Source organism: Chlorocebus sabaeus, chromosome 15 (assembly GCF_047675955.1).
Source record: "Chlorocebus sabaeus isolate Y175 chromosome 15, mChlSab1.0.hap1, whole genome shotgun sequence".
Taxonomy (NCBI): domain Eukaryota; kingdom Metazoa; phylum Chordata; class Mammalia; order Primates; family Cercopithecidae; genus Chlorocebus; species Chlorocebus sabaeus.
This window is the reverse complement of record NC_132918.1, coordinates 74,504,847-75,658,279: the sequence shown is the minus strand read 5'-3', so window position 1 is coordinate 75,658,279 and position 1,153,433 is coordinate 74,504,847. Positions and strand designations below refer to the sequence as shown.

At 36.5% G+C, this 1,153,433-nt stretch overlaps 1 protein-coding gene, 1 long non-coding RNA gene, 1 other non-coding gene and 2 pseudogenes across 14 annotated transcripts; 2 read left to right on the top strand and 3 right to left on the bottom strand.

The window, feature by feature from the left end:
- Positions 1 to 61,823: 61,823 nt before the first annotated feature.
- Positions 61,824 to 62,039, top strand: LOC119626129 (small nucleolar RNA U3). The gene has a single exon (XR_005242303.1). It is a non-coding gene; the product is annotated as a small nucleolar RNA U3 (small nucleolar RNA).
- Positions 62,040 to 211,754: 149,715 nt separating this feature from the next.
- On the bottom strand, positions 211,755 to 215,685 carry LOC140713550 (uncharacterized). The gene is made up of 3 exons (XR_012095662.1): positions 215,463 to 215,685; positions 214,880 to 214,993; positions 211,755 to 212,340 (listed from the first exon to the last, which is right to left on the bottom strand). It is a non-coding gene; the product is annotated as an uncharacterized lncRNA (long non-coding RNA).
- A 139,309-nt stretch (positions 215,686 to 354,994) lies between these two features.
- Positions 354,995 to 1,098,490, bottom strand: RBMS3 (RNA binding motif single stranded interacting protein 3). Of its 12 annotated transcripts, none has more exons than XM_008009337.3 (15): positions 1,097,770 to 1,098,490; positions 950,624 to 950,796; positions 899,556 to 899,614; positions 802,295 to 802,386; positions 648,734 to 648,891; positions 625,155 to 625,234; positions 514,661 to 514,767; positions 492,866 to 492,912; positions 479,446 to 479,542; positions 477,146 to 477,196; positions 440,834 to 440,944; positions 432,806 to 432,853; positions 385,178 to 385,258; positions 379,971 to 380,098; positions 354,995 to 361,530 (listed from the first exon to the last, which is right to left on the bottom strand). In XM_008009337.3, the coding sequence occupies exons 1-15, from the start codon at positions 1,097,842 to 1,097,844 to the stop codon at positions 361,524 to 361,526; spliced, it is 1,314 nt and encodes a 437-aa protein (XP_008007528.2). In that variant the 5' UTR covers positions 1,097,845 to 1,098,490; the 3' UTR covers positions 354,995 to 361,523. The 12 variants fall into 12 exon arrangements, with proteins under 12 accessions (XP_008007528.2, XP_008007529.2, XP_008007532.2 ...); XM_008009338.3 differs by having other exon boundaries at positions 950,624 to 950,793; positions 1,097,770 to 1,098,277; XM_073023657.1 differs by lacking the exon at positions 432,806 to 432,853 and adding an exon at positions 388,457 to 388,618 and having other exon boundaries at positions 360,462 to 361,530; positions 950,624 to 950,793; positions 1,097,770 to 1,098,277.
- On the bottom strand, positions 383,434 to 384,102 carry LOC103241794 (uncharacterized; annotated as a pseudogene).
- On the top strand, positions 1,063,879 to 1,064,402 carry LOC103241796 (small ribosomal subunit protein eS24 pseudogene; annotated as a pseudogene).
- Positions 1,098,491 to 1,153,433: the final 54,943 nt, after the last annotated feature.

Here is a 1,153,433-nt window from a genome sequence, read left to right as displayed (position 1 = left end):
GACGCTAGAGAGAGGTTGAGGGGTGGAAGATGGGAGAAGCAGCCAGATAATTTCTTCCCCTCTCTATTCTTCCTCGGGGCAGCATTTCCTCCATGGTCCCAGCTGTTGCCAGGTAACTCCAGCCATGGATCAAGTTCCAGTCCAGCTCTGCAACCACTGTCTCTTCTTTTTGTCCTTTCTTAGGGTTAGTAACAGCTAATATTCCAAATTTTGAATTTCATCTAATAAACAGCATTACATAAACTCTTGTTTTTCTAACTGGACTGTAATACAGGGAAAATGAAGTCCAACTTGAGATCTAGATATTGTATGTTACATTTTAAGGAAATATAAAAAGCATCAAAATCTTTGTATTATTTCATAGTATATTGATTGACTTTACAGTTTAGGTCAGAAAGTTTTAGAGTAACATAATCCTCTGATATATTTCCTATGTATGTTAAATCAATTTTATTGGGGTATAACTTACATATAATAAAATGCATTAAATCCATCGGCCTTCACATTTCTTTTTTTGAAATGTCTTTCAAATGTTTTGCCCATTTTTCATTGGATTGTTTATCGAAAAACCACTCCTGTACAGTTATGGTTTCTGGTTCTGCATGTAAGAAGCTTGAAAATTGCCACTCCCTCCTTACAACAAGTAAAAAGATGTACAGACTGAAAAATCAACAACTCTTCTTAGATCCATAAGAAAAATGAAAACAGAGGGTAAGCCATTGCCCTCAAGATTGGAGAGACAGACAAGTGAATAGAGGAGCCACAACTTCCTGGAGCAGAGACTCATAAGTGGAACTACAATGGGAGCTGGTGCCAGGGTAGGGAGACCTGAATTGATAAATTTCTGGAGAGTTAATAACTTCAGAGCACCCAGTCATAGCCCCCCTCACTTTTGTGAGTTTTACCATGTTTTTAGAGTAAATATCAGAGAAACAGTCACTAATGCTTCTGGCATGGGGAGGGAAAAAGAAACCATTTCAGGGTATGCCACAGCACTCTGTTTTTAACAATGCTTGCCCTCAGGAGAAACTAATTAAACTGTTGGAGTTTTATCAGAGCCTAACTGAGTTGGGAGAATGGAGGTAGCCAACTCCATCCGGCTTTGGTGAATTCTACCAAACATTTAAGGAAGAAATCACACCAATTACACAATATCTTTCAGAGGATAGACGTAGATGGAGTACTTCAATGAGGTGACTCATTCAATGAGGCCAGCATTCCCCTAAATTCAAAACCAGACAAAGACATTACAGGAAGCTGGACCAACATCCCCCATAAACATAGATGCAAAAATCCTCAAGAAAGTACTAGCAAGTTCAGTCCAACAATGGACAAAAATGATTCTACACCATGTAAAAGTGGGATTTACCCCAGGAGTGTAAGGCAAGTTAACATTTAAACATCAAGTAATGTAATCCATTACATTAAGAGGCTAAAAAAGAAAGGTCACATAATCATGTCAACAGATGCAGAAAAAGATATTTGATGGAATTCAACACTCATTCATGAGAAAAACTCTCAGTAAACTAGGAAGAGATGGGAGCTTCATTGACCTGATAAAGAATATCTACAAAAAAGTACCACTAATATTGTACTTAATGGTAAGAAACTGGAAGTTTTCACACTAAGATTAGAGACAAGCCAAGAATGTCCTTTTCCATCACTGCTTTTTCACCATTGCATTGGAAGTCCTAGCTGATAAAATAAAACAAGAAACAGAAATAAAAAGTGTATTGATTGGGAAGAAAGAAATGAAACTGTTTTTGCTTTTAGATAACATGATTGTCTAGGTAGAAAATATAAAGAAATCACCAAAATCTCCTTGAATTAATACGCAAACATAGAAAACTTGCAAGACACAAAGTTAATATACAAAAGTTAAAGAGTTTTCTGTATTCTAGCAATGAACAGGTGGAATTTGAAATTAAAAACATAGTACCCTTTACATTAACACCTCCAAAAAGATAAATTCTTTTTTTTTTTTTTTTGAGGTAGAGTCTCACTCTGTCGCCCAGGCTGGGGTGCAGTGGCACAATCTCGGCTCACTGCAACCTCTGCCTCCTGGGTTCATGCCATTCTCTTTCCTCAGCCTCCTGAGTAGCTGGGACTATAGGCGCTTGCCACTACACCTGGCTAATTTTTTGTATTCTTTAGTAGAGATGGGGTTTCACTGTGTTAGCCAGGATGGTCTCTATCTCCTGACCTCGTAATCTGCCCGTCTCCGCCTCCTAAAGTGCTGGGATTACAGGCATGAGGCACCGCGTCCAGCCCAAAAAGATAAATTCTTATGTATAAATCTGACATTATATGTACAAAATCTATTCTAGAAAAAATTTAGAAGCTCTGATGAAACAAATCAAAGAACTAAATAAATGAAGAGTCATTTTATATGCATCTATGGGATGAGTCAATATTTTCAAGATATCTGTTCTTCCCAACTTGATCTGTAGATTAATTGTCATCCCAATAAAAAATCCAGCAAGTTATTTTGTGGATATAGACAAACTAATTTTAAAGTTTATACAAAGAGGGAAAAGATATAGAATAGTCAATGAAATATTGAAGGAGAGGAACAAAGTTGAAGAACTGATACTACTCACTTCAAGACATACTGTAAAGCCACAGTAATAAGGACAGAATGGTACTGGCAAAAAAAAAGAAAAAATTAATAATAATAACAAAAACAAAAACAGAAAAAAATAATGACAAATGGATCATGGATTAGTGGCAGCGGAAAATAAAACCCAGAAATAGACCTACCTAAACAATCAACTGATCTATTAACAAAAGAGCAAAGGCAATAAATACAACAAAGAAAACAGTCTTTTCAACAAATGGTGCTGGAACAACTGAGCATATACGTGCAAAAAAAAAAAAAAAAAAAAAATTCTAGATGTAGATCTTACACACTTCACAAAAATAACTCAAATGGATTATAGACTTAAGTTAAAAATACAAAACTATAAAACTACTGGAAGATAAGATGGGAGAAAATTTACATTACCTTGGTTATGGTGATGACTTTTTAGATACAAAGACATGACCCATGAAAGAAACAATCGATAAGTTGGATTTAATTAAAATTAAAAACTTCTGTGAAAGACAGTGTCAAAACAATACAAGCCACAAACTCAGAGAAAATAATTGCAAAGCACATATCTGAAAAAGAACTGTCATTTCAAATATACAAAGAACTCTTAAATCTCAGCAGAAAACAACCCGATTTTAAAATGGGCCAAAGGCCTTAATTGATACCTCAGCAAAGAATATATCTAATGGCAAAGATGCATGTAAAAAGAGACTCCACATCATATGTTAGCAGGAAAATGTGAATTAAAAATGTGTATCACTACATACCTATTAGAATGGCCAAAATCTGGAACATAGACTATACCAAATATGGGTGAGAATATAGAGCAACAGGAATTCTCATCTGTTGCTGATAGGAATGCAAAATCATATAGCCACTTTGGAAAACAGTTTGGTGGTCCCTTATAAAACTAAGCATATTTATACATATCATACAATCCAACAATCATGTTCTTTGATATTTATTCAAAGGAGTTAAAAACTTATGACCACACAAAAACCTGCTTATGAATATTTATAGTAGCTTCTCCCAGTTCCCACCGTAATTCCTCAAACTTAAAGCAGCCAAGATGTCCTTCAGTAGGTGAATGGATGAATAAAAACTGTGCTACATCCAGACAATAAAATATTATTCAATACTTAAAGGAAATGAGTTATGAAGTCAGAAAAGACATGGAGGAAAATTAAAGGCTTATTACTAGGTGAAAGAAGCCAATCTGAAAAGGCCAGATATTGTATGATTACAACCATATGACATTCTGGAAAAGGCAAAACTATGGAGACAGTAAAAGTTCAGTAGTTGCCAGGGGTTTAGGGTAGAGGGGACAAATAAGCAGAGCATAGAGGATTTTTAGGGCCATGAGAATACTCTATATGTGTAATGATGGATATGCGTCATTATTTGTGTGGCAAAATCCATAGAATATAAAACAAGAGTGAACTCTCATGTAAACTACTGGCTTTGAGTGCCAATGATATGCCAGTGTGGGTTCATCAGTTGTAACAATTATACCACTCTGGAAAGGGATGATAATAAAGGGGAGGCAATGTATGTGTGGGGACAATGGGTAAATGGGATATCTCTTTACCTTCCTCTCTATTTTGCTGTAAAACTAAAACTGCTCTAAAAAATAAAGTGCTTTTAAAAAAGAAAATTTTCTTAGCCAACATAAAATATCTTTGTCAGAAACATGACAGATATAAATATTATGACTATTTTTCCCAGATCTAAGTTTCCTTTTTAATTTTCTAATGCTATCTTTTGAAGTTCAAAAGTTCTTCATTTTTACAAAGTCCAAATTATCGTTTTTTTTATATTCCATGCTTTGTGCATCTTCACAAAGATTTTTTTAAAGTTTTTTCAAGATTGTTTTGACAAAGGACCTTTGCATTTTCAATACATTTTAAAATCAGCTTGTCAAGTTTTACTAGAAAAAACTCACTGTGATTTTAATTTGAATTGTGTTAAATGTGTAGAATAATTCTTAGAGAACTAAACTTAAATAACACTGAGTTTTTCAATCCATGAAATTGGAATCTATTTTTATTAAATTAAACAAATCTTCAATTTTTCTCAGAATTGTTCTATAGTTTTCAGTGAACACATTTTGAACATATTTTGTTAACTATGCCCATAAGGACTCTACGTTGAGGGCTGCAATGATAAAAAAGAAGAAATCCCTTTCTTCTCTGTGTTTCATTTTGAACAGTTTCTGTTGTTATGTCTTCAAGTTCACTGATATTTTCTTTTGCAGTATCTGATTGCTATTAATTCTATCCAGAGTATTATTCATATCATACATTAAAATTTTCATCTTAGAGGTTCGATTTTGGACTTCTCATATCTTACATGTCCCTGCTCAACTTTTGAACATCTGGAAAACAGTTGTAATGATTGTTTTAGCATCTTTGTCCAATAATTCTACCATCTTTGCTAATTATTACTTGGTTTTAATTAACTTGTCTCTCAATTTTGAGAGAATTTAATTAACTTGTTGTCTCTCAATTTATGAATTGCAATTTTCTACCTCTTTGCATAGTTGGTAATTTTTATCTTTACGAGGCTAAATTTTTGTTTTGAAATAATTTTATATTTACGGAAAAGTTTTAGACATACTACAAATGTTTTCCTTATACTCTTTGTCCATTTTTTCTTTGTGTTAGTGTTTACCATAACTATAGTGCAATAATCAAGAATAGAACAATATTATTAACTAGATTACAGGTCTTATTTGAAAATCACTAATGTTTTTACTTGCATCTTCTTTTTTTCTTTTTCAGGATCCTACCCAGGATCCCACTTTACACCTAGTTTTAAGTTTTCCCTCTAATCTATTATATTTTCTCAGTCTTTGCTCGTCTTTCATGACCAAGACTCTTTTTAAGAGGGCCAATCAATTATTTTAAAGAACGTCCCTCAATTTGGGTTTGTCTGATGCTTTCTCATCACTGCAGTGAGGCTACAGATTACTGGTCAAGACACCACAAAAACGATAGTGTGTCCTTCCTATACAGTGGCTCATGATGTCAAAGGTCTTATTCTGTTGATTACTGGGTTATGTTTTTGTCTACCAGACTTCTCTTCAGCAACTTCTTACATTTGCCCTTGTAATTAATAAGTCTCTTGGTGAAGGTACCAAGAGACTATGCACATCTTGTTTCCCCGCAAATTTTCACTTACTAATGTTGCCTTGTCTACGTGATATATCTACATGGTGTTTACATAATGATGATTCTTTCTTTCTGTTATTCTACATGTATTAATTTGAATTCAACTGTAAGAAAGAACTGTCTTTTCTCCCATATTTATTTATTTATTCTGTTATTTACCCATATCAGGATGAACTCATGAATATTCATATATGGGTTAAAATCAAATTTTGTTGCTAAAATTTGTCTACTTTTAGCCATTGAGAGCTCCTTCAGGAGGGCTCCTATGTTCTTTCATCAAGATTTCACTGTCCCTTATTATCTTGAGCATTTTCTTACTTTCTGGCATCACATAATTTTCCTGGATCATTTTATATTTGCCCTTCCCCGACCCTGAAATTAATCACTTCTCCCAGGAGCTATGGTACCTTTTATTGAGTAAGTGTTTAGAGACAATAATCTGGATTTTATATACTCCCATTGTTATTGAGATATCATTGCTCTGATCCTCAAAGAAGACAGAGCTGGGTATTTTATGTATACAAAGTAACCCACTAATATACTCATATCTATATTTTTGTATGAGTACATATATTAAAAACCATGAGTTGACACTGTTAACTCTGATACTAATCTAATACCATGTGGTGTTTATCTTAGGCTTCCCCTTCTCCTTCTTTATAAATTATTTTGCTAACATTAAGAAACCTTGGTTCTCATTATTTACAGTTTTTTCTTGTTCAAGTCTAGTATAAACATAAGTAGTTTCAGAATTGCTAAACATTACTGTTTTTAAAAATTACTAGATTACAGTTTTTATGTACAATTATTTTGTCTTTAGCCTTGCCATATCCTATCAAAATACAGTTTTCCAATAACTTCAGATAATTTTTTTTCTCACACATACTTCAGTGTGATAATGTTATTTACTTGTAATACAGTTATGTTAATTTGCTAGTGTTTGTATTCTATTTTGGGTTACCCTCATGTTTGATTGCTCTTAATTATTTGTTTAACTTGAGGTAGTTTAAGGGTATATGAAACATTGCTATGGTTCTAAGAATAAGTTATATTAAAGACATAGTCAAGAAAGTGTCACTCTCTTGTCATCCCTGCTACCTCATTCTTTTCTCTCATTTTCATCCCTTCTGATAAACCTCTGTATGTAACCAATCTCTTTAATTTTTAGTTAATTTTTCCTGATTTCATTCTTCACTAATGAAGAAAATGGAGATTCATGATTAGGCAAATGAGCAGAGAGTAGTACATTATTTTATATTTCTTTCTTACATAAAGTATAATGTAATATAGACAATTTCTTTGGGCCTTTACTTAGAAATATGCCCTGGAAATCATTCCATGTACTTTCAAAACAATCTTTCTCATTTGGAAAAAAAAGAAAGCTGCATAGTACTCCATTATGTTATGCCTGGTAATTTTTAAATTACCTGTCAAACGTGTCCTGCTTTTCCCTGTTGCCCAATGTTTGAAAATTACTTCATGTATTTTTTCTTTTTTTTTATTAGTTTTCTAGTTTTTATGGTGTACAAATAAGTTCAGTTCCATTTACTCCTTCATGGCCAGCAGCAAAAGTTTGTTCCCTTCAACAAAGTTTTGAGGATTTTCAAAGACTGTATAAAATAATATATATTTGATGACCCTATTTTTAAATTTTTGACATGTTGACATAAATTCACCTGCTTGATTTTTCAACTCTCATTATTTGTTATTATAGAAGATAAAATACTTCAATATAAAAATACAATGTTATATGATAACTGTTTTTGCTTTGTTGGGGTAGAGATGCTATCATTTTGAGGACTTTCTAAGTATGATTTTTTTTCATTTAAGTTGTTGAATTTCAAATATATTAATCTGTGTCAAAATCCAAAAAATTTTAAAAAGGAATTCAGTGAAATATTTCTCCTTTATCTTTTCTTCATTTATCCAGTTACCAACCCACAAACAGGTAACCATTGTTATTAGTTACTTCTGTATCCTTCTAGAGATACTTTATATTTTATTCAAGGCAATTAAAATGTAAACTCCAATATTTCCTATGTTATAAAATAGAATAGCTTAGATGTCTTTAGGTATCAAAAAATAATATGGAACGATAGCTATAAATGTTAAAGGAAAAATGCTTTTCAGTAATTGTCTGCCAAATTATTCAAATTATCCCTAAAAGAGGAAAATATACTTTTCAAGTCAAAAAAACAGATAAATTTGAGAACCAATTATAGTGTTTTTTAAATTCAAATAGCCATGATAAATTTGCTAAATAAAATATGACTTCTCCACTCTCATTTGGAGATCCTGATTAAAATAATGGTGTTTCTGAATTGTAAGAACACTCAATTACCAAACCAGTACTAGGGGGCAACTTACCTCTCAGCCTCTTTATGTTCTGCCTTATTCTGGTCATTGTATCAGGTAACAATGCCACAAAAATATTGAAGATTAAAAATAAGCAAAAGAAGAGTAGTAAAAAAGATTAGGTTTAAGGGGTAGAAAGGGATGGGATGAAAACCACAGAAGTCAGCGTGGGTCACAATTTTGCCTCTGAGTGTTCTGAAAACCGTATTTGAACATTTTTGACTCCTTAAGATGAAAACAGACAAATTTTTCAGGAGAAGTACAGCTGTTTAGGAGCAAAGCTCTGATAGGGATTTCTCCTTGGGGTGCTTTATTGTGAGGAAGACAGCATGAAGTAATGACCAACTTCTTTACCAACAGATACTATAAATCCACTTTTGGTGGCCTTTAGTAAGCACGGCTGGTTAAGAGCCGTCCTGTGTTTGATTATGAACCTGTGGAGGTTGACATTTTTGTCTTCTGTTGAGTGCTGATCTGGCCAAAAGCCATTGAACAAAAGCTCGTCCATAGGTGGTAATACTATGAAAAGACAAAATATATGTAAGATTAGCAATCAACCTCAACAAAACCAGGAGGTCTGTCAGAGAGAGGACAAGAATAGACGATATTTGGAAACCATAAATGAGGTCCTCTTTCAGGTGGAAGCATATTTGTAATTAATCTGAACTATTTACATGTGGCATGTAAAGAGAGTTTTGAGAAGCATTTGATGGTATGATGAAGAGTTTACTACACTTAGAGAAGAAGGTTGGTAAGTACCTTATCTAGAATAGTTAAAATACAACACACACACACACAGAGCATACTTTTATAATTACAAAGGCATGCAATACATGTCCAAGTCAAAAGACTCATCTTTTTAATTGAAGTAATCAGGAAATCAGAATGTAAATAGAACAATAAAAACTAGTCAGTATGTCGATATTGAATTTGAAAGGAGAAATTTTATATGATCACTGTTATGGTGAACCAGAAAATTTTATTAGTAATAGAATAAGGAAATCCATTATGGTATATTCATTGTACACAGCACAATACAGACAAATCTCACAGACATAATGTTGAGTGGGAAAAATAAACCAGACATGGAAGAATGCAGATTTTAAAATTTCATTTATATAAAGTTAAAAACCAAGTACAATTTAACTGTGTTAGAAATTAGATAATGGTTCATTGGCATATGTCCTCTGGGGCATGGGGTGGCAAAATTGACTAGAGTTAAGAATCACTGATAGGGATCATGATTGTAGGAAAGAAATCTGGTAAGGTAGTATGTGCTGTATCCGTGTACCTAAAACATCCACCTAGTAGATGTTGGGGAGATGACTAATTTTATGGACTCACATTTGTCTAATATTATGAGCAATGTCAATGGCATGATTCATGTCTGTCAAAAGAGTTACCAAGTTCATCAAGTAAAAAGCAATTGATTTATAACTTCAGCAATTTCATAGAGCTAATTTTTAAAAACCTCTTAAATCTCCAAAAAGAAAAAGATAGATCATGGGTAACTTTGAAGTGCTTTGACTGGTAAAGATACAGGCAGGACTTCTGGAGGTTTGGGTAATATTGTCTTTCCAGATGTGAGTGGTGGTAACGTGAGCGTTTGCTTTGAAAAATTCATTGTGTAGTTCAATGAACTGCACAATTATGTTTTTGTACCTTCCTGTATGTGTGCTATAATAAAAAACAAGCAAGAAGACCTTATTTTTAAAAAGAATAGATAAAAATATTCAAAAACTCAGTGTTTAAATTGAAACATGTTTTTAAATTAAAAATAATGCAACTGTTTATCCTCTAGACAACAGGAAGCAATGTTAACTATTGAATTAGAACTTTGAACAATGTTCTACAAATTTCCTCCTCTAAAAAAAGACATAGTGAACAAAAGGGCAACTACGAATGGTTTCTGGGTGTTAATTGAGTAATTTCAGGTTAATTGCATATTTTTATGTGTTTTTTTCTTTTTTTTTTTTTTTTTTACTGTTAAACAGCAAACAAGATGTACTTATCACAGTAAAACAATAAGAGGTATTTAGGACCCTTTACGAATAACAAAGTTTTAGGTTTTGTTTACTGTTATGTCTCCAGTATCTACAACAGTGCCCAGCATATAATAGGTATTATATAAATATTTATTGATGACTGGCTGAGAGAAAGAATAAAACAATGTTGTGGCTCTCTCAACATAAAAGGATCATGTTGTTGCTAGGGTGTGGCCAATATTCTTCATGACTATTAAATGTAGTGTTACAATTGTAAATAAGTCTTAGCCTCCTGGGTATTTTTGTCTCTCTAGTTGCCTTGGGAACTGAGATGGAGCAGAAAAAACTAACATAGGCAAAGGCATGGGTGTGGGACACCCTGGTTGTGGGGAATAATGAGTAAGTAGCTCCTCCTGGCCGAAAGGTCAGGGATCAGGGATTTAACGAGGCACAGTATTAGAAATCATGTCTGAGTTAAGACAAGAAGATGGAGTGATATTGAACGTTAAGCTATGACTCTACAACTTTTGTTTGAACTCACTCATGTTCGCATTTCACAGATTCACTTCCCAATGCCATAGTGAAAACCAATGAAATGACCTGGTCCCATGACATTGTCTGCAGGATTTTCTTATAAACCAGCAAAACTTACTCTAAAACATGTCTGAGTGTCTGGAAGACATCAAGATTTTTTTTTTTAGGTATCTGTTTGCTATTGTGTAATAATGTTTGAAAGTATGAATCAGTGTTGATCTATTCATTCAAAATAGATCTGCTTCTCTTTGGGTAAATGTCTGAAGACTGTGGGCAATTGGAGACCCAGCCTCACTTGGTCATAGGCACCTGCCTGAGGGTCTCTTCAAATTTCAAGGCTTTTGTGTCAGCCTTGCTGTGTTCTGGCTGGCTTGGCACATCTTGACAAAGATTAAAAATTCTGGGTATCCATAGAATGCCTCCTGGAATGCCTTGATTTTGTGCATCGTAATGGAATGAATCATTCACATCTAAGCAAAGGATTTTAAAAATGTAAAGCAAGCAGTACAAGCTCAAACGGTCCCTGTTCCATTGAGCAGTGCTGAATATGCAATTACATTTTGAACAATAGGTATTCATAAATCAGTCAGAATACTCATGAGAAATCAGTCCTTTAATTAAATAAAAGGAGACTCAATGTTTCTTGTTGCAGGGATTTTTGGTGGGATTAAAGGATTTTTCTGGAGCCCATCACACATGAGAAGCCTGGCTAGCTGGCTTAGAGTTCAACAGCCCCCACGTGCCCAGATGACCCAAGCTCTAAGACCAATCCAGCTTTGCCAAGTAGGGAAAGTAAAACAGGCTTTGACCATTACTCCCCCTTCTGTGCTGATCTTGTCAGGTCCTCTGTGTAGTGCTGCACAGTTTGAGCATTCTATAAGTGCACTGGGCTGAGTGGGCAAGTGGAGGCAGGAGTCCAACCCACATGCTGCTACCAAGCTGTGCCCCCTTGTAGCAGGGCTGTGTCTGCCAAAGGACTGCCTCATTCTAATTCATTTAAAGATGTTCTGTTAACCCACAAGGGCCTGCCCAACTCTAGTAACCAATGTCCTCTAGGGTTAGTGACCCTCCTGCTCAAATATAGGCCTAGTGTCACAGTGTCAAACACCCAGTGCCAGGACTCTGTGAGGTGGAAATCTGTACCCCCTTGAGCCCTATGCCCAAGCCAGATGCTGACTGATTATCTCTTGTCTGAACACTTCTTTCTCTGAGACTTGGAACCTGCTGTACTGTGAGGTTCTGCCTAGTCTCAGGGTCCTAAAGAGCTCCACAGGGCATAGTCCCTTCCATCTGACTCATTGTTCTGACCTGGTTAGGTTGGACATTGGGTTTACTGTAGGTACAGTGAAGTTCCATAATGTGAACATTTAACACAAAAACCCAGCTATTAGAGGTCAGCAAAAAAAAAAAAAAAAAAAAAGAATGAGAAAGTCAGCTTAGTTTTCTCCTGTCACTCCACTGAATAAGTATAAACTTTAGGGTGAGCGTATTTCACATAGTGTGAACATTTTGATGTACTAATTATGATTCTAATTTTTAAAATAATATACATATTTATATATAACATGGCCCATAAATGCAAGCTGATAATCTCTTTTCTGGCACTCAGTTAAGGAAAGCATCATTTTTTAATGCTGGGGAAAAAGGGGGGTCAGAGATGGAGCTATGTTAGAAAGATACTGAAAGCTATTCAGAAATTGGGGTATTTTTTAAGGTAGTTTTGACTACACATAATGTTTTTTCTTAAAGTATCAGAGCCTACACCTTGGTGCAAAATATGAATCAGATGTAAAGACTTTGAGGTTTTTATGTAACCGTTCTCCCTGGAAGTTCCCTTGAAGTCCTTGTTCCTCCCTCTCCTAGGCACCGTGCTGCTGGGAGAGAGACTCTACTTCAAATCTCCTCTCAGGATCATCCTTGCTGCCAGCAGTTTGTGTAACAAAAGCTCTGCTCAGCAGGGTGTGGAATGTGTACAGGTTCTTTATAAAACATCAGGGAATGTTTTCCTCAAAACACTTTCTTTGGGTTTAAGATTGTAGCCTTGTCTGAAATTCTGCATCTGGTATGGGTCAGAAGCCTAGTGAGCTGGAACTACAGTAGACCACAAAGGAATAAGGAAGTCAGAGAAGCAGAAAAGAAGAGTTGAGTCCTGCCAGCCATGCACCATGGTCAATGAAAGGAACAACCTAGCTTTTCCTAAGTTGTTCCGGACACAAATAAATGTCCACTTATAAGACATTAGAGCTGGATTAAGTTCAGCTCCAAGCAATACATGAAATTTAACAGTTGAGTGCCTGCTGTATACTAGGTACCCTTCTAGCATGCCAAAATTTATGAAGAGGCAGCTCGTCCTTCCTTGTCATTTTAGAAATAGTAGCACTAAAGCCCAGAGTGGCCCAAACTCATCCAATTACTCCTAAAACACTGGTGAATGACTGAAGGTAGGCTTTGTTTGCTAGAAGCAATTGATATACATCTTCAACACCAGCAAGTGCTCTCCCTTACCATCATGTCTTTGTGAAATTCTTATAATAAGATAAAATGCTTTCAGTGTTTTAAAGGATACCAAATGAAATAAATCTTACTCCAGTTCACCAAGACCTACATACAGCTCTCATGAACTTTCAGAACAGAGCTGTGTAAATAAAGATTCACATTTCACTTGGAGCATGGCCAAGAATGATGGAAAGTAATCAAAGAGCATTTATTGTGTGTTCCACTATACCGTGCTGCCTCATATGTAACTACATTCAAAACCACTGTTCCTTGGGATTCTTTACTGAGAACATTTAATCATATACACAGCTGCTGTCAAGTGGCTGTTTCAAAGAGACCCCTCCCCATGCCTAGTCAAGTTAATGGGAATCCCTCTCAATCCTCGCTGCTCATAAAGCACATACATAAATTAAACTCCAACTTCCTATCTCCAAGTGCTTAAAGACTCCCAAGCAAAATCTACTTTTTGAAGTGTTAAAGGAACAATTGGGTCCCAGAAAGTAGATCTGCTGCTGAAAGGTCAGCTGACTACCTCAGTAACTGCAGTGGAGGCATCCTGGAACCCTGGGAGCCTGGGCTGAACTCTCTCTTCGAAAAACAGCCCCTGCACAAGCTTGGCTCAGGGGCACATAAATTGGGAGAGACTTTCATGACTCCAGCAACTCATGCTCTCTAGCTGAAGTGAAAGGTCAGGCTGGCCTTGGGAAGTGAAGCCAAGAATAGTTTGATGCTTTTCCATTGGGAGGTTTGGTCCCCAGAGAGGACTATTCTTGGAGGGAATACATAGTTTACAGTATCCAGGCAATGGGGGCTGGGGTGTTTCTTGATAATATCTGAGTGCCAAGGCAGGAACTATGTCCTATTTCTGTAAGGATCCTTAGCATCTCACCTAGTGCCTAGTACACAACAGGATCACAGTGGGCGCTTCTGGAGTGAATGAATAAAAAGAACATAGTTAATCCCAAAATAAGAGATCCTCTGAATGTTCAATATCTTTCTTTGCAGAGTTCTTAATATAGTCAGTTACAGGGACTGCTTCCTGGTTCTCGCTGTCAACAAAACAGGGCCTATTATGAGCGTGGCTGTGCATCCTTTCATCTAGCACAGAGCTGGTACACTGTGGACCATTAACTCACCTCAAATGATAACCACAGGAAGTGGTGTACCTGCTAATACACATGTCAGGAGGAGGCTCAGGGCTGTGGTTTCTCTGTGTGTGTGTATTTTTCCCCAAGTAGGTTTTTAAAATTCAAAACTTACGACTTGAATTAGATATTTAATAAACCAATAATATCAGCTCTCTTTCTTGCCCTGTTGTGTATAAGAATAGTGTTCTGAGATTATTTTCATCTGGGAATAGAGTTGCACTATTGCTATTGAGATTAAAGTCATGAAAGTTATTTTGCCTTTTTGTAGGTGATTCTATAAATAGATTATGGAACTTTAACCATGGAATTCTCTTCAGAGAGATAAATATGTGAGCGTGATCACATTTACAGTTATGCAGGTATGTGTAGGCATGTGAAAACTATAGCTTTTAACATATTTCTCAAGTGATATAGTCCTATTGCATTTTGCTGAGTATGTTTCATTTTGCTTCTTGATTCGGATACACTTATTAAGATTTCTTATGCCAAAGACTGGCAAACTTTTTCTGTAAAAAGCTTGCTACCAAATATTTTATGTTTTGCAGGACATATGGTCTTCGGTCTCTTCTGGGACTACTCAGTTCTGTAGTATAAGAGCAGCCATAGACAGTACATACATGAATAAGCATGGCTGTGTTCCAATAAAACTTTATTTATGGACACTGGTTTACTAGAATTTTATATAATTTGTATGTATCATAAAATATCATTCTTCTAAATACCTAATGTAAATGATGAGTTGATGGGTGCAGGAAACCAACATGGCACATGTATACCTATGTAACAAACCTGCACGTTGTGCACATGTACCCTAGAACTTAAAGTATAATAATAAAAAAAAAAAACATGCCTCACTTTGACATAATAAAAAAGCATTATTCTTCTTTGGACTTTTTCAGTCCTTTAAAAGTGTAAAGTTATTCTTAGCTCATGGGGTACACAAAAACAGGAGGCATGCTAGATCAGATCTGAGGGCTGTGACTGACTGACCCCTGCCTTGGACTTCCTCAATAACACTACCCCTGAACTTCATATGCTGACTGATTCCATTTAGATGTGTTCATGGTAACTTCTACCACCTGGGGCCAAGCACTCACTGGCACTGTTCTTGGCTGCCACTGTGCAAATAGTCCTACCAGTCAGACACCTAGAATTTTTGTCTTTTACTTCCCTTTTTAAATTAGAGTCAAAAAAGGCTCTTTGGGTCATGGAATCTGGCATAATCAAAAGGACCAGATCATACAACTTAGCAGCACAGAGAAGTTAACTTCTAATGGAGCAAACTTGGACCAATGGGAAACAGGAGATGGGCAGGAGCCAAATTCTTCCTTCCTCACTCCCATGGTAACGGTTTCTCGTACACACTTTTTTGAGGCATCCCGCCTGAATGTTTGTATCTACTGAATGATGTGTTACACCTAGCAATGTTCTGCATCTTCTGGCAATTTCTCTCTATAATTTCCTGTCTCATTTTCCTCTTTCTGTGCTTTTGCTGCCCTAGGTTTGTACCTCCTAAATAAAATATCAACACCTAATCTTTGCCTCAGGCTCTCTTCTATGGGGAACCCAGCTAAGACACTCTTAAGAACACATCCACATTTTCACTAAAAAATTCCCAGTCCAAAAAACATATATATCTACAAGTAACCTTGCTCAAAATACATGGCTGGGATTCCAAATTCAACTAGAGCCAGTTAGCTAATGTGAATTCATGAGACATTAAGAAGTGGTGACAAACTAGAAACCCATGTTTTATTTAAAGAGAGGAGTCAAAATTCAGGTCTCTTGATGATGTTGCAATTCAAGAATGCGTGTTCAGGATTCCCAGCTCTTTCTATTTTTCAAGAGCTGTTAGTTGTCAATCTGGAATACTGTGTGAATTGTTCTTACTATTAAATGTTGAAAACTAATTTTAAACCTTTAAAGTCCATGTGGAATTAAACATCTATCTGTGGGCTGAAGGTAGTTCAGGCGACTCTGACGTTATAGTCTCGGGAGGAGAATCATACACTGCAATGATTACAAAATGTGAGAGAAGCAATCAAGGAGAATTAGGGAGGATGTCCCAGTGTAATAGGTGTGTCTCAAGTATGGCTGTTTTAATCTGTCAGTTCCCCAGGAAAATGAATTCATTCAAAGAATTAATGTATTTAGGTTTCAGGACTCTGCTCTGTTTCTCAAACTGTAAGGATGTGGGCTCTGATTTCTGGAAAAAACGTGTACTTCCAGTCATGGAATGGTGTCTATGATATACAAAGATGAGAAACAGCCATTGACGTCATCTTTTTCCAGTCTCAATTCAGTGTTTGACTCTTCTCTGTAACATCCTCAAAAGGAGTCTTACCTGTATGAAGACCTTTGCTCAAAACCATTTAAAGCACTTTCTTTCACATTTACATTTTATGGATATGAATATTATATTTGGCTTACATTTACTTTTTTTTCCCTATTTTCAGCTGTTTGAATTTATATTTATCCCTAGGTAACACATTTCAGTTTTTCCCTATACTATTTAGAAGTCCTAGTATTGAAAACAGTTATCCTGTCTCACAATATCTTTCTTCTTTTAGGCTAACCATTCTCAATTCCTTCAGCCGTTCTCCCCAAGACATGATTTCAAGTCTTTTCACTTTTTTCTTAAACTGGACTGAACATGTTCCTGATTATCTAAATCTGTTTGGATTTGAAATCATAAATTGAAAAAATACTATAGGTAAGACCTGATTAGTGCAGAGTAAAATTGAATTATCAATTTTTGTGTTCAAGATATTCAGTCTTGATTAATTTAATCTAATACTGCATTAGCTTTTCCGGTCACTACCTCACACTACTGATGCCCATTATATTTGGCTGCATAGGAATTAGTATAATAGATTCTTTTGAATTTCTACATTTTTCTGAATTCACTTCACACCTGCTTTGTTTCATATTTCTAACCATATTTTTCCCTTGCTCCACTTTTACCACCTAGTTATTTTATTTTGTTTTAGTGTACATATTTTGCAATCTGCCAAAAATACTTTTGGAAATGAGACAGAGCATAAAGAATATATAAAATACTATAACCAGTCATTTTTATTTTTCAGTTACAGGAAACAATGTTATTTTCATCAAACCAGCCTGGATTAAAGATTCACATTTCAGTATTCTTTTGGCAGCCTGCCATTCATATTTGTTTCCAAAAGTGAGTCCCATGAAAATGTGTGCTAGGTAACATATTGTTTTTCTAACTACGCACAAACACACACACACACACATATATATATAAATATATATAGATTGAAACAGATAAAATGAATATACATTCCTCCAAACATTTAATTCACAATTCTCAAGGTTTCCAACTGCCATTTTCATTGCTTCAGCATGGGTGTTTATTGCCATCTGCTCCTGTTCCATTCTTCAATTTTACAATTACATTTTCCTGACAATGTTGTCAGAAATCTCAATTGTTCTATCTTGCCTCTATCAAATCATCCAGTTAGGTTAACAACCAGGTCAATTCCAGCACCAGGAACATTGGTGGGTTCACTTCTACAATTCAGATGGTATCAGGTCGGGTTTGACCAGAAAAACAGAACCACGAGAAGTGATGTAGAATCCACTGTTCATTGCAAAGATTTGACTTTTCCCAGTTACGGGAGCTGATTAAACAGTTTATGTGTGGCTGTTGTTTCTATGTCTTGCATTGGAGACTGAAATTAGCAGAGCAGGACATCAAGAAGGAAAGACAGGCATGAAATGTTGGAGAGAAATGATAAATTGGAATTCAGGGGGGCAGGCTGGAAACCACAGAGGCGAACTGTTTTATCAGTCTCTGTCTGGAAGCCTCCAACTTCAATGGTGCCAGTGACCTGCAGGAGAAACTGGTGTGCCTCATGTTGCTAAACATGCAACTGACCCGGGAGCTGGAGAAACTGAAGGAAGAAATCTGGTGAGAGCTGATGAAGCTGCGTGCCTGGCTTCTGCTCAATATCAATAATGTGAGCCAGAGAGCAGAAATCACTTGGTGAGCTGCAGTGGTGCCTGCGCTCTGCACTTGTGCCCGCTCCGATCTTCAGTGCTTTAATGTGATTGACGCTTAACTTCAGCCTTCCAAATCCCGCCATGTAGGTTTCTGGTGGCCCATGCTAACCTGAAATTATGCAGTGACAGGGATCCTGGGAAACATAGTTCCTGCTTAGCTAAATTCACGCAGTGCAAATCTACCATACAAATTCATTTTTTCCCTAGAGCCAGTCTGAATTCATAGTTTTATAGTTTTTTTTTTTTTTTTTTTCATTCTAAATCTTTATCAGGTTCCTGAGGCCCACTCTTCAGTTCTGTTTTGGGGAGCGCAGGCCTGAGGGCTCTTCCCTGGCATTGCCAGCACAAATGCAGAAAGACATCATGCTGTGGAGGATGGAAGGAAAGTGCCATGTTGGAATCGCAGCCTTCCCCAGATTAGGTTGTTTCTCTGCTTCCTACTTGGGGCTGCAGCATGGTTCTCATGGTAGTTTCCAAGTAAACCGCCCTTGCTTCCTGGCTTTCTCTAATCAGGGTGGCAGGGGGATGTGTCCACCTCTACAGCAGCCTTCCTGTGTTGACAACACTGTTTGTTCTTCCTATCTCCCTAGGGAGAAGCTGCCTTATCTTTTCTGTGCAATATATTTGGAAAAAACACATTTTTCTCTCTTAAAGGAATTGATTATTTTGCTTCTCAAGACTATAAAGAAATATCTTTTGGACCCAAATACTGGCTTTAAAAAATAATCTTGATTCTTACAGAGCAACGGAAGGGGATATTTTGGTGATTTTTGGTAGTACATTTTGAATCACTCTAGGCACTAAAGTATGGCATTTGAGTATGTGTGTGTATGAAAAAGAGACAGAGAGAGACAAATACAAACAGATATGGATAAACAGAAAGACAAAAAGAAATAATTTTAAGTTTTTTCCAATATCTTGACCTAAATCCTAAATTTCTTGTTTGTGCAGCTTCCTTGATCCTAGAGTGCTAGCAGTATAAGACAGACTACCTGTACAGGCAGTTTTCTCCCCACCCCCCATATATATGAATTAGTGAAGGAACTCAGGGTTTTATAGTAAACTTTATTAAGCACTTGAATGCAACTAACACTCAAAATTATCTCTGCACAGAAATTATTTGTTTTAGGGGTTCCTAAGCTAGGTCCACTGGATTCTCACAATGCCTATATAAGAAAAAAACGTCCTTAAGAATATATTTGTAATTGCAAGAAAATTTGTCATTAACTCTGTGTTCCAAATGTCTTTGTCAGGTGGATTCCTATCTTCCCTTTGACTTCTAACAGAGGCAACAAAAGCTATCAGAATTTTCTCTTAATAACAGAATTCTATATGCATGACTATTAGTCTTTTTTCCTTCCTTGGTCTTTTCTGAGCAGTTAATTGAGGAGAAGGTGGGGCTAGGTCTTGATCTTTCACTGATTATAATAATGTACTGTTTTATTTCCCTCCAAAAATTGCATTGTGAGGTGAGATTATATGTTCATTTTCACTTTTGAGCCAACATTGTGACCCACAGTCAGTTGTGTGTTTGTCTGCACATGTGTGTGTTTGGTGTCTTATTGTCCATGAAAACATTTTATATTCTCAGTGTTAATTAAATAGGCATTTATGTATTTTTTCTTTTTTTTATTAGTTTTCTAGTTTTTATGGTGTACAAATAAGTTCAGTTCCATTTACTCCTTCATGGCCAGCAGCAAAAGTTTGTTCCCTTCAACAAAGTTTTGAGGATTTTCAAAGACTGTAATAAAATAATATATATTTGATGACTCTATTTTTAAATTTTTGACATGTTGACATAAAAGTATTAGATTCTATTTGGAATTGGAGATGAGTCCTTAAGAATTTCCTAAGTTAGCAGATAAGAGAGTGATGCAATTAACCAAAGATGCAAGCAGAAAGAATTAACTGTTTAAAGTAGGGCTAAACATAATATGTTTTGGGAACTTAGAGAAAGAAGGAATTAATTAATTGATTATGGAATTGAAAGAAGCTTTATCAAGGTTGTATTGAGTTGAGTTGAGCCATGAAAGATAAGTAGAAAGGAGACAGATACATAAGCTTGTCTAAAGGAACCATATCAGCATTGTCTGGACCAATAACTCTTGTTTTAGTTTTTATAGTTATTCTTCATGATCATTTTTTGTTTGTTTTAGAACATTGCTAGAACGCCACTTAGGAACATTTTTGCCTGTTAAGTTATACATCAGAACACAGAATAAAACCACTCTTCACCAAACACTTGTGGTGATTTTCCCATTTAACCTTCAAAAGCAAGGGGGATACTGTAATTAAATCCATGTGAGGCTTCGAGGGGTCAGGTGACTAGCAAAAGATCTGTCTAGTAGGTGATGGAAAAACAATTCAAAGCCAGACAATTTTAATCTGGAGACTGAACTCTTAGACATCTTACACTGTGCCGCCTTAACAGAGCAATAGATGGCTGTTGTTCTAACATAGACAGATCTGAAATTTGTTCTGGTTCAAGCTATGACTCCTCATTTGTCATCTAGGACATTCATGTTTCTTGGGAGTGGTTGTGCGCTAGGAAGAGTCAATTCGTCCTCACGCATCCTCTCCATTATCTTTATCACTGGGTCCCCTTTTTCCCCAGCTTGCTTCTAGGCCACAAGAACTAAATTTGTGCCCCAGCACTTTCCTTCAAAGCCTTCTGTTGTTTTCCCTTCTGATTTACATCAGAAATCACTTTAATATTCCAGTGATTTTTATTTCAAGTTTTATTTTCCAACTAAAGAAACATACAGTTTCAACGATCTACAAATCCTAATGAACACTCTTTATGTTATGCCAAGAATGATGTCTTAAGGTACGTCACAATCCCAGCAAGATTTTCTAAGATGTCATTTCAAAATAACATAACCTGCTTTTCTAAAGCTGCATTTTCTAGAAGGTTATCTCAGACTGAATGTCGCTAAGGCCTCAATTTTTAATTTCCTCTAATATTCCCTTCATTTTGTGTCCTAGATCCTGAATTTATGAAGAAAAAACATGAAACTAGTATTCAGCAATCCTTGTTCAGATCCTGACTGCACTATTTATCAATGGGCTAATGTTGCCAAGATACAATAGGAATGTAGGTCAGTTTTACTCCAAAGCCAATGTTGCTTCCACTAAACTGCAAAACCTTACTTTAGAAAGACTAAGCACTGTATTTTTCAAAAGTTCCAAGCAGGAAATGGGTTTTCTCTTCCTGTTGAGAAAAATCCTTGTTAATAAACCCAGGATAATCAAACTCCATCTTAACATAATGGACTCAGGCTTCAATACTTCTCTTTACTAAATAGCATTGACTACCATGGCCTATGCACCTGGCCCTATATTTTATTTCCTCTGACTTAAGCTGTCCGTTTTTCTTGCAGGTGGAAAATTACTAATATTAGTACAGTCTTGGGCCAGCTAATTAAGTGCAATTGAGCCCTCCCAATGGGTGCAGAGCCTAATTGCATTTGCAAGCAGCCACCTGCAGGCATAAATTGTCGACTTAACACTGCACATGGAGGGGGACAGCCAAAGCTTCTAATACTGCCCAATTGTCCCTAAAGATATTGAATTTTTCAGAACACTCTGTGTGTGTGTGTGTACAAGTACTTGATTTGTGCATACAAAACGGGGAATGTGGATGAGAAGGCAAAGAAAAGTGGAGAATGGCAATAATCTCTATTCCAGTCTAACAATAAAATTAAACCCCTTTGAAAATATATTCTTAAAATCAGTACAAATGTATGTTCCCACTGTAGCATCCTAGTTGTATACCTTAAAGAAGTTTGGAGCCCAGTTGTATACCTAAAAATTACCAGTAGCTTACACACTATTGAACAAGCCAGGACTGGTTTAAGTAGTATGCCTGCCTGTTTAGTTTCTTACTGAGTCATTCACAATGAAGCTGGTTCAGGAAATATGGAGTGAGACAAAGTAAAGGAAATGGTGAAGATGTTTCTTTATCTGGAATTTTCCTGTGTCCTCTTCTTCAGGAAAAATTTGACCTACTTTGGAAAAAAAAAAAAAAGTGAACCTCCCTTGATTTTATTTTTATGAACTGAAGTAAAATACTAACCAAAGATTTTACGGATTTTTTTTTTTTTTTTTGGTAAAACATCTTGGGACAGAGCAAAACTATAATTACAACTAATCAGGGTAAAATAATGGTGACCCATTGAGCTGAATATGCTGTAAGTGATCTATGACCACCTGAATAGAAACCCATCTCCTATCTGAATTGACTTTTTCTAAATGATAATTATAATATCTCTAGCAATCTAGATTGGCAAGATAGGTTATTTATTATAATGTGGAAAGCAGGGGAGACCATTTGTTTGATAATTTTAGTTTCAGGCTGACGATCATTAAATACTTCTGGGCCCTCATTGAGGAGAATACATTTTGTAAGTCTGTCACAGGAAATCAGTATAATTCTTTTTTACCTCTGCCCTTTACTTCATCTCTTGGTTTGCTTTTTAGTACTTTTTCTCTATGAGCTCCCTCTTTTTGCTTTCAGCATCTTAGAAGTCATGTAGAGCTCTGATGATGGTACTAGGGAAACAGCCTTGGCCTGAGGTTGAAGCAAGAAAACTCTGGAGTTCATCAAAGACACCAGGCCTGATGACCAACACTGTAACTACTAGGCAGTGATATTGGACAAAACAGCCAACATCTCTGGCATCAGTTTCATCAGTGATAAAATCAGAATAATGATAATTCAATCTTCATAGAGTTGTTGATAGAATTCAGTGATTTGAATAATGAAAAGCAATTAACTAGCATAGTGCCTAACACATTAGAACTGCTTATAAAAGGACGAGAACTTTTATTATCATTTCCCAGGGACCAAATGAACACTTATGCTTTCTTAATAGCATTGTAACCTCTGGGCTATCTTGAGACTTTACTTTAGGGGGTAGACATGTGTTATTTTGGTAGTAATTTTTAAACAAGATATAATTGCATGCAATAAAGTATTCTTAAGAGTTGAGTATGATTAGTATATGTACTAATAAAATACATGAATATACACATATATATGTATTTGAAGAGTAACACCCCGATTAAGATACAGAGCATTACCATCACCCTAGAATGTTCCCTTGAATCTCTTTCCGGTCTATGTCTCCACCTGCATAGTCGACCACTATTTTTTATTCCATAAATGAGTTTGCCTATTCTTGAACTTTCATACAGGTGGAATCATACAGTAAGTACTCTTTTTTTCTGTATTTTCAAGCTTATATAATGTGTGTGCCATTCATCCATGCTGTTGCAGATGTAGATATCAGGTCAGGCCACTTATTTCTTTTTATTCCTGAGATATTCCTTTATGCCAATATATTACATTTTGTTTTTCTGTTTTCTTGTTGTTGGATGTTTGGGTTGTTTCCTGTATTGTTTATAACTTTAAAAGTTTATGACATTCTTAAAAACTTCAATAGAGATGATATGGTATAAATAATTTTGTATTAGTTGGCTTTATTCTACACCTTATGAACAGAGTACAAGAATCTAATAAACATAGATGGTAGTCTTCGGAGTGGAACATTCGATTTAGATTCCAAAATGGTGCATGTACAGCCATAGCTTCCTGGGACTCTTTACTGTCTGACTGCCACTAGAAGGTTGGTTGGCTCCTGCCAAGAAAATGTTGTATTTGCCCTGAGTGGACCTTTTCTGTGTGTGCCCTCAGTGCACTTAAGAGAACATAGAGCTGTCACTTCTCAAGTTTACTCACCGGGCTGTAAGTTTTCATTATACCTGTTTGGTAATAAATGTTTGCATAGTGACAGAATTTGGTCTTAGACTCACTTTTATTGCAACCTGGTTATGAGAGAACAAAGAGACGCCAATGCCCTCTTGTACTACCAACAACAAAAGTACTTACCGTTACCAAAAAATGCATGATAATTATGAATGACAATTGGCTCGATACCTATTGGCTCAATACAGAAATAATATATTTCAGATAACTTCAGTATAAAACAAAATCATTATAAAGAAATTGCCATTATTTTTTTCTATTGATCTAACCACCCTCCTATGGCACCAGGGAAGAATTTTTCTGTGCTGAGGGTTTGTGGTTTATATCACCAAATGCACATTACAATTTAACTTCCAATTTTCAATTAAATCAAGCTGAGTCACAGTCAGTACATATCCAGGAAGGCCCACATCTTGTGATGCACTTATAAATCTGGTCTTGTAAGTCCTCAAATCTCATCTGCTTCCATGCATTTGTTTCTTCATTTCCTGCCCAAAGAATGTTTTGAGAGTTATTTTGATCCCACTGTAGTTTAAGATCATGCCCTTACATGACTTTGTTTGTTGAATATTTCACTCGCTTATTTTTATTTTATTTTATTTTATTTTATTTTATTTTATTTTATTTTATTTTATTTTATTTTATAACTTGTTAAGAACCAGTGGATTGTTAGTTAAAACATGCAGGGCTGCATTCCCCCATCCCATTACTACCTTTATTTCAAGTGAAAGTTTGCCATTCATAGTGCCTTTGCTTCCTTATGACCTCATTCATACCAAAATCAGAACCTGGAAGTTGAGGCCCAGATTTTTCTCTGACTCAGTTTCCTGTGTTCCGAAAAAATTATTTTTCCTATATTAATTGTTATTCTTCTTTTGTTAAGACTTAAGTGGTTTTAAGGTAAATTCTCATGTTATCCTCTAATGCCAACTTCAGCCGTTTAAAATATTGGAAGCACTCCCACAAATGAATTGTGTTCCCACAATTTCCTAGCATCATTCATTACTCTCATTTCACAGATGCAAACACAAAAACACATCCTTTTGTACATAACAATCATAAATACTTTCCCAAGGTCAGGAATATTTCTGTCAGGAAAGCCCTATTTTACCAAAGAACAGGATGTTTTGATAAACTAAATATTCTGAGAATTATCATATGTACCTATCAAGGTTTCTATTGTGAAGCCTTCTCTCTCTTCACTGAGAAAGAAGTCGGTCCTTAATCTGTCCTCCTTGCTTCCTAATCTCCCACCCAAGAGGTTCAAGTATTGGCTTAATGATTCACTAATTGTGAGAGATGGTGATTTATGATATTAGGGAAAATAGAGGAAGCCTTTATAGTTGAAAAAATTAAGATTGTTCTCATGTCTTAATCCTACATCTATTTCTGGTTTGACTCTAGTCTTGCTTTGTTTTATTTTTGCATTTGACTGTCATCTTGATGTTTACGTCTGTCAACTTTAGAGTCCTTGTCTTCATTACTGGCTCTTCTGCTTGTCAGTTTTGGGTTGGCTTTATTTATTTATTTTGTTGGGGGCAAGACATAATCTCTTGCCCTCAGGCAAAATCAGATGCTGACTCCCCTCGGTTTTTTCTCCAGGGTCTAGGTCACCTTATTAGCATATCTTATGTGTTTAGGTAAGACTGCTGTCACTTTTTGAGAAGTTAGTTGGTGTGAATAAAAAGTGATATCACATTTTTTTCTTCTTCTCTCTCTCTCCCTATATATATATATGAAAAATATTAAGCACATGGATACAATTCTTATTATTATAAAATAATTTGTCTTTCAAAATGATAAGAAACACAAGAAGGTACATGCAGTTGACGTGATTATGACACATTGCTCTATGATGCCCGGGAAAGACTATTGACGAAGCTTGGGTTTTTCATAATTCAGAATCTGGCTCAGCTACCTGGGCTTGTCAACTTCCAAAAGTGACTCACCAGTGACTCAGACTCAGAAGATTGTAGCACCCAAAGTTTGAGCCCTAAAGGCTTTGGAGTGAAACAAGCCAGTCCAAAGTTTTAGTTCAGCTGAGATATCCTAAGTGTATTATTTGCATGTTGAGATTTGATTACTTTTCTTTATAAATGAAGATACCTGTCTTATAATATAGTTTAAAGGCAAAATAGTCTAATATATACACAAACACATATAGAGGTAAGATGAAGTAAAAATGGTAGCTATGGTTGTTCTGAGAATGATTATAAAACAGAATTTGTGGAAAGAGACATATTGTTAAGAGGCTTACATAACTTATGTAAGACAAAAATTATACTAACCAAATTACATTTAGTAACTTTGTTGTATAAACATAGAAGAGCAGAAGCAATCAAATCTAGTATGCAGATTTTCCGTGAGTCAGATTATGACATCCTAATTCTTTCATTTGCACAGATAAATAGACCTGCCTCCAGGACCACACAGATGGAGACAGTGGAAGGGCACTTTGATCCAAGGTCAGCATCATCAATATTTCCTTTCAGTTCACTCAGCACTCTTTCTCACTGACACATGCTTTAGTTATATTAAAATCTTCAGTCTGGGTCTAGGCATGTCTTGCTGGTTATTAAATTATATGTTCTCTTATTTTTTCTGATCAATTTTTAGGGAAGAACATCTCTTCACACTTATATGCTGATACAGTTGGGAGACTCATGATGGTAGTTACATTTTTTATTAATCACATATAGAAAGAAGTATAAAGACTAAGGAGTGCATAAAAAGTTTCTCAAGTCACATCCATTTAAGCAGGAAGGAGTAGCAAGGTTAAGTAATGGGCGGGTGAGAAAGAAAGCCGGAATCAAGATAGTAGAGGGTCAAATATTTGTTGACACTGTATTAGATCCTGTGCAATGTTATGGACACTTCAAATAAGAAAGGTATATACCTGAAAATTGTTCGCCTAAGCCTTTTCCTTATGAAAGTGGAAGGAAGAATATGTAACTTTGTCTCCAGGTTTTTTTTTAGCTTTCCTCTTAACTCATCCATTATTATCTCTTTTTGCAAATCCAGAAGCAAGCCAACTTCCAGATATCAATTAACTGAGTTATTATCTTGCCAAAGGCAAATGTGTTTATTGGTCAATTTACCAAAATTCCCGTTTTCAAAAACTATTTTTGATGGACAATATTTTACTTTCGCTTTCATGACAAGCTGCTAAGGGATCTTTTATATTTCTCTGCCTGCTTCCTGCTACTAGCAGCTGGAGAATGACAGGATGAGAGGCAGAGACACAAGAGAGTTGGGACATAAGAAGATATTTCACCTGAATAATCACAGAATATAAAAATGCAATAAATATGCTATGAATATATTATTTTGCATGAGGAGATTGTGTTGATAAGAATTCTTCACATATATTCAGTGAATTTACATTTTGCAATATTTTTCTTGGATATCAAGAACTATAACAATTGTCCACTTGCAGGATTAATAATAGATTCTAAGAACAATAAATCCAAAAGAATGCTCTGTGTTTGAGAATATAGTCTTACAATTATATCCTTCATACCCTCTGTAGTATCTGTCTCTTCCACCCTGAAGCTCATCCGTTTTTCAGCTCACCTATTTTTCAATTCCCATTTCTCTGCTCTCTCTTTCCTCAGCCTCCTCTTCTCTTTGTTCTGTAGCTCCAGCTGGAACAGTGGGGACTGTGACAGAAACAAACTAAACAGTCCTTAAAGTGCTATAATTAGGGCAAAATAAAAATTCATGAGCCACATCTATGTAGTAGAAAGGCGTAAGTAAATTTGACGAATCAGTCACTTGGTGAATTAGACTTTCAACTAATTGGCTTTAGGCAAGTTGCTCACTCAACAAACTGACTTCTGGTGGATTCACTTAGAACCTGTGCATTCTGGGAAGAAGTAGAGTGGTGAAAGCATAAAGCTTGGAAGAGATTAGGGTTTTGCTTTTTTTTGCATAAAAATTGTTTTGGCGACTTATAGCAAAATATAGTTCTGTACAAGCAAAGGTGATATGACTCAACTGATCATTAGTCTAGATTGGTGCTGTAGTTGTGTCCAGCACTGATAATTTATTACAACTTCATATCTTTGTGCTCACTGGGTATGTCATCAATTTTATTGAATTTAGAAAAGAAGTACAATGAGCCTGGTAGTTTATGTGATATGTGTGATAAATAAACTTTAAAGTAATGGGCAACAAAGATTATGAAAGTATCTAAATATTATGTTTGGCATATTTTTAAAATATGAAGCATTAAAGGATTTTTTGTTGTTGTTCAGTGGTCCTTGTTGAAATTTTAATGCTATGAAGTTCAGTTTCAAAGAGTAACTGTGTGTTAAGGACCTTATTTGATTCTCTTATTTAATCATCACAGTAAACCTATGAAGCAAACACTATTATTAATCCCAGTTTACAAGAGAAAACTGAAATTAGTGATGTTTAGTAACTTGCTCATAGTCTTTCTTCTAGAAAGTCACAGAATTCAGAATCTGAAATAAGTAGCATCACTCAATGTGATTAGCACTGTTCAATACAAATATACCATGAACCACATATATAATTTTACCTTTTCTAGTAGCCACATTTAAAAAGTGAGAAGTTAAATTAATTTAATTTTAATGGTATATCTTGTTCATCCCAAATTAAGCAAAACACTATAATTTTGATATAAAATCTATAAAAAATTAATGATATATTTTGTTTTTTTTCATATTAAGTCTTCAAAATCCAGTATGTATCGTACACTTTCAGCACAGCACATCTCAATTCAGACTAGCCACATTTCAAGTATTCAGTAGCCACATGTGATAAGTGGATATCAAATTAGACAATACAAGTCTAAACCTGTGTTTCTCAAAGTGTGGTCCATGGAAGGCAGCAAAGAAATGCAGGCTGTCAGAGCCCACGCCATTTCTACTGAATCGTAATCTTCCTTTATATGAGCAGGGTAATCAGGCGTACATCAAAGTTGAGAAAGGCTGAGCTAGAGTCCATGCTGTTTACTATTTTACTATGCTGATGGTTCAGGGTGCTCATTTGCTACCTCATTTCACAAATGTTTATTCAATATTTATACATGGCAACTCCCTGCAAGATAACATTGATGACAGCATTACATTGTGAAAATCATGTTGGCTTTGGAATTAGGTAGATTGCTTGCCATAATATCTCATAAGTGCATAAAGTAACCACTGAGCCTTAATGTCTGCAGCATGATCACATCTATGTTATTGGCCAATTAAGCAACATTCTCCCTTTTCTTAGTTATGAATTTTCCATTTTAAGATGAGGGCATTGTCTTCAGAATTTTTGTTTTTTCTCTATCTTCCTGGGACTACGTTCTAGTCTATGAAATGTTAGCCTAAGTACTTGTCTTTTTGAATTCTGGAATGGTTCTTTAAAAGTTTCTGACTCAGTTCAGAGTTTTATCCCCTTTCCCTTATTCTTTCACTCCTTCAGCCTGGAATATTAATATGATAGCTGGAATTCCAGCAGCCACACTAAACCATAAGGTAATCTTAAAAATAGAAGTTATATACTAGAATGGTAAGCTAGAAAGAAAGAATGCTCCCAGATTCCAGGGTATAAGGGAGCTTCCATGCATGTCTAATTGCCTTCTTCATATATATAAACACACACACACACACACACATATATACACACACACACATACACACACACACACATATATACACACACACACACATACACACACACACACATATATATATACACACATTTTTTTATTTTCTGTGAGAAGGTTCTGCGTTGTTTAAGCTACTTTGGTTTCTCTATAATTGAACAAAATTCTGTTATATTTATCCAGAATTTTTGTGGTACAGATTAAATAAGTTAACATATATATACAGCCTCAGTAGGCACTAAAGAAACATTTTTGGCAGATATGACAGCGCTAGTCCACAAGGAGCACAAAGTAGAGAGTAGACAATAAAGTAAATAAAAATGTCCAATAAATAAGTATCTGGCCTGCCATGAATTATTTCTTGCCTTGGGCATACACATGTAAGCTCACATCTTCTGACCTACTAAAACTAATAACAAATTAATGTAGCTAATTCGCAATGTGTTGATGTCTAGGTGGGACTCTTCCCTCGAATCAATAATGGGAAATTGCCAGTGGCAATGATATATCTTATGAAGTCTACTCTATTGAATTCCTTTAACTTTTTTTTTGGTAATATCTGCTATAACAACACTGTCCTAGATCTTAATATGTTGAAATCACCTCATCTGGGACTACTGGTTATTTAGGGAGACATGTATCTATTTTCAATGATTCTTAACCATACAATACAGAAGCAGAAATTTTATTTAGAAATATTTATTATCTAATCATTTATTTTGAAATAAAGAAGAGGTAGAATTAGAAGAAAATCAACACTTTAATTTATGGACACATTAGTAAAAAGTTTTAGTTTATGAAGGAACTTTAAGTTAATCCAATCATCTCATAGTACAGATGAGGAAGCCGAGACCCACAAATTAAAAAAGGGCTCATTCATGTCTGTAGTAAGCAGCTTGTCAGGAGTAGAGCTGGCAGTAGAACAGTTTCCCCACTTTCTGATGCAAACTGCTTTCTGTGTACTATTCTATATATAAACATGTAAAACCCATGCAAACATACATACATATGGTGGTAATGACTATTCTAAAGGTGGCCAGTGAGTTACAGTTTAACAAAATGCTTTCCCAAACGTAATCACATTTGGTTTTTCTTTCTTTTTTCCTATGTGTGTTTGAGAACCATTTCTGTACAGTATTTTATTTCAGTTCCAAGTCATTGTGGTAAAACAATCAAAAGACAAAATATATAAGGATTACAAAGAACAGTTATCATTTTTTAAGAATTGCTATATAATTTTATTGTTGTTACAAATTCAGTATAATAAAGGTTTTCCTATATCTTATCTCTAACAGTAAACATTGATTTTACTCACCATAAATAATTTTCTTTCAAGCTTTAATATGCTTGCCAGAATCATATATGACCATAATTGTCATATATTTTTATAATTTCAACTTTTATTTTAGATTTAGGGGGTGCATATGCTGGTTTATCACATGGGTGTATTGTGCAATGCTGAGGTTTGGGGTATAAATCATCCCACCACTCAGGTACGGAGCATAGTACCCAGTAGGTAGTTTTTCAGCCCTTGCCCGCCTCACACTCTCTGAATCTTTTAGTAGTCTCCAGTGCCTATTGTTCCCATCTTTATGTTCTTGTATACCCAATGCTTCCCTCCCACTTTAAGTAAGAACATGCAGTACTTGATTTTCTGTTCCTGTGTTCATTAGCTTACTATAATGGCCTTCAGCTGCATTCCTATTGCATCAAAGGACATGATTTCATTCTTTATGGTTGTATAGAATTTTATGGTGTAAACCTATCACATTTTCTTTATCCAAACCACCATTGATGGGCACCTGGGTTGATTTCATATCTTTGTATTGTGAATAGTGCTTCAATGAACATATGAGTGCATGTGTGTTTTTGATAGAGCAATTTATTTTCTTTGGTATATACCAAGTAATGGCATCACTGGATTGAATGGTAGTTCTGTTTTAAGTTTTTAAAGAAATCTCCAAACTGCTTTCCATAGGGGTTGAACTAATTAACATTCCTATCAACAATGAGTAAGAATTCCCTTTTCTCCTCAGCCTTGCCAGCATGTTTTTTGTTTTTTTTTTTTTTTGTATTGTTAATAATAACATTTGGCTCTTTCAGGAACCCTGCAAAGTAGACATTCTTTCCCCATTTGTCAGATAAGGAAACTGAAATATAGAAACTTAAGTTACTGTCAAAAGTTGTCACATACTGGCAGAGCTGTGACTTGAAAGGGCTTCTCCTGTGCTGAAGGAATGGCGCCTTGAGTACCCAGCAACATGTAAATGTGTTTTCTGAAGACATCTCCAAAATTCCCAGATTTTTATTAATATATAAATGCATTATCATAATTCCTAGTTTTCTATCACCATGACTGCAACAAAGCAATTACAAAGGAGCTCTTAGAGATATGTGTTAGGGTATGACATAAAAAACAGGATCTGTCCTGCAAAAATTCTTAGAAATACTGGGAAAAGAGGTATATAAATATTTTAAGGGCAAAAATTTGCAGTTTTAAAATAAATATTCAAAATATATAAAAATGATCAGCAGTGCTTTAAAAATATGCTTTCATAAAATACAAAATATCTTCCTGAAGGAGAGTCTGGGAAGATGCAATGATTTTGAAACAAGAACACAGTACCTTAAGGAGACCGTACCAGAATGTTTGAGTAGTGGGAGGACTGAGTTTTATTTTAAACTGAGAGATAGGAAATACATATCTGCAGAAATGCAAAAAGTTTAAATGCCTGAGAATCAAAAGTTTGTCCTCCTTTTCTCTAAGGAAACACTATACTGATGCTGGCAGTCTGAGAGCAGAGTATAAACATGTAGCGTTACACACCTCCAGGAAGCTCCACGCATATCACAGTCTCATGTATGGTGCTGCCAGGAGGAGAACACAGCTGGCACTATTTAGGTATTATTCCCTGGCCTTTTAGAGGACTCTTTTTAACACACAGATTGGGAACACAGTAAAGAAAAAAGCATGGACTTTTTGGAGATCTAGGTTAATCATATATGAATATTAGTTTCTTTCAGCTTTAAAGTGAGGATAATAAAACTTATCTCTCAAGGTTCTAGCAGGTTGTCCTATGATAGACTAAGGTTTAAAAGAACACCAGAATGCCCTCAACTTGAAAGAAAACTCATTAATAGACATAATGATGTTACTTTGTCATTGAAAATTACATTACAAAAGAGGTAGTCGTGGTCACTGAAGTGCAGGTTTCCAGTCACCTGGGGCTAGCCATGACCCAGAGTTAAGACAGGGAAGCGGTATGGCCACTCCACCCAGACCCACGAGAATGCCTTTTACCCCAGCTTCTGTGTACTTTTGCTTCCTATGGGTTACTCCTACAACTTCATTCAAAGGGCTACCCTCAGGCTGCTGTTGCTACTTCTCTACTTTGCATGGAGAGCTGGAAGCACATGGGAGAGGATGACCTCCCAGCCCCCACTCCAGGACAGACTCCTGTAGGAGTGTGAAAGCTCAGCTGTCTTTGGCAATGCCAGACATCTCTGAGGTGGCATTTTGACTCCATGGTTCCTGTGGAATCAGGTGGAGGCTGGGGCTTTGCCTGAAATCACATCCTTCCTTAGACTCTTCCCCTTCTCTGTCCTCTTGTCCCCCTGCTCTTACTGGTGACTTTTCTGAGAGTTTCCTTAATAAACCACTTGCACAAAAGTCCAAGAAACTTAACTGTTTATGCAATTCAGAGATCACCTGCACTGGGAAATGAGGTTCAACATGGCTTGAGCCCCAATTCCAAGTCTTGTAAAAACAAAGTCTGCCGCTGTCTGTGCCTACGCCCAGACCCACTCTGACATGTGTCTCTACTTTTGCTCTTACTCTCATTTGCCTTTTCCTGTTGACAATTTCTACACGCTCAGTGACTTGTGAATTAGTGGAGAAAGTGAAGCAATGAACTTTATGGAATACCTCAAAAATAACCATAGTAAAATTATTGTAGGCTAATTTTTTTTTTTAAAAGCTGCAGCCGATAAGAGAATTACAGAGCAAGAAAGGTAATAGCATCTGTTGGTAGGGAGCTATGTTCTCCACACGGCTTTGTTTTATCTATCAGTATTGGTAAGTTGAAATGTATTAAATAGAGGGATGTATTTTAAGTAAAGATAAAAGAACCCCAAACCAGTGCATAAGTGCATATTGTATATACCCTCATACATGTATATATGATATAATTGAACATGTTTACATATATATGCATATGCATACATTTATAAAGAAAATATTCCCAGATGTAAAGGCAATTCTGAGTTTTGGAGTGATTAGTCATTTTAAATGTTTTCCTTTGTAATAAGTTATATTATACCTATAGTAAAGTGCATGAAGTATATCACTTAATTCGTTTCTTAACTATGTGACCCTCATGTCATCATTACTCAGATCAAGACATAAAACATCTGCAATCTGGAAGGCTCCCTTGTGCCTCAGTCAATACCAGCACCTATGTGGCAGGCCAGGTCTTACTAACACCGGCCTCCATAACCACTGTTTCAGTACTGACCCAGTGGTTAAGTTAAATATTAAAAGCAAGGGCTCTTATACAAAAGCTGGAAGGTAACAACAGCCCACCAAGAATTTTGCCTAGGCCTTTCCTGGACCTTAAAGCATGATAAAATAATGAAGGAATTCTTAACAGGACCCATTTAAGATTAAACAAGTTTTATTGGGGGGTTGAAGAGACTCCCCAGGCCTCCACAAACAAGTTTATTGGGGGTCTAAAGGGATCCCCAAACCTCTGTGATGTAGCAAGAGACAAGATAAAGTTAATCACCACCGCACCTGGACCCATTTAGATTAAGTAAATTGACTGAGGCTCCAGAGGAAGGTGTTCAGGACTCAGACTTTAGTTACAGACTAAAAGAAGTTAATCACTTGTGTCTTTAGATGAATTCACAGTTACACATACAGACATACAGCTTAGAAGGTATATAAGCTCCTGAAAATGTTGTCATTTTGAGCTGGTCTGGCAGTAATTCCCAGGCCTTCTTCCTGTAACCAGTTGCAGAAATAAAAACTTTATTCGTCCCCAGTTCATCTTCATCTTCTTATTGGGCCACGAGAAATAGCAGCTTGACTTCAGGTTGGTCTGGGAACACCTACACTTCTCTACTTTCTTGGCAATATATAGTCTTCTGACTCCTATCATATAGGTGATTTTTTATTTTTTTATTTTTTATTTTTTTGAGACAGAGTCTCACTCTGTCACCCAGGCTGGGGTGCAGTGGCTGGATCTCAGCTCACTGCAAGCTCCGCCTCCCGGGTTTATGCCATTCTCCTGCCTCAGCCTCCCGAGTTGGGACTACAGGCGCCCGCCACCACGCCCGATTAGTTTTTTGTATTTTTTAGTAGAGACAGGGTTTCACTGTGTTAGCCAGGATGGTCTCGATCTCCTGACCTCGTGATCCGCCCGTCTCGGCCTCCCAAAGTGCTGGGATTACAGGCTTGAGCCACCGCGCCTGGCCCATATAGGCGATTTTTTAACCTGTAGGTTTTTGTCCCTATTTTCAAATTTTCTACAGTGAACTTACATTGCTTTTATAATTACTAAACAAAGCAAAGTTGACAAACAAACTGCTTTATCCAATGGTCTGGGTGTCTCATATGGAAGAGCCAAGTGATTTTCCGAAATCCTAAAGCGGTGGCCACTAGCAAGAAGTGTACGATACATTTGTCACTAGAATAAAGAGAGCAGAAGGGAGTTTATGGACAGAGAGGTCTCTTGTGTTGAATGGCGGCCTGAATTTCAGCTCCCCTTTTTTTTTGTTAGGAAGAGGGCTCTTAGGGTGGCAGCCAATACTTTCATTGCTCTTCCTGTTCTTTCACTTTCTAAGCAGTAAACTGGGATGACAGGTTTCAAGAAACTGATTCTCACTGATCTCTTTCAGGCCCATAATTTTCAAATCCATCATTATTCAACTGAAGATTTTGATGTTCCTAAGGAGAGGTAAATTACTGCCTTGGAAGAGCTTTGCTAGCAAAAAGGAAAATATCACTGCTATGGTAGTTCACTAATTATTTTCAAGTCTGTGTGAGACTGAGGGAATCATTCCATCTCTCAAGCTCTTCATTTTTTAGAAGCAGGTCTGATGATGGAGAAATGACAATCTTGCCATGATTAAAGAAAAACTGCTATTCTTCAAAGCACCTTTTCTTGAAGGTTTCAAAGATGTGGACAATTTCTTAGATTTGGAGGCAAGATTTAAAAAGAACTAAATTTTGCCCGTCTGCCACCATCTTCAAATCTTCTGATGATTCTTAAAAAGGAGTTCTGTACTGATTCCTGTAGGCAGTTGCCATTAATGTTATTCATTTGTCCCCAAACTGTAGAGGTAGAAGAGGAAAAGTGTGTTTTGTATAGTTAAAAAATAATAACTATTTAGTAAGTTCCATGTTTGCACCTCGGCCTTATTAACTACATGTTCTTTCATAGTGAGAATAAACAAGGAAAATGGATTCAAGCAACACCCAGTTCAAATCACACGAGAAATTCTTTTGGACAAATCGTGTTTAGTTAACACTTAAGCTTTATGAGTTTATTTTTTCATATTTAAATTGAGAATAATACTACTTCCTCATAGCATAATTATGGGGACTAAATTTTAAAAACAGAAAAAGAGTAAATGAACACTCTATAAATGGTGGCATTATCTCTCTCTACCTTTAATGAGATGTCCTAAGGGAAATATAAAAAAGGAAATTGAAGAGTGATAAAATTAAGAATATGCATTTTGGAATTAGGCATAAATAGTTTTAAGCCCTAGGTCTTCCATCTACTTGATGTGCAACCTTGGGAAGGTTAATTCTGAACCTCTCTGAACCATGGTTTCTTCATTTTAAAAATGAGATTAAGAATGATAAATCGGTTAGAGGATAAAAGAAGATTAAATAATGTTAAACATCAACAAAGTTCTTAGTGCAACACCTTACACATAGAAAAAAATCAATACAAAGGCATTTTTATTATTTAGATTAGACCTTAGCTGCTACCATATTTTTATAAAAGTGGGGACATAATAATATTTTCATGTTACAGTAAATGAAACCTCTATAAAAAGTGTGATTTCTCTAAATCTGAGAACATTTTCAAAGGATGTATTCAGTATTCAGAATCCCTGCCAAAATTTACTCCTTTGACTCCTTAGACATATTTCTTTCTTCATTTTGAGGTTGTTTTCTTAAGAAATTATTATTTGAATAAGAACATGAAATTCTTATCATTACCAGGACAAATAATAGACATTTTTATATAGGATCAAACTTCTGAATTTGAAAGTCTTTCATGGGTCCAGTCTTCAGGAGAGGAGACCACTGTATTGCTAAACCTTAGAGTGTAATTTAAAAATTCAGTGATAAAGACAGTGGTGACAACATCCAATACCAAGAGCATGATGCACGTTGTACCCTTTACTCTCTTGAAATGCCTTAATTAAAAAGAGGGTTCATTCATGCATCCATTATTACTCATCAGAATCAAGTTTGTCTTTTAGTAAACCATGTGGTGCATTATTTTCTATAACTCATAAAAATCACCTTATTCTCACTTTTTTGACATAAATCAATGCGAGATGTGATAAAGTGAACATTTCAATAATATTTCTACTTTTATCATTTCATTTTATATTAAATATACCATTTTTAGAGCAGTTTTAGGTTCACAGTGAAAATGTGCAGAAAGTATAGAGAGTTTCCATAAACCAGCTTCTCGTCCCACCGCACACAACCTCCATAACTATCAACATCTCATTCTACAGTAGTACACTGGTTACAAGTGACAAACCTGTGTTGACACATTGTTATCACCTGAAGTTCATAGTTTATTTTAGGATTTACCATTGGTACTGTACATTCTTTGGGTTTTGAGAAATGTATAATGACATGCATTCACTATTGTAGTATCACACAGCACAATTCCACTACGCTAAAAATCCTTTGTGCTCTGCCTATTCACCCCTTCCTCCTCTAACCTTAGCAACCACTAATATTTTTATTGTCTCCATAGTTCTGCATTTTCCAGGATGTCATATCATTGGAATCACATAGTATGTAGCCCTTTCAGATTGACTTCTTTCACTCAGTAGTATGCATTCGAGGTTCCTCCATGTCTTTTTGATGGCTTGATAGCTCATTTCCTTTTACCACTGTATAATACTCCATTATCTGAATATGCCACCACATTTTTATCCATTCACTTATTGAAGGGCATCTTGGGTACTCCCAACTTTGGGAAAGTATAAATAAAGCTGCTGTAAACATTCCTGTGCAGGCTTTTATGTGGACATAATTTTTCAACTCACTTGGGTAATTAGCAAGGAACATGATTGTTGGATCATGTAGTAAAAGTATGTTTGGTTTTGTAAGAAACTGCCAAATTCTCTGCCAAATTGACCATAACATTTTGCATTTTCTCTAGAAATGATTGAGACTTCCAGGGTCTCCACATCCTCATTAGCATTTGGTATTGCCAGTGTTTTGGATTTGGCCATTTTGATAGGTGTGTAGTGGCATCTCATTGTTGTATTAGAGAATTTGGAATTCCCTAATGATATATGATGTTGAACATCTTTTCATATGCTTATTTGAAATTTGTATGTAATTTTTGGCAAGATGTCTATGATCTTTGGCCTATTTCTTAATAGAATTTTTCATTTTCTCATTGTTTCAAGAATTTTTGTATACATATAAGACAGTAGTCCTTTATCAGCTACATCTTTTGCAAAAATTTTCTCCCAGTCTGTGGCTTATATTCTCACTCTCTTGACATTGTCTTTCACAGAACATGGCTTGTTAATTTTAATAAAATTCAGCTTATCAATTGCTTTGTTTATGGATTGTGCCTTCATGTTATATCAAAAAGTCATCACCATGCCTGAAGTCCCATATTTTATCTTCTAGGAGTTTTCTGATTTTGCATTTTAAATTAAAGTCTATGACCCATTTTGAGTTATTTTTTATCAGTGTTGTAAGGTCGATGTCAAGAATAGTGTGTTTTTTTGTTTGTTTGTTTGTTTGTTTTCATTTTTGGCATGTGGATGTCCAATTGTTTTAGCACCATTTATTGAAAATACTATCTTTTCTCCATTGTGTTGCCTATGCTTATTTGCCAAAGATGAGTTGACAATATTTGTGTGGGTCTATTTCTAGGCTCTCCTGTTGCACTAATATATTTGTCCTTTTCTAAAAAAAAAAATACCACACTGAATTACTATAGCTTTATAATAAAGTCAGATAGTGTCAATCCTCTGATTTGTTCTTCTTTAATATTGAGTTTGCTATCCTATGTCTATTTTCTCACAATATAAACTTTAGAATCAGTTTGTCTACATCCATAAAACAACTTGCTGAGATTTTGAATGGGATTGTGTTGAATCTGTATATCAAGTTGGGAATAACTGACATCTTGACAATATTAAGTTTTCTTATCCATGAACATAAAATGCCTTTCCACTTATATAATTCTTATGTGATTCATTTCATCAGAAGTTTATAGTTTTTCTCAGATAGATTTTGTACATATTTTGTTACATTTATGCCAAAGTATTTATTAGAGTGCCAATAAAAATGACAGTTTTTAATTTTGATTCTACTTGTTCATTGCTTATATATAGAAAATGTTCTTACATTTTTAATCTTCCTTTGCCTTTCATTTTCTGTGTATTGTTTGTTATTGGTACATTATTAATATTTATAACATTTACCTCCTGATATGTATTTCCCATGATTTTAAATTCTGTGTTTACTATTGATCCCGTTTCCACTGTGTCTTCTTTGATCATCTAGTTGTCTGGATTTTGTCCACAGAAGTCTGGATGTTTAAAAGTCTGTTTGCTTAAAAAACAGGCCACTTGATATTATGCTACCAGGTTCATTCGTGTTTGAAAATCTCTACATTTTGGCTATTCCATGAAAAACATCTTGACTAGGCATCATACTTCAGGGTCATATTTTTATTTCCTGTAAAAAAAAAATGTTGTTGTTATTCCTTTGAATGGTGTTTTGGAGAAGTCTGGGCTCAGAATAATTCTAGAGAATTCCTTATTCTTGGTAATTAATGCCAGTGCTTGTCTAGAAGGTATCTTCATGCCAGCTTTTATATTAAATTTTCTTTTGATTTGCTTATTTAGTTTTGTCTTCATTTCAGTGACATCTTTTAATATGACATCAATATTTTTCTTTTATTTTTGGGTTTTCATCTTCAAGAATGCCACTTATCTTTTTGGTGGATCATCTTTGTCTGCTGTGGTATCTATTTTTCTCTTGAATTTGATTAGTATATAAGTCCTTTCCCTCTTGCATGCTAAATGGCTATCTTTAGCTTTTTCTCCTTGTCAACGGTTTGTCTTTCATGCTTACTTACTGGTGTTTGTTTAAAAATAATTTAAAAATGTATCTGTAGTTGTGTTGTTATTGGCCTCCGTTTATTTTCTTATGTAGAAAATCTTTATTTTTATCTCATTTTGTTCACTGTTTTGCTTGGTATTTTTTAATCTTATCTTTAAACATTTATTTCTTAAATTCCTGATATTATTTATTTCATCTATAGCCTAAAGCACCTCTAGGAAAAGTCCCTCTTTTCTGAAAGCTTATCTTTTCTTCAAGAATAGATTCTTCATGTATTTTTAGCATAGTATAGTTGTTTTCCCATTATTTTACTGCATATGCTAAGAGAGATGTATTAGACTTCTCCCTCTCTTTGTCTCACTCTTTTATGCTGGATACTCTTAACTGGGCAGTGGTGTCAGGTCTAAAACAGAGTAGGTGGATCCTCAATGAGTCTCTCTTTCCAATCCAGTTGTAAACTGTTTTTCTTCTAATTTAAAACTTGAAGGTAGTTTAGAGTGGGAAGCAGTGGTGTACAGGAGCCTGCTCATACAAGCTCATGAGAGCAGGTTATTCCATTTTTGCAAGTTGGTTATTAAATACATACAGATGTTATTAAAAAATTAAATCACATTGATATACAAATAAATGCATTGTATTAGAAACTGCCCCATCCTGATTACTTTACTGTATTTTTCTATTATCCATACTATTGAGGTTACTTAAGGGCATTTTTGTGCTTTCAGTGATGTCACAGTCATTGCTTGAAATCAGTTATGATGGCAGTTTACACATCATGAAAATTGACAAATACTACAAATCAGAGCTAGGCTTGTTGTTTTGTTGATGATCTAGATTAATAAAAAGATGAAATGTTAATAAAGTATCTTAAACATAAATGTGCATTGTATATTTTGTCATTATAACAGAAAATTGAGAAAATATTTTTTTCAGTATTTGGAAACTGCTACCCAATACAAAAAGAATTTGCTCAATTTATTGACAGATGAAAACTATCTTTATTGTTTCACTTGTTCTTACTAGACAAATAAAGAAAAACATCAATAAACATTCATATTGGAATTACACTCATTGAGTACAACCATAGCTTGGCCATGAACACAAGAGTTCAACAAAATTCAACACAACTATATTATAAAAATCATTTGGCCATATGGAATGTGTTGTGTATTTTATTATTACTGGTAAATAACGTTTGTAAATTTATCATTTTTATGCTATGCATTCTTCATAAGAGTATAAATTTTATAAACTATATATGTATATATGTATATATATACATATATTATATATGTTTATATACAGATATATGTATAGATGTGTTTATATCCAGATATATGTGTGTATATATGTGTTTATACACATATATATGTGTATATATATGCATATAGTCCTCCCTACCTCTACCCAGAGCGCCAGCTGTTAAACATTTACCAACATCTCACTGGTGGGAAGGGCTGCATGGGGTTGGATGCACTTTTATTAGTGAATCTGAGCATTGCTCACGTGTTTTATAGCCAAGTTTATTACTCTTTGTCAGACTGTATCCAGGGGTACTAGTCAAAATATTTACAACCTGAAAGCCAGGCACTCAGCAATCAAAACAAAGCAAGTAGATATTAGACATGGTATTCCGGTCCTGTGAAAAGATACTTTTAGGACACAAATCATGGTTTCAACTTAAATTGAGGCATTATAGCTTTTCATTCAGTTCCTGAGTCAGCCAGATTTTTCTTTTATCCCATGTTAATCCATTGTTTCCAGTAACTATGACCACTTTCTCCTTTCGCCCTGCTCTTGCTTTCTTTATGATTTGGGAAGAATTTTATGAGTGTCCCTTCCCCCCACTGCCTGCTACCTCTGAGAATCTTAGCTTATTTTCATTCATTTTCATCTTTTCTTTGGCTAAATCTCTGGTTTTGGGGATTTCATATCCTAAAGTTTTGGGTTTTACATCCCTACTTATTGCTAGAGACAATTAGATTGGGAAATTATCCTTTTGTTTTTATCTCTTTATTTTCCTCCTTTTCTTTTTTTAACTTTTAATTTTAGGGTTGGGGGTACATGTAAAGGCTTGTTACATAGGTAAACAATGTCACTAGGGTTGGTTGTACATATTACTTCATCACCCAGGTATTAAGCCCAATACCCAACAGTTGCCTTTTCTGCTCCTTTCCCTCTCACTACCCTTTATTCTCAAGTAGTCCCCAGTGTCTGCTGTTTCTTTCTTTGGGCTCATAGGTTCTTATCATTTAGCTCCCACTTATAAGTGAGAACATGTGGTATTTGATTTTCTGTTCCTACATTAGTTTGCAAAGGATAATAGCTTCCAGATCCATTCATGTTCCCACAAAAGACCTGATTTTGTTCTTTTTTATGGCTGCATAGTGTTCCGTGGTATATATGTACCACATTTTCTTTATCCAATCCGTCATTGACGGGCATTTACGTGATCCCATGTCTTTGCTACTGTGAATAGTGCTGCAAGGGACATTCATGTGCATGTGTGGAATAATTTATATTCATCTGGACATATACCTGGTAATGGGATTGTTATGTCAAATAGTAGTTGTGCTTTTAGCTATTTGAAGAGTCACCACACTGCTTTCCACAATGGTTGAACTAATTTACAATCCCACCAACAGTGCATAAATGTTCCTTTTTCTCCCAAACCTCAACAGCATTTGCTATTTTTTAACTTTTTAATAATAGCCATTCTGTGTGAGACGGTATCTCACTGTGGTTTTGATTTGCATTTCTCTGATGATCACTGATGTTGAGCTTTTTGTCATATGCTTGTTGGCCACATGTATGTCTTCTTTTGAGAAATGTCTGTTCATATCCTTTGCCCACTTTTTAATGGGGTTGCTTGCTTTTCTCTTGTAAATTTGTTTAAGTATCTCATAGATGCTAGATATTAGACCTTTGTCAGATGCATAGTTGGCAAATATTTTCTCCCATTCTGTAGATTGTCTGTTTACTCTGTTGATAGTTTATTTTGCTTTGCAGAATATCTTAAGTTTAACTAGATCCCCCTTGTCAATTTTTACATTTGATGCCATTTGTTTTGGTTTATTCATCATGAAATATTTGCCCATTCCTATGTCCAGGATGGTATTGCCTAGGTTGTCTTTCAGGGTTTTTATGGTTCTGGGTTTCACATTTAAGCCTTTAATCCATCTTGAGTTGATGTTTTATATGGTGTAAAGAACAACAACAACAAAAAAAAAGAAGTTCAACTTCAATCTTCTGCATATGGCTAGCCAGTTATCCCAGCACCATTTATTGAATAGGGAGTCTTTCCCTCAATGCTTGTTTTTTGTCAGCTTTATTGAAGAGCAGATGATCGCAGCTGTGCAACCTTGTTTCTGTGCTCTCTATTCTGTTCCATTGGTCTATGCAACTGTTTTTGTACTAGTACCATGCTGTTTTGGTTACTGTAGCCTTGTAGAATTGTTTGAAGTTGGATAATGTAATACCTCCAGCTTTGTTCATTTTGCTTGGGATTTTCTTGACTATTCAGTTTCTTTTTTGGTTCCATGGGTGAATTTTAAAATAGTTTTTTTCTAGTTCTGTGAAGAATGTCATTGATAGTTTGATAAGAATTAAATCTGTAAATTGCTTTGGGCAGTATGACTATCTTAATGATATTGATTCTTCCTATCCATGAGCACGGGATGCTTCTCCATTTGTTTGTATCATCTCTGATTTCTTTGAGCAGTGTTTTGTAATTCTCATTGTAGAGATCTTTCACCTCCCTGGCTAGCTCCATTCCTAGGTACTTTATTCTTTTGGTGACAATTGTGAATGGGATTACCTTTCTGATTTGGTTCTCAGTTTTGCTGTTGGTGTACAGAAATGCTAGTAATTTTGTACATTGATTTTATATCCTGCAATTTTGCTGAGTTGCTTATAAGCTGAAGGAGCTCTTGGGCCAAGACAATGGAAATGTCTAGATATAGAATCATGTCACCTGCAGAAACAGTTTGACTTTCCTCTCTTTCTATTCGGCTGCCTTTATTTCTTTCTCTTGCCTGATCACTCTGGCTAGGACTTCCAATACTGTGTTGAATAGAAGTGTGGACAGAGGGCATCTTTGTCTTGTGCCAGTTTTCAAGGGGAATGCTTGCAGTTTTTGTCCTCTCAGACCCATGATGTTTTATGTGGGTTTGTCATAGATGGCTTTTATGATTTTGAGGTATATTGCTTTAATACCTAGTATATTGAGCGTTTTTAACAAGAAGGGGTGTTGAATTTTATTGAAAGTCTTTTCTGCATCTGTTGAGATAATCATGTGGTTTTTGTCTTTAGTTCCATTTATATGTTAAATCACATTTATTGATTTGCAATATGTTGAATCAACCTTGCATCCTGGGGATGAAGTTTACCTGATTATGATGGATTAACATTTTGATGAACTGCTGGATTTAGTTTGCCAGTATTTTGTTAAGGATTTTTGCATCAATGTTCATCAAGGATATTGACCTGAAGTTTTCTTTTTATGTTGTGTCTGCCAGGTTTTAATATCAAGATAATGTTGGCCTCATAGAATAAGTTGGGGAGGAGTCCCTCCTCCTCAATTTTTTGGAATAGTTTCTATAAGAATAGTACTAGATCTTTTTTGTACATCTGGTAGAATTTGGCTGTGAATCCATCAGGTTCCAGGTTTTTTTTGGTTGGTAGACTATTTGTTACTGATTCAGTTTCGAAGATTGTCATTGATCTGTTTAGGGAATCAGCTTCTTCCTTACTCAGCCTTGGGAGGGTGTATGTGTCCAAGAATTTATCCATCTCTTCTAGATTTTCTAGTTTTTGTGCGTATATATGCTCATAGTAGTTTCTGATGGTTGTTTTCATTTCTGTTGGGTCAGTAGTAACATTCCCTTTATTATATCTAATTATGTTTATTTGTTTTCCTCTTTTTCATTCTAATTAAAAACTGTAGATTTTCTTTGGCTCTGCTTAAACTCAGACATAGTCATGGTGGTTAAGATTTTGGGGAAATTGTTATCTTTCCATTTGGAACTGATCAAAGTAGCTGTTTTTTCATCTCTTTCCAAGTTAGACATCTATTGTAAGAGTCTGTGTGTGTGTGTATGTGTGTGTATGTGTGTGTGGTGGAGGGGGTGTTTATTTTCCATTTTCCTTCCATTGTCTTTTACATATTTCTTTGGAAAGCAGGGATTGGATATTAGTTTTATTTATATTTGGATATAATACCTCAGAACATTAGTTTTCTATTGACAAGTTATAAATTACTACAGTCTTAGTGCCTGAAAACAACACACACATTTATTATCATACCGTGTCCATGGGTCAAGAGTCAGGAATGGCTCTGCTGGAACCTCCGCTCACCACTGGTGAGCTAGGAAAAAGTTGTTCACTTTATTATTAAATTGTCACATTTAGTTTCCTCATGGGTGTATAACTAAAATCCCCACTGTATAACTATCTTCCAATCGTGGACCACTGTCAGCAGCTAGAGGTCACCTTCAGGTTCTTACTTCCTGAACCCCATAGGTCATTTACAACATGGATGTTTGCTTTCTTCCAGGCCAGCAGGTTCTCTCTTTGACTCCTCACTTTATTCCATTTGATTAATTTAGGCCCTTCCAGGATAATCTCTCTTTTGGCTAACTCCAAGTCAACTAATTAGTAACCTAATCACAGGAGTGACATCCCATTATATTCACTGGTTCTACCCAGTTAAAGTAGGTTAGGGGATTATAAGGCATGCATGTACACAAGGGAGTGGGAATTTGAGATCCCTTTTAGAATTTTTTTCAACCACACTCAGCCTTTCTAATTTTTAACATTTTTAATCTTTCTTAGTGGCAACAAACCCCTTCTATATCCTCATGATTGCTTTTAGTCTATTTTAGCTGTTTTTTAAATATTTGTTTACTTACATTTTCCTCTGAGATTATAAGAAAAGGAGGATCTTGAGGTCAACACCTCTGTGGATTTTCAGTAATCCCTTTCATTTTATTCCCCTGTAGCTCCTTCAGAATTCACACTTAAGTCATGAATACTGTCGTGCCAGGAAAAGAGAAGAGAGTTAACCCTAGAATGAAGAATTCTAAAGAGAGTATGATATTTGGAAAGTTTCCACCAAAAAGAAAAGGTAGGTAAAAGCTTTTCATATGGGAGAAGCAAAGACATTTGAATGAGTCAATACTAAAGTAAAGATAAAGCTTGTGACCCTCAGTAACTCAGTGTACCCTCCCATGAGTGCCAAGAACAAAATGGACAGTGACTGAGAAGGTGTCAGTCGTGAGGTGTGAGGTGAGTGCTGAATCCCTGCCCATCTGTCTAGTAAAAAATATCTGAACTGGTGCCAAAGCAGCAATGTGGGGAAATGAAGTCTTTACTGCTCCAAGAGGCCAGCCAGTGAGTTACAGCATTTGTGACACTTCAGAAGAGAATGCAATGGGGGCAGAACTCTATGCCTAGAAAATAGGCAATATGAGCTACATTTCATTTGTGGGTCAATGAAGCCATGGAGAAACATAACATGAAGGCAGGAGATTCCCTGAGGCTATGTGAGCTTCCCTATGTGTCCAGATGCCATTTTGGGAAGGTGGAGAAGAGAAAGCTCTTTCAGACAGAAATGAAAACCTCATTTTACCCCCAAATGAGATTATTTACAGTAGGAAGAACTTTATTACTTATAACTGGAAATAGCTTCTGCTGTCAGTGGAAATAGAAACGGAAAAAGTTTGTATTTGTTATAGAAACAGAGAAAGTGAAGTTCATATGTACACTTTAGGTTGTTCTGCACTAAATTTTGACCCCACTTTTCATGTATTATCTCATTTAATCATTTCATAAATCTTACTATTATTCTCATTTTAGAGCAGACAGTACTGAGATTATAGGAATGTAGATAATTTGGGCAACATCACAAAGCTAGTAAGTCATAGATGTAAAGTTTTGTTTGACCATAAAGCTGTCTATTTTAATCATCTATCTTAACAATATAGGAGATATATTATTTTAGTGACGATTTAAGTGACACTGACATGAGTTTCATTGAAGTCAGTATATGAATTCCTAATTGGGACTTCAAATATTTAGAAAGCATGTTAATTTTTAAAGTTTAAAGGCAAACGTTAAAATTCAAGGTGGTTTTCTTTTTCTCTATGTCTATATCACAACTTAGTCATTGGTGCTGCCTACAGACAGTCAAGTCGGGCTACACTAAGGACGCTTTCTTCAGAATCATTCTGATCCCTCAAAAAGGTGTTACATGCTTTTTTTTTTTTTTTTTTTTTTTTAATATTTCTTCATTGTTTGGTACCATATAGTACTCCTTATCCAGACTTAACACTGTGCAAGAGCACAAGCCCAAGGAGGCTGATTTAGGAATTAAAACCAGTATACCTCCACTGGCCAAGCTTTGGCACAGAAAGACACTCACTTGATAAGTCAGTGGTGGCCATGACAGTATCTCTAAATAGGAGATGGCTATTTACCTAAAGCCCCACCCAGACTGTAGATCTTTGAGGACTGGCACTGCCTTGGTCTCTACTTACCCATTTTATTCTGTTATTTATTATTTCTTTTCTGAATGATTTTTATGCTCTTTTTTATATCATCCATTTTGTTCTTTGTCTGTGTCAGTTATTTCATTCATAGGAAAAAATGCTTGACTTGCAAGGCTGAACCGTGGTAGGCATATACAAACTACTGTGGTTTTAATTTAGGGGGAATAAGTGTAAAAACATTCTGATGTATTTATTTGAACAAAATGGAAATCAAAAGTTCTAAAAAATATATCTTTGCATATTCTAAAATTTGTCTCCCAACAGAGTCTATTCAGGGATGTATCAATATTTTTAGTTCTGGCCTAGGTATTCGGCCAAAATATACTCTTTTCGTTTAGTCTCAGCGTTGGTCTTTGAAGGATTTGGTCTAAAGATTCATGTATAATTTCATACCATATCTGATACCCTTAAGCGTGTTTGGGCACAGTCATATGATCACATACATTACTATCATACTGAAACAACATCACCAGGTTAGTAAAATGAGCAAGGTATTTCATCCTGATTCATTGAATCTTGTACATACAATGAAACTCTAGCAGTTATTTTATTATAAATGTACATTTATTCTTCCAACCATAAAATGCTACAAAAATTAATAGTGATTTTGAAAAATTTTAAGAACTTTTCAACAATGAAATGAATGGAGAAATGATTGACAGAAAATACTAATGCTACAAGATTATGTTAGCTATGTAACTTGGGAAGAATATTATATTCTTCTAGGTTCAGAATGTATTTACAAAAGTTAAATAATAACACAAGGTAAAAAATTTATATTGTATTTCTGTTCTTTATACAATTATTTGTTGTATTAGTATTCACAACATTAAAAAGGATAGGATTTAAAAACTATATTTAATTTTCACTTATTTAATTATACTTAGGCTATGAGTCTGTCAAGAAAAAGCCTTATTGAGGAATTGTTCCCATTTTGTGAGAATGAGTCAAAAGAAGAATGTCAACTTTTTCAACTTTTTATAGAATGGAAAATCAGGAAAATGTCATGCAATTCTCATTGACGATAGAACAAACGTAAAGGCTGTGAATAATTCAGGCATCACAAGCATTCAATTTTTTCACATCCTCAGTTCTGTATTTGGAAAGTAATTATAGAAATACGTAATATAACAGATTTGCTATCTGTGAGAAGAAAGATAATAACCATTTTCCTCATTCTGCTTAAGCCATAGACAAGCTCTATGGCATGCTAGAAATGTCAAAACTTCTTGTTTGTAGTTTTACAAATGTTCAACCAAATGAAATAGCGACTATTACATGTTTAAAACAAAAATTGCTTGAAATAAAGAAATCTTTAGTACTAAACTTTGTAAATATGAAAGTCAAATTAACAACAGACAACTACTTGAAGATAGTTTATGTATTGGAATCTATTGTACTAAAGGATAAAATTAATGATGTTTCTTGAGAGTGAAAATATTTCTTATGTGTATCTTATAAAAATAAAGAATAATCATTCCATTATTCTATTCTGGGAAAGATGCACGAATGGAGGGCAACTTTATGGAGAACCATTGTAGTTAGTCCCAAGCAATATGACAAGATCATGCCATTACTTCCATGGAATTACAGCAGCTTCACAGCTAGGTTTCATTTCTGCATTCCCAATGCCATCCCTGATGATTATGTGTGTATTGACCTGTCCAATTAATTATTCAGCATAGGAAGAAAACTTGTTTCCGGCTGAGCGATGAGATTTATTAATTAGGTTCAATCATTAGGAGGAGTCACTGGGAAATTTTAGAGCAGAGAACAGTGTTACTTGTATAAACAAGTTATTACTATAAAAAATGTTTCCCTAAGTGTTCAGAAATGCCCTGTGCCTATTTCTTCATGAACAGTTGCTTAAGATAAATTTCACAAGAAAACAAAGAACACAAGGAAGGTCAGAATGACTTGAAGTTCTGAATAAAATGCAATGAAACTCTTCATCTTGAAGAGAAAACCCTGAGTTTAGCAATTTCAGTTGGCTAAAGTTGAACCCTTCCCTTTCTAAATAAGCAAATATAAAAAAGCAAGGAGAGAGGGGTTCACAGTGATGTATGATGAAAGATAGGTATGATTTTGAATTATTGGACTTTTGGGTTTAGAATCCTAGTTCTGACACTTTACAGCTGTGTGATCTTTAAATTTTCTAAACCTCAGTTTTCTCTTCTGTAAAATAAGAATCATAATAGAGTCTACTGTATAAGATTATTAGAAGGATTAAACAAACTAATCTTTATAAAGTGCTTACTAGTTAGCAATTATTGCATGAAACAATCCCAATACTCATGGCTTACATAAAATCCATTTTTTATTTACCCTGAGTCTGTGGGTCAGCTTGACACTGCTACTGACCTGGCCCAGGCTTGGGTAGTGTTGAGTTCAGTCACATATCTGCCATCAGAGGAATGCTTACTGGGGGATGGCTGGTCTAGCATGGTCTCATTCACACGTCTTAAGAATGACCAGATATTGGCTGGTTCTTAAGTTGATTCAGGAAATGGGGATACGTATTTCTCATGCTCCAGGTACCTAGCTCAGGCTTGTTCTCATAGCAGAAGCAGATGTCTAAGAGAAAGAATGGACACATTTGAGATTTCTGGAGGCCTAGGCTTGGAAGTAGCACATCATTACTTATACCATATTCTATTGGCCAAAGCAAACCACGTAACTAAATTCAACGTCAATGGAGTGAAAGTACATTTCACCTCCATGAGAGGGACTGTAAAGTCACATGGCAATGATTATGAAAACCTGGAGGTCTGAACAATTGTGGCTATTTATGCAACCTACCACAATGCATAGCACAATGGTTGGTACATGCGAGCATTCAATAAGAGACCACTCTTATATTTTCATTGTGCAATGAGGTAGGTTGAAGGGTTTAGGGAGTGGAATGCTGGCTTAGGAATGGGGGTGCAATTGAAGAACCACAACTACGCTCTGGCCTTTCAGAAAGAAGCCTGGGCTGTAAAGATGTGCTAGAAACCAGTTTCCCCTGGGTATCTAGCTGACCACGGTCACTGGATTGGCATGTTTGTATCATTCTTTTTAACTGTTCAAATATTAAGAAAGTCTTAAATTCTTACTCCATAGCTGGGCAGAAAATGAATAATTCTGTATTCCCAGTGGTGTCTTTGTCACAATTGTAAAGTGATTTATCCACCCCAGGTCACTAGTAAATTGAAATTTGAGCCAGGACTTTGAGGAGGTTACTATCTCATGACTAAGTGCTTTGACAAGGTGGGATGAGCCAGGTTAATAGAAAAAGCCACTTATAAAGGGGATTTTTTTTTTTAATCCGCACACTTTGCTGGAAACCTTTAACATAAAGATTGATAGCAAGTTGGAAAACTTGCAGGGGAAAACAGAAAGGCATTACTGAAAGTAAGGAGTATAATTTGAGTTTTAAAGCAAGCCATGAGCTACCAGTGGGAGCACTGAAAGGGCTGGAGGGCTTTGGAGTGGAAGTGTGCAAATGGAAGATAGTTATTGCAGGAAGACAGAAACAAGAACCAAAATTTGGGCTAGAAAAACTCATTTCAAATGTTTCTTATTATAAATGAAGACAAACATTGCAATCCATTACCAGCAAAGCCCACAGGCTTATCTCTAACCTCTGTTCACATAAGGTAAATGCCCAGAATTTTTTGTCAAATGCCAAACAGACACCTTCCCCTTTCATCATCATATCCCTTTAAGACTAATGGACTTTTATTTTCTTGCTCACAATTACATTATATTTAAGAAGACATAGAAGCGTGCAAGTTTTAAATGTTATTGTACAACCTGCCATCCTACAAACTACTCCCTCTCCATCCAGAAAGGGTCTTAGAAAACTGGATAACACTGAGAAGATCTCTGTTTCTCCCAGTTCTCCACTAATCACAGCCTCAATGCCTTTATTGGACTTGAAATTACCAGAAATAATACAAATATGCCTTTTATGCTAGTTTCCTTCAGGCAGCACAAATTGTCCAGGCCTCGTACGTTTCTGTGGTGCCCAGGCCCAAATGTAAATGAGCTCTATGAACAGAGAGGCACCTCAGCTACCAACCCCCACCATCTTCTACCTGCTTTCATATTTTATTTTTTTCCATAGCACTTATCACTATTTTATGTATCTTGCTAAATTTTATTTACTAAATTAAGTGTCTGCTTTATTTATTTTCTGTGCCTGCTAGAATAAAAGCTCAATGAAGTTTGATAATTTTATTTTTATTTTTGCTATATTTCTAGTGTGTAAGACAGTGTATGGTTCACAGAGGCACTTGGTAAATATTTCTTGAACTAGTAAATATCAGCTCACTCCTGTGTATATTTAGAATTTGGGTAAAAAATGCCTTTGAAGTACACTATTATATTAATGTGAATGAATTACATAACTATGAACACTGGTAAAAAGAATTGGACAAATTGGGCTCCAATCTCAGTAATAAAATGTGAGTGAAAATGACTTGTGTCCCTTCTGCATGTAGCATGCGATAGGCAGTAGGAGATGCTACAATACTCCTTTCTCAATACCTGCTGGGCAAAAGCATGAGTCAAGATGGATCCTTTGTCAACTTGGTTCTGAGAGTGACTAAGGTAAGCAGAGACACCTGCTGAGCCACAGCAAACATGTAACATGAACAAGAAATAAACTTATGTTGTATTAGCCATTGAGATGTGAGACTTGTTTGTTACTGAAGTATTACCTAGCCTATCCTGACTGACTCATACACTGTGTGGATTAGGAAGTTGCTATGATGATAATGTAACTATAGTGTAGAAATAACGAGGCTTAGCACACAAAACTGTAATCAAATTAAATAATGTCTATAATAAAGCACTTAGCATGACCCTTTGATTCAAAGTATGTCTTCAATAAAATATAAAAAGGCCAGGCACAGTAATCCCAATACTTTCAGAGGCCAAGGCGCATGGATCACCTGAGGTCAGGAGTTCGAGACCAGCCTGACCAACATGGTGAAACCCCGTCTCTACTAAAAATACAAAAAAATTAGCTGGGTGTGGTGGCACTTGCCTGTAATCCCAGCTACTCCAGAGGCTGAGACAGGAAAATTGCTTGAACCTGGGAGGCAGAGGTTGCAGTGAGCCAAGATCATGCCGCTGCACTCCAGACTGGGCGAGAGAGCAAGACTCTGTCTCGGGGTTGAAAAAAAAGCTATATGTAAGAGAGATCAAATATCTGTAATATAACTGTCACCAAGCTTTTCAGCCCTCTGAGATCACCCCTTCATTCAATATCCAGGTAAAAGGGTTCCAGTCTTTTTATACTACAGTGAATACAGAATGCAATGTCTTCCCCAATAATCCTTCAGGAAAATAGGAATGGGTGAGATTGGAGGATATTTGTCATTGTTTTAACCAAAATGTTACTTTTGCACTTGCCTTGGTTCTCTCTGCTCACCTTTTATTTGCTTCTACTAGCTGTTCCATCTCAATGAGAACCGTTTTAGTCCAACATAAGGATAATGCCTACCCCGTTCATTGACACAACAATTAAAATCAGTGCCCTCAAGTGGTTAAAGGACCTACTACTCAGAGGGATAAGATGCATCTTGTTGTGTCTACTGCAAATCCTGCAATTGTATTAAGCACATGTCAAACATTCAATAATTATTTGTCGCTTACTCACTTGCGTAATTTATTTCTTTTTCATTTAAGTCATGTCTCAGAATTTTTTTTCAAAACATTAGGTAGTAGATACATTCAGTTTTTGGTCCCTACAGTCTCTGTCACAACCACTCAGTTGCTATTGTAGTGTGACATAAACATTATGAAAACAAATGACCATGGCTATTCTGTTCTATTCATGACCAACTTCTAATAAATTTTATTTAAAATATAGATAACCAATGAATTTGACCCTCAAACTATAGGACCCCTAACTTAAGATATTTCAATTACCTTAATCTCAGAAGAGAATATACACATTTAAGACATTTTCAGACATATTTTCTTCAATTTTCCTTCCTTTTTGTTTATTCAACAACCTTATTGACTATCTACTCTGTGCTAGGCTCTGTGTAACATTGTCCCTCACTAAGACAAGTATAACCCTGCTGGGATCTCTTTGTCCAGAGGTGAAATAGAGACGGAAGCACAGGTAACAATACAATTTGGTGTGAGAAGCTCTATAATAAAATATTTTTCAAACTGTGGGCAAATGGGTACTATCCCAGAGAGTTTATTTTACCCTTCAAACCTCCTAGGAAAAACTGCCACACACCAGACTGCTAATCTCAAAAGTATATTCTTTCTGCTAGGGATTAGAGAAAGCCATCATTTTCATCTTAAGTTAAAAGTGAGGTGTTAATTTTTTTTTCTTATCATCTGGTTGTTTCTTGCCTTAGAAAAAAGGAAGTAAAAAGAATCAATAAGTATCTTCAAATAGAATTTCTTCCAATGCTTAAAGGCTATGCTAAATGATAAAACCTAGGGAATGGAAGTATCTGTCAAAAATTCTAATTCTGCCTTATGAGATTTAAGCAGGCCAATGTCAACCCCCAAGCAATCTATGAAACTATCATAGTATTACCTTATTTGAGATTGTAACCTGAACAATTTATAAACACAAAATAATTTTTGAGGTAGTACCTTCTTTTTTTTCCCACATTTATGAAGTCATTAGCAAGCACTTTGCAAGGGCAAAGATTGCATACCATTCTTCATTCATAGGATGCTCTGATAAACCCTTGGGGTAGGCTGAGAAAGGAGCAAGAGCTGGACTCCCACCAGCCCCTGGCACCACTTTCTGATGGCTGTACCAGATGACTGAATCAACCTCAGCAGATGGGCAAGGCATTCTTCTTTTAAATTTGAAATTATAAGCAGAAGCATAAGACAGTTCTTTATCTTCTTTAAAGGAAAGGGAATAAAGAGGAAAGGCATTTAGAGAATAAAGAAGTAGAGGCCATTGACCTGACTTGTATTGAAACATCTCAGGCAAATCCCCATTAAGAAGTTGTTTTCTACTCAGAAACAGTGACGGCCCCACAGTCTCAGACCTATGCCCTCTTTTCCTGATTGCAGAGAGGTCTTCAGCTGATCAAAATTGAGAAGCACTCTAAAGAGATAGCTTCACCTCACTGAGCAGAGGACATCCAAGCTTCCTTGGGGCACTGTTTCCTCTAGACAACCTGTAGTGGCCATGACAGCATCTTAAAAAATGTCAGGGCTTAAAAAGGCAGAAAGTCAGTTTTCAGGTTTGTGTCACGAAAGGAAAAAGACAGGCTAGTAAAAATTATTCCTGGTAGACAAGTGTTCAGTAAGCTGACATGCTTTTCATAAGTCAACAAGCATAAAAAGTGAGAAGTAATGGCATCCATTGACTGAATTAGAAACAAGGACTTGGCAAAAGAATTTTCCAAATATGCCATGTTTTTAGATTTACCTTTTTGTTATTAATACATAATAGATATACATATTTTTGGGTGACGTGATATTTTGATACATTCATATAGTATGTAATAAGCAAATCAGGGTAATTAGGATACCCACCATCCCACCATCTTAAACACTTGTCTATTCTTTCTTTGGGAACATCTGAATTATTCTCTACTAGCTATTCTGAAATATGCAATAGACTTTTACTGTAGTCACTATACGATTTATGGAGCACTAGGTCTTATTTCTTCTATTTACCTATATTTTTGTACCCATTAATCAACCTCTTGAATGGGTCCAGTCTCCTTCCGATAAGGTTACTCTGTCTACAAAATAGATTCTTCAGAGAATCAGGTATTCTAAGTCCTGTATTATTTTAATTGGCCTTGGAAGATAAAATCTTTTGGCCCCGATGAAGGTCCTGTAGCTGAAATACTGTATGGATTGGCAAAAAGCTCACAGTGTACACCTCCTGGAAGCGATATTTCACCATACACTTGACTGTAGCAGTAATTCTGCTTGTAAGTAAAGAATTTCTGTAACCTTATTGTAGCAGATGAACACCAAGGAAGCATGAAAGAAGGATATTTGATGACACAGACCATGGACTTCAGGATGAAGTCACAGAAGATTAGCTTACTCTTGGCCTTGGATTTCTTTGTGCAAATTAGCACAGCGACCTTAACTACTCTCATCTCGTCTGCAGGCTTGCCTTCAAACACCATACAGAAAGCCTTTTCACTGAGTGTGCCCATGTGTTGCCTCCAGACCCCATTTCCAGTTCTTGCTTGTCCTGTGCTGTTGAACCTGATTTTTGGAATAACTATTGCTCTTTGTCTGTGTGTTTAAATATGACCTTTTGGTATCTCTTGTGCTCTTCCTGTCTGTCAGCAAGATTGTGAATTTCGTTGTCCCTTTTCACTTGCTTAGCCAGACCATGATCCTGGAGGGAAAAAGAACCCAACTAAACACAGAGATTCCCGCTGGCTTCAGAAAAGAGGTGGGGGTCTATTTTTTACTCTCACAATTATAGATAATCTTTCCTCCCTGAGAGCGGACAGGGTATGCTGACTTGAGGTTACTAAATTAGGATCAAGCTGAAGGTGGAGTCTTGAGGCCCAGGAGGAGAGGGTACACTCTTACTTGGGAGTTCAATGCTGGCATGGCTGAGAGAGCATTTCAAGTCAGAGACTTGAGAAAGATGAAAGAAAACAAAGCCACTGAGAGATCAGACAGTAATATCCACAGCAGGAAATACACCAGGGGAGTCTTCACACCTTTACTGGCAGAGGAGACACAGGGCTTTGGTGCACAGAATTACTTTGGGTTAACAGTTGAAAAGCACAGTCTGTATTCACAGAGACAGACTGAGACCAAATCCAAACTGCTAACAATTGGAGCCCGTTTTCATCCTCAGACACAAAACTAACTTGTCATTTATTTGCTTTTCTCCCAGCCATGTGATAACCAATTATTACCCATTTCACAAGACTGGATAGTAGCTGTAACACAAAGTTAGGGAGAACCAAAAAAAGGAACTAATAGTATTCACATGGTCTGAGCCAACTTGACAACCATTAATATCTTTCTCTCCACTCTGTTCCAAAATAATTTTGAAAAGTTTCTCACTATACCTCTCTAAGTCTCAGTTTTATAATCAGTAACATAGAGATCACAACGCCAATCTCACAGGTCATTTAAGATTGAAAGATAATGAACATAAAGCACCCAGCCCTAGTGATGGATGGCAAGGTACATTGTGCTCAATAATGCCAGCTTTGGGAAATATCTCTAGACTCTGTCTCTTGCCCTTATGGCTTGATCTGACAGATCCGTCCTAGAGTCTCAATCTGATGTTTTATGAATGGCAAACTCTGAAATTACAAGGCTGCTAGCAGAATCTCCTATAGGTACAATAGGGTGTGTGTCCTGCTAAATTTTTTAAACCTACTTGGGATTTCTTCATTTTTAATATGCTTTAAAAACTCATAAAAGGAAAGAGGCTTGGCTTCTCTTGATCTTTGGCCTTAGACCGGGTTTGCAAGTTTCGTGACAGATCCATCCTCCCACATCAAACATTTAGGATCTCACAGGCCACATGACATATCAGCATGGTGGTGTCAACAGCATCTCATTTTAGTTCACAGTAGGAGGAAAACAGGTTAGATCTGAGCAAGTTCCCAGAGAGTTAGGCTTTTGGTTTCCTCTGATTGCTAAAGTTGGGAAAATCAAAGTTCAGCCAAAGCAAAGTCAATGGAAATTATGGTATCTATATTTGGGTGGGTAGTGTCACCCTAAATTTAATGTCCACCTTGTACCTTAGAACATGACTCTTAATTTTAAATAGGGTCTTTGCACATGTAATTAAGTTAAGATGGGGTCATGTTGGTTTAGGGTAGGCCTTAATTTAGTGATGAGGAAACAGAAACAGAGAAGGAATGTCATATGACAACAGAAGCAGAGATGCATCTACAAGCCAAGGAACACCAAGAGTTGCTGGCAACCGCCAGAAGCTAGGAAGAGGGAGGGAAGTTTTCTCCCCTAGAACCTTCAGGGGGAGCATGTCTTTGTCAACACAGAAAATCTAGACTCCAAAACTGTGAGAGAATACATATCTGCTAAGTCATCCACTTTTGGTAATTTCTCATACAGAAAAGTAACAACAAGGAAACTAATACACTATTTTTAGGGTCAGGTCAAACAATTGGGAACCAAAAACCCAAAGCAGAGTTAATGAAAATATTAAGCAAATTTCAGTGGCCACTTATGATTCAAGAGGTTAGGTTAGATTTCTAACAACATCTAGAAATAGAATGCTGAGTTGAGCCTGATTCTGAGCAAAAAGTAGAGGACATCTATGCAGAAGTAGGTGAATCTGAACATTTCAGCATGAAAAAGAGAATGGGCTGTAGAAAGGGTCAAGTCTTCAGTGACTTAGAGGACCGATACTGTGAGACCCTTAGAAGAAGGCCTCTTAGAATCAGGAGTTTATTACCCTAAAGATGACTAAAACATTCCATCTGCAATGTGAAGCTGACTGATTACAAAGAAATAGTAATGATGATTGTGTAACTCTGATTATTAGGAAACAAATTGATTTACTATTCTCATAAACGTTTTGCCTTTTTATTACTTTTCTGGATGAGAAACAGCCCTTTAAAATAAAAATAGAGCTTCCCTCAACTAGTGAAGGATATAACATGATTGAATTATTAAAAGGCAAGTGTCATCAGAGTGAGCATAGGACCAAGGACAGTCATGTTGCACTAACACAGCTGGTGCACTAGCTGTGACTCTAATGATATATTCAGCATTCCAAACATCCAGCTCTCTGTTCAAATATTTATAACACTTCCTGGTTGCTTTAAGGCTTTTAATAGGCCTGAATAAATCTGTAAGTATTGAAAATTTGTCATCAAATGGACTACACCGTAGATAACAAAAACTCAAGTTGTATAGAGCTATATCCATTTACTTTATTTTGGCTGAAGAAACATATTGCAGTAATCTCTTCTTAGTATCACCAGTTTAAATGAGTTTGCCTCTTCATTTAATTAATCAGGGATTCCCTTTTTAATTATGTGATAAAATCCATTGCTAAGATGATCCTTCTGTCCACTCAGCAAAATGCTGGGAGAGTTGTTTCATCCTTTCTTCTTAATTCTTCAGGTGCAGTTTGCATTTTTAATTGCTTAAGACAGTAATTCAAGGTTAAGATTACAGACAGAAGACTCGGGCCCTTAAACTTTGTTCTTACACCAATAAACACCAAGTCATCCAGGAGATAAGCAACATGTATAATGCAGTATGTCTCAAATGTCATTCACTCATGTGCCACCTTCACAATTTCACAATTGTTGTCATAGTTGAGTAATATCTGTATACCTTTTTCTTATTTGTAAATTCTTTAAATCAACTTTTATTGCCTAAAAGCATTTAACTAAGAGAAAAACTATATATTACCACCATAAAAGGAAATCCAGTATCCTGGGCCAATAGTATATTGCAACTATAAAAATTAGTGTGTAATTATTAAATAAAAGTAGTAATCAGTGAAAAATATAAAATCCCCTGACCCTTCTCCAATATAGGAGTGGCATCATTTTGGAAATAATGCCTGCTATGGTTTGGATATAGTTCCTTTGGTCCTGTCAAGCCTCGTGTTGAAATGTGACCCTTATGTTGGAGGTAGAGCTTATTGGGAGGTGTTTGAATTATGAGGTTTGATCCCCCATGAATAGCTTGGTGCCACTTTTGTGGGAGTGAGTGAATTCTTACTCTTAGTTCCCAAGAGAACTTGTTGTTGAAAAGAGCCTGGAACTCTCTGGATCTCTCTGCCTTCCTCCCTCTCTTACCATGTGACACACCAGCTCCCTTTCACTTTCTGCCATGAGTGGAAGTAACTTGAGGCCATCAGAAGCAGATGCTGGCATCATGCTTCTTGTACAGCCTGCAGAACTGTGAGCCAAATAAACCTCTTTTCTTTATAAATTTCCAAGCCTCAGGTATTACTTTTCAGCCATACAAACAAACACAGTGCCCAATTTTAAGAATCTCTGGACTGAAAGGAACAAGACATCTTACTAGTTACCTGAATAAAGAACAAATGACTCCCCACTTTTACCATCTGTAGGACGCAATTTTATCTGTAAAATAGAGAATTAGAATCAGAGACACACATTCATCCCTCCACTCTCACCTCATGTCCATAACAGACATGGCTAATTCATCGGATTAGAATGAATCTGATGGATGAGAATGACAGACACTTCTCCACTATTCTCTCCCTGCTGCCTCTCACCTTTGTCCTTTCATTATCATTCTTACTTGGTTAAGATTTTTCCAAACTTGGGAGAGAAAGATTTTTTCTTCAATCCCTTCTTGTCTTTCAGCTATTGCCCTATTTCTCTTTTCCCATCCCAAACAAACTTGAATGAGTTTTCTTGTCTGCATTTGCTGTCTCCACTTGCTTACCTCACTCTTCACCCTAATTCAATCCAGTGTCATCACTCACCACTGCATCTAAGCAGAACTGACTTAGATCACCAAAGATCTCCTTGTCTTAAAAATCAATGAACATCTCTTAGTCCTTATCTTACTTGACCTCTCAGCAGCATTTGAAATATTAACCTATCTGCCTTCTTGAGATACTCTTTTCCTTCTGATTCCAAGATACTATGCTTTTTCTCACAGCTCTCTGGCAGCATGTACTGAATATTTTTTCTTGACCTCAGAGCTGGATTCATTTTCTACCCTTCTCCAAGTTGATCATCTTCTAGGAGGCTGATCTATCTGTATGGACAGCATCAATGGGCTTCCTTGTCACCTGACTTCTCATTGATTTGGCCACTGTAAGGCAACTGCTCCCCATTCCAGAGGGAAGTCTGGAAGGGGTTGAGCTCCTCTACCAAGGCCACAGCTCCTGCCCAGCAGTCAGTCCTCTCCTGAAGCTACAGTGAAAGCCTCAGCTGTCTACATTTTGGTAATCTCTCCCTTCCTTTGCCCCTTTCAAACCTAGGGGGCATATTTCCACCCCCCTTGCTATCACACTATCCATTGTTGGTTTCCCTAAACTCTTTCTTTCATTAATCTCCCTAGTTACCTCATTTGCCTATGCCATCTTTTTCCCCTAGAACTGTGATTATCTATTCTCTCTTTAGATTCCTGAACATTTTTTTATGAAGTATCACATAAATGTAACACAAATGCACACTTTTATCTTCTTAGAATTGTAAAATGATGAATGCTTCATTTCAAAACTTGACATGTATTATTAAATTTACTTTGTGGTGCTGTTTTAATCAATGGATTCAAGTGTGTGTTTCCAATAGATACAAAGGCAAATCAATAGTCCTAGGCAAATTTAGTGTGCATTTTTTTATTTTTAGGATGGTATACAGCAGTAGGCTAAAAATAATCTCCCTAAAATATTGGTTTCTAATTTCTGAAACCTGTAAATGTCACCTTATGTGGAAAATGGGCATACGACAGATGCACCTTTCAGCAATAACTTAAGCATATATTCTGAGAATGACTCTGTATGGCAGACACACCTGACAGCAATAACTTAACGTGGTACCCTCAGATGGACCCTATGGTCTAAAAAGAATATGTGTGTGGAGTCCAGAGCTAAGGAATCTGGGAGTGGCCAACCCAGAGATTCATTCCTTATCTATGAAGAACATCTGAATCCCCAGCCCATCCCATGGAACATGGGCCACACAGGGGATCAAAACCCTTTGTTTGGCATTAAAGGAAGGTTGTGAGGTGTAGGCTGATATGGGAAAAATGCTAAATGAAAATGCCACATAAACTGCTGTTGTTTTTTTTTTGTTTTTTTTTTTTGGATGGAGTCTCGCTCTGTTGCCAGACTGGAGTGCACTGGCGCAATCTCGGCTCTCTGCCACCTCTGCCTCCCGGGTTCAAGTGATTCTCCTGCTTCAGCCTCCCGAGTACCTGGGACTACAGGCGTGTGCCACCACACCCGGCTAATTTTTTGTATTTTTAGTAGAGACGGGGTTTCACAGTATTAACCAGGATGGTCTCGATCTCCTGACCTCGGGATCTGCCCGCCTCGGCCTCCCAAAGTGCTGAGATTACAGGCGTGAGATACCATACCCCACCTAAACTGCATGTTTTTTACAAGTGGTAGCTGTTCTTTTGTACAGCCCACTGACACTGGATCACCCTGTACATAAGTTTCTTCAGTAAACCCCATATCTCATTCACTGGCTTTAAGTCTCTTCTTCAGCCTGTCAAACAGGGTGTCACTCCTACTGATGTCAGCAAGGGTCTGGCACGACAAAGGTTCTTTTCAGATGTGATTAAGAATCTTGAAGACTATACTCTGAGGGAGCATTTCTATAGTTTGTTACTAGAGAAGTTTTTCCGAATGTGTAGAGCACCAGAAATCATGAGGAAAAAGTACAGCATTCTTTCCTGAGCATGAAGCCAGTTTTCAGCATTGCTGCGTTGTAACTGCCTTCTGCCCTTGACGATCATTCTTCTCTCCGCTCTGGAGAGTAAGAGGGCGAGGACGCAGTCTGAGTAGTTTTCTGAAAAACAAACAAACAAAGAAGAATCTTAAGATGAGGAGATTATCCTGATGGGTCCTTAATACAATCAACAGTGTCCTTGTAAGATGGAGGAAGACGGAAATTTTGACTACAGACAGAAAAGGAGTTGGTAATGTAACCTCAGAGGCAGAAATTAGAGTGATGTGGCCACAATCCAAGGAATACTGGCAGCCATCAGAAGCTGGGATACGTGAGAAATGAATTCTCCTCTAGAACCTCAGGAGAAAATGTGGCCCTATGAACACCTTGTGCTCAACCCAGTGATGCTGATTTTAGACTTATGGCCTCCAGCACTGTGAGGGAATAAATTTCTGTTAAGTCATCAAGTTTGTGATTATTTGTTCTGGCAACTATAATAAACTAATACACAGGTCACATCTGTAACTCTGATATATTTAAGGCCTTGGGCTCAACACTCTTTATCCATACAAGACACATACGAATGTATGCAAATGTCTCATTTCACTGTAAAACATCAGTCTCCAACTCAGCTGTGGGCAAAGGGTGCTCATGCAATGGAAGAAAATGCACGTGGATTTCTGCAAAAGAAAAGATATTTTATTTTTCAAAAAATAATCAGATTACAAATATAAGTTCATTTCTAATACATAATATGATATAGAAAGTCATATACACAATATACAATAAAGACAAAAATAAAACCCATCACTTAGAGATAATTCTCATTTTTTAAGAATTTGGCATTTTTCCTTTCAAACTTCTTTCTCTGGCTATACACACACCCACATACATACATGCATGCATACCCACCATGCTGTATCATGCAAATTGGATCATGCTATCTAACATGTTTTGTAGTTTGCCTTTTCTACTACTATTTCATGGCATTCCTTTCTAATTAGTAAATATGTATATATCATCCTTTTTAATGACTTCATAATATTGTATCACACTGCTATATCCTAATTTATTTAATGACCATTTTCTTGGCATTCAATTTCCAAATTTTATATTCATAATCATCCTACTTATGTATATCTCTGAACTTGTCTGATTATTTTTCTGATGTAAATTGCTAGAAGGAAAACTGCAAAGCCAAATATAAACACATTTATAATACTGACACATACTGCCAGGTTGATATTCCAAATTTTGTACCACTTTACACTACAAAAAAAAGTGTAGTCTTAAGATTTAAGTTTTGTTGGTTGCAAAGAACAGAAAGCATGCTAAATAAAGGAGAAAAGAGAAGCATTAAAAGGATTCGGGGCCAGGCACAGTGACTCGCACATGTAATACCAGCACTTTGGGTGGCCAAGGCAGGAGGAGTGCTTGAGCCCAGGAGTTTGAGATCAGTCGAGGCAACATAGTGAGACCCTATCTCTACAAAAAATTATTATTTAAAAAAAAAAATTAGCCAATGTGGTGGTGCATGCCTGTAGTCCCAGCTACTTGGGGGACTGTGGTAAGAGGGATCACTTGAGCCTGGAAGGTCAAGGCTGCAGTGAGCTGTGATTCTGCCACTGCACTCAAGCCTGGACAGCAGAAGTAGACTATGTCTCAAAAAATAAAAATAATAAATAATAAATAATTTTAAAAGGATATTGAAGTAGTTCATAGGTTTTTTTTTTTTTTTTTTTTAAAGGGCTAAATGCCAAGGCAGGGGCTAGGTTCCTCATACTCTTTCTAGACGCCTTCCTGAAGGTGATGCTGATCCATCCTCCTCTTAGCTCTTTGTGATTTAAATTCCCAAAAAACAGAATAGGATTGGAAGAACTCGGCACAAGTGCCCTCTCCCTAGACCACTCATTGCTTCCTGGGCTGTATTTTGATTGGTCATTTCTTACCATAGCTTATGGCAAAGAGAAAATTGCATGTCTCCATAACTTGCCTACAAAAGAGAAGCCATCAGAGGGATGCAGATGACTCTATGTTCAACTTTGAATTAATAACAACAATAACTGTACAGAGTTTTTGAAAAGTTACCTCTCAGGGTGGGATACCTGAGGAGAGAAGAATGACATCAAGACTCCTGAAAACATAACAGTAATGTGGAACCTGAAGTCCAATGAAAGTGAACATATTCCTGAGTCATGTCTGTCAGGAATTTCCCAAGCCACACTCTGTGGTCTGATGTCTGTGGTCATGCTTACGTTATATACTGAGCGATCCATGGGGACTAGAGCCACAGTTCCTCTTACAGACTGTTGTCATAAGAAGTCGTATTTCTTTCTAGATGGACTTCATACTAGACTTGGCAGGGGATATGAATTTGGCACAAACATTATTCTGAAGCTCATCTCCATTATGAATACTTAACCCTCTTTTGTATTTCATCACTTGGATGAAAAAGGCACATCAAATTTTACTAACCTCCCTCCCCTACTAAGCCTATCATTCTACAACAGTGAATGCCAGTGCCATCTACTCAGTAGCATAAGCCCAAGATTTGACCTTTTCTTCACTTCCACATCCCATCAGTCTCTATCTAGATTCTAGTTAACAGTAATCACTAACACATTTATAGCACTTAACCATATGTTACCTACTGCTCTATGCTTGCTATAAACTAGTTTATTGCTTACTACATCTTTAGGAAGTACTACTATTATCTCAATTTTGCAGACAAGAAAGCTGAGGCACAGAGAGCTTACACAGCATCCCTAGCCACAAAGCTAGTCAGTGGTATAGCTGGTATGCAGTCTGGGAAACTCTGGCTGCAGAATCCATGCTTTTAACTATTGGCGTTTATGTCCTAAGTAGTTAGTGAATCTCTCCTCTTTTCTCCATCTTTTCTTTGTTCATGTCCTTACCGAACCTTACTTGAGTTGTAACTTTATTGTGCTGGTCATTATATGAATCTCCACATGTGATAAAATTTCATAAACCTATAGATATGTAAAAGCTAGTAAAATCTAAATGAAGTCTCTAGTCTAGTTAATGGCATTGTGCCAATGTGAGTTTCCTAGTTTTTATAATACATTATAGTTCCGTAAGTTGTTATAGTTCTGTAAGTTAAGGAAGTGGTTACCTTTTAAGAGTATATAGGGTCTCATTCTTTTATTTTGCTATTTCTTATGAATCTATAATTATTTCAAAATAAAACATTAAAAAATTAACCTGGGGTATTATAACAACTTCCATGGGAGCCTTCCTGCTATTGTCTCTGTGTTCTGCCCACCAATTCTTTTCCTCATTGTAACCAGAGGGATTTTGTTTTCTCCCTATTGTCTACTTGCAGTTCTTCCATATCCTCTATTGTCCTGAAGGATAAAGTCCACATTTCTTAACATATTCAAAGGTCTGGCCCTATTCTAGATTCCCAATCCCACCCCTTGCCACTCCCTATCTTCCATATTGTATTCACATATGGCATTTTAAGGAGAAATACTTATTCCTCCCTGAACGTGTCACAGATTCACCGCTCTGGGACTTTGCTCCAGCTTTTCTCATGCCTGAGGAGTCTTCCCAGCACCTCCCTCTGCCAACGTTAATCCATCTTTTGAGATGGGTAGGAACTCAGCATTGCCTTCTCTGGGACTTTTCCTGTCTCCTCTTCTTCCCCACTTGAGTTGAGTTAGACCTCTCTAAGGTCCCAAAGCATCTGATGAATGTTTCTATCTTGTCATTTCCTAAGCTGCCTCATGTCCATCCGTTTAATCATCTGTTTCCTGACATTTCCCCTGAAGACTAAAATAAATCTCTCTTGTATATAAAACTTCTGCAACACAGTGGGGCCTAAATAAGTTAATGAAAAACAGTAAATGGACTTTTAGAATAACCATTTTATATCTTATCAAAGGACTACATTCATATACCACTTACTCAAACTTTCTTTTCTTCATCACAAAACAATGAATGCATTTCTTTTTTTTTTTTTTTTTTTTTTTTTTTTGAGACGGAGTCTCGCTCTGTCACCCGGCTGGAGTGCAGTGGCCGGATCTTAGCTCACTGCAAGCTCCGCCTCCCGGGTTCACGCCATTCTCCTGCCTCAGCCTCCCGAGTAGCTGGGACTACAGGCGCCCGCCACCTCGCCCAGCTAGTTTTTTGTATTTTTTTAGTAGAGACGGGGTTTCACCGGGTTAGCCAGGATGGTCTCGATCTCCTGACCTCGTGATCCACCCGTCTTGGCCTCCCAAAGTGCTGGGATTACAGGCTTGAGCCACCGCGCCCGGCCAATGAATGCATTTCTATATCAACCTCCCCAAAGCTACACTTTAATTTTTTCTTTTTAACATTTTAAGTGATGTTTGAGAGAATTTATACATGTACAGAAATAATTTCAAATGTTATCAGTTTATGGGAAAGGAAAAAGTATATAGCATTGCTTTGAACATTCCTACAAGGAAATAAATTTTATTCATATCCAGTGTGTCATTCCAGGCTGGATGACTTTGTACTATTCCCTGTCTCACGAACGCTGCCTTTTATGCTGAACATAGCAGACTGCTCTGAGTTCTCTCAATTTCAATGTAAACTTAAGGTTTTAAATATTTGGAATTTTCAGTTTATTTTTTCTATGTTTAGAATTTATGGAACTATAAGATTGCTTCATCCTTCACTATGTTCTCATTCTAATCGTTCGGGTATCATATTCCACGGAATCTCTCCAGGAAAAGAAAACTTAACCAATTTGAGGTTTGCTTGCTTTTTAACACATAAGGGAAGACTTCTTGTTGGTTGGATATGACTAGAAATCACTTGCAGTCACTCATTGATGGTTTGAAATCCTTGTGTATACACAAAGAGTAATGACTAGACCGAATAAACCTAGCCAGACATGTTTTATTCTAAAAGTTTCTCAAGCCAGTTTGAGAATGCGGCCTGTTTCACAATGTTTTCTGCACAGTTAGATCACCACCTTCCATCATTTTGAAGTCCAGGTGCAGTCCGGGGAAATTCAGGACAGATGTTCTGGCTGCCTTTACACTGACATAATTGACAGGTGGGTTGAGAATAGTTTCTTCAAAACTAGGATCACTCCTGGGGGAACTCTGAGATGATTTTGAGGCATTTGTTGAACACAGGAAGTCATGATTTCTTTAAAGTGGGAGGAGAACAACTTGAGGCAAAGAGCATTGGGTTGAAACTTAGAACTTGCACATTGTCATGAGTTGGCAATTTGAAATCTGCAAATGCCTTCTGGTATTATCAAGATGTTAGAGAAAAAAGTCTATGCTCCTGCACGGGTGTCCCCTTAAAAATAAAATTCTAATGCTAAGTCTTCTAAAAAGTCTAAAGGCAGAATTAATCATGTATTCCTAGTAACTCCTGTAGTGTTGATAATAAGAACAAACTCTACTAGAGGCAAGTGCTCTTTCAAGTAATTTACATGTATTGCCTCATTTAATCATCAAAGCAACCTATGAGGTAGGTACAGTATTATTATCATCCCCATTTTTCAGATAAGGAAACTGAGGCCCAGAAAGGGTAATTTGCCTGAAGTCACATAACTAGTGACAGCAGGACTAAACCTTACATTCTCTTCATTATGCCAAATTGTGCTCCAAACTAGTCCCAGTTTCCTTCCTCAAACGGAGACCATTCCATATAATCAGGCATTTGTTTTCCAGCTTTGAAAATCAAATCCTGCATTTATTTATTTTTAAAACACTCTTAATTGAAAATTTCTGGATATCTTGGAAATTATAGTGATCTTGCCAACAGTCCTTGAGTCCAACGTATATCAGATGCTGCCATTGTTGAGCTACCAAAAGATAAGGTTGTTGGAGAATTAAAGAACAATTACAGTCATTTCTTTTGGAAAGGTGAAGAGGTAAAATTTCCTCACCATATTAAGGAGAGCTACTTTATACTATGTATTACCACTGCACTGAGAAAGTGCCCATGGATTTACCTGCAAAGAGAATAAGAACTTATTCTTTCCTTAACTTTTAAAAAGAGATCCAGACATCAAATTCAAGCTACATGATTATCTTGGTGTCCCACCTTATCTGATTTTATTTTATGGTTTTCCCATTCGTGTCTCCCTCTTAGAGAACCACAGGGAAATAAATGTCTGGGGAGAAATTTTTCCTCTGAAATGAAAATGTGAAAGTGAAATGTACTCCTCAATCAACCTGTTGTTAGAGGGAACGGGGTAGGAAGGCAACATTTCACATATTTTTCCCAGAAATCTAGATAAATTGTGAGAATAGTTGAGTTGCCTCATGAGGGAAGTCATAAAATGCCATGATGTTGAAATAAAGAAAGGACTGAGAACCATTCCAAGGCACACTCATTTCCCTGCACGTTACTACATGAGGCCATGTTTACCGATGCAGATAGACGGCTTCTGTTCCCAGGACGGAGTTCTGATGCCAGAGCTGTGGGTTCTGGGTGCCTGATGGGTTTCCTAGAGACAACCCGGAAGATAAAGTGCCCAGTAACTAGAAAAAATAATTAATTATAAGTATGACCTTAATCAAGTTGAGATTGGCAGTGTGTGGTTTGCAAACCGGGTGGCTTTCCTTTGATAATATTATTTTGGTCATGATAAGCTAGGATATTTGACAGTGACTGGAATTGTAATTGCAGCAAATTTTATTTGAAATCCTTTATATTTTATATTTTATTTTATTTTGTTGGTGGTGACTTGGAAGAGTAGTAATGGATTTTGAAATGATTTATACCTTAACCAGGATTTACCAAACAGAGATGAACATGTTTTAAAAATGGCTGAGCCTCGATATGGGGTATCTGATTGTCTCGTATCGGGTGCTTTCCCTGTAAGCCTCACCGATCACATCATATTTCCCCAAATTATACCACAGTCACAACCTTAAGTGAACACAGGGAAACATCATTTATCATTTTACCTGATATTATTTTTTTACATTTAATTTTGAAACAATTTGCTGCTAATACAGCATTTTTTTTTTTAAGTAGAATAAATCAAAGAATTTCAGGAACAGGTTTGATAAGGAACAGAGGTAGGGAAAAATAAACTTAATTTCTGTTTCTTTGCATTTGGTTTCAGAGACATCTTATGTCAAAGGACAACTGTGAACATATTTGTGGTATGCAAATACACATACTCAGCTCAGGAAAGTGAGAGGCAGTAGGAGGTAGGCAATTAAAGAGGCAGAATATAAATTTGACAAGTGTAGGAAATCAATACTGAGACAGAAAACTAAATAGAGTTTTGATTAATGTAATTATTTTTTGAAATCCACTTGCAAAATAACTGCCTGTGAAGCCAGGGCTGAAATATAAAGTACTAGCCCCACACCATCTCCCCTGTATTTTGTGTGCTCTGATAGTTTCACATAAGCTGTGTGTGTGTGTCTACGAAATAAACTTTTTCTTTGTATGGAAAAATTAGGATATCATGAAACATATTTTCAAATAAGAACAGTTGTAATATTTGCTGAAGTGTGAAAAGTGAAGCGAAATTTCTACGTATATAGCTATATCCCTTCCTAGTTCACTATATTTTGCATTTTTATGACAGGTTGATATGCAGGTTGCTTCATAAATATGGACAACTTGCTATATATTTTGCTATTGCCAAAGACCAGCAAAGGGCTTCCATTTATTTAACTGTCATTATTATTTCTTTATAGAATTAAGTACTCAAGAAAATATTTTAATTAAGTTAGTTCGATATATTGATATATTGTAACCAACCGTTTGAACTGTGTGGGGTATGACTTCATCTGTGTGGTTTACTCATATCAGTATAAGCATCCTTTTATTTTAAAATGCTCCCTATTAAAACTATCATTAAAAAACAATATAGCAGCAACTGTCATTTACTAAGCATCTACTATGTACCAAAGAGTATGCTAGGCGTGATACATACCTGATTTTATTTAATCCTCACCACAAATTACTAACAAAGACACTAGCATTTCAATATTGTAATTGAAGTTACTGAGGCTCTTAGAGGGCCCAGAGAGGTCACTGAATTAGTGGGTGACAAATTCAGAATTTAAATGAAGTTCTGTCTTAGATCAGAGCCCATGTCTTCAACAATTTTGTAAAATTGCCTGTCAGGCTAATTAAAAGAGCATAAATGTATTAAAAATTTTCCAGGCCCAACAGGAATCATTCTTATGAAACTTTATCAATGTATTTCATATCTTGCTAAAACTGGAAGCAGAGCCATTAACTTACGTTTCCACGATTTGTGTCGTGTACAGGTGTCTATTCAAGGTGGGAGTGAAAGTTGACCCATGGCCTTTGCTATGCTGCTGCCTGGGTCCTTCCTTCTCTACACACAATGGGTGCCTTTTTCTAACACCTGGCCATCAACTGGAATGAAATGAGCACTCACACAGGTCATCCAAATTCCTACTCTTATTTTCAGACCTGTATTAGAATATCTCTTGGAACTCAATTTGATGTTTTAAACTGACAAACTATTTTTATAGGTCTCAGATTAGATTGTTGTCAGAAACTTTTAAAAATGAACCCCAGCGGGGCAGACGCTGTGGCTCACGCTTGTAATCCCAGCACTTTGGGAGGCCGAGGCGGGCGGATCACAAGGTCAGGAGATCGAGACCATCCTGGCTAACTCGGTGAAACCCCGTCTCTACTAAAAATACAAAAAAACTAGTTCGGCGTGGTGGCGGCACCTGTAGTCCCAGCTACTCGGGAGGCTGAGGCAGGAGAATGGCGTGAACCCGGGAGGCGGAGCTTGCAGTGAGCCGAGATCGCCCCACTGCGCTCCAGCCTGGGCGACAGAGGGAGACTCCGTCTCAAAAAAAAAAAAAAAAAAAAAAAAGAATCCCAGCGATAACATTAGTCTGTCTTCAGCTACTCAGAAGTACTGTTGGAATTTACTGTTGCTCAATCCATGCTTTAATTTTTATTCTCACCTCCAAGGGAAGCCCAAACATGTAGGCTGCAATCCCAGGGATGAATTTCCATGGTCACACACACCACTACAACTAATTTTTCCTAGTCTAAAGACAATGTTTTTTAAATCTGCATTGCAAAGAAGCTTCTGCAATCTATCTACTGGTCTCTTGTGTTATTTGAAATGCATTGAATGTATTTGAATTTCTATTCAAATGCAATTTGAAAGTGCAATTTGAAAATACAATATGGAAAGCATATTGAACTCTTTCAGTATCTGTGAATAATGACTATTCACAACTAACTTTTTAGATTAGATTTAAAACAAAAACAAAAAATACTTAGGACTTACTCTAAAATATCTTATATCCCTATACATTTCAATAAGATTTAAGCAAATTTGAAAACCAATATTTAAAGTGTTATCTCCATAGCCACAAAAATGAGTGACTTATTTTCTTCAGTTGTGGAGCACTGAAGCCTATGATAAAGAAATTAAAATATATGCTTGGGGAAGAACAGCAAGAGAAGCTAGAGGAAGAGTTAGTGAACACATACTGTTGCAGACTTGAGCTAGTAAGAAAATACAGTAAAAACATAGAAATGTTTTTCTGTTTTCTCCACAGCCTCTTCCTCCCTCTTCCATTTTATTACACCATTTATTCATTTGTTCTATATTCATTGAGCATCTATTGTATTTTAATTAGTAGGGATAAAGCAATCAACAAACCTCATGAAGTATACAGACTACTGGGGAGGAAACAAACAATGAACAAATAATCAGAAAAGTACATAATTAATTATTTCAATCTTTACTAATAAAGAAAGTATGAGAAGTGTGATAGGTTACAAACTGTAGATTCATGTCAGTCCTCAAATCATCGGAGGCCTCCTTCCCTCTTATCTATCCATAAGTCTTTGGATTATTGCCAGTTAAGTTTCAGGAATTGTGTGAAAATATTATTTGTGAGTATAGAAAATTGCATATGAAAATTATAAAGCTGAAATACATTTGTAGTCATCAGAATACAATCTTCATTTAAGCCAACTGTGTAAAATAAGGACAGAGAAGGGCACTGGCTAAAATTAGTAAGTATAAGTTGGGATCAAGGCTGTGCCTGGAGCATCAATACTAAAGGCAAGGAGCTCAGTGCTCAGAGCCGTGTAGAAAGACCCAGAAGGCAGCAGAGACTGATAATTGCGCAAGTGAAGTAGTTTCATGGATGGTTTCCCCACTGTGGCTTCATTCTGTAGCATGCCTTACTCCTCTTATCCCCACTAGCCTAGGAAAGCTGCAGGATATGTGGGCTCACGCGTAGCCAACTCTATCCTTTAAGCATTTGCTTTTTTTTCAGTTCCTGTTTCCTTGACTTTATTCTCTGGGGAACTAGGTTGGAAAGAAGGAAAAAGAGGATTGAAATAATGCAAGTGTCCCTCCTTTTTATTCTCAGTTCCTACTAACCCTGGGACAAACCTATTTATTACTAAGGGAACAACTATAAAGCTTAACTAGGGTTTTAGAAATTCAAACCTAAAACACATAGTCCTATGAAAATATGCCTCGCGTGGTCTGGGAGGTCAGGATGAAATCCTATTAGGCGGAAACTCTAGAGCAAGTGAGAGTAAGCCAGGTGAAGGAGAGGAGAGCATTCCAGGCAGTGGGAATTGATTTATGAACAACTGTCGTAAGCAGTGGGAAGCATGTTGTATTTATTAGAGAAACTGAAGGAAAATGTGTCTGGAGCGCAAGGTGGGTGAAGGGAGAATGACGCAAGATGAGGACTCTGGAGTTAGGCAGAGGTTGAAATCTGCAGGTCCTGGAGGGCAACCTTATGCAGTTGCACTATATTCTACAGTGATGAGAAGTTCTTCAGAGTTTTTATTGAAAGTGTTCAGAAGACAAAGGACTCAAGCCAACTGAAGCAAAGTAGGAGATTCATGCATCCCATTTTTATGCAAAAGAAATGTCGGCATCCAAATTAATGTTCCAGCACCCACAGCAGTTGAACTTCCTACACACACAGTGCAGATCAACCCTGGTATCCCAGATCTCCTGTCTCTTCGTTATTCATCCACAATTCGTCGCATTCCTGGAAGAGGGTTTTCAACCCACTGACAAAATGACAAGAAGCAGTAACTCATGTTTCAAAGCCATGAATAATTGGGTGAGATATTCAGTAATTTCATCCAAAATAATGATGGTGCTTATTTTTTGTAGAACAAAATATAAAATTTAATTAGAATTTCAAAATCAGAATCTATTTAGAGAAAGCTCTTCAACGGTTATTCAAAATCCAATTTGTAAAACGTAAATTGTCATCTAGATTTAAGTGCTTTTCCATCAAAATATATAATGAACTTGGCTGAGGTTATTTCAGGACATCAGCATGAATATAATTAATATGTGGAAATGTATTAAAATGACCATGAGAGAGCAGAGTTAAATAATGAAAACTCATAACACAAGATGGGTTGTCAGGACTTAACTTAACATTCATAATATTCCTCAATTTTAAGGCAACAATGTTATTGAACATGAAAACTATTTCACATGACTCTGCCAGTTTAGGTTAAAGAAATTGATAAAAATCACCCATTTGCTCATTTTCTGTAAAAGTGAATATTAACACTCTCAATACCTATTCTCAGACATACTTATGTGCCCAGGACATAGAACACCAGCAGAAGCAATGCTAAATTTGGGTATGTACTCCCAATGTGACTAGTCTGCAAATCTTTTCAATGATTCAACTTAGCAAGTGCTTTTTAAGCAAGTACTGTTAACACAGTCCTAAGCCCTGCCCTTTGTGCTGTGGGAAAACAAAAGATGCAGAAAATATTGTCCTTGCTTTCCAGGAGCTTAGTATCTATTTGAACATACTGCTTGGGGAAAGTGGCCACAGTGTAGGGAAAAAAAAAAAAAAAAGTTTTGAAATTGTATCCCATCTAGACCATGATAAGAAAATTTTTAAATTAAAGACCAAAACTATATCAACAATACTAGAACCTTGCATTTAACTAGTACTTTATCATTATTTTAGTTAGCAATTAGTTATTGAGCATTGACAGGACTTTAAATGTATTACCTCATATCTCACTACAGTGACTCAAGTTCAGTGTCACACCCAGGAAGCAGCAGCATAGAGTTAAAACATTTCTACCCACCTCCAAAGTCTTTCCCTGTCAGAGAGTGGCCATTTATTATATTGCCTGGAACCAACCATTCATTCCCTTCTTTTGAGGTAGCTGCTTCCCTCTCCAACATTGTGGTTGTGAAAGGGGTTTCCAATTCTAAAACTAAAGACCCCTGGTCACAAGTTTAGGTACGTGACCCAGCCTGAATCGGTCATTGTAACCATTCCCATTATTGTTCAGAAGTAGATATGCAACCAAACCACAACAATAATAGCCATTTCCTAAGTAATTTCTCTGAGGAGAAGGCAGGAAAGAGTTATATTTACCTAGCATGATGCAACTTCAATGCTGCCCATGGTAATGGATTTAGACAGATGGGAAAATGTGGTGGAGAGAATGAAGCTAACATGCAGTGAGAAACAAAAAGATGGAGATGAGAGGAAAGGAAAGGTGGAAGGAAGGGTAGAAGAGTGGAAGAAAGAGTGTCAGCAAACTAACAGTGTATATATCTACTGGAACTAGTTGTTTATGGGACTAATTCTTTCTACTCCTCATGATTTGCTTATGGGAATTAATACATTCCTATTTTTGCCTAAACTAATTTAACCTGCACTTCCTAGTTCATATACTGTTGGGAATCAGTATGTAAAATGGACAGCCACTAGAGCCCCCAGACTGGGTTTGAATCCTGACCTAGGTATTTATTAGCTGATTAACCTTGGAGAATTACATAACTTCTTGGAACCTCATTTTTTCTCATCTGTAAAATGGTGTTAAAGTGTTTCTGTCCAGCATTATTGAAAGAATTACACAATGTAATGCACACAATATAGTTGATAAAGTTCCTAACAGTAAAAATAAAAAGAATACAAGTGATCTCTTTCTTTCTTTACTACCCTAGTGCCTTTTCTTTTTTCTGTGCCCCCCAGTGCTTTCCACCACCCTTTCAACTGGCGTTTTGGAGAAACGTTTGTTTAGCTAGAGCTTACAGAGTGGCTTTTGAAGTTTCTCTTCTAAGGAAGATGTGATCTGAGCAGTAGCATGGCCTTGTTTCTCCACTCCTGGTTGTGGTTGTGTTTATAAGGCTACCTGACTATTTTGACATCTGGCAGGTGTCACTGATTTCTCCACCCTCCGCCCCGGCCCCATTTAAAAAGGTCATTTAGTCAAAGACAGTGCTAGAAGTTAGTTTAAAGGGTGTGATGTGTTGGTCATATCGCAGCCAGTAAGAAATGCTTTGTAGGTTATCCACATCTTTTGCTCTCCGTTTCCATATGTAATTCTGATCACCATATTTTCCAAAGCTAAAATCTGAGATGTGGGTTGATGGTTTTTGAAACCAGGATTACCTCAGGGAGAACCAGGTCCTACGACTAATTTACCTGATTTTGAGGCTTTGAAGACTTGTTTGAGACCCATTGCAGAGAACTTGGTACTAGAACGTGGATTCACAGCCCAGCTTACTATTGATATAGGCCTGAGCACCCTTTAGGGTGAGGCGCCTCCTCCTGCCTGCTGTCCTGTCCCTCATTAGTCAGAAGACTTGAATTTGGCAGGAGACAGGAGCCCTGTGTCCACGAGGCAAGAGGGTCCATACTAGGTTTCAACCGACCTCCTATCAAGATTTCAGACTTTCGGTGCGGCCACCTGGCCATGCCCTGCTTCTTCCTTTCTCGCACAGCTTCAAAACTTCACTACTTTTATTTTAAAATAAACCGGTTGGGAGAGAAATAGCATCACCTAAGGGGGTCATGGGAGGGAGGCAGGAAGTCATGGGTGTGGGGCGCGGGAACAGCTCTTTCCCAGGGCTCAGGGTCCTGTTCTCCCTGGCCTCTTCCCAGAGGGCCGGTTGACAGGCCACAGTGAGTGCTCATTTGGAAAGTGGGTGTGTGAGCCGAATGCCTGTGCGGCCACGCACTCAGCACAGGAGCCACTGTACCTGGCTGCCCTCTCAAAGGAGCAAGGGGCTACTCCCCATGTGGCTCAGACATCATGTGGGCTCATCAGCCCCAGCGTCTCTGCCGGGTCCAGGTGCCTGCCTCTGGGTGTGTGTGAGGGAGAGTTTGCTCCCTGGCCTCACCTTGGGGAGGCCCCTGGTGTCGCGTGCTGGGGCCTCTGCCGCTGGTCAGCCTCCGCAGGCGGGAGTCTCTGTACTGAGCAACTATGCATTGCCATCGTCGGGTTCGAGGCTTGCTGTGGCTCCTTGGTGACTGGGAATTCCTTGTGTGCAGGTGCTGGATGCATGCTTTGGAGTCCCAGCTGCCCCACACCCGCACAGGTAACCCCTTCCCATCCGAAGTCATTGGTGGAGCTTCTATAGAAGCCAAAGCCCAAGGCAGAATCCGAGAGTCCAAGACCGTTTCCCCGGAGCTCGTTTTTCTTTTCTGTAGGAACTTTATATTTTATTTTATTTTATTTTATTTTATTTTGTTTTGTTTTGTTTTATTTTGTTTTGTTTTATTATTTTTTTTTAACTAGCACCCACCATGCTTCCCAAAATGAAGGTCATGCTTCATTTTTCCTGGGTCACTACACTGAAGTATTATAGTTGTACAATTCCCAGTCTGGCCTTGTCTTGCTTGTATAAAACTTTGTATTTTGTATAGCATAGATTCCATATTGTAATGATGTTCTATGCAAAAAGAAAAAAAAAATGAATGAAATTGTAGATGTTATTGTTTTAACAAGTATGCATGTTTAGTGATGTTTACATTTTGAAATACAATTTATGATTCGTTATCAAAAAAAGAAGAAGTTTCTGTTCCGGTGGTAGCAGCCTAGGTTTCTTTAATTCAAACCAAAAGCAGCAGTGGTCAGTTGTACACCTGAAACCATACCACGGTATTTCCCCCACTTTGTGTTTCCTGTTTGCCTCTATTCTCTGATGATCTATGAAAATTTCATAGGAAACTCAACCAGGGAAGCAAACTGAGCATAAGAAATATCTCTGACAATAGAAATTAACTACAACATAACATAAAGTTGAAAGAAGCCTTAGAGAAAATATTGACAACCAAATTATTTTACAACTGAAGAAGAAAGGGCAGGAAATAAGGGGAAAAATATTGAGCTGAAACCGGATATACATTTTTTCATTCAAATTATGATTACCATTAGAAGTAAATATTATTTCCAAATTTGGTAGGTAAGGAAACTGAAGGTCAGAGGAGTTTAAGTAAGCTGCCCAAGAACATATGGTTAATAAATGCAGGAAGTGGCAGTGTGACTTTCTCCAGAGACCATATCCTTCCACCGCAGAGAGCATTTACTCCCAGTTATTGAGCATTGACAGTACTTTAAATGTATCACCTCATATCTTACTACAATGACTAAAGTTCAATGTCACACCCAGGAAGCAGCAGCACAGAGTTAAAACATTTCTACCCACCTCCAAAGTCTTTCCCTACCAGGGAGTGGCCATTTATCGTCTTGTCTGGTTCCAGTCATTCATTCCCTTATTTTGGGGTAGCTGCTTCCTGGGTGTGAGAAACGTCAGTAACAAATCAGTTGAAAAGTAGGAGTAAACCAGCATTAGTGATAAGTCTTGGGAAAAGAGATTATGCTAACAAAAGGGCTTCTTGAGATGAAAAGAATTTTCAGGATAAGAATGAAATCTGAAATTGCATTTGAGATAAATTCCTTAGCTAAAAGAGCTGAATTCTACTTATATTGCCTTCCCCTATATTTTAACACCATAATTTTATAAAATAAGGTCTAGTGAAGTTTAAGAAACGCCAGTCTTTCCATCTTGCTTTTAAAGCCTACAGAATTCTGACTGGATCTTTCAAAGGAGCCAAATGAGATGTTGGCACATGGAAAATGTAATGCCTCCTAGAAATGGGAAAGGTCTGTTCTAATTTCACTTTCTGAGTCATGCAGTCACTTTCCAATTTAGCTTTTTTTTTTTTTTTTTTTTTTTTAATCAGTGGTGTCCTATTATAACATCAACACCTGTGAAAAGAATTCATTCATGCTGGCAATTAGAGTGGAAGTTTGGGGAAGTGGGGATTTTTAAAAGAAAAGAACTAGAATTTAGTTTTTTAGTCTTTTCTCTTTCTTCTTTGTCTTTTCCTCTCCCCTCTCTCTCCCTCTCCCCACCCCACCTTCTCTTCACCAGTTCCATCGCCCCACCACACACACACTCTCTCATGTTTTTCTATCAACAACTAACAAGTTTGGTTTTGCAAATTGCTCAACAAACACATCTCAGTATTTTCCTTGGAATCCAATTTTCAACTTCTTACTGTTTGTGGATAGTTATTTTTTTCATATGTAAACCTGTAATTAAAAGTATGCACTTATCCGAAGCCAAAATTTCATCTTGCATTGCAAATTGAAATGACCTGTCCATTTATTTAATCTTGTTAACAGCAACTATAATCATCGTTATTTAGATGCTTTTAGAACATAGCATTTTATTTATGTATTTTTGAAACAATCTTTTTTTTTTTTTTTTTAAATTGGCATAGTGCTTTAGAAGCTTATGCTCAGAAGTCAGCTTTTTCTGGGCTCAAATTCTAACCTTCCAACATCCAGCCATGAGTTCTTAGGCAAATTATTTAATTGCCTTAATCATTAGTTTCCCTCATCTGTAAATCAAGATTATATAATATCTATGTAATAGACTATTGGGAGAGTTAAATGAGGCTATGAACAAACAACACATAGCAGAATGGCTGGAATATAGTATATATTCAGTAAGTTAGCTGTCCTCCAGTATTTTCTTCTCTGCCGCCATTATAGTGTGGGATATTAATAAAGGAGATTTATAAAATAAAAGAATGATATATACTGTCTTAGTTTGTTCATGCTTCTATAACAAAATGCCTGAGACAGTAATTTATAAACAACAGAAATCTATTTCTCACAGTTCTGGAGGCTGAGAAGTCTGAGATCGAGGCATTGGCAGGTTTGCTGTTTGGTGAGTGCTAGTCTCTACTTCAGGATGGCACCCTGTTGCTGCAGCCACACATGGTGGAAGGTGGAAGGGCTAAAAAAGGGGTAAATTTTGGGTGAAGCTTCTTTTATAGGGCATTAATACCTTTCAAGAGGGCAGAACCCCCATGACTTAATTGCCTTCTAAAGGTTTCACCTCTTAATACTATCTCATTGGTGATTAAGTTTCAGCATGAAATTTAGAGGGAACATAGTCAAGCATATACAAATCATATTAAGAAAAATTTTCCAATATTGGCTTTTCCAGTAATTTAAAACAGTCACAGGAATCTGTGCCACTGTAGAAAGCTGCAAATAGGGCTGTAAATGAGCATCAAGTACTTCTGATCTAACTGATGTCACAGTGAAAATGCTGTCATGACAGAGGCATGGTTATCCTGTGGATGCACTATGCTTTTTAGAAATGGAGTATGTTAAACAATGTCATAATAGCTGAGCTGAAACATTCACTGGATATTTGAACAGGACACATCTATGTTGTAAGTTCAACTTTGAGTCATCACTTCTTTAGCTGTTGCAGCTGGAGTAAAAATTCATGAAAACAGCAACTCATTAAATTATAGGATGCAGAAAAATTTGGAAGGGAGGGAAGCCTCTTTTGTAGAGCACAATGGATATAAAAGCCTTGAGTAAGACTGAGAAATTATGATTCCATTGAAGTCATTGAACATACATTTTCTGAGTATCTGCTATATTCCGGCAATGTGTCTGGTCCTATAGAGGCAGTGAAGCCCAAAACAGTGCCCCAGGCCTCAAAAAGTTTCAAATCATGACTGTGGTAAAAGGAGAGATGGCCTTAAGAAAAGAGGGTATGAATCAGCTTTTGCTGCAGTAAGGCTGGGCAACAAACATTCCAAAATCAGTGACTTAAAACAAGCTAAATAGTATTGTAACCCAGGTTTCTCGACTCAACCAAAGTTCATCAATGCCTATGTAGACATTTTATTTTAATCTCTCTCCTTCAAATTGAAATTTAAATGCCTCAGCTACATTACACGTCTATTTACATATTATATGTATATCCATACATTAAAAAGTAAGGTTTTTTTTGCCTTCCAAGTGCCAGTTTTCACCCCTTTTGGGCAACATTACCCCATTAATAATGCATGATCTAACCTACCTTTGGGGGTTCAGGAAAAAGCTTCTAGAGACCTTAATACTTGGATTGCACCTGGGAGGTAGCAGGATTTTTCCAAACAAACGAGGGGGAAGTGCACTCTAACCATTAGGAACAGCAGTGGTACCAATGGGTAAAAGAACCGTCTGTACTTTGGAAACTGCCAGGGTGGTTGGAATGCCAGGCTAAGGTCACGGTGTGGTATGAGAGAAAGCTGGAGAGGTAGGTATATTATGAATCACAGCCATGGTGAGCACCTCACCATAAAAATCAACATTTCCCAGATTTTTCTCAGCCTTTTTTCCCCGCTTATATTCTAGGCATAGAAACAACTTTGCTTCTGAGGACAACTGTATCTTACTTCAGCCTTCAAAATACTCCCACAATTGAAGGGGAGGGCTCCTTGCAGCAACAAGGCTAGCAACTGGGGTGTGAAAACTGCTATTCTCCTTCTGAATGGGTCAGCTGGGAAATCAAGGGAAATGAATCATTGAAAACAGCTGTGTGGGTTGACCATAGCTTGGCAGTTGGCCATTGTTTGCCAGTAAAAGTAGCAGCAGAAATTAACCTGTATTGAATGCTACCCGTACATTTGACTCAACCAATTTCTTAGAAGCGAATTTAAAGATTCTTCCCAAATTTACTATGAACAAAAAAGCCTGTACCACAGAAAGAAATATTTGGATTGCCTATCAGTTTGAAGTATTTATGTCAACTCTTGTATGTTCCACTTTGGCAGCTTTAGCAAGTAAAAACAAAACAAAATAAAAATGATGCCATGAAGTAAAACACACATTCTCTTTTGCCAAATTGTTAGTATGTTCCTAATTTCTAAACCAAAAATTTGGTCACTATGATGTGACTAACATGAACCTCCCTAGGAATGGAAAGTAAGTGAATTTGAAACTAGGACTTTTTAAAAAAAATGTGAACATAAAATCACCAAATTTTAGGCCAATTTTGGACTTAGTAAAAACAACCATGTTGTGAAATACTAAAATAATTCCCTGACTTACAACTAATTAGTTTACTTCAGATTTCACTGAGACATTTTGACCTCAACAAACAGCAAAAATCTTCTTTCAACAGAATATTTGCAAAATTAAATTCCAGAACCCATCTTTAAGTTTGGCTCCCATAACCTAATGTGCGTTAGATATGTGATATGCTCAAGTTGTCCATATTTTTGCCACATGTGGAGAAACAGGAAGCCCAGAACAGTCAAATGCAGGCCCTTATGCAGACATAATGTAATTGTGTTCAGACAGGATATTCATTCTTCTGGGTTTTATTAGGTGCACTCTGATTAATTAAAGAATGACAGACGTCATTGCTGAATTCTTTGTCCTTCAAGTTAAGGCATCATTTTCAGGGCAAGATACCATCTTAATGAAAATGATCGATTATTACCATGTTAAACAGAGACAAATAATAAAAACCAAGTTAAACAGGAAGAAATGAGCCTAGCTATAAATCACAGGTGAAACTAAGCCCAACCTAATTTGCAATGCAGAAGTTTCTCTGTTTCAGGTGTTCTACTCTGGTAGTGGCTCCGGCTTTCCCATTATAGGCACCCTCTCCACCACCACCAGCCTTCTTATGGTGTCAGCACTGGAGCTTTCTTCTCTTGAATATCAGTGTTCTCTGACACTGAGAACCTTCCATTCAGCCGGAGGTCAGGTAACTTTGTCTTCCTCAGCTTACTGGAGACACTGAATGCATGGAAGATATTTTTAAAAGAGAACACAGAATCACGGGACTTGAGAGGTAGGCTGATTTATATCCCTGTTCTTTCCCTCAGGAGAGATGAAGTCACATAGTGACTGCGTTGAATAAAGAATAACTTCAATACCTACTGAATTCTGAAAATTAAGAGATCTGCTCTGTATAGTACCATTTTTTCATGTAGGATTTCTTTTTTCTTGGCTCATTTGTATCAAGAGCAGAGATGAATTATGAAGAAGCTAATGATGCGTTTTTAAACTTTAAGACACTTCCAAAGCCAGGGAAAGAGCTGTAGCTATGTCTTCACAGTCATAGCTTTGTAAAATTTTTGAAGTGCTATCTTTTAACTACAGGTGAATCACTTTCTCTTTCTACTCTGACACCCCTCCATTATATTGTCCCTCATATCAAGTGTCCTCAGAGTAGCCACAGAGATTTTCTGGTTTCAGCTAAGACGAAGTTTGGTAAAGCATCGATATAGTTGCTGAACATAGTTGTACATATTTATTGCTAGTTGTCCATTTTAAGAATGACTTTAGAAATCCTTCCCCCAGTTGAACCATGGGATACAGCCCAACTAATGCTTCCATGGAATAATCACGGAAGACTTGGGAAGGACCTTGAACCACAGGCACTCAGATAAAATATATACATACTGCTGCCCCACAGAAACTGAGATAATTAATGTTTGTTGTCTTGAGGAGCTAAGTTTTAGAGTAGTTTGTTATATGCCAACATATAGTTAATATATTGGGGAAGAGAAACAATAATTTAATCATCTTGTTAAATTCTTCCTCTCAGAAAATATGAAAGCTGTAATATCTTGCATAACACAATATCATTTTATAATAAGGTTGAAAGTCCATTTCCTTATTTCTTTTTATGTTCCACTAAGTGGTTCTAGGGATACTCATGAGTTCACGTAATTTTCACAATGGTTGTCCTTAGTGTTTGAGAAACAATTTATAATATAAAATAATTCATATTAATATTATTCTAAAATCTGTATGTAGGTAAGTTTAGGTGAAACATATATGAAATATGTAAGCTTTATTTATTGAAATTTAGACAGATATTAAAAGCTAAAATTATGGATAATTTTATTTTAAAAAACTGTCTTAAAATATTCAGTTACATTTTCAATATAATGTTTAAAATTCAGCTTTAAATAAATTTCAGTGTCAAATATTGATATTCACTAATTATAGTTGCCTTTTACTTCTTAACTTATGTAAATTCAAGTATTTTGGAATAAAATATTTTAAGTATATGTCAAATAATTTTATTTTAAAATATTTTACATTAATTTTAATTTACTTTTTTGATTTAAAAATACTAAATTTGTTTAATATTACATATATTTTAATTTCTGGTCCCTTAGATGATCACAACAAAATTATGTCAAAGATTATTTACATGGAGATTTTTCTGAAATGAAAAAATATAATACATTTTATAAAATAAACACATAAAAAGTTATTAATAATGTATCTCTCTGTTTGTCGTTAAACATGGCTGGCCACAAAACATTAGAAATACATATTGATAATGAAATTTAATAATGTTTGATATTGTGTGTCATATAAAAGCTATAACTTTATACATAATTTTCAAGTTTGTCATTATGAAGATGTATTTCAGGAAGATGTAATATATTTTAATTAACAGCTTATTATTTTAATTTATAATTTTAAAATATTAACATTAATGGTATGTGGTCCCCATTAGTATTCTTGCCCACACACTTACAGATATTAGAGGCAGGTGTGCCTTTCTTGACAATTCCATTGTAAAGTTTCAACATCACTCACACCCTCTGTATCATCTTCCTCTTCCCAGATTTACTTTTCTTTAAAGTTCTTATCAATATTTGACAAGATATATGTTTTTGCCTTCTAATTTACTGCCTTATTTTCTTTACTGAAATGTAAGCTTAATAACATAGCAGAGATTTTTGGACTTTTCATTCACTGCTATACTCTCAGGGCCTAAAACAACATACGGCGCACGCTTGAAAACAAAACATGGCACATGCTTTGTATGCTTAATACATTCATTTATTCATTCATTCTTCAATCAAAAAAATGTTTATTAAGTACCTTCTATGCTCCAAACACTGTTGAAATCTATTAATTGGTACTTAAAAAGTAAAGCTAGAAAAAGGAAATGAGACTATTCTTAATTGGAGAAAGAAATTAATGAGGTGATCTCACCCCATATCTATGCAGGTTTTTTAAAGGCTTGTAGAAGAGTACAAGCCACCAACCACTCCCACCTCCCACCAGGGGATTCCATTCAACCACTGCTATCAACCCACAAATCACATTATTTCTTTGTCAGCCATTCTAGAATACAAGAAGTGACTCACAAATTCTTTAATCCCTGCTGGCAGCAAGGTTGTCTCCGGGTCTACATATTTAGATGTTGCCTCAGGAATCATCCTAGAATAAATTTGGATGTGAATCAGTGTTAAAAAGTGTGTCTCATTGTGTCAGAACTACAAAGGCTTTTATGGTTTTAAAATCTTTTTTCCCTACAAAGGGATTTTGCACACATGCAACAGACATCAAAGGCTATTTGTAATTAAGCAAGGTCTTGAAAGGCTACTAATGTACTTTAATCTATTGGAATAAAAACTGAACTGGGCTCTGAAGCTAAGTACAGTATTATTCATCATTACCTCTTTTTACAAGCAGTGCTGTCTTTGTAAACAACAAACATAAACTAGGAATCTGAGTTCTACTTTCTGCTCTGCAATTATTAGCCATGTGACTTCAGGAAAGTTACTAGAGATTATGTATGCAAATGACTGGCTCTATCAGTGGTAGAGAATGTTCATGAACCTTCAAAACTGAAATAAAATCTTCACAATTGAATCTACATACAATGTATACTGAATGTATAATATACTCAATATATTTATAATTCAATATATCTATAATTTATATTCAATATATGTGTTATACTTGTATACTATTTTATAGGATTTTTATGCAGGGATAGGAAAGAGAAAATATATAAAGAAAGCAATATCTGTTCAAAATATAAAATTCGATTGTTTAATCCACATGGATTAACAGCAAATCAAATAAATGAGAGGAAAAATCCAATCTAATTCTGAATTTAATTGGCCATTCAGTTTCGTCAAATATCAGTTGACCCCACGTAGGGAAACATAGGAGACCATCTGCTAGGAGGTCTGTCAGATTCCCTGCTTGCCAGTAAGTGCAGGCAACCGTCTCTGCCTAAGGATGGAAATATGTACAAAGAAGGAATCTGAGAGTGTGGTGGTTAATTCAAGGCCCAGATGGATATGCAAGAGTTTTCAACTCATATTGCTTCTAACAGCAAGAAACAAAAAAATAGACTAAATACCTATCAATAAAATGTGATACTTCCACATAGGGTGGTCACTAAGAATAATATGGTAGAAATGAATGGGCTGACATGGAAAGATGCTTATGACATGTTAAATGAAAAATTGAAATTTGACTGGACATGGTGGCTCATTCCAGTAATCCTGAGAAAAGAGAGACAGACCCTCTCATATTGTTTTATACTCAGGAAAGAAAAGAAAAGAAAAGGGAAACAAAAGGCAGGTAGCCCGGTGCCTAGGAACCAGACCCCAAACCAAGGAACCAAACCTGAAACCAGGACTGGGCCAGACTGACCTAAACCTGGTAGTTAAAGATCGACCCCTGACCTAACTGGTTATGTTATCTATAGATTCCAGATATTGTACAGAAAGGACATTGTGAAACTTCCCGGTCTGTTCTGTTTCACTCTGACCACTGGTGCATGCAGCGCCTGTCACGTACCCCCTACTTGCTCAATTGACCACGACCCTCTCACACAAACCCCTTTAGATTTGTGAGCCCTTAACAAGGACAGGAATTGCTCACTCGGGGAGCTCCTCTCTTGAGACAGGAGTCTTGCCGACATTCCCAACCGAATAAACACCTTCCTTCTTTAACTCAGTGTCTGAGGAGTTTTGTCTGTGGTTCATCCTGCTACAATCCCAGCACTTTGGGAGGCCAAGTTGCGTGAATCATGAGGTCAGTAGTTCCAGATTGGCCTGGCCAACATGGTGAAACCCCATCTCTACTAAAAACACAAAAATTAGTTGGGCATGGCGGTGCACGCCTGTAGTCCCAGCTAGTCGGGAGGCTGAGGCAGAAGAATCGCTTGAACCCAAGAGACAGAGGTTGCAGTGAGCCAAGATTGTGCCACTGCACTGCAGCCTGGGCAACAGAGCAAGACTCTATCTAAAAAATAAAAATAAAAAATAAAAATATACAGGGATATAGTTGGCATGATCCTATTTGTATAGGAAAAAAGCATGATATGTTAATGTGCTACAGGAAAGGGGTCCCGATCTAGACTCTAAGAGAGACTTCTTGGATTTCACACAAGTAAGAATTCAGGGCGAGTCTGCAGTACAAAGTGAAAGCAAGCTTATTTAAAAAGTAAAGGAATAAAAGAATGGCCTCTCCATAGACAGAGCAGCCCAGAGGGCTGCTGGTTGCCCATTTTTATGGTTGTTTCCTGATGGTACCTTCCTGACACTGCCATGGCATTCGTAAACTGTCATGGTGCAGTGGGAGTGTAGCAGTGAGAACGACCAGAGGTCACTCTCGTCACCATGTTGGTTTTGGCAGGTTTTGGCTGGCTCCTTTACTGCAACCTGTTTTATCAGCAGGTCTTTATGACCTGTATTTTGTGCTGATCTACTATCTCATCCTGTGACTTAGAATGACTTAATTGTCTGGGAATGCAGCCCAGTGGGTTTCTGCCTCATTTTACCCAGCTCTTATTTAGGATGGAGTTGCTCTGGTTCTTAGGCCTCTGATATTTCCTCCTTCCCTTTTATAAGAGAACCCATGATCCTGAGGGTTGCAGAGGGACGAAGATCCATCTTCTGTAACTTCTTTAGGCTGAACAGGGGTGATGATATTCCTGCCTAACTAGGAGGGTCTCTTGCATTCAGAGTACAGAGAAGCTCAGTAAAAAAGCATCAGTATGGTAAGGTCCATTCATAACTCTTGAGTTTCAACAAAAGGTGATATCTGGAAGATTAATAAGTGTTTAAGAAAACATTCAGCAAGCTTGTCCAATATTCCTACACAAAGAGTATAACAGCAGTATATTCCAGAAGAGTAAAGCAAAATAAGTAAAGTTAATCCAAGTAAACTAAATTAGAAGTCTTTTCATGAACTGGGCAACTGCTGGAACTAAGCTGATGTGGGGTTGGTAGCTGATTGTAATGTGTCCAGAATTAGAATACTGATCCAGATTTTTACATTACTCATCCCTCTTGTTTCTTCTGAGTAGCAGCCAGAGGTCACTGGTTGGTTCACAGGAATAAGCAGGGTTAGCCTAAATTGCAGAAATAAACTTAAAAACAACTAATGAGACTAGAATTTAATAACAAGTATACCATAGTTTTTGAGACATAATATTTCGCTCTCCCGTTTCCCATTTTTACTAAAGACCATTCATGGTAAGACTGATTTCCTTTATTATACTTGGCCTGATTATTTGTATAAAGTGCAGCAAGAATAATTATTTTTCACACAGGGTCTATTTAAATTGGCTTTGATGGAACTCTGTTCCATAGAAGGAACCTTAGATAAGACTTTCTAAAGCCAAGCTTAGCCATGGGTTTGTACCCTCAAATACCTGTAAGTTGAGTAAATTCCTCTCCTCTTGGGGTCCCAAGATAACTTGGGGCTTCTGGACCTGTCAAAAAGTGACATTCTTTACTTACCACAGGTGAGAAATCTTGTACAGGGACTGTCGCAGACAAGGTCTGTGGCCAATTCCTTAAGGGGCTTTTATTGGCTTTATAAGGCAAGCTGATTCCTTAAAGGAAAGCATACCATTCCAGTTAAAGCCTTGGTTAAAAAAAAAATTAATTAATTAATTAATTTTTAAAAAAAAGTCTCCAATTGTGTCCTGTTACAAAAGAAAACACACTTTTGTTTTTTTTTGTTTTTTTTTTTGTTTGTTTTTTTGATGGAGTCTGGTCCTGTCACCCAGGCTGGAGGCTAGAGTGCAGTGGTGCAATCTTGGCTCACTGCAACCTCTGCCTTCTGGGTTCAAGTGATTCTCCTGCCTCAGCCTCCTGAGTAGCTGGGATTACAAGTGCATGCCACCACACCCAGCTAATTTTTGTATTTTTGGTAGATACAGGGTTTCACCATGTTGGCCAGGCTGGTCTCAAACTCCTGACCTCAGGTGATCCACCCCCCTCGGCCTCCCAAAGTGCTGGGATTACAGGCATGAGCCACCACGCCCAGCCAAAAATGGATTCTTATTGCACTTATGCAAATAACTATATTGCCATAAGTTAAGAAAATTCACAACTAGTTTCCTAAATTTTGGAAAAGTTAGGTGGAGAAAAACAAACATGTTTCAAATTTTGTTCAAAGCAATATACTTTACTCAATTCCTACAAGCTATAATTAGCTCAAAATGAAAGTATCCTTGACTGAAAAACAAAACTAAGCATCAGCAGCATTTTAAGAAAAGTTAAAAAGATTACTTAAGTTTTCTATTGGTTCAGTTAATTCAGTTAACTCCTATTCTATTTGATATTCATGAACATTCCAGCTCTTCATGAGAGTTCTGAAAGTTATTTTCTCTATTCTAACGTTACAATTTCCAAAGTTGTTAGAAACCTGCATTTAAGAATGCCTTCTAGCATTCCATAGTTGACTATAAACCACCTTCTAAAGAAGATTAATGCAAGACAACAATAGTCTGTGGATGACAAAATGTTTTAGGGCAGCCATAGTCAAAGAAACAATTGACAAAGAAATGTGTTACCTCCATGGCAGACAACAATTTTATGTAACAATTAGAATTGTTCCTGATAATATACACTAAATCATATCAAAAGTATAGAAGTTTCCCATAATTTTGGAATATATACCAATAACATGTTTATGCAAATACAGCCCAAAGAAAACCAAACACCCATTTATATTTGACAATGTTTCCTGTATGATTTTTGTGCCAAACAAGACAAATTTTACCTTTACATTAATGTAATATTAATGTTAAAGCCAAGTTTTAAGAAAATGTTATAGACACATTTACTCAATTTTAATGTTTAACCATAAGGTAAGATTCTTAAAAACCTTTTATAACCCTTTACAAGTTTTTGTTAAAGAGCATTTCATAAGCAGGTTTTTGCTCTAAGAAAAACCTATTGTGCTTTTACTCCAGTGTTTAATTTGTAGAAATACTGAATAATACCCCTTTAATTTAGCCAATGTCCACACACAAAATCTCTTTTACAATTAATTTTTTACAAACCTTCTATAACTGTCCAAGCCTTTAGCTTCATTCTATCTAACGTAAAACAATTATTTAACCCTTTAGGAAAAACAAACAAACAAAAAAAACCACATTCCCATGCCTTCTTATAATCTTTTACCAGAAGTACATTCTACTTTCCTTACACACATTACATGTAAGACTGTTTTTTCAGTAGTCTCAATTACATGTTATAATGTTAACTTTTAGCGACGTTTACTTTGGTGAAAACCCTGGTTAGTAAGCAATTTTAATTATATACTAGGTGGGGAACCTAGCCAAGGACACACCAGGCAGAAGTGCAGATAAGGGTTGACTCTCCAGCATAGCTAGGGGGTGTGGATAATTCCACATGTCCCCAGGTCTTATCTTACTTAAGCGTGCAAGTTGTACAGTAAGAGTCATAGTGGCATTTTAGGAAGCATCCAGGAGACCTAACAATCTTTGAATTGTACAACATTTCTTACATAAATCCTCTTTCACAAATCCTCTTATGACTTACACAGACCATCTGAGATATTCTTGGACTTTCTGACTTGCCCTAAGCATCTCTCCTTTTAAACAACCAGTCATTTTACTTTAGGGCAAGAATTGACCATATGAGATCCTTTCTTACATAAAATCTCTCTCTTCATAATCTTCTTTGTATAGCTAGGGGGCATGGGCATGGCTAATTCCACATGTCCTCAGGCTTTATCTAGAATCTCATGGTTTTAAGGTAGGTAAATTGAACAATTTTTAAAAGTTAAAGAAGCAGTTTATGACCTTAAAGCATTTAGCAAACTTAATATCTGACCCACATAATTTAGACTAAATGTTTTTATTTTATCATTAATTTATAAAGCTGTTTTTATTTCCCAAAGATTACTAAAATTACATAAACTAAAAGACATTACAGCTTTTATTTTGCTTTTAAAATATTTGATTTAAGCACTTATTTTTGTTTCAGCCAATTAATTAGAGCTCTTTTATATAAACATTACACATAACACATATATAGCTACACAGAAAGACAAAACAAGATTACTACAGTAGTTGTAAGAGTTTTTGTTTGCCAGGTTTTAAGTTTCTTATTTGGATTACTGGTTTTAGGCTGGATGCCTTGGAAGAACAGGGCCGGGAAAGGGTTCTCTGGTGCCTCCTATTTTCCCAAGGAGTCCAGGCTGTTAGAGCTTGAATATCCACTTCTAATTAAACTGATTCTAATCATGGCACTCTTTAATAACATCCTTTTAGAATTTCTTAGGTCATACGGCCAATATTTCTGGCTTTTGAACTTTACCAAAGGTAGCCTCCCAGGTGCTTAGAGAAAAGAAAATTTAAGACAGTCCGTGGAGGACAAGAACGTAGACAAGGTCACGCAGATACTAGACCAGAAATGATTTACTTCTTAGGTGGGGAATTGAACCTGGACTACCACTGCGAAAATGCAAAACGTTAGCTACTGAGCTGCAGCGTGGGGCAGCTTCCATTTCCTTTCCCAGAAGGAGTCTAGAGTAGTTCGTTTTGAGCTCGCAAAGGCTTTTAACTATTTAATATGATTTTTAGAGCTAACTATGACATGAACCCAAAAATTTCTGTTCCCTGGAAGGTGGAGACCAAGAAAAAGTATGCCACGTGGTTACAAAGTCAAGCCCCCAAGGACATAAAACAAGGTGGAGACTTCACACAGTTTTTTGGTTTGTTTCAGGGACCTGCAGCCAAGTTTGTTACTGACCCGCTTGCTGGGTTGTCTTGAAAATTCGGTTTAAAGGTGTTCTAAGTCCGTGTTTTATCCTGAAGTACCCCTCAACACAGAAAAAAGAATTCATAGCACAAAATACACCAGCTTAAGACTAGCCTTAGAATTCTTTTTTGCATTCATCAAAACTTTACAGAAGAGATATACACTGATTTTCTTCCCCCACCCCCCGCCCCCATTCATTCAACGGTTTGCACAGAGACAGAAGCCAGAAATCTGACTGGTAAGAAATTTTTACCCTTTTGCCAGCATGCCAGCCTTGTGGGTTCCCTTTCCCTGAGCAGCCCTTAGTGATCTGGCTTGTGACATCATTGCCCGGGGGGACAAGCTTCTTCATAAAGGAAAATTATGTTTATTTTGTTCTGGCCAGAGCAAAATATGCATGATAAAACATACACATTAGCCACTCTGCTTAGCACTTAATATCAAATTGGCAAGGCTTAAATTTGCCCCCCAGATGGCCCCCGTCATCTTTAATCCAACCTCAGTCTAGGAGTTTCAACACGTGGTCTCTGGGCAAGATGGTTGCCCTGAGTAACAGAAAACCTAAGAAAGGGAAAGGGGAGAGAGAAAAGCATTGTCTGTAGCAGGGTGGGGAAGGTGAAATGCTCAGGGAGACCAGCGAAAGACCCACCCATTGCAGGGACACTGAAAAGTTCAGGTGGCTGCAACTGCTGTTGTGAAGGGATTTTTTTCCAGCAGTCCCATCAGCTCTCAAGTTTCCCCTTTTGAAGGAGGAAAAAGCTCCTCATGTCCCACGATCCTGTCCATGCCTAACCCTGTCACCCATAGCCATTAACAAAGAGTGCAAGGCAGATTAATCCAAAGAGTGTAACAGTTTACATCTCATAGTGCCAAACCTGTTCTTAGCTGAGAGGGACTTTACTGAGAGGGGCCTCTAATCCCCTAAATCTTAGAAGGAATTCTAACCCTCCTAAGTTGGGCCTGTAACCCAAGGTCGGTCAAGCGTCCTTGCCTTTTATTAAGAGGGGCCTCTAACCCGCTCTTTCTTGGAACAGACTCTAACTCCCCTAAGCTGGGCCTCTAATCCAATCCCATTCTTTACCCAAGTACCCCACCATGTACCCAAAGTCCTCCAATAAGTGCTACAGTCTATTTTCTTTGGGTCAGGGGGTCTCCTCAGTATTGTCCCTTTTGTGGTTCACAAGAAAGATGTTACTGGACCTCACTACTTATCCAAAGGTAGCTGTTGGGTCAGAGTTTCTGCATTATAATCCCTTCTGTGGTTGCCAGAAATATGCTGCAGGAAAGGGGTCCCGATTAAGACCCCAAGAGAGGCTCTTGTATCTCATGCAATAAAGAGTTCAGGGCGAGTCTGCAGTGCAAAGTGAAAGCAAATTTATTAAGAAAGTAAAAGAATAAAAGAATGGCCATTCCATAGACAGAGTTGCCCTGAGGGCAGCTGGTCACCCATTTTTATGATTATTTCTTGATGATATGCTAAATAAGGGGTATAGTATCCACGCCTCCCCTTTTTAGACCATATAGGGTACCTTCCTGACATTGCCATGGCATTTGTAAACTGTCATGGTGGTGGTGGGAGTGTAGCAATGAGGACGACCAGAGGTCACTCTCATCACCATGTTGGTTTTGATGGGATTTACCTGCTCCTTCACTGCAACCGGTTTTATCAGCAAAGTCTTTATGACCTGTATTTTATGCTGACCTCCTATTTCATCCTGTGACTTAGAATGCCTTAACCATCTGGGAATGCAGCCCAGTAGGTTTCTGTCTCATTTTACTTAGCTCTTATTTAAGGTGGAGTTGCTTTTGTTCACACGCCTCTGAAAAACGTACACAACTGTATCTCCTCTTTTGTCTCTGTCCCTCTCTGTCTCTGTCTCTCTCTCTGTCTCTCTCTGTCACACACAAAAACACACACATATATACACACACACATGCACACCCCTATAGAAAAACATCAAAATCTTTATAGCAGTTACTTCTGGGTGGTGTAATTCCCCTAACAGGACATAACTGATTAACCCTTTCTTGGCAACAGAGTGTGACCATTTAGGGACTTTTTCTGGCAGTTTGGTTATTGGAGCTATTCAATCATGGCTGTGTAATAATTATCCCTTAGCTTGAGTTTTTGCTGAATATTTCAAAACATTCATGCATGCCTCATTCCTTGAATCAGCCAGCAAATATTTATTAAACACCAAGCATGTTTATTTTTATCATTTTATTAATAATAAACATTATATACTATTGATATTATTATAATTATCATTTTTATTAAGTATTAAACACCAAGCATTTATTAAACACAAGCTTGCCTCTGTGACAGGTAACAGCCTTATAAGAGATAGAAAAATACAGAGAAACATGGTCCCTTCTTCCATACGGGGATGAAAAGGTTATTCTCTGGCTAACAGGTATATGAAAAAATGCACAAGATCACTAATCATTGGAGAAATGCAAATCAAAACCACTATGAGATGCCATCTTACCCTAGTCAGAATGGCTATTGTTAAGAAGACAAAAAATAACAGATGTTGGCAAGGATTTGGAGAAAATACAACTCCTACACACTGTTGGTAGGAAAGTAAATTAATACAGCCTTTATGGAAATCAGTATAAAGAATTCTCAAAGAACTAAAATGGAACTACCATTCAATCAAGCAACCACACTACTGTGTATCTACACAATGTAAAAGCAATCACTACATCAAAAATATAGTTGCAGTCATATGTTTATTGCAGCAATGTTTATGACAGCAAAATTATGGAATCAACTTAAGTGTCCATCAATGGATGTTTGGATAAAAAAAGCATAGTATATATACACAACTGAGTACTACTCAGCCATTTAAACAATGAAATCATGCATTTTACAGCAACGTGGATGCAACTGGAGATCATTATCTTAAGTGAAACAAACCAGGCATAGAAAGATAAATATCACATGTTCTCACTCATAAGTGGATGTTAAAAAATAGTTCACATGGACATAGAGAATGGAATAATAGATAATGGAGACTAGGAGGGTTGAGAGTGGGGGGCAGATAATGAGCAACTGAACATCAGGTACAATGTATATTATTCAGATGGTGGATACCCTAAAAGCCCTGACTTGACCATTATGCAATCTATGCATGTAACAAAATTGCACATGTGCACCATAAATATGTACAAATAAATAGAAAAGAAAACAAAGCATACTCTTTGAACGTCAAAAAAGAAAGGTCATTCTTCTATTTTAAAGATGATTAAACTCCAGTGTAGAAAGTTTAGATGACTTACTGATAACTTGCTGAGCACTAATTAGACTCCAGCTCTTTTAATTCTTCTACACCTTGTACAGGAGTATTTTCCTATACACTGCATTTAAACAAAATAAACACAACCAAGTTAAAACTCAAATAGACATTTTTTCTCCTATAGTAAATTGGAACAAATTAGGAAAATAAGAAGGGAGAGGATTACCATCCATAAGTTCATCAGCCCTAAGCTAACTACAGTTAAAAATGTGGCACACATTATGACAGAAATGTTTCAGTACTTATTTATAGGCAGTATACTTTTATAAAACTCAAATAAGCATGCAGTTAATTAATTCATATAAACTATACCATCAAATACATACCAATAATTCGCTCTTCTCATTATGTTTTTGTCATAGATAATCCAGTTAATTGTAAAAACCTACTAAATTATTAATAGACCAATAAGCAATGATATTTAATACTTACATGCCACGGGGTTTCATATGTAAGCTATTAAATGTGTCATCACAATACTCATATTTTTACCAGAAAATGAAACACGTAAACATCACCTGTAAGAAATACAATTATTTTCATGATCATTGACATTTAGGTTTTTCTCTACATTCTTCATGCTAATAGGATTATGACATCTTTATTCTTTACAAAAATCTAGTTATTTTGTAAAACAGAAGCAATAATAATTTCAAAAATTAAAACAGGACACTTGCCATCTTCTCTCTTCCTCCTCTCATTTAGCATTTCCTCAGTGCTGTTGATTGACAAATAGGTTTGACTCATAGTAAATAATAAAAGCCAATTATTATTGCTGCAGGGCAATTCAAGAAAAGTGGCAAAAATGTAACCCCATGGTATAGGAGTGTGTAAAATGTGTACTTATGTTTTTAAATGCCATCAGTATATGGTATGTGTTTTTATAAGAACTGTCTTAAAGAACAAAAATAAGGTTTTCTGTGAAGTTGTAAGATGACTGGTAAGCAGCACACACACTTACATAAATATATGTCAAATTTCAGTTGAAGGTCATTTAGGCCTTTTGTACATAGATACAAGTGGGTCAATCTGCCTTTAATTCTCTGGGTATGGAGGTACCACATCCTCACTGCATCTCTGGGTAGAGCTTATAGTTTCAGAGTCACTGCAGCTTCCCAGGTCCCTAAACCTCATGTGCTATCTCTATCCTTCCCGACATCCATCTTGGCTTGAATCCCAGTTCATTTCGTTTCTTTCCATTTCCAAAAAAAAAAAAAAAAAAAAAAAAAAAAAACGGCCTGTCAAACTAATTATGAGAATCATGGAGTTTTCTGAACTGAGGATAACATAGTTTATGACACAAGAGTAAGAATTTACTTTCTAAAAACAAAAACACCTTCTCAACAAACAAGTAGGTATCACCCTTTCACAGTAGAATTTTACTGTCCACATACAGCCACCACCTCTCTTCATTGATTTGACTCCTCTTCTTCTGTTCCTCTTAGCCTTGCTTCTTCATCCTTCTCTCCTACATTGTCCAGGTGTTCAAACCGTGTATCTTCTATTATGTAGAGCAATTCCATCCCATTCCACCTTGTAGTTTTGTTACCTGGCCACACCTGCACCCAGCAAGGAGTGTCCTGTTTCTCTTGGGTTTATTAAAGCATTTTCTCAGATGAAGATATTTATCTCCCAAGAGATTTCTGTTGCACACTGTTTAAAACAAAATATCTCTCTGCACAGGTTATTATATGACTTTTTCCATATTTTAGCATTTCTGAAATCCTGATTAGTGTGTGTATATATATAAATAGTTAATTCTTTTGATGGTGAAGGGATTCTGGGTCTGAGCAGTTGAAAGGTAGTGATGATGACTCAAATAACATTTTTTTAAAAACACAAAAAAGAAAGTTTGCTTTTGTCTTCTCTGCATTAAATGGCCAATGTATTTGTAACTGAGCCAGATTGTTTTCCTCTGTCCTAAGAGGGTAGTTATTTCTTATTTTAGAGGGTTGTTAATCCCAATTTTGTCATCTGTTGGGTCTTCAATTCTGATGAATCTTATAGCGTATATGGCCATTGCATCTGCACACACATGCTCAGATACTGTGACTTAATGAAGACATGAGACCACATAGACTACAGGTTCAAAGTTCCCGCTGCCTAATAATGTAGGTTTTGACACTCACCTCAACTTGGCAGTTTCAAAGAAGAAAAGTCATTCTGTGAATTAACTGCAGGGCAGCGAAGCTTCTGTAGAAGAATCATAAAATTAACAGTGCAGAAACTACTTTTGAAAATGTCAAAACAAGGCCAAGCACGGTGTTTCATGCCTGTAATCCTAGCACTTTGGGAAGCTGTGGCGGGTGAATCATGAGGTCAGGAGTTCAAAACCAGCCTGACCAACATGGTGAAACCTAGTCTCTACTAAAAATACAGAAATTAGGCTGAGCACGGTGGCTCACGCCTATAATCCCAGCACTTTGGGAGGCCGAGGCAAGTGGATCATGAGGTCACGAGATCGAGACCATCCTGGCTAATATGGTGAAACCCCATCTCTATTAAAAATGCAAAAAAAAAAAAAAAAAAAAAAAAAAAAGCTGGATATGGTAGTGGGCATCTGCAGTCCCAGCTACTCGGGAGACTGAGGCAGGAGAACGGCGTGAACCCAGGAGGCAGAGCTTGCAGTGAGCCGAGATCGCACCACTGCACTCCAGCCTGGGCAACAGAGAAAGACTCTGTCTAAAAAAAAAAAAAAAAAATTCAAAAATTAGCCAGGTGTGGTGGCATGCTCCTGTAATCCCAGCTGCTCAGGAGGCTGAGGCAGGAGAATCGCTTGTACCCGGGAGGCGGAAGTTGCAGTGAGCCAAGATCGCACCATTGAACTCCAGCCTGGGTGACAGAGTGAGATTCCATCTCAAAAGGAAAGAGAGACAGACAGAAAGAAAGAAAGAGATAGAGAGAGAGAGGAGAGAGGAAGGAAGGAAGGAAGGAAGGAAGGAAGGAAGGAAGGAAGGAAGGAAGGAAGGAAGGAAGGAAGGAAGGAAGGAAGGAAGGAAGGGAAGGAAGGAGGGAAGGAAAAGAAGGAGGGAAGGAACAGAAAGAGATTATGTCAAAACAGAATTTAAAGATTTCTAGAGTAACTGCAAAGAGATCTTGAATCGTTATTGCCAGAAGTGGCTAGCAGGCAATGATACTAACTGTAACACAGAAAACAAGTAATGATATGACCATTTGGATTAAGGAAAACAGATATGCATTCTGTAAGAAATGTTTGTAAACGATAAGAAGGAAATGTGCTATATTCTCTGTGCTAAAAGCAAAGGGGCTGACTTTATGGACCCATTGCAGCAGACGTTGCCATTACTCCATCTGTTTCCCTTGGACCTGTCAGTGCACTCATGTGTGAGTCTGCATCTTTGTGCATGAGGACTTATTTTCTCAGAATCACAGAAGATTTCTCTTCCTAGAAGCATGAGTCACAGGCCAGAAATCCAGGTAATTAATGATCCTCAGCAGCAGTGCTCAACCATTCACTCTCTGGAATATGTGTACAAATACCACAGTTCCCTCACCCCTTGAATGGGATAGTTCCCAAGTATTTGTTTTCTCCATGGAGTTAATTTCCCTTTGTTCTTGTGGAAGGTGGCTCAATAATCACCCTTTACTGACAACTTTTCCTTTCCTCTTTCACTTCCTCATACACCTTCTCTCACTTCCTCAATCACCTGCTTTCACTTCCTCATTCACCTGCTCTCATTTCCTCACTCACCTCCTCTCACTTCCTCATTCACCTGCTCTCACTTCCTCATTCACTTGCAGTTAATAGATATGTCTCTAGTCTGCTTTCGGGAACCGAACCATGGCACCTACCATCAGACTTAGAAATTTTTGGTGTTTGTACATGTAATATTCTTTTTGAAACAGATGAAGATTAACTTTAAGCTTCTTTGTTGAAAATCTTGGCTGCAAAAAGTGAGTTATCATTAGTCTTTGTAGTATCCATGTGCAATACCCAACAGACACGTTATGATGAGGTCAAGTAAAAATTAGCTGATGTCATTTTCTTTCTTTATTGCTACATTACTTGTATGTGGCTTTTGAGTTGGTCTATGAACATTGTCAAGAGACCTCAGGGGTTTAAAAATACTCAGTTTTAGTTATTTATTTCAATGTCTGTGAATTTACAACTTTGGCAAGTGATTTGTGTTTATTTTTAATGGCAGATGTCTATTTTAATGTGGACATTTTAAAATGCTGACACATCTACATTGCGTAGAATATGATCATTAACTTGTAGCCAAGGTGTGATCTCATATTATTACTTCTGCCTTTGGTTGAAAAACAAAAAACCTGAGTTTTTATTATTTCCCTCCAAGAATAAGTCAGGCATATGGTTAAAATTTTTAAAAGGTAACAAAATAATAGTAATTTTTTTAAAACTAAGAGGCTGATATTTCTACAGTGCTCTTATAATCAATGGTGTCTTAAAATTGAGGACGTGCACGCATACATTTCATTAGCCGTTTGTGCGTATTATAAGGTTTCCTTTATGAGAGTATAAAAAAAAAAACTCATAATCCCAATGCCAAATACAAATACTATTAACATTTTTAATAGGTTTCTAAACATCTCTTTTTTGTGTTTATGCTCATATTTATTGGCATTAATAAGGTCATGTAATGTATGTTGTTTTATAAACTACTATATTCACATGATAATGGTTCACAAATGTTTTTCTGTATTACCTCCTCTTACTCAAAATGGCACATCTTTTAGAGGAGATGCTATGCAGAGGATGAATGTATGATCTGATTGAATGTACTTTCTGTTTCGAAGTGGCATCTTCTTCCAACAGCATCTGAAATATTCACTGTTGTATTTATTATTTGTAGTTTCTAGCTTTTTGGAGAAGGAGAACATCCAAGGATGTATATGCAAATATTTCCCCCCCACAACAAAGTAATCAACTTTCTAGTGTATCTATTCATCTTAATGTGCCATCCAAACTTGCTACAATCCTATCAGCAGGAACTGAAGAGAGGTAAAGCAAACTGGTTTTGAATTTTGGATCTTGTCTCACTAGGATAGGCTCAGGTAGATCCCCAATAGTGAAGGCCCTAGAACAGTTAGAGAGCATGAAAACCTAACAAAGAAAAACAAAAGTGGGACCATTATTCCTCTAACTTATTATGTTAGAATTATGTAAACCTCAGCTCGTTTCTTAAGCTCTTTGGTCATTTGTTTCATTCACTGGTACCAAGAGGAGGCTGGATTTTCTCTGTGATCATTTTGCTTGCCAAGACAATGAGTTGACCTGTCTTTGCTTCCAGCACATTGTCATGGACATGTGTAGTTTCTCTTTGCCTAGCTCTTTCTCCTGATAACACAACCCATCTCCCGCTTTTGGAGAACCACACCTTTCCTATTGTCTACCATGCAGCTTGTGTGGGAGTAACCCCACCTCTGGCTTCAGGGCTGAGCATGTCAATAAGTCTGGTCAATCAAAATACCAAATCTCTTCTATCTTAATGATTGGTTCAGGAGTTGACATGTGACCCAAGCCAGCCAATGAGAACTCTGCTTAGGAAAAAGTATCTCTTCCTTCAGTCTGCAAATCTGGTAGAAGGTAAGTCTGGAGCTGCTGATGGCCATCTTTGCCATTGTTTGAGGAAGGTCTATGGAGAATAAAGTAATAAATAAACACACAGGAAAGCAGAGCCTATAGAGATTGAGATCCTTTCATCTGACTTATTTCTGAAAGTTTTTCAAGAGAAAGAAGCCTAGGGGCTGCAACAGCAACAATGAACCATACAGAGTGTGGCAGTTATACAAGGAGGTAGCCAGACCTCAAGGAGACAGGAACCTGGCCATGTACTTTCCAGGTTCAGCAGTGATTCCCAGACTTCAGATGAGCCATGAATAATCTTTGGTTTAGAGTAAATCTGATCATATTTTTTAGGTTCAAAGAGAGATCCTAGGCCAGCAGCATCAGCATCATCTGGGAACTTACCTGAAATGCAGATTCCAAGGCCATACTCCAGACCTACTAAATCAGAAATGCAGAAATCTGTCTTTTTAATAAACCCTCCAGGTGATTATGATGCACATTCAAAACTGGTGGAAATGAAGAGCAGGGGAAAGTGCCTTTCCTATGAGTTACCTGATGAAACTTGAATTTATTGCTTTCAGATGTTTTAAGTCAAAGGTAATTCAGCCAGCAGTGTGTTAACAGGTTGCCCACCCCATAAACAGAGAAAGTAGAATTTATTTCTTCATGTAAGAAATCCGTTAAAGTGCTGTTTTTTCCCCCTTCTTTGTTGAATTCCACACAAACTATACAAAACACATGTCAACCTCAACTATTTTCCAGAAAAATAGAGGTAAGCACCACAGGGCTAAAATTAAGCCACAGGCTCCTCCCTTCACACAAACTCTTCTGATTTCTAACTGCCAGAAAGCTCTTATTCTATTAGCCCATGCTCGGAAGGCCTGTGGATGCCTTTGGGATAGTGTTTCCTTCATGTTTATGGCACACGTGGAGGAATACCAGCTTTATTTTGGATTTCTGCAGGGCTGTTTTCAAAGCAATTTCACAAAGCGTTCATAATTTAATACCTGTAAGATGTTGCTCAGTCAGGGAGGCAAGGTTAGCAGAAAACCCTTCTTTGAATCCTGCCAAGCCTTGAACATGCTCATCGGTGCACAGTGCTGCTGCTTTTTAGGCTGAAGAGCCTGAACGTCTTCCTCCACTAGAGGAGCATCTTATGCTGCAGGAGCAAGGCTGAGGAAGACAGTCTTTATTCCTCTAGTAAGAGTCAACCAACACTACAGTCCCAGTAAAAATACAGTACCTATGACCACTGATTTTCCAACACATTAGCTCATGCACATTTTGTTTCATAGACTTACTGTGAAAGCAATCAGATACTCCATGTGTTTGGAGAAAACTCAATAGGCCATAAAGAACTCCCCTCACTTTCTTCCTTGACAGATGCTTTTGTGGTCTCTTGAACACTTCTAGAAATAGGCCACACATTACTTTGTGGCCATCTGGAAAACTACAAAGCATCAAAGCTTGAATGTGTCAGATATACCCACATTCCTACATACGGTGCTAGATTGCCAAAACAGGACTGCAGAGAAGTTACATGAGAACCAACTTTGAGATTCTTAGCAGACCACCCATATTATCTTACAGATGGAGTCAGAGATGCCAAGAATGAGGTTTAAATGGTAGATAATATTTCTTTGGAGAGGATTCATGTGGATTTGCTGTGAGTTCCACCTCCCTCTATTAAATAGTATAAAATATAAGTATCATTATGAATAGGGACTCTCTGCACAGTAAACTACATTATATATCTAGACCATGGTTTTTTAACTTTAGCACTAATGACATTTGGGCTGGATAATTTTTTTTATGGTGAAAGCCTATTGAATACTTAGTTTAGTAGCATCCCTGGTCTCTACTCAATTGATAACAGCACTCCCACCCTCAGTTGTGACAACCAAAATTTTCTCTGCATATTGCCAATGTTCTCTGGTGGACAAAATCACCCCAGTAGAGAAGCTGTCTTAGTCCATTTGTGTTGCTATAAACAAATACCTAATCCTGAGTAATTTATAAAGAAAACAGGTTTATTTGGCTCATGGTTTTTTACAGGCTGCAGAAGAAGTATGACAGCAGCATCTACTTCTGGCGAGGGCCACAGGCTGTGTCCACTCATGGTGAAAGGTGAAAGGGAGCTGCCTGTACAGAAATCACTTGGTTAGAGAGAAAGCTAGAGAGACAGAGGCAGTACTAGGTTCATTCTAACAACAAGCTTTCATGGAACGATAGAGGGAAAAGTCACTCACCCCTCATCCCCCACAGGGAGGACATTAATCTATTCATGAGGGGGTCCATCCCTATGACCCAAATGTCTCCCATTAGGCCCTACCTCTAACTTGGGATCAAATTTCAACATGAGGTTTGTGGGAACAAGCACCTAAACTATAGTAGAAACATTGCTCTAGACTTTATTGTCTCTGAAAATTATTTTGTGCATATATGTGGAGAGAGAGAGAGACAGAGGGAGAGTGTGAGAGTGTGTGTGTGTGTGTGTGTGTGTTTGAAATGGTACCTACCTGCTTACTTGAGCAGGAAAACGAGGAAGAATACCTTTACTTCACATGGTTAAGAGGCCTCAGAAGAAGACAGCTGCTGGGATGCAGCATCAAGAATTACTTTGCTTTCCTTGAAAAAGGCTTTATCTCTCTTTCATTTATGAAGCTTAGTTTTACTGGATACAAAATTCTTGGCTGGTAATTCTTTTGTTTAAGGAAGTTAAAGATAGGACCTCAATTCTTTCTAGTGTTTAGGATTTCTGCTGAGAAATCTGCTGTTAATCTGATAGGTTTTCCTTTATAAGTTATCTGGTGCTTTTGCCTCACAGCTCTTAGGATTCTTTCCTTCATCTTGACTTTAGATAACCTGATGACTATGTGCCTAGGTGAAGACTTTTTGTGATGAATTTCCTGGGTGCTCTTTGAGCTTCTCGTATTTGGATGTCTAGATCTCTAGCAAGGCCAGGGAAGTTGTTTTTCTTTTTCCCTCAAATAAGTTTTCCAAACTTTTAGATTTCTTTTCTTCCTCAGGACACCAATTATTCTTAGGTTTGATCATTTAACATAATCCCAAACTTCTTGGAGGCTTTGTTCATTTCTTTTTCTTGGTCTGTGTTGGATTGAGTTCATTCAAAAGTGTTGTCTTTGAGCTCTGAAGTTCCTTCTTCTACTTGTTTAATTCTGTTATTGTAACTTTCCAGTATATTTTGTATTTCTGTAAGTGTGTCTTTCATTTCCAAAAATTGTGAATTTTTTTTATTTATTATATCTATTTCTCTAGAGATCTCTTCATCCATATCCTGTTGTTTTGTATTTTTTTGCTATTTGTTTTGTTTTTTTCTTCTTTTAGGACCTCTGGTTAGCCACGAAGTCACAGGCAGTGGAATTAGCAGTTATTTTCTCCTTTCTTAGAGTGGGGTTGTTCAGTTATGAGTTGCTGTAATGACTTGAGTTGGTTGGCCTCCAGTCAGCAGGTGGCGCTATCAAGAGAGCATCAGCAGTGGTAGCATAGGGAGGATACAAGATTGCCCTAAGGTTGCCTGGATAAACATTCTGGTTTCTCAAGTGAGGAGTGGGGCCATAGAGCTCCCAAGAGATTATGTGTTTTGTCTATTGTCTTTGGCTACCAGGGTGGGTAGAGAAAGAACATCAGGTGGGGGCAGGGATAGGTATGTCTGAGCTCTGACTCTCCTTGGGTGGGGCTTGTTGTGGCCACTGTGGGGGATCAGAGTGTGGTTCTCAGATCAATGGAGTTATGTTCCAAGGAGGGTTATGGCTACCTCTGCTGCTTTGTACAGATCACCAGAGAAGTGGGGGAAAGTTGGCAGTGACAGGCCTCACCCAGCTGCCACACAGCCAGAAAGGTCAGTCTCACTTCCACCATGCCTCACAATAGCACCAAGTTTATATCCAGGCAGCTAGTGCACAAGGCTGAGATCCTGTCCCGGGCTACAAGTCTCCCCACTGAGAAAGCAAGCAGGGCTTTCAGGCTTCACTCCTGTCCACTTCTGTGCTTATATCTGCACTTCCTATTTGCCATCCTCATCTCACCAGTGATTCTGCTCAGGAAAATTTGTGCTAGGTTAAAATTATTACAAAGTTCAGCTGGGAGTTTCCTTCTCCCTGTGGTCCTTCTTCAATTCCATTAGCAGCCCTCCCCAAGGAACCCTGTGAGATAGGGTCAGAAATGGCTTCCCTGGGCTTCCCTGGGGACCAGGAGTACCTATAGGGCTCTTCCCGCTGCTGCTTCTACTTTTATATTTCCTTTGGTTCTCTAAATTTGTTCCACCTCTGGGTAATCTTTCTCCTATGATCTGGATTTTCAGGTTCCCCAGTGAGGATATGTGTTCAGAGTTCCCCCTCACACTTTTGGGCACTCACAGTTTTCTGGCTGTCTCATGGAGTTTACAACAGCAAAGCACTTCTTTCAAAGGGTGTGTGAATTCTTTCAGTTTTGCTGGTATGTTCCTGCAGTAGTTCTTGGAGCAAAAGTTCATGATGTGAATTCTGTCCATTTGAGTCGGAGCTTCACTGTTCTGTCTGTTTGAGTGGGACACACTGCTCTGTCCATTTGAGTGGGAGCTGCAAGGTAGTCCTGCCTGCTATACACTTTTTTCTGATCTCCAAAAGTCTTTATATTAAATTATCTGTTAACATTATTGGTATGGTTTCTCTTTTGCTGGCTGAGCTTTGGTGGGAACAAGGGCAACAGGGATTTGTCTGCATCATCTTTCTGATGGGACCAGCATAGTGACAGCAGTTTGCCTCAAGGTACTGGCATGATCAGCAGCAGAGCCAGCAGAGGCTTACAGAGAAGGAGTTTGTGATACTAGGAAGCACCTCCTGGGTGGACAAATTGGAGGCACCCATAAGAAAAAGGTCCCTTTATCCCAGATCTGAGGTTAACTATGGGTTAGTTTCTGTTTTCTTCATAACAAAATAGTTTAATCAGGTTTAAAAAAAACTATCAGTAGATCATATATAATAAGGATATTATCTTATGAACCTTTTGTTTCAGTTTTATATAAATGCATATATGTGTATACTGGTATCTAATATGAAATGCTTTTTCTATTGTAAGACTGGAAAATGAAAAGGGAGAAAGAGTTGGTGGCCAACACTTGGGATTCCTGTCCAATCTTGAGATTTCTGTGATTATTTTTAAATTCCAGGAAAACTGACCTGAGCAAATGTCTGCACATTCTGTCTGTTAAACTAAGTTTAGCTTAAAGCTGCCTTCTAACATATTTTAGGTTCAGTCTAAAGGTTTCTCCATCCGTAGTAAACTGTAACATAACTAGATATGCAATCAGACTGTAACCCTCTCCTGTACCAATCACCTAATTTTGGTCAATCATAGGTGGCCAACTATTAAAATTGTGTTTAAGGCAAACACTGAGCTGTAACCAATCCAGCTGTTTCTGTGCCTCCCTTTCCTTTTCTGTACATCACTTTCCTTTTTCAGGCCATAAATCTGATCCTACCATGCAGCAGTGCCAGAACCGCTCTGAACCTATTCTAGCTCTGGGGGCTTCCCAATTTGTGAATCGTTCTTTGCTTATTTAAATCCTATTAAATTTAATTTGTCTAAAGTTTTTCTTTTAATAAGCCTTAGGAGCCTTTCCTTCACTAAAAGTGCTTTCAGTAGGAAATGCCTGGCCTCCCTCAAACCTGACAAATGGAGGACCCAGGAAAGCTGGAGGACTCATGGACAGGCCTTGTGCCTTGGACCCTGACTACTATTTCTCATGAAAGCTGCTGTGTCAGCTCTGGCTTTGCTGCTGTCATCCCATTATTGCTCTCATTTAAACTATTAATTTAAACTATTAAGCACACATGCCTCCCCTACTCATTAATGTAAGTGAAGGGCAGAATCTACCACCTTAAATGAAGTAAAATTATATCAGCTTTTTAACTTTTAAACATGGCATTTGAAATGTTCTGCACCCTGTGCTAAGCATTATTGGGCTTTATCCAATCCAGCATTGTCTGGGCTTCTGAATTAGCTTTCTCTTTCTTTCTAAAAGTCTTTAATTTCCTACACATACCACTTCCCTTTCGTGATAATCCCAGGTAACAGGTATCTGAGGTTAGAATGCTGGTGCCTCCTCAAAAATACCAAAAGCAGCTGGGTAGCACCTTCACCTCAGAAGCACAGGTCTTCCCTAAAATGTCTGCTCGCAGATTGACCGTGTTTGGGCAGAAAACTGGGATGGAAGTGTCAGTCCTGACCAAGAGTAAAAGGGCCAAAACTACTCTAAAAACCGAGAGTGAGCTATTCTTCTGGAGTTTATTTTTAAAAAATACTCCTAGTGCAAAAGGACAAGGGCCAAATTTACCTACTCAGAAACTAGGTTTCTGCCATTGTGTATATTTTCACCACCAAGCTCCTCCTCCAGGCCACCTACTCTAATAAACCAGAACCTAGTCCTGTCATTATATGGTGAACTTCTCGGAGTGCTTCAGCAACATCTTGACATTCAATCATGTATACTTCATTTTGGTACTGAGCTGGACTATACTGCAGAGAGTTTTAGAGACTCTTTCATGCTCAGAATAATAAAGGAAACAGTTATTTTAAGTGTAATTAATGAAGGACCAGAGGATTCCATTCACAAAAGAATGCAGGGGGGAAAGATATTATTTGATTGTGAATTCACTTTGTCCTTTCAGGCTCTACAAATCTTCAGAAACTTTAAAATTCCAATTCTACGACAAAACTTGGATGAGTTGCATAGAGATTATTTGATCTAATGTTGCAGGCAAGAAAATAAGAACCAAGACATTTAAATGACTAATATGAGTTCATTTAACTGCTTATCAGCAAAGCTATTGGACATAACATTGATTTCCAATAGATAATTTATTTTAGGAACAGCAAATATCATCTATTGTTAAACAGCACACCATATGGCAGGAGAATTGCAATTTCACAAGCATTTACTTGACATTGAACATTTAATTTAAAAGTTTGCATCAACTAGAAAGCCCCTAATGGAATATCTGGCTCAAGCTCCAGATGGCTTCCTGCTCCTCCCTCACAATCTACCATGCTAATAAAAATGAACGTTGTTATCCAAGCAGGTAGAGACAAACAGCATCATTTTCTTGCTCAGATGAATGTATGTGTAACTGCGGACACAGGTGTATGTGTACCAAAATGAGATTTTCAAGAAGTGCAGATGAAATTATAGATCTGCAAACCTATGTAATGTCTTAAGAAATGGCGAGACCTCAGCTACCCTGTTGGAATTTAACACTCAATATTTCAAATGCCAATGTTTTGATATATTATTTAGTTGGAGAAAGGAGATACCACTATACTTGTGAGTCTTAATGAGAGTACTTCGCAAACTTTAATGTCAACTGGGGATCTTGTTTAAATCACAGATTCAGGACCATGCGGTGGCTCATGCCTGTAATCCAAGCTCTTTAGGAGCTTGAGGTAGGAGGATTGCTTGAGGCCAGGAGTTCAAGATCACCCTGCACAACATAGCAATACCTTGTCTCTACAAAATAAAAAAAAAATTAGCCCAAATCTGGCGGTGCCACCTGTAGTCCCAGCTACTCAAGAGGTTAAGATGGGAGGGTTGCTTGAACCCAGGAATTTGAGGTAACAGTGAGCTATTATCATGCCACTGCATTCCAACATGGGTGACACAGCAGGACCCTATCTCTAAAAAAAAGAAGGGAAAAAAAACCACAAAAAAACAAATTCAGATTCTGTAGGTCTTGGGTGGGGTCTGAGATACTGCCTAGGTGATGCTGTTGCCGTTGCTGTTGCTGCTGCTACTGTTTGCTGGGACCACACTTTTTAAGTAGCAAGATCTAGTACATTTGTATAGGAAGATGAGTAGTGGAAAGACCCTGGAGGCAGAACTACAGGCACCTAAGCTTGTTTTCTACCATTTACTAGGTGAATAATCTTAGGAAAATCCTTGAACCGCTTTGAGGATTAGTTTTCTCTTGAGAAAAATTAAATAATAATAATGATACTTGTTCCAAGCAAATGAGAAAATACATGGGCAAGTGGTTTTGAAAAGCCACTCTATATAAATAATTGCCAGCTATGCTAGGATATCATTCTACTATGTGCTGAATCTGAACTCTTAAGGGAAAATGCTTTATGGTTACTTGCTAGGGAAAAGTTTCTCAATAAAATTCAGAGAGTGAACTTTTCTCTATCTGAACTTGGTAATCAAATTTCTAATCTTTTTTTGGAAAGAGAGTGTCTTGAAGGACACTTTCAAGAGAAAGTGGCTTGGTGGCTAATGTGCCAACAAACACAAGAGCATATTTAACCTTCATGCACTGTGTTTGGTCTTCTTGAGGTTTAATTTAACCGATGACGTTCATAGGCTACAGTGTAAAAAGTGAACCTGACAGTGAATAACTGTGCAAGCTATTTGCTTTATTATAGACTTAGGACTTCGGAGTGCTTTCCAGACAATGGTGGGTCTTGAAAAGATGGCACTGCAAGCTGTGCAAACATACAGTGTGTGCAGGCAAACTTCTGCTTGGTTAATGGATATCTCACAGCTGAGCAAACTAAAGGGCTATTTGTTAGGTCTCCTTTCCCTTCCATGGTAAACCAAGCAGGAAAGTGAATTCCATTGGGATAACCCACAGGATGCCTCTCTTACGTAAATAGCAGATTTGTAAAAAGCTCTCTGTCCACACCGTCCCTATTTACATCACAAATGGCTTTCCTGGAGCATTTTAAGCTTCCAGCGCAGGCTAATGGAAGGGATAGATTTATCTGTTACACTATGGTCCTCTTTATCTTCCTTGCCTCCTCGGTTCCCTCCACTAAATAAAAGCAATAAGATCACTCCAATTTATAATCTGTCCTATATTAATGGAATGGGAATGATTCCATAATAACAGCTTTAAAGAACCCATACAATTAATAAAAATGGAACCATACTTGATTCTGAGTGTCCCGTGAATACTTCTTCCCTAACAAGACAATATTTCAGCAATGCAAGAAGTGCTTAGTGTGTATTTTATAAAACTACCTGAAGACAAAAGCCAAGAATAATATGCTCTCTTGAATTAATAAAGAAGAGATTACCTCTAGCAAGCACTTTAAAAATATTTGTTCTTATAGCTCATTGGTGAAGAGGGCAGCCATTTAGTCGGACCTTTGTTCAAATTCCAGTTTCATGTCTTTTCAGTTGTATGATCTTGGATTACTTACTGAATTTCTTATACTTCAGTCTCATCATCTATAAAATGGGGTAACACTAGCATGCATGGAGTCACTGTGAGGCTTAAATAAGATATTTTATATATAATGTTTAGTATAAGACTTGGTACATAGTAAATACTCAAAAAATACTGCTTATTCTTACTAGCATTATCTGCATGCTAACCCACTGACATCACAGTCTTACCTACAAACTGGTAGCATACATTTTCTGGGGCCAGAAGTTTGTAGAAGCAATCTCTAGGGTCCTGTGGATGTCTGCATTCAGGAGATATTGATAGTCATAAAGACAGCAGCTACCATTAATTGAGGAAGACAGAACCAAATGTTTTCCATGTGTCAATTCTCAGGACAACTCTAAGATATTTCGTCTTCATTTACAAATGAAGAAAGCAAGATGTGGAGACTGCTATGTTTTGATTATGGCTTGTCCTCTTCAAAATTCCTGTTGAAATTTTATCCCCAGTGCATGAGTGTGAGGACCTGGGGCCTAGTGGAGATGTTTGGGTCGTGGGAGCAGTTGCCTCATGAATAGATTGATGCCCTCCTGTGGGAGTCAATGAGAGTAGGTTGTTAAAAAAGAGTCTGGCTTCCTCAGTTTCTCTCTTTTGTTTCCTTCCTTGACGTGTGATCTCTCTGCCCATGCCCCCTTCCCTTTCACTTTCCACCAAGAGTGAAAGCAGCATGAGGCCTTCACCAGAAACTGAGTAGATGGCTTTGCCATGCTTCTTATACTTCCTAGCCTACAGAACTGTGAGAGAAGCTATCCTCTTTTCTTTATAAATTACCCATCCTCAGGGATCCTGTTAGAGCAACACAAATATGGACTAAGACAGAGATGTGCCTGGAAGGTTGTAAAGTCAACATTTGAACTCCTGAATGTCAAACCTTTGAGTCCCACAATCTGACATACTAATTAACACACATGCTAAAGCTGAGATGGCTCACACTTGCTTGGGTTTACTCATACCCAACAGTTGTACCTGCTGAGAGTATTTGGAAACTTTCTGGGGTTCATATTCCTTCCAGAAAATTATAGAATTTGGGGAGGTTACAACATTTGATTTGTTAAAATAATTCCTTCTCTCCAAAACAGGGGTTCCTGATTGTTTCAAAGATGTGCTTTGACTTGTAAGGAGAAAGATCTACAGAAACCTTTCACTCTGACAGGGAAGACATCTCTGTCATCATCATTTATTCGTAAGTCTTGCCTTCATGTATCACAACAAATACCCATAGCATGATTTCAGGCTTCCATAGCCAACCAGGTAAGGTCATCTCTACCTGTTCATCAATGTCCAAGTTCCTTCAAGGAAGTACAAACCCATTTTGTTATCACAGATTATGTTAAGCACAAATATCCCTGGGAAAAGCAGCAAAATGACATGTTACAGACTGAGCATTTGTGAAATAAAAAATATGATGGCTTTTGAGTTCAATAGACCTGAGTTTGCTATCTGAGTAAGCAAGTTTCTTTCAACTTCTCTAAGCCTCTTTAAGGTAAGTCTAATAAAAATTACCTCATGGACCATTGCAAAGATCAAATGAGATAACATTTCTAAATCACTTAGCTGTTGGAATATAGTAAATGTATCAGCTGTAGCTATTATTATTTCTAGTTACTTTCCAGAGAGTAATTTGGAGTGAAACAAAAGGCTTCTGGATACCCGTGAGATATACGGAATGTTCTGGGGGTGGTGAGGATAGCATCTAGAGAGAAAGATAGCAGTAGGAAGAGACAGGCTTGTGAAAGTAGTTACATTCCAGGGACACTCATGGTGAGCCCTACTGTGTATGATCCTCTCTTTGATTGAGGGCATTTTCTAAGTGTGCACACTTGATCCCCCTTACAGAGCTTCTAAAAGTGACTCGGGGATACTAATCTATTTAAAAAGTGGAAAGTCCATCTTGTTCAGCTTTGAATTGACATTTTTCAGAAGAGTCAGAAAGAGGATGATTTATTTTAAACCTAGAATTTCAAAGGAAAATAGAATGAGTAGGCCTTAGAAAAGATGGTAGGAGTAACCAAGAACTTTTTATAACTTATAAGAGTAATTGTGCTGTTCTTTCCTGCAACCCAGGAGGTTCATTAAATAAAGTGCTTGATAAAGGTTCATTAATGAAATGCTGATGGTTGTCTCAAGGTTTTATTCAATGATCAATGATGTGAGGTGCTAAATTTTGAGTCTGAGTCTTATTATAAAGTTTCTTTCCAAGACATACCAGAATCCAACGAACATATGAAAAAAAATGCTCAAAATCACCAATCATCAGAGAGATGCAAATCAAAACCTCAGAGAGATATCATCTCATACCAGTCAGAATAGCTGTTATTAAAAAGTCAGAAAATGACAGATGTTGGTAAAGTTGCAGATAAAAGGAAACACTTACACATTGTTGATTGGAATGCAAATTAATTCAGCCCTCTTGGAAAGCAATTTGGAGATTTCCCAAAGAACTAAAAATAGAATTACCATTTGACCCAGCAGTCTCATTACTGGGTATAAACCCAAATGAAAATAAATTGATTTTTTTTTTTAACTTTTATTTTAGGGTTGGGAGTACATGTGAAGGTTTGTTATATAGGTAAACTCTTATCATGGGAGTTTGTTGTACGTGTTATTTCATCATCCAAGTATTAAGCCCAGTAACTAACATTTATCTTTTCTGCTCCTCTCCGTTCTTCAACCCTCCCCCTCAAGTGGACCCCAGTGTCTGTTGTTTCCTTCTTTGTGTTTATAAGTTCCTTATCATTTAATTCCCGCTTGTAAGTGAGAACCCGCAGTATTTGGTTTTCTGCTCCTGCGTTGGTTTTCTAAGGATGATAGCCTCCAGTTCCATCCATGTTCTCACAAAAGACATGATCTCATTCATTTTACGGATGCATAGTATTCTATGGTGTACATGCAACACATTTTCTTTATCCAATCTGTCATTGACGGGTGTTTATGTTGATTCCACATCTTTGCTATTGTGAATAGTACTGCAGTGAGCATTTGTATGCATGTGTCTTTATGGTAGAATGATTTATATTCATCTGGGTGTATACCCAGTAATGGCGTTGCTCTACCAACAAGACATCTGCACTCATATGTTTATCACTGCACTATTCACAATAGCAAAGACATGGAATCAACCCAGGTACCCACCAATAGTGGATAAGATAAAGAAAATGTGGTACGTATACACCATGGAATACTATGCAGCCATAAAAAAAGAACAAAATCACATCCTTTGCAGCAACATGGATGCAGGTGGAAGCTATTATCCTCAGCAAATTAACACACAGAAACAGAAAATTAAAAACTATATGTTCTCAATTATAAGCGGGAGCCAAACATTGGCAACACATGGATACAAAGACAGGAACAATAGACACTGGGGACTGCAAAAGCAGGGAAGGAGGTTAAGGTTGAAAAACTACCTGTCGGATAGTATGTTTCCTACTTGGGCGATGGGATCATTAGAAGCCAAACCTCAGCATTATGCATTGTAACAAACCTGCACGATACCTCATGAATCTAAAACAAAAAATAAAATTTTAACAAAGTTTTTTCTAGATATACACATAGGCAAATATCTCTCACTTCAGCTTTCTTCAGCAGAAATACCCTTTCAAAATTTGGTTAAAATGCAAGTACTCCTTAAAGAACAACACTTTAGGAATTTGTGGTTACTTACTTGGTTATTTTCATGGAAGCATCTGCTAATGGCATGTTGGAACTCGGAACAAAATAACTTTTTATCAGTAGATATGGAGAGACTAAATTAGTGAACACATATCCCTAATTATGAGCATTTCCACTGAATGCTAAGAGGGACAAAATTTTTTAAAAAGAAGAAATCTGTAGGCACCTGGACAAGTTGCTTCTGAAACTTTAGCTGCATCAGAACCATCTGAAGGATTTGTTAAAATGTAGGTTCCTAGGTACCACCACCAGAGACTCTGATTCGGTAGGTGTGGGATGGGAGCCAAGGATTTGTATTTCTAAAATGTTCATATGTGATGCTGCTGTTATGAGGACCACACTTTGAATGGCAATAATGAAGCATGTTGTGGGTTGCATATATGTGTAGGGACTAGAGGAGTCATGTGGGAAGATGAGGAGGACTACCAAACACTAAAGAATGTATCTGGAGCTCGACTTTAATAGAATGTGGGGAAAGATTTATAAATCCAACAGAATTAGTGGTGGATGCTCTCCAGATTTTGCATATGCCATATCTCTCATTAGGAACATGCTTAGGTCTTTAACCATCTGCTTAAGCCCAATTACCTTTTAAAGGTTTGTGCTACCATCATCTCTGTGAATTGTTCCCTGACCATCCGAGGCTGAGTCACTGCCATTTTTCAGCATACTACCATAGTACTCTAATAACACATTTCACATTGACCTGTAATCTCTTGTTTGCACCTCTTTCTCCCTAATCATGAGTGCAGCAAGCTTGCAGCATGTCATAGTTATCTTTGTATCCATTGCACCTGGTATCATGCCTTTTATGTAACTGACATGCAGTAAATGATTGTGGGATTAGTGAAAGCAAATTGGGGACTAATTTAGATTTACTTTAAAGAAGTAGTAATTTATCTGCTCTATTTTACTGCAAAACTCTTCAGAATCATCTGTACCTGCGCCTCTACTTTCCTCCCATTCTATATTGAACCAACTTCAGTTAGTTCAAGTGGCTGGAAGTTGGCCTAACTTTACTTAAGCTTTCATCTCCATCTCTCCATCTTTAAATGTCACCAAAGATGTTTACTTTGCTTAATCTAATACTTTAATTTGGATTAAATAAAATTATTTAATTTGAATTAAATAATTTAACCAAGCAGTAGCATTTGAAGTTTTGATTCCATTGGCTTTTTAATTGAATCTTTCCTTGAATTACCTCTCTGGGTACATATTCCTAATATTTTTTTGCCCTTTGGCTACACGTTCTCAATAATTTTTTTTGCTGATTTTTTTCTCTTCTCTTTGACACCTTAATGTTGGGCTGTTCCAAGGCTTTGTCCTTTGATCTCTTCATTTTTCTGTCTACAATCATTGGTGACCATCTCCAATCTCAAGGCTTGAATGCCATTGGTACAGTGATGACTCTATTGCACCTCTAGCCTCAATCTCTCTACTGAATCCTGGATATGATTCTCCACTTAGATAACTAATGTAACTCATTCAATGGCTTTTTTAACTTATTGAAGGCACATTAAATTTAACTTTATCAACATTGATCCCACCTGATCTAGGAACTATACTAGTTCCTTCCGTAGACTTATATTAGTAAATGTCAGTCTATTTTTCCAGTGGATCATGCCTGGAACTTCAGAATAAGCTTTGCCTCTTCATTTTGTGTTACATGACACCTTAAGGTAATCTCTCCTCTATCTCTATCTCCTCTATCTCTGAAATGTATTCAAAATGCATCCACTTCCTACCAACTTCACTATGTCTATTCAAGGGCATCAACTCTCACCTGGAATATTGTAACAGCCTCATGACTGATCTTTTGCTACAGCGTTGCCCTAGATAGTTTAACATAAACTCTGCAGTGTATAGTCAACAAAGTAACACAAGTTTTAAATGACTTTTAAGGTTTCTTATTCTTATATCACTGTTCTGCTCAAAACACTTCAATGGCTTCACATCTTAGAGTAAAACCCTCAATACTTACAATGGCCTGTGTCTCTGACCTACTCTCCTACCACTCTTAGCCTTGCTCACTGTGCTCTGGCCACCGCAGCCTTCTAACTGTTCTGCACACCAAATGCATTCTTGCCCTAGGATTTGTACTTGCTGGCTCTTCTGCATGGAAAGCTCTTTCTCCAGGCATTCTCATTTTCTTTAGCTTTCTGCTGAGATATTAGCTTGTCACAAAGATTCCAACAACTCTATCTAATACACTTCCTATTAACTTTCTTTCCCTGTATACTGCTCTATTATTCTTCATAGTACCTGATATATAGTTATTTTTTGTTTGTTTTTTCCTATCTCTTCCAACTAGAACAAAACTTTCCAAAGAAAGAGAAGTTATCCAGTTTGTTCACTACTTTATCTCCAGTGCCTAAACTGTGCCAGACACATGGATGTGAATAGATGAGCAAAAGTAACACATGTGGTAAAAATTGAATAGAGATGCACAAAAGCCATTTCTTCTTTGTAGGACTATGGTTAATTTAACATTCAAAAGCACCTTAAGTCTAAGTAGTAACCACGACAGGTTTTCACCAATGGTAGGGGTGTATTTTACAGTTTAATTTTATTGAGATCATATTTTAAACATGATGAAGCTGCACAAAGGAGCCTATGTCCTTAAGCTGCCATATGGAAGACAGCTCACTGAACCCCATTGGATGTGATGTGAGCAAGAAAAACACCTCAAGTTGTATTAAGCCAATAAGAATTGAGGATCACTTGTTATAGCAGTTAGCCGTTCCTAACCTTGAAAATCCTATTAAAGCTAAAAGTATTTAGATTAAAACTAGTGTAATGTGAAAATACTGGGAGGCTCAGAAAGATTATGTATGTGATTTCTCTAAGGAAGGGCTGCCACATAAAACACAAAATGCTCAGTTAAAATTTAATTTTAGTTAAACAATGAATAATTTCTCGTATAATATTGCATGGGACATACATATACTAAAACCGTATTCATTGTTTATCTGAAATAAAAATGTAACTATGCATCCCATATTTCTATTTGCTAAATCTGACAACTTTAGTCTAATGAGATGTAACACAATCAGAGCTTGAGCCTAATTTTCATTACCAATCCAACTTTCTTCCCGTTAGTCTACCCTAAAAATTGCCAATGCCAACATGTCAGGAGGCAAAAACTGATAAATTTATATTTTCTGTCTCTCATTTACACAGAAACCTAACAACATTCAGAAACCTTGAGAAGTCATTCTTCTAGCTCTTTCTCCCCAGAGAGAGTTGTGGTTTGAATACAGGATACGGCCTACGGGTATGTCTAATTTTGTGTTCCAGACGGCTCAGCTTTCGTATTAATATCCAACAACTTATAACCAGTAGAAGTAATTAAAATTACATAATCCCAGTGATAATATGACAGGGTCAATTTAAAGGTTAGCTTTGAAATTTAAAAATGCCATAAAAAATTTACTTGTTCTTGCTGCTCATTTCCCGCCAGAAATCACAAACCTCAATGAAGCTTTGGTAATCATCTCCATGGCAACTAGTCACCTCCTTCATCACGGAATGAGGACTGTGAAATTTCCGAGAAAAGTTCCAGAATTTAAATAGGCCTTGCTTTCAAACTAATAAAAAAAGATGGAAAAAAAATTGTAAAATGCAAACAAATATATATGAATATAAACTGGAAACTAATTCAGTTCTCAAAATATTTTCTACTCTTACTAGGTCATAATGACAAGAACTAATGGATTGCTTTATGAAATTCAAGCATTCTAAGTTTTATTTTATAGCAGCCTGCACTCAACAATGAGAATTTTAATTCATTAAAAGTAAAAGTGTAAAAATATGACACATAAATTTATAGTCAGATGAATAGACGTTTGAGACGACCAAATTGTTGCTAGAAAATTCATATTACATAATTTTCACATATGTATTTACAATGTAAATGTTGTAAATGTTTTTGCTTTCTGTTTTAAAAGATTTAAAAAGTACTGCATTGTGTTTTAGACCAGAGGTTGGCAAACTGCAGTCCATGGGCCAAATCTTGTCTACCACCTGTTTTTAAAAATAAAGTTCAGTTGTGCCTTCTCTATGACTGCTTTTGGTCTTTAATAGTAGAGCTGGTAGTTGTAACAGAAAGCACAGGGTCCACAAATTGTAAAATATTTACTGTCTTGCTCTTTAGAAAAGAAGTTTGCCAAACTCTGCTTTAGAGTTTAAATTATTCTAATCTGCTGCAGGGCACTCTTCTTTAGAGTACTTTACTTCAACATTAAGACCTGCACTTTTAAGTACGTGTAAAAGATGTGACAAAATGCCCCCAAACGTTGTTCTGAACCTAATAAAATTACAGAAATGAGATGACACAATCAAGTCCTATTATCAACTCTTGAGCTAAAATGGGAAAAGAACTTTTCTAACTGAAATTCTGAAAACAGAATCAATATGCAAGATGTGCGACCCATCAAGGGAGATTGGAAAGAGATAAAAGGGACAAATGGAGAAACAGAGCACTAAGAGCTGTGATGAACCTGGTTCTTCTGCGGATAGTTCATTCAGTGGAAAGTTCAGATGAGAGAGGCTGAGCCCTCCAATTGGGGGAAAGGTCTCCCCCATCAATGCTATGGGATGAATGACTGTTCTTGCTCCTACAATTAGCTGGTGGCAAGGCCAATTCCCCAATTGTCACATTTTCTCCACATCACCCACAGATTGGTAACATGCTTCATCAACAACTAAGAAACAGCCTTAATTAGATACCATTCTCTAAGAAGTAACTGTCTATTTTTTTCTTATATTGGGCATAAAATTATTGACCCAAACTCCACTGGTGTCTACTTGTTTACAAAATTTGAAGGAAGCCTTTTACTCGAGGACTAAAAGTAACAATAAGAAGGATGAAGTGAGACTAGCTAGATCTATCTGTACATGGCATGAATTTGTGTAGCCCTAGACCTTTAACTTGAATGTGCAATAGGTGCTATGGGGAAGAAGGACTTTATACACAGTCTATAGATATCATTCTTGGTCATGACTACAACCCCCTCCTAAGGGCTGAAAATATCAAACCAGGATCTCCAGCCTAGTCCTTTCTCTTCAGCTCTAGATTCATAGATCTTCCTTGTATTAGTTGAGCTTTTTGGGGAGCAGGTGCCAAGATGGAGTCAGAAATAGGAGAATTAGGAGAAATAGTCAGAATTAAGAGAAGTGCCATGAAATCTAAGGGGAAAAGAAGGAGAATTAGACACAGAGTACCTTCAGTCCATAGGTCCAAGACCTGTGAAAGGGAGGGGGAAGAACAGAGAGTTTCGGCTAGGAAAGGCCCCATACTGCAGCAAAGCTCTGAGAAAGTCCCAGCCAACCCAATGGGAAGCTCCAGTGCAAAGACAGCCTATAGAGGATTCCCACATTGGGCAGATGTGGTCCTAGTTCTCCCACAGGACCGGATACTCCTGCAGTCATTGGCTGACATTGCTTAGAGAAATGGCCTAGCCTTGGCTCAAAAACTTCAGTGGATCCAGAACACACTGCGGAAAGAGACTATTAGGATGCCGCAAAACAGCACTCTTTCTTGGCCCTTTTTGATCATGACAATTAATATGCTAGTGTCACTCATATGAAATTGTCTTTATTTTATTTATTTATTTATTTTCAAGACAGAGTCTCAGTCTGTTGCCCAGGCTGGAGTGCAGTGGTGCCATCATAGCTCACTGCAGTCTTGAATGGCTGGGCTCAAGGGATCCCCTCCCCTCAGCCTCCTGAGTAGGTGGGATTACAGGCAAACACCACTACTTCCAGCTAATTAAAAAAAAAAAAATAGAGACAGGGTTATCACTTTGTTGCCCAGACTGGTCTCGATCTCCTGGCTTCAAACAATCCTCCCGCCTCAGCCTCCCAAGTCTTTATTTCTTCTTAACCAAAAGTACAAATAGCTTTGCAATGTACTGCTCTATGACTTCAATAGCTCTCACAAGTAGGGAATAGTACATTTTAGGATGACACACCACTTTCCTTTCTCATCCCCTCACAAGTGGTAGGAGAAGAAGAATGAGATAGGATTCTGGGATCCTTGGGAACACATCATAGCCCATCATGGGACATCGGCCTAATGTTCAATTTGTTATAGGCCCTCTGTGTTTGAGTTAGAGGGAGACAGAAAATGAAAACAAGAGTGAAAGCAACAGAGAGATTGTCCTGAAAGACCAATTCTTTCCCTTTAGTCCTTCTTGTCAGTCGCACTGTTTTACATCTAAATGCAGTTCCATTATACCTGAGCTCTCTAGTAATTCTTCCAATATTTTAGCAATTAGAGTGAAATTGTAATTTTTTTCCTGTTTGTTTTGCATTTTTATGTGTGTGCGTGCATGCATAGTTTCACTAGCTTTTTAATAAGAAGTAGGAAGATTTCATTAGAAAACTCAAACTATGTTGTTAAGCATTGTCTCATAAGCTCTGCCATTTTAAACACTTATTTTAATTAAATGAATCTATCTGAACTGCAGAAGTTCTCACCACCTTAGATAAATTATTTATCAGTGTAGCAGGTAGAAGAATAACCATATATGATTTTTAATTAAAATATGGTTAGAGTTGGTCATTAGATGACTGACAGAGGCATTCTATCTTTTTCTCATACCATGTCTACACAAAACGCAATAACCTAGCTAAATCTATGTAAATAAATCACATATACATATGTATTATAGACAAACGCCAAAAGTTTCTGGGTACAATGCCAAAAAAATTGTTTTAAAAGTTTAAACAATTTAAGAAGACTGTCAATAAGATTAGTATATAGACCAGTATCGGATGGCATAGATTGGTGCAGAACACTGAACAGCAGAACAAAATACAAAAAAAACAAAGAAGATGAAGATCAGTATATTAAAAAAATAGAAATTAGAGTCGTTGACACCTTCTATTTACATGTCTTCTCCAAATTTGAGTTTTCAATTTATAAAATTAGGATAAAAACACCAGATTATGGTAAGGATTAAATAAAATATATAAAGTCTCTAAATATTATTAGTAATAATGTGCAAAAAGGGTGGTGATTTCATGGTGACATCAAGAGGGAGAGACTGATAAATACAAACTTACATTTCTCTGAACTTCCCAAACTTCCCAACAGGCACCTTCCACTATGTTCTCCCTTCTACTCTTTATTTTAATTCTTATTTTTATGTAGACTGAGGTTAGGGAACGTTCTCAATCAGATGGACTATAACATATTGGCACCAGCTTTATCCTGTACTTTTCCTTGTTTAGCTTTTTATAGTTTTACCCTGCCTGAAATAATTTTCCTCCTATTTTCAAATGCTGCCTATGTATTAGTCAGCTATTGCTATGTAACAAACCACCCCAAAACTTAATCATTTAAAACATCAGTCCTTTATTATCCATCATATATGTGAGGATCACTATTGATTGGTTGATCCACTGTGGGCTTCGGTGCAAGTTGCAGTTTAGCGGCAGGTCCTTAGTCCAGCAACCTACCAAGGGCACACAGTTTTCATGGTAATTGCAAAGGCAGAAGAGAGCAAGATTAGCCATATAAACATATTACAAACCTTTGCTTTCATGAAGTCTGCTAACATCTAATTAGCCAAAGTACGTTTTGTAAGCAAGAAATAGGAGGAACTGCAAATTGCATTGCAAAAAGCATAGACACTGCATGGGCTTTGGAGGGGAGAAAAAATTGAGCCATTAATTTAATCTATCTACCAAAATCTGTTTGCTGATGAGATCTATAGATATATTTCTTGCCGGTTCTCTCCTCCAAAACCTCTTATAATTAGATATGTTCACACTTGCTCATCTATCACTCCAACTCGCCTGTCGAGGATATAATTTGTGACAAATTATCTACCTTTTCATTGCAAGATGGGTTTTTTCACTTAACTCTCCTAACTGGATGGGGGAACAACCCTCTAATTAAGAAAGAATAATTTATCAACTCAGTAACAGTAAGCTAGCAAAAATAAAGTGGTAGATTTAATTGTTCTTTGGCTTTATTTTTCAGTCAGAACCTACAAACCTGATAAAGTTTTTATGTATTCTTCTTTTATCAAAGCTTTGGGAATTCAAAAGGCACCTCACATGCCTCTCTCACCCAGATATATTTCTTCATCATGAAGTCTTTAGGACTGATGTATTAGTGAAGGTTACTGTGAAAAACATTTTACATTTTTAAATGGAGTCTATTCACATAGGTTGTTCTAGGTATTTGTGAAAATGCTGTGCTGCATGTGGAAAGCGAGTAGCAAAAGAGGGATAGAAAGGGAAAAAATAATGAAAGGAAGGAATGGGAAGGGAAGGGAAGGGAAGAAGGGAAAGGAAAGAAAGACTTCATTTAGCTTAAGTGTACATGCTAATTGTTATATGCCTTCCCATCAGTCTCAGTCTTACAATTGCGATGTATTGTGGGACCCCTGCTAGCTTGGCCACGTGCCAAATGACTGCAAAATTTATGCAGTTATCTTATCAATTTATTTCTACCTTGTGCAGTCCTTTTTCATCAGCAGTCACGCTGCACTGATTCTCATTTGGAATCAAACCAAAGGGAATCATTTGTCTGTTGGGTTTGACCAAATTTTTGCCCTTTCCTGAGCTGGGAACTCCATGGTCTAAATTGAAAGCATTCTGTCTGCCCAGCCAGAAGGCACAGCATGGCCCAGCAGCCTCCACATAGAACAAAGGGAAGGAAGCCACTTGAGTGACCCGGGCAAAGTGAACCTGAACGCTAAGCAGCCAGGCTAGATGATTCGTCTGCCTGCCATCAAGGCAAATGAGCTTTGTGGTTGTTGTTTTAAATTACCCATACCTTTCACTGTCTCTCTAGAACCACGATATTCCATGATTTTATTTGCCTTGCATGTGAAATTCAATGAATTTGACTCTCTGTTGTTGAATAGTCCTTGAAAATACTGCCATTCAAGTGAATATTAGGTAAGGGTGTCACTGAATGCTAACATGAGGTGTCTTTGAGTTTGAAACAGAATTAATGATTGAGGTTTTTTAACCACCCCTGTTTTCAGAACGTTTATACCACTGAAACTGTCTAACTATGTATTAGGGGTAAATAAGGTTAAATCCCCTTAGTTCTTCACTGATTCATTCAAAAACACTCTCCTCAGCGTGGTGGAGGGTGAAATGAAGCAGATGCTATGACCCTTGTCTCTGGGAGTTCATATTCTCCTAGGGGTGGTTAAATACACACATATAAAAAGAGAACCAATATTACAGAGTCTGTCCATGGTGACAATGAATGAATAATTTGGAAAAACATTTTAGAGGGGTTGGATGATGTCAGTGTTTTCTCATACTTTTAATGCTGTACAGTTTTTCAAATGTAATTGTGTGGGAAAGCACTAGATACAAAACAGATTAAAGTGACTCTTTTTGAAATATCTTCAGCCTTGTCCCTCAAAGTTTGAATGATTGAAGCCTTCCAACTTCTGGCTCCAGTCCCACCTTGTTAAGCTATGTTAGTTAGTTATCTGCAAGTGTCATCACTAACTTAAACGCTCCAAGAGAGCAAGTGTCTTCATTGATCCTGCACTCCTACAGCAAGTATAGAACAAATGCAAGGCAAGTGCCTGCCAACACCCCTCTCTCATCAGAAGCAGGCATTTCTTATTGATCATGGAATGCTTTTATTCCGAGCCTAGATTTGGCTTAAACACACTTATTCTTGTGCTCAAGGCAGCCACCACTAATCTACTATGTTGGCAAAGGAGAATGAATGGACTTGCCTTTTCTGCCCTATCATTTACCACAGTGCTAGCAAATGTTTTTTAATGAATTTTTAAATGATTTTTATAAATCAACACAGACGATACAGATAATACAGACAATAGGTCTGTAATAGGACATTCTTGCACTGCTATAAAGAAATCCCTGAGACTAGGTAATTTATAAGAAAAAAGGTTTAATTGGCTCACGATTCTGTAGACTTTATAGGAAGCATAGTAGCATTTGCTTCTGGGGAGTCCTCAGGAAGCTTTTACTCATGGCAGAAGGCAAAAGGGGAGCAGGTATCTCACACAGTGAAAGCAGGAGCGAGAGAGAGTGGAGGGGGAGGTGCCACACACTTTCAAATGACCAGATCTTATGAAAAATCACTCACTATTGTTAAGACAGCACCAAGTCATGAGGAATCCACCACCATGATCCAAACACCTCCCATCAGGCCTCACCTCTAGCATTGGAGATTACAATTCAACGTGAGATTTGAACAGAGACAAACATCCAAATTATATCAAGGTCTTATTTTCCTAGAAAGGTAAGAAAAATATAGCCACAAATTTACAAGAGATCCAATGTGGTAAGATGTGAACACAAAAACATTTCTGTGTCTTGACACTTTTCTCTATCCCTGAAATCTTCCATATCCTTCCAATCATTTCCTCTAACCCTGGGAATCTGCACAAGAGTATTGCACATAAATGCTTGTTCACATAAATGTTTACAGCAGTCATTGTGAGGCTGACTTGCACAGATGCAATATGTATGCAACATTGGTTTGCACCTTCAAATACAAAGTGCTGTCAAAATAACAAAGAAATGGATTTTTATCTACTAGTGTATAGCAAATAACACTTGGACATTCACATGGAGCTTTAGTTTGGAAAAGGTAAACTGAGAACTCAGACCTGATCAGCACTTACCTACAGGGCAGGAATTTGGCAAGTTATTACTCAGTGAATGAAGAAAAGGATCAATTCTACCAAATACCTATAATTTGTTCCTTCTCTTCAAAGAACTTATAATCAAATATGTAATACAAATGATTAAATAGCTAGTGTCCGTAAAGCAGTTTTCCACCTCTGTTCCTTTCACTCATGCTACTCTCTTGGTCTTTGTTGCTCTTTTTTGTCTCTCTCACCCATCTGGCATAATTCTTCTCATTCTTTGAAGGCTAACTCAATGTTATCTTTTGTGTTGAGTCTATCAAACCGATGTCAACTAGCAGAATTTAATGTCATTTCATTTCTGCTTCCTTAGTACTGTGTTCATAGTTTGATGATTTCAGATGGTACCTTTCATTATGGCTAATAATTTATGTTTCTTCCCCCAATTTTATCCTTCAGGGTGAGAATTACATTTTCTTCTTCTTTTTTTTAGCTCTGGAATTGAGAGTAGGTGCACATTATGTCATAGTCTGGGTTTCCCAGCAAACAAAGTCTATGGTAAAAGCTTGTGTGCATTTTTATGAGTGAGTAAAATTTCTGGGAACAGGAAGAAAAGGAATAGCTGGATGTAGAAAAGGAAAAAAGAATTTGCTATGGATTGCACTACTGCCAGCTACTAAATGTGAATGATTGTTTAATCTCACAAGACAATCTCTTTAAAGGACATCTAGCTAACACTTTTTAGGGCAGTCTACTCTTGAGGAAAAGGATAGAAAAGTTGATTTACCAGTTTCTGTCTTCTATTGGTGAGTTTTGCCCCATATAGCCTGAAGTGTCTCATACTTCTCTGTTGTACATGTATGGGAGCAAATGAATTTTTGCAGTCTTTAATGCCTCACTATCCAGAGGGAAGATCCAGCACAGGAGGAGAAAGGAGCTGACATGGGCATCAGGTAGAGTGCTGGCAGTTTATACGTGCTGGAGTATGTCTGAGTGCACACAGAGTTAGTTTACACAACAGTGATGACTGCATCACAGGACAAGTGAGGCTGAGAAGATCTGAAATGCCTCCTAAGAGATGCCTGATTCACAGCATGTATGTAATAATTTTTACAGTTGATTTGACTACAAGGTAGTATGTAGTGATACACACAATTGAGGCATATATAATGTCTTGTGGGATCAATTAGCACTGCCAGGGAAAAAATAAAGTGTTTTGAAGGAGGCACATAATTTCCATAGGTAAAATTGACTCATGGGCAAGGCATTCAAGGCAGAATAAATGAATTTAAAAAGAGAATGTGAAAAGCACATGGAGAGTTCAGGCAATGGAAGAAAGTTCCACTGAACTCAGAGCATGGACTGATTATTAAAGAAATAATGAGGTTGGAAAGTTAATAAAAGTCCTTGAATTAATTCAGTCAATAAATATTTTACTGAACATCTACTATGTTCCAGGCACTAGAAAAATAGTAATGGACAAACCCCATGCTAAAGTGTTTGGACTCTATTCAGGATATAATAAAGAGGTAGAGAAGGATTTTCTTTCAAGGTAGGTAACTAAAGCCTGTACACTATAGGGCGCAAAGCAAATAAATGGCAAATCTCTTCCCTGTGTGTCAGTTGAAGCACTAATTAATCACATTATACAGGAAATGCTATGCAGGAGAAAATTTATTTTCATGTCGGGAAGTGACTTTCTCTGCCATGGAGCATATATGAACCTTCCAACCTCTACTGCTTGGCAGAAAGTGCTCTTTACTGCAGATAATGGAGACACAAGGCAGATAACTCAACTTAACAAGTAAGATGCACAAGTACTAAGCAGACAGTACTTGAAATAAGGGAAAACATTTAAAGAGCATCACATGCCTTTTGCAAAGGGAATTGGAGAGGCAACTCTCAATACAAGACCATTGATAAATAAAAAGTATGCATTTTAAGTAAACTTTTAGCAGGTGCAAATGCAATCTATAAGGTTGCTCATAAATTCAAAAATGATTCTTAAACCAAGATCTATGAATTCTAGACCAGGTAGAATTAGATGAAAATAATGCAGGATACATTTTTAAAGCAGCACATGAAGAAGAAAGGTGCTGTGTTGAATCAGAAGAAAGACTCTGCCTTTACTTTTACTGTAATTAGCAAGAAGTAAGTAGACCATATTACACTCAACATTACTGGATTCCCAAATGATTGCCTACAGTCGGGCTCAGGTTAACGCAAAATAGAATATACTACTTTGAACCATAGGAAATTGTTTTTTACAAATAAATAATCATCACACATCAGAAACTGCTTGATTCAAAAATGTGTAGTTCTCAGTTTTCAAATTTCAGAATGGTGGAGTAAGAACCTCTGAAAATCAGCTTCTTTATAAAAGAAATGAGAAATTGAAAATTAACTAAAAACTTGCAAATATTCCAAGGGATGTTTATTCAAGAAAATGACATTCTCCATAAGAACTATGAGTTTGTGGTATTTTACTGTGCCCTGATCTGATCACTCTTCCCACAGCTCTCTGGTGGACTTTTTAAAAGCATCCTCAAAACTACAGTAGCTGTGAAAACCAATCACTTATCATCCACTGGATATACAAGTTTGGAGTGCCTCAAAAATTTCATTGCTAGAGAATTATCACTATTTCATCTGCCTAGCAGCTCATTGAAAAATCCCTGTTCTCAGGGTTTGTCTTTATTTGACCTGACTCAGAACTTTCTCTATGCAAACAGTACTACCCATGAGGCATTTGTCAAAAATAATCAATGACAATTTGTTTAATATCAAAGCTACCTGAGGGGGCATAGTCTCAGGAATATGTTAAAGCTAACCAATGAATGAGAAAATAAAAGAAGAAAAAATTAGAAATGAACCCTCCATAATGACCTTTGAAAAGCTCTGACACATTTCTGGGAATCTGAAAGGCCATGTCCATAAGCAGGGCTGTATAATTGAAAGACATGAGAAGACTCAAATCTCTCACTTTGGCTGAACTTGAGGCTCTGAACAAGCACAAAATAAAGGCCTAAGCAAAGTTATAAACTGTCTTCTGGAGCATTGAAGTATTCCCCAATACATATCCTCAAATCACTTGACAAAAGCTAGGAGACATTCGTTCAAAGCACTAACTAAATGTTGGTACAATTATTAATCAGCCAACTAAAAAGCTAACTGAGCAGTTACTTCTGTGGCCACACACTACAAAAAACACAGACATCACAGCATTAGTCTAGAGAAGGAATACTAAACAAATAGCAACAACTACAACAATAAACAACAACGAACCCTGGTGAGGGGAACATCTTCTTTTTAGAGTTGCCACATTACACTACTTAAAATGTCCATTTTTCAACAATAACAAAAATCACAAGACATGCAAAGAAACATGAAACCATGGCCCATACGCAGGAAAAGAAGTAATTAATAGAAACCATCTTCAAGAGAGCCCAGACATTTTTAAACATAAAAAATATGTTTAAAGAACTAAAGAAAGTGTCTAAAGAACTGAAAGGATGTATAAAAACATTTTACCAAATAGAAAATATTAGTAAAGATTTAAGAATCTTAAAATAGAACCAAACAAAAATTCTGAAGCTAAATAGTAAAACAACTGAAATAAAACAACTCACTAGATGAGACTAATAGCAGAGTTTGAAGTGGTGAAAGAAAAAATCAGTCTAGGAAAAAGGAAGAAAAAATAATCAGAAAAAAATTAACAGAGCCTATGAGACTCTGGGACACGATTAAACCAGCTAATGCGTAATAGAAAGTGCAGAAGGAAAGGAGAAAGAGAAAGAAGTGAAAGACTTCTACAGTGAAAACTATTAATCACTGATGAAATAAACTGAAGAGGCCACAACAAATGAAAAGATATTCCATGTTCATGGATTGGAAGAATCAATATTGTTAAAATGTTCATACTACCCAAAGTAATCTACAAAATACAAATGACATCCTTCACAGAAATAGAAAAAAAATCCTAAAATTTATATGGAACCACTAAAGCACAGAATAGCCAAAGCTATCTTAAGTTAAAAAAAAAAAATTGGAGGAATTACATTATCTGACTTCAAATTATACTACAGAGCTATAATAAGCCAAACAGCTTGATACTTGTATAAAAACAGAACCATAGACCAATGAAGCAAAATAGAGAACCCAGAAGCAAATCCACACATGTGCAGTGAACTCATTTTTAACAAAGAGACCAAGAACATACACTGAGGAAAAGAAGTTCTCTTCAATAAATGGTGCTGGGAAAACTGAATATCCATATGTAGAAGAATAAAACTAGACCCCTATCGCTCATCATATACAAAAATCCAATCAAAATGAATTACAGATTTAAATTTAATACCTCAAATTATGAAACTACTATAAGAAAACATTGGGGAAACTTCCCAGGACACTGGAGTGGGCAAACATTTCTTGAGTAATGTTGCACAAGCACAGGCAAACAGAACAAAAATAGACAGATAGGATCACATCAAATTAAAAGCCTCTGTACAGCAAAGGAAACAATCAACAATCAACAAAGTGAAGAAATAACCCACAGAATGGGAGAAAATGTTTTCAAACTACCCATCTGACAAGAGATTAATAATCTGAATATATAAGAAGCTCAAAAAACACTCTATAGGAAAATATCTAATATTTCAATTAAGAAATAAGCAAAAGATATGAGTAGATATTTTTCAAAAGAAGGCATACAAATGGCAAACAGGTATATGAAATGGTGCTCAACATCATTGATCATCAGAGAAATGCAAATGAAAACTACAATAAGATATCATCTCATCCCAGTTAAAATGGCTTTTATTCAAAAGACAGGTGATAACAAATACTGGTGAGGATGTGGAGAAAAGGAAACCTTGTCCACTGTTGGTGGGAATGTAAATTAGTACAACCACTTTGGAGAAGAGTTTGTAGGTTTTTCAAAAAACTAAGAGTACAGTCACCATATGATCTAGTAATCCCAATGCTACGTATATACCCAAGAGAAAGGAAATCAGTATATCCAAGAGATATCAGCACTCTCATGTTTATTGCAGCGCTGTTCACAATAGCCAAGATTTTGAAGCAACCTAAGTATTCATCAGCAGACGAATAGATAAAGAATATGTGATACATCACATAATGGAGTACTATTCAGTCATAAAAAGAATGAAATTCTGTCACATGCAATAACATAGATGGAACTGGAGGTCATTATGTTAAGCAAAATCAACCAGACAGAGAAAGACAAACATTGCATGTCCCCACTTATTTGTGGGATCTAAAAATTAAAACAATTGAATTCATGGACATAGAACCTAGAAGAATGTTTATCAGGTACTGGGAAGGGGTGGAGATGGGAATGGTTAATGGGTACAAAACAATAGTTAGAAAGAATGAATAAAACCTCTTATTTGACAGCACATCAGTGGGAGGGACTACAGTCAAAAAGGATTTAATTATACATTTTAAAATAACTAAAAATGTATAATTGGATTGTTTGTAACACAAAGGATTAATGCTTAAGGAAATCACTACCCAATTTTCTGTGATATGTGGTTATTAGTCACTGCATGCCTGTACCAAAATGTCTCATGTACCCCATAATTATGTACTATATACTCACAAACATTTAAAAAAATTGTAAAAACAAAAAATACATAAGTAATGTAAATTAGTATTACATTAGCATTGTTCTTGTAATAGTTGCTGCTATGTCGTTGAGCTAAATTTCTCCCCTTACTACATGAGCAGAATACCGTCTTATAAAGTGCAGAGTTTTTTACATGAGCATGCCCACATTATGTGGCATGCACGTTGTATCTTGAAAAGTCCAGTTCTTCCATTTAATTCTCTATGTTAACTACTTGGAAACAGTAGCTCTCAATCCTTACTGCACATTAGAGTCATTTGGGGAGTTTTAAAATACATTCATGCTTGGGTCCTTCTTCCAGGGATGGCCATAGGTGGGACTGTGTGGCACTGGTATGTTGTAAAAGCCCCTGGTAACTCTAATATCTAATCAGGGTAGAGATTCTACTCTACGACATCTTTGTTCTTGAACCCTATGAAGCTCTTTTGTCTTCATTTGGCCTTTATTTGGCCCAAACTCATCACTGCCTTTGTTCTTTAGTTCTCAGCTAAGTAATATTAAGGTAATATCTTTTGGCTTCTATGCTATTAAAAGCATAAAATCAAATGTGGGCACTAAAATCAAGTATCTATATTCAGTTCAAGGTGGTTAGTCATATTATTCAATTTATAATTTTATAAAAAATTATTGATTATAATGACAATGAAAATATAATATTAAAATAAAAATTCAATGGAAATTTTAGGGCCAGACTGTAAGTATTTTAAACTTGTGCTGCTATATATTCTCTACTTCAACTATCCAACACTGCCACTGCAGTGCAAAAGCAGCCATAGGCAATATGGTAAATGAATGGGCATAGCTATATTCCAATTAAGTCTTATTAACAAAAACAGGCCATGCTTCATACAATCCTGACCAAGGTTATTCACTTAACGGATGTGTAGTATTCCGCTGTATAAATAGAGCACAGTTTATTTATTCACTCTCACAGTGGGAGAAATTTCAGTTGGTTCCAACTTAACATTAGCAGAAACAATGCTGCAATGACCATCCTTTCCTGTCTCCTGTGTGCATCTGCCAGAATTTCTAAAATGTGTACACATGCTAATAGCTAAATTTTATTAGGTATTATTAACAGTGTTTGGCTATCATTAACATTTTTACTGAGCTTATTTTATTCCAAGCATTATACTAAGTCCTCTGTGTACTCTTCTAATACTCATCACAGAGAGTATTCTAGAGAAAAAAGGCTAAGACTGAGTCTCAGAGAGACTAATTTGACTAGGAACACAGATCTATTAGGTGATAGACTCAAGACTCAAACCGAGACATTGTTTCTCCTGAGTTTATATTCTTAGTCCTTTGGAGTCTTAGTCTACTCTTTGGAGCAGAGAAATTTCTGGTATAATGATTAGATGTATCTTTAAAGTTATTGGATAGTATCCCCCTTATCTTCCAGTGTGGTTGTTATATTTTACACTTCTATTAGAGTTGTTTGAAAGTTCTCATTTCTCCATATCCTTGCCAATACTTGGTATTGTCAGATATTTTGATTTTTACTAGTATAATAAAAGTTAAATGTATTACAATTTTTAAAAAATTATATAGTGCTAATTTCTAGTGAACCTGAACATTTTTCTTATGTTTATCAGCAAACAACTCTGAGATTGGTTATTTATATCCTCTGCCTGCTTTTCTTGGACTCTTACTGGTTTATAGGGATTTTTTGTACATTTCAGATACCAAAATTGTATTATATGTTGCAAATATCTTGACCAAACTATTGCTTGTCATTAAAGTTTTCATAATATACTTCAGTTTTTATAATACAATATACTTTTTATAATATACTTTGAAGTTTTTATAATATACTTTTTATAATCTAATATCCTATTTAATTCATCCATTGATTTTCTTAAATATTTTAATGACCTTATTTACTTCTAAAAACTCTATTAGATTCTTTTATTTTTCAAATAACCTATTCATTTTTCATATTGTTCAATCATTTCTTTATTTTTACATACCTTCTTTTAATCTCTTTTTGCATTTTGGACATATTTATTTTATACCTCTTTCTGGTAGTTTGAACATTTTTATAGTTTTCATATAGTTTACTTAAATAGTTTAAATATGTATGTACAAATACATAGTATTATACATAGTATTTATACATGAAATATATATTATTATATGTGTGTGTTTATATGTATATACTATATGAATAAAGAATCTCTTCTAAAATTTACAGATAACAAATAATGTCATGGACTAGAGCAAGAATATATCTACTCTGCCCACTACCAAGATGTAAGCTTAGAAATTGTGTGTGGTGGGTCACACTGGATGTTTTTAAAAATGGATTTAAGAAAGGATCTTTTAGAATCAAGCTTCTTAGTAAACAAAAACCTTATTAATTTCAGAAAAGATTTCCATGAATCCTGGTTGCATGCTTCAGATCAACTGGGATGAAAAAAGTAAAAATTACTTCAGACCAGTCTACTTTTATAATATCTTCAATGAAATAAAAATTATATAGCCTTGAACTTCTAAAATTTTATTTGGATACACGTTATGAGGACAAAGTGGCAGCAGCTTGCTTCTTCTATCTGCTTTGGATCCATTTCTGGCATCTGTCATGAATGTAACTCTCAGTCACAACTGATTGAAGCATTAGTATTATGGAGTGACTTCATAGATTCACAAACAATAAAAAGCTATTTCTAATGGCACTTGGTGATAATTTTGTTAAGAGATATTCAAAGGTTGCTGTTCAGACTTGTTTATTTTGAATTGTGAAATAAATGAACACATTTCCCAGAACTCTTTAAATATTAACAATGAGAATGCTTTGGTGGTTTTAAATTATCTTCTGCTTGACAGTGCCAAAGCTACTTCCTGAACATCACATCAGATCATTCCTGACCCCAGGGTTCACCCGTTTATACTAAAATTATCAAATCTTACAACTTAAAGAAACATGAAGAAATGTTAAATTCAATGCACTTACTCTAATGAATTCCTTTCTATAATGGGAATATTTCCAGTCAATTATGTGTAGCTAAAATGGGTAGTGGCTGTTAGAGAAAGTCCTTTCAAATATTTTTCTTTGATTCATTCATCAAATATTTATTGCATGCATATCACATGCCAGGCTCTATTTTTGTTTGTTTATCTTGCCTTATTTATCTAAAATTAATCAACTGAGAAGGTGAAATGTTTGTCCCACCATCAACTTGCCTTATTTTTTCATGAGGCCATTATTGTACTGCTTGTTTATGACAATTTTACTTTTAGTCTGTTTTTGTTGTTCAACCAACACCATTAATTGATTTGGAATACAAAAATCAAAATGAAAATGAGATTTTAACAATTCTAAGTAAATAAATGTGAAACATAAATAACTACAAACACACCCTTTCTGTGAATATTCCTGTAACATCAGGCAATGTTTGGAAAACAGATCTGATGAAGAAAATGAAGGATTTACAGATTATCCATCTGCCTCAGCCCAACCTTTTAATGGTTCAGAACAAAGAAACCCCCACAGGGGTTGGGAGTGGGACTTGGGCACTTAATAGGTTACTAGGGGTGGAAGAACGTCAGCCCCCTTGCACCTTCCTTCATCATGTACTTGAGGAAGGATTATATGGAGCCAGCTCAAGAAGCCCTCACCCACCTTCCAGCAAGACCAAGTTAAAACATATCTGGTAATTTCCTACATTAGCTGCTTAGAACAGACATTCTCAACCTGGGGCCCTTGGATTGAATTCAACAGTGTTTAACTTGGTTGGAAAGAAAATGACATCTAATATTTACTAATCTCAAACTTATATTTAGTACACCTTTTAATTATGAATGAAGGCAACAAGACACAGTAGTATTGACAGAATATAACTTTGTCATAGATGTTTTTATATAACATTATAGTTGTTGCAGGCATTTTCAAATGTAGTTGACACCTATCATTACTTTAGAATTATAGGAGCATTAGGCTTGCTTCTAGAGATTGTCATTCAAAGCCTGAATAAAAAAGCACATATACAACTATATCTCACATTTCCTTTCCTTACTTACCATTTTGCTACCTGTATATAAGTATAACTAGTTGCCTTTATCATATGTAAAATATAATAATGATGATAATACTAAGAGTTTTGAGTTTAGAGGGAGACAAAAACCAAAAACATATGATTTTAAAAAATGTCTAAAAGAGAAAGACCACTTGGCTTTTTGAAGCCTGCCATATGAAGTCCTCCATGTGCCCCTCAAATGGACTTGCAGAGGAATCACCTGGAAAATCTTGTTAAAATGCCTAGTTTGAGTCAGCAGGCCTGGGGTGATAGACACTAATTAGCATTGTTAAGCTCCCAGGTGAAACTGATCTGCTGGTCCATGGATCATACTAAGTAGTAGTGGTAAGAGTGTAAGTCTTACAATTTATGGCCTCATCTTTCAGAATGTTTCTCTTTGTTTTGTTCTTTCTCCACGTGCTACTAAGCTACACATAGTATTTGCAAAAGCTGATACAAGTTGATATGGTTTGGCTACGTCCCCACCCAAATCTCATCTTGAATTGTAGTTCCCATAATCCCCATGTATCATGGGAGGGACCCAGCAGTGGGTAATTTAATCAGCAGGCGTTTACCCTTATGCTGTTCTTGTGATGATGAGTGAGTTCTCAGAAGCTCTGATGGTTTTATATGGGGCTTTTCCCCTCTTGCTCATTCTTTCTCTTGCCACCACGTGATGAAGGACATATTTTCTTCCCTTTCTACCTTGACTGTGTTTCCTGAGGCCTCTGTAGCCTTGCAGAATGGTAAGTTAATTAAACCTCTTTCCTCTGTAAATTAATCAGTCTTGGTTATGTCCTTATAGCAGTGTGCAAACGGACTAAACCACAAGTTTACATCACAAATTTTTGAAATGGTGTTTTCCGGCTGGTTGACTAGATTACAAGCATTGTGTCATGAACAGAAGAGCAAGTATCTCTAAGAAGCTTGAAAGGAAAATGCTGCGCCACTAGTCCAAATAATTAACATGAATGTTGTTAGCACCCTCTTTTAATCAAGGTGGTCTGATGGGTTTTCCTGGCGCAAGATTTCGACAAGAATACAAGGCTGGTGGTATTCAGTAGAGGGGTTTTAAAATCAAACCCAATAACCAGATTCCCTGCCCCCTTAGGAAGCAAAGAATCACAATAGAGGCTTTAAAAAAGCTCTGTGCATTGTTCCGAGCTTAGGTAAGTGTAGGCTTGATTAGTCAAATGGCCTTTATTTTTCCGCATTTCCTATCATTGGAAACATCTGTGGAGAGGAAAGATGGTTATCAAGGCAATTGACCATTGTCACAGTTTAGTAGTCCCTGATGGCTTTTTCCAAACCCTTCTCTAGGGCTTTGGTTTTCCAAAGCAAATGGATAAACATCTGGTCTATGCAACCCAAACTCCTCATGCTGCATTTACAATCATGCCACTTTCACTTTCAGCCTCAGCTGATCACTAATTCATGCAGCAGTCCTTTAAAGAGACAGCCCTAGGGCTCCCCTTTTGGACAGTTCTGGACATTTCATTTATCTGGTGGCTCATGTAGTTTTTGCTCAACCTGCTCAATAGCTCAGTCTCCTAAGTCAAATAAATTTCTCCCAACCACAAAATGTAAGATACTTCAGAACTAAAAACAAGAGGGAATTAAACCAGAAATTTAAGGATGACCTGGGCAAGAGTGACTGTTTTCAAGAATTAAAGCAGTTTTGTTGAGTTACCCACAACACCTACTCCTCTGACCCAGTTACCAGATCCTTAGTAACTCAAATCCCTGTTACCACAGCCTCGCTCCAAGTGTCATAGTCTACCACCCTCCTTGTGGGCCCCAGGCCCTCTGTGTTATATTCTCTGATTTTTCCAGCACCCTGCTATAATCTTCCATGGTCTTCCATAGCCTGCAGTTAAAGAGTATTCCTTACTGGAGCATCTCCTTCCCTTTGTACTCTTGGCCTTTCACATTGTTTCTTCTATTCTCCAAATCCAGTCAACTCAAACTGCTCATAGATCCCCAAAACCCCATGTTATTTATCCATGTGCCCAGCTGTTCCCTTTGCCTGAAATGTGCCATCTCCTTATCTACCTAAAGAAAGAAAAAGAAAAAATCTGAATCTCTGAGTTAAGGAGTTTTTGGTGAAAACCTTTTGTTTACTTTGCAAAGGAAGATTGTTTTTTACTCATGTCTATGTCTTGTTCATGGTATCACTGTGACTCTTATCACAGTGCCGCAGTTTATTTCATTGATAGGATATTCAGCCACACTTTGAGTCATTGGAACATCCAGGTTTGGTTTTACTCCTCTTATTCCCAGATGCTAGCGCAGTGCCTGGCACATTGGAGGCATTTCGTCAATGTACGTTAAATGGTTGATTATTTAGTTGATTTAGGTTTCTGTCTCTCTTTTTTTGTTCTTTAGCTAAGTGAAGAAAGAAATCACTCATAGAATAGAATATAACAATGTTAGCATGTCCATAGCTATGTGAAATAAAAATTTGGGTCATTGTTAGCATCATGAAGAGAAGCAGGGACGTTTATAAAGGAACATCTGAGCAGTGATCTTTTATTTTTTGTCTGACATTGCTAGATAGAAAAATTTCACTTGAACTTCAAGTATTATTTTCCTCAAAGACAGCTGGGCTCTGTGTGTGTAGACAGGCATGTAGAATTTTGGAGAAGGGAATATGATTAGATTATTGTTACCTGGATGATTTGCATATTATGTTTCTTTGTAGTCACAGATAAGAGTTTCATAGATGAGAGATGGACTTGCTTGAGTCAAAGAAACCATTTGCTTTCTGATCTCTTTAAACAGTAAAGGAATTACCTGTTCTTGTTTAGTCTGTGGGATCGCTTATTGTTTTCTATTTCAGCAACTAAAACTGTTCCTTAGTGGTTACGAAATATTGACAAAATATAAAATTCTCCCTTGATTATGCCTTTTCTCTCTGCCTTTTCAAATTTAACTGGCTTTTGCCTGAGATATTCTTCCCAGATGAGAAAGTTGAAAGGGGAAGGTGTTTGTGTGAGTGCAGCACTGTTGGTCTAAACAAAAACGATATACCAAAAGATCTATGAGAGTAAGTCTTTTATTGAAAATGTGAATTTTCACTAAATGATAAAACTTACATTTTAATGGAGTTGGGTTCATGTTTTTGTTTTTGTTTTATAACTGAATAGTTGGTACATCTGGAATTAGCTTCAGTTCCCTTAGCTGACTTAAGATATAGTAACATTGGACAATTGCATAGTCTCTCTGAGGTTTGGTGTTTCCAGTTATAAACATGGTTAACAATGCTAATCCTTCTCTTATTCATAGAAATTAATCAAGGAATGAAATGTTGATCTAAAACATTTTATAAGATTTATGAATTATTAGGCTGGGTGCAGTGGCTCATGCCTGTAATGCCAGCATTTTGGGAGGCTAAGGTGGGCAGATCACAAGGTCAGGAGTTCGAGACCAGACTGGCCAATAAGATGAAACCCTGTCTCTACTAAAAATACAAAAATTAGCCAGGCATGGTGGTGGGTGCCTGTAGTCCCAGCTACTCGGGAGGCTGAGGCAGGAGAATTGCTTGAACCTAGGAGGCAGAGGTTGCAGTGAGCCAAGATCGTGTCATTGCTCTCTAGTCTGGGTGACAGAGTGAGACTCTATCTCAAAAAAAAAAAAAAAAAAAAAAAAAATTATGAATTATTTAATATATAAATACAAAAAAATCCTTAGCTGCTAGAACCTATGTTCCAATAATATGACAGTGAGATACTATTTGATGATAGGTAGGCTTCTGTTTTTAGTTTCCATAAAAATATATTTAATTCCATATTTCATAATATCCCCATAAATAGACATGAATAAATATAATTTTGTAATTTGAATAAGTAATCTTGCTGTTAATAACTTAATGCTATTGAAACCAGTTATCCATCCCAAATTTACAGCATCCTAAATTTATCATACATTTTCCATTTATTTTCATGCAAGGTGGCTTTCCAGTGGAAACATCTCATGGAATTTGCATATTTAAGGTCCTTCACTTTTTCTAGAGGTCATTGCCTGTTTTGTTTATAAGTTTGTTCCTTCTTAATGTTTCCACTTCAGTTAAACTTGAGTTAACAGAAAGAAGGAAAAAAAAATTGAATAGTGGGTATCCCTTACTATTGGATCTTCAGCTTAGCAGAAAAGCTCTGAAATTTTATGAAAAGTGTTCTGATATGAAAATTTTATCGTATTGACTAATCTCCAAATGTCTGGACTTCACATGGTTGCTTGACCAACACCTAACTCATCTTTACATGTATAACTTATTTGGTTCTTCCAATGTTACTATTTCTTTCTTTTATTGCCTCTATTCATTTATTTCTACTAACCAGTTCTGTAGAACATGTAACTTAATTGTCACAATCAAATTACTCTGTGGCAATAAGAGAAAGCCAACGGTAGGGTGGTCCCAAGATAGTCGAATAGGAACGGCTCCAGGCATGAGTCGCTCCCAGCATGAGTGACTCAGAAGACAGGTGATTTCTGCATTTCCAACTGAGGTACCGGGTTCATCTCACTGGGGTGTGTCAGACAGTGGGTGCAGGACTATGGGTGCAGCCCACTGAGTGAGAGTTGAAGCAAGGCAAGGCATTGCCTCACCCAGGAAGTGCAAGGGGTAAGGGAATTCCCTTTCCTAGCCAAGGAAAACCATGACACACAGCACCTGGAAAATCAGGTCACTCCCACCCTAATACTGTGCTTTTCTAAGGGTCTTAGCAAATGGCACACCAGGAGATTATATCCCGCATCTTGCATGGAGGGTCCCACGTACATGGGGCCTCCCTCATTGCTAGCACAGCAGTCTGAGATCTAACTGCAAGGTGGCAGCAAGGCTGGGGGAGGGGTGCCCACTGTTGCTGAGGCTTGAGTAGGTAAACAAAGTGGCCTGGAAGCTCGAACTGGGTGGAGCCCACTGCAGCTCAAGGAGGCCTGCCTGCATCTATAGATTTCACCTCTGGGGACAGGGCATAGCCAAACAAAAGGCAGCAGAAACCTCTGCAGATTTAAATGTCCCTGCCTGACAGCTTTGAAGAGAGTAGTGGTTCTCCCAGCATGGAGTTTGAGATCTGAGAACAGATAGACTGCCTCCTCAAGTGGGTCCCTGACCCCTGAGTAGCCTAACTCGGAGGCACCCCCCAGTAGGGGCAGACTGATACCTCACATGGCTGGGTACCCCTCTGAGATGAAGCTTCCAGAGGAACAATCAGGCAGCAACATTTGCTGTTCAGTAATATTCACTCTTCTGCAGCCTCCACTGCTGATACCCAGGCAGACAGGGTCTGGAGTAAACCTCTGGCAAACTCCAACAGGCCTGCAGCTGAGGGTCCTGACTGTTAGAAGGAAAACTAACAAACAGAAAGGACATCCACAGCAAAACCCCATCTGTAAGTCACCATCATCAAAGACCAAAGGTAGATAAAACCACAAAGATGGGGAAAAAACTGAGCAGAAAAGCTGAAAATTCTAAAAATTAGAGCGCCTCTGCCCCTCCAAAGTAATGCAGTTCCTCACCAGCAATGGAACAAAACTGGAGGGAGAATGACTTTGACGAGTTGAGAAAAGAGGCTTCAGACAATCAAACTTTTCTGAGCTAAAGGAGGAAGTTCGAACCCATTGCAAAGAAACTAAAAACCTTGAAAACAGATTAGATGAACGGCTAACTAGAATAACCAATGTAGAGAAGTCCTTAAATGACCAGAAAGAGCTGAAAACCATGGCACGAGAACTATGTTACAAGTGCACAAGCTTCAGTAATCGATTCAATCAACTGGAAGAAAGGGTATCAGTGATTGAAGATCAAATGAATGAAATGAAGCGAGAAGAGAAGTTTAGAGAAAAAAAGAGTAAAAAGAAACAAAACCTTCAAGAATTATGGGACTATGTGAAAAGACCAAATCTACATCTGATTGGTGTGCCTGAAAGTGATGGGGAGAATGGAACCAAGTTGGAAAACACTCTGCAGGTTATTATCCAGAAGAACTTCCCCAACCTACCAAGGCAGGCCAACATTCAAATTCAGGAAATACAGAGAACACCACAAAGATACTCCTCGAGAAGAGCAGCTCCAAGATACGTAATTGTCAGATTCACCAAAGTTGAAATGAAGGAAAAAATGTTACGGGCAGCCAGAGAGAAAGATTGGGTTTCCCACAAAGGGAAGCCCATCAGACTAACAGTGGATCTCTTGGCAGAAACTCTACAAGCCAGAAGAGAGTGGGGGTCAATATTCAACATTCTTAAAGAAAAGAATTTTCAACCCAGAATTTCATATCCAGCCAAACTAAGCTTCATAAGTGAAGGGGAAATAAAATCCTTTACAGACAAGCAAATGCTTAGAGATTTTGTTGCCACCAGGCCTGCCCTACAAGAGCTCCTGAAGGAAGCACTAAACGTGGAAAGGAGCAACCGGTACCAGCCACTGCAAAAACATACCAAAATGTAAAGTCCATCGATGCTAGGAAGAAACTGCATCAACTAATGAGCAAAATAATGAGCTAACACCATAATGACAGGATCAAATTCACACATAACAATATTAACCTTAAATGTAAATGGGCTAAATTCTCCAGTTAAAAAACACAGACTGACAAATTGGATAAGAGTCAAGATCCATCAGTGTGCTGTGTTCAGGAAACCCATCTTACATGCAGAGACACACATAGGCTCAAAACAAAGGGATGGAGGAAGATCTAACAAGCAAATGGAAAACAAAAAAAGGCAGGATTTGCAATCCTAGTCTCTGATAAAACAGACTTTAAACCAACAAAGATCAAAAGAGACAAAGAAGGCCATTACATAATGGTAAAGGGATCAATTCAACAAGAAGAGCTTAACAAGGATATCCAGGAATTGAACTCAGCTCTGCACCAAGCAGACCTAATAAGTATCTACAGAACTCTTCCCCTCAAATCAACAGAATATACATTTTTTCTCAGCACCACGTCTCATTTATTCCAAAATTCACCACATAGGTGGAAATAAAGCACTCCTCAGCAAATATAAAAGAACAGAAATTATAACAAACTGTCTCTCAGACCACAGTGCAATCAAACTAGAACTCAGGATTGAGAAACTCACTCAAAACCACTCAACTACATGGAAAGTGAACGATCTGCTCCTGAACGACTACGGGGTACAGTAGTCCAGGCTGAGGCAGGAGAATCGCTTGAACCCAGGAGGCAGAGGTTGCAGTCAGCTGAGATCACACCACTGCACTCCAGCCTGGGCGACAGAGTGAGACTCCATCTCAAAAAAAAATAAAATAAAATAAAAGATCCCTTTTGAAACCAATGAGAACAAAGATACAATATACCAGAACCTCTGGGACACATTTAAAGCAGTGTGCAGTGGGAAATTTATAGCACTAAAGGTCCACAAGAGAAAGCAGGAAAGATCCAAAATTGACACCCTAACATCACAATTAAAAGAACTACAGAAGCAAGAGCAAACACATTCAAAAGCTAGCAGAAGGCAAGAAGTAATTAAGATCAGAGCAGAACTAAAGGAGATAGAGACACAAAAAACCCTTCAAAAAATCAATGAATCCAGGAGATGCTTTTTGAAAAGATCAACAAAATTGATAGACTGCTAGCAAGACTAATAAAGAAGAAAAGAGAGAAGAATCAAATAGATGCAATAAAAAATGATAAAGGGGATATCACCACCAACCCCACAGAAATAGAAACTACCATCAGAGAATACTATAAACACCTCTATGCAAATAAACTAGAAAACCTAGAAGAAATGGATAAATTCCTGGACGCATACATTCTCCCAAGACTACACCAGGAAGAAGTTGAATCCCTGAATAGATCAACAACAGGCTCTGAAATTGAGGCAATAATTAATAGCCTACCAACTAAAAAAAGTCTAGGACCAGACGGATTCATAGCCGAATTCTACCAGAGTACAAGGAGGAGCTGGTACCACTCCTTCTGAAACTATTCCAATCAATAGAAAAAGAGGGAATCCTTCCTAACTCATTTTATGAGGCCAACATCATCCTGATACCAAAGCCTGGCAGAGACACAACAAAAAAAGAGAATTTAAGACCAAAATCCTTGATTAACATTGATGTAAAAATCCTCAATAAAATACTGGCAAACTGAATCCAGCAGCGTATGAAAAAACTTATCCAACGTGATCAAGTGGGCTTCATCCCTGGAATGCAAGGCTGGTTCAACTTACGCAAATCAATAAATGTAATCCAGCATATAAACAGAACCAAGGACAAAAACCACCGATTATCTCAATAGATGCAGAAAAGGCCTTTGACAAAATTCAACAGCCCTTCATGCTAAAAATTCTCAATAAATTCAGTATTGATGGAACGTATCTCAAAATAATAAGAGCTATTTATGACAAACCCACAGCCAGTATCATACTGAATGGGCAAAAACTGGAAGCATTCCCTTTGAAAACTGGCACAAGACAGGGATGCCCTCTCTCACCACTCCTATTCAACATAGTGTTGGAAGTTCTGGCCAGGGCAATTAGGCAGGAGAAAGAAATAAAGGGTATTCAATTAGGAAAAGTAGAAGTCAAATTGTCCCTGTCAGCAGATGACATGATTGTATATTTAGAAAACCCCATTGTCTCATCCCAAAATCTCCTTAAGCTGATAACCAACTTCAGCAAAGCCTCAGGATATAAAATCAATGTGCAAAAATCACAAACATTCTTATACACCAATAACAAACAGAGAACCAAATCATGAGTGAACTCCCATTCACAATTGCTTCAAAGAGAATGAAATACCTAGGAATCCAACCTACAAGGGATGTGAAGGACCTCTTCAAGGAGAACTACAAACCACTGCATAATGAAATAAAAGAGGACACAAACAAATGGAAGAACATACTATGCTCATGGATAGGAAGAATCAATATTTTGAAAATGGCCATACTTCCCAAGGTAATTTATAGATTCGATGCCATCCCCATTAAGCTACCAATGACTTTCTTCACAGAATTGGTGAAAACTACTTTGAAGTTCACATTAAACCAAAAAAGAACTCGCATTGCCAAGACAATCCTAAGCCAAAAGAACGAAGCTGGAGGCATCATGCTACCTGACTTCAAACTATACTACAAGGCTACAGTAACCAAAACAGCATGGTACTGGTACCAAAACAGATATAGAACAATGGAACAGAACAGAGCCCTCAGAAATAATACCACACATCTACAACCATCTGATCTTTGACAAACCTGAGAAAAACAAGAAATGGGGAAAGGATTCCTTATTTAATAAATGGTGTTGGGAAAACTGGCTAGCCATATGTAGAAAGCTGAAATTGGATCCCTTCCTTACACCTTATACAAAAATTAATTCAAGATGGATTAAAGACTTAAATGTTAGACCTAAAACCATAAAAACCCTAGAAGAAAACCTACGCAATTCAGGACATAGGCATGGGCAAGGACTTCATGTCTAAAACACCAACGCAATGGCAACAAAAGCCAAAATTGACAAACGGGATCTAATTAAACTAAAGAACTTCTGCTCAGCAAAAGAAACTACCATCAGAGTGAACAGGCAAGCTACAGAATGGGAGAAAATTTTTGCAATCTACTCATCTGACAAAGGGCTAACATCCAGAACCTACAAAGAACTCAAACAAATGTACAAGAGAAAAAAACAAACAACCCCATCAAAAAGTGGGCAAAGGATATGAACAGACACTTCTCAAAAGAAGACATTTATGCAGCCAACAGATACATGAAAAAATGCTCACCATCACTTGCCATCAGAGAAATGCAAATCAAAACCACAATGAGATGCAATCTCACACCAGTTAGAATGGCAATCATTAAAAAGTCAGGAAACAACCAGTGCTGGAGAGGATGTGGAGAAATAGGAACACTTTTACACTGTTGGTAGGACTGTAAACTAGTTCAAGCATTGTGGAAGACAGTGTGGCCATTCCTCAAGGATCTAGAACTAGAAATACCATTTGACCCAGCCATCCCATTACTGGGTGTATACCCAAAGGATTATAAATCATGCTGCTATAAAGACACATGCACACATATGTTTACTGTGGCACTATTCACAATAGCAAAGACTTGGAACCAACCCAAATGTCCATCAGTGACAGACTGGATTAAGAAAATGTGGCACATATACACCATGGAATACTATGCAACCATATAAAAGAATGAGTTCATGTCCTTTGTAGGGACATGGATGCAGCTGGAAACCATCATTCTCAGCAGACTATCACAAGAACGGAAAACCAAACACTGCGTGTTCTCACTCGTAGGTGGGAATTAAACAAGGAGAACACTTGGACACAGGGCAGGGAACATTACACACCGGGGCCTGCCATGGGACTGGGGGAGGAGGGGAGGGATAGCATTAGGAGATATACCTAATGTAAATGATGAGTTAATGGGTGCAGCCCACCAACATGGCACATGTATACATATGTAACAAACCTGCACGTTGTGCACTTGTACCCTAGAACTTAAAGTATAATTTTAAAAACAAAAAGAGAAAGTCAACTGTACAGCAAGAGAAATATGTTATAAAAAGTCAACTATCTATCTATCTACCTACCTACCTACCTACCTACCTACCTACCTATCTATCTACCTATCTATCTATCTGAGACTGGCTCTCACTCTGTCACCCAGGCAGGAGTGCAGTGGTATGATCTCGAATCACTGAAACCTCTGCCTCCCGGGCTCAAGCAATTCTCCCACCTCAGCCTCCTGAGTTACTGGTACTACAGGCACACACCACCACACTCAGGTAAAATTTTTTTTTTTTTTTTGTATATTTGATAGTGATGGGGTCTTCCTGTTTTGCCCAGACTGTTCTCAAACTCCTAGGCTCAAGCTATCCACCTGCCTTGTCCTCCCATAGTACTGGGATTACAGACCCAATCCTGGCCATAAAGACAAGTATTCTAACGGGAGTTTGCTCTGTGGGTGATTTTGAAAATGCCCTAGAAATTTTTTGTTTTAACTTTTTTCTTAGGGCTTTGAACCTATATGAGTCCAGAGCTAATTTTGTTACACAATAGGGTTTTTTTTTAAAGAATGGTTCCTGCATGCATATCCCCACCATGTTCTCTTCTGAGGGTTGAAATGTTGTCTAGTCGAAAGATATGAGAAGCTACTAAGTTATTGCTTAGTCATTTCCTCATGAAGATAACTTTTGCTTTTATTGGCATTGGTTGACCCTCCATGAGGAAGATAAATATAAGATTTTAGCCATGAGATATTAAAAAACCAGAAATACTAGAGAAGGTGCAGGAGGAGGTCAGTGATGACTATGAAAGCAGAAGAAAGTAGGACTTACAAAGAAAGATCAAAGCAAGTGGAGTCCCTTTATCTGATCAGGAGGCATGTAAAGGCATGAAGACATTTCAAAGAAGAGTCACTAAACAGACTTCTTGGAAAGTTAAAATGATGAAGGTAGAAAATGGTTCCAGTCTCTAGAATTTTCAACTCTGAGGAAAAATAGAAGTTTCATAACTTTTCATTTGCTCAAAGAGTGATGCTAAGTTAAAGATGAATGGTATATCAGCCACTCTGTTTTCACAAAAGATCAAATGAGAACAATTTCCTTTTGTGCTGCAGTGTGACAGATTTAGGCCAACCCTTGGGTCACTTCAGGACATTGAGGTTTTTAAACATTTGGTTAAAAATGTCTCTAGAGTTTATTATTTGGAGTAAAGCACTCTGAAGTTTGAGGGCAAAGTAATATTCTCTTTAGTCTGCATTGATAAAATGTGTTCTCAAAGGCAAAAGGTGGGAAAAAATTATATGACAGGTCTTCCTGCTTGATGGTTTTAGGTAGTTGGAAAGTGGAATGAAGGGTTCCACATTAAACCCAAGATTGTGCATGGTTGGGTTTCACATGACTCTGAAAATAACTAGAAGTTTGGTTGTAAAGGTGGCCCAAATCATATTTGCCTGTGGGAAATTAGGAGGAGAGAGAGCGACCAAGCAGACAAATTTGGTCCACCAGCCAAACCTCAGGTAATAGACATGAAAAGAAAACTCTATATGAGATATGATGATTGCGCCTCCTGTTGCTAGGGCCAGAATTCATTCTAGAAAATGGACTTAAGTCTAGAAAAGTGAGAGGGCTAGCAGGTGGAGAGAAGCCAAAAACCACAGGTCTTAACACTTATTTTAATTAAAATTCCTTAAGATGTTGAGTTCTTAGTAAAATTATTTTGAGATTCATATGTCTAAATGTGACACAGAATAGGGAGAAACATGAAGCCCATATTTATGCACAAAATAGTCATGACTTTAGCATCCTGAGTAACCTACCATGTACCACTCTGACATGTTGAGCATTCCAGCAGAGGTGTTTGGTAGAGGTAGGGCCACCAGCAGAGGTGGCATTGCCAAGAGGGAGGTGAACATAGTGGGTAACATAGGCAATTACTTCCTGGCTGCTCAGCAGCAGCTGAGGTCCTAGAAATCAACACTGAGGAGGGCCAGGACTTTTCAGGAAGCACATAAGAGACACTCTGGAAGATGTCTCAAGATCACTGGAAAATTGTTGTCACTTTTACCAATATATGGGACGGAAGTGAAAGTAAATGAAGTTTAGGTTACTCTAGCTGTGCACTGGGCAATGGTGGCTGAAGAAACACTGGTGCATATGAAGAAAAACAAAATCTAGTAATGTCAACCCCATGAAATCTTAAGATAGAGGTGATCCTGACAAGCTGCAATAGAGTGAGAAGCAAAACAAAGCCAATATTAGTGGAGGTGGGCAATGATCAGACTTGAGAAATAGCTTTTTTTATTATTATAAAGATCATCCATTATTTATCTAGAGCTATAGGTACATATGTCAAGACTTGTATTTAAATGTATTGCATTTCAGAAGCATTATCTTCTTTAACCCTCACAACAACTTGGTAAGTAATAATTACTGTATCTCTTATAATCCTTTCAGCTGTAGTTGCAGAAGACCTAGCTAAAATTGGTGTAACATTAAGGACCATTATTGTCTCTTATAAGAAGGTGATGGGAGGGGGGAATATGCCAGAGCTAGTCCAGTAATTTATGAATACCATTAAGAATTTAGGGCAGTGGGAGGAAAATAAAATAAATAGAAGAAAATCAAAAGAATCTAAGGTCTTTATAACTCTCCAATAAGTCTTTCTTTTTATATTTGCTTCTTTCTCACCCTTATCTATCACAGTTACCAGTGGCTATATCATCATGGAATTACAATGACTGGCAAAGAAAAGGAAGGTTTCCTCTCTTACATCTTAGATGTCTCTAAGCACCTTTCCCTGAGATCTCACTAGATTTCACTGGACTGAATCATGTTCAGGTGCTCAGTGCAAAGGAAGCTGATAAAGTGAATAATAGCACTGTCAATCTGTTGTGTGGGAGCAATGCTCTCCCAACTAAGATGGGGGATAGGAATGGCAATTAAGTAGGTGACAGCCATTTTATATGTGGGAAGAATAGAGAAGATAAAAAACTTGCCCCAGGTCACAGAGCTCATATGCAACCAAGCTGGATCTAAAACATGTTCTTCACAATCATGCTATAATGTAGTCACTTCAGAGAGTCAGCCTGGGATCTAATCATCTCTTGGAATGTCCTGCAAATATAAGACAACCAAAGTAAGATCTGGGGCTCAGGGGATGACACACTGGTGTGTTCTCCATCACTTTTCTGTCTTCTAGCTTTGCACTAGGCAGGCTTATGTAGAAGGCAGAGAGTGAAGTTTTCTGCTTGCACTAAATTCTCTTTCCAGCTTTCCATTTGACATTAGAACATCTTTTTTTAATCTCTGAGTAACTGGCAAAGTCCATCATTGCCATTCTAAAACACATTTTATGTGATAAGTCCCTATCAAACATCAAGGAAGCCTCTTTGATTTTAATACTTCTTTTGGTCTCACAAAGGCTACAAGAAGGACATATTGCTAAAGAAATAACAAGCTTCAAAAACTGTTAGAAGAATTTCTTTGTGGTTGCCATTTCAGATTCCTTAAATCCTTATTGTTGCACTTGAGCTTCCCTTTGACTTTTAAATGCTTCTTTTCAGCACTGATAATTTGCCAAGACATATCTAAGAGCTGAAAGAAAAGGAGATGGCAAGTACGTATTAGTGATGTGATGTGTGTGTCAATGGGTACTCAAGCACATTCCAATATCCAGACTGCATCTAATTAGAGGACTGCACTCATACCTCAACTTTCCCACATTACCTTCATCATCACAGGGCTGAGAATACTGAATACTGTCCAAAACCCAGGCAAATAGTTTTCCAGTTTCATCTGTGGTGTCATTAACACTTTGGCCATGAAATAAAATATTGGCGGTCAAATAATCAAATATGTCTATTTGACTGTCTGGCTGCACTTGGCATTTTAGTTGAGTCGAGAAAAAGTGCTCTGATAAAACAGACTGAGCATATGAGAACATGAAGTCCAAAATAAACCAATCACCCATTGATAAGTATATGATGCTGCACTTGCCACTTACCATCTCTGAGGATCTGTTTTCTCTGTTGATAAATGAAAATGCTTATGTACACTTACAATAATTACAAAAGAGTAAAGGTATAAATGGACACAGGTACAACTTGTTAAGAGAATATCAGGATAGTGTTACTAATTTCACAGTAAATGAAATACAGGCATACCTTGTGCACTTCACTTTTATTTTGATTCATAGATATTGAGTTTTTTTTACAAATTGAAGGTTTATGGCAAACCTGTGTCTATCAGCACCATTTTTCCAAGAGCATGTGTTCACCTTGTGTCTCTGTGTCACATTTGGGTAATTCCCACAATATTTCACACATTTTAATCATTATTATATCTTCTATGGTGATACATAATCAGTGATCTTGGATTTATTATTGCAACTGTTCTTGGTCATCACAAAACACATTCATAGAAGATGGCAAACTTAATCAATAAATGCTGGGTACTCTGATTGCTCCACCAACCAGCCATTCCTTCATCTCTCTCCCTCTCCTCAAGCCTCCCTATTTCCTGAGACACAACAATATTGTAGCTAGACCAATTAGTACCCTTACGATGGCCTCTGAGTGTTCACATGAAAGGAAGAGTCACACATCTCTCACATTAAATCAAAAGTTAGAAATGGTTAAGCTTAGTGAGGAAGGTATGTCAAAAGCCTAGGCCTCTAGCACCAAACAGTTAGCCAAGTAATGAATGCAAAGGAAAAGTTCTTGAGGGAAATTAAATGTGCTACTCCAGTGAATGCATGAATGATAACAAAGTCTTATTGCTGATCTGAAGAAAGTTTCAGAGGTCTGATTAGAAAATCAAACCAGTTCCAACATTCCCTTAAGCCAAAGCCTAATCCAGAGCAAGACCCTAACTCTCTGCAATTCTGTGAAGGCTAAGGAAGGAAGGAAGTTGAAGAAGAAAAGTTTGAAGCTAGTAGAGGCTGGTTCATGAGGTTTAAGGAAGTCATCTTCATAGCATAAAAGTGTCAGGTGAAGCAACAAGTGTCAGGTGAAGAAGCTGCAGAAGATCTAGCTAAGATGAATGATGAAGATGGCCACCCCAGCAACAGAGTTTCAGTGTAGATAAAACAGCCTTACATTGAAAAACGATGCCATCTAGGACTTTTATAGCTAGAAAGGAGAAGTCAAAACCAAGCTTCAAAGCTTCAAATGACAGGCTGAGTTTTTTGTTAGGGGTTAATGCAGCTGGTGACTTGAAGGTGAAGTCAATATTCATTTGTCATTTTGGAAATCCTATGGCCCTTAAAATGATGCTAAATCTACTCTGCCTGCACTCTATAAATGGAACAACAAAGCCTGGATGACAGCTTATCCCTTTATATCATGGTTTGCTGAGTACTTTAAGCCCACTGTTGAGACCTACTGCTCATAAAAAAATGATTCCTTTCAAAATACTACTGCTCATTGACAATGCACCTGGTTCCCCAGGAGCACTGATGGAAACGTGCAAGGTTAATGTTTTTATGCCTGCTAACGCAACATTTATTCTGCAACCCATGGATCAAGGAGTCATTTCAACTTTTAAGTATTACTACTTAAGAAATACATTTTATAAGGCTTTAGCTGGCATAAATAATGATTTATCCGATAGATCTAGGCAAAGTAAATTAATACCCTTCTGGACAGGATTCACCATTCTGGATGTCATTAAAAACATGTGTGATTGATGAAAGGAGGTCAAACTGGCAATATTACCAACAATTTTGTAAAAGTTGATTCCAGCTCTCACAGATGACTTTGAAAGGTTCATGACTTCAGAGAAGGGAGTCACTACAGACATGGTGAAAATAGCAGGAGAATTAGAATTAGAAGGAGAGTTGGAAGATGTGATTGAATTGCTGTGATCTCATAATATAATCTGAATGCATGAGGAGTTGCCTGTAATGGATGGGCAACTATAGAAAATGGTTTTTAAGGTAAAATCAACTCCTGGTAAAAATGCTGTGACCATTGTTTAAATGACAACAAAGACTTTAGAATATTACAGAAACTTAGGTGAGAAAGCGGAGGCAGGGTTTGAGAGGATTGACTGCAATTTTGAAAGAAGTTCTACTATCGGTAAAATCCCATCAAACAGCATCACATGTTCCAGAGAACTCTTTTGTGAAAGAAAGAGTCAATTAATGTGGTAAACTTTATTGTTGTCTTATTGTAAGAAATTGTTGGGGAGGCACGCCCAAGATGGCGGAATGGGAACAGCTCCAGCCTCCAGCTCCCAGCATGAGCAACATGGAAGACGGTGATTTGTGCATTTTCAAGTGAGGTACAGGGTTCATCTCACTGGGGCATGTCGGACAGTTGGTGCTGGTCCGCAGGTGCAGTCCGACCAGCGAGAGCTGAAGCAGGGTGAGGCATTGCCTCACCTGGGAAGTGCAAGGTGGAAGGGAATTCCTTTTCCTAGCCAAAGAAAATTGAGACACATAACACCTGGAAAATTGGGTAACTCCCACCCTAATACTGCACTTTACCGAGGGTCTTAGCAAACGGCACATCAGGAGATTATATCCCACACCTGGCCTGGAGGGTCCCACGCCCACGGAGCCTCCCTCATTGCTAGGACAGCAGTCTGAGATCTAACTGCAAGGTGGCAGCAAGGCTGGAGGAGGGGTGCCCGCCATTGCTGAGGCTTAAGTAGGTAAACAAAGCTGCTGGGAAGCTCGAATTGGGTGGAGCCCACCACAGCTCAAGGAGGCCTGCCTGCCTCTGTAGATTTCACCTCCGGGGACACGCCATAGCTAAACAAAAAGCAGCAGAAACCTCAGCAGAGGTAAATGTCCCTGTCTGACAGCTTTGAAGAGAGCAGTGGATCTCCCAGCACAGAGGTTGAGATCTGAGAATAGACAGACTGCCTGCTCAAGTGGGTCCCTGACCCCTGAGTAGCCTAACTGGGAGACATCCCCCACTAGGTGCAGACCAATACCTTACACCTCAGATGGCTGGGTACACTGCTGAGACGAAACTTCCAGAGAAAGAATCAGACAACACCACTCACTGTTTAGCAATATTCTATCTTTTGCAGCCTCTGCTGCTGATACTCAGGCAAACAGCATCAGAAGTGGACCTCAAGCAAACCCCAACAGACCTGCAGCTGAGGGTCCTGACTGTTAGAAGGAAAACTAACAAACAGAAAGGACACCCACACCAAAACCCCATCAGTACGTCACCATCATCAAAGACCAACGGCAGATAAAACCACAAAGATGGGGAAAAAGTAGTGCAGAAAAGGTGGAAATTCAAAAAATTAGAGCACAGCTCCCCCTCCAAAGGAATGCAGCTCATTGCCAGCAACGGAACAAAGCTGGATGGAGAATGACTGACGAGTTGAAAGAAGGAGGCTTCAGTCGATCAAACTTCTCAGAGCTAAAGGAGGAACTATGTAACCAGCACAAAGAAACTAAAAACCTTGAAAAAAGATTTGACGAATGGTGAAATAGAATAACCAATGTAGAGAAGTCCTTAAAAGAACTGATAGAGATGAAAGCCATAACATGAGATCTACATGACAAATGCACAAGCTTCAGTAACTGACTCGATCAACTGGAAGAAAGAGTATCAGCGATTGAAGAATAAATGAATGAAATGAAGTGAGAAGAGAAGTGTAGAAGAAAAAAGAGTAAAAAGAAATGAACAAAGCCTCCAAGAAATATGGGAGTATGTGAAAAGACCAAATCTACGTCTGATTGATGTGCCTGAAAGTGACGGGAAAAATGGAACCAAGTTGGAAAACACTCTGCAGGATATCATCCAGGAGAACTTCCCCAACCTAGTAAGGCAGGCCAACATTCAAATTCAGGAAATACAGAGAACACCACAAAGATACTCCTCGAGAAGAGCAGCTCCAAGATACATAATTGTCAGATTCACCAAAGTTGAAATGAAGGAAAAAATGTTAAGGGCAGCCAGAGAGAAAGGTCGGGTTACCCACAAAGGGAAACCCATCAGACTAACAGCAGATCCCTCAGCAGAAACTCTACAAGCCAGAAGAGAGTGGGGGTCAATGTTCAACATTCTTAAAGAAAAGAATTTTCAACCCAGAATTTCATATCCAGCCAAACTAAGTTTCATAAGTGAAGGAGAAATAAAATCCTTTACAGATAAGCAAATGCTTAGAGATTTTGTCACCACCAGGCCTGCCCTACAAGATATCCTGAAGGAAGCACTAAACATGGAAAGGAACAACCGGTACCAGCCATTGCAAAAACATGCCAAAATGTAAAGTCCATCGATGCTAGGAAGAAACTGCATCAACTGATGAGCAAAATAACCAGCTAATATCATGATGACAGGATCAAATCACACATAATAATATTAACCTTAAATGTAAATGGACTCAATGGTCTAATTAAAAGACACAGACTGGCAATTTGGATAAAGTCAAGACCCATCAGTTTGCTATATTCAGGAGACCCATCTCACATGCAGAGACATAATAGGCTCAAAATAAAGGAATGGAGGAAGATCTACCAAGCAAATGGAAAACAATAAAAAGCAGGGGTTACAATCCTGTTCTCTGATAAAACAGACTTTAAACCATCAAAGATCAAAAGAGACAAAGAAGGCCATTACATAATGGTAAAGGGATCAATTCTTCAGGAAGAGCTAACTATCCTAAATATATATGCACCCAATACAGGCGCATCCAGATTTATAAAGCATGTCCTTAGAGACTTACAAAGAGACTTAGACTCCCATACAATAATAATGGGAGACTTTAACACCCCACTGTCAACCTTAGACAGATCAATGAGACAGAAAGTTAACAAGGATATCCAGGAATTGAACTCAGCTCTGAACCATGCAGACCTAATAGACATCCACAGAACTCTCCACCCCAAAGCAACATAATATACATTGTTCTCAGCACCACATCACACTTATTCCAAAATTGACCACACAGTTGGAAGTAAAGCGCTCCTCAGCAAATGTAAAACAACAGAAATTATAACAGTCTCCCAGACCACAGTGCAATCAAACTAGAACTCAGGACTAAGAAACTCATCAAAACCGCTCAACTACATGGAAACTGAACAACCTGCTCCTGAATGACTACTGGGTACATAACGAAATGAAGGCAGAAATAAAGATGTTCTTTGAAACCAAAGAGAACAAAGATAAAACATACCAGAATCTCTGGGACACATTTAAAGCAGTGTGTAGAGGGAAATTTATAGCACTAAATGCCCACAAGAAAAAGCAGGAAAGATCTAAAATTGACCCCCTACCACCACAATTAAAAGAACTAGAGAAGCAACAGCAAACACATTCAAAAACTAGCAGAAGGCAAGAAATAATGAAGATCAGAGCAGAACTGAAGGAGATAGAGACACAAAAAACCCTTCAAAAAATCAATGAATCCAGGAACTGTTTTTCTGAAAAGATCAATAAAATTGATAGACTGCTAGCAAGACTAATAAAGAAGAAAAGAGAGAAGAATCAAATAGATACAACAAAAAATGATGAAGGGGATATCACCACCAACCCCACAGAAATAGAAACTACCATCAGAGAATACTATAAACACTTCTATGCAAATAAACTAGAAAACCTAGAAGAAATGGATAATTTCCTGGACACTTACACTCTCCCAAGACTAAACCAGGAAGAAGTTGAATCCCTGAATAGACCAATAGCAGGTTCTGAAATTGAGGCAATAATTAATAGCCTACCAACCAAAAAAAGTCTAGGACCAGAAGGACTCACAGCCGAATTCTACCAGAGGTACAAGGAGGGGTGGTACCATTCCTTCTGAAACTATTCCAATCAATAGAAAAAGAGGGAGTCCTCCCTTACTCATTTTATGAGGCCAACATCATCCTGATACCAAAGCCTGGCAGAGACACAACAAAAAAAGAGAATTTTAGACCAACATCCCTGATGAACATCGATGCAAAAATCCTCAATAAAATACTGGCAAACCGAATCCAGCAGCACATCAAAAAGCTTATCCACCATGATCAAGTGAGCTTCATCCCTGGAATGCAAGGCTGATTCAACATATGCAAATCAATAAACGTAATCCAGCATATAAACAGAACCAAAGACAAAAACCACATGATTATCTCAATAGATGCAGAAAAGGCCTTTGACAAAATTCAACAGCCCTTCATGCTGAAAACTCTCAATAAATTCGGTATTGATGGAACGTATCTCAAAATAATAAGAGCTCTTTATGACAAACCCAGTCAGTATCATACTGAATGGGCAAAAACTGGAAGCATTCCCTTTGAAAACTGGCACAAGACAGGGATGCCCTCTCTCACCACTCCTATTCAACATAGTGTTGGAATTTCTGGCTAGGGCAATCAGGCAAGAGAAAGAAATAAAGGGTATTCAGTAGGAAAAGAAGAAGTCAAATTGTCCCTGTTAGCAGATGACATGATTGTATATTTAGAAAACCCCATTGCCTCAGTCCAAAATCTCCTTAAGCTGATAAGCAACTTCAGCAAAGTCTCAGGATACAAAATCAATGTACAAAAATCACAGGCATTCTTATATACCAGTAACAGACAAACAGAGAGCCAAATAGTGAAGGAACTCCCATTCACAATTGCTTCAAAGAGAATAAAATACCTAGGAATCTAACTTACAAGGGATGTAAAGGACCTCTTCAAGGAGAACTATAAACCACCACTCAGTGAAATAAAAGAGGATACAAACAAATGGAAGAACATACCATGCTCATGGATAGGAAGAATGAATATTGTGAATATGGCCATACTGCCCAAGGTAATTTATAGATTCAATGCCATTCCCATCAAGCTACCGATGAGTTTCTTCACAGAATTGGAGAAAACTGCTTTAAAGTTCATATGGAACCAAAAAAGATCCCACATTGCCAAGACAATGCTAAGCCAAAAGAACAAAGCTGGAGGCATCACGCTACCTGACCTCAAACTATACTACAAGGCTACAGTAACCAAAACAGCATGGTACTGGTACCAAAACAGAGATATAGACCAATGGAACAGAACAAAGCCCTCAGAAATAATACCACACATCTACAGCCATCTGATCTTTGACAAACCTGAGGAAAACAAGAAATGGGGAAAGGATTCCCTATTTAATAAATGATGCTGGGAAAATTGGCTAGCCATAAGTAGAAAGCTGAAACTGGATCCTTTCCTTACTCCTTATATGAAAAGTAAGTCAAGATGGATTAGAGTCTTAAATATTAGACCTAAATCCATAAAAACCCTAGAAGAAAACCTAGGTAATACCATTCAGGACATAGGCATGGGTAAGGACTTCATGTCTAAAACACCAAAAGCAATGGCAACAAAAGCCAAAATTGACAAATGGGATCTAATTAAACTAAAGAGCTTCTGCACAGCAAAAGAAACCACCATCAGAGTGAACAGGCAACCTATGAAATGGGAGAAAATTTTTGCAATCTACTCATCTGACAAATGGCTAATATCCAGAACCTACAAAGAACTCAATCAAATTTACAAGAAAAAACAACCCCATCAAAAAGTGGGCAAAGGATATGAACAGACTCAAAAGTAGACATTCATACAGCCAACAGACACGTGAAAAAATGCTCATCATCACTCGCCATCAGAGAAATGCAAATCAAAACCACAATGAAAAACCATCTCACACCAGTTAGAATGGCAATCATTAAAAAAATCAGGAAACAACCAGTGCTGGAGAGGATGTGGAGAAATAGGAACACTTTTACACTGCTGGTGGGACTGTAAACTAGTTCAACCATTGTGGAAAACAGTGTGGCGATTCCTCAAGGATCTAGAACTAGAAATACCATTTGACCCAGTCATCCCATTACTGGGTATATACCCAAAGGATTATAAGTCATGCTGCTATAAAGACACATGCACACGTATGTTTATTGTGGCACTATTCACAATAGCAAAGACTTAGAATCAACCCAAATGTCCATCAATGACAGATTGGATTAAGAAATTGTGGCACATATACACCATGGAATACTATGTAGCCATAAAAAAAGATGAGTTCGTGTCCTTTGTAGGGACATGGATGCAGCTGGAAACCATCATTCTCAGCAAACTATCGCAAGAACAGAAAACTAAATACTGCACTCACAGGTGGGAATTGAACAATGAGATCACTTGGACACAGGAAGGAGAATACCACACATCGGGTCCTATTCTGGGGAGGTGGTGGGGGGAGGGAAAGCATTAGGAGATATACCTAATATAAATGATGAGTTAATGGGTACAGCACACCAACATGGCACATGTATACATATGTAACAAACATGCACTTTGTGCACATGTACCCTAGAACTTAAAGTACAATAAAAAACAAAAAAAAGAAATTGTCACAGCCACCCACCCCTCAGCAACGCTGATTAGTCAGCGGACTTCAATATCCAGGCAAGATCCACCACAAGCAAGAAGATTATAGTTCCCTGAAGGCTCAGATGATTGTTAGCATTTTTTAGGAACAAAGTATTTTTAAATTAAGGTCTGTACATTTTTAAAACAGTGCTTTGCACACTTAATGGACTAGATAATAGTGTAAACATAACTATTATATGCAGAGGGAAACCGAAAAAATTGTGTGAGTGGATTCATTGCAATATTTGCTTTATTGCAGTAGTCTGAAAACCAACCCACAATATCTTTGAAGGATTCCCATAGTGGAAATGGTCTCTAACGTGTCTTATTAATGGGATCTTCTTTGGCTTTCTGATGTCTAGATAGAAATTCTACTACAGAAGAAAGCAGTTACGTTCCACCATCTCTGTGAGTAACATCTGCCAATGGAATGCAGAGGCAAGAACACCTGGCTTAAAATCAAATTTTATAATGAATAATTTAAGAAAAACATGTTTGAATTATTTTAAATAGAAAATTCATTAACTGGAAAACAATGTTAACACATTTTAATACGGGGAATTCAAACCATCCAGCAGATTTTGTTCACATTTAAATTTCATTTTCTTTCATTTGTCAGTTATCTTATTTGGAACACATAATGATTTTTTAAAGTCATATGAAGGCCAGAATTTGCATTGGTTTGAGCAGAATTAGAATAAGAATCTGAATGCAGGACCTGAATGCATCCTGGTCCTGCGTACCACTGAATGATGGTTGTCTGCTCTGGCTTAAATAGCAATAAGGACAAGTCTGGGTTTTGCAGCTGGCTGACACATCCAGGATAGTGACAGCAAAACCACAAATTCTCCATTTAGTGGTTTCAGTTTCTCATCTGGAAGAATACTTGTGATGCAGGGACACCTTGCACTTTCATACATGTCAAATCATTTCTCTTCTTAACTTTCACTACCTCCCTATGTCCACTTTTGCCCACAGCCTTGTGTAATAATAGGCGCTAATTGGAGAAAAGACGCCAATCACCATTACAACATATTAAAGTCTTGTTATTATAAGAAATTATCACAGGGCTTTGCTCCTTATATTTCATTTTGCTTTAAGAGTTAGATAGGCATTTGTATGCTTGTCTTTCTGTGAAGACCACAATGTTTCTGAAAAAGGGACTCTTCCATCTTTTATGCCTCTTTCTGTCTAATGCCTAGCATTGAATATATTAGAAGCTCAATAATTGTTGGTTGAATAGTTGATGAAAGAACAACATAGAATTAAGATTGGATAAAAGGAATCAATAATCTTCCATGTTAATTCCAGTTCCGTTCATTATTTTCTTTACGACCTGGAGGAAGTCACTAAATGCCCTGATTCTTCACTTAATAAATGAGGATTTTTTAATAAAAGTATCATAATGTCTATCCTTGTCCACCATACAGGGCTAATGTAAAGAATGAATGAGACAGTTCGTGTGAAAGCACAGTTATACTAACAACATACTATAGAAATGCCATGTAAATTAATACTTTTAATAATTATTAACAAAACTGAATTCTTGGCAGAAACAAGCAGAGAATCTCCTCTTTCACCAGGGCCACCCGCAGCCCTGACATTTTTGCCATGACTTCCCCAGGAATACCCTCTAGGGGTAACTCATCTAGGTGGTACCCACAGTGCAGTTAGCCCTTCCATATATGTTTTGTTGTATTTTAAAAGTTGAAAGTTAAAAATATTTCTAGAGGAATTAACCATAATGATACACAAATACTGATAGGTCACCCAGCGAAGAAAGCCTCCCAGGAGGGATGGCGTATCTTTGAAAGTTGGCCCTGAAGCTATGTGATGAGCCCCCTGCAGCATCTGCTCACCTCCCCCTGAGCCTGGGTCCTCAAGCAGTCTCTGAGGATCCTGTCCCCGACCAGCTTAGGAGGCTGTGTCCCTCTTTTGCTCTTTCTCACTCTTCCTTTCATTTTCTACCACATTCTTTCACCCTTTCATGTTCTTTGGGATCTAGAAGTAGAAAAAGAGTTGTTAGCCTCAGTACCTTCACTCTTACTCATTACTTTCAGATCCTGATTAACAAATTATCAGCTAAAATTTCTATAATAATTGTATCAGTTCACTAGGGCAGCCATAACAAAATATCACAAACTAAGTAGTTTAAAATAACATAAATTTACTTCTTACCATTCTGGAGGCTAGAAGTACAAAATCAAAGTGTTGACACGGATACATTTCTTCTAAAGACTGGAGGAGAATCTTTCTTTACATCTTCCTGCCTCTGGTGGCCCCAGGTGTTCCTTTGTTTGTGGCTGCAAAACCCTAAACTCTGTTTCTCTCTTCACATGCCTTTTCTCCCTGTGTCTTCACTTCTGACTCTTATTAAGACACTTATCATTGGATTTAGGGCCCAGTCAGTAATCCAGGATAATCTTATCTCAAAGTATTTGACTTAATTATATCTTCAAAGTTATTTTTTCCAAATAATGTCACATTCACAGGTTACAGACGTTAGGATGTGGACATATATTTTAGGGGCACCATTCAACCACTACACCAGGCAAAGAACTTAAAAGTGGATTGTAATTCTCAAAACAGACCAGCCTACCAACCCTTCCGTTGCATATAATAGGAAAAATTATCTGAACATAAAATATGGCAGAAAACGGCCGGGCGTGGTGGCTCAAGCCTGTAATCCCAGCACTTTGGGAGGCCGAGACGGGCGGATCACGAGGTCAGGAGATCGAGACCATCCTGGCTAACACGGTGAAACCCCATCTCTACTAAAAAAAAATACAAAAAACTAGCCGGGCGAGGTGGCGGGCGCCTGTAGTCCCAGCTACTCGGGAGGCTGAGGCAGGAGAATGGCCTGAACCCGGGAGGCGGAGCTTGCAGTGAGCCGAGATCCAGCCACTGCACTCCAGCCTGGGCGACAGAGCGAGACTCCGTCTCAAAAAAAAAAAAAAAAAAAAAATGTATATATATATGTATATATATTTGGCAGAAAACTGCCATATATATGGCAGAAAACTTCTTTCTCTTAATGAATTCAGATACTCCTTTTCCCAGCTCCTTTGATGATGTTATCTCTGAAATATTGCCAAAATCCAGACAAGAATCCAAATACTTCCAGGGATAACTGGAAGTGTAGAAACCTTGAGACTCCATGAACTTTGACACAAAAAAGCCATTTGAAGAACACAGAGGGTACATTCACTAAAACAAATGCCATTAGAGAACAAGAACAGGACTTGATTTCTACGTTTCCAGATTCCATTAAGTGTGCAGTACATTTTAGGTAGTGGGAAGGCTGGAAATCTTTATGCTTAGGCTGACCAGAGTTCAGAGTCTTACTCTTTCACTTACTCTCTGTGAGTATCCAAGGCAAGTTATTTAAACTCCCTGAATCTGTTTACCCTGACTATAAAGAAAAATAATAGATAATATTTATAGAGTCCTCACTATGTGCCTATGGTCACCCACACGGAGGGTATATTTCCTAGCATCCTTTGCAAGAATAGGTGGCCATGTGAGTAAGTTCTCTCGAAAAGAATGAGAGTCAAAGTCATATATGTGAACTTGGAATCATTTTCTTCAAAGATCATTGCTGGTTTTGCATTTCCAATGCAAATATTCCAGTGTGTGTGTGTGTGTGTGTGTGTATCTTTAAGTCATATTTTAGAACATCTTTTTATAGAATTTTAGCCTATATCCTAATTAGCACAGGTGGGTATTATCATGCTCAGTTTACAGATGAGGAACCTGGGGTACAAAGTATTATAGTTAGGTGACTTGCTCAATGTTATGTAGCTGACAAGTGACTTCCAACCTAGCAGTACGTCATGCACAATCAGTTTGATTCCTGCCTTATGTTTATAACTTATTTACAGCACTGCTCTAATAATATTTTGAACATAAATTGTAGCAAAATAACATAAATAAACCAACTTACATACTGTTGTCCTTACCTATACTTCATAAATGTATTTATTAATTTATCCATTCATCTACTTGTTAAAAATATTTAAGCAGATCCATGAGCTGAGCACTGAAGATGACTAACAAATAATTTCTATCCTCAAGGACATTTATATGAGATATATGAGATATGTAGCAAGTACATCACAATATAACAGGTTATATGCAGCATCTATCTGGTGCTGTTATGGCGTAGAGCAAGTGATTATCTAATGATTGAAGAAAGGTTCTTAAAAGAAACTTCACATAGATATGAGTGAGAAAGGGTCATTTTAAGTAGAAGAATATGAATGCAAAGTATAAAAACATGAAACAGGCCAGGCGCAGTGGTTCATGCCTGTAATCCCAGCACTTTGGGAGGCCGAGGAGGGCAGATCACCTGAGGTCAGGAGTTTGAGATCAGCCTGGCCAACATGGTGAAACCCTGTCTCTACTAAAAATACAAAAAAAAAAAAAAAAAATTAGCTGAGTGTGGTGGCACATGCCTGTAGTTCAGCTACTTGGGAGACTGAGGCAGGAGAATTGCTTGAGCCAGGGAAGCAGAGGTTGCAGTGAGCCAAGATCCCACCACTGTGTTCCAACCTGGGCAACAGAGCAAGACCCCATCTCAAAAATAAAAAATAAATAAAAATAATAATAAAATAAAAATATGAAACAGATTGGAGAGGTGCTGAAGATATAGAAATAATCCAATAGAGTATGATGCAGAGAGAGTAGGAGTATTTAGTGAGCTTGAAGATGAGACTTCAGATGGAGATTATGAAGGGCTTATTATGCCATATGTGGTGGTTTGGACATGATCTTGTAAGAGATAAAGACCCATTAAATATATTCAAATAAAGGAGATATATTATCAGACTTATGTTATATAGTACTCTGGGTGCAATTTGGAAGATGTAAGTCTACAAGCAAAAAGCCTGGTAAGGAAACTCCAAGTTTTGTCAAGAATAATGAGAAGTGTTCAAAGACAAGAGTAGTCAGACAGAAAAATGGAGAGGATTTTAGGAATTACTTGTACTTAAAATTGGAAGGATTTATAGATTAATTGGATTTAGGGGATACAGATGAGAATGGAGTGTAACTGCAAGAATTCTGACTCAGATGACTGGGTGGATGGTGGTGCTGCCAATGAAGATAAGGAAAACGGAAAGAAGAGCAGTTGGGGGCTGACGATGAGTTCACCAGGGTCTCTGAGCTGGAAAAAATAATTTTAGCATTAAAAGATTGTAGGTGGTTGTTAAAAGCCGTGGCAGTGAATGGGTGAGAGTGTCTGGTGGAAAGGGAAAAGGACTTTAAGAAAAAAGAGAGAAGAAAATGAACTGGAAAGGCCAATGTTTAAAAAACAAATGAAGAAAGAGCAAGAAAGAATGGTCAGAGTTATTCAAAAATATCCAGAAAAAAATATATATACCATGAAATCGAAGGTCAGGGTCTCAAAGTAATTCAAGGAAATTAGCAACAGCATTAAAGGACATGGAGCATTCAAATAGGATTTTAAACGTGAGCCACTTTTACTGAATATTTATTGATTAGGTATTTAATACAAATCAGATTTGGCAGTAAGAAAATTTTGATGAACCTTGTTTAAATAAATGGGAATGGGATGGTAAAAGATAGATTGTTTTATATTCTAAGATCCTATCAGTGAAAAACATATCATTTGCTCATAGAGTTTGTGTTAGGCACGAGGTAAAAAATAAATCTTGGCTTATGGCTAAAACTATATCAATCCTGAAACTAGATCACAGTATTGCATTTTTGCTTTTCAATTAATTAGATTAAGAGCAGTATCCCGTCCATCGGGCAATGCCATCTGATCGTTTTTTATCTTCCTAGTGACAAACTTCAAGCAATTACAAACTCGACATTGAAAATTAATGCTAAACTCACTCAGTTTTTCAAAATCTAAACAAATCAATAAAATACATACTGCCCAAATGTTCATGAGATAACATCTGTTTGGGAAGAGACAACAGTTAATCTGAAAAGGTGATTTTTCACTTTATACATAATATCTAGCATTTTATCTCTTCTCCGTTCAAGTAGATGAATCATGTAATAGTGTTTGCTAAACCAATGAGGGCAAGGTATATGTAGTTATGTGTAAAACAACTTTATAGATCTTCATCATAATCAGTATGCTCTACTGTCCTCATTAAGATTGCAAGTATATACATGTGTACACACGTGCATGCTACAAACATTAATTTCTAGTATGATCTGATTATACAGGGGTACCTTATAGTGACTACTACTGGTGGGATGCTTAATGCTCTAACACAGAAACTAAGTCAAGAGGTGACCAAGACAAAATAAACCCATGGAGATTAAATTATAGATTTAAAAAAGCATTCCCCTGGATAATAAGTAATAATGATGGTCATTTGCCAGAATATATAAGAAAGAAAACAAATCTACGAAGATATCAACTTACAGTAATAACTCGAAGTGAGCTTTCAGCAATACACGCCAGTTCAAATAAGTTATATATAATTATTTTAGTTAATAAGTATTTATTGAGCACCCTGGTATGGGCAAGATGTCATATGGGTGAAAAATATAAAGGTCTCTACTCTCATGAAACTTAAATTAGTTAATTATCAAATTAGCAAAGACATTTTAATAGCCATGCTGGTGAGTGTGAATGAAAATGAGCAGTCTCATAAAAGGCTGGTAGAAGTCTCACTTGATGGAAAATTTCTTGAGGAAAACTTGGCAGGAGCATTTATATTCACAGATTTTATATTCATGGATTGTAAAATGTATGCTATTTGACTCCACTATTGCACCTCTAATATGTTATCTTAAGGAAACAATAGGAGATGAAGCAAAGAGTTACACATATGCAGATCTATTGTGCTCTATTTTATAATAGAAAAGAACAGCAAAGTCAAAATATACAAAATTGAGTGAGCATTTAAATAAATTATGGTGCCATAGATTGAAGGTCATCTTTTGAGATCCATTTGTGTTTATTTATTCTTTATTGTATACATTTAAGGTATACAACATGATGTTTTGATATATGTATGTGTAGTGAAGTGATTACTACAATCAAGTAAATTAGCATATCCATCATCTCACAGAGTTACTTTTCTTCTTTTTAGGGAGGTAAGCGGGGGGTTGGGGGGAATAATAATTAAAATCTACTCTTTCAGCAAATTTCCAGTGTACAGTTCAACATTATTAACTATCATTCTCATAATGTACTTGAGATTTCTAGATTTATTCATCTGAGAGAACTGCATCTTTGTGCCCCCTAAGATCCATCATTATTATTTTCATTTTTATTTTATTTTTGGGCCAGCGTCTCACTCTGTCACCCAGGCTGGAGTGCAGTGACCCTATCATGGCTCACTGTAGCCTCCAGCTACCAGGCTCAAGTGATCCTCTAACCTCAGCCTCCTAAGCAGCTGAAACTACAGGCACATGCCACCATGCCTGGCTGGCTGGCTAGTTTTTTTTTGTTTTGTTTTGTTTGTTTGTTTGTTATTTTTCTGTAGAGATGGCGTCTTGCTATCTTGCCTCAAATTGCTGGGTTCCAGTGATCCTCCCGCCTCTGTTTCCTAAAGTGCTGGCATGAACCACTGCACCTGGCCAGATTCATCTTTAAAAGCCTATTTAATTGTCTGGGAAAATAATCACTATTAATTGCCAAGCTAAAAAATAAGCAGGTTATTATATGTAGTATGATCTTTTTTGACATTTGTGAAACATAAACTCCACACTAAAAAGTAAAAAAAAAAAAAGGCTTTAACAAAAAGTCCCAAAGTGAATGTCTGTGTTATCACCCCACAGAATATAACCTGCATGACAGCACCCACAAACCCAACCCCTCACTTTCTCCTGGAGGAAAATACTATTTTGAATTTCACAGTCATTATTTACTTGCTTTTCAGGATAGTTTACCACCTAACATGTATCCCAGAAGAGCTTAATTTTGTCTATTTTTGAACTTTATATGAACTTAATTATATTGTATTCCTTTATGTGTTTCGTTTCTTTTACTCAACATTCTGTGTAAGATTGATCCCTACTTGTTCATAGTCACAGCTGAAATAAAATGCTGTGTATCCATTGTGTAAAAAGACCACAATTATCATATTTATTCTAGATTCTGTTGCATGTGTGCATGACCATCAAGTTCACTAAATTCTGGAAATCCTTTTTCTAAGATTGTTCTACCAACTTTCACTTTCACCAGAAATGTACGAAAATAACTGCTATGTAATAAGTAGCATGGCTACACAGATATAAATCACATAGGGATTTTTGTTGGATTACATCAAATTTAGAGACTAATTTGTCAATATTACTTTGTGTAGGACCTTGTTTTTCTTTTTTGTTTTATATGTACATTGTAGGAAAGCAATATGTATACACACATATATAATATTCCTATATATAATATATAAAATATATATTTCTCTATATACAATGAGAGTACTTTTATTTCTACTGTTGAAATGAGTTTGAAGAAACAAAGGAGCATAACAAAAAGTGCTTGACCATGACAGGAAGAAGGAAGTAAGACTTTCATGAAAGAAGTGGGTAGGTAAGTTGAGACCAATGAGGTATGCAAGGGCTATTAATGTAGGAAAGAAGAAAGGCCCACAGTGAATCTGAAGATAGAAGGTTAAAGGAAACAGAGTGAGAAGAGAGAGGAATCCAAAACTGCTCCCCAACCAAAGGGAACATGATAAAAAGGAAGTGGAAGAAAGTAGAGAGAGGTCATGAGGTCTAGCTTTGTAATCTTAAATGGAACAGACATGAGCATTTGCCGGAGAGGTAGCCAAACACAAGCATACGTTATGCCTGTGGACGGAGCCATAAGTCCTGGAAGCGTCGAGCATCAGAATGAGAAATGCATTGTGGCTGTTGATTCCACCGTATATTGGCCTTTGCATGGTGTACTAAATTATTCTACCCTACCCTGTTACTTATAATCTGAGAAGGTGAGAAACAGCAAAGTGAAATCCAGTCCCTTTGCGATTACCATCCTTAGAGAAGGAAATCTTTGGGTTTCTCAAAGTAGTTGGTTTCATGAGTTCATATGATAGTCACGACTGATAACCAAATCCTTATTTTTGGCATAAGGCAGAATCTTGAATATTATGATTGTTTCAATGGACAATTCTTTGCTTCATGGTTTTCATAAATTATTTTGTACTTCATCCAAAAACAAATGTGTAACAGCTTTGTGGAGATTTACTTGACATAATAAGCAGCACATATTTAAGTGTACAACTTTACACTTATTTGGCGTATGTACACACCAATGAAACCATCAACAAAACCAAGACAAGGTACAATTTTCCTCATTCTCCTTTGTATCCTTCTTTTCTGACCCTCCTTGTCCCTTCACCATTCTCTGGCAATCACTGATTTGCTTTCTGTTACTACAGTTTAGTTGACATTGACTAGAATTTTATACAAATGGGATCCTTCAGTAGGTACTCTTTTTTATCTGGCCATTTTCATCCAGCATGATTAGAGATTTAGCCATGTTTTTGTGTATCAGTAGTTCATTCCGTTTTTTGAGGAGTACTAATCTATTGTTTAGCTATATCATCATTTATTTATCCATTCATCTGTTGAGGGGCAAATGGGCATTTTCCAGTTTAGACCTCTGACAACTAAAACTGCTATGAACATGCATGTAAAAGTGTGGAGGTAGGCCTTCACTTGTCATGTGTAAATACTTGGAAGTGAAATAGCTGTGTTATATGGTAGGCATATGTTTAACTTTTTAAGAAGCTTCCAAACTTTTCCAAGCCGATTGGGGCATTTTACATTCCCAGCAGCAGTATAGGAATCTGTTTCTTTACAGCCTCAATAACACTTGACATGATTATTTTAAATTTTAGACATCCCAATAGATGGGTAGTAGTGTTACATATGGTTTTATTTGCGTTTTTCGAATAACCAATTATGTTGAACATGTTTTTTATGTTTATATGCTGTATGTTTGTATGTTAGTGAAGTGTTCGTTCATGTTATTTGTCCAATTTTCTTTTAACCCATGTGTTTTTACATTGGTTATTTTTGAGAGTGATTTATACATTCTTGATACAAGTTCATTATTGGATGTGATTTGTGAGCATATTTTTTCAGCATACAGCTTATCTTGTATTACCATATAATAGTATCTTTTGAAGGGCAGAATTTTTTTTCTTTTTTTGAGAAAGGGTCTGAAACTGTCTGGCTTACTGCCCAGGCTGGAGTGCCGTGGTGTGATCCCGGCTCACTGCAACCTCTGACAACCAGGCTCAAATGATCCTCCCACCTCAGCTTCCCCAGTAGCTGGGACCACAGGTATATCCTACCACACAAGGCTAATTTCTCTATTTTTTGTAGAGATGAGGTTTCTCTATCTTGTCCAGGCTGGTCTCGAACTCCTGACCTCAAGTGATATGCCCGCCTTGCTGTTGAAAGTTCTGGGATTATAGGCATAAGTCACTGCAACTAGTGAGAAATTCTTACTTTTGATAAAGTCCAATTTGTTTATTTTTTAACGGATCATGCCTCTGGTGTTGGTCTAAGAAATAGTTGCCTAACCCAAGGTCATAAAATCTCTTCTATATTTTTCTTCTGGAAGTTTTGTAGTTTTAAGTTTTACATCTTTTTTTATAATCCATTTCAAGTTGATTTCTGTATATGGTGCAAGGTATCAATAATTTGTTTTGATTTTTTTGGCATATGGATATCTAATCATTCCAGAAGCCTTTGTTGAAACACTATCCTTTCTCCACTGAATTGCCTTTGTAATTTTAATGAAAATCAATTAACCATACACAAGTAATTCTATTTATGGACTCTATCTTATGTTTTATTTGTTAAGTTGTCCATGTTGACACCAATATAGTATGGTTTTGATTATTATATCTATCTAAATGTATAACTATTGGAGTCAGGTAGTATAAATTCTTCAAATTTATTTTTATTTTTCAAGGTTATTATTTATTAGTATTACTTTGCTACTGTAGAACCTTTACATTCTCATATGATTTCTAGAATCAGCTTGTAAAATTCTACCCAAAAAAATGCCAATATGATTTTGACTTAGAATGTGTTGGATCCATAGATTAATTTGGAGAATTGATATCTTAAAAATAAGTCATCTTCTAATCACGAAGGTGGCGTCTCTCTCTATTTACTTGACTTCCTTAAGTTCTCTCAGCAATTTTTTGTAGTTTTCAGTATGCAAGCATTATACATTTTTGTCAGATTTATTTCTATGTATTTCATATTTTGATGTTGTAAATGGCATTTTTAAATTTTAATGTCCAATTGTTTGTTGCTAGTATGTAGAAATGCAATTGATTCTTTACATTAATCTTGTACACTGTGACCTTGCTGAACTCACTAATACTCATAGTGATTTGTAGATTACATTAAACTTTCTACACTGATGATTACACCATCTTGCAAAATAAAGACAAGTTTACTTCTTTTTTCCAACTTGTATATTTTTGATCTTTTTTCTGTCTTCTTTTGAATTAACTGAGTGTTTCATATGATTCTATTTTATATGTGGCTTATTAGTTTTAGTTTGTGCTATTTTAGTGTTTGCTTTAGGGCTTATAATATTCAATCTTAACTTATATCTTTAAGTACTATTACACCTCCTTTTGTATTAGGACCTCACAAAGCATAGAAATACCCATTTATATTCTCCTGGTTTTTTGCTATTGTTTCCAGACATCTTGTTTTTAGAAATCTTATAAATCTTATAATATATTCTTATTTTTTGCTTTCAACAGTGATTATCTTTTGCAGAGACTTGAATAACAACCAAAATGTATCTATATTAACCCACATAGTTATCTGATTTGGTGCTGTTTATTCTTTTGCATAGATCTAGATTTCCATCTGGTATTACTTTCCTTTTGCTTGAAGAATTTCCTTTAGCATTTTTTATAGTTCAGAACTGTTATAAATGAATTATTTCAGCATTGGTATGCCTGAAAAAGTCTTTCTTTTGCTTTCATTTTTAAAGGTATTTTTGTTAGTTCAAGAATTCAAGGTTGTCCTTCTTTTCTTTCAGTATTCTAAAAATGTTACTAACACATAAAATTGTCTCTTATATTGCATTGTCTCAAACAAGACATCTGCTCTCATCCTTATCCTTTTCCCTCTACATAAAATGTTTCTTTGTTCTATGACTACTTTTAACATTTTCTTTTTAGCACTTGTTTTAAGGAAATCAATTATAATATGTGATGCTGCAATTTTCCCTATGTGTCTTGTCATTTGAGTTCACTGAGCTTCTCAGTTATTTTGACCTTTAATTTTTATCAATAGAAAGGTTTTTGTCTCATGTCTCTGGATAGCTTTATCTTTCCCTACTCCCGTTGTAAACTCCAATTACATGTATATTAGGCCGGCAAAATTGTCCCACAGCTCATTGATACTCTTCTTTTTCAGCTCACTGATACTTTTTTTTCCTGTTTGTTTCCTTTTTGATAGTTTCTATTGCTATGTTTTTGTGTTAACTCATGTTTTCTTCTCTTTATGCAGTTTTTATCTTTAGAAGTTTGATTTGGGTCTTTTAAAAAAATGTATATATCCCCATGATTCTACTTAACATCTTAAATCTTTCTCTAGCTTCTTGCACATATGAACTATAGTTATAATAACTGGTTTAGTGTTCCTATTAACTATCATCTGTCTCCTCTTTGTCATTCTGAATCAGTTTTAATTGACTGATATTTTGTCTTCATTATAACTGTATTATCTTGTTTCTTTACAAAATGATAAGTTTTGACTGGATGCCAGACATTACACATTTTACCTTTTGGGGGGATGGATATTTTTGTATTCCTGTACATATTCCAAATCTTGTTCTAGAATGTAGATAAGTCACTTAAAAACAGTTTGATCTATTTAAGTCTTGTTTTCAAGCTTTGCTAGGCAAGCTGAGAGCAGCATAATGAGGTAAAAGTCTTCTGAGTATGCTGTCCAGTGCCTCATGAATAATTATGAGGGGGCTACATACTGGTTGGTGGTAAGAGGCAGTATTTCTGGCCCTTTATGAACTCTGGGCATTTTCTCTAATTTTCTCTGGTGGCTACATTCCTAGGCTTGATAGTTTTCTCAGAAAAATATGCTAACCAACAGTCAGCTGAAGATTTAAGAGGGACCCTATGAAAATGTCTGGGGACCCTTGCATATAGATTTCTTTTATTTGGTACTCTGTCCTGCAAAGTGTAGACACCTTGGCCTTCCTGTGCACACCCAGCTGTATGTTTCCAACTCACAAATACTGCTGTGTTCCACCTGAGTTCCCCTTTCCCGAATCACATCCTGGACACTCTTTTCTTTCTTTTTTTCTCAAATATTTCTGTTCACTGCCTTATGTCAAAGCTTTTAAGAACCATTTCTTTGCATATATTTTGTCCATCTTTTTTCATTTTAGACGGGATACATCCAGTCTCTGTCACTTCATCTTGGCCAGAACTCAAAGTTTCATTCAAAATTTTAATAATGATAGCAATAAAATATTACTACAACATGTTAATATGCTACATATCCTCTAAAACACATGACAGTATAGTAACTTTTTGCTTATTTCGTTGACTTTTGAAAAAATGTATACATGTTATTTCTGAATATGTTAAAGGCAATAGGATCGTCAATAAACAGCTGCTAAATTTTCTCTAAGGTTATTCAAACTTAGTTAAGTTTGGCTTGAAAAACTGAAGCAGTTCCCTGCTACTTATTTGGTTTTAAATATTTTTATTTTCTACTTATTTGGTTTTAAATATTTTTATTTTCTCATGTCCTACAGGAGTGATTATAACTCTATACTGTGTTAGTTTCTACTATAACAAATATTTTATTCTGATCTAGAGTCTGAACTGTAAAAGAAATTGTGCTACTTCCTTAGAAGTGAACCAATGTAAAGACTTGGGAAGCTAAAAACTTTTCTCTCTTTTGATGCGAGATTTACAGGTTTTTAAAACATTTTCATTTACTTAGTTTCAGCTCAGCAACAAAAAAACCATGATATTTAGTACTGGGAATTTAAAGGTAACGGGAATTTGAAGGATTTGAAGATTTTGCCACTCCCTTTAGTAAGCTTATATTCTAGTAGTCAGGTATGTTTATATTATCAAACCTAAACTGAATTTGTCACCCTAAGAAAACATGCATAATTATTTTACTATTCTGCTTTCCTACTTATCTCTAGCAGAAGATCCAAGGGTATGGATCTTAGACTTGCCTGTAGACACCATTAATGCCCAGAGCCTATGAACTTTCTAGAGGTGGAGTAGCTACGGAATCAGAAAATAAGTGAGTAATGATGGCTAATCATTTCAGGTGTAAAAAAGATGAATTTTTACTTTTTTTGCAATTAGAAACTCTCACGAGGGTAATTAGCTACCTTGTGAAGTAATGAGCCTTCCATTAAAGAAAGTATTTAAGCCAGAATTGACTGTGTGTGTGTGTGTGTGTGTGTGCGTGTGCGCGTGTGCATGTACATTCAAAGACTATAAAGGTCTTTGAATTGAATATTCATTAGTATAGATAACCATTTTATTTTAGTTTTCCAACCAAAAGTCTGCATCAACTACAATTTATTCTATGTATTTTGGATAGAAAGAAATTTACTATAGGAAAAACTTACACAATTATTTGAAAGCTGGATGAATTAAGACCAATATAGAAAATTTCAAGAAACCTAAAAGGTGAGGAATTTCAACAAAATCATCTCCAAGTATCTCAGTTATTTGTGGACCAACATGGGCAACTTATGATATGATATATGAAGTCACAGGTAAAACTCATTAATGGCTTTCTGCCAATGCCCACTCACCTGCCTACAGCTGCCACCAGAAGATAATAGTTTCTCCTTTTCTTCTGTTTTTAAATCTCATTGAAGTGCCTCTCTGATAGAATTTAACTAGACTCAAGCTAACAAGGACAACTGAGGAATGCTACTTCCAATCTTTATGCCTATACTGGACAGAGAAGAGCTCAGAAAAGTGATAATAGTTCTGCATATCAACAAAAAGTGTCCACATCATAGCCCACAGCTTTAAGCACCAAGTACAACAGATATTCATGGAAAGAGAATCAAGAACTCAATTTTATCCATCTGTTCATCATTCCAGTAGCTCCTCCATTCATCCATCCATATGCTTATTTATTTCACAAACATTGAGAAGTCTGTGCTTGTAGAGTACTACTATACAGTATACAGGCAGGACATTGGACAGTGATTTTAAACTTTTAAAAAAAGCAATACACATGACAATCAAGATGATACTATCCGTTATATCCACCCACAAGAGCTAAAATTGTACATATTACATGTACAGTTGTGTCTTGGTATCCACAGGAGATTGGTTCCAGAACTCCTCATATGTACCAAAATCCTATTATACTCATCTGTCCCTGCAAAGCCTGTGGATACAAAAAGTTGCCCTGCATATAGATGGGTTTCACAGCACCTGAATACTGTATCTTTGATCTGCATTTTGTTGTGGATAGGAAACCCACCTGGTGGAAGGTCAACTGTATTCATTAAAAAAATCTATGTATAAATAGACCCATGCAGTTTGAACTCATGTTGCTTGAGGGTCTACTGTACTGTCTACTGTACTGTTTCACCACTGATTTTGGTGAATCACCACTGAGAATCACCACATTGCAACAAAGTTCAGTCAGTATAGGAAACATAAAATTCTTCTCCTTTCTCCAACTGTCTTAGTCTGTTTTATGTTGCTTATAACAGAAAACTGAAACTGAGTAAATTTATAAATAAAAGGAACGTATTTCTCACAGTTCTGGAGGCTGAGAAGACTGAGGTTGATGGGCTGCATCTGTTGAGAGACTTCTTGCTGGCAGGGACTCTCTTTAGAGTCCTGAGGCAGTACAGGGCAAGCTTACTGTGCTAGCTCAGGTCACACTTCTTATAAAGCCACCAGTGGGCCATGCCCATGATAACCCATTAATATGTGAACAGATTAATCCATTCATAAGAGAAGACCCGTCATTACTCGATACCCTCTCAAAGGCCCCCTCTCAACATTGCCACACTGGGGGTGAAAGTTCAACATCACTTTTGGAGGAGACAAGCATTAAAACTATAGTGCCAACTGTTTGAATACTTAGAATGCAGAAACGGTAGGCTTTGAATAACATTAATGTGGGCATCCTTCATGGCTTATCTTTGTATTTCTCGTGTTTAGCATAGTGAAGGATTCATGCTTAATCTTCAGTAAATATTGTAGAATAGTGCATGATAATAATTTGAAGTGCTAGAAAGATCTATCAGGATCTATACATTAAGAAACTCATCATCTAAGGAAGACTAATATGCTAGTGGAGCTACACAATACAATGAGCTTCACGCTGTAATAATGTAATAAAAAAGCAGAGTGCAAGTATACACAACAGAGAAGCTCCCTGGCTGAGAACTTTAGAGAAGGCTCCTTAGGGGCAGTGAGAATGGAAATGGACCTTGAAGGATGAACAGGAATTTGCCTAGTGATGGGTATGAAGGGCACAACAGACTGGAGGAATTGACTGTAAATATAGACAGAGATGCAGAAGTCGCAAGAATGTGGGGCAAAAGAGACCCTGAATTGTGAGGGACTGGAGGTGTGTTGGTCCAGGAAATGAGGCTGAATAGGAAAATACTTTCCAATTTAAGCCACATTGAAAAGTTTTATATATCGTACTAAGAAGCTTGGATTCTGTTCCCTGGTTGGTGGTCTCAAGCAGGGAAATGACATGATCCAATTTTCATTTAAGAAAAATGAAGGTAACCATGTGGGACAAAAATAGACTTCCAGAGCAAGAGGTTAGTTAGGAGGCAGTTGCAGCATAATAGGTCACTTGTGCTAAAGTGTAATCATGAGAATGAAAAGGGAAGGTTAGATTAAGAGAGATTTTGGAAGTGCTACAATTGATAGGGATTAAAGGAGAAAGAATTATGGACAATCCTTTATCATCTAGTTTGGGCAATGGACTGAATGGAAAATTAGGTTGGGGACCCATGCACCTTTCCAATATGAAGTCTCTAAGATCTCTTTGAAGGCATGAAGGTAGCATTCAGTTAATTCAATTTGATGCACCCTGCTTTCCTTTCCTCTCTAAAGTCTCCAATACTCATTACCCTCTTCCCTTAAAACTGACTATAAAAGAAAGAACTGGCTCCTATGTTTTCATTCTCCTTACTGCTTACAGGAGATGAGTACAAGTGTTATTTCTCCCTAAGAATTAATGTGCTATTAGTCATTCATTTAAAAAATAAATAAAAAATTTGAACCTTTGTCAAACAGGTAGATTGCTAAAATTTTCTCCCATTCTGTAGGTTGCCTGTTCACTCTGATGATAGTATCTTTTGCTGTGCAGAAGCTCTTTCATTTAATTAGATCCCATTTGTCAATTGTGGCTTTTGTTGCCATTGCTTTTGGTGTTTTAGTCATGAAGTCTTTGCCCATGCCTATGTCCTGAATGATATTGCCTAGGTTTTCTTCTAGGGTTTTTATGGTTTTGGGTTTTACATTTAAGTCTTTAATCCATCTTGAGTTAATTTCTGTAAGGTGTCAGGAAGGGGTCCAGTTTCTGTTTTCTGCATATGGCTAGTCAGTTTTCCCAGCATCATTTTTTAAATAGAAAATCCTTTCCTCATTGCTTGTTTTTGTCAAGTTTATCAAAGATTAGATGGTTGTAGATGTGTGGTGTTATTTCTGAGGTCTCTGTTCTGTTCTATTAGTATATATATATATATATATATATATATGTATGTTTTGGTACCAGTATCATGCTGTTTTGGTTACCGTAACCTTGTAGTATAGTTTGAAGTCAAGTAAAGTGATGCCTCCAGCTTTGTTCCTTTTGCTTAGGATTTTCTTGGCTATATCTATAAGGAACTTACACAGATTTACAAGAAAAAACAACCCCATCAAAAAGTGGGCAAAGGATATGAACAGGCACTTCTCAAAAGGAGACATTCATGCAGCCAACAGACATATGAAAAAAAGCTCATTGTGACTGTTCATTAGAGAAATGCAAATTAAAACCACAATGAGATACCATCTCATGCCAGTTAGAATGGCGATTAAAAAGTCAGGAAATAACAGATGCTGGAGAGGGTGTGGATAAATAGGAATGCTTTTAAACTGTTGGTGGGAGTATAAATTAGTTCAACCATTGTGGAAGACAGTGTGGCAATTCCTCAAGGATCTAGAACCAGAAATACCATTTGACCCAGCAATCCTATTACTGGGTATGTGCCCAAAGGATCATAAATAATTCTACTATAAAGATACATGCACATGTATGTTTATTGCAGCACTATTTACAATAGCAAAGACTTGTAACCAACCCAAATGTCCATCAATGATAGACTGGATAAAGAAAATGTGGCACATATACACCATGGAATACTATGCAGTCATAAAAAAGGATGAGTTCCTGTCATTTGCAGGGACATGGATGATGCTAGAAACCATCATCCTCAGCAAATGAACACAGGAACAGAGAACCAAACACCGCAGGTTCTCACTCGTAAGTGGGAGTTGAACAATGAGATCACATGAACATGGGGAGGGGAACATCACACAGTGGGGCCTGTCGGGGGGTGGGGGACAAAGGGAGGGAGAGCATTAGGACAAATATCTAATGAATGCAGTCTTAAAACCTAGATGATGGGTTGATGGGTGCAGCAAACCACCATGGCACATGTATACCTATGTAACAAACCTGCACTTTCTGCACATGTACCCCAGAACTTAAAGTAAAATAAAATAAAATAAAATAAAATAAAATAAAATAAAATAAAATAAAATAAAAACATAAATAAATACACAAAAATAAAGGTGTCTTTAATTTTGAAAAACATACAAATTCTAAATGTTGTTCCTGGTAGATGTTTCTGACTTTTGTCCAAGATGGTGCTTCCGAGCACTACTGGACTACTGGACTCTTTTGGTCTTCTTTTATTACTGAGGGTGGTATTCGCTAACTTTTTACCATGTGTCAGATCTCGCGGTGCTATGACCCATTTCTCAATTGAGTTTCATCCCTTTCAGATAGGCCTGGAGATGTGATTAGGATAGGAGAGCAAGTTGGAAGTGTTGTTGTTGTTGTTGTTGGCTCTTGGTTGTCTCAAGTGAGCAATTTGCATTTTCAGGGAACCACAACCCAGGAACTGGAACCACATATGTCTCAATGGAACCACAGAGCCTCATCCACATACCACAAAAAATCCTTCTCTCCTAGTGGGAGGAAGGGAATGAATTGCTGAGAAACATGAGGAAGGAGAAAAAAAAAAAGAAAGAAATTGTTTTTGGTAAGTTTAGATTCCACAAGCATGTTAACAGTTGTTGAAAGTTTTTAACAGGGAGATAGAATGGAGGATTAATAACTAATTATTACTTCCACAATTCTGTAAATTTAAATAAGGATATTGCAAGAACTGCCCCTGATACTCATTATAATTCTGGTAAAAATAAAGGATATGAAGATCTCTTAAAATGCACCTTTTTAAAGAAAGCTACCCAGATGGAACTGTGAACTAAATCTGAAGTTAGTTTTAGTTCCGGCAGCCTCACTACCAAGCTCTGTAGCTTGGGATACACAGCTTCTTGTTACAGGATACATTCCATTCTGTTTCATTTTCTTTTCATCTGCACCGTAAGGAGGTTATATTATTACTTAAAAACTTATCCAGTTTTGAAATTTTATTATCCCATCTTCCCATTTTCCTCTAGTGGTTCATTTAAAAATAAAGTAAATGAAAATCAGTTGTCACCTCACGGCCATTTAGAATTCAGTAGCCCCACCCATTTTCTAGGGACACATTTTTTTTTCTTTTCAAATAAAAGTGAGTTTAACTTAAACTTGGCCTGCGCACACCCTTCCTATATATATATATATGTGTGTGTGTGTGTATATATATATGTGTATAAACATACATATATACACACACACACACACACACACATACTTTGGAGATAATAAGCTTTCTTTTCTGAAAGCTTAGGACTCTGTGATTATTACTATATTAACACAATAGCCAACAGGTGGCGCTGCAGGCCTGTGCCAGTTTAACTCTACAGTCTTGGAAGTCTCTGCTTTTTTATAGTAGTAGAATACATACATCTCTGTATTTCTTCAACCCAAAATAACAGGGTCTAGTGAAATAACATATCCTGTACTAAGTATAAGCCTCAGGGATTAATAACCTATTATCTGCTTGCAAATGAATCTGACAGTGGTAGAAATTTATCACCAGAAAAACTTGACACTTATATTTGCTTGTGTATATTGAAAGGGGCAATTTTAGGTACACTAAAAGGCATATTCCAGTCCAGAAACATATAGCGTGATGCTATTCTTATCATGATGAAGACAAGGAAACGTGTTGTGTCTATTTACATGTCATCATTCACCAGCCAAATTTGCAATGCTTCCATTTTTAATCAAAGAATTATAGCATTAGATTTGGTAGTACCCTTGTTCATAACTGAAAACACGCAAGCTCATGGTATCGATGGAGTAGCAGAAGATCCAGAAATGTTGTATGATCCCTAACCATGGCTATTTAATATCAAATCTCAGATGATAAATGAGGTCTCTTCTAAGCCCACATTGTCTTGGGAGAACCTGGGCTCATTGAGGGTAAGTTCCTAGACTCAGGCAAATCCCCATCTCAACTTCTCCATTCTGTAAACAAATAAGTAAATCTATCTTTGGGATTTGCCTGACTTGCCTTTCACATTCACTAGGATAGGTTACAAACGCTGGAAACTGTTACTGTATGATTGTCAGTTCCAGAAAATCAGCTTGGCTTATGATTCAGCGAAACAATCTGGCAGGCACACTTTTATGAGACAATCTATAGCTCCTGGACAAGTTGTACCAAATAAAGAACTTGCCTAGAATTCCTTTATTCAAGATCAATAAACTAACAAAAGTGCAGCTGTTGAAGCCTTTAATCTACAGAGGAGCAGAGGAGCTAGCCGTGAAGGTGGATGGTGAGGAAACATCTGCTTTTCCTCTTTCTGGCATCAAGAATAGGGCCTTTTCAGGGAAACTCCCACTTGCTCCAACTCATCTGCAGCTCTGACTTCCAAGAGGGACTGATCCTGACCTCCCTCTCACCTCTGACTCTCAGCCTTGCCAACCTCTGGGATCCTGGAGATAGCTTAACAAAGGTCATCATCACTCAGATTAACCTGTCTTCTAAAGTGCTGTTGGTTGAAATGGTTTAAGCAGCTGCCCAGGAATGTGGAGGAGCATAGACTGAAGATCTGGAGCAGTGGTTTGGTTTGTCATTATGCTTCCCCTGTCTCATCCCAGAAAGAGTGAACCTGTGGACATACCAACAAACCGTAATGCCAAAAGAGTGGATATTTGTCTGTCAAGTTCTAATTAATAATAATGATAGCTAATACTATATATCAAGTATATTTCTTTACTTTTTACTACAACTTTATTGACTGGTTTCAGTAATTCATTTGCAGCTGTGAAAACTGAGATTAAGATAGGTTTAATTATTTGTCTGAAGTCACATTCTTAAGAACTAACCAGTGTACTTGCTGCAAGTGACTCATATCACTATAAATGGTGGAACCAGAATCCAATTTCAAATTTGTCTAACTCCCTATATTTTTTGCTAGTGAGCTGACTGAAATGTATGGCCATTTCCTGGAAGCACAATAATCTAGAATAATATAGTATTTTAAAATGCTAAAGCCAGCTGTCTTACTATAAACCATAACTCCTTAAGATGTATTATTTCACTAACTTCTTTCTTTTTTTTTTTTCTTTTTTGGTTGGTTGGTTTGTTTTTGAGACAGAGTCTCCCTCTGCCATCCAGGCTGGAGTGCAGTGGTGTGATCTCAGCTCACTGCAACCTCCGCCACCCGGGTTCAAGTGATTCTCCTTCCTCAGCCTCCTGAGTAGCTTCCTTAGCCTCCTGAGTAGCTGGGACTACAGGCATGTGCCACCATGCTCAGCTAATTTTTGTATTTTTAGTAGAGATGGGGTTTTATCATGTTGGCCAAGCTGCTCTCAATATCCTGACCCTCATGATCTACCTACCTCAGCCTCCCAAAGTGCTGGGATTACAGGTGTGAGCCACCACACCCAGCCAACATACTTCTTTTTTGGTATATCTGTTGTATTCTAAATGAAGAAATATGTAACAGTATAAATAAATAAAAGAAATGCAGTGCACAACCACCTTGTTGCAATACAAAGCACCTTTTCAAAAATCAGACATGTAGATCTGTGAAACCTGAGCGGGAAGTCCAGCTTCAAGGATCAGGACCCTGTGTACAGAATAAAGTCAGACACCTGAAATTTGAATCCCAGTTTTTTCTTCTCTGTGGATAATGATTTTTCTATATTTGTTCCTGAACTCAAAAGTAAAAACCCAGAGAAGCCACACTTTCCATCTTCGCTCTTGTGCACCTGGGGAAAGTATCACACAGATGCAGACTGAATATGTTTATATTGCAAAAAGAAAAATGATCATATTTCAGCTCAGATGAGATCCATTTGGGTGACTGAGTTTTACGATTTTTTTTCTGTTTTCTTCCCAGATAAGTTCTGCAACAGTCAAGAGTGTTAATGGCTACATGAAAAACTTCTATTAGCTTAAATTAGTAAGGCTTTATTTTCCTCGTGTGGCAACAAGCTTAGACATAGTCAATTGCCGGTATCGATTCAGTGGCCTGAAGGTGTCAGTGCCAACATTTATGACTCAACCTCACTTTCAGATTTGGGCATTTAGATGGCTGCCCAAATATTAGACAAATGTCCATTTTAAGGCAGAAAGAAGAGAGCAGGGTAGCATCATTTGTGTCTTTCCTTTTTATTAATAGAGCGAAAACTTTCCAGAGACATGACAGCAGACCTCTGCTTACTCCTCATTGGCCAAAAGTGAGCCTCATGGCTACCCTGAATGGCAAGATAGCCTGGGAAGGTGAGATTTTAGCTTTCATGGCATCTGAGTGAAAGGGCATGAGAGAAAGAATTGCTAGAAAGTCTTTCCACCATGCAAGAAAATAACCCAGATTGTATGTACCTGCAAATGAGGGCAGGTGCATGTGATCCCTGATTCAGCAGTTCTCAAAGAATGGGTCATACATGCAAACTAGCAGTCATGCATTCAGTTCAACAAATTACTTATCAAGCACTATGTCATACACTGAAAACGACAAATATAATCTGCTCCTATGGAGATTAAATTCTGTCACAAGTAATGTCCCTCCATGCAGGCTTTAACTGGTTGGCCAGCTGGTATAATGAAATCAGTAGCCTAGAGTTGACCAGCTAAAGAGACTACAGGGAAAAATGATGTATGTATGGTAATATCAGAAGCATGCTTCTCAATACACTCTTCCTCACACATCTCCTGTCTTTCTAAAGCAAATGCCTGCAACTCTAGTAGGGAGAAAGAAATTTCAACCCCTTCTCTGGCTCTACTGTTCACTTCTTTTCTGCTCCCTGGCAATGGAAGAAGTGTTACTAGCATAAATGTTCAGAGTTTGGAATGTTAATGGGTCATGATTTCTAGTGAGAAAGGAAAATATATTTTAATAGGTCCTGAAAACCAAATGCAGACTTCTCCTTTCTGCCCATCTGGTGCCTATGACTATCCAGGGAATTTTAAGTCAGATATATAGTGTAGGCCTGGCCATATTGTTTTCCCCATATTTCCTTTCTCTGTATGACCATCCAAATAGTGCAGAATCTCAAAATGTAGATTTAGAAAAAGATAGGAGACCTTCATCCTAATCTGCCAGCTCAGCTTTTAATGTGGAGTTTTCCACTGTGAGTGTTAGATTCTTGCACAGCTATTAATAAAACAAGCCTGGTCCCCTTTCTTGTCTTATTCATTGTGGATATAGCACCTTTGGGAATCCCACGGAGAGGAGAGTGATACACAGGGCGGAATGAGAAATGTCTAGGTCTCTTGAAAAGTATCATCAATCTATCCTAAACTCACATCCTCACCCCAAGTGAATTTGTAGAGAGGACCAAAACAGAAGAATGTAGGGGTCAGGAAACTTAGCAGTACCCTGTCTTCTTTTCATACCTCTGTCTACCTTTTTCTTAGCTGCTCTATCCCAAATCACGGGAGTAGTTAATCTGGCTGGTCAGCGTTTCAGGACATAAATTAGGTTACAGTTGCCAGTGGGCAGAGTCACTGTGTTCTAAACAAAGAACAACAATAAAATGCAGGAACACAGGCTCCGGGCTGCTTTTGCCTTATTTCTTTCCCTTCAGGGAGGAAAAGATAAAAACATCAGCAGGGATTTCCCTTAGGAATGTTGCCAACTCAAATTCTCTTCTCTGGTAGCATGTACGTAAGTGGGTAAATAAATTTAATTTTTCTTACTGCTCAGCTATTATTTTTCTTTTCAAAGAGTGGGCCTACGCTTCATGATCCAAATGTGCATTTAAACCTAGAGCCTTGAGTGCATGTGTGCAGCTATTAATCAAATTGTAATTCTTGTTTCACTATTTTTTCACGTCCACAGGGTTCAACCATTTCTGCATGCTTGATTACAATGTCACTAAAATCGTAATGCTTAATGAAATGTAATAATAATATCAACTACTGCTTATTGAATGCCTTCTATGTGCAGAATACTGTATTAGGTAATTTACTTACTACTGCTAAAGTCATCTCCCCCACTCCCCACCACCCCCAAAACAATGTGATCTGGGGTATGTTTGAAAACAAGTCATGAGATTCAAAAAATGTAAAGATCTTTGTGAGGCCCTAATCATAAATGTAAACAGAGATATAGTGATCCCTTAATTATGCATGTAGGGCCCATCGTAATCTGGCTTTGATGTACTCAGCAAAAAATTTTTTTAAAAACCTTATTCTCTCAAAGTTAGATGGTTTTCTCAGTCAAAATATTCTCTTCATTTTTCTTCACAAATGCCATCACTGGGGCTTCAACCCATACTCTTTCTCCTAATTGCCTTCTTATCCTTTTCTATTTCTTCTTCTTACTCTTTTCTATTTTTCTATACCCTTGTAATTTTTCAAGACTCACTTGAAGATATCATCTCCGAAGATCATTTTCTGATGCCCTGTTACATAAAAGGTATTTTCTGGAATTCCTGAGGTATTTTGAGTGTAGAGCTGGCAAAGAATAACTTTTTAATTTAGTGTGAATACAAGTTTGAGTCTAAATAAGTTAAATTGGAGAACTTCTATGTCAATATGACTCACATAAGACTTTTGGTCACCTATGTCAACATGACTTAGCGATTTCTTCCAGAAAAACTTTGCCCAAGAAATATAATATAAATAACTTCACTGTTTGCTCAAAGAAATTTCTAAAACTCAATTTATCAAAGACAATAGTCTTCTCACCTTGGCAAATGCTTGCTTAGCAAGCAAAGAGGCATCTATCCAGACATCCTTCAAAACACATGCTTCACTGACAACCATTATGGCCATTATAGCATAAATTTTGCCCAGTTTAGTCAGTTACCCACTTTGAAAGATCAACCTTAGATGGCTTAAGCCCAAAACCCCAAAGCGCTGTAAATACTCTACTTCTGACTTCCCCTTCTGAGCTGCTTCTGATACTCTATCAAGGTGATATTCTCTCCAACTGTAATAAGTTCCAATAAACTTAATTTTGCTTTATTAATATCACCAGGATGCCTGGCGATATTTTGAGGCATTCAACACTGGAATTGGATGTCTCTTAGTATAGCTGACAAACTAGGAAGGGCTGCATGCCATAAGTCTGTATGCATGAGCTTTGGCATTTGAACCAATGAGTTTTTCTTAGAATTTATAAAAAGAGAAGAATGAGCTTTTCATGACAAGCATACAGACTTTATCAGCAGAGAAGAATGACTCCGAGTCTCAAGAATCCATGAGCACTAACAATTCACTTCTCAGATTTTTCCCAGGAAAGAAATAATTCCATATAATAGAGGGACTTAATAGCAGAAGAGAGACTAGAAAACAGCACTATCCCAGCAGTCAACTTATATCCCCACGGAGCATGAAAGTGGAAGATAAGAAATATGTTCTTGATGTATCTCAGATAGGCTTGAGACAGACATACTGAGACAGCCTCAGAAGAGAAAAGAGAAAAAAGTAATATTTTTACAAGGCACAGGTCCTGAAGGCATCTAATGGATAGTACAAAGAAGATATAGAGTGAGCTGCATCAGCTGATAGCTGGGGACCAGGTGGAAAACACACATCTCAGTAGGCATCAGCATAGATAAACCATGGACCAGATTTTCACTTCTCACATATGTCAGTTCTGCGCACACCTATACCCTGTGGAAAGTAGATGCAAATCTAAGTTAAAAAGGTGTGTGTAGGGGAGTGAAACAAAATATTTTTAACTGTAAATACACAAAATTGACTAAACTTAAGCTTCTGCCACTAGGTGAAATGTTAGCTCAACTAGAAATTAATTTCAGCTGTAGAATATTAATGTCACAGAAAAATAAATTTATATTTCTTGTAAACCCAAATTTGTGGTCTCAGATTTAGTAACTACAACCTAAGAAGAGTGAGAAAAAAAAAAAGACAACTGAAAAAGTTGTTTATTAAAATGCTAAGCAATTTACTTTTAGAATTCCTCAAGCAGAATATACACTTAAAGTGGAATTTCATCCACTGTGGGTGTCTTTAGATCTCAAGTACTTCAATTGTGGTCAACAGCTGGCTGCCCTGTGGAACAATATGAAGGTCTCTAGTCTCATCAAATGGGATTCCTAAGAGGAAAGATTTGGTGTAATTTTTGAACTCTAAATGTACTTAAAGTAAGATTATGGACTTAGCTTCCTAAGATCTTTATCAATTGAAAAATCTTGTGAAGCCATCTTTCCATTTTGCTTATGTCTAATGAAGGAAAATAAATCAAGTGTAGTAATAATAACAACAGGGATAAGCTGAAGGTCAGCCATGAGAAACCAGGATGTTGGTTCATCATGCGCTCTAGAGTAAAAGGTAGAGATTGACAAGCACATAGACATATGTGGGAAAAGCTTTGATGGGGACCTTATCCTCTGGGGGATATTTAGGACAGGGTCAGGCAGAAAAGGCAAAAGCCAAGAGAACATCTTTTAAAATAAATATTCCCAGTCTTGGGCATTGTTTTTCTCTCACAATAATCTTTGCTTATCTATTTATAGCTTGCGTAACAGGAACCAAGCTCGTCTTGTGTTAACACAGAGCAGTTAATTATGAATGCTACTCGGAAATGAAAGTTAATCAACCTGGTTCAGTGTCCTAGCTTACAATGATATCTGAAAGTTTAGACGTGAAACCTGTCATCAGATAGCATGAAATCTATTTTCTTTTTTTTTAATTTTGAAATATATCATTAAGATAAGAGTGTATATAGCACGTTTGTATAAATGTTAAAATGATGATAAAAATGAACATTGTGAACCAATCGCCTAGCTTAACAAAACATAGTCTTAAAGCTCTCTGGGTATCAGTACCTGACTGTTTCCTCCTACCTCCTTGGGGAAGTAATTAATATCTGGAATATCATTAATCATTTTTGTTTTTCTTCATAGTTTTCTATTTATATAAGTTCCTGTAAACAATATCTCTTTATTTGACATGTTTTTATACTTACATGTTTTATAATACATTTTTAAAAGTCTTAAATCACAGTGACTCTTTTCCCATGACTTTTATGTGGCATATGTACTGATACACATTGCTACACATTCATATTGATATGTATAGCTACAGTGTCTTCATTTCCACTGCTTTATAATATTCCATTGTGGAATAAACTATAATATGTTTACTCATGCTAAAGTCTATAGAGATTTAGGTTGGTTCCATGGTTTTTATTATAAGCAATGCATTTATGCATGTTTGTACTTATCCTTGTAAAGTGTGGCAAGGATTTCTCTATAGAGGGGATTGCTGATTTTATAGCCTCTGCATGTGTTCAAATTTATTAGCGTAAGCTAAATTGTTTTCCAAAATAGTTTCCTTATTTATATTCCCAGCATAGAAGTACAATGTTGCCCATTGACTCACTGTCTTGTCCATACTTGTCAAAATCAGACTTTACTCTTTGACAAGCTGCTGGTTTAATTTGGATCCTAGTTTTCATTTTAATTTTGCACTTTCTAATTACAGATGAAGTTGAATGCTTTCTTATTTTTATTGGTTGTGTTACCTTTCCTTTGAAATGTTTGGTTTCTATCTTTTTCCCATTTTATATATTTTTTTTCTTATTGATTTTAGGGCTTCTGTATATGTTTTTAATAATCAAGCTTTGTCAATCATTTTTGTTCCAAACGTGTTCTCCCATCTTGTGACCTGTGTTTTGCCTAAGATGTCTTAATTTTAGGGTGGCTGAATTATCAGTCTTTTCCTTTAAACTTTATGCTTTTTGTATTATTTTAAGAAATATTTCTCTGCCCTGAGGTCATAAACTTTTTAACCTATATTTTTGTCTGTAAGTTTAAAGTTTGCCTTTTACTTTTAAGTTAAACCATTTGGAATTGATTTTTGAGTAATAATCATATGAAACCCAATTTATTTCTTTCTTTGTTTTGGATAACCTATTGTTCCAATATATTTAATTAATATTTTATCATTTCCCTAATGATTCACGGTAGTAGTTCTGTCATATATTAAGTTTACTTAAATGCATTAGTTGATTGGGGACTCTCTGCTTCCTTGGTCTATTTTTTTTTAATCCTTGCACCATTATCAAGCTGTCTTAATTTAAATTAAGTGTTTGGCCCGGGTTAGACTTGTCTTCCCACATTCTTTTCCCCTCCCTTTCTATCTTCATCCTGGTTTTATACTTCAAAATAGTTCTTACTTTGAAAAACTTTATTTCTCAAGAAAACCATCCCCAATTTATATCCCTGGGTCCCAAGAAAAGGGATTATTTTTCAACTCTAAGAGACCATAGCCTTAGAAGAAATTATCTCATATTATTGTGAGTTATTTCACTAGCACAAATAAATCTCAAATATTGTTTTGATCTATAAGATAGCATTCTGCTCCCAAGAGCAATTAACTCATTGTAGACCACATCTAAGACTCTGTAAATCGAAAACTCTTGGCCTGGAGTTCCTTGGTGAGCTGATATGACACATATTCTGCTGTCACAGAGGATAGCCAACATAAAAAACAGTACTTTTTCTCACAAAAACATATGCCTGATTATGAAGAGATTTGGCTGATTTACAGATAGAACTAGGGTTTGGAAAATAGTGTTTGTAGCTCTATATCCAAGGATGTTCTCCAAAAGCATGTCAAAATTACTTAGTTTTTTACTTCATCTGTACTAAGTGATCCATCAAATATAAAATTCTCAGATGTGAAGAAAAGGATATCGTTGGAGTTGAGATTTAAGTTTTTCCATAAACTTCATGTATCGGAGAAAAGACTATTTGTTTGTCTACCAAGTACTGAAAGGATAGGTTCCTCTATGGTGATGAAGTTTTTCTTTTTTTTTTGAGATAGGTTCTCACTCTGCCACCCAGCCTGGAGTACAGCGGCACAATCTTGGCTCACTGCAATCTCAGGTTCAAGCGATTCTCCTTCCTCAGCCTCCCAAGGGGCTGGGATTACAGGCACACACCACCATGCCTGGCTATTTTTTATATATTTTTTATTTTTGGTAGAGACAGGGTTTCACCATGTTGGCCAGGCTGGTCTTGAACTCCTGACCTCAAGTGATCTGCCTGTTTCGGCCTCCCAAAGTGCTGGGATTACAGGCATAATCCACCGTGCCCGGCCTATAGTGACGAATGTACCACCCTTCAGTTTCTGGGTCTCTTAGGCTTAGAAGTTCAGTATGTTCAGCAATAGATGGTAGATCTATCTCTGAGGAGCAGACTCCACTTTTAACATACTCACAAAGGCCGATGCATGATGCAGAACGCTAATGGATTAATTGACACTCATTACAGGGTTTGTAATATTTGACAAACCAAATCTAGAGCTTCTTTGTGAGCACAGTATAGATTCAACTAGCTATTGCATAAATAATCATTAAAAATACATTGTGAGCTGAGTATGGTCACAAGAAGTTAGGTTAGTTGTAGGATTCAAAAGCCTAATAATGCCAGGTGTTTCCGTGATCTACTATAAGGTAACAAAGCACCTGAAGCTGAGTAGTTTAAAACACCAACAATCATTTATTTTGCTCATAAGTCTGCAATTCTGGAAGGACTCAGCTGAGACTGTGTATCTGTGTTCTACATGTTGTTAGCTGGAACAGCCTGAATGCGGGAGCTGACTTGATGCCTGGGGATTGGAATCATCTGAAGGTTGACTGATTCCCGTGTCTGACAGCTGATGTTGGCTGTCTATTGTGACAGCAGCTGGATCTTTTGGCTTGGATACCTATAGGTGGTTTGGCTTTCTCCTACCATGGTGGCTGGGTTCCAAGAGTGAACACCCAAGAGTAGTAAAAAGGCACAAATGCATGGCAGTGTTTTGAAGTAACCTTGGAAATCACACACATCACTTACACAGTATTGTACTGGGCAAGGAAATTGGCAGGGTCTGCCCAGGTTGAAGGGCAGGTGAAATAGACCTCACCATGCTTTTAAGTAGCTTCACCGTCGCATTGTAAAAAGAACATATAGGAGAGAATATTTGCCGCAGTCTTCTTTGGAAAATATCACCTGCTCTGTCAGGCTATCAGAGTCCAGTGCATGTGCTGCTCCACAATTGAGATATAACTGCTCTTTGAAAAAAACAGATGATATTCTTAACCCTATTTGGGCAAAATTTCCAAAAAGTCATCAGCTTTCAAATGGCTGTATTTGACATGACTAAACTGGCCCTTTAGCCATAATATTCACATTTGAAAAGTATACCCACCAGTGGAAAAGGCAATGGATAAATAATCAAGAGATGAGAATATCAGTCCTAACACTCCCATTATCTGTAAAACTTTTGATAATATCAACTCTTCTGAACAACAGTTTGATAATAAGGGATTTTTTTTACTCTAAGATCATGTGACCATCATGTCTTGGCCTTTTAGCCAATATCAAGTGTAAAATTATGTGACTTACATATGTGAATGACTGAGTATCTTGTTCATTTGATTTATTTCCCTTTTCATTTTTTTATAGGAAATATTTATTTGGGGGAAGGTTGTCAAGAAGGATGGCATTGAAACTGCTGGGAAATGTACATTTGCAGCAGATCTAGAATCTGCTGCAACTGTGAAAACCCTCAGATGTTTTTGATGGGTGTTTGGAGAAGTGACAAGTTTCCCACCAGCCAACTGAAGAATAGATTTAATAAAATCTGGACTATACACATCTTCACTAAGAACATCATTTGTAGAGTAAAGGAGAATATAAAGATGATTTTTAAACAACCAGCTAGTTCCTTACTAATCCTCTTACAGAAAACTGTACTGAACCTCCTTTTACCTTTTGGGAGCATTGCAATTCAGTTCAGTAGATCTTACGGATAGGTTACTGACAAAGGGAAAACATCACCTTCCTTTAGGCAAGGTTTCTCAACCTCAGGATAATTGACAGTTTGGGCTGGATAATTCTTTGTTGCTAGAAGCTGACTTGTGCAGTGTAGGGAGCTTAGCATCTCTGCCTTCTACCCACTATATGCCAGTAACATCCCCTTTCCCTGTTATGATCATCAAAAATGTCTTCAGACATTCCCAAATGTCTGGGACATAGTCATCCCTGGTGGAAATCCACTGCTTCAGTATGTCATGCTGGAATTTTGTAGATTTTATCTATCTGTTAGTCTTAATAGATAATGTGGCATTAGAAAATGCAGTGAGTCCTGTGCATTGTGACCAATTTAAACTCTAGAACAGTAGTTTTCAGTGTTGAACTCAGCCTCCAAGACTGACGTAAATGACATGGGTGTCACCTAGGTAGATTTTGTTGTTATTATTGTTATTGTTGTATGTTGGCTTGTTTGGTCTTAGACTCCAAAGTGATTACAATATTCCACCAGGGACAAGAGACACTGCATTAGAGAAAAGTTAGTGTCCTACTCAGAGTCCACTTTAGTTTGTGGACATGTGACTGTCACCAAAGTACTGAGACAGGGCAAACTTGGACAGAGTTCCAGTCTCCTCATGCCAGCAGTAGTCACTCCCTGGCCAGTGTCACCAACAGGGAAGGTTACAATTAGGAAGACAGAATGAATTATCTGCAGATTCAGAGATCAATCCTAGATCTGGGGCAAATATGGAAAAAGATCTTTATAATTAGCTTGACAAAAGACACTAATGGAAGAATTGAAATACGTAACAAATAAATGACAGAGATAAATGCTTGTGGTGGTGGTTCTTTGTGTGAGAAAGCACTGTTACTGACAGTGATATTGATATCTATTGTTAAGGGCAAGGTTAGGAAGGCAGATGTGTGCTTAATGGCAGGGATTATTTTCAATGATGCTATTAATGTCATTGTGCATTTGTATGCCCATTATGACAAGTAAGAGTAAGATGGATGCGATAAAGAGTGGCCTGGGAAAACCTCATAGCTTTTGGCACTGCACTAGCCATGATTTCTTAGTGTTGAAAATTTTGAAACAAGCATTTTATTTATCATAGATACTTGTGAGAATTTTTCAAATTCAAATCAACAGAAGAATTTTTTTTTTTAGCCATTGTGTAAGTTGACTTATGCCATTTCTTCAACTAGGTAGAAATCTCTGAGAACTGGCTGGATTCTGACTCTCAGAGGCAACTAAGGGGGAAATTTTTGACATTTTGGAATTCCAGAAATCTGGATGAGAAGTAAAATGTTTCACAAAGGTTCTGGAAGTAAATGTTTCACACTGTTAGGAACAGTGGCATTTCAGAGGAAGAAAGGATCAGGCGCTCTGTCATTCTTGTCCTGCCCTAACTCCAGTTGTTTGTGTGCCACTATCTAAGAATCTGCATCTTGCTGCCCTTCCGTTATTCACACAATAAATTGGAACTGGCAAGACCTAGAAGCCCAAACTCTATTCTTTTGACTAGTCACTTCTCCATAATCATCACCCTTTGTTAAAATGGTATACAAGCCCCTGAGGCTAATTGCCTCTTTGGATTTTTCACTTCTTTTCTGTGAAGCTCTGTGCATGTAAAATTAAAAGTATTTTTTATTCAAGTATTTTTAAAGTATTTTTTTAATTTTAAAATTAAAAGTATTTTAAAGTTTAAATTTTAAATTAATTAAAACTAAATTTTAATTTTAAAATTATAAAATACTTTTAGTTTCCAATTTAAAGTACTTTAAAATTAAAAGTATATTTTAAAACCCCCATATCTCTTTTCCTGTTAATCTGTCTTTTGTTAGTTTAATTCTCAGGTCCCCAAATACAGAACATAAGAAAGTAAAGAAAATTTATTTTCCTCTTCTACAAAGTGCATCACACTGATCTCTGTGTCTACGACTATATTGCCTTCTATCCATTTCCCTTCCTTCCTCTGATGAGGACCCTTGTGAATATATTAGATCCACTCAAGTAATATATTAATAAAATCTCCATCTCTCAAAATTCTTACCTTAATCACAACTGTAAAGTCACTTTTGCTTTATATCATAATAGTTTTGGAATTCAGGGGTCAGCATCTGGGCATTCTGAAGAGTCATTAATCAGTCTATCACTGTATCTTATTCATAGCGTATGTGGTTCTAACAGAGGGACCCATCCACTGGTGAAAGATGGCATGTGACTCAGGCTTGGCCAATCAAAGAAATCCACTTACCCCTAACCAACCACAGTGGTTAGATCAGCTTGATCCACACACTCTAACTTGATCTAATGAGACTTAGAACTATTGGAAGAGAAGGAAATTTATTTCCACTTGGGTTGTGTAATAAATTAAATGAAAGCCTGAAGTTTTTGGTGGCTATGTTTGTTGATAGTTCGGAGTCCCCTGCCTTAAAATAAGGCGTCACAGGGAAAATTAAAGCCAGGAGATGAGGAGATTGAAGTCATTTGCTTACCCATATCCAACACTACCTGAAAGTCTATTCTGCTCTATTCTTTAAATTAAATAAAACTAAAAAGTAATTTTCTGCTTAATCTAAACTAAACTGGATTTCTATGTCTTGCAACCCAAAGCATCATGAATAATCCATTATTATTCCCTATATAGAATATTAAATAAAAAAAAACCTGGAGGTCAGAAAGGTAATTTAAACAATGCCACAAAGACAGAGGAAGAGACAAGACTTTAATTTACTGAATTTTGTGTTATTTTTACATGTACTCAAATGAGCTGACAATATCTGATAATGTATGATAAGCTCGTAATTCATCTGTGTAGGAAGTTCTTCCGTTAATTAGTAACCAAGTATTTCCTGAGGTTTTTCTCATGACGATAAGCATTTTGCTAAATTCAAACTGGGCTACCAGCTCTCAAGTGACACTATTCAATTAGAGAACAAAGCCTATGCAAAAGGACTCATTCCTCTGCAATAAGACAGGGTAGAGATATATGCTAACTGATGGTGTAGGTAATTAAAAATCCAGGAAAAAATGTTCTGTAGTCTGATCAACATGCTAAGTGGGTGGGTAGGCTCCAGGTTTCCAGCTGAATCAGGTATGCACTGTGGTCGTGGAGATGGAATCTACTAGATCCCATTGATAATAGTGACAGAAGGTAGAAAGTTGGAAAAGAAGTTCCCAGAAAGGAGGAGAGTGCTTTTCCCATGAAAAGAGGAGTGTGTTGGGTTATAAAATAGTAATTGTCTACCACAGCTCGATAAGAGAGGGAATGCCTTGGGGAAGATTGAGATAGGCTTTGAAGGAGGCCTAGAATTTGGACACATACCAAAAAGGAACTGTCTGGCAACTCCAAAATCACATGCTCTGTGACCTAGAAGAATAACAAATTTTAACCAAAGGGAGAAGAAGGTTAGAATCTGGGGAGAGAGGCCTAAGGGACGCAGACAGTTCCATAGAGAGGTACCAGTTGTTACTTCTTACTAACTCCTCTATGTAAGAATAACCACACAGACTCACTGACACAATGTGGGAGGGAGCTCAAATCAACAGTTCTTTATTTCTTAATCATGCAGTAAATTATTAGAATTAAGTGACACCTTCTTCTATGCAACCATAAAGTTATAGAATAGTGTTTTTATTTGTGTCTTTTTGTGTGACAATAAGTTACCCTTGCCTAAAAGAAGCCCTTGCCTAACCCCAACTAAACTCCGGTTGAACCTTCTCTACAGTTTACAGTTACGAGGAGCGTGGTGACCACCTAGATAATGTTAATGAGGCAGGAGGGATGTATTTGCAATTTCCGTTTTAGTTAGAAGATTCTGAATTAAATCATAGTGTTGCTTTTAATTTTATCCCCATCCCCAAGAAGTAATCCTAGTGAGTAAAAAATTAATTTAGTAAACCAAGTGAGAACTCTTGCGGACATTTACTCACGGTGAGGGCAGGACTAGGGGATTACGTGTGAAAACAGTATGAATACTGCAAATAGGTTGTAGGTTAGTTGGCACCTTGAAGGCTGGTTCTGGCATCTCAGAACCCTGTAAAATATTCTTTCTATGAGAAAATGCAATCTGAATTGCCTATTGGCTTAACCACAATTCCTTCAGTAAGGAATTATCTGTCATAGGAGATGAGGTTGCAAAAAAAGAAGCATTTATGAAGGATGAAGGATCTTCTAGGCCAGGCAGAGGAGTCTGATGCAGAAGGGAAGAGAAGCCACTGCAAGCATCAGATGATGGAAATGTCAGAATGAGAGCAATGATATGGGCCAGTTGGAAGGACAGGGCCATGAAGACTTAACCGGAGGAAGAAGATGACATCAGAATCATCAGCACCTAAGCAGTGACTGTGAATCTTGCTGCTTTTTTTTAACAGAAGAAGGAAAATTAATGCAATGAAATTTTCTAGGGTTCTTCAAAAAGACCATTAGAGGTCTCTTTGAGTAAACAAAGGAACTTCATTTCTCTATGGCCTGATAAAGTCATGTTTCCTCTAGCTTTATGGATTGTGACTCTGCACTTGAAAAAGTCTTTTCCTTGGAGAGGGTAAAAACACAAGCCTAAATAGAAGCATTCTGTTGATGTCATGCTTCAGTCAAAAGCTTTAAAAGCTCAGTGGGCACTTGCTCATGCAGAAATGGAAAGAGCAGTAGTTTAAGATGAAGCCTAGTCCAGCAGGAAATGGTTATTAATAATTCCTTTGTCCCTCAAAATTGTCTTCTACCAGCTCCTGAAAAATAACAGCTTAAATAAGTTTTCGTTTCTTCTTTTACAATTAACAATAGGTGAGGATTTCCTTCCTGGGACTTCTAAGCACCCTGGATTTTATTGTATGGTACCAGATATACGATTTACTTTAGAGTTCCTGCAGTAACCATGTTTTATTACTCTGAAATCAGCATGCCAATTAGTTAACCATGAATGTATGCGCTTGTATTAGTTTCCTATTGCTGTCGTATGTAACAAATTACCACCAACATAATGGCTTAAAATAACACAAATTTATTATCTTACATTTCAGGAGGTCAGAATTACAAAATGGGTCAGCAGAGCTGTATTCCCTGTAGAGGCTCTAGGAAAGAATTCGTTTCTTTATTATTTTCAGTTTCTCAGGGCCGTCTGCATGCCTTGGCTCGCGGCTTCCTCCTGTGATTTTAAACCCAGCAGTGTGGCGTCTTAAACTCTCTCTCTCTGACCTCTGCTTCTGTCATCACACCTTTTCTCTTACTGGCTCTCCTACTTCCCTCCTTAGAACTGTTCTTGTGAGTATATTGGGCTCACCGTGGTATTCCAGGATAATCTTCTCATCTCAAGATCCCTAATTTAATAACATCTGCAAGGTCTCTTTTGCCACAGTAGCTAACACATTCACAGGTTCTGGGGATTAGGATGGAAATTCTATAAACTATATTATCTTTAAGTGCCTACTCTTCTGGAAAGGGATACTGGTCCAAGATTATCTAAATTATTAATAAAACAATCCATGTGATTAATTTTTTTCTTGTGGTATTTAATACCATAAGTAGTTGGCTTGGGGTCATGATTTTGAGGAGATGGTATAGCAGAAGGTGGTCTAGAGGTTTAATTCTATTATGGGTTTTCTTAGTTTAGAATGACTAAGGGAAAAGATTCCTCTATCTTCCTCCCATTTCAGAGGGCCTCTGACATACCCCCTTTTCTTCTTTCATCTCCATGTAATAAGGCTGAGCATTTGGAGCTTATATTTTGGATATTTTCAGTCTGCTCTTAAAATACATTTGGGTAGGAATCAGTTGGGTTTCTTCTTTTATGACCAAAAGTATGTGCTGGATTTTTTAAGAGACACAAAATTGGCAGTTTCTACGCTGCTATAATTCCACAATGAATGAAGGAGACATATTAACCTAGAGAATTAAAAAAAATCTATATCCACAGCTCTGTGTACACTAGTGTCTGGTCATTGATGGGACACAATTACTGAATATTGGAAATGTCCAGCCTGGGTCAGCAGAGGGCCTTTGCAATACCTCACCACATCATTCTTCAACTCAGTGCATTCTTCACCTGCACATTCAGGAAGCAAAGGAAGCTATTGTTTATTTTTTGTCCAAGGAACACAGTCTAGGTGCTGACAGGAGTTGAAATGTGGCCCTTATAGCTATTTGACCTTGAGCAAGATATTGCAATTGCCTATCTTCTTCCTATTTGGATAAAAAGGGCAATGTCTACTTACCATTTTTTGGAGCTTTTTGATACTCTTAGACTTAAATTCTTAATATTTATTACTGTAGCAATAAAGAAAATTATGTTAGAGTCCCAAATTTCAGTGTTTGGTGTTATAACAACAAATATCAACCAACAGTTGGCTTTTATAGTTTTTACCCAGTGAAACCCAGTACCCCTGAAAATGTGATGAAGCTGACAAAGACGAATCTGAGCCACACTGGAGGAATTAAAACTTAATTGATGAGGATGTGTAAGTAATTATGTCAGAGTGAGGTCAGATCAGAGATTCCCACTGCCCCAAAAATTTATCCGATGAAATGAATTTAAAAACAAAAAACAAAAACTGAGCAATAGGAAGTCACAGCCCAGTATCACAAATACTAAAAGTTTTTGGCAAGAAAACTGTTCCTTTACTCATAACTCTTCTAAAATGAAATGTGTGTGATTTTTTTTCTGCCAACAACCAATTCTCCAGCTCCCTGTGGAACTAAGTGGGTGTCCTACAATTTCATTTCAATTCTGACACTATCTGACGTCAGCACAGACTCCATAGATTAAGGGCTAAGTCTCACAAGACTGAAACTGCCCTCACAGGGCTAAAGAGAAATACAAGCCAGACTTTAGGGAGAATTATAGTGGGTATGCTGACCAGGGTATGCTGGTGTGCTTCAACTCACTTGCCTGCAGCTGCCAGCTAACCAAGAGTCACATAGCATTTTGACCACCTGCTCCCCGATTGTTCCTATAGATAGAATCTCTAACAGTGAAACTTTTAACCCAGGAATTGCTTAAAGTGTTTTTTAGATCCTGAATCCCAGCAGCATAGCTGTCATCAAGTGCTCTGAAGACCCCCACCAAGGAATCAATTCAGCACCAGAATGCAGTTTCTTCATCTCTCCGTCCCATGACTTCACCCTTCACTTTTCAATTAGTGATCCCCACACTTTAGCCCATCACCCATCCACACCCCTTAAAAATCCATCACCAGATGTCTCAGGGAGGCACATGCGAGGTTTCTTCTTGTCTCCTCATTCAGCTGCTCTGTGATTATTTAACTCTTTCTGTGTGGCAACCGCTAGTATCTCAGGATATTGAATCACTGTGCATTGGGCAATGAACTTATGGTTACAAGACTGCTCCCCACTTCAGACATGGTTAGAAATAGTGTGTTCCCAGGTCACCCACACTTCTGTCTGACTTTAATACATGTTGGGGATTCCCCAAAAACCCTTCCTCAGTTTTAGATATTTCACTATAATTGCTCACAGACTCAGAGAAATACTTTATGTTTACTGATTTATCATAAAATATGTTACAAAAATGCAAATGAATGGCCAGTTGAAGAGGTATATAGGGCCAGGTCCAGAAGGGTCTTGAGTGCAAGACCTCTGTCCAATGGGGTTAGGGTGCACCACCCTGCTGGCATGTGGATGTGTTCACCAACCTGGAAGAAATCAATGGATGGAGAAACTAATCTAAAAAAATCCAAACAACAGAAGTATATTTTTCATTAATGTCTTATGCTTTAGAAGAATAAGAACGTGAGTTCAACAAAAATCTAGATGACAAAACAATGAAATAAAACAGAAGTGGAGACTGGAAAATAGAGCCAGTAAACTGAGAAGAAAAATGATTCCATTGTAGACAAAGTAAATTAATTAAACCTAGCAGGAAACACAATAAACATGGTGGCAGTAAAATTACTAACATAAGAAATGTCTTCAGATAATAACAAAGGAAAACGCCAGAATGATGAAAACAATCTGGAAAGGAAATATTATGAAAATGGAGCTACTAATTCAACATCTAGAAAATTCTATTCCTGAGTGTTCTGCTAAGGTAGGAAATATCATAAATGAAACAGGCATTCAAAGAAATGCCTGGAAGAGTGAGGAGAACTTGATCTACAAGTTGTGAAAAACCTCAATTTATTTTAGAAGAAAAAATAGATCCAGAGTGATGGACACTCAGACATATCCTAGCTAAGTTTATTTAATTTAATTAATTAATTTATTTATTTTTATTATTATTATTTTTTTAGACAAGAGTTTCTCTCTGTCACCCAGGCTGGAGTGCAATGGCGTGATCTCGGCTCACTGCAAGCTCCACCTCCTGGGTTCAAGCCTCAGCCTCCCGAGTAGCTGGGATTACAAGTGTCCACCACCACCACCGGCTAATTTTTTTTTGTATTTTTAGTAGGGATGGGGATTCACCATGTTGGCCAGGCTGTTCTTGAACTCTTGACCTCAAGTCATCTGCCTGCCTCAGCCTCCCAAAGTGCTGGGATTATAGGCGTGAGCCACCGCGCCTGGCCATCCTAGCTAAGTTTTTAAAATTTACTGAAAAAAAATTTTTTTCAAGCATTCAAACAGCAAAAGGGGGAGATGCTATTCTGGCTTTAAGCTTTTCCTCATTGGCATTTAGGGCTAGAATTCAAGGGCAAAGCCTATAAAATTCTGAGAGAAAAAAATGTGATCCACAAATACTATGCCCAATCCAGTTGTCGTTTCAGCAAAATATCATAGACATTTTTAAACTTGCGAGAGCTATAGCTATACATACTCATGGATTCTTTATGGCATAAAGGTACTTGGTTATTAAACTCTTTCTGTGCTGCAACAGAGCCAGTTGCGGTACAACTTTCCTGATAACTAACAGATTTTTTAAATAAACTTAGAAATGCAGGAGATGAAAATAAAAAGACTGTTGGTGACCATTAAATTTATGTTAAAATGAACCAACAGTGGGAATTATGATTACAAGATGTAGTATAAATGTGACTCTTACACATACATACACATGTGCATCCATATGCATAACAAAAATTAACTGCTAATAAGAGGAACCAGAAGGATTTATAAAGCCTAATTTAATTGTCTCCTATAGCAAGTAATCTAAAAACTCACAGTATTAATATAGAAAAGTTAATTCCAAGATCTTAATTATTTTAATAACCTTTTTCTACAAAGTTTGAGAAATCTTTTAAGAAGTAATATGTATGTATTGGCGGTAAAAACCATCCTAGGTTTTAAACGCATTTTATTAAATTTAAATTTTTTTCTGCTACATTAAGTGTAATAGAATTACATCATTTAATTAGAGATTGCCATAGAAGTTATCTTTGTAAAATTCACCTCCATTAGATCAATGCCTACAGGTAGGAGAGTGACAGTTACTCAACAGGACTTCAAAACGAAATGCCAAATTTGCCATTCTTTTCTATAATTTTTCAAGCAGCAGAATACATGTATCTCTGATCAAGCAAGATTTATATTCTAACTCAACAAATATTTATTGAACACATACTATAAACAGCTATTAAGGGTCTATGCTAGGTGCTGTCATATGTCTTATTTTGTTCAATGATCAAAACACTAAACCGTCCTATAAAAGAATATTTTAAAACAGATCTTATAAGCAACTAGGAGCACTTTCTTTTACACTTACTGAATGGTTTAAATGATTTGACATACACAAGTTTTGTTTTTGTTTTTGTTTTTTTTTCCCTTGGTCTAGCTAAGAGGGTCCCCAGTGTCCGTAACAATTAGTAAACAGCATTTATTCATGAAAACAAGTGTACTCTACTGTTTTAAAAACATCTGCTGGATGGTTTTTAAATCTTTAGAAAAATAATGCTTTTATGCACTGGTTTTAAAAACAACTAAACTAAGGTAAAATATCACATCAGTAAAATGTCAAATTATTTAATTAAAAAGTATACACTATGGTTCAATTTTTTATAGACCGAAAACTATTCATCTTGTTCTCTGTCAAGCTACTGACTCATCCAAATGGTTGGAGAGATGTAATGGCATTCAACTTAAGCTAAAGTTATTAATTCTAACTGGTAGAAAGATAATATTTTCAATTTACTCTCTTTTAAATACTTTGATAATCTGTTAAAAGGCTCTATAATGATTATGAATTACTATAGACTGAGTTGTGCCTCCCGTCCTCCAAAATTCACATACTGGAGCACTAATCTCCAATGTCTCTATTTGGAAATAAGGCTTTTAAAGAAGTAATTAAGGTAAATGAGGTCATAAAAGAGGGGGTCTAGTCCAATAGGACTGATGTCCTTATAAGAAGAGAAAAAGACACCAGGAGTGCACGCTAACAAAAGAAAGGCAATGTGAGGACACAGAGAGAAGACAATCCTCTGCAAGCCAAGGAGAGAGGCCTCGGGAGAAACCAAATCTGTTGACATCTTGTTCTTGGACTTCCAGCCTCCAGAACTGTGAGAAAATAAATTCCTCTTGATAAGTCTATGGCACTTTGGTATGGCAGCCTGGGCAAGCTAATGCATTCATTATTTCTCTCTCCCTCTCTCTCTCTTTCTCTCTCTCACCTCCCCAACCAAGCGCCACCCCACCGCCCCCCGCCCCGTCACCACCCTCCCATAGTTGACAGAATGCCAGATGGCCTTTTGAGAAAAGATGCTCTGTAAGTGTAAAGATATAATCATGATAAAGCCCCTAAAGAGGCTGAAAGGGACTTGACTTTATCCACACTTACAGACTGCAAAACTGGTCTCAAGGTTTCTTAAGAACAGGCCCTCTCCTTAAAACATTCTCAACTGTCAATTTCCAATCATGTCAGAAAACACCAGAAGAGCTCCTTTTACAATAGGTTGGCACTTTAGCTTTTGGTCCCCACAAGACTCTGAAAGTGCAGTGATCTATTTCTTATTTCTTAAACTGAAAAATGTTTTGAGCTATGTGAAGGTGATGGTTCAACTTGATATTGAACTAGCTTTTCACTAGTACCTTGAGAAAACAAACCCTAGGTTGTTTTCTCCCATAGGCTGGTCTGTTACAGAATTTGTCTCTTCCATTAACCCAATATTTCCCAAATTTTCTTTCCACTGGATTGTTTACAAATATACTGTTTTAAAGTCAAATGCATTTGGAAAAAAAAAAAGTCTATCTTGTCAAATTGATTCTTCAGAATCCTTAGACATACGGATTATAGAGAACTCTAATTTTAGAGCTTGGAGAGTTCTCTATAAGAACTTTCTAACTTTATATTTTTATTTAATAATTATCAAAAATTCACACACATTTTCCAGATTATATATATGACTTCTTATAATGGAACTTTTTCACAAAATATCAGTATCAGTTTTCCCATTTGTGTTTATTAATTCAGGCCTATGCCAGGACCACATGATACTCTGGCATCAAAACGAACTAAATTTTGGCATCATTTTCAAAAGAGAAAACCAGAGAGTTGAGATATTGTAAGACACATAGCAGTGGATGATGCTGACCTCAGACGAACCTGCCTTGTAGCAAAGTATACAACTATCACTGTAAGAGGAGATTTGGTAGAACCTTTTCACTTTAGTGTACCACCTCTAACTAGGCTTTTAGCAGTAGAAACACTGCTGTGCCAATATTAAATATTCCATGTATTTGTGAATTTTTGGTAAGTATTAAACACACCATGAATAATTTTCTGTTCCTGATTCCAGGAGTAATTGTACTGTATACCCAGAGAAGAAGTAAGTAACAACTTGCATTTTGAGTACATTGTCAACTTTTGCTTATAATATCATTTATTTTTTAAGACATCTATTATTTCTACAGCTCACACGTGACCTCATTTACTCTTGCAATCTTCTTTTATTTATCTACTGCTTTTCTGAACACTATAAACACCTAAAAAGAACTGTGAACATCCAAATAGACTTGAAGCTATCCTTGAAACCTAGGGTCTTTGTGCAGCAGAAGAGAGAAGGTGACATTTTAGATTCATCTGACAATTGTTTCATGCTGCTGTTTCTAGCAGTTGCCCAGTTCTTTGAATGCTGTAAAACTCAAAAGCTGATATAATGAAATTACAGGCAACAGACCATTTATACCTATCCAAGGCTGGCTTGGTTCCTCTTTAATATCTCTTTCCATTAATAATTTCTTTTTAATCAGCAGCAAGGGGGAGTATAATGAATATCTTCTGCTAGGCTAAATGGTCTTTTACATTGCCTGAAATTTCAGGATCCATGCACAGACCAACCAGAGGTGTTTTACTTACACAGTTGTTCTAAAGTGTTTTAAGATATTCTCTCTCTAAACAATTACTCATCTTTGTGAAAGTTTTGTTTTCTGTAACTACAAATATGGACCTGTCTTTCATGTATTTATTCCTTTCTTGTTAGGCCAGAGGTTGATGAACTTTTTCTGTACACAACAATATAGTCAATAACTATATTTCCAGTTTTATTGACCTTATGTCCTCAGTCATAACCACTTAATACTGACACTGTAATTCAAAAGCAGGCATTGATATAAGTGAATTGCATGATTGTATTCCAAAAAAACTTTATTTACAAAAATGGGAAGAAGGACAGATTTGGCCAAAGGATCATAGTTTTGAACCTCTGTTCTAGACTTAAGAAAATGTTAATAATACAGACTAAACTTAAAAGTATGTCATATTTGTAGCTGTTAGATTGTTCATAACACAAAGACTGAATAAATATTCTTTCAGTGCTTGAAAACTGTTATGTAATTCAACAAAAAGTCTCTCACATTCTTGATAAATAAGTGAAGTTCCTATCATCCTTGTTGCTTCACTCCCATCCCATTGGTTAACATAAATGAAGATATCAGCCAGCATTCAGGTCAGAACTATAACTGTTTGTCAGTTACAAATGTAGGTAACTTGGCTGTTAATATAAGAGCTTGGCAAAATATCAAATAAAGCATCCTGTAAGACTGAATTGAATATGTAGAATAGACATTATTGTATATTTATTATTTGAAAATTGTGCTCTATACTTCCTTTTATCAGGAAAAAAAGAACAATTTTTTTATGTATGTAGATTTGATATAGATATACACATATTTGCTGAGGAGCCATTATAGTCACATGAGATTTAACTGTTCCAGAAATCTATAGCAACCCTATGGTTGACCTCATGTGATTATTATGTTTAGGATTTTGGTGCATGGGCAAGGAAAAGCTTGCTAAAAATCATCCCTTACAAAATGCTGTAGGGGAAGTATATAGAGGTGATTAATTTCATGAACATAATGAAGCAGCTCAATCTGAGCTCTAATCCTAGCTCCATCTCAGAGCTGTGCAATATAGTATAATTAATTTTATTCATTTTGGCCTCTAATTTTTTCATCTATCAAAAACACAATAATGATAATATCTAACTCACAGATTTTCTAAAGCATAACTGTGAAAAAAAATACATGGAAGATTTGATGGAATCCCTGATAAGTAAAGGCAGCCCAATAGTATTAACTATGGAACGGTAACAATTATAGGTGGGCAAAGCTACTTGTAAGGCTGAGGCAGAACAATTGTTTGAGCCCAGGAGTTCATGCTGCAGTGAGCTGTCTTCACTCATGCCACTGCACTAAAGCCTGAGGAACAGAGTGAGACTCTGTCTCTAAAAATAAATAATACAATTGTAATTATCTAAGTGTGTCAAATAGCACTGGTTTTCTTCCAATATCCGTTCCTTACTTCATTAGTAATCAAGCCCCTTTCATTTAGCAGGGTACATGATTTCTGGAAATTAGCCCCTGATGGAAAGTATTACACCCATGGGAAAAGAAAGATGTGTTATTGAAAAAGAGGTTTCCTTACCCTGATAGCCAATAAAGGGCACATAGATATAGAATTTTGCAATGTCTACCCAATCACTGTCCAAGAGAGAAGGTTCCCTGGCATAGCACTCTGAGTCCCAGTAGCAAGCCTTAAGCTATTAACAAATCAAGTCCTTGAATCTCAGAACCAATGTCCCTTGTGTTCTGCTTACATACTAACCAGCCATTCTGATTGTTACTTCGCAACTGGGGTGGGGAGACGGGGAGCAGGAAGAAGTATTGAACTTAATTATGCCATCCCCTCCTCAGTTAAAATTAAAATTTAATTTAATCAATCAGGATTTTTGTTCTACATCCTAAATTTGGTTTTATATGTTAATCTTAGTTACTGTGAGTGAACCCTTAATAAACTAGCCTACATGAAAAAATAATTCTAATATACACCATGGAATACTATACAGACATAAAAAAGGATGAGTTTCTGTCCTTTGTAGGGACATGGATGCAGCTGGAAACCATCATTCTCAGCAAACTATTGCAAGAACAGAAAACCAAACACCACATGTTCTCACTCATAGGTGGGAATTGAACAATGAGATGACTTGGACACAGGAAGGGGAACATCACACACCGGGGCCTATTGTGGGGAGGGGACAGAGGGGAGGGATAGCATTAGGAGATATACCTAATGTAAATGATGAGTTAATGGGTACAGCACACCAACATGGCACATGTATACATATGTAACAAACCTGTATGTTGTGTACATGTACTCTAGGACTTAAAGTATAATAACAAAAAAAAATTTTTTTTAAAAAAGTAAAAACAATTCTACTTTCTAAAATTGCAAGGTTTGGAGATGAACTATGAACAATGGGAATCATTAACAAGTCTTGGTTCTCTGAGGTTTTCTAGAATAATTTTCAGACTTGACTTTCTTGAGAAAGTTACCTCTAACCAAGCAAGGAAACAAATAAGAAAATAAGGAACAGACATTTGGTTACCCACTTTTATTTTTCTTGGTAAGAACATTAAGAATGAAATAAAACCTTCCTTTTGGTAGAAGATAGCAAAAAGTAATTAGAATAATAATAAAAATTTTGAAAGAATGAAATAAAACCAACAAAAACATCTATCATCTTGATCACCACTCCTCATGTGCACACACACACACACACACACACAGATACACACACACAAAGCATTTTAACATAAAAAGGTAGGATATAATCTTGGAATAACAGAGTCTCTTCCAAAAAGAAAAATTATTGGTTACACCTTGGCATATAAAAGATATGTTAATAAAAAGTGAAGACAAAAATTTTAACATAAAAATTTATTGTACGATATGGCATTATATAGAATCCTTTTTGGATACAAAGTTGTCAATCCCTATGTGCATATTTGACAGTGCAAAATAGTTTGACTATCCAATTTATTCAAGTAATTTATTTTTACTACAATCACTACCCAAAAATCCAGTTTAACAAATTATAATTTGACAAAATGTAAACAACACACCTCACATGATTTCACTCCATTTGGCAAATTCTGAGTGAAGTGAGAGAAGTTGAAAAACAGTAACCCCAAATCCTGTAGCCCTCTTCCGAGTCATTTTCTCAGCCTTGGGATAAGGACCACCCTAGAGGTAGGACTGTATTTCACTGACAAAGTGATCTGTCCAAAAGGCACATGGAATCAAGGGAAAGATATAGTTTCCAGAAAATTGTGACTGGTAGGCAGGCAAAATGAATGTCCCATGAAGAATATTATCTAAAGTTTGGAAGTAAAACAAAAAGCTTATTGTGATCTTTGATGTTATGCTGTTGCATCAAGATTGCCTAACGATGACTTGATTCTCCAGAGGAGTGTAGATTACTATTACTGTTAATTAGAACACACACACACACACACACACACACACACACACACACACACACGATATATGATAGCTTGGTAAAGTTACAATTCTGTAATACATTAATTTAAAAAAATGGATGCCAATTATTTCTATCTCATAGGTATGCAAAAAGTTGTTTCCTGACAGCAATGCAAATTACTTTGGTCTATTAAAGAAGATAACCACAGAGGCTGTGTTTTATTACACTGTGGAACATTAATTGCTTTTGCTTTAACTTATAAATATTACTTGATCATTTCGTGTTTTGTCATTCAACGACATGCATTTATTTTTTCTTTTGAAGTAATATATGACTATGCATTCATTTCATCTTATGTACCTTTGAGCTAGTTTTATCATCCTGCTGGTTCTCATTAATAAGTTTAAATAAAAGTTTAGCATATGCTTACTATTAGTATAATTGTGTGACATTTTTACAACATTTTGAAAATTAAACTTTTCAGAGTCTACGACAGAGACTACTCAACATAGAACTGTGAAAGTTGGATCCTTGATCACTCAATACAGGATACATGTCTTTGAGCAGAAGGATGTAAATTAAAGAAAATGTCATCTTGGCATGGAATTTGGGAAACATTTCCCTAGATGATAGTCAGCAGGCTTTTGCTCATGCTGGGTACTATCTATATTTTTAATTTTTGCAGTAACTCACACATTCAACTTGAAGTATCTTTCTCTCCTCACCCTCCCTATTTTCCTACATTTTACAAGTCACTGCACTCTGTTCTTTAAAGTTTGGTTTTCTGCAATCTATGGCTTTTGCATTCTCCTAGCCATTTGCTTTCTGTTGGGACTTCGTTCTACCTCTTTTTGCTTCAAATTATTTCAATAACTATTCCTAGATCCATCAAAACATAGCAGGAATTAAGACATTATTCTACTAAAAAAACAAAACAAAACAAAAAACAAACAAACAAACAAACAAAAGGGCTTGATGCATCACCCACTACCTATAAAACAAAGTCAGATAAATTCCATCTATCTTCACATTATCTTGTATTTATCATTGTTATAGCCTACCATTGTATCAAATCAAATTTATGTTTCTCAAATATACCATGAATTTCCATACCTCTGTGCACATGGGAGATAAACTTATGCTGGCGAAACGTATAAACTTCCCAACAGGTGAGATTGTGATTGGCAGCGGTCTGACTTAGGTCAGAACACCAGTTCTCTATTTAAGTGGACAGGTCTTGAGAAATTTGCTTAGTCTCTTTAGATGTCATTTTTCTAATTTATAAACTGGTGATATATCACACAGGGTTGAGAATTAAAAGATGTCACTGTGATTCATTTGTTTACTCATGTAGTTTTTTATTAGTTAATTTAACAAATAGGAAATGGGCCCTCACTAGGTGCCACTGCACAAAGTCCTGGGGCTACAAAGTCCAATTAATTAAGGTCCCTGTAGCCAGGTTCAAGGTATGTGTAACTTTCTTTAAAATATTTTTAGCATAGAAAGAATGATATGCTCTGAATGCTGGTTGGATAAGCTACAACCCAGATGCAAATAACATGCTATTCAAAGATGCTTGCTTCTGATTGGCTTAGCTGGCAGTGTAGCCTGTTCTCCAGAAGCACTATTGTAAAGCACACCTGCTATTCTTATTTCAACCAGCACCAAAGGTTTGTAAATCAGCATGGTGAATATCAGCAATTCGATTTTGCTTGTGCAACTAATATCTTGATGGCATGATGAATGTTAGAAACAGTTTTGCATTGGTGAACTCTATGGGCAAAGTATTTAGAGCTATTGTCCAGTCTTGCATGAACAGGACTTAAAAATACAGTGAAGTGTATGGTCTTTTCCTGGAGGGATGATGCCAAGAGGCAAACTCTAAATGGTTTTGTAAAATTGGAGGATTCCATTTGCTAAATGCCTGCTGAAAGAATAGCATTCTATCTTTGTTCATTAACAGGGTGTTCTCAATTGAATCTTCCCCATGTAAAGTGAAGGTTAGAACACCTGAAAGACAAAAAGATGGGATTTGATTGAGTTTTTAGATCAGTTTATATGAACTGTTTTTGTGACTGCTTATGTATCAATAGATTTATAATTAATAAATAACTGCCCATTACAATTTTGTGGGTGAAGATGGAGAAAGCTGGTATAGCTAAATCTCACCCATTTCAGAAGTTTAGGTATCCACTTTTATTTATCGAAAAGCACCAAAATATGTGCACATGGGAAACTGACTAGATCATTTTGCTAAAGCAGGAGACTCACTGCCAAGGGGAGGAGACAGATGAGTTAACCTACAATTACAGGGAAGTGTTAGAAATGTTTGTACAGGGAGATATGAGAGCACAGAGAAGGCATATTTGAATCAAAGGTTTTGTTATAAACTGCCCCAAATCTGTCCAGTTATTCACAATTATTAAATTCTTTTTGGTAAATGTTTATTGCCTTCAATAGTCAGAGTAGGTGAAGGCTATAGGTTTTTGTTTGTTTGTTTTGTTTTGTTGTTTTGTTTTGTTTTGTTTTGTTTTCCCTACAATATTATCAAGTGATGTGTTAAAAAGACAGCAAGCCTGAGACCTTAGTCTATCAAACATTTCAAAATTTATTAGAAAGCTGGTACAAAAAGTAGGTCATCCAGATATTCCACAAGCTCTATGAAGTCTCAGTGCTCCATCCTTTCAGGTTCTCTGACAAGCACCTTTATGTGAAGGAATCACTCAACAACATTCTAATCGTGGGATTCAGTTAACCTAGGTCTGTTTGAGCAAAGAATTGCTTGAAAATGATGACATATATGACCATGCCTGTAAGCCTAGCTGGGCATAATTTGCTAGATCCATGCAAGGCCAGAGGTGCCTGTGTAATATTTCCAATCAATTCACGTATATAGAACACCATTTTTTTCACCAATAAAAGACAGTATCTTATATACATTAAGCAAATTTACAACCCCAACCCTGATATTCATCTGAGATAAATAGATGGTAGTAGCAGTCTCTGGAAAGTGGGTTTCTGAATAGAGTTTTAAATGCCAACCTCCCACGCCTTGAATGTGCTTTCCTGAATAGAGTACTTCAAATGATAAATAACTACATCTATTAGATTAAGATAACAGATAAATATGAACCTACTTATAATTTAGTACTGAAAATGCAGATAATGTAGCAAAAGTGAAGGGCAAAAGTGTTAGGAGAGAGCATTTTGAGAGGGACATCACTTAAACTGAGTTTTAAATCCCAAAGAGTCACTATGCAGTACTAATATATAAATGAAGTACCTGAAACTTTGGGGGCAGGTGTTTAATAAATGTTTTCCTTCCATTTCTTCTTTGCACATGTCTGTTTTTTCAGTCCAAGACATTCTTCCCATCACTATTGCTCTAAATCTGTCCATCTCTGAAAGCCCAGCATAAATGCCATTTCTTCAGCTGAACTTCCCCCTATTATCAGCACAGCTACCCAAATCCCCTACTTCCCTATTCCCCTCCCCACAGTCAGAATCAATCTCTTGTTTGCTGTGAGCTCCCACAGTATACTGTTCACTGAATATTAGAAATCCTTTCTAGGCTCCTTTCAGGCGAGTACCTTATCTTATAATCTCCAGGTGCCTCCCATATAGTGGGTGCTCCATAAATGTTTGTAGAATAAATACATGGAGAATTATTATAACACTGACATTATCTTCTTCAGAATCCTTGCTTGTGTCCTTCAGACTTTTCAACTAAATCCTTTTAAAGGCAGTGGAGAGTGCAAAATAAATGAAGGTACATACTTGGAAAGACAAGCAAAGATATTTCTTTGCTGGCTCTTGTTTTATCTGAAAAAAAAGTCATCCTACTTATGCATTTTATTCAATCCTTTAAAACAAAAAATCTTAATTGTGCCAAGCAAACTTACTTTTAAAGTGAAGGAAAAAAGTGTGATGATGTTCCATGTTTATTCTGTGGTTGGGTGCACCTGGGGAAGCAAGAACTCAGGCTTGGGAAGCATGACTTCAGGTAGACTCTCTTTAGTGTGTTTCTTACGATACTGTCTTTTAGTATCAACTGAAAACCTTGTTTAAAAGTAAAATTTCATGCAGGGCCCCAGCTTCAGAATTTTAATTCAGGGTGTCTGGAGAGGGCCTGGGGGTGGGGTGGGGGCCGTTAGGGAGCAGCCAATTAGCACTTCTAATATGCAATTTAAGGGATTCAGTTACAAGTTTAGGCTTTGATAGACACTCTACAAAGGGGGAATTCTAGTTGATTAATGGTCAAATTTCTAGCTATAGAATGGTACTTCCCTCAGTGCAGTGCTCTCTCTTTTAGCTCTAAGGTGTAACTTTACACTGAGTTTTAGGTAATTTTGTGTGACGCAAGGCTTCTTATAAACAGGTAGGTCTTAAAACTTTGATTAAATCAAACCTGTCCTCTGATCGCAAGTAGATTACAAATCTTATAGCTCAGATGGCCTACAGATTCTAAATAATTGCCCATTTAAGTCATTTTCTTCTTGCTTTTTATGATTTAAAAAAAAAGACTCAAAACAGTTGTGACATTTGCCCAGTGTTACGCTGTAGGTCAAAAGCAGAATAGGAATAGGTCAGAGAACTAATTATGCTCAGGTTGGTGTTCCCTCACTACCTTCTCACCAAAGGGTTGTCGTATACGCCATTTCAGTGACTCATTGACCTAGAAACTGCCCCTCTGTGGCCAGCCAATCTCCTTTATCCTTACACTTTTTTCAGTCTTGGCTTTGACACAGTAAATCCCTCAGGATCTTGCTGGGACTGTGGAAAGCTTTATTCTTAAAATCAACCTGAGACCACCGGCTCATTTCACAACTGTCAGACTCTGAAGAGCTGTCATCCTTCTGTACAGGTTTGAAAGCACAAGTGAGCTGAAGTTGAGCCTTCTCCTGCTTATTACAAATCTCCTGAATCACTCGGCAGGCAAAGCCACTGCAAGAAATCAAGAGTAGGCTTTTGTTCCATTTATAGAACAATGTAGGCTTTCTCTGGAGCCAAAGTCACACTTGTGTATTCATTTAATGAAAATGGCTTGTAATCAGAGTCCATTGTGCCAAAAAAAAATGCATTGTAATTTCACATGTTTTCTCCATTATGTTACAAAGTAAGTAGAGAGAGACATAATTAGCCTTATAAAATGATTAACAAATCAAGACACAAAGAGATCAAGAGATCTTAAAGTTCACATAGTATTTTCCAAGGAGATAGAGTGTAGATATTCTACCCTTCCCTAGTCAATATTCTTTGCTTTATTTATGATCCTCCCTCTTCAAAATGTCTGCCTATTTTCAAAATATATTTGAGAAACTTGCAATAAAAGCACATACAGAATAAGGCAAATACAAATACATAAAAGATCCAAAAAGAGCTTATGAATCATGCAGAGCAAGAAGAAACATCCAAGGAACATGGAATATTATGGTTGTCTCAACTGAGCAGTGAAATTGGCTTTGAGCTTCCTGGTAACCAATATGAAAAGAAATCAAAATGAATTATAGGCTTTTAATTGCCTGGTAAAAGCAACTATATTATTTTTCAGAAAATGGAGTATCAGTTTCTACTCTAAATTCTAAAGGACAAATCTTTAACAGTAATAATGCAGAAAAAGTAAAAATGATTTTATATTATTCCTTGCCATCCTTAAAGAAACATAAGGATATACTATTAAATTGTAATTCAGTAAAGAGCCTTCGGTAAGACTAGGTTATTATTCCAATACTTCATTTTCACATTGCCATGCAGTTCTTTGTTATTAGCAGTGGACATTACTTTCTTACCTCTTGAATTTGGGCTAAGTCACGTGATTTCCTTTTGCAAAAGGGTTTTAGCAGATGTAATGCAAGCAAACACTTGAAATATTCTTCCGTGGGTAGGCTTATTCTGTTGTGCCTCTACTGCTGGCATGAAAAGAACATGTCCTAGGTATCCTGAAGGCCGAAGGAGGATGAGGCTTGCAGATCAGACCCAAATCTGCAGGCCTGTAGAAAGAAACAGAACTGCCACATCTGTATACTGCCAAGTCCACAACCTAAATGCCAACTCACATATCCTAGACAAGTGGTATATTAAGCCACTGCCTTTTGGAGTGGTTTATTGGGCAGAACTGTATAAGTGAGGTTTTCAAAGATATCATTTATAGGCAAGATGATCCTTTCTTTTAGTATACCATATTATAAATTCTGAAAAAAATGTATACAGGCATCTAACCATCACTACAAACAAGACATAAAACATTTTTATCACCTCAAAGGTTCCTTCATTTATGTTTAGTAGCCAGTCCCCTCTACTACTCCCAGTGACTGTCAATCCCTGATCTTCTCTCTGTCTCTATAGTTCTGCTTTTACCAGACTGTCATATAGATAGAATCATACAGTATGCAGCCTTTTGTGTCTGCCTTTACTTAGAATAATCCATTTGGGATCAATTTGTGTTGTTGCACTTATCAGTAATTTATCCTTACAATTGCTAAACGGTATCCCATTGTGTGGCTGCACCACAGTTTGTTTATATATTCTGGAGCTTATGGATGATGGGTTGTTTCCAGTTTGGGGCAATATAAATAAAGGTGCTGTAAATGTTTATGTGCAACTTTTGATATGAACATATTTTCACTTAGCTTGGAGTAAATACCTAAGAATACAATCACTGGATCATACAAAAGTATATAAGAAACTGCTATTCCCCAAAGTGTCTATACCATTCTGCATTATCTCCAGGATTTTATGAGAGTTCCAGTTGCTCCACATCCTCACTAACACTTGATATTGTCAGATTGTACAATTTTAACCATTTATAGAGATATGCAATGATATCTGATTGTAATTGAGCAGCATTTTTGTGGCAATGATTAACTGATAAAAAAAAAAAAGTTAAGCCAAATACAATGTTTTTGGATCACAATGTGATCCAAATACAATGTTTTTGGGTGTTCCAAACTTCACATGTAACTACTGCTGTTTAAATAAAAGATGGCAAAAGTTAACCTGTGTTTTAATTGTTTCAGATGCAGTCTTTCAGAAAAACTTGGAAATCTATTAAGACTTCCAGGATGTCTAGGGGTAATTCCGATAGCCTCCAATATTATAGTGACAATGTATTAACTGCAATAGCTGCTCTAGGCAATTGTTCTTTCCCTTTTCTCTCATTTTATTTTAATAGTTGTAACTGAGGCCTGTCTTTTCTATCAACTGCAATACTCTTTTAAAGATCAGCCAGAGTTATTTTATTACTTCTGCTTTATAAACAGGAGTAAAATCCTAACTAGAATCCGGCCTCCAGGACTGAAACTTGAGATGGAGAGAGAAGTTTCCTGTGTTTTAGTATTTAATTTCTCCTCTCAGTCAGGGAAACTAGATTTCAATAATGCGTTCTTTTCATTTAGAACTGTTTCAAAGGTAAAGGAAGTAGCATTTCAATAGATTCCCTGCAAAATAAAATCTAAATAAAAACTCATTTTTTCCAAATACAGAACGCCATTTAGTATAACGTCTGTCTTAATTAGTGTCAATTCAAAAGGAAATTGACCTAGAGAAAAGGAAATTGGATTCATGTCTTAGAAATTAGTTCCTGGTTTCATGGTCTGTAGTCATCAGTACCTGAAAGGGCAACTGTGCAATACTCTATTTTTCTGAATGGCTGTTCCAGGCCTAAGATCTTTTGGGTTTTTTTCAGGTGATAGGCTCCAATGAGCCTTGCCACATTTTAATATAATGCTGGTCAGATTTCAAGCAAACGTTATTTTCACTAACCCTGTTGACTCTTAAGTGTCCTAAACTTTATAACTCATTAATATTCACCAAAATGTTCTGGAAGGGATGTTTGTCCCAAGGAAGAAAAAATTGATGAGAAAATAAAAACTATGTTTAAATATTTTAATCCTCTCCTGTGAATGAGAAAAGAAACTTAATGTTTTCCAGAGGGACGTGCTAGGAATGATGAGGAGATACTTTGTGAAGTCAGATTTGCTTCAATGTGAGGAGTAAGTGCTTTAAAACCAATAGAGCTTCTGACAAGGTCAGAAGTGGTTTCCCTGTGCTCAGTTAACACCCAGACAGTTTGAAATGCAATCACATAATCTGAATAAAACCTGTGAGGTAATTCCTGGCTCTGGGATTTTCTGATTCTGTTATTCTCATGCTTGGGCTATAGAAATACAAAGGATTACTTCTCTGCTAGATACACTTCTTAAAATGACCCATCACCCTTCCCATACTTCATGATGCTGGTGGTTCTATCTCTCCCTCTCTCTCTCTCTCTCTCTCTCTCTCTCTCTCTCTGTTTTCTTCCTCCTCTGCCTCTTCCCACTCCTCTCCCCATCTCTATATCCTTCGTACATGTGTTGTGGGAGAAGGGAATGGCACAGGGAACTGGAAACTGTATTTTCCAGTAGTTTTTTTTTTATTTTGTTTCTGTTTCAGTACATTTTGGTCTTTTGTTGTGAGTGTTGTTATATCAAATGACATAATTTTAACCAATTATGTCTTTCCTCCTGTCCCAGAAAGGGGGAATACTTTGATTCATGGAATCAAGCTGCAACAAGACCATGAATATAGTTCTCTTAGAAACCAATGAAACCAGCCTCTGGAACACTGCTTAGGGCTCTCTTTCTTATCTCTTGTCTCCGCCTTCCTCTGTGTTGGATTCATCTCTTCTATTGCTAATCAGCTTTTTCCAGGTCACATGGTGCAAGGTGCATGGTTTCTGGAGGCATCTAAATTTTTAACTAAATTTTAATAGAGGACTGAGCATCTTTCTCGTGTACCCATTTTAAAAATCCTAAGAAAGTACTTAGTTTGAATGAGGTATCCACTCCTGTGGTCTGAGGGGCAATAGATTCCTATAATTGTCAGCCCCATTGAAGCACATGGGAAAACAAAGCAATTAAAATCCACTGTTGGGTTGAATTCCTTTATGTAACAAACAGCTATAACACCCACTATATGGTAGGCACTATTGTCCGTGCTTTGCAAATGTTAATTTATTTAATCCTGATACTATCATTCCTATTACTTTTATTTTCCTTTAGAGATGAAGAAACTGAGGCACAGAGCACTTAAAGAATGGCCAGGGCAGGACTGGACTGAATCAGAGTCTACGCACATGGCACAGCCTGCTTCACATTCACAAAGTCTGAGAATGTTACCCTCAGAGCTACTTTCTAGATCCTTATCCCATCTCTCTTCTCTTCTTCACAGAGTTTTATCTTTTTACTGTGTACTTATGCTTAGCATAGCAGTCTTTTTGACTGGCCCCCAGTCTTTCTCCCCCAACTGGCAGATGAATAATCTTTATCTGGTTGAGATGTCAAGTGGTGAGAAATATTGGCATTCCTTAAAAAAGCAATTTATCTTTTTTTCTCAAATGTATCACGTGCAGTTAGGTGGCACTGACTTGTGCCCCCACTGACCAAATTTCACAGAGATGGCCTGTCAGAGGCTGGAGAATCTTTTGAGGGATGGGTGTCTTCTCTATGGAAATATCCCAATTACTGTTTCTTGTGGGAAATGCAGCATCACCCCAGAGATCTGTAGCCATCAGGAAAAGTCGCCAAGCTGAAGGGACATCCATCTTCATTCTCAGTAGGGACACCACTATCTTCTCTAACTTGTTCATCTTGAGGAATAGAAAACTCTCACTAAATAAATGAAAAAGGATGGCAGAAAATAATCCACAGTGACTTATGCATCATTCTCCATCCATAAATAACTTTATATTTCACTTCTGGCAGCAGAGCCGAGCCAGGAGGTAATGAGCCATTGTGGAAAACCCATCTGTTGCTCATAAGGGGAAAGGCCAGATTTATGGAGGAAGAATCTGGAGTGTAAGTCCTATTATTGTTAATGGAAGTTGCACATCTAATTGGTCATGCTGAAAATATGCCCTATTATATTATTTTCGTGGCCAGATGGATGTGCTGAGCTGCAATGCTGAGAAGAAAAATGTACCTAAAGAATTCAAGAGTAGGAGTGGGCATCCCAGCCGGTAGGGAACTGACAGTTCTAATGAGGACAGATAGTACTTGTCCATGGACCTGATTTAAAGATGTTTTCCAAAGAACCCAAAGGGCCCAGTACAGGTATTTCTAAATGGAGTGCTGTAGTCCAGTCCCCTGGAGTGGATAGTGCTGAATCATTTCAACTAGCTCCCACCAGCCCCATCATTAGAAACACTTCTGCCTCTCATTCTTTTGTAACTGGCCCACTGGTACTTAATAATTGCTTTGAGACTGCCTTAGAATGGTGCTGGATATCAGCAATTGAAAGCCTTTTGTCCAGCCTTCTCTTTACCGCTGTCTTTTCTCCCAGCATCCTCTTTACCACCGTGGTAGGAAAAAAAACAGAAATCAAAGGCAAACTCATATACTAAAATGTTTCCAATCATGTTTGAATTAGAGTTGACAGAAGTGAAGGACTGTATCTTAAGACAATTTCTGTTACATTGTAGTTGCTTAAGAAATAGTGAAGGAAGGAGAATAAAATCAAGTAACACTGATTCACAGAATCTTAGAGATTCAACTCTCTGAGCAGTCTTACATATTTTTATTAGTTAGGATGTGTTAACTGCTATAACAATCCCTAATTCAAAGTAACTTAACAAAGGTTTAGTGCTCTCATGTTGTGGCCCAAAGTCACGGATGTGAAGGAGGGGCATGTGGTGGCGGGCGACACAATGCTCCCCATCTTGCAATCCTTCCAACTTCCTACCTGCTCTCCAAAGTCACACAGATGGAAAGAAGAGTGAGGAGGCCTGGCAGGGTGCGTTACTCTCGAGTCTTGGAGTGAGATGTGTCACTTCCACCATTATGCTGGTCAAAACTCAATTATCTGGCCCCAAATAAAGCAAAAGCTGGAAAATGTAGTTTTCCCACATGCCCAGAAGGAAAAGAGGTGCATTTGGTGAACACGTGGAATTGTCAGTGCTACTGAGACCCTTTAGTCAGCGCCTTCATTTTACAGATGGTCAAACAAGTGCTGAGACTGGATGACTTTCAGCAAGTCACATGATTGGTCATTGGCAGACTCAGAACAAGAACTCTGATTTCCTATTTCCTAATACCACTGTGCATGTGGGGGAGAGAGAGCGAGAGCAAGAGCGAGAGTGAGAGAGAGAGAAAGAGAATGGAAGAGACAGAGAAAGTAGAGAAATTAGGTAAGGGGAAGGTGTGAGGAAGGGGGAGGAGGAGGGGGAAGAAGGGGAGGGAAGAGAGGAAGGCAGATACTGGAGCACCCTATTAGGAGACCTGGAGAGGAGTCAGAACATCCAAACTCACGATCCTGACTCTGTGAGTCATCAGCCTGACTAATCACTTACACTCCTCATTTTTCCCTTCTATAAAGTAAGAAGTGTGAGTGACTATTGAGATCCTCTCAAACTCTAACAATCTTCTATTAAGAGACCTTGGGAAGAATAAATCAAAATCCAGTCACGCATCATTTAATGATGAGGATACTTTCTGAGAAATGCATCATCAGGCGATTTTGTAATTGTATGAACATTGTAGAGTGTACTTACACAGGCTTAGATGGTATAGCCCCTACACACCTGGGCTGTATCGTATAGCCTATTGATCCTGGGCTACAAACCTGTAGAGCATGTCATTGTACTAAGTACCATAGGCAATTATAACACAGTGATAAGTATTTGTGTATCTAAACATACAAAAGTTCCAGTAAAAATATGTGTACAAGATACAGTATAAAAGATTTAAAACGTTGCACCTGTATAGGGTATTTACCATGAATGGAGCTTGCAGGAACTGTGAGTCGCTCTGGGTGGGTCCGTGAGTGAGTGAATAGTGAGTGAATGTGAAGGTGCGGGACATTACTGTGCGCTACTGTAGACTTTATAAACATTGTACACTTAGACCACACTAAATGTATTTAAATTTATTTTCTTCAATAGGAAATTAACCTTAGCTTACTGTAACTTTTTCGCAAACTTTTAAATTTTTAAAACTTTTTTGACTCACAATAATGCTTAGCTTAAACACAAACATTGTATAGCTGTACAAAAATATTCTTTCCTTACATCCTTATTCTATAAGCTTTCCTCTATTTCTAAATTCTTAAATTTATTTTTATTTTTTCAACTTCTTTGTTAAAAACTAAGACACAAACACACACATTAGCCTAGGCTTCCACAGGGTGACGATCACCAATATCACTGTCTCCTACCTCCACATCTTCTTCCACTGGAAGGTCTTCAGGGGCAGTAACACCCATGGAGCTGTCATCTCCTATGATAACAATGCCTTCTTCTGCAATACTTCCTGGAGGATCCACCTGGAGCTGTTTTTCCATTAATTTTAAAAAACATACAAGTTAAAAAGAACACGTTATAAAATAATGATAAAAAGTACAGTACAGTAAATAAATAAACCAGTAACATTATCAAGTATTATGGACTGTATGTAATTGTATGTGCTATACTTTTATGTAACTGGCAATGCAGTAGGTTTGTTTATACTAGCTTCACCACAAACACATGAGTAATGCATTGCACTGCAATGTTGAGATGGCTGTGGCATCACTAGGTGATAGGAATTTTTAGCTCCACAATAAAATTATGGAACCACTATCATCTATGTGGTCTGTTGTTGATCAAAAGGTCAGTATGCAGTGCATGACTGTAATAAGAGAAGCTGTCAAAGTCAAGCAAGTGGATATGAGATGAGGGATGTGATAAGGTTAAAGAAAGACAGGTAGATTCAACCTTCTGGGCATCGTGGCTTGTGAGGATGGCAGAGAGGCTTCTCACCCAGTAGTGACTCAGAGACCATGGGCATCTTCCTGGAGTCCATTTTGTCCTTGTGTAGACTCTCTCTCCTCCTACTCCCCCAACCCAGGCCCATTGCTGTCTCATCAGAGATCCATGGTAAGAGCCCCACTGCCTGGCTGTCACAAGACTTGGGAGCAGCCTGGCCAACGGCAGGGCTGAGGCGGCCTGGCAGCATGTAGCTGGGCAACTGCCCCTTTTCCTACCTTCTCAGGAGCTTCACTCTCTCACTCAGCTTGAAGTGTGCAAGTTGCAGCAGCAAAGGGATTAAGGTGACCCTACAGGAGGCTTCATTAACTGCTCTGAGGCCAGTCAACCCTGAGAGACTGTCCTCATGCAGGGGTGATAACAGGCCACAACAAAGCAGCTGGCAGCAGACTCAAATCCCTTTTCAATTCTGCCCACTTTAGCGTGTTCAAAGGGGAAAGGAATCAATTTCTGAGATCAGCCTTTCCCTTAAACACAGCCAAGTGGCAGCCAAAGCATAAAAAGAAGTAATCCTTCAAGGAGTGGCACTTCAGGCTCATCAAACACTTTCATCTCAGGATTCTAAAATCTTTTTCAATCATTAATCATTTTCTCTAAGCCTTCTGTTCTCAGAATCATGCAGAAGCAATGTGGAAGCTCTGCAAGGAAGGATGGAAAGCACGAATCTAAAAGGCACCAGGGGAGCACAGCTACATTTCCATCTTCCACCTGGTTTCTGTAAATAACATGAACAGAAATAAAAAAGCGCTTGAAATAATGGCTATCATATTGAGACAGCATTGCTCAAACCTGGAGAGGGAGCAATTATAAGGTAGGAAATCTAGAGTTATGGTTTTCCCTCACCTGGACTCCACTGATGGTGTGGCTGGATCAATCCCTTAATATCTCTCAGGGTCTCTCTGTCTTCACCTTTGACTGGGTTAACATGGAAACATTTTCTAATCATTATGAGAGACCCAGAGACAATAACCTTAGACTGCAAACTCTCAAATGGGTTTATATTTGTGGAAGGTATGATTTTATAGCTACAACATTAGGCAATATAGAAAGAATTACACTTCCTTATTTTTTAACCAGCAGCCTAAACCAGACACCAGCTGTCATCTCAAAAGGCTGATGGAAAATTTGATATCAGCCATAGAGATGCTGCACTATCACAGTTTAGGAATTCTCAGGGACTTGGGTCACTGGTCCTCACCAATTCATGATGAGCTGTCCATTGGCAGAACTTGCTCAGCTCGAGGACTGCTGACTGCTGCTTTTGTTAATGGAAATGCCAGCTGATTTTGGAAGCCTCAGTTCCACAGGTTCTCTACTTCATGTCCACCAGGCACCTTCCCTCTGAGGTCTCATTGTTTCCCCAGTGCTGTCTTGCAGAGGAGGTGGTGTGTGCTCCCTGTCCACAGGATGGATGCCTTCTAACCCCTTCCTGGAAGAAGGCAGGAAAGAATTGATTGGAAGGAATCTTTCTTCTTTCCTTTACTACTGACAAAGACTCTCTTCTTTGACCAAACTGAAGTCTGGCTCCTCTGAGCTCCCTTTGTGACAAGCCCAGCTTTGGGCTCTGCCCTTTTCCAGTTTAGTCCAGTTTTAGCAGGACTCCTGCTATGTCACTTTAGCAAAATTTCCCCATATTGATATCTGATTAAATTCCCTATCCCCCATCCTCAATGTGTTATCACCTTGGCCTGCCTTCAGCAAGGATCCTGCCTGTCCAATTAGTTTCACCAGAATCCCCTTTACCCCTGATGTTTCCTCTTAGTAATTTTCCATCCACTGCCTCCAACACTGCTCCTTAGCTATAAATCCTTGTTGTATTTGAAGTTATACTTGACTTCTCTATGCTGCTAAAAAACATGTCATGAGTAATTTTTTTTCTTAACACTATCTTCAAAGTCATTCCACCGTTTCCCTTCTTACTTTATACTCTTTGCACAGTGAAAGTTTTTTTTAAAAAAAAGAAAAATGTGGCCAGGCGCAATGGCTCACACCTGTAATCTCAGCACTTTGGGAGGCCAATGCAGGCATATCAAGAGGTCAGGAGTTCGAGACCAGCCTGGCCAATATGGTGAAACCCCGTCTCTACTAAAAATACAAAAATTAGCTGGGCGTGGTAGCATGCGCCTGTAGTCCCAACTACTCAGGAGGCTGAGGCAGAAGAATCCCTTGAACCTGGCAGGTGGAAGTTGCAGTGAGTTGAGATCATGCCACTGCACTCCAGCCTGGGTGACAGAGTGAGACTCCATCTCAAAAAAAAAAAAAGAAAAGAAAAGAAAAGAAAAGAAAATGTAAAGGCCATGGCTCTTGGTTTGAAAAAGAGAAAGAAAAATTATAAAATGAGCAAAATGGCTTCAAAAATTTTAATAAGCCATCTTCCTAAATTCTGTCACAAAGAAAACCAACATAGACTACCCCCATCTCAAATTACAGAAGAAGCAAGGTTCAGCCAAAGAGATAGGCAGAAGACAAAAATAGAATCTGCGTGTTTGTGGTGCATCTTCTGGTCACTAGTGTTTGCTATAGACAAGGTTAATGGATACTGGGATTTACTAAAAACTGCTTGTGGCTTGAGTGATTCAGAAGGAACTTTCTATAAGCCTGTATGAATACTTTCATCACACCATGTTAGGTAAAGGAGAAGGGGTCAAATAGTTCACTCAGTTTGTCTTCTATCTGAAATACTGCACTTAGTCAACTTCCACAATGAGCCAGCAATTTCTCTTGAGGAAACTCATCACAGATAACAGTTGTTGGACCAAATCTAAACTTCCCCTGGCTAATCACGATTCCATACTCTAGTCTAGAATCATAAAGTTTGTTGGGAAGAAAATTAACTTCTGCCAGATTTCCATTATGTGCCAGACATTTTCAGAACACTTTTTATGTTTGCTTCATACAAATTCTGAAAGGTAGCGATTATTTTCTCCATCAAGGAGATGCAGAAAGAAATCAAGGAGGTTTCAAGGAGGTTAAGTGATTTGCCAAAAGTCAGTTATAAGACAAAACAGTGGTACCTCAGTTCTAAAGCAACGTCCTTCCCACTGTACCAGGCTATGTGCCAACTTGTACATAATCATCTGTAGAAATATTATTTCTAATGAGATCACTGCCGTGATCCCACTAACTTTTCCAGGTTAACCATTTGCTCACCATTATTCTGACAATAAAAATAGTAGCCAACATTTCTTAAGGACTTTATTATGGTCAAGATTTCTGGTCATGCCTTTACATGGACCATCTCATTTAAATATCTCCAGAACCCTATGAGGCAGATTCAATTGTACTCTGATCTTACAGTCATAGAGTTACCCAGCTTGTTAACAAATTAAAGTCTTGCGGCCGGGCGCGGTGGCTCAAGCCTGTAATCCCAGCACTTTGGGAGGCCGAGACGGGCGGATCACGAGGTCAGGAGATCGAGACTATCCTGGCTAACACGGTGAAACCCCGTCTCTACTAAAAAAATACAAAAAACTAGCCGGGCGAGGTGGCAGGTGCCTGTAGTCCCAGCTACTTGGGAGGCTGAGGCAGGAGAATGGCGTGAACCCGGGGAGGGGGAGCTTGCAGTGAGCTGAGATCCGGCTACTGCACTCCAGCCTGGGTGACAGAGCGAGACTCCGTCTCAAAAAAAAAAAAAAAAAAATTAAAGTCTTGCCTATGCCTCTTTGGCAAATGGTTGCCTGCATTCTCCTGAGGCAAATTCCTAGAGAGATTGCTTTTTCAATTGTCTACACATTTTAAAATATCTTATTTCACCTATTGAATCAGACTCAACTTAGTATGTCACTACTTTCTGAGCAAGGAAGATGAAGATCTTGCAGTTTCATTACAGTGCAGTAGAACTTACTAATAAAATCACTAAATTAAGGTTACCTTTCTGCACCATTTTTTCAAAGAGTTGTTGACATGTTTCATACCAAGAAAGACCTTCCCCCTCATCCTTGGCCCCAAATTTCCAGTCCTAACAGAGGTGATGAACTCAAACTATGATAATGCAAGCAAATAAACCTCGCTGGTGGTACTCTGAATTTAAACTCACGCTTTTACATTTCTAACATGGTCTCATACACAGAAATAATATAACAGCATTAATTCTATCTTACAATGGGAATTGTTCAACTACAAAATTCAGGCATCTGAGGACAAAGTCCTATGAATGGCTAGTACACTCCCCTTCCTACACCCTTGCCAAATTTCCGGAGGAAACACTAACTGCAATGCATTGCCATTTCGGAAAAGTCTTATTTTCCCCCCTAATAAAAGGTCTCCTCAGTTGGAAGCAGAATGTCAGGATGTCAGATGATAATCATGAACCTCCTGATGTTTCCAGTGAAAGAAAAACTTAATTCATGGCCATTAAAGTCAAACAACCAAAGTCTAATGAACAACAATACACAAGATAGATGAATCTCACTGGCATAACGTTGAGTGGAAGGAATGAGACCCAAATAAGCACACATGGTATGGTTCTATCTGTATAGTTCTGAAAGCACGTAAGTTAAACCTATGGCCCCACATCAGGATAGGAATTACCTTTGAGGAAGGAGTGCCTAGAAATGACAGCAAAATAAATTTCTGGGATGGTCATTCTGTTTCTCGATCTGGCTCTTGGTTACATGAATGTGTATAATTTGTGAAAAGTCATTGAGCTGTAATGCTTTGTGTACTTCTCTGTATGTTATACTTCAATAAAAATCTACGAGAAATCAAAAAGTCAAAACCACTAAAAAATTTATTCACATGAAAATATACACAAAACACACACAAAAGTTTGTTCAGCATTGCAGATGTTGCCAGAAAAATTGATTTATAGGGCATCAGAATTTTAGTTAAAGAAAGTACTGCTTATTAAATCTGTTATATTCAGATGGAGAGCCAGAGAATGACATTTTTCTATTTCCCCTTCTTTATCTTCAATTTTTTTTTTGAAAAAAAATGCCTTTTGAATTAAGAAGGAATTTATAGAATATCAGTAAGAGAGAGTAAATTACCTTCACTTCCTCACTAAAAAATCAAAATTATCCCTCCTTATTTTAAGGCGGATACTTAAAATAAGTAGAGTCAGGTCATTAAATCAATTCTGTGCAGGCTGAGACATTGTTCTCTCAGAAAAGGAAGGCAGTTATCATCATATGCTTAATTATAACCTACCACGGTTTTATTTGTAGGCCACCATAATGCTATCTTAAAAACAGAGGTTTCATAAAATACTGTTCTATAGATGAGTTTGGCATATTGCAGAAGTTACCAATTTCTCCTCCCTATATCGTGATACAGTGGGAGCTGAAGCACTCACTTAATTTGTTCTGGGAAACCATCCTCATACCTTGAGGTCTGGGGTAGAAGACCCTCCTTTGAGCTGCCAAAGAGCCATATACTAACTCCATCATTGGATTTAGCATATTCCAGCTTGTCAGTTTACATATTCATCTTCTACTCTATAATATATGCAATTTGACCACAGGTGAGATACATGTGAGGTTGCTTTGTCCCTGTGTGCTCAGTCTACCTCAGCAATCACCTGCAGCTGCAGGGAGCAGGAACTGTACACCCTGACATCTTCCCACCTCAAGTGCTTAAATCTCTGTAATATTCAACTTGCAGGAATTTGCTCAGCCATGCAGGGCAGCCTAAACGCCCTGGACACTTAATGCTTTACAACCAATGAGGGTTAGATATTGGTAGATTAATGCCCCAGTATCTGTTTACTGTTGCATAATAAAACACCCCAAACGCAGAGCCATACAACAACATTGATTTTACCGGGGAGCTCACAAATTCTCAGAGTCAGGTATTTGGAAAGAGTAAGCAAGGATGACTTGTCTCTGCACCACGATGGTTAGGTCTCATTTGAGAAAATGCAGTCGTGGAGTGACTTAGTAACTGAGGGTAGGAATCATCAGAAAGCTTACTTAAAATTTTCTCCCATTCTGTAGGTTGCCTCTTCACTCTAATGGTAGTTTCTTTTGCTGTGCAGAAGCTCTTTAGTTTAATTAGATCCCATTTGCCAATTTTGGCTTTTGTTGCCATTCCTTTTGGTGTTTTAGTCATGAAGTCCTTGCCTATGCCTGCGTCCTGAATGGTATTGCCTAGGTTTTCTTCTAGGGTTCTTTATGGTTTTAAGTCTACCATTTAAGTCTTTAATCCATCTTGAATTAATTTTTGTATAAGGTGTATGTAAGGAAGCTATCCAGTTACAGGTTTCTACATATGGCTAGCCAGTTTTCCCAGCACCATTTATTAAATAGGAAATCTTTTCCCCATTTCTTGTTTTTGTCAGGTTTGTCAAAGATCAGAGGGCAAATATCCAGAATCTACAAAGAATTTAAATAAATTTACAAGAAAAATCAACCCCATCAAAAAGTGGGCAAAGGATATGAACAGACACTTCTCAAAAGAAGACATTTATGCAACAAACAGACAAGTGAAAAAATGCTCATCACTGGCCATCAGAGAAATGCAAAACAAAACCGTAATGAAATACCATCTCACACCAGTTAGAATGGCAATCATTAAAAAGTCAGGAAACAACAGGTGCTGGAGAGGACGTGGAGAAATAGGAACACTTTTACACTGTTGGTGGGGACTGTAAACTAGTTCAACCATTGTGGAAGACAATGTGACAATTCCTCAAGGATCTAGAACCAGAAATACCATTTGACCCAGCCATCCCATTACTGGGTATATACCCGAAGGATTATAAATCATGCTGCTGTAAAGACACATGCACGTGTATGTTTATTGTGGCACTATTCACAATAGCAAAGATTGGAACCAACCCAAATGTCCATCAATGATAGACTGGATTAAGAAAATGTGGCACATATACACCATGGAATACTATGTAGCCATAAAAAAGGCTGAGTTCATGTCCTTTGTAGGTACATGGTTGAAGGTGGAAACCATCATTCTCAGCAAACTATCGCAAGGACAGAAAACCAAACGCCGCATGTTCTCACTCATAGGTGAGAATTGAACAATGAGAACACTTGGGCACAGAGTGGGGAACATCACACACCGGGGCCTGTCATGGGGTTGGGGGTTAGGGGATGGATAGCATTAGAAGAAATACCTAAAGTAAATGACTAGTTAATGGGTGCAGCACACCAACATGGCACATGTATACATATGTAACAGACCTTCACATTGTGCACATGTACCCTAGACCTTAAAGTATAAAAATTAAAAAAAGTCTTACTTAATCAATTTCTGGCAATCAGTGCTGGCTGTAGCTGGCTTCTCATGTGGATCTAATGGCTGGAACATCTGCATGTGTCATCCACATGTAGTTTGGTCTCCTCACAGCATGGAGGTAGAGTTCTAAAAGTGAGCATCCTAAGAAAAACTAAAAGAAACTGTATTTCCCTTTATGTTCCAGTCTCTGAAGTCACGTAACACCATTTCCACTAAGGCCACAAGTTTATCCATATTTAATGGGAGGAGATTAGACCCAAGCCCTTGAGTAGATGAGTCTCAAGGTCACATGATAAGAGGAGCATTTCAGATGAGAGATATTATTGTGGTCATGTCTGGAAAGGAAAATACACCAGAACTCATCTCTTTTGTTCCTCATTGGGACAATTCTGAGATACATATTCTACATGATTCTTCCAAGTGTCGCAGTAGGACAGAGTCCTAGCTGCCCACAGCAATAATGCATTCATATAGATACAACAGCTGACTTTTCTGACTTACTTGTGTCATTTTCCACACTCCTCTATTTGTGCTTCCTAGGATCACCTTCCAAATATTGTCTGCACCCAAGTCCTTGCCTTACAGAATGCTTCTGGGAAAACCCCAGTAAGAAGAGTTGAGTCTTTATGTTCTACAGCTGGAGTCTAACACAGTGGCTATGTCATCATTAGTGCTTAATAAAAGCTAACTGGATAAATAGATATCTCATTTCATGGATTAGGATAGTGATACAAGGAAAACATTGGCAGAGCAGCAGCTTTTAGAGCTAAATATCAAATTCATATTGACAGTATTTTAGTATTTTCTTTTATTCACAAGCTCAGAGCTCTTTAAGACTTGTTGAAGCTTTCCTAAAATATTCTAGAAAGTAGGATCAAAATGACTCCATGTAATTTGACTCCTACTCTGTTGTCATCTTATTCTAACACAACTATTACCATTATCAATGGGGTAATTGTTGTGTGCCACTTACAGTTAGTATTTCTATGTATGATAAACAAGCTAGTGAATTCCGCAGTGCTCTGCAGCGGATACATGCCAATCTGATCAATTAACAAAACTGAATGTATTTATATCCTTACAGTTGTTTTGCAAGATTATTCTGTCACTTTCTGTATTCTTAAGTCAGCTTCTTAACTGGAATAGTTTTAATAATGAGGTAATTTGTTTCCTAATTCACAACTTCCACAGCTATCGCTCTATATCTGCAAAATATCATAGAGTCAACACTTTATAGCAGAAAAATAAACCATTAGAAATCTAAGCTAACCTCCTCTATATACTGAAGAACGCTGAGTGAAGTACAGCTCAGAGACAGTTCAAAATAACTTGTTTAAAAATATAGCTAATTAGTGAGGGAAAGTGGAATTAGATTTCAGTTCTCTCAAAACCGATTCTTTCAATAGATAGAATTAATATATATCAATTGATAGATACATATATATATATATCTTTCAATATATTGGGCTTCTTTTAATATATTATGTTGTCTATGAACTACTTTTATCAGACTTTCACTCTTAGCTAAGAGCATGAGATAGAATTGAGATGAATAAACTTCTTAATGCATGGTCAGATAATATTCTAGCTGTAATATCAGATGTAATAAATCATACATTTTAGAATCAATTTATTTTAGAGACAATCTATTGTAACTAGTGCTACAAATGCTGACATTCAGAAAGGCTAAGTGAATTTATTCATTGTCTCATTAATTCAATAAATATTTATTGAGTGCCCTTATTTCATGTCTACTATTGTAGGCCTTAATGATTGAAAGGTAAAGCTTTCAGGGAGCTTATGTTATTATCAAAATAGGATCTTATTCAGCCTTTGAGATTGTTGTCACTTTGCTTTACCTTTCAAATATTTGGACTTTGGATAAATACAAAACACCATAATATGCACTTGGCTGCATAACCCAGACGTCTCACATGCAGTTTACTGGTAAAGTGTATTGTGTAATTTCCAATTTGCAAATGTGAGAGGTACTTCTGAATATATAGAGAGCCATGAAGCATAGTGTCAGGAAGGTAAATACCCTGTGTGCTTGTTGTCCAGCTTAGGAGAGGGAGAGTAATAGGATGAGTTACTGCAAGAGGGGAAAACAGATAAATACCAAGAAGTTCCAAATAATAATCTCGTCTCCAAAGGAAAAGTGACTAAATAATGGGGATCACCACTGGGAATCATCTGGCAGAATCTGGTTCTCTCTTTTGAAGTACTAGGCATTAGTCTTCTGTTTTGCTTTTAGACAACTTGAACTACAGAAAATTTGCAGAGACATTACTCAAAATATTTTGTTCTGGACCATTTGAGGCAAGTTGCCAACATGATGCCCTATCTCCTCCCACCTCATCACCAGTAAGTTCGTGTATATGTCCTATAAACAGGGATATTCTTCTATATAAACCTAAGGCAATCATCAAAACCAGAGGAATTATTACTGATCCATTACTATCTCCTAATCTACAGACTACATTCAAGTTTGCCAGTTGTCCCAATAAAGACTATGGCAGAAAGGATTTAGTTCAGAATGAAGCCTTATATTTAGTTGCCATGTCTTTTTATTCTCCTTCAGTAGCTCTTCAGTCTTTGCTTGATGATTTTGATGATTACAGACCAGTTATTCGATAAAATTTTCCTCATTGTGGCTTTATCTGATGTTTCCTCATGATTAGATTCAGATTACGGCTACTCAGCAGGAATATCACAGATGAGTTTCTGTGTTCTTTTCATTGCATTCTGTCAGTTGTCATACGATTTTGCTTTGTCCTTTTACTGATGAGTTTAACTGTGCTCATCTGATTAAGGTGGTATCTACCAGGTTTCGCATTAGAAGGTTATTCATTTTCTCTTTGGAATTAATAAGGATTTCATGAGAAAATACCTTTAGACTATGTGAATATCCTGTTCCTCATCAAACTTTTAATTGGTTTATTGGCATTATTATGAATTCATAGTTTTCTTTTTTTCAGAGGAAAATAGTTTTCTCAGATTTGACTAGAGGAAACACTTGTTGTCTAGTTTCTGTGTCTTGTTGACATATCCTGTCATTCTTTGGAGACTTCCTTCCTGTCACAAGGTGGCCTAGGTTCTTGGATTTTCCATGTCTTATCTCTGGAATCAGACATTTTGCAAGGAGCCCTGATTGCTTCCTTTTATGGAGAAAGATATTAGAAACCAAGATCTGGCTATCAAGTGTCCTCATTACTATTGAGATATTGTTTCTCCTAGTGAACAGAACTAAAACGTGTGTGTGTTTGTGCATGCGTGTGCGCGTGGGCGTGTGTGTATCTGGTGTATAGATGTGTGTTTGTGTGAATTGTCCTAGTCTGCTTCATGCTACTATAACAGAATACCACAAGCTGATAATTTATAAAGAAGAGAAATTACCAAAATCTCACAAATCATCCCTAAAGAACTTACTCATATAACCAAATACCACTTGTACCCCAATAACTTATGGAAAATAACATAAATAATAATAAAAAAGAGAACAGAAATTTACTTTTCACAGTTTTCTGGAGGCCCCGGCATCTGGTCTGGTAAAGGCTTTCTTGTTTTGTACTCATATGGTGGAAAGCAGAATGGCAAGCTTGCCAAATGCTTTGTAAGCCTTTTTTTTTTTTTTAAGACATTAATTTCATTTGTGACGGAAGATTCTTCTGGCCTAACCATCTCTTAAAGGCCCCACCTCCTAATACTGTCACATTTGGCAAGACCTGAAATTTTGGGGAGATATATTCAAACCATAGAATGCATATACACATTCTTCTATCCATCTATTTATATCTATCCATACTGTAAACTATAATGTACTCTAATGCCTCCATTTTCAAGTCAATATCACAAGAATCATTATGACTTTTCTCTTTTCCGTATTTGTAACTTTCTTCCCTGACAGTGATCCACCCCACTCCTATTCTTCTAGTGTATTTTCTTATTTGATTAGACCGTATATGTAACCAACCTCTCTTTGTCACCATCCTCCTACTTCCATCACAGATGGCCTCCTCACCCTGCTCAGGCTATAAGATTGCTTGCTAAGATCCATCACCATGAACAACCTCCTCATTCCACTTGGGCTGTGATACCATGCAGCAAGTCACCCATCTGTGGGGATGTTCTCCTGCCCCACCTGGGCCCTAACAGTTCATGCTCAGGCTGGAAACCCTCTCCTGTTCACATGGATGTCCTCATCATTCTGCTTGGGTTTTGACACCTTCACTAGGCCAGCGCCCACTCCTCACCCTGTGTTGATATTCTTTTTTCCATGCTTGGACTCCAGGACTCTGCTCTGGGTACCTGTGCCTCACTCAAATACACCTTGGTTGGCTGTTTGCCAACCTTGTTTGCTTCGTTTCTAATAGGTTTTAGATTAACTTATTTTGAACGAATAAAAAGGAAAGGAAGGAGAAGGGAACTGGAAGGAACTAAGGGGCAGAGACTTTTTTATTATCAGAAGTCATCAGATTTCAAGAAGGTGACTCATGAATAGGAGATGGGAAATTGAGCTAGAGCTACAAAATATTGATTTACTAATTTACAGTAAGACTAACAACTATCACAGGGACAAGTAACATTCACTCTAGACAAATTGGCTCATACTCTGCCATCAGCCTTCATGGGAAACCAAGTCATAATCAAATGTCATATGAATGATTCATCATGGAAATTATCAGCCACAAGTCTGGGAATATTTAAAATTCTCTTGTCATTTGTTCATGAAGATAAGGACTACATAGGAATCGGAAAGATAACTGGTGAGCAACAAATTAGGACAAGAGTGGTTATATCAATGGATCTCAAACCTGACTGCCTTGGGACTATTTTATAAAATAAGTGTGTAAGCCCAACCCAGAACAGTCAGCTCAAAACTGCTTGGGGATGGAGCCCAGAATAAATATTTTATTAAAAAAAAAACAAAAAACTTCCCAGGGGATCACAATGAGCAGCCAAAGCTGAGAACTGTTGAGTTAGATGGTTCAAATGTTGAAATGCTAATTGGCATCCGTTTAGGATATCTTAAAGCCCTCAACTCATTTTGAGGAACAGAAATAACTGGGTTTGGTTAAGGCCTGTCCTTTTCCCTTCAACAGAGCTAGAAAATTCACTGCCATTGTTTGCATAGCTGATGAATATCCTTCTACTTGACATTGCTTTTTTTTTTTCCCGGATATTGCTGATTGATTCAGTCAGGTTATAGTGATCCAGGCTTATTCAGAAAGACTTTACATTATCTGAATCAAAGCCAATGTGTTGATTTTAATAATGACATCAATAGTTACCACAGAGATCATACCATAGGCATCTTCAGAACACGTCATCCCCAAATATGCCACTTTGGCATATTGATTATTTTGAGTTAAGGCATTTGATAACAACAGATGCAAAGAGGGCACTCTGATCTTCCTTTTCTTCCTGGAAGCAAGAGATAAAATTTCTATGAGAAAGGTACCCTCCCTGTACCAGGAGGAAGAAATACATTCTTCTCACCCATATTGGCAAATCAAGGCTAAGAGAAATCTATACAAATCTTGTTCAACTAATCTTATCTACCTAGTATTTTTCCACAGTTAACTGCCCTAGCTCAAACCCCTTTGTCTTGACAAATTTTCACAATGCACTACTCTTTGTCCATCTAGTATATAAACTTTCAGCTCTCACTGCTTTTTGGGTCTTCATTTTTTTCTTGGGAAGGCTTCCATGTAGACATAAAAATTACAGAATAAAATGTGTAGATTTTTCTCCTCTTAATTTTTCTTATGGTGGTTTAATGCTTAGACCCAGTCAGAGATCCTAAGAAGACAGAAGAGATATTTTACTCTAATATGAACTTTTTATATCTATCACACCTAAGAATCATTACTGCTCTATAAAGTAAACAAATGTGTTCCCATTATACAGATTGGACTGAACGAGATTAAGTAACTTGTCCAAGGTTACTGACCAACCAATTTTTACTTTAAATCCTATGTTTTTCCTGTGCGCTGCTTTGTCTCTCACATTTTAACTTTCAAAGGCCAATCTTCTTTGCTCATTTTCATATTTTTTGAAGAAATTTTCCATAACTATAGCATTCAAGTGCTAACAAAAATCACTGTAGCATAATTGACTAAAAACTGGATTTTAATATGAGTTAGGGCAATCTTGGATGCCTGCCAGAGTTATTTACTAACAGTGATTGAGAAGCCGAAAGGAAGCCTGCATAAGCAAGATTCATGTGCAGACCCAGATGGACTCTCCTGTAAGAATGAAGTTCAATATGGTAAATTGGACAGGAAAACAGAGACAATTATCCAAATGTGGTTTCTTTGTGCTATAAGCCTGCATTCCTGAGCAGCTTAAGTACAAAGGCTGAAAAGAAAATTGTTTGTCCTGGGACTTGTCATTTGAATTTTCCCCAAAGGCCACATTCAGATATATGAAAGTAATAAATTTAAGTATTACTTTAAAATGTCCACTTATCTAATCATCAGGTAGTTCTCAAGTTAAATGTTATTATTAAGATCTTTCCAAGAGCCATTGACTGATTTTTCTTTTTTTTTTTTTTTAATCAACATGAGTCACCTTTAACCTGAATTATGTAACGAACAGGACAAAGAAGGGAGAGAGAAAGGGAGAAAGAGATATAATAAACAATAAAGAAAGCAAGAAACTGACCTTTGACTGAGGTGGTCAAGTCAAAGCATCTCGTATTACATAGGAGGATATATCTCACAAATGGGATTTACTTTAGCATGAATTTCCCTGTTTCTAGAGGATGGAACATTTAGCAGGCTGTTAATGACCCATGATACTTGCATTTCATTGTTTAACCAGAAAAAAAATAGTCTCATATGAGGAATTTTAGATGACTAGCTATGACTCCATTTATTGGTCAAAGAAAGGATTATGGAAAATTCTGAATTTGCTTTGTTCTTTATCACTTGATAGTTCCCTAAGCATTGATCTGTGAATCCAACTTGCTTGTATGCTCCAGGTCCAAGTATTAAAGGATAATTATAAATCATTTGGGAACCTACTTAGTTAAAGAAGTTTCCTGGGGGCCAGGCACGGTGGCTCACTCCTGTAGTCCCAGCACTTTGGGAGGCTGAGGAGGATGGATCACAAGGTCAGGAGATCGAGACCATCCTGGCCAACATGGTGAAACCTGTCTCTACTAAAACAAAACAAAACAAAACAAAAACAAAAAAAATTAGCCAGGCGTGGTGGCGGGTACCTGTAGCCCCAGCTACTCAGGAGGCTGAGGCAGGAGAATCACTTGAACCCGGGAGACGGAGATTGCAGTGAGCCAGGATCGTGCCACTGCACTCCAGTCTGGTGACAGAGCAAGACTCCATCTCAAAAAAAAAAGTTTCCTGGATAGTTCTGTGAGGATTTTCATAAATTATGGATTCATTAATTACTCATCATGATTTTTGGATAACAGAGTAAACTTGAAGCTTAATCCAGAAGATTAGAATATTCTAGACTTTGTTCTTTCCTCTTTTATTCCTCTGTTCAAGGACTCTCAGGGCAGGGTTACAACCTTCTAAGCAATGGTTTCCAAAAATTTTGGGTCGTGTATTTCTGTTCATTAAAAAAAACAAAAGTTTGTAAATATGTTCCCCAAAATAATAGATATGCACTACTGTCATAATATAATACAGAATCAATTTATATGTAATATATAAATGGTAAGAGTATGAGATAAAAATGTAACCACCCAACAGGTTCACCTTGCCCAATGCCTAGACAGAGCCAATTTACACGGACAGGGTGGTTGCAATAGAGAAAGAATAATTCATGCAGAGCCAGCTGTGTGGGAGACCAGAGTCTTACTATTACTCATATCAGGCTCCCCAGGCATTTAGGGATAAGAGGTTTTAAAGATAATTTGGTGGGCGAAGGGGCCAGTGAGTCAGGAGTGGTAACTGGTTGGGTCTGAAATGAAATCATAGCAAGGCTAAGCTGTCCTGTTGCACTGAGTCAGTTCCTGGATGGGCACCACAACACCAGATGGGCCAGTTTACGGATCTGGATGGTGCCAGCTGATCTATCAAGTGTATGGTTGGCAAACTACCTCTAGCACTAATCTTAGGTTTTATAATAACGATGTCCCCAGGAGCAATTTAGGTAGAGGGTCAAAATCTTGTAGCCTCCAACTGCCTGACTCCTAAACCATAATTTCTACTCTTGTGACTAATTTGTTAGTCCTACAAAGGCAGTGTATTCCCCAGGCAGGAAAGTGGTTTGTTTTGGGAGAGGGCTGTTACTACCTTTGTTTCAAAGTTAAACTATAAACTAAGTTCCTCCCAAAGTTAGTTCAGCCTATGCCCAGGAATGAACAAGGACGTCTTGGGGCTTAGACACAAGATGGAGTTGGTTAGTCAGATTTCTTTCACTGTCTCAGTTATAATTTTGTGATGGCAGTTTCAAACACCATAATAAAAATTTTATTATTTTAATTGTATAGTTCATTTTAGGAGTCATTTTTCATATTTTAATGTATATAAAAATTGCCTGGGAATATTATTTAAAATGCAGATATTGATTCAGTAAGTAAGAGATGTGGCCCGAGAATTTACATTTTTAACAAGCAAGCGATACTGATATTGCTGGACTATGGACCACATTTTTTAACAGCAAGACTCAGAATCAAATGTCACATTTTATAAATTATTTCCTCCTCTTCACATTTCAAAAAATTTAATAGCACATTCTTGGTCCGGGGAAACAACCACAGCACTCACATACTTACCGCGATGGTTAGGCTAGCTTTGTTTGAAAGATGATGTCCCAAAATAGGTATATGCTTTTTCCAACCTTCTAGAAGTCAGCCTGGCTTCCCCTGAAATCTGAGCGTCCACACCGATGACCTTATGGATAGATTCTTTTGGCTCCTAATCTTTCTACTCATAGTTTTCCTCCTGAATACAATGCCCTGAGCTTAACAAGCTCCTTTTAGATTAGTAGCAACAAAACTGGGACTACGGTGAAACGCTATCCTTAGACAAAAATGTTTAAGGGGATGCCAAAAAATAACCAAGTAATCAAGGTAGGTAATATTGTGATTCAATATTTTAAATAATTAAATTGACAAGCTATGGCTCGCTGCCTGTTTTGTAAATAAAGTTTTATTGGTCCCAATATTCTTATTTGTCTTGCCTCTTGGGTACTGCCCACTGCAGCACCAGGAGCTTTATCAGACATATCCTAAATGTCCTCTTCCAAGTAATTGGAAATATAGCTTTCAATAAACTAACTTTAAAAATCTTTAACTTATAGCATACAATATTTGAAGAAAATCAAATATTTCACATTAATTCTCTGGATTATTAAAAATTTAGAAGGAATATTTAAACTTACGATGTCTTTTAATGAAATTTGTCTGAAAGATAGAATGACCCCAGTGGTAAAAATATTACATTAATTCCAATCTTGAATGTTGTCTAAAATCTGATCCATCATTTTTCTGCTGTGAAGGAAATGTAAGAGGTATCAGATTTGATAGCATTTCTACCTAAGGGGCAGAAAAAGTAAATTATCTACAAAGAAAGAATGGATTCAAACTCAGTCTTGAGATACCTCAACATATCAGTAAATGATCTTAAAATCCATTCAATCATCAAACTAGAAACTTTGATGCTGTTGTTCATTTTTCCTTTTTGGTTTCAATTGGCCATAATCAATTGGTTGCTGAATTATTTTAATTACATTCCTCAGAGACCTTTGGATTTGCCTTTTATCCTTTCTAACCCTTTTCTTTTACTATTATTTTGAGACAGAATCTCACTCTGTCGCCCAGGCTGGAGGGCATAGGTGTGCAGCTCACTGCAGCCTCAGCCTCCCAGGTTCAAGTGCTTCTCCTGCCTCAGCCTCCCGAGTAGCTGGGATTACAGGCACATGCCACCACGCCTGGGTAATTTTTGTATTTTTACTAGAGGTGAGGTTTCACCATGTTTTCTAGGCTGGTTTCGAACTCCTGACCTCAGGTGATCTGCCTACCTCAGCCTCCCAAAGTGCTGGGATTACAGGCATGAGCCACCATGTCTGGCTCATATCCTTTCTACTCCTATCACCAACACTCACCTGTGCTGCTCTTCAATAATCTAGATTCTTCCAATTCCAATTCATTCTCCATATTGCTGTCAGAGAAATCCCTCTAAAATAAAGCTCCAGTCACTTCATTTCACAACTTTAAAACTTTATAAAACTTTCTGTGATGGGCTAAATGCACAGTATTTAGTTTAGTGCTAATCAGACTGCCTAGCCTTATCTTCCACTGTTTCCTATATACCTGCTACAGCCGTGTTGCACTGTTTGCTGAAGACATTGAGAAATACGTACTCTCTGAAGTCATGAATCTCAAAGAATATCTAAGCCTGCTATAACTTGGGGTTTTGTTCGTTTTTATAGAAAGAGAGTCTGAGTCTAAAGCCAAATGCAAAAATAAAACTCAAGAAATAGATAGACGGAGATAAAGATGGAAATGGAAATAGAGGTAGAAAAGTGGGGAAAAGAGGGCAGTATGAGAGCTTACAGGATGATGTGAGACTAGGATGTAGCCATGTCTGAACTAGTTCACCTCTAGATATAAATATCTAGATCTTTATGCAAATTTAGTTTTTACAATAAATTCATTCTCTTTGTATAGACTAACTTGAGTTGCATTTTTGAGGTTTGCAACTAAAAGACTCTTAAACAATACTAATAAAAATCAAATTCTGGTGCTGTTCATTATTATAAAATTGGTATCTGTGGTTTTCTAGTTTCTAGTTGAGATTAGCCAAAATGAAGAGCAGACAATGAGCATTAGTAAGGGCAGGAGATGGAGACAAGGAAATACCCATAATTAGAGACAGGCAAATAGATTTTTTTTCTATGAAGAATTTTCATTTTCTGATTGGCTCACATTTTAGAATTGTCCAAATAAACTAGACGTCTACATTTACAGATATATAAAGTTAAAAATGCATGCATTATATGTAGATAACACAATGAAAACAAAACAAAAGAATATGCGTTTTTCAGAGCTGGTGACTTCCGGAAGAAACTCATATTGTACTGGAAGAAACTAATATTGTCAGGTGTGGCCTGAAGGTAAAGGACAAGAAAGGATTTATCTTGATTACTGTTCTTCTAGTTAAGTTTTTGCTGAGTGTCACAATGACCTTCCCAACACAGATGCTCACAAGCTGCCAGCTTCTCAACATCTGTTACTATTGCTACTTTGAAAATTTAGAAAATCAATGTACAGCTGGACTCTGCATTTATTATGGTCACAAATGGAATCTCCAAAGCCAATGGGGTTGATTTTGTCTAATGATTCAACCCAAAGAAATATATGCCTTAGGCCATTTGCTCCAGCCTGCGCTATTAGGAAGTGTGAGATGAACTTGGATTTTTGATCCCCTATAACTTGCTGGCCACAGCAAAAACATTCATGGCAATCAACAGGAGTTATTTAAATCATATATTTCTCCTTATTTTAATAACTTTATTCTTTTATGCATCATTATTAACTGCTTGAAAATCACATGTTGTTATCTGAAAAAGGCAAGTCTTGTCCAAAATTAACCTGCAAATTGACCACAGCTGATTTACTAACAAAAATCAAAGGCTGGTGGCATACTTTTAAAATAAAAAAGTAGGCCTAGTGATGATGTTTGGCCAAATGTTCTTGTATAAAACTTTTGTTATATTTGTGGACTTTCCATCACTGTTAACATTTCATCAGGAAAGGAAATGAGGTGCCTTCTTTTTGGGCATCCACAACTCAAAGCAGCAATCTCTAAAAAGCAAAACACAATTTCATTCATGAACAGAACATTCTTTTCTCATCAACACATTGGTAATGCAGGCAGGATGCTGTCTGTCCTAACGCTACTGGGGCATGGACTTTGGCAGCAGCTGTCTGCAAGTGAGCCTGTGGACATGCTGAGGGTCACCCTTACTTATCTTTTTCTCTTAATTTCACTCCCATACCTCTCATTAAGATAAGAAGTCTCACCACTCCTACACGTGGCTTTCTCAGCAGCTTTCTGGCCTGTGCACTAGTTGGGTTGATTTATGATTTAATTTTATGGATGATATCACACAATTATCTCCAGATGGAATAACCAGGATGAAGAGCTGCCAACCAACATTAGAAATGAAGCAGGTTCATCCAGCACCAGCCATTTCTTCACTGTAATTATTTTTTGTTTTGACTTCATAAATTTGTCCAGAGACACTGGGTGTTCTTTTTCAGCAGGGCCTCATTTGTCTAATTCAAATGAGATTATCTCACCCTGTTCCCCACATTTCCCCATATTTTTCTTATCATTTTGCATCCAACAGAGAGACTCATAAATTATGATTTGTGGAGCTAAAAATACACAAAATCTAATCTGCCCAATTTATGATGCACTAACAGAGTCATCTTGATGAACTGTGAATCTTAAAGTTTTGATTTAGGCCAGTACTTACACAAGAGGGAAGAAGCAAAGGAGAAGCAGAGTTGGTGATCTCCCCTCATCACTGAAATCACCTCAATAAAACTTGCCAAGTTAAAACCAGAAATGTACAACCAGTTGTAATGACTGGATATGTTCCATTCACTGAGCCCTCAATTGCTATGTGATCTGTGATACTGAAGGAAATTTGTTCCTTTTTTTTTAATGGTACACTGAAGAATTACGATGGATCAACTTGGCCAAGTGTTCTCCATCTTTCTTCTTTCCTCCTATGCATAAGAAAATCGCATGCTTTCTTCTAGCCAAAATTCCTAATAGAAGCCTATGAGAGCATCTTAACCACAAAGATCCATTAGTTGAATGTTGGTATTTACAAAAATGATAACACAAAACTACAACAGCAAAACATACTTCTGAAGCTCTGGACACTTGCTTATTTAGTTATTCAATAAATATCAATTGTTATGCCAGACTCTTTTTATGCTTGTAGGCCAAATTAAGTTACTTTAGCCAAAGAACAATGTAACTCTATTATAGTATCTAAAGCAGGGAAGAGGAAGCAGTGAAGAAGGACATAATTAGATCTTACACGCTGTGGGTTATGGAGAAATAACTGGACTAGAGAGAGGTTCTCTAAGGGTGGTTCTTGAACCAAGCCCTTCAGCATTGCCTGTGAGCTTGTTAGAAATGTATATTCTGAGCCCCATCCCAGACCTATTGAATCAGAAACTCTGGGTGGGGATGACTACTTTGTACTTTAACAAGCCCTCCAGGTGATGTACACTCACTGGAGCATGGCAAGAGTAGCTGTGGAGGATTTCAGATGAACATCCTTATTAACTAAGATACAGCTGACCCTTAAATACAGGTTTGAACTGTGAGTCCACTTGTCCATGAACTTTCCTTTGTCTCTGCCACCTCTGAAACAGCAAGACCAACCCCTTCTCCTTCCCCTTCTCCTCAGGCTGCTCAAGTGAAAATGATGAGAATGAAGATTGTTATAAGGATCTACTTTTAGTGAATACATAGTAAATATATTTTTTTCTTCCTTACAATTTTTTTTTCTTTTTTTTTTTTAAGAGACAGGGTCTCCTTATGTTACCCAGGTTGGATTTAAACTCCTGAACCCCTGCCTGAGCTCAAGCAATTCTCCCTCTTTTGCCTCCTGAGTAGTTAGGATTACAGGTGCAGTCATTGCACCCAGCTTTATCATTTTCTTAACCAGATTTTTTTCTCTAGATTACTTTATTGTAAGAGTACAATATATAATGCACATAACATACACAATATATATTAACTATTTATATTATTGATAAGCCATTCTGGTCAATAACAGGCTATTACTAGTTAAGATTTGGGGAAGTCAAAAGTTACACACAAATTTTTGACTGCCTAGGTAATCAGCACCACCAACCCCTGAGTTGTTCAAAAACCAACTGTACAGTCACATCTTGCTTAAAGATGGGGATACATTCTGAGAAATGCATCACTTAGCAATTTTGTTCTTGTGTAAACATCATAGAGTACACTTACACAAACTTAGATTGCATAGCCTACTACACCCTACAGTCTATGGTATAGCTTATTGCTTGTAGTCTACAAACTTGTACATCATGTTACTGTACTGAATACTGTAGACAGTTGTAACACAAAGGTAGGTGTGTATCTAAACATATAAAGGGTATAGTAAAAATATGGTGTTATAATCTTAATGAGTCCATCAATGTATATTCAGCCTGTCATTGACTGAGACATCATTATCCTATGTATGGCTGTAATTCTCTTTGTTTTGGAGTTGGGAGAGCTACAAAACCTTAAAAAGTTAACTTAGAAAACTTAATTTTCTTGAATAACAAATTATCTCAATTGTAGGGCAAAAGGAAATCCAAAGAATTATCCCCACTTGACATGGCAAAATTTCACCAAAAGCAGGCAAGATCGATGGTATTTTAACTGCAATATTTTACCATGGTCTTTTGAACTACTCTATGCCTCCAATTGTGAGTGTGATGATAGTAACTGTTGTAATTTTTTTAATTATGAAATAATGCTGATCAATCCAGCACATAATGATAGCTCAATAAGTATTAGTGCTCTCCACTTAGTCCATTTAAAATAATCTTTAGTCTCATACCACTTAGCTTCTTTCCATGTACAGATTCTACCTACAGTGTTAGTGTGGTGTCACGGGAGAGTTGTTCAAAAGCAGATATGGGTCAGAGTTTGCCGTGTATGATATTTATTAAGGATCAACACCTATGAGAGGAAGTAGACAGCAGCAGAATTGGGAAGAGGATAAAGTTGGACTATACTGAAGGTCCAATAATGTCTTAGCTGATCAGGCAAGAAACACAGAAATAAATATTACTCACCAGAGTTGTCCCATGGTCAAAATGGCTATACTTTTATATCCCCACTTCACTCATCATTGAATCAAGAACTGTACTGGGAATTGTGTGACCTTGAGTAGGACAGCTGACTGCTGCAGAGGTAGATCATAAAGTTGATGTCAGTTGAAGGCTTCTGCTGAGCTTAATATCCACAGCTGGAAAGCAAGTCCTTCTTTGAAATGAGATGTGGGTAGTACATCTTCATGACCACCATATGTGAGTTCAAATCCTCACTTTACTGTTTACTACCTGTGTCACCAGTAATAATAATAATAATAGCCAACTCTTATCAAGCTTCAGTATGTTCCAGGCACAGTTTCTAAGTGCTTTATATCTCTTACACACAATAGCCCTATGAGGTACGTAGTATAAGTTTGCTCTTTTGTAAAGAAGCACAAAGAAGATAAGTAACTTGCCACAAGGTCACACAGTTAATAAATGGCAGAGCCAATTTTCAAACTTCGCCTAATTTAACTTAAGAGCTTGCAGTCTACTGTAAATATCTAAATCTAGTTGCCTCACTTGTAAAATACACTTGATATTGAGAATTTAATTTAGATAATTCATCACCATTGTTTGAACGTGATTGTTCCTCTAAATTTCAGGTTGAAACTTAATCTCTAATGCAACAGCATTAACAGGAGGGGCTTTTAGAGGCAATTATGTAATGAGGGCTCCTTCCTTGTGAATGGGATTAAGAACCTTACAGAAGAGGTTTCACACAGTGTTTGGCCTCTTTTTGCCTTTCTGCCTTCATCCATGTGAGATCATGGTGTTCAAGGCATCATCGTGGATTAAGAGAACAGGCCCACTAGACACCAAACTTGCTGGAAACTTGATCTTAAACTTCCCAGTCTCTAGATCTGTGAGAAATAAATTTCTGTTATTTACAAGTTACCCAACATATGGTATTTTGTTATAGCAACACAAATGGACTAAGACACCTATGCAAAACATCTAGCACACTGTGTCAATTAGAACTAATGGTTATTATGAAAATGAAAGTTATAAATTAGAAAAGTTAAGTCATGCATTTTTCTTTCTTTCTTTTTTTTTTTTTTTTTTTTTTGATGTAGTTTCGCTCTTGTCAGGCTGGAGTGCAATGGCGTGATCTTGGCTCACTGCAACATCTGCCTCCTGGGTTCAAGCAATTCTCCTGCCTCCTGCCTCAGCCTCCCAAGTAGCTGGGATTATAGGTATGTGCCACCACGCCCAGCAAATTTTTGTATTTTTAGCAGAGACAGGGTTTCACCATGTTGGCCAGGCTGGTCTCAAACTTCTGATCTCAGGTGATCCACCCACCTCGACCTCCCAAAGTGCTGGGATTACAAGCATGAGCCACTGTGCCCAGCTGTCATGCATTTTCAATAGGAGAGATATTGCCACTATTAGAAAACAGTTGGATCTTGTGGGACAAACATTATTTCCTTTTTCCTGATATTAGGGGGAAAGTATTAAGTCATTCATCATTATATTATGTTAGCTGTGGGTTTTTAAATTTCAGACTCAATCTCTTTATACTTTATGGTCTATTCAGGTTTTCTATTTCTCCTCAAGTCAATTTTGGCAGTTTGTGTGTGTGTGTGTGTGTGTGTGTGTGTGTGTGTGTGTGTGTGTGTTTCCCTGAATATGTCTGTTCATCCAGGCTATCTTATTTGTTGGAATATACTTATTCTAATGTTCTCTTAAAATCGTTTTTATTTCTGTAGGATCAGTAGTAATGTCCAGGATTTCACTTTTAATTTTAATGGTTTGAGTCTTTTCTTTTGACCAGCATAGCTAAAGATTTGTCAATTTTGTTTTTTTCAATTAAAAATTTTTTAGTTGTATTGAATTTACCCATTGATCTTTTAAATTCTGTATTTTATTAATTTTCATACTAATCATTATTATTTTCTTCCTCTTATTTGGTTGGGTTTTCTGTGCTCTGTCTTTATACTTTCTTGGAGTGAAGGTTTAGATTCCTGATTGGAGAACTTTCTTCTTTCTTTAAATACAAGTATTTGCTCCTCAAATTTTCCTTCTAAGCACTATTTTAGCTGTATTGCATATATGTTGGTATGGTTCAGTTTTTATTCATCTCTAAGTATTTTATAATGTCCTTGTGATTTTCTTCCTTTGGTCCATTAATTATTTAGGAATATTATTTAATTTCAACAAATCGATTAATTTCTCTAATTTCTTTTGGTTAATGATTTGTAATTTTATTTCATTATGATTAGAAAGCAAACTTGTATGATTTCAAACTTTTTGAAATTATTGAAGTTTCTTTTATGGCTTAACATCTGATAATTTGGTCCCTACAAGAAAACATTCCATATGCACTGGGAAAAACAGTGTATCTGCTGTTGCGTGTAAAGCTTTTTTATAGATATCTACTGGTTTGTAGTATTCTCAAGTCTTCTGTAGATCTTCCACCTATTTGTTTTATCTATTATTGAAAGTGAGGTAATTGATTCTTCACCTATTATTGTTGAGTTGTCTATTTTTCCTTTTAATTCTGTCAGGTGTTGCTTCTTGTATTTTGGACTTCTGTTATTACCTTCATACATGTAATAACATTTTTCTAACGGGTTCCTTATTTTATCATTACAAGACACCCTTTGTGTTTGGTAGCAATTTTTGCCTTAATGTCTATTTGTCTGATAGTATCATTGATGCTCCAGCTCTTTTTTGGATATTGCATGATAGGTCTTTTCCATTCTTCTATTTTTTAACTTATTTATATCTTTGAATTTAAAATGTGCCTCTTGTAGATAGCACATAGCTTGATCATATATTTTTTTTTTGGTATTACCCATTCTGCTGATCCATCCTCTTTCATTAGACTGCTTAATACATTTAGATTTAATGTTCTTATTGATGCTGTAATATTTATATCTGCCATTTGGCTATGTACTTTTACATTTTTTGTCTCCTTTTCTTCTATTTCTTTTTTAATTTCTTTTACTACATTTTAAAGTTATTTTTCTCATAATTGTTTGGGGACTATAATGAGCATCCCAACAACTTAATTTAAATTAATACCAACTTAATTTCAATAATATACAAATATATCTTCATTTCTCCACCTTATTTGTGCTATTACTGCCATACAAATTATATCTCTATTTTAGCCCCATCATCAGAGTTTTATAGTTATTACTGTATGCAGTTGTCTTTTAAATCAGATAGTAAAAAGTTTCCTTTACGTTGTCTTTTATATTTACTGGATTTTTTCCTTTACTGATGCTTTTTAGTTTGTATGTATTCAAATTATTGTCTAAGGCCTTTTATTTCAGCCTGAAAGTCTCCTTTCATATATTTTGCAGGGCAGGCCTACTAATGGTGAATATACTCAGTTTGTATTCGTTTGAGAATATTAATTTCTCTTTCATTTTTGAAAGTAGTTTTGTTACATATAGAATTTGAGGTTGACAGTGTTTTATTTCAGCATTTTGAATATGCATCACATTGTATTCCTTCTAATGAGAAATCAACTGTTAATCTTATTGACAATCCCTTTTATGTAATGGGTGGGTTCTCTCTTTCTGCTTTCATGATTCTCAATTTGTCCTTTGCTTACGTGGTGTATTATGATATTTCTAGGTGTCACCCTCTTTCAATTTATCCTACTGCACACATTTGAATGTGCAGATGAATTTTTTTCATGAAATTTGGGAAGGTTTCAGTGATTATATCTTCAAACTTTTTTTGAATATTATTTTTCTCATCTTGTGGTACTCCTATTTTGCATATGTTAGTACACGTGTTGATGTCCCATAGACTTTTTAGGTGTTGTTTATGTTTCTTCATTCTTTTTTCCTTATGTTTCTCTGATGGCATCATCTCAATTGACCTATTTTAAAGTTCACTGATTCTGTCTTCTAACTGCTAAACTCTACTGTTGAACCCCTCTAGTTATTTTTAAATTTTAGTTATTGTACTTTTCAACTCCAGAAGTTTTATTGGTTCTTTTAATAATTTCTAGCTCTTTATTAATGTTTCTTATTTGGTAAGATATTATTCTCATACTTTTCTTTAGTTCTTTATACATAATTTCTTTATTATCATTATTATTATTACACTTCAAATTCTAGGATTCATGTGCAGAACCTGTAGATTTGTTACTTAGGTATACACGTGTCAAGGTGGTTTGCTGCACCCATCAACTCACCATCTACATTAGGTATTTCTCCTAATGCTATTCCTTCCCTAGCCCCCCACCCCTCTACAGGCTCCAGTGTATGACATTCCCCTCCCTGTGTCCATGTGTTCTTGTTGTTCAATTCCTACTTATGGGTGAGAACATGCAGTGTTTGGATTTTCTGTTCTTGTGTTAGTTTGCTGAGAATGATAGTGTCAAGCTTCATCCAGGTCCCTGCAAAGTACATGAACTCATCCTTTTTTATAGCTGCATAGTATTCCATGGTATATATGTGCTACATTTTCCTTATCCAGTCTATCATTGATGGACATTTGGGTTGGTTCCAAGTCTTTGAGATTGTGAATAGTGCTGCAAAAACGTATGTGTGCATGTGTCTTTATAGTAGAATAATTTATAATTCTTTAGGTATATACCCAGTAATGGGATTGCTGGGTCAAATGGTATGTCTGGTTCTAGATCCTTGAGGAATCACCACACTGTATTCCACAATGGTTGCACTAATTTACACTCCCATCAATAGTGTAAAAGTTTTCCTATTTCTCTACATCCTCTCCAGCATCTGTTGTTTCCTGACTTTTTAATGATTGCCATTCTAACTGGCATGAGATGGTGTCTCATTGTAGTTTTGATTTGCATTTCTCTAATGACCAGTTATTATGAGCTTTTTTTCATATTTTTTTTGGCCACATAAACATCATCTTTTGAGAATTGTCTGTTCATACCCTTTGTCCACTTTTTGATTTTTTTTTTTTTTAATTCCTTGTACATTTGTTTAAGTTCCTTGTAGATTCTGGAGATTAGCCCTTTGTCAGGTGGATAGAGTGCAAATTTTTTTTCCATTCTATAGGTTTCCTGTTCACTCTGATGATAGTTTCTTTTGCTGTGCAGAAGCTTTTTAGTTTAATTAGATCCCATTTGTCAATTTTGGCTTTTGTTAGCATTGCTTTTGGTGTCTTAGTCATGAAATCTTTGCCCATGCCTATGTCCTGAATGGTATTGCTTAGGTTTTCTTCTAGGGTTTTTATGGTTTTAGATCTTACGTTTACGTTTTTAATCCATCTTGAGTTAATTATATATGATTTATTTTAGTTATTTGAACATGTTCATAATAGCTAATTTAAAGTATTTATCTACCAGATTCAAAATCTAGGCTTCCTAGAAGATAATTTCTATTGACTACTATTTTTACGTGTGTGTATAGGAGATAATTTTATGTTTCTTTACATGCCTCTAATTTATTGTGAATCATATAGGTGGCATGGTCATGGTAGAATGAACCCAGACTTATTTTTCTCCAAGTATGCTTTCTTAGTTGATAACTGGATATTTTAATAATATAATATTGTCATTATGTTGTTGCTTCTCCTCGTTTAGTGACTTTTTATTTGTTTTTGATGTTGTTGTTGTTGCTGTTGTTTCTTTAATGCCTTTCCAGAAGTAATTCTATAAAGTTTGTTCTCTTTTTTAGGTATGGCCACTGAGTTCTCTTCTCAGTTTTTCACTTGCCAACTAATTATTAGACAAAAATTTTCTTAAATGTTTTTAACTAAGTCTCTCAGCATTTTCCCAGGGACTCTGAGTATGTTGGAGCATGCTTTCAATGCTCTAGCAGGCAGTTTAACACATTATCTTATCCTTCATTTTCTGCTTGCATAGAGCCTCAAGCTGAGAGATTAGGTCTTCTCTGATCTTTCCGGGAGTGTGCACAGACCTATGCATTCAAACTGTTTTTCATGTCCTAGTTAATGTCAGAAATTTTCAAAAGCCCCAATGGAAATTTTATTTCATAGTTTTTTCTTTTAAGATTTTGTTCAACCTCTTTTTTGCCCTTACTGTCTTCACTACCCCCAGTCAACTGCAATTTAAACAATTGCTGCTGATTTTTTAAACAAATACTTTAACAAAAGCTCTTCATCACTGAGTGAACCTTGAGTTGAGTCAAACAAGTACAAGTCCCAAGAGTAGACGTTTCTAGAGAGGTGGCAGGCAGGTTAAATACTGACAATTCTCTGGAGTTGGGGCTTCTTGGAGAGCTCCACTCCCATTCTGTTTCTACCAATTGATTTTTGTCCTGGTCGTGGTTGTCATTGTCCTATTTATTCCCATGTCTAGTAATTTTCTATTGGATGTTAGAAACTAAATATTGTATTGTTAAATGTCCATGTTTTTATGTGTTGATTGAAAGCATGTTGAGTTTTGTTTGGCATGCAGTTATATTTCTTGCAGATCACTTTAGTCATTTCAAGGTTTTTTTTTTTTTTTTTTTAGCTTCATTAGCATATGTCTCAGTAGGCTTTACTTCAGGGTTACTTTAGCTCATCTACTAATGTATAACCTTTCTGGGGTTTCTACTGAATGCCTCAGGCATTCATTGAAATCTCTCTACTCTGACTAGTTAGAGCTCAAATGTCTTTTAGCCCTAATGAACTTTGAAGATTGCTCAGCTTTCATATTCCTTTTTCTTTGTCCAGCCTTATAGATTCTTGGCTCATGCAAGTACCGCTCTGTATTCAGATAAAGAAAAGCCCTATGCAAATCTCTGTAACTCTCTTTTGCACTCTGTCACAAATTTCAGTTACCTCAATTTTCCCTGATTGATTTCTTCCTCTTCAATTCCACGAGATTTTTATGTTAAATTTTGTTTACCTTTCCTTCCACCATTGTCCAGAAAGTGTCTCACAGAGTCCAGGTAATTATAGGTCTCACATCATTTCTTTCCCTTTATTTAGAAATCACAGTCTGTATTGTCAGTTTTCTAATACCTGAAAGTAGTCATCTTCCCCTTTGCCCCCCAGTTTTCTAGTTATTTATGGTGGGAAAACCAGTTCAGTTTCGGTTGTCTCATCATGGCTGTTGGCAGAAACCTCTCTGGATGCCTTTTGACATCCTGTCAAGGAGAACCTTACTAAGTTATTATAGGTCATGGTACCTTCTTTCCAATCTGTGGTAGGAGAATGGTTACCTCCTGGTGGGGTAGAATACTAAAATGAAAAATCCTACGACAAATTAATAACAAGCAAAAATCAAAGTTGTATGTCAAATTTGCTTCAAAGGAATAGATTCTAAGAAGATAAACTCAAAATTTTCTCATTTTTATAAAAAAGAAAGGAGATAGTAAAGAAATGTCTAGTTAAAAAATTTTAACTTCTATCTAACATTTTGCAGTATGAACAGGTACTTAACTCCCCAGAAGAAATTGTGATCTTATTAAGTCTATCAGAAAATTGCTTATTTTCTCTGAAATGCTAATTACTTTCCAGAAAAAGATAATATGTAATATTAGTTAACATACTTCTACTTTACACTGTGAACAGTTTTTTTTTCTTGATTATAATCCTCACTTCCTTAAAACCAGTGTCATAGCTGTGGGAAGGAAAATGAAGCCTGAGGCCAGCAACGGCGATACCCTTCATTTCACTACTAAAGCAACTCTGTGGTCATCCCCAACCTCAAAAGTTCCAACATGTATACTATGTTCTGCTGGATTTCAGAGAAGGGATAGGAAAATGACTGGTACGTCTTCAGTGACAACTCAATTTGGTATACTGGAAGCAGATGAGACATGGCAGTTCCAGTACTTAGTGGTTCTAGGCTGTCCTCTAGCTGGAATTAGAGAAAACACTTATTTCTATCTTCTGATGCCTTGACAGCCCCTGGTGCAGAGATCCAACTTCACCTAGTGGGGATAGATCACATTTACATTAATTCAGCTTCTCAGGTTTTAATATCCTTACATTTCCTGCAAAGAAGACTTTAATGACTAGATATAACAGGGAACGAGGAAGAGAAAAGGAAAATAACACAAGATAGTAGTTATGATGAAAATTGAACTTCAAGTGACTGTACACTCATTATCTCAAAATTCTGTCCTGGCTCACTTTTAAAATTCCTATTTATGAAATAAAGCATATTTAAATTTGCTTCAATATTTGTTTTTGAGACTGAGTCTCACCCTGTCACTCAGGCTGGAGGGCAGTGGCATGGTCTCTGCTAACTGCAACCTCAACCTCCCAGGTTCAAGTGATTCTCATGCCTCAGCCTCCCAAGTAGCTGGGATTACAAGCATGCACCACTATACCCAGCTGCTTTTTATATTTTTGGCAGAGATGGGGTTTTGCTCTTTTGACCAACCTGGTCTCGAACTCTTGGCCTCAAGGGATCCACCTGCGTTGGCCTCCCAAAGTGCAGTGATTACAGGTGTGAGCCACCATGCCGGGCTGCTTCACTGATTAATTGTTATAATAAATTTGTATATGGTACATTGTAGCCAAAAAGAAAGAGTCTATTTGTCCTACATATTGAAAGGGAGATATATTCCAAGATTTCTGCCTTCTGTGTTTTGTGAAAAGAGAAGTAGCGGCAATATTTCCAGTCTACTAATTGTAAAGTGAAAAGTTCCCATTCCAGTAAGTTAATCACAGGTAGGAACAAGTAGCCTGATGGAAATCATTAGTGAAAGCATTCACTAGCTAACTGCTGAAAGTATCTAGCATCAGATAATTAACTGGTGCAGAAATGACTGTGTAGGTTCAACAAAAAAGAAAAAAGGTAAAGGTCCTCACGCCCAAATCAGGAAGACTGTCAGGAAAATTCATGCCATAATAGCAGGATTTTTCAACCTCAGCACTACTGAGATTCGGGGCTAAATGATTCCTTGTGACTAGGGGTGAGGCTGTTTGAGGGAGATGGAATTTTTAGGAGGAGACTGTCCTGTGCATTATAAGATGTTTAGCAGCATTCTGGGCCTCTATGCATTAGATGCCAGCCGAACATCACCCTTACCAAATGTGGCAATTAAAACACCTCTAGACATTGCCCAACATCCCCTAGAGGAAGCAAAATTGCCTGTGTTTGAGAACCACTTTTCTATACGAAGAGGAGTATCAAACATGGGACGCCAAGGCAGGTGGATCACCTGAGGTCAGGAGTTCGAGACCAACCTAGCCAACATGGCAAAACCCCATCTCTACTAAAATACAAAAAATAGCCGGACATGGTGGTGCATGCCTATAATCCCACTACTCGAGAGGCTGAAGCAGGAAAATTGCTTGAACCTGGGAGGCGGAGGTTATAGTGAGCAGAAATCGCACCACTGCACTTCAGTCTGATCAACGGAGAGAGATTCTGTCTCAAAAATAAATAAATAAATAGCAAATTTCACTTTTTCCCCTGTTTATTAGTCTGCTAGGGCTGCCAGAACAAAATACCATGGACTGAGTGGCTTAAACGACAGAAACCTATTTTCTCACAGTTCCAGAGGCAGGAAATCCAAAATCATGGTGTCAACATGTTTAGTTTCTTTTAAGGCTTCTCTTCTTGGCTTGCAGATGGCCTCTGCTGTGGACTGAATATTTGTGTTTCCCCAAAATTCATATGTTGAAGCCTAAATTCTCAATGTGGTCACATTTTGGGGTGTAGATTTGGGAGGTAATTAGGTCATGATGGTGGAGTCCTCGTGAATGGGATTAGTACCCTTAGAAGAAAAGACGTGAGTGATTTTGATCTCTCTCTCAGCCACATGAGGATAAAATGAGAAAGCAGCTATCTGTAAGCCAGGAAGAATACTCTCACCAGACACCAGATCCAACAGCACCTTGATCTTGGACTTCCTGGCTTCTAGAACTGTGAGAAATAAATTTCTATTGTTTGGAACACCAAGTTTATGGTAATCTGTTAGCAACCTGAACTTACTGAGACAACTGCTTTCTTTCTGTGTCCTCACATGGCCTTTTCTCTGTTTACACACATACCTGGTGACTCTCACTGTGGGTGCCACAGATCAGCACATCAAACAAAGGCATATGCTAAAGCACAGAAGGGATCAAATAAACACAGTAAGTCCAATCTCTTTTTAAATTTACATCAGTCAGATTGGGTTAGAGCTCACTCTTAATTATCTCTTTCAAGCCCTCTCTTCAAATACAGTCACATTCTGAAGTACTGGAGGTTATGACTTCAACATGTAAATCTGAAGTGATAGAATTCAGTCCATAATACTCTCCTACCTTGGACAGTCAAGTATTATTTGGGGATGGTGGTAGCAAGTAATTCAGTTTTTGGAAAAGAACAGAAAGTTAGTTTGAGAAAGCTAGAATTAGAGGCTTTTTTTCCTCAACCCACCTTCCCCTACCCAATCCTTCACCTCTGTGGCATAGCCAACTAATAAATGCTTCATTGTCTAAACCTGTCTTAATTATAGATCCAATTTTCACATTGATTGTGACAGAATCAGTGGGAGACTTGGTTATCCAGACATATTCACTCATTCTAGGTCCTGCTAATATATTCTTTTTCTTGCAGTTTTTACTGACAAAATGAGAACACTGTTTTTACAAATCTTTACAGCAATTTGGGAATGTCAATCTAAAGATTAGGAAATTAGATTTGGTTATGAAGAGTGTTTTGAACTTGACTTTTTACAATTTTATTTTTTAAAATCCCAAACCATCTCTCCTTTAGGCAACAGATTTTCTTATATTAATTTTTCAATGTACATATATATGTGTGTAACGTATTTTTAAATATATATAATTGATATCAATTCATTATATATGTGTACTAAAATATATACTGCTACTTAGATCTTTTATTGGTTTTCCGTACTTGGTAGCACTTTGCAAAGTATCACCTTGCCAAGAAAAGTCAAAGAAAATAAAAGTTTTAGGTGATGAATTTCATTCAGTGTAGAAAAAAGTGATGGCTATTTGGTTGTTGTTGCTCTGAATTACATCCAGTAACTCTGGTAAACAAAAACTGAAATACATTCTAAGTGAAATTTTGAATACAATGTAGATTAAATGGAAAGGAGTAGCCAAATTGTTTTGGCTAACAGAGATTCCAAGATTGCAAAGGACTTTATAAATAACAAATAAATATAAGACCCCTTAATGTTGCAGTTTGTTTTAAAGTTTGACCTAAACAACGGGTATATCAAAGTGTTATCCGTATAATTAGAGATTTAATTCTTGTCTTTATATTTTTCTCAGTTAACCATTTTAAATAATAAGTCCGTATTAATTTCACAATCAGAAAACAGTTAAACATCCTCCATAAATATTTGTAATGGCTATGCCAGATTGGCTTTCAACAAGAATCTCATATCCCTTCTCATATGCTTCAGTGTAATACAGAGCCTGACTAGCCATAAGTTGCATTTCTCTGACTCTTTTGTAGCTCCAAATCGTCTTTAGGCTCAACCTAAATTAGGAGGAAGTGACTTAATATAGAGCATTAAGTTAAATTTAAAAATGGCAGAAGGGCTCAGGCCTTTGGCTGTGCCATGAATACCTCTTAGAACAACAATATGGAATTAGCCCACATAGAAGCTATAACTCTACATAGAATGCATTTAGACTCATTTCCATGAGATTTGGAATACAAAAGTAAGGCAGCAACATGGTTGGAATGATGTTGGGTTTTTCTGCAACAGCGTCAACATTCGTTGTCTTTGTGGGTGTCAAGAGGCAAGGCATAGAACATCTGTTTCTTTCCCCAGTAGATATCTAGAAGGCTTGGCATGTCTCCAAAGACATGGCAGTGGCTTCCTGACCCCTGGAACCTGGCCAAATGAGTTTGCATTTTGAGCGCACACTCCCAGTTGGTAGCTTTCTGTTGAGAGTTATAGCTTCTATGTGGGCTAATCCCACAATGTTGTTCTAAGGGGGATTCATGGTTCAACCAAAGGCCCGAGCCCTTCTGCCAATTTTTTATTTAACTTAATTCTCTATATGAAGTCACTTCCTGCTTAACATAGCCAGAGAGCCTTATATTTTGTGCAAATGAAGGCCAATGTACTAAAAACTGTAGTATACCATTTTAGATAGTCAATTTATAACTCTTTGTTAGGTTGTTGTAAGTAAATGATACTGAAGAGAAATGAAAGAGATCTTAGTCCTTATTTCTTTTTTATTTCACTAATGAGTGATCTGATTGTCTTATGAGCAGTTAAAATGCAAAGCACAATGCATGTTTGCAGTTAAAATAAACCAAATTCTGATCATAGTTATTAAGAAGGCTGCACTGGCACAAATGGTATATAAGATCAACATTTAGGGGTTTTCACAGCTGGAGGTGAGGATAGGGGGATTAAAAGTTAGAAAGAAAACTGACAGAATGACTGTAAAAAGTGGAGGAAAGGGAGCAGTCAAAGATGAATCAGGTTTTGCACTTGAGAGTCTGTGAGAATACTGATGTCTTTAAAGGAATGAAAAATAGCCATGCAGTTGAGTTTGTGATGAAGATAATAAGCCCAGATTTAAACACATAAAGCACAGGTTCTGTTAAAGGGGATAGATGTTTCCAGTAGGGTAGTGGAAAAAGTTGAGCTTATTGGGAATATTACCCAGGAGATTAATCATAGAATTATCCAACTAAACCAAAGTGATAAGATGAAGAACCAGGATTTTTGAAAAAGAGAGAAGGGGAGGAGGCCACAGATCAGCACATCAAACAAAAGTGCATCCTAAAGCGCAGAGGATATCAAAGAAATACAGTAAGTCCAAGCAAGTAAAAGTGGGCAGGGGTGACTGAAAATCTAAGTGTGGGAATACTAGGCTCAAGCAAGGACATTTCTTTCACAAGAACCTTGGTGTATTTGTCCACGCCAGGAGCCTTCAGGAGCTGGGCCAAAAATGGACAAGGTGCAAGATATCTAGAAGAAAATGCCAGTAAGCAATTGACAATGGCTTGGTCTTTAGAGAGTGGTTAAGGCTACAGCTTTGGATGTTGGGGCCATTCCTATTGAGGTAATAGTTGACATCACTGATGTTGACACACAGGGAGAAAAAAGTGTGCCTTCACAATAATGGGATGATAGTGGAAAAATCAGCTAAATGAAACTTAAAGAGAAGATGGTGAAAGATAAAAAAAGACAAACAGAGCAGTACTATTTACTGCGTAAAGAGAGGCAGAACTACAAGTGGCTAAGTGTGGTTGACAGCATCAAGTGCTGTTGAAAAGTGGAAGACGGGATTGTTAAGTGACCATTGAACATAGTTAACCAAAAGGTCATTTGTCACTGATGACCTTCACGAAGAGAATTTGATGAACATAGCCTGAGTAAATAAAAAAGCCAAGAGATTAAGGAAGTTACAGATGGTATTATGAGAGGCTATTTTGGGCTTCCAGCTTAATCAGGAGGGAGAGATGAAAAGTCCAAGCTATTCTTGTTCATATTTCTTTGTAATTGATGTCTTAGACTCCTGCATTTTTCTTCAATACTTTTTGTCTTAGAATAATTGACTTCACCTTTCTCTTTGTACAAAGGTAAAACTAATGCATTTAAAAATAGCATCCATTCTATTGAACGTGGGCAGGAGGTAGAAGACACAGAGAATACCATTTCTGCCAAATGATAAAATAACTCGGATCTTTCGGTGCTTATAGAGTACACATCCCAAGATGCCAAGAGCTGAAGAGGTGGTAATGAAAGGTAGCTTCAAGGGCTAAGGGAGTTAAGAGCAAGCTTAGAGTGTCAGACTGATTTTTCCCTTTAAAGATCTTTCATTTTCCTATCCAACAATATAAATTTTTGTGTTAGTGGAGAGTGGAGGAGAATGAAGTTGGCAAAAGACTATCAACTTTCGAGTCAGAGAGTACTTTATATTTCCTATACAACCATGTCTAGAACATCCATTTGAGGCTGGCCAGGGACACGCAATACCCCAGCTCTCATAAGTTTCCCTCAGGTAACATAAAATCAAACCAATTATTAGACAATGTAAACCAGACTAGTCTTTAAGTTACCTAAGTTACCATGGCAACATAGTACTATGAAAATGGGTACTGAATAGGGAGCCCTTTAAGAGGTAATATTGGGAACTCAGGGTCAACGTGAAAATATATATCTCTATGTATGTGTACATATAATATGTCTATAGGGATATGTATATATAGACATGTTCTGCCTTGAACATTCTTCCTCCAGACCTCCACAAAATTGACTACTTCTCTTCACTCAGGTTCTACCTTAAATGTAACCTCCTCAATGGGGTTTTCTCTAAGAATCTCATGTAAAGTAGCTCCACTACTCCTGCCTGTGTGCCTAATGTCATTCCTCATGACATTACCCTATTTTCTTCAAAGCATTTATTACTTTTTAAAATTATCTTGTTAATTTTTAAAAATGTATAGCCTTTTTCCTTCTTCATTTCCAGTGTTTATAACAGTGTCTGGAATATAGTAATTGATCAAAAAATAATTCTTAAATGAATACTCCTAAATAATAACAAAAATTACCTCTTCAGAAAGATAAGAGGACACTGAAGGGAGTTAAGGAAATAGTCTCTTTAGCATAGAAGGAAATGAAATATCCTATAGATAAAAACAAGATATTGAAGATGAAAGAAAGAAAAAGTAGGTGTCTGATGGAGTAATAATTAGAGGATTGATTTAACTTTAGAAAAAAGGAACAACTTTTTTAGTTAGAGGAACCAGTGAGAAGGAGGGTTAAATAAGAAGAGATTAGATAAAGCTTTAGGGGGAAAGAAGTAAATTACTAAAGAAGCATTAAGAAAGAGGGAGGCTGAATGTTAGAGAAATTTTATTTTCTTCTTTTAAAATTTTTTTATTATACTTTAAGTTCTGGGACACATGTGCAGAACGTACAGGTTTGCTACATAGCTGTAAATGTGCAATGGTGGTTTGCTGCACCCATCAACCCGCCATCTAGGTGTTAAGCCCCGCATGTATTAGGTATTTGTCCTAATGCTTTCCCTTTCCCTTGCCCCTCACCCAGCAACAGGACCCAGTGTGTGATGTTCCCCTCCCCATGTCTACATGTTCTCATTGTTCAACTCTCACTTATGAGTGAGAATTTGTGGTGGTTGGTTTTCTGTTCCTGTGTTAGTTTGCTGAGAATGATAGTTTCCAGCTTCAACCATGTCCCTGCAAAGGACATGAACTCTTTCTTTTTTATGGCTGTATAGTATTCCATGGTGTATATGTGCTACATTTTCCTTATCCAGTCTATCATTGATGGGCATTTGGTCAGTTCCAAGTCTTTCCTATTATGAATAGTGCTGCAAGAAACATATGTGTGCATGTGTTTTTATAGTAGGATGATTTATAACCCTTTGGACATATACCCAGTAATGGAATTGCTGGGTCAAATCGTGTTTCTGGTTCTAAATCCTTGAGAAATAACCACACTGTCTTCCACAATGGCTGAACTAATTTATACTCCCACCAACAGTGTAAAAGCATTCCTATTTCTCTACATCTTCTCCGTCATCTGTTGTTTCCTGACTTTTAATGGTTGCCATTCTAACTGGCACAAGATGCTATCTCATTGTGGTTTTGATTTGTATTTCTCTAGTGACCAGTGATGATGAACTTTTTTTCATATGTTTGTTGGCCACATGAATGTCTTCTTTTGAGTAGTGTCTGTTTATATCCTTCACCCACTTTTTGATGGGGTTGTTTGTTTTTTTCTTGTAAATTTGTTTACATTCTTTATAGATTCTGGATAACAGCCCTTTGTCAGATGGATAGATTGCAAAAATTTTCTTCCATCCTGTGGGTTGCCTGTTCACTCTGATAATAGTTTCTTTTGCTGTGCAGAAGCTCTTTCATTTAATTAGATCCCATTTGTTGATTTTGGCTTTTGTTGTGATTGCTTTTGGTGTTTTAGTCATGAAGTCTTTGCCCATGCCTATGTCCTAAATTGTATTGCTTAGGTTTTCTTCTAGGGTTTTTATGGTTTTAGGTTTTATATTTAAGTCTTTAATTCATCTTGAGTTAATTGTTGTATAAAGTGTAAGGAAGGGATCCCGTTTCAATTTTTTGCATATGGCTAGCCAGTTTTCCCAACACCATTTATTAAATAGGGAATTTTTTCCCTATTGCTTATTTTTGTCAGGTCTGTCAAAGATCAATGTTTGTAGATGTGTGGTGTTATTTCTGTGGCCTCTGTTCTGTTCCATTGGTCTATATATCTGTTTTGGTACCAGTACCATGCTGTTTTGGTTACTGAAGGCTTGTAGTATAGTTTGAAGTCAGGTAGCATGATTACTCCAGCTTTGTTCTTTTGCTTAAGATTGTCTTGGCTATACAAACTTTTTTAAAGAAACTCACTCAAAACCACACAACTACATGGAAACTGAACAACCTGCTCCTGAATGACTACTAGGTAAATAATGAAATTAAGGCAGAAATAAGTAAGTTTTTTGAAACCAATGCAAACAGACACAACATACCAGAATCTCTGGGACACAGCTAAAATAGTGTTAAGAGGGAAATTTATAGCACTAAATGCCCACATCAGAAAGCAGGGGTGATCTAAAATCAACACTCTAACATCACAATTAAAAGAACTAGTGAAGCAAGAGCAGACAAATTCAAAAGCTAGCAGAAGACAAGAAATAACTAAAATTAGAGAAGTAAGGTTTTTTGAAAAAACCCTTAAAAAAAATCAATGAATCCAGGAGCCGGTTTTTTGAAAAGATTAACAAAATAGATAGACTGCTAGCCAGACTAATAAAGAAGAAAAGAGAGGAGAATCATATAGACACCATAAAAAAATGATAAAGGGGATATCACCACTGATCCCACAGAAGTGCACTCTACCATCAGAGAATACTATAAACACTTCTGTGCAAATGAACTAGAAAATCTAGAAGAAGTGGATTAATTCCTGGACACACATACCCTCCCAAGACCAAACCAGTAAGAAGTTGAATCCCAGAATAGACCAATAACAATTTCTGAAATTGAGACAGTAATTAATAGCCTACCAACCAAAAAAAGCCCACGACCAGATGGATTCACAGTCAAATTCTACCAGAGGTACAAACAGGAGCTGATACCTTTCATTCCGAAACTATTCCAAACAATACAAAAAAGAGGGACTCCTTTCTAACTCATTTTATGAGGCCGGCATCATCATGATACCAAAGCCTGGCAGAGACACAGCCAAAAAAGAAAATTTCAGGCCAACATCCCTGAATGAACATCAATGCAAAAGTCCTCAATAAAATACTGGCAAACCGAATCCAGCAGTACATCAAAAAGCTTATCTACCACAATCAAGTCAGCTTCATCCCTGGGATGAAAGGCTGATTCAACGTACGTAAATCAATAAATGTAATCCATCACATAAACACAACCAATGACAAAGATCACATGATTATCTCAATAGATGCAGAAAATGCCTTCAGTAAAATTTAACACCCTTTCATGCTAAAAACACTCAATTAACTAAGTACTGATGGAACATATCTCAAAATAATAAGAGCTATTTATGACAAACCCATAGCCAATATCATACTGAATAGGCAAAAGCTGGAACATTCCTTTTGAAATGGACACAAGACAAGGATGCCCTCTCTCACCACTGCTATTCAACATAGTATTGGAAGTTCTGACCATGACAATCAGGCAAAATAAAAAAATAAAGGGTACTCAAATAGGAAGACTCAAATTGTCTCTGTTTGCAATGACATGATTGTATATTTAGAAAACCCCATTGTCTCAGCCCAAAAACTCCTCAAGCTGATTAGCAACTTCAGCAAGGTCTCAGAAAACTAATGTGCAAAAATCACTAGGGTTTCTGTACACCAATAATAGAGAGCCAAATCATGAGTGAACTCCCATTCACAATTGCTATAAAGAAAATAAAATACTTAGGAATGCAACTTACCAGGGAACATGAAGGAACTCTTCAAGAGAGAGAGAGAGCAAGAATGGAACTGCACCTGGAAAAGCTGAAGGCACTCAACACTAGCCTGGGAAAGCAGCCAAGGAGGCGGTACAGCTCAGAGCCACAGAGGCTGAGCTGCCCCAGGCCTTGGGAACCCACCCATTACATCAGCATGCCCTGAATGTGAGGCGTGAAGTCAAAGAAGATGATGTTGGAGTTTTATGTTTTAATGAATGCCTTGCTGGGTTTCAGACTTGCATGGGGCCTGTGGCCCCTTCATTATGGCAAATGTCTCCCATTTGGAATGGGAACATTTACCCAATGCCTGTATTCCCATTGTATCTAGGAAGTAACTAAATTGCCTTTGATTTTACAGGGTCATAGGCAGAAGGGACTTGCCTTGTCTCAGATGAGACTTTGGACTCGGACTTTTGAGTTAATGCTGAAATGAGTTAAGACTCTGGGGGACTGTTGGGAAGGCATGATTGCATTTTGAAATGTGAGAAGGACATGAGATTTTGGAGGGGCCAGGGACAGAATAATATGGTTTGGCTCTGTGTCCCCACCTAAATCTCATCTCAAAGTTTAATCTCCACATGTCAAGGGAGGGACCCAATGGGAGAAAATTGGATCATGGGGACAGTTTCCCCCATGCTCTTCTTGTGATAGTGAGTTCTCACGCGATCTGATAGTTTAAAAGTGTTTGGCAGTCTCCCCCTTGCTCTGTCTCTCTCTCTCCTGCTGTTGTGTGGGATATGCCTTGCTTCCCCTTCATCCTCTACCACTATTGTATTCCCACAGGCCTCCCCAGCCATGCGGTACAGTAAATCAATTAAATCTCTTTCCTTTATAAATTACACAGTCTCAGGTAGTTCTAAAGCAGTGTGAAAACAAACTAATACATAAGGTCTCTTTAAACACCACCAAGAGCACCAGGATGGGATTCTGAATAGCAGCCAATGGGTATCCATGGTCCTGATTGGTAACTTGAGACTTGATGCACACTTGGCAGTTTCCCTGTCCTTCCCAAGTGCTGCAGCCTCCATCCTGCTACTTTCATTCCTTACATCAGTGGTTCCCAAAAGGTTGGGGACCAGGGACAAGTTTCATGGAAAATAATTTTTCTACAAATCCCAGGTAGGGATGGTTTTGGGATAAACTGTTCCACCTCAGATCATCAGGCATTAGTTATATTCTCATATGGAGTGCACAACCTAGATCCCTCACACACACAGTTCATAATAGGGTTCGTGCTCCTATGAGAATCTAATACTACTGCTGATCTGACAGGAGGTAGAGCTCAGGTGGTAATACTTGCTTGCCTGCCACTCACCTCCTGTGGCTTAGTTCTTAACAGGCCATGGACTGACACCAGTTCATAGCCCAGGAGTTGGGAATACCTGCCTTACATTATTCCATACATGCATTATTCCATACATGTAGATTTGTCTTTCACATTTTAAGGCCCTAGAGAAGCATATTTATAATTTATAAAGTTCTGACAACCCTCTACATTCCCCACACCCATAGGTCTAAAGAATGTTTTACACCTATTTTTTCTAATGGAATATATCCATCTAATAAACAGTAAATGCATCAAGGGCCTTTGCGCTCCCTATCTGGTGATGCCAAACTGCAAGGGAATAGTTCCACACTGACAGAGTGCGAGACTGTCCCTTCATACTATCATCATCTTTAAAGATGCCTAAGTTCCTAATTCCATTAGTCAAAGGTATATACAGGGTTAAGAGAAATGAGCAGGGAATCTTGCAGTTTCCCCAGGGTTGTTAACAGTGTAGAGCTATTACCTGAGGTGCAAGGGAAAGGAGAAGTTTTCAGATTACAAAAAGAGTATCAACTCTCTACCAGAATCTATGACCTTCACTAGAAAGCCACAACCACTCCACTGCAACAGAGCAGAGAGAGAGCCAGACTGACACATAACCTGACACTCTCTAATCTTCTGCTAGTGTCTGAACACCTGCATTAGTCCATTTTGTGTTGCTATAAAGAAATACCTGACACTGAGTAATTTATAAAGGAAAGAGATTTATTTGGCTCATAGTTCTGCAGGCTGTAAAAGCATGGCACCAGCATCTGTTTGGCTTCTGGTGAGACCTCAGGAAGCTTTTACTCATGGCAGAAGGTGAAGAGGAAGCAGGTGCATCACATGGCAAGAGACAAAACAAGAGAGAAGGGATCAAGAAAGAAAAGGAACATGCCAGACTCTTTCAACAACCAAATCTCATGTGAATTAATAGAGTGGGAACTCACTTATCACCAAGGGGATGGCACCAAGCCATGTATTAAGGATTTGCCCCCATGACCCAAACACCTCCCACTAGGTTCCACCTCTAATATTGGGGTTTTTTCAACATTAAATCCAGAGGGGACAAATATCTAAGATATATAACACCCAACTAGGAGACATAAGTCAAAGGAGCTGTAGATGCATGCACAATTCAGGTCAGCTTCTTTGGGCAAATGACAAGATGGAGAAGAGTGAAGAGAGGACCTGGAGGGGTAAATTGAAAATTTTATAGCATGCCCTTGCTCCATTAAGGGGCACTTATGTGTGTCCTGGACTAGAAAGAAAGGTATTCCCGTGGAATGAAAAAGAGTAATCCAAATGGAATGACAGATAGGTGGGGCTTACTAATGCTGAGTGTGGGAGGGGAGGGGGATGCAAAGAGCAACTCAGCCTCCTCAGTATCAGGTCAGTGCTTATTCTGGGTTTCTCAGTCTCAAGTTCTCCTCTCCAAATGGTCCTTCCCTTCTTCCTCTTTTTTTAGCACCATTGTTTTCACTCATCTTTGGGAAAAGGAAACAAGCCTGCAGCAAAATTTATATGTCTTTCACTGTAGCCAGTAGTTTGTGGCTCAATCATTGAGTATTTTTTAGTCTTCATTCAAATTTCACAGTAGGTAGCCTAGGTCTACTACAACAGGGTCTTAGGGCACATAAAAAGGAATTTGTAGGCAGTGTTGGGGTGAGGAAAAATAAACTAAAACTTCAGTGTGCAACCATCCACATAAATTTTTATAGTAAGAGTAACAAAAATATGTTCGTGCTATTGAATGTAGAGGACAGAGGGAAGCATGCAAGGTGAATATGTGTTTTATGACCCCCATGAGACTCCTGAAACGTGGTTTTTAAAAAAGAGTGCTTGTCCCTCATGTCTATTAGCAGCTATGCATGAAGGTAAGAAGACAGGAACATTTCATTTTACCTTTAAAATTCCCAGTATGATAACTTATATTCAGAATTAAAGCTGAAAATAAAACTAAAAGTAAAATAAAATCTTGATCTTTTAATACTGGAAATTTACTTTGTACTTATAAATGTGAAACATGACCATGAAAATGATTCCCTGATTCATGCAGCATTAGTGTGGAGAGTAAGCAGTCCCATGCGTTGCTGAGTATTAGTATGCCCTATTCTGTCAACCCAGAGCCCAGGGGTATACTAAAGTCAACATCTGGTTTAATCCAGGCCTATCTGTCTGATTTTCCCCTTCAGCAAATCTGAACTACCCTTTATTTCACCACTACTCTTTGCTCATACACTCTTCCCTTCTTTGGAATTCTGCTCCTTCAAGATTTCATACACATTTCTTTCACATATTTTCACAATGCCAACGCTATAAATTGTGTTTGTGTTCCACACTGGAAGAAAAATGTTCTACATTTTTATATTGAAGGCAGTGTCTGATGTGACTCTCCTTGACAGCTAAGACTCCAGGCACACAGTCTAGAATAGGGATACTCAAGTTGCAGTCCAATGACCATAACGTCTGCATCACCTGCAAGCTGATCAGAGAAGCAAATTCATAGGTCCTACTTGCAGTGACTGTAGAAGAGGTTTGAGGATAATTTATAGTGATCCGTTTTACATGCCTCTTAACTCCAGAGGACATTCTCAACTGAGATACCTACTTAAAGATTTTTTTACCTTTTTTTTTTTTTTTTTTAAGATGGAATCTCACTGTGTCACCCAGGCTGGAGTACAGTGTCATGATCTTGGCTCACTTCAACCTCTGATTCCCAAGTTTAAGCAGTTCTCCTGCCTCAGCCTCCCAAGTAGCTGGGATTTTAGGCTCCCGCCACCAGCCTGGCTAATTTTTGTATTTTTAGTAGAGATGGGGTTTCACTATGTCAGCCAGGCTGGTCTCGAACTCCTGACCTCAAGTGATCCACCCGACTTGGCCTCCCAAAGTGTTAGGATTACAAGTGTGACCCACCATGCCTGGCCTTTTTTTTTTTTTTTTTTTTTTTTGCTATTTAATACCTACTCTCAAATAAAATTTGCTGCCCAGCATACAGTTCAGTAAGGGGATTAGTAATTTCAATGTGGCTTGCCCTGGCCCCCAGTAAAATCAGTCTGGCTTGTTGTTTTTGTTGTTTCCCAATTTGATCAGCAATAAATGATACAGAAAATACACATAGATCATAGAATGTTCAAGTTAAAAAGTCTATTAGAATTTCCATTTGAGGATTCTGAAATACAAAAGTCATGCAAAATGATTTTGCTAACATTACTTAGTTATGTTTTTGCTAACATTACTCATTAGTGTGAACACAAGTAAGTATTATTGTAATCAAGATAGTCCTCATAACAACTATACTATTATTCTATTTCACAGATAAACACAGGGAGGGTAACTTATTTAAGGTATATCATGAGTAAATACTTTAAATGGCACTCAAGCCTTGGCAGTCTGACTCTAAAGTTTCCACTCTTAATCGTTATAGTATATCAGACAGGCAGGTTTCAGGTTTCTTCCTACTATTGCTGCGGTATTTTCTAAACACTGAAGTCAAAATGACCAAAAATCTAAATTCGCATAGTGGGGTCACCACTTTAGCTTAAGTTGTGCCCAATGCTGTAATACAGACGTATTTAGCCACAAGGAGCTGACTTATGTGGCAAATCTGACTAAAGCTATACTATGCATGGTAGTTTTTCAGGGTGGAAGAATAGAGATGGGCAGTTTGCTAAAGAGAAAGGGTTGGGAGTACAATGTGGTCTTTCTTCAGAAACATGTTGAACCTGAAAGAGAGAGCTGACAAAATTTAAAGATGATATTATAATAAGTGACTTTGTGACGCACTTGGACATAGACAGCGCGGTTTCATGTTTAAGTTAAGCAAAAACGTTAATTCCCAGTCACTGTCTTCATGGATCTTCTCTGGGTAATTCTTTTTTCTCTCACATTTAAGTTTGATAATAAATGCGGGAACAGTGGCATTCTCCTGATTCTGCCTGGGTTGCTATCTAGCCTTGGCACCTCACAGGTTTTCACAATGTTATTCTCAACAATTCACAGCTCTTTGGAGATGGCAAGCTTTACATGGTTATTTTTGGAGCTCATGGACATCCTAGTAGGCACTGGTGATCTTAGGAGTGATGAGGTATCTTCGAAGGAAGAACAACACAGCAGGTGACATGTGACAGAGAAGACTTTTATTGGCTCACTTGGATACTTAATGAGGACTCTTGGAAAGATTTGGGATCTTATATTCAAGGCATTAAAGATCTTTGGATCAGTTAGGATCCAGCAAGAAAACAAAATCACTCTGTATCCTAACTACAGCAGGTTCTTGAATAATGTTTCATTCAACATCATTTCACTGTAATGTTGATTGGAAAGAAAGTTAATTCCCAGCCAAGGCCACTGTCTGCATCGCTTTTCTCTGGGAAATTCTTTTTTCTCTCACACCTCAAAGATGTGCATATTAAGTGAAATAGCCTGTCTAAATGGTCCCAGTCTGAGTGTGTGTGTGTGTGTGTGTGTGTGTACCCTGCAGAGTATAGGCATCCTGTCCAGGGCTGGTACCCACCTTGTGATCTGAGCTGCTGGAATAGGATCCAGCCACCTATCACCCTGAACTGGAATAAGTAGATTGGGAAATAAATGAATAAATATAAATTATTATCCAATATTAATTTGTAAAGTCTAGATAATCACACAAATTTACAATAAACCATGCAGTACAAAAGCATTCAGCGAGCTCACCTTATTTGTAATTGTTTATTTTTGAACTGTGTGGTGGTAGGAGGTGCTCTTTACAATTTTTGACTTGCAAATATTTATTCCTTGATTTAATGCACTGCCACTCTGAACACCATCACTCACTGATTCACCAAAAAGTAAATAATTATCTTTCTTGATTTATTCATCTTTCTTAAATGTATGTATATCTCACATTTATTTCAATGTTTACTATTAGAAGCGTTTTGGGTCTTAATTTATGAGTTCAGTGATTTTTGGTGACCAGAAATCTGCCATAGGAACTTAACCCTTTTTGATATCAATTAGCCTATGGTAAAAACTGGTTTCATTATATGTTGTTTCACTTAAAGTCACAGTTTGCAAGGATCTCACTTATGCACAATAGTGAGGGCTTCCTGTATAACAGATTTAGTATAGGATCAGGGACCTATGTGACACTTAGAAAAGTGGCAGTGTCAGGGAAACTACTATGGAAGGCCAGGGGAGCTGACATCAAAGGCAGAGAAATTGATGCTGAAGACTTCAGACTGAAGTACCCAATTCGATTCTTCAAAATTTGCCTGGAGGCTGCTACAACTCTGGAGAATCATTAAGAAACTCCCACCATCTGCTTTTTCTGAAAAGTGGGTCATATTTTGGAGTTACCAGAAAGCTGCTGTGAAACTCTCATCTTCCTACACATCTGGCTCTACTTGCCTCCAGAAAATAATGATTACTGCTTTGCATTCACTTTTCAAATCAGACACCAGCTCCTTTCATTGTCAAACACCAGTCTGGAACCATACGTGGAGGAAGATTCTGAGAAATATAATTCCCAGCCTTAGAGTACAGTGGCGGTAGTGCCAAATTGACAGCAAATAATCTAGTTTACGACTGTGACTGCAGTAGGAGCAAAACCCAAAAAAGTCATTAATTATTGTTAACATGATGCCAATCCTAAAATGTCTGGAAGAAACCAAACCAAAGCAGCACACATACAGAACAACAACAACAAAAAGAAGTTAAATAGTCTTGCTCTTAACTAGTAATGATAATAGTATATGTCAGCAGTAGAATAAAAGATTTATATGTAGAGGTAAATGCACAAATAATTTTGAAATTGATCAACATTTTAGAAAAAAAAGTACTATGCAAGTGCAAAAATGACCGCCAAGGATTAGACATTAGGTTGAGTATAAAAAATAGGAATCTAACTTTAACTTTCAGAATGTGCATGAAAACAAGGCATACATATTGACTGGACAGATGCCAAAGAAAGTGTAAAATAAAACTCCTATCCATTGACTGAATAGTCATTTGAAAGTAGCCATGTGATAAGAATAAGTTATTCTCACAGTTTTTGATGAACACTGAAAAGAATAAGGTTACTTCACGAAGCAAATCCCTAGTTTAAAAACAAAATTTCTCAGAACCAAGAAGATAACGTTTAATTTTAATGGCTAAATGTTTTCCATTTTAAGCTTTAGAATCAATTCCAATATGGTTGGGAAATAACCTATATTTTAAAATACTATTAGTGTTCGTATTTATTGTCTTCATCTTTGTGTGTAATTGCATATTTTACTGACTTTCTATCTCCACCCTCGTATTTGTTTCAAGTCAGTTCTACTTTTTGTACCAACCTCATGTTTGTTTCAAGTCAATTCTACTCTTTGTACCACTCTTGGATGGGTATCTGTCACCTTCTTCTAATAGCAATATATGCTATTTCATGGGCAAAATGGAATTGGAAATGGTTACTCTTGAAAAAAAAAAATGCAAAACCCAAAACACATGCAGCTGTCTTACATAGCCTGCTTGGGTATGCAAGTGATCAAAATGCAGAGTTCTTATTGTTTCAGATTGATAAGTCTTTAGCAGACGGGCTTGGGAAACATGCTCCTCATGAATAATGTAAGAAAATATTCAATATTAAACATTAAAAAAAACAGCTACCACTTATGAAGTTCATACAATAGATCGGGTATAGTTCTATAAGCTCCCATGTGACTAATTTCCCTTTGAGATAAGGGCTGTTGTCATGATTCCTATTTCACAGAGTAGGAAACTTCAGATAGAGGATTGATGGAACATGCTCAAAATTACAGAGCTGGGGAGTTGAAGAGTCATGATGCATGGATGCAAACCAAAGCCTTGGATGTAAACTCATGCATTTGAACTCCACAGCCTGCACTATTCACCATCATTCTATCCTACTTCTCAAAAGAAATAAAATCAAATTAAAATGCTTATAAGAGACAAGGCCAGGGACAGCACAAAATAGAGAAATAACTACGATTTTCTCTATTACTTATAGCTTTACATTTTGCCTTTAAGACAATGATCTTTTGGTTTGTTTATGAGTTTTTAATTGCTCTTATACTTTTTATCAAAAAGACTATATTTCCTTCAACTAATTTCTTTGCACTTTTGTTGGAAAATCAGTCGACCATTTTTGTTTGTGTCTTTTTATGAGTTTCCTATCCTGTCCAGTTGATCTATGGCATCGATCCTTCCACTAATATCATAGACTTGGTAACTGTCACCCTCCTACTTTATTTTTGTTGTCAATATTTCATTAGCTATTCTAAAATAGCTGTGCCCTTTCATATATGCATTTTACAATGATCTTGTCTGTCTAGAAAAAAGAAATCTTGCTGGTATTTTGAGAGAAATTGCACTAAACCTAAATTTGCACTAAATTTGGGAAGGATTTGACATCTTTACTATTTTAAGTGCTCCAATCCATGAATACGATGCATTCTCTTCTTTGGTTTCTTTTAACAACATTTTGTAATTTTCAGCATACAGGACCTGAACATTTTAAAGTATGTGCCTGAGTGTTTCATTTTCTTTGAGATGATTACCAATAGTGTTATGTTTTTAATTTCAGTTTCTACATGTTCATTCTTGGTATATAAAATGTGATTACATTGTGTGTGTTGACGCTGTATTTGCAAACCTTGCTGACCTTACCAGTTCTAGAGTTTTGAGAGTTGTATGTTTCTTGGGGTTTTCTATGTAGACAACCATATCGTCTGCAAATAGGGACAGTTTTATTTTCTTCCAATCAGTATGGATTTTTTCCTTATTGCAGGGCCTAGAAGTATGAGTACTATATTGAATAAATGGCGACAGCAGAAATCATTGCCTTGTTCCTAATTTTAGGTGAAAACAGCCAGTCTGTCACTATTAAATATGATCCTAACTGAAGGGATTTTGTAGATGCCCTCTATCAAGTTAAGGTAATTCTCTTCTATTCCTAACTTGCTGAGAGGTGTTTGTTTGTTTGTTTTGTTTTGTTTTTTGTTTTGCTTTTTTAAAATCAGGAATGGAATTCAAATTCTGCCTAACGCTTTTTCTGTGTCAATTGATATGATTACACAATGTTCTTCTTAGCCTGTTGATACGATGAATTACATTGATTGATTTCAAATATTGACACAATTTGCATGCTTGAAATAAATTCTACTTAGAAATGATGTATAATTCTTTATATTCATTATTGGATTCAGTTTGCTGAAGTTGAAGGTTTTTGTCGAAGATTATTAATCTAAGTTCTGAGGAGATATTGGTCTGGATTATTTACTTTTTGTACTCTCTTTGTGTGGTTTTGGTCTAAGACAATAATGACCTCCTTAAAGAGCATTGGGAAGTGTTATTCTCTCTTCTGTTTTCGGGAGGAGACTGTATAAAATTGTTTTTAACTCTATTTTAAATATTTTGTGGAATTCTCCAGTTAAACTCCTGGGCCTGGAGATTTACTTTATGGGAGTTGTATATTGATTTTTAGTTTGAGGATTTGATATAAATGTGGTAATAAATATGGAGTGTAACACATAAGTAGCAATTTGCTCAATAGGGTGGTGTAGCAGGTGTGTTAGTAACTCACCTCATTTCTTTTGGACCTTTATACCATTTCTCTGCAGAGATGCCTGTCTTCCGGTGGCCAGAACCTGCATCTTTGTTAGCAGGCTGTGCTGAAAGCCAGATAGCTCACATGTAAGGTTGATAGGAAGGACTGAGAATTAAATCTCCCCTCGACCCCAAGCCTTTAACTAAAAATCGACAAGTACAGGAACATAAATACCCCAGTTTCTCTGCCCTTCACTAGGTAATGCTGAGGAGTATATTTTGCATCACTTCTAGAGTTTTTCTGCAGGATTAGGCTCCAATTATCCATTACAGAAATCAGCGTTATAATACCCCTTTATTATTTGCCTTTCCTCTACCTAGCTCTCCACCCCTCACCTACTTGTGTTTCTTACACTTGCCAATAAACTGCCAGCACTCAAATCTTTGCTTCGGAATTTGCTTTGGGAGACATCCAACATAAAACATTTAATATTATATATGAGTATCCTATGCATATGGAACATGGTGATTGAAAATTGATACCATAAATTGCAAATCAGAAAATGCTATAAAGGGAAAAATATGGAATTTATACTTAGAGCCTATATTTAGGTCCTCTGTGTGTGTGCGTGTGTGTGTGTGTGTGTGTGTGTGCGCATGAGTTATGCACAAATGATAATTCTATGAGGTGCATTAAAAGTAAATTTAGTGGAAATAAGTGTGCTATTTCAAGCCACATTTAAATGGAACAGGATTCCAGGGTTCCAATCATGCTCTTGGCTGCCTGTAGGAACTTTTGTTCACATCCTAGGGTGGAAATTTACTGAACATAAGCTAAAATTTCTCCAGAGCCCTTCCTTTCCTTAAATAACATAGGAAAACCAAAACAACAAAAAAAGTACTAGTGAATAGCACCAGTGGAAAGGCAAACATGACTACTATTTTTAAAGTATGAGATGATAATTTTGTGCAATAAAATTACATCAATTATAAACTGAATATTTGGTATGCAACTTGGGTATTTTCCTTAACGAAAAGCAGAAAATTTTGTGCTTGTTAAGTGAAAGTATGAATAAACATTAAAAATCTTTGAATGGTTCCCTTCTTGGCACTCTTAAATACAAAGGGATCATGGGTACTTTTCTGGAATAATATGGAATTTTGAAGTTTGGATCAAGAATAAAGGTGACAGCTATAATTTTTAGGGCTGATGAGACAATTCCAGGGGAGATGCTAAGATATAGAATGGGTTAACATTCCAAATAGTTGTTCATCTGAAGAGCCAATGCTGGGAAGATAAATATAACATGAAAACAAATGAAAAAAGACTTTGGAAACCAGATGACAGGGAGAAATAAGGAGCATAATATGGAGCTTGGATCAATGCCTGACTCTATGCTTCAAGGAGAGACGACATCTTTATCTAAATGCCTATAGACTCAGTATTGGGTGCGGATAGAGTAGTGAATGTGGATAATCTTCAGGAGCACTTTGTTTGTTTGAAATGCATGCAAATATTCATAAATACTGATCTATTTCCTCTTACAACCTGGACCTAGATCCGTTTAACATGTTTCAACTATGTCTTTTCTTATTACCTCAGCCCCTTGTAACCTAGATTCTTTTGCAAGAATATTTTGGGCTTCTTATCTTGTTTCATTAAGAGCAAAACTTTGAGAGAAAACATCAGATACAATTTTTTAATACATAGCAAACTGACTTTGGAAAAAACTATTGAGATAAAAATTGCAAATTTGGCCAGCTAGAAGTCCACCTGCCTGTGTGATTTCAGGAGACCCTTGCCTCAAATGTCATGCTAATTCTATCACAGTGGTTTCTTTCTTCTAACTGAAGAGCTTCGGGATCTTCAATATAAATTGAATTTTTCATTAGTATGAACTTCAACACTACAATGGGATTGTACACATATTAACTAAATGATCCTCAAAATAGCTCGATGAAGTGGGTCCAATGAATTCTCCTTAATCTTTTATTACAGGTTAAAGAAAAGTAACTTATCAAGGAACTTTATTTTAAAATGCAAATATCCCTGGGAATCAGTGCTATAGGATAACTTAGAAAGAAAAGAATACTGACCAGGTGCCTGCCTGAAATGAAGGTGAGAAGAGAATAGGACATGGAGAATGAGAAGGTGCTAGAAAGCAAACTTTTTTGTATTTTATAATTTGGCTAGGACCTTCCCTGAGTGAAATCTAGTGCTTCAAGGCATGACCACACTTAAAACACAAACACTTTCATTGTGAACTACTCAAAGCATCTCTCCAGATTGCCTGTTCATGCCATCCAAAGTTTTGAAAAAGAGGAAGAAGAAAAATTGTTTTTCTCTCCCTTAAATGTCTGTGGTATTTGGCCTTGTTGTTTAATTCAATTACTGTAGAAGGCTTGCTTTCTCCACCTAGTGGCCAGAAAACAGAAGATTTTTATCTATGGAGATGAAAAGAAGCAAGAAAGGGCAACGGAATGTGTAGAGTAATAGCAATTATAACTTGTTGAGTATTTGTGCAGGTGCTGTGATAAGTGCTTTACATATGTTACCAACCCCCACACCCTGGGAGACAGGAATTATCATCCCACCTTACTAAAGCAAAGAAAAATCAAGTGATGCCCAGGTTCACATAGTTTGAATGTGGCCAGAAATATATATTTGAATATAGCCAGAAATTTAACCTAAGTGTATGACTTCAAAGCCAGTTCTCATCTGCATTAATAAATTTGCTTTCTGGAACACATGGATGCTAGACATTTGGTGATCTTTCTTGAAAATAAAGTCATATGATACATGATCACCAAGCTTCAAGACAAGTCCAAATAGAGTGAGAATAGGACCTAGGACTGAGCACTAAGAAACTCCAATGTAGCGGTGTGTGTGTGTGAGTCTAAGGGGAAGTCTGGTTCCTTATTTCAAAGTAATATTTTGTCACTTTTCATTATTAAGCAGTTGTACTATTGGTTCCACCTTCTCTTATTTGTCTTCCAAACATAATACCTCAACGGAAAAAAAAGTTAAAACCAGTAAACCACACATTACATACCTAACAGATTCCACAGAAACCTCTCCAAAGCAGTTATAAGATATGGAGCATATAGATTGTAGAGAATAAGAGAGGAGAGAAAAGAGAGAGAGAGAAGAAATGAAAGAAAGAAAGAAAGAAAGAAAGAAAGAAAGAAAGAAAGAAAGAAAGAAAGAAAGAAAGAGAAAGAAAGAAAGGAAGGAAGGAAGGAAGGAAGGAAGGAAGGAAAGGAAAGAACGAAAGAAAGAAAGGGAAAGGAAAGAAAGGAAGAAAGAAAGAAAGAAAAGAAAAGAAAAGAAAAGAAAGAAAGAAAGGGAAAGGAAAAGAAAGAGAAAGAAGGAAAGAAAGAAAGAAAGAAAGAAAGAAAGAAAGAAAGAAAGAAAGAAAGAAGAGAAAGGAAAGAAAGAAAGGGAAAGGAAAAGAAAGAGAAAGAAGGAAAGAAAGAAAGAAAGAAAAGAAAGGAAAGAAAGAAAAGAAAGGAAAGAAAGAAAGGAAAGAAAGAAAGAGAAAGAAAGGAAGGAAGAAAGAGAAAGAAAAAGAAAGAAAGAAAGAGAGAGAGAGAGAAAGAAAGAAAGAAAGAAAGAAAGAAAGAAAGAAAGAAAGAAAGAAAGAAAGAAAGAAAGGGAAAAGAGAAAAGAAAAAGAAAGGAAGGAAGGGAGGAAAAAAGGAAAAAGCTTACAGTCAGATAGGGTGGCCAGTGTTCCCTACCTCCAAAAAGCTAAATTCCAAAAAGTGAAATGTTTTAAATTGTACGTGTACTGTGTAAGACTTTTCCAGTACTTGCTCTGATATTAAGCAAAATGAGATGGCACATTTGGAAGTGTTTGCTTCAGATTCAGGAATGGTGATGAGATGAGTTTCATTTGGTCTAACAATTGCCCAAAACTTTTATTTTTCTTTAATGGAACACAGGACATATGATCCATTCTGTGAGTAAGTAGAAAGATAAATAAAAAGAGAACCAAAGTTTCTCTCTCTATCCTAGTCATGTTTCACTGATTTGTTTAGCTTCTAAAACTAACTAGCTAGCTGATAAAAAATAAAATAAAATTATGACCTAAGGTATATCTAAGCTGAAAACCTGAAATACACTTCTCCCTCTGCCGCACAGATCCTTCTGGAATTACGTTTATTTGGTTAGTGTTTGATACAAAACAATGGGTTTTCTCGTGGCAAAGACTTTCCTTGAGCTAGATTAGCTCTCAGTAAAATACACCAAATCCAACTATTTCATCTTAAGGCCAGTGGTCCTTAAAGTGTGGTCCAGGACCATCAGTATCAGCAACTTCTGGAAACTAATTAGAAAGGCAAATTCTCAGGCCCTGCCTCAGGCGAAGTGAAATGGAAACTCCTGGGTTGAGGCCCAGCAGTTTTTGTTTTAACAAGCCCTCTAGGTGATTCTGATACCTGTTAAGGTTTAGGAATTACTGTATTAGGTAGTAATGTTATCTTCTACAAGAGAAGAGCAAGGTCTAGTAATGACAAATGGCATAAAAGAATACATCATTTTCCCAACATTTTAAGATGACATTAGCACTCCAGAAATCAGATGCAATCCTGGAGAGAAGAAAACACAAATTGATTGTGATTAACTTTCCACCAAAATGTGCCAGGTAAAATTGGTGCTTAAAATAAAATTTAAATTGAGTTTCAGAAAAAGAAAATATTGTTTCCTGCATGTCTGGTTTTGTGGATTGAGATTGTGCCTGCCACACTACAGTGCCTCTCCTACTTACTGGTTATTAAGACTGCTGAGCCCTGAAAATTGTTGTTAAATCATTGCAAATCCCTTCCTGCTACTGCAAAAACATATTATTTAAATCAATTTACAAAACAAGGTATAAATCTGATGATAAGTGACATGATCATTAGGAATGCACATCATGGTAACATAAGAACTGCCATTTCATAAAAAAAACACATCTAATTTTGAACCACAAATCTTTGCAGGACTCACATTGTCACTGTAACCATGCTTCCCTTATCATTCCACCCTAGATATAACTGACATTTTCTTAAGTATGGAGAAGATATAATAATTTCCCATTTTTACATGCTAATGCAATTATACACATTTTTCAATACAATAAAATATAAAGATGTTAAGTTGATTAGACAGAATTAACCTTCCTTCCCCCAAGCCCTAACCACAGAACAGAGAAGCCTTAGACAAGTGTCTGAAAACTCCTCAGTAATCTCGTTCATTGGAAGTACTTCGCATCATAAAAATTTCAGTAATAACTCACAATTTTATGTAGTATTTTATAGTACCTAGAGTTTTTTTCATTTATTTTCTCATTTTCTCATTTAATCCATACAAAAGTCCTGCTCACAGGAGCATTTTCAATCTCATCATCCACATTTTCAAATGAGAAATCTATTATTTGGATAATTTGTCAGTTTCTTCTCTAAGACTGCAAAGTTAATGGAGGCAGAGCCAAGCACTCCTTAGAGAGAATGAGTTTCCATTGGAATATTCTATTCTTGACAAGTTGAGTACATGGGTCAATATTCCAAGTGTTTCAGTTGCCTCCAACTACACAACAAACCACCACAAATTTCGTGATATAAAATAGCAGCAATTACTTGTCAGTGTCATTTCTCATGGTTCTGGAGTTTGTCTGGGCTCAGACAAGAAGTTCTTACTGAAGGTCTTTTGTGTTAGGATCCATCACAATGACTGACACTGGAGTTATCTTGAAGGCTTCTTCACTTGCATATCTGGTAACTGAGCTGGAAAGTTTTAAACAGATGGAGACCAGAATAGAATAGCTTGGTCTTCTCTGGCATCTCTATCTCTCTCTCTATGAGATCTCTACTCTTGAGCATGGTGGCTTCATGGTTGCCAGATTTCTTACAGGATGCCTCCATACTCCAAATGTGTATGTCTCAGACAGAAAGTTAGACAGGCAGAACTATAGGCACCTTTTATAACCTAGCCTCTGAAGTCACTGAGTGCCATTTCCTCCATTTTATATTTATTAGACAAATGACAATAATATCAGCTCATATTAAAGAGGATAAAAATTAGACTGCTATGTCTCGATGGGAGGAGTGTCAAAGAATTTACAGACACCTGTGGAAGCAAGCTGGTTGGATGCATAAATCCAAAATGGACCAAATCATTGATTAAGACTTTATATTAATCATGTATGTACTTTCTTGATCCCAATTAGCCAGGTTATTACCCTTCTCCTCCCACAAAGGAGACTTCAAGTTTATGCTCCAGAGAAGTTAGGTTAGAGATGCTATGGATTTGGGAACATAGAAGTGCAGAGGATGGATATGAAACATAGGATGAAAAACGTAAGTATTAAGAGACCTGAGCCTATATTGAGACAGGATCGTTCCTTTGACACCTTAGTGGGAATCATGAAGGGGTAGCTCATTTACTCAGTCAGCAGTACTCAAACCCCTTGCAGGAGCAGAGCATGCAGGTGAGTGGATGCAGGAGCCAGGGCCTGTGGCTTTGGACACCAGCAGGAATGAACCCCATACCAGCCCACGACAGTGTCTAGGGATTGCCCACAACTTCTGGAGCTTCAGAAGGTGTGTGTTACAGCATGCACTTTTAGCTTTGCCATTTGCAGATGGTTTAAGTGTTAAACCACTCAGTGGAGAGTCAGTGTGATAGCCTCTTGCACCTGCACCTGGGTCCTTGTCCAGTGCCCAAGAGGAATGATGTCACACAGCCTTGAAGGTTGGTGAATATGGATATTTTATTGAGCAGTGGAAGTGGCTCTCAGTGGGATGGGGAACTGCAAAGGGGATGGATTGAGAAGGCAGTCTTCTCCTGGAGTTTGGCCCTCCCCCAGCCAAACTCCTCTCCAACCATCCCTGACTGAACTCCTCTCTGACCATAGTCTCTGACGTCCAGCTGCTTCTCCTCTTGACATTCAGTCGCTTCTCTCTCCTGTCCTTCTCTGCCATGCCACTCCGCTCCTCTGCCAGTGGAGCTTGGGTTTTTATGGGTACAGGGTAGAGGGTGGGGCAGGCCAGACTCGTTTCTGAAAAGGCAACATTCAGGCAGGAAAACAGGGATGTGAAGTTCTCATTTGGGGACACAGGTCCAGGTTTGAGGGTGGAGCCCTTGGCAGGGACCACGCCCTCTTCTACCCAGCATTTCCCTGCCTCCTGTCTGTATCAATATTACTAGTTGATAAGTATACACTACATCCCATTTCCACCAAGGTAAGAGCTGGATGTATTTTCTCCAGAAAAACAGAGGCCCCTGAGCAAAGATCTTCAGACACTGACTTTTGAATGTCTTTCAGTCAAGAGCTGATCCATGAGCAATCACCTTGTCTTGCAGCCCATCTCTGCACATAGTGCTTTTTAGTGCCTGGAACTTAGGTATTAATGACAATTAACCATTTGAAGAAAGTCTCTGACAGAGAGGAAATCAAAAGTAAACAGAAACGGAGAGCTATAAACTATCCAGAGCTCAGATCTACTACATGCTAGGCAGTTTTCAAGGAGCACCAAAAGCTGCCTATCTCTTATTCTTGCAATAAACTTGTAAATAGCCACTATACTATCGCCATTTAATAACGGGCCTGAGGCACGGGGTTTGAAATGATTGACCCACAGTCACTCAATGCAAAGAAGTCAAAGCCATTTCCAGGACTTATAGTCCCTTCCCCTGGATACTCTGTGAATTCTAGTTTTACAACCCTGTCCCATGCCCACCTTTCCTGAAGTGATTATATCTTTGAAATAATTAGTAAATTATGTAGTGTTTCCTGTTTCCTAATTGCCTGTACATGTCTGTATACAACGTTGAGTGCAAGTAAGGTTTTTCCAGTTTAATTTGCTATTCTTTTGCAATAGTCTATCACTTTACTTCTTTAATGGAACCAGGTTGCAAAAGATACTATTTTCTCAGCTTCCCAGGAAAATCTGGCCCTGAGGTTTTATTTAATTAACCTTAGCCATTGTATGCAGATAACAACCTCCATTTTAATAAGAGAATAACAAGAAGAAGTCCTTTGGGAAGTGAAGATAGGTAAGTGGCAAAACATTTGCCATTTTTCCCCCTAGGAAAAAATAGACCTTACTCTTCACTGATTGGAGGAAAAAAAATTAAAAGAGAGAAAAAATCTTGGCCGGGCGCGGTGGCTCAAGCCTGTAATCCCAGCACTTTGGGAGGCCGAGACGGGCGGATCACGAGGTCAGGAGATCGAGACCATCCTGGCTAACATGGTGAAACCCCGTCTCTACTAAAAAATACAAAAAACTAGCCAGGCGAGGTGGCGGGCGCCTGTAGTCCCAGCTACTTGGGAGGCTGAGGCAGGAGAATGGCGTGAACCCGGGAGGCGGAGCTTGCAGTGAGCTGAGATCCGGCCACTGCACTCCAGCCCGGGCTACAGAGCAAGACTCCGTCTCAAAAAAAAAAAAAAAAAAAAAAAAAAAAAAAAAAAAAAAAAAAATCTTTGTGGCTGGAAGTTGCATTTCCGTTTAGCAGATGTCTCTCTTCTGAATAATTTCAGGAACTGGAGAAGGATCCCCTACAGGAAGTAATTAAAACTTGGCAGTAGTGACATATGTAGAATTTTAAAATTCCAAACCAGAATTGTCAGTCATATCTCTTGGAAATGTTATGAGATAAAGTTTAAGATTCACGATCAGCACACACCTACAGTGAACTCATTTTTAATAAATGTGCCAAGAACATATACTAGGGAAAAGACAGTCTCTTCAATAAATGGTTCTGGGAAAACAGAATATCCATATGCAGAAGAATAAAACCTCTGTCTCTTATCATATATAAAAATCAAATTAGAATGGGTTAAAAACTTAAATTTAAGACCTCAATCTATGAAACAACTACAAGAAAACAATGGGGAAACTCTCCAGGACATTGATCTGGGCAAAAATTTCTTGAGTAATACCCCACAAACACAGGCAACCAAGGCAAAATGAACAAATGAGATCACATCACGTTATAAAGCTTCTTCACTACAAAGGAAATAATCAACAAAGTGAAGAGAGATCCACAGAATGGGAGAAAATATTTGTGTACTACGCATCTGACAAGGGATTAATAACCACAATTTATAATAAGCTCTAACAACTCTACAAGAAAAACCATCTAATAATCTGATTGTAAAATGGTCAAGAGATTTGAATAGGCATTTCCTGAAGGAAAACATACAAATGGCAAACAGGCATATGAAAAGATGCTCAACATCTGTATTAGTTCGTTTTCACAGTGCTGATAAAGACATACCCAAGACTGAGCAATTTACAAAAGAAGGAGGTTTAATTGGACTCACAGTTCTGTGTGGCTGTGGAAGCCTCACAATCATGGTGGAAGGCAAGGAGGAGCAAGTCACATTTTACATGGATAGTGGTAGTCAAAAAATGAGAGCTTGTGCAGGGTAACTCCTCTTTTTAAAACCATCAGAACTCGTGAGACTTATTTGCTATCACAATAGCACAAGAAAGACCTGTCCCCATGATTCAATTAGCTTCCACTGGGTGTCTCCCATGACACATGGAAATTGTGGGAGTTACAGTTCAAGATGGGATTTGGGTGGGGACACAGCCAAACCATATCAACATCATTGATCATCAGAGAAATACAATAAAAAATACAACTAAGTATCACACCCAATGAAAATGGCTTATATCTAAAAAACAGGCAATATCAAATGCTAGAGAGGATGTGGAGAAAAGGGAATCCTTGTACACTGTTGGTGGGAATGTAAATTAGTACAATCACTGTGGAGAACAGTTTGGAGGTTCCTCAAAAAACTAAAAATAGAGCTACCATATGATCCAGCAATGCTACTGCTGAGTACATACCCCAAAGAAAGGAAATCAGTACATAGAAGAGATATCTGCACTCCTGTGTTTGTTACAGCACTATTCACAATAGCCAAAATTTGGAAGCAACATAAGTGTCCATCAATAGATGAATGGATAAAGAAAATGTGATACTTCCACACAATGGAGTACTAATGGAGTACTATTCAGTCATAAAAATGAATGTGATTCTGTCATTTGCAACAACATGGATGGAACTGGAGGTCATTATGTTCAGTGAAATAAATCAGGCACAGAAAGACAAACATCTCATGTTCTCACTTATTTGTGAGATCTAAAAGTCAAAACAATTGAACACATGGAGATAGTTAAAAGGTAGTTACCAAAGGCTGGGAAGGGTAATGGGGTAGTTGACAGGAAATGAGGTTAGTGAATGGGCAGAAAAAAAAAAATAGAAAGAATGAGCAAGACCTAGTATTTTGTAGCACAACAGAGTGAGTATAGTCAATAATAATTTAATTGCACATTTTGAAATAACTAAAAGAATATAATTGAATTGTTTGTAACACAAAGGATAAATGCTTGAGGGAATGGATACCTCATTTTTCGCGATACAATTATTACACATTCCATGCCTGTATCAAAATATCTTATGTACCCCATAAATTTATACACCTACTATGTAACCACAAAATTTAAAATTAAAAATTAAAGACAGATTCACTATCCATTGTAGACAATCAACAATGAACTTGGCTCTCTCTGGGATCCTGAAAAAAAAAGTGTTTTTGAGAAATGTTTATTGTTTTAATGGCTCTAAGGAAAAATAATTTCAGTTATGATTATTTTAAGGTATTTTTGTTTTTATTGTTGTTTATTTTTTGTTTTGAGACAGAGTTTCGCTGCATTGTCCAGGCTAGAGGGCAGTGGCATGATCTCGGCTCACTGCAACCTCTACCTCCCATTACAAATGATTTTCCTGCCTCAGTGTTACAAAAGCTGGGATTACAGGCATGTACTACCATGCCTGTCTAATTTTTTTGTATTTATAGTAGACTGGGTTTCACCATGTGGGCCAGGCTTATCTTGAACTCTTGGCCTTAAATGATCCGCTTGCCTTGGCCTCCCAAAGTGCTGGGATGACAGGTATGAGCTACTGCACCTGGCCTCAGTTATGATTAGTTTTAATCATATATATGTAAGCTCAATTGTATTTATTCTCTTAATTATTAGGGAGAGTAAGTGCCTTCCAGTTTAGAATTGTGTGATCATGGTACTGGACAGAACTGTCTCAAGATAGAACCAAGATTGAAATAAAACTTTAGGAATCCAGCCCCTCCACCCCACCAAAATAATTTCTTGCCGTTCTGTAGCACTTTGTAATTTATCAGATGCTTTTGCCACTATTACCTGTATTGATCCTCAAAATAATCTTGTGAGTTTTATCTAGAACAGTGCCAAATTAGTTAAGGATCAAAGAAAAAACTTTCACCTGGTTTTGGATTGCCAGATTTAGCAAATAAAAATATAAGATAATCAATTAAATTTAAATTTCTGATAAATGATCAATATATTTAGTATAATTGTGTCCCATGTAATATTTGGGATTCATTTATTTTAAAAAGTGCTTTTATTTATTGTTTTTCTGAAGCTCAATTTTAACTAGGCATCCTGTATTCATTTGGCAACCCTAAGTTGGTACCATGGGCAGACGTGCAGAAGATATAAAAAAAGAAAATATTTGTCCAGTAATTTAGTGAAGGGCCCCTTCTTCATTGTTCACTACTTTGATTAAGTTTGAAGGCTACACATGGCTAAGATCAGTCAATCAAAGGACTTTATCATCCTGGCCAGAATGATTGCTCAGTGATAAGCATGTGACTCAAGCTGGACCAATGGATACAGTCCCAGGAAGTTTAGTGAAAATATTGAGGAGATTATCTTTTCTCACGAGATTGGTAATGTCAGGACAACGTGAGAAACAGTGTGTTTGTGAGATTATTTGAGCCTCTGGTTCCAGCTGCACTTGAAATCAGGTACACTTCTAGGTATTTAAATCTCTTGCAACTAACAGATTTCTAATTAACATTCTGAGATTTGTGAATTTGTTGGGAGAAAAGCTGAGTGTTGTGAGAGAAGCTGAGGCAGGGCTTGCGTGTCTGACATAATGTAAAAGAGTCTTGGAACATGCCTGTGGTCCAGGGTCTAAAACCCCTTATGAACTTTGGAACACCCAGCTCTGTGCTAAAGGGTGGAAGGCTACCCTGACACACCATAATCTAAGCTGAGGGCATAAAACCCCTCATAGCTTGGATAGAGTCCAGGGCTTGTGGCCTCTGGAATGTGTCTAGACTTGCTGGCTCCTTGCCCCTTGCTCGCCCATGATCGATTGTATCTTGAGTTAAAAGAACCTGCTCTCCATTATCTCAAGTAGCAGAGCAAATGCTAAACAGTCACAGCTGTAAATCATGTGCTTAATACAACGCTCCCTTAGGACCCCCACTTTCTCACCACCTGTTTCTTTGCTGGATTACCAATAAATAGTGTGGGCTTTCAGAACTTGGGGCCTTCACAGTGCTGATTGGTGCATTCACAATCCTTAAGCTAGACACAGAAGTTCTCCACAGCCCCACCCAACTCAGGAGCCCAGATGACTTCACCTAAAAAACGGAATTTATGTGAATAGACATTTCTCCAAAGAGTGCATACAAATGGCCAGCAGTATATTAAAAGATGCTCAACATTACTAATCGTGGGGAAATGCAAATCAAAACCATGATGAGATGTTATGTTGAAAAGAGTTAACCAGCTTGGCTTAGGCAGACACTAAGGGCAGGGTCCCCAGAGAACCTCAGACTTACCCCACAAATGTTTAAACCAGACATTTTGTGTATAAGGGAACTTGCACAGGAGACTTGCCTCAACATGCCCACAGTGGAAAATTCTGTTCCTTAATTCATGCACAGTAAGGGAAATAAATCAACGTGGAGCGTCTCAGTCTATGAGTCGGCATGCACATGGGAAGGGTTGGGTGGAGCCACCAGGAATTCACGCCTTAAGCCTGTGTATTCAACTGTGAAGGGGGCAGCTGGCTTTCAGGCCCCCTCTCTTTGCTGAGAGCATTCCTTTTGTATAATACATTCTACTCCACTCACTCTCTGGGGTCCACACATCTAATTTTTCCTGGTCATGAGACAAGAACCCAGACCTAGCTGAGCTAAAGGCAGCTGGCTTTCAGGCCCCCTCTCTTTGCTGAGAGCATTCCTTTTGTATAATAAATTCTACTCCACTCACTCTCTGGGGTCCACACATCTAATTTTTCCTGGTCATGAGACAAGAACCCAGACCTAGCTGAGCTAAAGGAGCAACATGTTCTGCATCATTTTGTTGGCTGTATGGGGAACCTGAGGAAGGGTAAGTAAAAGGTGGACCCCCCAAAATCTCTGACTTTCGTTGCTGAACCTTCTCATCCTCGGACTTTTTCTCTAAACAGATGGAGCACTGGGCTCCTATTAGCCAATTAATAACGAAGGGGACAGCTGCAGAGACTGCCATCCACCCCTGTCACACTCGGAGGTTAATATGGGCCTCATCCCAATCCAGTCTATTCTATGACATTTTTCTTCTTCCTTTTGGAGTTGTTACCTGTCTTTTCTTTTACAATATTGGGGGTGTTATTGCAAACTGCAGAGATATTAAAGGGTAGAAAGAGTCTTTGGCCCAGCCATCAGATATGCAATTTAGAATAACGTGATTTCCGTCTGTTCTTAAGCCTGTTCCCCTCCACTCCAGGCTGGGGTGCATGGCCCTGTCTGCCTCATGTGCATGCAGCCCCCAAAGGCCACACAGCACAGGAATGAGCCTCAGCAGCCGCCCCCGCCCTGGGCGGTCTCCAGGGCCAAGGGTCCCATGCAGCTGATTGGCCAGTGTTTCCCACTTGTCTTCCCCTCCCACCACATGCCAGCAGTCTTTCTTCCCCTGGCCAAGCCAAAAGGAGAGTACAACAATCAAGAGTTTCTCTCCCTGTTTGAGGAATTTATTTGTATAGAGCTAGAGGTTTTTCCCTAGACACCTTTTCTGCCCCACACATAAAGCTGTTTTATTTTCCTTTTCTCTGTTATTTATTTCTCTGTTACTTATTTTCCATTTCTCTGTTAACACAGACCTGCGAATACAGGGAGTTTTCTATGTGAGAGGTTTTTTGTTGTTGTTGTTTTTTCCTTTTGGAAGGTGTCTGGCAAGGCCAAGACCCCAGTTCACAGGACTCCCTTTTCTCTCCTTTATGAGGAGGGTCACGTGGGACTTAAGCAGTCCATGAACTCTCCTGAAGCACATTTTTTTGTCACAAACTCAATTCCAGGCTTTGCGTTGAAGCCCTAGGAGGGAAAACTGGATCTAAGGGATACAGGCGCAGGAAACAACAGAAGAAAAGAAGCACAGCACAGGTGAGCATGACTATTTCCTGCTGATTAGCCACCCCCCCAACCCCCCCGCCAGTTTCATGGATAGAGGTCATGTGAGTGTCCGTGGTATAGACAAGGTCTAGGGAAATGAAGGGTTGCCAACAGCAGGGAGGAGGTGGCACGTGGGCAAATGCAGGTATTTCCCAGCCTCGAGGCCTCCCTGTTAACATGGGTGAAAATCTGCGTTGGCACCCACAGGTGGTACCCCACCAAGGTCACTGGGACTCAGGGATATAAGGATTGAAGAAGGAAGGTGGACACCTCTTCTTCTCTCCCTTACGTACCTCACGTATTCTTTGGGAAGCAAAAGGAACTAGGGAGGCCTTGTTCCCCTCTTTCTAGATGGGTAACCAGTCATCTTCATCTGTATTTCTCTGGAATGACTCTTGAATCACTGGGATTCCTTTGAAAGAAAAAAAAAAAAAAATGTCCTTTCTACTTTTTCCTCCTTTGTCTTCTCTTCACAGATGGTAATTGTGTCCTCATATCACAGGACACTCCCCTCAGATGCATCCCCCAAACTGGAAAACCTTAAGGACATTATGCTAAGTGAAATAAGTCAGACACAGAAAGACAAATACTGCATGATTCCATTTATATGCAGTACCTAAAATTGTCAAACTTACAGAATCAGAAATTAGAATGGTGGTTTCCAGGGGCTGTGGGGAGGGGAAAAAAGGAGAATTGTCTTACAATGAGTATAGTTTCTGTTATACAAGCTGAATAAGTTCTAGAGACCCAATCTACAACATAGTGCCTCTAGCTAACAATACTGTATTATGCACTGAAAAAATGGTTAAGAGACGGCCAGGCGCGGTGGCTCACGCCTGTAATCCCAGCACTTTGGGAGGCTGAGGTGGGCGAATCACGAGGTCAGGACATCGAGACCATCCTGGCTAACACAGCGAAACCCCGTCTCTACTAAAAAATGCAAAAAATTAGCCAGGCATTGTGGCAGGCGCCTGCAGTCCCAGCTACTCCAGAGGCTGAGCCAGGAGAATGGCATGAACAGGGGAGGCGGACCTTGCGGTGAGCCAAGATCATGCCACTGTATTCCAGCCTGGGCGACAGTAGTGCGGAACTCAGCCTCAAAAAAAAAGGTTAAGAGAGTTGATCTCAGGAAAATGGGAGGTGACAGCAGGAGAAATCTTTTAGAGGTGATAGGTATGTTTAGTACTTGATTGTGGCGATGATTTCACAGGGGTATGCATATGTTCAAACCCATTAAATTATACACATTAAATATCTGCAGTTTTGTGTATTAATTACACCCCCAAAAAGCTATTAAAAATGAATAAATTGAAGTAGGAGAAGCTGAGGAGAGGGAGAAATGGAGACTTGCTGTTCAATGGTATAAAATTTCAGTCATGCAAATAAAAAATTTAGAGATCTGCTGTACAGTATTATGTTTATAGTTAACAATTCTGTACTATTCACTTAAAAATTGTGAAAAGCATGTATCTCATGTTACAAGGTTTTTTTGTTTTCATAACCACAATAAAAGAAGGAAAAAGAAAAAAAGGAACTTACAAAGGTTCTGAGCTCTCACAACCCCATCTCAAGACGTTCTATGAACAAGGTCTGTAATATATCAAAGATAGAAGCCTCCATCAGTGATAATCCAACTAAATTGTTTGAGAAGAGATGAGTAACAGAATTTTGGCATTTAAAAACATAAAAGGTAGAGAGAGTTTGTGGACTCTGAATAGAGTGGAGGGTTGGCTGAAGGAAGACGGCAGGAAGGGACAGAGTTCTATAATGGAAAAAAGTAGCTGGATCCTGAGCCCATCTGGTTGATATAATTCTGGCTTTCCTAATGGCCCCCAAAAATTCGAGGGCCAGTGAGCAGGGAAAAACATATCCTATTTCTGCCCCAGTTTCTTAGACTCAGAAATGGCAAAAAATCCAAATGTAAAGAGGCACGAATCATAGTGAAAAAATAAGGACTACACTTGTGCACTGAATTTGGCAATAACTTTTATATCAGATGCCAACATTTAGTGTCCTTCAACCCTTAGATATTCCCCATCTCAAAAATATTTTGTATCCTGGAAAGAACAAACCCCATCAACTCCCTTATTCAATTTTACATTCAATTAGATGCCCACAAGTAAGTGTTGTTTCAGACTTCATCTTACTATTTGTGTATTTGGGTCCAGCATGCCAGCGGTAGAAGAGTAGCTACATTGTTACAGAAGAAAAGTAAAAACCAGGAAGTGTTTATAAAGTAATTATTATTAGAAGCAACTCAATCCAATTATTTACTGTCTACTTAGACTATTTCTTAAACATCTACCTCACTAGGATGAATTCTGGAGTGTCCTGAAACCATTTAACCTCAAAGAGTTCTGCTTTTGGGTAAGCCAGTTTGCCAAAATTATGATAATTTTAACTGATTTCCTTTAGCTTCCAAATAACTGTTTTATGGATCTATATTTTCTAATGAAATTTTAGATATAAGATAGAGTAAACCTATTTTGAAATTATAAAATTATGATAACTTTCACCATTCTTCATAGATCTGAAATTTGTACTTCATTAATCTGTTAAGTTATTATTTTCCATGATTCCTCCTAATGATTTCTGTGAGTCAAAATCCAATCTAGTCTTGTTAAGTTTTCCCTGGAAGATGTGAGAAGAGGAGAAAATTATTTATTAGGGGTTTGAGTCAACTTGGACGTCCAGGGAATTTTTTTTTTTCCCTCGTAGGAACATATGGAATTAAGACTTTGCTTCCTCATTCACAATGGAGTTATGCCACTATCATTGTGCCATTTCCTGAAATATATGTGGCATATCTTTCCTGAAAAATGTTACATAATATCAGCAAATATCCTGCCTAAAGTATATTTGCATAAAACTATTTGCTTGAGCTTTTTGATACATTAGGGATTCGTATTTTAATTACAGAAAGAGAAGTTGTAATTCTACTTCACTGTAGGCTCCTACAATTTCTGCTGGAAACAGGCCCTCCCTTTGCTGCATTTGCTGAAAGCGTTCCATAGTGTATTTGGACACAGTCCCATATTTAATCCTAATCACTGGGTAGAAAGTGCCAGCCCTGGGCTTCAGGACCACATAAAGAATTGAAGAATCCCCCTTGAAACCAAGTGCAAGAGGCAGAAGGACTAATGTCTGGATATTGCTTTTCACTGTGTATAATAAGGAATAAAAGGCTTGGATTGCCCTCTGCTCTTTGTTTTCCCACAATTTCCATCTTACTGTTATTAAAGGAAAGAAAGCACAGTCTAAAAAGTTATGATTTGCCAACTGCTAACTGCTAGATCTCTCATGAGAGCATATATAATACTTTCTATAGGAGAAGTGTACAAGTACCCTTAGGAAGTCAGCATTGAAAGTCCCTCTGATAGGGACAAGAGGCAGAGAAATTCTAGACAGAGAGGAGTGGTGAGGAAAAAAGAAGTAGCCAGACCTCTGAGAGAAGCAGCTTGACTTCAGAGGGACAGCTTGATGGCAGGACTTTGGAGAAGAGCCTTGTCAGGGGTGGCCAGACTCCAGGGGAAGACAACTTTCCCACTCTATCCCCTTTTCAGCTCCCTTTCCTGATGAAAGCCACTTTCAGTGGCGATAAATATCCTCCATATTCACTACCTTTCAATTCGTTCATGTGACCTGATTCTGCTGGACACTGAACAAGAGCTTGGGAGCCACAGGTACAGATGCTTTAGTCATTTAATTCTTAAGCCCTCTGCAGATGGCAAAGCTAAAAGGGCACTGTAACACATGCCCTCTGGGGCTCCAAGTGTCACAGGTATACCTCTAGGCGCTGCCATGGGGCTGCACTGAGTTCTGCTCCTGCTGGTGCCCAGAAGTACTAGTCCCAGCTCCTGAACCTGCTCACCTGTGTGCTCTGCCTCCTGCAAGGGGTTAAGGGCTACAGGCTGAATAAGTAAAGTGCCCCTTTTGCAAGGCCCATTAAGGGGTCAGGGAAATTTTTCTGTTTCAACTCCACATGGAATTGACTCTTACTTATGGTCCAGTGAAGAAGCAACTACACGCCTAATAAAGACAATAGGAATTCAATGCAGCCCATTAGGGACATTGGAGCTACCATCATTAGCTAGTTGAAACTTCCTAGGTTGCTTTTAACTTTTCTTCTTCACTCTAATTCTAGTACTGAAATTTTCAGTTTTTCCTTCCTTGTGTTGAACTTTCATGTTTCCACTCTCAGGGAAATGATAGCAGATTGAGAACTATTCATAGAAAGTAGGTTGAGAAAATAGACTTGTGCAGAAAGGTATAAGCATATCAAGTCAATGCATTTTCAAACTTTAAAAGAAGGGCACATTTGGCTAGGCACACTGGTGCATGTCTGTAATCCCAGAACTCTGGGAGGCCAAGGTGAGTGGTTCACTTGAGCCCAGGAGTTTGAGACCAGCCTGGGCAACATGGTGAAACTCTGCCTCCACATAAAATACAAAAATTAGCCAGATGTGGTAGTGTATGCCTGTAGTCCCAGCTACTCAGGAGGCTGAGGTGGGAGGATCACTTGAGTCTGGGAGGTTGAGGTTGCAGTGAGCCAAGATTGTGCCACTGCACTCCAGCCTAAGTGACAGAAAGAGATCCTGTGAAGAAGAGGAAGAAGAGGAAGAGGAGGAGGAGGAGGAGGAGGAGGAGGAAGAGGAAGAGGAAGAGGAAGAGGAAGAGGAAGAAGAAGAAGAAGAAGAAGAAGAAGAAGAAGAAGAAGAAGAAGAAAGAAGAAGGAGGAGGAGGAGGAGAAGAAGAAGGAGAAGAAGGAGAAGGGGAAGGAGGGCACTTTTTTTTTGAGATAGAGTCTTGCTCTGTTGCCAGGCTGGAGTGCAGTGGCGCGATTTCAGCTCACTGCAACCTCTGCCTCCCGAGTTCAAGTGATTCCCTGCCTCAGCCTCCTGTGTAGCTGGGACTACAAGCATGCGCCACCATGCTCAGCTAATTTTTTGTATTTTAGTAGAGACAGGGTAGGAGGGCACATTTTTAAGAAGAAAACTTTGAACACATTCAATGATGCTCTTCACTTCTAGGACCTTTTAAGATTTATAGTGATCTCATTGAGTATAAACATAGCTCTATGTAAATCAACATAGGGTCACAAACTATGAAGTCAAAAGTATCCGAGACAGGTCTCAATCAATTTAGAAAGTCTTTTTTGCCAAGGTTGAGAATGTACCCATGATACACTGCCTCAGCAGGTGCTTACCACATGTGCCCAAGGTGCTCAGGACACACTTTGGTTTTACACATTTTAGGGAGACATGAGACATCAATCAATATGTGTAAGATGTATATTGGTTTGGTCCAAAAAGTCAGGACAACTCAAAGTGGAGGCTTCCAGGTCACAGGTAGATAAGAAACAGGAGGTTGCATTCCTTTAGGTTTTTGATCAGCCTTTCACTGAATTCACATTTTACATGTCAGGCTGTGGGTAGAGGAATAGGTATTTATGCCCTAGTCTGGCTCAGTGAATCTGCGTTTTTACATAAATAATAGGGCAGAGGAAGGAACGAGATATGCATTTGTCTCAGGTGAGCAGAGGGATTACTTTTATCTCTGTCTGTCCTTTGTCCCATACCTGTGAAGATAAGCTATTAATTTATACTGTCAGCGTAAAATTCAACAGAACTGTTTTAGGGCAAAGATTTTGTGGGCAAATTGTGAGGGCAAATTGTGAGAGAGGTGTGTAGCTGGTTTTTTGTTTTTTGTTTGTTAGTTTTAATCTTTAGAGCTATCTTATTTAGGAATAAAATGGGAGGCAGGTTGACCTGATGTAATTCCAGCTTGACTTTTTCCTTTGGCTTAGTGATTTGGGGGTCCTGAAATTTATTTTCCTTTCACAATACATAAGCTCTATCTGATTTTCTTCTTTAAAACTTTACTAGCAGATTTATTCAATGCAAACTCTTGCACACTGATGAAATTTGGAGTTGAGAGACTGCAGATTAACATTCAGAAAATTATTCTGTATGATAAAAGAGACACTAACTGGTTAATTTCAAACTTGACAAGTCTATGATTGCCTAGTACTTCTCAGGATGCCTGTGTGTTTCTACTAATTCGTAAACATGGTAGAACCTGGGCCAGAATGTGGGAGGAAAAAAATGATCTATTCTAAAAGTTTCTAACTATCCAATCTTCTTTGAGAGAAAGGCTTCAAGAACCTAGTGTCAATTTTGTAAATTCAAAGAGTAGGCAAAAACATATATTGTAACTGAGAGTGTCGACAAGAAAAGAGTCAAATTCTGTAAAATATTTCAAGAGATTTATTCCGAGCCAAATATGAGTGATCATCACCCATGACACAGCCCTCAGGAAGTCCTGAGAACATGTACCCAAGGTGGTCGGGGTGCAGCTTGGTTTTATACATGTTAGGGAGGCATGAGACATCAAAGACATTTGAGAAATACATTGGTTTGGTACAGAAAGTCAGGGCAGTTCAAAGTGGGGACCTTCCAGGCTATAGGTAACTTTAAACATTTTCTGGTTGACAACTGGTTGAATTTGTCTAAAGACCTGGGATCAATGGAAAGGAAATGTTTAGGTTAAGATGAAAGATTGTGGAGACCTCAGGGTTCTTTTGATGTCTCATAGTGGCTGCCCTTGGAGACAATATATGACTAATGTTCCCTATTCAGACGTTTAAAAGGTTCTAGACTCTCAGTTAATCTCTTCAGGATTGGGAAGGCCAGGAAGAAAAAGATCTAGCTGTATCAACAGAGATTCTTTACAGAGCAAGGCCATTTCAAGATAGGGTAAAGAAACACGTTTGGGGGTAAAATATTTTGATTTTCTCCTTTGTCACATGTTATGCCAGAGGCAGATTGGAAAGTAAGTCATGATCTATATGGTTAAATAAAACCAACTGATAAGAATTTATGGTTTGTAAGGCATGACTTCCCAGACCCCTTAGGAATGCGGGCAAGATAAGAAAAAAATCAGAGCTTAGTCATCTGGACTACCCCCATTTTTCTAAGAGATAGTTTATGTTCTCCTCTTTATCTTTTTCCTCCTTTACCCCACTTCCTACTTAGCCCTTCAGAAATGCAAATACAGCCTTTTACCTCCCCTTCACCAGACATTCCCTATAGGGCAAGTTCTAACTATGTGCTTAGGAGCCACAGAAAAGAACTCTCGGCCAGCAGGTTTCCTGAACAGATTAACCGTCTATTTATAATCCAAAGTCTACCTGCCCGAGAGGAAGAGGAAAGTGTCCGCAGAACCAGCTGGGTAGATAAGGCACCAAGCTAACATGTGGACCCCTCATCTGCTCACCGCCCCCCACCCCCATGGGCAGTTCATGTTAGGTCCCCTTTAAAATTGCTCACTTTCAGCCCAGCGCAGTGGCTGACACCTGTAATCCCAGCACTTTGGGAGGCCGAAGCGGGTGGATCACCTGAGGTTGGGAGTTTGAGACCAGACATGGAGAAACCCCATCTCTACTAAAAATACAAAAAAATTAGCTGGGCGTTGTGGCGCATGCCTGTAATCCCAGCTCTTTGGGAGGCTGAGGCAGGAGAATCACTTGAACCCGGGAGACAGCGGTTGCAGTGAGCTGAGATCATGCCACTGCACTCCAGCCTAGACAACAAGAGCGAAACTCCATCTCAAAAAAAAAAAAAAAAAAAAAAAAAAGCTCACTTTCTGCTTCGAAAGTGAAGTGGTACCCTTAAAGGCAGGAAACCTGTACTTCTTCTCCCGAGCTAACTTTGAAATAAGAAGTCATTTTCTTTAGAGCAGACCCTGCTCTTGTTAATTGAACTCTGTAAGTGGCGAGAGACTGAACCAGGGTTTCAGTTCCCTCTTCCCAGGACCTAAACTATTTCTCTGAATATATTGCCATATTGTTCCCTTGACCATTATATCCAGGGAGCTCTTATATGCAACGATTGTCACTTGGCAGAAATGAAGGATTGCGAATGAACAAAAAGCAAAAGAAGAAAGAAAAAAGAAAATCGTTGAAGGGAGAAGTAGAAAAAAGTCTAAAATCTGGGGAACCATTAGAAAGTAGACTGCGTGACTGTCAAAGTCAAAGACTGACAAGTCAAGGAGTCACTTGGTCAAGGTTTAGGTGAAAGTGGAACTAAAAAATGAGTTGGAGATGGTGAAAATATAATCTATTCTCATTTTGCTTAATTCTTACTTGGTTTCTTAATTAGAACCAACAAGGGATGAATGTTGCTGTTTCTCCTAGATCTATATTAACATAAAGATACTTCTGGGCTGGACGCAGTGGCTCATGCCTGTAACCCCAGCACTTTGGGAGGCTGAGGCGGGTGGATTGCTTGAGCCCAGGTGTTTGAGACCAGCCTGGGCAACATACTGAGACCCCCATCTCTACAAAAAATACAAAAATAAAAATTAGCCAGGTGTGGTGTCACATGTCTATAGTCCCAGCTACTCAGGAGGCTGAAGTGAGAGGACTGTTTGAGAGTTGGAGGTTGCAGTGGGGTATGATCATACCACTGCACTCCAGCCTGGATGTGAGAGTGACCCTGTCTCAAAAAAAAAAAAAAAAAAAAAAAAAAACAACGACAAACTCTGGTATTCTGCTTAAGAGCATACAAAAACTTGGAGATTCCCTACAGAATTGTTTCTCTAGTTCTTTCTGGTGAGGCAGTGCTGGGATAACAGGGAACTGCACACTGGATAATAGGCTTACACTCTCATTTAGTGCTGCCCCTTCAGTGGCCGCCTGGAATCAGGTATCTCAGCAAGCAGAAACCAACAGAAAAGGCAAAAAACAAACTGTGTTTGGGGATGATGGTATAACACAGTCATATTGCCCCAGGCTCTCTTGTCCCTTTAAAAGAACACTATCTCCTTGGCATCTACCATTTGGAGGGCACTCATCAATGTAGTTTTATAATGTGCTATTTTATTTTAATAGTCAGCCTAAAATGACTATTCAAACACAACAGCGAATTAAGATTATTGCTGCACTGCTAGGGGAAAAACAAAGAAGAAAAAGGACAAAGAAAAACATGTTCTGGCAGTTGGCAGAAAGCATGTCAATCTGGTAACAGAAGGCTGCGACAGAGCACAAGTGAAATATCTCTGCTTCTGTTAAGGAATAACATGCAAAAAGAATAGTCTTCTGAATCTAACACATTGATAAACAGATGGCTCTGATCCTATCAGAAAAAATTCAACCAAGTAGTCACAATTTAGAACTGAAATACAGAGAGCTACTTAGGGGGAAGAAGAGGATGAGTGAAAGATAAAAATAAAAGAAACTCATAGCTCATTCTGAAGTCAGAGAAAACCCTTAATTAATCGACTTTGGTTCTTGTGGTTCTTCCTTCTGATTTGAATAGTAAAACCTGGTCCTTCTGTGAGACACAAACCACTCATCTGTATAGAAAAGCCAGTTCCTTTCTCAGGTTCCTAAGTTCCGGTGCCTGAAAATAACTAGACCTTCTCCGGTCACCTACACACAACTCAGCCTTAACCAGTTGCCTGCTGGATAGGGCTTTTGCCCCTTTCCTCATCCCTCTGAAATATTTAGAGGATCACAAGAGGAGGCGAGTTTAAGAGGGATTTTTTTCCCATCTCAGGGAAATCCTAGCCTTGATTTCTGTGCCAGGCAAAATTCCAATTTCCTCAGGGAAGACTGAATTTTTTGAGTCTGAAATAGCACTGTGGAAGAAATCTTAATATCTGATTTCTCACCTAAAATCTTCTAAAAACTAGTTATTCAACATTTTAAAAGCATGTGCACTTTGACATACCAATTCCACTTCTAGGAATTTATTCCTCGAGCATTCTTTCACACATGTACAAAATATCATTTGGACAATATTAAATGCTACACTTTAGGAAGAGCTAGAGTTTGTAAACAAGAAAATTTTAGCAATATGGGACTAGCTAAATAAGTTCTGGTACATCCATATGTTGAAATATTATGCAGCCAGTAAAGTGAATAAAGCTACTCCATACACAAGTGCTGGGTGTGTCCTGCAGACCCTGGCCGACTGATGAAATGAGTACTCAGACACAGGTGTGCAGCATAAGAACAACTAGGTGACTGCCTGGCTCTAGTGACCACAGATCAGCCCCAAGAAGCTGGAGCTGCTTGCTTTTACTCAGTGCAGGCGCAATGCTGAAAACCTGTAGGTAATTAACATTTATTGTTCCCCTTTCAGGGAATGTCTCGTGCACGGGCGTGGATGATCAAAGGTCAGTTCCTGGTCAATATAAATAAACAAGCCTGTTTAAGATAAATTTCCCTACACTCCCTTGTACTTACTCCTTGACCTCTGCCTCAGGGTTATAGGACAGTTGCCTTCAGCTATTCTCCCCCAGGGCTCTGCAAAACCTGACCTTTCAGAAGGTTTGCGTCCTTTCCCTATAGCTTTTCCCGCCACTCTGACTGATCCACCACGTCACAAGAAATATTATTACATGGGAAAGTTAAAGTGCCAAACAGTGAGTATCTTATAGTCCCTAGCATTTACGTTTGTATAATTATTTGTGGGAAAACACACACAAGAAACTAGTAATAGTGATTGTCTCTAGGGAAAACAATGTGTATGTTTCATGTTTCAGACTTGGTATATTTTGAATACTTCATACTATTTAAAAATACAATAAAAACATGAAATAGAGTAAAATAATCATGGTATTACTTTAAAAATCACTGACTATGAAAGTAACTATATAAGATGATAGATATGTTATTCTGTTTCACTGTAGTAGCCATTTTACTATGTACATGTATCCTATAACATGTGAACTTCAAATATATACAATAAGATTTATTTTAAACTAAATATATAATATTTTCATGTGTGTATATCCATATATAGATTTTATATGATTATGAATATAAGAAACTAACACAAATTAGCCTAAACACAGCTTGGGGATGGTGTGGGGGGATGAGTAAAGTAAACAGAGACAAGCATAGGAGGGGAAAAGTAAACCAAGAGGGAGAGAAAGAGAGAAAGTATATACTTAAAATTTTTTTCGCATTTATTCTATGAACACTTTTTTTGGTTAAAAAATGTAGTTTATGTGCATATATGTCTAAAGAAATTGAAAAAAAAAGTTTATAGCTAATGGCTGGTATGAATGTCCATCCATGATAAACTGTTGTTTTTTTTTTGTTTGCCAAAGTGAAAAACAGTATTTTTGAATTTTGTGAAAACCACCAAGCAAAAACTTATTTGTATGTGTGTATACATATTTCACCAGCATATATACATATATACATACATAGATATGTGTATATATGTACACACATACATATGTACACATGTGTATATATATATACACACCATTTTATTTAAAAAGGGTGAAATTATATAGATTTCTTAATCTGGGGACTGAAATTTTCCTTCTTGTGACTTCAAAAATTTTGCCAAATCAAATGACCATAGATAAACCTGTTCTTCCCCAAAACGAGATTAAAATGGAAGACAGGTGCTGTTAACTGCCTTATTTGGTCGTTAAGAGCAGAGGATTTTAGAGTAAAGCAAATTTGTGTTTTAATCTGATATTTACCACTTACATGGTAGGTGACCTTGATAGAGCTGAGTTATTTTATATCTCTAAACTTTAGTTTCCTCATTTATATAAATAAGGAAAATACTATTCCTTCATATATGTGTATATAAATACACACGTATATATGTACACATGTATATGTGTGTGTATATATGTATGTATGGATGTATCTTGGCTATGCTTTTAAGGATGAAAGAATGAAAAAATACACATACTCAGCCATTGCTAGTGATCTTTTCAGTAGAATGTCATTGGAGAGAAGGATGGATGAAGAGGTGATTAGCTTTGCCTTTGACTATTTTTAGTTCACTTCTTATAAACAAGAGTCTATCCCTTTCTTTTTGTGTGTTTGAGACAGGGTCTCATTCTGTTGCCCAGGCTGGAGTGCAGTGCAGTGGCGTGATCACAGCTCAGTGAAGCCTCGACCTCCCCGACTCAACAGATCCTCCCACCTCAGCCTTAAAAGTGGCCTAGGTAAGACAATTTTTTTTCTTTTGGAGATGGGGATCTCACTACATTGCTCAAGTTGGCCTTGTTACTCTTGAGCTCAAGCAATCCTTCTGCCTCAGTCTCTTGAGTAGGTGGGACTATAGGTACATGCCATCATGTTTGGCTGATTTCTAAAATCACTTCCAACAATTACCTTACGATTGTATTCTATTTCTTAAAATTAGCAAAAGAAGAACTTTGGGATTTTAATAGAATATGCATTTGTCTCTGTCCTGATGTGGTTATTTGAAGCATGTGCAGTTGGTGATGGTGGTTTTGAGTGAGCATTAGCATCAGAATGCTCTAAAATTCATCAGAATTTTGTGAATATATCAAAATTCCTTTTAAGGGTAAGTACACCAATATCCAAGAGTTCTTGTGGGTGCTCTGCCACTTTTTCTGCCCTCTAAAATGCTTTTCTGTCATTAATATCTAGAAATGATTACATCAGACAAAAATGTTTTACTAGGTTACTCCAAGTGGATTGTATTTTATTTAAAAAGGGTGAAATTATATAGATTTCTTAATCTGGGAACTGATATTTTCCTTCTTGTGACTTCATAAATTTTGCCAAATCAAATGACCATAGAGATAAACCTGTTCTTCCCAAAAATGAGATTAAAATGGAAGACAGGTGCTATTAACTGCCTTTTTGGTGGTTAAGAGCAGAGGATTCTAGAGTAAAGCAAATTTGTGTTTTAATCTGATATTTACCACCTACATCGTAAGTGACCTTGATAGAACTGAGTTATTTTATATCTCTAAACTTTAGTTTCCTCATTTATATGAATGAGGAAAATACTATTCCTTCATAGAATTGTCATTAGGATTCCATGATATAATATATGTAAGTCACAGGAAGATTAACTGAACTCAAAGTGCTATTATTGTGATTATTGACTACTACCACTGCTCTTGCTACAATTGTAGTCATTATAGTCCATGTGGTAACTTTGTAAATTTTAATTTACGAAGAAAATACTAGAGAAACTCAAATTTTCTAGTATTTTTTAACAAATATATCTTTATTACATAATATAGTCATTTAGTATAGCATATAAATCTGACTATAAATGTTTTATATATAAGCTGATGAATTCATGAGTATCTGTGCTATTCATATTACCATATAAATAATAAAATATTCTAGAAAATTTACTGTTATAAAAAAGATATTACACATATATTATACATAAACTGTATTCTTATATCGTATATTTATATGAGAGAATGAGAGATGGGGAAATTGACCTGCCCTAGGTTGCTTTTTCTCTGCCAGAGTCATCTTTCCCAGCCCCCTTAGTTGCTGCTATCTACTTAGTTTTCACACACTTGAATTTAAAAGAGAGACGGAGAAGGGAGGGAGGGAAAAAGGGAGGAAAACAAGAAGAAGGGAGGGAGGCAGGGAGGAAGGAAGGAAGGAAAAATAAATATTGGCAAAAGTCAACATGTTTGGGCAGGTAGTGATTTAAGTTGCTCTGAACTTCAGGTCTCAGAAACGTGGATCCCTGAAGGAAAGTGTGAGTAAGACAGGGGAATTTAGGATGAGCCTTGAGCTCTCTATCCCACAACACAAACGCTGCTGATGCACCTTTTACAGCAGATGGAGGAAAGCAGGGGCCTATTGGCATATTGATTGATGTCATTATCTACCAGTCTGACCTGCTCAGCCTTGACAAGCTGTTGACACCTAGCAGGAGGAAGTATCATGCATGCAGGCTGACTGTTCCACTGTTACTTCAGCTGGAATCTGGGTTGGCCAGATTATTTAAGAGCTGCAACAACCAGGGTTTGGCACGATGTGTCTAGGCCTAGTTGGGGCAGAAGGAGAAGGATGGGAGTGACAGTCAAGAGTCACTGAAAGGGCAGAGGGAGGCCTTGCAGATTTGGCTCATTTTCCAATTTCAGAAAGAAATTACCCTACATATTTTTTTGGCCTGAAATTTGATAAGGTAATTTTTGTAGAACTGAAAGTAAGTCTCAGAAATTAAAAATATAAAAATCCAAGATTTAATTTTTATTCATAGGTAATAGTAAAACAATATTCAAGATTATGATTATCTGCCAATCAATATATAGTGCTTCAAGTTCAAAATTATTTCTAGGTGCATCATCACCTATGATATTCATTACCCTCCTATTACCCATTAGTTCCCCTTACAGAAGTAGAAATTGAGGTTCAGATTATGCACGAGACTCAAAGTCATTATGCAGTAACTTCAAAATGAGGATTCTAAGAAACTAAGATCAAGAAGAGAAATAATAATAATACAATTTATAGGACATTAAAAAGTTACTTCCTGCTGTTTCTTTGGTTGGATTCCCCCAGAAGCAGAGTCTGAGAGAAGGATTTAAGCACAAGCAGTTTATTTGGAAAGAGATTGTTGGAAGACATTTCTCCACGGGCACCTCACATTTCTATATATCTTGTGAGCAGAGCCACTGTCTTTCATCTGGACTATCTTTTCAAGGTTGTTTATATAGCAAACAACCTTGGGAGACAGAGATAATGTCTCCCTTCACAGAGCAAGAATGCCTTTGATTTATTTTGGTTTGCCTTGTCTTTTTACTTTCCAATATAGTAAAGATATCTCACTTTGAAGTGAAGGTTCATCTCCTATAACATGACCCGAGTGTGCAGGTGTCACTTGGTTTTCTTGGTGTCACACTGTGAGGATTGGGGCTTGGAAAACAAACTCGCGCACTAATGCTCTGGTTACTGTTATTGCTGTAATACATCCCTTTGTATCTGACCCAGGAATCTTGTATCTTTTACCAGCTTCCATGATATTGTGCTAAGCTAATTATTACCTTGCAAGTAGAGTAAAATCTGATACCCTTCATAGTCTTGCAGTGACCCCAGGAGGCACCAGTAGGGGAGTATGAAAGTAGGACATAGAAGGAAAGCAAGCCCATAAGGATGAGCACATGCTATGGGAAACTGAAGGCTGGAACTTTGGAAGACAGCATAGACCATGCCTCAGCTATCCCCAACCAAGGAGTAAGGGGGCTAGGGCATTTATTCAGCAACATCCATCAATCATTGGTTGAGTGCTGCTCCAGATAGTTACCTCTGTCTTATCTGGCCTGTTGTGTGTGTATGTGTTTGTTTGTGTATGTGTGTGAATGTGTGTGTGTGTGTGCATGCGCCAGCAGGGTACAGAGGCCAGAGAAAGCCCTTAGGAATACAGTGACAGGTAGAAGCTGTTAGTTAGCTATTCATGGGAATGATGAATGTGGAGGTGACAAAGAAAGGGTATCAACATCACCTGCTATCCTTTGGCCCAAGTGGTTTTCTTCAATTTCTAGGCCTCAACTTCCCTCTAACATTCTTACATATCTTAAAGGTGTGTTTCTCATTGTCTGTCTTATAGCTCAGCCAAGTTTTGATGGGCACAAAGTTAGACAAAGAGTTACTGAGTTAGGCTCTTTAATGTCTTTCACTTAAATTTTCTTGGATAAGGGATTCTTGCCTAGAAGGAGTTTAATATTTTGACCCTGAGCCAGGAAGAGTGATGAGATGAACTCTTAATGTCATGTTAGCATTTTAAGTTAGTAAATTATTGCTCCTTTAAAAAGTGTTTCATCCTAGGGAAAAAAAAATGATTCCTGATAGAGTGTGCTGATATTAAGAACCTTCCAAAGACAAGCTGCTTTCATTGGGCTGTATACTTGCCACCTCGTGGTTGGCTCTACGGATCAGATTCACAGTTCTTCTATTGACTGGTGTAGTGTGTCTTTATAGTTTCTATAATGGTTTCTGAATCTTAGAACCTATGCACCACAAACAGAAGTTTACACAATGACAATATACAATATCTGTTTCTCACTCCCTCTGAAGATATCAGTAGGCAGGAAATGCAGAATGCATTTATTCAGTCAGTTTTAATTTACCCAACAAGTATGTATTGAGTGTCTCCTATATGCACAACATTGAGTCCTGGAGATTCAGTGGTAGACAAAACAAGGCAAAATGAAACAAAATAGGACTGTATGTGATCTCTGACCCTCTGGGGCTTACATTCTAGTGGAAAAGGCATGTTCATCAAAATTTATAAAAAATTTACAAAATTATGACTCTGATATGTGCTATAAAGGAGAAATTGAGAGCCTATAATGGGGGAAGAGGGGAAGGAGAACTGGATCTAGAAAGGGAGATGAGAGAAAGCATCTTTAATAAAGTACATAATAGATATAGACTTTCAACTAACTTTATATTTTTGAAACATGAAATAAATATGTATGTCCTGTTCCAAAAATTTGGAACCCAAATAGTAAAACAGCTTTTTTTTTTCCCAAATAAAACTGTTTTGTGTTGCATATACTTGCAATATTATAAAAAAATCTAGGCTATCTAGATTTTTGTGTTGCATATACTTGCAATATTAGAAAATCTAGGCTATCTCTTGTATTAGTTTCTTATTGCTACTATAATGAATTACAAAAAAGCCACGTAGTGGATTATTAAAACAATACAAATTTATTATCTTGAAGTTCTGGAGGCCAGGGGTCCACAGTAGGCCAGCAGGACTGTGTTCCTTTGGAGACTCTGGAGAAGAATCTGTTTCCTTGCCTTTTCCAGATTCAAGAGGGTGCCTGCATTCCTTGGCTTGTGGTGCTGCATCACTCTGACCTCTGCTTCCATGATCACATTTCATTCTCTGAGTCTGATTCTCATAAATGGCCTAGCACGGTCTTCTATTCTTCCCGTTTTGTGCCACTTTTGTTTCTTGGCTGGTGACGGGGTTGGTGAAGAAGAGATATGGTACAGATGCAGCTTACTTGTGAGGTACATTGATAACCTAGTAGTTTCTGAAATACTTCTACGTCCAAAAGCAAACCTTGACTCTTCTCTAGGGCATTTTTGTGGGTATCTACATCTCACAGTTTGGCTTTATCTAGATGACTAATTAACACCGACACCTATCCCAGCCACTGAATTGTTATGGCCCACTCCTTTAGCAGCTCCTCATGGACAATCTTGCTTCTAAGACACTCCAAGTTTAGTTATTCTCTATGAGATCCACATCAGACCTTCAGGAAGGAAACACACATCCTTGACTCCTTGGAAGTGCAGGCTCTTCCCACAGCAACCGTGCCTCTTAATTCTACAGCCCAGAAGGACACTCTGCCCATCCTCTCAGATACAGATATTTCACTCATAAGCTATCAGCCATTACATTGCACAATTTCTACGGAATATCAGGTTAAGTGTGTAGTTCCCTCAAAGTTTCTGATCACTTGGCTTATGATAAGAGGAAATACCTCACCTTCAACAACAATGGTCTCTCTCTAAAGGAATCTTCTAATTTTCCAAATTGCTAATGAATTATTAGCCTTTTTCTCATATAACTTGGAGAACTAATATTGGCATAACTACCTATTTAAAAATACAAGTTTATTAAGATACATTTTATATACCATTAAAATGTACCCATTTGAAAGTTATAGTAATCAACCTTGTAACCACCACCACAGTTGCAGTATAGAATATTTCCATGCTCCCAAAATTTCTCTCGTGCCCCTTGTCAATTAATCCCCAGTCTACTTAACCCCATTCTCTTATCCACAGGCAACCACTAATCTGCTTTCTATCATATTTGATTACCCAGTCTAGAATTTCATATACATGGGATCACAGGATATATATTCTTTGTTGTCTGCCTTCTGTTCCTAAACATAATGCTTCTGAGAATTATTTTGCTTAGCTTTGTTTTGTTGTGTTTTTCAGTAGTTTGTTCACTTTTTAATTGCTGAATAGTTTTCCATTTTACTGATACACCACAGTTTGTTTATCCATCCACATGTTGATGTATATTTAGTTTTCAGTTTTGGGCTATTATGAACAAAGCTGCTGTGAATGTTTGCATCATAGTCTGTGTATGGGCACATGTTTTCATTTTTTTAGATAAATATCCAGGAGAGAAATTGCTAGGCCATAGGTTAAGTATATTTTAATTTTTAAAGAAATTTCCAGTTTTCCAAATAAATGGTATAGCTAGCTTATGACTTCTCCAATTTGCAGGTGCTACAGAGATGGCTTAGTGTTTTACTTTCTAATGTGGGGTTGCTTAGCCACTATTATTCTTAATTCGAGGACGTTAGATGATACTCTGAAATAACAGAAACATCTCTATTTAACTAACATATGACATGCTTAATTTAACTTTCTTCCTATACAATACCAGACTGAAATATTTGAGAGGGCAGAAACTATGTCTTATTTCTTCTTTATTCTTCGAGATACAGTACCTGGCCACATAGTAAGTTTAAAAAGAAAAGAAAAGAAAAACAATTGAAATAAAAGCTAGTACCTTTGAGGGTACTGCCCAAACGCTAAAACTATAATTATTTTAGTTATTTCTTTCATTGTCTATAATTTAATAATTTAGACTTGAAGTTAGCAAAATCCATAAACCCAAGTAAAAAAACGGCAGTGCTATGTATTCACCATTTCCTCTCTGGCTAGCTGTAAGAAATATTTTCAGTTCCCAAGCAGAGTAAAATAACAAGGCAAAAGGGAAAAGAAAGAACAGTCATCAAAGGCACATTTTTTTTTCCCTCTATTCCCATCTTCTGGGCCTCTGAGGCTGAACCTTGAGTTTGAACATGTATTAAAATTGGCATGAAGCCATTTTCCTCCCAGGCTGTAATTTCAGAAAGCCTTGTCTGGGAAGAAATGACCTTTCAGCTACTTCAAAAGCAGTTCCTCCCTAACACCCTATGATGTCAGGGCTGACTGGGACTGTGGCAGGGCTCTCAATTAAAAGCATGACTTCTAAATAGTGTCTCATCATGTCACCTCAGGCTTGTGATGGTGACCTCTGTGGCCTGAGGGACAAATTGTGGCTACACAGGAGTCAAAGTTAGAGTCATGAGTTTGGAAATGAACAGAAAAATGAAAAGGAGAATACCACCACTTTTAGTGGAGGACTTTTTCAGAATATGAAATGCAGGCAGCTCTGAATATACCTAGAGTACTCCAATTGGCTTCACACAAGTGGTAGCTAGCTTGTGCTGGGTTCTACTTCCCAAGCCTTGTCCTGCAGGTCTCTGATCCAAAGGGCATTTTGCCTTTTGAAGATCAAAGGCAACCTTGGGAATATGTCTTTATTTTTTCCCTCAGCCCACTTTCCCTTGTTCAGTCTTCTCTGATTATATTTCATCTAACACTCTCATGCATCCTTTGGGCTTTAGAATAAAGTGAGGAAAGGTGGTTCCTGAGGAAACAGAAAGTCTTGTCACAATTTGATCCATCTAGATAAGCCATCCATTATCCTGTTTTGACGGTTCTAGTCAAATGCAGTTATTTAGTGTTCTATCACATGTAACACTGACAGATGTATGGCCCTCAATAGCCTCCTCATTTAAAAAAAAAAAAAAAAAAAAAGGCAGGAGATGCTTTTATCTTACAAATGTGGTACGGCAGATTCTGACCTCTTATACAAGTGCATAAAGTCCCCTTGGAGAAACACTGAAAGGTTATATCACTCTATCTAGATATCTAACTTTCAGATCTGTGGCTTAACACATGCTCATACAAAGGCTTGTATACAGGTATCGAATTCAGTGAACTTTGCAAAGAACATTGGTTAACATGTTAATTTAAACAAACAAACAAAACACACTTCATTTTAACCTCAGACTGTGCCTTACATTCTAGCAGTGTTAAAGAATCGGGTCAAAAAATTAAACTATTTTTAACCGAATCTGACCTCAGGGTGGGAAAAAGAGTGAAAAGTTAAAAGCAATGGAAGTAAGCACAAATAGCAAGATGAATTATAATAGATAAGACTACAAGCAAGCATAAAATTTTGTGTGAAAGACTATAAGAAATAGTAGAAAGCTATTAATAAGGATTGTGGTAAATGTGAATGCACTAAAATGGCAGGGTATCATATTAATTTTATAAAAACAAGTTGCATATAGGCTAATGAAACTGTATGCTAATGAAATATATGCATACATACCTGTGTTATTGGTGATGTATATCGTATATATCCTGGGCTTTTATATGTTAATCATGGCAGCTGCAAATTTATCTAATTTATATATTTATGTATAAGACTCTGGAATAAGTTTAATTATATAAAATGATTCTGATGGATGCAACCAACCTCGATATTTAGACACATTGTTTTAAGGGTTTTATTATAAAACCTTATAAAGGCTTTCAGAACACTAACTCAAATACCTATGTGTTTCCATAGGACAAACTTCTAGAAGTGGAATTGCTTGGCATAAACTTCTGTACATTTTAAAATGCTTCCTGTGTACTCTCCAAAATAACTTCTACCAGTATGGAGCAAGAGTACAATCCCACCAGTAAGGCATAGTTATAATTCCCCAAAACCTCGCCCCCACTCCATTGTGAATATAAGGTATTTCCTCATTTTATTATAAGTTTTAATTGGGACTTGTGAAAGCAAATGTGCATATAGATACACTTTGCCCATTTTCATTTGGTGTTTTAAATATTTTTTTTTAACTGTGTGTATGTTAGGAATTTAGTTGGCTTCAATTAAAAGACTCTCCATCATACAGTGCCTTAAATAAAAAGAGATTTTATTTTTCTCCTATTAAAAGAAGTTGACACTCAAGCTGCTTCTCTCTTTCCACACATCCATCACAGTTCTCAGGCTCTTGCTTACTGTTGTAAATTGGCTGTGGCAGTATTATAAATGTAATCCAGGTAAAAAGAATGGGAAGGACAAAAAGCATGTGCCTGCCGACTTTGCACCATTTTGAGGTCCCACCCAGGGACTTCTACTCACTTCCTATTGGTCAGAACTATGTCACATGACAACTCTTCTCTGAAAAAGAGGCTGGAAAATAAAACCAGATGCACATATTACCTCCCAGCAGCCACAAAATAGATAAATAAATAAAACCAAGTCTCCCATAATAAGAAAAGAAAGACCATGAATATTGGATTGGCCACCAGTCATGTCCGTCACAATTTCAAAATGTGTTTGCTTTTTGAAAATAGGCTTTGTCTCATTTTAAATGCTATTTGTTTTATTAACATATATTAAAATTTACATTTTTACTTTTATTATTGCTATCAAATTTGAAGATCTTTTTACTTAGAATTTTTTTTTCTCTCCCACTGTGCCCTTATGTTTCTGTGTAGTTATATTTGTATTGTTCACCATATTTCTGCTTTTTTCCACTTCTATGTACCTCCCCTTAACATGGTAGGATTGTACCTCCCATCTTGAGTGAAGTCTGTGACTTAGTCTGGTCAGTAAATTCTAAATAGAAGTTTATTTTGAGTCTTACATATATACATGTCTATTTTCCCACCTTTAATCTTTACTTGTGTATCTAGCCATGATACTATCCACTTATGCTGAAATAACAACCCCCAAATCTCAGTGCTTTAAAACTACAAAGGCTTATTTCCCCCTCATACTGATTGCCTGAGGTGGACTAGTTGGTCATTCTTCTCTGTAAAATTGTTCACCAGCTCTTAGCAATTTCCCATCTGAAGTGACTCAGATACCTTGCATTGCCATTTCATTGGCCAAAGCAAGTCCCCTGATCATACTCAACTTCTTGAAGAGGTAGGGAAATGTGATTCCACTATACACAGAAGACAGAGAGTAGTTGCCAGAAATTAGCAAAAAAAATACAGAATTTCCAGTTAAATTTGAATTTCATGTAAATAAATAAATTTTAGAATAAATGTGCCCTGTGCAATGTTTCAGGCATACTTATACCTAAGAAATTCATTTTTTGTCTGAAATTCAAGTTTAACTGGATATGCTTGATTTTATCTGTGAATTCTAACAGAGAATTATAAATATTTAGTGAAAATCACTAGTGACTACCATAGCCTCTCTTTCTCCATTTCTCTATGGCTTAAGGAAGAAACCTTGTGCTTTTCTCTGCCTTCACCGATTAAGGATTTTGTGGCATTCCCATCAAATATGTTTCTTTAGGAAGTCTTGTGTTTCTTACTCCTGTCACTAATAAATAAATTTTTATTGAATTTTAATGTTTTTCATTGCCTTCATGACAGTTTTAAATTGAGAGTCATTTTCATGTAACAATTATAATCATAGAAATTTTTAAATTCTGATTCTTTCCTTTTTTGTGCTCACCTTTTTCAGATATAGCATCTAATGACTATACTAATTTTTATTCTCATTTTGGGAGAATACCAATTGCAGGTTTTTCTCTAGTTTTTCTCATTTTTATTATACTATCTCTTTTATAGTACTAATGAATTTGCTTTGATTCATTAGCTTTACATTAATTTAATCACCGTTCATTATTAAATATAGTTTTTATTTTTTTAACTTTTATTTTAGATTTGGTGATACATATGAAGGTTTGTTATATAGATAAGCATGGGTCATGGAGGTTTATTGTATATATTATTTCATCACCCAGGTATTTAGCTCAGTGCCTAATAGTTATCTTTTCTGCTGCTCTCCCTCCTCTCTTTCCCCGCAAGTGGACCCCAGTATCTGTTATTTCCTTCTTGGTGTTCACTTATAGCTCCCACTTATAAGTGAGAACATGCAGTATTTGGTTTTCTTTTCCTGTGTTAGTTTGCTAATGATGATAGCCTCCAGCTTCATCCATGTTCCCATAAAAGACATAATTTCATTCTTTTTTATGTCTGGGTAATATTTCATGGTGTATATGTATCATGTTTTCTTTATCCATTCTGACATTGATGGGCATTTAGGTTGATTTCATTTCTTTGTTATTGTGAATAGTGCTGCAATGAAAATCCACACGCATGTATCTTTATGGTAGAATGGTTTCTAGTCCTCTGGGTGTATACCCAGTAATGGGATTGCTGAGTTGAATGGTAGTTCTGCTTTTAGCTCTTTGAGGAATTGCCATACTATTTTCCACAATGATTGAACTAATTTGCACTTCCATCAACAGTATGTAAGTGATCTTTTATCTCTGCAACCTCACCAGCATCTGTTATTTTTTTTACTTTTTAATAATTGCCAATCTGACTAGTGTAAGATGGTAGCTCACTGTGGTTTTGATTTGCGTTTCTCTAATGATCGGTGATACTGAGGTTTTTTCCATATGTTTGTTAGAAGAATGTATGTCTTTTTTTTGAGAAGTGTCTGTTCATGTCCTTTGTCCACTTTTTTTTTTTTTTTTTTTTTTTTTTTGAGACGAAGTCTCGCTCTGCCACCTAGGCTGGAGTGCAGTGGCACGATCTCTGCTCACTGCAACCTCTGTCTCCCGGGTTCAAGTGATTCTCCTGCCTCAGCTCCCTGAGTAGCTGGACTATGGGTGCCTGCCACCATGTCCGGCTAATTTTTTTGTATTTTTAGTAGAGACAGGGTTTCACCATGTTAGCCAGGATGGTCTTGATCTCCTGACCTCGTGATCCGCCCCCGCTCAGCCTCCCAAAGTGCTGGGATTACAGGCGTGAGCCACCGTGTCTGGCCTTTGTCTACATTTTAATGGGGTGGTTTTTCCCTTGTAAATTTGTTTATATTCCTTATAGATGCTGAATGTTAGGCCTTTGTCAGATGAATAATTTGCAAATATTAACTTAAACATAGTTTTAAAATGTCTGACCTTTCTTTTGTCACTTGTTCATACTTATCGAGAAAGATTTGTGGTATTTCTGTTTGGTTGGTTGGTTTTTGGCATTGGGATTAGAGGTGGGTTTTATGAGAGATAAAGGGACCATTTAAAAAATAATTTAGTAAATATGGATAAAAATAGATGTTTACTATTAATAGGCTCTGCTTTGGTTCCACAAGTAGAGGTAGAGGAAGGAATCAGAGAGGTATTTTTATTTTTGTTTGTTTGACTTGATCTGGCAGTAGAAAATTTTTCCGCAGAACCCTTCTTTCATTATGTGTTGGCAGCCCTGAATTAGGCAACTCAACCCTATTTCCCTGGCATGCTGCCCTTTCCTGAAGGCAACTGTGGCACTTCTATTGGTGCCATATACAAATACAGTATGTGCCGTCCTGGTCCCTGCTTCCTCTAGCCTTGGAAACTTGTAGCATGTCCCAGGGCCGGTTGAGATTTACATGTCTCTCACTCACTTTCCTCCTCACGCTCCACCTCATTTCTAGGCATGCTTGCCACAAATTAGGAATGACAATGAAAGCCTTCAGTTCAGTAATCTTCCAGTTACCATCTGCAAGCAGGAGGTAGGGCACAAATCCATTTTTTTCTTTCAAGTTAGCATCATTTGAATCAGAGGTAGATTTGGGGGGTCATGAAGCTTTATAGGAGGCTAGAGATACATCATTATGGGACAAAAATATCACTGAAAACATTTAATAAAAAAAGAAAACAACATTTACTCGTATTTCCCTTGGGGAGATGAATCTGGATGTTGAGAAAGAATACTTTGATGATCTGGTTGAAGTAGGGATTAAGTGCACAAGGAACCTACTCATGTCAGACAAGATCACCATGACAGGTCCTGGCATGGGGGGAGCTCCTATTAACTATCGGGCAGGATGTTCAAGTTGAAAGATGGGGAGAATAAGACTCCATATTGCCCCTCATTAGCTCTCCAATCCATATTGTCCCTCATTAGCTCTCCAGTCCCCTGCCCCTTTCAGACAACCCCTCATATCCTTTATATATAAATGCTTATCAGATATTAAAGAATATGGCATCGAAGGGGCACCAAATAACCAACCTCTCAAGGGTTATCAGGTGTTTTGGTCTGGCTCTTATCTGCATTCTGTATTGCAAGAGTTCCTTAAAGTTTCTGGCCTGTGGCTGAGACCATTTCTCTAGTTACCAGGGCTGTTACAGTCTCCCAGCTCTTCTGTTTTTATATTCACATGGAGTTTCAGTGGATATCTGAAGATTTAAGCATATGATTTTTTAGGTTGCCACAATATTTGGATCCATCTATTTCCAAGTTTTAAAAATCTTGGCTTTCAAAAAAATCTTGACTTTCATATAAAAAACTTCACACACTTTTCTGATCATAAAATAAGTTTGTGTAGTTAAGCTGAACTTCTAAGGACATGATATAGCTGAGAAGTTTTATGCGGGTGGTCAGTATCTTAGGCAGAAATTTTAGGTGTGACTTGACTTTGGTGTTCCCAGATATTTTATGCTCTATCACAAAGGTTTAAAATCACCCAAGGTGGTATGATTTCAGAGTTGGTTTTAATATCAAGTACACCAAAGCACCCAGAGAGAGATAATGCTATACAACAACAACAACAGCACAAAAATCCATTGGAATGGATCTGTGACAATTGCATGATTAATACAAACGCTGGAGGTTTGCCATCAGTAAATTTCCAACAGCACTTAATCACTTTTCAAGTTAAATAAACTCAAACCATGTTTGAATTTTCTGATACTTGTACATATCAAAGAGTCACACAGTTTGAATTTTTCTTAGAGCCCTTATTGTCACAGCTGTACTCAGGATAACTTTGTCCATGATTATATCCCATCATCCCTTGTTGTATGCCTTTCACTCTTTAGTCATGTAAACTGTCATGGTGTGAATGTTTGTGATCCTTCCAAAATTCATGTTGAAACTGAGTCATCAATGTGCTAGTATTGAGATGAATAGACTCTTCACAAGGTGATTAAGACATGAAGGTGGAACCCACTTGAATGGGATTAGTAACTTTATAAAAGGGCTAGAGAGAATGAGCTAGACCCCCTTTTGCCCTTTTCCATCCCTTCTGCCATCCGAGGGTACTGTTCAATTTCTCTGGAGGACATGGAGTTCAAGGTGTCATCTTGGAAGCAGAGACTCCAGACACTGAACTCGTTAGCACTTTGATCTCGGACATCCCAGTCTCCAGATCTGTGAGAAACAAATGTATGTTCTTTATAAATTACCTAGTCCTCAGATGCCTTTTTATAGCAGCAGGAATGCTGATACATTGACCCTTCTGTCATATCCTCAGGAGCCTTTCTTCCTGTGGGTGGGGGCTGTGCTCTGCTTTGGGTGCCATGAGACCTGGCAGACTCAGCTCATGCCCCTTCTCTAGGCAATTTGTCCCCCATTGTGCTAACGGGCAGCTTCACCCAGCCTCCCTGCTTTAAAGAAGTTGCTGCCTTTTTCACATCTGAGGGCTCACATAATGGGTAGCACTGATTCACCCAGTGGGAAGATTGAGAGAACAGCCTGGAGGGGGGAGGTCGATAAGAGGACACAGGAGCCCTCTGGCTTCATTTAACCTTCTCTCAAAAATCAGGAGCAAATTTCTTCCTATTAGAAGCAATGCGTTTGAGGTGACACTTTTAGATATAAGATTGTCTTTTGAATGTTAACACAACAAAAGGTCATTGTTGAAGGCTTCCTAAAATAGAAAAGTTTGTATGTGAATGGTAGGGGATAATGAAAGAAATTCATATTATAATAAAAGTTAAAAGACAAATATGAATAATAGTCTCTACAAAGTTATTTGTTCTCATTAATATATCTAAGCATTAAAGATCTGAAATTATCAGGTTATTAGCACCTTGAGGGAATGAATTATGCCTCAGGAAATTCAATTAATAAACAAGCCCCCTGGGTATATTTAGATTTTATTAGAAATACACATGCATGTATTAGGTATCAAGTGCAGAATAAAACAGACTCTCAGATCTAATATATCATAAAAAATGTACACTACTTTTGAAGAAAGGAAATTAAAACACATATACACAACACATTTGGGAGCTTGAAACCAGTGTCTTTTATTTGGCGTTAAATCTTTGATTGATATGTTTATTCTTTTATCATTTCTCCCTAACTTGCACCTTTTTAGCATTCCTTCTCTGAGAGGGAACTGATTGCAGAATACATCATCTTTTACTTAGTCATACAATCCAGAAATTTAGGAATTAGTCTAGACTCTTAAGCCATCCTTCCTTCTTCCTTTAGTCAGTTACCAAAGCTTGCCTATTTTAGTTACAAACAGCTGTCAAATCCACCCATCACATCTTCTCCTCTATCGTCTTTGTTCAGTTCTGTTTCAGTCATTGTTCAGATGATCAACAAAAATTTTAAGTCACCTCTTTGCTTTTAGTTTTGCTCCATTCAAGGTCAATGTCATTTACATGTGATAGCCAATTACTCTTCTAAAACAAAATGTGTTTTTTTCCTCTGCCTTAGGCCTTTAAATAGCTTCTTACTGGCACACAGAGATAACAAACTTCTGACACTGCAACATGGTTTGACCCCTCCAAGCTTTCCCATCTGATATGGTTTGACTCTTTGTTCTCACCCAAATCTCATCTTGAATTGTACTCCCATAAATCCCATGCATTGTGGGAGGGACCTGGTGGTAGATAATTGAATCATGGAGCAATTTCCCCCATACTGTTCTCATGGTAGTGAATAAGTCTCACAAGATCTGATGGTTTGAAAAGGGAAAACCCATTTCACTTGGCTCTCATTCTCTCTTCCTTTTGCCTGCTGCCATCCATGTAAGACATGACTTGCTCCTCCTTGCCTTCTGCCATGATTTGTGATAACCATGTGGAACTGTAAGTCCATTAAACTTATTTTTCTTCCCAGTCTTGGGTATGTCTTTATCAACTGTGAAAACAGGCTAACACAGTAAATTGGTACCAGCAGAGTGGGGTGTTGCTGAAAAGATACCCAAAAATGTGGAGCAACTTTGGAACTGCATAACACACAGAGGTTAGAACAGAAGGGCTCAGAAGAAGACAGGAAATGCAGGAATGTTTAGAACTTCCTAGAGACTTGTTGAATGGGTTTGTCAAAAATTCTTATAGTGATATAATAATAAAGTCCAGGCTGAGGTGGTCTCAGATGGAGATGAGGAACTTGTTGGGAACTGGAGTAAAGGTGACTCTTGTTATGTTTTAGCAAAGAGACTGGTGGCATTTTGCCCCTGCCATAGAGATTTGTGGAACTTTGAACTTGAGGGAGATGATTTAGGGTATCTGGTGGAAGAAATTTTGAAGCTGCAAAACCTTTAAGAGGTGTCTTGGATGCTGTTAAAGGCATTCAGTTTTATAAGGGAAGCAGAGCATAAAAGTTTGGAAAGTTTGCAGCCTAACAATGTGAAAGAAAAGAAAATCCCATTTTCTGAGGAGAAATTCAAGCAGGCTGCAGAAATTTGCATAAGTAACAAGCTGAATGTTAATCCTCAAGACAATGGGGAAAATGTCTCCAGCACTTGTCAGAGGTCTTCACAGCAGCCCCTCCCATCATGGGCTTGGAGACCTAGGAAGAAAAAATGGTTTCATGTGTCAGGCCCTGGGTCCCCGTGCTGCGTGAAGCCTAGGGACTTGGCTTCATGTGCCCTGTGTCCCAATCTCTCCAACCATGGCTGAAAGGGGCCAGTGTAGAGCTTGGGCCATAGCTTCAGAGGGTGCAAGCCTCCAGCCTTGGCAGCTTCCACGTGGTGTTGAGCCATTGAGTGCACAGAAGTCAAGAATTGAGTTTTGGAAACTTCCACCTAGATTTTAGAAGATATATGGAAACACCTGGATGCCCAGGCAGAAGTTAGCTGTAGGGGCAGGGTCCTCATGGAGAACCTCTGGTGGGGCAGTGCAGAAGAGAAATGTGGGGTGGGAGCCCTCACACAGAGTGCCTGCTGGGTTACCACCTAGTGGAGCTGTGAGAAGAGGGCCACCATCCTGCAGACCCCAGAATGATAGATCCATGGAGAGCTTGCATTGTCTACCTGGAAAAGCTGCAGACACTCAATGCCAGCCAGTGAAAGCACCTGGTAGGGAGTCTGTACCTTGCAAAACCCCAGGGGTGGAGCTGCCCAAGACCATGGGAATGCACCTCTTGCATCAGTGTGACCTGGATGTGAGACATGGAGTCAAAGGAGATCATTTTGGACCTTTAAGATTTAACTGTGCTGCTAGGTTTTGGACTTGTATGGGGCCTGTGACCCCTTTGTTTTGGTCAATTCCTCCCATTTGGAATGGCTGTATCTACCCAATGCCTGTACCCCCATTGTATCTAGGAAATAACTAACTGGCTTTTGATTTTACAGGATTATAGGCAGAAGGGACTTGCCTTGTCTCAGATGAGACTTTGGACAGTGGACTTTTGAGTTAATGCTGAAATGAGTTTAGGGGATGGTTGGGAAGGCACAATTGGTTTTGAAATGTGAGGACATGAGATTTGGGAGGGGGTCCGGGGCAGAATGATATGGTATGGCTCTGTGTCCCCACCCAAATCGCATCTTGAATTGTATTCTCATAATTCCCATGCATTGTGGGAGGGACCCAGTGGGAGATAATTGAAACTTGGGGGTGGTTTCCCCCATACCATTCTCATGATAGTGAACAAGTCTCACGAGATCTGATGGCTTCATAAGGGGAAACTCGTTTCACTTGGCTCTCATTCTCTCTTCTCTTTGCAATGCCACCATCCATTAAGACAAGGCTTGCTCCTCCTTGCCTTCTGCCATGATTGTGAGGCCTCCCTAGCTACGTGGAACTGTAAGTCCATTAAACTTCTTTTTCTTCCCAGTTTCAGGTATGTCTTTATCAACAGCATGAAAACAGGCTAACACACCATCTCGACTCTCATTACCACTCACCTGCGGTATTTACTCACATGATGCTTGACTGGTTTAAGTTGCCTATATGTATTTTATTCTCACACAGATCTTGCTCCTTTACCTGGGTAGGTCCTATTCACCCTACCCACATGAAGCAATGTCTCCAGCAGAAGTTCTTCCCAGATTTCCTCCAGACTGGGTTAGAATCCTTTCTTATAGCCTCCAAAAGCACTATGTGATTCTCTCTCTCATAGTAGCTGTCTTACTATAGCAGATCAATATACTTTCATTGGTAGATTCAAGGTTAGGGTTAACATTTTATGCCTCTTTAAACCTCTGGATATAACACCAAGCCTGGCATATTAAAAAAAAAACTCATCAACTTAGGGCTCTGCACTAGCTGTTCACTCCGCCTTTATTGGATTCCCCCAATAGCTGCATGGCTCCCCCACTCACTTCCTTCACATTGTTGCTCATCTGTTACCTTCTCAATGAGACCAACCCTGACAGAGAGAAAGGGACAGATATTATAAATCCAGTTGTAATCTAACCCCAAAGCCTAAACATATAAGGCAAACAAGAAAAATTCTATGTGATCTCACTTATAAATATCTTTAAATGTACCAATAAAATCTAATAGCAGAGCAAAAGAGTAATTCATTCTGAACTATAGAAATGCAAAAATATATTTATTATCTTTAAAGCATAATAAATAACATCATCTAATACAATTTTCAAAATTCTATTATCTCGAGAGATTCCAGAAGAGAGTGGTTTAAATTTAACTCTAATTCCATATAAAAATAATTAATAAATCATAAAATAATTGAATTAATTAGCCTGATGAAGATATTGGCAAATCAATAGGCAATATCATACCTGAAGGTAAAACATTAGTGATATTTCAATAAAGCCACAATGAAGGCAAATATATAAAATATTGTTTTTATATATGTATATATAATGTATATAATGTATATATATTATATATATGTATATATAATATAGAGAGAGACAGGATCTTGCTATGTTGCCCAAGCTGGAATGCAGTGGCCAGTCAGCCATGATCGTAGTGATCATAGTGAATTACAGGTTTGAATTCCTGGGCTCAAGCAATCCTCCTGCCTTAGACTCCCAAGTAGCTGGGACTACAGCTGCATGCCACCACACTTGGCTTCATTAATAGTTTTAATGTTCTGGCAATTATAACCAAAACAATAGCTAATGTAATCAAAATAAAAATTATAATTGGAAGATAAAATATTAGGGACTATAACATTGAATATATAACATTTATTGGGTCAATTGGGAGTGTTGAAAAATAAAGATTCAGAAGCATATGTAAATATCAACAAATATATTAAATTGTCCTTAAATATCAAAAATAAATCAGTAGAAAATGTAATAGAAAATAATAGTGTCAAAATAGCAACAAAATATAAAATAGTTAAAAATAGTTGCAGCCAATGTGTGCTAGACTTTTATGGGAAAAAAAAGTGTAAAAATATATCACAGAAATGTTAAAAAGTGAAGGGACTATCATTTTTTGAAAGATCAAAAATGATGTGTCAATATTATTCTTAGAATGTTAATTATTTTTAAATGTATTTATATGATATAATATCACTTAGAAGATATTTTGGAACTTGAAAGTATAATTCTAATTCTACTCCAGAAAAATTAGAGACAAATGAGAAATGGCTATGTTTAAAAAATGAACTCTTAAGGATTTATATTTAACAGGATATGACCACTAAAGTATCTTATAAACTTTTAATAATGAAATGGCATAAGCATTGAGAGGATTTATGAAACAAAATAATACCACTTAGATACAGTTGCTAATGTACACAAGAAGATAATACACAGTAAATAAGGTATATATATCAGCATGAAAGAGGTTTATTTAGTAAATTTTTTCAGAATATTGATTGTGATGCTAGTTAAAAAAAAAAGCAAAACAATTAAAATTGACAGTACAACACAAAAATTTAGACACCTTATATCAAAATAATAAGTAATAAAAAGCAAAATATTTAAAATCAGTCATGAAAAGCATAATGTATATATGGCTATTTAATTTACCTCTACAGAATAAAGGATACAGTAAAGTTAAAAGCAATAGAAAAAATTAAAAATATCCTGATTTGAATGTTAAAAAGTAAATAGCTTATCAAAGAAGTCATAAAGTTACAAATTAATAACAAAAATGTATAGTAAATAAGCCACAGAAATACTTAACATAATTAATAGAGAAAAAGCTCATACCAACCACAAAAATATGGTAAATTGAAATAAAAGTAATTTTGCAAATAGTGCTGCATAACTGCTAATAAAATGCAGACTGGTTCATTTCAATGGTGATCAAATAAATCTAAATTAAAATACAATTTTTGCTTATTAGTAAAGATGAAAACATTTTAAAATGCAGCTTCAGTAGGCCATCATTGAAATATGCACCCTCATACATAACTGAGAGTAGAAAATTATGTACTCTTTTTGAAAAGCAAGTAAAATATCCCTACCCTCTGACTTAGTCATTTCCCTTTTGAAAAATCTACCCTAAGGAAATAATCTGACATAGAGATAGAGATTTATCTGTTGCTTATAACAGTGAAAATTGAGCAATAACCTAATTGTTTAACCTTGGGGAAACAGCTAAGAAAATTATGATGCATCCATATAATAGAATATTCTATACAGAGGTCACAAAGTCAAAATGAACAGAGACCAGTCAGTTAATATAAGTGAGAAAAACAGGGAGATGAAAGAAAACCTTACAGACAAACCAATACTTAATCTACATTAGAGGCTGCCATTCAGCTCTAAGTATCAATAAGTTTTTTGAGAGGATCCAGGCGCTTTTTCCTATAATTTCCTATTTTCTTTCAGCAGCTGGAAATCTGGATTAGTTAATGTTAACTCAATCAACTTTTACATTACTGGCAACTAATTTAAACTTTATGTCTGTAAACAAAGCAAGTCTGCTGGCCCAATGTAATGCATGGAAGATTGCTTTAAATCTTTTGTTGTACAACTATTAAAATTAATTTTCATGGAGATCTTATTTATTTTAAAACATGGGGGATTGTCCATAATATAATAAACCAGAGACTTAAAATTTGAAGGCTGAAAACTGCCTCCAGACAAGAATAGTGTTTATTTTTGTCATCCTTGCCTGCCCAATATCCAGCACAAAGTCTGATACAGAGCAAGGAGATGCTCGGCAAACATTCACATGACTGTTGTCAGATGGAAATACTAAGTCAGCTGGAAACAAAAATGCATCAACTGACAGAAACTATATCAATATGCCAACATTAATTGCTTCTCGTTTTCCTTACTTGAAAGGAAAATATTAGTTTCAGTTTATTCATTGGTATTTCATTCATTCATTTCATAAATATTTATTGAGGACCCAGAATTTACTGGGGAATGTTCTCAATAATGGAGGTATAGAAGTTAAAACAACAAAAATAAATTCCTGCTTTATGAAACTTGTATTCTAATTAGGGACGACGTGCAATAAACAGTGTAAATAAATAAACTGTATAGTATGTTTTGTACAAAGTGAGAAGACATAAGAAGTAAATGCCTTAACATTTGAACTTGAGATTTGTTTTAATCAGGTGTGTTACGACACACAGACGTGAAGTGATTCCCATAGAGTAAGTTTCTGCTCACAGACACTGAAAACAGGAGACACGGCACACCATGCTGGGCCACATGTAAGGGCACCAAGGGAAGTCAGTGGGCAGAAGGGCTGAGAGACAGTCATAGGCTACAACCTTTATTGGGGTTTCAGAGGGAAAGGTGAGGTCGGGCAGGGTAAACACCTTTGGATTGCCTAGTTTGTATAACGCAGGTGGGCTTTGCGGCATAAGGTCTGTCCCTAGCTGACTTGGACCTGACCCTGGGTTGATTGAGGGGAGAGGCCTAGGTACGTAAGAGCTTGATAAAGGAGATGGTTAGGGCTGCGGACTCCGGATTGGTTAGTTTGTTTATGATAGATGTGCTCCCTGACAAGCCTTTTGCTATCCCTTAGAATTAGCTACATCTGGGAAGGCAGTCGCTCCCTAATTAGTGACAATAGAAATGCCAGAACACCAAGAATAAAGAAAATAAATACAATGAAGACAGTAAAATATAGCAAGAAAGGGGATAGAGAATGTTGCAGTGAGTGGGCTGGAATTTTAGACAGGAATGCCAGGATAGGCTTCACTGAGAAGATGAAAAATTGTGTGAAGACATGAAGTTGGAGAGGGAGTGACCCATTTGAATACCAAAGAAAGTTCTTTCTAGGCAGAAGGAACTGCAAGTGCAAAGGCATTGATGTGGGAATGTGTCTGGCCATTTGGAGGAATAGCAAGTAGGACAGAATGACTGGATCTTCATAAGTGCATGAGGGAAGTTGAAGGAAATAAGTCAGAGATATAATGGGGTGAGGCAGAGAGGGGAGAAGAGTGAGCAAGGACTATAGGCTCTTGTAAGCCATTTTAAGGATTTTGACTTTTAGCTAACTGAATCCAAAAATGTGCTTATATGTAATAAATAATGGCCAAGTATGGCTTATTCCAGGAACATGAAGATGACAAAAGTTAGAAAATACCTTAATTTACTACATTAATAGACCAAAAGGAAAAAAGAAGAGGGTATTATTTGATTCAGGAAAAAAAGCACTTGATGGAATTTAGTACATATTTAAACATTGGAAAATAATCCTAGGAAACTATGATTAGAAGGAAACTTTCTTCACTTTATAGAGGTCATGTACCAAAAATTTATAGTGCACTACTCCTAGCAAAAGACCTTAAGTACATTCTTGTTAAAATTGAGAATGAGATTAGTATGCTCATTGTCACTATTAATGCTTAACATGGTCCTGGAAGTCCTGGACAAGAGTTTAACAAAAGAAAAAAAAAAAAGTAGTCAACTTTTAAATAGAAGAAATAAAATTGTCATTATTTATGGAAGTATTATCTGCCTTAAAACATTAAAAAGGAATTATTAAATCTAATAAGAAAGTTCAGTGAAATTGTCATGAACAAGATTAAAAAAACAAATTACTTACATAGAGAACATGAAACAATACTTATATGGAGAATGTTTTAAACATCTAATAAGGCTTCAAGAATACAATGGGAATCACTGGGTAGACGGTCATTATTACCCTTGGCTAAGACAACCTAATATTATAAAAATCTCAATTATACTTAACCTGTAAATTCAGTGCAATACCAAACATTTATTTGTATTTTGTTTGTGACTTAATATATTCATTTTAAAATTTACATGACTGAATAAATATCCACCATCCACCACCACTACATTCATTTTAACTTAAAAAGAGAGAAAAGGGGAATTATTTTCTTGACTGGATATTAAGATATATATATTTAAAACAATGTGGTATTGATGGGGGGAAAAAAGGCAAACTGGCCATTGAAAAGAGCGAAAATGTAAAAGGCAGATATATAGGGTTATGAAAATTTGATACACAATAAAGATGGAACCACCAAATCAAGGAGAAAAGTATAGATTACATATGAGTCCATTTTCACACTGCTATTAAAAAAAAAAATACCTGAGACTAGGTAATTTATAAACAAAGGAGGTTTAATTGACTCACATTCAATGTCTCCGGGCAGGGGTGGCTCAGGAAACTTACAATCATGACAGAAGGGGAAACAGGAATATCTTACATAGTGGCAGGCAAGAGAGAGCTTGTGAGAGCAGGAAAAACTGCCTTATAAAACCATCAGATCTTGCGAGAACTCAGTCACGAGAATAGCACGGGGGAACTACTCCCATGATCCAATCACCTCCCACCTAGTCCCTTCCTCCACGCACAGGGATTGTGGGGATTACAATTTGTGATGAGATTCGGACAGGGATACAGAGTCAAACCACGTCATATTACTTGGGAAAACTCCCTCAAAATCAAGAAAAAATGAAACTTTTCCCTACATATCACTATATATAAAGGAGATCACAGGTAATTAAAGACCTAAATGTGAAAAATAAATCTATAAGCTTCATGGAGGAAAATAAAAATATAATTGCAAACTACAGGGAAGTAGTAATTCTTAAACATACCTTCAAATGTACAAACCACAGAGCAAAAAAAAAATGAATTATACAAAAATTAAGAATTTCTTTTAAAAAACTGGTATCTTGGATAAAGTTAATAAATAAGTGACAGAAGGTGAGAAATAATTTGCAATTGTTTAAAACCACCAAGAAATTAGTATCTAGAATATAAAAAGAACTCTTACAAAATCATAAGACAGAAAAACCAAGAGAAAAATTGGCAATGGTTATGAATAAACAGTTTAACAAAAAGGAAATCAAATATTAAGCATATGAAGTCATATTTTAAATAATTGCTAATCAGAAAATGAAAGTTAAACCACAAGGAGATATTGCGTTACATCATTAGCCTGACAAATTAGAAAGCTGAATAACACTGAGCATTGGTGAGAATATGCACTTCTTGCACATTGCTGGTGGGAAAGTAGACTGTTGCAGCCATTGTGGAGTGTGTGGTCTGTCATCAGTAAGGCAATCAAGAAAATGCATATTCACCTTACCATCTAGAAATTTCACTCCTTAACATATATTATGGAAATCAGTGCTAGTCATCAAGTATTTCTGTGTCTCAATCTCCTAGACACATGGTAAGATTGCACTGATATGTTCTTCCATCTTTCAAGATAGATGTGGCCATGTGATTTACTTTGGTCAATGAAATGTGAATAGAGATGTGTTCTCTCACTACTGTTGCAGTGATAATGGAAACAATATGTTAAGATGGAGTCTCTATCAACCTGGGTCCTTGGGTGGTTACAATGAGCATATTCTCTACATTAGTTAAGACCTATCTTGGATCTCCAAGATGAGTGAAAAATAAACTTTTATTGGGTTAAACCACTGAAATTATGAGGTTATTTGTTCTTGCAGCACAATTTGTAACTGATACAGTATTCCAAGGAATTTTTTATATAGGTACATCTTATGACCTGAATATGTATCTCCTCCAAATTCAAATCTTGAAGTCCTACTCCTCATTGTGGCTATATTTGGGGATAGGGCTTTTGGTAGGATTTCTCTCTCTCTCAATATATGCACAGAGAAGGCACATAGGAGGACATGGTTAGAAGGTGGCCATTTACAAGTCAGGAAGAGATCCCTCACCAGGAACCAAATTGGCTAGCATTTTCATCTTGGAATTTTAGCCTCTAGAACAGTGAGAAAAAAAAATATATATCTATTATTTAAACCATCCACTCTGTGCTAGTTTGTTATGGCAGACCTAGCTAACTAATACAGTGCATAAGGTGGTATGTATAAGGGTTTTTTTTTTTTGTTTTTTTTTTTTGTTTTTTTTTTAGCTTTTTAATAGTTGTGAGGAGCTGGAAGCAATCTGAGCCTCTGTTATTGACTGAATTATGACCCTGCCTTCAAATTAATATATTTGAAGTTCTAACCCTTAGTACTTTAGAACATGACTGTATTTGGACATAGGACCTTTAAAAAGGTGAGTAAGGTTAAATGAGGTCATAGGATGGGGCCCTAATCCAATAGTATTGACATCCTTATCAAAAGAGACACCAGCTAGTTCTTTCTCACTCTGTGTGCAAGCACCAAGGAAAGGCCATGTGAGTACACAGCAAGAAGGTGGCCATCTGCAACCCAAAGGAAATTCCTTTCCCAGACATCAACCTTTCTGCCATCTTGATTTTGAACTTACAGCCTCTAGAACAGTGAGAAATAAATTTCTGTTGTTTAAGCTGCCCCATCTGTGATATTTTGGTTATAGAACCATGAGTAGATAAATACAGCCTCCATCCTCGGGAGAACAGGCAGGTAAAATATGGTGGTGCAAAATCCCAAGTACTAATCCATCTTACTTAGGGAGTTTTTCTTGGCTGTGCTATAACCATTTGATTCCCCTGGGAGTATCAGGTTTTCTTGTTATTTGCACCACCAACCCTTACTCCAACCATATCAAAATTCTTCCTCTGGAATTTTTTTTTTAATTAGAAGTTAGAGATGACATAAATCAGCACAGGTCTGGTACTGGTCTAAAAAGAAGGAGAATAAAATGGAATTCAAAAAAAAAAAAATCAAAGATGAGAAGCAGAAGGAAAGTTTTGCTGGTATTTAATTTCTTAGTTCCAGGTGTTTCTGAGATCAGTTACATTTTGCTCCACTTGCAGCTTGATTTTTAAGCCAAATATTAATACATCTCCTCCTTGAGATTCAGCCATATAAAATCAGCTTTCTTTTATTTGGAATCAAAATAATATAACTCTTAAACAAGACTTCTTCGGGTTTTCTAGATTCTTCACATCTAAAAGTTTTAACAGAACCTAAGACTTAGAGAACCCCAGCTGGTTCTCAGCACACAGAAGTTATTCTGCCAGGAACAGATATACCTATGCTTGGAAAAGCTGCTATAAAAAATGAGACTTTTGTCTCTGACTTTGGAATCAGCACAGTATGAAAACACTTTAGAAAACTCTAAAGCATTTTACAGTTGCATTGTGCAGGATAATTCTTTGGTTTACCTGTCAGCTACAGTAAGCCACTGAAATGCAAGTTTCCTCTAGTGCTATTAAATTGCTCCATATAATTCATAAAGTATGCTGTGGTATAATCTACCTGGACATAAGGGAAAAAAGTATCTCTCTCAAACAAAGATAACACTTTCCAGGAGGAAGGGAGGGTGGTGACATGGTCAGGCTGAAAGCTGAGACATGATCACATGAAGTTGCCTGTACAGGAAACACCTAGGACTTGCTGTAGTCCCCTGACCCTGACTTCAGATTTTAGAGGGTTATTCTAGAAATCTCTGAGTGACATTTTGAAAATATGGCTGTAGTGTTTCATTCTCTTCCAAGTTCTTGATCATTCTTTTCTCTACCAAAGAGCAGACTTTATGCATCCTCCTGAGCCACTAGAATATTTCTAAGATAGACAGTAGTTCTGGAGGTTAACTTTTTTAGGTACAAATTACTTGATAAAGAAACTCATTATCCTTAGTCTCAACTCACATGAAATCCTGAGGGTCCATCCTGAGCCATCTGAAGGTTCAGATATCTCAGTGTTGGTTTCACCTTTTGATTTAAACAGTACCTTATCCCATTCCTACAGTGAAATAGCTAAAATCTGCTATAGTGATGAAATGAATTGTTTTCGTGCTACTCATCATATATGTTATTCAGTGACAGCAATAATTATGCCTCACAATTTTTTTCCTTAGAATCTCAGAACTCAATAAAAACACTCATTTAGTACTTAATAAGTAGATAGCACCTAATTAGTTTTAGTATCTCGAATGCTTTGGAGGAAAGGAGGCTTATTAGTAGGAATTTCTAAACATATATTAAGCCTTCTAATGCCTCTGTAAGTGCTAAAAAATGTTTTAACATTTTAGTACAAATGCTGAGAGATAGTTACTTGCCATACCATCAGACATAAGTTAGTAAAGATGAGAGTGAATTATAATTTTCAATCCATTTCTTTCACTGCAGAACTCCATAGAATTCCTTTTAATGGTGGACAAAGTAGCACAATGCAACTTCTAGGATTGTTATGTGATTTGATTCGGATGCAATGCCTTTTATTTTGTGTCCCTGTTGCAGTTCTTCTATTATTACAATGGAAAATATGACAGTTCAATGCAGAAATGTTTTCAATCTAAAGTAAAACACATGCAGAAGCATCAGGACTGAATTCACAATTCTGTTAATAAACATCACTGACAGAGTATCTTAGCTTAGTTAGCAAGTCAAACTTCTGTGACATTAAGGTATGTGCAAATCTGAAAAAGCCTTCAGCATTTCCACACAAGTCTGCAAAATTTAGGATTACAGCAGGCTGAATTTTTCTGAAGGCATTTCCCAGGTATAATGACATGCTGGCACATTCAAAGCACATTTTTCTAGGGAGGTATTTACTTAATTGCTATTTAATTCACCTTCAGACATAAAGTTCCCTCAAGTCCAAATGAAATTACTCAATAGCCGCAGACCAATCCATGAGACTTCCCAAAAATATAACCCAAACACAGCACCTCTTGTCACTGAGAGAAGTTTAGAGAGAAGGGAAAAAAAACAAGTGACTAGCCCTTCTCTTTCTCTTCTGTTAAATAACATTACTTTCATGATCCTGTTTCTTGAGATTCATCCAATGGTGACCTTACAACCAATGCTATCAGCCAATTTCTGCATACTTAAAAAACACACCAACTATGCTCTCTTACAGTATTGTGACTCCAGTTGAACTTTTTAAATGTATTATGAAACACTTAAAGAGGTATCAGGAATCATATAGTCACCATGCTGCTTTACAAAGAAAATGCTAATACAGTTACAGTCCTGTGTGTATTTCTATCCCATTTCCTCCCCAACACCTTTCTCCCAGGAATAATCACTATATTAAAATTGGCATTTTATTGTTTCTCTGCATTTAGTATTTGAGATTCATTCATACAGATATGGATTGTATTAATGTCACTGCAGTACTGCATTCCACTGCATTAAGATACCATATTTTATGTATTCAATGTTCTATTGATTGACATTGGAATTATTCCCATTAAGAGCTATTAAGACCAATGCTGCAGAATGCCTACATGTACATGTCTGCTCAGGTATACGAGCAAGAGTTACTTTACGGTATATAATATCTAGGTTATGCACAGTCTGCAACTTCCTTAGATTATGATACACTTCCTCAAAAGGTTGTACCAAGAGTCTCTGTACTTAAGAGCTTCGGTTTTAAGTAATATTTACAGAGTAATAAAATGTTTAATTTTCTAGTAAACTTAGTATCATCAAGCGTTTTAATTTTGCCAACACTGATAAAGTAGAGTAATTTTTCATGTTTATTGACCATTGTCTTCCCTTTGTAAATAGTTGTTCACCTCTTTTGTTCATTTTTCTTTTTATTATTGATTTATAAGCATTATTTACACACTATAGATTCTAAAAATATATAGTACTGATTGGACCATGAATATGGAGGGCTTTAATAGGGAAATTGCCCCCACAGTATATTTATTTAAATATCTAAAGTAGTTTTATGTAGTGAAAAGAATGTTTGGGTTTTTCTTTTAAGATATGAATTCATGATAGATATATAGTAAACTAAGTAAACACCGGGAAAAAGAAAAACTTGAGCAAGAACACAATCAGTGTACTTAAGAACCTCAGTTTTAAGTAATTACAGCATAATAAAATGCAAATATCATTATGCATTTAACCAAAATGAGTGGCATAATTTTATTGTCAAGTAAGTTTGTGTGGGGAAATATGATGTAATAAAACTAAATTCTCATTTTATATAGCAGGAAGTCAGTAGATAATATATACAATTTTTTAAAAAATGAATTGCATGCCACTTAAAAAGATGGAGAAAAACACATCAATAATAAGTTACTAAAATAATGGAAAGCATTTGCCTATAAGAAGTAGAATGGAAATAGGCAGGAATGAGACAGGGAACTACTGGTTTTCACTACAAATGCAGTGTTAATAATCAACTTTTAAAAGTTATACATGTATTACTTTGATATAAATAAAAATAAAATTTAAAATTTTAGATATACCTATCTATAAAATTTAGAATTTTAGGTATATCTATCTATAGGCATATAAATAGATTATAAACACAAACATAAAAATAACATAGGATCCCCTGAACCAAATGTTTAATAGTGTTTACATAGGGTATCAAAGTTGTAATTGACTTTTATTTTCTAGTTACTACTTTTCTGAGTTTTCCAATATTTCTAAAATATGCATATATTTATTTTTCTAGTTACTACTTTTCTGAGTTTTCCAGTATTTCTAATATATGCATATATTTATTTCTTAGCACAATATTGGGGCTATTGAAGGAAATAAAAAGAACATGATTATCCTTCAAAGGGTGTAGGAAATGGACTTCAAATGATGGGAGGGGAGGCCAAAAGCAAAGAACAATTAGGAAATCATGAAGGCCTGAACTAGAGCGTGTCCATGGTAAAAAGTTCAAATTAACATGTTTCAATGAGAAACTTAATGTGGGGAAAGTTTGAAGCATAAATTTTGAAAGCCTTTAAATTTTCTGGTTTGGGCAAACTGGTGTTCCCATTCACTGAGATAGGCAATTTGCAGAGCAAATTGAGTTCCATTTTAGAGATACTAAATCCTTTATTACACTGCAGTAGTTGGAATGGTTTAACTGCTGTAACTAACAATTGCAATTCTAAGTGGCCTAACACAACTTGACTCTTCTTTCCAGCAAAATCTGGTGCAAATGTTTCTGGGTGGTGAACCCTGTGACACTATCGTCTTTTAATGCTGTCAGGGAAGAGAAAGAGCTTGGGTGATCACACAGACCATGATAGGGATGATACACAGAGGTGATCTGTGTTGATTCTCACCACATCCCATTAGCCCTGTGTCTGTCATACAGCCTGCATAACCGCAAGGAAGGCTGGCAGATGTCTAGTAAAATACAAATATGAAGCAAAAGTTTAGGTGGACACATAGCATTTTCTCCACTCCAGACCTCCAAGTGGGGAAATTCAGAAGTCCAGAAATGTGCAGCTGAATTAGAAATATGAACCAGAGTAAAAGTTCAATAATTTCATTACTTAAATGGTAGTTGAAGTCAGGATTAGGTGATTTAAGGGGTACATAGACTAAGAAAGACTTGGCATGGAACCCAAGAAAATGTGTAAACATGAAAAGGAGGAAGGAACAGGCAGAGAGGAAACAACCAGAGACAGAAAGTTAAATCAGACGAGAGAATCAGTGAAGGAAGAAACTTTATGATGCCAGATGTTAGAGAAGCAAATTGAATTTGGACAGGAAGGCTTTTCTATGTTGACCTTGACAACTAGAAAGTCATTGGTAGCTTTCACATATGAGGATTAAGTAGGTTTGGAAGCAGGAATCAATCACTGGGGGTTGTGGAGAAAGTGGGAAATGAGAAGTATGAAATAACAAACATCTCTTTCAAATCCTTAAATACTTTGAAGGGCAGGAGGGGGAGAGAGGAATTAGAAGAGTAGGGATGAATGGGTGATGGAGAACTCCACATATTTACTTAGTAACCATTTCATTTCCTATTTATATTAGTCAGAAATACTTAATTACCAAATAGATTCTGATCAGTGTAAGCACACTGGTTTTCTATAATTCCTATACAAAAGAAGATACTGCTTTACTCAGACCGAATGCCCATACCTAGAGTTTTCAATTATTAATTACAACTTGTCAATTCTATTATTTATATTAATTTGGGGCTCCAGTTTGAGAGGCTGTGTTCCCCATTAAATCACTCAAACATGTATTTGGCAGGTAGGAATTCTTATAAAATTAAATTTCATAAGGGGAGGATTTAGGCTTTGTAGAAAATGTAAAAGAGTGCAGCATTGGGCAGGGTTAGAATAAGAAAAACACGATGTTATGGGAAAGGGGAGGGGAGCCACAAGAAAAATTATGTTTGCTAACAAAATAATTAAATGCTCTGTGGAATATCCATTTAGTTATATATTTAAATGGCTTAATAATTTTTTAAAATTATAAAATACTTGTTTTTCTTATATTCCTTTGTTTCTGCTTTTTTGGTAGGAACACTTATTTAACATTGGAACTTACTCTCCTAACAAATTTTAGTAATTTCTTAATTGCTATATGAAAATAGAAACAATTAGGATAACTATCCAGAGTCTCCGGGAAGGTGGGAGGGCCTTTTCAGGCCTTTGATGACCACTCAGCCTCAAAGCTGTGTTGTCTGTGAGACAGTGTTAGGTACAAGATCATGTTGTTATCCAAAGTGATTGTGGGAACTATATTAAACTAGGGGAGAGGCTTAAACTGTTTAAGAGTATTTGCTTCCCTCCTCCTGCACTCCTTGGTATAGGATTCACCAGTTCATAAGCCTGAAAGCTATCTCTTGGTAAGCCTGAAAAGTCAGAGCCTGGAATTCTGGTACCTTTGTTCCTCCTAATTGTGTCTCCCCAGCAGCACTAGTGCAGACGTCCCTGACCACAGGCTAGAAAACTCACTTAATACTTTTCAGCAGCTTACCAAGAGGAAACAGGGCCAGGGAAATCACATTTTCACATGAGAAATTACAATGAGCTGTGATCCTCTGTCAGCCCATGAATTTCAACTGGTGCTGTATTTTCAAATTTACGATTTCAGTCCTAATCAGTCTATGGAAAGCAGCCATGGGGGTTATACTTCACAAGCAGTTTGGCTTACTGAACACTCAAAGGAGACTGCAAGCGAGCTTTCAGCTGATAAAATTTGCCCCTCGGAGTACAAAGGGAATATAAGTAAATCTGTCTTTATAGGCCCAGCGTTTGAAGCAAACTAAAGGACAGCTTGCAAGCATTTGATTGTCAGAGATTTGAGGCAAAGCCTGGATTTTCAATAGGTGACAGGCTGGGGCATCAAGGGGGCAGGAATTTCTCAAAGTCCTACTGGATTGGAAATGGATGGACACATTTTATTTCTAGTGCTAAGAAACATCTGGAGGGGAAAGCCTTGCTTCTTGTAGTTTCCTTGAATATTAGAACCTTTCTACAGAAACCACAAATTCCCAATACTTTTCCCAGATGAACCCCAACAGGCAAAATTTTAGGTGGACTTTGTCATGGAGTTACCGTATCTAAAACAGCTTTCTATTACCCGACTTGGAAATAAATACCCTTGTGGAAGTGTACATATACATATAAGATTAAGCTACTGTTTCCATTTTGTTTTTGTTTTCCATCTGGGGGTAAAAATGTCAGAAGAGTCTAGTCAAATTAATGTGTTTAAAATAAATCCTACCTTATTAAAAATGAATAATACTCATTGTTGACGTTAGAAATCTCTCCATGTTACAAAAATGCAAAGCCTAGAAGTAGCTGCTTTAAATTACTGCGTTTGTATACCCAAACCCACAGGCATGCTTGCTGGATTGTAGTCTGTGGTGCCCTCTGGTGGAACAGAATCACTGTCATGTCCCTTAATCCTTAAAACCAAGCGTCAATTTTCAAAGAAATCTAGATTCACTTTAGACAGATGTGTCCTAGGATTTGAAAGACTTCCATGAAGTGTAAAGTCAGCTGTTTTGGGGTTTGTGTGGATGTGTGTGTTGTTTTGATTTTTCTATGAATAGAAAGTCCCCTACTTTTGAGTACTTATCCTATGTTGATTTGTTCAGAATTTGAGGCTTCCATAGATATATTTTTGAGATATGCTTAAAAAAATTATTAAAAAGAATCCCTATAATTCCCAATTCCATAGTCTTAGAAGTAGTAACACTTCTAAACTTTGTTTTTGATAACTTAGTCTTATGACTTGTTTGGTGTTTTTAACCAAATAATCTAACATTTACTACCAATAAGAGAAATGCCTACTTAAATGGAATCATTGGAAATGATGTTGTACAAACAAGTAAAATAATGCCACCAAAAATGAGACCTCTTGTGAATGCAAGCTGGATTTGCAGCATGTTTGCCCATTTTCACAATCATTGTAGGTTTGGGCCCTATTAATAATACTGTGAATGGCTGTTCATTCATGATTTGGCTCTCTGCTTGTCAGTAGTTGGTATATAGGAATGCTTATGATTTTTGCACATTGATTTTGTATCCTGAGACTATGCTGAAGTTGCTTCAGGCTTGGGAGGGTGTACATATCCAGAAATGTGTCCATTTTTTTTCTAGACTTTCAAGTTTATTTGCATAAAGATGTTTACAGTATTCTCTGATGGTGGTTTGTATTTCTGAGGGTCAGTGGTGATATCACCTTTATCATTTTTTATTTTGTCTATTTGGTTCTTCTCTCTTGTCTTTGTTAGTCTAGCAGCCTATCTATTTTATTTATTTATTTTCAGAAAAAAACAGCTCCTGGATTTGTTGATTTTTTGGAAGGGTTTTTTTGTGTCTCTGTCTCCTCCAGTTCCACTCTGATCTTGGTTATTTCTTGTCTTCTGCTAGCTTTGGGGTTTGTTTGCTGTTGGTTCTCTAGTTCTTTTAGTTGTGATGTTAGAGTGTCAGTTTGAGTTATTTCTAGCTTTTTGATGTGGGCATTTAATGTTACAAATTTCCTGCTTAACATTGCTTTAGCGGCATCCCAAAGATTCTGGTATGTTGTCTCCTTGTTGTCATTAATTTCAAGGAACTTCTTGATTTCTGCCTTAATTTCATTAGTTACCCAGAAGTCTTTGAGGAACAGGTTGCTGAATTTCCACGTAGTTGTGTGGTTTTGAGTGAGTTTCTTAATCTTGAGTTCTAATTTGGTTATACTGTGGTCTGAGAGACTGTTCTTGTGATTTCAGTTCTTTGGCATTTGCTGTGTTTTAATTCTAGGTATGTGATCAATTTTAGAGTAAGTGCCATGTGGTGCCGACCTAGGAATACAGCTAACAAGGGAAGAGAGCTTCTTCAGGGAGAACTACAAGCCACTGTTCAAGGAAATCAGAGACGAAACAAACAAATGGAAAAACATTCCATATTCATGAATAGGAAGAATCAATATCGTGAAAATGGCCATACTCCCCAAAGTAATTTATAGATTCAATGCTATTCCCATTAAACTACCATTGACATCTTCACGTTATTAGAAAAAAAAACTATTTTAAAATTCATACGGAATCAAAAAAGAGCCTGTGTAGCCTAGACAATCCTAAGCAAAAATCAAAACTGTAGGCATCACATTACTCAACTTCAAAAATATATTACAAGGCTATAGTAACCAAAATAGCATGGTACTGGTACAAAAACAGACACATAGACCAATGGAACAGAATAGAGAATGCATTTATAAGACTGCACATCTACAACCATCTGATCTTTGACAAACCTGACAAAAACAAGCAATGGAGAAAGGATTCCTTACTTGATAAATGATGCTGGGAGAATTGGGTAGCCATATGCAGAAAATTGGAACTGGACCCTTTCCTTATACCTTATACAAAAATTAACTCAAGATGGATTAGACTTAAATGTAAAACCTAAAACTATAAAAACCCTAGAAGAAAATCTAGGCAATAACACTGAGGACATAGGCACGGGCAAAGATTTCATGATGAAGACATGCAATTGCAAAAAGGATGCAAATTGCAACAAAAGCGAAAATTGACAAATAAAATTAAATTAAACTATTTTTTTTGTTGTTGTTGTCATTATTTTGAGATGGAGCTTTGCTCTGTCACCCAGGCTGGAGTGCAGTGGTACAATCTTGGCTCACTGCAACTTCTGCCTCTCAGGTTCAAGCAATTCTCCTGCCTCAGCCTCCCAAGTAGCTGGGATAACAGGTGCCCGCCACGACACCTGGCTCATTTTTGTATTATTGGTAGAGATGGGGTTTCACCATGTTGGCCGGCTGGTCTCAAATTTCTGACTTCGGGTGATCTACCTGCCTTGGCCTCCCAAATTTCTGGAATTATAGGCATGAGCCACTGTACCTGACTATGATCTAATTAAACTAAAAAGCTTTTGCACAGCAAAAGAAACTAACAAATTAAACAGACAACCTACAGAATCGGATAAAATTTTTGCAATCTATCTATTTGACAAAGGTCTAATATCTAGCATCTATAAGGAACTTAAACAAATGTACAAGAAAAAAAAGCAAACAACTCAAAAAGTGGGCAAAGTACATGAGCAGACACTTCTCAAAAGAAGACATACATGTGGCCAACAAACATGATAAAAAGTTCAACATCACTGATTATTAGAGAAATGTAAATCAAAATTACAATGAGATACCATCTCACACCAGTCAGAATGGCAATTATTAAAAAGTTAAGAAACATCATGTGCTGGCGAGGCTGTGGAGAAATAGGAATGCTTTTACACTGTTGGTGGGAATGTAAATTAATTCAACTATTGTCAAAGATAGTGTGGCGATTCCTCAAGGTCCTAGAACCAGAAACAGCATTTGATCCAGCAATCCTGTTACTGGGTATATACCCCAAGAAATATAAATCCTTCTATTACAAAGATACATGCACAGGTATGTTCCTTGCAGCACTATTCATAGTAGCAAAGACATGAAATCAATCCAAATGCCCATCAATGATAGATTAGATAAAGAAAATGTGGAACATATACACCATGGAATACTATGCAGCCATATAAAGGAATGAGATCATGTCCTTTGCAGGGACACGGATGGAGCTGGAACCCACTATCCTCAGCAAACTAGTGTAGAAACAGAAGACCAAACACTGCATGTTCTCGCTTATAAGTGGGAGCTGAACAATGAGAATACATGGACACAGGGAGGGGAGCAACACACACTGGGGCCTGTTGCAGGGGTGTGTAGTGAGACCATCCTGGCTAATACGGTGAAACCCTGTCTCTGGTAAAAATTCAAAAACAATTAGCCAGGTGTGGTGGTGGGCACCTGTAGTCTCAGCTATTGGGAGGCTGAGGCAGGAGAATGGCGTGAACCCAGGAGGCAGAGCTTGCAGTGAGCCGAGATCGTGCCATTGCACTCCAGCCTGGAGGACAGAGTGAGACTCCATCTCAAAAAAAAAATATATATACACACACACACACACACACACACACACACACACACACACACACACATATATATATATAAGTAACACTGGTTTCCTTCTTTTTTTCTCAAAAGCAAAGACAAGCTTTAGGAAAATAGAATGTATGTTTCTACACCAAAAGTCACTCATTCTTTATAAAATGTCACCTCTGAAACACAGTTGAAGAAAACACCCTTTATGATTCCCAACTTAAGAAAATTGCCAACTTTCCAAAATGTTTGAATCTTATCAGAAGAGATTCCACAGAATATGACACTCTGAATTAACTCAGAAATGCAAAATGTGTTTTTGATAGTGACAATAATAAAAAAGCTTAGCCAAACAAAATTGGACATATTTGAAGACAACAACGGAAAAAACAAAACACAAAAAACAAATTTTGCCTCTGAAAACCAAAAGCTTTAATAAGATGCACTAGTTGAGGGAGAAATGAAAAATTGTCTTAGGGATCTGGACACATAACCTGAGGCCCAGAGAGATGTAGTATCCTGGTCACGTTCTCTAAGTGGAAGCACCCACTGTGACCTATGGAACCCAGGTCTGATTTTAAAGTTTGAGTGCTTCCATTCTGACAGGATTTCTCCCCATGAGGCAAAGAGCTGGGTCCTATCTGAATAAGCAGGTGTGCATGAGCCCCTGTTTACAAATGTGAATGTGCATGTTCCCATTGTTCACGTTTTAATGTATGTGCATGAAAGGACATTTCCAACCAATACAGGTGTGTTTTGAGACAGTAGAACATGGTTCTGAGAAGCCTGAGTACAAAGTAAGGGCTTACTCACTGAACAGGTTGTTGGTTTTACCTTCCTTGTAAGACCGTCCTGCCAAGCAACTATCATGCCAATGGCAGCACTGTGGTCACATGAGAAGGTCTAATGACACTAAACTTTACAATTTTACAACCTAATCCACTTTTACCCATTCTATTCTTACCCAGGAACATTGTGGTTATAATATGGGTTCCAATTTTCTCTAGAAACAAAAGAGTCTGATTATATGTTCATAAGAATCCAGTCTCCATAATGATCAGTGTCATTTCATTCAATAAATTAGCCTTTTCATTTTGTATCAATTTGTTCATTCACTCACATGTTCAAAAATTATTTATTGGTCTTGGCCTATAGAGAACAGCCAAAAAATTATTTATTGGGAGATTTCCAGTTTCCCTCAGGATAATGCTACTTGAATACAAATGTTTCTGCTTTACTTACCAAACCCATACAGAGCATTTAGAAAAGAGAGAGAAATTACAATCCATGCCTATAGCATCACAAGGAAAGAAAACATATTACAACCTAATATGTTTGACTATTCGCCCTGGCATGGGCTTCTCAGGTAATTGTACATAAATTGAAGGTTGTAACATGTACAGTTTATGTACAATTACCTGAGAAGCCCATGCCAGGGCGAATAGTCAAACATATTACACACAGAGGAAGTAGATGCAACTGGGAAAAACGAACATCATCATCATCATTATCATCATCATCATCTCTGTCTCTCTCTCTGTGTCTCTGTAATCACGCTGGAGAAGCCAGCTGCCATGTTCTGAGGACACTCAAGCAACCCTATGAAGAAGCCTACATGAAGAGGAACTGAGATCTCCAGCTAACATCCAGAGAACAGAGGTCTCCTGCCAACAGCTTGGAAGAGAATCCCTCAGCCATAGTCAAGCCTTTAAGTGACTGTGGCCCTGGCTGACATATCATTGCCACCTCATGAGAGGCCCTGAGCCAAAACCTCCCCCTTAAACTGCTTTCAAGTTCCTTTCCCACAGGAACTGTGATATAATAGATGTTTCTTGCTTTAAGCCACCCAATTCAGGATGGTTTGTTATACAGCAATAGATGGTAACTAATGTAGGGCGGGTTAAATGGAAAGGATTTGGATGTGCCTACGACCAAAGGTATTCGTCTTGTGAAAGTAATACTTTCTGGAAGAGATGAGCTATCTTAATAGGGAAAGTCTTTCCTTGGAAGCTTGACAGTGAAGGGAAAGAACAAAGCAAGTTTATAAATTAAGGGTCTAAAAGAAACAGATGAAAATTACAAAATCAGAACACACAGCCCTCTTCTATTTTATAAACACTACATTTAACAACCTGCATTTCACTGTGCCAACCAAAAAGTACATTCTTGAACTAAGAAACCTAATAAACCACCTAAATCCCAGACTCCTAACACAGAAACTCATACTATTATTCACCCAGGAAAATTTAGGACATTTAAAAGCAAACAGAAAATGGCAAGCAATAGCCATATAAAGCTACTGTAAGAAGAAAACAGAATATGAACATCAAAACTCCTCAGCTAATTAAAATTACATCCCCTGCATAAGAAACCATAAAATGGAAAACTTGTAAAACAGTACTCTGATAGAGATTAAATATCTTTAAACGAACACTTGCAGATATGAAAGACCTTAAATTAGACAAAACTTCAGACTAGAAATGGGCCAAAATAGGAAGATGTGATATGAGTGTTGACCAATCCTAGGAAGTAAATTGAAGAAACATTCAATATTATCTCAGAAATAAAGACTAACATGACAAGGCTGAATGCAGTGGTCCATGCCTGTAATCCCAGTACTTTGGGAGGCCAAGGTGGGTGGATCACTTGAGGTCAGGAGTTCTAGACCAGCCTGGCCAACATGGCAAAACCTCATCTCTACTAAAAATACAAAAAACTAGCCAGGCGTGATGGCGGTTGCCTGTAGTTCCAGCTACTTGGGAGGCTGAGGCACCAGAATTGCTTGAAGGGAGGCAGAGGTTTCAGTGAGCCAAGATCGCACCACTGCACTCCAGCCTGGGTGACAGAGCCAGACCTTGTCTCCAAAAGGGAGGGAAAAAAGACAAAATGACAAGTAACTTAGGCAGTGAAGTATCAACTAAAATAGAAAAGACATTAAGGAGAGGAAAGAAGCAGACAAGAAAAAGAAAGAGTGATAAAGTGATACAGAAGATAGGCAGAAGATCCAAGAAAAACAATGAAACAAACTAATATTTAAAACTGTTACTATTTAAAACTATAATCAAATAAAACTTTCCAGAAATAGAAAATCTCAATCTATTTATTGAAAGGGGTCATTATTCCTGGGGAATCAAGGTTGGGACACATCCTAGAGAACAGACTTACAGGCTTTAATGCTATAGAAATAAAAAAATCAATTACTCCAGAATAAAAAGACCATATTTCTCTCTCTCTCTCTCTTTCTCTCTCTCCTTTCTTTTCTCCTTCCTTCCTTCCTCTTCCTCTTCTCCTTCCTTCCTCTTCTCCTTCTCCTTCCTTCCTCTTCTCCTTCTCCTTCCTTCCTTCCTGACTCCTTCCTTCCTTTTCTCTTTTCCCCCTCCCCCTCCCCTTCCCCTCCCCTCCCTTCCCCTCCCCTCCCTCCCCTTCCCCTCCCCTCCCTCCCCTCCCTCCCCTTCCCCTCCCCTCCCTCCCCTCCCTCCCCTTCCCCTCCCCTCCCCTCCCCTCCCTTCCCTCCCCTCCCTCCCCTCCCCTCCCCTCCCTTCCCTCCCCTCCCTCCCCTTCCCCTCCCCTCCCTTCCCTCCCCTCCCTCCCCTTCCCCTCCCCTCCCCTCCCCTCCCCTCCCTTCCCTTCCCTTCCCTTCCCTTTCCTTTCCTTTCCTTTTCCCTCCCTCCCTCCCTCCCTCCCTCCCTCCCTCCCTCCGTCCCTCCCTCCCTTCCTTCCTTCCTTCCTTCCTTCCTTCCTTCCTTCCTTCCTTCCTTCCTTCCTTCCTTCCTTCTCACGATGTTACACAGCCTGGTTTCAAATTCCTGAGCTATAGTGATCTTCCTGCCCCAGCTCCCAAAGTGCTAGGATTATAAGCAGGAGCCACCATGCCGTGCCAAAAAGACCACATTTCTTATGAAACATAAGATCAGTAGGATCTTGATAGTAATAAGCAAAATAAATAATAGCGGTACAAGAAATTTCAATAAATTCAAGGAAAAGATATATGACTCACAATTTTACATCCAGACAAATATCTTTCAGGTATTGAAACTGCAGAAAAACAAATTTAAACATTCAAGAACTTGAGGGGTATTATACTCCAGACCCTTTCTTGAAGGGTGGACCAAAAGAAGACCTTCATCGGATGGGGATATGGCAAGAAAAACCTGAACAGAAGGAGTAAAGTAAGCATTGGCTAGATATTTTTTAAGATTTAGCAATAAAATAAAGATGAAGACAAAGGAGGAAGAAGAGTACATAAGGTTATGTGACCTGATCAGGTAGAAATAAACTTAGAAGAAAGGGGAAAATTGAATAAATGTACTGGTTGCTGAAGGGGTAATGTGGGAGCCAAAGGATAATATTTAAATTTTATAAATCAAATAGTAGAATACATAAGATGAAAATAGAATGGTAATGATGATAATACTATTAATAAAGTGCTTATTTCTATCAGCTATTAGATATTATCAATAACAGTGTATTGTTTTTGTTATTATCGTTACTTTATTTAGCCACATAGTATTTTGAAATAATAAAAATTGAGTGTCTTTAAACAGGGCATATACTGTCCAATTCCCACTGGGTCTGCACTTCTATAATGTCACTTATTCACATTACCTGCCGAGTCCATGAAGGCATTGTAGTTGAGGCCATGGGGATATTTTGTATATAGCGAACAAAATACATGCAGATTCTGATTCAAGAAGCTGACACAGCTGTCTGTATCTGATTAGCATTCATGATCCTGATAAAATTTGAGGCACTGAGAAAGTGAGTTCCTACCTATGAAAGCCTGAGGGTGGAAGCCTGAGGAGGAAGGATTTTGAAGAATTTACTAAGGTGAACTGAATACTACTTCACTCAGTCAGTCTTCCTTGGCAACACCATATATGTAGATATCTGTATTTCCAATGGTGCTTTTAAGCTTCTTTGATTATGGTGGATTGAGATATAATATCTTCATTTATAAAAAGGTAATTTTATTATTTATCATGAAGCCAGGAAAAAATGCTTTTGTAGTGTGATGCCAAAAGAGAGTAACAAAATCTTCATAAATAATTTTTCTAAACAAGCAATTATAGGTGACCTACCTACTATATAAAGAGGATGTTGTGAGAAATTCTATATATTTAGATGAGGACACAGCCAATAATTATGCCAAATTCTAAAATAATAGGTTAAATACACATACATCAACTAAAGGAATAAGTAACGTGCTTTGATGAGGGGGTAATAATTCTTAACGTGTGCTGCAAGTAAGTTGAATGAGCTTAGATAATTTATTAAAATAAATCTTGAAGGTCAAGATACCAGATTCCTCTTGTACCCCTCTTACCTCCATCCCCTCAGCTTCATCTCTGATGTCCACTGTGGCTTTTGCCTAGTTCCATATGAAATTTAACTCATCTTACTCTCCTAGCAGCTCACTCTTAAGTGTGTGTAGCACATCTTTTGCTTTTCGACGGAGGGTTTCTCGTCTTGGCATGCCTAGAAGTACAGAGGAGTTAGTACACCCTAGGGCAACCTTCAGTGGGTACTGGAATTGATAAATGTTTCTCTTTGGGGATCATCTGGTGGGAAATTCTGAAAGCTGTTTTGGAAGCTCCTCAGAAGATCTGTTTATACGAAGTTGCCTGTGGTGTTTACCAACTCAATAGCACACTCCTTTTTTCTCGTTCTTTTACACGTTCTCTGGTCCCGTTTCTAGGAATCAACTCCAAATATAACTACCTACACACCAGACCTTGTTACTAGGTTTTTGGAGATTCAGATGAGGCCAGTCATCTAGCAAAATATAGTCTAGTAATTATGGAAACCAGTGTTGAAACTTCTCAAAAAAACAAAATAAAATTACCATATGATCCAACAATCTCACTGTTGGGTATCTATCCAAAAGAAAGGAAATTGTATGAAGAGAGATCTTCATTCTCATGTTTATTGCAGCACTATTCACAACAGCCAACATATGAAATCAACCTAAATGTCCATCAACAAATGAACAAATAAAAAAAAAGTGTCATATATACACAATGAAATATTATTCAGCCATAAAAAAGAATTGAATCTTGTCATTCTCAGCAACATATATATAGAACTGGAGGTCATTAAGTTAAGTTTAATAAGCCAGGTGGAGAGAGACAGATATCTCATATTCTCCCTCAGATGTGAGGTCTAAAAACGTGGATCTCATGGAGGTATAAAGTAGGACGGTGGTTACCAGAGGCTGGAAAGGGAAGGGAGAAGGGAGGAGAAAGACAAGTTAGTGAATGGGGGTGAAAATACAATTAGATAGAAGGAATAAGTTCTAGTATTTGATAGTACAGTAGGAAAATTATAGTTAACCATAATTTGTTATATATTTCAAAATAGAGGGATTGTAATGTTCCCACATAAAGATAAATGTTTGTAGTGATGAATATCCCAGTTACTTTGCTTAGATCATTACATACATGATTATTGTATATCTGTATGAAAATATCACATGTACCCCCAAAATATGTACAACTACCCTATATCAACTGAAAAAAAAAATTTAGGTCCATCCTCCCTTATAAGTGGGAGAGAAGAACTTCCTTTGCTTTGTTGATAATTCTATCCTAAATGCCTTAGGCTACTTATTGTTGCAATTTTTTTTTTTTTTTGAGATGGAGTCTTGCTCTGTTGCCCAGGCTGGAGTGCAGTGGCGTGATCTTGGCTGACTGCAAACTCTGTCTTCCGGGTTCATGCCATTCTCCTGCCTCAGTCTACTGAGTAGCTGGGACTACAGGTGCCCACCACCATGCCTGGCTAATTTTTTGTATTTTTTTAGTAGACACGGGGTTTCACCGTGTTAGCCAGGATGGTCTCAATCTCCTGAACTCGTGATCCACCCGCTTCGGCCTCCCAAAGTGCTGGGATTATAGGTGTGAGCCACTGCGCTCGGCCTTTTTGTTGCATTCTTAATGACCTACCTGTAATAAGCAGCCTTAGGTCTCTGATGCTCAACACATGCAATTCTCCCTTTTGAGTACAATGATTCCTACATGAGCATGCATAACAAAATTATTTGTGGAGCTTTATGAAAATTCATCATCCTGGACTTCATCCTAAAACTATAGTGTTAGAATTTCCTGAGCTTCTTCTGATATTCAGCTGTGATTTATAATCATTGGTCTAGAGAGCCCAATCTACTCTCCTGTCTTTGTCCACCACCATCATTTATCCATTTAATTATAATTTATTAACCTTCGACTATGTATCAGGCACTGTGCTAGGAACTGAGGATAAGATAATAACTAGAACTAGGTCCATTTGGGCATCCTAAACTTCTCTTGGTGTATAGCCATACTACCCTGAATGCACCTGATCTTGTCTGAGCTTATCTTGGATGTCACTGCCTCTATAAACCCCTTACCAGACACTTTTACTACCATGAGCTTTAACTTTCCATTCCCTCTGCCCATAATTAGGGGTCTCATTCTTGATTCTTCCCCAATAACTAGGATTCACCTCGCCACAAAATTTGCTGCATTTCACTGAAATGATTTAAAATTCTGTTTATTCTCCTCTACTCTGAACTCTCCAAGTACAGCAATTGTATTCATTATTATGATATTTTTGGTAATGTTGAAAGGAAAAAAGGGAGGGATGGAAAAAAAGGAGGAAGGGAAATAGTCAGGGAAGCACATTTACTATTGTGAATGCCCATGACATCATCCTTAAACTTGGCCCTTTGCAGAATGCTTTAATTCAGATAGAAAGGAAACGAAAATAAATATTATGTGTTTGCAGGTTGGGCCCTCTCATATTTAATTCTCTCAGCAGTCTTGTCTTAGACATATTATCACTTCCATTTTGAAGATAAGTAACCAGAGATTCAAAAAGATTAAGTGTATTCCTCAAGGTGTCACTTACTTCTTAGTAAATGGAGGATCTGGGGTTTGAACCCAAGGCTCCCAATGAGAAAAAGGCCGAGTTTTTACTGGCCTTGCATATTCAGACTGCTGCAGTGTATGTCTGTTTGTAGACTTTCACCTCCACTGAAACTTCTCAAAGGCAGAAATAACATTTGTTTCATCATTTCCAGTATAAGAGTCAGTGTTTAACAAAGTTACCATCAGGAGAGGAATAAATTCTTCAAGGGACTGTTCATCTGTTTCTTTTGATTTTGGGCATTAAAGATCTCAGTAGTCCTGCTAGAAATTTTCCATCAAGGTTATTCTCCAAGTTCTTGTGGATGACTTTGAAATTTAAATTTTCCCATCATCTTCCAGAATGAAGGCTGAGGTTAAAAAGGCATATTTCATTTTTTCTCCTTTTCCCCATAGCCTTCAATGTCTTTTTTTTTCTCACCATTATCCTTTCCCTCATCTGTGATATATCTGAAAAATGTTTTACTTATATCTTCAGCTGGCTCTCCTCTTCCCATTTCTCTGTTCTTTAAGCTTCTAAAGCTGCATCTTCCCTGTGGAACTCATGCCAAATATAATTATCCTACACTGTTTGGGAAAGGCTTAGATTCGTTTCATAGGTTGTTTCTTTAGCCTTAATAAGTACAGACACTTATTAGCTGGCCACAATTTCATTCTTCCCTCTGTGGGTTGCATTTCTTTGCTCACTAATGTGTAAATCATAGATTTCTCTAATTACACACTGTTGCCTTTTCTTTTCGTCTCAGAGCTTGAAAATTAGTACGGGGCTGGGACCCTGATAGAAATGTCTAGAATGGTTTCTTCACACACATTTGGGGATGCTACAGGGACAGAGTAAATTTAGCTTCAATGTGTGTGTTTGGATGTGTGGTTGGCTGCACTGAATGTTCAGTTTGTCTGATTCTGAGGTTAAGAACACAACAGCTAGTGTTTAAGGAAAACATGTCTCAAGAACCTCAGCCTTGCAAAGTCAAAACTATAAATTCAAATGAACTAATTAAATGTTCAGTAAACACTAAAGTAATTTTGCCATTTTTCTCATGTCTCCTAATGATCTAACTCTGAAATTAACAATCTTTGTGTTTCTGGTAAAAAAGCTGGAACTGTTATTTACTTGATAATAAATTTCTTTTATTTGAATCTACTATAGTAATTATTTGAACCAGTTTGTGTATGGAGAAACATACAAAGTTGATTATAATTAGAGTTATTTTTGAAATTCTTCTAATGAGTGAAAACTCAAAACACACTGTGTCCTCTTATCCTTGTAACTCAAAGTGTAGTCTTGGGTCCAGCAGCCTTGGAGCCAGAATCTCAGGACATAGCTATCCACCACAGCCCAGACCTACGGAATTATAATTTGCACTTTTAACAAGATCTCCTAGTAATCCTGTACACATTAAAAGTTGAGAAACATTGTTCGTTATCATGGATCCCTCCAAAATACTTCACTTTGAAATACATGGATAGTTCAACCAAAGTGCTTTAAGAAGAAAAATAAAAAAGGTAGCTAGGTAGCATGGATGTAAAACCAGCCATAGAGAGAATTCAAGTTCTGAACAGAGTTTCTCAGCCAATTTGCTTTGTTCTTGTAAGGGGTACTTCTTAAGGATATTAACCATATTATCACATGTTTCTGTTGCACAGTATTTCTACTGGCTAAAACTTATTTCAAAGAGGATTATAGGGTTGAGGAAGAGAACACCACCACTCAAAAGGAGGTAGTCATTAGAACCAATTTCAGTATTTCAAGAAGTGAGGATAAAGTCATGTAGAGATGGGAACTTTTACTACCAAATATTTAGATTTCCAACTTACATATTTCATGTATTTTACTATATGGATAATGATTTCCTTCTTCTTTATAAGGAAACATCAGAAATACATCAGATACAATCTTTTATTCTCCTTTAAGAGCTGCTCTGAGTGACTAGTTTGCCATATTAATTTTGTCCTTTTCAAGCTGGTGGTGGTTTGAGCATGTGAACTGCTTTGGCAATGACTAAACAGTGGCTAAAACGGTAAAGGATAACTTGCTTATGAATAGCAGTGTGCCATACTGAGTCTTCCTACTTATTTCCTTATTTCTTAAATAGAATTTACAAAACAAAGACAACCAAAAACTCCCACAAATTTAGCAGTATTGCAAATGACCAGGAAATATTTATCAGCACATTAAAAAGAAATTCAAGCTCTCTGCTCATTACCCTGAGTAATAGCACAAAGGTGAGATACACCAAAAGAATCGATCACTAAAATTTACCAGGTGATTGGACAGAATGCAATAGATGGACGGCATCTCTCATTGGAAACCTCTTAATCATCTTGTTCTTCCTTCCGATTTGCAGGCAGTTATTTCTGATCGAAAGAAGTCAGTGTGTGGAGTTGGATAAACAACTCAGTAAATGTGGTAGAAGTCTTTAATTCATACTTCTGTTGTACCCTTGTCAGGTGACTTTATTCCAAGTAGCTATTCTTTCGATATTGATTTAAGAAGGGACACTGTTAAACTCACATGCATGGAAAATACTAGTGAGAAAATTTTGTAACCAAGTTGAATAAATTTGTAATAGTTGGGAAATAGAATTTAAAAGCATGGTCATGTAGCTCACTTTCATCCTTTAAGGTTATTTTTAAAAAATGGCCATGTAGGAGCGAAAAGGTAATACTTTCTACTGTCCTTCATGAGGCTTATGGCTAATACTCCTATAACAAAAGACAGATTAGTAAGAGAACTACAAAAAAATTATTTAACAAAATTTTACATGAAACAAACTTTCAGGAATGACTCAAAGACTCAGGGAAAACTGTGTATATTTATGCTTTGGTGGTGTAAAGAATGCACAGTTTTGTAGAAAGAAATGTGATTGTATAAAAACAATGTGATCTATTAGTTATGACCAAGAGGGGAAATTCAACAAGGCCTGTTTATTCAGATTCTTCTTGACTTCTTGGTGTAGCATTTCTTTCCCTCCCCAACCCAGCTCTGTGGCAGGACCCCTTCGGAACTAGGGTATCATGACCTATTTTGAGGCAAGGTTGGTCAGAAAATTCCTGTATTAGTCCATTTTCATACTGCTATAAAGAACTGCCTGAGACTGGGTAGTTTATGAAGGAAAGAGGTTTAATTGATTCACAGTTCAGCATGCCTGGGGAACCCTCAGAAAACTCGCAATTGATGGTGGAAAGCAAATGGGAAGCAAGAAACCTTCTTCACAAGGTGGTAGGAAGAAGAAGAACCCAGTGAGGAAGAAAAGCCCCTCATGAAACCATCAGATTTTGTGAGAACTCACTCAGTATCATGAGAATAGCATGGGGGAAAACACCCCCATGATTCTATTACCTCCACCTGGTCTCTCCCTTAACACAGGGGGATTATGGTAATTATGGGGATAACAATTCAAGATGAGATTTGGGTGGGGACAGAAAGCCTAACCATATCAATTCCTTTACAACCATGCTTCACACAGAATGGCAGGAAAAATCAGAGTGAGCTTCTTGCTTCTGAGACCCCCACCAGTCTCCTTTAGGTCAAAATACTTAGTTGTAATGTTTTCTGAGACACAGCAGTTGCCAATTCTTTGATACTCCTCCCATTCAATGATAAGGTCTGTGTTTCTGAGTGGACTTGTGACTCTTGTAATCAATAGAATACATTAGAAGCAATGCTGTATGACTTTTAAACTTAGTCTGAAACAAGGAATCTACTTCCACCTTGTTCCTGGAGCACTGAACAGATCTGTAAGAGGTTCAACTACCCTGAGGCTGTCACACTGTTAGGAAGCTGTGTCATAGTTAAGCCAACATGTAGGTAGCCTGGTCATCAGCCTGGTCTTTAAATCCTCCCAGCTCAGGCCCTTCAAGTCTTCCCAGTGGAGGTCCCAGGCAACCTAAAATAGAGATGAGCCATTTCTGTTGTTCCCTCCCTGAATTCCTAACCGACATGATCAATGAGCATAATAAAATGATTGTTTTGAGCCACTGATTTTAAGGTGAATTGCCTCACAGCAATAGTAATGAAAATAACCTCTCTCTGTGTCTCCACCCATTTCCCCAAGAGTTCTATAATATAAATTATTTTTCAAAGCAATAGCTGAAAATATGTAGAATTTTTTCTATGAATAGTACCTTAAATTGTATCCAATCTGGATTTCCTCCAAATTGAGTAATTTCCACAGAGCCATATTTTCATACTACCTATATTATGATTAATTCATGATTTTCTTTCAATTCTCTTGATTATCTTAGCCTTATTTTAAGTGATAGTGGCCATGATGGAATCTTGATGCGAAGTTCTATTTTTCTAAAATGATGAATATTCATAAATATAAGAAACATACTTATCAGTGTATCACCAAATAACATGTTGTATACTAATAGTGTAACATGTATCCCAGTTTTGAAAATAATGATCTGATACAAACCTTCTGGAGGACAGACAACTCCATCTGACATAGACTAATTATTCTCTGGGCTCTTTCCATTTATAAGATCAAAGAATAAAAAACATTCTACTGTTCCGCCAACTTCTTCTTGTTTTTACTGGTTCTCCAAAAGCACTTATTGTCTTTTATACTTTGTGCAAAATTGTGCATTTTATTTATTTTATACTTTGTGCAAAGTTATGCATTTTATTCATTTTATACCTTGCCCTCCTCAAATACAATAGAGTTTACTTCCGATGGTAACTACTCCCTTAACTTTGACTTTGGTCTTCACAAATTTCTTCCTGTTGGAACCTATTAAAAAGGAAATAAGGCAGAAGGGATACCTGGAACACATGCCTGTATGTATGAATAATGTAGTGGATATATCATATCAAAAAATGATGTTGTAGGCTGGGCGCGGTGGCTCACGCCTGTAATTCCAGCACTTTGGGAGGCCGAGAAGGGCGGGTCACAAGGTCAGGAGATCAAAGCCATCCTGGCTAACACGGTGAAACCCTGTCTCTACTAAAAATACAAAAAATTAGCCAGGCATGCTGGCAGGTGCCTGTAGTCTTCGGGAGGCTGAGGCAGGAAAATGGCATGAACCCGGGAGGCGGAGCTTGCGGTGAGCTGAGATGGTGCCACTGCACTCCACCTTGGGCGACAGAGCAAGACTCCATCACAAAAAATGAAAAAAGAAAAGAAAAAAAAGATGTTGTAGTATAGGGCTACTCAAACTGTGGTATTGAGGCAGGTGCCAGCCAGTGGGTGAAGCGTTTGTTACTGTCCTATGGGAAGATAACAAAATTTGAGAATCGGCATTTTTAAACTTTATAATTTAATGTCAGTTGAATCTAATAATAGTTAAAAATAGGGAGCTTAAATTGTGTATCTGTTTAATTTAATTTCATCTAGCAAGTTTTTGTTGTGTTTTACAAAAGTATTGGTTTGCAACAGACTAGAAATTAAAGCAAAAATAAATGATTATCACAGATCGTTTGAGAAGCACTTGTAGAGAAAAACTAATAGAATATAAAATCTTATTTTAAAAAGGACTCAATAAATTGTAAGAGTATCATCTCAATTTTTCAATGATATAATTTATAGATATTCTGGGTAAAAAAGTGGAAAGCATATTCGCTAACATAACCAATATTCTAGCGTTAATTGTTGCTGTGTGGTGGGACATGACCCAAAAATGCGTATTATAACCAGTAAGTTGTTTAAAAAGAAAATGAAAATATTTGTTTTCCTACTGATTGTCTTACTCTTTTTGCTCTGCCCCAAACTCTATCAGAATTTCAGCACTTGAAAAAATGAACACCACTGTCTCTCAACAACTTTTACCAATTGCTTTTGACTGAATTAGTTTTATAAGACAGCTTTCAATTAAATCCAACATTGCTGGAACATAATGTTTTAAAACATTTAGCCAAAGCATAGTAAGACTTTAAAACAGAGCTAGAAACACGTTTTGTCATGGCTTGATCCTAGATTACCTACATTTCTGCTTAACAGATGCAATAAAGCATAGTGACTGCTAAAATGCTCTTGTCTGCTTTCGGTAATAACCAAAGTGATTCTCATAGATCAAATGGGCTCATTAGATACTGAGACATGGAAACACACTCACACGTAATTGGTATTCCACTTCGTAGCCATTATCTATATGATGTAATGTTGCTGGAGAAATAATGGGATTTGAAGCCAAATTTGAAGTTTGAGTTTGAATGACAATTCTTTCGTTGCTCCTACCTCCATGGTTGTTTCAAGAATCAGATATTAATTATGTTAAGAGTCTGAATAAATACTTTATTATTTGATATGTAGGGTTTAAAGTGATCTATAAGATTTTGCTTATAACATTATAAATGGACTTACATAGAGGTAACTAATCTCCTGAATCTGCTATTCCATTACATAAAGGCCAGCTTGTGGTTGAGATATATGGATGCCATTGCTAGTTTAGGAATATGTTTCTGACAAAAAGAAGATTTTCCTCTGAAAGTCACTACTCACCCCACTTACAGTTTGGCTCTACACCAACCCATCATAGCCATATTCAATAATATTGCTCTATCTCTTCTTAAAACTCACTTCTCTCTTATTTTCTATAACACTGTGTTTCTCCATCTAGCTATAAACAATTTTTTCTCAGCATCTTTTATTGGTTCCTTCTACTTTATCAAGACTTTCTTTGAATTATCACTGTTTTTCTTTGGCCCAATTTTATGTTCACTCTTCCCTCTCTCCCTGAGCCATCTTATTAACTTTCATGATATTAGCTACCAGCTATAACCTAATGACTTACACTTTTCTTCAATCTTGATTTCTTTTCAAACTTTGACTTATGTATACAACTGAAAGTTAAATCATCTCATGTAAATGTTTCACCAAGAGTTCCAACTCAAAATGTCTCATACTGACCTCGTTAACTTCTGCCACAAAAGCTGTTTCTCTTCCACTAATTCTGTCTCATTTTTTGAACCATTATATCTTCAATTACTCTAATCAGAACCTAGAGAATCTCTTCCAGTGGTTCCCCGTTTTCTAAACTCTATATCCATTCAACTACTGAATACTTCTAACTTAGTATCTCTACTTATCACCTTGTATTGCATAAAAAGCAACCGGAAAATCTCAGTGGCCGGCTACTGTAGGCATTTGTTCTCATTTGTGTGGTTCTAGGGGATGACTGTGGTTTTGCTGATTTAGGCAGGACCTATCAGGGATGCTCTGCTTCAGACTGCGAGGCAACTGGGTTTGGCCTCAGACCAAGTGTGAGATTCAGGTGTATTCCCATCCTCCTGGAAGTAGAAGCTACCTAAAGTATGTTTTGTGGTGATAAATTCAAGAGTGTTAATTGCACACTCACATTTCAAACCTCTGTTTATAACAAGTCTACTCATATACTCATATCCCATTGTCCAAAGAAAATAGTTAAGCCCAAAGACAAGGGGTGGAAAATATACTCTACCTCTAGTGCAAGGGACAGTGTTACAAGGCAAATGCTGTGGGTTTGTAATTCCAAAACAGGGAGAGAACAAAGAATTAGAGACTCATGACCCAGTCTACCACAATATCTTAAGTATTTCTTATCTCTATCCTTTGTCCCCATTCTAAAAGGTATGTTCCCATTTCATTGCTGATTATCTCTGCACAAACTTTGAAGTGTCATCCTCTCTGGTCTCTCACCAGCCTAAACCCATCTTCTATAGAGCAGCCAGAGCACTCAACAGAAAACACAATTCAGACAATGTAACTTGCCTCATAATAGTTCTTCAGAGGCTCCCCATTGCTCACTGAATAAAATCGAAACTCCTCAGCAATGCATCCAGTGTTCTCCAGTGCACGTTCCTGCCCTTCTCTGCAGACCCATCTCCCCCAACTCCTCCCTTTACTTCGTGCATCAGGATTAATGAAATACAGGTAGTTGTCTCTGTGCTGCAGTTCCACAAGTTTCCACACCCTTCTGCTATTGTTCACATTGTTCCTTCTCTTGAAACATTCATTTTTCTCCTTATTCACCAGGCAAATTCTTGCTTGTCCTATAAGACCTAGCTCACACCTTGTCTCTGTGGTGAGTCTTGGGATATTCTCAAGCTGGCTAGTGCTCCATTATAGACCTTACTATGTTTTGTTCAGTGGATTGATCCAAAGTTATTTCTTTTCCAGCATACCCCCAAAAACTCTTTCAGGAGTCTGTGAACATGAGTAGGAAAAAATATATTGCTATATTCTTACTAACATCCAACAGAAATTTAACATGTCCTTTAATGACAATTGTAAACAACAAACCACAGTACTATTTAGAGTGCTTTATCATCAACAGAAATTACAAATCATTTTATATCACACTACAATTTTTGTAGATAATTCAAAATTTCATGTCAGTAAATCTTATATACAGCATTAATAAAGAGGTTCATTTATTACTACATCAATACATTTATAATATTTTAATTTTTTCAATATAACTTCTGTATTTTATTCCCATGAATTTTGATTCTGTAAAGATTTCTAAAGTATTACCAAATGCCAAAGAGAGCCCTGACACTCAGAAAACCAAGACCCCTGAATAATGCTTTTCTGTTGGCAGTTTGACAATTTCATTGCAAGGAGTACTGGAGAGTTCAAAAGTCTGGTGGATATCTGAGTCAAAAATATTCACCTCTTTCTTTTGAAATGTTTTCATTCGTGTTAGTATTGTCTTGTCTGTGTGTGTGTGTTTATTTGGAAGAGTAACACATTCACAAAATAACGCAAAAGATTTGAAAAGTATATACGAAAAAAATTTCCTTTGAACACTACCTCCCCTACCTCCATCCATAAACCAGTGTGATGACTTCCTTGTATCTGTTTCCAGAGATTCTATCACTGTACAAGCAGATTCTGTGTATGGGTATGGATATGTATAAACATAAATGGAAAAACATAAAATACATCAAAACACACATATACACACACAGATTTTTGTTTTTTGTAACTCAGCTGATTGGTATACCAGACATTGTTCTTCACATTTTATTTCACATTAGAAGGCAGTTTTCTGGGTATTGTTAATGGATACTACATTTTTAGTTAAATATTTTAAAGTGCAGCTCCTGAAAAGTGAATTGTCCATCATTACTCAATACTATCATTTATGATATTTTTATTTTTTAATTAATTAAATCCAGAGGTGGTTTATAGTACATCTATTCTAGAGAATTTAATGTGATGTTTAAAACAGTGCAGTTGAAAATAATATAGTGAGTGTTCCCAATGTAAGTGAAAAAATGACACATACTGTCATAGTATAAGTCTATGCATATAGGATTGCATGTAGAATTACATACCGAAAACAAGAGTTAAAGAAACAAATTTCTCTGTCGTGTAGTTATGATAGGTATTTATTTTCTTCTATAAGTCAGTTTGCATTTTCCAAATTTTCTATAATCATTATGAACAATCAGAATAATTAGGAAAAAAATTACATCAACAAAAATCCAAACTGAGAGAGCTAAAGACATGGAGACAGAAAGGCAATGAACCAGAGAAAAAATAAATAAGGACTTTATAAAATAGCTAAATACAGATGAAAAAAAAAGAAAGCTAATAAGATACTCATTCAAAACGCTGACTTTTCTAGCAGCCAAGCCTGGGTGCAATTCACGAAATAAGACATAGAGAAGTGTTAAAAGAAGAATAGATATTTCAGCTGTGTACCGCAATAGGCAAGCATCACCCAGGCAACAGTATGTCTAATACACAAATTCAAGAGCTAGGGTTTGTGGCATACAGGGGACTGGGACTCACAATTGCAGACAAATTTTCATGTGAGGAATGTACACATACAGCTCAAGAGGGAGAAGGCAGAGCCTGGGAGGTGAGCACACATTGCCAGCTTCAGAATTTACCTCCTAGCTGTCCTCCAGAGCGGATGGGGAGGAGGAAAGTTGAAGGAGGAGGCAAAAGGTCAGAGTTTGCAAACAAAAGAACAGAAGGACAAAAACATCAAGGAGTACTAAAGATGTCATATATATATATTTTTTTTGAAATAAACAATGAATTAAGTAGTAATAGCCCAAAATAGAAGAGATATTTTAGGCATCCTGTAAGACTGGAAAGACTCTTATAATGTTTCAAAATTATAAGAATGCTTCAGAAGAAATACATAGAATGACATTCTTATCCATTCTTTTTAAGTTAAATAGAGACTTCTTTTCCATTCTCCACTGTGGATTAACAGGAATGTCTACCACCTAGAAAATCAGGTATCTTCTCTGAGCCTCAGTGTTCCCATCTGTATAAAAGAAAAATAAATCCCTGCTCTACTAACCATATGTACTAGAGAATATGAAAGTTACAGACCTATCATGATTTTGGAATTTGTTCACTGCTATAAAAAAGGGTTATTAATTTCTCTTATCATACATCAGTAGCAAAAGGACACAGATGTCTTTTTATGTCTTGCTGCACTGGGCCCAGCTGATTCAAAGTGGACCTCATACCGAAGCAGCTAGCCACCTGCCATACTTGGTGATGTTTCAGAGCAGAACCAGGTTCGCCTTCTTCATAATTTTCACTCCTAGTCAGATACTGAAACAATTGTCTTTCTTTGGTTCTCTTCCTCCATAATTAACTGGAATAAAACAAAAACCAAAAAACAAAAAAAATAAGTCTTAATCTAATCAGAAGCCCTAAAGAGTGAAAAGATTTAGAGAAGTATGTGTCTGAGAAAAATCCAACTTGCTGTGGGTCAGGTAATAAAATCTTCGTGAACACGACTCCCTATTCACCTTTCAACCAGGGTCTATCTGGTATCTCAAAAAGGTTACCTTTCTAACCCCCTGAAAATGGTTGCTCAGCTAAACCACTGTGTATTGATGTAGTTTCCTTGTACTCTTGACTTCAGCAGAATCTTTTAATAAAATAATAGCATTCAATGTTTGCTGAGCACTTACCATATGCCAGTTACCCTTATAAATGTTTTACATGTATTTATTTCACTCACAAAAACTCATATGAGACAGATACTATTAGTTTACTTATTTTAGAGATGAGGAAAACAGGGTTTATAACGTTAATAATGGAGAGCTGAAAATTAAACACGAGTTGCCTGATTTGAAAGACTATACTTTTTACTGCTGGGCTCTACCTCTGCTACAGTAGTAGAGAGGGTCTTGGGGGGAGTTATTACCCCCTGGATGCCCCATTTTTGTTACACTTAATGTTTTTAGGTATATTTCCTGTTTAGAAATGTAGTAGATATATTGCTCATGAATATGGATGCCTATGTATAAAGATTGTTAAAGTTTTAATGTTTTGTACTGTACAAAATAAATTTACTTTGGTAAATAACCTAACTGAATATCAGACAAGGGAGTTGTCAAAAATGTCGAGAGTCTTAGAGGAATGAAATGTCTCTGCAGTGTTAGGTGCAAGTAACAGCAGAGTCTAGAGTGGAGAGGTGAAGGAAGTATGCCCCCAATTGCTGTTGGAAAAGTCCTCATTAGTCAAAAAACTTCTGGTTTTTACCTTACTTTTCCTGCCATGATGACTTCCAATGCAGTAGCTAAGTGTAGGAAGAAAATCATCTCAATTCTGATAGGCCCTTTCCTATCAGAATTGTTGGCTACTGTCTTCCTAGACCAGTTCACTCTCGGGGGATCCTGACTTCACCAATGCTGAAGTAAGACAATGGAGAGCTAGAAAACATGGTGCTGTTTGTCCCATCTTTCCTTTTGTTTTGAGGGTCTGGAAAGATCAAAGTACCAGTGGAGAAATAACAAAACGGCTAATACAGGCGTGAAAAGTCTTTCTTTTTGTTGGTCCCTAGTTAGCCTCAGAGTAAAATGTTTTATTTAAGGAAATTTGGTTAGGATTTTGAAATTAAAACCTCACATAATCAAGAATTCTAGTTTCAGCTCAGATATGTAGAATGATAGAGAGCTCCATGCTTACAACATTGAAAATGTTGGACAGGTTGCAAATTTGATGACTTTTCTTGAGGCCATCAGAAAACTGAGGTCACAGGGCAACCCACTATAGTAAAATCTGAGAAAAGAGGTATCTCCTGAGAAAAACAGGTCCTAAGTAAGCATTTGCTTGCTTGCAGCAGTTTCTGTGCATGTCTTATTGCATGGCAGAGGCACCTGACAGTCATAACTGAAGCATACTCTGAGAATGACCTTATGGTCTAAGAAGCATGTTGCTTTAGAGTTCTGAGTCAAGGAATCAGAAAGTGACCAGCCCTGAAATTCACTCCTTATCTATGAAGGAACCTGTGGCCCAACTCTGGGAACACCGGTGGTCCTAGGAATAGAGGCCCTTTGTTTTTGGGGTAAGTGAAGATTGCTAGGTGAAGGGTGTGATGTGAAAATGCTATATAAACTGCATGCTTTCTACAAGCAGTAGTGGTATTCGTATTCAGTCCACTGCCACTGAACCACACCATATGTAAGTCCCCCCAGTAAACCCTATGTCTCCTTCACTGACTCTGGTTCTTTGGCCTCTTGGACGTGGTGCCATCTCCACTGGAGTCAGTAGGAGTCCAGCACGGCACTTATGTATTAGCTTCCCATGGCTGTCATAGCAAACTACCACAAGCTAGGTGCCTTAAAACAACAGAAATTTATTTTCTCACAGTTCTTGATTTTCAGGCCAGAATGCTGAAATCAAGGTGTCCCAGAGCCATGTTCCCTCTGAGGTTCTAGGAAATAATCTGTTCCACTCCTCTCTTTCAGCTTCTGGCTGCTTCTGGCAATCCTTGGCATCCCTTGACTTGCAGCTTCATCTCTCCAGTTGCTGCCTTGGTTCCCACATGGCTGTCTTCCTTCTGTGTGTGTGTGTGCATATGTGTCCAAGTTTTCCTCTTTTTACAAGGACAACAGTTATATTGGATTTAGGGCCCACCCTAATCCCTCATCTCATTTTAACTTGATTACATCTCCAAAGACCTTATTTCCAAATAAGGTCACATTAGCAGCTTCTGGAGGTTACATCTTAGACATATCTTTTTTGAGTGGGTCTGGGGGGAGATACCATTCAGCCTAGTATACCATATAAGTTGAGGGTAATGTGATTCCCCTAAACGTTCTGAATGAGTTGCAAAAGACAGCCTGTGGGCTAGTGTGAGAATGTAGAGCCCAGGGAGTCTGCAAATATAACAGAATATGCTTCCTCTTGCAGGCTTTTCCTCCAAAATCCTACCAGGAAAATTGAAGAGGAATCTCCAGAAAGAGACAGAGAGAACGTGAGAAGGAGAAAGTGTAGCACTTGCTGGAGAAGAGAAGCAAAAGCCTCTGCCCAAAATGTCACCCAGACCCATCTCCCTTGTGAGGGAGAACAGTGACAAAGCAACAACAAGAAAACCCTGATCTTAATCCTTAGGAAGGGAAGAGCAAAACAAAAACCACTGCCTAAGGGCATTGTTGGAAGCTTTTTGCAGCCACGGAGGGAACAGGAAAAAATATAAAAAGAAAAAGAGAAGCATCCATGTGTGGGGCAGAGACAGGAATCCATGCTAGGACCAGCACTGCAACAGGAAGGAGAGAGATCTTGCAAAAGTCAAATCCCTGATACCCAGACTCAGGCGTATCAGAACCTCAAAGAACTCACTCTTCTTACCAAAATATCTACAATATATTAATATTTTAAAATTTGATACATATATCTATCTATCTATCTATCTATCTATCTATCTATCTATCTATCTATCTATCTATGAAACAGAGTCTCACTCTGTCACACAGGCTGGAGTGCAGTGGTGCCATCTTGGCTCACAGCAACCTCCACTGCCTAGACTCAAGTGATTCTCATGCCTCAGCCTCCCAAGTAACTGGGACTACAGGTGTGTGCCACCACACCCAGGTAATTTTTGTATTTTTGTAAAGACAGGTTTTCATCATGTTGGCCAGGCTGGTCTCCAACTCCTGAGCTCAAATGATCCACCTCCACTCTGCCTCCCAAAGTTCTGGGATTATAGGCATGAGCCACTGTGCCTGGCCAAAATGCATATTTTAATAGAAACTCTGCAGAGGGGTCACCAAAGTAGTAGGTTTTATGTTAGTTTTACAAAGGCTTTGATTCCTGCTTGCAGGACCACAATGGTAAAAGGATGTATGTATGGTAATCCCACACCCACATGCTATGTAAACCCCAAAGCACATACCTGGGAGGTAGCATCAAGAGACCTGGTTGATCACTGACCTGAAAGATTCAGTATCAGGAAAGAAAGATAGTAATGGCAAAATCTAAGTAAGAAAGCCCCAAGCAATTTAAAATTATAATCAGAAGTCAAAGTAGTTGTCATTTTAGTCGGTGGGCGTGAGTTTAATATATTCCATATGTTGTGCTTTTGTGTAAACAATAGTATATTGGCAACTTCTAGGTCTGGGGGGTCTCCCATTGAAGTCTGGAATCAGCTGTCCCATGTCAATTACTGTCTGAATAAGCGGACAATAAATGACATGCCGCCAAACCTTAAATGAAGCCTTACAACCAATCTTTCCTTAGGACTCAGCAATTGCTTTTAAGTGTGGTTGACTTGAGCTCAGGAATTCGAGACCAGCCTGGGCAACATGGTGAAACCCCATGTCTACAAAAAATTAGCCAGGCGTGGTGGTGCACGCTGGTTGTCCCAGCTACTCAGGAGGCTGACATGGGAGGATCACCGGAGCCCAGGAGGTAGAGGTTGCAGTGAGCTGTGATTGTGTCACTGCCTTCCAGCCTGGACAACAGAGTGACATCCTGTCTGAAAAAATAATAAAATACAATAGAATGAACATGGTTAATATTCTGTCATGGACATTTAGTTTAGGACTTTTGCTAAGCTATAAGGCATGTTAAACATTGAAGAGATGGTAGAAAGAAATTGATCTCTGAAACTGAAGGTCTTTAAAATTTGGGTAATATAGCTATGTGTGTAATTTTCAGAGGAATAATAGATATCTTGGGGTTTCAAACACAAACAAAGTTGTTCTCTCTTCATGTATAACACCTATATTCTCATGAAAGCACACCGGCTTACATTTATGTAAAGTAAAATTCAGACAAAAGTCATTCCAGCATTTTAGAGTTCAAGATAGAGTTACCTTTGGAAGAGGGGTTTGCATAACGACTGAAACAGAGCATGGGAGAGTGGTATCTTTTTGGTTGCGAATAATATTCTGTTTCTTGGTTATTCTTGTGTGTTCAGCTTATGGACAACATTGTGTTAATCATTCATGGTATGTTGTTGTTTGTTTATTATCTTACTACATTTTAGCAAAAAGTAAAAGTCGAAACCAAAAACAAACAGGAAACAAATAAACCATAAAACAAGAGGGGTGGGAGATCATGGCAACAGGCAAAGAAGCAGATCTATGTATATATCTCACAGCCACTATCTTATACTCATTAGACTTGTTTCAGGTGTTTTAGAGGCCAGACCTTATTACATTTTCTAGTAGAAAGAGTTTGTCTTAGAAATATTTGTTCGATGCAACCTACCTATTGGTGTGACTATATTGACACTGTCCACTTGTTGGGATAAACATGCCATATCAACTCGAGGTCTAAAGAAGATTCTGCCCCTAGTTCTTCAATCTTGTATCAGTTCACAATGTATAGTAGTCTTCTCAAATTGTTAACACCTGCCCCCTTCCATCAGTAGCTGCCTTTAGATGATATGCCAACATGTAGGAAGTTCCAAGAAGGTAGAGCGTGTCTGGTGATTGGATGATAATACAGGATTATCATTCAAAATCATGGGTGAATTTAGCTCAACCAGCAGCTATGTTTCTGTGTTCTCTTGTTCTTGTGGCCTGCAAGCTGGTGGTTTCAAGCCTGGCATTTGTGTCCTCCAGAATGTGAGCAGCATTGCAAAGTAGCTAAGTGTCACCTTGGTTCTACCATTTCCTCTTTTCATCTTCTTAGATCTTAATCTTGTCTTCAACTCTCAGGAGTTACCCTCACAAAAACATCTTTAAATAGAAACTTCAGAACTAAACAGTTAAAATTATGCGTAACATTTGATTGATGATAATTTTAGAGCATTTACACATGATATATGTATTGCCTGTTTTATCATAATCATTCTGAGAAATAAAAGGTATGTATTTTGCAACATAAAAAAACCTGACATTCAGAAACAAAGAAAAAATGTTTTGCAGATAATATACCTAAAGTCAAAATCCAAGCTCTTTCACTGCTTGCCTGGTATGTTTTCTAAATTTTTGTTATCTCCAAGAATAAAGTTATATTGGTGAAACACCAGGAAATAGAAAAGTTATTTTGGACAAACAGTTAATTCCTTCAAACCCTATGAGTAGATTCAGCATTATTAGGAGAAAAATCATTGGCTTTTGTACCTAGCTGATCCTGTGTGTAGATTTTGTCTGTACCATGAAAACATGGCCAAGTCCTATAACTTTGAAAAGTTATGTCCAACTTACAATGGCATATTCCACTCTCCTTGCTGTCAAAAGAATTAAATGTCCCAGATCACTTAGGAAAAAGATAACAGACACTCTGTTAAGGGGCTGAACTAGGGAATAAGCAGCAGCAAGGGTTAAACATATTTCCCACAAAACTCTGATCTTATTTCACACCAAAATGTCATAAATGTCTGGTACTTACTAGAATACAATACCTTACAAACAAGAATGCCTACTCTCTTTTAGCATCGTTAAATTATTTATGGAGGGTCCATATGCTAGAAACTGTTGAACGAATGAGTCAATGAAAAGTTAAACCTATCTATTTGGTAGACAAGTACTTTCCTTCCAGAGTAAATCAGACAGGCTCAAATACAGAGAAGGTTGAAAGAGCAAGTTATTTCTGGAACAGAAAATGTGAATTTTGTTGAGTTTTGTCACTAAGATGATTAGAATGAGTGTCCGATGCCCTTCTTCTACAGAAATCACAAATCCCAGGCCAAGTGAGGCAAACTATTAAAAAAAAAAAAAAATTGCTGATTAAAAACAAACAAGTAAGCAAACACACACACAAAAAACCGCCTTCCCCATTGGCATGTCCCAAAGCCATTTCAGAAGAAATTTTTGAAGCCAGGGGTTGAGAATTTGAATCTATTTTTAAAGTACTCTCTAGCCCTTCCTAAGTATAGGTCCATGAGTAGGTTGTCCAACTCTCCAAGCCTCATCTGGGAAATGGGGAGAATTTTCCAACCCCTACCTCAGAGCCCTCTTGTGAAAGTTGTATGAACTCAAGTATGTGAAGGCACGTGGTGCAACTCCTGGCACAGAGTGAGTGTCCAGGTAATGATGATCCTCTTTCTCTTACAGCCTTATCTCACATTACTGGTTTTGTGTAGGAATAGAGAATCTGGGATTTGGGTTTGAAATCCACTAGAGACTAATACAGCAGCGCCACCTGGTGACCATTTTACCACAATAGTAACCTAACAACGTCCTAAAGATCATGGGTGAGAAAGCTATCTCCCTTTGCTTCTGAAGATTTAAATAAAAATATAATCTCTTGATATATTAGAGAGAATTTTATCATTATTGTGTCACTCCTTAAAAAAAATCCAGAAATAATCAAATTCTCAGAGATTAAGTTTGAGTTATATTGTTTTTCATTCTACTGCGTTTGGAAAGCAGCTAAATATTATCTTCATCAGTGTCGATTAAAAAAGGCATAATGGAACATAAACCTTGTTAGAACTATTGAGAATTGACAGTTCACTCAGTTCTTCTTGGAGAAAATAAATTATTAGTAAAAAATGCATAGATATGAGGTCAGAAAACCATGATTATTTTATGTACAAGGGTCACCATAATAAATGTAGTGTTTCTTCATTTCCTAGTCTTCATTCTTCTGTGTTCATTCCTTGTAACCAAGGGTTTTTTAGCAGAAACCTCTAGGTACATTTTAGGAAATTCCAAAATGTCTTGCAATTTGAAACAAAATTTTTGTGCATATTGGGTGGTGGTACAGTACTATTATTTTTTAATCCTAAACAAATAAACAAAAAAGAATTTCAGCTCTAAGAAAGCTTTGATAGAACATGGGTGTGGTGTTCTGAATGTTTATGTCTCCTGAAAATTCATACATTGAAATACCCCTAAGGTGATGGTATGAAAAAATGGGGCCTTTTTGACATGATTAGCTCATGAGGACTCTGCACTCATAAATGGAATTAGTGCCCTTATGGAAAAGGCCTGTGAGAACTTGTTTGGCCCTTCAGCCTTGTGAAGATACATAGAAAGCACAATCTATGAGGAACAGGCTCTCACCAGACCCCAAAACTGCTGGTGCCTTGATCTTGGACTTTCCAGCTTCCAAAACCATAAGGAATGAATTTCTGTTGCTTATAAATTACCCAACCCAAGGCACTTTGTTATAACAGCCCAAACAGAACAAAGGCATTGGGTAAAACTAAGTTCAAGATCTTTGTTCCTTGCTTATTTTCTTAAACTATCCAATAAATCCATTCTTCCAGTTTTCTCTTCTGCCAGTACAGTGTGAACTGATGTTCAGAAAGGGAAAATGTATATACACAACATATTGTTAGAGCCTGGGCACCGGTTGCAGAGCTTTCTCCATACCCTCCCCTGGGTGCATATATTCTAAAGCAAGAGGGTGCCGTGTGGGAAATCACCTTGATGTAGTGGTAGCTTCCAACTACACTATTATGCAGATTATACTAGAAGTCATAGAACAGAAAGACTCACAGACCAATAAAGATGCTAGAAGCATGGGGCTTATTAAATCAATTTTAAATCACCAGAAAAGAAACAAGGTGAAAGTCATGGGATAGGTTGACTCATTGAGGGTAAAGTGTGAGAGGGGTGGAAGGATCACACTAGCTGAATGTTCTGCAATGTTTGTATATACACTTCTTTTCCCTCTGCCACATCATCCTTCTCCAGTGATGGTGTGTTATACCAGAGTTGGGGTTTGAGCAATGAAAGAGGGAGCCAATGGAACATTCTTACTCTCTCCAAGACAATCAGGGGCAAACCACTGAAATTCACCATTTAGGTTGATGAGCTTCTATGGGTACCAGAAATGGAAGTCAGCAAAGAGTGAGCAAATTAAGACCTAATGGATAGTGAATGCTTAATTTTCTCATATATATCTAGTGTAACACATATAGTGTTTTCTTGGTCTTTCTTTCCCCTTCTATTTTTGTTCACACTCACATGCTCTACTTAGTTTTTCTGTCTTAAGGGTCGCTTTGTTGTTTAACACATCATAGGAATCTCATGTATCCCTTTGTTTTCCTGTCTTCTACAGTAGAATGGAATATTTTTTTAACAACACAGCAAATAACTATTACAGAACAGGATATTATTGGCTGTTAAATATGAGCTCCAAGCTGGCTTGGATGACTCTGGCCCAGAAAAAGAGAGTTTCTTTTTATGTGCTTAGCACAGTCTTCTGTAACTTGAGGAACAGACACTTCTGATTTTGGTTGACCTGGATTTAATCCTTGCAGGGATACAAGCCATAGGTGTCAAATGAAACTGGCCTTCATCCAAGATTCATCAAGTAGTTGGCAGATGTTAGGCATGTTTGGAGATAGGAGTTCTGTGGTCTCTAAATCGCTAAACTTGAGAATGAGGAAGATTGTGGGAGTCCCTGGGAAGACCTAAATGGTCCTCTCTTTCTAAATTCCCCCAAACAGTGCCTTTCTTAGGTCCCCTTGGCATGTATTGAATGTTCCCTCCTCTCTCATTTTTTGTTAGCTGATTCTTTAAAAAATTCCAGCACTGTTCCAGATTAAAGGTGGACACCACTCCTTCCTAACAGCCCTCCTCCCCCAACCAGTCCCTGGATGAGTGCAGAAAAACACAACAGCCCTACTCAATTGATTTTATTTTCATTTTTTATTGAAAGCTTCATCAAAGAAAACAGAAGTTTAAACCTAACATCCACTGATCTACAGAAAGCCCAAGGGATGGGAGAGAGAGTTGCTAATTTGCCTGTGGTACAGATGAAGAAATTAAAAATAAAACCAGAAACACCTTAGAATTACAGAAGTTTCCATGACAGTCAGAGACAGCAGTACAAAAATGCTCTTAAATAAAATTCAAAATTGAATGATGTTTCAGAAGTTCCATGAAGTTGAATATGGACTGAAACAAGGGTTTTAAAAGAAGCTGTGTCCCATTTTTTTTAGAAACTGAATATCTCATAGCAGATAATACTACTACATATATTTTTTTAAATTAAGATTCCATTTTTTTTCTTCTTTTGAAATAAATGGAAGCATTTATGTCCAGAATAGAGAAAACATTTTCAAGTGTCTCTTTGAAATAATTTTTACAGTTCCTGAAAAGCAGGGAATAACTCATTTTTTAAATATATATATGAAGAGAGAACATATTTGAGGGAGGAGGAAAGAACATCTTTCTCAATAACCTAGACCAGAGGGTTTGAAACAAAATATAACATTAAAGTTACACTTTGGACATTATTTAAATTTGATGTGATCATAAAAATATCCATGGGAGTGTCAAAGTCATTCGGCCTTAATACAGTAATGCAGTCAAAATATAACGAAAACAGTGCAATAGTTTTGGTCAAAGATTTAAAAATATGAATATGACTGTGCCAAGAGCTACCATTATACTCTCTTTGCAGAAGTTGTGTGGATCCATGCTACTGGTTCAAATTTAGTGGAGTGAAGGAAACAAAAATAACTTTCTTTTGAGGGAAGCCGAATTCTTTGCTATGATTTTTTTCCTGTATACTCTGCAAGAATACAGCCGACTCTCAATTATTTCTGGTAGATAGGAAAAGACATTATAGATAATCAAAATTTATGACATATAATGTACTGACATTAATTTTACCAATGATTTCAAACTCTCTTAAGAAATTAATACTTTATAAGAAATAAAACAATCAATTTTTATTTCCAATTGTTTGTCCTACCCTCAGAGTGACATGCTAATAAAAGGAAACAGAGCCCAAGGCCTACACATTGAAAAGAAAAAACACACCCACAAAGTAGATAATTAGCCCTTCAAAAATTGAGAGTGATTGTATTTATGCACAACTCAGAAATTGGGGCAGTAGTAAGAAAAGCTCAAGTATGACTCAGTGGCCTAGTGGTTCTTCCTGCAGATCCAAGCTTGACTGCACCTCTCCTTCAGCTTTAAAGCTTTCTGAGTGGAAGAAAATTTTCTTGATATATTATTTTCCCTCACAAAAACAAACAGAAATGAATATTGAAAGACATTCATCCCTTTTTTGCTACAGAGAGTGTATCTACATGTTAGAGTATAAAGCCAATGATAAATTAATGTGGCGTGAACTCTTGTCTCTCACAACATACAAGGTCTTTGGGGTCACTTGGGGATTTAGCATTTAGTTTTTGTACTTTCCTGAACGCTATGTAATCTGCAAAGGACAGCCATGACCAAGAGCATTTGGGATTAAAGGACCAATTTCATACTTAAGAATGTTTGGTAGGAAATGTTAAACTTGAGTCAGACCCAACTGTCTTCCAATGCCACAGTGGATGTCATTTGTAAAACAAATTGATTCATTAATGAAATCCCATTATCACTAGCCACAGGAAGGGTAGAGTGTACAGAATCAATGAGCCTGTTTAAATTCTGTCAATCCCTCAGATTGAAGTGAGAGGCTGTCAGTCCCAGTAAGTTCAAAATTTTGAAGCATGCCAGCTACAATAACGTGAAAGACAAAATCTCATCCTTTACTTTTTACTGAAGACAAAGTGATATAGATCAAGGTTCTATGACATGTTTAAGCTTTATTATAGTGCATGATTCCTCAAATGTGCTGAATGTTATACATGTACATAAATATTGTCCCTTTACTTGACTTCAAATCATATAAAAAACATGTATTACTGAAACCCACTTGAGAATTTCTCTGTGCTTATCAGCTCATCTGCAGTGGTTCATGCACTCAAATTAAGAATGAAAATGAATTGCCAAATGTATTTTAATCTCCTATTAACATCATAATCTGTCTAGACAGCCTATTGAAACTTCTCCTCAATCGTGAAGATGACTGCAAGAGTCCTAATTAAATCAAATTTCACTTTTCATTAATAGGGGTTTTAGGCCACTGACAAAAAAAAAAAAAAAAAAAAAAGTATTTAGCAAATATCCCAATTATTTAAATAGTTTTTTTTTTTTTTTTTTTTTGGAAAAAAATTACTTTTCTGGGGTCATACATAAATTGAAAGTAGTTTTAAAGCACTTTGCAAGGGGTCCAAAGTATTTTTAGGCATAGTAAAATAAAGTGAACTTCATGCTTTAAACAGCCTTCTTCGGTTGTCAGTCTTATATCTCTAATGGGAGAGCTTTTAACACCATGCAGTTTTTCATTAGAAGGGGGTGGAAGTGAGTCATATGCTTTCAAATGTGACAGATCTGCTAAGGTCACAGGAAGAAGTAATTCAAGTGAAATATGGAGGTAACGTTCTGAAATGTTGAAATCTACCAAGGAAACAAACTAATCCTGGCAAAACTAGAGTCAGGTAAGGATTTTTTTAAGAGTACTGTGACACTTGCAATATTCAAAACATGTCAGCATTCAAGGACAAACGGTCATCAGCACCTACCAGTATTACCTTCAGTTCACTTGGGCTCATTATGTTGTCTTTAGAAGACATGGCCACGTATTGGGGAGCTCCCAGTTACCATGTACACTTTGCCTCCCGTGACAACACCTTATCATTATTAAAAGAAAACTCACTCTTGCAGTGACCATGAAACTAGAATTTACATGAGATAGTGTTTCTCTCATTTGGATTGTGGCTTTAGTTTGTTTCCTGATGTTTAAGCTAAATCTTGGCATTAAAGTCAAAAGGAAAAATGGAAACATACAAATAAATGCTTGAAAATCTGGTGGACCAGAATGCATGGAAAATTAACTTCAACTTAAAAAAAAAATTATAGTCCTAACTAGGATGGGTGACAAAGACTCTATCTCAAAAAAAAAAAAAAGTCACTACAATATATTTTGTTGATTAAATTTGAATTCTGCTGTCTGTATATATTGAAAACTTATTTTGGTTTATTATCACACAATGTAATGCTGCTTACCTGTTGATGCTTTTTTTTCTCTCCCAGACTTGGCTCTTCAAAACAAGTCTTAGGTAAGACAACAGACAAAGTAGGGCAAATTTGAGTATGTGCCATTGTTTTCCTTCTACTTTTTTTCTTTTTGGTTTGAAAACATATATTTTATAGAATGGCATGATATAAACTATCCAAACACAAAACACACATGAACACATCAAATGACAGGTCATTTCCTTTTGCAGAAAGTGGCTTAAAAAATTGATATTGAAATTTCATAGTTGAAAAAAATATTTCTGAATGTACAAATAAAGCAGCAGTTTTGAATAGAAACAGGAAGTTACCTAGGCACATTCATTAGCCACATGGTAGCTACCTCTTAGCCTCATTGTTGATTGTGTAAATGAGACTTTCTTTGTATCACATTAATACATGTTTTTGGTTATTTTTTCACAGAAATGAAAGAAAGTATATTGGTTTCATATTCAAATGAATTATGCCCAGGATAATCCTTATTTATACAAAGAGTTTAGAGAGTGAAAAAGAGAAACAGAAAATATGGTTCCCATACATGTCTTTTTGTACCCCAAAAAACTTTGGGGCCCACTTTTCAAAGATAAAAACTTAAGTGCCACCTTTATAATGCATGGGAAGCTGAAGGATGGAACAAAAGACAGTATAAATCTAGCATTTTCTCTAAAGCATGAAAAACCATAATGGTGGGTGTGACCAGTTGGAATTTCTCTGTAACACACACTACATTTTCTTGGATACACGTTGTCTCCAATGTGACCATAAATATATGGAGTCATTCTCTGATTTGAGCTTCCAATTCATGGGGTTGCAAATAAGAGAACCAGAGTTTATATAAATAGTGGAATACTGACAATTTCACATGAGTCAACCTTATTACTCATGTTGACATAATGGAAATATGATTTACCTTTAAAACTTTTTAGTTTTTAAAAAGCCTACCCTGTTTTATAGTACACTTAAATACATTTCCCTGCTTCTTTTGGACTAAGAGAGGCTCCTGTGACTTAGTTTGCGAAAAAGAATTTCACCTATTTGATTCAAAGGATTCATTCAGAAAGCAATCTAGTGAATGGTTCACCTAACAAAATTCTATTCCATTGTCCTTAATTTCAGGTAAAACTGTAAAGGTTGAACACATATCTCATGAATTAAAAATGTAGATATATTTTACAGGTGGGTCAATTTAATTCATTTTAGACAAAGTTTTGCATCATTCTAAATGCAAGTATTCCTCCTTGGTTTACATGATTGATCATACCTAATTCTTTTGGTTCTTATTGATATAAATCATACTGTTTCTTGATTGTCAACTAGCATTTTAAGGACTTCCCTAAATTCCACTAATAGAATTCTCATTCTTATTAGGCCTACCCGCCTCAAAGAATTAAACTGAAAGAAAAAGTTCTTTCGGCAACACCAAGATATGAAAATACAATGAAAAGAGGCAAAAAGAAGATACCCCCTCCCCATTTGCAAAACCAAGGTGACTATTCATGGTAGGTGATAACAAAGACAGAGGTGAGAAGACAAAACCCAGAGGTGTTGTAATTTAGAGGGAAGACTATTGTTACAAATACAATGAGACCTTTCCAGGAGACCACTCACCGTTTCACAGAATATCACTAAGTTTTTTGACAAGTGACCTTTCAGACCAGGTTCAGAAAGTGTCTTTAGCTGAAAATTCATATAAAGAATATTCAACCTGTTAAATAAGCATCTTGGTTTACTAGTGGCCATCAGTACAGGTTTCACTATTCAAGACAGCTAATGAGAAACCGGAAAAGCTCACAGAATTTAAAGCCACTCGGCTCTATCAATCAGTTGATACCCAGAACTGTTCATGCTGAAACTGCTAAACACAGCAGGTACAAGCTTCTGCTATCAATGAATATACATTTAAAGAAAAGAAAGACAACTCCCCCCACCCTCTTTTTTTGCACTATGTAAAACACCAGTGGAAGGTAGTTTAAACAAACAACAAAGTAAGAACTGGTCCGGCCATGTCGGTCAAATAAATTTTTTTTTGTTTTTTTTTTTTTAAAAGAAAAGAAATGAAAAACAACCTCTATCTTCTGGACTGTAATAGGGTGTCACTTCATCTTTGGTATAAAATAGGCCATCCATAGGCTGAATTTGATCACAACTAGGAAAGACTACAGAAATTGTCAACAATTTCTCTATCTATTGCTTTTTTTTTGTTTTTTTTTTTGCACTTTTTGACCATAAGCTCCTATCTACTTAAGTTTTTTTTTTTTTTTTTAATGCTCTTAAGCTAGGTTTTGCAATGTGACAAGCAAAGCTGACTAAAAACTTTGTAAAGCTCATAAAAAAGACTGCAGATAAAAAGCACTAATGCTTTTGCTAGCGATCACGCTTTGTAAATTAAAAAAATCTGCATTCTGCCCCCCAAACACGCATTATTTCTAATGCAGTTGTTTTTAAACCAACATTAATAACTTTACTGTAAAATGTTTTAGCCTTTTAGAATGATTCATGTCAACACTTAAGACAAAGTTCATGAAAAGTCCCAGCATTTTTCCAATTCTTGCAGTTGCCATGGTTTCTTTTATCAACAAATTTTCTTCAAATGAAGAAAAACATTTTCATTTAAACTGTACAGTTTTTTTTCACCCTAAAAACTCAGTCTTAAACTTCTGTGCCAGTTAAAGCCAGCGCAATATTTCAATTCTTTCTTGATTTTTGTTTTTAACAAGACGTTGACAGCTTGCCTCGAGAGCCTTTGACGTCCTTAAAATTAAGGCAATTAAGATTCAAGATAAACCTTACCTAAATATTTCTAAGAAAAAATAAAATAAAAAAACCCACTAGATTTAAACAAGAAGGGAAAAAGAGAAAGTAGCTTAATTGTTGAGGAAGACAATTTGTTTCCATTTCTATTGCCCGCCTCTTGACATCAGGTTTTCTGTTTAAAAAAAAAAAGTATCTACACCTTCAGGAAAATTCTGAATTCAATTCAAATGTTCATCCACATAAAATATCAACCTTCAATGTTTTGTTTTGTTTTGTAGTTTTTTTTTTTTTCCTCTTCTGGAATTTTTTTCTGTAGTTAAAAAAAAATGATGGCAAAAATAAATTGTCAGACCACATGAAGACCATTTGCACAGCACATAAAAACTGTTTTCATTGGGTAAGGTATAAAACTAAAAAAAAAAAAAAAAAAAAAAAAAAAAAAAAAAAAATGCATTCCATTGACGTCTGTGCAAACTGGAAGTCAACTTCTTGTTCAATGAAGTTTCTTCATTCAAGGCAAAGATTCAGACGGACATTCTTCAGTCCTGTTTATGGTCTGTGAAAACAATTGAATAAGAGTGGTCATTAAATTAAAGTAACTTTGAAATCACCTTCTGTGCCCTTTTCCAATGAGGCAGCTTTAAAAGATACCAAGCTTTCAATATAACATAGTCACAAAACCATCATAATATCATACTGAGTCTATGAGATTGTCAAATTCTGCCACTTTCACTTAAATACAGATTTGGGCCAGAGAGTTTGTTTACATTAAAAATCAAGGTTAATAGCTTACATTGTAGCTCCTTACAGATCCTTTGAATAATTCTGTTCCTTCAATACTACTGTAGGAATCATCACTAATTCCCACAACGTATATGAGATTCTTTACTCTGCACCCAAAATAACTGGGTTGTATGTTATCTCGTGGTATTCATCACGTACATTTACATAAGGCTTATTGCCTGAGGAAATAAGTGAGACAGTTAAGAAGCCAATGCAGTTTTGTTCTCTTTTCCTCTTCCCCTTCTTTCTTGTTCATTCCCTCTATCAAGATTATAAGTTTGTGACAGCAGGAACTATATTTTACTTATACCTTTTGCGTTTTAGGCACAGTGGTATATACACAATAGGTGTTTAACTAGAAAATATCATTTTACTATATGCCACTTTGCTTAGCTCATTTCGAATAGACTTCTGCTACTGCTGTTTCTACGTTGCAAGGTTAACCTTCCAGTAAGATGACTTTACTCTTAGCTCTTTTGCCCACAGGTTAGAAGTTTGTAAAATCACTTCAGAGTTATGCTATAGAAAGAAGGACCTTTATATTATCTGTAAGTCACATTTAACTGAAGGCCTTTTTGTTCAGGGTATCGGATGACAGCAAAAAGTTATGCAAGTTCTTCTGATGCACAGTTGCTTAATTTAGTAAATATGACTCAGTGTTACTGTGTCTAGTTTTACAGATTGTTTACTATACAAGATGCATGACTGAGGGAGTGGGGGCTAAATTTCAGCCCATTGTCTCTTCTCCAAGGTATGTACCCTGGAGGAGAGCTGTAACCCCAGTTCACAGTGTTTTAAACTGTTTAATGTGTAGCTTGAGATGGCCCAGAAAGGACATAGTTTCCTAATTTGCAAAAAGCCATCATATGAGCCAGCTATGGCTATTAGGAACCTGATTAATTTCTTCCTAAAATCATGTGAGGAAAGCTACCAGTTGATATATCGAATATTCAATTTTTATCAATCGGTTAAGTCCCTAAAAATATATTTCTGTGTTATATGAGGAAGTGAGATATCTTTTAAGAAGCAAAGCAATTACAATTTTCATACTGTAGCAACAATAAGAAAAATTTTATTAGTGGTAGTCATGGGAACCACGGTTTATATTTTAACTATCTCTAGCTTTGCACACTATAGACTTACTCCATTTATTTCTAAAAATCTACATTACTATGGGAACAATTTTTTTTTTCTTGGTTCTATAGCTGTGAGTTGGGGGGTGGTGGGGGGAGAATCTGTTCTTTGTTCCCACTCCCATCTTCTACTCTGATGTTATTGTGTACTGAACGGAAAATGCCTAAAACACCATGAGTCTCTTTAGCAGCTGCTCAGTGAATGATGTCTTATTCAGTGGACTACTGTGCATAGAAGACCTGATCCATCAAGCTCAAGTACTTGATTCACTGGTCTCAGAAGCATTGATATTTATGAGCTAGGCTGGAAGTACTTTAGGTTTTATAACTGTACACAAATGTTTCCAATAGCCCTCTCCCATAATTTGCTTGGTTCTTAAAGTGGCCCCATTGCCACATGAAAACAAATGATGGCAAATAGATGGTTGTACTTCACAAGTTCATGTTCACTAGCTGAAGTTTGAAGGAAAAAGGATCTTGCCATTGAATAGAACTGAATTCACTCCTGCCCATCTCCTGTGTCCTGGAATAAATGTGAATGTGCACATTTACATAATACTTATGGATTGCACTGAAATTCATAAAAATAGAAGGGTTCTAATTTTTTTTTAGGCTGGGATCTTTGGCAACAAGAACATGTTAAGTTGGACATTTTAGAAATAAAATGGGGCACAACTTGAAAACAGGAATTCATGTGAAGAAATGAGTATGGAAATCATTTGCAAATTGTAAAACAGTGCACATACAATGTATTATTACAATATATTACAATACATAAAATGTTGTATTATTCACAAGTGTAAAGGACATAATTTGCTCATCATTAATATACTAACAATGTATAGAAATTTGGTATTCATGGCAGTTCAGTTAGCCAGAGAAGATTTGAAATATAAAAAGAACTTGCAATACCAGGGTTGAAATGATGGCCTTCTAAAGTCAGAGTAAATGTGGTAGAGTAGGAATTTCACTGAATTTAAGAATACAGAGGCATTTTGAATCCTCTCATCCCTCCTCCTCCCTCAAAAAAAAAAAAAAAAAAATAGGCACAGTGGATAGATTGGAACGTAACAAACCATAATCTTAGAAATCTGTTTTAGAGCAGGAGGAAGTCTTAGGGATAGCCAAATGAAGCAATATTTTCCAGAATAATTCCTGACAGACTAGCTTCATGTAATGCTATGTAAAAAGTGGGATTCTGTGATCCCGACTGTGGAAAAAGTCATAGTACATTCCCACTACTGGCTAAATTAAAGAAGTAGTTAGGGTACCCATAAAGAAGGGCATGAATATTTTTAAAAAATTGTTCTTGAAAGAATATAATCTTTTACATAGGTATCCAAATTACAAACATGTAGATGAAACTTTGTGAGACATCTTTAATAATTTAATTTTTCTTTTCTTTTTTTAAATTATACTTTCAGTTCTGGGGTGCATGTGCAGAATGTATAGGTTTGTTACATAGGTGTATACATGCCATGGTGATTTGCAGCACCCATCGTCTACATTAGGTATTTCTCCTAATGCTATACCTTCCCTAGCCCCCCACCCCGTGACAGGTCCCAGTATGTGATGCTCCCACCCCCCATTGTCCATGTTCTCATTGTTCAACTCCCACGTATGAATGAGAACACATGGTGTTTGGTTTTCTGTTCCTGTATTAGTTTGCTGAGAATGATGCTTTCCAGCTTCATCCATGTCCCTCCAAAGGACATGAACTCATCTTTTTCTATGGCTACATAGTATTCAATGGTATGTATGTGCCACATTTCGTTTATCCAGTCTATCATTGATGGGCATTTGGGTTGGTTCCAAGTCTTTGCTATTGTGAACAGTGCCACAGTAAACATACGTGTGCATGTGTCTTTATAGTAGAATGATTTATAATCCTTTGGGTATATACCCAGCAATGGGATTGCTGGGTCAGATTGTATTTCTGGTTCTAGATCCTTGAGGAATCACCACACTGTCTTCCACAATGGTTGAACTAATTTACACTCCCACCAACAGTGTAAAAGCATTTTTTTCCACATCCTCTCCAGCATCTGTTGTTTCCTGACTTTTTAATGATCGCCATTCTAACTGGTGTGAGATGGTATCTCATTGTGGTTTTGATTGGCATTCCTCTAATGACAAATGATGAGCTTTTTTTTATGTTTGTTGGCTGCATAAATGTCTTCTTTTGTGAAGTGTCTGTTCACATCCTTTGCCCACTTTTTGATGGGGTTGTTTTTTTTCTTGTAAATTTATTCAAGTTCTTTGTAGACTCTGGATATTAGCCTTTTGTCAGATGGATAGATTGCAAAATTTTTCTCCCATTCTGTAGGTTGCCTGTTCACCCTGATGATAGTTTCTTGTGCTATGCAGAAGTTCTTTAGTTTAATCAGATCCCATTTGTCTAGTTTGGCTTTTGTTGCCATTGTTTTCGGTGTTTTAATCATGAAGTTTTTGCCCATGCCTATGACCTGATTTTCTTCTAGGGTTTTTATGGTTTTAGGTCTTATGTTTAAGTCTTTAATCCATCTTGAGTTAATTTTTGTATAAGGTGTAAGGAAGGAATCCAGTTTCAGCATTTTGCATATGGTTAGCCAGTTTTCCCAATACCATTTATTAAATAGAGAATCCTTTCCCCATTGCTTGTTTTTATCAGTTTTGTAAAAGATCAGATGATTGTAGATGTGTGGTGTTATTTCTGAGGCCTCTGTTCTGTTCCATTGGTCTACATATCTGTTTTGGTACCTGTACCATGCTATTTTGGTTATGTAGCCTTGTAGTATAGTCTGAAATCAGGTAGCATGATGTGTCTTTGTTCTTTTTGCTTAAGATTGTCGTGGCTATGCGGGCTCTTTTTTGATTTTATATGAAATTTAAAGTAGTTTTTTCCAATTCTATGAAGAAAGTCAATGGTAGCTTGATGGGGATAGCATTAAATCTATAAATTACTTTGGGCAGTATGGCCATTTTCACATAATTATTTCAATAGATGCAGTAAAGGCCTTCAACAAAGTTCAACAGCCCTTCATGCTAAAAACTCTTAATAAACTAGGTATTGATGGAATGTATCTCAAAATAATAAGAGCTATTTATGACATACCCACACCCAATATCATTCTGAATGGGCAAACCTGGAAGCACTTCCTTTGAAAACTGACACAAGACAAGGATGCCCTCTCTCACCATTCCTATTCAACATAGTATTGGACGTTCTGGCTAGAGCAATCAGGAAAGAGAAATAAATAAAGGGCATTCAATCAGGAAAAGAGGAATTCAAATTCTGTTTGCAGATGACATGATTGCATATTTAGAAAAGTCCATCATCTCAGCCCAAAATCTCCTTAAGCTGATAAGCAACTTCAGCAAAGTCTCAGGATACAAAATCAAGGTGCAAAAATCAAAAGCATTCCTATATGCCAGTAACAGGCAAACAGAGCCAAATCATGGGCGAATTTCCATTCACAATTGCTACAAAGAGAATAGAACACCTAGGAATACAACTTACAGGAGATATGAAGGACATCTTCAGGGAGAACAACAAACCACTGCTCAAGGAATAACAGAGGACACAAACAAATGAAAAAAACATTCCATGCTCATGGATAGGAAGAATTAATTTGATTTTTAAAAATCTTGGAGGCCAGGCATGGTGGCTCATGCCTGTAACCCCAGCACTTTGGGAGGCCAATGCAGGAGGATCGCTTGAGGCCAGGAGTTTGAGATAAGCCTGGCTAACATCACAAAATCCCATCTCTAATAAAAATACAAAAATTAGCTGGGCATGGTGGTGTATGCCTGTAATCCCAGTTACTCAGGAGGCTGAGACAGGAAAATTGCTTGAACCGGGGAGGTGGAGGTTGCAGTGAGCTGAGATCACACCACTACACTCCAGCCTGAGTGACAGAGTGAGACTCTGGCATGTGCTGTCTGTCTCTCTGTCTCTCTCTCTCTCTACATATATATTTTATATATATACATATATAATATATACTATATACATATATAATATATATACTATATACACTATATATAATATATACTATATATACTATATATAATATATATACTATATATACTATATGTATATAATTTAATTAAAACAATAATTTTAAAAAGCCTCTTAGAATTCCCTGAGAGGAAGGCATCACACACCCTAATCTTTCTGAAAGTAAAACATTTGCTGTATTTATTTGACGCTCTAGGAGGTCATGTCAATTAGTATTTTTATGACTTTGAAAAAAAATGAAACAAGCAAACTATTTCACTTAGTTTAAACCAGTGTATCCCAACATATTGACCAGAAAGTACTTCCCAACCCCAACTCCAGGGCACAGTGACAAATCCTCCCTCAGCACTAGAGACCTAATTAACACTCTTTGGAGAACACCGATGTAATCCTCCCACTGTAGAGAAGAGTAAAATGAGGCTCCAAAGGGGTGAGTGATAACTAGGAAGTGGTAAAGGTGGAATCTGAACCAAGGACTTCTGATTCCACATATTACAATTTAACTTTGATTGAAGACATACTTTTCAGATCTAGTTACTTTTAAGGTTTCCTACATAGCACAAAGGAAAACGGATAACTTGGGTGGGAATTGGAATGCTCATAGAATTTCCAAAATAAACCACAGTTATTTCCTCCTTCTCTGATTAGAACCTGGAATCCTTTTGCATTACCAGCCTCTTTTTATTATTATTTTAATGGTTTTTGGAGTACAAGTGGTTTTGGTTACATGAATGAATTATATAGTGATGAATTCTTAGATTTTGGTGTACTTGTCACCTGAGCAGTAAACACTATGCCCTATATGTAGTCTTTTATCCCTCAAGTAACCTCTTTTAACAATGGGGGAAAGAAAACTCCATAGATACTAAAATGTGAAGTCCTTTGATTTACCTTGAAATGTGGAATTTGGAATATTAAATATTTGCCAACATATATCCCAAATATAGTCCCTTAATCCATAGGCACATCATTTATATTTCTCAAACTCTTCCTTTAAACCATCTGTTGTGAAGTCTGTACTTTACAATGTCTTTAGGGTAGACAATTGTGATGTTAAATGTATGTATAATGGGTTAAGCTACTTTTCAGGAACACTGGCTGCCCTAATCAGAATTTCACACCCCACAGGAGGTCAGCTAGCATTTAATGAGAAAGGCCAGAGGTTTGTACAAGTACTTAAAGCTATTGTATCTCAATTAACATAATGATTGTTAGAAATGGGCTGCCTGATGAAAGTAGTAGCATGTTAATTAGCATAATGATGCTGGAAATGAACTGCCATTTGTGAAACTTGGAGTATTTAAGATAATGTGGATTGGTTACATTATTTTAGACATATTCTACACTTCACAAGAAAAGGGAAGGATACAATAAAATGTGGGGAAAAATCAGGCAAAGTAGCGGTGCCTAATCATAGCTACTTGGGAGTCTGAGGAGGAAGGATCTCTTGAGACCAAGAGTTCAAGGTTGTAGTGAGCAACTTGTAGGTTGATCGGACAACTTGCACCGCTGCACTTCAGACTAGGTGACAGAGTAAGACCCTGCCTATAATTTTTTTCAATAAAAAAGCTTTAAAAATATTAAAAATGTGGGGAAATTTGTAGCATATGACTAACTTTAGGACGTTGTTTGAGCTTGATCTCAAAATTGGACTATCGTTGAATAATTTTCTGGTGGCTTCTGTAAGGATAACATCACCCTACCTCTAGAAAATGGTCAAATCTAACCTGAGTGAATTTTTCATGTAAGATAAGTTATTTCTAAAAACAGAACTGGGACTTCAAGTATACAGAGCAAACTGTATAAATTGTGTTGTGCCTACTTTCTAATCAATGCTGGTTACATATTTTCAAAGTGCCTCCATGGGTGCTCTTGCATCCCTCAAACTTTTCCCAGTGATGGTTATCAATGAAAAGAAACCCAGTTTTTATGACCCAAATGCTAAGCTGAATTACCAATGTCTTCCTTGAATGATTGTGAAGAATCTCATGTCTTATTGTGGCTAAAATTGATACAAATTTAGAGTCACATTAATTACTCCTGTTTACAAATTTACAGGAGTGATTGCCATCCACAAATTTATTTTATTTAGATTATTCATTTGGTTTCATTCAATTTTGTGATGCTATTGTTGTTTTAAGTCAAAAACTTCTAGCACTTTGTATCATATCAAGGAAGAGAATATAAGTAGGACCTGTTAAAATTTTCTCCAGGTTTAATGTCCATAGGGCAATGCAAGTGGTTTTCACATGCCACACTTTTCACATGTCACATCATTGAAATATTTTATGTTCCAAGTTACATTCATAATAATTAGATTCCTTGTCTTTCTACAAAAATCAGGCCTTCCTGGGCTTTTAGCTCATCTGCCTCTGTTAATGGCATCAATAACTTCATTGTTTTGCTTGGAATTTTTAAGTCTTGTTTTTTTCTTTCTTTTTCTTTGGTCTCTCCCTATTTGGCTTCCCTACCTCACCATCATACCCACTACCATCATACTTCAGACCTTTACCTCCTCCTGTGTGAATAATTGAAATAATAGGACTGGGGATTTTCAATGCTTCCAAGTGCCTTGTCTACTTCAGCTGGAATAGTAGTCCTAGAACAAGGAAAATGCTGTCCAAGCACCTCAGTATGACACATGATACTAGAATCTGGGTCAATTCTGCCTTTTCATACTGTTCTATTAGTCTGTCTCATTTCTCAGAGAAATACTCTGAGCTTTCCCATCTATGCACTTTGGTCAAACTGTTATTCTGCCTAGAACATTGCTTTTTCCCATAAGACCTAGATCCAGTTGCCAAAACTTCCATTAGTGTTTATCCAGCCAGAAAAGAAAAATGATGTGCATTCTAACTACAGTACTTTTGAGGAGAGTTCTTTTCATTTTCTTCATTGTAGTACATGGATAGCTAGATATAGATATGGATATAGATAATTCACATGTAGATCTAAATCATGTACCAGATTGTAAACCTTGGAGGGCAGGGATCCTGTCTCCTAGTACAGTACCTGGCAAGATGCTGGTACCACAAGTGAAGTTGGACCTGCGTATGGAGGTGATGGGGAGACTGTCACCAGAATCCGTTAGAGGCAGAGATGCTCTTTTTGGATCAGGCAAAACACCTGCTTCCCCACCACATCATACAATGACCAGACAAAGGTACCTTACACCTGGTAGGGACAGCCTTGAGTGAGAGGAACGCACTTCACCGGAGGTTCACAAATGGAAGCAACTAAAGCTTCTTTAATCAGGCAGGGAGAGAAGGAGATTCTGGACAGTTGCAAGAAGGGGAAAAATTTGCATTCTGAAATTTCTGAAATCCATCCGTGAAACATGCTCCTCTTTACCAAGCATCCATTGGTAATAGAGTCATTAATGTTTAAATCAAATCGTGTCATTCCTGTTTTTTTTAAAGACTTCCAAAAGTTTCCTAGCTCACTTAGAATATAACAAAGTATAATCACTGGATCCAAAGCCAAGTAGCCAAGGGCCAAAAATTCTATAACAGCTGGCCTGTTTGACTCATCTCCTGTTACTTTCCCCTCTAGTTCAGAACATTCATGCCTCAGGTGGCCCCTCAGGGCCTCTGAACTTCCTGTTTCATCTACTTAAAATAATTTTTCTCCCAATTTCTCCATGATTAGCTTCTAATTGTCTTTCAGATCTGAAGGCTGTATAGACAGGCTTCCCTTGATACCTAATCTTAGGTACTTGGTCACTTTGCATCAAAATAATCTTTTAAAATAATCTGCTTTGTAGCTCTCTTTTTGATAATTTTCTGATTGATCCATTGATTCTAAGTCTACTACTAGAAGGAAACTCCAAGAGAGTGCGGGAGGCATCGGCTTCTTTCATTAGTCTTTCCCCAGCACCTAGAATGCTGCCTGTCACATAGTAGGTGCTCAGTCATTAATTGTTGATTGGATAAATGAAAGGTTTTTTTTCCATTTATCCAGACATCATTAAACTGTTAGCTTGGTTCTAGAATCATTCATTTCCTTATTGTGTTTTGGCACAACCAAAGCCAGTTTCACCTACTCACTGAGTCTGGAGAGGTGTTTCTGGTAAACAGTATATTCGTGAGAATTTTCTTAAAGAAACAGAAATAGGAGAGACTTATTATAAAAAATTTGCTCCGAGATCTGTGGTCAGCAATCCGGAGACCCAGGAGAGCCAATAGGGATAGCGTAGTTCCACTTGAGTCTGACAGCCTGAGAACCAGGAAAGCTCATGATATGAATTCAAGTCCCAGAGCTGGCAGGCTCAAACCCAAGAAAAGCCAATGTTTGAGTTCAAATCCAAAGGCAGGAAAAGACCAATGTTCTCAATCAGTCAGCTAGGAGTTTTCTTTTATTCAGAGGAGGCTCAACTTTTTGTTCTGTTCAGACCTTCTGTTCAGGTCCTAATAGGACAAGGACCTCCCACACTGGGGAGGACCACCTGCTTTACTCAGTCCACTGATTCAAATGTTAATCTCATCCAAAAGCAGCCTCACAGACACACCCGGAAATAATGTTTGACTGACTATATGAGTATGCCATGGTCCAGTCAAATTGACACATAAAATTAACTATCACAAGTTAACTTCTTGTCAACTTGGCGTTCATATGCATCTTCACAAACCATATTTAATCTTTAAAGACAATAACAAGGACGTGATTCATTATAACATGACACAATTATCCTACATATGACTGAAAACACACTAACCCCTTTCACAGAAATAGAGGTAAAGTCTTTGAGTGACGTTTACTCTCCTCTTTGATATTCTGTAACTTAAATACTGATGTAAAATGAACAATACTTAAATACTATGATGTGAAGTCAATATACAATTATACATAAGAGAGTAAGAAAAGATATTTGCTTAATATATATGTTAATATATAAACATACACACACACAAATGTATTCATGAAAAGGTAAGGAGATATTGATGGCAATTACAGTCTTTATTGCTGTAGCTGGTCATAGCTGATATTTAAAATAATCTTCTTTCACTATCCATTCTATGTTCCCTTTGCCTTCAGCAAGTACTTCAGCTGGTCATGCTTCTTTGAGGGGGGTGACCCAAACCTCCATTCCTGAACAATCTGGGCCATTGGATTGAGTAGTCCTGTTGGGACTGTGTTGTAATTTTCCATTTACCTTAATCACGGGGTATGGTAATACTAAGAGACACACTAAGGGATCTCCTGTATTCCAGATATTCTCTTCCTTACCTCCACTGTAGAGTAGTAGTCCAATTTCCCTTTGTTAGTCAGGATTAATCACACCAGCCAGCACAGTAACTCCCTTATTTGCTTGTTGATTTGGAAACATGAGGAGTCCAAAGTGGCTGAGCGGCAGTATTAACTTCTAGTTCAGTAGAATTATTGTTGTCTCTCCTGGTGGAAGCATTCCTCCCTTAGCAACTGAGGTCTCTTGGCCAGCAGAACATAATGTCATGGGTACAGGAAGCAAAAATTTTGCTAGTGAGTCACTAAGGGTATTAGTGAGTGGTGCCACTCTCATTTTTACCTTTTAATTTCTGGACCCATGAAACCTGGCTATAGGAGAACAGCACCATGTATATTGGGTACTCATTCGAAGCACACACAGCCTTTCAGAAATCCTTCACCCATCCCTGCATAGTATTGCCAGTTAGCTAGCATTGTAATTGAGTCTTCAAAAGGACATTCCACTGTCTGTCAAGCCAGCTGCTTCATGGTGGTGGGGAACATAGCAAGATCAGTGAATTCTATGAGCGTGGCCCATTGCTATGCCTTATTTGCTGTGAAATGAGTTCCTTGATCAGAAGCAATGTCGTGTAGAATAACATGATGGTGGATAAAGCATTCTTTAAGTTCACTGACAGTAGTTTTGGCAGAAACATGTATAGGAAAGGCAATTCCACATCCAAAGTCAGTTTGTTTTCTAGTAAGAAGAAAATATTGCCCCTTTCATGATGGAAGTAGTTCAATGTAATCATCCTAGTACCAGTTAGCTGGCTGATCACCTCAGAGAATGGTGCCATATCAGGGATATGTTGCTGGCAGATTGGGCACTCAGCAATGCCTATGCCAGGTTTTCTTTGGTGAACAAAAGTCCATGTTGCTCATCTCACTCATAATTTTCATCTCCGTAACCATGGCCATTTTGTTCATGAGTCCATTGGGCAATGACAGGAATGGCTGAGGAAAGAGGCTGACTCATATTCACAGACACATATTCATCTTATATCTTGATTATCAAAATTCTCTGTGGAGGTGATCCTATGATGGACATTCACATGGACTATCAATATCTTCTATTTATTATTCATAAGATTTTCACATACCTTTCCCACAAATGTCTTTGTCGCCAATTTCCCAATCACGTTCTTTCCAAGTCCCTGACCATCCAATTAAACTCTTGGATATAGCCCATGATTAAGTATATAATCATACTTCTGGCCATTTTTCCTTTCAAGCAAAGTGAACAGCCAGATGCACTGATACTCGATGAAAGGATTTCACTTCACCAATGTCCTTCACGAATGGCCCAGAAAGAGACTACAGTGCCTCAGCTGCCCACTGTTGGTTGTACCTGCATATCATGCAGAGCCACCTATAAGCTAGACCCGAAGAGGCAGGATAGCAGGAGTGGGAAACATGGATATTTGGGCCACTTTTGCATGTAGCTTTCTGTGCCTTCAGGGTCTGCTCAAGCCTGATCATGTATATACCACTTCCATGTCCATCTTTATGGCTTGGTGAGTCAGATAACACCCAGTTCATGACAGGTAGCTCAGTTCACATGGTAACTTGATTGTGCATAGTTAAGTGTTCAGTTTCTGTTGAGGCCCAGTAGCAAGCCAACAGCTATTTCTCAAAAGGAAAGTAGTTATTGATAGAGATGGCAAGGCTTTGCTCCAAAATCCTAAGGGCCTTCACTGCAGTTTACCTATAAGAGCCTGTCAAAACCTCCAAAGAGCATCCCTATTTGCAACTGACACTTCAAACACCATTGGATCTCCTGAATTATATGACTCAAGTGACAGAGCAGCTTCCATTACAGCCTGGACCTGTTGTGAAACCTTCTCTTATTCTGAGTCCCATTTAAAACTAGCAGTTCTTTGTGTCACTCAGTAGATGAGTGAGTCTCACATACCCATATACTGCCTCTAAAATCCAAAGAAGCCACTCAGAATTGTGCTTTTTTTGGTGATAGGAGATACTAGATGCAACAGGATTAAACTTATCTTTCATCCTTAGAGATGTATTTTCACAAACCCTACTACACTGGACCTCTAGAAATCACTGACAGAAGTTCCTTGAATTTTTGTTGAATTTATTTACCAGTCTCACACACACAAATGCTCTACTAATAAATCTAGAGTAGTTATTACTTCTTGCTCATTAAGTCTAATCAGCATAGTGTCATGAATATAATGGGTCAGTATGATATCCTGTGGAAGGGAGAGACCATCAAGATCCATGCAAACTAAATTATGGCCTAGGCTAATACACTCCTGAGGTAGGATATTTGGAGGTATATTGGTGGCCTTGAAAGTTGAAAACTGTTTCTGGTGGGTCTTATTGACAGTAATGGTGAAACAAAGGAATGTGTCAGATCAACAGATGCCTAACAGGTTCCAAGGGGTGTGTTAATTTGCACAAGCAATGAAACCACATTTGATACAGCCACTGTCATTGAAATTGCCACCTGGGTATGTGATACTGTTTGGCTCTGTGTCCCCACCCAAATCTCATCTTGAATTGTACTTCCATAATTTCCATGTGTTGTGGGAGGCACCCAGTGAGAGAGAATTTGAATTGTGGGGGTGTGGTTTCCTCCCTGCTGTTCTCATGGTAGTGAATGAATCTCATGAGATCTGATGGTTTTATCTGGGGTTTCTGCTTTCACATCTTCTTCGTTTTCTTTTGTTGCAGCCATATAAGAACTGCCTTTCACCTCCCGCCATGATTCTGAGGCCTCCCCAGCCATGTGGAACTGTAAGTCCAATTAATCCTTTTTTTTATACCCAGTCTCGGGTATGTCTTTATCAGCAGCATGAAAACAGACTAATGCAATATGCTTACGATAACCTACTGTCCTTCTCTAAGTTCCATCTGTCTTTTGCACAGGCTAAATGGGCAAGTTAAATGGAGTTATAATGGAAATCGACACTGCATGTTTCAAGTTCTTGACAGTAGCACTAATTTTTGCAGTCCTCTGGAAATGCATTATTGAATTTGGTTTACTATTTTCCTATGTAGAAGCAGTTCCTGTGTCTTCCATTTTGCCTGTTCCACCATAAAGGTCCTTATTCTGCAAGTGAGGGAACCAATGTGGGGACTCTGCAAGTTACTGAGCATTCTAGAACTAAAGAAACAACCACAAGATAGGCTTGGGGATTAATGGAATCCACTGTGAGAAGGACCTGAGCTAAAACTCCATTTATCACCTGACGTCTGTATGTCTATACTCTGGTGCACTATGGTGCCATTTTAGGTCTCTTGGAATTAATGTCAGTTGTCCAATAGACTCTGAAAGATCTGATTTTTTTTTTTTTCTTTTCTTTGGTCAGAGGCAATAGGTCCCTTTTGGGAAGGCTGAGAGAAAAATTAACAGTATACATCTTTGATAGTTTATCAGTGTCTTTCTTTGAGGAAACCCAATCTCCTTTTCAGTCAATGGATTCTGGGTCTGTAAACTGGCTCAAGTCTGGGAATTGATTGAAGTGCCATGAATCTCTCTCTCTTTATGATTCAAGTTAGACATTTATTCACCTGACCTAGAACTTTTCTGCTTATATAAGCCAAATAAGAATTTGGCAGACTTTCTATGTATTTCACTTCTAGGAACACCACGATCAACCAGCCAATGTCATAACTCTGCATGAACCACACAATTCTGATTGCTGTTTTAACTCTTTTGTCCTCTACAGTAACCATGCCAACCTTGCCTTTGGTGACTGAATGTTGCTACCTGGCCCCAGTCACTCAGGGTCCAATCACTCTAATTGCATTTAGGTTTCCCAATTCAGTGACTATAGTTCCCACTGTAAGTTCTGGGCTACAGAGAAGAGCAATTACAGAGTTATTCAAGGATGCCAAGGCTCCCCTTACACATGTATTTCTTACAGTTGTGGTGAAATGTCTTCTGGACCCTCCCACTGTAGGTGAGTAGATCTTAAATCATAAACCCACTCTAATATTAAAATCTCTCTAAGCCTTTGAATCTCTTCCTGTAGGGCTAGCATTTCCAACTAGCTCACTGTGGGTCATCTCTTGACCCATGTTTTAGTCAACCAGCTAAGCTATTAGAGTCTTTATAACTTCTTGAGTTGCAACATTAATTGCAGAATCTATGCTTAGTGAGCCCATGTCAATGACTTTGGGCTGATCCAATGTTATGTTCCATTATTATCTCACATCCTTGATATCCATTTCCACACATGTTCCATTAATTTCTGTCTATATAAAGTAAAAAAATCTAAGTAGTTCTTCTGAAGTGTAGTGCACCTCCTTATAGGTGATATTTTGCATCTCATCTTTAAGGGCTTGCTAGACTTGAGCCTAGTTATAGATCTAGAAGTGAAGAGGGGTGGCGGAGGTGAGTCCTAAGAGGACTCAGCTTTGTCTTACATGACAACTGACTCAGAGGAGGCCATTCCAGTTTTTTCAGGCAATGCAGGGTTAAAAATCACTCCCAATTGTAGTGGAGAAGCCACTGTCACTGGGCATGGGGAGGCTTCTTCTACTGGCAAAGAATACTCATCATATTTAGGGACTCACTGTCCCCAGCTTGATTAGATTTTTTCCCCCATATATCCATGACAATTACAAGATCCCACTCTTTCCCAATCAATGCCTTCACTTTAACAGTAGATACTCAGGAAATTAGGAGTTCAACCTCTATTGTAACTCAGCCTGTCATAGGATGAGATTCTGGGTTTGATTTTCAGCAATCTCAGCCATGTGGCTCCAGGAAATAAAGGGCTTTTTCAAGGCAGACATAGAAACCTTCAAGTCATTTATACTGTGTTTAAGCTGAAAATTGAATCCTTGAATGCATCTTCTTCTTTCCCCACTATGTCTAGTGGCATTAGGAGCAATCAGATAATCATATTAATTTCACAAAAATGTTTGAAAATGTCATATACATAGTCACCCATCTCCTTGCTTCTTATAAATGGTTGATTAGGAGTATCTAATTGAGATATTTTGCATATTTTCATTGCCAGATCATGTCATGGAATATAAATGCTCTCTTTACTACTAGAAATAGTCCTTAGTTTTAAACCTAATCAGATCAGAAAACCAATTTCAGAAGTTACTGTATGTATGTGCATGTACATATATATATATACACACATACACATATGAGAGAGGGAGAAAGAGGAGAGATACAGAGATTTTAAAAAATAAACTGGTTTGCACAATTATTAAGACTGAGAAGTCTGATGATCTGCAATGATCTGCAGTTGGCAGACTGGAGGCCCAGGAGAGTTAATAGTGTAATTCTAGTTTGAGTCTGAGAACTGAAAGAGCTGGTGTAAATTCTAGTTCTATAGATGGCAGGCTCAAGATCTAAGAAGAGCCAATATTTTTGTTCAAGTCCAAAGGCAGGAAAAGACCAGTGTTCTAGCTCTAGCAGTCAAGCAGCAGGAGTTCCTTCTTACTCATTCATGAGAGGTTCAATCTTTTTGCTCTATTAAGGGCTTCAACTGATTGGATAGAAGCTTCCCACAGGGGGAGGAAAATCTGCTTTAACTGATTCAAATATTAATCTCATCCAAAATCACCTTCACAGACATACCTAGAAATATTGTTTGGCCAAATATCTGGGCACCCTGTGGCTCAGTCAAACAGTCACATAAAATTTCCCATTATCCACAGTATTTCTCATCTTCCACCAATGTCTCTTGCTATGCTTTACACATAGCCAACATCTGCTTCTTTTCTCACATATAACCCATTGACCAGGCTGAAAAAAATTTCAATATGCTTGGACTGGAGTTCCAGAGTCTACCACAGTATTAGTTTTGCAGATAAAAGTGATTCACACAGTAAATTAATAACATACTGCTTTACTCAGTAACAATCTTTTCTGAAAGTCATTATTGATATTAATAATGGCAATTGTAATACCTTATATTTGTAAGGTTAAGTCATATTCTGAGCAAATTTAATTTGTAAAGCTGACTTTAGATCTGAACCACACATAATTGCTTTGATGAATCTAATAAACAACGTATATTGAGGTTTAAAAGTGACAAAGATTCTCTTCTTGCTCAACTTTTAGTCGGGCTACTCTGAGTCCCCATCTTGAGAAGGCATAGACTTTTGCCCCCCCATTCTTGCCAGTTCTTTATAGTCTAGTTTTAGCAAGAATCTTAGTAAGTCAGTTTAAAGAGAATAGCCTATGGTTGATATGACCACCCTCAATATCTGATCACTTTTCTCATCCCCTACATTTGATGTTATCATTCCTTGCTCTGCCTTTAGCAAAAAGCCTGTCAAGTTAGTTTAGCAGTAATTCTCTTGTTCTTGATGTCTTCTCTTAGTAATTCTCCACTCACTGACCCCCTCACTCGGCTTGTTGGCTGCAAATCCCCAGGTATCTTTGCTGTATTCTGAATTGAGCATGTTCTCTCTTCCCCTATTGCAATCATTTTAATACCTATTTTTAAAATTTTATTTATTTATTTTTTTGAGACAGAGTCTTACTCTGTTGCCCAGGCTGGAGTGCAGTGGCACGATCTCTGCTCATTGCAAGTTCCACCTCCCAGGTTCATGCCATTCTCCTGCCTCAGCCCCACCAAGTAGCTGGGACTACAGGTGCCTACCACCATGCCCAGCTAAGTTTTCTGTATTTTTAGTAGAGATGGGGTTTCACCATGTTAGCCAGGATGGTCTCTATCTCCTGACCTCATGAGCTGCCCGCTTCGGCTTCCCATAGTGCTGGGATTATAGACGTGAGCCACCATGCCCAGCCTAATACCTATAGTTCTTAATGGCAAAAACCGCAATTACTTTTGTGCCAACCTAATAAATAAAGTATTTCTTAATGTTTTAACAAATATCAGAATAAACTTTTTCTTTAAGAAGAAAATTTATTTTTTTAAATAATGGAGCAGCACTCTGTAGATAGGCAGGATTGTCTAGGGATTCTCTATTCATCAGGGATTTTATTGCTATCTACAAAGTTGAATAGTTCGCATGCCAAGACACCTGTATAAAGACTTTCCTTTTGTAAATTCGTTTGGTTTCAATAAACAGCCTTCAAACTTTACCAAAGTTTGCCAAATGTTTACTCAACACAAAGCCAAATGTACTTTGCATTATGGGTGATTTAAGGATTTTCAAGAGCAATTCTGAAAATCCTTGCCATTTTATTCCTGAATAAGACCATATTTTCTATTGTTTGATATCTTACAATACCCTTTTTCATGGACATTTAACTGTGTATTCAAAGCAACACTACAGGGGGGAGTGTTACTGTCTTCATTTAAGAGTAAGGAGACTGAGTCTAAAATGCAGGCTCTCTATTCAGTTTCAGGTTAGGAATAGTATAATTTTCCCAATAATAAATACGGTAGATTTTTTTTAATGGTTGCAATGCCTCTCTCTATATCAAGCATTTTCAAAGTGAACTGCTACATTGACTGTTTGGCCAAGTGACTTGCTTTGGCTAATGACATATTAGAAAATTAGCTATAAACAGAATTGAAGAGTGCTTGTACATTTAGGTTTGTTCTTTACTATTCTTGAAATTCTGAGACTTCCATGTGAATTAGCCTGCTGGAGGATCAGAAGCATATGGCCCGGTCACTTCCATCACACATCCAACAGCTAGCAACACCCAGAAGCAGAGATGCATAGATAATCAGCAGCTGTTCCTAGATGTTTCATTCCTCTCAAGATCAGAAGAACTATCCACCCAAAGTTAGCCCAAATTTCAAACCCACATAATCACAAGCTAAATAAATGCTTGTTGCTAATTTTGGGATGGTTTGTATTTCAGCAAAAGCTCACAGATGCAACATGAGAGAGTGATGTCAAGATGGCTGATCTCGAGGAAAAGAGCTTGGCACAGCCCAGACTTACTTAGACTGTTGGTAAGAATATGCAGGTGCATGTTCGTTGGATGTGTCCACTGCTATCTGTTGCTGCTGACCACTGGTGTCCTGGGATGAAGGTGCCACTGTCTGGGGAGAGGTATCAGCAACAACACCCTAAGGAGGCAAATAAGAACACAAAAGCCTTACTTGCAGCAAAGGGCCCTCTCTAGATAGGCGGTAAGTACCCCTCTTCTATTTGGCTTAAGTAGAGATGCTCTCAGCTACGTGAAGTCACAATAGGTACTCAGAGGACACCCAAAGAGCACATTTAGATAAGGGCTAAGTAATTCACCCTAATGTGGCACCAAGAAACCTTGCCATTAGAAGTTGTTGAAGTAGTTAAGTGGTCAGAAAATAATTTTGCCTATACTTGGAACTTTTAAACCAGGTTTGCACATTTATCCACAATAAATAACAATTTATCCTCATTCAGAATTCCTACAAAAACTTGTATGTTTTCCTGGCATTTTTTACTGTATCATGTCTATATCCTTTGGGATAATAATGGAAACTGATCTTAATAAAAATATACATCAAAGTTTGGAAATCTTTTAAAAGGATGCTATTAAGTAGGTTTTCTCTTCAGTAATTTGTTTTGTTTTGCTTTGTTTTCTGGTATATGAACTGAAAGTCACCACGAAGTTTTAAGAAAACAACAAAAAAACTTGTCCTTAATTTTGGTTTGCTTTTCCTTCACCCTTTCTATTTTTTTTGTTTCTCACAGATGCTGGCAAGAGTGAATTTCTGGAATTCGTCACAATCAAGAATATAATTTTGGATTCCCGAGAGGCATAGGTGATTTTATTTGGTTGTTAGGTGATTGTATTTGGTTGTTACTAGGCCTAAGAAGAGCACCTACCTTGACAAATTTTCCTGGTTTTATTTGTAGTCCTGGATACCTGCAGTGATGTCAAGTAATCTGTCACTGAGATTCTCTAAATTTCTTCTTTAGACTTTGAAAATTCTCTCTATATTTATTCAATCTTTTCTTTCCTAATTCACTATTTTGACACCTTCCACCTTTACTTTATAGATATTGATAAATGTTCAATGAGTGTTTTAATTAATGCTTTTCCTTATAATCACTGGTTCAAGGCAATATATCAGAGTATATTTATATTTTTCTCAGTGAAATATTTCTTTTTAATCCCTAAATATAACTATAATTAGACTGTTTCCAATAAGCCACACTGTTAAATGTCTCAATCATCAAAATGGTCAAATTTTATATATAAGTGTATGTTTTTCATGTACACAGAAATGAAAATATGTGGCAGAAGTTTACACTTAAAGTGCCTATTTTCTTATGGCATAGGTGCTTTTTGAGAGCTAAATATAGCAAAGAACGTGGAATTTAATCATATGTTCTTGAAATTCTGAAAAGACAAAACTGTTTAAGATTTGAGACCTATAGGGACCTATAGGTCTGGAACACATGAAAGATTTAACAATCGGAACTCCTTGATTTCCTAAGCTACGTAACAGTGCCCTGCTAACTTGGTATGAACATTTCCTAAGCTACGTAACAGTGCCCTGCTAACTTGGTATGAACATTTCCTAAGCTACGTAACAGTGCCCTGCTAACTTGGTATGAACATTTCCTAAGCTACGTAACAGTGCCCTGCTAACTTGGTATGAACATTTCCTAAGCTACGTAACAGTGCCCTGTTAACTTGGTATGAACATTTCCTAAGCTACGTAACAGTGCCCTGCTAACTTGGTATGAACATTTCCTAAGCTACGTAACAGTGCCCTGCTAACTTGGTATGAACATTTCCTAAGCTACGTAACAGTGCCCTGCTAACTTGGTATGAACATTTCCTAAGCTACGTAACAGTGCCCTGCTAACTTGGTATGAACATTTCCTAAGCTACGTAACAGTGCCCTGCTAACTTGGTATGAACATTTCCTAAGCTACGTAACAGTGCCCTGCTAACTTGGTATGAACATTTCCTAAGCTACGTAACAGTGCCCTGCTAACTTGGTATGAACATTTCCTAAGCTACGTAACAGTGCCCTGCTAACTTGGTATGAACATTTCCTAAGCTACGTAACAGTGCCCTGCTAACTTGGTATGAACATTTCCTAAGCTACGTAACAGTGCCCTGCTAACTTGGTATGAACATTTCCTAAGCTACGTAACAGTGCCCTGCTAACTTGGTATGAACATTTCCTAAGCTACGTAACAGTGCCCTGCTAACTTGGTATGAACATTTCCTACGCTACGTAACAGTGCCCTGCTAACTTGGTATGAACATTTCCTACGCTACGTAACAGTGCCCTGCTAACTTGGTATGAACATTTCCTACGCTACGTAACAGTGCCCTGCTAACTTGGTATGAACATTTCCTACGCTACGTAACAGTGCCCTGCTAACTTGGTATGAACATTTCCTACGCTACGTAACAGTGCCCTGCTAACTTGGTATGAACATTTCCTACGCTACGTAACAGTGCCCTGCTAACTTGGTATGAACATTTCCTAAGCTACGTAACAGTGCCCTGCTAACTTGGTATGAACATTTCCTAAGCTACGTAACAGTGCCCTGCTAACTTGGTATGAACATTTCCTAAGCTACGTAACAGTGCCCTGCTAACTTGGTATGAACATTTCCTAAGCTACGTAACAGTGCCCTGCTAACTTGGTATGAACATTTCCTAAGCTACGTAACAGTGCCCTGCTAACTTGGTATGAACATTTCCTACGCTACGTAACAGTGCCCTGCTAACTTGGTATGAACATTTCCTACGCTACGTAACAGTGCCCTGCTAACTTGGTATGAACATTTCCTACGCTACGTAACAGTGCCCTGCTAACTTGGTATGAACATTTCCTAAGCTACGTAACAGTGCCCTGCTAACTTGGTATGAACATTTCCTAAGCTACGTAACAGTGCCCTGCTAACTTGGTATGAACATTTCCTAAGCTACGTAACAGTGCCCTGCTAACTTGGTATGAACATTTCCTAAGCTACGTAACAGTGCCCTGCTAACTTGGTATGAACATTTCCTAAGCTACGTAACAGTGCCCTGCTAACTTGGTATGAACATTTCCTAAGCTACGTAACAGTGCCCTGCTAACTTGGTATGAACATTTCCTAAGCTACGTAACAGTGCCCTGCTAACTTGGTATGAACATTTCCTAAGCTACGTAACAGTGCCCTGCTAACTTGGTATGAACATTTCCTAAGCTACGTAACAGTGCCCTGCTAACTTGGTATGAACATTTCCTAAGCTACGTAACAGTGCCGTGTTAACTTGGTATGAACATTTCCTAAGCTACGTAACAGTGCCCTGCTAACTTGGTATGAACATTTCCTAAGCTACGTAACAGTGCCCTGCTAACTTGGTATGAACATTTCCTACGCTACGTAACAGTGCCGTGTTAACTTGGTATGAACATTTCCTACGCTACGTAACAGTGCCGTGTTATCTTGGTATGAACATTTCCTACGCTACGTAACAGTGCCGTGTTAACTTGGTATGAACATTTCCTACGCTACGTAACAGTGCCCTGCTAACTTGGTATGAACAAACATTTGTCACACACCAAAACCAGAAAACATTTGAGAAGACCCAATTTAGTCTGTAAAGGTCTCCCTCAATCTCAGAGATTGAGAGTCTTGGTGGATTTTTATGTGGAGTGGTACCAACATAGCAGTTGCTTGCCAACAGATGGAGTAGCAAAGACATCAACTGCGGAGGATTCCCAGCTGATGAGAAGGAATGCAGGTGACCATAATGCACATGTGCATCAGGAGAGGGGAACGAAGGGCAGTCAAAAAGTAATGGCTAGAACCAGAGCAAAGAATATACATACCTAACTGTTTTACCACCATCTGCATAGCTCGGTACCCTCTCCATTTCTATGTGGTTTATGGCTCTGTCCAGTAGAATGATGTGTAGAGGGCATAGATTTATCCCAATGGAAAGAGAGAATGAATGCAGCAAAACTTCCATTAAGGACAAGCTGACATCATCATTCATGATATTCACAGCAATAAGAGTTGTACAACTTCTTTCTTGTCTGTAAGAAGCTGCAAGCCTATGCAGGTTCATCACCTAGAGCAATGATTTCTAGTCTTTGGGTACATATTTTAAAAATATGATGTTCACAGTGGCTCATGCCTGTAATCCCAGCACTTTGGGTGGCCGAGGCGGGTGGATCACCTGAGGTCAGGAGTTCAAGACCAGCCTGGCCAACCTGGTGAAACCCCGTCTCTACTAAAAAAAAAAAAAAAAAAAAAAAAAAAAAAAAAAAAAAAAAAAAAACAAACCCTAGTGGTGGTGAGCGCCTGTAATCCCAGCTACTTGGGAGGCTGAGGCAGGAAAATCACTTGAACCTGGGAGGCAGAGGTTGCGGTGAGCTGAGATCGTGCCATTGTACTCCAGCTTAGGCAACAGTGTGAGACTCTGTCTCAAAAAAAAAAAAAAAGTTCAGTCTATACTTCAGTCAAATTCATAATCTGTGGGAATAAGACCTAGGAATCAATATTTTTTAAAGCTCTCCAAATAATTTCAACGTGCAGAAAAGTTTGAGAACCAGTGCATTAGTACAGTGTCTCTCAAATTTTTAATGTGCATTTGGATCACTGAGTGATCATCTTAAAATGCAAATTCAGATGCAGTAGGTCTGGATAGTACCTAAGAGTCGACATTTCTTTTCTTTCTTCCTTCTGACAGGGTCTCACTGTTTCACCCAGGCTGGTCTCGAACTTCTGGTCTCAAGAAGCTAGGATTACAGGTGCATGCCATCATGCCCAGCAAGTCTGCATTTCTAACAAGCTCTCAAAGGATACCAATGATGCTGGTCTAGGAACCACTCTTTGAGGGACAAGGCATTAAGGAACTAGTTCATTCACATAGTTGCAAACTTTTTTCCTTTTGTAAGTATTTGTGATTAAAATTGTTGGAGTTGTGATTTGGTTTCTGGAATTTTCTCTAAATATGAAAGAGACTCCCATCAAGAGACTCCCGTCGTGCCTCTGTAGCAGATGACCTCATTGCATGTGCAAAGCAAAACACAACCACATTCAAGTAAATGCTTATACTTTCATATACTGAATGTACAATGTCATATTTTAGAGTAGCACAAAAATTGCAAGTGAGGATTCCTACGGTTATGGGGGGACTACAGTGTATGCGACTGAGGTTTATTTCTTCTAACCTCTTTATTCGACAGAGATAGACTTACTTCAATAGAAACAGCTGTCGGAGGCACAGGCGTGTACTGGGGAATGTAGGTCCCTTGCATAGGAGCAGCAGCAGTCATATACTAGAGAGAATCAAAGAAAAATGCATGTGAACTTTGAGCTGCAACCAGTGAGCAAATTAAATACCACATGAGACTGCTTTAGCTGTGGGGCCCATAGTCAGTGTGTATTTTTTTTCCAACTCAATTTTCACTAAAAATAAGGCAGCTCCTCTCAGTATTGAAAGGCCCTTCTTACTAAATTTAGTACCCACATTAGCCCTACCTCTTAATTATCAGTATGAGTTAATTCACTCCCATTTCCTCACTTTGTCCTTTTACACATTCTAAATGAGATCTCAAACATTTCACATCTAAATACAAACTCCAGGAGAGTGGGGATGATGTCTCGTTTTTACTATCTCTTATTGCTAGCACCTATCACACAGTAGGCTCTCAACAAGCATTTGTTGAATGAATGATCATATAAATTGTTAGTAATATTATTTTTTGAATTTAAAAAAACAAAGTAATGCAATAGTTATGTGATACATTTGCATTACTGGCAAATGTCATTTTTTCATTTTGCATCACTTTTTTAAATATAAAAGAGTATTACAGATAATATTGAAGTCTCTATTGTTCCCTTCTCCCATTTCATTCTCGTATCACTGTTAAAATTTCATTTCCAATACCTTTAATCCACCAAATATTTTCTTATTGCGATGAATAATGAAGCCAAATCATTGTTTGCTAAGTTGTAGTAGTCAATTGTCTATTGAGGATAAGTTGTGTTTTTGCAATGAAGAAAGGGAGCCCCAGTAAAACTACATGTTCAGTTACATAAGCATAAAGTATGACCCATATTCATAACACACATATCCACCCTGCAAATTCAAAGTTCTACTCTTCAATAATTGAATTTCCTATGGAATCAAAACATCAAAACTGGAATCATCAAATGAATTCAAGGTTTCTCAATTCATAATTTTTTGTAGAAAATCAAAAGCTCCTTATCTAAATTTGCTGAGATCAAATGCTAAGTTCATGTATAAATATGAAAAAGCTAAATTACTGTTTTGTGTATGTGTATGTTACTATATTCAGTATTTAAGAGGCATACTGATTCTGAATCAAGGAAAGCATCTGAACACTAGTCCATCTTTTCTTTCTTGCTGTTGGAGTGCAGTGGCGTGATCTTGGCTCACTGAAAGCTCTGCCTCCAGGGTTCAAGCGATTCTCACGCTTCAGCCTCCCAAGTAGCTGGGAGTGCACGTGTGTGCCACCACACCTGGTTAACTTTTGTATTTTTAGTAGGGACAGGGTTTTGCCATATTGGCCAAGCTGGTCTCAAACTCCTGGCCTCAAGTGATCCACCTGCCTCGGCCTCCCAGAGTGCTGGGATTACAGCCATGCGCTACTGTGTCCAGCTGGCATCTGCCTTTTCAACAAGATTACTCTAGAGAGTATGTTGTAGATAACAGCTCCCTGGCTATTTCAGGTAGGTAACTTGCCTCTTATATAGGTTCTAAATATCCTTTAATTTAGCACTTTTTACAATATATTCCTTGGAACACCAGCTATACTGAGAGTAAAGCTTTCTGTGTTCCAATGTATTTAAGCAATGCTGCATAACATATCCTCTTCTTGATACTGACATCTGATTAAACTCTGAGAAATCATGTTTTACAGAAGAAGCCTATTTAAAGGGGATAAACTAGTATTTCTAAAACGTGTGTTTTGATTTTTGGTATCATTTATTAGTTTTGCTTAAAATTACTACTCTAAGAAATATACTCTGGAAAATGTTTCTTTAATTGAATTTCAAAAATCTAGCAGCTTTACAGCAAGTGAGAATATGTTTTTATCAACCATGAATTTAATTAAGTTCAAAATTGATACATTTGTGGTTCATGTTCTACCCTTTGGTCATGGTATTCCAAGGTTTCCTATATACTAGTAAAAGGATAAACCCTCACCTATTTGAGTATTTCCTGTTCTAAAGTAATTCTAAACTTTGCAACTTGCCCAATAAGTTATGTACATCCTTTGCATAAGAGGATGTCACTAGCACCCTCTGTAGAATACTACTGGGATCCATCCCCACTCCACTCTCTCTATCTCTAAGAAGAAATACTGTGAATTAGAGGTCATTAGAAATATGACTTGTGGCCGTATACAGCAATGTTCACTAGTTCACATGAGTATCTGTTCCATGATTTGGACTTTCCTTGCCACACTGGAGTTCCTAGGTAGTATGGTTAATAAGAAGCATTGGGGGTGGCTGGCAAGACAGATGAATAGGAACAGCTCTCGTCTGCATCTCCCAGCAAGATCAATGCAGAAGGCAGGTGATTTCTGTATTTCTAACTGAGGTACCCGGCTTATCTCACTGGGACTGGTTAGACAGTGGGTGCAGCCCAAGGAAGGCGAGCTGAAGCAGGGTGGGGCATCGCCTCACCCAGGAAGTACAAGGGGTTGGGGAACTCCCTCCCCTAGCCAAGGGAAGCCCTGAGGGATTGTGCTGTAAGGAACACGCATTCCGGCCCAGATACTATGCTTTTCTCACAGTCTTCACAACCGGCAAACCAGGAGATTCTCTCAAGTGCCTACACCACTAGGACCCTAGGTTTCAAGCACAAAACTGGGCAGCCATTTAGGCAGACACCGAGCTAGCTGCAGTTTTGTTTTTGTTTTTTTTTCATACCCCAGTGGCACCTGGAATGCCAGCGAGACAAACCATTCACTCCCCTGGAAAGGGGGCTGAAGCCAGGGTGCCACCCCCACAGAGCCCAGCAAGCTAAGGTCCACCGGCTTTAAATTCTTATTGCCAGCACAGCAGTCTGAAGTTCACTTGGGATGCTGGAGCTTGGTTGGGGGAGGGACGTCTGCCATTACTGAGGCTTGAGTAGGCAGTTTTCCCCTCACAGTGTAAACAAAGCTGCTGGGATGTTCAAACTGGGTGGAGCCCACAGCAGTTTTGCAAAGTCACTGTAGCCAGACTGCCTTTCTAGATTCCTCCTCTCTGGGCAGAGCATCTCTGAAAGAAAGGCAGTAGCTCCAGTTAGGGGTTATAAATAAAACTCCCATCTCCCTGGGACAGGGCACAGAGCACCTGTGGGTATGGGCAGCTGTGGGTGCAGTTTCAGCAGACTTAAATGTTCCTGTCTGCTGGTTCTGAAGAGAGCAGCTGATCTCCCAGGATGGCGCTTGAGCTCTGCTAAGGGACAGACTGCCTCCTCAAGTGGGTCCCTGACCCCCATGCCTCCTGACTAGGAGTACCTCCGAACAGGGATCGACAGACACCTCATACAGGAGACCTCCAGCTGGCATCTGGCGGGTGCCCCTCTGGGACGAAGCTTCCAGAGGAAGGAACAGGCAGCAATATTTGCTGTTCTGCAGCCTCCGCTGGTCATACTCAGGCAAACAGGGACTCGAGCAGACCTGCAGCAGAGGGGCTTGACTGTTAAAAGGAAAACTAACAGAAAGGAATAGCATCAACATCAACAAAAAGGACGTCCATACAAAAACCCCATCTGAAGGTCACCAGCATCAAAGACTGAAGGTAGCTAAATCCATGAATATGAGGAAAAACCATTTCCAAAAAGGCTGAAAATTCCCAAACCTGGAATGCCTCTTCTTCTCCCAAGAATCACAACTCCTCACCAGTGAGAGAACAAAACAGGACGGAGAATGAGTTTGATGACTTGACAGAAGTGGACTTCAGAAGGTGGGTAATAGCAAACTTCTCTGAGCTAAAGGAGCATGTTCTAACGTCATGAAAGGAAGCTAAGAACCTTGAAAAAAGGCTAGAGGAATTGCTGACTAGAATAACCAGTTTAGAAAAGAATATAAATGACCTGATGGAGCTGAAAAACACAGCACAGGAATTTCATGAAGCATAGACAAGTATCATTAGCCAAATTGATCAAGTGGAAGAAAGGATATGAGAGATTGAAGATCAATTAATGAAATAAAGCATGAAGACAAGATTAGAGAAAAAAGAATGAAAAGGAATGAACAAAGCCTCCAAGAAATATGGGACTATGTGAAAAGACCAAACCTATGTTTGATTGGTGTACTGGAAAGTGATGGAGGGAATGGAACAAAGTTGTAAAACACTCTTCAGGATATTATCCAAGACAACATTCAAATTCAGGAAATACAGAGAACACCACAATGATATTCCTGAAGAAGAGCAACCCCAAGACACATATTCATCAGATTTACCAAGGTTAAAATGAAGGAAAAAATGTTAAGGGCAGCCAGAGAGAAAGGTCTGGTTACTCACAAACGGAAGCCCATCAGACTAACAGCGGATGTCTCTGAAGAAACCCTACGAGCCAGAAGAGAGTGGTGGCCAATATTCAAACTTCTTAAAAGAATTTTCAACCCAGAATATCATACCCAGCCAAACTAAGCTTCATAAGCAAAGGAGAAATAAAATCCTTTATGGACAAGCAAATGCTGAGAGATTTTGTCACCATCAAGCCTGACTTACAAGAGCTCCTGAAGGAAGCACTAAATATGGAAAGGAAAAACTGGCACCAGCCATGGAAAACCATACCAAATTGTAAAGACCATCAACACTATGAAAAAACTGCATCAACTAATGAGGAAAATAACCAGCTAGCATCAAAATGACAGGATCAAATTCACACATAACAATATTAACCTTAAATGTAAATAAGCTAAATGCCCCAATTGAAAGACATAAAGTGGGAAATTGGATAAAGAGTAAGACCCATTGGCATGCTATATTCAGAAGACCCATCTCACATATAAAGACACATATAGACTCAAAATAAAGGATGGAGGAATGTTTACCAAGCAAACAAAGCCAAAAAAAAAAAAAAAAAAAAAAAAAAAGCAGGGGTTGCAATCCTAGTCTCTGATAAAACAGACTTTAAAACAACAAAGATAAAAGAGACAAAGAAGGCCATTACATATGGTAAAGGGATCAATTCATCAGGAAGAGCTAACTATCCTAAATATATATGCACCCAATACAGGAGCACCCAGATTCATAAAGCATGTCCTTAGAGACTTACAAAGAGACTTACACTCCCACACAATAATAATGGGAGACTTTAACACCCCACTGTCAACCTTAGATCAATGAGACAGAAAGTTAACAAGTATATCCAGGAATTGAACTCAGCTCTGGACCAAGTGGACCTAATAGACATCTACAGAACTCTCCCCACAAATCAACAGAATATACATTCTTCACAGCACCCCATCACACTTATTCTAAAATGGACCACATAGTTGGAAGTAAAACACTCCTCAGCAAATGCAAAAGAATGGAAATTATAACAGTCTCTCAGACCACAGTGCAATCAAATTAGAACTCAGGATGAAGAAACTCACTCAAAACTGCACAACTACATGGAAACTGAACAACCTGCTCCTGAATGACTACTGGGTAAATAATGAAATTAAGGCAGAAATAAGTAACTTCTTTGAACCAATGAGAAAAAAGACACAATGTACCAGAATCTCTGGGAGACAGCTAAAGCAGTGTTTAGAGGGAAAATGATAGCACTAACTGCCCACAGGATAAAGCAGGAAAGATCTAAAATCGACACCCTAACATCACAATTGAAAGAACTAAAGAAGCAAGAGCACACAAATTAAAAAGTTAGCGGAAGACAAGAAATAACTAAGATCAGAGCAGAACTGAAAGAGATAGAGACACAAAAAAACCCTTCAAAAAATCAATGAATCTGGGAACTGGTTTTTTGAAAAGATTAACAAAATAGACCACTAGCCAGACTAATAAAGAAGAAAAGAGAGAAGAATCAAATAGACACAATAAAAAATGATAAAGAAGATATTACCACTGATCCCACAGAAATACAAACTACAATCAGATAATACCATAAACATCTCTATGCAAATAAACTAGAAAATCTAGAAGAAATGGATAAACTCCTGGACACATACACCCTCCCAAGATTAAACCCAGAAGAAGTCGAATCCCTGAATAGACCAACAACAAGTTCTGAAATTGAGGCAGTAATAGCCTACCAACAGAAAAGGTCCAGGACCAGATGGATTCACGGCTGAATTCTACCAGAGGTACAAAGAGGAGCTGATACCATTCCTTCTGAAACTATTCCAAACAATAGAAAAAGAGGGAATCCTCCCTAACTCATTTTATGAGGCCGGCATCATCCTGATACCAAAACCTGGCAGAGACACAACAAAAAAATGAAAATTTCGGGCCAATATGCCTGATGAACATCGATGCAAAAATCCTCAATAAAATACTGGCAAACTGAATCCAGCAGCACATTAAAATGCTTATCCACCACGATCAAATTAGCTTCATCCCTGGGATGCAAGGATGGTTCAACATATAGAAATCAATAAATGTAAGCCATCACATAAACAGAACCAATGACAAAAACCATATGATTATCTCAACAGATGCAGAAAAGGCCTTTGACAAAATTCAACAGCCCTTCAAGCTAAAAACTCTCAATAAACTAGGTATTGATGGAAGATATCAAAATAATAGTTATTTATGACAAACCCACATTCAATGTCATACTGAATGGGCAAAAGCTGGAAGCATTCCCTTTGAAAACAGGCACAAGACAAGGATGCCCTCTCTCACCACTCCTATTCAACATAGTATTGGAAGTTCTGGTCAGGGCAATCAGGCAAGAGAAAGAAATAAAGGGCATTCAAATAGGAAGAGGGGAAGTTCAATTGTCTCTGTTTGCAGATGACATGATTGTATATTTAGAAAACCCCATCATCTCAGCCCAAAATATCCTTAAGCTGATGAGCAACTTCAGCACAGTCTCAGGATACAAAATCAATGTGCAACAATCACAAGCATTTCTATACACCAATAATAGACAAACAAGAGAGCCAAATCATGAGTGAACTCCCATTCACAATTGCTACAAAGAGAATAAAGTACTTAGGAATACAACTTACAAGGGATGTGAAGGACCACTTCAAGGAGAACTACAAACCACTGCTCAAGGAAATGAAAGAGGACAAAAACAAATGGAAAAAACATTCCATGCTCATGCATAGTAAGAATCAACAACCTGACAAAAACAAGCAATGGGGAAAGGATTCCTTATTTAATAAATGGTGTTGGGAAAACTGGCTAGCCATAGGCAGAAAACTGAAACTGGACCCCTTACTTACACCTTATACAAAAATTAACTCAAGATGGATTAAAGACTTAAATGTAAGACATAAAACCTTAAAAACCCTAGAAGAAAACCTAGGCAGTATCATCCAGGACATAGGCATGGGCAAAGACTTCAAGACTAAAATGCCAAAAGCAATGGCAACAAATGCCAAAATTGACAAATGGAATCTAATTAAAGTAAAGAGCTTCTGCACAGCAAAAGAAACTATCATCAGAGTGAACAGGCAACCTACAGAATGGGAGCAAATTTTTGCAATCTATCCATCTGACCAAGGGCTAATATCCAGAATCTACAAGTAACTTAAACAAATTTACAAGAAAAAGACAACTTTATCAAAAAGTGAGTGAAGGATATGAATAGACACTTCTCAAAAGACGACATTTATGTGGCCAACAAACATGAAAATAAAAGCTCATCATCGCCATCATTAGAGAAATGCAAATCAAAACCACAATGACATACCACCTCATGCCAGTTAGACTGGTGATCATTAACAAGTCATTAAACAACAGATGCTGGAGAGGATGTGGAGAAATAGGAACACTTTACACTGTTGGTGGGAGTGTAAATTAGTTCTACCATTGCAGAAGACAGTGTGGCAATTCCTCAGGGATCTAGAACCAGAAATACCATTTGACCCAGCAATCCCATTACTGGGTATATACCCAAAGGATTATAAATCATTCTACTATAAAGACACATACACACACATGTTTATTGCAGCACTGTTCACAATAACAAAGACTTGGAACCAACCCAAACAACCATCAATGATAGAATGGATAAAGAAAATGTGGCACATATACACCATGGAATACTATGCAGCCATAAAAAGAGTGAGTTCATGTCCTTTGCAGGGACATGGATAAAGCTGGAAACCATCATTCTCAGCAAACTAACACAAGAACAGAAAACCAAACAGCACATATTCTCACTCACAAGTGGGAGTTGAACAATGAGAACACGTGGGCCCAGGGAGGGGAACATCATACAATGGAGCCTGTAGAGGGGTGGGGGGCTAGGGAAAGGATAACATTAGGAGAAATACCTAATGTAGATGATGGGTTGATGGGTGCAGCAAACCACCATGGCATGTGTATGCCTAAGTAACAAACCTGCACTTCCTGTACATGTATCCCAGAACATAATAATAATAATAAAGTAGCATTTTAGGTGAATCTTAGCTAAACTTCTTCAAATGACACTTGAGTTATTTAAAACTCCATCTGCATTTTGTTTTAGTAAAACGGAATCAGAGTATCGTTACTTCTTTCATGACATTCAATAAAGTTGTAAACATGACCAAAACTGAACTGCCTGTCATGCAATTCATACTCAAATTCTCTTCAGAACAACACTGAGTCAAGCAAAATGCTTTATCTATTTTACAGATGGAGAAATATAGATTCTTATATAATGAAGATAAGCCCCAGTTTTGTTGTTTGTTTCTTTCCTTCTGTTTTCTTTTTGTTTTAGAGGTAGTCTTGCTCATGTGGCCCAGCCTGTTGTATAGTGGTACAATCATAGCTCACTGTAACCTCCAACTCCTGGGCTCAAGTGATCCTCCAGCCTGACTCTTCCAAGTACCTGGGACTATATACATGTGCCACCATGCCTAGATAAGTCTTTTTTCCTTTTATTTTTATTTTTGTAGAGACAGGGTCTTGCCCAGACTGGTCTTAAACTCCTGGCCTCAAGTATCCTCTGGCCTCTGCCTCCCAAAATGCTGAGATTACATGTGTGAGCCACCATGCCAGGCCCCCAGTTCTTCTAACCTACCATTCAGCACACTTAAAAGTCTACTTCATTATTTTTGAAGTAAATAAGGTCTCAAGATCTTCCTTCTGATAATTTCTATGTAATATAGATTTTAACTTGTTTTAATGGCCTTTAATAATTTAAGTAAGAAACATAGAAACATGTGCTATTGATAATTTTAGTTTTTTTTTCCATACTTTTTTTTTTTTTTTAACTTTCACTTGATATTCAGACAACCTAATTTTCTTCTAGGCGAGCTACCTTATATACTTGGTAACTTATTTTTATGTTTCTTTTCTTAAAATAACCAGTAGAGATTTAATAATACAATTGAGATTAGCTCAGTTCAATGTTTTGTATGTGTGGGTATGTTTTAATGAAAAAAATCTTTCTGCTTGCTTTTCTTTTGTCACAGAAAACCTAACAGAACTTTAAAAAGTTGTTTGAAAATTAAGAACAGGTTATTTTAAACTAATCAATGCTATAGAGTTTTATGTCCCTTAAGACTATTATCTCTGGATAAAAATTTTTGTATTACAGTTCTTCTGTGGTAGACATATACTTTCTAAGGTAAATCCTCAAGAAGTGACAGTCTTGTGAAATTAGGAACAAGTGTTTACAGGAATTGGTTATAGCTATGTGTAAGTTCAATTCCCAGCCTTAGGTAATTGGTGACAAATAACTCTGAACTTTCTCTGCAAGCTCATAGTTTGATTTTCTTCAGAGCACAGATGAACTACAGTCAGACTTCATAAGACTGCCTGCACAAACGCTGGTTAGATCTGGGTGCCTCAGAGACTGCTTTCCTTTCATACAGTTAATAAATGACAGAGGACTAAGAGAACGACCTGTGATATCACTTCTGCCCTTTTAACTTGATAAATTCTCATAGATTATTTATTAAAATCACAACAAGAATAGATGTATATCCTTAAGCTATTTTTGTTTTACTAGAGCCTCACAAAAGCTAGAACATATCTGCCATAATGACTTCATGAACACAAGTTTTTTATTTTGTACTTTTTGGATATAGGGGCTAATGGGGACCATAGTACAATGAGATGACATATATTAATCCATACAATATTTCCTTGTATATTCACCAATGCTGTAAGTAGCAGCTTGAACTTATAGCATTAATGAATATATACATATATATATTTGATAAACAGCTTGATGATTTTTACATATTCTGAAAACATTAGATTTTCACATGTGAATGTGTAGGAGCACTGAATAACCATTTTCAAACCCACAGAATAAATTCCAGACTCCATCCCTTGTTCCAAAAAGTCTAGACACTGCATCACCATGATGTGGCATGAAGAAAAAAAAAAATTGTAGAACTGGAACGGAACCATGTTTTTGCCTATTTCGGTTGGGACAAATGGTTTCTATTAGTGTGGAATCATTGATTATTTCTGTGGAAACAAACAAAACCCCAAATTATTAGTTCTAGACTTAATACTCTTTTCTTCCACTAAAGCAAAACAAAACAAACATATTTTACATATTTCCTGTGAGGAAACTTTTCATTTTAATTATTTGTAGAGGCAGGGAGGGGCAAGGAAGTTCCTGCATTTCAATATTTGAAATTTCAGTTTTTGGAATTTCCTAAAATAATTGATCAAATTCATTTGAAGTTATCATTGTACCATTTAGATTTTAAATTGGTGCTCCCAGTCCTTGCCATAAAATTCATGAAGCTGGTTAACAAATTTCAGAAAGGAGAGTTTTTCAGGTCGTATGAAACCCAGAAAGTCAATGAGAACAATAGATTTGGAAAGTTGTAAAAATGCACCTCTGAAAGGAAGTCGAGCAGAAGAAAACAAAGATTGTGGGTGGGGGGGGGAGGCGGAGCAAGATGGCCGAATAGGAACAGCTCCAGTCTCCAGCTCCCAGTGTGAGCGACACAGAAGATGGGTGATTTCAACTGAGGTACCGGGTTCATCTCACTAGGGAGTGCCGGACAATCGGTGCTGGTCAGCTGCTGCAGCCCAATCAGCGAGAGCTGAAGCAGGGCGAGGCATCACCTCACCTGGGAAGTGCAAGGGGGAAGGGAATCCCTTTTCCTAGTAAGAGGAACTGAAACACACAACACCCGGAAAATCAGGTAACTCCCACCCCAATACTGTGCTTTACCAAGGGTCTTAGCAAATGGCACACCAGGAGATTATATCCCACACCTGGCCGGGAGGGGAGCCTCCATCATTGCTAGCACAGCAGTCTGTGATCTAATGGCAAGGCAGCAGTGAGGCTGGGGGAGGGGCGCCTGCCATTGCTGAGGCTTAAGTAGGTAAAGCCACTGGGAAGCTTGAACTGGGTGGAGCCCACAGCAGCTCAAGGAGGCCTGCCTGTCTCTGTAGACTCCACCTCTGGGGACAGGGCACAGCTAAACATAAAAAAAAAGCAGTAGAAACCTCTGCAGATGCAAACGACCCTGTCTGACAGCTTTGAAGAGAGCAGTGGATCTCCCAACACGGAGGTTGAGATCTGAGAAGGGACAGACTCCCTGCTCAAGTGGGTCCCTGACCCCTGAGTAGCCTCACTGGAAGACATCCCCCACTAGGGGCAGACCGACACCCCACACCTCACACGGCAGGGTACACCCCTGAGACGAAGCTTCCCAAGCAAGAATCAGACAGGTACACTCGCTGTTCAGCAATATTCTATCTTCTGCAGTCTCTGCTGCTGATACCCAGGCAAACAGGGTCTGGAGTGGACCTCAAGCAATCTCCAACAGATCTACAGCTGAGAGTCCTAACTGTTAGAAGGAAAACTAACAAACAGAAAGGACACCCACACCAAAACCCCATCAGTACATCACCAGCATCAAAGACCAGAGGCAGATAAAACCACAAATATGGGGAAAAAGCAGGGCAGAAAAGCTGGAAATTCAAAAAATCAGAGCACATCTCCCCCTCCAAAGGAACGCAGCTCATCGCCAGCAACAGATCAAAGCTGTAGGGAGAATAACTTTGACGAGTTCAGAGAAGAAGGCTTCAGTCCATCAAACTTCTCAGAGCTAAAGGAGGAATTACATACCCAGCACAAAGAAACTAAAAATCTTGAAAAAAGAATGAAAGAATGGATAACTAGAATAATCAATGCAGAGAAAGCCATAAATGAACTGACAGAGATAAAAATCATGACATGAGAAACACATGACAAATGCACAAGCTTCAGTAACCGACTTGATCAACTGGAAGAAAGTATCAACGATTGAGGATCAAATGAATGTAATGAAGCGAGAAGATAAGTCTAAAGAAAAAAGAGGAAAAAGAAATGAACAAAGTCTTCAAGAAGTATGGGATTATGGGAAAAGACCAAATCTACGTCTGATTGGGGTGCCTGAAAGTGAGGGGGAAAATGGAACCAAGTTGGAAAACACTCTTCAGGATATCATCCAGGCGAACTTCCCCTACCTAGTAAGGCAGGCCAACATTCAAATTCAGGAAATACAGAGAATGCCACAAAGATACCCCTCAAGAAGAGCAACTCCAAGACACATAATTGTCAGATTCACCAAAGTTGAAATGAAGGAAAAACTGTTAAGGGCAGCCAGAGAGAAAGGTTGGGTTACCCACAAAGGGAAGCCCATCAGACTAACAGCAGATCTCTCGGCAGAAACTCTACAAGCCAGAAGAGAGTGGGGGCCAATATTCAACATTCTTAAAGAAAAGAATTTTAAACCCAGAATTTCATATCCAGCCAAACTAAGTTTCATAAGTGAAGGAGAAATAAAATCCTTTACAGATAAGCAAATGCTTAGAGATTTTGTCACCACCAGGCCTACCTTACAAGAGACCCTGAAGGAAGCACTGAACATAGAAAGGAACAACCAGTACCAGCCATTGCAAACACATGCCAAACTGTAAAGACCATCGATGCTAGGAAGAAACGGCATCAACTAATGAGCAAAATAACCAGTTAATATCATAATGACAGGATCAAGTTCACACATAACAATATTAACCTTAAATGTAAATGGACTAAATGGTCCAATTAAAAGACACAGACTGGCAAATTGGATAAAGAGTCAAGACCCATCAGTTTGCTATATTCAGAAGACACATCTCACATGCAGAGACACACATAGGCTCAAAATAAAGGGATGGAGGCAGATCTACCAAGCAAATGGAGAACAAAAAAAAAAAGCAGGGGTTGCAATTCTAGTCTCTGATAAAACAGACTTTAAACCATCAAAGATCAAAAGAGACAAAGAAGGCCATTACATAATGGTAAAGGGATCAATTCAACAGGAAGAGCTAACTATCCTAAATATATATGCACCCAATACAGGAGCACCCAGATTCATAAAGCAAGTCCTTAGAGACTTACAAAGAGACTTAGACTCCCATACAATAATAATGGAAGACTTCAAGACCCCACTGTCAACATTAGACAGATCAATAAGACAGAAAGTTAACAAGGATATCTAGGAATTGAACTCAGCTCTGCACCAAGTAGACCTAATAGACATCTACAGAACTCTCCACCCCAAATCAACAGAATATGCATTCTTCTCAGCATCACATCACACTTATTCCAAAATTGACCACATAATTGGAAGTAAAGCACTCCTCAGCCAATGTACAAGAACAGAAATGATAACAAACTGTCTCTTAGACCACAGTGCAATCAAACTAGAACTCAGGACTAAGAAACTCAATCAAAACAGCTCAACTACATGGAAACTGAACAACCTGCTCCTGAATGACAACTGGCTATGTAATGAAATGAAGGCAGAAATAAAGATGTTCTTTGAAACCAATGAGAACAAAGATACAACATACCAGAATCTCTGGGACACATTTAAAGCAGTGTGTAGAGGGAAATTTATAGCACTAAATGCCCACAAGAGAAAGCTGGAAAGATCTAAAATTGACACTCTAACATCACAATTAAAAGAACTAGAGAAGCAAGAGCAAACACATTCAAAAGCTAGCAGAAGGCAAGAAATAACTAAGATCAGCAGAACTGAAGGAGATAGAGACACAAAAAACCCTCCAAAAAATCAATGAATCCAGGAGTTGGTTTTTTGAAAAGATCAACAAAATTGATAGACCACTAGCAAGACTAATAAAGAAGAAAAGAGAGAAGAATCAAATAGACACAATAAAAAATGATAAAGGGGATATCATCACCGACCCCACTGAAATACAAACTACCATCAGAGAATACTATAAACACGTCTACGCAAATAAACTAGAAAATCTAGAAGAAATGGATAATTTCCTGGACACTTACACTCTCCCAAGACTAAACCAGGAAGAAGTTGAATCCCTGAATAGACCAATAGCAGGCTCTGAAATTGAGGCAATAATTAATAGCCTACCAACCAAAAAATGTCCAGGACCAGATGGATTCACAGCTGAATTCTACCAGAGGTACAAGGAGGAACTGGTACCATTCCTTCTGAAACCATTCCAATCAATAGAAAAAGAGGGAAACCTCCCTAACTCATTTTATGAGGCCAACGTCATCCTGATACCAAAGCTTGGCAGAGACACAACAAAAAAAAGAGAATCTTAGACCAATATCCCTGACGAATATCGATGCAAAAATCCTCAATAAAATACTGGCAAACCGAATCCAGCAGCACATCAAAAAGCTTATCAACCATTATGGAAAACAGTATGGCAATTCCTCAGGGATCTAGAACTAGAAGTACCATATGACCCAGCCATCCCATTACTGGGTATATACCCAAAGGATTAGAAATCATGCTGCTATAAAGACACATGCACACGTATGTTCATTGTGGCACTATTCACAATAGCAAAGACTTGGAATCAACCCAAATGTCCATCAGTGACAGACTGGATTAAGAAAATGTGGCACATATACACCATGGAATACTATGCAGCCATAAAAAAGGATGAGTTTGTGTCCTTTGTAGGGACATGGATGCAGCTGGAAACCATCATTCTCAGCAAACTATTGAAAGAACAGAAAACCAAACACCGCATGTTCTCACTCATAGGTGAGAACTGAACAATGAGATCACTTGGACTCAGGAAGGGGAACATCACATACCAGGGCCTATTATGGGGAGTGGGGAGGAGGGAGGCATTGCATTGGGAGTTATACCTGATGTAAATGACGAGTTGATGGGTGCAGCACACCAACATGGCACAAGTATATATATGTAACAATCCTGCACATTATGCACATGTACCCTAGAACTTAAAGTATAATAATAAAAACAAACAAAAATAGAAAACAAAGATTGTGCTAGATGATGCTAACAGCATGCCATATGAATTACTTTCAAAAGCATGTAGTTCAAAATTCTTTTTAACAAAGGGAACTTGGGGATATAGGGAATAAACTGAGTTATGATTTGTCAGAGTTAAGTGAGTAGCTGAAGGAGAGGAGCAGTATTATCTCAAATAGAGGTATTTCACACTTTTGAGGGTCACATTTTTAGATGTGCACAATTCTATTATTTCTGAATTGAGGCACAATGTCTGAACTTGGGTTGGAAAATTGATACCATTTCACATGCTTGCTTTGACTAATTAATTAGTAATATCTGCCTCAAGTGAAATTCTAAGAATGTCTTATATGTCATCATTTCACTCAAGGGATGACAGACCACACACAGAGAGGAGGAGATCTTGAGATATTTTCCTTGAGTGTAGGGTGTCCCTACTAGGGCATGGCAAGGATGGACTCCTACTTGGCCCCTTACTGCTGAGTTCTTCCTATATTCTTTCTACTTCTGTCAGTGGAATGCATAATGGATAATGAACTAGATCTCCATCCAGACTAGTAACAGTGTATGCATTCATAATGCTTTATATTAGTTTTAGTATATAAAGGAAGCTATTTACTTAAGGTACTAATATAGAAATAACAAAGTAAGCAGTTATAAGTATGAAATAATTATCCAGGAGGTGAATACAGAGCAGGATAAACTTCTACTGGGAGTGAAAGTACTTGAAGAAGGAAGAAGGCCAGTTAGTGGGTTTGACAGGTATATTATTCCATTCAGTCTCCCAGAATATCACTAAACATAACCCACAGAGAACGTACGTTAAACTATTAAAAAAAGAAATACAGAGAATTATTGTATTCAGGAGTGAGGGTCATTTGCTAGTGGCCTACAAAATTGTATCTCTGTATGTCAACGAGACAATTAAAATGAAAATTAAATACTATTATATATAGTGTCAAAAAAGAAAAAACAACAAAATAACTAGAAACATGAGAAAAAGCAATGAAAACTTCTATACTACAAATTAGAAAATCTTAATGAAAGAAATATAAGACCTCAATATATGTAGATATACCACATTCCTCAATTAGAAGACTCAGTACTGTTAAAGTGTTCATTTTCCCTACAAACTGCAATCCCAATAGAAATTCAAGTAAATTTCTTAGTAGAAATAAACAAGCCCTTTATAAAATGTGTATGGAAATACAAAGGACTTAGAATGTGGAAGAAAATTCTGCAGGCAAAAAATCAAAGTTGAAGGATGTATACTACTAGATATCAATAGTTACTGAAAAGTCATGGTAATTAAGATAGTGTGCTTAGTGTTGTATTGCAAGGATAGAAGAATAGACTAATGAAATAGACTACAAGGAATCTCACTATATGATTTCTTAGAACTGCATGTGAATCTACAATGATCTCGATAAAAACGTTATTAAAAAACAAGACAATGAAAAATTTAAGTATATATAGTTGATGTAAATGGTCAATATGCATAGCTAAACATGATTGATCTCACTCATTGGTCATTAGGAAAATATAAGTTAAAAATATTATGCTATAACACCCTACTCCCACACGGCTGGCAAAAATGAAAAAGGCCCACAATACCAAGTGCTATAAAATTCACTAGGGAATTTTAGTAAGGATGTGGACAATAGGAACTCCCATATACTGCCAGTGGGAGTTTAAATTGTAAAATTGTTTGGCATTACCAATTAAGCAGAACATTTGCAGAACTCATGACCAAGCAATTACACTCCTATGGATGTATGCAACAGAAATTCTTACAAATATACACCGAAAGATAAGTATCACATATTTAAACTAAAATTATTTATAATGATTCTAAGCTGGAAGTTGTCTAAATATCATCTACAGTAGAGTTAATTGTAACTTATGCTTATTGTATAAAATATAAAACAGGGAGAAACAAAGTACTGTATGGATGGGTCTCACCATGTTTCATTTTAAATGTTTTACACTGTATTATTCCATTTTCTTAAAGCTTAAAAACAAGACAAATCTTTGGCGATAGAAGTTAGGATTTTTTATACTTTTGTGGGGATAAGAAAAGGGCAAGAATATAAGGGAGGTTTCTGTGATAAAACCCTTTTATATGTTGATGTGGATGATGGATCCGTGTGTGTTTACACTTTGTAAAATTTATTGAGCTGTACATTTGTGAATTGTATATTTTTTCTGTACATATGTTATACTTCAGTAAAAGAGTATTTTAAAAAACTGACAGAAAACAAAAAAAGAATGATTTTATATGAGAGCAGGGGCAATTTATTCATTCAAAAGGATATAATTAATAGATTTAGACATGAAAAGATTGGGAGATTTGTAAGGTACCAATGTTCTCTTTTCATCATTTCTATATTTGAAACAAGATGTGAGGTGAAAATGAAAGGTGGTGGGTTTGGCAGTCAGAGAGAAGGTATAAAATGATTGTCTTGAAGAGCAGGGGAGTGAATGGACCAGGGTTATGTAATAAGATTTCTAGGAAGTGTTGAGGTAACATTTAAGTTGTGGTCACAAAGTCAAGGTAAAGCCCATCAACATAGTGGCATTTTACTCTAGCCATATCCAGCTCTTCTAAAGAATGGAGCAGTCTGAGAATGGAATGCAAGTGAGATCCAAGTTTTACTGGAAGAAGATGATGGAAGAAGAGTTAGCCAGGGTAGGTGAGGCACAGGAAAGACAGTGATTACCATCTTTTACTATGGAATCTAAGTTAGAGATGGATGTGAGAAAATGAAGAGGGAAAAATACTGAAAGAGGGGGCAACAATAAACAGAAAAGCAGGCTTAGTAGTGTCAAAGAACTGTTGCCATAGAGTCATGAAAGAAGTGTGTGGAAGGAAGGAGGTGGTCATCAGAATGTGACATGCGTGAAATGGAATGCTTAAAACTGAGATTTAGAATGAGCACAGTAAGTGCTAATGATAAATTCTAGGATAGAATAAAGAAAGGTCACCAGAAATAAGGAGCTCAGGAAACTGAGGCCAAAGTGCTGTTTTGTTAAATTATGATAAAGGATACACACACCGAATTCATTTACTAGCAATATTTAGTCAGAAACGTTTAAACCCCTATTATATGCCAAATATTGTGTTGAGAAACCATATACTATAGCGTTAAAGCATAGATTGGGTAATAGGACATGATAAAGCCCAGAAAAAAACTGGTTTAGTTACTAACACATTGGGTATCCTGGGGATACCCAATTCTCCTTGTTAATCTTATATATATAAAGCTATTTAATTTTAGGTATTATTTATTATTGCCAATTTTACATTCACCATAGTACCCAGGAACCAAGTAATCAAATTCCTGCAAATTAGATCTTTTGTATTATTACTACTTTCTTCTGTTAGTGTTTCTATTTCACATTTGAATTTCTTGTCTGCTCATACCCTCTTCAGTGTTCCTTAACATTCTGTTTTCTTTTTGTCAGATTAGCCTGGTTTGTGAATAATAAAAAATTTAAAAGTGCCTGTAAAGTGGTGATTTCCTTAAATAAGAGACTCTGTTAAGGTCAAACCAACATTTATTATCAGTCTTTAAATTTGAAATAATAATAAATTAGTTTAACTGGCCTGACTGATCTATTATCTAGTTAGTTCTTTTAGAAACTAATATGAACCCATAAACAACTAATGTCCTTAGCCTCTTTAGATTCATTTAATTTTGTCTGTCGAGTAGGCCTGCTTCTTTACTTTGGAAATGAAAGAACTGAGGGACTTTGTCAAAAAGACAAAAGAACGAAGAAATTCTCAATGTGCCTGGAAGCTTTGTTGTTTTCTATTTAAGTTCTGTGACTAACGCATTAGATTGGGCTTGTTAAAGATGCTTTAGCCAAAGAGAAAGGGAACTTATTCAGTCTGCCACACACAGAGTAAATTCCATTTCCACACAAAACATTTCCTTTTGATGGTCTCCAGCCCACACATCATGAATGTCAGTCATCCCAATGGACTCAAGTAAATGATGCAACTTAACAAGAGAAAATGTTGAAGGTATTCCTTAATGTTTTCTGAAACAGACCTCAGTCTCTACAAGGGTCAAGGATATTATTTTTTTAAATGTGTTTTTTGGTCAGGAGATTTTCAGAGACAGAACTTGACTTACTCAACTATTTAGAATATTCATATTAGAGGTTGCTCCAAGATGGGTGGGAAGCAAATGAAGACAGGGAGAAAATGGAGGGAAGAAAGGAAGAGGCAGCAACATTCTAAATAAACAGAAAGTAACAGAAAACAAAAAGTTGGAAACTGCAACAAATAGGGCATAAAGCTATTTGATTAAAATACCTCTAGGCACTGTGCGTATTTAGAGGGAAACAATTAAATGGTACTACTCCCTATCCATGTGAGTACAATTTTGGCAATATAAAAACAACATGAAAAAGTCTCTGCAAGCACTTTTTTCCGAGGCTGTGAGGAATTCAAAATAAAGAACCAAAAGCAAAAAAATAGAAAGGAGAACTGGAAGGAAATCGACCCTCTGGTGCCAGAGTCCAGATTCCACTCCTTGCCAAAGGAATTTTTGAAGAATAGCTAGTTTGATGAGAACTGTCAAACAACGGAGAAGAAAAGTATGTAATTGTGGGGTAAATTTTATTCCACTCCCATTGAATTCTTAGAATCGTTGTGACCTACATCATCTCACTTATGTTTGGCTATTCCCAAATCCACTTGCTCACAGTTAAGAGCACTTTCTTCCTAACCTCCTTCTTCTGTGCCTTGTTTCCACTGTGTTCAAACTTTTTTTTAAAATCCACCTATAACACAAATCCAAAACCTGTCTCTCAAGCTGAGTCCAAATGCTAAATTCCTGTATGATGCCTTGCTTCAGCCCCTCATTGGGAAATGGTAACTATCTCTTATGACATCTAACAGCTTTTTCTCTGTACCTCTGCTAAAGTTCTTACCAGTCAAACCATGCAAACTAGAAAGACCATGCCTAATTCATTATGGTTGGTAGTTAATATATATTTATTGAATGAATGAATGAATGAATGAGTGAATGAATAAGCACTCTGGGTAAAAAGCTTAAGGTTTTCAAGGAGAACATAAAAAATTAAGGGAGAAAAAGTCAGCTAAAAAAAGTAGCCTTCTTTTTTTAAATGGAATAATTAAGGGCTAGAATTAAAGGAAAAACATTAAAATTAAGAGAAAAGGAACTCTGAACCAGTAAAAAGTATTGTCCTACACCTAATATATTTGAGAAGAAACTTGAGCCACTTATGAAACAATTTAAAATTAAACAAACAAACAAACCAAGTGTATTAGGACAAAAAGAAACAGGATACCAAATGTATAAGTAAGATCTTCCATCATAGGAAGCTCTTGACAACATGGGGTGGTGGCGTACTCTGTTAAAAGGCATTCTGAAGTGAGGCCAAGGCTGAAATCAATGGTAATGAAATAATGTAGTTTTGAGGAGGTGAGAAGAGATGAGTATTGGGCCAGCATCGACAAGTGAGTCCAAGAGAGGAGGCAGTTATAAAGTGGGGAATGGGAGAATCTTGTGTTTCTAAGAAAGATGGGAAGAGAGAAAACCCTGGAGAAGCTGGAGAAGTGAGTCCAAGAGAGGAGGCAGTTATAAAGCATGGAATTGGAGCATCTTGTGTTTCTAAGAAAGATGGGAAGAGAGAAAACCTGAAGGAGCTGGTGGGAAGAGGGAGGAGAGAGGAGCCCATAAGTGGTATGAGCCTCAAATTACACTTTGGTGAAGCTATTAAAGGGCATTTAAACCACAGAGATGTATCTTTATATTCTAGTTAAAATTATTGGAATGGTCAGTATGTTTCCATTCCTGAACATACCCCAAATCTTCATTAATGTGACTCTGAGTGGGATTTTTATGAGAAATTGAAAAGAGAATAAATTTTACATCAAAATCAATGTAGAATAAAGAGAGCAAATAAGAGTGATTATAATGCCCTCGAAAACTCAAATACATGTTGCATTAAGCTTTGGACTTCTAAAGGGTATGGAATTGGGGATTTCAGATAATCATCTGGTTTCAAAATATTGAGAGACCCAGATATATCTCAGTTACATTCTTAAATAAAATAAATTGGATATAATCAACTGAAAAGGGCAAATCTTAATATTTCCCATTCATTGGAAAAATATGATATAAAGGGTCTGAACATTAAGAGAGGCATGTAAGATTTAGCTTCAAAAGGGAATAAAACTAATGAAATCAATAAGCAAACCAGAAGTGCACATTATTGGGTGGTAGCAAAGAAGAAGGCAGTCAAAGTCAAACAAAAAGCCAAAGCAATATAGATATCATATTGCTCTTCATTTTCATCTCCTAATTTTCTTGATCTGGTCTCACCTAGTTTCTTGGTCCTTGAATGCTCTATCCTAGAAAATATGAGTTTCTGTTTAGGGCCTGGGGACACTCCTTCACTAACTCACAGGCGATGATGGACACTTTTTTCCAAAAATGTTAACTACGTATTTTTCTAGAGTTTTGCCCAATGAAGTCATGTTTCCTATATATTATATAAAATTTTTATTGAAAGCCAATTATATTTAAAATGCTATAAGTTTTAAAGTGGTAGATATAAACTAACATCCTCTTTAATGAATTTCATACACACAGAAAATAAAAATATGTGGGTTTGAATTCCCTAAAAATACTCTTATGTCTTATCTCAAGGATATTTATAAAATAACATAAATTTTAAAAAAGGGATCAATGACTTAAGGTCAAAAGTAAAAACCAATAAAGTTGTACATGTACACTACAGATAGAAAGATATGAAGAATGATGACAAGGGTGAACTTCTATTTGTGTTTTTTTCTTACGACTCAGCATTCATTTCCTATTCTCCATGATAATCCACATTTCTTTTGAAAATCCTATGACCCCATTTCACAACCATGTAGTTAGAATGTGATTAGCCCTACAGTTAGTGTATCCTGATGATTTGTTCAGAAATAAATGAAAATAATCCTATCAGAGCCAATGAAACTTGATGTTTACTTGAGCTACAAAGGAAAACATTCTCTTTTTCCATACAGAGACATCTGGAAATGACCTATTATCTTCCCTATCATGGTGTAGTGTAAGCCTGTGGGTCAGCGACTCTGCTACCATGATAGAGAGGACATAGATTTGTCAGATATGAGAATATGGGATGTGAAGATAAATGCAAATGAATATAAAGAAAAAAAACATGTAGTGATATTATTTGAGGCAGCTCTTGCTACGGCTTTTTATATACATGAATCAATCCATTTCTTTTAAAATTAAACCATTTTTTGCTGGGTGTTTAACTGTTCTTTGTGGTTGGGGAGATCATATGAATTTAGAAGGGTAAATTAAGCAAGAGACAAAATCAGTTAAAAAGAAATACACAACATTGTCAACTCTGGTAGAATTATCCAAAATCGTTATCAGACCAGGGATAACTTTAGAGCCTTGTCTATTAGGCATTTAATCTTCCTTTTTCCTGTCTATCAGACTCAATTGCTAATAGAACCTTCTCCAACAATGATACTTGACTATCCATTTAAAATGTTTATCCAAATCCAATTTGCCTAATTACTTTAATTATTTTCACCACTATCTATAACTTAAAACTTTTCATGATTAAGAGACTCATTAAAGCACAAGTTTTTGAGATCTCTTAGGACAGCTATATGGAGAATGACCACTATCACTCTGCGTCTGTCTTACAATTAAATATCCATCACGGCGCCTGGAATTCCATCACTAGGGTCAAATCTTAATGCATTCAGGGATCATGGTGGACAGAAGGCAGAACTAGATTGCAGCTCCAGACAGAGCAGCATGCGGAGACTTGCACTGTGAATTTTAGCTCTAGATCGACTCCAAGAATAAACCAGCAATCATGAGAGGACCCACAGACCCTCTGAAGGAAGCAGACTGCTCCTGCAGGACCCACGAGGCACCCCAAATACTGTGAGTCCTCTGAGGAAATGGGAACGGGACACCCTCCTCTCCTGAACACACACCCCCACTGGAGAAGCTGAAGGTCTGTTTGTGGGAGAAGTTTCTGACTTTACCTGGAGCTGAGCCAAGTTAGAGAGCTGAGCTGAGTGAAATACAGGAATAGAGGAAGCAGCAGAAAGGCCCTGGGAGTTCACTGGGTCCTCAAGCAGCCCATTCCTGCCTGGCACCACAGGGATCCTGCAGGAGGGTGGCCAGAGGAGCAAGGGCTAAAGTTCCACTGGGAGAAGGAATTCTCTATCTGAAATTTGTAACAGTTTGAATGGGGAGAGAAACCCCCTGGCTAGAACTCAGGGGAGGGCATGAATCTGGTTAGCGGGCTTCACGGCGGGGAAGATCTAAAGCCCTTTTCTTTTGCAGCTGGGAGGCAGAAAGCCTCGAGCAAGTTTTCAAGCCTGTCTCATCCTCCACCTGGAAACGGGTGGGGAGGAGGGCGAGTGGGCAACTGTGGGAGTGAGTCCTGCCCTCTGGGATATCAAAACCTCTGGGATACAGCTAAAGTAGTGCTAAGAGGAAAGATCAAGCCCTAAATGCCTACATCAAAAAGTCTGAAATAGCACAAACTGACATTCTACGGTCACACCTTACAGAACTAGAGAAAGAAGAACAAACTAAACCCCAACCCAGGAGAAGAAAGAAAACAACCAAGATCAGAGCAGAACTAAATGAAATTAAAACAAAAAACAAAAATACAAAAGATAAATGAAACAAAAATCTGGTTCTTTGAAAAGATAAATAAAAGTAATAGACCATTAGCAAGATTAACCAAGAAAAGAAGAGAGAAAATCCAAATAACTTCACTAAGAAATGAAACAGGACTATTACAACTGATACCACTGAAATACAGAAGACCATTCAAGGCTACTGTGAACACATTTACATACATTAACTAGAAAACCTAGAAAAATGGATAAATTTCTGGAAAAATACAACCCTTCTAGCTTAAATCAGGAAGAATTAGATGCCCTGAACAGACCAGTGACAAGCAGCAAGATTGAAACGGTAATTAAAAGATTATGAAGACCAAAAAAGTCCAGGCTGGGCTCAGTGGCTCACGCCTCTAATCCCAGCACTTTGGGAGGCTGAGGCAGGCAGATCACAAGGTCAGGAGATTGAGACCATCTTGGCTAACATGGTGAAATCCTGTCTCTATTAAAAATACAAAAAATTAGCCAGACATGGTGGCACACACCTGTAGTTCAAGCTACTCAGGAGGCTGAGGCAGGAGAATCACTTGAACTCAGGAGGCAGAGGCTCCAGTGAGGCCAGATTGTGCCACTGCACTCCAGTCTGGTGACAGAGCGAGACTCTTTCTCAAAAACAACAAGAACAAGAACAACAACAACAACAACAATAACAAAAAGTCCAGGACCAGACGGATTCACAGAAGATTTCTACCAGACATTCAAAGAAGAATTGGTACCAATCCTTTTGACACTATTCCACAAGATAGAGAAAGAAGGAACCCTCCTTAATTCATGCTATGAAGACAGCATCACCCCCTAGTACCAAAACCAGGAAAGGACACAACCAAAAAAGAAAACTACAGACTGATATCCTTGATGAACATAGATGCTAAAATCTTTAGCAAAATACTAGCTCACTGAATCCAACAACATATCGAGAAGATAATCCACCATGATCTAGTGGATTTCCTACCAGGGATGCAAGGATGGTTTAACATACACAAGTCAATAAATGTGATACACCACATAAACAGAACTAAAAACAAAAATCATGTGGTCATCTCAATACATGCAGAAAAAGCATTTGACAAAATCCAGCATCCCTTTATGATTAAAACTCTCAGCAAAATTGGCATACAAAGGACATACCTTAATGTAATAAAAGCCATGTATGACAAACCCACAGCCACCATAATACTGAATGGGGAAAAGTTGAAAGCATTCCTCTGAGAACTGGAACAAGACAAGGATTCCCACTCCCACCACTCCTCTTCAACATAGTACTGGAAGTACTGGCCAAAGCAATCAGACGAGAGAAATAAATAAAGGGCAGCCAAATCAGTAAAGAAGAGGTCAAACTGTCCCTGTTTGCCTACAATATGATTATTTACCTTGAAAACCCCAAGGACGCCTCCAGAAAACTCCTAGAATTGATCAAAGATTACAAGGTTAATGTACAAAAATCAGTAGCTCTTCTATACACCGACAGCAACCAAGTGGAGAATCAAATCAAGAACTCAACCGCTAGCTAAAAAAAAAAAAAAAAAAAAAAAAAAAAAAACTTAGGAATATACCTAACAAAGGAGTTGAAAGACCTCTACAAGCCAAACTACAAAATATTACTGAAAGAAAGCATAGATGACACAAATGGAAACACATCCCCATGCTTATGGATGGGTAGAATCAATATTGTGAAAATGACCATACTGCCAAAAGCAATATTCAGATTCCACGCAATCCCCATCACAATACCACCATCATTTTCATGGAGTTAAAAAAAACAATTCTAAAATTCATATGGAACCAAGAAAGAGCCATACAGCCAAAGCAAGGCTAAGCAAAAAGAACAAACCTGGAGGTATCACACTACCTGATTTTAAACTATAAGGCCATAATCATCAAAATAGCATGGTACTGGTGTAAAAATAGGCACATAGACCAATGGAACAGAATAGAGAACTCAAAAAATAAACCCAAATGCTTACAGCCAATTGATCTTTGACAAAGCAAACAAAAACATAAAGTGGGGAAAGGACATCCTTTTCAACAAATGGTGCTGGGATAATTGGTAGCCACATGTAGGAGAATGAAACTGGATCCTCATCTCTCACCTTATGCAAAAATCAACTCAAGATGCATTAAGCACTTAAACCTAAGACCTGAAATTATAAAAATTCTAGAAGAACATTGGAAAAACCCTTCTAGACACTGGCTTAGGCAAGGATTTCATGACCAACAATCCAAAAGAAAATGCAATAAAAACAAAGATAAAGTGTTGGGACATAATTAAACTAAAATGCTTTTGCACCGAAAAAGGAACAGTCAGCAGAGTACACAGACAACCCACAGAGTGGGAGAAAATCTTCACAATCTATACATCTGACAAAGGACTGATATCCAGAATCTACAATGAACTCAAACAAATCAGTAAGAAAAAACCAAATAGTCACATAAAAACGTGGGCCAAGGACACGAATAGACAATTCTCAAAAGAAGATATACAAATGGTCAGCAACCATATGAAAAAATGTTCAACATCACTAATGATCAGGGAAATGCAAATCAAAACCACAATGCGATACCACTTTACTCTTGCAAGAATGGCCATAATCAAAAAATAAAAAAAAAAATAGTAACTGTTGACATGGGTGCAGTAATCCACTGCTGGTGGGAATCTAAACTAGTAAAGCTGCTATGGAAAACAGTGTGGAGATTCCTTAAAGAACTAAAAGTAGAACTACCTTGATCCAGCAATCCCACTATCGGGTATCTACCCAGAGAAAAAAAATAATTATTATTATTCAAAAAGGATACTTGCACATGCTTGTTTACAGCAGCACAACTCACAACTGCAAAATCATGGAACCAACCCAAATGCCCATCAATCATCAAAGTGGATAAAGAAACTGTGGTATAATAATGAATGAATTAACAGCATTTGCAGTGACCTGGATGAGATTGGAGACTATTATTCTAAGTGAAGTAACTCAGGAAGGGAAAAGCAAACATCGTATATTCTCACTGATGTGTGGGAGCTAAACTATGAGGACAAAAAGGCATAAGAATGATATAATCAACTTTGGGGAAGTGGGGGGAAGACTGGGAGGGGGGTGAGGGATAAAAGACTAAAATATGGTGCAGTGTATACTGCTATGGTGATGGGTGCACCAAAATTTCACAAATCACCACTAAAGAACTTACGCACGTAACCAAATACCACCTGTACTTCAATAACTTAAGGAAAAATAAAATAAAATTAAGAAAATTAAAAAGAAATGTTTGTATTTTACCATACAACTGGCCCCCAAGAAGGAGTTGGGAGAATCCTGAGAAAAGTTTACCCGTTAGTTTTCATGAAGGAAAGAAGAAACTGTAGACCAGAACTGATTAGATAGGCTCCAGAGCTATGAAGTTCAGGAAAAAAAAAGTTTTTAGAAAAGTCCAGGAGAATATAAAACGGTGAATGAGTATAATAGAAAGGGGATATTGGATAGTCCCAGACTAATTAGTTTGTTTGAGCTTATCCTGCACATGCCGCTAGATCTAATGTATCCTGGTACTGTATATCTTCTATCATACCACTCTACTATCTTACCTGATTGGATTTCCCTTTCCAGTGATAATAAATGTTGCAGTCCTCTACATACCATTCATTTAATCCTTCTGCTCTGTTAATTTTTGAAGACTGACATTTTAAAACTAAATTTCATATGGTGCTTGTGTTCCAAATACCCTATTTCTATTGGATACTTCACATAATTTCTGAAGTCTTATGTTATACTTCACACATTATTTTAAATATCAAATATGACAACAAAGTATAGTAAGATCTGATATAACCGGGTTTTTAATAAGGATTTCAGAAACACACTTCATGGTGGATTCCTTTTAATCTCTATTTTCTGAATTATGTTACAGAAAATAGATGTGTTCTAATAAAAAATCCAATAAACTTTTTTACAGGTGTTCTACATACAATGAAATCTGAGTAAACAAATTTGAAATGTGATGAAATAAGCCAAGCTAAATATGTTTTCAGTTTTTCTTGGAGGTGTGAATTACTTATTTTCTTGTCCTCCTTCATTCTTTACACACATTTTCTTTCTTTCTATACTCAGTCTTTAATGTACTTGGTTTTTTTAGAGGGGTGTAGCCTAGTTCTGTTACCTAGGCTGGAGTATGGTGGTGGGATCTTGGCTCACTGCAACCTCTGCCTCCAGGGTTCAGATGATTCTCCCACCTCAGCCTCCAAGTAGCTGGGATTATAAGCATGTACCACCACACCCAACTAATTTTTGTATTTTTAGTGAAGATGGGGGGTTCACCATGTTACCCAGGCTGGTCTCAAACTCCTGACTTCAAGTGATCCACCTGCCTCGGCCTCCCACAGTGCTAGCATTACAGGCATGAGCCACCAAGCCTGGCCAATGCAAAAATGTTTATTGTGATTCTCTAAGTGTTTGTAAGAAGACAAAAACAGTCTGCTACATTTCCCAAAGGTGGTAAATCTTAGAAGATTTTGTTTGTTTAAGTACAACACTAATATCTCATAAGACTGAGAGGAATCCTTTAGGATCCTTTCAAACTTTCAAACTTGGCTTTACATTGTAATCACCTGGGAAGATTTAATAAACTACTGATGCTTGGATCCACCCACAGATATGCTGATTTAATTGGTCTGGACTGTGGCCTGGGCATTGGGGCATTTAATGCTCACATGGTGGTTTTACTAGGCTACAAAATTTCAGATTTCTTACTCTAGGGAATGTTTGGGAAATGATGTTTAAATATGTTCCCGAAGGAAATCTATATGACCAAAAGGTAAGTCAAATTTAAGTTATAAATTTGTGTTGAGTATTTTGCATTTTGATCATTTTTCCACGGGATTTTATCTTGCATTCTGAACCGGAAATTAAAACAGAAAAAAAAAAAATCCCCAAAGTAACTGGAAGCAATTGTGAAGGGTACAGGGGAAACAGAACTGGACGCAATGTGAAGGGCACAGGAGATAAGTAAATATATGCACAATAAAATCTATTTCCAGTTCTATGTAGGATTTATTCTACAGGCACTGAGAGAAAAATAGAAAAAAAAAAGGAGCTGTCCTCATTAGCTGTGAGTCAAAGTGAATCAGTAGTCAAGGTAGGTTAACTTGACTGTGACATTTGGGCCTCAGTTGAGAAATTTATTTCTGGTTTTATATATTTTATAAATATAAACCGTGAGTAATCAGGATTACATGCTTTCAGTTATGAAAAGAGTCTTAATATCAAAGCACAATGTAATCCTCTTAGCTAGTATTGACACCAGTGGAAAATAAAGAGGGCCAATTTAGTTACTGCCCTAATTAGTAGAGGTTGAAAAGATCATGCTAGGGAGGCAGATGCTTGTTGGTATGGTATTATATATACATGAGTCTTTATCCATATTAAAAACAGCTTTAACTCAGTAAAACCTATATAAAGTAACCATGTAGAAACACTAGGATTTCATACCCATACACCCCACCTCAGTGCAGTTATGTTTATAAACCATTGTGGCTCCCTCCTCTTCAGACCAAGAGATGAAGACTGAGCTATCATGCTGGTTTTAGACCTCTAGAATTCTAAAAGTTATAACCAACTATTCCACAGTGGATACACACACTATGCAAAGGTACAGATCATTGGATTTCATTTTTTCTAGGACTTCCTATATATATCATTTTATCCTGGAAATTTTTAGTGTACTTGATAAACTCAAATAGGGATTTATTTATTTCTCTCCAAGGGGACCAATACACTCATTTCCAACCTAAGTGAAATTATGTCAGTCTTTAAAAAAAGTCATGCAAAAGGAAGGAAATCATAAAAGAAAGACGTATATATATATAAAATAATTCTGGAAGGAAGGAGTTTGATAAAGGATAATTAATATTCTACACAAGACTAAAATGTCTACTGTCAGTTTAATTCCCTCCTGGTAAGATTTTGCTGTATTCCTACCCAAATCTCCTCTTGAATTGCAGTTCCCATAATCCCCACATGTTGTGGGAGGGACCTGGTGGGAAGTAATTGAATCATGGGGGCAGTTACCTCCATGCTGTTCTCAGGATAGTGAGTGAGTTCTCATGAGATCTGATGGTTTTATAAGGGTTTTTTTCCTTCTTTCCTTGGCACTTCTCCTCCCTTCCGCCATATGAAGGATGTATTTCCTTCACCTTCTACCATATTGTTGTAAGTTTCCTGAGACCTCTCCAGTCCTGCAGAACTGTGAGTGAATTAAACCTGTTTCCTTTATAAACTACCCAGTCTCGGGTAGTTCTTCATAGCAGCATGAGAACAGACTAGTATAGTAAATTGGTACCGCATAATGGGGTGCTGCTGTAAAGATACCTGAATATGTACAGCAACTCTGGAACTGGGTAACACGTAGAGGGTGGAACAGTTTGGAGGGTTCAGAAGAAGATAGGAAGATGTGGGAAACTTTGGAACTTCCTAGAGACTTGTTGGATGGTTTTGACCAAAATGCTGATGTGATATGGACAATGAAGTCCAGCCTGAGGTGGTCTCAGAGATAAGAAATTTCTTGGGAACTGGAACAAAGGTGACTCTTGCCATGCCTTAGCAAAGAGACTGGAGGCACTTTGCCCCTGCCCTAGAGATCTGTGGAACTATGATCTTAAGAGAGATGATTTAGGGTATCTGGCAGAAGAAATTTCTAGGCCACAAAACATTCAAGAGGTGACACAGCATAAAAGTTTGGAAAATTTGCATCCTGACAATGCAATAGGAAAGAAAAAATTCATTTTCAGGGAGAAATTCAAGCTGGCTGCAGAAAATTGCATAAGTAATGAGGAGCTGTTAATCATCAGGACAATGGGAAAAATGTCTCCAGGGCATGTCAGAGGTCTTCAGAGCAGCCCCTCTCATCATAGGACCAGAAGCCAAGGAGGAAAAATATTTTCCTGAACCAGGTCCAGGGTCCCTTTGCTGTGTGCAGCTTAGGGACTTGATGACCTCTGTGTTAGCTGCTCCAGCCATGGCTAAAAAGGGGCCAAGGTACAGCTTGGGCCATGGCTTCAGAGAGTGCAAGCACCAAGCCTTGGTAGCTTCCACGTGGTGTTGAGCCTGCAGGTGCACAGAAGTCAAGAACTGAGGTTTGAGAATCTCTGCCTAGATTTCAGAGGATGCATGGAAAAATACAGATGTCCAAGCAGAAGTTTGCTGCAGGGACAGAGAACTCTTATGGAGAACCTCTGCTAGGGCAGTGCGGAAGGGAAATATAGGGTGTGAGTTCCCACACAGAGTCCTCCCTGGGCACTGCCTAGTGGAGCTGTGAAAAGAGGGACGCTGTCTTCTAGACCCCAGAATGGTAGCTCCACCAACAGCTTGCACTGTGTACCTGGAAAAGCCACAGGCACTCAATGCCAGTCTCTGTGCAAGCAATTGGAAGGGGAGCTGTTCCCTGCAAAGCCACAGGGTGAAGTTGCCCAAGGCCATGGGAGCCCACTTCTTGCTCTGCATCCCTGGATGTGAGACATGGAGTCAAAGGAGATCATTTTGGAACTTTAAGGTTTGACTGCCCCGCTGGATTTTGGACTTTCACGGGGCCTATAATCCTTTGGTTTGGCCAATTTCTCCCATTTGGAATGAGTATATTTACCCAATTCCTGTACCTCCATTGTATCCAGGAAGTATCTAACTTGCTTTTGATTTTATAGGCTTATAGGTGGAAGGAATTTGCCTTGTCTCAGATAAGACTTTGGTCTTGGACTTGTGGGTTAATGCTGGAATTAGCTAAGACTTTGGAGGACTTATGGAAAGGCATGATTGTGTTTTGAAATATAAGGACATAAGATTTGGGAGGGGCCAGGGTGAAATAATATGGTTTGGGTATGTCCCCACCCAAATCTCATCTTGAATTGTAGTTTCCATAATCCCCACATGTTGTGTGAAGGATCTGGTAGGACATAATTGAATCATGGGGGCAGTTTCTCCTGTGCTGTTCTTGTGATAGTGAGTTCTCATGAGATATGATGGTTTTATAAGGAGCTTTTCCCACTTTGCTTGACACTTCTCCTTGCTGCTGCCATGTGAAGAAGGACGTGTTTGCTTCCCCTTCCACCATGATTGTGAATTTCCTGAGGCCTCCCGAGTTCTGTAGAACTCTAAGTCAATTAAATCTCTTTCTTTACAAATTACTCAGTCTTGAGTAATTCTCTTCATAGCAGCATGAGAATGAACTAATATACCTCCCACTGTTTTAATCATTTTATCCTTTCCCTATTCACACACAGCCAATGATTGTGATTTGCTGATTGGCTTAAGTGGTTCTCAAACTCATCATCAGAATCATGTACCAGAGTTACCTGGAGGGCTTTTTAAAAATAAGATTGTTCCACCTCTACCCTCACCCCCTACCCAACCCTCTTGGGTTCAGTAGATCTGGGTCAAGGCCTGAGAATCTGTATGTCTAACAAGCTCATAGGACATGCTGTGCTGCTAGACTGGGACCACAGTTTGAGAACTATTGGTTTAAAAAATTGAAAATGCTAAGTCAAAAACTTGGAATCTTGTGATGTGGGAAAGATTAAATATCTATTATGACTATGCCAATATCTCATCTAACTCTCATAGTATATCTCTGTCGGTACTGTCATTATCTTCTTTACAGACAATAAGGCAACTTTAGAGAACCCATACATAGAGTCCATTCAAGAGCTGGGATTTAAATGTTCATCTTCTTCAAAACTTGTATTCATTCTTTCACCATATACTGCCTGCTCAGCATTGAGATGAGATGAAGTACTTCTATTGAGCTGTCAAATTCTCATGTCTTCTCATTATGTCTGGCCACTCAGGAATGGACTATGGTGAGAAAGAGGTAATGAAGGGAACCCACTGCAGAAATGAACACAAAAGCTGAACTTTCATGCCTTATTTAACAAGAATGCATCAGCTATATTGCCTACTTTAATACTCATTTTTTAACACACAAATTACGGATTCTAGAATAAGGCCTGTGAAGTTGATGTACTTTCCTTTATCCAAATAACAGCATTTCACTCTTGGTGAGATTTCTAAGAAAAGTTATTTTAGGAACTGGGCCCTATACACATGTAGACACTTTAGCATCACATTAATTTAATTCTTCAAATGAACTTAAAGTCTAAATGGCTTGGTTGATAAGCACAAATGCCGGTAGTGTGAGTTTTAATGCTAATAGGCACCTTATAAAGCTAAGGCTAATATAATTCAATTGAGTTTAGAGGATTAAAAAAACTCTCAAATTTTGCCTAAACCAGCCAAGTTCAAGGGTATCAATCAAACATACTTTCCTGAAGCAATTAAAGTAACAGGGGAGATTTTTCTGCATGAATGCTAAAGGAATTTTAAAAATACTTAGAATGACTGCTTACTTTACATTTATATCCACTTTTATAATGAGAAAAATCATGGGGAAAAACATTTCTTTGAGAGTAAGGAATTCAAGAAACTGAAATCCACAGACAGGAACAATCAAATAGAAAGGCTTTCAAAAGATTAATTGATATTTTATCCCTTTGAATACCTAATCTGCAAGAATTTTCAATGTCATTTAGAAAACATTAAATTCCACGCAGACTGTCTGGGAAAATTAGGACAAAATAAATGAGAAGGGAAGAGGGGAAGAGAGCAAACTTTTCTGCTAGATGAAAGGGTGCCTTGTTTGATCATGGCTGAAAATTCTGTTCAAGGAAAACCAGCTCTATGTACACAGGCTGACTGCATTTTTTCAGTAAGCTCTCAATGTAATACTGTATCACTAACAGACTGAATATGGTGCTATTCCATTTCATTAATAAAAAAGAACTAAAAGACTTCAGTTGTTCTGATTACCATTAACCATGATGGTGAGGCACCTGATGTGTGTCCAGAGAATCTGTAAAAGGCATAACATAGGCTATTGAAGAATCTATTTAAAAAAATAAAAATAAAGCAAAGATGTGATGTCATTGGGACCAGCGTATGTTTGCAATGGTGTACATGTGAGGGATCTTGGCAATAAAAAGGGTAAAAAAGTACTTTCACAAGGTGACACTGGGGAATCAATTATGATGATGTTAGTAAGATAAATGAATATGATGGCTATCTAGGGAAAATAATTAAGAAAATGAAACCTTTCTGATAAGTAACATTGCTGAAGGGGATTCATATTTCTAATAGACACATTGTAGATTTCCACCAATATTTTAAATTATTTCATATAAGAATAATTTTCCAATTATTCTACTGTCTCCAAATCCTTTCACATCCTCCCACCTCCATTTTCTTGTCATGAGTTTTTCCTATCCCCTTCAGAAAGCTCTCTGTACTTAATCGTTCATTCACATTTCCAGACTTCTTGGGAATTCTGAGTCTATTTTCCTCTTGCTATTTTAATCTTTTGAGGAGAATGTTAGGATTATGTAGAATGTGTGTCTAGCAAATCAGCATTTTAACATATAGGTATCATTTATTTAATCAACAAATATTTATAATAAACACCTACCATGGGCCAGATGTTGCTGGATTATGGAGAAATAAGATAAATATGAGTAGTCCTTGCTCTAAGAGTTTGTAGCCTTTACTCTAGAGGGGAGAAATGATAATTAAACTGGAAATGGTGATTCAGTGTGCTAAATGTTACAATAAAGATATTCCCAGACATCTAAGGGGATAGAAAACTCTAAGACGAGACAAAAGGATAAGAGATCCTTCCAAGAAGAAGAAAATATTTGAGACAATTGCTGTGAAACAAGCCAGCATTAGCAGGTTGAAGAGTAAAGGAAACACATTCTAGACAGAAGATTTGTTCATGTTCATCTATTCCCACTTACGCAAATACCCTGCAGGCTAGGCCCATCCCAGACACTGAAAGCAGTTCATTATGGCGGGAGAACAAAAGTAGGAACAGATGAATGTGAAAAAGGAGGCATCAGGATCATGAAGGGCCTTGTCGCACAGGCTAAGGACTGAGGATTATGTCCTGAAAACTGTGAAAGGATTTCAAACATGTCATGTTTGTTTCAGAAAGGTGGATCTGGGGCTGTAGAGAAAATGAATTGAGTGGAAAGAAGGCTTGAATCAGCGAGACCAGTTAGATGGATATTCTGCTAGTCCTGCCAAGGGATAGCAGTTACCTAGAGTAACTTTCTAGAAAAGATACTTTTAAATTTTAGAACTGTGAGAGAAAATTCAGGCATCTGATTAGCCTAGTATTACCTTCCCCCGCTTTTTTTCTCCACATTTATTAAGAGTAAAAGCCAACATTGAAGTATATAATTGAGGATGAGTTCTTACTTAAAGATTTATTTATATCAAAAATTTGAGCTTTAATACCACAAGGGATAAAACGAATGGCAGAGCCCTTGATCTCCAAACCTCCAGGAACTTATAATCTAAAGGTAGGTTGGAGAGAAGATAGTGAGGAATGTGCAAATATCTCACATAAGGTGGAATTCATCAGGTGCTAACAGAGAACTTTGAGAGTTTTCAAAATAAAGTGAGAAAATTGGACAGAAACTCACAGAACAGATAGATCATTAACGATGGGTAAGATTCGATCCACGGAAATGGCAGGTGTGGCAGGGAAGAAATTCCAGGTGGAAAGTGAGCATGAGCAAAGACAAGAAAGTAAGCACTTTCTGCTAAATACATCCTACAGATAACTGTGACTAGTGAAAGAAGAGTCATGAAGTGGATAGAAAGAAAACTAGTTGGGAAAGTAGCTTGAAGATTATACTGTGGCAGGCCTTGAACACAAGGCTGATGAGTTCTTCTTAATTCTCGTAGCATTTGAGTTGTGACTCTTGACAAAGAAAAATAATACACTGGTCATTTCTATTTCCCGAATTTATTTAATTATAGTCCACCTTGCTGCTCAAAACTATTTAAGGCAGCTTCCAAGGTTGTATAAAATATTGCAGTGTGAAATAAGTGAGAAAAATGAGGTGAAGGGAAAGAGAGTAAGATGAAGTCAGCAAACAGGCTAATTAAATAAATGCTATTAAAACGTTATCAGAGTTAGTTAGCAATGATTTATACAAGTCACTGTGTCCATTAGGTAAGAAAATAAGCTAGGTGCATTGAAGAATGATTCCTAATATGGAAGGAAGAGAGATGTTTCTCCTGTGAATCTGAAAGGAGCAGACACTACGCAGTCTAATGAACAACAGCCTTAATATAGCAAAGCAAGTTTCCAAGGGCTATTTATTATAGTGTCCTTCAAACATAAACAAATGGTACTGTGCCAAGGCATACTTCATGAAGAGCTGTTTCTCAGGGGTCCAGTGGAATGTAGTCATGCAGGGAAAACAGCTTTTTTTTTTTTTTAAGCTTGATTCAAGGATCTAACTTAGAATATCCAAGGAAAATGGATATACTGCATAAGATCCAAATATTTCTCCAAAAATATCATTTCTCTTAGTCAAGGTTCTGAAAGGTATGAGTGGCAGTGACTTTGAAATTGTTATGCTTCTTGAAAAGTACTTGGAATGTAGCTTTCTTTGCTGCTGGGTACACACAGGTCCATATGTTTAAACTGTCAGCTGAAATTGGCATTGGATGATAGTCTCGAATGAAAGAAGTGAAGAAGAAGGAGAACCCACTGACTCCTTTCAACACATATACCCCTTCACTTTGAGGTTAGCTGCAGGAAGGGCAATATTCCTGTTAGAAAAATTTTAGGTCTCCTCTTATGCAGAGACCAATGAGCAACTATCATCATATCGTGGTTCTGCAGTACGACATAGTCGTTACACCTGCCTCCCTGTAGAACAATCTCCGTAAGCTAACTACAGCTTTGAGTAGTATTACATTTCTGGTATATACTGGTTACGAGTTTGAGGGCTGCTGTTAGAAAAGATGACTTTAGATTCAGAAATCTGATCTGTATCCTACTTTCTGGCAGTGATCAGATGGTAGGGATAGTTATCTACTAAGGTAACTCCTAATTGTTCTATTAACAAATTCTTGCAGATAAAATTTGTTAAATGTTAATCTTAAAATGTATTCAAGAATGTGTGTGAAGGATGAATAGGAAAGAGAAGTGCTAGGTGTTGACACCAAAACAATACTGAAATAATAAAACTAGAATGTAATAAGAACCCAGCCTGGACCTGGGTAATAGAATGGAATGGGTATAGCAGATTCAAAATACATTGTAGAAATAGAATCTACATGAAAAAGGAAGATTGCATGTGGCATAGAGTGCACCAAAACACCTCTGAGGTTTTAAGCAACATTGGCTGAAAGAAAAATAACTCACCAATTTGTAAAAGATTTCCTATCCTATTCCAAGCTTAGTATAACATTAAATCATATGGTTTTAACCCCAAAGAGAAGAGCTATACTCTAAGCTACTGTCAAAGACTCTTAACAATCTTAAACTTGTAGCTACACTTAAAAAATCTTGGCTTAGAGAAAGAATGCTTATAGAGGTTTGCTTGAACCCTAGGGAAGTCTGCAGAAGAAACTGGATTGAGAAGAAAGATTATGAGACTGGAATTGTGAATAAGAAGTTTGAATTATAAACAGGCCAGGTAAGAGTGGATGGGGGATATCTAGGAAGTAGTTGGAAACATTGGCATGAAAACCAAAATAGATGACCGGATTTAGCAATATAGATTTGGAGGTCATCTACATAACAGTTAAAAGTGAGGAAGCACATGATGTCATTGAGGAAAAAAAAAATGAAGAAAAGCAAAGTGTTGTAAGACCAGCACCATGAGAATCTTGAGGCAGAAAGGATCTACACATTTCATTAAGCATAGGAAAAATCATCATTGAATAAATACATATTGAAGAAGGTGCATCTGGGATAGAGGGCAATCAATGCTATAAGACCATAAAAACAGGTTGAGAAAGATGAAATCAAGAACCTAGAAGGAGGAGTTAACACTGACCAAAAGAGGACTATGGCTTGACAAAAGAGGAAGATAGAAAGAAGGGAAAAATGAAGAAACAAACATTTGAAGAACAGATAAAATGTGGTGCTGATCTTCTCATAAAGAAAGAGTCACTTTTTATCATAAATGGCAAGACTCGTGTTTGGAACTTAAGAAGGTGAAAAAGGTTAAAACAGCTGAAGGAGCATAAATATGAGTGTGGGTGCAGCTCAGCCTATAAAGAACCAATTTGCAGAGGACAAAGAAACTCCCTGTGGAATGATTGTGACAATCAAATGTTACAAATCAATCCACGTAGAGCACTAAGTACAGTGCCTAGAACATAGTATGTATGTGATGAATAAAACACCATTTTGCCTTCTCTCATGTTTGCATTTATATTTCATCAAGGACATTTAATATTCTGCTATATTTTTGTTAGGCAATATTATAATTGCCCTTGAGATAAGGAAAGAATTTATGGAAATCTTTCAAATTACCTTTAATTAGCTGGTAGCTCTTTGCAAGGTCATAGCATTTCTAACTAAGCAATTTTTGAAGATTATCAACAATTATCAGACAAGGCCACTCAGGACTGTGGTGGATAAAAGAGAGACAGGTACATTCTGCAAACCAAAACAATCAAACATCCTTTTTTTGTCTAACATTAATGATGGCTGCATCTTTGCCAGCGACAACTCCAGCCTGTCTTTCTTCCTCCCAACTACTAAATAACACTTAAGACACACAATCATTCAATTGCCCCTCATTTCCAGATATCACTCAATGCAGAATCAATGATCACTTCTTCACGCCCTTCCCTAAGTCATATTACACGAGCTCCAATTCTGTAACAAGCCCTTCCAGACTTCCTTTTCTGAGATGTTCCATGGTTCAGCTGGTATAGATTCTCTCTTGTTTCAGCAAGCTAATTAACTATGTTTGACTATAGTTGATCTTTGGTTTTCTTTGGCTAATAGGCTTCAACCCTCCAGAACAAATATCTTAAAAATCTCAATAATTTTTACCAAATCTTCATTTTTATTTGCTAAAGTAACTGCTCAATTATGAATGAAATTCATATTTCCTGGATCTGGAGTCCTTTGCATTCCCATATAAAACATAATATACTGATATATTCCGCATGATCAAAATAAATAAAACTTAGTGGTAGAAAAGAAGGAAGAATAAATAATATCTTGGGTGGCAAAAGCACTTAGAAGTTATATCAGCTTGATTGGGTAAGTATAAGTATTTTGTAATTACAGCTCAGGGAAACAAATTACCTTCAATGGCAGATTTCATTTTAAGCAGAAAAGTTAAAAAAAAAAAAAGTGTATATAGTAGCAGTCTAATTTGCAGAAGTTAGACATAATATGTAATTAAAAGTGTATTATATATGGTCCCCTTTCAAATATGTCATATCAATTCTGTAAACCACAAGGGCCTTGATATCTCACATAATATGAACTGGGAAGATTTTAGGTTGTTACAATTGCTGCATGCAAGAAACACAATATATCATTTGAAATGTGATTCCAATATGAAAAATGGCATTAAAAATCGGTTATAGAAATGTTGATCTGCTGGTAGGTGGAAAGTGGATTTACATAAAATTTAATGACTTTAGATTATAGAATCACTCAAAAATTCTGCCAGTTCTGTATAGAGATATAATGTCTCTCTTAATCTTGCCCTAAATGCCATAATGTAGAGATGTGATGAGCAGAGATGGAGAAAATGTTAGCGGTTACCACTGCTACCGCTATCATCCATAAAATCACCACACTTATCATCGTCATCTTTATTTTCATTTGCATACAGTCATGTTTTTCTGGTACATAAATGTCTCCTTAAAAGTGTTGCCATTTCAAAGACTGTTGTTAAAGTTTTAATAAATTATAAGTGTAGCAAAGCAACAATTCAAAAAGTTTAGGAAATAGAAATTGAAACCATATATGATAATTTTATGCATTTCTTTCTAGATTTTTTCATGTGTGTTTTAGGCCTCAAAATCATAACAATTGTTCACTTTTGTCATCTTTTCGCTGTGCATTATAAACATTATTTTTCATGTTGTAATCAAATATTTATATTTATCATACTAATTCACCTACTAATATCATAATAGTTGGCCAATAAGAAAGATAACATAATTAACTCTCTATTTCTTTTATTTTTAGATATTGAGTTTGGAAATTATTTCAAAAGACTCCTTTCTTTGGATCAGTTAATCTAACATGGCAAATATAAGATCAGTGATTCTTCGAAAAGTCCTAACACTTTCCTGATTCTTCAAAAAGTCCTAACACTTTCCTGAATGCAAAGAAAGGAAGCAGAAAGGAAGCTTCAATTATTTAATATCGATCATGAGTCACTCCCTTACTAGGTATTTTGGACATATCTTTTCAATTAATCCTTGTATTGTTGTGTATACATAAAGAGGTAATGAATAGATTATCTACTCTCTACTCTTAAGGAGGGAAAAAGTAAGCTTCAGAAAATTTAGGTAACTCTAATTCTTAAATAATTATTAAATAATATGACCCAGAAGTCACATACACCCTGTGAATTCTAAAAATCATTTTGATTTTTTCTACCATACTTTTTCCTGTTCAAAATTGCATGTGTGAGAATGAAAACAAACAGTTTCTGGTGGTAAATTTTTAGATAAGATGATCACATAATCAAAAGCATCTTTCATTTTGTCTTTTCCCTAACATGTTTAGCACACAAACTTCCCTTAGCACAACAGTATTTATTTATTTATTTTTTGCTAAAGGAATTAGAAGCTTTGTACTTCAATGTTGAATTTGTGAAAGATTTACAAAATTAAGCCCTGCATTAAGAAGCACAATTAAAAATACCAGCAAATCAACAAACAGTTAAAAGCAATAGAAAGAACATGCTACCAGGAACATTTGCAATATACTCCATCTAATTCCAACTATCCTGAAAACCAAGGCCAAGGGGAAATAGATTAAGCTTGGTATTTTACATTGTTAGCTAAAAATAAATATATTCATTCATCTGGAGAGAGAAATGTGCTGAGACACTGAACTCAAGGATCTATTAATCATTTGCTTCTTTATATAAAAGACATTGGGTAAAATAACAGACAATTACGTTTGCTGTGGCATCTCAAAAGGCTGGTAACATTGTTTAAATATTCGTGTAATGTATCACTGCTCTAAGAAAGAAGAGGTTAAAACGTTAAATTTTAACTGAGAGAAAACATTTCAATAGGGATGTCCAATTACATGGTTCAGGCATTTTGCATTCTGATAAACTAATTTAACATAGAGTCTAGAGAACTGTTAACATGTTTGTTGGGCAGGATCTCTCCAGAATCAGATGTCTCTGGCATGCCTCTGGCAAGGGCTGAATCATGCATAGTCAATTCATGACTATATTCTCTCACAGGCTCCTCAAGTGCCCACTGTGTGCTGTTGATTTAAAAAGGGAACCATGTGATTTCAGTAACAGATGTGTGGATTCCTGCACATGCAATTAGCTTACTTTAGAGTCCATTGTTGTCTTGAAAGTGCTCTGCTGCATACTATGTAGGCTCTGCCCTTTTGTAGATGACTGAAGCACTAAGTGATGCTGTGAGCTGCTGCTGTGGGATGCTTTAAGTCAGTTGCTGCCACTCACTGAAATAGTCTACTGCAGAAAGCATTTTGAGAAGCTGCCTTTTGATTTGATGTGTGTGCTGCATCACCAAGTGTTGTCTTTCTCTGACCTTGCCACAGAGGGTAGTCCTATCTCCGGCCATCCCAGGCTTGCCCTGTGTAGTGTTTGGCTTTTAGACAAGACCAGGAAAGCTTTCCCTTATGATCGGATTGCAAAGCAGCACACAGTACTCAGGGAAGCAGTTACCCAGGGGGGAATAGAATAGCTAAAATACTGGTAGATCGAGAGTAATTTCAGTGTACGCTAATCAACAACCACAACAGTAACACAGAAACCACCTCAGGTGGTATGACAAAGATGTCAAATATATTTTACTACAAATCTTTTGAGATGATATATTTCTCATCTTTTCTCTAAATTTCTAAAAGTATAGGATTCTAAAGGCTGCCAAGAGGATATTAAACAGAATATATGTTTGATTTTCCTGGTTTTGGTGATCCCCTGTTGCTGCTGTAAGTCCTAGAAGATCAATATATAATGAAAAATTTTAAAAATTAATAAAATATAAAAATAAAAACACTCTTAAAGGGTTTTAGTATGTCACTACCATAATCAATTATTCTGTACACACTTTTATGAAATAAAAAAGCTGAAAAATGCTAATTTTGAGGGCACTTCATACGTATCATAAAGAATATCAGTGATAGTATTTAGTTTGGAATACTTATAAAAATAAATTGACTAGAGAGAGCAGGGGTAGGTAAACTATAGCCCACAGACCAAATCCAGCTTGCTGCCTATTTTTGCATATAAAGCTTTAATGAAATATAGCCCTGCTCACTTATTTGCACATGGCTTGTGTCTGCTTTCACGCTACAGTGGCAGAGTTGAATAGTATGACACAGACTATATGGCTTGCCAAGCATAAAATATTTACTATCTGGACCTTTACAGGAAACTCCTGCTGGATTAGAATATAAGGCATAGAATTTTACACTCACCTATCCCATCCTTTGAAAAACAAACAACCAAAACAAAAAACAACCTGGGCTAAATAACAGTGATGTTTACATATTAGTCCAATCTAGTTTCCTACTTTAATACATAAATAACAATTATGGTCCCACAGGAAAAGTCTTAATGATTCAATTTTTATAATTTAACAAACAAAATAAATGCACCAGCAGGAACACAATAAGTCAGCGTGCACATGCCTATTTGTCAAATACTTGCACAAATATCATGTAAAACGTCCTGCTCTGCAGACCACTCTTATGATATCTGTCATGTACTATGTTATGTGACAGTTCTGTATATCCTTTTACTATGTTAGAATCTTTGTTCTTTGGGGGCAAGAAATTGACCTACCCTTAGTTTTTTGTAGCACTGTAGGTGCTCTGTAAATATTAGTTGAATAAATGAAGAATAAGTGGAGCAAAGTCTTTAAGAACTTATTACAAAGAAAAAAATCAATTCATTTAAAGAAAGGTAATTTTGAAGTCAATATAAATGCACAGTATTTAAGCAAAAAAAAAAAAAAATGAAACTGATTTTCATGTGTGGCTTGTGGGAAACATAACAATGTGTCCTTTACAATAAATACAATTTAATGGCTAATTCTTGCTAATTGGAAGTACTAATGGACTTAATTTTTAATTAAAAGATGGAAATTCTTTGTAATTAGCTCATGGAATCTATGAAAACCAATGTTGCTTAGAGTTTGAAAGATGGTCTTGTTCTTGCTCTTTGAAGCAGCTAAAATACTGTGCCTTTCCCTCCTCTGGATAATAGAGGATAGTTTAACACAATAATTCTCACCGAAGATGTAGCATAAAAAATAGGCTTCAATTAAATCTTTGCTTGGACATCACAAATTCCAAATGAATGAGGCTTTCCAATGCAAACTTAGATTGCTGAAACAAAAACAATGTGAGAAACTGCATGCTATTTATAACAGTGAATTTTGTCTTAATTGCATCAAGTACTCCAACAAAGCACTTTATTCGTAGAGCACAACTCTATGGTTAGAAATCAGAGATTTAAAAATTTCTTATTTGACCAGTATATTGTGATTTATGCAAACTTTTTCTGTGAAATCTCATCATGAAGTTGTACTGATAACACTTACTACTTCAGCCTATTTCAGCTGGTGCATAAAAGGTTAGAGCAAAGAATGAAAATGCTCCACAAGTTCTACAGGTTCTTTTCAGTGTATTTTTCAGGCCCTGTTTTTCTCTTCTTTTTTATTCTCTTGTTTTTCAAACCTAGGTTCAAATTCTGAACTCAAAGCTCTTTAGAAAAAGAGGATAGATTTTGATTCTCCTTTAGTTCTCTGGTGATAGTAGTCTTTTGCTTGATTTCATGCTGATGTCATTCAAGGAAATTAAGCTCAAAACAACTGAAATAAAAATTTGACTACAAATAATCTTCAGTTTTCATAAGTGTTTCATAAAACCCAACCATGTATAGAAAATGGTATTTTACTATGCCTTTACATATTTTTTCACTAACATTTGCTTAAGAGAGAAGGAGTTTTAAAGGAGTTATAGTTGTTACGGAAAAGAAATACTAAAAAGAGAATAGATTCCTGATTTGGTGTGAAAATGTAGAGGGCAGTTTCAGCCTTCTGTCTTCTCTCCTTGAAATGAGCTAGGTAACGCCTCGCAGAGATGTAGGCAAGAAGAGGTGACTCCAGGGAAATAAATCAGAGATGCTTCTGTTTCCCAAGCTTCCTTCTTTCTTTTGAACATCACCACTTTTGCTTTAACTCTTTCTTCCCAGATTATTATTACTTTTAAGGCATATTCATTGTTGAAGCTTAAATATTTACCTCAGACTCTTCCTAAGTAAAATATTCTTGAGCCTTGTATAATGTATTAATGGCAAAGAACAAACAAAACAAAATTAAAATATGCAAAAATACCCTCACTTCATTAGTCACTTTTTATGTTCACATTAATTAATTCCCTTAACTTCTGTCACTTTCACCTCAAATTCACTGTGGCCACCTGCTCCCATGATTCAAACTTTGTCAAGAAATAGTTCATTATCCAAAATCTTAAATCCAACTATTTTACTAACTACATTGTACAACTCATTAAAACTGCTTATCTCTATCTTTTGTTTTCTATCTCTCATCCACCACTGCCTTCTTTTTTCTTCCTTCTTTATTCTTCCTTAAATCCACAGTTTGCCACTCAACTACTTTCTTGCCAGTGTCATAATTGCACACTTTCCTTTTCCTCACTTCACCTAGTAAATACTAACCCTGCATTAATTCACCTGTCTGCCTTCTTGGCTACTGATTACGACCGCAGAAAGTCAAATATCTTCACAGATTAATCACACAAATACCCAGTCCATAGCTTCAAATGAACCCCCACTACTACCCCTCAAAATTCTATGGATTGTTAGTTGGCCTTCTCATGCCATAGTTTTCCAAATCTCTGTTCTTAAATCCTTACTATGTGCCATCTCTCACTCTCAGAAGATGACATCACTTAATACTACACAGAAAAACAAACAGTATTTGTCTTCCTGAGGATTTCAAATATTCTTTCTAGATTCTTGATTCTCTGTACTTTATGCATTCAACATCACAAATAATAACACAAAAAGTGTTATTAATGTTATAATGGTCTAATATTATACCATAGTAAGTGGTATAATTATATATATATATATATATTTTTTTTTGAGACGGAGTCTCGCTCTGTCGCCCAGGCTGGAGTGCAGTGGCGCGATCTCGGCTCACTGCAAGCTCCGCCTCTTGGGTTCACGCCATTCTCCTGCCTCAGCCTCCCGAGGAGCTGGGACTACAGGCGCCCGCCACCTCGCCCGGCTAGTTTTTTGTATTTTTAATAGAGACGGGGTTTCACCATGTTAGCCGGGATGGTCTCTATCTCCTGACCTCGTGATCCGCCCGCCTTGGCCTCCCAAAGTTCTGGGATTACAGGCATGAGCCACCGCGCCTGGCCAAAAATATATATTATATTTTAATCAGGGGTCTATTTTCTGTTCATCTTTGTGTCCCCAGTACTTTTGTGTAGTGTCTAGCACTCAGAAGTTGTTCAATAAATGTTGAAATATTGATTGAATGAAATTAAGTTATGTATCTGTAAATTATCAAGCAGATATCTCAGCTTCAATAAATTAAAGCAATTTAGTTGGATTCTACACTGGCAAATGATTATTTGTTTTGTCCAATATTGACATATTGGAAGATTTGAGAAGGAGATATTACAATGCTATTTCCTGTTTCACTTTCCTGATATGGCCAAGGGGTGAGAAAAGCATATTCAATTTCTGAAAAGTCATTGAAGTTGTCCTACCAGCCAATTAACAAGCATTTTGGAAAGGTAAGTCTATTTCTATTTAGATGTAGACCAAAGAAGTCTGTGAAACTTATTTCAAACTACCAATTAAATCTTACAAGGGGAAAATAACTGTGAAATATCCCAAATTTCATATTAACTCTATATTGGGTCCCTTCCTTTTTACTCCACTGCTGGGAACCTAGGATGATTTTTTATTATAAATACAATATATCATATCTAATCTTTTTAACTGTTCCGTGTGATTTTTATGTCTTCCTGCTCCAGACCACACAAAATGTTCAGATTAAGTTTCTTAAAGCATTGCTATTATCAAGTCGCTCATCTGCTCTAGAACTTTCAGTGGCCTTGTGTATGTAATCAGGTGAGAACTCCTGAGCCTAGATTTTCAGCCAGATCTTCTGCCTCAATCGACTTATGTAGAGCCTGATCTATGACTGACATCTGATAAGTACTTTTAATGATTTGCTTGCTTTCTCCATTATGTTCTTGAAAGTAAAATCAGGAAACCTAGTTGAAGGTAAGTTTCAGTTTGTGTCTTTTATTTTTATGAATATTGGTAAATTATCAAGAGTAGATGTATCTTGTTAAACAAAAGTACCATGTATGAAATATACTCTCTTCCCAGGGGCCTTAAATCCTAAATGAAATTGGCATGTTAAGATATGACAGGAAATACACTTAGGGAAAAACTAAGTGATATTTTTATTAGTGGCAGTCTACTGTAGAGACCTTGAAGAGGACCAAAATGACTTCACAGCCAAAAGTTAACTTATTTTTCCTCAATGGGACATTATTAATTGAAGTTTAAAGATGAGTATTCAGCCAGGAACATAACTAAATAAGGCTATAAAAATTAAAAAAGAATTATCCTTCAGATGCTGGGTGAAGCAAACAGGTGGCTAAAAGCAAGATTTCCCCTGCTTGAAAACCACCATCAGGTTGCCAGATTCAACTGCTCCATGGGGTCTTTCAGTCTATTTCTGACCTTTGATTCTTCTTCTGTCTTCCCAATGCATTTTTGTCTTTGTATTTTATGACCTTGCTGTCTGACATGTCAAAGAATCAAAGAATTCATGCTCTTCAGATTGCCAGTATTTAACTAAAAAATTAACTGAAATAAAAAATTGTGCCCATTTTTCTCCTCGCAAGAAGTCAAAATTCAAAATTAAAATGAAAGCACAAGAAGATCTGTGCAGTTCAAAATAAAAATCCACCTCTTTACATAGACATATCCTATGACATACTGAACTACTAAATTTCATGAAACAACTTAAATATTGCTAATTAAAACCCTCAAGACACTAACATATTTTCCAATCAACCTCTGCCACTTCGTTGTATAAATGGAATAATGGCAGCTTTTCTTTCAATATCCAAAAGAATCATTTTGGGAACAAATCTGAAGTTTTGATTCATTCAACAAACAATTATATTGAGCCCATACTATGTGTCAGACCCTGTGCAGGGTGCTGAGCAAGCAAATGGGATGATTTTCCAATTTAGAAGAATTCTGGTCTCTAAAGCAGTGCTTCTCAAACTATTTTTTTTTTTTTTATGAACCTGTGCCCTCTTTTGCTGTACATGAAATTATTTTCCCACTTTTCAGGAATTTGATGACCGTGTCTAACACTGAGAATCACTGATACACAGAACACAGACTCTATCTTCTGTGTATCCTTGACAGATAAAATGGCTTTGAGTTTTTACTTTCTATTTAAAACGCAACACATTTGTTTTCGAGACTTAACAGAATTACAATATTAAGTTTATGTTTCTGAACTACATATTCCCCTTTCCAAACTGGAATTCAAATTTCCTGCACCCACCTCTGTTGAGAATCACTGCTTTAAAGAATTTGGGAAAAAACCAGGCAACCTCCATCTCTCCCCTCCAATCCAGTCTTAAAAGAATTAGAATTTTCCTACCTGACACAACAGCTGGTGGAGTATCATAATCCTGTCTTGGGATTGAATCTTTGAATGAAAAGAGCATGAGAAAGAATGCAATGAAGTACAAAAGAAAATAAAATAGAATCAGCCCTAACGCGTGGAAGAGTCTGCTGTGTGTCATATGGTTGCCTGACCCCCCTGCCTTAGAGCGGTAAAGGCATTATGATTCCTCATTTGCATTTGATACCATGGTCCCTATTACCATGATACTGTACATGTGATTAGGTCCCGTTAGACTTGCTGGGACAGTACAGTTTGTGCTGAAACATTGGCATCTTCCACAGCCTGTTTGGTACCTCCCTTAGGGAATCAATATAAACATTTTACCCTCTCTGGCTGACAAAAGAGTTCTACAAGGCAGCCTATCTAGAGGGGGCCCAGAGCATGATATCAAACAAAGTCCTGGAGAACAAAAGAAAAAACTAAAATTTAAAAGAGAAAAATAAAAAATCTGTACATTCTCATATTCTATGGAGGCTAACACATTTTGAAGGCAAATTTCATTATGTATCACTCAGCTCCAGCTCTGATCCCAGTGGTTGTCAGTGAGGCAGAGCGGAGGGTGCTTTTGCCTCAGGGCCAAAAAGCTTTATGTGTTGTAACTGTGGGAGCAGAGACACACAGAACAGAATCTATTGAACATGATGGTTATCTTTATCCCAAGTCTCCTAGCACTGAAGGTGTCAAATTCTAGATAAAGCTTAATTAAACTACATGGCAACCATTTCAAAATTAGGGGTTACATGGGACAAAATATATCTGCTTTTTTTAAAGATGAAAAAAGAGCTTTTGACTCACTGGAATTTCTTTAGCCAGGGATCTTAAAAAGGAGATTGGCATATGGCATAGGCCTAGGGTCCCCTTCTAAAAATGGAAAATTCTAATTTTGCCCCCACTCCCCTTGGAGGGGTAAACTCTAAAAGAAACTTGATATTGTTTAGATTCAAATCAACTGCCAACACATGCTTAAAGAGATGCTCTTGTGTGACTCTTATTCCATTTATATGACCTTTATTAAAAGCAAAAATCCCAAATTTACTTTTTCAACCCATGTGAAAACTTTTGGATTATCACGTATTTCTCACTTTCATCTCATTGCCACAAAAGGCCAATCACTCTCTCCTGAGTAAATGGCATGTGAGAAGACAGATTAGAACTTGAACATTGCAAGGCACTTTGAGCAACAAAACCAAACATGATCAAAAGATTCAAATGCAAATAAACCAGACATATGAGTTATTTTGTTTCTTGCAACAGGTACCTGAACTACTGAGCTTATTATAATCCCCAAATCTAGAATAATTAGAATCATTTTTAAAGTTTTTCCAAATTTTTAAATAATAGTAGTAATTCCTAGTACCTTTTGAAAAATTGCAATCACACATTACCACTCCAAACCAAAAAAAAAAAAAAAAAGTTAATTATTGGACCATGCTACTAGTCATTTTCCAAGAATATATTTATAACATTTAAAAATAAATAATAAAAGCCAATAATGTTTATTGCTGAATAGCTGGATAATGTAGAAAAGCAAAATGATTAAAATAGACGTTACTCCTAATCCTATCACTTGGAAACAGCCACACTTGTTTTATATTTCTCTGTGGCCTGATAATACTTCTTTATAGTTGATATTGAACTCTGCACATGCAAATTTACCTCTCTCTTTCTCTCTCTCTCTTTCTTTTGACAGGGTTTCACTGTCATTCAGGCTGAAATGCAGTGGCACAATCATAGCTTACTGTAACCTCAAACTCCTGGGCTTTATCTTCCTGCTTCTGCCTCCTCAGTAGTTGCATTATAGGGCACACAATAATGTAATGCCTAGCTAATTTTCAATTTTTTTTTTATTGTGATGGGGTCTTGCTACGTTATCTAGGATGGTCTCCAACTCCTGACCTCAAGCAATCCTCCTGCCTCAGCTTCCCAAAGTGCTGTGATAAAAGGCATGAACCACCACAGCCTGCCTTACTTCCAATTTTTTTAAATTTAACATTATAAATCAACTTTTTCCTAATTATTTAACACTCTTATGATTTCATGCTGCATTACGTTCTGGTTTATGGATGGATTATGATATATTTAATTATTCTTCTTTGTTAGACATTATAAAGAACACTGTGTCAAATATTTTTGAGGTATAATTACTTTTCTGATATTTTAGAATATTTCCATAGACGAGCTTCTCAAAACTATAACTTCTTGGTTAGTCAGTATAAATGTTTTGAAGTATCTCAGTTGACTACCTTGCTATCCAACTGGTACTTATACAAATTGAGATTCCTATCATCAAGTAATCAGTGCTAGAGAACGCTTATTTTCCTACACCTTCATTAGCAATTTGTACTGCATTTTGATAGCTTTACTTGATGGGATATATGTACATGTATATTTGATTAATTACTGTTTCTGTTTCTTTGATTATAATTTTCCTTGGCATTCTATTTACTCTTTTATCAACTATCTGTTCATGCTCTTTGGCATTTTATCTATTGAGGCTTTTTTACTATGGTGGTAATTTATTTGAATTCAGAATTCATTTTTTTAAACAACAAAAGTGTAATATTTACAAATACACACTCATACCACTAGACTTACATTTAATGCCAGTTCATTTATTGTTTCTAAGACTCCCTTCAAAAGTCTTTTATTTTACAGTAAAACTAAACCAATTTTTTAAAACTATTACCTTTTTAGACATATTTTCTGTTTTGTATTTGAGTGTTTTAAATTAATTAATATTTTTTCTGAAAAACTATTTTAGGAGATGTACTCATTACCATTTATGATACAGTTTCCTGAATCAGAGTCCATTTAACATCCTGTTAGCTTTTAAAAAATTTGTATTCACAAAATATTAAGATATAAATCTTAATATTTATATTCATACCTAATAACAGAGAAAAGAACAATATCTAAATAAACTGAATAATTGAGGATTTTCACCTGATACCAACAAAATTTCAGAGCAGTAAAGGAGTGGTGTGACTGAAAAATGCTAGAGAACTGTGGGGACAGATGGAGTACAATTACAAGGTTATTTTTGTGAGTGACTATGGTTACACTGTGGAAATCAATGATATCACAAATCATCAGTGGCTTGGAGAACACAAACCAAACTGCAGATACAAAACCTGCAGAACAAAAACTTTTTATTTCTTCCAACAGATTCTGGTGACATTGTAAGCCGCTGGTGACCAGCAACTGAACAAATGAAAAGGAGATAAGACACTTGTAAAACAAGATTGTCATGCAATTTGGAGGTTCTCATAACACAGTAAAATCTCCAGTGGTTTCTGCTAAAGCTTATAATAAAGTGATAAGACGTTATGGATAATGGGGCTTTGGTTCCATCGAGGGAATACTGTGACAAAAATATAAACAAAAGTAGAAAAGCTACGAAAATCCTTCAGGGTCAGCAGAGCCCTGAAATAAAACAGTTACACTGCTTGCATAAAATGCATTATTTTTTGAGGCCTGCAGATTCTGTCTAGCTTAAAATAGAGAATTGAACAATAAACATTTGAGGTGGCAAATTGTAGAGAAAGGTTAATTAAACTACATGGCATTCATTTCAAAATTTGAGGTCATGGGAGACAATTATATCGTTTTTTATGAAAAGGAAAAAGAGGTTTTGGCCCAATACAATTCCTTTAGCCAGGGACTTTAAAAGGAAGAGTGGGACTAAGCCTGTGTTCAAGATCCCCCTTCTAAAAATGGAAAATTCTAATACAGCTACAACTTCCGTCATCCCTGATCGTTTCCTACTCTAGATTATTCACTGAGTCACTCTCTGCTCTGCCCTTGGAACCTATCTGTTTCTAGAGTTTAGAATCCTATCTTAATCTTGACTTGTCACTGTTCACACCTTGTTTTGCAGAATTTCTGTGAGCTCAGACGTCTGAAATCCTCTGAAATGTTTCAGTTAGGAGAGAGACACAGTCAGATAGTTTTAGATTGACTACCTGTGACAACAGGGCAGAGAATGGATTGGAGCAAACTGAAATTTAAAGCTTGAAGAACGGTTAGGAAACTATTACAATTAATCAAATGAGTCCCAGGGCAGACTCCAGAAATGTGGAAGAAAGAATGTATTTGACCAATGTCTATGAGAGAAAACCAGTGGGACTTGAAAAGTAATTGTGTATGGTGGTGAGGGAGAAGGAAAAGGTCTTTCTCGGGTCTTAAATGTATGGTTTGGCTACAGGGAAAATGGTCATGTCATTGGTTTGCAGGGAAATGGAGCAGAAACATACAAGAAGAAGAGGTTTCAGTTGGAAGGAAGCTCTGGAAAGCTCATGAGATTAGTTTGGGTCATGCTGACTTTGAGATGTCTGAGGGAGATTTCCATGGAGATACTTAGCAAGTATTTGGATAAATGAGTCTAAAATTCTTAGATGAGGTTAGCACTGGGGACTGAGGTTTAGGAGTCAACATGGAAGCCAGGGTTTACAACCATGAGAGTGAATGAGATTGCTTATGAAAATCATGTGGCATAAGTATGTTAAAAATGAAGCTGTGGTTTACCAATCTGTGCAGGAAGAGAAGAAGGAGTGGCCAGAGAGGTTGGAGGAGAACCAGAAAATCTTTGAGCAGGAGTCACAATCTGGGAGTTCTTGGGACACACTGGGCCCACTATTTAAATATAGAGAAATTTCAAATCAAAATTCAAGAATTCAACTTACTTTAAAAGTTGGAAAGTGAGACCACCCTGGGTCTGTATGTCCATGTGGCAATAGCCATCACAATAGCTGTACTACTAATGGAGTAGTGGCTGTCCTCTTCAGACAAGGCATCCTTATTTCAGGCTGCCAAAGGCACCACCTCTCACTTCTATTTGCCCAAAACTCAGGCAGAGATAGTACTATTATTATATGGAAAATACATCTTATCTAAAATATAATCTCCAATGTCATATATGTTTATATGGTATGAGTATGTTTATGATATAGGCAAATATTTAAAAATTGATTGTGTATTTCCAAGGGTTTTTGCTTGAACTTGATCCACTTCATTCATTAATATGACTTGGCTGGACTCTACAGGCATTTGAGTTGCTACCTTAAAAGAATATGTTAGCAGTCAAAGAAATAGAGACGTTAAAGAAATTATTTATAACAAGTGAAATAGTGCAGGTAAGTGAGTTATACCATGGATTTTACAGTGTGCTGCATCACTTCTGGCTACCTAAACTAGACTCCCACCAGTTAGAAGCCACTGGAGGTGAAGGGTACGAGCAGCTCATTTGAGAAGCACATACTGGGTATCACACTGTATAAGGAATGCTGCATATTGTCATTTCATTAACACTCACAACATCTCTGGGATGCAAGCATTATTTTTCCCATTTTGTAAAATGAGAATGCAAAAGTTCTGAGAGGTTAAGCAACCCGCCTAAACATGCAGAGCTAATAAGGGAGCAAAGCCAGGTTTTGAACTCAAGTTTAAAAACAAAGCTGACTGATCTTTCCATTATGCCAGGATTCCTCCCCATCAATGAAAATGTTGGAAAGATGCAATAAGGTAGAAAAATCTGATTTTACAAAATCATTCTCAACTGGATAATAGTCACTCCAAATGCCAATCAAAATTCAGATAAAAAGAATCTATGAAGTCATATCAAAGAATTAGAGTGACAGTCTAAGAAAACAAAGTAACAGTATTCTGGACACCAACGACACTTAATTTTGTTAAATGAATCAACAAAGTAATTCTGTTTTCTCTCTACCTCTTCAGAACCTTACTAAATTTTACACTTTTCCATAACATCAAGTAACACAAATATTATAATGTATCTAAACATTATTTAGTGTGAATGTAAAGGATGAAAAGAAAAAAAGCTAGTGGAAATTTGATGTTAATAATAAACCACATACTTTAAACTTTTACTCTCTAAGAAAGAGAGTGTTATATATTATTATTGAATTATTTGGCTATTACCAGCTGCCTAAAAGACGTGGTCCCTTACAAATGTGTTATTGTTGAAATGCTCAAATACAAAATCATAATATATGTTATTGATTCAATAACTATTATAATTCTGGGTCTGCTCTGTGTCTTTTAGCTTATTTTTTAATTCCCTAAAGGATTCAGTCATACACTTAGTTAACTAGCTCTTATATTTCTACTAGTTTGCAAACTTAAATTTTAGCAAGTCAATTGGCTTTACTTCTGAACCAAATGAGTAAAAATTATAAAGAGTTTCTATGTTTTGCATTATAATTCTCTCTTTAGTCAGATTCCAGATTGTTATTCAATACGGTAAAATTACATTACATCACTCATTCAGAATTTACGATCACTGAAGGACACAAAGGCTGATATGGAAGGAAATCTACAATGTATTAATAAAAATAAGAAACTGCAGGCCTTCTGATACTATTCCTAGGACCTGCTTATTAGTAACACACAAAATAATTACAAATAATCCTTTGATAAAAGCAATATCATATTTCTTCAAACTGTATCTCCATGATGAAAATTAGTTGTACCACAGCATATAGTGAAATATATCTTAGACATTACTTCTAAAAGTGTAGGTCAGAAACCTAAGATATCATTTGATCCAGCCCAAGCATTCAGACAGGTAAGGTACCATCAACTGCTTTTTACAGGTTCTGCAACTTTATGTTACTAAAACTAAAATTTCTTCATTGAAATAATATGGCTCTTTCCATTAAATTATACTGACTTCTTCCTATTTAGGACAGATTTGTGAGGCCTCAGTGGACATGACAGAAACTTCTTATATTCTTAAAAGTCCACGAGTCAACAAGATTTATTTGGCAAGCAAGCCATTGCTATGGGGTAAAATTCCTGATACACAGCTAGTGTGCATATTGTACGTAGATATTTGGAGAAGAAGTCAGCCTAATTGAAGAATCACAGAGGTGGTTACTGTAAGACATATAGCTTTAAAAATATAGAATTGGATATTCAAAGGGCCCCATATATGATCAAGTTCAATACCTCAACTAGATAGAGAAAAAAGTTCAGACTAGAGATATTATTTTCCCCAAAATTGACAGAAATAACAGTTTTATATCTAGGATATCTCAAGTTTTATATCTAGGATTTCTGACTCCTAGTCCAGTGCTCTTTCTACAATATTTAAGCCACCTCAGTCAAAAAAAATGTATTTTAATTTCTATGTTTTATTAAGTGACAAGATTATCTGCACTAACATTTGCCAAAATAAAACTGTTACGGAAGGTGTCACATGAGTGGTTAGGTTTCATGGTTTCATTGTTCTCTGTAATGGCAACTAATGAAGTTTCAATATTCTAGATTGTATTAGGCTTTTGCCTCCTTGAACATTTGGGGAATTATCTTAAAAAAAAATCAAACATAAAGTTTTTCCCATGATTTAAAATGCCTCATTGATATAAAATCCAGGCTGCAATAGGCATTTTTTAGCACACTTTTGTTCTGAGAAAGAAGGCTAGTCAAAAATATCATAACCTATAAGAAAAAATCAAGCACATTAGGTTCCTTTCCTTGTTTTCAACATTATCTATATCAACATATCCAAAAGAAGGATTAAAATAACTCGATTATAGCTCAATTACTCAATTACTCTTTATTGATTGAATAGTATCAGTCATAGGTATGGCCCCTCACTTGTGTATAATCTGGTAATAATCTCGTGGCTGAGCTGGTAAACAGCTGGTAAGAGAAAACCAGGATTGAGTATATTAAGTCACAGGGTCTAGATTTGCAAAAGGACACCTTTCCAAAAACAGACATTATATCTGGTACATTGAAACATAAAAAAACAAGAAGTAACTGAATGACACAATAGAACTTTAGTCTTGCCACTGTGAGTACATCTGCCCTGGAATTGAACATACATGCAGAATGCAGCTTATTCATACTGAAACCTGAAAGGTGTGTTAGTCAACGAATATGGTACAGACACAGTTTCACTGATAATGCCACTAAAAATGGAGAATATCACATCTGATCCAAAAAGTTCAATGAAACAAAACAATCTCTTCAACTCACCGTTCCTGTTGTGCCCAATGAAAGGTGATTCATCTGCTGTGTCAGGGGGCCCATCATGTTGGTTGGTTGCATTGACATGGGATGGTCCATGGTTGGTGTAATCACAGCACCCTACAAGCATATGCAAGGTCCATTTGAAAACATATCCTACAAGGAAGGAGACTTCTTACAAATAAACACAGTAAACTGTAAATGTGTGAACATCAAATATTTTTACTTTTTTACTAAAAAGGCTAAATTCAACTGTATATAATTTTTATGTCCATTCATGTAATTTTGTGCTTGTCTGAATAGATGCCATTAACAACTTCCTTTCTTCTGAGGTAATTTACCTGTGATGTACCTAAAATATGTCACTTACATTTTCATTTTTTGAGGTAGAATGTATTGAAAGAAATCATCTATATCCTCTCACCCATTATTCTAAATATAAACTTCTCTGACTGAAAAATATGAACATTAGTGGAAATTCTCTAATTTTCTTGTTATTTGATAAGACTTGGTTTATGTCATTTATCTATTATTTATTAATACATAGATAATTCTTAGTCACCCCAATGCAATCTACTGCTAAGAGGGATAATGCTGACCCACATGGGTTTCTGAACTAGATCTCTTTGAAGGATATATTAAAATCTATCACTGATAATCTAAAAATCAAAATTACTATTTCCCATTTGTTTTTCTCCTAACCTTTTACCTGTTTTCTATCTGTCTATATTTTAGACACAAGACAGAATGCCAAACTCTGTTAAAGCTGGTCAAATTTTTATGTCTATCCACAATTTTTTTAAAAAAGTGTTAACTTTTAAATCAGATGTTAAGAAAAGTGGATGTCTATAATATGTTTTTTGATTTATTATCATTGTTGGGGATAAAAGAAATTACAGACATTTTAAAAAACTTCCATCCATATGCAAAGTATCCTATGGTGAGTGAAGAATGGAGCTAAGTCATTTTATCCTTCCCTTTCTCTTTCTCTACTCTGGTACTTTCCTTGTAGTAATTAACTTGGAGAATGAAAAAATATTTTTAAAAAGCAAACTTAAAAAGCTAGAATTGGATGGAATCTTTGAGAGTATATAATTTCAATGTTTATTTAAAGATTATGATAAAAGTAGAAATATGTTTTATAACAACCCATTTAAATACCCAGTTATGATAAAATGATTATATATCTGAATAAATTATTTCCCTAAACATTATTTTTCTCACTGGACAGATGCATGGAGATGGCCAGATCTTGGCACCCAAACTAATTACCCACAGCAAGTGCTTCCTAAAATGCTTTTGCTCAAACTAAGCAATTCTTCTTGGTATTATCAAAATTCAACTTCCTGACTATATCTGTAAAAAAGATCAGGCTATCACTCTGCCTTCCCTATGGGCTCCTCCCCATTAACTTTCAGAGATAATAGAAATTGAGCCAAATATTTGGAAATGCTTGATACACAGGGCCAGCTTTGTTCACAAAGACATTTAGACTTTTCAGTAGGAATCAATCAGAAAACATGTATGTTATTTTAAAGGTCTATAGCTTGTAAATATACACAATTGTGCATTTGTGTTGTTTGAATTTCTCGATGCTTCTGTGAATTGTCATTCATCAGGATGCCTCTTAAATGAGAAACATAAGATAAGCTTTTACTTAATTATAATTCAGAGACACAGCACTTTTCTTTCCGCTGCCTGAATCTTTTTAACAAAAGCGTCTTTATTGTTTTCCTTTTTTAAAAAAATACTTACTGGCCTTCATTTCAGGTATTTGTTGTGCCAGACCAGAAGTAAACACTTTAAGAAGAACTAGGGTTCTTCTTAAATCACCTAGGGATAAATTATAGAATAACCTCAGAGTTAAGATGGAAGTCCTGAAGCATTTCTTTTCAACCAAAAAGTGGCACTTCGACAACATTCTAATGCTTAGCAGGTGCGAGACTTCAATTCTCTTCTTGAACTCAAGACAGGTTATCTTTTTAGAATATTTGCCCCTAGACATTCCAACATGCAGCGAAACTGTCACAATCCCAGAAACACCTCAATTCTAAGCAGCTTGCTCTAGCCACAAAAAGGATCATTCATGTAAATCAGAGATAAAAACCAAATTGTGTTTGGTAAGGATACTTTCTTCTCAATGCCCTGGAGGTTGTCTCATTCCCCAGGAGTGTGGTTTTTTTTAAAGGCAATATGCAAATGAGGTAGGTGAGCATGTGATAGAACAATCAAAATTCATGCACGATGAGAAGGATGGAATGCCTGCACTTGGAATTAATTTTGGAAGAATTGTCTGGTCTCTTTGAGAATCTTTTCTTTGAAAGCAGTGTTTGGGGACTCATTTCATTACAGATGTCACAGAGTGAGTGCTGCTTCTGTGTATAAACCAGAAACCTGACAATCAAAGGAAAGAGTAAGAAGGGATTTATCATTATTTGGAATTGTAAATAGCAACATTAGGCACAGAGTGGAAAATAATGTAAGGAGACCAGTTACTGCACATAAATGAACAGTTATTTCTAAGCAGATCAGTTACTGCACATCCATAAAAAATAAAATAAGCATTCTTGGGGGAGGATAGGCAAGAATGTAGAGTCTTATTCACATTCAATAAAAATATGCAGTGAAAAAAATCCTACAAATTATTAAGAATACAAATTGTTTAATCTTAAGGGAATGGAAGAAATGTACAGTCAGGGAGCAAACTGGAAGTAACTAGTAGGAACTCCTGGGAGAAATGAATTTTCTTAATGATACTTTATCTGAGACAGACAACTTAGAGAGGTTTAGTGTTGGTTATCTACAGCAAAGGGGGTGTTTGTCAGCCACTTTGCTTAGTAAAAACTACAGAATCTCTTTTGTATTGTGTATTCCATGAATAAATAAATACAACGGAAGAAGAGGAAAGCCTTATGGTTAGTTTGGCAAAGCCAGTACCCGCAACCTTAACTTTGACTTACTAAATGAACTGTCAAATCCACTCCAACTCAATACATTTAAGCCATAGGCTGAAGAGTGTGTGTGACAGATGTTGCCAACACGTTAAGCATAACTTTGTTTGCTTGAGATGTATAGGATGTGGTGTCTGACAGAGTTCCCTTGGCAAGCGGCAAAGCAAGAATAAACTGATTTTTCATTCTAGCCATCTCTGGATGTCTGGGTTTGCTCAATGTTTAAGCTGCAAAGAAAAATATTGTACAATGCTATAATTCCACTAAAAAACACAATGACCAAACAGCTGATGGAAACGTCTGGTCCTTTCTAGCCGTTGCCTTTGCAAAACAAAGCTGCTCCCACTCAAGAGACAAAGGGTGGATCTGGTTGCCCTAGTTCTGAAATAAACAATTTCGACAGTAATTTGGGTAAAGTTTCCAAAGATCATCATGTGTGGCGTAAATATATCTGACCCAAGGCCAGAAAAGCATCTGTGTTGTTAACCTTCTGCCAATGCTTGAAAGAAATTTGAAGTCTTTGAAAGTTCCATATTTTAATTTCCCAACTGAAATACAAAACCATTGGCAAATCAGGGAAAAAGCACGTGTGGTTTCTCTCCCATCTAGAGCACACGTCGCTGGCTTAGCACCTGCATTAATCCCAGATGAAGAACCACAATAAGAAGAATTAGCTGCATTAATATTCCTGTGATAGTATTCTAGCTCAGTGCCACCCCAACTATGGTTTGTGGATCAGTAGCAGCAGTAGACAAAAATTAGATTCTCTGGGATTCAGGCCTTGAAATCTGTGTTTTAGCAAGCTCTCCAGGTGACTCTGATATACCCTAAAGTTTAAGAAGTTTGCTCTGTCTAAAAACTGCTACTGTATAAAGCCAGTGTGACAGTTCTTACACGCAAACAAGTGACTTTATTTTATTTATGCTGTTTCTCAATTATTTGTTTGAATCGTCTTTTTACAGGACATGGTCTTTTATGTGATAACCACGTTACATCTTGTTAAAAACATTCAAAGGGGCTAAGCCTGCATTTTGATGGGCTGACCTAGAAATATTACCTGAATAATCACACCATATAATCACTGAATAAGTGTGATGACCTGACACGCTTCAGTTTGATCAGTTTGGCTTGTGTTATAACACATTGGGAATCCTTCGTATTTGGACTCTTAGTAGCCTTGTATTTGAACTCACAGAAATGGAGAAGTAAAAATAAAATTATTTGGATATAAGTGAAAATAAAGAAAAAACAGCATCCCTTTTTTTCTCATCTTATCTAAATGCCTCAAGTCAAAATGTCTGTGATCTGTATTATACTATTGCCTACAGTGATTCACACAAAAGTATATATGAATTTTTAAAAGGGGGTTTTAAGTCACGATTTCATTATTTTATGCATCTGATTTTTGCTAGTTTTTAATATTCCTAGAATAAATATCTAATAGCAACAGAGATCTCATAATATAAATGGCACGAAGGTAGCTTAACTTGAGGAATAGCTGTCCAAATGCAGTGTTCTGCAATATTAGCGTGCAACATTCCTTGTCTTGTAGTATATGTAGGGATGTCTAATTTCTTTCATTTGTTGATGTCAGTAGTTTTGTTTTGTTTTTATGAGGGTTCAGGGTTTAAGAAAGGCTTTTGTGGGGAGAATAAAACAAAAGGAGTAAGAAATGTCCCTAATTCTTAGAAACAATCATTAATCCTTGTCTACCTCCATAGATAAATTTCCAACCAACATGGTGGTACAGTCTGACTTTTAAAAATTATGTTTGAAACCCAAAAGCTGTGGCAAAGGTGGTAGCCTTTAACTTTGTAAGGATTTGACAAATGCTGGAGGTATGGGAAATGATAAATTACATGGTAAGCCAGAAGCCACACTGCCCCTAGAACTTCATTTTAGCACTTAATCTCTCCCTCCCCTTTATTATTCTCTACTTGCTTCTTTCCACATTACATCTTTCAAGAGGGAAGACATTATGTTTACACAACTTTTGTAATCTCTACAAATAGGAACTGCATGCAGTAAGTACTCAAAACAGTTTTTGTAAATTAATTTTATATATCAGCACCACTCATTTTCAGTTCAATGACAAATGGTAAATATTTACTAATATTTCTGATTTTGATTGTTTATTCTAAAAGGGTTGAAATTATGTTGTTTTGTTCACCACTGTCTAGTGTCTATAGTGCTGTTTATAGTAGGAGGTATAAAATATATGCTTCATAAGTGTTCACCGAAAGAATGATGAAAGAATAAAACTTCCAATCGAAAAGGAGTTAGAAATGTTATTTTGAGATTGCTAATTAAAATGGATCACTCCAAACTCCTGAGAAAACTTGTTCTCCCAAGGGGCAGTTCAGTTTTAAAACCATAGTTTAACTCACACATGTGCATTTATGATATCTTCAATCACCATCCCCTTAAAGATGAAATCCAAAATTTGCTTGATGTAAAAAGTTTGACTAATGCTATATAAGATATATATGTATACATATATATATATATATTAGAATAAAAAGTATGTCTATATGTACATATGTTATTGGTTCTCAACCAGGAGTGATTTTGCAATGTCTGGTAACATTTTTGGTTATCATAACTGCAGAGGTGCACTATTAGCACCTAGGGGGTAGTGGTTGTTGATGTTGCTATACAACCTACAACACAGAGAACAGTTACCCAAGATAAATAATTATCCAGCAAACCCAGGATTCATGCTAGGGTTCAGAAACTCTAGCACTAATACATACATATATCAATAAGCTCCATTTATACAAAGTAAGGAAGAATTTGAAAGGCAGTAACTAGAAAAATGCCACAAAGTATTCATCTACAGTCTCTTCCCTACAACTAATAGTACATTTTAGATCTATGGCAAGATTATGGTTATAATATACACCAATTTCCCAAATTCTATAATGCAATGAAAGAAAACAGGACTGTTCCATGACTTCCAATTGCTTTATAATTATTTTTGATTGCCAACTTATTTTGCTATTTATTTTGGAAATGGGGCAAACTAGAGCTGGGTTTCTCTTTCCAATGCTTGGACAGGATTAGACTAGTTGGCATGATATTTGGACTACTACATGGAGATATGTAGCTATGGGCTAGGGGTATAATGTTTAGAAGACATTTTCCATTGCTATATAAATGTAGAAGAGATATGTGCATGTACATAGATTTCCCAGTGACAGAATATCTATTAATTATGAACATAGGGTTTTTTCCCTTGTACTCTTAATGAAACTTTTAATTTCAGGTTGATTTTTGATTCAGTTACTAGTAACTGGAAGTATTATTTTTGAAGTTATAATATTAACAGACACTAAAGCCAAATTAGTTTTAGCCATGGAAGTCCCTTTAAAAGAATCCTAATTATATACTATGCCTATTCAACTGTGAATAATGGTTTCAATTATTGGTTAAGTACCTATTAATATAATAGTGTCATTTTGAATGAGAATATAAAGTAAATATGTCACATTGAAGTATTTCTTACCAAAGCAGGTACGTAATTAGGATTCTCAATAATGCTTTATTTTAATCCTTTAGACGTTTGTGCCTAAAACTACAGAAACATGTTTATCAGTAGCTTTTGGTGTTTTCAGTAGCTTCTTTAGAATCCTAATAGAGCGAGGTGTCTTTTAAATATATTGCATTATTGAGAGAGAGTTGAAAATCTGAGATTTTGAGGACCCTGTGGTCAAATGATCTTGCTGACTGAATATACAATAGGACACTTAATTATTTTGTCATTAAACTTGTACACTTGATTATAGAATTGATCCTCTTGAGATTATATATTTCTTACACAGATGGGTTACTATATTTTTTCCTTTTATTTTTCTACTTAAGGAGATCCTAGCTGCTGAGTCAATGAAAATATTATTTAGAGAAAGCTCCCAGGCCACTTCAGAAGGACCTTACAGCTTCAATGACAAAGAGTGAACTTGTGTTCACTGGCTTCTGATTCCAATCGCATAACTAATGAGGAGCTTTCAGCTGGGGGTGTCTACCACTCACAGATATGTGCGTCATAAAAATCCATGTGTTGTGGTGTAGATGATGTGAAAAAATGAGACTATTTGTATGAAAAAATTAATGGCATAACCATAGTCCGTTGTCTTCGCTTTGCAGGGCCCCGGTGGTATACAGCTTTCCTACACAGACATATTGCACGCTCCAAAATGTATTTAAAGGAATCAAAAACAACACAAGACAAAAAAAAAATCAAAGACAAAAGACTATTAAGCTATGACACTTAAAAATGAAATGATTAATCAAATATATTTCAGCTCCTTCTATACTTTTAGAAAGAAAACCGTTGATCTCTACCCACCAAATATTTCATAATAGAAAATTATATTTGAAATATTGAGATTAGCTAATAATTTTTTCTACCTTAAAAACTATATATATATATATATATATATATATATATATATATATAAAACTTTGAAGATGAGCAGACCAGTTTCTCCTTATGTTTTGTTCTAAGTGGGGATATAAGGGAAACAGTATTAAATGACCTCCTTTCCCAAAGTGCAACCTAGAGCTGAGTTAGTATTTCATAGTGGAAATGTCCTTTTTAAGACACTGGTACTGTTAAGTCAATGGCTATTCTACATGTGTTGGAGGAGTGTAAGGGTAGATAGGTGACAGACAAGACATTTTTTTCTATTCCCGCTTGTCTTATTGAGAAAGCAGTTAGAGTGAATGAGTCGTAGGGTCGCCCAAAAGCATGTGCTTTCTACTCTGTTGCAGCATTATCCCTGTTCAAAAGAGGCTTCTACAGGTAGGTCTGGGATGGCCTTGTTAGCATAGCACACATCATCTATGAGGATCACACAGCTTTCAATTTACCTTTCTAGCCTGGTCCCCAGCCCATACACATGAAGCCTCTCTTTCCACCACACTGTATTCCTCATCATTCTCTGGCCCGTCTTACCTCTTACCCTTGCTGCCTTGGCCTACACTGCTAGGCTTCTACAGCAGTTTGCATGTGTCCTCTAAGATTCTTATCAAATACTACATTCTGGGGGAACATCTCCTATGACTGACCCAGGCTACTGATCACTTGCTCCTCTCTTCTCCCATAACACTTTGCACACACTTCGATCATGATCAAACTTTATTTCTTCCCTGAATCCTACATTCACTGGTATCATTTGCAATACCTCATATATTTTTTAATGGTTCTGAGCTCAGCACAGTGTCTGTCATAAAACAGGTGCTTAGTTAATGGTGCTAAATGACTGAGTGAGTGAATGGCACTTGCTCACCAGCCAGGTCTCTGACGACTTTAACGGTGTGTGAAACAATAACAGCCGCTCCTTGCTCAACCTGGACAAGAAGATTCAATGGAAATAACAGAAGCATTCTCTGGCCAAAAAGATGGACTTAAAAGATCTATTCATACATTTCCTCTGCTTTTCTTTAACAATATCTCAGTCTGACCACTGCCAGCTTGACCTTCTCATCATTTAGTATGAAAATCCCAGGGCTTCTGAGAGCCACACCCCACCCAAGGAAGTTTAACATTGGAGTTCACAACATGATTTCCACTCTGTGGAAGAATTATTTATGCTCAGTTAAATGCTGCAAAATGTTCTGTACATATTACAGCCAAGTGTACCGTCACAAATGGAGGTTAAGGTTTTTTAAATTAGGACTTCGTTATGCCATGAACTGTTTTAGTAGCCATGTATCTGCCTAAGATTCTTGTCAAACCTTGTCATGTGATAAGAAATGCGTTATTCATTTGTACAGCAATCACTTTGTATACCTCCAAACACATTTTCAACTTACGGAAGTTTCAAGCATACATCAGATGCAGTATTCAGGCCAGCCTTCTTCCAAATGATAAGGCAAACAGGGTTCCCAGCAGAAGTCTGAATATTTATGGGCCTCATCTTTTGTCTGGTAAAATGTTTATCCGGCTTTAACTAGCACTCAGGACTGTGAGCTGTCATAAAACTTCTCATTAAAAACTTCTCCTTACTGACAAACAGACTGAAAGACCCGGTTGCAAATCCTTTTCAAGGTCTTGTAAATCCTATTGGCGAATTGGCCTGGAAAATCATTGCTCCAACCACAGGGGTGATCAAGAGGAAAAGCTGTCTGTTATCTTACTTATGGCCATCGTTTATAGCGCAAGTTGCCTAAATATGTCACAAGGCACCTCAATTTTGGCTATTACTGGGAAAGCAGCTATTCCTTGTCCTGCAATTTGCTACAAAAAGCACTTTATTTTGTGGTCCCTCAGAGAATATTTCTTTTCTCCTTTAAGATATTTTTAGGAATTTGCCTGGGTAGGGCTGGCAACTTAACTAGCTCTAAGGATACAGGTGTGAAGTCACGACCCTATTAAAGAACTAATTTACTCCTTTTAAAGCACACTTTCTATTAGTATTATTATTGCTAACATGCTTCAAGCTCAGTATATACCCTATTGATGACATGTTCTGTAGTCTAATGCTGAGATAAAATATGTCTTGGTATAACAGGCATATTTTAAGATTAAAACTTATACATTAGCATCCAAACAAGTTACATTCTGAGGCCTTCAAGATTTCAATTAATATATTTAAAACTGTCCAGCTGCGATAAAAGACAGCTTTATCTTGTTATCCTTCAGTGTCCTATTTGCTTCAGGATTTATGCAAGAAACTTAGTTACATGTTTTATTCCACCTCGATTTTATTGCCATTTCTCCTAAGCAGTAATACTATATGAGTAATTTTAATTTTTTTTTGTTGTTGTTTAATAGAATGTTCTTAAACTCTACTACCTTGTTTCTCAAAGTATGGCCTGGGACTGGATACTATCATCAGGGAGCTTCGTACAGAATCTCAGGTCAACCCCAGCCCCACTAAATTAGAGCCTGCGCCAGCTGAGTTATATTCACAAGAAGCTTTGGAAAGCTTAGCTCTACATTTGATCAGGGCTCTGAATGAATTTTCTATTGCATTGCTTCTAAAAAGATTCTTGGTTTGACTCTCAATCATTTTGTTAAGTCCTTTGTTTGTTCTTGCTTGAGAGCCAGATAGCTTGGAATAATATGAGTAATATTAATATGACTCCTTGTTATAATCACAAACAACTAGTAATATTTAGTATAGTTTCTCAATCATCTCCATAGGATTTCTGCCTTTACCCATAAAATCTCCTTTAACAAAAAAATTCCCTTTCTTTTCCTATGACATATTTTCATGGCAACCTTCACACTGAAACCTCCATTCTTTCCAAATAATGTCATCTGCTTCACCAATGAGTTAGAAATAGCTATGACAGCCAAGCATTAGAAGAGATGGTATATGCTGTGTAAAATAGTAAGAGTCAGTAGAGAAATATTTTGGTTAGCTCAAGATACATACCATAAAAATAAGGTGTTAGAAGTAAAATTCCCAAATATTCCTGCCTGTTAAGACTTGATTAATCAAAAGTGCTACAATAAGTTTAAAAATTAAAGTTCTAAAAAAGTCTTTCTTGCCTTGGTGTTTCTTCTGAACTCGTGATCCAAATTTCCAACTACTAACTGAATCCCATGTACCTCAAAACTACTAGGTCCCACTCTGAATGTTGTCTTCCTCTTTCATTCTCAGAGTATATTCTTTCTTCTCTGCTTGATTCTCGGAATAACAAAGAAACTGCCAAGTCATCTTGATCGTTTCCTTCTCCCTCATCAGCCATAACAACTCAGTCAGGAGTCAAGTCTTGTCAGAACGACATCATAAATTCCTTTACATCTGTTTTTTCTCTCTCTTTTTTTTTCCCCTGAGATGGAATTTTGCTCTTGTTGCCCAGACTGGAGTTCAATGATATGATCTCGACTCACTGTAACCTCCACCTCCCAGGTTAAAGCCATTCTCCTGCCTCAGCCTCCCGAGTAGCTGGGATTACAAGGCATGCGCCAACACGCCCGTCTAATTTTGCATTTTTAGTAGAGACCGAGTTTTTCCATATTGGTCAGGATGGTCTTGAACTCCCGACCTCAGGTGATCTGCCCACCTCAGCCTCCCAAAGTGCTGGGATTACAGGCGTAAGCCACCGTGCCCAGCACTGTTCTTTCTTTAAGATCTTATTTTGACCAATCCAGTTACTTCTTGTGGTGAACCTCTGCCATTCATGGATGCAGAAATTTATTTTTTAATACTCTTCAGATGTCATTAGTTCCCCCTAATGTGAATCCTACCTCTTCAATGTAGAATTGAATTTTTTAAAAAAGAAAACCCTTCTAAAAACATTCCCTACACCCTTTTGCTGCTAGATATAGATTTGTGACTTCTGCTAATCAAAAGCACCTGCAAGGGAATTAGAGTTGAAAGACTAATAACAAATGAGCAAGGAATGTGACATCCATTTTGCTGGTGGGGTTGTGGAAAAGTAGCAAAATTTCAAAGTGTGCAGCAATGGCAGCAATTTCCTTACCAGAGCAGAGTGGAATGGTTTGGGCGACAGCAGTGACAGTACTACCCCTTTGGTCATGTAACAGGGTATATATAAAATTGTATTGTGCAAGATATTCAGCATTTATTTGCTATCACCTTTATCTGTTGCAAAGATTTCTTTTTCTATAGCAACTATATGAAATAAAAGTATGTGAATTTTATTGTTTTTAATTTATTTTCAAAGGCAAATGGGGTGGGAAATCAAACTTATAATTATATCAAAAATAGTTCACTAAGATGTCTTTATTTTTCCTCACTGCTCCTTTAACAGAAACAAATAGGACTTTATGTTTACTAACTGGAATTCACTTTGAAATATTTATCATTATGTGGCCTTGATGACACAGCATTTTTATATTACCTTACAAAACTTCTGTAAAAAAATAACATGGGGATGCAAATACATTGAAGAAACTTATTGCAAAAACATGATTTCTGACCTCTCAGCCTCCAGCCAAAATTATACTGATGTATTAAGGTTATCCAAGAGAAAATTATTCAGAACCAGTTTTTTTTTTTCCTGCCATTATTTTTTCCTAGCACTCCCTTCCTTTTCTCATAGATTATACATGGGCTAGGCAAGGAAATGAATGGTCAGCAAAATCAGGCGATTTGACAACTGTCAGAGATTTTTAACATATACTTTTGCTTTACTGCATGCAAGAGCAAGCTGAAGCCATCTGCCTACCAACAACACATCTTTCATTCCCATTATAGAGAAGAACGCCCCCACCTCATCATTGAAACACAGTCTTCAAAGGCACGTTGTTTTTGCTTATCCCTATTGTGACAGATGTTTTATATCATCTATCCCCATGTGCTAGTTTATCTGTGATGGACTGCCTACTCTTTGCAGCCAGCTGTGGAAATAGCTCCATTGTCAACTGTGGTCACTCTCATTCCAATCCTGTGACTTCACTGAAGACCACATCCAACAGCAAGAAAAACAAACAGCCCTGATCACTTCCTTGAAAACATGTTCAGGGCAGGAGGTAGGCTGTCTCTAAAAAAGCTCTCTTTATGATGTATGTGACAAGGGAGAGGCAATATTATTTGAAACCCTCACGTGTCATTGAGTTAGCCAATGGAGGTAATCCCTAAATTAAGGAATAATGAAGCAATAGCATCTGTGGGCATGATTCAGGTGAAAACATCTCGTTGATTCAGTACCACTTCAATTAGTTTGAGTATGCATCAATCATTTATTTTCTTTTCATTGTATAAAGTTCCCACGAGAAAATATTTACACCAGCAGCTTAACCAACTTTTTGAAATACTGTGAAAAGACTATAACTATATTGTTTTAAATAGATAGACAATCGATGTGAATTCTCTGTGGCAGAATAATACCCTGATATTAGGATATATTTTTAGAAACAAAAATAGATCTGTTTTTAAAGAAGTCTATCTTAGCTGGCTTGAAATTGATAAAGCAATACTTTTAGTAGTAAGAATTGTGTCAACTTGAAATATTGAGGGGGGTACTCAAATTATATGTACATATGCCAAACTGTCTGCAATGTTAGAGCCTTCATAACTTTTTAAAAGATATTTTGGTACTGTACAGTGTTTAGACTAAAGAATATTCATTAATTCATTCATTCACAAATGCTGAGCTTCTATTTTATCTTGCTGTGAAATAAATTAGAGTTAACTTACGGTTAAATAACTTTAACAAGCTATAATAGAGTAAGTTTCAAAAATGCAATATAAAGTAATCAAAGAGATTACAATTTTCCACAAAAGTAAACATCATTGGAGATGCCATGTCCTTTTCTGTCTTTTTTTAGTCTAAAATATTCACTGGGTGATGCTACTACCATTCAACTCCTAGAGTCACAGTTGAGTCTCAAGACTGGCATCTTCCACTGTAAGTTAAGGGACGGTCTATGTTGAGCAAGCCTGGATGTGTTGCTTCAGCAGCAGGCTCTGGGTCCCCAGGAATAAGCCTGAGATCACTGAGCATCAAGCTCAAAAACAGACTGTAGGAAGGAAATAGCTCTAAAATATGATGAAGACTTGTAGACACACCAGATGGCGTCTAAAAACATGGCTCAAGTGTCATCTTAGTAATCGAGAACAAAAGTACCTTTATTGAGACCCTGAAGTCTCAAGGCATGGATGGCTCATCTCTGAAGAGTTGGCTATAATTACATTTCGTAATTCCTGTTGTTATCACAGCTCATTATGGGGAGAGCCCTCTTTCTCCTTAGCTCTGATCAATGCCAGTTTTCAACCCACTGGTTAATTGACTGGTAATATTTTATTGTGTCATTCTTCCTGACAATTTTTCCTGTCCCCCTCCCGCTCCCCTCCCAACACCAGCCCCACCAAACAGTCTGTCAGTTGATAGCTTTTAGCATTTGCATGGCAATGGGATAGGAAATTCAGCTAACCCACATATTCTGAGTGGTGATTTTGACTATAGTGGGTATTTTATAAAGGGTTAAAAAAACTAAACCAGGCACAGTGGCTTATGTCTGTAATCCCAGCAATTTGGGAGTCCAAGGCAGGCAGATCACCTGAGGTCAGTTCATGACCAGCCTGGCCAACATGGAGAAACTCCGTCTCTATAAAAATACAAAATTAGCCAGGTGTGGTGGCGGGCGCCTGTAATCCCAGCTATTTGGGAGGCTGAGGCAGGAGAATCACTTGAACCTGGGAGGCGGAGGTTGCAGTGAGCCGAGATGGCGCCACTGCACTCCAGCCTGGGCAACAAGAGCGAAACTCCATCTCAAAACAACCACCACCACCACAACAACAAAAAGTCAAATTATAATTCCATGATTTCTTCATAGGCTAGACCCAACAAATATTAATATCCAAAGACCTCGGTGTAAGACCTTCCTTTTAAAATGTATTTTTTACACAGCACCCCCAAATGTACACAATTCAAACTTAATTAAAAATAATAAAACTTCCTTGGTTTATAATCATAGCTGAGTTTTTTTTTTTTTGTTTTTTTTTTTTTTTTTTTTTTTTGAGACGGAGTCTCGCTCTGTCGCCCAGGCTGGAGTGCAGTGGCGCGATCTCGGCTCACTGCAAGCTCCGCCTCCCGGGTTCACGCCATTCTCCTGCCTCAGCCTCCCGAGTAGCTGGGACTACAGGGGCCCACTACCACACCAGGCTAATTTTTTTGTATTTTTAGTAGAGACGGGGTTTTACCATGTTAGCCAGGATGGTCTCGATTTCCTGACCTCGTGATCCGCCCACCTCGGCATCCCAAAGTGCTGGGATTACAGGTGTGAGCCACGGAGCCCGGCCTGAGGTTTTTAAGATAATTATTTTATGTATATTCATTGAGGGCCTTAATGAATCAGGAAATTGTTGTTAAAGTTAAAAAATTATATTCCAAGGATATATCCAAATATGAAATGATGATTTCACCCCATCCTAGTGATACAGCTATAGTGTGAACTCAGATGGGTAAATCATCTTTTTAGGATATTGTTTTTTGGATGAAGGTAGTAGTGTGCAAAAATTTCAGAAAAATAGAACACTTTTTATTTACCTATGGCTTTGGAAAACAACCATAAAATGCGGTGCTTAGTTTGGCATTCTTTTAAACATTTACATTGTGAAGAACAGTAATCATACTTTCCAATTTACTCATATTACAAAATTTCTAGTAGTCAAAGAATAAATGAGCTTCTCAGCTTTTCAGTTTATAGACACAAGGGGAGTAGGAAATCTGCTGGACAATTTCAAATGTCAAAACTTATCGCACAAGTGAATGGCAATTCACATTTCATTTTATTTGGTCTCAGTCACCTTTCTTGATCTGGTTTGATTATAATCCCATGTGGCTAATTTTCAGCAGGTCTATGAGGACCTTGCTTCTTATTACTGCCATGCATGACCTTTCCCTTGAGTCAGACCTCCAATAAGTAGTCATGGGTCAGTTTTCCCCTAAGTACGTTAAAAAAAAAAAAAGTAGAGAGATCAATAATGGAACAACTGGCTATTCTAAAGGGTTCTGGAGTTAATATTCTAAAATCATATTATATCCACCAAATTATTTCATAATTATTTTCCTTAAAATCTGGGTGTAGGAAGAAGCAAAGAGATCATGAGGTGAACAACGTGGGAGCAAAGTTTGTGAATGAAGTGACAGAAAAGTTGACAATGTACAATGCTGAAAGCAGCAGGAGCAGTTGTCTCAGGCAGTGACAGCATTATGCAACCAGGGCTGCATAATTTTATAGGAAAATGGAACCTGCAGCTAGAATTCCTGCCCCTTGAATGTAGTTCAAGGCCGGATTCCCTAGGCCTACACCTTGAAGTCATTCCAGGTATTAAAACAAAAATTGTCGAAGATAGAGAGGTTATTAAACACATGTATGTTTTGGTTATAATTACTAAGAGACAAGGATTTACACTGAAAATGGAGAGGGACAGCTGACAAAAATTAAAACTGGGATTAGCAAATGGAGCAATGATTGACTTCACAAAGTTCACATGAAGCAAGCATACACACACCTGTATGAGATAGAAGTGAGATCTGCATGCATTGAAGTTCCACAGCTTGAACAGCTGCATTTCTCCCCCAGGAAAGCTTAATTTCTCTATTTTCTTTTATGCAAAATTCTTTTTCTGGCTCTTTATTTCACCTGTACATCTCTGACTTTCTGGAAAAGATGCCGTAGTCCCCCATGCCGTGGATGGATAATTCAATATTGATATTATTTTTCAACAGGAATGGTCTGGTACCTTTTTCTTTCATTTAGTGAGTCAGTAGCTGGTCAATAAAATCCACTGGATTTGTTCCTGTAGTGTTATAATGTCTGTGTTTAGCAAATTATTCTCAATGCCATTACATAAATGCAGGATTATAAGTAAAATTTCCTAAGTAGTTTCAAAATTTAATTAGGAAAAACTCTTTAAAAGAGTAGGAAATATTCCACCTTTATTAAAAATTGTTTTCTCATTGAAAAAATAATTCGAGCATATATAAAAAGAAAAAAGATAATACTTTTTGCTTGTTTTTATAACTGTTTTTAGTTTTACAAGTAGATAATATCTAATATAAGGAAAATGAAAAAATATTACTTTAGAAGAAATTATTCATTTTGGGTTTGATTCAGAGTTCTTTGATCTTTTAGATGTAATATGTAGGGTTTTGAAAAAAAGTCTCCTCTTAAAAAATTAAATAAAATTGTTGTGTAATGCCCAAAATTAATTATATGCTGCAATAAACCATCTTACGTGTAGAAATTGAAAAGAATGTTAGCATATAGTTTTAGATACTTTCATATAATTTTCTCATAGCTATCTAATCTACTTTTTATAAAGTGCAAACAATGTCATTAATTTGATAACCTGAAATAGCGCTACAATATTTATAATATTAAGGTGGGTCTTATTCAGTGATTATGAACATTAAAAATAAGGTATGTTTACCTCAGACATATCACCCAGCATAACATAACTGAGACAAAAAGAATTAAATTATGGTACATTTGGATGCATGTGCCTGTCAGAATCAAAGCTTTCAACTAACTTTGGGACAGAAAGAATTAAATTATGATACTATTTGGATGAACGTGCCTGTCAAAATCAAAGCTTTTAGCTAAAACATAAAACTCCTTTCCACTTAAGGTGTAATGATAGGATGGCTAAAATATTTAAAAAAATCTTACTTTATATGCTAATGTAATTGGCATTAAAGGACATAGACAACATACTAATATTTTATCTTTCATATACAGAAGAACCCAATCATAATTTTTTATTAACCTGCCAACTTGATTTACTCTAGGTTAAATTATGTAACCTGAAATATCAAAATTTAATGAAAAAAATCAAACCAGATATAATGAAACAGAGTTGGCGTTAACTGAATTGAAACATACCTGTCCCAGCTCTGCCACTAACTTGTGTGATATTAGTAATGTCAATTAACATCTCTGAGTTTCACTTCCTTCATCCGTAAATACATTATCCTATTATATTCAGGTTTATCTTTTGTGATAGCACATATAATATTATATAACTGCCTCATGTAAAGACAGAGTGAAGGACTTCTCTGTACCCTGAATAAGTAGGACATTATTTCAAAGTATAGAAGACTCCAAACCCAAAAGACCGATGAACTTCTTGCTGATGCCTGGAATTTTCTAGAAGGTTCACAAACATTTTGTTACAAAGTAATAGGAAAAATATTGCACGCACTTAAGTCTACTGATAACCTCATTTACCCCAAGATGCTAATAACTAGATCAAATTTTTCAGGAGAAGTTTTGGGAGAAGCACCCACTGTTAGTTTAGTGGGAGTTGACGGCTGTTTTCTGCCTCCAACGACCCTCTCTAAGAGGATCCTACCAAATGCATGCACAAACACACACACATATGAGATTAGAGTCCCATGAATCTTTGTTCAATAGAATGTATGGCCAGTTTAATTTCTCATTCCTTAAAATACCGATTTGATTTATTTCTCTCTTTCCCAATACACTGCCAGTTTCATAAAGACAGGGACTATACGTAATGTATACTCCAATTAAATTTCTGAATATGGTGCAGCACATATCTGGCACATAGTGGGTTCTCTTTAAATGTTGTTTAAATGAAAAAGCAAGAGAGAAAGAATGACCTTTTGGAATATCTAAGCATCTTGAAGGAAGGACATCACCAAGTGAGAAGAAAAGATGTTGAAAATAATGGCTGGGGTTCTTAAAGACAAATCACAGCTGCTTGGTATTTTTACCAAAATCTGGCTCCAAATATTTAACATAATTTGCCATTGCATTTTTACTTTTTAAATTATTTTTCCCCTGCTGGAAGATACCTTCCATGAAGAGGGGATCTTTTTTTTGGTTTGGTTTTGTATTCGAACTGAATACAGAACGGTAGTGCCTGGCCGTAGCAAACACCCCAAAAAAGTTGGTTGAATGAATAGAGGAATGAATTACTCTGGTTTCATTTTTCCAATAAGTCACTAACTTCAGAGCAATTTAACATTTTAAGTGTTAAGGGAAAAAACTGGCAAAGAATATGAACTTTTTCATTGCTGTCATTCTTCCAAGGTCCAGGCAACAGACATGTTCTTGATTCTGCTGAAAATGTTTCAGGAATGAATTAATTACATGATAATTATAATTTGTAGCTCTTTAAAATTCTTTCAGAGGATTTTTAAATACCTTGAGATTAATAAAATTTAAAACAAAATTTTCTTCTCCTAAGGAATCTTTAATTTACAAATACACATACATTTTTCTGGAAATACAACCCACATGTTTCTTATTCACTTATAACACATATTTTTCTGGAAATACAACCCACATGTTTTTGGTTCTCCTTTTGCAGTATTTCATCACAATACTGGCTAGACTGATATGATAATTAACAGCCTGCTGTAGGACAAATATGTGCTTCCCCTGAACAGCCAATAAGTAAGTTTTCTAATAAAAGCAATACAAGGAATATCTAGCTGATTTCAGATTGACTCGAAATCCTATTTCTAATGACTTTTAAACAATTCAAAATGGGGGAAAAAAGCATATTCTCTTTCATGGATATTCACTGGAGATTATTAAACTTAACAAATTAAAGAAGAGAAGATATAATTTAAGCAATAATATGAGGTAATTTAGTAATTGTCTAATAAATTGAATCTGTATAGCACCAAAAGTAAAAGGAGAGAGGGAAAGAAAGATTTATCAGAGAGTACAGGGATATGAGTAAAAGTAGATGGGCTTTCCTCCTTGCATAATTTTGACTCTGCTAGGAAACCAAAGCTGTAATCACAATTTATTTCATTTTCTAGGACAGTTATAAGATGAAATTGTGTGAGCCAGAACATTTCTCATCTTATGCCTGACCATGTGTAATAGAAATGGACATGATCAAATGGTCGGACCATTCTGATTTACGTGGGACTGTCTATAACTTCCTAAGCAAGAGTGATTGCAGTAACAGGGCTGCTTTCTGAATTATTACAAATCAGAAATACAGGGAACACATCCTCGTCCATCTCAAGAGAAAAGACTAAAGCTACATGCTTTTGCGTTAGAAGTTTGTTCCAGGTGCAGAATTAAGTTTCTTGCTTCTTTGTTAGAATTACAAAAGTGAAAAAGTGACAAATTCCTTGATACTGGTTCAGATGTCAGTAATTAGATAGCACAGATTAAAGGTTTATATTTGAAATGTTTAATCCCTTTGGATCACAGGTAATATTCCACTAAAAGGACCTCCTGCTGATTGTCTGTCAATGAATCCTCACTCTTGACAATATCGGGCTGAACTTTATATTTAGAAAAATACACGAAGGAAAGTTAAATCTTGGAGCCACAATCCAATTTGTAAACATTTGTCTGGAGATACGGTCATACTGTTATGGGTTCTGAAGAAACTTACTTTAAACTTCTGCGATTTAAAATGTCAAATAGAACAGAGAAAAAAACACTAACAAAAAGCATGTATAAAATATTCAGGGCATGGAAAAACCCCACAGGAAAACATGATGTTCTTCAATAATTTAGCTCTCACATCCCCCTTTTTCAAGTTGGCCATTTGAAACACACTGGAATTAGTGAGTCACTCTGAGCTCATACTTCTATGATCAGTAAAAGTGGTTCTCATTACCAGCATCAACCAGAACGTTAGAGAAAAATACAGTTTAAAGCCCTAAAGGCCAAAGATGGGATTATCCAACAAAGCCTGAAATAATCTATTCTTGTCAATAAAGTAAAAGAAATGGATTGTTTTTAAGAAACACTCTATTCTAAAAGCAGTGGGAACCCTCCAGTGATAATAGTGTAGGGTTTATAAATCCCTACGTTCACAATGACTAACAATGAGATATATATATATATATAAACTGTAAGATAAACAGGACTTTTAAAATTTTCTTAGAGGCTTGACAAAAGAGTTTATTGCTTTCTTGGTTTTTACTAGGCAGAGGCTTGTTGCTGTGCTTTTCAAATTTTGTTGTTCTTCCACTAGCTGGGCTAGTGGCTATGGAAGAAAGACAATTTATTTATTTTTTATTTTTTTATGCTTTTTTTTTGTTGTTGTTGTTATACTTTCAGTTCTAGGGTACATGTGCACAATGTGCAGGTTTGTTACATATGTATACCTGTGCTATGTTGGTGTGCTGCACCCATTAACTTGTCATTTACATTAGGTATATCTCCTAATGCTATCCCTCCCCCCTGCCCCCTCCCCACAATAGGCCCTGGTGTGTGATGTTCCCCTTCCTGTGTCCAAGTGATCTCATTGTTCAACTCCCACCTATGAGTGAGAACATGCAGTGTTTGGTTTCCTGTTCTTGCTATAATTTGCTGAGTATGATGGTTTCCAGTTGCATCCATGTCCCTACAAAGGACACGAACTCATCCTTTTTTATAGCTGCATCGTATTCCATGGGGTATATGTGCCACATTTTCTTAATCCAGTCTGTCACTGATGGACATTTGGGTTGATTCCAAGTCTTCGCTATTGTGAATAGTGCCACAATAAACATATGTGTGCATGTGTCTTTATAGCAGCATGATTTCTAATCCTTTGGTATACACCCAGTAATGGGATGACTGGGTCAAATGGTATTTCTAGTTCTAGATCCTTGAGGGATTGCCACACTGTCTTCCACAATGGTTGAACTAGTTTACAGTCCCACCAACAGTGTAAAAGTATTCCTATTTCTCCACATCCTCTCCAGCACCTGGTGTTTCCTGACTTTTTAATGATTGTCATTCTAACTGGCATGAGATGGTATCTCATTGTGGTTTTGATTTGCATTTCTCTGATGGCCAGTGATGATGAGCATTTTTTCATGTGTCTGTTGGCTGCATAAATGTCTTGGAAGAAAGACAATTTAATAAAAATAAAAAAGTTTTCCTGAAATGTTATGCAAAATGGAACTGAAACAGCTTTTCATGGATATACAGGACAATTTCTGAAACCTTTACATCAACTGCTAGACCTCATTGGGAGCTCCTAAGATTTCTTCTAATTTGAAGTATCTATCTCTATTTCCTAACTTATCACTGTGGTCAGTTCCCTAAGAGGAAACATCAGTGCATATACATTTGATTAATTCAAAAAGACATATGTAATACAATACATAATTAGCCATAACATTATAGGTATAAGAAAAAGCATAATTGGGTTGTTAAACAACCTTGTTTATAAGGGGCATATGCAAGCATTTAATTTAGTACATATAAGACCAGTAAATTTAAGGTAACCTCATATGCACAATATTTTACATTTTTAAGTCTAAGAGCTATTGCATAGATCAAGTATGGTAATTACTATGAAAAGTAAGCAAATTGCTAGAAATCTCATCTGTTCTCTCCAACTGGAATAAATGACTCATGAGTCTATTACTACCCTTCTTGGGTGGCAAACCTGTATTTCGAGGTACATATTGAAAATCTTTATCTGGCCTTGAAAAGTCAACATGCCCGAAAGGAACTACATATCCCTGATCCTGAACTTATGCCTTCTTTTACGCATCCTAATTCAGTTTAATGACACCACTTTCTACCTAGCCACCTAGGCTAAAATTTCCTAGAGTCAGTTTTGACCCATGCATCCACCATATTCTCTTCCTTTCTAAATAATACCACAAATCTCAACAGTGTTCAGTCTTTAAATGTAACTCTGAATAACCTCATATAAACACACATTTGTATTACATGTATATATCAGTCTTTTGGTTAAAGAATATCTATAATGGAGGTCAGCTTTCAGCATATATGGACAGTAATGTATATGTAGTATCCATCAATCATTCATCAGTTCATGCCATGTATAATATAAGCTCTTCCTTGAAATAAATTTCATATATGCATCTCAGAAAGTTAGGTTATTTTGAAGTGTGATATACAAATCTGAGTATTTAGACATGTATCATGTAACACAAACTTGGAAGCATAATGATTTTTCAGTATTGATTGAAAATACTTAGAGATACAAGACAAAGAAGATAAAAGCCTTTATTGGAAAGTAAAATTGATTTTTAATATACAACATTGTTATGCAGAAATGGTTCTAATGTGTATTGATTAAGAACCTTTTAAGGACAACTCTTTGATAAAAGGTTTCTCTTCTCAATAGAATTTTTAAGGTTATTATTCAGAACCCAAGCTGACAATTAGCTTGATTTTCTCTGTGCTAAATAAGAAAATAAAGCCAAGAACACAGTGTTCTTTTTAACATAGATGAGGACTAATCCTCTTTCTTGGAATTTGCTTTCAGTTTTCTCACCTTGTTTCTCCTATTTCTCCTCAATTATGTGCAATGAATTTACACTTATGTTAAGTGATATAAAAAGGAACAAGTACCACTCTAATTTGTAAAATATTATACATAAACAGTGTGATGCCAACTGAACTATTTGTATGTCTTCCTAGGTCAGCAGAAAGATGTTTTCTGTGCTGATGATGTAGTTTTTCTGTCACTTCTCAAGTGCAGATTTCAGAGTCAGCTGAACATATTGAGTAATTACTGTAAGATAGAGTGGTTTGATATCAGCTTTATCTGATGCTGAATCATCAATTTATGCAGACACTTTTAAATTCTCATGGTCCACATCAAATAGTTCTATTCTATCAGTTCCATTTGCTACCATGGAGTACATTTTACACCTGACTCATCTTGGCAAGTGCATCAGAGTCTAGTACTGCTAAAAGCATGAGTACTTTATGAGCCACCTAGTGATGATAGCCAAGAAGTCTTATGTCTGCTCTCAATATTTTAGGTGAAATTTGCCTCTCAAGCACCCAACAGCACAGAACTACTAGATCCCAGTTGTGTACATGGTTGGGCTCCTGTGAGAGCTTTGAAGACATTTATTAAGGAAAATTCTGGCACAAACTAAACAATCTTGCCATCTTTTCCATGAGAGGTAAAATAGCCTGTACCTAGATGGTACTATAAATCAGATGGTATCAATGTAATAACATCCTGACTCAGACTAAATAAATTTAAACACCAAAAAAGCCACATGTCAGCCAATTGCATTTACTGAGTCATTCTTATATCACGATAGGTCATAAGAAACTTACATACCTGAAGAATATTAATTTAGTTGCCCTATACATTTCTTCACAAAATTGAAAGTTAACATGTGCTTGGCTTTTATTGAGAGTTCATAGAAGAAATGTCTACAGGAAAATGTTTCTGTCTACAGATGTAACTGCCAATGAAGACATTACACTGAATAACACAGTTGTTTCAGCTGACATAAACAAATCTGCAACTGAAAAGGAATTAGAATACCACATTATGAACATAAGAGAACTTTTCCTAAATTGTTTTTAACAAATCTACTTACTGGCAATGACAAGATTTACTGATCAAACTTACAAAGGCAAACTTAATATTAGCATCATTTTCCCTAGTAAGTTGGGTTTGGTTTCAGAGAAGATGCACGTCTTTAATTCCCACAGAAACCTTTGTTAGTATCCTTGTCTAACAGCACCTGGAAGCTTGTGTCTTAATATTTGCCAATGCAAAAAGAGTCTATAAAGTGTAACCTATTCTCAAATATTGATTTAGAACAAAATAAAAAGGGAGAAATATTGTGAACTATATGGAATAAACTCTCAAATAATAAAATTATACTGTAGTTGGGAAAGAAGAACTAGTTGCATGTCCCAGGATATCTATTACCTATATTCTTTCTGTCTGACCACCCATCCATCCATCTATCCACACATCCCTGCATCCATCCTTCCCTCCATCCATTCATCCACCACCTATCCACCCATTCTTTCTATCTATCTATCTATCTATCTATCTATCTATCTATCTATCTATCATGTATGTATTTCTCTATTTTACTATCATGTGAATATAACCTGGTGAACTTGCTTTACTTGTATGATTAATAAATTATCTCTGAAAATTATTCCCAAAGAAGAAATTTTTAAAATGTCCCAGTCTAAGACGGCATCAATGGAAAAGGCCTCCCAAAGTAATTTCATCGCATGGAAAAAAGAAACTCATGTAGACATATAAGTTCCAGTATTTTTTTTCTTAGAGTCTCTATCATCTTACTTTATTGTTTGAATAACTTAGCAATGAAGCATTTGTTGACAGTCAAATGATGAGACACTAAGCATTCTTGGGGGTTCTGAGGAGAGTAGCAATCTCACTTTCACCTGGGGTATTCAGAGAATTAGAACTAATTAGCCTTGTGCAGAGGCTATAATGATTACTTTATGATACCCAAGTAATATCAATAACATTCCCTGCATATTACACTCAACTCTGAGTAGAGAGCTTGTGAAAGGGCACATTGGATATTGGTGAGGAGACTTTGCCAAGAGATGCAAGCAGATCTCTAGGAGAAGATGCCATGTTTAATGGAATATAGGACAACAGCCCTAATTCATGAATAAGTGATACTTTCTGTGGCAGAACTGTTGAAGGGCACACAAATGTTATGCATATGCCCCTGTGTTAGAGGCACCTGGTAGCCTGTAAAAATACCTTGCTTTCTCTTAGATGTTCACCAGCTGCAGCACATGGTGGATAGGACCAAAACCATGCCTACAATCTACTGTTCACTTTGATCAGAGCACCCTTCCTTCCTGACACCCAACACTTGCTGGTCTAAAAAATTCCTCTTTATTTTTCAAAACCAAGTTAAGGAGTTACCTCCTCTGTGAAGCCTTCTTCTTATTCCTCTACTCCCTCCACAATGAGTAACTTCCTCCTCTTTACTGCTTATAGACTTGTACATACCTTAATTGTTAACTGTAGATGAACATATTAGAATTATTTGTTTTCTGACAGAGAGTCTTATTGGGAGGGAAACCAATTGTTCGAAAACAGGGAGAAAAATGTAACTTTAATTCCTATCTTTGGTAAGTTTCTTCTTAGGCAGTAGAAAAGTTTAAAAGCACTTTACTTGTATTTGTGTTATCATTTTGAAAAATATAACTCTAAACTGCATAATTCTTTAAGGAAACCTGATTAATCCATACACACCATACACAAACACACACACAAAAATTATATACATGTACCTATACATATATATATGTATATGTATAGTTTTTCCCTTTCCATTAACTACTTCCCTCCCTTGTACACCCTAATTGGTTGACCTATGAAACTCAAGCCTCAAGCTAATCAACACCATTAACCATGATCCTAAATTGCAGACATAGCACCTAGGTAGAAATGACTAGGTTCTCTAGAACTTACCTAGCGAAGTCAAAATTCAGAGTAAAATAAAGTATCCCAATGACATACCGAGCAGTAAGAAATCAAAAATAGTATCTTTTGATATTTGAGAATACTCTCAATATTTGAACCCATTTATGATCATCTATTTAATGAATACCCAAATACTTCACATAACTGTTACAAGTTTTAAATATATTTGGACATTTTGTTTCAATGTGCGATGAAAGAACAAACAGTTCCATGGACTATCTGTACTCTCATCCTAAATCCTTCAGTGATTTCCATGAGTAGTTCCTGTTACCCTGGTAACATTTATAAAATAAATGATTTACCCTACCTCTATATGATTGTGTTGCCCTGGTAACTTGCTGTTTTCTAGAAAGTCTGACAGGGACTTTATTTTAGCTGCATATTTTCTTTTTTTAGGAAATAAGAATTTAATAGATTGGATATTTAACATTATTTCTATTTGAATTATATTTAATATGTTAAATAACTATTAAGGAGGTAATGTCATCTACATCTTTATGAAGGAACTGGCAAAGCAGTGATACTCTGCTTTACTAATGATGAAGTAATGAAGAAATTCTAAATACTATCCAAGGACACATTGGAGATCATGTATGATTGAAATTTTGCTTCTTAGCAGCTGTCAGTTGTGTCATGTCAAGAATGCTGTGCCTGTCGTTCTAAAAAGTAATACATTGTATATTGAGCTATTCTTTCATTTTAAAGGTTGTTAGTAAAATAACATAAAACCACATGCAGAAAGATAAGTCACATGCACACATACCACACACATGCACCCGTATACTCCCATAGTAACAGAGCTAGAATACTTCAGTTGGGGCTATTTTTATGTTACTGGGTATGGAAACAGTGGCCATCTATTAATAGATGCATCCCTATGTACTCTGGAGATGTGTTGGTGCCTAGCACTTGGCAGCTTCCAACCACCGTATCTGAGAATTTAAAAAATGTATTAAAGCATATTTTTGTATTTCAAAAGATTCTAGACTCACCACTGCCCCTAGACACTCCTGTGCTTAGGATGCAGGGATCTCAGACAGCAGGAAGCTTTCAGGAACTTTACTTGGAAGATAAACATTACCTCCAAAATTATTTAGGAATACAAAATGACTTTATATACAAAGACTTTGCATAATGGCATTTCATAACGTGGCAGAATTTATTTTTTTCTATTTATAATTGATTCATACATTACTCCACTGCATATTATTACTTTTACACACACATCAGTGACATAACTTACTCTTTCTGTTTTACATTTTTCAAAGTAAACCTAAATTCTAAACAATAGTACTGGGATTGTTAAGCTAATAAAAAATGTGTAGGAAAGTCTGCCAGATTTGACTGCATGAAAGTTGTACTTCAATACGTAGCAATTTAACTTTCCAAAAAATAGTTCCCTCATTCTCTAATATAAACATTTCACTTACGGCAGGCTATTTGCCTCCCACTGTAGTCCCCTTTGAAATAATTTGAGACTCTCCTCCCATACTTTTTGTGGATTATTTTCACTTAAGATATTCTCCTTTTTACATTTTAGCCCCACAAACATCACCCATCCTTTAAGGTCATGTTTCTGTCATTGTTCTTCCCTGTTCTTAACTGTTCACAGAGGCTTCTTCATTTTTAAGGTTACATAATTACCAAAATTTTGACAAATTTTCAACTGTACCTTTTAATTAAATTATCCTGAGCATATAATGTTTTTCTACAATTATATTGCAAGTTTTGAGGACAAATTATTTCTTGTTTTCTCTCCTCCATTTCCAACAATATCTAGAAAAAATCATACACATATTTGATGCTCAAGAATATTTGTTTTTATTATTTGTTGATTATTTTTTCATTGAACCCAAGTTTCTCAATTTTATATGATGAGGAGTCAAGGATTGGTATAGCTAGGGCATGAGGGGAAGAAAGACTGAATCAAGTGAGTATGTGAGGAAAACAGTCCTCAAGTTTTATGACAATGAAGGGCATTAAAAATTCTATACATTCTTAAAAATTACAAATTATTGATTTACAACTTGCTCATACCTAACAATTCCTTATTAAGCAGTTGGCAACTGATTATTTTTACTTGTACTATGTTTAACTTAAGAACTATATGACCTATGATCTAAATATCAACAACTAGTCATGGAGCAAAAGATAATGCTAATTTTGTTAAGACCATGGCATTTCACAATCCAATTGACTTGGTCATTCAACTACATGACTATCAACTATGCAACAATCAGATAGAGTTCTTCATGATCATACATGGTATTAACACACACCTCTTTTTTTTTTATTTTTATTTTTTTATTTTGAGACAGGGTCTTGTTCTGTTGCTCAGGCTGGAGTATGGTGGTGTGATCTTGGCTTACTGTAGCCTTGAGCTTCTGGCCTCAAACAATCCTCCCACCTCAACGTCCCAAGTAGCTGGGACTAAAGGCATGCACCACCATGCCTGGCTAATTTTTTGTATTTTTTGCAGAGACAGGGTTTTGCCATGTTGCCCAAGTTGGTCTCAAACTCCTGAGCTCAAGCAATCTACCTGCCTTGGCCTCTCCAAGTGCTGGGGTTACAGTCTTGAGTCATCGCACCGGGCCAATCTTAACAAATTCTTAAATAGATTATAAAGTTTTAGTCTCCTGAGAACATGTCTGACTGGAGTAATAGATTATTTTTTTAAACTGGATTTGGTAAACTCTCTTTCCTAAAACTAAGATAGTCTTGTGTATGAAGATTTTATAATCTTCAAAAAGAGATTTTTTCAATGCTACTTAAAATTTTTCTGTAACTAGAGAAAAAGGAATTATTCCAAATTAACTTTATGAAGGCTTTATTAATTGAATATTCAAACCTGACAAAAATGGCTTACTAATTTTATTAATAAAAACTGATGCCAAAATAATAAACTATTAACAAGTATAATCCAGAAGTATATTTTAAAGAGGGATATATCATAACTAAATGAAGTTGATGGCAGAATGATTCTACCTTAGGAAAATATTAAAAATTATAATACAATTAATTACAAATATATTAATACAATAAAATTGGCAAAAGGAAAATAATATCGATAGTTTCAAAAAAAAAACTTTGATTAAGTTCAACATCTATACCTGAATTAAAAAATAATTCATAGTGGCATTTCCATTATGATAAGAAATAAGTCAAAGGATACATTCCAAAGCCATTTGGCTGGAAAATGAATTATGAAATATAAATATTTAAAATCAGGTACAAAATTATATTATTTTTGATGACCTGGAAAAGCTGAGAATGAGTTAAATATTCTATTGAAAGCAACGAAGGAATTCAGAAAGATAGCGGGTTATAAAAATGGTTTCATATATGAGATAGAAGAAAAGGATAAACAGCATCATGAAGACTCAACCAAACATTTCACAAGAGTGGGATACATGGTAGGTCAGCTAACCATGAACGGGAAGGGGAAAAAGACTGCCAGATTAAAAGAGCCTTAAATGACCCAATAACCAAATATAATATGTGGTCACTGATTGCTTCCTGGATTGGGTAAACCAGTATAAATAACATTTTTGCTCAATTGGGAAAATTTGATTAGAGATAATAAAAAATTTCTCAACTGAGAAAAATGGAAAATATTCACTGAAAATAGCACATATTGTGTGATATCCTTTGACTGATATCATTGTGGTAAATAGTATATACACATACATGTGATATATATATAAAGGGTATATTGTGAGCATGTGTGTTTGTAGATGTAGATAAGTTGGTAGATATTGATATAAATACAGAAAAACATCTGGAAACATATAACATTAGATATTAACTGCAGTAATCTTTCCATAAGAGGAAATGGGTATTTTATATGCATATTTTAACTTACGTATATATTCTAAATTTCAGCAATACTTTTGAACAATTAATAGATTTTTTAAATTAAATGATTAAATGAATAAAACTAATATGTACATTTTTATACAGCAAAGTGATCAATGAGAAAATATATTAAATTTTTATAATTACCATGCTGAAGAATATTTATTTCATGTGTTAGAAAATTTACACATTAGAAATAAGTTTTGTGTCCTCATGAATGGATTAATGTTGCCATGGAATTAGATTTGTGGGAATAGCTTTGTTATAAAAGGAAGCTCGCTCTGGCTCTCTTGTTTTTGCCTTCTTGCCAGGTGATGTCTTCTGCTATGTTATGACATAACAAGATGGCCCTCACTGGCTGCCTATGTCAAGGTCTTGGACTTTCCATCCTCCAGAATTGTGAGCTATATAAACTTATTTTCTTTATAAATTACACAGTCCGTGTTATTTTGTTATAGCCACAGCAAAAAACGAAGACATATAATAACAAAAATACTAAGATGCCAAAGAAAACATTAAACAATGTCTAGAACATATATGGAGGAAACCTGATACTCTATGAAGTGATCCAAAATACATAAAAGAATTCTTGGGTAGATGAAAAGTTCTTTTTCTTGTATAGAAAAATTCAGTGTTGTAAATATGTCATATTCTTAAATTTCTCATGAGTCAATATATAATTTGAAATTTTAGTACATTTTTAACTTGATACAATGCATTAAAGTTCATCTGAAAATGTAAAGGAGCTAGAAAAATGTTTGAGAAATAATTTAAAAAAAATTGTGGACATGTCCTATCAGTTTATAAGGCAAGCTTCCCCAATATGCAGCCCACTGGCTGCATGCAGCCCACAACAGCTTTGAATGTGACCCCACACACTCAAATTAAAATATTATAAGATTTGTTTTATTTTATTTTATATTTTAGCTCAACAGGTATCATTAGTGTTAGTGTATTTTACGTGTGGCCTAAGACAATTTTTCTTCCACTGTGGTCCAGGGAAGCCAAAATATTGGACACTCCTGATTAAGGTATTGTAAGTTATAGTAATCAAAATAGAGTAATGGTAAAAATAAACAGATAAGCAGGACAGAATAGAGTCTGGAAACAGACCCAAAGATAAAAAGATTTTATTATGTGATAAATATTGGCATAAAATTTATATCAGAGGAGGAAATACAGATGGCTTATTTGGTAAAATGTGTTATGTAATTGGTTATACATTTGGGGGAAAAAAACATGAAACTTTGGATCTTAATCTCATCTCATGCTATAAAAGAAACTTCAAAAGACACAACATTTTTAAGCAAAAATTACTATAAACACAGTAAGAAAACATATGGCATTTTAAATCTATAGTAATTAAGGTATTTTATATGGTATACAGATGCTCTAAAGCAGGGGTCGTCAAAATGTAGTCTGTGGGTCAAATGTGGCCATACCTATTTCTGTAAATAAAGTTTTATTGGAACTCAAGCCACACCCATTAATTATGTATTGTCTATGGATGCTTTCACAATAAACCATAGAATTGAGTAGGGGTGACACAGACCATATAGCTCAGAAAACAGAAAATATTTACTGTTTGGCTTTTTACAGAAAAAGTTTGCTGACCCTTGTTCTAAAAGAAAGACTGATACATTTGAATACATAAATACTAAAAATCTGCATGGCAAATATTATACAATTAAAATTTAAACTGAGAAAATATTTAAACTATCTATGACACTGTAAACTTACTAATTGTAATGAGATCTTTTATAAATAAGAAAAGATCAATACCTCAAAAGAAAACTAAGCAAAGCAAACCAACTTGAAGTTCAGAAATAAAGAAAATAAAATCAGTCAATAAGCATGTGAAAATCAACTCAACTCAGAGGATTCAGAAATGAAAGTAAAATATCAGTGAGACATTTACCACATTAACAAAATATCTAAAACTTGAGATCACCTGCTTTTAACTGAAGTTGTGGAGAAAAAGAAACTGCTATCTAAAATGCAGTTTGACAATAATATATATCTAATTTTAAAATGTAAATATCTTTTGTGTCAGCAACTTATCCGATAGATGTTTTCTCACTAGGGCGTAATATTACAGTCTTGAGTTTTCAAGAAATTACACCTTTTGGTGCATCTATACAATAGTGGATAATGGAGCTGTTATCAAAATTGATATAGATCTATATGAGACTCACATTTATTGACATCCAGATCATTTTATTATTGAGGAAAAATAAAGCAAATTGTAATACAATATTTGTAGAATAATATTGTTTCTATATTAAAAATACTCATTTACACACATGCAAATATATACTTTCATATGCATATAAAATTGACTGGATAGAAATACTTGATTTTGTTGACAAGGTTTATTTCTGGAGAATAGAAATGATGAATGAAGGGATCCTAGGAAGAAAATCTTTTATACTCTATACACTTCTTTTGAATTATAAGCCTTGCATTTCATTGTTTAAAGTTATTTTACTAAAGTCGCCTGAGATTATATTTAAAAAATTACTGTAAAATTTTGAAGTTATATTTAACAATAGCAAAGCCAGGACTATTTTCTACAGTAATTAGGGCAAATTTGGTGATAACGCCTTCTCAAAACACACACCTACAAATTTGAAGGACACAACTCTAAAACTAGCCCTTAGGCCTTACATGTTTAAGGGCAAAGAATGACCAAATTAAGTATTCTGGGGTTTCTTAAATAGTCTGGTTGTAGAGAAGCAGTTTATATTTGCTCTTTAGCTGAAAAATCAGGGTTTATTAATCATAACAATTACAAATTTTTTATTTGCTTGCAACTTTTTTTGCCATTTGTTGCCATGGCAACAAATCATGTATTGATTCAATAAGGGCATCTTGCATTTCTTAGAATACTGTAATTAGATAACCAATTTGTAATTAAGTCAAAATGAAAACTGACCTTTCTCCTTGAGATGATATAACACTAATCATATCAAGAACAGAAGATTTATGCTTCAAATGAACTTAAAGTTTAAGAAAGTGGAACGCTGCTTCCTCTTGAAAACTATCATCTTTTCTCCTTGTCAGTAATACAGACATAACAAAATATCCAATGTATTGGAACACAGGAATTTCAATTGTGTATTCATATGACATTCCAATGTAACATACTGCTCTGTAGAGTAGATATTTGGTGCAATCCATCAACTATTAAAATTCTGTCAGTGCAGTGGTGAGATTTCAGCATGCAGTACAGACGTCTGCACTGAGAAGCAGAAACAAATAACCAACTACATTGACAAAGTCAGCATTTTTACTTATCAGCAAAAAGGGAATTCCTAATTTAGTCTAACAGTGCTGTCTTCTCAGAGTCTGTTCAGGTGAACAACAAAAGGCAAACAGAAATGCTCTTGCTTCCCTACATGGGGTGTGACAGCTTTCCAGGAGATCCAATAAGTTCCCAGGATCCAATGAAAGAAATCTCTTTTCTTTCCAAAACACCAGAATTATAATCCATCCTAGGAGATGTCTATCCTTTCTTCTCAGAGTATTTTTTTCTAAATCTACAAGCACATTACTTAGAAAATTAAATGTCCAAAGAAACAAACTTAAATGGCAAACTGTAGAAATGATATGCTTATGTTTTCTGTTCTTCTTTCATGCCTCTACTGTTCCCTTTCGTTCTCTGTGCTATTTCATTTCTCTCTTACCAATTGTTACCCCTCCAGTGTACATATTCATCCTCCCTAGCAAAGAGATCAAGGACATTGTGCTCTATTTTAGAACTTTAAGGAAGCGCTGTTTTCAAATACAAACCAGATCGAGACATTAGAGCCCTTCAAGTCAAGCCTGAGAGAGAACCCAAAGGGCTTCTAGCCTAGGCAATACATCTTCAACTCAGGAGTCAGTATACATGCTTGGTGATAGGGGAGGTATATTCCTGTACAATAAAACCTCATGCATGAAATTATCATAAAGTGAGGAAAGAGAAAATGTGATAGAGAAGAAAACTTGCAAGCAAATTGGAATTATGGGCAATATATTTGAGACATAGATTTTGACACCTTGAATTTATTTGTAAAGTAGTCTACAGTTACTGAAAAAATGAGATTCTCAATGGGCATTTTTTTTTTTTAAGTTTTAGGTGTTGAATCTTTAGAAAGTAAGTGAAATAAGTACGAATGTAAGCAATTTGTCTTGTTTATAGCCACAGAGTCTCTCTCCACCAAACTCATTAGCAAACTAAGGTAATTAGCACTATGAATGTGGTAGAAGTAGATGATTCTCAACAAAGTTGCTTATTTTTAACTTTCTGCTTATAACAGCACTCATTTGATAAAATTGGGATAATTTAAAGCATAATGAGAAGTTTACTAATATAATTAAATAATAATTTATTGAGTGCTCTTTATCAGAAATTATTTTAAGAGCTTTAATGCCTTATGTCATTTAATGAACAAAACATAATTCTTTATGTATTATTATGTTCATGTTACACATGAGAAAACTGCGTCTCAGAAAGTTTACGTAAATAACTCAGTACTCCCTTGCTAAGAAAGGTTTCCTATCCTAATGAGCTCAAACAAGAATCCATGCTGTTAATCGTCAAGTTCCTCATTAATTCTTCTCAGATTCAGATTTTTTGATTTGTAGTCTAAGATAGCTTAAATATTTTTATATTTTAGTATCATAGGGTGATTTACCCTCACTTTGATGATAAAATTAAAGCCAGTAGGGTAAAGTTACTTATGTAATATGGACAGCCAACAAGATTATTACAGGGCAATGATTGATGGTACAAACTCTGTGTTTCCATGACAGTGTTTAGCCCTTTTCTCCATCTAAAAGATAGCAAAGTGGTGGGTGGCCCAGTCACTTCTATTTTTCCAGGAATCCACCCCAGCCATAAACCTAGTGGCCTAAGCTCAAGCATGATGCATAATCTAGTCATGGGAAGAGATATGATATCAGCTCTGAGTAGTAGCCACAGCAAGGAAAATTTAAAGGGACAAATTAAAGTACACACACATGCACACACACACTAATAATACACGCACAGAAATAATACATGCAAACATGAGGCTGAAGCTGTACTGGGGTGCAAAAGGAGGTATTTGAAAAACTTTGTAAAAGTCTTGAGTGACAGCTGAAATAAAGTCCCATACAACCATCTTCCCTGCCCCTAATAGATCTAGAAGTACTGAAGAATCTTACATAGTTTGATATCTGGTAAAATATTCAGATTTTGCCAGATGTGCACTCATTTTGGCCACAAAGAGATGATATGAAAACTCAGTAAGAGGGCTAAGTTAGCATTAGTGCTTTATGGATGAACACATTTTTTAGAAGGTGGTTGTTTCCTTCCAGAAAGTTTCCTCTTGAGAACTTGGCAGCACTTCTTTCCTTCTCCTCTGTTGGCTTAGTCTTTGCTATCCTATGTATTGCTTTGGCAGCACATACTGAATTTTACCTTATGACTTGGACAGAAAAGTGTAGCCTGGATTTGTTGCATATTGGTATGATTTATAGAACATAGACTAGATGAACTCAGAAAGCCCTCAAGGTGTGTAAATAATGGTAAATAAAGGGCTTTGCAAAATATGGTACAAAGTTCTGCTGTGGTAAACTACATATATTTTATTCTTTAAATAAAAAACCATCAAAATGTTTGGAGCAACATGAAAAGTTTCTTATTTAAAAAAATAAAACGGACACAGGTGAAATATGAAAGCCAGATTCTCTAATTTTTTGAGTCCAGGAAATGAATGCCTGTGTGTTTAGCTCCCTGGTCTTTACTATATACTAACTTATTTACATTTATCTTCTAAAGGGGTTAAAATTCAGCACTGCTTCTTCCTTGTATAATGAACATGTGCAATAATAATGAGGACAATGATAATAATAATGCACAGCATGTATACTTTTTTACATTGTCTTTACATATGATCTCTCATTTGATCCTCACAAAAGCACTATAAGGTATATAGTGTCAGAAAAGGAAACAAATGCACAGAGAGCATGCCCAGAAGATTCACCAGAGACCTTGTCACACAACTTCCAGTCTAGGGCTCTTTCTCCTGCCTCACACTCTCATGAGTGTGTTGCTTTTGAAATCTCTATCTCACACTTCTATAGAGCTAGAAAACCTGGAAGACCTAGGCAAAGATAAATGCAATCATTAGCCTTCAGTCTAAATTCTAATGTACTACGTCATGCTTTTCACTTGGAATTGATGTAATATTGTGCCATAAAATAGGAAATCTAGCAAGTAGAAAATAGAGTTTGAATATTTTGCAGAGAGAAAATTTCCACTAAAGAAAAAGAGAACTGCTATAGTTAATTAACATGAAAATATTTACACTCCTTGCCATCTATCTATATAACTTCATCTATTAGCAGACAACTACCTTCATATTTGAAATATATTGCTTCAAGTCAAAATTTGTCTATGATACTCCAAATTGTCCCTAAAGCATATCAGACTGTGGCCAAAGAGAGAAAAGCATATCAGAAAGAGAAGGGAAACAAAGAGTTTCCTTGTAGAATAAATTTAACTGTCCGGAGTTCTGAGTTCCTACATAAAGCAGAAATTCCTCATGCATAAGAAATGGTAGACTCAACTTGAATGGTTGATTGCTATTTCCTCTAATAAAGTTTCCACGCACTCTCTCTCTCTCACTCTCTTGCTTTTTCACCCTCACTTTTTATCTAATTCTATGTCTATGTCGATCTCTAGCTATCTATCGTACATGCTTTTGTAGAATTTCAGGAACAGCTTTTTATCTGGAGAATATGGCTGCCTGAAAGAGTTACATAATATAACAAAAGCTTTACCCCAAAGCTTCTATGCATTCCAAAAGCTTGTACTTGGATAATAGAAATATTAGCCTCAGGTGACTGAGAACACTTACTGTTGGTTGCATAACGTATGGCGGATGAGGCATCCATGAAGTACTCTGGACCTATGCATCAAACAGCATTTATTAGCACAAAGCAATCATAGAGAGAACTTGGTTCTTGTGTTCAGTGGAGTCACACTAGGTCATAAGAAAGTGGAGTCCACCTGACTTTACAGTTAATTCGTGCTCAAAACCAAGGATAAAAAGGTAATTCTTGGACTTGATTAAATTGGTCACTGAAACAAGGTAAAAGGTAAAGCAACTTCCTATATCAATGGAGCTGACTTCAGTGCCCACATGGCCCAGGCTGGGTCTTGGAGCATAATTTGAGGTTGACGTTGAAGGCTAAAGTTTTAGGAGGCCTCAGAGATCATTTGAAGATCAGCTCTCAGGGATGTCATGGCAAGTAATGAAGGAAGCAAGAGTTGACTGCTAAGACTTTCTCTTTTTCTGTCATCTGTTGTAACTTCGAATGCTCAAGTGATCCCATTTTAGAAATATGTCCAAGTGGTAAAAGTTGTGGTAAGAGCTAAAGAGATAAACCAAAAATTTGGGGCAATTATTTTGGTTTAACCCAAGTTAAACACATTTGTAATTATTTTCTCTCCTGGTAATTGGTATAACAAATAAAAATGAGATGTTAGCCAGCCAACTATTCTTAAATGTGCCACGTGTCAGCCAAATGAAAAAGTCAGCCCATATAAGCTGAATGTCACATGGAGAACTCAGAAGATTTTTTTTTTTTTGTATACTCACACACACAGAATTGCCAAAACACTTTGGACTGAAAAAACCTGGTGAAAGGTGAGAATCAACAACATAGATCATTGCTGTAATCTCTTCCTTTGAGAAAAGGGAGCTAGAGTTAAATTCTACTTATGAGCCCTCCCAAGTAAAATCACTTTTCAGTGAATATTTTATTCATGTCACCAAAGTGCTCTACACTGTGGCTTAATGGGTGGTCTTGGCTGGAACAGAGGCCACGATTAGGAAAAAAAAAAAAAAAAAAAAAAGGAAACACACACACACAGACACACACGCACACGCACACGCACATTACAACCAGGCAGGCCTGCAGGAAGAACAAAAACTGAACAGCACCTGCACATAGCCTCATGGGTCCCAAGGAAAGGCAATTAAGAAATCAGCCATTCAGAGACCCTCTAATGTAATTCAAATGAAAAATCTATTCCATTTGCCCACGGATATGTTTCAAGAATCTGAGTGCAGAAAAAGAAAGAAAATGATCTGCTTCAGGGGGAATCAGTTAAGGAAAAGTGCACATAGTCTTAAGTTTGATTCTCTGACAGCTGGGATATCCTGAAATGAAGTATATAGTGACTGAACAAGGCAAAACTTCACTGAATTAGTAGCAGTCAGCAGCATTACAGTTTTACCCATTATATAACATCCACCCCCACCAGCTGCAAAATTCAAGAAGCACATGCATACACACGCTTGCATTCTCTCTTTCTCCCTCCAAACTTTTAAGAAATGACAGTAGACACTTTCTACATGCAGCATATATACAGGCATTTTCTAATTAGAATTGGAAGAGCTGTTTGAAGAACAATATTAGGTAGAGAGGAGATTAATATCACATACATAATAACTTAGAGGAATAAGATAAACAATATTGTTTGAGGGAGAAATGTGACTATTTTAATCCACCTATATACTTGGAATTAACTGGCTATACTATCTAGTTGATGACACACATTGAGTCTCAGACTTTCCAGCATTTCAACATGCTGAACCTCTGAGGTCTCTTTTGATCTCTCTGGAACTGAGAATGAAATAACAGCAGGGAATAGGAACAACTTTTTACCACTTTGATAATTTCTTCTGTTTCTTGGGAAGTAGGATTTAACATCTATCTATGGAGCTTTACCAGGACAACCATGACAAAATGAGATGACAGTGACAAAATATCCTGGAGTGAGTGAAGGAATTGCTAGAAATGTGCTTTTAGAAAAGACACAATAGGGAACACGAACAACCAAAATAACAGACAACAAATAAAATAATTTCCCAGTGGTGAGAGAGCTGTATTAAGGTTGGTTGGAAAGTAGCATAATCATGAAAACTCAGCAGGAAGAATGAAAAGCATAGTGGATTTTATTATCCAGTGAATTGATGCAAACAGGCTCTTGAAAGTATAGACTAACTCATAACTTGAGTATTATTACATTAAGATGTGATTAAAGTGTATGAGAAATGTTTTCTTTTCATTCTACTGTGTCCTTTTTGCCTCTAAATAGTGTATTACTGCAAGAAAGATATCTCCTAAGGTTCAGGTAAATCGGACATACCTGGTATGTGGAGACAGGGGAAGCAGCAATGAATGGCGTGATAGATGTCTGTGGAATCATGCGGTTGGTTGCAATACTGTACGGTGAAGAATAAAATCTGCAAACAGAAAACAAAAAAAAGAAGATTCACGAAGTTGCTACATGCCTGGCCTCTAATCAAATGCTCTCAAGTACCTATGGGAAAGACATATTTCCACCCGCATGTTTTTCCACCAGCCATTAACAGGAATGTCCAGATTTACACTATTTGAATCCACTAAGAGAAATCAGTAGCTCTGAATGAAATGACTTGGAGTCATCTTATAAAATTAGCTGCACAAAATCTTCCCTATGCCAGGTAAGTTTAATACTGTCTCCAGCCAGCAGGAGGAGAAAAGCTGAGTGTTGTTTAAAAAGCTTTGAAAGAAAGTCAGAATGAAAGCACCAAGCTTTACAAAAGTGACTGATGTTACAGATACAGGAACTGCATCTGTGTCTTCAGTCAGGAAATAAAGACCAGTTCCTAGAAAGTTATGGATATTTTGTGTTAGGCATAGGTCCATGCCCTCATGCAGAAAATACTTTCTCCATGAAAAGAGAAGCAACAGGACAATTTGAATTGAGGTTGGAATAGGAATGCTTTCCGGATTATGTCAAGGCACTGGCAGACACTGAAGACTATATGATATGCTCCTATAGACTCTGTAAAATCATTGAATGTTCTAGTACTCCAGAGCCCTTCACTGAACGATTGTAGAATGCTACAAGATCAGGAATTCACAAATCAGAGGAGGGATGATTCTTCTGGAGACCTACTAAAGGATAGCTTTTGGATATGAAAATCAGTGAAATGTCCATTTCTGCCATACTATACTGTCGAGTCCATGAGTTATCGAATGCTCAAATCCTTCAGCAGAATTTTAAATTTTGTTTCCCCCGGGTCTTACTGGTAAGTGAAAGGCTAGAGTGACCAGCCACAGAACAGACAAAACCAGGTTGCCTGAGATGGAGTATGTCAGCGATGTGAGGATAGGTTGGAAAAATGCATGTGAGAAATAATGGTATAATTCTTTCACTTTATTGTACTTTCAGCAAAACTCAATTAGTATGGTTTATTTTTTTAATAGTATGACTGAGCTTGGAATCTGTGAGACAAAGATTTCATCCAACCTCAGGGGTCACTGATTTTTAAATAGAGATTTTCATGAGTTGCCTTTCTAAGAAAGGATCCCACGAGACTCCCATTAAATATGGGAGGACTTGAATTCAAGGTTGTCAGGTTTCAAGGAATAAATTCTTTAAGCTTATTTTGTATAAAAGTCTTCAAGCAAAGATACAGTCTTAAATGTACTTAAATTATAGTCTTAAATGTACTTTAACTCTTAAAAATGATTTGATAAGATCATACTCTTTTGGGTAAAAAAAATAGTGTAGATGAAAAAAATTATCCCATCATACATTACATTCTTACTATCCATACTCACCAGACCCATAAATTTATAGTTGTGATGTTTAAAAGAAGCCACTGACTATACACCTGATAGAATGACAAAAAGAGATAATGCAAAGTTTTTTGTTTTTAAAGACAATACTAACAGCTGACAAGGATGCAGAGAAAGTGGAATTCTCATTCAATGTTACTGGGAAAGCAAAACATTACACCCATTTTGGAAAACAGCTTTGCAGTTTCTTTTAAAACTGAACATACACATTCCCTATGGCCCAGCTGTCCCGTTTCTCCATACTAACCAAAATTAAATAAAAATTTTGTTTATGGAAAAACTTTAATCCAAATGTTTATAGAGACTATTCATGCTTGTCCCAAACTGGAAACAACCCAAATGTCCTTCCTCTGAATTAATAATCAAATTATGGCACATCCATACAATGGAACACAACTTAGCAATAAAAGGAAAATAACTACTGAAACATTCACCGTGAGGAATCTCAAGTAAATTTTGCTAAATGGAAGAAGTCAGACTCAAAGGGGTATATACTATGTGATTTCATTTATATCACACTAGGGAAAAGGCAAAAATATAGAGGGGTGGAGGAAGGGGTTGATTCCAAATGAGCACGAGGGAATTTGAGGAGGGGAGATACCTGTTCTACATCTTGATTGTGGTGGCGGTTACATGATTGTATGTATTTGTCAGAATCATAGAACTGTACACTAAAGAGAGTGAATATACTGTATGTAAATTATATCTAATAAATCTGAATTTTTAAAAAAGATAATTACTATGTAAGAAAACACTCATCTTTTCATTTAAAAAAATTATTCAACATTTACTATATCTAACAAAGATGGGTAAGATTGTAAAATATCCCTCTGAGTTTCTTTATTTAGTCACTTAAATTGTACCATATTTAGGTATTAATCAGCCTAAAGCTCTCCATAGACTTTCCATTGCCATGAAAACAAATGTTCAGTCCTTGCACTGGCTAGCACAATCAGGCTATTGCCTACTTCTCTGATATTGTTTTCTTAGCCTTTTCTCCGTAGCTGACTAGGATTCAACCAAACTACTTTCTGTCCTGTGATCTCATCATTCTCACTGTCGTCTCTACACTGAACTTGCAGTTCTTTCTACCTAAAATGCTCGCTTCTTCAACGTTTTATAAGGCTGCCTCTTTTTCATTTCTGGTCTCACTCCACTGTCCCTTTTTCAGAGAGGATTATAGCTAAATTAGCAAATGCCATGTCTACCCCAATTGTTTTCTATCCCTTTCTCCTGATTTATTTGTATAGTTCTCTTATCACTATCTGAAGTGGTAATTTAAAAAATTCTTTTTATGTATTATGGACTGAATGTTTGTGATCCCCTAAATTTACATACTGAAGCTCTAACTCCTTCTGTGGCTGTATTTGAAGATGGGGTGTCTAAGGAAGTAATTGGGGTTAAATGAGGAGATAAGGGTGGAGCCTTAATGAAATAGGATTAATGTTCTTTTAAGAGGATACATAAGACAGCTCACTCAGGCTCTGTCACATGCACACACTGAGGAAAGGCCATGTAAGGACATAACAAGCCCCAGGAGTTTGAGACCAGTCTGAGCAACATGGTGAGACCCCATCTCTACAAAAATACAAAAATTAGTTGGGCATGGTGGTGCATATCTGTATTCCCTTCTACTTGGGAGGTGAAGTGGGAAGATAATTTAAGTTCAGAAGATCGAAGCTGCAGTGAGCCGTGATTGTGCTATTGCACTCCAGCCTGGACAAGAGTGAGACCTTTTCTCAAAAAACAAACAAACAAACAAAAAAGATGGCAGCCATCTACAATCCAGGGGAAGAGAGTCCTTACCAGAATCAGCTACACTGATCTTGAATTTCTACCATTCAGAACTGAGGAAAGATAATTTTTTATTGTTTAAGCCACCAAATCAATCAAGCCACTTTGTTATGGCAGCCTGAACTGACAAATACAATGTATTGACTATTTCTCATTCTAGAATGTCAGGTCCAAGGGGGCTGAGTATATATCAGTATCGTTGCCTAGAACAGAGCCTGGGAGATAGTAGATACTTGATAACTCTACGTTGAATGAATGAATAAATGCAGAGCAGTTTGTGGAATTCGGCAGTGATTACCATACAGGAAGAGCAAAGCCATGGTGGCGGGACCATAGAAGAAGGGTCCCTGAAAGAGGTAGGAAGCTGAGGAATGACAGCCCGGAGAAGATGGTCCAACATCACATATTAAATGCTAAGAGGAAGCCTAAATAATGTACCTACTTTCTAAGCATGCGGGGCATTAGAAACTAGAAAAAACAAACAAACAAACAAAAAACAGTCCTTTTCTATGAAAATCATGGTTTGCATTTGAAAATTCTTCTAGGTCTTCTCTTTGACGATCTTATTTGTGAGGCACTGAACAGTATTTGAGGCTCATAATGACATGTGAGGCATCCAAGGCCACTCAACAAACAGCCCTCCTCATGCGCCGTGCAGTGGTTTAACTTCTGGTAGAAATCCAGGTTCAGCCTCTTGTACGGACAAAGCAAACCACACATTACATTTTAGCGTGGCTGGTCTATTTTGTAAAATGCGCCAATTGGAGTATTAAAAATGGAACCAATAAAGATTGGATTGACAGGCAAAGTTTACAGGAAAATCTATGGGGAAAACAGAGAACAGAAACATAAAGAAAGCAGCCAAGTAAATTGATACTAGCAAAAGGAACCCTTGGGGGGAAATTTAATGCATTTTTGTTCTATCTGCTCTAATCCTATCCATCAAACAAGAATTACATTTCATACTTCCCAGCAAATTCCAATACTGCCACTCAACTCAGAGAGTCATTTAGAACTGAAAATGTTCTGGGAAGAATGGACTCGGCATACCGTCTTGATCTCCTAATTCTAGTATTCTGAAATAAGCTCTTCTCAAGTCCAAATATACACCCTGTTTAAACCATGACAAGAGAGGCTACCATTGCATTGGAGGCTTAGAGGTACCATAGCTAAAGAAAATACACAAGGCCAGACCCCAAGGAGGGAACTACAGAATGTGTTTCCAAATCTCTTAGCTTTTTCTCAGTCCCTGCCATGGTCAGGGTTTGAAAACATTTTCACACAGGCATCACATTAACAAAAAATAAAAATAAATAAATACTTCAAGCAGAGATGTCATGCTATTGGGGAACTTCCTAGGCAGAATAACAAAATGAGGTAATTCAAAACATGTGAATTAATGTTTTTGTATTTGGTAATATATGTACTATTCATTACGCCTTGCAAATGTTACAGAAAATGGGAATGAGTTGTTTAACAAGTTATTTTCCTGGTAAAAGTTTACTTCTTCATGAAGATTCACATGGCATTATGTATATACCAAGTGCCTCTTTTACACTTAATCCACTGGTTCTAAGCTACAGGTGATTTTGCTCTCCAGCAGACATTTGGCAATGTCTGGAGACATTTTTTTGTTGTCACAACTGGAGCAGAGTGGGGAGCTACTGGCATCTAGTGGGTAAAGGCCTGGGATGCTGCTGAACATGCTACAATGCATAGAACAGCTCCTACGGCAAACATTTTCTAGTCCCGAATGGCAGTAACATCAAGATTGCGATACCCTGCTTAAGCACATGAGCTAGTTACTTCTGGGGAGGTTTCTGTTACATGAGCAAAATATTAAATACCAAAGTGGATAAGAGACGTAAACTAAGTATGATCCACGGAAGTCTAAGCTAGCCTTTGAAAAACTTAATATTTTCAAGGAATGCAAAGAATTACTTGGTTCTTTGGCATTAAAGGCAAGTGTCCTCCTGAAATCCAGAAAATGCAAATCTAGGTCACTAATAGGACATTATTTTGCCTGCAGAAAAGTCATCTTCAGGGGATTTGGCAGTCAGTAGCAATATGGTAAAATCTTACTTCACTGACAATAAAAATAACATGAATATCAATAACCCCAGGGTAGAATTTTTTTTTTTTTAACTGTACAAAAAACAAATCCTATTTATGCATTGAAATAAACAGCACTGGCTTGTGTTTCATGTCCACAGGCAATATTGTTAGGGCTGGAACCATGAACACTATCCTCAGGGTAACACAATAGTACAAGATTAATAAGTTATTGGTCATTTTTATTGTCATACCAATGTATACTTCACATTAGATTCCTTTCCTAGTATAATAAGATAAGGTTTCTATATTGCTTAATGCCTATATAAAGCAGCCAGCAAAGCAATGCTATAGAAAACATTCTTTTTCACATCTCCCCCAAGAATATATTTTATTCAAATAAAACAATCCAAGAGGCTTTTACACAGCAGCTCTCAATGAAAAGGGCACAGGAAAGATGAGATTTTGAATATGGGAGGGAATATTTCCCACCTCCCCTGTTCATCTTTGAAAGGATGGAATTTCATATTGGATTGTTAAAAGAGTAATAGGACAATAGTGAAAACAAATTACAGAGTTTTACCAGATAGCTCTAAGAGAATGGACATTTTTATTCTTGTAAGTTAGCCTATAGTAAAAAGTGCTAAGATTTTTACTTTTCTGTTGTGACTCAGACACTTCTTCACTCTACCCTTCAGAGTCCTAGATAAAAGTGATATTGATCTAATTTTTTAAGTGATAACTTGGATAGATTCAGGCAGATGACGGAACTGACATTTTCTACTGCCAAAAATGCAAACAGCACAGATTCACCATGGTGTAGTTATGAAATGTTTGTTCTTCCTTAGCTAACAATCAAGCTAACTTCGGGAGTCTTTATTTCAGTTTCATGTTTCTGTATTAATGTGAAGGCTATGAGATTCAGGCCATGTAACTCTTTACATAATTTAACCTACTAGCTACAACTCAGACACATACTTGCTTAAGATACTCAAAAATTCCTATGGCTTAGTTTACAGCTACAGCATTCCATAGGATCACAAAATACATCGGTCAGCTAGGATGTGGCACCTCTCCAAGAGGAAAAGCTCATGTCAGTGCACTATGAAGAAGCCTTCCCAATTCCTCTTCAGAACACAATTGCCTTTCCTGCACGGTCCTATGGAAATAATTTGCTTTTTCTTTTTGAAAAAATATAAAAAGGCAAGCAGTAAAAGACAAGTTTCCCTCTCACCCTATTTCCCACTACTCTGTTGGCCCTTCCCAGATAATCACCATCATGCTTTCTTGTGTACTCCTTCAGAAATATTTTATACATACAAAAGTTAATATAGACATATATCTTATAGTACTTTGTGGTTTAATCATAATAGTTTTGCATTCTATCTGATAGTAGACTTGTATATATGTCCATTATTCCTAATATGATGTGAACATTTTCTTTTTTCTAATTTTAAACTGTACTATAGATAGAAAGTTGAAAAAAATATGTGTTAAGCTTATTGAACTCAAGTGAATCAGCATTAAGCAATGTTGAACAATATTAACTGGATTGGAGTAAGTTTCAACTACATCTTTGGATACCCTGTGTTCTATGTAAAATGGGACCAGACTCTTCTCTACAGTAATATTTACCTTTCTGTTAAGTTACTTATCTCTAAGTTAGATTTGCTGGCTAAATTGAATACAGCAATAGGAATGAGGAATAATACACTTTATTATGGACACTTATGTTAGGCTCCTTGGTATGCTAAGTAAGTTGTTTAAATCAGCTTCCACACCTCTAAGAGGCATGTCCCAATGTAAACTCAAGAAACAGTATGTTGAGAAAATATTTGTGTGACATCTCACATGCATAGAGATGGTTGTTCTACTGGTGTCCTACTATTGGGAATGTTACCATATAAAGGTAATGAAACCAAAGATGAGCAAAACCCTTTAAAAATAATTGCTATAAAGAAGTATCAAATAAATAAGATTAATTAGCTACAATTCTCCTATTTCTTTAATTTCTGAATTAAACTTTCTATCTTCTTATTGCCGACAACACAATGGATAGTCCAAGGCTTTCGAAATTCCATTCTTCACTCAAGACAGAGAAACTCATAGGCAGTTTGGCTGCTTTGGGTGCAACTAGAGGTAATATTTTAGGAGAATTAGGTTAAGATGTTACATGGGGACAGACTGACTTGATGGCTGGGGAGGAGGATGGTTTCCCTGAGGTCAACTTGCTGGAGCCAAGCAGATGTCATCTGTCACATTTCCTAGTCCTGATTTAGCATTCACAATACTGAGTTAAACAGTCTATGAAAATGAATAAGATATGATGCCTATCTTCATTGAGTTATATTCTAGCAGGGAACTATTATAGATGTGGGTATCAAGAACTACATAATAAAAAAGACTAATTGTCAAACCTATCATGGTAATGCCAAACATAGGGCAACAATAATGTCAACATTTACATTGATCATTATCTTGTACCACACCAGGTTCCTTTAATCTTTACAAAGCTTTATGAAAAGGTGCTGATATTATTATCTTTATTTCACAGAGAAAGAAACTAAAGTATGGACAATGGGTCCATAATCACACATCTGGTAAATGACAGAGTTTGGATGCATCCCTGGGCAGGATGATTCTGAAGTTTTCACTCTTAACCATTGCTTAAACTGTTTTTCTTATGACGAATAGCATAACTAGTTCTGCCTCGTATGATTTAATGATGTTCTTGAAATGAAAACAGTACTTTAAAAAAGTGTATTATACTTTTTTTAAAAAGTATATTATTATGTAGTTACTGATATCCATATCTATATGGTGTGTGTAAATGTGTATGTGTGTGGTGGTGGGGTCATGGAGAGTGAGTTTTACCATGTGGGAACTCAGGCAGAGAGAATTCCACGTTCAACAAGACACAGAGGTACAAAGTAGAATGGGATGTTCCAAGAATCACAGACGGTCCAGTTCAGTTGCAGTAACCAAATTATGAAGTTCTATCCCTACTATCTGGGGGAGTTTGAGTGTTGTTCTGTAGTTAGTAAAGGCCATGTAATGCTTTAAACCAAGTAGGTGGGTGATTTCTGTAGTTACGTTTGCTTAAAAATTATTCAAAAATCAATGTGAAAATTGTTTGTAGGGGGAGGTACGTTAAAGGGAGTAAAAAGCTTAGTATAGGTAGGAAATGGTAATTGAAGAAATTCAACCAGTGGCAGGGAGGAAGGGCTGGGATGAAGATACACCTCAGATATAGATTGCACAAATCTTAATGACTAGTTTTATTGTGAAGAATATAGGATAAGAAAGAGCCCGGAGGAGTGGAGATCATAACCTAATGGCTTTAGAGAGAATTTAAAACAAAGGAAAACAAAATTTGATATGTGTGTTTTGTTTGAATTTGTGTAGTTTGTATTACAATATATTGATGAGGATAATGACCTCAGTTTGGGACAAAGACACAGTAGCAATACCTAGTAAGCTAAAACCACAGGTCATTGATCTCTGAAGCTGGTTACACACTTGAAGTATAGACTCGGGAGTCTTACTTTCCTGAAAGCAAGAGAGGTAGACAAGAGCAACTAGAAGAAAGAAGGTGAGAAAAGACCAAACCCTGAGTAAGATAAGTAAAAGTGGGTAGGAATATTTGGTGCACAGGAAGTACTGAAGAGAGGGACTGGTGCTATCATTAGCAGCAAGACAAGAAAATAAAGTGAGGAAAGATAATATGCCTACTTTCAATGGACTAAAATGATTTATTATATAATATTAGCGATATGAGATTAGATAATATAATATGAGATAATATAATAGTATATAAAATCTCTTGATTTGGGTATCTTCAGCAGCTTAACTGTTTCTTGAGGAAAATAATATTCATTGTTGTAAATATCTAAGTGGGTAATGGCAGAGGGTGAACCATTTTTGCAACTCTTCAGGTAGTTTAAAGGATACAATGTTACAGTGTTAATGTAAGGTATAGAGATGTTTCATATTTCAGGTGATTTAAGGTTGACAGATGTACCTGCAGCAACCCCAATAGGATCCAGGGGTGGTAACCTGAAATGTCAAGTGGAGGCTTTGAGGAAAACAGAGAAATGTTCACTGTGTTCTAGGCTGTCCTTGCTGCCTTGAACATTGCACTGCCCAAAGTTCACTTTGGATTTCTCAGATTAGGAGTTGAAACCTCGATTTATTTTCTATTGTCGATTTGTAATAATTAAAGGTTTTTGGGAAATTATGTCTTTGGAGAATTTTAGACTGTTCATTAGAGAATGACTGATTAAAGTCGTGCATAAGAAATTATCATTCCCTAACTTCACTTCTACATTTACCACTGACTCTTGATCTTTTTTTGTCTTAATGAATCTTAGTTTGTCTTAGTGAGACTTAGTGAGTCTTAGTGAGACATTAATCAGGCATGTTTGAAATTGAGCATATCATCTACATTAGTCCATTTTCACACCACTATAAAGAACCGCCTGAGACTGGGTAATTTATAAAGGAAAGAGGTTTAATCGACTCACAGTTCAGCACGGCTGGAGAGGCCTCAGGAAATGTACACTCATGGCAGAAGGTGAAGGGGAAGCAAGACAACTTATCCACAAAGCAGCAGGAAGGGATGAGTGCCAAGCAAAGGGGGATGAGCCTCTTATAAAACCATCAGATCTTGTGAGAACTCACTATCATGAGAATAGCATGGGGGAAATCACCCTCATGATTCAATTGCCTCCACCTGGTTTCTCTCTTGACACATGGGGATTATGAAGATGACAATTCAATATGAGATTTGGGTGCCTAACCATATCATCATCTTTCTTCACTTTATTTCCTTGTCTTTCTGCTGATAGTACAGGTTCACTTTCGTTTCTCTCTTTTGCCATCAAATATAACATCCAGTTTTAGTTGGTCATTACATGTTGTCAGGGCTCAGCTCAAGGCATCACTTGTTTAGAGAAGTTTTAACCACTCAAGCAAGACTAGACCATTCATAACACCCTACAATTCACCATTGGGTGCTTATGGTATATAAGTAATAAAATATTTTTAACGTTGATTTCCTTTGCTACAATGTAAATGAGTAAAGACTGGTTATGTCTTATTCACCAGTATGTCCCCAGCCCTTGATGGATAACCCTGAATGTAGGATTGTTTGGTGGCCACTTGCTTAATGCATGATTGGAAAGTTTCTTCAGGTTGTCTCTCCTTTTGGTTTCTTTCTTCCATTCATACATGGGCCACTCTAGAACAAACTCTTACACTTCTATAACTGGACTATTTTAATATCCTCTTAATGATGCTTCCTACTAAGAGGATTTTCCTGCTCCAATATAGTCTTCATTATTTATATCGCACCACTCTGTTGCGAAAAAAAGAAACAATAATTACTTCCCAGGCTTAGGAAGTAAAAACCAAATACTTGAACTTCCAAATCTGGCACCAAAAAAACGTTCTAAACTTATAAAACTCCTTCACAAGAAACTTTCACCCCAGTAAAACTTGTTGCATTGTTAATCTCTACAAACTCCACTTCCCTTCATACCAGTCCACTTTCTCAATAAGCATTTTTCCATATGTCTATCCTTGATAAACTAAGTCATCCTGGATAACGTATGTCAAATCTCATTGCTTCCATATAGCCTTCCCTTTGTCCTAGTTGGACAAAGACAGCAGGCTCTATTTAGTGCTACAGACAGGCATTTGATTCCCAGCTCTGCCTCGGACTACATGGCCTCATTTCCTTATCTGTAAGTGGGATATTAACACTCACCCAAAAGGAATATGATATAAATAAATGAAATAATTCATATAAGGTATTTTGATATGACTTTTTGATTTTGCTTCAGAATCATCCAGCTGTAAAACACATTTTGGGGCAACTGAACAAAGTTGAAAAATAATCTGGATAATAGATGATATTTTGAAATTACTACTGATTTCATTTTATGTGACGATATTTTTATCATGTGACTAACGTCTTTATTTTTGAAGACGTAGGAAGTTAGAAATATTATGTTTAAATTTTACTGTGATATGATTCAGCAAAAAGTATCAATATTTCTAATTAAAAATGCTTAATATAATTTTAATTTAATAATTGACTACATAATTGCATATAAAAGTTAATTGTTATTTTATTTATATCCTTAACAATCTAAGCTTTATAAATGCAAAAACAAGTTATGTCTGGGTCACTGCTGCATCTCCAATCCTTGGCACAGAGCCTTGGGCAACAAGATACTTTTTACAAGTAGATACATAGATAAATACTATAGACAGGTAGATATGTATATATATACATAATACATACTATAGATAGGTATTTACATATGTATATATAACACACACCTGCATACATATGCATGCATGTAAAATATTCTAAAACATGAATGAATGCTTATTGAATCTAATTAGTGGGCATACAGGTATTTTTTGAACTATTGTTTCTATTTTCCTTTGTATAAATTTCCAATATAAATTTCTAATTGTAATCACATGTATTCATTTGAAACTATATGCCACTAAATTACAAATATAAAGTACTTTGCACATAATATGTGTTCAATAAATGTCATTCCTTTCCATTATAACATCTGTTTTCAGTCACTATCACAATATAGAATGCCTTATGTTTTACTTTCTGAGTTCATTATTTACCTCTAACTACATAATATAATTCTAGAGGACTTTCTTCTCCATATCTTTACTTCTTTCTACATGCCAAGTTTATAGCACCTTGTTGGAAATAAGTAAATGCCTATTGGATATATGAAAAGGTATCCTTAATTTTCACTTCTAGAGGGAAATTTTAATCAACCCAAGGACAAAGGACTATACTCCTACCCTAGTCTACCACTAATTTTTACTTTTTCATGGATGAGTACTTTTTCATGTGAGCCTCTTGAAGGAAAGGGTCTCATATCATACATGTTTTTTAATCTATAGAACATAGTATTGTGCCTGGGATACTTACTGGGTGTTTGTTGAATGACTGGATGTATGACTGCCTGAATGAATAATATAAGAATAAGAGGTAATTATTTAAATACTTTCAATATTGCACAGATTTTCTTTTTTTTTTTTTTTTTTTTTTTTTTTTTTTTTTTTTTTTTTTTTTTTTTTGAGACGGAGTCTGGCTCTGTCGCCCAGGCTGGAGTGCAGTGGCCGGATCTCAGCTCACTGCAAGCTCCGCCTCCCGGGTTTACGCCATTCTCCTGCCTCAGCCTCCGGAGTAGCTGGGACTACAGGCGCCCGCCACCTCGCCCGGCTAGTTTTTTGTATTTCAAAAAACACAGATTTTCTTTAGAGGCAATTGACAAAATAGAAAATGAAGTTTAATTCATTCTACCCTCTATGTTGATCTTCAGTGAGGTCTTCATACCGAGAATGAAAGACAGACTACTGAAAGCCATGGAGATACCAAAATAAAAGACAGTGAAAAGAAATAAGCAAACAACCGAAAAATAATTATTGGCAAATACAAGACAGCCTAAGCAAAGATATTAGGAAGTAAGAAGAAAGTTCCAACGAAAGATATTTAGAAGTCACAGGATTTTAGAGAGGCCACACCATGTGGTTTCACACTTCTTTTTCAGAGGAGGAAGTTTAAGCTTTATGACTTGTTCTAAGTAGGTGGATACAAATTTCCAGATTCTTATTAAAATGAAGATGCAGTCACCTGAGTTACTAACTTGACTTTCCTCCATTATCATTTCCCTGATCACTAGAAAGAAAGAATAAATTGACTTGGGCACACAACAAAAAGTGTTTGAAAGCTAACTCTAGAGTTATTATTCTCTCAGTCTAGCTTAACGTGTTCTCCAAAGACAGAGAAGGAGGGAGGGAGACAGAGAGGAAGGGAGGGAGGGAGAGAGAGACAGAACAGGGTTTAATGTGGGCAGAGGCATTGTGAGAATGGGAGATCAGAAAAAATTATAGGAAGAAAAGAATTACAATGATGAAAAATGCTTGGTTTAAAGTTTGTGTTTAAGGATGTAAAACAAAAGCAAAACAAATTTGAACATTTTTCTTTGGTGGTGATTCAGAGCTCAAAAATCTATTCACAATTAAAACAGAGAAAAATGTGATCTACTTACCCATTCTGTATGGCAGCTGTGGGGTCATAGGTCAAAGCCATGCCAGCCTATATATAGGACAAAGAGGGAAGAAAACAAATCTTAACATTTTTATTGTGGTGCCCAAAACATTTAGTACACACAAAGACTCTTATCATTACTTTCCATGATTTAAGTTTGTTTTCTTCTATATATATCTCTACCCTTACTGCCAAGACTAGCATTTTTACTATCCACAAACCAGAATATACCAGTGAGTTGGGAGTTTATGTTATATATTCAGACATACCAAGAAACAATGCAGCTTGGGTGATTTCCATTTTTATTTCTTAAAACATCCACTGTCTAATCTCACATTCTTATAATTTCACACTATTGTCAAGAACACCTATTGTACGTCTCATGGCATGATAAAAAAGTAAGAATGAATCCTGCAGTTAGGATAAAAATAAAAGCTACTTAAAATGCATTCAATCTTAAAGAAGAAAATGTTTAAAAAAGTATTTATTTTAAAATAGACCATATGCCTAAGGGGTGTGTAGGTAATGAGTCCAGAGTGCTTGTTCGATATATTGCTATTTCTTATCTTAACAGGAGTGATAGAAAGGGGAGGTCATTTACATATGATGAAAATTCTAGAACACATGGCTAATAAGGAGGTAGTTTTGTTTTGTTTTGAGGAATAAGACCACCTCAGAAAAAGTACACTTCTCTATAACTGGACATAGTTTCTGAAAAGAATATAAACTTCATGAGTGCTGATTCACAGTCTACCTTGTTCCTTCATGTACATCATCACATTTGAGCCTCACAACAATCCTATGAAGTAGGCAGGAGGAGTATTTTCTCCATTTTATAGATGAAGACACTGAAGCTTGGAAAGGTCAAGTGACTTGCTCAAGGTCACACATTTGGAGGCAGAACCAGATTTCAACCCGTCTTCTGATATGGGCACCTTTCCATTCCTCGGCTATGACATTGGCCCAAGAATTAAATTAGACCTGAGTATCACATCTAACAATATGGGGAAAGTTTCTCTGTGGCCATATGGGCATATTATCCTTTGTTTACCAGGACTGTCAACATGGTTAACACTTACAAAGCTTACAATGTTGAATGGAATTGAAAACTGTCCAGATTATCTTTAGGGTGGATTTTTTTTTCTTTTTTCAAATTTAAAACTGAATTAGATCGACATCAGTGTCCTGGCTTTGATAGTGTACTATAATTACTTAAAATATAAGAATTGGGAGAAACTTAGTAAAAGGTAAGCAGGACATCACTGTACATTTGTTTTGTAACTTCCGGTGAGTCTATAAATTCTCCAAAATAAAAAGTTAGAAAAAAAGTGGATGAGCTATGAAGACTTTTGTAAAGGATAAGAAACCATAGACATTTTAAAGAAAACAAAATACCTTTCCTGTTTGAGTTTTTTTTTTTTTTTTTTTTTTTTAATTTTTCCATTGTGGTTGAGGATGGTTTTCTTGTTGGGCTCATTGAATTCTTCAAATTTAGCTTATAAATGACATGAAAATTCTCAATCTTCTAACAAGGCCTGATGTACACTATAGCCTGCTGCTTTCAGCTTAGATTGCATGCATTCTTTCCATAAATAATAAATTTTAAATTATTATGAAGATTGGTATGAGGAACAAAAGTATAGAGCCGTATATGAATGGAATTGGTATAAAGGGAGGATACATAAATTGAAATGGAGTTCGCAAACAGAATTGAAACGACTGTCAGAAGGGAACAGAGGTGCACTGAGAACACATGTTTAATGATAACTGCATGACCTCTTTAAATTTAAGAATCTCATTCATGTTAAAGAAATATGCAACTGATAATATGACAAGCTGGAGGACTGAGAAATGAGAAGAGAATACAACAACAGAAATGAAAAAAGAGGTTTTGTTTTTTGGGAGAGGCAAAAAGATAGTGGTGTCAAGATGAACAGAGATTCTAAGTTTAAATTCTTCCCAAGATGAAGCCTCTGCCACATGACCGGCTGGAGGTTGGCCACAGGCTGAACACAGAATGGAGCTGTCCAGGGCTTAGCTGAAACTCTCTGGTCTCAGGAACTGGAAAGGGCAGTTGTAAAAGCTGTCCATTTGGAATTAGATTTCCCTCTTAGGAACACTAAGTTTCTCTCCCCTAATTTATCCAAGATGTGGCACTGCAGGTAGAATAAAACAGGTGGGCTTTACATTCAATAGAGATATTATTAGTGCATGAGAGATTTAGGATGATAGTCATATCTTCAGTCTACTAATTATCTCAAATCATTTAAGTCCTGGGGACTTATAGGAAGCCTTCCCTAGTCAACTGCACATTTACTTCTTTTTCCTTGTACTTATTTTCCTACGGTGCTCAGAGAGACCAATGCTATCCAGCCCCTCCTGAATTATAAACTGTCTTGAACATTCTCTTTTTATGCCATGCTTATTTGTTCTGGCCACTTAAGAATTTTTTCTTGCATTTTACTTGAATTTCTCATAGATTCTAGCTAACCAAACAATTCTAGCTAGGAATACAGTAATTATCAATAAACTCTCTTTGTTCAACACACATTTGTTAAGGAAAAAATCCTACGTTGACCTCTTTCTTCATCTTAAACCCCCATCTTATCTTTCAGAAGATAGAAAGGAATTGACATCAGTAGGGTACAGTGGAAATCATATGTTTTGAAATCAGACAGACCTGAGTTCAAGTTCTAGCTCTGTTACCTTGTAGCAGTGTGACTTTGGGCAAATTATTTAACCTATTTGAGCCTCAGTTTCCTCAACTGTTAAATGGTTTAATAATACCTACTTCAACAGATTGTTGTGAAATTTAAAAGAGATTATGTTTGTAAAGCACCCAGCAGAGTGCCTGGAGACAAGACACATACGTAAATATTATAATACAAAGCAATATGTGTTAAGTGCCATATGAGTGGTATGGATGGGGTGCAGATGAGAGAGGCTGGGGGTGAACAGATAAGGAATGTAGAGAAGTACAAGTGAGCAGAACCTAAAAGATGAGGTGAATTTCCACAGATGGAGATGAGAAGTCAAGGCTGGCTCAGCCAAAAGAAATACTATGGAAAAAAGTATGTAAATAAAAATGGAAAGGTGAGTGAGCTATTTTCAGTAGAACATGTGGAGGGGAGATTGGGAAATAAGACTCAAAAGGTAAGGACGGAGGATCTTGATTGCCCAGCTCCTCTTGCGAAGTGCGTGAGTATTTTTGAGCAGGATATTATATACTCAAAGAGTGATTGGGCAACAGGAGTTAGCATGAGCGCCCTGGAAAACACAGGGTAAATCCAGAGGAATGAGTAACTAGAGTAGGTACCTTGGGAGAGATAGGTGGGAAGAATCTAAGGTGAGATTTTCATCGCAAAAGGGTAGGGAATAAACACAAGATTCACCTACTTCACGATTTTGCCTAGGGACAGTCCTGTCTCTGAGTACCTTTGGCAAGAGGAGACAACAAGAGATAGTGTCAGGTCATATGCATTTGGAATATTGTGGGTAACAGCACGGCATGAGTTAAACAAAGGGTTGTTTGAACTTAACCCATTGGCTGAATATCATAGCACAATAACTAACACTTGGATACACCTGGTTTCCACTTCATGTGTAACAGATTGTTGAGTCATAATTCTAATATGGTCTTAATGCAAATTTTGCATTCAATTTCCTTTTGTCTCTTTCCACAAAAGAAAAAAGGAAATCGATTTTGCTGCTCTGTCAAGCTACCTTTATACTAAGCTAGAACCATGAAATCATCATTATATAATCACTAAATATTATAGCATGTTTACAAACTCAAGAGTCACACAAAAAGTAAAATACCTTGGAACAAAATGAAAATGTCACACCACGTATGTAGAAAAGTGATGCTTAATCATGTCACTTACTTTTAAAAAGGAGTTATTAGATTCAGAAATATTTTCCATGTTTCAGGTACGTTATTTGTATATTAGAGACATTCATAATTTATTTAAAATAAAATGGGGCATTTTTGTCATTTTCAACAACAGTTAAGTTTTAATTTAGTATTTCAGCCATATTAGGACATTTCTAGGTCTTCCAGACAGGATTTTTACTATGGGACCTAAATATTTTAGAAGACAATATTTTCAATGGTATATTGCAATAAATAGGGGATTTTTACTTTTAACAAATACATCTTTATTTTTAATAAATTCACTGAGACAAATCAGTTGACTTAGGAGATAGCTATTTGATATTCATAACTGTAAATGATTAGGTTATATCAGGAGGTAATAATTATGGAAATACTGCTTAAAGAGTACACATTAGGGACCAGGCATTTCTACTTCAGAAAGATTACCTAGACTGCAATGCTTAGTCTTACTTGAGGAGCAGAGACTCATTGACGATAATAAAGCCAATCTGATGATGGCCTGAATGACTTTTTTTTTTTTTTTTTTTTTTACCATTGTTGAAAGTATTTTTAGATTGCAAAATAAATGGGGATCAAAAAATTGGGAGCAGCAAAATTTATACAAACCGATACAGACTGCAGTTCCTGGACAAATAAAACATTGATATTTTAGCCTAATATTTCTCCTTTTCTGAAGGTCTGGCCTGATACATAATTGGGTAAATTACAAACAAATAATTATAAAGATTTCTCGTCTCGTACAATCAGAATTAAAACAACACTTTAATAAATGTATAGAAAATGTTGAATATTTTATTAAATATTGTATACTGAATTAGCACAAGTTGAGTTCAAGAAGCTAATAAAAACAAATATAATATTGTTTTCTGGATGTTATATTTAAAGTGTTTCTTGCAGTGAATTTTCTTGCAGTGAATTTTGACAATATTTACAACTGTTCACCGGTTATGATTAAAATGCAATAAAAATAAGTTGATTAGAAATTATGTATAAAAAGTGGCTTAACATTATGACTTATAAACATCTAGGTACTGCTGCTGAAGTAAAATTTCACTTAACTTTGCTCATATTTATTTGATAGTATTTCTATTTAGAAAGCTTTAGTGAACAAGTCATGATACAAAATTATGTGTACAATATATATTGAAAGCAAATATTTTAAAGATCGCTGACTAGAAATAAAACTAAAAATGAATTTCAACAAGATGTTAAAATACTGGGGTATCTAACTATAACATGTATGTTTTTTTTTTTCCTTTAATGCATTGTTTTGACTTGTTTTTATTTTTACTTTAAATATTTTAGAGACAGGGTCTCACTCTGTGTTGCCCAGGTTGGAGTACAATATAGTTCACTGTAACTTCAAACTCCTGGGCTCTAGCAATCCTCCCGCCTCAGCCTCCTCAGTAGCTGGGACTAGAGGTGTGCACCATTAATCCCAGCTAATTTTATCAAAAAAATTTTTTTTGTAGATATGGGGTATCACTGTGTTACTCAACTTGTTTTCAAATTCCTGGCCTCAAGTAATCCTCCCGCCTTTGCCTCCCAAAGCACTGGAATTACAGGCATGACTTTTGAGTTTTAAAAGTTGTATGTAATAATATTTCCATAATGTGGGGTGAGGGAATCCTTTAATTTATAATATGTCTTCTATGACTTGTCTTAAAATTTTTAAGAGGAAAAAAGGGCATATCATTTATGAAAGTAATATAGGTCAGAGGCCTGATTCAGAAGTAAGCTTGAAAATGTCAGGGTGCATTTAGCTTTGCTGGGTCAGTTGAATACAGAAGTAGGACGGAATGGGATTGCTACAACCAGAAGGGTCAAGGTGAGAAGGGGAAGGAGGTCAGTAATAAAGAAAGAAAATTCTGGGGAAATGATACAGTGTTTCTAGTAGTGGAAACCAGTAAGAATTGAGAAATTCAAATGGCTACACACTGGCCGAGAAATTGAGGGTCTCATATGTGATACTAAAAGTGTATATGTCTAAGGTATTCAGAGAAACCAATAAAAATCATCAATGATCAGAAACCTACTAGATCAGGGGTCTCCAACCCTGGAGCCGCAAACTAGTAGCCATCCGTGGCCTGTTAGGAACCGGGCTGCACAGCAGGAAGTGAGCAGCAGGCAAGCAAGCATTACCGCCTGAGATCCACTTCCTGTCATTTCAGAGGGGCATTCGATTCTCATTGGATTGGGAACCCTATTGTGAACTGCACATTACGGGGATATAGGTTGCATACTCCTTTTGAGAATCTAACTAATGCCTGATGATCTGAGGTGGAAGAGTTTCATACTGAAACCATCCCCCTCCCCAACACCCCTGTCAATGGAAAAATTGTCTTCTACAAAACCAGTCCCTAATGCCTAAAATGATGAGGACCACTTTACTAGATGGCCAACATTAATTGGTCAGAGAAAGAGTTTTTAACTTTCTTCTTGTTAAGGGAGAAACTAATCTTGGAAAAAATATGCCCAGAGCAAAACTGAGGGCAATTTATTAGTTCACTTGCTGAAAGAGGATATGAGCAGATCACCTCTGACCTTCATAAGAGTCAAGTGGTAGAATTTTACTGGGGAACAACTCTGGCACAGTCAGGGAACTACTGAATGGTTTGTTTCTACCAGGAGAGGCAGTCAACCATGTACAGTAGTTATCTACTCTCACCTGCTAAAGGGATGCTCCTTAGGCTACTGTGCAGTTATTTGCTCTCTTGAAGAGAAGATGAACCACAAATAAGATCATAAATAGAGCAATTCCCAAGGTCTATGCAGTCTGAGGTAAGAGGTAAGTAAAATCTGGGCTAATGGTTCCATAAAAGGTTCCAACCAACCTGTGAAATGGCCCACAATATACTCTTTAATTTTCTTTTTTTTTTTTTTTTTTTTTGAGACGGAGTCTTGGTCTGTCGCCCGCGCTGGAGTGCAGTGGCCGGATCTCAGCTCACTGCAAACTCCGCCTCCCGGGTTTACGCCATTCTCCTGCCTCAGCCTCCCGAGTAGCTGGGATTACAGGCGCCCGCCACCTCGCCCGGCTAGTTTTTTGTATTTTTTTAGTAGAGACGGGGTTTCACCGTGTTAGCCAGGATGGTCTCGATCTCCTGACCTCGTGATCCGCCCGTCTCGGCCTCCCAAAGTGCTGGGATTACAGGCTTGAGCCACCACGCCCGGCCATACTCTTTAATTTTCATAATTTCTGAATCCAAGGAATACTTTGATTCCAAATAATAATTACATTCATTTGCATCATCTGATGAGTGTATATTTCTTCTTTGGTTTCTGTGATCCTCTCCCCTTATTTTGTTCTGACCTCTCAGAAAGCAATTTCTTCTTTAGTGTTACTTGACCCAACTGCCTATGAGATGCCAGAGTGCTCAGGGCCAGGGTTTTATCTCTCTCCTTTACTGCAATACAGTGGTGACATTCGGTTTCTTATCCCAACTATTATTTATTTCCTGGTGATTCCCAAATGTTTGTCTCAAACTCAAGTTTCTATTCTGAATTCCAGAAACATATCATCAAGTTTAACTAGTAAGCTCAATGCATGATTACTGCCTTCTTACAAGTTACGATTTCTTGTTTGGGTGTTTATGAATATATTTTGGTATAACATCTTCTCCTATATTAGCTTAAAACCTCTTTCCAATCCATCAGTCACACCATTGTGTTATGAGGATTGCTCTTGAGAGAGGCAAATCTGACCACATTATGGTCCTCCTTTCAGCAGCATCCTATTACTTTGAGAGAAAATCTGGCCCACAGAAATCTCACGATCAAGTGCCTTTGTACCTACTGGTCTCCACGTCTTTTATTTTTTCACCTCTAGACTTCACCCTTTACCAAACTTAGACATACATTCACCTTGCCCTGGAGCATTACCCCTGGACATTTGCAAGGGCAGTTTTTGGCTGCAAACTCTCCATCACTGTCTGTAGGAATATTTCTATTCTATTATTTCAGCCTCAGACAAGATATCATAGCCTCTTAAAGCCAGCTCTATCTCCAGGTGGCATTAAAGGCATTAACTATTGCCTTTGTCCTGCTCCCATGACCCAGTGTGGAAGCTAATATGACCATGCTTTGCCATGTGTGTCTCCCAACTGGTCATGCTCATCTTGATATCTCCTCTTTCTAGCCCAGTGTTTGGGACATTGCAGAGGCTCCATAAATGGTAGTTAAATGAATTAATACATGAATAAATCACCTAAAGAAATGTTTGTATTTGAACTTTAATTTTTTATTTGAAAATAGTTTAAACTTTTTTTCCATTTTGTTAGTAAAATTTACTTTGGAAAAGCTTCAGTTGGACTCAGCTGAACGTTTAAAGATAATTTTTTTAGCCTTTGATTGGTCAAAGAGATAGGAGGAAGCGAGTTTAGTACAGAAATTGCTAAGAGACCTTCCTGATGATGTGGGCTCGAACCAAATTACAGGCAGGAACCTAGGAGGAATTAGAAGAAGCTGAAAACCTGGAGGCCCTTCTTCATGAAATTACTGGCCTAGAATCAGGATAAGAGAAAAACTATTAAAAGTCATTTTGACAGCTTCAATAAGTTTTTCAAAAATCAAACAAATAACATGCAGGGGATTTATCACTTTAAATGCAGCAAAACGGTCAGAGAACAGAGAAAATTAACTTCTTTATGTTTGATAAAAGAACATCAAAGGGAGTCTTAATATTGTTATTTACATGCACTGTATCATCACAATCTTTTTTCTTTTTGGCTTTTGCTAACATCGTACTATCAGGCAGAATTTTTCCCTATATGGCAATCAAGAAGGACAAGATAGAAAGATGCCATCAGAACTAATACTGGAAGCCTGAGAAAGCTTATGGCACAGAAAATGCTAGGCTAAAGGAGAAGCAGAAGAAAAGTATAATATGATATAGTTAGCTAAGGTCTCAGAATCTTGGAAAAAAAAATGTTTTAATCGGCATTTGTCATTAAAACCAAACTTAAATTAATTAATTGATACCATAAAAAGACAAGACAGTGTTATCATATTTTATGTAGGTTCACCTGTTTTTATCTCAATTTAAATGGCTGAATTTCATAGATTCCAAGACACAGGTTTTTTTTTTTTTCACATTTTAATATCTGTGAAATTGGGATTTACATGATAATTGATAGCATTTTATAGTATGTCAAGTTCCTTTTCTTTTATTAGTGGTATTTAAAGTAATACTTCATCTTTAATCAATGGTGTCTTATAGTCAATGATGTAGTACTTGACTATACTGTGAAATTCCACCATAATATGGTTAAGTAGGATGAAAAATATACAATGTTGAGATTGCTACTAAAGTGAGTCTGTGTGGCTAGACAGAGGAAAGTTCCAGGAATTTGGTTAATTGACCCATATTCTTCCAGGTTCCATTTATAGTTTGATGTTACCTGGAGGTTGTAAACTGTTGCTGAAACATTGATGAGGATAATTCTGAATCTTGTGGCAGGGTGGGATGGCCAGGACACTACCAACAACTCCAGAAATCTCCCAGTTGGTAGGTGCCACATATAGTTGTCTTGATCCATGGAGAATGGGTCAGGAGGCCCAATCAGGGTACAAAGATATTTATCGTCAAATTTTCCACTTATAATTGCTTGCTGTAATCTTCCCAGCCTTAAGCCCTTCCTAAATTTCCCACTGCTAACCCTGCCCAAGAACGTAAGTATGTTATACTACTCTAGTCCTTGAGAACATAGGCTAGGCAGAGAACTGAAGCTCATCACCAATTACATTAATCCAAACTTACACTATTACAGGGATTTACATGACTTACTTTTTATCCTTAGTGATCATAGGTTAGTAAATATTGGGCCTAGTACCTTTAAAATAAAACATTTAACTAAATAAGAAAGTTTTCATGCTGAATTACTGAGAATTCAAGTTCTTGTGCCAAAAGAAAGAATTATTTTAAGATTAGAAGGTCCATTAACCTTGAGCTTGCTCTCTAAATTGCAGATAAAGCATATAAAATAAATACAACCGTATCTGGTGTTCTAAGTACAAAAACCAACTTGCAAGTGCTAACATGCATCATAATGGCCAAAAACTCTTTTCAAGATCACATATGCAAAAAATCTCCTTCAGTTTAAGATTAAAAAGATCATTTGCAGAACCTGGCAATGTTGGTAGATATATCTTAATTTTTTTCAAGGTCATCTTAAACAAAAATTGGGACAACTAATTACCAAGCACTGTGATATAAACAAATAAAATAGTGATAAACTATGTATATGATGCTCTTACCTTGGAAAATGGTCTAAAATGTTCTAAGCCTAGGTAGTATTACCATATTTTCCAAATAATTCTTTAGATATACCATTTTCTAGGAATTGTGCTTCGGTTTCTCCTTATTTTTATCTCTAGTGGCTTAATTCTATGTCTCCAAAATATCAAGATTCCACTGTTCAGTATTATAAAATTCAATTGCACCCTATATGCCTTCAAAGCTAATAGAAAGGTTGTGTTCCCAGACTGCATTGTCAAGTTTTCATATTTATAAGAAGAATATTGACTGGTGACTGGTCAAACATTTAATGAGCTAGATGCACCATTAAGAGCAGATTCAACTAAAGACAAGGGGGCTATTTTACTGACTGTGTCTTCTGTCCCTCAATTCTAAGAATGTCCCAAAGCACATACTTTACATTAGCATTAGTAACAACTAGTGACAGCCAAATGCTGTAAAAAAAAAAAAAAAAAAAAAAAAAAAAAAAAAAAAAAAATTGCCATGATCAAGTAGGCTTCATCACTGGCATGCAGGGTTGGTCCAACATATGAAAATTATGAAATGCAATTAATCACATAAACAGAACTAAAGAAAAAAAACACTTGATTATCTCAAATGATGCAGAAGAGAATTTCAATAAATTTCAACATCCCTTCATCTTAAAAACTCTCATTAAACAAGGTTTTGAAGGGACATAGCTTAAAATAATAAGAGTCATCTATGAAAAACCTATAGTCAACATCATACTGAATGGGCAAAAGCTGGAGGCATTCCTCTTAAAAACCAGTACCAGACAAGGATGCCCTCTCTCAGCGCTTCTATTCAACACAGTATTGGAAGTCCTAGTCAGATCAATTAGGCAAGAGAAATAAATAAAGGGCATTCAAATAGGAAGAGAAGTCAAACTATCCCTGTTTGCAGACAACATGATTCTACATCTAAAAAATCCCATAGTCTCAGCCCAAAAGCTCAGTCCACTGATAAACAACTTCAGTAGAGTTTCAGGATACAAAATCAATGTACAAAAATTACTAGCATTCCTATACAGCAATTGCAGCCAAGTCGAGAGCCAAATCAGGAAGGCAATCCCATTCACGATTGCCACAAAAAGAATAAAATACCTAGAAATACAGCTAACTAGGGAGGTGAAGGATCTCTATGATGGGCATTACAAAACACTGTGCAAATAAATCACAGAAGACACAAACAGATAGAAAAATATCCCATGTTCATGGATAGGAAGACTCAATATCATTAAAATGGTCATACTGCCCAAAGCAATTTCAATGCTATACCTATCAAGCTACTAATGACATTATTCACAGAACTAGAAAAAAAAAAAAACTATTTTAAAATTCATATGAAACAAAAAAGAGCCTGAATAGCTAAGGAAATCGTAAGCAAGAAGAACAAAGTTAGAGGCATCACGTTACCTGACTTCAAACTACACTACAGGGCTATAGTAACTAAAACAGCATGATGCTGCTCGAAAACAGGCACACAGACCAATGAAAGAGAATAGAGAGCCCAGAAACAAGACCAGAAACAAGGTCGCATACCTATGACCATTTGATCTTCAACAAAGCTGACAAAAGCAATGGGGAAAAGACTCCCTATTCAATAAATGGTGTTGGGATAACTGGCTCACCATATGCAGAAAATTGAAGCTGGACCCCCTCCCTTACATCATGTATAAAATAAACTCTAGATGAATTAAAGACTTGAATGTAAAACTAAAAAATATAAAAACCCTGAAAGATAACCCAGGCAATACCATCATGTACATAGGAATGGGCAAAAATTTCATGACAAAGATATCAAAAGCAATCACAACAACAGCAAAAATTGACAAATGTAAGCCAACTAAACTTAAGAGCTTCTGCACAGAAAAAAAAAAGATCAACAGAGCAAACAGACAACCTACAGAATGGAAGAAAATATTTGCAAACTACGCATCTGACAAAGGTCTAATATTGAACATCTATAAGAACTTAAATTTACAAGAATAAACCAAACAACCCCATTAACAAATGAGCAAAACACATGAACAGACAATTTTCAAAAGAAGACATACATGTGGCCAATAAGTATATGAAGAAAAGCTCACCATCACTGATCATTAAAGAAATGCAAATCAAAACCACAATGAGATATCATCTAACACCAGTCAGAATGGCTATTACTAAAAAGTCAAAATATAGCAGATGCTGGTGAAGTTGCAGAGAAAAGAGAACACTTATAAACTGTTGGTGGGAGTGTAAGTTGGTTCAACCATTGTGGAAAGTAGTATTCCCCAAAGAGCTAAAAGTAGAACTACCATTTGACCCAGCAAACCCATTGCTGGGTATATACCCAGAGGAATATAAATCATTCTACCACAAAGACACATGCATGCAAATGTTCATTTTTAAATCATTCTACCACAAAGACACATGCATGCAAATGTTCATTTTTGCACTATTCACAATAGCAAAGACATGGAATCTACCTAAATGCCCATCAATAACAAATTGGATAAAGAAAATGTGATACATATACACTATGGAATACTATGTAGTTCAAAAGAAGAATGAGATCTTGTCTTTTGTGGGAACCTGGATAGAGCTGGAGGCCATTGTCCTTTGCAAACTTATGCTGGAACAGAAAACCTAATACTATATGGTCTTACTTACAAGTGGAAGCTAAATGATGAGAATTCATGAACACACAGAAAAGAACAACAGACACTGGGTTCTACTTGAGGGTGGAGGCTGGGAGGAGAGAGAGGAGCAGGGAAAGTTACTATTAGGTACTAGGCTTAATACCTGGGTAGTGAAATGATCTGTACAACAAACCCCTGTGACAGGAGCAAACAAAATAACATTTCATAAATTGCATCAATAACATTATTTGTAAGGACACTAAAAATTCAAAACTCTAAAAATTACACAGAAGAGTTTAGTAATACCATCCTTCATGTCTCAGTTAGGATGTGGAAGCTGAAAGGTCATGTACATTCAGCTCTATGGAGATAGAAATTCGATAAGCCACTAGCTTAGAATGCTGCTTCTGTCAAAGATAATTGCTATGAACCACAGTGGAAAGTACTTCAACATGAGGAATCCTTCTCATAGACACCAAGGTTGCATAAGAACCTCTGGTATCCAAAATTCATTGTCATTATTTGCCAGAATAGGTAAGTTAATAATTCATTTCTTTCTCTTTGAAAATATTGACCATTTAACAGTTCTCAATTGTAGCTCAGTCTTTGTTGATTTCTAGCAATAATTCATGTTTTCATTTTACTTTTCTTTTTTCTTCTTCTTTTATCCTTTTATCCAAGCCATTCTCTTCCTGCTAGCTCTTTCGGTTTTTATGATTACATGACCTTCATAGGAAAATTGGCTAGAAACTTGAAAACCACATAACATTCCAGTACTAAATAATGCTTTATGATTTGGAACGTGATCTTACAAAACTATTAATATAATGTGGGTCAAAGTTAAAATATATTATTTTCTACTTGTTTTTTAAAATGTGTTTTATAATCTAAGTAAAAATATAGTTGACAGAATATATTGGTAGCACATTTTTTTTCAAATAAATGTATCATTAAAAAAATTCCTGTTCAGAAAATAAACTGACATGCCATTTAACTGAAAATCAAGGACTTAAAGCATACTAGTCATAGAAACTCCTAGCAAAGTTGGTTTTGAGATTTAAAAACTTTGAGCTGTGATGATATTGTAATAGTTAAAATAAGTTACTATATATAAGCACTTATCATTTGCCAGGCACTGTGTTTTACCTTCGTTACCTCTATGAATCCTTCTGGTCACTAGATACACACTTTGAACCATTCTCAGTCTGCTGGCGAGGAATCGGAAACTTAAGGACTTTGAAAAACCTGCCCAGCATTGTCATAGTATCGTTACTCAGCTCAGAGGTTGTGGATTTGTGACTGGAATTGAGAGTGTGCTCTCTTAATCACTATAGTGCCTAGATAATTGTGAAGATAAGCACACAATACTGAGCACATCACAGATGGTGACACACTCAGTTCCTTAAAATTCATAAAGAATAACTTTTCTCAATGAGTGTATCAGACAACTCAGCATTCGTGAACCGTTCACACCCCAAAGCTCCAGTTCCTTCTCTAACTATCATTCCCTCTGTGCCACTCAGCACCCTGGGACATAGAGGTATCTACTGGCCCAGTGACAAGGTGAAGCTTTTCAAAATTAGGAAACATATCCTGTTTGTAAATGCACATACAGCAATTTCTTAGTTACCCACCCTGAAAATCAGACAAAGAATCAGTTCATATTTAGTAACAAGAGGAATATACACTGATGTTCTTGTGTCTGCTACTATAGTTCTTGTTATTTTTATTATTACTTTGACTTTCGTTTTCTTTTACAGTTGCATAGATATGAAGCCATTTACTGCTAATGATTTCATTCCTACAACACTAAATTATATTGTACTCCACTTTTAATCTCCTACTCTGCAGACAGAGAAGATCTTTGCCATTTTAAGCTCCAAGGGAGAAGGGAATCTGTCTGTCTTACACCACGTCCATACTACCAGACCTACGCCTCCCACATAATGGACACTCAATAAATCCTTATTGATGACTGAATACTTTTTGCTTAAGTTGCTTCTTCTTTAATATTGTCTTTAAAACAAACTCTTTCAAATGTAATTCTTCTCTTAAAAAGAATATTTCTGTAAAAAGTAGTCATACATGGCCGGGCATGGTGGCTCATGCCTGTAATACCAGCACTTTGGGAGGCCGAGGCAAGTAGATCACCTGAGGTCAGGAGTTCGAGACCAGCCTGGTCAACATGGCAAAACCCTGTCTCTACTAAAAGTACAAAAATTAGCCAGGCATGGTGGCGGGCACCTGTAATCCCAGCTACTCAGGAGGCTGAGGCTGGGGAATTGCTTGAACCCAGGAGGCAGAGGTTGTAGTAAGCTGAGATTGTGCCACTGTACCCCAGCCTAGGCGACCAGAGTGAGACTCCATCTCAAAAAAAAAAAAAAAAAAAAAAAAAAAAGTAGTCATACACTAAGAAAGTAAGAAAGCAAATAGGGAACCCAGGGGTATTAAAAGGGCTCTCAAATTGAGAATGTGCATTTCCAATGTGCATTCAGGGCAGGGGTTTCCTCATGCCTATTGAGGCGCACATCCTCACACATTGTCAGTGCATAACGCAAATTATTACTCAATAAGGGAACAAATGCCTGTGATAACAATGATACTGATGACAATGATGGTGATAAAGACATGGTTGTAATTCACAATTGCGATGCCAAATCTGTAAGTATTCACTGTCCTTCAAAAAACAAACAGAACTAGAATGTATCCCTCAAGGAATGTTTACTCATCTATAATTTAAATATGGGATATAACTGTTGTATCATTTATATGGCTATCTGCCTACTTAGGAATCTAACAAGACATCTTTGTTTTAATCATAAATGAATTTAGTCAGAATAAATAATTACACCCAAAGTATTGAGGCACAATGGGGAGGAAACTGGGTGTTTGGAATCAGGTTTTCTCAACTTTCCCTGCATTTGGCTATGGACCCAAAACAGCCTGACAATCCCATTCTCCCACATGACCTTTGCAGGCCTTCATTCACTTACTGGCACTGAAGAGAATTTTTATTAATAGTAGGTCTGAATGGGTAAGAGTTATAAAACTTTACAGCACAGGGGAAGTTTTCATTCATCACTGTAAAAAGTTGATATCAAGTCTGAAAATAGACAACATATTATCTGGGTTATAGATCATAACAAATCACTTAGTGTAAGCTGGCTGCGATGAAACTGATAACAGCTTTCAGCTCACTAGTAGTAGGTTTTGTGAGTGCATTAACGGGACTTACTAATTTAAGGAACTTAAACTACTTTATGTCAGAATATTCTATCCCTTAAAAGTTTTCAAACTAACATTTCCAGGCAGGATCACAAGCACTGAACTATCCCATGTGGTGACATTCACATCTAGTTTGAGTGAATGGTGCCCTTAATATTGTGCAATGCACATACTGTACTCCTGTACCCAGAAGACTGTGATTTGGGGAAATAAAAATGCATTTAAATAAAATATCTTTAATAATTACTATATCATCATACCTAACCTAAAACTTACTCTTTAATTAGAAATAGGTAAATAATTCCAATTATTATTATTTTTTTTTTATTTTTTATTTTTTGAGATGCAGTCTCGCTCTGTCACCCAGGCTGGAGTCCAGCGGCGCTATCTCGGTTCACTGCAAGCTTCTCCTGGGTTCACGCCATTCTCCTGCCTCAGCCTTCTGAGTAGATGGGACTACAGGCGCCCACCACCATGCCTGGCTAATTTTTTGTATTTTTTGTAGAGTCGGGGTTTCACTGTGTTAGCCAGAATGGTCTCAATCTCCTGACCAGGTGATCCTCCTGCCCCGGCCTCCCAAAGTGCTGGGATTACAGGTGTGAGCCACCATGCCCGGCCAAGAATTCCAAATCTTAATATTCCTAGAATGCATCTCCAGAAATCTTATGTGATTTTCTCTTCAACATAACCTGTAAACTATTTCTGGGAACCTGAGTGTTGATTGTTAACGATATCACATTAGTTCCACAAGTTCATTTTCATGTTGAGGCTATGAAAATAATCTTGTTAAATGTTTCTATAGTAAGGAAAAAAATCTCTTCAGAGCATCAGATGGAGAGAAAATGTTTAGTATTAGTCATTACTTTTAAACTGACTCCAGCAGAGAATTGTAAACAAGATAAAGGAAAGAAATGTCACTTTATTGATTTTTGCTTTTATCATAACACATTGGCATTTTTTCAATAGACATCTGAGTACTTTACTGGGTTACTTCTTGTTCAATTTCCATGTCCCTTGTTTGTGTCCATAGCCAAAACATCATTTCTGGGAAGTACAATTCCCAAAGCAATTGCTGTCAATGGCATTTACTAACTCAATTAATAGAGCTTGGGAAGATTTTGTGAAAGCTAGATCAGAGTTTTCGAGCCAGTGTGAAGTGGTTGGTTGATATTTGGCCTACTTAAGGATAAAACACCAGCATAGAAATTTGGTGAAACAGCACCATATTCTGGAATTTGAAACTTAGCATTTATCTACATTTGAAAATTCTTAAAGAAACCCAAAGACTACCCACAACCAAAGTTAACATAAAGCATTTTTTAAAATTTAAGTGTCTCTCATCATAGTGTAAACATATCCATTCTTTGATTTAATCCAATCATCTTTACAACACAGTTCAATAAAGGTTGCAAAAACAGGCATATCACAAGTTCACATGTGTGTCTGTTTATGTGTTGTGACGCTATATCGGTAGTGGTTAAATAAGTGAATGAATCAATGAATGCATGAGTAAATGTCTATTTTAGTTTACAACTATCTTTACTGGGACACTAAGTTACCATCAATCAAATTTTGATCTGACCATCTAGAAAATTCTGCAGCTATTTACTTTTGGATCAGCTGTTATTATTTGTGGTATAAAGTACAATTTGGTGACTTTTTGGTAGTCATTGGAAAAGTCTTCTTTGGGAACACAGAAAAAAGCAACAGGATTTCCTGATATATTTTTGAACTGAATTGAAACGTTTCTGATTCCACACCACGCCACCAATCATTTGGGAGAGCACAAACATGGTTGATGCAGACAGTATTTTGCCTAAAGTAAAAAAGAGCCTCAGATGTATAGAATATCTGGCCAACACAATGTTACCAGGGGCCATCAGGGACACTGTGATGATTAAGTTAGATTACTTCTGAGATAGGGACGACATTAAACATATTTTACTACCAAGAGGTCATAAACACTAGCCAATCAGAATTTAAATGCACGAGTAGGATTTGGGAGAACTCCTGCTGTGCCAGCCAGCACCGCATTCTTGCTGGATCATGATGCTCCTGGAGGAGCCACTGGGGAGGAAGGGGAAGTGGAGTTGCACTGATGGCCTAGGGGTAGTGTCTACTTACCAAATGATAAGATATATTTTAATATGCCAACAAGTTGCATGGCCCTGCTAGTATATGGAAGTTGAAAATCAGCCCTGCCCTTGGCTTCAGCTTCTTTAGGACGGTGGTTTTCAAAGGGTGGCCTAAAGACACCAAGAATTCCTAAGATCATCTTAGGAGATCTATAGGGTTCTCCCTTTTTAGATGACTTATCTAGATGAAGGTAGATTTTTCTCTATATGTTTAAAGCAAGACAGTGTATAGCAAAAGAGAGAATGCTGAAGTACATGCACAAATCTGGCCATTTTTTACTGAGTCAGACATTAAGTGACTTGTAAAAATATAAAAGTGCACCACTTTTCCCAAAAAATTGCCTCTGTTTTAAAAAAGTATATTTTAATAAAGTATACTATTTTTATCAGCACAAGATGAATTAATTTGTTATTATTTATTTTGTTGTGAGTAATAAATTTTTTAAGAGTGTAAAGGGATCCAGAGACCAAGAGTTTGAGAACTGCTGCTTAAGGAAATAAAACAATAAGAACTGTAGAACACCAAGGAGGAAGAGCCTAATAGCCCCAATCCCTCCATCATTTTACTCAGAGTTCCAATTGTCGCTTGAAAGATTCGTTAATAATTTAAAAATATCCTTGTGTTTTTCACTTATGCAGAACATGGTCACTAGCATATATTTATATTTCAAAATCTTGCTAATTTATACTAATATCTGTGTATAAAGTTTTCTGTATTAGATTTTTTTCATAAAGAAATGCATTTAGCCAAACATTGCTAATAAATTTTTTATCAAAATGCCATGAGGAAAAAACAGCTTTAAACAGTAAATTAAAAATTTAATTACTCTATTAATTGGCATGCTTATGGTACGTCTAAAATGCTTGTAATCTATTGGTTTTGTATCCTAAGAATTTCATCAGAAATCTCTTTCACATGACCATTTTTACTTGTCTTTTAAGAGAGAGGAAAAGTAAACATTAACCTCAGTCTGTGCTATTATCTTCAATTCCACAGCAGCATAATCTAAACTACCATCTTTCATTTCATCTAAGACAAGGATTGAAAGGTGTACCATTGTTTCATATATCAAAACAAACAAGCAAAAACAAACACCCCAAATGATCTCTTTATAAAGTTGGTATGCCAACCTTAGTATAATGATAAATGAAAAACAAAACTACCCATTAAAAACAGACACCAAAGAAAGTTACTTGTCTCAATCATGACACTGAATGAAGGAAGGGGTTAAAAAATCCTCCTTTAAGAATCTGACCCAGATCCTGGCTTTGGTTAGTGTTTTTATTTATGAAGCCAGTGTGGTCAAAGACCTTAACCAGAGAATGTAGGTAGTGCCCCCAAGTGACTAACAGGAGCAAATGCATATTATCTTGTAAAATGTCACTCAGTGTAAGAGAACCAATTTCAGAAGCTTTAAAGTGTGGCAAACAACAACAAAGACATGTGTCTTAGGATCAAATACAGTAACCAGAATTGCCTGGCATATAAAATTAATTAAATATCGCTTATATAGGATTAATGTGTATCATGACATACTTTATCAACATGCTAATATACTTTAGCAAGTAAAATGCAAGGGGGAAATGGAAGCAAAAAATATATAAAATGACGGACACAGTTATCCAACACTCTTCAGGTATCTACTTCTAAGACCACAATCAAAGTGTACAAATTAATATGTGCATCCCCAAACCAAGAAATTCGATAAGCATATTTCTAGGGCATGCTATTTCTCTGCCTAATCTATTTTCTCTTAATGTGTATATATATTTGAAATATATTTTATTGGTCACAGATAAATTATATTACAGTCCCTTGATTTTCATAGATCAACAGGAAAATTTATAGCTCTTAAAAATAAACTTTTGAAAACAAAGATTAGGAATATACCTTTAAAACCTATGTTTAAATTATAAGGTGCTCTGGGTCCTAAACTTAACTCCACAATGCTTCCACACCATAGTATATATAGCATTTATCATGCTTTGAAGCAAAGTCTTAGATTCTATATACAGTAGCCAGGTGGCAGCTGTAACTCTCTATATTTTGTCTTTATTGATTCCATTTTCAAGAAATGTACACTGAGGTGAAGTGTCTTGCTGCAATTGCCATCTATTGTATGAAGGTAATATTACAGTTCCTTAAGGAGACAGAAACTGAAGCTTCTGTCATAAATGCCAAGTTGCTAATTGAGTCTTGGGGCTTTATGATGATAATCCGTGACCCCAAGATATCTCTAATTAGCAGGCATTTTATCCAACCAAATTTTAAAATGTCAAATGAGTCTTTCTAGATTATGGCTGTTTGGTAGGGGACATGTGATAATGAGTACTATCAGGCATCAGTTGTCTTCTGGGGCCAGTAGGGTTATCTGCTGATGCACTGGACTCCATGCTGAAAACACATGGATCACTCCCTCCACCTCCTTTTGAGAATATAGTATCCACTGCCTTTCTAAAGTTGAGAATATTAAAACTCTTGTCTTTTTTTTATTAGCTTTTGAGGCCCAATGATGATTCTGTTTTTCATGTCTTAATGTAATGAGTTACAGTTTACATAGTACTTGAACACAACTATAACCTTTAAGAGGGGTTTTGAGACCTGCATGGAAACACTCAAAACAAAAAATGGTCTTAGAAACAGAAACTGAAAAAAGGCTAAAGGATTTGCTAAGAAAAATTCCAGCCTCCTTTCTTTCTTACCACTATTCTGTCAGTATTCAAAGTGTAAAATGCTGCATCAAGTACAATGCTTCTTAAATGACAAATGGATGAAGTAGGTGCTTTGAATGAAATACTAAATAAAGCTCTTCTGTTGAAATTATGGCCTTGATACAAAATGGCATTTATTCAAGTCATTCAAACAACTCTATTCCATTTCACAAATAATGAAAAGACCTCATGGAAGCTCAGGCGCCTTTTCCTTGTCTTCTTAAAAAAAAAGGAACAAAAAGAACACATTCCTAAGTGGCACTGGATCCATAAGCTGGTTTATCTACCAATTTGTATTGAGGGTAAATGGATAGTGAGCTGTTCAGTACTTTTCCTTCTTGTTGTGAAAAGCAAAATGCTGTATGTATCAACTTTTCTTACTCCTTTTTGACCAATAGACAATATCTTATTACATATATATACACACACACACACATATATGTACATATATATGTATAACAGATATCAAAACATTTATGAACCTATGGGAATATGCATAAATATACATACATGTGCAAGTAAATCATCTCAATAGCAGGATGAAAAACAACCAAATTTCACCTGCCTGTTTCAAAACACAAACGTTCAACTCTCCCTACTGATTTCACTGAAAATATTTTGTTAAGTAATTATACCCTCATTTTATAGCTATTATACAGATAGAAATCAATTCTTTGTAGATAAGTATTTCAGTGAGTTCCTTTCAGGTTCAAGTTTGCTTAAAGACAAAAGACTTGCTATCGTGCAGAACTGAGGTTAATTTTGCAGTCCTCTACTCCTTCTCAATAATGTCATCTAGAACACATTAACATGAGGCTGCTCATTTGCCCCTTTGAAGATACTGGGTATTCCATGGGACCCAATTTCATCATGGCACCATACGTCTGCCCTGCCACCTTCTGAGGGATATCTACTGCCAAATTTCAGAACAAACGTTGTCAGTTAGGACTCACCTCTCCTTCCCTGGGCCAAGGCCTCCCATTCTGGGTATATTTGCTTTGATTCTGTCGCTTCTTTTGTCCTCCATCAGCAAATTTGCACAGCAAAGGCTCACTGGGGGCTGGGAAGATAAGAAACCAATTCTACATTAACAAGTCCCCCTTCAAAAATAAGTGATTATGTGAGTCACAGTAGTGCTTTGTAATGAATATCGTTTGAAGTAACATCTTGCTTCTGAAGAGATATTTGGCCCCCTTTTAGTCTCAGCTCTGTTGGCCGCTGTTCTAACTAACTGGGCTTCAAAAAAGTACTGGCAGATCATAAAAGAATAGAACAAATATTGTTGAAAAAATAATCAGTTGAAGCAGAATGTGAAATTTGCTTCAGAAGTAAAGAGGCAAGCACCGACCCTTCAAGTAATGTCAGAAACATGTTCATAATCGGTATTTATATGTGGATAAATATTGCTTCCTCAAAGCAACCGTGTTTGCACTGTAGAAACTGAAGCATTCAATTTTGGAAAGAGATGATTAGGAGCTTCTTTCTCAAAAGAGAGACATTTTGCTAACCGCAATCAAATTAGCTTTTTAAAAATTAGTCCTCTGTAATTTCTAAATGGCTAGAAGCTGATGCTCCACCCAACCCTCTTCACTCCAATTTTCCAGCAAAATCTAATCAGAATCCCGGAGAGAACAATTATTAGAATGTTAAGTGAACCCGCATGATAAAAATATAGCCAAAGGATGTGACTGTAACTTGTGAGTCCCGGATTGCTAGAGGTCGTCCTACATGACTCAGGTAAATGTATTTCCCAAGAGAAAGTGACCAAAACTGATGTCTGAACTCCTCTTCCAACAATTACATTGGAAAATGACAATCTTTTAAAACCCAACAGGGCAAAATTATTCTTTGAGAACTGATGTTCTCCTTCACATCCCTGCTTGACTGGAAAATTGCTGCTTGTTATCACAATAAATATATTTTTAAATGAATGAATAAAATGAAAGCCAAAGTGGTCTGACAAACTTGGTTAATACATCAATGTGGCTGGGAAGGTTAATTTCTTAGTTTATCTGCTTGAATTAACCAGATATTAATTTATCAGTTTATAGTCTGAAAACCAAAATGACCAACCTGCACCACTGTTACTCGTTAGGAAAAGTGTGTTTTACTAAAGATTAGTGATACTAAAGGCCCTAATTCTTGACCAATCCCTGTGTCCTTGCCTTTTGCTCTATAATATTGTGGAGCCCTCTCACTCTGACTCTAGATCTGACCCCATGTGATTGCTTTGGCCAGTAGGATGTTAGCAAATGAGACATGAGCAGAAGCTTGAAATGGGTTTAAGTTTTGGGAGTTGCTTCTTTTGCTCCTCTGCATGGCTACGTGAACACGCCCAGGTTAGCCTGCCGGAGGATGAGATGCGAATAAAGATGTGTCATCCTTAACATCCTAACATTGCAGCCAAAGCCGTACTAGATCATCCAATGCCAGCCACCACCCAGACATGTGAACCCATACATCCAAGATCAGCAGTAGTACAGAGTTAACTTGCAGTTAACAACAGAAAAAAATATATAAGCCCAGATGATATAAATTGAGCCCACCACACAAACATGTAAGCTAAAGAAATCTTTATTGTTTCATGCCACTAAGATGTTATAATTGATATGCTGCATTATTGTCTTGTTAGATAACTGGCACAGCTTCCCCAACATCCATTTTTCCCCATTCCCACCCCAGCAAGATTGCTTGCATTTAACTTACCTGGTAAAGTTAAACATTTTTAAGGAATTAATGAGAATTCTAAAATTGTTTCCAAAATCAACAGTGGAAAAAGAGTATAATCAAACAGGTACCTACAAATAAATATTTGAAAATCATTTGGCTCTAAGGGGCAGTCATATTTTGTCAAATCCTTTTTAGCTCACTCTTTATTAGCAGCAACTCTGTTTATCAGTACTGGAGGAAACGGCTCAAAGAGACAAGGGTCACCGTTGCCCAAGAGAAATAAAAAACAAAATGTCATTCCTGCCATATACAGAGCACACAGTTCTGTATAGAGAGAACACTCAATAAATATCATTGCCTCACTGAACACAAGTGGTTTTTCACACTGACTGCTCTGATGAGCCTCTGACTTCAGTGACTTGGGTGAAGCCAGGAAAATCACACGACAGAAAAACTGCATCATGGAATGTCTGTAGATAGTCACTGCCTTTATGTTAGAAGTACTGTAAATTCTGATTCCTGATAATTTATGTTAGAAGTACTGTAAATTCTGAGTCCAGATGAAAAACCTAAATGCTAAATGCAATCATTGCATCCCAATATTATCTGAGTAACATAATTTCCTGTGAGATTTCAAAACTATATATTTATATCACATGTAAAATCTTCCTCCTCTATGGAGTATTTTCTCTCTTGCCATTTTAAAGATTCAGGTACATACAGCTATTAAAATGGGATAGTCACTCTAACATATGAGTTCATCACTGTCAGTGGTACAAATTTCTCACAAGAAGTATATCTAGAAGCACCTTACATTTCTTGCTGTAAAGAAACTGGTTCCAGTTTCTTGTGAGGAGGGATGGCAGCTTTGTGTGCCTCTGTTAGGTAAGAAATTTTCCTACCAACTACATTCACAGACACACGCATAACACCCACAGGCAAGTTTTTTTGTTTGTTTCTTTTTAACAGCTTTATTGAGTCAACTGACATAAAATAAACTGTACATATTCCCAGTATACAATTTGTCAGTGTTGATATATGCATATGCCTACGTGACCATCACCATTGTCAAGATAATGTACATACACATCACCCTTAACAATCAGAAGCTTCTTTCTACTCAAATATAGTCTTTCTTTTTAACCAAGGAATGTTATCCAAGCAGAGGACTTCTTTTTTTTTTTTTTCTTTTTAGTATTTGGTGTTAATAATAGGCTAAAGTTTATCAAGCACTTCCATCTTATATAGATCATTCATTTAATCTTCACTACAACTCTGTGAGGCAACTAATATTTTTCTCTATTTTACCAGTGAAGGAACTGATATTCAGAATGGTTTAGTAGCCTGCAGCAGGTCACACACCTGGGATTTAAACCTAAGTAGCAGCTAAATCACTAAGTGCAGTTGTACCAATACTGAATTAGAAATCAGGCTTTATCTGCTAAGTATCATCCTTGAGAGAAAAACTATCTTGTTATACCTATTTGCACTGTGTCCAAATAAGCAGAATTGGCCCATACATAAGAACTTTTGTGTCCAGATTTATTTTTAAGTCCTACAGTCTATGCATGATGGTTCATCAGTGACCCAATATGGCATGAGATCCAATTTGATTGTCCTCTTGGATGTCTAATTCATACATGAGGAGCATGTTTTCACTCTCTTCCTTAGTCTCATTACCAGTTTTCCCTTAATATCATAAGGCTTATGTTAACATCAAATTTATATGTAAAAAGAGACCAACTTGCTTATTTTGTTCTTAAAACCTTCCCTGATAATTTCCAGATTTTTATCCTGCCTTGCGGCTACAAGAACACATTAACCAGTGGCTACAGAAAATTCTGGGTTTCTTTTCCAAGTTATAAATGATAATCTATTTTTATTTAAGTTTTACCTTTTATATATCTTTCGGTAATGGCTTTTATGAAACATATTTCTATTCTCTGAAGCAGGGTTGTTTATTGTCCCCTAATAATGGTTCTTATAAGGTTTATAGGATAGTCCCTGGTTCTAATAGTCTAGAATATGACTTCTCTTTAGGTAGTTTCTACAGTCTCATATTTCCATAGGCTTTATCATATACTTTGGGGGCACTTAATTGTTAAGGATACCAGCTTCCTGGGTTTGAAGTCTGGCTCCCTTACTTACTAGCTATAAGATACTAGGCAAATTTTTTCCCTCCCTCCCTCTCTCCCTTCCTTCTTTCTTTTCTCTTTCTCTTTCTTTTTTCTTTCTTTCTTTCTTTTCTTTCTTTCTTTCTTTCTTTTCTTTCTTTCTTTCTTTCTTTCTTTCTTTCTTTCTTTCTTTCTTTCTTTCTTTCTTTCTTTCTTCCTTCCTTCCTTCCTTCCTTCCTTCCTTCCTTCCTTCCTTCCTTCCCTCCCTCCCTCCCTCCCTCCCTCCCTCCCTCCCTCCCTCCCTCCCTCCCTCCCTCCTTTCTTTCTTTCTTTCTTTCTTTCTTTCTTTCTTTCTTTCTTTCTTTCTTTCTTTCTTTCTTTCTTTCTTTCTTTCTTTCTTTCTTTCTTTCTTTCTCTCTCTTTCTTACTTTCTTTCTCTCTCTCTTTCTTTCTTCCTTTCCTTTCTTTCTTTCTTTCCCTCCTTCCTTCCTTCCTTCTTTCCTTCCTTCCTCTTTCTTTCTTCCTTCCTTCCTTCTTTCCTTCCATCCTTTTACAATTCTGTGACTCATTTTTCTTATGTATAAAATGGGGAAAATAATGTTAAATACTTCATAGAACTGATGTGAAAGTTTTTTTTTTTTTAAAGAATATTGTATCTAAATAAATACTGAATCCATTTGCTGCTAAGATTATGATTGATTAGAGTCTCTGTCAGCCACTTCCCAGTTATCAACTGTGAAACCTGGTCATGTGTCAGTGTCAGAGAGTTTGGAATGTTTAAGCTTTATTTTCATCAGCTCTGTTCCATTTTAACTCCACAGAGGCTTCGTCAACATACAGAACTTACAACTATCTTCAACAACAACTGAAAGATGTGTTCATGGAAAAGATCTGTGTTTCTAAAATGGTTCCTGTTTGGATAACTTGTCATTGGGTCATCTGGTCACTACAGCACTAAGTCCCTTTCCTGAGTCATTGCCAGAAGTTGGCTTTCATTATCTCCTGGGTATGATGCATGTTATGTTATTATTATCTGTGTTAACCTCCATTTGCCTATGATGAATGATCCCTGTTCCTTTGCTGTTGTTTCTGATCATTAGTACTATTACTATTATTTCGCCACTCAATTGCAAAAGTTCTATTGGCAGTTTAAATCCATCAGGGTTGTATTTTACTACCAGAAAAACTATTGAGCCATCTACATAGTAATAGATTTCACTGGGGTTTCCCTTTTCCAGATTCCATGTCAAAATGTTAAATAATTACTGTTGCTAAAGCTAAGTTCCAGAAAATCTTTCCTCATTAAAAGAGACCATCTCTACCTTTCATTACCTCTCCCTAAAACAATTACATACATATAATTACGTACCTATAATTACATATCCAAAAAGGCAGGTCTTTCCCAATTCCCTTATTTAAACACTTGTATTAAATAAATAAAATAAAATGCTCTAAATGAGTTATTTACACCAATATTTCTTCTACAGACTGGCATAAAAAAATTTAGCAGAGGCCTCCCTTAAACAAATATTACCAAATAACAATGCTCTAGATTGCCAAGGATCAAATATATAAAGAGTATGAGATTCTGGATTTTAAGCCTACCTTATAATTTTCCCTTATTATAAAGAGACCTTTCAAATAATTATTTTTGACACTAACAGAAAATTTAAAAGTCATACAGTGAGATTTTCTTAGCTTTCGACTAAGATCTCTTTGTGAACTGTCTTCATAAATTTTACAATTTTGTAAAGTTCTCAAATATTAGCCACTCTGATACTTGGAGATCTGCATAAGCGTTAGGCTATAAATATTGACAATGACCTATTTATATTTACTGACATTGCTAAGTTAAAACATCTGATTGTATTAATGTTAAGATGATTATATATTGTTAATTTTAACATGATTATAATGGAAGACAGATACAGCCACAATGTTTTACTAGATACATTTTTAAAAACTCCAGAAATACATTTTCAAATGTGCTATTTCAAAAACAATGAATATATTTCCATATTATCCTTAAATTTCAGGAGTCAAATTCAGATTAATTTCCCAAAGAGAAATATTTCATTGAGAGTGGCAGAGAAAACATTAGTAGAATAGGTGAACTAAAATTCACATAATCGTCTAGTTCTCTTCCTAAATACCTTTAAGATAAAATCCAAATTCCTTGATTAGAAAATAAGAATTTTTCCCCTGCATTATATCTTTATTAGTATCCTTCCATCCCTAAATAGTTTACACTTCTGTCACTTCCTTTTTTTTTTTTGAGACAGAGTTTTGCTCTGTCGCCCAGGCTGGAGTTCAGTGGCTTGATCTTGGATCTCAGCTCACTGCAACCTGCCCCTCCCGGGTTCAAGTTATTCTCCTGCCTCAGCCTCCTGAGTAGCTGGGACTCAGCTACACACTACTACATATGCCACCACACCCAGCTAATTTCACTCTCGTCACTTCTAAGTGCAGTTCTTTCCTGCCTGGAATTTCTTTTCCCAGCTGCCCCCACCACACATGCACACACACACCCCTCCATCTGGCAAATGACAAGGAAGCCCTCTTTGACTCCCAGCTCAGAGTGATATTATCCAGTGTGTTTTTGGCCAACTTTCACAGGTTGAATGCTGTTTCTCTTTATGTTAAATAAATCCTTTGACAGGATTGATTTATTTCCAGGTCTGAAGGTAGAAAGTGATCATAGGAGAGGTTGGAGTGAAGTTTGCCATGTCTGTAGTATGTGTGCAATGTGTGTGTGTGTGTACACTGTTAACAGCATTTTGTACTTAGTTATAGACAATACATGAAAGTGATGTTACTCACAGTAAGGTCAATGAACCCAGAAGCAATGGAATCATCACCTGGGAGCTTGTTAGAAATGTAGACTCTTGGGCCCCTTTCTAGACCAACTATATCAAAATCTGTATTTTAACCAGATCCCCAGGTGATTTCTGTGTATGTTAAGATTTGAGAAGAACTGTTTTGGTTATGACTGGCTCCATAACCGAAAGAGGAATGCATGTTAAATGTTAAACATGAAATGCTCTGAATAATTAGAAACTTCAGTAGCACAGAAATATTATATTGCTTACAATTTCCTATTTGCAGGATTATGGTGCCAATTACTTTCGTTTTGTCTCTTTTAACAGTAGTTAAAATAGAGACTAAATGAAGAAGAGGCCTTTGTGGAAGTGGGATGCCCTTATAAGCCACAGACTTTAATGTTCTAGAAGACATTATGGTCTATCATGCAAATGGGGAGTATTTAAAATATAATTATAACAATGCACGGCAATAAAGTTGCACAGCAATTATGAAGGAGTAATTACTGTTTGCTTGCTAAGTGGAGTATTTCTAGTCTTCCAAACTTTGTATTAAACATGCAACATACAATGCATAAACTGATGTAATGATCGGATGGCTTATAGGATTTGGTGTTTTAAGCAAGCAAACAAAACAATAACAAAGATTTTGCTTATCAAAATTAAGGTATGATAATTTATTTTGATTTTCTGTTTACAATTTAAAATACATGCCATCTGATAAGTCACTAAAATGTTCTTTAATATGCTATTGATGAGAAGATACTGACATCTAAGATATCAACAGCAGAATTCCTACTTTCCTTAGAGAAGTTGAACATTTTTAATTTTAACAATCAAATCATTTAAGTTATTCTAGTGTTTGTATTGGACTGTGGTCATGTTTTAAATATTTCTTTATTACTATAACATTACTGGTCTGGTACTTTAACTATTAAATTTAAATATTCCTCATTTCAGATAGGTTATCAATCTTACTTCAGGAAAAAATAAGAGTGGGAGGAGCTGAGTAGGAAAGAAAAGCTAATGAAAACAGATGCAGTTTATTCAAGGTGAGTTTATAAAATCTTAGTATAATAGTAGACAAAATAAAGGACTTTAAAAAAGAATCTCAATAATTAAAAGTTAAAATGTTATAAATGTTTGATCCAGGAGATACCTTTAAAGAAAAATTGTGAGGTTGTAAATTATATCGCAATTAAAAAACTGAAACAAATGATCACAAGGTCAGGAGATTGAGACCATCCTGGCTAACACTGTGAAACCCCGTCTCCACTAAAAATGTACATTAAAAAAAAAAAAAAAAAAAAAAAAAATTAGCCTGGCACGGTGGCGAGAGCCTGCAGTCCCAGCTACTCGGGAGGCTGAGGCAGGAGAATGGCGTGAACCCGGGAGGCGGAGCTTGCAGTGAGCTGAGATTGCACCACTGCACTCCAGCCTGGGCGACAGAGTGAGACTCCGTCTCAAAAAAAAAAAAAAAAAAAAAAAAAAAGAAAAGAAAAAAGAAAAGAAAAGAAACAAATGAAACCTCTCCCTAAACTATTCCTGTGATATTCTGGGTGACTTGCACATTAAAAAGCTGTTCATACTAATGGTGCAAACATGATACTAATAGAAGGATGATAATGAAACTCAGTAGCATTTTTAACCCAGTCAATCTTTTCTTTATTTTTTAACCCACATGTATTCAATACCAAATAATACTGGCACTACTCTAAACTTTGCTTCTGGCAAAGTGGTCACAGTCTAGAAGGGGAGAAAGCCAAGTAAAAGGAAAACTGAAGATTACAATGGTTGCTATAATAAAAATATAGATAGGCATTTGTGGAGCATAGAATGGATGTCAACCTCCAGCACTACAGTCATAGAATATCTTCTAGCTTAGAAATCACGTCCAATTCCACAGTTTGAAACAATAGTTTACATATATGCCCCACCTCCCACCCCATGCCAACTGCCAAATTATGAACTAGCACATGGAAAACAAGTCAACTGTCACTTACTCTGGATAAAAAGTTTTAATCAAATGTTTGTTAAATGAAAATATAAATAAGGAAGGTGGATGCAATGCTAAGATTTAGTCGAAATGCTTTAAGAACGTCTGGGGCCGGCCGGGCGCCGTGGCTCACGCCTATAATCCCAGCACTTTGGGAAGCCGAGGCGGGCGGATCACGACGTCAGGAGATCGAGACCATCCTGGCTAACATGGTGAAACTCCGTCTCTACGAAAAACACAAAAAAATTAGCCGGACGTTGTGGCAGGCACCTGTAGTCCCAGCTACTCGGCAGGAGAATGGAGTGAACCCGGGAGGCGGAGGTTGCAGTGAGTCGAGAGATCACACCACTGCACTCCAGCCTGGACCACAGATAGAGACTCCACCTCAGAAAAAAAAAAAAAAGAAAGAAAGAAAGAAAGAAAGAAAAGAATGTCTGGGGCCATCTAGACCTGATATTGAGAACTGGTAGCCTTGCAATAAAGAATTAGAACTCCTTGTGTACTTGCCCCAACACTCCACAATCCTTCCAAATATTGATTTGGAACAAAAAATATTTATGGAAAAATGCTAGAAATAAGCGTCTGAAGCTAACTGTATGCTAGAACCCAGGCCTTTAATTATTTTCACTTATCTCAAAACATTATTTTTTGTTATATCCAGGAAGGTCTTGAAGAATAAGGCCTCTGAAATACTTGCAAAAGGTTTTGTTAGAAAACGTCTACTTTCTGTTCCACATGTGCCCCAGGCATGATAGACTTCTGATGCCTACCAGAGTGTGTACATGTATACGTGTATGTGTATGCCCCCATGCATATGTATGTATGTATTTATTTCTAGATACAGACTGGCAAGCTTTCAGTGTAAACCACAATTTACATGGCAAAAATTACTTGAAGGTTACAACACAGAATTATTACATTTTGGAGTTAGAAAACCTGCATATGGCAAAGGAAGCTATTTGGTTACATTTTCTTTCGACTCTTAGCATCCTGCTTAGTATTTAATTATGTTTTGTGTACAATAATAAGTGGGGCGTAGCTAGGTACGTAATTCTGAGTTGTAATAAAATCCCATGCTGAATGGCGTATAGATCCTGTTTGCCATATAACTGTAAAATTTACCTAATTCAAACGCTTGATTTTGTCAATAAGGAAAATAAAAATAAAAGTTTAATGAATTGCTACCTAATTTGTGGTAGTTGATGACAAAATTACAATCAGTTCTTTTGATTTTTAAGTGAACGCTTTCTCCAACTGCTTACTTTCTACCCTCTTTACCATCAGAAGGAATAGGGAATGAAGTTTGAGCAGTTCTTATGACTGACTTTATCATTTTGAAATGGGGCAAAAAGATTGAGTACTCACAAAAATATAATTACAGTGGTTCTCTGGGCCAGGTTAGAATTAGAACCAAAAGCTAGGAAACCAGTTAGATCTCCTAAAAGAATGTATGCTGCCCCTCTAATAATGGCTTGTTTTAAAAGAATAAACAAATCATCTGGATTATATTTGTAAGTGTCAGGCTCATGTTTATGCCTATCATTGAGTCCAAAAACTGGTGAGGGAATATAAACTTAAAAGAGGAAATAAATTAAAAATAGCGTACATTGAAAAAATGTAATTTTCATGCACATGCCTAATTTTATCCCTCAGTAATGGATTACTGCTTATATTTGATTTTATACATAATTCTCTATTACGTGAAATAGACTTACAAGAAAGAAAATGCCCCAAAGTTATGATAAAAGCAGAGAACAGCTATTTGACTAGAAACAACATAGAGGAAATCACCTTTTGACAATTGCATTATGGCCTAAATAGTGATCTCAAGATTCCTCTCTGTTTTAAAGATTAAAACACCATCGTTTAAAAAAATTATAACAATTCCCTGATAATTCCTTTCCTATATAAAAGGATGGTTCTAAAAGGAACAACCATGCCCCATAAGGGGAATAATGTAATGCTATTGTTTCAAGTGGAAAAAGTTAATGTTTCAAGTGGATGGCACACAAAGTTTTCACTGACAGTTAAATTTAGTTCGCTTTTTGGGGAAAAGGCTGGAACATTATCAGTGCTGAATGAAGGCAATGTTTTGACACCAAGAAATTGGAAAGTACCAGCACTTCCAAGAAATATCAGTTGATTGATGTAGCAACAGACTAGCGAAACTTGTGTGGCTAGAAGGCAAAGCACCAAGGAAAAAGTTTCTAAGATGAAGCAGCTTTGAAATTAGAAGAATCTTATTTATTGACGAAGATAAACTGTTTCTGATCCTGACTCATTCCTCCTTCCTCCTTGGCTCCAGAGTATTCCTCTTTCCTCTGATAGAGCTCTTTGCATACTGTATTTTATATTTATAGATTACTCTGTACTATATATAAGTTGAAATTTTTTATTAGAAAGAGGTAGAGGAAAAATATCGCTATAATCTTACAGTGAACATACCCCTTTGATATTAAAAACGAATTAAAAAATGGAAAAAGGACATATAAAAAGTTAGTAAATTCAAACTATAGAAAGGTTAAAAATAAAAATACTTCTTTAAAATCCCCCACCTTTTATGATTTCTTTCAAAAATGCATAACTATATACATCTACTCTTTTGTTTATCTAGTTCTTTTTTTTAATTTCAAAGACAGTAGTATTGCTTAGTATGTTGGTTTTGTTTACCTTAATTGTATATGAAGAATTTTCCATATTAGCCCATATATCATGAAATGCTGCTTAGTATTGTGGCATAATTATGATGTATCATAATTTATAAATGTTCATCAATAGGGGATGAGCTAAATCTCATTAATTTTCCATAATGCATTTCCATGTTCCTCTCCACTACTATGAGAATTTAATTTGATTGAGGTCAGGAGCTGGGCCCTATTCACCATTGCCTAGTGTTTACCTCAATGGTCCTGCAGAGTGGCTGAGGGTAATATACATGTCAATATCCTTTGATCAAATTATTAAATAAATGTACACAGACAGACAAAATAACTTCTTAATATTACTTCTATAATGAAATGTAAAGTAGTTGGAGAGCAGGGGTGCAACCTTTTTTTTTTAACAAAAAAAGTGCGTAGAGTCCCCACATTTCCACATGTAAATATAATTAGTCAAGCTACTTGAAAAAGAAAAAAAAATAACAAGAAAGAATTCCAAGTCATAATCCCAGGTGTAACTCTAATTTCAAGTGAAACTCATGTTAACCACCCTAGGAAAAAACAAAAGGGGGACCCGGCAGGGGTAGGGGTGGGGGAAGACAGGGAGGAATATTTTAATGTAAAACATCAGAATCCTTTCTAATAGAGCATTCACTTAGGATTCTCTACCAAGGAAGCAAATACATACACACTCTTAGACTGAACTCCAACTCAGGTCAAGAAAACGCATCTCAATTTCCCTCATGCTGTTCCTAAATATATATTTCCTGTGCTAGAGGCTGAAAGAATTCCCAGGATGCAGTGAACTCAGTAAGTAGAAATAAATACAATTCTGGTTTCAAAGTGAAAGCTGTATGTTACAATGCAGGTATGACTTAACAAGGCTAGAGGCATCAGCTAGAATGAGAACCTTGCTTTCAGTGGGTAGAAGATTTACAGGGGTAATGACCTGAGATGGTGTTTTTCCTAATTCAAGAGTCAAGGTACTGAAATTGTGACAATTTGAAGAGTGCTCTCATGTAACCTGAATCACATACTAATCAATACAATATACATTTAATCCAGGTCCTAGAAACTGAGTTTTTCAAGGAGGTGTTAAAGACCATTTGTGCTGTAAACATCTATGGATAAATCAATCTAAGCAATCATAAAAAAAAAAATAACTTGGCAGCGTCGCCTGTGAAGAAGTTTAGTATAAAAACAATGAATACAAATGACTATAAAATACAATACCTACCTTTCTGTGCTATAGAAACAAAGAGATAAACTAGTTTAGTGCTAGACTACCCCAGGGGAAAGTTGAATAGCTGTCCAGAAATTCATATTTTTCTTAGATAGGTACCAATTTCTCCACTGGGAGTGAGCACTGAAGGTATCTTATATGGTTTCAAATTGTCAATAGATGTTTCGAAAGTGTAAATTTTACTTTAATTGCCCATATGCCCACCTATAGGATAACGTCCAAACTCTTTAACACAAAAGGCCATCCAATGTCATGATCTAAATGAATGCATCTCACTTTCCACATACAGCACTTCTCAAAAAGGGTTCAGACTGTTCACACTCTCCCAGATTTGCTTACGCTGCTCCTTCTGTCTGAACTGGCTTCTCTCTTTTCCCACTTAATCACTTCCAAAAAATATTTCCTGACCGTTTTTCCCACTCCACTAAATTCCCATACAATAACTTATTATTAATTAATTTTTAATACATTAATTCAACTTATTTATTCACCCTTGCCTGAAATTCATTCAAAATTCATTTGAAACATGGGGCTATATATCAGGTGTTGTGCTATTCATGAAAGACTAAGTAATGAATAAAATAGAAAAAGTCGTAGTTCTTAAAGAATATTCTTTCTGATAGCAAAGCAGACATTAAATATTTTTTAAATTATAAGTCAATTTCATTTATTCTTGTATGAGTCTATTATACACACTTCTCATTTGGCATCTGTGAAACACCTCAGCTCACTCATTTATTTATATACTTTTTTTTTTTTTTTTTTTTTTACAATTTAAATATCTCTCGAGTGTAGCGTTTCTGCATTATTTATCTTTGTCTCCCCCAAGTATAATGTAGTTCCTAGAATGCAGTAGATTATACACATACATGCACACATGCATGCACATGCACAATTTTAGCAAGCTTATGTATTTTCCAGGGTGGAAGGTACCCTGACAACTGTCCTATGGCTTAACAACAGCAGAGTACCCTCTCAGCTGAGTCAGCCAAGACTGAACTTAATTCAGTCCCACATTGGATATATCTGTCAGGCTTTTAAAATATCTGCATAAAGAGTCTCTAAATTTCTTAATAAAGCATTTAATATTTAATAAGTCTCTCAGGAAAGCTTTCTTACCTAAAATAGGCACTGGAAATCTTTCCCCTATTTTTTAAAAGATCACAGCAAATTTGTCTAGTCATATGTGGTACATATTCTAAATATAGTAATTGTAGCTTGGCAATATATTCATTTTTTTACTTAAAATAATCATAATCAAACAAGTTGATATTTTGTAATAAACATAATGTGTATTTTTGGCATATAATGATTAGATATGAAACATGTAGAAGCAGTTAAATTTAACCATCTAGAAATCTGTAAAAGCTTTCCTTATAGGAAAAAAGTCATATTTGATATAATTTTCATAAATTAAGGTTAGTCAAGGATTTGATATATATGATCCTTTTACTGATAAAAGACTTAATTTTCACATCTCAGTTTCACCACTTACTCATTGTAAAAGCATACCAGCAACTTAAAATTTCCCTAACAGTATTATATGACCTTCCACTGAACACTTAATCCCAAATCTGGCATAGAGTAGCATGTAGTAAGTATTTGTTGAAAGAATTAAAGATTGGGAGTAACTTGAAGTGTTACATAAGATAAGCAGGGGAATAACTTTTATGAACCATGGAAAGATACAAAACAAATATTAGATATTATTAATATTATTGAGGCACATGTAAAAATTATTATTTTTAGGGTCATTTTTCTGGAACCATGCCTCTCATTTTATTCCCAGCATAGAAATAGGACAGTCAATTAAAAATAGACCTAAACTCTGCAGGCATCACAGTGATGCATTTTAGGATTGATGAGAGTTCAAAGGCTCTATTTTGGACTATAAAACTTAAAGTGATAAGAAGGAGAGCTTTCTTTTTCTATGCATTATGATCTGTTTAACCAGGGTTGACTTTGTGAAAGGACTTAAATATGCTATATTACTATAAAGTTCTCTGATTTGTTTCGCTCTTATAGACAAAGGCCATGAGAGACACTGTCAAATTTGCCAGGTAATATAAAGGGCAAAGTAAAACCATTCTTTACTTTTTCGGTTTTGGATTATCTCAAAGAAAGTTAGCTAACAATCAAGTCAACATCTACCTTCCTTTCTCTATGACCAGGAAACAAAACAATCCTCCAACCAGAGTTGGTGAACTGTTCCTAATTTAATAAAGGACATATCCTGAGACCTTTAGCAGAGGAGAGAGAAGGTCTCCTGAGGGTGTCTCAAATCTAGAATTAATTAGCTGCTTCCTCATTTGAGAATTTGATTCTGAAGAAACTGACTTTATGTGGCTAGGAGGGAGAACCCTTTTCCTTTTTCAAAATTTGAGAACAGATGTGCCAGAATGTGCCGCTGCTTGTTATATATACAAATAGTTAGAAAGTAAATTGTAACTTAAGATACAATATAAATTGTAATTTCTAAAAAGCAGATGAACTTGTTAAAGGAAAATTACATAGTAACCAATTTTAAGTTTTTTACATTTAATTTTTATTTTAAGTTCTGGGGTACATGTGCAGGTTTGTTACATAGGTAAACTTGTGTCATGGGGGTTGGTTGTGCAGATTATTTCATCACCCAGGTATTCAGCCCAGTACCCATTAGTTATTTTTCCTTATCCTCTCCCTCCTCCCACCGTCCACTCTCTGAGAGGCCCCAGTGTGTTGTTCCTTTCTATGTATCCATGTGTTCTCATTATTTAGCTCCCACTTACAAGTGAGAACATGTGGTATTTGATTTTCTGTTTCATTACTTTTCTAAGGATAATAACCTCCAGCTCCATCCATATTCCTGAAAAGGACATGATCTTTTTCTTGTTTATGGCTGCATGGTATTCCATAGTGTATCTGTACCACATTTTCTTTATCTAATCTGTCATTGATGGGCATTTAGATTGATTCCATGACTTTGCTATTGTGAATAGTGCTGCAGTGAACATACACATGCATGTTTCTTTATAATAGAAAAATTTATATTCCTTTGGGTATATACCTAGGAATGGGATTGCTGGGTTGAATGGCATTTCTATTCGTAGGTCTTTGAAGAATTGCCACACTGTTTTCCACAATGGTTGAACTAACTTACACTCCCACCAACAGTTTATAAGTGTTTCCTTTTCTCTGCAACCTTGCCAGTATCTGCTATATTTTGACTTTTTAGTAATAGCCATTCTGACTGGTGTGAGATAATATCTCATTGTGGTTTTAATTTACATTTCTCTAATGATCAGTGATGATGAACTTTTCTTCATATGTTTGAATTGGCTAGATGTATGTCTTCTTTTGAAAAGTGTCTATTCATGTCCTCTGCCCACTTGTTAATGGGATTGTTTTATTCTTGTAAATTTGTTTAAGTTTCTTAAAGATGCTCAATATTAGACCTTTGTCAGATGCATAGTTTGCAATATTTTCTCCTATTCTGTAGGTTGTCTGTTTACCCTGTTAATAGTCTCTTTTGCTGGGCAGAAGCTCTTAATTTTGAATTAGATTTCCCATTTGTCAACTTTTCTGTTTGTTTCAATTGCTTTCAGCATCTTCATCATGAAATCTTTGCCCATTCCTATTTCCAGAATGGCATTTCCTAGGTTGTCTTCGAGGTTTTACATTTAAGTCTTTAATCCATCTTGACTTAATTTTTGTATATGTTGTAAGGAAGGGGTTCAGTTTCAATTTTCTGCATATGGCAAAGCTAGTTATCAAAACATCATTTATTGAATAAAGAGTCCTTTTCCCATTGCTTGTTTTTGTCAGCTTTGCTGAAGATTAGATAGTTGTAGGTGTGCGGCCTTATTTCTGGGCTCTGTTCTGTCCCATTGGCCTATGTGTCTATTTTTGTACAAGTACCATGCTGTTTTGGTTACTGTAGCTATGTAGTATAGTTTGAAGTCAGGTAGTGTGATTCCTCCACTTTGTTCTTTTTGCTTAGGATTGCCTTGGTTATTCGGGTTCCTTTTTTGTTACACATGCATCTTAAAATAGTTTTTTCTAGTTCTGTTCCTCATAGGAAATTTTAATTCTGAGGAAACTGGCTTTATGTGGTCAGGAGGGAGAATCCCCTGCCTTTCTCAACATATGAGAACAGATTTACCAGAATATGGCCCTGCTTGGTATATATAAAAATAGATAGTAAATTGCAATTTAAGATCTGATATGAATTATAAATTCTAAGAAGCAGATTCACTTTTTAAAGGCAAATTGCATAGTTATCAATTTTTAAATGAAGCTTCCTTTGTGTTTGATATTGTGGTAGATGCTTTAATGTGTTCACATTTATTCCACAAAACTACCTGTTTTTGAATTGAAACCCATTTTGAGATGGAAAAAATCCTAAAGATGAGACAGTTTAAGTAACTTAAGTCTATCCAGCTAATAAGTGTCAGAAGCAGTATATAATCGCAGGTTTTGATATTCCATAGTTCATTCCCTACTGCTTCCTGGATCAAACAACCTCCTCCTCCTTATTTACCACAGTCTTCAGTGATTGCAGCCTGTTCTGAACAGTAACAGAAGAGCACTTACTATGTGCCAGGCATTATTCTAAATCCCACAGAACTAGATTAAGGAATGTTGCTGTCATGGAAATTATACTTTAGTAAAAAGGACAGCCAAAAGACAAATAAACATATAAATACAACTTCAATTGTGAAGTGGTAAAAAAAGATAAGGTAACATAAGGAGCAGAGACTGACAGGAGAGGAGGTAATATCTTAGATACAGTAATCTGGAAATATCTCAGTGAAGTTCTAAAAGAAAGGAGGGAGCAATCTTTGGAAATATGAGGAAGAAAAGTGTGTAGGCAAAAGGTTAGAAGTACAAAATGTCTTGAGGTTAGTTTGTACTCAACTCTTTGGAAAAACGGCAATGAATGAAAAAGGGGGAGGGTGGTTGGAGAGGAGATCAGTGAACTAGTAGAGATCCTTTTTCGATCCCTTTCCTGTTAGAGTGGCAGGACCTCTAAAGGCTAGCAGGATGCCTGAGGAGAAAGGTGCAACTCAAGGGATGAGAATCAGATTTCAAGGTCTAGCTGTTCCTAATCAAACAGAGGTACTTTCATTACCAAACCTAAAAGATCTGGGTTTTATTTGTTTGTAAAGACAGCAAATCCCTACATGTTTTCATATTTAAAAGAGGATGTTGGAGGAGAGACAATCTAAGATTCTTCATTCTAAGAATCAATAAACATCATCCTTACACATGTGGCTCCCAACTTCCCAGCGAAAATGGAGAACAGGATAGAAATTTCCTTCAATTATACTCAAAGGAGCCCAGAAAACTAAAAAAAAAAAAAAATTAATTTCAAAAAATATCAGTGTCAGTGGAAGAAGCGATGGCAGTAGGAAAATAAAGAGATTCCTTTGTGGGCATTCTTTCTTGTAACTTCAGTGAATATTAACCAAGTAGACTGAATATATTGAAGGTTATGTAACCTCAATAAAGATGGCCTCCTTCATGGTCCTGTCTTATCATGGAGTCAAGTGTAAAGAGAAACCATTAAGAAGCATTAAAAAGTTATTCAATCTACCCTAGTAGCTTAAAGAAACTAAAAGAATAGCAAGAAGTTCCCACTAATAAGCTCTTTTCTCTCTTTTTCACTTTTTCTGCATATCCCCTCCGCCCCAGGATTACTTCTCAGTCTCCACAGAAACTTGTCTTTGTACCCCCATGCCTTGTGCTCTAAGATCCAGTCTAATCTCTTGCTAGCAACCTTCCAAAAGGGAAGATTGCCAGTCTGTCCCAGCTCTTTGCAAATCTTCACCTCTGCCTACCTCGTATCTTTACCAGAAATGCAAAAGGCAGGTAGGCATATTCTTTGTAAAGCAAGAAAGAAATAAGGCTGTAAATATTCAGGCATTCATAATTTCTTTCTGACATAATTGGCATGTTTATTGATTCCTCCTCCAGTGTCTGAGCTGATGCTTCTAAATCTTTAAATGAAATGGAATCAAGGAAATTTTCTGTAACATAGGTGAAATGCATTCTTATTCAGCATTGTTATGAAAATGGCCATCAAAATGGAAATGCATTGTAGAATGTTCCTTGCTGTTAAAATATTTCTGTAAATTCAAGTTCTTCACTGATGTTTGTTGATTTTGTTCTTTTAACATTATTGGACCTTCCCCATTTGTTTGATAACTATATCAAACAAGTTACTATATAAAAATCTAAATTTGAAAGAGAATGTGCAGCATTACCTGATTAACCCAAATACTACAGTTGACAAAAACAAACCTTTAGTTGGCCTGTTTTTTTTTTGTTGTTTTTCTTTTTTTAATTGGAACAGAGTCTCACTCTGTCACCCAGGCTGGAGTGCAGCGGCATAATCTCAGCTCACTGCAACCTCCGCCCCCTGGGTTCAAGCGATTCTCCTGCCTCAGCCTCCCAAGTAGCTGGAATTACAGGCACCTGCCACTGTGCCTGGTTAAGTTTTGTATTTTTAGTAGAGATGGGGTTTCACCATATTGGCCAGGCTGGTCTTGAACTCCGGACCTTGTGATCCACCTGCCTTGGTCTCCTAAAGTGCTGGGATTACAGATGGGAGCCACTGTGCTCGACCTTGGCCTCCTTTTAAATGTGAAATACATGCACACACACACACACACACACACACACACACACACACACACATTCCTTTGGTGGGGGGCGGGGGGTGGAGTGGTGTATTTGTATGGGCATAAGTATGTGTGAAAGACAATATTCAAAAATGGAATAGACCTGAGTGTATACCTGATGTTATTTTAGTAGTATTAAAGAAAAAAAAAATCAAGGTCTCTAAGGGGCTGCAAAGATATTAATAAACAAAAATATCCTTTCTAATTTTACAAAAGATCTAGAAAATTATCTAGAAAATGGTTCCAATTGCACTTCAAGCAGCAAATTCTAGCACTCACAATGTGAAATTGAACAATGTCCAAAAATGGTAGCATTGTTTTCTTTTTCTCTCTATGTAGGTTTTAGTTTGTCCCCATAGGCTTTTGAGCCTAACTTATTAATAACAAAAAACTCTCTTAAAAGTCATTTAAAAACAAAACAAAAAACCTGCTCAATAATCTCTAGATGGTTGCTTTCACATATTTATTTTTTTAAAATAATGTCTCTATATGGAAATTTTCAAACACACAGATGCAGAGGGAATAGCATAATGAATCTCCATATTCTCACCATGTAGTTTCCATATGTATTCATGGTTTGTCCATATTGTTTGATTCAACATCCCTGCCCTTTTTGGCTGAAGCATTTTAAAGTGATTCACAGATATGCGAAGATTTAAAAATAAAAGCCTTAGATTATTGTTTAACCCCCTGGACTTTTTTGTTGGATTCCCCAAGTTTTATAGTTGCTCTAGAAACAATAGTTATCCCTGGATAAAATGTAAAGCATATCATAACTATATATATAAGCTTCAAGTGAAAGAAAAGACAAAATAGAGACCTCTGGATTAATGCTAAATGTGAATTATGAAGGAGTAAGGGAGTATGTGACAGCTAAATGGCATAGTTCATACAGCACAGGCATAGGAAGATGCAGATTGGAGAAAGATCCTGTAAATGCATCTATGCCTGACTGTCCAGGTGTGCTGACTGACTGCTGTGTGAGACCTCACATAGACTGCCTTTGAAGGGAAGAACTTCTGTGAGCGCTCCTACCCTCTCTCTTTAAATGGCCAACAGAAACTGAGATACAATACAATTAATTCCTTCATTCAGACATAGGGGGATATCTAGAAAAAAGGTGAACAAAGAGTTGGCTCTATTCTATATTGAGAATGGGTGTTCCAGCGCTACACAAAATACAAAGGGGAAAGCCCACATCCCCTTGTGTAGGTTCACAGTGTTTCATTTAAAACACAAAACTAGAGCGGCCCAGATTTATCCCTTATCCCCTTTACTGGATTTAACAGAATGACTAGTCTGGCTGCCTCACGAGAAAAATAATTTTAAATGAGTTATTGATACCTCACTTTACTTGCATTATGTCACTGACTCAAGACTTAATATAGAAAATTATAGATCTTGGCCTAGGGTAATTTTAATCTTTGCCCATAATAACAGACCTTTAGCTGCCAAAGGCAAGGGCTTTGTGTGCTGAAATTGGAACTCTGACTCTGGGTTACAAAGTCATAACTAGCAAACACAAAGAAAGATTCCAGAACTTGGGAGTTAATATCTCCTTGCAGAAGTTGCATATAAACAAAAGTGCATCACATTAACTATCCACACAATGTACCTCTTGTACAACATGATGTCTTAGATCAGGAAAGAAGACAATATAAACTATTTTATTGGACATTATTGAAAACAAAAAAGGCACATTTAGTTCATCATTCTAAAAAGCTTCATTCATTTATGTCTCCCAAGCAGGTTTTCCCAAGGCTGTGTCATGTAAATAACTTGCCTGAAATGAGACATGTATTTACTCTTCATTACCTTATTATCTTGTGTCATGCAATATGGCCCCTTGCATCTTTGACTTCTTCCTGGGTACTATATTAGATGGTCATGGATGTGCTAGAATGCAACAAACTACTTAATTAATTAAAAATTTCACTCTAATATTTTATTTCATTGGGGAAGAAAAAAATCACAACACAGTTCTTTTTAAAACAAGGAAGCTATACAAACCTATTATTAGGAAGAACTACTTTGTTCTTGGCTAATCAATTCATTTGGGCTTTGGATGAATTGTCAATGAAATATTTTTGTTTTGTTTTTGACTCTGAAGTAAAATTTATCTTCCCAGATTTATAAGTTTACCTTTGTAAATTCTATCACATGTGTTTTAGAGAGTATTTATGAGCTTCTAAACTAAGAAGTTTTAAACTTTCTTGCAGTAGAGCACCTAAAAGAAAATATATTGATTCATCACATTACTGAATAGCATTCATTAACAAGCAGTCATTCAAAAATAGGTATAATCTAAACTAAAATTATTGTATTATTTGAAAGACCAAAAGATTTGCATGTGACTGACAGTCAGTTAAATGTATAAGAGGTATCTGGAAATAACAGATGCAAAGTATGTCTCTTGATATCCCATAAGGAGCCCATTCTTTCCCCAGTCTTCATCTCAGTACCATCCACCCAGTTGCTGAAGCCCTAAATCTAGTCTTTTTTCAGCTCTAAACTCTTACCTACCTTCTTCAAAATATATTAACTCTATCTTCAAAATATATCCCAAATCTTCCACTTCTGTCCATATCCCCCCACCAAATCATTCATTCAAAATTAACACCATCGCTTTTCAGAATTCTGCAATGGTCCCTTTTATAAAGGAACCATTCTTTATAAAGATCATTCTTCCATACATAGTCAGAATGATCTTTCAAAGCAAAAATCAGATCACATCCCTCTCCTGTTTGAAAACCTTCAATAGTTCCACATCAAATATTGAAAAAAAAAATCAAACTTTTTTTCATAGACAAAAAGGTCACTACTTATCTACACAGTCTCATTTCTAACAACTCTGACTATTGCTCACTTTTGCTTTAATTACATTTGAACTAGTTAAAGTGTTCTTGCTTTGGAGCCTTTGCACTTGGAATTCCCTCTGCCAGAAAGGAAATCTTTACTCTCAAATATCTTTACATCATTTATATCTCAGCTGAAACATTGCTTCTTCAGAAAAGAGATTTCTGACTATCAAAACGTAAGTCTTAACCAGTCAGTCTTAATCAAATCCTCCTTTTAAAATATATTCATAGGAATTATTAGAGCCAGAAATTATATAGCATATTTATATGTTCTTGATTTTTGCCTCATTTACTCTTCACTGCTCCGGAATTCAAATATTATGAGAATTCAAAATACTTATGTATTTTGTCCATTGTTTATCCATAACCTCTAGAAAACAGTAGACACCTAATAAATACCTATCAAATGAATGATTAATAATTATAATATATTTGTCACAAATAGGAAAATCAATATTTTATTAGTTTATACATGTTAATATAAATGAAGAAATCTCAACATTGTTATAACAAAAACATACATATGCAGGCATTTAATTGGGTTTAACCAGTTGATAGATAAAATGAATTTAAATGCATGGTAGCAATGAAACTACCATATTTTCAGAGGGCTTACTAAATGGCAGCTCTTTATTTCCTTTGGTCATTGTAACAATCTGATGAGGGGAGACCTATTTTTACAATGGAGATTCAGAGAGTTTTAAAAGTTTGCCTAAAGTCATAGAGTTAGTGGCAGATTCTTAACTATTAACTTGTACTCCCTCTAAAATAATCATAGCGATGGTGAAAAAGACAACATTTATTGCGGTATTTTATGAGCCAGGCATCTTGCTAAGCATTCTAGATGTTGTAGGAAGGACTGTGCTTACCAGTAACCGTGTTCCCAGTCTTTCCTTATAAACATAAGCCTCTGTGGCCTATAAACTACCAAATGTGACAAGTGTTACTTCTGAGCTAAGCCTTCAAGGCTGGTGTTCTCCTTTCGTCTCTGATCTCCTGCCATCATGTCCTCAGAGGGCTGCAATTTCTACAGAAGCTGTGGTCTCCTTTTCACAAGACTCTGAATAACTGTGTGCAGCAGAGACAACAGCATCCTAACTTCGTCATATGAACAAAGAATAACACTTTTTAATTGTTAAGTAACTAAGATTTGAAGACTTACTTATTATCACAATATGCTCTATCTTATTTAGACTAATGCAGACACAATACCTCATTTAATTCCTTAAATTCTTCAGTAAAGGTACAGTATTACCTGCATTTCATGGATTATATAAATAAGTCTTAGTGATTTGAAATAACTTACTCAATTCATATAATTAGTAAATGGATGGAAATGCTAGATTGTTTGAATCAAAAGTCTGAACCTTCCACTGAAGACTGTGTTCAGTTCCATTAATGGGATTCCTTTCTTTTGAGAAAACACATTTACATTATTCAGTGGTGATATTAATCATAGTGCTTTATGTTGCATAACCTCCTGGAGAAAGTTTAGATTAGAGGAAAGCAAAAAGTCTTATTATTTTATCAGGAAATATGACCAAATTACACATTAGGTAATGGCAACATTTCCGTACTCTGTGTTCTCTAACAAACCTTAAATACAGTACTCTAATAGCTGATTTTGAGACTTTATTGACTAGCCTAGTCATAACTGCTTCATAATTTGTAACTTCCCACTGCTCTTCATTTTATCAGAGTCATGGATTGTGCAGGTCCCCATGGGAACAGATTATAGGCAAAAACAAAACAAAACAAAAAAACAAAGAGCTTTCTCAGCCCACCTTGTAAAAATGTTGAGTTATTTTACAATTAGAATAATATTTATATAACCAAAGAATTTGTACCACATCTATTTAGACTCTTCCACTCTTCTTGATAGAGACAGAACTTCTATCAAAAGCAAAAAATGCAAAACTACATATTTTAATATGAACCAAAGAAAAAATGTAGAAAATGTTTCAGTCAACAGTTTTTCTTATCCCCCAGATGTATAATTATACTGTGAACAGACTAACTGAAAGCAACCAGCAACCTTTTTCCTTCCTTCCTTCCTTCCTTCCTTCCTTCCTTCCTTCCTTCCTTCCTTCCTTCCTTCCTTCCTTCCTCCCTCCCTCCCTCCCTCCCTCCCTCCCTCTCTCTTTCTCCTTCCTTACTTCCTTCCTTTCCTTCCTTCCTTCCTTCCTTCCTTCCTTCCTTCCTTCCTTCCTTCCTTCCTTCCTTCCTTCCTTCCCTCCCTCCCTCCCTCCCTCCCTCCCTCCCTCCCTCCCTCCCTCCCTCCCTCCCTCCCTTCCTTCCTTCCTTCCTTCCTTCCTTCCTTCCTTCCTTCCTTCCTTCCTTCCTTCCTTCCTTTTCGAGTCTCACTCTATCACCCAGGCTAGAGTGCAGTGGAGCAATCTTGGCTCATAGCAATCTCTGCCCTTTTCCCGGTCCAAGTGATTCTTGTGCCTCAGCCACCCGAGTAGCTGGGATCACAGGTGCACGTCACAAAACCTGGCTAATTTTTGTATTTCTAGTAGAGATGGGGTTTTACTATGTTGCCCAGGCTGGACTTGAACCACTGGGCTCAAGCGATCTAACCCTCGAGGTCTCCCCAAGTGTTGGGATTACAGGTGTGAGCCACTGCTCCTAGCTGAAAGCAGCTTTTAACATTTGGCTCTGTATTCCCCAGATGAACAATAGCAGATACAGTTCATTTTCCACTAATGAAGGAAGAAAACCCTGGTTAATGTCCATGGCTTGATAAATTTTTTGTATGTCATAGCAAAGGATTTTGATTATAGATTATAAACAAAGAAATATACCTCAGTGGCTACTGGAATAAACAAATGCAAGCTAAATATATACCTATGAATTTCATTTCAATAGTGTTAATGTTTTAAGATCACACCTATACTGGTGACCATAGAAATCACTGGAATCCGGCATTGCTTATCTATATGACCTGCTATCTCTAGATTTTAAACTCTATCTAATATTACTTTCCAGTAAAGAGATAGAGTTAAGTTCTGTAAGGATCAAGTTCAATGAAAAATTGTCTTCTAAAAATATGCAACATATTTTCATTTGGCTGTGTTTACATTCTTGTGACAAAAACAGAAAAAACCTTGAGTTAATAGAAGTTCACAATATACATTATATAAAGAGTAAAATCCAATCCACTATGGCAAAGGGGTTGAAGTTAAACGTATCATTCAATTTAAGTGCTAAGCACTACCATAGATGCTTGATTCTGTAGGCAATATCTAATGGCATGGAATACAGAAAGAAATTGGAGAAAAGAAGTGTTTTAGTTTCCTATGGCTGCTGCAAGAAATTTCTACAAACTCAGTGGCTTAAAGCAATACAAATTTATTCTCTTACTTTTGTGGATGTCAGAATTCTGAAATTAAAATATCAGTAGGGTCGTGTTCCTTCTGGAGGCTTTAGGTGAGCATATACTTCCTTGCCTTTTCAGGTTCTAGAAGTTGTTACATTCATTGGCTTGCAGCCCCTTCCTCACATCACTATGATCTCTTTCTTCATCATCATATCTACTGATAACTCTGATCTTCTTGTTTCCCTCTTATAAGGACCCTAACAATTACACTTGGCTCATCTGAAAGAATCAGGGTAATCTTCCCATCTAAAGATTCTTAACTTAATCACGTCTCCTAAGTAAGGCAAGATATTCACATATTCAGGAGATTAGGAAATGGACATCTCTGGGCTGCAATTATCTAGCCTACCACTGGGGAAAAGGAAATGAAAGACAAGACAAAAAGACAGAAGACTTACAAGTATGTTGTAGATAATAATAATAGTAATTACTGTTATTCATTCATTCAATAAATGCTTATTGAGCCATTAAATCATATCATATGAGGTCTTGTATGTGGTAGAAACACTCTAAAAAGATGAGCTCAAATTAGTTACATGGCCACGTATTCAAATGTTTATGGCCTGTTTATATCTGGATGCTCAGAGTTAGTACTGATAAGTGAACTGTATTCTAAAGAAAACTTCAATGACAAGTTTTAAAAGTAGCTTTCTTTGTTTACTCAGTTTATCCAAAATGTAAGAAAAACATTTTCCAAAATCGATTTGGTCCCAGGATGCAATTAACAATTACAATAATGTGAATGGTGCACTGAAAACAGCAACTTTAAAATAATATGCTCAAAAATGTTTTAACTCAGGAACATTATTTTACTGGACAAAGATGTAAAATATTGCAAAAATTAGTTGATGGTTAAAGTGTAACTCAAGTCTAAGAACAGCCATTCTAGGGGGAGAACATTTTCTCCTTGTGGAGATCTTCATTTTTTGCAATCATTAGCAAAAATAAGGAAAGAAGACACTAAGTAGTTGGATGAAAAAGACAAGTAATTACTAAGGTCTTCTCTTTTACGCCTACGGGAAAATTAGACTTGGTTTTCAGATTGTGTCTCTTCTTCCTAACAAGAAAATGGAAACGCTTATGAAAGTAGAACAAATTTTGCCTCAGGACAATTTCAGGAATTATTATAATTTTTGAATTCATCTATTTTGATAGATTACTCCAATTATAGAAAACATCATTTCCTGATGAGCTTTTTGAAACCAGAGAATAGTCTCAAAAGATCTCTATATCCAAAAGCATTAATTCCAGTAAACAGAGGTGGAGATAGGAGTGTTTAATTAATGTCACTGCTAATTATTGTTATTCATTCATTCAGCTAATACCTATTGAGCTATTAAATTGTATCGAATAAGGTGCAGTACATGGTAGACACACTCTACGAAGGTGAATGTAAACTAGCTACACTGGTCATGTATTCAAAAGCTTATGACCTGTCTATATTTGGATGTCCAGAGTTAATACTGGGAAACAAATCATATTCTGAACAAACTTCAATGACAAGTTTTAAAATAGTTTTTTTACTCAGTTCTTTTCATTTTACTGTTTCTTAAATAATAAGGAACGTAGAAGGGAGGCATAGTCTATGAAATGTGTACATTACTAACATTCCAAGTCATTATATTGAGAATGGTCTATTGAAAATAGTAAATGTACTGATTAAGAAAAAATATTTGTGAGGCACACAACAAATAGAGGGCTAATTTGGTGAACATACAGAGTGTTAACAAGTCAATATGTAAAAATACACAACCCAAGAGAAAAATAATCAAAAAATTGGAACCATAGGTAAATGAAAGTGATATAATTGAACAATACATGCATGTAAAATGATCAAACTCAGTACAGAGGAAAATCATAAAACAAAATCATGACACTGTCTAACTTTTAGATTGGCAGAGCCTATAAATTTATACTTTCCTTGTATTTTAAAGAGCTAGGAAACAAGAGTTTGTATTGTTTTGGTGAAATTAAACATTTACAGAATCTTTTTCTTAGGAGGTCAATACATCATACTTTAAAATATGAATAACTTTTAACCCTGCACTTCACTCTTAAGTGTCCATCATATACATAAATCTATGCATGGGAGCAAATATATTTTATAAGGACATTCATTGCAACATTGTAACAGAAAAAACCTCAAAGCAATACAAACATTCATTTGCAGAGCAGTTTATATAAATATGATAAATTCATTAAAATGGAATACTATCTAGGTACAAAAATAAAATATATCTACCATATGCCAGCAGTTCTCAAAGTGTGGTCTGAGGACCTTCAGGTATCTCTGAGACCATTTCGAGTGGTTCACAAAGTCAAAATTGTTCCATAAAAATATTAAGATGTTATTGGTCTTCTTTTACTTTTTCAAAAATCCTTATTCTTCACAGGTAGAATGAAGTTCTTTTAGAGTCTACGTGATATGTGATATAGGAAATGCAGAAGGAGATAAGAAAATTTAGCTGCATTCTATTATGCTAAACATTAAAGAAATCTTCAAAGATGTAAAATAAGCTCACCTTTCTCACAAATATTTTCATTTGTTTAGAAAAAATGGTTGTTTTTAATAAAATGTTGTTTTAATTGATTTTCAATGCTTTTGTTATCTTTTAAGTAAATTTTTCATGTAACTTTTAATTGTCATTTTAAATTTCTAATATGGCGAATGTTGATATGTAAAACCAACATAAACAAAAATTTTTTGGCGTTCTTGATAATTTTAAGAGTGTAAAGGAGACTGAGAACAAAAGTTGGAAACTCTGACCTCAACCAATATACTGTTGCCCCATAGAGATCTCCAATCTAATCTTCTTTCCCTTACAGTTTCATATTAAAAGTGCAGATATACAGGAGAAAGAGAAATGGAGGACAGAAATAAGGAAAAAACCCTCAGACAAATGGAATCTATAGAGAAGTAAGAAGTATTCCTGCATAATCTTCAATTCCTGCATATCGAATAGTCATAGGTAACTGGTATAAATGCTATAGACAAAATTATTATAATAAGATTCTTGAAAATCTTTGAAGATATTTTTTGGCAATTTTTTGCATTTCATGTTTAGTATATGTCCATTATTTTAGCATTTCAAACAATTTTTTCTAAGTAATAATTATTTTATAATTATTTTATAATTTTTTCTAAGTAATAATTATTTTATAATATTTGCAAAGCACAGAATACACAAGAAGAAATCTGTATCTCTACTGCTGAGACCAATGACTATTACCATTTTGGTGTATTTGTTCTTAGTTTTTATTATAACTGAGTCATTTATAAAGTAAAAATGAGTTCATTATTATGACTTTTTAGGTAACATCTTATAAACATTTCAATATTATTCTAATTATTATTTTATTATTATTTTCTCTTTTTTTCCTGAGGACTATTGATGATCATCAAATTCCAGTTCCATCTTTAAAAGCTTCTTCATTAATAATTTTAGATGTCTACCTCTGTGAAACTTCATAGGAGTTTAACATTATTTTAAGGAAGATAACTAAAAGCATAAAAAGAAGGGGGTCTCGTTTTTTAAGGGAAGTTGCAACACTTTAAGCAAAATATTGGCCGCAGATGTTTGTAGCTATGGTTCTAAAACAACAGAAGTTTTCCTGACTATGAGGGCCACAGCAGGGAAGTCATGAAACTGAGGGAATAAATGATTAGACCAAATGTCACTGCTGTCAGGAAATTCTTTGGGAAGTGACAGAAACCTCTCAGAAATTTAGAAGTGTTCCCTGCACCACACAGGAAGAAAACCATCTGTGCATTTCAGCATCAGGGGCTTTTACCAAATTAATGGCTACAGATGAAGACTAGAGCTACCTTGAAAACCGTATTAATAATCCACTCATTATGGTTGACACTGTAGTTCTGGAATGAAAGACAATTCTTCACTTTAGTAAGAACTTACCCCGTAATGAGGAGGATTCACAAAAGATAATTCCAATAGAAGTTGTCCCCCGGCAGCCTCTATAAGAATGTTCATTAACATACACTAGTGATTTTCAAATACTCATCTTTGATCATATCTATATTGTGAGAGTCACCTGATGGTGACCCAAACTCACGGAATTTATCAACCTGTTTTCCAGATTGTCATACTAAACAAAAATATTACAATTGACAATAGAAATATAAACTTGATACTAATGGACATGTATACTATTTGCATTCAGGTTTTTCAGTAAATAAATGTTATTACTGCATAAAACAAAGATTAATAAATTACCAATTTGAAGTAACAAATAATTGACCAAATCAGATTTATCAAATATCCATCACTTAAAACCCTCCAGCGTTAAATGTGCGACAAATGTCTCAGATAAAAATATGATCTTACGGCATAAAATAAATCAAAACACTGTGAAAAAGTGGGACATTCACAATGTAATATGTTTCTTATTATTATCAATTAGACTGAAGATTTTTCATTTTAATACTTTTCTTTGAAATATGCTATTCAGGTGGGCCAAAATTAATCTAAATTGAAGAACATATTGTTGCTTAAGGCACAAGTGTTCTCATCATAATCAAAGTGTTATGAATGAATAATGAATATATTTGTAGTAGAAAATATTGATTTTATTTATTTATTTTATCTATTTTTGGACAGGGTCTCACTCTATCACGCAGGCTAGAGTGCAATGGCACAATCATGTAATTATCCCAAGTAATTATCCCACCCTGGCCTTCTCAGTAGGTGGGATTTCAGGTGCACACCATCACAGCTGGCTTTTTTCTTTTGTAGAGATGAGGTCTCACTATGTTGCCCAGGCTGGTTGTGAACTCATAGGTTCAACAGTCCTCCCAGTGATCCTCCCATTTTGGCCTCCCAAAGTAGTGCGATTACAAGCATGACCCACCACACCTACCCAGTTTTTTAAGTAGCCTATTTCAGTATTTAAGCATTCAGAAGGAATAATTAGACTTACGGCTACCAAAAACTTAATCTGTAACATAAGCTTAGAAAATGACAATTTGACACCTTTCACACATCATAAGGAAACATGTGGAAAGCAGTACCAGGGCTCTGTAGCATGTTTCTGTGTTTATAACTTAGAAGGCCTCTGGGAGTATGAAGGAATGCACAAATACATCATTTAAAAGAACATGACTCAGCCAACCAGAACACATGACCATTAAGACATAAAATCAACAAATCATACCACATTCCTCATCAGGGTTCACAGCTAGACTAATAAACATATATATGATATATATATTAGATATATATATGTATATGCTAATTTGATCTTTGTATCTAAAGTTACTGTTACTATTAATTAATGGAATTAATTAAATGCATGAGCAGCTCATACCAGACTCTGAAGGGGGTACAAACTTTTATCCAGCTCTAATTCTGATATTGATTCCTAGCTTATAGGTAAGGAGAAAACAGGGCTAAAGTTTGGGAAGTTTGACTACTTTTACCGAATAGTACAAAAATCCAGGTTAAATGTCCTAAATGTATAACAATTATAACTAAAGTGTGAAGAAAAGCAAAGAAATTAAATATCAATCCCAGGACACAAGGAAAATAATTCACAGTAAAACTAGACTAAGTATAAAGTTTTAACAAATAGAATAAACAACAATATTAGGAGTTTAAAAATATTCTATGCTCACTAAAGTATAGGTATCCATTTATTCAGCAGACTCATAATCATTATGGTTTTGGAGGAGAATCACCTGTGTTGGAACAATCTTAAGTATCAAGACAAAAAATTACTCAAGTCGTTTACAACAATGATGATTGACCCCATGTTACAGTATAATCAAAACTATCATTTGAGTGCAGCACCATTTAGACTGGGTTAGGCATTATGGCAAAGACTAGACTTGAAAGGTCATTTATCTTGCTTCTGCATCCACTGAATAGTAAGGTCACCATCTGGAGGTCATGAGAGGACAAAGATGGGCAAATTGTCCAGACCAAAATGTATAAGCTAGTTTTTGCCCTGTACATAAGTTAAACATTAGAGGTTTCCTCACCACCCCAGCTTTACTGTGGTATAATTAACAAGTAAAAATCATATATATTTAAGGTGTAAAATGTGATGTTTTCAGATATAGTGAAATGATTACCACAGTCAAGCTAATTAACATATATCTCTCACATCATTATCTTTTATTGTGTGTGTTGTAAGGATATAAAAGATCTACATTCTCAGCAAATTTCAAGTATCCAATATATTATTATCAACTATACTCACTATATGTATATAAAGTCTGCAGAACTTATTCATCTTATACTTACAAGTTTGTTCCCTTTGATCAACATCCACCCATTTTCCCCATTTCTATACCCCTGGTAACAATCCTTCTGGCTCTGTTTCTATGAGTTCAACTTTTCTAGATTCCATGTGTAAGTGAGGTGCTGCAGTTAATGTTTTTCTGTGTTTGGCTTGCACCCCAGTGATAAATAGCACTTGATCATAGTGTATGATCCGTTTAACGTGCTGTTAAATTTGGTTCACTAGTATTTTGTTGAGGAGTTTTACATCTATGTTTATCAGAGACACTGACCTGAAATTTTCTATTCTTATGCTGTCCTTGTCGGGCTTTACTATCAGGGTAATGCCAGCCTAGTAAAATGAGTTTGGACATACATCATCCTCTTTTAATGTTTTGCAAGAGTTTGAAAATAATAGCTATTAATTATTCTTGAAATGTTTGGTATAATTCTCTAGTGAAGCCATTAGGTCATGGGTTTTTCTTTGATGAGAGATTTTACATTAATGATTGAATCTCTGTCATTGTTATTGGTCTATTCAGATTTTCTGTTTCATCATGATTCACTCTTTGTAGGTTGTTAGTTTCTAGGATTTTTTCCTATTCTAGGCAGTCTAATTTGTTGCCATATAATTGTTTTTAGTAGCCTCTTATGATCCCTTTATTTCTGTGGTGTCAGTTCTAATTTCTCCTCTTTTATTTCTGATCATATTTATTTAAATCTTCAGCATTTTTTTTTCTTAGTGTAGTGAAAGTTTGTCAATTTTGTTTATCTTTTTTTTTTTTTTAAAAAAAGCAATTCTTAGTTTTGTTGATCTTTTCTATTGGTTTCTTGGTCTCAAATTTCATTTATTTCTTCTCTGATCTTTATTATCTCCTTCCTTTTACTAAATTTGGGCTTAGTTTGTTACGTTTCTAGTTCATTGAAATGTAAAGTTAGGTTGTTTATTTGAGATGTCTTTTTGTTTTTCATGTAGGCATTTATCACTCTAAACTTTTCCCTTAGAAATGATTTTGCTGCATCCCATACGTTTTTGTATGTTGTGTTTCCATTTTCTTTTGGCTCAATATTTTTTTATTTATCTTTTAATTTTTTGACCCATTGATTTTTCAGAAATGTGTTATTTAATTTTCACATATTTGTAAATTTTCCAGTATACTTCCTGTTATTGATCTCTAGTTTTATACTACTGTAGGTCAAAAATATGCTTAATATGATTACAATATTTTAAAACTTGTTAACACTTGCTTTGTGGATTAACATATGATCTATTCAGTAGAATGCTTTGTGTATGTTTGAGAAGAATGTGCGTTCAGTTGCTTTTGGATGAAGTCTTTTGTATGTCTGCTAAGTTCATTTGTTCTAAAATATAGTTAAAGTCCAGTGTTTTCTTATTGATTTTATGTCTGGATGATCTATTCGTTATTGAGAGTTGGATATTGAAGTTCCCTACTATTATTGCATTGCTCTCTATTTCTGTGTTTAGTTCTGATAATATTTGCTTAATACATTTAGGTGCTTTAATAGTGGGTGCATATAAATTTACAATTGTTATGTCCTCTTGATGAACTGACTACTTTATCATTATATAATGACCTTTATTGTTTCTTTTTTCCAGTTTTTACTTAAAAGTCTATTTTGTCTGATAGAAATATAGCTACTCCTGCTATTTTTGGTTTCAGCTTGCATGGAATATCTTTTTCCACCCCTGTACTTTCAGTCTACGAATGTCCTTAAAGCTGAAGTGAGTTTCTTGATAGTAGTATTTAGTTGTATCTTGTTTTAATCCATTTGGCCACTCTATGCATATTTTGATTGGAAATTTTAATTCAGTTGCCTTTAAAGAAATTGTTAATAGGTAAAGGCTTACTATTGCCCTTTCGTCAATTGTTTTCTGGCCGTTTTGTAGATCCTCTGATTCTTCTTTCTTGCTATCTTCCTTTGTTAACTGATGCTTTTATATAGTGGTATGCTTTGATTCATTTCTCTTTATGTTTTGTGTATCTACTGTAAGAGTTTGCTTCATGATTACCTTTAGGCTTACATAGTACGTCCTGTAGTTACAACAATCTATTTTACATATATTACTTTGATTGCATACAAAAAATTTACACTGCTGCCCACCTAATTTTATATTTTTATTGTTACAATTTACATCATTTTATATTGTTCATCTATTAACAGTTAATTATAGCTATGGTTATTTTAAATAGTTTTGTTTTTTAACCTTTGTACTAGAGTCATAAGTAATTAACACACTACAATTACAATATTAGAGTATTGTGTCTTTACTGGTGAGTTTTATATTTTTATTTATTTTCATGTTACTAATTAATATACTTTCCTTTCAGCTTGCAGAACTCCCTTTACCATTTCTTGTAAGGCAAGTATAGTGGTAGTGAACTTCCTCAACTTTTATTTATTTATTTATTTTTGTCTGGGAAAGTCTTTATCTCTCCATTTCTGAAGGACAGCTTTGTCAAGTAATTTATTTTTGTTTTGTAATTTTTTTCCAGCACTTTGACTATATCATTCTATTCTGTGCTGGCCTGCAAGGTTTTTGCTGACAAAAACCTATTTCTTGTCTAATAGTCTCATGCAGGCTCTCTTGTATGTGATAAGCATGTTTTTTTCTTGGTGCTTTGAAAATTCTGTTTGTCTTTGATTTTTGACAATTTGATTTTAATGCGTTGTAGTGAGTCTTCTTTGGGGAAACCTGTATGGATGCTTTTAATCTTCATATACCTGGGTGTTCACATCTCTCTCCAGATTTGAAAATATTTCAGCCATTATTTCTTTAAACAAGAATTCTCTCCATTTTCTGTCTCTTCTTCTGGAGCTCCCATACAGTGAACATTTGCTTTCTTGACATTGTTTCATAAATGCCCTAGGCTTTGTTCATTTGTTTTCATTGTTTTTTTCTTTTTTATCTCTAATGGAATATTTTCAAATGATATATCTTCAAGTTCACAGATCATTTCTGCTTGATCAAGGCAGCTGATGACACTCTATTGCAATTTTTATTTTATTCATGCATTCTTCAGCTCCAGAATTTCTGTTGGTTTCTCTCATAATTTCTATATCTTTATTGAACTTTTTATTTTGTTTGTGTATTCTTTTTTCTGATATCATTTAGTTGTTTTTCTGTGTTTTCTTGTAGCACATTCAATTCACTTAATGAATTGTTTCCTTAAAACAATTATTTTGAAGGCAATTTGTCAGGCAATTTATAGATCTTAATTTTTTTGGTGGGCTCATTACTGGAATATTATTGTGCTCCTTTGATGGTATCACATTTCTTGATTATTTAATGTTCTTTGAAGTCTTACATTGCTGTATTCTCATTTGAAGAAGCAGTTATCTCCTCCAGTTTTAATCCTTCACCAATCAACCCAGCCAGAGATTCTGAGCTCTCTTAGATTCAGCTAGTACACTTAGACATTTTCCATGGATGCTTCTGCTCCACGTCACTTGTTTCCTCTTAGGGAGGAATTCTTAAGACTGTATGCTATCTCTCGATCCCACAAAGCCAGGACAGGTTCTGATAATCTCCCATTTGTGTTCTCTGTGGCCGTGCCCTGAAATGCTCAAGTTCATATCCCTTCTCTCATTGCTGCAGAGTCATGCTTGCTGTCTCAGTGAGACACTTGCTCTTGCTGTCCACAGTGGTATACCAAGGGAGTTGGTTTGGAGGGGGCTTGAGGTGCATGGAGCACTTGTGGTGCCCATGAGCTAGTTGAGGAGGATCCACAGCCAAGGCATTCTAAGTAGTTCATGGGTGGACTTCCTGGTGAAGTCTGTAGAGTGATTAGTAGGGTCTACAGCCTCGTTTCCTGTTTCCAGCCTCTTCCAATCACTCAGTCATGTTAATTACCTCAGTATCTTGGGTGGGGCTAGAAAGAAGTGGATGTCTTGGGCAGCATCCCATATGGCTAGGGGAACTGGATACTTACTACTTTCTTGTTTTTCCATATGGGAAAAATTGCAGACTGATGGAGCCTCTCTTATCTCTGAGCTATGCCCAGTAAAGGGGTGACATGGGTAAAGTGAAACCGTTCTTCTTATTCTCTTCAATACATCTATCCTTGGATACTTTTTGCTCCAATAGTGAACTGGGATATTTCTGCTAGATGCCCAGACTCCCACAAAGGTATTCTCATCCATTGGTAGTTATCAAAATCAATGCTTTTGTGCGATATTATGGTAGTATGTTTCGGTTCCACCATCTTGCTCTAATTATTAGTGCTTTATAGATTTATTGCCTAGACATCAGTTTGGTATAAGAGAAAGAGTTTCCATCAGACAAAAAGGGACAACACATCCTTTCTCTTTCCACATCTTTCTTTGTGTGTGTCTTTCTTTCAGTATAAATGTACTGATTGCATTTTTTAGAACATTTGTTTAGTCAAAGTATTAAATACATTATGTGCATTATCTAATTTAATCTTTACAAACATCTTGTGATGTATATTTTGTTACTGTTTCTATTTTACAGCTGGTTCAATAATTTTTTAAAACACAAAGGAATAGTATAGAGGGAAATAAAGGAAAAGAGGACAGTATTACAATGGAATAAGTCATTTAAGCCCTACTAAGGTTATGATGATCACACACCAAAGCTGATTTGAGATAATCTTTATCTTATATAAAAATCGTATCTTATTACATCAATTCTCCCCTGTTAATTTTTTTATTTAAGGTAAATGTCTACCCTCAGAAATTTAGGGTGAATAAAAAAATGTGTTAACACTATTAACAAATCCTATAGAACTTAAAATCTTAGAAAAACGAGAGGAAAAATCAATCTAACAGCTTTTGGTAAACCAGGACCTTATATAAAATTATGAAGAAAACTCCTATAACAGATTTGCTAAAAATTTCTGCTTTTCTTTGGTAAAAGTATTTGATGAGTTTTGAAATATTTGTTTTAACTTCCATGTCAGCAAATACTGAGTGATTTGTAATAGTTAATTACAGTAACTATATGATTGAGTTTTCATATAATTATTTTATTTTCCTTTCCTTGGGTTTTACATTTCCTTATATTAAAAATTCTTACTGTACATTTATCTTGAATTATGGATCATTCAGTATTATTTTTGAGACATAAATTCAGAATTTTTAGAGCTTAAAAATGCTTTGCACATTATTTTTTCCTTCATTTTTATTTTGTAGCCAAGAACACTGAGAGGCAAAGAGGTTCCACCATGTGGGACAATGACCAAGGTAACTTTAAAAAGAAAAGCAGGGCTGGAACCCACACTCTTAACTTCTACTCATTCCTCAAAAGGAGAATTTGCTCAGCATATTATGAGCAAACAAATACACTAGTGTTTCCTTTACTCATTCATCTTTGGCACTATTCAACCTGTAGTAAGAGTTAAAGTAAAAAGCAAAAAGTAGCCATACTTTAGTTCCTATGTATATGAAAGTTGTTTAAAATCCACTCTGAGTAACGTTTCAGGCAGTCAGAAGTTCTCACAGAAGATCTGTTATTTTAAATATGATATTTTTTTTCTCAGATCCCTGAAGAACTAGATACTTAAACATTGATTGGTACAAGGTCATTGCGTTACTGAAATGACTTTAACTTAGCATTAATCAACTTAGCACCTCTGTATATCCCTTCTGTAAGGAAGGACATAGCAATCTGGAATCTACGGTCACATTAATTCTTACTTGTCCACACTTATTGAGGTAACAGTCTAGCACCCTGTGCTTCTATTTTCTCTTGGGTGTTTAAGATCAAATGGTGTTAAAAACATCGCTGGAAATGAATGCACAAGTGGCAAAGGTTCTGAACTGCAATTTGTGAGCTAAAAAACTTGCTTTTGTATTTGATGCATTCACCAGAATAAAATAAAAGAGAATAAAACTTCTACTGTCTGAGTAGAAGTTAAATTTACAGAAATAAAAATGAAAGAGTCAAAAAACCACGGTTTTTTGTTAAGTACTAAAATTATCAACGGAAAGTCTCTAGGGGGCTTTCCAGGCCTGTATCTCTGTATTACATACACACCCATTCTATGTATTGTTCTCTGTCAAAGCTTTATTCATAACCACAATCAAAAGGACACATATTTTGAGATTTCTTTCTTTTGTTTTACTGTGCTGGTAAGAGCCTACCCTGCAACTTCACTACCATAAGTTTTAATCTATTGAGTTTATTTGTGAACAAAGGAAGAGTTGAAGACAGGATTCTGTGGGTTGTCTGCTTGATATCTGCTCCAAAATAAAGTTTTTCTATGCACAAACTAAAATGTTCTGTTCTGAATTAAACCTTGACTTTATTTTTATGATCACCAATATGTTTAGTCAAATTGTTTTAAAATTAAATTTTTAATACAGTAAAACATTCCTTTTCAAATTGTCCCCAGCACAATTTTATCAAAAATGTTTCACGGGAGAAGTAACAAGTGGAGAAAAAAAAAATACTACCTCCCACTAAAAATATCTGCAATATGTAATTAGCTGATAAACATATAGAAATGTAGCCCAAAGAAACAGAACAGCTTGCTAACAAAATAGTATTCTCTTTAACTGAAATAACAAGGCTTTCACAAACAGCTCCAAAATAAGGCAAACTTTGTTTTTTATTAATTCCCTTGAACAAAGTAGTGAGTAGGGATAGAGGGACAGGAAGCACCATAATAATTCTGCAAGTTTTAGCCAAATATGCTACGGATCTATGCATGAGAAATGGGACTGGAATGCAGTGTAAATAGATAATTCCTCTTAGCAGAGGCATTCGCCTCTTGATGGTCCTTTCTAGTCTGCTGTAAGACCATTGAAAAACATTGTCATACCTGCATTCTGACCTATTGCCTGACATTGAAATAGGGAAAGTGATAGGAATTTTTATAAAATCTTTGTCAGACTCAAAGTTTCATCAGCATCAACTCTAGGCAGAATATAAATATTTTAAAAAGTACATGCTCAATGGTTGGATAAAACCGTTTTTTAAAAAATTCCCCCCTGTCTCCTCCCCCATTCTGCTTCAGCTATTTCACAATATTCCACTATATATTGAAGATAAAAGAAGACTGATGTGTTGGGAGCTCTGGAGAAGTGAAATAGAAGATTTAAGTTAGGTGAGAGAAAGAGAAGAAATGCCACCAGAGAGATAGAAAATATATCTATTTTTATAATAGCAGTATGTTCAGCGAGTTGTACATCAAGACATGAGTAAAGAAATTCCAAGTGAACATTGTAGTCTAAGAAACTCACTTGTTGCCCTGCGCGGTGGCTCACGCCTGTAATCCCAGCAATTTGGGAGGCCAAGGTGGGTGGATTACCTGAGGTCAGGAGTTCGAGATCAGCCTGACCAATATGGTGAAACCCTGACTATAATAAAATTACAAAAATTAGCCGGACATTGTGGCATGCCCCTGTAGTCCACTACTTGGGAGGCTGAGGCAGGAGAATCGCTTGAACCTGGGAGGCAGAGGTTGCAGTGAGCCAAGATTGTGCCACCACACTCCAGCCTGGGTGACAGAATAAGATTCTGTCTCAAAAAAAAAAAAAAAAAGAAACACAATCACTTGCTAACAGCAGGCTGGATGCCAAAGACACACATCTCCTCACCCTTCTTTCTACTACATGGGTTATTACTGAACACACAGTTATCTTTATAATGGGAAGAAAAACAAATGCTTAAGTATGTAAATTGATTGCCAGGAATGCAAATATTTCCATTCTGCTTTGCTAAGGCCATTAAAAACACACACAGTGGAAAAAAGAAATCGCTACTTTTTTACAAATTAATTTTCCATCTCTAGATTGTACAGTTTCCAATCCAACATCTGTTACCTTTGTTAGTCTGTGATCTGCCAAAGATTGTTCTTTTTAATACCCATCTAGAGAAATGTGAAATTCATAATTTAACTCTTTGAATGCAATAAAAATTTTAAAATCTATATTTCTTATTTAAGGAACTAGGTAATGTTGGGAACAATGTTGATAATCCACTTGAAGAAAAGATATGTATATATGTGTTCTGTCCTTTTACGTCACATAGGATTTGGGAAAAAATAGAAGAAAATATGCTTGGTGCATTGTTTTTTATGTTCTAAGTTACTTAATGCTAAACACTTTCAGAAGAGTAAATGTGCATATCAACTGAGCAGTACACATAAGTGATCTGAACGAATATTGTCAAGTGGCTTCTTTATGTTAAAACAAAATAAAGAATAATGTAATACTAACGAAAAGGTTCAAGTTGAAGGTATATATCTAAAAAAGGGGAAGGAAACAGCCACCACAGGGGGAGAGGAGTCTATGGTACAGTGGCAACTCAGGGCTTCTTGAGATATAGGGCCAGTGAAATTTTGTGTGGCTGAAAAGTGATTTCCAGGAGAGTACGGCTAATAGATTTAGGTTGGCAGTTGAACAGTTGTGTGCTGTGCTATTCCTCCATTCTGTCTCTCTCTCCCAGACACACAAACATACACACACACACACACACACACGCACGCACAAAGTCAAGTGTCTTACTGAAGCAAAAACATGAACTGAGCTACTCTTGAGAAATCAAGGGTAAAAACAAGGGGGAACCGGAGAAATGACTCAACTATGTCTGGATGCTGTGAGGTTACCATCAAGCGAAGCATTTACTATGATCCACGAGATTTAACAGAGACACAATCTTATTTCTTATTATTTCATTTCTATATGACTTTTCCTATCATCTTTTTGGTCTGTTTTATGTAACCTACCATCTTGTTGACTCTCAGTTCTATGGATTACCTTGTAAATAGGCTAAGTTTGGATTCATTCATTCATTGCTTTTCTTAGGTAACTTACTTGTTCCTGCTACATGCAAGAGGCAGTGTGATATTTAAATAATGTATCACCTGTATTTCTGGTTCTAAGGAGCTTACTCAAGCTACTCTAATAGACGTAACACAACATGGAGTTGAGGGACAGTCTCTGATTGTAAGTCAGAGTTTCAGCCCTGGTTCAGTTAGCAACAAAGGAGTCATGAGGTATAAATAACTGGTTAATCTGGGTGTATATTTATGAAACAAAGGGGGGAGATTAGATAAAACGAAAACATCCTGAAGATCAAAAAGTTTTATAATTCCAGGATATTTCTTCAAAGTAATATAGATATGAGAGAAAACAAGGCGATAATTGTCAGAAGAAAGCCATTGACCATTGACACAGGGATCACCATCCTCACAGTCATATGGCCCTGAAAGAACCATGGCATTAAAAAATTTCATTAACCTATTTGTTGTCTTCGCTGTAAATTATTTCTGCTAAACCTGACTGATGGCAGCTCAAATTAGAATGCATCCATAAGTGTCTTCTAAGGGACGTACAGGGGACTTCTGAAATCTGTTCCTGTACGGAGGATTCTTCAGCAATTCAGAAAGGATAGCTAGGTTCTAGGCCCCATGACCACATAGCAGAGTTACCATCTCAGATCAGGCACTTAACCTCTCATAAATAAACACAATAGTTAACTTGCTGGAATGTAGGTGGCTATACTGGAGGTCTATTCTAATTCCAAATTCTGTGAATCTTAAATCACGTAATTCCCCCTTTGCCCCCCGTTCAAGCCTTGTGCAACCAAACAACTAGGTAAAGATGTGTGACCCATCTTGGCACTCTAGAAATGTGTCATTTCATTATTTTATCATTTACAATTTTTCCCCATTAATTTCTAATTCTTGTGACTATTTCTATTGTATAGTAGAGAAAAATAAATGTTAGAAAAGTGAAAGGATTGCACACTCAAATAAGCATTAAAGTATAAATAAGTCACCAAAATGGGCAACGTGGAGGTGATCCAAGGAGAAATATTGATCCAGGGCTATGATCTAAGAAATGTAGGGGATTTCAAGAAACTGAAAAAGTTAAGTAATTAGATTATCTCCTGGAGCATCCAGAAAAGAATGCAGCCCTGGTGACAGTCCCGTGAGAGCCACTGCAGGCTTTTAACCTAAAGGATTGTTGGATATTAAGATTATATTGTTTTAAGCCACCCAGTTTGTGGTAGTTTGTTACACCAATAGAAGACTAATACAGTGGCTAACCAGAATATACAGTCAAAAGTTAAAAATGACACAAGAGTTGTATGTGAAATTAGGGATAGATCCTAACAGATGGGGATGAAAAGAGAAGTCTTCATGGAAGAAGCATAATTAATGCGGTACTGAAGGATATGTTGAATTTTGTTTTATAGAAATACATAAAAAAGGATATTTCAGGTAAAAAATACAGTGTGTGTAAAGACTGCCTGTGAGGAAGCATGAGATTTTATAGTGAACAATGGCTGTAGGAGACTCATGGTTTATAATGGCGTAAGTTGCAAGCAGCATTTTAAGTAATGTTATTAATGCAAATTAAAATATCTATAGTAATAACTAAAACTAAAATTCATTTTCATAGCCATCTAATCATCGATATATATGCCATCGGTATATAACACTGACAAGCCACTTGGAGACTTAATGACCCTATTGACTCATACCAAAATGGAAAAAGAGCATTTATCTTTCAAAAGCTTTCAAAGGAATCATTTATAATCATGACAAGTATAAGAATAAGAAAATGCAAAGTAACGTAAAAAGAAACACTGCATGTTTACTATATGTAGAAGACATAGTGCTTTCTAAACACTTTCTTATTTATTCTCAGAATTCCTTGAAATAGATTTGATTATTAATATCATCTATAAGTTAGTATTAGGGCCTAATCTTAGAATAGTTAAGTAAATGACTTAGGTCTTGCAAATGAATGGCAGAGCTGGGATTTGAATTTTGGGAAGCAAGTTCTCAACCAGTGTATTAGTCTGTTCTCACACTGCTAATAAAGACATACCCAAGACTGGGTAATTTATAAAGGAAGGAGGTTTAATTGACTCACGGTTCCACGTGGCTGGGGAAGCCTCACAATCGGGGCAGATGGCAAAGGAGAAGCAAAGTCATGTCTTACATGGTTGTAGGCAAGACAGCATGTGTGGGAACTTCCCATTATAAAATCAGATCTCACGAGACTTATTCACTATCACAAAAATAGCATGGGAAAACCGACCCTCATAATTCAACTACCTCTCACCAGGTTCCTCCCACAACACATGGGGATTATGGGAGCTACAATTCAAGATAAGATTTGGATGGAGACACAGCTGAACAATATCAACCAGTTAATATCTCTCATTATAACACATACAAAATGAATAACTGCCAGGCACAGTGACTCACACCCTTAATCCCAGCACCTTGGGAGGCTGAGGCAGGTGGATAACCTGAGGTCAGGAGTTCAAGACGAGTCTGGCCAACATGGTGAAACCTTGTCTCTACTAAAAATACAAAAAATTAGCCAAGCGTGGTGGTGGGTGCCTGTAATCCCAGCTACTTGGGAGGCTGAGGCAGGAGAATTGCTTGAAGCTGGGAGGTGGATGTTGCAGCGAGCTGAGATCACACCACTGTACTCCAGCCTGGGCAACAAGAATGAAACTCTGTTTCAAAAACAAAAAAGAATGATGATATAATTTACCTTAATTTTAAGAACAGTTTGAGGACTTTGGGGCAATGAATAATGTCTTCATTTACTATCTTCCAACTGAATAAAAGATTAATAATTGAATTTCAGAAAAACCCAAGGGATAATAAAAAATGCTCTGTATAAAATTAATCACACATTATTTGATGTAAATTTTTAGTTTCTTGGTTCACTAGCAATCAGTAGCTATATTTATAAAAACAAATACAGCATTACCATTTTAAAATTAGTGTGCTTTTTTTCCTGTATGGTTCTGAGCTAGATTTCATTGGGATTTGTTATATAGGGTTACAACTGGAAACTGATTTCCAAGTTTGTACACATATAACCCCCACCATCAGTAGATGTGTTGATATTAACTTCCATCAGGGATAAAATTTCTGATGCTGAAATTGCTGTGAAGTGGTTATAATAAAGAAAAGAATTGGTGAGCATAACTCACCTTGATTAGAATCTGGATTTTACTGGAAAAACAATGGGAAGTTGAGAACAGACTTAAACAAAGGAGTTGTGATCTGATTTGTATTTTTCAAGACATGTGACTCTTTTGTAAAGACTAGTGTCTTAGTTCATTTTGACTGCTATTAACAATAAGCTGGGTGGCTTATAAACAACAGAAATTTATTTCTTGTGGTTATTGAGGCTGGGAAGTCCAAGATGGAGGCACTAGCAGATTCAGTGTCTGGTGAGGCCCACTTTCTCACAGATGGCACCATCCCACAAGGACATCATATGGGGGAAAGGCAAATAAGCTCCCTCAGAACTCTTTGGTAAGGACATTAATCCCATTCATGCATGCTCCACCCTCATGTCCAATTCACCTTCCAAAGGCCCTGCATTTTAATACCATTACCTTGGAGGTTAGGATTTCAACACATGAATTTGGCGCAGGGTGGGGTTGCGGGGGGCACATAAACATTAAGACCATAGCAACTAGATGAAATGTAACCAAGAATGGATGTGGGGAGATTATGGAGGCACCTATAAAAGTAAAGCCATTAATGGCTAAATTTTCTTTTTAAATAGAAAATGTCAAGTATTATCAAGAATGTGGGGAAACTGGAACTCTCATGTGTTGCTGATGGGAATAAAAATAAGCACAACTAAACCCCTCCAGTAGAAAACTTTCTAGTAAAATCTATTAAAGGTATATTTGCATGCCTTATGATTAAGCAATTTCATTCCTAGGTATAAAATAACTGTTCTCAACATTTTCATTTCATTCCTAGGTATAAAATAACTATTCCCAAATAAGCACATGTGTTCACCTAAAGACGTGTTCTAGAACTGTACTGTCCAATATAGTAGCCACTAACCAAATATGACGACTTAATAAAAATTAGCTAAAATTAAAAGTTTATTTCCTCAGCCACACTAGCAACAGATTTCCAGAGGTCAAAAGCCACATGCAGCTAAAAGCCACCATTATGGTGGTGCATATTAAGAACATTTCTGTCATTGTAGGAAGTTCTACTGCACTATGCTATTTTTAAATGTTTTATAGTAGCATTGTTAGTAATGGACAAATGTTAGAAATGACCTAAATGTCTGTCAACAGATTGTAATATATTCACTCAAAGTGATACTACACAGCTATGAGAATGAATAATCTACATCTACCGGAATCAGTAGGGTGAATCTCACAAAGATATTTTTGAGTGAAATAAGTTAGTCATAAAAGAGTACAGATTTTTCCAAATTATATAAAGTACCAAAGAGATAAAACCCATTTATTTTGTTAAAAGTCAAGATAGTGGCTATCTATGGTAGTTAGAGGGGTAATGACTGGGGAAGAAAATGAGGAGGTCATTGGGTGGGGGGTATAGGACTGTGTTCAGCTTGTGAAAATGTGTCTTACTGTATATTTACAGTATGCGGATTTTCCCCTATATACACAATGTTAAACTTTAATAAAAGTAATTTTTAAAGTTAAGCTGCAACACAAATTTTAAATGTGAATTTAAAATGTTAATATTCATTATCTCCTCAATGCTAGAAAAAGTGAGGTATTTACTTTCCCGAACTAAGCAAAAAATTACAATGAAATCCTCCAAGTATCACGCTTTACTAAGCATTCCTTTCAAACTTTTTAAAATAGAACATGCAATGTGCTTATGAAACACTGGAGGATTTTAAAATATTTCTTAGCACTAACCCTACCACCTTCCACCAGAAAAGATCTCTCAAATGTAATATGGCAGCCATGACACCATCATAGATAGACATGAATAGTGATATTAATGAAGGCCTGCTAAGGTTGCCCAATGTAACAAAGCAAATCAGTAATGGGAAATCAAATCAAATCCATATCATCTCCATGCACTCTCTCTAGTATATTGCTTTACCTTTCTACTCTGAAATTTTGGCCCTAAAGCCAATAATTTATGGCATAAATTGTCATTGGATACATTGAAATATGTAGACACATCAAATAGAGGGTGGAGTGTTGGAGAGAAACTCAATCTAAAGCCAAAATTAATCGAAGTGTCTCTGGATCTGACATTGCTAGAAGAAACATTACTGTGACTATCAATTTATTCCACCAATAAAGTGCGGTGTAATATGTTTTAATGCACTTTCTTTAGGTCTGCAATGCAAGTTTGATTTGTTTTTCCCAGAAGCAATTTACTTTTAAATTCCAAAGCCTTAGACGTCATTGAAGAATGTTTTGGACTACTTAATCATGGCAACAGGGATTAAACTGGGAAACTGGCAGAAATAGTCTGTTTAAAATTAGGCATTCACTGGTCTGAAGGAAGTGAGAAATAAAATTCTCAAATACTTGCAGTCACACACACAGACTCAGGAAGTGGTGAATGACACAGAGTGTTCTGAAGGATAAAGTGTGTCGGAGCAAATGTGAAAAAAAGAGAAGCACCTGCCACTGTGATGAAAAGCACACAAGAAAGCTTTAGTTCAGTGTTTTAGGATTACCATCCTGGTGCAGTTTGCAAAATTAAAATCATATATTTGAGTTTGAAATAATGACACAATTAATGAACATATGATGAAAAAAATAATGCTCCCTAGGAATTAGTGACTTCGTTGAATTTTGAGAAGAAGAGCCAGACGTATTTTATTTCTGGTCACTTCTTTTCAGATTTCTGTTTTCTAATGACAGAAAGAAAAACTGGATATACTTTCCATCAGAATGTGATGTGGCTAGAAGCAAGCAGAAAGAAACAATGGCAAGAACTTAATGATATTCTGAAAACATATTTTCTTCTGGTACTCTGATATCAAAAACCTAAAAGGAGACTTAGTTGTTAGCCTACCTTTCAGCTTCTTAAATATTAAAATGTTCCTATCATTCGGATCTCCTGAAATTCTTCTGTTGCACTTTCCAGAGAATAATTGTATAGGAAACCATTTCAATATTCTGATTTCATAATATAAAAAGTGTTGTAGTCTCTCACAGGTAGTTTGCTTAGTTTGTGATTGAAAAAACATGAGTTAGTTGAAGGCAGAAATGGTGACTAAATATACATGCTTTCTTTCTAAGTCTATGAATGTCAACTTTGCTTTGCATAAGTCAGTATTAAGTGACTACTGTCCCACTTTGTTTTGGGCGTCATGTAAAAAACCCTGATTCCTGTCCAGTAGCATTGCAGACTATTTCCAGGTGTAGAAATAAGCCTGAAATAAGACCGAAATAATCAGGAGGTCCAGGAGCTTATTCAAGATAGAGTCGATGATTATGAATTAAAGAGGTAAATACAAAATGCTGGGACAAAGGAAAGTAGGTAAAGTTGTAGAAAATAAATCAAGAAACTTCACAACCCAAGCAAAATTTTATATAAATAAAAGAAAAATCAAATTGTATCTGGATGCTTATATGAAAACTTACTCTAAAAATGTATCATATTGATAGATATGTATACTTGGCTGTATGGATAATGAATTCCATTTGGACAGAAAAACAATAAGGGGATATATGAACTTGGATTTCACATTTGCAGTTCTATAGGAAGCCAGTGTATTCCACTCATAAAACAGGACGATTCTAGGCAATCAGTACCTCTAGTAGAGGGTTGAAGAATCTGATAATAATGATTGCATCCCAGGAGGGAAACTGGAGCAAGGTAAGTTTGTTTATTGAGACAGGATCTTGCCATATTGCCCAGGTTGGTCACAATCTTCTGGGCTCAAGCAATCCTCCCGCCACCTCAGTCTCCAGTCTCCTGATAGCTGGGTTTTAGGCGCCTGCTACCTTGCCCAGAGAGAATTACTTTTTACTGTGGACTTTCTTGTATTCTCGGAATTTTCTAGCATCATGTGCATTAATCAGTTTGCAAAGTAATACTTTGAACTGTCTATCCAATGGCAGTTTACCTGAGTAAAGGGAAAAGGACTTTGAACGATATAATCTTGCAAAGCAAAACCAAATTAGTGACAGAAAATATCTTAGGGCAAAAGGGGATACTTGTATTCTGAGTTTATAAATAGTTAAGTTTGAATAAAATGAACACTATCCTTTGAATTATCTGGTTTGAGCACAAGAGGAAAATATAAACAAAGTTAAGACATATAAAATAGCATTTGATTGAACTACCAGAAAAATTAACATGGAATCTATCAAATAGATTTAATCCTCTAATAGAGGATTTGATATAATTAATAGATTAAATCTATCAATCCTCTAATAGAAAAAGCCTGTGTTTTATAATCACAAAGGATTCAATTTATTTTTGCCAACATTTCAGTTAAATAAATAGATCATAGTATTTAAATTTACCATTTCTGCCACCTATTTTTTTTTTTTTTTTTTGAGAAGAAGTCTCGTTCTGTCACCCAGGCTGCAGTGCAGTGTCTCGATCTCAGCTTATTGCAATCTCCACCTCCCAGGTTCAAGCAATGTCTCAGCTTCCTGAGTAGCTGGGACTACAGGCACGCACCACCACACCCAGCTAATTTTTGTATTTTTAGTAAAGACAGGATATCGCCATGTTGGCCAGGCAGGCTTCAAACTCCTGGACTCAAGTGATCCACCTGCATTGTCCTCCCAAAGTGCTGGGTTTACAGAAATGGACCACTGCACCTGGCCTCACCTGATGTTTTATATAAGGAGTAGATATAAAAAGAGTGGTGTCAACACTTTAATTCTGTCTATATTCACCAAAAAAGTTAGCTGATCTCAGCTATCCATGATTTTCATATACTAGAAAATGTTTTTTGAGCTGCTAATTTAGACATAGAGAATCTGATAAGTGCCCTGAATGTCAATACAGTACCACAGAGAATCTTCTGTATATACACACAGAAAGAGAAGTTGAAGGACAACCCTTGCCACGTTGCTGATAGCGGTGAAAAATGGGGGATAAAATAACTGCCCATAATTAAAAGATTAGATAAATAAACGATTTTACACAGCATGTGAAATGAAGAGGCTAGATCCATCTGTAAATCTCAAAACCATGATATGTAATTAAAAATTTGCTAAAATATATTTTGATGCTATTTAAAAAATTTAAAAATACCCACGCTAATACAACACATCAAGAATTGGTAAACGATGGCTTGTGGTCCAAATCTGGTCTGTCATCTGTTTATGTAAATAAAATTTTTCTTGGAATACAGCCACGTCTATTTATTTACACCTTATTTATTGCTGCTTTTTATTGCCACCAGAGAAGAGCTGAGTAACTGTCAGAGAGAGGTTATGACCCACAAAACCTAAAACATTTACTAGTTGGCCCTTTAAGTAAAAGTTTGCAGACCTCTGTAATACATGGCTATGGATATGTAATGAAATAACCTGCAAGGGCAGGATATACACTACTTCAGAAGGGTAGTTGACTACCTCTGTAGAAGGATGAAAAGATTAAAATACTTGATGTTTCACTTAATGTCATGAGTCTAGGAACATAATAAAAGTCCCTGACATTTTTTATCTTGTTGGGTGGCAATGGAATGTATTCTTTTTCTTAATTTTACTAAAATTTCCCGGGTCTAGAAAACTACTTTTTAAGAAATATTTAATGCCATTTTACAGCCCACTTCTTTGCATTTGAGTTATGTGGGTTTTCTACAGTAAAACTCAGCATTCATGCTTTTGAGAAAGGCAAAAGCAGCTACCATGGAGATAATAACTTTCATTGAATTACAGAGTTCAGCATCACTAATTTATGCTTATTCAACATAGGTCAAATAAGGAGTCACATTATACATTTTCAGGAGACATGAAGTAAATAAAAGGCATACTGATTTTTCTTTTACTAATAAAATGGGATGCCTGAAGAAATTAACCAATACTTATGGTATGTTGGTTGATTAATAAATGGTGCATAGTAAATAAGTGTTTTTCTTATGCCAGTTCAGTCTCTGTGGAGGAAATCAAAGTCACATTGGAAGTTCTATGGTATTCATAAATATATAAAACTTTTCACAACATTTATGTTTAAAGATTATCATCATCAACAATAAAACATTTTATAAGGACATTGTTGATAACAATGTGTAAGCCTGAATTATTGAGAAATTCTATCAGTAGGGTCAAGCAATATCAAAGGCCAACTAAAAAAAATATATAAATTATTAAGTGAGAACTAATAGAAATGGACAAAAATATTAAAAAAATACATAGTCTCACAGTTTTGAAAAAAATAACATTAGAATTATATTTTACTTATTGAACAAGAAAAATTTTAAACTAGTAATTAAATGAAAGGAGAAAAAAATAATGCTGTATACTGTCAGTAGAAGAGAAAAGTTATTCAGCTTCTTAGGTCATTTACTAGTTATTGACTGAAGTTAAGATTTTCAGTGAAAAATACAGAACTTGAATATTAAACAAGCTTCTCATATTTAGACAACACAAAGTCAAATGTAACATTGATTAATTACATATCTTTCTCATTATACCTATATTCATTTATATATCTTTGTATATGTAAATCTAAATTAGAAGATTGCTGAAACATAGTGTTAAGGACAACTTGTTATAAAAACATCTGACCTAACATAGAGTATAGCATACAGCAGGTGGCAATCAATCTTCAATAAGCCATGGAACAAATGAATGAATGCATGATTATATTGGTGGTTCAATAATAGATTAACTGTAGAAGGACACTGAAGTAGACCGTTGAATCTACAATGGCTCTTTCTGCTTGTTTTTTTAAAAATATTCTACTTCTTTTCAAAAATTATTTCCAATTGTTTATCATTTTTCCCTATCAGCCCACAAAGGCAAAGTTTCTGGTAGGAATACAATATTCCAAAATGGAAGGTGACATCGTATTAATAAACCTACTTTCTGTATTAAGTGTGCTGAGCAAAAGCATTTCCTTTTTCTGATATTTGCTTTCCCAAATGCATGTTGACTTCTACTTTCAGATTCAATCAGAAATAATCAAATTTTAAGAAAACACACAATTACTAAATTCAATTTATGGCTTTCAAAACGTGCCTTTAGAAAATTTGGAAATGCGGCCGTGTGCAGTGGCTCATGCCTGTAATCCCAGCACTTTGGGAGACTGAGGCGGGCGGATCGCCTGAGGTCAGGAGTTCGAGACCAGACTGGCCAACATGGTAAAAATCTGTCTCTATTAAAAATACAAAAAATTAGCTAGGCGTGGTGGTGGACGCCTATAATCCCAGTTACTCGGGATGCTGAGACAGGAGAATCGCTTGAACCCAGGTGGTGGTGGTTGCGGTGAGAGGAGTTTGCAGTGAGCCAAGATTGTGTCATTGCACTCTAGCCTGGGTGACAGAGTGAGACTTTGTCTCAAAAAATATATATATATTAAAAATAAATAAAAGAAAATTTTGAAAATGCAACCCATTTTAATTTTTAAAAAAGAATAATAGATAACTAATTAGATGCATTTTATATATACTTCTTTCTTTCTTTCTTTTTTGAGATGGAGTCTCCCTCTGTCACCTAGGCTGGAGTGCAATGGTTCGATCTCGGCTCCCTACAACCTCTGCCTCCCGGGTTCAAATGATTCTCCTTCCTCAGCCTTCCGTGTAGCTGGGATTACAGGTGTGCACCACCATGCCCAGCTAACTTTTTGTATCTTTAGTAGACATGGGGTATCACCATGTTGGCCAGGCTGGTCTCAAACTCCTGACCTTGTGATCCACCTGCCTGGGCCTCCCAAAGTGCTGGAATTACAGTTGTGAGCCACCGCTCCTGGCCTATCTATTTTTAATCTACTTAGACGCCAGTTGGGATCAAACATGCCTTAAGTACTCTGTGCTAATTGTTTTGACTCAAAAAAGTTTTCTGTGTTTAAAAATGACTATTTTCTATGGGTCATGTTTTGTGCAAAAAGGAAAAGAACTGCACATTATAAGCATCGATAATAATATTTTTATATTAAAGGGTTTCTAAGCACCAGAAGAACCTTTGATTTCTGGACTTGGCTGCATTGAACTTCAACAGAGCAAATAACAATCAAAGGAAGAATGCTTAGAGGTTGTGCCAATTAACCACAAAAAGTTGGTTTTATATCCAAATGATAATAATAGCACAAGCTGGCTGAAACGTTCACCAGCATCTGTGTTGTGTTTCTCTTGGGCATACAACCAGATTACATTTCCCAGCTCACCTGCATGTAGGGGAGTGGGTCATATGATGGAGTTCTGTCCAGTGAAATGTGTGTGTGTGTGTGTGTGTGTGTCTCTGTCTGTGTGTGCGTGCACGGGGTGATGCACATGACTTTTTGGTTTTGCTAATCAGGCAGTCTTCTGTGTTTTATCTCTTCCTTTGCCTGCAAACTGGAAAGAAGAGGGTCCAGTAAAAGACTCCGAGGCCCTTAAAGAGGTCGAACCATATGTCAGAAAGGTCTGAATTCCTGCATGTAGGTGTGAATTAGAATCCATACTCCCTACACATCCACCAAACTGGACTATGAAATTACGAAAAATTAATGTTTACTGAGAAATGGCAAATAGCCAATAATTGCTACAGTAACAGCTAATATACTACTCAATTCAACCCTCACAACCCTCTCTTCTTTTTCTTTTTTTTTTCCTTTTTTTTAATTTCAATAGTTTTTGGAGTACAGGTGGTTTTCTGTTATGTGGATAAGTTCTTCAGCGGTGATTTCTGAGATTTTGGTGCACCCATCACCCAAGCAGTGTACACGGCACCCAATGTGTAGTCTTTTATTCCTCACCCTCTCCCACCCTTCCCCCTCCTTGAGTCCTTGAAGTCTATTATATCATTTTTATGCCTTTGCATCCTCATAGTTTAGCTCCCACTTATAAGTGAGAACAAATGATATTTGGTTTTCCATTCCTGAGTTACTTCACTTAGAATAATAGCCTCCAGCTGCATTCGAGTTGCTGCAAAAGAGTGGGTATTATTCCATGGTGTATACATACCACATTTTCTTTACTCACTTGTTGACAACCCCATGTTCTTAATTTTAATTTTAACCCTATGTAAGAAAGACAGAGTATTTTTTTATAATACTCAGTATGACTGAGTATTATTCCATGGTGAGTATTTTTTTATGGCTATTATTCTATGGTGTATATATATCACATTTTCTTTAATCACTTTTTGACAACCCCCGTTCTTAATTTTAATTTTAATCCTATTATAACAAAGAATAAACTGAGGTGTAGAGGGATTGCCTTCAACTTCTAACCAGATGTTACTCCAGAGCCTATACTCTTAAACATTATAGTATATTGTTTCCTAGGGTGAAATGTGAAAGCTAAGAGAAAGGAAAATGAGATATAACTATGGGTTTAAGTCTTTAAAGTTCTAAAAGAGATGACTATAAACAATAATTGCTGCAGGGTAGCTGACATGGGTGATATCTAAGGTTTTGGGTGTGCATGGAAGCTAGAGTGCAGGCATGAAACTTAGAAATGTTGGAATTATCTAAAATGACCAGGGTTAATGCTGGTTCCTGCATCTAAACTAAAGTGGCAACCAAATGTGCTCTTATCTTGTGCTGCAGTTGAAGATGAGACACCAAGTCCCTTCAGCATGTTATAGGGAGACGGGAAATGAAGGTAAGCTAATGTTCAATCAATTGTGCCTGGATGGCCTTGTCATTACAAGAGTGTTGTCCCCCTCCTCCTCAGGATGTCTTTTTTCCGAACATCAGTTCTGCCAAGTGATACATCCCCTTAGATTTTTCAAGGAAACACTCATTTTGAAGCTTTGTATCTTGCAAGGAAGAATAGGAAACAGAGCTGTGTGTTAAGTATCTGTCTTGCTAAATTAGTGTTAGCTATTTTCCAAGCTCTTACTGTTCCCTAGAAAGTGGTTCATAAAAGATGGAAAATGAGATATCAATTTTGAAGCTCTGTACAGCACACCATAGTTTTCTGAGGGACCAGTACTTTCTAGAAAAACATCACAACTCATGCCTTTTTGGAGCTATTTTGCCAAGAATCTTATAGAAATGCTATTTTTATATGAATAAAGTGTTCCAGAATTGGTTGTAAAATATTTACCACATTATGACTTAGGCATGTACGATGACCCATAAAATACTGAAAAAAAGAATGACCTTAAGAATTTATCCTAAGCAATGAATTAAGGACCTATGAAAATGTATGTTTCTCACAGCCTTATTCATAATACTGAAAATTAGAAACATCATTTATGTTTAATAAAAGGTTATTAGTTAAATATCATGGCAAATGAAACATTAAAATGCATATATTTATGTAAAGAAGTTCATGATACACTACTGGATGAAAATAACAGGTACTACAGCAATATATAATATATAATATCATTTTATATATGCATATGTATGTACATGTACATCTGTGATATGCACACACAGATGCACATATGATTAGCAAGCTGAAAAATCAATACTCAAAGTATAATGACAATGCAATTTATTTATGTGTTCTACCATCTCACTGAACTTTATTCATGGAGTGGAGACATTGTCTTCCCATATACCAAGAAGGCATTGGCAAATGCATGCTCTAGACTTTCCTGGTTACTGTCAGGAAAAACTCTTTCTCACTTGTAGCAATAAAACTGTTTTCATTTTAATACTTCAAATGCAAATTCCAAGTAATAGTCAAACCTTTGCATCTAACCGAGCTTTAAATATGCTTTCCTGTCCAAGTTTTAGGTGGGCAGACTGGATTCCAACACAGCATCAGTCTCCTGCTTTTGCAACCAAAACAGTTGGTCAGTCTTACCTAACCCTCTAGATTTTGGGAAACGGAGCAGAGCAAGTGCTTTTAGCTTTTTTGAATCTAAGTCAAGTACCAACACCCAGAGTCTTCTAACAGGAGGACAAACATATCAGTGCACTCAGTGAGGGTCTCTTTAAAACTCTCCTCACTAAGCCTTTTCTTAAAGGTAGGAGTGGAGGTGGTGGGAGGGGAAAGATTCACAGCAGGGTAATCCCTCCCTCCCAAGATATCTTTTAACCAATCCCTCCCTTCTCTTTTCTCTACGACCTATTCTTACATTTCTAATTTATGTAAGGGGTTTGTATCCAAAAATGTTATCACATTCTTGGAACCATTTTCACTGTAATTCCATGTGTGAGGAAGGGGAGGACATCTGACTCACACTTACTTTGTATCCTAACTGTCCTATCAAATATCTCAGTGGAACTTGAAACCCCACTTTAAGAAATTCCACGTTAACATCTTATGTCTATTTCTATCATAAAATATGGACTTACAACAAAGTACCAAACATGACATTTCTATTTCACAGGGATTGACATGTAGAGCCCAAATCTGGGGACAAAATGTATAGTGTCATACGCATTCATAAAAAGGCCAAGCTCTTCCACAACTTCCTAAGAAATGGCAGAACATAACCTCGGCAATCACCAACAACCATGGTTAGTTCCTCAACCTAACTTCAAATCAATGCAGGAAGTCTGGGGAAGTGAGGGAAAAAAAAAAAAAAAAAAAAAAAAAGAACATTTTTGAGGTCACTCATCTTTATCCTAATGGACAAAAGATTTACGGGTAACTTTGAGAAACAGACACGGAGATTTGAATCACTGGTTGGACATCTGCTTAGTGTGGGCATTTGATTATCTGAGGAATGTGTAATTTAGTGGGAGAGAAAAAATAACTGGATGGAATAACGGGAGTGAGGGAAGAAGTTTTGAAGCACCCTCATGCCTTCTCTTCGGTATGGTAAAGATACATGTGTTTCCCATGAGTCCTTAGAATGTAGACTCCATGAGAGCAAGGGTTTGTTTGTGGCTTTGCACTAATGAATCTCAAGAACCTAGAATAGAACCAAGCTCATAGAAGTTGCTCAAAATATTTGTAGAATAAATGTAGTTAGCATCACAGAAGAGAGCCAGTCTGGGCTGTCCTGTTGTACACCAATTAAGAAGGCTGCTTACTGGACAGCTGCCAGAGGCTGTGTGGGCTTCCAGGAGTGCCCCAGGATGGTAGCTGGGCCAGTACAGGTGGACCTGGAGATAACTCTTGCAGGTCATGGAATTGTGAAGTGGAGCAGCTCCAAAAGACCGCACTAGAGAGCCCCAAGGAGAGCCCCGATCTTTAGCGATTACCTGAAGATTACACCACTGCAGAGAGAGAAAAAAAATGCTCTCATGTTCCTAGGGACTGAAAATATTTGCCTTTCTTCCATCTTTTTTACCCCAATCCCAGTGCCACAGGATTTAGACTTAAATTTAGACTTAAAAGAGAGAAAGTATTATCCTGGGATCAGATGCCGTAAACTATTCGATAATGCAATTTTATGGAGACAATGTACATTATCAAAGAAATGAGTTTGGGAAAATACACATATCTCAAAAGTAAGTAATAGGCTTCTCTACTAGGAGAGACTTTGTTATTACTTTGGTGTATTTTCTATTGGTTTCTAAAAAATAAATCAATATTAGTATGTTCTGAAAACCAAATATAACAAAAAATAACTCAGTATATCATGAGCCTATTACTTGGAAAAAAGCTTTCAAGACTGTTAAGAGAAATATAATTACTTTAATTATTACTATGGCCTTATTCTAGAATAAAAATGTGTGCAAACACACATACACACATATGCATATGTGTACGTGTGTTTATATGTGCATTTGAAATGTCATCTGGAAGGAGAGTCTTCAAATGCCAAATAGGTCCAAGGTAGTTTGAAGATTTCACCCATCCATTAATTAGAAATAAGCTGCACTGACATAGAAGTATCTAATGCTCCCTGCATAATATATAATTAGTTTAATTTTTAAGTTAGAAATAAAAAAAATTATAACTGGAGATGTAGAGAAAGTTGTTAGAGCTTAAAAGGTCACCTACCTCTAATTAAACATTACTCATCATGTCTCTTGTTCTTATCCACCTAAATTATTTTCTAAGATCACGTTTTTTTTTTTAAAGGAAACATTGTGTCAAATTATAATAAAGATGAAAATAATTATTTCTATTAACCAAGCATATACCATAATGAAGGAACCATGCTATTTCTTTAGATTTCTAGCCATAATGACCTATTTAAATTGAAAACGATGCTTCCTTGATAAGAATACAAGCAAATTCCTTCACACACCGTGTCAATATCACAGTAAAATGAAGTAAAACAAAATTTGAAAATATCTAATCAATGAAAAGAAAATTTAAGGACCATGATGGTGGGAAGGTAGTGACAGAATTTTTACTTGAAACAAGTGTTGCTTAAGCACTTTTTTTCCTTCCTCTAAAATTCCTAAACTGAAAGTCATTTTCTTCATACATGAGAAAGCATGTCAGCCTAAACTGCTGTCTTCACAGGAAATGTCAGTCTATACTGTTAATCATTACAATCATCAAACCTTAGAGAGAATTGCTCAGAAACAGGTACTTTCTCCTAATTCCTAAAAAAATATGTGAGAAGATAGGGACAGCCTTGCAAGAGCAAAAGATGTAAGCTCTGAAATAAACTGTTTGCCTTCTATTAAAGCAAGCAAACAAAAAACAAACATTTATCAATCAAATATATGATAAAATTTAAGTTTAGTAATGAAAATTGCATTGGCAGAAGTATTCACATAGTTGAAGACCCTGTTACTAATGTATCAACAATTTATTGTCTCACCTAGAATAAAAAGGTATACACACATGTGCATGCACAAATGCTCAGTTGGTTTAACCTGCACACACATACAGACTGCCCATGATAAAAGAAACAAAAGTAAACTTAAGTATTTTAACAGGATCTTTTTTTTCCCTCTGATCATAGTGCTGTCAGTGAAAACATAACTCATACTTCAAATCATTTCTATGTAGTTGTAGTCTTTATTATAATAAGGAAAGCAAAATAACAAGAATGAAATTCTCCAATGAACTTTTAAAAAAGGATTTTTAGATAAATTATTAATTTCTCATAACATGTCATTAAACTCTTAAAATCTGCGATCACAACAATTCTTTTGTGATTTAAGTTTTACTCTATTTTCTCCATTGACTGTTACGAAATAAAAGCAAATCGCCGGGCGCAATGGCTTACGCCTGTAATCCCAGTACTTTGGGAGGACCAGGTGGGCAGATCACGCGGTCAGGAGATGGAGACCATCCTGGCTAACACGGTGAAACCCCGTCTCTACTAAAAACACAAAAAAATTAGCTGGGCATGGTGGCGGGCGCCTGTAGTCCCAGCTACTCGGGAGACTGAGGCAGGAGAATGGCGTGAACCCGGGAGGCAGAGCTTGTAGTGAGCCAAGATCACGCCAGTGCACTCCAGCCTGGGCAACAAAGTGAGATTCCGTCTCAAAAAAAAAAAAAAAAAAAAAGAAAAGAAAAGAAAAGAAATAAATGCAAATCAGTACTAATTAGATATTGGGATAATTTCATATTTAAGGAAAAATAAGGAGAATACACATTTAGATTTCTTTTACATGACTGTGACAAATCACATTTAGGATCAACATTTCCTCACTAACCATTTTTCCTTAATGTCCTTAATTGAACATAATTCAGCAGGAGTTCCTACAATATCTTTTGAAATAAAGTCTAAACTTTATTAAAATATCAGGATTGCTATTATCATTATAATTCTTTTCAAGCCACGGTATCCAATGGACAGATCTTACCCCCTTCTAGGGCTTTTCTTATTCTTTTGTCTCTTTATAATTTATAATTCTTAAAACAATTGAGCAGGTCTAAGTGATAAGGAGGTGACAGGGTGGAGCATACAGTAATGTTTTAAGAGTGAAGGTCAACCAGATGTTAAATTATTTAGCCCATTCTTAGAGTGATGCTGGATTAGGAGATTAATAGTATTCTTGGGTGCTTTCCTATATATCTGATCAGAAGATCTACTCCAGGTATTATGTAAAACTCTTCCCGCCAGGGAGGAAATGAATGTGTTACACCATAACCTCAGCAATGCAGCCTTATTTTACCACTGTGTTTCCAATTGCAAAATCCTTTGGCATTTTCCTTTTCATTTGTCACTTGGCTTTAGAAGGAGAGAGATTTCCTACAGCACATTCCATTGTGTGGTTCACAATATCAGTTCTACATTAGATACATTAATAGGCAAAAAGAAAAAAAGAAGAAGCCAAATTGGGTATAAATAATTAAATCTGTAAAAGGTCAGTGAGCAAATAGCAGGAAGGAGAAAGGCTGTAGAAGTTATGCGGCTTTGATGCTCAGCTACAGAAGTATTAAAATATGAATATTACCTGCTGGCATAGCTAACAGAAAAAAATGAACAACACAAAGGGTCCCAAGTAGCGTGTGATCCTGAAGCATGGTGATAACCGAATGGTGACCTGTTAACTGCTTTGAGTAAATAATGAGAGTTAAATGCCACAAACCATGAATTACTATACTCTACGGTAAACCTGGTGTTGGAGAAGTAATCCACCCAATCAATGTGGTATGTGGGTTACGACAGCTTTGACTCAAGTGTTGTTAATATTAAATTAGGAAAACTGCACTTGGTTTTGCGTATAAAGACAATTTCACTTATGAAGGGAAAAAAATTGAAATTTCAGGTTAAGCTGGAGGAAAAAAAAAGAGGAAGAAAATAATTAGAATTTAGAATAAGAAATTACTATTTTCCATTGCCCAAATATAGTTAGATATTGCACACACACACACACATACTCCTTCACATAGTACTTTTTAATGTTTTAGTATTTTATTTTTACAGTGGGATTGAGCTTCATCTCATGATCTACACTTGCTTATTTTACATAACAATATGCTGGAGAACATCTTTCCAAGTCACCATATCACCATCTCAGTTCTTTTTAAATATCTGTGTAGTACTCCATTGTATACTGAAAGATTTTAAAAATCATTTGCTCATTGAAAGACATCTGAGTTATAATACCAGTTTTTTATATTACTAACAATGCTGCAGTGAATATCTTTGTACAAACATCTGTACGTACAGGTGCTGTGATTTCTGTGGGACAGAACTCTGCATATAAGATTGTTGGGTCAAGAGGTTATGCATATTTTAAATTTTAATACACAGTGCAAAATCACCCTCCAGTAAGATGTTCTGTCTTGGCAGTAATCATATTTCTTTTGTTTATTAATGTATGAGAATTCCTGCTTCATTCTGAAAAGGATTTGGGAAAGCTTAGAGGCTAGATTTATGCAGAGAAGAAAAAGACAGTTGCTTAGTTAGTGAGACAGTGACATTTTTGTCACATTGCAATGTGAAAAGCAATCTTGATACTGACAGTTTTATGTTCTTACTATTTTGTTACAGGTATTTGCACTTGTTTTCTTTTTCCTTTGAAACTGTTACAGCCCAGTCATTTATTTGTTTCTCTATTTCTAAAAGATTTCCTGCTTAATTGTCTATTTGTAAATTGAAGCATATATTTTCACAGGCAACCAACTTACAGATTAATAATGCATATAGTCAAAGTAGATGAGTTTTGACATTTGAAAGTAAATACAGATGGTCAGGACTCAGATGTTTATAACATTGGAAAAAATCTATTGCAACTACACAGCAAAATAATCCCTATCCTTTTTGAAAAAGCAACTGCAAATAGTTAATTTGTGAAAAATAATAGACCTGAAAAGCATAGCTCCTTGATCAATATTCCAGGCTCAACAAATAATATTCAGTAGGTGCTGTAAGAAATAGAATTCATGACATACCTGAATAAAGCGAGAGAGAATTTACCACAGTCCAGAAACCTGACATTACCTTGTAATAATTATTAATGAGCCATGATACAATAGGCTGGATTCTATGAACAGACATAGTGAAGAGACCAAAGCAACCTTTATCTTCCTAGTTTTCTTTGCTACATAAAATTTGCATTTTACTTGTAGACTCTGTGCTCATTTTTGAGTGTGAGGCTTACCCAAGCAGATTTAAAACTTGGGCTGGTTTTCTTCACTATCCACCAAAACGCCGTCAGTTGATATGGTCAATAGGAAGTGCAAAATAATCCTAAATTTGCAGCACAATTTTGCACAAAATATGGTACATTTTAAAACACAGTTTTGTGCATAACTTTTTGATTATCTATCAGATCAGACTACCTGTGTCTAGGTTCTTTTTCACTGGATTAGACAATCAAGAGGAGAGCTCCTAGCTGAAGCATTTTGTCATTTAGCTGATTTGAAATACTTGCACAGTGACATAGTGATATAAAAAGGATAATAAATAAATGAGTGGTTAAAATGATTTTTGTTCTTTTAAACTATTTTTACTTTTTGTCTGGGTTCTTTTTCTGAGGTTCTAGTTTTACCTATAGGTTTCAAGGTCTCTAAGAAGGGAAATATGGTTCATGCATCAAATAGGTTTTAAAAAATCAATTATGCTCTGGAATGAAAAAGAAGCTACTTTTCATTCTTCTTATATATTTTGAACAAAAATCAGTGTGGAAAACACAAAATAATACAGTAAAAATATGTTACACAGTATGAAAAATGGCACACCTGTATAGGGGACTTACCAGGAATGCAGCTTGCATAACTGAAAGTTGTTCCCGGTTAGTCGGTGGGTGGGTGGTGAGTGAATGTGAAGGCTTAGAACATTGCTGTATACTACTGTATACTTAGGCTGCATTTACTTTATAAAACATATTTTTCTTTCTTTCTTTTTTTTTTTTTTTTTTTTTTTGAGACAGAGTCTCGCTCTGTCGCCCAGGCTGGAGTGCAGTGGCCGGATCTCAGCTCACTGCAAGCTCCGCCTCCCGGGTTCACGCCATTCTCCTGCCTCAGCCTCCCGAGTAGCTGGGACTACAGGCACCCGCCACCTCGCCCGGCTAGTTTTTTGTATTTTTTTTTTTTAGTAGAGACGGGGTTTCACCGTGTTAGCCAGGATGGTCTCGATCTCCTGACCTCGTGATCCGCCCGTCTCGGCTTCCCAAAGTGCTGGGATTAAGGCTTGAGCCACCGCGCCCGGCCTTATATTTTTCTTTCTTTAACAATAAACTTAGCTTACTGTAACTTTTTTAGCTTATAAACTTTAAACTTTTTAAATTTTGACTCTTTTGTAATCACACTTAGCTTAAAACACAAACATTGTACAGCTTTACAAAAAATAATTCTTTCTTAATATCCTTATTCCATAAGTGGATTTCTATTTTTAAAATTATTATCTATACTGCTTAAACTTTTTTGTTAAAAACTAAGACACAAATATGCATATTACCCTAGGCCTACACAGGGTCAGGATCATCAACATAACTGTCTTTGCTCTCCACATCTTGTCCAGTTGGAAGATCTTCAGGGCCAATAACATACATAGAGCTGTCATCTCCTATGATAACAATGCCTTCTTCTGAAATACTTCCCTAAAGACTTGCCTGAGGCTATTTACAATCACCTTTCTTTTCTATAAGTACAATGAGTGCACTCTCAAATAACCATAAGAAGTATAGCATAGAAAATATATAAACCATTAATGCAGTCATTTATTATCATGATCAAGTATTCTGTACTATATGTAATTGTATTGCTATACTTTTATATGACTGAAAGTCCAGTAGATTTGTTCACACCAGCATCACCAATAACATGTAAGTAGAGAATTGTGCTAGGACATTAGGATGGCTACAATGTTACTAGACAATAGAAATGTTTCAGCTCCATTATAATATGAGACCGCCATCATATACACAGTCTATCATTAACCAAGAGGTCGTTATGTAATACATGATTAAACTTAGAAATTTAACCTTATTCAAACATAGAACAGATAATTTAACAAATACTAGTAGTAGTAGTTTCAGAACAGGGAATTAAACTAATTCAGTACATATCACTGGGAATTTCAACAGAATTTTGACACACACACACACACACACACACACACACGCAGATTCTTTGCCCAGAAAGCATGGTAAACTGTGGTAAGCTATGTTATTGATTAAACCATTTAAAGCAACTGGTATCTTTATTTATACATAAGAAAAAAATCACAGATTCATTTTTTCATTTAAGGCATTATGCAAATTGAGGTTTCATTTATGCTCTGAATGTGAACAAACTGACTTTTTGACAAGGAAGAAATCAGAAATAGAGTGAAATTTCCAAGAACAACTAGCCTATTTCTAGTCTCCAGAAATAAACAGGAAGATATGACAGCATGTTTTAAAAACATACACAGCTCAGAGTGCTCGAAGTATAAGTTTTGTGTCATAAAATCAGATTTTATCATTTCTTAAGATTATTAAAAAGTAGAGTTGAATCTCAATGATTGGCACATAGTGTATATAATTTTTAGCCTCTGTTATCAATGTTAAAATACATACAGGGTTCTTTTTAGCCATTTACCAAGTTCTAGGCGCCTTCAAGTTACTTGGCATGTAGGATGAAAGCAAATAGAATCTAAGTTTAGATATTATAAAGCTAATTATAAATTATTTGGGCCTGTTTTGTGATTCTGTTTTCCTCCGTTAATTTCCCTAATTAAATATCATCTTCTAAACCAATGGCTTCTACACTGACATTTATGTATGTATTTCACTTGTCAGCATTTTTTTCTTTTAGTTTTATATCAAACATGAATATGCCTAGACCACTTTGAAGAGAAAGAACACAAAGAATTTCAGTCTTACATTTTTTTGAGAGCAGCAGTTAAAATACCAAGTTTTGTAAAATCTGCTTGTATAAAGTGATTTACATGCAACCTGGTGGTCCTGGGAAAATGACTTAACTTGGTATAAATTTCCTTATCTGTGATGCTGGATTTGGATTAGGTGTTCTCTAATGATTTTGTATGAATTTTATAAAACATCAGAAGCAGTTTAGAAAAAAACACAGATAGAAGAATAAAATAGCCTACATTGTACTCTGGCTGCATAAAATATTGCCAAATTAAATGTGATTAAATTCTTTATAATTACTCATTCGATAATAATTACAATAATTGCAGTTTATTGAGAATATACCATACCAGTAACTTGCTCTCAAGTGATTTAAAAATGTTTCTTATTCTTCACTTGCAATTTTTCTGTAGCTTGAGATTGTTTAAATGTGTGTGTATATGTGTGTCTACATATTTCATCAACACACATTATACATACATTTTACATATCTAACGTATTACATATAACAGTACACATATAATATATAGTGTAACTAAGAGGTGACAACATGCTAGCAGCCCTCACTCTCCACACCTCCTCGGCCTCAGCGTCCACTCTGGCGGCTCTTGAGGAACTCTTCAGCCTGCCATGGCACTGTGGGAGCCCCTCTCTGGGCTGGCTGAGGCTGAAGCTGGCTCCCTCTGATTGCAGGGAGGTGTGGAGGGAGAGACGCCCGCAGGAACCGGGGCTGCCGGCGCTCTCATGGGCCAGCACAAGTTCTGGGTGGGTGTGTATTTTGCGGGCCCTCACTCAGAGTGGCCGACCAGCACCGCTGACCCCGGGCAGTGAGGGGCTTAGCACCTGGGCCAGCAGCTGCAGAGGGTGTGCCAGGTCCCCCAGCAGTGCTGGCCTGCCTGCGCTGTGCTTGAATTCTCACAAGGCCTCAGCTGCCTCCCCACCGGGCAGGGCTCAGGACCTGCAGCCTGTTACGCCTGAAACCACCCCTGCTCCCCACCCGCAGTGGGCTCCTGCAGAGGGCGGGAGCCTCCCCAAGGAGTGCCATCCCCTGCTCCACTGCTCCAGGGCGCCTGGTCCCATCAATTGCCCAAGGGCTGAGGAGTGTGGGTGCACTGCACGGGACTGGCGGGCAGCTCTGCCTGCGGCCCTGGTGTGGGATCCACTAGGTGAAGCCAGCTAGGCTCCTGGGTCTAGTGCCAACTTGGAGCAGCTTTATGTCTAGCTAAGGGATTGTAAATACACCAATCAGTACCCTGTGTCTAGCTCAAGGTTGGTAAAAACACCAATCAGTACTCTGTATCTAGCTAACCTAGTGGGGACTTGGAGAACTTTTCTATCTAGCACTCTGTGTCTAGCTAAAGGATTGTAAACACACCAATCAGCACTCTATGTCTAGCTCATGGTTTGTAGATACACCAATCTGTACTCTGTATCTAGCTAACCTAGCGGAGACTTCCAGAACTTTTCTGTCTAGCACTCTTTGTCTAGCTCAGGGATTATAAATGAACCAATCAGCACTCTGTCAAAATGGACCAATCAGCACTCTATCAAAATGGACCAATCAGCTCTCTGTAAAATAGACCAATCAGCACTCTGTCAAAACGGACCAATCAGCTCTCTGTAAAATGGATCAATTAGCTCTCTGTAAAATGGACCAATCAGCTCTCTGCAAAATGGACCAATCAGCATGATGTGGGCGGGACCAGATAAGAATAAAAGCAGGCTTCCCTGGGCCAGCCAGGAGCAACCCGCTTGAGTATTGTTCAATGTTGCGGAAGGTGTGTGTTTTTGTTTTTTTTTTCGTTGTTGTTAGCTCTTTACAGTAGATCTTGTTGCTGCTCATTCTTTGGGTTCGCACCACCTTTATGAGCTGTAACACTAACTGCAAAGGTCTGTAGCTTCAGTCCTGGAGGCAGTGAGACCAGGAAGCCACTAGAAGGAAGAAAATGTGGACAAATCTGAAGGAACAAACTCCGGACTACCATCTTTAAGAACTGTAACACTCACCGCGAGGGTCTGCGGCTTCATTGTTGAAATCAGCGAGACCAAGAACCCACCAATGTCTGATGTATTATATCACACATATATATTATATAAAATGTGTGTTCATAAAATATATCTTTTGGCTTTATTCTTTTAAACACTACAACCAGTTTGCAAACTGTGACTATACTAAGGTAGGTGATAGGTGCTCTAATGAAATTTAGCTTTTGTCTTTAACACTCGTTTGTCCACAAATCTCCTCTTAATAGAAACTGTTATGCTGTGGTGGGGATGGGCAGAAGCAGAGTATTCTATTTTGCCATTTAGGTAATGTTTTGTATTCATTCAGTATTTTGAAATTTTCATGAAGCATCTTCAGAGTCACCATTTAATTTCAATCTAAAAAATAATCCAAGAAATATAAGCATAGCAGTGGGTTATTATACATAATACAGGTGAAAATACTGATTTTCTGAAGTCCCTAAGGAAGGTGGAAGGATAAAACTAAAACTTCAGTTTTCTGATTCCATATAACTAGTGAAAAGGGAAGGGGATTTGGCAGGATCTTCACTATGTCATTTATTCTCCCTGAGCCTCAGCTTCTTCATTTGCCCAAGATGGACCTTACTCTTTTGCCTTAAGGGGCTGTGAGTATCAAATAGAATCGCATCAGGGAGCTATAGTACTGGGGCTTTCTGATAAAGCCATTCGTCATATTTTCAGAAAGTCAGCCTCCTTTCTTGTCCTGTCACTTCCAACTCCCTCGGCTCGATCAAGAGTCTATGTTTTCATTATTCACCATTCAGAATGCTGTATCTTAAGGGCAGAAAGGGTCTTGTAAGGATAAAATGGATGAACGTACACACTCCCGTTTTATAAATGTTACAACTGCACTGGATGCTAGTTAATTTTTTCATTTATATCAAACTGCCCTAACTCTACTAGGCCACCAATCACCTGTCCCTAACTCTACTAGGCCACCAATCACCTGTCCCTCTTCTCTGTCAGAATTTTAGCCACAGCCAAACTTACTTCTAACTAGATATTGACATGCAAGGCTTTAGACTAAAAGTAAAATAAGTAGCATGTTACAAATAGGGCATAAACAAATTGGGCATATAAGCTAAAATAACTGTTGCTTTATTTCATTGACGTGGGCACATGGTATTTGTCAGGGGCAAATAATGTTCTTTGGACAATGCACGTTAAAATGATCATGGATTATATTTAAGTAAGTATTGTACTAGTCTAGAACTTTTAAAACGCCGCTATCAAAACAATAAAATAATTGAGCATTTTTTTTTTTTTTTCTGCTGTGAGAACCGGGGTTATGTTATACAAACAACAGATACATTTATCCATACCCTTGGTCTAAAGGTCAGCTTTGCTGTTCATATAATATGAGAAACAGTAGAAAGTCTTCTAAGACTCCATAGAAGAAAGACTGTGGTTGGTGGTATTGACTTTGTCACTGCCTGGTCAGATAGATAAACAGCAGTATGTGAGCAAATAGCCCATAAAGTAGATTCCTGGGCTGATCCTTAATCTAATATTCCTAAGGGCTCCTGGTTTATACTCAGACTTGCTGTCAGGTTTTAACAATAGAGTAAGAGTGTTACAGGGGTACAAAAACACCAGAAAAAATAAGCACACTTTCCAGGCCTAAACATCCATGATGCAAAGTATCCACAATACATATTGTCTTTCAAATGATAGTTTGGGAGTTTCAAAAAAAGAAAAGGGGAGATGTTGGAAGCTGTGGACAACTTAATCCTAAAAGTCAATAAATATTATAGCAGCTCCCATTTATTGAATATACATATATGCTATAATTCTCACAACAACCCCAAAATGTAGGCATGAATGGCCTGATTTTATGGATCAGGAAATTAAGATGAAAGAGCTGGTAAAGAGAAGTGGTATAATTTGAACCCAGGCCAGTCTTTAAGGCCTAGCGTCTTCCCACTTACGCTTTGTAAGGCATGAGAAAAAGAGCAGAAATTTCTAGAAGGCCACCATATTTTACTGTATGTCATAAAATAAATACAGTGAGAAGGAATTTGCTTTTGAATGTTTTTCTTTTATGGCACAGAAAAGCTTAGCTTATAAATGAGGAAGAAAAAATAAATGAAATATTTGGATTTTCCTTCACAAGCCAGGAAGTTAAGATTAAGAGCAATGATTCTGGCCAGGCGCGGTGGCTTGTGCCTGTAATCACAGCACTTTGGGAGGCCAATGCAGGCAGATCATTTGAGGTCAGGAGTTCGAGACCAGCCTGACCAACATGGTGAAATGTCATCTTTACTAAAAATACAAATATTAGCCAGGCATGGTGGTGGGCGCCTGTAACCCTAGCTACTCAGGAGGCTGAGGCAGGAGAATTGTTTGAGCCCAGGAGGCAGAGGTTGCAGTAAGCAGAGATCACACCACTGCATTCCAGCCTGGGCAACAGAGTGAGACTTTGTCTCAAAGAAAAAAAAAAACAATGATTCTTCAAGTTTGGTACTAGTAACACAGTTAAACCACCGTGGAGTTTCCTAGTAACCTGGAACTGACCTCCATTCCTGTTTCAACATAAGAAACATTACAGTTTTGGCTTTTGATATGGCTTTAAATAAATAATGTAAAACTCCTTCATACTAGCCTATAGTAGCATATTAACTTATACTGCCTTTCAATAGTAAAACTATTATGACCCACTTTATTCTGGTTACAGGTGTGTGTGTGTACACACACACACTTGAGCTCATGTGCTCATGTGCTCATGAGGGAAGGGAACAGGTGGGGAAGCAAGCAGTGAGATATTAGGTATGTAGTTTCAGGTAAGTTTTCTCCTGACAAAAGGGTCACATGAACTGGGAAAATTTGACAAATCATATAAAAGAGCAAAATATTGTGATATGAAAAAAATGTGTGTTCTCAGAGACTGGTTTCTATAAAGTAAGATGTCAACCAGTCATCATTACAAGAAAAGGTTTTGTTTTGCTTTGTTTTTACACTTTACTTTTCCAAAAAAAAAAAAAAAAAGTACACTATTGAATGAACAGAAATTGTTCTGGATCCTCAGAAAAAAAAATACTACGGAGTTCTAAAATTGCATTGCTATGATTAGTTATTAACATAAAATTGTGTGTAATAGTATAGTTCTTGTACATAACCTTTGAAATTTGATGATTTTATGATATATAGCCTTTTTTCTAATAAGAAGTAATAGTGACAATTGTCAAATATTGTGACAAAGTCTTACATAGAAAATATCTCATAAATTATTTTATATTTGATTCTATGTCATTCAAACTTCATGTGTAAGACATATGAATATGTTTTTTCCAATAACATATTTATAGAAAGCAAGTTTCTTTAAAGGGAATACTTAATATTGTGTCTTTAACTGCTAAACTTTCTCTCATCCCCTCTCCTCTTGTCTCCACCCCTTCCCTCCTCTCCCTTCCTGACTTAAGACATAACCATAAAAATGGAGGAGGGGGAAATGCTATAATGGTAAAAAAAAATATTAAGGCCTTCTGAAAACCATTTAGATAATCAGTTAACAGAGTTCAAAAGGGCAGGGAGTGAATAAAACTGAATATTTTTCCCTGCACTGCATCAGACCAGTACAAATTGATTAACTTTCAAGAAGTTAAAACTGATTAGTATTCTCTGTGTTGGCTTTGATTCCTAAATGCCATTCAGTATACGTGGTGCATCTATTATGTGATGTGAGCAGAGGGAGCTAAAATGGACAAACACTGACTATAAATCTTGTTGAAGTTGTCCATGAGGAACAAAGGCTGTGGGAAAAGAGTATCAAAATATATCAGCTAACTTTTCTCACCTATTTTCTGATATAACTAAAGGTCCCAATGGGCCAGAGGGTGTGGAGATGCCTTTATACCATCATTGTAGGAGCAAATAGACAGAGACAGCTAGATATAAATCACAAGGAGTAACAAAATTTTAGGATTGGCTTTCTAACAGCTTTCATTTTTGTTTTCATCAATGTAAATTTTATATGTAAAAGAGTGTAGATCACTTTAATGAAGTGTATACTTTAAACGTATAAAAATGAATTATTCAGGGACACAGCAGGAAAGCAACAGATGTACCCATCTGAGGGGGGTCATGCTTAGTTTCATTTGATGAATATTTGTTTTGTTGCTTTGAAAAATTAATGCAATGAAATATTTAAAATGAATAAGGACGTTTTAAATTGACTTGGAGAAAAAGTCTTCCCTTCCAGGATTTCTTTTTTGTTGTTGTGCCATTGGCATTAAGGAGAATAGTATTACCATAGTGTGTTTTGATGTGTTAAAAAAAAAGTTGCAGGGAATATTTACTAGGTGTAAATATACGATTACTCATCATGCATGGAGAAATCGCATTTAAAGACAAGTTTTGAAATGTGGGAAATCTCAAGCATATCCTGTCACTCAGACAACTCAGAAAAAAGTGAAAGGCTTGACCGTTTGGAAACTTTGATGGTTTGGTGGAGGAAGATAGAGGATTATGTAATACTTGAATTGCTTTGACCATCTGTGTTAGAAGTTTCTTCAGTGGCCCTCTTATCTTGTAGCTTAGTTTAGCATTAGGTCAACTCCATTTATGGATGATTGAGAGGCACTGACCATTATTTCCTAAGTGCGATTTGGCTGCTGTCACTGGTAAATCAATGACATTGCTTAAGACTGCCTGTGAAATAGTTGCTAATATTTAAAGAAGTTGAATGAAGAAAAAAAATTACTTTGTATCCTCAACATTAAGATTAGATTGTACAATCCCTTGTGATTACTAAAAAAAAAAAAAAAAAAAAAAAGCAGAGGGTACAAATCGTGCCAATTTATGTTGCAAAAAGAACTTGGGTGTATAAAATGATTTTGAATCCGAGTCATCAAAAATTCTACTGTTACAACAATATCCGACAATATGTATTTGATAGATGTGGTTATTATGGGTACAGACACCGAATTGCATCACTATGTCATTTGGTCAGCTTAGTTTCAAGTAGGCTTAGGTGAGGGTTCTATAAAATTTAACCTTCTTAAAATTTTTGATAAATTCTTTGGTGAAAAGCATAATATGCCAAAAACAACAGTGTTAGCACATTTCCAATTCTGGGAAAAACCTCATATTCCATTCTGTATATGCTATAGAGTTAGTTGTTGTGTTTGTTTGTTTGCCAATAAAGTAAAAGAAGAGACAAAATTGATTTCAGGACAATTTTGACACAGCCCTCTGCCTCTTCTTTCCTTCCTTTCTCCCTGCCACCTTTGTCACCCCTTTCTCCTTCTCTTTCTTTCTCCCTTTCTCTTTTTCTCCTCTTCTTTCCTTTCTTTCCCCCTCCCTCCTTCCTCCTTCCTTCCTTCCTTCCTTCCTCTGTGTCACACCTTGATAATTATCACAATATTTCAAGCTTTATTGTTATTATTTTATCTGTGATGGTAATCTGTGATCTGTAATATTTATGTTTTGTGGCACCATGAATAGCACCCATTTAAGACAGCAAACTGAATTGATAAATGTATGTTCTGACTCTTCCTGACCAGACGTTCCCCCATCTCTTTCTTTCTCCTCAGGCCTCACCATTTCCTGAGATACAACAGGATTGAAATTAGGCCAATTAACAACCCTACAATGACCTCTAAGTGTTCAGGTGAAAGAAAGAATTGCCTGTCTTTTACTTGAAACCTGAAAACTGAATTAGTAAGTAGTTTAAACAAAAATAAATGATTTTGACTCATTAGATTATGATACCCATACCTACCAAATGCCCTCTATTTACATAAATATTGCATTAGCATTTACTATATCACTTCTGGGAGTATTAATCTATCAATCACACTGAATATCATCCCTACTATGCCTAGAAGGAATAATATTATCATTATTCATTATAAATACCCTCACAGCTTTAAATATACACTTCCTTCTAGCAAATATTAGCTAGGAGTAATTAAGCTTAGTTTGAAAGACATGTCAAAGGTCGAGATAGTCTGAAAGCTAGGCCTTTGTACCAGTTAGCTCAAGCTGTTAATGCAAAAGAAAAGTTCTTGATGAAAATTTAAAATGCAACTGCAGTGAACACATGAACGATAAGAATGCAAAACCACCTTATTGCTGATCTGGAGAAAGTTTTAGTGGTCTGGATAGAAGATCAAACTAGCTACATTTCTTAATGCCAAAGCCTAGTCCAGAGCAAGATCTTAACTCTATTCAATTCTACGAAGGCTAGGAGAGGTGAGAGAAAGCTGCCGAAAAAAAGTTGGAAACTAGCAGTTTGCTTCATGAGGTTTTAGGAGACAAGCTGTTTCTATAACATAAAACTGCAAAGTGAAGAAGCATGTGCTGACGCAGAAGCTGCAGCAAGTTATCTAAAAGATCTAGCTAAGGTAATTTATGAAGGTGGCTACACTAAACAATAGATTTTCAATATAGATGAAATATCCTTATATTGGAAGAAGATGCATCTAGGACTTTGCCGTTAGAGAAGAGAAGTCAATGCCTGGCCTCAAAACTTCAAAGGACAGGCTGACTCTCTCGTTAGGTGCTAATGGAGTGGTGACTTTAAATTAAAGCCAATGTGACTAGGCTCGGTGGCTCAAGCCTGTAATCCCAGCACTTTGGGTGGCTGAGGTGGACAGATCACAAGGTCAGGAGGTCGAAACCATCCTGGCCAACATGGTGAAACCCCGTCTCTATTAAAAGTACAAAAAATTAGCCAGGTGTAGTGGGGTGTGCCTGTAGTCCCAGCTACTCTGGAGGCCGAGGCAGGAGAATTGCTTGAACCCAGGAGGTGGAGGTTGCAGTGAGCTGAGATCATGCCACTTCACTCCAGCCTGGGTGACAAAGTAAGACTCCATCTTAAAAAAAAAAAAAAAAAAAAAAAAGATTCCTTTCAAAATATTACTTCTCATTAATTATGCACCTGGGTCACCCAAGAGCATTGATGGAGATGTACAAGAAGATTAATGTTGTTTTCAGGCCTGCTAACACAACATCCATTCTGCAGCCCATGGATCAAGAGTAATTTCTACTTTCAAGTCTTATAATTTTAGAAATATATTTCATAATGCTATAGCTGTCATAGAGAGTGATTCCTCTGATAGATCTTGGAAAATTACATTTAAACCCTTCTGGAAGGAATTCACCTTTCTAGGTGCCATTAATAACATTTGTCATTTATGAGAGAAGATCAGAATATCCACATTAACAGGAGTTCGGAAGAAGGTGTTTAAACACTCATGGATGACTTTAAAGGGTTCAAGACTTCAGTGAAGGAAGTCACTACAGATGTGGTAAAAACAGCAAGAGAACTAGAAGTAGAAGTGGAACATGGGGCTGGGCAGGGTGGCTCAGGCCTGTAATTTCAGTACTTTGGAAGGCAGAGGCAGGAGGATCACTTGAAGCCAGGAATTTGAGACAAGGCTGGTCAACTATGTGAGACCCTGTCTATAAAAAACAAACAAACAAGAATAACAAAACATGAGGCAGACATGTCACTTGCCTATAGTCCTAGCTATTCGGCAGGCTGAGTTGAGAGGACTGCTTGAGCCCAGGAGTTTGAGGTTGTAGTGTGTTACAGTCACGCCCCTGCACTCCAGTCTGAGCAACAGAGTGAGACTCTGTCTCTGAAAAAAAAAAAAAAAGAAAGAAAGAAAAAAGAGAGGAGGAGGAGGAGGAGGAGGAGGAGAAGTGGTTGTAGTGGTGCAGCCTAAAGATGTGACCAACTTGATGCAATCTCATGGTCAAACTTCAATGGATCAGGAGTTGTTTCTCATGGATAAACAAAGAAAGTGATTTATTAAGATGGAAATCTCGTGTTAAAAATGCTGTGAACATTGTTGAAATGACAACAGAAGATTTAGAATATTACATAAACTTAGTTGATAAAGCAGCAGCGGGGTTTGAGAAGATTGACTCCAGTTCTGAAAGAAGTTTTACTGTGGGTAAAATGCTATCAAACAGCATCTCAGGCTACAGATAAATCTTTTGTGAAAAGGAGTCAATTCATCTGCCAAACTTCATTGTTTTCTCATTTTAGGTAATTGTCACAGCCACCCCAGCCTTCAGCACCCGCCACCCTGATTACTCTGCACCCATCTACATCAACACAAGACCATCCACCAGTAAAAAGATTATTACTTGCTAAAGACTCAGATAATTATCACTTTTAGCAACAAAGTATATTTTAATTAATGAATATACATGTTTTTAGGCACAAGGCTATTGCTTACTTAATAAGTTACAGTATAGTGCACTGGGAAACCAAAATATTATTGAGATTCACTTTATTGTGATATTTGCTTTCTTGCAGTAGTCTGGGACTGAACCCACAATATCTCTGAGGTATGCTTATACATTGGTCATCCTTTACTATTGAATCATACAGAGTTATATGATTTGTTCATATCCATTTCCTACCCCTCTGGAATCAACCGGCATAGGAACTATGTTTTATTCAAAATAGGCTGGTACACTATAGCTACTAAATCCATTTAATTCCCTTTCGTAAAATTCTATTCCTATTTTTCAATTAATCAGTGAATTGATGTGTCAGCCTAATATTCCTTCCTGCTAACAATGCATAGAATTTTGGAATTGGACCTTTACAAGTCATCTTGTTGTCCCCTTCCCTCATTCCTCCCATACAGAGGAGAAAGATGAGTCCAAGACATTTTAAGAAATATACTCAAGGCTATATTTCTGTATTATGGACTTGAATCTAATTCTACTGCCATTTATCAGTTAATTAATTCAACAAACATTTGTTGAGCTTATGTGTGATATACGGTATTAGGCTAGAGATATAACAATGAACGAAACTACGTTCTGGATTTCATAAAGTTGATACTCTGGTGTGGGGAAATGGAAATTAATTAGTAAACAAATCAATTAGTTATCCACTTAAATAACGAGAAGAAAATAATGCTCTATTTTGTCTTGCTACTCATGTATGTAGTTAACCAGGAAAATACAAAGATACATTTTGAATATGTACTCAGCCTCAAGGTTTTCAGAGGTGGAGTATATCTCTGATACACATCCAAGACTGAGCACGAATTTCCCAGGGTTACTGGCTTCCACTTTCTGTGAGAGCATATATACACATCTGTGATTTCTGTCCTCTCCCAGGAAATCCTGGATTGCTAACAAGCACTTACAAAAGAGAGAGAAAGGTACCAGCCATGCAGTTTTGTTCAGCTTCCTTCTTGTGCCCTTTCCTAATCCCCGTCAAACAACAGCTGAGATAATGGAAGAGGCAAGTAGAGAAGTACTTCCTATGATAACACACATGAAGCCTAGGGAATCTGATGGGGTCTGGTAATAGCAAAACTAAAAATGCCCATGTCAGCAAACAACCTACAGCTTCAAAAAATAGTACTGATGAGTTGAGAATGGGAATCATAGAGTTATGCTACCATAACACACATGCGTTTTAAAGGAAGGCCTGCAAGAAAGAAATTGAATTTGTTAGATTATTTCTCCCAACCCTTTAGCAAATTGTTTTGTCCTGTGTCCTATTCTTTATCACCTGTGGATAGCTGTGTGCCGGGCACATGACCATGTGTACATTCACAAAATGAATCTCCTCCACTTGATGATTCAAGACAGTCAAAGGTCTCTTCAGAGACCAGCAGAGCTTGATAGGTCCATGATTCACTTATGGTCTCAAACTGTTATAAAGTCATGTGCCTGAAAGTCCATTTACATTCATGATTCAAGGTCCATATCATGTGTGGTTTGTTTGTTTGTTTGTTTGTTTGTTTGAGATGGAGTCTTGCTCTGTCACCCAGACTGGAGTGCAGTGACGTGATCTTGGCTCACTGCAAGCTCAGCCTCCCGGGTTCTCAGCCATTCTCCTGCCTCAGCCTCCTGAGTAGTTGGGACTACAGGCGCCCGCCATCACGCCCGGCTAATTTTTTGTATTTTTAGTAGAGATGGGGTTTCACTGTGTTAGCCAGGATGATCTCAATCTCCTGACCTCGTGATCCGCCCGCCTCGGCCTCCCAAAGTGCGGGGATTACAGGCGTGAGCCACCCCGCATGGCCATCATGTGGTTTTAAGATGCTTCCCTGTGGAGAGAGCTAAGGAACAACTGAGAGGAATTGCGTCAGTAGGAACAGTCCATCAACAAAATCTCAGGGTCCAATGGTGTATTAGGTTGTTTAAGCATTACTGTAAAGAAATACTGAAGCTGGGCAATTTATAAGAAAAGAGGTTTAATTGGCTCACAGTCTTGCAGGCTGCACCAGCATAACTCTAGCAACTGCTTCTGGTGAGGGACTCAGGACACTTACAATCATGACAGAAGACAAAGGGGAAGTAGGCATGTCCCATGGCAAGAATAGGAGCAAGAGAGTGAGGAGGCAGATGGCTTCTAACCAATCCGATTTTATGTGAACTTAGATTGAGAACTCATTTATTATTGTTAGGATAGCACCAAGTGATTCATGAGAGATCCACTTCCATGACCCAAACACCTCCCACCAAGCTCCACCTCCAGCATTGGGAATTACATTTCAACATGAGATTTGGAGGAGACAAACATCCAAACTATATCAAACAGGATTCCACATTCACTAGGAAGGACCAAAGAATGACCATACATCTCTGAACAAGCATGTAAGTCACATCAGTGAAACTAAGCTTCATAGAATGCAATGTGTGCATGATTCTCATCTGATTACCAGCTTAGTTAAAGATACAACTGGCTAAAAGAGAGTTGGAGTTGACCATGTTTATAATGAGTCAAAATTGTTTTTATTAAGCTCTTCAAAATGGAATACATTTCTTGAATAAGATCAGGCATCATTATCCATCTTAAATTAGAGAGGATATTGTTTGGAGAAATGGATGCTATATAAAATTACTTTTTTAGCAATAGAAAATGTGACATGCTTTTTTATTATTCACTGATTTCATAATTCACTTAATAAATATGAAATAAACCCAAATTATCATCTAAGAATCATTCAGGTTCTTAGTATACAGAAGTGAAAAAAAAAATTACAAAGAGTCTTAACTTCCCCAAAAGCTAACATTCTAACATTCTAGGTGGAATTATGTAGCTTACTAGGTTTCTCTTTTTGCTTTTTTTTTTTTTTTTTTTGAGATGGAGTCTCACTCCGTTGCCCAGACTGAAGTACAGTGGTGCAATCGTGGCTTATTGCAGCCTCCACTTCCCGGGTTCAAAAAATTCTCTTGCCTCAGCCTCCTAAGTAACTGGGATTACAGGTGCACACCACCACACCCAGCTAATTTTTTTTTGTATTTTTAGTCTCTACTAAAACGGGGTTTCACCACATTGGCCAGACTGGTCTTGAACTCCTGACCTCAAGTGATCCACCCCCTTGGCCTCCCAAAGTGCTGGGATTACAGGCATGAGCCACTGCACCCCGCCAGCTTTTCCTTCCAGGAAGTTCAATTATAGTTCATTTCGAGTCTTAACTTAGATGTCATGCCCATGCTCTACCAAAAGTTTAAGGTTCCTTTTCACTACTCTTCTTTATTGCTTTGCTTTGGTTCCATTTATCCATATGTTTTGTTTTATCTGTGATTAAGTAAACTCAAATCTATTTTTGTTAAAACTGGAAGTTGGTGAGGTATAAAGGAGTAAATAATTAAGATAAAAATAAACAGCATTTTTGCTCCCTCTTTTCCTGTTTCATGTGGCCAGGCTTTGATTCTCCTGTAAGATCTCAGCTGATATCAAATCCTGGCCCAGTCACTTATTAAGTGTTTGTGGCAAATACTTGAAATTCTGTAGAATTCTTTAAACTTTTAATCAGAAATGACAAAATTAAGTTGTAGGTTTGTGGGAACAAGATGTAATGTTCCACAGGAACTTAGAACAGTACTTGGCATCACTGGTGTTTTATCAATGTCTGTTCTATTTAACTCCCTCTTTCTCTATCCTATTTTAGTGAGCAATAGTTACTACAAAAGGGAGATAAAAAATATGCAGCGATGCTCACATGTAGCAAGCCACAGTGGGCTTTCTATCATAAGAGCCTTTGAGTGTGCTGATGATCGTGTAAGAAGATATTTTGAGTTTCACAATATTTTGAGTCTCTAAACCCACCGTTTAAAGTAGTAGGTTGCCTGTACTTTTTTATAATTATGAAGATCTCTATTTAATTGGTCTTAAACTGAGTATATATTGCATATATGTTGCATTTATTGACAATTTACAATAAGCCAGTGGCTATGGGCTCACATGCCCATAGCTCATTGGATTCTCAGGAGAAATCTCTGGGGCAGGTGTTATTATTCTCATGACGCAAAGAAAGTTCTTTGCCCAGGGTTCCACGGCTGTGTATCTGGTGGCACTATGGTCAAAATTCGAGGTTTAGTGCCAGTGACTACCTTCTTAGCTACTAACTAGTACCACTAGTACTAGTATCAAACCGAGGCAAATATATTGAAACTGTGTTTGCTTAAGCTCCTGACAAATATGTTGTTTGTTTGGGTTAGGTTACAGATTAAGAAGAAATACAACCACAGCTTCTACTGGGATTTCCAGCCGTGTTTGAATTCATGCAGGTCTTCCCCACAGCTACATCCAGACCTCCATTTAGAAGTGAGTCTAAACTGCTCATGGAAGTTACTCTACCCATTGTCAGGCAATCCTGGCTTAAGAGTCATGCCGGCATTACAGATAGACAGCACGGTGAGAAGGTTAAGTACAGTTCTTAGAAACATTTTGGTAAAATGAATCCTGTTTGAGATATATGTTTAATATGCACTAATTGATTGAATAATCATAACTCTGGTCTTGTCACCTTGAGGAGTGCTTGGGAGAGTAGTAGTATTTATTTATTTATTGTTGGTTTCTGAAAGCTCTTCTTCACATAGGACTTCATCACCATCCCTGGAGATGACAATCAGTTATTAAGAGTCCTTCTGTTTCCCCTTATATCACCCTTCACCCAACCAAAATAAAGCAAATAAGTGACTTTTTAATCCTCTCAAATAGTCCCTCACCATTAATGTAGAAAATATTTTCTCCAGATAATTCTTTTTTAGTTTTCAAAAAAAATTCTTTTTTGTTTTTTATTTCCTTAAGGGATTTAAAAAATAATTTGCCTTCCATGTGACAGTAGAAAGTTGTTGTTGTTGTTGTTTTTTTTTCAGAGAAAACTTTGTAGATGGCCTGAAATTCCCTTGGGGTCCCCTCAGACAGATGGATGGTGAAATGAAGCCCCATCTGCATCTGGGGCTTAGCATAGTGCTTGGTGCAAACAAGAGGCTCCAAAAAGTAGCTGTTGGATGGGTGAGAATGTTGAATGTGCCTTGGAGTAGAAGAGTTTGTCCTCAAACATCAGAGTGCAGGCTAGTGCTTCTCTCGCTGCTTCTTTCTAATCTATGTTTATGGTAAATTAGCGGAGCAATGTGGCCAATACTGAAGTCTAGTCAATCTTATTAACTGCGGTCACAACAAATAAGGCTCTTGCATCTCTTCCTGGGAAGGAAAGTGTCCTCAACACACCACAAAACAAATAAAAAACAAACAATAGCTGGGACGAGGCTGAGGCAGGAGAATGGCGTAAACCCGGGAGGCGGAGCTTGCAGTGAGCTGAGATCCGGCCACTGCACTCCAGCCTGGGCGACAGAGCCAGACTCCATCTCAAAAAAAAAAAAAAAAAAAAAAAAAAAAAACAATAAGTAAGTGTATCTGATGCTAATAAGCCCTTCTTTGTGTTTTATCAAAAATGTGAACCTGAAATCTAAATCTTATTAAAAATATATTTTAAAAAAATTTTTATTTTCTATTTTTTTAAACTTTGATTTTTAAGTTCAGGGGTACAAGTGCATAGGTAAACTTGTGTCATGGAGGTTTGTTGCATCATCCAGGTTTTAAACCTAGTACCCATTAGTTATTTTCCTGATCCTCTCCCTCCTCCCACCCTCCACCCCTCAAAAGTCCCCAGTATGTGTTGTTCCCTTCTATGTGTCCATGTGTTCTCATCATTTAACTCCCACTTATAAGTGTGAGCATGCAGCATTTGGTTTTCTGTTCCTGTGTTAGTTTGCTAAGGATAATAGCCTCCAGGTTCACCATGGAATACTATGCAGCCATAAACGAGAATGAGATCACATCCTTTGCATGAATAAAAAATTAGTATTTACTGAGCATTTGCCCTGTGCAAGTGTTTTACTTGATCTTTATATTGATTATTTCATTTAACCTTCAATTTCATCTCCAGAAAGCTTTTTTGATCACTTAATCTAAAGTAGACTGCATCTTATTCTTTTTCATCAAATCCTATTGTTTTCCTTTATAGAATTATCAAAATATATAACTATTTATTTACAGAACATTTCATCATCAATTGTCCTCTACCCTAACACTAAGCTTCACAATCCAGGGATCATAACAATTTTGTTTGTTATTTTATTTTCAGGGCCTCACATTCTGCCATGTTCATGGTAGAGATTTAATAAATATTTGCTGAGCAAAGGAATAAATTACAGCATAGAGGGGTAGTTTCACACAAGTCATTTTCCTAAGTACTGTCTTTAAAAAAAAAAAAAAAAGCCTCATCTACTCTATAAAATAATTAGAGGTGCTAACAAAAATAGCTATACTCCACTCCAAAAGTCTTCATTGCAGAGTTTAGGAGGTACTAAAGCAAGGTTGAAGTGAATCAGTGATGTTGACCTATATTTGTGATGATAATGATGGTGATAAATATTGCTATGGCAAATATTTACTGAATACTTAACATGTGGTTGCTCTGTTTTAAAGGCTTTACATATATGACCTTATTTAACTTAATAATCCTATGAGGTAGATGCCTTCATTGTTCTTATTATATAGATGAGAATGCTGAGTCAAAGAGAGGGTAAGTCACTTGCTCCAGGTCATACAGCTAGTATGTGGTACAGAGGGGATTCTGATCTAGACAGTCTGGCTCCAGAGTTCATGATGTCTTTTTTTAAGATAAGCCCAAGATGCAACAATATGTGCACATTTTGGTAGATGACAAGACTAGAAAATTCAGTGAGTTTCTGAGGATTAAGCCAAAGAATGAAGAACACTGCATTTCAAAGTAAGAACTTCATACAGAACATGGACAACAGTGAGACATATTTGAACTCCGTTTGCTAGGAGGTGAAATGCAATTTGGATTAGTACCTATTTTTTGATAACTGGAATTGAGACGATAAAAAATGAATAATAATTATGGACTGACGCAGGGAACCAATGTTTGGATATTGGTTTTTATCCACTTTCTCTCCTTTTTAACCCTCTGTCACTTTTAGATAGGAAAATATCAGAAACACAAAAAGACATCATAGTGTTATACAGTGAACAGGTGTGATTTTATAAAAATGAATTCTGGTCCCATGTACCTATGTTTTTATTTTAATAAATGGTTTAAAGGTCAAGATCATAGACGTTTCTGGTTAACGTAAAAACATATGATAAACTACAATATAATTTAAAAAGCAAATTTGGAGATTAAGATTTGTCATTATGTTTCATTAAAAAAATGGTCATCTTAGAAAAATAAGTAATTTGGTAATAATGATTAAATGTAAGAATAACCATTATAAGATAGTGGCAATTCAAGTTTTTTTTTTTTATTTTATGCTCATGAAGTTGCAATACAAATGCAAAATTTATTGGCAGATATTGTCACTGCTTTGTTGTTGGAAATCTCTACCGAGATATCCACAAACTATCTTTTAGTGAACACTGCCAGGATGTTCTATGAGAGGAAGAGGTCCTGTCTTAGTTTTCATAGCTGAATACGATCAAGTTTAAGGACAGAGGAGAGTTTTAGTCACTTAATGATGGGTTCAACCACACTGTGTGTAAGGTAACAAAATCCTCTACTCCTAATGATAAACAGTAAAATCTATTCCTTATACACTGGTTCGAGTTCAAAGCCATCTTTCAAAAAGGAATTTTCTAGAAGGAAAGAAAAATAGATGAAAACAACACTGAGCAAAGCTATTTGAATAACGAATACCAGCTAAAGCACACCACTGTTTGTTCTTTTTATCATTTGCTGTTGTTGTTTTTTAATGACATCCTGAAACTCCAAAGATGATAGATAAGAGGCTTTTAAGTGTCATTTCAACATATTTGGTCAGTTACTTTCATTGTGGAACATGGAATTTCTATTAAAACAGCAATACATAAAAAATAGGATTGACTGCAAGGCTTGAAGATGAGATCAATGCAGGAAATGGAAATGCATTTCTATGAGGCAGCATTTACATAATACCTATCTTCTAAAGAAATCAATGTTATTCACCTGTTCATCCCACTTACGCATGAGAGCCTCTTTAAAAAACAAAAACAAAAATAAACGGACTTATAAAAGCAAGATGTGTTACAAGACTTCTTAAACCTACTGGTATAGAGGAATAGGTGTACCTTCTATCAGGGTTGAGATATGAGCCCATCTCCCACCAAATCTAACACTTCAAGGCAGGGGAGAAGTCAAAGCTAAACAAATAGAATGGGTCTACAGAGTGCAGTATCAGGGGACATTCACCAAAAAGAATTAAAAACTTTGAAATGCAAATGTAAATCAAATTTGTATTTTAAAGATCATGCTAACTGGGAAATGGTTTTCAATATCAAAACATGAATAGTCTTCTATTGAAACTTTAAAAATCTCAGTATTTTAAACTTCAAAATTCCTATAACTGACTCAAAAAGCAAGAAAATGAGGGCAGACACAAAAAAGGAGTCTTTTTGAAAATTAACACATTTTCCTGAATGTTTAGTCTCTTCCTGTAAAACACTTAGTAAATCACAATACGAGAGAAATGAAAAGTGGAGGGAGTATTGGCTGGGTCATTTTAGAGAATCTCTGACATCTGTGTAGGCTTAGTCCCAATAGCATACTTCTGAGAGCGTTGATATTCACAGAAAACCGTCAAGACAGGATATTCTAATGACTACACAAGGTCTGTGGTTACAGATTACTCATGAATGAATCATGCTCTTTGAAAATTCATAGTACCGAACCACACAAAATATATTAATACCATCTACACTAAGTGAAAATGAATTGTGTAACCAAATACTCATAATGGCCTGCTATACTTTACAAAAGATGCCTCACAAAATTGAGTGCTATCATGTGAGTGCTAAGTATGAGATCTAACCTTTATAGCGTAATTATATCTTGTTCTAATATAACGTTTTAAATTTCACATACGACTTTTTTACCTATATTTTAGAATAGATTTTTAAAGTAATGCTTGAAATATTGAGCAAAAATATTTTTTCTATGTCAGTGCAGAAGAGAGCTGTATTTACTTCTGTAAAATGTGTTTACCATCAAAGAAAAATGGAAAGGGATCTCCAGATGTTTGGATTGTCTTAGCTAAAATCACCTGTAAACATTCAAAAAGTTATCAGATAATGCAACACCTTCTGTCTTTAAGATTTTGAGTTGTGAGAGATAGAACATTGATAGCAATGTCGGTGAAGTGGAAGTGATTTAAGCCACACTTCTGGGGTAGTAAGAAACCATTTTAGAACATCTGGCTATAATTTGAAATGACTGCCAAATGATGTCATAGCTTTCCTTTGGTTACAAGCGTTCAGAGTTGAAAGTGTCCTCCAGAAAATGATATTTTCCTCTCACTTCGAATTATGGATGCACAAATCATCAAATGCCCATATATGCAGGGGGCAGGCAAAATATAAATTCTAAAGTCATTATAAAACAGATAAGCCAAAAAGCCAGAAATATTATTTAAAAGAAGAGGAATGATGGGTGGTGGTGGGAATAACTCCCTCAAATATCCAAACATTACGTAAAATACTGATTATCAAAGATAATAACACATGATTTGACTAGTAGGTCAATTAAGACAATTGAAATTTCAGGGAAATAAAAAACATACATGGTGATTTCATAGAAGAAAATGTAACATTTGGATTCCATGCAAAGAATGTTCAATAGTAGAACAACTGACTAACCATGAGGAAATTTTAAAAATTTAAATTAAAGCTGGTTTTTCCATCTTACAACTAATGCTAAAATAAATTCTAGATGGCTTAAAAATTAGAGAAAAAATCAGTTACATTTTAATATTCTCAGTATGGGCATTATATATATATATATACACATATATATATATATGATATTCAGATTTTAAAAAAGGATAAATATGTCTGTCACCATTCACTATGTTTCTCTTTTGCCATTCAAGTTTTTAAAGGACGTTATTTTAAATAATCTAAATGGCAAAAAAAAAAATATCAAGAATGAAGTCAAAAGACAAATAACTTATAAACATCAACTTTCATGTGATAAAGTTCTTGGAAATTAGGTTTTAAAAGGCCTAATTCAGTTGAAAAAATGGGCAAAGAATATGAACAAGAGAGTTCAAGAACAGGAAGTATTAAAGTCTAAACACATGAAAAAATGTTCAATTTTAGGTCACATTTCTCTTATTAAGACTACAATGTAGTAAACTTTTCACCTATTATATTAGGAAAAAGATTCATAACCATTATTTCGGCCAGGGTGTTGAGATACAGGACTTTTCACACTGGCTAGTGTGGGTGTGACTTAGGATAACGTATGGGGAAAATAATTTTGCAAAAGTTATCAAAATTAAATAAGCATATACTATATTACCTAGCAAGTGCAATTTATATATTTTCTTGTAGATAAGCTTGTATCAATGAGAAAAAGGATACAAACATTTAATTTTCATTTTTGTATTATTCACAGTAAATAAAGATTGGAAACAACCTAGATCTCTGTAAGTAAGGAAATGTTTGAACATTTAAATAAAAAATATTGTACCTATATTCAATGGAATACTATATGGCCATCACAAGTAATGTGACAGCTTTTCTTGTACCATTAAGAATGAACTTTAGGCCTGGCACGGTGGCTCATGCCTGTAATCCCTGCACTTTGGGAGGCTGAGGCGGGCAGATCACAAGGTCAGGAGATCGAGACCATCCTGGCTAACACAGTGAAACCCCGTCTCTACTAAAAATACAAAAAAAATTAGCTGAGCGTGGTGGTGGGCGCCTGTATTACCAGCTACTTGAGACGGTGGGGCAGGAGAATCACTTGAACCAGGGAGGCAGAGGTGGCAGTGAGCCAAGCTCGCGCCACTGCACTCCTGCCTGCGATTTTAATTACCACTAAAATTACAAATTTTTAATTACCATTTTTTTAAAAAAAAAAAAAAACCCTCCAAACTACATTGCTAAGTGAAACCAAAGAAAGGTTTAGAGAAGGGTGTGTATTTGCCACTATTGGAGTGAAAATATAAACATATGTTTGGGATTCAGGAACAGTCTCTGGACACAAGGAATGTTGACAATAGCTTTTCGATGGAGAAACTTGGTTGGGTGGCTGTATCACAGGAAAGAAAAAGTATTTTTCACTGTGAAGCTTTTGAATTTTTAAATAATTGTACATATTACCAACTCAAAATATAAAATAAATCAAATGTACATTAGAAGAATCCATCATAATGAAGTTTAAAATTTCCCAGGAAAAATAAATGGCTAAATATTTTAATATTTTAATTTTTTTTTATTTCAGTAGGTTTTGGGGGAACAGATGGTGTTTGGTTACATGAATAAGTTCTTTAATGATGATTTCTGAGATTTTGGTGCGCCCATGACCCTAGCAGCATATGCTGTACTCAATGTATGGCCTTTTATCTCTTGCCACTACCAACCCTTTCCCCTTAGTCCCCTAAGTCCAATGTGTAATTCAAATGCGTTTGCATCCTCATAGCTTAGCTCCCACATATAAGAATATACAATGTTTGGTTTTCCATTCCTGAGTTACTTAGAATAATAGTCTCCAATTCCATCCAGGTTGCTGCAAATGCCATTACTTCATTCGTTTTTATGGCTGAGTAGTATTCCACGGTGTATATATACCACATTTTCTTTATCTACTCATTGGTTGATGGGCATTTGGGCTGGTTCTGTATTTTTGCAATTGCAAATTTTGCTGCTATAAATATGCATGTGCAAGTTTTTTGTTGTTGTTGTTGTTGTTTTTTTTTTTTTTGCTTAATGACTTCTTTTTCTCTGGGTAAATATGTAGTAGGGGGATTGCTAGATCAAATGGTACATCTACTTTTAATTCTTTAAGGAATCTCCACACTGTTTACCATACTGATTGCACTAGTTTACATTCCCACCAACAATGTAAAAGTGTTCCCTTTTTACCAAACCAACATCTATTTTTTTTTAATGTTTTTGATTATAGCCATTCTTGTAGGAGTGAGGTGGTATCACATTGTGGTTTTAATTGGCATTTCCCTGATAATTAGTGATGCTGAGTATTTTTCCATTTGCTTGTTGGCCATTTGTGTATCTTCTTTTGAGAATTGTCTATGCATGTCCTTAGTCCACTTTTTGATGGGGTTGTTTCTTTCTTGCTGATTTGAATTATTTTAGATTCTGGATATCAGTCCTTTTTCAGATGTATGAAGATTTTCTCCCACTCTGTGGGTTGTCTGTTAACTCTGCTCATTATTTCTTTTCCTGTGCAGAAGCTTTTAAATTAAATCCCATCTATTTATTTTTATTTTTGTTGCATTTGCTTTTGAGTTCTTGGTCATAAAGTGTTTACCTAAGTCAATGTCTAGAAGGGTTTTTCTGATGTTATCTTCTAGAATCTTTATGGTTTCAGTTCTTATATCTAAGTCCTTAATCCATCTTGAGTTGATTTTTGTATAAGGTAAGAGATGAGGATCCAGTTTCATTCTTCTACATGTGACTTGCCAATTATCCCAGAACCATTTGTGAATAGGGTGTCCTTTCCCCACTTTATGTTTTCATTTGCTTTGTTGAAAAGCAGTTGGCTGTAAATATTTGGCTTATTTCTGGGTTCTCTATTCTGTTCCATTGGTCTATATGTCTATTTTTATCACAGTACCATGCTGTTTTTGTGACTATGGTCTTGTAGTATAGTTTGAAGTCACGTAATGTGATACGTCCAGATTTGTTCTTTTTGTTTAGTCTTACTTTGGCTAATGGGCTCGTTTTTGGTTCCATATGAATTTTAGGATTTTTTTTCTGGTTCTGTGAGGAATAATGTTGGTATTAAGATGGGAATTGCATTGAATTTTTAGATTGCCTTTGTCAGTATGGTCATTTTCACAATATTGATTCTACCCATCCACAAGCACGGGATGTGTTTTCATTTGTTTGTGTTGTCTATGATTTCTTTCAGCAGTGTTTTGTGGCTTTCCTTGTAGAAGTCTTTCTTGTTCTTGGTTAGGTATGTTTTTAAATATTGTTTTTTTGTTTGTTTGTTTGTTTTGTTTGTTTGTTTGTTTTTTTGCAGCTATTGTGAAAAGGGTTGAGTTCCTCATTTGATTTTCAGCTTCTCACTGTTGATGTATAGCAGAGATACAGATTTGTGTACATTAATTTTGTATCCTGAAACTTTGCTGAATTATTTTATCAGTTCTAGCAGCTCTGTGGGTGAGTCTTTAGGGTTTTCTAGGTATACGATCGTATCTTCAGCAAACAGTAACAATTTGACTTCCTCTTTATCGATTCTGATGGCCTTATTTCTTTCTCCTGTTTGATTGCTCTGGCTAAGACCTCCAGCACTATCTATGTTCAACAGAAGTGCTAAAACTGGGAATCCTTCTCTTGTTCCAGTTCTCAGGGGGAATCCTTTCAAGTTTTCTCTGTTCGGTATAATGTTGGCTGTAGGTTTGTCATAGATGGCTTTTATTACCTTAAGGTATGTCCCTCTGTGACGATTTTGCTGAGGGTTTAATCATAAAGAAATGCTGGATTTCTTCAAATGCTTTTTCTGCATCTATTGAGGTGATCATGTGATTTTTGTTTTTAATTCTGTTATGTGATACTATGTTACGTTCTACTGTGTTTATAGTATAGTTTGAAGTCATGTAATATGATGCCTCCAGATTTGTTCTTTTTGCTTAGTCTTGCTTTGGCTTAGTGGATTCTTGTTTGGTTCCATATGAATGTTAGGATTTTTTTTTCTAGTTCTGTGAAGAAGAATATGGTATTAAGATGGGAATTGCATTGAATTTTTAGATTGCATATGTTAAACCATCCTTACATCCCTGGTATGAAACCCACTTGATAATGGTGGATTATCTTCTTGATAAGCTGCTGGATTCAGTTTGCTAGTATTTTGTTGAGGAATTTTGCATTTATGTTCATCAGGAATATTGGTCTGTTGTTTTCTTTTTTTTGCTATGTCCTTCCCTGGTTTTGGTATTATGGTGATCCTGGCCTTATAGAATGATTTAGGGAAGATTCTCTCTTTCTCTATCTTTTGGAATAGTGTCAATAGGACTGGTACCAATTCTTCTTTGAATGTCTGATAAAATTCAGCTGTGAATCCATGTGGTCCTGGACTTTTTTTTGGTGGTAATTTTAAAATTACCATTTCAATCTCACTGCTTGTTTGGAGATTCTATATCTTCCTGGTTTATTCTAGGAGGGTTGTATATTTTCAGGAATTTATCCATCTCCTTTAGATTTTCCAGTTTATGCATGTAAAGGTGCTCCTAGTAGCCTTGAATAATCTTTTGTATTTCTTTTGTAACAGTTGTAATATCTCCCATTTTGTTTCTTAATGAGGTTATTTGGATTTGCTCTCTTCTTGGTTAATTTTGCTAATGGTCTACCAATTTTAGTTATTGTTTCAAAAAATGAGCTTTTTGTTTTATCTTTTTATATTTTTTGTTTCAAATTCATTTAGTTTGGCTCTGATCTTTGTCATTTATTTTCTTCTGCTGGGCATGGGTTTGGATTGTTATTGTTTCTCCAGTTCTGTAAGGTGTGACCTTAGATTGTCTATTTGTGGTCTTTCAGACTCTTTGATATAGGCATTTAATGCTATGAACTTTCCTCTTAGCACCACTTTTAGTGTATCCCAGAGGTTTTGATATTATTATCATTCAGTTCAAAGAATTTTTAAATTTTCTTGTTGATTTCATTGTTGACCCCATGATTATTCAGGAGCAGGTGATTTAATATTCATGTAATTGCATGGTTTTGAGGGTTCCTTTTGTAGTTGATTTCCAACTGTGTTCCACTGTGGTCTGAAAGAATACTTGATATAATTTCAATTGCCTTAAATGTATTGAGACTTGTTTTGTGGCCTATCATATGGTCTATCTTGGAGAATGTTCCATGTGCTGATGAGTAGAATGTATATTCTGCAGTTGTTGGGTAGAATGTTCTGAAAATATCTGTTAAATCCATTTGTTGTAGGGTATAGATTAAGATCATTGTTTCTTTGTTGACTTTCTGTCTTGATGACCTGTCTAGGGCTGTCAGTGGAGTATTAAAGTCCCTACTATTATTGTGTTGCCTTCTATCTCATTTCTTAGATCTAGTAGTAATTGTTTTATAAATTTGGGAGCTTTAGTGTTAGGTGCATATACATTTAAAATTGTGATATTTTCCTATTGGACTAGTCCTTCTATCATTACATAATGTTCCTCTTTGTCTTTTTTAACTGCTGCTGCTTTTAAGTTTGTTTCACCTGATGTAAGCATAGCTACTCCTGCTCACTTTTGGTGTTTATTTGCATGGAATATAATTTTCCATCCCTTTACCTTAAGTTTATGTGAGGCCTTATGTATTAGATGAATCTCTTGAAGACAGCAGAAACTTGGCTGGTGAATCTATATCCATTCTGCCATTCTGTATCTTTTAAGTGGAACATTTAGGTCACTTACATTCAATGTTAGCATTGGAATGTGAAGTACTATTCTATTCATCATACTATTTGTTGACTAAATGCCTTTTTTATTATGTTATTGTTATATAGGTCCTGTGAGATTTATGCTTTATAGAGGTTCTATTTTTGTGTATTTTTTTTCTTTTTTTTTTGAGATGGAGTCTCGCTCTGTCGCCCAGGCTGGAGTGCAGTGGCACGATCTCGGCTCACTGCAAGCTCTGCCTCCCAGGGTCACATCATTCTCCTGCCTCAGCCTCCTGAGTAGCTGGGACTACAGGTGCCCACCACCATGCCTGGCTAATTTTTTATATTTTTAGTAGAGACGGGGTTTCACTATGTTAGCCAGGATGGTCTCCATCTCCTGACCTCATGATTCGCCTTCCTCGGCCTCCCAAAGTGCTGGGATTACAGGCATGAGCCACCGTGCCCAGCCTTTGGTGTATTTTTGAGGGATTATTTCAAGATTTAGAGCTCCTTTTAACAGTTCTTGTAGTGCTGGCGTGGTAGTGACAAATTCCCTCAGTGTTTGTTTGTCTGGAAAAGACTGTATCTTTCCTTCATTTATGAAACTTAGTTTTGCTGGATACAAAATTCTTGGCTGATAATTGTTTTTTTTAAGGATGCTAAAAATAGGACCCCAATCCCTTCTAGCTGGTAGGGTTTCTGCTGAGAGATCTGCTGTTAATCTGATAGGCTTTCCTTTATAGGTTACCTGATGCTTTTGCCTCACAGTTCTTAAGACTGTTTTCTTTGTCTTGACTTTAGATAACCTGATGACAGTGTGCCTAAGTAATGATCTTTTTGTGATGAATTTTCCAGGTGTTCTTTGAGCTTCTTGCATTTGGGTGTCTAGATCTTTAGCAAGGCCAGAAAGTTTTCCTGGATTATTCCCTCAAATGTGTTTTCAAAATTTTTAGGTTTCTCTTCTTCCTCGGGAACATCAATTATTCTTAGGTTTAGACATTTAACACAGTCTCTTACAACATAGTCCCAAACTTCTGGGAGGCTTTGTTCATTTTTTTAAATGATTTTTTCTTTGTCTTTGATGGATTGGGTTAATTCGAAAGCTTGGTCTTCAAGCTCTGAATTTCTTTCCTCTACTTGGTCTATTCTATTGCTGAGACTTTCCAGTGCATTTTGCATTTCTCTGTGGGTCCTTGATTTCTAGAATTTGTTATTGCTTTTTTATTTATGCTATGTCACTGAAGAATTTTCTTTCATATCCTGTAACATGTTTTTGATTTCTTTACGTTGGACTTCACCTTTCTCTGGTGCCTCCTTGATTAGCTTAATAATCAACCTTCTGAATTCTATTTTTGGCAATTCAGAGATTTGGTCTTGGTTTGGATTCATCGCTGATGAGCTGATATGATCTTTTGGGGGTGTTAAAGAGACTTGTTTTGTCATATTACCAAAATTGTCTTTCTGGTTGCTTCCCATTTGGGTAGACTATGTAAGAGGTAAGATCTGGGATTCAATGACTGTTGTTCAGATTCTTTTGTCCCACTGGATGCTCCCTTGATGTGGTGCTCTCCTCCTACCCCTAGGAAGGGGACTTCCTGACAGCTAAATGTAGTGATTGTTATTGCTCTCTTGTATCTAGCCACCCAGCAGGAACTCCCAGGCTCTGAGCTAGTACTGAGGAGTGTCTGCAAAAAGTCTTGTGATATGATCCATCTTCGGGTCTTGTAGCCCTGGATACCAGCACCTGCTCTGGTGGAGGTAGCAGGGGAGTAAAGTGGACTCTGTAGGGGTCCTTGCTTGTGTTTTTGTTTAGTGTACTGGTTTTGTGTTGGTTGGCCTCCAGCTAGGAAGCGGAGATTTCAAGAGCGCATCAGCTATGGTCCTATAAGGAGGATACGAACTTGCCCTAGGGACACCTGGTTAAGTATTCAGGCTTCTCAGGCAGTGTGCAGGACCACAGAGATCCCAAGAGATTATGACCTTTGTCTTCGGCTCCCAGGGTGGGTACAGAAAGTCCACCAGGTGGGGTCAGGGATAGGCATGTCTGAACTCAGTCTTTGCTTGGGTGAGACTTGCTGCAGCTGCTGTGGGAGATGAGAGTATGGTTTCCAATCCTGTGGAGTTATAATCCCAGGGGATTGTGGCTGCCTGTGCTGAGCCATACAGGTCACCAGGGAAGTGGGGGAAAACTGGCAGTCACAGGCCTCAACCCTCTCCCACACAGCCCACAGTCCTAAAGGCCGATCTCACTCCCACTGTCCCCTGACAACAGCACTGAGTCTATTTCCAGGCAGCCAGTGACCAGGGCTGATAACTTGCCCTAGACCACTAGCCTCACCACTTAGAAAGCAAGCAGACGCACAGTTTTTCGGTATCTTGGGGAGCCTGCAGCAGTGATCCAATTTCAACATTTCAAAATTTAATTATATAAGAGGTAGTATTAGCAGGAATCAATGATCAGACAATGAATTTCTTAGATATTTCATAATATTCAGGATCCAATCCTGATTAATAATACCAAAAGTTTTATAAAGCATTGATTTAGCACTAAAAGTGGACATTTTTATCATATTCAATTTCCAAAAACTAATAGCAATCAAAATATTCAACTGGAGAATAAAATGCAGTATAAAACCATTTAATGAAATACTATTGAGCAATAAAATGGAACAAACTAATGATACATACAACTGTGTGGATGAATTGTAAATACCTTATGCTAAGTGAAGGAGGGCAGACTTAGAAGGCTACACATTGTTTGATTTCATTTACATAAACATTTTGGAAAAGAGAAAACTATAAGGATGGAAAACAAAGAAATGGTTTCCAATGATTAAGGGTGGGAGGGAGGGCTTGACCACAATGGGGAAGCAAAAGGGAGATTTTAAGAACTGTTCTATATCTTAATATAGTATCTTAAGAATATATCATTTACATTTTGGAAAAAAATGTGACAAAATAATTTTGAAGTAGATCTGGATAATGAAAACAGCAAGAACAGCTAAACAATAAAAAATCAAACTGCAAGAAAAATTTAGAGCAGGGACTTGTTCTGTGAGATAAGATTTATTATAAGGATTTGTAAGTTCTTACACAAAGCAAGCACACATATTACAGGTAAGTAAGTGGTATAAGCATGTATAATAGGAAAAAGTGATATCAAAGAATGTGAAAAGAATAGATTAATTTTTAAGTGCAGATAGGAGACTGGTTTTTGGGAAAAATAATTAGTTTAGATAGTTATTTGATACCAAATATACTAAAGAGTTAAATGTAGAGAAAAAGCAAAAGATAAAGAAATGAATATTAATGAAATCTCTTACATTTGAAATGAGTTTTTAAAAAGATACACTGGAAAAGTTTATTTCACATAAAAAGTAAACTATTATTTTTAAGAAATAGAAGTAAAAGTTAAAGAGCAATCAAGGTAAAACACAAATGATAAATGCAATAGACAAATGTTTAATATTCTCAATATATAAAGCATGTAGTCAAACCATAAGATTCACTCAAATTTATTTATTTTTTTGTAATCTGAGTGAATAAAACTTAAGTCAAGCAGTTTCAAATCAAAACTAACTAGACCAAACCATCTCCATCTAGTTATAATCAATTCAGAGGGCTCAGGGGCATATCTGGTCCCCTCAACCTGTTTATTATCAGCAAAAACTAGTTCTCATCAATTTAAAGTCAAGCATATAGGATTAAACTTGTACTATATCAAGATGTCTCAAAAAGCATCAACCTATTTCTGTTTGGAAACATCTTTCATCTTTATCTTTGAATTTCAGTAAAAATGGATGCTTCTCCAGAATATTCCTTGATTCCTCGATTCCTCTCCTCCATGCAGGATTTATCAATCCCTCCTTTTTACTCCCATTATTACTCCCTTTATTATAATTATTCCATTATATGCTTAGCCCTTACACTGAAAATGTTTTTCTATGCCTACCAGATATTCAAAGATACTTGTTTATTGAATTAAAAACAAAGCTAACTCAAATGTCTACAAGTGTAAAGGACATCAAAGTATCACAAGAAAAGCTAGGCTCTAAAGTATACAATCTTTTTGTGCCTTTGATCAGTAACCTATTGTATCTTCCATGATATTAAGATTTGGGGTTTTGTATATATGTGTATATATATATGTGTACGTGTGTGTGTATATATGTGTGTGTGTATATATATGTACACACACATATGTACACATATACACACACACACACATATATATACACACACATATATATACACATATATTTCATCTTAACCTAGGATTGCTGAGATTGTTTTTATCCCAGTAGATGTGACTTTCTTATATGACTTTAAAATTTGCAGCTTCCTTGTAACCACAGAAGGAACTCTGTTCAGGTCTTTTGAATTAGATACCTGTGGTAATTATTTTTTTAAGTGGTACTTTTCACCCTAGAAACAATACTGATAGCAAGACACTTTCTCTCCAGCATCTCAGAAATTCAAGGAATAAAAGGCATTATCAGATCTCACTCAGTGTCCATGGCTTCTTTGGCCCAAAGAAAGGATACTATAGAGATGGAGAAAATATGGGTCTGACATTCCTCTAATTGGAGCTTTTTAATAGTATGCCTTTTCTTTGAGACTTAGCTCTTAAGCTTTATATACATACATGTATGTATATATGTAAACACATATATATATACACACACACACACATACAAAAGAGCATCATTTTACAGCTAAGTTTTCAAAGAAAGATTGTTTCTCTAAAGGGAGTTTCTATAAATAGGCTACCTTTCCTTTAAAACAAAAGAATCACTTATTAAACATCAGTGTTAAAACCAAGTTCATGGCTTGGGTTAAAGGGATGGCTCCATATTTGCATTCTGAAAATCAGAATGAGTGTTGAAGTATGAAACTGAATCTCAAGGAGGAATCTTTGATCAGACTAAAGAAATAATGTATTTAACCCAATACAGGATATTAATATTCATTCTATGTATCATATAGGGAAGAAGGTTGGTCCTCCAAGTTTGGTAATGGAGGGAAGTGACACTCGGTTTCTTGCTGATCGTTTCTCCTATAGTGTATACCCTCTCCATCAAAAGAAAGACCTATGACATAGCAGTACAATGTTAACACCTAAGTAGCACTTAATATTTACCAGAAACATTCCAGTTGCTCTATGTAGTTTAATGTATTTAATCCACAGCCGATCTTGCAACACTAGTACAGAAGAGACTATGGTTATACCCATTTTACCAAAGGGGAAGTTGAGGAACACAGAGGTTAAGTAACTGCTCATAGTCCCATATCTAATAAGGTGACAGAACTAAATCCTGGGGTCAATCAGCCCATTTACTACTGACTAGTATGTATGTATGCATCAAAGCAGCTTATACACATCATGTAAAATGCAGCCTCCTCATCTGCAAGATAGAACAGTTTCTTTTTTCCTAAGGGTGTTTGAGAAATAAATTTAAAAATCTGTAAAATACTAAATACAAAATTTGGCAGATAGTAATTCCCCAATCCCCTTGCAAAAAAAAAAAAAAAAAAAAAGTTTATTGATAAGATTGGGAAGAGGGTATCAGAAACATTTTCTGGCCCTAACTATATCTCTTAGTAGATATTGGTGTGAAGAAGCGAAATTGAAATAATGATATACAAAGAGTAACAAGAGAACAAGAGAAACAGGCAGACAAAAGACAAAAAGACACATATGCAGAAAGTAGGAAATGCTTAAACCCTGAAATTAAAAAATGAAATTCAAAGAAAGAAATTTTCTTCTTTGCTGAAGCCAAAAGAGTATAGGGCATAAAATAATTCTACTGAATCCAGCACTAATACATTTCTGTGCCAAACTTAACTGAGGTAGCAAGAGATTACAAATGTAAATGAAACAGCTTGACGGAAATTTTCTGAATGAACAGGAGGCAAAGGTCAAGGGGAGATATCAGTGCTATTGATAAAGGACTTCACTAAGCCATCAGAGAAAAAGGGTATAAGTATTTATTTGAACGACACTTCAAATCAATGTAAAGGTTAATGAATCCATTCTCCTGGTGGCACAGGGCTCTACCACCCCAATGTACTACAAGGACAGGACCTGAAGGAAACTTTAGGAAAAGAGAAACCTCTGAGAAGACAAAAACTGTGTTTTCAAATGATTTAAATTGGAAAAAAGAATCTAATTGTTGTTGCAGAACTAATTATAACAATCAACAGGATGTTTGGTATTCCAACACATTTATTTTATATTCCTTTTGTGCTTAATGTCCATAGGTCATTACTCTTTAAAAAATTTAATCTGGAGAAAGTAGCAATAGAAAGCGGGAAGCAGAATGGAAAGATAATTTAATCTTTATGAAAATGAAAAGGGATCTTGTGCTTTTAAACATTGTCTTCCATTTGAAAGAAGGTTTTGAGGTTTAAGTGTTTTAAAATGTACCCAAAAAGTATTATGCCATATATTTCTATGTGGAATCATCATAGTTGATGGTTTCTGCATTCACTTTATAAGCATTTACTAACAAAATGCATTATTAAGAGAGAATTAAGGCAATATTAGGAAATCACACTAGAATAATATGCTCAACTATTTTAAATTCAATTTAGTGTGTTTATATTAAACATCATATGTTTAAATGGTAGGTATTGGAGGAGATAAAAGAATAAAAAATGCATAATTCTGCCATCCAGTGGGATAAGGTAAGCATACAACAGTTGTTAAATGAGGCTACATGTCACAAATAGACACCCAGTATAGGAGAAAAGCATTTAATGCTGTACCGTGAGAGTTAAGGAAAGGGGAGTTGGAAATCAGGAAAATCTGCATGGCAAGTGTTGTAGTTGAACAGACTTTCTTCGGGAAATAAGAGCGAAACGAGGGAATACGGACCCTGGGAACTAGAGGTGCAATGATATGCTGGGAAAACATTACAATAAGTTTGGGATCACACAAATTTGTGTATGACTACATTAACACATCTGCCATGGTCCTATAAAAAAATAGGACCAGTGTTTATGAATCTGAGAATTACGAGAGCAAATTCAAGGTAAATATTTCTCTGCTGCTATACTCTTCCGAAATATCTCAGAAAACTGTCAGCCTCTAACATGGACATGTATAATTTACTGGATACCATTCTAGAATGAGCTATGATAACTGTACAAAAGGCTAAAAATGGAAGGGTAGTCCTTACCTAGTTGCAAAGGATGTGTACCTTATATACCCCATGTACGAGATAATGCTCATCAATGATGTCATTCAGAGACTTCAACTATTAAATTATACTTCTAGCCTAGAAGGTGGATGTTGATGAAATAATTCTCATGAGGTTAATAGATGCCACTAATACTATCTACCATTTGTTGCCAGAATTCTTTGTGGAGCTGTATAAAATCTCTCAATTAATTCTAGAAACACTTATAAAGGAGATATTGTTAACATCAAATGGAACAATTAGGTTCTATGAGGAACCTGGCAAGATGCTAAATAACTTGTTCAAGTTAAAAAGTAAAGAGGAGACAGCATCATAAGTGAAACTAAAGTCTATCTGATTCCAAAGGCAAAGGTGGTATTCTCTGTAACATATGTTATTTCAGAAATTAAATTCATAAAGGGCAAAGGGGATCCTGGCCGTGAGGATCTCATAGAAAGCACATCATAAGCTGGACGAATGGTGTTCCTTTCTTTTCTTTTCTCTTTTCTTTTTTTTTTTTTTTCAGATGGAGTCTCGCCCTGTTGCCCAGGCTGGAGTGCAGTGGCCGGATCTCAGCTCACTGCAAGCTCCGCCTCCCAGGTTCCCGCCATTCTCCTGCCTCAGCCTCCCGAGTAGCTGGGACTACAGGCGCCCGCCACCTCGTCCGGCTAGTTTTCTTGTATTTTTTAGTAGAGAAGGGGTTTCACCGTGTTAGCCAGGATGGTCTCGATCTCTTGACCTCGTGATCCTCCCATCTCGGCCTCCCAAAGTGCTGGGATTACAGGCTTGAGCCACCGCGCCCGACCTGATGTTCTTTTCCTTAACATCATATAGGTATAGCGAAGATGTAAAATACTTGTCTTTGGGATATGAGAAATGAAGGGGCTGTTAAACGATGTAAGCAAATATTGAGTTGTGTCCTTTAAAAATAAATTATATGAGAATTTTACCTTAAATTCTTTCATCTATTACATGGATTCAATCAGATAAAATTACAACTAGTTACAAAAGGTGACTAGAGAATTACTTTCCTTAGAGATCGTTCAAATTAAGTGAAGATGCAATAAGCTTAATGAAATCATGATTATGTGACTCTACAATAGGAGATTTTAATTTCTGAATTTTTTTAAAGATTTTATGTGAACACTAATAATATACAGGGTTCAATTAGTTGCATGGTAGTGTTTAAATATATTATTATTATTATTATTATTATTATTATTATTATTATTGATCATGTACTACAACTAGCAAACCTGGAAGGTTGTATTTAAGATATGTCCTACATGGTGAATAGCATTCACCATGGTGAAGTCCGGATGTAAGATGAACATTATCTGAAATTGGCAGCGACTAAAAGAAGCAACACAGAACAGTTCTTACCATGATAACATAGCTGCCATGTGGTATCTGTGGTTAGCTTTCTGCCTCCTAGATGTTAGTCTTAAACTCTCCCTAAATTTTGGCAGACTCATTCACATGCCACTCACAAATTCACGTAATTCCATCCCCACAACTGCAGCATGCCACACATGCTGCTTAAATACGTTGTCTTAATAAAACATTCACATATTCTGTCAAACAATATGCTAGTTGCTAATAAAAATGAGAATGCAAATGTTCAGAAGACTAACCATTGCTCCTACATTTAAAAAATAAAACAAAATACTCACTATAGATTAGGCACCTGAATGCTTGTTAAAAAAAATAAGTAAATAAAAAATAAAAACTGTTAGCACTCATTTAATTGAAATTTATTTATTTATTTATTTATTTATTTATTTATTTATTTATTTTTTATTTTTTGAGATGGAGTCTCACTCTGTTGCCTAGGCTGGAGTGCAGTGGTGCCATCTCGGCTCACTGCAAGCTCCGCCTCCTGGGTTCATGCCATTCTCCTGCCTCAGTCTCCCAAGTAGCTGGGACTACAGATGCCCGCCACCACGCCCAGCTAATTTTTTGTATTTTTAGTAGAGACAGGGTTTCACTGTGTTAGCCAGGATGGTCTTGATCTCCTGACCTCGTGATCCGCCTGCCTCAGCCTCCCAAAGTGCTGGGATTACAGGCGCGAGCCACCGCGCCTGGCCTGAAATTTAGTTTTCAATTGCTCCATTGAATCTAGCTTTCTAGAACATGCATAAGTTCTCAAAATAAGACAAAAAAAAGTGAGAGCATATTTTAAACTCCGCCTTTATCTTGTTTATCTTTCTTCATCTTTTCTAAGATGAAGGGCTTGAATTTGTTCTATATGGGCAGTTTTCAATGTTTGATTTTTGTTTTCGTCTCAGGGCCTCTTTACACTCTGAAAAATTATTGAAGATTCCCCAAAACTTGTTTAGACAGGTTATATTTATTGACGCTTGCCATTAAAAAATAAAATAAGTAGATGTTTATTTATTTAAAAATAATACTAGTTCTGTTTCATATTGACATAAATCATATGTTTTTATTTAAAAATACTATTTCCAGAAGCAAAATAAAAAAGAAAAGAATGGCTTTGTCATTTCTGGCTTAATAGAAGACAGTTGGATTCTAATATTTGCTTCCATATTCCATCTTTTGCCACATCTCAAATCATGTAGCCCCTGGAAACTCCACTTTACATTCATGAGAGAATCAGAGTGAAAAAGGCAAATAATGAATTAATATTATGAGAAAAATATTTTTGACCTTGTAGACCACCAGAAAAGATCTTAGGGACCTCTAGCAGTCTCTGTAACACCCTTTGTAGCGAGCTCACTATACCATCTTAAAACGATTATGTGTAAAAATATATTAGTTTCAATACTTTTCTTCAGTGCTTTTGTATACTTTGCTAAGATTTTTTTTTTATTTCAAAACCCCATTATCTTATATATGGATATGATTTTGATTCTTTTGAATGGACCTTTATTAAGACATATTGTGATTAGCTCAATGATAATCAGCCGGTGATTGCTCACTCACAGGAGACCTGATCACATTTTTATCTGCCATTACACATGCTTTATCAACATTCAAATGGTGTATCCCTTTTACAAAGAAGCCAGTGACCTATCAACAAATACTGCCTTACTTACAGTGTCTAGTATGTCTATTTCCAGTGAAGTGAGGGAATTTGAGGAATTTTATATTCACTTCTGAAACCTCCCTCAATCTATCCTGAGGGATTCAGTTAACTTGAGTACATTTTATAATTGAGACTGTAAAACACAAAACATTAATGAAAATAATAGATCATAGAATACACATTTAGGCTGTATATGGATATAATACCTTAGTTTGGGTTCACCAGAAACAGACTTTGAAACAAGGTTGCTTGTGAACGTGAATTCTTAGGAAGTATTTTCAGGAAAAGCCAGTAAGAGAATAGGGAATTGGAACCAGGAAGTGAAGGAGTCAAGCAAGGATGTGGTGTTAAACAGTCCCACAAACTATAACTGTCTGAATCCTTCAGGAAAGCTATATAGTATACATCACACACAGAGTATTCTCATCAGAAGCAGAAGAACTGGGATATTGATACTCTAACAGCTGTCAATCACTGTTTATGGACAGCCCCAAATGGGGGGATGTAAATTCCCAGGTACTTCTGACTGTCACTGCTCACAGGCAAAAGAGGCTGCTGCGGCCTGAGGGCAGTCCACCTAATGAAAGAGATGCAGGTGCTGGCTGATGGCCACGGGCAAACACTCCGGGAGCACTAACATCTGCTCTAATAACAAACAGCTAGAAATCAACTTAAATTATTGAGTTCTTTTTCTTTAGGGCATCTCAGCGGTTTAACTAGTGCAACTGTTTGATATAAACCCCTGGTCCAAAATGCGTCTCACACTCAGTTCAATAGAAAATGGTTATGTTTTCATATGTACAGGCTCCCAGTTTTGCTACAGGAGTAATATGGAATGTGTAATAACTTTGGCTAAGAAACACATTTTTGAAAATTCACTTAATTTTTTAAATCATTTAATCATAAGCATTATCTATCTATCTTAATATATAGTAAGTATGTATATTCACCACCTCTAAATTTTTAATTTGTATCTCAAAACTAAACTTTCATATGAAAGATTCAGGACATTTAGAGCTTTAGGACACTCCCTGTTTCATGGGACAATGAGTAGGGGTGTTAGCATGATCTACGCTTTAGATATAATCATCTAAACCTTAAAGTTGATTTTAACCTCAAGGAGCTCCATTCTGTTTTTCTAGGCCCTAATAATTTTTCACAAATAGGAATTATTGAAAGCAAATATTAAGGTTGAGACCCAAGAGATACACATTGGCATGGATTTACATTAGCAATTAGTATTATTTTCCTGACATACTTATGGTATCAGATAGTTTAAGTTCAATTGTATTTCTTTGAATAAAAGACAATGTGCTCTAATATATAAGGACTTCCCAAAGTCTCTTGTTTCAGACACTGAACAGTCTTCTATAGTAATATGTGCTTATGAGAAGGTATAAAGAAACTGTGAAGTTAAAATAATTAAGATTTTTTTTTTCTGTTTAACACACAAGCAACTCTAATGATACTGAAAAGATTCTTTCTTTGGCCTTACTTTAGTCAGCTGACTGAACTTTCTTCCAGGAGATGTCTGATTTCCCTGGCTTGTCTTCAGCAAGAATCCTACCCCTGATGCTTCCTCTTGGTAATTTTCCAACCACTGACCTCCTATGCTGCTCCTTGGCTGTAAATTTCCACTTGTCTATGCTGCATTCGGAGTTGAGTCCAATCTCTCATCTCTACTGTGAGAGACTCCATTGCAGTGGTGCCTGTAACTATCGTGATGGTGCTGAGAAAAAGTGTTTCTTACTGTGCTTTAACAAGCATCACTGAATATTATTTTTCTTCAATAAAAACTCACAAAGAAGGTAAAAATTAGGATAAACTATGAGAGTTTTTTGGAGGCTATTTAATAATTAATATAGGAATAGTCTGAATGGTACTCAGTGAATACAAGTTCTATACTAGTATATTTAGTTTGCTGTTGTTGCTATAACAAATTATCTTAGACTTAGAGGCATAAAACAACATAAACTTATTGTCTCACAGTTCTATAGGTCAGAAGTCTAACACAGATCTCACTGGGCTAAAATCAAGGTGTCAGCAAAGCTAAGTTTATTTCTGGAGGCTCTAGGGGAGAAATCCAATTTTTTGCCTTTTTCAACTTCCAAAGGCTGCCTCCTGTCTTCAAGGCCAGCAATGCTGGGTTAATTCTTTTCACACTCCGACCTCCTCTTCTACCTTTCTCCTCCACTTTTGAGGATGCTTCTAATTACACTGGGCCTACCCAGATAAACCATGCTAATTGGTATGGATTGGATTTGTGCCTCCACCCAAATCTCATGTTGAATTGCAATCCTCAACGTTGGAGGACGGACCTGGTGGGAGGTGACCGGATCATGGGGGCAGATTTCCTCCCTGCTATTCTCATGATAGTGAGTTCTTACAAGATCTGGTTATTGAAAAGTGTGTAGCACCTCCTCCTTCACTCTCTTCCTCCTGCGCCAGCCATGTAGATCATGCCTGCTTCCCCTTCACATTCTGCCCTGATGTAAGTTTCCTGAGTCTTCTCCAACCATGCTTCTTGTACACCCTGTGGAACCAGGAGTCAACTAAACTTCTCTTTTTTATAAAGTACCCAGCCTCAGGTAGTTCTTTATATCAATACGAGAACAAACTAAGACAATAATTTCCCTATTTTAAGGTCAGTTTATTGGCAACCTTAATTCTAGCTGCAACCTTAATTCCTGCTGTAACCTCGATTACTCTTTTTCATGTAACCTAACATATTTACAGGTTCTGGGGATTAGGACTTACAGATCTTTAGAGGACCGTTATTCTGTCTGCCACAAGTAGGTATTTGCTTATTTGTTTAACAAATGATATTCATACTGTTCTGTGCCAGGCTTTGGGTTAGATGTTTGGAAGAAAGAGTAAGGTACAGTCATTGTTTTCAAAGGGTTTGAATTGTTTAAGGAAGATGGGGGAGATAAACATCAAAGTTCTTTTTAAAAAAACCCACAATCTAATGGGACAAATGAATCTTCATAAGCATGCCAATTTCCTATGAAAGATTTGTTTTTTGTACTGAAAAATAACTAAAATATTACTCAAATAATTGATTCATCATTCAGGGCTGAAAGACGTAAGAAATCAGAGAAAGCAGAAATAAGATAAACACATAATGACTAGTTCAGAACTTGCCTACTGTTTTCATTCACATTTCTCTTAAAATATTTTCTTAAGTTTTGCAGACTTTTCATTCTAAAAAATTAGATCATAAATAATGAGGCATGTGTATAGCAGGCTTTTTGATGGTTACAGGGAGAAAGTGGCAAGTATTTAATTTCGAATACTATCCATTCATAAAAAAATTGGTTAGAATGTGTTCTTAAATCAATCCTATTAAATGAGATTCTAGATTCTGAAATGCACTAAGAACTTAATTATTCAATTTGGTTTCTCTGGCTTGTGTGTTAATTGGTCTTAAGCCACTCTACCCTCAGCTTGCTAATAGGACTCATCCAGACAGACACTAAATGGTTTAGCTACTCATTAGTGATGCTGACAGAAGGCAAAGCCTAACATGGTGTTAGAAGCAAAATTAGTGTTATATTATTTATTTTGTAAGTTTTTATGTGAAATTTTCAGTTCAGAAATTCGTGCAGACCTGAATGGAGTCAGTATTTTAGAAATCAGTTATGAAGGTGGTTCCTGATTTTGGAGATGTATAGAAAACCTCCTCATCCCTTTTCTCTATCTCATGAAATTACAACTATTTTAATCAATCAAATTATGTAACCAAATGGAAACTGCGGACACATTATGCTGCTACTTATTGGTGCTTTATATGAAACCATGAAAAAATATGGTAAAGAAAGCATTAACCATATCTTATTGATTAAAAACTATAGAGTATGTTATATCACATAGCATTATAAAAGAAATAATAAGTTAATGTGATAATTTATCTAGGCGGAATTGAGCAGCATTATTATGCCAAAAGGGATATAATATAGATAAGAAATTCTCTTTTTTGTTTTTTCTCAAGACATTTATCTTTTTATGTGAAGAAGTGGCAGGGGGAGCAAAAGTGCTGCATAATCATTGTGCTTAACTAGCTCCAGTGGCAAAAAGTTTAGAAACATTATTCCAGTATAATTAGGCAAGACCATTTGCCATGCCAGAAAACAGAATTCATCATTGCACTGTTCAAGAATGAGTTATTTAAAGAAACTACAATTAGGTCTTCAGTGTACACCTTGAAAAGCTGTCTTAGAAAAATTAGACTTTCCAAAATGTAACTGGAATTTTTTTCAAATAAGTTTCTTATTCTTATAAACATTTCTCTCTCGCTTGCTCTTGCTTTCTTTCTCTCTCTCTCTATTTAGATATGGAGATTTTTTAAATTAAAACTTTAAACATATTTTAAGATTTTCCTCAATGTGTTCTCCCAAATTGGCTGCATGTTTGTCCACCCAGAGCTGTGCATCCTCCCCATACCTTCAGAAAGTTCATTAAAAGCAAATATATGAATGATTGTCATTTAATTCATGAAACCATACAACTCCAAAGAGTATTTAGCGAGAATTTACAGAGCTAAGCATACAACCCTTGAGCTACAAAAAATGAAAAAGACTCTGGTTTGGAAAATTCAAAATCAGATAAATTAAAACAAACACAAATAGAGAAACTTTTTGTCACTATTCACTTAACCTGCACCTACCAAGATCAGAACTTCAAGAGGCAATCAAGGCAAGTATGACATTAAGTAATAAAATTTAAGATAATAGTGAAAGACCTTCCAACTTTCTAATCATAAGCCTCCAGCAGCTTGACTAAAGATCTTGTTCACTTGACTTCAGCCAGCTGTAGGCATTCACACACTGGATGTCATATTCGATGTCCACCTCTACATTTATCCAAGACCAAAACCTCAAAAAAATACCTTCTCTTTGATGATAATTGTCTATGCCTGTACCTCACCTTCACTTTACGGGCTTTATGGCTTCCCTAAATCTTTTCCATTTTTATCAGCCATCTAACTCTTTATGTCCTCAGTTGTTCTCAAGTCAGCCATGCCACCATTCTTGGCTTTTTCTTGTCCTTCTTGTCTTTTTCCATACCTCTCTTGCTAAATTTCAACCCTGGCTTGCTACCTGACTACTACCTCCAATGTTCACCTTCATTAACCCTACTATGTGATTTATAAGATCAGCTTTTTAAGAATAAAAGTCATAAAAACAGTATATTTGGGCCATGAAATTCACTTTACTACTTTAGTGAAGCGAATACCTTCCTTTATAGCCAGAGGTTTTGAATCAAAAAGTAGTTCCCTAACATAATTTCTAGAACTCCCAACTTGAATTTGACTTTCCCTAAAATCAGAGCATGGGAGAAGGTAGTTTAATTGGGAGCTGATATCAAGAAGCTGATATGATAGAAAAGGAAAAGATGGGGAAGGGGGAAAATGCTAATAAAGGAAACCTCATTGAGCTTGTGACCATTGTGGATAACCTCTCAAGGAACCCTGTAGAATGTGACTCAGAATTATCCTTCCAAAGGATAAGAGACCCAATGTTATCTTCTGGCTCCTATACCCTGATGATTGAAGGCTATCCCAGGGGGTGATAATTCCCCCAAAGTTTGTAGAAGACATTTGTCTGTCTCATTGAGCAAGCCTTTATAGATTTTGTCCTGAGGTGGAAAAGTGAAGAAACTAGGTGGATACATGAGGTAAGATGCTTCTAGACTGCATCTCCTATGCAGCTGAAATCACAGGTGAATAGAGTAGATGTAGCCCTGTCAAAAAACGCATTTCAATTATTTCTATTCTTTTGAAGAGGAAACATTTTTCCTTCTCTATTTAGCTTCTCATATAAAGATGTAGAAATTTAATCACCTCTTCTTCCTTTCTTATATATCTAATCAGTTACCAGTACATAGCATTTTTACCTTCACAATATCAGATGCAGCTCCATAGAAAGGTTGAAAACTGATTGACCTAATCAAATTCCATAGAATTCACATAGATGCTTAGACTCCATTAACCATGATATTGTCCAGCTGCTCTGTGAAGTTCACTAATAATATTTTAAAGGTGTTTTCTTCATCACTAAGCAACAAAGTATGTTTGATACATAGAAATAATCTGAAGACATCACCAACATTAAGAATGAAAAAATTTTTACTAGTGAAAAATCTAAAGTGATACCCAATTGGGGATTACACTGTTCACAAAGTGTGTTATACAAGTGATGCTTTAGTTTCACAAAGATGAAACATTTGGAGAGAAGCAATGCTCCACCTGAGCAGAACAATCAAGAAATATTTTTTGCCCAACTATACTCCATAGCATTTCTTATTTGTTACCTCTTCTCAGCTATAGTTGTATTTGTGGACTTAATAGACAGTTACTATTGAGCAAACACAGATTTTAAGGCTCTGCAACATTTCCCACTGATAAAAATTTGTAAATCTATTGCTTAAATATTCTGATTTTTGAATCACGTAAGATAAATTGCATTTAAATATGTTGTCAATATTTCACTCTGGCAGGAATGTTAAGTTTATACGAACACTTGTGTTCATCATTTAAAAAATCATTTTGTAAATATTTTTCCTTGCTTGCTCCCATAAAGTATTCATATACATACATAGTCATACACATTTTTATTTACATCAACATATGACATTAAAATTACTATGTCAAAACATCAAAAAGCCCCATGCTTTATTTATTAGAAAAATATTATTCCTCTGATACATAACTATTTGTGCAAAGTTCTGTCAGTTACAAGAGTTGTTAAATTTTAAAAGATCCCATAATGTGCTAAGCTTTCTCTCAAATTTTCCCTACTTCAATTGAGATTAGAAACAATTATCTAAAGAATAAAGAAAGCATACCAGAAGTTAGTTATTCCATTTTATTCTGAAAAGACTGTTCCACTGATAGGAGCACGTGCTTACAGGGAAAAAAAAAAATGTCTAGGTTGAGAGAAAAACATGATTTATTTTTTCACAAACCGGCCTGCATGTTCTGTTCATCAATACATGTCCCTACATGTGAAAGCCTTTTCCGCATGGTGTATCATCCTGCTCTGGGGGCTCTTTGAAAGTGAGCCTTTCAAGTCCATGCCCTACAGATCCCTGAAGTGTCTGGGAACTAACCCTTTGCTTTTGCCAGAGGTTTGAAAATGGAACACTTTGGGGCTATACAACATTGCTGTGCAATTCATTATGGGACAAAGAAGTGTCTGGGGTTAGGCAGGCAAGCAACTAATGATCCTTCATTTTGTCCAGAAAAGCATCAAGATCGATATGTAGGACATGCAACATTTCTGGAGTGCTGTATTTTCTTTTCCCTCTAGGGAAGGCAGAAAACGCTGAATGATCTGTTTCTGCTGATGGCTACAACAGTCAAATGATTGACACTATTTAACACATGCTTTTGGTCTCTTTCTCATCTGCTGGGAGCAATACATGTGACTGATCTTTGTTAACTTCCTGTATACTAGTACTCAATAATTTGACTTTTGGCATGTATATTTAGCTTCATTGATCCAGGTAACCAAAATCTGGGGATAACATTATAATCTAAAATGGACAGAGGTAGTTCTGGGATGTGCTAAAAGACATCAATGATCCATGATGCATTCATTTAAAAAAAGATCTTTTATGAATAAATAGGAGGAGCCTAGAGAAATAAAGCGTGTTCCAAGAAGATATCTGTAAAGTTCTCTTCCAGCTCACATATCTGTCAGGAATTAGAACCGAATACCAACATGAATCATATTTAATTAGCAAATTATTCCAACAATGGCTAAAATCGAAATTGGGCAGCAACATAAATGTGGTCAGTGTTACATGTCCTTGCAAATTTCCTTACCTATGACATTTTTAGAATTTGAAATTCAGAGCAATGTCTACATTTTAGATTGAAATATATTTTTTTCCTTGTTCTTTTATAGAAATAACACAGTTGGGGACTTGGAAACTTAGATGATCATCTCAGGAAAATAATTAGCTTTGCATCTCTTTTAAGAGTAATTGTCATTGTCAACAGTGACAGAAACTGAATGCCATTATATTTGCCCAATAACACATGCGCATGTTCTCCACACTGTCCCTAAACAGAGAGGTAGACAGTATGAATATGGCACCAATTGCTCTGTACTTGCTTAGAGTAATATTAAATGTAGGCAATATAGTTTGGCTGTGTCCCCACCCAAATCTCATCTTGAATTCCCATTCAAGATGTTATAGGAGGGATCCAGTGGGAGATAATTGAATCATGGGTGCAGGTCTTTCCTGTGCTATTCTTGTGATTGTGAATAAGTCTCATGAGATCTGATAGTTTTAAAATGGGGAGTTTGCCTGCACAAGCTCTCTTCTCTTGTCTGCCATCATGTGAGACATGCCTTTCACCTTCCACCATGATTGTGAGGCCTCCTCAGTCATGTGGAAATGTAAGTCCAATAAACCTCATTCTTTTGTAAATTGCCCAGTCTTGGATATGTCTTTATCAGCAGCATGAAAACAAACTAATACAATAGGGTTCTAGTATGAGAAGAAGATGATTGACATAATATTCAATCTTTCAACAGCCTTCTTAAGGCCTGAGGATCTCGGGTCATAATTATTGGATCACTGTGAGTCCCTCATCGACATGACCTTAAAGCAATGTATTTAAACAATCAATGTGCAGTTCTATAAAACCACAAACTTCTGAATTCAAATTGTGAAATCTTGATAAGGCAGAACACTGAGATTTTTCAGATTTTAAAAATGTATTTTAGTTTTTAGTGGGTCACACTAATTATAGTGGAGTATATTCACAAGCAAAGACACACTCTCTAAAGTAATGAAAAAGATGAGGAAATTGGCCACTTAAAAAAAAAGTATGAATATCTGATGCCATAGCTCATAGTGATATCCTACTCCCTGTTGTAAATATGGAATTGAATATTGGCTAAGACATATATTTCTGAAAGTAAGATTTCAGCTATTTCCAGGTAGTAAGTAATGAGGACCAATAAAGGCAGACAGCGTATACCCAAATTGTAGTTATACCTGTCGTGACTTAGTAATTATACTCAACAAGGGCAAATTACTACTTTACCTTTCAAAATACCCATATCTTGTATTATATCCTCTTTTCTTCCACACCTAATTTAAGTATCAAAGATTAAATGTCTTTACTTAGCATTTGAAGCCTTTATTCAACTCTAACTTTCAAAGTAATTTATAAATAAGCAGATTCAAGCACTGATGATGATCAATATTGTGTATTTAGTTCTATTATGATGAGTGGAAATCTCAGAAGCATACAGTTATCTCTCCTAAGAGTTTTATAACTGAACATAATTATTTTGTCTTTCTTGTTCCCAGGAGATAAAAATGAGTGAGAAAACTCATAACCAAGTTCCTGCTATTCACGATGTTTCCATTGGGTGTAGCTATGATATTAGATAGGTTAATATCACAGCCTGCATATTCTGGAAGGATGCCCAGACATTTGGGGATTTGTAGTGACTTTCTTTGTCTTCAGCATTAAATTGTATTAGTCAGCAATATGTTCTATGGGGAAAACCAAATGAAATACCTTCAAATCAATGAGGGCAAGAAGGCTTTCAATATGTCTTTTTGACATATCAATTTTTTTAACAAATCAAAAAATTGAGATGCGCTAAAACTTGAATCATCCATAATTTCTACACAGTGTGCTCATTTTTATTTTTATATAATTATATAATTTATACCTAGTTTGAACAACTTCTATATAGATAGGTCTCTGTTGGATAAAATAGGACAAATAAGAGGAAAGTCCACAAACAACGCAACTCCTTTACTAGATGACAGGTTTGAGTAAAGTGTCTTAAAATGTCTGTTTATTTAAAAAAAAAAAAAAAGTATTTCTGCTAAAATGCAAGGGCAGCTAACATGCTGAGATGAAAACTGCTAACTCTTTTCTTAACAACACCATATGTCTCCAGTTGGATCATAATGCAGTCAGTTCCCAAGGGAACGTTACACATGGAAGCTAACCAAATCAAGGCACAGTCTTCACTGTATGTTGACTCACTGATTAGCCAGCAATCAGCTACTTTAGATTTTCAGATTATGCAGGTTGTCTCTCTGAAAGGTCTTTCTGCATTCTTGACATCCCCCTTAAACAAAGCCAGTCATTACAAAACCCTCCACAGAAATATTTCTCTTTTTGTATACGCTTCCTCTTATCTATAAACTCAATATATATATATATTTTTATTTTATTATTTTTATTTATTTATTTATTTTATTATACTTTAAGTTCTAGGGTACATGTGGATAACGTGCAGGTTTGTTACATATGTATACTTGTGCCATGTTGGCGTGCTGCACCCATCAACTCGTCAGCACCATCAACTCGTCATTTACATCAGGTATAACTCCCAATGCAATCCCTTCCCCCTCCCCCCTCCCCATGATAGGCCCCGGAAAGGGGAATATCAAACTCAATATATTTTAAGAAACTAAAATGCTCAACCTCTGAACTCTCTGATGGGTTTTAAATAGTAGATGCATTATACAGCAAACACTATTGAAATCAAGCTTATAAAGATGAAAGCCACGTATTGTAAAATGAAAGAAGTCGCCTTAGTCTCCTCTGAGACTAACAGTATATAAAATACCAACAAATAAACCAACCTGCCTTATTCAGATGATTCTTTATTTATGTAATTTTTCTTAGTTTTATACTTCATTCAATTGTTAATTTTTTATATAGAAATTATATTTAAAACTTTACTTAGTTAATATTAAAACCTTCCACATATATTACCGCCTCAAGTTCTGGCATTTGTAGCTCTGATACACATAATAAATCCAATTATTTCATGTTTAATGTAATTCTTAATAGTATAAAGTTAGAACACTTTATGATGTATATAAAACCTTAGGAATTTTGCCTTGGGAAGTGTGAAATGCCCTGGGATAGTTCAGATTAGGGCTTCTCAAACTAGCTCTGATAAATAGACAGTATTTTCTAAAATTTCCAATTTGTCAGTAACCAATATTTTTGTAAAAGAAAATTATGCACTCAGATTTCATGACATTGTCAAATCATTATACAAGTTTCTAAACGCTTTCTCTCAGTTTCTGTACTTTTCTTGTCATGGACTGGTAAGAAATGTTTCAGGGCTGACATCAATTTGTGGGATTTATTGTGAATATCATTGTTTAGGTATTTTGTAACTTAGAAATTCGAATTTTAATATTAATGCTGAGTCATAAACTTCCATCACTTCTAGCACATCATTCTTTAACTATTATTTGCTATGGTTTTCTTCTAATCCACTTTACAAAATTAGCAGCAGAGATTCAAAAAGCCAAAGAAGAATTACCAAAAAGTTTTTGAGAAAGATGAGTTGCTACACAGTATTTTTAAAAAATACACATTAATAAAAGCAAACTCCCCAAATCTGCAGTGATCAACAAAGGCTCTACCATGTACTTATTCTAATAAGAGCAATTTAAGCCTCGGCATCATTTAGTGACTTATTAGCGACATTTCTTACCTGGGATGCCTGGTGGTGTTTTCAGATATTTTCCATTAAAATGTTGAATTACCACTTCACATTTTTCAGTAGACTCCATTCTGGGAAAACAAAGTAAACCAGAGGTCATATATGGCTGTCAAGAAAAAGAAACTTAGGAAGTAAAGGAAAACCAGAAAGCCATAGAAATACTTGATTTAAGAAATGTACCCCAATTGCCAACTTTTGTCATGACCATGATGACCAGATTAATAAGAGAACCTCGAAAACTCATCAATGCTGAGAAAGTATTATTCACTCTTTGAAAGGTGTCTATGTGGAGGGCTCTGTTCTGAGCCTTCTTTCAGAGGTAACCCTGAGGCATTATCTTAATTCACTCAGCAATGTTTGGCAATTGAAAGTGTTCAACAAATGTCTGTTGAATGATGAATTAGCAAATCTGATGGGTAGATCTTGTTATTGTCATTCACATCAATAAGGGCACTGAGGCTTAGACAGATAAACTACCTTTCCAATAAGAGGTAAAGTTAGGATTTGAACTAACACCTCTGCAACAGTAAAGCCTGTGCTATAGCTACTAAGCTATACTACTGATGGATTCCACAAAAGAAGTCAACAAGATGTATTTTACTTGAACGGCTTGCAGCCTAAAGGACTGATTGGTATAGTAATGTAGTCGTCAGCGTTATGACATTTTTATTGAAAATCCACTGTATGTAAGACACCCAAAGAGTTAGGTGGGGTCCTACATGTTGAAGGAAGGTATATATATACAAATCCTAGGTTCTGTACTTTCTCAATATTGATTTTGGACAATATCTTATTTTTTCATATTATCTTATCAATATTCCTAAACTGGTGTTCTTGTGCCAAATTTTGGCATCTCACATACAACCTGAAGCATGAACATTTTGAGCCAGACCAACATAATTTAAATTTTGGCAATGTTACCATATCTTAAGTACAGTAATATTTGTAGCATTTTCCAAATAATAATATCTGGCCTTTATTATTTTATAAGCTTGGATGGGGAGGATAATAATTAAGGATTAATTCTGATTAAAGGAAATTAAGTCTTCCAAAGAGTATACTAGAGGCAAAAATAAATTAAAGAAACAGCACACATACACATGAAAGAATGTGTATGAAATGTGTAAAATTTGTTCAAAAGGCAAAGTATAATTTTAGATTTTCTGCTGTTATTAATATAAGCTTTCTTGGAATGGTGCCCATCAACGCCAAGTTGTAAAACTTTCCTATGTCTAAATTTTATGTGTATTTCAGGACCATATTACATGGCCATATTACAGGACTATATTACATGGCAAAGGAAAGAAGATATGAAAAAATATGTTAACAAATGTCAAGTGAGTTATACATATTTATTTTATTACAGTTATAAGAATTCAAATGTGAGAGGAATCCTAGAAGTTAGAGATGATACTGAGAAAAGGCACAGAATCTAGGAAAGGCTTTTGGAGAAGTAATTAGGGCAGGGGGCTGAACTGGCAGCTTGGAGGGCATGCGTCCTTATTACAGTGTGGTAGAGAGAGCAAGCATATGGCTGAGTGGAAGGTTTGCCCGGGAAATTCTTAAAAATTAACTGAGAGAGGAAGTCAGGGCATCTGTATCACCTGTTTAACAAGTTTGAAGATGATATCAGGAACAAGTTACATTTTGGAGCTATAATTATTTTCTGAAGAAGTTTTGTTTTCAGATGTACATTCCTATGAAGCATGGGATGAGTGTGCATCTTTCTGTATTGATACCTATGACAAATCTCTACCGCCAAGCAGGGCTGAATTTACAGGAATGAGGCCTATGTCTTCACACAGAGCCCCACACTTAGAACAACCCTGCACTTGGTTTAAAGTTCCGCTGTCGGCACCTTGAACTTCTTAACAGTGCTTTTAACAAAGGGATCTAGATCGTCATCTTTCGCCCTCATTTATGTAGTTGATCCTTCTATGACAATAGAGTGCAGGAAACTAACTTAATATAAACGGTTAGTATGGATATCATCAGGTGACCGAAGGGATGCACGTAAGTATTATTTTGAAAAAAAAATATTCAGAATGCAATGTTAATAGATAAAAAATAAAAACCCAAAGCGTATTTTGTTTACTACTCACTCACAAGTTCCCCTGTATCAGAAGATGTTTGGTTAAGAAAGGCAAGAGGAATCTTTCCTCATTCTAAATATTTAGGAACAGCTAAGTACAATTTTCCTAACTCTTTCAAGTTTCCTTTCCAGTGGAAGCTTTTACTGTAAGTCTTTCAATTTTTTTTTTAATCTTTCTTTCTTTTTTTTCTTTTTGAAAGTAGAAAACTTCCATTTCCATGAAGAAAAGAATTCTAACTGTTCTTTCTCTCTTCCCACAGGATCCACTATTGTCTCTTAGGCAAAATAACCTTCCCTCCTAGCAGAGACATGAATGGGAGAGGAAATGTAAGCCCTTAATTACTACAGATGTTACTTTATGGAATTTTTATTCGAGGAGAGCGACAGAATGCAAAGTCTAGCCCTCAAAGCCCCCTCTCTCTTCAGTCTCTCTCTGGGTACTCGCCTGGATAACAGGCAGTTAAGAATCTAAAGCTTGCTTGCAAGAGTCCTACAAATCAAATCCCTTCTCTTTGTCTTAAAATGGCATGGAATTATAAATGAAGACTAATACTAGGGGTATATGTGTGTTTATTCTACATAATACATTTTAGGGAATAGAGAGGAAGTTAAAAAAGAAAATCAAGTGGCTAACCCACTCCACCCACTTAAAATATTTTTGTTCTTGTTTGAAAGCCTCAAGTCCTCCCTTCTGTATTCTAAGTATGATCGTCTTGTCTTAACACTGTTTTACAGTCATATCAAGCTGGATGGAGGCTGTTTCTATGAACACAAAGACAGCAGCATAGATTGTTCACTTTGGGCTCATTCAGATTTAACTAAGTGAATGTCTGCTGTGAGCCTTTAGAGACTCCCGTCTCTGAAAGAATAAATGCAATAAAAGTCTGTTTTCTGTAGCTGCCGGCGCTTAGTGTCAAACCATGTTATGCTGCACCACCCAGCAGTGACAATTCCATTTTAATACACGGGACACATTTTAACAAGGCAAAGCAGTCCCAGCAAAGATGGCAATATAGGAGCTGCCAAGGGGAAAAGTCCCAGTGTTCCTCATGCATTTTATGTGGAAGCAGACCAAAAGTGAGACTGAGACCCAGAAAGCTCTGGGGGGGGGGAAAGAGACTATATTTGAATAGCCATCTTAGGAAGAATGTGCCCATTTTCTTCTCAAGTTTCACAATTAACCTCTCTGAAATGCCAGCTCAAGCTATCTGGAATTTGGCACACGCTTCAGTTGAAACTGACACTAGCATTATCAAGTGAGTCTGAAAAGACAGCACGCCAGACACAGCTGCCTTTATAGGTCCCTTTCAGATGGGCCACTGAATCACTACAACTGCATCTATTCTTCCTAGGTGGTACCTGAAACCCCTTGTGTCCCTCAGAACAGCTCGAGTGCCAGGCCAACCATTCACTTGACAATACATTAATTAGGTTCTTACAAGGCTCTAATCATTGTATAAAGCTTCAGGGTTTTCTGTTAGGTCTGATGTTTAAATATAAATACACTTTAAAGGTCCTGTTTGACATTCTTTCTTGTCTCAGTACCTAGGAACATGACTTCAGTCATTTGAAACACACCACAGAATTGTGCTTCTTCTTCTTCCTTTTTTTTTTTTTTTAACAGCTACTAAGAGGAGCTAGTTTAACAGCCAATACAATTCCCACAGGCAAATTACATCAGATGAGAGGCTGATACAATATTAGTAGAATGTTCTGGGTCAGACTAAATATGCAGAGGTAGAAATATACTTTGCAAAACCATTTGCAGCCCACCTCTGTCACCTCCATAAAGAATCACACAGTTTTTGGTCTTAAAGCAATAAGCATTATTAACCATGTGTTTAAAACAAATCCATCCTGTCATTTATTATGGTTAATTAGAGGTTTCCAGTATTGTGAAATGTTTGTGGTTTTGCAATCACAGACTCTGTACAAACTATTGGCAACTTAGAGTATCTGACTTTGTAAGCCAGTCATCCTCATTTCTGGTAAGATTTACGTATGCACAGGGTCAACATTAAAATATTTTTTAAAGTACTAAACTGTGCACTCCTTCTGACATTTCAAAAACAAATTATGTCATTTCTTTCTTAATCCATTGTAATGGAAGGAATAAAATGGTGAGTCCTAGAAACAAAGATGAATGAATGTGATGAATTTTCTTCTCAGGTTTTGCAATTTGTTTTCTTCCTGCCAGGCACCTGACATTCTTAGGATACAAATGGCTTAAGTACCAAACAGTGAAGCTGAGAGGTCTCCCTTATATGCCCTTTTCTAGAAACCAGACATTTTGAGATATCTTGCTCAGCATTACAACACATTCCTCTCAGGAAATGAAACTGTGGATGACAATATTTGACTAATGAAAACACATTCCAGAGTTTGAGAATCACATAATTTCAAGACTGGAAATGGCCTCAGATATCAACTTCTACATTGTACAGATGAAGAAAGTAACACTAGAAGACTGTGAATGGCTTCTCTAAAAACTAGTTAGTGGATGAACCTGAAATAGAACTTTTGTCTCATAACTCTCAATTGAGACTATTTGGAAGAGATGCAGCTCCCTTGCTGACCTCATGTCATCCCTCCTGATTTTCTCTACTGACTGATGTACTTCAATCTGTTCAAGAGTAGGATGGGTCCTGCTAGCTCCACTCTGCCCAGCCACTATTACTTCAAGAAGTTGTTTTCAAAAATGGAATATAACCTGATATGAGATGTCAAGGGTGTTTCCCCTCTGTGGTATTCTCGCTCAAAACCCATATAAACTAAGGGTCCTATCATGAGGAAAATAGCTGACAAACTCAGATCTAGAGACATTCAGGCTACCTGGCCAGTGCTATTCAAACAAACAAAGCCTAAGAAATTATCACTGATCAGGGCAGGCTGATGAGACAGGACAACTAAATGCAATATGGTAACTGGATTGGATCCTGGAACAGAAAGAGAATGTTAAAGAAAAAGTTGGCAAAATCCAAATAGAGTCTGGAATTTAGTTAATAGTAATATGCCAATGTCAGTTTCTTAATTTTAACAAATGTACCACGGTAATTTAAGGTGTTAATGGGGAAAACTGGGTGTGCAGTATATAGAAAATCTGTATTATCATTACACTTTCATGTGAAGGTAAACTCATTCCAAAATAAGAAGCTTACTTTTAAAATCAGTGTACATTAAAATTATCAGAACACTACTTTTAAAAATACCAATCTCTGGGGCCCAGCCCAGGAGATTCTGACTTAATTGTTTTGGCATGAGGCCCACGTACAAAGAGTTCAAAGCTACCCAGGTGATTTCAGTGTGCAGCCAGGGTTGAAAACTCCTGTTCCGCAGTTCTGTGTCAGGTATGTGAGACTGGAAACCACGGGCCAAACCCAGTCTACAGGTATGTTCCATTTGGACTGCAAAGAAATTTTGGAAATTTTGAAATGATTGTCAACATTTGAAACTTCAGAGATTTCACATGAAAATTGAAATTTATGATTCCTTTTAATAGATGGGACAGTTTAACCCATGCTTTCTGCATGGCAACTATGACATAATAAAAAATATATTTAGTCTTTTTCTCAGGTTGCTGACACACAGCCTCTAAAACCATTGGAATTTCCTGAGTGATAGGGGTATGTCGTGTTATTCAGAATAGACTATTTTTAACCACATCTGAGTTTATGCTAATGAGGTCACTCAGGTAGCTTCAGGATGGGGACTGGTCACAAGAAAGACTAAGACTTGATTAGTGGGTTGGAACTTTCAGCCTCTCTGACTTCTGAGAAATGGAGAGGGGCTGGAGATTGAGCTCAAACACCAAGGGCCAATGATTTAATCAATCAAACCTAGAGGTTTCACCTAATGAAACCTATATAAAAATCCCTCAACAACAAGGTTCAGGAAATTTTCAGGTTGGTGAAGATGTTGATATATGCCAGGAGGGTAGTGAGCTCAGAGAGACCACAGAAGCCACACACCCCTTCCCTGATACTTCGCCATATGCATTTCTTTCATTTGAGTTGTATCCTTTATAATAAACTGGTAAACATAAAATGCTTTGAGATCATTTTAGTGAGTTACTAAGTCTGAACTGGGGAGTTGTGGGTACTCCCACATTTTGTAGTTGCTGGGAAGAAGGCAGCTTGGTAATATGGTTTTGCTGTGTCCCCATCTAAATCTCATCTTGAGTTGTAGCTCCTACAATTCTCATGTCCCATGGGAGGGACCTGGTAGGAGGTAATTGTATCATGGAGGTGGTTTTCTTCTGTGCTGTTCTCAGGATAGTAAGTCTCATGAGATCTGATGGTTTTATAAAGAACAGTTCCCCTGCACACACTGTCTTGCCTGCCACCATGTAAGACATGCCTTTGCTCCCCCTTCGCCTTCCGCTATGATTGTGAGGCCTCAGCAGCCATGTGGAACTGTGTGTCCATGAAGCCTCTTTTTCTTTATAAATTACCCAGTCTCAGGTATTTCTTCATAGCAGTATGAGAATGGACTAATACATCTGGGCACTCCATTTGCAGCTGATGTGGAACTGAGCCCTTAAACCTGTGGAGTCTGATGATGATCAGGTAGTTTGTGTCAAAACTGAGTTAAATTGTAAGACATCCAATTGATGTCAGAGAATTGGAGAATTGATATGCAAAAATAAGGTATTTGATGTCAGAAAAACCCACACATTTGGTGTCAGAAAAAAAGACATCACAGCAATCAAATAATAGAGTAAAGGAGCAGTTTTGTTCTTTAAACGAAGTCACTTTGCCATTATTCCTACCAATCAGTTGCCCATCCTAAGGCAAAATAGTAGGTGCTGTTTGTCACTGAACTTGCATTGCTTATTTTTAATAGTTAAGAGAAAAGAAAAAGTATTTAACTTAATTTATACAGGGATAGTGGTGTATTTCTGTTCACCCTTTTCTAGATGTCAGATGTCCTCTCTGTCCTGCTCTATTCCCCAAGAAAGTGATCCTTCTATCCACTGTGTAATCTTAGCTTTTTTGTTTACTGGTTTTCCATTGAGTTCTGCCTATGGAAGCTTGAAAGAACTTCAAAAGGCGAGAGTAGAGAGAAATCTGAGTGATTTTCCCTCTTTCTCTTCCTGTTTTGGCACTTCTGTCTAGTAGGTGTTGCATCTCTCCCTGTCTACAGTCCTTCCAAGCAAGCCCTCCTCTGAGGCTCTAGCTCTCACTGACCTCTGGAAACACCCCTCAGGTTACTCCTTTTTTTTTTTTTTTTTTTTTTTTTTTTTGAGACGCAGTCTCGCTTTGTCACCCAGACTGGAGTGCACTGGCCTGATCTTGACTCACTGCAACCTCCACCTCCCGAGTTCAAGCAGTTTTCTGCCTCAGCCTCCCAAGTAGCTGGGATTATGGGCACCTGCCACCACACCTGGCTAATTTTTGTACTTTTAGTAGAGACGGGGTTTCACTCTCTTGGCCAGGCTGGTCTTGAACTCCTTACCTTGTGATCCACCACCTCGGCCTCCCAAAGTGCTTGGGATTACAGGTGTGAGCCACTGCGCCCAGCCACATCTGGTTATTCCTAGAGCTCTCAGGGTGGTAAGGGTTTCCCTTTGTTGCTCCTCTCTGGGAACATCAACATCTCTTTGCCAGTTCCCTTAACACTGCTTCTGTAAATATTTTGGAAATACTCTTTAATTTTCTTCAGTAGAATCATCTGGAGTGAAACTCTGCTTCCATTCAGCATCTTGATGCCTACACCATAAAGCTATCAACAGCATAGGAGTAAAAAAATTATCCCAAAGACTGTGTGTTTCAAGAAGCATATAAGAAATAAAGTTTGCCTTATACTCCATCTAGAAACTACTTCTTTCACTTGGATTACCTGAGTACCCCAGTAGGGACACTCATCTGTGTACTCATATAGATGCATAATTATCTAAATATATTTTTTTTAGCCAAACTAATGTTTCTAGAAGGAATTTTCATAAAGAAATGGCAGAAAATTAAACTTAAATAATCTGAGATAAAGTGAAAATTAAGTATAGGTCTAGAAAAGTCATACCATAAATGACTCTGGAATATATTACCACTTTTAATCAATCTCCTAGCTACAGCCATATTTCATTCCCAGATATTATTGAGAAAAGAAAAATAGCTCAGAGCAGGCTGAACAACGTGAGATATGCAACATTTATCAGGCCCAGAGAGACATAAGTACAGGACTTCAGTCATGGCTCTCTTCCTTGAGTACCCATACCTGGGGGCAATTGTTTAAAGGCATTTTTGTTCCTCACCAGCTTTCTCACTCTTTATCTTCATATTCCTAGAATTCGTGACACAAAGAACAAGGAATAGCCAATTAATAGCTTATGTTATTTTAATGTAAAGTCTTGATAAACAACTCTTCTTTTTTCAAGACCCACTTGTAACTATTGCCAATTGGATTGTATATTCAGGGCAACATGAATCTAGGTTCCTGGGTGGCAATCTTCAAACTTTGAGCTCAAATAAGATCTGTACTTATGTTATGTAAGGTGGACATTTTGGTGACTCAGGTGGAACCTGAAGCAGACTTTCAGTGATCTCCCTCAATTTGCTGACAGCTGGAGCCCTGGTATGAGCCTAACTTTCATTCATCTAACTTCACCGGAGTCAACGGAGGTCAGTCAACAGGGTAAGCCCTCCTCAGATTTCAATGCTTCATTCTTGGTTGAAGATTCAGACCAATTCACTTATTGAAACCACACACATTCCGGCCTCAACGTGGTTGGAATTGAAGCTCCACTGTAAGGTAGGAGTTCCATTTGTTATTCTCTAGAGTTTCTGCTGATTGCAGATTTGTGACTTTCACTTTTTCTTTTTGAGCTAGTGTTATTTTGAATTAATTCTTAGAGTTTTTCCATCTTTTGGCTAGGCACAGTGGCTCTCACCTGTAATCCCAGCACTTTGGGAGGCTAAGGCAAGAGGATCACTTGAGGTCATGAGTTTAGACCAGCCTGGCCAACATGGTGAAACCCTGTCTCTACTAAAAATACAAACATTAGACAGGCATGGTGGTGGGCACCTATAATCTCAGCTACTCAGGAGGCTAAGCCAAGAGAATCCCTTGAACCTGGGAGGCAGAAGTTGCAGTCAGCCAAGATGATGCCAATGCACTCTAGCCTGGGTGACAGTGTGAGACTCTGTCTCAAAAAAAAAAAAAAAAAGGTTTTTCAATCTTTTATCTCATTTAAAATTTTGGTCGGGGAAAAAAATAGTTTCTCTCTGAAAAGAAAAAGTGTAATCTTACGGCTTAAGTGAAAAATTTTTAATCTTTAAAATTGGTGAGATTCCACAGCTCAGTTCTATTGACAAATCTAAACATTCTTCTTGGGTGACCAAAGTTCCTCTCACTGGGTCTTTTTGATCATTCAAGAAGGAAGTATAATTATGGGCAATCGTACTTCCATAACTGAGTCTAATAATAAAGATTTGCAAGAGCTGTTAGAAGTAGTAGCTGATCAAGCCTGTAATCCCAGCACTTTGGGAGGCCGAGACGGGCGGATCACGAGGTCAGGAGATCGAGACCATCCTGGCTAATACAGTGAAACCCCGTCTCTACTAAAAAATACAAAAAAATAGCCGGGTGAGGTGGCGGGCGCCTGTAGTTCCAGCTATAGGGAGGCTGAGGCAGGAGAATGGCACAAACCCGGGAGACGGAGCTTGCAGTGAGCTGCGATCCGGCCACTGCACTCCAGCCTGGGCGAAAGCGCGAGACTCCCTCTCAAAAAAAAAAAAAAAAAAAAAAAAAAAAAAAGTAGTAGCTGATCTGTTTAGCTTTTGGGGTTCCAGGGGTTATTCTGAACTATTACAACTTGAATTTTGTGTGTGCAATGACTGACAAGTCACTGGCAAAAACTGTGGTTTCTAAAGTAGCTGAAATCAGTTGCAGTGAATGATTATAAATGTACGAGGCTACTCATTTCTTCGGGTGTTTAGATAGAAAGACAGGTTTGAACACTTGAAGGTGGAGGAAACACTTTCCCTCAAGGCATATAACTCCTCCTGTGGGAGGGTGGTCTGATCACAGAGTGTGCTGATGGGCACTGGGTCACCTACCAGTCTTGAGGGAATGTCTTTGCAGTGAGGTGCATTGTGGAAATATTGCATAGCCTGGTCTTGTGGCATTTCTCTCTTCTGAGAATGAGAAGATTCTCATCTCAGAATTCAGTGTAAAAGTGGGACCGTTCAATTTTAAATATCTAGGTGCACTGCCTTTCAGTTTTGCCTGCTTTTCACATATGTAAATATTAGGCCCCCAAAACTGCAAACGCTTTCATTTTGCTATTCACTAAAGGGCTCAACCCTGAAGTTAGTAATCTAATCAATACACAAGCTAAGTTTAAAATACCACCTATCTAACTAGATTGATCTCCAAAATATGACTTTCTGGCATTTAGCTGGCTATTTTGAAACTCTTTGTAAAATAGATTTACATACATAAAGGAAATCTCTGTTTGCAGAAGCATCTCCCTTACTGCACCTAAGCTACTAGAAACTTTTATGACAGGAAAAACAGTGCCTTAAAGTTTATAAAACACATCTTACTTTTGCTTAAGGTATTTTTACTGGTAATCTTATCTTGACCGGGCCTTTACTTATGCCCCTCTTTGTCTCAGTAAATAATGGTGTTTAGATCTAAGTTCTGTCACCTAAGAGTCATGTCTTTGGGATTGTAAATTTATGATAGCCTAGCTAATAATTGTTTAGGGCTTGACAGTCTAAAGGGGAAAGAAACTATTTGCAAACTGGCAAATGGAGAACCTTATAAAGCTATTAATACAAAATTTGCTTCTATGTGTCCTGTATGTCTATATGTTTATATGTGGCATGTGTATGTGACATTTTACTACCAACATATATGAACAATCTCCAAGTAATTGTCTTAAAGAAAATGTAAGTGGTTAAATCAAATATTTTATCAGAAAAATAGAAACTACATACAGACAGGAGGCAGGGAAATACTGGGTAGAAGAGGGTGGTTCCCTGGCAAGGGCTCCACCCTCAAGCCTGGACCCAAGGCCCTAAATGAGAACTTCACATCCCTGTTTTCCCACCCAAACGTTGCATTTTCCAAAACCACCCTGGCCTGCCCCACCCTCCACCCTGTACCCATAAAAACTCCGAGATCCACTGGCAGAGAAGGAGAAAAGAGGAACCAGCTGGATGTCAGAGAGAAGCAGCTTGACTTCAGAGGGATGGCTTGACAGCAGAATTTCATAGACGAGTTCTGCCACAGATGGCCCAACTCCAGGGGAAGATTATCTTCCCACTCTATTGCCCTTCCAGCTCCCCTTCCTGCTGAGAACTACTTCCACCATACAATAAAATCCTCCACATTCACCACCCTCCAAATTGTTTGTGTGACCTCACTCCTCCTGGATGCTGGACAAGAACTGAGGTGAGGGCGAAGAGGCTGTCATACCAATTGAGCTATTAAACACTTAAGCCATCCATGGATGACAAAGCTAAAGGACCACACCGTAACACACATCCTCTGGGGCTCTAGGGGTGGTAGGCAACCCCTAGGCACTGCCATGGGCCTGTACAGTGTTTTTTCCTGCAGGCGCCCAAAGGCACTGGCCCCGGCTCCTGCACCAGCTCACCTGGTTGCTAACCCTCCCACCAGGGGTTTGAGTGCTGCGGGCTGCCTAACCGAGCCACCCCTTCATGAGTCCCACAAAGGTACCAAGAGAACTATCCTGTCTCAAAACCAGCTCAAGTGCCTTTTAGTTCACTTGATTTGAGTAAATCTTTGGTAAATAAGACTAGTTTAATATTGTTGGTTTAGTGAAAATAGCTGTCTTCTGATCAGGAAAATACCAAGGTATTTATCCATAGAATTTTTGCTTAGGTAGTGGCAGAACATTTTAAGCAAGTTGTAGAGGGTTTGCAGAAGATTAATCTTGGGAAATAAATTTTTTGTGTGTTCAAGTTGTCTAAAATTAGAAAGAAATTATTTATATGTTTTTCTAAAAATTGAGCATTAATATCAAAAGCACACTGGTGTAAGGCCACAGTCTGTGCCCCTATGTTGCCACAGGGTTTTCTCAGAATACTGATCATTTTTAATAGAAAATTACAAAAGGTTATAAAAGGTTTATGGAAATCTTATCTTGTGAGGTCAAAACTGATTGAGATTGGATGGATTTGGTTATAGTGTTTTATTAAAATTAGCTTTAGTATTGATAATACACTAAAAGTAAAACGTGGTTTTCTCCTTAGAACAAGAATTTTGTGTAGTATTAATAAGAGGTAGTAAAAGATTTGTTTACTTTTTGAGTAAACTGTAAAATAATTAAGTTGCAGGGAGAGTTTCCCTCATGTTGTCTTTATTAGGTCCCTTGATTGGGTATTAAACGTCTTCTCTATCAAATAATAACAAATTTTGCTTTCTGAAACCCTTGAATTATCATTTCCACAAAATAAATGACTATTATTATGCATTGACTTCTGATTCTATTTTGATCATGTGTTTTACACATTTTTTAACTTCAATATTGAGTGTTTTAAACCTTTAATACTTTGAATATTTCCAAAAATTAAATTTCATATTCTAAAATTATCTTTTGATCTGTACTAACTTGGACACCAAAGAGGAACCCCTGGAAGTCCAGGAGAGACATATAACGCTTATTTGGTATGTTAAAATCATACAGGAAACACTGTCAAATAAGAAATGCTGTTTATATGGACACATAGAGGGGAACAGCACACACTGGGGCCCTTCGGAAGGTGGAAGGCGGGAGGAAGGAGAGGATCAGAAAAATAACTAATAGGTACTAGGCTTAATATATGGGTGATGAAGTAATCTGTGCAACAAACCTCCATGACACAAGTTTTCCTAGGTAACGAACCTGCACATGTGCCCCTGAAGTTAAAAGTTAGAAAAATAGGTTTGAGTTATATTAGGATACATGTATTCCAGAATGAAAAAAGAAACCTGTTCCACTGGTGAATCCACTAAAAACATCCTCTTGTCGTCATCCACAAACAATTATTGTTTCACTTTAAGTCTTCTCAAAAGTTATTTATAATCATGCTATAGTCCAAAATTTACTACTTCTTCAAGGAAATTCATGGAAAAGAACCCCAACAAGAATTTTTGAATAAAGATTTCTGATAACTTTAGCGATCTTACCTTTGGACTAAGTAAAATCTTCCAGAACTCTAATTAAAACGCTGATGCATTAATGAAGATTGCTAACTCAACATCAATCAAAAGTTATTTCAATTTACTGAACTGATAGAGGACTAAAATGATTTTTATGACCTTTATATTTGCAACATTACTGACTCTTTTATATTCTATCTTATTTTCTTTTCAGCTATTCATAGCTTATAGCAACTGGGTAAAGTATACACTTGCAAGCAAAATCAAAATGTTTACCTTTCTCTTTAGCTGATTTCTTCAAAATATGGAAACTAATAATGAGTATTCTTATTTTATGGCAATATAGTTATTTGCATAAGTTCAATAAGAAATATATTTGTTTTTTGGTAACAGGACACATTGAACACTGGTAATTTTACCAAAGCTTTTATTGGAATGGCGTATTTTTAGATATGACCATATTGCTTTGAGGAATTGTAGTTGACTTTATAAACCCAATAAAAAGCCCCTTGAAAAGACTAGCATTATACATTTTTACATGGTTCTCTTACAAGGTTCCTGACTTTATGATAAGTAAAGAATATCACTTTCTAACAGCCCCAGGAACCTCAAGATATTCTGGGACCTCAAGAAGAGAGGATTTTACCCAATTCATACAGGTATTACAGGCACCACCAGACGACAAATCCTTGGCTTGTTTTCCTAGCCTCAGGAAGCTTTTAGAAATGTAATTTGAGATTCCTTATGAAAGAGTTCTAGCAAAGCCAACTTAAAGGAGCCTATATGGCCGTTCATTATTTTTGTTATCATTTATACAAATAATCAGGCAAAGTATACTACTAAAACTTATTTTGTAAATAAATTGATTAGACTAAGAATTATCCTTGGTTTACATGGGGAACTGGAGAGAGAAAAATTATGTTTCAGAAGACAACTATAGCACACCTGCTATGAGATTCCAGCACTGACTATTGTTTTTGAGTTTTTATAATTTTCCTATATTTTAGACTAAGTCCAGAATTATTTCCTGGCTATGAGTCTCTAAAGGAAAGGGGTTTAATTTTCTTCAGGATGTTTTTAGTGGACTCACTAGTGGAACATGTTTCTTTTTTCATTCTGGAATACATGTTATCTTTTTGATTGTAATCCTTATGTGCAATATATATCTCTCATTGTTTTACTGCTTCTGAGAAAATTCAAGTCATAATATTCTAAAGACCAGGATGATTCAACAGGTGACAGCAACTATATCAATACGTTGACTGAGATTTGGCTAAAGTCTCATTTTTGCCACCCTGTGATACCATTCCAATTCAGCTTGAGGCACACTTGAAATTTCTTACTGAGATGTATTATCTCCCCTGCCTCTTCCCTACAAACTCACTTGGGTGGGACAGGACCATTTGGGAATGAGCCTTCCTAATGATGCAGAACTAAGGAGTCAAAATGCTTTTAGTTCATCTACTATGCTTTCTTCAAAACATCTTAATGAAATGGAGGGAAATGAGAAAACAAAAGTAGCTCAGATCAGGCTGAGCTCTGTGAGGTACGCAAAATTTATTCTACCCAGAAAGCCAAGAATATGAGACTTTCGGTCATGCCCCTCCTCACAGCATCCATGCCCAGGGTAATTTTTTAAAGGCATTTTTGTTCTTAATTAGCTGCCTCTACCATTATCTCCATGTTCTTGGAATCTGTGATACAAAGAACCATGTATAGCCAATCAATAGCTTATGTTACTTTAATGTATATTCTTAGTAAAAACTGAAAAACTGCCTCTTCTTTTTTCCTTTCAAGATCCACTTGTAACTACTGCTAACTGGACTGTATATCCAGAGCAACCTGAATCTAAGCTCCTGAGTGCCATCTTCAAGCTCTGAGCTCAAATAAACTCTGTACTTAATCATATTTTCTGAATCTCATTATTTAAGCCTGATACTATTACCTATTACATCTCTTTCCCTTACTCAGTGTTTCACAATTTTGTTTCCTTTCTGTTTCCCAAATGTGCCAAACTTGGCCCCACCTTAGATTTTCTACTTCCTTTTCTCTTTGCCAGGATTGTTCTCTTCCCTCCCTACTCCCACTAAGAGATTTTCTTGGCTAGTTGTTTCTGATTTATATTTTAGTTTCAATGTTCCTTCTGAAAACAGAACATAATTCTCTTAACTCTTGCTTCCTATTGCCCCATACTCTTTATTACACACCTATGTTTGGTGTGTTTTTGTAATACTTTCATTATCTGATGTTTGATTATTTGTTTATTACATACTTATTGTCATCTCCCTGAGAGAGGCGGGAGGCAGACAAATACCTAGGCAGATAGGGAAGGGTCCCCAGTGAAACCTCACGTTCAAGCCTGAAACAGCCTGAAGGCTGAAAGACATGATTGCTGGTTCTGACTGAAAGCTGTGACCCAGAGGGAAACTTCTGCCCCTGTTTGCCTGCTCTTTTCTGATTGATTCTTTCTGAATAATGCCTTTTAACCAATCAAATGTTGCCTTTTCCAATACTACCTATGGCTATACTACCCCTTTCTGCTGAGAGTTTTCCTTTCACTTAATAAATTCTGCCCTTCTCACCCTTCAATGTAGCCACATGCCTAATTTTTCCTGGACATGAGACAAGAACCCAGATTTAGTTGAACTAAGGAGAAAAATCCTGCATCATCCCCAATCCAGTAGAATGTTGGTCTGTAAAAGTAGATATTGTTTTTTGTGTGTGTACATCTCAGAATTACTTCATCTATAACAATTACTGGAATACTGACCAAGCCAGTATTGGATAATAGTGACCAAGCATATTTATTCAATAAACTAAAAGAAAGAATGAAATGATTACACATATATATATGTGTGTGTGTGTGTGTGTGTGTGTGTATCTATATATATATATATATATTTGAGCCAAATCTCAGTCAACTTATTGATATAGTTGCTGTCACTTGTCGAATCATCCTGGTCTTTAGAATATTATGACTTTAATATAATTTATAATTATAATTATATTATGTTATAATATAATGGTATTGTATTGTATTGCAAGCTAAGTTATTTCAGACCCATGTAGAACCATGTTTATAACCATAGAGATACAGAGAATAAATGTATTAGCCCAATTCATAGAAAGCTGAGAGTGTAGAAAATATACTAAATAAAAGAGGCTCAAACTTGTTGTCCAAACGATATTGGGCTATATTTCCACATCTTACTTTTCTATTGGCCAGAAGCAGACTAGCTGCCTCCAACGCCACCACTTTTCTGGATGCTCTAATAGTCCTTGTCATGCTTTGTGTTTACAGCAGGTACAGGTCAAAGACATCTTGTGAGCCCTAAGCATACTGAATGGCCACCATTTCTAATCTGGAGGTAACAAAGCTCCCTCAATTCCATTTTATAGAGGTAAATCATTTTTCAGAACTCTCTTCCCATTTCACAGAGGGCATTATTTGGTATGTGGTCATTTTTATTTTATAATAATAAAGCAATAAAGTATATATTGTATCCCCTTCATCAGATTTTTATAAAGGCATCTATGCAACTAGACTGGAGTCTCAGAGATTTCAGAATAACAAATTATTTGATGCAATGTATTTAGTTGGTTCACTGGTTGGTTAGGGTTTTGAAACTCAGGGCTCTGAATGTATGAAAAAGAAAGTAGAACGTTTAACTCTCCAGCTATGATTCTGACTTTCTGAGGGTAAGAGAAAGAGAAAGAGGCAAGGAGAAGAAACAAACGAAGTTAAAAGATGAGACACACAAAAGAAGAACAAAGATGAAGAAGCTGCAGGGGGTCCAGGAGTATACTCTCCAGCAGACCACATCTGATGGCAATTAGAAGAAGAATTAAAATTACCAAAAAGAATGAAACATACAACCTTTACTCTCTTCAATCTCAGAAAACACAATTGTAACCTGTTTCTGTACAAACACAGCTGTAGTTTGGAGATTACTAATCACTAAGTTTACACTTTAGAGATTTTCCTTAGTCGCTTTTGATTTCCTGGTTCCATGTGTTTAAAATAATAATGGCAAAAGGATTGCCAAAACAGCAAGCGAGAAATTGTGTTACTGCAGTGATGGATTCAAGACAGATACAGTCAAAACAATATTCCAAACAATTCCAAACAGTTTTTAAAAAATTTGATAGACTTGATGGGCATTTTAAAGAGTCATCTATTTGCCTTCAAAGAAAGTAGTTATTTAACATATTCTTAAAAATTCCCATATTTTCATATGATTATTCTGTTTCTGTGGTCTCATTATATTTCAGCAGATGGAAGAAGAGAACAAGAAGTATCAGGCCGTAGAAGGTAAATAAATAACATTTTAACAATATTCAAAGTTATTAGTAGGAAACGCAAAAAAAGACCTGCTATTTATACTGATTGATATTTAATAAGCAGGCTAGTATTTGCATGCCTATAACCAGCTTTTTTTAACTTAATGAAAAGAAAGAAAATCTTAAATGATTTATTTAGAAAACTTGCACATTCAGTAGGGAGAGGTAGAACACAGGGCTGCCCATATGTTAGAAGTTGTTCAAACAAAGCTCCATGAGAATCAAATTAAGAGTATTGAAGAAGGGCAAAAAATAGTACAAAACACAAAGGTCTCTTTGTTCTGCAGTCTCTCACGCTCTTTAGCTCACCAGGGGACAGTAAACGCATTGCTTAAAGAGGTTCTATGTTCCCAGATGTTGAAGCTGGATTAATGGTGAATGCTCACCCGCCTCCCCCCGCCCCCCAACCATCGCTTCCCCACTTTGGGTCATTCTTTACTGGCCTCTCCTAACACCCTCTCAATGTGATTTTTGCTGGACAATCAGTCTCATGTTTCTGGGAGTGGGAAATGGATAACATGAACACACGGTCATGGCCCTCCAGACTCTGGCTGATTTATGCTCTGATCCTTCCCCTCGCAGGCAAGGTACTCTGTTGGCATTCACTAGCTCTGCAGTAGTGGGGCCGACCGTCGGCATTCCCACCGTAAACTTCTGTTTTTAGAGGTTTATAACTTGGCTATAAAATGCTGCCTGGAGGGGGGTGGATCTTACAAAATTGTTTTAAGTTACAAGAGGGTAAAACACACACACACATACACACACAATAAAAATAAAATGTCTGTAATTTCAGACACTATCTTGTGCTTCTGGAACTTTGAAAACGCTGTAATTGTGCTGTCTGTGCGCCCTACTGGCATTCAAATCAATGCTTTGAAGTTCAGCGTTTTAAATATAAAATGAAGATACTCCTTTTACTTTGAAGAGATGGTTATCAAAGAAGATTAATGTATAGTTGCAAGTAAAATAATTATGGGGGGATTCTTTCCAGTCAAAGGAATTTTGGAATCCCTTGTACATGAATTAAGGACCACATCTGATGGTTATTAGTCACCAATAGTAACATTCAAAATGAAGTCCACTGAAAGAATTATTCAGGTTTTCTGAATTGAGATAGTCATAAATTCAAGAGATATGTACAACAATTTACTAGACACAATTATTGACTGGGTATTCTCCCAATTAAATAAGCACATTCTTTCTTTTATTTCTTTTTTTTTTTTTTTTTGTCTGAGACGGAGTCTCGCACTACCTTGCCGGCTGGAGTGGAGTGGTGCGATCTTGGCTCACTGCAACCTCCACCTCCCAGGTTTAAGCAATTCTCATGCCTCAGCCTCCCGAGTAGCTGGGTTTACAGGCATGTGCCACCATGCCTGGCTAATTTTTTGTATTTTTAGTAGAGATGAGGTCTCACTATGTTGACCAGGCTGGCCTCAAACTCCTGACCTCATGATCTGCCCACCTTGGCCTCGAGAAGTGCTAGGATTACAGGTGTAAGCCACCGCGTGCAGTCAGCATGTTTTGTTTTTGGGTTTTTTGTTTGTTTGTTTGTTTTTGAGACGCAGTCTCGCTCTGTCACCCAAGGTAGAGTGCAATGGCGCGATCTTGGCTCACTGTAAGCTCCGCCTCCTGGGTTCACGCCATTCTCCTGCCTCAGCCTCCCGAGTAGCTGGGACTACAGGCGCCCACCACCACGCCCGCCTAATTTTTTGTATTTTTAGTAGAGATGGGGTTTCACCGTGTTAGCCAGGATGGTCTGGATCTCCTGACCTCGTGATCCACCTGCCTCGGCCTCCCAAAGTGCTGGGATTACAGGCGTGAGCCACCACGCCTGGCCACAGTCAGCATATTCTTTTAATAATGCCTGTGGAACTGTAAACTCCTACAGGAAGAAACAATTTGTGAGCTAATACTAGTTGGGCTGGTGCTACCAAAGATTTTTCTCATATTCCAGTACTCTATCTTACAATTGGTTTATCATTATCATCAAATGTCTTTCTGCATATTGCTATGTTTTTAAAAAAACCCCAAACCTTAAAGTGATTTAATTTATTTATCATAAGAAATTTGCTCAAGTTCAATTATGTGTCAATATTCTAAGTACTGGACAGATACAAAGAAGAAGGCATGAGGAACAGGAAGGGGGATAGTTCCTTATTAGTAATTTTGAGAAAGTAAAACAATGTAAATCAGGCATCAACAGTAATCAACTCCACCTGGAAAAATCACAGATAACTTTAAAGCAGTAGTTCTCAAAGGGTGGTTCCCTTATCTGTAGTGTAAGTATCACCTGGAAACTTGTTAGAAATGCAAATAATTGAGTCTCACCCCAAACCAATTGAATCAGAAACTTGAAGAGTGGGCCCAGCAGTTAGAGTTTTCACAGATCATTCAGATGGTCCTAAGAACAAGTACTAATGCCCTAAGGCAAAGCTTCTCAAGCTTTAGAGTGCTTTTAGAGTCATCTAAGGTGCTTGTTAGTACACACATTACACACTGCTGAACACCCTCACCACCAGATTGTTAATTCAGTAGGTTGGGGGCAGGAAATTTGCATTTCTAACAAGGTTTTAGGAAGCACTGAAGCTGCTGATTTGGGAACCACACTTTGAGAACCACTGTCCCAAGACATCTTTATTTAATACAATAATTTCTCTCACTTGCTATGTAATATTCTTGGAAGAATCAAGAAATGGTGACTGAAATAATCTCTGTTTTGTGGTTCAGAGGGAAAATTTCAGATGAGAAAAGCTGAGTGGAAAAGGGACAGGATATTCTTAAAAGGAGAAACATTTGTGCAAGGATTAAGTTGTGAATGATCAAATTAGTTAAGGCAAAAGCCGTAATTGCTTGAGAAAATGCACAGCAAATGTTCTACAGCAAAGTAGGAATTTGGGCAGATCTATTTATGGTACAGCTAACAATATTTTCTCACCCCATTAAATTAGGTTAATCATGTGGGATTCTGATCCTCAAACGTTAAAGTCTAAGATACATGGAGAATGAAATACTTTTTCTGTGTCGGTTTCCTGGCTTCTTTCAAAAGAGAGTCAGACTCACACTTCATTTTTATTTCTTAGGCATAAGAAATCAGTGACTGGTCTTGAAACTATGTTTGCCTTTTCAGTCCACATACCACTTTCTGAAATTGGAAAAGACATTATTTAGAGTACAGAGACCTAAATTTCAGAATTGTAATGTGACTGCTAACTCATATTTGAAGCTCAAAGCTGTAAAAGACCAGTGAATTTAGCTATTCTGAAACTTCACAGAATGGTAATCACGAAATCCACTAGCCACATATCCAGTCATCTATCCAACAATGAAAAAGAAAACTTGACTTAAGGAAATGTACAATCCATTTGGTGAAGACAGTGATTAAACAATGAATTCATTGTAATTGTGATATATTTTATTTGAAAGAAAAATCAAAACTTTTATAGGAGCTGTAACAAGAGCTAACTTTGTCTAAAGCCAAAGATTGGAGGTCAGTGAAAAATTCTTTGAAGAAAAGATGTTTAATCCAATGCCTGAGAGGTGAGTAGGCAGAAGTCAGGAGAAGAGCCATGCAAAGTATAACCAGGCAAGAAGGGCAGCTTTTGCCTGAACATGAGACAGAAAGAGTCAAAGCCAGGATGGTGTGCAATATCAAGAATGATGCTGGAGAGGTTGGCAAGTGAAACGTTGAAGGATTGTAAGCAGGACCCTGACATGATGAGATTTGAACATTGAAGCGCTCACTGTGGCTTCTATATGCACAATGCAATGGAGGAGAGAGAGACTGCATTCACAACAGAGATAAAATGTAAAATTCCCGTCCTTCCTCAGTTCCTAAAGAAAAATAACTTTGTAAGTTTTATTCTTTCATGATCTCATATACCAGCATTATAGTTTTGCCTTTTAGAATATATATTACTTGACTCTGTACTTAAGAAAAGTATGCTTCATTTTAAGCAAACTCTCATTGTATAGAAAAGATAAACGGGAGAGAAATGAATAGTTCAATCTTTGTGTTATGAACTGAATTGTGTCCCTTACAAAATTCATATGTGGAAGTCCTAACTCCCAATACTTCACAACGTGACTGTATTTGGAGACAGGGTCTTTAAAGGGGGAATTAAGTTAAAATGAGGCCATTAGGGTGGGCCCTAATGTAGTATGACTTGGGGCTCTTATAAGAGATTAAGACACAGGAATGCACAGAAGGAAAGCCACGTGAGGACAAAGGGTGCGCACAGCCATTTACAAGCCAAGAAGAAAGGTGTCACAAGAAGCCAGCTATAAGGACACCTTGATCTCTGGCTTCTAGCCTCCAGAATTGTAAGAAAATCAATTTATGTTATATGAGCCACTGTTCTGTGACATTGTGTTATGCCAGACCTAGGAAACGAATATATTTGTACCAACACATCCTTTGTTTAAAGAAAAAAAAATCACTGTAGGTCTTTTTGGAAATATGTTCTCTTAATGAATTTGAAATGCATTTATTTCCCAGCAGGAGTTCAAATGAAGGAGAAACTAATTTATTGGAGAGTTTTTGGAGGGCAGGGGATGGGGGAAGAACCAAAGGAATGTGCATGGTATGTAAAGTGAAATATGGCAGCTGGTTCAGTGAACTCCCACATTGCTCAGACCTTCAATAGCCAGTTGTACACTATATAAGAATGATTACATTGGCTAAATTCAGCGATCCAACTAGTGTCATAGGCTCTGCCTTGGCCATGAAAATCGACAGGTGTCAATATCCTGAAAGCCTGAATACCTCATGCACACATTCAAGTTAGGGAGATTTTCTTCATTCTGTTTATTTCTATTCAAATCATCAAGCATGTACCTTGCATATGTCTACTGGTTTACTATGTATACATTACAGAGAAGAAGAAGAATTATCACATGTGGTCCACAACCATAACTCCAAGGAAATAGAGTTAGACATTAGTTAACATATACATGACAATTTGTTATCTTCTAAAATGAGTTAACGGAAGTTAGTTTGGAATGGTTTTTCATCTTTTTCTGGTCTCGAATTCCTGACCTCTTGATCTGCCCATTTCAGTCTCCCAAAGTGCTGGGATTACAGGCATGAGCCATCGCTCCTGGCCTTGGAATGGTTTTTCAAGTGACAGCAGAGTTTATTCTAGATGAACAAACTTGTCTGCAATGGGCTGACTTCCACGTAACACTTAACATCCATCCATTCATCCATGTTAAATCAGCTGGAGACACACATAAACCAAGCCATAGAGACAAGACTTTTATTTTTCTTCATTGTCTTTGAGCAGTTTCTTTCACTCTGTGGTTTCTTTAGCTTTGTTTTTCATGAAAGCACAGCAGGTACAGCTATTTAAACTCCATTCCTGGCTGAGATCCTCTTTTGTAAACATTCCTTCGAAGTTAAAATGAAAACTACTCTTCCTTTTCTTACAATGAAAGGAATACATTTTTTTTCCCTGTTCTGCCTAAAATATCAAAAACACATAGCCAGGGTCTTTTAAATGCAAATGGCTTCTTGACCTCCCTTGTATTTCTGGGTTTATTGGGTCTTCTCAGTAATTCCTGTTTCTCTAAATGTTTCCTTTCTTTTATTTTCTCTTTACTGAGAAATGCTAGCACCCTTTTTTGGAAATTGATGCAAAAACATTTAGATACTTTGTTCGCCCCATGGGCTGTTTTGCTTTGGGGTATTGGACATTTATTATCTCTGTCAGGTATTGGCAGCATCTGATTTTGTTGATCTACAGGCACAGAGAGGACTGGGAACTGAGTATGTATGTTGCTATGACTCAAGACACATAAACACATTCTACGTACATTTTAACAAGCACAATTTATTTATAATTACATTGAAATTCTTTAGCTCCAAGCAAAGATACAGAGGGATGACAGATTTGATAAGCTACTTTTAATTTTTTTTTTTTTTTTTTTTTCTGTGCATATCCTATTGCTTTGGGCTCTAGTACTAAAAAAGGAATGGAATTTTAAAAGAACAATGAGGAAAGATCGATCACATATAAAGAAAGAATTTTACCTGGCAAAGCCAACACCTCTGCTGACTCCATTAGCGTCTCTTAGTATTCTTGTGGAAATGACATGTCCAAAGGGTTTCAGCATATTCTCAAGTTCCTGCTCATCCATAGAAATGGGGAGATTTGAGATGTATAGATTTGTTGGGTCTTGCTCTTGTTGCTAAGGGAAGGAAAGAAACAAATGTGGTAAGTTCTGAGTATTGAGAAACATTGTACACATGGAGAAACTTTTGTTTAAACTGCAATGTAGATCATAATCTCTAAAGTGCTCTTGAAAGTGCTTTCACTGGGGCATTACTTCTTTTTACTGATGCATTGTGCAGAATGTTTATCACAGACAAAATGACCACTGAAAGCCAAGCTCTCTGTCCCTCATTCCTTAGAAAGACTAATACACTTTCTTTCTTATTTTTTTTGTTTGTTTGGTTTTTTTTTTTTTTTTTTTGAGGCAGGGTCTTGCTCTGTCGCCCAAGTTGGAGTGCAGTGGCATGATCTCGGCTCACTGCAAGCTCTGCCTCCTGGGTTCACGCCATTCTCCTGCCTCAGCATCCCAAGTAGCTGGGACTACAGGTGCCCGCCACCACGCCCAGCTAATTTTTTTTGTATTTTTGGTAGAGATGGAGTTTCACTGTGTTAGCCAGTCTGGTCTGTAACTCCTGACCTCAAATGATCCTCCCGTCTTGGCCTCCCAAATGCTGGGATTACAGGCGTGAGCCACTACGTCCGGCCTACTAAAAAACTTTTAATGCAATTGAACAAAGGCAAATGTGTATATTCTTTTTTATTACCATTAACCACTACTTCTATGATTACACTCTTACTGCCATCACAATTAGTTACTGATATTGCATTTAGTGAGAGTTCATAATATGCTAAGCATAGTTCCAACACTTAACATACATTATTTCATTCAATATTCTTAATAGATATAATTACCATTTTATGGATGACAAAATGGATCCCTAACTTATCCAAGTTACACAGCTCATAAGTGCCAAAGTCAGGGCTGAAATCTGGGCCTATCACCAAAGTCCATGGGATTTATTACTCTGGTCTACTGCCTTCCACTAGACCAATGAGTCTCAAAGCATAGTCCCAGAAATGCAACATCAGCCTTAACCTCACCTGGGAACTTACTGGAAACACAATTTCTCAGGCCCCATCACAGAACTACTGAAGCAGAATCTGAGAGTGGGCCAAGAAATCTGTGTTTTGACAAGCCCTCCAGGTGATCATGACGGCTTAAGTTTGAGAACTGCTGTCCTAGACCAAGCCTAAATATTTATATACAAATAAGATTATGATGTCTATCATCTCCTATTTCAGCAGCAATAATGCTTAAATAAGCTTTGCTTAATAGAATGGGAAACAAAACCACAATTACTAGAGTTATTTCTGTGTATATCAATTTTCTCTATTTTATATAATGAAGTAATAATTTGGAACTTAGTTGTATTTATGTCTCAAATAAAATAGTCAAAAGTTTGACAGACTAGTCATTAATATCAAAATGTACCAGATAGTTAACTGAACTATTATATTTTAACCAAACAGAAACTTTAGTTTCAAGGATAAGCCAGAGATTAAATTAGAAAAAGAAATCCTGAAGTCTATAGAAAATGGTATTATGTAACAGTAAAATATCTTTTGTTGAAAGAGATCATATTATTAGATATTTATGGTTTTAAAAACAATAAACAAGTACAATAAACAAGAATCCAAATATTGTTTCAGGTCAAGAAATAATTTTTGTGTGCAACTAAATTTCTGTATTTTTAATAACTCTAAATATTCAGATAGGTTGTGATATTTTTATTAAAACTTGGAGTGAATATGATGTATTATTAGTTTCATTTTAAACCTAGTTTACTTTTCAAGCTTTTGAGCACTGTGGGAAATAGCAAAAATAAAATATAATCTGGAGAAGATGACTAGAGTCTTAATATTTAGGAATAGTTTACATATAGAGACTGAATGAGTGAAGTCAATCTCCCTCTCTTTCTCTGTCACAGACATACATAAACACACACACGCGCACACACACACACACCCCCCATTATCACCACCACCATCATCACTACCACCACCAATAACTGTCATGGTCCTAGAGAAAAAAACAGAGATAATATCATTCTTCTTTAAATGGTTTTGATCTTGTTTTTGTTTCTGTGAGGCGATAAATTAAAAAACAAAGGGACATTTCAGATACATAATAATGAAGCTTATCTACATATAACTTCCAACATTCATAGTATTTCACCATTTATCATTTAATCTTCACATTGTCGCTCCAAAAGTAGTTTGGCAAATATCATTACATTTACTGGATAATGAGGAAATGGAGGTAGGAAAGATTCACCATCTTGCCAAAGGACAATCTAATAATTAGTGATGGGGTTAACATGAGACTTAGTGACTAATTTTCCTATCTTCCAGTTCAGTGTATTTTCCACCGGTCCAATGTTTCTCAAACTTCAATTATTTGAAATACCAAATGTTAGAAATTTTTGACAGTCATAGGTTGTTTCTTATTTTAAATTTTTTTCTAAATAAACATACCTCTGGGGCTTAAATAAATCTATTTTAAAAAATAACTTTGTGTTGTTACCATAACTAAAAGGCCAGTATTACTTGCCGTAAATAGAAGGTTACTGTAAAAACAGTGGACAAACTAATATTTTCAAATTATAGCTAGATACTGTTTGCAGAAGGCTTTGGTGCTCCCGCTTGACTCTCTGTTGCAAAGGGAATTAATAATTAATGGAACAGTTAGAAGCACACTAGCACCAGACTGAGTCTTTTTACTGGGAAGAATCAGAATTTAAAAAGAATTGAGAAATGAACAACTTTCTTATGATGTGATTTCTGAGTCCCACATGTCTAGAACTACTCAAGTTATACAAGAAATACATGCCCCAGAGCTTTGGAGTTCCTCATCAACCCAGAGCTTACCAATGAATGGACCACAGCACATGACAGTCCTATGAATGGGTTGGAATTTGCTCAATATTCAATACCCCTTTGCCCTTGATCAGGTCAATAATCACAGTCTACGCCATTGTCTCAGGTACTGTATAGATCTTAGAATTTTCTCCAGGCATCAGTGCACCAGTTTATCCAAATTCAAAGTCATTTCCAAATTCCCTGAGTACTGAATGCATTGCAGCTGCTCAAAATGGTGTACCATAAATACGCAGGGCTCAGTACATAAGGGATTGCCTGGTAAGCTATTTTCTGAATCCAAATTCAAACAACAAGGCCAACTCTTTAATTTGTATTCACAGAGTCAGTAGCATATTGGATAGTGTCATTCCTTAATCTGTATTCACAGAAAGAATATGACATTGGGGAGTGTTATTTAAGTAATTCTGTTCTTTGAAATGAATGCAGTATTAGTCTTGAATATATTAGTTGAAAATAGAATTTAAATTATGCATAAAATAAACTTTAAAATAGTATATACATTTATATTTTTACTTTCAATTATATTTATATATCAGGTTTATGTAAATGGATGGTCATTTTCAAAAGGTTCATTGGCGCTATGAAACAAAGAGCACTTTCCTTTCAATTTTCCAGAAAGGTTTTTCACAGGATAATTGCAATCAAAAAGATCTTTTTATAATTTTTTAACTTAAATTTTTATGGACAGAGCTCCTAAATGGATCTCAGGTGGCATCTTATCCAGTCTTATCATCTAACAGATAGAAAAAAGCAGAAACTAGTGGTGAGATTATGACTTGCCCAAGGCCACTCAGCTAGAAGAAGAGGCTAGAAATAGAGCCCAGGTCCTTTTATACTTGAGCTGATGTTATTGTCAATTTACAACACCGACTTCGTTCTTAAAATCCAATGATTAATAAATAGCAGGTTGTGGTTCAAAAGAATATTATACAGACAAAAATAAATATATCTGAGTTCCTTGTTTTATTCACTTTTGCCTGTTCGTCCATAAGCTTGAGTTAAAGAGTGAAGGCTATGAAAAAAGAGCTCCTAGCCTTAGCTAGTATTCTACACATAGTCATTGAATGAATATTGTGAAGTGTATATTAGATGGTGAAAGTATATGACTACAATTCATACATCTATTACATTTGACTGTCCATGTCACTATAAGTAACTCCTCCATTTTGGTCTGTTTCTACATTTTTTCATTTGTATAAGGATTTCTTGGTTTATTATTTAGTTTTGTCAAAAGCTCATTAAAAGTTAGAAAAGTATCCTCTCCATTGTTAATGGGAGCCCATATCTGTCATCTTATGCAAAAATATGTAAATAATTTATTTTCCCTGAAACGACTTCCTTTTTCTCAGGTTTTTAGTGTACGTATGCCATCAAAATCAGATTTATTGGCATTCATTTGCTTTTGAGCAGTTTAAGACAATTTCAGAACTTCAGAACATTTCAAGGTGGCTAAGCAAATGAATACTTGTAGAGGACAAGAAAACACTGCCCTATCTAGATCAAAGGTTATGTCTGGGTGTTTGAGTATGCATTATGGCTATTATAGAAACACAATTCTGAAAAAAGCTATTAGAACACAATTTTAAAACTCAAAAACAATCTAATAACATTCACATTTGATGGAATGACATTTAAATGCTCTGGAAGTAGCTACAGTACTAACACTAAATTGAGATTTTAGAGTAATTTCTTAAACTCCCTGGAGCGTGAACTATTTTTATTTCCAACATGCCATTGATCAATACATTTGTAGAATATAATAAAAATAAATTAATAGGAAATAAAAGGATATGCAAAATGCAGGTCCAAATTTTTATTATTACACTCAACAGACACAAAATTACATATTGGAATAGATATTATGTTAATGTCAATTGTTATAAAATATTTTAAATGCTTTCTCTCAATTTCTGTACATATTTCATTGTGGACAAGTAGCAAGTAACAAACTTTGAGTAGAACTGCTTTATGGGAATATATTCCCACTATATTTTTTTCATAATGGAACACCCTATGTGTCTCAGTAAGTGATTAGTTCTTGCTTACTTTATATACTATCGAACGCTTTTTAAAAAACATTTTTAATTGGCAAGTAATAATTGTACAAATGTATGTGGTGCAAAGTGATATTCTGATATATGAATACAAGTGTAATGATTGAATCAAGGTAATTAGCATATTCATAACCTCGAACATTTATTATTTGTGTTGGGAATATTCAAACTCCTTTCTTCCAGATATTTAAAGATATGCAATAAACTATTGTTAATTATAGTCACCCTACAGTGCCATCAAACTCTAGAACTTATTTATCCTAACTAGTTGTAATTTTGTACTTGTTTATCAAAAGACTCCCATATCCCCACTTCCTGCTACCCTTCCTAGCCTCTAGTACCACAGTTCTACTCTCTGCTTCTATGAGTTCAACTTTTTTAGCTCCTACATATGAGTGAGAATATGTGGTATTTATTTTTCTGTGTGCCTGACTTGTTTCACTTAACCTAATATCCTCCAGGCTCATCTATGTTGTCATGCATGACAGAATTTTATTCTTTTTTTGTGACTAAATAGTATTCCACTGGGTGCATGTGTGTGTGTATGTGTGTGTGTGTGTGTGTGTGTGTGTGTCTGTATACACATACTAAATTTTTAAATGGTGCTATAAAAACTGGAGAGCCACATACAGAATAATGAAACTAGACCCTTATCACTTACCATATACAAAAATCAACTCAAAATCTCAAAATGACTTAAAGACTTAAATGTAAGACCCCAAACTGTAAAACTACTAGAAGACAACATAAGGGAAAGGGTTTAGGATATTGGTCTGGACAAAGATTTTTTATGGTTAAGACTTCAAAAGCACAAGCAACAAAAGCAAAAATGGACAAATGGGACTATATTCAACTAAAAGGAAACAATCAACATAGTAAGGAGACAACCAGCAGAATGGGCGAAAATATTTGCAAACTATTCATCTGCCAACTATTCATAATGGCCAACAGATATATGAGAAAAATACTCAACACCACTAATCATCAGGGAAATGCAAATCAAAACCATAATGATATACCATCTCACCCCTATTAGAATGCCTATTGTCAGAAAAAAAACAAAAAAATAACCAATGCTGGTGAGGATGTTGAAAAAAAGGAAATTCTTATACATTTTTAGCCAGAATGTAAATTTGTATAGCCATTATGGAAAACAGTATGAGGGTCCTCAGAAGACTGAAATTACTAACATGTGACCCAGCAATCCCACTACTAAGTATCCAAAGAAAAGGAAATAAGTATATCAAAAAGATATGTGCACCTCCACGTTTATTCCAAGTTCTTTTAAATCACAAAATTGTGTATAACCAATTTATAGAAATTTTTTAACTATTGGGTGAAAAAATGCTATCTCAAGATGAATTATCCTAATCAGTGGTGACAAAACATTTAGAAATACCCTGAAGAGGTACGAAACAACTCTAAAGCAAGCTTGCAACTATAGATATGTTTTGAAAACATTGAGGAGGATGTATATATAGACTAAAGATAATAATGTTACCTTATACAGAGCAGAGTTTTTAGTATTTTAAAAGTTTCAGGGTCATTTTATATCATGTGGCCCTTTATCTACCTCGTAAGGTAGATAGGGAAAGAGTTATTATTCCAAAAATACAAATGAGAAAACTAGGTCCTATATCTTAAGTGAAGAAGCAATATCATAAGTGATATTGTTTGACTTGATGTAGTACTTTTTACTACACTACAACAATTCTAGAGATTGCCTATAAATATCATTATTCAGTGATTCTCACCTGTAGAAAAGAAAATTAATGTGGATGCAAAGGAGCAAGATTTTTTTAATGGAACAGTCTATTTTATATGCTGCAGCAATTTAAAAATTAATAATAAAAACTAATTTTTTTTTTCACACTTTGAAAACAGGGAATCAGAGCCTTCTATGTTAACAAACTGCCCTAAAGGCATCAGATATTTTGGAATTAGTTTAACACTAATTTGAACAAAGATGTCTTCACTTTTCTGGTGATAGTTACTGCACCTCTAGATGAGAACTGATGGAAGTCTGCCGTTTTGGCCATACTTGCTTCAGTATTATATATTTGTATGATAGTTAATTTTATGTGTCAACTTGACTGAGTCACCGTGTGCCCAGATTGGTCAAACCATTTTCTGGGTGTTTCTATGGGGCTATTTTTGAATGAGTTTAACATTTAAACTGATGCACTATGTGAAACAGAATGCTCTCCTCAGTGTGGGTGGCTCTCACCCAATCAGTTGAAGACTTGAATAAAACAAAAAGGCTGATCCTCCCCAGAGTTAAGAAAGACTTCCTCTCGTCTGACTGCCTTTGAGCCGGGACTTCATTTTCCTGCCTTCAGACCCTGACTGAAATATCAGCCCTTCTTGAGTCTTGAACCTGACAGCCTAGAGACTGGAACAACTGTGTGGGCTCTCCTAGGACCCCAGCTGCCAACGGAAGAGCTTAGGACTTGTCAGACTCCATAATCTCATGAGTCAAGTTCATATGATAAAGAGGGGAGGGGGGAAGATGGAGTGATGTGGGGGAGGATGTAGAGGAGAGAGGAAGAAAGGGAGAGAGGGAGAAGGAGGAGAGGGACAGATGGAGGAAGAGGTGGGAGAAAAAGAGAAGGAGTGAGAGATTAAGGTAATGGGAGGGAGGGACAGAACGGGAGATGGGGAGAGGGAGAAATGGGAGACAGAGGGAAAGATGGAGGGAAAGAGGAAGAGAGGGAGATGGACAGAAGGACAGAGAGAGACTTGTGGCAGGGAGAGAGGGGACAGGGGATGGGGTAGTGCGGGAGAGGGAGTGAGAGAGAGACACATCCTATTGGTTCTGTTTCTCTGGAGAACCCTGGCTAATACAAAGTGTTCGTTTTGTCAAATCTGTATTGCTATGAAAAAATAAGGACCTACGATCAGCTCTGAACTTCCCACTAGGACTTCTGCATTCCCTGGACACAAAGCCAGTGCTCTGACTAAGCAAAGTAAGATGCCTTACCTCAAGATAGGCGCTCCAGAAGCAAACATCCAAGGTAAGGCATTAAAGACCAAAGGGAAGAGTAAAGAAGGACTGCAAAGAAGTAGGCTTTCACCCTTAAATGGTGCCTAAAAACATGCCCTCTGTCCTGTTTGCTAAGCAGTGAAGGTGCCTCTATATTTTCAATTGCCTTTTGTCTTTACTAAAAGAGAAAAGGTGATTTCTCTTTTGCTAGTTCTGTATGGTGATTCAGTTTGAGGAAGGTGACTCCCATTTTTTTCCTTCCAAAGCAAAAATAAGAGCAATTTCCCTAAAATAAGAAACAATAAGAACAATGTCCCCAAGAAACACTTTTAAAAAAAGAAGCATTTAATTATTTTGGATATAAAGTAAGCACAGTGTCAGCAACTGGAGTTCATGTCCTCAAGTTCAATTGGAAGGTTTAATTCTGGAGAACAAACTCAGCAGAGACCTGACTGTGAAACAATGACCAGTGTTGAACCACTGATCATTTAGGCTATTCTTTAAGGCTTGGGCTGGCTTTTATTTCTAGATCAATTGAGCAGCCTTGAATTGAGTTGGGCGGTGAATGATTCCATGAGGATCTTCAGCCTTTATGACTAAATTTGAGTTACCTGTGGTCCTGGAACAGGTGGCCAGATTGGATCCCTGGCTTTCCTTGACTTCTCCCTCCACATACACCTCATGAACTTGAGCTCAGTATCACCAGTTATCAGCCCTGATGTGATGGTTTCTCCTGTGAGAAAATGCTAAATTAACATTTTACAATATTGAGATCTCTCTATAGTTTTATGATAATATATTACTATATCACAAATATATAATGTTTTGTACTCATAGTCTTGATGGTCAAAAATGAGAACAGGAAACAAAACTATAGAGAACTACTCAATATTGTAAACAAATCTCACATTTTCTTAGAGTCTAATTCACTGCTCAGAAAGAGGTTCCGCAGGAATGTCTATTTTATCCACCTGCTATGAACTCTGAGATAGAAAGCTCTAACTGATTTATCGATAAAGACTATTATGCTCCAAACAACTATGGAACTGTGGAAATGGCATAAAGGCAGCCATAGTTTTACTATGATACACTACTAATTTCTTCTGAAATAATCACCACAACACATACAAATATAGAACAGATGCAAAACATTTTTGTATCTTCTGCCTAGGATATGACAGCTTAGGCTGGCTGAGTCTCACCCAGATTCACTTTCGGTAATCTCACAAAAACATACCATTGAAATGTAAAATATATTAGGGGCATTGAGTTCCTCTCAAGGACAACCATTCTCACTGTAGTCGATTGACATCCCCGCCCCTTGCCCAGAACACAGCACAAATGATGACTCTGGGAATTATGCAACAGAGCTCATGTGACAAACACTATGTCATCTATATTAAGGCTGCCAAATAAAATATAAGATATCTCATTAAATTTAATTTTTGATAAATAACAAATACTATTTTTAGTATATCATGAATAATACATAAGACATATTTGTACTAAAATTATTCATTGTCATATAAGATTAACATTAATATCATTTTTTATAAACTGTTGTTAGGTAAGACATGTATCATTACCTTTACCTTTTTATGGTATGATAGTATCTAGTATTTATACTGCTTACTATATGAAAAATACTATGATTTAAAGTCATTAAAATTCATTACGTTTATATTCCTTAATCCTTGAGGTAGATAGCCCCATTTTACATGTGAGAAAGTTGAAGTTATAAGAAACAATTGTTCTTTTTGCTTAGGATTGTCTTGGCTATGCAGGCTCTTTTTTGGTTCCATATGAACTTTAAAATAGTTTTTTTCCAATTAGAAAATGCTCATCTTCATTAGTCATCAGAGAAATGCAAATCAAAACCACAATGAGATACCATCTCATGCCAGTTAGAATGGCGATCACTAAAAAGTCAGGAAACAACAGATGCCGGCATGGCTGTGGAGAAATAAAAACACTTTTACACTGTCAGTGGGAGTGTAAATAAGTTCAACCATTGTGGAAGACAGTGTGGTGATTCCTCAAGGATCTAGAACTAGAAATAGCATTTGACCCAGCAATCCCATTACTGGGTATATACCCAAAGCATTATAAATCATGAATGTGTATGTTTATTGTGGCATTATTCACAATAGCAAAGAGTTGGAACCAACCCAAATGTCCATCAATGATAGACTGGATTAAGAAAAAGTGGCACATATACATCATGGCATACTATACAGCCATAAAAAAGGATGAGCTCATGTCCTTTGCAGGGACATGGATGAAGCTGGAAACCATCATTCTCAGCAAACTAACACAGGAACAGAAAACCAAACACCACATGTTCTCACTCGTAGGTGGGAATTGAACAATGAGATCACTTGGACACAGGACAGGGAACATTACGCACTGGGGCCTGTTGGGGGTGGGGGAATGGGGGAGGGATAGCAGTAGGAGAAATACCTAATGTAAGTGATGAGTTGATGGTGCAGCACACCAACATGGCACATGTATACCTATGTAACAAACCTGCACCTTGTGCACATGTACCCTAGAACTTAAAGTATAATAAATATATACATATATTTAATACATAAAGTGAAAAGCCATAACTTTATCTACAAAATGTTATCTTGTGTGTTGGTTTGCTTGAATCTACATTTATTCCTAAATTATCCAATGTCAATTTTACAGAAAACTGGCCCTGTAAAGCCATGCGCATTTTACATGTTATAGAGGAAGCAGTCAGCTCTACATTGGCACGTAAAAAAACATTCTGCTCTATATTAAAATTCTGTCGAAGTGAAGGATGACTTATAGTAGGTTTATATCATCCTAGTCTTTCCAAAGAGAGACTTTCCAAAGAGAACAGGCTGCACAACTTTTGGGAAACTGTGATCGTTAGTATTAGCTTGGAGAAAATGTGGTGTGCTGTGTGTGTATATATCACAATGAAAATCAGTTTATCAATGCCACGTTAGCTGGAAAAGGAACCTAATTAGGTGATACTGTCTTGCTTTCATTTCTTATATGAACATGGTGACTTTGGTAGAGAAACAGCAAAGAAGAGGTGCAGCAGTGGGTTGAGGGTGTTCAAATAAGGTTAAACTATTTTTTTATTTTAAAAGAATGTCTTTCATCACCATTGCCAGCACCATTTGGCACATACATTATTTGCATTTTTCTTTAACTTTTACTTTAAGTTCTGGGATACATATGCAGAACGTGCAGGTTACACAGGTATACATGTGCCATGGTGACTTGCTGCACCTATCAACCCATCATCTAGGTTTTAAGCCCTGTGTGAGTTAGGTATTTGTCCTAATCTTCTCCCTCCCCTTACCCTCCTGCCCCAACAGGCCCCCAGTGTGTGATATTCCCCTCCCTGTGTCCATGTGTTCTCATGGTTCAACTCCCATTTATAAGTGAGAACATGTGGTGTTTGATTTTCTGTTCTTGTGTTAGTTTGCTGAGAATGATGGCTTCCAGCTTCATCCATGTCCCTGTGAAGAACATGAACTCATTATTTTTTATGGCTGCATAATATTCCATGGTGTATATATGCCAAGTTTGCTTTATCCAGTCTATCACTGATGGACATTTGGGTTGGTTCCAAGTCTTTGCTATTGTAAATAGTGCTGTAATAAACATACATGTGCATGTGTCTTTATAGTAGCATAATTTATAATCCTTTGGGTATATACTCAGTAATGGGATTGCTGGGTCAAATGTATTTCTGGTTCTAGATCCTTGAAGAATCGCCACACTATCTTCCACAATGATTGAAATAATTTACACTCTCACCAACAGTGTAAAAGCATTCCTATTTCTCCACAGCCATGCCAGCATCTGTTGTTTCCTGACTTTTTAAGAATTGCCATTATAACTGGCATGAGATGGTATCTCATTGTGGTTTTGATTTGCATTTCTCTAATGACCAGTGATGATGAGCTTTTTTTCATATTTGTTGGCCGAATAAATGTCTTCTTTATATCCTTTGCCCACTTTTTGTTGGGGCTGTTTCTTTTTTCCTTGTAAATTTAAGTTCCTTTTACATTCTGGATATTAGACCTTTGTCAGATGGTAGATTGCAAAAATTTTCTCCCATTCTGTAGTTTGCCTGTTTGCTTTGATGATAGTTTCTTTTGCTGTGCAGAAGCTCTTTAGTTTGATTACATCCCATTTGTCAAGTCTGGCCTTTGTTGCAATTGCTTTTAGTGTTTTAGTCATGAAGTCTTTGGCCATGCCTATGTCCTGAATGATATTGCCTAGGTTTTCTTCTAGGGTTTTTATGGTTCCAGGTTTTACCTTTAAGTTTTCAATCCATCTTGAGTTAAATTTTATATAAGGTGTAGCCAGTTTTCCCACTGCCATTTATTAAATAGGGGATCCTTTCCCCATTGCTTATTTTTGTCAGGTTTGTTGAAGATCAGATGGTTGTAGATGTGTGGTGTTATTTCTGAGGCCTCTATTCTGTTCCATTGGTCTATATATTTGTTTTGGTACCAGTACCATGTTGTTTTAGTTATTATAGCCTTGTAGTATAGTTTAAAGTCAGGTATTGTGATGCCTCCAGCTTCGTTCGTTTTGCTTAGGATTGTCTTGGCTATACGAGCTTTTTTCTCATTCTATGTTAAATTTAAAGAAGTTTTTTTTTTTTTTTTTTTTTTTTTTTTGCGATGAAAGTCAATGGTAGCTTAACAGGAATAGCATTGAATCTATAAATTACTCTGGGCAGTATGGCCATTTTCACCATTTTCATTATATTGATTCTTCCTATCCATGAGCATGGAATGTTTTTCCATTTGTTTGTGTCTGCTCTTATTTCCTTGAGCAGTGGTTTGTAGTTCTCCTTGAAGAGATCCTTCATGTCTCTTATAAGTTGTATTCCTAGGTATTTCATTCTCCCATGCAATTGTGCATGCGAGTTCACTCATGATTTGGCTCTCTGCTTGTCTTGTTGGTGTATAAGAATGCTTGTGATTTTTGCACATGGATTTTGTATTCTGAGACTTTGCTCAAGTTGCTTCTCAGCATAAGGAGTTTTTGGGCTGAGATGATGGTGTTTTCTAAATATAAAATCACGTCATCTGCAAACAGAGACAACTTGACTTCCTCTCTTCCCATTTGAATATCCTTTATTTCTTTCTCTTGACTGATTGCCCTGGCCAGAACTTCCAATACTATGTTGAATAGGAGTGGTGAGATAGGGCATCCTTGTCTTGTGCCAGTTTTCAAAGGGAATGCTTCCAGCTTATGACCATTTGGTATAATATTGGCTATGGGTTTGTCATAAATAGCTCTTATTATTTTGAGATATGTTCTATCAGTATCTAATATATTGAGAGTTTTTAGCATGAAGGGGTGTTGAATTTTATCGAAGCTCTTCACTGCATCTATTGGGATAATCATGTGGTTTTTGTCATTGGTTCTGTTTATGTGATGGATTATGTTTATTGATTTGTATATGTCGAACCAGCCTTGCATCCCCGAGATGAAGCCGACTTGATCATGGTGGATAAGCTTTCTCATGTGCTGCTGGATTCAGTTTGCCAGTATTTTATTGAGGATTTTTGCATCGATGCTCATCAGGCATATTGGCCCGAATTTTTTTTTTTTTTTTTTTTTTTTTTTTTTTTTTTTTTTGCTGTGTCTCTGCCAGGTTTTGGTATCAGGATGATGCTGGCCTCATAAAGTGAGTTAGGGAGGATTCCCTCTTTTTCTATTGTTTGGAACAGTTTCTGAAACAATGGTACCAGCTCTTCTTTGTACTTCTGGTAGAATTCGGCTCTGAATCCATCTGGTCCTGGGGTTTTTTTGGTTGGTAGGGTATTAATTACTGTCTCAATTTCGGAACTTGTTATTGGTCTATTCAGGGATTTGACTTCCTCCTGGTTTAGTCTTGGGATGGTGTATGTGGCCAGGAATTTATCCCTTTCTTCTGGATTTTCTAGTTTATTTGCATAGAGGTGTCTATAGTATTCTCTGGTAGTAGTTTGTATTTGTGTGGGATCAGTGGTAATATCCCTTTTATCATTTTTATTGTGTCTATTTTTTCTTCCCTCTTTTCTTCTTTACTAGTCTAGCTAGCAATCCATCTATTTTGTTAATCTTTTCAAAAAACCACCTCCTGGATTCACTGAATTTTTGAAATGTTTTTCGTGTCTCTATCTCCTTCAGTCCTGCTGTGATCTTAGCTGTTTCTTGTCTTCTGTTAGCTTTTGAATTTTTACTTGCAATTTAAAAAAAAATTGTAAGTTAGAAAGAGATAAGTCTTACATTTAATGTGACTCAACAATGAGTTAAATAATTTTACTTAGAGTGCCTAGACTATCATTGAAAAAGTAATGCATACATCTTAGTTTTTCTTAGTTACATATTTTCTCCCTATAGGAGTCTTGTGATTCAGTAAGTAGCTCACCTGAACAAATGGAAGTACTCGTGGTCACAACACTAATCCAACTCAAAGTCACTTGTCGATTTCCATCTCTTGACTTGGGCAAATTACTAAATGGATCATCCACTTATGTTTTCATATTTGCTCTTGATCATTCACTCACTCATTCAATAGTTTTTCATCTTCTCGTGTACGTCACCCCCTGAGCTAAATTCTGAGGACACAGATGTAATAGGACATGATCTCTGCCTGCCTTAGAAAGTTCAGACTAGTGGATGTTATACAACTAAATTTAAATAATAAAGTGCTATTTTTTGACACATTAGGGCAGCTAAGACTTAGATATCTGTCCCCTGATTCTTATAGCCCATAACTTGAAATTCTATTTTCCTTAAAATGATGATTTGACAATCTAAATTATTTTTAAATGGTGTCTGAGCTACATGATATGCATGAAAATTAAATTTTAAAATGTAAAAGCCACTGAGAGACATTAAGCCCTAAAACAATGACAAACATCAATTTGGACTGACTATTTAACTATATATTTCCATTTGAATAAAAATGATTTTGTTCGTAATCCTCTAGAAAACTTTGAGTAGGCATGAGCTGTAAACATGTAATGACATGGTGACCCTGACACTAACTGTTATTAACACTTCTCAGCAAATTTCGTGGACTGAAAAATGGAGATAATAATACTAATAACCTCAGAAGGTTATTGTAGAAATTCAATGTTATGACATACTAAAAACTTAGCAGAGTTCCAGGAATACAGAAGCTCAGTAAATCATGATTATTTCTGTAATTTTTATTACATAAGGAAATTTAGAACATTTTAAGAGGATAGCTACTAACTAAATATAAGTCATGCTAATTAAAGAACAATTATCACTATTTAGAATGTGTCCCATTGTGTTCCTCATAAGTGTAAACCTACTAGATGTTTTATTAAATTATATGGAGGTAGGCATATTAAATTGATAATGAGATCCTTAAAATGTGGCCACTGTATTAGCAAGAGAATCAAGAAATATATTACGAGGTGGGAAACATAACACTGTTCCTATCATTTGTGAGCTACAAAGATTAATGATTTATTACTGGGCTCATTAATCAAAACTGTGTGGCTTTTTTTTTTTTTAAGGAGCAATTCCACTGTTCAAGTCAATTAGCCCACCAAAGCTATTACACCGAAGAAACTGCAGTGTTATTCAGACTTCCCTGGGAGTATTTAGAGTATAAAATAAATGCTATTATTCAGAAGATACCGAATTGCTAAGCTTCTTAAACTCATACAATTGGGAACCTGCAGTACATTAAAATGCTGAAACTCATTAAGTGTCTTTTTTTTTTTTTTTTTTTCTCATCTTTCGAGTCATTGGCATTCTCAGCACTGTTAAAAACAATAAAATGCTCCTGGCTTCCAAGGAGAGGGTGACTTCTGCTCTTTCACCTCCACCTCAATGAATCACTGAGGCAGAACTGGCACCCAACCTTTGAAACAGCAACAGGTTCTGCTGGATTATCCTAATATTGGAACAGGACAACAATATTAGCTAAGATGTTAAAGGAGAGGGGGAAAATGCAACTAACACATAACTGATCACTTACCTTCTTAGCTCTATTTAAACTGTCTGCGCATCTGTACATAAAATGTCATTAATGATTTTAACCCATATGATAAAATAACAATCTATGAGTTCCTTCTTATATAAGTGAATTACTAGACAAAAGAGAAAAAGATAAACCTGTACTTAAAGTATAATAAAAGCTAATAAATGTAGAAGGAATGTTGACATTAACAAAATCACCACATGATACCCCTGAAAGTAATAATTTCTTTAGATTAGAATGATCAGTGTATCTAAAAACTAGTGAGTGAGGCTGGACATGGTGGCTCAGGCCTGTAATCCCAGCACTTTGGGAGGCCGAGGAGGGTGGATCACCTAAGGTCAGGTGTTGAGACCAGCCTGGCCAACGTGGTGAAACCCCATCTCTACTAAAAATATAAAAACTTAGCCAGGCGTGGGGGCGTGCGCCTATAATCCCAGCTACTCAGGAGGATGAGGCAGGAGAATCACTTGAACCCGGGAGGCGGAGGTTGCAGTGAGCCAAGATCATGCCATTGCACTTCAGCCTGGGCAACAAGGGTGAAACTCTGTCTCAAAAAAAAAAAAAAAAAAAAAAAAAGGCAAAGAAAAGAAAAACAAAAAAAACGAGTGAGTAAAAGTCTGATAGGAACTAGGAAATGTACATCAATCAAATAATCTCCTTACAAGACATTTATTAATTATAAGGGAGAAAATTGTAACTTTTCCATGGAGACATTTGGCAAACATCACCCTAAACAAGTGATCAAAGTAGTATCAGCAGAATAGAATGAATGAGTACTTTTCCCCTCTCAATATGGTATACTGAGAAGCACAACACAGCACTATATGGCATTCCTTTCAACAAGGCATAACCTGAACCTAATCATAGAAAAACATCCCACAGATCTAAGGTATGGATGCTCTAGATAATAATTGGCTTACAGTCTTCAAAAATGTCAAGATGAAGAAAGTCTGAAGAATGATTGCAGATTGAAGGACACTAAGAGACTTATGAATGTAACATTTGATCCTGGATTGAATCCTAGATCCCAAACCCTCCCCTACAAAAATTTTTTGTTTATTATAAAGGACATTCATGGAATATTGCAAAATTCAACTAAGTTCTATAGATTAGACATTTCTATTGTACCAGTGTTAATTTCCTGATGTTGATTATTTTACTGTTGTAATGTAAATGAATTACCTTGTTATTAGGACATATAAATAAACTCTTTATGGATACAGGGGCATCATATCCTTAATTTACTCTCAAACATCTTAAAATAGTAATATGTGTATATTAGTAGAGAAAATGAGAAAGCAAATGTAAGAGATGTTAATATGTGGGAAATCTGCATGAAAAGCATTATTGTATTTTTGCAACGTTTTTATAAGTTTAAAATTATTGAAAAATAACATGAAAAACTGAAAAAATTAAATAAAGAAGCTGTTAATTTTGATAGCCAAAATCCACAATTATAAAAGTATTCCTCATAAGTGTTTTACCTTATATATAAAATTAAGACAGTGTATATTTGGTGTCTTGCATTCAAACTGCCCTCCCTTGAGACAGAAAGAATATCAAACATGAAATTCAGCATCTGCTTCTCCTAATATTGTACAATTAACATACTCAGCAGTACCTTGGACAGTGTTTATTTGTTTGGTTCATTTGTATACCACTCGCTCATGGTCTCCACTAAGGGTTTTAGGAAACATTTCTGCTTAGGTGATTGCACAGAGAAAATGAAGATGGAGATTCAAACTGGATTCCAGGCATCAATAGGCAATAGTAAATACAAGAAGAGCCAGATAAATTCTCTTTAATTACAGATATATTTCTCTTCTACTATCCCCATGCTCACCTGACTCTACCAGATTTTCTTCTCATAACGTAGCCTATATATGTACTTTCAGAATTATTTCCTCATTAATAGTTGGAAAGATCATAGTTCTGTGAGTTTATAACCTCATCCACAGCATGGAATAAGAGAGTAGTTACTATCTTAGAGAAATGGATAGACCTGTGATCCCGGAACAGGGCAATTTTCCCCTCAGAGGACTGTCGGCAATATCTGGAGACATTTTTATTTGTAACAACTGCATTGAAGGGGCTGCTACTGGCATTGTACACACGCAGGAATGTCTCCTACAACCAAGAATTATCTGCGAAAGAATCTGTCATGCCAAGGTTGCTATACTCTACTATTACACCACTTATGAGGAAAGAAAAAAATACACATATAATGTTATTGTACATCTGTTGTTATATCACCATATATCATATATATCTTATATAAATATACATAAGGCTTCCAATGTTGATTTGGGTATTGTTATTATTAAAGAGTCCTTACATGTGTGCAAGGATGTAGCGAGGCATAAATGCCTCCATTATAGTTTGAGTACAACTGTTAAGCCAAATACATTTTAAAATTTCATAAAAGCTGACTTGTATAACCAACACAATTCAATTAAAATATTAATTTAGTATCCTAGATGTTATTTTGCCAAATCTAAATTGCCACTTGCAGTGTGAATCTGCTAGTATCTGCTGCAATACTAAATATTTTTGAAATTCATAGGTTGTATACTTTGTGCCACATGACATTCGGATTCTTCTACTACTTTTTCTATAAAACCTTCATCTGAGTGTAGCTTGCCAGGGTAACAGCTTTCATTTGGTTTAAAAGCATCATTTACGTATTTAGTCAGTCTCTTTTCTCTTTCCTTCCTCATTAGCCCCAGACAATGACAGCAGGCCTCTTTGGCACCGGATAATTACAGATATAAATACAGACACAGACAGTGACATTGACCGATCCTCCACATGATCTCAAATATGCTTTCATAATTTTTAAAAGATTACCATAGAATGAAAAGTCACACACATACACACACACACACACACACACACACACACAGATTCTTACAGGGAACTCATGAATTCTTAAAAATTATTTCCACACACTTTAGTGAGAACAATGCCAATACAACAACAAACTGCCAGAGATTTGCATGGATAATTAATCTGCTTTCAAGTCCAAAAGCACTTAACATATTATTTAGGTATATGTTTATATATATATAAACACATAGATATGTATGTAGACCCTATCATTCCAGACTAATGAGTTCACCTCCTTGAGTTTTTATGTCACTGTCAGTTAAAAGAATACTACTGCTACCATAGGGTTACTGTAGAGATTAATGGACAGTTTGTAAATGTTAATATCTTTCCTTCTCTTCCTGTTAATTGGCTGTACACATTCACTGGATGCCTGTCTATATTTTCTTCCCAAGTAAATGAGAAAATGCTTACAATGGCTACATATGATACAATTTACATAGAAAAAGGATTGATGAATTTCAGTTTCACTAAAAAGTACTACAAAATTAACAGAATTCAAAACATTTTCAAGGAAGGTGAAAAAGCCAAGTTTCTTAGGCAAAAAAGATCTTCGTGCATCCTGGGTGAATAAAAAAGGCCAGTGTGGGTGCAACAGAGGGAGCTAGCGGCTAATAGCATGAAGTGACTTTGGAAAGGTATGCAGGGGGCCAGATCACATAGAGCCTTGTGGGCCATGTGGATCTACATACTGTCAATTGGGATTATGCTAAGTACAATGAGAAGATATTGATGACTTTAAGTGGGGAAAGACAAAATCCGGTTTGCCTAAAAAAAAAAAAAAAAAATGTTGCTGTAAGAGAATGTAGGGCTAAGAAATGCAGCCAACTTCCAATTAGGTGGGGGAGCTGTTGTAGTGGATGAGGAGAGTCCTTCTGGATAAATTAGTGAAGATAGTTATAAAGAAAAGCAGAGTAAGCAATCTGTTTTACAGGTAAATTCTACACACTTTCTGATGCACAGAATTTGAGGAATTTGAGAAAGGAAAGTCCAAGGATGATCTCAGGGTTTTGACATTTGCATCTTTGCCCACAGTTACTATTGATTGTCATAGAAGATGGAGGGCCAAATGTGAGGGGGGACATTTACAACTCTCTTTTGAATATTTTAAGTTTGATATATTCATTAAACATCTAGGTTTGCAATCTGACTCATCTAGTTTCACCTAATAAGAATAGTGATGATCTATAAATATAAACATGCAGGAACCCTGGAATATCTTAAATCTGGTTTTTATGGCTTTAGTTTGGCTCAACACAGTCATGGAACTGAGTAGACAAGAAGCATATTCTCTTTGCAAGTAAAAAAAAGAATATATTGGATCATAAAATATTACCTAGGGCCAAGGCACCTGAGTGATAAGCATGATAAGAAAAGACTTGCCCAAGGTCTCAAAGCAAATTTATAGCTGGAAATTACATTCTCTCAGCTCCTAGTCCACTGTCTTATCTTGTGGAAAACTTTCTAGACTTTTATAAGGAACATTTTCACAATGTACAAGTTTCTTTGATGTTGTTTCATTTTAGAACCATGAACTCAAAGCCTGATTTATGGATCAATAAGACTTGGGGAATCATTAGACATGGAGAGTCTTAGGCCCCAGCCCAGATATACTAAATCAGATCTGCATTTTAACAAGGCCCATACGTGATTCATGTGTACATAAAAGCTTGAGAAGCAAAAATCACTCTTTGTTTTATTGGGGAATATTTAGCATACCTGTATGTTCACACAGTAAAATGAAGACAAAAGCTGGCATTGTACTTACTTAAATGATTAGCTAGCCCACTCTAACATTCGCGGAGGAATGCTGTCATTAAAAACAAAAAGAATGTGTGCATGTACTGACTTGGATATGTATCCAAGATACGTTGTTATATTTTTTAAAAAGCTAGTTGAAGAACAGCATGCAGGTCAGGATTGCAGGGGCTCCTGGTATGTGGCAGCACATCTCCTTGGTTTACCTGATTACAATGGAACTGTGGTAGAGAGTCATAGACTGTTACCAGTTCCATACCAAGTATGTGCTGGGTCTCTCTGCCCTGCTTTTTCCAAAGCTGCGGAAGGTTGCTCGGCTGTGCACACATGCAATCCAAGTTGCAGGGGAGTTAACACTGGGGCAACTTCCAACCAATGGAGTATGGAAGTCGAACAATAAATGCTCCAGACTTTTCATCTTGGTGCTTTCTACATGGTTCCTCAGAGTTTCCAGTAGAATTGAGATCCAATTGCCCACAGTCAAAACTTGCTTAATAGAACATGGTTTTTGAACATCCTCCTCATCCCTATCTTATTTTCCCCATTCCTTTACTTCTGTTTTCATGGATCACTTCCAAAATAAACTTAATGAACTCAAATCTTTGCCTTATAGGCTGCTTTGAAAGAAAAAAAAATATTATTTAAAAAGTGTATGTAATACAGACATGTGGTATATAGAAGTATATAGACTTCAATGTATGGAGAAAGGACAAAAAGTCTACATAGGAAAATAATAGTTGTCTCTGGAGGCAGATTGACAGGAGACTTTTACTTCAGATATTTTTGTATTTTTATCATTACTATTATTGATTCATATTTTAATAAACTTAAAAAGAAGGAAAAATGATAAATATCCAGAAAAAGAGATCCTTTAATCTCTATACTAAAGATAGGAAACCAAATGTCAGTGTATACTACAAAATTACATAATCAGAACTGTCATTTATGATTGTCCTCCTGTGACTTCCATTTCCCATGAGAATCTGGCTGATAATGACAATAGGTCTCTTCACAAAGCGTGGCCCATTCATGATCTTTATGAATTATTTTCCCTGAGAAATACAAAACGCCTGCAGCAAAATCTGACGTTAAGGATGCAGAAAAGCCACGGGGCATAATGAAGAGATCTAAACGGGTTATTATCAATTTGCCACGCAGCTAAGTCATTTTTCTGCTTCTCCTCCTACTGTATCTTGAAGTTTACGCTAGAATCATAAAGTCTGAATTTTATTACTTATGAGGTAAGTAAGAGAATTTTAAGAGTTCAAGCCCCGTATTTCTGCACAATTCTAATACATCAATGGCTTAATTACTGTACACACTGAATAATGTGCTTCTAGAAAAATGTTAACAGATTTTTTAAAATTAGCAATCTAGTATCTCTGGTTTAAAAGACACAAATTTATATACATATGAAGGAAAGTAGAATCTCATGGTTTTGTCAAAAATTTCATTTTAATGCTAGCAGTTTACAATTCATATTTCAGCACTACTTGGGGTAGAAAAAGGGACAGAAGAAGAGAAGGGAGAATGTGCTCATTACATAAATGAATGCTTAAGATTAATACAATTCATAGCTAAGAAAATTATACTTGCCTAGAAGTAAAGAGAAAGTGTGGCAAGAAACAAAGCAAAACTACAATAACATCAAAAGAACAGTGTGAATAATGAGCAACAAGTAACTCTAGTAACAGTAACAACTCTTTATTAAGCACTTACTATGTATTGAGCACTGTGCGTTGCATTATCTTTAACATTTATATTTAGCCCACAATGTAGGTATTATTGTCATCACTATTTTGCAGAGGAGACAACTAAAGCTGTGAGTGGGTAAAGGATCTACCTCAAATCACATAGCTACCAGTCAAGGTTCAGACCAAGGCAGTCACTATAGAATGCAAACTCTTAAAGGATACCAGACTTCCACCAATAATGTAACTTGTGCTACTCCCAAAATATATGTGCCAAAATAAAATGCTATGGCTAAAATAAGAAGAAAATATGCATTATATGTGTGTAATATATATATGTGTGTGTGTATGTGTAATACATATGCATGCATATGTACTACAATGATTATAACTAGTTGACTTACTCTACCAGCCATAAACATTATTTACCATGAAAGAAACAAATTAGAATACACTGACTTAGATTATTAACTAAGTTTCTACAAACCCAGAATCTATCAGCATAAATGGGACAGAAATAATTCATTAATAGAAAAGGAATACGTAGATGCCTTTTTTGTCTGCTTCCATTATAATACTTGAGGCAAAACTGGAAACAACTAAGTATCCTACACAAGGGGAAGGTTTCATTTACTGTACTTACATATAACAGGGAATCTTGTGCTTATTAACAATGATTCTTAAATTTTTAATAAAAGGAAAATGGCAGTGTTATCAAGTTATGCAGGAAAAGCAGGAAAAAAATGTGTGTTGGCACATAATACTCTTGGACAGAAAAGAACTAGAAGGAAAACACATCAAATTTTTAATAATGGTTATCTATGGGTGGTGGCACTAAGAATATACTCCTTTCTTCTTTTTTCTAATTTATCTGTGGTTTCAAATTTTTTAACATACAAAGGATAAGACTTGCATTATTAGCAAAATAACTAATATCAATTCAGAGCTTATTCTATTTGTTGTTTGTTTTAGAATGGCATGTAAGTGTCCTTTGCTTCTCAACACCATTGTATGACAATAAGCAAGTATTTTGACCTAGTTACTTCTGCCCAGATATCTTAATTCTGGTAACTGTGTAAGTATATCTAAAGGATGCATTTCTTGCAGTAGAATTATTAGATCAAAGGAATTACACATTTAATGTGTTTTAGATATTCTTCTAAATTTGTACAAATTTATACCTCTATCAACAATATGCAAAAGTTTCATTTTCCTCACAGACCTACTATAGTAGTGTGATCCATCTTCTTAATCTTTGCCAATCTATTTGTTGAATTCAACAGCCATCTATGCCTTCATCTCTTTGAGTCATTGAAATTCAAAGGTCATATTTTAAGACATCCCTTCCCTTTTTATTAACTTCTCAGAAATAATATGGCAGAACAAAACATGAAAAGGCATCAAAGGGTAATCAGACCCATTTAGGATTTGTGCAGGTCATGTGAGCATATACGTGGAAGAAGGGTGCACAAATATGATAAGGCATTGATGCACTAAATTGGACAATCCCCTCATTGAACACTTACAATGTCTCGGCAGGTAGTATATCCTGAACAAAATGATTTGTCACTAGAGAACAGGCTCTGTGCTTTTACCTCTGACATTGAGATTGGTTTTTCACTCCTCAGTTACCAGGTCTATGAAATGAAGTTAATCAGAAAAACAGCCATTGATGGGCAAAGAAGATTAAGGTAGTTTCACATTGAACATACAAGGGAGTTCTCCAAGGGAAGATGCTGTCAACAGAATTCACTATTAAAATGTGTGCTTAGTCACATGGTTGGAAGAGAGGAAGCACTGATTCCATGGAACTTACAGTAGATATATTTGATCTGCTTAACTTAAATTGAAGGCAGAAATTTGGAGGGGAGCGTGAAAAGTTCAAGTTATAAAAAAGATGCAGTATGATATACAGAGAAAACAGCATAGGATTTGAGTTACAAAAACTCATTTTACTAACTTAACCAGTTTCTAAGTCTCTCTAATCTCACTTTTCTCAGCCATGAATGAAGTATGTTATACCAATATCACAGAGCTGCTGGCAAATTAGGTACAGACATTTGTGAAATGCCCAGACAATGCTTAGCACATACAAGCACCCCTGAGGTAGCCCCTGGATTTCACATTAATTCATTAAAGAAATAAATCTTGCCTGACTGGAGGAAATTATTTTACAATTCATAAAGGACAGGGAAATCACCTTCTGGAAAAATCTTCAAACCATAATTTCAAAGAAAACCACAAATTGGATAGAGTTGGGGGCACAAAGAAGAATGGAATTATCTTCAAGAAGTTGTTGCTTTTATTTTTTTCCATGAAATTAAAACTATTGTCTATTATCTATGAGGGATGAAACTACACAAGATCCCCTTGTGCTTTATGACATGGGAAATATATAGCTCACTACTCAAATAATCAGACTAAGGCCCAGGAAAAAAAGAATTGCCTCAAGGCCTGTAACGGCTAACTGCTGTCATATTCATTACAGGCCAAATTTCTAAAGCAGCCCACTCAACATTGCCTTCATCTTTTCGGAGCTATTGTTGAGAGAGAGAGAGAGACAGAGAGAGAGAGAGAGACAGAGAGGTGTGTGTGTGTGTGTACATGTGTGCACATGCATCTGTGAATATCTAAATTATTTTCCACAACCTAATCCCACATTACATGTTAAATGGGAAAAAACACAAAGCAATTTACTATACTTGCTCTTTGTGCTTCTAGGAAGATGACAGCTAAATATTCACTCTTGTGTACATCTGTCTTCCTTCTCCTACCTGTGATCCCTACAAGGTTATGTTACCAAGTCTCATGATTTTAAATTCTATCTGTAAGTCATATCTCCAATCCTGTCCTTTTCCTTAGTCTCCAGACTCATATACGTGGTTGTCTATTCAACATTTCCACTTGGATGTCTCATAGATACTGTCCCATCCTATCCTCAACTTACTCTTTCCCAGCCGGTCTGTCTCATAAATGGTAACTTTAACCCATCTGTTGCTTAGGTCACAAAACTTGAAGTCATCCTTGACTCCTCTCTTTGATATTTCACATTCAAATAAATTGTGAACTAATTCAAATTAAAAGACTCATTAAATATTTTAATTCTACCTTCAGAACTGTTCAGAATTTAACCATTCCTTCATATGTACACCACGGCTCATTGTTCCTAGATTATTACCATAACCTCCTGACTGGTCTCTCTGCTTCCACCCTTGCCCACCGATGGTGCCGTTTCAGCACAGCAATTTGAATAATTCTTTTGAAACTGTAAATTTTATCCTATCACTTTTTTTGCATAAAATCTACAGTGACTTTCCACCTCACTCAGAATGAAAACAGATGTCCATAAAATAATTTGCAAGACTCTGCCCTGTTCTGCTTCCTCCTTGACCTCATCTCCTATTAATTTCCCATATTTTGCTCCAGCCACTGAGGTTTCCTTGCTGCTCCTCAAACACCCCAGGCCTGTTTCTGCCTCAGGGTTTCTGCACCCTATGTTCCCTCTGCTTAGAGTCATATTTCTCCAGGAAACCACATGGCTGTCTTGCTCAGATCTTTGAAAAAAATTTTTGAAAAATATTACTTTCTCAAAGAGGCCACCCCTCACCACTTTTGTACACATACACCTTTATCTTAGCCCCTTAACATGCTTTAACCTTCTCCAGAATAATGTGGTACCATATGGCTTACTATATAATTTTCTTATTTTGTTGACTTTCTTCCTCATGAAGGGACAAGCTTCAGAAGCACAGGATATTTGCCTGCTTTGTTCATTGATGTGGCCCCAGCCCCTAGAAGAGATCCTGGCTTATAGTGGGTGCTCAATAAATATTTGTTAAATAATAGTTTTTTGTTTTCTTTTTTTTCTTTTCTTTTACTTTTTTTTCTTTTTTCTTTTTTTTTTTTTTTTTTTTTTTTTTTTTTTTTTTTTTTTTTTTTTGACAGAGTCTCCCTCTGTTGCCCAGGCTGAAGTACAGTGGTGCAATCTTGGCTCACTACAATCTTTGTTTCCCAAAGTTAAGCAATCCTCCCACCTCAGCCTCTGGAGTAGCTGGGACTACAGGCATGAAACACCATGCCTGGCTAATTTTTGTATTTTTTGTAGAGATGGGGTTTCACCATGTTGCCCAGGCTTGTCCTGAACTTCTAAACTTAAGTGATGTACCCACTTCGGCCTCCCTAAGTGCTGGGATTGCTGGCGTGAGCTGCAGCACCTGGCCCAATAACAGATTTTTAGCAAAGTTTTTCACCATAGAATGGTTCCACTGCTCTCAGGACAGTATATATGCTTGGAGGAAGCAGAGACACTGTGTATCAGAATGTATTAAAGTATAAAATATTTTCTTACTCACATTTGTGGCTAGAATGTTTGAAGAGAATGTGGAGAGGCAGGACTAGAGAAGTTTCCTGGCCATAAACTAAATCAGTATGTGTATAAATAAATTGTTGCTTTTCTTATGGTATAGAAATGACCAGTCTTTTTCTAGAATGGAGCCAGCACAGGATATAGCCAGCCAAGTGAGTGGCATCCTCACAAAACCAGGAAGAAATAATTTCCATTGGGTACTAGGCTACCTGTAGGTTTCCATTACAGACTTTTCTCTTTGACTCTGGGAATGGTATGCCAGGTAGTCTAAGAGAAGGGCACATTATGTGCCTTATCTTTCTTTTCAGTGAGAAGCAGCTTAAGGGTTTTAATCATCGTTATATGGGATCAGATGGCAAACACTGAACAAGAAAGGGTGAATATATTCTACCAAAATATGAAAGTGATCATTAATGAGGGAAAATGAAGAGAAATTTCATGCAATTGAACACTTTTCTGAAGTTTGATACTACAAGGAATATGTAATCTGTGGCATATATAATGTAATATAAGCCACAATAATCAATCACTAAGAAGGTCTTGAGGAATTAGTATTACCAAAACCATATCTTCACAGGGAAAATATATTAAGGTTCCCCTTAGAACCAGAACCAATAAGAGATATCTCTCTCTTTCTATCTCTGAAAAAGAAAATGGGATTTATTATAGGAACTGACTCACATAATTATGGAAGTGCAGGATATACTGTCTGCAAGTGGAGAACCTGGGAAACTGGAGATGTATTTCATTTCTAGCCCAAAGGCCTGAGAACCTAGTGGGCGCCTGGTGTCAGTCTCAGAGTCTGAAGTTTGAACCTGAAGTTCTGATGTCTAAGGACATGAGAGGATGGATATTCCAGCTTCAGAAGGGAGCCAATTTACCCTTTCTCCATCTTTTTGTTCTATTTCATCTCCCAGCAGGTTGTATAAAGCCTGTCCACATTGGTGAAGGCAGATCTTCTTTACTTAGTCTACTGATTTAGATGCTAATCTCTACAGGGCATCGTGGCTCATGCCTGTAATCTCAGCACTTTGGGAGTCTGAGGTGGGCAGAGTGCTTGAGTCTAGGAGTTTGAGACCAGCCTGGGCAACATGGTGAAACTCTATCTCTACAAAAACTATAAACATTATCAGGGCATGGTAGCATGCATTTGTAGCCTGAGCTACTTGGGAGGTTGAGGTAGGAGGATCACTTGAGCCCAGGAGGCAGAGATTGCAGTGAGTAGAGATTGCATCATTGCACTCCAGCTTGGGAGACCCTGTCTCAAAATAATAATAATAAATAAAAATTAACAAAAATAACACCCAAATACAAATCTTTCCCAGAAACACACTTACAGATATACCCAGAAATAATGTTTTACTAGCTATCTAAGTATCCCTTAACCCAGTCAAGGTGAGATCTAAAATTATCCAACACAGCTAGGGATGACTTTAAATCTCATTTTGCAAAAACAGAGAACACCTTTTTCTCTTATATAATGAGCCAAAAGAACAAATTTAGGGAGAAATGTCTGATTCTTTAAGCTGTAGGCTTTATTCAAGGGGAAAATGCTCTCCTATAATGATTAATCACATAAAGAAGAAAAAGGAGCAGCAAAGTGATCACTTAAAAGCACAGTGTCTCTGTTATTTATGAGCTATCCAAAGATATATGAACAGTTGTCATCCATTGAATTTTTAACCTCTTTAATTGTTATGCTAGTATTCACTTTCATATTGGTAAATCATGTAGTTGGTTTGCTTTATTATTTTCCTTTTCTTCAGTTACTAGCATTGACCCAGATGTTTGCTCAACCACAAAAGGCAATAGCTAATCCTCATTATAACCCTATCCAAAGTATTTACTAGGTTAAGACCAGGGTGTGCCAAAGATTAGAGTGTGTGTATGGAGCCATGGGAAGAAAGTGACCCTTGAAGGAGAAAATTGGATTCTGGCCTGGCTTTTGCCACAAGCTCATTCTGAGATCCTGGGTTAGTAGTTTGACCTCGCTTGGCTCTGAAGTTTCTGCATTTGTTTACAATGGTCGGATTAGGTGGTCTCCAATGTCCCTCCAAGTTCTAAATTTCATGACTGTATCCATCAGGCAATCTCTTAGGCTGTGCTCCAAGTTTCTTGGAGGTCAAGAACATGACCCAGTTATTCATACTCAGGCCAAGTCCACAGACTCAAACCATAGAAACTCTCTTCCCAAATTTGTTCACAACAGCTGAGAGAGCCAACAAATGTGGAGAAAATCATTTCCAGGAACGGTCTAAGGAACAACATGAAAGTGGACACAATGTCCATTTTCTTTACTACACTAATCCCCTCTTATCTGTCGTTTCACTTTGCACAGTTTCTGTTACCTAAGGTACAGTACAATAAGATTCTTTGAGAGATGGAATCACAATGACAACTTTTATTATAGTATATTGTTGTAATTGTTCTCTTTTATTTTTCATTGTTGTTAATCTCTTATTACGCCTAATTTATAAATTAAACTGTATCACAGGTATGTATGTATAGGAAAACACATCGTATACATAGGGTTCAGTACTATCTGTGGTTTCAGGCATCTACTGGGGGGCTTGGAACATATCCTATACAAATAAGGGGGGAACTACTGTATTCTATATTTAATGCCTGCAACACTGCCTAACGCATTGTAGGTACTCAAATATTTTATGATGAACTAATGTCTATTGGCATGTATAGTAATGTCTGTATAAGCAATTATTTGTATTGAAAATTTCAGAAATTAAAGCATTTCCATAATGTATAGCACTGTCAGTACCAAGTAATAAAAATATATACAAAGAGCAGCCTGATACCTCTGACAGCCTCTAAAGAAAATGGTCATGATTTAAACTGAATCTCAGAGGTTTAAAAACATGCGGTGAATGCATGGCCTGACAGTTAAACTGGATGAAGGGAATTCACTCAAATGAGATGGATTATGGTTTTCAGTCTCTGAACTAGCACACTATCTTTTCACTTGAAGCTGATTCTATTCCTTTTGAGGACACAGAGCTGTCACCCATAAACGTTGAGTATATTGGAAAGAGTATAGTGCCAGTCAGGCTGCCTGACCCTGAGTGCTGTGCCTGCTACTGTATAACTGTGTGACCTGTGGTAAATTACTTAAATTTTCAGAGCCTTGGTGCTCACGGATTTACTGAGAACTTCCTTATAAGGCTTCTGGAGAAATACAGAGAAAATACATGTAGTAGTGCTAGTATAGTGCCTGAACAGAGAATACATGCAACGAAGTTTAGTTGTTATTATTACTGATATTATTATTTGCTATTGACATAGGGGAGAAAGAGAATATTTAAATTTAGCATTCCCAATCACTATCACCTATCAAAGAAAAAGATAAAAATATACATTAATAAGGCCTGGGTTCCTTCTATTCACAAATCCCAAAAGGCAAATCAATAAAAGTTCTAAAAACAGAGGTGAACTTTTAAAATGGAAATAGCCTAAAGGGTTTTTCTTTAAAAATTATTTATGTGTGTCAACCAAGTTTGAATGGGTAATGCCAGTTGCTCACATGAATCATCTCCTTCCATTTGATTCATTTCCATTTCACAAGAAAGTTACGAATGTAATCTGAAACATGGTAACGTGTTTTTTTCTCAAGTGTCTTTCAGCTATTCCTTCACTTGACTGACCCTGTATCCACTCTACTTCCTTTTAATATGTTTTATGACTGATAAAATATCAAAAAGACTTTTGTGCAAGATAATGTTTTATCTCTATGATTATATATAATTATAGCTTTCTTAGAGAAAGAATTAAATATAAATATAGACTTTTTCCATTATCCACAGGCAGTTTATTTAAAAGTTAGGTTTCTAAATGTGCATTAAATAGGCATTTGCATTCAAATGTACGTAAAAAGTATTTCAGGGACAAACATAAATGATTCTGGATAAATCATTGTTTTAGTTTATATTGGACACCATTGCCCTCCATTGTAGATAATTGAATTGGCAGCACCAGCAAGTACTGATAATGAAGGCAATCATTCTTTAAAATCTTAAATCAGAGAGAAGAAGTTTTTTAAAAGACAAAAATTCATAAGGCCATACAGATAACTCAAAAACTATAAAAGCTTCTTCATTACACTAAAGCCAACATATTTCTCTCAAAACAGAATGTACTCTTTTCATTTTCTCCAATACCATCAGGAGCTGATACTTGGTCCCAAGTGAAAAGATGAAGGCTCGGGGCCTTTCTGAGACTTATTCACAGAACATTTCTGCCTTTTCATGTCAGCCATGAAGTTGCTGGCATTGCTAACAAGAGCTACCAAAGATAAAGCAGGGTCACAATCCTACAATGTGACTGTAATTGCACACAATCAAGTACAAGAATTCTAAATGGGACCGACTACTCGTTGGCTGCAGGTTGGTTTCCTTAGGAAGCCAACTCTGAGACAGAGTTTAGAGGGTGTCATGTGTATTAAGGAGAGGTTTTGGGGTCATCGCCTGTGAAAGGGAATGTAAGGAAGCAGGAGTGAACAAAGGGAGAACACAAGCTGTGATGCAGGTCGGACTTCAGCAGGCCCCAGTGGGAGCTAGAGTGGTCCTTAATTGAACTGAGTTGGGCTGAGATGGCCAGGCATAAAATACAATCACACTGATCAGTTGTTGGATGTGGCCTACCCCATGAAAGGCGTGATCTTGGGTCACCCAGCTTTCTGTAGCTGAGGAAATTCCCTTAGGGATTGACAGTTGTCCATCAATAGCCCTCCCAGGAGCTGAGACAATAAGTTCTTCACTGAAGGGATGTGTGGATGGCATGTCAGTGTCACACATCCTTTAATACTTCCAAAGTTAGATAGTCCTCTTACGATGATTCCTAATAGATCTACCAGAAACAGGTGTAGGGAGCCCACCCATAGTCTCTGCTTCCCATCAGAGACAACTGAATTGAAGCCACCCACTTCAGTGCCGATGAACAGTCGCCTCTGCTGGAATCACCCCAATTGCTGGTGACTTCTCCTAGCATCTTGGGTGGGAGTATCAAATCCAGGAAATGATAATGAAAAAGAAAAGTTTGTACAGCTTTTAATACTTCAGCAAAGAAAATAATTTGTTTCTTACATGATCTAATTCTAACTCTGTAGGAATTACATTATTTATTATTTTATTTTTCCAAAGGGAACATCTGCAGCAGTCAATAACTTGGGATAATTCTTAATTTTCTTGCCTACATTTAGATCCAAAAATAACCAGGTCCCTGAAACGGTGGCTACTTTATCTTCCAAGATATAGGCCAGTAACTATTTTACCACATAATCAGCATGCTTCTAAACTTTTCATCTGATATTTAAATGAAAACAAGAGATAATCAGTACTGAAAGTCATCTTCAATCTGTTATCTTGCCTCTTCAATTCTAAAGCAAGGTTGTTTTGGAAATCGGTCTTATATAAGGTACCATCTGAGAGTGTCAAGTGTTAAATAATTAAATACAAAAATAGCATATATTGTTGCCAATCAGTAGGGGCTTTAATTTGCTTTTTGTTGCAAAAGGCATGATACTCTCCAAATGGAACATGCAATCAGCCCTCGGCAGGACTACCACCAGTAACCAGTATTGTTTGACTCTGTCACACTTGAGGGCCATCCCACAGGCTGAGCCAATCACTTGATGTTCAATGAAACTTAACAATAAAACACACCACAATAAAAGTGTCCACTGAAAGCATCACAACATATAACTATAAGCTGTTCCATATTTTGTAGGCTTTCTAAAATGAAAAACCTTGATCTGTCTTTTCTCAAATGGGCTTACTGGCACTTGATAGTCTTTCCACTCCTACCCTCGTTTGGCAAGAAACACAGTAAGAAATTGTCCCATGACAGAGAGAAATGGCAGGAGACCATAAAATAAAAGCGTCTTTGATTTCTGTAAACATGAATTGTGTCTGGCTTGGCCTTATGTGGTTTTGAAAGGATAGACAAAGAAAAAGCAAGGCATACTTTTTCCTTCTGGGAAAGACAGAAAAACTGTCAGTTTTTTTGTGTGTGCAAAAGAATTATTTGGTAGTTTTTCTTGTCAGATGTTTCGTTTGTTTTTACAGTAAAGACGGTGATAGCCCATTGCTACACTTAAGAAAAATCATGTTAACATGGAACCATATTTTCAAAATTAACAGGTCTGGAAAATATGGCTCTTAACTTAAAGTAGCAATGGAATATCATTAATCCCTGATTTTACATCTAAATGTTCTAGCTATAAGGATGAATGTGTTTATTAACCCAATGAGTAAAATCTACCCAGGCACAAAAGTAGACTGATTTATTTCAAACATCTTAATTCACTTCTCACAATAATAATCTGTAAAAGAGAAACTAAATAGGCATTGGTATAATCTGTCTAAAGTGCACATGATAAAATTTTATAGTTATTTGGGAGACAGAAATATTAATTTAAAGGAAGATTCTCCAGATGTGAAAAAGTCATCTTTTATGAAAGACATTAATTTCAAGCAGTTTCTTCATGTCTCTTAGATTTGTTAACCCACACAAAGGAAGAGACAATTAATGTATATACTCCATTTGAATTTGAAAAGTACAAAGCTCGCCCCTCTCCATTCTTAAAAGGAGGCAATAGTGATCTCTCTAAGATCTCAGGATTGTGTCCAGAACATGTAAGTAGCAAACCATCTTTTAAGAAAATCTGCATTTCCTTTCCTTCCACTCCAAGAAAATGGATGGAAGATATCTTTGGGGACTTCAGTTCTCTTAACACCATATTCTATTCTTAGGGTAACTTGGAAAAGCAGTAATAAAAATGTCCTGTGCACAAAGGTTTCTGGGAAAAATACTGTGGTTTTGCGAAGGCATCCTTCTGTCACATAGAGAATGTTTAAATGATGGTGATGGACTTCATGAACATCTTTTTCATTTACGGCTTTATCCCTGAAGATCTGCAAAATGTCTCAAGATGTCACTCGTTCTCCCCGAAGAGTTTCTTGTGGGAGAGTGGTGTAGTGGGGTACATGTTTTCATACTGTGAGTTCTGCCAAATCCTGAGTCTAAGCTTCACTGAAAGCGATCCTTGGAGATGTCTTTGGTAGACAGCTCTCCCCTCTTCACCTCCTGCTCCAGTGCTGTCTGTGAAATAAACAATGCAGCAGAGCAATTGAGCCTGCTCGGATCTGGACGTCTTGATTATGTGTCACTTTTGATTGATATCATGACAATATCATAGCCCTCCTTGCAGAGCAGAGAAAATCAGGGTTATAGATGCTTAATTTTCAGAGATTTTATTAGAGGGAGGGAACTACAAGTATCAAGGCAAGAAATTACAACACTGGAATTATTCTATAGAAAGCAAGTAATTACGAATGTCAGGACTAGAATGCCTTTGTGAAAGGGATTTTCATGACAAATGTAGGCAAATGGCAGATTCTCTTCCTGACATCAAGTGGCAGTGTTTTACATCTAATGGCATAAGCTTCCTTTCTGCCAGGGACCAATTACTCTGTCACAACAGACTGGAAGCCTTCAGCAGGTGACATCATGTCCTTGGAGCTTCAGTGTCTCTCAATTGCTAGTACCAGCTTGATGTGAATGACAGCCATGGAAGGGAAGGCAGAGCCCTTGCTGGTACACCTGCTGTTTTGTTGAATATTAAGGGAAAAGTCAGTCAATACCCTATACTCTCTTGTTTTCAAGCAGTCAACAAACCTGATATTACCACAGTTTGTTACGTGAGTGGTGACATCGACTGTATGGAGTTAGTGCCACCTTAGTTCTTAAATCTGAATACCAATACTAATTCCTAAGATTTGCATGAATTGTATATCATATATGTTATCTCAGTTTTTCTTCACCACAACCCTGTGATGTAATTGTGCTATGATAATGCTTCTCTGTGAATTGAGGTTGCATGGGAGGGTATAAATATAAGAGGAGATGCGTGGGAGGATGGGCAGGTAAGTCAATGTAGGAAATAACTAAAAAATAACTCAAAAAGGAAAATCAACAAACTACAATAATTCACAACAAGAAAATAAATCTAGTGAATGTTTATATTAATTATATTTCATTTTAAAACACATTTCCCATTTCATTATGTTTTCACTTGTGCCTTAGTATAGCAGTTAAGCACTGTCTTATGCTCTGGAGGGACTTCTCAGCTCCTGGCTTCAAAGAAAAGGATGAGTTCCTATAATGTGTGATTCTTTATATTACACAAGCAAAAAGAAAGGAGGAGAAAATAAACTTCATTTGCATTATGTGCCACTTTTATAGACCATGTTCTGGTCCAAAGGTAAATTGGAGGGTTTACTCCATATACATTTTTCTGTATAAAAGTTATATTTCAAGCTTCATATGAAACTGGATTTAAATGACACACCCTGTGGATAATAAATGCTAGAAGATCTTTCAACTCCTTACCCTGCAATGTGTCTGTAATGGTTGGTAAAGTGTAATAGGATTGCTATTCACTGTGGACATAGGCGAGAAAGCTATTTGGTGAAACAAAAAGCCCCTAGCTAAAATCTAGGGTCTCATCACATGCACAAGGGAATTGACGCCAGAAAGCATTCCCCTTGGAACACCGTGCGTCAACAGTTTAATTAAGCCAGTGATCAGGTGACGAGAAATCTTGACAACATTATGAATTTGGAAGTAAGAACTAACCTTGCCAAGCAATGGTCAAAGCTAATAAATGCCATGTTGTCTCTTTTCTAAAAACTATTTTATTTTTGTGGGTAAACCTTACCAGCTTTTATGTTGAAACAAAGTTCAGTAGCATTTTTTTCCTGTCAAAAAAAAATCTACACTCTTCTGTTAATGTTAGATTTTAAAAATCTAACAATTTTTAAAATTATTTCAATCAGAAAGTCTGAAACCAACACAGCAATTCAAAAAGTAATGTCAGCATTTAAAACTAATAATGCAACTGCAGAGCTAAGGAAGAAAAATAAATAAATGATCCGACATTGGTTGAATTCCTACTAGATGCCTGCTACTTTACACGTATTTTATCACAATAATCCTATAAAATAGGCAGTAGTATCACCGTTTTACAGATGAGGCAACAATGACTTTGAGAGGTTAAGTCATTTGCCCAATTGGGTAGAAATGAGTTGCTTCCGTTGCTCCTGGAAAGTTGTTTTTATCTTTCAAAAATAACTAGACATTTAAATGGAAATGTGCTGAGGGCCAAATGCATCTGTATTTCAGCACTGGAAACACTTATCCAATAAAACGTTCTTTATATACCAATCTCTTTCTGGAATACACACATGTGTTTTACTCATTTTTAAGTAATTGAAATAGAAGCAAAGATTAAATCGGGGTCCCCAACCTTTATGGCACCAGGGACCAGTTTTGTGGAGGACAATTTTTCCATGAACCTGTGTGGAGAGATGGTTTTGAGATGATTCAAGCTCATTAAATTTATTGTGCAGTTTATTTCTATTACATTGTAATATATAATAAAATAATTATACGACTCACCCTAATGTAGAATCAGTGGGAGCCCTGAGCTTGTTTTCCTGCAACTAGATAGTCCAATCTGGGGTTGATGGAAGACAGTGACAGATCATCAGACATTAGATTCTCAGAAGGAACATACAACCTAGATCTCTTGCATGCACAGTTCACGATAGGGTTCTCGCTCCTATGCGAATTTAATGGTGCTGCTGATCTGACAGGAGGGAGTTCAGGCGATAATGTGGGTGATGGGGAGCAGCTGTAAATACAGATGAAGCTTCATTCACTCACCCAGCACTCACCTCCAGCTGTGTGGCCCAGTTCCTACCTGTGCAGCCCATTTGTAACACAACATGTGGGGTTGGGGATCCCCGGATTAAATGAATATTTAAAGATTTTACAGGTATTTCAGAATAAGACTGGGAAATCATCAATTCTGGCTCTAAATCTTCTAAATCCATTCTATTGAAGTGAGTTTGTACCTACTTCAATAGCAATTGACTTGGTAGAAAAGGAAGGATAATAAACCATACTTTGTTATAACATGGCACTACCAGGGTAGAACTTTAAACCTACTACTTGTACAAATACTCTGGGCATTGCAGAAATGTTAGCACATGTGAACCTACATGTACTAAGATAGAAAATTCTGAACCATAATAGCTCCCATCTGATACTCAGATGTTCTCCTTAAATAGCATTCGTTAAGAAGTTTCTGGCAACTGATCTCTTCAAAACGTTTTCTATAGACAACGTTTTCTTACAATTTCACTGGACTTTGAGCCAAGTTCTTCCCTGCGCATTGAATTAATATATGTACATATGTCAATCAACTTCAAGCAAAAGGGTTATGCCTACTTTCTTCAGCATAGTTTCCATGGAGAAGACAGTACACTCCAAAGTGAAGTGAGTGGACCCTGGAAACAAACTATAAATTTCTACAGCTCCCTAGTTCTATGGCTTCAGAACTGTAATGCAATTATGCCTGTGTTTCAATGTACTTAAATGTAAGTGAGAATTATTATAAGAAACAATCACACCTAAAAGAGCTGTTTTGAAAGTTAAATAATATTTGTAATAGCTCAAAATACCATCTGCATCAGTATTAGGTACATCTAATAGCATCTAGTGCTAACATAAACACTTAACAAAAGTTAGTCATTGTTAACTACTCTAGGACTTCCAACACACTTTTTAGCCTCCTATGGGCTACCAAATAATCATTCTCCAGACTGCAGTGAGTGAGTTCTTGTAATTCTGGATGCTTGCTTGTTTTTCTATGGAGGTGACATTCACTACTTAAATCTTTTTTTTTTTTTTTTTTTTTTTTTTGAGACGAAGTCTCACTCTTATTACCCTGGCTGGAGTGCAATGGCGCGACCTCGGCTCACTGCAACCTCTACCTCCTGGGCTCAAGCGATTCTCCTGCCTCAATCTTCCAAGTAGCTGGGATTTCAGGAGCCCACCACCACACCTGGCTAATTTTTGTATTTTTAGTAGAGACGGGGTTCCACCATGTTAGCCAGGCTGGTCTCGAACTCCCGGGAGGCCGAGGCGGGCAGAGCACTACTTAAAACTTTTAAAGAATTCTTCGTTGTTCTCAGAATTAATTTCAAATGGTTTAGCTAGCTTAACAAAGTCCTTCAAGTTCAGGCCCTTTCTAACCTTTCCAACTTCTTCACCTTTCTCAAAAGTGCAATGTCAAATCTCTAACATATACATGTGCACATGCACATGAGCACATGCACACACGCTCATAATCTCCCTGTTGTGTCCTCTAACCAGATTACTTGCAGCTCTCTAATTACTCGTTTTTTAAATTCCTCTTTCCTTTTTGAACCTCTAAGCTTTCCTGGAAAATATTCCCTTCTCCTCTAACTCCCCGTTACTTTCCTTGGCTGATTATATCTCGTCTTCACTTTTCTGGGAAAAAAAAAAAAATGTCTGAAATATTGAGTTAGGATTCCCTCTTTTGTACCTATTCATATCTCACTATAGCATTTACCATACATGTTCTATTATTACCAATTTTCTTGCCTGTCTGATCTATTAAACTCAAAGGCCCTTGAGAGCAAGTAAAATTTGCTATTTTTACTTGCATTCCTATAGCCAGCCAGCTAAGTATTTGTATAATGATTAATTTGGGAACACGAGCCCTACAAGAAATGTAGGAAAGATGTATTCCAGGAAAATTCTGGAGTCTCATAAGCTCATGTTCTACAACCTGCCTCAATGGAAAGGATTCAGACCCAACACAGTTTGGCGTTAATTCTGCAACATATGGAAGAGAGTGAAAAAGAACTCCGTACTATTCCTGTCTTGACTAATAAATCACTCTCTAGCTTATCACAGCAAAGAGCCACCATATTTTGATGTTTAACTGTAACACATCTATAATAGATCTAGTGGTAGATACTGAAAAGTGAGAGAAAAGTGTTCCTCGAATCAAAGGATTCAGAAAAAAAAAAAATGATATCCAGAGGTCACACAGTCCAGTATTCTGACTTTATTTGGGATGTGGCTAAAATAGCCTAAACCGAGTATCTACCTTAGAAAGTCTCTTAGAGAGTTCAATGAATATAACTACTATAGTGCCAATGCATCTGATTTAAATATGACAAATTCAGTCCCTTTGTTCAGTCTTAAAGGAAGTAAAATAAAATACTAGGCCATCATCATCCTTTATACCCCTGCTATTTGAGGTTTTGTCCAAGGATAACTGGCAATGGCTTTCCTGTCCTGCCTCAGACCTACTGAATCATAATCAGAAGGAAGTTACACAGACAAGTAATGTAGGTATATGTGCACTGTGGTTTACTGTACAAATCAGTATATTTTCCCTTATATGTAATATAGCAGTATGTATGGGGGTGTAATATGTCTGTACATTATGGATAAGTGGTTAATTATAATATTACCATACTATGCAGACACTAAAATCATGTTTATAGAGAGGAAAAATGTTTTTGACATAGGTAATACTTATATCACAATGTTAACTGAGGAAAAAAAGGCTACATGAGTTACATACATCCTAATCTACGCTTTTAGAGTTTTGAGTATGTGCAAATACAACAAAAGCTGGAAAGAGTTAGTAATAATTATCTCTGTATGGTAAGATTATAGTTTTCATTTTCATTTTTGCAGATTCTGAATTTTAGTCATTAGAAAATAGCTCCACAGGACAGGCATAGTGGCTCACGCCTGTAATCCCAGCACTTAGGGAGGCCGAGACACGTGGATTACCTGAGTTCAGGAGTTCGAGACAAGCCTGGCCAAGTGAAACCCTGTCTCTACTTTAAAATACAAAAATTAGCTGGGTGTGGCGCCATGTGCCTGTAGTTACAGCTACTTGGGAGGCCGAGGCAGGAGAATTGCTTGAACCTGGAAAGCTGAGGTTGCAGTGAACTGAGATCGTGACACTGCACTCCAACTTGAGCAACAGAGTAGTACTTCATCTCAAAAAAATAAAAAAAAAAAGAAAATAGCTCTACATTTGAAACCAAAACATACTTATTGAAAGATTCTTTGCGTATGCTTAAGGCTCTTCACTAGGATAGTATTTCATAACAAATATCTGGAAAAAAAGCCAATTGCTTATCAATTGGGAGATGATTTATTAAACTGTGAAGTATTCACAAAATGGAACTTTATGCATTTCTCAAAAATGAATAGAAAATGTTTATATTCGTTATTATAAAGGAGCGCCAGGATATGTTGTTATGTGGAGAAAGCTGGGTGAATAAAACTGTGAATAGTATGCTACCATTAGTCTAATAAATGGTGATAAATATTTTATAATACTCTTTAATATGGTAATATTAATTATATACATTTTTCTTACAACAAAAAATGTGTAATTACATCCAATGGGTCAAAACAATAACTAAAAATAAGCTCTATAAATTATGTAAAATGTCCTCTCCTTAATAAACATTAAGAATGGCATAGTCCACACAGAGTCTTTCCAAAATTTTCAATACTTTTAAAAAAGCAAATGAGAAGCCTTGGGAGATGGTAACAATATATGATTGTACTCACTTGTCCTTCATGTTTTGGGAGATATGCCCAAATTCTTTTCATGCTCATTTTATTATGAAACACTATTCCATTGAATCCCCCATCTTGACCCACCATCCATAAAAATAGGCACATTTGAATGAGTAAATGGAGTGTTGAGAAGTCAAGATTCCTCCAAAGACTGTATTTCTCCATTTACTACTTTCAGGGCAATGTCTGTGATATCCTGGCTATAGAATTTACATGAGAAAAAAAAAAAAATCTGGTTTACAACACATTCAGACACAAACTGCTCCAGTTTTATTATTCCAATAAAAGCAAAGGATTGTTGATTCTCTGTTTTCCTCTCTCACCAGGGACTACATTTTGCTATGGTTGCATTTGCTGTGTATGTAGAATTCTGTGCGTTACTCAGAACTTTCTGGACTCTTATAAATTGAAGTCCTGTGGCTATAAATAGAATAACAGTAGTCTGAAGAAGGAGCATTAATTTCACCAGAATGTAGGCACAACCACAAGCCTGTCCCTTCAGGGAGCTCACATAAAATGAAGCACCAAGTACAAAGATTTCTGTGTTGCTTTTCCTCCTTAGTTTTTAAGACTGAGGTGTATGTGGTGGAATATGTCAGAGGAATAATGATTATCAGCAGTATAACAAAAGGACAGAAGTTGGTAGAATCTGCAAATGAATGCACTACTAAGCATATCAGGCAGGAGAGTAATTAAAGTTTTTGTATACAGATTAAGCAACTCTAAATAAAAATCTGAAATCCGCAATGCTCCAAAATCAGAAATTTTTTGAGTGCTAAAATGATGCACAACTGCAAAATTCCACATCTGATCTTATGTGATGGATCATGGAAAAAAACCGTCAAAACTTTGTTTCATGCACAAAATTATTTTCAAATATTGTATAAAATTGCCTTCAGATTATACATATAAGGTATATATGAAACATAAACAAACTCTGTGTTTAGATATGGGTCCCATACCCAGAATATCTCATTATGTATATGCAAATATTCAAAAATCCAAAGAAATTCAAAATCTGCAACACTTCTGGTCCCAAGAAGTTTGGATAAGATATATTCAAATTGTAATAAGTTTCTTCCTCTGAAAAGCAGAATGTTAGATTAAAATAAACTCCTGTCAGTTCATGAATAACATTGGTAAACAAGGTAACTCAGATAGGTGGATTAAACAATGGAAAGAAAAGTAACCTGAGTGAAGTTCTGGCCATGTTCCCCCAAAGTTTCAGAGAGATGGACAAGCATGTAAGTACAATGATAAATAGGATTGTGCAAATGGGCTCATTAAGAAGCAAGTGTGCAAAGATTAATGGTTTTGAGGAAGTTTTCTAAAACTACATTTGTTTCAATAGCAAATTCTAATATAAAGCCATTGTATTGTTAACAATATATGTTCAGGAAGATTCTCATTAAAATTTTCCCAAACTTAGATCCATATTACTGTATAAGAAATAAAAACACATGCTTTTTGTGCCTGTTTATATTCCCTTGTCCTTACCATGCTGAGCACCTAGGCCCTGCATTTCTTTATATAAGAACTTCTCTGGCTAGATAATCTCTGTTGTCCTCCTTTGTAGCAAGTTAGAAGTTTTGGAGAAATAACAAATACTAGGGGTACCTACAAAAATTAAAAATTAAAAAAAAAAAAAAAAAAAAAAAAAAAACACGACCAGGGGAGACATTACTAGTTAGTCGGGGGTTGGTGTATAACTAAGCTAGCTCCCTCACCCCTTGTGTGTGATGACTCTAAGATGTGTACCCTACATTTCTTCTTGGAGTTGCCCCAGGGGATTGACGTCCAGTCACCCACAGTGATAGCTGAATTAATAAGGTACCCTTGTCCCAATCCCTATCTACCAGTGTTGTTCCTTCACATGATCCTGAACCTCCCCAGAAGCCTCTGCTCCTTGGGGAGCAAGAGCTAAAACAGAAATTATCATCAACTCGCAAATATTATGAAATAGGCAACTTTATAAATATCTAACTTTTTATGTTCTGGCCTTCGTGCAGAAAAGAGGAGTCAGCAGTCATCTATGCGCAGTGTGGCTGATGTAACAAAAGACCTCTACTTTTCGGTTCTCTTACAGTATGTGACATTGCTACTCCAGGGTCTTTCAGCAACACATGCTTCATTGGTGAGGAATGACATTACCTTCCTTGAGTAAAAGATAAATTTAGTATAAATCATCATCATTAATTAGCTTGCAATAATAATGGCAGGTACCATTTATTCAGCACTTACTGAGTTCTGCATTGTGTGTTAAGTGCATTTATCTTACCTCTGAGATAGGCACTATAATCTGTATTATAATCAGGTACTAGAATCAGGAAATATAATCCCCATTTTAAAGATGAAAAAAACTGAGAGCCTAACTCACGTGAAGTCACACTGCTAGTAAGGGGCAGATCTGGGCTTGGAAGCCAGGATTGCTTGAATTGGATGCCTGTGAGTGTCCATAATTAAGTGTCACCATCCATCATTGTTAGAGAGATCAGGATCCTAAGGGAGTTAACAGAAGACATGGAGAGTTTTTAAAATGTCAATGCCTGGGGGATCTTTACTGACGGCAAGAAGGAGGAAGGAAACACTGAAATCCTAGAGCCTGGTCTTGCTTTAGTGACCCCTCTGACCTTACACTTTGTCCCTTGGCCATCTCACTGCTCAATTTGACCAGTTCAATCAACAGAGGAATGAAAAAGAAACAAAATCAGCTTGGAAATTAGCACAACTTTTACTGTGGGAACTGGTTTACATTTTTGGCTAAAATTAAGCTTGGGATTGTTTGTGAAACTCAATGAAGCAAGAGTTGGCAATGTGTACAGGCAGAGTGTGTTCTCCCATGCTGTCCACACACGATTTCCTAACAATCAAAAGAAAATGCTTTATCTGTTCGTAAAAGTTAGCAAAGCTTCATAACTTCCTGTAATTACTACTCTGAGAGTTCACAATGGTTATTTTTTTCACAAGAAATTGTTAAATGAGGGTTGCCCGAGATTTCACTTAAAATTTTGCACTTGGAAGAATAAAAGGGGAAAAATGGGAAGCCAACAGAATAACAACTCTAGAAGTGAAGAACTAATATTTAAAGAGTGAAAATAATAATCAAAAGTAGGATCTATATATTGACTAAAATGCCCCTCCTCAGCAAACATAAGAATACTCTACACAGAGTTCTAAGAAGTTCACAGTGAGCTTACATTTGTGGAATGCCTACCACGTCTTCAACCAATTGTCCATGATTATTACATTTAACCTTTCTAGGAATCTAGTAGCATTAGTATCACTAATCCTTTTTTATTAATAAGGAAAAAGTCACGAAACCTGAATTCATACCATTTTCAAATTCACTGGTTTGTTTTATTTATCCTTTCTTATACTAAACCTTTGCAAAACTAGGCAAGAATTCATTGCTTCTATAAAGTATGTGAGATCCTAATATGAACAAACTGCTACAGTAGTAGTAAGAGTAAAACTCCAAAGGGACTTGGAATTTTTCATGTTATTTGAGCAAAAGTTTTGTTTAAAAAAAATGGCCAAACGTGCTTTCAAAATGAGAAGGTGAGTAACCCAGCAGTGGGCAATGAGAGACTCTCACCAGCCTATAAGAGCAGTGATAAACAGCAGACATTGCTTAGCTGTTATGAACAACCACATCAAGAACGTTTCTGCTTAGGCTCCTGTGCCTGACAATTGTTATATGAATATACAATAATCTGCCTTGTATTTTTTTTAAAAATTTTTATGCATCTTTTTACTTTGCTAGATTTTAAAATGTAGGGCTGGGGTGGAAGGTAGGTAAGAACAGTTTTTTGTTTGTGTTTTTAAAAGTTTTTTATGCTTCCTCCTTTTTAGCCATAACATTTAGGACAGTCACTTGCAGAGAAAATGTGTTTAAAATATAATTGAACTCTAACTATATGCAAATCCTGAAATACCTGGAAATTCAGAAACTACCTATATTAATTGGAATTCAAAAAAAAAATCTAGCAGGAAATTACTGCAACCACCTACATCCATATATGGGTTTAAAAACTGTTAGTCATTGCTAACAGCGAATCCCAAATAACCCAGAACAGAGTAACTCTTGCTAGCTAGTTCTACAGTAATAACTTTTCAAAGAATAAGAGTAAGACAGCCCCATCCAATATTTTTAAAGCAGATTTTTCCTTATGACAAACAATTGTAAAAGGTTTGTCTTTCTACAATAGGACCTGTTCCTCTCAAAACAGTAGAGAAGTTTGTCACATAGCCAAAGGCTTCCATGAATGATTTTGGGGATGTGAGTTGGAAATGAAAGAGAAATAGAGTTCCAGATTTGGGTGATAATGTATGTGACAAAAAGATGACATAATCTATCAAAATGTAATGAAAAACAGATATCAGAAGCAAAGGCAACTAATACCACCACGCCACCCCCTTGCACACCCCCTTCCCTCAACACACAAACCTGCCTCACTCTCCAGAGGCTGTCTTGGCTGACACAGAGGATGCATTCCATACATGTTTCAAATACCAAAGATCAAGAAGCAAATCCTAGTGTTCACTGCATAAGTGTTCCTGTCATTTTGTGGTATTTTGAAGAAACCACTGTGAAGCAACTTGATTCAACTATTGCTTTAAAACTCAAACACTGGTCATGTTGACACTGTCTACAGTAATCAGTGTCTGAAAAATAATGGATAAACATTTTCCTATTTGCTTTTAAAGAACAAAACAAGAATAGTATTTCCAATCTAGCTAAGAGGGGACAAACAGAAAAGATAAATAATTCAAAGTTTTGTCTTAGGATGAACAAAAATAAATTTGAAATTATTGATCAAATCATTGAAATTATTATTATGTACAGCTTCAGTCTCCACCTAGTTCACTGATGCTACCCATTTCTCTACCAAGAAGGGCACATTTATAAAACTGAAGAATGACTGTATAAATAAAGTATGTTAAGCTTTCTTACATGCTAATTTTAATCTTTGCAATAATCTTGTGAAGTAACATGATTTATTTTACAAACAAGTAAATTGAAACACAAGAAAACTAAGTCATTTACCCAAGATCGTAGTCAATAAATGAATCTGGACCCTAAATCTTAGCTCAATGGAAATAAATTGGCACGCTTTTCCCATTCCCCAGTTTATAGGATATCTATTTGCCCATGACTTGGGCTGTTTATTAGATATAGGACATCCTTAGAGGCTTCCATGTATGTATATGCATTCAATAAATGACATTATTCCTCAAGCAAGAAACCACCTTAAAATATCTTTCTAACTATCCAGAGAAAATTATATTCATGAATTTGAGGTCTATGTATTAGTCTGAAGTTGCTCTGTACAGCTCACACATCATAATTATGCATTTTCAAGGAATGTTTTCTGATGGGTATTTGACTTTAATTCATTCTAAAATTTGGGGAAAAAAATGAAAAGAAGAGTATTGTATTTTTATCAGATATCATAATGTTAGTTTGCCATAGAGAAAAGTATCTCAGTAAAAGACCACTTTAGTCTCCATGTAAATTATGCAGAAGTATCTTAGCCATTAAACAGAATAAGTTATAGTATAAGCTTCTGGAAATATAAATCTAGACACACAAATCAGGATGTCTAGTCAGTGATTTAAAAAAAAATATTTGGTACAGTGTTCATATAAAGGATCTGTCCATGCCAAAACATACATGAGCACAACGTACATTTTATAAAGCAAATGCAAGTACTAAACTTAAACACTAATCACTTACCCTAAAGAAAAGAGAGCATGATTATATACGTAATTTATAATTACGCTTAATGTTATGTACCCTGCTTTATAAAAGACCTATCTTAACTTTCAGCTCCTTCGGACTTAGCAGTATACTCATTACTATCATGCAGGAACAATATAGCTATTCACATTTGCCATGTGCTTTGCAAGAATATTATTAGGTGGTCTGGTAAAGGATTGCAGAAAGACATTATGAAACAATTTCCTCTCCTCCTGTTTCTTCCTTGAAATGAGACCTGAGGCTATGGATCATGAGGATAGATGATGGGAGAGAAGATGATAGAAAGGGAATCTGAGAAAATGATGGGAAGAGGAAGACACACAGATAGTTTTTTTGATTAGGTTATCAAATAAAGTCTCTTAATGTAAAGTTTACAAGAAAATCTCTAGATCACTCCACTTTTTCTACTGTTCTGTTGTTCCATTTTTAATGTGAGCAAGTCAGGTCACTCAAGCATATTCAATTTCAACTCACTAAAGCGTAATAATGCTTATTGTTATACTTCATTATAAACGGGGCTCAAAACAATGAATACTGGCAAGGCAAGCTAAAATCATACCTCTTTAAGTCTTAGAAGCTTAGCTAAATGGTTATATATGCAAGATCAAGTTAAAATGGAAACATGAGGCATTTAAAAAATATAGAGGTTGGGTGCGGTGGCTCACACCTGTAATCCTAGCACTTTGGGAGGCTGAGGCGGGTGGATCACCTGATGTTAGGAGTTCGAGACCACCCTGTCCAACATGGTGAAACCCTGTCTCTACTAAAAATACAAACATTAGCTTGACATGGTGTCAGGCATCTGTAATCCCAGCTACTTGGGAGGCTCAGGCAGGAGAATTGCTTGAACCCAGGAGGCAGAGGTTACAGTGAGCCAAGATCGTGCCATTGCACTCCAGCCTGGGCGACAGATAGCCTGGGTGTATGTATGTATGTGTACATATATATATACACACACACACACACACACACACAGATACATACACACACACACACACAGACGGAGAGCGAGAGAGAGAGAGAGAGAGAGAGGAGAGAGACAGACAGAGAGAGAGAGAAGGGTCACACACAAATAAGATTTATACTTAACTTGTTTCATTTCTACCAGTGTTATATTTGAAGGCTATCCATGTAAACTATTGGGAGCAAATCCACATTGTTATGTGTCATGGAGAAGATAGCATCTAGAGGAAGAAACGTGCTATTTATTTTCGGTGTTTTTTTTCCATAAGATTTAACTCTAGGGCAGAATTATGAGTCTCTGTCAGAGAAACCAACCAAAAATAAAAATTTAACCTGGTGCTTGTACATCTTACATGACAGATGAAAGAAGACTCAATAAATCATAAGTGTCATGAATTAAGCCATTTTGTTTTATTTTATCTTTTCCTTTGGGGCATTTCTGTGGGACTTCTTGACTTTTATTTCTAAGATGAGTAGAAATGAGGCACGCACTAAACAAATGATTGGCTATTACAAAGAACCACTTTATTGGTGTTGACAGAAACCCACGAACAAGTCATGAAAAGAGAAGTAATAAGAGCATGTGCTATTATTTCTTAATAGCAGAGCAGAGAAAGGTCACTTTCAAGCCATATTTTGGGTCAATCTTATCAGGAAAAAAAGTTATTCCTCAGGTCAAGGGCAGGTATTTTGGAAGAAGGTACAGAACCCATAATTATTTAGTCAATTTTCTTCTTGATGCTTTGTGGCCTAGAAGATTTAGTACAAATAGAAGAGAAAACTTTTGCTCTGCAAAATACTTACAAGCACTTGTACCTCAAGATAAATGCTCTGTTCTCCCACAGTTTGATGAAAGTGTCAATAAAAGACTGCGATGTCGAAATATGAGTAGCATATTTATACAATCTCTTTCTTCCTGCAATTCCATGGAGTTAAACTTGCTGAAACCATAAGATAAAAGAACTCCCTCTAGTAGATTATATTTTCTAGGTGTACCTAATCTTCTAAACATGTATAAACCTTGCTAAACATTGCACACAAAGAATGTAAAAACCCTTTTAAACGCATGCTAATTATGAAACCTAAAATATATTCTCATTCTGTTGCACTGAGACATGAGACAAATTTTCAGTTCAATGAGTTAAACTGATAGAAAAATTCCTAAAGTAACATCCTTTTCTAGGTGATAAGTTAACACTAGTCCAAATAAATTGCAGCAAAAATCAGAAAAGGAAAAGTAGGAGTTTATGACAGAGCGCAAAATTCAAACTGTTTAGGCAAAACAAAAATGGAAAACTAAAATACTGGTATGGAAAGCACAGAACTTGAAAGAGAATTCTGGGCCTCTACAATTTCAGATAAGTATACTAACTAATAACAATTACTTTCAAAACTCTTGGCAACATGCACACAGAGATTCAATCGAGCACTTGAATATTGTCAAAACTGAGTCATAAAAACATATAACAAATTTCAAAGATATTGCAAAGAAACATAATTAATTGATTAGAGAGTCCTGGGAGGTGAAGAACAATTTGAACCAGTTATAACAGAAAAATTTAATAATATACTTATGTCATTTGTTTTTCACTTTTTTGAGACAGGGTCTCATTCTGGCACGAACACAGCTCACTGCAGCCTCAAACTCCTGGGCTCAAGCAATCCTCCTTCTTCAACTTCCCAACTACCTGGGACCACAGGCACATGCCACCATGCCCAGCTAATTTTTGAATTTTTTGTAGAGACAAGATCTCACCATGTTGCCTAGGCTGGTCTTGAACTCCTGGGCTCAAGCAATCCTCTCACTTCAGGTTTCAAAATGCATGAGCCACCACTCCTGGCCAGATAAATCATTTTAGTTTCTCTCAAAAAGCTCTATCAATCTCTTATAAATATAATTTATATTAATCTATATACTGTGAGATAGGTGATTAATAAAATGTACACTTTACACATATACCAGAATATCAATAACTTAAGCAATGTCTCCTTTCTTTTGGTTAGCCAGTAGCTAGATTATGAAAGAAACAGTAATAGCATCTCCCTTTCTTTCACTTTTTTTCTTTTTTTTTTTCGGTACAGATAGGATTTTTTCAGTACAGATAGGATCTTGTTATGTTGCTGAATCTGGTCTCAAACTCCTGGGCTTAAATGAACCTTATGCCTCAGTCTCCCAAAGTGTTGGGATTACTTGCATGAGCCACTGCTCCTGGCTATACCTCTCTTTCAAAACATTTTTATAAAGATGTAAAATATGGATGCAAGGCAGAGATTTCTTCGTAATAAAAGTTATTTTTGTCTCTTTCTTAGACGAATAACTGAGAAAAAGTAATTTGCATAGTGCTTCCTTACAAAGTAAGCCTTCTAATTAATCAGTACATGTAAACAAATTGTATCTAGGGCTTTATTTTGCAGGTTTAGAATAATTTTTTGTATATTTTCCACTCTGCTTCCCTGGTAAACTTTCTTTAATAAAATACTGTAAAACTCACAAATTATCAACTCTTGCCATACCAGTAAAATTAAACTCCTGAGACTATCTACTGCTTTGTCAGCCCAATTTTAAATATTCAAAATGTATGTCACAAAATTAGCTTAAAACCACATTTTTTCATAAGTTCATTTGTGTACTTTAAAAAACGTTTAAAGAAAAATAATCTTAAATATTTTTTATTTACTTTTTAAGAAAAAATCTCTCCATCAGTCTTCATCAAGTAATATCCTGGGCTGGGCACAGTGGCTCACGCCTGTAATCCCAGCACTTTGGGAGGTCGAGGTGGGTGGATCACGAGGTCAGGAGTTTGAGATCAGCCTGGCCAAGATAGTGACTGTCTCTACTAAAAATGCAAAGAGTAGCTGGGTGTGGTGGCACGCGCTTGTAGTCCCAGCTACTTAGGAGACTGAGGCGGGAGAATCGCTTGAACTTGGGAGGCAGAGGTTGCAGTGAGCTGAGACCACACCACTGCACTCCAGCTTGGTGACACAGTAAGACTCCATCTCATAAAAAAAAGAAAGAAAGAAAAAAAAATCCCTGTAACTTTTTGTGCCTGATGTGACTGTTTATATTAATCAAAATAAGAAACAAATTTCTTTTTGTGCCTGATGTGACTGTTTATATTAATCAAAATGAAAAACAAATTTATATACTAAACTAGAGGTTAAATTCACAATGTGGGATCTGCCTTCTTCCAGAAAGATGCAGATGATAGGAGTGTATGAAGTCTTTAGAAGGATTACAGTTTGTGGATAGAAAATGTCCCCTCTCTTTGCCCTCTTCTAAACTGACAAAAGAACTATTAACAAGAATGCATTAAGCTCTTCAACTTGCAGTAAGAATTTTTTTGGAATCACTGCAAAGGCAAATAATCTCTCTACCCTCAAGAAAATGGGGATAGGAAATCAATGCACATAAAAGCATTTGAAGATTGGACATTGTTTCAGGATGTGGTACTGGCTAAGAATAACAGGAGGTAAGAGAAAAAGAAGAAAAGGCAAACCAGGGCTGAATAACTCACCTTCATCAAGCAGAAAGATGAGAAAGCTAGCTCTTGCTTTGGGAAAAGCAATTTGCACTTGCAGTAGAGCTGGGTGAAAATAATATCAGTTTAGATGTTCCATGAAACTAACAGTAATTATTCATGCAGCTTCCTCTAGTACCACTGAAACATAATATGACTCTGGTGTCTTTTGTGGCAAGAAGTATCAAAATATCTAAAATCTGGGCATATTCTAATAAATGCAATTATCATCCTATATTCTACTACTTGATTTCAGTTCATGTGTCTAATAATCCCTTTGAAGCTAGTTGCTACAATTAATAGGCAGGATATTATTTTATTATCCCTTGTAACTTATGTCTAGCAAGTCGCAATTGTGAAAATATTGGTTTCTTCTCAGCATATGGAGATGGGAAAATAGGAAAGCAAAATCTGAAGGGTCCAAATTTTTTCTTCAAATTAATGTTTTTGCTGTTATAATGTTTTCCGAACATTTCCTATATGAACCAACACAGCATACCCCAAAAACCTTTGTTTCTAATTATCATTAGTTATTTTTCATTCATTTCTCAAAATAATTAGCTTTGCTTGTCTAACGAAGGAAAAATGGGATCAAATTGAGATAGTTTGCATTAAATATGAAACAGATATTCTCTGCTCTACAAATCTGAACTTAATGTCTTCATGTTGAAGGAAAAAGAAATTCTGTAGATAATAATGTTTAAATGCCTAGGCAACCTTGTCAAAACTACCTAAATAACATAATACATTTTGCCTATGGACTGGATTATTTGAGGATTCTATTGTTTTGATTATTTCAAGACAAACACATGGCTTTAAATATCAGAGACATAAGCTACATTCTAAAGGGGTTGGATTAAACAGAAACCTGGCTGTTCTGGGAACTTAGAAAAATCTTTTTATGCTTGGTGGCTTTTAAAATCACTTCTACTATCTGTAGCCATGTCCTCAGTTAACACAATTTAGAATATTTTGCATAAAAGTATAAGTGTGACCTGAAAAGGAAGGAAAAAAACTTATCTGACTCAAAAAGAAAACACACATAAAGAAAACCCACAAAATATGCTGCACTTTCAAAATGCATGACCTCATTCTTTCCTAGTACTAGTCTGAAAGCAAAACAAAACTGATGATATACTTGTAGAGTGCAGCATCCAGCCAGTACCTGACATTTTATTTTAGAGAAGAAAGATAAGGGCTACGTTTACTAAGTCTAGCAGGCCCCTTCTCCTTAAACAAAATAATGACTTTATTTCTGACAATACTAAAGTTTCGTTACACACATAGAAATTGAAGAAAAAAATAAATAATAATTTTTTTTAAGTTATATCCTATTATTTTAGAGTTTATATGTATCAAGATAAGCGAACATAAGGAAAGACATATGAAAATGTAAGCAATCATTGGTTCTTATATTTAATTAATTTCCTATTCTTTGTAATTATTTTTGTTTTTGAATTTTTTTTACAGACAGGGTTTTTTCTGTGTGGTCCAGGATAGAGTGTGATCACAGCTCACAGTAATTTAGAACTCCTGTACTCAAACAATCCTCTGGCTTCAGCCTCTCTAGTAGCTGGGGCTAGTGGGGCATGCAACCACAACAGGCTTTTTAATTTAATTTTATTTTTACAGAGATGGGGTCTCTTGTGATACCCAGGCTGGTCGGTCTTGAACTCCTGGTCTCAAGCAATTCTCCTACTTCATCTTCCCCAAAATGTTGGAATTACAGGCATGAGCCACCACGCCTGGCCTATTTTTTATTTAAAGTATCAGAACTCTCCATGACATGCTATCAAACCATGAATATGCACCAAGCCCTTCAGAGACACAGTAGGCCTACAAAGATCTAAGAAAATAATTCTGGTATGGGGGGACTCAAGAAGACCGCATTTTTACTGAGAGACACGCAAGTAATTTTATTAGAATGTACTGATTAAAGTAATAGAAATATGGTTAAGATGAAGCAAGTGAAAACTCAAAGGAAAAGAACTGTTGGCCTACATTGGCCAGAGAGTCTTGGTATAGAACCCCTCCTGAATATGTCCTAAAGGCAAGTTGGTACCCACTTTTTAGGCCACCCGTCTAAGGTCAAAAGTGCTTTCCACAGTAAAATGCTTGCCTCCATCTCTAGTAATGAAGATCCATAGAGGGGAAGCAAAGTTATACAACTTGAATTTGGGCCAACTTTGGAAGACTTATTGGTAAATATGGGAAAACAAACATTAGAAGTCTTCCTGATTCACCCAGCTGCCAGGCACAGTGATGCTGGTATTGGCAATGGTGCAGAAGGTACAGGGTGAGGTAGGAGTAACTGTGACAGAGAGTGCACATAAATGACTGGCAGGCAAGGTACAAAGATCTTACCAAGGTGATGATGCAGGGACGTCCTAGATATGTCCTAAAATAATGCATTCAAGCTCTCAAACAAATATTACAGTTTCCTGCTTATTTATGCCTATTTGTTCAAGGTTGAGTCCCATAGTTCCTGCCTACTGCTTAAGCAAGTGATTTTTTTCTAATATGCATATGCCTCTTTGTGTATCTACTTGTCTGCTCATATCCATACCTGAGGGACGGAGGAAACCAGAACTTATTGAGTACCAAGTAATGACTAAAGAACGGATGTTCTTCCCTTTTTTAGAGGATGGAATGGACTCCGATGGGACAAAAAAAAAGATGGACTTAGAATAGAGCTTAAATAACAACTTGAGTATCACATCAAACATACAAATGAAAAAACAGAGAAACTCATATAGAAAGTGTTAAAACTACCTCTATAAAAAAATGTTTACTGGGCTGGGCGCGGTGGCTCACACCTGTAATCCCAGCACTCTGGGAGGCCGAGATCGAGATCGGGCGGATCACCAGGTCAGGAGATCGAGACCATCCTGGCTAACACGGTGAAAACCTATCTCTACTAAAACTACAAAAAATTAGCCGGGCGTGGTAGTGGGCATCTGTAGTCCCAGCTACTCAGGAGGCTGAGGCAGGAGAATGGTGTGAACCCGGGAGGCGGAGCTTTCAGTGAGCCGAGATTGCACCACTGCACTCCAGCCTGGGCGACAGAGCAAGACTCCATCTCAAAACAAAACAAAACAAAACGAAAAAATCGTTTATCAGAAACTGTTTTACCACTGAAAAATATAAAATTTATATGTGCACACATACACACACACCCATAATAAGAGGAAAATTAAAATCTATGAAAATGAAACAACAAAACCTGCAACACATACCAAACAGAATTCTCTTTGTGTTTACCAATAAACATACCAACAGGAAAAAAATGTTATTCTTTTAAGTACACAAAGACCATCCTCTTTAGCTCAGAGTGTGTGTGTGTGTGTGTGTGTGTGTGTGTGTGTGTGTACATAACAAACCTTACATTTTACCTGTTTGAATTTTGTGACATTCAAATTCTGGATAATATGCAATGTTAAAAAATTGGTTTCTGATTGCAAAATAAATAGAAGGGATCAATCATATGTGAAAAGTAAAATTATATCCAAGGACTTATAAGGAAAATTTTTATCTCTATCTAGCAAACAATCAGAAAACTGACAAAACAATGCTTTCAGGGAAAAAAACTATTCATTCCAAAACTCCCTAAATAAAATTCCATACACAGCTGAATAAGTCCACTAGAGGTTATTTTTTTTTTACCACCACAGTTGGTTTTAATTGATTCTATAAATGATACAACCATGTGATAAAACTTCTTATCATATAGATAGGTACCTAAAGAAATACCTCTTTCCAGAACTGTGTTTTTGAAAATCCCACTTATTTTAAAACATTAAAGTATGTTATAATATGACATTTTATGTTTTTCAGAGTGTCCACAAATAATAAAAACATTAAAAGTAAAAATTTAAATACGATGACTCTTGTCTTCATAAAAGTAGGGACTGTGTTTATTTTTGAATTTTAGTTGATAGGCCTCCCAGTACACCACCATAAGTATTAAGATTACTGTGCAGGGTATTATTAAGTATATCTCCTGAATACATTGAGAAAATTCTCTGTAATGGAATAGTCAAAAGAGAAAATGAACTGTACTTATAACATATTGGTGTGAATAATTAATTGGTTTCTCACAAGAATATCCTCGGTGGTTTCTTTTGTTTATTACACTAGTCACACCTTTCCTGGACCAAGCAATTCTATTCTTAAAGAGCTACATAAATCTAGACAGGAAAAAAGATCCTAAATATATGATTGACACCAAAACCAGCAAGCCAGCAGCTCCGGGGATAGTCATTTTACAGAACTGCTTAGTCATTCCTATCCAGCCCTGTAATGTCCAAGTATCAGCTGCTGAGAAACCATATCATGAAAAGTTAATTTGGCTCTTAAAGATAACATGCTTTTAAAAAGTGATAAGAAAGAAAAGTTGAGCTGGGTTCAGACAGACTGTCTCTGTTCCCAAGTTCCGAAAATGCACTCCCAGAAATATTTTCTGTCGCCTTATCAGCAGCAACATTCCTTAGCAATCCTGATGAAATAAAATTTTTCCTCCTTCAAGGAGGTGGTGTGTGTTTGTGTGTGTGTGTGTGTGTGTGTGTGTATGTCCCTATATATTTCTGGCAAGGAGTTAGCATGAGACTGGGTAGAAAGCCAGTCTTATAGGCATGTCTCCTTAAACTTCACACTTCCCTAAAGTTGCTTTTTCTCTTTGCCTTCATCTGAGTCCTCTCTTCCCTCCTCCCCTTTATTCCCCACTGCTGTTGTTCAATTTGGCAGCACATTTATGGATGCAATCTTTATGAGACCTGCCATGTGAAACTCACACTCTATTCTCGGCATCCTCCCTTCTCTTGTCTATCCCCCTTGGAAAATGTGATAACTTGTGTTTTTGAAAATACTACTGTCTTGTGTGTATATTTGCTTTGAAAATTGAGTCTTTGAAAATGATCTTGAGCAAAGCAACTCACACTTGGGGAGCACTGCGGTGAAGAGAAAGACCACATGGAGGCTACGAGGAACCAAACAAATGGTCCTGACATCTGCTGAAGTGTTATGAAGGAAGCCAGGTAGTAAAAAATGAAAGCAAAGCTTGATTTTTCACCGCACCATTCTGCCCCCGACACACTAAGAATAATTGTGACTGACCCAGTATCTATTTGCTTCTCTGAGAAAAGCAGTGAAGTTGAACTGGACATTATTATCCCACAGTAACAGTGATCCAAATACTTAAACACTTAGAATTCTACACTTTGCATAAGAAGGGTAATTCCTAGAGTATATCAGCTTTAAGGCAAATGGTGACATGTTTCCATTCTTACAATGATAGAACATGCTAGTTTTTGCCAATCTATCTCCTTCTCTCTCTCTCTTTCATACTTTGTGTATCCAAACCCTACTTGGACAGCCTTTTTGTGAGTTAGCACTGTTGCAAAGAAACATTGGCTATTTTAATAGCACACAAAAATGAACCAGAACAGAAATGTTTTAGAGTGGTACTCTGTGCCCTTCTGTTCCTTTCAGTTGTCAGGTTCAGCAGTTCACTCCCCAAACCTACAATGGGAAAGGAATGTCACCCACTCCCTTGCTTTCCAGTTTCAACTCCTGCCTGTGGCAAAAACTGTGAGAAATCTTGGTACTCTTCCACTAAGTACAGATAGGATCCTTCTTAACACAGCACTCCAAGCAGCCAGAAATCATTATCAATGAATCAGAGCTTGTTTAAAAACTAGCATCTAGCCGGGCGTGGTGGCTCACGCTTGTCATCCCAGCACTTTGGGAGGCTGAGGTGGGCGGATCATGAGGTCAAGAGTTGGAGACCATCCTGGCCAACATGGTGAAACCCGTCTCTACTAAAAAAATAAAGTAAAATGAAAAAATTAGCTGGACATGTGGTGCATGCCTGTAATCCCAGCTACTCAGGAGGCTGAGGCAAGAGAATCACTTAAACCAGGGAGTAGGAGATTACAGTGAGTCAAGATCATGCCACTGTGCTCCAGTCAGACATCAGAATGAGACTCTGACTCAAACAAACAAACAAATAAACAAGCATCTAATTGCCTTCCTGCATCAAGCCATCCTTTCTTAAGATAGGTGAGCACAAAGAAAGTTGTGGATCCAGTGAGATGCTATCTCACACCAGTCAGAATTGCTATTATTAACAATTCAAGAAACGACAGATACTGGTGAGGCTGTGGAGAAAAAGGAACGCTTTTAAATTGTTGGTGGAAGTGCAAATTTTAGTTCAACCATTGTGGAAGACAGTATGGGGGTTCCTCAAAGACCTAGAGGCAGAAACACCATTTGCCCAGCAATCTCATTACTGGGTATATACCCAAAGAAATATAAATCATTTTATTATAAAGATACAAGCATGTGTATATTCATTGCAGCACTATTCACAATAGCAAAGATATGGAATCAACCCAAATGCCCATCAATCATAGACTGGATAAAGAAAATGTGGTATATATATACCATGGAATACTATACAGCCATAAAAAGGAAGAAGATCATGTCCTTTGCAGGGACATGGATAGGGTTGAAAGCCATTATCCTCAGCAAACTAATGCAGGAACAGAAAACCAAACACTGCATGTTCTCACTTATAACTGGGAGCTGAATGATTGAACACACAGATACATGGGAGGGGGAACAATACACACTGGGGCCTGTCTATAGGGGATTGTGGTGGGAAGGGAGAGCATAAAGAAGACTAGCTAATGGATGCTGGGCTTAATACGTGGGTGATGGGATAATATGTGATCCAAACCACCACAGCACACATTTACCTTTGTAACAACCAGCACATCCTGCACATGTACCCATGAACTTAAAATAAAAGATGAAGAAAAAAAAATAAAGTTGTAGATCAGTCAGCATGGGGCTATTTTATTTATGTTGGAGGTCTTGGTAGGAGAAGAAGCTGATTAGCTCTCTCTTTATACATTTTTTTTTTTTCATTCTTGCACTAATTTTAAGGAAACATTTCATGAAGAACATTTAAGAAACCATTCAGTAAGTAGGGGATATATAGGCCGGCAATTAGGCTGAGCAGAATGTAATTTTCATTAAGAGAGTAGAGAAAGATAGCAGAGAGATGAACATGTCAGCCCCCACAGTTACCCTGTAATGTACTAGTAGGCTCTCTTTATTAAATTAAGAAAAGTGGCAAAGGTCTAGCAGTATGTATGTGTCAATGCAGACATATATACATTATGTACATGATGATATTTAGGGTGATGGTAATGTTATTTCTCCAACAGGGCTTTAAGTTACACAGGTAAATACATTTGGCAAAGCTCATTAAACAGCGTACTTAAGAAGAAAAATACAAATTAAACATATTTTTATACCTGCATTTGAGTAATGTTTTGCCTAACAAAAGTACTGGGTTAAGATACATTAACTGAAGAAGAAAAACTTAAGAAGAAAAATACAAATATTGAACTCTAGTTAGTGATATGCATGCTGAATGTTTAGAAGTGAAGTGTACTGATATCTGTAATAGATGCCTTACTGAAAAAAAAAAAAAAAATAGGATGAATGGAAGAGCGATGGGCGTATAATAAAACTAGTATAGTAAAAGGTTCATTGTAGAGTTAAGGCAGTTGGCTCACTGTAAACTCCTTTTCACTTTTCATTGTCTTTGGGAAATTTATAATAAAATGTTAGGGAAATTTTTACAATATATGCCTATCTCTTCACGCAACTCTTGTAGTCTTTCTTTCTCTTGCTTTCTTCTAATTAAAATCAAGAAATATTTCAGTCACTGTTTGCACCAAGTGAAATTAGATAGAATGATTTGTTACTGGAAAGTCTTGGTTTTCTTTTTCATAAAGAAGCATTAGGAAATGCCTATAAAACTCTACATAGAGAAGAAAAATACACACTACTTTACTTAGAACTCACTATGCTTATCACATCCAGAGCAAGAGAGAATAGAATTGGACTCAAGTTAATGTATCCTAACTCAGCACTTTTGTTAGGTAAAACATCACTCAAATGCAAGTATAAAAATATGTTTGTCTTAGCTTGATTAGAACATCACTGATCTTATTTATTTATTTATTTTTCCTCAGGCCACATAGGCATTAATGCTGAGTTGGCAAACCATGGTTGATAAACGACTGTTCTGTCAAATCTACACTGGGGATTTCAGAGTCTAAATGATGGATACTGTGAGGCACAAAGTATTCAAGGCTTGAGCTTTTGTAAAACAAGTGCAAAGAGCTCAGTGAAAATCTATTATCACTGGCAGAATGGAAGAGGCAACACAAAGGTATTTTATCAGCAGTGGCCATCATCAAATTCACATGAAATATGTTCCAATTCTAAATCACACTTCTCCCCAGTTTAGCAGTTTAAGGGCAGCTAGACAGGGCATGCTAAAACAAGGGAATTTTAAATAAGCAGAACTAAGATATAATATTTAAACCATTTTATTAATGCTGATCACCCATTGCATATATATATATACAGTCAAGTGTTATCTATCCTCTAGTCTGGCTTGGGGAACTAAAATTCCAAAGGAGCAGGATGATATAATATGGCTAATGAGAGTAAGTGAGCACACTGCAGTATCAAGGGTTCACTGCTCAGCCTGTGATTCCATACTTTTTAATTTCCTTGTACAAACAGGGAACTGCAAAAAAGGAAAATCCATTTGGCTGGTATGAGCTACAAATTAAATCCTTGATTAAATTTTGGCAATTACATCTCCAGGTCGTTTCCATTTAAACATTTTAAATTCATTTTAATAAGCTTCTTAATCATGATCTTGGCAATCTATTGTATGGCAAAAATGACTCTAATAAATACTATTAAGAGATTGGCTCAAAAAATAGAAAAATCGACGGATAATGCAAAACCCCATTTTACTCTGCTTTTTTGTTGTTTGCACATGGGTATATGTTGAGTCGAAAAATAAATACAAGAAGCTCATATATATTCTTCACGAGTAGAGAGTAATCAATATCAGTGGTTTTTCAAACTTCATCATGCATAAAACTCATCTGGAGAGCATATGAAAACACAGAATGCTGGGGCTCCATTTTCAGAGACACTAATTTAGCAGGTCTAGGTGGTGCCCATGAATTCTCATTTCTGACAGGCTCGCAGGTGACACTGAAGCTGTGATTCTAGGACTATTTGGAGCAGTGCTTGTTCAAACCATTTTGATGTAGCCACCATACTAAATAGTTGTCAGGAAGTTTGGGAAATAATGTAAGATACCTGTAAATTATTTGTTCAGTTTTTAAAATTGTGCTGAAAGGTGATTCTATCATCTCAGTCAATAGCCAGTCAGTGACTAGTAGCTCCTACTGAGGGTTGGATCTCAATAAAATGGAGGGGTAGTGGGTCCCTAGACTCCATGTGTTGCACCTTTCCCCTCTGACCTGATGGAAACCTCTTCCCCCTTCAAGAATCAGTATCCTGTAGCCTTCTCCAGTAACTCATTCTCTCAAATTTTTAATTGTTATACTATCTCTTTCTTGGGTGACTGCCTCCTCACGGGTGACAAACTATTTTGTATGCTATTCAAACCATAAAACTTGCATATGGAAATTATGGCATCAATCCCTGAGATCACAAGTGACTCTTCCTTACAAAGATGACCGACCCTGTTTTCACTCTGTGGAGACACTACTGATGCAACTAAAGCCAGTTTTCATTTGCCCTATAATTATTGGAGACAAAGAATCTTGGTTGGTTATTAATCTCAATTGTATCACAAATAATAGAATATTAAATCTCCTTTCTGACTTTTCTCCTCAAAGCAAAATACCATCAGTTTTTCTTTACTGTTTGGTGTAAGAACTACTACTTCCTAACCTCTAATAATATATATAAATCTCCTCTGAATTTTCAAATTGAGAGCAGGTAAATACTTGAAAGCAAAACTCCTATTTAATATATATTTTGAAATTCCTTTTCTTCTTATCTCCCACCATCCCCAAGTCACTAGAATATTCTATATCAACCAAGGTTTCAATGAATCATATATTAACAGGAATTGACAAATGGGGCAGAGAACTTGAGCACAGGCCCAACCAGAGCTGAGCATGATAGAAGGACTGGTTCCTAGTTCCTTTATGTATTAACCTTACCTTCTTTAGCCCCATAGTTCCTTTTAAATAAATAATTGCTAGCATTCCAATTTATACTTCTCATGTAACTTACTCATGATTTCAGGCAGGTTCCTTATTTAATTCTCACAAAAACTTTGTAAAGAAACTGAGACTCAGAGTATGTGGTGATTTAACCAAGGCCACAGAGCTGGTATGTGACAGAACCCTAGTTAAAATTCAGCTTGTCTGACTCACATTCTGGTGCTTTTTCTATTACATTACAATAACCCCAAGAGTGTAACAACTCTTATTAGGTTATCCTTCATTATATCTAATTTTCAAGAAAATAGTCCTAGACTGCCTGTGGAAAAAAGGGCCTATTTTCCAGAAAACCCAATAAAAAGAAGAAAAGGACAAAAAAAAAAAAAATTCAGAAGCTGAGGCTGTGTACAATAAAACTGGAAAAATGCCACAAGTTCAGAGAGCAGATGTTGAAGTATATACGTGAAATGTGGAGAAATTTGCAATGAGCGTTTGACTAGACACTCCTGAAAATGAGTCTCTCATAAAGTACACAGGCTTTCAAAAAATCACACCAAACAAAAACATTCAAATTTTCAAAAGCCATTTCTAAATAAAATTAATGAAGACTTTCATAAATCTACATATGAAAATTGGCTACCAAACTTTAGAAAAATTTTGATGCAGAACAAGCAATAACCATTTAATTTTAAGAACAGAGAAAAAATTCTTGAGGCATCTAGCTTGTTAGGCATTAGGTAGTAATTCAGGATCACTTTAGCAACACTGTCATCAGAAGAAAACAAACAACAAAGCAAGTGATATGGTTTGGATTTGTTTCCCCATCCAAATCTCATGTTGAAATTTAATCTCCATTGTTGGAGGTGGGGCCTGGTGGGAGGTGATTGGATTATGGGGGCAGTTTCTCATGAATTGTTTAGTGCCATCCCCCTTGGTACTGTATATTGAGTGAGTTCTCTTGAGATCTGGTTGTTTAAAAGTGCGTAGTACCTCTACTTTCTGTCTTTCTTGGTCCTGCTCTGGCCATGTAAGACACCTGCTTCTGCTTTGCCTTCCACCATGAGTAAAAGCTCCCTGAGGCCTCCCCAGAAACAGATGCTGTCATGCTTCCTGTACAGCCTGCAGAACTATGTGTCAATTAAACCTCTTTTCTTCATAAATTATGCAAGGTCAAGTATTTCTTCATAACAATGCAAGAATGGACTAATACAGCAAGCAAATAAATTAAAAACAAAACAAAACTATGCTGCAATTAGTTTTGAAGGGGGAAAAATGACATGTGTTTTATACCCAGTAAAGTTATCATGTTTATTTTTAAAAAGCCATTTAAAAATATGCACATATATTAGAATATAGCAATTACATGGTTTCTCTCAAAAACTACTGGTTGACAAAATCTAGAAAATTGTGATATCAATATGAGAATTTAAGGATTGCACAGTCATTACATAAAATGATTCAAACTTACTACTGACTTCATTTAAATGCAGAACTAAATTGAACAATTTTGGTTATGATTGTTGTATAATGAAACGTAAATCTTACAAAACTGAATGTAGAAGCAGTAATATGAATAGTTGAATTCGGAAACTGCAAGAGGGGGTAACAGATGAAAAATTAAGTTTACTATTTTCTTCTTTTTTATTTATTATACTTTAAGTTCTAGGGTACATGTGCACAACGTGCAGGGTTGTTACATATGTATACTTGTGCCATGTTGGTGTGCTGCACCCAGTAACTTGTCATGTATGTTAGGTATTTCTTCTAATGCTATCCTTCCCCCCTCCCCCAACCCCACGACAGGCCCTAGTGTGTGATGTTTCCCACCCTGTGTCCAAGTGATCTCATTGTTCAGTTCCCACCTATGAGTGAGAACATGCGATGTTTGGTTTTCTGTTCTTGTGAGAGTTTGCTGAGAATGATGGTTTCCAGTTTCATCCATGACCCTACAAAGGACATGAACTCATCCTTTTTTATGGCTGCATAGTATTCCACGGTGTGTATGTGCCACATTTTCTTAATCCAGTCTGTCACTGATGGACATTTCGGCTGGTTCCAAGTCTTTGCTACTGTGAATAGTGCTGCAATAAACACACGTGTGCATGTGTCTTTATAGCAGCATGATTTATAATCATTTGGGTATATACCCAGTAATGGGATGGCTGGGTCAAAAGGTATTTCTAGTTCTAGATCCTTCAGGAATCACCATACTGTCTTCCACAATGGTTGAACTAGTTTACAGTCCCACCAACAGTGTAAAAGTGTTCCTATTTCTCCACATCCTCTCCAGCACCTGTTGTTTCCTGACTTCTTAATGATTGCCATTCTAACTGGTATGAGATGGTATCTCATTGTGGTCTTGATTTGCATTTCTCTGATGGCAAGTGATGATGAGCATTTTTTCATATGTCTGTTGGCTGCATAAATGTCTTCTTTTGAGAAGTATCTGTTCATATCCTTTGCCCACTTTTTGATGGGGTTATTTGATTTTTTCTTGTAAATTTGTTTAAATTCTTTGTAGATTCTGGATATTAGCCCTCCGTCAAATGGATAGATTGGAAAAATTTTCTCCCATTCTGTAGGTTGCCTGTTCACTGTGATGGTAGTTTCTTTTCCTGTGCAGAAGCTTTTTAGTTTAATTAGATTCCGTTTGTCCATTTTGGCTTTTGTTGCCATTGCTTTTGGTGTTTCTGTCATGAAGTCCTTGCTGATGCCTATATCCTGAATGGTATTGCCTAGGTTTTCTTCTAGGGTTTTTATGGGTTTAGGTCTAACAACAAGTCTTTAATCCATCTTGAATTAATTTTTGTATAAGGTGTAAGGAAGGGAGCCAGTTTCAGCTTTCTGCATATGGCTAGCCAGTTTTCCCAGCACCTTTTATTAAATAGGAAATCCTTTCCCCATTTCTTGCTTTTGTCAGGTTTTTCAAAGATCAGATGGCTGTAGATGTGTGGTATTATTTCTGAGGGCTCTGTTCTGTTCCATTGGTTTATATCTCTGTTTTGGTACCAGTACCATGCTGTTTTGGTTACTGTAGCCTTGTAGTTTGAAGTCAGGCAGCATGACGCCTCCAGTCTTGTTCTTTCTGCTTAAGATTGTCTTGGCAATGTGGGCTCTTTTTTGGTTCCATATGAACTTGAAAGTAGTTTTTTCCAATTCTGTGAAGAAAGTCATTGGTAGCTTGATGGGGATGTCATTGAATCTATAAATTACCTTGGGCAGTATGGCCATTTTCACAATATTGATTCTTCCTATCCATGAACATGGACTGTTCTTCCATTTGTTTGTGCCTTCTTTTATTTCATTGAGCAGTGGTATGTAGTTCTTCTTGAAGAGGTCCTTCACATCCCTTGTAAGTTGGATTCCTAGGTACTTTATTGTCTTTGAAGCAATTGTGAATGGGAGTTCACTCATGATTTGGCTCTCTGTTTGTCTGTTACTGGTGTATAGGAATGCTTGTGAATTTTGCACATTGATTTTGTATCCTGAGACTTTGCTGAAGTTGCTTATCAGCTTAAGGAGATTTTGGACTGAGACAATGGGGTTTTCTAAATATACAATCATGACATCTGCAAACAGGGACAATTTGACTTTCTCTTTTCCTAATTGAACACCCTTTATTTCTTTCTCTTGCCTGATTGCTTTGGTCAGAAGTTCCAACACTATGTTGAATAGGAGTGGTGAGAAAGGGCATCCCTGTCTTGTGCCAGTTTTCAAAGGGAATGCTTCCAGTTTTTGTCAATTTAGTATGATATTGGCTGTGGGTTTTTCATAAATAGCTCTTATTATTTTGAGATATGTCCCATTAATACCTAGTTTATTGAGAGTTTTTAGCATGAAGGGCTGTTGAATTTTGTTGAAGGCCTTTTCTGCATCTATTGAGACAATCATGTGGTTTTTGTCTTTGGTTCTGTTTATATGATGGATTACTTTCATGGATTTGCGTATGTTGAACCAGTCTTGCATCCCAGGGATGAAGCCAACTTGATCATGGTGGATAAGCTTTTTGAAGTGCTGCTGGATTTGGTTTGCCAGTATTTTATTGAGGATTTTTGCATAGATGTTCATCAGGGATATTGGTCTATAATTCTCTTTTTTTGTTGTGTCTCTGCCAGGCTTTGGTATCAGGATGATGTTGGCCTCATAAAATGAGTTAGGGAGGATTCTTTCTTTTTCTATTGATCAGAATAGTTTCAGAGGGAATGGTAAAGCTCTTCTTTGTACCTCTGTTGGAATTCAGCTGTGAATCCGTCTGTTCCTGGACTTGTTTTTTGGTTCGTAGGCTATTAATTATTGCCGCAATTTCAGAGCCTGTTATTGGTCTATTCAAGGATTCAATTTCTTCCTGGTTTAGTATTGGGAGGGTATATGTGTCCAGGAATTTATCCATTTCTTCTAGATTTTCTAGTTTATTTGCATAGAGGTATTTATAGTATGCCCTGATGGTAGTTTGTATTTCTGTGGGATCGGTGGTGATATCCCCTTTATCATTTTTCATTGCATCTATTTGATTCTTCTCTCTTTTCTTCTTTATTAGTCTTGCTAGCGGTCTATCAATTTTGTTGATATTTTCAAAAAACTAACTCCTGGATTCATTGATTTTTTGAAGGGTTTTTTTGTGTCTCTATCTCCTTCAGTTCTGCTCTGATCTTAGTTATTTCTTGCCTTCTGCTAGCTTTTGAATGTGTTTGCTCTTGCTTCTCTACTTCTTTTAATTGTGATGTTAGGGTGTCAATTTTAGATCTTCCCTCCTTTGTCTTGTGGGCATTTAGTGCCATAAATTTCCCTGTACACACTGCTTTAAATGTGTCCCAGAGATTCTAGTATGTTGTGTCTTTGTTCTCATTGGTTTCAAAGAACATCTTTACTTCTGCCTTCATTTCATTATGTACCCAGTAGTCATTCAGGAGCAGGTTGTTCAGTTTCCATGTGTGGTTTTGAGTGAGTTTCTTAACCCTGAGTTCTAGTTTGATTGCACTGTGGTCTGAGAGACAGTTTGTTATAATTTCCATTCTTTTACATTTGCTGAGGAGTCCTTTACTTCCAACTATTGGTCCATTTTGGAATAAGTGCAATGTGGTGCTGAGAAGTATGTATATTCTGTTGATTTGTGGTGGAGAGTTCTGTAGACGTCTCTTAGGTCTGCTTGGTGCAGAGCTGAGTTCAATTCCTGGATATCCTTGTTAACTTTCTGTCTTGTTGATCTGTCTAATGTTGACAGTGGGGTGTTAAAGTCTCCCATTATTATTGTGTGGGAGTCTAAGTCTCTTTGTAGGGCTCTAAGGACTTGCTTCATGAATCTGGGTGCTCCTGTGTTGGGTACGTATATATTTAGGATAGTTAACTCTTCTTGTTGAATTGATCTCTTTACTATTATGTAATGACCTTCTTTGTCTCTCTTGATCTTTGTTGTTTTAAAGTCTGTTTTATCAGAGACTAGGATTGCAACCCCTGCTTTTTTTTGTTTTCCATTTGCTTGGCAGATCTTCCTTCATCCCTTTATTTTGAGCCTATATGTGTGTCTGCATGTGAGATGTGTCTCCTGAATACAGCACACTGATATGTCTTGACTCTTTATCCAATTTGCCAGTCTGTGTCTTTTAATTGGGGCATTTAGACCATTTACATTTAAGGTTAATATTGTTATGTGTGAATTTGATCTGGTAATTATGGTGTTAGCTGGTTATTTTGCTCATTAGTTGATGCAGTTTCTTCCTAGCATCCAAGGTCTTTACAATTTGGCATGTTTTTGCAGTGCCTGTTACCAGTTGTTCCTTTCAGTGTTTAGTACTTCCTTCAGGAGCTCTTGTAAGGCAGGCCAGGTGGTGACAAAATCCCTCAGCATTTGCTTGTCTATAAAAGATTTTATTTCTCCTTCACTTATGAAGTTTAATTTGGCTGGATATGAAATTCCAGGTTGAAAATTCTTCTCTTTAAGAATGTTGAATATTGGCTCCAACTCTCTTCTCACTTGTAGGATTTCTCTCCAGAGATCAGCTGTTAGTCTGATGGGCTTCCCTTTGTGGGTAACCTGACCTTTCTCTCTAGCTGCCATTACCATTTTTTCCTTCATTTCAACCTTGGTGAATTTGACAATTATGTGTATTGGGATTGCTCTTCTCCATGAGTATCTTTGTGCTGTTCTCTGTATCTCCTGAATTTGAATGTTGGCCTGCCTTGCTAGGTTGGGGAAGTTCTCCTGGATAATATCCTCAAAAGTATTTTCCAGCTTAGTTCCATTCTCCCCGTCACTTTCAGGTACACCAATCAGACATAGATTTGGTCTTTTCACATAGTCCCATGTTTCTTGGAGGCTTTGTTTGTTTCTTTTTACTCTTTTTTCCTCCAAACTTCTATTCTTGCTTCATTTCGTTAATTTGATCTTCAGTCACTGATACCCTTTCTTCCACTTGATCGAATTGTCTACTGAAGCCTGTGCATGTGTCACATAGTTCTTGTGCCATGGTTTTCAGCTCCCTCAGGTCATTTAAGGTCTTTTCTATGCTGTTTATTCTAGTTAGCTATTCGTCTAATCTGTTTTCAAGGTTTTTAGTTTCTTTGCGATGGGTTCGGACATCCTCCTTTAGGTCGGAGAAGTTTGTTATTACTGATCTTCTGAAGCCTACTTCTGTAAACTTGTCAAAGTCATTCTCCATCCAGCTTTGTTCCATTGCTGGTGAGGAGCTGTGTTCCTTTGGAGGAGAAGAGGTGCTCTGATTTTTAGAATTGTCAGCATTTCTTCTCTGGTTTCTCTCTATCTTTGTGGTTTTATGTACCTTTGGTCTTTGATGATAGTGACCTACAGATGGGGTTTTGGTGTGGATGTCCTTTTAGTTGATGTTGATGCTATTCCCTTCTGTTTGTTAGTTTTCCTTCTAACAGTCAGGACCCTCAGCTGCAGGTCTGTTGGAGTTTGCTGGAGGCTCACTCCAGACCATGTTTGCCTGGGTATCACCAGTGGAGGCTGCAAAACAGCAAATATTGCAGAATAGCAAGTGTTGCTGCCTGATCCTTCCTCTAGAAGCTTCATCTCAGATGGCCATCTGGCTGTATGAGGTGTCAGTCAGCCCCTACTGGGATGTGTCTCCCAGTTAGGCTACTCGGGGGTCAGGGACCTACTTGAGGAAGCAGTCTGTCTGTTCTCAGATCTCAAACTCCATGCTGGGAGAACCACTACTCTCTTCAAAGCTGTCAGACAGGGACATTTAAGTCTGCAGAAGTTTCTTCAGTCTTCTTTTCAGCTATGCCCTGCCCCCAGAGGTGGAGTCTACAGAGGTAGGCAGGCCTTCTTGAGCTGTGCTGGGCTCCACCCAGTTCGAGCTTCCTAGCCACTTTGTTTACCTAGTCAAGCCTCAGCAATGGTGGACGCACCTCCCCCAGCCTTGCTGCCACCTTGCAGCTCAATCTCAGACTGTTATGCTAGCAGTGAGCAAGGCTACATGGGCGTCGGATCCTCTGAGCCAGACGTGAGATATAATCTGGTGTGCCATTTGCTAAGACCATTGAAAAAGAGCAGTATTAGGGTGGGAGTGTCCCAATTTTCCAGGTACCATCTGTCATGGCTTCCCTTCCTTAGGAAAGGGAATTCCCTGACCCCTTCTGCTTCCCGGATGAGGCGATGCCCCGCCCTGCTTCAGCTCATACTCCATGGGCTGCACCCACTGTCCAACAAGTCCCAGTGAGATGAACTCGGTACCTCAGTTGGAAATGCAGAAATCACCCGTCTTCTGCGTCACTCACCCTGGGAGCTGTAGACTGGAGCTGTTCCAATTTGGCCATCTTGGAACTGGAAGCCTACTAATTTCTTAACTAATTAAATCTTCAACAACCCTATTTCCAAATAAGGTCAGATTTAGAGATGGGGGAAGGAACACATTAATTTTGAGAGAACACTATTAACCCATAATAAGGGTCCTTTTAGCCTTTTATGTAGGTGGGAATATATTAAATATCATTTACTGTGTAGGAAAGTATTTGACTAGCACCAGAGATCTATCAAATATTATAAGAAATGATTATACGGAATGATCTCTTTGTTAAAAGAGATCAGAAGCTAATAAACAAAACAAAACAAAACAACAAAAACTGACAAATCTCAAGTTGAAAGCCCTTATATAAGACCTGTAATTTGAAAATGTGAAGCTTGGCAAAGGACACCAATGTAAGATTTATTCAGAAAGATGCCTAGGCATGATTCTATGAAAGAGCAGTTGCTAGCTGAATCAGAGTGATTGCATACTCATGTGTGGGCTCACCCCAGTAAGAAACCAGTCCTTCTTTGGCACAGGTGGTTTAAACAACAACAACAAAACTAGCACTGAACATGAAAAGGAACATGAACAACGAAAAGGAGGAAGAAAGAGGAATGAGGAAGAGAACCTACACTCATGTGAAGGCTGAAAAAAATCACCCATGGAACTCCCACAATGTTTCTAGAAGTCATTAATCTAACACCTCAATGAGAGCTTTGTTTTTAAATGGATAATTTTTATCTACCAGTCACTCTGGACTTTCATTTTGCGGATCTTAAAGGAAATTACAAAAATATCCTGATTTTTTTAAATTTTAATGAGAGTTAAAAACAGTATGGTACAATGACTCTAGGGTTGGAAAACTAGGTTTAAAGCAACACGACCTTGGACAAGGCACTTAGATAGATGACTTTCTGTGACTCAGTTTTGTCTACTGTATCATGAGGCAATTCGCGTGAAGCTCAAATTCGAGAGTGAGGAAATAGAGTGTGGATACCATCTTTGGTTGGAGTACCTAGAAGCAGAACCTGAGACAAGGATTCAGGACATGTGATTTATCGAGGCAGTGAAGTAGGTGAGGTAAGCAGGAAGGGGAAGAAAGAAGAGCTAGGCAATGATACAGTTTAAGGTAAAGTCTAGCCTTGGCCTCTCCCATGAGGGTTCGGTAGCACACTCCACACCACATGCTGTCTCTGCCTTGAGACAAGGAGAATAGCTTTCTGTCAGAGCAGCAAGCCCACCCACAGGGCATGGGGCACCTCCATTCAGACCAGGGCAATTTTCCAGAGAACAAGGCAGCTGTGAGGCAGAAGAAACCAACACTTCCATCAAATAAGCAGTAAAGGAATTGATCAATCGGGCAAAGGGGGAAAAGATGGGGTACCATGGCATCCCAATAGTGCCCACTGCAGGTAGGGATCTAACCTTTCAACATCACTTTCCACACAGTTTTGCCTTTATCTATTTTACAATGAACTTACTCCTCAGATTTTCTTTCAAAACCTCAGTTCTATAACTGAAAAGTATTAATATTTCAAAAAAAGCACAGGCAAAAGAATATAAAGAATATCAAGGATCCCATAAGCTCTTAAACTCTGTGACTGTGAAATCCAACTAATTTTTTAAAAATATGTCCTCACATCTGTGTAAGCATTGTACCTCCTTTCTTTTAGCTTCATCCCACCATTTTGTGCATTATTTTGTATTCCATGGGCTGAGACCCTGGAAACAACACTTTTCCAGCTAACTTCTGATTACTTCTGCCAATGGGAGTTACTAGTGGGATACTGAAAGATAAGAAAAAAAGAAAGTGCTTTTTTTTTTTTCTTGGCTTCTAGATTTGTCATCAGTATCAATAGGCAGCTATAGGTTCCAGCAAACCTGCAGTTCCAGTTTAGCTGCTAGCTTGCTCTAGCACTATTGACCAAAATGGCAGGGCCAGCCTAGGCCAGCAGTCGTATTCGGCAGCTCTCAAAGTGGGATTGGTGGTAGTTCTGCGTAGCAGAGTCCTACAGCAGTGTTAGACAGGTGTGTAACCCTGTGATCTGCTAAGACAACCTCCTCAGTTTTGTTTGGCTAACCTTAGGAGAGGTAGCAATTTCTTGTTTCTAATCTCTGATTTATATTATCCTTTGCTCTTTTCTCCTCCAGTCCTAACATTTTTGTAAACAATTCCTGTATTAAAGGCTCTTAGTCTGAAATACCTAGAGTGTTTTGTGTTTTTCTGTCTGGAAAACTGACATATAATATCAAATGTATCCTATCCATGAAGAAGCTAATATAGTTTACAATGAGAATGACATGAAAGAAATTGAGACAGTGATTAATTGTACAGTTGAAAGATAGTAAAGGAAGTATCTTGGTGATCATCTCCTATCCTTATTCTCATTGGTTATTTCTTACTCGATTTTCTAAGTCAAAATTTATAGAGGTATGATAAAAAAGAACATTTTATTTTGTGTTACAATTGTACATGAATATGATTTGTCATCCTGACAGGGTTACTAATGTTTTAAAACTCGTTTACCTTACAAATTCAAATTTATAAATATGGGCTTTGAGATTTCTAAAAATAGAACAAAAGCCGGAGAAAGACTGGGTCAGTGTATCATTTCTTCAAAAATTATATTCATGGGTGCTACCAGAATTTCATTTCAGAAGACTTTCCTTCAGAATCTTTATAGTAATCTTCAGTATAATTTCTTCTATGGGAGGAAACGCATATTTTGCATCTTTGTGTTCTGCATAAGACATAGTATCTTACACACAATAGTGTCTACATATTTATTTACAGAATGGGAACAATCAGTGTTTCTCAAACTAGTTGCATGAGAATTATCTGAAATAGTTGTTTAAAAAACTGATTACTGGGCCCTACTCTCAGAGTTTTGATTAAGGGGTTTGGGGTAGGGTTCAAGAATTTGTATTTCAAACAAGTTCTCAGGGATACGTATACTGATGTTGTTGGTCCAGATAGTACACGGTTAAACCACTGGGACAGAGTAGAGAATGCCCGAGAGTTAAATGCAGCCAAGCAATGGTTCTTTACCCAAGAAAAATGGATATTTTCCAATCTATGTCAATGTCAACCTAATAGTAGGTAGCAATCTATTCAAAATCATATTTCATCTCATTCAGATTGCCAGAGCTTGTCCAATTATCACCAGTGCTTTCCATTTGTTATCTTTACAATTTATTTGGGGAAAGGAGGGCAAGAACATTATTTTCCAGATTTTTTTTTGCAGCAGGGAAATAATTTGGTTAAATATTAAATATTAATTTACATTTTTAGATAATTTCAAACATTGGCTTATTGAGTATAAGACAGGGCAGTAAAACCACTTTTATTCTTTTTTGCCCTATTTGGTGGTAGCCAAATCCTTGAACTTAATAGTAGATTAATAAATTAGACTATTTATTAATAGTAGATTAATAAATTAGGTGAATAGGTGTTAGGTAAATGATTGAACTTCAAAGCTAACAAATTGAGGGCTACTCATTGACAACTGTGATAAATTCATTCCCATTTGTATAAGCATACTAAATATTAAAATTATTTTTATACAAAGTAACCTGTTATTTTTTAAAAATTAAATATTTTTGGCTGATTCATATAGCTATTCCTAAAAAGTTATGAAATTAATGCCAGTGATGCAAATGATACTGCTTTCAATTATACTAATATTAACTTAATATAATGATTTAATGATAAAATTGGTTTTGCATAATCAAATCATATATTTGATTATGTATGTGCCATTCCCTCCATTCAAGTATAAAAAAGAGTTACCTTTCTTATTATCCCAAATGTTAGTCATATAAGATTCTGGAACCCAAAAGTACACATTTCTACCGACAGAATGAAAAAGTCTGAAAGTCCTGTGAACACATAAGATGCAGTAACTGTGCATTTACTCATTCATTAAGCAACTATCAAAGCATATAGTGGGTCCTTGCTAGGTGCCAGACACTGTTTTGTGCCCTGGGCATACAGCAGTAACAATTGCAAAAATCCTTGCCCTCATGTTTTCATTCTAGTAGGTGAAAATAGACAATCTGAAAAGTAAAGCATTTAATATATGTGCTATAAAGAAAAACAAAATGGGAGTAAAGATAGGAAGTACTGAAGTAACAGAGACATATTTTTCCATAGGATGGTCAGGGTGATCAACTTATCAAGTGACATTTGAACAAATGCTGGAAAGAGATGAAGGAGGCAAATGGATATTTGGGAGAATAGCTCTCCAGGCAGAGGAAATGCCAGTACACACGGGCTCTTATATGAGAACGTGCCTTGGAAATTTTCAGACAGCAGAGAAACCCTAGTGAATTGAACAGAGTAGGCGAGAAGATGAGATGAGGAGAGGGTTAACTGCAGACGAGCCTTTTAGATTATTCTGACTGGCTTTTACCCTAAGTGAGATGAGGAGTCATTGTAGGGTATTTTATTAAACAATTAGATATGAACTGGTACTTTCAGATAATGGAACTGGTATTTAATTAAGATTAGAAACTTTATCTGCACTACACAGTTGGAAAGTTTCATATAAAATCCCTACCACTGTACCAGATGCAAGTGATAATTAATTAATATTTTTGTTCTGGGAGCATATAAAACATTTGAAATAAAAAAGATCAAGCTAGTTTTAACTGGTTAATAAGTCGTTCTCAACATGAAATGGGTTCTGAGTAAGTTATAAAGCCTAGAAGGGAAATGTTGGCAAACTCAAATGCTTACTTATTTAGAGCAATTGTTTATATTGCCACGAATCCTGTTTGCAAAGAGGGACTATTACCAGAATGTTTATGTTCATGACACCATTCCTGAGAAATTAACTAGTTTGACTGGCAGGGGAAAAGACAGATAGTGTTTGGGAAGAGGAGGAGGAAAAAGAACACTGAATTATTAAAATAGTCATTTGGTGAAATCTAATAGAACATTACATTCAGTTAAAGCTAAATTATGTAAACTATTTTATTTTCAAACTATATTGATATTTTATGAAAGAAGAAAAAAATGACAAAATTAAACAAATCACTGACATATAACTGGCTGTATCTTTTTTGAGGATAATGTAGAATTTGGTTATTCTTCAGCAGCCTCATGTTTAAAAAATAACAGTAAAATTAGTAAGGAAGAGGTTTAATCCACATAGTCCACCACACAGAAAAAAATAGCTAAATATTTATCTTTTGGAAATCTGGTAAGAACTTGTTTCTAAAAGACTGGATATGCTTAATTCTGGTTACTAGCATTTTCATTATTTATTATACACATTCCTTTAGCTGGTATTATCTAGAAAGCTAGAATGTTATTTTCATTAAACATTATTCTTCGTAAGTTCTTCTACTCTCCTATTCCTATTGGGCTTTAAATATTCTTTATTTCTTTTTCCTCCCATTAACTTAAATAAGAAATTTCTCTTTCTTTTTTTCCCCAATGGGTTCCTGCATTATACAGAACTCTTGAATAATCTTAAATGCGTCCTCTAAGAACTCTTTTCTGTTTGTTGTTTAGAAATAAACCACATTTACCTAGAAGTATCCCAAACTATACTTCAATCCACATATAGAATAGGGTTTTAATTAACATCCAAAATGTTTAATTATCTTTTAAAGACTTTTTTCTTTAATGCCTATTGCTCCAAAAAAAAAAAAAAAGTATAAAATAGTTAAAAAAAAAATCATCTGAGCCTATTATCAAGTTGGTGTTTGGGCAGAAGTGTTTGCCTCAGTTCTATTTTTTTTGTATAATGCTTATTATACCATTTCCATTTGACTGGCTATCTACCACATTTATAAAAAACCATTGGTTCAACTTTGGAAAACAGTGACAAGTAATAATAAATGTATACAGTATGATTAACTTTTTTTTTTTTTTTTTTTTTTTGAGACAGTCTTGCTCTGTCGCCAGGCTGGAGTGCAGTGGTGCCATCTTGGCTCACTGCAACCTTTGCCACCCGGGTTCAAGCAATTCTCCTGCCTCAGCCTCCCGAGTAGCTGGGACTACAGGTGCACACCACCACACCCAGCTAAATTTTGTATTTTCAGTAGAGATGGGGTTTCACCATATTGGCCAGGATGGTCTCGATCTCTTGACCTCGTGATCTGCCTGCCTTGGCCTCCAAAAGTGTTGGGATTACAAGCGTAAGCCACCGTGCCTGGCCCAGTAAGATTAACTTTTACCAAAAATACACTTAATACCCAGTTCCCTTAAATCCAGAATCTCAGATTTCTGGATCCAAATTAGAGACATTATTCTCTTTCTGTCTGAAAAGTGGTGAAATTCATGATCAGAAGTGATTACCAGATAATTTTACTATTTTCTTTTTTTTTTTTCTTTTTTTTTTTTTTTTGAGGCGGAGTCTCGCTCTGTCGCCCAGGCTGGAGTGCAGTGGCGCAACCTCGGCTCACTACAACCTCCGCCTCCTGGGTTCACGCCATTCTCCTGCCTCAGCCTCCCGATTAGCTGGGACTACAGGCGCCCGCCACCCCGCCCAGCTAATTTTTTGTATTTTTTAGTAGAGACGGGGTTTCACTGTGTTAGCCAGGATGGTCTCGATCTCCTGACCTCATGATCCGCCCGCCTCGGCCTCCCAAAGTGCTGGGATTACAGGCTTGAGCCACCGCGCCCGGCAATTTTACTATTTTCAAGGGATTCATACTTATATATCAATTCAATGACAGTATTTAGAAAACTTTCAATACTTCTGTTGTTAAAGGTTTACAATAATAGGTAATTGAAGCCATAGACATTTTTCAACTGATCAATTAAATCATTCCATTATTCAAAATATCTATTGAGTTCCTGCTCCTCCAGGCACTGTTCAAGACACTGGGAACATGGCCATGAACAGATGGACAAAACTTTACTTCCAAAGACCATATATATGAGTTAGCCAAAACCGTAATATTCTTTCTATCTGAAATATAATTTTTTTAAAAAAGAAATAATCGACAAATGTCTGATCATAATAGATTGTGAGGAGCCTCCCAGTGATGCCATGGTGTAGCCAAAATAATAACAGAAACTGTTAGATAGTATAGTCTTCTGGAGGCCATTGGTGTAATTATAGATCTGCAAATTGCCTCTTACCTTTAATTTATCAATTTACTCCTCAATGCTATTGCATTATTCCAGGTTCCAAGAGGAGCTTAGTTTTCCCTTTTGGAAGAAGGCTATCAAATTATAAGAAGAATCAAAAAAGAAAGTTCATTAAAGGCCACAAAGATATCTCCATGGCCACTTTATTAATCAAAACTACAAAAAGTTGCTATTTCTTCAGACACGTCCAAAAATGTCATTACTGATAATCCAGAGTCAAAGTCTTCACTATGCAAGAAATTATAATTGGATTACATTAACACAGGCTACTAAGGAATTTTAGAGGTTACTGACCATTTGTATACTTCATAGGAGATGATAGAAATTAAAGCACTCTCTGTCTCTCTCTGTCTTTCATTAAATGTTCATGAAGATGATTTAAAACTAAAAGCCATTTTAAAAAATTTATTCCACAAGGAGAAGTTGTGGGGAGGCAACATTAATTTCACACACATGTTTTGAGTACCTACTCTATGAGAGCCATTGTATGACTGACATTGTTAAAAAATAAAATTAAAAACAAAACAAAACAAAACAAAACGAAACAGAACTTTTACCTCCAAAGTACTTTCTGTCAGACAGCAACCTCTGCCTCCAAGGATTTTACTGTCTTCCATCTTGTTGGATAACATATTTACATGAAAACCCCCAAATGTTTATTAAAACTATGTTAGATATATATTCACAGCTAAAGATACTCTTAGAAGAAACAGGTGCTTTATGTAATTTAATATTAATAAACAAAATATTAAGATGGGCACCACAAGCTTTCTGTTACCAAACCACTGGTGGCTATCACTCATTCTTCTTCAAATGTCTGTACTGCTATGTCTCTCACTTCTGGTTTCCCATGGAGAAGAAATCTGTAGAAGGGCAGTTTAAGAGAAGAGTAGAATCACGTGGATAGGATTCAAAGATAGGTATGTGGAGACAAGCAGAGACATCAAGTTACTATGATCAGAGCAGTTTTGGGTGTGAGCATTTACTTTCAGTCCCAGTTTTCTCATAGTGTTGGAATTCAGTGTGGTTTTGTTGACAGGTTGGTTCTATCACTAACTTTTGGTCACTTTAGGTATGCGTCAAAGTTTGCCTCTTCTTCCTTGTCAATACTTGTACCACAAGAATACACGCTTTTTCTACTACCTACAGTTGAAATAGGCTGAGTTAACATGTATAAGGTGATGCCCAATTTTCATAAAAAACTAAACATTTATTTACTGTCAGTTAATCTTAATGCCCTTTCCCCCTTTTCATATCTATAAACAGGTAATATAGAATGGTTCTTCTGTTGAAAAACTAGGAGATGTCAAAGTGTGTAACTGGGCTGTCTGTCAACATTTTTATTTCCCAAAGAGTCATGACTTCCTAAGTTTTTGTATGTACATGTACACATGCATCACTAAATATAATCATAGTTATCACACTCTTTTTTCTCTATGTGTTGTATTTTTAACAGAACAATCCCCTATAAATGAACCACTAAGTACAGACTATTTTTTCCCCCAAAATGTCAATGTTGTCACAAAATATGCATAGATCATTTTAGCTGACAATTATAATAAAATGATAAATGGAACTGTTGGTTGTAAAAAATGAAAACATGTGCAGTGAGGATGCACAATGTTTGCAGTGCATTGTGACAAGAAGTGGGAACTGAGATGTTGATCAGGTGAGTGCTCTGGGTTCCCAGGCTCTGGGAGTTTCACCATCCACCTTCGCTAAGTTGTAGGCATCATGCCATTTACTATGGAAATACAGCAGCAGGATAGGTGCAAGGAGAATGAAGGGCAACCTTCTTGAGAGACTTCAAAGCCTACTTGCAAGCCATCACATACATCATATACAAAGTCTTGACTTGGCTATAGAATTCCATAAAAATTAAAACAAGCTTACTTAGAAGGAAGATAGGAAAAAATGAATATTCAAAAGAGAGATGACCAACGGATTTAAAATCTGAATATTAGAGCACTCCCAACAATGACATACATTCAGCAGGATTATACATAGTTAAAAGGACAATTAACGGGAAAAAAATAAATGATATTAACAGAAACAGTAGTGACCTAAATTAAACAATCTAGCAGGAATCCCAAGACAGGACTCTGAAAAATAGTGCAATGAGATCTATCAAAAACAGGAGCAAAAAAAAAAAAAAAAAAGAAAAAAATGCTATGCAAACTTAAAAGTTAGTTATTGTCTACCATTTAAATCTCCAGTCTTTTCTTTAGCATACTGAGGAAATAGTAATGCCAGAATAATGCCAAAATGGTAGACAACAGCTCAAATAGATTCTATACACAACCAGCAGATATGGAATTCTGGGAAGGTGGAATATGAAGAACCAAGAATTTGTTTCCCCACCTGGACAACAATTGCACAGGCAGAATCTGTCTCATATAACTGTTTTGTGACTGTGAAGTCTGTTGAAGGCTTGCATCTTCCAGGGGAAGGCTTGGATGATAAATTGTGGTTAATTTCAGTGAATTCCAGCATATACTCAATAGCAGCTACCCATTCCCCACCCCTAACCTCATGGCAGGTAGCTGTACACACATTCCTGGAGCAACCTGCAGATAGCTAGTAAGAGTCAGAGTCAGCAAAAAGGATCACGCACTCCAAATACTGGGTATCCATGCACCGATTGTTGATTATTGCTTTTGATTACAAAGATTCAGACAAAGAATCTAACTGACATAATTGTTGCACTTCTTCCCATTGGTACAAGCCCCCTTCCCTCCAGCTGAATGACTTCCAGTGCCTTATCCCTATTCCCTTCATTTTTCTCTTTATCTATGCATAGGAGGCTGACATTAAAGACTAGGAAATTTGAAAGAAACTGCATATATATGGAATATCAGAGAATGACCACACATACCCAGAGAAAGGTATAAGTTCAGAAAAGATCTGAGAAGAATTTAGGTTTACCCATCAGCTAATCCTTGGTACCTTGGCAACATTTTGAAACAACATTCAAAAAACCAAAAGGAACAGATTTAAAAACCCAGCTAATCCTGGGGAGGCAACAAAAAAGCTACACAGCATATAGAAATCAAATAGCAAAATGACAGAAGTAAGTCTCTCTTTATCAGTAAATACTTTAAATGTAAGCGAATTAAACTCTCCAATTAAAAGACATAGATTGGTTGAATAGATTGAAAAACATAATCTAACTATCTGCTATCTATAAGAGACTCATTTTAGGTTCAAAGACACAGATAGAAAGTGAAAGGATGAAAAAAAATGCAAATGGTATCCGAAAGAGTGCAAGGGTGAGTTGTGGCTACACTCTCAGACTAAATTGACTAAATTTTAAAAAGTTTACAAGAGACAAAGAACATTACAAAAATTTTAATATAGCAGGATGGTGTAACAATTATGAACATTTATGCACATAATAACAGACCATCAAAATATACGAAGGAAAAAAAAGACAATTGAAGGGGTAGACAGTTGTATAATCATAGTTGGAGACTCCAATACCCTACTCTCACTAATAGTGAATACACTGAAAAGGGAATTATAAAAAACTATTTTCAATAGCATCAAAAGGAATAAAATATTTAGGAATTAATTTAACCAAGGAGGTGAAAGTCTTGCACAAAAAAAAACGATAAAACATTGTTGAAAGAAATTAAAGATGCTCAACATCGCTAATCATTAGGAAAATGCAAATAAAAACTACAATAAGATATCGCCACACCCATTTGGATGGCTACTATCAAGAAAACAGAAAGTAATAAGTGTTGATGAGGATGTAGAGAAATAAGAACCCTTGGTGCACAGTTGGTGAGAATGTAAACTGTTACAGGTGCTGTAAAAAACAATATGGCAGTTCCTCAAAAATATTAAAAATGAAATTACCATGTGATAAAGTATTTCCAGTTCTCTGTAACCAACCCCCCTCCCAAAAACTGAAAGCAGGGTCCCAAAGAGATTCTGCATGCCCATGTGCATAGCAGTATTACTTACAATAGCTAAAACATGGAAGCAATCCAAGTATCTATTGACTGATGAATGGATAAGGGAAATGTAGTATATACATATACTGTAATAGATTCAACCCTATTATATGCTACCACATGTATGATCTTTGGGGATATTATATTAAATGAAATAAGTCAGTCACAAAAGATACATACTGTATGATTCCATTTATATGATGTATGAAAAGCAGTCAAAATCATAGAGACAGAATACAGAATGGCTGTTGCCAGTGACTGGGGAATGTGGGAATCGGGAATTATTGTTTAATGGGCATGAAGTTTTAGTTTTAAAAGATGAAAAGACTCTGGAGATAAATAGTGTTAATGGTTGTACAACATTATGAATGCATTTAATACCATTAAACTATACATTTAAAAATGGTTAAGATGGTAAACTTTATGTTACATATATTTTACCAATATAAAAAATTGGAAAAAATCTCTATACATTTAAAATGTGCATTTTATTCCATATAACTTATTTCTCAATAAAGTTTATTTAAAAACAGTAAATAAAGGCTGGGCGCTGTGGCTCATGCCTCAAATCCCAGAACTCTAGGAGGTTGAGGCGGGCAGATTATGAGGTTAGGAGATCAAGACCATCCTGGCTAACACGATGAAACCCCATCACTACTAAAAATACAAAAAAATAGTGTGGTGGCACGTGCCTGTAGTCCCAGCTACTCGGGAGGCTGAGGCAGTAGAATTGCTTGTATCCGGGAGGCAGAGGTTGCAGTGAGCCAAGATCGTGCCACTGCACTTCAGTCTGGGCGACACAACAAGACTCTGTCTCAAGCAAACACACACACAAACAAAAAACAGCAAATAAGAAATAAATAAGAAATCAGAATGTCAAAAAGCCTCCTTAATATTGAGGCAGATTACTCTTATTTCACTGGCTCTTAAAACTACATTCCTAGGCCATAATAATTATTGCCACCAAATTATGTCATGAATGAGAATTTGGATAACTTTTGTTCCTCAGACATCTAGTTCAACAGCATCTTTTGCTTACTTATGGAAGTTTCTCAAGTATTTTGCATCACGAAGAGTAATTTTTTCTTTCTCAGTATTTGCCAGGAATCAAATTATCACATTCATAGATAAAGAGCAGATCACCCAAGATTTAGATAAAGACATAACTATAACTAAAGTTGAATTCATCGATATTTACAGTGTGGTTCATGAACCAGCAAAAATCATCTGGAAATTCATAAGAAATGCAGAATCTCAGGCTCCAAGCCATGCCTAAAGAACCAGAATCTCCACAGTAACATGATACTCAGGTGACTGGTATGCCCACAAAATTTTGAGAAGTATTATTTTAAGTTCTTTTGCACTGTAAGAAGATGGTTTTCTTCTCTGTGTGATTACCACAACCAACCTTTATCGAGTGTTTTCTACCCACCTTGAAAAATGTTATAAGATCTTCACAAACATCATCTTATTAATTCTTGCTAAGACATCATGAGTCCTATTTTTATCATCTTCCCTTTACAAAACAGGAAAATAAGTTTCTGAATTAACTTGCCAAGAATTACAGGTAGGATTTGATATACCTAGGATTTAAACCTGGGTAGTCCATTTATTGAGCTGTTAAACACTACACTCTATGACCTAAAGACAGACAATCATTGGGGGATATTTTTGCTCATTTATTTTCCTTGAAGCTTTCTGTTTTCATGAATTTTTTGAGAAGTTTTGTCAAAGGTTAATTAAACCTATGCTTTTCATAGATACTTAGGTTGCCAATTCTTGTGACAAGCAACAGTTTGGGTGGATGTATATTTATGTTTTCTTTCGTATCATTTATCAATAATTAACAGCCACATCATATAAAACATTGAGTTAAAAGAGCAAGAACATTTGTATTGCTTTGTGTGTGTTGATTAGTATTGACTGTCTACACTAATCAAAGTCACTCCATAATTTCACAATATTCAATCATTTTATTTTTACGTTACATATCACTCCAAAGAGAACCCTGCCCCTCCCTCAAAAGTCTCAGAATAAAAAAACTAAAAATCACAAATATATTTTTAGATTTCTATCCAGGAATGAATAACTTCCACCAGGACATACCTAAGGAAATCACAGACAGTCACAGGCATGTTTGTCACCATCAAAGCTTACTGACAATAAACATTTTCAAAGTTAAACACTTTCAATGTTCAATGGAGAAAAAATCTTCCTTCTTCTCCAATAAGGTGGAGAATGCAGTTAGTATACGGAGAAAACCTTCAAAACAGTGTGGGATATATTTAATGAAAATCAAGAAGCTAGCATAATAGCTGCAGAGTTGCAACAGAGTAAAGAGAATGACAAACTCTATCTCTAACATCTTCTATTAAATGAATCAACCATATACTTGGCAGAAGATAAAATGGGAAGACAGATGACTGCAAACACTTCATGCTTGGCAATGTCTGTGGCTGACCAAAATCATGTCCTCTTTCTTAGGGCAGAGCTCTACCACATTTCACAGCCTCCTGTGTGTGGAGATGTGACTGAATTCTAGCCTAGGAAATGTGAGTCAAAAATCACATGTGCCACCCTCAGACTTCGCTTGTAATCATCTTCCACCTATAATTCACTGCATTCTTATCACATTTGCTAACTAAAGGGGAGGCCCAGAGGATGATGGAGCCATAGGTTGGAAAAGGCTTGCTTTCCTGAATTATTATATGAAAAGTCACCCACTTGCTAGAAATATCTGAAAGAGAAATAAACTGTTATTGGGTTAATCTAATGATATGTTGAGGTATGTTTCAGTTGTCTACCCTAACGAATGTACTAGAGAGAGAGAGTCCAGTGGTTAAAAAGACAATTTGATCAGAGCATAAAAAAAGATTATGAGTTAGAGCCTTAGGTAGACCTGTCACATGTTATTTCCCATACAACCCTGCTAACCCTACTCCAACAGGAACAAACTCACGAACTCACATTGTGAGGGTTTTGCTCTCTTTACATTATATTGCATACAGAGTCTTTACATTATATTGCATACAGAGTCTTTACAGTTATTCTTTGCTTCACAACAGAGATCTGGTCTAACACATGCATCATTAGGTAATTTCCTCCTTATGTGAACATCATAGAGTGTACTTAGACACACCTAGACGGCATAATTCTCTATCCAGCTGGTTATATGGTGTTGCTTATTGCTTCCAGGCTGCAAACTTGTATAGCATGTTACTGTACTGAATATTGCAGCCAGTAACACAATGATACTTATTTGTGTATCTAAACATATCTATACATTAAAAGGGTACAGTGAAAACATGGTATAAAAGATTTTTAAACGGTGTACACCAATGGAGCTTGTAGGACTGAAACTTGCTCTGGGTCAGTCAGTGACTGAGTGGTGAATGAATGAGAGGGCCTAGAACATCGCTGTACACGGCTGTAGACTACTGTATACTTAGGCTACACTTAATTTATCTTAAATTTGTATTTCCTCAATAATAAATAAACCTTATCTTACTGTAACTTTTTTACCTTATAAAGTTTTTAATTAAAAAAAAACCTTTTTGATTATTATAATAACCTCCTACCTTAAAACACAAATACATTACATAGCTGTAAAAATTTCTTTATATCCTGATTCTATAAGATTTCTGCTATTTTTTACATTTCTATTTATTTTATTTTTATTTTTATTTTTTGCTTTTTAAGCTGATTTGTTAAAAAGACACAAACACACACATTAATCCAGGCATATACAGGGTCAGGTTCAGTATCACTGTCCTCCACATTCACATCCTGCTCCACGGGAAGTCTTCGGGGGCAATAACATACATGGAGCTGTCATATCCATAATACTGCCTTCATCTGGAATACCTCATGAAGGACCTGCCTGAGTTTGTTTTATAGTTAATTTATTTTTATAAGTAGAAGTAGTACATTCTAAAATAACAAGTATAGTATAGTAAGTATGTCAACCAAAAACATAATCTTTATTATCATGATTAACATTATGTACCAGGGCTGGGCGCGGTGGCTCACGCCTGTAATCCCAGCACTTTGGGAGGCCGAGACGGGCGGATCACGAGGTCAGCAGATCGAGACCATCCTGGCTAACACGGTGAAACCCCGTCTCTACTAAAAAAAAAAAAAAAAAAAAAAAAAAAGAAAACTAGCCGAGCGGGGGAGGTGGCGGGCGCCTGTAGTCCCAGCTACTCGGGAGGCTGAGGCAGGAGAATGGCGGGAACCCGGGAGGCAGAGCTTGCAGTGAGCTGAGATCCGGCCACTGCACTCCAGCTCGGGCGACTGAGCGAGACTCCGTCTCAAAAAAAAAAACAAAAAAAACAAAAACAAACAAAAAAAAAACATTATGTACCAGACACAATTGTATGTTCTATACTTTCACATGACTGGCAGCACAGTAGGTTTGTTTATACCAGCATCACCATACACATGTGAGTAATGCATTGTGCTTTGATGTTATGGCAACTATGATGTCGCTTAGGAATAGGAATTTTTAATTTCTATTATAATCTTATGAGACCACTGTCACATATGTAACTTATCCTTAACCGAAACATCTTTATGTGGTGCCTGAATAAAGCATCATGCAAACAAATCTCAGGATTCTCAATGCTACTTCATGCTTCACCAGAGGAAATAGTCATGAAGAAATATTTTCAGCTTCTTCCTCCCTAGTTTCTTCTTTTATAACTCCCTGCAGACAGGGAGCTAAATGGTCCAGCTCTCTTTCCATGAAAGCACACATGATTCAAATGCCACTTAGTATTCACAAGCCATTGTTCTTCCACCCAGGGAGAAGCGCTTAACCAGATGATCTCATTAATCTTCACATGCACCACAATCCTTGGTCTTTGGAAAGCAAAAAAACCAAATGTTCTTATTCCTATTTCACAGATGAAGATACTGAGGAAGAAAGAGTAAGGGGGAAAGGCTACAGAATAAAACAAACGGGCATCAGTTAAAATGCAATATGAAATGAAGCATGTGGTTTAGGAGATAAAACCCTAAACTTCTGAAGTCACAATCTCTATCAGGTCACGTTTTCTTTGGCTAGTACTGCCTTTAAAAATAGTTATTAATGTTTTGGCCAGGCGCAGTGCCTCATGCCTGTAATCCTAGCATTTTGGGATGCCGAGGTGAGTAGACTGCTTGAGCCCAGGAGTTTGTGACCAGCGTGGTCAACATAGCAAAACCCTGTTTCTTAAAAAAAAAAAAAAAATACAAAAATTAACTGGGCGTGGAGATGTGTGCCTGTATTCCAGCTACTCCAGTGGCTGAGGTGGGAGAATCACTCAAACTCAGGATGTGGAAGATACAGTAATCCAAGATTGCACCATGGCACTCCAGCTTGAGTGACAGAATGAAACTCTGTCTCCAAAAAAGAAAAAGTTTAAAAATCAAATACATGCCCAATACATACACACACATACACACACATACATACACACATACACACACACACACCCCCCAATCCAATTCATGTATTCTGGCTTCTGTTGAAATATCCAAAGGTACAGTCACACCAGTTCCATATTCCTGCATTTCAGGACCCATTATTGTAGATGAGTAGTGATATCCCTCATTCGTCAATTATAGGCTCCAATTTGGGAGTGTCTACATGATAACATGTGTCCAATAATTATCAGTGACATATGAAAGTTTGTAGTCCAATACTTCAAGTACGTATTAATAAGGAGTTAAGAAATCCAGATTCTTTCATCACTAAATCTCTCCCTACTATATTCCAGGTTTATCATTTGTAAAACAGGTTTAAAACAATCAGAATAGGAATTATATGTAGAGTGTTTTCTGCTAATTTCCCCTACCTTTTCCTTTCAGCATTTTGTCTGTAGAGGCAGCTGTTAAAAAAGAAAGGGCAGAAGTGCCAGCTAAGTAGTACCTTCAAATTGACTTACTACCAATATCCTGTTTTGCAGAAACGTAGACGGGAATAAATTCCACTCAGAAGGGACATAATTCATCAGATCCTTATGAATTCTTGTGCAGAGAACAGTAGATATGTGCTGAATAAATAAATGCCTGACAAGGTTTATGAAGACGTGGAAAACAGGGCTTGACAAGGCAGACCTTGGAGTTGAGGACTAACAATTTCTGCTCCACGGAAAACATTAGATCTTCCCGAGCATGACACTGTAGTCAAGAAACTTGACTCATGGCAAAATTAGGAAAAGCAGAATTGTGAGAGGATGATCACTAGACATATACTGCGGTATTTGCTAATGGGTGGAGGAATCGCTGGAGGCCTGATTTGGTGAAAAAATAAAAACAAAAACAAAAAAATTCTCAACTGTTATGGGTCAAAACCATAATGAACGTTTTATTCGTGTGAGAGAGTGTTATGTTAATTAAGGTTTAGACACAAGAACAGTTACCACCTAGAAGCCCATAAATACACATCCTCACTCTGGTTCACAGCTTAGAATCCTTCATTTGAAAGAAAACAATATTAATTCTGATATCACTGTGTGTCCAGCCTTGGGCAGTTAAACATGGTTCCGAGATGTTTACCTTCAGTTCTGTATCATCCTTTAAACTTTAAACAGCGTTATACATCTTCAGTGATAATGACAACAAAGACCATAAGAAAGTGAAGTAAGAGTAGATGTAACTTACTCTTTCCAGGTGTAAGGGTAAAAGTTTCTACTCAAAACCTATAATCCTAAAACAACCACACAACTTAAGTATACTTATCCCAATTTTGCAGAAGAGGAAATGCCACTCAGAGTTTTAATTAGCTTATCTGAGGTCTAATGGCTAACAAGCAACAGATTTACAATGAAATGCTAAATCTGTGTTGATCCAAAACTCCACCGTGGCACCACCACCACCACAATTTCTAAGCAAATCTTAACAATGAATGGAATTCTTTGCCAAGACTTTTCGTTTTATTTTTCCCAATAATTTCTCTTTCCCATCAATATCTCCAGACAGCTAATTCTTCTTAATCAGCTTATTTGGAATTTGACTATAGAAGTTGATTTCTACATTGCCATTGATATAAAACCATCTGCTACCCATTTCCTTGCTTGCTAAAAGTTGTCTCTTCCAACCTTCTCGTATGTTTACGCCAAAGAGATTGAAAGAGGCTTTGAACTTCAGAGGTCAGCCTTACACTTCCAGGAGCAAAACATTAATACTTGTGAAGTTTGCATTTCCATAGGATCCAGAAATTCACAAAAGAGCATGTGGCTTGGTAAAAAGATTCCTTCAGGACTCCTGAGATTAGCGAGCTTTAGTCACAGAAACAAACCTTAAAGACATTTGAGAAACAAAATTCCAAACATTTTGCCTGCTTAAACACCCTTAGCTTTATTTTTATTTGTTTGCATGGATTAATTTAGAAACTTCCAAAAAGAAATTTCTTTAGGAAATTTTAATTTTGTCTCTGATTCTGTGTGTGAGCAATACATTTCTGCTAGAGCCCCTTAGTCAACTCCTCCCCAGATCCACGCCAGGCATGTAATTATAATCACTAGCAGGAGGGCCTAAAACCATTGATTTGTGATAAATATTAAATGAGTAAATGTAGGCATGGAAATTATAAATAATATTGGTTTTCTTATCTAATATTCATTGTTTATCTAGGTTCTATGTGCTTTGGAGAGCATCCTAATAATGCTTAAATAATTGCTATTTATATGAGTTTTTGGCTTTTTCTTTACTTCAGCTCCTATCTCCCTACAAGTGTACAAGGTAAGGGAGAAGTTTTTATTAACATAAGAATTTATATATATATACACACCAGACAGCTGAAATTGAAGTTACAGTTGAGGAAATCATAACCACATTGATCTCTGTACATTTCACCGGTTTACAAAAACTTTGGGAATTTGTCAACATGTTGAAATTTCTGCATTTCTAAATTGTTTGAGATGAAAGACATCCTCTGACTATCATATCATCAGAAAGGTGGATTTTCTCCTCTCTTCAGAATTTTATGGTCAGTGGTTATCCAAAGAGGAGGAGAATATAGTTACATATTTATGTACATGGAAGCAGGAGTATGCTAGAGTTAGGTTTTAAGTTGATAAAAAAATGTTTTAAAACTACCATTTATTCTGCAAAGGCTGAAAATATAAGTATGGTAAGTGAAATTATATTATTTACTTATTTCTAGAATGTATTTAAAATTACATGAGGCATGACAACTTGTATGTAGGGCCGAGTTGGATGAGATCTTGCAAAGCTATCAATGATCCAAACTGCCATTGTTGTAAATCATACAGCTATTTGCTCTGGGAGAAACTAAGTAGTCATAATAGGATTTATATCACTGAAGTTCTGATGGATAATGAACAAAAGGAGGTCTCTATTTAGGATTAGGCAAAAGATTACTATTTCAGGATGGGCAGTACTTAAAAACTAACCACTTTCAATCAAAAACTGTATGTTTGTGTGTGTGTGTGTGTGTGTGCGCGCGCGCACTCATGTGTGTATGTTTTCTTAATTTTGAAAACTGATAAAAATAAAAATGAATTTTTTGGTTAATTCTGAATATGCATGTACGAATCACAAGTGACCCTTCCACTTTAAATTTATCATGAGATAACAGAGAAGAAGGTTTTCTTCCATTATGTCAAAATCCACCAACTGAACTTGTTCAAAGAATAATCATCAGGTTAGACACCCCTGGTTTCCAGTCCATGATAAGGCCAACTGATTTCCTTCAAAAATGTATTCTTGAGTTTTCTCCAATTTTCTAAGTGCAATATTAGATGCTGTTTCTAATTAAGATAGAACACATTGAACATGTTTTACATGAATTAATTCCCTCAGGCAGATAGAGTCCTATGCAAGATCTCTATCTGATTTCCATATCCTGAAATCAGTAGCCTCAGTAGCAGGGGAAGCATTTGTTGTTGATCCGAGGAGGTTGTGATTAAGTCAGTCTTGTAGTCTTTCATGTGATGGCCTGATGGCCTATTGGTTTGATAAAGTAATAAATATAGTTTTGATTTTTTAAAGGCAATACCAAAAGAAATCAACAACTAAAATAGTTGAGATTTATCCAGGGGTATAGAAACATATAAAGACTTCAGGCTTTGTAAAATAAATTGCATTTATACCCTAGTGAATAAACCAGCATTCCTAAACACAACATGATATTAATTAAATTCCTGAAATGTGGTTAAGACCCTTAGATTTTCCATACAAATAGATGGTTGAAGCATTAGTCTTATAAGAATGCAGCTTCAATAAAATGTGTACTTTTAGCTAACATACCTGAAAGATTATTTTAGTGCTGCCTTTTAATAACTTAAGCAGTGTCTTACCCAATAATTAAATTGCCTTATCTAATTCAATTCATTTGTCAACTGGGCAAGTACCTTGTCAGGCACTACATATAAGTGACACTTTGGCTGCCACAATGAACCTATCTCTTCAAAAAGAAAAAGCAAAGAAGGAATCCAGGTGTGGTGCCTCATGCCTGCAATCCCAGCACTTTGGAGGGCCGAGGCAGGAGGATCATTTGAGCCCAGGAGTATGAGACCTGCACGGACCACAAAGTGCGACATGGAGTCTTTAAAAAATACAGAAAAATATCTGGGTGTGATAACATGGGCATGTAGTCACAGTAACTTGGAAGGTTGAGGAAGGAGGATTATTTGAGCCCCAGAGGTTGTGGCTGTAGTGAGCTGTGATCACGCCACTGCACTCCAGCCTCCAGCTTGGGTGACAGAGCAAAATCCTGTCTCAAAAAAAAAAAAAAAAAAAAAAAAAAAAAAAAGGAGTAATTGACTTATTTGGGTTTAAAATATTGTCTAAGCATCTCAGAAAGAATTCAAATACACTTCGTTTCTGGGTGTTTTCTTTCCGGTTTGTAAAATATTGCTTTTCAAGAAAATATCTCAGACAATTCTTTTAAAATGAAATGAAGTAACATCTATACGAGGATGTGAAACTAAACACAATGTATACCACTCTTCTCTGGACAGTCTCTGAAATGCCGATCTTCCTGACTTGCTCACCACAACCGCATCCTGAGGGGCGTGGCCAATAGGGAACCAGTCCTTAATAAGAGTGCTTGGCCTTGTGCCACGTGATACTGCTTGAGTATAATGACCTTTGCCAGTTTAATGTGGAGTTTGTGGCATCCAATAGATATGGATGGCATTTACATAATTATGGTATGAGAGACAATACTGAGTATCTCCACATTGGATACTAACTAATACATTAAAATTTTATCGTTGGGGAATATATGCAAATATATAAAAGATAGTAAAAGTGTTTTCTTGTGGAAGATAAGAAAATATGGCAAGTAAACTTGTCCTTGTTTCATGAATGATGATGTGTCATCTCCACCTTCCCCAGTTACTTGATAAACATTTCAGACAGGGAACCTCCAAGACTCAGAGGTACTTTGCAGCTGCCTAGAAGGTTCATTATGCTTCCTCAATTCCCACATATGATTATAATAAGCACCCGTCACCCATGACAGCACTTTTTCCCTTATGACTTGTAAGAGTCTAAGTAATGCACACCTTCACAGGCCACAAATCATATATTTACTTCACTTAGCTTGCCCCATTAGTGAAAATTTGTAAAAAAGTTAGAATATGCTTGTATGAGTTTTTAAAAATGCCATGTGTTAGAATTTGATGACACAGTCTGAAATGTGATGATAAATTCACATGACATTTGTACAACTCCATCAAGTGGAAATTGTGCCCCAGAGCTGCAGAGCAAGATTCCATGGATTCTTAAAGGAAGCTATCTTAATGATGGGGGGAGATGAGAAGGAGACTCATCTTTTCATGTGTTGCCATGTGAACATATTACCTATTCAAAAACTAAATAAATTTGCAAATTAAAAATTAAGTAGATAAAAAAATAACATGGGAAAAAGTAGTGTTTATAAAAATGGAATGAATCGGTAATAGACTTTGAAAACCTTAGACCAAAAAAGTTACACTTATTAAAAATCATATTAATTCTGAAGTAGTGAATGCAGACAAAGTTACCATGTTAGTTAGGCCAAAAGGCTTAAGGGCACCTTCTTTACCCCCAAAACAGGTGGTCAAATTGTACTGGTTCCCAGGGGATTTTCCTAAAGCTGGAAAAAATGAGACAGTTTATTCTGCTGTATTGGGTATTTCAGTGACATGAATTAGCTCGTATGCCTTTGAAAATGAAGAGAATGATGTAAGAATAACATGGAAGTCTTGGTTCCTTGGGGACTTTTTCAAGTTTGTTAATGTTTAGAAGTGACGGGTTAAGCTTTTTTACAAGTAAAGAAAAAAAAAACTAGATATTTAGACACGTTTAGGAAAAAAATACAGTAATTCTACAGAATTGTTTTCCTTTAGTGCAAAACGTTTCCTTTAGTGCCAGAAGTTTCAAGAATCTCCTTGCTTTCCTTTAAGCTAATTCACATAAGCCGTGAGTTTACATCAAGAAGTGTAAAGTCATTTCCCCTAGCCAGTTGTGGTGACTCATGACTGTAATCTCAGCATTTTGGGAGGCCAAGGTAGGAGAATGGCTTGAATTTAGGAGTTCAAGACCAGCCTGGGCAACATGGCAAAACCCTGTCTCTACCAAAAATATAAAACTTAGCCAGCTGTAGTGGAGCACACCTGTAGTCCCAGCTACGCCAGGGGTCTGAGGGGAGAAGATCACTTGAGCCTGAGAGAGAGTCTGCAGTGAGCCATTATTGTTCATGCCACTGTACTCTAGCCTGGGTGACAGAGAGAGATCCTATCTCAAAAAAGAAAAAAAAAAAAAAAAAGACATTTTCTATTTTCCCTATGTTAGAACAAGAGATTAATGAAAATATAATTTAAAATAATTTTTAAAAATCTAATAAAAAGAGTCTCTAGGAGAATTGAATGCCATCCAACATGTACATCCAGAAGGAGCAAGGGCCAGCGCCAGCATGTAAGGTTATATTGCAAATGTATTTATAAAGATTCAGGTTACAAATTGTTATATGTTTTATGTGGTCTGCCCATCCCAGTGGTTTCCATGTCTCATGATTTTTAGTGCACGATTTTGAAGAACATGAAGTCTTTCACAAACTCATACATGGTGTTACAGTAACACCTCTGTATGATTTTCCATTCAGTAGACCCAATAGATCATAACCATTCTTATGCAATTCTTTATAATTGAGATTGGACAGGACATTCACAAAAGATTTGAAGATTTTAAAAAGTACTCTTAATAACTTCTATCTAAATTTTAACAGAAATGTGTGTGACGATCACACACATTAGTTAAACAACATCATGGCAGGAATCATATGTCTATATCAGAGTGCTATGAAATCCCCAAGTCTTAAACTTTCAGGTTTGCCTACACATGTATTTGAGATGGTTACCTCCTGCTCGGAATACCCAGTCTGGGAGAAGTACAATATGTTCCAATCATACCAAGTTCTTGAAAATCCTAAGCTCTTAAGATACTACGGAGTAACACAACATCTTTCAGTTTGTGAATTTGTTTCCACAGTGAATTATTCCAGCATATTTAGCTGTTATAGTTTCCACTTCTATCTAGAAACATGACAATGGAACATTTAGGCATCTGCCACATGAATGTCTCATGGGAAAACTTTGAAGCACAGTTTTGTTTTGTTTTTTAAAATTTGATGAGTCTCAGCTTTCAAAGAGAACAGGCAGCAGTATCCACAAAGTGTTAAAGACACTTCCTGGCAAGGGTCACCAATCTCCCTGGGCATTCAGATTTCAGCATTTGATAAAAAAGAAAAGGGGCCAGGCACGGTGGCTCACACCTGTAATCCTAGCACTTTGGCTGACTGAGGCAGCGGATCACCTGAGGTCTGGAGTTCAAGACCAGCCTGGCCAACTTGGTGAAACCCCATCTCTATTAAAACCACAAAAAATTAACCTGGTGTGGTGGCATGCACCTGTAGTCCCAGGTACTTGGGAGGCTGAGGCATGACAATCACTTGAACCTGGGAGGTAGAGATTGCAGTGAGTCGAGATCGCACCACTGCACTTCAGCCTGGGCAACAGAGTGAGACTCCATCTCAAAGGAAAAAAAAAAATAAATAAATAAATAAATAAGAAGGAAAAGAGAAGAATGTTTTTGAAGCCTGGTATTTGCCTCCAGATTATCCTGCACATATAGACACACACATTCCGAATGAGGAAGATACATATGCAAGATAGCTGACTTGCCCCCAAAGACTTCTCCACTTCACCCAAATCATGTGGGAGATTCCAAAAACAGAATATCTACTTTAAAAGATTTTAAACTCTCCTCCCTCTTTTCCCTCTATCACCTAGACATCATCAAGACAGAATTGCAGGAATAGGAGATAGGGAAGGGAAGGGAAAAAAAATGAGGAGGGAAAACTCTAGTTAGGATGAAAAAAAAAAAAAAAACAAAACAGGAGAAAAAATGAGCCCCTGCCGGGCATGGCATAGAAATGATTTGGTATGAAAAAAAAAGCATAAAAAGTGTTAAGAAACTTAAACCAGTATTTAAATGTAGACATACTTATAAGAGTCATTAAGTAACATATTAACTATAGTGAAACAAAAAGACAGAACTGTCAAGTGGCCATTTTCCCTGTTCCTTTTAAAGAATTAATAAAACCAACATTTGAATGATTTCATTTAATTGCAGCAAGCACTCATGATGAGATGTAATTATAAGTGTGCACCTTCTGAGAGTCTCAGCCACTTTTATTGACTTTGCTGTTTCTGGTATTGAACCTGAAATTGTACAGCCACAATTGTTCTCTGCCCCTAAGCCAATGTAGACATTCTCCTTTGTAAGTTTATCAGACATTTAAGCTAGTGTTCACTAGAACTTTAGGCAATATCAGCAATATTCTATATTTGTACTGTCCAATCTGGAAGCCACTACCTTTATGTAACTATTGAGCACTTAAACTGTGACCAGTACAATTAAGGAATTGAATTTTTATTTAATGTGAATGAATTTAAATTTTAATTTAAACAGGCATACAGCCAAATGATTACACTATTGGACAGCATAGATTAAAGGGAACATCAAAGATGACAGCAGGCTTGTATGTTACCAGTATAAACTACCAATGCATAACCAGCAAGATTGCCTAAGCAGATGAGAGGTGATGTAGGGCTTTGTAGGTATTTCCAAATATCAGCCACGACCAATCACATAAACAGACAACATAAATTTAAAAGACTATCTATATGGGTGGATAGTAAAGGGCAGTGATCCAGTGGTAATTCACCTAAACTACCAATTGTTTTAATATTACCAAAAACATTACACAATGCCAATATGAGAGGTATGACATTCATGCTGCAAAATATCAAAAGTCCTCTTGGAAATTTTTAATTGTCTAAGGACAAAAAATTAGCACAAACATAAAGTAGACTCTGCCTCAAAATCAAAACGTGTTATACAAGCTGACTTTATAAAAGAAAAGCCAAATTAAAAATGACAGAAAATGAACAGTATTAAAAATGATACAGTAAAAAGGAAGATTCCTTATAAAATGTATCAAAACTTGGAATCATTGCCTCATCACGATTTAACTAAAGTTTGAAGTTGATAGCACTCTTTGTACGGGAGTTAACTAGATCAAGGCAGCCTGATAATTCATATATGGCAATAATGGAATTTATTATTGTTCCTTATACAAAGACCCTTCTGTCCTGGGACATTCCTTGGACAGCACCAGACACCCTGGCAGAGAATGAATAAGACACAAAGCCGAACTTCTACAAAGCCCAACTCATTCAGCAGATATTAATTTGAACAGAGAAATCAACAATGTATACCAATTTGCAGATCACAATCACTCGAGTAATTCCAGATCTAGGTTTTAAAGCAGAGAAAAGAGTGCCACATTTGTAAATACATAGCGGTTCCATTGCTCAAACAAGCTGTTAATATGCAGCCTCTTTTTTGCATCTCCTACGTTCCTGAATCATTTTAACTTGTATTGAGAAATAGCCTTGAGAAATGTAGGAACTCGTGTTCTTTTTATTTGTGACAATGATGTCTTTGCTATAACATTTTTATTCTGTCATTTTGATTCTGTGAGAATTGAACCATGGTTAAGCAATACTTCTATAGGGATTAGTGACCATGTCATTAATTTCTCATATATGTTGTTATATTCTCAGATGGAAGATGTTATATAAAGTGATGTAGTATTGATATATTTAAATGTAATTTCTATTGGGTAAAAATTTTAATCAGTGACCTTAGTGGATTGAAGTACACATTCAGGTTCATGGAACCATTGATAAAAATACCAGCCATGAACTACTCTTCAGATAACCCTGTTTTCACCTGTGCAATCAATACAATCAGAGTCAAACAATATAGTGCCTGTAATAAAGGACTAAAATTGGCATACTATTATAATATATTGGATGACAGTTCAAAACTAGGGTTTGTTTGTAGTTTTACTGAACCTTTTAGGCAAAATTCTATCAATAGCATTTGTGGGATCCAAACCTAGAATGAATGCAGACATGACATAATTAGAAACAGAACAAGAAGTACTGAAACCAGTCTATGCGTTCCATCTGAGACACGTTAGGGTCTAGGTCCACAGGCTTCAGACACGAGGCTCAAGTATACTTATGATTCAGCAACAGTTCTTGTCTGTGCATAGAGGCACACCCAAACTATGCAGCCCCTAGTGGAATATACCTCCTACAATGACAGGAGTAAAAACATGGTTTAAGCCCACAAAAATTTCAGTTGAGAAGATGCAAATTGTGATTAAAACCTGTTCAACATTGTAACACAACAATTTAACACAGGATTTCAAATTTCCTTTTTTTGGAATGTTCTACCTAATGCATTATGCTATGATTGCTAGAGACTATTTGGGAAGTCCCTTTATCATGGATAACTTTGGGGGAAATTACTATATTGTAAACCTATTAGTGACTAGAATTCCCTTCTATTAGATTCACATGTTTGGATTCAGACTAACCAAGCTGTGATTATGAGAAGTTGGAGAAATGTTTGAAAGACGGGAGTAGAAGCTGCAAACTGCCATTGTTACGTGTTTCAGAAACCTCAATTTTGGAGTATCAGACACCAATGCACTTGAAAAACATTGTGCTTTAGAGGACTAATATGAAATGATCCTAAACGGAGGTTTTCAGAGAAAGAAAATGGCAGGATATTCATTAATGCTCCCACTCCCTGAATGTGTGTGTGCGTTTTCCTTCCTTTTTTTGTCAATCCTTACATTGCATGTTAAAATTGTGATTACAGAAATGAGACATGATCAATATTACCTAGAGCTTGACATTCAGAGACAAGGACAGAACTAAATATCTGTTAACTGTCTTTTCTCCAGCTTTTTCTCTAGAAACCTCTCTCAAATCACCCACATTGATAGAGAAATGACATAAAAAAAAGTCCACAAACAATGGCACTTTCCTTGAAGCGCTGTTGTTTCACATTTTTCCTCCTTTTTTTCCCTGCAGATTGTGTTACACTCCTTAATTTGTCCCTGCACAGGAAAATAAGCATCCGCATCCCCGAATGTTCCCCTCCTTGTCTGCTGCCTTCTGAAAGGAAAGTCAGAAGCTCGTCAAACTTCGAACATGAAGCTAAATGAAGACACCCTCGACAATGCAGGGGAAGATTAGGAATGAGAACAAAATGAAAAATCCTGAAGAAACCACTCTGGGGGAAGAAGTCGACAAAGAAATTATACGACGATGAGGCTCATGAAGCCCGTGCAGGCCAAAAACCTTGTCCTAAAAGCTCCCCATGTGTGGCTGCTAATGCACAGGAAATGTGATTAGCTGCCTGAGAAAGGCCTAGAATTACTCCCATTCTGACTAGATTACTGGATAATTAGATTGGTAGCACTCTTCCCTGACTGTGGCTGTCAGATTCAATCTGGCTGGTTCTCTTTAGATAACCGTCATGCCCCAAAATAACACAGACTGACACGGCAAGGAGCCTTTTAAACAGTGTTCCAAGAATCAAAGTGCCTATTTTTTTCCTAATAATACAACATGAACAATGTTCAATGGACTTGAGTTTATTCAAATTGTCATTATATTTGATTAAGAAAATGCTACCAGACGAAGCCTGGCCAGACAGGCTTAATCTCTGTTGGTAAATGAACATCGCCAGGCTTGACTAGCCACCTCTGGGATCCACTGAGAGAAGGGCAGACTTGAATTACACAGAGAATAAGCCGGTGGTTCTGTTTTAATGCTCTGAGTCAGCAGCCCTTTATAGCTCAAATCAAGGTCAACAAGGTATGTAGAGCACCTTCTCTGAGCACTAGCTGGAACACAGCTGCTCTTCTTTCCTCCACTCTGAGACAAGAACACACGCACTCTACCTGTAATTGTTGTCTCCCCAGTTATCTGGGGACCATCCAGAAGAGAATGAGAATAAAGAAACCAACAGAAGAAAGGTCCCAGGTTCTTACCAAGTTCCCACAGTCTTGTTCTGCTGTCCCTAGTGACTACATTTTTGCAGTGAATGGGGCAGTGTTTCCTCAGGTGTTATAGCCTGGCCTCTGGCAAGAGATGGGAAAGGGGGATAGAAGGATGAAATGCTTTTCGGTGGTACACATGAAACCATGCATTTTTATTTTATTTTTATATGGCAAACATAACTGATTTTCTATTTATAATAGAGATACAAAGTTTCCTTTTCAAGGAAACTAACAATAAAATGTTAAAAAATAAACATAGATGATCAATTTGTTTTAAGAAAAGGTTAACAGGCAGATATGGCAAAATGCAAATGTAACAAAGATGGAAAGTTGAGAAACCTGGGTGTAAATAAGAGAAGAGAGAGCAGAGAATCACATCAGATGGTGAATCCCGGCATTTCCACTTAGAATTGCAAACTCTTGGGCTAGTTCATTCGCTTCACCTACAGTCAGAATCTACTTCATTGGCAGATCTACGTGTTATAACCTTTCCGATGACAGAAAGTTGTAAAATATCAGCAGTGAGCCTGCCACAGTGTTCACATTCAGTAAGTGAAAACAGTTATTGTTTTAAACAAGTGGAACTGGAGTTCTATATACCTCTTCATAAAATGCCCAAGAAATGTCAGTTCCCTTTGGGTAGGACTTGCAAAATCTCCTTGTTGTTTGGTTCCCTCTCCTTTGGGAGGACAGCTCTAAGAAGAATCCCTTGGCTTCAAATGTTTAATATGCATCTCCAAAGCCCCTAGAAGAACCAGGCAAATTTCCCTGTGCCTCTGGCTCTTCATGGAAACCACTGACTTTAGCACAACTGTCCTGGTCTTTACATCTCTCACCCTATGCACTGTGCCTGTCTTGAGTAGATGCTCAACAAATGTTACCTCAGTGAATGTGACAATTAAAGAAGCAGTACAATATACATTTTTTAAATTCAAATGTTCATATAGCACACAAGAGAATAAAAACAAGTGACAAAATTTTTTCCAAACTCAATAAAATAAGCTAAAAAATTAAAACTCATTGCCATTTCTTTTCCAAAGAGAAAGTGAACGTACCTATTGTTTAAAAAGTATTTTATATACTACCAAAAGTAATAATTGGCACAAACATTCTGGAAGGCATTTTAGCAGTACATAAAAATGTGTATGAAATATACATTGAAAATATACCATTTGTTTCAGCAATTTTAACTTTAGAAATTGATTCTAAACCAATTATTATGAATATGTAGAAATATTTACTTATAAGGATGGTCAATGCAGCCTCTTTGAAATATTGGTGGTTTGGAAGCAACCATTATGCTCAGCAATATATTTTTAAAGTACAGTATGATATTTCTTTACAAATGGGAAAGCATGTGGCCACTGAAAATAAGGTTTTTGAACAATGTTTAGTAACAGAGAAAATCATTTAGTTTATGCACAACTTATCAGATTAAAATACAATATGTATGAGTAGATTCATTGTATTTTGTGTTTAAATAAAGAAGAATAAAATATACCAAAATGATAGTACTGCTTGCTTTGGAGGAGAAACTATAGAGGATTTTTATGTCTTTCCCAGTTATTGTTCTTGAAGTTTCTATTATGAACAAATACATTTCATAGCTAATTTATTTTGTACAATTGGCCAAGGACTATGCTAAGTTTGTTACATGTATTATCATGTAATTCTCATGAGAGCCCTATGAAATAGGAAGAATCATTACCCCCATTTAAAGATGGGTAAACACAGCTGTAGAGAGAGTAAATAACTTACCCAGGGTCACACAGGAGTAAGGGGTAGAGGTAGCCTTCAAACTCAGTTTATCTGACAGCAGAAACGGAATATTTTAGGGTTAAATACAATACTGTTTCATATGTGTTATTCTTTATATAGGGTAAAAAGCCACTTTAAAATAAGGAAAAAAAATGCCAAAGATCACTATATGATTGATAGCAGAAAGAATTGTACAGATGAATGTAAAATCATTACAATGTTTTCCTCCACTTTGAATCAGTGGAATCTATGCATGATTCAATAGTTCAGTGTAAATTATTTTGTGTAACACATCATCTTTCAAAAACCCAGGGATTTTGTTTACAACAGACTGACCAATAAATGTGTTTCTAAATATTAACTAGTGAAGCAAAGCTCTTCTTGGTCCTAGAGAATTTTAAATTATCAAACTTCGCTTATCTTCTGTTAAATTTAGAACTGTGTTTGTTTAAAATGTCTAAGAATTATCTCCGAAGTTTAATAATTTTCCTCTTTGTTATACAGGTAATATATGCTCAGTTTTAACATCCAGAGATAACCTTTCTACTTTTTGCTGTTTTCTTTCGGTCTTTCGTGTGTGTGTGTGTGTGTGTGCGCGTGTGTAACCAAAATGTCAACAAAATGTTTACGGCATGAGACTAGCCAGATATTTTAGATTTCTGGAGTCATTCTAGTACATCTGGGGAAATACTTGGCATAGTTACACACCTGTCTCTGCTCGTATGCCGTTCTGATTTGCTAGTGTTCTTTTCTCTCAGCCTTGTATCAACCTGTATATAGAATATAGTGATATAGCAGTGGCTTTTCTCTTAAGTGCTTCCAGAGCATGCTTACTGATGGTCAGGGCATAGGAGGGGATTATATCACAGTTGACGACAACACTGCATAGCAAAAGGTTTATGTTTCAATAGTAGATATCCCTTTTTTTTTTTTTTTTAAATCTCCCCATCATCTGAATACCTCGTTGAACAGTTATTCAATTTTCTCCTGGATCTTTAATCTCTTGTTCAATGTCTCTTCTTTTCCCTTCAAAAAATATCTGGCCTTATTCCAAGAAAAACCCAGGGAACTAAAAATCCCTGTTGCTCTTCGGTTATGCTTTGTCTCACACTCGTCCTTCTCTCAGGCAGATACTGGGCTTCTCTATTTATGTGCAAGTGGTTTTCTAAACAAAAAGAGGACTTCCAAGGTCAGCTTTTACAGTGACACTTTTTATTTACTCTGTGCTGCATTCTGATCATTCTATCGATCGATCGATCAATCTATCTATAGACTATCATCTATAGTGTATATTCTGGTTTTTGCCACATAGTATTTTATTGTGAACATTTTCTCATCTTAGTACGAACACTGGGAAGCAGAATGTAATGGCCAAATAAAATGCAACCTTACAGATGTATTAGTGTGATGTTTCCAAAGTTTGCAGAACGATAAGTATCACCAGGCGTGTTTATAAAAAAATACAATTTTCAGAAATTTACCCTTGGATATTTTGATTTGGTAGGTCTGGGATAGGACCTAAAATTCCGTAGTCTGTAAAAAATGTTTCCAAATTATCCTTCCTGTATATGACCATTTCCTTTCCCTTAGACATGAAAGTCATTTCTAACTTTTTGTAAATGTAGATAAATACTATTAATTTCTGGAAACTTTCAGGAAGAGATTAAGTTAAATCGTTTGGAAATTCAGCCAAGGTAGACCATGTAAACATGCCTAAAGCCTTACCCAGGCCTCTTTCCTCAAATTTAACTATTCCTTACAATGTCATTTTTGTAGCTTTATAAGTAAACCAGAGTAAATAACTTGAAAGGAAATTTGTAAGATTTCAAAATAAAATACAATAAAAGAAATTTTTATCTCTTAAAGAAACGATTATTACGATTCACACTTATAGCAGATGCAGGAATCAAAATGTTTTCTAATGTTTCAAATAAAAAATGTGGTCTTAATTTACAGTGATATACATTAAGAAAACTTTCCAGCTTGAAGCAATGTCTGATCAACAACAAAAATATACCTAATTTAGTAATGTCTAAAGAATAATCGTTTTTCAACCTTTCCTACAATATTTCAAGTTAAAAAATGTCTATGATGAAATTTTAGAGGAGTAATTATGGAATGTGTTGGCTTATTTCTTCCTTGCAGATCTTTGTAGATTGCAAATGCTTTACAAAACATTCACCTGAAACGCAATTGAGCATTTCAGGATTGAGGTTATCTTTTCGTAGTTCCAGGACGGCAATAATTGGGAATTGTACTGCAAATAGTGACCATGAGACACTCATCAAAAGTTTCTGAGTGCTGCCGAATAACAGAAGATGGTGATGAATAAACTATCAAGTAATTTTTCAGCTGTGAGAGAAAATCTTATAAGCCACATGATCCAGGGAGATTAAATGAAATTCTCAGAATAATATCAGAATATTAAGAGTTGTGAGTTACAGCCTTGGTGGATTAATAATTTTAACTATATAGCCATCACATACTGTAAGATAGGCTCATAAACTATTCTTGACATGGATTGAAATTCAATACATGTTCTTATTACAGAGGATGATATTCCTCATGAACCTGTCCTGGCATGTTTTTCAAGATAGACACAATATGTAAAAAAAAAAAAAAGAAAAAAAAAGAAAAAAAAGTTACTACAAGAAAACTCATTAGCGCATCCTTCTCAGTTACATTAAAATTGTGTTTTAGGCTCTGATATCTTCTTATTTGGTGGGGATGGGGGAGGTATCTTCCTGTGCTTTCCAGGAATATATTTTCTTTATTTATTTTTATTTTTTTATTTTTTATTTTTTATTTTTTATTATTATTATACTTTAAGTTCTAGGGTACATGTGCATAACGTGCAGGTTTGTTACATATGTATACTTGTGCCATGTTGGTGTGCTGCACCCATCAACTCATCAGCACCCATCAACTCGTCATTTACATCAGGTATAACTCCCAATGCCATCCCTCCCCCATCCCCCCCCCATGATAGGCCCCGATGTGTGATGTTCCCCTTCCCGAATCCAAGTGATCTCATTGTTCAGTTCCCACCTATGAGTGAGAACATGTGGTGTTTGGTTTTCTGTTCTTGTGATGGTTTGCTAAGAATGATGGTTTCCAGCTGCATCCATGTCCCTACAAAGGACACAAACTCATCCTTTTTTATGGCTGCATAGTATTCCATGGTGTATATGTGCCACATTTTCTTAATCCAGGAACATATTTTCAAATTGCTTAACACACTCAAACATACCTTGACCTATGTGGTATCCTACTGAAATAAACATAGCTGTTTAAGACAAATAGTATCCTTTTGCAAACCATGATTCTTCCAAATGGATGGATGTTCAAAAGAGATGAATATATATATTTTTTTCCATTGGCAAAGAGGAAAGAAGATGGTATCTAACTACTACCAATGACTTCTTAGGGGTCTTTCAATACTTGGAGAATTTGAGTGTTGTCAGGCAAGTTTATTGCTTTTAATGTTATTGGTCCTATTTCATAAAGAGAGAAATGGTTTCCTCCAGTGCCCATGTTGTTATGGGCACTAAATGCTTTATACATATATCCCAGTAGTAAATATTCCATAATGAGGAAATGAGGGACTTACAAAGATAATACATTACTAAACTTAGCATTTTAATATAAAGTCCATTATGCTGCCTGTATATACAAGAGAGGTGCTTCTTAAACTTGCCTGATAACAGAAACTTAAGATGCTTATTAAAAATATAGAAACTTGGGTATCACCCAGGCCTTAATCTCCAAGATAAGAAACTTAAAATCCACATTTTAATAAGCTCATATCTCTTGTAATCACACTATTTTAGAAACACTGAGTTATAGCAAAGATTGGGGTTCTGAAAAGGTTGTATTTGAGAAAGACATAATGAGGAAGGATCCCTTCATTTCCCTTTAACCAGCCTTAACCAAATTAACTTAGGTGCTGCTTTTTTTGGAGGTGGTGGTGGGTAGAGCATATCAACTAAGGTTTCAATATTGTTTTTAGTTTCTGCCTATGGAAACCTAAAATCACCAAGAAATCCAGAAAACACAGAACTTCTGCTTGCTGCCTTCATTTGCACAGGTACCAACAGGCAACAGCAGTCCCCAGGGATGTCAATCTGGCATCCCTTTGGATCAGCAAATTAAGTAGAAATAAACCCACAAATGAGCAACAACAACAAAAAAATTGAAAGTGTTGCTTCCTGCTGAAACAAACTTTGAGTGGCATCATTGTAAATAAAAGGTGGGGATGCTCCTGTGTGAGAAACTTTCTCTAGCCTCATTAGGAGCTTCCATGCTGCTAATAACCTGGGTCTGAAATTAGAAACCGTTACATTTCACACATACATGATATGTTGCCTGATGTTTAGTTGCAATGACCCATTTGCTACTTTGCATAACTCAGACAAAGAGTTGCCTGCTCTTTCTATACTGATAAATCTTGTATTCTTTGTTCAGCCAGTTACTTTACTCATTAAGGAAAATAAAACCTAATTAAAATGGTGCTCCATATACCTATTTGGAAAACCACATCCCATGACAGAAAGACTGAAGCAAGTAACAATGCCTTCATTTACCATGTGAAGTCCTGCTGTGCAAATACATTTATGCCTGAGGTGATGCTAGTATTGTAAGTATTTCCAACACAAATGGTCATACAAAATATCTTTGCTTCTAATATGCTACCCAACAACTAGAAACCCATCAAATGCCTTAAATTTCATTTCCAAGGGGAAAACTTGTTGGGCATTCTATAATCCAAAAGGCAAAACAAAACGAGACAAAATAACAATGAAATTCTAAACAGATTACCAGCCTTCCACCCTCCCCTCATATATACATTAATAGTTTCAGTGACAGAGCATTCTAGTGACAGCCATTTATTGGCTTTAAGGTGTTTGATTTCCTTTAGAAAAAAAATTATTTGCACTTTACAACTATCATTAACTTCAAAGGATACTGACAGTTCTCAAGTTATTAAGTTAAAAGGCAGCCAGCTTTCAGCTGGAGTCACTGCAAATTAAGTCTGTCTTACAAGGCCACACCGGGTCATTTCCTGAGCTGGTGGCAATAAATAGTCCTTATTTTAATATAAAAACAAGTGAGTATAGTAATGCTTTTCTGATTAAAATGCTCAGAACTGGGAAAGACCTAGATTCGGTGTAAACTATGGGTATTTTTACACCATCTGTGGTAGAAACTATTTATCTACACAGTGTACATTTTCTCTTTCTCCCTAACTGAAAACACAGACACACATATACACACACACACACATGCACACACACACATATTCTTGATGACAGTATCAGACCCTTCTAAATATTTGCATTTCCCAGGATCTCTTGCAGCTACAGTGGCCTTATGGTATTGTAACAGGATTTCTTAGTTTTGCTTTCTAGTTATGGGCACTGTTTCTTCCTTGCTTAATTCTTTTCCATTTTCCCACCTGGACCCATAGGTAGGAGATTTGGAACATGGATTCTAGTGAGAAGCGAGGGAGGAAGAGAGCTAAGAAGTACAGTTAATTAGGATTATACCTTAAAACTATTATACTTTAAAAGCTACTAGAACCCCTAACATTTCAAGAGAAGAGGAAACATGTGTATCTTGATCAATATGTAACCCCAGTTCCTAGCGCACAGCTGACACAGGACCAAATGCTTAGATCTGCTGCATGAATGAATACATTAATTAAAATAGCTAGAGCAAAGTGAGTGAGGGGGCAAGTAGTACAAGAAGAAGGTCAGAGCAATATTAGAAACTCTTCAGATGAACCCTTATAGGTCATCGTAAAGATGTGGATTTTACCTGAGTGAGACACGGATCTATTGCATGCTGGCTTTTTTGCAGTAGAAGGCTATGATCTGTGACTCAACAGTTTAAAATGATCTCTCTGTCTTTAGTGTTGAGGATAGAAGGCAGCAGAAACTGAAGCAAGGAGAACAACCAGGAGTTGTATCATTCCAGGTGAAAGCTGATGCTGGCTTGTGCCAGAGTTTCGCTGGTGGAAAGGATGAGAAATTGTCAGCTTCTGAACACATTTTGAAGTTAAGAACACAACGATTTCCTAATGGATTAGGTCAGGGTATATTTAAGAGTGAATAAATCAAGGATATCTCCAAAGCCAGTAGAAGGATGGAACTGCCATCAACTGAGACGGGGAAGGCTGCAGAAAGAGCAGGTTTGTCTGAGGAGATTAGGGGTTTAGCTTTGACGTTTTAATGTGAAATGTCCAATAGACATCCAAGTACAGATGTCAAGTAGGTAGTGGTATCTAAAAGACTGGAACGAGAGAAATATTTGATATGAAAACATAAATATTGGGAGTCTGTGGCATATAAATAATATATAAAGCCATAAAACTGAATGGTATTACTAAGGTAGTGAGTGTAGAAACCTCTGAAGATTTATAAATGCTAAAACCATGGATACAGTAGAAGATTAGTAAAACTCGTCTGGTAGTGATTTGTCAGATTGCCTGAAAATTATAAAAGTGAGAAGTAGAAATGCTTCTATTTAGAGTACTTCTGCAGAATGCTTCTAGTTAGAGCACTTCTGTGGAACTCCAGGCCTGGGAGAAAGAAGCCTCTAACTAGAGTATTTCAGAAAGAAGGGGCTCAGTGGGCCAGTGTCAGTGAGGAGTAAAATGCTAGACATGGAGAAGGAAATGGTGGTGCTTTGGAAGAACCTGTTTTTCCAACCTAAAGGAACAGGAAGTATTAGAAAAGGTTATTGTCCTGGTTGGGGTTCCCCCAGAAACAGACCCTGAGATGAGGGTTTAACTACAAGTGGTTTATTTGGGAAGTGATTCTAGGAAACACCTAGATGGGAAAAGGGGAATAATTCAGGAAAGGAAGAAAGTCAATAAAGGGTGTATTATCAAGTAAGTTACCAGTGTGGGAAACTAGAGATCTCTGAGACATAGTATAGAACACCTGCCTTAAAATCATTCCAAAATAGGGGTATTTATTTACCTACTTTCCATTTGTTAGTGACGAGGGGCTGCTGTTCTCAGAAAAACAAGGCTTGCAGGTAGAGGCTCTCACCTGTTTGCAACAAGCTATTTTCTGTGTACAGAGGTAAAAGACAAGGGAATATGACTGGAATATCCATATGTCTGTGAAGTTACTAAATTGTTGGGGAAGGTAAACTTGGTGTATAAAGATAGTTCACGATCTCTCTTCTAAATGAGAAATGTGTCCATATTACTACAGACAATTACACGTAGTATGTCTCTGCATATGAAAGCAATTTCAATGGTGGGACAACACGTTGTACTTCACACATGCTAGGTAGTAAAAATCCACCTCAAAGAAGAGCAGCATCAAGGAATGAATGTATCTTTCTCCCTCTTTTGGACACCCACAATGCATAGTACTATGATAAAATACTGTTGGTGATAAACAAAATACCTATCAGATTATTTATTTTTAGTTATTCTGATGCTATAAACATCTTCCTTTGTCAGAAGCAACAATTAGTACTGCAGGTATTAAACTAACGTTTATAAAATTTCTTTATAAGTTATTGACAGGTTAGTTGACTCAATTTTGCTAAATGCTCTTTTAAAAAAAAGATGAGATTATTGAGTGGGATTATTTAAATGAAGTCTTTATATACTCATAATTATTAATATTCAGCAGAGAAACGTGGAATGGAAGTCAGAAACCTTGGTACCCGATCTTGATCTGTCAAGGAAATTGGCCAAAAGTAAAAACTGGATCTTTGATCTGATTACAACAACATGGCAGGGTATTCATCTGTGGATTCCTCTCTCTGTTTCTGGGAATTTGAGCAGGTAAACATGTCTTCCTCTACTTGTACTCTGGGCTGGAGTTCATGGCTCAAGTCATTTTCAGGTTAGAAACAGGTTTGTACCGGTTAGCCACATCAGTAATTGCCCAAGAAAAAACAAGTTGGAAGCCCTAAAAAGTTCTGTGATGATGTACAACATTGGGGATAAATAGGTAGATGAGATTCAGATGCCCAAGATAGCAGTAAACTTGCATTTAGCACTAACATTAACTCTGGATTCCAAAATACAAGATAATGAAATAACAATATCATCCTATATAAAAATAATCTGATATGCCACAGTCCCTCTTACATCTCAGGATGCTCTTCCTGCATAAGTTTCTTAATTTTAAAATGCACGATAAATTATATCGTCTTATTGGATGAATTATAAAACAAAACCAAATTCTACCATTATTAGAGGGTATAAGAAGATACAAGGCTCTATTCCTATCTACTAATTTTCCTGCTTTTATTCAACCGCATTATTTCCCCTAGTACAAATAATGCTCTTGAGATTTGCAGAGAGCCATACAAACATTCTATTGTTTCCACATATTGATATATGGAGATAAAGGCAGCTATGGTTATGTATTTGAAAAAAGCAGCAGAGGCAGAGATCATACTTCAGTACCCTAAGCGCAGCAAAAACCTAGAACTTACTTGCCTGGAACATTCTTAAGTGTAATGTATAGGAGTACAGTACAATATTTCCTTAGAGATCTTTATAAAATTGCTTTTAGCACACACTAAACCTTATTAGAATAAAAATGAAAACATTTCATTGTGCTGGTTACTTAGAATAAGTAAAAAGTGCCAATAGAAACTGTATCAGGCGTGGGGAAATAAGCAGAGGAAGGATCTGCAGGGCCTTGTTCTTGCACTGTCCACAGAAAACCTCTTAGATTTAATGTTGGGAAGAAAAAACACAAAGATCCATTCTTTGCTTATTAAGTTTTCTACATTCATAAATCTCGTTCAAAGAAGTTACCTTATGGTGTTTTTAAAATGTCACAAAGATACATTTAGTCATTTCCCTTGGCTTTTGGATCGCAAAATGCTATTTACAAGACTGCACTTTTTTTTTTTTTTTTTTTTTTTTTTTTGAGACGGAGTCTCGCTCTGTCGCCCAGGCTGGAGTGCAGTGGCCGGATCTCAGCTCACTGCAAGCTCCGCCTCCCGGGTTCACGCCATTCTCCTGCCTCAGCCTCCCGAGTAGCTGGGACTACAGGCGCCCGCCACCTTGCCCGGCTATTTTTTTGTATTTTTCACTAGAGACGGGGTTTCACCGGGTTAGCCAGAATGGTCTTGATCTCCTGACCTCGTGATCCGCCCGTCTCGGCCTCCCAAAGCGCTGGGATTACAGGCTTGAGCCACCGCGCCCGGCCGACTGCACATTTTCAAAGCCACCAAAAAATCCTCTTTATAATTATCATCAAAAGCATGACCCACACAAATCAAGACAGGAATAAGATTCTCAAGTGGCAAGATGTTCAAATGCCCAAATATTTAGTAGCTCTCAGTTTTTAAATGAAAGATAGAATGAAAAACTTTCTAGAATCTCAATGTATAAAAACAACTTGTCATTATCAACCAATAAATCTTAAAGAATTATAATCATATTCAGTTGCACACACTAAGTCCTTTCACATTTCTCCTACTCTCTTCTCCCCCCAGGACTGTTAAAGAAAGTTGAAAAATGACAAAAGAGATTGAATGCAGAACGAAGTTAGCTACACAAAAATAAAAATTCTTATTTCTCATACTGGGTATTTAAATGATTGATGGTTTTTAGAAAGTTGCTAACACTTTGAATCATCTGTGCCTGCATCTGCACAAAAATTGGTTAATACAGAATTTTTCTCTACTCGAATGGAATTCCATTGGTAAAAATCACATCAAAGTACATGCCCGGGCTCTGAACAGAAGCAGCTCTACAGAGAAATACAACAGGCACCAGTCTATACAGAATAAGGAAAGTATCTAATCTAACTGCTATTCATTTGCAAGGAGGTGTTGTAAACACACTTTCTGCACACTGGTTTGCTCCTCTGGTTGACATGCAAATGCACACATATGTGTCTCTTGTTCTTCTTTTTGGTTGTGAAGTTTTTTGGGGAGTGAGGAGGTCAGAGGACAATTGCTTCTTGCTTACCATCCACCCAGAGTAAAGAAGTTTTGAAAAGTTAACCTTGCCTCTGCCCCCAATTTCTGTTTAATTTGCACAGATCATTAGCAAGTAAAAGGTACTCTGCAAACAGAACAAAATAGGTTTTCAGCTAGACAAATAGTGATTTACAAAGACTAGAAAAAAATACACGTAAACTAGGCTATTCATTGAAGAAAGTCTCATTATAAATGAATCAACAAGCACCAGCAATATGGGGACGTGTGTGATTATTTTGGTTAGGGTCAAATTTTGTTCTAGTGGGATTCTGGTGTTTGACGAATGGTGTGTCAACATATCTTACTAAAGGATAGTAATAATATTCTAAAACTATTGAAAAATAATTATGCATTTATATGAATGTTAATAAAAATCTTCTACAGAAATTTGAACCTCTTATTTCCCCTGGGATTGAGCTATCAAATGACTCAAGAATATTTATTATTTATAATGCTTTATCTGACTAAGACCCTAAAGATAACAGAAAAGCAGTCACAGATGAAATGATGGCACCAATATTGTACATGTCTAGAGACAAAAAAAAAAGAACAAATATAACTCGACAAGGTTATTATTCATCTATTTATCATACTGTAATAGAAAGCTGTAAAAAAGTAGAGCCTCAAGGAATGTTCTTATTTTTACGTGATCTTATATATTCGTAGTATTTAAGAAGTTTTATATTATTTATTGTCTTTATAGTGATAGTTATAACGCAATTAGGAGAAAGAGAAAAAGTTTCTGACTTTCTGAGTCACTTCTCTTAATACCAACTAAATACCTTCTAAAATACTCAAATTTTGCTGAGGATATTAGGTCCTGAGTTTCGAATAAAACAGTATTTTTCTGCTGCCCAATAACAGGCAATAGAAAGCTCTGAAATAAGAGTGCAATTATGGTTTTGAAACCAATCCTAAAACAAGAAAACTCCCTTCCCAGTCATTGGCTACCCAGCACCACATTCTAATATTCCCATTGGTCTGAAATGTTCAAATGCTAAGTTGGTCTAAAATGAATCATTACTTGTTTTACCAACTTAAACATTTTCTAAAAAGCATCATAGTATTCCACTGTTTAAAAAATTTGCTTGAACATAAGAATCATCAACAGCGATCATTATAAATCTACATTTCCAAGACTTACTCTTGAGGATTTGAATTCAAAGGCCTGGGATGGGCCTTCAACATTATATTTCAATCCTAAATGCCAGTGATGATATCTATGATTAAACCAGCTGCTATACTGTATTGATATGATTCAGAAAGGATTCAAGAATCTTCTCTAGTGAGCCAGTTTTCTCTCTCTTCCTTTTTCCTTCCAATTCTTACTAATTTTTGTGACAATCAACAAGAATTGACAGAATTTCCTATGTATAGTAGGCACTGTAGTAGACACTGGGGGAAACTGACAATGAATTATTGTCAGTCCCCAATTATTTCTCTCAGACTGCTCATTATCTGTTACTGGAATAATGTAAATGCATAACACAAAAAAAACAATAAAACACATGTGAATGAATAATGACAACATCCATTTCTCTAGAATTCTCCTAACTTGAACAGTTGCTGTTAGTGACTATGACAACATCATTCACCAGTTTTTCTATGCTGTATGACAGAAGAAAAAAACAAAACTGGGTTGGCATTCCATCAAAGTCCTACTCTACATTTTGTGAAAGGGACTATAACCTATTTCTTGTTCTGTGGAAAATGAGATGTTTTTTCCAGATTCTTCAAGGGCTGGCAAGATGGAAGAAGTAACAGAATTCAAAGACAAAAATAAAAACTGCAAAGGTAGACTGTGGCTACTAAGTTTCAGTCACCTCCTAGAAAAAAACATATATTGGTTTTTAGTTTCTGACATCCTATCTTTTTCTGTTTCATAACATGAGAAAGGGATGATTTACTGTGACCTACTATGCATCTAATATAGAATTAACATCAGTAATGATAATGCTAATCCTTTGGTTTTAATTTTCAAGACTTGTACTGGAAGACGTTAGTGCTTACATTGAGAAATTCATGTTAGTCTAAAATAGATAGCAACCTTGTCAGGTCAACTGTATTTTAAGCCGTGAATTAGTTTCTGAGTTAACATTTACTTAAAAATTTACTGTAAAAGGGCATAGTATAAAAAATAAAATCAATTGTTGACCAGCTGCTGATTCTCCATTTGGCCTTAGAAAAAAATTCAAATTATTGATAGGAGAAAGAAAAAATAGTTCACAACTATGGATGAGTTCCCTGTTAGACAAATTGTATTAAAAACAGTGCTATCTGAATCTGCTCATCATCTTGAAATGTAGCCAATTCATTAAGACATAACATTTTTACCAATTTTAGCAGTCTCCACTTAGAACATCACATAGAAAATGTTCAAATACAGAGAAAATGCCAGTTTGAATTGAGCTCTTGTTTTAAAAAGAGAACATATTTTTGTATAACTACTCAGGGCAAAGAGGTTTATTTTTATTTATTATCACTAATGTTCCTTTAAGGAAGGTTTCACAAATGAAGAAACTGAGACACAGAAGAGTTAAATAATTTGCCTTCATTAAAACAGCCTGCAGATAGCAGAGAAATGTGATTTTAGCTCCGTCTGGCTCTGAATTCTCAGCACTTTTCACTTTGAATCTTTCAAGCCTTTAAAGTAGAAAGTAGACAGTCCCATCATTAGGATGTAAATTACTTATTTCATCAATTCTAAAATGTACATTTTTTTTCACGTTTTAATGGTCTCTGAAATTAGGATTCTTCTTAAAATAGCTACCAACCAGATACAATCATTACGTCATCATGATGGCCTGCATATGCACTTCACAACATCAAGAATGGTGGTAAGAAAACCCCAGAGACATCAGTAGAGCATCCTTCCAAGCAATTCTATGTCAACGATAGTCTTGATAACACAGCTGAGCATACTGTGTGGGGGAAAACACATGGACAATGACAATTCTCAGTCAAAAAATCACTTAGAATTAGATTCTGATTGTGAAAAATTGTTTAGAGTGATTTACCTTAATTTGCTTATGCTTTCCTTTTTATGAGCGCACAAAAAGATTTTTAAAAATCTATGCCTAAATAAATGTAAAGGAACTACATGAAAATATCTTGTTATGAAACAGTGTGCTGTCAGCATAAAAGTAATGTTTTTGCTTTTCTTGTGGTATATGAAATCATGATGAATGCATGAAGCATATACTTACGGACATGAATAATGTGCATGTATAATGGCACATGTACAACGTACATATATAGCGTTGCCTACATGAAATAAAATAATCACATCCTTTAAACACTTAAAATGTGAGGGTTTCATGTGAGATGTTGTTGTACTCATTTAAACTGTCTGTAGTCTCTAAGAATTGGATATGGCAAGTACCAGCCCCCTAGAAAAACCACAAGTCCCCTCTGAAGTTTACTCCCACTGAAGTCCATGCTGAGAGGTAGGTGGGAAACGTAATCTGAGGAGAGAATCCCTGACACAGCCAGTTTTATAAGAGGAAAGCCTCTATCCCTCTCTTTATCTAGCAGGGAAAAGTTTCAATTTCATTGACATTCAATGTGGACTTCAGCCTGTTTTTTAAATTGTTTACACAAAATCATGAACTCATGGTATAGCTGAAGCATCCCACTGTTTCATGTTTATATTGAGCATTAATTAGCCAACTAGTTGACCTATGCAAGAGTTCCCTCTCATAACAGATGCGTTACTCCCTCCACATTATTCTAAAACAAGGACTAGTTTCAGTTTCTGTTTTATATCTGACTGATGATGGTATTGGGGCTTTAATCCAGTAATTTAAGATGTCTGTTAAATATAGGGTTGATTTCCATATAAACAATAATGGATGAGCTTTTGCAGAAGCTGGGCCTCTCCTTAGGAGTACGTAGTGGTTTCTTTACACTGGCTCCTTAGGAATCAAGTTACCCCCTCATGTTTGTCACAGCAGAGGGACCTGAAAGATACATGATGGAGCATTAGACACCATCTATCTTCCTTCTTTCCTCTGTCTCTTCCTCCTTCCCTCCCTCTCTTCCTTCTTCCCTCCCTCTCTTCCTTTCACAAATACGCATAGAGTATTTACCACATGAAAGCAGATGGTAAGTAGGACACAATTCCTGACCAAGATAAACTTACAGTCTATAGGAGGAAATGGATATGTAAACTTTACAAAAAGGCAAACACTGATTTCGAGGGGTACATTCAGGAGCACGTCGGAGAGATTGAATTCTATCTGGGATACAGAATGCTTTCCTGGAGGAAGTAGCATCTAAACTAACATCTAAACAATGCTTTAGAGTAGTGGTTCTCAACTGGGGGCAATTTTGCTTCCTAGGACATCATGACTGGTGCGGGGAAGATGCTGTACTACTGGAATTATTAGGTAGAGGCCAAAGGATTGTTATGCTAAATATCCTACAATGCAAAAGACAGTCCCCTACAAACAGGCATTATCCAGCCTCAAATGCCAATAGTGCTGAGGTTAGGAAACTCTGCTTTAAAGTTAGTGAGGCAGAAAAGGGGGGGCGGTGGGGAGAGAGAGAGAGACAGGAGAGAGAGAGAGAGACTCACTTTATACTAGGTGAGATGTTCATCTATGGGGAGCGGTGGTAGCTGTTCTTGTCAGCACTTTAATGCCAATTGCTGCAATAAATATTTTTTAAACTAACATTCAGATGGTTCCTGAGACTTACAGTACAACTGAAGTCACTTCATCTTATTAAATCCTTCACAGTAATGAAAGAGGTAGATATTCTTATTACTACTTTTCCGATAAGGAAGAAGACTTAGAGAAAAAAAGTGACAGAACGAGGGTAGCAACTATACTATGATAGCCACCTTCTTCTTGCATTCTGAACTGCTCTTGGCACTTTGCACATACTTACTCACTTAATTTTATTACTGTTCTCATTTGGACATGTAAAGAAACTGAGGCACAGAAAGATCAAGTAACATCATCAGTGATTTAGTTAGTAATAAATCTGAGATATCAGGACTTCTTGTTTCAGGGCTCAAGCCCTGAATCTCAACACTATGTCCTTGTTCTATTTACTATATTACACTTTGTAATATCTATGAAACATTGGCATTTATATCCATCCTGCCAATATGCAGGGGCTTGTGGTTTTTAACTCCTCATATTGGTGTTTCCACTACAGTATCTGTATATTCCCATTTTATTGCTCAATGATTACCAAACAAAAATAGTACCAAAATACTATTCATATACTGACCAAAATTTTTTCTTGCAGGTCATTCTGGATAAATTATTATTTCCTAATGTTTTAGATATAGGCCACTCATTGCCACTTGGCCACTCACATTGTAATATTTATCCTTAAATTGTATCTTCCACAGGTCAGAATGGCTAATATTGATATCCAGAATTAGGAGAGCTTGATCACGTTTTGCCAAAATTCATAGGCTTTTACTTTCAATCAGATGTTCCTGACTCTTCATAGTCTTCTGTTATTATTATTATTATTTTTTGCATTCTTTCTCCTTTGAATCACAAACTAAGTTTTAAGAATGGGGTAGGCCAAATATTGGTCTCCCCATTTTACTAATGACCCCCAAACTCAGAATTTAAGTGATTTGTCCTAGAACAAATTATCAGCTAGTGCAGAGCTGCTAAGCCTGTTTTACATTTTACTACATGATGTATTGTTTCCAGATCAGGAAAACAGCTTGCTGAGAGCCATTCTTCCCTCTTTATAATCAAATGTTCATGTAATTAAGCATAGGCACCCATCACATACACACTGTTATATTTTTAAAGGGCTTTTTGTTGGTTGTCACTAAAATTAGTAATTAAGTCATATTCTAGAACTGTTCTTTTCCCAGTAACTTCAAAGGGGATGCATATGCCCAGGATGGCTGTCTTCTTATATCTCAGCAATGAACTAGTTTGGTGACCTTAACACCTGGGCAGCACATTTGCTGTTCTGGAAGAGTTTACACTTTATAGATTAAGCAAAGATTACTGGCCATAGATCATAAAAAGTTGTCAAAGCTGATGGATGGTGGTTCTAAGGAGGCTTCACCAAGAAAAGTCTTTTTTTTTTTTTTTTGATGGAGTTTCACTCTTGTTGCCCAGGCTTAAGTGCAATGGCACAATCTCAGCTCACTGCAACCTCTACCCCCCCGGTTCAAGCAATTCTCCTATCTTAGCCTCCCAAGTAGCCAGGTTTATAGGTGCACGCCACCACACCCAGCCCAGTTAATTTTGTATTTTTAGTAGAGATGGGGTTTTATCATGTTGGTCAGGCTGGTCTCAAACTCCTGACCTCAGGTGATCCACCTGCCTTGGCCTCCCAAAGTGCTGGGATTACAGGCGTGATCCACCACATCCAGCAAGAAAAAACTTCTTGCATCAAATCGTCTTCTCCAAGGATCAAAGGTTTTGCTTACACTTGTTTTAAATTGATTCTATGGGGTCCATTACAAAAATGCCACAGAAATATTAAAAATAACTGTGTTAAGTAATGCTACAGCTTGCTTGAGTGCTGAGAATTTTAAATAATTTGTAGTCAATTGTATTAGTCCATTTTCACACTGCTATAGAGAACTACCTGAGACTGGGTAATTTATAAAGAAAGAGTTTTAACTGAGCTACAGTTCTGCAGGGCTGGGGAGGCCAAGACAAAGAGGAAGCAAGGCACATCTTATGTGGAGTCAGGAGAGAGAGAGGGTGGGAGTGGGGAACAGCCAAACACTTTTAGACCATCAGATTTTGTGAGAACTCACTCACTGTCAGGAGAACAGCATGAGAAAAAACACCTCCATGATCCAATCACCTCCCACTGGGTCTCTCCCTCAACACATGTGGATTACTATTCCACATGAGATTTGGGTGGGGACACAGAGACAAACAGTATCAACAATTTTGTAAATCAAGAAAAAATCTGATGAGACCAAGAGATACATTCTTTTCCTTAAAAAGAGATCATCATACACCGAACCTTCCATATTCCTTTCCTTCAAAAGCTATCATCATATACTGAAAATTCTTTGGAAAACAAAGAATATGTTTAAACCTATTTATGCTCATATATGTGCTCCTTTTATTGTTTTAAAATTTTAAAATGAACATAAGACACATATAACTATGAGAAACATAAATGAACTGTAGCCCTTTGGAGTTATCAATTTCTTATATTGCTCTTTTCTTCTTTTCTCTTACTGCCTTCTTCTTCCCAGTGATCAGAAAAAGAGTTCAGAAACGAATTCTAAAGCATAGTAAGAGTCAGAGGTAGAATCTGGCCAATCAAAAGCTATTATACTAGTATTTATGGACTCAATTTGCAGCATATTCACAAGTAAATTTTCAATTACTTTGAGGATATCCAAACTGAATATAATGCAATAGCAAAGGCCTTTAACTTTCATTCTTACAGTGCCACTTTGTAGCAACAAAGCTTTAAAAAAAAATATTGCTTTATACATTTCAGGGGTTTTTGTTTTTTCAAAGTTTTGGGGAACTAGACTTCCATATTACTAACCAAGGGAATTAAATCATGAATAACTTCAATTTGTAATTCTATTTGAAAATAATTTAAAAGTGCTTTCGTAAAACCCTCATATAAAACAATTATGCATTTTGGCAAAAGTTTCCTTGGGACTCGTGCGCACATGCCTAAGAGCATATGTACAGGTAACTTGAGGTATGCGTTGGAAGTCTTGGCAAATAGGAGTTTTTGTAGTTCGAGTTTGATATCAGTGTAACTCCTGGGATGTTAGGGTTAAAATAAAACATTATTATAAGCATATAGTATAGTATACAACTAGAATAATAGCCATACTAGCCGTCTGCTTTTTTTTTTTTTTTTCCTCACAATTCAAGTAAACTATATTCCCCAAAATTAATTTGCCAGACATACATTTAAAAATGTGTTTTGTTCCAGTGGGAAGTTTGACAAAATGTTACATTTTATTCATAGTTCATTGTTATCTTTCCATTATCCATTAGTCTATTGATATCTGTAACTAAGGGAGCATTCCATTGTCCCATAAGATGATGAAAGGCATTTGGGATTTTTTTCCTCTAGCTGAAGTTTTCTTAGTTTCTTCAGCACAATTTGTACACTTTCAATATAATCTTTTTAAAAATGAATTGTGTAACTCAAAATGTCGTTGTTGGAGGTAGTGAGGAAGAGAAATTACTTTTACATTTTTTTTTCTTGCTTGCTTTCTTTTGAGACACAGTCTCGCTCCGTCGCCCAGGCTGGAGTGCAGTGGCGTGATCTCGGCTCACTGCAAGCTCCGCCTCCCAGGTTCACGCCATTCTCCTGCCTCAGTCTCCCGAGTAGCTGGGACTACAGGCGCCCGCCACCTCGCCCAGCTAGTTTTTTTGTATTTTTTTAGTAGAGACGGGGTTTCACTGTGTTAGCCAGGATGATCTCGATCTCTTGACCTCGTGATCCCCCCTCCTTGGCCTCCCAAAGTGCTAGGATTACAGGCGTGTGCCACTGCGCCCGGCCGACTTTTATACTTTTATAAAGTTTACTAGTTGTCTAGTACTCAGAGCATATTTAAAGGTAGTGCTTTAATTCCGTTATAACCATCTTCAAATTAAATAGATTAAAATACGATATTAATAATAATTTAGATCCCCCTCCAAATTAATTTAATCCCCTTCAGTCCTCATAGCCACTTTATGAAATACGGACTACTTTTTTTTTTTTTCTTGAGACGGAGTCTCGCTCTGTCGCCCAGGCTGGAGTGCAGTGGCGCGATCTCCGCTCACTGCAACCTCCGCCTCCCGGGTTCACGCCATTCTCCTGCCTCAGCCTCCTGAGTAGCTGGGACTACAGGCGCCCGCCACCACGCCCGGCTATTTTTTTTTTTTTTTTTTTTTTTTTTGTATTTTTATTAGAGACGGTTTTTCACCGTGTTAGCCCGGATGGTCTCGATCTCCTGACCTGGTGACCCACCCGCCTCGGCCTCTGAAAGTGTTGGGATTACAGGCGTGAGCCACCGCGCCCGGCCGGGACTACTTTTTAAATTCCATTTTACAGATGAGCACACTGAGGCACAAGGAAATAAAGTAACTCCCGTAAGTTTCCACAGTGGCAGAGTTGGAATGTGAACTGGGGCAGTCTGGCTCCACAGTCTGTGCTCTCCATCACTGCACATTGTGTCTTCATGTTTGGCGTTACTTTTATGGCACTTACTATTCATCTAAGATTCAGGTCCTCTCCTAGACACTTAATGTTTCATATCATAGATGCTACCACTATGTGGGACATTGAGGTTAAGCCAATTTTATTGTACATTTCATCTGATAGAAGATTATTTTACTGAATAATTCTCATGAGCCTATTATTTAAAGCTGTCTCTCAAAATGTCTTCAAGTATTTATTTTATAACTATATTTAGATTCATATTATAAAAACTAATTGTACATGCACACTCTCAACAACACAAGCTCGGAACAGAGCTTGTCCTCCAAACCGTATTCTGATAATACACATAGATCTTCCAGGAATATCACATCACCCCATGCGCTTTCTTTCAATACATTTATTCCAATGCAAAATTCTATTATATTTATTTGGATATTTTTTCAGGCTCTGTCTTCACTTCCGCAGATGTAAGCCCTATAAGGGCAGGAACATTTTATGCCTTGTTTACTCTGTCATCAATACCTACAGCACAGTTTCTCAATTATAAGAAATATTTGTAGGAAGACTAAATGAATATATTCATTGATTTTGTTTCCATAGAATTTTAGAGCTGGAAGAGTTTAGAGTTCACCGGATCCTTTAATTTTATAAATGAAGGCACTACGGTCTTATAAATGAAGAACACAGAAGCCAGATCTTATTTTTTATTTCATCCCTAGGACCTTGCCAGTACCTGAAGTATAAGTTTTCCCCAAGTATATGTAGATTCTCCTACAGCAAAAGCGAAGACTAGATTAGGCATCCCAATTTGAAGATTGGAGCTAATTCCATAAAGCGCGTTTTCTCTTTTATCCACAGGTACATGATATCTTTTCAGATTTCCTCTGTTACCTGAGAAATTTTTTTTCTTTCATCGTTTTTGTTTTTTGTTTTTTCCTGTTGTTTAAATGGCACTGTGCATACATTTTACTGCCACAACAAAGTAGCATGCTTGAACCAGGCATCTTTAATCTTAACCAAAGCAAATATTTGTAGCCATTTTATTTTCATTCTAGAACTTAGTATTAAGCTGTCAGGAGACTTCTGATAAGTTATAGGTTGTCGTTTCCAACTAATGGAAGTAAAACTCTACTCACTTTTACTGAAAGGTTTAATACAAAATACAATGAGGCTCTCTACAGATATAATACCCATCTTTTACATTCATTATTTGATCAACAACAGAGAGAATTACAAATAATCTGCAGAGTCCCTGATAGTCAGGAGTCCCTTGTTCCAGCCCTATCTTGTGCACCAATCACTGAGCATCTGTCTGAAGAGAAGACTATTTCAATTTTCGAAAGTTCGACCTTTATAACTATATGAGTGCCTGCATTTATGTTTTCATTCCAGCCTTTACAATGTTTTCAGAGGGCATAAGAGTTTAAAGTTCTTCCCCATTATGTATGATATCAGTTGCATTTAAATACATAGAATTATTATGCTCTCGTTCACTCAATGAAAGCTTTAAAAAAGGAAGCACGCATTTGGAGCAAGAACACATGAATAAATAACCCCAGAAGACTCACCAAGATGAAAATTCAACTTTCAGAGACCCTCTATTGGTTTAATTCTGACATGGGCCTGTATGTTCCAGCAGCCTTTATGAGCTATGGGTTTCCTAGGTATGACTTAAGGGCATGGAAGAGAGCACTTCATCTAAAAACAAGACATATTCTATTTATTAGACTTAATAGGTATGTTCAGATGTTAAAATAATTGGTATGCATATTTTATCACAATTAAAAACAACAATAATAAAGTAATTGGTTAATCACAGTATTTCAATTATTAGTAAAGCCATCAAATTCAATTCCCTAAAAAGATAATCTTTTTAAAAAGACTAAACTAGTAACTTCAGATTGCTTAAAAAGATTTCAAAATAGCCAGGGAATGATTTCTAGGATGACTTACTAACAAATAACTCTAAGGAAAAAGTTAATTAGGCACTCTTTTTTTTTTTTCCTCTGTAAGTGAAATTTCTTTAGAGGATGCCAAAGTTAACTTATGGAATTGGTGCAAAAAAAAATTTTAGTTAAAACACACTTTTGAATGTCAATATGGAAATCAAGTACATAAATATAATATACTTATAAATATTATTCAAATTGATTTTTTGAAACATTTATACAGTAAGTGGACCACCTCAATTAAAGAACAATAACCTATGTCACAAGAGTTTTATCATAATTATAACCCCTAAGACTGTTTTAGTTATGATTTCAAGTTACTGGTAACTTCAATGAGAATTGAGATATAAACTTAAACTTCAACATATGAAAGAAAAATCAGGGGCTAAAGTGAAGACTCAAAAACTGTGCAAACAAGTCTTTGAAAAGTAGCCAATTACATAGAATATGCAACCTGGAATGTATAAAAAAATTGTTGTAAAATCCTAGAATTGTAGTAAGTGGCATATACAAATATGTCAATAAAAAGAAGGATGGCATGTTAATCCAAAAGACAAAAGTTCATACTAGCCAAGAAAAAAATTAATAAATTTATTCTTGCCCTTAGTACTTCCAACATTTTTCATTTGTTTTCTGGAACTGTAAGCTATCCTCACCATTATTCACCCTTATTTTAACTTACAGAAACATTTTCTCAGGATTCAAAGCATTTTTAAGCTTTTTATCCCACTCCCCGATTTTTATTCTCTAAGATCAAGGGTTTACAAACTTTCAATAAATACAATTCAACATACCAGAGTTCCTTGGGAGTATAAAACATTCAACAGGAACTACTTAGGAAGACAAAAATAAACGGCCTCATGTGCAAAAAGTCACTGTTAGAATGTGCCACACTCAGCAACTTAATGTAAGTTGTGTATAAATTAGATCCTATCCAATAGGGTTTTTAACAGGAGGTATAAAAGTTAAAACTTTCCTTTATTAATAATATAGACCAGCAGCAAAAAAAAAAAAAAAAAAAAAAAAAAAAAAAAAGTCTATGTTCCCAAATCTCACAGCACAGAAATTTTGGAGTGTTCAGCTGAATCAAGTGAATCATATTTTATAACTGGCAGAGGTTGATCAGAGCATTGTGCCCATTGTATAGATGGATCCACCAAGGCTTAGCGAGATAAGAGATTAGTCCAAGTTCAGCAGAAAGCAGATTGCTTTTCCATGTACTTCTTTCTCTATTGCCACATTGCTCATCTGGTCTCTTAAAAACATCCTCCAACTACATGCCTATATCCATGCTAGGAGAAATACAAAAGAAATGGACACAGGGTTCTCACCATAAAGAAACTTATACTATCATGTCTATCATTGTGATTTTTACAATTTACAACTATCCATAATTCTAATAAGTATATCACAAATTTTGAAGGACTATTTCTTTGTTTGCGTTTTTGTCCTTTGTGTTTGACTAAAACTGTTTTCTTTATTCATTTTATTTTATTTTATTTTACTTTAAGTTCCGGGATACATGTGCAGAACATACAGGTTTGTTACATAGGTATACGGATACTATGGTGGTTTGCTGCGCCTACTGACCCTTCCTCTAAGTTCCCTTCCTTCTCCCCTCACCCCACAACAGGCCCTGGTGTGTGTTGTTCCCTTTCCCCCACTGTGTCTATGTGTTCTCATTGTGAAATTGTTTTCGGACTCTCACTTCACTATCATTTTCTACATCGAATGAAAACATTTTATCCACATGTGCATTTTCTTTCTTACATACTCTCTCACACACTGGAGAAGATCTTGAAAAATGTGTTCTCTGCATAATTCTTTCCCTACCTACTTTTGTTTGGGCTTGGAAATAATCATCACTCGTTCCAGCAGATGCTTCTCTAAGTTAATTTTTGTTGTTGTCATTGTTCTTGTTGGAATAGGGAAAAAGAGAAGCAAATTAAAGCAGCATCCAGAAACTTGCTATGGGCTGCAAGGTAGGTATTTTCCAAAATTATTATGGCATTTAGGAAGAATTGTTGAGTTATCAGACATTCTTCATAGAAGCCCCTGGAAGCCAAAGTATTTTTACTAATATTATGAATCACAAGGGAAAATAGCCTTTTGTTTTTTTCTGTCAAAAAGTTATTTTTGGGGGGACTAAAACTTCAAGGCAGGCTCATCATTATACCATTACCTATCCCTACTCACAAAGGACCACGCTGATTGAGAAATGACAAGGAGGAGAAATGGGCTTTGCGCTGTGCTATTTTTTTTTTCTTTCTTTCTTTTTTTGAGATAGAGTTTTTGCTCTGTTGCAGAGGTTGTAGTGCAATGGTGCGATCTCGGCTCACTCCGACCTCTGCTTCCTGGGTTCAAGTGATTCTTCTGCCTCAGCCTCACGGGTAGCTGGGATTACAGGTACCCACCACCACACCTGGCTAATTTTTGTATTTTTCATAGAGATGTAGTGGAGATGAGGTTTTGCCATTGTGGCCAGGCTGGTCTTGAACTCTTGACCTCAGGTGATCCATCTGCCTCCGCCTCCCAAAGTGCTAGGATTACAGGCATGAGCCATGGCACCTAGCCTACTCTGTGCTATTTTTAAATTTTTATTTAATTTCCTAAATAGCTAATACATTTATATCCTTGAAAGAGACAGAAATGTTCTGAGGTAGTCTATGAATAGCCCCTGTCTTCTATCTCTTTTACCCAAACAAGCAACCACTGTATTTTCTAAGAGATATCTTTGAGGTGGTTTTACAGCATCATACATGAACATATGGATGTAGCCTCCCTACTCATTTTATCTAAAAAGATACCGTGTATCATTTAAGTAGTGAATATATATATACACACACACATACATACATGCTCCCATGACTTCACTTCCCCAGATATAAGCCCGATAAGGGCAGGGACATTCTCTGCCTTGTTTACTCCATCGTCAATACCTACAGCACAGTCTTTAAATCATAATAAATATTTGTAGGAAGAAGAAATGAATATATTCATTGATTTTTTTCCATACATAGAATTTTAGAGCTGAAAGAGTTTAGAGTTCACCAGATCCCGTCATTTCATAAATGAAGGTACTATAGTCTTATAAATGAACAACACAAAACCCAAATCTTATTTTTAATTTCATCCCTAGGACCTTGCCAGTGCCTGGAACATCACAGGATTTCTGTAAGTGTACGTAGGTTCCAATATGGCAAAGCAAAAACTAGATTAGGCATCCCAATTTCAAGACTGGAGCTAATACTAAGTGAGTGAACTACTCCTCTGATAAAACAGTAAAACATCAACAACCCAGAAGCCTCCCCCATGTTCCTTCCTAGTAACAATCTTCCAGTTAAAGGTAGGACCTGTTCCAACTTTCATCACCCTAGCTTCATTTTGACAGTTTTTTAGCTGTATAGATGAAATCATAGTGTACGTTCTTTTTCGTCTGGCTTCTTGTACCACCTTCTTAACACGAATGATTTAATTTAACCATCAAGTCAACTCTGCAATATCAATATCATCTTCCTCATTTTACAAGTCACAAAAATGAGGTTCAGCCACCTCAGTTTTGGAGCTGGTATTAAAACCTGAGGCTCGTCAACATTAAGTCTGTGTTCCTGCCCAACGGGCAGTATAGTCTTACAGAGATATTCTTTCTCTTCCAGTCTCTGAATATTCTGAATTATTGCAAGTTAAAAGACTTTGATGTGGTCTTCTCTCCCTTCCTCCTTTCATCCATCTATCCATCTTTTCATTCATTTAGTGATGTCCCCTTTATGCACTACAGTGAAAATAAAAATGACTTTTCCTCCCACCATACTGCAGGAAGCTATGAGTCATATTTGTAGAAACTGATCTTCCTGGGACTTTTCCACCTGTATATATTTCTCCCAACCAGCTTGGATTTTCAATTAGGAACCTAGTTTTCTTGGCTTCACTATTGAACATTTTAAATCATAAACATTGATTCCTCTATATAATTGCTTCTAATTATTAAATACAGCTGGATAATTACCTATGAAACATATTCTATTTATTTTCCCAGGAATATAGAGAATATACTGAATAAAAAAAAATCGCTAGGGAATAATAGCAGCTAAACTTATTGAGGGACATGCGAAGAGATATTATTGGGCTCCAAGGTTCAAGGCCTAGTCTGTAGCTACAGCACATCAGGGAGGAAGGAACTGGCTACAAAGAAGCACAAGGAACCGTTTGGGGGTGACAGAAATATCCAGTATATTGACTGGTGGTAGTCTCACAGTTGTATACAAATGCACTGATTTGTAATTTTTTTTTTTTTTTTTTTTTTTTTTTTTTTTTTTTTTTTTTTTTTTTTTTAGACAGAGTTTTGCTCTTGTGGCCCAGTCTGGAGTGCAGTGGCTCCATCTCAGCTCATTGCAACCTCCGGTTCAAGCGATTCTCCTGCCTCAGCCTCCCGAGTAGCTGGGATTCCAGGCACCCACCACTACGCCCAGCTAAGTTTTTGTATTTTTAGTAGAGACAGGGTTTCGCCATGTTGGGCCAGGTTGGTCTCGAGGTCCTGACCTCGTGATCCGCCCACCTCGGCCTCCCAAAGTGCTGAGATTACAGGCGTGAGCCACCGCACCTGGCCAATTTGTAAATTTGTAAGAAACGCCCTTTGTTGTAAACAAATTAGTTTTCAATGAAGTTAGCTTTAAAACAGGAAACTAGAGGAAAGGAGAACTGGCTCAAATTTTCTATACTTTTCTCCTGTAACCACTTCTCATTTTCTCCTTGAGCTGTCTCCCTGTCATATGAACACGGTCGTGAACAGGTGGCTTCTATAATTGCTCAGACTTTCTTTTCCTCAACTGAAATTCCTTCAGTTACCTTAGACCTAAATTAAAAAGTCTACAAAGCAAGAACTTCTATTCCTCATTTTGAAAATTTGTGTTTCCTCTCATCATGTTACGTCTCTTAACATTAAAACAAATCAAAAGTAAAGACGTAAGAGAGATGTTTTAATTACATGAGTTATACAAGAAAATAAAAATTGAATTTAGTTATGAGCTTGCCATCTTCTGTTGAATATCTCTGGGTCACTTAGGAAACGGAATTCAAAATTACAGAACTCTATATTCATTGCTAAAGATAACAATGAGACACTGTAGTCCATATACCCACTTTACCACAATGTCTCCATTTTTTAATAAAAATTACCATAATCCTGATGTGCAATCAGATATTAAATACTAAACAACTACTCGGGGACTCAGCTTTCTCTTTGGTAAATAATGTTTCTAAAATAAATGACCAGTAATGTCTTTTACTGCAATTTAAAAAAAGGATTCCAAAGAAAGTACTGTGACCCTCAAACACAGGTTCTCTGTATAGCAATTAAATAAGATCATATGAGCTGTCTGACATTCTGTTCATCAAACGAAATATTTAATTTAGAGAAGTTAACATATTACATACATTCTAAAAATGTCAATCAAATATGTTAAAAGATGCTACAGCAATATATTATTATAATATTTCAACATTTTTTAATCCAAATGTATGTGCATTGTTTACAAATTGTGGTAAGCACCAGAATTTTATAATTTAGTTACTGTTTTCATTTCTCCTTACCTTAATCTTAAATTGGTTAATGAAGTCATACATTTATTTATTTATTATTTATTTATTTATTTATTTATTTATTCATTTATTTATTTATTTTAGAGACAGGGTCTCATTCTGTCATCCAGGCTGGAGTGCAGTGGTAGGTTCATAGCTCATTGTGGCCTCAAACTCTTGAGCTTAAGTGATCCTCCAACATCATCTTCCCAAATAGCTGAGACTACAGGTGCGCACCACCATGTCCAGCTAATTTTTTAATTTTTTTTTTTTTTTTTTTTGTAGAGACAGGGTCTCGCTATTTTGCTCAGGCTGATCTCAAATTTTTGGACTCAAATAGTCTTTTTACCTCAGCACCCCAAAGCTCTGGAATTAATTGAAACAACAAAATATGATTTAAAATACATCTTTTTGTTGTATTTTATTTCTGATATATGAAAAAATTGTTTATGTGAAGCATTGTTTTTTTGGTTTGTTTTAAACAATCTTTTTTTTTGTGCACTAACTGTGGTACAAGTCCATCATATAGATAATATCATTATTTTTTTTGGAAAAAAATGGCTATGGTATAGATTTTATTAACGTCCTATTAATATCAGGAAAGTTAAGTTCAGAGATGGTCTTAAGATTCATGATCACAGACAGGAGACCTGAACCCAAGTATTCTAATTCTAAGATATGAGCAGCTATCATCTTCCACGGTTGTTTGTAAGATCTTTAATTGCTTTTGATTTGTATATCAGGAAGGAGAATCCAGTCATAGAATATTATGGTGACAATTGCCTCCAACTGGAACCAATTATCAAAATGTGGCAGGAAAATCTGGCATGGTGAAGAAAGAGAAGGTGGCAAAGCTAACTCAGTTCAAGATCTGCTATTAATGTGCATGTCACTGAACACAAATCATTAAATTTCCCTGAGCTTCAGTTTTGTTTTTCAAATTGGAATAATTGGATAATTAGATCTCTAAAGCATACATCATCAGTACAAAATGAGCAACTTCTCATTTGGTCTAACACTTTGAATGGGAAAATATACTCATCTATGTATAGTGATATTCTACTACAGTCTTATAAACAGTTATGTAAATGCAAGTCATTTTTATTGTTCACAAAATAGGATCCCTTTAAAATAGCTCTATATCAAGTCTCATTCACAATTATTTTCTCACAGCTCTATATTATTTGGCTGACACACTTTGAAAACATAGTTTCCAGAGATCTCACATGTTTATTTTATAGTTATCTCTTTAACCAGCTAGAATTTATATTGGTGTATGAGATAAGGCTATTACCAAATTTAGTTTAATTTTTCTACAGTTTTCAACCAGTTGTTTCTGGGCTACTTAAATAGTCCATCTTTCTCCCATCGATTTATTATATTAACTTACTAAATTTTTATTTTATTTTTGTTTTATAATATGTATACATTGTGGAATGGCCAAACAAAGCTAATTAATATATGCATCACTTCACATATTTATCATTGTGTGGTAAGAACATTTCAAATCTATCCTTCCAGCAATTTTCAAGTATATAATAAATTGTTATTAACAATAGTCATCATGTTGTACAATAGATCGCTAGAACTTATTTCTCCTGTCAATAAAATTTTGTGTTCTTTGACCACCATCTTCTAATTCCTGTCTGCCCTCCTTCAGCCTTTTGCGACCATCATGCTACTGTCTGCTCTTATGCTTCTTCTGATTCCACATGTAAGTGAGATCATGCAGTATCTGTTTTTCTGTGCCTGGTTTATTCTACTTATTGTATTGTCCTCCAGGTTCATCTATGTTGCAAATTATGAGATTCCTTACTTTTTTAAGGATGAATAGTATTCCACTGTGTATATACACTTCATTTTCTTTATCCATTCATCCTTTGATGAATATTTAGGTTGATTCTGTATCTTGGCTATTGCGAATAAAGCTGCAACAAACATGAGAATGCAGTTATCTCTTTCACATACTGATTTTATTTCCTTTAGATAATACTCAGTAGCAGGGTTGCTGGATCATATGGTAGCTCCATTTTTAATTTTTTAAAAAATCTTTATAATGTTTTCCATAAAAACTGTACTAATTTACATTTCTCCCAATAGCGTACAGGGTTCTTTTTTCTTCATATCCTCTCCAAAACTTGTAGAATAGCCATTCTGACAGGTATGAGGTGATATCACATCATGATTTTAATTTTCACTTCTCTGATGATTAGTGATGTTGAGCACTTTTTTCATATACCTGTTGGCCATTTACATGTCTTCTTTTGAGAAATGCCTATTCAGGTCCTTTTCCCACTTTGTAATTGATTATTTGTTTTCTTACTATTGAGTTGTTCGAGGTTCATATATATTTTGGATTGAATGACACTCCTTTGTTGATATTCCATATATTTTAAATAATGCTATTTTCTCATAAATTATGAGCACAACCACAAGGCATTTCTCAACAGACAACCAAATATTCTATGTTTCAACTGAGCCAGGCTAATTAGTAGGAAATGTAATTATTGCTCATCAGGAGTGGCTATAGGAAAATTATGGGACCCATCGCAAAATGAACATGAGGGCCCATCAAAAAGATGAACCATAACAAGTGTTGGAGAGGATGTGCAGAAAAAGAAACACTTGCACATGGTTAGGGAGAATGTCAATCAGGACAGCTATTACGGAAAACAGTATGGAGGTTCCTCAAAAAATTAAAAACAGAATTAACATATGATCCAGAAATCTCACCACTGGGTATATATCCAAAGGAAATGAAATCAGTATGTCAAAGATGCACTCTCAGGTTTATTGCAGTATTACTACATTAAAAAATTATTAAGTATTTCAGGATGAAAACAATGAAGCATTGTTCATATGTGGGACCCTACTGAGCATGGAACTCTGTCATACACACATGAATCCAGCCCTGGTGCTAATAAGGCAAGGCAGATAGAGAAGAACATGAAATAAACTTGATTCAAATTCCTTGTTTCATGTCCTTAAAAATTAACTACAATAATTGTAAGACTAATATGATATCTATGCAATTTTAAAATAGCATATTAAGGTTGTGAAAATTGTCATTTGTAATATTTCTTTCAGACTTGAATGAAGTTGTATGTTTGGAATATAATTCTTCACTGAAGCTTTGGTTTATGATGTGTGACTACCGGCCAAAAAAGCAAAAGCAATCGTGTGTTACTAATTAAGCTGATTTCATAAACTCCATAGTAGCCTCTTCTGTCTTGGTGCCTCATTCATAACCATTTATTCTAAAAACGGTCTTAAAGGAGCAGTTTTCAAAACACCTCCCTTACATGGCAACTTTTTCAACTTGGTGGTAGAAGAAAAACTTAGCACAAATTTTGTAGAATATTTGTCATTAACCACCAATAATTTAAAAGCATATTCCCTTAGACCCGCCTCTATGCATTTATCTTACAGATACAGTTTTATAAAAGCACAGTCATGTACAAACAAAGATGCTACTAAAATATTTTATATAAAGCAGAGGATTGGAAAAAATTGATATTCATTAATACAGGGCTCATAATTAAATGATGACATATCTATAAACTAAGATTCTATATAGTGATTACAAATAAACCTTTATATATACTAGCATGACAATATGTCCAATCTAGATATATGTCAAAAGGCAAGTTGCAGACAAGTATTTACAGGTATACATTTGTATAAATATGAAAAAATATATATGTGCAGTCACTATTTACATATATATGCTTTTCTCTTGATTTAAATGAATATTATGTTGCTATTCATAATAGTAACAATCAGTAGTTAACTTTGGTAGAATACTTCTTCAGTAAAGTAGGCGCTCTTCTAAGCTAGATTCTTACAGCAACCTTATGACATAGATATTATAATTTTCCTCATTACAAATAAAAAAATTGAGGAGTTGGGAGGTTCAGTAACATACTTAAAATCACGCAGCCGTGGGTGAGACCCAGGAATTAGACTGTAGGCCTTGCATTCATAACTGCTATACTGTACTACCATTAACATATGCACACTGGGGAGGATACATCTGTGTTTGAATAAGTACAGAAAGTGTCTGGATCTACATATGAGACCTGTTAACATTGATCACCTCGGCAGATGGATGAGGAATGAAGTTGAACTTTGTATTTCATACTCTAAAAACTTAGTTTTTTTTAACATTGGAAATGCATTTCCTAAAAATATGTTTTAATATACAAAATGTGTAATAATTCTGGTTTTCTACCCTGAAACCTTGACTACAGAATTTTTGAAGTTGTGTATGAGTACGGAGCTCCTGCCCTCTGGCTTCATCCATTGAAAGATTAACTTGAATTACAAACTTCTGAAGATGCTTTGTCTCACTCAATACCTGCGTTCTTCTGGCATATAAGATTGATTTTTTATTGCTTTGTACAGTATGCAATTACATAAAATACACATCAAACTCATCCAAATACCCAGTCATTTAGCTGTCTGTTTGGTGTACTTATGCATTCTGTCATATACTGTGAGCAGAATACAGCCAAATTTGATCAGGCTGCTGTTTACAATTTACAACAGGGACCTCTAAATGACTCCTTTTTGGTATGTTTCTGGAAAGGTCAGGCACCAACGTGTTTTACCAAATAAAACTCAGGTTTGAAGAATATGCCTTCTAAATGGATTTTTACTACGTGGACTTTAATAAGTTTTACAGGGCTTCTTTGTTAAATTGCCCTGACAATTTCCATTCCCAGTTGTTTCAATCATATTAACAGAAGGTAAAGTTCACAAATAGTAAAATATGTCATTGCACTGCATTTGGGTTTTCAGAAATAGATCACACACCTGACAAACACACAAGACATAATGTTCAGCATTCCAATTCATGTTTGGCTTGGCATATCTCATTTGGGGCAGAACAAGATGCCCTACCACAAACGGAAGTATCTCATTACTCAGGAAATAAAACATGTCTGCACCAAAGACTTGACAAATCCCATTAACTGTATAAGAAGAAGGATGATTTTTTTTTCCCCCTTAAGGAAAGGCAGAAAGGTCAGGGATGTGTGGTAGAAAATATGTGTGTAGATATATTAATGCGTGTGTCGTTTTAAAAATATATCTGTAAAATTATACCAGAATGCATGACTCTCTTACAGAAGTATTTCTCCTTCAAAAATATGGTGGCATGCTCTATTCACAGCTGGGGTCAACAGGAAGGAGAGCAGAGTGTTTTCTAGGAATTAAATAAGACCATTCCGTTTTTGAAGACTCATTAACAGATCCACAATCTACTATGTATCTTTCTGTTGGTATATATTATTTCAGCTCCTATATAGCAGTTATGGGACTAACAGTGTGGGAGAGATCAGAAGTAAAGAGTCAATGCCAAAATGCTTTAAGGCCTTTGAGAGGATAATTACAAGAGGCTGCAAAGGATCAAGGAAGGCTCAAAGAAGGGGCAATAAGTGAATATGGGTGGAGGGCTCAAAGAAGGGGCAATAAATGAATATGGGTGGAGGTACTGTCCCTCAAAATGGTCTTGCACGAAGTGGCATCTACACAAACATCTGAAAAATGACTTTGTGTTACTTCATCAAGGTGGGTAACAGAGGGTGGTGAGAGCCCGTGTTACGCATAGGCCTGGACTTGAGAAAGAACATGACAACTTGTGGTGACTACTGTATAAAATTTATTTTTTGTAGGTATTTAGCCTTACGTTAGTTTGCTACTGTTTCTAGCTGATGTTTGTATATTAATCTGTCATATTCATCCTAGAATGTACCTGTATTAATTACAGGGTCCACATTTATCTCGTATCATCTTTCATCAGTTAATACTCCATATCTCCCTGGATAGTTGTCCTCAAATAAAAAATAAATCGTCAAAAATATTTAGAATAAAGATTTAAAGAGAACTTATTTTAGAATAGGCTTTGATTCAAAGTAAAATTGATTTTTAAAATTAATATTTCTACTTATGAAAAAAGGCTGAAATGTTTTAGCAGCATACATGCAAATAGGATTAGGTCAAATGAAGAGAAAAGCTCTATGTGCACCTCAAAGCAAATGTACATTAATAATTCTTTGACTTGGACACGGGTTCAATAATAATTTGTTTCCCTTTTTGTGCATGAATCTCCTTATGTCTGATGAGAAAGGAAGCTCTGCACATCCTGACATTGACATATACCCACCTTATTTTAGTGTGTGAATTACCATAGCTTAATGCAAATTTTAAAAGGGAAGAATTCCTTCTACAAACCTCTTTCAATCAGTCACCCATCAACTCAACAAATATTTACTCAGCATCTACCATGTATCGGGCCTTTTGCCAGGCACAGAGGCAACAAGAGGCTCCCTGTTCTCCAGTATCGATAAATGTAGAGTTGACAGCAGTACAAATTATCCACTGATAGGCACTGGTATTGTTTGTGTATGGTTATACTGGTTGTTTACATAGTGAAATACCTCCACCCACACCTGTTGGAAAACAGCTTCTGACTGAATCCTCCCCCTACCAAGTGTCATCTGGACTGCCTCATTCACTTGACTCCTGCTTTAGGATGCCCAGAATCATTGTGCAATCCAGTTAAAACCTAGGATAGATAGATAAGGGCGCATCCAGGACGCTTTCGTCAGCAATTTCACTGAGGTCTGTGCTTCCTGGTCACTGACAGTGCCATACTGCCAATCCAATACTTGTATGTAGAGTTGTCACCTCTACATACAGATCAACACTCTGGACCAGTAATACATTAAGCGTGGTCTTCAGACTAGGCTGACGTCACAGAGTGTTTGTTAACCTGTCTCAGAAGAAACAGAGGCAGAAATGCAGAGTAAGCATTTAGAAACTTTTATATTCATTCAATAGATGAGTTTTATGTTTATATCTTTGTTTTCCTTTATTTCATTTTTCGGGTAATTTATTTTTATTATATGTTATAAAAGCATCAGTCCACAACAGTTTGGAAATAAAAACAACTAGTTCTACAACATACAGATAGTGAGAAGTAAGCCATCCATTCATCCAACATTCTGCCGTGAATGTTGCATATAAAGAACATGAATGAAATTTATAAGGAATACATAAACCACACTTTCTGTTAACATAAGAGAAGACTCCTGGCTCCCCTCTACTATTCTCCCTAATGCAAACAAGGAGCACAGAAGACAGACATACTTACACACAAAAATATGCCATTAAGGACATTCAATTTCTACATTCACTCAGGGACTATTTGGATCTCTTGTCCTCTCAGCTACTCTAGTTAAAGGGTATATTAAGCTGTACTTTCCCTAAGCAGTTTTGGTGAATGTATCCAGCTCCCCATTTTTACCTTGACTACATTCTTCTCTCATCTCAGCTGCTTCATGCAGTTTAATACATGCTGCATGCATGTATTAAACTATGTGTAAAACTTAGATGAGTAATTCATGTAAATTAAGAAGTATATTCTGCTGTCTTTGGTCATCTAAATAATAGACTATCAGCCAAAATCAACCCCAAGGGGATTAGCTTGGAACGTTTTCTGTGTAATTATATAATCTTGACTTTAAGCAGCATAAAACTAATCCTTATATCACAATGAAACTAAGAATATAAGAAGAAATGTGTCATGTCTTATCTTTAATATCCTACTAGCTTTATTACATTAAGTTTTAAGTCATTTTTCTAGCTAATTCTCAATTATTTAATTGGAAAGATTTAAGTTTGATTTTAACTCAGAATATTCCATCAAATTATGATACTTCCACAAAAGTTAATGCTGTTTAAAAAAAATACTTCAGTGTGGATGATGAATACATGCCAATTCTTAGGTGGCAGAGGCAAATGGTAAAATATTTATAGGTGAAATAATATGATGTCTGGGATATAGACAGACATATTATTCTATCTATAAATATCATAAAATAATATAATGTATTCTTGTAGGGTGAGAAAGTGGTAAAATACTTGGATGAAATAAGATTCATAGTAGAATAAATGTTGAAGCTGGATGATGGGCATGTTGAGTTTTCTTATACCATATTAATTACACTGTTTTCTCTGCTTTTGTGTATGTTTAATAAATTCTATAGTAAAGACAAAATATACACAAAATATGTATACACCTATCTTTTCCCACAAAGTTAACTTTTTTCTTAAAACTAGCAGCAAAGAATTAATATTGTAATGGAATAGACAAAATTTATATTCAAGATAGTAAAAGCAATTAATTAATTGTTTAGATTTTGTTGTAATACATTCTGATTGGGAACTTTAGACAAAGAATAATATGAAACTTACAACAGAGAAAGACGTGAGTTTTTTCCATGTAAAGTAAAAATGTAAAATGCTTCAATTTTGTTTCTAGTAAAGGCATTTGGGAAAAAAATCAAATTCAGAGAACTAAAAACAGGCAAGCCTTTTGCCAATTGTACAGCTGCCATGGCCTGAATGTGGTGTCCCCCGAAAATGCTTATTTGGAAATACTAACTCCAAAAATGATGATACTGGGTGGTGGGGCCTTTTGGAAAATCATCAGATCACAAAGGCAGAACCCTCGTATATGGGAATAATACCCTTATAAAATAGGCACAGAACTTGTCTGCCCCTTCCACAGTATGAGGACACAGCTAGAAGGCTCCATCTGAGACAGGAACCAAGCCCTCAACAGACACTGAATCTGTCAGCACCTTGATCTTGGACTTCCCAGCCTCCAAAACTCTGAGAAACAAATTTCTGTTGTTTATAAGCTACCCAGTCTATAGCATTTTATTATAACAGCCCAATGGGACTAAGGCAATAAAAAATAGAATGGAACTTTAAATAAAATATTTAAAGGTTTATTATTGAAATCTCCATAATCATAAATATCTAAAATGTATAATAACTTGACATAACTAAATCTTAAAAAAAATGTACCCAATACAGCAATTCTGAAATCCACACAGAATGTTTGTCATTTTCCAGCATACTCCACACACTGACTTTAATAGAATATTTACATTGAGTGAAACTGAAGCAAACAGTATTTTTTTCTATGTCAGATTATTTTATTTATTAATTTATCTGGCATAGTTTGCCTATTGCTTGTATTGCATATTATAGAAAGTTTCACATGAGAAAAATTTCACTCTAAATTAATACAATGGAAATATTTTCAATTCAAAGAAAAAAATAGCACATTGATGGATATAATTTTTTCTACGTTTTATCTCATGTATTTTCTTAAACATTGGCCTGGGCAACATTTGTCTGCGAGTGAGCACTAGAAGATAAAAGAATGAGTAAATAAATAGTAAAGGAACAACACAGAGAAACTGAGAAAGAGCTGTCAATGTTTAATCTGGTTGCTGTTTCTTTTTCCATGTCCACTTATGCCTGGTTGTGATTTTATATTGCATACATAAAATACAGTCATATGTTCTACTCATGAAATTGACCCTACTTATTATAAGAAATTAGACATGACAGCTTCTCATGGATGCTTTATACTTAGGGAGTCTGAAAAAGTCTGAGGAAAGAGTCTAATGACATGAGCAAAATGTCTCCAACTCCAGCTCTGATTCCAAATTCTATGTGTTATTGAAATCCTCTGGGTTGCAGTAAATTTTGTGTTGATGTTCAAAATAAGTCAAACACACTTGAAATGCTTGTCAGCAAAGTCTTCTGGTGTACAAGTGACCATGCCAGAATGTCTACCATCCTGTAAGCCAAGTAGTGATACACATATATATGCATAAACCTTGATGAGACTCAGGTTCCAAATAATAGGGTTTTTAATCATCAGTTACATGACAATGCAAAGGGATTGTTATAACACCACTGAATGTGTGGTGAACAAAATCTAGAAGTGAGAAAAGATAGCCATCCCTATTTAATTTATCATTAAACAACCTAAAGACTTAAGGAACAGACAATCTGCAACCTCACAGTACTGGAGTATGATTCAGCAACACTTCTATTTACTAAGAAAGGTGAAACTCTGTGAACTGTGAGTTTCACCAAAGCTAGGTTGATATAACTCATAAGATATCTATACACTTCCAAGAAGTTAAAAAAAAAAAAAAAAACTACGTTGTTTCATATCTTAACAAAGCCAGAAAGAGGGGAAAATGCAAGAAGACCACATACTAAAGTCAAACTGCTATATCTGACCAGGTTCTAAATAGTTGTGATATCTCATTGGAAGTGCAATGAACATGTTAGCAACATTAGTATAAAAGGACATAAATCATCAGTACTAGCATTCTTGACATGGTACACTACATCCACCCACTAAAATCGAGTTAGGGAGAACATTAAAAAAGGGTCCCAAAGCTGGAATGTTTCCTCACCATGTAGAATCTGAACTGCCAAAATCAAGTATAATTAAAATTCATTTTTATCCTCACAAGTTCATCAACTTATGAAATAATGTTACATTATCTGCCATTTCTACTTTTTCTATATTCTCTTGGATAACCCTTGCTATCTGCGTTCACTCTCAATCTCATTTATTTTTCTACCAGGATCTACCATGAAGTACTAGCCAGTCAATGCCTAAAACACCTAAACAACTGTAAAATGTTTCATTTTTCTTCAGTTTAAGAATTTTTTCTCTGCACAGGTGCTCCCTTTAATCCATAACTTGTTTTCAGAATGTATTTCAAAGGAGGAAAAGTAAAGGAAGATAAACAATTTACAAAAATACAAGCACAATATAAATACTATGTTTGAAATATACAAAGAAGGAATGGAACCATAATATTCAATGCAAGTTACAAAACAAGCTATAAGAAAGTTGTGGTGTATGAATAAAGGAAAGAAAGTCACTATAAGATTTATTTTTACTTTATTTTGGAGGAGTATGTCAACATATCCAGTATGCCAAAAGATATCTTAGAGCACCTACGGCTTAATTGCCATCATTCTCTAACCCCATTAAAAAGATATGCTGGTAGACAAATGCCAACCAAATTTCCACTCCTCTAGTAGTCTATCCCTGGAAGAAAACTAATGATCACTAACTGCTAAGATCCACTGAGTGATAAATATTAAAAACTAAATGAACAGAGTTATTTCCTCAAAAAAAAAATTTAAACATCCATTTCAAATTATCCAGAAGCATAATCATATATGGTTTCCAACTCTAATTGAGGGAATTTTTAGTGATCAAAAATTTAATATCTTAGCTCATTTGCAGGTACTGTAGCGTAATATCTATTTTAGCCCATTGGTTTTTTCTTTCCCATGGAGGTTTAGTTGCCTAGCCTCCGAAAGAGAATTAACTTGCTTTGAGACATTCAGTAAAAATCAGAGAGACCACCATGTGCAGGAAGAGAGCCTTTCCTGCAGAAAGGATGACGAGGAGCCAGGCATGGATTCTGCCTCCACAGGGAATAGCATCCAAGGGCTAAACTTAAAAAATAGAAGTGTCACAAAGGCTTAAGATTGGACTATGATAGAAGTTTAAGAGAAAGGAGGTACAATAAACTACAAATGCTAGTATGACATGTCATTAAAGACATTAAAAATGGTGTTTCCAATAAGCAATCATATAGTTTCTTGTCACTTATAAGATGAAATATTATACACTCACAATTTTATCGCTAGTTACAATATATAAAAATTAATTATGGAGGGCAAGAAAATTAAGATTGATTTTTTAAAATGCAATGGCAAAAACACAATGATCTGGCTTTATTATTCTAAAATAGGGTTTCACGACCTTGACATTATTGACATTTTAGATCAAATAATATTTTTTTTTTTTTTTTTTTTTTTTTTTTTTTGAGATGGAGTCTTGCTCTGTCACCCAGGCTGGAGTGCGGTGGCCGGATCTCGGCTCACTGCAAGCTCTGCCTCCCGGGTTCACGCCATTCTCCTGCCTCAGCCTCCCGTGTAGCTGGGACTACAGGCGCCCACCACCTCGCCCGGCTAGTTTTTTGTAGTTTTTAGTAGAGACGGGGTTTCGCCGTGTTAGCCAGGATGGTCTCGATCTCCCGACCTCGTGATCCACCCGTCTTGGCCTCCCAAAGTGCTGGGATTACAGGCTTGAGCCACCGGCCCGGCCAAAATAATTCTTTATTGTAGCAAAAATGAGACACTCTTTAATGCATTGCAGTGTAACTAGCAGCATCCTGGCCTCTACCCACCGAACAGATGCCAGTAGCAACTTGTGCCCTAGCTGTGACCACCATAAATGTTTACAGATGTTGCAGTTGAGAACCAGTGTTCTAAAGCAGTGGTTCAGGTGTTAGCTTCAGTATTAACATAGTGGCCAGTTGAATGTAAACCTCTAGATAGCCCTTACCATGTATAACAATTACCTATTTACTTATCTGCACTTCCCTATAAACCATAAGTTTCCTCAGGTCTGGAGTTGTATCTTACTCATTATGGGTTTTCTATACACTAAGCACTATATGCATATACTTTATGCTGAATGAATCAATGAAGGAAACTAGAAAGAAAGGAAACCAAAGAGGAAGGCAGTTGAGCTGACCAATGAAGTGTGCAGGGGCCCTGGCATGCATCATGTAGTGTCAGTGGATGCCAATATTAATTTTCCTCTCAGTCAAGACAACCACAAATGTCTCCAAACATTGCCAAATGTCCCCTATGGTGGGCAAAATGCCTCTAATTGAGAACCACTTCTCTGAGCACAGAGAAGGTTTCAACCTTGTTATAAAAGGAAAGATGAATTTTGCAGTACTTTCTTTCTTTGTCCTACTCAATTAAAAAGAAAGAGCTCTAATACACTAATGGCTTCAGAGTTAGACATGAGATAGGATACTGACATCTACTTGGCTGTATGATTTTAATAAATTAGTTAGGCTCTTTGAGATTTAATTATTTCATTTGTAAAACTGGGACATTAATGACTATCACATAGAGTTCTTTCATTCAACAAGTATTATTACTTGCTACTTGCTGGATAGACATTGTGGTTGGTTCAGAAGATACACAGTGCAAGTGGTAACAGTTATGATCTTTGCATTTATATTTTATACTCTAGTCTGGAACAGCAAGAGTAATCCAATAGTTTCTCATGTAAAATTTAAATTACAAATTGCCACATAAACTCTATGATGAAGAAGCTTCTATGAGAAAAGATAAAAAGGGTAACGTGACCTAGAATTGGGTGTCAGTAAGATTTTCCCAAGGAACTGCCACTTGACCTTGGGCCTGAAGGATTCATGACAGTTAACTATGAAAGAGGAGCAAGGGGTGAAAAACAGGGGGATTAAATGAGACAACATTGAAAGCACAAGGCTGTCCTGATATCTGGATACTCTGTAGATAATCAATTAATGCAAGCAATAGGTTATAAATAATCATCACTGTCCCTAACAAAATTAACGGATAGGAATAAGATGTTAAGCAAAGTGACATTGTATTTAATATCTTTATCATAACAAAAGGTATGCATAATTCATTTTATAGAATTCTGAACTAAGATATAGTTGTAAGAAAATTGTGATACTAATAATGTTGACACAAAAAACTAAGTTCTTCTGGAATATAGAATGTTGGTGCCTTTAACATCTTTACTTTCTGGATATACAATTTCCCATTGTATTTTGCATTATGGTTACATTCTTCAACTAGGGAACAATAAGTATTTAGCACATAGTCCAGTTAATAAAATCCAACTATTCCACTGTGCTAACAGTTCCTATGAAAACTCCAGCCGTCAGTTAAACAAATCATTTGGCTGGGATTGGAGCATTTACCATATGCACAAGTTACTAATTTCCTGGACATTATCAGCCATTAGCTGGTTTCCTGCATCCCAGCAAATGCTGAGGTGAGAGCCTTGATTGCCAAGACTGAACATTTCAGACACTGGTCCATGGACCATTTCCTCCATCTAAGATATAATAACAGTCTATATTTGTAATTCTTCTGTCAAATGCATGTGGAAAATGGCCAGAAAGTTCAAGTGAAGGAAAATGTGTAAAAAAGAAAAACTAACTTGTGTCAGTGTACCGTGCAATTATGCTGGCAAAACTCTATTAAAATTTGGGGAACTCATTTGCCCACAGCAAGAGGAGTATGAAACAGAACAAATCACCAAGAATCTCCCACACAGCATTTAGGGATTTACTTAGAGATCAACCTGTGTCCAAATGAATGACAATTGTCATTTTCTTCATTCCTAATCTACAAATGCTGCTTTCTGGCTAATCAGAGTTCCCAAGGTGGGGAAGGAATATATATGGTCCCTCTTAACTCTACTCAAGAGCTCACGGCCTATGTTCACCCATAAGCAAATGTCACCACTGTCTCCTCTGTTTTATCTTGGCGACTTGAAGGCATAAATTTAAAAGTACATCATCAAACAAAAAAGACTGAGCATCTGAATTAAATATTTAAGTGACCAGAGCATTTAGTCACTCACAGTATTCTAATTAATGGCTTATTTAATGTGCAGGATAGTGCAACAGCTTTGTTTACAAATTAGAAATTATTTGCACAGTGAAACATTTAAACAGTAAAATAGGAGGGTAGTCTGTTTTTTAATATTGTGAGGATTATTGACAATATTTTATTAAGGCAAACACATGTCCCTTAATTTTTAGCATACATAGTGTTCACCATTGGACCTTGGCATATCACTTCATCATACTGAATATTTCTTTATGCTCTCTTCCAGCCCAAAAGTCTGTCTCTATATGGAGACCATTTGAAAAGTTTCAAGCCTTTATAAGTAATGTTATTCATTGTCTTAGACATCCCTTTAGAACCTAACAGCTTACTAAATAGAGTAGGAGGGCCCCCCAATTTCAAAATTTCAAAGATGACATATATACTTTTATCATTTAGATTCAGCATGAAGAACTATATGAATTTCTTAGTTTCTGTGATGATTATTAGCAAACATCAGAATTACATTTCCTAAGTAATATGTGCTTAAGAAACAATGGCATTGTGTAAAAATAATTTTCATATATTTATATTTATATATTTATACATCTATATTATGTAAAATAAGTAATAAATATTTTATGTTATTATATTTTATTCGGATGAACTCAATTGTCACAATCAGTACCTAATTAAAGAGGCTGATTTGCCTCAGCATTTGATCAACAGAGTTCCATCACTGTTCATGCTCTAACCATCCATTAACCAGTACATGCCATGTGACAGGTTTGGTTTCTGAATAATCAGCTAGGTAACTTTTTATAGATCATATTTATTATCTTTTTTTATTATATTATCACTTTTATGTTACAAAGTAGCCAATATTCATTCTAGAGAGTTGGAAAACACAGATATGATTATTGAAGAAAAAAATCACCACACTTCCCTACCTAGAGAATGATATTTACTATGATCATTTTTCCCTAAGATTGAATATGCTTCGAAAAAATGCTATTTAAGTGGCAGCAGTTGATGGCTTTGCCATAATTTTCAAGCTACTACACTACAGAGACTTTGTCAAGTAAGATTATTTTTGGCTATTTTATGTCGTTCAAATTTTTACCATTTACAATGCATGCTACAACAGAGTGTGATCTGCGTCATAGTCAGTTCTGTGTTGCTTAAAAGAAATATGTGAGGCTGCATCACTTATATTAAAAAAAAAAAAAAAAAAAAAAAAAAGAGGCTTATTTAGTTAATGACTCTGCTGACTGGAAGACTGGGCATCCGGTGAGATCCTCAGGTTGCCTCCACTCAAGACAGAAAACAAAGGGAAGCCAGGGTGTGCAAAGATAACATGGCAAGAGAGAAAGCAATGAGAAGTTTAGGTGGCAGGGTCTTTTTAACAGCCCACTTCTGTGGGAACTGACAGAGCAAGAACTCATGTATTCCTGTTAGGAGGGCACCAAGCCATTCTTGAGGGATCCACCTTCATGACCCAAACACGTGCCAGGAGGCCTCAACTCCAACACTGGGATCGAATTTCAGCATGAGGTTTGAAGGGACCAACATCCACACATTAGCAGTCTAAATCTCTGATTTTTATGTAAGGTAGGTTTCTAGGAGGAAATTAATAGTTCAAACACTAAAAGGAATTTTCAGAAAAGTCAAACCAACTCACATTTCCACAACAATTAGTAACTTTAGCACAATATCATTATTCTATTTGTTTTAACTAGTGTACATTTGATAGTAAAAATAGTATCTTGGTTTTCCATTTGCATTTATTTTATTATTAGTAACATTTATGATGATTTATAATGTGGATTTTCATATGTGACTTGTATGCTTACATCTTTTTTTGTTTACTACATTTGTCTTTTAGTATATTTGCTGATTTGGGTAAATATGTATTAAGATCAGTTTTTGCACTTCAAATGGAGAGTCTTTCTGTGTTTCACTCAGAAGTCTGAATATACAATTTTGTGGTCATATCTTCCATAATCAGCAATCATTATTCCATCATCTTCTAAGTTTAAACCCTATATCGAACATATACAGAGAGCTAGGTTTTGTTCCTTTTTAACCAAGCCTCCCTGTTACGTGAATGTTTGCACATTTTGATTTTTTTTTTTTTTTTTTTTTTTTTTTTTTTTTTTTGAGACGGAGTCTTGCTCTGTCACCCGGGCTGGAGTGCAGTGGCCTGATCTCAGCTCACTGCAAGCTCCGCCTCCCGGGTTTACGCCATTCTCCTGCCTCAGCCTCCCGAGTAGCTGGGACTACAGGCGCCCGCCACCTCGCCCGGCTAGTTTTTGTATTTTTTAGTAGAGACGGGGTTTCACCGTGTTAGCCAGGATGGTCTCGATCTCCTGACCTCATGATCCGCCCATCTCGGCCTCCTAAAGTGCTGGGATTACAGGCTTGAGCCTTGATTTTTAAAGTTAGCTATGTTTCTGAAAAGCCTAAATACCTGTAGACATATGTCTTTTCATGTTGATTGGCATGTGGTCAGTCCTTTCAAGCTCCATGAAAGGCTATGTCATCTCTGGAAAGATGTCTTTAGTTTCTGTATTTGCTTATTGCTTCCGTTTCAGCTATTCTTATTTCTTCTTCTGGATGATGTACTCACTGTTATGTTAGACCTCCCCTCACTTTTTTTTTTCTATTTTCTTTTTTTTAGATTTATCTTCATTTTTTAAAAGTTTATGTGGGTACATAGTAGGATTATATATTTACAGGGAACATGAGATATTTTGATACAGGTATGCAATGTGAAATAAGCACATCATGGGGAATGGGGTATCCATACCCTCAAGCATTTATGCTTCAAGTTACAAACAATCTAATTCTACTCTTTATTTTAAAATGTACGATAAAGTTGTTATTGGCTACAGATACCCTATTATGTTATCAAGTAGTAGTTCTACAAAAACAAAAACAAAAAAACCCAAAAAACTCCACTCTCTGTCCACCATGCTTGCCATGTTTTCTCTCATTCTTTTGATAATTTGACCTTTATTTTCCTGCATACTGGGGGAGCTCCTTTAATCAGTTCTTTAAGACATTAATCTGATTTTCTGTGGTGTCAATTCTGCCCCAACTATCAGCAATATGGGGTTTAGTTCTGTTATTGCACAATTTTTATTCTTTGTAATACTTCACTTAGTTCTCTTTGCTCCTTAGTTTAATGTTTCTTCATTTTGCCCTATTGAATTTGCACTCAAGCTGGCTTCCTCCTTGTTGGTTTTTGTTCCTTTTCTTAAAAAAAAAAAAAAAAAAAAGTTTATAAAAAATACAGTTAAGCATTAGGTATTATTGGAGAAATGTTTTTTAAATACAGATTTTCAGATTGTGTTCTTAGAGATTCTGACCTGTTGGCTCTTAGAGGGAGATGGGGAGACAGGGGAAGAGAAAATTTTAAAAAGATGAAGAAGGCACCTCCTCAAATGAGTCATACTCAGCAGGAAAGATTGCAATATCAGATGTCTATATTTGACAATATGATATGGTTGATATGTATTTGTTTGTGTGTAATCTTATCTTCTAGAAATTAGGCAAGGGAGAGAGAATAAGAAAAACAGGACTTTTGTATAAAATAATTAAGTATAAAGAGATATTAAGAATCTCAATTTTGCTCTAAGATTTTATCAGTAATTATAAAATCCTTGGGTGTTTCTAGAAATCCGTTGCCTATTAACCTTGGTCTTTCAAGGGTAGTTGTTGATCATTCTTTACTGTATTCTCTGCATATTTCATGGAGAAATTGGGAGTGGCTTCCTCTGGAATATATAAAACCAGAAGCTGGGTAGACACTTCTAATGATTTTACATTAGCAAATCAATATTTTCTGGGAGTTTAGAACACAGATTTTTGTGTGCTGCATTCTCGAATACGATAAACTTAACTTTGTTTGATATTGTATCTTTATAAGGTAGTAACATTTCTTACATTAATGTCTAACTATGGATGTTTCTGAAACTAGATACCTAACGATACACTGGTAAGTGTTGGCCCACAAGTAACATGTCATTCTTCTCATGGAGTGTGATTTATATTTTTTATAATGATGATTTCAGTAATGTCTATCATCTTACAAGAAATTAACCTTTGAATCAGAAAAATGTAAAATTCATTTTGTGCTGTTCTCATCAAGCAACTTTGTTCAGTTACCTTAAATACGAACACCAGGGAAGACAGTTTATCTTTGATATATGAATATAATTTCCAAATGGATCCTTAGGCCAAAAGTAATTCATGCACATGAAAAAATGAGCTCTTAGTATGGCTTCATTTAAAACTTTATTTCCTTTATGGAAAGGTATGATATTGTTAATGTCATTTTCACAGAAAAGTGAAACAAATCCATTTCAATAGGGAAGAAAAGTCTGGTTTTATTTTTAATTTTACCATTTTTCTAACGTTGAACATTTTCTTAAGTTTGGAATACTTCTTAGATAAGAAGGAGTTAATGTGCTTGCAGATGTTGGAATGTCAACTCCCACTGATTCAGCCAGCAGACTCTAAGTTTCATGGTGGGGTTAAGTCATTCAAATAGCAGTTAAAAAGTGTGTCCTGGACATGGTGGGTAAAGAGGATCAAACTGAGTATGCTGCCTTCTTGTTCACAACACTCAAGTCTCTGTTTTGTTTTTGTGTGTCCACTGTAAGCATTTGTGAACAACTCTCACAAGTGCCCGCGCAAGTGATACACATCATAGTGTAATAAATATAACATGCACACAAAACCAGAGATCACAGAGGGCTATCATTCAAGTTTGTTTATTATTTATCTTTAGGTTTCACTTTCAATAAAAGGCAGATGTGCTGAGGAGCTATCAGACATTTTTAAGTTATTGTGTTATTGCGTGGGAAAATTATAGCTACCTGTGATCATTAAACATCTTTAAAAGACACGTATTTTGTGAATGTATATGTGTGCATACACATGTAAATATATGCAAGTGTATACCCAATTTCTTTAAGACTTCCAAAAGATAAGAGTTATTGGTCTTCATTTCCAAATTCTTGTCATCTATTTTCTCAAGAAACAAAGATGTCCATCTTGTCCCATTCCACCAGTCAATAGTTAGAAGGATTACATTGAACCATTGTTTGTGAGCTCAGGAATTATGTTCTCCTGAATAATTGGTTAGGATAGTGAATTAAAGGACTATTTCTGTGCAAAATTCAGTTTGAGGTCACAAAAATTTATCAGAATTGAAAACTATTAAAATCTAACAAATACTGATTATTCATTTGTTCATTCCCATATTCATTTATTCCACAAAGATTCATGAAGCCCCACTATGTATATCAGGGACTCCAATAGATTCTCCAGTCCACTGATTTAATAATTTTATCCAGTCTGTAATTCCATTTTAGAAATTCAAAAGTCAAGCTCTGCTGAAGAGACTAGAAAACAGCATTAGCAGACGTATGATCTCCTTGGAAAGAATAAGCCTTTGGAACCAGAAAGGTTTGGGTTCAAGACCACTGACTATGTTAGTGAATGTGGGACATTCCCTATTTTTTCATATGTACAATTCGAGTAATAACACCTACCTCCAAGGATTCTAGTAAGAATTAAATGAGATAATCATTATAAAAGCACTTAACCTATTCACTAGCATAAGGCTGACGTTCAAGAAATAATTTCCTTTATTCCCTGCATCCTTTTGTCTGTTTCCTTCCCTTTTTTCAGAATAAATATAGTTAAAGGACTTGAAGAGAGTCTCAGAGCACACCAGAAGTAAACATAGAAAGAGAAGGTGGACCATGAACCTCGGTAGTCTGTAGGTTTCTCAATGTTAAAATGTTCAACCTTTAGCATAATTCATATATTACATAATTCTACCATTCCAATTCATCCAATCATTTTCTTTAGAGTACAGTACAAAAATAAAATGCAGAAAGCAATTATAGTCAGTTAAGAGTTGGGGCCAGGAAAGCAGGAAAGCCAGTTACAGTTGGTTATATACTTGGGGCTAGGAAAGCTTCCATTGCTTCTATTTTCTTATGGAAAGATAGTGGTGTAACACTCCTGGTCCTTCTCTTACTTGTCCACTTACATAATACTTCCAAATGGGAGAAATAATAACTCACCTGACTTGTGAGTTTGAGAGCAAGAGCTCAACAAGTGTGGCTCATTGCTCTCCACCTTGTCCTTGGGATCTATCTGCCAGTAGAGAGCATATTCACTATTTCCTCCTAGGTATCAATAATAAGAAAATATCTCATCTATGGGTGGGGAGACACATGGTTGTCCGGCACTCCTTGTGACTGAATGGCTAACCCAAATTTTGACATTCACCATTGAAAGATTCATTTTCCACACAAACCTAAGTCACATTTTCCTAATATAACACCAGCAGTCATACAATCAATAGTTTTCTTATTTTGACATACTTCTTTGTCTTTTTCAATGGGATCAGAATTTACGTGGGACAAAGCAGTACTTTTAATTAGGCACACCCCATGTACAACAATGGTGATTAGAGAAAATACCTTTTCCTTTCAACTTTAAGAACAAATTATTAAAACCATGAATGAAGACTATTCATTATTTGGTCTTCTCAACAGCACATCAAGAAATGAGTAATTGACTGAGAGCAGCCTGTGGAGACACATTCTCTTCAAAGAGGCAGGACGAAAGTGTGAAAGTGTTGACCGACCTTCCTTCCTTCCTTCCTTCCTTCCTTCCTTCCTTCCTTCCTTCCTTCCTTCCCTCCCTCCCTCCCTCCCTCCTTCCCTCTTTCCTTCCTTCCTTCCTTCCTTCCTTCCTTCCTTCCTTCCTTCCTTCCTTCCTTCCTTCCTTCCTTCCTTTTTTTTTTGACTGAGTCTTGCACTGTCACCCAGGCTGGAGTGCAATGGTGCGATCTTGGTTCACTGCAACCTCCGCCTCCTGGGTCCAAGTGATTCTTCTGCCTCAGCTTCCCGAGTAGCTGGGATTACAGGTGCCCGCCACCACGCCCAGCTAATTTTTTTTTTCTTTTGTATTTTTAGTAGAGATGGGGTTTCACTGTGTTGGTCAGGCTGGTCTTGAAATCCTGACCTTGTGATCCTCCTGCCGCAGCCTCCCAAAGTGCTAGGATTATAGGCATGAGCCACTGTGCCTGGCCAATATTTTTTATAGGTTGAAAAGAACTTGAATTCCACACATATCCTTCAGTAAGCAAGTGCCTGGTCAACTGGTAGGGATCCCAGTTTAAGACACCGAGGAAATTCTTTTGTTGATTTTTGTTTTTGTCCAATGTTAGGAAAGCAGAGAATTTTACTAGTATACATATGCACTGTTTCACTTAAGATGACACAGTAGAGTCCTTGTAAAACAGAGGGTAGTAGCTATGGGCAGATTATGGAAATCATTTGATATAAGCTAATACAAATATTTAACTTTAGATGAGTCTGCTTCAAAAACTTCAAATAATTAATGAATAGGATTAAGATCAACCCTGACAATTTCAATATTGAGTTTAGAATCCCCGCATTCAGCATTTGGATCAGGAAAAAAATTGAGCCTAATTGACATAGCCAACAAAGCAGACATTCACAAATATTTTATAGACATACAAAAGACCAGCCAATAAGTATTTATTTTCCACAAAATTTTAAAATTTTCAATCATGAGAAAAATAATACTTATATATTTTTAGAGAGATCTGTCTGTTGAAGATGTATCCCACAGGAGCAAATGATACAAACATTCATTTTAGGAAATGAGATAGAGCAAGGTTTACAATTACACAGCATCAGTCATTCAAGAGTAATGAACTATGTGAAAAGCAACATCAGAATGCTTTCCTTTGCAACCACAGTTATTTAAAGTGCATTCCACAACTGTAGAAGAGGGAGTCTTGTCATGTTCTTACACCCACTTGTACAACAATAGAACAACATCATTTGAAGAATTTAAGAGTTGAAATAAAAATTTAGTGACCAATTAGAATTTGACTCTAAAGAAAAATGAAAAAAAAAATCTAAACAATACAATATTAGGATGACAAAATCAGACAACTCCCACAAAAAAGGGAGGGAAATGATGGTAGTTTATGCAACTCTTCTATTATTATAAAGATGCAGGATGTAGACTATAGTAAAACCCAAAGATGCTATCTCACTAAAGAGTCTGATCTATTTTAAATTACTATAGAAATTTTTCATAACTATTGCTTAAATATAAGTAGAGTTTTCTCCTCTCATTTCTTTTAGATATATGTTCAAATGTCACATGATTAGAAAGGCTTTTCCTGACCACTGTACCTAAAATACTACCATCCCCATATCCTATTTAACCAGCATCCCCATCTCCTATTTTGTAACTGTAACTGGTTTTAATTGTTTTCAAACCTATTGTTACAATCTAATAAATTATATCTCTTTGTATAACAGCTACTTTTTGTCATCCCCTATGTGAATTTCATGAAACTTTGGCTCAGTACTATGGCTGTAGCATGTAGAACAATCCTTGTGGATAGTAGATGTTCAACATAAATGAGCTGAGAAAGTAGGAGAATGAGAGATTCCTGCTTCAATTCAAGGCTACAGCCCTTGTCCCCATGGGGGGAAAAATGGGATACAAGCAAATGATAGCATATAGGGATCTCTGATCCTTTGGTCTTATTGCAGAACACACAAACAAAAAGACATGAACATTATCCTAGGAACATTAGCATCCCCAGATAACCCTTGTACATTACTATATAAAGTATTGATTGTTTCCCACCCAGTCTTAGGAAACATCTCTCTAATCACCTGCTCAAGTTACCCTGGAACAATGCCTCTTTCCTTCCTACATAAAGAGTCCTTGAGAAGCCTCTATGTTTACCAGGAGGCTCCATCCCACTCCAGTGACCAACAAATAGCAAATAGCTTGTTTCTTCTGCTTTACCTATGAATGATAAAAACAAAAAGTACTAATACGATCTTATGCTACAGGAGTGTGACTGGCAATGCCTGTCATATATCTGTGCATTCATAAGAGTAGTTTTGGTAGACAATAAGCCACATTATGAGGCCAATAGTTGTACTTTTGTAAAATGTTCAAGAATATTCTATTGAATACACCCTTTCTTAATTAACTAAAATTCTTCTACTGGAATATAACTGATATGGCTTCACTGTGGTGATATATTTTATAAATTCCTTGTGTGTGTGTGTATGTGTGTGTGTTTGAATTTAAAATATTTGCTTTGGTATATTCCTTGATTTTGACTTTTCACCTTTTTAATTTCAAGTAAAAAAATCCACTGATTTTTTTTTTTTCTTTTTTTCAAAGACAACTGCTATCAAGGTCATTGATTTATAAGAGAAGTCCGTTCCTCTGGTCTCAATCTAGTTTTCTGCCATGGTAGATATACTATTTTTATATTATGTCTGTCAAGGTACTTGACATCCTCTGGGACACTTAGTATCTTTTGTGATTGCTTAACTGAGATTTACTCTACAAATCCCACTGGAAGTGAATCACCTTTGGGAACTGTAATGGCAGTCTGGTAGTATACCTGATGAAGTCTTATCTGAAGACCCTGAGAGGAAGTGACTTCTTTTCTGCAGACATTTCCTCTAGAATAAGATGCACTGTGTTTACTCATATTTGGAATCGACAGAAAGCAAGTAAGAAAGAGACCTGTTAAGGCTGAGATTACTCAAGGACTGGCTGGTAATAATTCATGACTGTTTAATATGTAGACCCATTCTAGTGTCTCTAAACATATCCAGGAAAAGCCTCCAAAGCTGTGCAGTTCTCTAGTGAGGACTCAATGAGGCCACATAGAATAAGGGGCAAGTAAGATCTCTCTGTATGACAGAATCAGGAGTTATGTGATTGGATAACCAAGAAACTTATTGCACTGACAACACAAGAATTCTATTTCCACCTAGTAGGATTTGATATGTATTTGAGATCAATAATTTAGGCTTGCTTCCCATTTTCTCCTTTCCTAAATAGTCATTTTCCTTTAAATGCATGTATCCTGTTGCTTCTGGGTCATTCTACATTGTGGAAATTCAGACAGATAGCTTCTCTTTTAAAGTTATGACTTGCTGAGCTAAAAGGAGGAGCCATGGGCCTGCTGGAGATAACAGAATCACCAGATGCAATCACAGGTTTGAAGTGGGTTCCTTTTGGGAAAGATTTAATGCATGCCACCTAAAATGCATCTATGCATGCCATCTTTAATGATGTCATGGATGCTGGATAGCCAAGGGGATGGATTATTCTTAATTTTCTCTACTGCAGAGGCAAAGAAGTCAAAACACTCATCACTTCACACTCTCTTACAAGAAAGGGGGAAACCATGTGACTCAGTTTTGGCTTTTGAGTTGTAAGCACAAGTTGCTGAGTTGAGATTCTGGAAAAGCCTTTAAAAGGATGTAATCAGCCATACTGCCCCTTCATCTATTTGCATTTTTCTCTTTTTCCTGGATTAACTGTGGATACAAGAGCTGGAACTTTAGAAGCCATCTTATAAATGTGTGACATAAAAGCCAGAGATAAAAGATGGGAGAGCTGTCTTGATCCTTGATGGCACCCCAAAGTATTGCCCTCCACTGTCTATCTATGGCCTTCTTCATACATGAGTAAAATAAATATCTGCAAGTTAACTTATTGTTAGCAGGGATTTGTTCACTTTTTTTTCATGCTTATAGAGACACATATTCCTTGGCCAATAAGTTTTTTCTCTATATCCTGAAGTTGCCAGAAACAGTAACAGCCAAAATTCTTAGTCTGAAGCTGTAGCAATTCAGGAGATACAATAAATGTTAAACATTCAGAAAAAAAGAATTTTTATTCTATCTTCATTCTCCAATACTCAGTACACTGCCTAGACAGAGTAAGCAATAAAAATGTTTGCTGACTGATGCTATTTATTATATATTTTAAAGACACTAATTTGGAATAACACACACTTAAAACAAGTATTAGGATTTATAGAAGGTTTAGTAGCAAATTTGAATTTAATGTATAATAATATTTATTGAATATCATTGAAAAAATTCTTATCATGATCTAGGCTCTATGCTAAATACTTAATGTATTTTTAAAAATTCTCACAGCAATTCTATAACCTAAGAGTTATTATTAGAGAAGTTCAGAGATATTTAAATAACTTAGCCAAGGTCACACAGCCAGGTGGTACTACAGTCAGGATTCAAGGCAAAGTTTACTTCCCTCCAAATTTATCCTCCTAACCACTATGTATTACTAAAATATTCTGAATCTGATTTCTTAAAAGAAACATGTCTTTTGATACCAAAAACACTCCTTTGTGGCAGAACAGTAATTATACAGAAAAATGTTCATCTGCGTTAATGGTTATTCATTATTAATCAATTACCACTTCCTGGATGACTTGCTATTTTGGATTTTCCATATGAATACACTGGAATAAGCTAGCTAAATAAGACAATTCACATGGAGAGTTTTATGTTAGCTGAAGGTTACTATGGGAAAGTAGAGTATTTGTAATATTTTGATTTTAAAATCCTGGAGTCATTAAAATGTGACACCACAACCTGCATAGTAGGATATTGATAAGAACAAGGATGCTGGAGGTGATTCATTAGATACTTAAAAGGCAAAAATATAGTGCATGTTTCACACACCCAGCAGACTGCAGGTTTATATGATAATAAATAATAGTTATCACCAGGACAAAGGAGGAAAATGCCATGAAATCCAATAGCTCAGTGAGAAATCTGCTAATACAGGTGGTCAAGCTTGTCCTATTTCATTGTCAAAGGGAGCCTATTTATTTTCTTATGGATAGTTAAATTACAGAGTCATTCATTGCTGAAAGTTTTCCAGTAGGCAGATACGAGTCTGAAGCTAAGAGAATAAGAATTAACTTCACAGGCAGCAGAATTCATAAGGTAAAATCTGTGAGCAAACTACAGAAATAAAAGTGACTTTAAACATTCCAATTGGAATATCTTTTTTTGTACAGTGGGCACGAGCCAACAGCCAAAATGCTGGCTAGGAAAAATAATCATTTTAGGAACTCTTTAAAATATTTATCCAAATCAAATAGCCTTCTGACTAGGTGAGATGTCAGTGATTAGAGAGAGAGAACGAAAGAGTCAGTGGGCGTGTGGGGGTGGGTAAGAGAGAGGGAGAAAGAGGGATTCTTGCTGCACCAGAATACTGGGAAACTTAGGAAAAATATTCATAATGGTTCCTCAGTAGTTATAAAATCAATGTCAATTTTCTTTTCCTGTTACACAAGATGGCAGTGGTTTTTATCTAACAACTATACATCTTCTGAGGACATTCGAAATGGTGGAGATTATGCATGCTGTTTTCATTACTTCTGAAGTGCTACAATCTGCTAACTTCTAGATTTGGGAGTTTACCAATGGAATAGATCAAGAAATTTCAATAACAACTTTTTTGTTAAGCATTTTATATTCATTTTGTTGGAAGTAGGTGTTGCTTTCAGTCCAAATTCAAGTTATATATTTCACATATACCTAACAGCTACATTTCATCATTTGTTTTCTGGGTATAGGAAGTCACTACTTAATGCCATTGACTCTTTGCCAAGTAATCTTTAAACCAAGACATGTATATAATTTCCTTATTAATTAAAGATACTAACTTCATCAATCTTAGTTCATGAAAAAAATCCAAAGCTTCCAGGCATAATCTTGATGAAGAATACATTATACAGCTGAACGAATTCAAATTTATACTGCCTTGGACAACTATTCATGTGTCATAAAGGACAATGAGTTCACCAAAGTAATCTATATGGGAAGTGACTCGCAACAAAAGGTTAACAGATATGGTCTGTATCAGTTTACTAGAAGACAACCGAAGATGAAGAAACTAAATATCTTACCTCTAGTTATTTGAGGTCAAAATTGGAAAATGTTATCAAATAATGTTAGCAATCTCAACAAAATCCAAATAACTGAAAATTTGACTACTTTATCATTATGTCACTCAACTCTTATGGGAATAGTTAAGTTTAAGTGTATACCTGAACAGAGCATGAATATATTAGATCAGGATTTCAAGGTCTGTTGACCATTTCACATAAAATTTATAGAATCTGGAGATAAATAAGTTCACTATTATCAATCAGAAAGCATATTTGAAGACTTAGGTTGCAGGTGAATAAATCCTAAATGGCCATCATTTTAAAGCAGACATCTAACAAGCATCCATGCTATAAACAATTGTTTTGAGTTTTTATCTAGAAATAATTATAGATTTACAAGACGTTGCAAAGATAATACAGAGAGATCCTATGTTCCCTTCATGAGGTTTCTAAAAATTTTACCTTTTATATAATTATGCAATATCAAAACCAGGAGGCTGACACTGGCACAATGTGTGCATATAGTTCTATGTTACTTTATCAGGTATAGATTCTTGTAACCACCACTGCAATCAGGATACAAAAGGATTGTAAATAATTTAACTTCTTTTCTTAGAAAATAAAATATATGACAGCTTCAGGTAGAGGGTTCTAGAATACATATTCTATTTAACAATAATTATTGAAAATTATTAATATCCAAAATTATCTTAGAAAACTCTCTATATAAAAGCCAAAGTGAAATTCTAGCAATATAGACACAGTACACTTCAATTAAGCTCATTTCCCTGCACAGATCAGACAACCCCATCATTCAACAATCAGCTCTCCCGAGCTAAGAAAACGCACACATTTTTTAGCACACAGTTTATCAAAGACAAGTTGCTGATAATTCTACTACTCCATTCTACTACTCTACTGTTTACAAGAAGTCCCAGACACACACACACTGACATACCCCACCTTTCTCAAGCAGAACAGAGACTTCACAAGTGTCCTTAAATCTCTAATGAGGTTACCATAACAAAAGATACAATAGTAAATATACGTAAAGAAACAATGAAATAAGCTAGACAGATTCTCCTAAGCCAAACTTCATGTGGAGTTTCTTATTTTCCCTGACAAGAAAATATAAACCAAATTGTTGCAAACTCCAAGTTTGAGTGAGCTCAGAGCAAAGGAAAAACATTTAATCTCCCCTTCTTCCTTCCTCCTTCTCTCTCTCTCTCTCACACACACACACACACACACACACACACACACACACACACACCCCTAAACATCAATCTTACCTTAGCCATCTGTGCCTGCACGCCGTTTGCCTTGAGAGATGCTACTGCTTTCTGTGCGGCTGCAGGACTGTCAAAATCTACAAAACCATAACCTGTGAAAACACAAAATCCCCTTGTTAGCATTCACAAAAAGCTGAATCTCTATCTTAACTGATGAAGTACAAGCTTACAGATAGACTTGCATTCGTTTCTTCTGACATATTACCCTGGTTGAACATTAGGCTGTTAGATTAGTGGTCCTTAACGCTTTGAGAGATATACCATTATATCTCTAGACATAAAATAGTAACTCTTATTTTCTACGTATTGTTTTGGAGACTGGGTGTACAATCAGTAACCCAATTTAACCTAATTTGGTGAGTAAGATAATAGACTGTTTAACTGTGTTCTTTCTTCATGGATTGTGGCAAAAGTGAGGTGCATAAAATGCTGGAAAATATAGAAAATTGTCTCCCTAAAGTTAATTTTCAAAACTTCAAATATTGATGTTAACAAAAACCATGATAAGAACTTGCAAAAGGTTATCAGCAACTGCAATCGTGCTTGGCACACAGTAGACATTCAATAAATATATGTCTACTTCATGAATAAGTAAATATTGTGAACAAGAGGGTTTAAAACCTGGTTCCATTTGATTACTAAGCCCATGCTCCTCCATTATCCTGTCTCAATGATAACATCTTAAATTATTTTGACTATTAAGGATCTGTGAAAAAGAGTGATTAAATACATAAATATTCATGCTTCTTTTACAAATAAGAACCACTATCTGCTTATTTGTTTCTAGTGTACAGTCTGAAAAGGGTATACGAGTTCCCTATGCTATTCTGATTGTGTGCTTGTGTGGATGTGTATACATGGTGAAAGCAAAGAAATAGTAAAAGAGTCAATGAAAAGGCCATTTTGCATGTCCTTAAGCTAGCTAATAGTCCAAGGCTTAGCCTAACAGCATTGTCAACTGCCAAGAATATTGTGAAATATAAATTCTCAAGAGTGAGTACAAGGACAGCTTTGGCATGCTTAAAAAGCTCACCATATGTATCCTATACTTCTTCTCATCTGTCAGGCAGAGAATCATCTGTATCTTTATACTTGTCTCATTTAGAAGTTCTGAGGTGAGCCACTGAAGCAAACCTCCTAACCATGTACTGTGACACCTCCTCCCACCCCAAAATAACCAAAGAAGTGTGCAAGGATGAATCCAATTACCAAGTTGTTTCTTTTAATTAACTTTTTAATTTTTTCCCCTGAATTTCATCTTCTTTTTCTCCCTCCCAGCATGTTATCCTAAAATGAACTTGTTACACAGCAGTGTACCATAAAGTGCTCTTGAAAAGCTGGGCAGAGAAGCTGTGAAGTTTGTATTTCTAATCCAAAAGGAAGCCTGTTCTGTAAGTACTGCTAATTCTTCTCTTCCTACAAAGTCAAACTAAATGGGTAATATAAGTATTACCACCCACTAAGATGAGTAAGATAGAAAAAAAATGTAGGAAGTTATAGTCAAGAAATAGGGTCAAGGGGAGAAGAAAGCAAAACTATAATCTGAATATCATCTCTCACGTGCCAGTTTCTGTGCTGGGTAGTTGACACATTGGTGAAGTTATAATAACACCATGTACTACTGGCTTCATGCACATTATACACATGAAGAAACTGACACTCGGGTAAGGTGATCCAACTGGACTAGAATCACAAGCCATTCATTGAGCAGATCCAGGATTTGAAGTAAAGTCTGCATGTGTCCTTTCAAATACACCATACCATGAATTGCTTTATATTCCCACATTGTAAACTATTTCTACTAGCCTCTGAAGCTCATCAGAGAAAGGAATCAATTCTTGAAAATTCCTTAGATGGCATGGAATAAAACAATTCCATATAAGATGATTTAATTGAGCTTATATAATCAGTACATTTGTCAATGGAGTGATTGATGAGTTAAGATGAGATTGAGATGGGAAGCACCTTGTACCTTATACTTTGGCCAATATTCCTCATCCATTCATAGGCTCATTTATTCATTCAGGCACTGCGCTAAGCAAAGGGCATACAGTCGTGGGAAAAAACCTCAGTTCCCACGCATGCAACTAATAGTTGAGTTGGGAGATGGACAAGAACAAATGACCATACAAATGAATATATAATTGCAAAATTGCAAGTCTTCCTTGAAAGTAAATGAGAGCGTATAATATAGATTTTAATTATTGATTGTTCATTATTGAAAGTTTTAAAGAAGCAGTGGTGTGAAATGATCTGCATTTTTAAATTGAGATTGCAATGTTGTGGGGGAGCCGGGAAGCTAGGATGGAATCAGGAGATGACTTAGGGGCTATTACAACATTCCAGAAGAATGGCAGCTGGCAATGAAATAGGGTGAAATGGATGGTTTGAGTTATATTTTGGAGGCAGAATTAACAGGGCTTTGTAAGTGGATTGATTGAATTGGGAAGAAGGAAGACATAAAGACATAGACAAAGATTACTACTGGTTTTGTTTGTTTGGTTTTGTTTTGGCCATAAGCCACTGGGTGAATGGATATGTGATTTACAGAAATGGGAAGACTCAAGGAAGAACCAGCAGGGGAAAAGGAAAATTAAAATATTGGCCTGAGACATGTTGAGTCAGAAATGTTGGAGATATTTCAATAGAAATGTCAAATCACAGTTGGATATATTAGGTGGGTGCTCAGAAATGGAGATGAAATTGGAAATACAGGAGGACAACAGCACAAAGATATAGATGTTATTTACAGGAAATAGTCAAAAATGCCCAGAGTAAGTATTAAAAAAAAAAGATCCAGAATTAGAACTCAAACAACTTCAGCATTTAAGCATTACATAAGAAGAAAAGACTGCAAAGAAAGCTGGAGAGTCAGAGAGGAAGAAGGAAATGAAAAGGGAATCAAATATCTCAAATCCAAAGTAAAAAAGTATTCTGAGAAGGAGAGAGAGATAAATTATGTGAAATGCTACTGAAAGTTTGAGCAAGACAGCTTCAAGATGCCCAGTGTGTTTAGAAACATGATGTCATTATCATGATTTGCTTTAGGCAAATGGTGGGGATCGAAGCCTGCTGGAGTAGTTGAAGAGTATGAGCAAGATGAGGAGGAGGATTTACAGGCCTCTTTGCAGTTATCTTGGCTGGGAAAAAGGAATTAAGAAACAGATTTAGCTAGCAGGGGATCTAAGGTCAACTGAGCTGTTTCTGTTTGTTTGCTTTAAGACAGTAGATGCTATGGCTGTGTGTGTGCGTGTGTGTGTGTGCGTGCGCGCACGACCCTATTCCAATGTGAAGCTAGGGTAGGAAACTGCTGAGTATTCATGTAAATTATTCAACAAATAGTTATTGACCACTTTCTATAGGACAGATACTGTTCTTGGCATTTTTGAATGTTGAATATTGATGGGAAAGATCAAGCAGAAAATAGATTAAAACTTCAGGAGGACAAGTGGATAATTTATAGTATAACATCCCTGAGAAGGTAGAAGGGTGGGCGTATCTAGAAACTTCATGAAAGTGTTGCCCTTCTCCAGACAAGGATCCTCCCCTTCACCCATTGTACCTGGAAGAAAAAAGAGCACTCTCCATTACCAGGTGTTGTTTCTTTGTATTGCCCCAGGTACTGGGACCATACCTAACATCCAGCCTACGCTTAATAAATATTTGTGAAAATAAATGGAAAGCACGTTTAAAAAATGTTAACTTATTTCATGGAACTATGACAGGGATTAACTGATAAAAATGTCTATTAATACTGTTGGGCTATAAAGAGCACACAATGCTAAGTGGTCAAGGTTCTGCTTCAGCCATGCTGCCACCCAGCAGGCAGCCCCTTATTTTATGACTCCCACCCTTTACTCTAGCGTGCCTTCTCTCTGGCTTCCGCTCTTCCTTTCCAACCCCACGTGGTACACAGGATAGTACAAAATCAAGAGGCTGACCACCAGGACTAAATTCCAATCTGAACAGAGGACATTTCTGTGAGGGTATGAGATACCCTGAGCTTTCTCTGAATCAGGGATGTTCTAGCTAAACTTGGAGAAAAGGATACTTATAAAGAGTCATTCTGCCAGCAAGGAGAGAGAGGTTGGCCCTTTTGTACAAAATATCTGTATTGATGGCTTCAAGCCAAGGGAAATAAAGACTACATAAATAAAATTATAAACAGGGGATAAGCCACCACAACAGAAATATTTCACTGAATTATGTGTTTTTCATATATACTTACTTTTACTAGTTACAATGGAAGTTTATGTAAAAATGTCTCAAGTAACCCTGAAAAATACTCCCATTCTAGAAATAAACATTGCATTACTGAGTTTTACATGACAGCAGATACTACATCACAATCAGAAGAAAACAAAATGAAATAGGAGACTGCCCCTAAAGAATAATGATGCATTTAGCAAGGAATAAAGCCACTTCAATTTGCTTTCAATTTGTTTTCCTTAATGACAAATAATCAAGTCTGGGAACAGCAACCTCTGCACCTACATCTGGTGAGGAGAAGGGTAAGGGGAGATTAGTTCAGCTTCAGCTAATCATGCTTTATGGTAACTGCTAAAATCCTCAACACAACACTGGCAAATGCTAACCATCAGAAACTCTGGCCCAAGTGGCTGTTAGCCCACCCGTCTCACTCTCTCAATTACATAATTAAGCTTGGCAGCAGGTTCAAATGAATTAAAACTGAATGTCACTGTTTTCTCCACACATCCCTGTCCTTGTTTTTCTTCCTTGTCAGGGGGAGAAGGCCAGCAGTTCTGCAATTAGCGGGAAGTAGAGCAGTGAGAAAGAACCAACTCTGTGATAATTAGGTCATTTGCCAAATACACTCATTCCATTGGCAGATATAATCAATGCTTTCCTGAAATGTTTTAAACTCTGTGTGTTAATTTAGAGATTTGCTATTTTTATTGCACTACAAGCCTGGTGACTTTAGAGAAAAAAGTGTATGCATGTGTGTGAGTGTGTGTGTGTGTATCTATCTATCTATCTATCTATCTATCTATCAATCATCTATCTATCTATCTATCTATCGATAATGGAATTCTACAAAGAAGAGTCGTGTCCAGATGGTTCTTATATTGTTTCCTTTAGTGCATTTGCTGGCAGCATCTTCCCTGAGACCTCTGCCATTCAGTTGAACCACTGTGTGACAATCCATTTGAAATTTCATTAAATGTTTCTTTACCATCTTCAAAAGCTTGTTTTATACTTCTGCATTGGTGTGTGCTCCTTAAGTTCTCTATTTAAACTGCTTATTTATGTACCAACATTGGGATTGTTCTTTATGTGTGCATTGGGGTGGACTGCGGGGAAGTAATGATAAAACTAGAACTCCTGCTTTAGGTTTGCAGTGCCGTCAACAGTGAGCCAAGGAGACTTGCTCTCAGAGTGTAACTGCACACTAAATTTCACAGCATTTGTATTGTTCCTCCTCTTCAGAATGACTGTCATAAAAGCTCGCTTGAAACACAGATGGCTTGGTGTAGCACCCAAATTCTTTCAAAGACAATCCAACCGTGAGTCAAATGTGACTTCTAAACAGAATAAGCAAACATTTTGGCTAAGAATTATATATACATTCAGCTGAAATTCTACTTAAGTTTAAGAGTTGAAGATGTTAACAATGAATCACCTTTCCATAAATCCTTCCCCACCTTCTATTTGGGCTTAGCAATATTCTGTGGCTGTTGTCTGGACTCAGAATAGGATGACTGAGTTGCAGGGAGAGAGGGGTGGTATGCAGGCTGCCTGGAAGTCTGGTGGCACTTAGACTGCCTCCATGCCTCTGTATTTCTTCTGGATTTCTACTGTATCCCTAAACTATTCAGTTATTGTTGACTATCCTTCCTTATCGGATTTCCTAGTTCTTTGCACAATGTGGTCACAGAAGATAATGAAATAACAGCATTGATATATTTATTGCAACTTTTCTACTTAAAACAACAAGAAAACCTACTAATTTCTTCAATGTCTTCTTTTGTATCCATTTACTATGAGTGAACATTATAGCAAAGCCAGGATACCACAGGGGAACCAACATGATAGCTACATGGTCTACCTTAGATTTGTGAAAAAATAAAGGCAAAAGATAGTTTCCGCTGAAAAGCAAAAGCCAGAGACAATAGAGCATACTGTGAGAAAAATTCCAAGCCATTATAATCTGAATCACCTATGCTTTCAAATGTCTTAAAAATACAAAATGCATGGAGTTGATACAGAAAAGAAACCACATATGGACTGCCTGAGCAGAGAGGGTTGCAGCCTCAGACACTTAGCAAACAGAGGAAAATAAGACGGGTAACAATATCCACTGTACAGAAAACAGGTTGCTCCACTGGACTCCCCTCATGTTCCAGTTTAATTGCCTAAGCATTCTGAAATTTTTGTGCCAGAAATACTAAAACAAGACATCAGCTTTTGGAACAGGAAACTGCCTATTATTAGTGACATGTTTGAACCACAGTGTAATCTTTCATTATTATTATTACATTATTAAATTTACTAAACATCTACTACATACAAGAAAGATAGTGCCAGATGCTGTAAGGAAAACAAAAACTCTAACACGGCTTTTCTTGACAAAGAGTTTATGGTCTAGTAGAGTTGATGAATCAATTTAAATGCAGTGGAGTTTATGTTTAAATGGCATATAAACACAATTATCTTCACATTATTGAACTAATTTTATACTGTATAGTATGTATGACTTAGGCTGTACAGCTCTGGTCAACAGAGCTGAACAACTGAGCCAGGTTCCGTTCAACAAGTGCCATGATGGTAAAATTATCCATATTCTAAATTTATGTATATATTATGAATTAGTCTTTCTGTCTCTCAGTTTGTTTGAAATTAAGTACAAGATATAGAGAGTAATCACTACCATATAAATTGTGAGAAAAAAAAGTGCTAGTATTTTAAAATGGCAACTGTTTCTTCCAGGTGGGGGAAAACTCAATATATTTTGCACACGAATGACAAAAATAAGGACTGGGGAAAAGGAATAGGTCCAAAATGGTATTTCCTAGCAGAATAAAACAATTACAAAGACAGACAAATTAGAGAGCAAAGTATTTAGTAGTATGCCACTTGAAAATTGAACACTTTCTCTTTCCATTTATGTTACACAAAAAATCTTATTAAACTAAACACAAATTTAAATCCCAAAACTCACTTTCCTCTTCACCATGTTCAGTTGATTTTTAAATGAGAGAAATTGCTTCTTTATACTGAATAAAGTCAAAATTAGTATCAGAATCATTATTTATGGGCTTAGTGCAGCCCCTATGCTTTATTGAGATTAAAGAAACTTACTGATTTGCCAAGGACCAACGATTATTTTATTATACTATTACACAGATTAAGGGAGCAGTGTATTTGGCAGTAAATGGGCAGATTAACCTCTGTGAACCATGTAGCAAAGCTTTGCTTTGCTAACAGGCAGTGTTCAAGTATACAAATAAAATGTATGTCTTGTTTGAGCTATTGGTCCTGTGTGTCTCTGACATCAAAACAACAGGAGGCACAAGTTGTAATGGTGACTACATGAGCAAACCCAGCATATTAATAAAACAATTCCATTGAATTTATAATTATAATAAAAGTCAGCTATAACTGAACACTTTAATTATAGCTCTACAATCTCCAGCCCCAATTTAGGATAGGCAAACTTAACTAAAATTTCATTCCTGGCTGCCCCATTCTTCCCTCCCACTTGCTCTAGACTTACAGATGGGTAGAACACTAGACTATTCCTCCATACAAGGAATAGAGGTAATGACTTCAGTGTATCAACTGGAGGACAAGCCCCCAACCTCTTCCCAGGTACTTTAATCCATATTCACACTCAACAGCTTTACTCTCCTGCCACAGTGGAGAGTAAAGCTGTACTGGGCTCAGCCAACAACCACACACAGAGGAAGCATTTGGACCAGACCTAGCCAGAGGAGAATCATCCATCTCATCCGCTGATACTCAAGTTTCTTGGCAAGCTTTGCCATCACAGGCCAAAGTGCTCTGGGGACCTAGGTAAACTCTGAAAGGCAGTCAAGGGCACAAGGACTGCAACTCGTATGCAACTCCAAGTGTTGGGCTGGGCTCAGAGCCAGAGGACTAGGGTGGCATGGCATGAGACCTAGGGAGACACCAGCCCAGGCAGCTAAAGGAATGCTTGTGCCATCCCTCCCTTAGCCTTAGGTAATGCAGCTCACAGCAATGAAAGTGTCTCCTTCCTTCTGCTTAAGGCGTGGAGAGCAAAGAGTAAAGAGGAGCCTTGTGCCTTCAATACCAGCTCAGCCATAGCAGAATAGGGCAATGGGCAGAATAATGAGCCTCCCATTCCAGACCCTAGCTCTCAGATGACATTTCTAGACACAGCATTGAATGGAAGGACCTAGTCCTGGCAGGATTCATAACCTGCTGACTAAAGAGCCTTTGGACCCTGAATAACCAGCAGCAAAACCCAGGTTGTATGCTATGGGCCTTGGGCTCTGAGATGTACAGGAAGGAAAAGTAAAGGAGACTTTGTCGTGTGTCTTAGGTACCAGTTCGGCCACAGTGGGGTAGAGCAAAAAGCAGGCTCTTGGGGTCACTAAGTCTAGGCCTAGGCTAGTAGACAGCATTTCTGGACCTGCCCTGGACCAGAGGATATTCAACTTCCCAGAATGGTGAGTCTCATGCTTGGAAGCGTTTACCACAATCTGACTGAAGAGCCACTGGGGCTTTAAGGGAACATGGGCAGTGACCTGGCAGAACCCCTCAATAGGCCAGTGGTGGCAGTGACCACAGGAAGAGGCTCCTCTGTCTGTGGAAAGGGGAAGAGTAGGAAGAACTTTATATTGTGAACTGAGTGCCAGCTTAGCTGGGGTATAAAAGAACATCAGTCAAATGTTTAAGGTTTTTGACTACAATCTCTGGCTCCCAGACAGTATCTCTGGACCCATGTGGGGCCTGAGTAAACCTGCCATCCTGAAGGTAGGGACACAAACGTGGCTGGATTTGCCACCTGTTAATTGTAGAGGCCTAGGGTTTTGCATAAACATAGGTGATAAACAGCTAGTGGTTAGAGTGGGCCTTGGGGAAGACTCAGTGCTATGAAGGTTTCAGGTCTGATCCATCAGTCAAATTGATGGCAGCCACAGGAACCTGACTGGGTCAATCCCAGTGTGTCACCACACCTCCAGTTTCAGGTGGCTCAGTGTAAAGACAGAGACTCCATTTGTTTGGGAGGAAGTAAAGGAAAAGGACAAGAGTCTCTGCCTGATAATCCAGAGAATTCTTCCAGATCTTATCCAAAACCACCAAGGTGGTACCTCTATGCGTCTGCAAAAACCACAGAAATATTGGGCTGAGGGCCCAAGTCCCTTCAAATACCTGGAAAGTCTTCTCAAGAAGGATGGGCACAAACAAGCCCAGTCCATGAACACAACAATAAATACCTAACTCTTCAATGTCCAGACACCTATGGATATCTACAAGCATCAAGATCATCCAAGAAGACATGACCTGATCAAATGAACTAAATAATGCACAAAAAGACTAATCCTGGAGAAACAGAGACATCTGACCTTTCACAGAGAATTCAAAATAGCTGTTTGAGGACATTTTTAAAAATTAAAGATAATACAGACAAAAAACTTCAGAATTCTATCAAAAAAATTTAAGAAGTTGAAATAATTTAAAAGAATCAAGCAGAAATTCTAGAGTTTAAAAATGCAAATGACATACTGAAGAATGCATCAGAGTCATGTAATAATAAAATTGATCAAGAGAAGAATTAGTGAGCTTGAAGAAAGTCTGAAAACACACAATCAAAGGAGACATAAAAGAGTAAAAAGCAATGAAGCAGGCTGACAAGATCTAGAAAGTATATCAAAAGGGCAAATCTAAGAGTTATTTGCCTTAAAAAATGAGGTAGAGAAAGAGATATGTGTAGAAAGTTTATGAAAAGGGAGAATACCAGAAAACTTCCCAAACCTATAGAAAGGTACCAACATTCAAGCACAAGAAAGTTATAGAACACCAACCAAGTTTAACCCAAAGAAGATGACCTCAAGGCATCTAATAATCAAACCTCTAAAAGTCAAGGATAAAGAAAGGATCCTAAAAGTAGTAAGAGGAAAAAAAGACAACTTACAATAGAGCTCTAATACATCTGGTAACAGACTTTTCAGTAGAAACCTTATAGGCCAGGAGAAAGTGGCATGACATATTTAAAGAAGTGAAAGAAAAAAAAAAACTGCCCTACAAGAAATGCTAAAGGGTGTTCTTCAGTCTGAAAGAAAAAGATGTTAATGAGCAAGAATAACAGAAAAACACAGAATTGTATAACACTGTAATTGTGGTGTGTAAATTACTCTTAAGTATAAAAGCTAAATGATGAACCAATCAAAATTAATAGATACAATTGCATTTGAAGACATAGACAGTACAATAAGACATAAAGAGAAATAGCAAAAAGTTAAAAAGCAGGGAGATGAAGTGAAAGTATAGGGTTTTTATTAATTTTCGTGTGTGTATGTGTTTTCTTATGCAATCAGTGTTAAGTTATCATCAGTTTAAAATAATAGGTTATAAGATAGTATTTGAAAGCCTCACTGTAACCTCAAATCAGAAAAACACACAATGGATACACAAAAAATAAAAAGCAAGAAATTAAGTCATACTATCAGAGAAAATCACCTTCACTAAAAGGAAGACTGAAAGGAGGGAAGAAGGAAGAGAAGACTGCAAAACAACCAGAAAACAAATAACAAAATGGAAAGAGTAAGTCCCTACCTATCAATAATAACACTGATTGTAAATGGACTAACTCTCTAATCAAAGGACATAGCATGGCTAAATGGATGAAAAAATAAGATTCCATGACCTGTTGCTTACAAGAAACTCACTTCACATATAAAGACCCACAGACTGAAAATAAAGGGATGGGTAAAAAAAAATTCCATGATAATGAAAACCAAAGAACAGCAGATGTATCTACACTTACATAAGAAAAAAACGTATTTCAAGACAAAAATTGCAAGGAGAGACAAAGAAGGTCCTTACATAATGATAAAGGGGTAAATCCAGCAACAGAACATAACAATTGTAAATATATATGCACTGAACCCTGGAGCACCCTGATATATAAAGCAAATATTATTAGAGCTAAAGAGAAAGGTAGACCTCGATACAATAATAGCTAAGACATCAATATCCCACTTTCAGCATTGGACAGATCTCCCAGATGGAAACTAAATAAAGAAACATCAGACTCAATCTGCAGTACAGAAAAAATGAACCTAATAGATATTTACAAACATTTCATCCAGAGACAACAAAATACACATTTTTTTTCTCCTCAGCATTTTCTAGGACATTGATCATTCTCTAGGACAGACTATGTGTTAGGTCACAAAACAAACCTTAAAACATTAAAAAATAGAAAAAATATCAAGTATCTTCTCTGACATATTTAAAGTACAATGAAATAAAACTAGAAATCAACAATAAGAGGAATTTTGGAAACTATATGAACACATGGAAATTAAACAATCTGCTCCCAAATAAACAGTGGTTCAATAAAGAAGTCAAGAAGAAAATTTAAACATTTATTGAAACAAATGATAATGGAAACATAGCATAACAAAACCTATGTAATACAGCAAAAGCAGTACTCAGAGGGAATTTTATAGCTATAAGTGCCTACATTAAGAAATAAGAAAAAAATCAAATAAATAACCGAAGGATGCATCTTAAAGAACAAAAAAATGCAAGCACAATTTACACACAAAATTAGTAGAAGAAAAGTAATAAGGATCAGAGTAGAAATAAATGATTTGAAACGAAGAAAAAATACAAAAGATCGATGAAACATTTGTTTTTGAAAAAATAAACAAAATTGGCAAACTTTTAGCCAGACTAATGAAGAAAAAAAGGAAGAAAACCTAAATAAATAAATAAGAGATGGAAAAAGGAGGCTGGGTGTGGTGGCTCATGACTGCAATCCCAGAAGTTTGGGAGGTCGAGGTGAATAACCAGAGGTTGGGAGATTGAGATCAGCCTGGCCAACATGGTGAAACCCCATCTCCACTAAAAATACAAAAATTAGCCAAACATGGTGGCAAGCACCTGTAATCCCAGCTACTCGGGAGGCTGAGGTGGGAGAATCACTTGAATCTGGGAGGCGGAGGTTGCAGTAAACTAAGATTGTGCCACTGCACTCCAGCCTGGGTGACAGAACAAGACTCCATCTCAAAATAAAAACTAAAAAAGAATAAAGAGATCTTACAACTTATATCACAGACATTTAAAGGATCATTAATGGCTACTATGAGCAACTATATGCCAATAAACTGGCAAATCAAGGGGAAATTAATAAATTCCTAGATATGTACAAACCACCAAGATTGAATTATAAAGAAATCCAAAGACTACACAGAACAATAGCTAACAAGGAGATTGAATCCATAATAAACAGTCTCTCAGTAAGGAAAAGCCCAGGACCCAACTGATTCACGGCTGAATTCTATCAAACATTTAAGAAGAATTAATACCAATCCTCTAACAATTCTGAAAAATAGAGAAGGAGGAAATAATTTCAAATTCATTCTATGAGACCAGTATTATCCTGACACCAAAACCAGAAAAAAGATACATCAGTAAAAGAAAATTACAGGCCAATATCTCTGACTAATATTGCCACAAAAATCCTGAACAAAATAGTAGTAAACTGAATTGAACAACACATTAAAAAGATCATTCATCATGATCATGTGGGATTTATATCTTGGAGGCAAGAATGATTCAACATTCACAAATCAATCAATGTAATACAACATATCAATGAAATGAAGGACAACAACCATATGATCATTTTGATTGATGCTGATAAAGCATTTGATATGAACATCTCTTCACACTAAAAACCCTCAAAAGACTAGGTATACACAGAAGATATCTCAACATAATAAAAGCCATATGTGACAGACCCACAACTAGTACATACTGAATGAGGAAAAACTGAAACTCTTTACTATAAGAACATGACAAGGATATCCACTTTTACCACTGTTATTTAACATAGTACTGGAAATTCTAGCTAGAGCAGTCAGAAAAGGAAGAAATAATGGGCATCCAAATGAGAAAGGAAGAAGTCAAATTATCCCTGTTTGCAGATGATACAATCTTATATTTGAAAAAAATTTAAAGAATCTACCAAAAAAACTATTAGAACTGATAAAAAAAATTCAGTAAAGTTGAAGGATACAAGATCAACATACAAAAATTAGTAGCATTTCTATATGCCAACAGTGAACAATTTGAAAAAGAAATTTAAAAAGTAATTCCACTTACTGTAGCCAAAAATAAAATTAAATACCTAGGAATTAACCAAAGAAGCAAAATATCTCTATAATTAAAACTGTAAAACACTGATAAAAGAAATTGAAGAGGACATAAAAAATTGAAAAATATTCCATGTTCATGGATTGGATATTGGATAACAATATTGTTAAAAATGTGCATACTATCCAAAACAATCTACAGATTCAATGCAATCCCTATCAATATACCAATGACATTCTTCACAGAAATAGCAAAAATAATTCTAAAATTTCTACAGAATCACAAAGACCCTGAATAGCCAAAGCTATTCTGAGTAAAAAGAACAAAACTGAAGGAATCACATTACCTGACTTCAAATTATACTACAGAGCTATAGTAACCAAAACAGATGGTACTGGCATCAAAACAGGTACATAGACCAATGGAACATAATAGAAGATCTAGAAGCAAATCTACATACCTACAGTGAACTCATTTTTTACAAAGGTGCCAAAGCCACACATTGAAGAATGGACAGTCTCTTCAATAAGTGGTACTGGGAAAACTGGATATCCATATGCAGAAGAATGAGACTTGACCCCTATCTCTCACCAAATACAAAAACCATATAAAAATGGATTAAAGACTTAAATCTAAGACCTCAAAATATGAAACTACTAAAATAAAACACTGAAGAAGCACAGGCAACCAAAGCAAAAATGGACAGATGGGATCTCATCAAGTTAAAAAGCTTCCACACAGTGAGGGAAAACAATGAACAAAGTGAAGAATCAACCCACAGAATGAGAGAAAATATTTGCAAACTACCACTACCCATTTGGCAAGGAATTGATAACCAGAAAATATAAAGAACTCAAACAACTGTATAGGAAAAAATATGATAATCCAACTAAAAATGGGCAAAATATTTTAATAGAAATTTCTCAAAGGGAGACATATAAACAGCAAACAGGCATATGTAAAGGGGCTCAATATCACTGATCATCAAATAAATGCAAATCAAAACTATAAAGAGATATCATCTCAGCCCAGTTAAAATGACTTTTATCCAAAAGGCAGGCAATAACAGATGTTGGAGAGGTTGTAGAGAAAAGGGAACCCTTGTATACTGTTGGAGGGAATATAAATTAGTACAACCGCTATGGAGAATGGTTTGGATTTCTCAAAAAACTAAAAGTAGAGCTACCATATGATCCAGAAATATCATTGGTGAATATATGCCCAAAAGAAGGAAAATCAATATATTGAAGAGATATCTGCACTCCCATGTTTGTTACAGCACTGTTTACAATAGCCAAGATTTGGAAGCAACCTCAATGTCCATCAATGGATGAATGGATAAAGAAAATGTGGTACTTATACACAATGGAGTACTATTCAACCATAAAAGAGAATGAGATCCTATCATTTGCAACAACATGGATGAAACTGGAGGTCACTATATTAAATGAAATAAGCCAGGAACAGAAAGACAGACATTGTATGTTCTCACTTATTTGTTGAATCTAAAAATCAAAACAATTGAACACATGGAGAAAGAGAGTAGAAGGATGGTTACTAGAGGCTGGGAACTGAGCAGGGGATGAGGGGGAGGTGAGGATGGTTAATGGGTACAAAAAGTAATTTGAAAGAATGAATAATATCTAATATTTGATAGCACAACAGGGTGATTATAGTCAAAATAATTTAATTGTACATTTTTAAATAACTAAAAGAATATAATTGGATGTCTTGTAAAACAAAGGATAAATGCTTGAAGGCATGGATACCTCATTTTCCATGAAGTGATTATTATGCATTACATACCTGTAACAAAATATCTCCTGTACCTCATAAATATATACACCTACCATGTACTCACAAAAATTAAAATTTTTAAAGTAAGAAAATGGTTGGTTTCTTCTAATTTTAAAAGTTATATACTTTTATTATAGAAATTAAGCCAATACAAAGAGAAATTAGCTATGACGTCATCATCCAAAGATAATAAATTGTTAATAAAATCGTTTTCCTTTATTTTAGCCAAAATGATATCAGATTATACATATAATTTTAACATCTGATTTTTCCCTAAGCAACATATGCAACTGCTTTTCTTGGTTGATAAATATGGATCTCTATAATCCCATCAATCTAATATTTTCAGCATTCCACTTGCCTAACTCTTTGTGAAAGATTTCTGAACTATACAGTTTGCCTTAGCTAAATGTTTCTTAACTTGCAAAACTGATTTTATTCCAAGATTTGGAAAGATTTTTAAAATTAATGAAATGGAAATAGGCAATGCTTTCAAAGCCTCCTAGACTTTAGAGAATGATTTTTCCTAAGTTTTTTTGTTTCATTCAAAGATCTTTTTTTAAAAAAAGACTTTCATGCATTGCAAGCTAAAGATATAAGAAGCCAGTTAAATCAAATTCAAACACCCAACTCCTGAAATACAAGGGATTGAAAGCCCGTTTTTCTTTTCATTGTAATTAAGTTGGATCCATCTCAAAGGATTTTTGGAAATATATTAGAACCTTATGAGACAAAATTGGAGATCTGTGATTCAAAAAGGATATCAAAAGTTTGAATAGTCTTGTAATTGTACCATGATTACATATTTATTTATAAGTTGAAAGTAGAATTTTTTTTTCAACAAAGACATGTTGTCCCCAAGAAAATTTTGCTGTAATTTGTAAATTAGTATGCTTGCTGGTGGTATCAGCTCTTTTGTGTCCCTTTAAATTGCTAGAGGTTCATGACTTACAGAGGAAATCTCTCCTCTAGGCAGTATCCTAATTGTATAAGGAAAATAGTGTTTCAGGATCCTAGAACATGCTGGTTTGGATACAGTTTAGAGAACTGTTTAGTTTAGGATGTTTTTACATACTTGTCCTAACTACTGTCAAGACCTGAATCACTAGGAAAATGGCTCTGCAAGCAGAAATCAAAAGCACCTCACCTGAGAAGTTTTCTACTTTGCTGCTCAGATGTGATCTGCGGAAAAGCAATGTTGGCATCACTTGGGAGCTTGTTAGAAGTGCACAATTTCAGGCCTACACCAGGTCTACCGAATCAGGCTGTACATTTTGACAAGATCCCCAAGAAAGCCATATGCACATTAAAGATTGAGACTCCCTGGACTGCAACAAGCCACTCATCAAGTCAAGATTGCACCTGCTACTCTCATAAAACGACAGTGAGAATGGGAATCTTAAAAGTCATCTTCTTCAACCTCTATTGAATCTTCGAATCTTCCTACAGTCTCTTTGCTAAACACTCCTCCAAACTCCACCTGGACAATTCGAATATTAGGGAGTACACAGTCTTCCAAGGAGGTCCATGAGAGAGAAGTATATTTCAGAGAAAACTGTTGTAATTGAAAGGCACAGATGTTGCCTTCATGCAGTCTAGATTCAAATACTAGCTCCACTATTTGATAGCAATGAGTCCTCCGGCACAGAACACTCAACCCAGAATAAGGGTAATAATAACACTACCTAAATTCTACATTGTTCTGGGCATTGAATAAATTTACATGTATTTAAAGCACCTGGCCTAATGCCAAAGGCATTTTCCCTCTCCAACTCCCTCATCTTTTTAGACTGTGCTGAAATTTAGCACCTTAATTTAATTCATTTGTTTTAAATACATTCTAAGAGAAACCAGACAAATGTATTCCTTTCTTCACATAACAAATCTTTGTATTTTTAAAGACAGCAATTCTTCTCCTGTTTATATGTACAAAATGAATATTGAAAAATACAGGACTAGGGCTATTTTCTCATAATAGCCTATTTCAGAACAAGTGTCTGCTCTACTTCCCTGTCTCTTTTATGTTTGTTCTTCAGAGATATACTTAATTCTGTTTAGTTACTAAGTTCAAATTGGCCCTACATTAATTCATCTCTTTAAAAAAGTAATGTTCATTTGAGGAAGCAGGTAACCAATGTGAAGAATGATTATACAATAAGTGTATTATGCAAATTCCAGTGAACATTTTATGCACACTGGATAAAGAATCAAATTAAAGTCTCATAACCCTCGGAAAATTAAAGTTAGCAAGCACAGAGGTTGATTTGCCCTTGAACACAAAAACTGCTAAGGGCAGACATTCCCCCATCATTTTCACAAAACTGAACCATTTCTGAAGGTTTCAGATTAAAATGAGAAATCCCCTAGGAGTCATAAAGATCAGCTATTTTTACAGGAATAATTTGGAATTGCAATTTTAAAGTGTTATGAGTTGGAAGGAATTGGTGAACTTCTGTGTCATATTTTGAAAAGCTAATATTCCAGGTAATCGGCCAGTTGAGAACACCAAAAATTGCAGAGAATAGCTATGAGGGAAGGGGAAAAAGAATTTTTCAAGGATAAGCACACGAGGGTTGATTTACACAGTTCTCCTCATAACAACCCAAGAGCGGCAGTTATGCAATAGACCACTATGCTCCTTCGATATTCCTTCACTCGATGTAATAATGGGGTATAAGAGTCACCTTCCTATAACACTTTCATGTCCCCTCCTTGCAGCTTGACAACGCTGATTCTACCACTGAATTTCCTAAAGAGGAATAATGGACTATTAAGAAGGATAATGCAGAGGGTCTGTATAGCATTTACCTACTGGAGAACAGAGAAACCATCACAAGCATTTCATTAAATCAGTAAGTAAGCATGAATTTCACACTCATGGTGTGAAGGTGGGTCAAAAACCCCTTTCTACCCCCAATTTTTACACATGGAGACAGGATGTGGGCTCCAGTGCCAAGAACAGTCTATTCATTCATCAACTCTTGGAAATAAATTCTTTCCCTGCTCATCCTTTTTGGGAACCAGGCAGGATGTAAATATAAAAATATTGATTTACCAAATGCTCAGTGAGGTTCTTTTATCTATTCTCAGCTAGGTGTTGGGGGCGGGGAGAAAAATACAAATGAGACATGGTTTCTCTCATAAGGTAATACGCAAACCCAATGGAGAAACAGCCACTTTAACATCGTGACACTCATTGAGGGCTCTATGTGGTATGCTTATTACAAATACAAAAACCTGTAACACATGAATTGCACACGATGACATGATGATAGAAAGAAAGCTTATTTCTTACTAGAGAGATAATGGAGAAAATGAACTTAAGCTTTTTTATTGTTTTTCTTATTCTATAACTTTTTAATCAACTTATTTAAGGTATAATTTGCATATGATAAATGCCATTTCAGTGTACAATTTGTTGAGTTTTGACAGATAATCCACCTGTATAACCACCATAACGATCAAGATACAGAACTCTTTCATCATCCCCCAAATTCCATTTGCATCTCTTTGCAGCCTCTTCCACACACACACCCCCGGCAACCAGGCATCTGTCATTAAAGATAAATTTGGCATTTTCTAGAATCTTCCATTAATGGAATCACACAATGCATACTCTTTCTATTTTTTTGCATTTTGCTTAGCAGAATGACAACATTTAGACATGAGGGGGCAATAGCATTCAAGTATGAACAAATATTTGGGGACCGGTAAGTAAAGGGTGAATTCAAGCAATTAATGGGGACATCTAATCTAGACCAAAGTGGAGACACTGGGGAAGGTATCATGTAGAACAGTGCAGGACAGGCAACATCACCTAACCATGTGTTACGTAGAGCTTCACAAGGTTTACATCAATTTTCATGCTACTCTTCTACTCCCTTACTATATTTTGGCCACATTGAGGCTTTTGCACCTGCTGTTGCTTTTGACTGGAGCACTCACTCCCCAGGATTGTACAGGAGCTGAATTCTTCTCCTCCATTAGTGCCTATCACCACATGCTGTTAATGTTCTTCATTGCAGTGGCCATAATTTGTGGATTATTTTGTTTATATGATTATTGTATTTTACCCTAAGAGGCTGTAATTGCCAAGATCATAAAGAACCGGATGGTTTGGTTTGTAACTATATCATCTTACCACACATTCTGGCTCATACTAGCCATTGAATGAATGAGTCAATGAGCAAGTGAATGAATGAGCAAATTCCTAACAAATCAAAAGCCTTTCATCGGTCACATATATAACTTCAGGCATTATAATTCTTACAACTTTCTGACACAGAATTCCTGAGACTCTTATTATAAAATACCTTTATATTATAATATAATTTAAGGAGCATCATAGAGTCTTATAAATTTGCAGCTCCAACCCTACAATCATGACATTGGCCTGACCGTATTTTTGTGCTCTTTGGCACAACAGGGCAAAACATTTATCTTCAAGAGAGACCTGGAAGATGTTGGATATAAAAGTTTAAAACTAAAAAGAAAACTTTTTTTTTTTCATAAAGAATTACCTTTTCTAAATTGTCAAATATGCACTGAAAACAAGGATGTCTAGTGTTTTGGTGTTAATACTTTGGCTGTTTTTGAGGAACTAGAGTTTTATGCTATAGGATTTTAAGGTGAGGTTAGCACAGTGTGGTTTCCAGATCAATAAAGGACTTTGTGTCAAGGACCTGCTGGTTGCTTGCCTAGTTTATTGTGACTTAACAAAAGAGCCCAGGAACAGTATTGCTCAGCAGAAGGAAAACAAGAATAGGTGAGCTGATAGCTCATCTTGAAGAGACAAAAAATATCAAGATCAAGGATGCTCACAAAGAAGTCCTGTTTAGAGAATGCCAGAATTCCATAGTGAAATCACTGTTTTCAAGTCCTGCCCTTATAAACATGACCTTGGAAATGTTTTCAAACACACAAAAATTCACAAACAGTGGCAGGAGTCTTTTCTTTATGATGCATTTATAACACATTAATAACTCATTCCCTCTAAGTTTTTGAGAGTTCTCCTTTACACTATACAATAAGCTCCTTCAACCACTTATCAAATACCATATACAAGATAAATAAACGTTTGGAACATAATTTAAGTTTCCTTTCCTAAACTGGTGGTGAGGGGAGAATAAATCTCCCTCTTCATTTTATATCAATTTATTTTGCTGATGAACAGGAAGCTTGAAATTCCCTCTGGTCTTGAATTACACATGGAAGAAAAAGATCAACATAAGAATGGTTAATTTCTGCCCTTAGGAGAAAGGAAAGGATGAAAAAAAAATCTAAAGGAAACTCCTGCTGCCTAAAGCATCCTCATCTAGGAAGCAAAGCAGCAAGAGCTTCAATGAGATATTTTGAGATTGATTTTTAAAGATATTCTTTTTTTTTTTTTCTTGGAATTGATAGAATCGACTTGTAGCTAAGCTCAAACCATGGCATTGTCTTTCAAGAAACTGACCTGCCTAAGCTGACACATTACAGCAGGATGAATTCTATTCTGAAACATGAGGTATAGCTGGAGGGAAATATTCCAACACTTCTCCCATCAGGTTTCTGCAGGGTAGTTTAAACCTTCTGGTTTGAGGTAGACAAAAGCAAACTCCAGTGTCCAAAATATACATATCAATATTTACATAATAATAAAAATAAAGGCTACATACTATATGCTGTATAATGTACTAATTTCTTTTCCTAGTTTAACTCATTTAAGTCCTACAACTTTATAAATATCATTACTTCCAATTTGTACATGAGGTAACCTAGTCTCAGAGAACTGAGTTTTTTTTTTTTTTTGGTTTTTTTTTTTTTGTTGTTGTTGTTGTTGTTTTTAATGAAGTTTTGCTCTTGTCACCCAGGCTGGAGCGCAATGGCATGATCTCAGTTCACCACAACCTCCACCTCCCAGGTTCAAGTGATTCTCCTGCTTCAGCCTCCGAAGTAGCTGAGATTACAGGTGCCCACCACCTTGACCAGCTAATTTTTTGGATTTTTAGTAGAGACATGTTTCACTATGTTGGTCAGGCTGGTGTGAAACTCCTGACCTCAGGTGATCCACCCACCTTGGCCTCCCAAAGTGCTGGGATTACAGGCAAGAGCCCCTGCTCCCGGCCTAAAAAAAAAATTATTATAATATAGATTAGCTACATATGCAATGTGAAATTATACAGCTGGGTTTCATGTGATATATATATTTTTTAAAAGACTTAAATCACAAATGTAGGAACATTTTCTTTCCTTCTTTTCTTTTCTTTCTTTCTTTTTATACTTTTTTTTTCTTTTTTTGACAGCATCTCACTCTGTTGAGAGCAGTGGTGTTATCATAGGTCACTATAGCCTCAATATCCCAGGCTCAAATGATCCTCTCACCTGAACCTCCAGAGGAGCTGGAACCCCAGGTACATGCCACAATACCTGGCTAATTTTCTGTAGAGACAGAGTATCTCTATGTTGCCCAGACTGCTCTTTAAATCCTGGCCCCAAGTGATCCTGTCTTGGCATCCCAAAGTGCTGGGATTATAGCCATGAGTCACCATGCCCAGCCAACATTTTCTATTAAATATACATCCAATTATAATATTTATACATAATGGAAACAGGAATCTTTTTTAAAAATTATGTTTTGGCGTCTTGCATTTAGAAGAGTAACTGGTATAATGTAAGCCCTCAATAAATATTAATTGAATAAATAGGTGAAAAATACATTAAAGTGTTCTGTTCCTGTGTAATTAGTACTACGGGCTCCTTTTTTGATAATAAAGATCAAAGATGTAAGAATTGCCTGAGACTGGTTGAGGTTTCAGCTAGCTGTTGAATCTCTACAGTGTCTTTACCCCCTGCAGAAATGTCTGGAATGTGGCAGGTACTAAAGAAATATTGGTTGAATAAATGAACAGACCCATGCTGGTCACAGTCATTTTAGGTAATTGACAATAGAATTAAAGCTTGAAATATCTGAGCAATTTAGGAGAGTGTTTTGTCTGTTAATATGTATCTGTCCTCTTCTACATCTTTCAAAGTAATGGAAATAGTTCTGGCTCAGATTTATGAAATAATAGCATTCTTTCCTATAGACCTATAGGTTACTTTTCAGGAAGGTTTTTGGGAATGGGATAGAAGAGAGATTATGAATGGGAAAAGGCAGTCTTTTAAAATGACCTGCTATTCTAGAGGGTTATCTGACTGTCAATTCATAGGCCAGAATCACAGGAGACCGTGTCCTGCACTGTCTTTTCCAGATCAAAGCGTTAAATCTACAACCATATAAACCCCATAACTTTGTCTCTTTCTACCTTTTTTTTTCCTTCTCTGCTTTTCTTCCAGACATGTCTCCATCCTACAGTACTTTAAGTGGCATCTTTAAGCTAAAAACACAAAACTATCTAGAAATCTCAATATTTCAAGAATGGCTTCCCCTGTAGGAATTAAATTTTTAACGTACAATAATTTTGCCTAGAGATTGATTTGGTCTTTTACTCAACGACAACCTATGCCCATGATGAGTGAGTGTGGGTTAGAGCAGCAGACAGCTAAGCTGGGATACAGGCACAAGGAACAATCTATGGAGAAGGAGGAAAGGTGATACCAGCAGATCCTCCCTGAGGGCAATTAACAACTCAAGGTAGATCCTCAAAAGGTCTAATATATAAAGGTCCAAATATAATTCCAGTATATTTGGAACTTTATAACCAAGTAACCATATATCAAGTATATTGAAGGAAAAATAAGTTATTCCTTGGTTCAGGGAGGCCCCTAGAATAGTCCTTGAAGGTAGCAAGTCCTCACTTGACACAGGTGACTCCATAATCAACATCATAGTTTCTTCCTTGTAGACCAGTGGCCCATGTAGTACAGCCAGTGTACAGATGCGATCTCTTTGGTGAGCACTATTTTTAAAGTTTTTAAATACATTTTAGTTCTCTGAAACAAACTTTCAAAGTTGAAAAATTTCAGATAAGAATCAGATTTTCAACTTCTCAGAAGATTGGGCAGCAGTGAGCCTGGGTGAAAATAATTAACTATCACGAGTATGGGCTGCTGTTTTCTTCAGTTTGCTCATGCTTATATCAGTTTATTGCAGGGCCCATTCAGCCATGCCAACTTCTATTGCTTGCCTAGGATATGTCTGGCTGTTGTAAACAAACAAAAATTACTCAAAAACTTGGATTTCTAATATTCTAAGGCTTCCAACTCTGAAAATTAGAATTACAAGATGCTAAAGTTGAATAACTAAATCATGTTTAAAAAGAAAAATAACTTCACAAAGCCTTCTCTTTATTATCAGTTAATACCACACTATGTTTCTCATGCAATGTGTCAGTATATTTTTATACCAATGTGCATACATGGATTTCAATTTCTTGCCCAAACATGTATCATTGAGAAACAACCAGCAAAGCAATCTAGTTAAGCACTTGAAGTCAGGCCAGAATATGTGGTGTCAAATCCTGGTTTTTTATCCTCTCTTTTGACTCCATTTCCTCATTGGTACCATAGGGATAGTCATAGAATCTATTTACAGCTCATAAGATTGTCATAAATGTTAAATAAGTTAATATATGTAAATCACTTAAAACATTGCCTGCCACATGAAGTACTAGACCTATAAAGCAATGTTATTATTTTTCTGTCAGTAAAAACTTCAAAAGATTTTAGATTAAAATCCATATTTTAAATAGTTTTATCAATTACAAAAAATGTGGCCCACAAGTGAACCACAGTGTGCCTGAGTTGCCTCTAAGCTATCAGTATAAGTATTCAAACACAATGCATAGACAGTGTAAATTTTCTTGATGTTCACTTTAAATCTAAATGGGATCTATTTCATTGTTTGTTTATTAAAGGAATACAGTCATTTGTTAAAGGGTTTTTATTTTTAAAACATAATATTCCATATTAAAATACTTGGTTTTCATAACCACATTTTCAAGGAAGTAACTGTACTCATTAAGATGTTTAAAGTTTTGAGTTTTACATTTAAGTCTTTAATCGATCCTGAGTTAATTTTTGTATATGGTATAAGGAAGAGGTCCAGTTTCAATCTTTTGTATGTGGCTAGCCAGTTATCCCAGCACCATTTATTGAAAAGGAAATCCTTTCCCCATTGCTTTTGTCAGGTTTGTTGAAGATCAGATAGTTGTAGGTGTGTGGACTCATTACTGGGTTCTCTATTCTGTTTCATTGGTCTATGTATCTCTTCTCGTACCAGTACCATGCTGTTTTGTTTACCATAGCCCTGTAGTACACTTTGAAGTCGGGTAGCATAATGCCTCCCAGACAGTGCCATTCAGGACATAGTCACAGGCAAAGGCTTCATGACAAAGACGCCAAAAGCAATCACAACAAAAGCAGAAGTTGACAAATGGGATCTAATTAAACTAGAGAGCTTAACCTAAACAAACAACCTACAGAATGGAAGAAAATTTTTGCAAAGTATGCAACCAACAAAGGTCTTATATCCAGCATCTAAAAAAAACTTAAATTTATGAAAAGACCCACAAATGACTCCATTAAAAAGTTGGCAAAGGACATGAACAGACATTTCTCAAAAGAAGAAATACATGTGGCCAACAATCACATGAAAAAAGCTCAATATCACTGATCATTAGAGAAATGTAAACCAAAACCACACCATCTAACACTAGTCAGAATATCTGTTATTAAAAAGTCAAGGGCCATGCATGGTGGCTCATGCCTGTAATCCCAGCACTTTGGGAGGCCGAGGCGGGCAGATCACAAGGTCAGGAGTTTGAGACCAGCCTGACCAACATGGTGAAACCCCATCTCTACTAAAAATACAAAAATTAGCTGGGTGTGGTGGTGTGTGCCTGTAATCCCAGCTACTCAGTAGGCTGAGGCAGGGGAATCACTTGAACCCAGGAGGTGGAGGTTACAGTGATCTGAGATGGCTCCACTACACTCCAGCCTGGGCAACAGAGTGAGACTCCATCTCAACAACAACAACAGCAAAAGTCAAAAAATAACAGATGCTGGTGACATTGTGGAAAAAAGGAAACACTTTATACAATGTTGGTGGGAGTGTAAATTAGTTCAGTCATTGTAGAAGACAGTGTGACAATTCCTCAAAGACCTAAATACTTTGGTCTAAAGAAATATCCTTTGGTCTAAAGGGATTAGACCCAGCAATCCCTTTACTGGGTAAAGGAATAAAAATCATTCTATTATAAAGACACATGCACATGTATGTTTGCTGCCACACTATTTACAATAGCAAAGACATGGAATCAACCTAAATGCCCATCAACAATAGACTGGATAAGGAAAATGTGGTATATAGGCACCATGAAAAACTATGCAGCCATAAAAAGCAATGAGATCCTGTCTATCGCAGTAACATGGATGAAGCTGTAGGCCATTATCTTCAGCAAACTAACACAGGAATAAAAAATGAAATACTCCATGTTATAACTTGTAAGTTGGAGCTAAATGATGAGAACACATGGACACATAGGTGGTAACAACATACACGGGGACCTTTCAGAGGGTGGAGGGTGGAGGGTGGGAGAAGGAAGAGAATCAGGAAAAATAATTAATGGGTACTAGGCTTAATACCTGGGTGACAAAATAATTTGTACAGCACACCCCCATGACAAAAGTTTACCTAGGTAACAAACCTGCACTTGTATTCCTGCACTTAAAATGTAAAAGCAAGACATTCAAAAAACCGAGTTTATACAACAAAAAAGCATCTTTACCTTCAGTCACCTCCAGATTCTTGTTCTCTTTCAAAGTCACAACATTCTTTAATTCCGTTGCTATGTTATTGAACAAACTACTTGGGGCCACTTGCCGTATACGCGGTGTTGCGGGAGAAGCGTTTGGTAACCCTTACATGAAATACTAGTGAATTTAAATTTTAATAATGACTTTTCCCTTATTTCAGAGACTTTTGTTTTTATTTGTCTTTGGTGATGTATGTTTGTGCTGGGAAGCATGCTGTTTACATCTGATTGCATTCCATCCTACTTTTGTTGCTAAGTTATCAAATATTTCCATACTTTTAAAATATTTTTATGTAACTCCTGAAACACATAAAGGACCATAAGAAATCCCGTGATCCAAGTTAGTAATGGGATGGAATACAGCCATTACAGTGGGGAAGAAATTTTTTGGCAGAGAAAATAATTAATTATAAAATTCCAGATGGGCTCTTATTTTTGGCATACAATATTTGTTTGGAAATACAGTGTCATCAACTTTCAAAATGCAGGAAACTCCATCTGGTATTTGTATGTTTCTGTGAGACGATGCTTGGATTCTCCTATTATCATTTTTTGACCATATTGTATGAAATTATCACTCTTGGTTAAATTTAAATAATGATCATGTAGATACACAATCATCTATAACAAGTGATTTAAATATTTTTGAAGGTTGAGATAAGTGAGGATGTAATGCACTAACACTTGGCTGACATAAGACCATGTAAAATAAGATGCTTTTGCATGTCAGAGTGCCCTGCACCCAGGAGACACTCTATCTGGAGTACTTTGGAAATGAGAAGCATAAGTAAACATAAATAAAATTGTTAATGCCCTTTGAAAGAAAGCTCTTTATTTAGGTTCACCACTAGGAAACATATTAATAAATAGGTATTCTGCATATTTTAGGCAATGATTCATTGGTTCATTGATTTCATTCATTCATTCAATAAATGCAAATTGGTGGCTAACTCTACTGTGTGGACCACTTATTTGCAGAACATTAATAGATGGTCTCTATAGTTTTGTAGACAAGTTTGGAAAACCCTGGAACAAGCAACAATAAAGCTTTTTAAAAAACTGAGACTCTTGAGAACTTTTACAATACTAACATGAATAGTCAGTTGTTGTTGTTGTTGTTGTTTTTTTTTTTTTTTTTTTTTTTTTTGAGACAGAGTCTTGCTGTGTCACCCAGACTCTGGTGTAGTGGCACAAACTCAGCTCACTGCAACCTCCACCTCCCAGGTTCAAGTGACTCTCCTGCCTCAGCCTCCTGATGTAGCTGGGATTAGAACAGTCAGGTTTTAATGGAAGACAAAGAAGGTGATGAATGCTTTTGTGGTGCGATAACAGAATTCACAGCTGGCACTTGAGTTAATGGTATAGGGGACTGGTAAAAGCTTTATCAAGAAGACAACATTTGAACTGGGTCTCCTGGAGATTTTTATTTTTTCTCTTCTCAATATAAAATTCATGCACAATTATTTAGAAAATACAGAAAGGTAAAAAGACGAAAATATTTAACTATAAGGACATAGTCTAGAGATAATCACTGTCAACAATTTATGGATTTCCTCACAATCTTTGTTTACTGAATATCTATCTCTTCCTTTTTTAACCACTTTCTGTCAAGAGCTTAATATGCCAAGTCTCACACACTGACTTATCTATGCAATATTGTGTGATTGTGATTTTTATACAGTATTAAATAATATTCAAGGTTGTTCATTTCAATGACTAAAATAATGTAATAATTCCACTGCAGTGGAACATTTCTGTTCTATTCCCTCGCAAATTTTTGTTAATGCAAATCAGTGGTTCTCAGTGTGTGATTCCTGTACTAGCTACATCAGCATCACCTGGGAACTTGGAAATACAAATTATTGGGACCTGTTCTGGACCTACTGAGTCAGAAACTGCAGGGGAGAGCCCAGCATATAAATAGTTGTGCTGCTTATACCTTTACATAAACCTGTTATGTAATTGTGATGATGACTAATTACCTTTAATTCCATATACAGATCACTTCAGGTTCTAAGAATTTACATTATTGTATTTTCAGTACCCAACACAATGCTGGGCAAATATTAGAAGCTTATTTGTTGAATGAATGAACACTACTCTAAATCTGCTTCATCATTCTTTGAAATTCAGTGTTGCAAGTTATTCTGTGGGGCCAAGTAAATATCAATTGCTTTATAGATAACTTGTATTTTTGTTTCTGAATGCATCTCTATCTATTTTCTTATAATTAAAAAATATCAGGATATATGTCCAATTGTCCTTTAAATAATGTTGTCTGGATCATGGTCAGCTCCTATAATCTGCATTGCTAGTTCCCCCACCCCTTTCCTCTTCAACCCCCAGGTTAGGACAGGTTTCTTCAATTGCATATTTAATTACTACTTCTGTTCCAATTAGTTTCTTTCTAGAAACGCAAAATTTTTCGTTTGTATCTCCTTCACTTGTCCTGTATATCTATTATTACTTTCTTCTGTTATTTTATGTGCCGTTATGGGATGTGTATGTGTATGGAGGGATTGACATGAAAATGATTTTAATTTTGAATTTCTGCTGGACTCCCTCGGCTCCTCCTCTATCTTACTGTGAGCTCCCATTTCATCCCAGCTTGTTGCCTTGGCCTCATATCCTGTCTTCTTTTCATCTCATCCTGTTGTCCCTTCATCTCAGCTTGTCTATTTTGTGGCTTTCTTTTCCTGTTTACTAAAAGCAATGACTTCTTAAATCAGATTAAGTATGATAAACAGTCTTTTAAATTTTCTCTGGTTCCTGTTATAAATAATCTTCAGAGGTCTGCTCTTCCTCTTGTTTTCAGGACATTGTTCCTTTTCATTTTTGCTACTGGATGGCTTTCATAGGGTGCAATTTTTTTTTGTCTGTTTACCATTTATCCAAAATTAGGAGAAAATTATCCAGACTTGGCTTTATAAATAGACAGGGTTAGTAGGTTTCTTTAGGTCACCTGTATGCTCTAAATATCTGAATTAAAATCCCAATCAGATTTGTAGCTGAACTGCAGCTAGATCAGCTCCAGTGTCAGTCACTTTGTGTGAGTATCCTGAACAGTGGTTTGCTCTTCTCGCCTCTGGTCTGCATCTGATCTCTGAATCAATTAAACACATTAAAATCTTTAGTTCCAAGCAAGTGCTTCTACTAAGTCTCCCTTTCTATCTTGCTACCTAAGCATCTTACTTGTGGAAACTAGACCTCCAGTCAGAGCTTGCTCTCAGCAGTTTCAACATCTTGGAATTACACTCCTTTGGGTATGGAAAGAATGACATTGGTAGAGATGATCACGATGCCTTGGCTACCTTAAAAAACAACATATGCACAGGCAGTCTGGTTGTTGAATTTTAGTTACTGGATCTGTGATCATTTTAGTTTGTTGGAAATGTTCTGTTTTGTTATTCTTCTATCTCTGAGGGTATATTTACACAGCTTAGAAGATTTACTAACTCAGAATATATCTGCAAAATGTGGAGCACAGGAAAAAGATGTTTTAAGCAGAAATACTTTCTCAGACTTCCCTGGATGCATACCCTGAAACAAGTTATTTATATTAAAGCTGTTTATTAAGGACATACTTCCAGGAAAACCTACTTTGGAGTGACAAAAAGAAGCAGACAGAGAAGCAGTCAAGCAAGGGTACACTTTCAAACAAAGTTTCATGGAGGGTGGTTTTAGCCTAACTTTGCAGGGAGCTGTGGAGTGTAAGTCATACCTCAGAGTTTATCTCAACTCAAGCAAGGTAGGTGAGCTTTCATATTCAGGCAGTAGACAGTCATGATGAGCCACTGCTGGCAAAGACAGAGGTGCTTAGACTTCTAGAGGCTCTTGGCTCTGTGTGTCCACAGGCAAAGCAACCCCAGTAACCTAATAATTGCCCTAGGAAGAAGAGTCACAGGTGCTCGCATTTGGAAACAGAAATACACTTAAGTCTGGGGAGGGGCTCACAGAAGACATAAAAGGTGTTCAAGGGCATCTGTGCAGAACACTGAGAGTGTTTTCTCTAAATATCTTGTTCATTTTCTTATCTGCACCTAGTCAGCTCCTCCAGAGACATGAGAAGCTAATTACACCAACAGAAAGGTAGTTAACTCCTGCCTTGACCTATCAAATAAAGTTACATTAATTAGAAAATAATTCTGAGAAATAATTTTGTCTTTTCAAAGCAAAAAATGATTTACCTGGATATAAACTTTTTTTTTAAACTTTATTGTAGCTGATAGACCACTTATGATATGGCAGAATAATACAACGCATATTTTGAAATCTTTAATGTAGCTAATCACTTTCAATATGTCTTCAAATTAAAACATGTTTTCCCAAATGATATAGTTCATATGTAATCTGGTTTGAGCTTTCTTATAGATTATCAAGCGTTTGATTTAGCCATAGCAGGTAATATATAAGAATGAATTACTATTGCTACATTAGTTCTGAAAACGGCTTTTGAAATATGTCTTTTCTCAGAGCAGTTTTCTTCTGAGTAGTGGTTGATTCACGATTATGAAACCTAAGTGATGGAGTAACAATAGCATGGTATCCTGGTGTATGTCTCAGTGAGAACAAAGTTCAGGGGAACCCACAGATGGAAGGAGCAGGAGACAGAACTAAATTCCGCTTTAGACTGGGAGTGACACTGTTAAAATGCACACTAGAAGCTCAATAAATTCTTGAGATTTTTGCCACTGGATGTGCATTTTGATTTCTTGAGATTCTATTGTGCATTTTGATTGCTTGATTTCTGGCACCTTGATTTCTCACAAAAGTAGAAATGTTTCAATAAACCCAGCAACACGGCATGAACGGTCTCAAAGTATTCTAATTCCTTCCAGATCCTCAAGCAGTCGGATTACTTGATCTTCATACTGTATCATTTAAGTTTGGGTTTCCCGATTTGGACTTTGTCTCTGTTTGTAGATAAGAGCGGAAATATAAGCAAATGGAGATGCTTCATTGAAGAGAACAGTTGGGATGAAGGATCATTTAGAGGGCCTGTATAATCTCTTCTGCGAAATGTCACATAGTGAAGGACTTTGGTGTTCTATTCCTATCTCTAATGCAGTGGCCTGTAATCACCAAATGCTATGCACAATTCAGACAGAGAACTCAAGCTCAATGACTGAAGTAAATTCTGCTCTGATTCATTCATGTAGCACAAAGTAGGCTCTCAATTTATATTTGTTGAACGAATGTATAATTTTAAATAGATATTGATTTTTATCTTAACATCTCCAAGGTCTTACACCCTGCTAAGGTGATTGTATACTCATTAATTACGAATGAAGGAAATAACAGAAAACAAAAGAATAAGTTAATAAACTTTCCTTGAACTGGGGCAATACCTTTCTAACAGGGAAATAAGTCTTCTACCTTGCTTCCTATCAATGCAACCATCTTTCTTCTGAATCACTAATCTAATCATAGCCCTATTATTTTCAAAAAGGTTTATTTTTGCTTACAGAGGAATCAAAACTCTTTAAAATATGGAGGTCAAGTTCCTGGAATATATGACTCTAAATTATTCTTTCCTGTCACCTCTTCATCTCATATAAGCCATCTGTACCAGATGACTCATAGTTTCTTATATCTGTAAATTACTTTTATATCCTTTTATCTTGCTGTTACTTTTATTTTAGCTCAAAATGCCCTGATCATCCTTTTTCCTCGTCTAAATTTTACACATCCTGAAAAGCCTACCTTAAAATCTTCCTCCTCTCTGAAGACTTTTCTTCCTGCACAATTAGAAATAATTGCTCCTATCTCTGCTGCAGCATATCATTGGTCATGTTTAATTTTGTGGATACTTATTTACTTCCATTTATAGTAAATAAGTCTCTCATTTTTATTCATAAGTACTTTTGAGGAAAAGATTAAGTTTTATGTCTGATATGTCTGCCTTCTTTTAATAACATGAGCCAGCATTGACTCTCGCTGCTTAGTGAATCTAATTGAATTGTTGAGTTAGAAAATTTATAACTTATAGTACAGTTTTGTAGGCAAAACCTGGTAACAGGCTGAAAGCCAAAGGCTAAGAGAATAGTTAAGCAATAGAGAGCACATCAGTTCACTGGACTTTTGTGCTTCTCTTAAAATTACTATGTAAAAATGAGTCACATGAAAATATTTAGGATGTAATGTTAAGTTAAATAAAAACTAATGTTGACTACATACTAAAAATATGCCTATATAAGGTGCATTAGGATATTAGGAAGGAGAATGTGGTAATTAGAAAAAATAAATACAGTTCATATCTTAATATGGAATAGTGAAGTTTAATTTAAAAGTCCCCTTATTGTTCTTATAATGCTATTTATGCCATGAAAAATGAAAACAAAAGGCTCATAGGAAGCTAGATTTGGAAAAGGTTACAGTAATTATAAAATGTTCAAACATTAACTCATAAATTCAGAGATTGTATCCACACTTACAAGATGACAAGCTAAAACATTAAAATTCACACAGTGTACCTTTCAGAAGATAAGGACGCAAATATCTAGGAAATTTTTTTTTTAAATTAGATAGTTAATTTTGGTATTGTAATAAAAATTGTTTTATGTTTTTCTCAATCTGAGCCTGGGAGATCTATTACAAAACAAATCAAGACATTCATAATGAATGCAAATAATATTATTCATGCACATGTGATGGTGCACTAGTGTGTCACTAGGTGCCCTGTTTGGGACTGGACACTCATTCTTCCAGTTCTTGATGGTTTTGGTGAATGCCAGCTGCCAGATGAGTCACCATCTGGGCAGTACCCTCAGCCCAAAAGAGCCACCTGGCCCAAGATTATTCCCCTTCCCATCCAGAGCTGCATCTTGCATTCAAGGACTCATCAATGTGAGGGGTGTAAAAAGACCTAATCCCCTCTGTGTAAACTGGGACAACCTTAAGAGCCATTCCAAACCATCAGATCAAGGGATTGTGAGGTATTGTGTTAGCTCAGCCTCTCCTTCTGCTGATTCCTGCTTCCTTCATTTTCTGCTACTACTGTTGATCCAAATGATACTCCATAATAAACTTCAACTGCAAATCTCTGCCTCATAGCCTGTTTCCCAGGAAACTTGACCTTAGACAGTATTTATACCTAAATCTGCCTAAAACCGAGAAAGTTGAAAATAATCATATATAGGAAAAAGGTTTCTAACATACACCTTAGTAACTTGGGAATAAAAGCAATATGTTTTCATGTTTTCTAAGAACTTATGTGCAAGACACAGAAAGGGCCAGGAAATTCACAGATATTAATGTACTTAATGCTCAAAACTACCTATGAGGTTGATTCTATTCACTATCAGCCCTATTTGCAGGTTGCAAACTGAGATTAGAATAGTAAGTTAACCTACCCAGGGTTATATAGTTAGTAGTAGAACAAGTTTTGAACTAACTCAGGGTCATATAGCGTCATTGAACTTCTACCATTTACTATCTCTAGATAGTATTGAGAGATACCATTTACTATCCAGATACTATCTAGAGATACATTTTATTAACTCTAGAGTGTAATTCCCTAAGAAGTTGAACAAGCAAAGAGAACACATATATTTTGTGTTCACCATTTCCATTTGGTGTTATAATGTCTTGGGAATTAACAAAATCCTTCAGTTCTGAGGTGCTGAGCATTGTGATTATATATTTTTCTTTTCTTTTCTTCAGTCAATATCCAACAAAAGTTGTTAAGAAGGAAAAGCTCAATGAAAAACCACCAGAATAACACTACTGCTATTCACTTTTTGCTTAGAGAGGACGATTGATGCATTTTATTACCAATTAACTTTATTCTCAGTGTGCTTTAAAGAGAAATATAACACTTTCTCTGAACACTTCTGGGGTTGTAAAAATAAAATGAAAAGAAGACCAGGCCATTTTCAGAGTCAGGCTGTGGGGAAGATTCTAGAGTACAAAGACTGTTTTCGTCAAAGATATGCATTCTTAAAATACATACCCTGACTATGGATGTCTAGTTCGGAAAGGGAGAGTGTGGCAGTTTAGATCTTACAGCAAATCTCCTGAGACTCTGGAATAAGAACTACAACTTCTCAAAGGGGCAGGAATGTGAAACGTCAAGATAACATAGTCCTGAGTCCTGAAATATATTTTCTTCATGATGTTCTGAGGAGATTTGCCAACGAACTTCAGCAAGAGTAAACATTCCTTTCACCTACAAAAGCCATGGTTTGCTGTGTCAAGATTTTTATTTTTAAGCTTGATTTTCAGAATTCCATCAATTAGTCCCTGAAATATACTCCTGATTCAAATTTGCATTTAATCTTGAAGTAAATTTGTCATGCAGTATTTCTTTTTTAAATTATTTGTGAGTTAGAACAATTTTCATTTGTGAAGATTGCAAATATATCTTACTAAGACAAACTAACATTAGGTTCAGCAGACACTGTGTCTGTAGCAGTGAACGGGAAGGCAAACCTTTCTTTCTTTCTTTTCCAGGAGCAAAGGACCTGTGTTCACAGGATAAAGTGACATGTACATCTTATAAAGTGTCCGTGATAATTCCTTTTACTTTATGCTGATACACTGAATGTCTCCAGAAACAAAAAGACAGATTTGGATACCTCTTCACACTTCAATTATCAGATTACTTTTTAAATTTTTCACAAAGTAAAACATGTTTTTTACAAGCATCTTCCATATTATTCCTCTCACATTTCAATAAGAACAAGACTTATGTCCTGTAATGAAAACTCACCACTTATGAATTGCTGAATTTACAATGAATATGCAAGTAAGACCTTAAATACAGTTGAGCCCAATTATTTTCTTTATCCCTATTGTATTTTTCTAATTTTTAAAGCATTTACCCAAAACTTCCAAGAACTTAAGATTTCTTCATCTGACAAGATCTTCAACGGTTTTTACGGATAGAAGCGGAAGTGAATACATTTAATTTGGGGCTTACAATCTTATTTTGTTATATATATTATATAATATAATAATATATATATAATAGTGATAATATATATATAACAAATAATATATTGTTATATATATAATAGTGATTATATATATAACAAATAATACATATATACAATTTGTTATATATATATTATTTGTTATATATATATATTTTATCACTCTCTTGACAAATTTATCTGTAATCTGCAATGCTCTCTCCCATGTTTCCTGATCATCTTCAAGGATATCATCTGTCAATCTAACATTAAATCCTCTTTCTAACAGGATGAGAATAGAGATGATGAACAAATCTCAAAAGATCTATGTCAATCAAAATGTGATCAGAAAAATGTTCACTTCATTTCTATGTTCTGCCTTTCTTACCTCCATGACAATGTTTATGCTATTTTACTTCTTCTTCCTACCCGCCCATCAAAGCTTAAATTCCATCTCCATGATAGCATCCCAGCTGAAAGACATTGTTTCTTTCTTTAAACATCCATAGAACTCCCAGACCTCTCTACGGCCAAGTAATCACTCTCTTGATGTATAAATGTCAGAGAGAGAATGTAGCAGAGACTTTAGTGGACACCACTTCTCCATGATCTGCCCTAAATTCCCAGTCTTTATTGCAAGTATACCTGGGCCATGTGACCAGTTCTGTCCAAAGGACTGTGAGCAGAAGTGATGTGTGCTGCTTCCGGGCCAAGGTAGATAAGGTGTCAGTGATGTCCTCCATTTCTTTATTCTCTTAGCTGCTGTAACTTTGAAATACACTTGCCAAAACATGTAGGGTTTGCAGATAAAACACAGGACTCCCATTTAAACTTAAATTTCAGAGAAACACCAAAAAAATTTTGTGTAAGCATGTCTCAAATATTGCATGGAACAGATTTATACCAAAAATTATTATACAAAATTATTACACTATTACACTATAATACTGTATACTATATATTACACTATATTATAAACTATATAATAGTCTTATAATGCTACATTATAAATATTATATACTATATGTTAAATTATTTTACTATTATACTATTTGAATACTGAAAACTATTTATACTATTATTACACTAAATCATTTTTCTAAAACATTGAACTTTAGATGAGTAATAAATACTTTTTAGTATAAATCTGTTCCAAATATTGCATGGGACATACTTATACTAAAAACATTGTGTCTACTTGAAATTCAAATTTAATTGAGCATCCTATATTTTATAAATCTGGCAGCCCTATGAAATCTAACATTACAAAGTGGTGAGAACTTCACTGTTTGACTTACCAGATGGAAGGGAGTATCTGCTGATCCACGTCAAACTTTGTGTTGGTGAGAAATAAATGTCCCTTGAATTCCCAGAAAATAACTGAAATGTTACTGCTGCAAAGCCTGTGCTGTCCTAACTAAAACAGAACCAATGGAGCTTAATGTTGGAAAGGAAGAATGAGATCAGATATCTGAGAGCTTCAACTGGCAAGTTAGATGTTTCCGTTTTACTTTGGAGCAATGGAGAAGCAGTGAATGTTTGGAAATGAGAACTGACAACACCAGAGCTGATTAATTTTTTTTTTTTTTTTTTTTTTTTTGGTAATGCCAATACATATAAGAGTAAGGACAAGCACAGAATAAGCAATAGGACAAAAGAGTGGTATATAATATAAGCTTCTGCCAGGGAACTTGTTGTTGGGTCATGTAAAGCTAGAAAAAAGATTTTACTACCTTAAGTCCAAGAACCATATATTAGACTTTTTTTTTCCTCTGTGGACTAGCATAGCTGCTAGCCTTGCTAAGCATTCCGTATATTCCTGCTAGCTTAAAATATTTTTCTGGCTAATGTTTTTAAAAATCAATCCACGGTGGCTCATGCCTGTAATCCCAGCACTTTGGGAGGCCAAAGCAAGCAAATCACCAGAGGTCAGGAGTTCGAGAGCAGCCTGACCAATATAGTGAAATCCCGTCTCTATTAAAAATACAAAAATTAGCTGGACGTGGTGGCGGGTGCCTGTAGTCTCAACTACTCGGGAGGCTGAAACAGAAGAATTGCTTGAACCCTAGAGGCATAGGTTGGAGTGAGCCAAGATCATGCCACTGCACTCCAGCCTGGGCGACAGAGTGAGATTCTGTCTCAGGGAAAAAAAAAAAAAAAAAAAAAATCCAATTGTATTTCTTTTCTTTGATTTTTCTCTGAGCCCAAAATGACCAGGAATAGAGGACCAAAAGCAGTCTTTAATCTTAGCTCACCTTCTTCTGTAAACACAGCACAAATATATTATTCATCCCTAAATTTTGCATCTGCCACCAGAACAATTCCAGATGTCACTGAGAGACACAAAGAAGGTACAAATATTGGCAATGGAAAAGAAAGAACTGGGAAAAAAGGAGGAGAAAAATATAAAAGGAAAGAAAGGAAATTCCAGTAAGCCATAAAGAAGATATAAGTATAGATGTGAGGGTGGAATGGAGAGGGATGCGGCGGGGAGGGAAACAGAAGTAGGAGGGAAAAACGAGAATTTGGGCTCGTGTACACATCTTTGTTTTCCTGATTATTTGTTTGGTGATTTTTTATTCAAAAGAAAAGACTTGCTCAAATTTGAAATAATTTTCATTCCATTTTACCACTTTTACATTTGAGAATTAGGTTTACTGTGAAAATAACAACAAATATTGGCCAAAATGCTCTTTCTTAAGCTTAGCATATTGTTTTTTCTATATTCTTTGTGGTAGAAGTATTGGGTAAAGAGCTTTCTTGGTAAACTGAGAGGATTTCTTCTCTGGGAAGTGGTTACAGAGTGAAGAGTTGGATGTTGAGGACAGGAGACAGGTTACATGCACTGGGTGACTTAAAGCTTTAATACTAGATGACTCTTTGGAAGCCAGCATGTGATATTTGACAATACGTTTATAGAAGCCTGCTTGGTTTTCAGGTTAGATACAGTTTTCCTTTTTCTTATAAGGTATTGTTGTTGTTTTTATTTGTCATTTTTTTCTTTATAAAGTATTTTGTGTTTAATCATATATCATATATATTTATTTTAATAAACTTTATAAGCATTCCTACTTACATCCTCCATTAACTTTGTTTTATTTTTTTTTAAGAGACAGAATCTCACTCTGTCACCCAGGCTAGAGTACAATGGTATGATCATAGATCATTATAACTTTGAACTCCTGGGCTCAAATGATCTTCCCACCTGAGCCTCCTGAGTAGCTAGACTGACAGGCATGCCACCAGGCCTGGCTAATTTTTTTTTTGTTTTGTTTTGTTTTTTTTTTTTTTTTTTTTTTTGAGACGGAGTCTCATTCTGTCACCCTTAGTAGAGTCAAGGGTCTCACTGTTTGGTCCATGCTGGTCTCAAACTCCTGCCCTCAAACAGTCTTCCTGCCTTAGCCTTCCAAGCACTGGGACTGCAGGCCATGGTGCCTGGTCACCTTCATTAACTTTTTATGGATGGATTTCTTCCTAAGAAAAATTTCAATCTGTCTGGGTGCTGTGGCTCACAACTGTAATCCTAGCACTTTGGGAGGCTGAGGTGGGCAGATCACTTGAAGTCAGAAGTTCGAGACCAGCCTTGGCCAACACAGAAAACCTCGTTTCTATTAATAATACAAAAATTAGCCGGGGGTGGTGGTGCACACCTGTAATCCAAGCTATTCAGGAGGCTGAGACATGAGAATTGCCTGAACCCAGGAGACGGAGGTTGTGGTGAACTGAGATGGTGCCACTGCACTCCAGCCTAGAAAACAGAATGAGACTCTGTCAAAATAAATAAATAAATAAATCCACAAATAAGCTTACCAATCAACTGAATTTAGTATGACTTGACTCTGCTCCTAGCAGATCTATACAGACTATTCTCTGAAAAGACTTGGATTAAGAAATGCCTTAAAAAATACACTTTTTAAAAAATTCATTTAGAGTTTGTTTAGCTGTTTGTGCATGTAATTATGGCCAGTGAAACCCCTGAATTAGAAAATATACCTCAGCAATATGAAAAATATAAATATAAATAATACTATTAAGGATGAGATACTTCTTCTTTTTTTTTTTTTATCATCTTGTCTTTGCTAGTGGAGCTTATAATAATCGGGAGAGGGGGTGGATTTTGTTTATTTTCCAGTTGCTTAATGCAACTGATTGATAGAAGAGTAATGATAGACCAACTGCTCAGGATCTTTCTGAAAGTGAGAAGCAAGTTACTACCTACAATGTATTGGTGAATAGTGATAATGAAAATTGTCACCCACAGTAATTTGATGACTTTCTCAATGTCATTTAGGATGAACAAGGGCAAATTCTTTGCAAAATTTAAAGGGGGTATATAATTCCAGTGTTTTGGGAAGCTGAGGGAGGAGGATTGCTTATGGCCAAGAATTCAAGACCAGCCTGGACAATGTAGTTAGACCCTGTCTCTACAAAAATTAGCCTGGTATGGTGGTGTGCCTGTAGTCTCAGCTACTCAAAAGGCTGAGATGGGAAGATCCCTTGGGCCCAGGAGTTCTGGGTTATAGCGAGCTATGATTGTGCTAGTGCACTCCAGCCTGGGTGACCAGTAGGACCCTGTCTCTAAAAAATACAGTAATAATATACAAGATAAAACTTAATAAAATGCTGAGGTCCAAATGTCTAAATAAAGCATTATTTGTTGTTACCAGAAGACATTTTGTAAGATTTCTAGATAGATTCCATGTCTACAAGTGTTATAGAGCTGCTGTCATCAAGTATCTCTGATTCAGGTAGGAAAGAGATGCCAAGTCTCTTAAAACACCTTTAATTCTAAGGTGGAATGAGTCTACTAAAAAAAAAAAAACAAACATCTCTTGAGTGTTCCTAAGTAGCAATTTCTGTATCCCAGCCCAATGCAATCATAGACTAGCAAAACTTGCACTTGCAAGGCATCACCACTGTGCTAGAAGCCCTCCTATGTATTTATACTTTGTCAAAAATTTAGCTCAGGTCTGTGGAAAAATGTTGCGGGAAGTCAGGGACCCCGAATGGAGGGACCAGCTGGAGCCGCAGCAGAGGAAAATAAATTTTGAAGATTTCATGGACATTTGTCAGTTCTCAAATAATACTTTCATAATTTCTTATGCCTGTCTTTATTTTAACCTCTTAATCCCGTTATCTTCGTAAACTGAGGATATACATCACCTCAGGATCACTGTGATGATTGTGATAACCATACAAATTGATTGTAAAACGTGTGTTTGAACAATATGAAATCAGTGCACCTTGAAAAAGAACAGAATAACAGTGATTTTAGGGAACAAGGGAATACAACCATAAGTTCTGACTGCCTGTGGGGTCGGGCAAAAAGAGCCATATTTTTCTTCTTGCAGAGAGCCTATAAACGGACATGAAAGTAGGAGAGACATTGCTAAATTCTTTTCCTAGCAAGGAATATTAATATTAAGACCCTAGGAAAAGAATTGCATTCCTGGGGGAAGGTCTATAAACAGCCACTCTGGGAGTGTCTGTCTTATGTGGTTGAGATAAGGACTGAAATACACCCTGGTCTCCTGCAGTAACCTCAGGCTTATTAGGGTGGGGAAAAAAACCCACACTGGTAAATTTGTGGTCAGACCAGTTCTCTGCTCTCGAACCCTGTTTTCTGTTGTTTAAAGTGTTTATCAAGACAATACGTGCACAGCTGAACATAGACCCTTATCAGTAGTCCTGAATTTGCCCTTGTCCTGTTTCCTCAGAAGCATGAGATCTTTGTTCTCTTTTTTGCCCTTTGAAGCATGTGATCTTGTGACCTACTCCCGGTTCTTACACCCCCCTACTCTTTTGAAATCCTTAATAAAACTTGCTGGCTTTAAGGCTCAGGTGGGCATCATGGTCCTACTGATATGTGATATCACCCCCAGAGGCCCAGCTGTAAAATTCCTCTCTTTGTATGCTTTCTCTTTATTTCTCAGACCAACCAACACTCAGGGAAAATAGAAAGAACCTACGTTGAAATATTGGGTAATTTGTTGCTACCAGAAGACATTTTGTAAGATTTCTAGATAGATTCCATGTCTACAGGTGTTATAGACTTGCTGTCATCAAATATGTCTGATTCAGGTAAGAAAGAGATGCCAAAGTCTCTTAAAACACCTTTAATTTCAAGGTGGAATGAGTCTACTAAAAAAACCAAACATTTCTTGAGTGTTCCTAAGTACCAATTTCTGTATCCTAGCCCAATGCAATCATAAACTAGCAAAACTTGCACTTGCAAGGCACCCCTACTGTGCTACTAACCCTCATATATATTTATACTTTGTAAAAAATTTAGCTCAGGTCTGTGAAAAAACAATTTTTTCTTCCAGAACTGTAATAAAATCTCAAGTTTATTTTAAGGTAAGCACATCAGTGTGTTTGTTTGTTTGTTTTAGATTCATATAAGCAGTTGTATAGCACAAACATTTTTGCTGCATATGGCCTCTTAGCCATTTTTCATGTGTATTTGTCTCATCAGTTAGAATCATACAGTTGTGGAGACTACATAGCAAGTGTTGTGAGGCAGTTAAGGGAAATATTTATACCACAGCCTACATGGGCTTGAATCCTAGCTCTGCCACATACTAGCTGTGTACCTTTTTGCAATGTACTTTACCTCTCCATGCCTCACTCTGTTCCATAAAATGAATGATAACTTATGACAAGCGAATGTACCTTCTAGGGTTGCCATGAAGATTAAATGAGCTAAAGTAGCTAAATTAAATACAAAATAAATGTGTATGTGCATATTTCATATGAAACACACACACACACACACACACACACACACACACACACACAGACCCAGCTCATTAAACAGTGCTAGCAACATATAAAGCACTAAATAAAGCCTTTTTAAAAAGTTATTGATTTTTTTTTTGTCAGCGTTTTCTTCTGATAAAATTTGCTGCTAACAGCAAAGTTTTCCTTAGAAAAACTAATATTACAAAGTATACTTAAAAAATAATTCATAAAAAAGAAGAGTTCATAATAAGAATTTCATTGTGTAGTTAAAATCAAAAGACTAGAGGTGGCCATAGCTGTGGGGATTTGGACAGCCTTTGAGCTTTCTCTAGGAATCTGAATAACTCATATTACAATGTTGGATGAACAAATTTGTGAGATATTTTCTTCCCTGAATCTGAGAAAAACTAAAGAATGTCTCAATTAGCAGTGGCTACAATGGCAAAAAATAAATAAATAAATAACAAGAAGCATCTTTGATTTTCTTTTAAGACAAGCTGAGAGGAACCTAAACTGTAATGTTAAGTATAACACACTATTTCTTTTTTGAATAATTTGTGTGGCAATGGTTGTCTTCAACATAGTGCTGAAATGCCTGTTTCTTTGAGAGTCTAAAGGTGTGAATCCCCATGGGAAAAACTAAATTAACAACATGTAAGATTATTTAGAGGCCTATGAGACTTTTAGGATTTTATTGAAAGTATCTGCTTCATCATAATTTAATAATCTGCTTAGTGTTACACATTTTTTCCCAAATTGAAATACCTTTGTTGTTTTTTTATTCTAGTTATAAAAGCAATATACTACATGCAAAAACATCATAGAGTTTTAAGAAAATGAAATTATTTCTAATCTTATAATCTGGAGATTATCATCAAATCCAGAATTATATTATACTTAATGTGTTATAGCTTATTTCTTTCCAATTAAGGATGTATTATGGACATTATACTACATCAGTACATATAAATATGTGACATCATTTACTGAATATGTAGAATCTTACTATATGAATAAACTATAATATACATAATTTATTTCTTATTGAAAGGCTTTTAGTTTCTTTTTATTGTGCTGCCGTCATAAATAATGTTACAATAAGTGTCCTTACAGATAATATCTTTATGCATTTGTCCAAATATTCCCTTAGGATAAGTTACTAGAAGTGAGATTGCTTTGTCAAAGGCTAGGAACCTACATAAAATCTGATTTGGTCTCAATATTGCCTATCCAAAGGGCTAAACCAGTTGACACCTTTACTAGCATATATGTCAGGGGTTGGCAAACTATACCAATGGGCCAAATCCTTTCTGTTATCTGCTTTGAAAATAAAATTTTATTGGAATACAGCCACACCACTCTTAAATATACAGAAAATGTTTGATGAACACTAATACAGACCATTCTTTTGTCAAAAAAGGCTATCATCAACTACACACACACACACACACACACACACACATTTACATTTCACTCCCTTCTTTTTTCTAATCTAAGGATATTCTCAGGTGGAACTCTTAGCAATTAGAGGGCACTGGAAATCTTATATAAAGTTATGAAGACTTAGCCTCACCTTTTTGTTCTACAGACAGATCATTGAAATCCAGAGAATATCACTAAGATAGGTAACATTTAACAATTACTTTCACAATAAAGTCAAATGTTTGAATTCTCAGCTTAGTGATCTTTCTTTTATTTCTGAAAATTTCCAAAGAGAGTTTTTAATCTAAAAATAGGTGACCTTTTGGGGTGACATCTCCTGAAAAAATAAATTTGTAAGACTTCCCAAGAAAGCAACTTGATTTTATCATCAGTGAAAAACAAATTTAATCGAACATGAATTAAAAAATAATTTATAAGATATTATTTTCCCCCAGACTTCCCGTAGTGTCCTTCCTTTCTATTACTTTATTCATCACGTATGTAATATTAAACTCTAGCAAAAGTGAAACTGAATTAGTAGATAATCTTTAACCCTTTGTCTTTTACAACCTAATCGGAATACTAAAGTCACAGTGTAAGGTAGAATTGGATCAATGTTCTCCTCTTCCTTTTTATACTGTGTTAGGGAAGCAATGATAACTTGGCAATTCTCTCATTATTATAAAAAATTACATTACTTTAAAAAGTATTCACTATTTCCACAATGATTATGAAAATAAACTATTAAATATCAGTAGGATGATGAACAATTATTTGATACCAATCTCTTTCCAATGTCTTTGTTACCCAAATAATTATATCCTAATTATCCCAATAATTGTATTTTCTATTTTAAAGAATATTACAACTATTCTAGAAGATAGACAAGAGCCTGAAAAAAAATGTATCTTATAGTTCCTTCAAGATCAGGTTACAGAGCACACCTTAAGCAATGCACTGTGACATTCTGTGTGACAAAGCAGAGAATCAACTTTGTGATTTATTTTTTTATTTTTTGAGACAGAGTCTCGCTCTGTTGCCCAGGCTGGAGTGCAGTGGCACAATCTCAGTTCACTGCAATCACTGCTTTCTGGGTTCAAGCAATTCTCCTGCCTCAGCCTCCTGAGTAGCTGGGATTACAGGCACATGCCACCACACCTGGTTACTTTTTGTGTTTTTAGTAGTGATGGGGGTCTCACTATGTTGCCCAGGCTGGTCTTGAACTCCTGAGCTCAAGCAATCCACCAGCCTCAGCCTCCCTAAGTGCTGGGATTACAGGCATGAGCCACTTTGCCCAGCCATCTAAGTGTTTTTGATCCTTTTATTTATTTGGTAAATATGAATTGTCGAATTATATGTGATTTTTTTCAAAACATTTTTCAAAAAGACAATCCAAACTGTTCAAAGACTATGGAGAATTGTGGTTTTATTGGCCTTTTATTTTTCTTGCTTCATATTATTTGTTCTAGTTTTACCTCAAATTGCATTCAGAAAAATATAAATCTTTGCCTGGTTTGTGTGACAGAACTTACATTTATCTTTGGATATTAATACTCGCCTCTAATCCTAAACTTGATGGAAATGTCTCTTGGAGGTCAAAGAGAAACATGGCTTTCACTCTGCTTCCTTCCCCATATGTGGTGGTCTCTGTCCTCTGCCCATTTTCTAGAAAGTCTCTCTCATTCAAAGAGGGGACACTATGTAGTGGATTCTTTCCCATAGTGACTATAACCCATGTTTCATCATTTCTCTTAAACTTAAATCATTTAAAAATATTTTTATTCCTTCTGAAAACTCTTATGAACTATTAAATTTTACCTTTGCCAAGGATGGTGAACAGTATTTTACAGGTTACTTAAGAGATTCTCTGATCTTTTTACAAAAAGCAAGAGGCTGGTCTTTGACATAAATGCCCCTGGGTGATATTAAAATAAAAGAAAGGAAGAATTATTTAAACTTTACAACTGTCAGACAACCTAGAAATGGTTCAAGACTTATTAGAGGGAACCGAGTATTTAACAGGGAGAAAACTGTCACATCCCTTTCCATTTAGAAATTGGGGACGGGCTGGGCATGGTGGCTCATGCCTATAATCCCAGCACTTTGGGAGGCCAAGGCAGGCAGATCACCTGAGATCAGGAGTTCAAGACCAACGTGGCCAACATGGTGAAACCCCATCTCTACAAAAATACAAAAAAGTAACCAGGCGTCACGGCGGGTGCTTGTAATTCCAGCTACTTGGGAGGCTAAGGCAGGAGAATCGCTTGATCCTGGAAGGCAGAGGTTGCAGTGAGCCGAGACTGCACCATTGCACTCCAGCCTGGGCGACTGGGTGAGACTCTTTTTCAAAAAAAAAAAAAAAAAAAAAAAAATTGGAGATGATAATTTTTGATTTTGGGTGAAGAATACCACCTGCTTGTTAGAATAAGGGACAATAAATGGCAAAGTATTAAAAATGAAAAGATATCGTTTTCTACAACATTTATTTTAAGCAAAACGGGGGATAGTTATTATTTTCTGATGAATTATTAATCTCACCCAGTAATTGTTCATTGTTCTCTCAACAAATATTTGAGAACCCACCACTTTCCAGAATGTTCTAGATCCTGGACATACAGGGTCTGTTGCAGAAAGAAGTCTTTACCTTCATAGAACTTACATGACAGTGGGAACCCAGACAACTGATAATGGGAATATGTTAAACACATATTTGTGATAATTTTCAAGGGGAAAAATAAAGTGAGAAATGGGACAAGACTTGACCCTTTAGCTAGGGTGGGACGGGGAGGACTCACTGTGAAGAAAACCCCTTTGAGGAACCACCTAGAAGAGGGAAGGAGCAAGCATGTGCACCAGGAAGGGGCATTGAAGCAGAGGGGCAAAAGGGCTGAGGGTTGCGGCAGTGAACAGAGCAGATGAGCTGGGGGCAAATTGACGAGGTCAAGGGGCAGAGGAGGTGAGGGACAGATGATGTAAGACCTTGCCAGCCATGGCATAAGCCTTGCATTACTCTGTGTGAAACAGGAAGCCACTGGAGTTGTTTTGAGGATAGGAATGACATTTTGACATGACCCCTTAGATTGTCAGTTGAGAAGAAAAAGAAGAGGGGCAACGGATGAAGCCAGACACCAAATTAGGAGGCATCTGCAAGGTCCCAGGTGAGAGACACCTGTGCTTACATGAGGGTGTGGCAGTGATGGTGCTGAAATGAGGCGAGATTCAGCTTGTGTTTTGAAATTAAGGCCAGCGGGCTTTGCTGTTTGCTATAATGTGGTGAGAAGGACAGGAATGAACAAAAGAATGAAAGAAATTTGAGGCTAACTTGAGACATTTGGCCTAAGCAACTAGAAGAGCAGAGCTGACTTTTACTAAGTTAGGAAAACTTCCAAGAGGAGCCGGTTTGGGAAGGAAAACTGCTAGATGGGTTTTGGCTTGTTGGAGAGGCCTATTGGTCACCTAAGTGGAATTGCTAACTGGACAGTTGGGCATGTGTGGCTGCATTTCTGGGGAGAAGTCTGAGCTCTGAATACACTTTTGGGACTTTTTCACATATAGATGGCATTTAAAGTCATATTCTATATTCATTTGGTGCTTAATAGTATAAAATTTAGGCCTGCCCACCTAAATGGTTACAGGTGACACCAAGGGTAATTCGGTTAGGCCACTACTTCACATCCCTGTGAGCCACACAATGGGCTATGTAGTTTTCTGTGCCTAAAATCAGGGGCAAATACAAGAGTAGTTGCTGGTATTCGCACGAGAGTAACAATGCAATTTAGGTGAGTAGGGAAACACTTCCCAAGAAAACTCACAGATTGTGAAGAAATCGATCCCTATGTTAAACTGAGTTGAGCCCAAGGCTGTATCACCACTGCTCTTTCTGAAAGAAATATTATGGGTATAGCTAGCAGTTTTCTGCTCCCAGACATCAGCCAAAACCCTGTGTCAGTAGCACCACTCAGAGTACTGGCATAAAGGAGAAAGTCCACATAGCCTGGGTGCAATCTTAGCTCATGCTAAGTGATACAAGTTACCCAACCTCTCAGGCCGCAGTTACTTCATCTGTAAAAGGAGGATTATAATTTCACCTGTGTTCGACAGTTACTGTACCAATATAGTAAGATCATGTATGTAAAGCCTTGATTCCAGAGCTCAGTACAGATCAGAAAAACAATATATGTTAGCTAGTAGAGAACTAGAAAAATTCTAGTTACTAGAAGTATCTAGAAGTATTCTATAGTAGTATCTAGAAGAATTCTAGATACTATTCAGGATGTTACAAGCACATCAGAAATATTAGGTGGAACCATTGCTTCTTAATTAACAAATGTTGTACAGAATACAGAGCCTTACAGTGTAGAGTCAAATGAAAAGAGGTAATTTAACTGCCTAATGGAAATTTCAATAAAGGTATCAATAAAAAAAAACATAAACAAATTTTAAAAATAAAAATTCTGTTGTCCTAATATATCAGGGAATTATACAGTTTGTTACGTCCTTAGAATTTGTTTGCCATTTGGGAAGCACTTATTACAGTTTTGAGTTGAAGAAAAGATGAGATATAAAAATATCCCCTTTATAGTGTACTAGGAAGTATGGCCTATGGACAAGAAAATATTTAAATGTATGGTAGTTAAAAAGAAATATAAAACTTAGACATTTAATAGTTAATTTTAAATGCTTTAGGGGTTGTTTTAAAATATATTTCATTTTTACCATGAATGAAATCCAGAAAAAAAGAAATAGAATATTACCAAGAGGCATCTAGGTGACATAAGAAAGAGTGTTTGAATGATAAGTATTGTTAAACCTTTGAGCAAACCTACAAAGAAAAATGTGAAAATTTCCTTCTCTCAAATTCTTCAAGAAATAAACTGTTACCTTCTCTGAATAATCCAAAGTAAACTTTAGTAAGAGAGCTATAATTATTAGTGAATATAACTGAATATTTGAGTATTCAAAAATTTTAATGATGTTGAACTTTGTGCATGTGGGGTATTCCCAATGTCTTGTCAGTCTTTAATAACTCCTGGGGAAAAATAGAATAACATTTCACCTTTTGGAGCACAGTGAAAACTAGCAATTAAAAGTCAAAAAGAGCTACAAAGAACTGAGAGAGAAGTCACAGAGTTCATGCATTAAAAACTCGGGTACTTGATACCTAGATGACCAGATTCTGTTTATTCTTCTTTTATTCACAGTTAAAGTTAGCTTAGTTATCTGATCTTGAGTCCAGAGAAGATTAGATGTAATAAGCTGGAGGGAGGTAAAAGGGCTTCAAGGGCTGGTAAATGGAACAGACTGACCTCCAAATAACCAAATGCACAGGAGGCTGAGGCTACTTGTGTAGGACCAACTTTTCAAGGACCATAAAGTACTCAGAATTTGCTGTGTATTAAAGCAGAATAAAACCTGATGATTCTAAATTGCCACAAAGGAGTTTATTTTGCTTGGTACACTCACTTTTAAAAACAAGGAAGGCTACAATGACTTTCATTATAGTTACCTTTATTTTTTTGCATCAACAGTATATTTTGTTTCCAGAAGGGTAGATGCTCAGCTTTAGAAGCCTATATCTCCATAATAACTCATTTCCTGTAAGACCCAAACAGCTGTAATAGTGTGTGCAGAATGGAACTGAGTCAGAAGCCCAGACTTCAGTTATAATTTCTGTGATTATATTCATCCTTTTGTGTATGTTATTCCTCCACTATGTAAGTTGAAATTAGTGACAAGAAGGGAAAATAAGCATGAAAATGGGGTTATTTCATCTTTAGCTGTTAACAGTTAAGACAGTACTGTGATAACCTTAGCTCTTTTACGTATATTTTATCATGTAATCTCAATAACTATGTAATCGAGCATTCTTACTTTACAGAAATAAAAATAAATCACTGAATGTCACAGAAGTCATAGAACTTGACAAAGGACACGCAGCTCAGTATGAATCCAGGTTGGCTTGACACGATACTGCCTGCAGGACAACATGTGCCTTCATTAATCACAAGCACTAAGTCTTACCAAAGTGAGCCACTTGATGCTTATTATCCTCTCTTTATAATATGATGGCATTTATAAAAGTAATACTGAGAAAATCAAAAGCTTTTAATTTGCAAACATTAATCTACCCATAGCACTGTTTTTAAGCACCAGACAAATTCAAACTCACTAGCTTCTAAGCAACTCTTACTTAAATAAATTAAGAACATCTTTTAGACATTTCTGCCAGGAAAAACTTTGGCATCTGCTGAGGGACTTCCTCAGTTATAATAAGGATAGTGATGTTCCTTATTTGTATCCCTTTTTGTTTGGGTTGCCAGGAAACTTAGCACTCAATAACCGTATATATCTCTTTCCTCTTCCTGTTAGTGCTCTTGGTTTACTATTTCTAATTTGAGTTTATCATATTCATTGTAAAGCATATTTTTTGTAAGTTACTTCAGAACTTCTGTGGGAAAATCCAGGGCGCATAAATTGTACAGAGGCCAAAACAATTTATAAATGTGTTTATGTGCTTGATCGCACCATAAATGTTCCAGTATTTGATTATCTTCTACCTATCCGCATTTATCTTTATTCATGCTTCTTGAGTCAAATCCAATGTAAGTCTATAGTGCTTTCTATGACATGTGACAAGTTGCCCAAGAATGTGAATGACAGGTTATACTAGGGCCATTCATATGCAGAGGGTTAATAGGACAGGCTCAGGTTATTTTCCAAGACATAAAATTATTTGCTCCCTGTTTCCAAAATTTTGCAAAATTTAAATATATATGCAAAAAGAAAATACAAGGCTTTAAATGTTGCCAGTACATTATATTAACAGTTCATCATGACTCACATTGTGAAGATGAAATGGAAAAGATTCAAACTCATGGTATCGGGGCAAAATTTGTTTTTATAAAGCCTCCTGCATTGGTTCCTGTGACAACGGCTCAATTGTTTTTTGAAACAACTTTCACCTAAGATATTTAGTTTAAGGTATTTTGATAACTTCTTAGGAGCTCATGGCATTCAGTAGCATGTACTGACTTCAAATTGCTGTTGCCAAGGGAGCAGATGTGAAAACCAAAACCAAAATGTTCTTCTATTAAAATACTTATTATTTACCAAGTAAAATAAAACAGTATTTCACCAAGTGCCTTTAGGGCCGAAGTTAGGGTCCTGACAAACCATTTCCAATTCCACTTGAACAAATGAAAATGTGCCAATAGTCCATTCAACTGATAAACCACTTTCTCCCATGTGTCAGTTTCACCTTTTTTTTTTTTTTTTTTTTTTTTTTTTTTTTTTTACCTTTTCTTTCATTCCCCTTTAGTAAAAACCTAGAAATACTGATTTTTATTAATATAATAAACATTCCAAATCTATTTGGAAAAATCAGTTTGGAAATTTGGGGAAGCCATCATTTTCTGTCTTTTCAAGAAAGAAAGCACACAGGATAGGCATGCAATAAGAATTATTTTCCTTTTTCCTGTCTCATAACATTCTTTCCAGAACCTACAGGTAGTAAAGTCTTAGTACAGTGTCTTGAAAGTCATTCTAAAATGCATCTCTGAGACACACTGACCAACACATTTACGTCCAGCCTAATTCTCATATTTTACATTATCCCTGGCAGTCGGGGCAGAAACTGCTTTTGTCATCCTAAGTGGTAAGAGACACAGGCACAGAATGTGACAATTCATTTTCTTGCTCTTTCTATTTACAATTTTGGGCAGCATCACAGCAAAACAATTAATTGGTCTGCCCAGAAAACAAATAAATCACAAACTCGATACGTTGCTTGGAATTTGCAGCTCATTTCTGCAGTACTGCTGTGCAATATGGCTAACATATGAGGTTGGTAAGCTCTTCTGACGCGTCTCCAAGTTTGCCTAACCCCTTGCAAGGTTATGGTAGTGAAATATAAGAGAGATTGTGGTGTAGTTACAATAGCATATGTTCCAAGTCAGTAAACATCAGAACAGAACAAAGAACAATAACAAAACTGATGCAGCACATGATGCGGTGATAAGGAAGGTAAAGATAAGCAATCTTAATATTCATTCAGTAATCTTGGAAGTTACTTATTTTTGGCCAGTCTGAAAAAAATTAATATACGCTGATTTAACATGTTATTAATACTAATGTTACTTGGTTATTGAAAAATAGTCACATGCACATACAAAAACTTTTTCCCTTGCATGTCAAGCTTCCATTTAACGAAATTACCATAAATGATTGTTTGGCTCCTACTGTATATGTGTGGAGCAAGCCTGCCTACCAAGAGATTCTTGGCATTGCCTTTCCCAGACATTTTTTACTTAGGAAAGTTATGCAAATAAAAAAAAATAGTTTGAGAGTACCCACCATGCTAACTGTTTAGGTCTTTTTATTCATCCTTGTTAAGAGATTCAGAGGTCATTTGTAGTGGGTAACATACATGTCTAGCTAATGCTGTGAAGATTCAAAACTTCAGATGAAATTTAAAGAGGAGTAAGATTAGTACACTATGAAAACTATTACAATGACTATTTGCTACTTATTCTGAAATGTATGTAATTAATAGACTATAAATAGACCATAAATAAATCACTTAACGAGTAAATGGGAAATAACTCTAATAAAATATTTGTTTAAATTATAAATGAGCCCACGAAGTGAGCCATGCAGTCCAAACTCGCCATCCTAAATACCTCTTGATCAGTTGCAATTTAACTGCTATTTACCAGCAAAAAAAAAAAAAAAAAAAAAAAAAGAGCAATGATATCAATCATTGAACTCATATTTAAATGCCTGATTTGATAGACATCTGTTTTATAGGTCTGACAAATTCTTTACAACTAGTGCATCTAGAGAATGTGGAAGGAACTGGGATGTAGACTAAGTTTTGTCAAACTCCAGATCCAAGAAAACTCCATTATCCTGAATCTCCAGAAATCTTGAGAGGGTAGAAAAAGTTAATCAGGAGAATTTTATACCCAAAAGGCAGAATGAATTTACTAGTGATGGCAATTAGCTCCTTTTTAGCCATAGTCAAAGAATTTTAACAGTTTCATTACAGTTTAACATGTAATGAAAAACTTTTAATGGAGAAATGATTTTACAATCCAGCCAATGAGATTACAGGATGATGCATTTACAGTCTCACACAAATTATCAAGATGCAAACAAACACAAAGTGACATTTTCAAAATCTTTATTGTAATGTAGTCATTACCATCTCTAGCACACAAAGATTTTTGCTGTATAAAGGTGATATGTTTTATTGCTTCAATTCAGACTTGTTCTAAACACCCCTAAGGAAAATTGGTAAAAACACATGAACCCCTTTTTCTGACAATGGAATTCCATAATAAAGAACTCTTAGGTAAATTACCTTGTAAGTGTTGTGCTAAATTGCTCCATTATTTGCAGTCAGTTCTATTCACAGGAATAAAATACACCTTTGGTATTTAGTTTAGGAGTGTCCATAAAACCAGTTGCTAATATATATCCTATTGTTGACTGTGTGTTTTTTTTTCTTTTCTCAATTTGTGTTAGGCTTTATTTTCTTCAAATTACTCTATTTAATCAATAATCTCTCCCATCATGAAAACTTTTATCCAATTAATGTCACAGTTATAATTCACAAAGTTTGCATGATGACATATGACATGAGTGGATAATATGTCAGCTATGCTGCTGAAAGCTATAGAACTGAACTTGAAGGCTGATGAATGATCAAGGCTTATTTAAAGTATGATTAATTTGTCACCATCTAGAAGATTTGATATAAATTATTCTAAAGCCCCACTGCTAAATATCTTCATGATCCAAAAGGTTAAACTAATTCCAACAAAATCTATAAATCTAAAGTAGGCCATCTTAAATATCTTAATGCTAACTCAAGGTGTAAAGAAGCTTTGGGGAAAAAATTATCATATTTAACAGATGTAAATTATCTCCAACCTGTGATATGCCTGTAAGAAAGACAACATTTTTTTATTGTTTTCTTCCCTATTACAGAGTATGAATTTAAATAATAATTATGAAATGAGATAACTCTTAAAATAATGAGATAAACCCATGACCTTGTTTTACTCAACCAATTCAAATGTGAGGGAAAGCCACTTTAGTTACCAATTTCAGAGGCATGACATATCTGGCTATTACTCTCTTTCCTTCCGCAGAAACTCAGATTTCTTGTTTAAGGATAACTGATTGAGTTTCAAAGTAGAATCCACTTGGTAGTAAAGGCTTAGCTCAGGATGTTGCTGCAACATGACCTTTGTCCCCACACTGTTGAGAAGAAAAAAGACTATGTCCTTCAGAAACACTGCTGCATCTACAGGTGGCAGGTGCTATTATTATGTGAAGTTGGAGCCTAACGGAGTAAGATAAATAGGAAACTGTACTCATGGAGTTACAAGGACGGTCATCAGCCTGGTCACCTTTCTTAATTTGAGTCATAGCGTTTAATTATTCTTGTGTTTACATTTCCACGAACAAAATGGACATCAACATGCAGCGGATATAGGAGTGAGTCAAGGAGTGACCCACAATGTTGACAGAGAAATGCTTGGTGAATACTTACTTGGCTTTTTAATCACAGGGCATTTAATGTTCAGCAGAACAAATAGGTTAGAAATAGATTTTCTTAACCTTTATAGTAAGAAATGAGTGAAGTATAAACTCCAAAAGGGGCTTTATTTATTTATTTGTTTAGAGATGGAGTCTCGCTCTATTGCCCAGCCTGGAGTGCAGTGGCACAGTCTCAGCTCACTGCAAGCTCCATCTCCCAGGTTCAAAGGATTCACCTGCCTCAGCCTCCAGAGTAGCTGGGACTACAGGCGTGCATCATCATGCCTCACTAAGTTTTTGTATTTTTAGTACAGACGGGGTTTCACCACGTTGGCCAGGCTGGTCTTGAACTCCTAACCTCGTGACCCACCTGCTGCAACCTCCCAAAGCACTGGGATTACAGGTGTGAGCCACCGTGCCGGGCCCTATTTTTATTTTTTTTATTTTGAGATAGGGCCTCACTCTGTCACCCAGGCTGGAGTGCAATAGCGTGATCACAGTTCACTGCAGCCTCAAACTCCTGGGCTTAAACCATCCTCCCACCTCAGTCTCCCAAGTAGCTGAGACTAAGGGCATATGCCACTACACTTCACTTTTTTTTTTTTTTTTTTCATAGAGATGAGTTCTTGTTCATGTTGCCCATGCTGGTCTCAAACTCCTGGGTGCAAATGATCCTCCTGCGTCAGCCTCCCAAAGTGCTGGGATTACAGGCATGAGCCACTGTACCTAGTCCAGAAGGGGCGTTTAATAGCTAATAGTTAAAAATAACTGAATTTAAATGTACCTGGAAAGAAGAAATTTCCATTGACCATTTAAGCTAAATGCTTTTGGTTTATGATAACTTCATAATTGACTGGCATAAAACATAGCACTTTAAAAATTCTAAAAAAAAAAAAAAATCTATGTAGAAATTCAAAAATCCAAGTAATACTACTACATAGGTATCTAGTGGCTTAATTCATTCAAAAGACATTTTAGGAGCCATACTTCTCGCATTTTTTTTTCACTTCACAGAGTGACGACTAGAAGGCCACACACATAAATGTGTTCTACTGTTTCCCTTTACAGTGTTGTTGAGTTGCTTTGCACTAATGATTTTTTAACTTCTTAAAGAATCATGTCTCACAATTATTCTTGTTGTTATTTTTAAAGACTGGGTCTGGCTATGTTGTCCATGCTACAGGGCAGTGGCACAATCATAGCTCATTGTAATCTGGAACTCCTAAGCTCAAACAATTTCCTGCCTCGTACTCCTGAGTAGCGAGGATACAGGCACATGCCACCGTGCTTGGCTAACTAATTTTTTTTTTCTATTTTTTTTTGTAGAGACAGAGTCTTACTATGTTGTGCAGGCTAGTCTTGTACACTTATTTGTAAGAGCTTGGAAACTTTTTTCCAATCAAAATGTTATAAAGAACCATAATATGTGCAGCGGGCACAGTGTTGGCAAGAAGGAAACTGATCCCTGTTCACTTAGTTTCCCCCAAATCAGAATGGTACCTAAGAAATGTATGTTGAAAACTGGTAGTCCTAGGAACTCTTGTCTTACGACATACCAACCTAAAAAGCACCATGAAAAATATGCATAACAGGTCTATGGAAATATATATACATATATATGCAAAATTAAAATAAGATGGAAAGATCATACATAGATCATGAATGATCTTTCAGTCTAATTTTCATTTTGCAGACAAGTGAAAGATAGAAGACCTAAACAGTATATCGAAGTGACTATCTAGTTATTAATATTAAGAAAAAAGAGAGGGAACAAGTGACATGTATTGAATGGCTGCAATATTATCAGGCACTATGCTAACTCAAGCCTCCTAAGACTTAGAATGGCTCCCTTTCTGTTATTCCAAGGAACACTGTAAATGGACTGGAGACCAAAATAGTCAGCCAGGCTCCTAGATGAATGTACAAGTAATGGAAAAAGAGGGAAAATACTAGGGAATTGCTACGTGACAAAAGACAGTTTACACTGATCCCCAAATGGGTTAACCAAATGTGGCTTAACTCTCTTGGTCCAAGTTCTATTTTTGTTCCTGAAGTTTGTGTCCAAATTTGACAAATACTGAGAGGGATAGAGGATTAGCATCACAGTCATTACCAGGAAAACATCCTGCAGACACACAGAACTGCATTTTCCTTGCAGCCTCAGCAAGAACACTTGAGATGCTCAAACACCAAGGGAAGGGTGCTTATTAACAACAAAAACATCAGACGCCACAACCAAGGACACGTGGAACATCATTGTCTCATATTCTATAAATATTGTCGCTACAAAATTCTGCTCTGAAAGAGATGAGATTTTCTTTTCAAATTGTATCATTTGTGTCTCCTCATAAATGAAGTGAAAAAATTGAGCAAATAAAGAACAAAAGACATATCTCATAACAAGCATAAAGGTGGATGGCATCACCATGCAGTCATTAGTTGAAATAAACAAACGAAAACAATCCACATAAGTCTCATGGTTGAAGCCTGACTTACACAGCATTTGAGTAGAACAGTCCTTCTCAGATTTTATTGTGCATAAGAATCATCTAGGGATCTTGTTAAAATGCATATTCTGATTCAGTCGACTTGGTTTGATACAAAGCCTGCCTGTCCGGCAAGTCCCCAGGTGATGCTGATGGTCCTGTTTTGTAGACTGCTTGAGTAGCAAGAAAACTGACCACCATTCTCCTGGTAACAAAATATGAAGTTTCCATTCCTCAGTGGATGAAACTGTCCTCGGGGATGGCACCATCGAATTGTCCCTGTTAACTTTTCACTTTGTCCAACTCTCACATTTAACAAATCTGAGCTCTGCAAAGATGTAAGTATCCCTGGGAGAAATAACCCATTAAGCTCTTGAGAGGAAAGGGTATTCTGATCCCACCATTTTTGGGACATTTTAACTACATGTTTATGGATACAAAACTTTTTAGATCAGATTATGTAAGCATTGAAACACTTTCATAAAGTATATTCCAAAGTCAACTGCATTTAGCCAAGTCCATTTCTTTATTAATTTTACATAGATGGTATTAAAACATTTCATTTCACTTTTTGGAAATTATTTTCTGTGTCAGTTATTTTTCATGCACAATTTTGCAAATTGTATTTTTTTCGTCCACATCAAGTTTTATCATTGAGATTTTCTTTGGTGCCTATTACTTCCACATTTCCAAATTTCTGGGGTGGAAATTTCATAATTCTAAATGTGGTTTATATTATTTGATTTTTCTGGAATGTTTACAATGTGCTCTTTTAGCTGTTGTCAGAATCAGTGTTGATTAATTCCTGCACAAATATGAATTTTATAAAAGAGGGTTTGCATTTATTTCTCAGACAAACAGCCTAAAACGGAAAAGGCTCTGGATCCGGCTATACAATAGGTCAGCTTGGATGAGTATTGGGGTAAAAAAGGCTTTTGAGGTGAAAGAAAAAGTTCCCAGAGTGTGTACGGCTGGGGATGCCTAGCGGAGGGAATGCAAATCTCAGAGGACAATGAAATATATTGGAATGAAGAAAAGATTTACTTACTATCCAATAAAGCATATCATCCACCCTACCCAGAGTGTTGGGAAGTGAAATCAATTCTCTGTCTATCCTGTAGCATAGCATTTTTTTTCAGATATTTACTTCTTCCAATGATTATCCATATGCAGTTATGAAGGGCTACTGGAATTTTATAAACAATTTCATAGATGCCATTAACTTAAACAATCCCATAATTTCACAATTACAATATTTGTGAGTTTTGCTTTCAGTTCACAAAGTAGAAAATGAAGCTTTATTCATTCTTAGATAAAGCACAATTAGGGAATTGATCGTTAGACCTCACCAAAAAACCCACATCTGTAGTGATCATGTTATTTTGCTATTTCCCAGTGGAATGGCCTATATGAAAAATTTGAAATGTATTTTAAATTAAAAAAATCAAAGTATCTATGGGATATATATACTCTATGATTATCTGAGTTTATGCTGTCTTTAAAACAGAAAGGTATTTTTTTAAGATTTAGATTAAATAAAGTAATAAAAAAGACTAAATTCTTCTCCCAGAATCATGCATTTTCAAAAAAGTAAAATTTTATGAAGTTATAAAACATGTATGCAAATTGTGCTCATCTGTTTTGTTCCTTCTTTCTCTCTCCAAATTTTGCCTCTCTCCACCTCTTTTTGCCCCCATGGCCATAAACTACATTCATGATAATTCTAGAAGTTATAGACACAATTTGGAAGATTAGATCCTGTTTATGATAAAACCTCTCAAATATGGTATGGTTTCTGGGTCTTCTATCACAGAGTGCATATATCCTTGTCTGAATAGTTACAATAGATCAATAAATACACTCCCATAAGCTCACATTTTTTATATTCATTTTCAATTCTAAAATATGAGTACCAAATCAATGACAGATTTTATTTTTTCTCAAAGACAACATAAGAGCAAATGACTATTCTGCCACCAAAACAATTTCTAGAAAGCAAATTTTGCCGGGCACAGTGGTTTATGCCTGTAATCCCAGCACTTTGAGAGGCCAAGGTGGGTGGATCACCTGAGGTCAGGAGTTCGAGACCAGCCTGGCCAATATGGTGAAACCCCGTCTCTACTAAAAAATAAAATAAATAAATAAATAAATAAATAAAATAAAATAAAATAAAAAAATGAGCTGGATGTGGTGGTACACACCTGTAGTCCCAGCTACTCAGGAGGCTGAGGCAGGAGAATCACTTGAACCTGGGATGCGGAAGTTACAGTGAGCCGAGAACGCACCATTACACTCCAGCCTGGGCAACAAGAGTAAAACTCTGTCTCAAAATAAAATAAAATAAAATAAAATAAAATAATGAAAGCAATTTTTAAAATTTTCAGATGTTTTTCAATGTGGTACTCCATCAAAAGTAAGGTTTTAAATCTCTGGACAAAAATACGTAAAGTTAAAAACAAATTCTGGAGTAAGCATGAAATGCTGTAGAAATTACAAGTATAAAATAATCACGAAAATGTAATTGATAATATACCTAAGGTCAGTAGCATTCTAAGTAACCAACATCTGACATATCAAAGACATTGGAATAATGTGTGCTGATGTGGTTGGTATAAATTTTTAGAAGATCTGAAGATCTGGTACTACATATAGCACTTAAAGGTATTCGTTAAACTTGCTTGCATTTGTGGGACGGGCGCAATGGCTCACACCTGTAATCCCAACACTGGGAGGTCAAGGCAGGCAGATCACTTGACGTCAGGAGTTTGAGACCAGCCTAGTCAACATGGTGAAACCCCATTTCTACTAAAAATACAAAAATTAGCTGGGTGTGGTGGCTGGCGCCTGTAATCCCAGCTACTTCGGAGGCTGAGGAGAATTGCATGGACCTGCGAGGCAGAGGTTACAGTGAGCCAAGATCATTTCATTGCCCTCCAGCTTGGGTGACAGAGAGAGATCCTATCTCAAGAAAAAAAAAAAAAAAGTTTGCTTGCATTTGTGTATGTTTCAACATGTTTAGCATTTCTTGATCATGTAATCTGATTTGTTTATGCTTCTTTACAATCAATCACCAGTGCAGTGTTTGAGTATTTGAGGGTAAAAAAAAAAAAAAAAAAGACGAAGAATTTTTAGATCATGTCTGCTATTTATATGTGAAAAGTCTAATTATAAATCAGGAAGCATTCCTATATTAAAGTGGTGTCATCTTTAATTTATGGTGTCAATTGATGACATCACTTTAATATAAACCAACAGTTAAGAAAAGTGATATAACCTAGGACTTTAGGATGATGGATTTATGCAGAATATGAAAAGTGTACAGCAGAATTTTACATAGAAATTAAGATACCCCTCATACATACTGAGCCCCTGGTTATGGAGTTGCTCAGCAAAAATTCAGTCCCAGATTCACACAAATATCTGAGTTCCAGCCAACTGCTTCCTGATTCTGAAGCTTAATTTAATCATCTTAGTGCAATGCACTAGATCCGAAAAGAATGGTCTAAATCCTACTTTAGGACTTTACTTGTTTATATGGCATTAGGTAGTGAATGTAGCTAATGGAGGTTCAAATTGTAATTCTGTTTTTTAGTACTGAAGTTTTAGTACTATTTAGCATAGTTTTCATTTAAGTAGTTACTTTGCATCTTTTTTTTTTTTTTTTTAACTATACCTAACAATCACATCTGAAACACTATTGTCACTCACTGGGTCCTCCTAGATATCGTGGTCTGGTACACGCCAAGAGAATGCTTTTAAATATTTCAGAATCAGCAGCAGTAGATCTCTGTTCTACAATTTTAAACAGTCCCTGCACTTTTTTACAACACATATAATAAACTGACAGGTAGGTAACTAGAGTCCATTAATAAAATAGGAATAGTTACATTGAAAAGTTTGGAGGCCAGGTAAAACAGGGAACGGCTGAAAATAAATGCTTAGCATGAAAAGAGATAAAAGGGAGGGGTGAAGGAAGAGTAAGCAACAGGCAATGAAAGAGAGATGAGAGAGAAAGAGAGGAAGGAATTGGATGCAAGGAGTTGGGAAATATTATCTACCTTCAAATATTAATTAGATGGCTCATATTAGACTTATTCATTTGCTCTAAAGAGATGAAATAAGGACTAAGTATAGAAATTAGAAGTAGGCAGAGCTTAGCTGTCCAGCAAATTTTACACCAGTAGCATCTCTATTGGAAGTACTAAAAACAGGCTCTAAAATCCCTCTCAGAATTACTTAGAAGACCAGATGTGGCCCAGATCACTGCTTCTCAAACTTTACCTTGCTCATGAAACAAGAAGGGGTCTTATTAAAATTCAGATCTACATCAGCATTTATGGGCTGGAGCCTAAGATCGAGCATTTTTAACAAACTCCCAGGTGATGCCCAGGCTGTCCCTCTGTGGACCACATTTTGAGCAGTTAGGGACTCCCTTAAGGTGCCTGCTCACTGGAAATATTAAAGTATTTCCTCAGGTAGGTGGTAGAACAAAAGAAATGAAGAAAATCACAAGAGTCAGCGACACTACATGCTCAAATTTCATTGATAAAATAGCTAAACCATCCCGTCTTTTTAGAGGCAGAAAATCGCTGGAAAACAACACTTCAGTGATAATAGCATAAGCACTGAGCTAATGATACTAAAATGCCCTCAAAGAAAATTGGCAGCAGTTCCAGATTCATACTCAGTGTAGACAACGGTGAGGAGCTTGAAACTGAATGTAACCCCTAATACTAAAATTGAACCCTGCCAGCTAATACCACGTTCACACAAACCTGTGTTTAGGGGCAAAGATTGAAGATTGAAGAATTCAATGAGACAAGGATCTGAATATGTTGTACCATTGAGCCATAGTGGGAATGGAATTACAAACCAATACACTGGGCTTTTCTGTGTTCCTACTGACCTTTGGACTTAAGGAAACCCAAAAAGGAAAGAGAACTGGCATAGTTGCATACCATGCTACTTTTAATAAGCTGCAAGATTTTGCTGCCCTTGAGAACACTGCTCCCTATTCTGTGCAAACAGCTTGACTGAGGGCCAGCTGAAGGGATGTCACTCGGTCAACAGGAAGTGAGTGTGGACAAAAGGTCCAAGTTTAGGAATGCCTCTCTGGATTTTATTTTGATACAGAGCCTAGTCAAACTTGGTTCTTGTGGCCAGAGCCAGAATAAAAAAAAGTGTGCTCACAGCCTAACCACGGCCTTTTTATTTTTAGTTTTTCATTTTTAAAGGCGTAGTCCTTAATAACACAATCATATGCAGAAACTCGACTAGAAGAAAAGCTGGAATACAAGAGAGGGGCATGAATTTCTTAAATGTTCTTTCCCAGTTACATTTAAAATGTTTGTTAATGTTTTTCCTCGCTAAAGGAAAAAAGGTAAATATATTTCAGATACTTTCCTTTGCTCTCTGTAGCTTGAAGAGGTCTTTTTTTCTTTTTCTTTAGAGACAAGGTCTACTCCACAGCCCAGGCTAGAGTACAGTCCCGTGATCATAGCTCACTGCACTCTAGAAATCCTGGGCTCAAGCAATCCTTCTGCCTTAGCCTCCTGAACAACTGGGACCACAGATGCATGCCACCATCATGCCAGCTAATTAAAAAAAAAATTTTTTTAGAGACAATGTCTCACTATGTTGTCCCGGCTGGTCCCAAACTGCTAGGTTCAAGCAATCTGCCCAGCTCAGCCTCCCAAAGTGCCGGGATTACAGCATTAGCCACCACATCCAGCCTCTCAAGAGGTCATTTTTTCAGAATGTAGGCTGGTCGCGATAGCTCATGCCTGTAATCCCAGCACTTTGTGAGGCCGAGGAGGGCAGATCACTTGAGGTCAGGAGTTCAAGACCAGCCTGGCCAACACTGTGAAACCCTGCCTCTACTAAAAAAAAAAAAAAAAAAAAAAAAAATGCAAAAGTTGGCCTGGCACAGTGGCTCGCACCTGTAATCTCGGCTATTCGGGAGGCTGAGGCAGGAGAATAGCTTGAACCAGGGAGGCGGAGATTGTGATAATCCGAGATGGCGCCACTGCACTAAAGCCTGGGAGACAGTGCAAAGCTCTGTCTCAAAAAAAAAAAAAAAAAAGAATGTAAAGGGAGTCACTCATATCTTCCAGGTTAAAATGTTTTATGAAATCAGTGTACAGTGTGTACATAAAAAAGCATCATCAGTTCTTAGGCATCATAAGGAAAACCTGCATTTCTCTCATCACTGCAGGATTTCATGTTGTGGGGTATTGAGTTTCACAGAAATCTTTGCAGGTTTTGTAGTTAGACAGATACCAGTTCGAATCCACTTTCTACTGCTTACTGGTTGAGGTATATAAACCTGCTTCCTCATCTTGAAATTTGACATGGTAATAGTTGGAAAAAGAACTGGGTAACAAAAAAAAAGGATATAAAGTAAACAAATTGGAAAATGTTATCAGGAAGCTCATAGGGTTGTACTGGGCATTTAAAAGAGATTATGGACTGGGCGCAGGGGTTCACGCCCATAATCTAGCTAAACCATCCTGTCTTTTTAGAGGCAGAAAATTGCTGTAAAACAACACTTCAGAGATAGCATAAGCACTGAGCTAATGATACTAAAATGCCCTCAAAGAAAATTGGCAGCAGTTCCAGATTCACACCCAGTGTAGACAACAGTGAGGAGCTTGAGGTAGAAGGATTGCTTGTGGCCAAGAGTTCAAGACCAGCCTGGGCAACATATGGGGACCTCATCTCTATTAAAAAAAAATTAAAATTAGCCTGGATTTGTGGCAAATGTCTGTAGTCTCAGTTACTCAGGAGGCTGAGGTGGATTGCTTGAGCTGGGCAGGTTGAGGCTGCAGTGAGCTATGATTATGTCACTGCACTCAAGCCTGGGCAACAAAGTGAGATCCTGTCTCAAACGTTAAAAGGCAAAAAGAAAAAAAGAGGTCGTGCATATAGAACTTTCAAAGTCTAGTAAGCCATCAATAGCAGAATAACAACAGAAAGTAGCTGTTTAAAGACTGTTTGCCTTAATAGTATCAAGGCTACACAAATCATAACTGGTTTTGTTCCTATCATTGAGAAGTATTTTATATCACTTCCCTAGGTAACACTGGAGATGTCTAAAGAAGATATCCAGGAAATATCCCTGGATATTTGACCCTGTGGATGCTGCTTTCCAGACAAAACATTCAGCTATGAAGCTGAAAAAGTATAAAAATGAACAGTCAGACTGGTAGGTAGGATTTCTGAAACATTAAAAATAAAAAAAAGGAACGGTTTGGAAAACACATCCTAGTGACTGTAAAAATGTAAGATTCTAAGCAACTATAACATAATATTAAAATTAGAAAATCATTTTGTTCAAACAAGTATTTAATGAGCATCTGCTACATCGTGCCCAGTACTTGGTGCTCACCGAGTTAGAAAGGTGAAGGAGACAAAACATCTTGAGAGGCAGTGGAGGGTAGTGCTTAGGAGAATGGACACTGAAGCCAGGCAGTCTGGGTTTGAATTCAGGTGTTGCCACTAACTATGGGATATTGAAGAAAACGTTACTGTGCTTCAGTTTCCCCATCTAGAATATCGAGATAATAGTTTTTGTTACTTTGCAGGGCTCTTGTAAGGGTTAATGAATGAATGACACTCATGGCAGTGCTGGTAGGTAATAAGTGATTGTGTGCCCAGCACTATAGTAACACCTACAATGCTGCGAAAGAGGAGAGGTACTAAGTAAGGGCCATGGGAGTTCTGCATTCAGAGAACCTCTAAATGAGAGTGCCACCTAACAGTACCTCATGTGTGCTGGCCAACTCCCTGTTGGTCTATAGAACCATTCTCATGCTCTGTATCCTGCGAATCTACCTTTTCCAGACTCCTTTGTCAACTAAATTCCAGTAGGATTGGCCAATGGGTAGCACTGGCAAAAGAATAAAAGACTGAAGCAAAGGAGAAGTCAAGGTCTTTCTTCCTCCTACAGTGTTTCCTCCTGGTCCCAACTCCCACCAGGCAGCCCTGTCATGGCTCTAGCTTCATTAGATGGCTCCAACTTCTGACTTAATAGTAACCCCATCTCTTGCCACCATCCTCTAGACCTAGGGTTGGTAGCAGCTTTCTGTAACCCCACTTCCTTCCACCATCCCTCAAAACATAGATGTCAGCCTGGCGCAGTGGCTCACACCTGTAATACTGGCACTTTGGGAGGCAAAGACAGGCAGATCACCTGAGGTCAGGAGTTCGGGACCAGCCTGGCCAATGTGATAAAACCCTGTCTCTACTCAAAATACAAAAAAAATTAGCCGGGCATGGTGGTGGGGGCCTGTAATTCCAGCTACTTGGGAGGCTGAGGCAGGAGAACCACTTGAACCCAGGAGGTGGAGGTTGCAGTGAGCCGAGATCACACCACTGCACTCCAGCCTGAGTGACAGAGCAAGACTCTGTCTCAAAGAAGACAAAACAAAAAACTAGGTGGGCCAGTGTTCCCTGTTATCCTAACCCCTGGATTGCTCCTCTAGACTGTTTAGCTTCTTAGATTTTCCTCTCTGTGCAAACAATCTTCTTCATAAACTGCCTAGATGTGTTTCCGATTTCCTGACTAAACGCTAATTTTATAGCATGCTAGGTCTTGTAAAATGAGCTGGATTATGTTAAGATGAAGATAAAGAACATTCCAAACTGACTGCATGGCCAAACCAAATTAAATAACTCATGATCTTAAACTTTCAATGAAGAGGTCAACAGTAGTTATCTTTTAGTAAATACACAAGGTCAGCTGCATTAACCTTATGTATCAGGGTTGTTAAAAATTTCCAAAGCTAACCTTTCTGGATTCAGATTATGGCTCTGCCACTTACTGATTGTATGACCTGAGCAAGTGATGCCTTCGCTGCTTCAGTTTCCTCAACTGAAAAATGAGGATAATGAAAGCACTCCATGTTACAGTGAGAATAAATGAGCGAATGTACATAAAGAGGTAAGAACAGGCTGAACACAAAGCATGTGTCCATATTTTATTAAGTCCACTTAAAAAGTAGCAAACAAAATTTTTAGCACAGATTTGTACATCCTGGATTCAATTTTCTGGCATGCCAGTTCAGAAAGAAAGTTTATTTCCAGTAACAGTGAGATTTTTCCAGGAATGCAAGCTTGTTGAGCCCTGGAGACCTGGCTATAGGATGACTGCTGTATTCCCAGTATCTACCGTGTGTCTGACTCAGTATAGAAGCCCAATATGAGAAAGCAAATGAACAGATATTCAGAAGTTACATTTTCCTGATTTTCAAAATGGGAAAGACACAGTTTTTGAGATGTCAACAAAATATTAAGAAACAAGTAATGATAAAAGATAAATGTACTAGGAAATATCAGAGCACTCATAGGATCACAATATGACCTATGAACTAGGGTTCATACGTTCTGTGGGTTCAGAAGATACTGCAGTGAATAACTTTGCCATCATGGAGCTTTTCTGGGGAAACAAAATAATAGAAACTACTTATTACAATTAAAAATATTAATACAATAAAGGATGCGGTGGAATAAAATAGAATGTCAGTATTATGGGAAAAAATAAGAAAGCAGGGTAAGAGTGAGAGAGTGACAGGGTGCTATTTTAGATAATGAGTCAGAGTAGGGCCTCTTAAAGAGATGACATTTGAGCAGAGACCTCAGCACAGTAAGGAACAACCCTTGGGGCTCGCAGTGGAAAGCACGCTACAGGCAGAGAGAACAGTTAATATTAGTTTTGACATGAACCTTGACCTTAGCAGGTATTTCATTGAGATTCCTTCCAAATTTAGGTGTCTATGCTACAAGATTCTTCAACCTCATTGAATAGAATTAAACACCAATGAATTATGACTGGAACCCCATGAAGAAATACTACATGTATTTTTAATATCACAAAGAAATGAGCACTTCCAATGTTTTGCTGAAACACAAGAATAAAGCATAATACATCCTTCATATTAATTTGTATATAGTGCATATGTGTTTTCTGATCTAAAAAACCCTTCCTAGGTGTTTATTAAACTATTTGTATCAAAATGAAGATATACTCTCTTTCTTCTCAGTTTATGTTGGCTAGATTTGTTTTGTGTCAACCTTGTACAACTTTTATTCACCTTCTATGCTGTTGGTATATATTTAACTTATTGAAAACATCTTTTGCAAGAGAAAAGAGCTAACAAAAACCCAGCATTTCCCTTAAATCTAGAAAATCAGTACTGTCCAATAGAAATATAGTGCAAGCCCCAAATATTTCAAATTTTCTAGTATCCAAATTTTTAGAAAGTAAAAGAAACAGTTAAAATTAAATATATTTAACCTTAGCGATCAAAAATATTATTTTAACATGCAATCCATTTTAAAATTATTACCAAGATATTGCACATTTTATAATAGTAGGTTTTTAAAACTTGGTTTGTACTTTACACTCACAGCACATCTCAATTTGGACTAAGCACATTTAAGTGCTCAGTAGCTACACTTGGCTCCTTGGCTACTACCATCACTATGTCTGGATCATTAGAATGAATGGACCTTCTTAATATTGGGACTAGGTAGCCAGATTTAGCAAATAAAAATACGGGATGGCCAGTTACATTTGAATTGCAGATACACAATGAAAAATACCTGTGTGTGACACATTATAATAAAAATATTTATATGAAACAAATTCTAAAAGTGTATTCATTATTTATCTGAAATTCAAATTTAACTGGAGCCTCTGTATTTTATCTGGCAACTCTGATTAGAACAGAAGGGTCAGACTTTTGGCCACAGACTCAATAAATCACAGTAAACGTTATTATGTGGTGTAAAAAAAATCACCATACTTAAGAATGCCATTGTAAAGCTCCCATTTTAATAACAATAAGGCGGTTTGATACTATTTTGGGGGGGAAATGAGGTCCAAGCTTGAGATTTCCACGGTAAAATCTGTCCCCTAATGCTATCCTAATTGGTCTAGTTGACAGGAAGTGTGAAAGCCAAGTAGGAGATTTTTCATTCAGATAGAAACCAAACAGCAACAGAACTGCCAATTAGTTAACTAAGATTTGAGTTCCGTTGGTTGACCTCTGAGTTTCACACCCTCATCTGAGGAGAACAGCATAGGACTGAGTGGTTTTCAGACTGTTTTCAAAAGCAAAACGTTTGTGACCTTTCTAGTATATTTTTTTGCTCCTTGTACATTTTGTTTCTCAATGAATGAATCAAGACAGTTGCTTGGAGGTCATTCTAAGCTCCTTCCTTTTCTTCACCTTGTATCCCACATCTGTCCCTTCCATCACCCAATTGGGTGAATGTGCCTTTCTAACCCTTCCTGAATTCCCTCAATCTGCACTGACACAGCCCTCACCGTATTTAGTCCTCATGATTCCTCATTTAGGTTCTACAGATGGCTTTCCTCTTCTCTTGGATTAGTTTCTATATGAAAATCACTTTGCAGTAGTGTAAATGCTGAGGTAACACATCAATGGGGCTTGAAACATGGACAAATTGCTTTCTAGAAAGGTTGTACCAACTTACATTACAGATATCAATAGAATACAGTTTTCACTGCTGCATTGCCAGTTCATGCTATTATTACTTTTTCCTTTGGAACATGAAAATATACTCAAAGCACAGAATTTGCTCTATGCGTATTTTACTTTCTTTCAAATGGTTCATTATAATCTTACTAATATAAAATGTCAACTTTTTCAATCACTTGCTTCCCATTTCTCTTCTCACTCCGGGCCCCTGTCAGCTTTGCTCACATAAGTAGCCCTATCATGTACAGTTGTTTTTTGTTTTTGGTGAACATCATAATTAATTCTTTATAAGGGAAGTGGATACTTTGCTAGTTGAGACACAAAATTAGAATGTCATCTCTGCTACATAATAACACACAGTATATAAGTAGACCTCTGCCTTTGGCAAACTGCAAACTGTGAATGAGCTGGAATATTGTACCAAATTTGAAAGATGAATAAAGAAAGTGGTATGAAATGTGTTGACAAGATGAAAATGGCTACTTAAACTTTAGACATGTCCTGCCAAGGTGAAAAGAGTGTTGCTAATTGATCCTGAAAACATAAATGTTTTCATATTCTTTTCTGTTAGAGGATGCACCTTTACTAAATGACCTTCTTTCACTATACAATAGGTCAGGAGGAGACATCCATGCACATTTATTAACAATAAAATCTCTGTATATTTCCTAAGGCATTTTTGTTATTTACATGTCCACACATGGCACTGGCTACTTTATTGACTAAAGCAAGAAATGGAAGCGTTAGTTTGGTACCCAATGTCATGACATGATAACTCATAAAATAACAACTGTTCGATCTATAAGTTTCAAAAAGAAATTCATTTCTAAGTGGGTATAGGCCCACAGACGGAGGGTGGATATTTGTTTAGTATTTCTCCAAATTTCACCACAAAGAATTGCAGTTCTTGGTAGTAATACTGGTGCTAGCTACATCCAATAACCTGTCCCTAGTACAGTGTCAGACACCTAATGGTCACTCAGTATACACCTGCGTGCATGTGAATGAATGCCCTCCTCTCAGAAAGAGGTAAGAGGCAAGGATTATCTAAAAAATGTAGGCATTGTGAGTTGCTCTTACTTATGCACGACAGGCCTACTTTTTGCCTTTTTAGCTACCCTAAGATAAGACAGTTTTACAAAAGCTACAAGAATGGTTATTTAAGGTGGGGGTGGGGGGGGAAGGTGATAAACAATTTCTGAGGAACAGGAAATAAAACAGAAAATTCAATGACTTCACTTGGAACTTTACTCACAGTATGTACCCATTTCCTTGACATTGTTTTCCCACAACTACAATTTTTGTCTTTCAATAGGTTTTGGATCTGCCTTGACTTCTATATGATTTCTTCTCTTAACTTATTGAAAACATCTTCTGTAAGATAAAACAGCTAACAAAAACCCAGTATTCCCCCTAGGTCTAGAAAATCAGTCCTGTCCAATAGAAATATTGGACAGTAGACAACTAGTCTCTGCAAGGATATGAGATCATCTAGGGCAGGGCGCAATGGCTCACGCCTGTAATCCCAGCACTTTGGGAGACCGAGACGGGCAGATCACGAGGTCAGGAGATCGAGACCATCCTGGCTAACATGGTGAAACCCCGTCTCTACTAAAAATACAAAAAATTAGCCAGACGTCATGGCGGGCGCCTGTAGTCCCAGATACTAGGAAGGTATGAGGCAGAAGAATGGCATGAACCCGGGAGATGGACCTTGCAGTGAATGAAGATTGTACCACTGCACTCCAGCCTGGGCAATAGAATGAGACCCCATCTCAAAAAAAAAAAAAAAAAAAAAAAAAAAAAGAACACACACACACACACACACACACATATATATGAAATCATCTCACATACATAGATGAGAATTTCATGTTTTTCTTTTCTTTTTTTGAAGACATGGTCTCGCTCTGTCTCCCAGGTTGGAGTGCAGTGACACAACCAAAACTCCCTGCAGCCTTGACTTCCTGGGCTCAGGTGATCCTCCCATCTCAGCCTCCTGGGTAGCTGGGCAACAGACACGTGCCACCACACCCAGATAATTTTTTGGTATTTTTAGTAAAGACAGGGTTTCACCATGTTGCCCAGGCTGGTCTCGGACTCCTGGGCTCAAGTGATCTACCCGCCTCAACCTCCCAAATTGCTGGAATTACAGGATTGAGCCACCATACCTGGCTAGAAGTTCATGTTTTAATGAATTTATTGTTTCAACATGTATTGAACACTAATTGCTAACTCAACATCTCCTTTCACTCTTAAATCTTCTAAGGTGTTTGACACTGTTGAGCAAATATTACTTCTAATTTTTGTGATATTGCTTCCCTTTCTCCGACATTTTCAGCTTGCTCTTGAAAAGTTTCTCTCCTTGGCCAATGTGGTAGCTCATGCCTATAATCCCAACACTTCAGGAGACTGACGTGGTAGGAGAGCTTGGGGCCAGGAATTAGAGATAAGTCTGGGCAACATAGTGAGAACTTCTTAGTCAGGCATGGCGGCATGCACCTGTGGTCCCTGCTATTCAGGAGGCAAAGGTGGGATGTCTTGACTGCATTAAGTCATCACTGTAACCACTGCACTCCAGCCTGGGCAAGAGAGTGAGACTCTGTCTCAAAAAAAAAAAACAAAAAATCTTCCTCTCCAGTCTTCAGGCTTTATGCCATTCTATGTGTCTTCTTAGTGATTTCATCAGCCTCTGTGGTTTAGTTTATTCTGACACTCAGATCACCATCTCCTGACCTCTAGGCCTGTTTATATCAACTTACCAAATTTTTCATCGGATGGCCTAGAAATACATCAAACTCAATATATCTTGAACCACATGTATTATTTTATTGGTAAAAACTGATCTTACTTTATTCTCATCACCTCAGCTAAAACCATCATCACTGGCACAGTTGCCAAAGTCAGAAACAATAGTATCTCCCTTGGTCACTCCCGTTCCCAGCCTGCCTCATCTGATTGGTCCCCATGTCTTCCTGATTCTCATTCCTAAATCCTGTCCCCACTTTATCTTTTATACCCTAAAAGTCCCTGGTCCATGTCCTCTTCAACTCTCACATAAACAATTCCAGTATCAATTTTGACAGAATTCTCTTCCCTACCGGTGTTCCATTTTATTAAATGGTTGGCAATGTGCCCAGGTATAAAAACTACAATTTTCAACATCGTTTGGGTATTAAGAACCCATGACCATGTCACAGTTTGGGGCCAATTATAAAAGCACAAAGCTTTTGAACAAGGACACACTCAGCTGGCACTTGTCTTTTGCCCTTTAGCCTTCCTGGTCTTCCTGCATGAACTGGAAATTTAATGCTAAAGTGGACTAGCCCTCTGCAACCACAAGGCAAAGGCACGAAGTGAAAGGTACACACCAAGGATAAATGAGTGCTGAGTCTCTAGATGGAGTCATCCTACTGCTCTGGATTGCTTACCTTCAGTCTCCTTCTTATGTGGTGTGAAAAACAGTTTAAGTCAGTGTTTAGTCATTCTTTCTATTATTAGCATGTGAATACATCCTTCCAGCCTGTCTTCCTGCATCTAGCTTTCTTCCTTCTTTGTCATTCCAAATTCTTTGACAGAATTGACTTTCCAAAATATTACTCTGACCATATTATTTCCCCTGCCTATAAACCTCTCCTCGGTTTCCATTGCTTTTATAACAAGCTCTTTACCCTAGCCTTGATGTAAGACCCTTCATCATAAGATGAGCTTGCATTCAGATTGTATCACTTAACTGTTTCCTTACGCAAGCACTGTGCTTTTAAGACATCAGAAAATGTCATGCACTTCAACAACTTTCTGCCATTTCCATGCTCTTTCCTCTTCCAGGTAAATCTTTTCCTGCCATTCCTGCTAGATAAACTTCCATTCATCTTGTAGAGCAAAACTCAAATACTACCTTCTTCCTGAAGCTTTCATCTAAGCCTTTTCCAAACTTAAGGTCGATTTGACCACTTCCTCATTCTTTCTAAGAGCATGTTATTTATAGCACTATTGCATAGTAGTTAAGAGCATATATTTGGGAACTTCCTGGACTCAGGCTCTATGACTTTGGAGGCTGATTGATCTTGAACATAAGGACTCAATACCTTCATCTGTGAAATACTGATAACGTTAACATCTACCTCAAAGGGCCTCTGTAGGATTAAATAAGACATTTGGAGGTATTAGAAGAAAATCTGACATGCATAAAGTACTCATTGACCATTAGATATTATTTTTAGCTATTATACTCATAATATATAAACTCATTTTATATATATATATATATCTCCTTATCTCTCCTCCCCTTGATCATTTGGGGATAACCTGCTTCCTTTCTCTTATCCTCAGTGTCAATTACAGTGTTTTTTAAAAAGCACGTGTTTGACAAATGTTGGATCAAATCGCATTAGATTGAGCAACTAGTGTGTGTAAATCCCATTCAGTGCTAAATTTTAGGTTACTAAAGTTCATTTTAATATGTATTGCAGATGTTAAATGAGAGAACTACTACCAATCCCCATCAAATCCAAATCACTCTTGTCAAGAAAGCTTTTGAGATAGAGGAGCAACTACCTCTAAGGAAGTCTGAGTAGCTTTAAGTTGCCAAACACGGCAAGAGAGCATTTTGCCACATAAATTCCCATGAGATGAATATAGGGAAGTACTAAAAATTTTAGAAGAATGGAGAATTGTGTCATTGCTACATCCTTGACAATGTTTAATTCAGACAACAGTCCCTGATTTTTTAAAGTGTGCAATAAATCCCTTCCTTACATACTCTATGTTTTACCAATCTATTATATGCTACCTATTCTAGTCTACTTCACGTTTAAATATATATCAGTGCCTTCAAACATGCCAGGCACTATGTTAGGCACCAGGAATAGAAAGATTAATAAGATTCTCCAGCCTGGGCAGAGTAGCCAAGGGCAGAGAATGCTTTAGAGAGTTATGACTATCATTATATTTCTTCAGGGCATGATTGTGTCAAAGGAAGTTAGGAGTGTTGAATTTTGAGCCCACATCCAACATTTTATTCATCTCAGCTATGGAAAAGCTAGGCAAGAAGGAAAGTATAGAATGAAATTAGGAAGGGAAAAGAGCACATTTTTATAAACTTGACTGTGGCCCAGCAATATTTTATTTCAAATGGAAGGCAACAGAAATGGGCAAAGTATGTGGTGTCTCACAAAGACAAATTTTACAGGCACCCTGCATACTTCTCTCACAAACTCTGTGTCCTCCTCCGAAATGAAATTACACACACACACACACACACACACACACACACATACACATACACACATACATACATATAAATGGTTTAAATGGTTCTAAAAGAACTGTAGAATTCTGGCAGGGTAATTAATGAATGACAGATCAATCACCCATGTGAAAAAATAAAATGTGGTAAGAAATCATGGCTTTGTCAAGAACTTTGAGGTTTTTAAACTGAAAGCAATTTGTACAATGACTATTTTGACCATACAACTTCCTAATCTCGGTTCCCATAAAGTCTGGGTGGGGGCCAGTTGGAATGGTTCATCTCAGTTGCAGAGATATCGTTCACAGAGGAAATAAAAGGATTTTAAACATTGGAGTCATTTCCTTTGGTTCTCAGCTCTTCGAGAAAAAAAATTCCTTTTGGTTAGTGATATCTTCGGCTCGATTCCTGCAGCCTAGCTTAGAAAAATAACGAAATCTGTTCCCTGAAACATTTTCCAATCAGACAAGTGCAGTTTTCAACTCAAAACATTTAAGTCCAGTGAACGATTTTCCTTTGCCAGAGGGTTGTAGGAAGACTAACACCTTTCTAAGGTTCAGACTGCTCTCTAACGAGTAACATAAAAATCCGCAACCAGTGTAAATGTCAAATGCGAAAGGATGTGTTCAGGAGAGAGACCTATATCATCAAATCTCTAGCTGCTCCTTTGGAACTGCTGCTAAGGGGTCTTGCTGAAAATAATAAGGCCCATTTATGACACATAGTACAAATGGTAATAGCAAGTTACCTCTCAAGTGGAACCTAAGAACTCTGGAACGGTTACCTGAATGTGGTGAGAGCAGACAAGCAGCGCTTTCCAAATATATCCTCGAGTTAAGGACTTTTGGAACCGCTGCAAGATTATAAAGACAGGATAGACTGTTGGAATTTTCCTCTGCTCATATATATGCATTCTAAATGCCAAGGTTGGAAACCCAGTGCACACCGTATTGTTCACATGCCACAGAATTTGAAATATTAGACAGCCTTTGTCCCAGATTGATCTACAAGGAACAGGAAGTATTATAGCTCTACCACCGCTGATTTTTGTTTGGTGTGGTTTATTTTATTTTTTTTATTTTCCCTGAAAAGTCCTTAGTGGTAATCCTCAAGTCTTTGGGTCAGTTGCATGATGAAAAGAAAATCATAAAGTAGGTTGGATCAAATATCAAATGGAAAATGTAAATATATATAATTACGTCTATATCTTGATATCAAATCATAAAGTTTTAAGACTTTTAAAATTACTTATTCCAGAAATATTTGTGAATAGTTATGTCTTAATTATTAAATTAAAGAAGGATTCATGCAACATTTATAATCTCTAGATAATAATTTATTTCTAACTGTAATGTCAGGTGAATCAAAGTTTGTTCATTGCACTTATCGCATGCTGCAGCTAAATCATAAATTACTGCTTTTAAAACCTTTTCAAATGCCTAAATCTAACACTTAGAAATCTTTGATATATACATTTATAATTAAATTGTATAAAAACGGCGGAGCAGTCCTCTACTTGGTAAATAATCCTGACTAACTGATGAAAGATGAGGAAGACCACCTTTTCACTGTGTAGACTTTCCCATTTCTTTCCCTTGACTCTTATTTTTAGTAAATCTGAATAAAAGAGTCAGAAATGATAAGAAAAAGGAGGGTTTTTCTAAATGTGTCAGAAACATCTAGTGTTTCTGAAACCAGAAAAGGGAAAAAATATTAGTACCATAACATAAAAATTTTAATTGCATGCACATTTAAACCAAATGTTACTGGGAAAGCTTGCCTTTTACTTTCCAACTTCTTCTCTCCAAGGAATTCCAAACCCAGGAGCACAGTGTTAGCAAAGTGACTCTGAATATGAACAGAAATGAAATTTCTGTTTTCAGTTAGTCTTGTGACACATAAGCTTTCATTTTTTCCCACGACATAATTGGATCCTTCAGCTTTAAAGTCATAATGTGAAAATTCCATTTTGTTATTATTCTTATAATGAAGTGGTTGAGTGATATATTCCAAATAAAGGCAAACAGGGTGTTATTCTTTGTACATGATGGTCCTATGAGTAGGGTCCATAATTTTAATTATTTGTGCTGATTCAAACTCTTTTGCCTGGCTCCCCTTTATTACCAATAGCAGACATTGGCCGTGTCAGGCTAAATATAAAGTTGAGGGCTTTTGACATGAGTTAGAATCAATAGCCCAAACATTGTGACTCACAGAGACACCAAGAAATAACTTGGAAAAGTAAAAACAGTTCTCCACATAGGTTATATACTGAATATTAAAGTGACACAAAACACCCATGCACAGAACTTGTTTTATACTATCACCTGTTCATATACCTTATTAGGATCACTGTTAAATTTGAGAATCAAACTTGTTTTAGAAATTTGGTTTAAAAGAAATTTCTTTCTTTTTTTTTTTTTTTTAATTTGAGATGGAGTCTTGCTCTGTCACCCATGCTGGAGTGCAGTGGTGCGATCTCAGCTCACTGTAACCTCTGCTCCAGGGTTCAAGTGATTCTCCTGCCTCAGCCTCCTGAGTACCTAGGGTTACAGGTGCGTGCCACCATGCCCAGCTAATTTTTTTGTATTTTTAATAAAGGCAGGGTTTCACCATGTTAGCCAGGAGGTCTCGATCTCCTCACCTCATGATCCACCTGCCTTGGCCTCCCAAAGTGTTGGGATTACAGGCATGAGTCACCACGCTCGGCCAAAATGAACTTTTTATTTTAATCAGTTCTCGTGGTATCTATTGAAAGATTTTCTCCTTTGTCATTAACAAAAGGGAAACTCAAATCTTATCATAATAAAATATTTGTAAAACATGCAGAATAGATTTTAGCACAGAGTGGGCACACAATAACTTGTAATTTTAAACAAGAGAAATGCATAGCATCTGTTAATATCTTTACAGGAAAAAAAAAAAGGTTAACGTAACTAAGGCAATGCTGCAAATCGTCAACAATGTTACAAGTTGAGCATCCCTAATCCAAAAATTTGAAATCCAAAAGTTCTAAAATTTGAAAAGTTTTGAGTTGCTTATATGATGCTCAAAATTCATGCTCAAAGAAAATGCTTATTGGAGCATTTTGGGTGTTGAATTTTTGGATTTGAGATGCTCAATTAGAATGTAAATATTACATGATTTGGAAAAAAAATATCTGAAACCTGAAATTCTTCTGGTCTCAAGCATTTCAGAAAAGGGATACTCAACCTGTACTATGTGGTAAATTATTTGACATAGGCAATGGAAAAGAGATTTTACCAAGAGCTCAAGTAGACAGGGAAACCTCTATAAAGTACGTAGAATTTGAATTTGCCTAATAATCTAAGTCAGGTTTAGAATGGAAGAAGAATAATTCTGGAGAGGGAGTATGAGCTGAGAAAGACTGAATGGTGGTGTAAGTAGAGTGAGTTGTGAGAGTAAAGTGCCTGGTCTTCTTAGTGTCAAAGGTACATATTAGAACAAGATGAAAATCACTGTGGGTTGATCTATGATATTAGTGCTCTTTAAATCTACACTGAGGAATTCAGACTTGATAAAGAATGAAATAGGCCGGGAGCGGTGGCTCAAGCCTGTAATCCCAGCACTTTGAGAGGCCGAGACGGGTGGATCACGAGGTCAGGAGATCGAGACCATCCTGGCTACCCCAGTGAAACCCCGTCTCTACTAAAAAATACAAAAAACTAGCCAGGTGAGGTGGCGCCTGTAGTCCCAGCTACTCGGGAGGCTGAGGCAGGAGAATGGCGTGAACCCGGGAGGCGGAGCTTGCAGTGAGCTGAGATCCGGCCACTGCACTCCAGCCTGGGTGACAGAGCGAGACTCTGTCTCAAAAAAAAAAAAAAAAAAAAAAAAAAGAAAGAATGAAATAACAAATCACATACAGGTTTGAGGCAGCCAAATGTTGTGATGAAAGCATTGTTTAAAGAACCAGTGTATCTGCAAAAATACGGAGTCCACAGTAACAAGAAATTGTGCTTACTCCATCTCTGTAATAAATGGCTACAATTTTATCCGAGTTTCTAATCACAGCCAAAATCACATGCATGATCATTTGTTGGTGCTATATCCATGAATTGAGAATCTGAGATGTGGTTAAGCCATTCATCATTTTATTCTTTTAGACTTGCATTGGATAACTACTTCATGTGTAAAGCATGTGCTAAGCCCAAGTGAACAAGAAATGAATATGATACAGTCCTTTGTTGTTGTTCTGAATAGGTGTATACTTCTCACTCTTGATAAGCCCATCGTTTAAGTGAAACATGAAAAAAGAAAAATCACCGATTACATACAGTTTGCTAAATTCTGTGTATACTTTTGGGAGAATAGACTTGTATTAAGGGATATAGAGGAAGGGTATCTAAGGCAGCTTGGGCTAGGGTGGAAGGCACAGGGAAAGCTTTGAGGAATTTATCAGCTGAGTCTCACAAGTCAAGGAAGAGCACACATGCAGCATAAAAGAGGGATGACATGTGAGACATTAAATACCCAGGGTTTAAAACAAAGTAGACCTAAATTTATATCCCAAATCTGCTATTTCATGTTATGGCAACTTGGGCAAGTTCCTTTTCTCTTTCACCTAGAAAATGAAGACAATAATTATATCAATTTGAAAAAAAGCCTGCAATCATATATGTAAAACTCTTAGAATAATTTATGTACATAGAAAATGCTTAATATATATTAGTTATTATTAGTAAATGTGGGGTGCTTGTTACATTACAGGCAAAAAGAACAGGTACCAAAGTATTTTTGCATGTGGCACGTGAGTAATTAGGTATGGTTGGATATGTGGTAAGAGATAAGAATTGACCAGGACCATCACGATGGCCACATAGGTTGCTCATTGTATAATTCTAGAGGTGCCATTCACATAGAGTAGAATGTGAATACTCCCTACACTCAAGAGTTGTACTTTGCAATCTACCTATCTGACAAAGGGTTAATATCCAGAATCTACAAAGAACTTAAACAAATTTATAAGAAAAAAACAACCCCATCAAAAAGTGGGCAAACGATATGAACAGACACTTCTCAAAAGAAGACATTTATGCAGCCAACAAACATATGAAAAAAAGCTCATCACCACCGGTCATTAGAGAAATGCAAATCAAAACCACAATGAGATACCATCTCACACCAGTTAGAATGGCAATCATTAAAAAGTCAGGAAACAACAGATGCTGGAGAGGATGTGGAGAAATAGGAACACTTTCACACTGTTGGTGGGAGTGTAAATTAGTTCGACCATTGTGGAAGACACTGTGGTAATTCCTCAAGTATCTAGAATCAGAAATACCATTTGACCCAGCAATCCCGTTACTGGGTATATACCCAATGGATTAAAAATAATTCTACTATAAAAACACATCCACACCTATGTTTATTTCAGCACTATTCACAATAGCAAAGACTTGAAACCAGCCCAAATGCCCATCAATGATAGACTGGATAAAGAAAATTTGGCATATATACACCATGGAATACTATGCAACCACATAAAGAATGAGTTCATGTCCTTTGCAGGGACATGGATGAAGCTGGAAACTATTATTCTCAGCAAACTAACACAAGAGCAGAAAACCAAACACTGCATGTCCTCACTCGTAAGTGGGAATTGAACAATGAGAACACATGGACACAGGGAGGGGAATATCACACACCAGGGCCTGTTGAGGGGTGGAGAGATAGGGGAGGTATAGCATTAGAAGAAATACCTAATGTAGATGAGGGGTTCGTGGGTGCAGCAAACCACTATGGCACATGTATACCTATGTAACAAACGTGCACATTCTGCACATGTACCCCAGAACTTAAAGTATAATAATAAATAAAGAAGAAGATATGGGGAAGAAATTGGTTATATTACACAAATGTACACTATCTCTGGTGTTAGAGAGGAGAGCACAAGCCAGGTGACGAGAGGCCTTATATTATGATTAGCAGTTAGAAGTTTATCTTTTTTGACATCTCATTCCAAATAACAGAGATTCAAAAATTTACATATATAATTGAATTTTATTGATAATACGAATTTGGTATTTTCTCATTATTGAAAAAATGAGTTTCTCTTGCATCTCAATATTGCTAAATTGTGCTAATACTTTAGTCTTTATTGTTGTTTTCTATTATAGATAGGACAATTTTTTAAACATACAATGAACGCTGAAAAATCAATATCTCACCACACAAGAATCCTTGTAATCACTGCTATACAATTCCTTTAGACCTCTGCCTTCTAAATGCATTATGTTTAGAGAATTGTGGTCAGATCATGGATACAATCATATAATTTTCTTTTTTTTTTTGCTACCTTTTCATGGGCTAACTGAGAAATATTTATTAGCTCATATTATGTGCTAGGTCTTGTTTTTGCAGATATGGCAAAATATGTTCCCCCCATCAAAGAAGTCACAGTGTAGAGGAGACAGACATGTCAACTGATAATTACACATATCAAGCAAAAACATTGTCAGAAGCCATCATACTTCACATTTTGACCTAGTTAGTAGTAGAGTATACATGGATTTGTCTTTTTATTTTTTTTATTTATTTTTTTGCAATTACTATCATACTATAGCTAGGTTTCCATGCTGCCTCCGAGTCTTCACAATTTTTCCTTTAAATAATTATAATATACTCTATTGTTTTAACCAGAGCTTAGCATTTCCATTAGTGCATATTTAGGTTATTTCCAAGTTTTCAGGAATACAAAGCAAAGGTTACAATCACGTGTATAGCTTTTCTATGCCTAAAATACCATTTCTGTAGAAAAAATTACATAATCTAGTTTATGTACCTAAAGAGAATGGAAAGTTTATTGACTCTTGAAATGAGGTCACAAAAGAACCTCAATTTTTTTTTTAATACAGCTGATAGTAAAGAGGTATCCCAATGTTAAAACTTCAAGGAATCAGAAAAAGAAGAATAAATTAAGCCCAAAGTTAGCAGAATAAAAAATAATAATAATAAAGAGCAGAGCAGAAACAAGTGAAGCAGAAACTAGAAAAACAATAGAAAAGGTCAACAAAACCAAGAGGTTTTTTTTTTTTTGTTTTTTTTTTTTTGGAAAACCAACAAAATTGACAAACCTTTAGCTAGACCAACAAAGATCAAAAAGAAAGAAGAAGCTAATAATATCAGAAATGAAAGAGGAGACATTATAGCTGATACCAAAAAAACACAAAGGATCATAAGTGACTGCTATGAACAATTATATATCAACAAATTAGGTAACTTAGAAGAAATGGATACATTCTTAGACACATAAAACTAAAACATAAAACCAAGACTAAACCATGAAGAAATGGAAAATTTGAACAGACCAATAACAAGGAGATTGAAACAGTAATAACATTTTTCCCATGAAAGAAAAGTCCGGGACCTGATGATTTCACTATTACCAAACATTTAAAGAAGAACTAATACTAATACTTTTCAAACAACACTTTCAAAAAACTGCAGCAGAGGGAATACTTTCAAATACATTTTATAGGGCCAGCATTTTCCGTCATCAAAGCCTGACAAGAACACTGCAAGAAAAGAAAATTACAGGCCAATATCCTTGATGAACATAGACGTGCATAACCCCAACAAAATACTAGCAAGTCAAATTTAACAGCACATTAAAAGGAACATTCACCATGATCAAGTGCGATTTACTCCAGTGATGTAAAGGAGGTTCAACATACACAAATCTATAAATATGATAAATTACCTTCACAGAATGAAGGACAAAAACCATATGATAATCTCAATAGTTGCAGAAAAAGTATTTTACAAAATCCAATCCCCTTTCATGATAAAAAATCATATCAAATTAGATATAGAAAGAATGTATTTCAGTACCTAAAAGGACAAATATGATAAACCATAGCTAATATCTCATTCAGTGAGGGAAAGTTGATTTTTTTTTCCCCCTAAGATTAGGAACAAGACAAGGATACCCACTCTTACCACTTCTATTGAACATATTACTGGAAGTCCTAGCGAGAACAATTAAGCAAGAAAAAGAAATAAAGGGCATTCAAATTGGAAAGGAAGAAGTTAAATTATCCTTGTTTGTAAGTAACATGATTTTATCTATGGTGTAGCCTCAAAAATTCCACCAAGAAAACTATTGGAACTAATAAACAAATTCAGCAAAATTTCTGGATAAAAAAATCAACATACAATATAGTAATGTTTCTGTACACTTAACAATAGCCAAAAATGCAATTTTTAAAATCCTATTTACCATTGCTACAAACATATCAAATACTTAAAATTAAATTTAACCAAGGAGATGAAAGGCCTGTACGCTAAAAAGATCCAAAATTGATAAAAGAAATTGAAGAATAGACAAATAAAAGGAAACATGTCTCATGTTCATTGATTAGAAGAATACTATTAAGATGCCTATGCTGACCAAAGCAATCTACAGATTAAATGTGACTGATATAAGAATTCCAGTAACATTTTTCACAGAATAAAAAAAAATCCTAAAATTCATATGGAACCACAGTATTCCTCAAACAGCCAAAGCTATCTTGAGAAACAAACAAACAAACAAACAAACAAAAGCAAAATTGAAGTCATCACACTACATGACTTCAAAATATACCACAAAGCTATAATAATAAAGATAGTATGGTACTGGCATAAAAACAGATACATAGATCAGTGGAACAGAACAGAGATCCCAGAAACAAATCCATGTGATTACAGTCAATTGAGTTTTGACAAAGGTGCTGAGAACACAGAATAGCAAAAAGACAGTCTATTCAATAAATATTGTTGGGATAGCTAGATGTCCATAAGCAGAAGAATGAAATTAGACCTTTATTTCACACTACGTACAAAAATCAACTCAAAATTGATTAAAAATGTAAATATAAGGCCTGAAACTATAAAACTAGTAGAAGAAAACATAGCCAAAAAGGTCCGTGACATTGGTCTGGTCACTTATTTATTGGACATGACCCTAAAAGCACAGCAAACAAAAGTGAAAATAGATAAATGGGACTACATCAAACTAAAAAACACAGCCAAGGAAACAATCAACACGGTGAAGACATAACATATGTCTGATATGGGAGGAAATATTTGCAAACCATAGATCTAATAAGGAGTTAACATGTATCAACTCAATATCCTAATTTTAAAAATAGGCAAAGGACCTGAATAGATATTTCTCAAAAGAAGACATACAAAGAGCAAACAGGTATATGAAAATATGCTCACCATGACTAGTCATCAGAGAAACACAAATTAAATCCACAATGAGCTATCATCTCACACCTGTTAGAATGGCTATTAGGAAAAAGATGAAAGATAAATGTTGATGAGGATGTGGAGAAAAGGGAATCCCTGCACACTCTTGGTGGGAATGTAAATTAGTATGGCTATTATCGAAAACAGTATAGAGGTTTCTCAAAAAAATTAAAATAGAACTACCATATCATCCAGCAATCCCACTACTGGGTACATATCTGAAGGGAATAGAATCAGTATGCCAAAGAGATATCTGCACTTGCTTGTTCATAATAGTAATTATTCACAATAGCCGAGATATGGAATCTACCTTCAGATCCTTTTTTAATTTTTAATTTGCCAATTAAAAATTTATAAATAAATAAATCAGACAGAAAAAAAGGCAAGAGACCTGCTCACTATCTCTTAAATTATTTTTATGGTTGCCTTCTCACAGACCAATCATCACAAATTTCCACTTTATTTGGGTTCATGTTTTGTGGCCCCCTGAAACTCACAAGGTCCTGTGCACTTTAAATGAGCTGCTGCTCCCTACACTAAGACAGAGCCAAGTCTTCATGACGCACAAATTACCCAAGAGGTCATTTTTTTCCCCTACTAACTGGAACGGCTCAGACATATGTGTGACCTGGGCAAAACATCAGTCCCAGATCCTGGCTAGTGGGAGGGAAGCATTTCCTCTCTAAACTTAGAGACCAAGTTTGTATTTCTGGAGTGGATCTGAAGGTCATAGCCTCTCTGTGTTTCCACATGTGTGCAGTTAGCTAATGAGGGCTGGGAATTCTGAACACAACCATCTACAAACTGTTTAGAGAACAAAGCCCAAACAAGGCCGCACAGAGCTTCAGGTAATGCTTTAATTCTTAAGTTAAATCCAGAAGAGAAAGTTTTTACATTTTTTTCCCCATAGCCTCTCCCAAAAATTCAAAAATTCTGGCAATGTCAAAACTAACTGTGGTTTCCATGGAGGAACAGGGATGTCATGCCACATAGGATGTTATTTTTTCCATTGCAGAGGTACTTTATAGTTACCTATTGCAAACGATCTTCAGCTTCAAAGAAGCAGGGAAAAATACATCTGTGGTCTACCTGAGAATTACTTGATTTTGGTTACAAATATGAAATGACTGCCTTGCTGTTATGCTGCTTCCTGTAAAAATCCTATCAGCAAAATTAACACAGACAATGGTGTCGGAGAAATAAAACAATCCTTATAGTTCCCAAAGCAGGATCTAGTTATATTAGGATTGGTGCCTGGAAGTAGAATGTCAGGCCTGACAAAGATAACTCAGGAACTAGGCAAGAAAGAAATGTAGCTAGAATTTAAACACTGTAAAAATTCAGACTCTAACTTGGACAAGGGAATCTAGAGTGAGTATGAGGAAATAAAGCATGTGCTTGAATATAGTTGTTGGAAAAAACTGAGCACAGATGTTTAACATTTCCGTAAAGGACAGAAGGGAATGAAAGACGAGGTAAATTTCAGTAAGAATAGAGACTGGAGGGCAACTTGAGACAATAGGAAACTATGTGGATGTGGGAAGAACTTTTTGAGAAAAAACAGATTTCAAAAGAAATAATTGGCCCTAGCAGACATTTGGATGTTTTGCTACAAGAATTGGTGCCTGGATGAATTCAAAACATGAAAGTCTTTGGATTAAACTTTATCATACCTTTAGAATTCAAACAGAAAATGATTGTTTATCTCTGGGTTCATCCATCAAGAAGATAATGACCCCCAAACATTCTCCACAACTACATGCAAGCTATTTGAAGAAGAGAAAAGAGACTGGGTAAGTAATTGGGATACAGTGGCCTCTTCAGAGGTCTTAACCTTATCCCCACTGAGCAAATATGGGAGGCAAGCCAAACAGAACTTAAATAAGATGAAAGAGAGCATTTGCTCTGAAACGACCACATACGCCCTTTAAAGAAGCACATGGCTCATTCTGAGTCCTGAGAGTAACAGAAAGTATCAGCTGCACCTTGCCTTCTACCACAATCATTCTGAGGCTATTTTCCCACTTAAAATTTATTTAACTGCTGCTCACTTTAAAGTTAACCTAGATAGAAAGCTAGACATTTGCCAACATAAGTGCAAAATTGAAGTTAGCAGAAAACCATTCTCAAAATATAAAAAAGGAAAATGACTTTAAATGGAACAAAATGATCAAAATATTTTCAAAAGGAACATGTGCTTTCACAGTGCAATCTCCATGTTTTTTACATCTATATTAAGTGACAAACAGAACTAGAACCCCTAATCGATACTGTTTATAGTGGGATGGAAGTGGGAGAATAAGAACTACTACATATTTCTATCAAATTCTCTGCCTTTATATGAACTCAAAACATTGCGCTTGTGTCTGATTGTCATTAAAAACATCCAGGATCATTTACTTCTAGTCTTACTTATTGGGATTATTTTATGGGAGAAAGAGTGAAATAGTGGAGACACCTATGCTTTGGGAGTTAGACAGAATTAGGTTTGGATGACTATTTGATGTTTGACACATTTCACAGCATCTCCTGGTTTGTTTTCTCATGAGTAAAATGGGAATAATAATAATTTTGTTAGTTACTTGATATCCATTCAAAAAATGGTATAGGCTATTCAAAGTTGAAGATGCACATGTCTTCAATGGCCAAGCCGGTATACAAATGAATTAAGTGGGCTGGTTTTAAGAAAATAAAGTATAGTTTAGGTTTCACTAAAAGGCATTTAAATACTAATTTAAATACTTTTAACAGTATTGTAGCCAAACGAAATTCCTTCACTAGCCAAATTTGCCCTTCTGATGAATTACAGGAATGTTCTAAGAGACTTCTAGACTCAGTATGCTCATGGGGCTGAGCTGCAGAGTACATTAGTATAAATATATCTCTGACACCATAACTACTGCTAACCATTTTTCTGAGGACTCCATAGCTCATTGTATACTCATTTTCTACTCACTGTTAAGTAGGGCTTCTCTCCTGGGCAAGCAAGCCAAAGACACCATGCACGATCCCTCCCCTTAAGATTGACTTTCCCCTCTTTCTAAGTATTTCTCTGTTTATGTTTTGAGGTTGGGTATTGGTTCTTTAGTCTGTTTTATTTGGTCCACTGATTGGTTGGTTAGTTGATAGGCTGATGGGAGATAGGTTGAAGAGTTTACCTTCCATATTTAAGTAAACTCAGACGGGAAAAAAAGGTAGAAATGTTGGTAAATGCTAATGCAGATAGGGCTGACCCTTGATGCAACAAATGCCTGCGGTTAACAGATGCACCATAAGTCTTCCTCCTAAAACAGATAAGCTAACCTCTGGCTTGCAACAGTGTCAGATGTTTTCAAGAATTTATGTGTCACACTGCCTTTCTACTGTCTACAGAAGATCACTTGTAAACTGGAACCATCTTATCTGGAAAGATATATTTTATATGAATTTTTAAAAATGTCTGCAACAGTAAACAGAGACAAAGGGTTGGCTTTAAACTAGTAACTTTTGAAGGACACACAGAGTGGAAATATAGACTGAACTGGATACCATAACGGAATATACTTAGCTGTATTAATAGTCCATATTAATAAGATATAATACATGGCAAATACAAAGTTGACACGTTAAACTTTCATGGAGATTTTAAACATATACACATGATATCAGTGCTTGAACAAGCTTTCATTAGATAATTGTATATGCAGTGTTAACTTGTTATTACTTATCTTAGATTATTTCTCACAACAGCAGACAACCGCAAAGAACTTGACTACAACCTAAGGCAGAACAACTTCCCCAGGACTTTTTGGTTTATGTAACATAGCAGATGCTTAATTACAAAGAACTATGGGGATTTCATTTCAAGATTCCTTTTTATATTTTATTAAACTAAAATATAAACTGTTAGGTAAATCTTTATATAACAATTTTTAAACTGTCTTTGAATAAAAATACCTCATGTTTTTGTCCCTGTGATACACACACACACAGATTTACTGACATACACATGTAATTATATACAGTCATGCCTCACTTAACAATTGGAATACATTCTGAGAAATGTGTCCTTAGGTGACTTCATCATTGTGCAAACATCACAGAGTTAATTTACACCAATGTAGACGGTATAACCTACTATGCACCTAGGCTGTATGGTATAGCATATTACTCCTAGGCTACAAACCTGTACTCATGTTGCAACACTGAATGCCGTAGGCAGTGGGAACACAAGGATAAGTATTTGTATATCTAAACATAGAAAAGGTACGGTCTATCTGTATGCTTAGCAGTGAAAATGAACTGCCTTCTTCTTAAGAGAAGTAGAAATTAAATGAAAACTGTAATTTTCTCTTATTCCAAACTCAAGGAGAAAATTATACCTGTTTCTAAAATGATCATATTAGAGTACTTATATTGCCAATATTTTATAGATAAATAGGCATTTGAGCTCACTTATAGTCCTCTGAAGAAGCATAACAAGTGGTACATTCACCTTTCAAACTCAATTTAGGTTTTTGTAGTTTTTGTGTTTTGTTTTGTTTTTCAGCTATGTACATGAGTTTTTCTCTTTCATACTCCAGAGTTCTCTTTTCTTTACTAAAGGGAAGAAAAAAGAATAGCTATTTAGTATCAATATGATTAACCAATAAGTTAAATAGAGCAATGGTTAGCATCAAAGCAAATGATGATTCACCATGCCTAAATGTTAGATGCTTTCACCATAGTTTAAAGCATAGTTTAAAGACCAAGGAGTCAAGAATCTTCAGGCATTTTTTTCCTTTTTCTTTTAAACTTGTAAAGCAATATTAGAGTGAATAGCATAACAAAGGAGTGAACAAAGAAAAATTTTTTAGCAGAACCTATACAACTCAACTAGAATGAATTCCATCACCTGTCACTGTGACGGAATGTGCTTTATCTCAAACACATCAGGTTTATAGGCCCTAAAAAATCTTGAGAGCTATCATATAGCCAACACCAAAAGGTTTGAAAGAGACATCCTTTAAGTACTTATACTTTTTGCTATTAACAAAGCTAATCTCAACAAACACAAGTCAATTCATAAAACACACATTTCTTACACTTAAAATGTACTCAGAATGGCATTAAATTATGTAAGATACATACAAGTGCTAAACAAGTTGGTTCCTAGGAGAAATCCAAGTCCAAGGCCATAGAAACATTTGCCTGATATATGTGCCTGGCATATAACAAACATAGTTCCATGTAGTTCTGAAAATACCTTTGTATTGTAGGTGTAGATAACCTCACTTGACAGTTGAAAAACAGATGTTTAGAGATGTTACGTGACTTGTCCAAGAAAACTAAGATCATAACTTAGAGAATTTCTTGGTATAGACTTCAATTGGAAAATTTTTGAAGAACTGTGACCTTTTTATATTTGAAAGGTTATTTATTTATATAGCATTACAAGTTTACATAAATTTTAATAAACTGAATACACACATATATCATATTTGTGCATTACACATTATTATATTTTATATATCATTTTAAATATATATTAGTATATATAATTTGCCATATATTAATAAAATCAGTAATGAACAAAAATAGCTTTAAACCAGTAAGAAGAATAACTCCACATTAACAAAGTAAGCATTCTGAATTAAGAATGAGTACTTCTAGAGAATAACTCTGGGAAGCCATGTGCATCTGTATGTCTTTGGTACTCTTGGTGTTTGTACAGGCCTATGGAACACATACCTGGCCAAGCTTGTGCTTTCCATTGATGTAGCATCAAAGGGTCTCAGAGACAGAGGTAAAGCACCGGAATCTAAGTGACTACTCAGAACTTTCCTGCATCCTTAATACGTCAGCAATAATCCTCACTACCTGGGTCCCAGGGAGTTTATAATCTAGAGGAAGAACACAAACTAATCATGAAAGCATGAGAGATGAGGTATCCTTAAATCTAAGCACCCAATTGGTGCCCAAAGAAGGTGGTTTTGTAAAGGTGTTTAGATAGGATGAGTAGAGTCTTGGAGGACTTTTTGAGGTGACTTTTGGAAGCAATAATTGACATAGACTATTAGAGGTAGGAAGAGAGAGCATTTTGTGCCTATCGACATGAGTCAAATTCTAAAAATAGGGAAGTGAAAGACAGGAGCAAGGAAGCAAAGAGAATACCTGGACGACAGTTTCTGTTTAGTCAGATAACATGGATTAGTAAAAGTAATATTCAATTTATGGGTGAAAGTAATGTAACTCTATCATTTTATTTTTAAGCCATTTTATATTCCTCAACAATTATTTAAAAAATGTTTTCCCAGGCTGGGCGCAGTGGCTCATGCCTGTAATCCCAGCATTTTGGGAGGCTGAGGCAGGTGGATCACGATGTCAGGAGATCAACACCATCCTGGCTAATACGATGAAACCCCACCTCCACTAAAAATACAAAAAATTAGCCAGGCGTGGTGGAATGTGCCTGTTGTCCCACCTACCCAGCAGGCTAAGGCAGGAGCATCACTTGAAGCCAGGAGACGGAGGTTGCAGTGAGCCAAGACTCCAGCCTGGGTGACACAGTGAGACTCCATCTCAAAAAGAAAAAAAAAAAATTGTTTTCCCAATGAAATCATTTCTGCATGTTCTACATGTACAAAAGCATTAGGGAGGTAAGTTACAGTACTAAAGGCTGTTGAATATAAGTTGATGCTTTAAACAGCAATGCTGGTATTATATTTCATGTTAGTGGGTAATTTTACTTTTGTCTAATATGTATATTAAGTGATTACAAACAAATGCTGAGGAAATACATAGCTATAAAACACTGCTGAAAAACATGTAGCTGTATGACTTCCGAAACATAAATACCTATTTTGTTTTATATTTATATCAAGGACTTCTCAAAGTTAACACAAAATAATAACATAATCCTGTAAATATTTAATTTCCTGATATTGGAAATAATAAGCTTGGAAAAGTAATTTTTGGCAGAAGTATTGCCTTTAGTTGTAGTTGTCTGGTTGGGTTGTAGAAAACAAATAAAGACCATTTACCAGCAAAGTGGATATTCTTGGCTATAAGACAATAAAAATTGGTATTTTCTTAAAAGGGGCACAGGCTAAAATTTCTATGTAAAAGGTACCTACAGGACAATTCTGAGTAAATTTGATGCATTAATGAAGGTTCCAAAGTTCCTGCATATGCTAACCTTTTCTGAAATGAAAACAAAAGCCAATATCAAAATCAAATAATGCGAACTTTCAAGTTTATATATTGATGACCTATGACTCGTGGTAAACTTAATACTAGAATAGAGTAAAATTCACACACACACAAAAAAAGGCTAGGGAAGTATTACATGCTTCATATTCCAAAGAGAAATATAATTTAAAATAAAACTTTTTTTTATCTTTTTTTTTTTTTTTTTGGTGTGGGTGGGGGATAACCTAATCCCATTACATGAAAATTGAATAAATGTGTTTTTCAAGCCATTTTGCTTCTCATGAGCTTCTTGCTCAACAGACTGTGAGCCCACCTGGTAGAGGCACTTATTCTTCTCAAAATGTAATTCCTCACACTCATAAATTTCACAGAACATTTATTTTAGTTTCCACTGCTTTCAGAAAATAAAGGTACTAGAAAAGAGACTTTCCATGGTGTTGGTTTCTTCCTTTACTTGCTTGACTTCCATGTGGACCAGTCCAGGAAAGGTCTGTCATCTGCCAGAGTTAAATAGTTCCACTTAAACATTTCACCACAAATGCATGTCAGCGTCACTTGTTAAAACTGATCCATAGGTAAAGGATACCTCATGTCCTGTAATGACTCTACCTAAACATATAACAATATATAATATCCCGCCCTCCCTCCAGGTTCAGGGGGTTCAACACAGAAATCTGTACTTCTAACCAGGCGCAGTGGCTCACACCTGTAATCCCAGCACTTTGGGAGGCCGAGGCGGGTGGATCACCTGAGGTCAGGAGTTCAACCGGCCTGGCCCACATGGTGAAACCCCATCTCTACTAAAAATACCAAAAATAGTAATGGAGCGTGGTGGTGCACACCTGTAATCCCAGGTACTTGGGAGGCTGAGGCAGGAGAACCACTGATGGAGGTGGAGGTTACAGTGAGTCAAGATTGCGCCACTGCACTCCAGCCTGGGCGAGAGAGGGAGACTATGTCTCCAAAAAAAGAAAAGAAAAGAGAAGAGAAGAGAAGAGAAGAGAAGAGAAGAGAAGAAAAGAAAAGAAAAGAAAAGAAAAGAGAAAAGAAAAGAAAAGAGGGAAGGAGAAAGAAAGGAAAGAAAGAAAGAAAGAAAGAAAGAAAGAAAGAAAGAAAGAAAGAAAGAGAAAGAAAGAAAGAAAGAAAGAAAGAGAGAGAGAGAGAGAGAGAGAAAGAAAGAAAGAAAGAAAGAAAGAAAGAAAGAAAGAAAGAAAGAAAGAAAGAAAGAAAGAAAGAAGAAAGAACTTCCCTCACATGTATAAATATTCCATCAGCGCAAAAAAGAGAAAAAGTAAAATAAAAAGGATGAATTCCAAAGTCATCCAAGTGTACGGCCTAATATTTATCCACCTAGAAATACTTTAAAAATGTATAACATGATTGTGAGTCTAGAACTCCTAAATGGATTCAGTACAGCAACAAAGTCATGCCACTCTCTGAAACAACCTAGATGGCTCTACATCCTCTCTATAAAATAAGTGTCATAGGCAGAATTATTTCTCTTACAGAAGAAATAACAATTTATGATTTTATTTAATAAAGAATGAAGATATCCTTCATGGATGATTTCAGAACTTTTGTATATTTGTCTCCAATTTTGGTTTTAAGGGCTCAATGTAATGTCAAAGGTAACATAAGCTCCATAAATATAATGTAACCGGCCTGTGACAACAAAGGCAAAAGCGAGTATTTCAAACCCTCAGAAGCGAGCTGGTATGTTTGGCACACTCTATCTATTCTTATATCCTATGGTTAATAGGCATGGAAACTTTCTATGGAATATTCATTACTCATTCCCTCTACTCTAAACATACAGCCTGTCAGAAATATGATGGTGGTGAGGCTGGTGGTTGCAGGGAGAAAAGGGAAACCAACCTTCAAAAGCAGGAAGGCACAGACAAGTGAATTCATTTAAAATTTACACCTTGTTTTCAATCGTTTTCATTTAATTTTCCCTGACTTTTTAAATTAGCAAATACACTGATCCGGAAGGAAAACACATGGGGAAAACAAAAACCAAACAAGCAAAAAAAATGCAGTGCAAATCTCTGTGACTTGTACAATAGCTCTTATTTCGTTCTTGTGTTTGAATATCTGAATGAACTGTGGTGTGTTTTTCATTACTCCCCATCTGGAGCAGTTGCTCGCTTTGTTCAGCAATTTCTGGTCATTTTGGCTCGATGATGACTGTTTTGTTGTAGGTTGTCATATAATACAGAATGAAAGCTGATGCAGCCACCACCCAAGAAAGAATAATCTTGAAAACGAGAGATTATGTTGAAAGAGTTCCTGATATCCTCTTCCGGAATAAAGAAGTAAGTCAGCTTACCCAGGTCTGACTACTGTCCCTAACTTACAGGGTGTGCTTGGGATTCAGGAGAGCATACAAGCTTTTCTTTCAAATACTAAAATAGGATTAAATTCTGCTGGTTTAATGCATCAGGTTACTTTTCATATCTTTTCTTTTTATCTCTAAGGAGGCAAGTTCATGGACTTTCTCATACCTTGGTAAAGACTAACTTACACAAAATATGCTGTACGTGCAACAGCTAATGAAGAATTGGATTCCTATCATGTCTTTAAAAATAAAAATAAACAAATCCTTGAGTTCCTAATGTTTAGATTTAATTGTATAGCCTTTGCCTGGAGATAAAGTTGCAAAGTATTCAAAACCAAGTGTCCCAGAGAAGAACAAATCCAATTTATGTTCTCTAATGATGACAGTCTTGATGCTCTTAATGATGCTGTTTGAAAAAGTCGCCTCACACATCCTAAACAAAACAATGGTCAAGAAGTACTCAACCTCTGCCTATTATTTTAAAAAGCAAAGCATGCTATTCTCTCCCAATTCTTCACTATTTTCATCTGGAATTATTTTACAAAAACGAAGAAACATATAGTCATGAGTTACTCAGGTTCCATAGAAAGAACAACCAAAATATAAGCATAATTAAAACCAGCTTAATTTTTCCCAAGAGCTGTATTTTTTTTTTTTCTTGCCCGAAAAGACAACAGAACAGATTTGGAGAAATGTTAAGATAATAATAATAATATATCACCCATAATCCCACTATGTTAAAACAAACATTTTTGTCTTGCTGGATATTGCCAGTATTTTATACAAAAGTAACAGGAGATATCGTCAAACATTTTCCATGTATTAACGTTGTTAGTCATCACAACACGCTGTGAGTGAGGCTCTGTTACCACCTTGCTGATGTTTTTACCTTGCAGAAGGCACAGTGCGATTGCGATTGACTAATTTACCACAGGTCACACAGCTACTAAGTGAAGAGGCGGTGTTCAACCCAGGCAGCCTGGATCTACCACAGACATAACCACACTGATCCTGACTCTCAAATATTTACAGAGCTCCAGATTCAGTGTACACATTATTTTATATACTTTTATATTGATTTAACTTCATATAATAAACATGTTTCTAGGCTTGGCATAGTCTAGTCTTTATGACTACCATTTTAACAGCTACATAACAGTTGTATATGCTCCATAAGCTAGAATTTGGATGCTTCCTATATTTTTTCCTAGTAAGGAAAATGAGAGTGTTCAGAGTTGTACAGAGATACATAATTTAAAACATATGTTTAGATAACATATTTGAATAAATATTCTCAACAGACTAACTAGTTTCAACTGTATGCCCTTTATTGCTGTTTCCATACTGACTTTCAAAAGGCATGGTACCAATTGAGCATGGTACCAATGAAGAATGGACGAACCAGTTTCAGAGTGAACCGCATTGAATGGCCTACATGTTAGAATGTTTGCTACTTCAGTGGTTATAAACTATCACTGCATATTGCTTTAATTTGCATGTTTCCCATCATTACCTAACTCACCCTGAGGACACTACTTCCCTTGTAGTCCTCTCAACTTTGAGTTTTGTTTCTTTTTTCTCTCCCACATCCCTCCTCCCACTGGACTTGTAAGTGGCAAGCCTCTTGCCTCCTTTCTCAGTATGATTTCTCCCCTACCTAAACTCTTCAATTTAGAATCTCACATCATCACATTTTATAACCAACTAGTCTTCATTTTCATCATGGTCTACAGATCCCTAGTATCATTTCCCATCCCACTATTTCTCCACAGATACCTTTTGGATTAGTCATTTTTTCTAATACTACAACTGCTTCATTTCTTGGCAATTCCAATAAACATTTAGATGATTGTTGCAATACTCGTTCTTACCAGTTCCTTGAACCTTTCCATGACCTCATAGCTTTCTCCTAACTTCCGCAACTTATTGAACAATTATACACAATTTTCTATAACTGCTGTCTTTCTAATCATATCTTCTCATAACTATGTCAAGGTCTATTTTTTGAAAGGAAATACTCTAATATACATCAGCATATCATTAATATAGAATCTTTCTAAAAACATGAAAGTGATAGTAGTAAATTTTTTATCAGAATTTGCTGACTTACAGGGCACCTCCCCCATGATGTGCTTGATGTTGTGATTCACTCACCACTGCTAAGCACAGACTCCACATGCTGAGGATAAGCAAGGGAACGGGAGGCTTTTATAAGAATATAATGGACATATGATCACTTTGCCTGCTTCATATTACGCTCAGTGCAAACGGTCTAACCGCTGTCCAATTTCTTTTCTTTTCTTTTTTTTCTTTTTTTTTTTTTTTTGAGACTCAGCCTTACTCTGTCACCCAGGCTGGAGTGCAGTGGCACGGTCTCAGTTCACTGCAAGCTCTGCCTCACAGGTTCACACCATTCTCCTGCCTCAGTCTCCCAAGCAGCTGGGACTACAGGCACCCGCCACCACGTCCGGCTAATTTTTTATATTTTCAGTAAAGACAGGGTTTCACCGTGTTAGCCAAGATGGTCTCAATCTCTTGACCTCGTGATCCACCCACCTCGGCCTTCCAAAGTCCTGGGATTAAAGGCAAGAGCCACCGTGCCCGTCCTAACCACTGTCCAATTTCTTACAGATGCCTTTCTATAAGTGATTTTCCTAGGCTGTTCCATAGCCCCTTCTTTCCTCCCTCCCTCTCTTTCTTCCTTTTTTACCTCCTTCTCTTACTCCTTTTCTTCTTCCATATTTATTGGTGAGATCATTGTTCATATCACTAGAGATAAAAGTATTTTGAAACAGCAAACTCAATATTTTCATATTTATTTGAAATCTATGTATTTGTAAGATTATATGAATATATAATGTTCACAAAAAGTTGATATAAAAACAGAGAGATGTAAATTCTAAAATTTTCTTTCAGTATCTCCAATAAACAGTCTTGTACCACCCTTCACACATCCCACTTTGGAGATAAGTTTTCTATAGTACACAGGCCCTTTTTCCACTGATCTTAGGAATCTCTCCACAGAAAGAGAAAATTAAATAATCTGTTGCAAAGAAAAGTGTGGATAGGGATTTTAGGAGCTGAGGTAAGGATACCTATAGTATAATTTGTCCCGATAAGCACCCACACTCCCACTATATAATTTGCTTATGGAGACCTTGACCACCCATTTTTAGTTACATCCCTTTTTCTTCAAACCTTCACAATTATAGAAGGGTACAGTTTTTGCATGTTGGCAATTTACATTTTCATGGTCTTCAGTGTTGTACTGTAACCATAGATATCTGCATGCTTGAGCAAAACTCTGCATAGGGAAGTATCCCTTCATATTGACCACTCCAGTTATGAGTCTATCTATTGAGGTTTCCAGGTGTTGCTTATCTGTGCAGTATTTGTGCTTCTGATTGGTGCTTGACTAATATTATGAACTGCCTGACCTAAGACTTTGTATATGGGTTGGGCAGGTCTAGATGCAATATAATTAGCATTCTAATGCTTCAAACATGTCACATGCTTCCCACAGACCAGGACCTACAGAACATCCCTTGGTCATGGCCCAGCTTTCTTCTTAAATGTTCTCCAAGTTCTCAGCTGCCCACTCTAATGCACTCCACTCCATTTCCCCTTCTATACATTATTCCTTGGTAATCTTATCTATTCCCTTGACTTCAGTCAGCATCTGTAGCCCTGGACTTTCTGACAGTTTCCTCTTTGACATCGCCCACATGGTTGCCATGCCAGAGACTCTAACTCAGCATGTCCAATACCTTCTCCCCAAAACCTACTACTACTACTTCTGGACTTCTTACTTCAGCAAGTGGCACAGGCATCTTTCCCAATCAGAAGACTCAACATGGAGTCAATAGCCAACTCTACCTTTAAAAACTTTCATAGTGAACCCCTTTCTATTATCCTAATAGTAATAGTTAAGCTGATTTTTTTCTTTCTAATTTCTCTCTTGTACTATGGCTTTGAAGCCTACATTTTTTTTTCTTCCACTCTCTCCCTTTATAATTCAATTTCACGCACTTTTGCTGAAATAACTTTACTAAACACCTACAGAATCATATTTTGTTTTCTCAAAAACTACTAAGAGATCCATGTTGCATATAGAATTAAATTTAAAATATCCAGGATATCATTTAAAAACCTACAAAATTTAAACCTGTCCTTACCTTACTGGTCCTTATTTTTTCTATCTTTATTGGTACTTTTTTTTTTTTTTTTTTTTTTTTGAGAGGGAGTCTTGCCCTGTAGCCCAGGTTGGAGTGCAATGGCACAATCTTGGCTCGCTGTAACCTCTACCTCCTCGGTTCAAACGATTCTCCTGCCTCAGCCTCCTAAGTAGCTGGGATTACAGGTGCCTGCAACCACGCCCAGCTAATCTTCGTATTTTTAGTAGAGACAGGGTTTCACCATGTTGGCCAGGCTGGTCTCGAAGTCCTGACCTCATGATCCACCCTCCTCGGCCTCCCAAAGTGCTGAGATTACAGGCATGAGTCACTGCACCCAGCAGTACATTTTATTTATTTATTTTTTTTAATTACAGCTACATGGGTCTACTCAATTACATTCTGAAATTATCTCTCCTGAACATCCACCTGTCCCAAGCTCACCCATTCTACCTTGACTTTATAAACTTCATTTCCCAAAAAGAAATCTCTATATTCTCCTCTAACAGTGGTTTGTCGATAATTCTGTTTTAGATACCGTTGTTACACCCTCACATATATTAGGGTGATATAGTAATCCTAATAAGGATATTAGAATTAGTTTCTTGGTTTTCTTGGTATCTCCTCAACTAGGACTTGAAACTATGAGGTGGAAGAAATCATGTCATATTATTCTTTGTCTTGTAATATGTAGTTCATTTCTGAGTTTATAGAAGACATGGAATGTTTTTATTTTTTTAACTGCTGAATTGAATCTGACTACCATTATTCAAGTAGGTAAGGAGATACATATACAGGAGTTTCTTAGTGTTCTTTCCTAAAATTTGTGCACATTATATTCGTATATGAAATAGGGGCAGTGTTTAGAATGAACGTGGCTCTACTATACTTCTTGATTTCAGTGTTACTACAAATACTAGATTAAAGGAACAACAAACAACATGTTATAAGAAGCATTCTAATTTTCTGAGTCACGCAAGAGAGACCATACAGGTTCCACAATTAATTTAATGCAACTTTTAAAAGAATATAGGATTCCCAGACATGAAGAAACATGAGCCACAGATATAGTCAGAGGATTTCAGAAGTATTTCCAGGAAAACCAAAGCCTGTCTCAATAAGACCCCAACTCTGAAATCCCATGAGATGCTTATAACTGAAGCTTAATACAATAGGCCCATCAGTAAATTTATTCCCAGCCAACCAATGTTGCTAAAGCTTTAAAGAACAGATAAATTGAAATGTGTTTTGCATGGGGAAGTTTTCCCCAGAGTTCCTCATTTTTATATAGGAAATCAATTTGCATCACTGATGATACCATTCACATCAGACACCCCAAAGTTGTTAGGAGGTAATTTAGTTTTATGCTGAAGCAATTTGATACTTGTCCTGATTTGTGATTTTCATTTTGTTTGCTAATGAAAAAAATTAATGAGCAATGTTACTAGAAATACAACTTATCAAAACATTGGCATCATTAAAGAGGTTTTCCATACTATGTGCTGTGATCACTGTGCAGCTGGTACCTGGACCTCTACAATGGAAGAGCCATTAATTAGATAGCATAGGCAAGATTTCAGGGTACAGATGCCCTTACACATACCTTTGCACTGATTTGTGTTTTTGTCAAGAATTGCCTTTGTAGATACAATTTTTCCATACCTGAAAGAGAGAGAGAGAAAAAAAAAATCCATGTTATTATAACCCAGTGAAGACACTTAAAACACCCTAATGAACATCAGGGCACACACAACTGAGCATGGATAAACCAAGAAAACAAGCTCTGAATTCCTATTTCACACCTGGATGATTTCCTTTCACCAGCTCTTCTTTATAACTTAGGAATGTTCTTCCCTATGTAAGCAACGGGTTGAGCTTCAAAAATAAACTTGTCAGGTTGTCACAGGCAGCCAAAAGAAGATCACATGTGATTGTGATCACAGTAAATCGCACTCTGTGGATCCATGGAAGAAAGCATGGACCTTGGTGGTAGACTGAACAGGGTTTGCATCCAGCTCTGACTCTCACCTTGTGTTGTAACACTGTAGAGTTTAACCCAACTTCACTAAGACAAAGTTTCTTCATCTGTAAAAATGAGAAGCTAAATATGTCAAATCTCCTAGTTCAATCAACATTTGTGTCTTTGGGAATATTAGACTCTAGGAGCAATGTATTATAGTAGTTAAAAGAATATACTGGGGCACCAGACAACCATGGTTCAAATCCTAATTTAGCCTGGGTATATTTGGTTGGCTAAGTAAGTAATATGTGCTATTTGCATCATTTGATCATCTATAATAATATATATTTATTTAAATAATGATTTGAATTATTTGTAATGATATAAATATTTTTCTAAGTATATAAGATGAGGATAATACTGTCTTCTTCATAGGCTTCTTGTGAAGGTAAAATGGGGTTTACCTAAGGTGCTGAGGACAGTGGCCGACACAGAGCAAGTGTTATTAATGTTAGCTCTTCTTCCAATGATGCTCTCCCTGCTATTAGCTATATAAAAATGTCTCCAACCCTTTGGCATTCTCTGAGAAGGATGAAAAGTGGAAGGCGGTAAAGATTCTTTCCCGAAAGCTTCAAACATTACTACTTAGATTGTCAAAATCTTCCACTGAGAAAATTGACATGTAAAATTATTTGCTAAAAGATAATTACATTTATACTTTACATTGTTAGTTTTAAATGTTAGGGATTTCATTATGTTCTCACTCTACCTAGTTGTACAGATACTCACCCATTCAAAGCTTTTTTGTTTGTTTCATATAATCAAAATGACTATTACCTCATGCCTATTACTACAAGAGATTATTCCCTTTAAAGACTTCCAATCCTCCCTTTCCCATCTCTCCCAAAACACTCTTTTTTGGAGCTCTATTTCACCCCAAGAGTTGCTCTGTGGGGAAAATAATCAGTAAAATAATATCATAATTGTACAATCTCTTTACTAGACAATGATTCATGGTACCTACAATCATGCCCATTAGAAAGCTGTAATGTTAGCTAAGTTTGAGCTATTAAGGTAAATAAATATTTGCAAAATTATATGTATCTTAGAGTAGAAAATAAGGGAAAAGAGAAGAAAATGTCACTGCATCTTTTTTTTTCCCCCACACCAAGCACCATTAATATAATATGTGAGAAGTAAAAATCAGAAAAAGAAAAAAAATTAGACAGGTATAACTATCTTACACCAGACACATAAACCCTTAAGACAAAAATCCTTCTTAATTGGTTAATAAAGGTGTTCCTGAAATTTTTATATAAGAACCTTCTAAATTGAAATTTAGTTCTGTCTTAAATATGAAATTAAACATTACTGTGTTTCATGGTGGATTTCATCTCACAACTGGACTATTAGCAATAGTCAATAGCATGCATATTGTCCTACTGTATCAATATTACAAAAATGTCCTCTACTTCATTAAATGTAGTATATGTAATCATTTTTACAGCAAAAAAAAAAAAAAAAAGGTCAAACGTTTTCTTATGGAAAGCATTTGTGAGTATTTTGACAAGTAACATTTTTATAAACAAAGAAGAAGAATTTTATTTCTCAGAAATTATTACAATATTACTATCAATGGAAAATCAAACACACAGTCCAAAAAAGCAAACTGTGCTATTTCTTAACTTCTCTATTTCTAAACACTCTCTAGGCAAGACTTCCCAATAGCACAAATCACAAAACAATGGAACACAACTCAGAGTACTTGACACAATCTCTACTATGACTGGAGTACTAGGAATTTCATTCCATGGCTCCGTTACAACATTCTGCATTAACAATTAATTTGCAAAGCTAGGATATGCTTTAAACAACAAGAGAAGGTACTTAATGGGCCACTGGTCACAGTTCATGTCTGAACTCTCAGGATGACGAACAGGTACTTTCTGCATGACTGGCTCTGTATTCTTTGTGATCTGCAAAGTCAACAACTGATGCAGATAAATAAGGTTTAGATTTTTTTTTAAAGACCTAACCACCATAAACACAAGTCCCACGAATGTAATACACCTATGAAATTATGCTTTTATCAAAGTATACTAGCAGATTAGAATGAAAACTATAGATTAAAAGTACACAATTTTATACACTCTGGAGGAAAATAAAAATTTCTGAAGTAAAAAGTGTTCCTTCATGTATATAACCTCATTTACTTACTCTTTTCCTTCTTAGGGTTTAGATCAAGACCTTACGTCTTCATAAAGTTTTTTCTTCAACTATGCCACTCACCAGTGGAAAAAAAATCTAATATTAGAGAAAATTATGTGACCAAACTGCTGAATAATGCCTGGAAATAGACACCTGAGCACCAGTCCCATGTGCCTCCTGGCTCCAGAAGCTTTCAGACAAATCCAATTCACTTATCTATCCTTTCATTTCTCACAGCTAGAGGAGATAAAATACTATCCACGGTCTACTTCCTCGGGGGTTTGAACTTCTCAAGGGAAACAAATAAATCAAGTAAATACATTTTATACTACAGTTCTTTCCATGTGGGCCTTCTCTAGCCAGTGTAGGAACTTCCTAATACAACATTGTAAAGATGCTTTTTGGCGACTCCATACCTACATATTCACCAACTAGTCTGAGTGCTCATATATTCTACAAATATAGCCAGGTCTCTAATGACATTTTCTTTATATTCAAATACAGCCAGGTCTCTAATAAGATGTCTTATATTCTATTTTCTTTATATTCTAAGAGTATGCTTTAAAAGAGTAGCCATTCTACAGTAACTATTTGCTTATTATATTTTTGAGTTTTCATAATTGAATTTTATAAATTTATATATTGTCTATCAATTCTTTAAAACACTTTTACCCTAGCTTGTCAATACAATTTTCATATTTAATTTTTTAAAAGAACTAGCCAGTTATTTTCTGGTATTTATTCTTAGTCTTAAACAGCATCTGAGTCAAACTACATTTGTTGATACACTTGATTATTCCACATACAAGCCTAATTTAAACTAATGGCATCTTTTATCTTCAAAGTTGAAGAGAAAATAGAGCTATTATGGGTCTACTCTTCATGAATTATGAAGACATCAAATTGGTGGGATCCTTCAATAAAGAATTTATTTTTAAACCCTTTTGCTGAATCACCCACTGTGTATATTAATTCAAAAAATACAGGCAGAGACTGAAAATAGAGTCTCCGCAGTCAATTAACTCTCAGCTAACTCATTTTTCACAAGCCTTCTATATTGATACCAGACTAGAAAAAGGTATCACATTTATTTAATGGATGAAACATTATCCTTTTAGCAAATGTGGTTGTTTGCCTACTTCTAGATGGCTCATTCATTCTTTGGCATTTGGGGATGGTAATGGAGCATATCTGTAGCTTCAGGGACCCAGTTGGAATGTGGTAGAGCTATCTCTCTAATGGAATACATCAGCCAGATTTCACCTACAAGTTTACAACCCATTTATATTCTGAAGTATTAACAAGTTCAATCTACAAATGAGTAATCAAAGCCATGCACAATTGTTATGGACTGAATTTTGTCCCCTCAAAATTAATATGTTAAATTCGAAATCCTCACTACCTCACTACCTCAGAATGTGACTGTATTTGGAGACAGAATCTTTAAAGAGGTAATTAAGGTAAAATGAGGTTATACGATAGGCCCTAATCCAGTATGATTGTTGTCCTTATAAGCAGAGACAAGCATAAAAAGACTATGTGAAGTCATAGAGAGAAGGCAGCCATTTACAAGAAAAAGAGAAAGGCTTCAGAAGAAGCAATGGTGCCAATACCTTGATCTTGTATTTCCCACCTCAAAACTGTGAGAAAATACATTTTCATGAAGTCACTCAGTCTGTGGTACTTTGTTATGGCAGTCCTAACAAACTAACACAATAATCTTCTCTCCAAGGCCTCCTGAGCTTTGCAAAAAGGAGCAGAGGTGAGAGGATTCATCAGACAAGACTCCTTTTTAAAGTGCTTTGCTCAATGATTTGTCCCCTCCAAGCTCTTACCTAAGACCTCCAAGCTCTTTCTCATCTAACATTTGTGTATGATAACACAAGCCTAGAAGTATCACAGTGTTACAAAGAGCAGATAACAAATAATCCAGAACCTGGTCCTTGGTCTTATAATCTGGGCAGTGTTTCTTTCCCCCGAGAGATAGTCAAACTCTGTAATCATGCATCTACACCAAATAAATTTTACATGTCTATTGTGAAAAGTAAAACGTCTTTTATTAACATACTACCGGGGCTAGTACCTTACAAAGAACACAAAATAAGAATATCTATCTGGGAGATTTGGAGAAAAGTTCCTAGAAAAGGAAGTGTTTGAATAAGGGGCAATATTTTATCAATGAGGAATGATTTTTATATGTCTTAGAGATTAGAAAAACAATTGTTAAAAAAAATGAGTCTTTTTTCAGGTCAGTGTATTACTACTTAGCAAATTTCTATTTTCATGCTACAAATAGCTTCACCAGAACCTAGGAGTACAACCAGCATTTCAAGTTTGATATACTCAAAGAAAGTGGTTCTCCATGTTTAATGGGCAGCTGGACCTCTTAGGGGGCTTATTAACACAGGTTGCTAAACTCCACCCCCAGAAATCTGACTCAGTAGATATGAGGTGGGCCTGGAGAATTTGCATTTCTAACGAGATGCCAGGTAAGGCTGATACTGCTGATGATGCTTTGAGAACCACTGCTCCAAAAGACTAACATACAAACAGCAAAGAAGGTGGTTTGTTATCTGCAATACTCCAGAGACTGAAGACTAAAGGAACTTTCTTTCTTTTTTTTTTTTTTTTTTTTTTTTTTTTTTTTTTTTTTTTTTGAGACGAGGTTGCTCTGTCGCCCAGGCTGGAGTGCAGTGGCGCCATCTCTGCTCACTGCAAGCTCTGCCTCCCGGGTACAGGTCATTCCCCTGCCTCAGCCTCCTGAGTAGCTGGGACTACAGGCGCCCACCACCATGCCCTGCTAATTGTTTGTATTTTTTTAGTAGAGATGGGGTTTCACTGCGTTAGCCAGGATGGTCTCGATCTTGACTAAGAGAAGTTTCTATCGATATGGGGAACAACCGTTAAAGCTTCAAACAAATTTTTGTTCATATAATAATTTAAATTGAAAATGGTAGGCTGGGGGCAGTGGCTCACATCTGTAAATCCAGAACTTTTGGAGGCCAAGATGAGTGGATCACGAGGTTTGGAGTTTGAGACCAGCCTGACCAATGTGGTGAAACACCGTCTCTACTAAAAATACAAAAATTAGCTGGGCGTGGTGGTGTACACCTATAATCCCAGCTATTCAGGAGGCTAAGGCAGGAGAATCACTTGAACCTGGGAGGCAGAGGTTGCAGTGAGCCAAGATCATGCCACTGCACTCCAGCCTGGGTGACAGAGTGAGACTCCGTCTCAAAAAGAAAGAAAGAGAGAGAGAGAGAGACAGAGAGAGAGAGAAAGAAAGAGAAAATTGTAGTCTGTGTATTTTTTCAGAGTTTTGCCTGACGATATTCTTCATTTAGCCAAATATAGTAACAACTTACAACTCAAATATAGCTGTCTTGAAGTTTGTTTTCAGATACCTTCTAGAAACAAAGTCCAAAGAAAACATTGGCAGTGCCTATGTAAATCTCTTCTGCCACTTGAAATAACTAGTTGCTAAGTAGTAGTCTGACTGAATTAGAGTGAAAATCGTGTGAGAAAAATGGCAAGCAGATAATGATTATTAACTGGTTTGTGCCTTACTTGTTCTTTAATTAGAAATAGATGTAAATCTGGCACAAAAATAGCAGGCCAAAAATGCATACTTTCAAGTTCTTAAATCAAAAGAAAATGAATTATTTGCTAGTTTTCAGAATTAGTAACTCTTGGGTTATACTTTAGGTTATATAGTTGGGTTATGTAGTTTGGGGATATATATAAGCTGTCACCTTAGTAAAAGTTTATGAGAAAGAGATTTCCATACCAATAGAGTCAGAAACCTTGCATGCATCTGAGTACCTTCTACAACTGATTCCAGTGCATTTCGGCATATTTAATATTCTTTAATATTTGGACAACTAGTATAGAAAGAGGATGAGGTTTAGAATCAATTAATATAGACTTGAATCTGAACTCTCCCACCCACATGACCTAGGGCAAATTACTCAACCCCCTAGCACCTCTTCCTTGATCTGTATGATTACTATGTTCTGTATTCTATAGCAACTGTAAAAATGAAATAAAATAGAATGTATTAAAACTCCTAGCACAATGTGTGACATGTTAAAATTGACTCCTTTCTCTTATTAAACCCTCCCTTATTACCTATACATTTAGTGTATAGCATAAAATAATAACTCAGATACTACTATCTTATGATCATTTGATAAAGCCAGAATGTCCCAGTTCAATGCTTCCAGAGGACCCAAGAAAGCACATGATTTAGCATTTATGCTTTCTAATTTGTACTCCAAGTCAATTCACAGTTTCCTCTTCACTCACTTAGTCTCCTTCTGACAATACTTAGTTACTTGCTCAGACTGTTCTCCAGGCCACTTGAATGCTGTCTCCACTACCTTCCCATATGCTTGTCCCTCCTTATCTTTCCACCAGGATCCACCACTCTACTTCAGTACCTCTGTTCTACCCTGTTTTCTATTGTCTCCTTTCCTGGCCATCATCCAAGAAAGCCATTAAACCTGGTCGACCACATGTTGACCCTGGCATTTCTCGGTTCTCACTGCCATCAACTCCTCATTTATTCATGCATAATCTTGAACAGTACCCCATCTCCAGAACCATTTGCCTGCTAGAGCCTAACCATGTAGTAACAATTCCCAAGTTCTTATGTAAGTGGCTTTCAGATTTTGGAGGTTTTAAAGGTCTCTCAGGAATTCATGGGTCTCCCTTTCAAAGCCTCTCATCTCCGCCCCAATGTGGTTGATTTAGCTGGCACCCACTTTTATAACACTTCCTAGACACTAACCCTTTTTCTAAGTTCTCCACATTTTTCAGCTCATGATAATCATTGCAACAAACCCATGAGGGAGGCACTGTATCTAGCTACATTTTACAAATGAGGACACTGAGCCAGCCACAGGATAAGTAACTTTCCCAGGGTCACGTGACTAGAAAGTACCAAAAGCAGGATCCAATCTCAGACAGACCAGCTACAGAGCCCAGGCTCTGCCAACACTTGTTGCCTCTCAGCTCTAGTGCCACCTGCCATTCTCCTGTCTCAAAAGAAGGCCTGCCTCTCCTTTCCTCCCCCATTAATATTCATCCCTGTGATGTCTGTGACCTGTTCCCCTATCTCTCACCTATATTTCTCTGAAATGTACGCGCTTCTTCCCAAATGCCAGGGCTCTTTCCCCTCTGCCTGCCCTTAAACATTTGCAAATCCTATCCATCCATACACTGGTTATCATAGGGTTTCTCTCTTTTCATTTACTGCTAGACTTTTCTTGAATGATTGCTCTATTCAAGCTGCTTCTTTCTTTGCATTATCCCGTTTCTGCTTAATTCCTAAACACTGACTTCTGTTGGAACAATACTTTGAAAAGTGACCAGTAACTTCCTAATTGGTAAAAATATTCAGTTACTAGCATTGACTTCTTGGCACCATTTGATCTCCTAAATAGCTTCCTCTTGAAATATCCTTCCCTTGGGATTCATGAATTACCTTCACCTGTTTCTTTTCTTCTTCTTTTTTTTTTTTCTTGTCTATACTTTTTCCCTTATCTCCATCACTTACCCCTTCTCTTCCATCATGTTCCAAAGAGTGTGTGTAGATGAAGCTTAATCCTCAGTCCACTTGAGTTTCAGTGCTACAATGTCCATTACACTAATAATTCTCAAATTGTAATGTGCATTAGAACATCTGGGTGGCTTCTTATAACTCTGGGGCCTCAACCCCAGAGTTTCTGATTCAGTTTGTCTGAGACTGGGCATGAGTTGATCCCAGGATCACAGTATAAGAACAACTGTATTATAAATATCCTTTATTTTCATGCTTTGAATTCCCATTTTTTTGTGTTTCACTCTCAAAGTTTCTTCTCCAGATCTGTCTTCACCCTCAATCCTCAGTCCTGAATCTCCAGTTAGAGTTATTAGATATTTCTCCCTGTATGCTGAATGATCATCTCAAATGACACAACAAAGTTTAACTCACCATCTTCCCCTTTTTCTTTTCTCTGAAAGTATTTTTAGGGCAGAAACTAGTCAGGTATTGAAATGGATACTGGATAGAGACTGTGATGGCCTGGAGAACTTAAGCTTCAACTGAAGGGACGCTTGCTTGTCAGCTCAACCAGTATTACCATGAACAAATATAATCCCAGCATTTGCAGGCCTTCTGATTTTTTTTTGAAAGAAATTGATTTTTAGGCAAAATTTCCCAATTTTTTAAGGTTGGCTTAGAGATTTTACAAACCAATGTAAAGGCCAAATAAAAAAATGTCTAAGTTGAGTGAGCCTGAAGACTCTGTTTGTGATCTTGGCACTATTGTCTAATGTCCCCTTTTCGTGCTAAATAATACAGGTCCTTCAAAACTTAACTGCGTGTTTTGGCTTATTTGATCACCGATTATTTCTCTCAAATCTGAATAGCTGCTGTGCTCACAGTCTGTATGAAATCACCTAGTACTTTATTTATATATTTATTATTTGATGTGTTGTCTGTTGTTTCCCCCATGAGATTTTCTCTTCAATGAGACCTTCATTTTAAAGAGGCTCAGATCAGAATAGAGCTTGATGCATAATAATCCTCCACGAACATCTTTAAATTTCTCAGTAATTTTTATGGACCTGACAACATTTCCCAGATCAGAAACACCCACTAATGATTGGACTACATGTATATACACATTGTATGTTATATATATACACACACACACACTCACACATACACATATACATTATATATGCTATTAACTAAAAACCTGCTATGTGACAGAGAGCAGTAGATATTTTATTGCAAATTCTCATGCCTACATAATTAATTGATATTATTTTCATTTATTTAACATGAAATCATTAAATTTAGGTATATTAAGTTACCTGGCTAAGTTCATGCAGCACTTAAGTTATATTGCTTATATTTAAATTCAATTACATTTGGCTTCCAAAGCTCTACTCTTTCTTTGATTTCATGCTGTACCTATGTATAGTGAATAAGCTCAGATAAAACTCAGTCCTCTGGCCAGTCAAGATGCCACACACACACACACACACACACAAAATGTGTAAGTTTGCAAATTTTGGACATGACTAGTCCTTTAAAACACAGAAAAATTACCAACATTCTTTGGAAATAATATAGCTGCATATTTACCACTGCTTGTTAGAACTTCCTTCTAAAGAAACTTGTTCCTTGAAGCAGCTTATGGTTTCACAATATGTAGCACATTCTAGTACAACTGTGTATCCAACATCAACTGAATACATAATGGAAAACATAGCTTCACAGCAGATTTTACATTTGCTATTTGAGAAGACATCAAATCTGATTCTGAAAATCCTGACATCATCTACAGTCTCAGTTTTAAGAGAAAACTCCATTAAATCTGCAACATATGTAGCCATTTTTAGAGCCACATTTCAGTAGAGTGGAAGTCAGCAGTTTATAACACATTCTTGGTGCTTCAATATGAATGTTTGTGTTTTCCCAAAATTCATCTGTTGAAACCCAATCACTAATATGATAGTGTTAGGAAATGGGGCCTTCGGGAGGTGATTAGGTCATGAGGATGGAGCCCTCAAGAATGTGATCAGTGCCCTTACAAAAGAGGGCCCAGCAAGCTGCCTTGTCACTTCCATCATGTGAGGACAAAACTGGAAGGCACCATTTAGGAACCAGACAACGGGGCCCTCATTAAACAATGAACCTGCTGGTGCCTTCATCTTGAACTTCTCAGCCTCCAACACTGTGAAATATAAGTTTCTATTTTATATAAGCCACTAGGTTTGTAGCATTTTGCTATAGCAGCCCAAATGGACTAAGGCAGTTGGTTCTCACTGTATCTGCAAGCACAGTTCCAAACCACATATTAGATTTTGAAATAAGTTATATGTTGCTAATGAGGTGGTAGCTCCCAAGTCTGGCATGGGTCACTTAGTTTCATTCTAACCTCCTCCAAACTGTCTTTGAGCTGGGTGTGGTGGCTCACACCTGTAATCCCAGCACTTTGGGAGGCCAAGATCAGTAGATGACATGAGCTCAAGAGTTTGAGACCAGCTTGGGCAACATGGTGAAATCCTATCTCTACAAAAAAAATTACAAAACTTAGCCAGGCATTGTGGGGAATTCCCGTGGTCCCAGCTACTTAGGAGGGTGAGGTGGGAGGATCACTTGAGCCCAGGAGGCAGAGGTTGCAGTGAACTGAGATCGCACCACTGCACTCCAGCCTAGGTGACAGAGTGAGACCCTGTCTCAAAAAAGAAAAAGAAAAAGAAAAAATAAACATTGTCTATGTCACTAACCTCATTCTCCTCATCCTTACTGAACTGATGCATCTCTGATTTTTTTTTTTCTCATCCTCAAGTAGCTAATTTTAATTCTAGTTATGATCCAATGGTATTTTGGGCATATCTTTGTTATTAGAGATGGCAATTGGATCATTAATTGTATCAATGATAAAATGCCGTATTTTATTATTACTGTATTGTACTTTACTATATTGTATCTTTTTTTATCCTAACAGTGGAGTTATTCAAACCTTACACACAGGACTCAATACATATTCATTAAATGAGTGAATAGATTAGTGAATACCGTATATTACACCTTGAACATTAAACAAGATGATTAGGACGACTATGGGAGTCAAGTATGTCTAGATACAGTGGTATGTCTCCTGTTCTGCAAAGTGACAAAGTGCATACTCTGCTGATAAAGATACATTGCTTTTTATATATTATGTTGAGCACATTTCCTTCATTTCATCCATAAAGAGAGTGAGCTATAATATCACTCAAGGGTCAAACTAGAAAAGAGTTTAAAAATACTGATTGTAAAATACTTTATGAAACTGTATTATTTTAAAACTACAAGGACACTCAAAGGAAAAAAAAAATGAGTTAAAATGCTAAAAGAGAAATTCCGTATACTATAGCAGCTGCTGTAAGCTTTTTAATAGATACATAGTTTTCAGTATTACTATAAGTAATGCCTAATACAAATAACTCAATGATGTCTGTAAAAGAATGACAGTTTTGAGATGTCTGTAGAATCTTTCTGAGCTTCGTAACACTTAAATTGCATTTCTGTGATTAAATAATACAAGAATTCATGCTTCATTTAAAGATTCAGAACTCACAAAAGGCAAAATACACAAATCTATATAATGCAGAAATAACTAGTTCCATGAAGGTGATTTCTTTTTTTTTTTTTTTTTTTTAAATTACATACATAGAGAAAGCAGAAAAGATAAAATCAAGGCCAACTTTAATTCAGAACAACTCTGTTTTTCTTATTTCTAAAAATGTATAAAACGAAGTACCCATGTGAAAGAGACCACAGCTATTTTGTCAATACATTAATCTCCTTGTATTAAATTTTGAGATGCATACTAGGTAAAGCTGTTATTTGTCACTCCAAAAGATCAATCCTTGTGGAACAATACTAGGGAGTCCATTGTCCCGTCTTTAAATACTTCATAATCGCATAAATCAATGGTGTAGTTCAACTACCTATGTGAAAATTATTGGCTTTATAGACTCTTCATAATCCAGAGAACTTTAGAAATTCTATGTAAAATGTGTATAACGACCTCACTGGTAGTGAGGTAGGTGAGAAGACCTAAAAGAGTATGTAAAGTCTTCTAGCTCAATAAAAGGCTTATAGTAGATACTCAAAAACAACAGTTGCTGGGGTCATGCATAATCTTTTAATTGGTGATTGGTCAGAAATTTCAGACTTATGTTATAATTAGATTCCATAAAGCATAATCAAGAAACTGAGTAGATTGCGAAGTTTGTGTAATGCTGTCTCAAGCGAAGTATCAGTGACTTCTAGTTCACTTATTTGCCTTAATCCTTCTCATTACTGCAGGCGTGCACACTCCCCTGAGTGCATGCCTTTCATTCCACAGGGAGTCAGTGGGGACGTTTTACATGACAAAGAACACACCTAGGATGCCTTTTGGTTTGTGCCATTTAGGAGGGTCATGGGATAAAGGAAGAATGCAAGAAAAATTCAGCTGCTCCCTGCATGCCAGGAAGAATATAATGTTGTCTTATAGATCTTTTTACCAGATCAACTCTTATTTAATAAGCTTAAATATATTCATCTAACTTCCAACACAAGGCCCCACATAATGCTCTCAATATGACCTGATTTCTTTACTCTCACAATCCAAAGCACTGTTTTCATACTTTCTTGAAATATCTATGACTACGAATCTTTGTATTCAGGCACCCATCACATCCCATAATCCTATAGAAGATATCCCATGCTTTATACGTTTATGATGCAAAGGATATTTATGTCTAGTAGATATACCGTAAACATTTCATGGTTTTGTAATGTTTCTGGAGGAAAGATGAGACCAACCACTCTTAATAGTGGTGTAAAATAAGAAAAGGAAAAATTGGCTGGGCGCAGTGGTTCATGCCTGTAATCCCAGCACTATGGGAGGCTGAGCTGGATGGATTGCCTGAGCTCAAGGGTTTGTGACCAGTCTGAGCAACACAGTAAAACCCCGTCCCTACTAAAACTACAAAAAATTAGCTGTGCATGGTGGCATGCACCTGTAGTCCCAGCTACTCCAGAGGCTAAGGCAGGAGAATTGCTTGAACCCGGGAGGTGGAGGTTGCAGTGAGACAAGTTCACGCCATTGCACTCCAGCCTGGGTGACAGAGCAAGACTCTGTCTCCAAAAAAAAAAAAAAAAGGAGAAATTTATTAAAGTCAGTCACTTACTGACAAATGCATTGTACTTGATTAATTATTGTTCTTAATTTTGGTATTTAATTATGCCTTAAGCATCCATTAGAGACACTATTTATACCATAATAAACCTTTCATTACCATATGTATCACTTTGCTCAGCTGGGTTGCAATATTATCTCAGTGAACTATGCAAGAACTTTCTTATGTTTTAATAATTCTTTAGCCCTTCACAATGCTTTACATATCTTATTTATACTATATCAGTCAGGGGAGATACTAAGTTCAGATTCTCCTTCTATTCTTTATTTCCATCACTCCCCAATGTGACCCCTTAAATACAACCAAATTTAATCATGGGAAGTTTCTAAAATGTTCCCTGCTATGTTGCAACTCCATCAGCCAAGAATTTTCTTTCTTTTCTCCTGCCTCTCTACTCACAACTTGCTTTGTCTAATTTCTGTTTAATGGTCTCCTGTAGAAATATTTCACTTATCATCTTTCTTTTAGCTGAATTAAAAGCTTCTTCTAGACGAGTATGCCTCTTCGTAGCACTGTCCCTACTACATGGTAAGCACATACTTATTTCTGAGAGTTACTTGAAAACATAAATTGTGCCTTCCTTGTCTGTGTCACCCAGTCATCACACAAAACAGCACAAAATAGGTGTTCAACATACGTTGTAAAATAGGCAAAAACGAGGATGTTAATCCTATGTAAACAATCAAAAGAAAAGTTAAACTTGAATCTTTTTTCTGCTACGTCCATATCAGATAAAATTATTAGGGAAGCTGTGTTTCTTTTTTCTTGTAGTCATCCCTTGTACTAAACATACTATTTACAAATATAAGAATATTCATCAGCAGCCTAAAACTGGAAACTACCCAAATGCTCATAAATAATAGAACAGATAAATATTTTGGGTTTCTTCAAACGATGGAATATCATACCATTATGAGAATAACAAACTAGAGCTACAAGCAACAATTGTGGGTGAATCCTCAAACAATGCAGAGCAAAAGACACCAGATAAACCAAAGTATATGGTCTACAATTGCATTTATATAAAATAATGTATTAGAAGTCAGGATCATGGTTATCCTAGGCAGAAATGAAAAATTAGAAGAGGCACTGGGTGTGGTGGTTCACGCCTGTAATCCTAGCACTTTGGAAGGCCGAGGCAGGCAGATCACTTGAAGTCAGGAGTTCGAGACCAGCCTAGTCAACATGGTGAAACCCCATCTCTACTAAAAATACAAAAATTAGCCAGGCATGGTGGCAGGCGCCTATAATCCCAGCTACTCAGGTGGCTGAGGCAGGGGAATCACTTGAACCAAGATCATGCCATTGCACTCCAGCAGCCTGGTTGACAGAGCGAGACTCCATTTCAAAAAACAAAAACAAAAACAAAAAAAAAGAGAGAAGAGACATAAAGGGTTTCTCCTACGCTGGTCATGTTCTGTTTCATGATTTGGCTGCTGGTTACATGGATGTGTTCAGTTTGTGAAAATACAACAAGCTATATACTGATGATTAGTACAATTTTCTATCTATTTGCTACTTTTCGATAAAAATGTGCAGAAAACAGTAGCATTGATGACAGAAGCTAACAATGTTTTCCAGTGAGGATGAGATACATAGAGATGGAGAAGTATGAAATTCTTTCTATTCATCATTCTCCCAGGAAATTTTACTGTTATATTTAAAGTTCCTAAAATCTTTTTAAATTTAGAACCATTTGACACAAGCTGAATAAAGAAAAACTATGCAAATAGAAGTACACATTAGAAATGAGAATAAATTATCACATAACATACTGGATTTTATTGTATCTAAGAAGACATTTAGCCATATCAAAGGGCAGTAATTACAAAAAAAAATAAGTCCTCGTGATATAAATTAATTATAGCAATGAATATAGTAGTTTTGAGATTTATAGTATATAACTTATATGCCCATACATGTATTTATTTTTTATAAATAAGCCTGATGCTATTACCAGGTAGGTTCCCTTCAAGGCTACATGATTTTTCCCAGTTGAATTACAGGCTGTGGTTACAGATGTGTATTACACAATGGAATTCACCTACCAACAAAATGAAATATATTCTGCTCAAGAGGTGACCTCTTGTTCGCTTGTCTTAACTTTAACCATGGGGAAGCCAAAGTAAAATTTAGTATATTTATGTAGTATGTGCTTTTCACATGCCACAGGAACATAATTGCTTCTACTTTCCTTAACATTAAATGAATGAAAAACTACATTTCATGCCCATAAATATTAAATTATCTTAACTGTCTTCAGCTTACTCCTTACCTGAGTACTGACATAAGTTGATTATTTTTGCCAATATAGAGGGAACATATCCCCTAAACTCAGAGTTGGAAAATGTAGAAAAACAGAAACATGTAAATTAGTTATAACTCCTTCACACAAAGACATGCTATGTTGTTTTCTTTTCTATATATTTTTTGTTTGTGTGTTTCACACAGTGGTAATCATATTACATAAATTATTTTGTATCTGGCGTTAACACTTTCCATACCTGTCCACATGACTTTTAAGTTTGACCAGTGCCAAAAGCAATGTATTTAATATAAATATCTATTAGTACTCTTAGAAAATTTTTATCAGGGCAAGTTACATACACAAACAAGCAGGCAGTAAGTAAGCAGTAAGTAATGAGACTCACTGGGTGGTTTATAATTTACACACTTATGATGGAATCATTAGTTATTATTAGTTATTAAATGTATTAGTGTGTTTATTGATTGATTGATTGTAATAAGTTACTAAATACCAAAAAATGTCAGGAATATATGTGACAATTCATTTAATTCATTTCTACAGTCATATTTGTTTCAAGTAGGTCATCATTCCAGGGTATATAAGCATACCAATAAACTTCAAACTAATACAAGTATCAGCAGCTGATTTCTACCAACGTACAGGTCTACTGGTCATTTTATAATTAGTATTGCCATAAGTATCTTTTGAGCTAGCATATATTGCTTCCTTCTATAAATTACACATTTCTCGGAAAAAAATGGGAAAGCATGGAAATCTGTGGTGTTTGTATGAATGTGTACTTCTAGAAAGACTTATTCCTACAACCACTACAGTGGAGTCAATGAGCAACTAGATTTAATCTTGTTGGAGAATAACTGATACAGCTATTTAAAGTTGTTGATACAATGAAATAATTCATTTACTACATGTAAGAAGTGATATGTCTTCTGAAGACTCAAAAGAATCTTTGAAACTATAGAGTTTCAATTGCATGTTAGGTAGTTTCTGGGTATTTTAAAGTATTTACTGCCAAATTGCAATTTTAAAACAAATAGATGTTCAAAAAAACTTAAAACATGTATTTTCTGCATCATGATAGGCAAAAGGCAAAAGTTGGGGGTTAGTCATGGGTATTTTTAAATTTTAGTTTATTTATATACAAATACTACCTTGTTTATCTGTGTTATAATTTATCATATTTCAGTATATTTAATTATTGAAGTTTAAATTAAATATAATCAGTATATATTATGCTTTTATATACTTTGGTCATTGAATTACATGATTATATAATTTTACATAATATAGGGTTATATATTATATAATTTAAAATATAGGGTTATATATATAATTTCATGTAAATTATATAAATGTGTAAGTACATATTTCTATATACATGAGTATTAAATATGTGAGACTTTTTATAAATATATAAAAGATATAAAAATTAAAAATTAACACACGACAGAATTTAAGAAATACATGGCTTAGTTGTGAACTGTCTTCCTTGCCTCTGTCCAACCTCATTTCTTCCACTTTCCCCTGTAGACACTTTATCTACTTCCCTGTGTTCTGTAACAAAATATCCCATGTCTTTCTTATTGTTGTCTTATATGCATATATATATATATAGAGAGAGAGAGCTTAGTTTTCCCATGTTAGTTGTCTATTTAAATGAACCATAGCTTACATATTTTACTGCAACTTTTTTTTTTACTTAACATTTTTAATCATGAATTCAACCATGATGGTGTAAAAGACTGTAATTCTGTTATTTTCACTGGTTTATAGAGTTCCATTAAACAAGTAATTCACAATTTATTTATCCTATCTCCCATCTGTTTTCACTTAGGTTTATCCAAACACCTTCCCTTTATTTTTGTCCTTATAAACATTGCTGTTATCAACATTCTCATATCTATCTACTGGTAAAAATGTGCAGAAGTTTTACTAGGGTATCTGCTCAGGAGTGGGATCGCTAAAGCATGCAGAACACATTTCCCACAGTAGTTGTCTTACCAACAGAATAATAGTTTCTCCACAGCCTTACCAATGCTTAATGATGCAGAATTCTTTAATATTTCCCATACTATGAGTTAAAATGCTATCACTATTTGTAAGATTTCTAGGCTTTACAGAATAATTAATAATGCATTAATGAAACTTGATGGACAAATCTAAAGTAGGCATTTCAAGACAGGCTTCCCTGCTATTTACGAGAATGCTGAACTTTATTGAGTCATAAACTAGTTCCAATATATGGTCTGATTCTTAGAAGGAACAAATGTTTGTAATATTATGTCCCACCATTTCACTATAATTCACCATGCTTTTGGAGGAACATCTTGAGAGACAGAGAGAGAGAGAGAGAGAGAGAGACTGTGTGCATGTGAGTGTGTGTGTGTGTGTTTGGTTATAATACAGACAAAAATAGCAACCAAAAAATGACTTTATCTAGAGAGCATCCTTGTTTCCAAACACTTTTTCTTTAGATGGTTCTGTCTCCATAAGATTTTTGGTTAATTTGAGGTAGCTTATTTACATTAGGTCTGGAGAAGATTTTTCTAGCTTAGAAAACCAATTTCATGAGACTGTCAAGCAAACATGAGTGAAAAAAAAAAAAAAAAACGAAAAAGGAAGCCAATTTTATATTAAATCAACTAGTTAGAAGAGTATGAAATAATCCAAGCAATAAATATTTAACAGTAACAATAAAACCGTGTTTTTGGTGTTAATACAGCAACAAAATTAGAAGATACAGTTAAGTATCCATCTTAAGTTATTTCTCAAAGATTATATATTATAAGGCTTTCTATATTAGAAAGCCCCGAAGCCCAGTCCTACAAAGTTACTATATTTCACCACGTACTTAGGATAAGCTACTTAACTTACTCCAGATTAGGTTAATGCCATATGATGTTTTCCTAAGTGTAATGGCTGCATTTAAAGCTGAGCCTTTCTGGAGGTACATATGGGTATTGTGTGCAGTTATCTAAACAGGCTTAAGTCTCATCAAACCACAAGCCTTCTGGGGAATCTGCCACCACAGAAGTCAGAGGACATAGAGATCTTCTGGTCCACTGTTTCTTTTTGATGAATGGAATATTTCAAGCAAATCAGCAATTTTAGCATGTAGAGTGCGGTAGACTCTTAAGTTCACTTAAACACCATAAAATTTATAAAAGCAACCAAATTTATGGAATTTTTCATGGTCTTGAAGCCATTTTCATTGTCACATATATACATTTATATAGATGAGACCACAGTAATGAGGAGAAACCAAGTTGCTGAAAATGTCAATAGCATTCCTTGAAAGATTAAACTGTAGCTAACAGGCAAAGAGGTAAAACATTATTTAGTCCTCTACCAAGAAAAAAGTTCTTAATAAATCCTCACTTATTCAAGTGAATAATATCATATCTGTACATATTTTTGTAAATTCAAATACTTCTACCTACAAAAGATATGTTTAATTCTCATGTTTTAAGACCTTGATATTCAAAGTGTGGTCTGTGGAACAACAGCTTTGGCATCACCTCAAGCTTCTTAAAAATGCAGGTTATAAAGGATCATCCCAAACATACTGAATCATAACCTGCATTTTAATTTGATCACTAAGGATATTTTCTTATCACTGTCTGAAACACAGCTTCACGACACAGATATATATACACACATAAACACAAACTCATGAAATTCCATGCATTTTTGTTGAACTTAGGAACAAAGAGAAATTAATTGTGTGTTAAAGAGTCAAGATAACTTTTCAGGTTAGTAAAACCCTTCAATTACTAAAACTGAAGTAGCTAAATGGTACATTTGAACTTTACATGAGACTCTTTTCTTTCCCTTTTGCAAGATTTTGTACAGCTTTCAGCTGACAGGTTCACATTAATCTATAGCTAATATGGAAAGACATTTCACGGTATGCCAAAATTTAACCAAAAGGCACTTTGGCCTCATTGAGGGAATTTGGTAAAATATTCAAGGGAAAGAAAAGCCAAGCTTAGAATATGTGAGAACTCTTCACAAATTAAATTATACATTTTCACTTGGCCTAAAATTTCCCCATAGCCTTTGGCCAAACAATTTTAGAGTAATCTAGTAGAAACAGGATATGTGTTATCAAGACTAAATCAATGCCAGTCTTATGTGCATAAAGATTTAGGGACATAGAGCTAAATTTCACTGGCACCCTGTATTAGTATCAGAGAATACAATGGTAATAAAACAATTAAGCAGACATTCAAACTGCATAGAGAGTTAAAATGATAGTGCAATTTGTTATTGTGTTGAGCTCTATGTGTGGGTGCCTTGTGTCTGACATGCCGTTCAGCCTCCTGCTTTCTTAAGTAGGTTTTACGGTTAAATTATGGCTAGAATTAACCAACATGCCAGTACACCATGATATTAATCTCCCAACTATTCAATCACTTAACAATAGCATCATTATTCTGGAGAACTCTGTTTCTTCAGTGTTTGTTCATGTTTTCAGATGTTTCATTAAGAGCAATTTTATTTCAAAAGAATTCAAAAGCTGCACGAATGCATGATCTGAAAAAAAAAAACATCTTAAATATTTAATCTTCCAAAGCAGTTAAAAAAAAAGATAAACAATCACTAGGTCCATGAATTCAAAATGATTTTTAAAATTAAAACATTTTGGAGAGTTCACTGTGAGGGCACTTAAAAGAAGAGTATGAAACACAGGAGGCTGAATCCTGCTTTTCATAGCAAAATCATTAGCTTCCAGGTATGTGCTTTGTCAGTTGTCATAATTCAGCTGCTGTTGCAATAGTGTGTGTCTCCTGCTTGTTACATATCTATAGTTTTTAATTGGCATTGGTGTGCAGAAATGACTATAATCACTGTATCAGAAATGACCTTCTCTTCAGACTACTGATTTTTATAGTTCATTAAAAGCATTTCTCACGAGGCATTCATATTGAATTTTGACTTCCAGAATGACCACAAAGAAACAGCTACAGGCAGTGAGTGAGGTCCTGCGGTGGAGTCATGCTGATCACTGAATCATATCCAAAAATCGTGAGCCCAGTATTTCCAGGACCTGCTGCTTATACAGCTGTTTGGATGGCCCAGGGCAAACCAGAACGACCAATCTTTCACTCCTAGTCCCTTCCACTATAATATGCTCAGACCCAATTTAGGATGGAATTTAAGAAAATAAAATAACAAAACACACCTGTAAGATCCCTTTCAAATGATTTCAGAATTTGCATGACTAAAAGAACACTTACAGAAACATAGCTTTAGAAAGTCAATACTATGAACTACTTGCTCTAGAAAAATAAACCATCTGAATAGCAATGATTTCTGTCTTTGAAAACACATTTTTTAGGACATTACATAAAGTATTGCAATTGAAAGGATTTTTCAGTATACAGATACCTGAGCCTACAAATACAAAGTGTGCATTCTGAAAGACCTCTCAGCTCAGGGGCTCACTAGATTTACAGAAAAAAAAAAAAAAAATTAAGTGTACATTCTCCTCTATTTTGGTCCCAAACCCTAAAACCTTCTTTAAAAGATAAATGAAGACCATCCAATAGGCCAGAGATAATAGAAGGAAGAACATATTACTCTGGAGGAACATATTAACTATTTATTATTAATTATTTAAGTGATACAGTGTTCCCATCTCTAAGTATACACTTGTAAGTTAGAAACACTCATTAAAATGTATTGCCTAACTACTAATGCTCAAGCATTACACCAAGAAGCTGGCACAGTTAAAAGCGATAAATCCATTCGCTAACATTTATGTCTTTTACTCACATGACTTCTGTGGCTTTTTAGAACATAAGAAAAAAATTAAAAAGCATCAAGATTCACATTTTCCACTTTCTATCTTTAAAGGTGTTTGTGTTATCATCATCATTCATTGTGGATACTGTACATTCCTTTAGAGAAATGAGATTGCACTAGAAAAATTAATGTGTTTATTGTTACGTTTATTATTTACTCTTCATGTATGTATTTTAAACTACATATCTGGCGCCTTCTCTGTTCCAATCATTGTCCTCGTAATACTGAGATTAATCAGATGTGAGTTCTGTCCCTAAAATGTTTATAGGCGAATTCAGGTTCATAGACATGAAAATAAATCAGTCCAATATTCTGTTATTGATACAGAGTGGCCATGACTGAAGTACATGAGATGAGACATCACGAGGGAACAAAGGCAGCCATGGACACATCTATGCTGGAAGCTAGGAATAAGGTGGGGGTGAACAGAGAAGGACAAGTCTCAAAGGCCTCCCAGAGAAAGTAGCGCTTGATCTCAGTGTATTTTTTTTCTTCTGATGAATAACATTCAACCTGTGATGTTCATCAATAACCTGTATCCCCTGACAGTCATAGAGAGTTCAATCCATCTGCCAAATATTTCTCTGATACCTATAAGGTATACCAAATGCCATAGAATTTTTTTTTAAAAAAGATTTCAAGACAAGGCTTTAGATTATTTCTAGTTTACTTGTGAGTAACTATGGTTTAACAATGCGTTTGAAAGCCCTAGTCAACTAATAGTCTGGTTCCCTTCAAACTCAAATTCGATATTTTAAAAGAAAGGCTTTAGGTACTAGGGAAAAAAGGAGAGTAAGCCTCAGTCTATCCTCTGCTGTATTAAGCAAATGGCTCTTTTAACAATCTTGAACCAAACTAAACACCATGCAGTTGGCTATTTAGGTACCTTAGAAGGTGGTTTACAAACCACTTATCATTTCTCAAGACCATGAAGAACCTCACCTTCTACCTCCCATTCTTACTGATTGCAACCACAGACTTACACATGGTTTTTCTAATCTTCTTACATTTCTTTATATTTTAGAAACCCCTAGAGTCCCAGGTAGTGATCAGGCTGCTTTTTCATTAAATTGTGGTCAATTTGTACACAAGTTAGGCGTTGCAGGTACCCAAAGAAAAACAAGATCACTAAAGGTCTTGAAGGTCTCCAAGACCTTAATTACGCATTGTGTAGAAAATTTTTCATTGGTCCATGTTTCACTAAACAGTGTATTTGACAGCCTTAGGTGACTGTCGATTCTGAATTGTATCTTCACACGTACAATGGAAGGCAGGGCAGCATCCAGTTAGCCAGGAATAAAAAAGGCAACAGGATAACACTCTATTTTCTTATTGTGTTTACCTAAGTGCCACAAGATAGTTTAATGTAGTATGTAGTGTGGGATTAGGTTAGGGAGTAAAGGAGGAAGAAATAGGGAGTGTCGACTGTAGTGGATTTTTAAGTAATGAGGATGTCCGCTCCACTGATGGAATGCTAAGGGTTCCTTGGAGGAATGCTAAGGGTTCCAGCTGCCAGGACCTAGAGTAGTACTACAGAGTCCTCTCTCTTTAAGAGCATTTCTACTTCCATGTTTTTTTTTTTTTTTTTCTTTTTTCTTCAACTAACCAGAAATATGTAATCCTAGTATTCTGGTATCTTGACAAGTGGCCCTGTATTCTTTTTGTAACCAAAGAACTATGAGCAATCGCTGATAGAACTGGGATTGGCTGGAAAGGGAGCAATGGGGAGATTCTATGCGTGGGAAGGAACATACTTGTCTCTGAAGAATGATTCAAAAACCACACATGTAGCTCTGGATTTCAACATATTTGCCTCAACCTTTTCAAAAGCTGGATTCATACATAGTTAAACCAAATGTTTGAATGGTATTTCCCATTAGGGTAGGGCTGTGAAGTGAAAAATTGCTATTTTTTTCTTTGCTAATGTAAAGCTACATTGATATAAGTACAAGTACTCACTGGCTGTTTATCTGAGCACCAACAATGCCCTCAAATTTACCTAAAAATAGGTTAAATGTTAACAAATATGTGATTGTGCTGAACAGAAGCCCTGGAGACGCATATTGCCTAACTATCACCTTGTCATGGAAGCCTGACTGTGAGGTCCCCCTCCTCTCCAGCTTAAATCAGATCTCTTTAAAATACACTGTGGACTTTTCTTCCACAGATTTTAGTAGTGCACGTGCATTTCTCTTCATCAGATTTAAAAATTCCTCACAATATCATTATATTTATAGTTTCCCTTTACGTTTTTAACACTTAACAAAACATTACTCATGTACATTTAATACAAACTTGTTGAATGAAGACTATATCTAAAAAACTATAGCTATCTGAAAGATAGGTTTAATTTATAATTGTCACTTCAGTTTTCTTAAGTCATTGTGTCATTTGTCTCTTAAGTCAAAACCAATAATTAAAGAGCTCTAATTTACAAACTCTATCCCTCTGGGTATAGAGTTATCATTCTCAACAACTCAGCTGTGGTAGCAATCTATGAATATATATTTGGCATCATCAAAAATAGCTTTATTGTTATTGCTAAATAAAAAAGAGAAACAAGGGTAAAGTCAGTATTATATCCATTCTAAGGTCTGAGTAACATTGGGAAACACAGAGAGAGTGGGTAGCATTATCCCAGAACTGATATTTAAGAAGCAGTCAAGAAAACTGAGAAGGATCAGCTCCAAGTCCACAGCCAGGCAACTGCCAACAATTTAGCCTAGACTGCTCAGAATGCTTAATAAGTACACAGACAACAGAAGTAAATGAGAATATGATACGTCATTGAATTAGGAGGTGACATATGATAGTGTACAGTCAAGAAAGCAGCCACTGATTTATCAGCAAATATTTGGAATTGACAGCAAGATTAAATGAATACATAGCACAGATTGAAGACAGCCTCTCCTAAAAGGGGGCATGCAGCCTGAAGCTGACATTAACACCACTGAGACAGGGTCTGTAGAGAAATCAGATTTAACTTAACAAAAGAACCCATAATTCAGGAATCGAACATTGTTAATTAGCACAGAACTTTCCATGAGTATAATTCTTTACATTTTATCATGTATTTAAATCACTCAGTCTCATCATGTATTATCACCCCATTTTAAGGAGAAAGAAGTAGAGATTCATAAAATTAAGTCTCTTACTCAAAATTTACAAGCTCATAAGAGGCAGGTATAAACTCACAAGTTTAGACTTCCTCGTGCTATACTCCAAAATATTAAAAGTTCACAAATAACTTACAAACTAAAAACCACTTCCTACTCTTGGACACATATTTCAAGAGCTCTGTTCTATACCGTGCTGCAATATTAAGATGTAGGCCATTTCAATTTGTGTATATCAAAGCTTCTTTCTGCCATTGTTAACAGTTTGTAAACAGTTTTTGGAATTGTGTGAAACTAATATTGGCATTTTGTTTTTGTTGTCTGCACAACAGAAGAGTCCTGGAGAGAGGAACTATGGCATAGAGAGTCGTGAAGACTTGGAAAGGTAAGGCCAGGCAAGGTTCTGAATTTCAGGAATGGAGAAGAGAAAACAGTGAGGAAAGACGCATAGGCGTAATGCCAAGCATACATCTTTGAAAGGAAAGCCAACTTTAGAAGCTGGGGAAATCCCTCAAAACTGTAAGCATATTACACACTGAAGGTGCTGCCAAAAGCAGCCCTTGGATGATTCTAAGATAAAATGAGGCACACAAGAAGGGAAGAAGAGGAGAAAATTAAATGTTACAGTAAATCATTAACAAGAAAATGAGAAAATCAAGTTGGAAAATGACAAACAGTGGGTAAAATTTGTGAACTATTTTGTATTGAATTTTCTGTTAAGGAAAATCAACGTTGGACTGGAGCAGTTAGATGAAACCAATGGTGAGATCATAAAACAAAGCAAACCATTGAGTATACATTGTCCCCCAGATTAATTAAGGGCGGTTTAGGGAATATACATTAGAAAACTAAGATGGGTTAGACTCTCTCTGAGGTCAGAAATTCTAAATTAATAACTCCTGAGGATCAGACACTGTTCTCTGAGAGTCCTAGTGTTTGTATCTCTAACCCAACCTCACTCTCTAGCACTGTTCCCATGTCTCCACTGTCTCCAAAGAGGGCTGCGAAGCACATTATTACAATTTCTGCAAGTATTTAGTTTCACTTAAAAATACAAAAGAAATTAAGCATTACTCATAAATTTACTAAGCATTAATAAAAATTTGCTATATAGGTTGACACCTTTCTCCTTACTCAGCTTAGCTCTTATGTAAGTTGGTCATGTTGTCACTTAGTGCAACAGTGCTCAGAGTGGGCTCTACAGATCATCATCAGCAGAACTTGGGAGCTTATTAAAAATGCAATTCATAGACCTCACCCCAGATATATCAGTGGCATTTTATTTTATTTTACTTTATTTTATCTCTTGTGACCCACACTAAAAAATACATTTTACTTCGGGAGTCAGTATACACAGCAACACCACTCTGAACACATATCTGAAACAAATTAATATTTCTTGAAACAATACCTATGCTTACTATGTGGAAAACACACAAACATTTTGTATTTTATTTTACTCAATTCTAAATCTCATCCACTGGACTGAAATCACTACCCACTGATTGCAACTGGCACACTGAAAAACTCTGTACTATTGTGTATATTCAGAAAAGACTTTGGGAGAGGGAACATATTTCTACCAATGGTGTATTGATTTTATTTAGAATGGAGAAAGGGCTCAAAATCACTAACAATTACCTCATTGTATTTGCAAGGCTGTTATGCTGAAGAATTAACTTTGTTCTGTGTGGCAAGATGCATTTTGATTCATTACAAGAAAACAATTCATAAACAACAAGAGTTGATCAAGACCCACCTGAAAGGAGATGGGGAGTGTGTCTTATGAGAAGTATTCAAGCCAAGCTAGTGGACCCTTTGGCACTTGAGTGAATTCAAGCTTCAGCAAATAGTTTGAACTGGATGTTTCAATGCACACTCTAACTCTAGGATTCTATGATTCCCTCAGTTCTAAGGTTTTGCTTCATATTAGCAAATTTCGGCTCTAAATTCTCTATTGTTCTTACCCAAAGGGCCTATATAACGGAAGTGCATCTAAGGCAAAATTGTTTTGGGTTCGAAATCACGCATTTTGCAGTTAGCAGACTACTGTGATTATGTCCTTCCCTTTGTTCCCCCACTCACCTCTAGGGTCCTCATGCGCTGGGCCTTTGCTCTAATCACTTTTTATTCCAGCACCTATGACAGAGGCTTAAACAAGCTGACGATTAGTAAGTTTTCTAAATGAGTGAAAGACTGAATGAATGAGTATTTCTCATGATGATAAACACCTACAACTAGGAAGCAGAAGACAGTTTAAGAAGAGTATAATTTGTCCTTAAGGAATCTTAAACAGGTGGATAATAAATAATGCCATCCATTATATTTTAGATGATTGTTATATGCTTATGAAATTATTCAGATGATAAAGGGACAAAAAGAGAACAGAAATCAAGTTCTTAAATGCTAGTCAAGCTCTACATGATGAGACTACTGATGAAGAGAATCCTTACCTCTAATAGTTTATCATGAAATTGTATGCTATTAAACTGTAAAACCATAGGGGAAGGAGTGAAATTTCAAACCAAGAAATCTTCTCAATTACTTCTTAATGATAATTAAGAAAATATGATGTATGTTTATCACTGAATCTTGGAAAGTGTCTTGCACATAATAGGGTGGTAATAATATACACTCATCTGCAGGAATAAACGACTTGCAAGTTCTGATAGATTCATCCCAGCAGCTTCTTCCGCAGACAGTCAGATTAACTTTCCCAAGGTAAGAGAGGAAGAATAAGATCTCCTGATTGCTGTTTCATTTGATTTCTCTATCTAGTCTCTCTCACATCATGATGTAATAGGAAAATGCATTAATTGTAGAGAAAAAATATTAGATAAATTGAATAAAAGAAGATATAACACTAAATGTTTGTAAGAAGTAATGTAATATAATATGCTTAGCTGAAAGTGTGGTGGTAATATTCATCCTGCTTCCATCTGACCACTCAATAAAGGCATAAGTAACTTGCAAATTCAATGTATATGTTGAGAAAAACAATTTAAATGCTCTTCCATTAGTCCTATCAAAATTTATAATAGGTCTTTTATGTACAGTTGGTCCTCTGTATCCCATCCCCGTATTTAATCAACCATAGATTGAAAATATTTGGAATAAACCCAAAACAATAAAAAATAACAATACAATAACTTGAACTTTTAAAAACCCATCATAACAACTAATGAGTAGCATTTACATTTTATTAGGTATTAAAGGTAATCTAGAGATGATTTAAAGCATACAGGAGGATGTGTTTAGGTTATATGCTAATACTGTGCAATTTTACATAAGGGATTGGAGTATCTTAAAATTTTGGTATCCAAGGGGTTGATCTTAGAACCAATTCCCTCTGGATACCCAGAGATGATTATAATTATCATCTAATTTAAAAAATAAACCATGAGTTATTGTGAACCATCTGAGTATCAACATATAATATACAGATAAATACTTTGTATCTCTGACTATATATCTATGTTTAGCACTCTCTTCCATCAAAAATCTTCACTAGCCCATTTGCCAGTCACTGTGTTATTTCAATTTATACTGAAAAGTACTCAGTAATAAATAAAACATACTCTTCACCTGCAGGAAACTTACAGTCTGGTTGGAAGGGACTCAATAATTTAAATATATAATCATAATGAACTGTGAATTAATTCTATAGGGACTAAGCGCAAGGTGCTATGTGAAAGATTCAGAAGGCTATGTGATCAAATTTCCAAGTCAGGAAGAGCTTCTTAGAGGAATTGGCATGTAGGTTAACATCTGAATAGGTAAGTAGAAGTTACCTAGATAGGAGAGTGATGGGGGAGATAAAAAGCTCTAAGCAAAGGAAACAGCAGGTATAAAAGCCTGTAGCCAAAAGACAACACACCAATCATAGTTACTTGAGGTGAGGGCATAATGTCAAAAAAAAAAAAAAAAAAAAAATGCAAAGTGAGAAATGGTAAGAGCTAAGGTTAGAGAAGGAAATGGGGAGGCTACCTGTTTTTAATTCTCTTTATAACATGCAAGAACTGTGAGAATCTTTCTGTTGTTGAAACAGAATCTCGCTCTGTCACCCAGGGTGGAGTGCAGGGGCAAGATGTCAGCTCACTGCAACCTTCTCCTCCTGGGTTCAAGTGATTCTCATGCCTCAGCTTCCTGAGTAGCAGGGTCTGTAAGCATGCACTAGCATGCCCAGCTAATTTTTGTATATTTAGCAGAGACAAGGTTTCACTATGTTGACCAGGCTAGTCTCGAACTCCTGACGTCAAGCCATCCACCTGCCTCGGCCTCCCAAAGTGCTGGGATTACAGGTGTGAGCCTCTGCTCCAGGTCATGTGAGACTCTTTAAAGGGTTCTGGGCTTACCGATAAAATTATATGGTTGACAACATGAGAAGTTGGTTCTAACTGCAGTGTGAAGAACAGATTGATGGGCCTTTATTAGAGGCAAGGAGAATAGTCAAGAGGCCATTGGAGTAAGAGATAGCAGAGACCTACGTGGAGGTAGTCATAGGAAGGATGAGGAGAAAGGCATGAACAAACTCTAGAGACGTCGAGGAGATAGATATGTTAGGACTTGGCAATTGGTTGACTATGGAGGTGGAGAAGAAGGGAGATGTCTAAGATGTCTGCCAGATGACTGATCTGAGTGAGTCAAACCTGACTGTGCCAACTCATGCCACAGACTCACACACACTATTCTACCTGAGATGAAGTGTGACTCTGAGCATGCCTGTGCTGTCTTATGAGTGTGCTTTTTCCCTGTGGCTCACCATAACCCTCATAATACAACCTGTCCTACAAGAACCATTACAAAAGATCCTATCCATATCTTCTCATTCTGATTCAATGTTTATCATAGTACTTTATGTCCATCTTCCTTGTGTAAAAGTTAGTTACATCCTTTATAAATTCCTATGCTATGCCTTTCTTCGCCTGTGTATTGTCAGGACTTATGCCCTACCATGTATTTCTTATATCACCCTCACATGCAAACACTTGATTTTTAAATTGAACACACTAACTTAAAGATGAGAGTTTAATTTTTTTAGTTCCCACAAATACTAATGTAGGCAAATATTTTTGAATAATATCTTAGACATACAACATCCATTTTTTTCTATTATGTAAAATACTCTTACTGTGAAAATGGCCATTACTTTCCTAGGCATCTTAATGAATCCTGATATTGTTCATAGCCCCACATAGTATGAATAAAAAGATGCACATAATATATCCAGTGGCACACAGCGGATTGGATAAATTGCAGATGATCGTTCTCCAGAGTGAATTATCATCACTAAGATGCATATCCATCTTCTATTCTGAGCCAACCTCATTGCTGCTGCTGTGAATCCATTGTGCAGATATTTGTGCTCATGATGTGCCTTTATGCATTCTATACTTTCTTTCTAGTATAATATTATATTAAATTCTGTATTAGAGCAAATTATAGGGGGAGTAGAGAACACATGTTTTAAAATTTTCTCACTCTGCTGAATTAAACACTCAAGATAAATAAAGGGTACTTTGGATATCACATAAGTAAACTCTACTTCAAATAAAATTTTTTAATTACTATTTATAAAATACTCCACAGAAACTAAGTCTATTTCCACGACACATTTAATTTGGATTAAATAAAATGGTGACTATCGTATTAAACATTAGCGATACATAATAGAGTTGATCCTCATTATTCACTGATTCTGTATCTGCAAATTTGCCTACTCGCTAACATTTATTTGTAATCCCCAAATCAGTACTCACAGCAGTTTTGAGGTCATTTGAAGACATGTGCAGTGTGGTGAAAAATTTGACAGCCTGATGTGCACATTCTTATCTGAGGTAGAACAAGGTGATGATCTGCCTTCTTGTCTCAGCTCTCTTATCGTAAACAACTATCCTTTTTGGGATCTATTTACTGCCAGATTTTTCACATTTTTGTGATTTTTTTTTTTTTTTGGTGATTTTGCTGCTGAAAACGGTCCCCAAGTGTAGTGGTAAAGTGCTCCCTAGTGTGTTCCTAAGTGCCAGGAAGCTAGGATGTGCCTTCCGGAGACAGTATGTGTTTTAGATAAGTTTTGTTTTGTTCAGGTATGAGTTATAGTGCTCTTGGCCTTGAGTTTGTAAATTATGAACTTAATTTTGATTTGACTGACAAATGTCAATGAATTAAAAACATATATTAAGTAGGTGTCTTTAAACAGAAACATGCACATTACAGTTACTACACATTAACTGGTTGATGAGAAAGTTGTGATCAGAGGCTTGTAGGAATCTTACCCTATACTTTCCACAGGAGCTCTCATTCAGTATTTGCTAACTCAGTGTTTGCAGCAACTTCATAGAAAAAAATTCTGTGAATAACACGGATTGACTCCACCTCTGTATTTCAAAACTTAAATGTACTTGCTGTAAATAGTGTTAACTTTTATTTACTATACAATTTAATTTCCCCAAAATCATAATGTATACAATAAAGGATAAGATAATTCCTGCTTTCAGAATCCTCAGGGATGAAATGAAATGTAGAAAAGAACTAGAACACAGGGTGAAAGGTGTGATGATCGAGATAAAGGAAAAGTGACATGGGAACATAGATGTATGTTGTGCCAAACGATCCTGTAAAAATGGGGGGAAAATGTAGAGTGAATTATGAAATGCATTTGAGTTTCTTAGGTATGAGTGAGTGTTCAACACATAGATAGGGAGGGAGATGGGGTAAATAGGGGCTCAAACACAAATTATTCGACTATGACTTCATGAACAAAAATGCCAAATACCAATGTGTTATTTTGACATTGAAATGCATAGCTACATTTTAAAAAACACTCAGGTCTAATATTATAAAATTATTTGGAAATGAAATATTCATTAAACCACTAATAGAATTTTTCCTGAAACTATATATGTGAGTCTGCTTTGTCTGTGACCCAGATGGCCCCGAGGGTTGTTTTACATGTTGGGCTACAACATTAAGGTTTCTTGGATAAATGGCCAAATAAGTGAGAGTTATCAGTGTATCGAATCAAAGAAAACGTAAGAGAAAATTTTTACCGTTGCAGAATACCATTGAAACTATACTCTCATTCTACTTACTCCATCTATGTAAAGTGCTAGATATTCTAGTCGTAAACTTAGTTCCAGAAAGTGATCAAATATGAGGAATAAAAGACACGTTTCATAGAAAGCGTCCTGTTGGTGCTTGTCCTGGGTGGTGAGGCGGGAATCCCAGCAATTAGAGACAATAGAGTTCTTGTTCTTCCATGCCAATATTTTTAATAGATCCACCATTGTAGTATACTTCAACTTTCCCTGGGAGAAATTACCAGATCCTTTCAAAGATGTTGAGAATTACCCAGGAATCAACATAGAGGATAGTGCTGAAAACAGTATTGTGGTGTCTGTTAGTGAACAGTGGGAAACTAATCTTGCCAGAGTCCCTTCTCCTCACTCCCACCCCAACAAAAGAAGAGGGATGAGTGCTTTCCAAATACGCTGTGCCCAACTCCTGCTAACTCAGTTTAAATTCATCAGCAGCTGCAGCAAACTTACAGATGGTGCCAGACCCCAGGAGGGGAATACCTACAAGGAGCTGGGGCCTCCTGGAAAGCTGTGCTTTCTCCCTTCCAAAAGCTTAACATCAAACTATTCTCAAGGTCCAGAAGTTCTGGCAGAAAAAGGGAGTTGAAATGCCTAGGGAAGAATTTTTTTTTCCACTTTTGAAATACAGAGAAAATTTAGTTAAGACTGTGATCATCTATTGCTACTATCATTACACTCAGTGGTTGTGGCTCTATCTCGTGGACCAGTTTCTCTTTCCTCACCTCCTCCAGTTCATTTCCTCTTGACAAGTTTGCTCACCAGGTCCCTCAGTCTTAGCACTTTTCACAAAGAACAGTGCAAAATAGATGCCAGCAGGGCCAAAGGCAGATGCCAGCAGGCTGTCACTTCTTCACCCCTGGCTAGCCTGGAATGCCAGCAGCTCATATTGATTCTGCCCTCTTCCAGCCAGCCTCTAGTGCAAGCATGCTCTGGCCAGTGCCCCCACAATGTCAGGCGCAGCTGCCAAGAATTCTCTTAACTTTAGGTGGTCTACAAGCATTCTAATTTCATCCAGACACCACAGTTCAGGGCCCATGCAGGATAACCTGCTGGTGACAACCCTTGCCAGGCCAAAGCCCACCATGAGGCTGGAAGAGAACAAACCCAGAGAAAGCCTCAAGGGTTTGGTTACTAACTGGGTTGGGGGATCTGGCAACAGAGACATGGCCTCAGGCACACTGCTCAGATTCGCTGCAATAACCAGCTGCTTGTCTGGCTGCTTGTTGCCAAATAGCAATCTTGGCATCTAGCCATTAGGCTGGCACCAGGTCTGAAATGCTGCAGTTCAACAATTTTCACCAGGCTGTGCCAAACCAGAGACACAGAACACTTCCTTGTCTAAAATCCAATCCAGTGGTATCTACTTCCTGTGGAAGCCAAGCCATAAGTCCCAGTTTTCTTTACCTAAGTGGAGTAAAAGCATTCCAGAGAAAATGGCTGAAAAGCAAATGTTACATACTAAGACATATATTCCAAATGAGTTCAAAACCAAACATTTGAGATTAGCTAAATTTCATGTCCTGGAAACAGCTGCCCTTGTCCCTGAGGCTTCTGTCTTAGCAAGCAAAGGAAACAGTGGGGATTCAAAGAACTTTCAGTGTAAACTCTATGAATATGTAGATTTTCTTCAATGTATCAACATATTAATAACAAGATTATAAGTATTAGGTTCTGTATATCCAGAATCCATTAAAATTCACACTAATTTTTAAAACATTTTCAGGCTATGTAAAGTTGACCCTGAAAAATGTATATTCAAGCATAGTTTCAAAATTTTGCATACAATTTTAGTGACTCCTTAGAACCCTTGTTGAGGACCCAGCTTTACCTTAATTTATTCTGTTTAATATAAAATTCCTGGTTTGAGCTACTCAAGCAGGATAGTGACAATGTATGTTTCTTTCAATTTTATTGCAAGTTTTTACCTGTTTTCATAAACTATAACCTAGGTCCCCTACATAAAATCAAGCAAATAAATGTCAAATAATTTGATGGGACATTAATAATAACTAATTCCTGTGGCTCAACAGCTGAAACTCTTTCTTGTCTCCAGCTTTCCTGGACTGGTTTCAATTCTTTTTGCAAAATACACTGAACAACACTTGAAGTTGGCCTATGGGCATTCTAGGTGTCAGAATAATGTAATTATTGACATTTGAAATCCTAAACCTCTTTTTTTTCCAGTTATTTCAAGAAACCTTGCTTTTGGTATAGATTTTGCAGGAATTTGTTGATTCTACATCACGGAGTAAAATACATGAGAATGGTCTTAATTAGAACCAGGTCAAAGGCTCCAAAAAAAGGAGGCAGGTAATAAGCCATGGGTTTTCTCATTGTCGCTTCCATTGATCCAGATGGAAAGAATGTATATCTATACTTTGTTTAAAACCCATCCACACGCCCTGAGGATTGTTGAAAATAGCAGGTGCAACAGAGAGGTAAATAAGTTGAGAATCCACTGGGAGGGATATTTCCTGTTGAGAGGGAGCCAAATATTGTACACATCGCAGCCAAAGACTATGAGCTTCTTACACAGGAAAATCCCTGTTATCTGATGTCATGCCTAAATGTATAACTTGACATCCTGCAAGCATCATGGACACATCTAGATCCAGAAAACATCTGCTCTGAAAGTCTCATGGCCTAATTTGTGTTTGTTCATGCAAAATATCCCTCATAACACTCACTGTGCAATTTTGATTTTTCTTCCTTTTTTCAGGGGAAACAAAGGGGATTCGCAAATTGTGTTACTGCAGTTAAGGTGGATGACGCCATGATTTGTTCACAGGATTCACATAACATATGCTGCAACAACATGAACGTGGTATGCTTGGAAACTTTCTTGAAAAACAGTTACATATTTACGTCTAAGCTGGCTAGCAAAGAATATCCAGGTACCTGTGCATTAGTCCATCTCAAATGAAGCATTGCTGGCATAAATGAGTAAGCACACTGCCAATCAATTCTGATCCAAGATGAAAAAGTGACAGCATCCTTCCTTCCCCAGTGGTTTTGTGCAAAACCTGCCATGCCTGCACTCTCAAAAAGTGAAGGATCCTGATCTACTTAAATATCTGGAAAACACAAAAACCACAAAACCCTCATAAGCAGAAGGGAAGGCTGGGGATATTGTAGGTAATATTGAATCTTGCTTAATTAGACATCAGGGAGAGACTAAGATGCTGCTGGAGTGGTCTTTTGTCTGTGGACCGTTTCCTGATGTCCACAGATTTTACCTTTACTATTTTTATTTTAAAAAGCCCAGAGAGGGGGGAGTTAGCACTAGTTCTTGCAAACACCTAAGACAATGTCCCATAATAATCTTTGGCTTCTTCATCTTCACCATCACCTACACCTATCCAAGTATTTGGTTCAGCATTTTGAGGTTATAAAAAGGTTGGTCCTATAATTTTAATACACAAACATGTTTTAACACAAATTGAGTTTTCTGTAAAGTGTTGGTTCTGTGGAATGCAATGTCTTTCCCTCTGTCCTAGGAGTGAAACTGATAAGAGTTTAAGATGTAAGAAACATTTACAGGATCTGGAAATTAATTCCAACAGTTAACATTTGTTGACACAAAGTGTTACTGGGCACTTGGTATGTGGTAAGCATTGAACTAAATTTATAGGGAGTCAATGAAGACAATGCCATGCCTACCATTGAGGAAATTTCAACTCCCAAATATCAAAGTGTTGACAAGCATATAGACACCATGTGTGGGGTGTGTGTGTGCATGTATGTGTGTGTTGAGGTAGAGTGTTATGATCTGATGGGTACTGGGCATAGTACTTGCTTTGAAAAACTAACCACAGATTTCAATCTGCCTCACTATTTTTGACACATTAAGTATATGCTTCCCTTATTCCTTCATAATCTGATATTTTTTGTTTGTTTTCCATTTATCATCCTGGTTTAGGCTTAGGATATCTACCTTTCATCAGGTTTAAAAGTTACCCCTATGAATAAGGCATTCAAAAACAAAAGATGAATAATATCCTTGCAGTAATTTCAATGTTTTAGCAATTAGCATCAATGCCAAGCAGTACTGTGCAAAGAGGCAACATAGGATTTTGAATTTAGGTGAAACCACTGTGACTAAAATCCAGGTAAAACTTAATGTTGTGCTTGAAAAGACAAATCTACTAATTCAATAAAACTGATTAATACTTTAGTGTGTACTGTTCATTAGCAGAAACCAGGGATCTTAAGAGAATTAGAAATCGAACAGTTTTGTGTTGAGTTATGAAAGGAGTTTGGAAGGTCATAAAATCATTGAGGCAACTGAAACTTAGGCAGGTAAAAGAACTTGCTAGACGATGGAGCCCTTTGGTGGCTGACCTGGGAAGAGACTCCAGATCTCCTCATTCCCAGCCACTATACTAGTGGCCAATCCTTGCTCACCTTTTCCCTAACCCAATGGATGTCTTTCAAATTCATTCCCTCCATACTGGCAGTTGGACACTCTGGATGTAGTGGGGCATAAGCGCTCCTAAGGTGAGAACCCATTCTCCCCTTGGCCATGTTAGACAGATGCTAGGCCCGCTATAGTTTGTTTCCTTCTTGGCGCTTGCTTGGGGGCTCTGGTTCCTCTGCTTCTTTCAGTTTTCCCAGAAAACTCTCAGTTGAAATAACATGAAATATGCAGCTCCATTTCTGTCAACATGCAGATGTGAAATGGAATTCTACATCCACTGTGGTAAAAATAGGAATCTTTGCAGCAAGTTGGAAAACTGACCCCCATGTCATGTTGCACTGAATTTAGTGTCACAAACTAACACACAGATACCAAAAAAACAAGTGCATGTAATACAACTGTGTGGGCCAAATTATTTTTTGCAACATAACTCCTATTTTTGAAGTATGCTTGGATATGATTTGACTTTCAACCATGACACTAATATGATGACTCTTTTAGTGTTAAAATGAACTTTTAAGAGAAGTGTGCCAGTGATGGTAAGTTTAAAGTCAATCTGTGTGCTAGTAAATAATAGTGTTTTGTTTAATTAACATTGCTTAATAGAATTAAAAGGGTTAAAAGGGGGTAATACCATGCTGACCTCCTCCTCTTATTTTGTTATTTTATTGGTTTTCTAAATCCAGATGTCTAAGAATTATCATACTATACTAAGAACATTTGGTTGTTTACACAGGCAGTGAGTGATAGAAAGATTTAAACTGTACCAATGGGCATTTATATCACATTGGTAAATAGGAAATAGTAAGTTCCATTTGAAATGTGGTTTTATATTTGCAGATATTTTATTGTGATTTGTATGAGTAGATTTTCATGTTCTTTTTTTGAAAGTAAGAAAGGATATAATACAAACAAAACACATTTTTGCTGAAGAGTTTATTCCCAAACTAGACATAACACCATTTCTTAAGTAGTTGCTATGCAAGGTACTACACAACCTGCAACTTACACGTATGTGGTATTGTTAGAATTCTGTACTTATTGGTTTCCTATTAGTAGTTCAGAAAGACAATCCTTTGTAGCCACTGACAAGCATTTATGAGACAAGTTAGCATTATGATTTGGTGTCATCCACAAATGGTGTGGAAATAATTTTCCTTCTCTCTTTATATCCACAAAGACTGAAGTACCCAAGTCCAAAGTTCTAGTGAATAAAGTCTAGCTCAACAACGTAAGTGTTTATTACAACAGTTACTGCCAGGTAGGGAGAAGGACAGTACACTCTAATGTCTGGGTTTGAGTTCTCATTCAGTCACTTTTAGTGAATGTCAGGAAGTATTAAAACTTCAGAAATTATTTAACCTCTTAGTGCCTCAGTTCTGTTAGTTGCAAATAAGGTTACCTCATTGGGAATTGGAGGGGTTGATACTTAAATGAAATAATACTTGTAACGGGAGGCCTAGTTTGCCTGCTACTTAGAGTTTCCCAGGATGTAGGACTTTCATGGTAAAACTGAGACTGTCCTGAGCAAACCAGAAAGAGTAGACCACTCTGCCTGTAAAGTGCTTATAACAATACCAGGTACAAAGCACCCACTAAAATGTCAGCCCTGACTATAATTGTCCTTTTCACTGCAATTCAAGCATGGAGTGAATACAAATGCATTATTCTTCCACAGAATTAGCGTAAAGTTGTATCCTAATAAATCCTAGCCTTTTGCTTCAGAGTTAGAGAAAGAAGAGTCACACACAGAGGCAGAAAACCAAGATCTGTTTATTTAAAGCCCGACAGCAAATCACTTTCTGCTCAGACAAAATGACTGTGACATAAAAGCGTTCCCTGGAAATATGCCTCCTTTCCCTTCCTCAGAGGTGTCATTCATTATCAGTTCAGGATGACTCCTCTCTTAAATTCTGAAATGGGGAGAGCCTTTTACAGTCCTCTGATAACCTCATTTCAAGTTCATACTTGAACTGCTTATGGCCTTTTTCTGATTTGTCATCATGAAAGTGTCCTTAGGACACCTAATATCCAATAAAACACACAGGTGATTGTAGTGATCAGAGAGTTCACTGTGCAATTGCACCACTGTTCTGTGTTGAGACATGCAGGTCATCCACAGATTATGTCTCTTGTTTGTCCCATGATGTTGAAACATGAATCGGTGAAACAAGTCCATTCTTTATCTTAAATCTGGTTGCTTTCCCAAGATTCCTGTGCAAGAATCAGCAAGGCTCAGTTTTGCAGGTAACAAACTAATAATGTTAGGCTCAGTGACTTTGAAAACTCACGTGTGGAAGGCTGCAATGATCAAAAACGAAGGTCTGTGGCCCAAATAATAAAATCCCTTCTATTTATATACATAAGGTCTAGAATTAAAGAATGACTAAACACAGGCACTAGAAAGGACATTAGAAGTATATTTTAATACAAAGTTTCAGTACAGTGCAAAAAAAAAAAATCATTTGAACAAAATGGCCATTAGTTTTACACATAATTTTCAAATTGGGAGCAAACTAACTTCAGTTTATATCGGGGAAGTTCTCACAATCCTAATACTCACTGGGTACTCACTCCATGCCAGGCTTTATTTAAGTGCTTTTGTGTATTAACTCATTTAATTATCTTTACTATTCAAGAAATGGAGGTAGCATTACTATATCCACTTTTTAGAAAGATAAATTTTGGAACAGAGAAGTTGCATAACTTGTCTAAGGACACATAGCTAAAAATTGATAGGTTTGAGAGCTGAACTCAGGCATTCTGGTGACAAAATGGCCCTCATAATGATGTGACAGAGAATAGAAATATTAAGCTCTCTGTATTTTCTGAGAAACAAGTCAACCTAAACTAAGTTTAACATGCATCTGAATTTATCTATTTATAATTGAATATTTCAATAATTGATATTATTTAAGCATCTATCTTCCTGATTCTAAATTTACTGTAATTATTTAAATACATGTTTTTAATAAACAAAATTTTTTTAAAAGACTGCTGGCTGGGCACAGTGGTTCACAACTGTAATCCCAGCACTTTGGGAGGCTGAGGTGGGCAGATCACCTGAGGTAAGGTGTTCAAGATCAGTCTGGCCAACATGGTGAAACCCCCTCTTTACAAAAAATACAAAAATTAGCGAGGTATGGTGGCAGACGCCTGTAAACCTAGCTACTCAGGAGACTGAGGTAGGAGAATCGCTTGAACGTGGGAGGCAGAGGCGCAGTGAGCCAAGATCGCACCATGCACTCCAGCCTGAGCAACAAGAGTGATACTCTATCTCAAAATAAATAAATAAATAAATAAAAGACTGCTTAATGGAAGCATTGAAGAAACGCTCCTTAAATATATACTGTGTAAAAAACATACCTAATTGATAAGAACTGATTCACCCTAAAGTCAAATTCAACCTATAGATTCAGGAATAAAATCTAAGTGATATCAGAATATCATTGATAGACACATATTGACTACGATTAGCATGTTTTAAACTGCTTTATTATATTGAAGAACTAAAATGCTTGGTATCCCTTTGGTTCAAAAACTTCCCTTTTACTGTTAAAGTGTACTATTATGACATGTTTATGCACTATAACTGTGTTTTTAAATTTGTTTTGTACTGTACTTTAATTTTAGTCTTTTAACTGCAACCTAAATTGTATGTACTTATTCTGATACTGTGAATATTCATATTATAAAATATACCAGTGTACTATGGATAGTGGTGATGATACATAATACTACAAGATAATATAAAGATCTATATATTATAAGGATCTTATATATTACTAAATATGTATAATCTCAGTTAATATAAAGATAGGAATATCAAAATCAAAATATGTGCTGTTTGAATATAGGACTCTTAAAATTACAAGTGAATTTTATTTAACTATTCCTGCTATATAAAAATATGAATTACAATAAATATTTCTGATTGTATAAGTGAGTAATAATAATGAGCAGTTATTGAGGCCTTAACATATACCTGAAACTATTAAGCTCAGAAGGCTTCAATGACTTGATTAAGATTTCACAATGAGTAAGTGGTCAACTAGAACCCACAATGGACTCAAAATTCCATGCTACTCTCGCAATGATAGCATGGTATTTTGCTGTCTCTTTGTTTTCTTAAGTAGGATGATTTTAAATTGTGAACTTCTTAGAATATGATTATATTTTAAAAAATCTGTAGATGATAGAAATGTTTTATATCTTGATCGCTGTGGTGGCTACATAGGTATATGCATTTTCAAAACTCATCAAATCCTATGCTTATGATGAGTACATTTAATTTTACTCCTTGATAATGTTGGCTTAAAAAACTAAAACAAAAAATCTGTTTTCAAAAATCTCTGTAGACATATGTACTGTGTAAAATAAAGTGCTTGTTCCTCAAGAGATACTACTGTGTTAGAGATATAATGAATATGACAACAGATAAGAAATAAAACCAACATTTGTTTTTTAAATTTTATTTTTAAGGATAATTTTAACTATCCCTTATTCTCAATCATGTGATTAAACAATGTGTATATATCATACTACTGCCAATTTGCAGATAAGAGGCTTTCATTTTTAGTATGAAAAATACACAGATATGCTCTCTGTGTTTTTTCACCAACAGTTTCTTACTGTGTGCCCCTAAAAGTCAAAGGTTGCAAAGAAAAATCTGTGAAAAAACAAAATTCAGCAAACACCATTCAACGAGTCCAACTTACTTTACATTAGGCATAGAATTAGCAGATTTGGTGGAACACTGTGATCTGTTTTACAGCTGAAACCTGATGGCTCAGGTAAAAATAAACAGTTATTTTTTTTTTTTTTTTGTCTCAGCAGCAATATTGAGTGAGTAAGCAAAGCATTGATCCTTATTTGTTTCCTTTGATTCAAGTTATCCTGAGGCTTCCCTCCAAAACTCTCTTTGGGTTCTACACAATAAATGAGCTTCATATTCGAAACTTTCCTTCTTTCGCCTCAGTGGCACAAAATCGGATGTAGTATCTAAGATAAAATGCTGTTTCCTGTATCTCCCAATATAAACTCAAACTTTACCTTAGAACAAGTTTTATGATGTAAGTCCAAAAAAATCATTTTTATATTACTGATGAATTTGGGCTTTATTCCATCATTAAATATGTATCAGTTACCACTTAAAAACCTGGAAGTATGCTAGGAACTAGGGGTACAAAAATGAATTGAATAAATCTATTGTCCTCAAAAGTTTTCAGTTAAGGATACAGTAGAGATTGGTAGGTAGTGGAGAGGGAAGGAAACAGATACAAAAAGAGAGAAAGAGGAGTTACTGAGATGGAACTTGATAGAAATTGAGATAGTGATAGAGATAGAGATAGATGGAGATGACACAGTAAACCAGAAGATCAGGGAGAATGTTAGGAAAGATGACTGTTTTGGTATAGGTGGGGCAAAAAAAAAAAAAAAAAAGTATATATTTCCATTTGAAGGAATTGTTGAGTGATGAAGAAAGGACCACTTTACTTTCAGCTTTTACTTGTCTCCAAAGGCTTTCCTCCTCAAGTTTTCCAATGACCTTGATGTTGCCAAATCCAAATGTAACTTCTCTCGGTATATTTCTTGACTTCTCAACAAGTATTCAACACATTTCATCATTCTGTCTTCTTTAAATACTTTCTTCTCTCAGCTGCTGTGGTATAGCACACTCCTGCCCTCCTGGTTGTCCTTTACCACACTGATTGTTCCTTTACAAACTTCTTTCTTGGCTTCTCATCCTCTTAGAACCTCAGAATTCAAGTTGTGTGAACATTTTATTTTACTGTTATACACACTCCCTACGTACGGGTCATGGTTAAGAAATGGGGGTCTTAAACAAAACTTCTTAATTTAAAGCCTAGATTTGCTAATTACAGCTGTGTGACCTTGGGAAAGTCACTTAACTTCCTTGTGTCATTGTTTTTTCACCTATAAAATGGAAATTGGCATAACAGCTAAATGAGTTAACATATATAATATGAAGTACTTACATGCAAAATACTTAGAACAGTCTGTAGTACATATTAGATACCACACTATTGTCTCATCCATATGGATTTAAAAGCCATTTATAATGCTTATGACTCCCATTTTATATCCTTTACTTTTTCACTTTGAAAACTAGAATCACATATCAAACTGCCAATGTAAAACTCATTTCAGATATCTAATACAATCTCAAAAATAACAAGACTGAGAAGAGCTCTTGATTTCTCTCTACCTAAAATTGCCTCTTCCACAATCCTTTTCATTTTCTGAAACGGCTCTTTATTCACTCAAGCTGAGAGTTAAAGAGTTATCCAAGATGCTCAAGCTAAGAGTTAAGGAGTTATCCTTAATCTATCCTTCTCTTAACCCTTTTGTCATATGCCATTCATGAGTAAAGGCTATCAAGGCTATTTCCAAAATATATTCCAACTTCATCCCATTTAATCTCCTCTACCATTGTGATCTTATTCCAAGCCATCACCACCTCCTTCTTGGACTTCCACAAAAGCCTCCTTGCTTGTCTTCTTGCTTCTTCTCTTTTACTCCCCTAAAATCTATCCTTTGAAGAAGAATACCCAACCTTCCTTTTGATCCTTGTATACAACAAGCTCATTTCTTTCTTCAAGCTTTGGCCAAATTTTTATATATGTCTGTAATGTGTTATTTCTGAATATTATCTGCCTGACTCCTTCCTGCAAATAAGGTCTCACATTAAAGAGAACACACAGTCTAGAGTAACCTCCTAGTCATTACTTACAACCTGGTTTTCATGATATTGACATATTCTAATGTTTTTTAAATTATTTATTCATTTATCATTTTTATCCATTATAATGCAAATTCTATGGAAAAAACGTATCATTCCCTTAGATATCTGCAGTGCTTAGTACACAGATGACAATCAATAAGTACATTTGAATAAATGAGTAAAAAGACCATGACAGTACTGAAGCAGAAGAGCTATTGGGTATCATAAATATCAAACAGTTGAAGTCTTGGAAATTGATTCTATATTGGGGAAAAGAGATACCCCAAGATTTTTTATGTGGACCGCTATTCACATAGAGAATAGTGGGATCCCTTAAAAAAGGGATAAGTCCAGGAATAACCCTCTTTGGACAATGAATTTGATAACTCTTGGGTTACAAAATGGAATTGTCTAGGGAATAATGAGATATGGACCCAGAACTAAACAAAAAGTTGATGGTAAGCAATATAGAATTAATAGTCATTAAATAGCTGAAGTTGTTTGTGTAATAAAGAGCAGAAAGATTATAGAGTGAAAACAGGTGTTCAACCTCCAGAAAACTCCAAAATACTCAAGAGGCAGATAGAAGAAGAGAAGGTAGAAAGAGTAATCTCCAAAAGGTAAGAGGAAATTCAGGCAAAAGGAATTTACCATCCATAGGAGAACAAAGGAAGGATCAACAGGGTCAAGCAACAGAGAGCTTAATTAAAATAAGCACTAAAAAGAGTCAGCTGTATTTATCAATTAAAAAATCACTGGACAAATTGAAAACCAGGATGCCATCTGAACTTGCCAGAGCCCTGCCCTTGAAACTTAAGTCCCTCAAATTTTCAAGCATTCAGCATGAGATCCGCCTAGAATTGCACCTCTCTGAGCTCCAGATCTTTACTCAGCACATCCGGAAAGAATTGATCACACCCTTTTACATCCCCATCTTTTTTGTGCTACCACCAAGATCATAAACTAAGTCAATTGGTCCTCTCAATGATTTTTTTTATTTTTATTTGTCTCCTCTGTTCCGAAGATAAATATGGAAAAATATCGTCAGCTATCAGGAATTTAAGTATATTTTTAAATTGATCATAAGATACGTAAACATTTAGCAGAAGATTCTTCCAAGTAATAAAAACAATAATAAATGAGTAATCAGTGAATCAGTGGAACAATAATTTCTAGGATACCCCCAAAATACTAGGAGATGTAAATTATTTTTTAAGACTCACTGGACTTATGTTCACTAAACTACAGTCAGCAAAAAAATGTAAGTATATATAGAAATTTAATAACATGAGTCAAAATAGGAAGAGTTTCTTGCTTAATCATCAATTAAATGCAAACATTATTAAAAAGTAGAATGCTGAATAAATGTTTGACTTTTGGAAATTACATAAAGCAGGAAAGTAAGATTCTTTCAAGGACATCCTTGAAAACACTTGTAGAGGCATAAATCAGGACTTTATTATCCATGTGCCTAATCTGTCAGTTTGTTATCAGAAAATCAAATTCATCCCCAAATTTTTATAATATTCATTTTTAATACTTCTGGTTAATTGAAAGCACAGTGGTAGGTCCTATGAAATTGTGAGAGCCTCTGAAAGTCAGAGTAAGAAAGCTAAAACAGAGGATTAAATTATGTTTTCAGATTTGTGTAAGCATCATTAATTCGGAAAGTTCTCGTTCTTTGCTACATACTAGAATTATCTGAGCAGGCTTCAAAAAATCCCATTATCCAGGTTGATCCCATACTGGTTAAATCAGAACACTTAGAGAGTGAGGTCCAAACCTATTTTCTAAGGGTCCCTAAGGGATTCCCATGAGTAGTCATGGAACTGAGAACCTATGATTTATGCCACCCTTGTTCTCATTATATGAATGTTTCAGTGATTATGAATACTGGCTTTGAAGTCAGATCCAGATTTTGAATCCTGGTGGCTATGGTGGCTGCATAAATTTGAACAAGTTTCTTAACCCTTTTGAGTGTCAGTTTAAAGAAAGTATTATCCCCACTTTGTAGGGAAGTTTTGAGCATTAAATAATTTAAAAACTTAATAGAGTATGAGGCATGTAACACACAAAAACTGTGTTAATATAAATAATATATAAATATAACAACCTATTATTAATGACAGTTATTTAGTATTAATCAAATACTATGTCTAGTTTACAGCAGATGCTTGGCAAACATAATTTTCCCCAAATCTGAAATAATATATGTCACCCATTGTCAAATCTCTGCTGAATTAAGGAATTCCAATATCGTGTTTTGAGTCTTTAAAGCACTCCCTCATTTAAAATACACAAAGGCAGAGTTTAAAGATTCTAGTATTCACTTCCTGCTCACACCTGCCACCACATAGATTTATAACATCTCAAAAGCAGCTGCGTAATTTGAGTCTGACTCATAGAAGAAAGCTACTAATACATTTCCTAGGGTCTTATTAGAGGAAACTTTTACATCTTCAATGACACAGTAAGAAAGAACTCTAAAAATTTCCAGTCACCTTTTTCTTATTTACTTGGTTACCCTGGAGTACATGGTGACTTGTTTTCCTTTAGTTGTATCTGAACAGTCTGACAGATTACTGTGACAAGGTTACTTTTAAATTGATAAAAGGTTTGATTGTGTCGGTGCATTTGTCAAAACTGTCTGACACCATGTATAATGGACTCTGCACTTGGAGCCTGGATGGCACTTGAGTCTGGCTCTTACTATTCTGCGTTCAGCACGCACCATAATGAGACATCCAACAGGGTTGTGTAAAAGTCTGGGAGATTAGCTTGGGCAGACCCTTCAGCTCTCCAGCGCAAATACTTCTATTTTGTTCCTCTGGCTTTTCATGGTGGGTGTTTCTCCGCTCTTGTTAAATGTTAAAGTGACATTCAGAGTTTCATTTTAAAGGGGGAAATGCTAGGATGTCATAACTTGAGCAAAGAAAACATTTACAGAGAAAAGTGAGGGGCAGGGCAGTTGACTTTCCTGCTCTTCTGGTAAACACTGGAAATATGTATGTGCCTACCCAGGAGTTTCCCTCTATTTTCCTGCATTCTGTTTCAAGTGGCCTTAGCAGCAGCATGTTCACTTTATAACAGAAAAACAAGTCACTCTGTTCCTTCACAATATTTTAATTAACTCCAGAGTAGTTAATCACAGGAAAGTGGGGGCAATTGGCTGGGGCTTCCTGAGAACATTGTATTAAATCAAATTTATAAGCCAAAAAATGGTTAGATAAAATATGTTGTAGATGTAGAAAATATAAACACAATAATGTTTTTTTTTCCAATTTTAAATGCTATCCATTATGACGCATATTTGATTTTATTTTTTAGAAGCAATTTAAATGTGTTTCAAGGGCATGTTCAGAATCATAAAATAGAAGTTACCAATTTCTTGGAAAGACAAAATATAACTTAATATGTAAAAAATCATTACACTACAAATATTTTATTTGGCTCAAAAAAGTTACAATGCTCTCTCACTTTATTAAATCAAATCTATCTTCTCTAACTTCCATCTGGTCTTCCTAAGCATAAAGGATATATGAATCCAAGTGTTCCATCAACAGTCTTCAACTGATAATCCATCCATGAGTAAATTTTTATAATCAGTTGGATTTCTAGTTTTTATTACATTGCCTTTAGTGCTTTTAATATTACAGCCATTTAATTGTTTAATAGTATATTGATGACGCATTCATGACTGGGTAAGAAAAAGGGATGAACTAAAAATCAACTCATTTGGGTTCTATTCTGTGCTACTTTGCTGTTTCTTTTGAAATTCATTTGGTTAATTGTTCCCATGTCCCTGCTTTTTAATGGAAAAACGAACGCATATGACAAAATCTTTCACCGCACATAATTTTTCTACCACCACAAATATTACTTCTCACACCCTCCTCTCTGAACAAAAAGCATTCTTTCAGTTTTCAACTATTCCTACTCTAATTGTTCCTTGATCTCAGAGGATCATTTCTTGCTACTCTGCAGATGGAGTTACCTATTTGAAAAAAATATATATATAGCTATGCTACCTTCCTGTTTATGACAATTCAATGATTTCCTCCATGGTTCTTAAGATAAATCAAGCTTCTAACATCATCTCCCAAGGAACCATCTTGTCCTTCCATGTTTTCTAGCTCATTTTGCCCCACACTCCACCACCTCCTCTCTGCTATAGTCACATGGCTTTTTCTCAGCTCTTTGTCTTTGGCATGCTCCCTCCAGCCCTTGGTTCTGCACACAATGTTTCCTCTACCTGGCTGCTCTTCCACTTTTTTCTCGATTAGTTAAATCTATTCATCCTTCTAATCTTAGCTCAATTGTCACTTCCTCAGCCATACCTTTGCTAATCACCCTACCTAGGTCTAATCTTGTGTTACAAAATCTGTTAGTACCATGCTCCTCTCCTTTTTGCTCTTATAGTTGCAATTTTATATCAGATCATATATTTAATTGATGCCCATTTTCCCTAGTAGAATATATTTCTCCTTTGTCTAAATTTACTCACCACTGACTTCTTACCACAGGCATGCAGGATATATTCTGTAAATATTTCTTGATTGAGAACAAAATAAAGTTCCTTAAGGTTTCTCAAGAAAAAGACATTACAAGGTTTTAAACTATACTATTTTCTATACTATACCCAGTATAATGTATTCATCCAAAACACAGGTATAACTAGAAAGATTTTTCCATAGAGTAAAATCATTCTTTATATCTATTATTCTTCAGTCTTATCTTCTTTTCTTTGATTTTACTTGTGATCTGTACATAGAAGCTTTAATGATGAATGTGAATAGATCTCCTCAATAAAAATTTGCTCTCAGATTATATATTGAGAAATAATGCAATTTCTTTTTCTTTAATACCATTTTCTTACTGTTCATTAGCATTAACATGGATATTATATACTCATACCAGAAAATCCAATATGTCTATACCTTTTTTTAAAAAAAGGCAATATGTTGTTTTGTGTATCTGTTTTCTATTATTTTATTACAATGGATATTATCAAATATTGCATTTCCTTTAAGGAATATTAACTCTAAAAGTACTTATAATTTCATAGAAATAAATATGGAAAATGAATCTTGATGGCAAGTTCATTTAAATCTACTAAAATTATCTGTTTTGTGAGTGAAATTATTTTAAAGTGTGAGATGAGTTACAGGAATGGAAAGTGATTTTAATCTTTAGAAGACTGCTAATGCAAAATGGTAACAAGCACTGTGAGAGGACAACACTAGGAGGGAGAGAGAGAAAGAGAGAGAGGGAGAGAGAGAGAGAGAAACAAGGTTTTACAAATGACCTACATTGGTCTCTTACTAAAGGTTTTTTCAGCCATCAGGTCATACCCATGAAGCTGAACAAATTCTGACTGTGCCCCTGCCAACACTGCATGAGGGGATTGGAGAAAGATATAAAATGTGATCTTGAGTAAGTTTTGTAGTTAAATAATGAGGTCCTCAATCAAATATCAGAATTTTAGAATGAAAAAAAACATAAAAGATTGTTGAGTTCAAATTCATTATATTGTATATGGGGGAAACCAAAGTTAAGAGGCAGCAAGTCATTACTCTAAGGCCACAGACTCACTTGATAGCACAGCCAAGATTGAAAGATAGATCTCACAGTGCACAGTTATTTCCACTACATTATGTTGCCCAATCACATCGGTTCTTTAAGATTGTCCAGGAAAAAGAATCTAAGAAACAAACCCCAGTTCTAGATCACTGCAGTAACAGGAGAACCCAAAAACATTTATACAATAACAATAAATGGGCCAGATCTTATTAGCGGACAAATATTAATATGAACAAGTAACTATTATCCTCTGTTCACTTAATATTCTTTATCAAATGCACATAAAAACATTAACAAAACTTGTTCCATCAATAAGAATGTTTCTGTGTTACCGCAACTCTTCTCTGAGTTAAAAATGGCAATATAGGCTTTTAAGTAATAATTTCCATTTACAAAATTCTGGCACTTCTATGCAGAAATGGATATTGACACAGCAATTCATAGTATGATGCTACATCAGTGGTGTGTTCATACAGCAGCTCTTCAATAAAATAAAAATTTAAAAAGCTCTGATTTGCAGGATGTGCTGATTCCTGTGTTATAAATACTCCCACAAGGGCCAATTTCATGCTACCAAGTCTGTAACAGATTGCTCACAAAATTCTTGAATATTTAACAATTAGCTCAAGTGTGTTAGTCAGAGGCAGCTCCAGCACACTGCTGATATTACAAGTAAACACAGAAATAATAAAAACCAACCCAGTCTTTTAAGAAAGAGGAAACTGAGGCTTAGAGGGAGGAAGTGATTTGCCTCAAGATTACACAGTGGCTGAGCAGGTTTTAACACTCAAAATTCCATCGCAACTACCCTCATCAGTTAGTGAAACTTTATACAATAGAAATAGTTGGTGGTCTTCAAGACTGTTGAGAGAAGTGCTTCACAAAAGATCAACAACACTAAATAAAGATCCTGTTTGAAATACATATTCTTGGGCTCTACCCCAGACCCAGTGAAACATAATTGCTTGGGCCCAGACATCTGTGTGTCACCCAGCTCTCCAAGTGGTAAAGAGCAGCAAGAAAGAATCTTTTCCTAATAGCTACCTTTAAAAAAAATGAGTTTCAAATATAAATCAAGAACAATAGCTATTTTGCTTTTTACTTCATCCGAACCTTCTATCATGAAGTCTATAATCTTTCACATTTTCAAAGACTTTGCTTTTCAAAATAGAGTTTAGATTTTTTAAACAACAAAAGAAGTTGAATTATTTATCTTCTGATTCTCAACCTCAATATTCTATAGGCCAAAATCTAACGTATATTTGTATGTCTGAGCTCTGGCACATTTAACATTTTTTGAACAAATTAAAAAATATATATATTTATCTTTTAAGGTTCTGCCTTGCCTTTTTCACAAATCGAGGCACTCAATAGTAACAGGGTACTCCCACCCTAATCTATCTACTGTTTTGTCAAACAATTAGATAGTTACGTATTTGTATGTTGGTTTATCTGCCACTTTCCGTTGTGTTGATATGTACTCCCAATCTTAAAATCTAGGACAAAGGCACATAAATATTGTCTGCTTTGTTTTCCTCTTCCAATATTTTAGAGGTCAGAACATTTACAAAATAAATATTCTCATGGCTTATTAAAAAGCATTGCAAAAGAGAAAAATAACAATTGAGTAATAGTTTTTTAAACTTTAAAAATACACAGCTAAATCACAATCAAATGACAAATATATGTTCTAATATTATTTTGAAAATAATCAGATACTAACCTAAAAATACAGCTCTGTTGCCCAGGCTGGAGTGCAGTGGCTCGATCTCGGCTCACTGCAAGCTCCACCTCCCGGGTTGACACCATTCTCCTGCCTCAGCCTCTAGAGTAGCTGGGACTACAGGCTCCCGCCACCACGCCCGGCTAACTTTTTTGTATTTTCAGTAGAGATGGGGTTTCACTGTGTTAGCCAGGATGATTTCAATCTCCTGACCTTGTGATCCGCCCGCCTCGGCCTCCCAAAGTGCTAGGATTACAGGCGTGAGCCACCGCGCCCAGCCAAGTCTATGATTCTTAATTCATTATTAATTTTATGGGAAAGTGAACTTAAATATGTTTTTATTTGCACAGAAATAAGAGAACTAATGACTTAAATGTTGGTAGATAATAGATTCATGAAAACATTATTGAAGAGGATTTAAAAATTTCCAAGCTTCCAAGCAAATATCAAACTACTCAGTGAGTGTGGTCCTTAGTCTTGGTAGGAGATGGCTTCACTGGACTAGGCAGTAGATGTTTTCAAGGAAACTAGAAGATTAGTCTTATGCCTCTCCAAATACATGATCCTGGCTGAACATGCATTTACCGAGCACTGGCCAGAAAAGCTTTGTAACGCAAGAGGTAATCCTGAAATCTACCACTTCTGAGTTTTTGAGATTCCCTTCACTAATACTTCTCAAGAAAATCCGTTTATTTCATGAGACTCAGCAATGACTCCACTGGCCACATGGTTTGAGAGTGTAACTCTATTACTGATCTTCATCTTGCAGGTCAAATATCTATGAATCAGCCAGCATTTCCACATATATCTGCTCGAGAACTTCACTCAACAACAAAAAGTAAACTATTTCCACTCCCAAAAATAAACTAGCATTGAGTCTCAAATTTAAGTCCTGTTTGTAAAGAAGAGTCTTCCTCACTGAGACACCAGTGGATGAGTACATTGACTGCAATAACACATCCTGCCCACCAAGGCAAGTATGTGAGTGAGAAACAGCACAGGCAGCAGAAGGACACTTACGGTTGGCACAGCTTGATTAGGTCCTGGTCAGTGGTGCCTGGTGGGAGGCCTCGAATGTACAGGTTGGTTTTACTCAACTGTTCCCCGCTGCTGTTGTTGCTGCTGTTGTTGCTGCTGCTGTTTGTGCTGGGGCTGGGAGGAGCCATGGGGTGGGGAGCTGGTGCATAGGACTGCTGGAAACAGAAAAAGCTGTTACTGGAAAAACAAAAGCCAGCACCTATTCACAGGCCAGCAGCACAACTCGAAAGCAATGTAAGCTATGTGTCCTCTCCAATACACACGCATACACACACACACACACACACACACACATTCATATCACTACTCTCTGTTGCATTCGAGAATATAATTTGCTTCCCCCACCCTGGCCCTCTGTTCGGATCAGCATAAGTCAGCCATAAAAGGGAAAAAGCAGTTACCAGGTGTTCCTGGCAGTAGCATATGGCATTTGAACTTGTCTCTGACTACAGTGACTCTCCTTAGCCTGGAAAAGTAGCACATCTTCCTCCCTAATAAAATAAAACCGTCACTTTTGGCAATAAACTCTGACCCTAGCTTACCTTTAATACCCAAGCATCTTTGGTTTCCCTCTATAACTTTGTTCCCTCCTTTCTCCAAAGAAACTGGCTCCTATTGTTTTCCTCAACATTACTGTTCAGCACAATTCCTGATACAAAGAAATCATTCCTATAAATAGTGATTCTATGGATGACTGAATGAATGAATCCATCTTAGCTCTTTCTCACATTCCCAAAATTGTTTCTTTACGTTGAATGTTCCTTGTTTGCAAGATGGGGCTACCATTCTTTCCTTACCTTCGAGATCCTCTTTAAATTACTCTAATCCAGGATCTCAACCTAGGCACTATGAACCATCTGGACAGGATAATTCTTTGTTTTGGGCACTGTCCTTGTTCATTGTAGGATGTTTAGTAGCATCGTTAGCCTCTATCTCCCAGATTCTAGTAACGCCCATTCCCCAGATGTGATCACCAAAAAATATTCCCAGACATTGCCAAATGCTCCCTGGTGCTGGTAGAAATCTCCCCCTGGGAGAACCACTGTTTTAATTCATTACATTATTATATGGCAAAATTAAAATGATAAAATGACTCCTAGAAATTTGGAATACACAATGTGAGGGTTTTAAAAATTATACATACCAGAATTTATAGGTATATTTACGAATTATGCTTATTCCTTTCTTTATACAGGCATATCTTCAAAACTTCTCAACTAACGCTGACTGTCTAGGTTGAGGCCCTGCTGTGTCTCTTCTTGGCTCTGTGACCTTTAAGTGGTGCCTTAACCTCTCTGAGAAGCAGCATTCTCATTAATATGAAGGAGATAATAACGGTACTCTCTTAAGTTATAAGATTTTTTTCAAAAAGTTGAGTTAGTGCGAACAAAATGGTTCCTAGAAATTAGTAAGTGTACAATATTAGGAAAAATAACAATAATGTTAATATTTGTGGTTTGTATCTGTCTTGTAGTAGTATCAACCTATATAACTATCCCAAATTTTCTCAGTTGTGACCCCCAAGTGCTACCCCAAAATAAAATAAGCACATTCATCAAGATTCCAGGGGGAAACTTTGGGCTGGGTTCTAATCTGAAGATGAAGAGTTTTTAGCTATTTTATCAGAGTTGGAAGGTATGTATTTATCAAACATCATATATTTGGAACATTAGCAAGTAAGTATTCAGATGAGGTCAAACTATAATATCTTTTGTGCCATGGCATAAAGGTAAGGAATAATATAATCTGAGGGAAAAAAAAATGTACTTTATGTCTCTACAGTTTCATTCTTAAAAAAAACCTCAAGAAACATATTCAACATTAAAATAATATGTCTTTTCATTCCAAAACCTGTGCTGCTGACAAAATTGACAGGCCTGTTGGGTCTGGGTAAATAATGAGATATCCTGGAAATAGAGCTGACTGTGGCCTTAATCACAGACAGCTGAACTTTCTAGGTAGAATCCTGCAGTGGCTTCCCACCAAACTTATTAAAAAGTCCTAAAACCTCCACATGATTTTTTATCAGACTTTTTCTCCAGTCACTTCTTAGACCAGACACTGTGGTACTCCCAACTTTTCACCCTTCCCATTCTCAGCCCTACTCTACTCGGCTGGCTCTAATCCATCCTTCTGATTTCAAGTTTAGTATCATCCTACAACACTCTTGTATTTTCCTCCAAAGCTTTCAGCATATTTGGTCTTATTTAATTATTTTTGGCTTATTTAATGCCTGTCTCTAGCACCAATCTGTGTGCTTCCTGAGAGCAGGGAATCTGTCAAACCCATACATGATTAGCACCTAGCCTAGCGCCTGATATACAATAGGTGCTTGAGAAATATTTAGGCTATAATATATACAATAAAAAATGGAATAAACACAGCACTTAGCATATAGAGAAAGAAGGCCAAGTTTTAGCAGTACCCAGCTTCGTTTGTTGCAATAGTAATCTTTCACATCTTCCAGGATTTTAAATGTGGTCAGTCCCTATTTCCCACTGTCTGTAAGACAATGTGCTTTAGATTCAGTATATCAAATGCAACTCACTGCACCTGTTCTCTCATTCCCAATTCCCCACACCAGCCACCCAATACAATTACCCCATGTCTTTCAGTGTTGCTGCTGTTCTGCCAGTCTCCATGCTAGAAAACTTGCTGTTAGCTTTATCTGCTTCTTAATTCTAAATCTCAGAATACAGTCAGCCACCAAAATCTTAGACAGCCTCCTGGAAACACCCTTTTCTCTGAATTCCCACTTTTTCCCTCAGCCAGAGTCTGTACCATCTCATATGCAGTGGGCTTCAAGCTTTCTATCATGCTTTATCTTTTATGCCCCTTATTCATTGGGAAGGCAGGGTAGGTTGGGGATAAGAAACTTGTCCAGACTGGGCACTATGGTTCACGCCTGTAATCCTAGCACTTTGGGAGGCTGAGATGGGTGAACTACTTGAGCCCAGGAGCTCGAGATCAGCCTGGACAACATGGAAAAACCCCATCTCTACAAAAAATACAAAAATTAGCTGGTTGTGGTGCCATGTGCCTGTGGTCTCAGCTATCTAGGAGGCTGAGGTGGGAGGTTCACTTGAACCCTGGAGGCTGAGGCTGCAGCGAGCCATGATGGTGCCACTGCACTCCAGCCTGGGCAACAGAGCAAGACCCAGTCTCAGAAAAAAATAAAATAAAAATTAAAAAGAAAGAAAATTGTGCAATGCAAACACACCTTGACCAATAGATAAGAAATGCCAAAGTGAAAGAGTAGACATGATAGAAGCAAAACCCAGAGCCTCCAGATTTCTTCTTTGAAATAAACATTTTTCAGCTGGGCGCGGTGGCTCATGCCTGTAATCCCAGCACTTTGGGAGGCTAAGGAGGGTGGATCACAAGGTCAGGAGATCAAGACCATCCCGGCCAACATAGGGAAACCCTGTCTCTACTAAAAATACAAAAATTAGCTGGGCGTGGTGGTACGTGCCTGTAATCCCAGCTACTCGGGAGGCTGAGGCAGAAGAATTGCTTGAACCCAGGAGTCAGAGGTTGCAGCGAGCCGAGATCGTGCCACTGTACTACAGCCAGGCGACAGAGCAAGACTTTGTCAAAAAAAAAAAAAAAAAAGAAAAAGAAAGAAAGAAAGAAACATTTTTCTCAACTATTCTTTAGAATTACTTTAGTATCAACATTTTTCATGTAGAATTTTAAAACGAATTACACCAGAGAAAACCTTCTTTTCCTGGTATTTGGATTAAATAGAATATCTTCATTGCTTTTTTGATATTTAATATCTACATAAAGCTTACGTTTCTTAGCTAGCATGAAAAACTATGACTTATTTCCTGACATAAAGTATTCTGTTTAGTTTCTTGGAATCCTCACAAAACTTAAGCTCTACCTCTTTTACAAGTCCTGCACACAGTAGGTGTTCAGTACATGCTTGCCGAAGTGGCTTCCTGGTGTATCTCATAATGGGTCAGATGGGATTTCTCTTTACTTCACTTATATGCCTTATTCTCTTAAAATTCCCAGGGCCTTTTTAAAGCTGTTTGCTACCACTTTCACATCCCCTCTCTCCAAATTCTTTGAATTCCATTCTGTGCTCAGGCTTTTTCAGAAATGAGACTTTGTTTAAAGCAGTTTTTCCCATTGCATAGCCTTTAAAACCACCAGGGAGCCAGAAAAATGTCTCCAGCTTTATGTATCACGGATTAGAAGGACCAGTTCAGACTGAGTCCTTGACTAATCAAATAAGAAAGCACCAGCTACAGGATGATCAATATGTGTTTACTTAATTCTTTTCCCTCCCAGGGCTCTTTGTGAGCATTTCCATAACCAGAACACCATTTAGTAAATTGCATGATGCCTAAAACAATAAATGCGTCCTCCAAAAGACCCAGAAAATTCACTGGGAAAAAAATTAACAAGATAGTCAAAAGACAATTGAAGTTGGGATGAGGATCGGGAACTTGTGTGCACTGAAGTGAGAGACGTAATTTATACTTAGGAGTGGAAGCACCAGACTTGTGGAGAAAGAATGTATTTCAGAAGCTTTCTGAACAAAATACAAAAAGGCAGTTTTCTTTGTCATATCCTTGTTTGTAAATTCTAGAAATTCTGCTGAAAGTGGTCGATGTTCTCAGTGTTATTGAACCAATCAATCCGTAGATTTTAACACCCAGTGTGGGAACTCTTCCTTATCTTTAGTATTTCATTTATCTGTTGATGACGCACTGATTGATTCAGGTAGCAGTCGGCATTATAAATCATTCTTTGCTTTTAAGAATTATAAATTCCTTCCTCTCCACCCATTTTCCAAATACACATCCTTTAATCAACAAAATGTTGGTAGAAAGTTCCAGGAATGCCTGACAAATGCACAGACCTAAATGAATTAATTTGTGAAAAGCAAAAGCGATTTTGTATGTTCTGGCTGCCAAAGACATATGACCAAAGAACAGTACCTTAAAAAACAAATAAATAAATAAATAAAAGAAGTGTCAATGATCTCTAGGGGTTTACGGGTCACAGCAGCCACTTTACTGATTAAAGTGGCTCTGCTTCATTTCTCAATTCTTTGTCTTTAGAGGGATTTGGAATTTTATCATTGATTAGCTTTTAAATCATTTTGGAGCACTGAGGAAGGGATTTTAAAATGTTAGTAAAGAAAAATATTTTCCGGCAGATAAAATTGACTTTGCTATATTGCTCAAAGTCACACTTTATAAATCCCATTTAGGAGTAGAGAGTGTTTACGGTCTGGGGTTACTGAACACTGTAACACTGCGCTATAACAGGGCAAGGGGTTGCTATGAATTTGCAGTGTCAGCTTAGAAGCGGTGGAAATGGCACATTCAGAAGGGGATTTTGGATGACACTCTGATTGAAGAAGAGAGATAGAGGATTTCTCTTGCAGCTGCATATGCTTGGTTAGTATGCAGATTTTTCTTAGATGTTTATTCATTGTAGCTTTGCTGGAAGGTTCTGATAGGGATTATGGAATAGGGTCTAAAGCCCCTCAGCCACACATTAGGGAGGCTATCTCAGAGGATCAGTGCCAATGTCCTCTTTAGGAAAAGAAATAAGATGAATTGGCATCCATTGTAAAACATGCCAGTCCTAAAATAGTAATCCTAATAATTACAGGTAGCATCTGTTTCTGCTTGCTAAGCATTTTATACGCTATCTTCACAACAGCACAATGAGGCAAATAATATTTTTCTCATTTTACAAATGAGGAAACTGAGGCACAAAAAGTGTAAATGACCTTCTCAAGGTCACACAGCTGGAGCCCAACTTGAGGCCAGGGACTCTGACTCCAGAAGCCATGCAGTCTCCCACAACACTGCAGAACTTCAGCTCTTAATTATATGGACACCAATAAACATAAACACTTCCTTGAAGTAAACACTGGAGGATGACGCTCGGGCAAAAGCTCTGGAGTGTCTAAGTATCAGCAGGAGGGAAGGAATGATGATGACAAACAGCAGACAGTCAAGATGAAGGTTAACAGGCTCTTTTTCTCTATCAGAATTTAAATGAAGTCCATCTTAAAATTGAATTTCAAAGGGGAAGTGACCATCAGAACCAAGCATGTTTTGAGTTTTTCAAATAATGTCAAACAAGTGGGTTCATTTGTCAAGATTCATGGTTTGTTATTTAATAACAGGAAAATGAACTGGCTTGTAGATCATCCTAAACAGCTGGTTCATTTAGTGTGCTTTGTTAACATGCCTCATTTTTCTAGTTTGAAAAGTGAATCAACTGGGTCCTCCTGCATTTGTAAAATGTGTGGTTTGGGTATATAGGTTTGGAGAAAGGTTAGTTGTGTTTTCTTCTATTTTTTTATTTTTTTTTATTTTTTAACAGAAAGCATTTGGGACATTCAATAAGTGTTGCCCACACATCAATAGAGTAAAACAAATTATTTAACAGTCTTCTTTTATACAATATCAAACTATATTTGATGAACATTTGTCTGCAGGCGGGGTTGTAGTTAATATATATGAGTCATATAATTTTAAACCTTAGTTCCATACTTTGGCAACACTCACATTTTGGACAAGGTAATTCTCTTTTAGGGAGCTGTCCTGTACATGGTAACATATTTTAGAGCATTCCTGTCCTCTCCCTACTAGATGCTAGTTGCACTACCCTCTCCCAAACTTGTGACAATCAAGTATGTCTCCAGATACTGCCATATGTCCCCCTGTAGGATTGGGAAATCTCTTCCAGTTGAGAATCACTATTTTAAGTAGACGCAGACCCTCTTCTTGAAAGGCTAATACAGTACCCCTCACAGAATGATACTAACTCAATGGCCTAAAAACCATAAACAAAACGTTACCACCAAACCAAAGTTCAGCTTCGCATGGCATTCACCCCCTCCAATATACTTACTTCCACCATCTGCAACCAAGATGTCAGTATGCCACATTTCATTTTCAGCAGACTAAGTCTGAAACATACTTCTCCTTCTGATTGAAAACATAACTCTTTACAAAGAGAATTTTAAATATTTTTTGCATGCAATCCCCCTTGGCTGGGAATCACAGAGCCCTGATGCCAAACTGCAGTCAGTTCTATTGCCGGCATCTGGTTGCTGGCAGGATCCTGAGGCAGTTGGTCTGGTGGTTTTGGAGTAGCCTTGGACTCCATCACACAGCAGTCTGTTCTGCTGATGGTCTCCCCAATTTGTTTTTATTCATCTCCTATGCAATAGAATTTGTACTCTTTTTATCTACTCAAGGGTAAAGCCCTGGATAAAATCTCCCAAGGGACTGACATGCCAACCCTTTTACTATCCAAAAATGAATACAAACTACATTATTGTCTTAAATCATACATTATTTAGCTTGCACATACACATGTAATCCATTGCTCGCTGGATAACACTGCTACAGGCTATTGGATTCATCTCCTTGACAGTGTAATTTCCACATAACCTTGATTCTTCAGACCTCTCCTCTAGTGTGAACACAACATTAGAGAGTGGACATGGTAAGAACTGTGGCAGTCACTAGTGTGTCTATAATAGCCTTAAATGAGGGTGAATATGAATACTCTCTGTGCAAGTAATAACAAATACAGCTAAATTAATATCTAGGCAAGCCATGCAATTATAGCCATGGTTTCATGAACCACATACATTATGGCTTTGCAATTTTATGCTAGGCAATTGCCTCTCCATTATCTAGAATACAAGCATAGTACACAATTGTTTCAATTAGGTCTTTTATAACAGTTTGGTGAAAATCTGTCCTACTTCTCTTTTCCTACCCAAAGCTCAGATATGGAAATAAGCAATAAAAGACAAAACTCCTCATAAAAGGCAATCATTTGAATATTCTCTATCAACTGGCCTAGGTAATAGCCGCTGTCAACAGTGGTAACATGGTGCTTAAGAGCTCCAGATTGCCCACTATGAATCCAGCTCCACCACTAACTAGGCACTTAAACCTCTTGTCATGAGTGAAAGAGGAATTATGATTATTTCACTTCATTGGAGTGCTGTGAAGCTAAAATGTATAAATCACAGGGGCTGGCACAGAGCCAATATTCAGTAATTTTTTCTTGTTTTCTCATCATTGCCATGGTCATTATCATCACCACGAGGCAGATCCACAATATGAGCATTGCCTTCTCAGTTCTAGTTGAAGTAATTCACCTTGAAGGGGGTGCTATAAGAGCCAGTGATTTTTTAAACATGAAAGCCACTATTCTTGAAATGAAATTATGTCATTAGAATGGTGGTTTGCCATTTTCATCAAGAACTAAGCTGTGATGAAACAATCATTGTGGATGGAATGGCTAATTTGTTTCAAAGTATTTACAAATCACTACTGAGTTTTTATTAAAATTCTGTTAGAATGGGATTCACTTTTGCTCTAAATGTTAGTTTTTGAAAACCTCAGCAGATTGCATAATCACACATTGCTCTGTGCTATTTACAAATAGGTTTAATTTAAAGTCATTGAATTCCATTCAGAGGCTTAGATATTAAATGACATTTTAAAATTCATGGTACTTGGAAACACAAATTAACTAGTTATTGTTCAGTTCAAGCACCTATAAACAAATTTGATTAATAAATTTATAAGCTAGCAAAGAGTGGTTGCTATAAATGACATCAATGGAGTTTTATAAAGATTCTCAGTTTTTCAAATGCCAGTGACATCTGGTCTTTGCCCAATTCTTCTTTTAATTTGACTAAATTTTTATCTCTTTAAATACAAACAAACAAAATTAACATATATTCAGATATTGCAATGCTTATGGCATTAGTTTAAAAAGTCAAGTGTATATCTTGAAAATAACCCAAAATGCTCAGGACTCCAATATTGATAATGGTTGGTTCCTTATGGGATAATGAGACATGATGTGTTCCCCAGCTGGAGATTACAGTATTAGCTACACTATGAAAAATAATTGTTAGAATCAGAGCATTCCCCAAAAATAATGAAAGTGACCATAATGGAATATCTGCTTTGTTTGTCCAAGGAATACCTAGAGATCAACCCAAATGCCTGCTTTCATGATGAACTAGAATCAGTGGGCAATGAGTGAAAACCCAGAACAGGTCACCAGAAACTCTTTATGGAGATTTCTGGGCTAGCCAGCCATGTCAATGTCAAACGCAATCAGAGATAAAGAGGTCTTCGGAAATGTACAATTATGCTTAGCGTAACATTCTTACACTTAATAAGAAAGACATATTTGCCTAATTTTTTAGTTTAGTTTTCCCCCCATAATCTCTATATTTTTTTATTTTTTTTCCTGAGACAGAATCTTGCTCTGTCACCAAGGCTGGAGTGCACTGGCATGATCTCGGCTCATTGCAACCTCCATTACCCTAGTTCAAGCAATTCCCCTCTCTCAGCCTCCGTAGAAGCTGGGATTACAGGTGCACCCCACCACATCCAGCTAATATTTTTGTATTTTTAGTAGAGAGGGGGTTTTTCCTAATTTTGTGTTTTACATAATATTATGTTTCACAGTCTAATACTCTATTTCCCTAAAATTACAATTAGTAATATTGCCAACAACTAAAATTCCCCTAGCTTTTCTTGAGATGGAATCTCACTCTGTTGCCCAGGCTGGAGTGCAGTGGTGCAATCTAGCCTCACTGCAACCTCTGTCTCCTGCGTTCAAGCAATTCTCTTGCCTCAGCCTCCCAACTAACTGGGACTGCAGGCGGGTGCCACCATGTCTGGCTACTTTTTAAAATTTATTTATTTTTGGTATTTTTAGTAGAGACAGAGTTTCACTGTGTTAGCCAGGATGGTCTCGATCACCTAACCTTGTAATCTGCCCACCTCAGCCTCCCAAAGTGCTGGGATTACAGGTGTGAGACACCGCGCTCAGCCTCCCCCAGCTTTTTTTAAATGGATACCCTCCTAAATAGAAAGGAGACCAATGGATGTAGCTTAAAGAGCACCAACATAAAATATGCAGTGATAATACTTTATTGCAAATAAAAGAACTCCTCCAAAGTTTCCTCCAGTTATGAAAGTCATGGCTTCAGACAATAATGAGGCATTTTCCCTTTTAATTGACTAGTTTCCATATTAACCAATCATATTACTGATTTGGCTACTGGTAGCAAAGGGATGATAGAAATAACACACTTTGTTCCCCACTACATAAAACAAAAATTACTGTCAGTAATGGAACTACAATCAGAACACATATCAGAACATAGTATCAGTTTTTTTTTGATACACCAAATATTTTTGTCCAATTAAATGAGAACTTTGCTTTTCTGAAAGTGAATCTATGTTGACACAGGAGCAATTCAATAATAGCACAAATAGCATATACAATCCTTATACCAGTTCTCATCCCAGCTCCATAATGTGTCCAGCCTACACGTATCCCTGTTTCCTTCTACTTCCCAGTATTCACCATTCAAACCACACCATAGTCACATCTGCATCTATACCTTAATACGTTATCTTCTCTGCATCTGAAATGCCTGGGTCGTACTCCTGTATCTGATTCTATGGTGACTTAATATTTATCTTACAAACCGGGAAAATGTGAGAGCAAAAGAGGGGGACGTTAGTAATTAAACCAGGACACAAGGAATAATTGAGGCTGTCTGGAGCAAATCAGGATGTATGGTCACCCTGTAATTACTTTCTGTTTATCCAAATCCCACATATTCCTCAAGGATCACCTAAAATTATACCCATTCAGGACATATTCCTTTTATTACTTTAGAGCTATTTCATTTCCATACTTTTTCAGTTTCTACTTCATCAATATCTACCAAAGATTATAAAATAAGAATAGCAATGGCTAAAGTTTATTGAGTATACATTATATTTCAGGCACAATTCTAAGAGCTTTATGCTCATTGATTTATTTTCTGATCTCAGAACTCTTGGAGGTAAGAACTATTATTATCTCTACGTTGAAGAAGAGAACATTGAGAATTAGGGAGGTTAAATGACTTCTCAAGGTTGTTCAGCTGCTCAGCATCATACCCAGGACCTGAAGCTAGGCAGTCTTCACTTCGGTTAACTCCAGGTTTAAATCCACATATGTACAGTCCAATATAACAGTCATTAGCAGCATGCAGCTATTTAAATTCATATGTAATTAATTAAAATTAACTTAAATTTAAAAATGTATTTCTTCAGTTGCACTAGTTACATTTCAAATGCTGAAAAACATATGTGGGTACTGACTGCTGTACCTGACAGGTAGACACAGAACATGGTCATCATCACAGAAAGTTCTACTGGACAATGCTAATGTGTATCATTCTTATATACAAGGTATAATCTCCCATACTATGTGCTGATGAAATAATGGTCACAGTTTCTATGCTATGCTACTATTTACAGGAATTTCTTAAAATGTAATTAATCTCCTTTTAGTAGAAACCCTATTCAAGTTTCCTCCCACACTCAAGAAGTAGGTTTATACTTTGGCATATAAAACCTATCTTTCAACACATACCTGCCCTGACCAAACATGCACATTATTAAAAGATTTGTAGGAAGTAAAAGTATAATTTGAGGGGAAAAGGTGTATTTTATCTTTCTAATCAATAACCAAACTTTCATCTAAACTGTAAGATTGCTAAATACCAAGAAAAGATAGAAATTAAGATTAGCTGTAGGTACAGAGTAAATGTGTCTCTCTTTGGCAGACAAGCTTCCTTCCTGGGGCCTTCAGCATTTTCAATATCATATAGTCTACTTTACCTGCCATCCCCAAAGAGAAACCAACCCGCAACCCTGCCATCCTCCATGTAACATACATGCAACCAATTTTATTTCTGTCTAAACAGGACCAAAGCAAAAAAAGGAGAAGGTTTTCTTACAGTGAATTACCAGGTTGATTCAGCAATTTCATAAACAATAACCTATATTCCATGGCATAAAATAGTTTTGTTGTTTGATGAGCCAATTCATTCATATTTTATTGATGTAGCAAAATTAAATGTGAACAGAACCTAGGCCTTTAAAGTCCTAAATCTAGGAAATGTGAGCTATAAAACACAATAATTTCCTCAAGAAGACAATGTTAGAGCACAGATCAAAAATGTGACAGAAATTAATACATGTAAAGTAATTGCTTCATTATAAAAATTGAAATGAACACTTGCACAGATAACTTTCTATAAATACATTTTCAAAATTTATTATGTTTGGGGCTGTGAGGTGGTAACTATGAGAATAAATTAATGTTCAAGTTTAAGAAAAAACCTCATGATAAAATGAATATTAGGCAATTTATATTATTATCAAAATTATTATAATTTTTATAAGAAACATAAAATATTTAAACAAACTTCTATTGCTCATAATTATAAACCTCTATGAGGACTCCCATTTTCAGTATATTTTAAGTCAATCCACCTCAAACCTTAGAGATTTTTCTCAAAAGAATATAGGCACGTCCAATTGCAGATGCATCTTTTCTTTTTTGTGTGATTATTACTGGAGATTCTTTTTTTTTTTTTTTTTTTGCCTGGTGATATTCTACATAAGAGAAGGAACTATCCCCAGTGATAAGACAGTCCTGCTTTTTCTTCTCCAAATTGCTATTGTCCTTTTTTAAAGAAGTAATTGAGCGTCAGAGATTGGCAGTTAAAGGGCATTTGCCCTTGACTGGTATACTCTTTATGGGCTTGGAAGAAGAAAGGAACATTATTGTCATTGTATAGTGACTAAGAACATAGATCCTGAAGACACACAACCCAGGCTCAAATATTGCTTTACCTCTATTGCCACCTCTTTTGTCTCAGTCTCCTCATCTGAAAAAATTGAAATAATAAATAACTACCTTGGAACATTGTTAAACATTTCAAATGAGTGATTGTGTGTAAAGCACTGAGAATAAAACCTGGCACACAGCATTCTATAGGTGCTAGCTATTATCACATAAATCTAAAGCATTTTTTATAATATCCATTGTTTTCATAAACAGTAATTTCTTTTGGTGGACAGGTATATTGGTTTGTTGACTGATCTAGCCAACTCTGGCTTCCCTGGTTTAAAATCTCATGATGCAAAGTAAAAAATCCATTGATGCTTGTCAAAATGAAATTATCTAGATTGTAAGTTAAAGAACGTCCTTCTTTAATGGGACATTAGGTTTAGTTAGTATTTTTCTAGCTACTAAGAGTAGCTGCTGATAGTAGCTAGAACGCTCTCAGATAAGCCGATGACAAGACTCTCAGAAGAATTTTTTAAGATAAATAAAAACTTTGATAAGGGAAGTCATTCTTAGAATACACAGATTCTGAGAAATATCTAAAAATTGTAAAAGTACTAATTAAAATAAGACATATCTTACTGTCAGTGGAAAAAACTTATAGGTTAAATAACACACCAACTACTAAATATCCATGCACTTAATTAAAAGGAGTTTTATACACAGGGAATAAACTATACTAATTTCATGGCTCCTAACACTAAAAATAATTAGATTTAAAAAAAATTGTTCCCCTGCAAGAATATTTTGTGGGTAAACAATGGCTTAAATTGGTTTTTTTCAGTTTAATTATCTCCTTAATTTCTAACAAGTCATAAGCTAGATGCTCTAGGGTAGCTGAAGCAAATAGTCCATAGCATAAGAATGGGATAGTAATACATTTATACATTCCACAGTACTTTCTACACATCTCCAATATTCAGAGGATGCTTTTGTTTTGTTTTTGCTTTGGTTGAAGAATACTATGTAAAACTTGACAAATAGTGATAACAGCCTTTTTTTTTTTTTTTTCTTTTTCTTTTTACTTTTGAGATGGAGTCTCGCTCTCTTGCCCAGGCTGTAGTGCAGTGGCGGGATCTTGGCTCACTGCAAGCTCCGCCTCCAGGGTTTACGCCATTCTCCTGCCTCAGCCTCCCGAGTAGCTAGGACTAGAAGTGCCCACCACCACGTCTGGCTAATTTTTTATTTTTTTCATTTTGTATTTTTAGTAGAGACAGGGTTTCACCGTGTTAGCCAGGATAGTCTCGATCTCCTGACCTCATGATCCACCCGCCTCGGCCTCCCAAAGTGCTGGGATTACAGGCGTAAGCCACCGTGCCCGGCAGATAACAGCCTTTTCTAAAGTACAATCACTAAAATAAAGAGTGTTCTAGGAGTGATAATTTATTTGCTTCCCCCTAAAGAAGCCTCAGTGCTTGCTCTTTGCACTAAAAAGCAAATTGCATGGAGTGGAGAATCAAAACAGAAAACTATTCACAATTAGTGGTGTGCAACTATTCTGAAACTCTGAGAGAAAAAAACAGGGAAAAAGCCCTGATTTATAGCTATGCTGATTTTTTTTTTTTTTTTTTTTTTTGGTAACGTAAGTACACAGCTGATTTTCACCTTTAAGCAGTCTAACAACTGGGTCACGTCATTTCCGGGAATTTATCAGCTGTTACAAGTGGTCCTAGCCAGCTCTAGGATCCCACCAAATCCCATCAGGATGTGACCTTAGGTGAAATGCTATGCAACTGCCCAACATCCTAAATGATATACACAGATGAATGGAATTACAAGAACGAATAGTAAAGAAGCAACTAGGAATATCTTGGGGGAAAAGAAGATTTATTGATGACCCTGGCTCAGCTACTAGGACCAGAAGGCACCATGAGAGAATATGTGAGCAGAATGCACAGGCTGAGTTAATAAGTTTCCACGATATAACAGAGGAATAGTACAGGAAATATGAAAATTTCTCAAAGAAAGGTGGAACTCAAAGAGAACGTCCTTATTTACCAGCCAACAGAGAACTCGCCACAATTAACATATCTTTACTAACATCATTTCTTGCTTTACAAATGCTCAGGATCTACTTTAAGCTCTCAGAGGGCAGACCAATAATGCCATAAAATTGACTACATCTTAAGCAGAATGAAAACAGAGACTCAAATGTAAGAAGCTAAACTGAGACAGCATCCATCGTCAAAGCAAAAAGTATAGCAGGAACTACAATAGTAATGATACAAACTGCCTTCTTAAAATCATGTTGGTACAGTGATGTAAGTATTCCGTAAATTCCGGAAATGTGTCTTAATAGCTTGTGAAATTCAAATTTTAATAAGCAAGATTTATATATTAATCTACACACAAACTTACATATGTATCGCTCTCCCCTTCTACCTATAGCCAACATCATATTGAACCCAACGCTTTGGCAAATAATGGATAATTGATCTGCCTAAGTTTACAAAGCATGTACACTGCAGTGAAGCAGCCTAGAATTACAGCTCATTATATTACCATATTACTATGTATTATATCACTATAATGATAGTTTTATAAGTAGAGAAAATATTTTTATCTATAGATCAACTTCCTAACGCTACTGGCATTAAGAATTTCCATCCAGAATTTTGACTTGAAGAAGAGATCTAATTAGAGAAAAGTTATGATAATATAACGAAGACCAGTGATTTATCATTCTCAGATAACTGATAAAAATTTAACCTACACTATAACATGTGTAAAATAGAACAGATAATTAGAATTCATCAGATATATTCAATGATATTATAATAATAAATGTTATTACGAGAAAATATTTTAAAGATTAAAATATATCCAGTGACAATTACTGCTTAAAGTCCTAAAGTAATGAAAGTAGAACAGTTTATACAGGTGGGGTTAATACAGAGTTCTCTGCACACAGCACAGCATAGAAAGAAAAGAAAAGATAAATAGATAAACTTGGAATACTGAAATATGGTCTATATTTACCTGTATTACGAGTATAGGAGATTGCTTCTTGGCCTTTTGGCTAAGATCAAGCATAGAGTACAGGAAAAAATGGCACCTGCATCCAATGCTAATTCTTGTGAAAATGTCCAGTTATTTCACTGTAAACTATATTCTTTATAATAATGGAAAACACATTTTACTACCCAGAGTGACAGTTTTTAGTATCACAATGAATAGAATGATAGAATGGTCTAGTTTTATAACTGGAGTTCTCAAATATAATAAATGTAATCAGTTTGACTGCTTTTCCTTGTGGTTTACAGTTAATTGGAGAAAACTGCTTTAGTAACAACACAGATAAAAATAAAATGAGAAAAGGACTAACAACATAGGACTTTTGCTATTAGCATGGTGACTTTTACTCAGATGAATTAAAGTCCATCAGTAGACTCATATGTAAGACTTTTTTTAGCAAAGGAATATTTTTCACCCAATGAAAACAGGCACCCTCTAGAGTTATGTCCTTATTTCAGCAGAGGAAAGCAAAGATTCTCAAAGGATATACTACATCACAGAGACAGAGCTCTTTTTTAATGCCTAAATCCTCCTGGTTTGGTCATGCAGAAGAGTGAGATTCTATCACACCCACCATTGGCCAAGAAGCACTTTTTGGAGTATTACAATATTCTGCAACATTGACTGTCTATTCATCCTGAATCTGGCTATGCTATGTGCAAAGGCACATTTCCTTTTATTTATTTGGATCCCACTGGTCATTAATTTCATTTAGTACTGAGGCTTCTGACAGTCAATTAATGTCATATGTTAGCCATTTCAGAAAGAGACAAATAGACACACCTCTAATTTTGGCCACCAGTTTCTATCCTGGACCCAACTTACGATTTTGTGCAATGACACGGATTGTAATAAAAAAGAAGTATATTCAGCACTTACTTTCTTCTTGATTAGAAGACTGAGAAAGGCATGACCTAGTGTGTTCCATTTACTTTGAACTACTTATCACATCCTAGCAGGTCAAATAATCACTTGTTTATGAATGGAAAGAAAGTGAAAGTTATGTTTGTAGCTGATATACTAGTTCTAGTGACCAATCAATATCTCACCCCTGCCTCGTGATATAAATTATTTTTGATTGAAGACACAAAGGGGGAAAACTAGAAAAATAATCACTGACATAATTTTGCCGATTATACAAGCTTAAATTCCAGTGGTTGGAGTTCCTGTTAGTCAAGAACACATCTTATGTGTTCCATTATGAAATGGAGTACAAATAATTATTACAATTGTTTTACTAAAAAGTAATAGAGTATGGATAAATGATAGACAATTCCTTTCCTTGTCAGATTATACACTTCTGATTACATACTTTATTTCACAGGATTGTGTAACTTCTGAAAATACTTTTCTGAAATGAAACTAGTTTAAATTCTCAAACTTTTCTAAATGGAATAATATTACATGTTCAGATATTCCCGACTTTGGTATATATTCCACTGTTGTTTTGTTTTGAACCACATATCTCCGTTTTGAAACAGTTTTAAAAGTCTGCTTAAATATATTTCTCAAATACTATACGATGCAGAAAGAAGGACATTCTTTTTAACTGGAATTAGGGTATAGCATACTAATGGATACTAATATATTCCACATGATATAAACCCATAGGATATTCCCAAGTTATAATAATTACAGAATTAAGATATTATTGGGTAGAGCTAACTGAAGGTAAAAAGGGAGAACACCATAAAAGTTGAAAGCAACAGGTATTTAACTCTACATGGATTCCATGGATGAACCAGAGGTTAAATTTACATACTTGATTATGAAAATTAAGGTGTCTCCTGAACCCAGGGATAAACTCAGGTCTTCTTGTGCCTTAAGTTTATACAATGTTGGAGACCCTTTTAAAAAAAGAATAAAATTTGTAAATATAAAATTACTTATAAAAATGAATATTTGTTTAGAACAAAAATGAAATTTCAACACATCACCAATATTAAAAAGTTGATGAACAACATGAAAATAAAAAATGTAGAAAATAATATTAATTCCCTGACACACTTCAGAAATAATCCCCTGTCCTTTTTTTGCTGCAAACCTTTTGATTGTCTCTTTATATGACAGTAATTTCATACTATTTTCTCTAAAGAGAATTATCTAGACACAGATAATTCTGCCTGTCCTCTAATGACTGATAGGCATTTTTTTTTTCTAGTGATAGTTCAGAAATGTTTTCTTCAGCTTCACAACTCATAAATGGTAACAGCTTTTAAGTTGTTATAAGGTAAGAGTGGTAGGAAGGTTAGGATAGTAAATTTGAGCACAACATTGTGGATGCATTTTGCACAGAGTTGGCTTCTGGTTTCAGATTTTTTCTTCTACTTCCCACATCCTTCCAGTGTTGGGCACCAGAGGCCACATTCCTATCACAATAGAACCTTGAGTTGGCCCAGCATGTTCCTGCCACAATGCCCGAGACACTGGTACAGTGAGGAGTATGAGTATTCTTGGAAACCATTCAGACCACAAAACAGCTAGCAATAACACAAACATAGATCCCATTGAATCCAAAATAAATGTATCTCCCACCCAACTTACCCTTAGCTAAATCCCAAAATACCTGCCACCACTGGAAGAAAAAAAATATACAAATAGGGAAACTAGTATGAAAAAAGACAAGGACCAGTTGGGATTAAAACGTATTTCTTTTACAAATTTTCCAAATCCATGTAACCATGTAAACACATTGCTAGTTAATGAAAGAATGTGGACCTTGTGGGATCTAAGTTTTATACACTTTGGATGGCCATTGACCATTTTTGGGGAGAAGAATACAAAATGGTTATGCAGGATTAGATATAAGATTACAGAAGAGGTTGGGGAAAAGGAGGGACCCTAAAGCCTAAATTGTATCAGCTTCTAAGCAAACCTGCACTATTTCACCTTTCCAGCCACACCTCCATCTCTCCACCTCTCCCACATACCAAGAGGTGATCTGAAAATTCTACCTCTCTGTCATACCAAGAGGTGATCGCCCATTTTCAGATGTAAGTTCTCATGTGGTAGAGCTAAATGACTTAAGGTAAATAGGGAGAACACCAAGAAAGTTGAAAGCAACAAATGTTTAACTCTAAATAGTCTGCAGGAATGAGTCAGAGGTCATGCTTTTCCTATGCGTTTCCACTTGTTCTTTCTGTCTACAATGTGGTTTTAGCCCATGCCCTTTCATGTTCTTTTCTGGACACTTTTCGTGATGGCTCTGCATGCTGAAGGGTACTTCCGAGTGTTGTATCATGGCATGAAAATTTCATCCTACATTATGCCTTGAATATTCACTTGAACTTAGCAATCATTTTCCACAGATATATAGCATACTGATAATTTAACATCTGGATACATCTTTAAAAAAAAATTTCATTGTCATGACTGAGTCTCATCCAGGCCCCAAGTCCTGCCTATGCTGCATTCTCAGTGTCTCCCACATCTGTCTTTTCCATCCATTCTACTATGTCTATTTGGAGCACTTCACTTCACATATGGATTAAGGTAACAGTCTCCAAATTGTATTTCCTGTTCCCAAGCTCCAAGTACTCTAATCTATCCCACATGCAGCCTTAAAGCTTTATCTTTCCACAACAAAAATTAATTTTCACACTTCATCCCCATGTTAATAAAAGCAATCCTGAAATTCTCTTCACTGTCTACAGATCACCTTCCTGAGACTGATATTCAAGGGCTCTGGGCCAGTTTCACAGTCTCGACCATTAGCACACAAAAATAAATTTCTATTTTCAAATGTTCATAAAATTTACTGTCTTGTGCCTGCAAGCTATTCCATTTATTGTTGCAAATTTGTAATAATATAATGCTCTTTCCTGAAAAAGAAAAACGATTGCTTCCTGATGCACGCCTGAGTACCTATTACTCAATAAAAGATTTAATTTCCAAATTGCCGGTTTCTACAGTTTGCTTGTTTTCTGCCTAAAAATCCAACAGAACTGGGCACTTATGAGGGCCCTGTTGAGTAATATCATCTCGATAGGCAGAAATGTATTTGCATAATTTATATTTACAAAGATGTGAGTTATAGAAATCTTTCTTACACAGGAAGAACACTCCAGTGTGGCCACTCACATCTAAATAGTCTGGGAATTGTCCTTCTCAGCATTTATCAGCCATATCCTTATTTTATTCTATTAGGGGAGAAAAAAGAGCAATGCTAGCCTGATCAATGTGCCAGTGAATCTTATGGCTATATTTTAGAATGACCTATATTAAAGGAGTTAGACAAACGTAAGAGAAATTTACTACTCATGGGATAATGGCTCACTGTAGCATCACGGGGCCCTAAACATGGCATCTTCTTGCTTTATTTATGTCTCAATGCTTGACTGATAGTCTTTCTCATATTTTGCCTTACTTTTGAAAGCACAGATTTTCTTGCCTTATTGATCTCTTTATACCCTGATCATTTTTCCTTGAGTTATTTGGCATGATGACAGCAGTGTGTCGCGAGGCTGATTTAACATTATCTCCCAAGTATGCAGCACGGAGCTCAGGGTGGAATATTTTAAGACTGAAACATGTAACACATTTGTCAAGCAATGATACAAACACAATCTTTTGTCAGAACTAATGGATGAAGCAATTCGAAGTATGGATAAATAGCAAGATGCTAGAAACTATTTTTCACCAAAAAGCATTTCTGAGTAAATTATTTGGAGAAGAATGTTGTGCCTTTGTTTTTGGTTCTAACTCACTTATTTTCACTAAAAGACCATGGTGGTTATTTTTAGAGAATGAAAATGCAGTAAGAAGCAGACAGCTATCCACATGTTAATGGAGAAAGTGGATGGTCCTTTGTGGCCTATCTCATGGGATAGATATATTTTCCAATAAATGTTTTGTAAAGCTTGTTAATCAGGTAGCTCCCCTTTATGTGATTGCAGTTCAAGACTTTTTTTGTTTCTGAGTTTGCACAAGCTTCATTATCGAATGTGTTCAGGCATAAGAATAAACACAGAAACTGCAGGGATGATTCAAAAGTGATTAGAAATGGACACAAGTTACCTGTCAATAATGCTTCATCCTAAAACCTTAAAAGACTCCTGCACAAGGAGAAAATGATATCCCAAAATGGATTGTTTTGACTAAGTGTGTTTAAGCACATTCTGAAAGGAGAAAGAGGGTGGAAGTGTAGATGTGTCTATGTGTAATTAGAGAAGGGAGGATAGAATAGCAGCCAGTAAGGGAGAAGGTTAAGAAAAAGGAACAAAAAGAGAATAAGGAACATGTCCCTGATGCAGGCATTTATTATTTTATGGAAAAGGAAGTTCCCAATTTCATACAGGATCTACTCAGTTATTTATAACTTTGATACAACATTTTAAGCAGTGATTAAGTTCTGTGGACGGCCCTTGCACAATTCAGTTCTCTTCACCTAGAAACAGAAATGGAAATCCAGCACTGAGGATCCAAGAGAAAAATTACCTCCTAAGTCTTATGTGAATGAAAGTTATTTCTAATCTTACTTAACCCTGGATGTACCTAGAATCCTACTATACCATTGTTTATCTTACCATGTTTGATATTCTCTTGTAACACCAGTGTAACTATTAAATAAAACTAGAATTATGTTTCCAAATATTTGAGTTATTAAATTCTTCTTAGTATATACATATACATCATTATCTGGTATTCTTATCAAAACTATACTGCATTTCTCCTGGCTTTTCCACTGCAACTCTATGTATGTGTGTACGTATGTATGCACGTATGTGATAGAGTTTCACTCTTGTTGCCCAGGCTGGAGTTCAGTGGTACAATCTCGACTCACTGCAACTTCTGCATCTGGTTTCAAGCAATTCTCTTGCCTCAGCCTCCTGAGTAGCTGGGATTACAGGTGCCCACCACCGCATCCAGCTAATTTTTTGTATTTTTAATAGAGACAGGGTTTCACCATATTGGCCAGGCTGGTCTTGAATTCCTGACCTCATGATCAGGCTGCCTCGGGCTCCCAAAGTGCTGGGATTACAGGTGTGAGCCACTGCATCTGGCTTTCTGCTGCAACTCTTTTTCTTATGTGAGAAGAGAAATAATATTTATGTCCAAACAGGGCCATCTTCTCTTTTCAGTGCCATCTAACCTAATAGTACTATTTGAGCATGCTCTGAAAAAGCCATTTGAAAATGAGCAGTCTACTGCCTCCTGATTCCTGCTGTTGTTCTATATTAAATGCCTTCCTCCTGGTTCCCCAGAAGCCAAGCCTATTCATCCTGAAGGCAGGATTCAAATTTCACCTCCTCTGAGAAACCTTTATCATAGACAGATTTATCTCCTCCCTGCTTAAGGTTCTAGGAGACATTTTTTCTCACGTCCCTGCTGATGATACACATTCTGTCCTTCAGTAGATATTTCTAACCCTGGCGTGCTGAAGAGTTGAGGAGGGACCATGAAGTCAGCCACACCTCTGATTGTCAGCACTTACATATACGTTCTTGGAACAAAATCTTTCCGTTGGCACTTATTAATCTTTTGCTAGAAGGTGAATTTTACCATAAAAGTCCAGTCAACAATTATTATTCTTGGGAGACTCAGGGATAATTCATCAGCCTAACCCCCAATTATATTATTAGTTTTATTTAGATAAGTATATGTTGCCTTATGTATCTATGAAGACATGGCAACTTGAGGAGTGCTTCCACTTGCCTTTGTGCTTCTGGGGCTGTGGTAAGAACAAAAAAAGGGAGCTATAATAAAAAGATTTCCTCCATCCTTCCCCTTCTGCAGTTCTCTGCCGAAACACCTGCCAGCATATTGCTTACAGACACAACCACAGCACCTGGGCTACCCGAAAAGCATGCACAGTGGCTTATGGAAATGTATGTGCTCATGATTGGCCAGGGAGAATACACCCACTCATTTCAAGCATAGTCATACATGACTGTCAAAACTGTGAGGAATATGAGCTCCTTATTTTTGGTCTCACTATATATGTACAAAGTGAATTTTGCCTGTTACAGAAATAGAGGGCTAAGAGAGCTCATAAGATTTTTGCAATACATGTAAATAAGTGTTTTTCTATTATAAACTGACTAAATGCACATTTGAATTTTAAAAATATTTGACTATCAACATTGACTTTTTCACAAATCTTGATTTAAATAAGTTCAAATCATTGCTACAATGTCGTTTTTCAACTATTTTAGTAAATAACTTATTTTATTCACATCCATTGACAGACATGGGGCATTCATAAGAGTTTCTTTCTGCTTCACATCAGTTTTTTGTGTATGTGTTTAAAACAATAAAAACTCCAGTCAATTCAGTTGCTATTTATGAGTGGTGATGGAAAAGATCCATTCTTTTCTGGAAAAGAAATATATTTGTAGCAAATAGCTACCAACTTTAGTAGAGAAAATTATTTGCACACTGAACAGGGAAACTGCCAACGCGAAGAACAGAGCATCTGCTGTGGACAAGGGTGTAATTATCTTGCTCATCCAAACACCGTTGGGCATAAAAGTTTTTTTTTTTTTCTCTCTCTCTCTCTCTGGCAAGACACTCTGCTCAGACTTTTAACACAACATTATTAGCAAATAATAACTAGTTTGGAAGTCCTGTCAATAAAAACAGTATGTCTTTTGGACCATTTCCTGAAAAACGGAAAACAGGCACTAATCTGATAAAATCATGAAACATTTTAGTGCCAAAATGATCAAAAGCATCATTTCTGTCCTGTCTTAAACACGTCATATGTCTTTATATGTGTTTGCTATATGAGGATTTGTCAAAAGAGGAAATATCTATCTTTCTGATTCCAGATTACAAGTTATTGTACGTTTCTAAAAACAATTTTCTGATTTGTAATGTTTTCTTTACCCAGGAGGTGAGATTACCATTACTTTTATGCCACCTTACCTTCAGTTAGAATGAAATATGAGTAGATCTTTCTGCTAGGTCAGATGAATGAAAGGAAAGGGGCCTGTTTATGATGAAGAGATATCAGTTATCAAAGGGATAGCTGCTCTTCTGATTCTGTTGTTGCCACTTGTAACTTTTCTCTGGGGATTTCAACTTGAGATGGGCAAGAGACTTGAGTCTACTCATAAAACCACCAGAAAAAAGTGGCTGAATTTCCTTTTCCAATTGCTTACATGTAGTTGTGTTGCTTTTTTTTTTTTTTTTAGAAGAAGAAAGGGATAGGAATCATGAAGTCATTTCCAGCAAATGTCCTTAATAGGCAAGCTTGCTAAAATATCACTGGGCCCCTGTCTTTCCCAAAACCTTCCAACAGCTATCAGCAACAGCTGACAAGCACTGGCTAATTTGAAATTGTATGTTCTCTCCTGTCAACACCAGACCACACACACAGTTTTGAAAAACACCCAGTGAATACCATAATTCTTAAACAGAGAGCTCATGATGTACCATTTTCTTGTGCTTAAAAAGTAATACATCCTTTCTATCGAGAATTTAAAACCTTCACCACCCTTTGAAGTTTTAGATTTAAAATTTTATTCTTTGGCATCTGAAGGAAGAGGACATCAAATATTAAAGGCAATAAAACAAGTAGAAGTGACAACTTCCCCCAAGGTTGGTGGTACCAGACACTGGCACAAATGCATCCATCTGCGTGTCTCAAGGACATATTCCCACATGAGGATCTAGGAGGGAAAGTGTCACAGAACTAACAGATGGGCTTCCCTTGCCTAGACTAGCCTAATGGAGCTTTTTGGCAATTTGCATACTAGCTGTCAGTGACACAGGTGTGTGTCAAGACTTGGGAGAAGCTAAAAGAAACCTTATATAGGGTATAGTTTCATGGCTGCTTCAGGCTTGCCTTTATTGTGAATGCTAATAGGTGATATTTGTTAGAAGGCCAGCAGTTCAGTGGCAGCACTTTGATTTCTCCTTCTAAGTTACAGGCTGCAGGCAGTTTAGTGTGGGTTCAAGTGAGAATAATTTCAATTCCAATAAAAGGCTAATACTGAAGTCTTGCTCTTTTTATTAGTGAAACATATCCAAAATAGTATTCCCATGCCTTCACTTTTTATTAAATATGTTGTATATTTTCTAGTCTTATGGTCAAAAATTTGAATGTTGAAATGTTGAGAGCTGCCTGGCTCTAGTACAATCTCACTATCTAAAGAAAGAAATGGTGGCAGCCAAAACCAATGTGAACATTCCCAGGGCTCATCAAATTCTGGAAAGTTTCAACTTGATCACAATCCAATAACAGACCCACAACAGTGCACAGTATATTGAAGTAATGAAAATAATAATCAATTAATTTAAGTAACATTACATTATGTGTTACACACTGCAACTTGCTCCTTGACCTTGACCACATAAATTCTCTGCCATTTTGGTAGGCAGGCATATTGATGCTTCAAATGAACCACATCCTCCATAATTCACACCCCAGTCCAGTGTACCCTCACGTTAGTTCTGGGTTTAGCCATAGATTTGCTGCAACCAAAAGATAGTCACAAGTATGATACAAGCAGTGGTTAGATAAGCACTTCCACACATTGGAGCTTATTATCTTGGGATGCTCCCAAGAGAATAACTAAGTAGTTGAGAACCCAGATCCTCAGCCTTTTGGAACCCATCCACTATGCTGTAAGGAAATAATCCCAACAACATAATTTCCTGATGTCGATTTACTCAGACAAGCTTTGGGGACAATAAATTGTACTTACTGCAAGGAAGACCGTGTTGAGTTAGGGCTGAAATATATGTCATTTCAGGCCCAGAATATCCTGCTAGAGAGGGAAGCCACATGGAGAGACTCTGGAGGATGAGAAATATATGAAAAAAGAGTCCAGGTAGAGAAGTACTGTGGTGCCCCAACTGAGGTGTCCCAGCCAAACTCTTCAATGACTTGAGTAACCCCAATTGGTACCATGTGGAGCAGAGACCTGCTATGTCAGTGAAAAGAATCATTAGAAAAAATAAATTGTTATTGTTTTTAGCTATTTTGTTATCTATTTCTACTTGTTATACAGAAAATAACTGACATTTTATAAAATGAAACTTATTTCTGAGATTCGAATGGAAAACTAACTTGCTGTGTGACATTGAAACTGACAGAGGCTGTTTTCTCATCTATATTATGAGCAAGTTGAACTAGATGGTCTCAGAGGTTCCTTCCAACTCTGATAGTCTATTGCATTCTATACTAAGATTAAAATAAAGGGTGCAAGCATCCCGACTGCAACAGCAGACTAATTATGCAACATGGCATCCTTAAAAGAAAGGAATTTTAAATGGGCAGCCATGGTCTAATATAAATTCACCAGAAAACAAAACAGGCTTTGTGAAAAAGCCTTCTAGCTCAGACTCATCACAACTGATCATTTTGATATAGATTCTTCAACTCTGTATTGTATATATTCTGACAAAAAAAATTATTTGGTACAGTGATCACACAATATAATGGTGTGGATACTTCTCAAAAAAGCTGGGGTCTGCTGCTGTAAACTCATTTTATGATGTAGAAAGAAAATATATATAAAAAATAGTGTATCATAATGACATTAGAGAGTCAGAAGTTTGTGCCTATGGCATATAAGCCCCCTAAAAGTACAGGGTAATTTAAAGACCATTATCAAATGTCTGTTCTGCAACAATTAAGTATAAAGAATAAGTCATAATTTTTCTTGACACTTAAGAGATTTTTTTTTTCCTAAACCATCAGTTTTATAGTGCTTATGGTATGTCATACGCTGTTACAAACATTTTACAGATGAGGAAATTGAGGCACAGACAGATTAAGTGCTTAATAAAAAACAAGTCAAAAGAGATCTGTGATTCTGATGCACATTAAACAGAAGCATTTTATTTACATAATTTTCCTAATTTCCAATGACTTTGAAAATTGAGTAAATCAGGACTGCTCTCCTCTGAGTTCCATAATGTCTCTTAAGGATATTAATATTTATTCACGAATTTTATTTTCATTAATAGTGTGAATTCTACTATTAGTAGTCAAGTTAGACTATTTATGCAACAAAAATATTCCAACAGCATAACTTCATGATATTGATTTATGCAGATAAGCTTTGGGGATAATCATTTGCATTGACTGTAAAATAAACTGTGCTAACAGGGCAGAAATGTGTACCATTTCAGCCACAGAAGCAAGTGCACTGCTCAAGCCTAACTCAATCATCTGTTAGAGGGAAGAGGGAGAAAGATATAGAAACATTTAAGTACCTGACTAAATGGCCAGGCCCTGAAAACAGCTTTCCATATTAAGGTTATTTGACTCTACATAATTTAATCACATTGCATTTATTATATAATATGCATATTTAAATCAAATTATAAGCATAGTGTAACTGCCTTGACTAAGATTTTTGACTATGTATATTTTAACCAAATTATCATGAGTAGACTGATAAGAAAGATCACTCAATGTTCAGCCACAGAATGCAGTGATAAGAAATGCGGACTCTGAAACTGACTGCCAAGGTCGTCTACGTACACCTCAGTCGCTAGTCAGGTGACCTTGGGAGAAGTTATTTAACTTCCGTGTGCCTCAGTTTCCATGTCTGAAAACTGATAGTATCAACCTTCTTAGGCAGATGTGATAATCGAGTAAACTGAGCAGATGTTAAACCACTTTAGAACAGTCCCCGGCAGTGAGCAAGTGTGCAGTAATTGTTAGTCATTGTTATCATTTGTATGATTCTTAAGTTTATCACTGAACTGCACTGGAATGTACATTGAGTCTACAAAATGTATTGCACAGCTTCTGCATCAAGTCAGGACTTCAACCTGGAGACCTACCTGTAAGGAGATCAGCATGCATCTAATTTTCGTGAATATGAGATTGAAATAGTAATCTCATTCACAAGGTTAAGGTCATTTCTTCCTTGGCAAAAGAAACCTGGATATAGGTACATGACTGTGATGCAGACAGCAAATGTGATTTTCAAATTTAAAAAATCTGCCTATTTTAATCATTGTTTTACTACTTAACAATTTCAAAGGAATAGAATAATATTTTGGTATTTCTAACTGAAAGTAGTCAACAAAAACTAAAAAATTAGTTTAATGAAAATATTATTAAACTATAAATGTATGTTTGTGTGTCTGTATGAGCATATAAACCTGTATTTTTTAACACAGTTCAGGGTTTAGCTTAGGGTTACAAAAAACAGTTTCAACGTCAAGACCAGTCTTGGCTCATGACATGTGTGCTATAAATATTTGCTGAAATATTGAATGACAAGGCAAAGGAGTAGAACTTAGCAAATCATGTGTAAAACCTGTTTGGCTTGATTATTCAGGGGAGTTGTGATGTGGTTTAATGAGCCAGACCACCTTTCAGCCAGACATAGAAAGGGGCTTGGTTTGTCATTTAGGGAGTTGTAGCAGTTCGAAATAAATGAATTGCTCTGTGTCAGTTTTTTAAATTACAGTCATAGCTTTTAGTACAGATTTCATTTTTAATAATCTCCTTAAAAATCACTAAAAATATCACCCCACTGTGTAATTTGTTTCTTTCTCACTGATGGCACTCCTACTGTTTACAACTAATTGCTTTTTTACATTATCTTAAGGTCAGTCTCAACGGAATGAATTTGGAGATAGCATAACTGTGAGCCACAACTGTTTAACACATCAAGAGCAGATCTCGATGCTGAATGAATGTCTTCTTCAGAATTGCACCAAAGACACCTACTTTAATTTGCCTCTAGGCAAACATCACAATGACTGACAGTATAACTTTAAGGTTTGTTAAACATAGTCTGGGTGTTTATTTGCATCTCTCTGGAAGACAGTCCAGAAATTATGTTAGTTCTTTAATATGTAACAATTAGGATATGCAGCAGGGGAAAAATCGTGTGTGGGTTTAGTTGGAATTTTTGTGAGGACATTCAAGTACTGTTTCAATCTATCCAACCCAATACACCTCTTAAGAGATAGCAAATACATTCAAAAGTTGCATAGCCTCTCCACCTTTCCCAGATAGTGGCATATCATACAACCAAAACAATCAAATACATTTTCTAAATCAATCCCTAGATCATTAAGTTCACCTTAGAATAACTGCAAATATAGACGAAATGGCTGAATTTCCCCCATGTTGTAGGTGAGAAATGAAACAGGTAGCTTAACAATGGTGATACAATTTACAGATTGAGGCGGCAAGATGCAGTTAAGCAAGTTTGTAAGTGTGTGTGTGACCCATTCACCTGATTAGTACATATTCTCTCCTTCCCACCTTACCAAAGATACATTACAGCCACATATGTGGCAAATGGCATTACAGCATGACAGCAATCAATGATATCCGCTATGAAAATAATGTACCCTGATTTGCCACAAAATAATAATATATGGGCAAGAATATTTATGAATTCAGAAGTAGTGATAAAAAAAACATTTTCTCTTCTCAGAGGCACACAAAATAAAGAATTCTTAAAAGTACAACCTGGCAAATAAATTTTCTGTGATTTTTTTTTAACATGGGCACAGGATTATAGACAAAGTCTGGAAGTTAGCATTCAAAAGTATAAACATGGTTAAACTATTTGCAGTATCTGTTTTCTCAGAGAAAGTTTTGATTCTCTTGGATTCTCAGAGAGAACATAAAAGTTTCCAAATAACTTATTCATGAACAACACCTGACCTACCTGTTAATATCTCTCTTTTGAGAAGAACTTTTTAAAATCTATGAAAACTTGGGTTTGGGTCATGGAAGTAAAACACATTCTAAACATAAGCCCTAGGCAAGAAGTGACAAGCACAGTCATTTATCCATGGTTATTGTGGCTTTTAACTCTAGATAAATGTTTTCTTCCATTCCTAGTTTTATTACCATTCATTATAATTCAGAAAGGGTTAAAGAGCAGTCTGGCTTTATAATCTTTCCACAGTTAAATTCCCATGCGAGACTATATTTGTCAATTGTCATAGTCACATATTTGTTGCTATATTTTTGGTATGTACTTTTTCACCAGAGGTATTGGGAGAGAAGAGGAAACCAATGTATTTAGCTTGCAGGTACTTTGCCATCTTCAGAACTGACCTATTTGTAACCCAACACTCATGTCTCAGTTAATAAGGCAAATTGAAGATGTATCACTCAAGGCCGACCTGCTAACCATCATCATTATCCTACCTAGGGCACGGTGGTAAGGGGTTTCACTGGAGAGTCTGGACCTATCCAGGAAGTAATATTTTTCCTCAAAGTAGCTGGTGGAAAAAAAAGAGCTCACTACTCTGAAAATAGTGTTGCAATTAAGTGAAAATGCTGCAGAAATATAGCCTATAAACTCTCAGCTAAAACATGCTCTTCACTCAATTATATAAGTTGGACCTCACAGAGACCATTTAGATAATAAGCTGCACCTATAACGTATGTCTCTTAACCAGCGAAAAGAAAATAGTATTAAAATAAAAACAGAATCATTAGATTTCAGCAATCATTTCATGTGTTCCCACTTCATTTTATAAATGGGGAAAAGAAGGGTAAATCACTGTCCCAAAAACAAATAGCGGAGCCAGAACCCTAAATCAGTGTTTTCAGTGTGGTTCACGGGTTGGTGCCACTCAGCAAACTGTGAACAGGCTGCAATAAGATCAATGATAGAAATTGAGAGTAAGGACTTAAAAACTTGTAAGCTGGTTTGATATCATAATGTCATCCAAGTGTCTGATTGCATTTTAGCCTGCAAGAGGTTGAAAATGAAAATTCGATTTTCATCTTCGATAGTCTGAGGAGCACTGCTCAAAATCAGCCCTCTTGGGCCCAGGATACTGGTGTCTCTACAGCATATTCATGTTCTCATCCAATCTATGATGATACTACATAATCCACTTGAGAAGAATGTTGATATCATAACAAAGTCATTCAGATTTCTATTATCAAAAGTTTCATAAGGGAGAAGAAAAATCCCTGGGCAGTTTTGGAACTACATAACACGAGGTCTGTTTTGCGGATGGATTTGTATACTTTTAAAAATATGTTGGCTCCTTTATTATTTTCACAGATGAGAAGCAGGAGCAAATAATTTCTTTTTTATTAATAGAAATCTTTAATCTCATGTCTGCAATCACTTTTTAGTAATGACAGAAAAGCAGGAAAAATATTGTTTTGTTCTCCAACTTTAATTGCAATTTATTGTTCCATCTACTTCACTATCATCTTTCCAGAGATTCCAACAGTTCAAAAGCCCTGGAATGTCCTTTTAGAAATCCCGTTGCTTCTTCCAGTCTGATCTGCCTTGTGACTGGGCCTAAAGTTGGAGATGCTGTTCTTACATATTCTAGATTGGCTTTTCCCCAGCTCATCTTCCCTGGTTGATAGAAAGATGGCAAAGTTAGCTATGCAAGTGACTCTAACTCTTCCTAAAGCCAAATCCGGTTTGTACACTCCACAACTTTGTTGTCTCTTACTGTTTAGAACTGCTGAGTTATTTTGTATCAGTAAACTCCAGTTTATCATCCTAGCCCTCAATTTGAATTCTTATCAATCCAGCTTCAATATTATATGATGTAGTTTTGTGCCACAGAATGCAAACATTGTACAGAACATCTTTCCTCCCCTTGAAAAATGTAAAATTTAATACCAGTCCTATATCAATAAAATGCTACATTTTGGAGTCAAGACGGACTACACAGAATCAAAATCACCAGATCTTTGACCAGTGATACTTCTAATCAAGAATACATTTTAAACAAATGGAGAAATATTTCTAAGATATTTCTGTAAAGATTGATACAGCTAACTCATTGCCATCATTATTAGAAAATAAAGGAAGTCAAAGTACATTTCATAACTACTAGATAATTTTACTCACATCTTTGATTTCTGGTGTTGTAAAAACCTACATCACTGCTTAATCTGTTGATTCAAGAAATGTTTATTGCACACAAAATCTGCAGGGAATACAAAAACAAATAAGACACAATCCCTTAAAATATTTGGACTGGCCGGGCGCGGTGGCTCAAGCCTGTAATCCCAGCACTTTGGGAGGCCGAGACAGGCGGATCATGAGGTCAGGAGATCAAGACCATCTTGGCTAACACGATGAAACCCCATCTCTACTAAAAAATACAAAAAACTAGCCGGGCGAGGTGGCGGGCGCCTGTAGTCCCAGCTACTCGGGAGGCTGAGGCAGGAGAATGGCGTAAACCCGGTAGGCGGAGCTTGCAGTGAGCTGAGATCCGGCCACTGCACTCTAGGCTGGGCTACAGAGGGAGACTCCGTCTCAAAAAAAAAAAAAAAAAAAAACAAAACAAAACAAAAAAAAAATTGGACTGATTTCTAAAGTGGGCAATTGAGCTGTTTTTGCATTTGTCTTATTATCACGGTTTTCTTGGAGTGTTCAGTACTACCTTGATTTCTTGGTTAAAGATACTCCAGGTAAGTTTTTTCTTTATTAGAATAATGTTTCCTACATAGGAGCCTCTTATGATTTGAAGGCCACAGCATTTACTACTTTTTCAGGCATGTATCCACAAGCCTAGTCTTCAATATATTACCAAAGGATTTTGTTCATCACTGTCAATGTAAAAAGTCAACACTGTGGCATAAAATAAAGAACACTGAAAGTGGCAATCACCCACATGTCTCAACAACTAACACACACCAGCTTGGTATCTGTGCTGTTATCTAAATTACAGTATAGGCAGCTTCACTAACGTTCTTGATGTGTAAAATGCTTTACTCTTGTGCAACTTGTTCAAAGCTGTCTTTCTCTAATTCGAAGCAATTCCCCCTTTTCAGGTTTAAAAAAAAAAATCCTCATCACAGCCACGACTACAAGATAGTAAAGAATTGTAGCAGCTGTCTGAACACTGAAAATACTACAAACCTAAGCGCTAAAGTTTTTCTGCAAAGGGAAGCTACCTGCGTCACAAAGTTTAAATAAAATTAAATTGTTTGGTTTTACTTATAAGCAGTATTTGAAAAGAAGACAGATTCCAATCCCTCATCTTCATTCAGAAGTTCCCACTTATGTCATTCTATATACCTATGCTCCTTTATGACACCAAAGTGATTAGCACTGTTTAGATGAAAAACCAACCTAGTCTAGCTATAACTTTTCTTCTTAAAACATGCCCTAGGTTTAAGAAAGCAGTAGTCAGCAGAAGCAACATCCCTTCCTGTAGCTCTGTACTAGTGAGGGCATTAAATATCTTCTCAGGATGAAGAGGTATATATTGTCCTGAAACTCTTCATCCTTCTGAGAAATGTTAGGCTGTAAACGCAGAGACTGTAAACACACGAGAGCCTAGTTAGATTTCAAGTTTCTTTTGTAGAGGTAAACATAACAGTTTATAACTTCACTGTATTAATGATTTGATATCTTACTGAAACATATTTTGTACCAACATAAAATACAAAATTTTAAATAATATTAATGTGAGCGATTTGACAATAAATGAGGGAAATTTCTGGAAACTCTTTCTTTTTAATAGGTATGCCTATTGAGAGAAAATGGGACCACTCCTAGCAAACTGGATTGAATCCTGAATTAATATTGAATTTTGCTTCATCTTATCCCATATGACACCAGCAGTTAAAATCAAGAGCTGTTATTGTATCTTGCTCTCCCTCTCACACGTTATTTGCACTGCTTCACTAATTAAGTTCCCAGCAATATTGATTATATCAAGATCTTACCCTAAAACTTTCCATGGTTTCCAACTTTGCAATGAATTACATTTTTAACTCAATATTCTTTTATTCTCCAAACTCAACTTTCTAGTCCACACCTCTCTTGTTTACAATCTATCCTACAAACTCAGGCAAAGGAGTGGACTTATTCTTTCTTGGAAGTGTCATGGAGTTCCTGATATTTCTCATCATCGCCCCAATCATTTCACCTGTAAAACTTGAAAACATCTATAAAGATCCATTTGGCTAATCAGATAAGATCCTTTCAACTTGTTGATCCCCACAGTCATTTCTGTCTTCCATTTTCACCTATTCATTATGCCACCTGGTTTAAGAATAAGTAGGTCCTTTTCCCAATTGATGGCAGCTACCTCCCTTTGGTTCTGCTTGTCTTTGCTTTTTATTCTGGCAGAACATACATAAAATCTACCATGTCAGCCACTAATACATGAATAATTCAGTAGCATTAAGTGCATCCACACAGTTGCACAATCACTACCACCGTCCATCTCCAGAACTTTTAATCCTCCTGAGTTGCAACTCTTTACTCATTAAATTACACCCACTTCTCCCTCCTTCCAGCCTCTGGTAACTAACTGCTCTTCTACTTTTTGTATCTATGATTTTGACTACTCTAGGCATCTCATGTAAGTGGAATTGTACGGTACTTGTCCTTTTGTGCCTGGCCTATTTCACGTAGCATAACGTCCTCAAGGTCCGACGTATTGTAACATGTCAGAATGTCTGTGGTGTCGGCACAGTGCTTTTGAACTCAGTAGACAGTCCATAATTATGCCTTGAATTTAATTTAACTCTTCATATCAGAATGAAATACAGATATCATTTAATTGTATCAATAGGTTTATCAAGCCTTTTTCCCCAGAAGGGCTGGAAAGTAGACATGTAAACAATTTATTACCCCTCTAGCTGAATATTCTGCTCGGTGTGCCAGTCTTTCTGCTTCTGCATCTACAACACCTCTGCCATACTTTTGCTCCATATCTTTGAAACCTGAATTCAGCAACCTTGTACATGTATAGAATTTGATCCCTACAGTTTTTTTCCCTTGACCATTCTAAAATAAAGCAAAACAAACAAACAAAAAAATCAATTTTCTATAATTCTCTTGGGATCTGTGGCAAATACAATTAGTTTGCGGATGTAGCCATTGTCCTTCATTCTACTTCTCTACCTGCCTGTCAGTGCTTTAGCTAGGAGTGGCTTTATGACACTTCTAGCCAACAAGGCATAATTGAATATTGGCTGAGCAGATACTCTTGGGTTAAAAAAAAATCTTACTTTTCTAATCAAGGTAATAGATTGAGCTGCCACATATATTTGGCTTTTGTTCCCCTTTGGCTTTATTGAAGCCTTTAACATGGGCAAAATTCAGGACATTGATGTAATCAGGCCATGATGCTGGAAGTTCGGCAGCTATTTTGAGACCATGAGGCTAAAGCTGAAGTGCCATAGATGTTTGCAACTTTTCAGTAGCAATTCATTCCTAGAGTATTTGTCTTAGCCTTCTTTTATAAAAGGCAAATACACCTCAATTTCTTCAAGCTTTTAATAGATAGATTTGCTCTTGCTTATAGCCAAGAGTCTGTATTTGTTAATCACAGTGCTCAATTACATTGTACCTAAGTCAACAAAATGGAAGAAATGTATTTTTGAAATCCACCTTGAAATTCAGGTACTTTGCCACCAAACTATTACTGATATAAGCCTGTGGGTTGAAAACATATATAGATGTGTGGATTTATGCATATTTGTGTGTATATATATACACACACGTGGGGCCATAGCTGTTTGAGACTTGGACTTTATTTGTTTGAAGTCATTATGCCCTGCAGTTTACGAAAGGAGGTTAAACTTTCAGAGGCAGGAAAGCGAAATGAGGCAGGGCTAAAGTAGAGAAGAGGCTTGATAGGAAAAAATGATTTTTCAAAGCTTCAGGCAGAAACACTGCATAGCACTGGCAGCCTAGAAATATCAAAATGGAAATGCTGAGGAGAGCTGCAGAGTGATTCACACTCACAACAAGCATTTCCCAGATGTACAGCAGAAAGTTCTAAAAAAAAAAAAAAAAAAAAAAAAAACAAAAAAAAAAACACATAAAAACAAAACCAATTGTCCTCTTAAAGTTGAGTTCCCAGAGCCTAAATTACATTATCTTCTTTGTAAGTGTCCCCTTGTATGCAGATGCACTATAAAAATAGGCTGGTTGAGGTTCACACTTTTCATTTTATTCATGGCATGTAAACATTTTTTGCATCACTTGGCACTTGCGGCACATGACAAGGATCTTGTAAGCACTAAGAACGCTATTTCACTGCAAAGGCATCTTGACAGCATGTCTATACATCCTGGTTACCAACAGTTATGGTGGTCAATAACCACGTGTTCTGGCCGCAACTTTGCCAAAGGGAAGATCTGAGAAAGATCTTTTCATCTCTAATTCAGAAGAGTTTTCAAATCACACACACAAAAATTTGACTTTTGCCAAACTAATATCTGTTTATTATCAGTTAAAAGATTATTTTATTTACTCCAATAGCTGGCACATGATTCTAGGATGTGCAGTTGAGGAGACACTGGTCCTTGAGACCTTCCTGACGACCAGAGAGAAAAAGGAAGAGGAATTTGCCTCACTTGTACGTAAGCTCCTTTACACAAATTGTATCCATCCTGCTCCCTAGCCAAAAAGGATCCATAAAGAGTATCTTGGTGTTGAAGAAGTAAACTCTCCTAAAAGTGAAATTAAAGAAATAACACTGCTGGCCAAAATGACAATATAAATAGCATGTTAGACAGTATTTCACACCCCTCAAGAGTCCTCTGAATGAGTATGATCATTACCTCTATTTGATGGATGAGGAGTCTTTGACTCAAAGAGGTTGATTCATGATGCTCATATAGCCACTAAGTTGTAAAGAAGGAATCTGGGTTCTAGATTCTGCAAATTCACTAACAGCACTGAGAATAGCTATGTGTATAATTTCACAAAGGCCATAAGGAGATTTAGAAGTAATCTCTTTCATATCCTTCCTTATCATAGATTGAATACTTGCTCATCATGGAAGAATCTCTTTTATTTATTCTGTCACTAATCGGAGATTAAGACTCTATGGTTACAGAATCACCTGTCTGCAGCTCACTTGTGGCTAACATAGAGAAATGTAGCCATGCACAGTGACATGCATCTATAGTTCCAGCTACTCAGGAGGCTGAGGAAGGTGGATTGCTTGAGCCCAGGAGTTCGAATCCAGCCTGAGCGACATAGTAAGATCTCATCCCAGAATACAATAGAGAGGAGTTTAGAACAGAAGAGTTGTAAGGGGGTGGAGTGAAGAGCAAGTTGAAGAACAAAAGGATAATAGGAAACCATGGGAGAATAAAGACATGTGAGGGGGGAGAGTTTTGGGACATAGCTATCTTAGGGGTCTGTTCTTCTCTTTAGGGTTAAAACTAGTCTCACTTTCTCATTCCAAATTATCCAAGGATAGGTATTATATTGAACATACTGAGTACAATGGTAAAAGTTGGGAGAACCATTCAACACAGTAAGCATGTAAAACCAAGGCCAATTTGGGGCATCGGACCATTATAACTTAAGAACTAATTGATGTGAATTTACATAAAAAATCTTGGAATTTTAAGGAAGAACATAATCAGTTTTTGAAACTGAATAAATTCAGTCATAGACTATAGGAAACATATTCCTAAACCATGCTATACTATGAGGACTTAAGTAGATGTCTAAAACCATATATCTAGAAGCTCAATGAATAAGTACTTTACATATAACACACAAACTCCTAATCTGCCATGTCAACCTGGAAATTGTGTATATAAACATGCATTTAAAGAGAATCAGTTGGTTAACTTTATCTGTAGTTCTCTCTTTATAAAATGATTTGAAGTGCATATTGAATTCATGTTCCTAACACATATGGGGCACAGACATTTGAAAATGAATGATGCACAATTTCATTATTAAACACTCAGCAGGCTACAAAGACAACTGCATTTCATTAATAATAAATAATAAAAAATGAAAACGCAGTAAAATATTATCATATCAAACACCTCTGTATTGCTATTTTTATGCACGAAACATCTTACCTTCCCAAGAGACAACGTCCCTGCCTGATTTTAAGCTAGGTATTTATTAAAGAAAATAAACTCTTTCAGATGAGTCAAATAAACCGAAGCCTCAACTACTGTGCCTGATTATATTTAAAAGTATTTTATTTGGAAATAATTTCAAACAGAGAAAGGTTGCATAAATAGTACAAAGAAAATGCAAGAATATATCTTTTCTCTAGATTCACCTACAACATTTTGCCCTATTTACTTTAAAATGTACTGCTCTGTCTAGATTTAGATTTATTTGTTCATCTAACTATCTAAAAACAGGTTTTTTTTTCCTGAACCGTCCAAGAGTCAAATTGGTAAATCATGGTTCTTTATCCCTAATAACTTCAGCATGAGATTTCCAGGAGTAAGGATATTCACTTATATGACTATAGTACAGTTATCAGTATCAGTAAATCTAACATTGATACAATAATCTAAAATTAGCACTCCAATTTTGCCATTTAACCCCATAATGATAATAGCATTTTCCATCTTGCCATACAGCATCCAGTTACAGTGCATTTAATTGTTATGTCTCTTTTGTCTCCTTTAACCTGGAACATATCTGTGGTTGTTTTCTTTCTTTCTTTCTTTTTTTTTTTTTTTTTTTTTTTTTGTCTTTTGTGATATTGACATTTTTTAAGAATATAGGCCTTTTTTTAAATTTAAGAATGCTCTTTATTTTGAATTTATCTAATGTTTCTTTGTAATTAAATTCAGATTAAGCATGATTCCTGGCTGGAACATACATAAGTTATATTGTGTCCTTCTCAGAGAATCATATCCATAGGCACATGATATCCACCTGGGCCTCAATGATGATGTTTATCATCTGGTCAAATTGTTATCTAATGTTTCCATTGTACAGTTACAATTTTTCAGCTTGCAACTAAAAAGCAATTTATGAAGAGATGCCTCAAGACTATGCAAATATCTTGCTCCTCATCAAACTTTTTTCCCTAAAGTTAACGTCCATGGATATTTTTTTACTTGATTTCCAGTAAGTCCAGCCTCCATCTATATTTACCTCATTATGTGTCTCATTATTTATGTGGGAAGCAAAGTTGGAGCAGAAAACACACTCAACACCAACAGAGAACCCTTTATTGCTTAGTAGCAGTTTGATCACAGATAAGTCACTGACCTTCTCGGAATCTAAATTTTACCATTAATACCTGAAACATGTCTTTGTTTTTAATTTAACCATTAAAAGAATGCCAACAATGTTTTTGAGAAAATTAAGACAATGATTCACTTGAAAACAATGGTTACTTGCTTATTGCTTTTGAAAGTGGACCATTTTATAAAAATATAAGGTGTTATCAAATGTAAGCATCTGCTTAAATGTTTGTAGCTCTTACGGCAATGATGAAAACCATCATAGCACTCTCCAGCATTAAGAGCATTTTGGCATATACTAACTCATTTTTATCTAATGGGAATTCTGTGCGTTAGGTAGAATAGGAATTACCCCCATGTTGCAGATGGAGATTTGACCCTAAGTATTTCTTATGACCACTGACCCAGTGTTTTTCCCATACCCTACATGCCGTTTTACAAACACATACATAAAACGCACTCACACACAAATTTCAGATGCACAGCTTGTGGGTATTGTCAGTTGACAAGCTAATACCTAATTCCAGACGTTTGCTGTAGGTTAGTTTCAATGGTGGCTAGAAAAAACTCGTGGTAGAAAATGCCTAGCAAGGGAGAAGAGTGGGATACTTTGATAAATGGCTCCTGATGCTTTTCACACTCAGATAAGAAAGCAGTAATGAGGATTTGAACAGATCATGTACTCTTCTTTACAGATTAACCCCCCAACCCAGTATACATAAAACTAAACAGAGTAATACTGGGAGATTGGGAGGTGGCATTGCTGAAAGGTACCAGACAGGCAGTTTGTGAATTTAAGTGGGGTGGCCAGAGCAGACTCCATTGAACTTTTAAACAAAGTCTGGAAGGAGGTGTGGCTATGCGAGGAAACAGCATTCCCAACAGGGGGAATGCAGAGTGCAAAAGAGTTGAAGCAAGGTCAAATTTGGGGACCGGCAAGCCACTGTGGCTGAAGCAGTCTGAACCAGAAAAGTAACAAGAGAGGCAATCAAAGAACTGGGGGGGGAGGGGGGCGCCTGGAAAGATCACAGAGGGCCTTAGAGGCCACTGTGAGGACTTAGGGGAATTTTTAAATGGTTTGGGGCATAGGAGTCACATAACCTGACTTACATTTTAATAGAATCAGTGGAGTTTTTGTCCTATGTGATAAACCTGGTTTTGCTAAATATGATACTATTAAGTGGCATCAGGGTAGTTCATCATCCACTAGCCCTTATTTTCTCCTTCTGATGTTTTTCCATTGAATAATTAAATTAATTGTGTGTGTGTGTGTGTGCATACAGTTTGCAATATACATCTCTTAAGCCCCCATCTCTGCCAGATTCTTTAATTCTTCAACATTGTACTGTATTTACAAAAATTTCAAAAGACTAGTTGCTTTTCTTGAATACATTATGCTGTATTTATTTGCATATTGTTATCATATCCTGGACCATGAGTTCCTGGAGGGTAGTCCCATGCATTTTTTAATTCGCAGAATCTAAAATAGTTTCTGGGTCACAGAGTGCACCTTACAATGTTGAATGAGTGACTATACACACATAGAGATGGGCTCTATCCATCGTAAGTCCACACAGTATATTATATTACAAGTCATAGAAAAGGTTATGTTCTGCTAATAGTTAAGTACAAACACGGTGATGCTACAAAATAAAGCAAATCAGATTGCCTTGAAGATTGTCACTGAAATACACGAAATTTTAAATCAACTTTCTGGTTTTGTAAGAAAGAAGAAAAACACTCAAATAAAACATTTTAAAAGATTCACTTTTCCTGAGGCAATATTAGAATACAAAGTAACAGAAAGTTTAATATGGTCCTTTGTACATATTCATATATAAAAACATTTTTGAAGTTTAAATTTCAACTTACGATAGAAAACAACATGGGTCATATCGTTGGGCTGCCGAGACATCGTTTCATCCCCACTGACTTTCAAAGATGTAGCTTCACCTCTGCAGTGTAGTTTTCACACATAAACCAACAAAAGTTTACTCATTGTTAAAGCAACCTGTGGAAATAGTGGCTTTTTCACAAAAAGGAGCAAAAAACATTCAGCAGGGTGAATCTGACCCTGACCTTTAGATGAAAAATTATAATGGGGAGAAGATAAGTCTTCATTTTTTTTTTTTTCTGCAGACACTATGCCATTTTGTAATGTGGCAAAGGGCAACTACAGTGAAGTGGCTGGCATGATCTCTTTTCACTTGACCCAACATAGCAGTAGATTCTCTTCTGTCATCCTTACCATCATGGATGTATAACTGTGACCAAATATATTAAGGCAATTTATACGTGTGTGTGTGTGCATATGTGTGTGTGTGTATGTCTGTGTGTGTAACATTCTCTCCTCTGTAGAGTCACAGTTTGCAGTTTAAAATATTTTGTTATTTGTGATTTTAAAAAATTCCAAACAAAAATGTTATCTACTAAGCAAAGGTTTAAAAGCTTTAAGGAGGACACAGTATCAAATTATAATTAATAGTAAATGGTGGGTTTAAATTATATGTCATTAATGTATTCATTTACTTTGCAACTATTTTACAAATATTTACTGAATGACTCCTATATTCCAGGAACTAACCATGAGAGCTGGGATACAGTGATGAATAAAAGAAAGTCTCCACTTATTAGTGATATTTTCCAGGTGGATGAGATGGAGTAAACAAGTAACCAAAAAATAAGATTATTTCAGGTAGTATCATAGACATATTCATTTGGTTTGTATATGTTTTACATATATTTGACAATAGATCTAACCTTTTATTTTTCTCTACGTTTTCTTTTTCTTTTTCTTTTTTACACAGGAACTCGCTCTGTCACCCAGGCTGGAGTGCAGTGGCGTGATCTCGGCTCACTGCAGCCTCCGCCTCCTGGGTTCAAGTGATTCTCATGACTCAGCTTCTCGAGTAGCTGCAACCACAGGCTTGCGCCACCATGCCTGGCTAAGTTTTGTATTTTTAATAGAGATGGGGTTTCACCATGTTGTCCAAGTTGGTCTTGAACTCCTGACCTCAAGTGATCCACCCTCTTCGGCCTCCCAAAGTGCTGGGATTACAGGTGTGAGCCAACATGCCTGGCCTCTATGTTTTCTTAATTTAACTTTATTTATCATGGCTATAATTCCTGTATTATGTTAAAAATCAATCTCATACAACTCATTTAGTTGTCAATGAGTTGCATGTCATCAATTTCCATTTATGTTGTTTTACGAAAATAATATTTTTATATAACATGCATGACTATTTTTGTAAAACTAAATATCTTGTTCAATTTTGCTCATCCCTACTTTACAGATGAGACAGTAGAGACTGCAAAGTTGACATGAACATCTTTTCCCAAGGATAAGCCACATCTCTCCCTCCCCCAACCCTTCCCATATGACTTATACAAATATAATTTTGGTTGTCGTCTGATGTCAGATTGAAATAGCATTCTAGGAAAGGTATATGCTTACAGCTAAGACTGTATTAATAACGATAATAGCTTTTTCAATTGTGTCAGTCTTCATAAACTCTCACCAAAGTCTTAATCTCCTTTCTACCGTTTTTCTAACTGAACTCTTCTCAGTGAAGTCACAGTTTCTCACAAAATTTGATAGCTTGTTTAGAATAGTTACTTTGATTTTTGTTTCTTCTGGATTCTTAACAGTTGTTCTACCTGGCTTGCTCCATCTATTTTCTTTCAAGTTTATCTTTCATTTCTTTTCTTTCTCAGAATTTCTTCAAATCTTTCAATAGATAACCTGCCTTTGCCATGCTTGTATTGGACAATATTCCATGTTATTTTCGAACAATTTTTTGAGTCAATATTTTATTTGTTCATTTCTGGCTTTGAAGCACTCTTTAATGACATGGTTGCCCTGCGATTCTTTGCCATAGACCTTAACTACTACACAACTGCAACCAACCATTTTGTGGGGGTTCCCCCTCTGTTGATTCCTAGTCTCTTGGTGTCATCAGTCTTAATTAGGTTGATTTGGTGTTCAACACAAAGGGCCTCCACCAACTTGACATACAAAGTTCATAGTTGAATGTAAACACACAGAGATGGACGTGGATTTTGTCTAAGACTGTAACTACTTTACAAATTCCCCATGGTAGCTGTCATGGATGAGGCTGGTCTTCAGCTCCTCTTGTAAAGCAGCGTTAGTGTCCACTACGCCTCCAGCAGCAATGCCTTCGCTGGGCATGGCAGTGAGTTATGGGTGAATCCCAATTTTCAATGCCTCCTCACAATAAGGCAACTTGGCAGTGAAAGAGCCAAAGAAATTCTAACAAATGTTATGAGGCAGAGTGGTGTGATAAAAACTCAAATGCTAATCAGGTGGTTTGGGAAATGCTAGTATAAAGAAATCTTAGCAGATATTTTTACCGCAGTATTTCTCAAAACTGAAGATATACTAATCAAACACGGGGCTCTCCTGAAAGGTTGTATATATTATATTTCATAAATTCAAAGACATCTTTTCATTTTTTTACAAATAAACTTTGATATGGAGATGCTTCTTACAGTTGAAGCGGAGGCTAATTGGCAGATTTTTTTCTTAGCAGTACATTAAAACAGGTTACAATATAATCAAAAGCATCTTCGATTTAATGAAATGCATTAATAGGCAGGGCCTTCCCAGCTTATTTGACTTTTTTAAATAATAAAATATCTCTTTAAATATGTAGCAATAGAACTTTTTTTGGTAAATACAGTGTCAAAACCACATTTCCGAAATCTATTTATTTTAGAACAATAACATTTCATCTTGAATTTGGAAATCCCCAAGCTGTCTAGGGGGATTCCTACAATCTTCAATTTTCAAGAGTTTAAAAAGTCTCCCATAGCTTTGTTACTCATTCAAAATGGAATTTGATAAAAGCCATGCAAACAAAAATCAAAACTTTATTTTTTTCACAGGAGTGATATCAAGGCGTTTTGTACGAGGGGTCTTTTAGAGCCTCTTTTATCTCCATCAGCACATGCACTGCCTATCAATTCCTACCAAAGTCATCACAAACAAATATAAAATCCAAATAAAGCATAATGACCACTTTCAGTAGCAGTCCCTTACCCTTCCTTCCACCTACCAGGAGCCCCCCTGTTCCCTATTTCTACCCCTATGAAGCAATTCTGGAGCTACCACTAATAAGCACTCAATGGACCCCAAGCTGAGTGCTCAAACAGCAGAGCCTCATGAGAGAAATAAAACTAAACTACAACTTCCATTTAGTGAACAAGAATAAAGACTGACACTACTCAAGCAGTCTGGGGATTATCGCTATTGTTTTATTTGGGGCCAACTTCCCTAGTTCCAGCCAGTGTTTATCACCACAGAGAACTTCAGAAGCAATGAAGATACTTTGGCTAAGTGTATTTATCACCATCCAACTCAATGTAAAATTCAACTACAGCCAGATGGGAGATGCTGAATCAAGATAGTGAGTGGGACCTGCAGTGCCTGGTAATCTGATCACGGAGTCAGAATGTATTTAAGGATGCCCAGTTCACATAAAAGTTATGCCTAAGGATGTTCGATGCATTGTGAACATCCTTCAACTGTTCATTCTCTGTGATAAAACACTTGTTCAGGTACCCTAATGCCGGTGAACAGGCAGCAAACATAAAGCCAAGTGCAGTTCTACAACAGAAGAGTAACCTTTTTTCCCATTTTTTCCTCATTAAGTTTATAAACTTATCAGAGGTTGAGATCACTGTTACAGCAATCTCAAGGGTGAAGTGCTTTAACAGAGAAAATAAAAAAGCCGAACTAATGGCAACGAAGAAAAATGAGAACCCATGGCTCAGAGATAAACCTGGGCAGTCAGAGGGGAACAGAAGACAGAGAGTCAGATTTTCTGTACACTCGTATTTTTTGCTTGTCTAAAGGGAGCACCAAACTGATTCTGCTGTTACGTCTTCACTATTTTTCCTAAGGTAGGATAATTCTCCAAAAGGATTCCATTAAATAAAACGTTTAAATTTTAAAAAATCAAGAGAGGATTCCTCTCAAATTCTCAGATCAATACTGAGCTAAACTGCCTGACGGTGTGTCTACATAAATGGGAGGGAGACATCAGGTCTGCAAGTTCTTTCTGTAAGAAAATAGTAGTATCTTATTTCAACAGAAAAATTTTGCCAGTGCACAGATTGGTGGCGGGGGGCAAAGTGGTGTTTACTCAATGTCAAATTCTCTAACACTCTAATTACACTGTGTCTTTAACTTGGCCTTCCTGGAAACCAAACTTGGGTTTTACGCTGCAGTGATAAAAAAAAAAAAGATAAACAGTCAAATCTAAGCTCATACACCTTTATTCAGTGAGTTATACATGCACCAAATATTTATGGGGCATCTACTATATGTCATGGACTCTTCTAGGTGCTAAAAATCTGACAATGAATAAAACACACAAAAGTTTATACTTTTCTGAAGCTGATATTCTATTATACAGAGTCAGACAACAAGCAAACCATTTATTTCTCTATCTTGAGTGATTTTAGAATATGGAGATAAATAAAGCAGGTAAAGGTATATGAAAAGCTAGGGGTAAAGGGAGTAGTGATACACATGTATTTTTTAATATACATACATACGTATACGTGTGTGTGTGTGTGTGTGTGTGTGTGTGTGTGTGTGTGTAGACAGTTTGGTTGGGGAAGTTATTTCTGATGGAGTCACATTTCATCAGAGACCTGAATAAATAAACCAAACAGATAAATGAGGGTGGGACTGGTAGGAAAAATGTTTAGGTTTTCTTAGCCTAATAAATAGGTAAGAGACCAGCACTGTTAGAATGCAGTAAATTAGGAGAGAAGAAGGTAACACAGAAGAGGAGCAAGGTTGTGTGGATATTTATAAAAGCTTCTTTTTTTACTTTGAATGAGATGCAAAACTTTTGGAAGGTTTATGGCAGAAAAACATGGCATGAATTTATATATATATATATATTATTTTATTTTATTATTTTTATTTTTTTGTAATTTTAGTACTGACGGGGTTTCACCGTGTTACCCAGGGTGGTCTTGATCTCCTGACTTTGTGATCTGCCCACCTTGGCCTCCCAAAGTACTGGGATTATGGGCATGAGCCACCGCACCTGGTCATATATATTTTTTAAAACGTTTACTCTGGCTGCAGGTTGGAGAACAGATTGTAGTGAGGAAGGGATATAAGCAAGTTTAGCAGTTAAAAATGTATTGCCATACTATAGGCAGGCAATTATGTAGGTTTGGGTCAGGATTATAGAGATGGAAATGTGAGAAATGGTCAAGTAGAGCCATTGATATTTGCTGACAAATTCTATGTGACAGGTGAGAAAAAAGGGGAAGATCAAAGTTTTAGCTAAATCAGTGAAAAGGATGGAGTTGTTTTTTCTTTGTGATTGTAAAGACCAAAAGTAAAGCAGGTTTGGGGAAAATAATGCCTTGTTTTGAACATGTTAACTTTGGAATTCCTATTTAACATCCAAAATGAAAATGCAGTTTTCAGTTTTTTATAAGTCTGGAGTTTAGGTGAGAAGTCAACTATAGTGATACAAATTTGAGAATCATCATGATACAGATGATATTTAAAGAAGCAAATTTATATATGCTCCTCAAAGAAATGAGTGAAGATAAAGACATCCAGAGATCCAAGGACTGAGCGCCAGAATCCCCTACCACATTGAAATAAGGCAAAGCAAGCCGACGAGATTGAGAAGGGGTAACTGGTAAGCAATAAGGGACATGAAAGAAGAGTGTCTCGCAAACCAAGTTTTAAGAAAGAAGAGTTGATCAAGGATATCAAATATTACCAAGATTTTGAAGTAAAACAAAAAATGGGAATGGTCCATTGGATCTGGCAATATAAAGATCTTTGATGATGTTAACAAAAATCATTTTGCTGGAGTAGTGGACATGCACACATGATTGAAGTGGCTTTAGGAGAGAACAGGAAGAATGGAAGTGGAAATAGTGAGTAGAGACTTCTTGTTTATTGAGTTCGCTTTAAAATGGGGCAGAGATTAGGCAGTCACTGAAAATGAAATGGAGCCAAGAGCTTTTTTTCTCTTAAGATGGGAAGCATTGCAGCATGTTTGTATGCTGGTAGAAATAACTCAGTTGAAAAGGAAAAAAAAAAATAACTGATGTTTCAGGAGACTAACAATTGCTTCTCTGTATAGGGAAGAGGTATGTGATTCAGTGCACGAGTAGAAGAGATGACCTTTGCTAGGAAGGACACTCATGATTCATCCACAGCAACATGAAAGAAAGAAGAGTATCAGGATGTAGATGTTGGTAGTATGGAAAGGTTGGGAGGTGTTATAGAGAGATTGTTTTGAAGTTCTCTTTCCATTGATTCTCTGTTTTTAATGAAATAGTAAAGTTATCAGCTGGAATAATTATTGAGGAGGAGAAAGGAGAGAAAATGTACAAAATAGTCATCATTATGGAGTGGGAGAATAAACAGACTAGAAAAATATAATAGGTTGTGTGGCAGCACCAAGAACCCACTTAAGGTGAGTGAATGGTCACGCTGTTAAACTGAGACTGTTAGGCAGGATAGAGTGTTTTTCTTCAGCTCCGTTCAAGTGTGTACATGCAGATAAAACAAAAGTCAATGGGATATACCAGAATTAGTATTTTACTAGAGTCGTTCAAAGGAAGGAGAGAGAGGGACAAGGGAGTTTATATAAGGAAGGGTATAAGGATACAGACATTGGTAGTTTGGAATGGTTTTTCATGAAATAATGGCTTTTCACGAAATCTAAGTAGAGTATAGAGAGATACTAGGACATGAGGAAAATTAGCAACAAAGAAAAACTAATAGATGCAATAGTTCATAACGAGATTTTTAAAAAAAGTGTTGGTATCAGAATGGTCAAAGTGTTGAGCTGCTAAAACAGGAACAAATGACCCAAAAGTAAGATGCCTGAGATAGGAATTATGAAGGGTTTTAGTACTTGGTAATGAGAGAGTCTAGGATATGTCCATTGCATGTGTGACTAAGGTAGAATATGAATAAAATCAATGGAGGAGAAGAAGTCAAAGAATGGAGGGGCCATGATGTAAAAATTTCCAAGAATATGACAAGGTCAGTACAGGATACAGTGAATGAAGAAAGGAGAGGTAGTGAGTGACATAGTCTGAAGACCCATGAGACTCATAGAGGAGGGTTGCACAGAAGATGGAATGAGAATGATCTGAAACTACAATAATGAAGGCCCATTGGCACCAGCAGGTATGCTCCCCCAATTTGAGGTGGCTTAGAGGAAGTAGTGTCTTCTGGGGTATCCAAGTTTGAATTTGAGTGAAAAAGTGAAACCAAGAAATTCAGAAAAATTTGAGGATCAAGGAGATTTTGTGTATGACTGAGTTCCAGAGAGCCCAAGGGAAGGGATTGGTTGTGGGGTCAGAAAAAGGAGGGGACAAATCTGCGAGGATTAGAGCCTGAGTGCTAACCAGACAGTCCTGGGAGTCCTGTGGTAATAGGGTTAGTTGTGAAGGTCTGCTGGGCATTAAAAACAACTGTGGTCACTTTAACATGTGCTCCAGAATAGCCTGCCAAAACAATCTGCTTAAGTTTTCTCTTTAAGGGGTTTGCTTTCTGATCATCTTTCAGAACGGCAATTACTAGATACCATCAGGTAATGTTGGACTAACCACTCACTGAGGAGTATCTATTGTTTAGTCTTTACCTTTTTACCTTCCTGTCACACGCAACAGCCAGGAAACAGGGTGTCAAAGATGAGGAGGTTTGCTCGGCAACACATTTCGTTTTTAACCTCAGGAGTTATAAGATCATACATCTCTGCTCCAAAAGCACTAACTGGGACAGCTGGAATTGTGGTGACAAGAAACGTACGTTAATACTTTTTCATTTAACCGGAACAAGGTAATCTGAGCCAACTAAAAAGCATTTTTCTCTTCCCCGCTCACAACACTGAGGAATGTCAGAGGCCCTCAGAGAGCGAGGATGCTTTATGCAGAGTGGCCTGGGAAGGCCGGAAACCACTTATTGGCTTCACAGCTCTAAACCTCTGAAACACTCATGTCTCTTCTCAGACCTTTTTATTTAGACTCCAGACATCCTTGAGTCACACTTGCTATATTCATATGGTTAAGGCATTGAATTATCATTATCGGTGGCAAAACTTCTCTCCCTGTTTTATGACACAGGCAGTTCAATAAAATGTTTTAGAGCAGAAAAGAGGAGCTGTGGGCCTCTATTTCACTTCACTACACTTTTTCAAATTCTGTCAGGTGTTATTTCCTCTGTCTGGAGTCTTTCTGGCTTATTATTATTTATTTTTTTGGTGTATATGCTTTACTTCTTAAGCAAGGTTAGAATTCCATCATCAGGTTCAGATTCTCTTCCATTATAATTCCTTTTCTTTTCTTTTTCTTTCTTTTTTTTTTTTTTTTTTTCTGAGACAGAATCTCACTCTGATGCCCAGGCTGGGGTGTAGTGGTGTGATCACGGCTTACAGCAGCCTCAACCTCCCGGGTTCAAGAGATCCTCCCACTTCAGCCTCCCTATTAGTTGAGACTATGGGCACAGCTCACCACGCCTGGCTAATTTTTGTATTTTTTGTAGATATGTGATTTCACCATGTTGCCCCAGCTGGTCTTGAACTCCAGGGCTAAAACAATCTACCTTGCTTGGCTGCCCAAAGTGCCTAGCCAAGCCACTGTGCCCAACTCTCTTCCATTATAATTTCATAATTACCAACCACCTCAGGTAACAGTTTATTTCAAAATTTGGTGAGTAAAGACTTATTGTATAGTTAATTTATACTGGTTGCTCACTATGGGCTGAGTACTTTACACTTTGCCTTTTCAATCTTTATAATAATTCTGTGAGTTAAATAAAACAGTATTGCCCTCATTTTACAGCTAAAGACACTGAAAATTTATGGTCACTGAAAACTTATGATCCAGGATCATATTGTTAGCAAACAGAAGAGCAAAAATTTGAACCTGGATAGTCACAGTCCAGAGCACACATTTTCTTAGCTACTACAATACAATACATTGTCAGGTACTAAGTGAAGTGACAGGAAATGAAGTTGAAAGAGATGAATGACCTGAAAGAGTTCATAAGTTATTATGGAAATGGATATTTTACGCTAACAATATATCCCTCTTCCTTGGCTCCCAAGTATACATCCACATACAACAATTTGAGCCTGAACCACAGTAAACTTAACTAACCATCTGCATTGATTTGTTTACCCTTTTTGGCAAATCAATGTACAAGTGTCATGGAAGAAATATTAAGATTACAGAAATAACTTTCTTCAGTTTTTTCCCCCATATTCGAGGGGTAAGTAGCATCAGGAAAGACTGACAGCCAAAATATTTGCATTCAATGTCAGTGGCAAAATCAAAAAGGACAGTTATGCATTGTAACTCTTCCTACATAGACAAGTGGTGAGAGAAAACAAAGCTAGTCTCATCAGAGGAATATTTCCACTCAAGTGTCAATTCTTATGATGAAAAAATGTAATTTTTAACTTATTTATGGATTCACATTGGTAATCGCTATCTTGGAAAAGATCATTTTCCCAATATAAGTAGTGCCCTAAAAATAAAAGGCATTGTTATTTTAACAGAATATATCATCTATGACCTTGCTGCCTTAGAGGCTGCTTGTGGGGCCCGAAAGGCCAGAGCACAGGTGAAGGGTATAGTTCCCCAAGCCATTCTCTTTGACAGTTACACCTGACCCACTGAACAAGCGAACAGGTTTTCTCATTTTGCTGTTTGATTTCCTGATCAGAGGGGTCATTCACAATATGTACATACAGATGAGTCTATGAGTATGTGCGGCTTTTTCATTAATCAACCCAGATATTGTTAACTTGCTTAAATAGGGTTATAAAAAGAAACAGGAGAAAAAATAAATCCAGGATGTCATCTCTGGATTTTATATTAAAACTGTAAAGAACAACTTTGTGTTAGTTTAAGCGGTGGTAGTATAGGACGGGTATATAAATGAAAAAAAAAAATACTGAATTGGTACATATTTAGAGTCTATGTTAAAATTGTAAAGATGTTAGATGACTTTATAATTTCGTTATTGTTTCTTAAAGTCAAAACAACGTGTTGCTTTTAGGACTTTGATGAACACAGCAGTGTGAGTTTCAGTGCTTTGGTGCTCATAGAAGAATTTCAAGTACTTCAGAGTATTCGTTTTCATGAAATCCTTCCTCTCCCCCATACATAATGGGCACATTTCTTAAGTGAGACAATTTAAATACTAAAACAACAGACAAAAGCTTGCAACACCAAAGAGGCGGGAAGTAGTAAGCGTGGAGGAAGAAATCAATACTGTACAATTCCATGCTTTTACATATACATATTATATATGTGGGAGCATTCATGCCATTGTGTGCTGCAGAATAACTGCTGTCTGTTTCCATTTACTATCCATGAAGCAAACTCCCCAAGGAAGATGTTCGTCTTCTACTGAAGGTAATTGCTAGTTAACTGGAAATGAAATTTTCATTGTTTTTGACTAAGACAACATGGGAACTAAACGTCTTTCAAAAATTCCACATTTTACCTCCATGTGTGCCTTATTTGTAGAAACATCTGGACTTTGTGTGAATTATAAGCCTTCAGAATGTCTTTATTAGGGGTATGATTCTACTCAAAACTGCAAGGAAATGCCCGTCTACTCACAATATTTACTCAAAACTATGATACTGATTTTTCATCAGAAGTTTCCTAATTCCCCAGTTAAGGAAGAAAGAAAGAGATAGACAGGGAAGGAAAGAAAGATAGAAACTGTTCCTGTGCTAGGCCCTGTTTTGTTTCAGGAAAGGAAGAGGAATCTGGTTCGACAGCCAACACACAATACCAAACACATGAGGTTAATAACAATAACAAAAAGACAAAAATGAACTCATCACTTCCACCCAGGTGTCACATATGTGATGTCTGACCCAGAGAGAGTCATTAGCTAAGGGAACAAAATAAACGTCTCAAGTTAGAGCAACAGGGCAGAGGCAGATATGTTAAGGGTTAGCATATTAAATTAAAAGATAAAGATTTCTGAATAATGTGCTGCTGACACTAATTTTCTGCAAAATGGTAGAAAAAGCACTACTTCTGGTCTTTTTACATTATTTCTTCACTTGAGGATAATTGAGCCATGTTTACATACAAAGATGGCACTGTGAAACTATCTTCAGCACTCCCCCACCCCTACTTCAGGGTTATAACATTACAGGGATCTACCCAAACCTCAAAACCAACCCCATTTCTGTAACCTGATAGGTCACAGCTAGAAGAGTATGTTATTACCTCAGTAGAGAAAAAAGGTAGCACATATCATTGGTCCAGTTAACACTATGCTCAAATTTTCTGGACCACTTGACCAGCTAGGATGTTGATAAGTATTTAGCACTTAACACTTTCTTGCTTCTCCCATAGGCTCACAATTTCCAGAGGTATTGCAGAATGATTGCAGGAAAGTGACTATCATACTATGGAACCCAAACTACTTGTTACTGCCAGTGGAGAGTAGGAGGTCATATGACCTCTCCCCTTTCTGGATCTTTCTCTCATATTCACTTCCTCATAGGTCCAAGAGATGAGAAAAATAAAATAAAATGAATTCCACAAGGCAAATTACAAATGGCACTTTTGGCACAAGATGTATCCCGTGGAGTATCAAGAGACACAGGAGAGAAGATTTAACACCTTATTTCATCTATGGTGGCACAACATGTAGTTTAGAGTATTACTTTTGAATTATCTGAGGTGAAGGACCATTTATCTCCAATCCATCATGAATGGAAATGTGTTCCTACAGTTCCTGACTCATATGCAGTTCACGTCACGTGCAATTCCACACTATACTCAAAGTGCTCTATACTTGTTCAATAGGACAAGGCCAATCATCACACATTTACTTCCAATTTCTGTATTTATCATAGACTAGTAACAAATAATTCACAAATTGGCATCAATCTGTGGACTATACTTTGAGTACCACTGATTTTGACTATGGGATTTGAGCCTTACTGACCTGCCCTAATCCTGGCTCCATCCCTTACTTACAAATGTATGTGACATGGCAATTTACTTAATCCCTCTACGACCCAGTTTTCTTATCTGTGAAATGGTAACAAAACAATACTTACGTCACAGGCTTGTTGTGAGAATTAAAATTAGCTAACACATGCAATGCAACTTACCACAATTAGAACAATACCAAGCACATTATAAGCATTACGTTTTAGATTTTTTACAATTATGCCACTTTAACTTATATGGCTGGCTTTGTAACTAGTATATATCAAAATATGTAGAGCAGCATATAAAAGATAGTAGAAAATATTGGCATTCTTTGTCATGCCAATAACCATATTTATAATAAGCTAACATGTTATAAAAATTACAGGATATTTTTAAGAAATTTTTAAGAAATATCCTGTAATTTTTATAACAGTATTGCAGATATACATGTATGTGTATGATTCCCCTACTAAATACCTACTAGATTCTTACTATTCTTTATTCTTTAACCTGGCTGAAAGGCTTGAATAATATAGCACCCACTATTCATTTTAAACTTCATAAAAGCCGCACATTTTCCTCCTCCTTTTCTCTTCTTGCAAGTCCCCATACTCTTTTGCTCTTTCCCCCTGTCAGAAATGTCCTCCCTCTGTGTTTCTGCAAAGCAAATTCATTCTATTTCTTCAGGTTTCAGTTGAAAGGCCATTTTTTAAAGCGTGTCCTTCCTGACTATGCTGACTAAATTAAGTCTTCCTCATTATCTTCTATTCCCACCCCTTGCTTATTTCCTTTACAGCTCTGATCACAGACTGAAATGATTTATTAATGTGTTGTTTGTCTACCTCAATGCGGATCAAGGCAGGATCTGTGGTCTTCACTGATAAATCTCATAACCATCTTGATACCTGGTATACAGTATATTCAGCAAATACTTGTTCAGTCAATGAGGTTGATATGGTTTGGCTGTGTCCCCACCAAAATCTCATCTTGAATCCCCACTTGTCAGGGGAGGGACCTAGTGGGAGGCAATTGAATCACGGGGACAGGTCTTTCCTGTGCTGCTCTCGTGATAGTGAGTATCATGAGATCTGATAGTTTTAAAAAGAGGAGTTTCCCTGCACTGCCGCCATGTGAGACATGCCTTTCACCTTCTACCATGATTATGATGCCTCCCCAGCCACGTGGAACTGTAAGTCCAATAAAACTCCTTCCATAAATTGTCCAGTCTTAGGTATGTCTTTATCAGCAGCATGAAAACGGACTAATACAGAGGCAAATTTCTCTATTCATCTAAAATAAAAGACCCATTTTTTCTTGTTACTCTAACTTCTTATCAACTTAGAAAATTCTCTAATTCTATCATGCATTCAAGATGTACTGGATTACAGGTATATAACCTCTTAGGTACAAGAGGTTAGAATAATATATTGAGTCATTGCTTTTAAGAATTAGAGAAATACCATTTAACAAATTACCTTTGTAAAATGTGACTTGCACTATATGCGAGGACTTATGTCCCTGCATGCCTGTATGTACATATATATGTGTGTGTTTGGTGCTCAGGAAACTCAAGAAGAAGGCATAGAGAATGGCAAAAGGAGTTTTACCATGGAAGATCCAAAGAAGGCTGTAAGTTTGAGATTGATCTCAAAGGAAAATCTCTCTGCAGATAAGACAGAGATAATGCTGTGGACGCTGAGAAAGTTAAGTCAGCAAACTTGTTTCAAAGGTTATAGAAATCAAATGAGAGACAGTATCCCAAATACCATTCAGCTTATTTGGAAACTCAATTAAGTATATTCCCATATGAATGCATTTTGGTTTTACATGTTTTTTGTTTTAATTTTGACATTACAATGATTAGGAATGATCACTGGAAAAACTCATTTGAAGATTTTCAATACAATTCTGTTTTAGCAAAGACAGAATATACAGCCCAATCAGATCTGCAACTAGAAAAATATGTATCGGGAGAAAATGTATATTAAAAATAATCATCTGAACATATGCATTTGGATGTTTACCTTTACTTATAACAGCTAATACCATTTAGCTAGCCAGTAAATACGAATACAACTTTATGGCTGCATATTGATGCACTTTTCAAAATTACTTCATCAACATTATCTCATTTAATCCTCACAATACCTCTATGAAAGACAGGTATTTTTATCTCTATTTCACAGTCTAAGCAGCTGATAGAGAACTGTTAAAGGACTTGTTCAAGACCTCAGAGCTAGTTAGAGGCAGACACGGGCAAATTAGAGAGGAGACCTCAGTAGTTTTTCCACTATAACTTTTTGCTTTCCCTAGCAATCAGTGCTCAATAAGAGGAACCGGGGCTGCTCTATACACAGGCTGATTAAAAATACAGGTAGCAAGAGCTATTTTACTCTAGTAAGATTCTTGCTAAAAGATTAGTTTTGGTAACATTTTAAAGACAACAACCACTTTTTTGCAGATGATTAGAATGAAACCCTTAACACATGCATTAACAATAGTGAGCACCAAACCCAGTATTGGGGGTCATATATCAGTTAGCCCAATATCTGTCATGGCAGTGCTTCTCTGATATAGGAGCATGGCTGGGCAAAGGGATGACTGTCCTGGCTACAGTGATTGGTTGAGACATGGGCACATATGGTCCAAAGTCAGGCCAATTAACTTCTCCTTTGGACTTTTAATGGAACTCATGGAAAGGAATACCTCTCTTTAGAGACAAGTTGCTCAGAGGGGCATGCAGTCTTGAAGTTGGCAGCCAACATGGAGGTAAAGGAAGATTCACTGAGAAAGTGGATGCCCCTGAGTCATGTAGGCAGCAGGGTCATAAGGGGAAGAGGACATCGATAAAGAGGTGGAAGGCAAAAATTAATCACAGTTCGGCCTAGATGTGGTTTTCAACCTTGGCTTATTAATATCATTGGGAGCCTCTAAATATCCCAACATGCAGGCCTCACCCAAGACCAGCTAAATCAGACACTTTTCCTCTGTTCATGCTCATGTTCATGCCCAGCACATCCCACAACCAGTGGTTCCCCGAAGTCCCCCTGCTTTGGTAGAGGCTCTGCTGCTTCTAAGAAGTGGAGCCACTAAGGATGAAGACAACAAAAGACCCATAAAGAGGTTGACTTTAGCAAATAGCATTACATATTTTTTGTTTGTTTGTTTTGTTTTGTTTTTTTCCTGAGATGGAGTTTTGCTCTTGTCACCCAGGCTAGAGTGCAATGGCATGATCTTGGCTCACTGCAACCTCCACCTCCCGGCTTCAACGATTCTCCTGCCTCAGTCTCCTGAGTAGCTGGGACTACAGGTGCCCACCACCATGCCTGGCTAATTTTTTGTATTTTTAGTAGAGACAAGGTTTCACCATATTACCCAGGAAGGTCTCGATCTCCTGACCTCCTGATCCGCCCACCTCGGCCTCCCAAAGTACTGGGATTACAGGCGTGAGCCATTGTGCCCAGTCATTTTTGTGTGTGTGTATTTTGTAGTAGAGGCGAAGTTTCACCATGTTGGTCAGGCTGGTCTTGAACTCCTGATCTCAGGTGATCCACTTGCCTCAGCCTCCCAAAATGTTGGGATTACAGGCGTGAACCACTGCACCAGGCCCACATTGTGTCTTTTTAACTGCTCCCGTGAAACATTCAGAATCACCACCCTGCTGCTGCTTTACGTATGGATAGGGGTAAGGGCAATCAAAGTGGTAAATGGAAATCCAATTTATTTTATTTTTTTTATTTCCAACTTTTAAGTTGAGGGATATATGCACAGGATATGCAGGTTTGTTACATCATTAAACGTGCTCCATAGTGGTTTGCTGCACAAATTATCCCATCACTTAGGTATTAAGACCACTATCCGTTAGCTATTCTTTCTGATGCTCTCCCTCCTCCCCCTGCCCACCCTCTGACAAGACCCAGTGTGTGTTGTTCCCCCATCGTGTGTTCATGTGTTCTCATCATTCAGCTCCCACTTATAAGTGAGAACACATGGTATTTGGTTTTCTGTTTCTGCATTAGTTTGCTAGGGATAATGGCCTCTAGTTCCATTCATGTCCCTGCAAAGGACATGATCTTCTTTTTCATAGTATTCAATATTGTATATGTACCACATTTTCCTTATTTAATACATCATTGATGGGCATTTAGGTTGATTCCATGTCTTTGCTACTGTGAATAGTGCTACAATGAACATGCACATGTATTTTTCTTTATAATAGAATGATTTTGATTCCTTTGGATATATACCCGATGGGATTGCTAGGTCAAATGGTATTTCTCTCTCTAGGTCTTTGAGGAATTCCCACACTGTCTTCCACAATGGTTGAACTAATTTACACTTTTACCAACGTGTAAAAGTGTGTTTCTTTTTCTCCATAACCTTGCCAGCATCTGTTGTTTTACTGACTTTTTAATAATAACCATTCTGGTTGGTGTGAGATGGTATCACACTGGTTTTGATTTGCATTTCTCTAATGATCAGTGATACTGAGATTTTTTTTCATATGTTTGTTGGCTGCATGTATGTCTTCTTTTGAGAAGTGTCTGTTCATGTCATTTGTTCACTTTTTAATGGGGTTATTTTTTTTTTTCTTCTTGGAAATTTGTTTAAGTTCCTTGTAGATGCTGGATAATAGAGCTCTGTCAGATGGATAGATTGCAAAAATGTTCTCCCATTCTGTAGGTTGCACTCTGATGATAGTTTCTTTTTCTGTGCAGATCTCTTTAGTTTAATTGGATCCCATTTGTCAATTTTTGCTTTTGTTGCAATTGCTTTTGGTGTCTTCATCATGAAATATTTGCCTGTGCCTATGTCCTGAATGGTATTGCCTAGATTTTCTTCTAGGAGTTTTACAGCTTTGAGTTTTACATTTAAGTCTTTAATCTGTCTTGAGTTGATCTTCTATATGGTATAAAGAAAGGGTCCAGTTTCAACTTTCTATATATAGCCAGCCAGTTTTTCCAGCACCCTTTACTAAATGAGAAATCCTGTCCCTATTGCTTGTTTTTGTCAGGTTTGTCAAAGATCAGATGGTTGTAGGTGTGCAGACTTACTTCTGAGTTCTCTATTCTGTGCCATTGGTCTATGTTTCTGTTCTTCTATTAGTACCATGCTGTTTTGGTTACTGTAGCGGAAAGCCAATTTCAAGCCACCAACATCACATCATAGAATGCAGGTTTGGAAAGAAATGTGCAGTAGCACCTCATTATGTAGTATTGTCATCATATAGACACAATATATGTAAATAGTTGCAGAAGCATAATGGTAAAACATAGTACAGTTATTATAACATGATGAGTTTTGAGTATTGCCTTTTCTATATACTGTAATTTATTCAAACACAGTTGCTCCTCAAGTTATTACTGGGTTACATCCCAATAAATCCATTTTAAATAAGAAAATATCACAAGTTGAAAATGCATTTCATACATCTAGTCTGCCAAACATCATAGCTTAGTCCAGCCAAACCTAAACATGCTCAGAATACTTACATTAGACTACAGTTGGGTAAAATCATCTGACAGAAAGCCTATCTGATAATAAAGTCTTGAATATCTTAGGTAATTTATTGACTACTGTACTGAAAGTAAAAAACAGAATGTTTGTATGGGTGCCCAAAGTACAGTTTCTACTAAATGCAAATTGCTTTCAAGCCATCACTAAGTTACATACCATCTGTGTAAGTTTCTATGATGTAACTTTTCATATTGGTTCTATTTCAAAATCAGCTTGAAAAAATTCCTGGGAAATCAAAAACTCATGTCTCACAAGTTGGTCTGAGCTATCTGTAGCATACCCGTACCTGCTACAACTTTACTGATACATTCTTCTTATAAAACCAACTCACATTTTCTAAAAGGCTATTTATCTAGGTCGTGAATGATCCATCTTCACAATGTTAGTATCTTCTTCTTGCTGATCTCTGCCATTTTGGATTGGTTGTTACATGAAGATGGAGAAAAGTCAAATGGTTATAGTCCCCAGGCTGATACATTTCCCCTTCTCTGCAAGCCCATTGCTATCCTACTCAGCCCTCACAGTAAACTCTCTTTCCCAGCAAAAGTGCATAGCCTTCTGGGTTTCTTTGCCTCAGTGCCTTGTGTCTAGTGCTCTAATGCTGACCACCCATCCACCAGCAAAAATTTTCCACATTTACTAGGCAGGATACTAATACGCCATTTGATTTGCATCATTGTGCCTCTAGCTCTAAACATTCCAGAGTCATCTTTAATACTAAAAAAGCTTTGATTACTTCTGAGAACACTACCCACCACCATCTAACCCTTTTCAAACAGCAAAGCCTAGAATTTCATTTCCTGCAAACAGGCACTCAGAAACCAGCTAGATGAATATGAAAAATGCATCCTTCTAAATGACAAGACGCTTTCCAAAGGGATCCCTCAAGGCTCAATTACTTGCCACTTCTTTGCTTGGTTTCATATGTTAGCATTCTTTCTCAGTCTCTAGCACAAATCATAAGGACCTTAACCACTGATAACAGTCTGGAAACAGAAACTGATCATTACCATTTTTTAAACCAACACCGAGGGTTTCCTTCCCACAAGGTCTAGGGGTCAAGTCTGACTCTTGTTTCCCTTCTGCATCTTTTGGTTAATTGTTTCAATTTGTTCCATTTCCATTCACTTTCTTTTGCTGAATCACAATTATTTGTTACATATGTGCATCCAGGAGGTTAGGGAGAACACCCAGCTGGTATTATTGGGAAGCCAAAATTTCTTTTAGGGGGAGGATTATCCTTGGCATGATCGAATAGTATCTTTTTTTCTTTTTTCTCAGTTTCAGATGCTGCTTCTACCCAGAGTAACAGTGCTGAGAATTCACTGGATTGCCCATGATCAGTGGGTTCTGGAAGCAAATGGACAGAAGGAATTCAAGACTAACACAGAAAGAGACCACGACATCACCGCCCCATGCATGTTGCCTCCAGACAGTAACTCTAATATGAGAAACATCACACAATAATTCAGAAAGTAATTTCAAGCACCTGCTTTGTGGTATTAAAAACCCGGAGAAAGTTATGTGTGCCCCATCGTAGAATTTTTCCTACTAGTTTTAAAAATTTATATTTAGGTTTACTAATATGTAAGCATAAAATAGAGATAACATACACGAGCACTTATTATATTCTAGGCACCACTCTGATGTTTTCAAGGTGTATTTTTGTTTGTTTGTTTGTTCTCACTGAAAACATCACAATAAAGCTATTAGGCAGGTTCTATTATCATTCCCATTTTATAGATGAGTAAACTTGAAGACAAATCTGTTTGTCCTTTTTCCATTTTATGCAACGGTAATTTTAAGCAGAGCAGATATTTCAATTAGTGGTTTCCCTTTTCCCATCACACAAGAGAGATGTGCTTTGTCTCCCTGAGACATTTATTATTAGAGGAATAACAGTAAAATTGAGAGAGGGGAACAAAAATCCAATACATAAAAACAGTGCAATTTAAAAAATCAAGTTGAATTATTTATTTGCTTATTGGCTCAAAGAAACATTGGGACTTTGCCTCCCAACAAAGTTATTTTTTTTCCATTAGTTTCCAACCTAAATTTCTGAAATATTTCTGTTTTATTATTTACTAGGTAATATCCTGTTTATCAGAAGGGGAAACTAATGACACTGTAGCTTATCTCATTATGAACAAATAGAACTCAGAATTATTAAAGTTATTTTTTGAATAAAATAAAATCAATGCTTTGGTAAACTTTTCTTTTTTTCTTTTTTCTTTTTTTTTTTTCTTTTGAGACAGAGTCTTGCTCTGTCACCCAGACTGGAGTGCAGTGGCGTGGCGTGATCTCGCTCACTGCAACCTCCACCTCTCAGGTTCAAACAATTCTCCTGCCTCAGCCTCCTGAGTAGCTGGGACTACAGGTGCACGTCGCCACACTCAGCTAATTTTTTTTTTTTTTTTTTTTGTATTTTAGTAGGGACAGGGTTTCTTACTTAACTGTTTCACTCATTTGAACTTGCATTCTAACAGCAATCATTGGAAGCTTATGTGCACTTCTGTGGTGCCTTCCTTTCTCCCTACTTACCGGGTGCCTTTTGGCTTTGCTTATTGTTCTGTGATCTAGAACAGTCATCTTTGAATCTCTGCCATCAAACAGAATGTTGATACAAGCTTGTTGCTTAAAAATGTTCGAATGATTAATAAATGAAGAAATAAATGAATAGAAGAATCTTTTAAAGGTGACGAGGATATGGAAAAATAATTAAAAAAAAACTTTTTGTAAATGAAACTGATTGAAACATAGCCTAGTTCTCCAAGCTCTGGGTTAGTCAGGTTTGCTGGTTTTAATTCCTTTCTCCTCCAGAGTATCATATCTATCTTTACTATGGATCTTTCTTGAGAAATTTAGATCAAATGTAAAGCCTTCCTTGGAACCAATAAAACAAACTTACTTATGTTACACGTGCCATCTCCTACCTTCCTTTAAAATAACACCCAGACAAACATAGTCACATACATGTTCTCATGTACACTCATACATATTCACACACATGCTTATATAAACAACAAACTATCACTATCGTGTTTTAATATGGTTATTATTAGTGCATGGCGTTCCTTAATTCCTTGCAAGCAGTGACCACGTTTTCTCACTCAGTAAAGCATGTGTGTGTCTGTGTGTTTCCAACACAATTTTACAGCTAGATATTTAAATCCCATTCTGGTGCATAAACTTGTCTGGACCATCAAGTACATGTTTTTGCTTTTTCAACATCAGAAATTTCCCAGGCTCACTGACAAAACCAATCGAATGTCTGTTTCTGTTTCAAAGACGAACTATTCAAACTTATTGACTTATACCTGCCTTCTCCCTGCCTCTCCTCTATCCCTGTGTCATCCAAATAAAACCTACCAATCTTAAAACATTAAGTATGTTGAAATGATTCTCAGGTTGGGTGGCAGAAACGACAGGTATGAGTGAACAGCTTTGTCAGAGAAGATACTTCCCACTCCATGAACAAAACCACTGAATTTTCACAAGGAATTTTTAACACAGCGTTTTGGGAATTCTGACCCAGCTCATTGCTGGAGCACTGAGCAAACAAAGATCGCTTAAAAATAAAATCATGAAAATGGCATCAGCAATCATGATATTCAGACATTTTTATACCTCTCTTTTAAAATGTCAGCTCTTCCAGACAGCTGGATCCAGCCATCGGAGTTAAGAAATGTTACTATTTGTGAATTCCTCTAGCCTCTGCCATGTAGGGAGACTTCAAACAGCCATCAGTAAACAGCCTTCTCATCACTCCAGCCCAGACTGAATTCTAATCAAGGTCTTTTAAATGCCATTGAACAAATCTATATACTATAGATTGTTTCTTGTATGCCTCTGGCCAAATGCTACTCACTGGGTCATTTATTATTTTTAGAAAACCAAAACAATCCACACTAATAGTATAAATTACAGCACATCTAGAAGCAGGGTCTAGGCAATCTTGTTGATTTAATACTAGAACTGAAAGAAGCTTTTAATTATTCCTCCTCTGGTGATTTATTAGACACTTGGAATCTAAGAGTCTCACAAGTGGAAGAACCCAGTTTATACCACAATTAACCAATAGAAAGAGTCTTATGCCTTAAAAATGGTCTAACTATGCCTTAAAAGCCAAGTACTAAATCTAAATGTTGTGCATAGTTGAGCCTAAAAATAACTAAAATATAGAAATTAATTTTCAGACATGAGACGCAAGATATTATGACTATATCTCACACAGCTTCATAGGTTCAACGAAGTCCAATTAAAACCAATAAATGACATAATAACATCATAGTTCACTTGTTCTCTTGAGACAAGACCCTCAGGAAAGTGATAGAGAAAATACCAGACAACTTGGTTGTTCAAATTCTTTACATCTATAGACAAGTCAATTAAAAAGACTTCCCAGAACACCTGTCATGAGGCCGGGCCGTCCATCATCCCTGAACGTATGTAAGGAAAACCACAAAGTCATTTATTTCTTTGGGTTATTTGTTAGAAAGACATAACTTTAAACAAAATAATATCTGAAAGAAAAACTGGTGCCTGCACTGTATCTTCGGATTAATTAAGCCAAAGTCTTGGAGGTTTGGAATTGAAGTTTCAGACAAAGCTGCTTCTTTACTAGGATACTTATCACTGTAAATCGGGGTAGAACTGGAGAGTGTAATAAGAATGGCTGCCTTTAAAAGTCCTAACTATCACCAAATTGGGACCTCTGTACTGGAAAGAATTTTAGCTACATTCATTTCTAGGATCAATAATCTATGCCACATTAGTTCCCCATATTTTCTGTCTCTTCTTTGTCCCTTAGCTCTAGACTCTGAATCATTTTCCCACCTGTCCTTCCTACATTCTCTTTTTCCTTGATGTTATTTCAACCATTACCAAGACTAGCTGAAAGGAAACTTCAACAGTTCCCTTAATTAGCAGAACTTTTTCTTCATTGTTCCCTCTCCTCTCCTTACCCTCACTCAAAGTGTGTGTGTGTGTGTGTGTGTGTGTGTGTGTGTGTGTGTGTGTGTTAAGGATTGATGATCTGAGGATCTGAGTTGGGGACACTGGCTTAAGAATTTTCCTTTAAATGACTATTAGGTTGGTGCAAAAGTAAATGCATTTTTTTGCCATTGAACATAATAGCAAAACTTTTGCACCAACCTAATATAAACATTTGCAAGATTTTTAAAATGTATTTTCTTTCAGGCATACATGTGCAGATTCATTATATAGGTAAACTTGTGTCATGGGGGTTGGTTGCAAGATTATTTCATCACCCAGGTGTTAAGTCTAGTACCCATCAGTTATTGTTCCTGATCCTCTCCCTCCTCTAACCCTCCGCTCTCAAGCAGGCCCCAGTGCATGCTGTTCCCCTCTATGTGTCTATGTGTCATCATTCAGCTCCCTGTTATAAGTGAGAACATATGGTATTTCGCTTGTTGTTCCTACATTAGTTTGCTGAGGATAATGGCTTCAGCTCTATCCATGTTCCTGCAAAGGACATGATCTTGTTATTTTTTTTATGCTTGTACAGTATTCCATGATGTATATGTACCACATATTCTTTATCCAGTCTACCACTGATGGACATTTAGGTTGATTCTATGTCTTTGCTATTGTGAATAGTGTTGCAATGAACATATGCGTGTATGTAGACAGATTTATATTCCTTAGGGTATATACTCAGTAATAGGATTGCTGGGTCGAATGGTATTTCTGTTTTCAGGTATTTGAGGAATCACCACACTGTTTTCCACAATGATTGAACTAATTTACATTCCCAGCAACAGTATATAAGCATTCCTTTTTCTCTATAAATATTTGTGAGATTTTTTAAAAAGACTAATACAAATTGAGACTGTCACAGACTCAAAAAATCTTTAAAAAATCTCATTTTTCTTCATTCTATTTAAAGTGAAGACCTTTTTTTTTTTTTTTTTCTTTTAACAGCTCCTCGTGAACTCCCACTTTTCAGTAGTGATGTGAAAAATACCTCAGATTGAAGCCTTTTAGAATTCAGGAATTCATTCAACAAATATTTACTGAATACCTATTAAGTGCTACTAGATACCTAGACACTAGGCACTCGGGATAATGTGATGACAAATTTTCTACCCAGCAATACTCCAATAAATATAGATCAACCTGTTTCACTTTCAGCCTTCCACATCTCAGTAAGGACAATTTCATCTTCCCAGGTGATCAGGCTAAGTACTAACAGGATTTGCTAGTTCACAGAGCTGCATCAGCTTTACTCCACAGACCCTGATGGTCTTTTCCACCAAATAATGGAATGTCAGACCCACTTCTAACTTCTATTGGTTAGCTATTTCAGGATAAAACTTCTCTATTTTGATAGAAAGTCAACTAAATTGATGGCCACATAAGTATTCCAAATCTATATACAAGGAGACATTTTACAATTATCTGACTACTAATGCAGGATTTGAAGAGCTAGTTACAGTTTCAGTGAGTTCTGTGTTCAAACTGGTCTATACGTATAAAAGAAAGATGTAGCAATGTTTCACTTATTTCTATCCAAGTTAAAATCTTGATTTTTTTTTCTAATGGATGTTTGAACATATCCTTCTTGATTTTGTTTTTATCTATTGGCTTAGAACAGAGGAAGAAAGCATAATAAAATAAAATGTACTATTGTCCTTCCTGATTAGTAATAATCGAGTTGTAGAGAAAAGTGCATTACTGTCTTATTTTTCTAACTTCATCAAAATATTTGATTAAGCATAGGGGAATATTATTTGTCTCTTTTAAAAATCAACTTTATCTTTTCTTCTAAGAGCGATACATGTTCTTTATAGGAAAAAACAGAAACTACAGAAAGTCAAAAATAAACAAAAGGCAATTATATTCCTATAAGTACAAACATTATTTAAAAAATAGTACATTCTTTGAGTATTACGCTTTGTTTGTAAATAATATACTATTTATTGTGGTTTCTGATTATGAATATAAATATACATTAACAGCTGATTTGGAATATGGAGAGTCGTATTAAAAATATCTGTGATGGCCCGGTGCGGTGGCTCAAGCCTGTAATCCCAGCACTTTGGGAGGCCGAGACGGGTGGATCACAAGGTTAGGAGATCGAGACCACCCTTGCTAACCCGGTGAAACCCTATCTCTACTAAAAAATACAAAAAACTAGCTGGGCGAGGTGGCGGGCGCCTGTAGTCCCAGCTACTCGGGAGGCTGAGGCAGGAGAATGGCGTAAACCCGGAAGGCGGAACTTGCAGTGAGCTGAGATCCAGCCACTGCACTCCAACCTGGGCGATAGAGCGAGACTCCCTCTCAAAAAAAAAAAAAAAAATCTGTGATTATACCAATATACCAATGTTTTTATATTGGCACGTTTCCTTTCAACATCATATTAGTATTAAAAATATCTGTGATTATACCAGTGCTTTTATATTGACACATTTCTTTTCAATATCATATTAAATGTTATTTCTTGTCTCAATCTCTGTCTCTCTCGCTCACACACATAGACACTCACATTGTATGTTGCTTTCTTAATATATCCCAATTGTTTTTCAGGTTATTAAAAACATTTTTGAATATATGTTTTAGCAGAGATATAATATTCATACAGATATAAAATAACTGAATGCTTACACATTATTTGAATTAGGTAAAATCATTTTTCTATTACAATTGATGAAATGAATATTAATTTTTCTTTAATTCACATTGCCCAGTTTTTTCATAAAATGGAAAAACATATCAAAATTTTAAGCACATTCAAATCTCTCTATAAATACTGTATATTCAACTTAGAAGTAATGTTTACACAATTTTCACCAGATGTTATATACAAATTTGTAGCCTTTTTCCTTTTTAGTTCTTCCATGTGTTACCAAATATCATTTTGTGTTCTATATAGTATTTTCCCCATTATTAGACATCTAGGTTGCTGATCAGACTTTATAATTGCTTTGATTACTTGATCAAGGACCAAAATGCTTTTCTGCTAGAGATTGACTTTCATTTTCATGTCAAGCTATAGATTTTTTTAAAACGGCAAAAAAGTCATCAAAAAGTGACATAGCCCTGCTATAGAAAGAGGAATAAAATGATGCAGGAAGATTAATTTTATTTGTGTTAAAGTAGTTGATTTGCTCTTCAAGCTGTACAGGGAACTCTTGGCCCCAGAGATACCACATCCCTGTAGTTCTTAAAACAGTTGGATACTGCCAGGTGTGGTGGCTCATGCCTATAGTAGAAGTACTTTGAGAGGCAGAGGTGGGCAGATCACTTGATCTAGGAGTTTGAAATCAGCCTTGGTAACATGGCGAGACAATGTCTTTACAAAAAAAAATTTAAATTAGCTCAGCCTGGTGGCTCATGGCTATAGTACCAGCTACTCATGAGCTGAGGTGGAAAGATTGAGCCCAGGAATCTGAGGCTGCAGTTAACTTTGATATACCAACTGTGCTCTAGCCTAGGCAACACAGCAAGACCCGGTCTAGGGGGAAAAAAAAAAGGATTCAGAAACATAAATTTGGAGACATTGTTCATTAGGATTCTACGTTCATGTTATAGTTCTCAAATTGATCAATCTAGATCTATGTGTTTGGGTAATGTCTGCATGGCAGTGATAATACAACTATCACTTAACAAAGTAACCATATTTTTATATTATTATATATCCTATTTGCAATTCAAATTCCAGAAATTATTTTAGTCACTTTATATGAAAAAAATAAACCTGACTTCAGTTACATTTTTACAAAGAAGGATTTCTTTATCTGTCTCAAATTTATATGCATACTACAGTGTGGAATATTTTTAAAGCTTACAGTTGGTTCAACTCTTACTTCATATCCTCTCTGCTAAAATTATACTGTGTGACTTTTTTCCTTCAATGAAAATAATAAGAGCAAATGAGTAAAATCACTTAAGTCAAATATGAGGTTCCCAGAGAATCCTCAGTAAACTGGTAAGAACCTGTTGCAGCTCACAAATGTTAAAGAGGCAGTGTTCAAAAACTGGAAAAAAGTCGATGAAAATGTTGGGTTCAAGAAGTTTCAAAATAAAATATAGGGAACTAGAAAGAAAAATTAGTAGCTAAATTAAGGTGATTTCTTTTTCCATTCAGAAACAGAGGAAATACAGTAGACAGTTGCATGTACCTAACGGCAGAAGTGAAGGAGAATGATTTGAAGGCAGCCAAGGCAATGGACATTGCATGCACAGGAGAAATTAAGGACTAACAGAGATACCTAAGAGAACAAAGGTGATCTTTTCTAAGAGCATAGGCTGGAAGGAAACAATACATAGAGATTTAACATGAAGAATACTGTATTTTTGTTTCATGTTCACTGTAGTTTAAATAATATTTTTTTCAAATTTTAGCCTAGAAGATCCAGATGTCGATCACCATTGTAAGAAAGTAATGTTGTATTGTTTTCCTTTAATTCTTTGATAGAAGAAAGAAAATAATCCATGCTAACATTGTGAAGATGGAAAACGTTTTTTCCACTGAATTTCTTAAATTGAATGGCAATATCTAAACAAATTTTGAAGAATATATATATATATATATATATATATATATATATATATCTCCTAATTTGCTTTGATGTCATTACCTTTAAAAGGCACAACTTAATGTTAAATTTATGTGTTATTGCTTTCTGAAGTCTTCCCCACAAATATTGTTCCACTTATAAAATTTCCATTTGGTGCAGCCAAGGCCTCTTCTAAAATCTATGCGAAAATTGAAATTTTATGCAATAATTTCCACATATATAAATAGGTACTATTGAATAATCTTGATATTGACATTAGTGGAACCTGTAGTCATATCCTAATATAAAATATCAAAAAATAATTTTATAGGATCTTCCATTTTGACCCTTGAGAAGTTTATTATCATTGATTAGGTCTGATCTTTTTACTTAGTTCTTAGGAACTGGGAAAAAAGGAAGCCTGTGTAGAGCTATTTCAACCCAAACTCTACAAATTATTTTAGGCATCAGTGACTCCATGAACTCATTATGCTGGCAAAACTTTGGAGGAAGGAATTGGTCGACAATCTCAATACTTCAAGCTATAAGAAACTAGAAAAGGTATAAAAAGATATGCACCTGAAGCTTAAAAAGCCTGTTTACAAAGAAGTTTAATTTATTATTTTAATGACTTCCACAGCATGAGACTCTCACCAGGAGACACACATCTACGCATCTAATAAGACTGCCGAGACTGGGCCACTCCTGAAGGACTCTCATGGCTGTTTCCAAAGCATCTTTTTATATATGGGAAAATGTAAAGTATGTGAAAAAGGCTCAAGACTGGTACTATCTATGATGTTTTGCTGCTAGTTACCTTCATATATATTCCTCAGAAAAGAAGCCAACTTTAGCCAGTAAACTTCGATTAATATATATAGGTTGTTTTCATTAAATAGTTATTCATACTTTGCTGTGGAAGCATAAGAATACCTAGATAAGACATACTGTGTTTAGGATAAAACCCCTGGAAGCTCTGCTTAGTTATAAAATATAGCCAGGGTCTGCCACAATTAGGTCCTCTGCTGATGTTTGTTCTTCTCCCATTTATCACCCTTCCCTGAATCCCCCTTATTCTCTGCTAATGTTTTTATGCAATTGTAAATGTTTATAAATCAATTTTTTATATAACATCATTCTACATGCATTGTTTTGCAGAATTGTCTTTGATTAATGATATATTTGAGATTTTTTAACGAACATATGCATCTGTCATATATGTAATCATCCCTCCCCCTCACTTTGGACATTTAGTGGTTCCAACATGCATGCAATAAACATTCCTGTACCTATATAATTCCACTTCCTAGAAATACAAATATTGGCCCTAAGATACATGCATTTAAAAATCTGGGCTGGGCGTGGTGGATCACGCCTCTAATCCCAGTACTTTGGGAGGCTGAGGTGGGTGGATCACGAGGTCAGGAGATCGAGACCATCCTGGCTAATACAGTGAAACCCCGTCTCTACTAAAAATACAAAAAATTACCCGGGTGTGGTGGTGGTCGCCTGTAGTCCCAGCTACTTGGGAGGCTGAGGCAGGAGAATGGCATGAACCCAGGAGGCGGAGCTTGCAGTGAGCTGAGCTTGCACCACTGCACTCCAGCCTGGGCAACAGAGTGAGACTCCACCTCAAACAAACAAACAAATAAATAAATAAATAAGTAAAAATCTGACGAATATTCCCAAGTGGTAACACAAAAGTTTTTCTAAGTTATATTTAATAGTATATGAAAGTAACTGTTTCTGCTTATCTTTGTCACATTAAATAATATGTGTTTTAAATTTCTATCCAAATTGATAGCAAAAAAATTATTTTTATCAATTAAAATATTTGTTGCTCTTAATTGTTGTTAAAACAACAGGGTTTTGTTTGTTTGTTTGTTTTTGTTTTTGCGGTGGAGTCTCACTCTGGCACCCATGCTAGAGTGCAGTGGCGCAATTTCAGCTCACCACAACGTCCGCCTCCTGGGTTCAAGTAATTCTCATGCCTCAGCCTCCTGAGTAGCTGGGACTACAGGTGCATGCCACAATGCTCGGCTTGTGTTTTTTATGTTTTTAGTAGAGATAGGGTTTTGCCATGTTGGCCAGGCTGGTCTCAAACTCCCAATCTCAGGTGATCCGCCTGCTTTGGCAGCCCAAAGTGCTGGAATTACAAGCATGAGCCACCATGCCCAGCAAACAATTGTTTTAATTTGAGCGTCAATTGACTTTGTGGTAATGTATAAATATTTTCACTACATAGTGAAGCCTTCATCATCCTTTTCACATTTTGATGTTTCATAAAGCCTTGGATTAGAGAGTCTCTGTAGGTGTCATATTAGATAGTAATCAGATCTTGCTGATCTCTTCATGATTATTTGTAGTAAAGACACTGGGTTACAAAGTAGACAAACAAAAATAGGGAACAATCTAGTTTCAATTCTTCCCAGGCATATTTCTGCCCAAATGCACCATAAAATAAACGTACTGTATCCAACTCTTTCTGAATAACACACTAAGTCTCCTGAAGGATTATAATAAGGCAACCCTCAGATTTAGGCCAAAGCATGAAGAGAGGCCAAGTTCAGCTAAAAAGGCCTTGAGGTGAGCACAAAAATAAAAAAAAACAGACACTGAAGCCATTATCACATATTTTGGATAGACTTGCACGTAGATGAGGTCAACCTTAAGGATAGATAAGAGAGAGGAAAAATTTCTACTTAACCCAAAATGTCAAAAGCAAGGGAATCACCTGTTTATTTCTTTGTACACAGCAAGATCATAGATAGATAGATAGATAGATAGATAGATAGATAGATAGATAGACAGAGAGATGGATGTTGGAATAATATGCAAAATGGGATTCTACCAAAACAACTAAAGAATAGCAATATAATGGCGTTTACTTTTACCAGTGAGTAGATTCTAGCTCAGTGTTAATTAGCTCAAGTACAGTCAAAATTACTCCTAAAAATACCTTAAAATATTTTAATCCATTTGTGCAGTATACTATACATGGTTCAATCTAAAAAGTAAGCTGCAGAATTTTGGAAGAAATCATATAGGTTAAAATTGCGATTATTCCCACTATTTTTCCCTTTCTAAATGGAACATTTTTGTTTATATGTAATCATGCGTGGAAAATATGTTATAAAGCTACACTCAATGTAAGACCTGCCCTTTTAATCAATTTCCAAACCAAATAACACTCAACATTTCCGAATGCATTATCTCATTTGGTCCCCCCAGCAGCTTGATACAATAAATGCTATCATTAACCTCAATTTATAGCAGAAGAAAATGGGGTCCCTTGTGGTCACACTGGTTGTATTAGGTATCTGAATATATGCCACTGACAAACACACATATCTTTCACAGTAAATATTATTCACCACGTAAACTTCAGACCAATCACATGAATGTGTAGACACTACTAATTTTTTAAAGCAACACAGTCCTTGAGAAAAAGTGACTGACTTAACAATTATAGCAGCCATGCTATTTTCATATGCATATTTGGCAAGAATGGTTAGGACAATCATAAATGTTTATTTAATAGAATGAAAATTACTCAGATCACATTTTGGCTAGTTTTAGCAAGTGGAGGGAGGTTAACTAGGCTCTCTGAAAATAAAAGATACTACTATTTATTCACAGGGTTCTTTGGCCCAATAAATTGCCTTAAGAAAATATTCATTATTATAATCTAATTGCTTGACAGCTGGGTAACAGAGTTTACCACTAGGTCAACAAAACATAGAATAAAAGTATTTTCCCATCAGTACTTTACTGAGAGGTTTGTGAAACCACAGCACACAGTAGTTAGTCAAAAGAAAGAGACAATGCAACAGAGGTGAGAGAAACTGTTAGCCTGAGACCTGTTTCTCAAGAGTAATTTTGAAATACCCTTCCATGTCTACAGTCAACATTACCTGTGAATTCAACTTGCACTGATTATACTTTTATCAGGACTTTTCTCTGGATGCTATATCTACGTGTAGTTAACTCATGGTCCTTACAAAAACAAAGATGGTTACAATCACATTTCTTTCAGTAACTTCTGGTTTTGTAAGGTTCAAACTGAAGTTCTTGAACAGGCAGAATTAAGTTATTGCGATAGGTATCATATCAGTGATTACCAAGGGGTGGGACTGGGGAAGATTCACTGGGAGAAAAACTATGGGAACTTTCTGGGGGTACAGTACGGGTCTATATCTTGACTGGGTTAGTAATTATGGGTTACCTTTATCAAAAGTCACTGAACCAGAAACATAAGATTTGTGCTTTTTTGTTTTGTGTAGATTATTCTTCAATGTAATTTCCACTGTGTTTTTTTTCTTTGTGGGGGAGAAAAGGAATTACTATACACTCAATGCTTTTCCCCTCATTTTGGAAATGAAGGCATATACTGTGGAGTCACTGATATTTTGGAAGACGAAATGCTGCTATAATGAGTTGTACATTTTTTTCTGAGATGTAACAAATACACAACCATATTTCCCAATTAAACAGGTATCATCAATAATTTTTTTTTCCTTTTTTTCTTGCTGTATGTGTTTTCCCATAAGGAATCACTTTGTTTGGTTAAAAAATAGGTAATGTGTTAGGAAAGTCCAAGCTATTAAAAATAACAATTTTTCAAAATAACTTTTTAAGTGCACTGATGACAAATGAGAGCTAAGCAGTAAGCCAGATGAGGCATATGTTAGAAAAATGTGGTGCTGTTTTTCTGTATCACCTCTTCTTAACCAAACCTCATCTTTTCAGCTTATTAAACAGGTTTTTTATTAGAGAGATATATGAAAAGGGATCTTATAGAGACAAAGTTTTACTTTAATTCAATTTAAAGTGAAAACCAGTTATGTATTCCCTATTACCTACCAGGCATTACGATGACACAAGATAGAAAGACAGGCAAGATTGACATGGCCCCTAATTCATAGAACATGCAGTCTGGCAGGAGCTCATGTAATTAAATGAATAATTACAGCAGGATGAATGATACAGTACTACAGTGGATAAGAGTATGGGCTCAGGAACCAAAATGCCTGGCTTACATCCTAGCTAACCAAGCACTTACTAGCTGTATAATTGTCATTGAACACATTGCCTAAATGCCTTACGCCTCAATTTCCCACCTGAAAATGAAATGGATAAATGGTATCTATCTCAGAAGTCTTTTTAATGGTTCAGTAAGGTAATATAGTTGAAGTTCTTAGAGCACAGTCTGACACAGAATGAGTGCTACATAAGTAACACAGAGGCAGAGGCCATAAAGGAAAAGTGAAATTAGCCAGCACTGGCATTGCCTAAATAAGCACCATCTGGGCAAGATAATACTTCCCCTTGCTCAGTATCCACTCTGTTAGGTGTCTTGATTTTGGCAAGGAATGCGTCAGGTTTGCAGGGCTTATACTGTTTGATAATAGTAAAATATATTGAAATTCTTGGTTTAACTTCAGGAAAGTCCCTAAAAACTTGACTTGCTATACAGGGTATATATATGTGTGTGTGTCTGCCTGTGTGCATGCAGGCATGTGCACCATGGATACAAATAGTGAATTATATATATACACACACACACACACACACTCACACACACATACACATGTATGTATGCATGCAACTGGGTACCACAGAATTTATCACTGGGTTAACAAAGCTCAGAGACAGAGAGAGAAAACATGTGACCACAAGAAGCAAGAATACAGTTTGCTTCAGAGTTAATTTTTGCATCATAAATGAACAAAATTCTATTATGGCATGAATATTTATGGACATAAAGTACTTGTGGAAATTAACGTACACAAATATGTAAACACATATACACACCATACACACACATATGTAGAATGAGAGAGAGTAGTAAATGTTCCATTATGTGGGTATTCCTAATTGCAGAGTTTGAAGAAAAACACTAAGAAAGGGAGAAAATATCAATAATTAAACAATAAATTGCAAGAGTAATTTTAAAAAGTGTTTCATAAAAGCACCTACCACTAAACAACAATCAGAAATGAAAGCAAAACCAACAAACCAAAAAGCAAACAAAAATGAAAGCCTCTTACTTTTACTGGAGACTAGAAGAATTACTGGCAAAGCATCCAGATCTAATACTAGTTGTTGTCAGCTGATGTGATTTCAAATGCTGTAGAGATCAAATGTAGGACACATCTACTTCTAAAGAACTTTTGGCTCACATCTAAAATAACTTAGCATATATGTTTATCAATGAAATTTTTCTAATAAGAAACTGTATATGTGTTAAAATACAAGTGTTGAACTCTCTTTTTCCTGGTTTATAATTTTATCTCATAGAAGTCCATCTGCCCCTTGGTAGAAACTTTCAAGCAATAATTAATTATGTTGTTTTAAAACATTATTGGTTGTTTTTGGTTGCTGAAGCTGTGAATATTAGAACAACATTAGCAAAATCATCAAGTAAAAAATACATAACTCCGTTTGATTTGTTGTACAGAGATTCCATGATGAATAATTAAAATATTCCCACCAGACTTTTCATTTCAGATGGCAAAATGAAGCATGATTACAAAATCTTCCTTCCCATAGACCTAATTATAAGTAAAAGAACAGCAGAAATGCCCAGCCTCAATCAAGCAAAGAAAGTAGCTTATAGCTATTTAAGAAATAAATGTTTCTTTTTTTTTTTTTTTTTGAGATGGAGTTTCACTCTTGTTGCCCAGGTGGGAGTGCAATGGCACGATCTCAGCTCACCGCAACCTCCGCCTCCCAGGTTCAAGTGATTCTCCTGCCTCAACCTCCCTAGCAGCTGGGATTATAGGCATGTGCCACCACGTCTGGCTAATTTTGTATTTTTAGTAGAGACGGGGTTTCTCCATGTTGGTCAGGCTGATCTCGAATTCCCGACCTCAGGTGATCCGCCCGCCTCGGCCTCCCAAAGTGCTGGGATTACAGGCATGAGCCACTGCACCTGGCCAAGAAATAAATGTTTCTATAAATCTATACTCTTTAACGCAAAATGGCATAGAGTTCGAGTCTAATATTAATAATAAAATACTCCTAATAATAAAAATATCTGGTTTATTTGTACCAATACACACAAAGTCAAATGCCACCATCACATTTAATGAGGAAACAAGAATTGTTCTCATTACAATGAAGAACATAATAAAAATGTGCCATAATTTTATACTGCTCCGGAGGTACTAGATAATGCAATCAGACAAGAAGAAAAAGAGTTATAGAAATGGGAAGCCAGAGCTAGAGACATATTAATCATTAATCTTAGGTGATGTGATTACACCTAAAAAAACCCAACTATCAAATTAATAATATATTAGGAACACTAAGATTATTCTATAAGAAAGCAATATATAACATTGCCATTTAAATGTATTAAGTATAATGAAGGCAAGAAGCAATCAATAGCAAGCAAAAACATAAAATACTATATACACAATGAAATGCTGTCCAGCCATTAAAAAGAAAAAAAAAAAGAATGAATTTATGTCATTTACAGCAACATGGATGGAACTGGAGGTCATTATGTTAAGTAAAATAGGTCTGGCACAGAAAGACAAATACTGCATATTCTCAGTCACATGTGGGAGCTAAAAAAGTTGATCTCATAAAGAGTGAGAGTAGAATGATAGAAACTACAGGTTGGGAAGTGTTTATGGGCAGAAGAGGGATAAAGAAAGGTAGGTTGATGGGTACAAACATACAGTTAGACAAAAGGCATAAGAGTCGTAATCCAACAGCAGAATAGAGTGACTATATTTAACAACAATGTATTGTATATTTCAGCCTAGCTAGATAACTTGAATTGTTCCCAACACATAGCAATGATAAATACCCAAAGTTATGGATACCTCAAATACGTTGATTTGATCATTACACATTCTACTGCATGTAATAAAATATCAAATGTACCTTATAAATATGTATTATGTATCAATTAAAAATAAATATCATATAAAACACTAGGTATGAATGTAACATAAATTTATATCACTTATGTGAAAAAATTTAAAATTCAAGCACATACCATAAAATATTTTAGTGAATGAATAGATATATCATGTACTATAAAAGGGGGACCTGAATGTATAAAGAAGCGAAAATTGTTCAAAATTAATTTATAAGTAAAATGTAGGCCCAAATGAAATATCCATAAATTAGTGTATGTTTCTGAAAATGAATAAAACATTTGTCTCAAAAAAAGACATAAAGAGTTGCAGAAAATTTTTGAAAATTAAGATTCAAGAAATGAGAATAGTCTTAAAAATAATTATAAAATTATAAGTTATAAAACTCTTTTTTGGAGGAGAATAGATCTATAGTAAATGTAAAAAATAGAAGAATTCAGAAATATAACCAAAACATAAGGGAATTAAATCCATAATGACACAACCAAATTTTAAATCGGTATAGAAGAAGGAGTTATTCAATGATTACAACAATTAGTGTTGGGACTCTAGGTCCAGTTGACTGGAATGAAATTATATACCTGTACATATTTGTGTGTGTGTGTGTGTGTGTGCGTGCGTGTGCAATCTATGAGCATGTATATGTGTATTTCATTGCTTACACTAAAATATAAAAATAAATACAAAAAATCTAGAAGAAAGAATGGTTGCATTTATTCATGAAATTTGAGTGGGAAAGGTATTTAAGTAGACATCAAAACCTAGAAAGCACAAAAGAAAAACATATTAGATATCATCATACATATATTTTAAGCTTCTATATGGAAAAATATAAACAAAATCAAAATGTAGAAAACTAAATGGGGAAAATCTATGTAATGCCTTATCAAATACATATGTATTTTCCTAATCTACAAAGAACTCAAAAAAGTCAATAAAAGACAACACAAAGTGAAAAATCTGTAAGGAAGGGTAGGTTTCTAGGAAAAATAAACAAATATTTTATCCTTCTTTATGATGAAGTAGATATATAGTAAAATTAAGAGATTGTGTTTTTCACAGTTCAGATTAGAAAACATTTGTAAATACGGTGATTGTAATGTTAGCACCATTATGAGGAAACACAGAAAATTGTACTGGGTAAAGTGTAAATGCATGGATAATTTCTTATGGGCAATTTAGCAATTTGTATTACAATAACAGAAAACTCAGGATTTCTTTGATGTAATACAGTAACTCTTAGAGAAAGTAATCCTAAGAATACAATCCTAGAGGTTCATAAAGGTATTTGCAGAAAAATGTTCGTCACATCATTATTTGTATTACCAATGAAATCATCCATTAAGAGTGGACTAATAGCAAACACAATGTTGCTATTAAATAGAATGAGGTAGAGCTTTAAGAGAAAAAGCAAAATGAATAACTTAGGGAAGGAGGGAAGAAATCAAGTAAGCAAGTTGATATAGGCATATCTATAATAATTTTATATATATTCAAATATAAATATACACACATAATATTTTCTAGAAAAACAGAATTGTTAATGGTAGATTTGGAAGGAGAAAATGGCACAGAAGATGTCTACTTTTCCTTTTATAGCTTTCCATAGTATTAATTTTTTTTTTTTTTTTTTTTTTACAATGCACATATATAGTTTTTTGTTTTTACTTAGTTTTTGTTTTACCTTTTATGGCAAAAGGCTAATCTGTGCAGTAGACTATGAAACATTTTGCAAGTCCTTTTTTATATTCTTTAACATTAAAAGAAAAACACACTATTTCATACATTTAAAACTATTCCCCTAAACAATCGATTACCATGCAAAATAAACTAAGATACTCCAATTTGCGATGCTGATTAAGGCTCACTCAAGACAGACACTTTGAAAGCAGAGCATCAGCTTTGTCCTAGGACAGAGGGGGCTTAGTTCTATCCATCGTTGTGGCCCCTGTACTGTCTACTTATAATGCCTTACATATATGAGATGCTTAGGGCAATTTCATCACATGAAGACCTTTTAAGATTGAATTATGTTTTCAATCATTTTACATGAAGTAAACTAACTGAAATTAGTTTACTTTATATAATTACCTACATGATTTTCTGTTCTGGGGACATCAATCCATATCTAGACAAATTTTACATATATTGGCAATCTCTAAAAGGAAAGAACCAAACCTAACTCAATTGATCATTTCAATTTGCAAACAAACATAAAACAACCAATTATGAACCATGTTAACTAGCAGGAACAGCCATTCCTTAATTCTTAGCCATAATTTTATAATGACAGTTTTTTAAAAAAACTCTAACTTTCGAAAATGTTAAAAATGAACAACTAGATTTTTTTTTTTTCCTTTCAGATGGAGTTTTGCTCTTGTTGACCAGACTGGAGTGCAATGGTGTGACCTTGGCTCACTGCAACCCCCGCATCCCAGGTTCAAGCAATTCTCCTGCCTCATTCTTCGGAGTAACTGGGATAACAGGCATGCACCACCACGCCCGGCTAATTTTGTATTTCTAGTAGAGATAGGGGTTTCTCCATGTTCATCAGGCTGGTCTCGAACTCCCAATCTCAAGTGATCCGCCCGCCTTGGCCTCCCAAAGTGCTGTGATTACAGGCATGAGCCACCTCACCCGGCCTGAACAACTATATTTTTATGAATAAATCAAGATTCATTGGATGGATTCACAAAGGAAAACAAAAAATAAGAAGTTCTGAAGGCTACTGGAATTTAACTCATTTGCAACAGTATGTTAAATTGGATTCTTTAACCGAGGCGCCAAGATAAAACAGACAGCAGACAGCTGAGTCGTTAGACACACCATACAATACCATTTGCAGAGTAGGATGACAGAGAGCTACATGGCCTAAAATCTACATTGAGGGTTAAAAATTAGTGCAAACCAATGAAACCAGGAAGGACTTGTGTTAAAGATCTGTTTGGAGAAAGCTGTTCTGTGCTTGTTTCTCAAGTTAAGAGAGGAGCTTCAGAGGGTCCCCTCGAGAGCTTCATATGTTCCTCTGAGTTAATATAGTTAAGATGGCAAAGTGAACTGTGATTGGTCCCTATACAGGAAACACAGAGGACAAAGTAAGCAACTGATGAATGCTTTGGGCACAAAGTGGAAAGGTGCAGCTGTACTGGAATTGGCCTGCATCTCAGACTTTGTTGGAGTCAGGGATCAATGTCCCTGGACAAGATGTGGGTTACAGAGGAATAGAGAGAGTAAGGTTGTAGCTTTTTTGTCTCCTGTCCAGGAAAACCACTGGAAGCTAATGAGATTCCTACAGAGAGAATTTTAGGAGTAGATCTCCATGGGGCGCAAAGGGAGCAGAGAGCTGGAGAAAAATCTATCATCAATGTCACAGATGTGCTTTCAAACATTCACAGTAAAGGCCTCAAAGGAGCCTAAGAAAGATCTCACGAAAGAGAGAGACCTGGTAAGATTATACAAAGCCATCTCAAGAAAGTCAAGTAGGAACTTCCCTACCTTCCTCACCTCTCCTCCCCTACCCTCTCACTTTGACACTAGCAAGGTTAGAAAGGAGAGCCAGCAGTTGAAGGATGAGTTGAACTGCAAGAGAGGAAAGAAAAAGAAGCATCAAGCATCTTACTCTCAAGTCCCTTCTACTGCAGACGTGGGCTGGGAGGATGGGGCACATTGCTAATCTACATTTTTATTAAAGATGGATTATTGAATGGGAACGGCACGTTCTAATTTCAGAATTGAGCCTCAATTTGCTACTTAAAGTAGATCCTGGTCTCTGTGACCTCATTTAATTAAGGAGGAAATTGGAGCTCAGAGAGTTTACGATTTTTTGGTTTTTGCCAATTGCTACTCAACTTATTAGTGAAAAGCAGAGAGTAGGCCACATTTTTATTATTGTATTGTAACCATTTTTAAACATAAAGAGTGGTTTGATTTGATATTTTTTTTTTTTAGCAGGGAGAAGTCAAGAGTGAAAAGTTCTCACGGCCTTAAGTCTACCACAAATATGTGGCACTATAATAAAGTCTGTTGATGAAGTACATAAATTAACTTTCATTTTCTGGAGACAGTAAATGCAGTGTTTTGTCTTACTATATGCTCGATGAACAATGTAGCATTTTATAGCATTTCTTTTATGCACAACCCCACTTGCATATTATTAATATTTCCTGACTAAATTAAAAGTTTTAGAAATAAATTTGCCTGAAATATTTTAGTTCAATGTCCCCTTTGGGGAATTATTTTCAGCCTTAATAGCTTAAATGGCAAGGCAGTCAAGAGACTAGAAACAAGAGGAAAACAAGAATACTGAGGAAAAAAATAAATTTCCAACTTTATTGATAAAGAGATCCTACACTCAGTAAATTTCAAGTATGCAGCATCCTGGAAAACTCATTTGTTGTTTGTCATTTACTTAAATGACAAGACAGTCAAGAGACTTGAAACAAGAGGAAAACAATGGAAAAAATTAATTTCCAAGTTTATTGATAAAGAAACCGTACACTTAGTAAATTTCAAGTATGCAACATCCTGGAAAATTCATTTGTTGTTTACTGCATTAGCACTTCCTGTATATAGCCAACTTTGTTGAGTATATTAATGTTTCAGTTCCTGAAATGTTGTGAATAGGTTATTGTTATGATCACCAACCTAAGCTTTAAGGCCCTTATCATCTGGAATGTTTCAGTACTCCATTCTGCTAGAAATTTTGTGTTAAAGAAAACAAGTTTGCATTCTCTCCCTCTTAAGGATGCTGTCACGGAGAGTTTTGTTAGGAGAAATAAACTGAACATTTAATCTGTCCCCACCCTATACTCCTCCCAAAGTAAACCACTTGAATTGTAATTCCATCCAAACTCCCTCCAGACTATGGTTCACGAATTTCAGGGGTAAAATCTTTGTCATAACCTTGGAAACTGCGTGGAATCCACATAATTGACTATTTCCTGTGATTTGTCAAAATGCCATTCTTCCCAATAGACCATTTTCCCCCCCATCACGAATGCACACACCCATAGATAATAACTTTAATTATCAATAATATACAAAATAGACTATAATTTAATAGGATTACAAGTGTATTTTGTTTTATTAAATTAAAATAAACAAACTCCTAGACCTTTCCCCTATCTGTCAGCATCCTGCATGCAATGAATGGAACCTATTTATTAAACATCTTTAAAAATTATAGACCTAGAAACAGAGAACTTACCTACACATATTCATGTGTCACTTGAAGAGTACTGATTTTCATTAAACTTAAAGGTGCTCGAAAGTTAACTTAATGCTTTTCAAAAATTCTTTTAAACAATTTCAGATATTATTGTAAAAAGAAAATGAAATAAATGACAGGAGTTGGCATGATGTTTATGGCTTCCCCATTTTTTGTCTCTCTCATCAGCCTCCAGAGTTTTCATATTTCCTTTTGGGCACCAAAGGAATTCCCAACATTCTTGGTGAAACTCCTTGTTCATGTAGCCAAAGGCATTAACTGAAAACCCACCACCAGGCTTCAAAGAACACAACTAGAAGAAAAACCTGAAATCTGGCAAGAACTTGTTTTTCATAGTGCTTTTAGTTAGAAATTTATGGTTAATAGCCATTTAAATGTTATGTTTGTAAGCCAAAGGAGTTCTTTCATGTAATGTTTACTTTGTATACAAAGAGCTTCAGCACCACAATAGCATATATTTGCTTTTACAGAAACTAAGAAATGTTTTAACTAAATTGTGTCTGTAAAGAGTTCTGAAGCATGCCCCTGCTAATGCTCATTAATAATCTCTAAAACTGATTGGTCCATGATAGTTCAGGTTTTCTGAAGGTATAAGAATGAATTGCTGGCCAGGCGCGGTGGCTCACGCCTATAATCCCAGCACTTTGGGAGACCAAGGCGAGTAGATCACCTGAGGTCAGGAGTTCAAGACCAGCCCGGTCAACCTGGTGAAACTCCATCTCTACTAAATATACAAAAATTAGCTGGGCATGGTGGTAGGCACCTGTATTCCCAGCTACTCGGGAGGCTGAGGCAGGAGAATCACTTGAACCCAGGAGGTGGAGGTTGCAGTGAGCTGAGATGGTGCCACTGCATTCCAGCCTGGGTGACAAAGCAAGACTCCATCTCAAAAAAAAAAAAAAGAATGAATTGCCTTTACTAGGATTCACAAATTCACAAGATAACAGAAAAGATGAAGAAAATGAAAGCGTAACTGGAAGAAAAATTTCTCAGTCCTATTATTTAGCCATACTTAAAAATATGGCTTTGGTTGCCTCAGCAAACACACAAAATATTGAGGCCCTACTATGTGCTAAGTCATCTGATGGTAATTTAGGGTACTTGTATTCTCTCTGGAGAAGCAACATGCAAGTAAATAGTTATTGTGATTGAGAATTGTCTTATGTTAATATGGGCCAACTCCAGTTTGATGCAAGTATTTCCTGTTTCTTGAACGTGGCTGCACCCCTATGCCCAGTCAGCCACCTGGCCAAAGGGTCTGGGATAACAGACCTAAAGACTCACAGGAAAATCAACATAACAATAATCATAGTTTTAAACTTTGCAGCATCCTCTTAATAAAAGAAGAATGACATTGTTTTAACATATATCTTCACTTTTCCCTTCTCTCTATATATAAAAAAAAATTGGCTCCTCTGGCCACATGTACAGTCTGGGTGTATAACCAAATCATTTTTCTAATTAGTTTGAAATACTTCTCTTACTCCAATTAATCATTTTAATTATGCTGTCAACATCTGTGTCAGGACTTCAATCAAACCTGTTTCCTTAATGGCCTCCTCTGGCCATGGATGGTCAGCCTGTCCCTTAAAACATCAGACCCACAAATAAACCTGGTTACATGAATTTTCTGGGAGTCTCTAGTAAGTTTCATTAGAGCCTGGTGAGCTTTCCATTTGGATGAAAAAATTACATGCAAGGCAAGTAAAATACACAGATGGAAAGAGCTATCTCCTATGACAGGGTTTTTTATGGAGATAGGCATTTTATGTCTTTCAGAGGAATCCCCATAAAAGCAAGGGGGAAACTAAGGTTTTAGGTAAAGTATAGCTGAGAGTAAAAAACAGTGAGACAGAAAGAGTGGGATAAAAATTCCTCCTGCTTCGAAACTGCTATAATGTAGAGCTTCTTGTTATTAAATATTCCTCAGTCAAGAAAACTGGAATCTATAGCATTTCTGTGACAGAAGCAGATAAAGCCATGAGTTTTCAAGAGACAATTTATTCATTCTTAGTCTTTCTGTTCTCTTCACAAGGGAAATTATAGACAAGACTATCAGGTAGCATTCATTGAATAAAGAATGCAAATTGCTGCCCCCTAGCTCTAGAGATCATTTAAAATAAAAGGAAGTCTAGATGAACGGGGAAGACCCCAGTCAATAGCTCACTTCCACCATAACTAACAAGTCGGCCTTGAAGGAAAACAGTACAGCAGTAATTTAACTTCGGGGTCTTTAACAAGACAAATATCGCTGCCATCACAGTTGGCTAAATGGTGTACTTAGGATGACTGAAATTCGACAGAATTTGATAATTAAGAATCTTACAGTCCTTTGTAGAAAGATATTTTGTTGAGCTACAGAGAAATCTGTAGGTCCTGGGCTTGAGTTAAAGGTGATAGCCACTGGGAGTATCTATACACTGTTTTTTCTGAAGAAGTTCCTTATGGAGAAAATGACAAGATAACCTATTTTATTTATTTCCTCTATGCTTAAATATTGAAAAATTTAAATAATCCTTTTTGGAAAGAAAGAAAGGGAAATATGTACATGAAAACTATCAGCTTAAGCTACTCCCAGAAAAATACCAGTGACTACTTCAATCCCTTGCCTTGTGGTCTAGGTGCCAAATACTGGTAAGTATATACAAAAAAAGAACAGTCACCTTTCTAATGAGTAGCCTGGTTGCACATAATAGCTAATTGATTTTGGACTGCATTTAAGACATTATCCTCAAAAAAGGTAATATCATTTATAGACACAAGAGTCTTATGAAACTAAAAATAGTAGCTATGATTGGGAACTTGCTCTCTACCAGCAATTCCCAAAAGAAGATTCAAAACTGCTGAACTGAAGCAGAACCAAGGACAATTTCAATTTGCCCTTGTTTTGTTAAGAGAAATACTAAGTTTTTAGGAGTGTCTGTTCTACTTTTCAGGAAATAAGCTACTGCTATTGTGTGATAAAATTCCACAGACCACATGGTACTGTGGCAGTGTTCAAAACTGTTTAGCACTCCATGGTGCCTAGCACAGCACCTGGTCTACAACATGCCTTTACAAATAATGGATGAATAAAAGTGATACGAAAAGGCTTTCCTTACAAATATGAGGGAGCTCAGTTTCTTTGCTTTAATGAAAGGAAGGACAGACGTAAGGAAAGAAGGAAAGGAGGGAGGGAGGAGAAAAGGGAGAAAAATGTAATTTCTTCTGTCTGGGGTCAATATAGGCAATAATATATACTTAGGAAAGAGATCTAAGTCCAAATGCCAGCTTCACCATCCATTATTGTATGCCCTTAGGCAAGTACTTGTACTGTACTCTCTCCCCATTTCTGTATCTATAAAATGAAAACACTATTATTTATGTTTGCAGTGAATTATTGTAGCAAAGGGCAAGGATAATAGAGGCAAACTACCAGAGTGCAGCCCAGTCCACTACATAGCATAGCAAAATAAGGAATGCAGAGAATGGTCTTAGTTCAAATTCTGGCTCCGCTATTACTAGTTGTGACCTTAGGATCAAAAGCAGTGGGAAAGTTAAATTTATGCCATCATACTTGGTTCTTCATTCTGTAAAGGGACTGTTTTCTAGTGGACAATGAGTTAGAATTGGCTCTCCCCGGTGCCTTCAGTTCACCAACATTCCAGCCAAGACCTAAGTCGTATTCCAGTTGAGAGGCATGTTGTCTTCCATTTTGAAGTTAGGAGCATATTTTTCTGTGATTTGATACTACATACAAAATAAAAACTGTTCATAAATAAGGGTAAAATATTAGCCATCTATTTAAGGGAAACTATAGTCTATTAATTTGACAGATATGTAAATATTTTTTTCAAGTATCAAGTTTATTTTGAAAGATCCAAAAATAATTCACTCAGACTGAAGTCGTTAATATGTCAAATTGCATTGTTCTTTTTTGTCAATTAATGTAGATTTCTCAACATTATCAGTGTTGGTACAACCAGATAAATAGAAAACACAATATTTTCTTATATAACTGGCTCTATCTTAAGAAATTTCTTTTACAAAACTCCCCAAACAGCATTATTTATGCACATACTTATTTGTTATAAGCCAATCCCAAAAGATATTTCACTCAGAACACAACTCATAACCTCTATGTATACATGGAAGCTCTTCTTAGGTTGTTTTTATACTACCACATTAGATCAAAAATATGGATACAAACATATCACTGAATTGAGAGATATATATAGATAGAAACTTTTCACCATTTCAAAATTATCCTACTGAATAGCAACGATATAAGAAACCGGTTGCACTAAAATTCTTTCCTAATAGCCCAATTTTTAAAATAGCTTAAACATATAATACATAACATTCATCTAATTAGAATTTCAGTCCCTACTTTCACACAAGCCAGTAAATCAGTTTTTCCATTAAAAACTTTTATTTGGCGTTTTTGTATCTTATAAACTTAGAATCATATAATTTCATGATGAGAAGTGGCTGGAGGATCTTCCTCAACTCTTTCTCAAACAAACGAACTGTTTGTATAATGTGTGAAAAACTGTGTAATTCAATCACTATGTATAGATTTTAACACATACTTACCTGACCATATAATTGACCAAAGTAGGAGTAAAACATAAGTTTCAAGGTAATTATATTTTTTATAACAATGGAAACAAATCCCTACCCACTTGATAATAACCTCCGCATATAGCTATGTCATACTATAACTATTTTATCCATTGTGTTTTCACAGTCCAGGCTTTAAATTAGCTATTTATTGTACTGTGATTCTTAGAGATACTTTAAACAATTCTTTTTTCAATTATTCTAAACTTTCACTGCCTTATTCAAATAGAAATGAGAGGTGCCAATAATAGACACAATGGGTAAGGCACAGGTAAATTAATTTTTAGCATATTCCAAATACAGAAAGGCAACTGGCTAAAAACATAATCAAACCAATAAAAATATACCATTATCTGTCCATTTGGAATTGGCCTCAAAATTGGTTTTATGATTGGGCAGCTCTTCCATATATCTGTGAGTAGTAGAAAGAACTAGGTCTCAAATCCCCTTGGATGATCTAGTAAATCAATTGATAAGAAAACCAAGTATCCATTTTCTGCTCACATCTGAAGCCTCCATTTCTGGAAATAACTCAAAATTCAGCACAGTCTATTCTTGATTTATTCCACATTATTACTTCAAAAACATATTTCCTTACCACACTAAGAATCGTTATCTTACTTTCAGACTTCTCTAGAGTCACCAGCTACCCCAACTGCAATCTGACTAAATATATGATGTTTTATGAAGATCAAGCAAGACGGGTGAGGTTGCACATTCAAGAAAATATGTGTCCCTTCAGTTTTAATCCAATTAAATGAAATCCAATTAGTAGTGTTTGGCATCATCCTGAAAATGAAGAATTCAGTTCTAAATTTTCAGAATAAAAAATGACTTTAGTTTGTCTTCCTTGTTTGAGGGTAATTATTATTTTAGATGGTGGGAGATGAAAAATAATAATTTCATATATGTTAAATAGGCAGAAATTCTTACAAAGGATTATAAACCACTAAAGCCAAATGCATGCTGTTAGTTAAGAGCAGTAAGAGGAGGAGAAGCCAAGCGGAGGTCTAGGGACAAGACCACAGAGCCGGGGGTCATCGGTGCAATGTTCCAGACTCTGATGGGCTCCCAGAGAAATGAGCAAGCTCAGACAATTCACCTTACCTCCTTGAGCTTTAATAACCTTGCTGGTCAAATTGAATATTTATTATATGACTTAATATAAAAAAGTAGAAATAAAAATAGATGATAGAATAAAAATACGTATAAGATTTATAATATTATGCTTGAGATGGCAGGGTGGTATGAAAAGGCCATGCATTTTGGAATTAATAAAAATGAGTGTTCAAATCCTCCAATGAGTGACAATGGGCAACACAATGAAATTTCCCTGAATCTCTTTTTCTGACCAAGTGATGATAAAGCCAACTTCACGAAGATGTTCATAATTAAATGAGAGAATATACAAAACATTTTGATTCTTCTGTAATTCAAAATTTTGTATGCAATTACCACTTATAGGCTTCATTACTTAAGATTTCTTTTATTTATATCTGCATACATATAACAGCATTTTATGTATATATGAATTTTTATATATGGATTTTTATTTCCATAAATACAGGGATTTTTCGTATTTACATGGATTCATTTTCCTTTAACAAGAAAAAGGATTATTGCTAGTGGCTAGCTTTCCTTAATCATTGCAAGAGTGGTATGGAGCTTATGATAATGATAATTCACATGTTGAAAACTAATAAAACAGACAAATATATTAAAAATTATTAAATTAAGTTTAAATTAATTTAAAAAGCATTAAAGATAGCATTTTATCTATTCAAAAAGGATTTAACTTAAACTTTTAAAAATGATATATATATAATGGTGAGGAGGGATAGAAAATCTAAAATGTACTTTATTTGCTACCATTTCTGCTATGCCACTGAAATACTATGATCTAATAATCTTGTCAAACTGAAAAAGCGAAGCACATAGAGAAAACCAAGATATTTCACATCTCCTAAAAAGTAGAATTGGTTTTAGGGGATTTCACAGTAAGACCAGCTTTGCTTTTGCTATAATAGACTCAGGCAAAAGGTATTCCTCTCTTCTAAAGATACTTGACTTTTGAACAGAAGAAAAGATTTGGCATTTTGTCAAATCTTACTAGTACAAACTTGGAACTGATGCTATAAAGAATATGATGAACACATATGATTTTGAGATTCATTAAACTCAATTTATTTGGCAACTAGAGAGGGTATTCAAAATCCTTCATTAAGTTCAGGGAAAAGTTTTAATACACAATTTTAAAATTAGACTTTACAAAATTACATTCTGTCATAAGATAACACCCCAATGGTGGTGCCCATTGACCAAATAAAAAACAGAAAAAGTAGATGTGCTAAAGGAAGACAAGGCCAGCTTCATGGGCATGAGACTCGTACAAAGAGCTCTTCAGTTAGAGGGACACCATACTTAGTTTAATTCTTTGCTACCACTTCGGAAATACTTATTTTTTGTTGTTGTTGTTTTAACCAGAAGTCTCACATTATCATTTCGAACTAGGCTCCACAAATTATGTAGCCAGTCCTGGGAGAAGACAGACAAACTCTATCAAAATATCTTCCTATATGTGCTTGACATTACTTTGATCTAGGATTGTGCTTTAATAGAAGATATCTATCAGTAGAGACCTGTCCTCAGCAAAAATGCATGGTAATGTTTGTGTCTAGCCCCATCTTGGTTTTTTGCACAGTGTTTTCCCTTGGCAGCCATCTCCTTAGGTGCAAAGGATGCTACTTCTCTCATTTCCCTCCTACCTGCAGGCAACAAAATGTGCTGCTCACCCTACACTGATGCATAGTCAGACAACATACTCTGTACTGTCTTGTGACTTTAAGGCAATAGTTCATCTCTTCTCAAGGCATTTCTATTATCCTTCAAATCTTCCATGAATGTATTCAAATTTTTTACTCTATTAAAGGGTAACGTAACTTCTGAGAGTTGTGAATAACATATTATTTTAGATAGCAGTTCTTGCCAGAATTCCAGGAATTGTACTTGTGTGGCAACCGCTTATTTCATACCACTGTTCCCCTCGCTAAAAAGATATGACTGTTCTGACCACATTATTCTTCTTTAAAAAAAAAAAAAGTGTTAAAGTCTACTTGAGATCTAATCACTCTGCAGTGTCATTAGGAGTTAAATAACAGCTGTAAAGCTCTCTTAATCCTTTGCTTAATAATCATGATTAATGATTGCAAATAGTACTGTCCAACTATTTTTGGACAAAAGATCAGAAATTCAGATCAGAAATTCCACATCTGCGAGGACCTGCAGCCACTTCCTGGTGCTCAGACCAGCACACGAAACACTAAGAGAACAACTGATTTCTTATTAGGCACACTTTAATGCTCCTGACCCCAAGATTTTCATTTGTAAATACCATTTGTCTTAGTCTGTCTTCAGGCAGACAAGGATAATGAAGTGAATTCAGTGTTGGTGAAAACAGAATTTGGGCCTAGAGTTTGAAGAATGAGGTTTCCCTACTTATCTCTAGAAGAATTATGGCATAGGCCCTAGAGAAGTCAGGTTTCCTCTACTAACTCAACCTTTGCACAGCCCTGTCAGGGGGTACCACACGTGGGGGTGAGAGGGCAACAAGAGTTAGAGGATCCTGGAGTCTCCTGGCTTACAGTGGCTGACCTCTTAGTGAGGTCTGCCAGCAAAGATGACAATTAGTAGCAAGAGTGGCAGAGACAAACAGGTGAGGCAATCATTTGAAATTAGCAAGGAAAACACCTGCCAAGAATCATATCAAAATTGATGATGCTGTTTCACTCAACCATAACATGGTGACAAAATTTGTTCTAAACCGTATCAGAAGTCTGGAGTAATAGCTGATATAGTGGTTCTTAATAACTATATATTTAAGAGACATTACTCAAGCAAAAATAAATTATTTATATAATAATAATTGTGGCACAAATTATTTATGGAATAAGGATGAGGAAGGAAGGGAGGAAGGAAGGAAGGAAGGAAGGAAGGAAGGAAGGAAGGAAGGAAGGAAGGAAGGAAGGGGAGAGGGGAGGGGAGGGGAGGAGAGGGGAAAGGAGAGGAGAGGAGAGGAGAGTAGAGGAGAGGAGACGAGAGGAGAGGAGAGGAGAGGAGAGGAGAAGAAGAAATCCTAGACAGCATAATCTAGACCAATAGACCAGTAACTCACACATTAGCATTTATCAAAATTATGTGAAGAGTTTTCACATACAGATTGCTTGACTCCACCCACTGTGTTTCTGATTCAGTAAGTCTGAGGAGAAATCTGAGAATCTGCATTTCTTACAAGTTCCCAGATGGAGCTAAAACTTCTTCTCCAGGGACCACACTTTGAGAACCACTATTCTAAACCTTTACAGGAGAGATTCTATTCTGTAGTTTACAAAAGCCACATTGTTGGGCTGAAGGCAAACCAATTACTCTTTTTTTGTGCTTTAGTTGACATCAATCTATAAATTATGACACATCTTATTTGCTTTTATATAACTCATAGATGAAGTATAAAATACATTCTAAGCCTCATTTGTGATATTTAAGATGCTAGAATTGATAGTTTATAACTGGCGTATGAAAAGGAATGCAAATCAAAGATAAAATAGAAGTGGAGCTTGGTTTAATAAAAAGCATAAAGAGAGCCAATCACAACACAGAAGAAACAGCATAGACCATGGCACGCAGATTTTGTTCCTGGATCCCTACACCTTTAACTGGCCTTAGGTCTTGAGACTTTCTGTTCACTTGATACTGCTGAGCCTCAATTTTCCCATCTCAAAAATGGAGAGGTCAAAATAGATGAGTCCCTTCCATTTACAACATTCTAGCCAAGGTTATAAGGTAGTTAACAGAGTTGTTTTCCAAGTGACCTGCTTTTTCCTAAATTATAATTACCAGAAACCATTTTGCACCACAAATGTAATTTAGAAAGATCAACCTTATCAAACATGTCCCCTGCCTAGGCTACTGGAAACACAGTGTTTGCAGATTCAAGTAGTATTGTAAGGTTGTTTTGTACTTGTGCTTTATCAGATGGTTGTATTATTACATTAGTCTTTGATTCTGTGCAACTTCATATCACATTAGAACATCTAAAACATAACCTTCCCTAGTGTATTCCTATTCCCGAGTCTTTTTAAAAAATTAGATACAGGGTCTCACTCTGTCACCAAGCCTGGGTTGCAGCAGCATGATCATAGCTCACTGTTCCCTCAACCTCCTGGTCTCAAGCAATCCTCTTGCCTCAGCCTCAGCCACCCAAGTAGCTAGAACTAAAAGGCTCATGCCACCATGACCAGTTAATTTTTAATTTTTTTGTAGAGATGGGGTCTCATTATGTTGTCTAGGCTAGTCGCCAACTCCTGGCCTCAAGCAATCCTATCACCCCTGGATCCCAAAGTGCTGGGATTATAGGCATGAGCCACTGCATCTAGCCACATATTCCTACATCTTATGGATTACTTGGGCCATATAGGTACTATTTTAGTACCTATATGGTGACATATAGAAAAAATAATTTTGATCAATACGGAGAATTTCTTTTAACACTTTGTATCAAATATCCCAAGGACATTATGCTGGGTGCTAGAAATCTTCCAGTGATAGCAATGTACTCATTAGTTTACAAATATTTCCATAAATGACCATCAATTTTAAACTGAAATCATCTTTATAAAACAACAAAAGGGATAAGCTTTGGGAGTTAAGAATAATTAACCATATTATATACATATTTATATATAAATATTCTAGAGTTAATTTTAGAATTTTAAACACGTTACAATGAAATTATAATGAGAGCATTTTTAAAAAACAGTTTCAGATTTGCTAAAACTGTATACTTTAAAACACCAAAGAGTATTAGAAGGCTAGGAAATAGGAGAAGGTACATGGAATTTGACTTCATTTTATTTCTAATTATTTAAATATGAATTTGACCCCCCAAATCAATATATTGTCCTTTTTATCTTTCCTAAAGGAAAACATGAGGGAAAAGCAGGCAGTGTCAGGATTGAGTTTGCATGTCTATACCAATTTACCTTTGACAATTGCTCAACTTTGCAAGCTTCAGTTTTTTTAATATAGAGTGACTAATAATTTATTTTTAGGATTAAATGGCAAGATATATCTCTGTATAAGAATATTCACATATGTATATTTCGTTTCATAATTCCTAAGACATGGCAGCTGATGAATAATTTAGAGGAAGTGATGCTGTTCTTAGAGGGGCTCAGCTTTCCTATAAAGCAATCCTTTGGTTCCACAGTAAAGTCATTGCCATCAGGATCTTTGGAGTTCAGGCTGCAAACAAAATCTCAAGGTTGATTATGTTTTTTCTTTTTTCTTTTTTTTCATGTAAAATTACGTAAGCAAAATCAGTATTGGCATGTGCCAGTAGATCTTAATTGAGCATTTTACTTTGAATACTTGTAATTGAGTTTTATGGAAAAGCTGACTCGTGATAAGAATTGCGCCTTGCAAAAAACAAAAACAAAAACAAAAACAATTACCATGGTATAGTTTGGATCAGAAAGCATCCTTGAGCAAAATATGTTGTACATGCACGCAAAAGTACATCGACTCCTAAGCCTATGAAAATTAACAGAAAGCCTGTTTCAAACCGTGCTTACCACACAAAACATGAAGAAAATGTCAAAATATTTTTTTTCTTACTTGTTTGAGAACTATTTTTAGATAGTTTTTGAATAGAGAACACATATTTGTTAAAGATGCCGAATTCATTCCAGATGGAGGCTTTGCTATGAAGTTATGGCATGCAAAAGATCTGGTTTTCCTTTGTTAAGAAAAACCGGAAAGGCTGATCAGTTGAAAAATTAAGGTATGCCAGGTCCAGACCTAAGAATTTCCATGAATATTTAATGATCATTTTAATACATTTAGAACAGAGTACCCCTCAAAAACAAAACAGAATAAAAAACGAAATGAAAAAGAGGGAGGGAGGCAGGAAGTGAGGAATTAAGAGGAAGGGAGGAAAAAGGAAGGAGGAAAGAGAGAAAAAGATATCTTGACAAATTTCACAAAGGTATCTTTTCGTCTCTTTCTATTCAGGCTGACCCCTGTTCGTGTCTTCCCTGCTGAGTTCTGAGCTGGGTGGCTGTGAGGCTTTGGAATGCTCACACTTCAGACGTGACAGACACCGTACACTGGGCAGTCCCAGAGTTACGAGTTTCTCCCACATACCAAATACATTAAGTAGCAGTAGAGTGCTTAGAAGAGCTTTGGCACCAGGCCACTCTGTAACAGGAACTTGCTTGGCAAAGAGCTGCTTTAAGCACATTTGCTGTGTATGTATTTGTAACAATTTCTTCCCCTTTTAGACCCTTGAAATTGACATGGCAGGGGAGTTCTTTGAGTGTATCTGCCACTGACCAAAATACAGATCAATGCTTAACCTTCTAGAATGTACCACATGAACTGTATGCATAATTTCTGCTAATTTATTATCTCACTGCTTGCACCAGCAAGCATTATATGGGCACATACCACACAATTCTCTTCTGTGATGAACTGAGACTTAAAATATTGCATCAGTAAGCATTATCACTGGAGACTGAATCAAAACCAGGAAGGGGGTAAATAATGTTTGCTCTATCACAAAACTGGCAAAATTCAATAGGATAGTCTTTTGTAGGAGGAACAAAAACATCTACAACACTGACAGTGCAATCTAATTGTAACGGTTAACCATTAAAAAAAAAAAAAAAAGTCAAACATAACTGAGAAGCAGGCTTCATTTTCCAGTATGTTAACAGCAAAAAAAGCAGACCTATAGTCAGGGGGAAAATGCCTGCTATTAAAACATAACTGATGAATGTTACAAAAACCGTATTTGTCATCAAACAATGCTTCCATTGTAAAACAATTCCAACCTATGCATGAAAGATTCCAAACGCTAGTACAGCATTCAATTTGATACTGGAGTTTTATCATATTATTTCATGCGAAGAATTATATACTCAATCTGTCTGACAGCTTTGCATATAAAGAACAGTTTCTGCATGACAAATGTGGTGAGCTTATTAAGTTACCAATACACTGCCAAGCCATATTGTCTCAGCAACAGCAGACCCAAAATATTTTCAAATGATTCTTTAAAGGGCAATGCAGGAAAGCCTGAACAACGACATGTTCTGACTTTAATAAAATTTGCAATTGCAGGAGCATTTACCTTATATCTAATTAGAATAAATCATCCATAAGCCTCATTTAGTCCATATTTAGTCTGTCAGACTTCTATTTTTTGATAGTTGAAAATATTAGTTTTTGATTTATCATCTACTGCCTCACAGCTGCAAAAAAACCCATTAAACTATTAAACTTAATATAAAAACAGAACACTGTTTCTTAAAAATATAGAGACATGAGAATATTTATAAGCATTCTTATAGGACAGGAAAAATTAACTACTAAATAATGCAACATATTAAGAAAATACTTGATTAAAATTAGGAATAGCAAGTAATTTAAGCTAACTAACCTCTTAATCTTTTTCATATTAGTAAAGACATCTTAACTCTCAATCTTGGAATGAACCTAAAGGATTAAGTTATATTTGTATTGCAAATAGGAACTGTGAAAAGCTTAAATAGTAATAATGTATAATAAAAGCAAAAGGCTAATGCAACAATTATGACTTTACTGTTAATTTTCACAGTACCATTATTAAGAAACATTTGCTAGTTGTTGAGTCCTATGCTAATAAGCACTTTAGACATAATTTTTAAATTTTCACTCTTCATCAATTCTCTAGTATAGTCCCACTGTACAGATGTGGAAAATAAAACATAGAATTGTATGAATTGTATAGCTTGCCTATGGTCATAACGCTAGATGCAAGCAAGTCAGATCTCTCTGATCTTGGAAGTACTGAGCACTTAACCATTCTGTTTCACTACATTTTCTTGACTCTTGCTCCACTGAACAAGAAATTTTCTTTGCATAAACAAATACTAAATAGGATTTTCAGGGTACCCTATAAAGAACTATCTGTCATATCAAAAATCATAGCCTAATCCTACTAGGAAAACAAAGACAACTTTGCATCCCTGTTCTTACTTGCTAAAGATGCTGAATTCATTCAAGATGGAGGCTTCATTACACTGTAGCAATGGAGACTCAATGACTCAACTTAGTCACGTGGATCACTCTTCGTTGAATATTTCAAGCCTCGCCCACCCCAGTTCCAAAGGGAAGTTGTTAACTGAGAATAGGGACTATACTAAATTGCCTTAATTGTAGTTTCACTATAAATTTAAATTTTAAACTGCCCAGTAGGTTGAAAGCAGTTTTGTTGTTTTACTTTTCCCTCAGTCTGGTCCTAGAGTTAAAGAAAAATGGGTTAATGTAGTGGATTTTCTTTTTTTAACTATACTTTTTATCAAGCCCCATGAATTCTTAAGCCACTGTCTCAGCACTGAATGTTATACATGCGGATGCTGCATTATAGTGCTACAGCTTTCTAATTGGGCATAAACCCTTGAGAGGGCACTGGACTGGATGCAAGTGATCACTGACTAGTTCACCTCTGGGAATAAAGGAAATAATCTACCAGGTAGGATCATGCCGTGAAAGAAACAGGCAATTGATTCAAAGATGGACTACATATAGTTTTAGAGTTTGCCAGAACCTTTTCCCTTAATTTCTGTCCGATATAAAAGTAACATATGCAAATATTACTATACATACAGATTGTGTACACACGTAAACAAATTTAAGAGGATACCAAATGAAAAAAAGTACATGGTTACTAGGTAAAAGGTTAGATTTTCCTGTTTCTAAAATGTTTCAATATCTTCTGCTACTGAAATTTTTCTATATTTAAGAGACTAGCTGAGAAAGCAATAACTAGTAAAATCATATGCTAGTCTACAACAATGGTATGAAGTCATCCCAGAATAATGCCATTATTTAATAATACTTTGAATTCTCATTTCAAAGTCAGTCTGCTAATGATGGCAGGAACATGGGACGTAAGTAAAACTCCCTTATTTATTTTTCAATGTTATCAATTACATATTTGGGGCAAGATTCTGAAAAATAGCTTTTTGTCCTTGCAAGAAATATAGTGCCAGATTCATCTGATCATTGTTTTATTTCATCAACATTAATTTGAAAAACTTGAGGAGCACCAAATATGTGCAAACACTCTTAGAAAGAGGGTGTATATCTGGATGTTTCAAGTATTCATTTCAAAACTTCAGAACTGAAGGAGGCATTGACACCACATTGAGGGTGCTGTTCTAAATTTCAGTAATAGCTTCCGGAACAATCATGCCCAGGCAAGCTGCCTTTGGTGCCTAGGGTAATTCCACATTATATTCAGGTCAGCGTTCATTCTTGAAAAGATATTCATTTCTGAGATAAAGCATGTTCCTCAGTTAATATGTCTAACGTATTTGAGGATGACACAGAGTGAGAGCAAGAGAGAACTGAAAAAACAGTAACATTTCATTTGTGAATAAAGACCTTAGGAAAACAACAAAAGGAGGCAAGAGAATGTTCATGACTGCTTCTTGTCATTTTGTCTCCAAATGCATCACTTCCTAACTTGCCATTGGTTCTTGATTATCTTGATATTCTGATACTCACTGGATTGGGGATAGAAAATGTATGGATTTTAAAAAAGAGAAATCAGTCAGTGTTTTCAGAGCTGATCTGAATAAACTGAAACAGAAGAGGCTAATCAAAATGAAGCAGTCACAAAGACTGTTACCACAAACCTAGGTATACTTCAGTCCTTTCATCAGTAAAAGGCAGCAACCAACTACAGAGGAGCTGTGGAGTGGAAGACACCATGTGAGTTGCTTGTCAGGGATTCTGATGACCAGATACTCCCCCAAAGAGTTCACCGTCCAGTTTGAGAAACAAATTCTGTAATGGACGTAGTATGTGGCCTGAGCTCTAATAGATGAACAAGCCAGTTTCAGAAACAGCACAGGAAAGATGTGGCACTTGAGAAAAGCAAACAGGGAAGAAAAAAAAAAAAGGAGCTATCCTGGGTTTGAATAAGTTTTGTGATTTCAGAAAACTCAAATCACTATTAAGGACAAGCCCCTGTGAATCTGGAAAAAAACCTTGTGATTTCCATGGGCAGGATGAAATGTGTGCACCATGAGAGAAAAATAGTCAGAGAAATCTGGTTAGCCACTCGAAGCTGAGAAGCCTGACTGTAACATTCTATGTAGATCACAGAAAAAGGAATGATGTCTCAAGTCTTGGTTTCCTGGAAGCAAAGTCTGAGATGAGGATTTGTGGGTAAAATGTATTAAAGAAGTGCTCCCAGGATAATTGGTAAGGAAATCATGGGGAAACAAGACAGAGAAGGGAAATAAGCCAAGCAAGAGTACTTTTTCAAGTGAAGTTCAACGAAGGGTAACTTTAGTTTGGTCCTACTGGGAAATTACAGACTGTAAGTTATATATTGGAGTTTGTCTTAACTTAAGGAAAGGGAGCTGGGCTCTTATAAACACCAGGGCGGAAGTGAAACTCACAGGTACCTCAGGTCTCCAGCTGTCCTAAGACAGTCCTCTGAGGAAAGTCACAAGTGCTAGCCTGCACAAATCAAACACCCAGAAGCTGAGAAAGGGAGTGCAGGAATAGTAAAAAGGGATTCAAAGAGATATGGGTAAGAGTGCCAACACCAGGCAGCGCACAGACTGATGGAAAATCCCATCAGCATAATCAATGCAGTTTCTGGAAAAATTTGTGGACCACACCCTCTAAGAAATGTCCAGCCAATACTCTTGTCCCAGCCCCAGTACAAATATGCCAAAATAGCCCCTAAATCACTGCATTAATATAAAAATACAATTAGAGCATGCAGGAAGGGAAGGTCACTACTAGCTGTGAAATTCATATGTCTGCAAAGCAATTTTATTCCAGTGGCACAAGCAATTCAATCACCACCCGGGTGCTGCAGATTTAATAGCTTAATTTTCTATGGACTGACAACGTCCATCCTAACAAGCCCTTTGTGGAATGCCTTAGGACAAGGCTGCACAACACATTATTTGGTGCTGTGTGCTTATATAATTATTCCCCCACTAGAAGCATTTCACAGGGTGGGCAGGGAGGAATGAGTTAGCAGGGGAAACTTAAGCACTGCTTCAATATTTAGAGAACATAAGGTATTATTATAGGATTAATAAGCAAGGCTAGTTCAGCAATAGGGAAGGCTGCCAAGGGAGACTGTGGAATTGCTATCACTGTAGATAATGAAGGCTGAGAATAGATACCCACCCAGAATGGATTTTATAGACAATAATAAGCTATCCCACTATTCCAGAAAAGGGCATGAGCTATGTATTTCACTGTAGGGCTCTTCCAGCCCAAATGATTTCATAAATTAGATAAAGTAGTTTAGTTTCAATTATTACTTATTAAGTATTACTTATTCCAAAGTGTATCCAGTACAGAGATAGTTGAATGCAGAAGCTGTTGAGTGACAATCATAACTGGAATTACAAACATACTGCTAGCACCTACAAACACACACCCACTCTGAAAACAGGACCATGGGAATCCAGGAAGGCAGATTTTTGTTGTGTGGAGAAATAGAGACCAAAATCCCACACAGTGGTATATTCAAACGTAGGTATTCAGGGGTCAAAAATTAGCAATAGTGCAAGTGTCAGATCTGTGCTTTGTTCAAACACTGTCTGATGTCTACGTGGTACAGACATAGAGCTCTGAATGCCTGGTCTATTCTGGCTATAGTCCCTAGTGATGTCATAGAGTAAGATGTATATTTCACAAAGATTTGAATAGTTGCACAGGACAAATTGTTCTAGAAGTTGGAGAAATGAATAAGATTTTAAAGTATCTTGTGAATATAACAAAAGTTTCAAATTTTTCACATGACTTTTTTCCATGTCAGGAACAGAAATTCTATTAGGGAGTAAAAGACCAGTTTACCACTCAGATGCTCGAACTGTGCTTAAATATGCATTAAGCTTGACTCAATGCATGGCACATCAAAATACTTCATTTTCTTTGAATAGGTAATCATGAAAATCTATCTAGTTAATATTCTGTAGCACCTTCTGCCCAAAGAAGAGTCAAAGAGTAAGATATTTCTCTAAACCTTATTCAGTTTTCTATATGCTATTCTATGACTTAACTCCTAATGGAGTATTTCTTTCGGTTTCATTATGAGTCTTTCAACAAATGCTTTCTGTGGTTTTCGCTGCGTATCAATTAGACACATGCTAACTATAGATTCTCCTGTGATTTTTAAATTTTTGATTCCAATCTTAGAGTAACACAATAAATTACTAGAACTTCTCAACCACCTGCTCTTCCAAATTTTAATTACATCATGAGCTTTGAAGAATTGTATATACATTTTAAAGTTCATATACTTACAACACTTGTAAATGGGTTATAAAAGTATGGATGTAGTTATGCCCTAAAACCAAAAGGGTTATCTTACAATCCCCCACCCTCCCCCCAACGAAAACCAACTAGAGAACATTTAATTGAATTTTAGGGGTAAAAATACACGTTATGGAATTAAAAGCCAAAAACATATATTGTACCTGTATAGAGGCATTAAACACGAACCTTAATTTACATTTCAGAGTAAAGAAACAATACTGATTTAAATTGCGGAAAATTAATAAAATCATAACTAAGTATGCATTTGATGGAGATACCCCAAATTATATTCTATAGCCAAAAATGAGTGTTTTTACATCTGAACACTCTTTCATGTTTCAAAAATATTTACTCAGTGACTAGTATGTGTAAAACATTACACTTAGAATTAATAATGCAATAGGGAGTTAAAGACTGCCCTCAGCTTTATAGGGCTTTTGGATTAATAGGGAAGGAAGACTAATAAAAATAATCATGTAAACAAATGTGAATTTGAAGGTGTGCCAAGTAAGCAGTGCTCTGAGCAACCCAATTGAGGAGGTCAGGGAAGCTTTGCATAGTAAGGAAGACCTGAGCTCTCATTAGTAGGAAAAATAGAAGTTAACTAAGTAAAGAAAAGAGAGAACAATTTTCTAGGCCTTGAAAAGACTAGCAACATTAACTATCAATAAATTTACCCGGAGGTTGAGGGAAAAAAAAAAGACATATTCTAAAGTTCTTAAATCATCTAACTATTGCATGGAACCTGTGGAAAGCAACAGAGCAATCCTAATTCTGGGGTGAAGGGTTGGGTGGTAGGGATGGTGGAATTGAAAGAAATTGTGTAATACTAAATGTCCCTTTTTTGTTTCATCCCACAAGCTTTAAAATTTCGTTTCAGTTTATTCACATTTACAGAAAACATATCTATCACTTCTAACAGATAATGAAACAGTTAATTGTTATCAAAGACTTTTCATTTCAATATTTAAAGTCATGCTCGCCATTATATACTCTTGTGCTCAACAGAAAATTTTCTAAGTTTTAAAGTCTAACGTACAGTAAGCCAAGAATTTTATAGTAATAGTAAACTACTTAAACATGCCACATTGTGTAAATGGAGAGGCACTCTGCAAACAGTTGAAGGAAATGCACTGCATGATGCCATTAGCTGATAAAAGAAAAAGGAAGGCATCCAACAACTAAGATGTCGGAAACTAAGATCACTTTATTTCATCCTCAAAAAATTCTAGCATTCTACCTGCCTCACTCTAACGTGATCAATAATGGCTCCTTGGTGCTAATCTTGATGAACTGAAATTGCAACAGTGAATTACATGTACATACAATCTTTTATTAGGACCTAGGAAACAGGGCATGCAAACCTTGGATAAAATAAAGACATGATGGCTCAAATACTCCCTTACAGTAAACCTCACTGCAACTCTATGGGCCACTCAGGAATGTGTCTGTGCAATACACAAGACTACACGCCATCAAATAATTCTCATTTTATGATGAGTATTTACTCCAAAGTTATAGCTGAATATTTTCAACAAATATACAAGTCCAACTCAGCTAGGCTAGGCTATTAAGCTATTGTATTTCCAGATTAGAAGAAAATAATGATAATAGTGATAATATTAAGTAACAGAAGGAGGAGGAAAAGGAGGAAGGGAGGAAGTAGGAGGAGAAAACTGTCATTTGTCCTCCACTCCAAATTTGTAGGGCATTTTTGGAGAACACTCTATCACATAGAGGTAGCCTTAACTTTTACAATTAAATATATACATAAGACTTCAAAGCAACAGGAACAATCATGATTTTTTCAGGTATAACTTACAAAAATACAGCACAATTCTTAGTAGTATAGTGCCTTAATCATCATCAAAATAAACACTAACATGAAGCAAGGGAGATAAAGAGAACCTGGTAGAATACATTCAAAACTAAATCATGTCCTATGGTGAATAATGAACAAATTAGAGGGTGCGCTTTGGACTTTCAATTTTCAGGTCCTTAATATAAAGGAATTTCTTTCCCCACTCCCAAAGCCTTCCTTAACATTAGTCTCCTAACTTTTTTAAAAGGGATTTTTAAAATACTTCCTTCCATATAGAAAAGGATTCTAGGCTGGGTGCGGTGGCTCACACATGTAATCCCAGCACTTTGAGAGGCCAATGCGGGCGGATCATGAGGTTAGGAGATCCAGACCATCCTGGCCAACATGGTGAAACCCCATCTCTGCTAAAAATACAAAAAATTAGCCAGGCGTGGTGGTGCACGTCTGTAGTCCCCGCTACTTGGGAGACTGAGGCAGGAGAATAGCTGGAACCCAGGAGGTAGAGGTTGCAGTGAGCCGAGATTGCGTCACTGCACTCCAGCCTGGAGACAGAGCAAGACTCCATCACAGAAAAGAAAAAAGGATTCCAGTAGTAAGACTGAAGCATTACTCAATAAAACAATATTTACTAATCACAAAACTCTATACCAAACACTGAGTTCAGGATGAGGGAATACAAGGATAACCAAGACCTTTATCTGTGCTGCCAATCACTCAGAAGCTAGTGAGGAAGGTAGGTAGTCACATAAACAAATATCTGGAATAGGTTCTAATGACTAGATTTATAATAGGGGTAGTTACACAGGACCATGGAAACATAAATAAGCAAGTGATTGATTGTGGATATTTGGGAATCAGAACTACAGAGAGAAGACTTATTTGTGTAAAACCTTTAAATGGTAATAAGATGCTTGCAAGACATAGAAGGTGAAGAAGCTCATTTTAATAAACAGAAAGTAATTAGCAAAGCCATGGAGACTTACTGGGGATCATAATTTGGGGAAAGAACAGGTTAAAGAGTTTATGAAAAGATCGGTGGGTGGAGATAAGAATGAGGCTGAATTGCGTGCTTTCCAAGGAGTTTATATATTCTGTAGCCAGTGAGAAGACATGGGATGCAATTAGTAAAAAGGAACAGGAGTCAAACTGCATTGTATAAAGATAAATTTGGTGGCAATGAAGATATTAGATCTTCAAGGAAAGCCTGAGATTCAGAATGACTTCTTAGGAAAAAAAAAAACACCATACTCTCAGTGGTAGATTATGACAGTTTAATCTACAGCCAAGTGTAAAATTAATAAAGCAGGGATGGAAAGGTGATTCAGGATTGCCACACCTCATAGTCCTATCCAGGTGACCTGGGGAAATTAATGAAATATGACTCCAAAAAGCACAGGAGAAGAATGAATTTAAAGATAGTAATAGCTCAGGCAACCTGGTGATAGATTTTTGATGCCTCAACTTAAGACAAGGAAAGATTAGGCTAATAGTATGAAATTGCCAATATTTAAAAGGGTTTTTAGTAAAAAATGACAATTTTACATAATTTAAGCCATAGATAGCTAATATTCTAGAAGAACACCTATGAGTTTGGATAAATATACTAGTCATGTCAATTTTATATATATGTGTGTGTGTGTATGTGTGTGTGTATATATATATATCTATATATATATGAATTTAATGGGATAGTTTTCTTTCAACTGAGTCTTACATTGGCTTCCCAGGCTTACCTTATTTTATTTTACTTTTTGAATGGATAATATATTAACATACTTTTGAAAGTTAATAAATACAAAAAGGCATAACAATAAAATCTCCCTTTCTAATATTCCTCAGCCCATCTATCCTTGACACCCAGGAAGAGTTTCCTACACACATTTTTTGGTGTTTACTAAGAGCAATAAAATGTAAAATATAATCTTATTTCCCACCACCGCCTTTTTTCACAAAGGAAATATAAAATACAAATGTTGTGCACTTTGTCTTTTTTTTCCCTTCAGAAAATATTTTGGAGGTATTTATAACTTAATACATAGAGTGTTTCCTGATTCTTTTCCGCAGTTACAGAGTGTTCTGTTTTACGGACATGCTATAGTTTATTCAACTTGTCCCCTATTAATGGACATTCAAGTTGTTTTCAATATTCTCTTTTTTAAAAGAATGCAGCAATTCATCATTATATGCATGTATCCTTTCATCTGTGTGCAAATATGACAAAGTTCCATTAATTAGGATCTAGTTTTCATAACAGAAACAACATGAAATCAGAAAAAAAAAAATAACAGAGTGAGGAAAAGGAAAACAAAGGGAATAACGAGAGTAAAGAAAGAGGAGAGGAAGGAGAGAAGGAAGGCAGATAGGCAGGCAGGCTGGAAAGAATACGAGGTAAGCAAAGAGAAAGAAGGAATGAGAAAAAGAAAAAGGAGAGAAGGAAAGAATTAGGAGAGAAAGCTCTTGTCTTCTTGAGGATATTACGAGGGAAGTGATTAAACTTTAGTGCAGGAGGTTGTAAGGGCTTAATGGAAGGGCACATGGGAAACATCTTGGAGCTCTACAATGCTGGGAGAGCATAACAAGGAAGTGACTCTTCCTGTTCAAACAATCCTACCCACTCCAGCAGGACAGAAGAAATATATTCCACGGCCAAACATGAAGCACAGAGAGGGCCAGGACATGGCCGTTCCAGATTACGTAGCAAGCCAGTCATCCAGGCGGAGGCCACATGTTTTGAAAGAGAACCAGTTACATGCAAAGACCTGGCTCTTACGGCAAATGTTAATCATATTAGCCCAAACTGTGCATAATCCATAAATAGCTACGAGGCTTGAACAGTAAGAAGCTCACAAGAGCAGTACAAACAGAAAGGAACAACAAAAGAAACTGAATAAGGAAAGAAGAACCTAGACCAGACCAGAATACTGTGCCTTTTCCGTCAGCCACAGTGACTGCTGCTTCAAACTGGACCCCTCCTGAGGAAAATGAAAGGTTGAAATCAGTGTTCATGACTTACTTTATAGAAGTGCATTTAAGTTCATTGCACAGTAAAATCTGTGTTATTCCCACTCCAGTGAATTCCTTTGTCCTCTTAATAAAGTGAGCGTTAAAAATAAAAATAAAATAAAAATATCTCTAGGTATGTTAAAGACAATAATTTAGCCTGCAGTGATTTTTTTTTTTTTCAGAGTGGGCAAATCCAAGAAAATAGGACCCATTTGAGAGCCCTGTTTGAACAAGGGTAATATCTGAATCAGTATGTTATTTTATTGGCCTCATCAGTGTTTTCCAAAAATTCCTATAATGGCATAAAGTCTTAAAAAGCTTAGTTCATGCCAAAAATTGCTTACATGCTTAAATAAAAATCATGCGGGATGTAAGAAGGGGTTTGAATTATATGAAGAGATACTAAATTATTGATTTTTTAAATTTCATCTAGAACTCAGTCCATCTAAGGGGTGTGTGTATGTGTGTGTGTGTGTGTGTAACTGTATGTGTACAATATCAGAAGGAATATACATTTCAGAAGAGAAGATAGAGGGGTGTCAAGAGCACCACAGACATACTACATATGGCTTCTGATGTTTGTTTTTTTTTTTACTGTTAATTTTACTATGTGCGCTGGAGTTAAACATGCATTTTTAGGCCATATAACGATCCAGATAATGTAAATAACATAGATTTAAATTTCAGCATTTTCTAGTTACCCTAGTTACTTGTTTGCCAAATTATTAAATCAGTTCTGTCCAAAAATTCAAAATATAACAGTAATAATATGAGCTAGTTTACAGCTTTTTTTCTTTACTATGGTGGTTGTAGATAATCCTGCAACTAGCATAAATTATATTGTTATTATCCAAAAAATCAACTTTGTGTGAAAAATAAGCTGAAGTACATACCTGATTTTACTTCAAAAAATAACATATAAAGCACAAAAATAATTTATGTCTGTTAATTTGTCAAGTGTGTGTGTGTGTGTGTGTGCACGTATAAAATTTGATATCAGAGCAGCACCTTCAAAGGTGGAGATTACACCAGTGACAATGTGTCTGAGCTTCAGTCTCTCTTGATTTCTTGATTTGCTCTTGACATTAACAGCACCAACTTCTGCTGGGTTCTGACGGATGAGAGGATGAGACTAGAATTTTGTGGTCTCCATCTCCATGGTGAGGCCAAGTTGAGTTCTTGGCACACTGCATGCACTTAAATAACACTTATTAGATGAATGCATGACTTCTAGCGAGAAAGGTCAAAAGCATAATCTTCAAAAAATAGGCTGCCCTAGAGTTCTAGGCAGCCCCACAAATTCTCCATACTACTCATTGAATGGCTAAGAGGTGCTACCCTATTTGACTTAAGTAGCTAAAGAGCTTATGGCAATCGTTTATAAACCCTCTCCTTAAGTATCTTCTAAAGCCCATGAAAATTAACTCCAAGGAATCATCCACGAATCCTTTGCATATAGTGAGGTTTTCTTATATGACAACTTTCCTGAAATAGAAAGACCAGTGTCTGGAGTACGGCCATTTTGTTTGTTTGTTTGTTTGTTTGTTTGTATGTGAAAACTAATTAGCATGGCAACTGACTTGATCTGGACTAGGTACTTTAAAAGAACTATAATCAAGAATAGCAGGACTAAGATTTTTTAACTCATAAAATGTACACTTTATTTTCACCAGATCTATTTGAATGTTAGAGAATGAGCATTTTAATCATGTCTACAGCATGTGGAGGATTACATTAGGTGATAGAGGCAGCAGAATATTATTGTATTTTAAGGCATCCAAAGTGATTATGCACTCATGTATGGATATATAAATAAACATAAACTCCGGATAAATTAAAAACAAACACACAAAAAACACAGAAAACATTTTTTACTAGATCATGAACTCCTTAATTTCTCGTATCCTCAGTTCCTCCTATGATGTCTGGTTTTTCATGGGGATACAGTAAATGTTGGTTGACTCAAATAAGCCAGACGGTAGAAAAGAAGAAAATGAAGAAAGAAAACAAATGGGAAGGACAGAAATGAAAAAAAATAAAAGAGAGGAAGAGCCCTTCATAGATGGAGCATCCTACAGAAAATTCTATATAGCCCTAAGCTCAGTGCCTGGCAAAACCATTGTTATTTCTTTTTCTACAGTGTTATCACATATTCTTGTACAGTCTCATTATTAAGGGCATGATTGGGATCCATTATAATATCTAGTTTTGAAAAATCATTGAATTAAATAACACACCACACATGCTTTTTCTTCTTAAAAGGAAACCATTTAGAGCCACTTAGAGTTTATTGAGTGAGCATGCACAGCACTTAGAGAGGACAAGTGGGCCCATAACTCAGGACTTCAGTAGTTACCGCCCTCAGCTGAATATCTCTAGCCAGCTTGGTGGCTTTGACCTTCATAGATGTACAAACTGCTTTCATTTTTGGTCTTGTAATTTATTATTTAGATTGATGAAGGAGCTCTGGTAAAAATGCAAGAAGTATATGGAACACTGCTTTCGAGAATAAAATTGGTGCTCATCTTACACAGAACATTAAAATGACCCTAGTATTTCATAGGGAATTGCAAGAGGGAAAACTACATATGTACGTATTTGAGTCTTCATGTCAGCAAAATATAACAAGTGGAAAAAGCTCACAACATGAGTTTCTTTATCTCATCCATTAGAAACAACTCAAGAAAATTATAGAATTTAGCCACATAACATGCACTGCAATCTGATATCTTTTTGGGTTCAAATTATTGTTGTATTTTCAAATATTTTATAAGTTGCTTACAAATTTAACTTTGAAGTAACTGAATAGAGCACAACATTTGTTAAATGGAAAGCAATAAAAATTTGTCTTATATTATTTTTCAACAGGTAATACTGTCAAAATGATTAGTATTTTTAATTTCCAAGGAAGTTGCTAGAATTACGTTATTTCAATGAAAGGGGCTAATATATCATAAAAGTTTGGGAAACCCATGTCTAGTACAATAAAATACTTAAAGCAAGGTAATTATGTGTAGGTTATTCAGGTTATAAGTGAAAGAAAGAGGTCTATGAAATTCTATCTTAAGGTTCCTGCCCTATGACCTGAGCAGGTGATGTATGAGTCATTTGGTACCTTCATTGGCTAATCATATGATATCTTAACTCAATGCATTCCTCAAAACTCACTGTTTTGCATGACATAGAAACAAAATTTAAAGATTTTCCCCAAATTTTAAAAACAGAGTACTGGAGCCATGGCTTATATTTTGCCCTCTGACTTCAAAGTTTATTCTTTCAAATATGTCACATTATATTTAACTGACCTTTCTATTAAGGAGTATTTTTATCTGCATTTCTGTACCTCTTAATAGCCCTCCACTTCAAAAAAGGGCCACAGTTATTTATTCAAATTCTTAATAACTAAAAATAATAGCTTTTCTATAATACATCTCTTATGACTCCAAGCTGCCTGAATAGCAAAGTTATGAGTTCACTAATAAATAGCTAACACAAAATAGAAACTCAATCTGCTAGCAAATCCTTCCTTTAAAAATATTCCTCTGTAAGTGAATACATTCTCTTTTACTATTATTTCTTGGGATTAAATATCTCCAAGTTACCTATGTCATGTTTGTCAATTTTTCTCTGTGATAGTATGAATTTCTCCATTAATATGCCATAGAATGTTTCTAGGAAGGAAGATGATCCAGCTTTTATTCTGTATTCATTTATTTATTTTTTTACTCAGTCAATGGCTACTTTCTTCACCTTTGGAGAAAACACTTTTCATGAAATTCCTTTAGAGCATTTAAAAGGAGTTTGATATTTAAGAGTTATAATAAAAACAGGCAGTCTGAACCTTTCAGAGGTCTCTGAGAAAGTTCTCTTATTTTGTAGAACTTCTGTTCCTTCATATTCGCAGCTGACTGTAGTCTAATCTGAGAGTGAAATTAACTTCTTGATATCCATCAGTAACAAAGCTGGCAATTTGTGCAAAGGTGATCTAAATAGCCCATTTAATGTCTCACCTATGAAAATAAAAATCTATGTACTTCGAGGAAAAGGACTTGATGAGGTAGGTCAGTTGCCTCCTTTTACATGGCAGACTAAATCCAGAGAGTTTAACTGACTCAAGTCTGATCTCAAAGATTGTTATGGTCAGCACCAGGTTTAAAACCCCGCTCCAGAATCTGAAAACAGATTCTTTCTACCATGTGTCTGCCAGAATATTAGCACAGAAAGTTCAAGAAGGCAGTGTTTTAAGGGGAAAAGGTGCTTACTGACTATGTCCTTAAGAGCTTTGATATGTGCTGACATGACCAATTTAAATATAATAGAAGCAGGTCTAGGTATTAGATTTAATTACTATTCTAAGTACTTTGGACTTAGATCTGGGAGAATACTGCCCAGACAAGGAAGTATTAGAATATGCAAATAATGATCTTCTAGAAGCAGATCAACTAAAGTTAAAAATCCAAATTCCATATTTACTGTGCAATTTTAAACAAGATACTTATTTTACTTATCTATAAAATGGAGATGAGAATAATATCAATAGACATGGTGAGGATTAAATAAGGTACTGTGTAAATGGTCCAGCCCAATGCCTGGCCCACAGCAGATACTGGCTTTGTCTTATTTTCGCTTATGCCTTCCTTACGGCATCTCTGCATCTTTTTCTATACAGTCAAACCAGTATAGATAAAGGGGAAGTTGCTCACAAGAAGAAGGCAGGCTGAGTAGGCCCCCAGCTTAACAGAAGAGATACAACTGAAATAAGTTAAAGAAGTCCTGCCTTTACTTTTAAGCTCATATCCCAAACCCCATAGAAATGCACTGAATGAGGCAAGGGAAGAGCTTTGTGGTTGTGTGACATGGAATTGGCATGGTGCTGGAACGCTATGAAATGGGAAACGTGAATCCTTTCCTTAACTTATGTCATTTTGTCCCAAACTATACTTCCTAGTTTAGCATCTTCATCTTTGGTGATCTGATCTCTGGCTGGATCCTTAGCTTCAACATCTACCACCTATATCCCTTAGCTTCTATCACTCAAGCCATGCTGAAGTATTTGTCATTACTTAAATACCTGGTCCTGTTTTATATCTCTTAGATACACGCTACAATGCTGTCTCAATGCTCTGTAACTAACAATCCTACTTGTTCTTCAAAATTCAGTCTCAATATTGTTTCCTCTAGGGTATCTTCCCTGAATCTGATTTTGATACTCTTATGCCCCCCTAGTATCCTATTCATGCTGCCATTATAGCACTAATAAAATTGTAATCATTGATTTGCATATTTATTACTTACTATAAGTCTCTCAAGGTTCCAGATCTTGTCTCATTCAAGTTGGCATCCCTAGCACGTAGCACAATACCTGGCCCACAGTTGGCACAAGATACATGATGAATGTGTGAATAAATTAATTAAATGTCAAAGGAAAGAAGGTAATCCATGATGACCTACATTGGTTGTGACTTGGCAAACTCTGTCCAATCATTCAAAGGTAATCATTCGGAAATAATTGCTAATCAGTGCCAGGGGAGGATATGTTCCATGGGAAGGATCTCTTGTGTTTGATGAGTTAAAACAGTAAGGACCTTGCATTCTGAGGGTGATATATTAACCAGAGTGATATGTTAGCCAGATACCAAATAAGGCCATCCATTTGACTTATGCAGTACATCTGATTCTTCCTGCTATTGCTCACAGAACCCAGGTTAGGGCTTCTGCATCTTTGTGAATGATCATTTTGTCTTGCAACAGACACCTCAGTCTGTTACCTCAGTCACTACATTTCTAGTTTGCAAAATTCTTGGCAGCCTAGTTTATAAACCTAAGAAGTAGTAAACCAACTTAGCCCACAAAAATATTTTAAGATGCTTAAAATACAAGCTTTACTTTGAAATACAGTGAAGACACCAGATTATTATGAATGTTCAAATGCCTGTTTTTTCTAGTTAGATTGATATGAACAGAAAAAGAAACAGGAAATTAATAATGACGACTTGCAGGACAATAGAAAAGTGTTTAACATGATCTCAAATAGGGTAATTTGATCTTTCCTATTATTATCTTGTATGTACCTACAAATCAGAACAGGAAAAGGAATTCTTGGGAAAAAAATTAACTAAGATAAAATAAGATTGCATTCATCACTGAAGTTCAACTATAAAGAGGTTAAAGCTGTCCTGTAAACTCCAGATAAAAGGCTCATAACTCATTTCCACTGGAGGGTGATAAGACAAGCTGTTCTTTCCATGAGTGGATAAAACGAGTGTAGTCTTGTAAGAAGAAAACTAAAGATGAGTAAAACAAACTCCTTCTACTACTGGAAGATGAACTACACAGTTTAAATTATGTGACATTACTGTATTTTTTGACCTTTTATGATCAATAGGTAGAATTATTTCTTCTCAAATCTTCACTGTGTAAATACACAATTTCTTTCACATTTTATAATTTTTAAATTCATTAATTATTTACATAGAGTTTCTTTTATTTTTATGTATTTCTGTGTGTGCATATTATGGGTTTTTATTAATTATTTTCTTTTCCATCCAATTAATAACAGCTTATATGTGTTTTGCCTGTGCAGCTTCTGAATGCCTATAAATTAATTACACATTCCTTCCATTGTTGCAATAATGATAGAATAGGTGAGATTTTCATGTATAGATTATTTAAAGCTTTTAGGTTCAAGCAATGCCAAAAAACAGAGAGAAATACCAAACAAAACTCAATATGCTACTATAAGTCTCCGAAAGAATATCGTATCTGGACATTTAAAAAAAATAAGGATAAAAAATTTCATTCACCAATTATGTTGGTTTTCTGAATATATCATTGTTAAACTCTATCATAGCTTGGTTTACCTAAGCCAAAAACAAATTAACAGCCTACATAAAGCTTCCTAAACAAGAATAAATGTCACAGTCTGCAATATGAATAGGCTTCCTTTAAGATCTATCATATTTTGGCTTAAGGCTTTTTCAAATATTTGACTGAGTTTTTACTATACTGCTTTTATCCCTAAAAGCATTTTGACAAAAGAATAAACTAAAGTTAGCACACAAGCAAGGGAATAATCTACCTACAAATTGGGCATCAAATTAGAGTTTTAGAAAAATTTTATGCTGGTATGTCAATATCTCCAATATTCATTGTTTATATTAGAATCACTAAAACTTCTACAGGTGAATAGCAATGGTATTAACATTTTTCACTTATCCAACAAATGTCTCTTGAGTGTACAGGAATTAAAGGTTAAGCCACATCGCCACTTACACAAGCCTCATTTCCAAGAAGTATATAGTCCAGAAGAGATGATTAGAGAAGTTTATAATAGCTATTAAATAGTATAGCTCAAAATACGGAAATCAGTGAAATATGGCCCAGAGGTGGGACAACTGTTTTTGTAATATAATTAATTTAATAATTTAATTATAATTTTTAATTTAATCAGGACAGATCCACATAAACTCATTTGTTTAGGTATTGCCTAAGCTTGCTTTCATGTTACGTAGAGCAGAATGAATACAGTGGAAAGTGTATACATAGCAAGCAGGATATATTCACTATCTGGTCCTTTACAAGAAAGTTCACTCATCCCTAATGATGACAATAGTAACTACCATATGAAGTTCAAACCAAATGACAAAATTGTTCATAGAAGAATGATATTTTTGCTAGGGAGTTATCATTTAAGTTGAACTTTCAATTATTAGTAAGAATTTTAATGAACAGATTCATTGATAATAGCCATCCCAGAAGAAACAAAACAAACAAAAAGTCGTATCAAAGACATACAAGCAATGCATATTTGATATATTTAGAAAATATCATGTTGTAGAGTTTGGTTGGGTGATAGGCTGGAAGAAGTGAATTCTAGTGAGAGTCACATGTCTGATATCCGGCAGATTCACCCCAGGACAGTCATACCAGTTGTTTATGGCTAGACTCGGCAGTGATGGCCTCTTTCCTGAAATTTTTTTACCAGTTCTTAGATATTCTTAATATCATCCCTGATAAAACCTATCAAAACCAATGAGAGGTAGCCAACAGAGCATTTGAAGGACAATTTATAGTCTAAAGTAAATTTATCATAAAACATAAAAGATATAGCATTGATCTCAAGAAGCTAGAAAAAGAACAATAACAAAACCTGAAGTACTCTCATATGTTGTTTATGGGAAAGTGAATCAGTAGAGCTGTGTCAGTGATAGTGGTAGGGTGGAGATGCATTTAGCCCGATCTATAAAGATTCAAGTGTCCTTTCGACTCCGCAATTCTACTCCTAAAATTCGATTCATAGACATGCCCCTACACATGTACCAAAAGATAGCAACTAGTGTGTTCACTGCAGCATGATTGTATGATCAACATTGGAAACAATCTTAGTATTTATGAAGTTTAATGTTTAACAGTATATCCTGACTCTAGAATACCATCTAGTTGATAAAACAATTATGTAGATCCACAAGCTCTCTCTCACACACACAAATGCCCATAATATGATAAAAAAGATAAGTTAATGAACAATATCCATAGCCTTACAATTTTCTTAGAAATTATATTTTTGTATACATGTGTAGCTAAATGTGTATATACATGTGCATGAATATATGTATGTGTGTACATGAATGCATGTGTGTTTGTGTATATACATGAGAAGGGGAGGAAAAAATATAACGAGGATGAAGTTTTGAAGTATATACAAAACTGTTAAAAGTGGTTGAACTTTTGCAAGAGGAATCTTACATTTTACTTTATATATTTTTGGTTTTTCTCAACCAGAATATTATTCTGTAGTTAAATGAAATAAATGAAACAAATAAAACTACGACAAATATCTCTGAATGTATACATTTCCTACTATTTCAGATATGAAGTTATTAGATGAAAGCCTATAAACATTTTAACGTTATTGATAAATAATGCCAGACTGTTTTTCAATGGTGCCAATAGTGTCTAATTTATCTGTTTTCTTTTTCAAGTTAAATGTTAGCAAGGACTATGTTGAGACCAGAGATTGGCATGCTCCTAGGCATAAAAGCTTCAGACTATAAACTTTGGAGCTCTACATTTATGGTCACAGTCATTTAGAATGTTTCCCAATCCTGGGTTCCCCAAAGCTAAATCCAAATGGAGGATCCAGTGATTTTTGGCATGTTTCTTACTGATCTCATGCCAGCTACTGGCATCACTTTACTGAGCAAAGGCACATGACATTTTTAGGTACTTAAGGAAAGAGCAACTCTAATTCAGAAAAGCACGACACAAGACAACACTCATGTTCGATACATGAAGTTAGGCTTGCTTCACTTCATATAACCCAAATTGGGACACAACTTGAATACTTAAATCAAAGTCAAGGCCACTTGAGAAACCAGCTCCTGGCTTCAATCCCCCAGTAGGTTTTGTGCACACCATATCTGGTTCCCTCCACCGATGTGCACCTGAGATAAAAATAGGATGTAATGCTGAAACCCAGGGTACCTGTAATTAAACCAGGGTCAGAGCCATGGTCTCTTAACCTTTAAGCAACAGCTTTATCCCTCCCTTAGATATCTTTATAAACCTCAGCCTACATCACAGTGATGGAAAGCATGAATTCTGGAGCCACACTGACTCTATATGTCTGCTGCCTTCCAGCAGTGATCTTTAAGTAAGTCAGACGCTCTTTTCCTTCCTGACTGTCTGAAGATAGGCCGCCATCATGAACGACACCTTAACTATCCACACTAGAAAGTTCATGACCAACTGACTACTTCAGAGGAAACAAATGGTCATTGATGTCCTTCACCCCGGGAAGGCAACAGTGCCTAAGACAGAAATTCGGGAAAAACTAGCCAAAATGTACAACACCACACCGGATGTCATCTTTGTATTTGGATTCAGAACTCATTTTGGTGGTGGCAAGACAACTGGCTTTGGCATGATTTATGACTCCCTGGATTATGCAAAGAAAAATGAACCCAAACATAGACTTGCAAGACATGGCCTGTATGAGAAGAAAAAGACCTCAAGAAAGCAACGAAAGGAACGCAAGAACAGAATGAAGAAAGTCAGGGGGACTGCAAAGGCCAATGTTGGTGATGGCAAAAAGTGAGCTGCAGATTGGATCACAGCCGAAGGAGTAAAGGTGCTGAAGTAAAGGCTACCTGTGTCCATTTTGGATTTTTCACGAGCAGATTAATAAACTAAAAACTTTCAAAAAAAAAAAAAAAAAAGGTAAGTCAGACTTCAATTTTCTAATGTGTAAAATGAGGATACTAATAGGATAGTGAGTCCTGTCATATCTTTGTTCATGGAATCCAAATATTCAATCCTATAACATACGAGAAGGTATTATTGCCAGATTAATGAAATGACCAAAGTTAGCTAGCTGGCTGATAAGTTCAAGGAATCTGGAGCCAACTGCCAACCACATCTAAACTTGTAGGACACAGTATCATGGGATTTTTACCACAAAGTTGCTATGAAGACTGAGTTAAACACCAAGAATAGGGAGTTGCATAAAGCATGATGAGTATATAATGTTGCCTATTATCATTATGACTTCTGTTACTATCACCACTCCTACACCTCCACCACCACAGCACTGCAAAGCAGACAAAGCCAAGAAAGAAAATTTGCCAATGACCAAGCAACCAGAAGATGATAAGCAATAACAGAAAGGATATTTCTGTGTATTTGTTAAAGGATAATCTGTCTAATTTGTGCTGACTACTCTCCACTCATCCCAAATTTTCCTTTTGCCGAAAGTCAACTGCTAAACCCTGGGAGGGAATAAGGCCAAGACTTGAGGCCAGCGTTCAAGAGAGACTCTGTAAAAGTGATTGGATTTATATTAAGCATACTATCCATCTATAAACCAGTCACCTGGTTTGCCACACATGGCTAGCTCTGGAGACCAATGCTGTACTCTAGTAAGCATCATGCCGTTTTAACAAATATTGACAACCTGAAGTCTGTGTACCATAAGGTATAGAATTTTGTTCCTACATGAGAGTTTTAGGATTTCTGAGGGGAAAAAGTGCTGTTTTGCGACTGGAAAACTTAAGGGCAGCAGTGGCCACACGACCCTTACTAATATCGTGACATTTAACCTGGTACTGTTGCAAATAAATCATGTCACCATAGACTCCAGTGACCTATGCCTCAAATTTCCTCGTTCAAGACAGAAGTCCCAGACCAGAATGTGGAAAAGCAATACACACAGTGCCTTCATGCCCATGGACATGCAAGTTACTCTTGGCAAATATAGTTATTGTGGAATTAACTTCCTTTCTCTACTCGAGGCAGTGAGTTTCATAATACAATGGCAATAAAAGAAAGCAATCAGAGCTAAGGGCAGTGAGGACTTTTACATGTTTCCTACCTCTTTCTTGTTGTGCATTAAACAAGACCAGATGTTTCAACAAAGAAATGAAACCAAAGTCACACTACATTTGATTTGTGGGACCACCCTTACTTGAAATGCCATCTCATCGTTCCAAGGTTTGAAAAATGATGTGCATAACAAGCAAGATAAGATATGTGAACATTCCTTCAAAAAAGTCATTCATTATATGATCCACAGATGGTAAGAAAATGCTTTCCAAGTAGGGATAGAGAAATGTAACGATTATTTGCTTAGGGATTGAGAAAAGGCAGACTCTCTCATCCTTCTCCATGCCTGTGTCCTGAAATGACGGAGTACATGTGAATGGCACAGCAGGGGCAGTGAAGTTAAAGGTGAAAAGCAGAACTGAATCCACAAAAGCCAGGAGAAGAGTGAGCAGAGCAGATCAAAGCAAAAGATCTTGGGATTATATAGAGTGTCCACAGTTTCCAGGGAAGCACAGTTCTACGAAAGGTTAATACAGGCAGTCACAGCACATGCGCATTTAATTTATGGCACTTCATCTCCGTATTTGTGGATGGACTCCTTAGGGGAGAGAAAAAAAAGGAGAGTGAAGGGAAAAGATGACAGAGAGAGAAAAGGAGAGAGATTGACAAAGGGACAGATATAGACAGAGACATATAGATATACAAAGAAAAGGAGAGAAAAAGATACACAGATATAGATGCAAAAAAAAAAAAAAAAAGAAAGAGTGCAAGAGTACAGAAAGAATGAGAAGCAATTATTGATTTAAATTTGTGGTCACTTACTAATTCCACCGCTATTTCATGAATACATTTATAAAAGAAAGTAAACTCAAGTCCTGAAATATGAATCTGCCTTCCCCTGATCACTCTCGGTTCTCTTGTGTCCCTACGTAAGTGAACCTCTTGTCAGGTTGAGATCAGTTCAAGCTTTTAAAAATACAGCATGTATTCCTCAAAAAGCGCATTCATAAATTATCTTATGTGCAACAACAACAACAAAACAGAATGCTAGAAAAAAAAAAATAACTGGCTGTGTTGGATTTTAAATTTCTGATAGTTGCCTTAAAATTCGGAATGTAACCCCAGTATTAGATGAACACTAGACGTGTTATTCTCCACAAGACTATGTGTTCACAAAGTCTGGGAAAGGGTGGTTCAGGAAATTTAAACAGGTGTCCTGCCTTCAGACCTTCTCAAATCCCTTAGTATCCTATCCAGCATTAGGACTCTCTACCATGCAGGCGGTCTATGGGAAACCAAACTGACTTGATTATAGAACCCTTTTCTTTTTCAGAGTGTGCTTCACAGCACGAGCACACTGTGGAGCACACTTAGGAATCTCTGATGCAACTCAAGCATTCTCACTTCCAAATAAGGAAACCAAGGCCTCTCTAAGGGCATACATCTGGCTATCCAAATGCTGCAACAGGATGGATGGCCCTGATTGATTTAATGATTGCTATGGATATGTTTTATTTCTTCATACCCTTATTTCTTCACCCCTAGGTCACTAAAATGGCCAATCCCCCTAATCTTGTCTTCTGCTAGTCAAGTGTATATGTTAAAATCAAGCAAACCTTTCTAAATGTAGATTTCATTGCAATGCTCTTATGCCTGTTACTCTATAGTGGCTTCCAATAGCCTATAAGAGTAAATCTCAAACTTTCTCCAAATACATGAATTAAATAGAAAATCTCAAACTTTCCCCAAACACTTGAATCTAAATTACATGGCACCCCAGGAACACATGCCATATTCACATATCTTCTAGCATAATGCCAAAGTTTTTTGGTGGTTTGCATACTGTGGTATGAGACACAAACTTAGAATATCAAGTGCTTATTCCTCAACCAATCTGGCAGTGCACCTCACACTCAGACCAATTTTCTGTTCTACCTATGTCCTTCTCTCCTTGAAGGCTGTCTATAGAACATGTAGCAGTCTACAGAAAACATTATTAGATTCTTTAAACCTAGGCTGATCGGAGATCTCAATTTCAATTCAGAGAAGAGCTATTTTAGAGAACTGGAGAATGATATTCTCCTGTCAGAGCTCTCCGGAGATAATAAGAGAACCTAACAAGCAAACCCACCTCAAATCTGTTTGCACATAAAAGATAATGTCTAGCTTTGCTTATTAGCTCTGTTTATCAACCAGTACCATGCTCACTGGCCCCATTAACCTACTGAATCAAGGTTATGATTTGAAAAGAATGCCTATGACATGGACCACAGGAGCAGCAGCACTCAGGAGTGATAACACAGTAGCACTGTTGATATATAACATCAGAGATAGATTTGGACTCACTGGGAGTTGGACTGTGCAAACTAAAAGGTTTTATGTTTTGTTTTGGTTTGCTTAGCTTTGCTTTACTTTTATCTAATAACAGAAAAACTCAGTGGAAATAAAACATTAGTTAATCTATGTAAGAAAAATAGAATAACAGATGAACGTCAGAGCCATCAACATGGACGAATATGCCAGATGCTGCTCCCTGAAGTGCCACGTGACAATACATTTTCATCACATCAATTTGCCCCAAGGAGCACATCTTGAGTGATTTTCCCCTCCAGCGTTAGCCTAATAACAACTTGGAAGGTGGGGCTGAAGGAATTCACTCCTGTGACTTTCTTTGGTTTTATGTTCATCAGGAAGAGAAAATCTTCCCATAAAACAAACAAGCAAATCTTAAAGTGTTAGCACACATATATGATTTATAGGCCTCTCATCCTTAACCAGGGTTTTCAGAATTTCACTAAAAATCAAAACATTTAAAAAAATACAGAAGATTGAAATCTCAGATTCAAGTGTATTTAAATATTTCAGTGGAAAGGATCCAATTCTACCATACATGTATTTCCCATGCATTTAATAACAGTTTCCTGTGTTTCAAAATCCTTAATTATTGAACTATAAAGCCTGAAGTTTTACTAGAAAGACATATTTGACTTTGTCTCTCCAGATATGACCTTATCCGGGTCCCCCCAGCTTATTCAGAAGATGACCTACTTTACTGAGATTCAAGTTTTCAGACATGATCTATTTCTACTCCATCCCAACACAAAATTTATCTTTGTTCTTATCACTGTCTCTTTCTTCCTCTCTTAAAGAAAGAAGTGATTATGGATTAGGTTTCCTAAGGACAATTGCTCCACTTGTGCCCTTGATCTGTTCAATATCTGCCCCCTCGACCCAGGATTTACCTTTAACGGCATTTTTTTACCCACGTTCTCACATCTCCTATTCTTCACTGCCACCTCCTCCTTCGACTCAGATCACAAATATGCCCAAGCCTCCCTATTTCACAAACACGTTCCCTTAATTATGTTATCCCACATCAGTATCTGCCCCTTTCTTTTCTAATTTTAAATCTCAAGCTTTTTTTAAAAAGTAGGCTACACTAATGCCTCTAGTTCTCACTTCTAAGTCTTCACCCCCGCTTCACCTGACCTCCAGCTGAAACTATTTTCCCGAAGATCAACAATGACCTAAAATTATTAAATGCAATGCATTTTTTTCCTCAGTCTTCAGATACCTTAAACTCTTTCCAATATATGAAATCACTAACAACTCCTTTTGGCATGACATTTCATATTCCCTTTGCTATAATAATATTCATTTCTGTTTCTTCCATCTCTCTGACAAATTCTTACCATCACCACCCCCACCGCATATTCCCTAGGATTCTATCTTTCAATTCTTTTATTTCTGTAATATCCCTCTTAATCTTGTTTGTGCTATGATGATCACTGCCAAATATCAGCAAAATGACAAAATAAATCATAGTACCCACCTTATAAGTTATTGTAAGAATTTAACGAGTCAGTACATTATGATACAAATACCCCCAAAGGGTTTCTTGTGGCTGTTATTGTTTTCTCAATATTATTCAATCTAAATATTTATTTTAAACTTCAAGATAAATTTCTAGCAGACTTCTAGGCAGCTACAGATGGCTGACAGACTAATACACACTTCCAAATGCACATGCCCAAAACTTAACTCTCTGTCATGTCTCCAAAAACCTGTTCTTTCTCCTATACATCCTCTTTTCTCAGGTGGAAATACCCCCATTTTCAATGTCATTCCAGCAGGAAGTGTTTGGACTCACTTTAGAAAACTCTTTATAACTTCACGCCCATGAATCAAAGTACTGCCCACCCTCTGCCAATGTGGCCTCCACAGTTCCTTTTCACTTTCAACAGAACTGTCCTAAGCCAGATATTAATGTTCTGCTACCTGTGTTATTTCTATAAATTCAATCTCGACTTGTCTCCAAGTTCTCTCCTTAGCTCTCCTATCCTAACTAATACTAGGGTAACAGTTTGAAAGCATTGTCAGATAGCATCACCTGCACTGGAAGAAGAAAAGAATTAGAGTTCATCATCATTTGGATAAAACATGTCAGCATTCTTACCACGGCATTCAAGGTCTTCCAAGCTTCCAAGATCAAGCTTTCTTTTCTTTCTTTTTTTTTGTTTTTTTGCTTTTTTGTCTTCTGTTTTTTTGTTTTGACTGAATTTTCTTTCCTAATTTTATTTTCCTGTTTTCTGACACTATGCTATATTTCTTTCAGGAACATATATTTCCAACTCCAAACCTCTGGCCATACCATTCCTTGAGACATTTACATGTAATTCTATAAATTCTTTAAAATTCATATCAAATGGCACATCCTCCATGAAATTTTCACCAATATTTCAGACTGCCAAAATCTCTAAATTTTTTTTAGCCCTGGGAGGTTCCTATATCAACTCTAACACTAACCATATTCTATATCACATAGTAAGCATTTATGTTCTGGTCTTAACACCATGTAGTGATTTAGCTCCCTTATGCATTCATTGTTGACTAAGTGCTTTCTATGTACCAAACACTGTGATATACTCTGGAAATGTAATGTAAAAATAACACTGTCTTCTCCAATGAGTCAACACTTTCAGCCTAGCAGAGTGCTTGATATATGGCAGGTGCTGAATAAATGTATATAGAATGGAATTGTCCCCAACCATACAGGTGAATGAAGTAAAGCCACCATGAATTCAAACACTTCCCAAAATCTCTATGGCAAGTTTGTAACTCCATGAGAAGTTAAACTCAACATTTATTTGTCTAAGTATTTATTCCAATTGCCAAAACGTACTGCTGACAAGCAGTTAAAAATAACAGAACTTTATACTACTTAACGGGCTTACAAAATGCTAGTTAAAACAAAAAACAACTTGGGTTTCCAATATATAGAAAGTTTTAGTGGTGAGGAATCTAGTGCATTTTTAGTAAATTTAACTCAAAAGCAAAAGTGTGAGGGGTAATTTTCTTGATTTATGTAATTTACCTATTTATGCATTTACCATTCATTCACTCATTAATTTTTATATAACAAAATGAATTTAATATATACTACTAAATATCTTATATGAATAACAAATTATTTACAAATCAAGTTGATTTATGCTCAACACACTTGCTCTGTGCTCTCTCATATCATAGACAAGCAATTAATTTACAAAGGCTTCTGTTTTCCACACTGCCAGAATAAAACTACTTTTGGACTATTGTAATATTATTCTAACCCATAAATAATATGTTTTTCTTTTATTTTTTTCTTGAAATCCTACCATCAAAGGCAGTCACTTACTACATGTCTGTCACTCTAAATAGTGTCTCTCATCTGTTCTTCTCAGGCTTTAACCTTGCACTGAACATCATGGTCCCAAGGAAACAACAATAACACACTGTGGTGAATCACTTATATTTTCCTGGGTTTCCCTGCTCTTTAGCCACATAATCCTGACCTCTAGAAAACCCCTCTCTCAATATAGACTACTATGTATAGTTGGCCTATCATGGTGAGAGATTAGGGGGCTACTTTAGAAATAGAGAACCACATGCTTACTCCTTGCTCAGTACCAGCTGTAAGTGAGCTACTTAAAATAGGACTAACATACAAATGTAATTGCTTATATGCAATGCAGAAATATTTACATTGAAGAAAGTTGGATCTTCCTCCAACTCTCAACTTATAATTTCTGTAAAGTACAATGCATTGATGAGCTCTATGACCAGCTGTGGAAAGAACATCAATGCAGGTGGAAACATTTGGTCAGTGGAGGGAAGTAATGATTGAGAGGATAGATTTAAAGCTGCCTGAGTTTGAAGAATGAAATGAAAATAGTGGACATAGAACTGGCAGCAATTTTAAACAAGGTCAGTAAATTAAGCAGTGAATACAGTTTCAAAACAGTGAGTTTTCTTGTAATTGTGTGTTTTTTCATTAATTTAACAAATAAATTTAAATGTGGCTTTGCCATAGAAATAAGATGCAAAGCTTTTGGTTATGTGTTATGGGGTCCACAAAATGAATAAGACTCAGTGAAGAAGAGGAAAAAGGTTAATTTTAATATCAGAAGCCTTAGTTATAAAAGGTAGTGTGTAAACAAACATGGAAAGTAGAAACAGGGCAAAAAGAACTGAGAAAGACTCCAATCAAAGGGGAAAACATAAGCAAAGTCAAGCAGATAGAGCCTCAGCTTGGTCAACTGAAAGGAGCCTCTGTGGGGAGGCTCTTCCATAGGAACACTCTACTTTCTTTGGAAGTAATTAGTGTTTCTTCCTTATGTATATGAACATGACATAGTTCTGGTTCTGGCAGAAATGTAGAAGGAAGAGAGGAAAAATCTGAGGTTCTGCTGTATTTCCCTATCATACTAAATATCACTTCTTTATCTTATTATTATCCAACATTACTTACTTTCTGTGAATTAAGGTTTTATGGTTGCAAGTGGCACTAATTGATTCTTGTTAGTCAAAACAAAACAAAATCAAACAAAAGCCAACCTGGTTAACTAAAGCAAAGGAAAATCTGAAGAGGCAAGCTTCTGAGAAGGAACAAGAGAAGGTCTGGGGACCTAAACTGAAGAAGCCAATAGTCTCTTTTAAATACAAAAGATAACATGGATAAATCCACATATATCTTCTTGGAAAAGAACAGCTGCTATTCCTAGATTGAGTCAAGAGTCCACCTTGGGTCCAGGTGCCTTGCCCTTTGATAAGCAATTGAACCAAATCCATATTCAATCAGAGATTAGTTTTCCAACAAGAAAATTAGTATGCAATTATGAAAACAAGGAAACACTAGATGCTGTACATGCAAAATCAAATATCCATACTGTGTGATTTTCAGAACAGAGATTTTCTAAAAGTCTAAAAGAAAAGATATGTCAAACAACAGATGGGCATGGGAGTGTGAAGACACATGTGCCATTGTTTCTTCGTGTGTTTTTAGAACAAGTAATGAATGCTCCCTGGTCTGTTGACGTTCATTCTTCCTTCTGACTATTCTGTGACAGCTGAGTCATTGGGACCCAAACTCTGAATCTATACAGTTTACTATTTTGATTACTTCCTTAAGGTAGTTTTAAAATAAAGCACAAACTTTCCCTAAGCAATTTCCTCTGGAAAATCACTTTACTTAAAGAGCATGTGCATAATTAACTTCAGGTGTCATCAGTTCAATTTTGGTAACATGGAAATCTGGAAACAACTTCAAGGATCAACAATAGATAAGCCATTATTATTTCATGCTCAGGTAAACTCACGGTGCCTCCTGAAACACTATGAGAATTCCAGAATTTTGGTGGGCATGATCATCAATTATCAATGTCACCCTTGCTATGGTATGTGTGTGGGTGAGGCTGGTCAATGTATCTAACTTGAGTAGATTCATTTTTGTTATCAGAGACAAAAGGATTACTATCCTGGCATACAATTTGGCATAAGAACTGGGAGAACAGAACCAGGTCCAGACATAAAACTGAGGGGCAGCTGGTTATTCACTCAACAAATATGTATTGAGCACCTGCTATATACAAGCCATTGTTCTCGACTCTTGGGATATAGCAAAGAATGTAATAGATCAGATCCCAGCTCTTGTAGATCTTACATTTTAATAGGAAGGCAATTAGCAAACAAATAAGAAAATAAACAACAAAAATACGCAGTAACAATAGGGAGTTGCATTGTAAGAAATCAAAATATGGTGAAACAATGGAGATTGACTGGGGACTTCTTTTAAACTAGGTGGTCAGCAAAGACATTTAAGCTGGGGTCTGATAAACAAGAATCATCTATGTTAAGATTAGGCTTGGAGAGTTGGCCACTGAGAAAGAGGGAGGACCTCTTGCCAAGGTCCTGGGGCTTGAAAGTTCTGGGCATATTAGAGCAACAGAAAGGCCATTGTGGCTGGAATATGAAAGAGTGAGGAGGAGAAGAGGTCATAGAGCTGGGCGGGGCAGAGAAGGTGGTTGGTAAGAGCAAACTTGGTGTTTCAAGAAGCAGTCACTGAATATATATTTTGTGATGGTAGAGAAATCAAGAAAACACAGTCAAGTTGGTGAAGAGCCATATCTGGGAATTTGAGGAGTGAAAAAGGAAGGCTTCAGCAAGGGACTAGATTGCATTCAGGAGGAAGATGGCTATGAAAAATGCAAGGGATCCAGACTCCACCATGAAACACAGCACATAACACAAAGTGGGTGGTAATATCTGGTGGAATAACCAGTTAATGAGTAGGGACTAGGAGAGAACTACAATTCTATGAAAACTCAAGGGCAACGTGGTTTCCTAGGGGTGTTCTTGTGGAGAGTGCTGGGGCATTGCTGGTATTTGTGACCAGATTACCACATTCCCATACATGGATGGGTAATTTATTTCTGGAATCTTCTATATGGTGAGATTAAAACTGTAACAGCCTTCCTTAAGTCAGTCAATATGGGGGCAGGACTTCGTCAGCATGATTGTGTTATCAGTTGATCCAGCTGTGAAAATCTAAAGAAGGCAGAGGCAGCACTAAAAAGTGGTGAGTCCAGACAATAGTGTCCTAGTGCTTTTAAATCTATCTTCGCTCAGAGTTTTACCACTCATTCCAAATATCAGTTTAACTTAGAATATATTGCATAAATATAATCACCATTACTTTAATATGTACAAAGTACCATCCACTGGGCAAGTTGCATACATTATCCCTAGTCCTTGTAACTAATCTCCTAGAGAAAAAAACTGAAACCCAAAAATTATAGCACATGATTAGAATGTTTTTTTTCTATTATAAAAAAAATCTTTATATCTATTTATATCTTATAATCTATTTATATCTTATATAAGATTTAAGATATCTTATCTTAGATAAGATTTATATCTTAGATAAGATTTATATAAGATTTATATCTTATAATCTATTATAAAAAAAATCTATTATAAAAAAAATCTTTTCTTTTCTATTATAACAGACTCTACACAAAAGCAAACAAATACCGAGTTCTGTATGTGATATGGTTTGGCTCTGAGTCCCCACCGAAATCTTATCTTGAATTGTACTCCCATAATTCCCACATGTTGTAGGAGGGACCTGGTGGGAGATAATTTGAGTCATGGGGGCAGTTTCCCCCATACTGTTCTCATGGTAGTGAATAAGTCTCACGAGATCTGATGATTTTATCAGGGGTTTCTGCTTTTTGCATCTTCCTCATTTTTTTCTTGCCGCCACCATATAAGAAGTGCCTTTCACCTCCCACCATGATTCTGAGGCCTCCCCAGCCATGTGGGAGTGTAAGTCCAATTAAACCTCTTTTTCTTCCCCGTCTCGGTTATGTCTTTAAAGTGTGAAAACAGACGAATACTCTATGAAAAGGAAAAGAGTTTCTCTATTCCCCCTTATTCATTAATGAATATTTGAAAGCATGTTTTGTGTCTGTTAATGCAGTAAGTACACAATCCATTTAACTTATTTGATGCTTTGATATGTATTTTTCTCTCGATATGTTCTTAATAATGTATTCCTCTCAACAGGACTTATTCTTTGCAGTTTTTATCAAGAAGTGTCATTCTATGCTATAACAGTTAAAAAGGGAAATTCAATGAAAGTTCACTTGAAAAGGTAAGCAAAACAGGCAGGTTTTATAATGCAGATATGTGACTCAAATTAAAGTAAGGAAGGGGCCTAGAGGTTAGGGTTGAATGGATTCTCACTCTGCATTAGCACCTGAACCTGATGCCAAGCACCACACTTCAGACTAAGATAATAAAAGGGAAACACCTCACAACACTGTGAAATATTTCTGAGCAGTGAACTTAGCCTTTGAATTATTTCAATTACCAGGTTCATAAGAGTCAGACACCAATGGAAGGTTGTGACCTCAACCTCACAATGAAAGGGCTGGCCCTGATGACTTCAAAGTTCTTTCAGTTTTAGAAAATTCTATAGCTCTGCTTCCTAGTGAATGAACAAATAAACAGCAGGTAAAGTGCTCAGAAAAGTAGACGAGTCTCCATTGAGGTGTGGCTTTGGCTGTTCAGGGATCCACCACTTGGCTGTCACGTTGTTCTCTAGCCCTGAGGCTCTAGGAAATAGACTTTTCAGCACACACTGAGATCATTAGAATCCTGGAGGCAGAGTCACCTTAATTCATCTGAGACTAAGGTATAACCCAGAAGACTAATTTGTCGATACACAACAGAAAACATCCCTTTATGATCAACATATTCACATTTTGTAGAAATAAAAACATAAGAAGTTTGCTGATAAAATGTAATTAAAAGATAAAGAAAGCGACCAGCAAGAAGCATTTTTTTCCCCCAGACCAGGTTAAGAGGTGATAATGAATCCCAGCCACATAGCAGAGAACTTCTCTCTATTGGCAAGAAAGTTTAGACTCTGGGATTCAAATTTCTTCTCCCTGTGCCAGGGCAATACACATCTATCCTACTGTCAGTACCTTCTATGGTGTAATCTTCCTTTAGATGTATTTTAAAATTACTGATTAGATATTCATATATACCTGGATAAATATTATTTCAGCATCTATTGAAACCAATTCATTTTGACTCTCAGAAGACAAACTATATATATATGTGTGTGTGTGTGTTTATACATATGTGTGTGTATATATACGTGCGTGTGTGTGTGTATATATATGTTTTTTGGGGTTTTTGCCAAGATTGTGGGGACAATCCACTGTATTCTCCCTGAAATTTTCTTTCCAATCACATGATGAAAGTCTGAAGGCACCAGAGCCAGGGAGGTTAAGACATAAACAACAACTTTTGTTATTTAAATTATGAGCAAACTAAAATCTAGGTAAATGGTTATTTTGTATACAGCAATAATCAGAAAGTACCACCAGTGATACATTTCAACAGGTCAGGCACAGTAGTTCACGCCTGTAATCCCAGCACTTTGGGAGGCCGAGGTGGGAGGGTTGCTTGAGCCCAGGAGGTCCAGATCAGCTTGGACAATATAGTGAAAATTCATCTCTACAAAAAATGTTTAAAAATTGCATGAATGTGGTGGCATGCACCTGTAGTCCCAGCTATTCAGGAGGTTGAGGCAGGAAGATCACTTGAACCCAGAAGCTCAAGGCTGCAATGAGCCATGACCATACCTCTGCACTCCAGTCTGGACAACAGAGTGAGACTCTGTCTTCAAAAAACCTTTTTAGCCAGGCGCGGTGGCTCACTCCCGTACTCCCATCACTTTGGGAGGCTGAGGCAAGCGGATCACGAGGTCAGGAGATGGAGACCATCCTGGCCAACACGGTGAAACCCCGTCTCTACTAATAATAGAAAAAAATTAGCCTGGCGTGGTGGCGGGCGCCTGTAGTCCCAGCAGCTCAGGAGGCTGAGGCAGGAGAATGGCGTGAACCCGGGAGGCGGAGCTTGCAGTGAGCAGAGATCATGCCACTGCACTCCAGCCTGGGCGACAGAGCGAGACTCCGTCTCATAAAAAAATAAAATAAAATAAAATAAATAAATAATAAAAACTTTCAAAAAAAGTTTAACATTATACTTGGTGATAGAGATGGATATGCCTTTGTGTGAAAAAAGGGTTACGTGAAAATAAAAATGGGCTTCAATATCGTGTTTCCTCTAGCAGTGCGATTTCACCTCTGCTTTGCAGACCCACAACATCAGAATCTCTTAGGAGATCCCTAGCTCTCAGGCCCCATCCCAAACCTACTGAGTCAGAAATTCCCAAAGAAAGAAATATAAATCAATGTTTTAACAAGTCCTTCAGAGGCTTCTTATGCATGCTAAAGTTTGAGAACAAATGCCCTAAAATACAACTTCAGAAACAAATCCCAGATAAAACAGTCAGTCGGTCATTCAAGAAAGCAAACAAAAAGAAACAAACAAAACGGTAATTCAAGCAAACAAAGAAAATATGCCAAATTGTCTCATTCTTTCTGAAGAAAACTACTCAAAACTGGGGAGATTCACACTAAAGGATCATTAGAGCAAAACAGGAAGCGGATGTCAGGGACCAATTGCACGTAAGCATCAAACTAAAACCTGGAAAATAACATTTTAGACGTTAAGAGGGGTTAAATTTCTGCTAAACAAGTTTTCTAAACATTGATACTTTTCACTCAAATACTCTTGTTAGTTACTAATTGTTTTCTTAACAGAATCCTCATTATGTTGAAGACAATCTTAAACCATAAGTAAAGCATAGCATAGATAGAAGAGTAAAGCTCTCTTGTTAGACTTTTCCGATAAATTACCACTCTCTATAATTGTAGCTTGATATTCTCACTTTTGGTAATCTCATTCATACTTATAACTTCAAATGTCACCTCCATGGAGACAAAACCTAAGTCTCTTTTTTAGCATTGGATTCAGATCATGCTTCAGTTTTCTCTTATTTGTCCAGAGCACATCTTTATCTGGATGTCTCATTGTTATATAATTAATATATTTAAACCTGGATTAATACCTTTATTTTCGGGGTTATCACAGACTCCATTTTTCAAATCTTCATATCATCTACCACCTTTTGGCCTTTCTCTGGTCCCACATGTTTTCTGCTTCCCTACCTATACTCACTCAGGATTACTTTGATTTCTTAAATGTTACCTTTCTGTTTCATTGCATTGTGTAAAATACTAGCAATCAATCAAAGCACTTTCTATGTATGTTACTTCTCTCTCTACTAATCAACTTGCAATGGCTTCCTTCTACGAATTGCATCAAGATCCTTACTTCTTTGCTTGGTTTCCTCTTAATTTCTTATTATCGTTTTTTGGAAACACCTTAATTTTCAATATTAATTATTTGCAGTGATAATCAATGCATATTCAAAAGTATTTAACAATGCCTGCAACTCCGAAACTCACACAAAACTTTTTCTACATTTTTTATAGGAACAAATAAATACAGATACAAACATAAACGTGTACAAACATACAAAGATTTCAAAGAAAGGTTTGGAATCATATTATAAAACTGCTTTATAATATTTTAAAATCTAACAGTATGGTATTTTCCTCAGTCATTATATCCATATTCATTGATTTCATGGCTGCATAGTGGTTCTTTGTAAAGATATAACATCTTTCATTTAATCTATTCCCTTATCGATGGACATTTAGATTGCTTATAATCTTCTCTGTTAAAAGCAGTGTGACAACAAGCATCTTGTAGATATACACTTTAATCCCTTTTCAAAAATCTCTAGAATTGGTTTTGCTATATAACAGGGCATGTATGTTTTTAAAGCTTTTGATACATTATCTCTCACATAAATATCCAAAATTCACCTATTCAGTAATATTTCCCTAAGGATGAACAATGACTGAAAGTGATTGTCTTCCTATATCTCAGTCTACTCTGGTTGTTAGGAAATGTTTAACTCTTTAAAAACCAAGTAGGCAAAAATAATATCTCCCTCTTATATTAGTTATTATTTCTTTGACTATTAGTGACATATATTTTTGAGCGCTTGGTAGCTATTTCTGTTTCTTCATTTATGCTTTTTTGTGTCTTCTATTATTAGAATGTGTTCTCCCTTTTTTTCCTATTGAGTCATACAAGCAAATTTTATATCTAGGGTATTAAACTTTTGTCATATATAGTGCAGGCCTTTTTTAATAAGACTATTTGCTAGCTTTTAATGTTTCATTGTACTAGATTTTTTGCTATATGAAGATCTGTAAGTACAGTTGCCCCTCATTATCCATGGGGGATTGATTCCAGGCACCCCCACCCTCATACTAAAATTTGCAGATGCTTAGATTCCTTATATATCATGGTGTAGTGTTTGCATATAACTTATGCACATCCTCCCATATAATTTAAATCATCTCTAGGTTACTTATAATACCTAATACCATGTAAATGCTATGTAAATAGTTGCTATACTATATTTTTATTTGTATTATTTTTACTATTGCTTTGTTATTTTTAATTTTTTTTTCAAATAATTTCTACCCACACTTGATGGAACCTGCAGTTGATAGAAACCATGGGTGGTGGAGCCCACAGATGTGGAGGGCCAATCATATTCATTTAGTCAAAATGTAGGCATTTTATTAAAACAATAAAGAATTAAAAATCTATCATTGTTTGCATTCATGGTTATGCCTTTCAAATGAAACTTACAAAACCACTTCCCTACCCCAAAATGAAACCATTATTCACTTTTTCTCATCTACCCTCTTAAAGCCTTTCTGTCATTGCTGTGCTCTGACTTTAGAACCTTATGCCTCTCTGATGGATTGTTTCATCTAAGCCTATTTTGTCCTTATATTGTCCCTTCCCAATTCCAATCTGTGTTATGTTTCTACTTTTATTCTAGCAAGAATACCTTCCCTTCCTGCTCTTACTTAAGCAATATACCAAATGCCCAATTATATGCCCACCTCAAACCTGTCCCAAGACTGTCTTCTCCCTCTAAGGGTCTACTTGCTCCAACAGTCCTTGCCCTTTCTCCTCAATTTAAGTCAATGTCGTATGACTTAGCATTTGATTAACCTCCTTTGTTCATGAGTCCTCTCTGTTTTCTCAAATAAATTATCAACTTCTGAGGGGCAAGAATCACATTAAACTACTGTCTTGTCCAAACCACCCCCAACCAGTGGTGGCCTAAGGGAGAGCTCCAGAAACATGTATTGATTGAAAGAGCATTTTATTTCACGTTCTAATATTCCAACTACCAAACTCAATGTTAGTAACTATAGGATACATGATGAGTAGATATAGTACTGGACTTCAAGGTCTTAAAATTCAACATTGCACAAACACTGAAAAATCTTATTTCCCTTTTTCACAAAACATCATGAAACCAAACATACATAAAAGGGCGGGAGAAGGTAGACGTACTGAGACAAATGTTTTATATTGAGTCAATGTTGACTTGAGAGTAAACATGTGAGTAAGCAAAAAGAAACCAAATATTTCCCAGAAAAAAAAAATGCCAACCATCTTGAGGAGAATTTTACCTTAACATTTTTGTCTTAGCTTTAGTATCTTTATAATTGGAAGTGAAATATTATTTTGAATTATTAAAAAGGAAGAAAGCAAACTATAAGGGAAGCACAGATAAGTATCAAGTAGGTTTTATTAAGTTTCCTGAATATTATAAAATCAACTAAAGGATGTCTAGGGTAGGGAATTAGACTATACACTCTTTATTCAGTAGATACTGACTAGCACTGTTGTAAGATCTGAGGGCAGAAGAAAGATGAAGTGGAAGATTCTCCATTCTGAGAGCTAATAGGATATACCAAAAGGAAGGAAAAAAAGGTTAAGTGTCCAGAATATATTGCTCAGTGAGTATTATTTGAGTTCAGGATGTGGAACAGCCACTTTCATGTAGACCAATCATTCAGTCAATTGACACTTACTAAACACCTACCACATGCAGGGGGTGGGGATCACACCGCTTGAAGACCTTTGAGATTGCCCTTGGGTTTTCAGCATGAAGAACTTGGTAAAGGCAACCATAGTAATTGAAGGAAGATTAACAAAAGGGTAAAATTAAAGTTTAGCAATGCTAAATATTGGCAAGTTTGAAGGATATTTGAAAGTTCAATGCTAAGCTGAAAAAAACTAAAAACTCCATTCCTTCATTTTCCAATGAATAGTCTGAAGAATTATCTAGTTAAAACCCAATACCACACCCAGAGCCAGTGCTGGCCTCGCTCACAGCATTTTTAAACATGAGATTTCACTCTAGGGAGGCAAGGGCTAACACTCTGTAAGCTGGCTGCAGGAAAATGACACCTTTTCTCCCCTCTAATTTATTTACTCTAGGGGACAAAAGGCATCCTAGAAACTTAAATGAGGAAAGTGCAAGTATTGTGAAATATAGCAATGTAAGAACCAATTTTCCAATATATTCATCTCAGACTATACAGTGAGTTTTGAATAGAGAGCTGAGACAGACTTGCACTCCCTTCCACAACAAAATAATAAAGAAAATTCATGTAAGAAGTATAAGAAATACTGACAGCAAATCTCTATAAGATTTCAGTCCAGCTGATTGCGGAGATGGATGTGGAGAAGCATAATGGAAGTGCAAAGAAATGTTTCAATGAAAAGCATTGATCTGAGCCATCTTAAGGATTCGTGCTCCATTATATTCATGTATCAAGTCAATTCCAAGCTTTTCAATTGCCCTCTCCTTACCATTATCACTAATAACAATCTCTTTGAGTTAATGGTTCTTATTTATATTTTATCACCTTCATAATATGTTAATACATTGGCATTCTTCACAGAACATTGAAACACATTGCTATTAGTCTAATATTGATCCTCACGACATTTTTACCAAATAACTAAATATTCTTATAATGGGAAGAAGTGACAAGAAGCTGAAATATTAAAAAGTAAAGTAACTCTGAGGAAATGGTATTAAAGCAAGCTGTAGAATCAAAAATTGGACCTCCCACAACTATTACTCTACTAGCTCTACTAGCACACTCAGAGTCCTTTCACCTAACCACACTGTTTTTGTTTCTGATTACTAAATTCCTTTTCCAGACTTTGTTAAAATGTTTCTACTTGCACTAAATGTATATTAAGCATAATATAATAACGATTTTTAAGCGTGGGTTAAAAAATGGTGAGTCTTCCAGTAGTCAAAAAAAATGTTAATTTGACTCCGGGTTTTTTTTTTTTTTTTTTTTTTTTTTTTTTTTTTTTTTTTTTTTTTTTTTAAAGTTCATCTTTTCAGGTCAGGTCCTTGGGAAGGAAAAACTCCCTAAGTTTCCAAAGCATGTGAGATTTGGTCATCAACTTGGAAAGATATGATTAAGTTCTGTGAAATATGACTATGTAAAGAGGATTAACTACTATCAGAAATACACATTCTTGGTCTCACTTTTCTATTAGGAGAAGAAACTGTTGAGGCTTTATGATCTCCCATCTTCTAGACATATTTTAGGTAGTAAATATTTCTGTGTCATCCCAGCATCACATCTTAAATAGGTTAACTTTTGTATTATTCTTTTTATTGTCATGCTCTGACCTTGATTAACATTTGAATTAAAAGTGAGAAACATATCAAGTACAGAGGAGAAAAAATAAAGAGCAACAGATTTAACCTAGGTTCATTAGATTTACAAGAGTCAGTTTTTCCAGCTCAATTGATAAACCATGACATTACTTGACATTGATTAAGTAGCACCAAACAAGTTCAACAGATGAGGGTTGTTAAGAAATACAATTGTACACATTCCCAAGATAATAATGCAAAAGTAAAAATTCTGATGCCCAAAGCCTTTGGAAAAAAATATGTGTTCTAGGACAAAAGTATTTCAGTGGGCTTTGAAATTTATTAGGAAGAGTTGGGCTGCTTAACATTGTCCTTGACTGCTGCTGCCCTTTTAACTTTGTATGTAAGGTGGCAGACAAACGAAGCTGACTTTTCACACAAGAGCAGCCCACAAGTAATGAGATTGTAGAATTGCTGACCCCAAGCACTTGTTGGGATCTATGATAGTGTTACAAAGGAAGGAAGACATTCCTGTTTCTGCCAAATGTGAGGGTTCCCTCTCAGCTTGCACTTCAATCAGGAAGTCCATCTCCTTACCAAAAGAAGCAGAGTATAACCTATCATCAAATCACAAAGGGGCAGGATAACTCTGCAGAGCACAGAATTTTGGGGCCAAGGAGAGACGTTATTCCTTGTGTAATACGAAACTCATCAAGGCAATTTTCAGTGTTTCAAAGGAAGCAAACTTAATCAGAAGATGAAAGATTTAATTTTTAGTATTTATATAAGTACCTTGAATATATATTTTAGAATTATTCATATTGGCAAAATGATGGCAATAAAATGCATGCCCACCTATAGGCAACACTTGCATAAAACATGGTACAAATAAATAGGAACAATTAATCTGACAAGAAAAAAAACAGAAATATCTAACAACTTGGTAAGAATATCTAAATTACGTTTGTCATTGAAAAAGTAGTTAACTTGTTCAGTGTGATCTCATATAACATATGTCAGATTACATATTTCCAAGAGCATATAGAATTCTGTACAAGACACACACCTTGCTATTAATACTGGTTATTTCAGAGAGCTCTTTAAGACCTGTGTAGTGTATTGAGGGAGATGATTAACATTTTCCTGTTGTATCTTGAATTATTTCCCTAGATATGCAAAGTATGCATTAATTTGAAATTTAAAAATTCCCTAAAGTTTCATGAAATATATATATTATATATAATTTTTATATATAAATTATATTATATGTAATCATTATATATTATATGTAATATATATTCTATATAATATGTAATATGTATATTACATATTATATATAATTATATATATAATTATATATATATATACACACACTCATGTATATATACACACACAAACACACACATATATATATAAAATTTCCACAATTGGGAATAAGAACCTCAACGCAATAAAAAAGTATGATAGAGGAAAACACTGCAGAAAAAACATAGGAGATTCAACACAACTTGGAAAAATCAAGAGAAGTCCAAACCAAAATCACAGTTTGTAACTCTCAGCCTCAACAGGGTTATTGTTTTCAGATATCCCTTAGCGAGAAAAGCTTTGAAGCTTACATCAGAATTTCATCTAACATCATCTTGCATTAGTTTAGATATGTCTTTATACCCACGTAGTTAATTGTATAGGGAAATTGTGTTTTGTTTTCTATCTAAAATGGGAATTTTGTCATTTTTACCTGATACTTGAAGTCTTTTCAAAATTCTGAGTTAAAAAAACCCATCTGGGTATTGCTTTGAATAGGTACACGGCATGGCTGGTTACTCTTGGACTATAGTCCAATATTGGTTAGCAATTCAATATTTTTATAAGAACTATTTTTGTCAAGACCCTGAATTTTGAATAAACAAAATTGACAAAAAGATGGGCCTAAAACTCAGACCATCTCCCAGTTCTTCAAGCTAAGTTCATTTCCTGATATGTCCAACTTTCTGCCAACCCATAAAAGGAAGCCACATATCAAAGCTGATATTCTTGGCAATTGCTGAGGAATTGCCTCTCCAGTCTTCTCCAGACCACCACCACTACCATTTAATCCTGACATACTTGCTTACTTTTATCCCACAGTTCCAAATCCTGGCTACTTAGTCAGTCTTTGAAATCCACTTCTGCCCCTCACTGAGTGGGCACGTGTACTGACTTTCTTGCCAGCAACTTATAATGCAGTACTATGTTTTTTTTCTTTTTTTTTTTTTTTCTTTTTTTTTATTACAGTTTCTGACTTAACTCACCTTGTGTTTTATGGTTTGTCCCATTAGGTAGGGATGTAACCCAACTCAAGCCAACAGCCTCAGGGTACTAGCCAAGTGACCCATGTGCTTAAGGTGAAAAAGGTAGGACCCCAAGAGATTGTATCTATGTGAACATGCAAAAAAGATGTCTTTTGACAAAAAGCATCACAGAAGTGAAGATGACATTAAGCAATTCTGGTTCAAAACAGCATTGCCTTCAGCAATGGAGCAACGTACAAGATGCACAAAACAAGATAGACTAATACCTTCTGAAAACCTTTTCTTATCACCTTAATGTGCATCATAAACCATACTATATATATTGCAGGACATTCAGAGATGAAGACTGTGGTCCCAGTTCTCAGATTCTTTACAGACTAACTCTGACACAAATATGATCCAGAAGAGTGCAGTTATGTTTGAAAAGCCAAAAATAAATTTACATCTAAGCAAAAAAACGATAAAATCAAAACCCAATCCCACTGTACCTTGTAAAAAAAAAAAAAAAGAAAGAAAGAAAAGAAAAGAAAAAAACAAGAAAAGACTGAAAGCTTGGAGAACAAAAAGAAGGAAGCAGAAGTTAAGGATCAGAGGACAGAGAGACAAGGCAAGTCCATAGCAGAAAACTTGAGAATAGAAGAAAAAGGGGCAAGCATGAAAGGGCTAAGGGAGTAGAAGCTACAACAAAGAAATAAAAATATTTGCCCTGTGAAGGACAATCCGGGAAAGGCAGGGAGATGAAGAAGACACAATGTTAAAGCAAGGTTGCATCAGACAGCCATCCTAAATAAAACAAGGATGGATAAATGCATACAATGAATTTGGCGGAAAAGATGGACTATGAATAATAACAATAACAGCTAGTCTTTTATGGGCCATGTTGAAATCTAGACACTCTTTTACCAGGCTCCTCCCCTCTAACAAAGGCTTATGCTAGCCCAGAGGAAGTAAGCATGACTGCAACCACACCCTCAACTGACCTGCTCCTTGGGTCCCCAGGCACATTAGTGGCCTCAAACTTCACTCTTGTTGAATAAGCAATTGGTACTGTGTGGTTCTCATGGCAATACAGCTTTGCGGATTTCACAACTAATGTTGCTTTTTCCTCCTCAGAACGAGATTCTTTCCACACAGAACAACAACAGCATTGCTCCTGGTTATATGTGTGAGCATATAGAGATCGTATATGAATATGTTATATACAGAGAATCATAAATACACATTAAAACTTGAGTCCAATGACTCTTTCTGAAAAACACCCCTCTTTCCAATCAAAAGCATCAAGAAGACTTTTATACAGGTTCTCCTTGAGAACTAGTGATGAGTAAGTCAAAACAACAAAAGCAAATGCTGGCTATTACTGAGTGCCGCAACAAGTGCAAAAACAAAATAAAGCACTAATTGTCTACATAAGCATCAGTTTTCTTCCTAAGAGACCAAAAGTCTCAACTACAGGATTCCTCTACATCAAATTATATATTCACACTGATGTTCTTCCCAAACATGTTTCTTCTGTTTGTAAATGACCTTTTCTTTGCCAAACAGCTCTTATCCATTGCCTTTGAAAGGAAAACAAGTTGTCAAATTCCAGAAATGTTTGAAAGTACATTGAGCCCTGACACCCTTAATTTTTCTCTTTAGTTCATTTTCTCTTTCTTCTTCTCTGTTTTATCTTTCTTGGTGTTTCTTATAAATAACTGGTTACATTAACATTGTAGAACTGTCAGCTTTTTTTCTTTCTTTTCTATGCTCCTATTGACAGCCTCATCACTAAGAGCTTTGAAGCTCATTAGACTCTTCACAGTTTAAATGATGATTATGAAATTATTTGGGATGATTTAGAATTAATCAATAAGATTTCCAAAAGATGCTATCAAGAATGACATGAAAAAGAGAGTAGACAGCTAACTTGCATGATATACTGTCAATGTATCTCAGATCATGAGAAGATACTATGATATTTGTGAAAGAAAGTAAAAAAAATAGTAGTTACTTCTATTTTGATAAGACTCACCCCTTTGTGCTACCAACTAGCAGCAAAATAAAATAAAATAAAATAAAATAAAACTGGGAAGACTCCTTTTTCTCTGGTCGTAAAGCCTCAGAGAAAATCTAAACCATTAAAATAATTGTTAAGGTTTTCAGGAATGTATGTGTGTGTGTGTGTGTGTTGTTGTTGTTTTATGTGTAAGAGAAACCATCAAAGCTGATTCATTGCATCTGCTGATGAAATTCAGTGAGATCTGTCTGAGGGCTGGGAAGAAAAATTGAGTAATTAGATGGATAATCAAAACATACAGTGATTATGAGAGAATTCTCCCTCCAGCATTGGGGAATGGTGTGAATTTTCAGGTATGAGGATATATATGGGGCTACAGAGAGAAACAATTCTTTCCTGAATAAGATGGGGGAGGATGGATATGTCTAGGCTTAGGATCTTGATTTTCTTATAATACTGGGATAAGAATGAAAATGAAGGAAACCATCACACTTGGCTTATGGCTGGAGTAGCAGTATCCTCAGGTTGCCCAACCACTTGTGAGAGTGATGGTGGGCCTAGCTGCAGTGTGCACACCTGTAGAGATATGTGTTCTTTAAAAGGCATGTAGATTCTCTAGGACTGAGAGAGACTTCTAGACACCAAGAGATGTTATCCTAAGTAAATAACCATGGGAACTGGAGAAAAGGAAGAAATGTCAGTTTTAATGCATATAAAAAACCTATGACCCTATTTTGAGGCAGAAGAATTTAGAAAAATTATGCCATATAATAAATATTGTGCCATTGATTTGTCTCTTGCCTACTCCCCTAAGAGGGTGCCCTAGGGAAACACCTGTTACATTTAAGCTCTGTCTCTAGTAAACAATTTCACCAATTACGCAATAAAAAATTCTGTGAACCTGGCACCCAGACCTGGAACTCCCAGTTGCTCTCACTGCCAAAGGTCAATCCAATGTGTCTGCTTTTGAAATATTTTAGCCAAAGAATGTTAATGACATTTTCCAATACACTGTGCTGGTCTACCACATGTTCCTCCCCGGAAATTTGGGATTACTAAAATACAGAGATATCTTGAGTGCCAAAAGGCCACAATAGTGAAAGATATGGCCAGCTTTTTAGATGCCGTGACCATCTTAAGGACCTACAAAAACACTGGTGCAAGGAAACAAATGCATTGCCTCCAAACTCTGCAAAGAAAAACTGCAAAACCCAAATCAATTAACATTTACATGCATATCTACAAAACATAACACACTGTCAACTTTATTCATTGTTCCACTTAGTCTTCTAATAATCTCTTTGTACCTGAAAAAGAGTTGTAGATTAGGTTTTTTTCACTTTGCAAGAATATTCATGCATGCAAGATGTTTCCAAATTCACAGATACGTATCAATTAAATATACTTGGACTAAGAGTTTCAGAAGCAAAATTATAAAAGTTTTTTCAACATATTATTGGGAAATAATTAAATCTGCTGTTGAATGTTAGTACACTTTAATATGTGTCTTTGGATGTGGGATGCAGGCCTCAAAAAGTATCTATTGTTACAGGAAATAGGAAAACTTGAAGAGAAATTCCTTAATGTTCTTTCATCTGCTCCCACTGGCCTTTTCTTGTGTTTTTCCAGCTCAACAACAAAGTTAAACATAAGTCTGAAAGAGAAACTTCCATTGCTTACATGAAGCCAAATTGTCCTAAGCAGGTAAATCATAAAGTTTAAAAGTAGTGGTTAATTGTTTGAAATAAATTGAGAAAAGGACATCAGAGTTCTATTCTTTCCAGGATTCTCTACCTACCTTAGACTAAAAATGCAACATTCTTATTTCTAAAAATGCAGTCTGAATGGGTGTACATTGGTAATGGACAGGAGACCAGGGTTAATCCATGAACTGTCACCACCCTCCAAGGGTAGTTCCCACCAAGTTAAAGAAAATAAAATGTGTTTTCTTATCTTTCAAGAAGAAATTAAAGGCCATAGGTCTGTCACATATTTATTTGCTGAGTATCCCAGAAAACGATCTCTGAAATTTTACATAAATATGGAGATGAGATGAATTATTAGCAAAGTCACCAAAATTATTCCAAGTCTCTTAAATACTTCAAATACTTCACCTCAAAACTAGTTAAAAAATATATTTGCTTGAATTCTAAGTTACTTAATTGTAAGTTATATATTGGGTGTCAGAATACCATTCATATGCTTGATAAGTGTTAAAAGAAGCAACATGAGAAGCAACATGATTACAGACATCAACAATAGCTTCAAATATGACTCATATACATAAGGAAAGCATTCAATATATTTTAACCAGTTCCAGAAAAACAGATAGCTACTATTGTTTTCCATTTCACATTTTATTAAATGGTCATCAATCAGTGAAAATGACTAAGTAGCAGTACACAGGATTAAAAAGCAATAAGATGTCTCTAAAAAAATCCTTATTAAACTCTATGCATGATCAATATTCAGTTTGAAAATTATCAGCTAAGAGTGGGAGGAACACAAGATCATTTGCATCTAGCATATTGAATGTAATATACACCAATTTCTTAACCTCACAATATAATGATAGGAAAGTTAAGTTTAAAAGAAGTTTAAAAATCAGCTCCTAAAACTGTTATTATCAATATTTAAAATATTGTTAGATTTACTTTTCTCCTATTATACCTTACTTGCCACACAACAGGAAAGGGCACTATTAGGGTACCCTTGACTAATAAGGTATGTAGTCGAGTCTCACTTTTGTATTTATCATTCATGAAACAAAATTGAGGGTTCCATTTACTTTTTATCTTCCTTGAGAATTTGATATATTTTCTTTAAGGCTTTGTATATGTCTATATTTGGATTCTTTATGCTTTTATAATATTAGGAACATCATTCCCTGTTTTAACCATTTGATGTATTATAAACATTCCCCCATCACTAAATACTCTTCTACAACATAATTTTCAATGATTATGTGGTGAAGAGCTATGCTTCAGCAAATAGAAATGGCTTTTACACATTTGAGGAGCTCCTAAACTCTCTTCTGTGTTAAAGACAGACTACCCGCCTCAGAGCTGAGTCTGTAATAAAGTAAATAAAAACATGCACTTGGGCTTCAGAAATGATAACATTGCTATTTATTTATGAACCACCCTCTCTTAACAGCTCAGCAACTTCATGCCTACCATAGCAGAGGCCACTATGATATATTGTTGAGGTCAGGGTTATTTCATTCATTTCGCAAATGAATAAATGAACACACAGACTGATACGAATAGAAACCAATTTTCCCAAATGATTATCTTCCTTGTTTTATACTCCAAATATACTCAGAGAAGCAAGCATAATAGCAACTTATGGACTAAGTTATATGAAAATAATGTATGATTTTTCAAAGTTTAAATAATAATTTAAAATTGTATATGTCATTTGCTTTCATTAATTCAGCTAACAGGGGCTTTTTGAAAAACAAGAAGGGAATCTTAAAAGAAAAAGTAGAAAAGATAATATTCTTGTTTCTATGTTCTTGGGAAGTTATTTCCCTCCTACAATACCGTATACTGTAGTAACCACAGTATTCAGTTCCCACGTTTTCTAGGCTACTATTCTGAGATTCAGAGATTGTAGGTTTTGCAGATTTGTAGGTTTTGGATCCAGTCAAAATAATATTTCATTAATTGTTATATTTACATCGACTACTTATAATCATTCATGAAACTAAGGTTGTCAGTATTTTAATGTGGCAATTCTAGTCTCCTTCATTACCTCAACTGGTTTAGCCAAACATGCAGAACCACTTAGTTCCACACCACCTGCAGACAGGAAGTTAAATGTGGAAAAGTATAGCATCATACTATCGCAATTAGGTTTTTGGATACACCTTAATTTTACCCACTCAGAAGAAAAATTGTAACCACCACAACAAAGCTGGAAAAGATCATGATTAAAGAACCTCTGTCATTTTGTTCCACTCCTGGGAACTGCTATCCACCCACTCCCAACTGATGGACGTGTTTCTCTCAGTGCACTGGATTTAGATGTATAAAAGGATGAAGACAGTTAAATTTTTCAAATCACCAGAGAGCCAATAAAGCAGCATTTGATCTGCTCTGTGAAAAGCATCCGGGAACCAAAGAAAAACTCATGAATGACACAAAACCGAGGTCACCTGAAGACACCACTAAGATACCAAAGCAGGCTCAGCTATCTCACAATGGAAGGGATCCTAGTGAAGGAATCCAACCTAGAAACCAATGCATTGACATACAAATCAGATAATTCCCCCACGAAAGGATAGGGTCTATTATCTTTCCTTTATTATCTATACTTTTGAAATTTGTTATTTATTAGGAATTGGCTTTGAATTATTAAAATTTTATTCATGATTCCACATAATATATACTCCCTGATTAATAAACCTACAGGGATAAAACAAAACATTTTTAATGAGACCAGATTATCTGCCAGTATCAACTTAAAAGAAAAAATAAAAACAAAACCAAGCAAAATTTAACTCATCTCAGTCTGCCCCTCTCTTTTTCTTTTTAAAATTACTTTTGTCTAAAATCTGAAATCTGAAAATAGACAATTCCATGAGCTTTTTCAAGACCCTGAAAACAATCACATATGAATAGTGGTGATGATTAGTATGACTAATCCTATAGATTTATTATCTCTAGGAAGCTAGAGGTTATTAGTTTTTATTAACAAATATTATTTCAAAAATACTGTATTAAATCACCTCATAAAAACCAGACACCTCTTTATGATAACATCTCTGTTACAGAAATAGAAGCAAAAGTTGTATGTCCTTGTGTAGCTTTGTAATTTTTAACACTGGTAAGAAAAGAGCAATATTTATATAACATTGAATAGCATCATACATCCAAATATCTTTAAAAAGCAATATACTGCTGCCTATTTTGCCATCTGTAAGTTGCTGATTCTTATTGTCTGATACTCTTCTTTAGATATAAATGGGCCGAAGGTTTTCTTACAATTGTTCCATAAAGTAGTAAAAAAAAAATTATAATTTCAAAACAGAAATGAGAAAGTCACTTTTGCTTTTTGAATGTGTGCTCAATGGGAATAATTTTCATTCTTCCACTTGAATTGGTTTCAGTTCTATTCAGCACCTATGTGTTTTCTAATTGAATGGCATGATCCACTCCATATTTTAAAAATGGTATTATATGTCTGTTTCCGTTTTCCGAGAGGATATTTTCTAAGCTCATCCAAAATAGTTCAACATTTTCCCACTACTGCAAAAAATAGCAACACATATCCTCAACACACGTATTACACCACATGAATACATTTTCGCTTTTGGTCTCCCTTCAGTTCCATCTGCACTCTTGCTGTGCAACAGCTATAGCATAAAAACGTCTATTCTCACATGCTTTTGATATTACACTATTTAATCACATACAGCTGTGGCTTATGAGACTGTTACAAAACAATTTCAATGTAGTACTTGAAGCCAATTTTGAATAAACATCAACCATTTACTCTGAATAAAAAGTTTGACATTAAAAAAGTTTTATTTTAAAAGGAAATACTTTTGTTGTTGTTGTTTTGGTTTGTTTTTAGAATTTGGCATAGACATAATTGTGACTGAACTCTCTCTCTGCCAAAAGACTGATAATGTCAAAAAGGGTTGTGTAAAATCATATTAGTGCAAAAATGAAGCTTCCCAGAAATCCTGAAGCCAGAAAGACCTGGAAAGAACTTGCATCCTCCCTTCTATATTGTGTCCCTCCCTGCAAATGACTCCACCCCCAGCCCTCAGATACATTTTATTACTTCATGTAAATAATTCTGTGCTGTAATTTTGTGCTATATTTTTCCAAATTGAAAGAAAGTGAAAGGAAAATGCTTTAGAAAGATGCTGCTAAATATACATGATAGTTTCCTTATGTTTGACTCCATTCTGGAGAAAAGAAAATACCATTAACTTTTTTCTTTTCTACTACTTTTAAGTAGGCACCAAACTTAGTGTTGTAAAAACAATGTCTATATCATGGAAAAAAAAATAGCAAAACATGCATTGGGATTGTATCCAATCCCACTGATAATAAAGGCTTGGGGGAGTTAAGGGGAAAAACAAAACAAAACAGAACAAAACTGAGAAACAAGGATGGCCTCTTCCTTCTATTTTCCTCTTATTTGAAACCAATTAAAAATTCTATACAGTCTAAAGTGAGACAAACAGGATTTATCATAGTTTCACGCTATCATAGTTTCATGCTATTGTATTACCCCCTTGAAGCGAAAGAAAATATTTGTAGTTGTACCTAAAAATTCCATCGCTGGAAGATTTTAGAAAACCAGTTTTGTATGTTTCAGGCTTTCAAAGGAAAACAGAACTTTGGAGTTTTCAAGGCTGTTTTAAAACAACTGGCAAGTTACCAACTCTGGATATCAATGCAAATCTGAGGCAGGAAGTACTAAGGAAATTCTAAACTCATTCCCTCCCTCTGCAAGATTTTCTACATTTTCATGTGTAAGGAGTGTGTTACAGGGTTGTTTTGTTTTGCTTTTGAAGGATCTGTACATTCACATCTTTAAGAATATCCTTCGCCCCATAGAAGCCTCTCTTCCTTCACTTGTGTTTTCCAGTGTTTGCTCATTCTATGGCACAATCAATTGTGCTTCAGCTAGATTTTTAGAGACGGGTGGCTGCAGATGGTTGAATATTCAGCCTGAAATCAATGTGCAGCTGAGTAATTACTCCTTACCTGGCCCCTTCTTCATACCAGGCTCTAAACACAATCTGAGTACCACCAATCAAAGAAATTCTGTTTGGGTCCACTAGTCTGAACCCCTTTCTTCAAGACCTTCTGGGGGAACCGGACGACCAAAGAAGGGAATTCAGTAAATTCATGTGAGAGCAACATCATTAGAAACTGTGCACTGGACTGGTAGAAACATAGTGAACTGGTAAGGGTGTGGAAAAGGAAGAAAGGAGAAACTCGTTGTGTATGCTTAGGTGACTTTTTAAGTTTTATGAAGATGACTAACGTTTTCCAAATATATGTGAGAGAAGTATCTATTTCTCAGCTGGAAAAAAAATCAATTCACCAGGCTGTAACCAGGTTTTCTTCTTTTAAGCTTACCTAGTTCGACGAAATTTTTTTCAAGAACCCCCTACCCCCCACCCCCACACTTTTCCCTCCAACACCCCCAGCCCTGCACCTTCCCCCCCACCCCCACCTGGTAAGTACCTCAAAAATTCAGAATGAAATTCACCTGGAATCTCATAATTCAACAGCAACAGGTTGCTTTTTTTTTGGAAAGGGTGATAAAATACTTGAAAAATGTTGGATCACAACTAATCAAACATTTTATATTTTGTCATTAAGCTAATGAACTATTTTTTGAGCCCCCTTTCTCTAAAACTTGCTGATTATTCTGGGTGTCCCTTCCCAACAGCAAATTTGCCTTGATAAACTATTTTTTTATCCAGCTGTTTCTTATTTAAATATTATAATATGTCACTAAGATTTCTTCATTATTCCTTAACCAAAGTAATGTTCCTCCTTGAAATTGCTTCTTTTGGTAGGAAAAAAAAAAATTCATCAAAAAGAAAATTGACAAATGACAACGTTTTAAAGATGTGAGGTGTGAAAGAGGGAGCATAGGATGATAATATTGTTACACATTATAGCTACGAGTCAACCACTGGGTTTTCATCTTAACTTACATGTATTTTTTTCTAATGTAAAACATTTTAAGGATTTGAAAAGTTATTTGAAGGAGCATAAACATTTATTTTTAAAGAGGCAAAGTTGAGAGATTGGTTCCAATGCAATGTTAAATAACAGGAGCAGAGAAGGCAGGGAAGTGTAACAAGTTCTTCTAAAACTTTACTATGTATTCCAGGGAATGGAAACATCTGCATTTATTTCTTAAATCTCATTTTCATTTTGTTTGATCATTAAAAAATAGCAGAGGTATTTATCATTACATAAGAAGAAAGAGAGAGTTCAGCATGGGTGCATTCTCTGAAATAATATAGTAATAAACATTTCAATCCTTTAAAATCCCATGAAGATTTTCCCCAAAAAACTAATGATAGCAAATAGCCCTTGTGGATTGGCAGGAAGAAAACCCACCTCAATTAAGAGAAAAATTTAAGATATGTTATCACCAGAATGTGATTTTTACCTACCGTAGAATTCTATTTTCATCAAATGTAAGTGTTCTTGACATATCAGCATCATTTTAAATAGTTATGAATTTAAAATTGGATTATAACTCTAAGCCAAGGCTACAAAGAGTGGATTTTACGAATTCCACCCAGGTTTACCAAATAAATATAAGCAGCATGTACTTCATTTAAAATTATTATAAATTATATTTTGAGGTATAAGTGTAGAAGGAACAAAAAGCGATATGGAAATAACCTAATTGTTTTCCTGTTACACTGAAACATGATGGTGCTCCATTGTATAGTGTTAACCCTGTCAGAAACTCCCCAGTACCCCCATTTTAAAATATGATTGCACATTGACTCTTCATCTCATTTCCTCTCTATGCAAGTTTCAAAACAGGGCACGTTTTCACATCTTCAGCTTCCAGGAATGCTATTAATGTCTGTCATTTCAGAGCCACCATAACATATAGGACAACTTCAAAGCATTGTCAACGTTTTACAACATAATAATCAATATGAACTACCATGATAGGCAAAGTAGCTGATCTTATATTCCCTACTATCCTGATCTGATTATCCAAATATCAACATAGAATGCCTAATGGATCTAACTTCTTTAAAAATGTTCCAGAAGTTGATGGCGTTGGCTAGCCTGAGAGTAACAAGATCCAGATGCTGCCTGTCTACACAACACTAAACTACATAGAACTCCAAAGCAGATATCTAAAATCTCCCTATTTTTCAGGCTCTTCTCTTTTCCCTCACTACTCCACTCTCCCTCTTTAACCCCCATCTTTCTCTCTCACACACACACACTTTCTACTAGTATAGCTCATCCAGCACCCTGTGTCTTTGAAAAAAATGTGCATAACATTCACTATTTCCTGTTAGTAATAGGTTAAAAGAGGTCCCAAACAGAAAAACAATTATGTTATTCATTTCAATCTAAAGTTTCTTTTCTGAATATACACCATAGTAGAAAACAAGAACCCAAAACAAACTATAATTTTTGAAATGAGTAAAAGGGATGGAATGTCTGATATTTTTCATGCAGCCTTTGATTTTATTGTTTTTGTTTCGTTGAGGGATGAGAAATGACTGTAAATTTTCCCCTTTTAACTTGTCCTTGCTCTGCCATTTCCTTGACGAATGGCAGGCAGCATTCTCTACCTAACACCCCCAAAGAGTTAAAACTCGAGGCACCAAGCAGGAGGGCTAGTCTATTTAAGCATCAGCAGCACAAACTAAATGCTCACAAAGGCAAACAGCAGTGTGAGTCGACCTTGGAGGGGCAGGGTGGATTATAAAGCAATTGAAAAAGAAATAAATAAAGCAACAATCTTTCATATAATACTGAAAGTCAGCTTGCCAGTCTGGTTTACAAATAGGCATTGTTGGATGAGACAAAATAAATGAGAGATAACTACAGCATGAATTACCAAACCCTAATCACATCACCGAGTCCTGGTGACAGCACAGATCATTCAGGCATGCCTTGTTCACTCTCGGCATATTTATTTATTAAGGAGATGGTGGAGTCTGGCTAATGCTAATGCAACACAAAGTAATTATCACCCATACTCTCAGGGTGGTCACTACGCTAACATGTTTTCCCCTAATCAAGTCCAATGTAATTGACAAATTGGAGCAGTGATTTCACACCTGAGAGTCTTTCACGTCTTAACTGCAGGATAAAGTTCAGGGTAGGTACTGCCCACTGCTTACTTACGTGGGCTTGCCTCTGGGCCCCTAATGGTCATTTGAGCACACACACATAAAGCCTAAAGTATTTAACCAATTCAAGTCCAACTATTATCAGTTGCATTTCATTCCTTTTCAAGACTCAGGCCTCCTCATGGCAGCTACACAGAAAACTAGATCTTCTAAAAGTAAAGAACATGTATTGTAAAGCTCCGAATGCAGTCTATAGCATGCTGATCATCTTCAATATAAAATAAAATATGCAAGGCAAATTAAAAACAAAAATAAACAAACTCTCAGAGACTCTGGTAGGAGCCCTATACCTTCTCACACCCTTCTTTCATTCTATACTCTGCGATTAAAAGTTTGAGTTACCCCCACCCTGGCACGTCCTATCCAGTAAGAAAAACCCTTTAGAGCCACAAACAAAGAACAGCTCACCAGAAAAGCCCCTGAAATTATATTCTTGTGCCTGATAATCACTGTTGTGATCTGCTTTCTAAAATCCGTGCCCATCTGCAAAAGACTTTCCTGATATCAGGACCATTTATGCTGCCAAATAACAACAAAGGAAACTGAACTCAAGTGAAACTATTATCTCTCCTTAAAGAGAAAGCTACAATTCCGGGTTTGCTGCTTTCTTCTTAGGTCTTCTTCTGCCTCATTAACTCCATTGGTATGTCACTAATTTCAAAGAAGCAGGAAGAAGTGATGGGGGTGGGGGTTAACTAATAATTCACACGCCTGTCTGTTTCCCATCCCAAGTGCAGAAGGATACCACACTGATTGCCAGACGGTGGGTGAAGCCATACCTTGGTTTGGAGATAATGAGGATAGTAGTAAGTGTACTGGGGGTACATTTGTGGCTGATCCAGGCGTTTGCCCATGTAGCTGGAATCTTTATCTCCGAGGCAGGGAACTGGATGACAGGGTATAGTACCCCAGGCCGAGCTTCCTCTTAAACCACTATTCCTGACAATCCCGGTGACTGATGAGGCTTGAGACTCCACCACTCGCTAGTTCCAACACAGTAAGAATTTTTTTTTTTAAAAAAAACAAAAACAAAAACAAAAAACACACACCAAAGGGAAAAAAAAAAAAAAAAAAAGGTGAGGAGTGAGATCTGTAGAAAAAACACCCACACACAGCCTTCCCAGATCTTGCCTGGCTTCCCCCAGCTGCCGGGGTCCACTCGGGATGAGGCAGTTTGTTCTGTAACCAGGCTGTCTGTAGTGATGTCAATTGCCAGCGTTCGTAAAGGGGGAAAAATCAAAGTCCTTTTAACACAACTCCAAATCCTTGCAGATCAGCTTCCTGTCTCCTGGTTGTCTCCTTCCCCACCTTAAAGAAAAAGAAAAAAAAGAGAGAGAAATGGAAAGAAAGAAAAAGAAAAAAAGAAAGAAAAAGAAAAAAAAGAAAGAAAGAAAGAAAAAGAAAAGGGAAAAAGAAAAAAAAAAGGAAAAAAAAAGGAGGAAAAAAAAAAAAAAAACCTTGTACAGCTTAGTTGCTGCTGTCTCCCTCCCAGAGTGACATGGTGTTCGGGGCTTGTCCTGTCCTTTCATTCACTTCCCCTCCTTCCAGCCGGTGGGTGGAACCGAGAGAGCCTCTCCAGGGAGCAGCGTACGCAGTCCAGAAGGCTGCAGTATTTCCTCCAAGAAAAAAAAAAAAAAAAAAAAAAAAGGCTGCTTCAACCCCTGCTGCAAGCAAAGTTCCGATTCCCTCTGCTGGCTATCTCGAATAGCAAGCGATTTTTGCAGCAACGCTGCTGCCGCTGGAACTGAACCTGAAGAACTCAAATGCGGGCGGTGGATTATTTCTTATCCGTCCTCCATCTACCCCACACAAGAGCTGCTTTTTGTTCCTCTTTTTGCCAAGTTCCGAGGTAAGCCAGCCTGCTGAACAAAACACAGAAGAGAGGGAAGAGAGGACGAAAGAAGGAAGGAGGAGAAAGGAAAAGAAATAAAGGCAGAGGAACTAACCTTGCTGGTTAAAGGGGAAAAAAGTAAGTCCCGGATGCTTTCAAAATCTGTTAACACACTAGAGCCAGACGCATCCAAGAGCTGATTGAGAAACTAACCTTTTACTACCTGGAAAACCCGGTGGATACTAAGTATTGAAGAAATTTTGGAGTCTACTCCAGGACTACTGTTAATGCCACATGTCATCAGATTGGACTGATCAACTGAATATATCAAAAATAATAACCCTTTTTATTACATCCATTTTGTAAAAAAAAAAAAAAAAAAAAGAAAGAAAAGAAAAAAGAAAAAAAAAGAAAAGAAATGACCCCTTAGGTTTATCAGATTTTTTTTACAAATAAAATATGTTTCTCCCATTGTCTCTCTCTTTATGATTATTTTGATGCACTGATGCTTTAATCACTTTACATCTAAAAAAAAAAAAGAACAAAAATCATAATTACTTGGCGGAGTTTTTTCCCACCAATGATAATATTCTATCATGTCTATCAGCTGCTACATTATAATACAAATTGTTTCAGAGAAAATATATTTCCTTAAAGGGCCCCTTTTCAAGGCGGGCGAGTCTAAAATTAGATGTGCCAGCTGTGTTTTGCTGCGAGAGCTCACGCATGCCCAAAGCGTGGGCAGACCAGTACTGAGCTCTTTTCTACTTTGTCAAGTCGGCTCTGTTCTCCTGAGCCCAGAGTCGCCTATTAAGATAAAAAGTCCCTGGTACAAATCCAGCTTCCTAGTCAAGAAGAACAGAGAATTTGGGCTCAGTGCACACATGGTGTCCATCCACATACAAGCCGCACCACCCCTGAAGCAACTGGCTTCCACCGAGGGGAACTGGTTTCTGGAAGCTCTGTGAGTTCATACATGTTCCTTGGATACAAATAAGGATGGCAGATAAATAGTTTTATGTTTTACTTTTGACAAGAATAACAATCAGAAGGAAGGAAGGATGGAGGGTGAGAGGGTAAGAGAGTTAGGAGGCCCTGACAACATGGTGACTGAGAATATTAAATCAACCCCACCTATCTCTTAAATGTGTTATTTGGGGCCTCAGTTGTCCCATCTATAAAATAGAAATGCTGCCAACTCTCCTGGCTGAAGGCAGCACGCTGAATCAGATACTTAAAATGACACTGATTTAAAAATCCTCCAGTGGCGTCACATTTCTCAAACAATGAAGTCCTGACTCTTTGGAATAGTTTTCAGGACACTTGACGAGCTGTCTGGCCCTGGCTTTCTACTCTAGTCTCGGACCTTCAACTCTGCCCCTCACATCCTACACCGGAGTCACTCTGAGCTACTTTCAGGACAGGAACATGCTCTCAGAGCCTTCTGTCATTCCCTCTTCCAGGAGCGCTCTCCCAACTCCATCTCCACCTCTCTTACCCTTAAGCCTGTCCTTCAGGTCTCAGTATGGATATCATCTCCTCACAGTAGCTTTCTCTAAACCCTTCCTTCTCTGCTGCACTTTATATTTGCCCTCATAGAAGGCTTATTCTACATGTATTTGCATGCTTATTGTTTGTTTCTTCCAAGATGTTCTAAACTCTAGGAGAGCAAGAGGTCACATCGTTCTCACTTGCTTTTATACTTCCAAAAACTTGCATAGAGTTGAGCACAAAATGGGTGTTCAGTAAATGTCTGAAGAACAACATGTTAAACATAATAAATAATTTTTCAACCTGACTTACATCCCTTTTTCAGTACATTTCAGTCCCTTTTACAGTCAAGAATTGACCTGGGTGCAGGATATAGAGGTACATAAATCAGAATAAGGTCCTTCTTTCATCGAGTTTGTATTTAGCGGGCAGGGGGAGGGGGGACAAACAAAGGGATAAACAAGTAAATATGCAGTATAATGTCAGGAAATACATAGTGCTGTAAGGAAATATGAAACAGAGTAAAGAGAAACAAAGTCACAGAGATTCTACTTTAAACAAGATAGGAAAATGCTCTCCAAGGAACAGCCTTGGAAAATGCTTTCTTAAGGTCAAAGCAAGGGTGTGAACCATTCTCTGGATATTATGCACTGTGAGAATACTTAGTGTTAACGCCTTGGATCCCATCCCGACTGCCTGGGTTCCAATCCTGCCTCTTCTGCATTCATCTCCCTCAGTTTCTTCATCCATGAAATATCGCTATTCACTTCATACATTGATTTCGAGAACCAACCCAGATAAACACATGAAGCTTTTAAAACACCTTGTAACATGTTGGATCTGCTTAACAAATGCCAGCCTACATATGGGGGAAAAGCATCCCAGTCACAGAGAACAGTAAGTACAGAATAGCCTGCAATGGGACTATGTCTTTGGAATGTGCAAGATCTGGCACAGAAAGGCTGAAATGAAGCAAGTAAGGAGTAAAGACCATAAAATGGGGTTGGGGAGGTACCCTTGGGCCAGATCATATAAACCTTAGTAAAGAACCGATATAGAAAGCTAAATAACTGATAGTTAACAGTACAGCAAGGACTCTATCCAAATATTCAGATTCTACATGTAGTCATCTTCAACTATAGAATGCTGTCATTTAAACAACCTACTAATGTTCCTCCAAGTTCTGTCTCGTAAGACCAAAACCCAAGATTGCTTTGACCAATTCTGTCACCATGGACAAAGGTGGTCTTTTATTAATACATGATACTCCTTAAAGGGAAAAGAATACTGTCTTATTTACAAATGAAAGGCCAAATAAATAACTCCTCAGTCAAAACTGATATAGCCCATTATCTGTAAAGTTCCCAGCATGTGTTGATGCTATCAGCAATTTCTACACAAAATTGTTACTTTTTTAAATGCTATTTGATTTCATCGGATTATTGTAATGTTTTAGGGATAAATTGTCATTAGCTTAACAACCCTCATTGCACCTTCAAAGCTTTTCTTAAGTAATGCAAAGTAGGTTTACCACCTGTGGGAATTGTAAAACCTGTGTTTTTATTTTTTATTTTCTTCCCTCAGAGACACCAGTAGCCATGGCAATTCAGGAGGCAAGATACTCACATCAGAAATAGTTTTTATATCATTTCTGCTCTGTTGGAGCAGTAGCCCTTTCCATTTAAGTGATCAAGTTAAGGTAGGAGGTAGCTGGTTTAAGGCATTCTCTAAATCAGAAGACAGCTGCGTCCTACTTGCCAACTAACCAACAAATTTCATACAAATCCAAGAACAGTAAACTGCATCAAAGGGCATAGAGTCTCACTGAGTCACATGATTCACGGAACAGACAGAAGAGGCACTGATTGATTGATTTTTATTTTTTATTATTTTTTGAGATGGAGGCTTGCTCTGTTGCCAAGACTGAAGGGCAGTGGTGCGATGTCAGCTCACTGCAACCTCTGTCTCCCGGGTTCAAGTGTTTCTCCTGCCTCAGCCTCCCAAGTAGCTGGGATTACAGGCGCCCACTACCAGGCCAGGATAATTTTTATATTTTTAGTAGAGATGGGGTTTTGTCATGTTGGCCAGATTGGTCTCAAACTCCTAACCTCAGGTGATCCACCTGTCTCGGCCTCCCAAAGTGCTGGGATTACAGGCTTGAGCCACCATGCCCAGCTGAGGCACTGATGTAGGACAAGCTTTTGACTAAGGGGCCTGAGATGATGCCTCAGACCTGCCACTGGGAAATGGAGAAGCGATGGCACCAAAATGCTGAAATGAAGGTCACCTGGGTAGAGATGAGGACGCTCTTCTAGTTTGCTCTTGACATATCCACTCAGAGAATAACTGAGTCCTTTGTTTAGATGATTTGTGTCTTAAATTATAAAGATTTAGTCAAGGCTGGGCACAGTGGCTCACACCTATAATCCTAGCACTTTGGGAGGCCAAGGCGGGTGGATCACCTGAGGTCAGAAGTTTGAGACCAGCCTGATCAACATGGTGAAACCCCGTCTCTACTAAAAAATACAAAAATTAGCCTGGCATGGTGGTGCATGCCTGTAATTCCAGCTACTTGGGAGGCTGAGGCAGGAGAATCACTTGAACCCGGGAGGCAGAGGTTGTAGAGAGCCAAGACTGCACCATTGCACTCCTGCTTGGGTGACAGGAGGGAAACTTTATCTCAAAAATAAAATAAAATAAAATAAAATAAAAAGATTTAGTCAAAAGCAAGAGAAAAGAAGTCTAAAGACAAACCATAATTCTATTACCCTAAAAACTACATATATACCCTTCTGTCTTTAAGAAGGATATGCATGACCTTGAAAGAAATTTTTTAAACCTTAGCATTTTATGCCCACTTAATTTAACTTTATGAAATCCCTCTCCAACACAGCAGTTGTCAAAGGAATGTTAAACATAAAAGTTGTTTAAAAAAAAAAAAAGATAAAATGGTAGATTTCAAATTCCAACATTAAGGTACTGTTACAACTTTTTTTTTTTTTTTTATCTCAGCAGAATACTTACCAATAGTTTAGGAAAACACCCAAGACAAATTAGGAGAGACAACTAGTGATTCAAGTGTGTGTGGTCCAAATTTAAACAATAGTTGAATATAAAAATATTAATGTAAAGATGATTAAAGTTGGCCTTGAAAGACAATATCAAACCTCAGGACAAAATTATACCATAATTTAGTTTGAGACATTTAATCAGGTAGAAAAGAAGAATTTAAAACAATGAGAATTATTAACTTCTACAGAGTTTTATTGAATACTTACTTGTGCCTAAATAATCGAGGGTACCAATATAAATATTATTGTCCCTGTCCTCAAATGGATTTAACAACTCTATATTTCTAAACACTAGCCATTCATGTATAATCTTTATGTTTTTTTCTCATATCTGAGAACCAATTTGTAGCAATAGTTATTAAATAGTTTTCTTTAAATTGACTTAATTTTTTTCTGAAATATGTACTTTGTTAGAAAGCAAAAATGCACATGAAGGCTTATGTCTATTTTTCTTCTATTATCTTTGCAAAAATTACACATCCTGTATCCTCTGTTTACATTTCCATTTTTCATAGCATTTAATACTTGTAGTAGGGACATCCAGTTCTTTGTTACCACTGGGATTACCAAGATTCACACTTTCTCACTCCACTGAAAGTAAGCCTGGCCATGTGACTTGCCAAAGCCAATAAAACATGAAGCAGCAGTGACACATGTAAAAACTTTTAGCTGCTGCTGTTTGATTCTTCTCTAGTGGAAGCACGTGCTGACATGAAGGAGCCATAAGAAAGGAGCATCTTGGAAAGCTGAGGGCAGCAAATTTGGATAACTGCCTGGACTAGCCACTGTGGACTTCTCATAATCAAGAAATAAACCTTTGCTACAGTGTACTAGTAAAATGTGGTGATTGTTACCACAGATTATCCTAGGCCACCTGTTTAATACAGCATTACTTATAATTTGGTTATACATTTTTGGTTTTCTTATTTGGGTATTTCTCCCACTAATATCTAAGCTCCACAAGGCAATGAATTTATTTAACACATTATATTCTGACACACAGAACAGTCCTTGGGATTTAATACACTCTTAATATTTCTTAAATAAATAAATGGAGTAGTTCCCTCTTATTCATAGGGGATATGTTCCAAGACTCCCAATGGATGCCTGAAAATCTTGGATAGTACTGAATCCTATATATAATGTTTTTTTGCTATGCATACATATGTATGACAGATTTATTTATTAACTAGGCACAATATGAGAATAACCACAATAATAATACAAAAGATAATTATAACAATATACTGTAGTAAAAGTTATATAAGTCTCTCTGTCTCTCAAAATGTCATACTCTACCACTGGTAACCGAAACCTGAAGCCACGGAAACAAAACTGGGAAGAAGCTACAGGGGCAGGAAACTACTGTAAATGGTTTCTCTAAAATCATCTCATTTATGTGCTAGTGGTTAATGGACACTATTTGGTGAAAAAATGAAAGGGTAAATGAGACTTATACCCAAAAGGTAAAAAAATGTTAGATTTTCTGGGAGGAGCACTGTTAAAGTATTTGGTATTCTGAAGAGGGAAAGGTTTTTGTACACTGACTGTTAGAAATGGGTACTGGAGTTGATGAACTAAAAAAGAAAAAAGTTAGAGTGTTATGAACTGAATGCTTGTATCCTCCCCAAACTCATGTGTTGAAATTCTAACCCCAAAGTGATGGTATTAGCAAGTGGGACCCTTGGGAGATAATTCGGTCAGTAGAGCAGAGGCTTCATGAATAGGATTAGTGTCTTTATAAGGGAAGACATTGAAGAGGTGATCTCTCTCTCCTCTCTGCCATGTGTGGATACAATGAGAAGACCTGCCATCTGCAAACCCGGAAGCAAGCCCTCATCAGACACCAGGTCTGCTGCCGCCATGATGTTGGACTTCTCAGCCTCTAGAACTGTGAGAAATACGTGTTTGTTGCTTAAGCCACTCAGTCTGTGGTAATTTGTTATAGCAGCCTGAACTAATTGAAACAAAAAAGAAAAAAATACATTAATAGATGGCCTACTACACAGTATATACTACTAGGAATATAAATGTTTCCTCAATAAATATGCACAAGTACCTGGGAAATAGGTACGATTTTTCGCTCTTTACAAGAGAGAAAATTGAGAGGAAGAGGATGTAACTACCCTATCCAAGTTTTCCAGTCACAACATGGTAGAGGAATAATCCTGACTCATGTCTGTATAGGGCCCACAGGCTTAGTCCTTAGCATCATCTGATGGCAATCTCAAATGCTTTATTTGAAAATTGGATAAGATAACTTTCATGTTTAGAATGGAAAAACAGTATACATAAAAGTCCTAAATAAGTCAATTGTGTCTACATGGAGACAGACAGAAAACTGGAAAGAAAGAGCATGGCTTTTTATCACATAGCATAAACTCTGTTTGGATGACAAATGTGATGGTTATTTGAACCTGTCAACCTGGTATGGCTATGGTGCCAGTTGTGTGGTCATACACTAGTCTAAGTGTTGCTGTGAGGTATTTTTAAAATGTGGTGAACATTTAAATTAGGGCACTTTGAGTGAAGCAGATTACCCTTCGTAATGTAGGTGGGACTCATCGGTCAGTTGAAGGCCTTAAGAATAAAGACCAAGATCTTTAGAGAAGGAAAAAATTCTGCTCCCAGGCTGCTTTTGAACTCAAGACTTTTTACCAACTCTTCCCCAGGTCTCCAGCCTGCTGGCTCGCCCTGAAGGTTATTGTGGGGACCCTCTAGCTCCCACAATAATTGTGTGAGCCAATTCCTTGAAATCTTTCACACACATATATATATTATATATATGAAGTATAGTTCCACTACTTTGGAAAATCCTAATATAATGAAAGATAAATAAGGCAGCTATAAAAGTCAGTGAGATAGACACTCTAATATACTCCTAATAAATGTCTATAATGCTTCTAATATAATTTAAACAAAATATACAGTCTTAAAGATCATTTTCCAGTCATTTCAGTTCTAAGAATCTAAAATAGATCACCAGATAACATTTTAAGTGTAAGTAGTTGGAATAACCTGATGTCCAGGCCCAGCAGGTTGGTTAAATAAGTCACCAATGAATAGATTATGATTCAACCATTGAAATGATACTGAGAAAACATTTATCAATATGGAAAATGTTCAGGTTGAATGACGAATGGAAAAAAATCAGAATATAATATTATACATGCAGGTTTTCAACTATAAAATACAAAGAGAATGGAAGAACAATACCAAAATAACCACGGTGAAATTTTTCCTCTGTGGTTAGTTATTTTGTGATTTTACTTTTCTTTTTGATAAATTTTGGCATTTTCTAATTTATCTTAAAATGAACATGTTATTTCACTATTTAAAGTAAACATTGTTTTAAAATAAATTTTAGGATAAGTATATTCCAAAGCATAGATTTTTATTATTATGTGAGAAGACATTTTTAAAAGCCCAAAGGTGACAGAAAAATAAATTGTATGTGTACTTTAGTAATTTCCTCTCTATCTGAACCAAACATCAGTTTAAGAAAAGTTTGTCTTTCTTTAAAATCTGGGAGCATTAGTTCTACATCCAAATGATGTCAAAATTCTCATTTAAGACATAAAGACAAATATCACTTAATGATATAATAACAGCTACCAATGAATGGCAAAGGATAAGTCTTTGAAAGGTTTAAACCTGCATAAATATGCAACATTTTCACTTTTAACATTCTAATTCTACCTTTGCACTTGATATAGTTTGGATATTTGTCCCTGCCCAAATGTCCTGTTGAATTGTAATCCCCAGTGGGGCATGGTGGTAGGTGTTTGAATCATCAGGGCTGATCCCTCAAGGCTTGGTACTGTCTTCATGATAGTGAGTTCTCACAAGATCTGGTCATTTAAAAGTGTGTGGCATCTCTTACTCCATACTTTTGATTCTGCTTTTGCCATGTGATGTGCCTACTCCTTCTTTGCCATCCACTATGATTGTAAGCTCCTTGAAGTTTCCCCAGAAGCTGATGACAGACCTGTTTCCTATACAGCCTGCAGAATCATGAACTAATTAAACATATTTTCTCTATAAATTACCCAGTCTCTGGTATTTCCTTATAGCAATACAAGAACAGCCTAATATAGGACTTTTGCCATGTACTTCTCACTAAACTTACATTTTTTCAAATATTGATACATGTCTTGACAGTTTATTTATAATGTGTTGTAAGAATGGTGGGGTTTTTTTTTCAGTCTCTCACTATGCCTTCTGTATGTTTTGATACCACGAATTCCACTACTTGTAGCCCATTGAGTGAATTTTGTCCTGATGGAGGTAGTAGGTTCCAAGCAGTCCTTCTCACAAGCATGCCTTCTACCATGATTAGTACCATCAGCGGAGCAGTGCATTAGAAAACATGAAACTGAAAGTCTCAAGGTAGGGAAAAATATGTAACTTCTTTGCCGCAAGGGAAACACATTTTTTCTGAAAGAAATATCTTCACTTTTATTGACTTCTAGCTTCCAGCTGCCAATAGCTAAGTAAATATGGTCGATATGGCTAGATTTGATTTGGCAGGGTCAATTCTTCTCCCCAGAAAAATCTAGAGTGGCAGAAGTTCATGCCAAAAGGCTAGTAATTAGAATTGCACATAAAATACAGGACAGCTGGTTAAATTTGAATTTCAGAAAATAATAAGTTTTAAAATATAAGTATGTCTAAAATATTACATATGGTATGCCTCAAAAAAATTTGAACCATACTTATAAAAATTATTCATTGCTTGTCTGAGATTCAGATTTAGCTGGGTATTTTGTATGTTTACAGCCTAAATCTGGCCACCCTACTCCCAACTGATGTACTGAGACACTTTATAGGCCCTTCAGAGGACACAGAGGATTTGACGGAGTCTCTAAATTGAATGACAATTGACAATGGTTAATATTTTCTATCCTTTGTACACTTAAACTGTGTAAACCAAAAGTGTCCCCAAATTAACGGCCCTTTAAGAGAGACTTAAACCACCAGTGGTGTTTCTGATATAAAACGATACAGTATTCCAGGAGCTCTGTTTTTGTTACAGTTTTAAGCTGATGTCTTTCCTTTTGGCATGATGGAAAATTTAAATTGTTTTCTTAAATTGTTATTCAACACAACAAAGTACTATCTAGAATGACAGATGTCCAGATCCCCGTCCCTGATATCAGAAAAGTACAATTTAGAGAGACCAGAAAAATACGCAAAACAGAACAGAAAAGGAGATGAAGGGCAATGCTTCCCACACTGTGGTCCGCAGACAAGTGTTGACTGGCAAACTTACACATCCCTGACCAGTGAGTATAGGGATAAAGAATTCATGTCTAGCAAATTTATGGTCATTTGTTTAAAGAACTGTTTGTCACTTGTCTATAAGTAATAAAGGCTGGACTTGGATTTTGGAAGTCTGCTTTGTGCTTTTTCATTTTCTAGTAATTTTCATTCCATTTTTACAAAAACATCAGCTGGGGTTAATTAGGGATTAAAAACATTAGTCTTTCACCACTGATAGAAAAGTGCTGAAATTTCTCTTATTTTCCTTCATTTTCATTTTTACACTTCTAGTGGTAAAAAAAGTTGCATTGATGTGTTTTCTTAAATAAAAAATTAATTTTTAAAATTGTTGTGGGTACATAGGTGTATGTACTTATGGGGTACATGAGATATTCAATTACATTTAAAAAATTATTTTAAAATATCCAGTTATTATTAACTATAATCACCTTATTGTGCTATAAAATAGTAGGTCTTGTGTTTTCTGATCACAGTACAAAGAGTAAACCCACATGAACTACAAAGGAAAAATTTAATTTCCTCACATTTACTTTACTTGTTTTCTTAACTCTGTTTTCTTTGTCTAGTCCTCAGTCTCTAAGCTGCACCACACCTTCCTGACCCCGAGGAAGAAATTTAAGAGTATCAAACCCAAAATCAGGACATGCAGGGTTTCTTGGCTGTGACTTTCCCTGGCAATATCAATCCCCCAGCTGGAGCCTCAGTTGCCTTGTGTGTAAAATGCAGGTTGTATTTAGTCATAGAAGGTCACCTTCTGATTCCAAGATTCCTGGATGGCTACAATACACTTGCTATTAAACTAAGATGAGCCTGTGTCTCCCTGCCTACAGGGGTACACTCACTGGCCCCAGGGGGTGGCTGGCGAGGCTCACATCAGCAACATGAGATTGTCGCACCTGAGCCAGAGGGTTTGCCAGACTCCTAGTCCTTCTCAGCAGCTTTACACCCGACACCAAAAAAAAAAAAAGCACCACAAATTATGTTTTGCCTTGTTGAGATGACACCCCCGTGAACAGCACTAAATCGTGGCCATACAGTTCGCCTGACACTTATGCCAGTGCCTCAAAAACAGTTAAACCCTTGGTAGTCCAGATGCTCCATCCGTCCCACCAGGGCTTCAGTATTCTCGATGTTTATGTTCATTATGCAGTCAGGAAATGTAATTATTCTTTTTTCTTTAAGTAAGTTTATGACCGAAGGTAATGGGGGGAACATAAATGTACTGACTGTTTACTGAGACTCATAAACGCTAAGAACACAGACAAATAATTGTCACTGGAGATATGTTCCTGTAGTGTAGAATCTTTGCTTTTAGCAATTTAACTACTAAAAGTTTACCCACCTTGAGGAGAATTATTTAGCAGGAAATAAAACTTAGCAGCTATTTCATTCCCTGCTTCTACAACTCTCATCCTTTCACAAAATCAGCTTTCACATAAAATATGCAGAAGGTAGCTTGTTATATAGGGCTAGTAAAGCTAAGAGGTAATTAGTACAAGCTAAACCTCTAAATAATGCCAAGTTTTAACATTTGCGAGTTCTGGATCAACCTTAACTAATATGTTCTCTGTTTTCCTCTGTGAGAGATGTACTTTGGTACTCACCAATTAACAAGAATCAAAAACAGAAATGTTAAGAAATGTGTTCTGTCCAACTAGTAAAAATGTGGCAAAGCTCAGGTTAGCATTTAGCAAGTATGATGAAATGCTTGTACCTCTTAAGAGTTCAGAACAGTATCCATTTATGGCCAGGATGGGTTGTACTGAGCTCATTTTAGGAGGTTTTCTGGGAATGTTTAGTACTGTGTGGTAGAGAAACCAGTATGAATGTGAGGCCCCTGAGACTTTGGGACTCCTGTTTATTTTATTTTATTTTATTTTATTTTATTTTATTTTATTTTATTTTATTTTGTAGAGATGAGGTTTCACTATGTTGCTCGGGCTGGTCTCAAACCCCTGGCCTCAAGCGATCCTCCCACTTCAGCCTCCCAAAGCACTAGATTACAGGCATGAGCCACTGCCCTGGTCTTCAATCTTGATCTTAACTGCCATAGTGATGAGTAAAAGGTGACATTATTGGGGGAAGGAGACAGTGAGAGACCCAGCCTGGAGATAGCCTGCCTCTGACCTCTAGTCCTTCTCATAGTGGGCAGCTGCATTAAATTTGACAGTTAAACTTGTCTCACCCCTTCCAGCTGGGGCCATTCTCTCATATTCCCCCACATGCAGCCTCTTAGCCAGCAAAGAGTGCAAAGTGAACCATCCTAACAAAAAAAGAAAAAAAAAATTGTTTTCTTTTGATACTAAGATTTATTACCCAGGTCACTCTTTTCCTTCCTCTTTCCATCCAGTGGGAGAGAGATGTGAGAGTTTTTCAGGATTAGCAATGTGCTCTCAAATAGCGACTTGCAGGGACGGTACAGAGAAGATTCCCTGGCACCCACTTTGGGGTGTGGCATGTGGGAACCCGAGGCCACCATATCTTCAAAAGGCAGCAGCTGGAAAAGAAGGTGTCTGGCCCAGAGGTGCCTCCATTATTCCTCCCTCAGGCTGGAAATGTTGGGTTCTTAGTCCCCAAAAAAGGCAAATTCTTGAGAGGGATCAATAAAAGAAAGTCAGTTTATTTGCTCGATGTGATGGACATGGATTCCCCCTAAGCCATGATCTAGTGTGAAATGCTTTATTCATTTATTTCTAAAGGACTGTGCAGACCTTATGGCAATACTCGGGTTTACAAGGGTACAAAGACCAAGATAAATTCATCTATTCCCTCACCAGTCATCCTCCCGGGAGAAAGGTACAAATGTCACCAAGGACAGGGATTACAGGCAGAAGATCCCTGTACCAAATGGACCTGCAGAGTCTATGGTTCTGATGTATAGTTGTCACACAGGAACTAGTCAAGGCCCGTACAACAACAGCTTCTTTATTTTTGCTGCAAACTCTAAAAATTAGCTTATTTTTCTGGTAAAGAAACAATGCTTACGTCAAGGCCCCTAGAAAAATCGAATAGTGTTGTGTCATAAGCTCATAATGGAAGGCTCTATCCATTATACACAGGGATAAATGTATTGGATTCAATATGTTTGGTTTGGGAAATCTCTTTTTGTCACTTCCAGTATAACCAATTGTCCATTATAGCATGTCTTTGCTAAGAGTAGCTGATGTAGAAATATTTAACCACCCCATCCTTAAACATTTCTTTTCTCCCAGAGCAGGAAAGGGCTGAGCTTCTCAAGGCCCTAATATTATTTATTTTCCAGAGAAGGGATATGATTTTTATACCAGGTGCAGTTTTCCTTTGGTATATTTTAAATTTTCTGCTTTGAAAATGATTCCTAAAGCTAAGATTCTGACCACTTGCCCTCAGTAAATATCTGGTGAACCTTTTCCCCAACAGATGGGAAGGGCCTCCTGATATGCCCCTGGCCTAATTTCAATTTGGGTAATTGCATTCTGTCGACTTGAAATTTCCTCACCAGTTTCATCTGCCTGGGATATGATGTCCCATTCTTGGTGCTGAACTGCCTGGCGTGCCGTTGGAGACTGGGAACAGCTGGTGCATTCCACCCCAGAAGTGAATGCATTTTAGTGGCAGGTGCAAAGGTTTTCTTCTGCAGAATACAAATTGTGCCCTAGGAATAAGCTTCATGAATGCTTTTTATTTTTGCAATAAATATAGGTACCAGAAAACCAGAAATATAAAAGTATCCAAAGCATAAATATGAATTGGGAGAAAAATACACTTCACTGAAGCCAGTATATAGTGTGATCCTTTATACTCCATAAATCTTAAAGTGCCTCTAAGTTTGAATTTGGATAATAAGGATAAATAATTCACATGATGCAGGCAATCATTACTCTGCCATGTATACATATTACACAGTTGTACACACACACACGTATATGTATACGTGTGTGTGTGTCCCAACTCTTACCTGCTGAGAGTCTTCATCAGTATGGAATAAATTGCTTTCCCTATGAAACCACACTAGGCATCCTATGCATGCCTCAGTACAGTAGGTCACACATTTAATTTAAAGGATATTATTTGCTGTACTAAAGTAGAATCTTAAAAGAGATCCTATCCATTTCTGTTTCCCCAGTACCTAGAACTTAATAGGTACTCAATAAATGAATTAAAATATAGACTACATAGGCCAAATCCAATTTGTCCCAGCTCTGACTCCCAAAATGCTATTTCTAAGGGATGTAAATCACCAGGATCTTTAGTAGCCCATGTCACATCCCCTTGGCCACTTTAGCTCTAGGGAACAGTTCCATGAAAGCATAGACTCATCTTGCGTAAAGTACCCTACCTCAAGCAAAGGCCACATAGTGTTCTATTTCTGTCCCAGGACCTTCTCCCAGAGTTAGTTTTCAGAGATGCTGGATACCTGGGTAGAGTGTAGCCTGAAACTAGAGAGCAATTGCACCAATGCAGCACCAAAGAGTATACAAAAGGAGCTGGTGGGTAAATGTGCCTGTTTCACAGCCTGCAGGCAGACAACTCTGGGAGTCCTCTGCACCTTCTCTGGAAGTTTCGGTGACACTGGACCCCCATGACCAACTTTAGGTTCTTGTTTTGGTTTGGTTTTTGCTGAAAATCTTTTAGCAGTGACTTTGACAACACACCATTATATGGGATTGTCCTCCTTCCACCATCCCCACTCACTATCTCCTACTTCAGGACATCACATCCCAAGCAAACTATCTGTACCCAAGTCTTTTCCTCAGACATTGATTTTAGAGTAACCTAAACTGTGACAACTTGGGACATCACTATGCTGATAGTCACACTAGTAGACTGTCCCCATAAAAACACATAGTATGCCTGTTCAGCCACCATTTCATTTCCTTTCCTATCATGAAACAGACAAACAATATGCCAAGAGTGCTCTGTTACATACAGGCTGACAGATTATATGCTATGCTTATGCCAGGAAATAAGAAGAACAAGACTGCTGCAATGTGCATTCTGAAATACTAAATGTTAGCTCTAAATGTTGTGTTTTACCAATGACTCAGCAATTATTTTCAATTTCTTATAACTAGCGGAAAAGTCTAGATTCTGCCTTATTTTAGCCTCTGCAGGTCACCATACATTAGCTTAGAGGCCCCAAGCCCCTGTGTGACTCAAGCTGACTTGAATTCTAATTTGTACTATGCAGCAATCCTGGCGATATCATCTGCATGCTCAGCCTCATGCTGCCTTGGGCCTGGGGATAGAAAAATATTTATGCAGTAAAACTTGTCAGTACCATTCTTGTTTTGTGTAGATCATCAGTAGGTAGTGTTATAACCTAAAAGAAGGGTCTTATGAAGTCCATAGTCCACCATTTTAAGCCTATGCAGTTTACGAAAGTTAGGGCAGCCTAAAAAGGCCAGGCTACCCCTGAGTTGACAGTTCCATATTCACTGTAGGGAGAGCCTGTTGGCCTCATGAGATAGAGAAAGGCAGTGAATGGGTGAACTGCAGAGAATCTCATCAGTTCTTTGGAACAATTTAGACATCCAACTTCCATGAAGTATTCAAACTGAGGCTAGAATCTGACTTAGGAGCTGGACTGGGGCAAAGGTTAACTGAGGGCCTCTCTCAGTTTCAGAAAAAGGACTCTCAGACTTTAAAAACTCTATAAGAGAAGGCCTGCAGGACACCTGAGATCATCTTTCTTTGATTTTTGAAAAATTGTTAATTTTTACTTGACTGTAGAAGCTCTACTTTACTATAAAATGTTGAAATGAAAAATTATATAAAAATAAACACAAACATTTACACATATAATCCCACTTGATTGTATCATCCAGAGGTAATTGCTATTAATATTAAGTCCATTAGCTTCTGGCATTTTCCCATATGAATATATAAATATATATTTCTCATTTTCTCTCTCATGTGTGAGATCTAGATAAAGCATTATTTTATTGAGATTTTATAAAATTTTCATATAATTCTTTCTTCTGACAACAGATTGTAAGCATTTCTTTTGCAGACTACATTTTTGGAGTATGCAGCATACAATGATATTTGATGATTCTCTGTTGATAGATGAAAAAATTATTTCTTATGTTTGTTATCACAAGTGAGACTACAACTTCCAAGTATCTTATTTATCTCTTTCTAGGAGTCTTGAGACTTCTTTTGGTGTGGATTCTGGAACTCCTTTCTGAAGCAAGAGGCAAATCTCTCTCAGCAGAGAGTGCCAAGACCAATCACTTAACCATGGCAATCCTCCTTGGCATGTTAATTCCGACCCTGATGCTACCAAGATGGCTGCAGCAGTTTCAGTCATGTTATTCTAATCCACCTACATCTGGAGGTATCTATCTTTTCCATCTCCATCTATTAAAAATGTAGGATACTTTTACCAGAAGGTCCTCCTCTAGACTCCTACTCATGTTTCATTGGACCAATTTGGTCCCATGGAATTTCTTAAGTCATTTACTGATGAGGGAAGTGGAATTATCATGACTGGATTAGACTACCTAAGATTCACCACTACTAAGCCTGGAGAAAGATCATTTTCTCAGAGCAAATGGCTGCATATGACTGAAGATAGGAATGAACTATAAAACAAAATTGGAGTCCTCCAGGAAAGAAAGGGGGATTTAAAGGGAAACGATTGGGTAGGTAAAACACAATAGTCTCCAATGCCAAATAAACTTGGTTTTGTTACTCTCCCATCTACTTGATCACATTTTTTTTTCCTTGTTACCTTTCTCACCTTAATTCATCACCAATAAACCTTTTTAAATCAAATTTTCGCTGGTCATCCATAAATCTCCAAGAAATTAAGTGATAATTAACATTACAGTGATAATGAGCTTAAGGTCTTGTTTCTTCTTGAAGGCTGGGAGGGTAGGAGAGGAGTGAATGATGAGAAATTACTTAGTGGGTGCAATATACATAATTTGGGTGATGGTTACACTATAAGTTATCATTATACAATATATTCATGTAACAAAACTGCATTTGCACCATTTAAATGTATACAAATTTTTATAAAGAAAGCTCTAGAAGATATAAACCTTTTCAAGATCTATAGGAATAAAGCAGTAATGGGGATATATCAGGCAAGAAAGGATTCAAGACCCAGTGTACTCCTATGACCTCCTCACTTTATCTCCTACCACACACTACTCTGCACACTCTTGTTATGGCCACATCGGCCTCTCTGCAGTTCCTCTAAGAGGCCAGCATTCTCTCACCCTGGGGCCTTTGTACTTCACTTCCCTGTGCCCACACCAAGCTTTCTTCATATAACTATGTGGCTTAATTCCTCCCTTACGATGAGTTTCTGCTCACATGCCACCTTATAAAGAGGTTTTTCCTGACCATCTTATGTGACATAGCAACTTTACTTCATTCTTTGTCCTATTACCCCAGTTTATATATGCTTATGGCCCTTATAACCGCCTGACATGGTATGCATTTATTTATTGTCCTTCTTATAAGTAATTATCCACAAGATAAGTGTTTGTATTTTGTTCACAATTTGTTCCTCTGAGCCTAGTATAGTGCCTGACACATATAGGCATGTCATAAATATGTATAGAATGAATTGATGGGTGACTGCTGGCCATGGGAAACTTAGATGATCTTTCCTTTCCTTAACGTGGATCACAACAGAATTCAGGAGGTACCTAATCCTGTGCAGGCATCTTTCTTGATGATAATCAGTGATACCCATAGTAAGCCCAAGTAAGTCAATGTTTTTCTTCTTTCATCTACTTTCCTCTAAGCAAGACCCTCATTTTTTAGGGGGAGCTGTTTGTGTGGAAAGCTGAACAGCATCTATCATTCTAATAAGAAATAAAAGGCAAATCCCAACAAAGTAGTGACTGAGACTCATCCTACAACTTATAATACTCTAATTAGAAAATGTGTTTTAATTCTGATTCAAATTTATGTGCCAGAAATAGTCATAAAAATATATGTCAAAATCATGAAGAAATAAGGTAATATAATTAGTCAATAATGATTTAAAAAATAAGTTTAGTATGCCTTGGAATTTCCATTTGATGTGGTACTTAAACCACATGTGCACAGAATGTTTCAGAGACTTCCAGACAAAATGGCAACATGAATACTAGACATAATTGCCAGCAGAAAAACATGGAAAAGTCTATATACAAGATTGAAAGGAAGACAGCCAGACTACAGTGATAGGCAAGTGAGGGAACAGCCTATGTGCGACACAAATTAAAGAGATCCCTGCAGAACCTAGTAACATCCACTGTCTGTGTGCAGGCAGTGGTGGTAGGTGAATATCTGAACCCCATTAGTATTGCTGGGAAGACTGTGAGTTAGGGACCACGAAGACCAGCCTGTCCAGGCCTATGCTAGGTGAGAAAAGCCCAGTCAGCATGGGAAAAGAATCATCTTAGAACGAGGTCACCCTTGCCCAGCAAACACAAGGACCCTGGTCCCCTACCTCTGAGTTTCCTCACTAAACTCAGAGGATAAACTCTTCGGGAAATTTCTCAAGCTAAGGAGCTTGAGAAAAAGTGGTAAGACAAAAGCACAGCAAACACAAACAGATTTCTTTTCTGAAAAGAGTTCTGCAAACTGCCCCTCAATCTCTGACAGAACCCATTTTAATTCTCAATTCTGAGTATTGGGTAACAATTTTGATTTGTGAAATGCTATGTAACTTTTGCTTTAAATATCACATTCTCAACTAGCATTTGAGGATGTAAGAGATCCTTTTATTATATGTGTTATATTAAGTGAAAAATGTATAAAGGAGTAGGTGATTTAGGATTACAACCTCAAAATATTTTATACAACTAAACGCACAAAAATTGATAGAAAAGTGTGGCACAGATATACAGTTTGCACTCAGCATCCATGGGGGATTGGTCCCAGAACCCTTTGTGATACCAATATCTATGGATGCTCAAGTCCCTTAATAGTGTAGTATTAGCAAATAACCTATGCACATCTTCCCATATATGTGAAATCATCTCTAGATTACTTATAATGTCTAATATAATGTAAATGCTATGTAAATAGTTGGAATACTGTATTGTTTAGAGAATCATTACAAGAAAAAAAAAGTTTGTACCTTATAGCACAGACAGAACCATCCATTATTTCCTCCCAAATCTTTTCAATCCGTGATTGGTTGAATCCACAGACTTGGAGTCCACTGATATGGAGGGCCAAATGCACTCCATATGGCAACGGTATCAAAACTGTGAAGTTATTTTTATTCTTACTATTTCATACGTTATGTGAGAAGAAACTTAACTGGCCTTTTATTCAGGATATGTCCAGAATCCAAACACTATCTACAGCTGCTGCCACCCTGACCTGGACCATCATCTTTTTTTTTTTTTTTTCTCAAATTGTTGCATTGGCCTCCTAATAGGTCTACTGGCTTCTTCTTGCCCACTGTGTGCCCCATGGTGTAGTCTCTACACAGCAGTGAGAGTGGCCTTTCAAAGACAAAGTCAGATTTCTCTGCTCAGAACTTCCCAGTGACTATATATCACCCGCATTTCATAAGCCTCTCTATTAACTTGTCAGACATTATGTTCTGCTACTGTTCTGGTACTGACTCTTGTCCAACCACACTGACCTCCTTGTGGGTTCTTAGATTTGACAAACATGTTCTTCCCTTTGCACGGGCTGTTCTTGCTGCCTAGAATTCTTCCTTTAGTTAGCACTGTCTTCAAACCTTGAATGTAACCTTCTCAAGAAATCCAGCCACCCCCTCAACACACCCCCTCCTCCTTCTAGTCTTGACATATGTCAGCAAACTTCCTTCCCAGAGCCATGTTGCAAGTTCCAGGGGATGGGCGTCTCATAAAATAGAATGTGAAGGATACTTTCTGAAATTGTGTGGAATGTGAAGACCTCACTTTATTTTTCTCCACAGTTCTTATCACCTTTTAATACATTATATCATTTACTTTTTAAAAATTGTCTATCTCCCCCTCTAGGACTGTCAGCTCCATGAGGGCAGGATTGTCTGTTGTACTTACTGCTATAACCTCAGTTCCTAGAACAATGTCTGGCACATAGTACACGCTAAAGAAAAAATGAATCACAGGGTAGTAGAAATAAATGTGATTTTAATTTTCTTCTATAAACTATATTTTCCCTATTAATATTAAAACTAGCAAATGAATAAAAGGAAAAAAAAAATCACATGTGCTCAATTCATTGCCTTTATGTTTATCCTGGAAAATAAATGAAATTTCTTCTGTATTCATACTAAAGAACAACTAAAGAAAATCTGTTTAAACTATCCTTGAATCAAATACCAATAAAACATATCTAAACTCTGCAGTTATTTCCATGGGTTGTTCCCACTCCCACTGATTTTGGTGTAGTTTCTGATCAATCATGATGGTGAGAGATGACCCAGTTTCATAACATCTGAAGCTATTCAATTTTTCTATGATACAATTTCATCATGGGCCAAGTCAAATGGTCCAGCAGAGAGATGCTCTCACATTCTCTTAAAAGGTTACCCTTTTGCCTTTCTTTTGAGATATTGTTTCTTAGACAGGAGAAAAATTGAAGCTTATATCTAAGAGCAACACTACATGATGAAATTTTTTTTCTGTGTTGCCAATCCTCCTATGCCCACACAAGGGAGGAGCAATTCTGAAGACTTAGACTTTCAGTGCTAAAAATGTTAGTGATTATAAATGAATCTGAACTCTATCTTTAAATCTGCTTTCGAGGATTTTTTAGATCAATTGAGGCATTAAGAAATTTAAAATGTTGATTATTTGTAAAATATGTCAAAACTGACTCTGACAATGCTACATAAAACCAAAGCAACAAATACAAACAATAAGTAAGACATGTTTTCTTTGCAACTCTTAGCTTTATTTAATGATGCAGCAATTTCCTCTATAATAACTCCAAACAGAGCAAAGACAAACCAACCACACAGGAGAAAATGAATCTGGTCAACAGAGATTTGGGACCCACCTTTAATCCTTTAATAATGGCCCAGAAAATAATTTACGTCTTGCTGTTACTTCATATCTGGCAATTCTACCAAAGACATCATTTTGTCCTCAGCAGGGGCAGTAATTTTTATGCTAGCCTCTGTGGATAGCTTTGTATAATTTATGTAGTTTTTAATATTGGTAATAGCAACTAGCTGGCTAAGGCAATAAGCACTTTTTAACATAGAATAAAGAAAGAAATCTCTCACATTTCAATTAACTAACTGAATTCAGCATAACTGGTATGGCTGTTTCATTTGACTGTTGCTCAAAGAACATTCATTAAAAATGTTTCATTGTTAATGTTTACAGTGTTCACACTAATATTATAATGAATATTATACTGTTCACACTAATATTGAAAAATTAGGAAAACACCAACCTGCAATAGAATAACCCATTACACTAACCCAAAAATATTGTTTTTATCAAATTGGTGGCCTTGTTCTTTGGTTTTTACCTTTTGAAATGTGACAAGTACCAGAGAAGTAAAGAGCAGGAATTAAAGATGGTGTGATATACAAAATCATGGATGACTGGCCCTGTGTATTTAAAAATCCTTTGAAATTATCAATAACTTCTCTGATTTTACATTTTATGCTGAAGAATTTAAAAATATATGAACAAGAAGACACTATTTCCAATATATTATATGCCATTCTAATAAATCATAATGCTCATTGACAAACTATTGATAAATATAATTAATAACCTCTTCTCAGACACAGCATATAGTAATTATGTGTAAGAACACCGTACAGTTGTCTTGGACTAAATATGTTTTGGAAAATACATACAGAATCTATCAAAAGTCTATCCCTGTGATTGACTTAGAAGCACGTAAAATTATTACAAGTACTTGTATATATTCCATTATTTTTAAAACAATAATCACTTTAAATAACATTTTTAGAAGTAATTTCAAAGATATTAATCAATGATCTAAAAATGTGTACATCTAAAAATAAACTTCTTCCTACTTGTCATTTGGTCATCAATATTTATACATTTCCAAATTTCATGCACATTTTTTCCCTATGTTTCAATTTATCTGAAAGCAGGTTTGTCACACAGTGGACAACATAAAAGCACCACATTACAGTTTGGTAGGAAGCTTTTTTTTTCTTTCCTAGTGGAACATAAACTAATGATGGATCTTGCAATCAGCATTTCCCGAATTCAACAAAATGCATTGTTTCCCTGGGTGAAGGCCTGGATTTGTTTTATAATGTTATACTGAAGCACCTGATGTTGTACTGAAACATCTGAAAGTGGTTAAACACACTCCAGGACAGCCCACTGAAGGGCCCAAGTTCATGCATGCATGTAAGACACTTAGTACAGTGCTTGGTAAAAAACGAGCGCTCAATAAATGACAACTATTGCCTTCCTTTACATTAGCTTGGTTCAAAAGTAATTGCGCTTTTTTTCTATTAAAAGTAATGGCAAAGACCGCAATGACTTTGGCACCAACCTAATATATAGAGAGAATATTTGGTTGTGTGTAGCAAATTCTGTCTCTGCCCCTGCCAGAACTCCTTTAACAAGTCCATGTTCTCTTCTTCCCATCTTTTCTGGAGACTTGCTTCTAGCTCACAGGAACCACCTCACTCAGAGTTGCCTGGGAGGTTATAACACCCTACCCCATCCTACATCCTCCACTACAGGACCACCTTCCTGACCAGGAAGTATAAAAGCCCAACTACTTTGCCTAAAGGCAGGCAATGCTTATGCTCCAGAGCTCCCCCAGGGACCAGGCTGAAGCTAGAATTCCGAAACCACTTCTTTGGCGAACTCTTTCGCCTATTATACTTGGCTTCCCTCACTTCCTCCCAGGTTTCTCCTGAGAGCATTCCGTCAATAAATCACTTATACAGGAACCACCATCCCTGACTCTGCTTATAGGCAATCCCACCTAATATGTTTCCTCAGGTTTCCGCTGGGTGTGGTATTTATGTTTTCACTGGTTTCTACAATGTGTTTGGCCAGCATTATCATGTGAAAACAACAACCAGATGAACCTTGGGGAACCGTATCTATGTAGTTATACGGCTGCCCTTAGGGGCTCAGAGGGGAAGCAGATATGCAAATAGACAATTACAAATTATTAAAACGCACATATAAAAAAGGTGTGATCGAAGTACAAGGAAACGTGAATAACTAACACTTCTTGAGAATTCAGCAAAAGCTTCATTGAAGAGGTAAGATTTGAGTTAATCATGAGGACACGAAGATGCCTGAGATCTGCTCAAGTAGACAAGGCAGAGAAAGCTTAATGGAAAAAAAAAAAAACATGCCATGTGTTAACACTCAGATTTGAGAAAGCATGGTGTGTTCAGAAATCTGCAAGTAGTTTGGTGTGCAGGGTATAAGATGTAAATTGGCACAAGATGAGGAGATACACACAGCATACATACAATTACATATATATAATTCATGATCATTACATGATGGAGACCTAGTAAAACATAAGCAGAAAAATGACATAATTCAATTTGTTTCATTTCATTTTAATTAGTTGTTTAACTTTGTGTAAAGCATAGACAATGAAAAACTCAAAACATAGAGATATAGAAAGATTGGGTTTCATGAACAGGATTCTAGTGAAGGTGTGGAGAATGTGCAGGAATGGAGTAGAACCTGCAGGGAGGGAGACCAGGTAAAAGATGCTGGAATGGGGTGGAAGGGCCAAAAACTCAGGGTGTTAGGGAGAGACAGGATCCTAAAGAATGAATCTAAAATTAACTCTTATCATAAGCAGATGTACATTGGACTTGTTCCATTTCTTGCACTTAGTAGGTAAGCAGTCGTAGGTAAGACTCTCTAAGTAAGTTAGTAAGTAAGCACTTAGTAGGTAAGACTCTTTAAGACATCCAAGAGAGGCTAGAGGGTGGAGAACATGTGAGAAAGGTAAGAACACATTCCTGAGAAAGTGAACGGCTCATTCATCCATCAGACCCAATTACTCATGACAGGTCCCTCTGTGAAGCCAAGAGACATTTGTCTCTCCAGTGGGGTGAATGTTTCTGAATCTCCAGCTTTGTAAAGCCATCTCTATGCAGTTGATATCTTGCCTGTTTTACTTCCATTAAAGGGACTCATATCCTTTGATTTCTCAGTAAATCACCATGATACTTTTGACAAGCACATAGCAATCTATTCTAATATCCCAGGGAAGAAGTGAAAAGGATGTGAACTAAAATAGTGGTCGAGGGAAAGAAAAAGCTGGGTAAGGGAAGAAATACTGAAAAATGTGGTTGGTATAAAGAAAACAAATGCAGATAATTATCATTTGGACGCAAAGGAGAAGAAAATAGAAAATACCTATTTACACCACCTTAAAAATCCCCATGAATAAAAACACCTCAGTGTTAGAGCACTCAAATAATATTAAATAGCCTGACACTGGTTAAACCACAAAAGTGTATCAGTTCACAAAATTCAAGACAAGCAGATAAGGAGAAGGAGAATAGGGACATAAACAAAAGCTATCTACTCAAACCATAAAAGTAAGATATGAATGTTTAGGCTAGATCTGCAAACCAAGAAAACAAACAAAAAAAGGTACTATTTTCCCTTATAAGATGTCATCATTAGACCACAGGTGCACCAACTACAGCGGTGAATCATGGCTATATGGCATTGATTCTACTTTATTGTCTTTTAGGATGAGCCCTCTGTATCATTACACCTATGGAAGCAGGCTTAAATCCGGCCAATGATGAAGCCTTGCCTTAAATATTCAAGGTCACACACCCCCACTGCCAGGAATTAGCAGGCTCAGCTGTGAGGTGAATTTTCCTATTAATAAGTAGGTTTCCTGAGGAGTAGAAACTTTAGTTGGCGCCGAGCATGCTGGCTCATGCCTGTAATCTCAGCATTTGGGAGGCCAAGGGAGGTGGATCACTTGAGGTCAAGAGTTCAAGACCAGCCTAGGCAACATTGTGAAATCCCATCTCTACTGAAAATACAAAAATTAGTCGGGCATGGTGACTCACACCTGTAATTCCAGCTACTCTGGAGGCTGAGGCACAAGAATTGCTTGAACTCAGGAGGCGAAGGTTGCAGTGAGCACAGATCACACCACTGCACTCCAGTCTGGGTGACAGAGGGAGATTCTGTTTTTATTTATTATTATTATTATTATTATTATTAAAAGAGAGAGAAAGAAACGAAACTTTTCTTTAAGCGAAATCTAACGTATTTTGACCAGAGGGGATACGCCAAGCAAAGATTCAGCTCCTGAATGTCAAATAAGAATAGACTCTGTTCATGACTGGCGTGGCTTCATTTCACAGATCTGGTATACCCATCTGCCAATTTCTGTGAATACCCTCCAATAAAAGGCTCACAGTTGCCCTAATCTGGATAATTACCCTCATCCAATATCTTGCCTGATTCCCCCTTTTCAAGGGAGAAATATCTTATAGGATGGTATACTTTAGAATGCCTTGTGGATCAGGACCAGGCCCCTTGTTTTTACCTGAGCACACATCCTTACTTGACTCTTTTCCCTTCCCTTGCTTCCTTTAAAGTATTTTGTTCAGTTTTTTTCCTGAAAAGCATTCTGTGATAAATCACATACACCTGAATCCCAGTATCAATCTCTGCTTCTAGGAAACCTGACCTTACACAAATGGATTAAAAACAGCATGGCTGATTGTAAATAAAAACTGACAACTGAGATTTTCATCAGGAAAAGAGAATATACCATTCACTGATAATATTCACAATCATAATGATATTGGCAGGAAAAGAGATGCTTATAGTTGATTAGGTCTCAAGATAACATAACGATCCAACAGAGGGGAGTTAGGTAGTAATTATCCGTGACAACTGCAACATCATAGCAGCAAGACAAACAATTACGTGTTTTCCTTCAAATTTGTATTACAGTAATTCAAGACTTGTACTGCATCATTGTATTTGTATGTCATTAAGTACGTGACCTTGAAAAAATTGATTAATCGCTCTGATCCTCAGTTTCCCTATCAGTGAGATGAGTTTAAGAATGTCTTCCCCCTATAATCATAATGAATATTAAATGAGAGGCTCCCGTAAAGCAATTTGCATAGTACTTCGCTCTCTCCAAATATTAATTTACTTCCACTTTACTACCTTGTCACCATCAATTAATATTTCTTTTTAAAGTACTGGCTGCATTGTACTTTAATCAACACTAAGATTTAATCTAAGTTTATTCTTTTATCATTGCTCAAGGTGATGTGATTAGCATGAGTGACTATTTCTCATCCTGCTGAAGACAAAACATGAAAAACTGATGGGATTAGCTTAGTTACTGTAATGGACATTTGTATTTTGCCTGCCCTGTGTCTCTTTTACTCTTTTGTTTCCATGCTAATTTTCCCCTGAGAAACTATCTATAATTCTGAATTTGTATTAAAGATACTCTTATACCCACACAAGCAGTGGGTACCTGACCCTGATTCAGCTGAACCAATCAGATTCACTTCCTGAAAATGTATGTTTTACATGAGCTCAAAATCAAAAATAACTGTCATGTCTTCATCAGCACTCTGGCGCCTTAAAGAGAGTCTTCACTGATTCCTGTCCCTTGGTCTCTCAAATTCACCTTGTCTTTGAGAGTGCTTTGATTTTCCAGTCCACATATTACTTCAAAAAACTGCTGTTATTGCTATTAGCCAGGAATAGTCTCTGTTGCCTGCCACCACAGGGCTGGACACACAGTGACTCTGAAATTTAAAAACCAATAATTTAAAAAATGTTAAATGACGGATTTTGACTTCCTCAAGTAGAATGGCCTAAAGAAAAGGCAACCAAACAGAGTGTTCTCAATTTTATATGAAGAGAGAAATGTCATGATTCTTCATAAACATGCATGTTTGATATTTAGGGACACTTGCCAGTTCAGATGGCAATTGATTACATATCTTAATGTAACAATTGTATGGAAATATATTACAGCTGTCAGAAAATTTCAGATACCCCTTTATGTCACTTCGATATTCCATTTGTGTGTTTTGTAACATAAACTCCTCCCTCAAGCTAAGAACAAATATATTAACAGTTACTATCTTTACCCTTCAGGTCAGAAACATAAGTATTAAGATGATTGTCAAATTGTAATTCAGTTAGGGTAGGATTTTAAAATATTGTCCCGGAGCTTTTGAGTACAGATGAATACCTACAAAACTAACAAAGATTATTCCACAGGGTATGTCCTGGTATCTGTTGTTAATCTGCCTGATTAAGGGAATTAATATGGTGGCAGCAGACACTGAACCGTATCAGGATGATTCTCACAGGTAACAGGAGCATCTCTTACAGACATGCCCTCCACCCATCTTAAGCCATGTCATCCCACACCTGAACTGCGTACAAATCTGCTTAGACTAGATAGGCAAAAAGGAGACCAAGGTTTCTGGGAAATTCTTGGCAGGCTAGCTCCTAACCCAGGGAAATCTAGGAGGTCCATAGTATTTTGTAGACCAAGTACAGGTCCCTAAACTGCTGTAACATTTTCAGTAGATCTCAGTTAGATTTTAAGCCACTGAGAGCTCCAAGTTCTCCCCCGCAATCCCTCACATCAATCTGTCTCTCTCAGAGAAGCTCCTTCAAGATACTTAAGCTTAAAAAAAAGTCCAAATCTCCTTGAATGGCACACATTTTATCTGAGTTGTGGTGTGCTTTGTAAACATGGAAGATAAAATGACTTGGCTACCTGAATGCTTTGTTCCTTGAGAAGAAATCATTCTCTTTCCCCTCTTTTGGCATATTGATTACTCATTAATCCAGCAAAACAAAGGATTAATTAATCTCCATGGTTCAATGAAGAATAAATTAGCACAGTTTAAAATGGGCCTGATCCAATATTACAAATCGGAGGAAATGTTCCCTACTCTCTCTTTCCATTCAGTTCTCCAAACTTCATCTCCAGAGAATGGCATCAGAAGCCTAAATTTAGTTTGTGTGATATTTGGTATTCAGGCTCCTTCTTTAGAATTCAGTCTCTTGAAGCTACTCATTGCTTTTCCCAAAACCCACTTTAACTATTTTGAAACACGTGAAGAGCAGCATTTTTTAAAGTGCTTTAGATATATCACTTATCTGAAACAATTTTTATAGCCAGTTTTTCAAAAATGAAATTAATACAATAGCCTCATACATTCAGACATTTACATACTTGTCCTATTATTTCCCCTGGTACATTAAAAGGGCTCTTACATACCATGATACTCAATCAGCAGAATTTTATTTCATAAAACATGAGTAAGGTACAATCTCTCTGAGTATTCCCAGAGAAAAAAGAAAAAAGAAAAATAGAAGTGTGTAAGTGTGTGTCTGTGTGTGTGTATATTTTGTGTGTGTGTGTGTGTGTGTGACGGAGTCTAGCTCTGACACCCAGGCTGGAGCTCAGTGGTGTATTCTCAGCTCACTGCAATCTCCTGTCTCAGCGTCCCAAGTAGCTAGGACTACAGGCATGCACTACCACACCCGGCTAATTTTTGTTTTGTTTTGTTTGTTTTTCAGTAGAGATGGTGTTTTACCATGGTGACCAAGCTGGTTTCAAACTCCTGACCTCAGGTGATTTGCCCACCTAACTTCCCAAAGTGCTAGGATTACAGGAGTGAGACACCTTGCATAGTATGTTTTCTAATGCAATTTTCTTTGTTGTTCTAAACTGAGTACTTTGAAAGCTATAAAACAAACCCATGCCAAATTCTCAGAATGCATTAAAGGTTAGGAATCTACACTTGTAAAGAAAGTATCTCCATTTGAAATGTCAATATCTAGGATATGATGTCCCCACTGTCCTCTCTCCAGTTTTTGCTGCAATTATATCAGTTTTTTTAAAACTATGCATGCAGATTTGGCCTCCAGATTCTTGGCCAAAATTCCTACAAAACATGTAACACTTGAAAGAGTAGAGAAAGAAAACCTCACCACCAGTCCTGGTTTTCCGTAAGCTAATCTTTATTGTAAGATATTCTAAGACAACAATTTCATCTTCTGTTTGTCTCTTTGAAGGGAGATCATAAAGAATTTTCAGCCAGGTGTCGGGACTCATGCCTGTAATTCCAGCACTTTGGGAGGCCGAGGTAGGCGGATGACCTGAGGTCAGGCTAACATGGCAAAACCCCATCTCTACTAAAAATGCAAAAATTACCCAGGTGTGGTGGTGGGTGCCTGTAATCCCAGCTACTTGGGAGGCTGAGGCAGAAGAATCCCTTGAACCTGGGAGGTGGAAGCCGCAGTGAGTCAAGATTATGCCGCTGCACTCCAGCCTGGGTAACGGAATGAGAGTCCACCTCAAAAAAAAAGAAAAAAGTGAATTTTCAAGTATAAAGTTTAAAATGATAAATGAAAAGTCAGCTCTTTTCTGTAAAGATTAATACATTAAACTTATATTTCTTATTTCCATAATATAGTATCAACATAGTAAAATATAGTATCAAGAAGAATATCTGTTGATATTCATATGATAAATGAAAAGTCAGCTCTTTTCTGTAAAGATTAATACATTAAACTTATATTTCTTATTTCCATAATATAGTATCAACATAGTAAAATATAGTGTCAAGAAGAATATCTGTTGCAGAGGGAAATTTCAGGGTGTGTTCTGGCAATACAGTATAAGGAAAAGTTCAGAACTGGGAGTGAATATATGTTGTTTCTTATTCCAGAATACCCTCCCCACTTACATGGCTTAGTAGAATCCCCCCAAATCCCTGAAGGTCAGTTTCCTCAGGTGAAGATGGAGGGGTATAGACCACATGAAATTTAAGGTCATTACCAACTCTAAAATTGTATGACTCCATAATTCAGCTGACCACTCCTGATGACATAGTTAAAATGATGTTGGCACTGGATCCCGTATTTAGAGACTAGGTAATTTTGGCAACATAAAGCTTTCTTTTTTCTTTTTCTTTTTTTCTTTTTGGACGGAGTTTCACTCTTGTTCACCCAGGCTGGAGTACAATGGCACGATCTTGGCTCACCACAACCTCCACCTCCTGGGTCCAGGCTTTTCTCCTGCTTCAGCCTCTCGAGTAGCTGGGATTACAGGCATGGGCCACCATGCCCGGCTAATTTTGTATTTTTTTTAGTAGAGATGGGGTTTCTCCATGTTGGTCAGGCTGGTTTCAAACTCCTGACCTCAGGTGATCCCCCCGACTTGGCCTCCCAAAGTGCTGGGATTACAGGTGTGTGCCACCGCACTCAGCTCATAAGGTTTTCAAGGAACCAAGCTGGCAACTAAATGAGAAAGGCAAGTGGAACTGTTGTGCTGTTGCTGGCAAAGTGCCGCTCAAGTTTCCCCATCGATGAAGCCCCAAAGCATCCCAGGTTGTGCCCATAGTCACAGGGGCCCAGAGGCCGGTATTCACTTAGGATAATTCCTTTTGAAGGAGGATAGAGCTTCACTAAAAGGCTCCCCTATCTGTATGGCTTTGTGCTTAGAGGGACCTGGGATCAGAATAAGGTTAAGGACAGACTCGACTGGTAGGGAGGAGGGATTCTGTAAGTGGAGAATGAAACCCATATTCCCTCCTTGTCTTTTAATTTTGAAGATTAAATGAAATAATTGTTGAAAAGCAGTTAGCATAATATCTCATATTACTGTTAGCAGTTGTTATAAACCTTTTTGACCTTCAGACAAAAATGAATCTGCATTTAGGCTCACCTACAGCACATGTTTTAGAAACACTAAATCATTCCAACAGCAAGTCAAAAGATTTCTCCATAGGTAACAATTTATTTCCTTAAACTCAAGTGTTTTGTTTTATTAAAACAAACAAAACCAAAGTAATAAGGTTTTGTTACTGCTTTCAACTGAGCATTTGTGTGAATGTAATTACAGCCATGCTCCATAAATCTGACAGCCATTTCCAAACGTGATTGGTAGATTTTATGCAAGTGTGTGCTCTGCACATTCTGCTGCACTGTTTGGGACACAGATGATGTACAAATGCAGCAGCACTGAAATTTAAAGAACCACTTCGAAGGCCCATGCACACCAAAACAACCTCAAAATACACGCTCCAGGCCTGAAATACCCACAAACTTTATGTTTTTCATTGGTCATGCTGGGCAGGCAAGCCTCTGCTTTCTGATCTAATCAACTTCAGAATGACTGTGAAGCCAACAGCTGTGTCAGAGCAATTGGAAAACAGATTCAGAACAAAAGGGAAGACCCATCTCTCTGGGACTTCTCTCTCTAAAATATACACGAAGCTTCAATGGAATGTATAAATATTTCATTCACTATTTTGTACTACATTCCTCCCGTGATTTATAGGTCAGACCCATTACTTTTAAAAGTACATTAATGTCCTCTTAAAGGCATCTCTTCTAATGCCCATCTCCCCTACTTAATGGGCCTAAGGGAATTGGAACCCTAAGTAGAATCTCTGTCTGTCCTGTATAACATCACAGGCTACCAAAATATAAACTCATTGATTTTTATTTTGTAGAAGTGTACCTTCCCTCAGGAGCCGCTATCTAGGATGTTTTCTGCCTTGTGTTTTGTTTTGTTTTGTCTTTTCTCATATATGATATTTAAATAGAATGCGGGTGGCTTCTGAAACAGTGGCATGAGTAGGTAAGATGTCTATTAGTCTATTTTTGCATGACTATAAAGAAATACCTGAGACGGAGTAATTTATAAAGAAAGGAGGCTTAATTGGTTCACAGTCCTGTGGGCTGTACACCAGGAATAGTGCTGCATCTCCTTCTGGTGAAGGCCTCAGGAAGCTTCCAATTATGGAACACGGGGAAAGGAGGAGTAAACACACTACATGGTAAAAACAGCAGCAAGAGAGAAAGAAGGGGGATGTCCTAGACTCTTAAACAACTAGATCTCGTGTGAACTAACTGATGAACTCACTCATCAGCAAGGGAAAAGCAGCAGAGAAAAACAGAGGGACGGGTGGGCAGATGAAAGGCAGGAAGAAGACAGCAGATGAGAAATGGCCAGAAGGAGCTGGGGGTCCACCATCAATCTCACAGTTGAGCCAGCAGTGTAAAGGTTATGGCACAAACTTTGACTTCGCAAATTATAAAAAAAGAAACTTCAGTGTTCAAGTAGGTTAAAATAAACGAAATATGTGAATAAGCATAATCCCCATTTGGTAATTTTCATGTTCTAATGGTGATCATACTTAAAAATTAGAAAGATATGAGTGGGCTAGAACACTACAGGGTATCTTCTAAGTCTGGAAATACAGAATAAAAAGTAAGTTAGTTACATTTTTAATAATATGATCAATATAATTTTTCTTAATCTCCAGATACCTTTTTCAGCTAAAGTAGTGCTAAGTTTTAAATAATGGGTTCAATTGTTCATTGGGAAAAAAGCACAACAAATAATATATTAAATTTTCTCTATTACCAGCCCTTTTAGATACCCTCAAATGTTTCTGTTCCCATAAATATAAGTAGAGCTTCACTGATAGAGAAGAAATGCTTCAGAATGGATTTGTATTTCTCTCATCCAATGAAAAGTTTCCAGCATGTGTAGATCCCTGATCAGTTCTCCCTTGTGTCCATTCCTTGCCATCCCATCTTCCATTAGAGGATGACTCAATGTGCAGCCTGTTTCCCAGGTTTCTGTGTCTACTGGCATCTGCCTTGGTTCCACCAGTGGGCTTCTGCCTTGGCTCCATCTGGCTGATAACTAGAAGCAGGAAGATGGAAAATGTAGGTTATTTCCTCCTTCTTCTCTGCTTTTGGAGGCTTCTCCATTAGAAGGAAGCTTCTCTGTAGTTTTTGCTTCTACTAGTGGACTCTGGTTTGAGACTCCAGCAGCACAACCTGTTCCATTTGTCATCAGCCCTATGCTGATATTCCTGCTGTTGATAATTTTTCAGTGGCTTCCCAGTGCCCTGTTTGACTTCTCAGTTCTTAACACCATCTGGGTAGCAAATTCCCTGCAATAAGTTTTTTGTTTTTTGTTTTTTGTTTTTTTAATAATTGGCATAGATTCCGTATTCTTGGCTGGTCCCTGACTGATACAACTCCAGTATTTATTTGTCTTAATTCATTTAATATTTATTGAGTACCTATAGAGGTAGGTACCATTTTAGTTGCTAGAGACAGAGCATTGAACAAAGCAAGCAATATCTCTGTTCTCATAAAACTTTATAAGTTTCAGGAAGATAAAGAATAAAAAAACGCAAAATAATGGTAATAAGTGTAATGCCGAACATTTTAAAGCTAGGCAATATGAGGGTGAAAAAGTGAGCACTACTTTAAATTCGAGCATCAGGGAATGCCTCACTGAGCTGAGATGTGAAGGACTAGAACGAACCAGCTATGTGATGGAAGAGGAAAGAGTAGTTCAGGCAGAGACCGAGAAACTTGAGCTGGAAGCAGCTTAAAATAGTTGAGCAACAGAGAGGTGAGGAAGGTACAGCTCAGAAGAGTAGGCAGAGGTCAAAATCAAGGTAGAAGACTGATGATAGAGGTTGGAGTTTGAATTATATTTTTTAAAGCGAGATAAAAAGCCATTGGAGAGTTTTTAGCAGGAGTGGGGAGCACAGTTTAACTTAAAGTTTTAGAGGATTACTAGGATTGCTTTTGGGAAGAGAGGAATCTAGGAAAACTGGGGTGCAAGCTAGGACATGAGTCATCCCTGCTGCTGGATGATGTGATTGGACTCAGATGGCAGCTGTGGAGAGGCAGGCAGTTTATTAGATGTCAGATACGTTTTCAAGGGAGAGGAGACAGGATTGTTGAAGAATAGAATGTCAGGGTAAGAGTAAAAGAAAAAAAAAAGAAGGACGATTGTGGTTTTTGGGTGAGCAACTCGGTGGATCCTTAAACCAAAACCATTCTCAAACATACTTCTGTCATGCCTTCTTACTTGAGTCAACTTTCTTGTCTTATTTCAAGTATTAATACCTGAAAATAAAAATGATACCTGTTTTACCAATATTTATTTTGAAAACTTGAAACCTGTTGAAAATGTTGCAAGGGTATACTATAAATGTCCCTATTTTCCTTTACCTGGATTCACCAATTTTAACATTTTCCTGCATCTACATGTACATACACATATTTCTGCTGAAACTTTTTAAAGCAATGAGCAGACATGACACTTCCCTTCTGGATTATACAGTATATCTCTTAGAACAAGGGTATTCTCCTGTAAAACCATTATATTATTATTATTATTATTTATTTTATTATTATTATTATTTTGAGATGGAGTCTCGCTCTGTCACGTAGGCTGGAGTGCAGTGGTGCAATCCCAGCTCACTGCAAGCTCCGCCTCGCAGGTTCACGCCATTCTCCTGCCTCAGCCTTCTGAGTAGCTGGGACTACAGGTGCCCGCCACCATGCCCGGCTAATTTTTTGTATGTTTTAGTAGAGACGGGGTTTCACCATGTTAGCCAGGATGGTCTCGATCTCCTGACCTCATGATCTGCCCGCCTCAGCCTCCCAAAGTGCTGGGATTACAGGCGTGAGCCACCACACCCAACCCCCTGTAAAACCATTATATTATTTTCATTCCCCAAAATGTTGACATTAATGTAGCATTATCTACAATACAGTCCCTATGGAAATTTCCTCAATTGTCCCCCAAAAGTGTTTCTTATGGTCCTTTTACAGCTTTAAAAAATTCCAGACTCTAACGAAGGATCATTTAGTTTTCATGTCTCTTTAGTCTCCCATAGTCAAAAATAAAGCCAGTCATTTTTTTTCTTTTTTCTTTTTTTTTTTTTTTTTTTTGTCAGTTTCATGTTCTTGACATTCTTGAACAATTCAAGCCAGTTAAGCTGTTCCTCAATGGGGGTTTGTCTAATTTTTTTTGTGCATGTGACTAGATTTACGATAAGCTTCATTTGGCAGGGTTACTACACAGGTTATGTTGTGTTCCTTCTGATATATCATGTCAGTAGGTACATGGTATTATTTGGGTCTGATTATAGGTGACATTATGTTTTATCACTTCGTTAAAATATGGCATTTGGCTTAAAACAAAACAAAACAAAAACAGCACTTAGTAACTCTTGCCAACTGCTACCATGTTTAACCAACTCATTCCATTACAGAAATCTGTATTATCTGTTTAAAATATGAGAGTAGCCACTGTACAGAATGTATATAAAAATGTCCACTGCCTTTAAGAACCTTTGTATTCAAGGTGGAGAGCTCTCTGGAAATATAGGGAAACTAATAGCAGGGATAGTGAAAATAAAATGGGTGTGTCACTTGTCTTAAACAGGCTGGTTTCCGTTGCCAATAACTTTGGTAAGGCATTGGAACATAGTATGAGTAGAAAATGATACGCAGCTCTGTATTTAAATGATCACAGAAAGTACTCTTCCATGTGTAATATCATTCATTTCCTTGAAATAAGTGCCACCAGCTAATTCTGAGAAAGGACACTCATATATAGCAAGCAAAAGTTTATGCCAATATGATTGATAGTCTTCTACTTGTTTTATCATTCATCCTCAGAAAAACCTTTATTTTTTTCATGTGGAGTAATGGAGACTCAGAAAGTTTCTGTATGTTTCAATTGGTCTCAAAGTCAATACAATCCAATTTATTATTTGAATCAATATGTATATTACTGTAAGATCCAAGTACTTCCCAGTCATCCCTTGCAGCTCCACTCCGTAACAAGAGTCATCACACTTTTCCAAGATTACTGTCATGGAAGGGAATGGGAATAAACTAAGAAGTGAATTGGAATATGCAAACCCTGTTTTTGTTTTACCCTTTTAAAAAAGGTGGAGAAAGAAGTAGATATTTACTCCCCTTTCCTTTTAATTGTAATAATTTCTGGAACGTAATAAATAATCAGTGAAAATTTGAAATAAAACACTGTGGTTAAAACCTCAATATAAGTAAAAAGAATTATGTCATAAATTCAAGTTTTAGTTTCTAAAAACATTTTGATAATCATCTCTGTAAAATTCTTTCCTATAATTTTTAATTCATGGGAGTAATTCTTGATGGCTGTTTGGTATTGTTAAGCTTATTTAATGGTTTAGCACTATGTACTTAAATCCAAAGACATTGACTGGTTTCCTGGTGAATATGGTCTATAGGAAATTGGTCTATACTATTAAAGGCAAGGGAAACACTGGCAGGAACAGTAGATACATGTTGTTTGCAATTACTACAGCTGAACTATAGGTCAATAACAGTTTAGGCAAATAATAACTGTTGAGTATTCTATGTAAAATTCCTGAGAGGAAACAAAATCAAATAAAACAGGGAACCTATCCTTAAGCAACTTATAATCTAGTTAGCTCTTAACTTTTTGATCGGGGAATCATAGCAAGAAATAATCCAACAGATTTTTTCAACACATTACAGTGGGACTGAAAATTCCCTCGGTTTTTCTTGTAATTCTTCGATCATTTCTTCAATCATCCTCAACTTTCTCAGGAACTATGTCTTTATAAAATTTTTTAGCAAGTAGTGAAAGTTGAAAGCTTGGAATAAAAAAAACAAGATGCATAAACATTTTCTTAGTGCAATCAGTTTGGGTTTTTCTTTTGTTCATCTTTATCACTTCCTAACCTGTCGGAAATATTACAACCTTATGATTAATGCAACAACAAGCTTTAAGGAAAGAAAAAAATTGACCCTCACTCTTCAAGTTTCCTCACCTTTCAATTTTAGGCAGTTGTCTGCTTTTCAGTCATTTTATTTTGCTTTTTTTTACTGTTTATCTTTCTCAAAGCATTATAATTAGGTAATAGATTAAACATTTATAAAATATTAAATATTTAATTTTAAAAGAGAAGCATTTCCCCTCAAGGATCTTAACTTCTTTAAAAAATTGGCTCTCCAGTTTTCATAATATCTTCACATGATAAGCAAAAGGCCAAGGGTTTTGATATTCAGAAGGAGGAAAGCTTAAATATGCAGAATATTTGAATAAAACTACCCAGCCCATGGCATAATAGTCAGAATGGCAGGGGGTAGAGGGAAGAGAGAGAAAAAGAAAGATTATAAGACAAAGACAGGGAGAACAACTGAGGTATTTCTGAATTCTCCTTCATTCTGGACTTTACTGAAGTATGACTTTTCATATTTTCTTCTAAACATAAAGCACCAGTTGAAAATGAATAAATACAAGAACACTGAACAGATACCCTTCAAAACAAGATATCTGGGTTTTAGTCTAGCTCAGAAATTACCCAGCTCTATGAATTTAAAAAATGTTTGGATACTCTCTATGACTTTTTTTTCTTTTTCTTTTTTTTTTTCTTGAGACGGAGTCTCACTCTGTCGCCAGGCCTGGAGTACAGTGGTTCCATCTTGGCTCACTGCAACCTCCACCTCCCGGGTTCAAGCGATTCTCTTGCCTCAGCCTCCCGAGTAACTGGGACTACAGGCATGCACCACAATGCCCAGCTAATTTTTGTATTTTAGTAGAGACGAGGTTTCTCCATGTTGGCCAGATGATCTCAATCTCTTGACCTCGTGATCCATCGGCCTCGGCCTCCCAAAGTCTATGACTCTTTTGATGAGGAGACGGAACAGTCCCCTTTCTAGCTCTAAGATTTCATGACTTCATGATTGAAAGTTTATGGAATTGTCTTTCTAGTAGCCCACTGCACAAAGTGCTCGATATAGAGTATGCCTGACCTAGGGAAAATGTGGAATTATCTGATATGGCTTCATAATTTTCAAATAAAAGCTAGGTTTCTTTTGCATATATTTATTTCTTAACTGTGTGTGTGTGTGTGCACATGCATGTGTGTGTATGAGTTTGTATACCTTTATATGGAAAATAGTAAAGCCCTACCAACCCTACATCCTGCAATAAAGTTAATTTGGTTATAACACTGTTGGTGACTGACTCTTGGACCCTAAAACTCCCAGTCAGCTGGTTAAGCTAGTTAACCCCAAACATCTCATTAAGCTCTCAATAATATAAACAAACATTATATGCATTTAAATTTTTGGTTCTTACTTATGCTACTATGTTGGAATTTTGCTGATATCTCTGAGTCTCTGTGTGTGTATTTATCTCAGCAAATATAAATGCAACGGTGGTTGCTTCCTTTCTTGCTGTGATGTACCATGGCTGTTCTACGTTAAATGTGAAAACAAACAAACAAACAGTCAATAGAAGGGTCGGGATACAGGCTGCTATTTTAAAGACGCCACTGGACTTTCTGGATGCCTCCAAGTCCTTTCTGTTGCAGGAGCATTTCCTGATCAATGGTTTCATACCTGCAGGACAGTGATCAGATAGTCCCCAAAGAGCTATCATTGAAAATCCATTTAAGAATGAAACATATTCAGACGAAATGAATAAATTCTAACATCTAACTACAAGAAATTCTCACAGATGCAGTACAAATGGGCCTTCAAAACAATTCTTCATCCTAGTTTCTTTCTCAGCATTTTTATAAACAGAATTTTTCCCCTCTCCCCAGTTGAACAAGAAAGAACAAAAGTAGATTCCCCAAAGGAGGAATCATTCGTACTAAGTTTCTTGATGTAGGTCACCTCTGATGTGTTCCTGGTTGCATCTCAACGGCTAAATTTCCCATGTCAAGCTTTCCATTCTGATGGTTCTGCACATAAAGCTATTGCTTTCAAATAGAATAATTGTCTAAATTCCCTGTTTGAATGTTGAAGTATACTACATGTTCTACAGATGCTCAATACATTATGGGTAATGTTCGTAGCGTGATAGAAAATGGCACAATATTTTAATTTGAAGTGTCTCTGTGTGTGTACCTTTTAATATGTTAACAGGAAAAGAAGTTTCTCATTAAGCTAGTCTAATTTAAAGAGAAGTAACTATCACCTACACTCGAATGATTATAAATGTATGACTTTTGTTTTCAGCCTCTGATTTACCACACCAGTTTTCCTATCCTTTTTTCCTCTCCAGATATCAGTCTTATAAATATCTCTTGGGCCTATTTCCTACTCTCTATTCCAACTGTCACTGTCATGGTTCAAGCCTTTGGCAAGCCATTCTTCACCTCTAAATCCATTCTCTACTCTATCAACTGTTTCTAAAAATAGATTTTGTCAATTTACTTCTGCATAAGAACAATCCCCAGGTCCTCACTGCCTATAAAATAAAATTTAAACACCTTAATGAGGCATTCAAAATCCCTGATATTCTTTTACCAACTTATTTAGCCTTATTCATTCATGTGCTCATGTAATCATTCAGCAATAGAATGAAAGTACCTCCCTAAGATATTAAGTGCCCCACTAGAATATGAGCTCCAGGAGAGTAGGCATGTATATATAGTTGATTTTATTCACTACCATTTACCAAATATCTAGAACAGTGTTGGCATTAAGTAGATGCTTTAAAAATACTTTTGATACAGACAGGAGGCAGAATAGTGGGTAGAAGAGGTCAGTTCTTGGGCAAAGGCCCCACCTTCAAGCCTGGAAAACACAGCCCTAAATGAGAACAGTTATTCCTGTTTTCTTGCTCAAATGTTGCTTTGTCCAAAACCATCCTGGCCCACCATGTCCTCCAATCCTATACCCATCAAAACCCCAAACCCCACTGGCAGAAGAGCAGAGCAGTATGGCAGAAAAGGAAAGAAGAGAAGAAGTATCTGAACATCGAGAGGAGTTCAGTTGGGGATGGTCGGAGAGGAGTTCAGCTGGGGACAGTCAAACTCCAGCAGAAGATTTTCTTCCCACTCCATCCCCTTTCCAGCTCCCCATCTCCTTTGAGAGCCACCTCCATCACTCAATAAAATCTCTGCACCCTTCAAATCCATGACTTGATTCTTCCTGGATGCTGGAGAAGAACCTGGGTACCAAGAAGGCAGGGTGTAAAAGGCGGTCACCCTGACTCTCCACTGAGTTGGTTAACACTTAGTCATCTGCAGATGGCAACTGCTAAAAGAGCATTAATTGTAACACACTCCTAGATGCTGCCATGGGGCCAGTGCCCAAAACTGCTTGCCCCGGCCCCCAGCACCTGCTCACCTGCATGCTGCCCCTCCTTCAGGGGGTTTGAGCACGGCAGCTAGGTGAGCCACACCCCTGTCACAAATCCCGTGAAGGAGGCAAGGGAATTCTCCCATCTGACTTTGAGAATTAGTGAATTCAGCAATACTTGCTGAATGGTTATTATATTTCACATAGCTTGACATTGAGAACTCAGTGATTGAAGCCATTGTCTTTATTTTTATTTATTTTTTTGAGACAGAGTCTCGCTCTGTCGCCTGGGCTGGAGTGCAGTGGCCGGATCTCAGCTCACTGCAACCTCTGCCTCCCGGGTTTGCGCCATTCTCCTGCCTCAGCCTCCCGAGTAGCTGGGACCACAGACGCCCGCCACCTCGCCCGGCTAGTTTTTTGTATTTTTTAGTAGAGACGGGGTTTCACCGTGTTAGCCAGGATGGTCTCGATCTCCTGACCTCGTGATCCACCCGTCTCGGCCTCCCAAAGTGCTGGGATTACAGGCTTGAGCCACTACGCCCAGCCCCATTGTCTTTATTTTTAAGGAGGTAGCCAGGTAAATTGACATTATAGTAAGTTCAGTGTGCATATGTAAACATTAGTCTGTTTTCTGTAGTGATAAGCACCTACAAGTAGGGCCATAGCTTATCTCATCTCTATATTCTTTGTTGTTAACTAAGATTTATTAAATGTTGACTAAATAAATTGATCTAAGAATGCAATTAAGGCAGAATATCTGAAAGTTGTGATAAACAAAAATAATTCCCCCCAAACATGTTTAGATCCTAATTCTAGGAATCTGTGAATATGTTATATTATATGACAAAAGGGATTTTGCTGATGTTATTTAAGGTTCAGGACCCCGATCTGGGGAAATTATACCAGATTATCCAGGCAGGCCCAATTTAATTACATAAATCCTTAAAAGTAGAAGAGGAAGGAAGAAGAGTGATTCAGTGAAATGTAATTTGAGAAAAGAGGAAGGGAGGCATGGGCTAAGGAATACGGAGGCCTACAGAAGCTAGAGCAATTCTCAGCTGACAGCTAACAAGAAAATGGGGACTTCAGTCCTGTAACTGCAAGGAACTGAATTGTGCCAGCAACTCAAATGAGCAGGAAATAGAACCTCTGAAAGAGACGTAGCGTTGCCTATACTTTGAGTGTAGCCTGGTGAGAACATTACTAGACTTTTGACCTATGTAACTGTATGATGATAAATCTGTGTTCTTTTAAGGTGCCAAGTTTGTGGCAATTTGTTTGGCAATAGTAGCAAGTAAACACAGTGCTCATTCCTGGAACTGGCCAAAGTGAGCCTCTGCCATAGGTTCTCGTCACCAAAAATAAAATGATTATCCTTGAAAGTTCAACAATACAACTTACCTAGCAAAGAACATGCACAGATGGAAAATCAATTACACAAGACGAAATCAAACTGTTCTTCACAAATGGAATTTAGATAAAACCATTTTCCAAAATAATGGCTGCTGATTGGATCAAGAGATTTAATATCTTAGGACTTCAACATGTACTATGAAAAATCTGCACATATGTAGTCTTTGGAGTATGTATCTAAATAGCCATGCCCTTGAAGTCTAACTTTGACATCAGGAAAGTTCTGAGTTACAGTCTTCACCTCAGTCCAATGACCAGAGTGGTGCAAGAACAGTACTTTACAGGTAAAGAAGCACAAGGATATAAATCAAACAGAAAATCTTCTTAGCCAGGAAAGAACAAGCTGACCCAAGACTAACATTTATATCTGTGTGAGTCATTCACTGCACAATGGGCAAGTTGTGGGTAAAACCCAGGCCACACTCTGCTCATAAAGCCATGTGCTCTGTCATAGAGCAGTGACTTCTTCGAGGAAGAGGCCCCTTGAAGGCAACACCGTAGATACACAGGCTCTGCCTGACATCACTCCAGAAGTCGTCCTTTATGAAGACCACTGTGAGAATGGTATTCCCTAGAGCTGTGCGATGCAGTGGCTCTAGACATCTTTTTGTAGTTTGCTTGCCAAGAATTCTGTATACAAGCTATTTTATCAAGGACGGTGGCATTTTCCAATTCTTGCAATGGTGTCGCACATGCTAAAGGTGATCCTGGTTGAGCCTGATACTGGGAATGGATACATCTTGACTTTTTATGCTATTGATACACAAAGTAGCCAGTAGCCAGGTACAGAAAAATGAACAGGGAAGCTAAGGTCTGGATTTGCCAGTGTTTTAGGGCAAATGAAAGTGATCTCTGTGTCCTATTCACAGGAAACCATATGGAGGTTATAAGTCTCTGTCCCAAACAAAGGTAAAGAAGAGTTCAGAAGTTTTAGTCACCCAGCAAAGGCACATACTGTAGCCTATTCTTGGGCTAGAAGCCATGAAAATGAAAAATCCAACCAAACCCATTCTCTATTCTCCTCCAGAATCTGCCTGCCTTGAGTCTTTGTCCAGTGCTTTCAGTTACTTGTTCTTTGTGTTTTGCCCAGCGTTTTTACTTGTTATCTTCAGAAAGGCTGGTCTAATAGGAGCTATTCTGCCACACTAGGAGCAGACTTTTCACTAGCTTTACTTTTCTTAAATGTGTCCAGGTGTTACTGGTTTGTGCCAGAAATGTTAATTATAAATAGCACAACATGACCACATACCTTAGTGTGCATATGTAAGCCTTTGTCCTGGCATACCATGCAGTTTAGCATTTGTACTGGACTAAAGTATTCTGGCTTCAACAATAGAAAATATATATAGTCATTCTACATATAAGATATTTTAGCAAAAGAAAAACTGTATCTTCCAGAAGACAAATGAAGAAAAAAACAAAAAAGGACTCATCAGATAGCGAGGAAAGTTTGCTTCGATACTTATCTACCTTTTACCCAAGGAGAGAACATTATATGTTTGAAGACACCCTTGGGACAGTAACCTATTTCTATGTTAATTATGATAATACTCTGCCTAAGCACTCTTTTGTTGAAATTTAATCCCATTTTCTCTCATCTTCTACTTTGTATAAATTGATAGTGTGTTCTTTTCTTCCTTAAAATTACCCTTTATATACTTCAAGAGAATTAGGAAATCACCTCTTAGCTGTATCTTCCAGACTGAGTAACCCCAATTTCTCTTTCTCCATCAGAAGTATGCTTTTACTTCTTTTTAATAATTTGACGTGCTGTCCTCCATTCTAAACAGCATTCCAAATAGCTTTTGGAAAACATAAGCCTGACCCTATCACCCAACGATTCCACTCACAGGTACATATTCAAGATAAATGGAGGTCTGTGTCCACACAAAGACTTGTCACAAAAATGCAGACAGCAACTTTAACCCAAGTATCTACTTAGGTGTATATGGAGGAGTGGGGATTTAGGGTCATGTTTTGCTTTGGAATAGAAAAGGGATGACAGAACTCCCTGGGGAAGATAGAAATGTTCTATATCTTGATGTAGATGGTAGTAACATGAACATACATGTAAAAATAACTTAGTATATATTTACTAAATTAATTTAGTATTTATAGTATATATAGTGTACATATATTTACTAAATTACTCATTTAATAAATTAGTAAATATATGCTGTTTCTACATGTCTATAATGAAATACATACATATCTATATGTGTGCATATATACGTACAAATATATGTATATAGATGCCTACATGTGTGCTTATGTGTGTATGCATATGAAAGCCAAACGTTGCTTCACAAAGTTATCAATGATGAAAGATCTTGAAACTTAAATCCGTAGCCTTCCTAACTGTTCTTTGCATGACAGAACAGACTGACTTTCTAACAGGATGGACAAAGAAAAAAAGCCTCAGAGACTCTTGTGGAAATAGGGACTGTTTAACAGCAGGTAGATGAACACACCAGCAAGACACCTCCAGAGGGGAAAGCCCATCTGCTGGGAGAATGCTGTCCACAGATGCTTCACAGCACGTCTGCAGGTGACAGAAGAGTCATCAAAACACTCAGCAATGAGTTATGCCAACTTGACTAAGTTCAATATCTCAGGGTCTCTGACCTAAACTTTCTGGTTATGGGAGTTGCTGTAAGCATAGAACAAAGATCAGGGGATTGAGATAGGATAACCCTGGAAGTATGTCCATCCCATAGTGTTCTCTTTCTAGCTATGTGACCCCCAGAAATTCTGTTCACCTCTGAGGTGTTCAGTTGCCTCGTTAGGTAAATGGGATAATGTCTAACCTTTTCTGAAAATTAAGTGAAATAATATCTAGGAAGTGCTTAGTAAAATGGTGGCAGAGAGAAGAAAAATTAATAACACCTTAAAATTTTCATCTGTATGAAATCTATGAAAAGATCATAATTATCTTATCAATTTGATAAGCGCTCTTATGGAAAATCCTGGATTTGACAAAAAAGTCAGCATTACACTAAGCACTGAATGCTACCAGATTGAACGTAGTTCTAACAAGAATATGGAGCCTCACAGGAGTCAATTTCAATTTGGTTCATGGTCAATGGCCAAACCATTAGCTAGAGCCAACCCTCTGTTAATTCTAGTATCTGGCCACAAGTGAGAACAGATGTGAGCTCATGAAAGGACCACTGCAAATCAATCTACCCAGACCAGAGAATGATTCAAGCTATGACCTGCTTACCATGGATCAGTTATATCACCATGCATAAAGAATAGGTTTTCTTATGCCCAGGGAAAACTCAGGAGACTCTAGAAATGGCTGGTGGAAAAGATGTGACAAGGAAAGAACAGCATCAAGATGTCACAAAGGAGCTGCTACTTTTCATTCTCTCCCACTCCCACTCAAAAATGTAAGCATCTGGCCAGTGACCAATAAGAGAACTGCTTGTAATTGTTGATAATCCAAACTCATTTGCATAGTTTCCCATCTGTTGGAGACAGTATAACTGTGGCTTTGTATCCTGCCTGCATCTGTGACAGACAGGAATAACTAGAGAGAACTGGCATTTCTACAGCGCAGCTACCCTCCAATATGAGACCACTGATTTTTATCCACTGACTTTGCCTCCTAATATATAGACCTCTGGTCCTTTTCCCAAGAGACACCTAACTAGTATCCTAAAGAACATTATATTTCTTCCCAACTTTTTGATGTGTCATTTTCTAATCAAAAATTTTTCACTGAGCATCCACTCAGGACCTTTTAACATACAATCATAAAACACTAGAAGAACAGGGCTGGGCGTGGTAGCTCATGCCTGTAATCCCAGCACTCTGGGAGGCTGAGGTGGCTGGATCACAAGGTCAGGAAATCAACACCATCCTGGCAAATACAGTGAAACCCATCTCTACTAAAAATGTAAAAAATTAGCTGGGTGTGGTGGCAGCCACCTGTAGTCCCAGCTACTTGGGAGGCTGAGGCAGGAGAATGGTGTGAACCCAGGAGGCGGAGCTTGCAGTGAGCACTGCACTCCAGACTGGGCGACAGACCCAGACTCCATCTCAAAAATAAGAAATAAAATAAAATAAATAAAAAAAAACCAAACACTACAACAGGTGCTTTCAAAGGAAAAAAAATATATATTGGGACCAAGAAAGCCTGGAAAATGAAGCATACACTGTTTATAAAATCTATATCCACTGGTGTCCACGGTGAAAGAATTCAGTGTCATGGCTTTAAAGAATAACTATAGTCCCCGCGTGGTGGCTCACGCCTGTAATCCCAGCACTTTGGGAGGCTGAGGCACGTGGATCACGATGTCAGTTCAAGACCAGCCTGGCCAACATAGTGAAACCCTGTCTTTACTACAAATACAGAACATTAGACGGGCATGGTAGTGGGTGCCTGTAATGCCAGCTACTTGGGAGGCTGAGGCAGGAAAATCACTAGAACCTGGTAGGCAGAGGTTGCAGTGAGCAGAGATCCAGCCTGGGCGACAGTGTGAGACTGTCTCAAAAAAAAAAAAAAAAAAAGAACAACTATAAACTGATGACTTCTACATTTTTAATCTCCAGTCTAGCCCTCTGTCTCAGATTCCAAATTCAATTGGTGATTATGACAATAATGATAATAGCTAATAGTAACTAAAAGTATCCATTGATTAATATATTTATCTATAGGCATATATGTCTATAGATGTGTAGATAGCTATATATAGATATATATAAATTAATCTCTATATATCAATTAATTAAACAATTTAAGACACTTGTTAGCTAGATGGTGTTATTGACAACAAATTAATCAAATGATAATATAATTTGAAAAATTAAAATTGGAAGCACAAAGAAGCCAAATGACAGTTTCAAAGTAACATAGCTGGCCAGGAAGTTGCAAAGGTAAGAGTTGAACCAAGACAGATTGGTTCTCATGTCCACCTGTGTTCTTAGTAACTCTACTTGGATGTCTAATAGACATTCATCTTATCATGTCTAAAACCAAACTCCTGGTCTTTTTCGAAAAGCTTGTTTCACCCACAGCCATTACTGTAAATGGCACCTCTATCTCTCTAGTTTCTCAGGTCATAGAATTTGGAATCATCGTTGATGCTTTTCATTGTTTCACACACCATATCCAAGCTATCAAGAAATCAGTTCACCTCTATCATTAAAAACATCCAGTATCTGACCGCTTGTCACTGCCTTTACTGCTACCACTTTGGACTGAACCACCCTCTTCACTACCTGGAATGCCGTATTACCCTCAAATAGTCTTCCTGTTTCCACTCTTGCTCCCCTAGTCTATTCTCCAAAGACCAGCCACACTGACCTTTCTAAAATAGAGTTAGGAGGCTATATTACTCTTTTATTTAAAGTCACTGTTTTTTTCCCCCATCTCGCTCAGAGTAAAGCCCAAGTCCTTGCAATGACAAGTAATACCAAATCCCATTAGCTCTCAAACCCCAACTACTTCTCTCACCTTATTAACCCCCTCACGTGGCCTTCACACTCACTTCAGCCACATAACCTTCTTATTCTTCAGATACTCCAGGCACAGTCCTACCACAGAGCCTTTGCATGGGCTATTTTCTTTGCCTGGAATGTTCTTTCATTCTAATTTCCTTACTTCCCCCAAGCCCTGATGAATTGTTACATTATCCATGAGGCCTGCCCTCACTAACAGTATGTAAGCTTACTTCCTGCTCTCCTCTATCCTTGCCCAGTCCTTTATCCCTACTCTATGTGTTCCTTTATCTGTAGCATTTATCACCTTTGAATTCAACATATATTTTACTTCTCATATTTATTTTTAATTTTAATTTTAATTTTTGAGACATGGTCTCACTCTGTCACTCAGGCTGGCAGACACTGGCGCTATCATGGCTCACTCACTGCAACCTCAACCTATGAGGCTCAAGGGAGCCTCTCACCTCCCAAGTAGCTGGGACTGCAGGAGTGTATCACACTGAGCTAATTTTTGTAGACTGCATAGAGATGGAGTCCACTATGTTGCCCAGGCTGGAATCAAAGTTCTGTGCTCAAGTAATCTTTCTGCCTTGGCCTTCCAAAGTGCTATGATTACATGTGTGAGCCACCACACCTGGCCTGTGTTTTTTTTATTTATTTATTTATTTATTTATTTATTTATTTATTTATTTTGAGATGGAGTCTTACTCTGTTACCGAGGCTGGAGTGCAGTGGCACGGTCTTGGCTCACTGCAACCTCCACCTCCCGGGTTCAAGTGATTCTCCTGTCTCAGCCTCCTGAGTAGCTGGAATTACAGGTTCCTGCCCCCAAGCCTGGCTACTTTTTGTATGCTTAGTAGAGACAGGGTTTCACCATGTTGGCCAGGCTGGTCTCGAACTCCTGACCTCATGATCCACCCACCTCGGCCTCCCAAAGTGCTGGGATTACAGGCACGAGCCACTGCGCCCAGCCCCCACGTTTATTTTTAATGTCTGTCTTCTCTTACTAGAGTGTATATGCCATGAAGTCTTGAAATTTTTGTATTCTTACTGCCATAGCTCAAGACCCTAAAATAGTATGCAGCTTGCAAGACTATTAGACTGTTAAAGGCTCTGAGAAGTTATTTACAAAGATTTTGTGTATTTTTTCTTTAAAATAAAAACTCCCAAATTTATTGATAACAAGTCCATTTCTCTCCCATAAAATAACCATTAAAATCTCATCATATTAGTGCTTCAAGGGAAAGAGTTTGGTGATGGCTGTTGTGGAAGATACAGGAAAAACATATGTAAGATTGTGGTCAGCTTTCCAGAAACAGCTCAGGATATAATTAAATAAAATTTGATATAATTTGATAAAACCACCTTTGATATAATTTGATAGAGTATAAATTTTTGCAAATATAAACAGCAAATTACTGTCTCCGGTGTTATACTATTGTTTGCAGTAGGCCACAGAATGGGAATACACCAAATCCGATTCTGAACACATATTTACTATCATGTCCAATTTAACCTTCATAGACTTTTCTAAATGATCCAAATAGTGCACCTATGTGAGCTATGTTTTATATCCAGGTTTTACAGTACGTCCCAAAGGAGTCAATTAAACTAAGGAATTATCAAAAAGAAGTAACAGAGTTATAAAAAGAAAGGAAAGAAGGAAAGAAAAAAACAAAGGCTCTGGGATATGTGTAGATTATACAACCTATTTAATTCATTCTTAAATAGAAAATTAGGTTTAGGTTTCAAATATATATCAGTACTCAAGGAATATTTAAGGAAAAGAACTTTGGATTGAGACATAAGTTTTAGTTACGGTTCTACTAACCAGCTGGGGGGATTTGGAGATGTTATTTCAGTCAGGCTTTAATTTCCTCATCTGTGAAATAGGGGGACTGTAATAAGTCTCAGATTATTTTCAAGTGTAAAGCTCTTTAAGGTATTTTAAATTGAAATCTGATGAAAAGTGATAGCCATCAATATTTCTGTAGGTTTTAATAACAAGAAGATTACAATTATTGAAATGTCTACTTACATATTCTTTTGATAATTATTTGTCATAACTACTATTACAATTTAAGTTGTTACGGTATAACAATATTAGAAAGCATGATTTTGAATTTCTGAGAAGGATGTTGGTATTTGAAAATTTTAACATAGAAACAAGAAGCCATAATGAGATAAATAAAAGTGATTAGTCACAAAATACCGCTGAAAACAATGAAAGAAGACCTAATAAATGGAAAGGTATACCATGTTCCTGGATTGTAAAACCCAATAGTAAAAAGATGCCATTTTATTCCAAACTGACCCATAATTCAATACAAATTTAACTAAAATCCCAGGAGGATTTTTTAAAAACTGAAATTGACAGGGTGATTCTAAAATGTATACAGTAATGCAAAGTAACTAGAAAAGACAAAACAATTGTGAATATGAAGATCAAAGTTGGAAGAATTGTTATCTGATTTCAAGACTTACTATAAAGTTACAAAAATTAAGACAATGTGATATGGAAGAAATGCAAACACAGATTAATAGTGCATGTTGAAAGTCCAGAAATAGACACACACAAATATGGTCCATTAATTTTCCACTAAGGTACGAAGGCAAATGAATGGATAAATGATAGTGTTTTCCACAAATGATGCTGGGATAGTCGGGAATACAACTGCAGAAAATTAAACTTGATCCTTATTTTGCACCCTGTATAAAAATTAACTTCAAATGTAAACTGTAAATCGATAAAGGTCCTATGAGAAAACACAGAAGAAAATCTTTTAAGAAATTTCCTAGACACAATATCAGAAGCATAATACATTTTTAAAAAGATGACAATTAGGCTTCATCAAAATTAAGAACTTTTAGTCCAGGCACGGTGGCTCATGCCTGTGATCCCAGCATTTTGGGAGGCTGAGGCAGGTGGATCACATGAGGTCAGGAGTTTGAGACCAGCCTGGCCAACATGGCAAAACTTCATCTCTACTAAAAATCCAAAAATTAGCTGGGTGTGGTGGCACACACCTGTAGTCCCAGCTACTTGGGAGGCTGAGGCAGGAGAACCTTTGAACCTGGGAGGCAGCGGTCACAGTGAGCCAAGATTGCACCACTGCACTCCCGCCTGGGTGACATAGTAAGACTTTGTCTCAAGGGGGGGAAAAAAAAGACAAAAAGTTAAGAAGTTTTACCTTTTGAAAGACATTGTTAAAAGAATGAAAAGACAAGTCAGAGATTGGAAGAAAATATTCACAAATCATATATTTACTAAACTGCTTATCAAAATGTATAAGGAATTATGAAAATGTAATAATATTTAACAAGCAAGGGGCAAACTATTTGAACAGACATTTCACTAGGGAAAATATATAAATGCAAATAAACATATGAATAGCTGCTTACCATCATTAGGTATTAGGGAAACACTAATTTAAAAAAAAATCCACAGTATACTATACTTACATATCTATTAGAGAGAGAGAAAGACAGGAATACAAGAAGGCAGAAAGAGAGAAGGATGGATGGATGGAAGGAAGGAGGGAAAGAGAGAGGGAGGAAGGGAGGGAGAAAGGGAGGGAGGGAGGGACGGAGGGAGGGAAAAGGAGAGGAAAGGGGAGGGAAAAGGAAAAGAAAGGAAACAAAAGAAGCCTGACATGGTGGCTCGCATCTGTAATCCCAACATTTTAAGAGGCTAAGGCAGGAGGATTGCTTGAGTCCAAGAGTTTAAGACTGGCCTGGACAGCATAATGAGACTTCTTCTCTCAAAAAGAAAAAAATTTAGCATGCACTTGTAGTCCCAGCTACTCAGGGGACTGAGGAAGGAAGATTGCTTGAGTGTGGGAGGTTGGGAAAAAATTACAAATGAGAGAGAGAGAGACAGAGAGAGAGAGAAAGAGGAAGGAAGGAAGGAAGGAAGGAAGGAAGGAAGGAAGGAAGGAAGGAAGGAAGGAAGGAGAAGAAAGGGAAGAAGCAAGAGAAGAAAAGAAATAGAAAGAAAGAGAGAGAGAGGGAGGGAGGGATAGAGAAAGAAAGAGAGGGAGGGAGGGAGGAAGGAAGGGAGGGAGAGAGGGAGGGAGGAAAGGAGGGAGAGAGGGAGGGAGGAAGGGAGGGAGAGAAAGAGAGAGGGAGGGAAGAAGGGACCGAGAGAGAGAGACAGACAGAGACAGGAAGCAATACCAGTTGTTGGTGAGAAGGCAGAGCACTGAAAACTTTCATACATTTATGTTGAAAATGCAAAATTGTCCAGCTACTCTGGAAAACGATTTGGCAAATTTTTTTAATAAAGTAAAACATACTCAACCATACTATCTAGCAGTCCCACTCCTGGGCATTTACCCAAGGGAAATAAAAAATTATATTTATATAAAAGCTTACACAAACATCTTTTAAACAGCCTCATTTGCAATTTTAAAAAGGTGGAAACAATTCAGATATTCTTGAACTCAAAAATTCATTAAAAAAAAGTGGTACACCCATGCAATAGAATATTACCCAGCACTAAAAAGGAATGAACTACTGATATATACAATAACATAGATGAATTTCAAATATATCACAAATGAAATAATCTGAATTCAAAATGCCATGTATTTTATACTTTCATTTACATGACATTCTAGAAAAAATAATTAGCTATTAACAAGACTTGGAGGTGGAAATAGAGGTTGACTAAAAAGTGGTATGAAAATTTGGAGGTGGTAATGGTTACATACTCATTTGTCAAACCTTATAGAACTGTACCTTAAAAATAGAGATTTTTGTAAATGACGAGTTGATGGGTGCAGCACACCAACATGGCACAAGTATACATATGTAACAAACCTGCATGTTATGCACATGTACCCTAGAACTTAAAGTATAATAATAATAATAAAATAGAGATTTTTTAATTGTATACAAATTATACTTTAATAAAAAATGAAAAATATGATTAGTCATTTTTCAAATCTTGGCTTTTCCATGATTTTTTTTAAACCTAGAAATACAACAAATCTAATGGGAAAATTATTTTCCTAAAAACAGATTCAGTATTATTAAAATTACTTTTTGGGCAATTCTAGGAGTACAATGATGGAAGCTAATATTAGAGAATTTAGAACAATAAAAAGGATATACACGTAAAGTACGGTACAAGCTAGATGTTGAAAGTTGTCTAAAATAAGATAATGAAGGCAAGTGCCCCTACAAATCAATTTATTTTTCTAAAATTTAGAAGTGTATATAGATAATTCAATAAAAAATGTGCTGCTCTTTAATCCATGGAATTACATGAATGGATAGAAGAGTAACATCTATAAGTCCTGCTGTTAAAATGTATTATCATTGTACAAGAGCTGCAGAGTTATGTATTCATTTTAAACTGCGAAAGGTATAGTAATCAAAGTACAGTGTAGAAGATAAGGGTAATGGAGAGAAATACTGTGTATTAGACAAGACCTATCTGATTATGCTCTTTCTCTTATCTGGCCCCTTCTCTGACACTGTGCATTCCATACCTCATTATATACAGAATCACTGCAAACAGAAGGTGAGGAACAAGGACAAAGGACAAAATATTCTTAAATAGAGAAAGGAAACTATCAAAAGCTTCATCTCTGCTTGGAAGGTAACTATTATCCTGCAATCCTCTCTCATTTTTATTGAACTTTTCAAGTCAGTATGGATAATTCAAAGTTTTTCAAAGGAATAATACAGAAAGGACCACACTCGGTATGAGAAATGCTACTCATAAATAAATAAAAAAACAAAATCTAGGAATATATTTGCTTATTATGTCAGGAATTCAGGATGCAGTGTTTTACACAGTCAAGAACTCACTGGAGAAACTATGAGAGAAAAATTAATAATCAAAAGGCTCTTCTTTCTAAGCCACACTATTTGTAATGCTCTTAAAGAGTCTTGAATATTATATAATCATGGTGACTGATATCACAATTTGCTATCAATTCTATATTTTAAAAAAAAACCTGGGTGGTTTCCCAGCTCATGTTCAACTAATAAAAGATTTGTCTACATAGTTGGAGTATTTTTCTTATACTTTTACTTGAAGACATTTTCAACAAAATGTCACCCTATGTTCTGATCAAACAAAGTATAAATTCCCTATGACATATCACTGTGTTAGTTGGCAACAGCTCAGATAACAGGCACTTTAAATCACTGACAGCAGTTCAAGTCCTTTGCCCCACACATTTTGGATTTGCCCACTAAATCTCCTTAAATTGCTGTTCTGTGAAAGCGATTCAAAAATATTGCATTTTTATACACGGTTTCAATCAAATGTTTTCTTGAAAAAATAAAATTTATAGAGTGATAGCACAATTTAGACATCTATTTATTATTTGCTAACTTATTTATTCAACTAATATTTAGTGAATATGTAATAATATATTCCAGGCACTGTTTTAGGAACTGGAGCAAAGCCAACATAGGCCATGTTGTCTAATAGGGGAAAGATAATAAACAGCACAAAACAAACCAAATTAAAAGAATCAACAGGGACGATAAATACATCCACTAGACAACAAAACATCTAACAGCAGCCCAATTTAATATCTATGTACAGCAAGCGGTTTATATTTTACATTGCTAGTACAAAACATGCACAGCTAACTGAAGATATTCTGCTTACACCTCTTCTCATGAACATTATTGAATTCAAATGAGATTCAAATGTGCTGACCTGTCGCATAGCTTGCAACAAATCACTCTGAATTATTTTAATCTTTCATCCAGGACTACTAAAAATTCTGCTCTCTTCTATGCTTTCACCTTCATATAGATAATAAATTACATGATTTCCATTGTGTTACCTATTTTGGTTGTTTAGATTCAGCTTTGTATATTTGTTCTCTCACTTCTTCTTACAGCTCTTCAGTAAACAAGAGAACCCCAAGCAAAACAGCTTGCTGTTACAGCCTCATACTCTTATTGTATTGAAATAACAGCCATTACAATAGGATTGAATAACCAAAGCTGATCAATATATACTCTGGTACTGGCAACATCACATGACCTAGATGTGCTCACCCTCTTCCACCTTTCCTATGTCAAAATTCACAACCCAAACTCATCAAAGATGAGGAGGTAAAGGGAAAGGAATCATGCCTTTTTAAATCAGGTATCCAATTTGTGGCAGTTTCCGAAGGCTATCACTGAGATGCTCAATTTGACCAGGTCAAATTTCATTTGTCTTGTACTTTTATTACTCTCAAAGCTAGTAAAACGTGTTTGCAATAGAAATAAGGAAAACAAAAATGACCTGCCCCATTGGCTTGCCAGGTTTTTAAAACTAGACTGATTTTGTTCTTTTGAAATAAGCCGCTAGTTGACAGCTCTCTCTTCTACTTTCTCTGTTTAAAGATTGTTGTACTTTTTGGACTCAAAGAGAAGTGTTAGGCTGGATAAACGTAGAATATAATTCTATTCATGGTGATGACACCATTTAACATTTATAGAACACTATGTGCTGGAGCAGTTTTATATGTTTTTATTTTGGTATCTTATTTAATATTGAAAACAACTATTATTACAACTTCTGCTTCTGTTTGCTTGTTAGACTGTTCTCCCCCTAATTTACCTTCTACTTTCTTTCAATCTATTGCTTTCTTCAGCTCATTTTTTATTTAGCTTACATCCTGTGGTTCGTTATTTTAAAAATGCACTTGAAGAGCCATAACCTCTCTTATCGCTCATCTAGAAACTCAAACAAATCATTGAGATTCTACAAGTAACTGAGCTTGGCTGAAGTCCCTCAGAAGGATAGCTAGGTTTCCCTTGTAAATTTATGATCACTAATCTTAAACGGAAACATAGCACGGGCTGGCAGTCATGGTACATTTCCTTGGCCAATTCACTTTCACATTGTCTGCAACAACATCAACCTTTTCTACTCTTTTCAAAGATCTAATTTCTAACCCTTCCACTATGTCTTGCCCCCTTAATCTCAGAAGACCCTACCTTCTACTTTAGTGAAAAAAGTAGAAGCAACTGGATGGAGATGCTGTCAGCTCCCTTGTATAAAATCTACAAATTCACTGAATGGGAGCTACAGCTACCAT

Bases quoted from the DNA above. Each gene is read 5' to 3' on its own strand.
- RBMS3 (XM_073023656.1), bottom strand. From the start codon at position 1,097,844: ATGGGCAAACGCCTGGATCAGCCACAAATGTACCCCCAGTACACTTAC. The intron at 385,259-388,456 runs GTACTCCTAGTC...GATTCTCTCTAG, and splicing joins CTGTCGATCCCTGTTCGGAG to TATATGACTGCTGCTGCTCC. The intron at 380,099-385,177 runs GTAAGTCTATCT...TTGCCTCCTTAG, and splicing joins CGACAGCTGTTTCTATTGAA to GGTGTTGTTGCTGATACCTC.